The following is a 1,005,000-nucleotide window of genomic DNA, read 5'->3' on the forward strand; positions in this document are numbered from 1 at the left end:
GACCAGGAGGGGGGATGGAGATGGAGGACAGAGGGGATGGAGATGGAGGACAGAGGGATGGAGATGGAGGACAGAGGGGATGGAGATGGAGGACAGAGGGATGGAGATGGAGGACAGAGGGGATGGAGATGGAGGACAGAGGGGATGGAGATGGAGGACAGGGGATGGAGATGGAGGACAGAGGGGATGGAGATGGAGGACAGAGGGATGGAGATGGAGGACAGAGGGGATGGAGATGGAGGACAGAGGGGATGGAGATGGAGGACAGAGGGGATGGAGATGGAGGACAGAGGGGATGGAGATGGAGGACAGAGGGATGGAGATGGAGGACAGAGGGGAATGGAGATGGAGACGAGGAGGCCAGAGGGATGGAGATGGAGGACAGAGGGGATGGAGATGGAGGACAGAGGGGATGGAGATGGAGGACAGAGGGATGGAGATGGAGGACAGAGATGGAGATGAGACAGGGGATGGAGATGGAGGACAGAGGGATGGAGATGGAGGACAGAGGGATGAAGATGGAGGACAGAGGGATGGAGATGGAGGACAGAGGGGATGGAGATGGAGGACAGAGGGGATGGAGATGGAGGACAGAGGATGGAGATGGAGGACAGAGGGGATGGAGATGGAGGACAGAGGGGATGGAGATGGAGGACAGAGGGATGGAGATGGAGGACAGAGGGGATGGAGATGGAGGACAGAGGGGATGGAGATGGAGGACAGAGGGATGGAGATGGAGGACAGAGGGGATGGAGATGGAGGACAGAGGGGATGGAGATGGAGGACAGAGGGGATGGAGATGGAGGACAGAGGGGATGGAGATGGAGGACAGAGGGGATGGAGATGGAGGACAGAGGGGATGGAGATGGAGGACAGGGGGGATGGAGAGGGAGGACAGAGGGGATGGAGATGGAGGACAGAGGGGGATGGAGATGGAGGACAGGGGGATGGAGATGGAGGACAGAGGGGGATGGAGATGGAGGACAGAGGGGATGGAGATGGAGGACAGAGGGGATGGAGATGGAGGACAGGGGGATGGAGATGGAGGACAGAGGGGATGGAGATGGAGGACAGAGGGGATGGAGATGGAGGACAGAGGGGATGGAGATGGAGGACAGAGGGGATGGAGATGGAGGACAGAGAGGATGGAGATGGAGGACAGAGGGATGGAGATGGAGGACAGGGGGATGGAGATGGAGGACAGAGGGATGGAGATGGAGGACAGAGGGGATGGAGATGGAGGACAGAGGGGATGGAGATGGAGGACAGAGGGATGGGAGATGGAGGACAGAGGGGATGGAGATGGAGGACAGAGGGATGGAGATGGAGGACAGAGGATGGAGATGGAAGACAGAAGGGATGGAGATGGAGGACAGAGAAGATGGAGATGGAGGACAGAGGGGATGGAGATGGAGGACAGAGGGGATGGAGATGGAGGACAGAGGGGATGGAGATGGAGGACAGGGGGGATGGAGATGGAGGACAGATGGGATGAAGATGGAGGGCAGAGGGGATGGAGATGGAGGACAGAGGGGATGGAGATGGAGGACAGAGGGGATGGAGACGGAAGGCAGAGGGGATGGAGATGGAGGACAGAGGATGGAGATGGAGGACAGAGGGGATGGAGATGGAGGACAGAGGGGATGGAGATGGAGGACAGAGGGGATGGAGACGGAAGACAGAGGGGATGGAGATGGAGGACAGAGGATGGAGATGGAGGACAGAGGGGATGGAGATGGAGGACAGAGGGGATGAAGATGGAGGACAGAGGATGGAGATGGAGGACAGAGGATGGAGATGGAGGACGGAGGGGATGGAGATGGAGGACAGAGGGGATGGAGATGGAGGACAGATGGGATGGAGATGGAGGACAGAGGGGATGGAGATGGAGGACAGAGGATGGAGATGGAGGACAGAGGGGATGGAGATGGAGGACAGAGGATGGAGATGGAGGACAGAGGGGATGGAGATGGAGGACAGAGGGGATGGAGATGGAGGACAGAGGATGGAGATGGAGGACAGAGGGGATGGAGATGGAGGACAGAGGGGATGGAGATGGAGGACAGAGAGGATGGAGATGGAGGACAGAGGGGATGGAGATGGAGGACAGGGGGATGGAGATGGAGGACAGAGTGGATGGAGATGGAGGACAGAGGATGGAGATGGAGGACAGAGGGGATGGAGATGGAGGACAGAGGATGGAGATGGAGGACAGAGGGGATGGAGATGGAGGACAGAGGGGATGGAGATGGAGGACAGAGGGGATGGAGATGGAGGACAGAGGGGATGGAGATGGAGGACAGAGGGGATGGAGATGGAGGACAGGGGGATGGAGATGGAGGACAGAGGGGATGGAGATGGAGGACAGAGGGGATGGAGATGGAGGACAGAGGGGATGCAGATGGAGGACAGAGGGGATGGAGATGGAGGACAGAGGGGATGGAGATGGAGGACAGAGGGGATGGAGATGGAGGACAGAGGATGGAGATGGAGGACAGAGGGGATGGAGATGGAGGACAGAGGGGATGGAGATGGAGGACAGAGGGGATGGAGATGGAGGACAGAGGGGATGGAGATGGAGGACAGAGGGGGATGGAGATGGAGGACAGAGGATGAAGATGGAGGGACAGAGGGGATGGAGATGGAGGACAGGGGGGATGGAGGGAGGAGGGAAGAGGGGTGGAGATGGAGGGACAGAGGGGATGTAGATGGAGGACAGAGGGGATGTAGATGGAGGACAGAGGGGATGGAGATGGAGGACAGAGGGGATGGAGATGGAGGACAGAGGATGGAGATGGAGGACAGAGGGGATGGAGATGGAGGACAGAGGGGATGGAGATGGAGGACAGAGGGGATGTAGATGGAGGACAGAGGGATGGAGATGGAGGACAGAGGGGATGAAGATGGAGGACAGAGGGGATGGAGATGGAGGACAGAGGGGTGGAGATGGAGGACAGAGGGGATGGAGATGGAGGACAGAGGGGATGGAGATGGAGGACAGAGGGGATGGAGATGGAGGACAGAGGATGGAGATGGAGGACAGAGGGGATGGAGATGGAGGACAGGGGGGATGGAAATGGAGGACATAGGGGATGGAGATGGAGGACAGGGGGGATGGAGATGGAGGACAGGGGGGATGGAGATGGAGGACAGGGGGGATGGAGATGGAGGACAGGGGGAGATGGAGATGGAGGACAGAGGGGATGGAGATGGAGGACAGAGGGGATGGAGATGGAGGACAGGGGGGATGGAATGGAGGACAGAGGGGATGGAGATGGAGGACAGAGGATGGAGATGGAGGACAGAGGGGATGGAGATGGAGGACAGAGGGATGGAGATGGAGGACAGAGAGGATGGAGATGGAGGACAGAGGGATGGAGATGGAGGACAGGGGGATGGGAGATGGAGGACAGAGGATGGAGATGGAGGACAGAGGGGATGGAGATGGAGGACAGAGGGAGATGGAGATGGAGGACAGAGGGGATGGAGATGGAGGACAGAGGGGATGGAGATGGAGGACAGAGGGGATGGAGATGGAGGACAGAGGGGATGGAGATGGAGGACAGGGGGGATGGAGATGGAGGACAGAGGGGATGGAGAGGGAGGACAGAGGATGGAGATGGAGGACAGAGGGGATGGAGATTGAGGACAGAGGGGATGGAGATGGAGGACAGAGAGGATGGAGATGGAGGACAGGAGGGATGGAGATGGAGGACAGGGGGATGGAGATGGAGGACAGAGGGGATGGAGATGGAGGACAGAGGATGGAGATGGAGGACAGAGGGGATGGAGATGGAGGACAGAGGATGGAGATGGAGGACAGAGGGGATGGAGATGGAGGACAGAGGGGATGGAGATGGAGGACAGAGGGGATGGAGATGGAGGACAGAGGGGATTGAGATGGAGGACAGAGGGGATGGAGATGGAGGACAGGGGGATGGAGATGGAGGACAGAGGGGATGGAGATGGAGGAAAGAGGGATGGAGATGGAGGACAGAGGGGATGGAGATGGAGGACAGAGGGGATGGAGATGGAGGGCAGAGGATGGAGATGGAGGACAGAGGGGATGGAGATGGAGGACAGGGGGGATGGAGATGGAGGACAGAGGGGATGGAGATGGAGGACAGAGGATGGAGATGGAGGACAGAGGGGATGGAGATGGAGGACAGAGGATGGAGATGGAGGACAGAGGGGATGGAGATGGAGGACAGGGGGATGGAGATGGAGGACAGAGGGGATGGAGATGGAGGACAGAGGATGGAGATGGAGGACAGAGGATGGAGATGGAGGACAGAGGGGATGGAGATGGAGGACAGAGGGGATGGAAATGGAGGACGAGGATGGAGATGGAGGACAGAGGATGGAGATGGGAGGACAGAGGGGATGGAGATGGAGGACAGAGGGGATGGAGATGGAGGACAGTGGGATGGAGATGGAGGACAGAGGGGATGGAGATGGAGGACAGAGGGGATGGAGATGGAGGACAGGGGGATAAAGATGGAGGGACAGAGGGGGATGGAGATGGAGGACAGAGGATGGAGATGGAGGACAGAGGGGATGGAGATGGAGGACAGAGGATGGAGATGGAGGACAGAGGGGATGGAGATGGAGGACAGAGGGGATGGAGATGGAGGGACAGAGGGATGGAGATGGAGGACAGAGGGATGGAGATGGAGGACAGGGGGAATGGAGATGGAGGACAGAGGGGATGAGATGGAGGGCAGAGGTGATGGAGATGGAGGACAGAGGGGATGGAGATGGAGGACAGAGGGGGATGGAGATGGAGGACAGAGGGGATGGAGATGGAGGACAGAGGGGATGGAGATGGAGGACAGAGGGGAAGGAGATGGAGGACAGAGGGGGATGGAGATGGAGGACAGAGGGGAAGGAGATGGAGGACAGAGGGGATGGAGATGGAGGACAGAGGGGATGGAGATGGAGGACAGAGGGGATGGAGATGGAGGGCAGAGGACGGAGATGGAGGACAGAGGGGATGGAGATGGAGGGCAGAGGATGGAGATGGAGGACAGAGGATGGAGATGGAGGACAGAGCGGATGGAGATGGAGGACAGAGGGGATGGAGATGGAGGACAGAGGGGATGGAGATGGAGGACAGAGGGGATGGAGATGGAGGACAGAGGATGGAGATGGAGGACAGAGGGGATGGAGATGGAGGACAGAGGGGATGGAGATGGAGGACAGAGGGGATGGAGATGGAGGACAGAGGGGATAGAGATGGAGGACAGAGGGGATGGAGATGGAGGACAGAGGGGATGGAGATGGAGGGCAGAGGGGATTGAGATGGAGGACAGAGGGGATGGAGATGGAGGACAGAGGGATGGAGATGGAGGACAGAGGGGATGGAGATGGAGGACAGAGGGGATGGAGATGGAGGACAGAGGATGGAGATGGAGGACAGAGGGGATGGAGATGGAGGACAGAGGGGATGGAGATGGAGGACAGAGGGGATGGAGATGGAGGACAGGGGGGATGGAGATGGAGGACAGAGGGGATGGAGATGGAGGACAGAGGATGGAGATGGAGGACAGAGGGGGATGGAGATGGAGGACAGAGGGGATGGAGATGGAGGACAGGGGGATGGAGATGGAGGACAGAGGGGATGGAGATGGAGGGCAGAGGGGAGGAGATGGAGGACAGAGGGGATGGAGATGGAGGACAGGGGGATGGAGATGAAGGACAGAGGGGATGGAGATGGAGGACAGAGGATGGAGATGGAGGACAGAGGGGATGGAGATGGAGGACAGAGGGGATGGAGATGGAGGACAGAGGGGATGGAGATGGAAGACAGAGGGGATGGAGATGGAGGACAGAGGATGGAGATGGAAGACAGAGGGGATGGAGATGGAGGACAGAGAAGATGGAGATGGAGGACAGAGGGGATGGAGATGGAGGACAGAGGGGATGGAGATGGAGGACAGGGGGGATGGAGATGGAGGACAGAGGGGATGGAGATGGAGGGCAGAGGGGATGGAGATGGAGGACAGAGGGGATGGAGATGGAGGACAGAGGGGATGGAGATGGAGGACAGAGGGGATGAAGATGGAGGACAGAGGATGGAGATGGAGGACAGAGGGATGGAGATGGAGGACAGAGGGGATGGGAGATGGAGGACAGAGGGGATGGAGATGGAGGACAGAGGGGATGGAGATGGAGGACAGAGGGGATGGAGATGGAGGACAGAGGATGGAGATGGAGGACAGAGGGGATGGAGATGGAGGACAGAGGATGGAGATGGAGGACAGAGGGGATGGAGATGGAGGACAGAGGGGATGGAGATGGAGGACAGAGGATGGAGATGGAGGACAGAGGGGATGGAGATGGAGGACAGAGGGGATGGAGATGGAGGACAGAGAGGATGGAGATGGAGGACAGAGGGGATGGAGATGGAGGACAGGGGGATGGAGATGGAGGACAGAGGGATGGAGATGGAGGACAGAGATGGAGATGGAGGACAGAGGGATGGAGATGGAGGACAGAGGATGGAGATGGAGGACAGAGGGGATGGAGATGGAGGACAGAGGGGATGGAGATGGAGGACAGAGGGGATGGAGATGGAGGACAGAGGGGATGGAGATGGAGGACAGAGGGGATGGAGATGGAGGACAGGGGATGGAGATGGAGGACAGAGGGGATGGAGATGGAGGACAGAGGGGATGGAGATGGAGGACAGAGGGGATGGAGATGGAGGACAGAGGGGATGGAGATGGAGGACAGAGGGGATGGAGATGGAGGACAGAGGGGATGGAGATGGAGGACAGAGGATGGAGATGGAGGACAGAGGGATGGAGATGGAGGACAGAGGATGGAGATGGAGGACAGAGGGGATGGAGATGGAGGACAGAGGGATGGAGATGGAGGACAGAGGGGATGGCGATGGAGGACAGGGATGGAGATGGAGGACAGAGGGGATGGAGATGGAGGACAGGGGGATAGAGATGGAGGACAGAGGGGATGGAGATGGAGGACAGAGGGGATGGAGATGGAGGACAGAGGGATGAGATGGAGGACAGAGGGGATGGAGATGGAGGACAGAGGGGATGGAGATGGAGGACAGAGGATGGAGATGGAGGACAGAGGGGATGGAGATGGAGGGACAGCGGGGATGGAGATGGGAGGACAGAGGGGATGGAGATGGAGGACAGAGGGGATGGAGATGGAGGACAGAGGGGATGAAGATGGAGGACAGAGGGGATGGAGATGGAGGACAGAGGGGATGGAGATGGAGGACAGAGGGGATGGAGATGGAGGACAGAGGGGATGGAGATGGAGGACAGAGGGGATGGAGATGGAGGACAGAGGATGGAGATGGAGGACAGAGGGTATGGAGATTGAGGACAGGGGGGATGGAGATGGAGGACATAGGGGATGGAGATGGAGGACAGGGGGGATGGAGATGGAGGACAGGGGGGATGGAGATGGAGGACGGGGGGGATGGAGATGGAGGACAGGGGGGATGGAGATGGAGGACAGAGGGGATGGAGATGGAGGACAGAGGATGGAGATGGAGGACAGAGGGGATGGAGATGGAGGACAGGGGGGATGGAGATGGAGGACAGAGGGGATGGAGATGGAGGACAGAGGATGGAGATGGAGGACAGAGGGGATGGAGATGGAGGACAGAGGATGGATATGGAGGACAGAGGGGATGGAGATGGAGGACAGAGGGGATGGAGATGGAGGACAGAGGATGGAGATGGAGGACAGAGGATGGAGATGGAGGGACAGAGGGGATGGAGATGGAGGACAGAGGGGATGGAGATGGAGGACAGAGGATGGAGATGGAGGACAGAGGATGGAGATGGAGGACAGAGGGGATGGAGATGGAGGACAGAGGGGATGGAGATGGAGGACAGGGGGATGGAGATGGAGGACAGAGGGGATGGAGATGGAGGACAGAGGGGATGGAGATGGAGGACAGGGAGATAAAGATGGAGGACAGAGGGGATGGAGATGGAGGACAGAGGATGGAGATGGAGGACAGAGGGGATGGAGATGGAGGACAGAGATGGAGATGGAGGACAGAGGGGATGGAGATGGAGGACAGAGGGGATGGAGATGGAGGACAGAGGGGATGGAGATGGAGGACAGAGGGGATGGAGATGGAGGACAGGGGGGATGGAGATGGAGGACAGAGGGGATGGAGATGGAGGGCAGGGGGGATGGAGATGGATGACAGAGGGGATGGAGATGGAGGACAGAGGGGATGGAGATGGAGGACAGAGGGGATGGAGATGGAGGACAGAGGGGATGGAGATGGAGGGCAGAGGGGAAAAAATGGAGGACAGAGGGGATGGAGATGGAGGACAGAGGGGAAGGAGATGGAGTACAGAGGGGATGGAGATGGAGGACAGAGGGGATGGAGATGGAGGACAGAGGGGATGGAGATGGAGGGCAGAGGACGGAGATGGAGGACAGAGGGGATGGAGATGGAGGGCAGAGGATGGAGATGGAGGACAGAGGATGGAGATGGAGGACAGAGGGATGGAGATGGAGGACAGAGGGGATGGAGATGGAGGACAGAGGGGATGGAGATGGAGGACAGAGGGGATGGAGATGGAGGACAGAGGATGGAGATGGAGGACAGAGGGGATGGAGATGGAGGACAGAGGGGATGGAGATGAGGACAGAGGGGATGGAGATGGAGGACAGAGGGGATAGAGATGGAGGACAGAGGGGATGGAGATGGAGGACAGAGGGGATGGAGATGGAGGGCAGAGGGGATTGAGATGGAGGACAGAGGGGATGGAGATGGAGGACAGAGGGGATGGAGATAAAGGACAGAGGGGATGGAGATGGAGGACAGAGGGGATGGAGATGGAGGACAGAGGATGGAGATGGAGACAGAGGGGATGGAGATGGAGGACAGAGGGGATGGAGATGGAGGACAGAGGGGATGGAGATGGAGGACAGGGGGGATGGAGATGGAGGACAGAGGGGATGGAGATGGAGGACAGAGGGGATGGAGATGGAGGACAGAGGGGATGGAGATGGAGGGCAGAGGGGATGGAGATGGAGGACAGAGGATGGAGATGGAAGACAGAAGGGATGGAGATGGAGGACAGAGAAGATGGAGATGGAGGACAGAGGGGATGGAGATGGAGGACAGAGGGGATGGAGATGGAGGACAGGGGGGATGGAGATGGAGGACGGATGGGATGGAGATGGAGGGCAGAGGGGATGGAGATGGAGGACAGAGGGGATGGAGATGGAGGACAGAGGGGATGGAGACGGAAGACAGAGGGGATGGAGATGGAGGACAGAGGATGGAGATGGAGGACAGAGGGGATGGAGATGGAGGACAGAGGGGATGGAGATGGAGGACAGAGGGGATGGAGACGGAAGACAGAGGGGATGGAGATGGAGGACAGAGGATGGAGATGGAGGACAGAGGGGATGGAGATGGAGGACAGAGGGGATGAAGATGGAGGACAGAGTATGGAGATGGAGGACAGAGGGATGGAGATGGAGGACGGAGGGGATGGAGATGGAGGACAGAGGGGATGGAGATGGAGGACAGATGGGATGGAGATGGAGGACAGAGGGGATGGAGATGGAGGACAGAGGATGGAGATGGAGGACAGAGGGGATGGAGATGGAGGACAGAGGATGGAGATGGAGGACAGAGGGGATGGAGATGGAGGACAGAGGGGATGGAGATGGAGGACAGAGGATGGAGATGGAGGACAGAGGGGATGGAGATGGAGGACAGAGGGGATGGAGATGGAGGACAGAGAGGATGGAGATGGAGGACAGAGGGGATGGAGATGGAGGACAGGGGGATGGAGATGGAGGACAGAGGGGATGGAGATGGAGGACAGAGGATGGAGATGGAGGACAGAGGGGATGGAGATGGAGGACAGAGGATGGAGATGGAGGACAGAGGGGATGGAGATGGAGGACAGAGGGGATGGAGATGGAGGACAGAGGGGATGGAGATGGAGGACAGAGGGGATGGAGATGGAGGACAGAGGGGATGGAGATGGAGGACAGGGGGATGGAGATGGAGGACAGAGGGGATGGAGATGGAGGACAGAGGGGATGGAGATGGAGGACAGAGGGGATGGAGATGGAGGACAGAGGGGATGGAGATGGAGGACAGAGGGGATGGAGATGGAGGACAGAGGGGATGGAGATGGAGGACAGAGGATGGAGATGGAGGACAGAGGGGATGGAGATGGAGGACAGAGGGGATGGAGATGGAGGACAGAGGGGATGGAGATGGAGGACAGAGGGGATGGAGATGGAGGACAGAGGGGATGGAGATGGAGGACAGAGGATGAAGATGGAGGACAGAGGGGATGGAGATGGAGGACAGGGGGATGGAGATGGAGGACAGAGGGGATGGAGATGGAGGACAGAGGGGATGGAGATGGAGGACAGAGGGGATGTAGATGGAGGACAGAGGGGATGGAGATGGAGGACAGAGGGGATGGAGATGGAGGACAGAGGATGGAGATGGAGGACAGAGGGGATGGAGATGGAGGACAGAGGGGATGGAGATGGAGGACAGAGGGGATGTAGATGGAGGACAGAGGGGATGGAGATGGAGGACAGAGGGGATGAAGATGGAGGACAGAGGGGATGGAGATGGAGGACAGAGGGGATGGAGATGGAGGACAGAGGGGATGGAGATGGAGGACAGAGGGGATGGAGATGGAGGACAGAGGGGATGGAGATGGAGGACAGAGGATGGAGATGGAGGACAGAGGGGATGGAGATGGAGGACAGGGGGGATGGAAATGGAGGACATAGGGGATGGAGATGGAGGACAGGGGGGATGGAGATGGAGGACAGGGGGGATGGAGATGGAGGACAGGGGGGATGGAGATGGAGGACAGGGGGGATGGAGATGGAGGACAGAGGGGATGGAGATGGAGGACAGAGGGGATGGAGATGGAGGACAGGGGGGATGGAGATGGAGGACAGAGGGGATGGAGATGGAGGACAGAGGATGGAGATGGAGGACAGAGGGGATGGAGATGGAGGACAGAGGGGATGGAGATGGAGGACAGAGAGGATGGAGATGGAGGACAGAGGGGATGGAGATGGAGGACAGAGGGGATGGAGATGGAGGACAGAGGATGGAGATGGAGGACAGAGGGGATGGAGATGGAGGACAGAGGGGATGGAGATGGAGGACAGAGGGGATGGAGATGGAGGACAGAGGGGATGGAGATGGAGGACAGAGGGGATGGAGATGGAGGACAGAGGGGATGGAGATGGAGGACAGGGGGGATGGAGATGGAGGACAGAGGGGATGGAGATGGAGGACAGAGGATGGAGATGGAGGACAGAGGGGATGGAGATTGAGGACAGAGGGGATGGAGATGGAGGACAGAGAGGATGGAGATGGAGGACAGAGGGGATGGAGATGGAGGACAGGGGGATGGAGATGGAGGACAGAGGGGATGGAGATGGAGGACAGAGGATGGAGATGGAGGACAGAGGGGATGGAGATGGAGGACAGAGGATGGAGATGGAGGACAGAGGGGATGGACATGGAGGACAGAGGGGATGGAGATGGAGGACAGAGGGGATGGAGATGGAGGACAGAGGGGATGGAGATGGAGGACAGAGGGGATGGAGATGGAGGACAGGGGGATGGAGATGGAGGACAGAGGGGATGGAGATGGAGGAAAGAGGGGATGGAGATGGAGGACAGAGGGGATGGAGATGGAGGACAGAGGGGATGGAGATGGAGGACAGAGGGGATGGAGATGGAGGACAGAGGATGGAGATGGAGGACAGAGGGGATGGAGATGGAGGACAGAGGGGATGGAGATGGAGGACAGAGGGGATGGAGATGGAGGACAGAGGGGATGGAGATGGAGGACAGAGGGGATGGAGATGGAGGACAGAGGATGGAGATGGAGGACAGAGGGGATGGAGATGGAGGACAGAGGGGATGGAGATGGAGGACAGAGGATGGAGATGGAGGACAGAGGGGATGGAGATGGAGGACAGGGGGATGGAGATGGAGGACAGACGGGATGGAGATGGAGGACAGAGGGGATGGAGATGGAGGACAGAGGGGATGTAGATGGAGGACAGAGGGGATGGAGATGGAGGACAGAGGGGATGGAGATGGAGGACAGAGGATGGAGATGGAGGACAGAGGGGATGGAGATGGAGGACAGAGGGGATGGAGATGGAGGACAGAGGGGATGTAGATGGAGGACAGAGGGGATGGAGATGGATGACAGAGGGGATGAAGATGGAGGACAGAGGGGATGGAGATGGAGGACAGAGGGGATGGAGATGGAGGACAGAGGGGATGGAGATGGAGGACAGAGGGGATGGAGATGGAGGACAGAGGGGATGGAGATGGAGGACAGAGGGGATGGAGATGGAGGACAGAGGATGGAGATGGAGGACAGAGGGGATGGAGATGGAGGACAGAGGGGATGGAGATGGAGGACAGAGGGGATGGAGATGGAGGACAGAGGGGATGGAGATGGAGGACAGAGGATGGAGATGGAGGACAGAGGGGATGGAGATGGAGGACAGGGGGATGGAGATGGAGGACAGAGGGGATGGAGATGGAGGACAGAGGGGATGGAGATGGAGGACAGAGGGGATGGAGATGGAGGACAGAGGGGATGTAGATGGAGGACAGAGGGGATGGAGATGGAGGACAGAGGGGATGGAGATGGAGGACAGAGGATGGAGATGGAGGACAGAGGGGATGGAGATGGAGGACAGAGGGGATGGAGATGGAGGACAGAGGGGATGGAGATGGAGGACAGAGGGGATGGAGATGGAGGACAGAGGGGATGGAGATGGAGGACAGAGGATGGAGATGGAGGACAGAGGGGATGGAGATGGAGGACAGGGGGGATGGAAATGGAGGACATAGGGGATGGAGATGGAGGACAGGGGAGATGGAGATGGAGGACAGGGGGGATGGAGATGGAGGACAGGGGGGATGGAGATGGAGGACAGAGGGGATGGAGATGGAGGACAGAGGATGGAGATGGAGGACAGAGGGGATGGAGATGGAGGACAGGGGGGATGGAGATGGAGGACAGAGGGGATGGAGATGGAGGACAGAGGATGGAGATGGAGGACAGAGGGGATGGAGATGGAGGACAGAGGATGGAGATGGAGGACAGAGGGGATGGAGATGGAGGACAGAGGGGATGGAGATGGAGGACAGGTGGATGGAGATGGAGGACAGAGGGGATGGAGATGGAGGACAGAGGATGGAGATGGAGGACAGAGGATGGAGATGGAGGACAGAGGGGATGGAGATGGAGGACAGAGGGGATGGAGATGGAGGACAGAGGATGGAGATGGAGGACAGAGGATGGAGATGGAGGACAGAGGGGATGGAGATGGAGGACAGAGGGGATGGAGATGGAGGACAGGGGGATGGAGATGGAGGACAGAGGGGATGGAGATGGAGGACAGAGGGGATGGAGATGGAGGACAGGGGGATAAAGATGGAGGACAGAGGGGATGGAGATGGAGGACAGAGGATGGAGATGGAGGACAGAGGGGATGGAGATGGAGGACAGAGGATGGAGATGGAGGACAGAGGGGATGGAGATGGAGGACAGAGGATGGAGATGGAGGACAGAGGATGGAGATGGAGGACAGAGGGGATGGAGAAGGAGGACAGAGGCATGGAGATGGAGGACAGAGGGGATGGAGATGGAGGACAGAGGGGATAAAGATGGAGGGCAGAGGGGATGGAGATGGAGGACAGAGGATGGAGATGGAGGACAGAGGGGATGGAGATGGAGGACAGAGGGGATGGAGATGGAGGACAGAGGGGATGGAGATGGCGGACAGAGGGGATGGAGATGGAGGACAGAGGGGATGGAGATGGAGGACAGAGGGGATGGAGATGGAGGACAGAGGGGATGGAGATGGAGGACAGAGGGGATGGAGATGGAGGGCAGAGGGGATGGAGATGGAGGACAGAGGGGATGGAGATGGAGGACAGAGGGGATGGAGATGGAGGACAGAGGATGGAGATGGAGGACAGAGGATGGAGATGGAGGACAGAGGGGATGGAGATGGAGGACAGAGGGGATGGAGATGGAGGACAGAGGGGATGGAGATGGAGGACAGGGGGATGGAGATGGAGGACAGAGGGTATGGAGATGGAGGACAGAGGATGGAGATGGACGACAGAGGGGATGGAGATGGAGGACAGAGGGAATGGAGATGGAGGACAGAGGATGAAGATGGAGGACAGAGGGGATGGAGATGGAGGACAGAGGGGATGGAGATGGAGGACAGAGGATGGAGATGGAGGACAGGGGGGATGGAGATGGAGGAGAGAGGATGGAGATGGAGGACAGAGGGGATGGAGATGGAGGACAGGGGGGATGGAGATGGAGGAGAGAGGATGGAGATGGAGGACAGAGGGGATGGAGATGGAGGACAGGGGCGATGGAGATGGAGGAGAGAGGGGATGGAGATGGAGGACAGAGGGGATGGAGATGGAGGACAGAGGGGATGGAGATGGAGGACAGAGGGGATGGAGATGGAGGACAGGGATGGAGATGGAGGACAGAGGATGGAGATGGAGGACAGGGGGGATGGAGATGGAGGACAGGGGGATGGAGATGGAGGACAGGGGGGATGGAGATGGAGGACAGAGGGGATGGAGATGGAGGACAGAGGGGATGGAGATGGAGGACAGAGGGGATGGAGATGGAGGACAGGGGGATAGAGATGGAGGACAGGGGTGATGGAGATGGAGGACAGAGGGGATGGAGATGGAGGACAGAGGGGATGGAGATGGAGGACAGAGGATGGAGATGGAGGACAGAGGATGGAGATGGAGGACAGAGGGGATGGAGATGGAGGACAGAGGATGGAGATGGAGGACAGGGGGGATGGAGATGGAGGACAGGGATGGAGATGGAGGACAGAGGGGATGGAGATGGAGGACAGGGGGGATGGAGATGGAGGACAGAGGGGATGGAGATGGAGGACAGGGGGATGGAGATGGAGGACAGGGGGGATGGAGATGGAGGACAGGGGGATGGAGATGGAGGACAGGGGGGATGGAGATGGAGGACAGAGGGGATGGAGATGGAGGACAGGGGGGATGGAGATGGAGGACAGGGATGGTGATGGAGGACAGAGGGGATGGAGATGGAGGACAGAGGGGATGGAGATGGAGGACAGACGGGATGGAGATGGAGGACAGGGGGATGGAGATGGAGGACAGAGGGGATGGAGTTGGAGGAGAGGGATGGAGATGGAGGACAGAGGGGATGGAGATGGAGGACAGAGTGGATGGAGATGGAGGACAGAGGGGATGGAGATGGAGGACAGAGGGGATGGAGATGGAGGACAGAGGGGATGGAGATGGAGGACAGAGGATGGAGATGGGGGACAGGGATGGAGATGGAGGACAGAGGGGATGGAGATGGAGGACAGGGGGATGGAGATGGAGGACAGGGATGGAGATGGAGGACAGAGGGGATGGAGATGGAGGACAGAGGGGATGGAGATGGAGGACAGAGGATGGAGATGGAGGACAGAGGATGGAGATGGAGGACAGAGGGGATGGAGATGGAGGACAGGGGGATGGAGATGGAGGACATGGGGGATGGAGATGGAGGACAGAGGGGATGGAGATGGAGGACAGAGGGGATGGAGATGGAGGACAGAGGATGGAGATGGAGGACAGAGGGGATGGAGATGGAGGACAGAGGATGGAGATGGAAGACAGAGGGGATGGAGATGGAGGACAGAGGGGATGGAGATGGAGGAGAGAGGATGGAGATGGAGGACAGAGGGGATGGAGATGGAGGACAGAGAGGATGGAGATGTAGGGCAGAGGGGATGGAGATGGAGGACAGAGAAGATGAAAATAGAAGAAGAGAGGCTATGGAGTTGAGAATAGGGAAGCTAGGGACAGAGCTGGAGATGAGGATTGAGGAGACCTGAATGGAGGTAGGAAGGAGGATACAGGGCATAGAAAGTTGGGGAGAGGAGTAAGCACAAGAAGGGAGATGGATAGAACTCTGTGACATCAAGAACAGGGAGATGGTTGTCCATGTCTGTGTCCAAGGGAGGCAGTGCTCGCTGACCAGCTCTCTGGCCTGTGACATACTTGTCACTGCACGCAGTCTCTCCAGTTTAGGTTCCAAGGAAGTGGGATGAAATGTGGCACTGTGGTGGCTATATTGTTTTGGTTTGTTTTTCATTATTATGACAAAAGACCTAATAAAAGCAACATTATGAAAAAGTTTTGTTTCAGCTCACAGTTTAGGCATGGTGGCAGGACCCTGAGGCAGCTGCTCATGTCACATGTCACATCCACAGTCAAGAAGCTGAGAGAGATGAATGCTGGCTCTCAGCTCACTTTCTCTCTCTCTCTCTCTCTCTCTCTCTCTCTCTCTCTTTTTTTTTTTTTTTTTTTTTTTTTTTTTTTTTTTTTTTTTACTTAGTCTGGGTTGTTGCCACCCACCTCTAGGGTGGATCTGCTCGCCTCAGTTTATCCGATCCGGATAATCTTTAGGAGGCAGGTGCAGAGTCTGTGTCTGCCAGGTGACACAAGAGCCTGTCAGGTTGACATTGTTAATCATCACAGTGGCCCACGTGGATTATCTGTTGCCTGATGCAGAGAGGGAGCCAGAGGGATTCTTTTTTTTTTTTTTTTTTTTTTTTTTAACTAGTCCTTGGGAGGCAGGGAAGGGCACAGACTGAAACACACCCATGTAATGAAGGAAAACTGTCCTCATTTTGTGTGTGTGTGTGTGTCCCTCTGATGTTGCTGTCTCCAGGATGGGCCCCAATGGACCACTTCCTGCCCACAGCACTGTTGGCCCTGCTGGTGTTTAAGGAAGAATGTAATTAAAGAGGGCTACTGGGTAGCTTAAGCTTTAATTGCTATATTTATGCCTCCCTGGGCATTAAAGGTCCAGGCCTCCTCCCTGAGGCCTGGCTGTGCCCAACGCTGGCTCCACCTCTGGGGGAATACAAACATCTTCCCGGAGTGGTGCACATCACACATGGCCTGATTCAGTACCATTAGGGTCTTCGCATTAGAAGCATCTGGTAACTACAGAATTCAAACCAAAGGAAGTTGTGTGATGGTGAGAGTTCTGTGGGATGAAATAAACACCCAGCCTTCTGTGAGGACATGTGACCTGCAACCTGGAAGCCCGTGCTATAGGGAGAAGCTCAGGGACTTCAGATGTAACTGTGGTCGTGAGGCTTTAGCTCCTGTGAGCTTAAAGATCTTTGTCATAAGGAAGGTGATGGAAGGGGCGGGGCTTACCAGCCACATTGGTCCTGAGCATGGGGGAGGGGCAGCAGATGGAGGATGGGGGTGACCTCTGCATGCTCGCCCCAAGTTCCAGAAGGAAGCCCCCCCCAATTGGCTCTAGCTCATCTTGAGCCGCTCTGGTCCTCAGACATCCAGAATCTTAAGACGATAAACTTGTGTAGGTTTAAGTTACCCAGTTGGTGGCAGTTTGTCACAGGTAGTCACAGAAAAGTCACGTTCCCTTTTCCAGTTTGAATCCGTGTCCACAGCTGGCCCTAGAGTCTAGTGGGCTCTCCTCCCTAAGTCGTTTCTTTCTCCTTGGTCCCAGTGTGGCGTTCAGGCAGCTGTTGAGCAGGATTTTGCTGTGTCAGGTATACTCAGAGGTCTATGAAATAAGTCCGATGCGCAAAGGATCTCTTCCGTGTTCTCCCTGTGGGTCTGGGAAACGGGACAGTGACCCACTTGGCTTCTCCCAGAGCCCTAGGGAAAGGAATAGGATGCTGCCCCCCGCACCCCCATGCCCCCACCCCACCCTCTCCCACCCCGCCCCCTATCCCACCCTCCCCTATCCCCTCCCCCCACCCCCACCCTTCCCCACCCCACCCCTCCCCCGCCCCCCACCCCCGCAAGCCATTACCAGACAGGAACACACGGGACAGATCTACACCTCCTCCTAGAAAGCGTGGCCCAGGCAAGGCCACGTGCTTAGAACCTACCCTGTGTACTGTTTTCAACCTGGTTCCTTTCAGTTGGCATAAAGGATTCAGCCATGATAAACCATCTCCCGAAATTAAAAAAACAAAAACAAACAAACAAAAAAACCCACAAACAACACCGTGCATGGTGGCATCTGGTCTACAAAGTGAGTCCAGGACAGCCAGGACTACACAGTGAAACCCTGTCTCTCGGGAAAACAAAAACAAACAAAACATCTCCAGCTCACAGAAGTCCACAGAACCCACTTCTTACAGAGGAAATGAAGGATTTCCAATGTCACTAAATCTGCTTTCTTGAGGACACTCCACAGTTTACAGTGCTTTCTTTCCCCCGGTTGAATCTACTTAGTTTTCCAGTAAGTTCAAGAGACTTCCATCCTTCCTTTCCTCTTCCCTCCCTCCCTCCCTCCCTCCCTTCCATCTCTCTGTCTTGGAGATGGAACTTGGGACCTTGAATGGCTGGGTCAAGCACTCACTGCTGACCAACATCTCCAGCATGGCGGGGCGGGGCGGGGGTGCGGGGGTGGGGGGGTGGGGGGGTGGGGGGGTGGGGGGGTGGGGGGGAGTGTACTTTTTCTTGCACTACATTGAAGATAAGGTGACTGAAATCCAAAGTCAATCAGTCCCCTTGAGCTAGATTCTTCCTATTTTCCACCCAGGATTCTGTTTTTCAAGTTTAAAAACATCCGCAGGCGCACAGGGTGCAAGGGCGTTGATCTTTGTAATCTGCCCGCTGAACAATCTCATTTTACCCAAACAGGTGGTGGGATGGCCCTAAAGAGCCCAGAGCCAAGTTTAAATCCCGCCTTCACTTGCTCCCAGCATGGCCTCCAAGGGAGGAACTTCATACACCCTTAGAGTTCGGGAGAAATAGTGGAGACCATTCTCAGGTGTTCCCAGGAGAGCCCTGGGAACGCACCCCACTGACCAGATGGTGGGTGGGCCCAGCGCAGAACTGGGTGACCCGGTATTTTCTCGCCAAGAAAACCAAGGGGTTAACAAGGACAGGCGGAAGTTGGGGCAGCTGGGGATCATTAGCTCCTAATGAAAGGGCTGGCCCAGGAAGGAGGAAGCCTCCCAGCTGTGAGGGGGAGCCCTGCCCAGGGCGTCTCCCTCCCAGGGAGGAAACTTGGGCTGCAAACCTAGTTTTCCTTTTTTCCGATGGATGGTGGCTTTACCATCCAGCGCGGAAGTTGCTAGTCTGTGAGTTCCCTTGGTTCCCACAGCCGATGGCTTGCCATCTGTGGGACAATATCACTATTGATGTTGGCCCAGGGTGGTTAGGAAACAGGATCTTCCAAGTGGGGACCCAGGCTTTGGTTTAGCCACACTGAACTGTATCCCCCACAAGCACAGTCAGTCCTAGGACAGTTACCCACAGGGTGGGGCTTCAGGGTACAGAGGTTTCCCCAGCCCCCACCCCTTCATCTGTAGGCACCACTTTTTCCACTTACATTTTAATTTTATTTTTAATGTTTTCATGCAATCCACTTTTTTCTTTTTCCTTTCTTTATGTTTATTTATTTTTTTTAAATTTTTGGTTCTTCACTTTACATCCCGATTGTAGGCCCCTCCCTCATAGCCTCCCAATCTCGCTCTCCCTCCCTTAGCCCCCCCCTCCCCTAGTCTCCAGAAAGGGGAGCCCTCCTCCCCTAACATGTGACCTCAGCCCATCAAGTCTTATCTGGACTGTCTGTATCCTCTTCCTCTGTGGTCAGGCGAGGCTGCCCCACCACAGGGAAGTGATCAATGAGTGGGCGCCACAGTCCATGTCAGAGGCAGCCCCTACTCCCCATATCATGGGACCCACAAGGACACTGTGCTGCCTGTCAACTACACCTGAGCAGAGAGTGGAGGTCCTCACCGTGCATGGTCCTTGGTTGACTACAATGTTCGGGCCCCCACCCCCACCCCGGAAGTCCTCCCACATCCTACCCACCCGATGTCTTGTTTTTTCTCTGGTTTTCAAAACAAACAAACAAAAACCAAAACCAAGAAAACAAAACTAAAGCTAAAAAAAATAACCATTATCAAACCCTAACAACAGCAACCCCTCCCTCCCAACATTCACACACACACACAAACATACACACTTATATACACATACACACACATACACACATATACACATAAACACACATATACATACATATACACACACATACACACACACAAACGTACACACTTTATATACACATACACACACATATATACACACATATACACATAAACACACATATACATACATATACACACACAAACGTACACACTTATATACACATACACACACATACACACACATATACACACACATATACACACTTATATACACATACACACACATATACATACATATACACACACATACACACACACAAACATACACACTTTATATACACATACACACACATATACATACATATACACACACATACACACACATACACACTTTATATACACATACACACATACATACACACATACACATAAACACACATATACATACATATACACACACACACACACACACACACACACACACACACACAAAACCCATGGTGTCTGTTTCCTGTTGGCCAACTTCTCCTGAACATGGATGGGGCCTGGCCCAGAGTGTGGTTGATATACCTGTGTCACTCCATTGGCGGAAACTGATTTTCTGTCTCCTAGCAGGCACCAGTTGCACATGGCTTCTTGATCAGGGGTTGGCCATTGTGGGCACTTCCTCTTCTCCAGTGCCAGGCTTTTGTCTGGTCTGAAGTCGTGTGGGTCTGTGTGTGCTGTCACAGGCTCCACTGTGCCCTGCTGTGGCTTATATTCTGGCAGCAGCAGTACCTACCACTCCTAACTCCAGCCTCTCAGGAGGCTGCAGCTGAAGGGTCACAAGTTCAAGGCCAGTCCAGGAAAGACTCGCTGGAGGGCAGTTAAAATCAACTCAAAGACTCCAGGGTACAGAGAAATAAGGAGGCCAGGCACCAGAGGCACCTTAGGGAGTACATAGTATTCCCACAGCCTCTGTCCCCAACAGCTCCAGAGCAGCAAGAAAGAAGGAGAGAGAGTGAGCCCTGAGCCTGAAAGGCTGTCTTTGAAGCACCATTATCCTAAACAGCTGTGGGTCTTCTGTCAGCCCGTTTCCCCTCAGTCCTAGCTCCTAACCCCCTCAGCAGGGCTTTGATTAGCTGACTGACAGGCTGGGACCTCCCTGTCCTTACTTCAGGCAGCTGTAGTGGGAACTCAGGCCCTAGCTGCAGTGTAACTCACTAAGCCTGAAGCAAGGCACGAAACCTGAGGTGTCTCCTGGAAGGAGACTTTGGGACAGGGATGTGCCCACTAGGTGACCCAGCCAACAAAGCCATAGCAGGAAGAGCCCAGAACCCCCACCCGTGCCCTTGAGTTTCTCCTCATTAGAATGGTTTCCCAGGGGCAGTAGGTGTTGCAGGTAGAACACTACGGTTATGGCTATAGGGGACATTTGTCCTCAAAGTCACCAGGAATTCACAAGGCCTCGTCCTGGGTCCAACACCAATTCTGCACAGACTCCTGAGTGCACGCGCAAACCTGGGCTAGTATCTTCACTAAGCTCAGTAGGCTCGCCCTGCATCACAGCTTTGTGCCCTCCCCACGACGCTGCAAGTAGGTCACAGTAACCATCAGCCAGGCACCATATGTTGGGTACTGGAGGAGTGGAAGAGCCAGTGAAGCTCTGAGTGAGCGAGGGAGTGTTGTTACGGGCATGGCTATGTCCCCTACCTTTGCTCCTGCCTGCCTCCATGTTTGGCTGTATATAATAACTATGCTGAACTTCCGGGATGCCGCGTCTTCTCCACCAGAGAGCCCCAGCCTATCGGATCCCAGTTTTTCTGTGTGTCCTGTTAGTCTTTTCTTCATTTACTTGCTGCCTCTGTTAACTCAATCCCAGGAGTTGTGCAAACACACAGCAAAGGAGCTGTATTATAGAGTCTCTATCCTGTAGGACCGGCACCCATTGTCCAATGAGGGAGGGAGGTGGACAGTCATGCCTGTGTGGAAGAGCTAGGAGCGGGCAAGTCGCCAGTCATTACATTAATTACATTCCCTTTCCACTTCAACCATAGCCTTGATTTGTCCGTTGAGCCGTTTCCATGCCAGGCTCTCCCCAGAGGTTAACTTCTCTCCATGAACAGAAGACGGGGACCAGAAGGTGCTAGCAAGGCTAATATATATCTGAGTGGGTCAGGGCCAGGCGAACATTCAGTTGACTTGCAGGAGCTGTTGCTGGCACACATCTGTCTGATAGTGGGACCTGTCCTTGTTCTCAGTGTTCAGGGGGATGTGCTGTGTGCAAAGTTGTTAGTTTCTCAGAGACTTGCTTCAGCTTTGACCACAGCTTAACAGTCACAGCTATATCAGGCCTGTAGGAACTCCTGGGTGTCAGTCAGCCCCTCCCAGGATCAGGGTGACAATACCAAGCAGGCACCTAGGCGTTGGCTTCCCCTCCCCAAGGGCTCGGGGCTGTCTGTCTGTCTGTCTGTCTGTCTGTCTGTCTGTCTGTCTGTCTGTCTCTCTCTCTCTCTCTCTCTCTCTCTCTCTCTCTCTCTCTCTCTCTCTCTCTCTCCTTGCTTCAGAGCTCAGGCCAGCAGCAGGAATCCTGGGCCCTTGCTATTTTCAGAGCTTAAAATTGAAGCCCGTGGTTTGTTTTCTCAGTACTTAATTAGACTTCAGTCTTCACAGAGCTGCCTTCTTCCCACCCACCAGGAAAGACCTGGCCAGTGGTTTGGAAGCTGATGCCATGTTCCAAGCAGGAGAACTGGGCCTGGATTTTTTTTTTTTTTTAACATAAAGGATGCTGTGGAGAACAAAATGACATGGATTGGAGCCAGTTTGGGAGCAAGTCCGTTGGAAAAGGAAGAAGACTGGGGGAAGTTTCTAGACCCGCCTTGTTGGTCTGAGCAGCAGCATAAATCACAGGAGGGGCTGGAGGGGGAAGGGACTGAAGAACCAGCACCCTCACAGCCTGGCTCACGCGAGCCTGCCCTCAGAGGGCCAGAGGTGTGTGCCGTGGGTGTGCAAAGCTGGCTGAGGCAGGAATGAGCCAGCTCACTCCATCTGCCTGTGGTGAGTTCTAGGCTATCTCCGAGTCTTCTAACTAAAACCGTTTTCATTCATATTGTCTTTTAGGTCTGTGTTGATCCTGTCATGAGAGCTTTAAGGACAGAGCAAAGCAATAGGATCAGCCAGAGCCACACGGCCAGGGAAAGAGTTGCATTGAAACCTTTGGACACTGCTTGTTTGGTTTCTTCTTGGCTTTCCCGCAGGCACAAGACTTAAGTGTGCTTGGGTGACATAATACATTAGTTCACTTCACAGTATAAGCTAAATCATTGGTGTCTGTCTGTCTGTCTGTCTGTCTGTCTGTCTGTTTGTTTTTACTGGGCAGAGGCTTTCATGCTGCTGCTGCTGGTGGTGGTGGTGATGTCTGTGCTCTGAGGAAGAGCACTTCTGACTTTAAGGGTGGACGGACCCCTCGTTTATAACCAACCTTAGCCTATCTAGCCCCAGTGTTTCTGGGAGGAGTTGCTGGGGAAGCTGACTTCTGATGACCTTGAGAGAACCAGCTCCTCCCAGGGAGGGGTAAAATCAGGACACCTGCTAATGACCTCCCACATCCAAGTGTTCCGCAATATTTCTTCCCATCTTGGATGCCAGCCACAGAGTTCCACTTCTGTTGGACTGGACCCATCTCTCTTCATTTATCCATATATCCAACGACCCACTCACGACACCCAATCTGTGAGGACTAGGTAAGACCTACCTCCATCCCCAGGACCCCAAATTAACTTAAATAACAGCTATCGTCAACATTCATGAGGTAGATGTATGCCTCGCCCACTTTATTCTGCTCCCATTGGGAGGAAACACAACTCCTTGGGGGGTGGGTACAAAGCGAGGTGTGATAGAGCTTCATTCAATAGCAGGGATAAAGGACACGCTGTCCATGACCTGGGCTGGAAGAGGCTTCAGAACGGGCAGTGTCAGGTCGCACTGAGCATCTGGCTGGATGCTGAAGATGAAGAAGGATTATTGCATCCTGGGCGCCGTACCTGGCTTTGGTACGTTCTCTGCAATGGCCTACATTTCCTTTTGTCCAAGGCAGGGTTTTAGGCCATTGATTCACAGCATCTGCATTCCCTCCCCCTCCTTTTTTTTTAAATTAAAAAAATTCATTTCTGTGTGTGTGTGTGTGTGTGTGTGTGTGTGTGTGTGTGTGCCAGCCATGTCAGTGTGCAGAAGACAGTGTCAGATAACCCGGAACTGAGTGACAGGCCCTCAGGAGCCGTCCCATGTGGGTGCTGTGAACTGAAGAACTTGTGTCTTCTAGAAGAGTCTTCATTTGGTCTCCTGCCTGTCACTCAACTTGTTTCTGAGACCTAAAGTGCAATGATCTGATGTCTGCTCAATGCAAATAAAGCTTCAAGATACCCAAAGGAGGGTTGACTCCAGCTCTTGAGCGGTCCGTCCTCTTCACTTCCTCTTCAGCCTACTAATTCTCCTTCCTGCTTTAGACATTTCAGCACCTCCACCAGGAAGAACACAGCAGGAGGGAGTCATGCTCATTGTTAGTATTTCCTGTCCACCAACTTCTGCTAGTGTACCTCCCACTGGAAAAAACACTAGTGGACTTACACTTAGGGCTTAGAGATGACTTCTTTTGGTTCCACATTCCATCTAATCTAAGACCTTCCATAATAGGATCACCTACATTCTTTTCTTCTGCATACTGCATTGGCTTTGCGTGCTAAACCACAGATCATCTTTTATCTATGGCCCATCCTTTGACAAATTCTGTAACTGATGACTATGAACAGCAAAGTCCACTGGTTGTATTCCATTCTATGAATTAACACATGTAAATGCAGGATGCTACTTGGTCCCGAGTAAACATTCACCAAGTAGTTATTTTTGGTTTGTTTGTTTTTTTGAGATAGGATTTCTCTGTGTAGCAGCCTTAGCATCCTGAAACTTACTATGTAGACCAGGCTGGCCTCAAACTCGTAGAGATCCACCTGCCTCTCTGCCTCCTTGAATGCTGGGATGAAAGGTGTATGCCACCATGCCTGGCCTTAAGTACTCATTAATATTGTGAATTGATCCTTAATAGAATAAGCTGGATGTGTTATTTTTATGTCTTAGCCAGTATTCTATTGCTGTGAAGAGACACCATGACCACAGTAACTCTAATAAAAGAAAGCATTTCACTGGGGCCTGCTTGCAGCTTCAGAGGTTTAGCCCATTGTGGTCATGGTGGGAAGCATGGCAGCAGGCAGACATGGTGGTGAAGTAGTTGAGGGGTCTAGACCCACAGGCAGCAGGAAGAGAAGGACTCTGGACTCGGAATGGTCTTTTTTGAAGCCTCAAAGCCCTGCCCCAGTGACACACTACCTCCAACGAGGTCACACCTCCTGGTCCTTTCAAGTAGTGCCACTCCCTGGTGACCAAGAATTCATATCTATGAGCCTGTGGGGGACATTCTTATTCAGACCTCCACAGTTTATTAACAATAAGTCTTTAAAAATATTGTGTTTTCTATCATATGTGGAAGAGAGAGAGAGAGAGAGAGAGAGAGAGAGAGAGAGAGAGAGTGTCTGTGCGTAAGTGAATGATGAAAGCATAAATGGAGCTATTTGGGAGGAGGAAGGGGGTTGTGGGAAGGATAACAAGGAAGGCTGAATATGAACAAGCACGACTATGTACATCTATTAAAATGTCATAATCAAGCCATTATTTTGTACTCTAATTTTTAAAAAGATGTATTTATTACTACGTATACAGTGTTCTGCCTGCATGTACAACTGCAGGCCAGAAGAGGGCACCAGATCTCATTATAGATGGTTGTGAGCCACCACGTGGTTGCTGGGAATTGAGCGCAGGACCTTTAGAAGAGCAGACAGTGCTCTTAACCCCTGATCCATCTCTCCAGCCCCTTGTACTCTAATTTTTAAACTAAATTGAAAAGATGCTTTCAGATCCAGGCATGGTGACCCCTACCTTTAGCCTTATAGCACTCAGGAGAACTGCTGTGAGTTGGAGGCCATTCTGGGCTACATACTGAGTTCTAGGACAGCCTGTATTCAGAGGGAGACCCTGTCTCAAACAAAAACAAAGTGGACTTACACTTTTGTCTTAAGGCAAAAACAAAAACAGCAACAAAAAAAGCAATCCTTTTTTTTTTTAATAAGGCTATAATAAGGCTCAGTTATTTTTGTTACTTTGAGATTTTTCATTATAGCCACTGGAGCTGAGGTTTAAAATAAAGTTACTGAAGGGCAGAAAGTGAAAGCCTGAAACAGAGCGGCACACTAATTATTATTATTATTTTTTTTTAGAGGAAGGCCTCTGCTTCTAGCTATTGTGGACTAATTGTAATCAGACCTCCCTTCAAGAACAGCTAGAAAGCTGGGCGTGGTGACACACACCTTTAATCCCAGCACTCGGGAGGCTGAGGCAGACGGATCGCTGTGAGTTCGAGGCCAGCCTGGTCTACAAAGTGAGTCCAGGACAGTCAAGGCTACACAGAGACACCCTGTCTCGGAGTGGTGGTGGGGGAGGGAGAAACAGCTAGAAAATGCAATAGTAAAAAGCAAAGAACATCTGTTAGGAAGCCCTAATGAGCTAATAAGACATATCTAAGGCACTAAAAGGAAAAGACACAATGAGGTGAGCAGATGGACAGGTAGGCAGGCAGACAGGTGAGCAAGTGAGCAGGTGGGCAGGTGGACAGGTGAGCAGATGGGCAGGTGGACAGGTAAGCAGGAGGGCAGGTGGACAAGTGACCAGGTGGACAGGTAGGCAGGTGAACAGGTGAGCAGACAGACAGGTGGACAGGTAGACAGATGGACAGGTGAGCAGGTGGGCAAGTGCAGCTTCCCCATGAAGCATTTGCTGATTTCAAATCAGTATAGAGATGGGGGCACCAAGAGCAGCAGCTCATGGATGTATTACAGGGCTAAGAAGACAAAAAATTAGCATTCGGTTCTTGTGGAAGGGCCAAGCACCTAGTGAATGTCCCAGTGTATAAGCTGAGAATTCACTCTCAGGTTAAATTAAAAATAGAGCGTCTGCTGGGGACTGTCTGTCATAAACAAAAGTCAATCCTCTCTAGAGGAAGACAGTAGAGACAGCTTCAAGTCACCTCTGCATTTCTTCATACAGGCTCTGGGTTGCTTTGTCTCCAATTACAATGCACACTAAGAGTTCAGATGAAATGACTGAAAACAAAGAGAAAAAAAGTTATGATTTAAAGTTGTGTGTTGTGTGAGGATGGGAGCACTTTTAAAGAAATAGCCATTGGGTTATTAGAGGATTTCACCCACAAGGTATGTTATGCCCCTAGGCTAACGATACGGTCTTCTGTTCCCACTCTGCAAACCTCATGGGGCTATATTGAATACGGTAGGCAATTATAACGTGATTGTTAGGCATTTATTCATCTAGACAAGTCTAAACAGAAAATATGTAGTAAAAACACTAAGTGATAGAGAAATTTTTATCTTCATTATGATTTGAGGCCACATCATATTTATATTGTTTTATACCACATGCTATCTATGTAGTCTTTTAAAAGTACTTTTTTGTTTCTATTTTATATGTATATTTGTTTGCCTGCATGTCTGTAAGTGCACGGAGGCCAGAATTAGAGTTACAGACTGACCCCTAGAATTAGAGTTACAGACTGCTGGCTCTGATTCCTTAATGATTCTACTTTATTAGGGATTTATTAAAGGCATGTGCCTCCCTTACAACCTGACTACCCTAAATAGGGGGGAAAGGGGATTAAAGAGAACAAGAAGGAAACCTTCTGGGTATCAGTTCCTTGGGGCAAATCCTCTGGCGTAATTCTCAGGAGTCTAGCGGACCCTCTATCCGACGGAAGAAACCACACTGTCCTTGCCCTCACTGCCTGCTGCCAAATCTCCCAACATGCCTTTGGGCAGGAACCCCTGATCTCTCTCACTCCGATTCCCCAATGTCCTTCTCCTCCTCCTAATCCATGGTCCCCCTGTCTCTGTTTCCTAGCTAGTTGTTACTGGGGTTATCGAGGCACGCCACAGTGCCCTGCTTTTAATGTGGGCTCTAGGGATCTGAGCTCAGGTCCTTTGGCCTGTGAGCTGAGCGCTCTACAAACTGAGCCGTCTCTCCAGCCCCCAGCCTGGCATTTCTAGTTCGCATCTCCCCACTGAGCTTCCGGCCTGTACACCAGTTGCTTCTAATGGGGTGTCCCAGAAGCCGGTCTGCAAACGGTCTGAAATCCAAGTCAGCGCCTTCCAGACAGCACCCCGTCTTCTCTGAGGTGCCCTAACCTGATGAATAGGCCCAAGTAAGCATCTCAGACTCCATGCATCTCAGCCCTTAGTTCCTCTTTCCTTCCCTGTAAGCACTCATATCCCGGTCAGTCTGCTTACCTCCTGCCCAATCTATACGCTAAACACGTCGCAAACCCAGCCACATCCCCCTCAAGTCCCATGCCCACCCCTGGCCCAGGCTACCACAAGCTCTCATGAGAATTTGCTCACCAGCCTCTCCTGTCCCCTCTGTTCATCTTCCATGAAGAAGTAGGACAAGTTTAAACCTAATGATGTCCCCTTGCTCTGTCTGGTCTCTGCACCCCAGTCTCCACGGTTTTCACTGTTCTGCTGGTCCCGCCACAGGAGCGTTGCTCATGCCCAATGCCTACAATAGTCTCATCCAGCCTCCAGCCAACCTTTTGCCTACTTAACGTTTAACTTCCTCGGGGAAGTTGACTCCTGGACCCCCCCCCCCCCAGCACAGACCCCCTCCCCCCAGCCTTGTCCTTCACTCTTTCTTTCAGCTCACAATGGCTCAGCTGCTCTTGTGATACTTAAATGGAGATTTCTTCTTCTCGGCTAGAGTGTAACTCACCAGCTAGGACCCGGCCTGCTGGATTCAATATCTGAAGCTGGGTTTCCCTCTGGAGCCCATACTGGCCTGGAACTTACTGTGTGTTCTCCTCTGTTGGCCTCAAACTTGTGACTCCTGCCTCCAGAATTCTCAGAGTGAGCCCCCACACCCCACAAAAGTCCCTACCTCAACATACATATACTCTCTGGCACCACTGGACTCCTTCACTCTCAAAAAATAAGAATTTAAACTGTTGTGCTAACCTCCTCTTCTTGTTTTTTTTTGACATAGGATTTCCCTGTGTAGCCTTGGCTGTTCTAGACTCGCTTTGTAGACCAGGCTGGCCTTGAACTCACAGAAATCCACCTGCTTCTGCCTCCAAAGTGCTGGGATTACAGGCATGTGCCACTGCACCAGGGTGGATTAAATATTATTATTATTATTATTATTTTGTTGTTGTTGTTTGTTTTGTTTTGTTTTTCAAGACAGGGTTTCTCTGTGTTAGGCTTGGCCATCCTAGACTCGCTTCGTAGACCAGACTGGCCTCGAACTCAGTGATCCGCTTGCCTCTGCCTCCCGAGTGCTGGGATTAAAAGCATGCACCACCACGCCCGCCTTGGATTAAATCTTTTATAGACTCAAAAGAGCCTCATCTGGGCTGGAGAGATGGCTCCATGGTTAAGAGCACTGGCTGCTCTTCCAGAGGACTGGGATTCAGTTTCCAGCACTCACATCATGGCTCACACCTGTAATTCCAGTCCCAGAGGCTCAGACTTCCTTTTCTGGCCTCTGAGGGCACCAGGCATTTGTGTGGTTCACCTACATATAGGTTGGCAAAGCGCCCACTTGCAATAAACAAACAGTCTCTTCCTTCTCCTAGTTCTTTGTCCAAACACTGCCTTTCTTGGAGGTGGGGTGGGGGGGTGTCTACATGGCTGGCCTCATTTGTGGCCCCCAGAACTGTACCGTGACCCAGGACTTTGCTGCCTCATCGTTTATCAGAACTATTGATTATTTCTGTCTGTTTTAAGGGTCTGATACGGGCCAGTTTGCAGGCTGGCCAGAGCTGCCGTTTTCTCCATCGTTGTGTACACACAGAACCTGTCCCTTGGGGGAACTGGAGCCAGCTCCGTGGTTTGTTTACTTGACATGGTTAAGTTTGAGTCTCTGGTCAGCCTTCATCTTTCCCAATCCCAGGCCTGCACACAGGCTATCCTCTCTGCCCAGGAAGGCCACTCACACCACCCCCTTCCCTCTCTGACGCCCTACTTAGCTTTTAAGCCATCACTCCCTTCTTTATATTTCTTTAGAGAGAAATCAGCGCTCCTTCAGTCTTCCCTGCTGGCCTCACTCAACAGCATTCCAGTTTTTTCTTCAAGAATCATCACGATTCACGTCTTCCTGTTTCTGTATGATTGTATTGATTTGATGACTATCTCTAATAGACTATAAATGGCACAGGAGCAGGGCGTCTGGCTTCCCCCAGGCCTGTCCACACACAAGGCTTGTTTTCTCATTGTGCTGAGGGTGGAACATAGGCCTTGTACATACTAGGCAAGCCCGTACATGGTACCTGCATCCCAGCCCACCAGGCCTGTTTGCACAGCAGGGTTCCAGGCACGCTAACTGGAAGGAAGAAGCTGTGAATGAACCAACTAATAAATGGGGTTGCTCTCAAGGCAGCTTTGAGGAAACTAGCCGGTTTAAAAACAACCCAACTCAAGGAAGTGTAATTTGAAGAAATACTTTGTGTCTTGAACTTGTGAATGCCAGTTCTCTGTTTGGTTTGCTCCCCACCCCCGCCCCCTCTCTCTGTCCTCTGTTTCTCTGTCTCCATCTCTCTCTGTCTCTCTGTCTCTGTTTCTCTGTCTGTCTCTGTCTGTCTGTGTCTCTGTCTCTCTCTGTCTCTGTCTCTGTCTCTGCCTCTCTGTCTCTGTCTCTCTCTCTCTCTCTCTCTCTGTCTCTCTGTCTCTCTCTCTCTCTCTCTCTGTGTGTGTGTGTGTGTGTGTGTGTGTGTGTGTGTGTGTGTGTGTGTGTTTCATATTGGGCCACTAGTAACCTCAGAAGAAGAATCACTTTCTTCTGCCTGGGGGTGTCTGGGCTGTGGTTCCAAAATGGCCACTGATAGTGTCTTCTCTTGAAGTCCAGAGGGAAGGTCTGGGGAGAAGGACAGTCTCCCCATCCTCCTCTGCAGGTGAGGCCCCTTCCTGGCCAGCTCAGGTCCAAGTCTGCCCATCTTCCCTCGCCAGCCTTGCAATTAAGCTAGTTACAGATGTCCACACCCTGTCTGGGCGTCCCCCACCCTTTGTCCACTTTACATGCACTTCAGATTTGGGGATACTTTTGCTACTAAAGCCAACAAGGTGGTTCCTTTTGGTGCTTGGGTTTTGGGAGTTCCAGAGTTGCCTGGCCTGGCTGGACAGAGCCAGAAGCTTGGCCTGTGCCTTGGAGGTGCTCTGCCTGTGTCACTGCCACCTGAGTTGTTAGGGTCAGAGCCTGGGCCCTGGCAGCCTTCATCAGTCATGCTTGGCCACTAGTCCTCAACAGTCTTTTGTTGTTGTTGTCATTGGGTTTTTGTTTTGTTTTGTTTAGGACAGGGTTTCTCTGTCCCAGAACTCACTCTGTAGACCAGGTTTTCCTTGAACTCAGAGAGATCCACCTGCCTCTACCTGGGATTAAAGGTCTATGCCACTGCCACCTTGCTTCCATAGGCCAATTAAACAGACAAATAAAGGAGATTTATTTGGGGTGACCACATAAGGAAACAGTGCAGATAGAGAGGCCCAGTGCCCCATCCCCCAACCCCCAAGTCCATTTTCAGGGTCCTCACATGAAACTTGCCCTGTCCTGCTGGACCTTCCTCTCAGCCCAGCCACATGGATCTTCATGCGTAGAGTGAAGACAGTTGTGATAAGGCCAGGTGCTGGTGGCGCACGCCTTTAATCCCAGCACTCGAGAGGCAGAGGCAGGCGGATCTCTGTGAGTTCGAGGCCAGCCTGGTCTACAAAGCGAGTCCAGGACAGCCAAGGTTAACACAGGGAAACCCTGTCTCAAAACAACAACAACAACAAAAGACGGTTGGCATGAGGGGTGAGCTGGGAAGCAGAGTACACCGAAACCAGGCACAAACACAGGAAGCAAAGGGACCTAAGAGGGTATTTCTCCCTCACACTCTGCACTCAAGCCCACTCTCCTACCATTGAGGTCTCTGCCATAGGCACTGGCCACGGTTGGTGGAGAACAGAAGGCAAGAGGATGGTTAGCTAGCTAAGCAATCCAGTGTTCACCTGCGGTGCCTCACCTGGAGGCAAAACTGGCGTTCCTTTCCACTGTCTCACCTGGCTGGTATTTCTGCTGGTTGCTCCTTCCTGAGGTGACCCAGGCCTGATCAGGGCTCTACCGTCCCTGGGCTGCTCAGGGCTAGTTATGGAGGAAGTCTGTCTTGAGCTGATTGATGGAAGAGCGCCGCTCCCCACCCCAACCTGGTTAGCACAGGCCGAGGTTCAGTGGAGCTTGGTGTCTAATGGATGTGCCTCCGCCTGGTCATGAGAATTTCCAGATCCACTGATTGCTTTCTGGTACCTTTGCTTCCTGCTCTGTTCCCCACAACAGGGATGGCTCATATGTGGACACTCAGGTGAGTCCAGAGTGCCCTCTGAGGCCTGCTGACTGGAGCCCTTGGCTTCTTCCTCTTTGTTCTGCCTCGGCTCTGGAAGCTTGACCTCAGTTAAGTCACTCACCCCAATGTCTGCTTTCTGGGAGGCCAGTCAGTAAGAGTATGCGCACTCCCATTTCTGAGCTATTAAAATGACTGAGGTCAAGCTGGAAAAAAGGAAAGGGCAAACCTTAGGTAGACCTTGAACTTGAAAGTCGGCTACTGTTTCACATCCCCACAAACTTCCAGAATGGGCCTTAGTGTTACCTCATGTCTGGCAACAGAGAAGACAGCGCTGGCGAAGGTATCTTTGGAAAGCTGGTGTCTGTTAAGCACTTGGAGCTGGGCCAGCAACACTGTGTTTTCCCACTGGGCTTTTACCGACAAACTGTGGCATTTGGGGCTGGCCCCATTCTATTTCCTTCTTCTTAGACAATACTGAAGGAAGCCAAGTTTTGTTGTGTCCGCATTACTTGGAGCCTGTATCCTCGTTCCTCACTCAAGTGTCTAGAGGTACATTTGGCAAACTTCAGCATCCTGCTGTTTACACAGAAAAGCCCTGCAAATCCTAAAAGCTTCCCTGGGAAGCAACGGGGAAAAGCTACACTTTTCTTCTGAAGCAAAGCTGAGCATTTTTCTCTACCTACTCAAACTTCCATCGACGATGCGGCTTCTCAAACTTTAACAACTCCCTCCCTAGTGACCCAGTCACAAAGCAAAGTCCAGAGTCAGTCTCAAGATATTAAAAAAAAAAAAGTAAGGCTGGGGGTGGTGGTGCATGCCTTTAATTCCAGCACTTGGGAGGCAGAGGAAGGTGGATCACTGTGAGTTCGAGGCCAGCCTGGTCTACAAAGTGAGTCCAGGACAGCCAGGGCTGCACAGAGAAACCTTGTCTCGAAAAACCAATAAATAAATAAATAAAAGACAAATATTACATTATTTCATTTGCAAAATGAAAACGTTCTGGAAGTTCAATTTCCAAAACTACAAGTAAACTTTACACGGCTGGGACAGGAGAGATGGCTCAGTAGTCAAAAGCACTGGCCGCTCTTTCAGAGGACCTGGGTTCAGTCATTAGCACCCATATAAGCAGCTCACAATCAGCTGTGACTTCAGTTCCAGGGCATCTGACACCTTCTTCTGGCCTCCATGGGGACCAGGCATGCACATGGTATATAGACATACAACATACATGCAGGCAAAACACCCAGACATATAAATAAACTAATACAATTTAAACAAATAAACTTTACACTAACAAACTCTACTCTTAAAAATGTCTAAGGTGGTGCACGCCTGTAATCCCAGCACTCGGGAGGCAGAGGCAGGTGGATCTCTGTGAGTTCCAGGCCATCCTGGTCTACAAAGTGAGTCTAGGACAGCCAAGGCCACACAGAAAAAACCACATCTTGCAACAACAACATATAAATGGCTAAGAGAGCTTGCTCATGTTTCTTAACCACAATAAAATGGCAGATGTGAGGATCCAGGGTTTGAGGTCTGTGGCTACAGCCTGGGCACAGGAGGTGGGAGGTGCGTGTGTGATCCTGTGGGCATGGATGCCCATACAAACACGTGTGCAGGAGAAGGTTCCTGGGTTCTGTTCTGCCTCTACCACGCTCTAGAGATCCTAGAAGCCCAAATTAATCTGGTCAGTGTAAAGTCTAGGGTTATTTTTATTTGGAGATACCAGAGGAAGAGACCTGGGGCCCAGAGGATGCCCATCTGTGTGGTTAAGTCTCCAGTTTTCTAAGATATGAAAAAAACCAGCAGACGTGTAGAGTGAGCCTCCAAACTGTCAAGTTTTCTCTCTGCTACTTGCTTAGCTGTGGGGCTTTGGCAAGATACTAGATATTTAACTTGCCATTTCTTCATCTGTAAATTGGGGGCAAGCAGGGAATGGCTACTCCAGGCTGACAGTGAGGACCAAATGTCTTATCCGGTATGGACCTGGGGCAAGCAATGTGCCCAGCATCCTACATCAGCATCAGTGAAGTTCAAATTCTTGCTGGGGTTGTGTGTGTTTTCTGTACCAGGAAGACTTGACTGCAGTGAAAGAACAGGATGTTTAGGTGGCAATGGCTCGGTGGTCTGGTGGTGTCTTCTGGTGATCTGAACCTTCCTGAATCACCAGAGCCAAATGCTTAGCTGTGGAAGGGGCAGCCAGAGGGGCAGGTGGCATGACAGCAGGGCAGAGGCATGGCCACCTGCCCTTCCTTCTCCTTGTCTCCTCTGGGCATGCTGTGTTTTCCTTCTGCTTATCCGTGGCTGGGTGGGAGGATGCGGTGCAGGTGCGTGGGAGGTGACAGGCCGCACGTGCAGGAAGCTGCTCGGGACACATGCCATTTCTAGGGCCTGGCCCGGTGCCTCCTGTCCATGCTGCAAGCACCTCTGAAGAGTCACCCAGACCAATTCCTGAAGGTGCCTTTTAAGCCATGTTCTTCCGGCTATTAACCCTATAGTTCCTGACACACCGCACTTAGGTGGTAATAATTAGGGTGGGACTATGACCAGGACTCTGAAAGTTCAGGGCCAGTTTCCCCTGTGGGTCACTCAAGGGTTGGCATTGTGTAGGCCAATGGAGAGTGCAGCTTAAAGCTGCCCACCCACGGCTGCCTGGCCCCACTCTGCTGACCTTGGAAGCCTAGGAATCCTTCAAAGTGACTGCTGTCATGGACACCCTGAAAGCTGGCCGCCTACTGAGCACCAACCTCTGTGGTTCTGGGCCCTTCGCTATCTCCATCCTGGGAGGTGATGTGTTACTTTTCTTGTCTGTGTAACAGAGACAGCACAGGGAAAGAGGGATATTTGGGCTTCCAGTTTCAGAGTATTTCAGTCTATCTCCCTGTCATGGCTGGGAGGGCATGGTGGGGCTGTGGCAGCCTGGAGCTGTGAGGTCCCTTCACATCATGGTGCTCAGGAGGCAAAGCGGAAACAGGACTAACCTCAGAGGCCTACCCTAGTTGCCCATGTTCACTAGTGAGGCTCCATGTCAAAGGTCCCGTGGTCCCCAAACAGCGCCCCGAACTGGGGACCAAGTGTTCAAACACATGAGTACAATCCCAACTTCCCTTTTATGGATGAGGAAACAGGCTCCAAGATGGGGAGGTGATTATTTGGGTCACTAGTCTTCAAGATATAGAGCTGTTGTTTAAACCCACACTGGCCAGATCTACGTGTGGTATCTTCCTGGGACTTCTTTCCCATGGTAAAGACAAAATGGCCAACCTTGATGAGTGCCCTGCACAGCTACTCACCCCTATATGTGACTTCAAGTGTTAGATATATTTATAACAGCCGTGTATTAATGTCCTGAAAATAGTCAAAACCTTACAACTGTCCTCTAAACAAAGGGGCACGGCAGTCCTTTGTTCAAAGACCAAGCTCTTCGTGTGCAACACAAACACCAGAAGAAAGGGTAAGAGCGCCAAGCTCTGGCTCCCCTTTGCTCTTTCTGGAATGTTCTTCAGCCTAGAAAGGGCAGAGTGCCATTGAGTCCAAGACTGGCATGAAGTCGCTAGAGCAGCTAGGCAGTCCGAGGAAGGCAGGGCAGGAGGGAGGGCAGCTTGTTCAGTCACCTTTGTCCATTTCTCACACACCACAGCAAGCGTGAGGCAGCCCCCAAGGAATGGAGTGGGCAGAAGTCCCAGTTTGTAAGAGCGAAGCATTTTGGATCTTGTGTGCCTGGTGAGGTACAAACACGGGTGTTGGGCCTGCTTTCCAGCAAACTGTGGTCTCCGTAGAAGAGCTCTGAGGGGCACAGCAGTCATTTCCTCTTTAAATAGGGTCACCAAGCCGGCAGACACTGGGTGGTTCGACACTTGGGCAATTCAGCAAGATGGTAGTCAGGGCCTGTGACTTCTTTGGAGACCAGGCTGGATAGGTGTGAGTTAGAAGTGTTTCAACTTACAACTAGAGCAATAGAATCCATCAGCCTGGGGCTGATTGGCCCGATCAGAACTCAGTGGAAGTTTTTGATGGCTTCCAGTGACGCTCTCCCCGAGCCTTGCTGTTCCAGATACTGGTGACCAATAGCTTGAAGGGCAGATGCTACAAGCAAGCATTAGGAGGGACGATCAACAGTTTGTGACAAATGGTGTCTAGACCAACGGACATAACAGACAAGGTGAAATGTAAGCGGGATAAATAGAAAAGTCTACATTTTCACTTAACAAACCCTTGGCAGAGGGAGGATTAGAAGATTGTATCTGAAAAACGCAAAATGAGTTCACAGAGGTCAAGCCACAACACAGGGTTCATCAAAGCCCCTCTCTTTCTGGATGTTGGATTCTTCTCAGCACCATGTACAAGACTCCACCCCCTCCCTCCCTACCATGCGATCTGGCCAGCGGCCACTTGATAGGTTCTAGAAGGCCCCATGGCCTTCCGCCCCTCCACCCACCTGCACTTGGTTCTAGGTCTTTTCCTCGACTAACCTGCTGAACTCCAGTTACTCCGGATCATCCGGTTCAGCAGCCCCACCTGGGCGGAGCCACTCATTCCGTGGGCCACGCCCTCTGGGTCTCAACGCCAGGAGTCCTTCCTCTAGAGCAAGGCCGTCGTCGTCTCCTGCACGGAGGCTGTGTCCATCACTGTCTGGAGAAAGGGTCTGGCTGCAGGCTAATTCTTTGCTTGGCTATTCTGGGTTACGAACGGTGGGCAAATTCATTTCCTAACCCTGATCACACAGGGAAGGGCAGGGCAGGCAAGTCCACTGTAGGCTTCAGTTCTTGGTCTCTCACTGCAAGAGACAAGGTGGCAGGGCAGTGTGAGCCTGCAGAAGGACGGGAAAGAGAGCATTTAGCACTATCATAAGTGAAGAAGATGGGCGGGGCGTTGGGACTCACACCTGTAATCCCAGCACTCTGGAGGCTGAGGCAGGAGGATGACATGAGTTTGAGGACAGACTGAGCTACTGTGAGTTCTAGGCGATAGAAAGGAAGAAAGGAAGGGGAAAAAAAAGGAGGTGGGAATAGTGAAACGGGAAAAGGATGCTCTGGTGAGGTTGTGAGCCTAAATAGCCAGGCTATTTAGGATGACGTCATTGATACCTTCCTATACTGACGTTCATGGCCTAGAAAGCAGAGCCGTGTACCCACAAATGACCTGACCATAGGTACTTCATCTTTACCTCAGCTGTGCCACCTTCTAGGTCGCCATCTTTGTCTGCCTCCTTGCCTGTGAAATGGAGAGACAATATTCCTGCCTCATTGAGAGGACAAGCCAAGGTGCAGAATGTGTTTAGAAACAAGTCGGCCATCCTCAGGACATGTTGATTTAAAACACCCGAGTGAGTGCTGTCCCCAAAGCTTCGAGGAGTGCCCTTCGGATCTGAGCGCTGTCTCTGCACTCACTTCCTGGTGTGGGCCCTGCCCCAGGTTCTGGGGGTTGCTTCTACACATCCCGGACCAAGCACCATCTTCTCAGAGGCCCCAGAGTTGTGTGTTTACATGTGAGGGATAATAATAATGGATTCATATTGTGCAATATGATGCTTTGACATCTGTAGTATACACCGTAGAGTGTGTGCTATTAGATCAGGCTAACCCCCATTTGCTCCACCACCTTATTATGACTGTGTGCAGTGGAAACATTTGTGATTTATTTTATCTTTCTTTGTTTTTTGTTTTTGTTTTTGTTTTTTCCCCCTGAGACAGGGTTTCTCTGTATAACAGCGTTGGCTGGCCTAGAACTTGCTATGTAGAACAGGCTGGCCTCGAACTCACAGAGATCCGCCTACCTCTGCCTCCCTACTACAGGGATTAGAGTCCTCTGCCGTCACTGCCCCGCTCTTTTACAATTTTGAAAGATACATTATCTGTCCTCTGTTTGATTTATGTTTGCTTGTTTTTTGGTGGGGGGTTGTTTGTTTTTGTTTTTGAGACATGATCTTACTATGTAGCCCAGCCTGGCCCTAAACTCACCATATTACCTAGGCAGCCCTTCAACTCTGATCCTTTTGCCTGAGCCTCCCGTGTGTACACAGCCCACCCCTCCTTTCCCAAGAACCAGCCTATGGTGGGGGGAGGCTATCTGTGGGGCCGGGGGCAGGGCTTCATCAGTTCTCCACATGTGGCAGTTACAGACCTAACAACTGCTAAATCTGTTTCATCCTTACAGTTTGCCACCTCTGCAGCACTGGAGAGAGTTAGCTTCCTTGACACAGATGTCAGGAGTGGGCAGTGCAAAGCGGGGGGTAGGGGGGGTGGGGGGGTGGGGAGGGTTGGCCGGGCCTCACCAGGTGTGCAGATCCACTGCTTATAATAAAGGACTTCCCAGGCAGGTGTGCAACAGCCGCCCCTTTGGAGTGTGCGCTACCAACCCCCTCCTCACTCCCTTGCACGTAGTTGCCTCAGGTCTAAGTATAGACATGCCATAAGAGTGGCCCACACTCACAAGAACGGAGCAGGGAGGAGGCCAGCCAGAGCCTGAGGTCTGTTTGCACAGGGGCCTGGACACACAGAGCAAAGTGTGTATGTGTGCAGGGGAAGGCTCCCTTGGTTCTTGGAGTTTTGGCTGTTATAGGTGGGACTTGCAGCAGGGGCTCACAGCTGTCCTAGTTCTGTGCACTTTGGGGTGTTCCTATGCCTCAATGCTAGATGCTGTTGAGCCTGCCCACTCACAAGAGGGCTCTGAGTGGAGCCCTGTACTGGCAGTCTAGCCTGCAGCATACTTGAGAGAATGCAGGTTTAGCTACCCTAGTTTACAGAGAGACAAGGCTGGGGCCACTATGTCAGCAAGGGTGGGGGGGGGTTGGGCAGGAGAGGGAGAGGAGAGGGGAGAGGGACAGTAAGGGGGAGGGAGAGGGAGAGTCCAAGGTCTGAAGTGGGGAACAGGCTTCCCTAAGCCTGGGAGGGTGCTGGAGGGACTCACGCAGCTGCCAGTCTTTGGCTTAGCTGGCCTCAGGCCTGTTCTTGGTCTCCCCAGCTCTGTTTTTCCCTGGATGACTAGCCAGGGGTATTGGTACAGCTAAGGGGACATTTTGACGTGGGATTGTGGGGGAGGACAGGAGGCAGTTTCCCTCCGCCCTGTTCTGCATGCATGCTTCTTTGGCAGCATTTGCATTCCTCTCGCGTTGCCCTCCCCTTCCCCCACACACACCCAGGCCCTCTGTAGCTGTAGTTTGCTTCTGGTGGCCATGGGAGCCTGGATTTGGTAAGCTCCTCTCCAGCTTTATCTCTTCAGCCTGGGGTGATGGCTTCCTGCTCTTAAGGACCTCAGTTTGCCAGCTGTCCCCTGGTTGAGACCTTGACTCCTTTCTCTCTCTCTCTCTCTCTCTCTCTCTCTCTCTCTCTCTCTCTCTCTCTCTCTCTCAATCACCCGTGTAATCATTTGCTCCCATCTCACCTACAGGATTTCATATGCCACCAATTTCAGTATTCAAATCAAATTTAACACATGACAGGTGTGGTGGTGCACACACCTTTAATACCAGTATTCTGGGGGCAGAGGCAGGTGGATCTCTCTGAGTTTGAGGCCAGCCTGGTCTACATAGCAAGTTCCAGGGCAACCAGGGTTATACTGTACAGTGAGACTTTGCCTCAAAACAAACAAACAAACAAACAAACTAACCAAACAAACATTAACATGTATCACAGTTGTTGACATGGAGACACAGCTGGGTTTCAGAGAAGCAGGGTTATTTTCTACCTTTTACCAGAGAATAAGGGATGGCGCATGTGTCCCCTCTGTGGCTTACAACCTTTTGGAAATACTCCTTGGTCACAGTTTATAGGGCCATTTGAGACAGCTGACAAAGTGGAAGGAATGTGCGTGGCTCCTGCTTCCTCAAACCCCACCAATAGCTACCTCCTCTCAGGGATCCAGGAAGAAGTGTGTACTTTTTAAAATTCTCCCTTCAGATTCTTTGAGAAACTCTCAATAGTAAGGTTTCTCTGCATCCACCCTGGACTTGTCATTAAGGCTGCTGGAAATAAACTGAAACTGTGAGGCTTACTGGAAATCAGGGTGAGACACTGGGTTTCAGAGATACAATAAACCAGGCTTGGGAAAAAAAAACCTGCTACTATCAGTGAATACTGTTAAGATTTGATGTAGTTTCCTCTTGCTTGTCACCTCTCTGCCTTCTTCCTCATTCTTTTTTGAACCTTTGACTGTGCCCCCCCAACCCCCCACCCCCACCCCACCCCCACCCCACCCCCGGAGTGGTTTACCATCCTGAGCTAAGCTGGACCGGTTTATTCCCAAGGCTAAGAAAGTGATCCTGTGCCTTCTCTGGGAAGGGAACTTTGGGAGGTAGGATGAAAGGGGAGGAATTGAGCTCCTGGTATTAGTCTCCACAATTTAATTTTTTTTCCCAGCCATGCGCTGGTGGTGGTGCACGCCTTTAATCTCAGCACTTGGGAGGCAGAGGCAGGCGGACTGCTGTGAGTTTAAGGCCAGCTTGGTCTACAGAGCGAGTTCCAGGACAGCCAGAGCTGTTACACAGAGAAACTCTGTCTTGAAAAACCAAAACAAGAAGGAGGAGGAGGAGGAGGAGGAGGAAGAGGAGAAAACCCTACTCAGGCAACCACTCCACACATATGTACACTCTGATCTAGACTTCCAGAATGAGTCTGATTTATTGTACATTTAAAAAGCAGCCACACTGTTCTGAAAACAAGCTTAGGTAGCATTGCCATCAAAAGCGCACCGCGAGGCGTGCCAGTGTGCCATATGGTCCCTTCCCGTGGCTTCCAGACTTGCCCAGCTGGACCCTCCCCTGACCCTCTGCACACACCATTACCCACCAGAGCATGAGGCCCCAGCCTTCAGATCACTCTGCTGTCCCACCTCACGGCCGCTACGGAAATGGGCATGGAAATCACTCAACTAATGATAGAACTGCCCCATGACCCAGCCATGCTCAGCATGAAGAGCCTTGCACATCCGTGTTTACTGCAGCACCACTCACAATGGCCAAGGAATGAGACCAGTATAGATGCTCATCAACAGATGACTAGATTTAAAAAAAGGAGGGACAAAGGAACTTTATAGGGCCCTAAAGAAGGACAATGGTTGGAACCGGAGGTCATCTTGTCGAAGGGAGGCCACTTGGGAAGAGGAAGGCACCTGGCTTTGGGGGAGTCAAAGAGAGAAATGAACAGTGGTACCAAATGACTAAACCATATTATTAACATTCATATTATGTACATTGTCCCAGAGAGGCAATCTACAGGAGTTGGGATGCGCCACACAGATATGGTAGTGCACGTGCTAGGGTGCCTAAGGCATGCCTAAGACCATGTCTACCCTGTCACTGGTCACTATCTTCTGCCTGTCCCATCGTTTCTTGAGCTAAGCCAAGGATGGAGAACACCTCCAGGTGGAGAAATAAAGCTCACTTTTGCGTGTCACCTTCCAAGCCTGGGAGAGTGGACTGCTGGGTCTGCTGTCTTCCCTGCCCTCTCTCTCTCTGCTCTCTTGTCAAACAGAACAGAAGAAAAGCCAGCCTGCGTCATGGTGTGCCTCACCCAGGGCAAAAGCACTCTTCCAGCAGCCAGCATTTGGTGTACTGCCGCCCGTCTCACCAAACGTAACCATGGCGGTCCATGGCAGTCCATACATCACCCCGCCACCGCCCTACAGCCAGGGAGGGGCTCATGAGATGCACTCCATGCCACAGCTGAGTGTCTTTTATCAGCTCTAGTAACGCATTGGTGTTGGCAGGCTGCTGGGCAGTTTTTCAGAGCCTGTGATATTTAATAATAGACTTGGTTGGAGGGCAAAGTGGAAGGATTTCTTGGCACCGTCCCAGAGTTAGCTCGGAAAGTTAGCCCATTATTGCCAAACTAAATGGGACAGTCCTAATGTTCCTTGCCAGTTCAAATTTGGTTTCTGCCAAGATCAGGGCATCTTATTCTAGGGTCCCACTGTCCAGAAAGTCCATGGTCAGGTCCCAGAGGGCAGCCATTGCTTTTAAGTATTACACAATGTTTAGTTCTTTCGTGTCAGTTTTCCTGAGATTCTCAAATGATAAAACCTAGTCTGCATATTTGATGTTTTTACCAGTGCCCTTATAGTGTAGGTAATCTCTCTTTTTTTGTTTGTTTGTTTGTTGTCTATTGGTTTTTCAAGATGGGGTTTCTGTGTGTTCCTGGCTGTTCTGGCACTCCCTCTGTAGACCAGGCTGGCCTCGAACTCACAGCAATCTGCCTGCCTCTGCCTCCCGAGTGCTGGGATTAAAGGCGTGCGCCACCACCACCCGGCTGGTAATTTCTTATTCCATTTTTTAACCTCCTTATTTTAGGTGGTATTTGCTTTGTCTTGATTTTTTACATTTTAGTAATTAATTAATTAGTTAATTAATCAATTGCTTTGTTTTTGATTCAGGGTCTTCCTGTGTAGCCCAGGCTGGTCTTGAATTTAGGACTCTCCTGCCATGCCTCTGGAATGCTTGATGGTATGCTTGCGGCACCATGACTAGTTCAGCTAATCGTTGTTGTAATAGCACTCATCCCAAGGAAGTTGCTGGGTAGTCTGGCCGACTGCAGCCAAGAAACAGAGGGCACCACCTGAGAAGGCGGCACCTCCTCCTCCAGCCTTTCCCGCCCACCCTGCTCAGGCTCAACAGTCTAGCCTAAGCCTTGAGATCATGTGGTAAAGTTCAGCAACCTCAAACGAAGGGCAAACTGGCGCTCTCTTCTCCACTCACAAAGTACTTTTAAAGCCAAATTTCCAAATGTCTGAAGACAGTGTCTCACATTTCAGGAAGATGATTGAATTAAGTTTACTTCCTCTAGTGAGGCCTTGCCACACCCTGCCAATTAATATGACCCAGTGGGATTGTAGACTTTTAATTTTGAGTGTCAAGGTAAAAATTTTCCCCCTTGTGCACCTCCACCCACGAGTTCATGGGATTTCATGGCTCACTTTGCTGTCACTCTGTGACAGTGCAGCAGGTGTGTGTGGCCGTACGATGGACGACTTCTGACAGTCAGGAATAAACCACCTGGTCAAGAGGAGCCAGTACAGGGCCTTGCAGCACCATGAGCTGCCGTGTAGGGTCACAGTTCTGAGCCAATAATCAGCTCCTGAAGAGATCTGGTGACTCAGAACACAAAGCCCTATTGTTCAGGAAGCTGCGTGCTCCTTAACCCCCACCTGCTCAGTCTGAGCCCCACCCCTGGAGATGGTAGGTGGGGCGAGCCACCTGCACAGCACACCTGTGTCCCAGTGACCGGCTCACCTCAGGTGGACGGAGGCACCCAAGACAGACTTCTACCCTAGTGCCTGAAGCCCAGACACAGCCTTTCTTCTTACTCCGTCATCTGTGGGACCCTGGATAAGTCACTTCCTGTCACTGCTGTCAGATGGCAACAGCGATGCTAAGTTACAGGATGTTGACTTTAGTTGGAACACACAGTGTTTAGGATTGTATGCTGGTCTCCTTCCTTGCCTGTAAAATGGAAATAATCCCCAACACCAATATAATAATCTTACCCTGTATTGTCTGGGTCTGTGGGAGGCTGGATGAAGGAAACCTGAATTATTCTAGCAATGTCTTGTTTGGGTATGGTGGCATATGCCTGTCATCCCAACACATGGGAGGCAGAATCAGGGGGAAACCACTGTAAATCTGAGCAAGAGCTACATTATAAATTCAAGGCCAGCCTGGGATACAAAATGAAATGTGGTCTTGAGACAAAATAATAATTAAAACTAACTGAGTCTGAGCAGGGCATGCCTGTAACCTCAGCACTCAGGGAAGCGGAGGCAGGTGAATCTCTGTGAGTTTGAGGCCCAACCTGGTCTACAAAGTAACTCCAGGACAGCCAAAGCTACAGAGAGAAACCCTGTCTCGAAAGAAAGAAAAAGAAAAGGAAAGAAAAAGAAAGAAAGTCTGATTTGGCCGGGTATGGTGGCACACACCGTTAAAGCCAGCACTTGGGAGGCAGAGGTGGGTGGATCTCCATAAGTTTGAGGTCAATCTGGTCTACATAGTGAGTTCCAGGCCAGCCAGGGGTACACGATAAGAGCCTGCACATGCACACATGCACACACCCTTATCGGGTTTGAAGATACAGATCTTCACATTTAATAACTTAAAGCCCAGCAACTTCAAAAGGATGTTTACCCACCATTAACCAAGTGTTGACACAGTTATCTGATCCTGGGCCCTTTTCTCCTTGTCAAACTATTCACACACTTGGAGAAATGCTCTATCCCCAGTGTGGCCTGACCTAGGATCAGGTGATCCAAACTGCTGCAATAATTTAAATGATAGTTTCAAAACTGAGTTGGAAATCTAAACTAAATCCCGTGCCTGTGCATTCAGCCAATACAAAAATCCTTCCTAACCTGTGCTGGGACAGTCTTTAGACTGATAGCTTTCTTGCAAAAGATGGTTTTTTATGTCTTCTGAGCACTTTCTAAAAATAACAAACAAAAAGTCACGTTGCCTGTGTATTGCTTCCTATCCAGTGCGTCTGGCACATGGGACCCTCGGCACACAGACGCAAAGCAGAGAGGATGAGCTACGTATGTCCTTCTGTGTCTTCACCTGCTTGCTGGAGGTGGATGGAGATGCTTGTCTGTCAGCACAGTTGTGCAGGTGACTGGATGAAATGTTTCATTGCTAAGGACCAGTGGCCCGAAGAGCTCCCATCTGGCATCAGATGCAGTGACGTCTGTTGTTTATATGCACCACACAGCGTGTGTGTTTTTTCTAATGTAATGTTTAATGTAATCTTTTCCAGGGCCTTTTAAATTAGCTGTTAGATTCTGCATCCCGTAGATGAGGAAAAGACCAAGGCTCAAAGTGGTTACCTCATTCACACTGAAGTGCAGAACTGGTCCACCGCCTGCAAAGCTTGTGTTCAGATTCTTACCTCATCATAGGATCTCTGGCTCTATCATACCTTTCACCTTCAAAGGACCACGTCTGCCTCAGGAAACGACAAGAGCCTCGTGCGCCCATCTCAATTGAGGCAGCAACAAAGGCGTTGGACAGGTTCGGCACCCAGTCACAGTCAAACGCTCGTCAGCGAGCAATGTCCTAAGACTTACCAGCACCTATAAAAACTAATGCCAGACACCGTATTTAATGATGGAAGATCGGAAGCATGCTCCCTGAAATCAAGAATAAAGCCATGATGCCTGCCTTTCTTCTCAGCAGCGTTCGGGAGGTCCCGGCCATTGAAATCAGGCAAGAAAGGGAAACAAAAAGTGGCTTGACCAAGCAGCAACAAATAAAACAGTCCATGTTTATGGATGCTAAGGCTATTTAGGTGAAAGCCCAGGCTAAGGGGACCACAGACACAAAGGACTCCTCAAAATAAACAACACACCAAGGTGACATAGTAAGGTCTAGAATATATGGCTACTATAAGAAAATCATTGTATTCTTATACAAATTACCATACTAGACCATTAACAGATGAAATTTCAAAAAGTAAACCCCATTTATAATAGTAGCAGAACCATCAAACAAGTAGAAAGCAACCAGACATGGTGGCACACGCCTTTAATCCCAGCACTCAGGGAACTGAAGCAGGCAGATCTCTGCAAGATCAAGGCCAGCCTGGTCTACCTAGGGAGCTCCAGAATAGCCAGAGCTACATAATAGAGAAGCCCTGTCTCGCTAAGTAGAAATAGGATGGGTGACGATAGCCCATGTTTTTAATCCCAGCACTTGGGAGGCAGAGGCAGGCGGATCTCTATGAGTTCGAGGCCTTCCTGGTCTACAGGGTAAGTTCCAGGACTGACAAAGAAACCATGTCTTGAAAAACCAAAGGGAAAAAAAAGTAGAAATAAATCTTATAAAAGATGGCCACGTCTTCTACACAGAGACTATAGGTTATTGTTGAGAAAACCCAAATACTACACAAATAGAAAACCACACTGTGCTTACTGATGGAAGACATAGTATTGTTAATATGATCATTTCCCCAGAATTTCTCAAGGCCAGTCTGGTCTACAAAGTCCAGAATGGCTGAGGCTACACAGAGAAACCCTGTCTCCAAAAATAAAAAAACAAAAACCCAACAGACAGGCATTTGGGCCGCTTTCCCCAGCTGCCTGCCAGTGTCAGGTCTGAGCTCAGCAGGTCACTCGGTTTGTGTTTAATGAGCGAGGGGCTGATCTGGAGGGCTTGATTTAAACATGGAGGGGAGGTAAGTTGATATAGCCAGAAGAGTGTATCTCCTGAGTGCTGGGATTGCAGGCATGCACCACCACACTTACTTTTGTTTGTTTGTTCGTTTGTTTTGTTTTCAAGACACTAGGTAGCTCTGGCTGTCTTGGAATTATGTCGACCAGGGCAGCCTCAAACGGTGTTTTACACGTCTACCAGTTGCTGGGATTAAAGGCATGTGCCACCACTCCCAGAGTCACATCCATTGTTGTTGTTGTTGTTGTTGTTGTTGTTTTGTGGTGCCAGGGATTGAAGCCATAGCCTCCTGCATGGTAGCCAAGCATTCCACGGGATCCCCAGACTTTAATAAACAAACTAAACACTGTTGTGTAATCGACGTAGCTCTCTCTAGAAACAGACCAGATGCAGGCCCCTGCACCCGCTGTCCCATACCTCCTTTTCACACTGACCCTGACTTCACACTGACCACATCCCTGGACACTCGTGAATGGTGCCAAGGAGAAAACCTAGGGCTTTGTCCATTCCAGGCAGGGGCTTTGTCACTGAACTATGTCCCTGGTCCCTTGGCTTGCTTGGTGGGAAGTAAGAGGCCAGGCTGAGTGGAGGTCACTGGAGTGAAGGTCAGAGCAGGAACGTCAGCAATTCCTTTCCCTGACAGCTTCTTTCCGTCTCCTGGTTTCTGGTGAAATACCATGGGGACCCCGCCAGCTCTCTGCTCCTCCTGCCTACAGTAGCATCTACTTCCAGATGTTTGAGCACGTGGGGTGTGGAGGTGCTGTAGGCTTTGGAGACAGCCCAGGAGGTGAATGGGCCTCCCAGACCATCCAGGTCAACCTGCCCTGGGCCTCACTGCTATGGGCTGGCTAGGCCAGGTGTCCGTCTCCCTCTGAGGGGAAGGTGTGGCTCTCTGCTCGTTAAGGAATTTCCACTCTGGAGGGCTGACAAAGGCAGGCTTCAGGAGTGTTCTTATGAAATCAAAGGGATCCTCTCATTAGTGGGAGTGGAGCCGAGGGCCATCGTCAGTCAGCAGGCCCTGAGTAAGGCAGGGAAAAAAAAGCCAAGCCTGCATGACCCATCCTGGAGGCTTGAACCCAGATAGGCAGGTGGCCCGAGCTGCCTCACAGATGAAATCTGGACAGGCCGGATCCACGAGTCTTAACAATAGCTTTAGTTGGACTGCAGTGTGTCCCACCCACACTTCAGGCCTAAGGAGGGTGTATGTAGGCACTGCCCTGAAGGACACCTCCCTGACAGGCTCACGCCATCCTCTGGGCTGTGTAGAGGAGGCTCTTACTTCGGCCCAGCCCTCCATCCGGTCCCAGTCACTGCCCCTGAAGGAGGCCCCGTGCCACCTCTGGCCTCCAGTTGCTCTTTTGTTTGGAGCCATTCTTGGGCCTGTTCCCTGAAGGACTGTGAGTCCAAGGATGGACCCAGAAGAGGAACCTACTTCTCTGGTTGGCTGCCGTCTTTCAGGCATCCAAATGTGGAACATACCACAGCCACCTCTGGGGTCCGGAGCAGAGCTCAACCGGCTTCGGGAGGCATCTGTCTCATTCTGGGAATTCTCCTCCTTCTCTGAACTGAATCTCATGTTCTTTCGTTCTTCTTTTTAATTTTTAAATTTTTATTTATTTTTATTTTTTTGAGACAGGGTCTCCCTATATAGCCCACCGTGTCCTGGAACTCACTATGTAGACCAGGCTGCCCTCAAACTCACAGAGATCCTCCAGTCTCTGACTTCTGGGATCCAGGATCAAAGGCGTGCTCCACCACTCCCAGCTATTATTTCCTTTTTTTTTTTTTTTTTTTTTTTGCACAAGGAATTGGTGAGCAGTGACGTTAGCCGTCTCATGATTAGCTTTCTCCATCCACATCTTGTATCCCGGGCTGTCACTTCTAGATAGGCCTGAGGTTTCTGCAACAGCAATCCGAGAATAAAGTTAAAGGGACATCCTGTGGACCATTCCTGTGGCCAGCAAGAGCCAAGTGCTGCCTACTGCCTAGAGCAAGCTACATCAAGCCGTTACCACAATGAGATGAGCTGTCGGACACCTGCCCCCCCCACCCCCCAGAGCCCAACATGCACACTGTGTCACAAACGAGAACTGCTCCCCACCCCATACCCAACAAATAAACAAATTAATCTAATCTTAAAAAGTGATTTCACATTGACACTAATTTGAGGCTACCCTGGGCTACATAGTGAGACCCAGCCTTTAAAAAAATTGGAGTGTGCCGGGCGGTGGTGGTGCACGCCTTTAATCCCAGTACTCATGAGGCAGAGGCAGGCGGATCGCTGTGAGTTCGAGGCCAGCCTGGTCTACAAATCAAGTCCAGGACAGCCAGGGCTACACGAAGAAACCCTGTATTGAAAAAAACCAAACAACAAAAACAACAACAAACAACCCCCCCCCCAAAAAAAAGAAAAGAAAGAAAGAAAGAAAAAAGTGGAGTGGGGGGAGGATTATTGCTCTAATTATATTGTCCTCTTTAAAGGCCTGAGCCTGGAACCCCAAAGATGGGAACTAGAGCACCCCTTATGGAGTAGCTAACACCTCTTCCCCCAGCTCCTAACTATCATGATGTTTCTTTCCAAGGCGAAACTGGGTGGTAAGAATGAGATGTGAAAGGAAACAAGAGAGAGAGGGAGGGAGGGTGGAAAGAGGAAGGAGGAGATGGAGAAGAAAAGGATGGTTGTTGGTTTCCACCTGGCACTGAAGGGTATCATGGCCAGGGGAAGGCAACTGGTCCCCTCTGAGATGGCCCCTGTCCAGGGATTCCTGTCCTGGGCTCGCAGAGGGCCTGAGGGGTCCTGGAACAGAAGGAAGGGCCTTAATGGGCTGTGGGAAAGCTTTCTGCCCTTCTCTAGCCTTGCATGGGTTCAATTAGCTTCTTTCTGTCCTGGTTAGTTTTTGTCAACTTGACACGAGCTAGAGTCAAGGGAAGAGGGAACCTCAGTTGAGACAATGCCTCCATCAGATTGTGCTGTAGGCAACTCTGTGTGGGGCACTTTCTTGGTGGATGATTTCTTTGGGAGGCTCCAGTCCATCGTGTGTCATGCCACACTTGGGCAAGTGGTCCTGGGTTGTATGAGAAACTGGGGTGAGCAAGCCATTGAGAAGCCAAACAGTAAGCAGTGTTCCTTCATGGCCTTTGCTTTGGTTCCTGCCTCCAGGTTCCTGCCTTCAGGTTCCTGCCTCCGGGTTCCTGCCTCTGGGTTCCTGCCTCCGGGTTCCTGCCTTGACTTCCTGCTCTTACTTTCCTCTCGGATGAGCTCGAAAAGGTAAGCTGAAATAAACCCTTTCCTTGCCTGCTTACTTTGGTCATGGTGTTTATCACAACAACAGAGAGCAAACTAAGACGGCATCATGCTTTAGAAGTGGCGATTGTCCTGCAAATGAGGTACCAAAAGCAAGTCCATTTGCACAGTGAAGAGCTGGCCCAACACTCCTCACAGTTTCCTCTGGCTGCTACCCTGCTAGCTTCACCTTCTCTCTCTGCTGCCCCTCCCATCCAGTTCACAGCCCAGCAGCAGCCACTGGGTCCCCAAGGCCCAGGGAGTCAGCTTGTGGTGGCCATATTACAGGACTCCCCAGGGAGCAGAGATTCCATCTTGCCAGAGCTGGACAGGGCATAGGATGGGTTCTGTTTCAGCCCTTCTGAGAGAGATAAGGCAAGGAAACCAGAGAGTGGCCATGCCCTTCTTCAGGCCACTGAGTCAGTGGCAGGTCCAAAGAGTACTACCTGGAATCCTCTCTCTTTTTTTCTTCCCTTTGCCTATCTGTTTTGCTTTAGAGAGAGGGTCTTACTGTGTAGCCCCAGCTGGTCTGGAACTTGCTAGATGATCAGGCTAGCCTCAAACTCACAGAGACCCACCTGCCTCTGCCTCCTGATTGCTGGGATTCTAGGTGTTTAATCCAAGGCTGGCTCTGCATTCTCTCTGATGAATTCTCTTTCCCCCATCTTTCCTCTCTTATACAAAGGGGATATGTGTCGGACTGTGTGGAAGTTTTGGGTCCATTTTGGTAGAGAGTGAGGCACGTGGGAAATGCCTGGGACTCAGCTTGGGAAGATGGAAAGAACAAATCAAGAGTCATGTGACTGTCACGTGACAGAGGTCACAGTGACAGGAAAAAAAAAAAGACATGGGTGCCATGGACTAGCCCAAGGCCTTCTTGGAGGCTTCCAGATGAAGGCTGAGGCTTGGTTTCTTTTTTAACTTTTTAATTTTTTTTTTTGGGGGGGGGAGATTTTTCACTATGTCCCTTATGCTGGCCTTGAACACACGTGCCTGCACATAAGATCAGACGTGTTTGCCATCATGCTTGGTTTCCAAAGCATTCTAGTTTAAGGACATGCCAAGAAGATTCCTTTCAACAGAGAATTCACTCCCCACCCCCCCCCCCATCTATTTTGCCTCCATCAAAATGGTAATTCCAAAAGATCACTGGTGGGGAGGGGAGGGTGTCTGTTCAGATCAGGAGAAGTAGGGCAGGTGAGTCACAGCAGAAACCCTCAAAGGTAGGGGTGGGGCTATGAGACAGGCTGGGTCTCCATTAGTCATAGGGTGTGTCAATCATACTGCTCCGTCAGGTAGCGTGAACCTAGAAGTCCCTTTCCTACTGATAGCAGGAACCCAGGCCTTAGGACATACTGAGTTTAAAGAAAAAATTATTTGGCCTGAAATTAAAAGCACTGTGTTAAAAGGAAGAACACTGCCAGGTGCAGTGGCTCATGCCTTTAATCCAGGCACTTGGAGGCAGAGGCAGGTGGATCTCTGTGAGGTTAAGGCCAGCCTGGTCTACAAAGTAAGTTCCAGGATAACCAGGACTGTTATACAGAGAAACCCTGTCTCAAAACACCAGGAAAAAAAAAAAAGGAGGAACATTATCACGCATGTTAAGAGGAGCCTGGCTCAGGCATTGTTAATCTCACTGAGTGAGAATAAAACCATGATTTTTGAGCCAAATTTGAAGCAAGCTTTATTAAATACTGGCTAGGGTGATGGCTGAGAATTACATTACATTAGTCAAGTGCTTAAAAAGGCAAAACTCAGAAGGCTACATACTACCCACCTTCCAGTCAGGGGCAAGTGACTCCATGACAGGGTTCAGTTTCTAGTTAGCTTAGAGCAGGCCTGAGCCTCCATCCCTCAGAAATGAGCTCAGTAGTTACTGGGAAGACCACAGAAAATGGACAGCCAATCAGATACGGTCTAGCCACCTGGCCACGAGAAAAAAAGAGCCTTCAAGCTCACCTCAAGGCCACCATGTTGCTTAATTGGTGATCCCTGCATGCTGGACTTCTGCAGGAATAAAGACTCCTTGCTTTTGCATACAGCTTTGGACTCCTGGTGGTCTTTGAGGATCTAGTGATCTGAGCATAATACAAGCATACACCCTGACGTTCTTCCTGCCTACGTACTTCCTGCTTATGTACTTCCCGCCTACTTGTGATCAAGCACATCCTGTGCAGTTGGGGCACCCAACCTTGTTTGTAGAAGCAAAAATATAAGGCTTGTTATCTCACATGAACAACAGGCCCCAGTATTCCAAAAAGTTATTTGTCCTCGGGTGAGTGGGGCTTACAGGTAAGAGGCACTACAGATGTCTTAAACACAGTAATTAAACCTTAAACATAACTTTAGCCCTCACAGTGTTACCTTCTGGGAGGAGGGTTCATTTTTTCCCCCTGAAGTGTGAGCTACCCCACCAGAAACACACATGGAGTGCAAGCTGCCTTATGAACAATCTTATTGGAAAATGGCTTCAGCTAACTGAAACACATGGATTTGCATCAACAATGCAGGGGTAGGTCAAAGAGCTGCTCTCCGACTATAAAGTGCATGAGAGACCTGGAATTAGTCTTTAATCGGTGCAGTTACGTTAGGAGACCGTGGGCATTTAGAAATGTGAACTGTTTTCAGTAATTATGGGATGCATTAAGATCAAGAACACTTCAATTTTGGATGAGTTTCCATGGCTAGCGTTGACTTTTAATTTTAGTGACATAAACAAAGCAGAATCTGGTTTATCAAAGACAGTTTGGTACTGCGTTCGCTTTGTGCTACTATAACAAACAAACAGCTGAGATGATGCTGATTCATATAAAGCCAAAAAGGTTTGGTTTGGCTCCCAGTTTTAGAGGTCCCAGTTTTGATTCTGTGGACCTGTGTTGAGGCAGCTCATGGCAAAGGAGATGGAGAGACAGAATTCTGCTGCACCTTTTAAGGTGTAGCCCCAGTGGTCTGCCCTTGGTCCTAATGGTTGCGCCAATCTCCTACTAGTGCTGCCCAGGGACCAAACCTTTAACAACCACGTGCCTTTTGGGGAAAAAATGTCAGATCCAAACCACAACAGATAGCAATACTGAAATGCATCTTCAAGGAAGTGCCACATCATCTAGGTGATCAGACCAGGTCGACACAGTCATGGGACAGAGGCTAGAAAAGTCGGTCACACCCTTAGGCACTGGCTCCAGAGACATCTGGGGAAACTGATGCGTGATTCATATGCCTTCCTCTAGGGCTCTCATCTTAAAGTATGATTTCATTTCCACTGAACAGCTCAGCAGTGTTTCAGATCTGTGACTTTGTGGCATCCAGGGACAGTTCAGGATTGGGAGCGAAAGGCACTCTCTGTTTCCTCTTGACACCCTAACTCTAGCCACTTTCTCTATCACTTGGTTTCTATCCAGGCCTCATGGCTCTGAAAAGAATACTATGGTATCCTATGGAAGTTCGCCCTAGCCCTTTTAAAGTCTTCTGTCTACATTGGCTTAGCCTTCCCTTCCATGTTTAAATAAAGCTCTCCAAATCAGCTCCTTGCTAATTAATGCACAAATTGAGCTGGGTGTGATGGCGCATGCCTGAGGCAGAGGCAGGGGGATCTCTGTGAGTTCGAGGCCAGCCTAGTCTACAAAGTGAGTCCAGGACAGTCAGGGCTACACAGAGAAACCCTGTCTCAAAAAACCAAAACCAACCAACCAAACAAACAAATTGAATGAGCTGCTGGGCTTAGACCTGACACTGGCAGGCAGCTGGGAAAATGGCCCAAATGCCTGTCTGTTGGGTGAGACTTTTAGCTGGTTGCTGTGTGCATCTCCTGCAAACCAGCAAGATAAATGACCTAGTAACACAGTAAATCAATCCATGTCATAACAGAGCATCCGGAAGCTGAGGACAGCATTGGGGAAACAGCTCTGTGATCTGCTAGCTGAGTCTGCTGCAGGCGCAGGACGGGGCGGGGGTGGGGGGTGGGGGTGGGTGGGTGATGGGAGCAGGGATTGTCAACTGCGAGCCCCAGAGACCACCCCAGAGGATAGTGAGAATTCTGAGACCAATTCCATCTACTTCAGACCAAGTCATATGTACAGTCACCAAAGGGTGTCCTTTATCCAAGGCTGGCTGACAGAAGCCACTTGAGGTCACAGGAGGAGGAAGAAGCCAGGCTCTGAGCAGGACACATGCCTTTGGAGCTGGGGGAGTGTTCAGGAACTTTTATACCTTCCTTGTTCTTGGGACTTTGGCCAACTACCGTCACTTCTCCAGAGGGGCTGGCAGTAAATCTTTTAAATGGAAAGAGAACAGGTTGTTTATCTGTTTGTTGTGAGGCAGGTAAGAGCGAGTTCCTTCTTGGAGAGACCATGCCTTGCCCAGGGACAGTCACGAGGAAAGAAAAGTACAGGCTTGGGTCCTGCGTGGTGTTTTTTCTTTTTAAAACATCAAGCATGTTTCCTGCCTTTTAAATTTACACAGTGATGCTTACAGGCAAATACTGATATTGACTGTATATGTACAATCTGGACAAAGAGGACCGCAGCCATAGAGGTCTGAAGAATGTCGACTTCACAGATGAAGATATGGCAAGTCTTTTTTTTTCCAGATCTACAGCTGCTGTGTGGAGGAGATGGCTCAGTGGGTAGGAGCACTTGTTTTGAAAGCAAGAGGACCTGAGTTCAAATACCTACTGTCCACATAAAGGCTAGCCATGGCCACATGTGTCACCCTAGGATGGCCAGCCAGTCCCTCTCCCCAAACTATTATATTAATATTCATAAAATACATGTTAATAAACTTTAAAACCCAGAGTTCCTGGCTCTATAGTGTATGTAACTATGGGACTGAATTATGCCCTATTGAAAACCTTCCTTTCCAAACTGGAAGAAATTGGTATGGACAGAAAGGCTTTTGTCTGTCTGTCTGTCTTTTTTGCTTTGTTTTGTTGGGTTTTGTTTTGTTTTGTTTTCCAAGACAGGGTTTCTCTGTGTAGCCTTGGCTGTCCTGGAACTTGTTTGTAGCTCAGGCTGGCCTCAAATTCACAGAGATCCACCTGCCTCTGCCTCCCGAGTTCTGGGATTAAAGGTGTGCGCTGCCACTCCTGGTTTCTTTTTCTTATTTTTAACTTGTGACTATAAAAGCTAAGCTGACAGCCAAGTCTTAGAAAGGATTTACTTATTTTAAGTGTCTGTGCTTTGTCTGAAATGTACACCTGTGTTCCATGGACACGCAGTGCTGGGAATTGAACCCAGGTCCTCTGGAAGAGCAGTCAGTGCTTTTAACCACTGATCCATCTCTCTAGCAACCACCACACACTTTTTTTTTTAAACACAGGGCCTCACTATGTAACACTGGCTATGTAGACTTAAACTTCCTGTGATTTTCCAGTTTCTGCCTTCCAAGTACTGGATTACATAACAGGCTTGTACCACCATTCCTGCCTCTGATGTCCAACCTAAGCCATAAAGTATTTATATTAACCTGGACATGGTGGCATATACTTTTAATCCCAGCACTTTGGAGGCAGAAAAATAGAAGGATCTCTGTTAGCTCAAGGCCAGCCTGGTTACAAAGTGAGTCTAGGACAGCCAAGGCTACACAGAGAAATCCTGTCTTGGGCTGGAGGGGGGGTGGGGAAGAGTTTATATTAAAAATAAAAGGTTTTATTTAATTTATGTTAAACCTGCCACCACCTCCCCCCTTTCTCTAGTTTCTCATAAGGTAACTGTCCCCTTTAAGTCCTTTAAGGAAATTGAGTATAAATTCTTTCCATGGCCTGAATTATTCTTTGAAGAAAGAAGAAAAACAAAATACGCCCATTTTTCCCCCATTGGAAAATTAGGGAGACTGTTTTATGAATTGAAACTCTTAAAATTAAATCATTTTGTTTGAAAGAAGCCAGAATACACATTCGTCCCCATATTTCCGGCCCCTTGGTGGGATGGCGAACACTTCCAGGGAACCTGTCATGCCCAAGTTCTAAGCGTCTGGCCTGTAAACCTGTTTTCCAAGTCGGCCCTCGGTTGTTTATGGAGAAATAGGCCTTTCGTGGCAAGTGGCAACAGATCCTGGGTCAACCTCCATGTCTTTGCTCTATAATTAGAATGTATTGAGTGGGTGCTGGGGTCAGGCAGCCGAGCACGGGACTGTCTGCGCTTCCTCAAAACCCAATTAGATACGGCCTTCCTATGTAATGTGGTTTGTTGTACTTTCTCATGAAACTGGGGGCTTTTGTAAGGAAGGCAAGGAAAGATGTGCCGGGGGTCGGAGGCGCGTGTTCTTTCTCTTTGGCATCTTGTATTTAAACAGGAAACCTTCTACCCCATGCCATAATATACTGGGTCTCTGTTTTCTTATTTTTATTTCCAGTGGTAACAGAGGTGTGGATGGATGAACGAATTACTAGACGGGTGTGTGCAAGGGAGGATGGATGAGTGGGTGGGTGCATGAGTGGGTGGGTGCATGAGTGGGTGGGTGCATGAGTGGGTGGGTGCATGAGTGGGTGGGCCGGTGAGAATAGATGAATAAGTTAGTGTGTATTTAACTTTGGGCAAGTTCTGAAGAATTAAATTCTACATTTGACCTTTATTTTTTATTTTATTTTTTAAGGAAATGGACCTCTTGCTACCTTTTATTTCCCAGAATACCCGTCCCTAGGACACTGGAGTGTCCAGACTGCTCTGTGTTTCTGAGGAAAACTGTTGGGGTGAGAGCGAGTTGCGGTCACCACAGAGGTGGAGGTAGGACAAGAAAAGGCTGCTAGCCGGGGTGTGGTGGCGCACGCCTTTAATACCAGCACTCGGGAGGCAGAGGCAGGCAGATCGTCGTGAGTTCAAGGCCAGCCTGGTCTACAAAGTGAGTCCAGGACAGCCAGGGCTACACAGAGAAACCCTGTCTCAAAAAAAAAAAAAAAAAAAAAAAAAAAGAAAGAAAGAAAGAAAGAAAGAAAGAAAGAAAGAAAAGGCTGCTTATCCAGGCACGCTGTGTTTCTGCCGGGAACTCAGGTGCCAGCTCTCTCTCTGCCCTTTGGAGGAAGTAAGTAGCATAAATCAGTGCCTGTCCTCTGTCCCCGGTGAGGGAAGCAGTTTTATCCTGCCCGGGAAAGCGAAGTTTATGCCGGGCTCAATTCTAGCCCTTCATCTGTTTACTTCCTCCTTTGTTTAGGTCTTAGGTCATATTGTGTCCACGCTGAGTCTGTAACCTTCTGCAGTGCAAGGGCCGGGCTTTATTGATCCTAATCCCCTCTTCAAGGTGTGAGACAGACGAGCGTAGTTAATCAGAGTTTACAAACATGAACGAATGAATTCTCTGTCAGACAGCCACTGGTGACATGTCCTTTCCCATTGATGCAAGTGTGTGTTTATGTGTGGTGTGTAGGTAGGTGGACGTCTGTCACCCTCTCACCCCTGCAGCTTTCCCGGTCTTACAGTAAGGTGAGAGAGAGAGAGAGAGAGAGAGAGAGAGAGAGACACGCCTGTGTCTACTGTGGTATCAAGTGTCAATGACACCCAGAGAGTGCAGGAAGCCACAGACAAAGAACACCACACCTCTGCTAAGTTAATCAGCTCAGTGCCCTGCACATAGCATGTGGAACTAGTTAAGTTTATACAAATACAAAAAATACTCATTGGTGGGTATGTTGCAGGTTTTGTTTTTTGGGTGGGTTTTTTTTTTTTTTTGCTTGTTTGTTTTGTTTTGTTGTTTTTTTTGTTTTTGGTTTGGTTTTTCAAGACAGGGTTTCTCTGTATTATATCCCAGGCTGTCCTAGAACTCTCTTTGTAGACCAGCTGGCCTTGAACTCATAGAGATTCTCCTGCCTCTGTCTCCCGAGTGCTGGGATTAAAGATGTGCGCCACCACTCCAGCTAGGTTTGTTGTTTTGAAACTAGCCACATGGCACCAGAATCCTTACCTGGGGAGGTTGTTCTCGCCCTAATTTCTGAAAGGAATTGGGACAAGATCCAACAGGTGTCCAGGCCCCTGACGATAATATTCCAGGCAGCGGGCGCCATGTTGGTTAACGGTAGCAGGAGAAGAGCTCCGGTGAGTAAGGTTTACTTGAGCAGCCTCGTTGCTTTGGTGGGGCTTGAGAACAAAGGGCTCAGGAGAGATTTGCAGCCTGAACAGTGGGAGAGTGGAAAAGTGGACCGAAGAAGGCCACATCGGCTGTGGCTGAACTAAGGACTGGAAAAGCCCCGTAGAGTTGTGCCAAGGTGGAGGTGAGGGAAAGAGACAAAGCGGTGAACTTTAGAAAGCCCAACTGGGGGTGAGGGGGCTGGGGAGATGGCGCGGTGGTTAAGAGCACCGCCTGCGCTTCCAGAGGTCCTGAGTTCAATTCCCAGCAACCACATGGTGGCTCATAACCATCTGTAATGTGATATGGCGCCCTCTCTGGCTTGCAGGAGTAATAATAAATAAATCTTGAAAGAAAGAAAGAAAGAAAGAAAGAAAGAAAGAAACCACAACTGGAAAATGATTCCGTTTCGTGTTAAGGAGCTGGGACCGCACTGCCCAAAAGTAAGGTTCGACACCGGACTTACGTTCACTGGAAGCACGTTGAAGAGGTCATTCTACAGTTCTCTCTTTAGTGATCTGACATTGGAACATGGCATAAACAACCCCCTTAGGACTTTGGGAAACCCCGTAGCAGCATCTGGTTCCAGAGCAGCAGAATGGGGAGCCTCTGGCCTCCAGCCTTTCAGGGCTCTGAGTTTAGTCTAGGAGAGGGAGCTTTCCATGAGGCCTGTGTCTGGGATGTAGATGGCCATGAGGCGGGGGTAGAGGGTGGTCACGGCTGTTTTCTCCAGCTTAGAGCATCTGGGCAGGAGCTGTGGACAGTTCCTCATGTCATTGTCCCCCAACACAGCATGCAAGAACACAGAAGTAGGGACAGTTTCAGAGGCTTGGGGTCTCTCATGCCCTCCTTCCTAGTTATTTGCTCCCAACGGTTCTCCCATCCCCTATCCTGAAACTTCTGTAGGAAACTTCATCCCGCCTTCCATCCGGAAACAACTCTAGATCTTGAGTCACCCATCGCATCACCCTGACTCTATCCTCAGCTTTTCTCCCGTTGCACATTTGAGGTTTGGACCTTGTAGAGTCAGGAAAAGGGGTTCAGTTGGTCACCTATGCCTGGAAGGCCCTACTCAGCAAAGCCCAAGACACCAGCACCTGAAAGGCACAAAGTAAATTCAGACGATTCAATATGGCGTGAAGTTGATTTAAAATTAGGATAGTCAACCAACCAACCAACCAACCAAAACAATAAAGACAGTTATAATATGCATTCTCTATGTGGGGTTGAGTGTGGTTTTTCTGGCACAAACTGCCATTATACATAATTTATGGGAAGTGTCAGCCCCTTGCTGCGGTCTGATTTGTCCAGTCTCCCTTTTTTTTTTCTTCCTCAAACCAAAGGGTTCTTTGCTCTTTACCAAACAATTTAGGCCTTGTTCTCATTTTTTACTTGGGATGTTGAAAAAATGCTCTCAGAAACAGTCCCACCATTCAAAAATTCCAAATATATCCGCGAGCTTTTATTATTCTTCAAGATTACAGGAATTTTCCTTGGAAACTATTAGGGTCTGGGAAGACTTGCTGCCTTTCATGTCTCCTCTTGCTTTTGAAATGCATTTTGGTAAATTGAAGGCTCTGAACTTACATTTATTTATTTAGCCAAATTTAGCCCATCTAAATATGCTTTGTCATTTAAAAAAAAAAGAAGAAGAAGAAGAAGAAAGAAAGAAGCCCGAAGAAAAAGTCATTTTGTGCCATCCTACTGACTCTCAGTGTGGAAATTAACCAGGCCAGATATTTCAGCGGCTGTGTTACCTTCAGCATTAGCTGGTGCTGACGTTAAAAGATGGAGACAGACAGACATAAAAAGACATCTTTTTGCATCTCATCCAGCAATCTGAAGAAAAGCTGGAAAGCCAGTCCATCCTCTGCTTCTAACTTTGTCAATTAGGCCCCACAATAGGCTAACTCTTTGGAGGAGTTCCTTTGTCTCTGTACTGAGATCATCCTGCACAGGCATGAGGCTGCAGGAACAAAAGCTTGGAGGATGGAGACATGGGGTGGGGTGGGGGTGGGGGGCTTGTGAGGAGCTCAGGAGGGGGGGGGCAAGTTCTGTTGACATGTTGGAAAGGAAAATGGTAGCATTGGCAGAGTGGCTTCTCCCAGATGGCAAGTGACTTTACCCCACAGCCACTTCCATATCCAGCAAGCCGTCCTGCCCAGGCACAGCGTGAGCTCTGGAAGGCAAATTTGGCACCGGCCTCAGCACACAGGTTCCTGGGACATAACCGGGGGGACCCAGAATGGGGAGCACTTGGTCATGGCTTCTCCTGGGACTCAAAGTAAGGCTCTGCCTACCAGGGTGAGCCCATATGGAGCAGTGTTGAAGAGACCTGTGAAAGACGTGTGAAAATGGAAAACCATCTGCCCTCCTGACCCTGTGCCGTTGCCCAGGGGGACATCTGCCTGGATCCCCAAGATGCTCCCATGTGCTCTTGTTCGGTGAGGCATGACGTCATCTTGACTGAGGCTCACAGGTTTTGCTGCATGGTCTGAGGTCATGGTGCCTTCCTGCTTTAATCTCTGTGCATCCCCCCCTCACCCCCCGCCTGTCCTTCCCCTCGCTGTGCTGTGCCTGGACAATGAGGATGATCACATCTGCTGTGCTTCCTTATGGTTGCTATAAAGGGAGAGCGCATTGATGACTCTGAAACCCTTTGCTAACCTGCAAAATGGTCTGAGTCAGAGGAGGTGGCATTAGGCCTGCCTGGGGGCTCTATGCTGAGATCTGTGCTTGCTCCCTGAAGGTGCCCTATGCTCCAGAAAAGCATCTTCTGCTGCCTATTATACAAGTCACGTGACTTTACAGTGATGGATGCCCATCAGCTTCCTCCATACATCGTGTCTCACCCTGGGATGCAGCCTGAGGAAGCTCACTTCTCTCTGCCTCGGTTATTCCCTCTGGAAAATGGTCCCCATATCAGGTTAGTTCAATACCTATTAGTATCACAGAATACCCGGGTAATTAACTTCTAAGGAGAAAAGATTGCCTCATGGTACTGGGCTGTAATACCAGTCAGTGGCTCAGAAGGTAGAGGAAGTTGTACGAATCACTGCACGTTCAAAGCCAGGGTGGGCTACATAGCAAGACCCTGTCTTCGATTTAAAATAAATAAATAAATAGATAAATAAATAAATAAATAAATAAATAAGAAGAGGAGAGAGAAGGGATATTGGGGAGCCCATGGAGATAGGTTGAACAGGAATGTTTGCTCTTCTCACAGGACGAAAGGCCAGCTTGTTCCTCCATGTTGCACAGAACTATGCAGGGTGAGGGGCGCCTTCCATGCCTTCAGTGTGTCCCAGCTCATTGCAGGCTGAGTGCTGAGCAGGCCAGGGTGAAGCTGTCTGTCTGTCTGCCTGGCCCAGACACACAGCTCACCTGTAGGCCCTGCTAACGTGACTCTCCAAGTTGTTCCTTCCTCAAGACAAATTAACAGCCAGTGGTGTGATAAGGAGCTGGTGACAAGGTCAACCAGCCCCATACCTAAGCAAAGTCACAAGTGGCCCGAGGCCAACCTTCCCTGACTCATGAGCTCGGTGGCTTCCCAGCCATACCTCCAAAGCTGATGCAGGAGCCTGATGCTGTCCTTTGTACAAAGCTATCGGGAAGTCAACATCTGGACTCGTGTCATGCCGGCTGTACAGGGGACACTGAGTCAAAATTATATTTAAAAAATTTATTCATTCTTCTGTTCATTTACTGAGTAGAATGAAATGCCCCAGGGTGTTTGTAAGGCATTTAGTAGGCCTCGATCTCCTGGCCTGGATCTCCTGGCCTCGATCCCTTGGCCTCGATCCCCTGGCCTCCATCCCCTGGCCTCCATCCCCTGGCCTCGATCCTGCGCCCTGCAGTGCCTAGACCTGGAAGAATGCTTTCTCTGGCCAACTCAAAATTCCCCTTCAACTCCACTGCTAGTGAGATTCGCAGAGTGGCCATCAAATGCCAGGCTCACTTGACTGTGGTAGCCAGGACCCATCAAGATGACCCATGCTCAAGTAGAGGGCCCATGTGGCTTTTGGCCGTCATATCAGGTCTGTCCCAGCAAGCTCAGAAATACAAACTTTGTCCAAAATTATTTGCTTCCAAGAGTTAAAAATCTCTAAGACCCTACCACTCTGCAAACACCCACCAAGGAGGGGCAAGACTCTAGATTTGCTCTTGGCTGATTTTCCTACTCTCTGAGTAGGAAAAACCATCCTCTTGGCACATCAGAGGGGGACTGTTGCGTGCCTGTTCCTGGGGAGTTATGAACTAATATCTACTGACCTAGGTTGGCACTGATGTCATCCCAACGTCCAGCTCCAGGAAACAGTTTACTGGAGTTAATTGCAGGGAAGTGGGGCAGAGGGCTCTTGCTGAAGCAAGGATGACTCAAAGGCATCAGCCAAAGCCCTTCCCCAGCATGAGGACGATTCTAGAAAGTTCCATCCCTGAACACCCCTGCACGGATATGCGGGCAGCACAGCCTGATTGGTTCCCCTCCCATCAACCCTTAGCCGCTTATACAACCATGGGAGTGGCCTGTCAGTCTTGTAGCTTCCTGAGCTTCCTTAGTAGTGTGAGTTTCCTAGCTTTTCTGAGCCTCTCAAGCCTCCTGAGCCCCCTCCCCTTTGGTGGGATAGTTCAGGTCAGAGGAAATAGCTACAGAACACAGGTGTGGTTTATTCCCTGACTCAGTGAGACAGCAGGGGAAAGAAATGCACAGCAGTGTTTACTGGCAAGCTCTTACAGTCGGCCCCAAGCTCCAGCTCCATCTATATCTCTAGGTCTGTCTGCCACCATGGCCAACTCTTGCCAGATCCCACCTGGATGGTGAATCGCATCTCTCTGCAGGATGGGGGCCAGCCACTAGGTACCCATCTCTGCTTTGAGCATCATTAGAAATTCTGAGGCAACATTAAAAACTCCAACCACTAGGTACCCATCTCTGCTTTGAGCATCGTTAGAAATTGTCAGGCAACATAAAAATCCAAACATTATGTCGTTTTCTCTGTTATCTATTTAAAAATTGATTTATTCACAATATCATTCAGTACTGATCCTCTGCCCAAACTACACAGGTTGCACCTTAAGGAAGAGACCCTGGCAAAGACTTTTTAACTCCATACTCACCTCTTCTCTGAATGTGCCGGGGGCACCACTAATAGCTGGTCACTTGAAATCTGTCAAGAGATTTTTTTCTTTAAAATTTATTCATTTATTATAATTTATTCATCTTACATCCTGACTGTTATCCCCTATCAAGCCCTTTTAACTTGGGCCCTCAGTGTTAACACATGCCCATAAACGCTAGCACTTTGAAGGCTGAGGGAGGAAGATCCAGAGTTCAAGGCCAGCCTAAGGTCTATAGCAGGACTCTGTCTGCAAAACCAAAACAGAAGCAAAGCTCTTAACACCCTGCTGACAGACCGGAGCTTGGCTGTTCTGCCCTGGTGCATGGCTATGAGAACAGAGAGTTGTGACTTCACATATGGGTTGGTGGCCCCAAGGGTTCAAGCTGGCAAAGAGCCTCTGAGTCATTGCTGACAAGCTAACTGTCTGAACTTAGTGTCAAGTATACTTGGCTGATATCTGACTCTTTAGCAAGTACAGACTTAATTATGCTTCGATTTTAATACCAGGCAGACGCTCTTTAACCGGGAGGCTTCCTCTGTAATCAGAACATTTTCTAGATTGTATCCCATCGTTTGACATGGCTGGAGTCAGAACCTTTTTGTGTTTGTTTCTAGGATGGTTCATTGTGTGTGTGTGTGTGTGTGTGTGTGTGTGTGTGTGTGTGTGTGTGTGTCTTCTTCCTTTTGTAAAATTTTATTAGATTGAACTTTCTCGCTATTTTTCCTATCTTGCTTATGGGTATTTTGTTTTGTTTGTTCCTAGGACAGGTGCTTACTATGTAGCCCAGGCTGGCCTCAAAAGAAAAACAAAAAACAAAACACAAAAACAAATCAAATTCATAATAATCCTGCTGCCTCAGTGTCTCAGATGCTGCGATCACAGGCACATGCTGTCCCGCTGGGCAGGGTTTTCCCCCTTATGCCTGGCCTAAAAGTGCCCACTTTCTTGGCTTTAATGGGCAACTCATTGAGCTATGTAGATCAGCTTGAGTTTTTGGTGTGCAAATCACAAACACCCAGCTTTTCCCGTGTCTGCCTCACTGAAAGTCAGGATGTCTTGATTTTGTGGAGATTTTTTTTTCAATATAACTAAACCTTGATGAAAGTTTTTACCTTAGCCAGGAATAGCAGCACACATGTGTAATCCCAGCATTTGAGTCGCCGAGGCAAGAGAATTGCCTTGAGTTTAATATCAACTTGGGCTATAGAGTTAAGTTTCCACCCAGCCTTGGCTACAAAGTGGGTTTCTCTTAAACAAACAAACAAACAACCACCAACCCAAACAACATCAGAGAATCTGTTGCCTGATATCACATTTACAAGTCTTGGGTTCTAGCCCCAGCTCCCTAATGTAATATATAAATCTTGTTAACCTTATGAATATGATTCTTTTCAAGAGCAAAGACATCTCCGTTCTTCACTTATTAAGTCTAATGTGCATACCCGTACGTAGTCCAAGTGTTGGCAGGTGATATTTTAAAGGGAATAAAAGTACTAGAATAACTGCCGGGTGCAGATGTGTGTTAAATCAACCCCATTAGTCGCCTTCTTTTTGAAAGGCAGAAAAAAAAATAGACACCTAGTGATAGGATGTTGTCACTCAGGATTAGGAAAAAGTCATATACAAACAGGAGAATTTGCCCTTTCTTTTGGAGGGAGGCCAGCCTTGTACATTATCCTCTGGGATACCTCATGAGGTGTCTTGCCTGTTGACCATCCACATTCATGGCCAATGGCAGTAAGGACAGCTCCAAAGGATGGCTTGGGTGGCATTGCAGATAGCACTTCCCAGGAACCTTCCAGAAAAGCTCCTGCCTGTGCAGTGCAGACACCTAAGGCTCCGCCTACAAACAGCGCTCTCACTTCCGGAAGGCTGCTTACCTTTCTTCCTTTTCTATGAGGATTCCCAGAAAGTTCTCCTGTACCCCTGGACCGCAGAAGTAAGACTGTGACACTACTTACTCAGGAGTCACCTCCCCAACCGGTCATGAAGGAGAACACCAAAATACAGTGCTCATGTTAGCACTTAAGCAGATTGAATTTCCAGAAGGTGCTTTTCATACCAGTTAGGACAAGCACGGACCGAGGTGAAAAGAGGGAAGCAAACATTCAAAGTCTAGCATCCGGTTAGAAGAGCTTTTTGGAGGACCCTACCATGTGTCTAACTGGCCTTCACTGATGACTGGAAAATACAGGGCCTCACACTGAAGATCCACAGCCTGGCTCTCGAAGGCAGGGAGCTTAGCACTCTGGGAACAGCCTCCAAGCTGGGACTTATGTCATAGGAACTTGGCAGCAGACAGGCACACAGAGCAAGTCAACCTCAAGTCGGGGCCTTTGGTGGTTAAGCAGAGGAAGTCAAGCATTACATACAGTTTGCATGTAAAGGAAAGGCAGGGCTGGAGGAGAGATGGGCTTTTTCTTCTCCTGCAGGGAGGAAGGACGAGAAAGAGAAGAGCAGCCACTGCCCCGAGAAGTACGCTGTGAGTGTGATCACAGCCACTGAGCTTAGTTTCACATCACCATATTTATATACAAAGCTCTGTGTAACAATGAAAAATTACATTTAATATGTCAAAAATAATGAACTGAGCATTTTAGATGGATGAATTGTGCGTTGTATGAGCCCGGAGTCTCATGCATGTTGAAGAAGCATATTCTGCTTCTAGTGTGAAATCTGAGCCAATGCCTCATTGATTAAAAATGGTGTCCATGGCTTTTGTGGAGGCGCATACCTTTAATCTCGGCGCTTGGGAGGCAGAGGCCGGTAAATCTCTGAGTTTGAGGCCTGCTTGGTCTATGGAGTAAGTTCCAGGACAGCCAGGGCCACACAGGAAAACCCTGTCTTGAAACTCCTCCTCCCAAAAAAGGTATCCGTGCACAAGTGTATGTATGATGTGGAGAGAGAGAGAGAGAGAGAGAGAGAGAGAGAGAGAGAGAGAGAGAGAGAAAGTGTATTAGAGTTCATACACATCAGAGGGGGAAAAAAAAGAGGTTGCAGTTTCCAAGTTAATTCACTTGTGAGGAAATCATCAGAGGGAGGCAGCCGTTGTGGTGCACTCCAGTAATCCCAGCACTCAGGGAGGCAGAAGCAGGCAGGTCTCTGAGTTCGAGGCCAGCCTGGTCTACAAAGTCCAGGACAGCCAGGGCTATACAGAGAAACCCTGTCTTGGAAAAAAAAAACAGAGAGAGAGAGAGAGAGAGAGAGAGAGAGAGATATGATCAGAGGGATGACTAGGCAAGATGGAGGGTAAGTGTCACACCTCTCAGCCATTATCACTCGTGCCCAGGACAGAGAGAGAGAGAGAAAAAAAATACAGCATGATAAATACTAAATAGTACAGCAATAGTACAGCTTCCTATATCTCTGTAAGGAAGCAATTCTCCAGTAGGAAGTCACAGTGCACCTTTTAAAAAAATTTATTTATTATGTATATAGCGTTCTACCTGCATGTACACCTGCAGGCCAGAAGAGGGCACCAGATCTCATTATGGATGGCCCACCATGTGGTTGCTGGGAATTGAACTCAGGACCTCTGGAAGAGCAGACTGTGCTCTTAACCTCTGAGCCATTTCTCCAGCCACAGTGCACTTTCTTTACAAAGTCAGGGTACTGGGGGTTGTGGCATGGACAATAAGGGGACGCTCCTGAGGCCCCTGACAATCCACAGCCACGCCTGGGGATGTGTGAATCTCAGGGTTGTTCTTTGGTGCCGGAGCCTCTTTCCCTGTAAGTGAGGCAAGAGACAGCTCTCTGGAGGTAGCGGGCGGAAGGGGCCCGTGGTGAAAACTGCACGTTGCTCACATATGCTGCAGTGAGGAGAGACTGGAGTTTAAAGGAAAGTGAAGGGTTAAAACAGCAGAATGTGAGATACTGAGGAAGAGGAAGGTGACTAAGAGGCCTTGAGCTGAATATGAGATAACCAAACTAGGCAGGCAAGAGCGAAGACGGGGCTCTGGGACCCCTGAAAGCTCGCGAGAAGCAGATCTAAGGTGCCGTGCCCCTTCACGTAGCCTTGCTTCCAGTGAGGCTCACTGTGACAGACTTACCCGTGAGGGGAAGCTTCGGAGACCAGGCAGGTCACCCCTCCACCGAGACTCCTACAGACAAGGAGCTAAGTACCAGGTCACCAAGAGAAACTGCAGCTTTGGTGGCTGTGATGGAACTGTCTGCTGTGGTAAAGCTGATCGCGTAAATCCAAGGACAGAGGCAGCTGCTGGTAATTGACTGCTCACGAGACAGTTACCGGTCCGAGGGTAGTAAAGCTGGCCAGTGACTTAACAGGTAGCTACCAAAGTCAAAGCTGAGTTTAGAGATGCCCGAGGGGCTTTAACTACCCTGAGCTGGGTGGACAGGCTACGAGAAACGCACTATCTTCTCCCTGGCAGGGAATGCATAGCACATGCGGGCTCTTTGGCTTGGCGCATGATAAACAGAAAATTAAGCAGTCGCAAAAGAGGACACACCAGCTTTTGTTCAGTTTCCCTGTAAAACTCACAGATAAAGGAAAAGGAAAGGCCTGTCCTCCCTGGGGAACTCCTCCAACCTTCAGCGGGTTCTTTGATCACTCCTTAATTCCTCTCTTTCCCCCAATTTCTCATTTGCTCCTATTTACCTATTTTTATTTGTTTTATTTATTTATTTATTTTGGTTTTTCAAGACATTGTTTCTCTATGTAGCCCTGGCTGTCCTGGACGCACTTTGTAGACCAGGCTGGCCTTGAACTCACAGAGATCCACCTGCCTCTGCATCCCTGAGTGCTTTAATCCCTGAGGGATTAAAGGCGTGCGCCACTGATACCCCTCCTCCCCAGTCATTCTTAATAAAGCTGGCTTTCACTTTGCATGCCTGCGAGAGCCCATGTCCCCACTTTTCTCTGGCAACGAACTTGACCTCTCAGTTTGCTCTTTGGCGACAGTTAAACATCCAGAATCTTCGGTAACTTGGGTCATGGCTGGGTTATGAAAGGCCTCAGTGCAATTAAAAGCAAAGCCAAGCAAAACAAAACAAACAGCCCCAGCTACCTCAGAAACACTCCTTTGCAGTTAAGGGGTGTGGTGGGGGAGAGGCCATTCTGGGTCCTGGTCAGTGACCTGCCCTTCTGCCTGGAGACCTTGAGAGGGTTATGACCTGGGCCTCCTCTGCCATATCACACGCAGAGGATGCTCTGTCTTTGGAATAGCGTGAGAAGAAAAATGCAAACAAGATAAGGAAGGGGGTGTGTCCAGGAAACTGTGACTCACGGCCTTAGTAGGAGCTTTTCTGGAAGCAGAATAAACTGGAGTGTGGGGGAGGGCACCAAGGTGGGGGGGGCATGAAGGTGGGGGGGCACAGGGGGGAGAAGGCTTGGGTTGCCCTAGAAACCAAAAAAGCACATGAGGGTAGGTCTAAAAGTTAATCAACTCCCCTCGCACACTTCCGTCCTGGTGTTGCCTTGCAAGGTCCAGCATGGCTGTGGCAAAGCTCCTGAGGTTCCCTGTCCTCTCTTGAGGCCAGGAGCCCAGACTTTCCTATCATGGCCTCACCCAATTGGTTCTGGGTGGACACTCTCAGTCCAGTGAGTCATGAGTATGGCCAAGGGGTCACAGAGAATGAACTTGGCCACCTGTTGGCTAGCCCAGTGCCTGTGATCGGGAGCAGGTACTAGGTGAGACACCTCCTATAGTTCCTATGGCAACCTTAGGGGTGTGACCGCCACTGAGCCTCCTCCCTAGTGTCCTGTGTGGTAGTCAGTCTTCCTTGGGTTCTGTGTGTGAGCTCTGTAGATGGCCATGGCTGGGCAAGGTGCCATACAAAGTGACCGAGGAGGCAAGAGAGCTATGGACGGGGTCATCTGGGGGCCATCAGGCTAGGAAGCCACTCTGTGGCCCCTGGGGAAATGGTGAGCAAAGACTAGGCTACATTTCTCACTAACAAGGGTGGGGACGAGTCCCAGAAATCGACAAGCAGGCGTACACACAAAAGCAGTGGTTTCTGTCGCTTTTCTAGATCATTCTAAGCTTCAAGCCTGCTTCTCTGGGACTCCCCCACTGTCTCCTGCTCCAGGCAGACATGCCTGGCTCCTGAAGCTTCTGGTGTCCCTGGGGAGGGGTAGGGGAGGTATGAACCATTGGTTTTCAACTTCCCTTCCTGTGCTTGAGTTTGCAGTTAACCCGTGTGTCCCTCTGTCTTTCTGGAAGTCCGTAGCTCCTCTGAGGCAGACTGGACAGACTACCCATGGGGGCTGGGCAAGCCTGTTTGAGGTCCTGGGGTGGGGTGGGGTGGGGTGGGGTAGGTCAGGCCTACTAGTTTCTTCCACATGCAAAACAAAACAAAACAAAACAAAACAAAAAACTGATTGTTGTTATGGGTTGTGGCAGAAAGGAAACAACTCCGCCAGCCTAGTGCAGAAGGCAGCAACAGACTCCAAGCGGACCCCTTCAACCACCCTGTCCACACCCTGTCTTCACCTGTCTTCTCTCGACACCTGTCAAGCACAGGTGCGTTAAGGATGCACCGGGGCCCGTTCCCTATCTTGTATGAGATGCTCCCTGTAGGAAGGACACAAGAATTTTTTAAAAAGGGGAGCTGGATAGTGGTGGCACACACCTTTAATCCCAGCACTCAGGAGGCAGTGGCAGGCGGGTCTTAGTGAGTTTGAGGCCAGCCTGGTCTACAGGGCAAGTTTTAGGACAGCCAGGGCTCCATAGACAGAGACCCTGCTTATACATACATACATACATACATACATACATACATACATACATACATACATACACACACACATACACACACATACACACATACAAAGAAAAACCCCCAAAATCTTAAAGTCTTTGCTTCATAGTCTCAGTATACCTGTGACAGCTCCACATTGACAACACCGGAAAGCAACGAGGACAGAAGGGATGACAGCAGTTGCCTAGACGTCCTAGCCAGTAATCTCCACTCTCATCTTCTCTTCTTACAAGAGAGGTGGAGAAATAGTCACTTGCCTGAAAACATACCAGCTAGGATCCCACTGGGGCTGCGTTTCCAAGACAGAAAGCGATAGCGGACATCAGCTAGGAAACCCGCTCACTCTGCAGGGAGCTTTCAGGAGATCTGCTTGGGCAAGCTGAGGCTGCCTGGACTGGTCCCTCTGTGAGAACTTCTGGTGTGAGAAGGCAGGCACTTGGGAGAGCAGGGGGAGCACAAGGGGGAAGGGGGGGTGGACCCATGAATCTGACCTTCTAGGTCCCTAGCATTCCTGGTGCCCAAATGACTTGGACAGGAGGAAGAGGCCTTGGAAAGAGGAAGCCAGTGGCCTTATCCCCTGATAGAAGACGTAGTGTCTGCTAGTAGACATAATAAAAACCAAATGCATATGATATAGAGACATAGCTTGTCCCCTGCTGAGCTAGGCAGGAGACACTTGACAATGACAATGACAGTGACGTAGAGCTGAACATCAGAAGCTTACAGTTTGATCAAGAGAGAGCAAGGATGGAAGGGGAGGCTGAGACACCAACCACAGCCTGGAGAGACAGGAGTGCCATGGCCATACAGTCCTAAAGAAACAGGGATAGGCCAGGCGCGGTGGCGCACACCTTTAATCCTAGCACTCGGGAGGCAGAGGCAGGCAGATCGATGTGAGTTCAAGGCCTGCCTGGTCTACAAAGTGAGTCTAGGACAGTCAAGACAGTCAGTCTACACAGAGAAACCATGTCTGGAGAAAAAAAGAAAAGAAAGAAACAGGGATGGGGGCTTTTTGGATGGATCACCACAGGCAGGAGGGGGCACGGCTCAGCCACACAGAGGACACAGCTACTGGAAAGAGAAGCTGACACTAGCTAGAGTCATCAGGGAAGAGAAACGGCCTCCATCAGATTGGCTTGTGGCACCTCTGTGGAACATTTTATGATTGATAGAGCAGAGCCCAGTGCACTATGGGAAGTGTCATCCCTGGGCGGGTGGTCCTGGGTTGTAGAAGGAAGGGGGCCGAGTGAGCCAGTGAGCAGCTCGTGCTTCAGTTCCTGCCTCCAGATTCCTGCCTCGGGTCCCTTCCCTGGCTGCCCTTCATGATGGGCCATACGCTGTGAGCGGAAATAAAAACCCTTTCCTCCCAAGTTGCTTTTGGTCATGGTGCTTATCACAGCCATAGATAGTGGAGAAGGAGGAGGAGGAGGAGGAAGAGGAGGAGGAGGAGGAGGAGGAGGAGGAGGATGCTTCTGTTAAAATCCCAAGTATCATCACAGAGCCCCAACTGCCTTCCCAATGTTTCCAGCACTTCGTCAGCCACGTAAAACAAAGATCGGAACTTAACCAGGCTCTACAAGAGTCACAGAAGGGCACAGTGCTTTAAAATCCATGGTCGACAACCAAGACCTTCATGTCCTGCAAGAGAGGGAAACTCTTGCCCTAGTGGATGGGGGGGGCAGGATGTACAAAGGGGGCATGTTGGTTGTCTTGGACTTTCTTCAGACTTGGGAGCACAAAGGGCCAGCATTTTGCCAAGAAGCAAGATGGGGGGGTGGTATAAGAGTGCCTGCCACCCCCCCCATCTACATGTCTCCAACTGCTATCCCATGCTTCCCGCTGCTACCATATGTTCACAGATTTAAAGCCACAATAAAATGCCAAGGGGAGCAGCTGCAGGATGGCTCACACCTTTGTGCATTTTCAGCAGCCCCCCCCTCCCTCCGATCGCGCCATTTAAACCACATCCCGCTTTCTCCACTCTCTCACCCTCTGCATTAGGGGCAGCCAGAGAGAAGAACCAATTAGCTTCCTTCTGTCCTTCCCTCCCTGTCCCTCCGTGTGTGTGTGTGTGTGTGTGTGTGTGTGTGTGTGTGTGTGTGTGTGTGTGTGTCCACATTTCACAACCTCAGACATTAGTCCCAGCTTTTAACCTTGTTTAAGATAGGGTCTCGGGTTGTTTTTCCACTGTGTACACCAGGCCTCTGACTCTCCAGGATTTTTTTTTCCCCTCCCATCTCCCCCATAGCACACTGGGCTTACACACAACTTACCCTGGCTTTGTCATGGGTGCTGGGGATTTGCTTATTCAGCAAATGCTTTTTGTTTGGTTTGGTTTTGGGTCTTTCGAGACAAGGTTTTTCTGTGCATCTTTGGCTGCCCTGGACTTGCTTTGTCGGCCAGGCTGGTCTTGAACTCATAGAGATCTGCCTGCCTCTGCCTCCCTGAGTGCTGAGATTTCAAGTGTGAGCCATTGGCCCAGCTTCTTTGTGGATTCTTATGGTTGATCCTGAAGAGTTGAGCCTTGCAGAGAGGGACCCACCAGTCTACCCAGCTAAGGAAAAGACCTGGGTCTCATGAATGCCCCCGTTTTGTTTATTTTATTTTATTTTTATTTTTATTTTTTATTTTTTGAGACAGGGTTTCTCTTGTAGTCCTGGCAGTCCTACACTCACTTTGTAGACCAGGCTGGCCTCGAACTCACAGCAATCCACCTGCCTCTGCCTCCCGAGTGCTGGGATTAAAGACGTGCGCCACCACCGCCTGGCTTGTTTTGTTTTTAAGACAGGATCTGTGTAGCCCTGGCTGTCCTAGAATTCACTCGGTAGACCAGGCTGGCCTCGAACTCAGAGACCTGCCTGCCTCTGCCTCCAAAGTGCTGGGATTAAAGGTGGGTGCCACCACCACCTAGCAAGAATCAAACCAGTGTCAGTGACGACCTATGCCAGCCTTTCTCAGGACACACATGTGGAGGTCAGAGGACAACTTGATCCTTGGGACGGAACTCAGCTTGCCAGGCTTGGTGGGCAAGCAATTTTACCTCCTGAGCCATCTCACTGGCTCCAGTTATGTGTCCGTTTTCTGCTCCAGTGACCCAAAACTATTCCTTACTGAAAGGCCACCTTAGGAAGAGGGTGGCTGAGTCACAACTCACCGGCCTTAGTAAATGATGGGATGGAACACTCAGAAATCTGTGTCCTCAGAAGCTTTTTCCCAACGACACACCCTCAAGCCAGTCTCCTTGGAGTTAAACAAGACTCTCTTTAGTGCCCCCAAACTTAAATTCCCCAAGGGAGGTGATGTCCCAAGCCAATTGATTTCTTCCTTAAAAGCTGTTTAGGGAAGCAAGTCCTCTCCGTTTGCGAAGTGGTGACCTGCCAAAGCGTGGCTTCTGTCCCTCGTCTCCCAGTTCTCCAGCAGCTGGCAACTGAGTTGCAACTTCATTGCTCAAGCACAACTAAGACCAAACATTCAGGAAGAGAGCTCCAGACGGACAAAGTGACCAAAGTAACGACTGCACCAAGGTCCACTCTGGTGAGCCAAAGAGTTTTGCTTTTATTTTTTTTCCCAATATCATTTTAATTTTACTAACATTTATTTAACACCATAAGCAAAGTTGTTTGTTAAGTATTTACTGTCAAACACAGAGGAGCATAGAGCAAGAAGGGAAAAATAGCATAGGGCACAAACGTCTTGGAAACATGGAAGGCATATATCTCTCAGTAGCTGGTATCTTTGTGGCCACCTGAGATGTTAGTCATCCTAACTGTTTGATCCACATATGCTGGGTAGTAAGGGCTTGCTTAGATGTGCATCCAAAGTAGAATAACTGGCCTTCCCACCCTTCCCACCTCACCCCCAGGGTTTCTTTGTGTAGTCCTGGCTGTCCTAAAATTCACTCTGCAGACCAGGCTGGCCTCAAACTTAGAACTTCACCTGCCTCTGCCTCCTGAGTGCTGGGGTTAAAGGTGTGCGCCACCACTACCTGGCTGAGATTTCTTGAATTTGGAAAAAAATTTTTTTTAAGATTTATTTATTATTTATACAGTATTCTGCCTGCATGTATGCCTGCATGCCAGAAGAGGGTACCGGATCTTATTACAGATGGTTGTGAGCCACCGTGTGGTTGCTGGGACTTGAACTCAGGAACTTTGGAAGAGCAGGCAGTGTTCTTAACCTCTGAGCCATCTCTCCAGCTCGAATTTAGAACTTTTTATCTTTTCTTTTTCTCATTCAATTTTGTGTTGTTTCTTTTTCTTTGTTTCCCTCTTATATTGGAGTCTTTTCTCATACAATATAATCTGAACAAAATTCCCTTCCCTCCGCTCCTCTCAGTTTCCCCCACCTCCTCTCCCATCCCCTCCCTTTCTGTCTCTCATTAGGGAAGAACAGGCTTCTAAGAGATAACAACACACAACAAAGGAAAATACAAAAAGTTACAACAAAGCCGGGTATGGTGGCCCACGCCTGTAATCCCAAGCACTCAGGGAGGCAGAGGCAGGTGGATCATTGTGAGTTTAGGGCCAGACTGGTCTACAGAGCAAGTCCAGGACAGCCAAGGCTACACAGAGGAAAAAAAAAAAACAAAGACAAACAAAAAACCCAACAAAACAAAACAAAAGTTACAACAAAACCCATCACATTGAAATTGGACAAGCCAACAGAGAGATAAGAGAGCCCAAGAGCAGGCACAAGAATCAGAGAGCCACTCGTTCCCTTGTTCAGGGGTCCCATAAGAGTGCCAAGCTAAAGCCATAGTGTGTATGTGTGTGCAGCAGACCTGGTGCAGAGCCCTGTAGGCCCAGCGCTTGCTGCGTCTGTCTCTGCGAGTCCATAAGAGCTTTGCTCAGCTGTTTCAGATGTCTTGTTCTCCTGGTGTCTTTCCTCTGTCTCCCCTGCTTCTTCTGCTTCCTCTTTCATGGGTTCCCTGAGCTCTGAGGGGAGGAGTTTGATGGAGACATCCCATTCAGAGATGTGTGTTCCAAGGTCTCTGCCTCTGTGTCTCTGTCTCTGTCTGTCTGTCTGTCTGTTTCTCTCCCTCCCTCCCCCCCCCCCTCTCTCTCTCTGTAATGTCTGACCTCTGGGTCTCAGCATGTTTTCCCATCTGCTGCAGGAGGAAGCCTCTTTGATGATGGCTGAATAAGGCATTGGTCTCTGAGTACAGCAGAATGCCATTAGGAGTCATTTTACCGCTACATTTCACTACTGTGCTAGGTTTCCACACCGCCCCTCAGATGCCCCTCACTTGTAGCTGTCTCTCCCTCATTCCCACCCTCAATCCAATGCCCCTCCCTCCCCCTCCCACTGGGTCCTCCTGGTCTTCCAATCCACCTGATTGTCCCCGCCACCATTCCACCCGTAAGATCTATTCTTTTTCTCCCTCCCAAGGAGACCCATGTATCCCCCACACCCAGTCCCTTCCTCTCAGCCTATCCTCTCTGGATCTACAGATTAAAGCTTGATTATCATTTATATGATGGCTAATATCCAGACATAAGCAAAAACATATTTATCTTTCTGGGTCTCACTCAAGATGATTTTTCCCCCTAGTTCCATTCATTTGCCTACAAATTTCATGATGTCATTTTTTTTTTTTTTACAAAATATACCACATTTTCTTTATTTATTCTGCTACTGAGGGACATCTAGGTTGTTTCCAATGTCTGACTATTACGAATAGAGCAGCCATGCACATGGTTGAGCAAGTGTCCCTGTGGTAGGATGAAGCATCCGTTGGGCATATGCCCGAGAGTGCTACATCTGTGTCTTGAGGTAGATTGATTCCCATCTTTCTGAGGAGGCCCCATACTGACTTCCATGGTGGAGGTACAAGTTTGCTCTCCCGTCAGCAATGGAAAAACGAAGGCTCCCCTCATGCCACATCTTTGCCAGCAGGAGCTGTCACTTGGTAGTGTTGTTTCTTGTCATTCTGACAAGTGTAAGGTAGAGTCTCAGCAGAGTTTTGATGTGTATTTCCCTGATGAGCCCATGAGTTTTTATCGAGGTCACTAACAGGAGTTAGTGAGGGGCTACTTACAAGGAGCAAGGATCACCTGAAAGCACTGGTGTCACTAGAAAGCCCACCCTATGTAATGATGCTAGGACACAGCGCCCCTGAGCCCATGCAGTTGGCAGGCAGCTCAGCGGTGAATTTTTTTTCCCCCTTTCTCTCCCTGGTTTGGCTGGTCAGAGCCTGCAGTCCCAGAAACTATTTTGCCGCTTTTATACTGTTGATAGGGCCCTCAAGAATCTTCCAACGTCCCATTCTTCCAAGATACACGGCCTTTTGTTTACCTCCTGTTAAGTCCCCGAGGCTCCGGAGCCCCCCTCTCCTTACTGGCTCAAATGTTTCAGTTTGGAGGACTGGGCATGCCCTAGAAAGCCACCAGGTGGGCAGTGACTCAGGCCGCTCTCTTGGGCCTGCGCTGCAGGTGTTTCCAACCTGAAGTCTCTTCATACCCAACGGTGGTGAGTCACTGTGCAGGGACCCGGGCAGAAGCAACTGCTTGGGGGTGTATGTGTACAGGGTAAAGGTCCACGTGGTACCTCTAAGGCTGAGTGAGGGACAGATCTCATTAGAAGGTCTTTTACAGGAGCTTGCTCCTCTCTGTAGCCAGCCCTTGCCTTCAGGAAGCCAGTTTGTTCATTTGTACTGCAGATGCTAGCATCAGTCAGGGGTGCTAGGGGAGGGCTCTAACCACTGAGCTACACCCTGCTCAGCCAGTCAGTTGTGGGCAATCATTCTATTCTGAAAATGGCCTCCTCCCTGCAGCATGCACTCATCCTCCTAACCAGTGTGCTCGGTCACAGAACATCAGCACCAGAAAAGGCCGCAGAGCTCGCCATAGCCGTGTCAGGGACGCGCGTGCAGGTGAACTGAAGTCTGTGACAGATTGAGGACCTGCCTTGGGTCACCATGCTGGTCTGCAGCCTCCCTTTGGGTCCTGACCCTAGAAGATCACACGTGGCACAGGAAGATTAAAGTTTTTTCTTCTCCCACAGCACTTACAGTTTACAAACCCCGCGCTGAGCCCGCCCACGCATGCGTGAAGAACATAACACCGAGATGTTATCACCCGCCGTCCCGTGGTGAGTAGCAGAGGCGGATTCTGAGCCCTGTGACCGGGCTGTGTCCTGGACTGATGCTTTCGTTCTCATCAACTCTGCGCACGCGCAATCTCCAAGAAACTCCTCAGCCGGAGGAATCCCGGCTTCAGCGGTATGACTAACTTCTGGGTGAGCAGATGCCAGACAGGGTTGCAACAGGTGTTGGACCAATCAGAGCAAAACAAAAATAAACTCTACGCTCCAACAAATTTGCAATGGTGTGTCTCACTAAGTTAAACTAGTTTCCCCCACCTCACCCCCCTACAGAACACAGGCCTTTGAAATGCTAAAAGACACTGAATTGTCTACAAGTCCACAAGCATTTCACAAGGTTTGAGGTCACAGAAGCCTTTCTGATGTAGTCAGTGCTGTCACACATCACGTGGTCATTAAAATACTCACTGAGGTGGTAAAGCAGAAAAACCTGTTGTGGCTTCAAGGACCACCTAAAAGGGCCTCACGTGCTCCTGAGAAGGGCTGCTCTAAACAAACAGTGTTTAGGAGGTAGGAATAAAGGCCTAGCCTCGTCAAACTAACTCATCTCACCCTCCACACGTAACAACGGAGAGGAGGAAGTGAAGGGCATGTGTGTGCTAAGAGCAAGTCCCTGTTGCACTATTTCCTTCTTTTCTTTTTTCCCTCCTCTTTATTTTAAAATGCTTCGTTGCTCATAAAAGACTCCACAGTAGTTCAGTCTTCCAGGAAGTCCACACTCGTGTTAAAGAGACGTATTTAAATATAAGTAAATATTATTTTAGGCGGACTGCTTGCTGACTCTCCAAATAGGTCACCCCTCTCTGAATACCTATAGGTATACTTAGTGGTCTCTAGGGGGAGGGAGAGAGATTTTCCTGTAAATAACCCTGCCCCCTACACCCTAACAAAATTCACTGGGCAATAAATAAATAAATAAATAAATAAATAAATAAATAAATAAATAAATTTAAAAAGAGAAAGAAAGAAAAGAAATAAAAGAGAAAGAAAGAAAAGTGAAATCAGAAGAGAGACCAGGTGGAAAAGGTTCTGGGGGCTAGGTTCAACGGAAGTAGGGAGGAAATAGGAGGGAGTCGGGGGGCGACTATGATGAAATACATTTTGTGTATGCATGAAAAAGCCATCACAAAACCCATGCCGCGTGCAGTCAGCATACACATGTGAGGTACGTTACATGGGGGACATTGTCATGTGGCTTGAGCTGGCTGAGAGGCTGGCTCTGGCAGCAGATTGTTCCACTGGACAGCCCCAGGTGTGTTTGCTTCTGGGCCCTCCAAGGTTTTGTGTCTGGGCATGGGCCGTAACTCTAGGACAGTACGGAGAAAGAGCCAAACAGTTCCAAAGTGAGAACACCGTGCCCCTGAGAACAGCCAGGAGGCCGACCACTTCCCAGCCGAGGTTTCTATTGTTTGTCCCACATATAAAAATGTCCCTGCCGTGAGAAAGAGGAGCCGAGGAAGCTCAGCAAGGACAGAAGTCTCAGCTGGGAACTCCCGCTGATGGCCTTGACTTCAGTTTCTGCTGGGTGTTGTGGGTACCTGATCCAACACTGAGCTCCCCGTCTGTCCCTGGTCCCTGTCCTTTTATTGGGAAGCCACACCTGAGGTGGCTCTGCTCAGGACTTGTGCCCAGAGGGAGCTCTAGCTAAGTTCCCCAATGGGGCTCCCCAGTTGATTTCTGTGGGATGTTTTAGGCACCTGGTTTGATGAAGTTTTGCCATGTATCTATCTATCAATCTATCTATCTATCTCTTGCTATTTTTCTTTTATTTTGGCTTGCTGTATCCTTAATAAATTCATGTATTCAAAGCCAAATGTATGGCCATCCTAGATCATTCTCTGAACCTTACAGATCATCATCATCATCATCATCATCATCACAACAACAACAACAACAACAACAACAACAACAATGAATTCTCCTCTATCTCTATGCTAGAGGCCAACTAATGTTTCTTTCATCTGCATGTTGCCTATTTGGATAGGGTGGTGTCTTTCCAGAAAGGCCTGGATGAAGACAGGGCTTGAGTCGGGGAAAATGAGGACGCCCTTAGTTACTCCCACACCGGATGTTGAATGAAGCCCTCGGGCAGAGTACCCACCCAGCGGTGTTCGGCAGAAACAGATACTCAGGATAGAGTTACCTCACAGAGCTCTAGAAGGCCAGGTGCCCTGGTCAAAAGCTTCCCCTTGGAGGGAGGTGTCCAAAGATACATTCTATTTATGTTACAGTCCTGTGTGTGGCCTGTCCTAGATCCATGGCCCTAGACCTGAAACCTCAGGTCACAGTAAATGAGACATTTGTAGCTCTGCCCTGGCACTTAACACCCCATCTTTAGGCAGGCACTGGGGGAGCTGGCTGGGACCATAGCTCCCTACCTTTAAGTAGGCAGGTAATAAAGACACAAGGACTCCTTTAGCCAACACAATCTAGGTCAGGGACAGGTCTCTCTCTCTCTCTCTCCCTCCCTCCTTGCCCCTCCATCCTGTCTTTAATTCTCTTGTGGTTTGGGGGCTCTGGCCACCCATAAATGGGATACAAGGCTCCTACAATCAGGCAGTGCTGATGCAGAGGTGCCCTGCTTTCTCATACTTACCTCTGCTAAGCTCTCCAGGCTCCCACTATGTACAGGGAGTCACAGTTACTGCCCTCAATGGTCCTCTGAGGATGTTATGCCCCCCCTTTTTATAAACAGCAAAGTGACTAATGAGGTTTTTAATATATACATATTATCTTAATATCTATACATACATATAAATATGTATGTATGTATATGTCAAAGCAGGGTTTCCCTGTGTAACCTTGGCTGCCCTGGACTCGCTTTGTTGACCAGACTAGCCTCAAACTCACAGAGATCCATCTGCCTCTGTTTCCCTGAGTGCTGGGATTACAAGCATCCTCCACCTCACCTGGCTATACACACATATTTTTAGTATATGCACGTTAATATCCCATCCTAATTCCAGAAACTTTAGAAAGTTAAGGTAAGAAAATGGGATGGAGTGGGGGAGGGGAGAATCATGCACAGCCCCATCCTCAGGGTTAGCCGTGGTCCACTTTGCGTCTTACTTTTCCTTGCTCTCTCCTGCTCTGTTATCATGTGCTCAGACGGGACTTCGTTCTGAGCGGTCCAAGTACTGCCCACCCACCCCACTCCCCAGCAGGAGTGCCAACAACGGCTGAGTTTGAGAAGAGCCAGTTTGGGGGCCTTGCATTCTTGAAGTTGGCTCTGCCCTGCTTCAAGGATGCAGCTCACCTGACAGGCAGGAACTTGCTCTACAGTTCTGGGGAGAATTCTGGGTGGCTCCCACACAGCTAAGGCTTCAGTCAGTGCTGCTGTGCTTTGGGGATGGCCTCTAGCTGTCATGTACTGCACTTGCTCCATCCTGACTGGATAAAACTGCTGTCACGGAGAGGGCTATACATCTACCACCACGGCCCGACCCCTGCAGGCACCAGGGATGCTGATGCTGAGGGCACTGGGTTTACATTTCAGAACTTGCCCCGCCCCCCTTCCTCAAAGTACTGGGTTCTACCAGGAGGATTGGAAAGCCTCGGGCCCCCAGTGCTCAACAGTACTCTTGATTATAATACTTGGTCATTACGTTATCCACAAACACCACAAACACCATCTTGCTGGTCCTCAGTCTCCCACTTCCCCTGTTTACTTCTCTCGCGCCATTTTATCTTTGTACTGCCGCTGTAGCCATGAGTTCCCTCCACACTCTCAATTTCAAGAGTCTGACCCTCCTATCAGGGTTGCCTCCTTCCGGCCCTCATAGTCTCCTGCCTTATGGGGACCCACATCTGGTGGATCTCCCACCGTTTGTTTTCCCTTACTATAGCCACAGCTCCACACTGCCCTCTGCGCGTCTGGTCCTTCGCCATCACCCCACAGGTCAGTCGCCTCCCTTTGACCCTTGCCTCCTTTCCTTGCACCTGACCTGGATCTGGCTGACACCACCCTGCTCACTGTCCCCTCTCCTGTCCCCAACGTAGCTGCTGACCGGAAGACCAGCTTCACCACCTGCAGGTGGGCCTCTGCTTCTGGGGCTTATCTGGCTCTCGTGTCTCCGTCTCTGTGCCACCGCTCCCCCCACTACTCTCCAAGACAATGACTTCACCTTCAAACCCTCAAACCCTCAGCACTTCCTCCTCCCCTGTGGTCGCTCTGGGCTGGTGACCTAGCTCCTCACAGCACTGAGATCCTGAAAGAAACAGCGGGCCCTCGACTTCCTGTGTCTCCACCATGTCCTCCACCTGTGTCTACGTGACCCCCAAAGCTCAGATTTCCTCAGCAAGCGGGGACCAAAATGCCCCTGAATCCTGACGATTGGCTCCAGTTTCACCTGGGAGACAGAGGTCAAGTTCTTCAGCTCATTCTAGATCCACTGAGTCAGAACCTCTGGAGGTGGGGCCTGGGGACTATTCTCCAAGAGACTCTGAATAGACAGAGTGACACAACTTCCTATGTGGGGCATGACCCTTCGCAGCAGTGGTTCTCAACCTGTGGGCCACGACTCTTTTGGGGAGGGGTATCGAAGATCCTTTCACGGGGTCACCTATCAGATATGCTGCATATCAGATATTTACTGTTACAATTCGTAACAGTAGCAACATTACAGTTCTGAAGTAGAGACGAAAATAGCTTTATGATTGAGGGTCACCACAACGTGAGGAACTGTGTTAAAGGGCAGCAGCATTAGGGAGGTTGCGAACCACTGCTCAATGCGGTTTTGTAAATGTATGCAGGCGTCAGAACATATGTGCGGCAGTAAAAGATTTCTGAGCATGCACCAACCATTAACTCACAATCAAATAGGTGACAAACTCCAGGTGTTTCTGGCAGCAGTCACCTATCTTGGGACATATGAGGTCATGCAGACTTGGCTCTGAACACAAAGCTTGAACACTTTGTCCCTTGCATGCCCTCACATCACGCGTGGCCAACAAATGCTGCCCGGACACACCTTGGCTCAGATATGAGACTATTGTCTGTTAGGATTGCAATGCTTACATTGTGTGGGCAGTTCTGCTCCTACATGAAGGTAATAGCTTAGTTACAGTAAACAAAGACTTTAAATAAATTGCTACCATCTTCCTCAGCATCTAAGTATCAAACCAGTGTATCTTTGGATTATATTGTATCAGACTTTGGGTTATGTTGTATTAAAAGTTGCTATTTGAGTTGCTGACTTAAGCTTGATAAAAAAAAATTTTTGTTAAACACACTTTGACTTGGGATTGGGGCAGAATTTCTAGTAATTTCTGAGATGGCCCTGAATATAGCTCTGCCATTTTGTATGGCATTTATCTCTCTTTTTTTTTCTTTCTTCTTTCTCTCTTTCTTTCTTTCTTTCTTTCTTTTTTTTTTTTTTTAGACAGCGTTTCCTTGTATAGCCCTGGCTACGCTGGCGCTTGCTCCCTAGACCAGGCAGGCTGGCCTGGAACTTAGAGATCTGCCTGCCTTTGCCTTGCAAGTGCTGGGATTGAAGGTGTGTGCGACCACCACCTGGCTAAACCGAATGTTTAAGTGAAATGATAGTCACAGCATTGTTCATTATAAAATCAAAATGCATTCCAACTCTGAAAACAATGTAAGATGCTTTTTATCCTGAAGTATAATTCTCAGCCAAATTTAATTCTTTACCAATTTTAAAATAAAATAAACAAGCACATCCAACTTATTAGAACACATATTTTCCTTAATCTGTAATAAGTGAATAAGTGGTAAAATTATAGCCAGACGTGGTGGCGCATGCCTTTAATCCCATCACTCAGGAGACAGAGGCGGGAGGATCGATGTTAGCTCAAGGCCAGCCTGGTTTACAAAGCAAGTCCAGGACAGCCAAGGCTACACAGAGAAACCCTGTCTTGAAAAAAATCATATATATATATATATATATATATATATATATATATATATATACACACACACACACACACATACACACACATACATTATATAAAACATATAATTTAAAACCATTTTTATGGTTAATTATCCATAAATATTTGCACTATAAACATAATTTATAGGCCTACAAGTCTCTAGAGTCACATAAAAAGTTTCTCGGATGGAAGGGGACACAAATGGAAAAGGTTTAATGAGACGCTCTTCGGGAAGCATGAGAAACACTGAGCCCATTCGTCACTTGAATCTCCCATGAAAGTACCAACCAGGCCCAATCCTGCTTAGCCTCCAAGACCAGACATGGCCATCGGGTAACGGCTACCGATTGCCACCTCAGCCTCTCACTGACATGCTGTCCCCTCTATCTGTGCATTGTGGCACTTTTCCCTCTCCACCGAGTCATTTCCACTACCACACAGAAAGAAACACTGTAGAGTGAGGTTTCCTTCCCTGGTCCCTACTTTTGCTACCTTCTCATTTCTTTCTCTAGTTCCTAAAAGCACCTGGGCTAAAGTCCTTGGGAAAAGACCGACTTCATGGCCAGCGACCCCTTTTCCTTTCCTGGGCACAGGACTAAAGCCATGTCCTAGTGAGTCATCTAAAGGGGGCTGTATGGGCACTTTGATTCTAGTGGGATTCCAGGGCCAGGAATATCAAAATTCAATGGTTAATTCTTAATTCTTTTCAAGTCTGACTGGCGGCAGTGTTTGGCAGCACGGACCAGCAGTTCCTTCTTAGAAGTGTTCTCCACGTGTTCTGTCTTCCGCGTTAGTTCTTTACTCTGCATCCTTTGCTGCCCAGGGCTCGGGCCTTGCGTCTTTTCCCCAGTGCTACTTGTTTCTTGCTAATACCAACCTTGCTGGTGGCTTCACTCATCCACCCTACAGTCATATATTCCTGGGTTTATCTTTAGCCTGAACCCAAGACTCTTTTCATCCCACTGCCTCCTAGACACGTCCATTAGGAGTCTTGGACACCTCCAACATTGCGTATCCGGATCCCTGTAGGCCTGCCTCACGCACGGTCTTCTCACAGTAACTCTAACTTCTAGCTTGTTAGGCCAAAGAACCATTGGCTCTTAAGTTCCAGCATTCTCTTTTCTTTCTTTCTTTCTTTCTTTCTTTCTTTCTTTCTTTTTGCTTTTGGTTTGTTTGTTTTTTGTTTTTGCTTCTCAAGACAGAGTTTCTCCATGTAACAGTTCTGGTTGTCCTGAAACTCACTCCGTAGACCAGGCTGGCCTTGAACTCACAAAAAATCCATCCATCTCTGCCTTCCAAGTGCTGGGATTGAAGGCATGCGCCACCTGGCTACTTTCCCCACATTGGTCCATGAACAAATTCTACAGATTTTACTGTCAGAATGTCCAGATCCCCAGCCGCCACCATCTCTTGTTTAGAGTGTGTGTGCCTTGCTCTGAGGCCTCTCTGCTCACACGCTTTCCTGCCATGCGCTGTTCTCAGTGGAAGATCCAGGACGGACGTCACACTACATCATCCACCTGATCCACAGTTTTCCAAAGCCCTTCGGAATTAAATACAAACTCCTCGTCTCTCTGATATCTCGCATCTCTTCTGGCCTCTGTCCATCCCTGTGACGCTATCTGCTTTGTTGCTGTGTGTTCCAGTCTGGAATACCGCACCCAATGGTCCCAGTGAAGCACCCTCCAGTATAAACTGCCCACATGTGCCTACACCCATGCCTCTCAGCACCTAGCACTACGTAAGTATTTCTTTATCTACTTGCCTGTTTGTTTTTCTAGAATAAAAGCAGGCCAGGAACTTTGGCTATTTATCCTATGTCTCCAGAACACAGACTGCTCAACTCAACCTTGCAAGCTGGGGCTGTAGAAAGAAAGAAAGAAAGAAAGAAAGAAAGAAAGAAAGAAAGAAAGAAAGAAAGAAAGAAAAGCTAAGTTGGCTGGCTGCAGCCTCCTTGGCCTAGATGAGGGAACTGGCTTTACCAGTTGGATTTTGCATGTGTGGAGTATTTCTGGGAGTCCATTGTCCCTTTTCACTCCCCCTCCCCCCAGTGAATTTCATCTCAAGGACCTTGCCATCACAGCCCGCGCATGCTCTACTCGGGACTGGCTTAGCGACCTGTCCACTTCAAAAACTGGCATTGCCGGAGTTTGATGATGCCCTACTTGAGGCTGCAAGTAAGTACAGAGTCTTGCTCCTGTGTCCCCAAGCCTCGCTCTTGTCATGCAGGGAGAGCAAATGCCCCTGCTCAGATCCTACCAGAGCTTAAAGGAATGAAATGCATCTATCGGCTTCCACTCTTGCAGAAATGCAGCCATGACAAGTGATGCCTGAGGCCTTACAAGCCTGTCCAGTCCCAGAATCCTCTGGGAGGGATGAGCAAGACCAGCAGGTTGCCCAAGAGACACTGCTTTGTTGGTGCCCCTGCTTTCTGACCCCCCAGCAGTGGGGAAGGTTGTTGGAACCAGAAACCACGCAGGCTTGGTTGATGAAAAGCCTGTTTATTCCTAGTACACTGGACACTTTGTTCAGGAAGTGTTCATCCATTTGGAAATGTTGCCCTTGTCAGGGTGCCAAGGTCAGTGCCTGCTGAGGCTAGCAGCAGTGTGCGTGCCAGCTCTGGCAGGGCATTTTATTAGGTGTGTGTCTTCCCTGGGAAGTGACTGAAGAACACGGGATAGTTAATTTGTGTTTAATGCTCTCCCCACACACATTCGTGATGTTCCACTTTTATTGGGACTTTTAGAGGGAAAAAAACATATAAGGAAATGGATAACTAGGTTAGAATACAATGAACTGCTTTAAAGGGGAGTTTTGAGTGACACCGACTCGCTTCATAATTCTCCACAGACACTCAATTATTGTATATACTCATCTTTGCAGAGCATTGGACAGCTTTCAAAAATCTCTACATATATTCTCTCCACTGAGGCTCAGCTCATCCTTGTAAGGCAAGGTGGTCCGGTCCCCTCTGAAACTGAACTGGCTTGTATCCAACGACAGTCCCCAAAGTAAACACGGTGGAACGCACTCCAATACCCAATCTCTCCCGGGCCAGGTTTGATGTGCCTGGCCACCGTCATGGTGAGCCAGACAGGTAGAGAGGTTGGTGTGTGGAGGAGAAGGTTGTCACAGCAGTGAATGTGAGCCAAGGCTCACTCTATTAGCTGTGCCTTCCAAGTTGGCAGACCCAGATGATAAACAGCCTCTCCCTCCCTCCCTCCCTCTCTCCCTCTCTTTCTCCACCCCCCTACCCCCTCCCCTCTCCCAACCTCATGGAGGGGCCCACCTGCTGAGTGGACAGTGATAAGCCACCTTAGTGTGGTGGCACCCAGGGAGGCCAGCCAGCATCCCTTGCAACAGGACGCTCCACCCTAGGCTACTGGAGAGCATAGCATTCCAGTGCCAGCTCTACTGTAGGGGCCTGTTGTAGAGATGAAGCAAGCAAAGTCTGTGTTCTGTAGGAATGGTCAGGCCCTATCTGTTCCCTGCCCTGGTGTGTTACCCGTGACCATGTTTTATCCCTCATGTGACAATGCAGCCTGATCAAGTTTGGGAGTGCCAGGAAGCTGAAGAATGTAACTGATAGTAATGAATGACAGACAGTTTTCTGGAAGACCGAGACACTATTTAGATTTTTAAATGAAAGTTGTAAGGTGAATGGACGGACCGCTATGTGGGTTTAACAATAACTGTACCAGAAGCAGCGTTTGTTCTTGATTCTTATTTATTCTTTTCTTTAAATGGGCATTTTATGGCTTATTTGTTTAACGTATATAAAGGTTCTGTCTGCATGAACACTTGCAGGCTAGAAGAGGGCATCAGATCCCATTATACATGGTTGTGAGTTGCCATGCAGTTGCTGGGAATTGAACTCAGGACCTTTGGAAGAGCACCCAGTGCACTTAACTGCTAAATCATCTTACCAGCGCCCCCCTATTTATTCTTAGGATCTGAGAAAACTAAACCCACATGTTTCCACTGGAGAACGCTTAGGAGTTTTCATATACTCGAAGCTCAATATGACACGAGTGATCGAAGAAAGTGTCATATCTGTGTGTTCTCTTGACAGCAGGTGTCATGTGCTTGGCTGTGTGGGGACTGTGCTCTGTGCAAAGGCACTAGAATCAAACTGCTGGACAGCTGAGTGTGTAGGAACAAGGGCCACAGCAGGAGTCCTGCAGCCTGCAAAGGGGAGTGGTCAGTGGACAGCCTATGGCACTTTCTAAAGAACAGGGTGGTCAACAGATAAAGAAGCCAGCTGCAGGAACAAAGCTAGACTGGTGAGTGGGAGTCAGAGGGAGGAAGGTTCAGCTGTAAACAAACAAACAAACAAACAGGACCAAGAGGCCATGCAGGGTGGAGAGTTTTTTTCTCACCAGATGTCCTGAGACAGTGCGACCGGCTGCAGGGGCCATCCGTGCAGATGAAAAGTGATACAAAAACTGTTTTGTCAGTTTAGCATCTCATAATAAAAGTCTATCCGGGTGTCTATACACTCGCTGTACACCATACAGTGCTAGGACATGGCTCCATGTGTAAAAATGCGTGCAGTCCAGGCCTGGTGACCTGGGTTTAATTCTCTAGCACACACAGGGCAGAAGGAGAGGAACAATTTTCACAACTTGTCCCCTGACTTCCACATGGTTCTGTACTTACACACACACACACACACACACACACACACAGAGAGAGAGAGAGAGACAGAGAGACAGAGAGACAGAGAGAGAGACAGAGACACACACAGAGGGACAGACAGACAGACACACACACATACACAGAGCAAGAGAGAGACAGACATGGACACTCACACACAGACACACATACACACAGACACACACACACACACAGACACACACACACACACACACACACACACACACACGGGGGAGGTGGCAAGTACACACGTGCAAAAATAAATGAACAGATAAATATTTTTAAAGTTGAAGAAAGAAAGAAACCACACCATACTGTAAATCCTGCCAGGATTTCCTAAGTGGGCCAAACTAAGGTTATATATTGAATACTTTTGTTTGTTTGTTTGTTTGTTTGCTGCCTCCAAGGGCCTTGTGCAAGCTAGCTGCTCCAACACAAAGCTGCATTTCCCATCCCATGTGGCATCTTTAGTCATCCTACCCAAACCACCTGTTTCTAATCTGCCGAGTCCTGTTTAAAGTGCCTGTGAGAAAGCGTGGCTGTCACCTTTCTGGAGCCAATAGGAATGACCATGGCTTGGGATAGAGTCTCTGGTTCTTTGTTTGCTTTTTTTTTTTTTTTTAAACAAATACCATGTTCTGATATAGTAACTGTTCTAAGAAGCTTTATAGTAATAGAAAAAAGGGAAGAGTAAATCAAGACACTTTTCACATGCATCGGTAGACACATCCCAGGAAAGCAAGGACATGACAGTGGTGGGCCTCGGTCACCAGCTAGTGTCACTCTCGGCCTTTTGATTAGTAGAAGATGCGTGTGTCCGTTCCAAAGACTTACCTAAGGGTCATAGCGCTGTTAGGACGCACATATAGAAGAGCATATAGATGGCCACTAAAAAGACTGAAGATTGGCCCAAAAATTGGCTCAGAACCTGGAACAGTGCAGTCTTTCCACAACACTGAAGTCCCAAGCAGCCTATGGTCAAGCATTGCATCTTCTTTGCAGGAATTTTCACCCACAAAAACCAATTTGGGTTTTTTTTTTCCTTCTTTTAAAAAAATCTTCATCCTTCTTACCCAGCCAGCTGCATATTTTTATCTGCTAATTCCCGTAAAACTATCTGCTCCTTTGTACTCCAACCTGCACTCCAACTGAGCATCATTAAGTCAGGCACAGTGCTGGCTCTGCACCTGTGATGTCATTAAGGCATCTGGTTCTCCATTTTGCACCCTGGGCCAGGAGAAGTGGCTGCTATTTCTGACTATATGGGCCCCCAACTCTCTCTCTCCTTCTCCATATATACTCTTTGCTTAAACATTGCCATCTTCCTGTCTTTTTTTTTTTTTTTTTTTTTTTTGGTTTTTTGTTTGTTTTTTGTTTTTCAAGACAGGGTTTCTCTGTGTAGCCTTGGCTGTCATGGACTCACTTTGTAGACCAGGCTGGCCTTGAACTCACAGAGATCCACCTGCCTTTGCCTCCCAAGTGCTGGGATTAAAAGCATGCACCACCACACCTGCCTCTTGTCAAATGTCTTAACTCTTTCTAGCATTGTGGAAGGACAGAAGGTTCTCGAAAGGTGCCTCCATGTTTAGCCACTTCCTGCTACTGTGACCCTACATGTAATTCCTGAACTCCAGTATTAAGCTGGCACTGGAGCATTAAAAAGAAAAAGAAAAAAAAACCCACCACACTTGAGTAGGTTTGTTGAGGAGGAACTGTACCGTGAGAAGTGTCCTTGACTTTCCGGATTAATCCTCAGAGGCCTCAATGACTCTTGGGAGGATTAATCTGAAGGGTTTCAGGGAAACTTCTGGGCTTTTGTTCCACTCAGTGGAAACCCTTGAGAAGTTTCACACAGGAGGGGCCGGAGCTAGGACCGCTCTGTCTGGACTTGGAGGCAGTTGTCTATAGAGCACAGACTGACAAAGACCTTCAAAGCACTCCCTTTATTCATCCTGAGCCCTAAGAGTGCTCAACCCAAACAAATACTAAAACAAAGCAAAACAAACAAAACCCTACTCTTGTAAGATTTCTCCAGAGCTGCCCCAGCCTTAAGGAGGAGACACAGTCTTCAGGCCTGTCACCCACTTCCTGTCGCTTGAAAGAGGTTAAGTGGACATCGCTAACCCTATCTCCAGCTGAGAAAACTGTGACTCAGAGTGGCTGGGTGACTTTTGCAGGATCACAGTGGCACACACGGAGGAGTCAGGAAGTGGTGACACCTGGGGAACAATGGCTCTTACCTCCTGCTCCCCTAAACCCGGACTGTTGCCAAGACAGCAGAGTGGCAGAAGTGAGAGCATGTGAGGACAGGGCCGTGCTGGAATCTCAGGAGCTGTGCTCGTGTGTCCAGGAGACCGAGGTGTAGGACGCGGGGCAGAGTGAAGTCTCTGAGAGAGTCTCCGTCCTGGAAACAGCATCATGGAAGGCCAACAGAAAAAGATGGTGGTCTTCCAAGTATCTAAGATGTGTGTAATTAGACACTGGATTTGGTCAGAGGAGTGGGCATTCTCCCTTTAAGTTGTCCAGCGTTCATTAACTGACAGCTACACCGTACCTTCCTGCCTGGGAGTCACCACCAACTCCACTCTCAAGATGCAGATCACACCCGGAGCTGAATTCACCGATGGCTCAGGAATTGGCAATTGGATCTAGAACAAGTGAAGCTCAGCAAAGCAATTAGCTTGGGAACAGGCTGGGCAGGGAGGCACCAGAGCCAGTAGACACCCCCCCCCATCCCCTCCCAGTTACCCTAGAACAAAGATGCTCACTCTGCTGGCTGTGGACTTGGAATGGGGTAACCTGTTTTGGTAACAGCTTTGGTAGAACAGAGAGCCATAAGCTGGACCCTGAGAAAGTTCATTTGAAATCTTATGTACAGGCTGGAGAGATGGGTCAGCCTCTAAGGCACCTTCCCTGCAAGCATGAGGAATTAATTGAGTTCCAATCCCTAGAACCCGGGAGAAAAGCCCGGCACAGTGAGGGATCCTTGCCCGCAGCCCCAGCCAGGGGAAAGGGTAGCAGAGATGGTAGAGTTCCTGAAGCTCGTTAGTCAGCCAGCCCTGCCCAGTCACTGAGTTACAGGGTCAGCGAGAGACCCTGTCTCAAAAGACAACAGTGGAGAGCCATAGAGAAGACACAGCTAACACTGGACTGCACATGCATGTGCACATATGCGCATCAGTATCCTCATGCATGCATGGACATGCCTACACTAGCAAGTGTATATAGCACAAACCAGAGAGAGAGAGAGAGAGAGAGAGAGAGAGAGAGAGAGAGAGAGAGAGAAAAGAAGAAGAAGAAGAAGAAGAAGAAGAAGAAGAAGAAGAAGAAGAAAGTAAATCTTATATACAGTGATCTTCCTCACAAATAATGTACGAAACAATCTTTCTTTTATTTATTTCTTTTTTTTTTTTTATTTTTCTGGTTTTTTGAAACAGGGTCTCTCTGTGTTAGCCTTGGCTATCCTGGACTTGCTTTGTAGACCAGGTTGGCCTCGAACTCACAGCGATCCGCCTGCAGCAACGTGGAAGCAGGCATGGCTGCAGGAGCAGGAGGCAAGAGAGCACAGCTGTTACTACAGGCACAATGCAGAGAGAGTAAACTAGACACAGGGTGAGGCTGTAAACTCTCAAAGTTTGCGTCTAGGGGTGTACTTCCTCCAGCAGGGGTGTACTTCCTCCAGCAGGGCCATACTTCCTAACCCTCTCCAAAAGCACCCCGAGCTGTGGGCCAGGTGTTCAAACGCCTGAGCCGATGGGGGACATTTCTCATTCCCTTCCCTAGGCCCCACTTTTCAGGACCATAGTGTAGAATGGTCATTCATACTTAATGTTGACTTATGGGATTATAATACAGCAGTTAATATTCCTTAACCCGCTATTATATAACTAACAGCCACAGAAACCTGTTAAATTTTTTAAGAACCTTAAAACATTGGGGCTGGGCAGATCTTAACCCCCTAACCTAGCTTGTCTATTCCCCAGCCCAGATCCTCATAAATACTTGAGCATGTTCCATTTTGGGCTGCTTCTCCCCATCATGCCAACCCTCAGAGCAAGCTCCTCCCAGCCACATGCTTTCTGGTCACACTAACCCATGGCGGCATGCTCCTTTCTCCCGCCTTCTTCCTCCTCTCCTGCACCCCTCCCTCTCCCATGATCCTTTTTGCAAACCTCAAAGCCTGTGAACCTTCACTCTGCCAACCTCTTGTCTGCCCAGCCCAGGTGTAGGCATTTTGATTGGCCAATCAGGGATAATTTGGGAGTGAGGCTACACAGCATCACTTGGTGTATGTGAGCATATGCTCGTTCGACAGTAAAGCTCTCAGGGGACAAGCAATGGACACTTGAATACAGACTAGCTCCAGATTAAGCACAACACCATAGCATAATGCAAAATAGATTTAGTAAAAAAAAAAACTTCAAAGGTTTCCATAGTCTTTAACAATCTCAACCCTATTTAAAAGTCCAAACTCTCTTCCAAGACTCAAGGAAATCTCTTAATTGTAACCCCCTATAAAATAAAAAAGCAAATTACGCCCCTCTAACATATAATGGTACAGAATATATATAATTACTCCAAAACGAGTAAATGAGAGCATAACAAAAACAATGTCCTCTCAAAGTAAAACTAAAACCCAGCAGGCCAAGCATCACATCCTGTAGCTCTATATATGGTATCAAAGAGCTTAAAGGGCTCTACGTCCCCAGCTCTGCTGCCCTCAACAGACATATTTTCCTTGGGCTGGTTCCACTCCAATGTAAGCACCTCTTTTGGGCAGCCATATGATGGCTCCGTCTTCTCCAACGTCTTGGGGTTCCCACTGCAACCCAGGCTCCCCTTTCACAGCTTCACACAGAGGCCACTTACAGCCTCTTCCTCCCTTTTAGGGCGGTCACTTGGGGACTCCCCTGCCACTCCATACCTGGTTTCAGTGACTCTCAGAAACCACAGGAACCCAAGGCCCCTTTATGCTTACATCTTTCATGACTCTAGGTCTGACAACACAGGGGAACGACACTGTCGAGTCCCCTTGCTAGCTTGGGGACGACTCCTCCCTCTGTGGAATGACAGTGGCAGCAGCTTCTGTTTGCAGTTGCCTTCTAGGAGCAGAGAACACCTTAAGCCTCTTCCGTCACAGTCAGGAAGCTTACCTGGGTGGAGCTCCGAGGTAGTGTAGAGCAGGCCTCTCCCTAATGGCTCTAATCTCATTAACAAGTACAGCCTCTCTTCCAGCACAAGCTGTAAGCTTCCTAGTGGCCCTTTCAAATCCAACCTTTTCTATTTCCTTCTGTCTCCGTTTTTTACGGTAAGCATTATAAGTAACAACCATCAGCATTTGATGTCTTTAAATTTTTCTCCACTCCACTAAAGAAATCCACCCGTGGCTTCTAATTCAGTCTCAACAAGTTCTTAGGGCAAGTTAAAAAGACAGCCAGACCATTCGCCAAAATAGCACATGAACGGCCTCTAGCCCACTTGTTAAAGTCCTCTTGAGTCTCTGCTCTCAACACCACTGTCATCCGAGGTCCTCCTAGCCCTTTAAGCTCTGCTTGCAGCATTCAACCACTTTCTAGGCCAAAGTTCCAGAGTTTTACACATTCCTCTCAAAGCACCGTGGTCAGGTTCCACTGCTAACCCCACTCCTGGAACTAATTATCAGCCTTCCCCTCCCCCCCTCTCTCTCACACACATACACCACACACACACAGCATACCACACACACACACCACACACACACCACAGCACACACACCACACATGCACACACACCACACACACCACACACACCACACACACCCCACACACACACCCTACACACCAGAGCACACACACCACACACACCACATACACACACACACACACACACACCTCACAGCAACAGAAACAGTATCTTGTTACGCATTCCTGGCTGACCTTGAGCTCTCAGCGATGCTTCAGCTTCTGCATCCTAACTGCTGGGGCTGCAGGTGTGTGTCTCCATATCTGCTGCCTCCTGACTGCTGGGGCTGCAGGTGTGTGCCTCCATATTTGCTGCCTCCTGACTGCTGGGGCTGCAGGTGTGTGCCTCCATATTTGCTGCCTCCTGATTGCTGGGGCTGCAGATGTGTGCCTCCATATCTGCTGCCTCCTGACTGCTGGGGCTGTAGGTGTGTGCCTCCATATCTGCTGCCTCCTGACTGCTGGGGCTGCAGGTGTGTACCTCCATATCTGCTGCCTCCTGACTGCTGGGGCTGCAGGTGTGTGCCTCCATATCTGCTGCCTCCTGACTGCTGGGGCTGTAGGTGTGTGCCTCCATATCTGCTGCCTCCTGACTGCTGGGGCTGCAGGTGTGTGCCTCCATATCTGCTGCCTCCTGACTGCTGGGGCTGCAGGTGTGTGCCTCCATATCTGCTGCCTCCTGACTGCTGGGGCTGCAGGTGTGTGCCTCCATATCTGCTGCCTCCTGACTGCTGGGGCTGCAGGTGTGTGCCTCCATATCTGCTGCCTCCTGACTGCTGGGGCTGCAGGTGTGTACCTCCATATCTGCTGCCTCCTGACTGCTGGGGCTGCAGGTGTGTGCCTCCATATCTGCTGCCTCCTGACTGCTGGGGCTGCAGGTGTGTGCCTCCATATCTGCTGCCTCCTGACTGCTGGGGCTGCAGGTGTGTGCCTCCATATCTGCTGCCTCCTGACTGCTGGGGCTGCAGGTGTGTGCCTCCATATCTGCTGCCTCCTGACTGCTGGGGCTGCAGGTGTGTGCCTCCATATCTGCTGCCTCCTGACTGCTGGGGCTGCAGGTTTGTGCCTCCATATCTGCTGCCTCCTGACTGCTGGGGCTGCAGGTGTGTACCTCCATATCTGCTGCTTGCAAGTTTAAGAGTTTCTAATGCCACACACATCATCACTTAAGAAGCAGAGGAAGGAGACAGCTAAAAGTCTGGAGCTTGGGTGGGGTACAAAGCAAGGCCCCATTTAATACATATATGTGTGTGTGAATATATATTAGACATAAAATATTATATATAATTAGGTAACTATATATTTAAATGTTGTACATGATCTTCAGAGTGATGTCAGTCTTGTGAAGGATAATGATGTGAAAGCTTGCAAAGGGCTTTTGTCTCTGACATGTGGGCAGCCAGGTTCAGACGCCCCCTCTTAAGAACACCTACAAAGGGGCTTGGCTGTATGTCAGCTGTAAGCTCTTCCCCAGCACACATGAGAATAAAGCAATGAAAGAGCAGCTGTCACAGCACAGGAGTGCACAGGAGCACTGCTGTTTGGCAGCACAGGAACACATCCAGGCAGCCAGGAGTGAAGGAAACACAGCTAAGGCACACAGTCCCAAAGGAGAGCCTGGAGTTCGTGGGAAGGTAATTTTAAAATTTAAACATTTATATGAAAAGGCAAAAGCCCAAGACATAAAAACTTCATCTATCTATCTATCTATCATATATATATATATATATGTATATATATATATTTTTTTATTTTATTTTTTTCTTTTTGAAACAAGGTTTCTCATGTAGCCCTGGCTGTCCTGGAACTAGCTCTGCAGTCCAGGCTGGCCTCAAACTCAGCAATCTGCCTGCCTCTGTCTCCTGGCTTAAAAACTGTTTCTTAACATTGTCAAATATGAAGGCTTATTCTGGTCTTATCTTGAGCATAGACAAATAGCCCCACAGAATAAAGCAAAGAACCCCCACACAAAGTACAGACATTTGGTTTTCAACAACGGTGCCAGGACAATGTAATACAAAACGATGTTCTTTTCAATAAATACTGTGGAGTCAATGGTACATAAAGCTGTGAAAAAGATAGCCTGTGGTCCCAACTCACACAATGCATAAAAATCAGTTTCAGGTAGATCTTAGGCATAACGGTGAAGAGTGGAGATAAGCCTTCCAGGACAAGAGTACCTTCAACGCCTGAGGAGACAGCTCAGGGGTTAAGAGCACTGGTTGCTCTTGCAGAGGACATGAGTTCAATTCCCAGAACCCACATGGCAGCCCACAGCCATCTGTAACTCCAGTCCCTGGTGACCTAAGGCCTCTTATGACCTCTTCATGTTTCAAGCATGCGCAGCATGTGATATGCATGTGTAAGTGCAGACAAAACCATCACAGATATAAAATTAAACTATATATATATATAAAACCTGAGTCAGTTGAACCAGACTTCTTTAAAAGCAAAATGTTAATTCATTACAAGAAACTACCAAATAAACATAAACACAAGCCATGGGTGGAGAGAAGACGCACTTGACTGGGAAGACTCTCCATTGGTCTGCCAGAGGGTTGCAGGTATCTCGTTGCTAAAAGAAAATCCAGCACAGAAGAGGGCCTCTAAATGTCAAAGACACTGATGGACAACCAGGCATGAGGGATGACACGGAGGACGGAAGAGGCTTGAGCATTCTCTCCTTCACTGAGGTAGGATGTGAATGAGGAAGTGGCTCAGAAGCCTGGGGACCAAGTCAAATGCTTCCGGGTCAACAACCAACCACATTCCTGGGTACAGAGCCAACAGGAATATTTTCCTTGTAATTTCTCTTTGTATCAGTTTTTGGTTTGGGTTCCTGAATTTGTTGCCACATAGTGTACTCTGTATCTGTTTGTAACTGCTAGATTGTCATCTGTTTTATACCTTTAGCCTTCTAGAATACTGTTGAGCTTGCTGCCTCTCGCGTTAGCACGAAACCTGGCTTGACCCAGGGAATGCTGACCCCTCCTCCTTTTCTGGTTACTCTGTATTTTTGGACAATCCAGCTCCCCTCTAGCCAGCTGCAGCCTGCCTACCTTGTGTTGACACCCCACCATTCCCTCCTCCCCTCCCCCCACCTCCGGCCATCAGGGGCTGAGGCCCCAGCCTGTCACTAAGGCTCATGTCTCACTGTAAATAGTAGGGGGCTCCTTGTATTTATGTCTGGCTGTGGGGCAGAATTCAGCAAAGTGACCTGGACTCTTAGTGGGCCGAACTGCTGTTTCCTAGCTTTTTCCATTTTGTTGTAGACAAGTTATCACAAGGATCCAAGCCTTGTGAGAGTCAGAACTGAATTCTCTCTCTCCCTCCCTCCCCTCCCTTCCCTCTCCCTCCCTCCCTCCCTTCCCTTCCCTACCATCTCTCTTCCTTCCCCTCCCCTCCCTTCCCTCTCCCTCTCTCTCTCCCTACCACTCCTTCCCCTCCTTTCTCCCTTCCTCCTTCCCTCCCTCCCTCCCTCTGTTCCTTCCTTCCTTCCTTTCTTCTTTCCTCCCTCCCTCCTTCCCTTCTTTCTTTTGAAACAATGTGCTACTGCTTTGCCCAAGCTGGTCTTGAATTCACTACATAGTCTAGACTGGTCTTGAACCAGTCATCCCCTGTGACAAGAAGCCATTTCTGCTGCTGCTCTCCCTCCAGAACCTCTTTTCAGTTGTTCTCAGCACCCTTTCCCCTGATTACCTTGGACCCAGATAATAGAAAGAAGCTAAAAATAGCTTAAGCCATAAGGAGCCTGAGTCACAGGCCGAGTCCAAAGGTGCAATGATTTCAGGGCTGGTTAACTCAGAGGTTCAACCGTGTCCTGAAGGCCTCGCACCCTTCCAGCTTTCCACTCTGCCAACCATTTTTCTAACATGGAAAAGATGGCTTCCTGCTGTACTTAAGGATCCAGCTGCTGGTGGGAGACGTGGTACAATGTGCAATGGTCGGATTAGGAAAGTTTACCTGTTCATCACCTGAAAGCATTTCATTGTGCTGGGATCATTCAAACTCCTCTCTGCTTGCTTTTATTATTGTTTGTTTGTTTGTTTGTTTGTTTTATCTTTGCTCATTTATCTATTTATTATTTATTTATTTTGGTTATATGTAACCTATGCTTGCCTGGAATTCACTGTGTAGAACAGGTCAGCCTCAAACTCTCAGAAAGCTGCCTCTCTCTGCCTCTGGAATGAGTGCACCACTAACCCAGGAAGCTGGCAATTTTTTAAAATTAAAAAAAAATTTATTTTTGTTTATTTTGTTTTTTTTCAAGAAAGGGTTTCTCTGTGTAATTGCAATGGCTGTCCTCAACTTACTTTGTAGACCAGGTTGGCTTTGAACTCACAGAGATCCACCCGCCTTTGCCTCCCAAGTACTGGGATTAAAGGCGTGGGCCACCACCGCCAGCCTCATGTATCTTAAGCTGGCTTTGAACTCACTGTGTAACTGAGCATAACTTTGAACTCCCAACCCTCCTGCTTCCATCTCCCAGTTGCTGGGACTATAGGTGTGCACCACCATGCCATGATGAGTTTGAGTACTTTTTGAAGGGAGAAGAAAGCTTTTCTGGTAGCCTCTGTTGCCCTCATCACCCATCCATGGACTGGCATCTGTCCACTGTGCGCCCCTACCCTGGGAAGAGAAGGGAAACCCCAAGCATGGCTTGAACAAAGATCAGTCTGACCCCTGGACCAGGCAGGAAGGACCTTAACAAAACACACAGACAACCCGATTCCTGGAGATCTGCAAACTGCACATCAGGAAGCACGGCTGAGGGTGAGCAGCTGGTGGGTCTGCTGCAGGCTGGTTTCATGCCCTAGGACTTTGCCGAGTGTGACATCATCCTCCCTGTAAAGCCCCTGGAAGCTGGGACCAGGCGGTGATCATCTCGGTATCTCGTTCACAGACTGGCGCATGGTCAGCATTTGATAAATGTCGACCCAGTGATCAGGGAGCAGGAGGAGGAAAGCGATGGGGAAGAATGGCCTGTTAGTGTGGGAGTTCAGAGGTTACAATCACGGAAGAGCATTGCATCATTTCATGGCAGTCTTTCGCACACTGCGGAAGGGGTAGTTATGGCTGCCTGGTCAAAAAGCTAAGGTTGGTGAAGCTGGGCCTTCAGAAGCCATCCCGGTCTGAGGAAGTGAGGTGGCAAGTGCTCTCTGCAGGAGCTTCATTTGGAATTTCCATTCTTGCATTTCCTGGAATTGGAATAACCTGGGCTGGAGATGTAGTTCAAATGGGAGAACTGGTCTACCATCCCTGGTTAGACTCCCCAGCACTCTACAGACCAGGCATGGTGGGGCACTCCTGTAATCGCAGCACTCTGGAGGTAGAGACAAAAGGCTCAGAAGTTCAAAATCATCTTTGGCTACATAGCAAGTTCAAGTTTAGCTGTCCCCGCACAGCTAATTTGGGCTACAGGAGACCCCCCACATGTGATCACACAAGTTCATGTATGTCTGTGTATGGTATGATTACATATATGACGATGTCTCAGTGTGAGAGATGATAGATAGATAATACATATATGATAAAGAGATAGATAATAGATAAATAATAGATAGATAGATAGATAGATAGATAGATAGATAGATAGATATCATTTAGACCTCTGTGGTGAGCAAGGAGACATGGTGGATTTAAAATATATTTGCAAGTTCTTTTATGTTTTTTCATTATGAGTTAGGGTATATTCCTGCTTGAATCTGGGCCTTAGTGGTTTGCTGGCCTGTCTCAGTGACTGATTGACCAGTAGAATAAAAGGGGAAATTACGCTATGCATTCTAATATAATATAAACGACAGTGCAGCTGTCACCTGCTCTCTTGGGGTCTTGGTCTTTGGAGCTCTGAGCTACCATACAAGAAGTCAAAGAGACCTAAGATCGGAGGAAGTTCAGCCTCACTGTGGTCCAGGTGTAGTGTTCTTACAAAATTGCCACCAACAGTTGCCAACAACCACCAGACACAAGTGACAATGCCTCCAGATGACTGAATTGTCCCCAGCTTCCATCTTTTCCCAGTTGAGCCTCCAGATCTGGAAGCCAAGTCAGATAATCCCCACGTAGGCTTAGCCACATTCTCACAGATGTTGGGAGTGTGAAACCAGGGTCATCTTGTACTGCCAGGTCGGACCCAGCACAATAGATCTGTTGACCAGTTGCTACCGTGGCATTCATCAGAGAAATCCATTCTTAGGGGGAAACACGTCCTCCTGGTTGTTTAAATGGCTATTTTAAACAGTGTATTTAATCACTTTTATTGACGTACATAGTCAATGATGTCAATCTTGGCGAGTTTCGAAAGGCTGGCAATAGAAAAGATCTGCCTGGCTTTTCACCTCCAGCACAAACACCATTGCATGAATGCTGCGTGCCCTGTAAGCTTTAGGATAAGGCAGTTGTACACTGAACTCAGTGTTCCAGGAAGCCTTTCAAGACACATTTGCTTTTATATGTGTGTCTTTCAGGTTGGCCAATTTATACAACCAAACAAAAATTGGCATCTTTAAAATCAAACAAATTTGAGTTTAACACAAGAGCATCAAGCAAGACAAGAGTTTGCATTTTATAATAGCAAAAGTGTCATCACAGTGAGGAATCTGAAGCTATGAATAAGTTTGGAGAATAATATATAAAATATTACTATATATTGCTATGTATAGTATATATAGCAAAAACACAATGAAAAGAGCTAGTAAAGCAGAATAAAAACACATATGATAAAAAAAAACCTCAGGAAATAAAAATGTTTAACTATTTGGTATGGCTATGAACGCAGAGAAAAAGCTGAGCATGGTGGCACATGCCTGTAATCCCAGCACTCTAGGAGGCAGAGGCAGGAGGATCTCTGTGAGGCTAGCCTAGTCTACAAAGTGAGTCCAGGACAGCCAAGGCTACACAGAGAAACCCTGTCATGAAAACCAAAATAAGACCCAAAAAAGAAAAAGAAAAAGAAAGAAAGAAAAGCAGAGAAAAATAGGAATATTGGCCATCAAAATAGCATAATAAACATAATAAATAAAATAGGTCCTGCTGAGTGTGGGTTGCACGTCTATAATCTCAGCTGCTTAAGATGTTAAAGCAGGAAGATTGTGAGTTCAAAGCCAGCTTGGGCTCCATATGAGATACGGTTTCAAAATGTAGGTGTGCACACATGTACACACACCGCCACTAGAAAACCATTTGACTAGACATATTCAGAGGTTGAAATGTTGCATCAGACAACATGTCTTCTTTACAGTATTTGTTCAATAATGAGAGAAGTGTGACTTCACTGACTCTCCAATGGTGGTGCTAGCACAGCTAAGAGGCTCGGTCAGCAGGGCTGGCAAGGTGCCCAGTAGGTAGAGGTGTAGGCAGTGATGAACTGCGTGTCTGTGATTCCAGAACTCCTACTGTGAGATGAGAGGTAGACAGGAGAATCGTTCAGAAGCTCAAAGGCCAGTGTGACTGTCCTGGTTGGGTTTTGTCAGCTTAATATAAACCTACACATATCTGGGAAGAGGGAATTCATTGAGAAAATGTCTGCGTAAGATTGACCTATAAGCAAACATGGTGTTTATTAGTGACTGATGTAGAAGAGCCCAGCCACTGTGGACAGTGCCAGGCAGGGCGGGTGGTCCTGGGGCGTATAAGAAAGCAGGCCGAGCAAGCCACTAGGGCAAGTCAGGAAGCAGCACTCCTCCCCGGCCTCTCTGCCCCAGTTCCTGCCTCCAGATTCTTGACTTACATTTCAGCCCTGACTTCCCTCAGTGATGGAGCAAGACCTGAGCGCTGTACGCTGAAATAAACCCCTTCCTTCCCAAGTTGCTTTTGGTCACAGTGTTTTATCCCAGCAATAGAAACAACGAGAAAGACCCTGCCTCAAAGACAAGGAGAAAACCAACGCTCAAAAGTTATCCCCTGAGCTGGGTGTGGTGGCGTACATTTTTAATCCCAGCACTCTAGGAGGCAGGGAGGCAGGGGGATCTCTGCGAGTTCGAGGCCAGCCTGGTTTATAAAAGGAGTCCAGGAGAGCCAAGGCTAACACAGAGAGACCCTGTCTCGAAAAACCAAAAAAATAAAATAAAAATAAAAATAAAAGTTGTCCGCTGACCTCTACTACTTGTATGCCATGGCACACAGTCACCCACATTTCAACACACACACACACATACACACACACACACACACACACACACACACACACACACACACACAAATAAAAATTGGAAAGCCTCTAACAGCATTCCATAGAACTAAGAAATTACTTTTACTATAGAAAATTTAAGTTCTCCATTATTCGTGTTCAACAAAGCAGCTAGAAAGTACAGGAGATCTGCACAGTGATGGTAATGTACGCATGTGGGGTCCTTCATATATATGCATAGCAGTGTCTGAGCCTGAAATCCCAGTTCTTTGGCCAGAGGGACAGGAAGAGTTTGAGGACTATGCTATGTAGTCTCAGAAAAGCCCAGAATCTCTGGGAATAGTCAAGTTAGTGCTCAGAAAGATATCCGAAGACCTCCATATTGAAAAATAATATCAAATGTCTACTTGTGAAAAAAAAAAGAATAAAATTGGGACAGATAGATGGGAGAGAAAGTCTGAGTAAAGACACATGCTTAACTTCTTACATTAGACCCCCAGGAAAAGAGTAAAACAAAATATAGAAGTATTAGTTAATTAATCAATAAAAACTTAAAAAGGTTTAATTACACATTTTAAGAAATGAAATTGAAAGGCTCATAGCTAGCTGTTTGCTTAATGTTTTGTATATAAATGACAATGGAGTTCCTAGAGAATAGAAATTGTCCAAAGTCAGAACAGAAAGGAAGTCTAAACAGACTAATGAACATGGAGGAATTTGGAAATGTTATTAATAAACTGTTCCCAAAGAGCCCCTAACTCCTTAGACTAATTCAGTGAGACTTTTAAAGGGCAGGTTGTTTCAATGCTATTTAAACTATTTCCAAACAAAGGATACAAAGGAACCCCAGTGTTATAATGAGATTAAGACACAAGGAGAGGGCTAGGGCTCAGGAGTGCCCATCTGTCACGTCTGTCACGAGTGAGGCCTGATATTCAACCTCAGTACTGAAGGAGGGGGGGGGAGGAGGAGGAGGATGTGGTGGAGGGGGAGGAGGAGGTAGAGGAGAGAGTGGAGGGGAGGAGGAGGAGAAGAAGGAGGAAGAGGAGGAGGAGGGGGAGGAGGAGGTAGAGGAGAGAGTGGAGGGGGAGGAGGAGGGGGAGGAGGAGGGGGAGGAGGAGGGGGAGGAGGAGGGGGAGGAGGGGGAGGGGGAGGAAGAGGCAGGAGAGTTGGGGGAGGAAAGGGAAGAGGAAGAAGGAGGAGGAGAAGGAGAACCAGTGTTAGGGTTTTTATTGCTGTGGTAAAACAGCATAGTCAAAAGCAACGGGAGGAGGAAGGGATTTGGTTCAGCTGGTCACAATCCATCACTGAGAGAAGTCAGGACTCAAGGCAGGAACTAAAGAAGCCATGGAGGAGTGCTGCTAACCTGCTAACTGGCTTGCTCCTCAGCTTGCTTGGCCTGCTTCCCCATACAACTCAGGCCCTCCTGCCTAGGGGGGACGGCACTACCTACAGAGAGGTGGGCCTTCCTACAGCAATCACCACTCAAGAAAATGCCCACAGCCTTGCCTACAGGTTATTCTTACAGAGGCATTTTCCCAATTAAGATTCCTCTTTTCATATGACTCTAGCTTGCATCAAGTTGAAAAACAAAAAAGAACAAAAAAAGCTAACTGAAAACTCCAATAAAAAGGAAACAAAAATATATGTAAAACGCAGCCCAATCTCATCTATGAATATTGTTGTAAAATTCAGAATAAAAAGCCCCACTAAAGTCAGGAAACAAATAAAAACATGTATTATTGCCTTTATTATCTACTAACATGTTAGAAATATGAAACAGCATAATTAAACTAGAGGGGAAAATTAGAGGTATAAAACTAGAAAGTAGGAGGTAGACTTGTTATTTTTGTGGGTGGTATTGTTTACCTAAAAAAAAAACAAAACAAAACAGGAGACTCAAACGAAAATCTATTATGATAGGAAAGTTTACCTAAGAAGCTGGCAACAGAGCCAGCATTAGGAAATTAATAGTCTAATTATGCAGAAATAATTACCAAATAAAATATGACAGAAGGAAAAGCACAAGAAGAAATAATGAATTATCCCTAACAGACTGGGAAGGAAGTCCTGTAAGGCTGGCTATGCAGAGGAAATGTAACCAGTGGGTGGACGTGTCACGTCCTTAGATAGGAACAAAGCACATCACCAAGAGGGCAGTTCCTGGGTTAATGAAAAGAATCAGCCTGAAAGTTGAGAATTACTTTAATGTTGCCCAGTGTGGAAACTGGAGCCCTAAAAAGAGCGGGGTGTGGCCACATGCTCCATGTTTTCATACAGCTGTCCTAGAGGCAGAGCAACAGGACAGAGCCGCGACTTGGAAGAGGGGTGCAAATCTGACTTCCGAGAAGAGTGGTGGTCAGGCAGCCAAAGGGGGAGAACAATTTCCTTTTCCTTTTTTCTTTCTTTCTTTCTTTCTTTCTTTCTTTCTTTCTTTCCTTCCTTCCTTCCTTTCTCTCTTTCTTTCCTTCCTTCTTTCTTCTCTTTCTTTCTTTTCTTCCTTTCTCTCTTTATTTCTTTTCTATCTTCTTTTCTTTCTTCCCTCCCTATCTTTGGTTTTTTGAGACAGGGTTTCTCTGCGTAGCCTTGACGGTCCTGGACTCAGTTTGTAGACCAGGTTGACATGGACCTCGAACTCACAGAGCTCTGCCTGCCTCTGCCTACGAGACTGCTGGGATTATAGGTGGGCACCACTAAGCAAATTTCCTTTTCTGAGTGTTAGGACTTACAAGTGTGCTCAACCACATCCATATATAGTCTCACTGTGTAGTTCTGACTGGCCAGGGACTTGCTAGATGGAGCAGGCTGGCCTCGAACTCATAGAGATCCTCCTTGTTCTGCTCTGGAGTGCTGGGATTAAAAACGTGTGCCACCATGTGTAGGCGCTCTTTAAAACAAACAAACAAACAAAGAAAAAAACTCTTATTTTATTTAGGGTTTCTTTCTTTCTTTTTTTTTCTCTTTTTCTTTTTCTTTCTCTTGTTCCTCTCTCTCTCTCTCTCTCTCTCTCTCTCTCTCTCTCTCTCTCTCTCTCTCTCTCTCTTTTGGTTTTGGTTTTGGTTTGTCTTTCCAGACAGAACTTCTCTGTGTAGCCGTGGCTATCCCAGACTTGCTTTGTAGACAGGACTGGCCCCCAACTCACAGAAATCTATCTGCCTGCCTCTGCATCCCCAAGTGCTGAGATTACAGGCATATACCAGCACACATTATTTGGGTTTTCTTTCTTTCTTTCTTTCTTTCTTTCTTTCTTTCGCTCTTTCTTTCATTCTTTTTTCAGGTATATAAACTATTAACAGCAAAGGCCCAAAGACTTGCTTCTTCTTGGACACACCCACAGCACAGCCCCGGCAGCCAGTGGTCTTGGTGTGCTGACCTCAGAACATGAAGGCCCCAAAAGTGACACAGACCCCTGTGGGCTCTGATCTCCTTCAGTTGCTCCAGGTCCTCACGCAGCCCTGACCGTTGGCCGGAACCTGGCTGTACTTTCCATCCTTCACGTTCTTCCGTCTGTTCAGGAACCAGTCTGGGATCTTGTACTGTCATGGATTCTGCATAACAGTGATCGCACACTCCACCTCACCCTCCGTGAGTCCTCCAGCCCTCTTGGTGAGGTCAGTGTCTGCTTTCCTCAACACCACGAGAGCGTATCTCCTCCTCGCACCCTTAATGGCAGTGATGGCAAAGGCTATTTTCCTCCGCCCATTGATGTTGGTGTTGAGTACTCACAAAATGTGCTGTCACTTCTCGGGGATCACTAGAGACGTGGCAGTGGCACAAGCAGTGGCGTGTAGGCATCCTGTGGAAGTATTGGGGGTTTCTTAATGCTTCTACTGTGAAGAGAATGTAATCTTGCCTTAGTCTGGGCCCAAGGTGAAAACAGTCTTGGGATGCCACCCCACTGAGACTTGTTCTCCTTAATCTCCTTTCCCGCCTATTTAGGGTAGTTGGGGTCTAAGGGAGGTACATGCCTTTAATAAATTCCTAATAAAGTAGAATTGTTAAGGAATTGGAGCCAACACTCTAATTCCCTTCTACCCCTGCCCCCATCCCCAGGTAGGAGAGAAAGAAGGTTAGTGGGGAGTTGGGGGCGAGATAGACCTCTTCAGACTTAGTTCCATCTGGTTAGGGTCTTCCCGTTCTTTGGGGGGCAATACCAGTCTCATCTGTCGGCATATCCAGCAGCAACCTCCTTGTCAGTCTCCCAAAGCATCCTCAAAGGGTCTGTCTCTCCCACAGTGTCCTCTCTGGAGCCTCTCTTGGCTCTTACATATTCCCTCTCCAGAGTCCTCAGAATTAAACTATCTGGAGCTGTCAACGAGCCCCTCTCAGAGCCTGCATGAAGTAAGTAGTTTGCCACTGTAGAAATCTGAATCAGCCCCGTGTATCCCACAAACAAAGACATGTTTACATAATATAACTGAGTTTTAAAAGACACCGAAACTTTCCCCCACAACCATTGCTAGCAAAGAGGAAACTTTGGATGAGACTGGTAGGCTTCCAGTCAGAAGAGTCCCACTTCTTCCAGGAACGGGTGGCGGTTTTTGTACGCCCACCATTGTTAAAGCCTGGCTGCGGGTAGCCCGCCCAGGGTGCAGCTTCAGCACGGAAGACAAATTCGTATGGATTCTGAGTGCAGAGCAGAAGATGAATTATGGGGTGCGAGCGTGGCAGCAGGGGCCTCCCTCGGGCAGCATACTCCCCCTGCGGCATAGGGTAGGTAAGCTGCTGCAGGATGCTCCGAGCACCTTCCACTGACACTGGCAAATGCCACACCTAGGTGATGCTTACTCTGATTTTGTAGTTACAGGGAATGTGATTTTTTTTCCTGCTTTCAGCAACTTTTCTTTATTCGTCTGTTCCTTCATCCAGCCAACAGAGTTTACTAAGTACTGTGCACTGAGCTACATGCTAATGAAGGAGGAGGAGGAGGAGGAGGAGAAGGTGGTGGTGGTGGTGATGGTGGTGATGGTGGTGGTGATGGTGGTGGTGGTGGTGGTGGTGATGGTGGTGATGGTGGTGGTGATGGTGGTGGTGGTGGTGATGGTGGTGGTGGTGGTGGTGGTGGTGGTGGTGGTGGTGGTGGTGGTGGTGATGGTGGTGGTGGTGGTGGTGGTGGTGGTGGTGATGGTGGTGGTGATGGTGGTGATGGTGGTGGTGGTGGTGATGGTGGTGATGGTGGTGGTGATGGTGGTGATGGTGGTGGTGGTGGTGGTGATGGTGGTGGTGGTGGTGGTGGTGGTGGTGGTGATGGTGGTGGTGATGGTGGTGATGGTGGTGGTGATGGTGGTGGTGATGGTGGTGGTGGTGGTGATGGTGATGGTGGTGGTGGTGGTGATGGTGGTGGTGATGGTGGTGGTGGTGGTGGTGGTGGTGGTGGTGGTGGTGGTGGTGATGGTGGTGGTGATGGTGATGGTGGTGGTGATGGTGGTGATGGTGGTGATGGTGGTGGTGGTGGTGGTGGTGGTGGTGAAATACTAGAAACAAATACAGAGAAAACAATGTCCATCCCAGAAAAGTGGAAATAACAGAAGAACAGGGCGTGGTGGCGCACGCCTTTAATCCCAGCACTTGGGAGGCAGAGGCAGGCGGATCTCTGTGAGTTCAAGGCCATCCTGGTCTACAAAGAGAATCCAGAACAACCAGAGTTGTTACACAGAGAAACCCTGACTGTTTAAAAAAAAAAAAGCGAGAGAACAACACACAAACAAGGTTACCCTGGGGGCTGTGGTTAAGCTTCCCTTGCAATTTCCCTGTCATTTGACAATCTGATACCCCAGTCAGGACGGAGCGAGCCACCATTGTCATTTCACATTTTAAGGCTCTCAGCTACGTTCTGAAATGGCTTTCGGAAGCTCTGTGTCCGTTCGCATCAATCCTAGTGTCACTGCAGTTGGCGAACATGACCCTGACTTTCCTCTAATTTGTTAATTTCATTTGCCAGCAACCGGCATTTCCTTGTTGTTGCACACAAGCTCAAGTCTCTGAACTCAGAAAAGCAGAACATTCTTTGTCCCTCTCTTTATTAGCAAAGGACTGGTTTGTCCTTTCTCTGAAGAGAGCAAGTGCTGCCTTACGTGCGTGCGTGCGTGGGGTTGGGCCTGGCACTCCTATTTACTTAAGTGAACATAGCTTGAATTCCAGTCTTTCCAACAACAGTTGGGCCTTTAGTGATTGGAAGCTTTGGAGGATGCTTGTGGAGAGATTAAGGATCAAGAGGGGGCTGAGGTATTGCTGGGAGGTAGAACAGATGCCTGGCGCACAGAAAGCACTGGTTCATTCCCAGCATCCCCTGCTCCTCCCACGGGGGCGGGGAGGGGGCGCGAGGAACTGGAGAAGAAAGGCTCACACCTGGGCTCACCCCTGAAACCTGGGCTGTCTTGAGCCACGGAACGCTGAGTAGCCCGAGGATCTTGCTCCAGAAGGTTTAGGCTTGTGAAGGAGGAGAGAGAAGAGAGGGGAGAGAAGGGAGGGGAGAGGGGAGAAGACCTGTTAGGACTTACTAGGACCACGGTAAACAGGCTAGTGGAGGTCACGGAGACACAGAACACATGTGGCTCTTGGTTTTGTTTTTGCTCTTTTCTAGACAGAGTCTCTCTGCCTTGGCTGTCCTGGGCTCGCTTTGTAGACCAGGCTGGCCTCCAACTCAACAGTGATCTGCCTGCCTCTGCCTCCCGAGTGTTGGGATTAAAGTCGTGCGCCACCACGCCTGGCTAACACATCTGGTTTTTAATAAGTGCTGTGAGACTCCTGGGACAATTCTGGTGGGAGATGAAGGGGGCGGATCTGCTGGACTCATGGCCATTTAATTACTCATTTAAGCAGCTTTTGTTATTGTTGTTGTGGTGGTGGTTGTTTTTAATAGTTGGGGGGGAGCGAAATCTGAATTCCTGAAGATTTGCTTCCCATGGAAAGGACCTGAAGAGCCAGTATGTTCCCTCACCTCGTATTACATCTGGGATAAAACATGGAATTGTGGTTGTAGAGAGTGGTTCCGTTGAGTCCTGCAGTTTACCTATCTTTAACTCCCTTGCCATCCACAGCAGCTCTGAGGTGTTGGTGCCTGGGGAGGAATGCCTCCGACATACCTTAGTGTGGCCACTGAAACATGGACCTTCCTGGCCTCAGAAATGACCAGTTCTCTCTCTGCCATGCACCTGGACAGGGCTGAATGTGACTGTCCTGGGGCCCCTTTGTAGCATAGTTGGCCCGCCTAATGGCCTGAGGCCACTGGGTGGGACAGATCTGGTCAGGAGGGACTCTCTCTGAGGGATACATCATTTTTGGTCTCTCAGAACCATAACTGGTGGTGACAGTGGCCAAACAGATGAGACAGGAAGTAAGAGGGTCCCCAAGAAGACTCCCTGACCCATGTGTCAGAGGACCACTTCAGGGGACAGCTGCTTCCACTGGGTTCCCACCAGAATTCCTTGGGTGGTAGTCAGGGGTGTGTGTGTGTGTGTGTGTGTGTGTGTGTGTGTGTGTGTGTGTGTGTGTGTGTGTGTGTTTGATATCAAGCTTTCTCTCTGAGTCTCTGTCCCTAACTCCGACAATGTTTATTCTTTGAATGAATGTAAGTTTGGAGCAGGCTGGTCACTGGCCACCTGTGACTCCAGAATGCTTGCTGGGACACTGAACATAATATACAGCTACCTTGTCCCAAAGCCTAGCGGGGGAGAGGGGCCAGGAGAGGCCCTATTTTCTGGCCAAAAGAACACATAGAAACAGACCGGGCCATCCTTCCTTCAGCCGGCCCGGCATTCTTTTCAGAACCTGAGTACTGATAGGATTGAGAGAGCATTCTGCTCCCTAACTCAGGCGGAAGCCCGAGGTCCCGCCCAGCACTGGTTCCTTTTCTGCTGAGGAAGCCTTCTGAGGAAGCCGAGAACACTCTTCAGACATTTTGATGCTCACTAATGATTTGATCTCCCTTTGGCTCCACTAACAGCTGCTGCCAGACGTGCAATGCTGGTGGCTTAGAAACTCCCTGGGCAGGAGGGCCTGAGTTGTGTAAGAAAGTGGGCCAAGGGGCTGGAGAGATGGCTCAGTGGATAAGAGCACTGCCCTCTTCCACAGGACCCGGGTTCAATTCCCAGCACCCACATGGCAGCTCACAACTGTCTGTAACTCCAAGATCTGACACCTTCACACCAACACACATAAATTAAAATTAAATAAAATTAAAAAAAGAAAGAAAGAAAGAAAGAAAGAAAGAAAGAAAGAAGGCCGAGCAAGCCATGAGGAGCAAGCCAGTTCTTCAGGCACCTTGTCTAGAACTCTCTGCAAGGGAGGGAGGACTTTCATTCCTGTGTAGGGATGAATGCGCATGCGTGCCCGCTCTTTACCTGTGCCTGCATCTGTCTGAATCATATTGAGTAGATGCTGTGGGGGCTGGGTGAGAGCACAGCCTTACTGAGGAGAGAATTCTATGGGGGGTGTTTTGGCAAGGAAGGGATGAAAACAAATGTGGGGGTGGGGTGGGGGGATGAAGAAGACCTTGCGCCAACATGAATGACTTTTTACAAACAAGATGATTTGCAGGAGTTTGATTTTTATTTCTAATGAGAAACACAGTCCTAGGTGATGTCTCTCCATCACTTGAACTACTCTAGTCACTGTGTGTCCCCTCTCTCCCCTCTGTAAGCAGGACACTAAGGGGAGGGGACATTTCACACTAGGACCCACTAAAGAAATGCGTGTGTCACCTTACAGTCCTGAGGGCTGCGATTCAGGGACCAGGAACGGTGAAGGGAGACTGCCACCTATGGGCCAGGTTCCAGGGAAGTCCCCACGTGGGTTCCAGGAGACACAGAAGACCTTCCAGGAATGGTTAGTTTGGCGCTCTTTTCCGCCTGTAGACATAGAGCAAAGCAAACAAACAGAAGACACACACACACACACACACACACACACACACACACACACACACCCCAAAACAAAAACAAAAACAAAAACAACAAAACAAAAAACTCTTAACCCATGATTTTGACAAACGATCATTTTCTTTCTGATTTGCAAAAGTAGCTTTCCCACAAGCAGGCTGTCTTTTCTATCATCCTTTAAGCTAAGCACTGTATGCGCCTCTGGACCCACCATCCAAATTCAACAGATGTGTGGCCTCGGGTGGCTCGGTGGGTAGGGCGCTTGCCTGGATGCTCAGAGCTGACACTTGAGTTGAATCCCCAGGACTGAAAAACAAACGAGAAGAGTGGAGCAGATGTTCGCAGCTGTTGGCTGGGAGGTGCCCCCTGTGAACCCTGATCCGGCACCTCAAGTTTTATGGCTGCTGTGGAAATGAATCAGTGTAATGAATCAGAGACAAACATCACCTTGTGGCGCCATCCCGACAGAAAAGTAGCGGCAGAAATAATGATCGGACAAATAATGGAACTCGTGACAGTGGAGCACTAGGGTGCGAGTGAGGGTGGTGGAAGCTGCGAGTGGGAAAAGGAAGTGAAGCGTCCTAAAAGTAGAGAGGCGCATCACGTACAGCAGACGCAGTGAGCTGGGAACTAGACTGTGCGACGAGACCAGCTCTGCTCCCAACGGGAAAAAGAAAAGTCACGGAGTGGGTCCAATGGGGCCCTTCCCTCGCCCTGTGTTATTTGGGATCAGTGTGTTTGTGTGTAGCACACGCCACTATCCCCACTGTCTTCCATTATGAGGTCAGATCTGGCTCCACACTATCTACATGACGTTGGAGTTGGAGTGCTTGAGCAGCCTGATTCCAGTTGGGAGAAGGGAGGGAGGGATCCAGGTATCTGGATGGGGAGTGGCTCTAGTGTTACTTTGTGTGTTCCAGTGTGGGCATGTGACATGTGGGTCACGTGTTCCAGCATGTGTATGTGCATATTATGTGTGCTGGGAAGACTCAGGGAAGATTGTGGTTCTGTTCCTCTGAGCTCAAGGATTTAGAAGCCATGGCCAGAGTCACAGCATATGAGCAAGTCTCCTGCTGTGCATCACAAACAGACTTACATGAGCCCCAGGTAATGTTTAGAGCACCAAGTACCAGGCAGAGCTTGGTTATAGAGCCGTCTACTGATGTCAGCAGGTAAATGTGGGGTATGAGGCTCATGGTTCTGGCGAGCAACAAGGGAAACCTGGAATGTGTCCATGGGAGGAAGAGTCTTATCTGGTACAATCAGGTTTGGGGTCCTGGAGAAGATGATAGGATCTTGCCAGATCCACCCATCCAGAGTCACCTCAGAGCCATCCCAGAGATACCCAGAGAAACCCAGAGCCATCCAGAGCCATCCAGTGCCACCCCAGAGTCACTTAAAGCCATCCCAGAGTCACGCAGAGCCACCCAAAGCCCTACTGGTTGAGAGTCATGACCAATTGCTTTAGAAAAACAGACTAACAGGTGATACCAGGAACATCTGAAAGTCCTTCAGAGTTCTTTCTACACACACACACACACACACACACACACACACACACACACACAACCAAAAAAACTTGCCCAGTTGTATGGCTGGTGTTACAGCTCAGAGATAAAGCATTTACCCAGCATGCCTGAGGCCCTTGGGTGAACTCCCACCTGTGATAAATAATGACCTATGTAAGCTTTTATGGTGTGTAAGTTCAAGGTCCTCCTTAGATGGTGTAGTATTAGCACAGCTGGATTAAAGGGCCCACCCCCTTTCATGGATGTACATAATAACCAGGGAGGGTGGGTATCTTTACTGTGTACTGATAGGTAACGTGTACTCCTGTTTCATGAACTTTCAGCTTTATATAGATCATCTTTTACGTTGCTTCATTGGATGGACCCGTGTGGGTGCGGTAGATCTGGTCACCCGGGTTAATGACTACACAGTGTTGGACTGCATGAGTAACCCACATGTCGCTCCCCCCTCTCACACCTGTGGGTCAGGTGACGTGCTTTGACTTCTAGCTACTACAAAGTACTGAAAGAACATTGTTTTCAGCATCCACGTTTCTGGGCACATGAAAGTAGACTGGTTGGTCAGCCATGAACTTCCAAATGTGTCCCCGTGTTTCCCTCCACTGTCACCAGCGGTTGGTCTTGTCTCGCTCTTTCATTCCCCTTCCAGTGGGGGTGAAATCCCTTCTGCTCACTTTAATCTGTGTCTCTCTGACACATTTTCATGTGACCGTAGACCACTAATTGTCCTCTTCTGCTATCTGCTTGGTCACAGCTGGCTCTGGTTTCAGTGGGAAATGTCTCCCACAGCTCATATTTGAATGCTTGCTCCCTAGTTGGTGGCAGGTTTGGGGAGGCTGTGGAGGAGCTGGGACACAGCTGATAGCCTGGCCTGCTTCCTGTGGCCCTATCTGCTTCCTGGTAGCCAGGCTTTCCCCACCAAAGTGGAAGGCACTCCACACCATGAGCCCAAATAAATCCTCTTACCCTAAGTTACTTGACAGGTATGTGGTCACAGTGACCAAAGATACACACACACACACACACACACACACACACATTACTAAAACTGAGACCATGGAGTAGCGGTTCTCAGCCTGTGGGTCTCAATGCCTTTGGGAGTTGTGTATCAGATATTTGTATCACAGCAGGGTGTGGTGGCGCACGCCTTTAATCCCAGCACTCGGGAGATAGAGGCAGGTGGATCGCTGTGAGTTCGAGGCCAGCCTGGTCTACAAATCGAGTCCAGAACGGCCAAGATAACATAGAGAAACCCTGTTTTGAAAAATAAACAAACACACAGATATTTGCATCACAATTGATAACAGGAGCAAACTTCCAGTTATGAAGTAGCAACGAAATAATTTTATAGCTGGGGTCACCGCAACATAAGGAACTGTGTTAAAAGGTCGCAGCGTTAGGAAGGTTGAGAGCCACTGCATGGAGGACACTGCCTAATGACTTGTTTTCATGGCTTGCTCAGCTTTCTTTCTTCACTTAATTGTATATGTCTATGTGTTTTATACACATCCATGCCTGTGTACCACATGTGTGAGCCACCATGTGGGTGTTGGGAATCAAATCCAGGTCCTCTACAAGAACAAGTGCTCTTAACTACTGAGCCATCTCTCCAGCTCCTTAGCCTGTCTGTTTGCTTGGTTGGTTGGCTGGTTGGTTGGTTGGTTTGGTTTCTCTGTGTAATAGCACTGGCTGTCCTGGAACTCTCTTTGTAAATCATGCCGGCCTCGAACTCACAGCCGTCCGCCTACCTCTGCCTCCTAAGAGCTGGGTTCAAAGGTGTGCGCCACTACTCCTGGCCTGGCCTGCTTTCTTATACAACCCAGGACCATCTGAGGGATGGGAAGACCAACCTGGGTTGTGCCTGCCCTTTTCAGTCATTTATCAAGAAAATTCTCTACAGATATAACCACAGGCCAATCTGATGGCCCATGAGCCAGTCCAATGGAGGCATTCCTCAGCTGAGGTGTCCTCTTCCGAGGCGACTCTAGGTAGTGTCAATTTAACAAAAACTGACCAGTACCATGACACATGAACCTTTTTTTTAAGACAGGATCTCTATATAGTCCTGGATGTCCCAGAACTCACTATGTAGACCAGGCTGGCCCCAAACTTACAGAGATCTGACTGTCTCTGCCTCCTGAGTGCTGGGATTAAAGGCGTACACCACCATGCTCAGTGTACTCTCACTCCTAAAATGGTAATTTCACTGTGTACTGAGTATTGGGGTTTGAGAATAGTCCATATTGACCACTCGGACACGAGACTCAGAATGATGAAGGCTTATTGAAGGCTGAACAAAGACTGATGCTGAGTAAAGACTGACCAGTCAGGGACACAGAGTGGGCTGGGGAGCCAAACTGTGATGCTGAGCTGTTTCCAGAGGGAGGCTTTTTAGTTTTGGTTGGTTGGTTGGTTGGTTTTGGTTTTCCGAGACAAGGGCTCTCTGTCCTTGGCTGTCCTGGACTCGCTTTGTAGACCAGGCTAGCCTCGAACTCACAGTGATCCGCCTGCCTCCTCCTCCTGAGTGCTGGGATTAAAGGTGTGCGCCACTGCGCCCGACTTCCAGAGGGAGTTTTTAAAGGGGGTGGGGGGAACACAACCAAACAGGAAGAATCAATTCTATTCCAGGTATATCATGTCTTCCCAAGCAAAGAAGATTCAATTGTGTTCGGAGCACATTGTATCTAGGTAGCTAGCCAGAACATTTTAAGCTGATTGGCTAGGATGTAGGGTAGGGGAGCTTGGACACTCTGCAGTTCCCCACAGTTCTGGGAGAAAGGAGCATAGCAAGGTATTATGGTTTTATTTAAGTAGAACACGTATCTTTAAGTCAAGAAGAACATTCAACAAGCATTGAACTGTAAGTAAAACACTATTCAGAGTCTCAGGCCAGCAAAGCCTAAGGTCAAAATGGAGACTTAAAAACAAAATGACTGCGGTTATGCTAGGCAGTAAGGCCCTGATATGTCTGGCTACGTCTCAGTGTTGGTGTGCCTCAACAAGGGCTCAATGATAGTAGTCATGTTTTTGTAAGACTATTCACTTTGAAAGAACTAGAAGTTGAGGGAAGTTTTCCTGACCCGACCCTAAGACAGTTTTAATGTGAGATGCTAAGAATATCTCACTTAAAGTCAAAAGTAAGACAAGGACAAAATCTGAATGCAGTTTTATTCTAATTCTTAATATCAAACAGAAAAGGCAATAAAAACATAGCATATAGCTCTGTTTACTTTTAATTAAATTGGTCTTTTCATTGATTTAAATTTAGGTCTCGGGCTTTAATTTAGTCCTTTTACATTATTGTGATTCTGTACTGTGATGGGTTTATTTTTAATCTTATTTTGTGTTTTTTTTTGTTGTTGTTGTTGTTGTTAAATCTTTCTCCTGTTCTGCCTTCTGTGAATCTGATCAATACTTGTATTTGTGGTTTTGTACTTACTTTTTAAATCTGCTAAGCATACTGTTCAACAATCTTGTAGTTAAATAATATCTCTATTTTCCTTGCAGACAAAGCAAGGCGTTTAGAATGTCTCGTCTCTACACGCCCTTTTCCCTGCACATCACTGTTCTGCTGTTTCTATTCCCTGTGTCATGGCCTCTGTTAATGCTGATGTTACCACGGTTTCATGTAGCCAGGGCCTATTTTGATTTGTCTGTGTTTCTATATTTTAATTTTCCATTGCTTAAAAATAATAAATCCCTATTGGAGCTGGAGAGATGGAGTTAAGAGTGCTTGCTGATTTTGCAGGAGGTAGAAGTTTGAGTCCCAGAGCCTACTCCTGGCCCCTCACAATCACCTGTAACTCCTGATCCAGTTCCAGCCTCCGTGAGCACTCACGTGTGAACACATGCACACACAGAAGTAAACAGTAAGATAAATCTTTTGTTAAACAGTTGAAACATCTTCATTGAGATGTAATTTACACACAGTGTACCCATCTACACATGCCGTTCGGTGGTGTTTAGTATGCTCAGAGTTGTGGAATAGAATCACACCAGCAGGGTATGGTGGCCCACACCTTTGATCCCAGCACTTGAGAGGCAAGCAGATCTCTGAGTTTGAGGCCATTCTGCTCTGCATAGTGAGTTCTAGGCCAGCCAGAGCAGCTACTAGTGAGCCTCTGTCTCAAACGAACAAACAAAACAACACCCCTAAAACAAACAACAACAACAACAAAATTCTCATTAAAAAAGCCAAAACTCACCCCACCCAAGAAAAAAAAGAAGAAAAAGAAATAGACACATACAAAATAGGGATTTTTTAAAAATTGGCTTACTTCATTTGGCACATTTCCAACGTTCATCTATACTGCAGCATGTCTTAATTATTTTCTCATTGCTGTGATAAAATACACTGAGTAAAGCAACATAATGAAGAAACGGTTTTTTATTTTATTTTTAGTTAATTAATTTACCATTTTATATCCCGATCGTAGTCTCTCCCTCCTCTCATCCCTGTCCCGCCCTCCTGCCCTCCCTCCCTCTTCCCCCCTTCCCCCTCTCCCCCATCCCCTCCTCCCCGCACCAACCCACACCAGCACCTCAGTTTATTTTTTTGTTTACAGTTCCATTGCGCAGGAGCAGGATCCTGGCTGGTCACATGACACCCACTCTGGAAGCAGAGCTGAAGCCAAATGTGGGGGCGGGGCTGCCCTCGCCCAGTGACCGACTTCCGCCAGTGAGGCTCCGCCTCCTAAAGGTTCCTTGACTTTTCTAAACAGAGAACCAAGTATGCGAACAAGAGAGTGTATGGGCACTTTTCAAGTTCAAACCACAGCCTAGCATGCATCCCACGTCATTCCATCTCATGGCGGCATGGTATTTATTATATGGTCGTCCTGTGTTTCATATCCATGTATCAGCTCATAACATTTGAGGCGTCTCTGCTTTTTCACTGTTATGGGTAATCCTCCCATGACAGTTAGCTGGGTGGGTTTTGTGGACATGTGTAATTTACTTCTTTGGGAAATAGGAGTGGAATTGTTCTTTCAAATGGCATCACTACGCCCAGGCTTCTGAGGAACTGCCAGATTGGTTTTTGACAAAACACGTTCTTTTTTTCCATTGGATTCTTTCTAAGTGTGCATGAAATGATATCACGTTGTGGTTTTGGTTTCCACTTCCCTAACGACTAAAAAAAAAAAAAAATAGAGCATATTTGCAGGGGTCCAGTGACCATTTGGATATTTTATTTAGAGATAAAGTGCTCTCTCCCGCCCCTTCCCTCTCCCTCTCCCTCTCCCCCTCCCCCCTCTCTCTCCTCACTTTCTCCTCTCCATCCACTCATCTCTCCTCTCCTTTTCTCTCCTTTTCTCTTTCCTCCTCCTCCCTTTCCCTCTGTTAAAGACAGGCTCTCAGTGTGCAGCCCTGTCTGTCCGGGAACTGACTCTATGGCCCAGGCTGGCCTGGAACTCAGTAGGTAGCTGGCTGCCTCTGCCTTCTGAGTGTTGGAACTCGAATGAGGGCCCCTTTTTGTTTTTTAACCTGGACTCCTTGTCTTCTTCATATTGTATTGAGAGTCTTCTATTATTGTCGTTGCTTGTCAGTTGGGCATGGTTTCCAGGTGTGGAAGAGGGGGAACTCAGTGCCTTGCAGAAAAGCATACTGCCACTGAGCTGTGCCCAGCCCAAGGGCTCCTTACTTACTGATAAACTCACATCCCTTATCACATTCTATAAGTTGTCTTGTTACTTTTTGCTTGTTTGCTTTTTGTTTTTTCGAGACAGGGTTTCTCTGTGTAGCCTAGACTCGCTCTGTAGACCAGGCTGGCCTCGAACTCACAGCGATCCTCCTGCCTCTGCCTCCCGAATGCTGGGATTAAAGGCGTGCGCCAACACGCCTGGCTATCTTTTTTACTTTCTTGTTGGTGCTTTACAAAGCATAGAAGATTTTAGTTTGGGCTATAACTGAGTTTATATATTTTTTCTTTAGTTTATGCATTGATATCTTTATATGTTAGGTCTAAGAAGACTGTCTTCCCTGAAGCAATGAAAATGTATCCCTGTTTCTGTTAAGAGCTACTTGGCTGTTAAGTGTTACACTTAGTTTATGATCTCATTTAATTAACTTTTGTATAGAAAGTGAAGATTTACACATCTGTCCTTCTGCATGTGGCTAGCCCGCTATCACAGTATCTTTGTATTTCCTGTTTAGTCCTCATAGATTCTTGGAGTCAGTGCAGACTATGTCTTGTCGTGGCAAGGTATTGGAAAAAAATTTAATTAGCAGTTCACATTTTTAATAAACCTCATTGACTCCAAAACTGCCACCATGCAAGGCCACCTACACAATTTTTTTGAAAAAGATTTTTCTTTCCCTGCTAAATGTCTTGTGTACTTGTCAAAAATCAATTGATAGAAAATTTATAGTCAACAAAATATAGCTTATATAAAGCAGCTTTCCGTTGAGTTATTTTTTATTAAAATAAATAAAAATAAAAAACACTGACCCTCTTGACAATGGGCAAAGAGAGACCTTGTTGGTGGTGTTGATCTTTTATCAGTCAGGGGCAGAGCAGATGGTAGTCCTTTGTTCATCCCAGCTTGATGCCTGGCTTGGTGGCCAAAAGTCTGATGCCTAGGACTCATAAAGACCAACTCAAACCAAACCAAATCCAGGCAGCACAACATGGAAGAAGGAAGACGGACAAGAGTCCTGTGGACGGCTATGCCACCCACAGACCTGCCCTCCAGTGCATGGCACCAGCAGCATGGATTGAGGATGTTACCCAGGGGCCTGCCAGCTTTGTGGTCAGCCTGCAGCTGGAGCCACAGTGTGTGAGTATGTGGTGGTCGGATGGGAGAGAAAGAGAAGTGGAGCATTATAAGATGGAACTGAAGACCTGAGGGGGCAGAGGAGTAGCCTGTTGTGAGTGGCCTGCCCTGCCACCTGGGGCCATGTCTGAGCTGCTGCTGAGGGTCATGGCTGAGCTCATGACTACAAAGTGGCGGGGGTTGTTGGTTTTGATGTTCATGGCTCATATCACCACTAGAAAACACGGAGATGTCCCTCGTTGGGGAAGCACTGGGGACCACCTGGATGTGCAGGGGATGGGCAGAACTGGCCCCGCCCCTCATTGGATGCAGGCACTCTGAAAAGCTGAGCGCCTCTCACCACTATCTCTTACCACTGGCAGCACTCTGGGAGAGCAGACCCTGCGCCTTGCCCAGGCAGCACAGGAGAGCTGGCTCTGATGGGGGGTGTAGGTGAGCCGGTCCCAAGGGCATGAGTGTGGAAGAGCTGACCCTGCCACATGTCTACCATGAGGTGACATGGGTGCAGAGGTGATGCCCGCCACCCCAGCCCCTTGACACCTCCAGCTGTCAGGAAAGCTGCTCAGAGGGTCACGAGCTTGAGAGAGCTGTCCCTGCCCCTCACCAGCTGCCGTACTCAGGAGAGTGGGCCCTGCACTTCACCTGGGCACCACAGTAGAGCTGTGGTAGAGGGGCCACAGGTGAGCCATCCCTGAGCGTGAGAGCTCAGGAGATATGGCCCAGCCACATTTGCTGTGAGGTGGCATGGGTTGGGGATGATGCCCTCTTACCCCCTTGCCACCTTCCATGGTTGGAAGAGCTAGCCCTGGGGACCTGAGAGCAGGAGAGCTATCCCTGCCCCTCACTGGCTATAGCTCTTGGGAAAGCGGCCCTGCACCTGGCCTGGGGGACACAGTGAAGTTGGCCCTGATGGTGAAGGCACAGGTGAGGCAACCCTGAGGGTGTAAGAGCAGGAAAGCTGACCCTATCCCCTGCTGATGGTGCACTGGGTGGCCTAGCTGGAGCAGTGCTGGAAAGCTCACTCTGGTAGTACAGATAAGGAAGAGCTGGTGGGCTGACCAGCCTTTATACCACCCAGGCCCAGATGGCCTGCCTCAAAATCAATATCATCTGAGAATGGTTGGAATATGCAAAAGGACCAGTGCTGTTCTTTCAAAGCTGCAGGATTAGCTGGGCGTGGTGGCGCACGCTTTTAATCCCAGCACTCAGGAGGCAGAGACAGGAGGATCTCTGTGAGTTCGAGGCCAGCCTGGTCTACAAAAGCGAGTCCAGGACAGCCAGGACTGTTCATACACACACACACACACACACACACACACACACACACACACACACACACAAATCAAAGCTGCAGGATCTCCATGGATAATAACTGGGGAAAGTCCCTGTGAGGATCCACTATTGATGGTGTCACAGAAGCCAGAGATCTTGAACCAGACCAATGCCTCATTGCAGTGAACATTTGCCAAGTGAAGATGTGTCGATAGAGGGATATCCTGTGGGACACACTGTGACAATACTACAGCTTCCACAATGAGATGCTTTCTATGCTTTGTTATTTTGTTGTTGTTTGTTTGTTCGTGTGTTTTTTTATTTTGGGGGGAGGTTGCAAGGGCGAAGGGTGGATTTGAGGAGAGAGGGAGACGAGCAGGACTGGGGTGCATGATGTGAACTCACAGCAAATTGCCAAAAAGTTTTAAAAAATTGACTAAAATCAATTTAATAAAAATAAAACTTTTTTGAGCTTTTGAAATGAAAATATTATTTTAAAAATGTACTTGTGGACTCTAAGTCCATTTCATTGATCTATATGAGAATTTGTGTGTGTGTGTGTGTGTGTGTGTGTGTGTGTGTGTGCACATGCGCACACACACACACACACAGATTTGTTTGTTCGTTTTTCAAGACAGGGTTTCTCTGTGTAGCTTTTGCTGTCCTGAATTTGCTCTGTAGGCCAGGCAGTGGTGGTGTGCGCCTTTGTTCCCAGCACTCAGTAGGCAGAAACAGGCAGATCTCTTAGTTTGAGGCCAGCCAGCATGGTCTAGTTTGTAGCTAAGGCTACACAGAGAAACCCCATCTCAAACAAAAGAACAGCAAATAGTAACCAGAACTTATCCTTGCTCGGGTGCCACCATGTGGGTCTCCTCAGGTAGTGTTTGCTGTCCTCTCTCTAGTGACATTCCGTCATAACCCTTCACTGTGGTTTGACCCCCTAGAACCCACCGGTTAATAATTAATTCCATTTATGGTCGGGAATGACTGCTGTGGAAACGCCTGCGGTAAGTGATATTTCATGCCTTTTCTAATACATCATTCTCCTTGGACAGCTATTGATGGCCCTAAATAGAACATTCTGGGGTCCATTTTGGCACTTCCTTGTAACATGAAAGTTGATCTGGCAGGCACACACTGTAGACAAGTGTTTCTCAACCTTCAGAATGCTGCAACCTCATGTCGTGGTTTACCCCCTCCCAACCGTAAAATTATTTCGTTGCTACTTTATGTGTAATTTTGCAATAGCTATGAATTGTAATGCAAATATCTGATATGCAGGTGGTCTTAGGAGATCCATGTGAAAAGGTCATTCGACCACCCCCGCCCCCTCAGAGGGGTCGCGACCCACACGTTGAGAACCACTCTTAAAAGAGCAATGCTCAGGAGAATTGATTGGATCAAAATGGAACTGTTATAAACATAGGCTTCCTGCAATTTCTCAAACCAATATATTTAATTCTGTCTGACAGAATCCTCTAAATTGAATTTATATTAGATGGATGAGCACCTTGGAAGGGCCATGACACACTGGTACAGGAACCGCTCTGCCTGGAGTGAGGGCAGTCAGGGTCTCTAAGAGGCCTACCTCCTGCTGTGGGTGCTGTGGCAAGCTGTGCCCTCACGAGGCTCTCCTTGTGGGTTCTTCCTCTTTTATTCGTGCTGGGAACTGGGAATTTTCTCTAAGTGCATGTAGTGGCTAATGTCCATGCGTGTTTAGTGCACTCAGATCTTTTCCTTGGAGGGCCATGAATAAATCCCACCTTTATTGAGCGGTGCTGTTTAGCCTGTTCCCTGCAACATGACAATAAACATGCCATCACTAATAAGAGCACAGAGAACGCTTGATCCTCGTACAGAATGGTGACCTCATTGTTCGCACGTATGACAACAGTCACAGTACGCGTTTGTCATACAGCATCTGTGTCCCGCTGGCATGACCAGACTATATTAATATGTGCTTATACGTTTCTGTACGTGTTAAACTCAGTCTTTAAAATAAATTCCATTGGTTTTCTAAGCAAGGACAGTGGAGCGCAGCCGTCGAGCACCTTGCTGAGAGGTGTGCAGCTGGGGGGCAGGGCAGTTTGAGAAGCCAGACAACTGTGCTTTTCTTTCTTTCTTTCTTTCTTTCTTTCTTTCTTTTTTTGTTGTTTGATTGTTTTTTTGAGACAGGGTTTCTCTCTGTAGCCTTGCCTAGACTCGCTTTGTAGATCAGGCTGGCCTCGAACTCACAGCGATCCGCCTGCCTCTGCCTCCCGAGTGCTGGGATTAAAGGCGTGCGCCACCACGCCCGGCTTGACTATACTTGTCTAATAACTCCATTGACAACGTTTTTGTCCATCAGTCCTTCTACCTTCCTCTTCCCGCACATTTCCCGAGTACTTTGGAGATAGGAGGAGAAAGAGAGGGGAGAGGCGTGTGTTAACCCTTCTGTTGCTGTAAGAGAGTAGTGCGGATAGGCAGCTTATAAAGAGATACGGTTTATTTGGGCTCACAGCTTGGAAGCCTCAGCTAGCAATGGAAAGGGAGAGAGAGAGAGGGAGAGAGAGACAGAGAGACAGAGAGAAACAGAGAGAGAGAGAGAGACAGAGACAGAGAGAGAGAGAGAAACAGAGAGAGAGAGAGAGAGAGAGAGAGAGAGACAGAGACAGAGACAGAGACAGAGACAGAGACAGAGACAGAGAGACAGAGAGACAGAGACAGAGAGAGAGAGAGAGAGAGAGAGAGAGAGCTCTCCATGGTCCCATCTACTAGGCCCCATTATCTCAGGACAAGTGCCACACCTTTGATACCTGGGGTTTGGGGGGACAAATTGTATCGAGGGGAGATTACTGTCTTTGTGTGAAAAGCTTGCATTTGTGGTCAGGAAACAGGTTCCATTGATGACAGTGGCCACAGCAGACCACATCTCAGGAATTTCCAAACCTGCAGGACCATTTTAATGCCTCCAGCCTCTCGCTCACACACCCGGCCTCCAGCCTCTCGCTCACACACCCGGCCTCCAGCCTCTCTCTCACACACCCGGCCTCCAGCCTCTCTCTCACACTCCCGGCCTCCAGCCTCTCTCTCACACACCCGGCCTCCAGCCTCTCTCTCACACTCCCGGCCTCCAGCCTCTCTCTCACACACCCGGCCTCCAGCCTCTCTCTCACACACCCGGCCTCCAGCCTCTCTCTCACACACCCGGCCTCCAGCCTCTCTCTCACACACCCGGCCTCCAGCCTCTCTCTCACACACCCGGCCTCCAGCCTCTCTCTCACACACCCGGCCTCCAGCCTCTCGCTCACACACCTGGCTGAGTCTCCCAAGGAGCAGCAGAGCTTATTGTAACCACCTTGAGGTAGATTGGAATCCCATTTCCTAAGATGACGGAGGTACAGCCAGCCCATTAGGCCACGTTTATTTAAATATTAAATAAATAAGCCATACGGATCTTGAAGGATCATCCAGAAACACCGAACTTTAAACAAACATTCTAGAAAGCCCATCCCCCACCCCACCAGGCTTGGTGTGCACTCAGGAAGCTGAGGCAAGAGGACCAGAGGAAGTGTAAGGCCACCTTGGGCTACATAGCTACATACTGTCTCCCAGGAAGAACAAGGAAACCTTCTTTGCTTTTCATATGATGAAAAAAAAAATCAGCTGGGCGTGGTGGCGCACGCCTTTAATCCCAGCACTCAAGGCAGAGGCAGGCGGATCACTGTGAGTTTGGGGTCAGTCTGGTCTGCAAATCTAGCCCAGGACAGCCAGGGCTCTGTTATGTAGAGAAACCCTGTTATTTCAAACTGGACGAATGCAGATGGCTGATTCGCTATGAATGTAACATGTATAGAACACATTATTCTCATGACTGTCACATGGTTCTCCCTGCTGTGTGTAGTTTGTTTTATACATGTGTAATAAAATAAATGTATATAACAAATTAAATTAAATTAAATTTAAAACAAAATAAAACAAGCAAACACTAGTCTGATAGCCTACGTCGGATAGAGATATTTTAGGTTTATAAAGCTAGCACAGCCCCTCACTTTTGTTTCTTCTCTCTTCTCCCACAAACACATGGCCTTTCCGAGGTGGCTCAGGACCATAAAACGGCATTTATCTTTAAGGTTAGATGGACATGTGTTAACTAGATAACAAGGTCCAGGCCAGCTAAGGCCATATAGTGAGACCCCAATTCAAAAAGGAAAAATTAGAACAGCTGATCTTCCCAAAGTGACATCCTCCTCCTGTTGCTATTCAAAAACCAAAGAAGGGGCTGGAGAGAGAGATGGCTCCGTGGCTGCGAGTGACTGCTGCTCTTCCAGAGGACCTGAGTTCAAGACCCAGAATCCCACATGGCAGGCCACAGCTGTAATTCCAGTTCCAGGGGACTTGATGCCCTCTTCTGGTCCCCATGGGCACCAGGCATGCATACAGTACATAGACATACACTCAGAAAGAAACAACCATCACACACACACACACACACACACACACACACACACACACATACACACACACACGTTATTTTATGTAAATTTATTCTATAGAATCTTCAAAGACTCCAACTCAATAACAAATTGCAATATATACACATAATCAGAAGATAAAAGAACATAGCACACATCTGTCAGAGCTCATCAAATAATCTACTGCTTAAATGGAAAAGGAAAACTGGTTATGATATTACAAACAAGGCCCTCTCGCATCCGTGTCTCCTTGCTACCCTGGCCCTCCCTCAGGATCACCTCAGCTATAGCTCCTGTGAGGGTGGAGAGTGGGATGGGGTGAATCCTTCTAGAACTATCCCTGGACCCATGGCACTCATAATCTTTCTTGAAATACACGTGGTAACATGTAGGACACTGTTTGCTTATTTCATTTTCTAGCTACTGTTCTAGTGCTGTGAAGAGACAGCATGACCATGGCAACTCTCAGAAAGGGAAGCATTTCAGCGGCTGGTTTGCAATTTCAAAGGGTGTGTGTCATTATCATGGCGGGGAGCATGGCGGGGAGACAGCAAGCTCTGGAGCAGTAGCTGACAGCTTTCTGTTGATCTTTGGGCAGCAGAGAGACAGACTGGGCCCGAGGGTGGACTGTTGAAACCTCAAAGCCTACTCCCAGGACACACCTCCAACAACAAGGACACAGCTCCTCCTACAAGGACATACCTCTTAATGCTTCTCAAACAACCCGCCAAACAAGGACCAAACACCCAAACATATGGGGGAGGGTCATTCTCATTCAAACCACTACAGAAGGAACGCGTGCATGCATGTGGGAGTGTGTATGTGTGAGTGTGCATGAATGCGTGTATGTGTGTGCGCGCACGCATGAGTGCTCGTGAGTGCATGTGAGTGTGTGTGTGAGTGCATGTGTGTGCATGTGTGTGTGTGTGAGTGCATGTGTGTGCATGTGTGTGTGTGTGTGAGTGTGTGTGAGAGTGCATGTGTGTGCATGTGTGTGAGTATGTGTGTGTGTTATGTGTAGAGTTCTCATGATGAAGATCTCTTAGAGCTTCTGTGAGGTGCCTTCCCTCTTCATGAGATAGCTCATGCTTTCTCTAAAGGTTCTTTCTCTGAGGTCCCTTCTGAGGGATCTCAATGGTGTCTTTCTGGCATTGAAGCCAGGGGTTTTCACCATGTCCCGCTCGCTGGCATTGTGCACACACTCAAGTTGCATACCTGGCTAAGGTTCTCGTACTTTCCTTTGAACCATGACTGAGGTATTTAACACAGCCTTGTGCCCCTTTGTCTGTTCCGTGTGTAGGTGGCTCTCCAACGGCTTTTACACTCACTTTTTAAAAATCCTCCTGTGACGTGATTCCAGCGGGTTACTTTAGCTCTCTTACGTTCCATGATCAATTTTCTCTCACAGCCCCTTTCCTGGCTCGAGTTCCTAATAAAAACACTGGCATCTTAGTAGACAGCTTAACTAATAATTTAAAGTGTTAAAATAAATGTTTGCCGCTCAGCGCCGTGGAATTGAGCTCGGCTTGACACGCCGCGTTTCACAGACCCAAAGATGTAGCTGACATTCCCACAAAATGAACAGGGATGGCTGCGAGTTGTCAGGCGTTTGCTATTCATTTTTCATTTCTGTTTTTTTCCCCCTTTGAGCTAGAATTATTCTATCAGCCACTGAGTTTAACTGTATTGAGGTAGCAATGAACATGCAATTTCCCCCCTATATGCCTAAACCGTAGGACAATTAATACCACACAGTTCATTGCCTAGGCGTGAGTTGCTGCCACTCACGCCCACATCTCTTACGTGTCTACATTTTCTCTCTCTTGGTGACAGGAAGTGCACTGGACTGCTGAACACTGGCAGCCATTGGCTCTCAAGCCCCGGCCACCCACCTTTCAGAAAACACAGGCTGGCCAGCAAGGGGGCTAACCTGGCGGTTTGTATCCAGGAGAACGTGGCTCCCTTGTCTATTTAAATCCAAGTCGGCGGTGTCAGCAGGCAGGGCTGAAAAAGGAAAGGGAAATCTTGTCAGGCTGCATTATTTACGGCAGAGCGGATCACCCTGCCACCTGTGCAGGACACAGGTCCGTGCACCCCACCCCATCCCCCACCTCTCCCACCCCTGCCTCCTCAGCACGGAGAAGAAGGAATGGCCACAGAAAAAATATCTGAAGCAAGGCTGTGTGAGAATAGGCACAATAATACATATTTATTCACTTATATATTATGTAGGCAGATATATTTAGTGCTTATGTTATGTATGTGGGGCGGGGACCTGGGGGGACCATGTGTGCATGCCATGGTGGGCACATGGGGGTGAGAACACGTCTCAGGAGTAGGTTCTTGCCTTTCATCTTTTGATGTAATCCAGCTTTTTACGTGGGCTCTGGGGACCCAAGTATGGTCATTAGGCTCAACAGTAAGTAATTTTACACAGCAAGGAATCTCCTTGACCCATATTTTTATTTGATTAGGTTTTCTCTTGTTGCTAGCTCTCTACTTAGTCATCTCTACTTAGACAAGTGCTGGAGACCTGGTCCAGTTTGCACTGACTGGGGCCTCATAGGAAAGTCCCGCTATCTCTGAGTCCCTGAGAAAAGAACCGCTCTCGCTCCCTTCTCTGGAAGTGTGAGGTCCCAATAAGCCCAAAGGAAAATCTGCAGGCGGCCGCTCCACAGCATGAGCAAGTGTTGCGGCTCAGAGAAGGATGCTGAGAAGGCGCTTGAAAACTGCAAGATGGTCTTGACACAGCACTGGCACAGGATATGTGACGGGAAGTGGCCTGGTGAACAGCGATAACGGTCCCTGTGGCCAGACCAAGCGCAGGCTTCACACCCCAGCCTGGGTCCCCCCAGCAGGAGCAAGCTCTGCACTGCGGCCAGAGCCTTGTCACACAGCACAGTGGGGTAAAGGCGGAAATCTGGCTGTGCTACTGAGGGGCCAGGAGAGGGGGAGCCCCGATGGGCTACCAGTACATACACACTGCACTTGCAAAAGTCGTTTTGCCTGCTTGCTTTTTGACTTCACTGACATCCCTTCACTGGGCATAGAGATGGCTTTGGGACAAAAGAGGGTGCAACATTTGGCCTTAGTATCTCCCTGGGGAAAGCTGTGAATACCACAGGAGCTCATCCAAGTTTCCTGGTGGTTGCATTTAATGACTGGGTGCTAATGAGGCCAGAGCACCTGTTTCCAGGTGGATCTGCCCATGGTGACAGAACCCAGGGCAGTCTGCTTGGGAGGTGGCTTTTCTCCCAGAGGGCCGTAGCCCTTACCACAGGGATGGGCTTTCCTGCAATCTTGCACTTGTGGTGGCACTCTTCAAAACAAAAGCCCCAGGGCTGGAGAGATGGCTTAGCACGTAGTAGCACTGGCTGATCTGGTAGAGGACTTGGGCTCAGTTCTCAGCACCCGCACCAGGACTCAGAACCATCTGGAACTCCAGTTCCAGGGATCTGATGTCTTCTTCTGCCTCTGCAGGCAGCAGGCATGCATGTGCACCACACATACACATGCAGGCAAACACTCATACACACAAAATAAGTATAAATAAAAATCTAAAATGAATGAACCCCGAGCACCTGAAAAAGAACTTTTCAACCAGGGAGTGTCCCTTGTGTCAGGTGGCTCATGGAAACCTTTTCTTCAGTAACAAGCACTGTAGCACTATTTCAGGCTCCAGCCTCTGCCATTATTTCAACAGCTCCGTTCTGAAGGAGCCTAGCTACCCATTTTTTCAGGAACTTTTGCCACAGTGGAGAAAGGACACATGATAGCGATGTGGACTTAGATGGGCTGTTCTGTTTGGTTTGTGAATTCTACAATAATCAATCTTTCTTTAAGGAATGGGAGGCCAGCAATTCGTATTTACCTATTATTTGTTTGTACTGTTGTTGCTCCTGCAGTTTTAGAGAGACCATGTGCTGGGACTAACGGTGTGCTGCCACCACACCCTGCTTCACAGCAGGCAGATTCGTTATAACACTCCTTTAGCCAACAAGCTCTCTGTGAACTTGGAAGAGGTCATCAGATATAAAAGTTACAGAAGGCCCAGTCTTGGCAGTGAAGTGACAAAGTAGATAACTGCAAACTGCAAGGCCAATAGACCATGTCTTATCTACACCAGCACACCAGGGGCCTGGCAGAGAAACATCGTTATCTGTACATAGATAGGATTTGTGCTTCAAGATGCTCAACAGTGAGTGAGTGAAGGAAACAGGCGTGTGTATAAGTAACACCAATGGTGGTGGGGTGTACGTGCTAAACGTCACACATAACTCAATCCCAGAGTGTGGAAGAGCGTGATGAGGGCGGATCTCAACAGGGGAAGTGGCCCATTATACAGAATCTATATGAACCTCTGGAGTCTTGAAGTAACACCAAATGAGCAGTGTAGCAAAAGATACAACAGAGATAGAATGAAAAAAGAGGTTACTCAGCACCATGCGAATTCCTGTTGATAGGGATGTGTGTGTGTGTGTGTGTGTGTGTGTGTGTGTGTGTGTGTGTGTGTGTGTTAAGCTTTTAAGATCCAAAGACAGATGGGGTTAAAAATTCCAGGTCAGAGCTGGGTGATGGTAGTGGCGCACACCTTTAATCCCAGCACTTGGGAGGCAGAGGCAGGTGGATCTCTGTGAGTTCAAGGCCAGCCTGGTTGACAGAGTGAGTTTCAGGACAGCCAGAGTGGTTACACAGAGAAACCCTGTCTTTAAAAGCCAAAAAAACAAAACAAAACAAAACAAAAAAAGTTCCAGGTCAGAGCTGTCAGTGGAGTGTGTTATTGTTAAATATTTACCGTCTCTCCCTAGGGAATCGTTGCTCTTTGCTGTTCATTAAGACCATGATCTACTTTGGCCAATAACATGAGAGAAGCGATACTTGTCTCTTCCAAGTAGAAGTTTTGGTTTTGTTTTGTTTGTTTTTTGTTTTTATTTATTTTTTGTTTGTTTTTTGTTATTGGAGACAGGGTTTCTCTGTGTACCATGGTCATCCACGAACTCGATCTGTAGACCGGGCTAGCCTCAAACTCACAGAGCTAGGCCTGCCACTGCCTCCCCAGCACTGAGAAGAAGGGCCATGTGCCACAGTAGAAGCTTTTGAGATCCACCTTTGCTTTCACCCATGTTCTCTGATAATGGGTGAGCTGTCAGAGCCAGGGGCTCCTGGAGCCTCAGTTTGGGCCCTGGCAAAAGGGCAGCGTGGCACAGAGCCAGGGTGGTTCGTGGTAGAAGTGGCATTGGCGTAAGCAGGAACAGAGGTTGCCCTGGGTGGATGCGTGCGGCTGACATGGGTGCGGCTGCTCCAAGGATACCATAACCTCAGACCCACACAAAAATGGCTGAGCCCCTGGAGTGTGTGGCTGGAGGGGGGGGGGTTGGGGGCATGGCAAAGACTTCCTTGAGTGCAAATATTGGCAGTGTGTGCAGAAAATGTCCACCATAGAGTCCTCTAGATATTTCTGTCCTGAAACCAGATCCTACAGAGCCTGCTCTTAGCGGGATTAGCTAAGCCTGCCTCCTTGATTCAGCTGTACAGCAGAACGCCTGCTTCTTTGGTGATCTGAGTACACTAACCTTACCTCCTTGTTCAACTCATGTAATAAACGCAACGAGCTTCCGGGCGGGGGTGGTGCCGCAGCTGCGGTTTCTCCAGCGAAGAGCGTAGCCCACCCACTTCCCAGCATTTCTGTCCTCATGTCTGTTTTTACTTCATCCCTTCAGCCCTAATCCCACCAAGTGCCGGGGATCAGCCTCAGAGCTCAGCCTAGGCTAACCGACAAACCACAGCTCTGGGCTCTGATTGGACCATGTCAAACTTCAGTCCCCTTGCCTATGGCAGGGAGCTAACACTTGTACTTGCTTCAGAGGACCACTGTGAGTGAAAATGACTTAGTGACAGCTCTAGCATGGGCACACCGCATAACATTTGTGGCCACACTAAGAATTCCTTAAGTACAGGCTGTCTTTAAACCTGCACAGGAAAATGTCGGGGGGGGGGGGCGGGGAGCATGTGGCCCCCTCACTGCGGCAGTTCCCTCTCAGATGTAGAGTTACAGGCAACTGTTATCTTCTATTCTGTTTCCTGAATCAAACTGTTTATAGGAGCGTACAGCATTTTGACCATCTAAGGGGTAGGTGTTTCTACTTTTAAAAAGTGAACACTAGAAACCTACAAGAACATCTTGACGGGTGGATCGGGGCCCAGGGAGGTCTGCTCAAACTATTGCACCAACCAAGGACAATACAAGGAGTAAACATTGAACTCCTGCTCTGATCTAGTCAATGGATAGGACATTCTCCACAGTTGTGTGGAGAGCAGGGACTGACTCTGACATGAACTCTGGTGCCCCATATTTGACCACCTCCTCTAAGTGAGGAACCCTGGTGGCACTCAAAGAAAGAATAAGCAGGCTACCAAGATGAGACTTGATAGCCTATGACCATATAGTGGGGGAGGAGGTCCCCCTCGGTCATAGACCTAGGGGAGGGGAATAGGGTGAAAGCAGGAGGGAGGGAAGAATGGGAGGATACTAGAGATGGGATAACAATTGAGTTGTAATCTGAAAAAATTAATAAAATTAAAATTAAAAAAAGTAAACACTAGCATCCCATCCATCCATCTCAATGCCTGTTACATCAAACTTGGATCCTGGGAAAGGGGGGGGGGGTGGCGTGCATTATCCTGAGAGACCAGCGTCTGGCCTCCTGGGTGGCATAATATTCCACACACATTTATACAAGTGAGGTAAATCATAGTTTCTCATCAGGATGGCTAGGGAATAAATGCCCTAGGTTTCTATGCTAATTATAAAAAGAGGTACCATGAGGTATCAACTTGCATAGATAGCTTAATTGTACAGCTTGGAACATGAATGTGGAGATCGGAGATACAGGGCTCCCCTGAAGGAGGGTAACTGGTCAAGCCTGTGGGCATCAAACAGGAACCTGGCTGCCATGTTTGCTCTAGTCCCTATTGCAGTAACCGTCCTCTCAAGACCAAGTCCAGGCATGGCTGAACACCAACATGATATGAACCTTGTTTCCTTGACCACTTACCCGGTGCCAGGCACCAGTGGCTCAGAAGCAAACGACTAGTCAAACCAAATGTCTCTGCCCTCAGGCAGGTCGAGTTTCCTGGTCGCAGGCTGATAACCATTAACAAGGAAATAAGTCACCCTCTAAGCTGGTTTGGTGATAAAGAGAAAGATAAAAGGAGAGCAAAGAGAAGACAGGGTGGCCATTCTCCACAGGGCAGGGGAGGGTCAGCCTGGCAGAAGGGCCTGGAGACGGTGTAGGCTGTGTGTGAGGCCCGGGAGAAGGGTGGGAGCATAGGACCCCTGCATCTCCAGGAAGAGCAAGGAGGTAGTGTAGCTGGAAAAGAGTGAACAAGGCGGTCAGTGGAAGAGTTCAGAACTAAGGATGGGGGCGGTGGGCAAAGCGTTCACAGGGTACCGTGGGCACTGGCGTGTAGTGCAAGTGGCACGGATAGGAAGCTTCTAAAGTTTGATTAGGGGACTAATATAATTTTATCCTTTAAACTGAGCAGTCTGGTGTCTGTGTTGGGAGCAGACCAAAGGGGCAGGGTAGAAGCTAGGAGAATAGAAGGAAAGTTATTGGAGTAAAAGCCTGACAGGTGGCCCTGGGCTGGCATGGTGGCAGCGCTTGAAGAGACAAGGAGAGGAGAGGTAGGGCCCTCAATTTGTATTCCAAGTGGAAAGCCACCGTAAGGAGTCCATGGGCTTGTTGTGTAAGGCAAGGGATCCAGGACAAGTTTATGATAGTGACATCAACCACTGGGAGGACGGAGTTGTGAGGGGCAAGGACCTCAAGAGAAGCAGCATTGGGTTTTAGCCACGATGACTTTGGAATGCCCTTGGACTGCCAAGCACAGATGTGGGGGAGGCCACTGGAGTGTGAGCACACACCTGGGAGTGTGTGGGAGCACACACTTACCACTGACCTTCTGGGCACGTGGGGCTGTCTCATCTACAGTAGGTACGGGGTGGACGTGGGTGGAGAAGCCGTCCTGAGGAGGAGCCAGCCTCAGGGCTTCCAGCAGGAAAGCAGGGGAGAGAACCAGCAACCGGAGGAAGGAGAATGAGGCGTCGTGGGGGGGGGGGGGCGGGGCAGGAGGGGGAGAACCTGATGTCAGCAGCATCCAGCCCACAGATTAAGGAAGTAAGTAAGTCTTCTAGGGAGGGACTGCCATTGCTGAGTCAGGGCAGAGAGAGACTGGGAAGTGACTGCTGGATGTAGCCACAATGGAGGTCACTGCTGCCCTGACATGAGCACAGCGGTCACTGCTGCCCTGACACAAGCAGTAGGTGGGTGCTGGGGAATCCCGACTAAAGAGGATTCCAGAGAATTTCAAGGGAAACTGGAGAAAACGGAGGAATTCCGCCACAGAGGACACTAGGAACATGGAATGGCACTAAGCAAGAGAGAAAGATGAAGCCAACAGAATACTTTATTGTATTTTTTAAGGCTCCTGGTCTGTATGGACATGGATCTGTGAAAGGCAATAGAGTCTGATGCGCAGGTAGAGAGTGGTCTTCAACAAGGTTCCAACCCTTAGCTAAGAGATGTGCGTGTACGCGTGTGCGTGTGTTGAACAGGATGCAGGCGCAGATTGGTTCACAGGTGCAGGCGGGTATAAGGTCATCAGTGTCTGCTGACTGTCCCCCACCCCCACCCCCGACCTCCCACTCCTCAGGGCAGAGAAACAAAAGTTCACCAGCTGAAAGACAGGATGGGGGAAGGGCGGAGAAGGAAGAAACGATGTGAACTAGTAGCTCCAGAGAGGACAAAGGTGGGTGGTCTAAGGAGGACCATCACAAAGGATCACAGCGCAGTGGCCACAGGGAGCCTCAAGATGCTCTCTCTGCTCTCCGTCCCAGGGAAGCAGTCCCAGCATGGCCTGCCAGGTAGATCTACATAGCCCATATGTGAAGAAGTAACCCAAAAGGAAAGCCGTGCAGTCAGGAGCAGCTGTGGATTGGCTCAGACGCTAGAAAGGAGTTGGAGAGAGATTTGCTCTTTTGAGAAAAGAAGGAAAGAGGGACCCGTTACTTATTTCCTGCCGCGTAACAAAAACTTCACAGACTCAGCAACTGGACATGGCGGCACACATTTACTACTCACTGTCCCCGTGGGTTGGGAATCTGGGCACAAAACAGAGCAGGACCTCTGCTGTGTATCGCATAGCCACAGTTAGGGGGGTCTCTGGCCAAGGCTCATCTGTATGGACCAATCAGGGAAAGATCCACTGCTAAGCTCACACAGTTCTCAGCGGGGGTCCGATCCCTCTGAGTGATTAGACTAAGAGGCTTAGTCCCTTTGCTGTTGGCTGCTCTCCTCTTAATTTCTTGTCATCTGGTCCTCTATGTGCATGTTTCATCAAAGCCAGCGAAGGACAGAATTGATGAGTCAGCTAGCAGGAGGAAAGCCCGAGCTTCTGTAATGAAATCCCAGGAGTAACGTTGTCTTAGCCTCCGATCACTGAAACCAGTCACCGAGAAATATTAACTTAGAAGAAGAAAAAGGCTGCATTGCTTGGGCTCATGGTTTTGTAGGTTTCAGCCCAAGGCTGGTTGCCTCTGCTGGCTCAGGGCTGGTGGTGAGTGTGTGTGGAGGAAAAAGCCACCCCAGTCACGACCAGAAGAATGCAAAGAGAGTGGAGACCAGAGTCTGCCATGATTCCAATGGCCTAACCCTGCCACCTCTTAAAAACCCCACCACCTCCTGATAGTACAGGTTGAGGACAGAGCCTAGTTAGCTTTCATTGTCAACTTGACCCTCCTTTGAGGGAACTGCCCAGATCAAATTAGCCTAAGGGTATATATGTAGGAGGGGTGGGGGAGTAGGGGATGGATGGTCTTGGTTATTAATTTATGCAAGAGGGTCCTGCCCACTGTAGGTGGCGCCATTCCCTAGTCAGGCGGTCCTGGATGAATAAGAAAGTTTGCTAAGCGAATGAGCGTGCAAGTGAGCCAGCAAGAAGTGTTCCTCCATGGTTTCCTCTTTGAGCTCCAACTCCCACTCCCCACCCCCCACCCTGTGATGGACTGTGACCCGGAAGTGTAAATCAGATAACCTTTTTTCTCCCTAAGATGCTTGTGCTCCCAGTGTTTTATCATAGCAACAGAAAGAAACTGAAGTGGACACTTAAGACCCAGACTAGAGCAGACATTGCCTTTGGCCATTTTCTGTTAAAGACACAATGTTGGACAAGACTCCCCATGCCACCCCTCCCCCACCACACACACACACACACACACACACACACACACACACACACACACACTAAGCAGAAGAGTTTCCACAAAGGTGCAAATAAAACACAGGAGGCAGCCAGGCGTGGTGGTGCACGCCTTTAATCCCAGCACTCGAGAGGCAGAGACAAGTGGATTTCTGTGAGTTCGAGGCCAGCCTGGTCTACAAAGCGAGTCTAGGACAGCCAAGGCTACACAGAGAAACCCTGTCTCGAAAAAAACAAAAACAAAAACAAACAAACAAAAACCCATGGGAGGCAGAATAGGTGGGAGCTGTTTTAGAGTCTGTCTGTCACGTAGAAAAATGGATGAAATAACAGTAAGTAAGTAAGCAAAAAGAAGAGAAACGGAGGGAGCGAGACACCAGGTATGGACCTCTCCTAAAGAGAAGAGAGGCAAGGTCACTTGAAAAGCAAGAGCATCAGAGGACACAAAGAAGAAACATGGTCATTAAAAAAAAAAAAAGAAAAAGAAAAAAAAAAAGAAGAAACATGGTCATGTCGAAGATTGACTGTGAGGCAGAAGGTGTCCACCCAGCACCAAAGGGCTGATGGGTTGTGGGCTGACTGACCAGGAGGTGATTTGCTCGACCAATAGTTAATGCTGATTTCAGCCAAAAGACAAGTAAATGATGGAAGACTGGCCGCCGGGGAAAGCAGGATGCTGAGAGGCCAAGAGTCCCTGTGACATTGGGTTTTGTTTGTTGTTGTTGCTGTTGTTTTTTTTAAATGGGTCAGGGTCAGCCTGCCTCTGTGCTATGGTGATGCATTCATTGGAGCCCCAGGCAGCTCAGCAGGGCTACAGCAAGACAAATGCTCATTTTGTGTGCCCAAGACGCTCTCACCTTGAACACCCGGGGTCTCCTGCACTCTTCCAGCCACCCTCTGGTATCCTCGGCCCTCTCCCCCAATACTGAGACTTTTGATGCCTGCCCCCACAGCCTTGCTGTAGCCTCTACCTCCACTACAACGTCTGTCAAGCATTTCTGTTTAACCTATTTGTAGACACAACTTAAAGACTGGGCTCTTGACATACTAAGTATGCTGGCCCTGAGTTCACAACTAATGGAGGAGGTTAAAATGCTAAAATGAATAGAAGCTGCTAGGATTCCTTTGCTAAGAAATATAGGCTTTTGTTTTGGGGAGTTTTGGGGAAGGATTAGTTTGGTTTGGTTTGGTATTTTGGTTTTTTGAGACAGGATTTCTCTATGTAGCCTTGACTGTCCTCGACTCACTTTGTAGACCAGGCTGGCCTGGAACTTACAGGGATCCACCTGCCTCTGCCTCCCGAGTGCTGGGATTAAAGGCATGCACCACCATCGCCCGAAAGAAATGTAATTATAACATTTCAGGACTGTTACCTTTTTCTTGAACCATGTGGCCTCTTCAGTCTTTTTATTTTATTCCCTCAAATTCTACTTACTTTTATTTTATGTGTTTGGTTGTTTTGCCTGCCCGTGTGTCTGTGTACCAGATGTGTGCAGTGGGCCAGAAAAGGGCGTTGGATCTCCTTGAACTGGAGAAAAGGGTGCTGAACCACCGTGTGGATGCTAGGAATCAAACCTGGGTCCTCTGCAAGGGCAGCCAGCGTTCTTAACCATTGAACCATCTCTCCAGCCCCTCTTTTCAGTCTTTTACTGGTTTAAGGCTACTCCACTCAGAGAGTGCCGTCACAATTGCCGTTCAAGGTGACCTCTTCCAGCAAAGATGGTACTTAAAATAATAATCCCGTGGGAAGAGCTCAGGAGGCTGGGAGCCCATGCCTGTGGCTGATGAGTGAGAAGTGCTTTATTTAAAGCTCAGCATCAATGTGAAAATGTTTCTTGTTTCATAAAAGTCTCAGAGAAAGGATCGTTGTCCCCGCACTAGCAGAGCTCCGTTGTGTCTTCATTTTGATAGCCCTGCACACCCAGCCCACGGGGAGCCTATCGTCCATGCTCAGTAAGCAAGTGTTGGGCTGAAATGAGCTGACCTAAGGTAAGACCTTAGCAAATGTGAGTCACCCCCAGAAAGATTTCAAACAAGCGAGAATTAGAAGGAACCGGGCAGCTTTAACAAGAGGCCAACACTGGGAGGCTCACTCCTGTGGGGACTCCTTTAAAGACATCCCAGGTGACACACTGGTTTTTGAAAACACAAGGATTAGTAACTATTTTTAAGAGAAGCCATTGGGTTGAAATATTTTACACACCTAGAAATAGAGGGGAAACCAGCACTTACCCACAAGTCCTCCATGAAGAATTAAGTTCGACTGACTTTGTCAGACTGCGGTTAGGGAGATGGCTCGGTGGGTAAAGTACGTGTTGTCCAGCACTGAGGATTGGAGTTGGGACCCCTATGCCCCAAACAAGCCAGAGGCGTGCATCTGTAATCCTGGCTCTCAGAGGCCTCACCGGCCGGGCAGCCTAACTACATCAGTGAGCTCCAGGCTGAGTGAGAGCAGGTTGCAAGCTATAAAGTAGAGAATCATAGAAGACACTCATTGTCGACATCCTCTACACACACATACACATGTGCAGGCATAGCAGCATGCGTGCGCTCACACACACACACACACACACACACACACACACACACACACACGTGCACACACCAGCACACAAACTTGGCATATACACTTCCAACTTCTTCATTCAGTATTCTATCTTTAAACCCTCCAATATGTAATTATGTACTAAAATATAAGCAGTATCCCAGGGTGTGTGTGTGTGTACATGTAGGTACAGTGCAAACGTACATATATGCTCACCTTTGTGGTGTAGAACCTGCTTGCTCCCCCTGAGTTTCGGCAGTAGAAGTCCCTGCGTTGTTATCACTGGCGAAACAATGGACTGAGAAAGCCACTGTTTCGCATGTCCATGCACAGATGCGGGACTCAAGCGATGTGCTTCCTGAGCATCAAAACAGAGATGAGCTGACAGTCCCAGGAGCGACTCCCACCTGACCCTCTGCCTTCCAGTCTTTCCGTATTCTCTCCAGAGACAGCCAGTGTTGCCAGGTTCCCAACAGAGTTCCAGAAACATTATCTGCATATGTAAATACACCCTCTCTATTTCCCTGTGCAGACGACAGCATAGGATGTGTACTGTTTTGTCCTTAAGCCTGGGGTTTCAGCACCGTTGGAAATGCTTTCAAACAGTAAATTTCCTGAACATGCAATTAGCAATCAAGACCATTTTTCCTCCGTCGGCTCAGATAACGAACCTAGGGCCATCACACAATGTTCTCCCTAGCTGGATGGGCCCCCTGCTTCTTGTTCACCTCAGTTGAAGTCACTTGGTTAAAAAGCCGAAAGAGAGCTCTTGATATTTTTGGTAGTTAAAGCCAAATCCTGCCCAACACAACAAAATCAAGGCAGAGGGAAATGTGGGGCTCAGCTTAAAATACAGCCGGGCAAGCCCACACTAAGTTGCTGGAACACCAGCCAGCTGGGAGGGCTAAATTTAGCCAGGAGCTTTAAATATGGCCAGTACTGATGTCCACAGCCTCCAGGCAGAGAATTCTGCCCTAGCTCCCAAGTTGGAAGACAAGAGGGAACGGTTCGCTGAAAGTGCTGAATTCACAGAAACACCCCAGTCAATCATCTGAGGTGATGATTGTAGGGTTGTACAGGTTGTGAGAGGGTTGACTTACAGCAGATCAATAGGCAGACAGTATGATTTGTCGTGGGGGGCTGAAATACAGAGCCCAAGAATCAGAACAAAGCCAGACGGTGGGAGAGGTCATGCAACATTGTAACGTCGATTTTTAATTTTCATCTTTAGAAGATGTTAGAAGGACCTGGAACGGGTCTCATGAGGACAGCCTGAAGGAAAATGGCAAGTGGGCAGGCTGCAATCTGGACATGGGCCAGGGAGTGTCCTACTTAGGTGCTGCCCCCACCCCGGGGGAGGGGTACAGGGCACCAACTCCCAACTGGGCTCCAGTTTTGATTTTTATCATTTGATTAGCCCCAGGGAGAAACATCAAGATCCCGTCAGAATGTGGCACCTCCCCTGATCCTAAAGATAGCTCCTAGGAAGGCCAGACCACCCACTCAGCACCACCCTGGGACCCTTACACAGCTCCCTCAGGAAAAGCACGTGATAGAGTTTATGGGAAATAAACTGGATGATAGGCTACTTTCAGCCCAGCCGAGCAGTGGGCTGATCGGGAAGAATAGGACTTTTGACTTCCTACACATGCGTGTGCCAAGAACATGGTCCCCTGGTCCCTGGGGAATCACAGAGAAAAGTCAGACTGTGGCCAATCAGCAGAAGACACTGTCAAATGGCGTAAATGCCGCCTTTAAGGCTGATTTGGTCTCGTAGGTGAAGTTGCTCGCCCCTAGGTGTTTAGCGTGGCGGGGTGAGGACATTACAGGCGTGTGTGGTGGTGAGGTAGAGTTTGGGAAAGGACCCTTGCTTGCTTCCTGCTGGTGGCTCCTCAGGCTGTGGCGGGGTTGTTTTGCTGTTCTGGTCTCAGCCATCTGTGGAAGCCTGGGGTAGTGGTCTTTCTGAGCCTGTCTGGGAGGAACCCAACGGCCTTCCCTAAGGATCTGGACCCTTTAACCTCTCTGTGTTATCATGGAAACATCTGGTTTCTGCCTCAGTGCCCTTCTGGCTCCCTAGCCAGGCTCCCTGCCACAACGTTGGCTGCCACGGCGTTTTGCTCCTAACATGTTAGGGCCTTGGTAAATCCCCTGGCTTATGGGGACAGAAGGATCCCCAAGAGAACAGTTCAGACTCTCTCTCTCCCATCCAGCCTTGCGTGGCTGCTTCCCCTCACTTCCTCAGCAGCTCCCACCACAGCCTCGGCCCTCGGCAGCTCTTAGAGTGTTGGTGAGAACTGAGTGCTGGCAGGGTCTTCTGCCTGCCCCTTTCCTCAGGGTTAGACAGATGTGATTTTTTTTGTTTGTTCATTTTAGTCCGCATTTCCTGCCTACCAGTAATTTGCATTATGTGGAAGTTCATAACGAATTCATTAAGAAGTTCATGACTGAATAATTTACCGCACATTTGGCTTGCTTTTGTTCTGTTGGTGGTGTTTGGCTTTGGCGTCCTGGAAATTGGACCTAGGGCTTCATGGATGCTAGGCAAACACTGTACTCTGAGCTACATCTCCATTGCTGTGCCCCGCTTTCTGAGACAGAGGTATCTCAGGTGGCCTAAGATGCCCATGGACTTCAGTCTTCCTGCCTCAGTTTCCCCAGGATCTGGAATTACAGGTTTGAGCCACCACCCATGTTTTGTTTGTTTTTGGTTTTTAGCCTCTCTGGCTTGTTATCAACATTTTGTTTCAAGCCTTACTTTGGACACCAGTAAGCTAGATGTTAGCTTTCATTTTGTTTGGATTCTTTGAATCCATATATATAATCTTTCTCTTACTCCAGTAAGACTACAGAGGTCTTTAAATTTTTTTTCAAAATATTATCCTACTTTAAACTTTATGTGCTTATTTAACCAGTGTCTACCAAGGGACTACTTGTGGGGGCTGCAAAGATGGCTCAGTGGTTAAGAGCACTAGTTGCCCTTTCAGAGGTCCTGGTTCAGTTCCCAGCACCCACATGGTGGCTCACAACCATCTATAAGTGTAGTCTCATGGGATCAGATGACCTCTTCTGGTGGACAGGTAGATGTGCATGCAGATAAAACATCCACATGCATAAAATAAGTAAATATTTAAAAATTTTTTTTCAAAAAAAAGTTACACTTGGATTCTATTCAGACAGTTGGGGAGGCATCTTTAGCACACAGACTAAGCAGGAAAACTGACAGCTCTTGACTTGACCCCTGGAGTGTTCTCAAAGGTCCACATGTTGAAGGCTTGGTCCTCAGCTAATAGTGTCAGAAAATGGTGGGACCTTTGGGCTATAGGGCCTAGTAAAAGAAAGTTGAGTTGCTAGGCTCACGTCACTAGAGTCTATTTCTGGAATCTCGATGAGAGACAGAGTCCAGAGTCGATGCAAAAGCAAAGGGATTTTTATTAAACTGATGCATTGCAGCCAACCAAGCTCCGAAGAGATGGAAGACCCATTCTGCAAGAGTCGGGGATGAATATACCATATACAGAAGCAGAACTTAGCAACAATGGTTAGTTAACAAGTGATAGGCTAACACTAGGTAACCTTTTAGGTGAATGGGGGTCTGAGGTAATGGATTCCAAGTAGAGTGAGATGGGGGCAGTAAACTCCAGGGGCAGGGTTGAGATGGGGGCAGTAAATTCAGGGGGCAGGGTTGAGATAGAGACTAGTGGAGAATTTGTAACTTGTTCTTCTCAGTTTGCTGTTGCCTTGTCTGCCCTTGTTATCAGCCTACAATTCTTAACTTGCTTTGCTCAGCTAACAACGCTATTGTTATGATGGCTAAGCCCAAGCCATCTGGAATCTTACATTGCTTAGCTAACAATGTTACTGTTATGATGGCTGAGCTCAGGCCACCTAGAATCTTACAGGGTCACTAGGGTAATATTCCTGCCCCGTCTACCCCCATCCCGAGACAGGGTTTCTCTCTGTAATAGCTCTAACTGTCCTGGAACTCTCTCTGTAAACCTGGAACTCGAGGCTGGCCTCGAACTCACAGAGATCCTCCTGTCTCTGCCTCCCAAGTGCCAGGATTAAAGGCGTGCACCACCACTGCTGGGTGGGAACATTCTTAAAAGGAATATTGGGACCCTGGAGCCACTTTCTTCCTTGTTTTAGACGGATGGCCATGAGGTGACAGGCCTCCTCCGACATGTGCTCCCTCTGTGATGTTTATCTTTGGTATTTTGTCACACTGTGGGAGGCTGACAAAGCCTGGAAAGTGTTTCCTGTGTCTTACAGAGTGAAGGACCCATCAGACCGAAGGGTTAAGCCAGGCTGTACACCAGGATGACTTTTCTCCTCACAGCCCTTCCAAGTACCATCAGAAAAGTAGACGGCCCTTCCTCATCCTGAACCGTCTTCAGCCTGAAGAGCCTCTCTCAGGAATACTGTCTAACAGCTGCTGTGGCAATACACACCTGCATGCCTATCTCTGGGGAGGCTGAGGCAGGAGGACTCCTGCAAGTCTGAGACTGGCCCGGGTTATGTAATGAATTCCAGAAATGCCATGTGACAGGGCCAGTCAGTGCAGAGGTTCCTCCATCTTGTATTCTTGCTGAATACAATTTAGGTTTAACTAGAATTTGATCTCCTTGATGGAGAATTGTTGCAGGATATTGGATCACACTGTGGCCCCTGAGATTGCTGTTTCCTGGAAAAACCTGTTTCTAGCTGTGGTGTGGCTCAGCCCTAGCATACATCTTTAATCTAAGAGTTTTCTGCTTGAATATTGTAAACAAAAGTAAATGAGGCAAAGCATAGGTGAAGAGGCAGAGCAAGCAATGAGTTGACAGGGAGTGAACGTAGAAAAAAAAAAGAGGAAGAGGAAATCAGGAGGATGGATAGACGGAAACACAGGAAGTAGAAAGGAGGGACATTCAATTTGAGGGTTTTTGATATATCCGGAAAGGAAAGGGTTTTTTGGGGGGTGGGGGAGGGTGGCTGAGGAGGAAGGTCAGCTGGGTACTTTCTCTGCCTCTCTGAGATAGCAGGCCTTCACCCCATCACCTGGCTCCTGAGCCCTCATTGGCAAAACCGAATGATTGATATTTCATTAGGAACAACAGAGAATCCCATGGAAAATCACTCAACTGTACCTCAGGAACCCGAGGTGGGTGATGCCCTAGCTAACTCAGCTTCTGTCAAACTGCCTGCTTGTACAGAACCTCCTCCAGCTAACTGCTTATCTCAGCTTTTGTCAAATTGCTTGCTTACAGGAAGATACCCACACCCACCCACACCCCCTCAGCTGCCGAACAGGATGTTAGGACCTCATTTCTGCCTTCAAAAACCCCTGTGCTAGGTGGGTATGGTGGCACACACCCTTAATCCCAGGACTTGGGAGGCCGAGGCAAGTGGATCACTGCAAATTCAAGGCCAGCCTGATCTACAAAGCTAGTCTAGGACAGCCAAGGCTACACAGAGAAACCCCGTCTCAAAAACAAAAACGAACAAACAACCCTGTGCTCTGGACACAGGGGTCCCAAATACCTGAGTATTGTCCCAGCCACTTGGGTTTTGTTTTGTTTTTTGAGTCAGGGTTTCTCTGTGTAGCCTTGGCTCTCCTCACTCACTTCGTAGACCAGGCTGGCCTTGAACTCACAGCGATCCACCTGCTTCTGCCTCCCAAGTGCTGGGATTAAAGGTGTGCGCCACCACGCCTGGCAAGAAAGTGATTTTTAAAAAGGAATTCTGAAGTTATTTCTATGTCCATGGGAAAAGTACATGTTTGGGGTTTATGGTCAGACAGTTAACATACGATGAAACAGTTATTGGCCAGTCCATTCTCAGAACAATGAAAATAATTTATGATATGTAATTCATAAGACTATTGAGAAAGAACAAATCAAGAAAAAAAAAGTTGACCCCTAGCTGAGGACATGATCAAAGTCTAACATTGTTTAACTAAAAGAAAACGGAGGCAGTTCTTGCTTGGCATTAGTAATTAAGACTTAAAACAGAGCTTTGGCTCTCACTGTGCCTCTGCTGGGACAATGGTCGTGAAAGTTAGTTGAGAAATTTCACCCAAAAAGGGTTTGATAGGAGGAAGTAGACCTCCGGACCATTGTAAGTAAAGTCTGGCTAGTCGTTATAACTACTTATCTGTCAGTATAGACAGTTTGGGGCTAGCTTGATGCTTTCAAGCTTGAGCCAAGTATGAAAACTTAAAGGCATACTCAATTTTTTACAATTTTATTGAAAATATTTGAAATCTGTTTTTACTTTTTTTTTTTTTTTTTTTTTTTTTTTTTTTTTTGGTAATCTGTGCCATAAGATTTGAAAACCACCAAAAAGTATAAGAACTTTTCTATCTAATTCCTTTTCTGGGGTAATGTTAGGTTGTATACATTATTAATGCATGTTTGCTGAATATAACTCTTGTTTTGTGATGTAATGGCTTAGATTTTATTGGTGCCATATTAGATTAGTATTTGTATTAAATGACTAAATTCTCAAAAAAAAAAAAAGTTAGTTGAAACCAGGCTGCAGCCAAATATACTTGCTCCTTCTGGGATCACACCAAAATGAAGAGCTGAGCCACAGGGACCCAGCACTGTGTCTCCAGCCATTAGCTGATGTTGGGGACAGGCCATATGGCCAACGTTAAGCCATCTTGTCAGATAAGCTGATGTCCAGTTGGAACCTGGACGTACACCAGCAACGTCTACCATCGACAGAAGGGCCCGGCGGTGGCACGGGTAAACACTGCTGGCCTATATGAAGTGCATTCATTTCTATGACACCAAAGAGGATAGACGGGAGGGCCACAACAGTACGGCCTTCCCTGAGCCCAGGTGCCCCAATGCACACCTTTTTCCGGGCCACACAGGGAAACTGGGCAGTCCCTGACTCCCGGATTCCATCAGCTTCCCCTGCAGTATCTCACCTTCTCACTTGTTTTTATGCTGATGCCCACCCAGTGCAGCCTCCAGAAGAGAACGCGCTTCCCGACTCCCTTCCCGGTGCCTCCCTCCCTCCCTCCCATGCGCGAGTCTTCGCCATTAACTCCAACAAAACGCCTTTTCTTTCCTTACAGCAGTTTGAGGCCTTTGAAGGGAGGGTTGAACGTGCGTGCGTGAGTGAGTCCAATGGGGGGGGGGGGCAGTGGTCCTGAGTTTGCTCCTAGTCTTGTCCCAGACCCATGTGGCTGGGGAGAGAGAAGCCTGATGGTGTCCCATGGTGTCCTTCAGTGACAGCGCTGCAGCGGGAAAGGGCCTGGCTGGGAAAGGACTAGAGCAAGAAGCACTCCTACATCAGTTAGCCTCGTTCACGGCCCCTTGCCTACTCAGAGCCATCTCCTTCCTCTCTTCCTGTGTGGGGCCTCACCTTGCCTGTCTTAATCCAGCAGGTCTAAGGACATATGTTGTCATACAACTGATGGCATTTTAGAACGTAACGATTTCTTGGCACCGAACTTGCTGGCCTGACTTCAAGTCTCTTCCTTTCCCTCAGTGTGTGTGTGTGTGCGTGTGTGTGTATGTGTGTATTTTTTTTTACCTCTACTAATATAGTATCTGTCAAGGAAACTATTCTTTAAAAATAATTCTTTTGCAAATTGAGGTATTATTTTATAGGAAAAAATCATCCTTTTGCAAATCAAGCTATTATTTTATAGGAAGACCACAGCTTGCATTTTGGGGACATAAAGTGCAGCCTAAATAGGCGAGCAAATAGATCAACTTCTAAACAAGAATTCCCAAGAGAACCAGAAACACTGTTTCCTTGGCTGTAGACCCTGGAGAAGTGAGGGAAGCAGTGTCAAGGCTATTCCTGACCCTGACTTGTGTGGTATAAGAAACGCTAGGAGCCAGCGGGGAATTTTGGTAAAATGAAAGGAAGCTTGTTGTGTAATGACACCACTGAAATGTCAGAGCTCTTGGAGGTAGATCTGAGCGATCCAAAGGAAAGCCACGAGGTTAAAATGTCACCACGCTGTTTGACTGCTGCCTGCTTGTCTCCATGACTCCCGCTATTTAAATGCCTTCAGAGTCAAGTCAAGGCCACAAGGGCTCCAGACTGGACTGGCTCCATCTTGATTTGCAGGAGTATAAGTTGCCAGTTAACCCTTTCAACACACACACACACTCGTGGGCATGTGCACAAGGAACACTTCTTATGGTTTTATCTTAAACCACATCAGATCCTAATCTGGTTCTGTGTTATCTAGGGGGGGAAGGGGTGTTTGTTTGTTGGCTATTCAGACAGGATGTCACATATCCCAAACTTGCTCCAGACTCATGTGTTAGCCGAGGTTAACCCTAAGCTGTTTTGTTCCTCTAGATTTTACTTCCTAGGATCATAAGCACAGAGCACCGTGCCTGGTTAATGCATGTCTGGGGTAAAAGCTAGGGAGGATTTCACACATCCTAGGCAAGCACTGTATCAATGGAGCCACATCCCAGCCGTGTGGTGTAAGATTAAATAAGAACCTTCCCCATGGCTCCTCGGAAGCCCCTGCAGGAGCATCCAAGCCAGGCCGTCTCCCCTTTTCGTTAGTGCTTACCTGTCTTCATGGCATCCTTTTCATTGCATTCTGAAGCGGATGTTTACCTTTCTAGTCACCTCCATGTAGACCACTTCCCTATTGCCACATCGCAGGCTGGCGGAGGCAAGAGCTAGAATTAACCTTTGAGAATAATCTCTTGGACACGGTTAAAAACACGTGACATTGTTGGGCAGTGGGTCACATACACACTCAAGCTGTCAACGGATGGGCAAAAGGCCTTATTTATTTTCCCTACCTCATTCCCCAAAGGATTGAGTTGGCTTTATTCAACTGCACACAATGTCAAACTAAAAACAGAGAAAACAGCAGGACAAACAGAAAACAGGGTAAAAACACGGGAGGGGGGAGGGGCGGGGAGGGGGGAGTTAGTAAAGCAGAAATGCATGCTAGAAACTTATGAGCATCTGAGTTTGGATCTGAATTTCTTGAGATCAAGGCAAAGATGGCCGTGTAATTGGCTACATACTCCACCCTGGGTCTGACACGAGAAGCTAGTTCTTCAAGCTTGTGCCCTCCAGCCATGCCGTGTCTCCCGTGGTTCCCTTTGTGGAGGGTTGGTTAACCTGTGTGTTAGGGAACTCCTCGGCTGAGCCATGCCCACGTAAGCCCAATGCCTCCTCTTTTCTCCAGTCAACCCAACATGCCTTGCTGTGTTGGTCAGGAGGAGAAGACCCCTTCCCTGTGGCAGCATCCATGCAAGGTGTTAGCTGTGGACATGACACTGTGAGTTGTCACTACAAAGACCCTAAAGAGTCTAAAGAGGCAAGCCCCCTTCAGTTCTGCGGACATGCGTGCCAAAGGCTCCATTGGCCTCCCTAGAGTCATTTTCCCAGTACAGGCTCCCAACCCCCAAAGATAATGCATTTGCTTTTCTTTTAAGGTGGCTGTCAATGGAAAGCCAGGCACTAAACTATTACCATCACGGTGCACATGGCTGATATACAAGCCTCCCAGGGACAGGCTCTATTCCTTACGAGTGACTTTTCAACCCACTTAAAACTCTAATTAACTGACTAGAGGATTGGCTGATTGATTAATAGATTGTGTGTAGAGCAGAGTCAGAGATGCTTAAGCAGTGGCAGTGCCTCTGTGTCCCTTGAATGCCTTTTAGTAACCACTTTGCCATCCATCAGAGCCAAAGATTTAGTGACTTGACCCCCAGCTTCTCAAAGAGCACAGCCGTTGCCCCTTTGCTGTACAGAACTAACTCACTGGAGTCACTCAGAGTTTGCTCTTCGAGCCTTGATTTTAGCTTACAACGAGGAACAGGATGTGAAAGTAATTGGCAGAAAGTGGTATTTTCTCTGGCCTCCTTTCCATTCACCCTTGCTCTCTCAACCCCCTTGTCCAATATAACTATTCGTTTCATGCTTAAAATCATATGTTGCATGAAACTATGCTTCTGCCCACCCTGCCTGTAGTACGGCTGTGTCTCCGGGAATCCCAGAGCAATGGTTAGAATGTCAATCTGCTGTCTGCCTTCTGCATAGATCTTGCTTTCTCATAATTAAAGCCGTCAGCCTGTGGATAAGGAGCTTGCGCCAAGGAGATGTGGGCTCTTCACCACTCACCACCCTGATGACATGGCACGGGCTCTGTCCTGTATTATTTAGCATCAGTCAAGGGAAAGCGCATTCTGAGCTCAGAGTCTACAAACATCCTTGTGCCAATGCCAAGACTGCCTTTTCTTGCTTGGCATGGGGTTTGCGTGGTTCACCTAGACTCTCGAATCATTCTTCCCTGTTATTGCTGAGTAGCACTCCACTGTGAGAGTGTATAATCAGAGCTGGCGCGTGGCGCACTCCTTTAATCTTAGCACCTGGGAGGTAGAGGCAAGAAGATCTCTGTGAATTTGAGGCCAGCCTGGTTGTAAAAGCAACTTTTATTTGCCTGCTGTAGTTGTAGTCTCTGAGGCATACTGTCTAACTTAGGCCTAGTCTTGGAAGTTTCTAGCCTCCTTACAATCTAAGCAAGGCCTAGAATGCTTTCAGCCTTTGAAAGGCTTCCTGCTGAATAAGCTCGCCCTTATTTGTCCTTTCTGAACTCTGGCTGGCTGGTTCAACCTAACTGTTCTGTCTCAAACTCTTCTCCAAGCTGACAGACTCAAATTGGCTTCTCTCAGCTTCTGACATTTTGCTCTGTTTGGCCTCAAACCAACTCTAGGATCTGATCTAATCTTCTGGCTCCTTCTCATTCTCTGGCTTGTTCAGTTTTCACCTGTCTCTAGTTCATTCTCTCTCTGCGTGTATAACCTGCCTCTGTACAACTGTCCCAGGAAAACTGCCTCCGAATTCCATGAACTGAACGGCCACAAACTCAACTCCACTGCAGTGCCTCTCAACTCACTGACTCAACCAAACTGCTTGAATAGAATTTAGAGATAAGCATGCCTCTGTTTCCTGAGTGCTGGGATTAAAGGTGAGTACTATCATACCTGGACGTAACCTTTCTGTACTTGCTCTAAACCAGGCTGGCCTCTGTCTCCTGGATTAAAGGAATGTCTGTATTCCAGCCATGTTGCTAGATTAAAGTTCCTCTACAACTGGTCTATATAGCAGGCTCCAGGCTAGTCAGGGCTACAGAGAGAGAGAGACCTTTCTTCTCTCTCTCTCTCTCTCTCTCTCTCTCTCTCTCTCTCTCTCTCTCACACACACACACACACACACACACACACACACACACACGGGCACACACATGGGCACACAGGAATAAGAAGAATACAGTCATCCCGTAGTTTCTTGTGGGGTTGGTTCCAGTATATAACATCCACCCACACACCCATTGATACCAAAACCTAGAGATGTTCAAGTCCCTTATATTAGATGGCATACGCTTTGCATCTAACCCGTGAACACTCACCCATATACCTAAAGTCATCTCTATGGTACTTATAATTCATAAAATGTTGTAAATACTATGCAGTTGCTATATTATATTGTTAGAACATAATGACAAGAAAAACGTATGAATGTATTCAGTGCAGATGCATTTTTCCTAATTTAAAAATGTATTTTCAGTTATGAGTATGTGTGGGTGTGTCCATGTGAATGCAGGAGCCCCCAGAGGCCAATAGAGGGAATTAGATTGCCCTGCAGCTGGAGTTATAGGGGGTTGTGAGCCCCCAGATGTGGGTACTGGGAACCAAACTCAGGTCCTCTGCAAGAGCAGCAAGTGCTCTTAACCATATCTACAGCCCCTTCTAAATGTTTTTGGTCCTTGCTCTGTTGAACCCATGAACTACCCATTCTCTGACTGATGGATAAAGAGTTGCTTCCAGCCTTTGACTTCTGTGGGAAAAGGTTGCTATGTGCAGTGTGTGTGTGTGTGTGTGTGTGTGTGTGTGTGTGCGCGCGCGCGCGCGCACAAGCACACATGTCATTCTGAATACAAGTTTTCCTTTTTCCTTCATAAATCCTGAGGAATAGATTTACTAAGTTGGGGTGTAGCTTGTTTAATAATATTAGATAATGTCTGTAATGGTTTTATCTTTACTGTCAATGTGACTTGGTTTAGAGATGCTTATGAGATGGAGGCACACCTCTGCATGTGTCTGTGAGTGCATTTCCAGAGAGTTAACTGATGGAAGAGGACCTATCCTGTATGTGGGTGGCACCATCCCTTCTGCTGGAGGCCTGGAGGGAATAAAAGGGGGAAAGCCAGCGGGGCACCACAGTCTTCTCCACATGGAGCTCCATGCTGTGGGTAACTCTGTCCTGCCTTTCTTCCTATGATGGACTGAACTCTTTGAAACTGTAGATGAAATAAAACGTACTTCCTTTCAAAAAAACATTTATTCTTTGTCAGGTATTTGTGGAGCACTGCTGTTAAGGCTGAAGTTTGGCATTTCCTGAAAGCCCCTGAGCTCGGTGCTAAATGACAGGCTCCCTTGCTCAGCTGGGTTCCCTCCTCTCCTCCAGATCCCCTAAGGAGAGTCACATAGCCCTCAGGGAGGTTACAGGCCCAACCATTCCCCCTGCCTCATAAGAAAACCATTCAGTGTGCACCTGGAGATTCCTGGAAATATCCTCCCCCATACTAATGACATGTCTTGGTGTCTTTAACCGTACCTGGCATTCTTCCCCCACCCCCTGCTGCCCATAGGATAATTAAGTACTTTGGCCCCCTTCTTATGCTAGGACTGTGCTATTGCATGTAAATGAAGTATCGATGGCATTCCTAGGCCCAGCCAATCATTCGCCTTCATCCTTAAAACCCTTCCTACTGCTCAAGATTATGTCCCTGATTCACAAAATAAACTCTCTCTCTCCATTTCTCCACCAAGATCATCTGAGACTCAAGGGCTCCCTTACCCCCTGAAGGATTCAATGCTCGACCCCCTAGCCCCAAACCCCTCTCACCCTGGGCTTGACTTCTGGCCAGACTGTCATGGTTGCCTTTGACACTGAAGGCCCGCCGCAATCTGCAGAGGCAAGCCACTGACAGCCAGCTAAGCAGCTGCAGGACCGATGTTCCAGCTATGCGCAGACATTCCCTGCATCCTCTGTTGTAGGGATGTAACACTCCAGCATCACCACTGACTCCGGAACTCCTGAGTTTCTGCTGCTGTCTGTCTGCTACCACCAATCTCATTAAAAAGAGCTCATTGTAACACGGTGGAAAACTCTTTTCCACAAACCTGGTGAGATCGGAAACCTTGCGCAAGGACCTCACTCTGTGCTCTCTAGTCCTTCCTGAGGCAAGTGGAACTTGGGACTCTGAGGTTCCTCTGTTCCCACCCTGAAGCCCACAGCACTAGGACTGGCTCACATACCTATGATACAGCGCTCAGCAGCAGCCTGGCTTCAGGAGACACAGAACAATAGGTATTCGTGTTTCCTTGACAAAAAGTAATCAATATGCTCTGAAACCATTAACAATCCAACATTTACCTTCAATATTACACATCATCATACCGTAATTCAAGGTACTCCACATCCTTACAGAATGACGCTTTGTCTTTTGAACTTTAGCTATTCTGGTGGTGTATATACATAGGATACCTCCCACTGCATTTTAAATCTGAAGACTCAAAAGAAAAGTCCATATATAATCCATTTAGGTAAAGTTCTAAAAGTGAAAGATAACCAAAATGAAAAATAAAAAATAAAAACAAGCTGGGCGGTGGTGGCGCACACTTTTAATCCCAGCACTCAGGAGGCAGAGGCAGGTGGATCGATGTGAGTTTGGGGCCAGCCTGGTCTACAAAGTGAATCTAGGGCAGCCAAGGCTACACAGAGAGTCCTTGTCTTGGAAAAGCAAACTAAAAATAAAATTTCAATAAAAACAAGACAAAACAAAGGTAGAGGCTGCCTCTGCAAGAACACCATGCAGGAACACCATGCAGGAACACCATGCAGGAACACCATGCAGGAACACCATGCAGGAAGGACCATGGATGGGCTCCCTGGGGAAATAGAGATGCTCTGTGTTAAAGAGAGGCATTAAGATCCATGCATATTCTAGAGCCTAAGTTTTAGCCAAGAGGACAGGAAAATCTGTAGTAACTGTGTGTGGAGTGTGTAGATATCGATCAGACAAGAACAGAGAATATTGGCAATTGTTAAAGGTGGTCAGACTGTCAAACTGCGGTGGTTCATTCACTTTGTATGCACTGAGAATTTTCTATAGTAAAAAGCTTTTTACGCTATAATTGCCAATCCATAATTCCTTTTGACTACAACACGACTCATGGAACATTATCTAATATCTTTTTATTGGCTAGAGGTTAAAAAATGAGAAATTAAGTGGCTCATGCCATGAATCTGTCTCTCCTTAGTTCTTGGATAATTTTCATTTGAAAGTGTTCAGAAAGAAAGAAGTCAGCACTGCAGTGCAGGCTCAGCCTTGAGCCTTGTAACTCGTGTTCCTTCAGAAAATAAATCAAATGATTTTTTTTTAACTTGAAAATTCATGAGCACTCAGTGCTAGCAAATTCAGGATAATAATTTGCTATCCAAAATATTAAATCGCCTAATTCAAAAGCAAACTTACTGCACACATAGAGGTGGGTAATATGTCATATTTTTGGTATGTTTTACAACAATTTAAAATATAAGGAGGTGCTGGAGAGATGGCTCCCTGGTTAAGAATGTGTCTTGCAGAAGATCAGAGTTCAGTTCCCAGCCCCTGTGCTGGGTGTCTCCCGGCTCCAGCTCCAGAAGATTCCGATGCTTCGGTTTCTACAACACCTGCACTCATGTGTTCACACCCTCACCCCACCCACCCACGAATGAAAAAATAAATCTTAGAAAAAAGTTTAGGAATATGTGAGTGAAGTAGACTACCAGCTGAAGAGACGGCACATGCTCTCCTGTGTCCTCCACAGACCCCTTACCATTGCATGCCATATGACACTCACTATCTCAGTCCCTGGAAGTAAAGACTTTGAAAACATTTCAAATGATTGTTTCCTCAGGCTCCTAGTGAGCAGCAGCCTAACACCAGCCTTCCCTGATGTCTACACAGGTAAAGTTTGTGAACAAGTAGCTCATCTCTGAATGTCTTGGAGCTTCCTACAAACAGCTTTTTTATATCAGCCTGTTTGTTCCATAATTCAAAAACCCCAATTTCAATGGAAGGGCTAGCAAGAAGAAATAGCCAAGCCAGGCGGTGGTGGTGCACGCTTTTAATCCCAGCACTTGGGAGGCAGAGGCAAGCAGATCGCTGTGAGTTCGAGGCCAGCCTGGTCTACAAAGCGAGTCCAGGACAGTCAAGGCTACACAGAGAAACCCTGTCTCAAAAAACCAAAAAAGAAGAAGAAGAAGAAGAAGAAGAAGAAGAAGAAGAAGAAGAAGAAGAAGAAGAAGAAGAAGAAGAAAAGAAGAATCAGAATCAAAATCAGCCAGGCATGGTGGCCCAGGCCTGTGATCCCAGGACTCTGGGAGGCAAAGGCAGGCAGATCTCTCTGTGAGTTGAAGGTCAGCCTGTGAGTCTAGGACAGCCAGGGCTACACAAAGAGAAACCCTGTCTTGGAAAAAAAAATCACTTCAGTATAAATGTTCCAAAATAACTCTGAGAGAAGAGGTAGAGTCTAGACCTTGAATTTTCATGAGGTTCTAGTTTAGGCTTTCTGGCTATTATGAACAAGGCCGCTGTGAACATGGTTGAGCATATGTCCCTGTTGTGTGGTGGAGCATCTTCTGGGTATATTCCAAGAAGTGGAATAGCTGGCTCTTGAGGAAGTCTTATTCCCAGTTTTCTGAGAAAGCGCCAGATAGATTTCCAAAGTGGTTGTACCATTTTGCATTCCCACCAGCAATGAAGGAGTGTTCCTCTTTCTCCACATCCTCGCCAGCATGTGGTGTCACTCGAATTTTTGATTTTAGCCATTCTGATGGGTGTATGATGGAATCTCAGTGTCATTTTGATTTGCATTTCTCTGATGACTAATGACACTGAGCATTTCAGGGCTGTAGGGTTCTGTCCTGGGCTGTCACCAGCTAGACGCCTGCAGCTGTGTTTTGAAATATGTGGTTCCTAAGAACATAGGTGCTTTAGAACAAGAACAAGACCCCCTTATCCCCCCCACAGAGCAGCACCTAGCACTAGACATCTGAACCAACTAGGTGGCCAGTTAGGTACTCTGCCACACTGAAATGTCCTGCAATGCGTAGGTGCCACTGTTTTCTTCAGTGAGAATACAGGAGTGCTACGATTTGAACCCAAGGCTGCATGCCTGCTAAACAAGTGTCTACCAGGGAGCTACACTCCAGGACTGTCACCCCTCTTTTCTATCCTTGAGGCCCAGGATTGGAAATGTAAGGTCTTAAGAGGCTAAATGAAGTTGGATCTTTTTAAAAAGCATATTTATTTATTGTACACAGAGAAAGAGAGAGAGAGAGAGAGAGACAGACAGACAGACAGACAGACAGACAGACAGACTCATCATGGCATTTTAGGTGGAGGTCAGAGGACAACTTGTGAGAGTTCTCACCTTCCACTGTGTAAGTTCTGGAATGTTGTCAGGTTGTCAGGCTTGGAAGCACGCCCCTTTATCTGGCGAGCCATGTCGCTGGCCCTGGCCTGTCTGCTCCAGGATGGTGAGAACCATCTGCTCTCAGTCCTCAGCCCTCAGCCCTCAGCCCTCAGCCTTGTCATGGAAAGGGCGTGTTGTTTCCAACCATGGAGCTCGGTGGAGGGAAGGGAATTTCCCAGAGGGAATTAGCTAGAACAGAGGGAGAACCGTTCCAGTGGGGCTTCTGAAGGGGGCAGGAGACAGCTGTTCAGAGGGGTTTCTTGCATGTGGCCCCATTCTCCTCCATTTTATTTTCACTTATAATGAGGTTGTGTCTTCTCTGGCCCAAGGAGATGGCCTACTTCCTGTTCCTATCACAGTTTTCTTTGCAGTACTGGATCCAGAGTGAGCAGGAAGTAACAGGAAACTCAGAAATGCATGAATCCACTCAAGTAGCACCTAAGTACGATGGGCACAGGGTGGCTGATTGAGAGGCCATATGATGCCATCCGGTATCCAGATCTGCCAGGAGTGGTGGAGCATACCTTTCCTTAACGCTGGGGAAGCAGAGGCAGGTGGATCTCTGTGAGTTTGAGGCCAGTCTGGTCTACATAGTAGCTTCCAGGACAGTCAGGGCTATGTAGAGAGACTGTGTGTCAAGAACAGTTAAATTCCAGATCAGTTTCAACTTCCTGTTCTGCCTCTGTACCCTAGTCAGTCACTAGCTGCCCCAGCTCCAGGCTTCAAGTCCCCCCCTCCCGCCCCCGCACCACCATCCAGAGGCGCAACAAAGGCGTTATTGTATGGTTAGGTCTCTTTTTAATAACTAAGAAACTTTTCCAGGAAATCCCTCAGTGATGTCGCATGACTCATTGGTCACAACTGAGCTTCATGCTTCTTTCATGACTTAGCATCATCAAGGAAAAGGGGATTTCCATAGTTGATTTAATCAAGACAGCTAGGAATAGAGCCAGCCTCCCTAAAAGCTCATGGCCACAAATAGTAAACTGGACAGACCTGGGTGAGACTCTTACAAATACTTGACATTTGTCACAGCTGTGGTTCTCTATTTTTGAGGATTTTTGCCATGTTGCGGGGGTCTTGCTTACCAGAGATAGAAATTCAAGTCTTAGGACCCTTCCAAGTCCATGGCAGGCATGCTTGGTGTACAGGTACGGCCGCTGGATGTCACCAGCCAGACACAAAACCCAGCTGAAATGGGGCCTTTGGTGCCAGGCAGAAGACCCTCTGTGGTGATCGTGGAAGAGTGTGGAAAGAGAGAGAATCAGTGAGAGTGAGTGCTCACCTGAGCACAGCATCTGCCTTTTAAGCAGCGTTGAGCTCCTCTGGGGCAGCTTGGGTACGGTACAGTTCCGGTTCCTCTGGTGCAGCGTCGGTACAGTTCCGGTTCCTCTGGTGCCGCGTGGGTACAGTCCTGGTTCCTCTCGGGCAGCGTGGGTACAGTTCCGGTTCCTCTGGGGGCAGCGTGGGTACAGTTCCGGTTCCTCTGGGGGCAGCATGGGCACAGTTCCGGTTTGTGCACCCATCGAGCACATTTTCCAGATTCAAAGCTTTCTGTCCCTGAACAAATCTCCTTTCGGTTTTAACTGACCTGGTGGCTTCTTTTCTTCATCACCAGTTCTACAAGGCGAAGTGAAGCCGGGTAGGCCAAATGCTGTGCCTCTGACAGGAGAGGACCAGAAATGTGACATAACAAAATGCGAAGGGTGCGAGTTCTCCAGGGTACACCCCCAGTGTACCACTGGCGGAGAGGAGAATGTGACAGTTCCCGGAAGTTGTTCCCTGGGGCCAAACTCAAGCTTCCTTTTCTGTGACGGCCCAAGCATCTTTTCTCTGGAAGCCTGCCCCCAAGCCTCTCCAAGCATTTCCACCGAATCCTTGGCACCCAGAGGGCCTAGACACCATGACAGACGTGATTTAATATCATTTTGTTATTAGATATACAACCAGGCATGGAGCTGGGGATTTAATATTGCATGGGGGAGGGGGAAATCCCAGACCAATGTAGTTAAACTTAAATTTTAAAAGTTTTCAAAATGGAACATTGAATGTGCTAGAGTTTGTCTCCTCTTACTGGTAACTCAAAGGGAATGCCCCCTCCTGCAATTTATCCAACATTCTATGAAACAGAAAACATGGCAACGTTGATAGTGTTTTTAAAGAATGGAAGGAGAAACCTCATTTCTGGTTCTACTCCTGTCCTGCCTCAACAAAGCTATGGGTACCCTTGAGCATCATTCGTATTGTACTTAACAGGCCCAACGCATCCTTTCTTTAGATCATGGGTCGTTGACATCTACAACTATATCTCAGGCTGAGCTCACTCTGTGGATGCGGCCAGCTTAGCCCTCCCATTGCCAGCAGTGGAGCAGGTTTGAAATACTGTCTTTCAGGCGAGTGTGGTAGTGCGAGTCTTTAATCCCAGTACTCGGGAGGCAGGGGCAGGCAGATCGCTGTGAGTTCGAGGCCAGCCTGGTCTACAAAGTGAATCCAGGACAGCCAAGGCTACTCAGAGATACCCTGTCTCAAAAAAAACAAAACAAAACAAAACAAAACAAAACAAAAACAAAACCCCGAAAAACAGCAGCAAAAAATATTGTCTTTCATAGAAGGACTGAGCCTTACTGTCGTTTCATTTTGTAGATTTTAGATATTGAAGCTTTCCTGCGGTTCTGGCTGTGAACTCTCTCTCTCTCTTATGATTTTGTCAAATATTGACCCAGTGTTTCTCTCCTATTCAGAGTTGGCACCAGGCCCATGGGGGTGAGAGTATAATACAGATGTGCACGTTATCAGGAAATTTCCGAAAGCACCATGTGGTTTTTCTCTGCCTTCTCCTCCCCCCCCCCCCTCCCGCCAGTCCCCCAGCAGCAGAATTAACCCTTTCAGGGGTTATTGTACTGGGTTATGTGACAGGAAGGCCTGAGGGTGGAGATTTCGTCCTTTGTCTGAAAGCTGCCCAACTCCTAATTTCCAACCTTACGCTTCCTGCATAGTGGAAGAAGTCCAGCAAGTTTGGGAGAGTACGTGTGAACTGTCGTCCTGCCATTTGAAGCTTGTGAAAGAGATGAGTGCTGCAGAAGCGCGTTAGTGTCTTGTGACTTCCTCTCCCCCAGATAAAATTGCTGGGTTTTAAGTCAATGATTCCTCATTTTTTCCCTATATTTTCTCTGCCGCAAATATAATCAGTAACTTAAAAAAACAGTCATTCAGAGACTGTTTATGTTTGGCAAACACAGTGTAATTTGCAATGCTCACAAAAAGCTAGGGACCTGGACACAGAATATACTTTTTTTTTTTAGCTGCATTTTGCAAAGGAAAATTAATCATAACTCTGGCTCTCCCAGGCTGTGCCTTGAGGGAGAGGAGAAGCAAAGAGTCACAGAAATAACTTGAGGCTCCGAGCAGGCACCATGAAGATGCTGGCTAGCCTCCATGCAGCCTCTCTGCCGGCTATGAGAACCCAAGAGGGCATTTAGTGTATTCCCAGCGGGTGTCACCTCTGCTGTGCCCTCTGGTGGCCTCGGCCCACCACTGCTGCTGCCTCAACAAAACTTGACCTTGCTTTTATCAAGAACCATCTTTCCTCCAGTCAGGGTACCTGTGCTCATGGGTGCTCCATGAGTGGCAGGGAGCGAGTTTGTATCCTCAGCCGGCCACAGTAGCCTCCATGAGGCCACTCTCGTGGCTTACACACTGAGAGAGGACCTGACGGCCTCTTTTCCTCAAGAACATGCTGGTTCCCAGGCCCTACACCATTTAGGTGACTACAGTGTAACATTGCCTCAAAAAATATTTCTCCTCTCTTCAACAGTAGAGACTATATAGACTCAAACTGAAGGAGGACGCCATCTCCATAAGCGTTGTGGGCAAATGGATCAACGGCTTATGGGGAAGAGTTAAACCAATAAAATTTTTAGAAGGAAACAGCAGAAAAGCCTCAAGGTATTAATGCAATGGAGTCTTGGATCTGAGGTCAAAAACAGAAGCCGTGCACATGGTCCTGGATAAAGTAGACCCCAACAAAGTTAAAAACTTGTAACGTCAAAGGACACTATCAAGAAAGTGAAAATGAAACTAGAGAATAAGCCAGGTAGTGGTGGCACACCCTTTGAGTCCCATCCCAGCACTCAGGAGGCAGAGGCAGGTGGATCTCTGAGAGTTCGAGGCCAGCCTGGTCTACGGAGCGAGTTCCAAGACAGCCAGAGCTACACAGAGAAACTTGACAGGTTATTTCCACAGACAAAACGAGCCAATTCAAGCCAAATTAAAGTATATAAATGCAGGTTTGTTGGGAGCAGCTTCTGGGTGGGTTCACTGACCTCACAGGAGGGGGTCATTGAAGTCACCGTGCAGAGGGAGACAGAGAGGCAGAGGCAGAGAGAGCAAAGGCTTGTGTGCAGAAAGAGGAGAGAGGAGAGAGGAAATGCAGAGAGAGAGAGATGGGGGGGCGGAGCAAAATATCTGGGTTATATAGTGAATAGCCTTAAGGGGGGAGGAAGCCATACCCTGCTGAGGGATGCTGGGAAAACCTGGAGGCCTGGTCTACTTTGGTTAAATGGGCACTTCAGCCACTTGTCCCAGGTCTGAATTCCCAACAAAACCCCATGTCAAGAAACAAATAAGCAATCCTCCACACCCCCCAAAATAAGCTATGGAATGGAAGGCTCTGCAAATTACTCACATGATGTGTGACTTTTCCTGAGGAGGTGTGAACAAATGTCTGTTCACTCCAGATGGGGCACCCAGGACAACTAAAGAAGCCACTCCTCTCAAGTCTTACTTGGTGAACAGGTGAGTTTATCATGGTTACTTACAGAAGCATGGGTGACCCAAAGGCAGTTACATTACCCAGAGTCCCCTGGACCAGCCAGCTGCTGAGGTAAGCTGCATCCTGGAGCCCACAGCCCAACTTACAGACAGCAGCATCAAAGAGCCTCCTCTCCAGAGCCGTTGCTCAATTGCTCCTTGTTTACACAGCTGTGGGAATGTGAATGGCGCTCTGCACTTCCTGTAAGTTCCTTCAGCTTCCTCTCTCTTCCTCTCTCCAGGAGAGAACATTTCAGTTTGGAGGCAATAGCTATCCAATACGTAGAAAGACTTTAATCTCTACAATACATAAAGAACGTTCATGTCTCAATAACAAACAACCAGATTCTAAAACAGCAAAGCACTTGGATTAACGTTTCTCCAAAGAAGACAAAAACACTGACGTGCACATGGACGGACGCTCAGTCTCACCAAGCTCAATGGACGTACAGACCGAATCCACCTTGCGCTATTGCGTCACGCTCACCAGGATGATTATAAGCAAAACCAGGAGATGGGAAGAACTGTGCAAGCCATGGAAGAGTTGGAACATCCAGACCTTGCTGATCAGGATGTGAAACGTGAGCTTCTGTGGAGAACAGTTGCTGGTTCCTGAAAATGCTGAGGATGGAGCTGGCAAGACGGTATGGTCGATGGTGGTACTTGCTGCCCATCTGGGAGCCATGAATCTGATCCCCTGGAACCCAAGTGATGGCGTTGGAGAACTGACTCCTGCAAGCTGTCCTCTGGCCTCCACACACCCACTGTGGCCCTGGGGTGTCCCCTCCATGTATACACATCCTCCAGAACACATAGATGCACCAATAATTGTGACTGAAAATGTAATACTGAGTAGGGTCAGGAGCAGTGGCACAAACAGGTAACCAGCACTGGGAGGTGGAGGCAGGAAAGCAGCATGTCAGAGGGGAGACTGAGCTGCACAGAGAGACCCGATCTCAAAGCTAAGGAACAACAAACAGGAAGTTCTCTGACGTAGCTTCTCTGTTTACTGGTGGTACAATCTCTACAGCAAGAGAGGCTTACTTATTTTCTCAGTGAAGAAGTGCTACCCAGAAGGCTGAGAGGAGCCTGCACAGGCAGGCCCTGAGGGTTACCACCCTCTAAGGCCTCGCTGCACGCCCGCCCCCTTTGGTTCAATCACTTTCCACAGTCACCCACGTCTCAAAGCTCGATTCTGTTTCAGGGCAAAGAACGCGGTAGAGATGACTTGGTCAAATTACTTTCTGACAGTAACACAAGTGAGAGACCCTTTCTCAAGGGAAAAACATGGAGACTGATAGATGAGGCTACCAGAAGAGTCCTCCTCTGGCTTCCGTGGATGCCCGAGTGCATGTGTGCACACCTGTGCCGTGAGGGGCTGGGGCTTCTGGTTTGACAATGGCTGTGTAAGGCTCCGTGCAGAAGCAGCAAGGTAGACACAGGTTCAGGAGAACACCCCCTCCCACTGAGGGACAGACAGTAGTGATGTCCTAGGAAAACGCACCCGAAGGTGGGAAAGGGAAAGGGTTTGAGGGGAGCTTTGGTGGTGATAACAGTAGACGGTGGGAAACAACTTGTTTCTGACTGAGCACATGCGCTCTGTGGAAGCCATGTTTATCGATGGGCCGGGATAACTGCAGAGACGGGGCAGCCAAGGGGATGTGGTGCTGCCTGTGGAACGGTTTCCACAGGTGGAAGTCTTGTTTGTTTGCTTGTTTTCTTGGTGTAGTCTTAGGTTTTATAAGGAGAATGGCCTCCTGTCTGTGCTTCCCAAAAGCTGGGACCTCAGGTGTGCACCACCACACCCAGTTCGGTGAGAGTCCGGAGAACAAGGTCCAAGCCTCTGGGAAGGCCCTCCGCAGAGCACTGTCCTGTTCAGCACCTTTCTCGTTGCTGACCGTGACCTCAGACAGGGTGGGCCCGTGGCAGCTGTCGTCTGGAGCTGCGGGCCAGAGGAGACCAGCTGCTCTAACGATGCAATCAGGCCTCCCAAGAGCGTAAGCCACTTAAGCTGGAAGTCTGGCAAGCTTTCCCATCACATGCTGGCTGCAGGGAGAGGCGTCTTGTGACTGTGATGTCCAGGGCTTCAGCAGGAACCTGGCCCTTCCACTGAATTAGAGGCCAGAGAAAGGAGGCTCCAAGGTGGGGGTGCTGCAGCCCATGAACACGGGGGATGGGGAGGGAGGGGGCGGGACCCTGAAGGAGGTCCTCCACCAACTATGCAATTATACCAAGATCCTCCCCCCGCGCCCCTCCCCCCCCCCCCGCCCCGGTTTGACTTTGAGCTCTCAAAATCAAACCAGAAGCAGAGACAAGTTTCTGTTTCTTTTCTATGCCCTAATAAAAACAGTGGTGGAACCACTGTTCATTTTAGCAACCTCCAAGTGTGAGAAAAAAAAAAAGGTGCCTAGAAAGCATCATTTCCCTGAATGACTCTCTTTCCTGTTGCAGTTCAGGCCAGACTCTTGGCTTTCAAGTCTCAGAGAGACATTGTTTTCTTCACACCACCTTGTGAATAGGCATCGTTTCTTTCTGTCATGATTCTGTTGTGTTTACAGCCCAACCTCACACTCAGGAGCCTCGCAGAGATGACACGGGGAGCGAGATGGGCTTATTTTAAACTTTGTATTTTGAGATCACTGTAGACTCCCGTGCGGTTGTTAAAAAAAAAAAAAATCGACAGAGGTCCCAAGAGGCCCCATCTGCCGTTTGTCTAGGTCCCTGATGGTAAAAGCTTACAGAGCTGGGATGCACTGTGACAGCCAGCATATTGATTCATCTCCAGATCTGGGGCTTCTCCCGTTTCGTGCGCTGTAAGTGTGTTTAGTCCTGTGGGGCATGGGCTGTTTTGTGCTCTGCTGAAGAAAAAGTCCTCCTTGACTCACAGGGCTGACCAGGAGCATTTACTGTTTAGTGGATGTACTCTGTCTTCTTGTAGCTGATATGATGCCCTATTTAGCTAATACCTTTTAATCAAATAATATAAAATGCCGCGTGGCTCTCGTGCCAGTGAACGCGTGCTCAATAGCTTTACACCTCGGGGATCTTGTGGGCAGGAGCTGAGCTCCATCCAACCTGATCTGGGATATGCTAAGATTGTCTAAATCTCCAGCTGGACTACAGTGGCTCATGATTACAGTTAATAATAAAACCTTCCTTCTCTGCCAGGCGTGGTGGCTCATGCCTGTAATCCCAGCACTCGGGAGGCAGAAGCAGGCTGATCTCTGTGAGTTCGAGGCCAGCCTGATCTACAAAGTGAGTCCAGGACAGGCTAGGCTACACAGAGAAACTCTGTCTCGAAAATAAATAAATAAATAAATAAATAAATAAATAAATCTTCCTTTTCGTGACTTAAATGCTACCTCTTGCCATGGTGCTGAGACATCCCTGGGTGTTCCGGTTTTCTTTCCTCTTGTGATAAACACTCTGACCAAAAAACGACTTGAGGAGGAGATAGTTTATCTGGCTCACACGTCTTATAACTGTCCGTCACCAAGGGAAGTCAGGGCAGGGACCGAAGCAGAAACCTCGGGGGAGGGGGGGAGACACTGCTTCCTGCCTTGCTTTCTCCTGCACATGCTCAGCCAGCTCTCTTATGCAGCCCAGGGCCATCTAATCAGGATGGGCACAGCCCCCCGCAGACTGCGCTCTCCCACATCCGTCAGCAACCAAGAAAAAGCCCCACAGACCTAGCTCCAAGCTAATCTGACCAAGGGCGTTCCTCAGCCGAGGTTCCCTCTTAGCTCTTGCTTGCGTCAGTTTGACAGTTGAAGCATACTAGGATACGGACATTGGGCTAGTAATTCAACGATATATAGGAATTTTTCTTTTCAAGGAAAAAAAACCTGAATATGGGCATGCCAAGGAGAGGCAAAGTGGCCTGGGTGACCTCCTCTAAATCGTGGGTCCCAGGCTGCTTAGGGAGTTTGTCCTTCTAGGGCCAATGAATGGCTATTTCAACCAAGAGGACTGGCAGTACCACACATCTCTACAGCCTCAAGCTCAGGGGCCTCAGGTGCAGGGAGGTAATTCCCATAGGTTACTTTACACACCAGTGCCAGTTACACAGTGCCAGTTACACAGTCCCGGGGCTTCTGGTGTAGCCCGACTATCAAGCTTTCCACACACACCCCCTTCCTCCCCCCACTCCCTCAGCCCCCCACCTCACCCCCCACAGTCCCCTCTGGCCACATTACTACATCTTCCAGGAAAGAATGCAGCCAGGCTACACTTGTGACCTTATGATCTGGCTCCCACATTGGAGCCACCTCCAAATCTTGCAGCCTTCAACGTCTTCTCTAGCTCACAACTTCTTCCTGTTTAGTTCAGCTTCCAGAACTCACAAAAGCAACAGATGTTATGAGCTCTCAGGCCGAAACTTGGAGCAGCATTTGAATCCAGGTCTCCTGCCTCCCAGCCTGGGGTCTCTTTCCACTGACCACACCCGGTACTTCCCTTTGTCACCCCAGCCCTTGTCTCCTTGTACAGCCTCCTCCTGCCCCCAGGCCAGCACTTATCCCTTCTCCTTCCAATTTGCCCAGTGGCCGATCTTTTTGGACTGTTTTCTGGTCATTGTCAGCACCAACCCCCCCACCCCCACCCCCCACCCTGTCACCCTCTATAGTTTCTGTTCTCTCCTGGAGCATGGGACATCACAGAAAGCAGATGCTGGCTGGGTCAACCATGAGCTTGCAAAGTGGGAACAGGCCGGGATGGGGTATACATAACATATTGTCCTTTCCTGCAGACTACCTGCAGGCAGGCTCCTTCTTGCATCTCTACCAACTGACCAATGATACGCCAGCACCCTGAGTTACCTGGATTTGGGACCATCCAGAACAATGGCACAAAGTTGGGGAGATACAGGGAGGGAGGGAGGGGTCAGGGAATGGCAGTGGCCTCTCTCGAGTGAACTTTGTGACCCTAGGAACATAGCCCTACGTATCCAGGCTTTAAGCCTGTGTTTGCTACTTTTACCACCCATGTGGCCAGCAAACGAAGAAACTAAATCTGTTTCCTGGCACATGAAATGACAGGGTTGGAAAAATTACTGATTAAAAATAAGCAAAAGTCATTTACCATATGGCCTATTGCATACAAGTCCCCAAGAAACGTTTGTCACTATAATAAGATATGAAAATGCAGGCTGCTCGCACTGACTGTAGGGACAGGAATCTGAGATTTAATGGGGTGTGGTGTTGTCAAAAGCCAACACTGAGAACTCTTGAGAAAGGTGTGTGTTAGCTTTCATACCTGGGACAAAAGGCTGAGGTGCCTGTTTAACATCTCAAAGCAGACCTAGCTGCCAAGAGCTCCCTGCATCCCCCAGGCCCTACCAGTTACAGACATCCTTTGCCATCCCACCGCGATGTGCTCCCACTGTGATATGCTCCCACCGTGATGTGCTCCCACTGTGATATGCTCCCACCGTGATGTGCTCCCACTGTGATGTGCTCCCACTGTGATATGCTCCCACCGTGATGTGTTCCCACTATGATGTGCTCCCACCGTGAGGTACTCCCACCGTGATGTGCTCCCACCGTGATATGCTCCCACCGTGATGTGCTCTCACTGTGAGGTACTCCCACCGTGATGTGCTCCCACCGTGATGTGCTCCCACCGTGATGTGCTCCCACCGTGTGATATACTATACAAACCCAACGCAACAGGGTCAGGTGATCATGGCCTGAAATCACTGAACTTTTAAGTCAATATAAACCTTTCCCTCCTTCTAAGTTGACTGTCTCAGTTATTTGTCACAGTGCTGGAAAGAAAGGGCATGATCATAGTCAGTCACATAAACTGAAACCTTATTCATGTGTGCCAGAGGCAGGTGTGTGGGCATGTGATACGGCTCTGGCCAACGGGAGCAAGAAGAAAACTGATGAGGAGGAACTTCTAGGGAGGTGTGTGTGTATGTGTGTGTGTGTGTGTGTGTGTGTGTGTGTGTGTGTGTTCACTCATGCATGCGTGTATGTATATGTGGTGTATGTGTATGTGTATGCATGTATATGTGCATGTGTGTGTGGTGTGTGTATGTGTATGTATGTGTGTGTGTGTGGTGTGTGTGTGTGTGTTGCTGAAGACTGAACTCAGGGCCTTGTGCCTAATATGGAAATGCCCCTTCACTCTGTAGATGGACACTGTAGATTGAGAGTGCACAGCTCAGTGACGTCATAGCCACCTATGACCATGCTGAGAGCTATGACAGACACATGTAGACCTCTGAGCTACAGGACCCACAACTGACACAATCTGCTTCCAGATTATTGCTAAACCAAGCAGCACAGCATGGGCTTGGTGTCCAAGCTCCTCTGGGTAGAATTGTGTGTCATTTACAGGTGACCACTTTCAAAAGGTACAGGCGTGGGCAGCACTGTTTCCCAGGTGACTTGGAGAGACAGCTGCTTTCTGCTTCTCTTCAAAGACTTGCCCTGGGCAAGGCACTGCAGCAGGTGTCGAGGATGAAGCCTTGAGGAGAGTCCTACATCCTCTGGACCACGAGGACCCTCTTTCCCTCTGACGGAACACTAAGTACTTACACCTCTTTGTACTCGCGGCAACAGAACAGACCCTTCCTCGTTACTATCCCTGTCAACTATGTGATCGCCACGGGACCTGGTCAGGGCCGGCAGAGGCAATGTGTGTAAAAGAGGCGCAATCTCTAGGTGCACAGGCAACTGTTGAGCCCCATTAAACAGAGGCTTGTGGTTTAGCCTTTTGAGCTGGCGCTGCCAGTCAGTCTGCATAGCTTTCTGTCTATCAAGATCCATGAACTTGCTTAGTGTTCGTCACCACGCAAGGTCCTATTGAACTACACTGAACCACATGTGGGCTTTTGAATTTGTATGCAAGGATCGCACAAGCTATCAATTTGATGAATTCTTTACAGGGATTGTGTGATAAATGTAATTAAACGACTAATCATCTTGAAGTGAGTATTAGAATTTTAAGTTGGCAGTCTTTATTCCTTGCCAGAGGCGTTTATTTCCTAAAAGTTACATCTCTGTTACAGCCATAAAATTATGGCAAGGAAGGAATTTGGACAATGAACTATTTATTTAATCTGCATCTTTTCAAGGGTATACCTAATAGATAAGTCAAAATAGGAAATAGATATTAAGTATAAGGTATGCCTGGTATAAGCTGTAAAATCTATTAGAATCTGCAAATAGAAGCCACCTACAGATTATAGTCTTTTGCATTATGTGTGTGTCTGAGTGTGCACGCACGTGTGCATGTCTGTGCGTGAGTGCTCCCCAGAGCTGGAGCTCCAGGTGTTTGTGAGTCACTCTAAGGGGATGCTGGGGAACCAAACTCTGGTCCTCTGCAAGAACAGCAAGTACTCTTAACTGCTGAGCCATCTCTCCAGCCCCTCTTCCTTTTTACATCCCAGAGTTCCAATATTATAGTGTCGGTTTACCACTTAGATAATCCTCCTGTTAACTCAAACGGCAGAAGCTCAGTGGGCATTCTCAGGCGAAGGCTCTGAAGTTCCTCTTGATGCCTAGAGCTCGTCACAGCCTAGGGAGACCTCTCATTGCTGTGGAGGAGGCGCCTTGGCCTGAAAGGTTACATTGTGCTTGTATAGTGGTAGGACAGCCCACTGGACTTTGGTACCAAGAACATCAGCTCACGTGCCCCTTTACCAGCTGCACGCCGTGAATAAGTTACCTACACTTCCGAACCCCCGATTTCAAATTCAAATAACGATCCTCAGATTAGCCTCGCCAGTTTATTCTAAACTCCAAATAAGATAATAGAACAAACTGTGGCAAATGAGATCAATTTGGAAACTATAAATTATTCTATAAATGTCATATACCCGTAACTAATCATTTCTCCGTAAGGTCTATGAAACATAACTTTGAGTTTTAAAGTCAGCCTCTTTACAAGGCCTACCTGTGTCGACTTCTTTTAAAACACCCACCGGATACCTGGTCAGCCGAGTCAGCCACACAGGCCTCTGCTGTGGTAGCCTAAATATTTTCCCAAACGTTGTTTTACAGTAAGGTAAAGTGTGTGGCATTATTTCTTCAAATAATTGCTCCCAATAGCTCTTTGTCATTCTTTTCAGTTATTTTAACCTTTTTGGCTGACATTTGGCCTTCTGGGTTGATGTAGGTTATATTTCAATGGTATGCTTACAAGGTCTAGTTTAGACTAGCATTCTAGACACAAGACCAAAGCTAACAATGGCTGCTCAAGTTTGCTCTTGTTTGCCTTTTGAGCAGCCCAGGCTAGTTTTGAACTTGTAATCCTCCTGCCTAAGTGTCCCACATGCAAGGATTATAGGCCCGAGGCCCGTCTGTTTTACAGGTTTTTAAGATGATGTTTTAGCAGAGATGGTAAATTTTAATAGCTGTCATTTTAATAGCTGAAAAGTTAGAAAACTCTAACTCTCCACTTGGGGTTAGATAAACAGCCCTGTACTTTAAAAGGCCACCAGAAGATCCCAGCGTAGTTGTATTTTATCATATCTCACCAATTGTGAAATGGAAATACTAGTTATGGCTTTCTATGCAGCAGGCAATGTCTTTTTGCACAACTGAATCTGGTGACTAGTAACCGGGACTTCATACCATCCTGTTCCCAGGGAACACAATATTTATTTTGGGGCCCTAAACTTAATCAATGATTGGAGTTTTTATTGTCCATGATGTGGGAAATTTTGTTAAGCACCTTTGTCTTTCTTCAGTTCCAGGTGTCATTTCCCATCAAATGTAATATGCTTGCGAAATAGATGCAATTGAGTTATTCTTACAAGACATTTGGCACCATGGAACATGGCATTTTTCCAGCGTTGAAAACACTGGCTCTGATAATACCTATATTTATAAACCGTACTGTAAACCGAGAGCTTATGTCTTGCTTGTATTTCACAATATTACCTAATGATCCAGTACAGGAGCAAACAGAATTTGAAGTAGACAACATATACGCAGGACTCTCCCCCCCACCTCGCGCTCCGTTGTGCCGTAGTGACATAGTAAGGACACAGCCATAGCCATATGCGACTAGCCATAGCAACCCCAACCCTAGACTTCGTTCTGGCACTCACCTGATCAGACCTCCGGTCCCTTAGTTGCTCTGTTGTGAGCTTGCTCTTTACACTGCTGAGTGCTGCACAAACGCAACGGGTTAATACTACCCAGCAGCTTAGCATTCATTGCTACGTTCACTCACGGCGCTTTATAGTTAATTTGTCATAGTTCAAGATTCAGCTAGACACACACAGGATAGCACCCTCCCTCCCTTATGTATACGAGAGGAGCGGTAAAGGAACGGTTTCCAGGTGGATGTTGACATCTGTAATCAGAAACCGATTCTTTCCCAAAACATTAAACTGTCCCTTCTGCCCGTCGTTTAATAGAGGCTCGCTGATCTCACGGGGAGAAACAAACATGGTTGAATACACTGCTAACGTAAAAGAAGAGTGTCCCCCCCCCTTCACCTACTCTTGCCTTTCCCCCATGGGCATCCTCCCGCCTGTACCCCCCACCTGCCTTCGCCACGCCTCGACACTGCTACGCAAGCAAGCGTGGCGGGATTGGCGCAGGCTCAGTGGCAGAGTGGAGAAGGGCCGCCCCGCCCCGCCTCCCCCTGTCCTGCCTGCCAGTCGCTGCCGCCCGGCAAAAGCTGGAGGACGCGCTGATTTCTGCCAGAGTCTGGATTTCTAGCGCTCGTCCCAGGCGCTTTGATTCGAGCCGCGAAGTCCCCTTCCCAGCACCTTCTCAAGCTCGTCGCTCCGAGGCGGCCTGGGTCTGCAGGCTCACCGACCGGCAGGCAGCCGAAGGTGGTTTGTGTACGGTTACCATGGAGACGCTAGCCAGCTAGGCAAAGCCAGGGCTCCGGAGGGCGGGAGGGCGAGGTGAGGATGCTCCAGCGCTCGGCCCTATCGTGGACCGGTGGAGGAGCAGCAGGCTTTGCCGGGAGTGGGCGAGCGGCCCTGTTCGCGGGAGGTGAGGATTTCCCCCTCGGATTCACCAAGGACCCCTCCTGCAGTCGTCCTCTTTTCTGTCTCGTCTAGGGTGGCATGGGGTGGCCGCATACTCGCAGTCCGCACAGGTGTCCTCTCTGAAACACTGACGGTTTAGATAGTTGCCTGGTATTTGATAACAGGAGCTCCTCGGTAACACTGGTTGAATTGAGAGGATGGTAGACTAAGCGACTTTGTGTAGGCAGACGACCTAGCCAAGGTCACACAGAACAAACTTAGACTTTCTAGGTGACAGATGCGTCCTCAATAAAGTGTATGTGGAACAATATTAATTACACCGTACGTGTACAGAATGTCTCTGACCACAACCCCGCGACTGTTAACAGCACGTGCTTCCATTCATGCCGACTTCAATTCTTTTCACTTGGTAGAAAAGCAAGGCACGCTATTTGTATCTCATTTTGTGAATCTCTGAGGCTCTGAGTAGCCGTTTGGTGTTGATTTGAGATAACTGACATTCAGTAAAGCAGTTAATAAAAATTATCTGTTTTTATTAAGGATGGAACTCTGTACTTGGAAATTTATGATATGGATGAAAACATTGAATAAGTGGCATCCTCTTTTGTGATTTCTCTTGTTAGTGCATCTTTTCATTCATAAGAAGTTTTTTGTTTTTGTTTTTCCGTGTTTTCCTTTATCACACAGCACTTGGGCAGTAATTCTTTTGTTTGGGTTTTGTTGTTGTTTTGTTTGTTTGTTTGTTTGTTTGTTTTCTGAGACAGAGTTTCTTTGTGTAACAGTTCTGGCTCTCCTAGGACTCTCTTTGTAGAGCAGGCTGACCTTGAACTCACAGAGAGCTGCCTGCCTCTGTCTTCCAAGTGCTGGGATTAAAGGAGTGTGGCACACATGGCCGGGCTGGACAGTAGTAGTTCTTAATATTTCTAAGGGCCAGGCTAAAGCTTAGGGATGATTTCATGCAAGGCTGAAAACTGCCCTAAGAGGTCATTGCAATCCCTGGTTTTTACAGAAGAGAACACCAGTGTGTATGCGTGTGCACCATGTGCATGCAGTGCCCTCTGAGGCCAGAAGAGGGCATTAGATCCTCTGGAACTTGATTACTGCTAGTCACGTTTTTTTATAATTAGGTATAAAACTATGTAAATAATGACTGACTTTCTTTCAAATCAGTAAGAAATATTTTGTTTAAAAAAAAAAAACAACAACACATGGGCCTGGAGAGATGGTTCAGCGATCAAGAGAACTGGTTGCTCTTCCAGAGGGCAGAGTGTGGTTGCCAGCACCCACATGCTAGCTCACAACCAACTGTACCTCCAGTTCCAGGGCATCCAGTGTTCTGGCCTCTGCAGGCACTGCATGCTGTGGTACAGTGGCATAGTCACAGGAAAACACTCACACACACTAAAACAACAACAACAACAACAACAAAAACCAGTTACTCAGTTTCAGATTTCCTCCTGCAGATGATGTCGGTACTCTAGGGGTCCCATTGGATACCTCAGACTTGAAGACTGTGGGGTGCAAGACAGAAATTAGCCTCTCTCTTCTCTCCAGAGTTTTCTGATAGGGTGCCTGGCCTCTCCCTGACCCCTGGAGGTCTGCCTCCCCCCTGTTGCCTCTGGCCTCTTGCTGTCTTCCCGTGTGCCTGTTCCTTCGGCTCATTCCTGTTCTCACCTCTTCTCTGACTTTGATGTCACTATCACCCCTGAATCTCAGGGCTACCATCCACGCCTCATTGGTCACAGCGTTTGTCCAGTTCCACACTTTGGGCCCCTGGAAAGGGAGAGAGAGATACATTTGGACTCATGTTGCTAAAGAGCCTCACAAATCCAGTGCCATCAGAAATGACATCCAATATGCCTTTATAATCTAGCACAGTGCAGATCTCCAACGAGCGAAGCCATGAAGCCTTCGCCTGGGAATTTCTCAGCTTAGTTGTGTCTGGCTTTCATTGTGCCCCTACGCAGGGTTGAAGTTCAGAGTCTGAGGGTGGGAAACACCACCACCAGATGTGTGCGCAGTTAGTTCTAGCACTGTGGAGAGGTGTAAGGCAGAGACCAGTTGGGGGAGCTCACAGCATCTGTCCAGAGGCCACCAAACCCAGGAAGGGGGTTGGTTCCTGGGGGAAATGGCTCTCAGGTAGAGTGAGAGGAGTTATACAAGAACTGCCCACTTCTGTCACTTTTCCTCTTTTTTTCCTTCCTGCTCACCCTTGGCAAATCACATCAATCTTCAAGATCTTCAATCCGTGCATCAGCGTGTATTTGGTTTCTTCCTGCCATGTGCCTCTCCCTCCGGTCCCCGCCCAGACCCCAGTACTTGGGATGCTGCTGAACTACACAGCATTGTGATCCTGGTTATTTTTCTTGGCTTACTCATTGTTTTCTTCTGAGGTCACTGTCACGTCCTCAACATCAGTCCGTTCTCCAGAACCTAGCTCAAGCGCTGTCACCTCCATAAGCCTGCCAGGTGCTTTCTCTCAGTCTGAAATCGTCTCCTGTTTCGGCACCCATGTGGCCAGCTATGTCCATTTTCATTGGCCCCCTCAACTTTTTGCTTATATTGAAATTGTTTGGATGCAAGCTGGGCTGATGATACTCCACTGGTGCACACTGAGAAGGCTGCCCTTGCTGGAGTGTGTTTATACCCATAGGGAAGCAGTGGGGACCCACGGCCTCCAAACGTGGCCCTCCCCTCCCTATCTAAGTCTGCAGTAGCTCGGCCACCGGTCCCAGATACGCGCCTCTCACAGTTGCGTTGAGTCTGTCTACCTTGTAGAATTGTCGCAAGATTTGTTGAGATGATGTATTCAAGAAGATTGAGCGCATCGTCATAGGGCAGTAACTGTGTCGCTGACGTTAGCGGTCCAGCTTGCTTAGAGCGAAGACTATTCCTCTCTGTGTTCCCAGAGATGTAGATGGAGGCCTTTGCCTGTGAGAAACATTCCACCCTTGCGTCAGCTGATCAGCCTTATTAGAATGAACTTGCTCCAGTTGTGAGGAAGGCATTACAAAACTAAGCTTTCTGTAGCATGATTGTGTTAAGGTTCTGGGATGCCATTGTTGTAAGTAGATGTTTGCATTCTTAGTCATTGTTTTTCAAGTTGACAAAAATCCACTGATAGTGTCTAACTTAACTTGTAACTTAACCACTGTCAAGAAAAACACTCTCTTTATCAAAAGAACCACCCTTATAACCAGTTTGTTATTTATACTATTAAACATTTACATGTTTGATTTAGCTAATAATGTTAGCGTAAATATAATAGCCAAAGTTGTACCTATTCTTACTAAATAACAAAGTGGGACTTGGGAGGAGACAGAAAACGTTGTGAACATTTATACACGTTTTAAAAAAGATTTATTATGTATACAGTATATATCAGATCACATTATAGATGGTGTGAGCCACCATGTGGTTGCTGGGAATTGAACTCAGGACCTCCGGAAGAGCAGTCAGTGCTCTTAACCACTGAGCCATCTCTCCAGCCCACATTTATACACTTTTTAAAATTATTATTTTCATGTGTATGGATGTCTTGCCTTTGTGTATGTCTGTCCACCATGTGCATGTAGTTTGCCAGAGAGGCCAGAAGGGGGCACTGAATAACATGGGACTAGAGTTGGAGACAATTGCAATCCACCATGTTGGTGCTGAGAACCAAACCCAGGACTTCTGGAAGAGCAGTCAGTACGCTTAATTGCTGAACCACCACTCCACCTCACATACTATTTTTTTTAAAACCCCTTTACTTACATTTTCCCCCACAGATTTTGGTCATTCTAATTACCTAGAGGCCCAGATATTTTACAGAACCCTTAGAACATGACCCGAGTTCTTGCTCCCTTGTTCCGTGTACTTTTCAATAGAAACTGAAAGCAAGCCAGAGAGCACTGTGGGCCAGGAACAAGGAGCCTTTCTCAAGCCCCGAAGCACTCTGTTGAATCTCAGTAGCTTTGTCCGTTTCCCTTCGGGCACTGCTGGACTCATTAGTGCTGTGCGAGGCCAAAGGAGTTGACAACCTGATTTGGTCTCTGGAAAGGACCGTCTTTACTGTATAGAAACTTCTCACTAAGTTACTTGATTTCAAGTTACCTTGGCTTTTGTTTCCTTTTTTTGGTATTAGGGCCTTTCACATCCTAAATGCACACTCCCCCATTGCACTGCACCCCAAGCCTTGGGAAGAGTCTTTCAAAATCCAGCCAACATACCTACCATGACCACTTAAGTTGTATATTATGAGGCTGAATTTATATTATATATCAAAAACTAATATACATACAATATAAATAAATGCCAGTAGGTGTATGTATTTCTAAAGCATTTTATATATTTCAAAACAAATCCCATTGAAAATAGTTGATAATCTAATCTTGTCCGAAGTGCTAGGAGTGAAATGTCTTAGGCCTGCCATAGTTTTATATGCAGATAGATAGATAGATAGTGTGTGTGTGTGTGTGTGTGTGTGTGTGTGTGTGTGTGTGTGTGTTCCTAGGGTCCTTGTTTAAACTCAAAATCTGAATTAAAAGGCTTCCTGAAACACCAGTACCGTGGCTGTCCTAAGGACCCTGGTATATTTGTATGGGTTGTGTTTTCAGAAACTGGAGGGTGGGAGGGTGGGGGAATTGAGTAGACCTAACTAACATTGAATGTTCCTTGTCTGTTGTGCAAAGGCCTAGTGTAAAGTGTCATAATGTAACATGTCTAAGGAATCCCTTGCTTATGGAAGTGGAATCTTTCCTCTCTTGTTTCATTCCCCTCTGCCCCCCATCCCCCAACCCCCCACCCCACCTCACCCTGTCTTTTTAGTCCAAACATTCTAAAGTTAGCTGAAATGCCTGAGTGATGTCAAGCTGCAGTCTCTCTGGAGGTTGTGCAGAGTTGGTTTTTGGTTTTTTTGTTTTTGTTTTTGTTTTTTTTCATTTTATTTTTTTAGAAGTTGAGGTTTTATTTAAAATTAAAAAAATGAGATTCCTTGATGCCAAAATAAGTTTTTAAGAATCTGGACCACTGTCACGTTGGGCTGGTCTCTGTGGGCCACATGGGCACTTGAGAAGGATCAGTGCTGTGTCACGGCCCTGCTGCGCGGCTTTAAGTGTTTGAAGAGCAGGACGGGCTGGGAAAGGAATGCTGGCTGTTAATGCTTACCCACCAAGGACAATATCGTAAAGATGATTTGAATTGACTCATTCCAAAATAAAATAGACTATATGAGATTAGCCGTTCTTGGGGGTTTGTTAGAAAAGTCAGCGCAGTTTGGAAGGGCGCCAGTCTAACCCTCTCTAAGCCCTTTGTATCAGCCTTGGTGGGGAAGGGAAAAAAAAAACTTAGTTAAGACTTTCAACAGAACTTCCAGAACTTTCAGGTAGGTTTATGGAGATGGATGAGGGCTGGATGAGGGCTGGATCTGGGTCTGGGTCTAGGCATCAGTAGAGGAACATTTGCCTGGCAGCAGTGGGCCCTGGCTTTTGTGAGTGTGTATATGTGTGTGTGTATGTGTGCGTGTGTGAGTGTGTGCGTGTGTGTTTGTGTGTAGATTATGATGTTCTTGTCCTTTTCCTCCCTGGACATCTTTTCCTCAATTGTATAGTGAGTGGCACAGCTGTGCAACTTATCATTTTGATAGATGGGAATATATATATTTGCCCTCTAACTGCTTGAATTTTTAACTATAAATTATTTATGGTCATGTGTGTGTGTGTGTGTGTGTGTGTGTGTGTGTGTGTGTGTTACATGCATGTATGCATGTGTATGTGCAGGTGCTCCTGTCTGTCCAGGTGCATATGGGAGTGAGTTGACATCTTCCTGAGTTATTTATGCATCTTATTTTTTTGAGACAGGGCCCCCCACTTTACCTAGAGATTGCCATCTGGGCAAGTCGGCCAGGCTCAGGGTCCCTGGGATTGGCTTGCCTCAGCGTCCTAGCACCAGGGCTACATGCACACGCTGCATTCCCAGCTTGGTCTAATGGGTGCTGGAGGGGTCTGAACTTGGTTCCCCGTGCTTACATAGCCAGCACTTAACTCACCGACAGCTCCCCCCACCCGAAGCCTCTGCCTGCGTTTCTTCTCAGGCGTACATATGGAGGGATAGCTCAGGATATGGATGGGTGCATTTAAAGTACCGGATTAAAAAAAAATAGCTTGTGCCTATTGTATCTCATATTTGCAGGGTGTGTCTCTGAAGACCATTTTAATTTCAAAGGAATCATGCTGTCCTCAAATGATCACAAGCTAGAAAAGCTGCCTGCCTTTCATCCGCCTTCAATGCCCAAACCGAAGACCAGTGCAGAAATCATAAGCGAAGCCCGCAATGACTTGAGATCCGTCAGAACCCAGAGGCCATTCACACCCCGGGAAGACCAAAGGAAGCTCTTTGGGCCTGCCTCATCAAGAACCCCAGAAAACAGGCCGCCTTCATCTTTCAGGTACTGATGCTTGGCTTTGGGGTACACAGGGAAATTTAGGCCAGCAGACTACGTGCTCCCCACCTCTCCTCCCCTCCCCCAACCCCTGGCAGTCCTTGATTGTCTTACTGTCTCCATAGTCCTGAGTGTCCCAGGATGTCAAAGCGCAGGCAGGCGTCATGCCTACGGAGCCTTTTCTACTTGGCTTCTTTCAGTTAGGAATTTAAACTTAGGCTTCCTTGGTTTTTCATGGCTTGGTAGCTCATGTCTTTTTAGCACCTGATAAAGTTGCACCGGCTGATTGGGCCCTAGTCGAATGCTTGAGTTACTTCCAGTAGAAATTCCACATCCACATTCCATGCCCATCAGCGCTCTAACCCTCCACGTGCATGCTTTAGGTAAGGACACGTTTTCAGATGCTTTGAGAAGCTGCCAAGGGCTCCATGGCTGGGTCAGATGGTGAGATTATGTTTGGTCTTAAAAGAAAGCACCCAACCGTCTTCCACAGTGGATCTCCGCTGTGCATTTCCGAGAACACTAAGTGAGCCCTGCCCCCGGCCCCCCCCCCTCCCCCCCCCCCGCACGCTCTGGACTTTGTCGATTTGCATCTTTCCTTTGTGAGGTGATGCAGAGCATCTTTTCATATGCTTGTTCGCCATCTGTGTGTCTTCTTTGGTCAGGCATCTGTTCAAGTCTGTGGCCCAGTTTCTAAATTGGGTTGTTTGTGTTCTTGTTGAGATTAAAGAGTTCTCTGAGTAGCTTGGATGGCCATCTTTCATCTTATCCATCTTTTGCGAGGTTTTTTTTTTTTTTCTTCCTACCAGACTTGGACTTCTTATTCTCTTGACTGTCTTCTGCAGAGCAGATGTTTTTAATTTTAGTATAGTTTAGCTGATCAGCTTTCTGTCCTGGAGCATGACGTCACTGCTGTATATAAAAGTCATTACCATATCCAAGTTCATCTTGACTTTCTTCTACACTATCTTGTGCAAGTTTTCAGACATTTGGATCTGAAACTGAATTTGAGTACATTTCTGTGGCAGGTGTGAAGTCTCCCCCACGATTCTGTGTGTGTGTGTGTGTGTGTGTGTGTGTGTGTGTGTGTGTGTGTGTATGGGGGTGTGGGTATGTGGGTGCAGGGGTGTGTGTGTGCAGGTGTATGGGTGTGTGTGTGTGTGTGTGCAGGTGTGTGGGTATACAGGTGTGTGGGTATGTGGGTATGCGGGTGTGTGGGTGTGCAGGTGAGTGGGTGTGCATGTATGTGGGTGTGCAGGTGAGTGGGTGTGTGGGTGTTGGGAAGATTATCTTTCTGCACTGCAAGAGTCACTGGCTTACAATGGTTCAATGTATAAAGTTGGATTTTCTGATGCTGTGGAAGTGCTGTGTACTCAGGAGAAACTAGACTTCAAATTTGGACACTCCCCTGGGCTAGCCACACGCAGTGGGATGCACTGGTAGGATGCTGACCGTCAGTAGCAAGCTGCAGCTTCCGGTAGGACATAGGGTCACGAGAATAAAGAACTCAATCTGTAGTGTGCTGCCTTGACAAGTTCTAACATAAGTAGGTTAGGTGCGCAAGTACCTTTGACTTAACATGTTCATCTTAGTTAGTTCCTTGGGCTATAACTGATGCAAGCCAAGGAGCACCTCCACTGCCTTGCTCATCACTCAACTGTGTCTGCAGGTCTGTTTCTGTGGAAGATTCTTTCACCACTATAGCAGTCTTGCTGCTGGCATCGTGGGATGTTTTGAAGTCAGGCGGTGTCGCTCTTCTAACTTTGCTCTCCTTTAGTAGTATGTTGCTTACTCTGGGTCTTTTGCCTCTCCGTACACACTTCAGAATCACTTTTTTGATACAAAATTACTTGCTGAGACTTTCCGATTGCATTGACTCTATAAATTGGAAACTCCATCTCTAAAAAGCTTCATTATAAATAATGTTGTAATTTTAAAAATCAGCAATGTAACACTTATTTTGTCTTCTATCCACCAAAATGGTTTCTCTCTCCAGATTGTTAGTTCTCCTTTGACTACTTTAACTGTTACCATTTTCTTCCCAGATCGTGTATGTTTTGGTGAGCTACAAACCAAGCCCTTCAGTTGTTATATTGTATTTTCATCTCAGTTTCCACTTCTCTATTCCCGTAGGGAAATTGACTTGCATTAATCTTGTATCCTGCTATAACCGATCATTTATTCCAGCAGGGCTTGGATGTTGCCACTTCTGTGTTCTTTTCTGCAGAGATGGTAACGCTTTTTGCAAGCCAAGTTACTTTGTTTCTTCATTCCCAGGCTGCCCTTTGCCTCCTCTCCCTGTCTTGCTGAGTTCTGGTGGCTTCTAGTGTGTTGTTGAAAAGCAGCTGTGAATGGGGGAGTCCTGGCCTTGCCCTGATCTTAGTGGGACGGCTTCCGGTCCTCTCACAAAGCGTGATGTGAGCTGTGGAATGTGTGGAGACCCTCTTTATCAAGTGGAGACGCTACCCTTCTCTCCTTGGTTGAAAATCGTGTTTATTGATAGAATCATAGGATTTTTTTAAAAACCTTGTTAGTGTGGTAGATTTTATTAATTAATTTTTCAAGACAATTTTTTTAAAAGTTTGCATTTGACCAAATTCCTAAAGATAATTGTAGACACTGGGTAAAAACAAAACAAAACAAAACAAAACAAAAAAAACCTTACTTTGAAATGAAATAATTAATAGTGACAGCCATACCAAGTTTATAAAGTTACAACAAGAAAGCTTTTAATATGTATACACACATATATTCCTCCTTTTAATTATTCTTATTGTTATTACTTAGACAGGGTTTCAGGTAGCCCTACTGGCCTGCAGCTTGCTGTGTAGTCAAGAATGACTTTCAGCTATTGATCCTCCTGCCTCAGCCTTCTGAATGCTGGGACTACAAGTGGCTGCCGTACCACTTAGTCTCATGCAGCGCTGGAGCCTGACCCCAAGGCCCTGGATACGGTAGACAAGTAGACAAGACTCTGCAAACTGAGCTCCATCACCGTCCATCTTCTTTTTATCATATACAAATTTCACCTAAGACCGTGTCTTGTCATATAACTCAGCTTAGTCTTGACCCTGCTTCCGTGTTCCAAGGACTGGGATTACAGTCACGTGCCCCCGTGAGTTCATTACCCAGTGTTTTTAGTCTTCCTAAAAGTAATAGGAAAATCCTTAACAGTTCTGAGTGCTATGGCCGTGTTAACTTGCCTTTTCTCAATGCTCATGCGGTGAATGTCTTTGCCTGCCTTTCAGCTAGTATTTGCTAGCATGTACTAGAAAGAGATGTCCTTCACAAACTAACCCTCTCCACCATCTCTTCTGCTAGCCTTCATGCGTCCAGCTTTGACTTAGCCGATTCCAGACTTATCTCTGGCACCCGTCTCAGGCCCCTCGAGCTGGTGAGTACTTCCTGTCACCACCAGTGCTATGACATGGATTTGACCCCCAAGCACTGTGAGTCAGCACTTGTACTGCTAAGGGTATTATCATGTAGGCCCAAGTGTACCAAGTAATTTAATATGAGAGCCGATGCTTGACATTTTTCAAAGTATAATGCTTAATAGCTGATGAAATGCTTCTGTAGCTTATTTGTAATTTTATAGTAAAGAATTAAAGTAATTTACTAAACAATATTTTATAATGTTTATTGTTTTAAAAGTTCTATATTATTTTTGTTTTAGCAATTATTTGTAAGAGAATTATATACTTACATTTTAATGTATATATGTGCTATATATACATACACACATATATGTACTTAAAAGGTAAAATATATATATATATATATATATATATATATATATATATGGAGGGAGAGAGAGAGAGAGAGAGAGAGAGAGAGAGAGAGAGAGTATTTATTGCCAAATTTATTACCAAAAAAAAACCCAAACAAAAATCATTAAAAAAAAAAAAAAGAATGGCTTTTTATTTCCTTATCTTTTATTATTCTTATTCCAGTGCGTTTCTTCTGGCACTTTCTTTTTTTTCTTGACTCTAGACTCTAGACACCCCCTTGTTTGTTGCTCTCCCACATGACTTCCAGGAAGACTCATCTTCTGGGAGATGGGAGGTGCTTTCGGCCACCATCCCTCAGGCACACCCCCTTCTTCCTGCCCCCCCCCCCCCATGGCTGCACTGTAACTTAGCTTCGACCAGCTTTCTCGAATGATGATTACATCAACCCTGTTCCCAGCTGACCCTTGACTTAATAAGGACTGACGCTGCTTGCCTCATCTAGCCTGGGTCAACTTTTGATTCCTTTTTGATGGGAGCTGTCTTATGTTTTTAGTTTTGCAGTGGTTCTGTTTCAGCTTCACACTGTCCTCATCCATCCAAATCATCTTTGTTTGGAGACAAGGGCATCTTGTCCAGTCAGCTTGCTGGGAGAGCCCTCTAGATGGCCTACCCACTCACTGCTCTCCTCGCCAGCCTTTCACCATCATCCTGGGAAGCACCGCCTCCCTTTACGAGGGCTATTTCCTGTTTCCTCCGTTCCATGCCCTTCTCTGTCTCGCCTGACCCTGATTCGGATAGAGCGGTTTCCTCAGAGCATTTGTGGAGAGTAGAGGATTTGAGACTTGGCTCCTGCTTTTCTTTTCTGGATGTTGGTAGGATTTCTCTTCGTGTTCCCAGTTGTTCTGTGGGCACCATAAAACACTGTTTAGGGAAGAAAGGGTTTATTTAACTTACAAGTTATATCTTCCAAGGAAGCCAAGGGGAGGATCCTGGAGGAAGGAACTGGAGCCAAGACCCTGCAAGGCTGCTGCTGCTGGGAGTACGGCCTACTCAACTTGCTTTCTCATATGGCCCACACCCACCTGTCCAAGGGTGGCACTGCCCAGAGTGGGCTGGGCTCGTCCATAAAATTACTCCATAGACATGCCCACAGGCCAATCTGATAAAGGCAGTTTCCCGTCTGAAATTCTCTCTTCCCTGGTGACTCTACTTTATGCCAGGTTGAGGAGAACTAGCCCACCCCAAGTCCTGAAATTTCATGATGATGAGCCTTTCCTCCTCCTGATTCATCTTGAGTCTGAGTACTTCAGAGACTTTTCATTGTGAGACCTCCCGCCCTTCAGCTCTGGGAAGTGTCCTCTCATCATTTCAAGCGTGACCCCGCCCCCACCCCCAACCAGCTCTTATTGACACATGCTAACGGAGCTCAGTTTTATGTTCCATATGTATATACAATGCGTGCTGATCAAACCTGCTGGGTTTCGTTTTCCTTTCTTTTTCTTTTTGAGTTTGTTATTCAGATGTGGGATCTGTTGGGCCAGCTCTTCAAACTTGTTTCTTTTTTTCCTGTTTCAGTTTTTTTTCTTCTCCTTTCTCCTTTCTCTTATGCACTTCCTTTTTCTAACCCACTTATTGTATCCTTTTCATTTCTGTTTTCCTTTCCTATTCCTTCAACCTTCCTTTCTTTTTGTTTGTTTGTTTTGCTTTGTTTATTCTGAGATATGGTTTCTCTGTATAGCCCTTGGCTGTCCTGGACTCACTCTGTAGACCAGGCTGGCCTCAAACTCTCAGCGATCCGCCTGCCTCTGCCTCCCGAGTGCTGGGATTAAAGGCATGCGCCACCACTGCCCGGCTCAACCTTTCATTTGTACTTTTAGGTAGTATTCTGTCCTTGTTTCATGGGTGCATAACTTTAGATATAACGTTGTAATTTTCAACTCCGTTTTTGCTCTCCCTATATAGCCCCTGTTGCAGATTTAGGTTCGGTTTGCTCTCTGGCTTTTATGTCAGAGACTCTTCTGGTGCCTTATGCTGTTTTTTTTTTTTTTTTTTTTTGACATACAGATGGAGTTTGGTCCTTAGGCAGTGTTAGCCAACCCCATCCCTAAGGCAATCCCGACTGGGCTGTGTTGTTGCTGACAGCCCTGAAAGCGTATCGTTAGGGCCCACCTCACAAGACCATGTTTTTAGGGCCCAGTTATCTGCAGGCTCTGTCCTAGAGGGTGAAATCTGGTGTTGACGCTCAGAGACCACATAAGAGAGAAGCGACACTTAGCATTTAGTACCCGAGGACTCAGCTAATCGCCGTGCTGGTGGGATGTGGCAGTCCAGTCCCAGAATCCCAGGGTTTGGGAGGTAAAAGCAGGAAGCTTCCGACTTCACACCAGCCTGGGCTACATAGCACACTGGAGGCTAGCCTGTTCAACATGACAGACAGAGCTTCAAAACTCCAAGGCTAAGAAAGAAACCCACCCACACTTGTCAGTAGGGGCTTATTTTAAAGGGACCCTTATTTATCCACCCAGGCAGAGAGGCTGCATTTCACCCTGTCTAAACAGTAAGCACACCTTCTCCTGGCTGCCTGTCAGCATTTGGGGGTGTTACGAAGAATCTGAACCAATCCTGTCTTATGGCTACCTTCCCCCAAAGACCTCTGCCAGCTTCTTAGACTCTCATGGAGACGGGACCTTAGTCAAGCTGCTTCTTAATTTTCATTACTCTGTGCGTTCCTGTGCATTCCCGTGCACACGTTGGTGCGTGTGTGCGTGTGTGAGTGTTTGTTTTGATGAACTATTGGAAACTAAGGATCAAACATGCATCTTATGAGAACCATAGGCACTGTCCTCTAGGACTACAGAACTGCTGCCACAGCTCAGAAAACCCTGCGTCCCTCAACCCATCTCCAAATGACCCCATCTGTCTCAAAATGTACTTGAATTTTAAAAATACTAATTGGAATATTTCTGAGGAAGAGATACTGCATAAGTAATTTGCCAGATGCTGTTGACACATGCCTCTGACCCCTGTAGTCTTTTTTGGCAGCTAGAGCATTGCTCTTGGCTTGAAGATGTCACTTAGTTTGGGCATACTTGCTCCTAAACGCCTCTTTTTTTTTTTTTTTCCTGGAGTGAGCATGGTCCTTGCTGACTGACACCATTGGAGGAAATCAGGATTAGGGGTTAGACTAGACATTTGTATCTGCCTCTGTTTGGGTCTGAAATTTTGTTTCTCAGAATGCTTGGGTGTTGTGTTCAAAGGAAAAAATAGTCCCAAGAAATTTCCATGTTAAGTTAAAATTTCTGGAATGTATACGTTACGTAAAGGTCATCTTTGAGCTTAAACAGTAATGAAAGTTTGAAGTTGCCCGTCAAGAGGTCTTCAAAAGGCCTTGTGTGCTCTGCATCCCACCATTCATCTCTTTTCCATTTATTTATTTATTTATTATTTATTGTTTTTTTTTTTCAAGGCAGGGCTTCTCTGTGTAGCCTTTGCTGTCTAGACTCCCTTCGTAGACCAGGCTGGCCTCGAACTCACATAGATTTGCCTGCCTCTGCTGCCCCCAGAGCTGGGATTATAGGCGTGCACCACTGAGATGGCAGGGGTTGGGGGTGAGGGTGGTGATGGAAGGATGACATAACCACTGGAGAGAGAGAGGAAGAAGGAGGAGGAGGGAGGAGGAGGGAAGAGGAGGGAGGAGGGGAAGGAGGGAGGAGGAGGGAGGAGGAGGGAGGGGAATATCTCATAGCTAAGGAACATACATCTCTTTTTGAGTTTAGGAGACTTTAGCAGACAATCTGCCTTTTAATACTCCCTTAAGTAGCTAGCGAGGTAAAACCCCAGAGAGGCCTGCTGCTTGAACTCCTGCATTGACCACATTATCAAACCTCTTGAACTTTCTATTTCTCCGCTCTCATCTGGCCTACACCACCCCCACCCCAGGCTCTCCAGGAAGCCAGGGGCTGCTCAGAATCCAAACAGCCCATGCCTTGGGCAGGATCTAAGCTGGGATTCTGGGGCCTGGCTGCTCAGGCCTCGCTACTAGTCTGACAGGCTCAGGAGGGTACCTGTCAACACCTGTAATCTTCCAAGACAGGGAGAGCCCTGCAGTTTGTGTGCAGCCTTTCATTAATGGCCACACCTACCTACTGTGTAGAGACCCAGGTCCATCTTTTTCTTCTTTTCTCAGCAGTAGCCCTGAGACCTGGGGCAGCTGAGGAGACTGTCTTGCTACGTTCATCCTGCTGCTCTATTAGCCGGCCTTCTAGAAGGCCACAGAGAAGCAGCTGCTCTCTTACAGAGGCGTGACCATGTGAACAAACAGGGACCTGTGCCCCTAGCATCGTCACCACCACAGCCATCTCCTTCCACTTCCTAGCTGTACAAAGCCCAGTTATTTAAGCCCCAAGTATTTTTAATCAGCTTTGTATTGACACAGAGAAAAGACAGACATCAAAGAAGTGCAGCCAATGCACTTTATACTAATTAACAGTTAGCAGGCAGACTCTCAAAAGATGAAGTAGACACTGACTGACAGCACCATCTAAGAAGGTCAGCCACCCCAACCATCCCCCTCCCCCAACCCCTCGCACAACCGATTACTTTGAGTTGTCTTCAGTATTTGACAAGAACCAAACTCCATGGATTGGGCAAGTGAAACAAAATTTAATATATTTTTAAAAGGCAGGGGCTCATACATGCCTTAGGCTAGAGACAATCCAGAATGAGGAAAAGTACAGTGGGTATGTCAAACAGTTTTTTTTCTCTCTCTCTCTGTTTCTGAAATGCATAGTAACATTATAGTTGAGTCACACAGTACTTTGAGTGGCAGGAAAGTCCCAGTCACCTGTGGAGAAAATTACAGGGGCAAAAATGCACACTCAGCTATCACACCTCAATGGTTGGGGGCCTAGGAGAAAGACTTGCTTTCTAATCTTTTTTTGTAGTGTGTATGTGCATGCATGTGTGTGTGCGTGCACACGTGCGCACATGTGTGTGTAAGTGTGCTCGGACATGGGTGCGTGAGTGTGCATGTGTGTGCGCCTCTGTGTATGTATGTGTGTGCACATGTGTGTGAGTGTGTGTATGTGCGGGTTTGAGTATGTGTGCGTGTGTGAGTGTGCCTGTGTGTGTGTGTGTGATGTCGTCACTGAGCCCTTTACAGTCTTCATGAAAGGTGGAGAAGAGCCTGCCTTCATTCTGTGATCTGGGGAGTCAGGCCAGGAACCAGGAAGCAAGGATGAGTAGTGGCAGCAGGAGCCCTTCGATGCTCTGGTAATTGTGTGTTCTCTGGCTGGGTTGTTCACTGGAAATAGCCTGTTAGTGTGCATTCAGTGGAGTGTTGTCCTTCTAACACATGACCTTCTTAGTGTCCTTGATTGTAGCCACTGGTTAGCATTGGGCAGCAAAGCCTGCTGGATGTCAAGCTCTCAAGGAGAGTTTAAACTATTTGTAATAGCCCCTGGCTTCTAAAATCATTGAATTCATAAGAAAATATTCTAATGATTTTCTTCATGAAGCCATTTTGACATGCAAACCACAGGACATTCTGTCTGTGTGTGTGTGTGTGTGTGTGTGAGAGAGAGAGAGAGAGAGAGAGAGAGAGAGGCGGGGGGGGGGGGGGAGACTGGGAGATGGCCCATTTAGTAAAGTGACTGACTGCCATGCAAGCGTGGGGACCCGAGTTCAGTCCCCACCACCCATGTAGTAACCCAGGCGTGGTAGCATGGACCTCTAACCCCTGGGCTGGGGAAGTAGACAGCATAGTCTCTGGGGCTCCCTGGCTGGCCAGTGTAGCTGAATCATCAGACTGTAAGTTCAGTGAGAGAAAATACGGTGCGGAGGAGCTGGGGAGATGGCTGGCTCAGTGTTAAGTACACTGGCTGCTCCTGCAGAGGACCCACTTTCCAGTCCCAGCACCCATGTCTTGGCTCACAATAGTTTGTAACTCCAGTTCCCGGGATCTGACATCCTCTTCAGGCCCCAGCAGGCACCAGGCACACAAGTGGAACATAGACACACATGCAGCCAAAATATCTATGCACATAGATTTTTTTAAAGGGTAGAATAAGGTGATAGGCGACTGAGGAAAAATTCTGATTTTGACATCTGGCTTCCATATACACTACACATGCATATACATGAAAGGGGAGGAAGGAGTATGGAAGGGAGGAAGGGAATTATAAAATCATTTCATGTGTGTGTGCATGTGTGTATGTGTGTGTATGTATGTGTATGTGTGTGTATGTGCATGCATGTGTGCGTGTGTGTGTGTGTGTGTGTGTGTGTGTGTGTGTGTGTTTTCAAGACAGTGTTTCTTTGTGTAGCTCTGGCTGTCCTGGACTCACTTTGTAGACCAGGCTGGCCTCAAACTCAGAGATCCGCCTGCCTTTACCTCCTGAGTACTGGGATTAAAGGCATGGGGAAAAATAATGTGTCAAGGTCAATAGTAAGGTCAATTAGGTTTCCACTATATAAACAATGACTAATTTTACACTAGGAAATAATACTTTTGTTGAGGAGCAGTTGAGACCCCTTATGTCACCTGCCAGGGACAATCAGGTTATCTGTGTGGAGGAAGTTTAGTGTTCCAGGCTGCATGTTCCCTCTTTTTTTTTTTAAATGTTTTTATTTAATTTATGTGCATTGGTGTGAGGGTGTCAGATCTTGGAGTTACAGACAGTTGTGAGCTGCCATGTGGGTGCTGGGAATTGAACTCTGGACCTTTGGAAGAGCAGACAGTGCTCTTAACCACTGAGCCATCTCTCCAGCCCCCTGCATGTTCCCTCTTAATGAGCTTTTTTTTTTTTTTTTTGGTTCCCCCAAGCATGTGGAGTGCGCCAGGCACCTGTGTAGAACATTGTTTTCTATGCGTTGTTTGGCAGACTTCTGAAACCTGGTTTGAGCTTCAAGGGTTCCTCAGTTTATCAGTTGCCATTGCAAAATCTGCAAGCCACACAGCTAAAGAGAAAAGAGGTGTTTTTGTTTTTGTTTTTGTTTTAACTCAGTTTCTGAGCACTAAGTGGGGGGGGGGGCCCTCAGAGTCATCAGTTCTGTTGCATCTGGGGCCAGGCTGAGACGGCATCCTAGCGGCAGGAAGTCCACAGATGAGGAAAACAATTCCCTGCATGGGCCACCGGAGGCGGAGGAGACCTCCTGTGCTAGCTGAGTTTTTTTCTTACCCTCTGTTTTACTCCATCTGAGCCTAAGCTTGTGGTGCCACCCACATTCCAGCACAGGTCTTCCCGTCTTAGTTAGCGCCTTTGGAGCTGCCTCACAGACATGCCCAGAGGAATGCCTCCTTAATCGAGGAGCTTTGCCACACCTTCTCAGTACAGATGTTTTGAGACAAAAAGACTTTATACTGGCCTTCAGCAATGAGTGCTACTTACTCATTTGGTCTTTCATTATAAACTGTTCCTTTTCCTGTATTAATCTCTTTACTCTTCTGATACTGTCAGCTTCCTGCGTCAGTCAGGGTCTTAGTATTATTTTTGCAAGAAGCTGGGGACGGTGCCCTAAACAAACACGGCACTCTGCGTGCAGACAAATGGATGTGACTTCCTCAGAATAGGCCCCTGAAAACCTGGGTCTTTACTGAGGCTCCGTCAGTGGCCTTGACTTTGGGGAGGAGTTAAAACCACCTGGGAGGCAAGTGCAGTAGTAGGCGTGAGCGGCTCGGCTCTCGGGGACAGAGAAGGGAGCTAGTATTAATGTGTTCCTATTTGGGAGTTAAGAACGTGTGCGTAGGAACGGTCTGCTCTGTTCGGATCACAGCTCAGCGAGCTCAGAAGTCCTGACTTGCCAGTTCAGAAAGCCAGGAAGGACTCCACTGTCCCTTGACCAGCTCGATCCGCCATGCTGACTGTCTTACTTCCCCTTCTCCCGTGCCTTTAAAATATTTTCTTTTTCTAAAGTCACTAGACGCATTGGCTCTGGTTTAAAAACTGATTCTGGATGCGAAGGGCAAGAGGAAATAGGAAATATTTTGAGGAATTCCGTCATTTCGACGTACGTTCTTAGCTGAACTCTAACATAGACGCCTATGCTCTCTATCTGTGCATGTATTTGAGAGGGTGTGTGTAGGAGGTAGCCTCAGCCATTTTCCCCCAAATTATCTGATGAGGATTTCCCACTGGATTTTTGGAGATTTGCTATTAACTTGCTGTATAGAGTGAGTCATTCTTTCGTGTGTTGCAGAAGTGACTCTCAGACTTACGTGTGCTTGGCAGCCACTTCAGAAGCATTTGCTGCTGCTCGGCTGCTGCATTCCTAGCCAGACAGTGTTGGAAGTAGGAGCAAAAGTGTGACCAAGTCACACTGTCACCAGGAGCTTCTGGCCTTGGTTGGAAGCCACAGACATAGGGTGTTTAGGCCACAGGCTATCAGGGAGCTTGGTAAAAAGCTTTTTAAAATAATTATTATTATATTTAGTTAGTTAGTTTTTTCTAGACAAGGTTTCTCTTGTAGTCCTGGCTGTCCTGGACTTGCTTTGTAGACGAGGCTGGCCTCGAACTCACAGAGATCCACCTGCCTCTGCCTCCCAAGTGCTGGTATTTAAAGGTGTGTTCCACCATGCCTGGCTTTATTTTTATCTTATGTGCATTGGTGCTTTGCCTGCATATATGTCTATGTGAGAGTGTCAGGTCCCCTGGAACTGGAGTTAAAGACAGGTGTGAGCTGCCATGTGGGTGCTGAGAATTGAACCCCGGTCCTCTGGAAGAACAGCCAGTGCTCTTAACCACTGAGCCATCTCTCCAGCCCTACATATGGCATATCTTAAAGATCTTTAAAAAGAAGTAGACAGTGTGGCTGATGCCGGTAGTCCCAGCCTTTGGCCCATGGAGGGAGAAGGATAGTTTGTGAAATGATGTCTCAAAAAATATAATATAATATAAAACATAATATAATATATAACATAAAAGGGGCTGAGGAGGTTGGTTCAGTAGGTAAAATGTTGTTGCCCAAGCATAAAGGCCTCAGTTTTGCTCTCTCTAGCACCCAAGTGAAAGCCTGGCCTGGCAACCCCTGCTTGTAGGCCTAGCATTGTGGGGCAGAGGCAGGTGGATCTCCAAGGCTCGCTGTCCAGCTAGCCCATCAAAAATATAATGTGGAGACCTCACTGAGGAAGACATCTTGAGATCAACCTCTAGTCTCCACACATGCCCACATGGGCAAATGTTGTCATGTATACATACATGCACCCCCTACATACACGCACACACACACACACACACACACACACACACACACACACATACACACACATACCACAACATACAAGCAAAAACTCCTTAAAGGTATTTTGCCAGTAGTGTTGTTTCTGAAGGATATTTACAACAGAATTTTTTTTTTTTTACATTTTATTTAATTTTAATTTATGTGCATTGGTGTGAGAGTCTCAGATCTTGGAGTTACAGACAGTCTTGAGTTGTCATGTGGGTTCTGGGAATTGAACCCGGGTCCTTTGGAAGAGCAGGCAGCGCTCTTAACCACTGAGCCATATCTCCAGCCCCCAGACTTCTTGAGATATAAAATTAACATTTTTAAGCTGGGTGGTGGTGACGCATGCCTTTAATCCCAGCACTTAGAAGGCAGAGGCAGGTAGATCTCTGTGAGTTTAAGGCCAGCCTGGTCTACAAAACAAATCCAGGATAGACAAGGCTACACATAGAAACCCTGTCTCAAAAAAAATTTTTTTATATATTAAGTATGATATAACTTCTTGGGTTTATGCTTTGTCATTCTTTAATCTGAATGAGTCTAAAATTTAGATAGCCTTGCAAAATGTGTTTGTAGAGATTAAGGTGTGTACAGGTGCTTACAGTGCACACCAGTGTCTGTCTGTCGGTCTGTCTCTCTGTCTGTCTGTCTGTCTGTCTGTCTTTCTCTCTCTCCTTCCCTTCTTCCCCCTTCCCCCTCTCTCTGTCTCTCTTTCTCTTTCTCTTTTGAGACAGGGTTTCTCTGTGTAGCCCTGGCTGTTCTGGATTCACTTTGTAGACCAGGCTGGCCTCGAACTCACAGCAATCCACCTGCCTCTGCCTCCCGAGTGCTGGGATTAAAGGCGTGCGCCACCACGCCCAGCTTTTTGCTTTTTTTTTTTTTTTTTTTTTTTTAATGAGACAGAGTCTTTCTCTTTAGCCCAAGCTGGGCCCAAACTTGAAATTCTCCTGCCCCAGCATCCCAAGTGCTAGGTAACAGACCTGAGACCAACTAATGGTTTCTGCACTCACCTAAACACAGCACATTGCAAAGCATGCGGATACTCTATATTTGCCAAGACAGATCTGACACAGGTAACTGTTTGTCTGTACAAGTAACTTGGATTTCATAGATCAAATATGCTAAGCTGTGTTGCAGCAGAACAGCTCATAGGATACACTGACAAAACCAAAACATACATAGGTATGTGTGTGTGTGTATGCATTCATGTGTCTGTGTGTGTCTTGTGTTTGTATGTATGTATATTCATGTCTTGTATGTGTATGTATATGTGTGTTTGGGTTTATGTATCTGTATGCTTGTGTATGTGTTTATATGTATGCATGTGTGTGCATATCTGCATATGTGTGTGCATGTTCAGCATGTCTACATGTGTGTGCCTGTGTATGTTCATGCATATGTTTGTATATATGTGTGTATATATGTATGTGCACATATGTATATGCTTGTGTATATGTGTGCATCTGTGCGTGCATGTATGTATGCATGTGTACATGTGTGTGCGCACATGTGTATTATGCACATGTATATGCATGTATGTGTATGCCTGCATGTGTGTATGGGTGTGCACATGTGTGTATTATGCACATGTGTGTGCGTGAGTGCATGTGTGTGCACATGTGTATGTGCATGTGTGTATATGTGTGTGTGTAAATATGTTGAGTGAGATGGCCCATAAGACGGTACAGTGAAGTCAAGCAGAAACCATAGCAGGGTGGGTCAGGTCCAGGGCGGATGTGGTAAGCCTTATTTGAGACAAAGACTCATACCAATCATTCAAATCTCTTTGCAGAAGCCCAAAGCTCCAGCATCTCCCACCAGGGAGGAGGATGCCCGCCTCTCCTTCCCGAAACCTCCGCTGGACCCCGCAAAGATAAGAAGAATAAGTGGCGCACGTGCACGCTTCTACAGGGCTGCGTCCCAGGGGACTCTCCTGCCTGACAGATCCTTTCCTGCTGCTGCCCATTGTAAGGCTTTGTGTGTGTGTGTGTGTGTGTGTGTGTGTGTGTGTGTGTGTGTGTGTGAGAGAGAGACATCCTGAAGACCCAGACAAACTCGGGGATGTCCACATAGCCTGGGGTATGGTCAGCAGGTCACACGAACCCCCGGCTAACTTCAGGTAGTTCCCCATTGGGGAAGAGGCACCATCTACGAGGAAGGGTGGGGGTGTGCATCACACCATAATGCTACACCCAAATGCATCAGGTATCAGGCAATTCAGTGTCCCCCTTTGTCTCTGATCTAGTACAGTCACTCAGTCTGTTGTTTGTTGAGCTCCTTACTTAGTGCAGAGGCAACAGGGCCCGGTCCTCAGAGAACCTTCAGTTAGGGGTGGTAGAGAAATGGTGTCGGGACAACAACTGAGCCTAAAGGGTTCTCACAGGCTGGGAAGAAGGTAAAGTAGGTACCGTGATGGTAATTTCCTTTAGCTCAGGGGCCTCGTCAAGGTGCCTCAAAGAGGTGACACATGAGTTGATGTGTGCCTTAATGAAACTGAGGCAGCCATGGGCAACCCTCAGTTAAAAGGACAGGCAGGTGAAAGGCTCGGGAGCAGAAGATGGCTAGCCATTGAAAAGGGGGCGGGGGAGCTGAGGCTGGAGGGCTGTGCACGTCCTGGGAACCTGGACAAGTGGCCGTGCCTTGGTTCTGCCCGCCAGGCACGGTCGGGACAACAGTCACCGCAGTGACAGCATGGCTTCTGGCTTTAGTTGAAGAGCAGAACTCAGTTACAGCTACACGAGAGCGTCGCCTGGGGGACTTAAGTCTAAAGTATAGAAGTGGTCCCCCAAAACGCAGTCTTCCTGGAGGAATCTTTCCATCAATTCACTTCTTGGATCTGATGTCAGGTCAGAAGCGAGTTGAAACTGCAAAAGGAAGTTACTTGCCCAGATGAAAAGGGCTTCGGAGTTCAAGGCCGCTTACAAATTAACTTGCAAGACACCTGGGCTCATTGAGACTGCACTGCTTGCCCACTTGTTCCTGTGGCTGTGAAGGTGACCAGGGAGAGGAGCCTTCCCCACTGTCCTTGTCCTCAGTGTCTGCCCCTCCTTGCTGCACATCCTGGCCCCGGCTCAGAGGCCACAGCAGCTCCAGTCCCTGGCTGGAGACCAGTGCCTCCTACTGCACTGGGGTGGGCCTTCGCTCTTTACCCGCTCTGTTTGGCAGGGACCCATATCTCTGACTTCTGTGTCTGCTCTCGGGAAATAATGACAGTAGGAAGCCAGTGCCATTTTAAAAGCACACAGCAATTTAAGGAAAACACTGGAGCTGCCCCACCCTGGAATCCTTGCCATGTATTCGGGTGCTGTACTCTCTATTGTATTATAGAAAAGGTGCTTTGCTGGCTCACGGAGGCTCCAAAGCCATGCTAGCCTGGAGACCTAGGGTGTGGCGCTCCCTGGGTGTGAAGTCATTTGTAGCTGACACCCATGGGTGGGCGGGGCTCGGGTGGGGTGGCAGACTTTGAGTTCTTGGGTGAGTATAAGAAAGGGGCAGAAGCTGTGTGGTCATCCGCCCAGGCTCGGCCAGTTCCCATGTGTTGAAGGCAGGTTTGAACTTAAACTGATACCTCCCCAGTTGTACAAACCAGAGGCCTCCGGGCAGTCGCCGCTGTATTCCAGGCCCTGTCATACTTTCCATCACGAAGCCCTCTGACGCTTCCTAAAGATGGATGAGTCTGTGTTCTCCTTTCCTGCCTGCCACTCCCAAAGCCCTTTACGTCTTGCCCCATCCCTGCCTTGCTCGCTTTAGATTTGTCCTCAAGCCCTTCAGGGGCTTGCAAAGGTTTTCCCCATAAGAGAACTGTCCAGTGAGTCTAGCGACGCCAGACTCCCAGCCACTGGTGCTGTGAGCAGACACCCTACCCCATCCCTTTAAATAAGAGGACCCTAAGAAACATCCCTATTCCAGGTCCCATAAAGCTGTAAGAGGTCCATGGCGAGGGGGGGGCAGGGGGCAGGGGGATATCCATCAGATAGCATCACCCCCTTGTTCAAAAAACCTTTCAAGGACCTCTGTGCCTCTGAGAATGATGACCAGAAAAGTCCAGAGGATGATGCTGGCAAAAATGTTCTGTACCATGGATGTTGGTCCAGAGTTCAGACAAGTCAGGGAGGCCCTGCTCATTCCTGGCCCTCGGAGGCCTGTCCTCGGGATCATACCACAGGGGCAAGAATGCCATTCTGGACAGAGAGAGCTGCTCAGCAGCATTCACTCAGCTCACCTCGCTCTAATTGGCCTGGCTGTAGAATCCCTCAGGAACCCAGCTGGGCAAATACTAGTCTGTCTTAAAAGGCAAAAACCGTCCCACCCCCCACCCCCCTTTTTGTAAGATCTGGACAGTAAGTATTTCAGGCCCTGAGGTCCACTCCATCTCTGTCTGATATGTTCAACTCTGCTGTTATGGTGTGGAAGTAGGCCATGCCTGATTGATGGCTGCTGAAATTCGAACTTCATGTGCTTTCGTTTGTCCTACTGTACCGTTGGTCACTTGATTCGCTCCACACCCCAAAGGCCGTCTTTGTTTCGCCGGTTATGATAAAACACGAAGCACAACAGATTTCCTGGCTTCTGCCCAAGGGGATGGAGTTCCCAATTTCTTTGCAAGCACAGCTGTCATGACCTAGCCCCGGGCCTGATAATATTCCAGGACTCTGTCTCACCTCCCCCTCCTCCTGAGTCCCAGCGGCAACTTTTCCTTGACAAAATACCCCACAGCTGAGACCAGAGGGTAGGAAGTTTTTACTCTGGCTCCTGGGTTTGAAAGGACATAAGACTCAGGGAAGGTGTGGTGGCTGGAGCATGAGGTTCCTTGTACACCTCAGCAGAAAGGAGTCAGGAAGAAAGTCCTGGAAGCCTGTCTGTCCGAGAGGCCCCGCCCACCGCGAGGCCCCGCCCACTGAAATTTCCGCACCCTCCCGAGACAGTTAGTACCACCAGCTGAGAAGCAAGTGTTCAGACTCAGGAACCTGGGCTTTACATTTCCCGTTCAGACCCCAACAGTGCACCCCCCAGGAAGCCTCAAGCAGGATGTACCGTATTTGATGGCTTCAAATATTGGAGAACTTTGTTTAAAAACTAACAATTTCAGGGCGACAACAGCAGAATGTTACAGGGGGCAGGGCGTCCACCTGCCCTTTAGGACACGATTTCCTCCCCCCCCCCCCCCCCCCCCCCCGTTGCTTGTGGTCTGTAGCTGCGCAAAAGATGCTTGAGACAGAGCTGTTTCATCTGTACTGCTCCTCTGTCTATGCCGTTGGTGTGTCCCCTTCCGGAAGCCCAGAGACTGACTTGTGTGTAGAACAGCATCTGGATGTACAGTGTTTCTCATTAGCATGCACGGAACCAGTGAATAAAGGAGATGCTAAAACCAGAGTGAGAGACCAAGATGACCTGTAACCTAAAACAGCATGTGCTTCATAATTGAGATGTGCAAGCATAGGCCATGGTAAGGTTTCTTGGGTTCCAGTAACAAAGACAGTGACCCCAAGTTCTGAGAGCTCCAGCACCAATTAATCCAGTGTGCCCAAGATGTGGAGAAAGTGGGAGCCTGGAGTATGATATATACACAAAATCAGAGCTGATACCCGGGTGGGTGCCCTTCAACTCAAGTCAGATGGGATTTAACATGCCCTTACCCAAACACACAAAACACACGGAACCAAAAGCCCCGGCCAGGCTACTGTGGGGACTGATCTGGAGGCTCCGTTCCTGCTTTGATGCCCTTCAGTCCCTTAACGTCACCTTTCCGTTCTAAAATTTCTCATTTCCACCAGTCTTTCCTGTTGGTTTTTTTTTGGGGGGGGGGGGAGACTGGCAGGGCACGGTTCTTGTTTTGAGACAGAGTTTCTCTGTGTAGCCCTGGCTGTCCTGGAACTCCCTCTGGAGACCAGGCTGGCCTCCAACGAGAGCCTCCTGCCTCTGCCTCCAAGTACTGAGTCTCCTTCCAACAGCAAAGAGTGGTTTTTTGGAAGCAGGGGGTTGGGACCAGCAGGTAGGAAGAGACTTTGTTGGCAATAGCTTTTGTTTCTAAGAAGAAGCTCATTTCAGCTCAACCTCTGCCTCTGCTGGGGAGGTTTGTCCTGTCTTCCCTTTTGAGGCACGCTAGGCTAGCAGCAGATGGATAGTGAGCTACCCTGGTGGTGTATTTTCTGGATGACTAAACTCGGCCTGCGCTCCATCTCGGAAGTGGGCTGGGAGGGATCCTAGAGCCAGGCCTTTTTCATGGGCCACATTGTTACTGCCCTGAGACCTGGGGGCCAGCAGCCTTCCTCCTCCAGAATGTCTCCCTAGCTTTCCTCCCACACCCTAGGCACACTCCTGCCTCAGAGCCCCTGCACCAACTGGTCACCCTGCTCCAAACACTTTGGTCTTCTCATGGCTGCAGTGTCCACCTTCCTTCCCTAGCACCATCCACTCCTATTAAAACCGCCTTCTGTGTCTCTCGCAATCCTCTTCATTCTTTTCCACTTTTCTTCTACAGATTTTTGTTTGCACTTATTAAATTACGCTGTGTACTTTAATTGTTACTGTATGCAACTTATAAATAAACCACCTATGTAGCCAGGTGTGATGGTGCACACCTGTAATCCGGACAGTCAGGGAGGCAGAGGCAGGTGGATCTCTGTGAGTTCAAGGCCAGCCTGGTCTGCAAAGTGAGTCCAGGACAGCCAAGGCTACACAGAGAAACCCTATCTCAGAAAACAACAACAACAACAAAATTGTTAAGAGGCCTGTGAATAAAGAAATCTTTTTTGTCACTGATGTACCACTTGTGCTTGACACTCTATAAATTATATTATTATTTTTTACATTACATCTCTTGTATACCAGACTGGCCTAGAACATTCTGTGTGGTAAAGACTAACCCTGAACTCATTAACCTTCTTCATCTAATTCCCAATTGGCTGGAATTACAGGTGTTTGCCATCATATTTAGTCATAAGTCATTTTTAAATGGAAAAATACTAACATCATGTTTAGGAAGAATTATTATTACAGGGCCCAGGAGTACTTAATCAGAATAGGTAGTTTATAAACTTAAGTCCTGTGTTTTCCTTCAGGTAGACTCCAAGCCAATAGTTAATATCCTATTCATTTTTTTATTCACAGAAGTGATGGAGCCAAGCCTGAAATTGTAGTAGAGTTCTATTTATTAGCTTTGGCCATAAAAACTCCAGTCTTGATTACAGGCAACTGGCAACTTTCATATAAAGCTATAGACCGCGAGCAAAACGTTGCAAGTAAGAGGGTGCTGAGAAAACATTTCCTTGCTGTTTCAGCAAAGACCATGGAGGAGTCCGAAGAAACTGTTACTGTGGGGAATTCTACAGCAGGAGTAAATGAGAGTTATTTAACAGCATCAAATGCCAGGGGGCGTTTAAAGAGTCACACTCTCCAGCTTACCTATGACCAAGGCTTCCGAGAAACCAAAGATCAAGAAGTGTTCAAAGCAACGTCCCCGCCATCTCATCTCCGAAGCGGAGGGTCAGTATTCTCTGTTGTGGGTTTTGGGGTCACGGTAATGATTGTCACTCATCGACCGGTTCTCTGTCTTATGTAGAAGACTGATTTGCTCTCTCCCTCTTAAATAAGCATGTTTTTAAAATATATATTTTTTAAATTTAATTTTAATTTATGTGCATTGGTGTGAGGGTGTCAGATCTTGGAATTACAGAGAGTTGTGAGCTGCTATGTGGGTGCTGGGAATTGAACCCCGGTCCTTTGGAAGAGTAGTCAGTGCCCTTAACCACTGAGCCATCTCTCCAGCCCCAAATAACCATGTTTTTAAGTTAATGCATAGTAAGAGAGCTTTTTTTTTTCTCCCTCCTGGTTAAGTAAGGTTGGCTTTCTATTATTCCCTGTTTCATCCCTGTTAACCCCGCCATGTATGACAGCCAAAGTGATGCACCACAGGGCTGCCAGCTAAAGGTGAGGCTGGGTGGTTTCAGCTAGGCCTTGACTGATGAGTGAGCCTTCCCCTTGTGTGTTATTTGGAACTCTTGTTGGGCCTGGAGTCTCCCATGACCTCTTCCTGCTTTAGTCCCCTGCTGTATACCCTGCAAGAGTGGACTCTTGTGTTATTCTCCAGTGGAAACTTGGTCTAAATATTTATTGTGCTAACTAGTAGCTAAAACGGGACAATCCCATGGGGTTGGCTTGCCCCCATACATGAATGGTTGGGGATTATTTTATTTTACACATCATTTTTCTTATATAGGCTTCCCAGAAGCACTTTTTCACAACCACACTGAGCTTTTATGGGGGAAACAGCGTGTTATGTGTGGGCCATGTTCACTCTTACCCTGGTGCTTGGCATCAGCTAAAGTAGAGAGAATAGGCTGCATTCTCCAGTCCTGATGCTAAGACAGGCAGGTCACTCAGTTAAAAATCTCTCTTTCTAGAACTTTCCATTGGGTCATCATGGACAGCTGCCCAGTTCAAATTTGTTTAACCGGATTAAATTCCACAGGCCATGTTAGGACCCAAGTCTTTGTTGCTCTCCCTTCAGATTTTGGCTCTGACGTTGGCTCTTCCACAGGGAACCCCTGAACCCCAACTCTGCCGCACCCCCACCCCTGGAGTACCCACTGGCAGCTTGTTGGATTAGCTGAACTGACCTCGTCTGCTGACACAGTCTAAAGAGTGTCACACGGGGAATTTATATTAGGCAACCTAGGAGTCCTTGTGGTGTTGCTTTGCGTTCAGAACATTTTTCAAATTTAGGGAAAGATGACATAGCTCCTTAAGGGGAAGAGAACAACGTCAAATTAGGACTCTGGGAGTTGGAACACAAGACATCAAACAGGCCCTTGCTGGCAGCTCTTTTCCTGTTGGTGAGTGAGATTCAGCCAGGGAGCTAGTCACCACAGCAGGAAAGGCAGCGAGGGGGGCGGGGGTGGGGGTGGGGGCTTGTGCCCCACATGAAAGGAGAGCATTTATCCCGGTGCACCCATCCTTACAGTAATGCAAATTGACTAGATACAAACAGACAAGAGTGAATTCATTTGTTTGTTTATTTCCGTGAAACTTCAGATGTTGTGAAACAATTGGACACCCCAGGCTTCATTATGCCCCCTCTCTTTCTGGGACAGCTTGGGTGGGGGGCGGCGGGAGGGAGAGCATTTCAGTGACATACTTAATCCCACAAACAGCAAAGGACAAACCCATTAGGGGCTGGACGGGCGCTCCCTCCTGTCTCCTTTGGCAGCGTCTTTAGTTCTTTTCCCTTTGTCTCCTGGGATGGTCGGAGTTTGCTCGCAATAATATCGCTGTGCTCTGAATGGGGCTCTGCCTCCTTGCAGCACTGGGGTGGAATTTTCTGAAGATGTGCCAACAGAAAAGTTTATGCGGTGGGATTAAGACAAAGGAGAAAATGGAAACTCTTAGCAATTCTCTCATTAGTTTCATTTGTGAAATCAGTCGGGGACACTCAATAACTGTTTCTTGTAAATATTTAAGTGACTGTAATTCCAAGAAACGGACGTCTCTGAGCAGCAGAGTATTCCCACGTTCGCTGGGAGCACCCTCCCAGCAATTAGCAAGGTTTGGTTTGGTTTGGTTTTTATTCTAATCCCGACTCCGTAAAGTACAAGAGTGACGGTTCTTGTCAGTGAGGTGGGCTGGCAGGAGATGGTATACCAGGGGTGGAGGAGGGTGTGGGCTGGGGAGGAGGCGGGGAGCTGATGGATGGGACAGACCAAAGGAAGACTCTCCTTTGCTCCCCGGGTGGGGTCCCCTAGTTTTCTCTGACTCAGGAGAGGAAAGAATTGTCTGTTTTCAGTAAACTGCATTGATTCATGTACCTTTAATCTAAAATATGGGTAATCCGGACATTCGAAGATGTCCTAGATTTTAAGTCTATGCTTATTAGGGAAAAATACTTGCTAAGAAAGATGAGCAAGTGAGACGGTGGAAACCCTGAAAGAGAAGCAGCTCCCACGTGCTCAGGGAGCCGCCATCTTCACGGCGCGATAGCTACTCCATTCTCCACGTGCCCATTAGGAATTCCCTGGAGGTTGAGGAGGCCTGCCCCTTACCCACACGCCATCACCTCTTACCCTATTACCACACGGACTGAGAACAGTAGAGCTGGCATCCTGTAAAAGTATGTGAGCCTGTCTCCACCCACCCACCTATCTGTTCATCCAAACCCCTTTATGTAAATGTGGAAGGCCTGGTGAGTGCTGCTCAGGTTGTCATGGTTTGGAAATGAGGCCTGGAGAGGGCGGTTGTCATCATCGGTGTCATCTTCCTGGGCCGCGGTTCACTGTGAACGGTGCAGACTGTCCACTGGGAGGCAGGCTCTCTGGACTCAGACTGCAGAGTCTGTCTGCTACTTGGTTTAGTTGTGTGTCCTTGGCAGGCCACAGGACATTCCCACGGGCTCTGTTTCATAGGTTATAAGACAGAAATGGCTGCCCCTCTTTTCCCTTCTCCTTTGAGCCTCCGCCGTAGGTCCTGGAGTGGCCGCTAAGGCCTGAAAGCCATGCCTGCAAGATGACAACGGCCTTTAGTGTGGTTGGGATTAAAACTGAGAGCCTTGGTGGGAACATAAACTGACTTTATGGCAATGGAAGCGGGTGGGGGGGGGTTGGGGGGGGGCAGGGGCAGGATCAAGGCCAGTCTCTCTCGTATGTCAAATTGGAGGTCATCCACTGCTATATAAAACTCTACCTCAAAAAATAGAGAAAGTGGAAAGCAAAGAAGGAAGGGAAGAAGGGAAGAAAGAAGGAAGGAAGGGAGGGAGGGAGGGAGGGAGGAAGGGACTCCTGGTTAAAAAATGGAAAAGCACACAACAACAAAAGCAAAAGCAGCAAAGATTTAAAATAAATGTCAATGACACAGGAAGAGAACAGTGGCTCCAACGCTGAACCTCGGGCCTTAGCTTCCCTACAGGGAACCAGCCTGCTTACTTAGTGTGTAGTAAATGTTCAGGCTTTGTTCGGGTGGATGCTGGCCATTCCTCTCAGGCCTGCCTTCCCAGGGCCGGCCAGCTGAGCTCTCCGATGTCCAGCTATGGTGGTTGATGAAATAAGCGTACAGTCTCCTACGTGAGCCGGCTGTGGGGACTCTGGGCTGCACCAAGGCTTTTGGGGAAGGTGGCCTTTCTCCAGGCTCTCAAGCTGGGAGAGGGATGCACTGTCACAGCTTAAGGTGACCCTGTGGAGAGGGGCGTCCTACATCAGCAAACAGAGCCAAGGATGGAGGTAGCAACTAAATTCAATGTTGGTTGTGACAAGTCTAGACCCAGCTCTTGCTGGTGGCTGTCCTCCCAGCCAGCGCGTTCTTTCCCTTTCTTTTCTTGGCTCTGGGGTGGGGGAAGTTTATTATATACCTCAGGTTCAGATTTTACACAGAACATTCCAGTCTGAAAGTCTACTTAACTTTCCAGACTCTCTGAAATCTAAATGAAAACAAAAGACTGAGGGTTGGTGCACACCTCAGACTTTTGAGACAGGTTCATTAGAAGTGGGGCTCTTTCTTCACCAAGCTGCTTGTGGTAGGAGCGAGAAGATCTAAGGATGTGGCCAGGCCTCGGAGAGAAGTGAGAAGTGAAAAGGCACCCATGGGAGACTCCATTCAAGACAGAGATCAGGAAGTGACTGGAGGCTGGTGCGGATCTGAGGGTGACATGTTCTCTTTATTGCCTGTGAGCAGTGTGGGGAGCGGGGAGGGAACAGGAGGCAGAGGGGGGAGAGAGAGGTTCACTAAATTAGAGTTGAAGGACGCAGCCTTGTCATTTAAGATGCGCTGTGTGTGTGTGTGTGTGTGTGTGTGTGTGCGCGCGCGCGCGTGCGTCAGTGGTTGCTCTACACACACCAGGGCCACACACCTCCCTAGGTCGACAAAGTAATGGGCCGACTGTTAAGTGCTTCCTATCTTGCCGCCTTTGGGTCCCTCCTCGGCGTCAGCAAGTAAAGACAAATGATATAAAGATAAGAAGTCTCCTGGGACTCAAGCTTAGCTACGGGAAGATCCTAGCAAAGACAGAGGAAGACAGGTTGCATGAAAGAAAGGCACGAAGAGCCTCAAGCGTTCTGCACTGTCTCACGGGAAGTCCAGCCAGCTCCATCATTTTCTCTTTAGGAAAGGGGGTGGGGGTCAGGGGTAGAGCTCTTTGGCTTGCAGAAATTCCAACTGGAAATTAGAAACCCACAAAATAAACCAGAATACTAAAAAGGAAAAAAACTATAGTGCTAAGAAAGAAATGAAAGAAATATATGTATAGAAAGAGGAAAGCCACATAAAGACTTAAAAATCAGGATAAAAGAAGCTGCAAGTGTGAGCTGTGGTGGCCAGGCCAGAAGACATCACACAAGAAAGAAACAGGAAAGAATAAAGCTGGGAGGGTGTGGGGGGGGCTAGGAGTGAGGTAGAAAGGGACCCCCCCCTCTCCTGTAGGTCCTTTCCTACCTAGGTCTTTCTTGGAACCAAGTACCAGGCACTTGTGATTTCTCAACGTTTGCAACAACCCATGGAAAATCAGAGCAAATAAGCAAAAGAAGAGAAAAATTAAGACATACTAAATGACAATTCTCTGGAGTCAAAAGTTCAAATGGACACTTGGTGTCCCAACAAAATCTGGTATGGAAAAATTCACAAGAAGGCATTGCCAGCCCTGCCCACACTGCGTGCACTCTGTGACTCTTGATTGGGTGAAAAAAGTTTCCTGTGGCCTCTCAGGCCTAGCAAGCAAGCCACACGGAAGGAGAGAAAGGCTAATTGGTGGTCTGCTGTAGCCAATGCCAGAAGAGAGGGGAGCTAGGTCTATTCCTCAGCATCAGGAAGAGACCAAGAACCGTATCCAAGGCCACTTCTTCACTGAAAAGGCCGCAGACAGACTCTTTCAGATAGTAATGAACGTAGGAAAGTATTACTCATTTACTTTCTAGAAAATTCTTAGACAACAGAACGATGAATCAGCACTCAAAACTTTAAGTTGAAAAGGCTTTGGTAAAGTGTCCGTGGTGAGTATTGACTTTATTTTCATTATCACGGCTACACAGACCTGAACATGATGGTTATAGAGCAGAAATCTTGACAGTGCGGTCAAGGCAGTGGAGGTACCAACCTTTAACATCAGAAGAGGCAGGTAGCTTCCCGAGAGTGAGGCCAGCCTGGTCTACAGCTCCAGTTCTAGTGCAGCCTGGGCTACACAGAAAAAGCCTGTCTTGAAAAACAAACAGACAGACAAAAACAACAACAGCAGCAAACCTGAGCCCCACGTGTGGGAGGAGGTGTGAACTCGAATCTGAAATCATTTCGCCGTGATGCTTTCAGCACCCTAATGTTTTTCGTTATCTTTTTTTTTCTTAACTTTAGAGAGATCTTTTAGAAATTAATTATCTCTTGGGAAGACTCATCTGGAGCTCTGCGGTTCCTACGGTTCTGCCTCAATTTCTGTTTTCTCTCTTAAATTCAAGCAAGCTTGAGACTCAGACTTTTTCATTACAGCAACGTATGTGATATGATTGTACCCGCTCACCGCTGGAACAATATTTACAATGTAGTCATGATGTTTATTTCTGGCTTTGGGAGGCTTTTTTTTTTTTAATTACCTTCATTGTATTTTTAATTATTACCTGGCCTTTTCAAAAATAATAAATGTTGCAAAAAATATGAAGTCATTATTCTTTTAAGAAAGGAGGGTCACGCGGATGAAAGTATTTCCTGTAGGAAAGGCAGGCATGGGGCAGCGTGACTGTGTAGCAGCAGCGCTCTGACACTTTCCGCTTGCTAAGAGGTCCTGGTGTGGAAAGTGGCTCAGGTGTTTCTGGGCTTGCTGCTCTAGTGTGGCCCTGGGTACACATGAAAGCACAGAACCCACCCCTGGCCCAGATCCACCCCCCACCCCCCTATCACCCCCCCCCCCACTGAGTTTGAGTCAGAAAAGGAAGGGACCAGGACCCCCATGACGGTGACACTCCAAAGTTACCGTCAAAGTGTCAAGACTGCAAAGTGTCAAAGACTGCAGGGCAAAGACCAAGGGCGAAATCAAAGTCCATTTCTTGCTTTTGAGGCTGAGGTTCGCTGGAGCCCAGCTACACTCATGCTTTTGTGTATTGTCTGTGGCTGGGTCACTCTACAGCAGCTGAGGTGACTATTTGTGACTGAGAGTATGCAGCGACAAAGTGAAGACTGACTTCAGTCTATACAAGGGCCATTTTTTAAAAAATGCTTTTTTTCTTAAGACAAAGAAATCATCTGTTTAAATTTTGCACATTTGTCTTTTGTTATAATCATTCTTTAAAAGTTCCTCGTCACCTTCTATAGATGTAACTTTTCCTTAAATGGATTTTTCTCAATTACAAGTCTAATTAGTTATTATTACCAATATTATTTATTGTCTTAAAGAAATAAATCAACAAGTTATAGTCAAGGAGCCAAATCTGTTTGTCTGTATGCTCTAAGTTATTTTTTATAGTCCCCAAGCTAAAAATGGTTTAAGTATTTTAAAACCATTGTATTTTAAATAGTTATGGAGACATCTATGTAATAGCCTTGACTTTGTCACTTGGCCGCTAACTATAAAATATTAAACACTAGCTGGCCCTTTAAGAAAACATTTGCTGATACTTAATTGAAGAACTGTCATCACGATAACTAGAACCATCTTGAATTATAGCAAAATCCATATTTTTAAGATATTTTAAAGAGCTATGATTTTATTTTCTTCGGGGTATTTATGGTCCAGGAGTCGGTGTGGCCAGCATGATTGATTGCACCTTCCACGGATGGGCCGCGGGGGGTACCATCAGCCCTTGCATAGCATTGCCTGCTACGGTTGGTTCTAGTCTTTCATGTGATATGTTAAGATTCTTGGCAATCACAGGGGACAGAAGGCTGCCATGTCTGAGACATGGGAGTTGCACAGCAGAGGCCCTGAGAAAACCAAAAATTTCATTTCACTAGCATTTCGGCCTACAGCCAGGGCAGAGCTAAGAGCACTGCAGAGACGGACAGCCAAAGCCCTCATCACACCGTACCGGAAGCCCACACTACGGGGCTCTATGGACCAGTAAATGCCACTGTTTTCCAGGCCCTTGAGAATTAGACTTCCATCTGTAGATTGGTGTTCTAACCAATGAAATGATGGTTTTCTGCCTTTAAAAAGAACTTCACAGAAGAGCCCAATGGCTAATTTCCAGATTTAAAAAAAAAAAATTGACACATAAAAAAATCATTGTGAAAAATGTAATAAAAAAAAGAAAAGAAAAATTTAATAATGCAGTTTAATAAATGGAGCAGGAGTCTGGGAAGAACAGTTTTTCTGGATGACTAGATTGGGACCTAAATGCATCTGATAGTCAGGAAATCGCTGCCAGTTTGATGCTGGGATTAATAACGCACAAAGGTCTGAAGTGCACGGGGACCTCTGCCTTCGCTGCACACGTAAGAAAAAGCACTTGGCTGATCGTGGTTTGTGACCCTGGAAACTGCTGCTGGAGCATCAGGCTGCATCGTTGACAACATCTCCTCTTCCTCTGGCCACAGTGTGAGCTCAGAGCTGGGGACCTTTTAAAGGGACATAAACAGACTGACTGTAAACAACTGGGCCAGCCGAGGTGTGAAAATACACCCTGCGGGGAGCAAGCATTTGAAGGCCTTTGGACTGAATAGAGAACATGCCAGCGAGTGCATACTGATCCGCTCCATGTTCCAGATCATTCTGTCCTTCCAGCAGCCTCAAGGTGGGAGCACCTCGCTGGGAACACCACCCTTCTGTACAGACGAGGAAGGCTACTTGTTAAAAACTTACCTACAACCACACAGCTGTGAGGTGGGGTGTCAGCCACAGGAGATAGTGTAAAGAGACAAGGGCAACATCGTCCCATATTTAGAAGGTTTCTAGAAGGGGGGGGGGGATAAAAATGGCTTTCCTGTGGATTCACTCAGCAGTGCAAGTTCGGGGAAGCACCCAGGGCCATCTGCTAATCCTCTTCAGTGAAGGAGGGATTTTCCCTTCCACCCCCCTTCCTCTCTGTGAGGCAGTGAATGAACCTCACCTTGAGCTCACAAACCTTTCTGTCTCCACCTCCTGAGCGATCCCGCGAGTGCAGCTGGGATCTCGGTGCCCATCCTTGCTGCTCACCCTGCAGGACTTTAGCCAGCAGCACTTGCCTTGGCCAGACAGTGCCTCTTTCCTTCATCTGTGTCTTCTTTCCCTGCACATGCCAACGGCGCAAAGGTACATTTCTTTCCTGCAGCTTGATGCCTCTGATTCTGCACACAAACTCCCTGGATGCCTGGTGTCTCCAGCTCTGAGCCACTCTTCTGGGACTCTGGTCCTGTGGGGCTGTTTGAACCTTTTCTGATTTCTGTGTCTTTGTCAATGCCGCGCCCCCCACTTAGCATCAGGAACTCAACAAGTCAAAACCAGACTTGCTCAGCCCTATAAGCTGCCCCCCTCCCCCCCCCTCAACCTCGCAGCTTCATCTGTAGGGACCTGCTGTGCCCGTTCTCCAGGTCCACTCTCTGTCCTTCAGATGCCTCAAATCAGCCCCAGGTCCTGGTCACTTTTCATTTATGGGATAGCACATCTTTTCTGGTCCCATAGTGATCCCGGAAACATTCCCTTATTCCTTCTCCTAATGCTCTGTCATTGCGGTGCCCCCAGCTCCACACCTCATAGCACACCATCCTGTAAGAAGCTCTTAAGTTTTTCCTTTTCTTTCTTTTTCTTTTATTTTTCTTTCTCCCCCCCCCCCCACAACACACCCTCGACACAGGGTTTCTCTATGTAGCCCTGGCTGGCCTTGAACTCACAGCGATTCACCTGCCTCTGCCTCCCAAGTGCTGGGATTAAAGGCATGCACCACCACGCCCGGCTTTTTTTTTTTTTTTTTTTTTTTTTTTTGGGTTTTCAAGACAGGGTTTTTCTGTGTAGCCTTGGCTGTCCTGTCCTGGACTTACTCTGTAGACCAGGCTGGCCTCGAACTCACAGAGCTCAGCCTGCCTCTGCCTCCTGAGTGCTGGGATTAAAGGCGTGTGTCACCACCACCAGCCTCCCCCCTCCAGCTGCTGAAGTTTCTTATTGGCTATTACTTAGGGTCCATAGCAAGTCCCAAAGCTGTTCCCAGCCTTCCCAGCAGAACCCTCTCTCTCTGTACCTGCCTTGCTAGTTCTGAGCCGGAGGAAGCTAGCCTCGCCTCAAGCATCAGGCTCTTGTGCCCCCATTTCTCTTCACCTGTGCTGCTCGCTTTCTGTGACTAGACTTGTCACTTGCTAGTTCAGTTTCTAGTTCTTTAAGGTTCACTTGTGGGGTACTCCTCCCGCTCAGGCATTCCCCTCAGCTCCCCTTCAGGTCTTTTGGACTTTTCCCGGTAAGGTAGATTTTTGCCTTCATCGGAGAAGACATCATCTGTATCCATCTCTGATCGTTCCTCTAGATGCTTATGAACCCAAAGGAAAGCAACTTGCTAAGTCCCTCAGTGTACCGGCTGATATCCTAAGCAGGCAGTGCTTTTGACCACTGAGCAATCTCTCCAGCCCCGTTGACCTGGGATTTGAACTCCGGCTGGGGGAAGCATCCCCACACCCAGGGCCCACCCCACCGTGATGACCATGTATGGTGGCAGTGAGTCCCAAGCCTGTCTCTTCTTGGGGGCAGGGGGAATGACACTGGCAAGCCCGCATACAGACTGAGCATCTTTCCCGCTCTTGTCTTTTCTGGAGGTGAGACTGCACAAATGAGCTGTCCTAGAGCCAGCCTCACCCCTGGCCAGGACTCGGGGAGAGCGGTGGAGGGCCCGGGAGCCGAAAACTGTCTCGATAGATTTCAGTGTTTGTTCAGGGGGCACACACACACATGCTCCAGTGTACCCATGTACACATACACACATCATATATGTTAAACTCTTGATCGTAAAATTTCAAGTTATATCTAGAAATGAAAAATATAGGAACTTCCCTGGCTTTCCATCCAATGAAGTTTTTTTTTTTTTAAACAACTTTTTTTTCTTGGTTTTTCGAGACAGGGTTTCACTGTATAGCCTTGGCTGTCCTGCACTGGCTTTGTAGACCAGGCTGGCCTCAAACTCACTGAGATCCACCTGCCTCTGCCTCCCGAGTGCTGAGATTAAAGGCGTGTGCCACCACGCCTGGCATTTTTTTATTTTATTTTAAGATTTTATGTATCAAGATGGGTGTGGACATGTGCCATAGTACCCATGTGGAGGCCAGAGGACAACTTTGTGGAGTTGGTTTCTCTCCTTCCACCTTTGCATGGATGCTGGGACTCAATTGTAGGTCACCAGGCTTGCAAGGCAAGTACCTTTGCTCTTTGAGCCGTCTCACCAGCCCTGTTTTTATTTGCATATATTAATTACAGATAGTAATGGGTTCCATGACAATTGACATACCTGTGTCTGGTGTACTTTTGTCATTTCACCTCCGTTGCCTTCTCTTGTCCTCCTCCCTCTCCTCTTGATCCTTTCCCTCTTAAACTCTACCCCCCTCAACTCTCATGGTGTGTGTGTGTGTGTGTGTGTGTGTGTGTGTGTGTGTGTGTGTCTTTGTGTGTCTCTGTGTGTGTTTCTGTGTGTGTGTGTGTGTCTTTGTGTGTCTCTGTGTGTCTTGTGTGTGTTTCTGTGTGTGTGTCTGTGTGTGTGTGTCTTTGTGTGTCTCTGTGTGTCTTGTGTGTGTTTCTGTGTGTGTGTGTGTGTGTGTGTGTGTCTTTGTGTGTCTCTGTGTGTCTCTGTGTGTCTGTGTGTGTCTCTGTGTGTGTCTGTGTGTGTGTCTCTGTGTGTCTGTGTGTCTATGTGTCTGTGTGTGTGTCTCTGTCTCTGTGTGTCTGTGTGTGTGTGTGTCTCTGTGTGTCTGTGTGTATGTCTCTGTGTCTGTGTGTGTGTCTGTGTATATGTGTGTGTGTTTCTGTGTGTCTGTGTGTGTGTGTGTGTGTGTGTGTGTGTCCCTATGAGTTCCCTTAGAGTTGGCTAGAAGTGTGGATCAGGGTTTGTGAGTCTTTTGGGGAGGGGGTGGGTCAGGAGGGTGTAGGATTAGTTTTGTAACATAGGATCTCATGTTACATTGAGTTTTTTGTTTTTTGATTTGTTTTTTTTTTTTCAAGACAAGGTTTCTCTGTGTAAGAGCCCTGGCCGTCCTGAACTCCCTCTGTAGAAGAGCCTGGCCTCGAACTCATAGAGATCTGCCTGCCTCTGACTCCCGAGTGTTGTGCCATCATGCCTGACTTTTATGTAACTCTTGAAGTCTTATTTCAAAAATCTTTCCATGGGATTGAGTCCTTTATTTCCGTCTTTGAGGAGACCCATCCCCATAATCCTTGTTTTAGTGGCTAGGAGTATCTTGCTACAAAAACTCTGTTGTTTCAGAGAACTAGAGTGCTCCCCCCTTTGGATCACACGTGTAATCCCAGCACTTGGGAGGCAGAGACAGGTGCTCACAGGTGGCCATGGCCACAGATGGATACAGTAAAGCAAACTAATTAGCCGAGTGATGGCACATGCTTTTAATCTCAACACTCAGGAAGCAGCGGCAAACAGATTTCTGTGAGTTCGAGGCCAGCCTGGTCTACAGAGTGAGTTCCAGGACATCCCTGTCTCAAAGCAACAACAAGATAATAATAATTGGTTGTTATTTATATTATTGTTGTTATTGGCGCAAGTAAATGGGATCACCAAAAAGAAATTGTGTCAAGCTTGCCTTTATAGCCTACCTTTGACCTTGGGATTTTATACAGCCCATTTAAAAGACAATACCTTGAAGTCAGCTGTAGTTGAGAAAAGTAGCAGGCAGCTGCGCCACAGAGCACCTCCAGGGCTAGCCAGGCCCGCTGTTAAGCTTATCTGGGGACTGACTGAATATACTGTCTGCTTTAAAGTTTTTTAAAAAATATTTCTAGGAATATTTTTGGAGAGTATTAATTGAATTAAATTTTAAAGTAGAAATGGCACATACCATGATGTAGTGGGAAGACCCGTGGGTTGAGAAGCTGCATTCTAGAACCTACCCTGCCAGTGACCTTGGGCACTTTAGGCTGGCTGCCAGCGCTGTTCCGCCTGTTTCTTGTTGTAACAGCGCCCTCTTGTGGTCCATATCAATAATTATCTCCCCCCCACCTCCCAGTCAACTTCAGATTTATTTCTTGGTTCTTCCTAGTGCTGTATTTCATACCGTTAAGCCAGTGGACTTGTGTTCTCACAGGTAAATCTTAGTTAGAAGGCAAAGGCACGGTAAAGCAGACGATTGAATGCCAAGCCCATCTCTTAAACCTTTCCCTGTGGCTTCTTTTACAAAGCCTGACATGAACAGATTGCAGCTTATAAAGGTGAAAATACCTTGTGTTTCATTCGTTCCACTTCCTCCTAGGGAGCAGGGGAAGCGTTGGCGTGCGAGGGCCTCCTCCTGTCCCAGCAGCTCAGACCTGAGCGGGCGGGAAACCAGAACAGGTAAGTGCGCGCTCTGGCCCTCAGCATCTCTTAGCCTCAGCATCTCATGCTGTTAAGCCAGGGTGACTTGTTTTTCAAAGACAGAAGAACTCGGAGGGTGAGTCAAGGAGTGTCGAGTGCCCTGATCAACAGTTCTCTGTTCAACAGCGTGAGGAGCTGCATCCAGCTTGCTCAGAAACCAACATTTATTCTCTCTGCTGTTGTTATTTCTCTGTAGTCTTAACCAGTGCCCACGTCTGATGCCTTCAGTGTGGACAGACAATCACAGAAGTTGTAGAGTGAAAGTTTCCGGAGGATAGCCAGACTTGCTATCAGTGGACTTCTTGGCTTAAGTGTAAAAGCATTGCCTATTTAAATGAAACTATGGCATTGTATTATGAAAGCCCTTTAGGAACTGTATGCTGCCTGAGGAAATATACAATAGTACAGACCAAATATACAATAGTACAGACCAAATATACAGTAGTACTGACCAAAGGCTAGAAATGGTACAAATTATGACAGTGGGAAAACTAACCAAGGAGCATTGGTCACATTGGCTGCAGCCAGTACAAGCAGCAGTTGGAACCTTAAGTTGCAGAAACAACAGTTAGGCATCTCTGTGTTACTCCTGGAAAGACAAGCATGCTGTCACCCCCATTTTGAAGGTCGGTGACCCCTGAGGTGGAAGGTTATAGACAGGATAGGCATGAAGAAGGCCTAAACCTGGCAAACTTTTATGTCTTTAAAATAAAGAGATATAAATGTGGCACCGTGTCCATGTTGGGCCAAACTAGTCAGGGTTGCACAGGTGTTTGTTGCAGTCTTCACTTTTTTTTGTTGTTGTTCATTCGCAAAGTCTATGTCAGGCTTGATGAATATGCATCTATAACCTGAACACGTCAGAGGCAGAGACAGGAGGATTGTGAGTTGCGGGCTGGCTTGAGCTACACGGTAAAGCCCTTGTCGTGACAAAAATGAGGATGATGATAAATGACGCCAAACTGGCGCTGGGTGAAAAATAATATCTTGAGCTTCTGAAAGGGGACCGCAGGGAATGTGTCTGGGACTCAGAAGAACCTAAGCTCGTCTCATTCCCAAGACAGTGTTGTTGCTAAGGGGTTTACACGTGATTGCTAAAAACATCGGCCAATCCTAGCACCGTGTCAGGCCGTGGGTTCCCAGACTCCTAGCTGTGGTTTATAGCTAGCACCACTGAGACAGCGGGATCTTCAAAAACAGGCAGTGCCTCTTGCCTGACTTACCCAATTTCCTGTTGGACCATAATTTTTATATTTAGCAAACTCTGAACCTAGAAGAAAGTGGGTTGTTTTTTTTTTAACTTCTCCAAGACTGAGGCAAAATGTGTATGTGTGTGTGTGTGTGTGTGTGTGTGTGTGTGTGTGTGTATGTGTGTGTGTGTGTGTGTGTGTATGTGTGTGTGTGTATGTGTGTGTGTATGTGTGTATGTATGTGTGTCTGTGTATGTATGTGTGTGTGTGTATGTATGTGTGTATGTGTGTGTGTGTGTGTATAGACATGCTTCAGTTTCTAGAATTGACCTGGAATCGTTTCTAGAATGGAGGTGCTAGGGACAAAGAGGACAACACGGGGATAAAGAAGTGACAAGGCCATAGCCAGACAGGACTACATGAATGGGGGTCCTGGGAGAAGATGAGAAGAAATCCTTACTCAGCAGTGTTTAGCTAACTTCTTAAAAACGAGTCTGAGGAGTCCCAGAAGGGTCTTGAGTTGGTGACTAAACTTTTGTGATTCCTAGCTCACCTTGACAGTTGTCTCTTCCTCAGGGGGACGATGTTGACTGATGTCATTCTTCCTGAGTTCTACTGAAGGGCACTTTGCATAGGGCTTTCTGTTTTGTTTTTGTTTTTGTTTTGAAGACCGTGTAGATTTAGATCCCAAATTTCTAGTAATTTTTGTTTTTATATGTGTGGGAACAGGCTCTCACTCCCACAGATGGCCTTCTGTCACTCTTCCCCCTTACTTTTTGATGCATGTTTTCTCACCGGACCTGGAGCTCAGCACGGTGGCTACACTGAACTGACCAGTAAGCTTCCAGGATCTGCCTTTTCTGCTTCCCTGCTCTGTGGCTACAGGTGTACAGCACCATGCCTGGGGATCCGAACCTACATCCCCAGGCTTGCAGGAGCCCATACCTTACCCACCAAGCCATCTCCCACCCCTATTTCTGGTAGATTTGTGTTTCATAAGTATATCAAGGAAATTGACTTATCAACTTCTGGCTTTTTATTTGCCTTCATAAATGCTGATTTTTGGTCTTTAGGTTAATTACCTAGGAATACAAGCAGTTGTATTTCTATACTGCTTGAATATTTGTATTTACTTCAGAATCATATGCTTATTTTAATCCAGTTCAGGCACACTAAAATTTCTAAAGGCTGAGATGACGGCCTGCAGTCTTTTGGCTGCTGTTCTGAAAACCTCAACATTCCAAAAGTTAAAATATCTCACAGAAACAGTTAGTGGCGATGGCAGATCTGACTGGAGCTGTAGTGTTGGTCCTGTTAGTGTGAATGTTTGTCTACTGTGCTGCTCAAAGAGGCCCCTGTCATAAACGTCACTTCCTTTAGGAAGCATGGGCGTTTCTCAATTCTGCCCCAACACCTGGCCCCAAAGGTCTGGGAAAGGAACTCTGAGGCCACACTCAAGTCAAGTGGACCAATTCTGTGTTAAGGACACTTCAGTTTTGTTTTATGTCTTGCTATTGGTTGCATAGATTAGCCAAAGTCTTGCTGTTACAGACCACATTGTATCTTTACCATTTACCATAGTTTAGTTATCAAGAATTCCCTGGTTGCTTTTGGTGCTCCGGAGCGTCCCCACACTCAGCCTGCCCAGCCTCCCTTGGCACGAAGGTAGTTTGATTAAAGGCAAGCTTGGACTTGCAGCAGGGACTAGCCATCCCCAAAGTGCAGTGGTGGGTCCTGAGCGTTGGGAGGCAGGTGTGAATTGCACAGCTTCCCACTTCTCTTAGGAGACCTCGGCACTGTGTGGGGAAAAGCTTCTTGTCTGGTGGCTTGGAGATTAATGTCAGACATCGCTGAACTCAAATTAGTTTTTAAACATATGCCGCTGTGGGTTCCACACAGAGCTCTCTTCACTTTATACAGCTAGTTGAGTTCACCGGATTTTTTTTATTTTTTTCAAAGACGTACCTTTTAACTTTGGGTATCTGCGTGTGGGTATGTGTACATGCAAGTGCCTCAGTTGAGAAGGAGACACAACAAATAATATCATGAATTGTAAAACAATAAAGAAAGGGCGACGGTTGTGTATATAGAACCTTCTCATTGTTCCTGCAATTTCCAGCATTTCATGTACATTCTTTGGGGTGCCAGGCAAGGGGCTCAGGAGGCAGATGCTAGACAAGGGAGGGAGGTTGAGGAAGGGCTGCACGCTGCAGTCCCCCACCCCCACCCCTGCCCCAGCTCCAGTTGGTGATTTGAGATGCAGCCTGTACAAGGTGGAACCGGGATTCTCCGTTTTCCCCATGGATTCTATTTCGTACACGGTTGCCCTCTACATTGGTTTGCAGTGGAGCTGAGTGGAAAGGATGGAGGCTGGTTTAATAGCTCCCAATTCTACCTGGAGTCCACTTCCTCTATCTTCAGAAGCAACAGAAAAGGAGCCTCAGCTGGGCGTGTCAGCTCACACCTGGGACCCTGGGGGCGGAGGCAGAAGAAGCGCTGTGGGTTCAGGGCTAGCTTAGGCTACACAGTGACTTCTAGAACAGACCGGGGCATTGTCTCAGGGATGGGGAGAAGAGGGGAGAGAGAAGGGAAGGGCTAGCTTGGGCTACACAGTGACTTCTAGGACAGACGGGGCATTGTCTCAGGGACGGGGAGAAGAGGGGCGAGAGAAGGGAAGGAAAAAAGAAAGGAAGGAAGTGCCTCCTCACACCAGTCTGTCTTCTGCATCCCGGGGACAGCCAATGGCAGCATTGCCACCTAGGGTTAGCGCAGCATCTGCTCTTGGTGGCACAGTGGCAACACGCATCAGTCGTTACCTATTTGTTTGTCAGGGAAAAGAGGTTCACAAGTCCTCGATGCTGCTAGATGTGACCCTCAGGCAGAGCTCTGCCTCTACCGTGGTATTTAGCTTCCACGATCCTACAAGCAAATAGTCTCTCTTTTTGCTGACGAGGAAACCAGGGCTTGGAAAGGTTCTAAGCTAAGTAGACAAAGGTCATGCTACATATCAACAACAGAGTTGGGGTGGAGAGGCCAAGGCATCTCCCTCCACCCCACAGGAAGGCAGTGGTGTTGCTGCTGCTTGCCCTGTACAGTGTCTGTTCTAAAGGGGCTAAGATTTTAATTAAGGGATTTTAGCTTTGTGTGTGTGTGTGTGTGTGTGTGTGTATAAAGTATATGTGTATAATGTGTGTATGTATAAAGTGTATGTCTGTATATAAAGCGTGTGTGTATAAAGTGTATGTGTGTAATGTGTATGTGTATAAAGTGTGTGTGTGTAGCTGTCTATTGTATATTACAGAGGGAAAAGCTAAGTAAAAGAAAATAACTCGAACCAGTTTGCTTTCCTATAGCCAGCACCATTTCACAGCATTCTGCTCTCTGAAGTACTCGAATCCCATTTTTAAGATCTGTTTCTTTGAAATGACGCATCTGAGTCTTACTTGGGAGTAGTCTCATTAGAGGTGGGACCCGGAGCCGAGCAAAGTGAGGTTTGATTCTGTGGTTATTAATTTTAGCATAGGATGCATAGGAAAGGCGTTTGGGTGTGCCCCATTGTATGTCGCTTCTCATGGTGCTTTTCCCTTCTCTGGGTTTCCTTGCAGCCTCAAGAGCCAGCTTACAGGACCAGGAGACAGAAATAGACGTGGATGAAGTCTTTTGGAAAACACGGATTGTTCCGATTTTACATGAATTAGAAAAGGGTAAAGCAACAACTCTTGTTTTAAATAAACACTTTGGTTTATGTGTGTGTCCCCCACTGCCCTGATATTGTCAGTGTAACTTTGACCATGATTTCTGGGGATGGAAACCAAATAACGTCATGTTTTTAGCCACCCTGTAAATGTGTATAATAAATACGATGTAGACCAAATTATTAATGAGTAAAATTATACTTGGAATGTACCAAGAGAGCCAACTTTAAAACGCCCCACTAGCACACCTCCTCTACGTGAGTAAATGCTGGTCCAGCCTCCTCAGGGAGACTGTTCACATTCTAGAAGGTCAAGGAAAACAGATCTCTCGAACTGAGTTGAGTCACATGGCCTAGTCAGCCAGAGGTATGGCCATGGTTTTGTTGGTTCTTGCCATTCCTGAGGTTGCTTGCCTCTGCCGGGGAGGCCACTCGCACTCAAGAAGTGGCCTGGCATGTGCCCTGTATATCACTCTGAAGGGCCTAAGTGAGGCATTCCTGTGAGGGTATGAGGGGGGTCTGCTGAGAGAACACTATCCAGTTTTTTTCAGTTCACCATTTGGAAAGGTGAACTAGACTCTTGTGGACTCTTGGTCAGAGCCACAGAGCAAGCCCTGTGCTCAGTACCATGTGCACAGTGAGCCCTCGGTAGGACTAATTGAGTGACCACTCTTGGACACTTGAGCATCTTGGCAGACACCGGAAGATGCTCCGCTAGATGCAGGGGAGACGCATCCTTACGGCCTGCAAGCAGGGAGCTGGTGCGGAACACCTGCTTCCTGAGCAGCAGTGCTCGCCCTTCTGTCTGTTGTTTGTTTGTTTGTTTGTAGTTGTTGCTACATGATGTGGCTAGGCTGTGCTCTCCATGGGTGGATCCTCTGCACAGGCTTTCTGGCTTTAGTGCTAACAACACGTGTCTAGGGCTATATGTAAACGCTATGGTCAAAGATGGATGAAACCATGTTACCTCCAAAGCCCTTATATTCAAGGTTGAAGGTAATGGCATTTCCCATAGGAGTTACTGTTTCCACCCTCCTATTAGCTTGTCCAATCAACTTTGGGCCATTCTGTCAGGAAATAAGCGCAAGGTGAGCCTGGCCAAGGGTTAGAAACCCCATCAGAAGCCTTCAGGTGGGAGGCTGGTCTGGAGGGCAGATCCCCTACAAGCAGGGTCTTCTGCGCCCCAGACACCAATAGGGCAAACTTAGGCCCACACTGAGGAGACTGGGGTATGAGGTGTCAATGAATCTCCCTTCTCAGGTGGATCATTAACCAGGGGGATGGCACCAGGCCTGTAACCCTCACACTTGGGAAGTTGTGAGTTCAAGACCAGCCTAGGTTCCATAGCGAGAGCCTTGTGTCAAAAACAGAGGCAGCAAGCAAAGCCCAGAAATATCACAGCTTTGTCCCTAGACAAATGCAAAACAGGAAGTAGCATGAAGTCAGTTCTCACTCACGTTCCCTTTGGTCTGTTAAGTAGCTACTAGGTTAGTTAAGATAGTTAATAGAAAAGTTTTTTTAAAACCCTACTTGCTCTCCTCCTAGGCTCCCCCATTACTCTGTTCTGCTACCCTGCATCGCTACTTTCCTCTCTGTGTGTTCCTCTCTCTCTGCCCTCTCCCATGTTGCGCATGCGTGCGTGCGCGCGCGCGCGCACACACACACACACACACACACACACACACACACATTTTCTTTCTAGAACTTTCTAAAAACGCATTGATAACATTTTTCAGGGCCAGCCTTCACAACGTAATGAGACTCTGTCTCAAAAATGAAACAAAGTAAAACCAGAAAACCCCAAATCTGTACTTTTAACTGCTGCGGCCCGTGATTTTCAGTTTATTCGTTTTAGAAGCAACAGCGTTCTCTTCCATATCTAGAACTTACCACACGGCAGCACACAAATCTTGCCACACTTTGCTTACTGTCCTTTCTAGAAAAAGCAAGCCTCTGGGCCACAAGTTGTAGTCGTCTGCAACAGCCCTTTCACGGCCCTGACACAAGTGAGGAAGCCAGGCCATGTGTTGTACAGAACATCCATGCATCAGGATTTCCTTGCGTCTTCTCATACTGAGACCGGATCGGGCCTCTGAGGCAGGACTGTCTGCACACTTACACTGCATCTTTCTCGTGCCTCAGGACGGGAGGCCCATTTGCCGACCCATCCCGTACTGGAAGTGTGCATGTTGATCATTTGGGTCAGGTGGTGTCCGCCAAGCTCTTGCTCTGTGGAGTGGCTGGTTTCCCTTTGTGGCTAAGGAGCAGCTCCTGGGGAAAGTTTCTTGGTGACTACAATACTCTAGAAATTATTAACTGGTCTCAGCTCTATAATACCTTTGAGGCCGTGTGCCTTTCTGTTTGGTTTTGCTTTGGCTTCCTGGGTTTCCATATGTAACCCAGGCTGACCTTGAACTTGCCATCCTCCTGCCTCAACCTTCAGAGTTCACTATTACATGTGGCATCTGTCACTGTCACAGCCAACTAACTGACACAGAGGGCTTATTTGAGCAGTAGTTGAAACTTAGATCCTCGAGCCTTCCTTTCTGATGCCTTTGTAAACTACAACAGTCTTGAGTGGAACCGGAGCAGCTGCCAACAGCACAGAGTGTGCATTTGCACAATCAGAGAAGAATAAAACAGGTGTCCTGCCCCATAGCACACAGGTGTCCCGCCCCATAGCACACAGGTGTCCTGCCCCATAGCACACAGGTGTCCTGCCCCATAGCACACAGGTGTCCTGCCCCATAGCACACAGGTGTCCTGCCCCATAGCGCACAGGTGTCCCACCTCCCACCCCATAGCACACAGGTGTCCCGCCCTATAGCACACAGGTGTCCCACCCCATAGCACACAGGTGTCCCGCCCTATAGCACACAGGTGTCCCACCCCATAGCACATAGGTGTCCCACCTCCCACCCCATAGCACACAGGTGTCCCACCCCATAGCACACAGGTGTCCCGCCCCATAGCACACAGGTGTCCCGCCTCATAGCACACAGGTGTCCCGCCCCATAGCGCACAGGTGTCCCACCTCCCACCCCATAGTACACAGGTGTCCCGCCCCATAGCACACAGGTGTCCCGCCCTATAGCACACAGGTGTCCCGCCCTATATCACACAGGTGTCCCGCCCCATAGCGCACAGGTGTCCCGCCCCATAGCACACAGGTGTCCCGCCCCATAGCGCACAGGTGTCCCACCTCCCACCCCATAGTACACAGGTGTCCCGCCCCATAGCACACAGGTGTCCCACCCCATAGCACACAGGTGTCCCGCCCTATAGCACACAGGTGTCCCGCCCTATAGCGCACAGGTGTCCCGCCTCATAGCACACAGGTGTCCCGCCCCATAGCACACAGGTGTCCCACCTCCCACCCCATAGTACACAGGTGTCCCGCCCCATAGCACACAGGTGTCCCTCCCCATAGCACACAGGCTGTCCTCTTTATTTCGGCTTGGTCTAGGTCGTTTCCCACCAGTTCATTTATTTAAGTGCATATCTGAGAAGCTTTGGGTTGTGTATTTAGCTATTGAGGTTTAAACTTTTTTTCCCTTAGATGTTATTGTTGAAAAGAGCTAAAAATGGCCAGTGTCACTTCCCTTTGCTGGTGCACACTTCCTCTATGTTGGCATCTGAGCTCACATTATGGTATTTAGAGACTGGCTTTCCACCTTTATATTGTGATGGGGTCCCTTGGGGCAATGCTTCCAATCAGAACGCGTGATACTGTGAATTCTTTTATTTCCCCTCGTGCTCTTAGAGTGTGGATTTCCTTCCTTCCTGTGTACTAACTGTTAAGCCGCCTCAAAAAATCACTTTCCTTAGGATCAGAACTATAAAGGAAATGTTCCCATCTCCTCCTTCCCTAACTAACGTCTCGTGGAAAGTCTTCTCTTCAATAATAATGGTGGGTCTTACTGTGTCTCTGTCCCCAGATGGCAGTCATTTTGAAGGGAACATAGCCAGTAGTTGTGGCACACGCCTGTAATCCCAGCACTTGGGAGGCAGAGGCAGGTGGGTCTCTGTGAGTTCCAGGACACCCTGGTCTACAAAGCAAGTTCTAGGACAGCCAGGACTACACAGAGAAACCCAGCCTCAAAAATAAATAAATAAATAAAAAAGGAAAGGAGAGAAAGAAAGAAACATGCTATTATTGTTTTTAATCCACAGATAGTGTAGAAGGTGAGTTTGCTTGAAGTTCAGTTGTAAGTGTGTTGGTCAGGCTCCCTACCCGCTCAAAACATCTGTGTGTACATAGCACACCATACCTGGTCATATGTGAAAAATAAATAGCACCACAAAGTAACATTCATTCCTTTTGGAGTCATGCACCTTTTTTTTTTTTCTTTTTTAAAGAAATGGAGGCAGAAATGCAAATGGCATGCCCAAGTAAGGCTGAGTAGAGCCCAGGCAGGGTGGCGGGAGGGAGGCCTTGAAAGGCTGTGTCCTGGGCACACGAAGTGGCTGCTTAGTAAATGAGTTAATCTAGGAGATGGGTCCAGTTGATGAAAACATTCAAGTAGATGGAAGTGATATGAGAAAGGAAAATGGCGTCTGGGAATTTGGGGGTGTCGGGGGGATATCTGGGAAGCTTTCTCCTACACTGCTTGTGTTTCTCATATCTGAAAACTCAGCCTTATGAGTAAGTGGTGGATGTTCTATTTGCTCCGACAGAAGACATCGAAGCAATGTGCGCGGCTTGCACCCAGCTCCATCGCACGCTGGAGAAAGGGCGCATGCTCGGGAAAAAGTTCAAGAGAAGAAGTGTTCTGCTGAAGGCTCTGTATAAGCTCGTGGATGTCGGCTCAGACCTGCTCAGCCTTAAACTTGCAAAACTTATCCTAGCGGTAAGTTCATCTTTCCTCCATCCTGCTCTCTGTCTTGCCAAATGATTTGTTCGTACATACCACAAAAAAGATGGGAAAAAAATGCAGTGTGTTAGGGTAGTAAACTCATATCGCAGTGGTGGACTAGAAGGTATTTCCCGAGAAATAAGGCTGAGCACATAGGGAATACGCCAACAAGCTTGCCTCTGGACCGACCATAGAGGTTATTTTAAAAGCAAAAGAGGCACACACCTTTAATCCCAGCGCTTGGGAGGCAGAAGCAGGCAGGTCTCTGTGAGTTTGAAGCCAGCCTTGTCTACAAAGGGCATCTAGGACTGCCAAGGCTGTTACACAGAGGAACCCCTGTTACAAGCAAACAAATAAACAGATAGCAGCAAACATACAAATATATCCAACCCAGTTGTTCAAACAACCCAACTGAGCGTAGTTTGGGACAGTGCCAGCTGTCATCTTTGCCCTGTCCTTTCTGCTGGGAGCCTAACTCTGTCTTACAGTTTAAGAAATAAAGGCAGCGGCCAGGTGCTTTGTGGAAAAGAGGAACCAGCTGCACGCGGTCCCAGGAAGGTCTGCTGGTGGCCATAGAAAGTTCTGCAGAGTGTTAGAAGGAAAGGCCGATCCCACATGAAAGCCAGAGGCAGCTCTGTCTACAACACCACCACCCGATGGCAGCTTTGTTGTCGTAGCCATCAACAGTCGGGACACAAAGATAGGCTGCAGCCATTCTGGAATGTTCTAAGAGAGCTACAACTACTAATGGGCGAAGCCTTGTTTACCTGGTCCCATAAAAGTAAGAGCCTCCATTCACCCAAGGAAGATGGGAGAGCTGACTGAGCAGAAGGGCAGACCCCTTCCCCCATCCTACTTGTGTAGTAAACGTGTCCATCCTACCTTATTTTGATAATGAAGTCTTTCATAAGCAGAATATGCCAGCTACATTTTTGTGTAATTTTAGACAGAGACTACACCCTTAGTTAGCTGTCATCGTAAACCATTCATTCTCTTTTTAGAAAATGGGGTGTGTTACTCAGTGCAGTGTGCCTCTGAAAGAGCCATTCCATTCTGGGACTCTGCTGGGGGACTTGTCCCAGGGAGGACCCAGGCTGCCAGCACCCAGGGACTGACTTTTCATCTGGGTTTCTCGATGTTTTTGTCTCATGATGAAGCCAAAAAGGAAGATGAGAAAGAATGAACTATTGATCTATTTATGCTCTGCAGCGAAAATATTGATGGTGTTGAGCAATTTGCAGTGTGTGTGTGTGTGTGTGTGTGTGTGTGTGTGTGTGCGCGCGCGTGAGCGTGTGCGTCTGTGACAGTTAACTGAATTCAGCCTTCTGAACTGGATGTGAAGTCGGTAAAACCCCACTCGGCAGTGCTGCCTGTCCCAAAGAATCTAGGTGAGGGTAAGTTTCAATGCAGGGTTAGGTGGCTTTGGTGCCTTTAATAAAATTATTTTATGTATATATGTTTCATGTGTGTGTGTGTGCACATACCATAAATGTTCCTTGTGCTCATGGAGGCCAGAAGATGGCATCAGATTCCATGGAACTGGGGTTACAGTGGGTCTGAGCCATCATGTGGGTGTTGGGAACTGAATCTGGGTACCTGGGTCCTCTGCAAAAGTAGCCAGAGCTCTTAACCACTGAACCATCCCACTGGTGCCTTCTTATTCTCTGTAGAGCTGCCAAGTCAGAAGGGACCTTAAAGCAACGACATCTAACATCCGATTGGCTTCTTGGATCTCCTGTAACATCCCAGGGGTGATCCTGTTCAAGTGAGGCTTTCAGAGGTGGTTCTATATAAATGCTCAAGACACCATGTCATAAGATCTGTGGAAGAGGGGGCTGGAGAGATGGCTCAGTGGTTAAGAGCACTGAGTGTTCTCCCAAGGGCCCCAGTTCAATTCCCAGCACCCACGTAACAGCTCACACGTGTCTGTAATTCCAGTTTTAGGGGATCTGACACGTTCACACAGGCATATGTGCAGGCAGAACACCAACGTACCTAAAATAAAAAGTCATTAATTATTAAAAAAAAGAACTGTGGAAGAAATATGAGCAAAGAGTAAAGATATAGAGAGCCCAAAGCTCTATGCCGAATCTTTTCTTCTTGCCATTGTTGTTGTTTTTTTTTTTCTTTTCTGTCCACCAGTTTGATTTTACAGTTCAACCATTTAACAGTATTTATTTTAAAACATGCAGTAAGTGTATGAGTTGTTCCAGCTCCTTGACTCTTTGGCTCAGTAGAGATCTGCCAAAGAGCCATTTTAATTCTACTTTTTGTTTTTTAAAAACCTTGTGTAAATGCATCAGTCCATATTAAGACTGTTTAAAAGCGTGCAAACACACTCTGTAGGCGTGCAGCTTTATTCTGGGAGGGTAAGATCCCAGCACCCTGTGCAGAGGGGGCGTAACCAGAAGGAAAGTCCTGTACGCCATTCGTGGTTAGATATGGTGGGAGAAGAGAAATGATCTCAGGCGGCTTTGGTTCAGAAAACAAGCAAACCCAAAGCATGTTTTGTTTTGTTTTGTGTTTTGTGTGTGTGTGTTTTGGGTTTTTTGTTTTTTGTTTTTTTTGTTTTTGGTTATTTTGTTGTTGTTGTTGTTGTTGTTGTTGTTTTTTGAGACAGGATTTCTCTCTGTAGCCCTGCCTGTCTTGGAACTCACTCTGTAGACCAGGCTGGCCTTGAATTTCCTCACAGTGATCTGCCTGCCTCGCCATCCTGAATGCTGGGATTAAAGGTGTTCGCCACCATGCCTGGCCAGAAGCAACATTTAATTTTATTTATTTTTTTATTTATTTTGGTTTTTCAAGACAAGAGTCTTTCTGTGTTAGCCTTGGCTGTCCTGGACTCGATTTGTAGATCAAGCTGGCCTTGAACTCACAGGGATCTGCCTGCCTGTGCCTCCCAAGTGCTGGGATTAAAGGCGTGCACCACCACACCTGACCAAAAGCAACATTTTTACTGTAAGAAGAAAAGTACCCCACCAGGAGAACATGCCTCTCCAAGAATTCCTCCTAACCCTAGCAACACCTTAAACAAGGTGAGCAGACCCCCAGGACCCGTCCCTGACCTCTAGGGAGGAGACAGAGGCACAGCCAGCCAGCAGGCTGGCTTTCCCAGGGCTGGGTGCAGTACCGTTCCCTGTTGAGGTTGCTTTGATGAAACTCAGACATTTGTTGTTGTTTGATATTGTTGTTTTGGGCTGCTTTTCACTACAAGAAGAAGGTGGGAAACGTGGTGAGCTGCACATGGTTCATTTACTGGGGTGCTTTGTCAGGTACAGAGCACAGGGGGTGCACCAGGGTAGTAAGATGAACTGCTCAAAGATTTCAGCCTCAAGCCTCCCACTGGAGTCTGCCCGAACATCCCGCCCTTGCCCAGCTGTGGACAGGGTTTTCTGTTTGCCTCAGTCAGCTTGTTTGCTGGAGTTTAAAGCCATCCTGTCATAATCACTGCCTTAATCTTAACTTCCATTTCCTTTTCCTCCAGAGAGCAGGAAGGAATCCCTATTCTGTCCTGTAACTGCCCCGGCAAGTTGGTAAATGCAGGCTCTGACAGGAGTGCACATGGGCTGGGGACTTGGCATTCCCAGAACACGAGGTGGGGACAGCTCTGTGGGCGGGTCTGAGGCTTCGCTTCTCTCTGCAGAGCAGGGAGGATGCCCAATGGGTTCTCTGATGCTGCACAGGCCCAGAGCAGATGCAGTGGGAGTGGTGCTCAGCTGTGTGCTCCATCTTCCCCTTACCCTTCCCCTCCTCCTCCTCAACCTGCCCATCTTTCTACCTCACTCAGGGAACAGCTCATCCCATGAACAGTTAAATGCTCAGTGGTATTTGTGCATCTAACAGATAACTCGGATATATTCTATTATCTTTTAAAAAATTAACTGTTGTGCATCTAACAGATAACTTGAGTATGTTCTATTATCCTTTTAAAAATTAACTGGAAAAAAGAAAAAGAAAAAAAATTAACTGAAAACTCAACAAAAGACGCGAAAGATGACTTTTGAAATAATGACCCTTGTGCCATCATTTTCACACAGAAGTCTTTATTTGTTCCTACGGACAGTTCTAACACTGTTGCAGAGGGCACACAACACTCCCAGCTGACCGAGAAATTAAAGATGCTTTTCTTTTTAAGCCTAGTAACCTGAGTTTGAGCCACATGACAGAAAGAGGGAACCAACTCCTGCAAGTTGGTGGCTTCTACACACACATACACACACACACACACACACACACACACACACACACACACACACACGTAAAACAATAAAATAAAATTTAAACAAGTATGGGCCTATTGGCTTCAATTCCAGCACGCAGGAAGCAATGCAAGATCATCCTGATCTACATAGTGAGACCCTGTGTTTTCCGGGGCGCTTACTTAATTTGCATAGTTTTGCTGCCCCAAGGTTTATTGGGCTATTCTCCATCACTGACCTTTGTCTTTTTCTTCTTTTACTGTTTTAGATAAACGTACAGCTCGTGCAGACCCTGGGTTCAGCTGGTCATTCTGCTGGTTCTAGAAAAGAAGTCGTACTTATTGCCTTGTGCTTAATTGCCTTAGATACCGACATGAGGCTTAGAAAGTAATTTCCGCTTCAAACAAAGAGTATCTCAGAGCATTCCAGAAGTAGCCCCAAGGATAAGCACAGCACAGTCTAAAGAACTGGTTTTAAGCTCTTTCTTTATACAAGTGGTGAACGGGACATGTTCCCTTTTTGTTTTCTTTCCTTCGCTCCTCAATGGAATCTTTTCTAGATTTGTTTATTCTGAAGTTTGACATCCTTCATCCTTTACCCGTGTGCTCTAAATCAATCACTCAATTTAATGACACACTCTTTTAAAAATACCTAATACTTTTATATGTTGACACAAAACATTTCCTAGGGAGGAACAAATGCTTCTTAGGAAGTGTTCTCCGCAGCACCGTTTTCAGTACAAGTGAGCTAGACGTTATAGCTGGCAAAATGTAGCCCAAACCTTTGTAAGTTATTTCCTTAGAACATTTATGTTTAAAACCTTCTTCCTGGGGCTGGAGAGATGGCTCAGAGGTTAAGAGCACTGGCTGCTCCTCCAAACTGTCCTGAGTTCAATTCCCAGCAACTACATGATGGCTCCCGACCATCTATAATGAGCTCTGGTGCCCTCTTCTGGTGCACAGGTGTATGTGCAGGCAGAACACTATATATGATAAATAAGTACATTTTAAAGCAACAGCAACAAACAAGCAAACAAACCTCCTTTCTACACCCCGAGGGAGGAGGTCTTAGAGGTATCAAGCCTTTATTTCCTTCTGCCTAGAAACGCAAGCGTGTTCTTTCTCTGCAGCTGAAAGTGAGCAGGAAAAATCTGCTGAACGTCTGCAAGCTGGTGTTTAAAATCAGCAGGAGCGAGGAAAACGACGCCCTGATGCGGAGTGAGGACATCCTAGGTGAGTCTCCTCCAGCCCTGCTGAGGCGCGCGCGTGCGGATCCCGCACCGCACTGATGCCAAGTCGGTCCAGGAAGATGAGAGCAGAGGCTGGCGAGACATTTTTGTTTCTAGGAAACTGCAGCCATGACAGCCGTTTTTCTCTGTTTCCCATATTCGCTCCAAAGCAGCACTTAGAGTCTAGAGTGACAAGCTGGGTCTTGGTTTTGCTCTTTTGACTTGATGAACTCACTGCAAAAATTCATTTCCTAGGCTTGGAGTTACTGTTAGAATAAACACACCTAAAGGTTTTTAACATAAGCAAAATGTGTAGTCTCTTGATATAATAAACAAGTGAAAAAAATCTAAGAGACGGTTGGGACTATTACAGAATGCTGATGTGGACACAGCTCCATATGGAGCTACAGACATTTTATTCCCATTCTAAGCTAACAAAGCCAGATTCCTAACATGTCCCCAAATAATTAAGAAGATAGTTACCTGGTGGGAAACCTTTAAGAGCTGGGCTGATCCTGCACAAGAGGCAGCGATGAAAGCACTATGGTCCTTTTATGGTAACAGGGGACGATGATCTCAGCAAACAGGGACAAAACCAAAGGCGAAAGAAAGTCCCACATCAGGTCGCTTAACTGAGAATCACAGATCAAAAGCAAAGTAACGGTCCCTTGGGCATTCTTATACCTGGAGGTGGTGTCTCCATCTAACCTTGGTCACATGATCCGGAATTCTCCAAAACCCTGTTCTATGGCATCTGGGTCAGTCAGTGGGTTTCCGTTGTTGTTGGATTTGTTTGTTTGTTTGTTTGCTTGTTTGTTTGTTTGTTTGGGGTAGTCCTGGGAGTTGAACTTGGGCTGTGATGCCTGTGAGTGTCCTACCACTGAGTTTCAGCCTGTTTGTTTGTTTGTTTGTTTGTTGTTTGTTTTTATAGACAGGGTCTCACTCAGAACACAGCAGGCTTGGTCCTTCTGTAGTCCTTCTGCCTTGGACTCCTCAACGCAGAGATTATACGCGTTAGCCACCCTGCTCAGGGAGGGAGATGTTTGTTCTTAAACAGTCTTGGGAAGGGGCGGATGCTATATTCAAGAGATCTTTTTCAGTCACTGAGATTGTCTTTTAAGTTCCCCGTGTGAGCCACGTCCCATCGGGAGAGCAGCAATGCACTTGTGAAGGTTTTTTGAAAACGGAACTCTTAGATTGCCTTTATCACTAGCGTTTGACAATCACTTGAAATTTTTGTAACTAAATATCAAAGGCTGGTAAGAGCGAGGCGGGCCGGGCGTGGTGGCGCACGCCTTTAATCCCAGCACTCGGGAGGCAGAGGCAGGCGGATCGCTGTGAGTTCGAGGCCAGCCTGGTCTACAAAAGTGAGTCCAGGACAGCCTAGGATACATAGAGAAACCCTGTCTCGAAAAACCAAAAAAAAAAAAAAGAGCGAGGCGGTCTTTGTTCCTTGCATGTGAGCAGCCTCTCCTTGTATTCCCATCACTATTATGGAGATGTGTTGTGGCTGAGACTTCAGGAGCATTTGCATGCAGCTTTGGATGAACATATTTTACAAATTGTGTGCCAACACCAAGTTTGCTGTTGTACTCACGACATTTATAGAAACTTGCCTTTTTGGCAGAACCGTTACTGGAGGTGCTGAGAGTCGAAGACCTGCAAAGCAACACGGAAGCTTTTCTCTACTGCATGGGGGCTCTGAAGTTCCTTTCTGGAAGTCCAGGATTTCTTACTGACATGATCAGCAAAGGCGCAGTGGAGATCGTGATGCAGCTGATAATGCAAATAAGCGAGGACACAGAGAAACGGGGCGCATGTCTGCCCAATTCAGGCCACTTGTTAGTCCAGGTAAGCGTTCGACTTGAAAAGGTTAGAGGTGTAAAATCCGTTTTCGTACATCCTCTGAAGGGGTGGCAGATAAGGAGCCTCTGCCTAAGGAGATAGTGGTCCAGGGTCTTGGCGATCAAGGGGAGTGGCCCCTGGCCCGTCAGGGTGTGCCCTGTTGAGGCTATCCCATGGCTTTTTAGCAGAACCTTGCACACTGCTTGGGAATAACCACTCCCACTGTCCTGCAAAGAAAGCGGGGCTGAAAGCTAGGCTTAGCAGTGTACACCTGGGATCCCAGAATGCGAGAGGAGTAGAGGATTGGTAGTTGAGGGTCATTCTCAGCTACATAATGAGTTTGAGGTCAGGCTGGGATTCTTGAGACCAAGGAAGGAAGTGAGGGAAGGAGAGAAAAGAGGAAGGGAAGGAGAGAGAGAGAGAGGGAGAGAGGGAGGGAGGGAGAGGGAGGAGGGAGAGAGGGGAGAGTAGGGGAGAGGGAGAGAGAGGGAGAGAGAGACGGAGTGGGGGGAGAGTGTGAGCTGAGCCTGATGGCACATGCTTGTGAGTCCCAGCCAATCAGGAAGCTGAGGCAGGAGGACTGAAACTAATGAAGGCTCAGTCTCAAAATATACAGTCAGGAGAAGGCTGAGGAGGGCCATGGTGGAGTGCCTAGTTTCTATCAGCACAAGGAAAAAAATGTAACAAAGATGGAGGCAAGGCGGGATGAGAAGTGTGTGCTCTCTGCACATCCGTTCTGTGCGATGCTGAATATTTTCGAGGGCAGCCTGTGAGGTTGTTTGTAAGTGGGAACTAAGGCCACATATGCAATGACAAGGGCGTTAATGACACTGGGTGGCATTCTCAACAGGCCCCTCAGATGCAGTCTGGGACCACGGGGATGCAGGTAATCAAACGACCAGTTATAATTCATCTGGCCAGAGCAGGAAGAAAGATTTTCCTCTGTGTTAGAGTTTTATTACTGCTCTTGTGAGAGATTACATTTCACAGTTAAATTATTTCCATCAAAACCTCTCTAGCTCTCATATTCCTTTGTAGATGAGATTTTTTTTTTACCCTTAATAGCATTTATATATCAAATAGTAGCATCTTTGGTATAATAACTCATGGGATGTGAACCGTGCTTGTCAATTAACAAGGATAGACCGAACCTTTAGAGGCTCCGAGCCACTGGGAGAGTGTGTTAAAAATTAGATTTACACCCTGACTTCAAGATGCTTAAAATATTTACAATGATTATTAATTTTAGAATTTGGTCCTCCCTCTTGAGAAGATTGTAAAAATCTCTTTTGGTCAAAGATAAGGCAAAATCCCTCTGGCATGCTTTGTTGAGGGCATGAGGCTTGTAAAACATTTTCTCATGCTGACAGTGTTTTAGATAATTTGTGGGCTTTTTTACCTTTTTGAAAATAGGTATTTCCGATTATAGTGATGATCGTTTCTGTTAAGATGAAGGAACTATAAGGAAAATGTACAAAAATCATCTGAACTAGGTATGGTGGCACATACCTGTGATCCTAACACTTGGAAGACTGAGGCAGGGGGATCACAAATTCAAGGCCAGCTTGGACCTATGCTAAAACAAAACAAAACAAAAAATAATGAGATATTTTTATCCTGAGATATATGGACATACCTTCAACATTATAGTCTCTGAAATACAGATATATACACACATATAAATATATATATTTCCAAGATGCATATATTTCTGAGACAGGATCTCTCTATAGCCCTGGCTGTCCTGGAACTCACTATGTAAACCAGGCTGGCCTCAAACTCAAAGAGATATGTCTGCTTCTACCTCCTGAATGCTGAGATTAAAGGCATATATTAAAGCCATGGCTGGCTCTAATCTGAATTTTTAATAGTCAATTTGTTTTGTGTCACCTCTTCTCTTTTGGTTTCTTCATTTCCGTTTAGTTGCTTATATTGTCCACACACTATATTTAGTATTCTTCAATATTCTCTTAGGTGAGCCGGGCATGGTGGTACACACCTGTAGTCCCAGCACTCGAGAGGCAGAGGCAGGCAGATCTCTGTGAGTTCAAGGCCAGCCTGGTCTACAAAGTGAGTCCAGGACAGCCAAGGCTACACAGAGAAACCCTGTGTCTAAACCAAATCATCGTCATCATCATCATCATCGTCGTCATAGTCATCATCTCATAGGTTTTAAAAATGGGACAGTAAAAATCCCTTCCATTATCTCTATAAACGTATTTGACACTTTTTCATCGTTTGATAAGGATATGCCCCTGTTGTGGTTTGAATGAGAGTGGCCCTTATAGGCTCATATGTTTAATCTCTTGGCTCCCAGTTGGTGGAACTGTTTGGGAAGGATTAGAAGGTGTCGCCTTGTTGGAGGAGGCATGTCACTTAGGGTAGGCTTTGAGGTCTGAAAAGTTCATGCCAGGCCCAGTCTCAGCCAGCCTGCCTCCTTCCCTCCCTCCCTCCCTCCTCCCTCCCTCCCCTCCCCCACCTCCCCACCCCCGCCTGCTGCCTGCCGACCAGGATGTAAAGCTCTCAGCTATTGCTCCAGCACCATGCCTGTCTGCTTCCCAGCATGGTGGCCATGGACTGACCCTCTAAGCTGTAAGCCAGCACCGTGGTTTCTCTTCTGAGCAAGAGAACAGTAACTTACACAACTTCAAATTCTCAACCATGCTTATCTTGAGCTATTTATAACATTTTAACCTGGATGGAATAGTTTTTTGTTTTGTTGTTCTGTTTTTTTTTTTTAATTGTTGTTTTTGTTGTTTGGTTGGTTGGTTTGGGGTTTTTTTTGGGGGGGGGGTTTGAGAGAGGGTTTCCCTGTGTATCCCTGGCTGTCCTAGAACTTACTCTGTAGATCAGGCTGGCCTCAAACTCAGAGATCTGCCTGCCTCTGCCTCCTGATACAAGGTCAGCTCAGGCCTTACTGAAAATTGTGATTTTTCTTTCTCTAGCTACCCGGGTGCTGGGATTATAGGCATGTACCTCAGTACCTGGCCACCCTTTAATTTTTGATGTCACAGCTTGGGTATTCTGGTCTAGTTGAGGAAACTTTTTCCAACCTGTTGTATGTATGTGGTGTCATTTTATATAAGAATAAAATCCATTGATATAAAAGAACATTTAATGATTTTGTGAGCAAACATATGTCAGATCAACAAATGCCGTCACTAGGTAGGTGTGCTTGTCAGGACTATTGCTGCTCTGTTCCTCCTGGGTTTTGTTTTTTGTTTTTTAATAGATTTATTTGCTGGGCATGGTGGCATACGCCTTTAATCCCAGCACTCGGGGAGGCAGAGGCTGGTGGATTCCTGTGAGTTTGAGGCCAGCCTGGTCTACAAAGTGAGTCCAGGATAGCCAAGGCTACACAGAGAAACCCTGTCTCGAAAAAACAAAAGAAAAAAGAAAAAAAAAGATGTATTTATTATGTATACATTATTCTGCCTCCATGTATACCTACATGCCAGTAGAGGGCAACAGATCTCATTATAGATGGTCATGAGCCACCAGGTGGTTGCTGGGAATTGAACTCAGGACCTTTAGAAGAGCAGCTGGTTCTCTTAACCTCTGAGCCATCATTAGCCTTGGATTCACTCATTTTCCTGTAGGGGCCACTGGAGAGCTTCACACTTTCTACCACCTCCACATCGCAGCTGGTTTAGTTCTTCCTTTGAACCTGCCTGTGATCCAGCACAGACGGAGACTCAATGGGGACCACGGTCTGCACCCCGTATTCCTGTGCAGCTGGAGAAAGTAAAGCCCGCTGTGGCCACTTTTGAGCATGTCCCTGCCGTGCACACCAGTGGTCCATGTGTGAGGGTTTACAGGTCTGGGTAGGAAGATAATTCGCTTCATATCTTGTCATTTGCAGAATTCTCAAAAACTGTGTGGTCTTTCATATGAAATGAAAACAAAGAGGCTGGGCTTGATGGCCCAAGATGGTACGGCCACCATTGAGAAACTAAAACAGGAGACTTGTGAGTTCAAGGCCAGCCTGAGCTATGTAACAAGACTTATCTCAAAACATACTTTTATAGCTGGGTAACTGTGGCACATGCCTTTGATCCCAGCCCTCAGGAAGCAGAGAAAGGTTGATCTCTGTGAGTTCAAGGCCAGCCTGGTCTAGAGAGTGAATTCCAGGGCAGCCAGGGCTACACAGAGAAACCCTGTCTTGAAAAAAGAAAATTTTGGGCTGGAGAGATGGCTCAGAGGTTAAGAACAATGACTGCTCTTTCAGAGGTCCTGAGTTCAATTCCCAGCAACTACATGGTGGCTCAAAACCATCTATAATAGGATCGGATGCCCTCTTCTGGCCTTCAGGTGTACATGTAGGCAGAGCACTGTATACAAAATAATAAATAAATCTTTAAAAAAGAAAAAAAAATTTTAATTACAAAAATAAAACAGATAAGAAGCTATTTGTTTTATACCATATGAATAATAAAATGTAAGTAACATGACTTTACCCCAAAAACAATGCACATGCAAACACACATGTACAGACCATCCCACGTAAGAAACATGCCAACATACATGCACAAGCCACCCCACATAAGAAACATCACGAAGACTTTCTCAGAGCAGCCCCCATCCATTTGCTGGAGAGATCTCCTTCACCCAGGCCTTCATCTCCATTGCTGTCACTTCGGCATCTTACCTGTGCCACTGCCTCTTAGCTGGGGCTACAGGTGTTAAATGACCTTCCTGTGGTGGACACGTTCTCCCTCCACTCCTTTTTGGTATTGAAGACTCATATCCTGAAATACAGTCAACCTTTCTGACACTCTCATTCCTAGGCTCTGACGGCCACGGCTCCTCCTGCCCCGAGGTCACTCCCCACAGCCCAACTTGGGAGACATGCCACACCCCATGACCCTTTTCTCCCAGGACTTCCCCCACAGAATCCCTCTATGCTGGACAGTGCCTCATCTTCAGCACCAGCCCCGCCCCCCCATACCTCCCCCAACACTAGCACTTACTTCCAATTTGAATCTTTAGCATCCTTTTCTCTTGACTCCATCTCCCCAAACCCTCCACAGACTTCAGGTTCCAGCAGCAGATGATTTCTTCTCATTCACTGGACTCCACTGAGGCAGCTTTGGGCCTGTGCCAGAGCCCGCAGTGTGCAAGTCTGAGAGCAAGGCTGCAGAAAGGGCATCAAAGCTCCCATGGCCTTCTGGGTTGCTGGGGGCACAGATATCACATCCAGTGGTACCCGCTGGTGCCCTCCCCCTTTTGTGCTTTCTGCCTTGAAAAATATCATCTTGTTACTATGAAAACCCCAAGTAATGTGGTTTTTTTTTTTAAATCAGTTGAACAAAGCTGCTTTTCAAAATGCCATGTACCGTAGTTACCAGTTCAGAATGCTGGTGTGAGCAGTATCCTGCTCCTCGGCTGAAAGCAAGGGACAGTCATCTCCCATGCTTGGACGGTGAGATGACTGTGCTCAACAGGATAGCTGCCAGCGGGGACAACTTTCAGTGACCTCTGTGACGAGAAAACAGTAGTGTCACAGCCCGTGTTTCATACATTCTGTACACCAGACACATGTCATAGAATCTTGGCATTCTGACAATTGAGATGCTCAGAGGAATGGGGGCGGGGCCACCGGTGCTCGGAAGCCAGAAGGCAGCGAAATCTCAAGTAAAGCTGCAAACTGTTACACGTTTGTTAAACTCCAGACTACACAGAGAAAGAGGAATGCAAGCCAGCTGAAAGGGCAGGTCCCTTAAGCCCTGTAATAAACTGCCTTCCCCCAGGGAGCTGCAAAAAGAAACAGATTAGCCAGTGTTGGTCCACAGTGGGTAACCATGAGGTGTCAGACTTCATCTTTAACTGGAAAAGACCATCTTTGGGAACGCAGAACCTTCAAACTGAGGGAAGTCGTCCCCCCAACCCCCACATCTGTCACGTCTGTCAGAAACATTGACCTGTAGCCAGATGTGGTAAGGCTGATGTGCCTGTACTCGCAACCTGTAGAGGCTGAGTAAGGCAGGAGAATGTGAGTTTGAAAAGGTGAAAAAAAAAATTTTAGATGTAACTAAATATCAATTCACAAGATGTTGCAAAAATTGTGCAGTGAGATCCCAAGCACCCACCATCCAGCCTCTCCAAGGGTGACACATTATATAAGGAAAGGATGTTATCAAAACCAGAAGTTATTAGGGCACAGCCCGTTTGATTACAGCACTATGTCTGCATGTTTTGCTTAATGTAATATTCCTAAGGTTAGATGACACGTTTTGGGGTGTGGGCCATAATCCAGGATATTGGTTAGTAGGCTTGCTAAGTTTTTAGTACTATACAAATTGTAATGACATACTTGTTCATTGAAATGGGGCAGCTGTTTTCCACTTACAAACTTTCCATCCTGTAAAGGAATAATACTTTATCGGCCAGGGCGACTGGCCATTTACTCACTTGACACCTGAGTCCAGGCTCTTTCTCCCTCTCCTCTGCCCTCTCTTGGGAAGCAAATGCCCAAGGGCAGCAGGTCTGAAGACCCAGGGAGACTCAGCACACATGCTCATGTAATGCCTTGGGTTCTGAACTGTTGAAGGGTAGAGCCCATCGCCTTGTGGGAGGATTTATTTTTTACCTCAGTCCTCAAGTGCTGTTTACCTACCCCAATCCCAGGCAATTAGGGAGGAGGTGTGGGACACAGCAGTCAGGCCAGGAAGACCCAGGGAGATAAGGATCCACGCTCACTGTTTGCAAAGAGCCATTTGCTTACCTAACACTAAGTCTGCTCAGCCCTGAGCTTCCCTGTACTGTGAATGTAGTCATGAAGAAATGTCACCAGATTTTAACATGTAATTGTGAAAGCCAGTGCTATCATGTCATCACTTAGTAGTTTTAGCTTTAGAGACAGTCTCTGGATGACCTGGCACTCCCGAGGATGCTCCTGTCTCTGTTCCCCAACTGCTAGAGTTACAACTGTACGCCATGTCCATTTTTTCTCCAGAGCATGTATTATTTGCATATTTTGACATGTCAACATTCTTTGCAGTCTATACCATAGCCGTATTCTCTCCTGTCTTCGTTTGTTTTGTTTTATTTGTTTGTTTGTTTTGTTTTTCTAGACAGGGTCTCTCTGTGTAGCCTTGGTTGTCCTGGACTCACTTTGTAGACCAGGCTGGCCTCGAACTCACAGAGATCCGCCTGCCTCTGCCTCCCAAGTGCTGAGATTAAAGGGCAATATTCTCACCCGTCGTAATGATACGTGACTATTACAATTAGAAGGATCACTGGACAATGGTAACACACGCCTTTAATCCCAGCACTTGGCAGAGGCAGGCGGATCTCTGTGAGTTCGAGGCCAGCCTGGTCTACAAAGCAAGTCCAGAACAGCCAGGGCTACACGGAAAAACCCAAATAAAAACAAAAATTTAGAAGGATCAGTCATATATTTATTTTTCCTGAGGTAAAGTGACCTCTAGGGAGTTAACAAACACAGGCACGTGTTAGAGTCTCAACGTAGGACATTGTGGGTGAGGGACGATGGGACCACTTCCAGCAGGAGACCCTCGGTAGGAAATGTGGTAGGGAAGCCTCAGCAGGCTTGTAAATTAACGACAATTTTCCTACGTGTATGCCTTCGTGGACTCCCATGAGATTCTTGGAAAAAGTTTGTCTCTAACATTTTCATGTGTGCAGTGTGACGCACTGTGTTGTCGGTGTCTTGTATTTCTGCCAGACTGTATTCACCATGTGAAACCTCTTGGGTTCCCACAGAGGCTTGGATTCAGGCACAGATGTGGTCTCAGTTGGGCAAAAGTCCAAAGAGTGAGTGTGCTCTTTATTACTAGAGGGAGATGGGTGAGCTGAGGTTAGTAATAGTGCAGTTTCGGTTTTTCAGTCATGAGGAGTTTGTGGTCTCTGGTGACTGAGTTTACCTTTCACAGCGGCAGTGGGAAGTGAACCGTTTTGCAATTGGCAATTGAGGTAAAACTTGAGGGATCTGAGGTATGGATCTCCCACAACCGAGAAATAAGATAAATGTGTTTAAGAGACAAATGCCAAACAGAATGGGGGCGGCGATGGGCAAGGAGTCCCGAATCCAGGACGTGAGGCTACTGGAGGGTTGTAGATGTTCCTGCACCCCAGTTCCCTCATCAAAACAGGGAACATGATACCCTCCTTGCCTGCTCCAAGGGTTGTTTCAAGCAAGTAGGACAATGGCTGCAGCGTAGCTCTGTCACCCATGGACTAGCTTGCAGATCATCTGCTTAACACCTTTTGCTATATCAGAGAATAAGATGTTCTCCTGATGTGGGCTGTGGTTGAAGAAACACAGCCATCTCCAGACTCCTTAATTGTGGTGTGCCCAGAGGTTTCTTTGAGAGATAGATGCTTTATACAGTTGGGAAAGTGAGTCTCTTATGGCAGTGTCCCTGACTGATGGTAAAGTTCCTGGGGTGCTCCTTAGCTTTTTTAGCCTCGGGAGCTAAGAGGGAGTTCTGAGATGGGCTGGTCATATTGCATATAAAAGGCCCTTTGAGCCTTAATAAATTATCTATCTATCTATCTATCTATCTATCTATCTATCTATCCTTCCTTCTTTTTCTTCTTCTCCTCCTCCTCTTGCTCCTTTCAATTTTTTGAGACAGAGTTTCTCTGGGGAGCTATCCTGGAACTCAGAGAGATCTGCCTGCCTGTGCCTCCTGAGTGCTGGGATTAAAGGTGTGGGCCACCACCGCCAGGCCCAATACTTCTTAATGTAGTTTCCTCTATTAAAGTGGGTTTCCAAGGGTTGAGGGTTTAGTTTCATGGTAAAGTGCTTGCCAGCAAGTACAGGGACCTCAGTTCAGTTCCCAGCACCAGAATGCAAAATAAAGTAGGGATGGGTCCCCCGATGTTGGTTGCATAGTAAGACCTCAAGACTCAACTAGTTCAATGCAAAACAGGCAGCTTTACCTGGCTGAGGATGGTGCATCAGAGATGTGAGCAGAAAGTTCCAGAGCAGAACTCAGCCACAGTTCAGTAGATAGATAGCCATGGCCAAGAGGGAATGTTTCTCCCTTGATAAGTGAAAAGAAAAGAAAAAAAAATCCCCCTTGCTCCATTCACAATGTGACGAAAGCAGGAACGCTGAACTCTAATTCAGTCTTCTTGTGGACTGTCAGCTTAGCTTTCCTCCTCCTCTTCCTCCTCCTCCTCCTCCTCCTCCTCCTCCTCTTCTTCTTCTTCCTGTTGGTTGCTTCCTGACTCTGTCCAACCGGTTGTAGATAAGAGAGTTGTGGCTCATGCTTTTTACTTTGTGTCTTGGTGAAATGGCAGTTGAGAGTTTGAGCTCATGGCTCAGGCAAGCCCTTTAGAAGCTACATAGGCACCATGTGACCTCTGCTTAAGAAAGGATTCAGGATGGCTCCAGAGATGTTGCACATGACTTAACACTAACTAAGGAGAGCTGGGAACTGGAGGAGGAAGGAAGGAAGGAACTGGCACATCCCAGAGTGAAGTTTGAACGCCTACAGCTCCAGCCTGTAAGACAAGCCCACGGTGGGCTGCCCTGGGAACAAAAGGTCATCACCCACAGAGCACAAGCTGGGTGCCATGCTGGCTCAGCTCCATGCCCTGCTCCACAGCGATGAGTTTTTATTGGGCTTGCGTGAAATGAACTCAGGAGCTGGGGTGAAGTTCAGAATTAGGTTTGGAACTTGCCCTTCTGATTATTGCCCTGTCTAGATCCATGCCTCTCTAGTTTTCTCAAGAAAAACCACAGATCTGAGGACTCAGCACCCCACCCCACTGGGAGTGAAGACACACACACACACACACACACACACACACACACACACACATATGCATACACACACGTACTGGAAGTGAGGACTCAGTAAACACATACATACACACTGGGAGTGAGGACTCAGCACACACATACATACACACACACTGCAAGTGAGGACTCAGCACACACACACACACACACACACACACACACACTGTGATTGAGGACTCAGCACACATATACACACACACTGCAAGTGAGGACTCAGCACACACACACACTGAGAGTGAGGACTTAGCACACACACACACATACACACACACACTGAGAGTGAGGACTCAGCACACATATACAAACATACACTGCAAGTGAGGACTCAGTACACACACACACACTGTGAGTGAGGACTCAGCACATATATACACACACACACACACTGTGAGTGAGGACTCAGCACATATATATACACACACACATCTGGGAGTGAGGACTTAGCGCACACACACACACACACACACACACACACACACACATATACTGGGAGTAAGAGTGGTGGCTGCAGAGGTTATTTATAGTAAAAATTATTTTCCAGGGGATTCACTATGCCCCTCTTTTTGCTTCTAAATAACTCTTTGGGTTTTCCACACCACGTCCGACTGGTTAGTTCCCAAACAGCAGACACAGACCTTTTAGACTTATAATAAGCTTTAAAGCACAATAACAGGGCAGGAACCAGCCCTCTATGCTGCTTTGCTATTTCCCAGCTACACACCCCAAGTCACGTGCCATAGCTGTTCCTGCCTGGGCTGCTTCTGCTCCATCAGGCCAGCCCTCATGGCCACATGCCCAATGTCCACGCTGCCCTTCGTCCTCGAGTGATCTCCCTTTACACCCCAAGCCCCGGGATCCTCCACTCCACACGCTTCTCTTCTGCCCAGTTATTTGCTGTCCAGTCTTTTTTATTAACCAATCAACTTTATTATTGTTTGTTTGTTTGTTTTTTGAGATAGGGTTTTTCTGTGTAGCCTTGGCTGTCCTGGGCTCACTTTGTAGCCAAGCTGGCCTCAAACTCACAGAGATCCGCTTGCCTCTGCCTCCCTGACTAAAAGTGTTAAAGGGATTAGAGGTGTGAGCCACCACACATGGCTAAAACACAGACATTTACATCACGGTTCCTAACACTAGCAAAATTACAGTTATGAAGTAGCAACAAAAATATCTACAGTTGGGAGTCACCTCAGCGAAAGGAACTGGATTAAAAGGCCAAAGTGTTAGGAAGGCCGAGACCCACTGCTCTAGACTTAAGATGAACCAGCAGGGCTCAGATGCCAGGTTATTTCTGGGGCAATGGGAGGCCTGGCTCAGGTGATGGTCACCTTACCGTGGCCATGGGCTGGAGTTCCCAGAACAGCCTGTCAGTCTCACAAAGGCCTGTCCTTTAGCTTAGTAGGTACCGATGGAGGTCCGTGGTCCCCAGGAAGATGCAGAGAGTTCATTTCCCCACCGACATCTGTGATATTGCAGCTTTCAAGGAAGAACTTAAGAGCTTTGTATACATTTTTTAAAGCATTTGCAAATATTCTGTTTTCAGTATGATCACTTGTATTTTAATCAGTTATATCTGACTTCGTTGATACACAAAGGAAAAAACTCATCAGGAGTACCTCTCAGCTCATTAATTCTGTTGTTTATTTGGTTATTTGGTTTGGCTTGGTGGCGGTGGTGGTGTGTTCTTGGCTTTGTTCTGACACAGGGTCTCCCAGTCCAGGGGAACAAATGTTTTCTGCAGTCCGGGCTGGCCTTGAGCTCCTGATCCTCCCGTCTCCACCTCCACACCCTGAGATAACAGGTGTATGTGGTTCTTGTTGGTTTTTTACCCGTGTACTATGCCCACAACAATGCTTTAGTCTTGCATGGAGCTTTACAGTATACAGGAACTGTTCCTATATCCTTTATAATCCGTACATACCACCACCCAGAAAGTGCCTGGGGAAAGCCCGCTCTGCTTCCCACAGATGAGGGTATAAAGCAGGGAGGGACGCGTGAGTGGCTGCGCCATCCCTCAGCGGGCAGAGTCAGAGTCGACCGCAGCCTCAGGCTCCCTCCTCAGGAGAAGCTCTCAGTAAGGGGTCAAGCCCACCCTTGTGCGGAGGGCACTAGCAATGCCATCCACGTATCTCACTGTCTCCTCCCCTTCCCTCCCACTCTGTCCCATCCCACCCCACCCTACCCCACCTCACCTCACCTCCTCTCAGTAAGATGGTACCACCCCGCCAGCCCGTACTGTAGGAGGGTGAGGAACCAAGCCAGACTCAAGTTGGGTGACTGAGTGACGCTTTACCAGCATCTTGCCATGAATCCTATGGGGAAAGATCACACTGAAAATTAAAGTTACTAGGCAACAAAACCACTGTTTAAGATTTGCTGAATTGCTCTCATCTTGACCCTTCAGACAAAAGTCAAAGTAGAACACTTTCTTGAAAAAGCCTTTAACAACATGTAACAAATTTGTAAGAATCCAGTATTTGCCTCTTTCAATAAAGTGAGACTAAAAGTCTTACATAACCATTGGCTTCATCATTATTTAGTGCTATTTAAAAGAGTTTAGGCCGGGCGTGGTGGCGCACGCCTTTAATCCGAACACTCGGGAGGCAGAGGCAGGTGGATCACTGTGAGTTCCAGGCCAGCCTAGTCTACAAAGTGAGTCCAAGACAGCCAAGGCTACTCAGAGAAACCCTCTATTGAAAACAAAAAACAAAAAACAAACAAAACAATTTTAGAGTGGGAAGCTAGGCACAGGCACACATCCCTGTACTCTCAGCTTCGGGGAGGTAGAGGCAGGACCAGAAGTGAAGGTCAGCAGCCATAACTACTAACAAGTGTGGGGGCCAGCCTGGGTTGCACAGGACCCTATCTCTAAATAACAGCCGCCGCAACAAAGAATTTAGGGGCCAGTGAGATGGCTCAGCGAGTAAAAGCATTTGCCACCAAGCCTGATGACCTAAGTCTGGTCCCACGGTAGAAAGAGGGAACTGACTCCCACAAGTGGTTCTGTGAGTTCCACACGACTGCTGTAGCATATGGGTACCCCCCCTTAATAAAAGCAGTAATTTAAAAAAAAAAGATTTATTTATTAATTATGTATGCAGTATTCTGACTGCCATGTGAGCCTGCCCACCAGAAGAGAGCACCAGATCTCATTATAGATGGTTGTGAGCCACCATGTGGTTGCTGAAAATTGAACTCATGACCTTTGGAAGAACAGATAGTGCTCTTAACCTCTGAGCCATCTCTACAGCCCATAACAATTTTTTTTAAAAAGGAATTTGGAGTGGAAAGATTCTACTATACGGCAGAATTCTTGTGTCTATGACAGGGCCATTCATTTGGTGGACACTCTGAGGGTTTAGTAAATGTATTTACTTAAAAATATTAATATCCCATCTACATATTTTTATATTGGTTTGTTTGGGACAAGGTCCCTTTATAGCCCAGGCTGGCCTTGAACTTGTAACTGTTGCGTCTCAACTCCCTTATGCTGGCATTACAGGTAGCTGCCGCCACACCCAGCAGCCTTCCATTCTTTACACTGGAACTGATTTAGGCTCCTGTGTTCTTATCCCATGCTGCTGTGCACAGGCCCCTCCCCCTTCTGTGGGGGGAGGGGTGAGACTTGTGGGAGGCGTGGCCTGCCTAGCGGTGTTGCCCTATTTTAAGCTCTAAGAAAATGACACGAGATCACATTCTCCTAGACAACTGCTACATTGAGAAACCTGGTCGACTCCCCCCTGACAAGAAGCAAGCTCCTAAACGCCGGGGCCTTTCCCCAGCTCTGCACAGTGATGGACCAACACATGGACGACGAGGACATCTGTACAAACATTGCCAGAATATTTAGGTAGGTAGACGAAGAAGACACCTCATAAAAAATAAAAAAAATAAAAAAAAAGTATACTCGTTAGTTTTTGTAACCTCAGTGCAAAGCAGAGTTGCCTGGGAAGAGGAAATCTCTGTTGAGGAATTGTCTCCATCAGTCCCACCTGTGGGCGTGTCTGAGGGGACATGCCATCCTGGGCAGGTGGGCCTGAGCGAGCTATGGGAAGCAAGCACTAAACTGCGTTTCTCTGTGGTCTGCGTCTGTTCCTGCCTCCAGGTTCCTGCCTGAGCGACTGCCCTGACCTCCCCTCCTTCCCTCAGTGGTGAACTGTGAAGGGGAAACATAAGCCAAGTAAACCCTTTCTTATTCCTAACCCCAAGTTGATTTTAGTCAATGCAAACTAGAGCAACTGTGATATATATATATTCTGAGTTCTCTCTAGTATTTGTGGGTATGACAGGGAAGGACTACTTTTTCTTTCTTTCTTTCTTTTTTATTTAAGTAAGTTTTTCAGATTACATCTCCTTTGTTATCCCCTCACTTGTATCTTCCCCCTCCTTCCCTCTTTCATCCTATTCCCCTCCCCTAGGACTGTGACAGAAGGGGACCTCGTCCCCCACTATAAGATCACAGCCTATCAGATGTCTTCCTGGTAACCTATTTACTCTTCCTCTGAGTGCCACCAGGTCTCCCCACTGAGAGGAAGTGGTCAAATAGGGGGCACCAGAGTTCATGTCAGAGTCAGTCCCCGCTCTCCACACAACTGTGGAGAATGCACTGTCCATTGGCTAGATCTGGATAGGGGTTCTAGGTTTACTGCATGCATTGTCCTTGGTTGGTACAGTAGTTTGAGCTGACCTCCCTGGGTCCAGATCTGCCAGCCTTAATGGTCTTCTTGTAGGTTTCTAGGACCTTCTGGATCTTTCTATTTCCCCATTCTCCCTTACCTCTCTCACCTGGAGTCCCAATAGGAGGTCCCAGTGTCTATCCCAATCTCCTGGTAAGTGAAGACTTTCAGGGGACATCTCTTTGGGCTAGTGTCCAATTTTAAGTAAGTATATACCATGAGTATCTTTCTGGATCTGGGTGAGCTCACTCAGGATGATCATTACTAGTTCCATCCATTTGCCTGCAAATTTTAGGATTTCTTCAATTTTAACATTACATTCTTAGAGTTCTGGGCCAGTTGTTTGAACTTGAACTCACACATGCACTAGTCACCTTTGCACTTTGTTTGTTCCACAGAGTAGCCAAATGTCTATAAATTTCAGAAATGCCTTTAAATTCTGCATTCAGATTTTTCTTTCTATGTGCTTGGCCAACAGTTTTACAGGATGCTTCCCCAGCCCCTCCCCAGCCCCAGCCCCCAACCCCCCTCCCCAGCCCCCCCCACCCCAAGTCCCCAGCCCCCCTCCCCAGCCCCCCCCCCGTCCCCTCCCCATCTATCTCTGCTCTTTCCGTCTCTCTCTAGAGAATGGGTCTTACTTTGTAGTCCAAAGCCCAGGCCTGTTGTCTCGTTCTCCTAAGAGCTAAGATTATAGGTATGTGCCACTTACCTTAAAAAATAAGGCTTAAAAAATAAATACCCTTAGTACAGTTTTACAAATATCTCCATAAGGATTTCACATCCTTTCAAGACGTATTCCTAGGTCCTATGGAAAAGAGTTACCACTTCCTCATAGGCTATACTGATGACTGTAAATAGAATCAATATTTACCTGTTAATTTTATATTTGGGAATCTGCTGAGCATTATGCCTAAGAGTTTGCCTATAGGTTCTTAAGAGCCTTATATGGCCCATGCAAATTATATTGTCTATACAAATTGTCTGCAAAGGAAAATGATTATTTTGTTTTTATCAAAATATTGCAAACACTCCCCCTCCCTTTTTTTAAGTTTTTAATTTAACTAGTTAATGTATATGTTGATGTAGCCCCACTTGATAGTCCAGGCTGGCCTTGAACCCCTGGCAGTCCTGCCCCAGCCTCCCAAGTGCAGTCAGAGCCACTATGACTAGCTCTTTTCTTTATTACATTGCTTAGGACTCTGGTACAAAACTGGGGAGAATTGGGTGGTTTCTTCCCAGCTTTACAGGGTTTTTCTGTGGTCTCACCAGCTGGAAACAATTGCTGTAGGCTCCCCTCACCGCCCTTTGGAAACAAGATCTCAATGCAGAGATCACGCTGACCTCAAACTCAGAGATCTCTCTCCCTCTGCCTCTGGAGTGCTAGGCTTTCTTATGGTGAGCTATTATGCATGATTGGATGTAGTTAACTAATACACTGTTTCAGGTTATTCTGAATGGTCACTGACTTACATTGACCTTAACTTTTCTTTTGTTGTATTATTTTTGTGTTTTCAGTTTCAAGTTTATAGCACCTTCATAAAATGAGTGGGAAAGCGCACTCAAAGTGTGTGTGGTTAGCGACTACTGATTCAGGTCATTCGCAACTCCTCCTTTCTTCCCTCCCTCTCCTCTCTCTTTCTCCCGCCCCCCACCCCCCCCCCACCCCTGCATTCCCCACCACCACTACTCCGTCCCCGCAGCTAGATTCTGCCTCCTAAGTAGACAAGACTACAGGTACTGGCAGCTAACACACTTGTTTAATGGCTGTATTTGCTGTCATGTTTTCCACTTGGTCCAGCTTCAGGCCGTTTTATTTTTATGGGGATTTCCGTTTTGCCCTAACGCATTCCCACAACAGTAAATGGTCAGCTTGTGGGGGGGGGGGCAGAAAGAGTGGTCGTTTGAGGCCAGCTCATAATACATAGTAAGATCTTGTTTTTAAAAACCAACATAAACAAACAAACAAAGAAAAAACCTCAACATAGTGCAGCCGTCTCCCTGGTAGAGTGCTTCGCTGTGGTGTGAAAGGCCCTGGGTTCACTTTCTAGCATCTCTATCAATCAATGTTTGTTTTTAATCAGTTTTGTCTCTAATAGCACAATTTTATTTATTTTTACTTATTTGCAAATACTTGTACTGTGCTCACTGTGTGCCGAGCAATCTTCTAAGCACTTCCCAGGCACTCACCAAATAGGTATCATTATTGTCACCTTCAATAAACTGAGGCCCAGAAAACTGCAGTCATTTCCCTAACGTCACACAATCAGTAGGCCACAGAGCTCCAGGTCAAGCCAGGCATTTTGACTCTGGAATTGGTACGTTTTACTCCCATGTTATGTAGCCTCTTTGTTATTAAAATTGTTCCTCAGGTGTAGTTTGATTTTTAATAATGTAAATTTTTTCCTTGATCAAAGGTTTGGCAGCCAGCCAGGTGTGGTGGCGCATGCCTTTAATCTCAGCACTCGGGAGGCAGAGGCAGGTGGATCACTGTGAGTTCGAGGCCAGCCTGGTCTACAAAGCGAGTCCAGGACAGCCAAGGCTACACAGAGGACCCCTGTCTGGAAAAACCAAAAACCAAAAAACAAAAAACCAAAGGTTTGGTAGTCATTAGGTTTTTTTTTTTTGTCTTTTAAAGAATATTTATTCTGTTTTATGAATACTGCCAGTGCTTGTGTGTACGTATGCACACCATGCACATGCCTGGCGCCCTCAGAGTTATAAAGAGGCTGTTTCACCTGCTGGGCTTGGAGTTCCAGGTGAAGCCACCATGCAGGTGCTGGCAGCTGAAGCCACCATGCAGGTGCTGGCAGCTGAGCCTGGGGCCTCTGCTAGTGCAATGGGTGCTCTTAACTACTGAGCCTCCTCTCCAGGCCCCAAACATTAGGTTTTGGCAAAGAATAATTAGATGTATTGATCCATTTCGTTGTATTTTTTCTATCTTACTCTTCCTGTACTCACCCACTTCCTTACTCCCTGTGAAGATGCTGTGTTTTCCCCCTGTCTGATTTAGAAATCTATCACTTTTCTTTTTGGTCTTGTTAAGGCTATAAATTTTCCTCTAAATATTGCTTTAACTGTATCCTACAAATTTTATTTTGGATTATTTTTGTTTTTATTCATATGTATTTTTAGATGTTCTAATCTATTTCAAATGTAAGCAGCATATTTTTAAAAGTTTTATAATATGCAGAAAATATATTAGTGTGTGTGTATATATATATATATATTTTTTTTTTTTTGAGACAGAGTTTCTCTGTGTAGCCTTGGCTGTCCTAGACTCACTTTGTAGACCAGGCTGGCCTGGAACTCACAGCGATCCGCCTGCCTTTGTCTCCCAAGTGCTGGGATTAAGGACTTGCGCCACCACCGCCTTATATTAGTATATTTAAGCTGGGAGTGTGGCATATCCCAGAACTTTTGGAGGTGGAAGTAGGAAAATCAGGAATTCAGGGTCATCCTCAGCTACATAGTGAATTTGAGACCAGCTGGTGAGATGACTTAGTAGGTAAAGCCACTTGTCACCAAGCCTTACAGCCAGAGCTCAGTTCTGAGGATCCAAGTATAGAGGAGAGGGCTGCATGCACGCACGCACGCACGCACACACGCACGCACGCACGAATGCATGCATACCCCCTGACCTGGTCTTCCTGTGTCATCCAGGCGAGGCTCAACATTCCCAGGCTCAGTAGACCTATACTTCTTAGATCTCTAGTGCTGCACTTGTAGTTGGGCATCAAGCATGCCCTGCTGCACTCCGATTAGAGAAGGTTGGGGGGGGGGGCGCTGGGGGGAGGGGAACACCGTGAAGACGTGCTGAGACTCACAGCCCCGGTGCACGATCTATTCCGAAACACAGTGATGTCGTACCTATTGACCTGTAACTTACGATCTGTCTCCTGTTTGTCATGGGCTTTTCCATATTTAGGGTTTGCTTGCTGCTTCTGAAACTCTTTCTGCACTGCTTGTCCTAAGGGTCACTTTTGCTGCTATCTGTTACACCTGCTGCTGGGGGTCCCTGCAGATTGACAGTCACCCAGGCAGATGTTGCCCCTATCTCTGAGCATCTGTTTGGAACCTGCCATCTAGATGTGTGTGGTGGTTTAGGGTTTTTTGGAGTCAGGCATCTGGAAAGAGGGATCCTTACTTGAGGCACCGCTTCCGTATGATTGCCCATAGGCAAGTCTGTGGGACATTTTCTGGTTGACGTGAAAGCCCAGCCCACTGGAGGTGGGGTTGCATAAGAAGGCAAGCAGACAAGCCACAGGGAAGCAAGCTAGTGAGCAGCATTCCTCCGTGGTCTCTGCTGTACTTCCTGCCTTGGTTTCCCTTTGTGACGGACTCTAAGGTGACATCCTCTTAGAGTCTAGAACAGAGAGCGAGCCTCTTTGTATTTTCTCTGCACTAGTGTACTGGGGTCTTTCTGACCTTTTTTTTCACGAATCGGCGTGGTCTGTATTTACAGTGATACTATGTGCACTTTAAAAAAAAATAGCATTTATTCTGATTTTCCTACTTGGATCCCACAGCAAACTAACCACTTACCGTGACTGCTGCGCAGCCCTGGCCAGCTATTCCAGATGTTACGCCTTGTTTCTAAGTCTCCTGAACAAATACCAGAAGAAACAGGTCAGTCCTGCATGTCTGCCTTCAGTGTCCTCCGTGTCTGTGCATAGCTGCACTTGTGGGAGGCCGCGCTGAGCGAGTCCATGTTCTTAACACGTCAATCAGTTCCCACTAGAAGCCTCCGTGAGTGGTGCAATGGCCCCGGGAGTCAATGACTACCAGCAAGGGCTGAACAGAGAGTAATCTAAGGCAGAGCCTGCCTCCGTGGGATATGGTCCTTATGGGTGGTTCCTGGTTTAGGGGTAGACTGCAGGAGTTCCATTCCTCTTGGGGACTTACAGGCTGCCAGGGGAGCTGTCCTGGGGTGCCTATTTCAGGTGAAGCCTCGCTGAACTTGACCCCAGGCGTGCAGACTCAGATGCCTATTAGTAAGAACCCTGGGGACTTAGCATGCATGGGGTTCCTCTGCCTGGGATGTGCCCTGAAGATTCTCTTTGCTTTTAAATGTACTAATTGTTAGATCATGCTGTGTTTGAGAGTACAGGATTTCAAGATAAAGTATGTGTCGATCTATTTCTCTATCATCCATCTATCATCCATCCATCCATCTATCATCTTTCTATCTATCATCTATCTATCTATCTATCTATCTATCTACATGTATAACTTATGCGTGTCTGAGTGTCTGTCTGTACCACATGCATGCAGGGACCTTAGGAAGCCAGAAGAGGACATTGGATCCCCTGGAACTGGAGTTAGAGGTAGTTGTGAGTGAGCCTGATGTGGGTCCTGGGATCTGAACCTGGGTCCTCTGCAAGAGCAGCAAGTGCTCTTAATTGCTGAGCCAGCCCCCGCCCCCACCCCAGGATAAAGTATGTATGAAATAGCATTGATTTAATAGATTAGGAGAAATGTGTAATGTGTTGAAATTGCATATATTTATTTATTACACCCATGCGCGCGCATGCATGTATGTGCGTGCACACACACACACACACACACACACACACACACATACACTGGCATAGGTGTGGAGGTGAAAGGACAACTGTATCTGTTGCTTCTTTTTTTACCACATGGAACCCAGGGGTTGAGGTCAGAGCAAGTTCGGCAGCAGGTTTCTTAACCCAGTGAGTCCTGTAGCCGGCCTTATAGTCGTTTTCAGTGGCTAAGCTTAGCCAGATGTGGTTGCTAACATCTGCAATCCCAGTACTCGAGAGGTGAGAGAAAACTATGAATAAGAGGCCAACCCAGGGTACATGAGACTGTCTTAACAAAACACACCTCACACATGACTCCTTTTAAATACAGTTTTCCTACTTGGTATAATTACTCACAGTTGACTATCCATTAAAAACATCCTTCTTTTTTTCACCTTTGTAAATCACTAGAGTGAGACGTTTCAAACATGGCTCAGCGTGTATTTATTTTCAATATGGCAAGTTCTTCAAATCACTTACGTTGCAGTGGTTGAACCAATGGTTGAAAGTACACGTATACCAGGATTCATCCAACATTTTGTTTCTGTGACAGGCACAGGCTCCCTAAAACATAAACCCTATTTGCCAACTAATGGAACTGAATTTAATATTTTCAAGCCAAGTGTTTCTGCTGAAAATGACTAAATGCGTCAGCTGACATTATTTTAGTCATTTATTATTGTTCTTATAGTGATGGAGAAATTTCTGTCATTACCTCCATTTAAAGGTAAGACCTTGCTAGAAGTCCTGGTAACATACGTTAAATATTTACTTTGTGTACATATATGAGAGAGAAGGGGTGAAATTCAGGGGGTAGGAAGCAGAGGGCAGAGGGCAGAGGGCAGAGGCTGTGAAGCCCAGGCTGGCCTAGAATCCACTGTGTAGTCCAGGCTGACCTGTCCGTGAGGTCCTCCTGCCTGGGCTCCCCAAGTGCTGGAATTACAGGTGTGCATCATCTTCATCCTGTACAGCAATGACTTGAGTTTGCCTCTGAGTATCTGGGCTTCACTTGAGTGCTTTGCACTTTCTATAAACTATATCCTTTAAAATTATAAAAGGTATGAGATGTTCTTGTGTCAGTCAATAAATGAACTTGCTTAATCTGCTTGAAAGCATTCACAACCTGTCCACCAGGCATTTCTTAATTCAGATTTTGTAAACTAAACTTTATTGTTGCTATCTTTGGACATAGTTGAGTTAATCCAACTATAAACCTTGCTCTTTCAGATTTTTTTTTCTTTTTCTTTTGGGGGAGGGGGAGGGGACTATTTTAGGGGCGTGAGAAGTGTGTGTGCCCATGGAGGCCAAAGGTCAACCTTGCTCTCCCGTCTTAAGTTTTGAGGCAGGGCTTGTCACAGAACCTGGAGCTTGCTGATTGATTGGTTAGGCTGGTTGCCATGGAGACAGCATCCCCACCTGTCCATTCCTCAGCCATGTTTTCTTCCACTCTGGCCTTACTGGTGAGCTTTGAGTACTTTTCCTTTTCCTGAGGTAAGAGCAGGTCACATGTGGCACAGCACACACGCCCTGCGCACCATGGATTTTTCACTTGAACTCTTTGGGGTGTCATTTCTTTGGCTGAAGGGGGTTGGTTATGAAAAGAAGGCCATACAGTGCTCAGAGGGTGAAACGGAAGGCAACAGGTCTGCAGCTTTAATGTAGTGTTCATAGGGGAGGGCTCTGTCAGTGGGAACACGGGCAGCACCATTCCTCGGCGCCCACTCCAGGCCCAAAGGATCCAATGCCCCTTCGGACCATATGGTGACATATGTGTGAGCCAAACACTAACACATATACAATAAAGTAACTACAAAAATGAAATTTAAGTTTTTCAAATATCCTCCTTTGTGTCGTTCACTTAACTGTTGCAATGTTACAGTGTTGAGCTATCTATTTTTTTTTTTTCTGGTAAGAAAAAAATACCTAATCGACATTTTCCTCAAAGCCAAGCTATTTTAGAAGAGCCAGGGAGTGGGTGGGCCAGGGTACAAGGAAGTGGTTTTGTGTCTCAAACACTTCCTCAAGTCATTAGCCAAAGCTCCTATAAGTCTTGTACGAGTCTTTTGCTGGTGGTCCCAGTGCTATCAACTATGCAGCTCTCTCCTGCTCTGCACCGCTGTGAGCTCCCTGCGGACACAGGATGTTACATGGGGGGGGGGGGGGGTGACGCTCCCACGGAAGGCTTTTGATGTGGAAACAGTGAGTTTGGAGTTGGCAAAATGCTTTGGAATCTGTAAAGTGTTATAAAATCCTCTTTCCTTAACAGTCAAGTATCTTCCTTAAATATTTACTGTTCTCTTCCTGGTTTGAAGGAGGACATACTAAGAACTCTTCCCATCTTTTCATACCGGTGGGTTGCCATAGCAACAGCAAAACAGAAGGGATAGAATTAACGTTACCTTCCTATGAGCGCAGGCTCGGGGGAACAGCCCCACCCCACCCCCAGTATATAAAGCCAGTTTCTAGAGCTTCCGCGACCTACCCTAATGTGCGTGCGTTGTTGGCGGTGGCGTAGGTGTTTGAACAGCTGGCATTTACCTGGACTCAGAACTGGTCTTCAGCCCCACAGCAGCTTAAGGAAAACGACTACTCCATACTCCATTAGTATGCCCAACTGTTTCTGCTAGGTTTAACTGGGGTTATAGAAATCTATTGGAAAGCTTTGCAGTCCCTTCATGTACAGTCCTGGCAGCACGTGCTTAGCCAGCAGAAATGGTCTGGAGCCCCTGTGATCCTGGAGATTTTGTTTATTTCTAAGTCAGTCCCATCCCCATCCGCCCAGCCCCGACCCCAGGAGGAGGGCGGCGTTTCTAAGGAATTCAGCCAATCAACCTTCAGAGGCTTCTAAAAAACCCACACTTCATACTTCAGCCATGCCTGTACCATGCCGACATGCCTGGTTTTGTCTGTCTCAGAGGCTTAGCAGAGTCCACCTGGGTAGGATTTGAATAGGAGCCCCAGGCAATTCTAGGTGTAGGGGAGCAGTTTAGACCTGCCCTGTGAAGAAACACCTATATAACAAAAGTCACATAACTGAGTGGGAGATTTCTTTCTCAGTAGATACCCAAGTGCAGTATGGTTCAGAAGAAGAAATCATATAAATATATATATATTTGTTCTCACTACGTATCTGAATCAGAAGACGCAGACAGTAGGCAGTAGTGATGGGACAAGACCAAGCACAGATGAACTCAGTCCCTAAACCCCACGTCTCAGTGAGCATCACCAACCCCAGCCTGCGAAGCTGGGTCTGATGACTCTGGCCTGGACTTACAGGATGTTGTGCTCAGCTAGAGGAGGCCGAGGCAGGAGGATTGCAAGTTTAAGGGCTGCCTGGACCACAGAGTGCATTCAACTTAGTGTGGGACCCTGGCTTGCAAGGGTGGGGAGGGCCAATGGGTGGCACTCCTGCCTGGTGTGGGAAAGGCCCAAGGTTCAGTCCCCAGCACCGCAAATTAAATGCAGTAAAACCTGTGGGGAATCCTGTGTTGCACATGGAAGTTTTATTTATTTTTATAGTTTTGTGATGATAACATGCATTTGTAAACATCTTTTTTTCTTTTCTTTTTCTTTTTTCTTTTTGGTTGAGTCAGTTAAATGGTAAAACTTAAAAGCTTCCTGAGCTCATGGCCAGTAAGTTTGAGAAAATCATGACTTTACAGGCCCCGTGTCTTAGTCAGGGTTACTATAGCTGTGATAAAACACCATGCCCAAAAACAGCTTGGGAAGGAAAGGGTTTATTTCACTCACAGTTCCCCACCAAAAGCTATGAGTGCAGGAGCTGATGCTGAGGCCATGGAGGGTGCTGCTTACTGGCTTGCTCCTCATGGCTTGCTCTCCTGTCTATAGAACCCAGGACCACCAGCCCAGGATGGCTCCTCCCACAATGGACTGGGCCCTCCCCCAGCAATCACTAGTTAAGAAAATGCCCTACAGCTGGATCTTATGGAGGAATTCTCTCAGTTGAAGTTCCGTTCCCTCCTTTCAGTTAACTCTAGCTTCTGTCAAATTGACATAAAACTAGTCATCACACCCCACTTTGACATTTATTGTCACTTTTGCTAAAAATCATCCTTTAAGAAAAGCAGTTTTGGGGGCTGGAGATATGGCTCAGCGGTTAAGAGCACCGTCTGCTCTTCCAGAGGTCCTGAGTTCAATTCCCAGCAACCACATGGTGGCTCACAACCATCTATATTGGGGTCTGATACCCTCTTCTGGCCTGCAGATGTACATGCAGATAGAGCAATCATATATATAAAATAAACATCAATAAATAAAATAGTAAAAAAAAAAAAAAGAAAAGAAAAGAAAAGCAGTTTGGCCAGGCTGTGGTGGCACACACCTTTAATTCTAGTACTTGGGAGGCAGAGGCAGCAGGATCTTTGTGAGTTCAAGGCCAGCCTGGTCTATAATTGGGTCCATGACAGCCAGGACTACCCAGAGAAACCCTGTCTCAAACTACCACCCCCCCCCCCCCCGCCAAAAAAAAAAAAGGAAGAAGAAGAAGAGGGGGAGAAAGAGGAGGAGGAACCGTTGGTCCTGTTCTCTGCATAGTTGAGGAGGCCAACGGATGTGTATGCATTTGTAGTAATTATGCAGATGTATGGTCAATTAGCATGCCAAAAATTTTACCTCTGTGTGATACGGTTAACAGTACAGATACTACTTTTACATGGTGTAGCCTTTTTCAAATTAGTTATTAGACCAGCAACATTTAAGATTTCATCTGAGGCAGGCATGGTGGCACTCTAATCTCAAGGAGACACAGGCCTGTGGATCTCTAAAATTTGATGCTAGCCTGGTCTGCAGAGAGTTCCAGGACAGCCAGGGCTACACAGAGAAACCCTGTCTTGAAAAACAAAACAAAACAGAAAAAAAAAAAAAGTTAATCTGGCCTAATGCAAACTTGTGAAAACAAACGAAAGAGGGTTTATCTGAAATTCTGAAAGGGTTTATCTGAAAGTCATTATCTACAAGACGGATCTTTGTGTGCTATCTGGAAAGCATGCATTTATATAACTTACAATTTAACATTTATTGACCCAACACAATTTGAAATTATCTTACATATAAAAAGCAATGCTGAGGGGTTGGAGAGGTGGCTCAGTGGTTCAGAGCACTGACTGCTCTTGCAGAGGACCGGGGTTTGACTCCAGTGGTCACATGGCGGCTCATAAACATCTGAAACTCCAGTTCTGGGGGATTTGATGCCCCCTTCCAGCCCCTGCCTGCACCAGGCACGTGAGTAGTGCACAGGCATACATGCAGTCAAAACACCCATACCCATAAAATAAAAATAATTTAAAAATTAATGTTGAATAAAATGAAGGAAGGGGCCACCAATCCGGGGCTGGGCAGTAAGTCTGGAGAATGAATGTCCTGGGCATGAAAGTATCTGGGATAAAAGGCAACAGTGAGGACCAGAGAAACAGCAAAGCTGTACAAATCCTTTTTGTCCTTGTCTGTTTTATGTGCCATTCCTTGTCTACATCTCCGAATCTGACTGGAGCCTGGAATGTATTCTCTGTCTCTGTGTCTCTGTCTCTGTGTCTGTCTCTCTCTGTCTCTCTGTCTCTGTCTCTGTCTCTGTCTTTCTCTGTTTCTGTCTCTGTGTCTGTCTGTCTGTCTGTCTGTCTGTCTGTCTCTCTCTCTCTCTCTCTCTCACACACACACACACACACACAGAATATGCTAGTCCTTGGTAGCTGCTCTGAGAGCTGAATGCCCTGGGTGCCCACTGTGCTCCCTAAATGACACGCAGAAACTGTACCCTTCGCTTCTGCATACAGCTTGGCTCGTTGACAAGAGTTGACGTGAAATCAAACCAACATTTATAGTCGCGTGTGGTTTTAAATCATAGAACCCAGCAGGCTGGCACTGAGCAGGTGCTCCTCCTGATGCGACTCCTCGCGTGTGCCCGTTGTGATTTCTCATACAACCTGAAATCTAAACCGCACACCTCTAGTCCCAACACTAGGGAAACTGAGGCAGGAGGATCACAAGTTAGACACCAAGCCAGGCTACATAGTGAGTCCCCAAACTAATAAACAAAAAAGTGCTTCATACCAACGAATGTCACCTATGCACACAGTGACTGCCCCCCTCCCAAAGCGATCTCAGCAGGAGGCAGGGTGCTGTACAGGAAACTGTGGCTTGTTACTTCCATGACACATAGAGGGGGGAAATCCTGTATGGGCTCACTGCTGTTGGGAGATGTGAAATACTTCTTCCCCACCTGCTGTTGTTTTTGTTGAAGGGCGGTGGCGGGGGAGGGGGAGAGGCTGCGGGGGGGGGGGGGGAGGCCATGGGGGGGGGGAAGAGAATGAGATTATATGAAAAAGTACCAAAGCAGGTGTCGGCCCTGCTGCTTTTGCGGCTGTTGAGGTTGACTGCAGCATTTAAACAGGCACTACTGAGTGATCTGAGAGTTACAGGAGGGGTAGGCGGCCTTCACTTTTAAGTTCTACACATCCATGCTGTGAGAGTGATTTAATAGAAATGTGAATTCATATGTGTTCGTAAAGCAATACTATAAAAATAGACCGTAGGGATTAAAGCTGGGCGATGTGCAGTGGTTTCTCAATTCAATCCTGGCCTCCACACTTGCTTTATCCTTAGAAGGAATCTCCTGGGAGTGGTTCTGATGGAGGAGGTCTGGGATGGGACCCGAGAGCTGAGACTTCTTCGGAGGGCGGGCAGCACAAACTGTGGGAGTGGCTCCCTGAGACACATCCTACCTTGTGGATGCAGCGACTTTAGATAAACGTCCAGCGACCTGCAAATGCTTACGCAGGCCGCCCTGGCATAGGGTGTGTGTGTCAAAGTAGAAAGCAAGTGGCAAGGGCAGCCGAGTGAGCCTCTCTCAAAAATGGTGGGCCTGTTTCATTCACCTTTGCAATGGGCGGCTGACAATTTCTGATCTGGTTGTGCCACCCCCACCCCACCCCGTGTGTGTGTGTGTGTGTGTGTGTGTGTGTGTGTGTGTGTGTGTGTATGTGTGAGAGTGTGTGTGTGTGTGTGAGTGTGTGTGTGTGTATGTGTGAGAGAGAGAGAGAGTGTGTGTGTGTGTGTGTGTGTGAGAGTGTGTGTGTGTGAGTGTGTGTGTGTATGTGTGAGAGAGAGAGAGAGTGTGTGTGTGTGTGTGCGTGTGTGTGTGGGGGGGGCGCGTTAAACAAGAGGTCTACCACCGAGGGAAGCAAGCTTCAGAGACAGTTCTTAGGCAAAACAAGACATTATACTATGTTACGTTAGACTGTTCTCCTAATTTTCTCTGCCAGACTTTTGTCAAAACAAGTTGTCCCAGGACCAGCTGCCATCCTTGGCAGACACCAGTCAGAGTGGCCCACTCAGGAGGGATGAATTGGGGCCCTTGGAACCCTCAGGGGCCCACGAGTACTGCTTTGTCATCAAGACAATCCCGTATTCCTGTAGAGCCCCCCCACCCCCGCTTTGAAAGAGCACAGTACATACCCACATCTGAACCTTGTACATTCACAGCAGACATGTTTGAGCGTGGCACCTTATTTCTGTTGACAACACATCTCACACGCAGCCCTGGGTGATGTGGGCTCAGTCTGCATGATGGTTGGGTGTACAGCTGGGAGGTTCAGGTTCAACCATCCCTACAAAAGCTCCCCTTCCTTGGACTCCCACAGTGACAACAGCATGGCTTCAACTATATCTGTGTAATGAATTTGTCCAAGTGCTAAGCTGGTCTGCAGCTCCGGTCTCAAGGGACACAAAACTGAGACAGAAACAGAGTTGCCACCAGCTTGGTTCAGAGCCACTCTGATTTTCAGTTAGGTAAGAATTCCTATCAAGAGCCAATTAAATGACAAATCTCGTTTCAGAAATAGGCACATATTGTCTTGCTTTATGGTGTAAATTGCATTTGGTACAAACCAAATGTGCAGACAGATGGACTTGATAAGGGGGAAGGAGCAAGCCGTGTTGCTGAGGCAGGGCTGGCTTCCGAGGCTCCTCTGACGTCACCACTGCTACTTTTAGAAGCTCAGCAAAATACGTGTGGGTTTGTTTTTTTGGAAGAACACGTTGGGATTTTCCCCGTTTCTCCTGTAAATATCTACTGGGCAAGAGAGCTGGTAAAATGCCTGAAATAAGACTTATGTAAGGAGCAGCCTTTTTACAGAGGTCACACAAAAGTCACAAAGAACAATCGTTATCTATATCAGCGTTCAGTCACCATTAACCCATTGCCTCCTCAGCTCTTTCCACTCAGAGTGAACCTCTCCCTTTCTCTCTCTCTCTTTCTCTCTCTCTCTCTCTCTCTCTCTCTCTCTCTCTCTCTCCCCTTTTTAAATAGAACTACTAGAGGCAGAGCTTTGCAAACACCGTCTGGAGTCACCAGCCTGGTCCTTGCTGGTGTCGTATTTTTTTTTCATTTGTCTTTTTTTATTATTACTGATTTATTCAGATTACAACCCAGTTGTTATTCCATCACTTGTATCCTCCCGTTCCTCCCTCCCTCCCGCTTTCATGCTTTTCCCTCCCTCACTTGTGCCGTATTTAAAAGCAGCCTCTTGTTCCACGTAGTTCGATGTAGACCTGCCTGTGTAGGGTAAACGGTCCTCAATGCAGGCATGCGGCATGGGCACTGATTTGGACAGCCTGGGCATCGTGTTATGCAAAGAGAGACCTGGGATGGCTCCCCATTTTTCTAGTTCTGGTGCTACCCAGACACTCAGTACCCCAGAGAACAAACCCCCACCCCCCCATGTTCCTCTCTGCCTCCTCTAAGTAGCTGTGGTAGATTGGTTAGGAGGACTCTCCGCCACCCCTTGCCTGGGTGTCTTTGTGTGGTAACTTGCTTCCACTGGCTCTCCGCCTCCTCCCTGGCAGGAGCATGTCCTTTGGCTGCCTTCCCGGCCTCTCTGCCGGCACATTTCCCAGTGGTGCTGGGAGAGCATTTGGCTGAGCTCGCTCCCTGTTCAGCCTCTCCCTGGGTTCTGCACCCCTGACGGGGCAGGCACAGTGGGTCTGAGCTTGCTCATTCTTTCCAGCACCCGCTGCTTTGTCCTTGTGGAACTGGCTCTTCCCCCACTCAGCACAGAACCCAAATGCCTTCATGTCTGTGGCTGAAAAAGGAACCCAGCATGGTCAGATTCTGCTCTTGCCCTGGTATTTTTGAGTGGGAGCCACGTTCATAGTTATGGAGTGTGAGCGCTCAGTAAATGACTGTTGATAGCGTGCGTGGTCAGCTCTGCCTTTACAACGATCTGCTTCCATCTTGGTTTTGAGTCTATGGCCTCTCGGATTGGTCTGCTATATACATTTAAATGTTCAGGCCAACTGGCAATCCATCTGCAGTGCTGGTGGGTTAGCCAGCATTTTCCCGGTAGTCTGCAGCTCATCTTTAGTAATGTGTATTTATTCCTCAGCCACCTGTAAGCGCACATAATGTTTAGGTTTTTATTTAAAGAGAAAGAAAGCGAACTGGAGATCCTGAATCAACACTTAAGATGCAGGCAACTTTAGCCAGAGTTTAAAACAGGACTTTTTGATTGATTTTCTGGTTAAGGGCATGGGGGAGTGCCAAATTTTTTCAATTAGTTTGCCCTTCCCCCCACTCCCAATTCTTAAAGATCTTTCTCAGATGTTTTTCTAAGCTGGGTAGGAGCTGTCTCCTAGGTACGAGGAGTCTGTGGAACATAGTTTATTTCTTCTGTGACAGCTTGACATCAGTCCTCCTCCTATGGTCAGCGTTATGTACAGGGGCTATTTTAGGGCCCCGTGGGGAGGGCGTGAGAGCCATGTGCTCACTGCGGCTGCCTGTGGGTGGGGAGCGCTGTGAGGTAAAGCACTGTAGGTCACAGAGGGCAGAGGGCTCATGTGATGCTACTTCAGAGTGTGCTGTGTGCTGCCTCCATGAGGAAGAAGGGATTCCAAGTCTCCTCCTGCAGTCCAAAAACAGGCCACCAGGGCCACCTTTCACAAGAGAAGACACACAACCAGTTTAAGAGATTGGTGAAGGACCACAGATGCCTGGCACATGCCTTTTCATCCCAGTACTCAGAAGGCAGAAGCAAGTAGATCTCTGTGAGTTTGAGGCCCGCTAGTCTATGTAGTGAGTTCCAGGTCAGCCAGGGCTATATGAGAGAGACCCTGTCTCAAACCCCCTCCCGCTTAAAAAAAAAAACCAAAACCACAGGCCTGGGGGGTTGGGAATGAGGCATTGACATGCATCAGTGTGTTCAGAAGTCATTGTTCAGGCTCTACTTTGTCCCATCACAGTGGAGTCTCCAGAACCCTCAGTTTCCATACCCCGGAGTAAGGGTGGCAATCTCTTCCCGGCTTTAGGCCGGTCGCTCTCAGATGGAAGGTAGCTCCCACAGTAGCTAGTGCTGCTGCCGCCGCTACTGGAGGTGGCCACAGACCATTCTGTTTAGCAGTGACCTGCCCCAGTTAAAGTCATTTATTTATAACTTGTGAGACCCATAAAGTGCGTGCCTATTGAGACATCCCGTGGTGACCTGAGGAAGGCAGGCCTGCCAGGCTCAAGAAAGCTCAGGCCTCTTATGGTAGCGTGCTGCCTGTCTGGGCTCTGGTTGGCTGTAGTTGCCAATAATTAGTTCTATTTCCAGAAAAATTAGAAAGTCAGAATGAACTGGTTATTCCAGATCGCCTTCTCAGGGATATTAAAAGCCTCTCCGGATTCATCTTCATTTTGCTATTTCAAAACCATGTAATTGCAGTGTGAGCGTGCACCGATGTGTTGGCTTAATAAAAATCCTGTAGAAGTAGAGTGCTGCTCTCAGAGACTGAGAAAGACTGAGGGATGGAGAGCTGGGTTTTGAAGGAACTTTTTTTCCCTGTTGTGAAATTGTGGGACTGTGAACTAGTGATTTTACCATTTGTGTACTTTGTTGGTTGCCTTGTTTTTGTCTTTTTGAGACAGGGTAACTCTGGCTGTCCTAGAACTCACTCTGTAGGCCAGGCTCACCTTGGACTCACAGAGATCCACCTGCCTCTGCCTCCCAAGCGCTGGGATTAAAGGCGAGCAGCACTACGTCTGACTTTCTTGGTGTTTAGGGATTGTTTTTAATTTTAATTTTTTGCTAAGAGGTACTTTGTCTATTTCAGGTGGGTTGGCCTGGGCAGCAGTAGATAACCTCTGTGTAGGGGTGGGGTTTGCGAGTGAGGATACCTCTCAGGGCAGGGATAAGAGCCCAGGTCACTTACAATGAAGCCATGGCCCCCAGAGTCCCTTGCTTAGCTTCTGGTCTCTGGATCGTAGATGAGCCATCCAAGCACAGGCGCAGGAACAGCCTTCCATGAGACTGCTTCTGTTTGGCCTATTTTGTGCTCCTGGCTCCTTGGGAAACATATTTGAGAAAGGTGGGAAGAAAAGACGCCACAGTCGCAGGACAGAAGCAGTGAGGGGAGCAGTTGGTGGAGGCTGAAGGCTGCACACGGCACAATCTGTCATCCCCGTTTGTTGATCTCGCATGCCATCCTGCAGTTGGCACGGCTGCTGCCAGGAACCACCCCCTCCCTTTTTCCATCTGACTGCAGGGAGACAGGCACTGCTGCGACTGTGTTAACTCTTCCCACCCCACGGCCACTTCAAAGGGAACCCGTCCATATCATGTGGGGACCCACACAGATGTTAGAACCAAAGCTGTTTAGATGTGGCAAGGAGCCAGGGGGAGTTTTAGAAAGAGTAGCTCTTGGTCTATGCAGATGAATTCATAGGATCCTGGCAGCTGAGGTTCCCTGGGACAGACAACCCAGGGAGAGGGGAAAGGAAGGAAAAAGAAAAAGAAACAAACACCGAGTGAGCATTCTTCACAATGCAGTGGTGAACATTTGGGAAGTAAATGGATCGGTCCTGACAGTGATTTAGCAAGATCAGTAAGCTGTTTGTTAAGTTCCTCAGACGACATTTTAAATCACTTATAATGTCTTTGCTGTCTCTTTTCATGTCGCCTTGTGGGGATGGGAGAACTCCGCCAGGGAACGCTCAGGTGGCTGGTGTGAAGTGGGGAGGAGCTAGCTGTCTAGGATGAGATGCTACGAACAACTTTGCCCAGATGGCAAAGACAGAAGTTACAGTGTCTAGAGACTCGGCCCGTGTGTGTGTGTGTGTGTGTGTGTGTGTGTGTGTGTGTGTGTGTGTGTGTGCGTGCACATGTGTGTCTATTGAGCTTTGTGTACAGGTTCATTTTGTTGTTGTTTTATCAACTTGACACAAGCTAGGGTCATCTGGCAAGAGAGAGCCTCAACTGAGAAAATGCCTCCATCAAATTGGGCTATAGGCAAACCTGTGGGGCCATTTTCTTAGGTGACAACTGATGGGGGAAGTCCAGCCTACTGTGGGTGGTGCCACTCTTGAGCCCGAGAGCAAGCCAGGAAGCAGCATCCTGCTTAGCCTTTCCTTCAGGTCCTGCCTCCGGGTTCCTGCCCTGACTTCCCTCACTGATAGACTGAGGTGTGGAAGTGCAAGCCACATAAACCCTTTCTTTCCCAAGTGGCTGTTGGCCGTGGTGTCTATCAGAGCAGGGAGGGAGCAGCCTAGAACACTTTGGACCCCTGCCAGCACATCTGAAGGTCCGCGTGTTGACTCCTTGCGCTGCTGCTACAATCAGTATTAACCGCTATGGACGCAGAGCTTGTACCGTGTCAGTCCGAGGCATATCAACATTTGCAAAACTTCTGCTCCCAGGCACTGCTTGGGAAATAGGAGGCAGAAGTTACTGCCAAGGACCTGAGTTCTTGGAACTGCACCCCCCCCCACACCCCCATCATGCTTTTCTGTTGCACCTGTCCTGGGTATTGGAGATGAGTCTCCTCAGTTCCTTACTTTGAGAGCCCAGCGCCTTCGGCGTCAGGAATTGCTTAAAGGAACTATGCAGTGGGATTTGAGTGTCATGGTGAAATCCCATGCTTTACTGTCGATTTAAGGCCGCAGGCTTCAGCTTCTTTATAGAATGTGCATGGCCAGGCATCTCAGGCGCCATGAGATAGATTGTCTTACAGAGACCCAGCCCTGTCCACACAGCAGATGCGCACAGCCAGTGCTCCATGGCATGTCAGGGGTCATCTCAAGCTCGTTTGTGATAGTTCTGCTGCTCGTTGGCATCTCGCTTCCTCATTCCTTCTTACTCCCCTTTCTCCCCAAAATGTTTAGTGTGTGTGTGTGTGTGTGTGTGTGTGTGTGTGTGTGTGTGTGTGTGTACAGGCATATGCATGCCATGGCACACATGTGGAAGCTAGAAGCTAACTCGTTTCTCTCCACCCTTGGTAGCAAGCACCTTTACTTCCTGAGCCGTTTCTCTCTCTCTCTCTCTCTCTCTCTCTCTCTCTCTCTCTCTCTCTCTCTCTCCCTCCCTCCCTTCCTCCCTCCCTTTCTTCCTTCCTTCCTGTGTTTCAAAGTCTGACTTTGGCTTTGAACTCACAGTCTTTGTGAGTGCTGGGACTCAGGTATGCAACCCTAACTCCCAGCTTTGAGTATCCTTTTTTTCTATACTCCTCTGAATCCGTTGGGTCAGCCCAGCAGTTAGCTAAGATGTTGGTGCACTGTAATTACACTGTGCCTGTGTCTCACTCTTTCAGTCTCATGATCATCACTAGGGGTCCAGGGACCCTGAGCCTCCCGTGTCTCTAGCTAGAATTCATCTCCTTTGCTGTTTTGCTCTTTGCAAAGATGTTTCCCCTCATAGATTAGCCTGCGCTTGTCAGGTAGACTAAGCGGTTCAGAGCACGGTCATGTTGGTCTCTGTGTGCACACTCCCAGTCCTGCCCATCTAAGCCTTAGCTGGGAATGAACGTCTTCTTTCCAGAGGTGGAGCAGAAGCAGGCTCTCCTAACTGGATGACTGCTGAGTGCTTTGACTTGAACTGTCTCTGAAAATGGACACCACCACCACCACCACCACCACCATCAACCACCCCAGTACCAACCAACAACAACAACTAACAACATCAACAACCACCACCACCACCACCACCACCACCCCGTGCCCCAGGCTCCAGTCCTTGCCACAGTGTTGGGCTCTGCCCCTTCTGCATGATGGCAAGTAGCTCACAGCTGTGCCAGCAGCCCCACTGCTGCTCTGCCAGAGCCAGGGACATTTCTTCAAGAACAAGCAGGGACAAGTTGACACCGGCAGATTTGTTGCCTGAAAATCAGAAGGTGTCCTTTGCCCTCAATCTGCCTCTGACTCTTTGCCACGGCCAAGGCCCTGCATTGAACCTCAGGATCCTGTATGTTCCTTCGCACCTTGCAGAAAAGGTGCCCAGCCTTTGGCCCTGCCCCCTTCCTTAAGGCCAAAGTAACTACTAACCTGATCAGGAAGCCAGAGTGGTGGAAACGCCCCTGGGTAGTGGCGGAAGTCCCTAACTGTCCAGAAGCGGCCAGGGCAGAGGAGAGAAGCCAATGGCTGCTGCGTGTGAGAACCCCAGTATCCAGGAAGCTCTGGGTTCAAGTCCAGTTCCGCTTGCACTAGCCTTGGGACCTGCAGGGCCCGGCACCCTGAGCATCACACCCGACCCAGCGACGGCCCTTAGCAAGATCTCTGTTATCATTACCTTCCCTGATGCCTCTTCTACGCATTCGCCATCCTGTGTACCATGGTCAAATTAAGTAAACTGCGTGCCGTGCAGCTCACATGGCCTCAAACGTGCTGGGTGGTGGAAGGTGGTGACCCTTCTGCCTTCCTCTTTGGTGCTGGGAATTACCGGCAGGCAGTACCATGCCCAGGGAAGCCATGCTTATTCTGTTTCTTGAATTTACAGTTCTCATTTTAGGTTTTTATTTTATTATTTTTTCTTCTCTTTTACTTTTTCCCTTCATGTTTCTTCTTCTTCTTCTTCTTCTTCTTCTTCTTCTTCTTCTTCTTCTTCTTCTTCTTCTTCTTCTTCTTCCTTCTTCTTCTTCTTCTTCTTCTTCTTCTTCTTCTTCTTCTTCTTCTTCTTCTTCTTCTTCTTCTTCTTCTTCTTCTTCTTCTTTCTTCTTTCTTCTTCTTCCCTCTCTAGCCCAGACTACCTGAAATTCACTATGTAGCCCATTCTGGCCTTGAACTCAAGGTAATTCCCCTGCCTCAGCCTCAGATGTCCTGATCTTACCTTTTTTTTTTTTTTTTTTAAGAACAAGTTTAGAGCCTTGGGGGCAGGGTTTCAGTTGATAGGTACTTGCCCTAGCGTGCACAAAGCTCTGGGTCCAATTTCCAGAACAAAATAAAATAAAGTGGATTTGGCACCACACACCTGCAGTTGTCCCAGCACTCAAGAGGTGGGGGCAAAGGACCTGGAGTTCAAGGTCATCTTTGGCTACATAGTGAGTTCAAGTCCACCCTGGGATACATAAGACCATATTTCAGGAAAAGCCAATAAATAAGAACATCTATCTATTATATGGCACATAGACAGAAAAGTGAATTTATACATATGATGTATAAGCCAGCAAACAATTTTATTTTAATTTTTTAAAAACCCATTCTGTTACTTTGTATCTTTTTATTAGGAATTTTTTGTTGGGGAATGGTCTGATGTATTTTTATGCTAATTACTGCTTGCTCTCTCTGTGACCCATATTTTGCTTAATAAAAAGCCATCTTGCCTGGGCAGGCAGGAGATAGGTGGGACTAGGAGAGAGAGGAATTCTAGGTAGAAGAAAGACCTCCACGAAGAGGAAGGAGAGAGACCTGAAGGGAAGAGAGGAAGGCCGCCATGGGTTAGATGGAGGAGACGCACATGGCTGGCGTGGATAGAGAATCCAGCTCAGATAAAAAAAAGCATTAGCAAGTATTTGATATTATGGATGGGAAGTAGCCTGATAGAATTTATTAGAAACAGATGATATGGGACTGGGGCAGGTGTCACATACCTACACCACTATGGGAAATAGGGTAGAGGATTAATGTCTGCCCTGCCCCAGGTTAACTAAGGCCATTTTAAAATATAACAAGTGTGTGTGTCTTAATTAATTGATTACTAGCCGGGCATACTGATCATACTGGTAAATTAAAAACAATAATTTTTTATTAAATATTTTTTTACATATACATTTATATTATTACACATATATACAGTAAACTTCCTACAGCAAGAAGAACCACAAAACAATCAGGAATTATATATATGTTGCATCCATAGTGTTTTGGCTATTTGTAGAAAACATCTTTCCTAGCTTGGTGAATCTAAAATTCTGAATGTAAATCAATATCATTTCTCCAGCAAACAATGTTAAGTGTCAGTCACGTAGCTACCACTTACTCCCAGAAGTAACAGTCACTTTTTTTACTATGGGTCCCTCAGTAGCACAGTGGTTCTAGATGTGGGCTACATGAGGAGACCGTGTCTCAGACAGACAGACAGACAGACAGACAGACAGAGTGACCTTGCTGCAAGCATCAACAGTGCTAAAACCAAGAAGGCCTGCTGTGACCAGTTCCACTATAAGGAAATGCTCAACTTTTGAGTGACCTTCTGTGGAGAGTTTGGGCTATTGAGGCGTGAGAGGAATTTTATTTTGTGTGTGTGTGTTAAAGAATTTGGATGCTCAAGAAATCTATTAGCTTCACAATGTGAACTCACATGACATATTTAGCTCACTCAACTAATTGTTTCCAGGTTTTAAAAAAGACCACCCACATTTTGAGATGAAGGCTCTCAGGCCTGGAGGAGTCCGTCAGTCCTTCTGCGTTCATTCAGGGCCACCAGGCGCTTCTAATCTCTTCTGTCACTTTGCACCCATCTTAGGACGCAAATGCTGCAAGAGACTTTGTACAAGCCAGATGTGATCCATTTTCCTATTAGTTAAGTTGTGCATAAATTAAACCACACTGTATTCTTTCCACTGACTGCTCCAGCTCCTTTATGCTTGTAATGCTCTGTCTTTTGTTTATTGCAGGATTTAGTAATTCGAGTTGTTTTTATCCTTGGCAACCTGACAGCGAAAAGTAACCAGGCCCGGGAATTATTCTCCAATGAGAGTGGGAGCGTTGAAACCCTGCTCGAGCTGTTTCAGAACTTCTCCCAGCCTGAGGAGCACTCAACAAGTTCGGGGCTCTCAGGAGCCAGGCCAGAGGCAGAGGCCGAGGATGTGCTGATCAAGCTGACCCGGGTCCTGGCCAACTTAGCCATTCACCCGCGCATTGGCCCTGTGCTGGCAGCCAACGTGCAGGTGGTGAGCCTGCTGCTGAGCATTCTCGGTGAGAGCTGTAGGCCCAGGACAGATCTGCGGGAGGGCTTAACAGCTCACTTCTTTTTTTTTTTTTTTAAGATTTATTTATTTATTTATTTATTTATTTATTTATTTATTTATTATACAGTGTTCTGCCTCTATGTACACCTGCACACCAGAAGAGGGCATCAGATCACATTATAGATGGTTCTGAGCCACCATGTGGTTGCTGGGAATTGAAGTCAGGACCTTTGGAAGAGCAGGCAGAGCTCCTAACCTCTGAGCCATCTCTCCAGCCCTCGGCTCACTTCTTAAGGAACCTCCTTAGCTTTTCTGTGAAAAGGAAAAACACTTTTGGGCGTTGGGTCACTTTGTAGAATGCTTGCCTGACATACACACGGGCCTGGGGTTTAAGTCTCCAGCTAAACTTATCCCACATTGAGGTGGCCATGTCTGCAATCCCAGCACTCAGGCAGCAGAGCGAGGTTGAAAGCCTGCCTGGGCTATATGAGACCTGTCTCAAAACCAAACCAAACCCACCGCCACAAAACTGGGAAATTCTAAAATTTCCCAGGATCAGTCCGTATGAACAGAGTTCATCTCCTTTTCCAGATCTCACGTTACCTGTAGTCGTGTCCCCCCATCTTTCATGTCCCACCTTTCTAGTTTACTCTGTCACAACAGAAATTGCTTCTGATCTGTGTGCTCATGTGCCTGTGAGTATGCCATGTACACAAGTGCTTATAGAGGCCGGGGGTGAGGGATGTCAGAGACCCCAGCTCTGGAGTTACGTGTGGTTGTGAGCTGCCAGACGTGGGTGCTGGGAGCGGAACTCCGGTGCTTTGGAAGAACAGCAAGCACTCTGAGCTTTCAGCCGTCTCTCCAGGCTCCCACATCAGAGATGCATTTCTTACCTATCTGGAGGCTGAAATTCACAGTCCGCCTGGAGAGATGGAGGCAGGTAGATCTCTGTCTCAAAAAAAATAAAAATAAAAATAAAAATGAGTCTGGAGGTAGAGTGAGAGATAGGGACAGAAATTACTGAAGGTCATATGTATTAAGCAAAAAATGTGTTCATTTATCATCATAGTCATTTAGCAGAGATTGTTTGTTTTTTCTTGTTTTCGTTCTTTCTTTTTATGTAGCCCAGACTGTTCTTAAACTCACTGTATAGCCAAGGGTGACCTGGAACTCCTGATTTACCTGCCTCTATCTCATGAGTAATGGTTTTACATGTGTCCACCATGTCACCTGCTTCATGCAGTGCTCGTAATCAAAGCAGGGCTCCGCATGCCGGCCAAGCCCTCTACCAACTGAGCTGCTGTCTCCAGTCCCTGTACGTTTATTTGGAGCCCCAGGAAATGCCTAAAGTCCAAGCCCTGGGTTCAAAAAACTGGGCATGGTGGATGCACTTGTAATCCTGGCACCCAGGAGGTGAAGGCAGGAAGATGAGTCAGAGGTGGGGCGAGGCTGGGATGGCAGATGCCATGGAAGCCATCTGTTGTGTTTGAAAGACAGAGCTAATGGTGAGGGATGGACAATGACCTGAGGACCACTCTGTTGGGAGGTAGGATTTGAGAACTAGAGTCAGCCCTGAAGCCAGGGCGGGTGGGTGGGCGGGGCCAGGGACAGCTCAGGTCCCTGTGGTCTTGTCCCCTTCAATGCAGATGCAGGGCCCCACCAGACTGTTCTAGACCAGGCTGTGGGAACCGAGTTAGCATGTCCCACATTGCTGCATCTCTCTGCAGGCAGCCATGACATGGGTGGTAAAGCTTTCCCAAGCAGTATCTCTGGAGCCCCTACACCCAGCGTGTTCCCCAGCCTCAGCTTCTGTTGCCGTGAATGTGTGGCATCACTGGATCTGCAGGGCCAAGCGTTTCTGACTCCCTGGTCACTTGGTTTCAGAATCCAAGTCACTGGGCGACTGTGAGGAGCTGGTGATCAATACCACAGCAGCCATCAACAATCTGTCCTTCTACCAAGTGAAGAGCTCCGTCCTGCGACACAGAAAGCTGTATGTTGCTGAACGTAAGGCTCAGGGTCGGCCGTGGCTTCATAGGTGCCCATTCCTAAACACTGGGCGTGGCTTCACGGACACTCATTCATAGACACTGGGCGTGGCTTCATAGGCGCCCATTCATAAACGCTGGGCGTGGCTTCACGGACACTCATTCATAAGCACCCCTGGAGGAGTTACTGCGGCAGCTCTCCCGCGCCGTGCGTAAGAACCTTGAACATGGGAGTGATTTGGTTCTTAGCTCTTGTTGAAATGTCCCACGGTTTATATATATTAAGAAAATGTTCAGTTCTCAGTTATTTGGTAGGAAATTAGTTTTCATTCACTTTTAAACACAGTTATAGGAAGAAATATAGAATAATGTTACCAGTGTAAACTTAAAAATGTGCAAGGCTTCCAGCACTCCAGAAGCAGAGGCTGGTAGACTTCTGGGAGTTTAGGGCCAGCCTCGTCTACATTGCAAGTTCCAGGCTAGCCTTGGCTGTGTCAAACAAATAGTAAAAACAACAACAACAACAAACCCCACATAGACAAAAATCACACACACAGTAGTACCACCTCTGGTGTTGTGAATGCACATGCATGTATGAAGTCATGGTAGAGAGTATAAGCGATGTTTGGACATTATTGTAAATGTACTCACTTTCTCTCTCTACCAAACCCAGTGCTCTTAAAGCTCCTCGTGAGTAACAACATGGATGGGATCCTGGAGGCTGTGCGTGTCTTCGGAAATCTCTCCCAGGACCATGACGTCTGCAATTTCCTCATGCAGAAAAATGGTGGGTTAGTGACAGTTAAGATGCAAGGTTCTTGCCAGCAGTCAGCTAAGTGACTTGGAACCTTCAGCGATTAGAGGGATGTTTCTGTTCTGAGATGAGCCATACTTTACATTTGTCCCATATGGGGGACCACACAGGGTGCTGGTATAGACCAAGTGTGTGTTCACAAACCCAGAGAGTGCCCTCTTGATCAATAAGGTGTGTGTGTGTGTGTGTGTGTGTGTGTGTGTAAGCATGTGTACATGTGTAGGAGCATGCTCAAGGGGGTTTGTGCACGTGTGCATGTGAAGGAGTGTGCTTTTGTGTGTGTGTGTGTGTGTATATGTGCTGGTGCATGTGTGCATGTACAAGAGTATGTCGTGTGCATGTGTGTATGTGCTGGGCATGTGTGCATGTGCAAGAGCATGCTCATGTGTGTGCACACGTGTGTGTGCCTGTGTGCATGCATGCATGCATGTGTGCATGCTCCTGAATACCTGCATGTATGAGAGCATGTTTGTGTTGTGTGTTTAATGGAATCTGCACTCATTTCTAGTCCAGGCGATAGGCTAGCGATTGTTTTCATTTACACACTAGACTATGTCACACTTTGCTTGTAACTACTAAGTGTCCAACAACCAAAAAGACAGCTCCAGGGAGCATAATGCATTACGTTTTGTAAATATGCATGCTCATACAACGTAATGTTCCACAGTGACTCATTTATAGGTAGGCATGAATTAGACATAGGTCAGCACAATTAACCAGAAACACATAATGTAGAAGTGAAAAAGCTAGTTATATACAATAAAAAATAGAAAATAATATGCTTTCCCTTAACCCTCAGGGAGCAGAGGCAGGTGGATCTCTGTGGATTCATGACCATCCTGATCTGTATAGTAAATTCCAAGTCAGCTAGGCCTCAGGAAACAAGCAAAAAAAACCAACCCCCCCCCAACCCTCACAAATACTGCCTAAAGTATTATGTATCTACATTGACGTAGTAATGATAGAGAACATAAACGGTGTTTGGAAATTATTGACTCCACATTTAAGATACGATTTGCCACTTAGAGGGAAAGAGGCATCAAAAGATAGAATACTAGACTTGCTTTATTCTTTTTTTTTTAACTTGCCCCAATTGATGAATGAGACTTGCATATGCAGATGAAATATAACCTGTTTTGGACGCAGTGCTCTGATTGTTAAGCTAGCTGGGTGGCAGGTATCCAGATGTTGATTTGAACCATACAGAACAATAATTTTTTTTTAACTGTCTAGGGCTGGGGATCTCTCAATGAGTGTTTGCTTAGCAATGCTCAAGGCCCTGCATTCTGTCCTTAGACTGCATAAACCTGGTCTGCTAGTGCCAACAGAGACAGGAGAATCAAAACTTCACCCCCGCCCCCAGCTACATAGCAAGTTCAAAGCCAGCCTGGGGATCCTAGTAAGAGTTACCAGTGCTGTGATGAAACACCGTGATCAAAAGCAACTTGAGGAAGAAGGGGTTTCTTTGATTTAAATATCCTGAATCACACTGCAGGTGCTGATGCAGAGGCCACGGAGGGGTCCTGCTTACTGCCTTGCTCCTCTTGCTTGCCCAGCCTGCTTTCTTACAGCACCAGGGCCACATCACCAACTAAGAATGGCCCCAGGCTTGCTAGATCTTACAGAAGCAGTTTCTCAGGTGATGTTCCCTCCCCTCAGGTGACTATGGTTTGTGTTGAGTTGAAGCTGGACCATCCAGTACACCAGGGTACTAGAGACCCTTTCTCAAGTGAAACACGCCAGCCCTGCAAACAAAAGATGTCTAACCGCGCTGATGGTGGCAAATCTAGATCAGGCAAATACAGCTGCAGCACCAGCAAGATGCAGTCCCTCATGCTCGTGCCCTGAGAGGACTAGCACTTGGCGGTGCATCCTCTGGGGTCTTCAGGATGTTATATGCATGGGATGTAGCTGTGGTCAAGCTCACTGTCAAGTGGTCCACAGGTCCGCATGTATAACAGGGTAGCCACTGGTAAATGGGATCTGGTAGTTTCCTCACCTCATCCACTCCCTGATCCCTTCGCTGGACCCCTACTTGAGGGTGAGAAAACAGGACTTACAATGTGTTGTCCCATCTCCTAGGAAATGATTGGCCCACAGCTTGCACTGTCCCTGCACCAGCAGCCTTGTGCTGCGCTGGCCAGTTCCTAGTGGCCTATGAATCTCTTGTGTTCTGGAGGCTCAGAAAGATCTCATCAGGACGGAACTCCGCTGCCTCAGGCTGTCCATTAACTGGAGGTCTAAAAAGGCCTTTGAGAACAAGCATGGGGAAATGTCACCCATGTCCCACCAGCAGGGACTCATCTCCCTGGAGAGGGAGCTGCTGTTGGCTCAGTGATGGCAGGGCCAGAGGCTGTGGGAAGCGGGAGTGGGTTCATCACACTAACCACCGTCCAGCGTTGCAAGCCACGCCTTCCCACTTTCTATCCCTCCTCCACGCCCCCTCCACAACCCCCACCCCATTGGTAAGAGTAGCTGCAGCTGGGATGCAGGCCTTCCTTCTCTGGTCTGCCGGCGCTCACGGGTCTGCGTGTGTTCTCTGCCCTCCCAGTCCACAAGTTCATGATCGCATTGCTGGAAGCCAAACACCAGGACATTTGCTTTTCGGCCTGTGGGGTCCTCCTGAACCTCACTGTGGATAAGGACAAGCGTGCCATCCTGAAAGAAGGCGGTGGCATTAAAAAGTAAGTTCCAAGGCGTGAACTCCCGAGTCCCAGGATGGCGGCGACATGTTTTTTTCTGGGAGGTTGGGCCCGTCATTCATCCCACTAGAGGAGTGGGGCTAGAGACACGGGGGTCAGAATCTCCTGGACGCTTGCCACAACTTAGAGGTGCATGGGGGGGCTTTGTAGTCAGTCAGATTTGTAGGCATGAACTTAAATGATAGGTCTGTGGAATTCAGAAGGCTAGCCGCCATGCCAACAGTGTAAAGCTTGCAGACAGATTCTAGCCCCTTAACGCTTCCCTTTGACGTTCCTTACTCAGGCTGGTGGACTGTCTAAGAGACTTGGGTCCCGGTGATTGGCAGCTGGCCTGCCTGGTGTGCAAGGCCTTGTGGAACTTGAGTGAGAACATCACAAACACATCCGCCTGCTTTGGAGACGAAGTCACCAACACACTTCTAGTCCTCTTGTCGTCATTTTTAGGTAAGGGGCCCTTACCCCAGATCTGTGACCTTTACCAACCGGAGGCGAGAAAACTGTGTCCTCTGGCGTGCTGTGGGAAAGACTGGCGCCCAGCCGCAGAATCTGAAAGGTGATGGTAACATGGAACTCTCCTAAAGAGGTTCTGAAAGACACCGAGTGCCGCGGCCCTAACAGAAGGATTTCTAACTGCCTGCAACTGGGGCCGGCATGATTTTTTTCTTTGCCCACCCCCTCCATTTTCTTTGATTGCATAAATGTCATCAGCCTTGTGCCTCTGCTCTTTGAAAGCATGTAGACTCTGTCATAATTAGGAAAATATGTTTTGAATTAAGCCACGCTTTCAACTGAATATAATTAGTGATGCTAATTATCACATGGGGAGGGTCTATAAGACTGTTTGCCACTACAGTGGGCTCCCCGCACTCGGGAAGTCAGAAAGCATATAAACTGAAGATTGTTTCCTTTAACTTTTTTCTGTTTTTAGAATTTTTTTTTTCCCCAGCATGCTTTAGGTCTAAAAACAATAATTTCGGTCAGTTGATGACTGAATGATTTTACAAATTCTATTCCCTGCATGGAGGCGAGGCTCCTTGGTTTCCAGTTAGAGGGCCCAGCGTAGCTGTATGGAAAGGCTCAGCGTAGGTAAGAAGCCGTGGGCTTGAATTTGTAGTGTCATTTGAACATTGCATCTCTCTTTTATTGTATACCTTTCTATCTCTAAAATGGGAGTGTGGTAGGCCCCGTTCAGCCTCAGAAAGTTAACTGCGAGGCTTAAACAAGCATCACAACAGAATTGAAATAAAAGACCCAAAGTCTCTCAGTCAAACAGCTCCAAACTTTAGATTCTAGCTTTATCCTTTGTAAGTTTTTAGACCTTGGCCTTAGCATCTTGGCTCAGTGACTGTTTTGTTGCTGTGAAGAGACTCCTAAAACAGGAAGCAGTTAATTGGGGCTTTCTTACAGTTTCAGAGGCTTAATTCATTGTCATGGCAGGGAGCATGGCAGCACACAGGCAGCCATGGTGTTGGAGAAGGAGCTAAGAGCTCCAGGCAGTAGGAGGAGAGAGAGAGACTGGGCCTGGCTTGGGCTTTTGAAACTGCAAATCCCACCCCCCAGTGACACACTTCCTCCAACAAGGCCACACCCACCCCAGGAAGGCCACACCCCCTAAGCCCTAGCAAGTAGCAGTTCCCCCTAATGATGGAGCATTCAGATCTATGAGCCTATGGGGGCCGTTCCTATTAAACCATCACACCTCTTTAAGTTTATTTTTTTTATCCCCTTTAAATTCAGTTAGCTGATGCCTTCCCTTCAGGGTGCTGGAATAAATGTGCACTTACACCAAGAGTTTAAGACTGTGCCTGATACCAGCCAAGACCTCCAGCAGGGCTAATATGCTCTGAAGTTAAGTGAAAGAATCAGATCTGCGTGGCCATTGTGGAGTTTGTTGTGAAGATGTATGCAGTTTTGTGCATTAAAATTTAGAGTAAAAAGAGTGGGCCTAGCTGTAAATGACTGACATTCTCAGTGCCCTTGTGAGCATGGGGGATTCCCAGGTGGCAGGAGGCAGGGATGCCCTCACAGGCTGTCTGAGTTCAGTCCCCATGGGGCCTGAGCTCGGAAGTCAGCTGTGGAGTCGATTGGTGCAGCCCTGGCAGTTCTGATTTCAGGGACTCTCGGCGCAGCCTGGAATCCATGATTTAAATGGTTCCTTGACGGAGTCTGAAGCGCAGCGCCAGGCATTGGGGACCTCTGCTCTAGTTCCTGAAGACAGCTCAGGGAAGGGTATGCAAGGAGGAGGAAGCCAGGAAACCGGATATTGCATAGTCTGCCGGGGCGTAGTCAACCTGCTCAGGAGCAGGTGTCCCAGCCCTGCTCTGGGTCTAGTGTTCTGGAGACCCAGCTCCGCCTAAGCTAAGCGCCCCTGTTCCCCCTCACTGCCTCTAATCTAATACCTGCTCATGTGTTTTGCTACCTCAAACTCTCACTTTCCACACCCAGTGTTGGTTTCTTCTGCGTCTCCTTTGCTGTTGACACTCTTTCCCCATGTCAGGCAGAAGACGTGGCTGGCTTAGAGAGCCACTTATTGGTGGCCTGAGGCTTCTGTGTGCTTCCCTGAAACTCTGTCCTCTGGGGCCTGATGGGGACTATCAGTTCTGAGTGTGTGAGGAGCCGCCCAGCCTGTAAGGAACAACCAGAAAAAGGTGTGGGCAGGGCTGGCTTCTGAGCAGGGCAGAATTCCCAGGAGGCATTGGGCTGTAGTTGGCCTGCTGCCTACCACCCCACTCCCATGGCTGTCACATATGCAGCATACCCCCTTGCAGGGTCTCACAGCCTTTGAAGTCGGTGGCGATGGTTGAATCACAGGATCCCTGGGCTGCTAACACAGCAGTTGGTCATGAAGCATGAGCTATGCGTTTTTCTCCTTTACGATGGTTTTGTAAGCTTTGTTTCTTCGCTTTTCATGGAGCCACTGGAGGGAAATCACATCATTTCATCCAAAGTGGATGCTTCACACTGGGATGTTGTAGCGATCGGCTGTTGAGTTGTCCAGGGTAGCCGCAAATCTGCCACTCTCTGGACTCACTTCCACCTAAGGGACCACACTTAGCTAATGGCCTCAAAAACCATACTGGGAGCATCAAATGAACCTAGGGAAAAAAAAAAAGCATAAGTACAGACATGCTTACACAGTAGACTAAGGCCAGAGGGTGGCAGCCCCTGGAGTCATCTCTTACAAACTCAATATTGAAGTTCTCATCTTGGGACCCACCGTGAGCCCCTTTAATGAAGCTGCCAATCAGAGACAAAGAGAGGTGCATTGTTTATTGTTGTGAATTTAAAGAATACCACTAGGATGGGCTTTGGTTGTGCTGGAGGTAGTGGTGGTGGTGTATGTACATGTATGTGTGTGCTGTGTGCACTTGAGCATGCCATGGTACATGTATGGAGATCAAAAGACAACTTGGGGATTCTGGGCATCAATCTCAGGTTGCCAGGCTTGGCAACAGGTCCCTTAACCTACCGCACCATCTTGCTGGCCCTGTCTCGGTTGCTGAGTGCTCATTCCCCGGTCCTCAGATCCTGGCGTCAGGTCTTACGACAAGGAGGGAGTGGGACCTGGCATTCCAGTTGGCGGATCACAACATGAGGACAGTATCAAAGTGCTATCAGGTGTGCCTGGAACAGCTGAGACTGTCCCCTCAAAGAGAGTGGCCAAAGACACAGGAGACCTCTCCACCAGTGACCTGTGCTGCACAGGAAGCTAGGAATTAGTGCATCGAGTGGGGCAAGCTTCACTGGGCACTGTGATACTGGGTGCTGTGGCTCTGGGCGCTGAGGCACTGAGTGCTGAGGCACTGGGCGCTGAGGCACTGGGCCCTGCGGCACTGGGCACTGAGGCATTAGGCAGTGGACGCTGAAGCACTGGGCGCTGAGGCACTGGGCGCCGTGGCTCTGGGCGCCGTGGCACTGGGCACTGTGGCTCTGGGCGCTGAGGCATTAGGGCTGAGGCATTAGGTGCTGGGCGCTGAGGCGCTGGGTGCTGAGGCACTGAGCCCTGTGGCCCTGGGCACTACAGCACTGCAGCACCACGGCAGTGGTGGTTTTTAAGTCTTAATCCTTTGAAGTACTTCACCCTAAGTCTTAATGTCCAAATGTGCAGTGCGTAGAGAAAGCCTGGGAACAATTGGTTATCAAAGTCAGTCCTGCTCCTACTGTGGGTGATAGTGTCAGTTGTGTCCATTATAACCAACATCTTTAACAAACTAAAGTAGCTGGGGCAGGAGATGTGGTTCCAAGGTTAAGAGAACTGACTGCTCTTTCAGAGTCCCCAAGTTCAATTCCCAGCAACCACACGGAGCCTCACAACCATCTGTAATGTGATTTGATGCCCTCTTCTGGGAGGCAGGTGTACACACAGACAGAGCACAATATACATACTAAACAAACAAACAAATAAATAAATCTTTTTTAAAAATTAGGCAGATATCCCTCACAGGTGTGCCTTAAAAAAAAAAATAACCAAAGTGGCAAAGAAGATGTTAGCTGTGTCATCACACCATGTAGAAAAGGTACCTACATCAATAAGTATGTAGAGGGTCATGGAACAAAAGAATACTTTTCCTGAGGGTCACAGCAAGTTTGATGGATCTGAGTTTTAATTGGATCAGCTCCTGCTACTCCTTGCCATGCAAGTTCAAAACCTAATACTCAGTGTAGCATGCCACCTTAATGCACTTTTTGTTTCTGCATTTTTCTTTTCTTTCTTTCTTTTTTTTGGGGGGGGGGATTCAAGATTTCTTTTTTTAATTAATAAATTTATTTTTTTGTTTTTTCCTTTTTATTACTTAAACATTTTTTAGTTTACATATACATTTATATTATTGCATGTATATACAATAAACTACCTGTAGCAAGAAGAACCATGACACAATCAGGAATTATATAAATGTTACATTCTTAGGGTTTTTTTTTTTTTTTTTTTTTTGGCTATTTGTAGTTGACAGCCTTGAAGAAGACATCTTTCCTACCTTGGTGTGTCTAAAATTCTGAATGTAAATCAGTCTCCATCACATCTTATCACATTATCAACTTAAAACATCTATCTAGACCTAAAAACATCTTAACCCCTAAGCAACTAAGCTTCATTGTAAAACTAAGCTACCTGGTCTTCAACTCCATCAGAGACTTGAGAAGGAATAAACTTAATTACCTGAGTATGCCGGGAGTGCAGGTTAGTAGCTTTCCAAATGAGAAGATGACAGAGACAGAGGCAGAGCTTTCTGCCTGAAAAGTCACCTAAAACTCTCTATAACATTGGAGCATCATCTTCAGCCTTCTGGCCCAGTATATCTGACAGACATACTTGTGAGGCAGGAACTATTGAGGACTTGCTTACCCTGTCTTGGCAGAGTTTGGCCGTCAACTCCTACATTTTTTTAATTGGTAGCTAATGAGCTATTTCTTATGTAATCTATCCTGACTTAGCGTTAACATGGTCTGACTATGGATGAAGTAATTTCTATAAAGGCTGGGCCTCAAGGGCCCCAGAGTGCTAGTGTTAGAGTAAAACAAAAACTACAGCACCAGATCCATCCCCAGCCCTAACAGAGGAGGGAACTATAAAGCCTCCTGATTAGACCTAAACACCTTGGGAAAGGAGCTTAAAACAGACTTTGCCAGCCAATGTTTACTGCTCAGAAAGATCTAGAAAAGATGAAACAGGAAGAGATGGTCTAGAAATCTGGAGTCACTCAGTCTAGCAGGCTCTTCGTGTCCTGAAGAGGACAAACAGGAAGGCCTTCAAAGGCATGGAACACTGGCAGTGCCCTCCCGGCTCTGGAGGCCTGGGTTATCTCACCGGTGGAGAGGGCCAGGTTTGCTTACAAGGTCGCCATGGAGGCCTGGCTGGAGTGCTTGTGTCTTCACAGGAACTTATCTCAAAGCCGCATAGCTCTGCACTTGATCCCCAGGAGGGGAGGGGACAGTCCAAACAGGGTTCCTGCACTCCCTTATCTAATGTTGGTGACACTGACACCCTTGGTGCCAAGTACACACTGAACCAGACACAGATGTCGGCTACAGACACTGTAGACACAGTAGCAAACACTCACTAGCGGCCTCTCACAGGCCTGTCACGTGTTTGCACATCATGTAAGGACCAGGGTTTGCCGTCTTGGGACTTAATGGTCGCCGAGCAAATTATCTAGCTCAGCCACAGAACTGGTAATGGCAGAGCAGGTGCACGTTTCTGAGCTATGTCACCCACGGTGTGAGGTAAGGCCCAATAGGAACAGGGAAAGAGGTGGTGGCTAGTGAGTTCTGGGGCTGCTTCTTTCCACTCGGTTGGAGGCACTTGAGTGCGCTCCCAGAATTCAGTGTGGTCTTGTGTTAAGAAGCAAATTAAACTTTCATTTTTTATTTTTGCAAGTGCCTTTTTTGCATTTCTTCATGCTCTCTTTGGGGACTCAGAGTCTTTAGGACTCTGTGCCCCTAGGTGTTTTGTTTTGTTTATGTGTGGGGTGGGGAGTAGCTTTTGTGTCAAATTGGCCCATTTCTCCAAAAGATGCCCCAGTCTTTCTGTCTCTCTCAGTCATTGAAGTAATTTCTAAAGCATATGAGGAAGCCATTGTCTTCATTTATTTTCAGAAATTGTGATTGGTGTTTGGATGAGAAATAATAGATAAGCGAAACTTAGCAAGTTATTAAAAGAAAAATTTACCTCAATCTAAAAAGGTATTTATAAAATTATTTCCCCTTTAAATGAAGACACTAAGCTATGCAGGGTGCAGTGGCACACGCTTGTAATCCCAGCACTCAGGGAGGCAGAGGCAGACAATCACTGTGAGTTCGAGGCCAGCCTGGTCTACAAAGAGAGTCCAGGTCAGCCAAGGCTACACAGAGAAACCCTGTCTTGGAAAACAAAAACAAAAAAGACACGGAAACGCACTGTTTTGCAGGAGCATGCTGGCAGCTCCAGCCATTTGCCCTGACTCTCAGCACGTACACAGAGGCTCACAACCGTCTCTAACTTGAGTTCTAGGGGATCCGGTCCCCTCTTCTGGCCTGCGCAGACACCACATGAGTACTCGAGGGAAAACACCCAGAAGCATTAATAATGATAACACAATAAAAATAAAGAGCCAATGGGCAAGGTGTGGGAGCACACGGCTTTAATCCCAGCACTCGGGCCACAGAGGCAGAAGGATCTCTGTGAATTCAAGGCCAGCCTGGTCTGTTATACAGAGAAACCCCCTCAAACATCAAAATATAAAACTAAAAGACCCCCCCAAAAGACCTAAAGTAAACACACACACACACACACACACACACACACACACACACATGTTCTTAAATATTTGAGTTCATAAGTACTCCCAATAAAATAGCCTTTCCCCGCCCCCCTGTCAGGGTGCAGTGGTGTGAGCCTGTCCTCTCCTCTCCTGGGAAATCTGAGGCAGGAGAATAGCAGGAGTCCAGAAATTGCAGAGTAGTGTAAGCCTAGGCAACATAGAAGACGTTATCTCAATAGCAATCACACCAAACAAACAAACAAACAAACAAACGCCTTTTCATCTGAGGCACATCCTGTATCATAGAGTCATGCACAGCCATGGTGGCATTACAGATGACCAGAGTGAGAGGTCCCCCCAGGAAATGAAATGTATCCGGTGCATTCCCACTCCGCAGAATGGCTCTAATTATGACTTTTTCTTTCTTTCTTTTCTTTTCTTTTCTTTTCTTTTCTTTCTCCTGACACAGATGAAGAACTAGCCCTGGATGGCAGCTTTGACCAAGACCTGAAAAGTTACCACAGGCTGCACTGGGAAACAGAATTCAGACCTGTGGCCCAGCAGCTTCTGGAACGAATCCAGAGCCACCACACGTTCCTGGAGCCCCTGCCCGTCCCTTCCTAACACGACACAGGCTACCGGCAGGGCTGGGCAGTCAGGTGTCCCTCATTCATGAGAAATGGTAAAAGCATGACGCGTTGTCCGTGTTCACACATGCTGCGTGTTGTTAAAGTACTGGTTTTAGTGAATAGCCTAAATATTTTGAAGGAAATAAGCATTTCTTTTTCTAGGTATTATGGAAAATGAATATATTTTTTTTTCTGCTATGAGAGATATATGCATTTTTAAGACTTCTTTTTCTATTCGCCTTTAAACTGCTTAGAAAAGGTCCTTAAAAACCTCGATTTGGCAACTTTGGAATGATTGTGCTTTGTCGGTTCACCAGTTAGGGGGCTGCACGCTGGGGACACAGGAAGCGTGGAAGAGTGGGTCCACAGGAGCGGTGCACGAACCGACATCTGTTTCAACTCCTACTCCATCCAAAAATAAGCTGCTTGCCTGGTACTAGTATTTTCCTGCCCTCAAGGAACAAGCAGAAAAACAGAGGAAACTGCTTAGAGGGCTGGAGATGGGGCCCGGGGCGGAAGGCCGGGGATGGGGCCCAGTGGTAACACCTGACTGCCAGGCTCAAGGTCCAGGCTTGATCCCCAGCAGGGGAGTAGGAGGAAAAACTGTGTTTGGTCATCTATCCTTCTAGATTCTAGTTGTTTTCTTTTGTTTGTATGGATGTTCGGCGTGCATGGATGTCTGTGCGCCCTGTGCGTGCAGTGCCTGGGGAGGCCAGAAGAGGGCGTCAGATCCCGAGACTGGAGCTAGAGATGGTTGTGAGCCTCCATGTGGGGGCTGGGAATCAAACGTAGATCCTCGAGCAGCCAGTGCTCCTAATCACTGAACCATCTCTCCAGCCCCTACTTATAAGTTTTTCTTAAAATTTTTATTTGTGTGTGTGTTTGTGTGTGTCCGTCTGTCTGTCTGTCTGTCTGTCTGTCAATATCTGTGTAAACCTATGCCTAATGTGTGTGGATTCCCTTGACCTCAGAAGAGGGTGTCAGAGCCCCTGGAACTGGAGTTGCAGATGGCTTTGAGCTCCTGGACACAGATACTGAAAACCAAACTCAGGTCGTCTGCAAGAGCAGCAAGTGCTGTTAACCACCGAGCCATCTTTCTAGCCCCAGACTCCTACTTCTTGAATTAAATAAGCGAAACAGATTTTTTAAAAAAAGTACTTTGTCTTTCTTTTCATTTGAAATATAGTGACTGGTCCCCCCGCCCCTCATTAGACCGTATCTGAGATGATATAACGGATGAGGAAGTACATGTTTAGCAGTATGGCGCTCCTGTTTCGCTCCTAGCTCTCTTCTGCTAGCTGTGGGGGCTTTAGGCAATTATCTAAATTTCTTGAGCTTATACTAGAAAATGAGAATAATGCCTCTATTTTAGAGTATTTTAGTGTATTTTAGAGTCAGGGCTCTTAGAGGAATAGGATAGGTGTGTGTGTGTGTGTGTGTGTGTGTGTGTGTGTGTGTGTGTGTGTATAACGAAGGGGATTTATTAGGTTGGCTTACTGGCTGGCTGAACTTTGGAGAATGTGAGAAGCGAGGATCTGACTAGTCCGGGGCAACCTTAGTCTGGCGCTGAAGGCATGGAGGATGCCTGAGAGCATGTGGTCTTCAGTTTGTGTCAGAGACTGTACAAGTTGGGTTCCAAAGTCAATGAGGGACGGCAGCAATAGTGGCAAAAACAGAATGGATGCGCTTGCCAGCCAGTGTGAAGGTCAGAAGCGCTCGGGAGGCAGAGGCAGGCAGATCACTGTGAGTTCGAGGCCAGCCTGGTCTACAAAGTAAGTCCAGGCCAGCCAAGGCTACACAGAGAAACCCTGTCTCAACTCCCTCCCCCACCCCCCAAATCAAATTATTCCCTATTCAAGACATATCCCTCCCTCAGTATTTATAACCACTAGCTCATGGTGGAGTCCCAGTCTCTCCTCCGTACCAAACACAACCCCCTGAGACACAGATAGGAGAGGCCCTTAGAACCACCTATTTGCAAGTGTGTTGTGGGAGGGGCCAATGACTAAAAACCATAAAATCTTCATTCATTTCTTTTCATTTTTTAAAAAAATTTTATGTGTGGAGGTGTTTCACCTGCAGGTACATCTGTGCACACTAGCACGCCTAGTGCCTGTGAAGGCCAGAAGAGGCCACTGGATCCCCTGGAGCTAGAGTTACAGATGGTTGCGAGCCACCAAGTGGGTGCCGGGCATCAAACCCAGGTCCTCTGGAGGGGCGCTCTTAACTGGCTCTTAAGACACGGAGAGCCGTCTCTCCAGCCCCTTCTTTTTTCCTTTTGGAAGTTTGCGTACGTGTATGTTGTATGTTGAACACATTTCCCCCTAATGTCCCCTCCCCTCCTTTTCTCGCCCCTCCCCTCTTCCATGGATCTCCCTTGTCTGCCTAGATGGTTTTCTTCCTGCTTTCCCGTCGTGCGCGCACACACACACACACACGCCCCTTTCTCCTCACCGGCAGCATGGCACCATGTTACGTCTGTACTTAGTAATGTGAGGTGAACCCACTTTGTTCTGCAGCAGGCCTCCAGAAACGTATCCTGTAAGCTACAACTCTTTACCCAACATAGCTCCTCCTCCCATTTCCTTTCCCATTCTAAACTCTGGTGGCTTTGGGTAACCTCGTATAAATGGTGGCAGAGAGCGTTTGTCTTTTGTGGATCGCTTGTTTCACTTAGCAGAGTGTCTACGCGGTTCATCTGTTACAGCAAACAACAGAATTCCCTTCCTCCTTTGCATATATGCTCGTGCATGCACACACAATCTGAACACCCATACGCGCATCTCAGTTTGTCCATCCACCCACCGGTGGACATCTGCACTGCTTCTAAGCCATGACCGGTAGCTGTTTCAGATGATGGCTCTGGGATATGGGTGTGCAAATGTTGCTCTGATGTTTTGGTTTTAATTATTTTTATATGCACTCAGAAATAGTATTGCAAATGTTCCTTTTATTTCTTCAGATGAGGGGATGAGATGAAAGCCGTATCCACACTCTACAAGTACTTGGCTTGGGCTGAGCCCAGAGTGTTTCTATATAACTATCCCTATCCCTGGGTCTAAGCCTGGACGCTTCTAGGCTCTGTAACAATCTAATCTTCTGCAAGCCTCCAACGTCCATCTGCTGTCCTAGGCCTAGAATGTTCCAGCCTCTGAGATTTACTGCTAAATAAGCTCATTCTTTCTACTTCTTTCTGAACTCCGGCTGGCTGGTTCAGCTCAGCTCTTCTGGCTCAAAACTCCTCTCCCAGCTGACTGAATTCAAACTGGCTTCCCACTGAATTACTCTGCTTGGAAAAATTATCTCTGACCACGAATTGAACTGCACTGCATGCACAAACTGACCAGAACTACACTGCACTCAGCTGAACTGCACTGAACTGTACTCCTGGGGCACTCTATTGTACTGTCTCCACAAACTCTCTGTTCTCTCTCTCTCTCTGGTTTGGTTTGGTTTTCTTTTGCTGCCTGTGGTTTGAGTGTCATTGTGCAAGAAAAGCCCTGACCAAATCCAATGCCTTGAAGTGTCCCCAGTGTTTTCTTCTAGGAGTTTTAAAGATGAAAGAAACCTTACATTTGTCTTTGAGGTTTGGTGTTTGTTTTTTTTTTTAACATTTATTTCTATGCATGGGGGTGGGGGTAGTGCACACACACCACAATGTGTGGGGAGGTCAGAAGACAAGTTTTGGGAGTCAGGTCTCATCTTCCATCACATGGGTCCCAGGGATTGAACTTAAGTTGTCAGGCTGGGTGGGCAAGCATTCTTACCTACTGCACTGTCTCGCCGGCCTGGAGTGTGTAATGAAAGCTGAAGGCCCAACTTCATTTCCTCCATGTGGCCATCTACTTTTCCCAAAACCACTTGTCGAAGGGGCCAGCCTTCCCTCATGGGGTGGTCCTGGCATGTTTGTCCTGGCTCATTTGTCCATTTGTATGTTTGCATGCATTTCTGGTTCTCCATAGATTTATTTTCCTACTCCATTGGCCTCTTGTTTGCCTGTATGCTATGACATGGGCACATTACCACTGACTTTCTCCTATTTTCTCATTTTGTTTTGTTGATTCAAGACCCTTTGAGATTCAAGGTGAATTTTAGATCCAGGCACAGTTAGACAGGCCTACTGAAGAGGCTGGGGCAGGAGGAGCTGGAAGCTAGCCTGGGTTACACAGTGAATTCAAGACTGGCCTCAGCAACTAAAGGAAGCCATCTCAGAATAAAGAGTAAACAGAGGGCTGTGGATACAGAGCATTTGCCTAGCATGTGTGAAGCCCTGGGTTCCATCTCTGGTACTGAAAAAAAATTTAAAAAGATGTCAATTTTAGAATACAGTTTTCTCTCCTGAAAAGAAATGTCCCCGAGATGTGATGGTAGCTGTGATGAATGAGCAGATGGCCAGCTGTGCCACAGGCTTCGGAGCGATAGTAAGCCTCCTAACCCAGGAACACACCTTGCATTTACTTACGTTTCTAATTTCTGACACTGGTATGTAATTTTCAGGATACAACTTTTTCATGTTGTCTACATCTGCTCAGTCTGTGATAGCAAAATGCTTTGTACTAGGTAAAACACAGACAATGTACATTTATTATTCACAGTTCTGGAGGCTGCAGAGTCTAATATCAGGACTTTGGTCCTCATATAGGCCTTGTGTGTAATAGATATTACATACCACATACACACACATGCATGCGCGCACACACACATGCACATTTGAGCACACACATGCACACACACAGGCATCCATACTGATGTCACAGTAATGCTTGTGGAGGTAAGAAGACAGCTTTGAGGCGTCACTTCTCTCTCTTCTCTGTCATCGAGGTGCTAGGGCTGGGCCTCAGGTCTTACGTACAGATGGCGCCTTTACCGCTGAGCCATCTCACAGCCCTCTAAGTTTAACTGTTTGAGTTTGCTTGTTTTAGTTAACATGGCTAAAGGTTGCTATTTTCAAAAAACAATCTTTAACGATTTTTAATGCTTTCGTTGATCATTTTCCTAGTCTCTCCATAATTTGTTCTCTCATTTCTTGTGATGAGATCAATTCTTCTCCTGTTCCTTCCTCCTCTTTCCTCTCCTCCCCTTCTCCTTCCGCCCTTTCCAACCGTGCTCCCTTCCTTTTCAGTGCAGCTTAAGCCTCCATTCTTAGGGTTGCTCCTCCAGCACCCAGTAAGTTTAGGCGCAGCATGTTTTCGTTTCTTTTGGAAAGAGACGTTTGCAGACTTCCTTTGATTTCTTTTTCGGTCTGTTGTTTAACAACACTGCGCTGTTTAATATTTACATATTCATGGATTTTCCTACTGCTGGTGATTTCTAGCTTTATTCAGCCCGCCCCCTGTAATCGGAATACACGGTATAGGATGTGTCTCCCCTGCAGGCTGTGGCCTGACTTACTCAGTCCTGGGAACGGTCCGTGTGTGGAAGAAGGTGGGCTCTGCTGTAACTCAGTGTTCTGTGTGTGCGTCTGTAACTCGGTGTCCTGTGTGTGCGTCAGGAGTCCTGCGCCGGGCAAGCCCTTCCCTTCCTCTCTGACCTGTGGCCTGCTGTTGCACTCATTATTGAAAGTAGTCACTGATGTCATGCACTGTTACTGCCTTGTTTCAGTCTTGTCAGTGTTTTCTATAGTTTCGAGCTCTGACAGCTGGCTGTGTGTATGTCTGTAGTCACTCAGGCTTTCTGTTAAACTGACCTGTTGGGTTATGTAATGATCGAACGAGTCGCATTTTCTCCCTCGTGACAGTTTCTGACTGCCATCTACTTTGCCTGGTGGTAGTATATCTTACCTCTGTACTCTCTGGCTAACATTTTCATGGAACATTAATATGCACACCCTTACATGTAAGCGTAGTCCCTTGTATGCAGCAATAGATGCTTTAACAAATCCGTTTGGCCAGCCTGCGCCTAGGGATCCACGTACAGTCGACAAATGACGGATGGGAAAGGACTTGTTCCTGTTAGCAGCTTCTACATCCTGGTAGCCCTTCGGCTCTCATTTTCTCTGCTTTCCTTCGTGTTTCACGTTTTATGTTTGTTTTGCTGACACGCTCTTACAATCTGTTCATTTCCTTCCGTATATATTCTAGCTATGTTTTCTTTGTGGCTACCATGGGAAACGCACAAAGCATTGTAATAGTCTGACAATCTATTTTTAACCAGTAATAACTTTAATGTACACAATTTATTCCTTTATAGCCCCGCTTGTACCTCTGCTTACATGCTACATATTTATATATCGAACCCATTTATGTGGATTATTTATTTCATGCCTTTGTCATTTTTAAATTCTTATATCAGGCTTAATAGTGAGTTGAAGCACCAGAATTTACACGGTACAAATTACTTTTCCATCAACTTGTTCATGTTTGCTTTTTACTAGTGAACTTAGATTTCAAGTGGCCTCGGAGTGAAGATTCTATGGCCTGTGATATTTATTGGTCTTCTTCAGGTGCAGGATTCCTTTGCAGCGCTATGAACAATGGTCCTAAATCCCAGCAACCTCGACTTAGCCGGGAAGGTCATCATCCCCTTTCCCCTCTGGAAGCCCCTGACGGTTGTATTCTTGGTTCACAAGCATTTTCTTTTGGCACTTTCAATGTATCATCTCAGTATGTTGTCCTGAATGGTTTCCGCTGGAAATCTCCAGGTCGTATACCCTCATGGGCGGTGAGTTAAATTCTCTCTCGCTGCTCCTAGGCTTCTGTTTTGACATTTCTTTCCATATTTTGACTATGCAGTGGTGTGCAAGTCCTCCGTTTCCTCACTGGGTCTATGGCTTTATGCTGCGTGTAGTTCACTGGACTTGTTGAATTACTATTGCTATGATCTAATGACTGAAGCCACCAAGTCACACCATGTAATAGATCCCACGGTGGAGGTTTATTAGGGTGTGTGTGTATGCAGAAGTTCATCTGAGAGAGGTGGAGGAAAAAGATGCGGGGGGGGGGGGGGGCACTGGCTTTTAAGAGCATGCGCACAGGGAGGCTATGCCACTGTAGTGGACTGTGGAAATGTACCTCACCTTGGCAGTCAGAGATGATGACATCTCCTGCTTTCACTAGGTCCCTGGGGGCAGGCCGGTGGAGATGCCTAGTTGCTAACAACATATCTATTTCCTTCAGTAAACTTAGAATGAAAAGAGTAAGGGAGGAGTGGGGAACGCTGCTCAGTGGGAGAGTGATTGTATTATGATTGAGGCCCTTGGTACTAATAGGTTTTTCTCTGCTGACAAAATGAGCCAGTTCAAGTCAGATTAAAGCACCAAGGCAGGTTTATTGGATGCAGCTCTAGGTGGGTTCACTGGTCCCAAGGAATGAGGCAAGGGATGTTACCATGGGAGGGAGGGAGAAAGGAAGGGGAAGAGAAAGAGAGAAAGAGTGTGTGTACTGAGAGAGAGAGGGAGAGAGAGAGAGAGAGAGAGAGAGAGAGAGAGAGAGAGAGAGAGAGAGAGAGAGAGAGAGAATGAGAGAGAATATCAAAATGTCTGGATTATCTAGGGAATCCCTGCCCCTAGGCTGGAAAGTTCAGGGTAGAGGACAAGATGTGCCAGACACACCCAGCAATGGGTAGGGACTGAGGGATGCTGGGAGAACCTGGAGGCCAGGTCGGCTTTGGTATGGTAAATATGTACCTCAGCCACTCGTCTGAAACCCATCACAGCAAACCAATGAACAAGCATTTTGGTCCCTTTGTTTCATTTTGTGTATGCTGCCTGCATGATGCCCAGGTCGCTTTTAAGCCCTTCATTTCTCCTTATTCTCTTCAGACCTGGTAACTATCAATTGACCGGTTCTCCATATTCAGCAGCTTTCACCTGTCTGAGGAAGTCTGCTGTTGACTGAATCCCTCTTGTGACTTTTCCACTTTCTTTCAGGTATTGTTTCGCTGTGTGCCCCAAGTTGGCCTCAAACTTACTTAGAGTACTTCTGCATCAACCCCCAAGTAGTGGAATCACAGGAAATAACTGCTAAGCTTTTTCATCAATTTTGCTATTTTTCAGTTCAAGAATTTTGTGCAGTTTTTCTCTGTAGACATTTAGTCACTTTCCTGACTTTACACAGTTGTCTAGACCTGCTTTAGCTCATTAAGCAGCTTGTAGAGACATCTTTAGTTCCTGACAGAGAACTCTTTCTTTTCTTAGACAGGGAGGGACTCACTCCATAGCTTTGGTTGACCTGGAACTCACTGTGTAGACCAGGCAGGCCTTGAACCCTCAGAGATCTATCTGCCTTCCTCTGCCTCCCAGGTGGTGGGAGAAAAGGCGTGCCTGAGCATGCCCAGCCCAAGAACTGTTTCTTTAGTGTCAAGATGTTTTTCATTGGCACATGGTTCTCTATTCCTTTGTATGCCTTGTGGGATTTTGTTGAGATTGAGGACTTTGATAAAAAAAGGCCACATTTTTCACTGTTTATATAGACTGGCTTTGCGTGGCTCCCCCTAAGTTCCTGGGGTCAGTGGCCACCGGTCTTCAGGAACACGGGAGCAGAAGAGATGAACTGGGGGCTTCAGTGGCCTGTGAGCAGGAATGGAAATAACCTTCCGGGACCAGCTGCGAGGAGGCAGATCAGTTTTATTCAGGGTGAAGGAGGATGGATTACCTACAACTTCCGGAAGGATGGGGATACCCAGGATGGCTGAATGTCATCCTTGGCTGCCGGGCTAAGGGACTGAGATGCCTCGTTACCATGGAGAGGCATTCCAGGAATCTGAGCTTCCTTACTGAACAGGAGAAAGAGAATTGGACCTGTAGTTTCCCTAAGGACTACATGACACTCTTTAGGTAGAGAGTGGTATCTGGGATCCTCTAGGCAGAGAAGAGGAAACCTCACTGACAAAGGGAGTCCACCGGTTTGCACCAAGCTCAGGCTTGGTGATAATGTTGACTTTAGCAGCAGGGTTTTCCTAACAGCTTAGTACAGAAAACCTCCCCTCAGTTAGCCTCCTTGGGAGGCTCTGGAATCTGTCAATCCCTAGGAGAATGGATGTGTGTTGCTTTCATCCCAGTATATGTTTGCATTCCCCCTGAAGCTCCCTCTGCTGAGGAGCCTTGACGTTCGCTGTTCCTCCTCTGCACTCTTGCTGCCCTAGTGTCTGGCCGCAGAACCCCACGTGTTGTGCCATTTTAGGGCACTGGCTTTGCGCAGCCTCAGTATCATCTAAACAATGCCAACACACCCCACCAGTGCTGAGTCAGGTGAGACAAAAGTCAGTGTCAGCAGTCACACGTGCCGGACACAGGATCGGAGGTTATCCTTTGTTCTGTGCCGTACTGTGCTGTGGAAAGGCTGTTGGGCCCTACATGCCCCATTAGGGCTCTCACGAAATGCTCTTCTCTATGCATTGTTGTCGGTGTAGTCTCTTGCCAGTCTCTTAGTGCATGCCAGCCATCACAGTGTTCAAGGGGCAGAGGCAGGTGGTCACCTGGGCGAGAGGGAGATCTTCTTTAAGGTTGGAGCCTGAAGATCTGTGCTCCGTGGCAGACCATCCTGTTGACTGCTGATGCAAATAGACTATGAAATAGTACTTTGATGAGAAATGTGCCTTCCTGATGTTGTATTTATTGATACAGGGACTGTATCAAAAGTAATTATGAATAGCTAAATTATTAGGTTGTCCTGTTTTATAGTGTCACTACTTTATATATGAAGTTAAACCTAAACAGGGTAAACACAGGAGGTTTGGGTCCACCCATATTCACAGTTTGAGATACTTAACAAACTTGGCCTAATAAAAGGTTCCTCTTGGGTGCTGGCCTACCATGTCTGAGGCTTGGGTTTAATACTCAAGTATGGGAAAACAAATCCTCTAGAATTTTACCAAAAAGTCAGATTTAAAAATTGACCTGTAGAACGTCACCCAAGCAACTTTAAATGCACTTCCTCTGGGGAAGGAGAGACTGTTGGCCTCCCCTGGAGTGTGCTTCTTTCCCCAGTTATTTTGGAAACTTTAAAAAATTACCCAGAAGCCAGGTGGTATGGCACAAGTCTTTAAGCCCAACACTTGGGAGCACTCGAAAAACAATAATTACCCAGAAACATTAGAAATCCCATATGTTTAGAGAAACCGCTAGGGCCTTCAGAAGCACTGACACATCAGCTTTTAACTAGTTTTTATCTTCATGACTTTGGCTGTAAACATACTTTGACTTATTAAATAATTAATTTCTGTCTGATTTCCACATGAGAAACTTCAGTGCACTGAGTTTGTGCATTTGTGTTTTGTGTTCACTTTCTTAGTGTGAGCACTCTCCTAGTGTGAGCACACTTCTAGTGTGAATACTCTGTCAGACTTAGGGTGAGCACTGTCCTAGTGTGAGCACACTCCTATCAGAGCCAGTGTGAGCATTCTCCTAGTGTGAACACTCTATCAGAGCTAGTGTGAATACTCTCCTATTGTGAGCACTCTCCTAGTGTAAGCACTCTCCTACTGAGTGCACTCTCCTATTGTAGCTGCTACTAGAAGCTTTTTGTTTTCAAGACAAAGTGCAAGTGAAGCCAGCAGTCAGCAGGAGTGGAAGCATTACCTGTCCAGTGCAGTCAACTTATTAGGCTCACTGGTGCTGCTGTGGGAAAACAGCAGCTGGCAGAGGCGCATGCAAATCTATGGGAAGAGCACATGGACACTGGCTAACCAGAAGGATTTTCATTCTTTTTTCCTTTCCAGACAGTAGCCCAAGTTGTCCTCCAACTTCCTAGCTAGCTGAGGATGACCCTGAACTCTTGATTTGCCTGGCTCTGCCTCCCAAGTGCTGGGATCATGCTACACCGCACAGTCGCTCAAACGTAAGACCATTTGAAGATGACTTGGAAGGTTCTCCCAGGGAGATATACCCACTGTAGTTTGAGGTACATAGAGCTCGGTTGTGGGACCCAGGGGGACTGTCTGGTTCACGGCAATGGCACTCGATCAGTGGTGGTGACTTTTCACACAGGAATGGGTTCATGACCATGAGAGCTTGGCTCTGACCAGACATGGCTGTTGGGATCACTGGCTATTCCTTCCAAAGACCCAGGTTCAGTTCCCTGCACCCACGTGACAGCTCACCACTGTCTGTAACTCAAGCTCCAGGAGTTCCCACACCTTCACACAGATACACATACAGGCAAACACCAATGTACATAAAATACAACTGGTTTTTAAAAAGTATCCAGTTCCATGTACTGAGCTATCGTGATGCAAAATGAACTAACATTGTTGATGACTGCCTCACAACCCCTCCCGCCGTGCTGTTTAAAGCAGGCTTCAGAACGGCTTTGCCACTCATCTGACTGCAGTGTACAGGTGACTCTCCTTCATTTAGAATTCAAACTCAGCTTCTGCTGCTAACTGGGAAGCTAAAGTATGACTTGGAAAATTAAGGAAGCAAACTGAGGAAAATTATTCTTTATTGAAAAATACCAATAATACTGACAGACTTCAGAAGCAATTCATGGTTCCAGAATACAAAGTACTTAATACATTTTTTTTTCCAAACCTGTTTGTATCTTAAAGATAGCATTTTTGTAAATCAAGATACAAATTTGATAACCTCACTAAAATATTTTCCAGCTTTATTCTTAAAGGAGCTGCACAACCTTCAAGGTCAGGGTCACGAGGTCAACAGGAGCATGGGAGGAACGCAGCAGCAACATTTTCTACATTGTTGGTGTTGGAAACAACAACCCTGCACAAGGCAGCTGCCTCCCTGGGTCAGAGACTCTTGGGAGATAGCATATTAAAAGATAGTCTGTTTTTCTTGTAACACTCACTCTTTCATTTTAAGATTGCTCTTTGGAGAAAATCTTTTAAGAATGCCACTGTAATATCATCCAATAACTGAAAATTTAAAAACTAGAATGAAAGAAACAAACTGTTACCAGCAACACGGTCTTTGCTGAGCTGTGAGTAATAATTCTATGCTTTTTTAGATGCAAGAAAAAAAAACGTGTACAAGTTCAACTGAAACCACACAGAGTACGCACATTGGCTCAGGTAGTGGCAGTGCTCACGTTAGTTGCTAGCAGCTCAGCTGGACAGCCTCGTCCGCAGCCCCAGCACAGCAGCACCGGGCTCCGCTGGATTCCTTAGTACCCAAGTCCCAGTCTTTACCCAGCCTGCTTGTTACCGTGTCACAGCAGAGCAACAAGAGCTGGAAAATCACTAGTGGCTGTATTGAAACACGTGTACAGCATTTCGTCCTGTCAAGCAAATCCTGTGACCAGCAGCAGCTTCTCTTCACAGCTCTAACACTGAGGCTGCCAGGTGCTCACTGCGACACAGGCAGTGGCCTCCCACAGTAAGAGAGCAGACACTAAAGGGATCATGGCACAGCGGATTCTGGATTCTCTTATCTACCATTGGTCCTGGGCGTGGCCCCACCCCGTCGTAGACTACACTTGCTGCTCATTGCAGGGCACCGTGAACGGGGGACAGGCATCAGGTCATGTAGCGGGTGATGGCTCTCAGCGCATAGAGGAGCTCTGCTTGCATCCTCGCTTCTATAAGAAGCAGATTGACATGGACCTGAGCATAAAATACAACATGGAGGGGCAGGTTATAGACATCACAGTTTCCCAGTGCAGCCAATAAGAAAGTAAATAAGTACAATTATCTGTCCTTGATAGTAACTGGTCTCAGGATTCTCCTTGGATAACCACATCCCTGGATGTTCTAGTCTCTTGCACTAACTAGCGTACTATACACATGGCGAGCACACAGCCTCCCATTACTTAGAATACAATATAAATGCCATGAAACAGTGGCTTAGTTGGCACAGATAGAATCGTGAATATCTGTGATCCTCAGCTAGCTCAATGTATGGATGCAGAAACATGACTTTGAAGGGCCAAGTGCATATTCTATGTGCTACCACAGAACTTAAGCCTGTGTGTGTTAGCACACTGCCAGACTTCTTATGGGATAAATGTCTTATTCTATTTCCATTTGACCACATGCCTTCCTGGATGTTTGTTATAGTTCAGAAAATCTAGGCACTGTTTTGTTAGCCTTCTAGAATTCTCTGCCAAACCATCAATTTCTAGAAAGATGCTTCTGGCCATTTGAGCCTAAGCCCAGCTATGATGGCATTTCTGAGGACAGAGCGCCCAGCCGTCTACTCTTGCTCTGGTCTCTCAGGCGCCGTCCTGAGGCAGCCGCCCTAGGATGAGGGTGGAGGGAGAGCGACCGCAGAGCGCAGGGTGAAGCGGCCGCCAGGGGCGCGTACCTTCTCGGAGTGCTTGAACTGCCTCCAGAAGCTGTCGTACATTCTCTTGGTGACCTTCTCAGGGGCGCACACGACGGTTTTGATATACACTTTAAAGCTGCGGTCCAACAGCTGGTTAATTTCCCCATAGTCATAGTCATCGTACCTGGGAAAGACAGGAGCGGGCCGCCTTCAGTGTGCAACACACACACATGTGAGCACACACTCCCCCCTCATTGTATGGGCAGTTAGAAATGATACAGCTTCATGATGTTTAAATGGGGTGGGATGAGAAAGCATAAAGGACAGAACTCAGGAAGGACAAAGTTTTCCTATGCCCAAGCAGGGTGGTCACCACAGCAGTACAAACACCGCTGCACTACCAAGCAACCCACACTCACAACCACAACCACACTGAAACCAACTCTGAAAAGGATGAGTGTTGAAATTAAGACTGTCTATTGATTACTGGTACGATCACACACCGTAAGGCGGTCATTTGCGTGTGTCAGAGCAGTTTCAGATGAGGGAGAACGTCATGCATGAAGCAGGAGGGCTGCCTAGTGGCTGAGGGGCTCACACTGTCCCTTTTAGGAGAGGCTGAGGGCCTGCTTACAGCAGTGTCTGGGTTGCAGGTCACACAGGCACGGATGGGACCTACTGTGTTGTCAGTGGAAAAGGGAGACAGTTCTTGGCAAAGCTGGTCCTGTAACCATCCGGGGGCCTAAGTGTGGGCACTCATTAGTAGAAATTAGTTTAAAACTGGTTGGATGTACTTTAGAGGCCTAAGTAGCATAAATTAAAGAGATCTTGCAGGTCTCAAACAATAGGTGAGAAAGCAGATTTTTCAGCTAAAACAACCAGAAAGCAAAAGCAAAAGTGTAGGATTTGTACGTGAGACTGTGCATGTTTCTAAAGAACACAGCATGGTGGAAACCTAACAGGCTTCCAGAGAGTTCCACTGCAGTGAGGTAGCACAGGGTGAATTCCGAGAAGACAACTATGAGGTCCAGCAGACACAAAGACGCGCAACCATCAAGCCCGTCTCCCCTGTGTGCTGGGACAGTGTGCTTGCTCTGTCCTCTCAAGTCACTTGCCACCTGTCACGTCCTGACCTCTGAGAGGGAAAAACCCCAAGCTGTGATGATGTGGGCCTGCGAAGCTCAAGAGTGGGGGAGGGAGAGAGCAAGCCGACTAACCGGATCCCAAACACGCAGTGGATGTAGTTCCAGATGGCGCGTCTGAGCATCGAGGTGTCCACATCTTTGTGCATGGCCATGGTGTTGTAAGTAAGATTGTAAGCGATGTGGAACTTCTCATCGATTAGCTGGCCCACATCTGGATACAGACGATTCACTAGAGAGTAACCGTGGTCCTCCCAGCAGTAGTCCTAAACACAGGGAGACAGGAACTATGAACATTTACCATGTGGCAAAAAGCTACATGGCCCCAGCGCTGCAGGAATGAGGTCCCGGCGGCTGGGACTGCCCGCTGACTTTGAACGTCAGGTTCCCTAACACTGCAGTCCACGCTCAGTTTCCATACTGCAACATGAGAAAGTTAGGAACTGCGATTTGGCCAAGCTAAGAACCCAGAGAGCGTGGGCTTCCATTTCTCCTCAGCTTTTTGCCTGGTCCTTCTCCCATGTCCCATCACTGCACACAATTCAAATGTTCCACACAGTTTATGAATTTCCAAAGTCAGCTATGGTAGCTGATGCCTATTATCAGAGCCCAAAGTTAGAGACCATCCTGGACTATATACCAAGAACATGTCACAAAACAAAAATGAAAAAAAAAATTCAGCTCAATAAATACACGCCCCATCTTTCTCTCTCCCCCCCTCCACCCTGCATCTGGTTTTCAGCCCTTTTAACCAAGTCTTTTAATTCTAATATAGAGTCTCCTTGCTGCCTCTGTGCTTCAAACAACTCATAAACTCCTACAGGGAGGCAGCAGCTTTCTCTTGTAATCTGCTAGCCTCACCCATTCAGCCTGCGGTACACTGTGCTGGCATCCGAGGCACCCTCCCTCTTTAAAACTGCGTCCCGCTAATGGAAGCAGCCACCTTGTCTGCAACTCTCTGTGTTCAGGCTCCTCACAACCTTCACTGGACCTAAACTGAGACTAAATTACGTCTAGCTCTCTCTTTTCCCTCTGATGGAGCACCACCCTGTGCTACCTGAGGCAAACCCACGGCGTGCACACCCTAGGAAAGTGACTCAGTGCTGAGCTACATTCTCACTGTGTATGTTAGCCCAAATCTTTCACATTCATCTCTCTCCATAAAACTTTTAATTCACAATAATCCTGTTAATTTATTTTATTTCATGACAGCTCATCTCTTCCTGTGGCTACATTCTGTTCTTTTAAAAGCTCAACTTTTCCTTGTGGCTACGTTTTGTCCTTTTAAACAGTATTTTAGTTTGGGTGGGGACAAAGAAACAAAAAGTCTTAGAAGTTCAACTAGTTTTATAACTCTAATAAAGTTATTAATAGCACTGGCCTGTAACCAAAAACTGGGCAAGTTGAGTAATTCACCTGTTTGTTTGTTACTTACTTAAATACTAAACAATAAATTTAACACATACATTAAGCTATAGCATAATTCTGCTGATGAACTGAAAACCTTACAAAATTAAGAGTGCAGAATAGATAATCTGTAAATGTTGCTAGTTACTAATTCTCCACTTTCATTCAGGCCGCCGCTCTATGGAAGCAGTTTGCTAAGCACTGAGCACAGGTCTCAAGTCCAGGTGGGCCCTTCATATCCGGCACAGAGAGCTTTTTAAGCAATTATGTTATGCAGATTACGTTACCTGGACACGAAATGTTGGGACATGCATCCCGTGCCTGGAGAAGTCCTTATAGCCATAACTGGTGTCCTCAAAGTGCCGGGACACATCCCTTGCTGGTGGAGCTTCGTCATCATCTGAAGTGATTAAAAAAGTCTTTTAAAAGTTTTTTGAAAACAAGATGTAATTCATCTTACCCATAATAAGTACATGTAAAATAAACCACTGTTGACACTAAATAACAAATATGAGCCAAAACACTCCCTTCTCATCTCATGGAGCCCAGGCTGGCTTCAACCTCGCCATGTAGCTCAAGATTATCTTCCTGCCTCCTTCTCCTGGGAGCTGAGATCACAGGCATGGGCCACCGTGACTGGTGTGTGTGACACTGGGGACAGAATCCAGGGCTTTGTGTATGCTGAGCAGTCTGCCCATTACACCCCCACCCCACAATAAAGTCTTAAACACATCTCGCTTACCACAAAGTAGAATGGAGGAAAAACAAGATTCTTTGAGGTAAGCGACACATTCACAGAATTCTGCATGCCTTTCATTCCCTCGTGGATTGACACTTCTCCCTTTGTCTTTCTACACTAACAGAACCTCCAAAGTCTGGATTCTAAGTTAAGAGAACTAAATCATGCATGCGTTAAGGCACGTGCCACCAAGCCCAACAAGGTTCCACGTGGTAGAAGGAAAGAGCCTCCTGCAGGTGTCCTCTGACCTCCACATGCATGCCATGGCATGATGTCCTCTGACCTCCACATACATGCCGTGGCATGATGTCCTCTGACCTCCACATACATGCCGTGGCATGCACACACCCTGCCAGCCCCTTTGTAATAATACTATTTAAAACAAAGAAAAATGGGGAGAGTGTTAGTATATTAAATGCCGTGTGCTCCACCCTTACTCTCGGTAGCCTTCCTTAAACGTTATTACCGGGAAGTAGAGAGAGCCGCAGCGGCCTCCCTGGAAGGGCACACTGTGCGTCGGCTCTTACGAATGTACTGAGACCCTCTAAGAAGCTGGGCTTGTGAGAGAAGCCGCTCAGCGCATTCAGGTTGCTCTCACCCGAAGAGAAGACAAGCATGCTCTCCCTCTTCTCTATTTCGAAGCGTGACGCCATCTCCTCCTGGCTGGCCTCCTCCTCGGCTCGGCACTCCTGGAGCTGCTTCATCTTTTCCATGAGGGCTTCGACTTCAAAGAAGGAGTCACTTACCTTAAGAGAGAACAGTGATTGTACACATGGCAGGCACACAGTGAACGGCAGGAATTTCATTAAGTCTGTCTCAGAAAAACCTTTATCTGAATGTAATAAAAATAGATTTTCTTATGATATTAATAAATATAACTTAGCCTACTGAGTATCGATATTTAAAATTTAAGATTAAAAAAATTTTCAGAAAATTATACTGCAGTCTAACCTTAAAAAATAACATAGTAACTATTCACACTGTTTTAATGATTAAAACAACACTGTCAATTTAAAGCAGAATTGAAAATTGGGTATTTAAATTTTAGTTTCTACTTGCTCAGGTAAATAAGTACACAGAGTACACACTGTTAACATGTCTGTCATTTTTAAAATAGCAATTGTTCTATTTATACAGTTTACCAATTACACTGTCCTCACATGGCTGGAGTTGACCAGCTGAGCTCTGTGAATGGGGCTAGCAGCTGTCACTTGCTGGGACAACCACCACAGTGTCTTATCTATAATGTCAGGTGCTGCCTCGGCAACAGCCCAGCAGAGGGATGACTTACACTCCCGTAACTCGACTACATCCTTACTCTAAATCCTGAGTCACATCTATGGAAGACACATTTTATGAACCGAGTCTTAACATTCCAAATCTGAATGTTCAAATATAAAGTAATGCTTTCCCCTTGGCACCTCACATGTTGGACCTACCTCTGGAGGGCTGCACTACACTTGTGCAGCTGTGCACGCTAGGCAAGCGGCCTGCCACTGAGCAACGCCCCTAACACCCATGTGTGTCTAAGACCTCCCATCTTCTGTGGCTTCCTGACTTCCACTCCCCGGTCCTTTCACTTACATATGCTGAGCGTCACACCTCACACCTCTTTACCCCGTTCCTGTCACTCCCACATGGCACTCTGCTCTTCCCTTTGGTGCATCAAATACAACGTGTGATATCTACATACTGGCTCAGAGCCTGCCTCCCCCAGAATAAAGACATCTCTAAGGGTGAGGGCCTGCTTAATTTCCTAAACAAATACATCTGCTGTATAGCGACTGTCAAGATAACTGGATATTAGGAAGTTTACATCATCTGTGCTTTGTGTTTTATATTTTACATATGGTGGAAGTTATGGTAGGCTAAATCATCCCACACTGAGCCCGCTCTCTAGTAGTCTGTGGTGGGAAGCACCTGCAGGATGACACGGGAAGCGCTTCTGACACACGCTTTTCTACAGGCTCCAAGATACAGGCAGTAACCAGACCCAAAACAAGAAGCCAAAACGATGCACCTCAACACGTACTGTTTTTACTTAATTTTTCACTGTGATAAAGTCTCATGTAGGTCAAGCCGGCCTCAAAAAAAAAAAAAAAAATATATATATATATATATATCTGCTCCCTTGGATTTCTGATTTCTCTTGCATTTACCTCCTGGTGTTGGGATGACAGGTGTGCGCCAGACTACTTTTGATCATATTCATTGATTTACACTGCCCGCTAATTCACTAAGATAAATTACCCACATTTTTATTGTTTTTTTTTTTTTTTAGAAAAGATAAGTATTGGTAAAGTGAAAAAAATTTAAAGGGAAAGGAAAAACAAAGTATGTTTCTTTTGCTAGTTAACTAATCTGCAATAGTTGAGGCGGTTTTTAAAAAGTACAGATCACTGTCGTCGCTGTCTGAGAAAGTCTCAGTATACAGCTAAAGCCTTGAATTTATGTGCAGCACAGGCTGGCCCCACATTTGCAATCTTCCAAGCTGGGTATGGTGATGCACGCCTTTAGTCCCAGAACTAAGGAGGCAGAGGCAGTTGAATTTCTGTGAGTTCGAGGCCAGCCTGTTCTACAGAACAGAACAGAAAGCACTACATAAAGAGACTGTGTTTCAAACAAAGAAACCAATTTACAGCCTTTCAGCCTTACTCTCAAATGCAAGGCTTACAGGTATGCCTACCATGTCTGGCAGCAATTCAATATTAATACCGTGCATGGAACTCAACTCAGTGTTATTACTATATATATGGAACTTCTCTCTTACTTGCTATGTAAAGCACTTTCATTAAGAGTGAGGCTGTGTGTATGATACGCACCTGAAGAGCAGGAGCTATCAGCTCGCTGTCCAGTGCCATCAGTATAAACTATACACCATCTAAAGAGCCAAGTTCAAATCCATGCATAGGGAACTGATGAGTGAGAAAAATAAAAACTCCTACCTTTTTACTTTTCTCTGTTATCTCTTAATAGAAAACAACCAAGAAAATCCCAAAACTTGACATTAGCCTGGTACTAAGGAAAGGTAAGAATTCAAGTCTCAGTTTCCCAGAAACTGATGCGGTCTCTCAGCCACACTTAGAACCTCTGTGCTTTGGTAATAACTGGTAACCACATGCAGCCTATTGTTTAGTGATATGGTCAATCCTGGAAAAGTGGTATTTCTTCATATGGTTATATCACCGTATCTAAATGATAAACTCCAAACACTGAATGAAGTAGGCATTTTAATTCTTTGGGGACATTTAAGATCTTAGCACAAGAACTTTATGATTTATAGGAAGCATGAAAGAACTGGGCTCAGAAAGGCTTGGTGACATGCCCAGCATCAAGAGGATGAACCAAAGTCTGTCGACCTGTGCATTATCTGCCTGTGCATGTGCACATCTGCCCGTGACCTGTGCATATCTGCCCATGCCCTGTGCTAAGAGTGCACAGGTGACCACTGATATTTCTGTGACTTTTCAAGTATAATATAAAGCTTTCTCATTGTAATGTGGGAATTTTTTAACCACTGTATACAAGAATTAAAGTTATAGAAAAATTCAGCTTCTGGGCCACTGAAATGGTTCAATGGGTAAAGGTGCTTAAACTGAAAGCCTAGTGATCGAAGTTTGACCCCTGGAACCAATGTAAAGAGGAAGAAGAGAGCCAAGTCCACAAAGCTGCCCTTTAAGACACACACACACACACACACACACACACACACACACACACACACACACACACTTTAATGAGAAATATCAAATTGTTCGACTCACTTTGAAGGAATAACAAAACAGAAGCTAGACAGTAGAAGAGAAAATGTCTTAGTTACTATTCTATTGCTGCGAAGAGACACCACAACCGAGGCAGCTTAGAGAAGAATGCATGCAACTGGGAACTTGTGCACAGCTTCAGCGGTCAGTCCGTGATCACCACGGTGGGCTATGGCAGCAGGCAGGCAGACTTAGACCTCATCCAGACTCACAGGCACAGGCAGAGAGAGCTGCTGAGATTGGTGTGGGGACCTCCAAGTCCACCCCCCGCAGTGGCACAGCTCCTCCAGCAAGGCCACACCTCCTCATCCTTCCCACACAGTGCCAGCAGCCAGGAGCCAAGCATTCAAATACACGAGCCTCTGAGGGCCGTTCTCATTCACACCACCCTAGCATTTTAACAAATATACACTCAGCTGGTATCGTTAGATTCTGGAGAAAATAAAATATAAGTAAAGGAAAAATTTGGAGAGCAAAGGTGACAATTTTCTAAAAGCCAAACAATTAAAAAGTCAGCCTTCTGCTGAAGAAAAAAGGAAGAGGGGAAGAGGGAGGGGAGGAAGCAACAACAACAGTAGCAGCAGCAGCACTGCCGCCATCAGGAAATCTCCGCTATCAGGGTCACACTATTTTATGCCTTCCCTTATCACAGTTGTAGACACTAGTATTAGCCGGTCCTGGCTGGCCCCAGCTGAAATGACTTGAGTGTGACCTCCCAGAAGGGCTCCTAGCTTTGTCTATCACTTAGCATCTAGACTAGTGATGGGCACTGGAGGTAGAAACAAATTCATCCTTAAACAACAGATCTAACTTGTCTATGGACTTAACAGGACAGGCTTTCTCGCAAGCCAGATGAAAAAACTAACCACAGTCACAGTAACTAGTCTCACTGCAATCTGACAGCAAATCACAGATACTTACTGAAATGTTTCCCGCTGAGCTGACTTGCATCTCCTCCACACTGTGATTGCCATTTGTAATGTCACACATGCAGTAGCTACTGACAGAAGGAGGTCTGAAGGTGTGGCCACCATCACAGTGGATTTCTGGACTAATTCCACAGCCAAACGTGAATGAGGCGAGAGAGTGATAGTGTGTGAGCAGGACCACAGCGTGCACCAACTCTGCGAGAGACCAGCTGTGCTCCTCAGCCTTCAGAAGCCCCTGCGGGGAGAGAACAGATTTTTACTCTAAGATGTGTTGGTAAAAACATACCTCATTTGAATATTTAAAAATTGACTGAAAACAGGACTAGACACCATACAAAGCCAGGTTATGATTACAATTTAAAATACATAAAACCTGTACTTTGTTAAATTTTATTAAAAATGTATCTAGAAATAAAAACGTAACATCTGTTGATGCACTGTCACTTTAAATCTCTGAAATAATTGACTTAAAAAGTGTTTTAAAACTGTTTACCATGTTCTATAGCATGGATGGACAAGGCTGAAAACATACGTTGTAAGCGTTTCTATCATGTGGTGCACATTTTCAGAGAAAGCTATTTTTTAAATCTCTACAGTCAGAAGGAACTAGTGTAAGATGTCATCTACAAGTCGAGACAAGTGGGATGTGACTCCACACCTGTAAGAGCAGCTGAACTCTAGGAGACTGCAGCTGCAAAGACGCAGGACAGCATGACCGAGCCATCGGGCAGCACTTTGGGAGATAGTTTCTGCCTTAGAAAGCACACCGACATACTGGGCAATGCAGCAGCCACACCCCTAGTTATTTTCCCATGTAAGCTGAGAACCTTTGTCTACCCACACGTTTACATATGAATGTAACAGTTTTATTCGTAACAGGTCAAAAGTGATACTTATCAGGAGGCCCGTCAAGTAGAGGAACAGGAGTACCATTCAGCAATGAAAGTAAATGATCTATGAAGTCATTAAAAAAGATAAGAACCTAATGAGGGAGCTCACAGCTATAATTCCAGCACACAAGAGGGTGAGGCCGGAGCAGCAAAGGTTCAAGGCCAGCTTATGCTATACAGCAAGTTCCAAGCCAGCCTAGACCACATAGCAAGACCCTCTCTGAAAACAAACAAACAAATATAAATAGCAGGCCATTCCCTGAAAACAAACAAAATATGTAAGTAAAAATAACCTCATATACATATTGCTAAGTGAAAGTCTATAAAGTTCTGCTCTACATAGTTCCAATTATAGAACATTCTGGAAATGGTACACTGTAGATATAATTAGAAGTCAGCAGTTGTGAGGACTCAAGAGAAAGTACAACACTCTGAATACTTACTATTTTTGTATTTATTGTACAGTAGTAGTAACGTCATGTACTTACAAAGAGCAAGTCCCAGTGGGAACTATGGACTTTCCTTAATAGCAGTGCTATCAACATCGGATCATTTCTTTCAGGAAATGTACCGCTCAAAGTCCAGATGACAGATAATACAAAAATGTATGTCTGTGGATTTTCTGCCTTCCCTTTCCTTTCCTCCCTCTCCTCTTTTCTCTTTCTTTGTTATTCTGAGACTTGGTCGTAAATACCCAAGGCCAGCTTCAAACTTGCTACGCAGCTGACAGTGACTCTGAACCTTGAGCCTGCTCCCTTGTCCCACCTCCCCAGTGCTGGGATTACAGGCTCGGACCAGCAGGCCCAGTTCTGCAGTGCCAGGACAGGAAGCTGGACATGCATTGCGCTGCCTGAGTGACAGCCCAACCTTCTAGCCAGCTTTCTACAAACCCAGCAGTATCATTTAAACACTGTGACCCTGAGACGCATTATTTCTCCCATACGTACCTCGATGTGCTCTTTGGTTATAAGCCAAGGCCTGTGGGCTAATACTTTGTTAAGCTCTCCTAAATTTTGTAGTTTCTGAGGCGCATTCTCTAAACCATTGAGCCACTTGGGGTCCCCACCAACATGAAGGAAGTCATTCACATGTAGATTCACTAGGTAGGAACACTGATGCCTTGCTGCCGCCTGCACAGAGACAAAGAGACATTGAATTATGTCAAAAGTTTAAACTAGTAAGCATCTGTTCTCTTTATAATATACAAAATAGATTTTTTGATTATTTGGTTTAAGTTTTCCAGACTATAGAAACACAGGGTTTATTTAGAAATTAAAAGAGACTTATATATCATAGAAAAGATGTCAGAAATATTTCAGAAAGAAAATATTGCTTAAAAAATGACATATTTAAAATGACAGATTATTACACACAAACTGAGCAGACTTAACACCGGGCATGCCATGCGAACTATTCCCCACAGAGCTGGGGTCCTAGCACTTGGGAAGTGGAGGCAGGAGGGCCAGGAACTGAGGGTCACCCTCAGATATACAGCAAGTTTGAGGCCAGTCTAGGTGACACACAACTTTTGCACAGAAAGCAGGGGGCGGGGGACAGTGGAAGAGACGGGGAAGAGGGAGGGAGGGAGGGAGGCAGCATCTCTCACATCTCATGTTCTACTTTAACTTGTAAGAAAGAGTGGTTCTGGCCCAGCATGATGGCTGAGAGAGTAAAGGCACCTGCCAGTGAGCCTGACGACCTGAGCTTAGCCGATGGTAGAGAGAGAGAACTGACTCCTTCACATTGTCTCTGGCGTGCGCACACAATACATACACATGCACACATACACACACACACACACACACGCACACATACACACACATGCACACACATGCACACATACACACATAAAAATTTTAAGGGCACAGTTGTTATTATTGTATAAAACTACATGTAGTACTATTTTTTGTTATATTTGAAAGTATACTTATGTAAAACCAGGAAAAATAGAAGCAATCTGGTAAGAATATGATTACAAGTAAAAATATAGATAATATAAGTATTTATCGTTGTGTCAAAAGCATTAATCATCTTAAAGAAATTAATAAAGGGCTGGAGATATGGTTCAGAGGTTAAGGGCACTGACTGCTCCTCCAGAGGTCCTAAGTTCAAATCCCAGCAACTACATGGTGGCTCACAACCATCTGTAATGTGATCTGATGCCTTCTTCTGGCCTGCAGGTGTACATGCAGGCAGAGCACTATATACATAATAATAAATTTTATAAAAAAGGTAATCACTTAAAAAAAAGAAATTAATAAAAACAGGCAGAGAGAAAATGTCACTGGATGTTTACAAACCATTATTCCAATGTAGTGCCGGTAGTGGAGGGGTAAGGGGCCGTCCATCTGCAGCAGGTAGTGTTGAGTCTTTAGGAAACTTTCTAAATACTGTGGATGGAAAACCATCACTAATGTGATGTTATCCAAGCGACCCAGAGCAGCAAAGGAATCTGCAAATAGAGCGTGCATCTGTGCGTCTTCACTGCCCACCTGCAGAATCTATGTAAAGGAGAGGAAAACTACAGTTACATAAACTATAAACTGGCGTTACAGAAAATGTGAGTGGGCTGCATTGTTCCATTTACAAGTAGATTAAATTTTACTGAGAGGGGTTATGACTTTAAACTTGTAGCAAAACAGAAGAATCGCTCCATTATGTGGCAGAGGATAAACAACTAAGGCTGGACTGAGCCTCAGTTAAAGGGAATCTAGAGAGGCCGCCTGCAGACTCGACAAGAATCTGGACCAAGCAGCAGATCAGATTGTTAACCGCCCAGAGCTTGCAAGCAGACACTAAAACCTTCCCTTACAACACTATTCTCATTAAATGAAAACAACCACAACTAATAGCAAACAGTTCTTATGACAATAAAGCATAGCTGCGCCTACATCTGTAGAATTAAAGGTCCAGTGTGGCGTTCTTACCAACCTGCGGACACGGACAAGGCTGAGCACCTCTGTTCCCAAGCAAACCTAAGCAAGGTCTAAATATAAGCAGGTGCGGGACCAGTCAAAAACAAGTCTCAGGTTTACTTGATTAAACACAGGTGCCTAAAATGCATCATGAAATCCTAGAAATCAATGTGACTATGACAGCTTTCTAATCCCTTAAACTCACTGCCAAAACATGACTAACTCTGAAGAGCTGTGTAAAACATGTTGTTGACCAGCAATCGTTCAGATGCCAAGATGTGGGTCATGAAAATGTTCCCTTAGCAGCAGGCGGTTCACGATGTACTTGCAAAACAGCATACCTCCTTCTCGGGGATGAACCTGCTGGGTCCGTGTCCTAGTGGCCGAGGAATTCTGATTCCAAGTTCCTAGAAAAGAAAAAGTACACCATCTCAGGCCTCTAGCAGTAAACAGCACAAGCCGTGGCTGAAAGAGCAAGAGGAAAAGCAGCCAGCTCAAAACAGACAGGCTTGCCACAGTCATTTGTTCTCACGGCTAAATATACACATCAGCGCCTCTATTTGCATCATGCAGCTAACACCTTCTAATATGACTCTGACTAAAAACAATAAAACCTGTTTCACTAAAGCCAGAGTTTTGCATAAAGCACTTGGCAGAGAGTCTAGAACAGAAAGTTCAGCACACAGCAGCCAACCCCGTGGGTTGTCAGTGGTACAAAACAAGACCAGTGTGTTTTTGCACATCTAAAATGCAACAAAAGCATCGCTCCCGTGCACTTTGTCAGGAAATAAAACAAAAACCAATACCTTTATATAAACATCTTAAACAGGATGAGACCTAATCATTACTGTATTGATAATAACACCTCCAAATAAACAGAGACCTGTGACAAGTAAAAACTAGTTAGCTAAATCCACAGAAGAGAAAGCACCGACAGTAGGGTATGCTTTCTCTGTCACTGAGTGAAAACATTTCAGGGAAAGTCATTTTGTGTCTGTCTGTTTATCTTTTTAATTTCGGCCTTTGGCACAATCTAGAACTCTTTGTCCTATACTGACAGAGCAGCACAGTAGCAGGAACAGACAGCCTACTGTTAACTTCCTCCTCTGTACGAACAAACCTCTGAGATGTAGTAGCAAAAATAATCTTAATAATAAAACCTTTTGAGGGCAACCAATCCAGGATCACTTTAAATAGTTAAAGTAAATACAACTGAGGATTAACTCTTATTTATAAAAGTATGTTACACACAGATACTATTTTTTGTTGTTGTTTTTGAGACAGGGTTTCTCTGTGTAGCCCTGGCTGTCCTGGAACTGGCACTGTAGACCAGGCTGGCCTCAAAGTCACAGAGATCCGCCTGCCTCTGTCTCCCAAGTGCTGGGATTACAGGCGTCAGCAACAAATATGATTTTGTTTGTTTGTTTAAAAAGAAGAGGACTATTGGGGTGGAGACAGAGCCTGTGACCAAGCATCAAATGTGAGCTCCAGCGTGGTGGATGGAGAGAGCCTATTTCTACAGGTTGTCCTCAGACAGACAGACAGACAGACAGAGACACACACACACACACACACACACACACACACACACACACACACAGAGCATGGAACAAATTAAAACCATTACTACTGTCATTACTGCTTGTAAAAGTTCATTATATAAACCAAATACTCCTCATTGCCATTCTGTGTGTGCACTATGTATATGTGTGTGTATGCCTGTGCGTGTGCACTATGTATATGTGTGTGTATGCCTGTGTGTGTGCACTATGTACATGTGTGTGTATGCCTGTGCACTATGTATATATGTGTGTATGCCTGTGCATGTGCACTATGTATATGTGTGTGTATGCCTGTGTGTGTGAACACAAGCAAGTGTGTACTGTGTAGCCCATATGGAAATTGGAGATAACAGGGTCTTGTTTTTCTACTGCATGTTCTGGGCTAGCTGGCCCTCGCCTTCCAGGGGGTTTTCTGTTCCCCCTGTCTTCCTGTAGGCTTGCTGGGATTATGCACGTTCACACCATGCGACCAGTTTTTACATGAGTTTCCAGGATTTAATCTTAGGTCTTCACACTTGTGGGATATGTGCTTTTACCCACAGAGCCAGCGATTTCCCCAGCCCAGCTGCTTTGCTTTTAAGAAAAACTGGGCAGGAACAGAAGAAATTCAAGAAATCTGGTCTGAGCGAATGAAAAAAACTTTTGAACATAACGGGTTTTTAAAAATCAGACAGGACACTGGGCGTGGTGGCACAGGCCTTTAATCCCAGCACTCGGGAGGCAGAGGCAGGCGGATCGCTGTGAGTTCGAGGCCAGCCTGGTCTACAAAGTGAGTCTAGGATATCCAAGGCTACACAGAGAAACCCTGTCTAGAAAAACAAAAACAAAACAAAAAGCCCAAAACAAAACAGAAAATCAGACAGGGCTGGGAATGTAGCTTAGTTGGTAGAGTGCTTGTCAAGTGTACACGTGTAATGCCAGCATACAGGAGGATCATAAGTTCAAAGTCATCCTCAGCCGCATAGCGAGTTCTGGCCTCCACCCCTACTCTGGAAACAGCAGGCAGAAGAATCCAAAGCAGACGGCTTGCCAGCTGACTCCATGGTATACACCAAGTGTATTGTTTATATTCAGTCCGTCTCACTGGACACTGGCAGCTTCTTGCGGTGGTTATCCACCTCACACTGAAGAGCACGGGCACCATTACACTCACTACAAGTGGCGCCTCACTCATCCTGCCATGGTGTGCCTCTGTTTTAACAGTGTAAATGTCAGAAGAGACTATGGTCCTCTTGAAACAAATGTAGCTGTTTACATAAAACAACAACCCCATTAGTGCAACCAACTCTAACCAAACCGTGTGTATGTTAAAATTCACTGAGGAAAAGCACAAAGCTGACCTGGATCCTTTTCCTTCATCTTAGAGAGTATCTAAGCAAGGTATTTAGGGTTTCAAGTATTATTCATTTGCTAACTCAGACACACTACACAATACTCAGGACTTCGACACAGCAAAGCATATCATTTCCAAATAGGTTATCTGACAAGTGATCTTGGGACAACTGGTAGTCACCCAGAAAGAAAATGAACTTGACTCATATTTTAATCCATAATAATCAGAGTTAAACATAAAAAAACTCAACAAACAAACAAACAAACAAAAGTACCAGCAAATGCTTGTAGAGCAAAATATAACCAATAATGCTACAAAATCTAGACGTCAAAACTGAAGACTGCTAAATCTGATAATAAAACATATTTCCAAGAGGGTAAAGTACAAAGTCAAAGGTGAAAAGAAAACTTGAAACATACTTGCAAAGGGTCAGACAGTTCCCAGGAAAGGACATTAGAACCACTGAAACCAAGCTCCAGTCTCCCAAAAGCAACAACTACCACCACACCCCACTGCTTGGTAGCGTATGCCAGCGCTGGGGAGGCAGAGGCAGGCGGTTCTCTGTGAGTTCGAGGCCAGCCTGGTCTACAGAGGGAGCCCAGGACAGCCAAGGCTACACAGAGAAACCCTATCTAAAAAAAAAAACCAAACAAAACTAAACCACAATACCCCACCACATTAACTACAGAGATACTATATTTTTTTTCCTTCAAGAAAGAATTCTTAAGATGGAAAAATCTGAGGCCGAGTTTTGTGGCATAGGCCTTTACTCCCAGCACTGGGAAGGCACAGGTGGGGTGGATTTTGTGAGCTCTAGGCCAGCATAGTCTATTTAGTGACAGATGAGGACAGCAGCAAGGTCTGTAAAGACAGAGATCCCGTCTTAAAAAAAAATTAAAAGTGTGATAGCAGGCTGTGTTTGAGAAGGGGTAGAGAAAACATACTTGCTGCCTTTTTTTTTTTTTTTTTTTTTTTTTTTAGTGTAAGGGAAAGTAGAAGGAAGAGTAAAGGAATACAAATTGCTGCAACTTCTACAGGAGAGCGGTCTGCAATGTAGATGCAAACTAAAAAGCCACATGCTTTCTGAATCAGTAATTCACATGTAAAGGGAAACACTGCAATACTGTTTCTAATGAACACTCTCAGTGCTAATCAATAGAGGACTGTTGCAAGTTCAACATGAGCAATAGAGCTGAGGCCCTGCAGAAGAGTATGGTAGAGTGTGTGTGCACATGCGCTACTGGGTGAAACATCTGGACAGTATTTCTTCTCTTCTCTTTCTTTCTTTTCTTTTTTTGTTTCTTTTCTTTTTTTTTGAGACAGGTTTTCTCTGTGTAGCCCAGGCTGTCCTCGAACTCACAGAGATCTGCCTGCCTCTGCCTCCCAAAGTGATAGGATTAAAGGTGTGTGTCACCAAGCCCAGCTTGGGTAGTATTTCTTTAAATGACACCAAGTTGACATCCGTATGACTTTCTAAATAAACAGTTGAATTATATTATTCTGGTCTTGTTTCCATACTAAATACATTATATAAAATAATTTTATAATTCCTGTAAGATATCCACAAATGTTTCATTAAAATAGAATTTGCAGGGCATGGTGACAAATGCCTTTAATCCTTTCACTCTGTGAGTTCAAGGCTGGTCTGGTCTACATACTGAGTTCCACATCAGCCAGACCAAAGTTACATAAGAAGACTATGTTTTTAAAGAAAAAAAGAAAACAAAATTAGGGACTAGAGAGGTGGCTCAAGGGTTAAGAGTACTAGGTGCTCCTATGAGGACCCAGGTTCAATTCCCAGCACCCACATGGCAGCTCAGAGCTGTCTGTAGCTCCAATTCAGGGACTCTATCACACCAGGCAAGCCCATGGTGCACATATCTGTGCATGTAGGCAGAATGCCCACACACATAAAATAAATCAATGTTCAAAAAGGAAACCAAGAAAAAAGTGTATGTGTGTGTATATATATATTTAAATAGCAAGCATCTTTTCCAAAATTTTAAGTAATTCTTGGGTTGATAAAATAAAATCCACTCTTGTAGACACATTTAGTGGCAGTGCTGGTATCATTTTTTCTTTCCCCCAAATCTTCAATGGCCAAGGAAATGTCCCTGATTTCTTTAAAAATATTTTCTGCAAGGGTGAAAAACTATTTTAAAATATGTTAAGAAAAGGCAAGACAAACAAGAAATAATCACAGAAGCAGGAGGACCGGCATTCCTTGGGATGGGCGAGATGCTCACTGCACAGAACTTGGTTACTTCTATTCTAGAATCAGAGAATTTTACTCTCCTTATTTGGAGGCTAGGCTTAAAAGATGATGGACTAGGTACATGACAGAGATATAAAGACGTGCTATGAACTTTTCTACCTAATTTTATTGTAATCAGAAAACAATGGGCTAGTCATCTGAGGTGTTCTTGATAAGCGCAGAGACTGCACCCCAATCTACCTTAGTTACAGACAGGATGGGGAGCGGCTCCATCCAGCCTCCCAGTACACACAAACTAACCGCTGAGAAGTCAACAGGTGGCAGTTTCTTTACAGGACCTGTTCTCACTCAAACTTGTATAAAGACTCATCTTGGAAAATCCCCGAAACACAGCACACAGTGGAATGACGGCTAGCTCAGCGGCAGAGTGCTCGCTCAGCAGTAGAGTGCTCACTCAGCGGCAGAGTGCTCGCTCAGCGGCAGAGTGCTCACCCAGCGCGAGCGAGGCCCTGTGTTTGATCACCAGCATAACCCAGTATCTCTAAGCATCATCTCCTGGGAAAAAAGTTAAGGAGGTCTGGGCGAAAATAAGGACTTATGTTACTGAGTTTGCAATTCCCATGAAAGCATTTAAACCCTGAAGCTGACAGGTCTAATGTGCAGACTAAGGATGAGGAAGATAAAGGAACAACAGCACCACGTCAGCCTCGTGCTGCGTTAACAGGATAGTTTACAAAGCTCTTGAGGGTGTGCGTGTGCACATGAGACACATGAGAAATGTCTGAGAATCAAACTGCCTTTTAGTTTTCTGCTTATTCCTTACCTGATACAAACAGGCAGAAAACAACCTAGAACTGACAATGGTAATAAAAAATGGAGAGCACCACTAGCAGCCAGTGTAACATGCTAGGAATCAAGTACTGTTTTAAATACTATGTCTACAAACAAGGAACACATAATGTATGATATTAAAATCTAGAAAAACGTATAGTCCTCATGAAAAGGAAGTCAATCTCTTTATTGCTTTCTCAGTGTGAGATGCTAAGTTGATGAATGCATTTTTCTAACTTCCTAAGTAGGTTACTTCAATTATTTTTCCTTCTGTAGTTGTGAGAACTTGTTAGGCTCTGAGCAAATCTTACAATCTGGATTCTAGGAGGCAGAGCCCCAAGAACAAATGGCCTTGTTAAGAAGCTGATGCCAGCGTTTATCAGCATCACCCTCGCAGCATCTCTGTCAAGGCGGGGCTAGAAAAGCTAACCTGAGAACCAAGAGTCATCACCCCTCAACAATGCTAATAAGTGTCTTGGCAAGAAATGGGCACAGTCAAACCAGGACCATGCAGGGAGAGGACCTAGGCCTACCACTCATATGTGGTTGATAGGCAGCTCGGTCTTCATATAGGTCCCCTATAAAGGAGAACATAGACTGTCCCTGCTATGGACTATGTTGCCTGCCACTGGACCACTAACCCCTGGCTAGATGCCCTATCATGCAACAGAGGAAGAGAATGCAGGCGGTCCTGATGAGACCTGTAGGGGAGAAGTGCTCCTTACCTCTGAGGACTAGGGAAGGGGAACGAGGGGAAGAAGAAGGGAGAGCGGAACCTACCAGGAGGTGATGAAGGAGGGGGCTGTCATTGGGATGTAAAGTGAATAAAAATTTTTAAATAAATTTAAATTTAAAAAAAATGGGCACAGCCTCCACCATCACAGTGCCTTGGAAACAGAATGCCCTGTGTCACCATGTCAACACTGCTGTGTACCCAGAACACATTTGAAATCACACGAATGGGCAGATCTACATCAGCCTCCCTAAGGACAAATGATCGGCTAAAAACACCTGACCACTTAGGCAGTACCAATCTACCTTGTTGAAAAATTAGGTGAAAATAAGTAAATTATTTGAAGCATTTTTTCTTTGTCCACTTGATGCATTAAAAAAATACCATCTAGAGATTTTTAGCATGACTTATAATCATAACACTGACGTCAACCTTGTTTTGCTTTGTTTTTTAACTTACACAAGGAGAAATGGTATTTCAACAAGGCAAAGAAAGCAAAATGTTTTATAAGAAATGAAAGTCTTAACCTCACTCTACCTTTTCTGGGAGAATCCTTGTCTACTTAGCATTATGTAGGCTTTTTAATATTCAAAGTATTTCACTAGACTCGAGGAGAGCTGGAAGTGTTCACATCTAGATTTCTTTAACTACAGCAAAAATGTACTGAGTTTCTTTGAATTATCATTAACAGTACTATGGCATTTAAGAACACGGGAAGTTAGGTACCTCTTCCCACCCCCGTGTGTGTGTGTGTGTGTGTGTGTGTGTGTGTGTGTGTGTGTTCTCCATGGTTTAGAAAAAGAAAAACTTCCTGACTTCAAAGTAATTCAATTGGGTTGGGGATGTGGCTCTGTGGTACACTGCCTAGCATGTGCAGGGTCCTGAATTAGATAGTAAGAAAGACGGAGGAGAAAGGGGTAGAGATGACAGCAGCAGCAGCAGGAGGGGGAGGAGGAAGGGGAAGAGGAGGGGGGAGGAGGGGGAGGAGGAGGAAGATTTTTGGAAGCTTGCAACTTGAGAGAACTGTGCCAATGTTTCTTTTGTAAAGTGACTGGTTTTCCCATAAAGCACAACTTCTGGTTTATCTTACATGCTCAGTGTATTAAAGTGAAATACAGCGACACAAGGCTTCCTAGTTTGTTGAACACAATCTCAATGGCACTGTTATAATCAACATACAAGCTACTGTAAGTCCAAGTCTGAGGATATTGCACACAAACGCTGTCAGAAATACCTGAGCTGTTCAGGCATGACCACTGGGGTTTGTTTCTACTCAGGACGAGAGCAGACAGATCCCTGATGGCCTGCATACACAAACTGTAAATGCTAACTCAACACTTTCACACTGTGGCCTCTTTTTAGTAACGCTTCCAGAGCAATGTTCTAAATTTTATTTATGTATTGACGTGGAGTATAAAACCTAGAGCCTTTCAAATGCTAAGTAGCAGTCCATTACTGGCCTTTAGAAATTATTTTTAAAGGTTATTTTGGTACCTGTAAACAAGCATGCAATGTATCCATGAATGTTAGCGTCTAGAAAACGCTTGTTCTACATCCTTCATAGGGTCATTTAAGTTTTCATGACTATACGTAGTGTACCGAGCAACAGACTATTAAAAAATTAGATCTGCATTATCATAATGGGCAAAGCAACAAGGAGATTATTCACATTGAGATTTCTTGAACTAAGACAACCCAACATTCTGATTTCAATTCCAATGTCAGTATTGGCTCTTATCCCTTTAGATTCAAAACCTTTGAATGTTCAACTTTCAGTGAAGGTTATATTAGCAATTTTTAAACATCATCCTATTTGCACCACTCAATTAAATGGTTGGGCAGGCTGATTCAGGCACAGCAGGGATGGTTTAATAAACAAGGGCAAACGCGGCGCTGCGAGGAGCAGCACAGGCCTTGGCAGCGTTTTTTATTCTAGGCAATATCATTTAACCGACTCAAATGTGTCTTGTTTCTAAACCCACTTCGGTGAGGGAAGGGTGACTGAACAATCTGTTTTGACCGAGGGCCCAGAGGGGAAAATCCACAGGCTGTTTGATCTGAGACTTCGGCTCTGCTGCTCTGACTAGTGCGCACCAGCACAGCTGACGTTATTCTGCTCCGAGGCCTCCACTTAAATGACTCTCCCCTGGCTCAGGCCGCGCAGCCCTGGGGGGCGTTCGCGATGCTACGGGTGTCAGCGATGCTCGGGCCCCACCGCCCCCAGCCCTGGCCCGCCCGGTACCTCGTCCTGGCCGCGGCCCCCGCTGCACTGATGGCAGCCCAGCAGCTCCGAGACGGCCAGCGAGGTGGCGTACGCGTCGTTCGCCGCGGCGGCCAGGCGCATGTCGGCTGGACGGCTGCGGGCGCGGATGGTCGCTGCAGCGCCCTAGTCCTCGCACGCCGGGGGCGGGGCAGGCGGCGCTGACAAACAAGCGGGAGGCTCCGCCCCGCGGCCGTCACTCCACTGCGGGCAGCGAGCCCGCCAATGCCGGCCCGCGGGGACATGTAGCCCCGCCCCTAAGCGCCGGGGGTGGGGCGCGTGCGGACCAGGCCAGCAAAAACAAGCTTGAAGGCCAAGCGCCCAGCGAGTCGCTAATACTTGATTTGGGAACCGGCTCAGTGGGTGGAACCCAGGCTGGAAGATGCAACACGCGCCCTGGGACTCAGGGAAAGGCGATCTACCCTTCCTTTCTCGGACTTGGGCCGGCCATTTACCTACAGGCAATCAGCAACGTTCTCTAGACCGGCCCTGGCAATACCAGGAAGAATCCGGTTTTCCTTACATTGTACAAACTACTGAAATTCACCTTCTTCCTTTCTGATGTCCAAACGACGCAGAACGGGTTTCCGATGCAAAAACTGGAGACCATGGCCTATATGCAATGTAAAACTTATCTTAGGCAAACGATGTAGAAACTATAAATATCATTTTGCTTGGCGGCAGGTTTCCCAATTGTCTTTCCTCGACTATATTCAATGGCATTACAATTTCTAACATTCCCTCACAAATACCCTAAGTTACAAAGAAAAGCCTGTGTGAAATCTAATGAGGAAACTGGAAAAAGCGGTTTAGGACATAAATCACTGACACCTTTAGATCCAGAACCCAAATCTTCTTGTCCTGTGCCAATACTATTTCCTTCCTTTGGCAGCATTATTAATTTCTTAAGAGAAAAAAACAACAACAACAACCAAAACTATGCTAAATTAGATCTCTTTCCCTACGCTTGTGTTTTCAAAAGTTTATATGTGCAGGTTAAGAAAAGAAAAACTTGGAACACATTCATGGAAATAAATGGAGCTTAAATCACCAACACTGACAGACACAACTAGGGCTCCAAAATGTAAATAAGTTTCAGTCTTGGGAGTTGAAGTTACAGTGTGACCACCGAAAGGACGAAGTTGCGCTTTCAGCTCTTGAACCTTCATATTTTCAAAGTGGCAGGTGCAAATATGGTTACTCTTTTAATTCTCTCCTGCAGGTAGGATCAATGTTGCATTTACTTATCACAGACATCCACCCACCCCACCCCGGTCGGTCAGTCCCTCCCTCCCTCCCCCTCGCTCTCTGTGTTTCTGTGTCTCTGTCTCTGTTTCTGTCTCTCTCTCCTTCCCTCCCTCCCTCCCTCGGTTTTTCACCACAAGGTTTCTCTGTGTAGCCCTGCCTGCCCTGGAACTCACTCTAAATCATAGAGCTCCTTTCTCCTCTGCCTCCCAAGTGCTTGGATTAAAGGTGTGCCCCACCGCTGCTTGGCTTTTCTTTCTGTTTTAACTAAGAGAAGCAAGCCACTCTGGGTTGATGTTAATACAAGGGAAGCAGCAGAGAGGTCTCTGCTTTCTTCCACTGATGAGCCACAAAAATAAATGGTACAATCAAATCTCCACTCAGCCATAAACAAACAATACAATCCATTAAGCTACCCTCTCAACCGAACTGGCAGTAAATGAGTAATTTAGAGAAATAAATGTAATTGATATGTGGGGCTGAAATCTATAAAAGCTAGTTTAAAAATGAGCAAAGTACATGAGAATTGATGAGTCTGGAATTGTTGAGCTGTGATTTTATTTTCTGAAGTTATAGTTTTAGTTTATCTAGTGGAGTACCCCATGTTTATTATATTAAAATTGTTCTCCATTGCAAATACAGTGAGCACTTACCTTTCTATTTACACAACACAAAGGAAAAGCATGAGTTCATTGAATTCCAGAGTGGTTTAAAATGATTAAGTGTCGAATTAAAGCTGAATATTGCATATATAATAACTAGTATTTAGAGCTTGATAAGCATTTATAGAAAACACATTTCAGCTAAAATGGCCATCTCCTGAAACTAGGCAAGACTTCCAATGGAGGGCCTGGGACACAAACCCAGCCACAAAACCGTCCACCCACAATCTGTCCTGCCTACAACAGTGCAAGTATAAAGATGAGCAGAATTTGATGGAAAGGCCAAGCAATGACTGGTCCACACCATGATCGAGCCCCCATCCCTGACACTATTAATGATACTTGCAGACGGGAGCCTAGCATAATTGCCATCTGAGAGGCTTCACCCAGCAATCGAAGGAAACAGATGCCGAGACTCATAGCCAACATTAGGTGGAACTTGGGGAATTTGGTGGAAGAGTGGGAGTCAAGATTGAAGGAGCCAGAGAGGTCATGGGCAGCACAAGAAAACCTACAGAATCAATGAACCTGGGCCCATGGGGGCTCACAGAGACCAAACCACCAAATAAGCCACTGAATGCATGGGAGAGATGTGCAGCCTGGCCTTCAGTGGACTCCTAACCGCCGGAGCAGGGCCCGTCTGACTGTTGCCTGCCTTTGGCTCCCTTTCCCCTAATTGGGCTGCCTTGTCTATTCACAATAGAAGAGCACCTAGTTTTACTGCAACTTGATATGCCAAGGCATACGCCAAGGCGGGCTGGTATCTGTGGGAGTCCTCCCCGTCTCTGAGGAGAAAGGGAGGAAGGGTGGATGTTGGGGAGGGGAGGGGAGGGGAAGGGGCTGGGAGGAGAGGAGAGGAAGCTGCGACTGTGATGTAAATAAATGAATGAATTAATTAATAAAAAAAGAAAAACAGTTCAGATATACTGAGCTAAATTAGAAGCGCCAAACAGAAAATTTCCAGAACTTTTCAATTATTTAATGCTGTCTTGCATGAAAAATAAATAAATAAATTTAACTTACATTCTAATTCAGTACTTTACTGAGAACCTTCAAGCTATTAAATGTCCAAGATTCCTTTATGGTCTCTATAAAGACTGACCTAAGTACTTCCAGGAGTACTAACTTCTGCTCTCTTGCATAGACAGTACTATACTATGAGTTAGTGACTATACTGTCCACTAAAAAACATTAGAAAGCACTGCCCTAAATAAATCTGCAACGACCATGAATTCCAACAAATGTATTAATTGTCCTGGAAATACCATGTGGCTCCCACCTCTGGGGATGATTTTCCTCCAAATCATTTAATCGCCATTTTGTGTTTTCCTAAGAATTTCATTTCCTGAGTAGGGCTGAAGGTGTCCAGCGATGGGCACACTGGGCACGTCATAAACACAGAATGAACAGAGGAGCGTGGACTGAACATGGGGCAGCCTGGACGGACTGTAATGTCCACCTTGACTGAGAGTTATCAGCACAGGTCAGGGGCTACTTTATAAAGTCTGTTATTTGAACATTTCAGTCCTTTTAGGAAGAATCCTGGCATTTGATCAAAGAAGTAATAGAAATTTCCTTTCCTCTAAAAATGTTTTGGCCAAATCATGAGCTGTGGCAAAGTGAGATTCATTTTCTGTGCATGTCTGTGGCCTTAGCAGAATGCCTACAACCTTCATCTCTTCAGAAACGAGCTGATACACTTATACAAAGCAGAGTGACAGCAAAGGACTTGACCCTGGCTTTGAACTATGAACTAGTCAGAGTCCAGGCATGGAGTGATTGGTCAGATAAGGTTTCCAGAGGAAGAAACCCCTTGGATAGAGCTGGGCGGATCACCAGAGGCCTTGGTAAGAAACTTCAGGGGAGGTTCTGTGGTCCTTAGCAAAGAACCCAGCACATGAGAAACACCAGACACAGCAGTCTTTTAAGGGAAGCAGAATGAAGGAAATCACAGGGTGTGGAGCCCAGAAGAGGGCAGGACCCAGGGGGAAGCACATGTAGGCGAGTTTCAGGTACTGCATTCAACTTTTGTTAAGAATGAGTTTCATTCTTAAGGGTACCATGGGGCCATTGAAAGGTTTAAACAAAAGAGCAACACCCTTCTGCATTTAGCTGCGGTTTAGAGAAATATTCTGGATGAGGCCAAATGAGGAGCAGAGAGATGTCTGGGAAGGCAGGAGGGCGCTGAGGAGCAAGGAGACTGCGGGCCAGGGTTGGAGGGGCAGGCAGGCGCATGTCCTTGAGGGAGGCAGGGCCCTCATGGAACGCTCTCTACCTCTCCAAATCTAGGAGACAACTCCCAAATTATCCAATCTCCTGGCCAAGTATCCTTACTGACCTGTTAGGTCCTTAAAAATTATAACCAGCAACTACAAGGTTTCTGAAGACAATGGCTTTTTTACCGAAGCAACCATAAATAAATTCCAAATGGAACTTAGCACCACCCTGAAGGAACTCTAACTTTACACTGTTGAGGAAGTTTCCAAGATGGCTTCAGAGTCGACTAACTTCACACAGCACATTAAAAAAAAAAAGACACATTTATTCAGCGTCATGACAAGACTATTACATTTAGTAATCAACAGCACGGGTGAAAAAAAGGTCTACAGTAAAACCCTTTGTTGGAATGCTTTCCACTTTCCACGGAACAGAAACTGAAATAACCAGTTAGACAGTTAGTCACAAACACAGTCCGTGAGTTCTTTTTGCCCATACACATGAGTGTTGTCTAAAAACATGTCTTCTTTTAACAGCAAGAGGTCATCCAAGCAACGTTACAATTTACTTATAAAATAGTGTTGGCACACCCTATGAAATATCAAAATTGAATCATGGTGTCCGATAAAATAACAGATGGGAATGAAGCTTGTGTATCATCCATTATCATGTGTAATCAATAAACAATTTAATTCTCTTGAAAAAAAATTATAACCAGCCAGGCAATGGTGGCACATGCCTTTAATCCTAGCACTTGGGAGACAGAGGCAGGCGGACTGCTGTGAGTTTGAGGCCAGCCTGGTCTACAGTTTCAGGACAGCCAGGGCTACACAGAGAAAACCTGTCTCGAGAAACCAAAAAAGAATAAGTGCTGGTTTATAAGATTACTTCTGCTTACTAATTTTGTCAAAAATATTCTCCTCCAACTTGTATCTTCCTGTTTTTAAATATAGAGCTGTCCCACTATGCACTTTTTCTTTTTTAACTTCATGTTTTGGGTACATTGACATCTTTTCAGCACTAAAATCAATTTTAATTATTCTTACTTGTTCTGTGCTTTTTTACTTCTTCAGCTGAATTTCATAGTTATATTATTTTAAAGCAGTAAGACTGGTGACTAATCTTTGTTTTTACCTCTTCTTTAAGGTTTCTTCTTCTTTTGGTTTTTGTTTTTTATTTTTTGTTTCTTCTTTTAGAGACATCGATGTTTCAAATCCCTGCACAAAGGAGTTAAAAATATGGGCTATTCCCCATACTTGTAAATAAAAAGTATTCTAAAAAGCCTTAGTGGTTTTAATTTAAGAAATCGTTTTTACCCCTAAAAATTTGGTGTGTTGAAATATATGTTTACATTTCCCAGGCTGATGATAAAAAGACCAGTAACCTATCAACTCTGTGTCAGACAATGCATGTGCATGCTACAGCAGCTTCCACCACCCCACTGTTCAAATTTGTGAAACAGAAACTCAGTGAACCGTGAGTGATTTGTTCAAGGTCATAAAACCAGTAAAATGCAATCTGGAATTAGAACCCATGTCTTTCTGACTTAAAAACAGCAAACAAACATCCCCAAACAGCAGTCACTAGATGAAGCTGTTTCTTTTATTGAATATAAAGTTAACACTTTCTGAAGCAGCAGCGCTTGCTTCTAGGGCAAGAAAGGAAACACAGGCAAAGCAAGCGAACTCCTTTGCCTTTACTCAGGTTGAGACTGGGAAAGTGGGGGAGGCTTTGGGTGACCCTGGTCTCTGTCTTAGAGCCTCTCTCCCAGCTCTGTCCCTGTCACTCCTCCTAGAGTTTCTTCTCAGACCGCTATGACCTCATGCTCTCCTAATCACAGCTTATTGTGCCCACCAGACGCTCCACCTTAGGACCTGGGCTAACTCACAGTATTTATTGTGAGTGCCAGACACATTACGCAGGTTGTCGCAACAGACTGCACACCTGCTAAGCTAAGCATCTCCAGTGTGTCAGTGTGCGGCCTCAGCATGCAGCTTCTGACGTGGTGTGTCCATTAAAACCATAGCTCAGTCTAGAGCTTGACATTCAGTTCAGTGTTGCTTTGTTGAGGATGTGGAGACGTGGAGGCTGCCATATGGCCTCAGAGGCAGGCAAGCTCACCCTGCTGCAAGGTTAGCTGTTTTCGGGCTCCCCTCTTCTCCTTGGGAAGCCACAGATGCTCCCAGCGTGCTTTGGTTTTGGGGCCTGTTTTCCTTCGTGTGCTGGCAAGACAAGGCTCCCCAGCAGCACGTATGGCTCACTTGTTAAGACAGGCAGGTACATGCAAGTCAGACGCTGGCTGTGTACAGACCGTTGTCTGATTTCTGTAACCGAGCTTGGCTCCGCATATCCTCAAGGCCATCTAGGGTGAAGTGATAGGAGGCAGCTCTGTGAAGAGGTGAAGTTAAATAGCATTCATTCAGAAATACAGCACTCAGCCACTTCTTAGCATCATTGCGTTATAAAGGAATGGATTTGATTTGAAATACAAGGTTCAGGAAAGAGGTGGGTGTGCGGGGACTGACAGCTGCTCTTTACAAACCTAGGAACTACCCAAGGCTTCAAGAGACGTGCTGACACAAGTCAGAGGAAACTAGACACTAAATATATGACATAAGCAAGTAGAAAGTATTTCTTAGACTATGAATAGATAAATATTGTGAAATTTTAAAAATAGTTGTTGGGGCTAGGCTTCATGTACGCCTAAATGTAAGAACCCACTTCACAGATGGTTTACCTGGGTTGGGACACTCTGCCCTGAGCCACAGCCCAGCCTTCGGGTCTAACTCCCTTGAGCCTATTCCGAGCCCACAGACCTGAAGGAACCCAGCTCTCCAGTTCCATTTTCCTTATAGAATACAGTCTAGGCATGGTTAAAGTGCTTGGGCTAAAGGCATATTAACCATGAATCCTAAATATTTATTCACGCTACAAATAAATTTAATTCTAAAAACCAAAATAGGAAGGCTAACATTTTAAAATCCAGTTATCTTTTGTCTCTACCCACTACCCAATGCTTCTCCTACCCGGTGCCTGCTGGTAAGTGGGGGATGGTACTTTCTCTCTGCCCTTTGTACAGCTCGGGGAATTCCCTCTCAATGCTGTGATGATCTTTATCTCAGGCCTTTAATCTTTAAGACCACTTTTCTTTATTTACCTCCCTTTGAGCTCTGCTGTTTTCCAAGAAAGTACTGAGCTGCAGATTTTCAGCAGGGGCTCAAGGTACAGGGCTACATGTGGTGACCACTTGAATGTCCTTAAGTCTGATAAACAAATTGCCATTCATTCATTGAACTTTGCTACGTGGCCTGTTCTCCAAATCCTACTCAGCAGTCTGTGGACCATTTTCCTCTTTACCCCAAGAATGTGGGTAAATTCAGGGCATGGGAGTTCAACAAATGAATGCATTTAGTTTTGCTTGTTACAACCCACTTTCTAGCTACTTAAAATGTCCTCTTAGAAGAAAGAGAGAATACTGTTGTTTGTAAAGTTATGCTTTTCACACAAAGTCAAATTTTAACACAATTCAAGATCACTTCATTTGCAGTGATAAATAATAATTTTTGTGTCCTTATTATTTAGCAAATTAAAGAGTACTAAATAAAATTTTATTTAGATGATTACTTTATTATAACTTTAACTTTAATATTAAAGATGTATTTTGTTATAGGATGTTATACAGATGCCAATGCTGTTAACTTTAGCAATTTACAGAAATCTTGGTATTATATAACCATATGTAATGTCAATCAGTCATGCATTATTTACAAATATTTACTGAATGCCAACTATACATTTACTCTTTTAAATATCCAAGGTTAGGATGTAGAACTCTTGCACAGAAAGCAGGTGGCTTGGATCTCTACAGGCAGCATTAGGTCGGATAGTCATTTAGGAGGAGGGAAAAGAAGAAGGGAGAAAAGAAGAAAAGGATGGAAGGGGCAGGGCAGGCAGGCAGGGCAGGCAGGCAGGGCAGGCCTGGGAGCCCTCTATTAGCTAGCTGCTGCCCTCCCCAGCTCAGAAGGAAGAACAAATGGACTTTCCAATTTAGACATTTTACCTTAACTTTGAAATACTACTCTTTTCACATAATTCTTGATATTATCGAGGATTCTGTGTTTCTGAACGAACATGATGGTGCACATGTGTAATTCCAGAACTTGGGAAACTGAAGCAGGAGGATTCCGAGTTGGAGGTTAGCCTCTTTGGCCTCTGAGACTCTTTCTAAAACACCAAGATCAACTAAATAGAAAAAGGCCTATGCTTTAGGCTAGTTTATTTGGGGGAGTGGGCTAAGGTCTATCCTGGGGGCATGCTAGGCACATTATCTACTATAAGCAACACCTTCAACCCTCAAATTATTATTTTTTTTTTGAAATTGATTTATCACAAAGTATACTACAAATGTTTACCAAAGCTGAGTTAACTGGAGAGTGCCGTATCTGATGCCATTAAGACTCAGTAGCTGGTCAAGATAAAGCTTCTCCCACTGACTCTGTGAGCACCTGTGTAAACATTCTTGCTAATGCATCCACACCACGTGACAGACTGTTAGTAGGATAGTCTTTTGGAGCTGTTGTTTTTTGGGGTTGGGAGTCAGGGTCCATTTAGCCCAGGCTATCTTCAAACCTGCTATGTAGCCTAGGATGCTCATGAATTTTTGATCCTCCTGTCGTGAACTCCCAAGAGCTATTCTGGGCTTAAAAAAGAATTATGCCTGTCCACATCACCTTGAGAAAAACCACAGTAGTAGATGGGTATTTTTCTTTAAAAATATGTTTGCTTAGTCCGTGTGCCTCAAAGCACAGTACCGTCAGCTTCTGGATGCCAGAGAAATGAACTGCATACTCCATTATGATTATACAGTGTACACTCCAGCTTTTGGTGCCTCGTGGTTTAATTTTATAAGAATGATAAAAGCATGTGAGCAGTTTTTTGAAATCAGTAGTCTTCTATTTTGTAAAAGCCCATGCATCAGTTGAACTGCAATGTCCTGGGAACCCAAGGGAAGCTAGCAGAGAAGCTGTAAGGGCCCGCCTGTCACTCAGTGGTCAGCACTGGCTTAGCATGCAAGGTTCAACCCCCAGCACCACAAAAGACCACAGCAAATAGCCTCTCCCTGTACTCAGGTAAGAAACCATAACGAAACTCACAGGGCCACACACAGGAAGACATGGAAGCAGGACGGGACTCGCTGAGAAGGACTCCAGTGGGGGAAGGAAGGGGCGAGGGAGGGGAGACTGAGGGAGGAGCGGGCATGTGTGTGTCAAAGGACTAAAACTCATTATAGAAATGCATAAAACTCACACTACAAAAATTTTAAAAATAGCCGGGTGTGGTGGCACACACCTTTAATCCCAGCACTCGGGAGGCAGAGGCAGGATCACTGTGAGTTCCAGGGCAGCCTGGTCTACAAAGCAAGTCCAGGACAGCCAAGGCTACACAGAGAAACCCTGTCTCGAAAAACAAAACAAAACAAAAAAAGTGTTTCCTCTCTATGAGTTAGAGCTTATTTTATGTCAGCAAACCCAAATACATTAAACAATTTAAATAATAATAACCTGTGCCCCACAAACACACAATTAGAACTTTAAAATGTTAAGATACCATAGGCTAACTTTACGAATTGATGGGTTAAAAAACAATTCTAAAGTTCAAAAGATGGGGCGGGCAGAGGTCAGGGGAAAGAGCAAGGCAGGCAAAGCCACAGAGTGCAGTTCAAATGGGTCACCCTCAACTTTTTAACTTTCTCTAAGAACAAAACACAAGCCTAGCAACACTCCAGCCAATCAAAAAGCAGACAAACAAGTAGGGCTCAACTGCTCCAGATGCCAATGAGGTCCAACCTTCAGGTTTTTTTCTTTTAAATTATATAGTGTCAGATGTCAGAGCAGAACATAACAACTTATAAAATAGGATACATTGTCCCAGGTTAAAAGTAACTGATAAAAATCTCTTCATCAACTCTTGACAAAATACATTAATATCACACTGATAATTTACTTCATCTTTGTATAGCATATATAATATACATTAAAACTGCTACTACTGCATTTTATATAAAAATGTAAAATTTATGTGACATTTTCTTAGTATAGAATGAAAAAAAGAGTACAAATCTCTATAAGAAAATATTCTTTTCTTCTTAAATTCCCTAACAATTTCCAAAATTCATAGGGGGACTTGAATAAGAAAAGGTAATAGTCTTTATCCAAAAATAAAAGACAACCAGATACAAACATGAGCTTGAACGGGAATGAAGAGAACTGAAGGGCAGCTTGGTTCTGGCACTTTCCTTGCTATTTCATCAGCACACGTCGTTCTTGGAGACACTGTCTGAGGATTCTGAGGTGGTTTTCAAAGTGCTCAAAGCTTTCAACGTCACTGTCATGTATAGGTCAGACCTCAGCACTGTACACAGGCTAATTTACAATACAGACAGAAACACAAACAGAAGTTAACCGTTTCTCTCAAAGCGTTGCTTTGTCTTGCCAAATTTAGAAAGGAATCTAAAGCAATTTCCAGTGACAATCTTCAAGAGCTATGCTTCGTTTTCTCTTTATTTTTGTATATGCACTCCATATGCATGATGTGTGTTGTGGGCGCATGTGACATGGTGTGGGTGTGCAGGTCAGAGGCTAATTTTGTAGATTCAGTTCTTGTCCTGCTACCTGGACACAGGTGTTGGGGTGTTGGGGTCCTGGTGGGGGTGGTGATGGCCACCCAGCTTGCAATACGAATGCTCTCATCCCCTTAGTCACTTCACTGGTCCTCAGTGTCTCTTGAAGTGCCATAAGTCCTTTGCTGGGGGTCATGGCTGGTCGGAGAGCACATGCCGGCACGTATGACACCCTACGCACGGCTCCCCACCCCAGCCCTGCCAATTGCTAGTTTTAGTTCCCTAAACTGCACTATTTTCGGTAGACTGGCTTGACTTGGTGTGCTCATCCATTATTTCCTAAATTTGTCAGACATGTTAAAACACAGGTTTGCTAATAATAGTGCAGGCTGCAGTTTTTAAAATTGCATGTGTTATTTTCCTTTGATACAGTATGCTACACAGCCCCCAAAGGGTGGAAGGAAACATAAACATTTAGGATCAGTAACTTTAGCTTTAATTTACAAGCTGACATACTTTATGTCACCCTTCTCTGTGGCTGTCACTGAGAACTAGGCCATGTTAAATTAATAAAGAAAAAAAAAGATAGCATTACTATATCGTTTGGGAAAAAGAGGATCTATGTGAAACTCAGTTTTCTTTGGGCTACTAAACCTTACTAATTTATTTCATTTAAACATTGCTAAAAGTTTAGGCAATGCTGCTCCAATTTATGACATATTCAACAACTGTTAGGGAAATATATTATAAATTTGGTTGCTTCTTCCAGTTTCTATTCTTTGAGAATGAGATAAATAGCTTTTTCTTTTCTTGTCTTCTTCAGGTAGGGTCTCACTGGGTCTTTTGCTGGCCTCAAACTCGCCTGCCTTTCTCCTCAGCCTCAGTTTCTCAAGCATTGGGGGTCACAGGTGTGGGCCACCTGAGATGCCATCAGGCTCTCATCCTCTTTTGATTTCCTACAGTGACCTGCCCATGGGAGATGTTTTGCTCCTCCAGGGCTCCCTGGGCTGAAGCTTTTAGTTACAAAGGCAGAGGGACGCAGAAGCACGGCTGAGAGCACAGGTCCATGCTATGCTGGAAAGATGGCGGCTGCTGCGGTGCTTGGATTAAGTACCAGCTTACACTGGACAATGACTAGAGTGTGTTCTAACACTGGACGTCAGAGGTAAACAGGAACTATATTTCATCATTTCAGACTTGGTAATATTCAGAGGACCGCTAAAATATCTGCAGTTACTAGGGACCAGGCACTGTTTCCCTGCAATCTCTGACAGATGGTGTCTCGGTTGTTTAACTATATTTTCATGGCCTCATATGTATGTATGAACACGCACACAGGCACATGCAGAGGTCAGAAGACAACCGGCAGGAGTCAGTTTTCTCCTGCCGGCACATGGGTCCTGAGGATGTAACTCAGGTTGTCAGGGTCGGTGACAAGTGCCTTTGCCCACTAAGCCATCTCACCAGCCCTATGCACAGTTTTAAGGCATGGGCACAAAGAGTTGATACATCTCTTTTGTCTACACTGAGAGTACACTGTATTTCAGATAAAAGCATTTGAGAGTTTATGTTTGTGAACATACTTTATCTTGCTTTGAACTAGTTGTCACATATACGTAGGAATCTAAAATGCATTTCTCAATGTGTTACAGGTGCTGCATATAAAACCCTTGGGAGAAATCAATGGGGTTGAGTCTTATAAGAATAATCAAATGAGTGCAATTACTTTTAGTGTAAATAAATGCAACATTGTATATAAAAAGAAAACAGAGGTGAAGATTTAAATTAGCAAATAATTATCAATGTCATTTCACAGATTTAAAATGAGACAACACTATAGCCTCTAAGCATGGCATTGCCTATTTAAAACAGTAAGAGAATTCAGAGTGAGTGTTTGGTAGAATGAAATCTAGTGAGCACAAAAGTAGACACAAACGCATACTCACTCACATATTTGCACCACTTGATGTGATTCCTTGCACTTTTAAAGAGAGTTATGTGAAAAAATTACATGTTGACTACAGATATAGAATTTTACTGTACCCTAATTCATTTTAAAAGATAATCTCAGATAGAATCTAGTAAATAAGTTAAAATGACATAAATGTCAGAGAATCTACATACCAAAGTAAGTATATTATACTCAGACAAAAACCTTTGGTCTGCCTCCCTGGGAGACAATTCCCTTGCACTTGAAAATTCTAACCAGAGGCTGGGAAAATGGCTCCATGGGTAAAGTCCATGCTACACAAACGGCAGGACCAGAATCTGGATTCTTAGCACCCACATAAATGCCAAGGAGACGTGACGGCCTGTCTGTAATTCCTGCACTTAGGAGGCAGAGACATGGGATCCCTGTGATGAGCTGGCCCGGCAGACTAGCCCAGCTGGCGAGCACTGGCTTCGTGAGGGAGCCTGCCTAAATATATAAGATGGAGAGCAATGGGGAAGACACCTCTTGTCAGCCTCTGGCCTCTGTGTACACCTATATGTACATGTGCGCCCACACACAAGTGGATATGCGCACGTGCACACACACCCCAAAAGAGAGAAAAGAAGGGAAAAGGAAAAAAAAACACTACAAGAAGCTTGTTGATCCAGTTTCTAAGCAGTAATTTAGAAGGGAACATATAGTCTCCTCTGATAGCAGAAGAAAAAAGGATAGGCAACTAATTAATGACCAGGGAAGAGTCAAGAAAAAAAGACTCTTAAGCATCCCCAACAGTACCACTATCACAGATGAGGTTAAAAACAGGTTCTGGTGGTTTGAATAGGTATGCCCCCCACCCTCCCAAAATGCTTGGCCTATAGGGCACAGCATTATTAGTGGGTGTGGCCTTGTTGGAAGAAGTGCACCTCTGTGGAGGTGGGCTTTGAAGTCTTAGATGGTCAAGTTAGGCTTAGTGTGGCAGTCTCTTGCTGCCTGCTGATCAAGATGTAGAACTCTCAGCTCCTCCAGCACCATGGCTGCCTGCACGCTGCCATGCTTCCTGCCGTGATGAAAATGGACTAAACCTCTGAAACTGTAAGCCAGTGCCAATTAAATATTCTCCTTTATAAGAGTTGCTGTGATCATGGCATCTCTTCACAGCAATGAAACCCTCACTAAGACACAGGTCTAATTAGTGTTTTTGATTCATGTCATAAAACATCTAAAAATATTCTATAAAAATATGATTTTAGAAGACCAAACTAGAAAATAACAAAAGTTCAGTTATAAGCAACAACAATAAAAAAAATGAAACCAAACCAAAACACGCTACAGAGATGGCTCAGAGGTTAAGAACACTTGTGGCTCTTAAAGAGGACACAGGTTCAGTTCCTAGCAGTCACATGGTGGTTTATAACTGTAATCCCAGCTCCAGGGGAATCTGATGCCCTTTTCTGGCTTTCATGGGTACTGTATGCACATACATGGTTCATAGACACATATGCAGGCAAACCACCTAAGTATGTAAATATTTATATCTTAAAGCAAAAACAGAAGTTGTTGGAAGCCAAAATTATCAACAGGAGGAATCCAGGGAGATAATGAATACTAAATATGGCAGCTATGGGCTGCTGGTGACCTGCAGCAGCAGCATGGGAAATAAATGGCAGAAGTCTAGCACTAAAGCTGTAGTCCAGAGACCCACCAAACAGTCAATCCACACGAGACCACACTGACTGAATCATGGCCCAGGAAAAATGCCTAATCTACAAAAGAAGACAGGGGAAACATGCCTGTATTAACTTCTATTCTTGTTGGAACATAATCTCCCTGAACATTAATATATATAGATATATAGATATTATATATGAAGAGTTGGATCCTTAATTTCCCTACATGTTTACATGATTTTAAAACAAACAAAACAAACCCACCACCACCACCGCCACCGCCGCCGGCCGCCGCCGCCGCCATCACCACCACCACCACCACCACCAAAGCCTGAGGCAACAGGGGCTGGAGAGATGGCTCAGTGGTTAAAGGCACTGGCTGCTCTGGAGATGATATGGGTTCAATTTCAAGCCCCCACATTGGCTCACAACTGCCTTTGACTCTGGTTCCAGGGGATCAAGTGCTCTCTTTCGTCTTCCACAGGCACCAGACAATCAAGTGGTGCACAGACACAAGGGGAAGCAAAAACATTCATATGTATAACATTTAAAAGACTAAACAAACAACAAAACCAAAGCAATGATTTAGTTCATATATAGTCTGGCTCTAACCTCCACACTTTAGTCAGAAAAGAATTCAAAACTCTCTGGCTTTGTTTTCTTAAGACAAGGTCTCATGCAGCCCTGGCTGGCCTGGAACTCACTGTGTAGACCAGGCTGGGGGATGAGATTAAAGGTTCCCAGAAAGAAAAGGCATGGCACCCAGAAAGGAAAACCAAAGCCAGAAAGTAATGCACTTGTATAGTCAAAGCCTAGAAAGATAACGGGGATATTTTTAGTTTGGAGAATAAGAGACTACCTTTCAAGAAAGTAAAAGAGAGACACATTTTATGGGATTAAGAAGTCTACCACCAGCAAATCCTCAAGCAAATAGTCTCAATTCAAGGAGAAGCAAAGTGATCCCAGAAGAAAACGTGAAAAGCCTAAGGAGCAGTAAGCAGAGATGAGAGTCTTTAGACCCAAGGCTTCCTCTCCACGGGTATGACGCACCTGTCTGGAAATCTTACGTTCCTTAGCGACTCTGGCCAGCTCTCTGTACACGTGTCTTTTCCTCATTCTTGGCTTTGAGACTGGCTAGATCATACAAGACATTTCACATGCTCCGACACAGGGGTTTCCCAGTACTTGGGCTCCTTTACAGTCTTCAATGCTTTTGCTTGCCTTTTGAGACCGGCTCTCACTACGTAGCCTTGGCTGGCCTGCAGTTCACTGTGTCCTGAGAGCCCCTGCCTTGGCCTTCCGCTGCCCTCCTACGGTGAGGGGCGGGGCCTCTGCCGCCTGGGCACGCCTTCTAGCGCTTATCTACGTGCCAAGCCTCTTCATGACAGGTTTTTGTTGTTTATTTTTATTTTTGCATGTTATTTTACATTTGGTTGGTTATCTGTTCCTTGTAATTGAGTCTTTCATTTTAAAGACCGGGTCTTGCTATGTAGGCCAGGGTAGTTCCATACTTGCTATGTATCTCAGGCTGGCCTTGAACGATGATCCTCATATCTCAGCCTCCAAATGTGGGATTACATGCATTTGCCATATCTGTCCATACGTGTTCTTTATATCTTCCAAATGCCAAGAACTTTGCTTGATCTATATATTGCAAATAGTTAAATATTTTCTTTCAATCTATGGCTTATCCTTTCATTTTGAAGATTATAACTTTTAATTTTGATGTGGTCCAGCTGATTCATTTTTCTTTAATGTTTCATGCTTGCTTTATTGACAAGATCTCACTTGATAGCCCTGGCTGCCTTGGAACTCTGAATAGACCAGGCTGGCCTCAGAGCTTCTCCTGAGTGCTTAAAGGCAGGTGCCAGCGTGCCCAGTTACTGTAATAAATCTTTCTTTCAGGGCTGGGGATATAGCTCACTGGGAGAGCACTTGCCTAGCATGTTCAAGACCCCAAGTTCAATCCTCAGAACCACCACAAAACAACAACAACAGGAAAGAGAAGGTTTGCTTCGAGGTAGTTTTTTCCCCTGTTGTTTTATAGAATTTTTAGTTTTTGCTCTTCATAGATTAAATAAACTTTATTCTGCTTGAAATAGAATTGCTAAAGTGTTTCCAAAGAATGGGATTGTGGGTAGAGGGCAAATAGAGCATTCAGAACAAGCACTACACTACAGCCCCAATCTTTGGCTCTTAAGCATGTCTATTATACTTGGTTGTTAGTGGGGAAATGTCAATATTCAACTTTTCATCATTATGATGAAACACCTGATAGGTTACATATGAAGAAAAGGGTGACCTAGCTCAGAGAGCTGGGTGGAGCCAGGCTTGCTCTTCTTACAACAAATTTGTGGGAGAGTAACCCTATCTAGTTCCCATGCACACCCCGAAAGGTCTCTCCCACAGAGCCTCACCTCTGCAGGGTTTCACAGCTCATTCTAATGCTGTTGTCATTGTCCTTAGGACCTGACAGACACACAAAGCGAATCCACAGCATGGGGAAGAGGGGAGGAAGGCACGCAGCTCTAACTGTCCCGTCTGAGGACCAAAGGTGAACCTAGAGACTTAAGACATATTTGCACGTAAATTTCACACTCTGGCTCTCCGCTACATGCATGCAGCAAAAGCCTTTCTTCCAGGGACTAGACCACACAGATATGGGGGCTGGGGATAAGAAAATGCTAACACTGTTCTATATTGACTAGTGTTGGGTCATTTAAAAAGTGTCACTTTGAAGCAAGATTAGTTGACAGCAGTTTTTGGTGCCTGTGTAACACAGGCAAAGGGAACATAAACATGTTTTCCTTCTTGATGCAAAGATGAGTCTGAACAGGAACCTTGCAAATGGGAGGAGGCAGTTAGCACCAGGGCACTGGATAATACTGTGCTTCTTGAGGAAGTAACTTAGGAAGAACGCTTAAAGCACTTCATGTATCAAGCTGACATTTTAGACCAGCTGCCACATAGCGGCTCACGGCCATCTGTAACTCCTGTTCCAGCAAATCCCACTTTTTTGGCTTGTACAGGCACTGTACACATGTGGTCCTCATACAAACGTGCAAGCAAAACACTCACACACACAAAATAGAAACAAACAGAATCATTAAGGACAGCCATAATTTGCTCAAGGACTCAACCCCAGAAGCCTAGGTCTCTCTCAAGCCGGCAAGATAATACTTTCCACAAACCATACCACACAGCACGGCCTTCCCAAGCAGCGCCAAGAATCTGAATTAATTCCAGCCTTTCCTCTATAAAGGAAAACAACTCGACCTCTTCCTATCTTGTGAGCAGCCAACAGGAATCCAGTTTTCTGCTCATGCTCCCATAGAGTTTTTTTAAGGGGTGGGGGAGAAGCAGGCAACAGATCCAACCCAGGGCCTCACACCTACTGAGCCACACGGCCAGCCCAACTAGATATAGCCGTATTGAGCAGTTACTAAGTACAAGTCTGTGCAGTGCCCTTCCCTAGTATACAGAAACGGTAACTCCTAGTTAGGTGGTTTAGGAATGGGGCCTTTGGGAGATCATCAGGTCTGAGGATGGTGTTCTCAGAAGAAGGAGGACCCAGCTCTTTCTTCTGGCCACACAAGCAGTATGCAGCTAGCGGCTAGCAGAACTGAAGCTGAGAAGGCTTGGCTGGACCCCAGTTGCACTGTCACCCTGACTGGACTTTCAGTCTCCAGAGCTCTGAAAGAACTTCTGTTTTTTTCTTTTTGCAATAACTAGTCTACATTTATACAATGGAATACTACTCAGCTATTAAAAACAAAGAAATCATAAAATTTGTGGGAAAATAAATGGAACTAGAAAAGATCATCCTGCCAAGAGGTGATGGAGCACACCTTTAATCTCAGCACTTGGGAGGCAGAGGCAGGTGGATTGCTGTGAGTTTGAGGCCAGCCTAGTTTGCAAAGCAAGCCCAGGACAGTCAAGGCTACACAAAGAGACCCTGTCTAAAAAAACCAAAAAAAAAAAAAAAAAAAAAAACCAAAAAAAACAAAAAACAAAAAACAAAAAAAGAAAAAAAAGAAAGAAAGAAAGAAAAGATCATCTTGAGTGAGGTAACCCAGACCCAGAAAGACACACATGGTATATACTCACTTATAAGTGGATATTAGCCATATACTACAGGGTAAACATATTATAATGCACAGCCCCAAAGGAGATAAGCATCAAGGAGGCTCCAAGGGAGGAAGCTCAAATCTCACTCAGAAGAAGAAATAGACAGAGGTAGTGGTTGAAGAGAGGGAACAAAGTAGAGGGAGCGCAGAGAGAAATGAGGGTGGAGACCAGACCTGGGGAGAGTGGGGGCAGGAGGACAGGAGGCCTGCAGAGGAAAGAAACTGTGGGCGGGGCATCTCTGTGACAAGCTGGGGACTTAAGGCAGGATAGGCTCCTGGGAGGCTACAAGGGGGACTCTGGCAGAGACTCCTAGTAGCAGGGGCCATGGAGACCGAAGAGGACAGCCTCTGACTAGACAAGACTCCTAGAAGAAGGAGGGCAACACCAACCTACCCACAAAAGCTTCAACCCAAAATGTACCCTGCCTACAAGATGTGCAGGGATAAAGATAGAGCAGAGATTGAGGGAATGTCCAAACAATGTCTGGCCCAACCCAAGACCCACCCCATGGGAGTGAGCCAAGCCCTGAAACTATTAACGATGCTCTGCTATGCTTCCAGACAGGAGCCTAGCAGAGTTGTCCTTTGAGAGGCTCCATCCAGTAATGCCTTGAAACAAATGCTGAGACTCAAAGCCAAGCACTGGGCAATACATAGGGAGTCTTGTGGAAAAGTGAAGAGGAAAAAAGGACCTGGAGGTGACAAAAGCTTCACAAGAAGACCAACAGAGCCAACTAGCCAGGACCCAGAGGGGCCTGTGAGACTGAAGCACCAACAAAGACTTTGCATGGACTGGACCTAGGCCCCCTACAAAGATGTAGCCAATGGGCAGCTCAGGCTTCATGTGGAGAGCTGTCTCTGACATGGACACTGTAACCTGCTTTTCCCTCTGGTGCGGGACTGCCTTGCCAGGCCACAGCGTAAGAGGACACGATGAGCTGGGGTGGGTGGGAAGGGACCCCCCCCCCTTTTCTGAGGAATAGGGGAGGGGGAGGGGGAGAAGGAGGGAGGGTGGGACCAGGAGGTGAGGAGGGATGGGGCTATAACCGGGACGTAAGATGAATGAATAAATAAATAAATAAATAAATTTAAAAAATAAAGTCTACACTCCTTCATTGCTGGTGGGAATGCAAACTAGTACAACCACTTTGGAAATCTATTCGGTGCTATCTCAGATAACTGGGAGTAGGGCTTCCTCAAGACCCAACTACTCCACTCCTTGGAATATACCCAGAAGATGCTCCAGCACACAACAGGGATATATGCTCTACCATGTTCATAACAGCCTTATTCATAATAGCCAGAACATAGAAACAGCCTAAGTGTTCCTCAGTAGAAGAATGGATAAAGAAACTGTGGTACATTTACACTATGGAATACTACTCAACTATTAAAAACAAGGAATTCCCGAAATCTGTGGACAAATGGGTTGAACTAGAAATGATCTAGTTAGTGAGCTAACCCAGAAGCAGAAAGAGTCAAATGGTATATACTCACTTATATCTGGACACTAGCTCAAGGGGCATGTCCCATGAAAGCCTTCACTTATCAGGAAAGTGGGACAGAGGGGAGGACATCTTGTTGGGACTTTAGGCGAGAGAAGTATGAGAGAATAGGGAAATAGAAGGATCCAGAGGGTCCTAGAAACCTACAAGAAGAACATTATGACGGGCTGATCTGGGCCCAGGGGTCCTGCTCAAACTATGGCACCAGCCAAGGACAATACGTGCAGTAAACATCAAACCCCTATCCAGATCTAGCCAATGGTCAGGACATTCTCCACAGTTGAGCGGAGAGTGGGGACTGATTTTCACACGAACTCTGGTGCCCCATATTTGACCACGTCCCCTTGATGGGGAGGCCTGGCAGCACTCAGAGGAAGGATAACAGGCTACCGAGAAGAGACTTGATACCCTATGAGCATATACAGGGGGAGGAGGTCCCCCTCAGTCACAGTCACAGGGAAAGGAAGTAAGGGGGAAATGGGAGGAGGGAGGAATGGGAGGATACATGCATGGGATGGGATAACAACTGAGATGTAATATGAATGAATTAATAAAAAATTTTTAAAAAAGAATTCAACTGGAAAAAAAATAAGTCTAAGCACTTAGTTATAGCAACCTGAGCAAAGACAAACAGGCTGCCTTATACTTCCTTCAAAAGCTTATCATACATGATGCACACACACACTTTTTCTAACTTCCAGGGTAGATGAAGTTATAGACTTGGCAAAAAAGACAGACTGGGCCACAGAGATAATGGAAATACCATGTAAGGATAAAGAACCTTTAACATTCTATTTATTTATTTTTCTTTTTTGAGTGTGTATGTGCACGTATGTTATATATGCATGTGTGGGTACATGTCTGTGTTCAATAGGCTAAAGTTCATACTGGTCTTTACCATGCTCCACTGTATTTGTTGAGATCGGGTCTCTTTCTGAACTTGGAGCTTGCCAGTTTGCCTAGTGCAGCTGGCCGGCTTGCCCACATTCCATCCCTGCCTTTCCAGATGCTGGAATTACAAGTACAGCCAAACCTAAGAAAACAAAACCAAATGAAAAGTACTGCAGTCACACAATGATTGATATACGTGTGTGAGTGTGTGTGTGTGTGTGTGTGTGTATACATGTGTACCTTAAAAGTGTACATCCGGCCTGGTGTGGTGTGGCAGTGATCCTAGTACGTGGGAGGCAGAGGCAGGCAAATCTCTGTGAACTCAAAGCCATCTTTATTTACATAGTGAATTTTAGACAAGCCAGAGCTACAAACTGAGACCCTGTCTCAAAAACAAACAAAAGAAAAGTATACACTGGGAGTCTGTTTAAAGTAAACTAAATGTAATCACTTTAAATATAGCTTTAGAGTCTAAATCACTCACTTGATAACAGTCTAAAAATCTCTGTCAACACCACGATTGTTTTTGTAGCCAGCCTTCTTGCCAGCCTTCTTAGCTCCTTGAAAGAGGGCGGGAAGCTCCCTGTCTCTCCAACACTGGCTCCCTCAGCACACCATGGGTGTGTGATGAGAACGCAGGGTTAGGGGCTAACTTTCCCCACGGTTATATGGACAGGTGGGAAGACACATGACATGTATGCAAACAAGTTAAAACAGAAAAGGTAAGCAGACTGCAGGATTGTCTCAATCTCTACAAAAGGCCTGCACATGTGCGGTTCATATAAAAATAATAATTAATAAAAAATAAATATTTTAAAATTAATTACCAATCAGAAGAAAATTTGTTTCTCCAAAATGTTTTGCTTCTTTATACACTAAAGCTAAATCAAATACAAACAAAGGTGGCATCTCTCCAGGCAGCTTTGACATAGATGTTCATAAGAAAGGTTATTTTCATTGTAACTAATCACTTGCAGAAAAATCCAGCTGTGTGGCCATGACAGGAAGTTATCTTCAGAGCTTAGGGCAGCACAATGAAGCAAGGGTATCAGAACTTTACATGAAATCTGGTTCTGGCTTCAGGACCCTGTTTTACCTCATTGTACTTAGATGTTTGTCATCTGTAAAACTGAGGTGCTGGTCTCCACGGAGTGGTCCTAAGAACACAGCATTATAATCTGCTGAAGACAAGCAAGTTACCATCTGACAGAGCCAGTATCTTGGCATCTTCACACTGTCAGGTTGCTATCTACATGAGAAAAAATAACTTATGATAGATTCAGAACAAGCATTCATTTAATATTGCCTCTCATATCCAGCTGTGTGTCCATATAGCAATAAAATGAGGGGCACAGATGGACTCTGCCGTTAATCATTTACAAATGCGACTGGCTCAGCATATTCGTATTAGAACTTAACAGCCCAGGTTCCAAGGATAAATACAATCTCCCCTATTTTAAATGTCTTTACCCACACAATGGGAAATGACAATACAATGGGAACCACAGGATATATAAACAATACAGTGACTCACTGGTGGTCAGGAACTGTTACCTGTGGGAGTGCAGGCCTGTAACCTCAGTGTGGAAGGCTGGAGACAGGAGGATTCAGGCAGTCTGGCAAACTGGGAAGCTCCAGGCTCAGTTAAGAGATCCTGTCTCAGAACAGAGGGTAAACAGTGGTAGAGAAGCGACAGCTGGTGTCTAACTCTGACTTTCAGAAGGGCACAGAAGGATAAGTGCAACTGCATGCACATATGCATACACATATCACAAACACACACACACATACACACACAGAGCGAGAGACAGAAAAACTCCCAAATTGGGGTTCTGACTGGCAGTCTAATAACCTAGATAATACATATAAAACTTCAAATTCACTATGTTTTGGGGAGCAGGAATGCTGGGGATCAACTCTTGAATCTTCAATGTAAGTAACCTAGGCAACATTCCCTTTTGGAGAAGGTATGTCACTGAAGTGGGCTTTGAGGATGGAAAAGCCCCTGCCAGCCTCAGGCTGTCCCTGTCTCTCTCTGCCTGAGGATGAAAAGCTTCCGCTTACTGCTCCAGCACCATGCCTGCCTGCCTGCAGCTACGCTCCCCACTAACCCTCTGAAACGGTAAGCAAGCCCCCCCAATGAAATGTTTCTAAACACTGCCTTGGCCATGGTGTCTCTTCACAACACTAAGACACTAGTTTATTTGTTTCTGTTTTGTCTCTTTCTTCTCACTCCTACTGCAGACTTGCACGCTCCTGCTTGGCTCCATCCTCCAGTGTGGCTCATTGCCAGCATTAGGGAAAGAAAGGGGGCAAGCCAGCCCCCTCGGCGAGGTATCACTGTTACAGCACTCCTAACCCAGCTTTTCCACTCACCCGCCCCAGACCCACTTTGCTCTTTTTCTCATTTGGTTCGTCTCTGTGTAGTCCAGGCTGCACTCTGACTTGCAGCTCCCCACAGCTCACAGCTCTATTTCCCAATTGCTGGGTTTCCAGGCATGTGCTCCGCTGCCGGCCTCCGCTGTGCACACTATGCTTGTGACAGCCATGCTTCATCACCACCCTGACTATATCTGGAGTGAACTACAATCCAGAATTTGTGGGCACACCTGAGAGAGGCTTTCTGCTTGCTCTGAAGTGGATGAGTCCACTTCTGGTCCAGACCTTTAATCTGGCCATACTTTCAGCTGGAAGCCTATATATGGACATGGAATAAGGAAGGTTTTGCTCTTTGCCTGCTTGCTCTCAGCTTGCTAGCATACCCATTCTTTCACCCAATTGGAGCTAACTTCTTTGGGATTCCAGCACATGCTAAAGACCAGCTGAGATACCCAGTCTTATGGGACCGAGCAGCTATGAGAGTCTCAGATTGGCAGCCATTGTTGGATTAGTTGAACTGTAGCCTTTAAGTCATCCCAATACATTCCATATCTATGGAATATATATGTATTCATTCACACATAAAAAAATATATATTCATTTCTTAAGTTCTGTGACTCTAGGGAACCCTGATTAATACAGTCTTAGATGTTCAACTCTAAACATGAACTACCTCAAAACCAGAATTTTTTCTTCACTATTCATTCAACATGTTTCTGTTAAGTGTTCAAGTATTAGGAATAATTAAATGATGAAGGTATAAGAAATCCTTTATAAGGCAGATCTGGGCCCAGGGGTTCTGCTCAAACTATGGCACCAACCAAGGATAATATGTGTAGTAAACATTGAACCCCTACCCAGATCTAGCCAATGGACAGGACATTCTCCACAGTTGAGTGAAGAGTGGGGTCTGACTTTCACATGAACTCTGGTGCCCCATATTTGACCATGTCCCCTGGGTAGGGAGCCCTGGGGGCACTCAGGGGAAGGATAGCAGGCTACCAAGAAGAGATTTGATACCCTATGAGCATATACAGGGGGAGAAGGTCTCTCTTAGTCACAGTCATAGGGGAGGGGAGTAAGGAGGAACTGGGAGGGAGGGAGGAATGGGAGGATACAAGGGATGGGATAACAATTGAGATATAATATAAATAAATTAATAATTAAAAAGGAAAAAACAAAAACAAACAAAAAAGAAATCCTTTATATTGTTGGTGAAGGGACTCCAAGAGACTCCCAAAAGAGTATAGACTTTTGCTGTGTTGCCTTTAGTTGCCTCTAAGAGGTTGGAGGTAAGTCCCTATTGCAAATGATACTATGTACTTTTTCACAGAACTTGGAGAAACAGAGCTGGATCTGACCCAAAAGCTTCCTCCCTGGAGACTAGTTTTCATAGTACCAGAAGACAACACACAAGCTGCCAAGGGAGGGAAGTAACCAGTATCCCTGCATTTGTGACGGCTGTGGGCCACAACAATGCGCAGCATAGCAAGAGACCCCTGGAGGTGCAATAGTGGTTCTTATGTCATCGTGGTAAGCAACAACTATCTAATGGGATGTTAGGCCTTCTCAACAGGATGGCAATAACACCTGGTGCTGTAAACTTAGTCCAAAATATATAGCTTGTGAGGTCGTGGATCTTGGAGGAGAAGACACTATTGCTACTTTGCCAAACCAGTAACATTGCTAACCACATTCTAAATACTTATCCTTACACCCACAGTTAAGTGTAGCACTCACCCCTTCTTTTTACAGCAGATGGAGATCAGGACAGAAAGCCACAACAGGTCACAATGCAGAGAACAGCTAACCAGGAGGTGCCCAGCCCCAGTGGATACGTTTACATACAATACAGCCCCCACCCCTAAGGCTCAGGGAGCACTGAGGAAGAAGAGGGAGAAAGATTGGAAGAGCCAGAGCAGCAAGACCGCGTCTGCTAGATATTACAGAAAGCTATACCCAACCAACCTTAACAGCATGGCTACTTAAACAAGACCTGGACGACGCTGTGGTATGCATGTTTTGTGGGCTATTTGTCACTGGATAACCACGTAGGGGTCTCATCCTTGGGCAAGACTAACTACCCCTGTCCCTGCAGCCCTGAATTGCCTGTAGCTCTTCATCTGGGGGTGGGACCACACTGGATGAAGCGCATCCACTTTGGCTTGTCAACTAGCCATGGCTGGTTAGCTGTTCTCTGCATTGTGACCAGTTGTGGCTTTCTGGCAGTACTCAGTAAGTAAGGTATGGGGGGGACCCCTGGGGACAAAGGCATGTGACTCTAGAACAAAGGACAGAGCCAGAAAAAAAAAAAGAAAAGAAAAACAAACCCAGAACCTCGAGGCCAGTGGCTCTCACCTTTCCTAACACTGCAACCCTTTAATGCAGCTCCTCACATTGTGGGGCTCCAAACCATAAAGTTATTTTCATTGTTACTTCATAACTGTAATTTTGCTACTGTTATGACTCATATGTGAGACATGATTCCTATGAAAGGGTTGTCTGACCCCTAAAGAGGTCACAGCACACAGGCTGAGAGCCCTGCTCTAGAGCACATCAGTCGCCATTCTCGATGTCAGAGCCTCCTTGGCACTGCTACAGTCAAGACCTTCAAAAGCTCCCGAAGACTGCCCGCCATTCCTCCCCACTTCAGGCCTCACACAAGATGTCTGCCCCCCCCCCCAATGGAGGGTTCTGCAGAACGGGAGGGAAAAGAGCCGTATTGGGATTACAGGAGGGAGTGAAGGGGAGAGCTAAGGGGTAAGATAGGATCAAAATATCTGCACACACGAGCTACTTTTTTTTCATAGAAGCTGCTAGACTGCTGAGACTGCCGGATGCACAAGCCTGAGGGCCTGAGTTCAAGTCCTCAGTACCCACAGAGAAAACTCCAGGGGTAGACTCCTACCCAGTGCTGGGGGGTGGGGAGACAGGAGGATTGCTGGGGCTTGCTGGCCTAGCTCCAGGACAATTTGTGATCCCATCCTAAGGGACAGATGGAAGTGACGGAGCAGGACCCTGATGTCCTCCTCTGGCCCCTGTGTGTGTGTGCCCCTGAGCAGACACCACACCCTCCCACCTGCACCTACACTAACAGGAAGGAAAGAAACTGCTAAAACAGAATCTAAACATCAGGGCTTTGCTACCAGCAACTTCAGGCAGCTAAAATCATTTTCTGTTGCTTTGGGGTGGTTTTACATTTTGCCAGTGAGAGAATTAGTTCAGAGGGAGAAGTGGCATGCGTGCACTGTAACTTCAGGCTGTGGGCTTCGTGAGATGTGAAAAGCCTGAGTGTTTTTCCTTGTCTGGGATGAACACAATACTGTCGCAGACATGTGGCTCCACAGGATGCTGCCGGCACAGGGGTTTGATTTTGTTACCTTCTGTTTGCGGGAAAGTGAAAGCAGTAAATTCCACAGAACTAGTGTGGCCGCGACAAGCGTTCTTAGCACCGTGTCAGCTGCATTTTCCTCTGGAGTTGCAGTTTTGGCTCTTCCCAAGCAGCCCCTGTGAATTTTCCGGCAGCTCTGCTGAACACTGGGGGAGGCACTGGCACAGCTCAACTGAGCGGCGGCGGCTGCTGCTCCAGATGAGTATTTCACTCAGCTTTTCTCTGTCACTATTGTTTGCTCACTTATAGTTCTCTAACTTAATAAAATGCTCTTAAGATAATTATGATGAAGCAAGACAACCATAAATCCAGAAAAAAGACACACTTCCCGTCCTTGTTGACCTGTGGATACAGAGGCTTCCTTTGACCATGGTTCAGCACCTGAGTCAACAAACTGACGGACTCTTTGCCTCTTGCCACAGGCCCCCTGCCCATAACATTCTACATGATTCCAACTGCTCATACGATACAAGACGGGCAGATGGGCAGATAACATTCTGTCTTAGCCAGGGTTCTGCTGCTGTGAAGAGACACCATGACCAAGGCAACTCTTGCAAAAGAAGGCATTTAATTGAGGGCTTGCTCACAGTAACTGGGGCTCAGTCATTCTGGTCACGGTGGGCGCATGGCAGTGTGCAGGCAGGCATGGTACTGGAAAAGGAGCTGAGAGCTCTGCACCCTGACCCACAGCTGAGAGAGACTCTGGCCTTGGCTTGGGCATTTGAAACTCTAAGGCTCACACCCAGTGACACATCTCTCCAACAAGGCCACCCCTCCTAGTCCTTTCAAACAGTGCCACTCCCTAGTGACCCAGCATTCAACTCCATGAGCCATGGGGGCTAGCCACTCTCACAGTCTAAGCTCTAAGCACTGATCACAATCTTTCTCTCCCTATGGGCCATAAGTCCAGAAAAACAGTTTACTTCATTTGTGAGCCATGCAACTCAGGACTGTGACACTTGCTTTATGTTTTCCCATTTAAAAAGTTCCTTCTTAGCCAAAATTTTAGTTCAGATGTTGTCTAGCCAGGCTCTAAAAAATAAAACAAAATAAATAATAATAAAATAAAAAAATCCCCACTCCCAGCCTTTCAAATGGGATTTATGGTACACACAACAAAGTATGCCTAGAAAAATCACTAGGTCCTAGAAGCGGAAAATCTCCAGCAATTAGCATCTGTGCAGAGCCAAGGTTAGGGCAACCTTCACTCACATCTTTGAAGGACTCCATGAGGTTAAAAATCCCTTTGGATGAAACAATGCAATCACATTCCAGTTCATATCTGATGCAAATAATCAGGGTTTCAGAGCTTAAATATTTATTAAATAAACCGACTAAAACTAGGAGTTTGAAGTATCTAAGTACAGACTCATTCTTTAAATGAAAAATTGAGAAACAGGTTAAATGCATAAATGTAATATCAATATATTTATTGTGGTTTTTTATTTTACAGATTTGGACAACTATGCACAAAATCAGGGCTGATGTCAGAATTGGCTAGCTAAATAACAGCTTTTAAAAAATATGACTTCTAAATTGCTATTTTAAAAAGTAAGACATACTGGGGTAGAGGTGGTGCAGAAATTGTAGGCGTGGTTAACGAATGTCTGGTCCAGCTTGAGACCAATGCCATCAAAGGGAGCCCACCCCTGACACGACTGAGAGGGCTAGAATAGCCCAGAGACCCACGATAGAACCAAACATGAATGGCAAAAAAATAAAAAAATAAAAAAGTCAATGGAATAATTCCTAATGACATTCTGCTATACTCATAGACTGGCATCTACCCAATTGTCATCAGAGAGGCTTCACCCGGCAACTGAGGGAAACAGATGCAGAGACCTACAGCCAAATGTCAGGTGGAGCTTGGGGAATCCCAAAAAAGAGGGGAAGGAAGGGCTGCGGGAACCAGAGGGGTCAAGGACACCAAAAGCAAACCGTAGTCAACCAACCTGAGCTCACAGGGGCTCACAGAGGCTGAATCGCCAAGTGGAGGCCTGCATGGTGCTGACCTAGACACTCCACACATGGGACAGCTGTGTAGCTTGGTCTTCTTACGGGACTCCTAATCGTGGGAGCAGGGGCTGTCTCTGACTCTGTTGCTTCCTTTTAGGGCCCTTCCCCCCTTCAGGGCTGCCTTGTCTAGCCTTAATGGAAGAGGAAGTGCTAGGCTTACTGAAACTTGATGTGCCATGGCTGGTTGACGTGCACTAAGGCTGGCCCTCTTCTGAAAAGAAAGGGAGGAGAGCGTGGGAGGGGGAGGAAGGAGGGGAAACCGCAGTCAGGATGTAAAAGAAATAAAATAAAAAAACATGAAAATCTGTGTGTGTGTGTGTGTGTGTGTGTGTGTGTGTGTGTCGCGCGCCTCTCTCTCTCCCTCCCTCCCTCCCTCCCTCCCTCCCCCCCCCTCTCTCTCTGCAAATCCCCCCTCACTCAGGAGTCAAGGATAAAATAGTATGTGGTTCTCTTTCCTTTACATACTTAGGTGAGGTTCAAGAAAGCCTATAGTTTATATGCACATTAATTTTGTATCTCTGTTACAAAACCAAATGCCTTGTAAAGAGAAACACAGTGTTATGGTCTGGGTGTGGCTTAGCTTCCAAAGGTCGACTGCTGGGAGACTGTGCCCTGTGTGAACAAGGGCGGCGGTATTAAAGAGAGACTGCCCCATGCCTCGGCAGCGTCTGCATCGCTGGTCTCCATCCACTTCTCAGCCGGGACTCTGGCTCCATTCTGTTTAGATTCTAGTCACCAGAACAGCAGCTAAATAAATGTATTTGTTTCGTGATGTTGGGGGAAGTATCCGAGATACACACCTGACCTTTAATAACCCTCTTCCTAGTAGTAATCCAGTCTCAGGTAGTTTGTTACAGCAACGTGAAATGGATTAAGACAACCATTGAGCCACACAATGAGTTGGAAGGAGAGGTAAACATGTAAGGCCAACACGTATACACAGTTAACCTGAAAAACTGGGTACTCCACGGGAGATGGACATACTGCTTCTTAGTCAGGTCTCACCAGGACAGACGACTTTGTTTCAGCACTTAGCTACAGTCATTGACTTTGTTTAGAAACCTGTATTAAGAAGTACAATGAGGAGCCGGGTGTGGTGGCACACACCTGCAATCCCAGCAATAAGGAGGCAGAGGCAGGCGGATCGCTGTGAGTTCGAGGCCAGCCTGGTCTACAGAGCGAGTTCCTGGATGGTCAGGGCTGCATGAGACCCCGTCTCAATAAACACCAAAACCAAAACCAAAACCAAAACCAAACCAAAAACAGCATAATGAGCCATTTACTCTGTGGGAAGAGGAGGAACTCAGACCAAAAGGAATGAAGCAGAGTCGTTTCTCATTCCACATTCACTCAGGGGCAGCTTCTTCCTTGAGTGGGATACAGGACAGAATTACATCAAAATATTAGAAGGTCTCTGCCAAGCAAGAACAAATGTTGGCCTATGTGTAATGTCTGAGTGATGTGTCTACTGTAGGAGTCAGCTCCTCTCTAAGAGCAGGAAAACAGGCTCAGGAAGTACCACAGAGCAATGAGGGATCCCACAGAACACAGGCACAGGTAAAAGTGCCTGCTTTACAAGTGTGAGTAGGTTGCCCAGGCTGCAGAAGATCATCAAGTCACAATAGCTCTTGACTAGCTCCATGTTCAAAAATGTCGGTGTGACAATTCTTCAGTTTCACAGAAAGTCATAGTGATGTTCAAGTGCCATCACTGTGTTTATTATGTTCAGTTCGAAATGGAGCTTAACTTAAAGCAACTGAGAAGAATATGAAACTGGAGAACCGCAGAGCCGCCTTGCGTGTGAGGCCAGAAGTGCTGGGCTTCTGCATAGAGCCAAAGAGTGTCAAGCAGGCACAGTCCTATAAGTAGTGTTGAAAATACTACCTCATCAGCCGGGCGTGGTGGAGCACGCCTGTAATCCCAGCACTCGGGAGGCAGAGGCAGGTGGATCGCTGTGAGTTCGAGGCCAGCCTGGTCTACAAATCGAGTCCAGGACAGCCAAGGCTACACAGAGAAGCCCTGTCTCAAAAACCAAAACAAAGAAAAAAAAAACTACCACTACTACCACCCACACAAGAATTTAGCTTGTTACTTCTCTGTCTCTCTCTCTGTCTCTCTGTCTCTCTGTCTCTCTCTCTCAAATTGGATAGAGAAATGATGGAAAGCCTGTGTGTAACGTTTGGACTTTTGATTTCTCTGTTAACTTAGTTATTAAATATGAGGAAATGGTAATGAATTTATCATTTTAGTTTACCACTGTTGCTTTTTAGGTAAACATTCAAGGGTTCTTCAGCAACTCCAGCCAGTGGCAGTAGGACTCTGCTACAGCGACTACATTAAAGCAGGAGTCACTGGTACCACGTCCTCCATTTTATTTTAACATCTTGAAAACAAATGCATCCTTAGCCATCGGGTGTGAGCTGATATAAACTGCTACAGGCATAGGCTCGGTTTATAGGGCACACACCACTGTCAACTGGAGGCACACAGCTCCTGACTATTTCTCTTCTCCAACAGGTCAGTACCCGCCACCCCCACTTGTACGAAGACTTGTGCTATGAACAGTAATTATTAAACCCAAGGAAGGATTCTGAAGTGATAAAGGGCAAAAGTTTCCAGAACAATGTTGAAATTGCTGAGGTTGTGGGAATAATAAGGTCCATCATCAATATGTGAATGATTCCAAATGCTGTGCTAGTGTACAGAATCTACAGATTAGTGCAAAATTGATTACTCTAATCAAAATCCTAGGATTAAATATATCATAGTTTCTTAAATATTAAGCTTCCTTAAAACTATCCTAAGATAGCACTAAGAAATGCAGCTATAATTAATGAATGCAGGAATTTTCCAAGCATATAACGTCCTTATATACTTATGCAAACCTCTTGGAACACAGTTAACTGTATGAATTTAGAATACAGATGGATATTTAACTATGTCTAGTTTTGTGCTAAGTGCCACTGAAAAACGATACTTCTACCCCCTACTAAGTAGTAAGCAGAGCGCCCAACCCTGCCAGGTGCTAGGACTTCATCCTCACTGCCACCATCGGCAGTGGGGAAGGCCGAACAGGAAGCCTGACCTGCATCCTCACTGCCACCATCAGCAGTGGGGAAGGCCACATAGGAAGCCTGACCTCCCATGAGCACCCAGAAGCAATGGCACCCCATCCACTCCCTGCCTGAGTGCTGGTGACAAAAAGGCCCAGGCAGAGTCAAAACTTCAGACGCTGCCAGAAGTGATGAGGCCACTTCAACCCTGTGATGTCTTGGGAACAGTAAGAAGGACTCCTGTATCTTCTAGACAGGGAGGTGTCATGGGGGACCCAGAAGAGAGCTGACACTTGCACCTTTGCCCAGAAGTAACAAAGAATTCCCCTGATATGCAGAATTTCTGTGTTTTCTGGCAAAAACAAGGAAACAGCCCCTTCTCCTGCTGGGGAGGGGTCAGAACACAGCCAACCACAGCAAAACATTTAAATACGATCCAGAGTTCCCTACATTAATATTCAACAGGTGCAGCATCAACTGAAATTTGCTATGTGAATTTTGAATACAGATGAATCTGTAAGTATTTCTGGCTTTTTTGCTAAGTGCCACTGGAAATTTGGCTCCTGGCACACAGGTATATTTCATTTGCCAGCATGGACACAGCAGAGATGCTGGAAGTGTTTTAAAACACCCACCAGGAAAGCACAGCAGGAAGTATGTCCAAGGACTTGGAAGAAATGGAAAAAGATAAAGACCCAGTGGAGACACAGAAGATGTAAATGGACATTCTGAACCATTTGGAGTGGTCAGCACACCAGAAGAGGAAACAGCAGAACCTCTGAGCAACAAGACGAAAACGAGCAAAAGCTGCAGCAGCAGCAGCAGCAACAACAACAAAACAGAAATGGATGAGCAACACCTCAGGCACCCATGGCACTACCACAAAATCTAACATTTGTGTCATCAAAATTCCAGAAGGAGAAATATGCTGGTGTTAAAAACAACTGAAATAATGGCTGAACCCTTTTCAACTGTAGTAAAGACAGTCTCAAATTTATTCTAAACTTCCAGAATAAATCCAACACAAAGACATATATATCAGTTACTTTTGAGAAACAGAAAAAAAAAATACTAAAAAAAATTTTAAAAAGAAAAAAATACTAAAGCAGTGAAAAAAGGGGTTGTTGTTGTTGTTATTATTATTATTATTGTCATCATCATCATCATCATCATCATCATCATCATCATGATTAAGGGGAGATATTATCATCATCATCATCATCATCATCATCATCATCATCATCACCATCAGATTAAGGGAAGACCTGCATACTCTCTCCCCAGCAGACCTACCTGAACAGAACAACGCAATGACACCCATAAACAAAGGGAAGAGTGGAAAAGCGAGCTGTGGGCACCAGGGACGACAAAGGAGCACAGTCAGCAAAGCGCTTCCTTTCGTGTTTCCTAAGTCGTATTTGATAACTTGGTGCCGCTGTCTGATGTGGCCCTAAAAGAATAAAGAGGAAATACTTCAAAGGACCTTGAGAGAGGGCAAAGGGCATGATGGAGATGAAGTGCCCAGCCGTGAACTACCAAGGCAGCAAACTCATGAAATTATGTCCTATCAGAACAAAACCAAAGCCCAAACAAATAAGAGACAACAGGAAAGTGAACTCGAATCCATCTGGCTACTAGAATTGTACTTACAAATATCGTGGGTAAGGTAGGAAGTATTGAGAGAAATTGTAAAAACATAATGAACTGAACAAAAATGAGAATACAGTTACGTCTATGTGGCATAGCGGCAGCAGAAGGAAACTTAGAGCCATATACATATGCCAGATAAAAGAAAATGTAAGGGGAATATGCACATTTCTACTCCGTAAACCTCAGGGAAAAGCAATGTGAACCAAGAAGCGAGATGAAGGAAACCATGACAAGGGACAATCAGAACTGGAAAACTCGGTAGAACCAAGTCCTGGATCTTTCAAAGAAAATGGGATTTACAGTGTGTAGCAAGACTGTCACAGAACACAGGAAACCTGGGGTCTAACTACGAGCAACAAAACAGAACTGGACTGCAGGACCCACAGCCTGAAGACAGTGTGTGTGCGCATGTGTGCGTGGCGGTGCCACAAAGTCTGAAAATAAGACAAGTTGGGTCAGTTCCCACCCAGACCCAGGTAACAGCAGCCCCTGGGGACCATGCCTTTAAACATAGGCATTTTATTTGGAAATGTCTAAAATGCTGTTAAGAGTGGCAGTTTGTGGTTTCATTTCATGTTATAGAAGCCATCTGCCATGAGCAGGCAGTAGGCGGGGCCAGCTCCTCCAACAGGGCTCATCCCAAACCTCCCCTAGTAGAAGGAGGGGCGTGGGGGGCAGACTGGGGCCTGGCTCTGTGGGGGAAGACTGTACTCGAATCCACTAGGTCTCTCTGGAGGATTTTAGAGGGCCCTTGAGGCTGGGGTCAGAAATGGGGTATACAGAACTCCCAGCTGGGTCCCTGAGTCCTTGCTGCCCCAGACCAAAAAGAACTGGGAAGCAACATAAGCTGGCGCCTGAGAGCTGAGGTGCCCGGTGAAGTGCTGCTCCTGTGAGGCCCCGGTGAGGTAAGTCTGCAGCAGGCAGAGGCTGTGGCTCCCTCACATGGGGCCTCAGGATCAGCATCTTCAGAAACAGATAACCGGAAGTGGTTAGTCTGTGTCTCTGTTGCTATGATAAAGCACTCTGGCTAAAACCAACCTGGGGAAGATTGAAAGAATGCATGGCTAACAGTTCCCCACCACAGTTCACCACTGAGGGAGGACAGGGCAGGAACCTGGAGGCAGGGAGCCGTGTAGAGGCTATGGAAGAGTGTGGCTGACTGGCTAGCTCTCAGGCTCATATACATTTCGTACACCTCCCAGGACCACCAACAGTGGGCTGTGCCTGCCCACATCAACCATTAATTAAAAAAAAAAAAAGGTCCCAAGAGAGCCGATTTTTTCATAGAAACCCTTCAAATCCAGATGGGTTCGCTGTAATTTTTATTAAAGAAGAATGACTCTCTGACAGGAAAAGCATGGTGTTCCCTAAAAGGCTGTGGAAGGGCAGGAAGGGGCTGATGACTCTGAGTCTGAGTTGAGGCTGGCCTCTGAACAGCTACAGGATTTTGGAAGCTGAGTCAATGGTGTCAAATGAGTTAGAATCCAAAGCAGAGCTCTCGGCTCAGCTTGTTCTGAATCCCTAAACAAGGGCTGTGGAGTCGGAAACTGAACACATTGCTTGCTTATCCCTCCTTCCAGTGATGAGGCGTCGGAATGCAGTTGGTGGCTAACCCTCCAAGGAGGTGCCTTCTTCAGCTGCTGTGAGGAGCCTTCAGACTGAGCAGAGGCAAAGGCTCAGACTGCTCAGAAGGCCCCGGAGCCTCTGTCCGCCCCAGAGCTGCCCACCTTGTTGCAAGGTCTACAGGCAAGTGATAGCACGTCTTTACCCTTAACCCCATCAGGAGCAGGCCTGGGTCCAGATGAGCACCTAGTGTTTACCCAGGATGAATCAGAGGATTCAGAAAGCTACTTCCTCTCTGGTGGGAGCAAAGAGGGCAGTATCCCATGGTTCCTCTGGGCTCAGGAACTGGCCCGTGCCAGTTTGACTGCTGCTACTCATGCACAGCTGGCAAGGAACGCAAACCCCAGCAGACGTAGGGAAAATGTCCACCTTGGTTCTGGTGGATAGCCCAAAGATCCTGGGCCCTTCCTCAAGTGGAAAAGAAGCTCAAGTGACAGCTGAAGGCTGTGACCACACATCTTTGTGGCCAGATCACTTCAAGTAGCACCTTGAAACATAAAACCACAGAATCTCATGAGGAAGTTGGGTTTTTAAGATGCCTTGTTGCTTTGAAGAAAGGTATGATGGCATTTATGTTGTGGCCTTCGTTCTCCCTTTATCAACCTGAGCAAAAGACTCAGGCCCTGGGCTATAAAGATCAGTTACCTGACCCTCCCCTTGGCCGGGGCTGATTGGGCCTTATTCTGCACAGCTCTACTTGGTCATTTTTTACATTTGTATATAGGACTTAAAAAAAAAGCTATGAGAGGGTTTTGTTTATTTGTTTTTTTAATAAATTAAAATCACATGATCTGAGTTTCAGTTTTCTTTAAAACAAACAAAACAAACCAGTCCAAAAAAAGAGAAAATATGGGTGTAAAGATCCTTATAAGAATATTAGCAAGCAGAACTCAGGAAGAGAACAAATATTATATCTATTTACTTATTAGTGACTTATATAAGCTTGGTTCAATGCCTAAAATTCGTTAATGCAATCTACCACACTAACAAAATAAAGAAGAAAAATCACATACTAATAATTACATCATTTGAACTGATACAGAAAAGGTATATGAGCAAACTTAGCATGGACTAGTTATTTTTTAAAACTTTTGGAAAAACATGAATGTAAGGGATAAAAGAAAAGTCTACACAAACCTACATCTGGTTTTCTACCTACTAGTGAAGGAAAATCATATCATAATAATTAAATGCCAAGCATAAGAAGAAAATAAGACTACTTGGTCTGAAAAATGGGTCAGTGTTAAAACACTTGCCTAGCATGTATGAGGCTGTGGTTCAACTCCTAGGTCTGACAAAAAGACAAAACCCAACATAACACGTTATGTCTGTCTGATGTTGGTTTGAAATGGTGGAGAATTGTAAACTGCGCTCGGATATGCTCACCTGTAATCCCAGCAGAGACAGAGGCAGGGAGGGTCAGGAACTCAAGGTCATCCTTGGTGACAGGGTAGGTTTAAGCTGTCTGTCCTAAGCAATGTGAGATTCACAACTCAAAAATAATTTAATTTTAAAAATTGAAAGGAAATTAAGAACTATAAAAGGGATCATTATAAAATGCAGCAATTGCAGGCAAATTGGATAGTTGAAACTCAGTGTATGAAGTAAATACATTCACCCATCTAGTGCAGAGCCCTGTAGCTATGAATTATCCACTTTTACTACTTTCCTACTTTTGCACAGATTCTGTGGTATGGCGCAGCCTTGTCCTAGTCACAATGGGAGGGAGGAACTAAACAGAGAGAGACAGAGCAGCTACTAGCCCAGCTGGAAGCCTCTCCAACACTAACCAATCACACTACTGAACAAGGTGTATCTGTCTGCGGGGCACCATTCAACAGCAGTAAATGCAATTTGGGGCCTAGACTAAGTGAAATATCCCCAACCTTCACAGGATGATGATGATGATGGGTGTGCGTGCATGTGTGTGTGTGTGCGCGCGCGCCCGTGCGTGTGTGCGTGTGTATATATGGTTACAAAAAGAAATTTCAATTTATGTGACTCAGATTTGCCAGGTTGCTAAAGGCAAGGATAATATGGTATGTCTTAAATATTAAAAATAGGTTTTACATTAAAATGTAATGTAATGGGTGTAGTGATGTGCCTATAGTCTTAGCGCTCCAGCTGCTGAGGCAGGAAGATCCCTAGCTGCTGAAAGGCTGGATGCCATGGCCTGCAGGCGATGACGGAGCTTTCTAAGAGGCAGCTAAACCCCACAGCGGTCCCTGCTCTGAAGTCACTTACCTACACGCACTGACAAGCATGGAAGTCCCTTCCCATCCTGTTCACAGACTCCGCAGTGTGAAGCCAGGGCAGCCCCACTCAGGCCGAATCCTGTTTTCCACTCTGACCACAGCCTTTAACTAGTAAGCATGACACTGTGACACGGTGGTGCCGTCAAATATGAGGTCACTCACCACTGCCTCCTGTCTCTTCCAGTCTTCAGCTGCAGTCTAGCACAGAGGCAAGAGGGGCTAGGACAGTGTTTATAGTCATCAAAGTGTAGTGTCCAAAGGAACAAGTAGGAGATTGTTATGGCAAAAACTGCCCAATTAGCAAGACTTGTTCAAATGAGACGAACTGAAGACCCTTTAGTGAAACTTCTCTCAAGTATTTTTTTTTAATTTACTTATTTATCATATATACACAGTGTTTTGCCTGCATATACACCAGAAGAGGGCACCAGATCTCATTATAGATAGTTGTGAGCCACAATGTGGTTGCTGAGAATTCAACTCAGGATCTTTGGAAGAGCAGCCAGTACTTTTAACCTCTGAGCCATCTCTCCAGCCCCCTTCTCTCAAGTATTAACGCAACATTTACACAAACAGAATGAGTGTTTAACAAATGATCTGTAAACTAATTTCTGGGGCAAAAGAAAATCTTTTATGAAAACATAACTAATTTTTGAGATCAGTTTCACAATGGCTTAAATTTTGGGGAGGCTGGGATACGATTAGTGGTAGCAGATCTGCCTTGCACATGTGAGACCTGAGGCTGACTATAATGATGCTTCTTTAGTGAAAATGCAGTAAGTCATTTGACTATTTTTGAACAAAACTGCCTTGCTGGCTATGTTGGCACACACCTTCAATTCCAGCAATCAAAAGCACAGGGGGAATCTCTCTAAGTTTGAGGCCAGCCTGGTCCACAAATCAAGTTCCAGGACAGCCAGGGTTAAATTGTGAAACCTGGTCCCCAGAAGAGTGAGTAAGTAAGTAAGTAAGTAAGTAAGTAAGTAAGTGAGTGAGTGAATGCCTTCATGAATGAGACCCATATCACCAATCCTAGAAGGGCGAATGAGTTGAACAAGCTACAGCACTATAACATTCTATATTAATGATAATGCTGCATAGTAGCTCGGCTCCTTCAAACAGGAAATGAATTGTTTAAGGGGTTTTAAAAATAGGTCTCTTTTACATGCCCCTTCAGGTGTAAGATAAGGTATGAAGAACATCAAGGCGGCCGTATTCAGTCTTCCTCCAGCCCCTCCAGCCTTCCCTCCTTCCTTGGTCTTGAGTAGGAGTGAGTTGGAGGTAATGGACATGCGCTGTGAAACAGTTCTGTCTCTCACAGATTTGCGGGTTTGGGTGGTGGATACGTGCATAAAATATATTCAATACAATATAAAATTTAAGGTGATGTTCATCCCCAGCTTCCATCCTGAGTACTCTAGCTGTGTAGACAGTTGCTGAAACGTGAATTTGTGTCTGGTAGTTTTAGTGTGCAATGTTTTTATCTGAAAGAATTTTTTAAAATAATAAAGTTTATAAAACAAAAAGGATTTAGAATTACATGAGTCACAGTTACTGGTTCTTTCTTTCTGTAACTAAACACAAGATAAAATGATAAATGCCCTGTCTCCAAGACTATCATTTATGGGGAAAACAGAAAACTCTTTCTCACAGTAGAAGACTGGGGCATAAAAGATCAAGGTTGTGGCATTTTTAGGATAAGAGGCACATGTCCTCCCACAGCAGCAGGGCAAGCGGAGCCAGCTCCCTGTTCAAGGCCGCTCCTCCACAGGGGCAGCCTTCATGGCCTCACTAGCTCTTGAAGAATCCATCCCTTTGTACTAGCACTTTGGCGACTTCTGGATTTTGGAAGGGATGGCTTTTTATTTATTTTTTGTTGTGTAGGTATGTATATGTGTGTAGCGTATGTATGTGCATATAGGAAAGTGTGCACGTGTGCACGCCTGTGTATGGAGGCAAAGGTTGGCATCGGGTCTCCTCCACTGTGGCTTTCTGTGCTCCATCTCATCTTTTGAAACAGGTCTCTCACTGGACCAGCACCTAACACCCATGAGACTGGTGACTAGTGAGCCACAGGGACATGGCTCTCTCCTCCCTCTAGCACTGGGATTGCCAATCTGAACTCAGGTCTCCATTGCTACCATGACTTATCATATTAGGTCAACAATAAATATTTGTTGTCATCTCTTCAGTCCCAGGGGCTTTGCTTTTTACATGGGCGGTGAAGAACCCAAACTCCAGTCCTCGTGTGTGTGCTGCAGGAACTGCATGGTCTAAGCCACTCCCCAGTCCCTGAGTGTTTTTAATGAATATTTTATAAAGTTGCTATTAAATATCACTTTGAGTGGCCCACTGAGCTTTCATTTTTAAATAAAATTTTTGTTTGCTCCTTTCAATGTTACTAAAAATGAAGGTATTCTTTAATATGCTTACTGCTCGAGGTGTTTGAGACAGGGTCTCATGAAGCCCTGGCTGGCCTTTAGTTCCCTGGGAAGCCAAGGATGACCTTGACTTTCCGACCCTTCTGTTTGTACCTCTGGAGCAGAAGTGATGAGATTATAGATGTGTGCTACCAGGCCTGGTTTTGTGAAGTGATGAGAACTCTAGCCAAGGCTTTGTGAATGCCAGGTATAAGCACTCTACCAGCTGAGCTACATCCCAGTCACTCTTTAATACTTTATGATGCTATCTTCAAGTATTTAAAGAGCCCCAAAGATACTTTAGTGACATAACTTTATATAAAGTTTTGATGCCACATCATTCTCTAGTCATCAGTGTTGAACTTGGACTTTAAAGGCAAACTGTCCTATTGGAAACATCATTACCATCAGTACAGTTTGGAGAGCGAGAACGCACCTCTACTTTATTTACGTATTGGTCCACTCAACAAATATTTATTGTTGACCTAATATGGTAAGCCATATGGTATACCTCCTCCTCCAAAGTCCTGGGGTAATAGAAGTGGGCCACCACATCTGGCTCTAATTTTAACAGCCTTATTGGCCAATTATCATTTTTTTTTATTTTGGGGGGCTAGATTTGAACAAGCCTGTTTATATATCATTCTGGGATTGTTACCTGCATTTTCTGCTGATTGTTTAGACCAATGATAAACAAAAATGTACTTAAACCTAGGAGTCCAGTAACTACTGAAAGGTGTACTTAGTGGGGAAGCTCTCTCCTTCCACCTTCCTGTGGGTTCTGCAAGTCAGACTGAGGCTGCCAGGCACACACTGCAAGCTCTTTTTTACATGCTAAGCCATTCTGCTGGCTAGAGTTTTAAATTCACTAAAGATATTAACTTGTTTCATAAACAATATATTTTTCCACCTATAGTTTGTATTTCATTTTTGTGAAGTTAATTTTAATGTAATCCATATTAAGTTTCCTGTTAAATGTTTCTTCCCTGTCATTATGCTTTAAAAGGTCCTGCTTAGCTGGTCGAGGTGGTGAGCGCCTGTAATCCCATCACTATGGGAGGCAGACGCAGGTGGACCTCTGGGAGTTCAAGGCCAGCCTGGTCTACAAAGTGAGTCCAGGACAGCTAAGGCTACACAGAGAAACCCTTTTTCAAACAAACAAAAAAAACAAACAAACAAAGGTCCTCCTTAGTTTCAGGTCAAATGACCAGCCAGGGGGTGCTGTACACCTTTAATCTCTACTTGGGAGGCAGAGGCAGGTGGGTCTGTAAGTTTGAGGCCAGCCTGGTCTACAGAGTAAGTTCCAGGACAGCCAGGGCTACACAGAGAAACCCTGTCTCAAAAACAAACAAACAAGCAGCTAAATTTGAAAGTGTGTTCTATGTTCAAACTGTATCCTTCGCTCCAAGAGCAGACTGCTGTGCTGGCGTACTGTGTGTGGTGCAAGGCCTGGGTCCTGATGGTTCATTCTTTTCAACCATGACTCTACTCGCTGCTCCCCAGCTTAGACTCTGGAGAAAGAATCCGCTCCTTCCTTGTCTTTGGACACAGAGAAGAAAGTCAGGGGAGCCCTGGTCTTTGCCTGCTGCCTTTCAGTTTTATTTATAGCATCTAATCTCCTCCCTCTTTTGCTCCAGTATTCCTGGACCTCCTATTTAAATGTAGATTCTTTCTACTTCTATGGTTCAAGTTTTATGGTATTTGTCAGAAATATAACTTGGAAACTACTAAAAAAAAGAAAAATATACAATTTTAAAATAAATAATATGATCTTTTAAAAAATTTAATCATTACTAAGGAAATGACCACCACAAAATAAAATAGTGACTGGCAGAGGTTAAGTTTTTCTATTTAAAAAAATGTCAGTTGGTTGATTGAGACAGAGCCCCATGCAGTGCCCTGGCCAGGAACTCAACGTGTAGACCAGGCTGGCCTCAAACCCACAAAGATCCACAGCCTCTGCCTGTAGTGCTGGTATTTAAAGGTGTGTGCCACCACATCTGGCCAAGGTTTTCTTTAAAGTTCCACAGAATTTGCACACAGTATATGGTAGGCACACGTTCCCAGCTTCAGCTTAGTTACCGGGACAAAATACCCAGAGGAAAGCCACTTAGGAAGGGAGGTTTATGTGGATCACAGCTCCATGTAGTGGCCATCTGTGAGGAAGTCAGAGCAGAAACTAGAGACAACTAGTCACATTACAACACTCTCACCCCCACTGTCGGCGGGCTTCCTCAACCCTTAAGGCAGCTTGCTGTGCAGCCCAAGGTACGCTGCTGCTCACAGTAGAAGGAGCTCCGGTCCTCAACGACCCCGTTAGCGCGTGCCCACAGGCTGGGCTGCCCTAGACGCCCTCTGAGCGTCTCCTTCCATGTGATTCCAGGTGCCACTGGACACTGAAGCTACCAGTCATCCACTTCGTACATTTTTGTTGTTGTTGTTGATGCTGAAAAGTGTGAATTTACTGCCAAAAATTTTATGCTAACAAATATAGGAAAAAAGAGAAGAAAAACACCAAAACCTTCCTCACAACAAGCTATTTTATATTTCACAACTTAGTAAACTTCAGGTAGTCCCAGTACTTAGCACCAATGAGAACTTTACTTCCATAATGGTACAGGAATCGAGTACATTTTTAAAAACTAACCTCAGCTGGGCCTGGTGGCACATGCCTGTAATTGCAGCATTTTAAAAATGAGGCAAGGATCTTGGGTTTAAGGATAGCTTAAACGATTTAGCAAAACCTTGTCTACAAAAGAAAAGAAAAAAACCCTGTTAGGGTTCCTTTAACCCACACTTTACAGGTTAACCCTCCATCCAGCTAAATGTTAAAACTGAGAAGTGGGGGAAATAAAAAGTAACCTCATCGTAGCGCGGGAACATAGAATAATCAGAATGTTTGCTCAGTATGTGCAATAATACCCCGAGTTCCGTCCCCGACACTGCAGGGAAGCAACAGTGCTCACCGCCATCAAATGCCTGCTGGTGGCGGACAATGGACAGCATGCTATCCCAAACCCCACTTCCAACTCTCTTCGCACGCCTACCCCAGATGCTATACACGTTCAGTACCTGGCTCCTGGCAGCTTCTAAGAGGACATGCCACACTGCTCTGGCTGCTGAGCTGCTCGCACAGCCTCCTTCTCCTCCTTTCTACCCGGGGCACATCCTGAGATGTCTCCCAATGATTCTTGCTTCCTAATACTAAAACCTCCTGTAGTTCCCTTCCAAACTCTATCAGGATCGTATGAACAATCGGATGTGACAAAAATGACATAGAAGACACTGCAGCTTCCTTCTTGTCCTCGTCTCTGCCCTGCACACCTTAGAGGTATCTTTTAGGCAAGTGTTTTGGGGGAGGCCTGCTTGAGCCCTTTGGAGATAATCCATCAGTGCACGTGACTATTTCGGAAGCACATTTCTAGCCTGGCTGCCCTTCAGAGACTTTAGCCCCCATGGCGATCTTGACTTCAACCTCAAGAAGGACCCTGAGCCCAAACCTCTTAGCTCTGCCACCTGGAAACGCTCCCCACTCAGAACTCTGTACAGGATGAAGGCCTACTGCCTCAGGCTGATGCTCTGGCTGTAACTTGATACTCACAAACAGATAGAAACACAGTGGATTCTGACAATCTAACAGCCACTGTGAGGCCTAAGGTTAGCAAAACATCATTATGGCCAACAGCACGCACCTAAATTAAGATTTCCTGCAAAGGAAGACTCCTATCCACTTACTGCACAGGCTATGGCCCCTTGCTCTGATATCCGGATTCAAACACACTCCTGACTCAAATATGCAACCATACGCAAGCCCCAGTTATAGTTTCCAAAGAACTTCCTTTATTCAAGACTCTTGCTTCTCCTCAGATGTTCCAACTTCTCTTATCTTCTGGAGCACAGATGTTTATATTTTGGCCCAGGATGCACTGCAGGCACTCCTTGTATCTAAACAGTAGCTAGGATTAGAAGTCCCTTCACTCAGAAATTGATTTCAGTTATTTTAACAGAATGCCTACTTCTTAACAGAAGATTCTGTTTGATCATACTTTTGTTTTGTTTGTTTCTTTCTTTTCTTTTTTTTTAGTTTTTAGAGATAGGGTTTCTCTGTGTAGCCTTGGCTGCCCTGGACTCACTTTGTAGACCAGGCTGTGCTTGAACAGAGGCAGCGTGCACCACCACGCCCGGCCTTGTTTTGTTTTTTTCAAAGCAGTGTTTCTCTGTGCTGGCTGTCCTGGAACTCACTCCGTAGAGCAGACTGGCCTCAGTCTCACAGGGATCTGCCTGTCTCTGCCTTCTGAGTGCTAGCAGTAAAAGCATGTGCCACCACTGCCTAGCTTGACTTGTACTTTTAAAAAATTCACTTGTATGTATATCCCTGAACCTCACTCCACTCTGCCCAACACAAGTAACCCAGGAACAAACTCTAGGCTCCAGGACAATCTGCTTTGTCACATGGATCCTAGGAAAGTGCTTCAGCCAAGATGAGGCTAAGCCTGGCTGTGATGAGAACAGAAGTGAGTTTAGCTGAGACGAAGTTCTCCTGAGAGCCCAGAATTCCCTCTCCACACTGAGCCGCTCCAGATGTCAGGACACCAAGAACCGCTCACACATAGCAGAGGGCAAGTTTCACTTGGCACAGAAGTAAAGGTAACTCAGATGCAGCGCTTGCTTTGTGTTTTCTTTTCAAGCGTACAATAGCTCAGAGATAGAGGCTACCGCGTCCCAGAAGAGGAAGAAAAATTACAGGAAATCCTGATCCACATTTGTCCAAAATCATCAAACAATCTAGGCAACTGGTAGGCACTCACACGGTAGCTTTTTAAGTTGTCAGCAACTTTTAGCAAACACAAGAACAGAAAATAACTTCAGCAAACATCTGTGTTAAAGGCTGAACATTCTCACAGGTTTCTCGCCCTTAAAAGGCCTCGGGCGGGCACCTAGGAAAGGGAATTTTGCAGGAGTGCAGCCTTCTGCTCCATGAGATAACACATACCAAGATATCAAGTGTGCTGTCTTTGAGGAAAGAGCAAATTTCAGTTTCCCAGAATTCATGTAACTCCATATGTACCACTACATACACATATAATTTAAGGAAAATAATTTAATATTTTAACCAACCCAAGGAGCCATTTCTTATAAATTAACTTTAAGAAAATGTAAATTTAACTTTGAGGCATAAAAAACGATGTAGAATCTTTGAAGCCAGCTGGTTGCTTAATCACAGTCAAACAGGCAGAAAAAAGGTTGTTTCATAGAAACATGACAGCTGCCAGTCCAATAATCACTAGTTTTGCTTTTAATATTTATCTAACGACATCTGTTCAGAACTAATGCAATATGGGTTGCTAATCTGAACAGATCTTTGATACTTAAATAGAGTCCAGGGCTGGAGAGATGGCTCAGTGGTTTAGGAACTGACTGCTCTTCCAGAGAACCCCAGTTCAAATCCCAGCACCCACATAGCATCTCATACCTGTCTATAACTCCAAGATCTGACACTCTCACACTGATATACCTGTAGGCAAAACACCAATGCACATAAAAGTAAAAATAAATAAACAAAAATAAAGTACAGTCCTCTCTACAATGGCTACACTAGACGTATTGAAAGAAAGTAGGAAGGAAGGAAGGAAGGAAGGAAGGAAGGAAGGAAAGAAAGAAAGAAAGAAAGAAAGAAAGAAAGAAAGAAAGGCCCCAGAAAAGCAGATGAAATCTCAACGCTGGTCCCCATCACAGAAAAACCCACATGCCCTTCCTTTTACCTTACAGTGCTGTTATGTTCATGCATATTTTTGCATGTGGAATGAACATTAATTCAGTGCTAATTTTTCACGCATATGTGGGGTGTATATGCATGAGTGTGTGTTGGACAACCACAGGTTTATCCTCAGGAACTTCATCCAGCCAGTGACCAGCTGGTGACCGGGCCTTCACATGAGCCTTACGGTGACCAGCTGGTGACCGGGCCTTCACATGAGTCTTATGGTGGGACAGCAGACCACGTCTACTCTGGAATGAACTAAGACCCAAGCAGCTGGGCACACCTGTGAGGGGTATTTCTTAGTTAAATCATCTGAAGTGGGAAGGGCCCCTTTTAGTCTGGATTTTTTGAGGTGGGAAGATCTGCCTTTAACCTACGCCAAAGCATCCGCTGTTCCCTAAATGACACAGAAGGGCCGCTTGCTCTGTCTGCTTTCTCCCACTCTAACTGGCGAGTCCATTCTTCCACTAGTATTCAAAGAGCCCAGCTCTTTCGTATTCCAGCACACCCTGACGAGCAGCTGAGCCATCCAGACGTGTGGACTGAGCAACTACTGGATTCTTGGACTTTCTACTGGTGGAAGCCCACTGTTGGACTAGCTGGACTCACAGCCTATAAGCCATTCTAATAACACACACACACACACACACACACACACACACACACACACACACACACACGCCCCGTCACTATCAGTCCTGGTTCTGCAGAGAACTTGCTGCTTAGGCTAGCTGGCTGGACAGTCAGCTCTAGGGTCCTCCTCCTCTGTCCATGCCACCAGGCCCAGCTTCTTACCAGGGTCCAACTCAGGTTCTTATGCTTGCGAGGCTAGTATGGTACAGAGTAAACTATCTCCACAGCCTGGGCTCTAGTCTCCCTCTGCTGCCCCTACTGGCCCTTCCAATCACTGACAATAGCATACTATACTAAAAATGTATAATCTTCCTAAGACTTTTCTGCCATTTGAGTATTCCTTCCACTCACAGACAGCAGGCCTGAACCCTAACAATAAGCTGAACTCCACCCTCAGAGGCAGGACAACACAGGAAACTCAGGGACGTCCCCTTGGCTACTCCATTGTAGTCTCTGACCTACTTTGTTCTGCCAATCACTCCTTTGGTTCTCAGCCTGAAAGTACCAAAGCAAGGCCCCAGTTAGTGATGACCTGTGTGTTTCCTGACTAGACTGCAGCAGGCAATGTTCTCCTTAGTTTTTAAGCAACCTGCCACGAGTGCATTGGTAATCTGCAGAGGCCTTCCTTTAGGCATCTTTAGGGCCATGTTACCAGTTCTAACTGGAGAAGAAGGAGAAACAGGCCTACCTGATTTGACCAAGGAGTTTTATAAAGGTCCTAGAAAATGTCTCACAGAACTATACAGCAGTGACAATGACTAATTTGTCTGTTTTAGAGGGGAAAACAAATCACTAAAAGGTAGAGGCATTGCTGTCCTTCATTGCCTCTGTGGGTGAGAAAAAGGAGGCCACTGAGGCCTACAATTAGCCCAGCATCTGTAGGCCACTCCAGTCTCCTCTAACTACTTAGACTAATCGCACTTATACTACAGTAGGGACCATCAGCTCTGTCTCCTTCAGCTACTAGTGAGCCTCAGAAGGTGTGTTACTAGAGGCCGCAAACCTGCCCCCTAGGGGAGAGGGTCAGCAGAGGCGGTCATGGGTTGGGAAGACTTGGGATGTTCCTTGAGAGGAGGGCAGCTAATAGAAAGCAGAGTCCAGCCTCACTGGAAAGCCACTGTTAGGTTACCTGGCGAGCCTTGCTGACCTCAGCTGCTCGCAGTCTCCTAGCTGGGGCCAATGCTGCTGCCGCTGCCAAACACAAGGGCAGATGCAGAAGCCTTCAGTAATACATTGCATGATTGAGTCTTACCTTGCCATCCTTTGACTCTTCCCACTGGATCTAGAAACTCCTGCCAGGAAATGTTGCCATTTGCATACAAAGACATTGCAGTTAAAATATTTACTCTGTGTGTGTGTGTGTGTGTGTGTGTGTGTGTGTGTGTCAAACTTTTGGGAAGAGGTTCTATGCTGACCCCATGGGTTCTGGGACTGACCTCAGGCTGCTGGGCACACACAGCAAGTACTTTTACCGGCTGGCCCATCCTTTGAAGCCAGAGCATGCCTTACACAGTTCGCTTGCACTTGAGAACTCTTGAAAACTAGTTGGCCTGGCAGATAGGTGGGAGGGTGGGTACAAACTGCCAAGTAGTAATAATAATAACACTTATCCCTTCAGTGAACCAATATTTATTGGACATCTGGTTGTATGTACTAGTGTCGGCCAAGATGCTCCAGCAATGAATAAAAAGATCTTAGTGTTCATGGGGAAATCTAAGAAGGGAAAGCAGTGTGGGGACGAGAAGAGAAGAACAGCACGAGGAGGAAGGCGGGCAGAGCGGCAGCCACGGCAGCGTGCAGGCAGACTGCGTCCTTGCTTGTTTTTGTTGCAGTCGGGCCATGCGTGTAGCTCAGGGCTGCCTTGAATTTGCCATCCTCCCACTTCTGACTCTAGAGAACTGAGTACTATTCCTGGCTTCACAGTTTGAGCCTGTTGCTTATTTTCCTCTGTAAAAACCATGCTAAAGAGTAAAAGCAGGCACAGGGCTAAATGCCTTAAAGAGGTCACTATGCTCCTATCTTTATTTTACTGATTATAAAACCAAAGCTTGGGGTTGGGAGAAGAGGAAAGGAGGTGCAAAAATGACAGAGCCACCGTAAAGCGATGCCGTCTGAGGAGGTGCAGTACTTAAGCTGATTTAAAGACAACACAATGCATCTGTGAAATACCATGTAACGTTCACGTGCGTGAGTGTGTACATAATGTTTTCTTGGTGTTCAAAAACATGACAGTTGGGTTTCTGTGCAGTAGTGGGACGTGTCTTTAATCCCAGCACTCAGGAGGGAGAGGCAGGTGGATCTCTGTGAGTTCGAGACCAGCCTGGTCTACATAGCGAGTTCCAGGACAGCTAGTATTACACAGAGAGACACTGTCTGGAAAAAACAAACAAACAAAACAAAACATTAAATTTTCTAATTAACAAAAAAACAAAGTGTCAACTAACTGCAACTTACAATATTAAGTAGCTTGCCTCCCCCACCCCACTCGGCCCCCTGCCCTCCACCCCAGCAGAGTCGGCAAGAACCAGCATGTGTGCACAGTAGCCCTCTGAAGCACGGCATGTTTGTCTGTCTCATGTTACATGAGGCTGCAGCTTTGCTGCGCTCATCTGGGCTATGCTTATGCTAGAATGAAGTCTGGAACTTTCTGCCTGTAACCCACATGCCCGAGAGCACCTGCTGCTCAGTACAAGAAAGCTTAGTGCAGCTCCAGCCGCAGGCAGGGAGCACCACAGCCGAGAGCAGTGAGCCAACGTTTAATCACAACATTTTACTTTTGCTGGTTTAAAACTCTCAGGGATCAAGTTTTAAAGGTTTTCTCTGTAAGTTTGAGAGAGACTAAGTGTGACACAATATGGTCACTCAACTTGTAACAGGGCTTTGTTGTTACTCTGAGGCAAGATCTCAGGTAGCCCACCTGGGCCTTGAACTCCCTTGTAGCCAAGGACGATCTTGAACTCCTGACCTGGCACCACCTCCCAAGTGCTGGGTGTCAGACATGCACCACCACACCCAACTTAACGGTAGTTCTCAATTTTTTTTCTTTTCTTTCTTTCTTTTTTTTTTTTGGAGGGTAATCTTTGAATATGATAAACTTGGGCTTTTCTCCAAAAGTCCATGCAAGCACACACTGCTTTCCATGTAACTGATGGGACACACAAACTCCTAAAAAGCCAAAATCTCTCATTTGAATCAGTAAGCTGTAGTCTCTCCCAGAACAAGCCTCTGCTCTGCTCCCTGGGGAACAAGAGCAGCTCTCTTTTGCTAATCAGCTTTTATTCAGTGAATCCTAATTATTAGTGTATGAAAACCTTAGTGGGCTGGCGAGAGGGCGTGGCAGGTAAGACTGCAGAGAATGTGAGTTCCCGTCCCAGCTCCCATGTCAAGAAACTCACAGCCAGCTGTTTTCAGTTCCAGGGGTTCCAAGCACATAAGATAGACAGACAGACAGATACTTTAAAACAAACAAACAAAACACATAGTTTCAAAAGCTAGAGAAGCAGCTCAGCACAGCAATTAAGAGCACTTTCTCCCCTTCCAGAAGATCCAGATTTAGTTCCAAGAACCCATTGTGGGCTTAACTTCAGCTCCACGGGGACGCAACACCCTCTTTAGGCCTCCTTGGGCACCCACATGCATATGGCATCTGCACGCACGTGTACACACACATGTATACACACACATACACACACACATAAAGTGTGAAATTTTATTCAATTCCTTGGTTTTAAAAATACAGTATTGAAACTAACAGACAAATCTCCAAAGACCAAATCCGTAGATAGGTCTGAGCCTAACTCGGCAGCCACACCAGCTGGATGACGGGGACAAGTCAGACCCCACCTCTTTTCCTTGTCTTAAGTGACAGGAGCAAGCACTGAGTGCACGTCCAGAGCTGAGAAGAGCATGGAGGCATGGCGGGGGCGGGGGAGGGGAGTTAAGAACTACAATAGCAGCTCTATGAGATCAGTGGTCCTGGCTCTACTCCTCACAGATAAGGTACCTGCGCAAGCCTGCTAGGTGCTCAACTTGTGCAATGAGAGATAGTTATCTCCAGTGAATGACAGATGAGAAAATAAAAACAGTTAAGCTTGGGTATTTAAACTTGAAACTGTGCCCTTTTTTCCCTCAGACTCCCTCTAAATATCAAACAAAAACATAAATGTTCTTAATTGTGCACACAAGTCTTCTCTTAAGGCCTACAGCACCAAAAATACGATAAACTACACTTCAGTTGAGTAAGAGCGCCACCTAGTGCTCATAAACACAAACTGGTGAGAAGTCAGTAAATATCCTGGGCGAAGAAGGCACGGCACAAACAAATGCAAAATCAGGAAAAAGCTGTCTTAACTAATGGCCAGACACTTTGAGATAAAGGCAACCATGAAGAAAGTCAAACACGTGCAGCTTTGCACACTCACACACACACTATACTAGAGGAAGCGTACTTCAGAGCACGCCGAAGTTCTGCTTCCTGCAGAAGGCCAGTCTGTGAGTTCAAACTCACATTACTCCCTTGTATCCATACACCCTGCCAGGGATGCGACTCCCACCCTTTCCCGAGGGCCCATCCATCTACACTCAGTATTGGCTTAGTAGCCACCTCAGTTATCAGGTTGACACTGGCTGTAGGGCTTAAGTAGTGTGCACACAATAGCCCAGGGTCTGTCACGGCACCTAAGGCGTTCAGCTCACTCATCTCCTCCTGTAGGCACTGGTAACATTACCTGACGGCTCAAACAGGGAGAGTGCATGACGCCACCAGAGGAAAACCACATCCATGTAGCTTTTATTACGGCAGTGAACTTCCCTGGAGGGCTGTGCAGGACAGTGGCTTTGATACCATCTGAGGATTCAGGCACTCCATGGGGGACCTTAGACTACATCCTAAGGGTAGGGGAGGTCACTGTCTTTTTAATGGCATAGGCTTAATCTTGGATGCACCCATTATACGACTTCTGGAAAATGTAGAAAAGCATAAACTACTGCCAACAAAAGCCAGCCCAGTTACTAGCGTTTCTTTGGGAATGTGTGTATATTCACTGACCTGCTGATTTACAGTCTCTTCTCAGATTTACAGTAAATGAGCTAGACATGGTAAGGGAACCTACATAATCCTAGCTTCAAATCCTACTAATGATACTGGGGCAGCAAGAAAGATCACAGGTTCAAGGCCAGCCTGGGCAACTTTGCAAGACTTTGCTTCAGATTAAAAGGTAAAGACTGGGAGCTGGGCATGACGGTACATGATTGTAACCCCAGCACCTGGGAAGTGGTAACAGCCATGGACTGACTTTGCATAATGGATTCTTCATAATGAGTTCTAGGCTTGTCTTAAAAATACCAATTACAATTATAAACAACAAAGAAATCTGAAAATGATTTAATTTTTGAAACACTGGGCTGATTACACTAAAATTGACATGAGAAAATGATGTTTCTTACTGAAATTAGGAGTATTCACTGTGACTGAAGGAAGGCCCTTACTTCAACATGGAGTACATGAGACCTTGTCAAACCAACCAACCAGACAGACAGGCAGACAGGCAGGAATTGGGTTGGTGGTGTAGGTCCTGCTCAGAGTTTATTAAGAGCCTGGGGCTCAGTCTCTAGCATTGCACTAAGCCAGGTTTGATGGCTCATTATTTGTAATTCCAGCACTTGGGAGGCTGAGGCAGGAAGACTCTCACAAGTTCAAGTTTAAGGCCAGCCTGGGCTACATAATGAATCCTAGGCCAGCCTGTGCTCTAGGCTTGTCTCAAAAACACCAGTTCATATTTGTAAACAACAAACATTGGGCTGATCATACTAAAAATAACATAGAAAATGATGTTTCTTGCTAAAATTAAGAGTATTCTCTATGCCTGAAGGAAGGCCCTTACCTCACCGTATATTTAGTGGGATAAAACCTTCAAAATGTCTATCAATTACATAATCATTTCAGGTGGTTCTGAAACAGTTAAAATCCATAAGGATTAGGGCTTACAGCATAAAGAAATTATCTTACCTCCACCCTTGCGGGTGCCACTAAGTTGACAGTAATATACCCCAGCTTCAATCTGAGAAGTCCAAACAGAGATCTGGGTTAATAAAATACTTAGTCCCATGCATTTTCACTTGAGGATGCGAATACAAGTCTGAGGGTTTGTTAACTCCTCCTCACCGCAGGTGAGATGGGATGGAAATCTCCTCAGAAAGCAAGCTGACTGCCACTTGCTGCCCTCTGGACTCATGCAGAGCCTCCTGGGACTGCACAGGCATGAGGGGAGAGGGAAGGGGAAGACAAAGGTGATGCCAGAGGCAGGTAGGCTCCTCCTGCTGAGGCTTGGTGGCCCCCGACTAAGGAGGAGACAGGGCCTGGAGAGGGCACCCACTGGTAAAGACATCAGAACCGTCTTTATCTGGAGACCACTTGCACGTGTGGGGAGGAACCAGGTCAAACTCATACGGTCCCTTTGTAGTTGCTCATGTTTTTCCTTAGATTCCTCACATGCACTCACAACTGTAGCTGTTTTCACAGTGAACAAGGTCCCTTCTTCCCAAGCCCGAGCTCCAGGAGAGGCTGTTACAGAAGGCTGCTTTCAAAAAGACTCCCATCTCCCAGGATTCACTCCCTGTGTAATTCTTCCCTTCAGTAATCTGCTGACCTTGAGAATGGGCTGGACCGCAGCAATTGCTTTGAGTGCAAAGATTATGGCTGAAGTGACTGTTTGTCCCCTTCCAGATCATGTTGTGAAAAACTGTCACCTGTGTTTTGCTGACAGTCTCTGGCTCTTCTCTATTCCCTGATGAAACAAACGGAGAGGACCACACGAGCCTCCATAACCTTTCTCTGTCAGCTCACAAGGAACAGAATCGGACCAGCAATCTGTGCGCATGGAAGCAGACCCCGCTCACCTGAGCCTGCAGGTGACAGCACAGCTTTTGCTAGGCTGAGATCTTGGAGAGGTCCAGCCAAGCTGTGCCAAAGAAACCTTAAGATGTGTAGTTTCAAACCACCAAAAGCATCCTGAAGCAACAGGTTGAGTTCAGTTGTTAAAGCTCTTCAAACTCCCTAGAGGGACTGTAGCTGGACGGCGAGGGCGCTGCCCTTGGCTGCGGCCACCTCTCCATTACCACCTAAGCTTGGACTCTACTTCTGCACTTGGTACAAGTGACACTTCTTTTGCAAGTGTACAGATTAGGTCCTTTCCACGTCACCACCATGGTCACTGCCTCCTACCCAGGCGCTGTGGTACCTTAACACCTTCAGTAGCGGGGCGTCGGAGCAAATCTCCTCCGTCCGTCTTTAGCAACACAGCCAGCATACAACCCAGGTCAAAGTGTGATTTCCAACCTGCTGACTGGGTATTAACTTTATTGCTTTGGCACCATTTCTATTTATTATAATTTGCCAGCTGGCATGGAACACATCAGTAATTTATCAAGTACTGCTGTGCCAACGCACACTGGACAGACATCAGTCCTTGCTGAAGCTGTAAGATTAATTCTAATTTAGGCAGGATTCAAGGTCTTACTTAGTTCAGCTACCTTTCAAGGAGCTCAAAAGCATAAATGTATGACTTTAAATGTGAAATAAAATGACATTTTAGGAACTATATGCTTCTTTTCCAAGTTTGTTTAACCACCCCATCTTTAATTCATGGCGGGAAAGCGCTGCAGTGGGAAGCGTGGGGACAGTCACCTGACAGGTTAGCATTTGGGAAGCAGACAGTGGGATGGACATGGATTTGAGGGCAGCTGTCTCAAGATGGCACCAGCAGCACAGGACAGGAACACCAGCACTGGAGAGGCAGGTGGAGCCATGAAAGGCGAGAAGTTTACAACTGCCCTCAGCACACATAATATCCAATACCAGACTGCACTACACGAGGCCCTGCCTTAAAAATCAAAACAACAGAAAGGCTTTCCGGGGAGTCCTAGCTACAGGTTCACGAGTGCTTGACAGATGGAGCAAGGGTGATAAGAGGGGGCCTCAAAAAGGAAACAAAGATCAGGGCAAAACGGTAGGTAACATCAGCAGAGCCTGAGCTGCGGCCAGCCAGTCAGTGGAGGTTAGTGGACACGCTGGGATAGACACAGCGCATGCGTGTATAAACAGATAAGCTGAGAAGAAAGGTTAATTATTACATTAAGATTTATTTGCTCTATTAAGCTATCTTTATTATCTCAACCAGCCCTCATCATTCCTTGCTCTGAATTACTATAATATTCTATATGTTGTGTAATTTTCCCACATTGATTTTAAATTGTTTTTTAAATACTAAAGTAGTATGTGCTTGATATGAGAAAGTAGGAACTAAAAATGTTTCCTCAGGATTAACAGGCTGGAGGAGAGAGGGGAAGCCTGCCTTCCTTCCTTTCCCTGCACCCTCTGCTTGGTGCTTTCCGGCTTTCCTTGGCTCGCTAGCCACCTCCACTCCACTCAGCAGAGCGCGCGCATTCTCTGCCCACACCTGACTTAGAGCATGCCCTGTCTCCACCTCCTCCGCTCTGCGGAGTGCGTGCTCAGCCCACGCCTGACAGATTGAATTCTCACCCAACCTGTGCTGCTTCTCCTCTTAAACTCTAATAAAACTGTCCTTGAGCTTCCTTGAGTCCATTTCTGAATTCTCTTATTAATGGCTGTAAGAACTCCCATAGGGAGCCTCATTTCCTCTATAAAAAGAAGGGAGAAGGAAGGGGAGGGAGCAAGAAGGAAAGTCAAGCGGTAGTCATAAAGACTCGGAATCAAGCCTCCTCACTGCGCAGTCCTGTGTTGTCTTTCTGGCCTGATTTTTTTTTTTTTTTTGCTTGATCGGCTTTGGTTTTGTTGTTTTGAGACGGGGTTTCTCTGGGTAGCCCTGGCTGTCCTGGAACTTGCTCTGTAGTCCAGGCTGGCCTTGAGATCCACCTGCCTCTGCCACCTGAGTGCTGGGATGAAAGATGTGCACCACCACCTGTCCTCAGCCTGGTTCCTTATCTATAAACATGTAAAGCTCACACACAGCATCGTAACTATAAAATTATAGAAGTTACAAGGAAATGTTTTTCAAAGAACATGCAAAGATAGTTGTGAAAATTATTCCAGAACATAGATGCAACCTCCAAACACTCAGGGCACACACAAATCAATCTTAAAAATCCACCACCACCACCTATGTCTATGCACTTTACTGGCAGTTACACTGCTTATTAACACACTATCATACAGCTTTTAACTCTAAGTCTCCATCTTGATTTATTCTTTCACTTAACTCATTGACAAGTCTTAAGAGCATTTTCTACTTAAAAACAAAAACGAAACAAAATCATTTTTAGTGACAGAATGTCAGATACAAAAACAGATTTTTAAGAACTTATTTTAAAAAGCATACGCACAAGACCAAACAAACAAACCCCCCCAAAACCAAAAAAACTCAGCCAGGTATGGTGGCGCACGCCTTTAATCCTAGCACTCAGGAGGCAGAGGCAGGCGGATCGCTGTGAGTTCGAGGCCAGCCTGGTCTACAAAGTGAGTCCAGGACAACCAAGGCTACACAGAGAAACCCTGTCTTGAAAAACAAAAAAAAAAACAAACAAACAAAAAAAAAAAGCACACTCATTTAATGATTTGATGAAGGAAGGGGTGTAGGATTCAGGGGGAAAAACCCAATAATCCTATTAATAAGTACTTTATTAAAAGAAAAGAACCACAATTTAGTTTCATTACAACCAGTAAATATCAATATTTGAAAATGGAAGAGGCGGGTTGGCAGTATGGTTCAAGAGGCAGGCACGCCTGCAGCCCAGCCTGCCCAGCTGAGTCTGACCTCTAGGACCCACGAGATGTAGAGAACCGGTTCATGCAAGTTGTCCTCTACCTTCCACACACGTGCAAAGGCATGAGAGCAGAGCACACACACACACACACACACATGAAATAAATAGGTATAATTTTTAAAACTTTTTGAAGAAATGGAAGATTATTACTCAAAATTTGAATCTTTGGATATTATTATTCAATAATTTCTAAAACTTAAAGAAGCCATCAAAAACTATCGCAGAGTGGAATTAGCAACTGTTTGTCTCTTCTTACTTTGTTTTTACTTTAGACAGAGTCTTGCTATGCAGCCCGGGCTGGCCTGGAACTCCTTATGTAAATCAGGCTGGCCTTCAGTTCACAGTCACCCGCCTGCCTGAGCCTCTCCAGCTCTGGGACTCCAGGCACGGACAGCCACACCTAGCTTAGGTACCTCTTTATCTGAATCATTACTACTAAGGGAATAATAAAAACATACTTAATAACTCATTTCTTGGTACAAGGCCAAACAAAATTCTAGTTTGGGGTCAAGTTTTTGCCTAGAAAATTAGTTTTCTGTGTTAAACTGGTAAAGAAACAAAATGGCTAGCCTGACACTGATGCTACAAGACTTGATAGAGCTGTGTTGGATATGGTTAACTTTTCAATGTCCCTCCATGTACTCTGTATCATCTCTAGATTGCTCATACAATGTAAGTGGTAGCTGTCCCACATTGTTAGGAAGTGACGAGAGTGTACATGTTCAAGACAGATACGAATGCCCCTCACCAAAATTTTGTTTTTTGTTTTTGAAACAGGATCTCGTGCAGTTCAAGTTGGCTTCAAGCCACCATTAGCTGAGGATGGCCCTTAACTTCTGTTCTCCTTCCTTCCCCTTCCACGGCCGGGTGTACAGGCATGTACCACCATGATGCCAGCATGTCAGGAAACACTACCAACCGAGCCACGGCCCCTGCTGCATGCTGATACGGAACCAATGGGCATGGAGGGAAAAGTATACTTAGAAACAAACGTAATCCGCTGTGGGTAGTTGCCATGACTGAAGTATAGCACAGTGCTTAGAGATGCCATTTGTCTTCGACACAGTCATTTGTCCTATCGTGCTGTAATGGATTTGTAGTGCAGATGCCATGGATACCAAAACTCTCACCTAATAAGCGGCATGTGAAACTTAGTCAAATGGCAATTATGAATTTGTAACTATTTTATGCTTATTGGTACAAATATACTAGGCTTCATAATTTTAAAATAGGTAGAATGTTTTAAATCTGTTTTGTATATTTGCAAAAAAAGTTTTAAATATCAGGCTGGGGGTGGTGGTAGACAGGTAGTATCAGCACGTGGGGATTGAGGAAGGAGGATCAAATATTTAAGGCCATCCTCGGTAGCGCAAGGAATCTGGGGTAGAAATGGAGACATTGTATGAGGCTGTCTCAGAAAAACACACTCTACCCAATCAGGTAAGTTCTTAAAGTCACTGTATAATTTGGTGCATTTACAATGTAAGAAATGAGTACAGTGAAATGTAATAGTTTAAGCAGGTAAATACTGAATATGGAAATCATAAACAAGATACTATTCTGCTTAAACCCCATCCTTTATGGTTCTAATGACAACTTTTTCATAATATCTAAAAAAAGGGAATCTAAAGACTTCAGAGTATGAACGAGAGACAAGCAAAGGGGGGGGGGGGAATCACTCTATATGAGCTCAGTGGAGTTATACAACCTGGGCTTGATTCCTCACGACAATTGAGGGCCTTTTTCTCGTGTGGTAAACAACCTGATGTCTGACTTGTAATGCAATACCATATTTTGGTCGATTTCAAACATTCATAATCCACAGGAAAAATACTCAACACTCCTACGCTATTTTTTTAAATGCACAATAGGACAGCCTTTTAGCCACAAAGCTCAAAGCCAGCTATAAAACCAGTACTTTTCCACTAGAGGTTCTTGTGGGGCGGGAAGGGGACTTGCAGCACTTAGGAACATTAGGGTCTAAAATAAGATCAGTGCAAGGAGTGACTACAACACTCACAGTGCCAGCACTGTCATGGCAACAGCGAACTACCTGAGCTCTTCTAACACTCAAAGCTAATCTTCGGCCGATTACTCATGGAAATATACCAACTTTTCTTTCAGGCAGTGCATTAAAGGGGCCGCCTGACGTAGCATCTTTGGACACAAGGATAAAGCCTGGCAGCAGTGACTCCAGGCACTCTGTGGAAATGCATAATGACGATGTAATGAAAGTTAGATACCACAGTAATGCATGAAAATTCACCAGGGCTCAAATGCAATTTCAAGATGGCTCAGGGTTCAAGTAAAATTTTGATTTTACTTTTAAGGCAAACTAATTCAATAATATACTCCGACTGCTGATACTTCATTAACTCTTTATTCAGATCATGTTATATACTGGCCTGCTCTGAAGCAGAGCTCCTCCTTAGCTAGCTATGACGTCTTGACCAAGCTGTTTAATCTATCTGGGTGTTTCTAATGTATCCAATGATGATGCCTGTAGCCATGCGATGCCAAAGGCTAACCCATGCCCATAAGTAAGTGAGCAGGACTGAAAGGCAGGTTTGGCACACAGGGTGCCCATCTTCTCTAGTCAAAAAACATACACCCTGTAGAAAACAGCTTGAGGCATCTTGGCTCCTACTCTACACACATTTGAAGTGGACAGGTTTGCTGAGTTGATGACTTCCATGGCTGTGGCACAGCCAGATGATGGTATCTCCCAACCACGCTCCTTGTCTTCCAACTCTTCCATTCTTTCTTCACCTTTCCCAGTGTTCTCTGGGCCTTCCCGGGGTGGGGGTGGGGCTGGGGCTGGGGTGGTGTGACTGCCTTAGGCTGAGCACTCAGCTGTCACGTGCTCAGCACCCCAGACTCCGGAATCTCCAGAGTCCTTGCACTCACCTCATTTACTCTGCCCTAAACCTGCTTCTGCAGCTACCACAGGGGGATGCAGGACTCCATGTGCCTCGGTGCCTTTGTCTTTAATTTTTCTCATGACATCACAAGATAAATAATAAAATGTCAATGCTTAGATGAGGAAACTGAGGCTGTGGTGGCTAACTAGTAAGCACGTGGCTGATGAAAACCTTCACTGTGATCTATGAGCCATACTGAAATAATAATTTAGCCTTCACGACTCAAAGTGACACTATGGATACTTACAAAGATACCTAGAAATTTAAAAGCCCAGGAATAAAGAAAATATAAGGTTGTGGTTTTGTTTTGTTTGTGTGAAGTAGAGGCCCAATTTTTAAAAGGCAAAAACCTATGCCTTTTCTTTCCTACATCGACAAAAGAACGATGACGCCTGTACCTTTACACCCAGCGCTCTCGCTCTTGAGGCCACGGTATGAGGACCTCGGTGAGCCTGAGGCAAGCCTGGTCTATACAGCCAGTTCCAGGCCAGGAAAAGCTACAGAGCTACACTGTGAAACCCTGACTCAATAAAACAAAACAAAAACCCAAACCTGTAAACACAGTGCTTGTTATGTATTAGGCACACAATAGATTCTGAATGAACAAAATAAAATGTTTCAACAAGAGCTGGGTGTTGGTGGTGTACGCCTTTAATCTCATCACTCGGGAGGCAGAGGCAGGCAGATCTCCGTGAGTTCGAGGCCAGCTTGGTCTACAGAGTGAGTTCCAGGACAGCCAAGGCTACACAGAGAAACCCTGACTCAGGAAAAAAAAATGTCAACAGGTTCAATAGTAAAATACACTGTCTCAATAAAATTTCAATTATTTTTTCATACTCAGAACCTCTGTCATTAACCAAATAAAAGATAAATGCTAAATTTTATAATCCATCTGCCAACGAATCTTTCCTGTCTTGTTAAGATTTAAAACAACAGATACATCTTAACTTGATGTGTAATCACTATCAAACCCTGAGAATCAGTGACTTTGAGAGAAGTTATGCGGTGACAGCGGCCTCCCTACCTTGAAGGCCCTCCTGAGTTTTGAAAGGCTCCTTTTAAACATGCCCTTCAGCATCACTGAAGATAGCACTCTACTACTATTTTGGAAGGCTTGGTCTTTATCACATGATCGGAAGAATTTTTCACTGTGTTTAGGCTATGAATAGCATTTGAAAAATTACTCAGCTATAATTATAGACAGTGAACACCTGCCAATGTGCTGGAAATCATGCAAAATTAAGAGACAAGTGCACAATGTTTGTCAGATGCCAAACTATCAGCATAGTAAATGTGTACTTTTTGTAAACTAAGACTACTAATTATTACACATAGAATTAGCAAAGTATCCTAGCCACATGGTTAATTATTTTTGAAGGATAAATATTTATCTTCTTGTCAGTTTAAACAGTTTGTAATGTGAAAATACTAATGAAAACTGTTTACTAAATGAATTTATACTTATTAAATGACTACATATGTTTAAAGTTGAGTTTGGTACTATATGTCATAAAGTTTCCATTATAAACTTTTGTTTCTTAATCCTAATGAAACTCACACAGATACAGACATACACATAACCAGGGACATGAAAGAAAAGGGGGGCAGTTGGAAACAGGAGGGGGAGGAGGACAGAGATGGTAAGGGGGGAAAATGATTGAGATATATTATGTATATGCATAGAAATGGCCAAAACCCCACTACTATGTATAATTAATATATGATAATAAACAAATACAGTCAGGCCAGCTGGATGGCTCCATAGGTAAAGGCGTTTTGGCACACAACCTGACACGCTCAGCTTCAACTCCAGAGCCCACCCACAAGGAGAGATCCAACCCATACAAGGTGCCCTGTGACCACACAGGCAGCACGGCACCTCCTCACAATAAAGAATTCCAGTAAAAAGCTGAACATTATAAGTAAATAAACTTGGTCTCCCTTTAGCATGGTTCCAAGGATGATGAAGGGATGTGAGTCAGCGGGGGAGTACTTGTGAAACATCCTCAAGGCCTCGAGTATACTCTAGGAGAAAGGCGCTTAAGAATGCATCTTTAAAATTTGTTAATATTTTTTAGGGTTTTTTTTTTTTTAAGACAGCATTTCTCTGTGTAGCCTTGACTATGCTGGACTTGCTTTGTAGATCAGGCTGGCCTAGAACTCAGTGATCCGTCTGTCTCTGCCTCTTGAGTGCTGGGATTAAAGGCGTGCGCCACCACTGCCCAGCTGTTAATAGTTAATAATTTATAATTCTATAAAGACCTTTTTTAGCTTAACTTTAAAATAAGATAAGATGTATGGGGCTGGAGAGAAGTCTCAGTAGTTAAGAGCTCCTGCAGAGGACCATGTTCTGTCCCCAGAGCCTACATGGTGGTTGACCACCATCTCTAACTTCAGTTCCCAGGGATGTGACATCCTCTTCTGTCCTCCATGGGCACCAATCACACATGTAGTACATACATATATGCACATACATGCAGGCATATATGTATATGAGTGCATATAAAACACTCATACATATAAAATAATAAAAACAAATATAATAAATGAATAAAATATGCTCTAAGGTAAAATTTAATATAATACAAAACTAAAGCATCTAATCTTTCCAAGATATTTTCACATTTCTTAGTAATCTATCAGAGTTTTAAAGTGTACAGTCCTGAAAAAATACAGTATAAGAGAATGGACAAATTCTTGTGTTTTTAAACTTCACATGACTTTTTCTTTTCATAAACTCAAATTTGTCTTAATATACGTACTTGAAAACTATACCACAAACTAAGTGATACAGAGACATTTAACAATAAACTGTCAGCTGGAAAAGCCCAATAAATGACCCTGTAGTCCTTCTATACAAAACTCCAAACCATCTCCAGCGAAGAGACTTTAAAACAAGCATGTAAGCCAGGGCCCTCTCCAAAGCCCGTCTTTCCATGCGTTACCCTGCAGGCAGTGTGCGTGGGCCGCGATGGTGAGGCTGCATACAGTAACAACAGTAAGAACGACGGGCATGAATTATGTATTTATATTTCTATTCTCCTGCTGACCTTAAAATATAATCACCAAATATTCTGAGAACTCCTCCTAATCTGAGGCCCCGAGGGCACTATGCCAGTGTAACTGTAGAACGCAGTAGGCCCTTCAAGGTCACTTACAGCCTTTTTCACTTTGTGTAGTAAGAGCTAGAAAGCCTGGGTCACAGTAAGTCCCACTTTCCATTGACTGCTATAAAATAAGCCCATTTACTACAGTGGGGAAAAGCAAGCCTGAGAGAAGCTGCGGAGGAGGACTACAGCGCCTGTGGTAAAGGCTGCTGCTGCAGATGTGCTCCTCAGCACCTTCCCTCTGCATGCTTCTAGACCTCTCCACCGTCTACTCCAACCCTCCACAGAGTCTGAGACCTGTCCAATCTATGCTAATTTCTACAACATAAATACTGCCTACTGCTTGTTTTTAAATATGAAAACTGTTTAATTATACATACCATTTAAATAGTGCCCATCTTGTTAACATTTTAGGCAATTAACTTTTTTTGTTGTTGTTTTGCTTTTGTTTTTAGAGACAGGGTTTCTCTGTGTAGCCCTGGCTGTCCTGAAACTCACTCTGTAGACGAGGCTGGCCTCAAACTCATGGAGATCCGCCTGCCTCTCCCTCCCCAGTGCTAGGATTAAAGATGTGTGTCACCACTGCACTGCTAACATTTCTTTATTGTCTCAAGATTCTACCAGAGAAAAGGTTTCAAGAAATCTTTAATTAGCCACATGAATTATTATGTATAACCTATGCAAATTTCTTATGGCTATCAAAAGGAAAATAAATATGTGGTAAAATAAAGAGTATGCTACACCTATTACATAATTCTTTGCATCACGAACCATCTGCACACACCAGTGTATCAGGGCAAAAGTACTGGTGATGAGAAAAAAATTTTTAATTCAGCTATTGCTTCAAAGAATCTTCCATGATATCATAAATAATCCAATGCCTTAGACTGAAATTTAACACTCAACTGTTTAACAGCCTATCTTTGTACAAAACAGCACATTCCACTTATGCACAAAACAAACATGCTACAGTAACATGTTTAGGCAGTGTTTTCATGGTAGAGGCCATCTGCAGCACTGTGACAAGAGCACAATATATGAAATTCGAGAACTTTTTAAAATGTATGCTTTTCATTTCACCTTTCTGAAGATACACAGCAAAGGAAGAGCGCAGACACAGTGAGCTTATATTTTGCAAAGAGGACATGAGGGCAGATAAATAGATTTGGTTCATCCTGTCAGCAGGAGGGAAAAAGGGAGATTGGGAGCTGAGTGTAGCTCACTGGTACAGGTGCAAGGCCCTGGGTTCTATCAGAGGGAGGGAGGGAGGGAAGAAAGGAGGGAGGGGGGAGGGAGGGAGGGGGCAGGGAGGGAAGGAGTTAGTTAGTTTTATCTAGTTGGGCATGGTGGCACACACCTCTCATTCCAGCATTCCAGCAATCAGGAGCCTGATCTCCAAAAGTTCAAGGCCACCCTGGGATTCATGGCAAGACCAAGTTGTTTTGTTTTAAGTTCTCTATTGGTCTCAAACCATTGAGGGAGAGGAGGACTCATGAGGTTCTATCCAAAGAGGACTCAGAAGCTTGAGAGTTAATAGGTTTTCCTCAAAAGGATAGAAAGCAGCTAAGGATAGGAATGAAAGAAAGCAATGAACAGAGAAGACAACCACAGAGCCTTCTGTGGGGAGACTGAGGGCTTAGTGTATAAGATAGGGGAAGCCAGAATATACTGTGGACGCGCAAGAGAGAAGGTTCTCAAAAATACGGAAAGAGGACCAAGAATGAGGGATGCCTGTTTGACATGTACTAGCTTAAACTTCTGGTTTTGAGTATGTGGCAATAACAAAGAAATCATAGCAAAACTTATTTGAAAAGAGTAAATCTGCTGGGTGTGGTGGTGCACAGCGTTAATCCCAGCACTTGGGAAGCAGAGGCAGGCCGACCTCTGAGAAACCCTGTTTCAAAGACAAACAAACAAAAAACCAAAACAAACAAACAAGACCAAATCTGCTTCTAGAACGTTCCTACTCTGCTGCTATTATATTTTATAGCCCCCATAATAAATAAATTAAATATATTTCTAAACTAATAAAATCCAAATTATAAATAGACCAAATGATATATTATCCAGTCATGCGCAAGTGCGGCAAGTTAAAGGGCACCTCTAGCCAGGCACTGCCACCTCCCATCTCCTTTCTCTTTCACCATCATACATGCTGCTCAGTGCTGGGAAGCTGTCCCTGGTCCTTAGGGCCTGAACGCCTATTTACCCAAACCAAGGCAGAAAAGCCCAATGTCCCTGCCATCCACAGGCATAGAAAGAAACACCTGGCCTCTTTCGTCAACAGAAACTGAGGGAAGGTTTCTGTGGGGGGAAAGTCTTCTTGGGGCAAGACACAGAGGCAGGTCATGACTGCAGACAGAACGGCAATGTGGCTACGCCAACAAATCAATTAGTCAAAATTAACTGCATAACAGGCAACTGTTATGGAATTGTTCTTATGAGAAATTATATACAAATAAAGAACACAGTTTGTGTATGTATAATAGACATCCATATGCTGTATGTTACTCGGATACCAATGAGAGACGTTCTCACAAGCATGCAATGCTTCAAACTTCCCTTCTCCCTGGGAGATAACACTCACGCTCAAATGAAACCCTCCCCACCTCACTCAACAAAGCATTTAATTATTTGATCTAAATCTACTACCTTGAGCCAAATCATTTGCTGATTACTAACAAGTTTATGTATTTTTTCTTTTTATAATCTTTGATCAGATACACACTTAACATTTTTTACCTTAATTTTATTTACAGACATCAAGCCTACAGCTCAGTAGTGACTTGTACTAGTAAGCAAGCTGGAGTTGATTCCTCTGTGCCTTTATTTACGAGTATTCAAGAGGTGTAATGGGATTTCTTTGAAATTCAGGAAAAATGAGAAAGGGGACCTGCTGAGAAGCAAGGGGAAACTTTTCCTTGTCCCTCCAATTCCAAGTACACTGCTTGGTACACAATAATTCTTGAAAATATGTTCAACCAGTTTTAATATGTTGTTGATATGCAATCAACAAATTGAGAGCAGATGATAAAGATGTTGTCTACTAATATGGTAATATTAATAGGTCTAGTGGCTATTTGGCATTGAGCCCATCCTTCTCCCTTGCTGTCCTCAGAGCTAATCAAAGTAGTTACAGGTCTTGAAGAGCGGCTTCAGGAATCTTATATGTGGCTCAGCTTTTGCTGCTGGTAACAACGAGTAACAGAAAGCACCAGGGAGCATTAATTGGAATTACTACTCCAGATCCATGTGAGACTGACGCAGTGTGAAGACTGAGGTGGGCAGTGAGGCTGGAGAGGGAAGTGGAAGGTAGCCATGTTAAGGCTATATTCTATCCTAATGGGTTTTAGACAGGAGAGTAATGCAGTCAGACTTGTGGGGCACATAGATGGCTCTGCAGCTGTGAGGGCGGACAGAAAGGTGAAGAGCGGGTTGAGGCTGGAGAAGAGAAAGGGAGCTACAACAGTGGGGGCAGAGACACAAGTCCATCCATCGAGGGCCAGCATCCTTTGGGTACCTCAGAGAAAGGGTAACCTCACTCAGTCTCTATAAAGAAGAACTATTTTTTCCCTAAATGGACCTGACAGTCATCTTCTTCAGAAATCATCACATTATTTTCTAGTTCAAGTCACAAAATTTGCTTTTATTTCCTTCATGTTTTAAATTTATTTAAATACCATATCCTGTGGATTCTAACTCTTTGTTATCACTCAAATTCATTTGCATCTTTCCCTTCTACCACATCCTGACCTACTATTGTTTTTGCCACAGAACAACCTTGTACCTGATACAACATTCACTCCTGACCCTGGAAACATTCTTCCTTGCTTCCAGAATGACCCTGCGCCATTATCAATCACGTTATCATCCTGCTCAAAGCTTCGGTGGCTTCCCATTGTCCTGGGATAATGTCTACATTCCTTAAAATTGCCTACAGTTCCTCTGCGGCTTGGAGCCTGCCTGGTCCAATGAAAATGTCTACCACTACAATGCCCGTCTAGGCATCGTGGAATGCTTCGCAGGTTTTATTTCATTTCATTCCCACAGCAGCTCTGTGAGGCAAGAACATTAGCATCACCTCATTTTGCAGATAAGAAAACTGAGTCAGAAAACAATAGGGAACTTATTCATAATTGTACAGATAATGTCTAACCTCAGAGCACATGCCCTTAAATATCACACTCCCCCAGACTGTGACTGTCACCCATCCTTAGAGCTCAGCTACTCACTCTTGCCATGAGGCCTTGTCTAGGTCTGGATCCCTATAACAATCTCACTGTATGGATAATAATTATTCATAAGAAAGGAGTGCTGATGTATGTCCATAATACTAGCGCCTGGCAGGCTGAGTCTGGAGACCCCATCTCTGAATGAATGAATTAAATATTAAATTTTTCTTTAAAGGTGTTTGCCTCAAGGAACTCTCCCCTTACTATATAAAAGCAAATGTTTGTTTACTTCTTTATGACCTGTCTACCTTTGGCAGAATTCGTAAGTAGTTACCACTGGTCCCAGTTTGCTATGGCGTTTACTATTTGTTGTTTAAATGAATGCATGAATGAATGCTGTGGGGGAGAAACTCCATAAACCGGAAAGTTCTTTTATGCAAACTGATGTGAAACAGCACGAAGGCAAATACATTTGTTTATCCATAGGATATTTATTTAGTAGCTTCCAGGTCCCAGCCAGCACCCGAGAACTTAGAACCCTTGGGGGAAGAGACACACATCAGCATGAGATTACAGACCAATACGTATCAAGTAGCTCTTACAATGATAGAGCGGACCTGAGAGAGAAACATAAGTCTATAGGAAGCCACTACAGTGCAGAACAGCAAATCCTTCTGCAGAACAAATTACGCTTGAAACACATTTTACACAGTCTAAATACTGCACTTGAAAGAGGAGAGGTGCAGTCACTAAATATGACGGCATTTTGCATGCCATTGCATTTCCACAAAAGTTGCATTCCTATCCCACTTTTAATAGATGTAAAAATCAAATACAAGGAAAGTCAAGCAACTTACCCAAGGTTGTTGTTGCAGTTCATTACTAAGGAAGCAACTGAACTAGGTCTGACTCTAGTGCATTCACTTACCACTGATGCTGCAATTCTTTGACACAGGACTCCCCAGAGCCTGAACCTTTTTATTTTCAATATATCTCCTAACAAAATTCATCATCTAATTTCCCACTCAAAAAATAAGCAGCCAGATGAAAGGCCAAGAAGAGACCAAACTGAAGTAGAGTAACAACATGGGGAAGGGCAGCCCTTCCCCCAAACACTACATGAAAAACTTAACACTTAGGAGGCATGTAGTTCCATACAATCTACAACAATATTTGATGTGCACAAAGATGACTCCATTATTTAAAAAAAAAAAAAACTATAGTGGCTATACAGAGCTCCAGAAGAAATAGTTTCTTATGTCTAAGGGACAGAATATACATATATTTGAAAACTAATTCCTTCTTGTAAATAGGTTATAATGATTGATTCTAGAATGTTTCCAGAGCTTAGCTTTTTAAGATCATCATTTTACTGAGCTGAAGATCTAGATGGCCCAATGGTTCGGGACACTGATTGCTCCACCAGAAGCCCTGACTTCAAATCCTAGCACCCACATGACAGCTCACAACTGTCTGTAGCTCCAAGATCTGACACTCCACATAGACACGCACAGGCGAAACACCAGTGCACATAAAATAAAGGCAAGTAAGTTTTAAATTTTCCTCATTTTACAGATATGATTCTTTTTTTAAAGCCACTACAGAAAACTGTCATATTTGAATACACAGTCACTGAACAGTTTTCATATCTATAAACATTTCCCCAGCGCCTCCAAATTCTAGCACACCTTCTAACAGAACAGGATAAAGTGACCATTGGAAAACTGCCAGGAGAGTACAGTCTTTCAAACCTTACTGCAGTCACAATTTAATTAGTTTGCATGTGAAGAGAGAACAGAAACAATTTAGGGAACACAGAAAACAATTTAACAGCAAAGCATTTCTACCAAATGGCTTACCAGGATGCACTTTTCTTTCTTTTCTTTTCTTTTCTTTTTTTTTTTTTTTTCTTCAGGCAGGGTCTTACCATGTAGCCATGTACTGACCTGGTACTCATTATGAAGCCAGGCTGGTCTCGAACTCCTGGCAGTATTATTCCTGCTTGAACCTCCTGGGGTTACTGAGAGTAAGACTACTAAACACCCAACTTTTGGTCCAACTTTTCAGCCTGAACATGTTACCTGCTCTATGACTTAAGCTGATTTTTATTATTATTTTCTAGTTCTGTTTTAGGATGCATTTAGAAACCCAAATCCTGCCTTTGTTGTTAAGAGCCAGAGAAAAATTATTTCAACAGTTACCTTGAACAAATATGAAACATTTAATATAAATTCTCATTTTGGTGGTCTCTAATGTGACACTTTCCACACAGAACATTGTAGCAATGTGAAAAGTATACTGGCTACACTTGGCAACAAACAAAAAGAAACACAAAGACTTGACTTGTAATTAACTATACCTTTCATATTTATTATTTTCCACCATCAATGCCGTTTCTGCCTAAAATGCCATAAAAACAATTCTTATTCATCTATTTTTGAAAACCCGTGTTTAGTTTATACTGTTCAATTTGGGCCTAACAGTCAATGTTTTACCAGCCCTCTACATGCCTAGTCAAGTCATATTAAGAGCTCACACAATGGCACAGTGGCACACGCTTGTAATCCCAGCACTCAGGGAGACAGAGGCAGGGGAATCTTTGTAAGTTCGAGCCCAGCCTGGTCTACAAAGCCAGCCCAGGACAACCAAGGCTACACTACACAAAGAAACCACATGGGGAGGGGGGGGAGAGGGCCGGTGAGGGGCCCCAAGGGAAAGAAAAAAAGAAAAGAGCTCACACAATAACTCCTTACCCTTTGGAAGCAAAAACAACATCAACAACCGCAAGTCAAATTTCACCATCTAGTTAGTTGTTTTAATAATGCTCCTACAATAATAGTAATAATAATAATAATAATAATAATAATAATAATAATAATAATAATAATAATGCTCTTACCTCGACGCTCTTCAGAATGAACCCACTTCTCTCTCTCACGTCTTTAAAGGGACACCTCTTAGAGAGCATAAGCAGGTGAGCAAGAAGTTTATTCATCCCATCCAAAGAAACGGCATTTGAAAGCCCGTCTGAAGGTCGATAAAGCGCCTCTTTCATTGAACGAAGGTATTCGGTTTTTCTCAAAACGACCTGCCGAATGTTTTCCAGCGCTGTCTCTCTAGTAGTCGAATCTCTACTGCACAGCCCATCCCACCTCAGTTCGTTCTGTCCTTCAGCCATGACACTCCGGGACTTTTCTTTCGCAGCTTTCAGTTACCTTTCAGCATTCCCCCTAAAGCAGTTTGTCTTTTTTTTTTTTTAAGCGAGAAACATTCAGAATAAAGTCAGAGAAATCAAGCCGTCATGAGAGCAAGCGTCTGGGTAGCATGGGGAACCAACCACACGTGCCTCTTAAGTTGATGCTTTCAAATCGATACACAAGGCGGATCACCCTCGCACCCTCTCTCCTATACGAAAGGGCAGTTCTTCTTGGACAGAGGTTGAAAAAAAAAAAAAAACAAAGTTGCAAAGTTGCAAGCTTACAGAGCTGCTTAGCTGGAGTCTCGGGGAAGTGTTCTCTGTGTCGCAGGGTCAGCGGATATCCTCACGTTGTGGAGCTGTCAAATCCGTGCTGGGTCCCAAAAGGCTGGTAACTGTAGAAGGCTATGCAACCATTCGGGATTTTTTTTTTTTTGTCTGTGCAGCGGCCGGTTCTCTAGAGCGTTCCCACCCCGCCCCTCCTCCGACTCTAGTCTCCGCCCCCCTCAGCTCCTCCCAGCGCCTCGGCAGCGGGCCGGTGCTGGCGGGGTAGGCGGCTGACCCTCGCCCCTAGCTGCTGGGGCCCGAGGCTCTGGCTCTTCAGCGGGTACCGCAGTGTCCACCGGTCTCTGTACCAGCGGCGACGGAGGGCAGCGTCCCCGATCCTCCCGGCTCCCGTGCCCCGGGCTACGCCGCTGCTTCTCCTACCCCTCTGTCCTCGCCCACCGCCGCCGAGCCGCAGGGCACCCCGCGGACCCAGCAGCAGTCCCTCGAGCACCGGGCCGCGCTGCTGAAGCCCAGGGCCCGAGGCACAGAGCCCGCCCCTTCGCCCAGCCCCGTCGGTGGGGCTCGGCCCAGAGGGCGGGAGCAGGGAGGGGAGACGGGGTCCTCACCCCCAGCCCCACCCCTGTCCCCGCCCGGGACCGCCGGGAGCCGCCCCTGCCCCATGCCTGCCTCTCCGCCCAGGCACACGCGACCCGCAAAGGCAGCCATTGGAAACAGCCCCGCCCTCGGGCAGAGTCCCTCCAGACCCCGAGTCCACCGCGCGCGCCGCCGAGCAGTGCCGGCTGCTGCGCATGCGCGATGCCGGCCAGCGCGCATGCGCTTTCGGCGGCGGCAGCGGCGGCGTCCGTTTCCCGACGTTTGGTGGTGCTGCCCTGAAGGGGGAAGAACAAGTAAGGAGTATAGATGGCGGGAGATGTTTACCGCACAAGAAAGACACAAAAAATAAAGGGCCCGGTGGTAGCCCTAGTAGAAATGGGATATAGTTGAAGATTAGTCTAAAATTTTGTGACAGCCAATCCCCCCCGCCCCACCAGATTAAGTAGGCAGGGCGTCTTTGCGTTGGCTTTTGGGGAATGTAGTTGTAATGCTACCGACGCGATCAGTTTGCGACAGAAACTACAACCCCCAGATGCCACCGCGACACTTCTTGTCGCTGCCCGCGAACCAACGGTTCTGGAGGCCAGGGCTAACTGGGAGCGTCTGTCGGGTAAGCTTGGTAGGCTTGGCTGCGACCTGTTCATTGGAAATGTTTTTTCCTTCCTCCATTTCCTCTGATATTTTGGTGCCGAAGCCATCTGGGATTGCTGCCTGTTAGTCGCAAGGCCTTTTCCAGGGGCTTGCTGGGAGAGAATTAGTACAGGTACCCAACACCTTTTGGTGGATTTGGGGATGGATCACCATCTGAAAGGTCGAAGAGCCGCTGGAAAAGGCTCCACGCTGCTGCTTTCTGCTGTCCTACCACGTGAACCAGTAGTGCATGGATTAGGAATCCCTGTGCATTGCAATTGCACCTTTGCCCTTTCTAGATGTGTTTTGTGTTTTATTTTCTCGGGCATATAGAATTCCGAAGGGGAGCTTTTAAAGGAAGTGCGTTTTCCGTGAGACTGGAAAGAACTCCCAGTGTGCTTACGATTGAAGCCTTACAAGCTTTAAAAAGCTTCTGTATGAAAAGAAGCCTAGAAAAGCCTCCCAAATTGATTATCTTTGATTGATTCAGTTATTTCTCCAAAGGTGTTTTGAAGTCTTATACTTGAGAAAACTCAGGTTTGTAAGTTTGTTTGTTTTTTAATAGACGGATAGTCTGATTGGATTTTAATTCTTTGCTTTGTAGAGTAAATGTAGTCATAAAATATAAACCAGGGACTAGAGAGATGGTGGATGGTGTAGCAGTTAAGAACACTAGTTCTTAACAGACTGATAGTGTTCGATTCTCAGCCTCAACTTAACAGCTCACAACCAACCGTAGTCCCAGTTCCGGAGGTCTCAGTGTGCTCTTCTGTCCTCAGCAGACTCCAGGCATACACGTGGGGCACAGGCACACATCGAAACAATGCACGCATACATAAAATAAACCTCTGAACATATTAAAATGTGCCTTTGAATGCATACAAAAGTGGAAAAGACAGACCCTTCATCTTGTCAGAAAAAAAATATACAGTAAATATACAGTTGTAATACTGCTTAATATTGTTGGCTAGAGGAACATTTAGCCTAGTCTTAGAATGTCAGATAAGTCTATCTATCGCTATCTCTATGTCTCTATTTACTTTTATTTTATGTGCATTGGTGTTTTGCCTGCATGTATGTCTATGTGAGAGCGTCCGATCTCGGAGTTACAGTTGCGAGCTGCCATGTGGTTGCTGGGATTTGAACCCCGGTCCTCTGGAAGAGCATTCCATTCCCTTAACCACTGAGCCATTTCTCCAGCACCCCCCCCCCCCCCCAGGGAAGTCTTCATCCCAAGGAAAATGAAGACCAAAAGAATCACATCAAGGCTTCAGCCAGCAAGTGCCTGCTGACTGAATGCCTTCTGTGCACTAGGACATGGCTGAGGCAGTAAATAAGTAGTGTATGTAGACTACATAGAAGTGCGACAGTGACAGCCAGTTGGGAAGGAGTGGAGAGTGCTAGGCTGTGGGAAAAAAGGTTCCCTCTTCAGTCTGAGGAGGATTGTTGCTGGAGCGGATGGACGCACTGGTTGCCTGCCACCACAGCCGTTTAGAAGATGAGCCTGCAGGGCGGAAGGTTTGCTATTAGGGAGTTGGGACGGGGTTGGGGGAGTGGCACACAGACGGTGAGAAGATGGGGGAGGCTGAGTTTTCTAGGCCTGGTTCTGAATGGGCCTAGAGTTCTCTAGAACATCACAGCTGACCTCTGGGGCTGTGGGTTTGGTTTGTTTGGGAGTTTGGTTTATTTGGTTTTGGCTTCGGTAGGCTTTTCCAGTTACTTTTCTTCAAGTTACTATATGTGCTTTGCACTGGTCGAGGCAACGACATGTCCTATTTGTAGTAGAGCTAAAGAAAGGAGGGACTTACTGATGTCATCAGCTAGCGTGGGTTCTGAAGATCCCCCAACAGCTAGCACCTTAGTCATCCAAGTGGGGCGTCTCTTCAGTCTGAGGAGTAAGGGGGAACAGAAGGAGGTGGCCGAGGAGCTGTGGACAGACTGGCTCGGAGGAACCTGTGCTACAGAGCGAATTGAAAATGAGCCCTTTGAGACGGGCCTAGGCAGTGCACGCCTGTCACCCTTCAACTAGGGAGGTGAAGGCAGGCGTTGGGAGACAGCCTGGGGGACATAGTGAGCCCTTGTTTCACGGGCAGCGAAACAGTAAAGCCAAAGGAAGGAGCTGCCACTTGCCGTCATGGCAGAGTGTGCACATTGGCGTGTGGGAGAGGGCGGGGTCAGCAGGTTGCCCACTTGCCTTGGGAGATGGAGGAGAAATGAGGAAGGCTCGGCTGTAGATACAGTTTGAGGTTTCACTGTAGTGTTTTGGTTATGGTTGTTGATTTCACCAAAAGAGGCACACTCCGTAAAGTTCAGCGGATGTGAAGTTGTCTTTAAGTGTGATTCTGGAAGGGAAAGCCCCCAGTGTGTTGCCCTAGTAATGCTTATGTCAGTGAAGCAAGGACAAATGGACCACCACATTTATCACTGGAGGCCATCGCATTACCCTTGACCTCTTGTACTGCCCCACCCCTACCTGAGATCAGATACCACCACTCCCAATAAAAATGGCTACCCATGCTAATGATCCACATATCCAATCTGAAACTAAGTTGTTACCTCACCTGAGAAATCAGGGCAGTGAGAGGGAGGGAGTTTCCCAAGAGCCATTCGGCACGGCAAGCCTGCTCCCTCTGCTTTGATGCCTGCGTTCTTCAGTCCTCCCGCGTGGTAACATGAGGTCATCAGATGTTAACCAGTTACTCTTTCTTGTGTTCTGCCTCCCTACCTCTCTTTTCGGCGGAAAGTAACTTTGAAGGGACCAGGCTGCCTTCGTGGTTTCTGGTCTGTTTTAGCCTCCCTACCCAAGCAGCTAACCTCTCTGTGCCACCTATTGAAACACTTATTTGCCCGAATGACGTGTGGCTCCGTTCCAGAGGGGAAAATATAGATAATTTAAGGTTTTTAAATTGCAACTTTGCTGTTTGAAAGGTCACTGGCCTTCTTGATAAGATCAGTTTGGGTGAAGCAAGTGGGTTTGTTGTTGTTGCTGTTATTGTTTTTTTTGTTGTTGTTTTTGTCTTTTGTTGTTGTTTTAAATCAAAGACCGTAGCTAGAGACACAGAATCTGTCTGTCTTCTTTGTATCTGATCATTCTTTGACTCATCTTCCTTTGAAGATCTTAGCTCATATATTTCTTACTCAGAGACGTGTCCTCTTACTGCAGCATGTGTTTTTACTGGCTGATGTGTTGCAAATACAGTTTTCGATTACATTTACCGTAATGTGAAAAACACCTGGCCAGAAAGGGCTTCGCACCTCAGAGCACCCAGGGCCTGGCTCTGCTCAGCCTGGTTTCAAGCTCAGTGCATCACCTGGGGCCCAGTCCAGCCCCAACACAGTCTTGGTGCTTGGTGTGTGCCCGGACCCTCGCTCGTTATCCCAGCACTCTGGAAGCTGGTACAGGAGCATCATCAGTTCAAGACCAGCCTGAGCTCCTGAGCAAGCCCTTGTCTGGGGAGCAGGGAGGGTGGACAAGCATGGAAACATTGATGGTGCTTTCAAAAGCACTGCTGCTGTTTACCAAAGAAAGCTAGGTGGCTGCTGGATGGAAGCAAGTATAGTGAAAGCATTTTATGAGATGTTATGAGACATCTGCAGAGCAGACGATTCTTAAAGCGTGACTCAGGTGGGACCAGCGTCATAAACATCCCCCAGAACAGGCACGCCCACAGAGCCCCGCTGCAAGATCACTTGTGCGTCTGTTCTTCTGTCTTTCCTTCCTAACAGCCTCTTTCTGATGTGGCTCGTAGTAGAATCTGTCCTTGTGAATTTAGTCACGTATGCCTTCCTGCACAGCTTCATGCATGGATATTGTGTCATCTCTCAGTAACCATAGTCTGCTGAATTTTGCACTATTCTAATGCCATTTGTAAACACCACCTAGCCACTAGCCTGATGCTGCAGCAGCGGCAGGCCTACCCAGTGTTTAGCGCCAGAAAACAGTTGCTTTGTTTTCCTTTTGAGGGTGATTTTAATTAAGATAATGAGCCTCAACGTCTCTGGACAATGTTTTTAAAAACAGTAACAACTAGCACCAATGTTAGTTGAACATGTTACTGATGGCGGTGCTTCCTTCAGTAAGAGCACAGGCCTGGTGATGGCTGCTCTTGGTTGTCAACTTGACTACATCTAGAATTAACTAAAAAACCAAGCGACTGGTCACACCTGTGTAGAGGAATTTTAATTCAGAACATGGCTGCTCTGGCAAGAGATGGCATCCAAGGACCTCCTAGGTCTGTGTGATCCAGCTGAAATACAGACACGCCTTTAATTCCAGGAGACAGAGGCAAGCGGTGTCTGCGTTCAAGGCCAGCCTGGTATAGAGCAAGTTTGCCTTCAGTCCCCGTGCTCAGGGGACAGGCATGCAGATCTCTGAGTTCTAGTCAGTGGCATTTGGTTGAGTCAGAGCGGAGGGCAGCGCGGTGGAGTTGAGTTCGTGGCTGTTCAGCTCATAGAATTTAGTTTACAGATTGAAGAGAGGAGAAGCTAGACACAAGGTGGAAACAGAGGGAGAAGAGCCAGGAGATGAGATCCGATAGCCAGAGTTACCATGAGGCCCAGCAGAGCAAACCGTCAGGAGCTGAGAGAGAAGCCGGGTGGAATCAGTCAGCTAGGAGAGGCGTTTGAGCCAGAATAGCTGAGTTGAACCAGCCAGAGCTCAGAACGAATTGAAAGGGTGAGCTTAGACACTTGACCTTTGAACTCGCCCACCCCTTCCTTTTCCTCTTCCGGGGACGGTGCTTAGAGGCACTCAAAATGGTGCAACGTTTGACATACCGTCGTAGGCTCTCCTACAACACAGCCTCTAACAAAACTAGGCTGTCCCGAGCAGGATTGTTTACCTCTACACCAAAAAGATTGGGAAAGCACCTAAATCGGCATGCCGTGTGTGCCCAGGCCGACTGCGCGGGGTTCATGCTGGGAGGCCTAAAGTCCTGATGTCCAAGACAAAGAAGCACGTCAGCAGGGCCTACGGTGGCTCCATGTGTGCCAAGTGTGTCCGAGACAAGATCAAGCGGGCTTTCCTTATTGAGGAGCAGAAAATCGTTGTGAAAGTGTTGAAAGCACAAGCACAGAGTCAGAAAGCAAAATAAATATGTGGCTTTTTTAAGTAATAAAGGTCAAGACTTGGTCCAAAAAACAAAAAAACCCCACAAAAACGAAAGAAAGAAAGGGTGAGCTTCTTCAGCAGTAAGTCTCAGAGACTGAAAACATTCTAGGCCCCGGTTAGATTGTACAGAGCCTAGAAGCCTCCAGGACTTGGCCTAGGTTAGCAGAAGGAGGCAGTGAGCCTCCCAGACAACAGTTACCTCGGGAGTAAACGTTACTGTTCACACATCTGATTTTTAGTCAGTTGGGTCTTTTGAGGCTGAAGACGCCCTAAATCTGGACCACAGCTTCTCCTGGCAGCAGACAAAGGATGAGGAAGGAGGACACTTTGGCCTTTTGCCTGCTTGCCCTTGTTCTCACTGCGAGTTCACCCACCCTGCTGCCGAGGCGTTTCTTCGCTAGCAGTGGAGCATGCTTTTTAAGCATCTAGTGACATGAACTGAAGACCGCCTGAGACAGCTGGCACCGTGGACTGAACAGCTATTGGAGTCTTGGACTTTCCGCTAAGAAACAGCATTTGTTGGACTAGCTAGAAAACAGCCTGTAAGCCACTCTAATAAATCATGTACATGCATACACGTATATGCACACATGCATGCACACACATACATAGACACACATGCATATAATATACAGACACATATGTGTATATATACATATATGTGTGTGTGTGTGTGTGTCTCTCTCTCTCTCTCTCTAAAAGTTTCCATGTGATTTTACACTGCTCCCCCGACCCCTTTTTAGAAGTTCTTACTGAAAAGAAGACACTGAGGCAAAACTTGGTAATTTATTAACATATTTTGAAATTCCTGCCAAGTAGCAAACTACTTGGAAAACCAGTATGCTAGTTTTTTTTTGTTTGTTAGTTTGTTTGTTATTTTCCTTTCTGCAGGAAAACCAGTATGCTAGTTTTTTTTTGTTTGTTAGTTTGTTTGTTATTTTCCTTTCTGTAGGAAATTTACACAAGAAAGCATCACGTGGCCTCAGCACTTAGAATCAACAGCAGAAGTGAGGTATATGATGCGTCACTGTGTCACTTGAGATTGTTAGCTCTGAGAAGCCTCCATGGCAGAGCTGTTCCCGCTTCCCCTGGTCTCCTGAGCTGCTTCCTCTCAGCTCCATTCCTCTGTAAGGAGTGCCTTTTGTTGAGACACGTTCATATTGCAGTCTTGTTTCCGGTCCTCTGTCTGTGAGCAGCTTTTACACACACACACACACACACACACACACACACACACACACACACACACACACACAGGCTCATGTAGCTGCCTCTTGAATGACTGACAAGTCTTTTCTGTGTGTTTGCTTGACACAGGGCTTGACTAGGCCTAGGCCTTCTTTGAGATCCTTCAGCCTCGACCTCCCGAATGCACCATAAAGTCTGCCAGAGCAACATACTTAGGGAAGTGAGTGAGTTTTCTGTGTTTGTATGTGTGTGCCTATGTGATATGTATGTGTGTGTTAAGTATCTATTCTATTTGTTTATAAACATATGTGTGTTTGTGTATATGTTTGGTGTGTGTGTTTATGTACATTTGTGTGTGGTGTGTATTTGTGTTTATGTACATGTGTGTCTGGTGTGTGTGTATGTATGTTATGTGTTTGGTGTGTATGCTTGTGTTTATGTACGTGTGTGTGTGTGTGTGTGTGTGTGTGTGTGTGTGTGTTAGCAGGCTTTGAACCATTGCCTTGTGCATGCGGCTGAGCAGCTCTAGCCCAGTGCCCATGGTTTGTGGTTTGGTTTTGTTTTTTTCTTTTGCTGTGTGGTTCTGGGGATTGAACCTAGGGTCTCACCATTCTATGTGAGCTCTCTAGTACCGGGTAAGATCCCTAGCCCTCTTTCCTTTTTCATTTTGAGACAGCGGTTTAGTTATTCAAGCTGGCCTTGCTCTTACCTAGGTGGAGGCCAGCCTGGGCTAGGGGGGAAAATGTGAAGCTTATCAGACTAACTGTAGGACTGTGACGCAATCGGAGTTTCATAGCAAGCCCTGCTGCTGTGCTGAGCGGCTGCTCTGAGTGTCCGCTTGACTGCTGTGACACCACACCCATCCAGCACACGTGCAGTCCCAGCTACGTGGGAGGCAAATACTTTCTGTCACTAATGATTTGCATACGAGCAGCAGTCAGTCTCTAGTAAGTCCTATTGCACAGTAAAAAGTGACCTACTGATATGTCACCAGGCACAAAGGTAGGAGAGGGAGGGAAATCCTGTGCCTACAACACGCTGCGTGCATGTATGGGCTTGTTCAAAATGTAAGAAGTGATCTCGTGGGTGTAGCCTACTTTCCACTTTTTAAAACACGCACAGCCAGCAAAGTGCTACAGGAGGAACTGTGTATGCCACTGAGTCAAACGATGCTGATAGTATGTTGGGGGTGGGACAAAGTCACATGACACGGGTTTGGTATTCCTTAAAATTGTGTAAGGATTAAATATATAGTGATCTATGCCCCCCCCATGTCTTTTGACTTACTGACAACTGTCTTGTTCATGTCAACCAGGTTGTGTATTGTGTATGTACATGTGTGTGTGTGTGTTCTACAGGTGAATCATAAAGCTTTACTCTTAAGAGTTTGAAATTTTAGATTTTAAGGTTTTAGCAAACCTATTTGAATTCCTTAGCAGTATCTATTTCATCAGTGTTTCAAAAAGGCTCCTTTCAGGGTGGCGCCACAGGCTCTGGTCTCAGTGCCGCCCTCTCTCTTTATGTTATTTGCTTCCATCCCGGGATAAATTAATACGCCACATTCAGAATCAGACTGTTTTCTCCATATTGTGTGTGTCTCTTTGGTGTTTCCAAATTAATCTAGTTTCCTTTGAATGCATGACTAAAAATCCCATTTCTGGCATATATTAATGAATAGAATTTTTGAAAACAATACTTGCTAAATCTGTCTTCACTGTGCCTTTCTGGAAAGATGTATTTACCAACTATAGCATATCCACCCATGTTATAACAGATTTTATAAATTTGTCTTACTGCTGGCTCTATTCTTTTTTTAAAATTGTTTTTCTTACCCACATGTGTACCCCTATATAGAAAGGTTAAGATTCAATTTTATGTAATTAAAAATGGAAAATAGTGGGCATAGTGTTACATGCCTGTAATCCCAGCACTCAGGGTGCTGAGGCAGGAGGATCTGGATTTGAGCCAAGCCTGGATTATATACCAAGAACTAGTCTCATAAATGCATACATAAATAAATGTAAAAATACCAGTAAAAATATAAACTCTACTCTCTGCACATTCTAACAGTGTTAGTATGTTGGCTTCCTGGTTTTTGTGTTATTTTCCTAACAAAAAGGCACATTCCTACAGTGTCTGAGCGTCCCCAGCGTTGCACATGTTGTTTTCAAACAGTCTGACACAAGGCTATCTTAGAGCGCCCATCATTTTCTAACTGGCAGAGTTTGTCTATGGTGCTGTTGTGAGTGTGTTAGCTTTTAATTTTAGCTGTTGTATAATGCTTCACTGTATGGGCAGAAAACCATCAGAACTTTATCAGTCTGTAGCTATGTATTTATTGATTTCCATTGCAAGCAGAGCTACTGGCCATCATTATACAGATCTCTCAGGAGGATGTACCTTTATTCTAGAGTTCATGCATAAATACTGACAGCTGGGATTGCAGAACCGGGTGGCATGACGTCGCATCCCTCTCGCAGTCTTCAGTTTGTTCTCCAGAATCTCCCACTACTATAAACCCGCATTGCCGCCAGCGTAATCCAGCGGTTCATAGGGCTGTGCGGCTCCCTGCGCCTTCCAGAGCTCAGCCGTGGCACTCTGCTGAGACGCCCTGCCACCTAATTAGTGAGAAATGCTCTCCCAGCTGTTACTTAATGTCAGTAGTAGGTAGGTTGACCTGAATTCTTCCGAAACTCCATCACCTCTCCTGCCTCAGCCTTCTAAGTGGGAACTGCTGTTGTAGTTTTAATTTGCATTTCCCTGAGGAGTTGAGCTGTTTCCTGTCTTTTTTCCGTCCTCATGTTTTCCTTTAATCCCTGTTCAGTACTGTTTATCTGCCAATGGTGGTTCTGTTATATGAAAGGTTTCCTTGTTTTAATATGTGTTTGTCAGTGTACTTGAACTCATGAACTTCCTGCCTCAGTGGCTGAGTACTGGACTTATGGCCATGCACTGCCAGGCTTGCTCATTGAACTTTATTTTGATTGTCATATTAAAGCCATATCTTCTTAAAGTCTGAAACACGGTCTTTGTTTTCTTCTACAACAGCCATCCATTCCTTGTCCACACGTCTGGTTGTAATGTGTGTTTGTGTTTGGCGTGGAGAAGATATATCTAGTTTTATAGTATGGATGGCGTGCTATCTTGGGATAGGTTGTAAGCAGCCAGCTCTTTCTCCATAAAAATGCCTTCTCTTTTGTGAACACATTGCCATATTTAGGAGCCTATATCTAGACTATTCTGTTGTCTGAGCGTCAGGACAATACTGCTAGTCTAATTAGTTTTAATTGACATTATCCCTACAGCTCCTATAGTTTTTGATCCTGTTACATGTAAATTTACTTTTTTTTTTTTGAGACAGGGTTTTGTAGTGTAGTCCAGGTTGGCTTTTCCACTGGCAAGACTCTCGTGCCTCAGTCTGAGATTACGGGTATATGACATCATGTCCAGCTAAACAAAACCCTTAAAATTACATTTCTTAGATTTTTCTATTAGTCTTATTTCTTGCAGTTAAAAATTATACTGATTTCTTTTACACTTGTGTATATGGTTTTTATTTTATTTCTTTGCCAGAAGTCCCCAGCTCAGCATTAAATACTACTATTACTAGTGTGATGGACTCACCTGTAAGTTCTCTGTTTGGAAGGCAGCTGTCCTCACCACTGCCCGCTAACGCCACATCTAAATTTTAAGTGTTTGAATTCATCTGTCTCTTTTACCTTGTTTAAATTAGAACTCAATTGACTTCATCATAACTTTTAAAAGTATTTAGTGTGATCTGTGTGTTTGCGTATGGGTGTACGAATCCCAAGCATGGTTGAAGTCAAGAGGACAGCTTGGGTGAGGGTTTCTCAGGTTGCCTGGCTTGGGCAGCTAGCACTTTTACCCTCTACACTATCTCACCTACTGAAGTTACAATTTGTTTTAACTGTGTTTTTTCCTGAACCTATGAATTTGACTTAAAGGTTACTAGGTATATTTTTTTTGTCTGTTTTTGGTTTTTGCTTTGCTTTGTTTTGTTTTTCACTAATGGTGTTTTGTATGGAAAAATATAAGAATTTTCATATTCTCTTTGATTAATGTTTGACTGTCTCTAAAGGATTAAACCCTAAAGTATATACTGGCACTTAGATATTTAAAGTCCTCATCCCCTCTGCCCTCCCTCCTGCATCCCCCTCCCTCCTGCCCTCCTGCATCCCCTCCCTCCTGCCCTCCTGCATCCCCTCCCTCCTGCCCTCCCTCCTGCATCCCCTCCCTCCTGCCCTCCCTCCTGCATCCCCTCCCTCCTGCCCTCCCTCCTGCATCCCCCTCCCTCCTGCCCTCCTGCATCCCCTCCCTCCTGCCCTCCCTCCTGCCCTCCCTCCTGCATCCCCTCCCTCCTGCAACCCCTCCCTCCTGCCCTCCTGCATCCCCTCCCTCCTGCCCTCCCTCCTGCATCCCCTCCCTCCTGCCCTCCCTCCTGCATCCCCTCCCTCCTGCCCTCCTGCATCCCCTCCCTCCTGCCCTCCCTCCTGCCCTCCCTCCTGCATCCCCTCCCTCCTGCATCCCCTCCCTCCTGCAACCCCTCCCTCCTGCCCTCCTGCATCCCCTCCCTCCTGCCCTCCCTCCTGCATCCCCTCCCTCCTGCCCTCCCTCCTGCATCCCCTCCCTCCTGCCCTCCCTCCTGCATCCCCTCCCTCCTGCCCTCCCTCCTGCATCCCCTCCCTCCTGCCCTCCCTCCTGCATCCCCTCCCTCCTGCCCTCCCTCCTGCATCCCCTCCCTCCTGCAACCCCTCCCTCCTGCCCTCCTGCATCCCCTCCCTCCTGCCCTCCCTCCTGCATCCCCTCCCTCCTGCAACCCCTCCCTCCTCCCCTCCTGCATCTCCTCCCTCATTCCCTCTCATGTTTCCTCTTGTCCAGACAGGGTCTTGTTATGTAGCCTAGGCATCCGGGAACCCAAGTCCTGCTGTCTCAGCCCCTGTGCCAGGCTTTTTGGTGGTGGGTTTCGTTTGGTTTAGGTTAGAGTTTTATGAGGTTGGATCTTGCTGTGTAGCACAGGCTGGCCTTGAACTCACAGTGATCTTCCTGCCTTTGGACCTCTCAAGGGCTGGGATTACTGGTAAATAGTGTTTGATAGTCTCAATCTTTAGTGGGCTGTAGGTCTGTGCTCTTTAAATATTATAACTACAAGTATATTTAATGTATTTCATGTGTCAAACCCACGGCCTTGTGCGTGCTAGACAGTTGCTGCACCACGGAACCGCAACCTTGTCCGAGTTGTCACTCCCTCAGGCCAGCTTGTGTTTCTCACTGCCTCTTTTTAGAAACATTTTTAAAAATTTCTACACTGTTATATTTTATAGTGTAAAATTATAATATTTCATCACTTGCAAATACATAAAAACAGCACACACCAAAAATAACCAGACCCCAGGCCCGTACAGCTCAGTGAACTTGCATGCAGGTAAAATAGGTATTTGGAATGGGAGCTGTAGAGCCTCAGGTAAAGCTGTAGACTTTCAGTGTCCAGTGTGTTTTCATGCGCTTATCCATCACCAAAAACGCAGAATTACAACTAGAAAACCAATTAGCCCCATCCTCTCTAAACTCATGTCCATTACCTGCGTTCAGTCCTTCCTTATGCACTGACCTTGACCGTGTTGTATTTTCTTCATGTTATACTGTAGCCATCTGTATGCCGCCCCCAACACCTCCCCACACACACACACATGCTGGCTAAATTGCGAATAGGAAAGAGAACATGTGGTTTTTCTTTCTGAGACTGTGTGACCCTGTTTAATATACATTTTTAATGATATGGAGAAGGAGCGAAGGAGAGATAAGAAAGCAAGAGCTTAATATACATTTTAAAGTTCGTTTTTCCGACATTTTGTGTGTTGTTTTTGCTGTTTTGTTTTGATTTTTGAGACTGGGTCTTACTGTTGTAGCTCTGGCTGGGGCATGAAGCTCACTATGTAGACCAGGCTGGTCTCAAAACTCACAGAGCTCCGTCTGTCTCTGCCTCCCAAGTGCTGGGATTAAAGGCATGTGCCGCCATTCCTGACTTCTTACAAATTGTTTAACTTAATTTTTCCCTAAAGCTGAGTAATATTCACACACACACTGACAGATGCAAAGCGAGCTTTTGTTATCCAAGTATATGCTGAGGAACACCCAGGTCGACCTTTTATTACGCAAGTATATGCTGAGGAACACCCAGGTCTACTCCTGTTCTTTGCTTTAGTCGTGAATAAAGCAGCAGTGAGCAGAGGGTGCAGGCATCTCCATGGTGGGCTGTGGAGTTAATAGCTGGGCCTTCTGGTAGGCAGCTCCCTTTTGAAATCTTTTAGAAACCTCCAAGCTGATTTCCACACTGCCTGTGTTAATTTGCACCCTCACTAGCAGTAGATAAGGATTCCTTTCTCTCCACATCCTCTTCGACCTTTGTTGTTAGATTTGATTCTAGCCAATCTAATTGGATGAGGTATCTCAGAGTCATTTCAATTTGTATTTCCTCAATGGCTGAAAATATTGAACTCTTTTTTTTAAATAGTTATTGTCCATTTGCATCTTTACAAAATTATCTACTTAGTTCATTTATTCATTTGTTGATTGGCAGTTTCATTTCTTTGCAAATTCTGGATATCAGCCCCCTGTCTGAAGTGTGGCTGGTGCAGACTTTCTCCCATCACCTGGGCTGTCTGTTAACTCTGCTGGTGGTTCCCTTGGCTGTACAAAATCTTATTTCCATGTAGCCCCACCTGCTGCTACTTGGCAGTCGTTCTGCTGCTGGTGGTGATCTGTTTAAACAGCTCTTACCTACCCCAGTAGCTTGCAGGGCATCCCTTTTGTTTTCTTCAGTTTCAGTATTTCAGGTTTTAAATTAAGGTGTAGCCTTGGCTGTCCTGGACTCAGTTGTAGACCAGGCTGGCCTCGAACTCACAGAGATCCTCCTGCCTCTGCCTCCTGAGTGCTGGGATTAAAGGCGTGCGCCACCACGCCCGGCTCGAATTGGTTCTTGAATGAGGTAGAAGGTAGAAGGCAGCTTTGCCAGCACCATTTAGTCAACACGCTATCCCCACCCCCGGCTCCATGTATGTTTTTGTTTTTGTCAAAAACTAAATGGGTGTAGCCTTGCTGCTTTACTTCCTACATTCTATCCCACTGAGCTTCCTGTCTGTTTATAGCAGGACAAGCTGTCCTTGTCACTATGGCTCTGTAGTATAATTTGAGGTCAGGTATCGTAATCCCTCCAGCATTGTTCCTACTCCTTCGGATTTCCTCGGCCATTTTCAGTCCTTTGTGGTTTTATATGAGTTCTTGTGTTATTTTTTCTCAATCTCTGAAATATGACATGAAAAAAATTTTATAGGTTCTACACTAATTCTGTACATTTAATTTTGGTAGTATAGACATTTTCTTAATATTAATTTTGCCCATCTAGGAACCTGGAATATTTTCCATTGTCTAATGTGTTCTGTGACTTCTTTTTTCGGTGTTTTGACATTTTCATTGGAGAGGTCTTTCACTTCTGTGCTTAGATATATTCCTGAATACTTGGTGTGGGGGGAATTCTTCTGAATGGATTTTTTTCCCTGATAATTTTTCAGAGAGTAGACTGCTAGTATAAATGAAGTCTGCTTTTTTTAATATATTGATAGTAATATAATTTTCTTTGCAGTTGTGCTGGTTAGTTTTTGTCAGCTTGACACAAACTAGAATAGCCTGGGAAGAAAGAGCCTCAGTTGAGAAAATGCCCCAACCAAGCCAGCCTGTTGGCGTGCTCCGCCATGCTCTTCATTAGTGTTGGTGTGGGAGAACCCAGCCCTCTGTGCCTGGTGATCCCCTAGGTAGGTGGCCTTGGGGTCTATAAGGAAACAAACCGAGCAAGCCAATAAGCAGCATCCCTCCACAGTCTGGGCTTAGTCTCTGCATCCAAGTTCCTGCCCTGAGTCCTCTCCGTGATGGACTGTTACGTGGACATACAAAATGAAATAAGCCAAATCTTCTCCAAATTGGTTTCAGTCAGTCAGCAGCAGAAACCTGAGACAGTGGTTAGCTTACACTCTCTTAGCCCACATGTCCCAGGTGTTTATTAAGTCTGTCGTGCATTTAATAATAAAGTTCATCTTAGTTAATCTCCTGAGAACTCATACTAAAACTATAATAATAAGATCTTTTCATCCTTTACACATTGATTTGATGAGCAAGAGCGTCACTTGCATGTGTAACCCATAACGCCTTACGTAGTTATAGTCACCACTTCGGACATTTGCCCATTTATCAAACAGCATGAGAAAAAAATGTTGTTTAAAGTTTGTTACATTTTTACTTATTTTCCATGTGCATGTTTGTGAGGGGTGCATGTGTGCCAAAGAGAGCCTGTGGCGGTCAGAAGACGGCTGGCAGGCGTCCGCCATGCGGGTCTGTCTCAGGGACTGGCCTGTGCTTGATGGCCGGTGTCTTTACTTACCGAGCAATCTCACTGGCCCAGAAAAATGTTCTCTTTAAATTTCTAGATGTGTGAGTGTTTGCCAGCACATGTGTATGTGTACTATGTGGGTACTGTGTCCTCTGCAAGAGCAGCAAGTACTCCTAACTGCTGGGTATCTCTCCAGCCCCCGGAAGTGTTCCTGGTTTATGTCTTTGTGAAGAATTTATTCATTAAGTGTAAGAAGTCAGAGATTGTAAATCACAGATTTATTTTATTGTCCACAAAATAAGGGAGAGGCTGCCAAATGTGACTTCAAGGTAAATCTAAATCTCAGAGATGTTGCATAGGAGGTACAGTGGAGTAGTCGACGTTTCAAAGTATTAGTCGTGGGCATATGTTGTCTTACATGTTTTTACTACATTAATTGAATTAAAACTAACAAATGCACCAAGCATAGTAACAAACATCTTTAATTCCTGTACTCAGGGGGCAGAGGTAGATAGATCTCTATACAAGTCTAGCCTGGGCTACAAAGTGAGTTCTAGGCCAGTCAGGCTATATAGTGAGACCCTGTCTCAAAACAAGCAAGCAAGCAAATGCTTATTGAACAATTACTGAAAAGTCCAGTTGATAGGTGATTAATGAGTAAAGAGCTATAGAGGAGAGTAAATGTGTGCAGCTAAAATAATGCTGTGTTTAAGACACTGCATTAAGATAAACTATAATATATGCAACAAAATACTGTTAAATTAATGACAATTGGCTTTGTAAAAGTTACAATGAGTAACTTCAATAACCATCTGTTGTTAATTTTATTCATTGTTACAGGAAATAGAGGGGGCATTATTGGATGGGGAGAGGGAAGGAAATATGAATATATATTATATGTGTGCGCTTTTTTTTTAGTAGAGAGAATAGAATTTCCTCCAGAGTGTTTGACATTTTAAAAATGTTTCATGTTTTTCCCAGTTGTGATCTCTGCAGTAGGTCTATTTGTGGGGAAATAATTCTAGTAGTTCCGATGTTTGTTTTCTCTGGGAAATTTACAATTTAATTTGCCTTACCATAAACGTTCCTCTGTTTGTGTATGTATAGAACGGAGCAGTGTTAAGCTTCAGTTGGCATGTGTGTGCCTGGAGCAGCTGTGATAGTTGACCCACTTACTCAGGGAATGCAAACTTACCAAATTGTATTAAATAAAATATTTTAAGAAAATAAATTAATATAAAATACAACATTTTGAGGAAAAACATTGGTTTTTTTTTCCCCCTTAAGATTTACTTGTTTAGCTGGGTGGTGGTGGCGCACGCCTTTAATACCAGCATTCGAGAGGCAGAGGCAGGGGGATCGCTATGAGTTGGAGGCCAGCCTGGCCTATAAAGTTAGTCCAGGACAGCCAAGGCTACACAGAGAAACCCTGTCTCGGGGGGAAAAAAAAATTTACTTGTTTATTTTAGGTATATGAACGTTTTGCCTGAATGTATGTATGTATACCACATATGTTCCTGGTGTCCTCAGAGGTCAGAAGAGAGCTTTGGATCCCCTAAAACAAGTTACCATGTGGGTGCTGGGAATCCAGCCCAAGTCCTCTCCAAAGCAACAAGTTCTCTACATGGAGCCATCTCTTTAGCCCCTGTAGTTATTTTTTTTTCTTTTTTTTTTAAAAATTAATTTATTCTTGTTACATCTCAATGATTATCCCATCCCTTGTATCCTCCCATTCTTCCCTCCCTCCCATTTTCCCTTTATTCCCCTCCCCTATGACTGTGCCTAAGGGGGATTACCTTCCCCTGTTTTTTTTTTTTTTTTTTTAATCTAAAGTAAGAAATGGAGGATATTGGGTTCTCTCTGATTTCACCTGTTTTGGTCACTGTTCTATTGCTGTGAAGAGACTCCCTGACCAAGGCCATGCCTTAGGATAGGAAACATCTACCTGGGGTCTTGCTCACAGTTTCAGAGGTTTAGTTAGTTCATTATTCTCATGGCAGGAAGCATGTTGGCACACGTGGTACTGAGAGTTACATCCTGGTCAACAACCTGAGAGAGACCTTAAAAGCCCACCTCCAGTGACACACTTCCACCAACAAGGCCACATGTCTTAATCCTTTAAAAATCCTAGTGATTTAAGCATGCAAATATATGCAGGTGAGGGCTATTCTCATTCAAACTACCAGAGCAGTAACTGTCAGAAAGAATACTACATGTGATGCCTGAAGACCTTTAACCAAATCAGCTAGTCATATCATGTTTCCTTATGTGTGAAAATGTTACTTGATGATAGTAACTACATTTTTAAGATTGTAAGCCAAATGTGATGTATAGATACCTTGTAAATAATAATACTTTTTAAGTGCTAGTTGATAATTTTTACATTTTGTGTTTTAGTATACAAAATAGAAACTTCTTAATGTTTCACATACTTTTTATTAGTTCACTGAGAGTTTTATAAAGTATGCTTTGATTGTATTCATCGCCCCCTAACTCTTTCCATATCCACTTCCCCTCCCCTACTCACTCAACTTTATTTATTTATTTATTTATTTATTTATTTATTTTTGAGGCTGGTCTCTCTATATAGCCCTGGCTATCCTGGAATTCAGTATGTAGACCAAGCCTTCCCTTAACTCACAGAGGTCCACCAGCCTCTGCCTTCCAAGTACTGAGATTAAAGCTGTGTACCACCAGGCCTGGCTCTCCTTCTTATTTTTTAAAGCCATCAAAACCAGTGTGTATTGCCCATATATTCTTGGGATATGGGATTCTGGAGCATGGTCAACTTACCAGGGGCTACACTCTTAGAGCAAACTGTTTGTCCTTCTCCCAGAAGTTAGCAGTTGCCCATAGCTCTGTGGTTAGGAGTGGGCTTTTTGCCCAACTCCTGTCTCCATGCTGACCTTGGTATTTCTGGGGCTTGCAGAAGCCTAGTACATGCTGTTGCAGCTACTGTGAGTCATATGTGTGGCCGCCCTGCTGTGTCCAGCAGACACTACTTCCTCATAGACATCCACTGCCTCTGCTTCTTACACTCTTGCTGTCACCTCTTCCACTTGAAGCCTGAGCCTCGGAGTGGGGGTGGAGCGGGTACAGTGTTCCGTTTAGGGTTGAACAGTCCGCAGCCTCTTAATCTCAGCACCTTGGCCAGTTGTAGGTCTCTGTGTTGAACACTGTCTGTTGTAAATAGAAGCTTCTCCACTAAGGATTGGGAGATGCAGTATGGGTACGACAGTAAGTCTTAGGAGTTGTTTTAATACTGTATTTATTTAGCAAAATAACAACAGTAGGTTCTCTCTTAGGGCCTATGACCTGTCTGGCCATAGGTCCTAGGATCATAGATTTCATTGTATAGAGCTTAAATCCAAGCATTGCTCTCCTAATGTTCATAACTCTATTGCACCAGGGGGCGTATCTTACCAGGCCAGTGCTCACAGGGTTTACAGCTGGGTGTGATTGGTGACTACTTTTCTCTTCTAGTAGCATGCCACCTTCTGGCACTATGAAAGCCAGCTGGTAGCCATAATAGAACATGGAAAAAATCAGCCTAGTATTGACCTAGAAGCTTCATTCCTACTTTTTTTAACTTATTTTTTTCCTTTATTTTTATTTTATGTGTATGGGTGTTTATCTTTATTGTACGTCATTGTACCATGTGCATGCAGTGCTCACAGAAACCCTAAGAGGGTACTGGATCCTCTGGACCTGGAGTTACAGATGTTGTCAGCCCCCACACAGCTGCTGGGAATTGAACCCTGGTCCTCTGGAAGAGCAGCCAGTGCTCTTAACGGTTGAGCTCTCTTTTCAGCCCCTCATTCCTTTTTTTTTTTTTAATGATTTTTTAAATAGATTCCATTTTCTCAGTTGTAGTTTTCAAAAGCATTTGAGAAGATAGAACTTAGAGAAAATTTTGTAGATTCAAGCATTTTTGGTGAGAGAACTAGCTAGCCATGGTAACAACTGAAGCCTCTAAGTCCTGAAAGGCTTTTGTAATGCTTTACTGGAAACTGTTTTTGGCATTGACAATTTGACAGGATTAAAAGCATTAAAATTGTCACACACCTAACATTATAATTGGCTAATTATATCTTAATGAGAAGAAAACTTACATAAAATTTACATGCTTATTTAAATATCATACTTTAATCAAATAGCGTACATATAAACATCTATTATGTTGCATTCAGTAAAAAGAGCAACTGGCAAGAACATGTATCCAACCTCAACTTTGGTTTAAATGATAAGACTGAGTTAACATGAAAATGTTAATTTTGTTTGTCTGTTTGTTTTTGTTTTTCGAGACAGGGTCTCTCTACATAGTTCTGGCAGTTGTGGAATTCACTAGATAGACCAGGATAATATCAAATTGGTCAATTTTACAATGATTTTTATTTTCTAGTGTAATCTCCAAGTTCTAAAGAATGAACATTTATTCTTTTTAAAATCTGGATTGTGTATATATTCGTCAAATCTCTTTCTGGACACACTCACTTTAGTGTCTGAGCTAGCACAGTAAAGTATCACCAGCTAATGTATGATTTAAGTATGAGGAATTGTAGCAGTATTCATATACAAAACTATCGTCTATGATTGAACTTAACATAGTGGATGCTTCTTTTAGCTTTGCTGTTTTACAGCCTTTCTTTTTGTTTTATTAACTGTAATTTGTAACTGAATAGCAAGTTTCCATCAGAGATGGCAGGGCTGGGTGTTGCTCTGTTCTGCTCTGTTTTAAAATGGGCCAAGTAGCTGCAGGTTGGCCTTGAACTCACTGTCTCTCCCCACTTGGCCTCATCTTCTTGCCTCAGCTCTTTAAGTACTGAGATGGAAGCCACATAACAGGAACTGAGGGAGAATGAAAACTCAGTTACACTGATTTCTAACATTTTCACTGAAGTCTTTTTTTTTTTTTCCTAGCTGGTCTGACACTCAGGGATCCACCTGCCTCTGCCTCCCAAGTGTAAAGGCGTGGACCACCATCACTGGTGAAAGTCCCTGTGTGGAAAGAGAGCTTCCTGGGAGAAGTAATAACCTGTAATGTTTAGCTACCTCTAAACTAGGTCTCATGAGGTGGCTTTTTCTTCCTTTGATTCTTGGTTGGCCTGAAAATCATTATGCAGACCAGGGTGCCTTTGAACCTGTAGAGATCTGCCTGTCTCGGCCTCCCAAGTTCCGAAGTGTGTGCCATTATAGCCAACTCAGGGTGGGTTCTCTTGAGATAGTGCCTTCACTCTATTGTTAAGGCTGGGCTTGAACCCTGAACTCAAAGTGGCCTGTTTTTACTCAGCTGCTCAAGTAATAGGGCATACAGGCACTTGCATGAGAGACAGAGTTTCTCTGTGTAGCCCAAGCTGTCTTTAAAAAAGGTCTGTAGACCAGGCTGACCTCGAACTCACAGAGATCCCCCTGCCTCTGCCTCCTGAATGCTGGGATTAAGGGTGTGCACCCCCACCGCCTGGCTGGGCACCCAGCTCTTAGAAGATAGGTTTTGTTTTGTTTGTTGGTTGGTTGATTTTAGAAATGGGTTCTCCTTATATCTCTTGCTAGCCTAGAACTCACCTATGTAGTGATACCAGCAAATGTGATTTCTGTCTTCAGTCTCCCAAGCACTGGATTACAGTCATGTGCCACCACACCCAGCTCACAGGGTCTTTCCTGCTTGCCTTTTCCATTTTGGCTGCTCGGTAAACATTAGCAGGCCCTCAGCCTTTCAGCATTGGCCTGGTCAGCTAAGTAAAGGAGGCACAGCGGAAACTAATGCAGAACAGGAGTAGTATGCTCTTGGATTTACATTTTAAATAAATGTATTTATTTAATGCACCTACTCAGTGATGGAGGGAGTTGACTTGAGAAAGGTAAGGTGGTGATGCAGTTCAGTGAGATTAAAACTATGCGGGGGGAGGGGGGCAGGGCTAGACACTTCACTCAGCGGTTGAGAGCACTGGAGTTCAATTCCCAGCAACCACATGGTAGCTCACAATTGTCATAACTCCAGTGCTAGGGGATCCAGAGCCTTCTTCTGACTTCATGGGTGTCAGGCGTTCATGTGCTGCACAAACATACATGCAGGCAAAACACACATACATATTTTTAAGAAGTTGGAAAAATTAAAATAGTTCTTGTTTGTTTTTGTTTTTAAGTGATATCTGAGTGTTGGCATAGTGTTCTTGTGGACTGTGTACAGTTCACCCTTGTTCATTCAAATGCTGATTTATCTACCCCACTATCTGGCTTCAATCTGGACATTGCATTGTGATGTTTATTCTGAGTATCTCCTGTCTCAAGTTTGTGTAAACATGTCACCATTTGTTCTCTCTATTGCCAATAAAAGCCAACTAGCCAATGCTAAGCAATACAGAGAGTAGGGTGGGACATCCTGGTCTAGTGAGGGGAGGGGAAAGAGAAGCAAGGACAGGAAAGATGCAGTGGAGAGGACCAGAAATCACCAGGAACAATGAGACAGACCTAGGATATGAGTAAAAAGCAAGTGTAAAGTGGGAAATCTGAATGGGAGGAGACTGTACTAGCATGGCGGTTTAGGATGGAGTAATTACTGCACAGCAGTGTGCCCTATGCTAGTTAGATAGATCCTAGACTCTGTGTGGTTATTTTTGGTATAAAGCTTGGTAAGGTGTAGGCCAGTGGTTGATGCCAGGCGTTTTCCCCAATACTCCCCATCTCACTAGCTCAGTGACTGTCTAGACTGGCTGGCCATTGTGCTCTGAGAACCTCAGTCTGTACTCCCCACTGCACTAGGGCTATGGGCGCACACACACACACACACACACACACACACACACACACAGTCATAATGTGGGGTCAACATAAAGGTAACGTTAGACTACGTGTAGCTACAGCTGTGGAGAACACACTGCTTGCTTTGGGGCAGGGCCGGGCTGCATTGCCCAGTCTGCCCTTCAGCTCCGGCTCTTCTCGCTCTGGCACCTGCGACTCCAGGCCTGGGCCTACAGAGGAGTTGCCTGCTCTCTAGATGGTATGAAACTTGACAGCTGTTGAGAAGAGTTAGGAAGACTGGGCAAATCCAGGAGGCTGAATCATTGCAAGGACAGAAGGCGGCCATGTTGGAGGTGGTATTTGTAAGAACTCAGTCCTAGGGAAACTGAACCACCAAGAAAAGAGTGGTAACTTTCATGTCGTGACTGCCCCTTCCACCTACACATACTTGATATGCTCAGAGAAGAGAACGGAAGTGGCTTAGCTGAGATGATACAGCACATAACTATCAAACAGGAAAGAGCCCTGTCCATTCAGCTTAGTCCTTAATGAAGCTGCGGAGTCAGCCCCACTTGGCCCCATAGAGATGCCTAAGGAAAGAGTTATAACTAAATCCCACAGTAGCCGCCATTCAGCGCTGCCTGTGGCCTTCGAGATGGGTCAGTGGACAAGAGTGCTTGCTGCCCGAGCACCGTGTGAAGTTGGCTGGGCTGCGTGTATACCTTTAACCCGTGTTACTGTGGTCAGAGATAGGGTGGCTCGCGCTGGCTGGCTCTTAGCCCAGTTCCAGATTCCACGAGTGTCCCTGTCTCAAAGGACTAAGATGGAATGATGGAGTGGAACATCGGACATCTTTCCCTGGCCTCTGGCCTCCACATGTGTGTACACTTGTATGCACACACACACACCTGCATATATGACACATGTATACCAACACACATACACACACCTCTGTAATGGCAAGAATTTAATCAGTGCACTAACAAAAAGACTTACCTACTTCTAGATTCTGAAGAACATATTCCTGCACTACCTACTGATTGACAGGAAAATCACAAAAAGAAAAATGCATTGATGTAGTTCACAATCAGCAATCCAGAAATACCTTTTAATGTGTGCCCTTTGTGTGAGATTTTTTATTACCTATAGATATTTTTCTTTTTTAACAAATTTCTAGGAGTTTCTGTACAGTGTTACTATGGGCCATTTTAACACATTAAAGTATTTTATTAGTTCTTTGAGAATTTCATAATTTCCTCATATCCCTCCAGCCCTCCCAGGTCTACTCCCACCTCCTTAGCCCAAACCCACATTTTTTTCCCTTAATAATCCATCAGTTCCACTTTGTTCATACACTCCTGGGTGTGGGGCCAACCACTGGAGTGCAGCTGGCATACCAGGAGCCACACCTTTACACAGAACTGTTCCCCAGTCAACAAAAGCCATCGCCCATCCATAGCTCCCCAGTTAAGGCTCGTGAACCCTTCTCACTCCAGGCTGTAATACTGACTGCCTGATCCTGTGCTGATCTTACGCAGGCAACTGCAGCTGCTGAGGCTTCCTGCACTGGTCCCAAAGCAGTAGGGTAGGCCTGTGATATTGATGTCCTTTTAAAAACATTCCATGGTTACTTTTTCTCTGCACTTTGTGAGTTTCTTTGTTAACCGTTATCCACTACACAAAAAAACTTCCCTGATGGGGTCTGAGAGTTGCACTAATCTAGAGGTAGACTTAGAATTTAGAAGGCTATTTGGTACTATATCCATTTAGCAAAGTAATAATACGTTTGCTTCTGGGTCCTGTGAGCTCCTCTACCCGATTTTCAGTACCAAGTGCTCAGTCCCTCCTGTGAAGTGGGCTTTAAATCCAAGCAACCCAGAGCACAGACAAGAGGCTGAATTGTTTTGAAGATCTCTGGGACCCCTCTGACTAACCGTGTGAGGGGAGGTACCCCACACCTGGCACTGGGCTTTTTATTTGTCAACCTGTGGCATCTGGGATGACATGATCCTGTGTGGGTGAAGTCAACAAACTATTTTATATGTTTCCTTCTCCCTCCCTTCTCCCCCCCCCCCTCTTGGGTTTGTGTGTGTCTGTCTGTCTGTCTGTCTTTAGGAAGCTTATAAAAGTAAGTTTCCATGTGGCTCTTTCAAGTATCCTTAGTGGTAATTAGCCCTCAAAACCCCTCCTCTGATTATGAGCATTTTAAAAAATACTTTTAATTCAGTATTATATATGTTATACTACAAGATTTTATCCTAACACACTCAGTCGGATGACACAGACATTAAAAATGGGCGCTGGGGCTGCAGAGATAGCACAGCGATTAGGAACACTGGCTGTTCTTCCGGAAGACCTAGGATTGGCTCCCAGACCCACCCACACAAAACCAGATGTAATTCCAACTCCAGAGACCTAATGCCCTCTTCTGGCCGCCGTGGGCCGCCGTGGGCACCAGGTGTACTTGTAATGCACAGACATATATGTAGGAAAAACCCCATACACATAAAATAAAAGTAAGGCTCAATTTAAGAAAATAGATTTTCCTTGGATCCACATCGAAACAGTACTGTAACATGGCTACAAAAGCAACGGCACGTAGGGCCCTGTCCCTGTGTGTCTGTGGGGATGGAAACTTTAGCTACAGATAAGGCTGTGGGAGGTGTCACTTCCTTTCTGTGTCTTCCGTGTTTACATCCATGGACGTGTCCACACTTTCTTCTAGGTAGGACACAGCTTTCCTGGGGGAGGGAAGTTCTTTGGGAAGGATAGAAGTCAGTTCAAATGATAGGAACTGTGAGATGTCTGAGGGCTCCCACCTGCTGCCAGCTGGGAAGAGCCTGCTTGGTTGTCTACCTGGAAAGTCGCACTTCTGACCTCACAGGCTCCCTGCAGTGACCAGTTACCAGCCACTGCTCATGTCACTGATGGACTTCTAATCATCTAATATAACTGTCTGTTCAAAGTGCATGGCATATATTGCAATTTGAGGTTTTACAAGCTTCCCGAACAAATGTGGTATGTAATTTGTTCAGTGTTTATACACTCTTTGGGAAAAAATGCTAAATCTGTTTGAACCAAAACTGTACTTAAAAAAAAAATGGTGTCAAGGAAGAATACAGCTTGTCACACTGGGACTGTAAATCATGACCCTTAGCAAGAATAAAGCTTATTCCTAATCCTGTTATATCTAGACCATTGAGGACATGTGCAGCACAGTTCCCAGGCCTACACGGGACCATTCAGCACTGTGCAGCACAGTTCCCAGGCCTACACGGGACCATTCAGCACTGTGCAGCACAGTTCCCAGGCCTACACGGGACCATTCAGCACTGTGCAGGACTCTGAGTCTGTCAAGTCCCAGAGAGTGTAATCAGTTTTGTGGACTCAGGGTGCTGGTGTGCACCATGTAATCTTGCTCTGGTTTTTGTTTGTTGTTTGTTTTAATGTGAGGCTGCAGTGATGGCTTGGCAGCCAAGAGCACCTGATGCTCTTGCAGGCATATGGGTTCTGTTCCCAGCACCCAGATACTTAAGGCCTTCTTTAACTTCTATGACTCTGGCTTCAGGGGACCCAGCCCCTCTTCTGGCCCCTTTAGCACTGGCACGCGCGCGCGCGCGCGCACACACACACACACACACACACACACACACACACACTGGAGGATGGTCTGATGTATTTTGATGCTAATTACTGCTTGAAGTCTCTGACCCACCTTTTGATTAATAAAAAGCCACACACCAGGGCAGGGCAACTGAGATAGGCATGGCTAAGGTTCCCGGGCATAGAGAGACAGAGAGACCCAAGGAGGAGGAGGAGAAGGAAGGAGGTATTGCCATCATGGGTTAATTGGAAAAGAAACATATGGCCAGCATGGATGGAGGATTTGGCCCAGATGAGGACATTAGCAAGCATATGGGATTATGGATGGGAGGTAGCTTGATAGGAATTATTAGAAACCAGTATCATGGGATTGGGGCACGGATCCCATACCTGCCTCACTATGGGAAGTAGTTTAGAGGATTAGTGTCTGCCCTGCCCCAGGTTAACTAAGGCTATTTTAAAAATATAACACGTGTCTGTGTCTTGAATGATTGCTAGTGGGTTATACTGATGTAATAATAATAATAATTATAGGCCTGATAATAATTAATAGGCCCTATTGATATATTAACAACAACAACAGCAGCAGGAGAGAGACGCATACATACAAACAAAAAAAATACTTTAAAAATGGCTAAATATGATGAGAAGAAGAAAGAAGAATTTTTGTATGTTTTAATAGTTTGTCATTGTTTTATACTTATAAAAACAAATGAGAACCTAAAAATATGGCCCACACTTGAGAAGAAAAGATTCTGAGCATTCAGACTGTAGTTTGGTGTTTTAGCACTTCTAAAAATTTCTAAAGTAGGGAGACAGTTTATAATTGGCTCAGATTAAAGACGGGTGACTTTAGAAAGGGTCTGTTTGCGTCTCCTAGTCTTAACGCCACCAACCTGATACCTTCCTTGGGGGAGAGGAGGTACAAGGTGGTAAACCAAGGACCTTCCACATGCTAAGATGCACACCCTTACCCATCGGCGCTTTTTTAAGTTAAATTCCTGCCTGAAAAGTCTTTAATTTACTTTGTGGTTGTTCTTGGCCTTGCTGACAGCACGAACTCAGGCTGCAAAGTTGTGGTAACTCTTTCCTTTTTAACCTTTATATGTGTGTTTATGTGTGCATGTGTGTGTGCATTTGTATATACATGTTTGGAGGGGGCCGTGCCATGGCTTGTATGTGGAAGTCAGAGGACTGCCTCGGCTGTCGGCCTTTACCTTGAGACCGGTCTCTGTGGCTCCGGCTCCATACGCTGGACTAGCTGGCCTGCAAGCCTGCAGGGACCACGCTGATTCTGCCTCCCGGCCTGCTGCAGAAGCACGGCATCACAGACACTAGGCACCCAGCCTCATGTGGTTCTGCCTCCCCAAGCTCGGGTTACCACGCTTGCCTGTCAAGCCATTTACCCTCTGTGCCATCTCACCAGCCCCAGAGTTACCGGTTTTTATATAAAAATCTGTCATCTGGTGACGAGATAGAAATTCTCAAGCTTCCTTTGTATTGTTTATTTTTATTTGGGAAAAAAAGTTTAAAATGTTTATGACTGGTGTGTGTGTGACAGGGGTTGCTGTGCCATGGCATGAATGGGGTGGGGACGCGGGTCAGAGGGTGGCTTTATGGAGTTGGCTCTGCTTCCACTTCTCTGTGGGTTCCAGGGCGTGAACCCCGGCCTTTGGCAGGAACTTCTGCCCACTGAGCCATCTCTCCTCAGACTTAGCTGCCTGCGTTCACAGCCCTGCTCTTCTGTCTAGAACCTGCATGACCTTAGGCAAGTTATTTCTCAGTTGCTTATGCTTGTTAGAAACGAGCTCACCATCCCAGCCGGGGTGTCTGGGCCAGGCAGCCTTCACTTCTGACCAAGAAGGTGTGCTCTAGAGAGCCAGCGTGCACAGTGCAGGGAGCGCATTTGGTTTCTTGTCTAACTCATGTGACGGCTGCCCTTTTCCCACTGCCTGCGATCCGACTGCACGCTCTTGTTCAGCTGGCTAGTCTGAAAAGACGGGTGCACAGAAAGGGAAGGAAGGGAAAAGGGGTCACTGCTCTAGCCTGTCAAATTCCTAGAATGGAGCAGTGGCGGGGGGGGGGGGGGGGGGGCCAGGGCAGAGAGTAAAACATCTGTATAAAAGTCTTACAAGGTACGGGAGATAAAGATTAATTAGTTAGTTTAATAATTTTTGTATTTGTTGTTCTTTTTAATGTATTGATTTTTTATTGAAAATAGGTTTTTTCTCATATAATATATCCTGATTACAGTTTCCCCTGCCTCTGCTCCTCTCATTTCCCCCACCTCCCTTCCCATCCAGATCCACTCCCTTCTGTCTCTCATTAGAAGATAAACAGGCATCTAACGGATAATAATATAATAAATATAATTCATATTATAACATAAAATAAAAACGAACACATAAGAATTGGACAAAACAGAAGGAAAGAGAAATAGAGACCCACTCATTTACACACTCAGGAATCCCGTAAAAACACTAAAGTGGACACCATAGTATATACAGCGAGGAGCTGGTGCAGACCGGCACAGGCCCTGCGCTCGCCATCTCTGTCCCTGGGCTCATCTGTGCGTCAGTCCTGTTGTTCTATAGTGCTTGGCTTCTTGGTGTCCTCCACCTGCTCTGTGTTATACTCTTCCCAGCTCCTCAGTATACTTAGCATTGCTAATTTAGGGGATTGACCCACGTTATGTTCTTTGGCTGGGGCCTGGTATATAACAAGCTCCACGTGCTGTCTGTTTTTATGTTGTTATTCAATAAAGACCTCAAACGTGTTAAATATTAATCTTTTTATTACCTCCATCTCCTCCCAAATCTGTTGCTTGCCTTGGCTACAGCTCTCTTTCATTTCCCCTTTGCATTAATTCTGCTTGCTTAGAGCCTGTGTCCTGGTAATTGTTTGTATTCCGTACCCTCCTTTCCATCTTTTCATGTTCGTTTTGTTTTAGACAGGATCTCACTCACTATGTAGTCCCAGCTGGCTTCACCATACCAAGTACCGCTGCCACACCTAACTAGATTTTAAAGTAACAGTGAAAATCGTCTACAAGAGACATTTGCTGTGCACATAACCGGAGGCCACAGTTGCAGCCTCTTTCTGCCTGTGCAGAACTTCTGTTGGGAGGAGACTGTGTTAGTAGATGCTTGTTTCATATTGCAGATATTTTTTACCATTTTACAAGCAGGTTATAATAAAACAGTTGCATTATTCCTCTGTAGTCACTTTACATTAACTCAAGAGGATTTTCTTGTGAACCGGGTAGTCATAGTAGACCTTAGTACAGATGATGGGGAGTCCTGGGCTGCGGCAGTGGCCGAGCAGACACTGAGCAGACACCGAGCACTTACTGCTCATGCAGAGAACCTGGCTTCCATCCCAGCACCCATAAGGAGGCTCACAACCTACAGTTCCTACAGTTCCAGGGAATCCAGTACTCTACTGTGGCCTCTGTGGGCACCAGGCATGCACACAGTATACACATATGCATTGCAGGCAAACACTTACATACATAAGATGAAAATAAATCCTTTTTAAAAAGATAACAGGGAATTTAATCTTTTACATGATTTTTAAGTTCCAAACTTACTGGACCCATTAAGGAAAAAGGTAATTATTAGATAAAACATTCTTGAGCCTAGTGTTTTTTTAATTGAATATTTGATAACTTTGCTTGGAAATTGGGTAGCTCTTGGGCCAACAGTATAACTCAGCAGGCTCAGGCACTTCCTGCCAAACCTAACAGCCTGAGTTCAAGCCCCAGGTCCCACTTGGTGGAAGGAAAGACCCATTCTCACAAGTCGTTCTGTGACTGCCACATGGTTGCCATGACACATGTATATATACACACGTGCACACACATGAAAAATAAATACACGTCAGAAAATTTTAAAGAAACTAGAGAGCTCATACAGCTTGGATTAAGCTAACCATACTGTATAACATAAACAATTTGATACTATATGATAAAACTCTGAGAGACTAACATTACTTTGTACTCTTTTTTTTTTTTTAGTGGTAATGAGCCCAGTGGTAGAGGAGTTACTGTGTAATGTGGGCAAGGCCCAGAGTTCAGTTCCCAGGAGAACCAGAGAAACCAAACCAACATAAAACATGTCTTACGCTTAAGGACATGAGTTTGGGGAACTCTGAGTAAAAGCCTAGTATTAGTTAGGAGGTAAGCAGGCCGTTTTGACTGGGTGCCTGTTGACTCATCTGTGTGCTCCTGACTCTTGCTGTGACCGTCAGTTTTATTCCTTGATGCCTTAGCAGCTCTCATGCCCTGTGAACAGAGAATGTTCCACACAGATAGGACGTCACTGCTTGCTCTCACTTTGATTCCTTTTGTTAGTGTTTCCCCCGCCCCACCCACACATTTGATGAATGGGTTTTGAACTCCTTAAATGGGGTTCTTCCTTCATTTGTTTCTTTGTGTTAGTGATCTTTTAGTGTTCTGAGCCCAAGCCTTTTTGTCTCCTAAATCTACAGATTCTTATCTGCAAAAAATTGGCCGTATGAATTTGAGTGCAGCCAGCACTGTTCTCCAGCAGGCAGTGGGCAGCCTCCTCTGCCTGCCTGGTGTGGACTCCCGCTCAGATGCTGACAGTCTGCTCTTTACTCTGTCCTGGGGACCTAGGTGCCCAGCAGATAAAAGGCTCCGGCTCCAGCCTCGGCTGCTCTGTCAACCCATGGGCCCACTTCCATCCGCTTCTGCACAGCTGCTTCAACCTGGTGCCCTGGTGTCTCCCAATCTAAAGATACCCTGATTTCCTTTTTAAAGGAAGAGGGCAGCCCGTTGTGGGGGGAGCACATAAAAAAGAAACTAAAATTTCCCTCTTCCCGCATGAGGGTATGCCCCAGAGGACGGCTGCTGAAGGATGGAGGCAGGCAGGGGTGGAGAGTTGGGCCTGTGAGAACTCTGCGTTTCACCCAGTCCTGGAGTCTTCGCTCTTACCTACTGCCTGAAGAGGCTGTTTCCATACACCCGGGCCTCTGAGAGGTAAATTTAAGTCACTCTGCTCTTTTGAGCTGGGGCTCTGCATTAACTGAGCCTGCTTCTTTTATTGGTGTTTACACATCTGCTTGCTGTTTTCCAGAGTGTGGTAGTTGCTCTCCTGATCTCTTTGCATGTTTGTTTTTCTTTGTTTTTAGTGGGTCACGAGAAAGTCAGTGACTCTGCTGACTCTGCCGTGTTGGCCTGCGTGGCCCTTTTCTGACCCCTCTGACTTTGACAGGGAAGGCTAAGGGATGTGCCCTCTGTGCTCCCATCATGCATCTCTGTCCACTTTTGCTCTGGACCCCATAGAATCTTATCTCAATTTTTCTGTGTTTCTTCCCCCAGCACACATTGCCGTGCATCCAATCTCCAGAAAAAAAGGAAACTAGGACTCTCTTGTTTCCGGGGCCGCCATCCTGCCTTGTGTTTCTGATGATGTTAGATCCTCATATCTATGGAATGATAAGACGTTGTCCTTTTGTGTTTTGTTGTTTGGGGTCATTAATGTAGCTCATGTCAGAACTTGCTTCCTTTTCAAGGCTAGCTAATATTCTACTTTGTGTGCGCCTTCATGCTACATTCTGTTCACCTGCCAGTGGAGATTTTTAGGTTGGTAAATGTTTCTAGCTGTGTTTTTCTTTCTGTTTGTTAGTTTTCGACAGGGTTTTCCTTTGTTGCCCAGGCAGGGCATCAAATTCATACTCGTCACGGCCTTGCCCTAGAAAGAGTAGCGCTAGGATGGGGCGTGTTCCTGGGCCTAGGCGCCTCGCGAGAGGCCGCTCCCAGCAATTTGAGATACATGTCTGGACATACGGTTGTCTTTTGACACCAACACTTTGGAAGAAAGCAACCACCACCCACCTCCTCGCTTCCCAAAGGTGAATGACTGCCGTTTGGGCCTGGGTGGTGTTTGCGCATTTGTGGGTGCAGTCCTGGTCAGCTCAGGTGCTGCCGTGTGCTTCTCAGGACTGCCGAGAGGCATGCGGTGACACATCTCACAGATGATGTTCATTTTAATCATTTGATCAGTCTTATTTAATTTTTCTATATAATTATTTTTTGTACACGTTATTAACAACCAATGTGGATTTTCTATGGGACCATACAAAAGAATTTATCAAAAGTCGGCCCTGGGTTTATCACCTACTGATGTTTCTTGACAGGATCCTATTGTGATGGCTCAAAGTGGGGACTTTTTTCCTTTCATATATAAAAGCTACTTTTAAAGTAAATTACAGACAACAGATTACTTTCAGTGTCACAAGATCAGTATACTAAATTTAAGATAAGCTGATCCTATTAACCCCTTTATTTAAAAGTCATTGAAGGGTTAAATTGCTTCCAAGTTTCTGGAATTTAATAGGCATTGTGGGTAGTTCTATAAAATCACCACATATCTTTTAAGCTTGAAGTTATAGCATGCTTATGTTTATAATTATGCTCTGATACTTCTTATTCAGCCTGCGGTTGTTTGCAGTACACTCTTTTCCTGCAAATCCGCTGTTTAATGAATGATCAATCACATTTACTTAAATGAGATAGAAAGAGAATACTTTTTTTTTTTTTTTTTTTTTTTTTTGGTTTTTGGTTTTTGGAGACAGGGTTTCTCTATGTAGCCTTGGCTGTCCTGGACTCGCTTTGTAGGCCAGGCTGGCCTCGAACTCACAGAGATCAGCCTACTTCTGCCTTCCGAGTGCTGGGATTAAAGGTGTGCACCACCATGCCTGGCTCCAAAGCTTTCGTTTTTAAAGCATAAATATTCTGTGTGTATAACCAAAGCTGACTTGTCTGCAACAATTGGTATCTCTACAGGATTTCTAAAGCAATATTCCCAAGAAATATACAGATTAGATAGAAATTTCTCTGGTAGAAATGTGGGAAAATGCTGTACAGAAAGTTTTTAGAATATCTGTTTGTTTGTTTTCTTAATAGCATGACTGGATTGTCACCAAAGTAAGAGAACAATATGACCGTGCAGATAACGAGACAGTCTGTGAACATATGGGGTAAGTGAGCCACGTCTCCTGTTGAGGGGCCTTCTCATCTTTCTTGTCTCAGAACGTGGCCTTTAAGGAGGAAGCTGCTCTCATGTGAGAGAGAACCCATAGTCTAGGCACTGTCAGTCAGAAGTTCAGGCATTGCAGTTCACAACATACAGCATGTAATATGCCATATACAACATACAGCATGTAATATGCAGTACACAGCATACAGCATGTAATATGCAGTACACAGCATACAGCATGTAATATGCAGTACACAGCATATAGCGTACAGTATACAATATATAGTAAGGATGCCTAAAACGTCAAGCTTTGTATGGGGTGGTTTGAGATCAGCTTCAGACCCAGCCTCCTGCTCTCACCCTCGGCTCTGACTGGAGTGGAGCTGTCCTGAGAACGTTCATCACAGTCCTTGCTCATGTGAACTTCAAGTTTGAATTTATACCTCAGCCCCGCCCACCCAAAAAAAGAAGTCTCCATCTAAAAGTTTGGTTTTCCTAGGCTTTGGATGTTTCAGAAACCTAACAGGAATGAACAAAAATCATGTAGGAGGTCACATGCTAGGCAAACACTCTACCATTGAGCCACATTTCTAGAAAAAAAAATGCTTTGAGCATCAGCTTCCAAGAAGTCCTCGCTCCTATGACACATGAGTTTAAAGCGAGGCAGTGCTACAGTGAGGACCACTGGTAGAGCGCCTGTGAGCAATGCGCAGAGGCCTGGCTCTAATGCAAAAGAGCCAAAAACAAAACCATAAAATGGAAATCCCAAGATGTATTATGAGCATACCTGTAATCCCTGCTCTGAGGCGGGGCAGGAGGAGGGCACTCATGAGCTCATGACCAGTGAGGTCCATGAGCAAGACCCACTCATGAGAAAGAAACCATTGACCATAGTGAAACCAGTCACTGCAAACAGGTAGCAGAAGCCACTAACTGCAGTGGTTGATTCCTAAAATTATCAAAGAAGAACACTTTCCTGTTACTGGACTACAGCACGCTGACAGAATAGTACTTGTAGAACAAAGGGTTTATTTTGGCTTAGGGTTCCAGAGGGCAGAGTCCGTCAAGTGGGAAAGCCGTGGCAGCCAGAGCCTGAGACCCGCCTGGCGGTCAAGAAGCCCAGGTCAAGAAGTTCATGCACAGAACAGGACGTGTGGCTAGGAGCCTGCCTTTCCCCACCCCCACTCTCCCACTTGAATAGCTGGTGGGTGAGTGATCACAATTCAAAAACGGGGGCCCCTGGGAAAGTGGAAGTCACATGTCCAGTTAAACCAGAGAACAGAAAAGTACAGAACAATACTGTAAAAGATAACCACTGGGAAATTGCTAGCATTGATTTAGGAGGATTTTAAAAGACAAAAGTCTCAGACGGGGTTAATAAGAGAGACACAGCGAAACACATGACAGTGCACTACAACAGTGCAACAATGTGCAGACAGACAGCTGATCTTGCAGTCAGAAAAAAGGCAGTAGAGAAAGATGGTAAACTGAAAGCAGACGGCCAGCAATGCTGGGAAGGTGGAGTGTCATAGTAAGATTTAAATGATTTTTTATTTATATGTATGTATTTACATACGTAAGTGTGGGTGGAGGCCATAAGAACATATCTGATCCCATGGATTTAGGGTTCCAGGGGGTTGTGAGCCACTGTGTGGGTGCTGTAACCAGAGCCCAGGTCCTTTGCAAGAACAGCAGGTGCCATCTTACCAACTCTTGCAAAATTAACTTTTAAGGGAACATAAAAGACACATTATGATACAAAAACTAATAAAATTTACCCTAGATACTGACTAATCTAGACTTTCACATCTAGGCTTTATGAGGAAAGACCAGCAAGGAAGCGTGAGAAGAACAATCACGGTTGGCTTCCGGGAAGCCGACTCCAGATGGACGAGCATGGATTTCTCAGTGTTCTGATCAGCTGCCGTGGGAGGGGAGGAAGGAAGCAGCGACCAGGAAGTGTGAAGGGAAAAGTGTAGGGAAGACTCCAGGCTGATTTCACGGATCCCATGGGGTTCTTGGGCGGGGCTATTCTTCAAGTCCTTGTGTTAAGTTGGAGTGAGAGGGACAGATTTATACCCTCGGGAGGCCTGATACATAGTATGTAGAGCAGGCACGGCCACCACAAGCGAGCTGAGCAAAAACATTCTCCAATCTGTGCTACACGCAACAGTAGAAACAAATGTCACAAGTGCCAAATACAAATACTTTAAATGAAAAATAAATCCATTTATGTAAAGTTTAAAATCCATACATTAGGGGTATGCCAATGTAATTCCTTTAGCTACATGTATTGTGGTAAATATTTTAATTTTAGTGTGTATAAGTATGTTACCTGCATGTATGTCCATGCACCGTGTGTGTGCCTGGTACCCTCAGAGGCCAGAAAAGGGAGCCAGAGCCCTGGAGCTAGGCTTACAGGTGAGCCATCATGTGGTTCCAGAAGCTGAGCACCAGTCCTCCAGAAGAGCGGGCCGGACTCTTAACTGTTGAACCATCTCTCCAGCCCCAGAGACACAGACTGGTTTTTCTAAAATCAGATTTTAAGACACTAAGAAGAAATCATCAGACTGTTCTTCTTTGTCTGTTTTCTTTTTTAAATAGGTCTTAGTGCGTAGTCCACACTGACTTAAGTCACAGCCCTCTTGCAGAAGACCCACATCAGGTAGCTCACAGCCATCTGTGTGTCGCAACAGATGCCACGCCTTCTTCTGGTCTCTGAAGGCACCCGCAGATACGTGCACCTATGAATAAAATAAAAGGAATGTTTTAAAATACTGCTTTGACTCTTTTAGGCCTTTGGATTGTGCCTTAATAGTTCTGATTTTCTTATGGCTTTACTGTCTAGTTTATGTACCTAAAGAATGTAAACGGGGCTGAAGAGAAGGCAGTGGTTTAAGAGTGCTCTCACAGAGCACCTAGGTTCAGTTCCTAGCACCCCCAATTTGTAAGTCCAGTTCGAGGGACCCAGCACCTTCTTCTGCCTCTGGCAGTGCTGAACGCTCTCATATATGTAACATAAAAATAACTTTTAAAAGATTGTAAATAGAAGTAGCACCATATGTATTAGACAATGTATAATGTTAGAAATTTTTTCTAAAATTCATGTATGTATGTATGTATGTATGTATGTATGTATGTATGTATGTATGTATAGAGATAAATACACCAGAGGGAGGTGGGGAGGGGAAGGCTAGAAGGGAGGACGGGAGAATGAGTGTGTGTACACTCGGGCTTACCTCCAGCCTTAACTTGCTGGCTGAGAGTGGCCTTGAACTCCTGACCTCTCTACCTCTACCTCCCAAGTGCAGGCTTACAGGTGTGAGCCACCATGCCAAGCAAACTATATTAACTTTATAGAATCCAGAGGTAGTGAATGACTGTCCCCGATGGCTCCAGACATAACCATAGTTTCCCTGGCCTTGATTCAAATCAGCCCCACATTGCCCTCACTTGCGTCTATCCCAAAAAACTTCACTAGATTTCCTTGGGGCCTTTCTGGTCTGGAGTCTATTTTGTGTCGTTGTTTGCTTGCTTAATATTCATTTTTTTTAAAATGACGTATATGGGCATATATGCAGATGAGTGCAGGTGTGTAAGAGGCCACGGGTATTGCATCCGTCTGGAGCTGGAGTTACAGGCAGTTAGTTACAAGCTGCCCCTTGTGGGTGCTGGAGACTGAACTCCCATCCTCTGCAAAGCAGTAACTGCTGAGCCATCTCCCCAGCTCTGATTAACTCTAGAGGCCTTCTAGTGACTGGTAGCTTGGCCATTTGCCAAATAAGCAAGACAGGAGATGGAGCCTAGGTGTCTTTCTGTTGTTTTCAGAGTCCCTCATGTATATGCTTGTGAATATGCCCATTACAGATGTGCCTCACCTTGCCACTCTCCCTCCCACGTCTTACTTTTCTTCACCTTCCTCCCTCCACGGTTCCCTTTCTTCCCTCACTCTTTCTCTTTTCTCAGGGTCTGTGGAGTAGGGAGAGAGGATTACAATGACCTGACTATATGCAGTTCAGAGCCTCCTTAACCAGGTTAAGGCTTTGGTCCTTAGACCAGACTCTTCGTAATTGTTTATCTTCCATCAGAGTGAGTTTTCCTCCTAGGATTTTGCAGCTCTTTCTGTAAATAAGCAGCGGATAGTGTGTGCCCTAGATTCTAACCCAGGGCCAGGGGTTAAGGGGTAAGCTACAGCACTCTACAGTGGGGACTTCTGAACTGTAGCCTATTGTGCTCCTCCACAGAGCAGCTGAGATAATTAGTTATAAGCAAAGGTGGCCAGGCGGGATGGTGCTTGCCTGGAGTCAACCTGCTCTGCACAACATCTTCAGGCCAGCGTGCTGCACAGTGAAAATCTCTCTCTCTCTCTCTCTCTCTCTCTCTCTCTCTCTCTCTCTCTCTCTCTCTCTCTCTCTCTCTCTCTCTCTGTCTCTCACACACACACACACAAGATGGAGGTGGCTTCACTGTGGTTGGTTAGCTGTCCCCTTTGGGCCTTTGGGGAGACAGCATTTCACAGCAGCCAGGTTGCCGAGAAGACCTGCTAGTGACAGCTAAGAAGCAGAAAGAGGAAAGAGCGAGGGTCTCATCACCTGGGAAGGTATTCCCTCGCTTTCCTGCCCTCCTTTTACTAGGGTCTTCCTTCTAAAGGTTCCATCACGGGCTGGCCAGAAAGCCTTTACTTGTGGGCCTTTGGGGAAATTAGGATCGAAACCACAGTGCCCGTCTTCTCTCATTTCCTTGTTATTTCCTCTTTTGTAAAAGGTATTTGTTGACGTGTGGGCTATGGGTGCGGTGTATGTGTAGGGGCTAGAGGGTGCCCTTATAGACCTGGCCCTCTCTGATGCCTTCACTTGGTTCCAGGGATCAAACTCAGGATTGCACAGCAAGTGCCCTTCATCCCACTGGTGCTTGCTCCTTTCCATTCTGAGTTTATTGCTGTGTGTATCTACTTGTCATGTACTTATACAAACACGTGTATTTACTGACAGTCTTCTGAGTAGTCATGATTTTATCAACATTAAACTCGAGCCAAGGTGTTTTGTTGTTTGTTGTTATTTGAGCCAAGGTCTCATGTAGCCCAGGTTGGCCCTGACTCTCTAGGTAGCAGAGTGATCCTGAGCGCCTGCTTCTCCCTGGTGCTGGGATTGCCGAGGTACACCACCGCCCTGACTTCTGTGTAGCTAGAGATCAAGCCAGGCTTTGTGCATGTCAGGCAAGCATTCTTCCAGCTGAGCTGCATGCCCCGCCCCCAGCTAGCCCCGGAAACAGGCTTTCTCTGTGCAGCTCTGGCCGTCCTGGAATTTGTCCTGTAGACTAGGCTGGCCTCAAACTCACAGAGATCTGCCTGCCTCTGCCTTCCGAGTGCTCAGATGAAAGGAGTGTCTTTTAATGTGTGCCAAAATCTGATTTGTGAAAGATATTGTACTTGGGTCAGAGGAATCTTAATTTCTCAAATTGTATAAGACCTGGGGGGTAGTTTTTTTAAAATCAATTCTATTATTGGAGGGATACACCAGGACCTGGGAAGGGAGCCGTATACCATAACTACAGTGTTTTGAGGAGTTTCAGCTCTCTCTCTCTCGTCCTGTTAGAAGACACATACCCATCTCCAGAACTTGTATACTCTGGGGCAGTGGTAGACTCCACTTCGTAGTGAGCCAGTGGTGACTAACTTAGTATCTTGTTTTTTTGCAGAAATAGCCCTTATGGGAGAGAGAGTGTCTGAACAGCCGTACCTGAGGGGGTGGAGACAGGGTCAGTAAGTTGCAATCAGAGCAGAGCCTGGTTGTCTCCCAAGAGCAAAGAGCCCGCCAGTGTTTCCACAAACCTTCTTAAAGTAGTATATAACCTGCAGTTTCAACAAGTGAGATTGTCATGGTAATAGCACTACATCTTCCCTTTGCCCTTCTCAGAAATAGAGTCATGAGGAAGTGCCAGATTTTGTCTCTTGAACCAAGAAAGCCCAAAGTCAGAGAAAATATGTAATACAGAAATAAAAATTACTATCTTTATGATGGCACTCTTAGAGTTACGTTTATAAAAAACTTCTCTGGCATAGAATTGTGCCCAGTGATGGATTCTTGGTCAATAAGTATTACCTTGTTTTATCCAGTGTGGCTGTGGATCGATAACACCAACTAGCATTAAGTAGACTAGGTCTCTAAAATATTTAAATTATGAAAATGAAATGATTTTGAAAGTGTGATAAAGAATTAACCCACCAAAATAGTTAAAAAGAACTCACCTACAAAAAGAAGGAAAAAAAGGAAGCCCAAACAGAGTCACACAATAACTCCATCTGATCCCTTAGGTCTGGAGTCATGCAAGCTAGACGCTTGGTCTGGAGGCGTGTGAAGTAGAAATGTGCTTCACCCCAGGACGCAGTTCAGGGATTTCATATATGCAGAGTTCCTTGGAAACCTATCTGTTAGTAGCCAATAGTAATATTTTATTATATATAGTATATAATAAATGTATCCCATTAAATATATAATGCATGTATCCCAGCCACAAAATATGACTCTAGGGTATCAAGTGCTTAGACTCAGAAACAATATATATTATATATGTATGTATGTATGTACATATATTATATATGTATGTTATTACAGTATATGCCATGTTATATATGTTACATAACATATAACATATACATTATATATTTATAATATGTTATGTATTTAATATAATATTTGTTATTATAGTGTATGTCATATTATATAGGTTATATATTATAACATGTAATGTGTACTGTAATGTATACATAATATATATTGTAACATATATAGCATACATATATATAATATAACATAATAGTGTTCTGCCGGTGGCTGCTGTTGAAAATCTGTATTGTCTCTGAGTATAAGTACTTGAAACTCTAGAGTCACATCTTGTGGCTGGGGTACATGTAACGTAGGGACAACTGAGAAAATGGCGGCTTACATCTCTTGCACATACTTGCTTACTTAGTTACACAACAAATAACTTTCCTTTTTGTTACTGCTGAGTTTAATCTAGTTGAAGTTGAGATAATTAAGTTTGCAAAGCTACAAGTATGTCATGCGTAACTGTTTTGCATCATTTTTATGTGCTGCGTCTGTCCTTCAGATGGAAACAGTGACACTCTCCTGTGTCTCTTTCCTTTTCCACAGGCAATGGATTCTGAATTGTCACACAGTGTACTTGGGAGCTATCTTAACCCTCCAGAAAGAAGGTTTGCACCACTGTTCCCAGAGAAGGAAGCATCTCAGAACTGCCACCCTGTGAACTCTGCTAAAACGTTTAATAGTCCAAACAACCAAGGTAATGCAGATATGCAGCTTTACAGGAAATTAGGAGCAGCGCATGGCCTGGACGTGAGCTCACTGCTATCATGTAGAAAATACTGTGATTGCGTATTGGATGCCCACAGGACCAACAGCCACGAGACTACGCTGTTCCCCGGGAGCTTACACAGGCCACTTAGCATTTTTAAAACATTGGCTTCTTCAGCTAAAAGCTACAGATTATAGTTTTTACAAGATACACCATAGGAAATGAATCCCTTTGTAGTATCAACTTTTATTTTATTATTTTATTCATATTACATATAAATATCATTTGTATTTGTTTATATTTATTTTATCATATACATTAACTTGTGTGTACTTTCTAGTTACTAGCAAACATAACTTCATTTTTTTATTGCTACTCAGGTTATTATGATTGGTAAGTCTTCAAAACATTTCTCTTAAAACAGCAAATTTCTTTCCAATAGCACTTGTTTCAGCATTAAAGACTCTCCAGGAGAAGATTCATCGTCTAGACCTGGAAAGGACACAGGCTGAAGACAACCTGAACGCTCTGTCCAGAGAAGCAGCAGAGTATAAAAGGGCCCTGGAGAACGAAACAAGTGAGCGAAACCTGGCGCACCAGGAGCTGAGGAAACAGAAGAAAGGTCAGCGATGATCGGGGGTCCTCAGGCATGGGGGTCGCAGGGGTTACAGTTTGAAAACAAAAGCCCAGCTGAAGCGGCTTATTCAAATATCTCTGCTCCTATGATCCGAGCAACCTTGAGGCCTTGGTCTTGGGCATTTGGATGTTTGTGCGCAATTAATGTAAGTGTGAACTCACCTTCATTATATCTATCATCCTAGCTCACAGTTACATTTTGGGGGGCAAGGGTCGCACATGTATCCCAAGCTGGTCTTGACCTTGCTGTCACCAAGGATGTTCCTCTTGCTTCTACCCCAAGTGCTGGGATTAGAGATGTGCACCGCCACACTTGGCCTGTGCAGTGCCGGGATGACAGGTGTGCACCGCCACGCTTGGCCTGTGCAGTGCCAGGATGACAGGTGTGCACCACCACGCTTGGCCTGTGCAGTGCCGGGACTAAAGCATTCTTTCAGTTGAGCTGCAGCCCTGTCCCCAGGTCAGAAATATTTACTATTTAAATACATAATTAAAGAAAATACCTAGGAAAGTTGTGTTTAGAAATTAGAATATTTTTAGAATGAATAATAAAATCCAGCAAAGCCCGTGATATCATTAAAATGCTTATTTTCATTAACATTAATTAAAATTTTTTAAATATAAAGCAATGGTAGTAACTAGACAATATAAAAATAATAAAAATAAATGGAAAATAATTTTACTCAAATTGAGGAATACAGAATTAGAGGAGCTAGGTAGATAGGTAGACTTCTGTGGAAACTAAGAAAAGGATATTAGATAAGAATTTTAAGAAATTTAGAGTGTGAGTTCTTTGTATAATTTTTCTTCAAAATGTTTTTGTTTTCCTTCTAAAACATTGATCCATATAAAGCTTCTGTTTGTGTTTACCTTACAAACAGAATGAAGAATGAGAAGAAAAAAAAATGAGATAACTGATGAAAGTAAGAGGGTTAAAATTGGTTACTTGCCCTTATAGAACTGAGTGCTCAGCAGTTAGGAAAGGAGAGAGCCGGGCATGGTGGCGCACACCTTCAACCTAGGCAGTCCAGGCTCTGTGAGTTTGGAGCTAGCCTGGTCTACATAGCAAGTTCAAGGCTAGTCAGGGCTACAAAGTGAGAGACTGTTTCACAGACGCACTTTTTTTTTTTTTAATAAAAAGAAAAATAGTAAAGGAGTAGAGGAGAGAGCCAGTGCGGTGGCTGCTCGCTGCCAAACTTGATGGCCTGAGTTCAATTGCCAGGACCTAAATGGTAGAAAGAGAAAACTGACTCCCACAGGTTGTCCTCAGACTCCCACATAGTCTGTCTCTCCCTCCCTCACTCCCTCTCCCCCCCCTTCTCCCTCTCCCTCTCCCTCTCCCTCTCTCTCTCTCTCTCTCTCTCTCTCTTTCTCTCTCTCCTGTTTAAAGTATTCCTTCTGTCTTTTTAGGGGAAGATATTGTCAAACCACTCATATGTAATTAACATTATGTATTACATAACATAGAATACATACATGTAATAAATAATATTGCTTATAATAATAAACAAACGTATGTTTGAAGTTACTGAGTAAGAGCACCTGTTGTAAGAGAGTGAGGCCCTGAGTTAGAATCTCCAGCACTGCAGCCCCCATCTAAGAAAGCCGAGCACGGCTGCGAGTGCCTCACTCCAGCTGTGGGGGTCGGCGGGAAGGACAGTCTGTGAGACTGACTCAGGGAAATAAGGCCGAGAGTAATAGAAGACGACACTGGACGTCCTCCCCTAGCTTGTGTATGTGCTCACACATGCATGCACACACGTTTGCATCACACATATAACACCACACACACACACACACACACACACACACACACACACACGAGTTTACATAATAAGTAAGCCTCTGGCCTATGTGATCAGCAGCTAATGGGCGCGGTTTTGTCTTTGCGTAGATATAAGCATTCAGTTAAGCTCGGCGCAGTCTCGCTGTTCCCTTCTGGAAAAGCAGCTGGAGTACACAAAGAGAATGGTTCTCAACGTAGAGCGGGAAAAGACGATGATCCTAGAGCAGCAGGTAGGTGTGGCTCCCTCTGAGGCATGCCAGCATAGGTTCATATGGCTGTGAAGAGTGTAACACGGGAAACGTTTCATACTGTAATCACAGCAGGGACGAAGCTATGTCTAGGAAATGTTCACCTACAGTGACGGTAGACTCTGCCATGTAGGCCAACATTTTTGCAATGAAAACAAGAAAAACTTAACAGAGGCAGCACAGGAAAGCAAGGAGGAGGAGGAGAGGGAAGGGAAGAAGAAGAAAGAAGATGGCTTAAGGAAGTGGCGAGCAGTCACCAAGTCAGATTCTGTACGGATTTAAATCCCAAAAGTTCTGCCCAATGTTGAGGCACATTTCTGCTGAAGGCGTTTGTGACTTCAGAGGGGAAGTTGAGACAGTGCTTCTGACAACTGCCCTTCTGGGTCAGGAAATCAGTGGAAGTCTGCATGGAGCAAAAGGCATAGGAAACCTCAGGCTGAGTGCTTTGTGAGGTTGAGTAAGGAAGCCAGCAGCCTAGATCACAGCCCTGTTCCAGGTCGGAGCAGTCTAGGAAACCTTAGACACTGAAATCAGATTCTAGCCGTTCTGGACTACCACTGTGCTATGTGACCTCAGGCATGTGCAAGCCCCTGTCCCACATATGAGAGACTTTCAACCCAAACTAACCAGGCAGACAATGGAAGTCATGACAGGGAATCAGCATCCACAGAGACCACATGGACACGCCCATGAGTTAGTGCTGAGTAAGTGGAGGCCCTGCCAGACCGCAGCTTTAAGCTGGCACGCTTGCACTAGTCAGGAAGAGGGTGCTGCAGCGAGAGTGGTAGGACCCCTTGGGTTGAAAAGCTGGAACCCACTCTGGATAACAACCCGACTCTATCTCAAAAAGAAACAGGTAAAGGAGGAAAAAGAAAATTTCTGTTGAGTATTAGAAATCATCATGTGATCAAGCCAATTTGAGAAAGAATAAAACACTGAAAATGAAATTTAGAATTAATAGATCTGCTACATAGTTACCAGACAGAGTTCGAGAAATGGACACACACCACCCAGACCAAGAAAGGGACAAAATTATAGCAGATTCAGAAAATAAGAAAAGACACCATGTCAGAGTAAGAAAGATCTAACTGAATATATAGCTGGAGGCTAAATGGAGAGAAAAAAGGACGTAGAAGTAATACTTGGCTGGGCGCTGGTGGTGCACACTTTTGGTCCCAGCAGTCAGGAGACAGAGGCAGGCAGATCTCTGTGAGTTCGAGGCCAGCCTGGTCTACAAAGTGAATTCCAGAATGAACAAGGCTACACAGAGAAACCCTGTCTCTAAAAACAAAACAAAGGAAAATTAAAATCATACCACACAGTGTCAGCTTATCTGAAAAGGTGCCGGGTGCAGTGGCACAGCCTTTAGTCCCAGTACCCCGGAGTGAAAGGCAGGCCCATCTTCCTGAGTTCAAGGCTAGCTTGGTACAAGGCGAATTCCAAAACTACATAGACAGACTGCGTCTCAAAACAAAGCAGAAACAAAAACAAAATAAGTAGATAAAGTGTTTAGTGTTTATTTCTGCTTACACGTTTCCATCGTGGTTGTTGTGGCTGCTTTGGGCCTGTGGCGTCATAGCAAGGACACACAGGAAAATAAAACCACTCACTGTGCTGGAGCCGTGAAGTGTGGAGGCCGCAGCCCCAATCCCAGTGACAGCCCACACCTCTCAGCCTATGCAAAACCAACACAGAGAAAAGCTGGGGTTTGTATTGATTTTGTGGCATGTGTGTCAGGTCTCTGTCTTTCACAGTGTCGTCTTAGTGGCCATAAGTTACTTGAGTTTGTGCTTTTCAAACATATTTCTTCACTACTTTTAGAAGAGAACTTTTCTGGATGTGATTCCTTCCTGCCAGGCTTGGAGATGCATCGTTCTCTGCTTTCCTGGCTGTTAGGACTCCACAGGGAGGTTTGATATTTCGCTGGTGGGCTTGCCTTTGTTGATGTTTTTCTCTTGGTGCTTGTAGTATCATTTCTTCTGAGGTTCTGGTCTTTTAACTGGGATGTATCGTGAAGAGGCTCTTCTTTGGGCATGCCAATTGGAGTCCTAAGTGTCCCTTTTATTTGGAAGTTGGGGGAAAAAAATAATCTCAGTGCTGCACAAAGGAACACATGACCATAGAAACACGAAATTGTGCATGATTTCTTTTTTTAAAAAGGGGGTCTTCTACAATCCAAACTAGGCTAACAAGTAGCACATCAGCCAACAGGTCTGTCTTTTATCGCTATTGCAGGTGGTGATTGCATCTCACCCCATTAGTGAAAGCTTGAGTTCACAGTCTAATGTGATTGGCTAACTGGCAGAAATGAGAAAGGAAGCTTCAGGAAATACGGACCTTGTCTGACTAACTACCTTTGTAGGGGGAAATTGTTTCTCACACTGGCTGTCCATTTCCTTCCCTAGATTTGGGGACCGTTTTGCCATAACTCATTGACTATGTAACTTTTCCTACTTATGTGACGGTATAACTGACCAAAGCAACTGAAGCAAAGGAGGGCTGTGTTTGGGCTCATAGTTTCCCTGTGTATAATCCGTCACGATAGGACAGGCAGCAGCTGGGTACATCGCGTCTTCTTCAGTCAGGAGGCAGAGAGAGGCAGGTGCTAGCGTTCTGCATCTCCTCTTTTTATTCACCTCAGGACCCCAGCCACCTGTGCTCAGGGTAGGCCTTCCTCCTTACTTAAATCCTTCTGGAAACACCTTCATAGACATGCCTATAGGTGTGCCCACAGTGATGCTAAGTCCAGTCAAGTTGGCAGTGAAGATTGACCACCACAGTTCCGCCCCTTGTCAACTCAACAGCCATGCAGCTATGCTTTAACTCATCGCTTTCCACACCATGCATCCTAAAGTCTCATTTTCACCTCATAACAAACTACTCCAGCCCATCTCTAAGAGTTTCTGTAATCTGCTAACAGTCCAAAACTGGTCCTAAGTCCAAAGCCTCTTCTGAGACTCAAGACTAACCCTTCACTCTGAACTCCTGTAAAACCCAAAAGAAGTTATGTAAAAAAAATAAAATAAAAAAGAAGAAGAAGTTATGTATCTCCAGTACACAGTAGTACAGGGTAAACTCTACCACTATAAAATAGAGGAGTGGGGCCGACAGTACGCCCTGTGCTGCCAATGTGGCAGCTAAGGACTGTGGTAGAACCATCCGAGCTCCAGCAGCCTGGGGCCTGCCCTGCAGGTCAGCCTTCACCTTGACTGCTTCATGCAGTAGCCTCTCAGGGACTTGGAACCTGTCACATGTTGCCTACCTTCAGTGGCCTTCAGACATCTTGGTACAAACCTTGATGACCTCTCAACCATTTGGATGGCACTACCAAGTTCTTCTGCCAGCCCAAGATGTAGTCTGACCACTTGGGCCAGAGTTGCAGTGGTCTCTGTGTGCCTACACGTTGTTTTCAATGAACTTGTATTTTTACAAGTTGGAACCTTCCATGGTCCAGGCCCTACCCTCATAGCAGCTGACCTATTGTTCAAGGAAAAGGACCAGGTTTCTCTTTACTTGTGCTAATATCTGTCCATCCCACCTTGGCTGCAATGTTTAATTTGCTCAGTGCTCTTTTGACTACACTGCACATATTTATATTTTCCTGGTCTGTTTTTTTGCCCTCTCTCAAAGTACAATCTGAATACAGTCTTCTCTTGAAATTTCTTCTACCAAACAAACTTTTTAAAGATTTTTAAAGATCGCTTTTTAAAGATATATTGTGTGTGTGTGAGTGTGTGCGTTGAGTGTGTATGTGTGCATGTACACATGTATACACACATGTATGGGTGCCCAAGTAGGCCAGAAGAGGGCCTTGGATGTCCTGGAACGGAGGTTACAGAGAGCTGTGAGCCACCAGATGTGGGTACTGGTGCAAGTCCTCTACAAGAGCAGCAAGTGTGCTTAAGTGCTGAGCCATCTTCAGCCCTGTCCTTCATTTTTGAAGTCAGCCTCAGCGGAGTCCTCAGGACATGGGCAGAAGGAGTCGCGACTCATCACCAGACTGGAGTGTGAGGAGCCTGCAGCTCCGTCCCTCTGATCGTGTCCTGCTCCTTTTTGGGATTGCATGAACTTGGGTGCATGTTTTTTCCTCCTTGCCTCAAGCTCCCAGAACAATGACTCCTAAGACTCAACATATCTTTACAAATACCTAGGCCCCTACTCTGACCAGCTCATAACTTAAAAGAACCCATTTATACTAATCTACATTCTGCCGCGTGGCTGGTTACTTCTGCTCAGGTGCCATGCATCTGTCCTCCTCATCTCCCCAGGTGACTTTCATGCTCTTGGTTCTATCCCAGAATCCTTTCTGCCTACTAGATGGTCCACCTTCTATTCTCCCCTTTCCTATTGGCCATAGGTTCTTAATTGACAGGCTTTACATCTGTTTGATACACAAGATGTTCTCTCTACAGACACCACTTTGTATTTATCTGTTTTCTCATTTTCTAACCCTTCTCAGGATGGCCACTACGCTCTGCTTATAGGATTCTAGGACTCCTCTAAGTCACAGCTCCAGACTTTCTCACATTTTTTCTATAAAGAGTCAGGCTTGTCACTGCAAGAGCCCACTCCCTGGTGTCAACTTCCTTTGTTACTTTTCTTGTGACAAAAGGACTCAAAGAAGAGTTTACTTTGACCCACACTTTGAGTGTACACGTCATGGTAGGATAAGAAACACTGACTATGAGGTTTCCCATCAAATATAATGAAATGTGTTTAAGACAAGAAAGTCAAATGTTGTTATCTTTTCCACCTTATAAAAATTTTTAGCAATGTTTTTACTACCCCCCCACACACACACCCAGTAAAATTTCTGTTTACACGAGCCCTGCTACATTCTCTGTTGAAGTCACTGACCCCCTACCCCTTTCATTTCCTGTACACTGTTTTATTTTTTGTTTCAGACTAGCCAATTGCAAAAGACTGAGGTTGGACCCCAGCCAATGGGAAAAAGACAGTCACCTCCTGAATTAGCATAAAAACCAAGTGCACTTCCCGTCCCAGTGCTTGTTCCTCTGTTTGGGGAGCAGCATGCTTTGCCAGACACTTCAGTTCCCAGGGGTGGTCTCTTTCTTTTCCACCCCACACTTACTTCTGACAGTAGCAGAAATGGTCCCTGCTGGTCACGTTGCATCCACAGGCAGGAAGCTCTGCTTCTGCTCTCCTTTTTATTCTGTTTGGGACCCGCATCCTGTGCTCAGACCCTGAACCTCCCTGTAAACACCCACACAGGCACACCCAAGGGTGCATGTCCACGGTAATCCTGCATCCATCGGGTCAGCAATGAGGATTAACTATTAGCTTTTATCTCATGTCCTTCTGCCTGAGGGAGTCTTAGATGCGATGTGTGCTCCTGTCCCAGAGTTCCTGGAGGTTCGTCCCTGCGTGCACAGTTTCTTCTTGAAGTCCGAGTGTGATACGCTCTCTGCCTTTTCTTCCACTGCTGATACTCTCATTCTGCCAGACCTAGTGTGTCTGTGATGCTCCCCTGTGTTTTCTGTTTGGCTAATTGGGTTTTTCGTTTCCAACATTTCTGCTTGTTTGGTTATTTTTTCCCCTCCCCCAATGTCAGTTTCTTTCCTGAGTTTCTTATCGGTTTCTTATTTTATCAACCACATCCCAAACTGATTTCCTTTCTTTGTTTATTTGCTTGCTTTTGTGTTCTTTGAAGTCACTGTGTGTTTTGTTAACAAGTGCTCTTGGCGTCCTCTCCCCAGCATCTCATTTTTTTTAGATGTGCTAATTGAGGGGTTTTGGTCTTTGGGGGTTTGTAATCCTGTTTTTATGCTGTTCGTGGTTTCTGTGTCTGTTGGTACAGACTGTCTTCTGGTTTTGTTTGGGGATCTTAGTGGGCAGCCTTCTCGTGAGGACTTAATGCTCAGTCACACTCAGAGAGGAGAAAAGAGCAACACCACCAGAACAAACAGGAAATAAAAACACAAGAGCCATCTCCTGTTGCACTAATGACACAAGATAGAAAATGGTAAGAAAATGATGTCAAGTAAGCTATGAAGTTAGCATTTGCTTAGGTTAAAGTTAGACAGCAGGTGAGTAGAGGAAGCAAGCAGAGCACTAAATCACGGCCGTGCCTGGAGGTCTCCTTGATTTCTAACCCTGCTCCACATGGACTGTCCTGCAGGAGACACACAGCTGTGTCATGTACTCCGCTGGGGAGTCAGAGCTCCCTGTTGCTGGCCCTGAACTACATGGTACATCGGTACTCATGAACTACCTGAGTACCAAGGCGGTTGAGTCTGACGGTGGGCTGGGAGCCAGGCACCTGATTCCTAACACAGGTTCCTAATATAGGTGACTTTAGAGGTCTGGTCCCCATAGACCTTGGACTCAAGCCTTCTGATGTACACAGTTATCCTTAGGCAGTGGAGCGTGCTCCCGTCCTTAGGAGAAGGCAGAGCTCCATCCACCCCATCCTCCTCTGCCAGGACTCAGCTTTCTGCAGCCTGAACCTCTTAAGTCCCAAGTCCCCTCTTTCACCGTGCTCCCTCCCTCACCTGCTGCCTCCTCCTAGGGGCTATAGCATGTACCGCCAGGCTGCTGCCTGCCTTGTGGTTATTACTGTTTTTTTCAGGTCCCTGGAATAGCCCAGTCTTAAAACAATAGGCTGGCTCCCTTGCAGAGAACCTGCCACGGTCCTCTGAAATGGGCACTAACAGAGGACGTCCTTGAATGTTGACCTGTCACACAGGAGGAGTCACCATCTGAAAGATTCCCCAAATGGCTTGGTAGCTTTCAAGAGCTCCCTCACCATGCAGCCTGCCTGGCTGACCTTTTGGGCTAGGGTCTCCCTCTTTCTGCCTCAGAGCCACAGCTGAAGTCATGTGTTGCCCACTTCCCTTTTTTTTTCTTAAAGATTTATTTATTATTATGTATACATTGCTCTGCCCACAGGCCAGAAGAGGGCATCATATCACATTACAGATGGTCGTGAGCCACCATGTGGTTGCTGGGAATTGAACTCAGGACCTCTGGAAGAGCAGTCAGTGCACTTACCCTCTGAGCCATCTCTCCAGCTCCCCCCCCCCCCCCACTTCCCTTCTTTGCACTTCTCACCTGTCTTGTCCTTTGGGACTTGCGACGCACTTCTAATCTTTCTCTTTGAAATAGTCTGTTCTCTGACTCAGAAGCAGCTTCTGACCTGCCTGTCCCCCCAGGGGCTTCCGTGCAGTCTTCAAACTACTATATTTTTGTAGCTAAAGCTATGAAATCCCTACTATTCCCTTTTTCCTGTATCTGACAGCCTTTGGTCACTTTTATTTTCATTCCATTCACATGAAAATATTTTCAAGTCTTACTAGTGGTTTCTTTGTGAGCATGCATGCTTGTGTGAGCGGTGCAAAGAAGTAAATCCTGGCATTGTTCGTGCCGGGCACATGCATCACTGTTAACTACTCTTTGCTCATTCCTTCATTTACAGACGTGGTCTCCATCTAGTGCTAGGGTGGGTTTGAACTCACAGTCCTCCCCCCTCGGCTGCCCAAGTGACTGGTGTTTCTGGCATGAACCACTACACCCAGCTCTGGTGATATCTCTTAAAATAATATTGTTTCTTTTTCCTGCAGAAATATGTATTCTAATTTCCCACAGTCGGCCATGAATTACTATTAAGATACTTAACATGAAAGACCCTTTCTACTGCATGCCTCTATTTGTACCACAGCCTCATTGCGCTTTTACATGTGCTATAAAACCAACCCATAGTTCACTGTTAGTTCTTTTAAACGTCTATTATCCTTTAAAGAAAATTACAAGGAAATTATATATTTATTTACATTTTAATCATTTCCAGTGCTATTCTCCTCTTTATATAGATTGAGTTTCTTCCAGACTGAAGGGAAAAAAAATGCCCAAAATCCCCATAGCATTTATATTACTGGAGAAGCCTTCATTTCATACATGCATGAAAAACAATCCAACATCCTCATTTTTTAATTATAGGAAAAGGGAGGTATGTTGGCATATAAGCAGCCTGCCCCCTGGGTTGTTTAGCAACCTCTGACATCACAGCCCACCATCAGGATATAAAAGGACAAACCCACTTCCTGTGTGTGTGTGTCTGTCTGTCTGTCTGCCTGCCTGCCTGCCTGCCTGTCTGTGTGTCTCTCTCTCCCTGGGGTGCTCCTCCCTTCCCCACTTCCTTCTTTGCTTCCACTTTCCTCTCCTCAGCTGGGGCAGCAGCAGAGGCCAGGGCAGGACTTTCCTGTTGGCCCTCCAGCTGCTGGAGCTGGCCCACCAGCCCCTACACTGCAGATGAGGCTCCCAATGTTGACTTGGCCAGGACCTTTGCAAACAAGCCAGGTCAGAAAGGTTCAACATTGACACCAGCTGCTTTAATGAGGGTGTTGATCTTAGCCTCCATGACTGTCAGTCACCTCATCCATTCTGAAGGATGAGGGCAGAGTAGATGATGTAGGCAAAGCTCTCAGATGGAGACCAGAAATCGGGAAGGGAGAGGCTCCCCAGGGGGAGAGACAGAGAGAGGAGACTTTTATATCCGGGCCCCCTGAGGCACACCTGGTGGAGGGCTGTGATAATATCAGAGGTTCCTAAGCAACCTAAGGGTCAGGCCACTTATATGCCAACACAGAGTCATTAGTAAACACAACAGCAGCTGGATCCATCAGATCTACAAGTTGAAGCACAGGAGGATGAGGGCACTCAGAGGCTCAGCACGGATGCACAGGTGAATGCAGACAGCATCCCCAGAGGAGGTTCTCAGGGGGCACAGGTTCTGTGGGTTTCGTAATATCTTCTCTTTTGGTGCATAGAGTCTTAACTTGGCCCCAGGTGGGCAGACTCGACTAATGATGATATGGCCGACATCGTCTTTTGCCCTTTGGCGGGAGGTTTCCTCTCTTCCTGGTGACCTCAGCTCGTCTCCTTGCCCTGCACCATCATCCATGGTGGCCTGGAGGAGCCGGAAAGGAATCTGTAGTGTTTCGGTGGCTCCATCTGCAGTGACAGGCGCGCACCCCTTCTTAACCCTCCTCTGGAGAAGGAAAAATAGGGCAGGTTAATGCTTCAGCTGCTTATTTCCTTCAGCCATAAAACTAGGGTGGGTGGAGTGTGTGTGCGCACGTCTGTTGCGAATGCTCTTCACTGTAAGCAGAATCTGAGGCTATGTGAGAGGGCTAATGAGTTAACTGTAATAGATGACTCAAAACAGCCCGTTCTACCTAGTGGGCCGAGGAAAAATCATGAATTATCACAATTTCAGCTTGTATGAGAAGATACCCAAGCTTACCAGCTGAACAATGATTTCCTATCCTTTCACAGTAATCTGCAGACGATTGTAGAGTTCTGTAATGCTCTTAAAAACTGATTGTTAGTTAAGGATAATCTACTACAGCGAGGATGTTGTTATGGATAATCTACTACAGCAAGGGTGTTGTTAGTTATGGATAATCTACTGCAGCGAGGGTGTTGTTGGCATCGAGTCCTTCATGATTAACTAATTGAGCAAGAAGAGTGGAGTAAGCAGTTAGCATCTTACAATCCTGATGGTGTGAATAAACGCATTCCAAGGGTTTACCCTCGTTAGTGTAAGTTTTGCCGTGCTGCCCTCCCTATGCACTGTTGGATAAGGTTGTGTGAAGGAATTTATTCTGCCAGTGCTAAGTCAGCAACGTGTTCATTGCAGAGTGCATTCACTCCTTATAGGGATTTGGTTTCCTAGTTTTCTGCTCATAAATGCCTAATGTATATACATGTATGAACATGTTCCTAGCATCTGATTTATGTTATATTTTGATTTGCTATCCTGACCCGTAGTCATCACTGGCCAAGTGTAACTTTTGTTTTTCCTGTTTTCCAGGCCCAGCTCCAGTGGGAGAAAGAGCAGGATCAGATGAAGCTGCACGCCAAGCTTGAGAAGCTCGACGTCTTAGAAAAGGAGTGTTTTCGCCTGACAACAACTCAGCAGACGGCAGAGGTAAGGCCCTGCTTGTCTCGGAAGCAGTGGCGCCAGGAGCGAAGCAAGGCTGGCATTGTATGCGAGTGCACAGGGATGAGAGCAGTTCAGGTACAACTGTCATCACCCGGGCAATTCCTGCCGTGGAGAAGGTGTGTTCTGTCACGGCATGAGCGAGCTTGCCTTCTGATGCTAAAGTATCATTCAGGCTGCTAAGATGGCAGAACATTTCTGTTCCACTGGCATCTGACCTAAAGGGTATTGGAAGACAGTGTTTACTGCTTATGCTTGTGCCTGTCCTACGTCCCTCCCTCCTCCCCCCGGGTCTGTCTCATTTCACAGAATTATTCTAGAACCTCTTTTCCTTTTCGTAGCCCCTCTTATGTGCTTCAATACTCAGAAGTCTCTCCCTTTGACACTTCTGCCATGGTTCCTGTTAGAGGTAACACACAAACATATAAAATGTGTCCTTTTCAGATAGCTCTCATCGCTTTGCAGTTTCACGTTTCCTGTTTGTTACTCCTTTAAACTTGTTGGGAATGATGGGGGTAGGGCGCATGTATGCTATGGCATGCGTGTGGAGGTGAGAGGGCAGCTTTGTGGCTTGCTTCTCTCCTCCCATTTCTGCGTGGTTCCAGGCATGGAACTCAGTTGATCATAGTTGCATGACAGGCTCTTTGCCCAGTGGGCATCTTGCTAGCTGTTGTGGTTATTGTAATCCTTGTTTGACAGACTAAGATCTTAAGTAACCAGGGCCATGCCTACCATTTCTGAGGTGTCTTTCTGCCCTGCCCTATCACATGCATGTGGCCAAAGTTGTCCTCTTGCCATGTGTACATGGCCAAAATTGTCCCCTATCACATGCATGCAGCCAACATTGTTCCCCCACCACCATGCATGTGGCTAACGTTGTTCCGCCATCACATGCCTGTGGCCAACACTGTGGTTGTTTGGTTTTGAATGGATGTTGAGGCCCAAGATCATAATAGCTTGAGCTCTAAAAGCTGTAACATTCTTGGAAGCTTCACTGTGCTTCTGTTGGTGGGTGGGAACAAAGCTGTGGGTTAATTCTCTGTGGATCAGTGGTGGCCATGGATAAAGCTGTGGGTTATTCTCTGTGGATCAGTGGTGGCCATGGTATAGCTGTGGGTTAGTTCTCTGTGGATCGTGGTGGCCACGGATAAAGCTGTGGGTCAGTTCTCTGTGGATCGTGGTGGCCATAGATAAAGCTGTGGCCCAATTCTCTGTGGATCAGTGGTGGCCATGGATAAAGCAATGGGTTAATTCTCTGTGGATCAGTGGTGGCCATGGATAAAGCTGTGAGTTTGTTTGCTTTTGCTTTGCTCTCCTCATGTCAATAGCAAGGAAGGAAGCATAAGTAGAAAGCCAAGCCAATTCTGATGTCTTTTGCTGTTGCCTTTTCTTACTTTCTGCCCTAACTTGCTAGCTCTTAAAGATCTAGACCCCATATGATGCTCTTGGACAGGAACGGGCACACTTGGCTCTGTGTTCTCACATCTTCATCCTCTGCAGGATAAGATCAAGTATCTGGAGGAGAAACTGAAGGAGGAGGAGCACCAGCGCAAGTTGTTTCAAGACAAAGCGTGCGAGGTCAGCAGCGCCCTGTGGTCCGTCACACAGACTGCGTGGCTTTGCGTACTGCATCCCCGTGGGCCAGTCTACACTCAATTTGGGTACCGCTGCCTCTGATTTGCTGTAGTAGCAAAAGTATCGCTTAGCCAGTGTATCCATACACTTGACTGCATTGCCAAAAGGCCTTGCGCGTACACGTGTTCTCAGTTAGGGTAACTGGCTCCTCGCCTACATTAGTTTCAGCTTGAGATACACACCCAAGCCAGTATATTATTCCTCAAAGATTTTTGGGTTTGGAGCTTTTCTTTTCTTTCCTTTTTTTTTTTTTAACATGGAGTGTCGCTATGCCTCCCAGGCTGGCTGTGACCTCCTAGGCTCATCAATCCTGCTTTTGCCCCAACCATGTAACTGCATAATTGCAACTAAGCAATGCTTGGCTCTCAGAAAGTACTTCATCCTTAAAAGCTGAGGTCTTATCTTTTATCACGTATGAAGAAGCTTGTTACAGATCAGTCTTGTGAATTGTCTCCTTAATTTTATAGCTTCAAACTGGACTTGAAATCAGAAAAATCTTAATGTCCACGGTTTCAAATTCAAAGTACTGTAAAGAAAAGAAGCCACCAAAGGTACATATCCCTGCCTTTCCCAGATAATACTTCCTAACTTTCTGGTACATGTTGATTGACCGTTTAAGCTTTTCTTTCCAGAGAGGTTTAAGAGATCTCTGTGATAAAGGACATTGTCTTAGTTGCTATTACATCACTGTGAAGGGACACCATAAGCAAGGTCGTACTTAAAAAAGAAAGTACCTCCCTGGGGGTTTGCTCGCCTGTTTCGGAGGTTTAGTTCATTGTCATGGCGGTGGGAAGCAGACAGGCTAGAACAGCAGCTGGGAGCGCTGCATCCTGGCCTGCAGGCAGAGAGAAAGAGACCCTGGGCCTGATGTGGGCTTTTGGAACCCTCAGTGACACACCTCCTCCAACAAGGCCTTAACAGCCCTCTAATAAGGCCCCACCCACTCCCAACGAGGCTTTCTCCCAGGCCTCAGTTTCACTCCCTGGTAACTGTGCTTTCAAAAATGAGCATGCCGAGGCCACTCTCATTCAAACATCAGAGACATGCAACGGAAATGCCAAGTGATGGTGATTTTCATAAGGACACAAAATTCCCTAAGAGCTAGACTAAAGAAAAGCAGCACCAGCAGTGTACAAAGCTTAGCTCTCCGTTTGCTGGTCAGCTGAGAAGAGCCTGAGGTGGGCAGCAGCAAGGAGCTCAGTCCTTTTTCTGGTTTTAAACTCTTAGAAAAATGTATTGGTAACACTGTTTAAAGGGGGACTAAGTGGTGTATAGTGGCACACACCTTTAATTCCAGCCCTAGAGCAGCACAGACAAGCAGAACTCCATGAGTTTAAAACCAGCCTGGTCCACATAGAGAGAACCAAGCCAGCCAGGGTTACATAGTGAGGCTCTGCATTTAAAAAAAAAAAAATCTAAATGCAGCTTTATATAAATACATATACAGTAAAAACAAAGATTTTAATTTTATTTATTAGTATTTGAGACAAGGTTGTACATTGGTAGCCCAGGTTGGCTTCAGACTTGCCATGTAGCTTGGACTGACCTTGAATTCAGTCCTCCTGCCTGGGCCTCCTGAGTAGCTGGGATGTGGGATTATAGCCACGTCCTACTTATTACATCTGGCTATCTGGCTATATTTGTTTCTACATTGTATAGTGTGTGTGTGTGTGTGTGTCTGTCTGTCTGTCTGTCTGTGCGCACATATGTGTTTACATGTGTGCATGCACATACATGCACATGCCGTGGCATGCATATGGACATCAGAGGACACCTTGCAGGGGCTGTTCTACCTTGTGGGCTCTTGGGGATTTTTACAAGGAGCCGTTCACACTGAGCCATCTCACTGGATCCTTAATAATTTTTTAAAGAATTCTATAAATGTGTTTGGAGTTGAGGAGACGGCTCAATGATGGTTACTGTGTTTGCTGAGCAAGCATGAGGAACTCAATACAGATGCCACTTACGTGCCTGCTGGGCATGGTGGCCTCCATGTAATTCGAGCTTTGAAGTAGAAACAAGGAGTCCCGCCATCAAGCTGACTAGAGAAATTAGCCGTATCAGTGAACTCTGGGTTTGACTGAAGGGCCTTGCCTTCAAACAATAATGTAGAAAGGCAATCTAGGGTGATCAACAACAAGCTTTGGCTTCCACATGTATGCACATACATGTACACATGTACTCCTCACACATGTGCCTACAAACATAAATATATTCTACAACTCAAAAAAAGAAAGATAAAAAATAATTTTATAATTATAATGAGAAACACTTATATTTCCTTAATCTATTTATAATTTTCTGTTCGAATAATTAGATTTGCACTGGAAATGTAAATAGAAAAACATAGATAATTTGCAAATGGAACAGTGACTTTTATTAAATATTTCTTTAGCATTATCTTTTATCTGATAAGAGAGAATTTTATCTTCATGTTTATTATAGAAACTATGAGATGATAAAAGGAATATCAGAAAGAAAATATAACTTCTGAAAGAGACAAGAGTAACAGCAAATCATTTTGTAAAAGGAACTCTGACGTCACTGGAGATAGGGTCAGAGGTCAGGAGTTGCCATTTGTCTCCAATGCTGTCTCGCCATGTCCTCAGCTGACTATTCAGCTCATGCCGTGTTGTACTTAGACCAGTGTCTTTAAGCGCTAGAGGCAGGGAAGCCCAGCATGATGGCACTGGGGCTGAGGCAGCAAGTTTGGGAGTTCAAAGACAAAAAGGGATGTGTTGGGTCTTATGGCATTATGCAGACAGAAGAACACATGAAGAGAGCCACAGAGCCCCTACACTGCAGCCAGTCTGTGAATCCTCAAGGCTGACACATGGGAGAGAGGAAAAGTGTACCACAGTCCCAGCTGGGGGCAGAGGTGCCCACCTGTGATCTCAGTATTTGGGCAGGTGTAGTGATACACATCTGCAATTCCTATACTCAGAAGGCTAAGACAGGAAGTGCCTGTGTTTAAGACCAACCTGAACTACATAGTTAAGTTCCTGGCCATCCTGGAAAACAGTGGGACTCCTGCCTACACGGGGCCAGCGGGGGGCTGAGGGGTTAATTTAAACTTTTACTCTGTAAATAGTTTGCACCCATGGAAGGATTTCAGGAACAGGAGAGACATAGAGGTGTAATTCTAATGGTAACTGAGAGGCACAGGAGAGCTACATAGATTGATTACGTGTGTAGCATGTTCCTTCCTAGGCACACAGCCTCCTCAGGCCCAGCAGCTGTCGCTCTGCTCATCATCTCTGTAGTCTCTGTGTTTCAGGAATGTTCTATAGTCAGGCACCGTGGCCCATGCCTGCAACCTGAGTGCTGAGGAGTTTAAGGCAATGGGGCACCATGATTTGAGACCAGCCTGCACCACGTACATAGTGTGAGAAAGACCCAAAGAGAAAAAAGCCAAACGAAGTTTTACAGTTTGAACCCTTGGGGTCACCTTTCCCCCTGAGTCCCATCTGAGTTGTATGTTTACTTTTCTTTTTACACATTAGTCCATGTTAAGGGTCTGCTGCAGTTTAACCAGTCACCTGTTGAAGGATATAGGGGTTGTTGTCACTTTTTAGTTATTACAATAAAGCTGTTGTGTGCACATGTTGATGGTTTTGTGGGTGGTAGGGTGGGTGTGTGTATACATCAGTTTTAATTTTCCAGGATAATTCTTCAAGAGTGCAACTGTTAGGTCATATGAATAATATATGTTTCAGCTTTTTGGAAACTGCCTAATTGTTATCCAAAGTGGCTTTATCAATATGCAAGTGATGTAGTTTCTCTTCATTCTTGCCAATATTTAATGTCATCCCTTTTCATTTTGCCCATTATAATAGGCATGTGGTGGTGTTTCCTTTTTATTATTATTAACTTTTTATATTTTATATAAGCTTGAGTTTTCCTAATAACAAGATTGTTGACAAGACTGTCTTCATGTGTTTGCCACTTGTCTTTTATAGTCAAATGCTTATTTCTTCATTTCTGCTGCCTACATCTCTGGTTGCACTTATACTTACTGTTGGTTTCTGAGAGTTTTCCTTATCATAAATACACTTTGATATAGCACTTTGCTTCCTTTTTCCCTTGCTACTTTTTAGAAAACTAAGTGTTTGAAATCAGAGCCACCTCTGCAAATGGACCACAAGTTCAGAGCGCCAACTTTTGCGAGGGAGGTGAGGACACAAATGAAGATGGTTGTTGAAAAGCTTGGTTTGTGAGCACTGCTTATACTCTATCCTAGTTAGTTTAGCTTCTGTCGCTGTGATGACCACTGTGACCACAAGGGGAGGCAGGGTCGATTTCAGTCTGCAGTCCTCCATGAAGGGAAGTGGGGACAGGAACCTGGAGGCAGAGACCATGGCAGAACAGTTCCAACTGGCTTGCTTCCCATGGCTTGCTCAGTTTACCACCCGTCCAAGCATAGCTCTGCCTCCAGTGAACGGGGCTCTTCTACATCAATTGTTAATCAAGCAAATGCTCCCCAGACTTGCCTATGGGCAACATTCTCACAGTTGGGGTTCCCCCTTCCCAGATGACAAAACCTAACCAGCACAGATACTATGAAGCACCAGTTAATCCATAGCTATTTTTCTCCCTTCAAGTCGCCCTGTGCAGACTGTTGTGTTCACTCGCGCTTGTGAACCTTCTGCAGATGGTGTATCCCTGTGGGCTGTATAAGCTTCAGAAGCCTCTCCTAGTCGCTGAGGCACGGTGTCCCTCCAAGCCTCTCGGAACAACTCCCCAGGCTGACGCTGAGCCTCATAACTCAGGAGAGCCCGTTTCCATTTGTGACAATTTGTCTGAACTCTTGTTGGCAATGCAAGATGAGTTGACCCAAATGAGTGTGTAAGTGTTTATTCTATATTAAAAAATAACTGTACCCATTTAGATACCTTTTTTCTTGACACTCTTTAGAACACTGTCCCCTATAAATTCATGTCATTAAGACTTATTTTTAGCAGTTTAAAAACTCTGTGTGTGAGAGTGGCTCTGTGCCATGGTGCAGGTGCTCACAGGGTACGACAGAGGAGCTAGGCTCTATGTAGCTGGGAACAGAGGGTTATGGCTGACCCCAGGCCTCTGTAAGAGCAGGACATGGTCTCAACCCTTTAGCAGTGTCTCTAGCTCTCACCCATAAATCCTGAAGTCCCATTTGGCTATTTCGACTTACTTTGTTTTGAGCCACAAACTTATTGTTGTTATTTTTTCTACTGTATTATTTTCTACTGCATTATACTGCTATTATTGCTACTGTAGTATTTAACTTTCTTAACTATGTCTTATTACTACCAGTCTAGAGATCTAGTCTGACAGATAAATATTGCATATCAAATGGAGGATTAGAACGCACATCAGAGCTTTTATTTAAAAGCTTTTAGTTATGTGAGTGATTTAATTTTTTTTTTTTTAGATTCAGCTTGGTCTGCATTACAAATTTGAAAGCATTACATTTGCATTAAAAATTGCTCATTAAGGAAGATCTGCACGGGAGCCAATGTGTTGTAGCCCATGCTTAACCATATTTCAGCAACTCTGTCAGAACTATGTGCTCATTGGCAGGCTCACTGCACTTGTAAACACTGCTGCACACATCATCGTTCTCTTGGAAGTATTAACAATCCCACACTTGGAACTGCAGAGAGCCGTGTGCTGCCTCTAACCAAGCACTGTAGAACTGTTCACTACTGAGCTGAGAACACCAAGAATTTAGATTATTTTTAGGATATTGTGCAGCTAGATACTGAGATACCTCTACATGTATCTAATCTCAAATGATAAAAGCCTAACTATATTTATCATGATTTACCCGTGTTTCCTAATGATAGAGACTATTTTTAAAGATTAATATTTTATTCCTTACTAAAACTCACAGTTGAACAAAATAATTAGTTGTGACAAATAGATAATCTATAATCATATATGATGTTTGCTCTGTTTTTAATCGTGAAAAGTATTGTCTATGTATCATGCCAGACATTGCTGCTCTGCAGTCTTTATTTATTGTCTTCTTATTTATTAGTATTATCAAGTATTGAGCACAGGGTGTGCCATGCAGACAGGCCCTCTGACTGCGGTGCACCCCAGCCCTGACGTTTGCTTTCCTCTGTAGAGAGCACAGAGAACTGCTGAAGCGAATGAGGCAAACTGGAAGCCAGTCCGTCTCCGAAGACATAGAGCATGAGCTGGATCAGCTAGTCAGGAAGATGGAGCGCAAAGGGGACCAGATCGCCAAACTCAGGAAGCATCAAGACATTGTAAGAAGACTCCTTTAAAAACAAGCACACACTACTCCTCTGAAAGCTGCTGGTCTTCAAAAATCAAAAACAATTGCCATATTCAAAAAACTGAAAAAAATTATTTATATATATATATATATATATATATATATATATATATCCATATATATTGACATATTATAGTGTGTGTGTGTGTGTGTGTGTGTGTGTGTGTGTGTGTGTGTGTGTGTATCCAGTGTCACATCTCTGTGTGGCCTTCCAGGTGGAATTCTGGGGATATGATGCACTAAAATTTACACAGGCGTCCCCTGGGCCTCTTACGGAGAGCCACCCCTGCATGTAATAGGCTTGCTATAGAGTTCTTCAAGATAAGAAAGAGCCAGGTGGAGTCAGGTCTTGGGGAGACCGTAGGGTAGGCTATCATGTTAGCATCCTTCCAGTTACCCTCCCAGCATTCTTTTCTCTCGCCCCTCCCCTCCTTTAGTGACGTCTTTTGTGCCCACAGAGGCAGTACCCCACAGAAACCTGATACCACAGTCCTGAAACTACTCTCTCCCTCCTCCTGAAACAAGCTGGGCATAGCCACCTCTAGTCAGTGGAATTCAAGGACGGAGGACTCCATGCTTGTGCTCTAGTAACTAAGGGTAACATGCCCTTTAACATTTTAGCCCGAGAGTTATGAGTGTGCTATCTCACTCCAACGCAATGACCCCATCCATGGTTGAGCATAGAGCACTATGACGTCACTGAAGCGGAGGAGTCTTTGCAGGAACCGCCACATCACATGCGCTCTCTGCAGCTCTGCCTGGGGATGCTCAGCATTCTGATAAGCCGCCAGCTTTCAACCCCTACACACGCGCACACATGCGCACACACGCGCACACGCGCACACATGCGCACACACGCGCGCACACACACACTTCTATAAGACAGTGATTTGTAAGAACTCTGAATATTACTGTATTTATTATGCTATGGCCAAGATAGAAAAATATTTTTTTCATTTTACTGGCTTTTAAGGCTGTAGCAAACTTTAAAAAAATATATATGATTGTGTTGGAGTAAAGATTATACAACTTAGCCAGGTGCAGTAGTGTACACCCTTAATCCTAGCACTCAGGGAGTCAGAGGCAGGTGTATCTCTTGAGTTTGAGGCCAGCCTGGTCTACCAAGAGAGTTTCAGGACAGACAGGGCTGTTATACAGAGAAACCCTGTTTTGGGGAAAAAATAAAAATAAAAAAGCCTCCTAGGCAAATAAATGCTAGTGCCTAAGCCCAACTGTTTACTTTGCTATTAAGATCACCTAAAAAGTGCCCACTCTCTTGGATTCCCACCTGTCACCTCAGCCTCCAGCTCACACCCATCTTCCCACTTTGACCTTCTCACATGCGCACAGTAAGAGTCGCCCCAGCTTAAGTGCTCTCTGTATACTGCTCGCTCTCTGCAGTGGGAGGGGAGAGCTGTGGAAGGCAAGCTGCCTGGCTAGTGTCAGCCGAGGAGCCGCTGAGCTTGAGTGACTAGCCGCACTGAACCTTGGATGTAATGCAATCTTTAAGCCACCAATCTAGTCACCTGCTTTACGCATTCTTATATTAATTGTTACCTAAACTATTAAATTTCCTTTTCTCTACAGGTCTGTAAACTGCAGCAAAAAGTTCAGAACTCGAGGATAAACAACTCTTCAGGTATCCATCAAGAAGATAGCAACCCTAAAGGATCAAAGAAGATGAAGAACAGCCCTAGGAAATGTGTGAACGAAACGAACCCTTTCCAGAAAAACAGCAGCTCTCACCCAGTTCAAGTTCACAATGTCCAGCTGAAGCTGAGGAAAGATGACATCACCTGGGAGCAGTGACTGACGGACGCGGTAGCAAACTGACACCTTAAATGAACCTCGCCAGTGAGATCTCACGCTGTCTACGTGGTTTTTATTTCATATACTTTTGGGAACCCTTGAATTATGTTTCTGGCTTCTATCTAATGTGAAGTTGTATATTTTCGTAATACTGGCTGATGCCCCACCAAGAATCCCCAACTATAAATGATTTGCTTTTTGTTGTTATTAACCAAAGGCCCCTGGGCTCATCACGTTTGACATGCATTCATTTTGCACCTCCCTGAAGGTAAATCTAAGATGCTGTACTGAGTGGACATTCAACTAAAATCAAGTTAAGTCAGACTCTGGGTGACACTCCACAGTCTCGTTTATGCAGGCTGTCACCTGCAGATAACACAAAATGAACAGCATCCCAAAAGTGGTTTGTTTTTTAACTTCCCTGGAACCACCACCTTACCATGTTTCAAATCAGCAGTGGTTTTGTTTGTTTTGTTTGGAAAGGGAAAAACAGACATTCTGCACTTTTGTGGAAATGCCTTTAAGTCAGCTTTGACATGACAGCTACAAAAAGCAACGCACAATTGATTACTTTTTTGAAGACAGCAATTCAGCTTTCTTTCTTCCTCCCCCTACCCCCCCACCCCCATTTTTCGAGCAGGGTTTCTCTGTGTAGCCTTGGCTGTCCTGGACTTGCTTTGTAGACCAGGCTGGCCTCGAACTCACAATGATCTGCCTGCCTCTGCCTCCCGAGTGCTGGGATTAGAGGCGTGCGCCACCACCGCCTGGCCCCCTCCTCTGCTATTCTCACTCTCTCTTACTACCCTGCTTACCTTTTAGACACCAACCATTGATTTTATCGTACTCTTTTATAACAGACTTTTCCTGGGTTTGTGTTGTATGTAATTTGCATCCATATATAACAATGTGGATGTCTAGGATCCAAGATTTTATAAGAAGCTAGGCACTTAACCTGTCTCTACAGGAAAAAATGAATTAGTAAATATGGTATCTCTTTTTCTACTTTAAAATCAGTGACATCACAGTGGATTTTCTTTGTTGTATACATGTTATATAATAAATGTATACTTTGGCCTTTCTAGAAGCTTATGGAAATTAGTACATCTCTTTGGAACACTTTTCTTTTTATCTCCGGAACAACTAGAAAACTGACATCATCAACTGAGAAAGAAGTAGAAACTAGACAAAAAGCTGTAATAAAGGAAAAAGCTTGGAATTAGGATAGAGGTGTAAGAAACGGGCCAATTCCAAAGCGTCAGGTGGAGTTGTGTGTGCCTGAGCCCACAGTGGGCAGGAAGTATGCAGGCTGAGTTCATAAGCACTGGAGATCAGGAGCCCAGAGAGCTGCTTCCACAACAGAACAAAGACACTGTTTTCCTTTGTTTGAGACAGTTGGCCCTGAACTCACTGTGTACTCATGGATCTGAACTGGTTTTTCTGTCTACACCTCCCACATGCTGTAGTCATGGCATGTGCAGCCATGCCTGGCCATAAAAGGCAGTTTATGTATTTTACATCCACATTTGAGACAGGGTCTCTATACATAGCCATGGCTGGCCTGGAACACCCAGAGATCTGCGTGCCTCTGCCTTCTGAGAGCTAGGATTAAAGGTGTGTGTCACAGGGGCCTAGAGAGATGGCTCAGAAGTTAAGAGCACTGGCTGCTCTTCCAAAGGTCCTGAGTTCAATTCTCAGCAACTACATGCTGGCTCACAACCATCTATAATGAGATCTGGTGCTCTCTTCTGGTGTGCAGGAGTACATGCAGGCAAAAACAGTATGTACATACATACATATGTACATACGTACGTACATACATACATACATACATACATACATACGTGTGTCACCATGCTCTGCCTAAAAAAATGTAATTGTTAAGGACAATCTATTTTCTTAGAAAGTATCAAAAGGTGTGTGTAACAGAAATAGAGCAACTGTGGGCATAAGGGAAGCAGAAAACTGTGACTTTTCTTCGTGGCAAGAAGTGCCAGGTTAGAAGGACCATCCCACTGGCAGTTTGCTACAGGGGCTGTGGTTGGAACAGCTCGTAGCAGAGCAGCCCGCCCCTCTGATTGGAGCAGTGTCTCTCCTGTAGTTAGTCAGCTTCTCGGCCTGGAAATGCCCGTAGTGTATTCTACCCAAACTCCATCCTGTTTTCTCACCAGTTTCACTTTTCCTCCTCAAGACTGTGGGCTCTGTCATTTAAATTTAGAAAGAAGCTTTTTAAAAAAGAAAATCCAGCCAGGGCCATAACACAGCCCTTTAATTTTAGTGCCTTTATTTCCTGAGCACTTAGGAAAATAACTCAACTATTTTATTTACTAACAAAATCACTTTGTGCAAACATAGGGCTGGATTTTATTTAGCTCAGTGGGATAAAGGGTTTGACCTAGGATCAACTCCTCAGCACAGAATTTTAAAAAGAAAAGAAAAATATGTTGGTAAAACAAAAAATGTAGCTATTTAGAAATACCTGAATATTTCAATTGAGAATTGAGAACTGTCTCATAAAAGTAGAAGATAGTTAAACAGACACTTAAGATTTCAAAGTGAAAAGACTTGGTTCAAAATCAGTCTTCACTGTTGAAGAATGCCATAGAGCCCTGGTTTTTCCTATAACATGGGGCAAGGGTTCTCCTAACCCTGCCTCACTAGCTTGCTGTGAGAAGTACAGCATCTGCAGAGGGTCAGCATTTCAGGGAAACTAAGTCAGTGGTTCTCAGCTTTCCCAATGCTGTGACCCTTTAATACACTTCCTCATGTGCGGTGACCCTCCAACCATAAAATTATTTTCATTGCTGCTTCATAACTGTAATTTTGCCACTGATATGAATGGTGACATAAATATCTGATATGTGGCCCCTGTGAAAGGGTCACTTGACACCCCCTACACACACACACACACACACACACACACACACACATGCACGCACACACAGGCTGTGACCCACAAATTGAGAGCCACTGCATTTTAAATGTGTGGGGTTTTTTTTTTTTTTAATCTGAGCAGGGTTGGAAGGGGGAGTAAAACACAAGTTTCCATGGGTTAAAGTCTAAAAGCAAAATTGAGGATATATTCTGGAGTGTTGTAACTTGCTTGCTTATCTGTGTCCTCTGTGGTGGAGGCATTGGCTTGTTTCCTGCCCTAGAGTCCCAAAGAGAGAGAGTAAAGAGCATGGTGGGGCACCATGGTGCAGAAGTAACAGTCACACAAGCCACTGTGGAGTTTGTTTTGGTTGCTGAGGTGACATTTAGTTACTAAGAGACGAGGAAGAATGGTTTTGTCACTCCACCATAGCTACTGAACAAAACAAATCTTTCTTTGCGTCTACCTGCTCGACAAGGCCAAGACTCTGGGTGGGTGGAGCCAAAGCTTTCTCTCCTGGATGGGGCATTCTCCTGGCAGCCTTGGCGTTGCTAGGGCGACTTCTGCAGTGAAACAGGAATGATTTCATTAATGCTCTCACTTCACCGAAAAGGATTGTTTGGGTTCTATTTAATTAGAAATTGGGGGTGGGGGAACACGACGGAGAATTGGAACTTTCTAGCCAAGGCAAGTCTCAACTTCCAAGAAAGTGTGAAGCCAGAAGCCAGAACATTGCTGTTTGGAGCAGCGGTAGTGTGAGTCTTCTAACCCTGGAGGGAGGAGGGCTCTAGAATTCACTGTCCTGGGGCGGGCCACTGGCGATGTGACCATTTCTTCCCTGTTATAGCTGAAGCTGATCTTGATCCTCCTGCCTCACCATCCTGAGTCCGATGCCATGTGGCCAGTTTATAAAGTAGTATTTTTAAGCCATAACAAACTATCAAAAGATTAAAGACAAGTTTGGTTTTTGAAAAAGATAGATTCTTTTTAATTAGGTATATGTGAATGTTGTGTGTGGCTGAGTGCACATGAGTTTAAGTGCCCACGGAGGCCAGAGTGCCGGGTCTCCTGGAGCTGGGGCAGCTGACAGTGGTGTCCGGAAGAAGAAGACAAGCCCTTTACTCACTAAGCCACCTCTCCAGCCCTGTATGTTTGACCGTAAATGCTGTGAGCAGTCTGTCGGGGTGGGGCTGGTTAGTTCTGAAGGAGAGGCAGTATGTCACAACCAAGGCTGGCAGACGCACTGCTGGTGTTCCTGCTGTGGTGTGAACAACTCCTGAAGTGACTTCCTGATGTCAACGCTACTCAGCACTACCTAGAGCTGAGCCACTGAGAGCAATCCACCCATCGTATGTGATGGTGGGTTAACGCCTGTGGACCCCAGACCTCCGTGAGCAAAAGGGCATCTCTGAGATGGGAGCTCTTGGGACCTTTGCATCTTTCCACTAGAAAGAGCTCCGGGTGAATAACTATCCATCACTCACCTGAAAAGGACTTACTCATGGTGATCAACTAGACCTGGGCAGGGACTCAGACTGGTGCTTGAATCCTGACTGCTTGTTCCCAGAGAGCATCCCTCTTCCAGGCTCAGCATCCCTCTAACGGCCTCCTACCGGACTTTATTATGTGAGGAGAACCTGACATAAGGTATCATTTCTAAGCAGTGGGTATGATGCCTCTGATCTCCAGCCGCCAGGCACTGTGCCCTTTCAACTTATGAACCAGACTGTTGACCTGGTCATTGACAAGTCTTACGTTGTCCCAAAAGCTGCCTCAGAGCATAAAATAACAGAGCAATTTTCTTCTCTACTATTTTCTGCTAAAACTGTTAAATAGGTATTTACAGAACTGTCTGCGCGAGACTAACAATGAGTGTGATGTTGGCATGCTAACTGATTGTCTCAAAGGGGAATGCGGTGAGGCTGTGTGAATAAGGAGACCACACCTAATACACTTGTGAAGGAAATGAAATCTAACTGTGGAAAGAAACTTTAGACTCTGTGTGTGTGTGTGTGTGTGTGTGTGTGTGTGTGTGTGTGTGTGTGTACACGCATGCATATATACTTTGTTTTGTTTTGTTTCAAACTTGGAGACCTCCTGCCTCCATTTTTGTAGTGCTGGGACTATACACACACACCACTACGGTCGATTGAAATGAAATCCTTGACACATTCTGCCTAAACTTCTTTGGAGTTTGCTTCTCTAACTTTTTGTTCATTCTTGAGGTCTCAGGATCTGAGAATCCCTCCTTATTGCCTCATCCCACTGCCCCCCCAAATCTAGACTGTCTCCTCTAGGTGTTCCCTCCACCTTGTGCCCAGCACACTTTTGTGTTTTATTGTGTTTGTTTGTTGAGACAAGGTCTCATGGCACGCAGGCTAGCCTTGAACTCACTGATTCTTTTTGTCTTTCCCATAGGCTGAGAGCTCCTGGAGGCAGGGTTCTTTTTCCTCACCCTGTAGCATCCAGCACAGGGCTTGGCCCAAAAGTGGCCTCTGGCCAAGTGTTTGTTTGGTGACTGCATTCTGTGGCATAAAGATTACAAAGACACTGCTTTGAGCTGAGCTCCTGCACAGCCTCCCAACACACCAGGCCAAAAGTCAGTGGGAGTTACTCACGCTGACTGACACACACTCGTGCTGCCAAGACTAAGTTACTTGGCCTTTCAGAAACAAAAGGGACAATAATTGATAACCTCCCCCCCCCCCTCCACACACACACATCCAAATAGGCCAATTTTGTTTGTTTTGTTTTTTGAGACAGAGTCTCTCTGTGTAGCCTTGGCTGTCCTGGATTCGCTTTGTAGACCAGGCTGACCTCGAACTCACAGCAGTCCGTCTGCCTCTGCCTCCCAAGTGCTGGGATTAAAGGCATGCGCCACCACGCCTGGCTAAAATAGGCCAATTTTAACAGGCACAATAATGAAATTCCACCTGCTTTAATATTTACAAAAGCAAATTACCTAAAATAACCTAATGTATTTTGTGTCCTTACCTGTCTCACATAGAAAGTAGGTTGGGGGGGGGGGGGGATATTGCTTGTTTATTTAATTATGTGTGTTTAAGTGTTTTGCCTGCATGTATGTCTGTGCAGTCTGTAAGTACAGTGCCTGCAAGGTCCCAAAGAGGACATTGGATTTGCTGAAACATGAGTCAAACAGTTGTGGTGGGTGCTGAGAATTGAACTGGGATCATCCAGAAAAGCAGCCAATGCTCTTAACCACTGAGTCATCTCTCCAGCCTCCAGGGGTTTTGTTTTGCTTTTATGAATCTGGGAAAGGAACTCAGGGCCTCACACATACCAGGCAAGCATTGTACTATAGAAATGCACTCCCACCCACCTCAAGGAAATTAGCTTTAAAATAGCAGATCCACTTTTTGCTCTTTGTACTTTCCCGGCCCTTTAATGGCTATGAAACTAACCCCACTGTGCAGCACATTGGAGCACCTATTTTAAGTAGTGTTTCCTGAATCAAGACTCACAAAGCCAATTAAGATCTCAAAACTAAAGGGTTACAGTTCATAAACATATTAAACTTATTTAGTGTCTAGGCACTGGGCTGGGTACTGGGAGCTCAGGTCCAGGTCTGCTGTTCTGCTAAGTTCTTCCAAGAACTTGAGACCTATTTATATAACCACTGGGAAAGAAGAGCCCAACGTTGTTTGCATGGGGCAGGACTGGCATGGCTTTCACAGCCAGTGGCCCCTCATAAGGATGCTTCCTTTGAAATAAAGATGCCATGCTGAAGAAGAGACTTACTTGAGTGCCAAGGAGTTTTGATTGGATATTGCTATATTTGCCTTGTTCATTTAATAAGTAGTATTCTTTAATAAACACCTACTCATGTTAAGGTATTAGAGGCTATGGCAGATTGTAATTCTGATAGATAAGGGACAATGCAAATATAATTAAGAAAAGGGGACAGTGGATGACATGAGGGCAATGGGCATTCAGATACTCAACAAGTATACGCCTGTGCCGGGCTTCTTCTTTTTCCTAGTCATAGATGCTTAGGGTTTTGCCTGTTTGTGATTTTTTTTTTCATTCCCCCAACTTGGTTTATGTAGTTTCCCCCTGCTCTTTTCCTGGTAGCAGCATTGGTCTTCCTCTTACTGGGCTTGTTAATTTTTTGTTTGGTTTAGTATTTCAAACATGTCCACAGCTAGTCCTGTAGCAGTGTCACATTCAAAGGTATGACTAGAAAATCAAGGTGTGAAACATTAAGGAAAATGTGTTGGGGGAAAATGTAAACATTAATGACTTAGATAAAAACTGAAAACATGGGGTGGGTATTGTGGTGTGCACTTTTAAGCCCAGCACTCAGGAGGCAGAGACAGGTGGATCTTTGTGAGTTCAAGGCCAGCCTGGTCTACAAAAAAAGTTCCAGGACAGCTAGAGCTACGAACACACACTGTGCGTGTGTGTGTGTGTGTGTGTGTGTGTGTGTGTGTGTGTGTGTGTGTGTCCCAGAGGCCACTTATTGGCTTGCACAGAATTATGCAAATGGTTGGCAACTTCTTTTATGCATTTAAGCCACAGTCAGTTTCCTCACCTTTTAACCTCATTGCCTGGGTCAAGTCTGTTTTCAAAACCTCAAATCATATCCTGGAGGTGGGTTATCAGTGTGCCGAGTTACAAGCAGCTCTGTTAAATAATGCAGACATCAATGGTGCCGTGGTGCTTCACACATGGTAAAGGTGCATAATGCTTTTGAAACTTTGTAAATAATGAAGTCTACTTACATACTTTTAATTTTCTCACGGTGCTGAAGACCAAATTTTGGGCCTTGGACATGCTAAACACAGGCTGTGTCCCTAAGTTATATAAATGTGATCCAAAATATTAGGGAAGTAGAAATTGGCTCCTCATAAGCATTCAGTGAGAATGCATTTGAAATCCGCTGTGGACAACGTGGGCTGGCCACTACAGAGTAGAAATGCTTCCAGAATCCTCCTCTGGTTAGCCCACATGTGCAAACTTGAATCTGTTTGGGGTGTTTTTACAGATAGAAGCCCATTTTAAACAATACTCTTGGATTTCCTGGTTTACATAATGTGATTTTCAAACACTGACCAACTGACCTCAGAGAAAGACTGGTTTTCTAATGTAGACCAATAAATAAATTCAACCCAGACTATTAAACAAATGGCTGAACGCCTCTGAGTGAGAGTCAGTGTTAGCATATTTGCTTACCTTACTTTATTTGGGTTTATATAGCTCCCACCCTTTTCTATCCTTATCCCTTTCAGCACCCCAACACCGGGTAGGAGAGACAGAAGGTTAGTGGGAAGAGGGGGCACTGAGATCTTTGTAAACTACTCCTGCCGATTAGGGGAATTGAGGTCCTTGGGGAAAGCCCAATCTTCATCTAGCCAGACAGTCTTCTTGTCTCTTTTCTTTTAACCACTTAACAACTGGCAACAGCAGGAGAAACAGCCGCACCTTTTGTCTTGCTGCTCTGGTCTTTTTAGACCCTCTCTAGGATCCCCAGAAGCAACCTATCTTCAGCTGGCAGAATCTCACCCCTATCAGAGCACATAGGACGCACACAGTCAGCTGCTGTGGACAATCTGAAGCAGCCCCATATCCCACACTGGGATTAAAACAAAAACATGTTTATGAAAAATTGTAAAATTATAAAATGTAAGACGCTTGCTTGTCCTGCCTATCCAGAGGCTTCTCCCAGTTCTCGTTACTGCTAGCCTCAGAGTTCCACCCTAGTTCCCAGAATAGCTACATGCGAGCTCCCTGTATCAGAAGTCCCATATGGTTTCTAGTAACCACCCTAGGGACCCACACCCAATCCCCACAAGAAGTCTCCCACCGCCAATGTCCATATGGTTTAAGCTTGATAAGCAACTCCACCTGCTTTGCAGTTTTAGCCTTTAAAAATAGTCTGTAACAGTCACTGAGCGTCCTTCACCTCCCGAGGGCTGAGGGACCCTGGCGTGTCAGCAATAAACCTTTGCTTTTGCATCAATGCGTTGTGCCTCGGGTGGTCTCTCACGGCGACCCGCTTCCCGAGTTGGGCGTGAGGGTCCAACAGTTTACAGGACATACCTGGGGTTTTTAAGAAACCAAAACTCGCTCTTCTCCTTTCCTCCGCCATCACGCGCTGCACGTCAAACTCGGCCTGTCGTCATCATGTCTTCTCACAAGACTTTCAGAATCAAGCGATTCCTGGCCAAAAAACAAAAGCAAAACTGGCCTATTCCTCAATGGATTCCGATGAAAACTGGTGACAAGATCAGGTACAACTCCAAGAGAAGACACTGGGGGAGAGCAAAGCTGGGACTGTAAAGATTCAAAATGGTGAGACTGAGCCTTTATACTGAGTCAATCAAGCCTACCAGATGGAGTTCAGCATTTTTAACCCTGGGGGGACTTAGTCCTGTCTAAATTGGGGGTGGGGCTTGTCCAGTAATAAAATGTAGACTGTTTCAAGCCAAAAACAAACCAACAAACAAACAAAAACAAAACTCTCATTACAGCGAGGGTTCTGTGGGTGCTGTGGTTTGTTTTATAATCCCTGAAGAGATGAAACTTAATCTGTGCCTGTCTGCAGTCTGAAATGGGCAAAGTTTGTCTTTGACAAACCCTATTTGTCTTGGGAGCAACAATCAGCAACATCGGAAAAGCCTGCAACGGCGCCCCTGTAGCAGTCCTGATGAGCGTGACATTTTGCTGAGCAGTCTGCCCGCTTGGACTGCTATCATGGGTAGGTGGAAAAGACAAGTAGCTTGGTTGAGGACCTCCTAAGAGGGGACCTGTGTTTCTGTGGCTTTTAGTTCTACCTTCTAATTCTGTGGCCATTTCATGCTGCGCATTTCCTTGTGGTCACATCCACTTTGCTCTGAGCTGTGATCAGGCAGGAAGAACTGCTGTAGAGAAATGAGCACGAGAGAGATGCTCTTAGCCCTGCCCACTTAGAAGCAGTTCGTCATGCTAAGGTTGCTTAAACAGTAAAAGAGAGGGATCTGGGATGGTGACGCGACTCGGTAGGTAAAGGTGCTTGCCACTAAACCTGACAACAAGAGTTTATCCCCTGCGGTCTGCATGGTACAGTGAGAGAGCCAAGTCCGGCAGGTTGTCCTCTGACCTCCACGCTCATAGCATGGTGCATGTGTACACACACACACACACACACAGAGACACACGATGTCAAAAGGTGTGTCTCTAAGAGATCTTAGTGTTTATGAGAAGAGGGTTTAAAGCAAGACAGGCCTTCCAATCATTGCTAAAAAAAAAACAAAAAAACCCAACAACAACAACAAAAAAAAACCAGACTCTTGACCAGACTGCTGCTTGTGAGTCCGTGAACTCAGGCTGAAGTGGACGTGTTCCGCGTGTTTGTTTCTTATTGGCTTGCCTTAAAGTTGAATGTACAGCGAATTGTAGGGCACTTCTTGGAAAAACCTATTACTGAGCAAGTACAGAACGTGAATCATTCCTCGCCTGAAATACAGGACTGATGTTTACAGGGCAGTTGTCCAAAATATCCTGGCTGGCTTAACAGCACTTCACTTTTCATCACTGTTTGTGTTACTTAAAATACAAGCCGTCTTGGAAACCCACTGAAGATTACATTTTAAAAATTCTCCTGAGAATCCCATAGAATGCTTATGGTTTTATGGAAGATTATCAAAAGTATCTTTTACAGCCTTAAGACATTCTCAGAGATGTGATATACGCAGGAGCCCATCAGTGTCCTGCGTATTAACATGCCGGAGCATGTGAAAAACATCATGGCCTTCAGCTTCCCCAGAACTGAGCCAAGCTGCTAATGGAAAAGCTGAGAGATCCAGTGCTGAGTAGAAAGACGTTCTTCCTGGAAAGGGATGAATCTGCCGCTGCTTGAACCCCACAGCACTGGTCTTCTCAAAAGTACCCCACTATTATGAGCAGAGCTTGTGTCTGACGAACTTGGCAGCGTTCATAGGAGCAGGACAGGCCTCCATCCACTCTAGTCATGCGTTTTTTGTTTGTTTGTTTGTTTGTTTTTGGCTTTGTTTAGTTTTGCTTTTTATTCAGACAGGGCCTTGTTTTTCTCTCCTTTACAAATTAAGCTCGGTGATAGTTTGCCTTTGACGGAATTCCTGAGAAAGTCAGTTCGAACACTGGCTCCATTTCAAAGGTCTCTCAGCCTATGCTCACTTGCCCCAAGCACGGTGGCTCTGGGGTGAGGCAGAATGTCCCGGGCTGGGGGCTGTGGTGGAAGAGCAAGGCGCTCAGCTGTGACCTCTGGGGAGTACAGAGAAGAGCTCACGTTTATAACAAAGCTTTTCCCTGCTCCAATATCCACAAACGGATTTCTCTGCTGACGGCACCTCCCAAAGCCCCCGTGTCTTGAGCACTGCCTTCCACTGCTGCAAAAAAGTCCACTGAAGAAAAACTTTCAGGAGTAAGGATTTATCGTGCCTCACAGAACCAGAGGAACGGAGTCCATGAAGGCGTGGTACCAGGAACTGGAAGATGGCTGATGGTCCGAGCCAACACGGACCTCACAGCCCGCCCCTAGCGGTTACTTTCTCCCATAAGACTGAACGGTGCCTTGCACAATATTCCCAGGCAGCGCTGCCAACCAGGCACTAAGTGTTTAAGCACATGAGCCTATGGGGGACGTTTCGTAATCAAACCACAGCAAGGACCACGCTCAGCACAGGAGTTTTAGGGACCACTGCAGTTCTAAACTGTAACAAGCTCCCAGGCAGAAGGCTACAACTTTAATGCGTGGGTAGACTTATTTTATGATCGTTTTGTCCTCAGTCGCCAACTTTGTAGATACGGAATGATGTCCTAGTGTCAAAACGTTAGACACCAGATCTACTAAAATACTGCTGGTTCAAATGACCATATTCTGGAAAAAAAAGAAAAAAAAATATATATATATAGTTTCTGGGCAGAGATAATGTAAAGGAGTCCAAAGACAGAGTTATCAAATTAAAAATAAGAAAAATACCGACAGAATTACCAAAGCCACTAAATTGATTTTTTTTCTTCACAGAAAAAAAAAAAAGAAAGAAAGAAAAGAAAAGAAAGAAAGAAAGAAAAGTGCTAAAATGATTACCATATCTAAACTAGTCATGTATCTTCAGATATAAATATTGCCCAGATTGGGATACAGTGTAAAGAGAGATAAGGTTCATTCGCCTCAAGAATGAACTGGCCATGGTGACTTTTTAGAGCTATTTTGCATCATATTTTGCCTCACATGATGCGCTAAGATCATCTTCCAGCTGGTGGTTTACTAGCAAGACTCCCGGAACCCAGGATGCGTCACGCTCACAGATACAGAGTATTAGAGGCAAAGGCAAAGGATAGGGTAAAATCACCAACTGATGGTGGTTGCACACATGTGTAAACCCGGCACTCTGCAGGCTGAGGCAGGAAGAGTTCAAGGCCAGCCAAGGCTACTCAGGAAACCTGTGTCTCAACCTCCCTCGCGCCCAAAGCCACATAAGCCAGAGATAACGTCAGTCAGACTCAAGCTTGTAGCCTTCCATTCGCCAGCAGTGTGTGTTTGTGATAGCGTTCTCTGAGTTTTGCCAAGAGGAAGCACCTCTACGGCTTGGTACATCAGCCACATGGCCAAGGCTCACAGCCTGTGTAGCTGACCTTCAGGTATCCAGCCCCACCTGCATTCAAGCCGACACCACCCACGTCCCCACCATAAATCACACTGTTAGCTTAGGCTCTCTTCCCTAGCCAAAGGCCCCGGGAAAACAGAAACACTCCAATCAGGCAGAGAATTCTAAGAACTTGAAAGTCACCTTCAGGAGCTGGAAGCTGGCCTTATTTTAGAGCTGCGCTGATCTTCTCTGCTGGGCTCTTTTCTCTTCTGACCCTGGAGTTGAAGGTTCACTGCTGCTCTCGTGGCTTCTGCCTCACGTGTCCATTTTACCTCCAGATTTCCTGCTGCGCAGATCCCTTGAGCTGTTTCCTTGACTCAGGGCTGTGTTAGGACTTCTGTTGCTGTGAGAACTCACCACGACCAAAAGCAACTTAGGCAGGAAAGGGTTTGTTTCACCTTGTGCTTTGCTCCATGCGGGGAAGTCAGGGCGGGAACCCGGAGGCTGGAGCTGATGCTAAGGAGGGATGCTAACTACTGCTTTGCTCCTCATAGCTTCCTCAACCTGCTTTCTTAGGCACCCAGGACCCCCTGCCTAGGGTGAGCATAATGCTCCCAAAGAAGACCAACTTGTGACTCTAGCTTCAGGGGATCCAGCATCATCTTCTGGCTTCCAAGGGCATGCACACACATGCACACACATGCACATATACATGCACATATACATGCACACATACACATATACATGCACACATACACATATACATGCACACATACACATATACATGCACACACATGTACATGCATACATATACACATGCACACATACATGCACATACACATACACACATGCACATACATACACATGCACATACACACACGTGCACATACACACACATGCACATACACATGCATACACACTTTTAAAAATAAGCCTGGTGGTGGTGCTGCACACCTTGAATCCCAGCACTTTGGGAGGCAGAGTCAGGTGGATCTCTGTGAGTTCAAGGCCAGCCAGGGCTACACAGAGGAAACTCTGTCTCAAGAAACCATACATTAATTAATTTGGGAGCTATTGCCACAACCTCCTGTAACTCCAGGGAATTGGATGTCCTTTTCTAGCCTCCATTGCACCTGCACACACATGCATACACACACACACACACACACACACACACACACACAGTACAAAACAAAATAAAACAGAATCTCCAAGTTCTTTTAATGCGTGGATTATCACCTGGGTACAAAATATTCCCCTTAAATAGAATTTATTTTTTAAAAAAACTTAGTTACAAAATAATAGGCTTATGACTTTCTTTTTCTTTTTTTTTAAGATTTATTTATTTATTATTATGAATACAGTGTTCTGACTGCATGTACACCTGCAGGCCAGAAGAGGGCATCAGATTACATTATAGATGGTTGTGAGCCACCATGTGGTCGCTGGGAACTGAACTCAGGACCTCTGGAAGAGCAGGCAGTGCTCTTAACCACTGAGCCATCTCTCCAGCCCCATGGCTTTCCTATATGTATGTCACTATATGTTTCATATGCCCTGTTCTCTGATCCCCTCCTTCCCACTACTTCCCTTCCTTCCCCAGTCTTCTATGGTTGTTAACCCTGACTGTCACCTTGATTGGATGTGGAATCAACCAAAAGGCAAGTCCCTGAAAGGCCTGTGAGAGCATCTCTTGGGAGGATTACCTGAGGGGAGACCCTCACCAGATTGGTGGCATCTTCTGGTCAGCAGCCCAAATATAATATGGTGGGGAAGGGACTGTCTCCCTTTGCCTGCTAGCCTTCACCTCTTGCTGGCGAGTGCATCTACTCTATCAATGTAACTACAGCTTCCATCCTTTACTGACATCAGAACCAGCACCTCTGGCCTTCCAGTATGTGTGTGTGGGAGGGTGTGAGTGTGTGTATGTGTGTGTGTGTGTGGTGTGTGATGTGTGTGTGTAGTATGTGTGTGTTGTGATGTCTGTGTGTAGTATGTGTGTATGGTATGTGTGGTATGTGTTCACATATACATCTAATTAAATCTAGATTTTACATTTGAAAGGAAGACATACTGTTAGTTTAGTCTACCTCATTTCACTTAACATGATCATCTCTAGTTCTATGTGTTTTCCTGAAAATGACATCATTTCATGCCTTATGACTCTATTCTGAATGAAATCCTCTTGTGTATGTGTGCCACACTTTCTTCACCCCTCTGTTTAAAGCATATCGAGGCTGGTTCCTTTACTTGGCTGTGGAAGAGTGCTGCAGTGATGGGGTGAGCAAATGCCTCTGGCACGTGTGCTATGCCAACTTCAAGGATATACCCAGGGTGGTAAAGCCGGGCTCTATGGTCGTTTTTATTATTTTGGGGTGAGCCGCCACATGGCTGCTCCAGTTTGTACTCCCACTAGCAGAAGGTAAGTGTTCCCTCTTACCCTGTCCTCCATGGTTACTTTCTTGATGATATGCATTTTGGCCCGGATGAGGCATGCCCAAGTTTCCTTTCTGTTACTATGATAAAAACTACTCCGGCTGAATGCAACGAAGAGGAGAAAGGGCTGTTTGGCTTCACTTCCGGGTTAAAGTTCATCACTGAGGGAAGTCAGGGCTGAGTTCAAGCAGGAGCAAGTCAGAGGGATACTGCTTGCTGGCTCCCTCAAGACTCATGTTTAGTTAGCTTCCTTATAGATTCAGGACCACTTGACCAAAGAATAGCACCACCCACAGTGGGCTGGGCATTCCTGCATCAGTCAGCAATCAAGACCGTCCCCCAGAGACACGCCCACAGGCTACTCTGATCTGGACAGCCACCTGAAGTTTCTCAGGTGACTCTAGGCTGGGTAATGTGACAATTAAAGCTATGTAAGACAAAGTGGACAAAACTACCAAAAACAAAAAACAAAAACAAAAAAAACCCGTAGCTGTGATTTGCATTTTCCTGATGCCTAAGGATGTTTAATATTTTTAAATATGTAGGCCATGTGTATTTCTTGTTTCGAGAAGTATTTGTTCAATTCACTTGCCCACTTAGGAACTGAACGGTGTATGTGGTTTTTGTTTTATTTATTTATTTATGCATTCTGGATATTAGTCTTTGCATTCAGATGCATAACTGGCAAAGCTTTTCTCCCATTGGCCAGGCCCTCTTCGGTCTCCTAGTGGTTTCCCACGATGCAGAGGAGGAACCTTTGTAACCTCATGAGATCCTACCTATTTCCTTGCTCTTACTCCCTGAGCTCCTCGACGCCAATCCTGTGCCTCTGATTTGAAGTGCTTCTTCTAGCAATAGGAATTACTTTTATTAATCCCAGCACTCGGGAGGCAGAGGCAGGTGGATCTCTGTGAGTTCGAGGCCAGCCTGGTCTACAAAGTGAGTCCCGGACAGCCAGGGGTACACAGAGAACTCTTGTCTCAAAATCACACCCCCCCCACCCCACCCCACCCCCGTCTCAAAATCACACCCCCCCTCAAAAAAGAATTACTTTTAACAGTTAGTGTGTGTGTGTGTGTGTGTGTGTGTGTGTGTGTGTGTGTGTGTGTGTGAAGGCCAAGAATGGTGCCCAGTGTCCCACTGTATCACTTTCCACAGTGTTCCTTTGAGACAGGGTACTCACTGAATTTGGAGCCAGGCTATGGGTCCTCCTGTCTTTGCCCTTAAGCCTACAGCGCTGGGGTTATAGACGCGCATGACCATGCCAGAGGCTTTATGTGTGTCCTGGATTTGATCCCAGATCCTCCTGCTCGCTCAGCAATCCTCTCACTGACTGAGCTCTCTCCAGCCCCGCATATGTACTTAGGCAGGAAAGAACTTTCTGCTATTTAGGCACTGAACACTTTTCACTGCGTTTGCCCTGAGTAAATATATTATATACTCAGCAATGAGTTCTTAGTTTAGCCAAAGGGAAAGCCAACCTAGTTTTATTTCCCCTTTCCTCATGTGTGCGTCTGTCTGTCTGTCTGTCTGTGTGTGCTGACCTTGGTTTCTGTGTAGCTAGGTTGGCCTGGAAACTCACCAGGTTCCAGCTTTGGCTGCCCGAGTTCCAGGATCACAGGCGTATAGTCCTGTGCTTTGCTTAACTCTTTTGAAATACTCTCTATATTTCGTAGAATAGGATTCATAATTCTTTATCTTGTGAAAATAAACTGATTTTTTGTTTAGTCAACTTTATGAGGTCTGTCTTATCCTGCTTTCTGCTTCCTTTACTTGAAGACATCAAACGCAGACAACAAATTCATTTACCCCTTAAATCGTCTGCGTATACCATACTCCTGTCTTTAATGCTTTTTCTCTCATAGTCTTACACAATTGGACAAAATTAAGTTTTTACTTTTAGGTAAAATTTAGACTAAATGTTCCCTGTTAACTTGTGGTCACATACATTATCTAAAAACAAAAGGGTATATCAAACCTACAGTTAATGATCCAGTTTTTTGTGGTTTTGTTTTTGTTTTTGTTTTGGTCTCTAAAAATTACTCAGGCATTGAAATTTTGCTCAATGGTTGCCAAATGATTAACTTGCTGTTAGTTTAAAAATTAGGAAAAAATTTATGTTTAATTAGGTTTTTTTAAGAAAATGAGCCCACATTTTATATTCATTAAATGGGTGTTAGCATTCTAACTCATTCTTTAAAAATATTAGGGTGGCATAAGGCTGGACTTTTAAAAATATATTTCCTTTACTTACTTATTCAAAAAATCTTTTTTGAATATCCCCACAAAAATCTCAGATATTCAAACAATGCCACATTTTATGGAACATAAACACAGAGGCAAAGGTTGGGGGTCAGAGAGCAGGCAGGCACACTTGGAATCTCTCAAAAACGATTTTATAAGTGAATTGTCCCAAAGATTAGTAAGACCTTCCCACCCCCAGCCCCACCCCACCTCCTGGTATTAGTCATCAAGATCCACCCCACCCCCTCTCCCACTCCCACACCCACCAACCCCTCTAAACCCCCACCCCTGCCAAATGACTTTGGGAATCCCAATAGAGAAGGGCTCAGTGGGGTTTTGCTTGTGTTTGAGCACGGGTCTCACGGCATAGCCCTTGCTGTCCTGGAGCTCACTGTATAGTCCAGGCTAGCCTCAAATTTCCAGAGCTCTGCCTGCCTCTGCCTCCCAAGATGTGGGATTAATGGTTTCTACCAGCGTACTCAGCCCAGCCCCGGCCCCAGCGCGGATTGTCCGTGTGGAGGCAGCACGCTGGATCTGGACATGAAGAAACCTACGAACCACTGCTTGGGTAGGGCTCAGGTTCTAAGCAGCAAATACTGACGGCGACCTCGTTTTCACTGAGCGTGCGTAACTAAGACAGCCTCTTCGGTGCAGAGGAGATGGTTCAGTGGGTAGAGCGCTCGTCGTAAAAGCAAGAGAACTTGAGTTTAGATTCCCAGCACCTACACAAAAGCAGACTATAACATGTGTGTTTTAGAGCAGGGGCGGGGTTTCAGAGACAGGACCCCGCCCCCTTGCTGGCCAGCCAGCCTAGCCAAAATGATAAGCATCGGGTTCAATGGAAGGCGTTCATCTCAAAAATTAAGATGGGAGATCGATAGAGGAAGACACCTCATGTCGCCCTCTGCCCTCAGACAGGGTGTCACCATGTAGCCCTCCCTGGCTGCTGCGGAACTCCCTATGTAGATCACACTGGCCTCTACCGGCTAGGTCTTGAGATCATCCCATGCAGACTTGATTTTGGAAACGGGTCAAGTCTCCAGATGTTAGCAAATGTTACCAGAGCAGGAAGAAGTCAAACTCTCTCTTGGGTAAGAACCAGAGAGACACAGAGTAGCTCCAAAGAAGCACACTTTTCACCTAACAGATGAATCCCAACCATCTTCCGCTCCGGGGGCCTTTGGAGCTTCCTTCCTCCTCTCCCCTCCCCCTTCCCTTTTCCTTCCTTCCTTTCCTCACGCTTTCTCTTCCTCCTCTTTTCTTCCTTCTGTCTCTGCCATCCCTCCCTCCCTCTCCTTCCTTTTCCTCTTCCTTGCTTCTCCTTTAGTGCTACAAAACCTTGTCTTTTGAGAGAAGGTCTTACTGTGTAACAGAAGCCAGCCTGGACCTCAGCATCCTCCTGCCTCAGCCTCCTGGATGCCAAGACCTTGGCAGTATACCTGTGATTGCCTAATCGGATGTGGGTTAAGCTGGGATTGCATAGGTTTATTAACACCTTACAATCGTTTTTATTTATTTATTTTTGTTTGCACAGAGATCTTTCTCTCCCCCCCCCCCCTTCACATCTTGACCTGGCTCATTTGTAAATAGAGTTTCGTTTTCTTTTGAGAGGAGGAACAGAAGTTGTCTGAGAGCTTGTCAGATTTCTCCCAGGGGCAGCCCATGCAATTCTAGGTATGTCAGCAGCAACAGTTCACACAGTATAGCAGCTGGGCATGGTGGCGCACGCCTTTAATCTCAGCGCTCAGGAAGCAGAGGCAGGTGGATTGCTGTGAGTTCAAGGACAGCCAAGACTACACAGAGAAACCCTGTCTCAACCCACCCACCCTTGGGGGATGAAGTCACTGGGAATTATGTGGCCTGTTTTCCTGTTTTCCTCTTAAGACACTGGCCAGATTTTTTTTTTTTTGAAGCTGTGTGGTGCAAGATGCTAAAGAGCCAAACTAAAATCTCTAAAGGACAGAACTAAGTGTGTGAGCAAATGTGTGCTTGTGTGTGTGTATATATATGCAGGCGGGCACACACACACACACACACACACACACACACACACACACACACACGTTCACATGTAGGGGGCATATGGGTGTTGTCAGACTGCAGTTTGGACCCAAGGCTGACATTGCTTTTGAGTATTCCTCCATTTGTTCTCCATCGTATTCATTGAAGAAGGTTATCTCAACTTTACCCGGAACTTGCTGATATGGCTAGTCTGGCTAGCTAGCTTGCTCTGGGATGGAGTCATAGGCAGGCTGCTGTGCCTTCCCAGCATTTACGTGGGTGCTGAGGACCCGAACTCAGGTCCTCGTGCTTGCACAGCAGGCCTTTTAGTCAAAGCTTATGCGATTCAACTAAAATAGGGTTTGGAAGGAAACATACAGAGCTCAGTGTGTTACCTCACGCATTAAGGGCTGGCAATGAGGCTCACGGGTGAAGCACTTGCCTAGTTTGGGGGAAGGCCTGGGTTAGACCCCCAGTGCTGGGGAGGAAAGAGAGGTACTGTAAAGCAGATGATAATAAGCCCAAGAGCTGGAAATTGAAAAGCAAATTAAATCTGAGATCTAAAAGCAACAGCAAATGGTGAATTGGAGTCAACCAAAGACTTAAGCAACCTTAAATATATATATATGTGTGTATATATACATAGAAAACCTTAAATATATAAATTAATGTTTTTAAAAGACATATATGTGTGTGTGTGTATATATATATATATATATATATATATATATATATATATATATATATATATATTGTGTGTGTGTGTGTGTCTTTTAAAAACATTAATGGAATTGATACATTCCCCCAAACAGACTGAGATAATCCTCAGAAATCATGAATATTAATGTAAAAGTATATCGCCTTATGTATTCTATGCATATTACAATATTGAGAGACTTTAAAATGTCAAGAAAATACAAAATGTCCCATGGGATTAAGAAAATATTTGTTGTTGTTGTTGTTGTTTTGTTTTGTTTTATTTTGGGGTTTTGGTTTGGTTTGGGTTTGGTATGTGTGTGTGTTTGTGTGTGTGTGTGTGTTTTATTTTGTTTTGTTTTTCAAGATAGGGTTTCTCTGTGTAGCTTTGGCTGTCCTGGACTCCCTTTGTAAACCAGACTGGCCTGGAACTCACAGTGATCCACCTGCCTCTGCCTCCCAAGTCCTGGGATTAACAGCATGTGCCACCACCACCTGGCAGCTCGTGGGATTTTTAAAAAGGAATACTTACAAGAAGAAGAAGAAAAGGAGGAAAGGAGAGGGGGAGGAGAGGAGTCATCAGAACTCATGAAAAAGATGGTTGACATCAACGTCCACCAGGAAATGCAAATGCAAACCCTATCACTTCACACCGGAGTGTGGTAGCTTAAGGAAAAAGTAACAAGGTTTGGCAAGGCCTCAGGGAAGCTGGACCCTCACACCTTACAGAAGGCATACATAAACTCACACAGGTACTCTGGGAAACATCTGGAAGTTGCCCACAAAGTTGAAGCAGAGTTAACATTTGACCCAGCAAGTCCATTTCTGCATGTGCGCTTCCCGGGAACGAAGACCTCTGCACACAAATACCTGCATCTTCAGAACACCATCATAATAGCTCCAAGTGGGAACAGCTCAGGAGCCCGTCAGCCCACGAGCAGGTGGAACGCCATGCAGCCACACAGTGGAACACTGCTCAGGCCCTGAGAAGGAATGAAGAAATGGGCGGGCGTGCTGGCACATGACTGTCATCTCAGCTCTGGGAGGCCGAGGGCGGAGAATGGAGAGGTCAAGTGCGACCTGGACTAGATAGCAAAACCTTTACTCAAAAACAAACAAAAGAGGAGTCATGTCAGCGCATGCTGTAACAGGAATGGGTCTTTAAAACGTTAGGCTAACTCAAAGAAGGCTTCGTATGGTATGATTCCCTTTATACGGAATGCCTAGAATGGGAAGATGTACGTTGGTGACAGAAGAGGAATCGATGGATGCCTTCTGCTGAGAGGGGGTGGCCTGGAGGGCAGAGACTGCTGAGAGGGAGTGGCTTGGAGGGCGGAGATTGCTGAGAGGGAGTGGCTTGGAGGGCGGAGACTGCTGAGAGGGAGTGGCCTGGAGGGCGGAGACTGCTGAGAGGGAGTGGCCTGGAGGGCGGAGACTGCTGAGAGGGAGTGGCCTGGAGGGCGGAGACTGCTGAGAGGGAGTGGCCTGGAGGGCGGAGACTGCTGAGAGGGCGTGGCCTGGAGAGCGGAGACTGCTGAGAGGGAGTGGCTTGGAGGGCGGAGACTGCTGAGAGGGAGTGGCTTGGAGGGCGGAGACTGCTGAGAGGGAGTGGCCTGGAGGGCGGAGACTGCTGAGAGGGAGTGGCCTGGAGGGCGGAGACTGCTGAGAGGGAATGGCCTGGAGGGCGGAGACTGCTGAGAGGGCGTGGCCTGGAGGGCGGAGACTGCTGAGAGGGAGTGGCCTGGAGGGCGGAGACTGCTGAGAGGGCATGGCCTGGAGGGCGGAGACTGCTGAGAGGGCGTGGCCTGGAGAGCGGAGACTGCTGAGAGGGAGTGGCTTGGAGGGCGGAGACTGCTGAGAGGGAGTGGCTTGGAGGGCGGAGACTGCTGAGAGGGAGTGGCATGGAGGGCGGAGACTGCTGAGAGGGCGTGGCATGGAGGGCGGAGACTGCTGAGAGGGAGTGGCATGGAGGGCGGAGACTGCTGAGGGGAAGTGGCCTGGAGAGAGGAGACTGCTGGGAGGGCGTGGCCTGGAGGGCAGAGACTGATGAGAGGGCGTGGCCTGGAGGGCGGAGACTGCTGAGGGGGAGTGGCCTGGAGAGCATAGACTGCTAACTGTTATCTTTAATTCTGGGGTAGGAGAGTTGAGAAACGATGGGTATACAACGCTGTGAAGACACTGACTGCCGACTGACTACATTTTACATGGATTAATTGTGTAAGTCGGAAATTATATCTCCACTAAGCTGTTAAAAAGATAGTTATCGCCAGGCAGTGGTAGCGCAGTCCTTTAATCCCATCACTTGGGAGGCAGAGGCAGAGGCAGAGGCAGGCAGATCGCTGTGAGTTCAAGGCCAGCCTGGTCTACAAAGTCCAGGATAGTCAAGGTTACACAGAGAAACTCTGTCTCGAAAAACAACAACAACAACTACTACTAAAGATCGTTATCCTTCAAATTTTGTTTACTTGTGTGTTTCAGGCACAAAATGAAATAGGCAATATGAGTTGTCACATGGAGAATATTTTAAAGTTTTTATATTATTGTGTGTGGGGGGGAGAGGGGGTGGCGGGGAGAGAGATAGGATACTTTCAGGAGTAGGTTCCCTCTGACTACCATCGTATCTGGGGATTGAATTCAGGCCATCAGACTTGCATAGTGCTCTTGCCTGCTGAACCAGATCGCCAGCCCTCATATGTAGCTTTTAAGAAACTAAATCTGGATGGGCTGAGAGATAGCTCAGTGGTCAAGACTACTGAGTGCTCTTCCAGAGGACCAGAGTTCGATTCCCAGTACTCACATGATAGCTCACAACTATCTGACTCTAGTTCCAGGGACTTGGGGGAACTTTTCTGGCCCCTGTGGGCACCGCAAGTATATGGTGCACAGACATATGCAGGCAAAACACCTATATGTATAAAGTAAGAATAAATAATAAATAAATAAGTCCCACAAAAATAAGCCAAACCTGTAACTGAAACCCCTCCTGAAAATTAACATGTTTTTGAGTGAATTATCCCAAAAATTTAAAGAAGAAATAATGCAGGTATGCCTTCTGTTTTTTGTTTGGTTGGTTGGTTTTTGACTTTTCAAGACAGGGTTTCTCTGTGTAGCCTTGGCTGACCTGGACTCAATTTGTAGACCAGGCTGGCCTCGAACTCACAGAGATCCACTTGCCTCTGCCTCCTGAGTGCATATCTTCTGTTTTTATAATAAAGAGAAGAGATTCTTAATGACTTGGTTCATAGAGCCGGAATGATTTGGACCTCAGAGTCTAATAAAAACCTTTATGACAAACACAGTAGGAATGCTACTGAAGTAACTCAAGGGACTCACTTTCACAAAACCCAAAGAGGTCCTACTGCTTCCTGGCACACAGTAGGTGCTTCATACCTGTTAGCCATTCTCTCCTTCCTCCTACAAACAAACAGCTGTTTTTCTAAGTCTGTTTAAAGCTAGGCACAGGTGCTCAGCAGCCATGGCTTCCTCTGAGCCGCATCCATGTCACGGGCGATTGCCAGACAGTCCTCCTCTTAGGTCACTTTTCTGAACACTGCACTCAACCACGAAGAAAGTAAACAGCACAGGATTAAATGTTCTCCATCCAGAGCTGGGAAGTGTTGAAACTGCCCAGGAAGTGCAGGCTGAGTGCCTGTCCTCTGGGAGCAGGGTCAGCCTTCTCCTAGGCTGTGGCTGGGATGCAGCTGTTACAGCAGCTGTTCACTTGTTTGCCCAACTGGAAAGGATGCTGCCAAGTGGCAAATCTTTTCCAAAAGAGCATTTGACTTTGCGGAGGACAATAACAGTGCATTTTATTAAGCTCCAGCGGTGGGCCAAACAGGGCAAGTGTGTGTGACTCAGCAGGTCTACAATCTAGTCTGAAACGATACTCATTCCATTTTTTAATATTCGTAAAAAGAGTAAGTAGGCTCTCCAAGAAAGGCCCTGCATAAAACATCCCCATAGCTTAATTGTTTGTTGAGATAATAACAGGTTAGGTTGAGAAACTATAAGCGAAAGGAATTCAGAAATATACACCAGCCTGGTACCATCCGAACTCCTGTGTTTCCAGCCCTGTGGAGGCCGGAGCAGGAGGCTGGGGAGTTCGAAGCCAGCCTAGGCTACATAGTAAGATCCTGTCTATGCCCGGCGTGGTGTCGCACGCCTTTAATCCCAGCACTCAGGAGGCAGAGGCAGGCAGATCGCTGTGCGTTCCAGGCCAGCTTGGTCTACAAAGTGAGTCCAAGACAGGCAGGGCTACAACACACAGGGAAGATTCCTGTCTAAGAGAGATTGGGGGAGGGAGGGAGGGAGGAAAAAAATGAAAGAATGGAGGAAACAGGAACTTAGAAACGTTAAAAGGGGGAAAAGTTTAAATGTAATATGATGTCACTCCCGTGTCCAGGACACGTTGTAAGCAGCAGAAACTGTAACGGAACCCTTGCAATTCATGGCTCCCAGGACTCGTGGACCAGGCTGCCAACTTGCATTTTTAAGTCTTAACAGTAAAGACTTTACAAACAAGTATGCTGAACTTGGCAAGTAAGGCTAAGTTGGGAAATCATCAGCGATCTTTACTCAATGGTAAAATCGGAGTGTTGACTGGAGAGGGAGGTAAAAGTGGGAACACATGCTTGACGCAGTGAGCGTAATTTTCTAAGCCCAAATGTGCAAGGGTCACGATCAGGCTAAGACTCTCCATTCCTGGCATATTTCCGAGCCACAGACTCATGTCTTCAAACCCACTCATGGAGAGATGCCTCGTAGCTGGAAGAGAACGACTGCGTGGGCTGGCGTGGGGTTAGAGGTCGTTCAGATCTCCGTGGCGACCACGGAAGTGGGGCAGGGAGCCCTCCTCTCACGTCAATCAACTCTTAAGGTCTAAGGCGGAGCAGACATTCTTGACGATTAGCCCAGTTGAACAAAGATGCGCGGCCACTGGGGACTCTAACCTACTTTCCCCTACTGTTCGCTAGACAGCAATTGCAGCAGAAATTACATCCTACCGTGCCAATCCTTCCATTGCAAATAGTGGGGGTGGGGGTGGGGCTGTTGAGATGGGTCAGTGGGTAAAGGAGCTTGCCACCTAGCTTGACCACTGGACGACTGACGGCTTTCCTTGGAACGCATGTAAAGGGTACTTGGAAAGAAAAACCGACTGTGCAAAGCCATCCTCTGACTTTTTACGCATACACGCGCGCTCTTGTGCCCACACGTCGTTTATGCACGCATACGTGCGATTCAAACAGTCGCAGCACCTTCCAAAAAGCCTAGCCTGACTATAGGGAGAGGGTTCGAGCCTCCCAGATTGCTTGCTGAGAGAGTGCTGCAGAAGCTTCACGCTCTTCTTTTTCAGGCATTCAGAAAAACACCAAATAGAAGCCATGAACTTGGACGGTGCGTGTAAACTGCCCTCCTCGGAAAGGGTACGCTTGCTGGAGGAGGAGCTGGCAGAAAAGCTGAGCGAGCTGAAGGCTGAGCTGGAAGCACGGGAGCTCCTTCCAGGATCAGCCAGCTGTGTCTTCAGGTAAACTCAGTGTCGGGGGTGTGTGTGGAGGGGGGCTAGGGGGAAGGGGATGAGGGGGGCGGCTACCGTTCTCATCCTACATGCTCAGTCTGCCCGCTCTTTTTCTTCAAGGACGGTTGACACCATGTCAAGCTCAGATCGACGGCACAATGGTTTCCAATGCCTTCCCCTCCATAACAAGTACTAACAGGGCCCATCCTTGCTTAGCTGCCGACATCAGATGAGGAGATCTGGGTGCTGAGAGCGCTGCGGCCACCGAGCACTTGTGCTTTCCCAGCGTGCCTTTAGTGTTTCTAGAACAGTCAAGGCAAACTGAAGCTCAGGATTGATCTTATCTAACGAAATGGGGAAATACTGTGCTATTTTCCTAGGTTCCAGAAGCTGCTATATAAATGAAAATTTTCATTTTACCTACTAAACCCTTGGCAAAACACTTGAAAGCTGACATAATGCTAGACAGAAGGAGTGGATTCTGGGAAATTTTCTGTCAGGGGCGCTTTTGTAGGTGGTTCCTGCTCATCGTAGCCATCAAGTTGCTTCAGAGGAGCAGAAGGGACAGACCACTGAGTGTTTCCCACTCGGGACCTTCATGGGCATTTCTGTTAACATGAGAAGTTTGAGGGTGTGTCAGTGGGGTGGGGAGGAGAGCAGGGGCAGACACAGTAATTTCATGCGTTTTTACTTTATTCCGAAGATGGTTCTTTTTGCCAAGACAGGGTTTATCTTGTAATCCTGGCTGTCCTGGACTCACTTTGTAGACCAGGCTCTGCCTCTGAGTGCTGGGATTAAAGGCGTGCGCCACCACGCCCGACTTTCAAAGCTAGTTCTTTGTTTGTTTGTTTGTTTGTTTTTGTTTTTCGAGACAGGGTCTCTCTGTGTAGCCTTGGCTGTCCTAGACTCACTTTGTAGATCAGGCTGGCCTCAAACTCACAGCGATCTGCCTGACTCTTTCTCCTAAGTGCTGGATTAAAGGCGTGCAACACTACGCCCGGCTTTCAAAGCTAGTTCTTAAGGACAGGTACTCCACATGTTTTCCTCGGTGTCTGGGGCAGATCAAGGATCGAGCAGTGAGGCGGAGGGAGTCACGGGACCAGGCAGTTCACCATCGCTCTTAGTCCTTTATTTGCAAATAAGGCCAAAGTGCCTCTCCTATCACATAAAATTATGAGGATCACGTGACAATGCACAAAATTTTGAAAACTATGAAATTCCAGAGATAAGTGTTGATATTTTGCACCAGACAAGTGACTCCTCATTGTGACCCGTGACAGGAAGGTTTCTAAAGGGACGTTGATAGCACAGTGAAGGAAAATCCAGGATACCTGTATTTCTTTCTCTGTCACCCTAAGGCACCTTACACTGTAGCCATCTGGAAGAATCTAAATTCTAAAAGGTGCATGTTAGCTGTTTTCTAAGTGTAGTTTTAGTTCCAAGGATAAATGGAAATAAATACCCACTCTTGGTGAAGCACTTTAGCATTCTTTTTTATGTTTCTTTTCCTCATTCTTTCTTTGTAATCCCCATGCATTGCGTGTGAGCGCAGGCCGGACGTCAGAAGAAGGCTGCACTCACGTGTCAATCCTTACCTTCTACCTTTTTGAGACAGGTCTTCTAAATCTGTGTATGCCTGGCTAGCCCTGCCCTCTCCCATCGCCACCTGCCAGGATACAGACATGCGCACTGAGCGCCAGGATGCAGACATGCGCACTGAGCGCCAGGATGCAGACATGCGCGCTGAGTCTGTCCTGGGATTTGTCAGGTCCTCACACTTGCATGCCAGGCACTTGATCTACTCTGCCATCTCCTCAACCCATCTTTTCTTTCTTTCTTTCTTTCTTTCTTTCTTTCTTTCTTTCCTTCTTTCTTTTCTTTTCTTTCTTTTTAACAAAATTATCTTCTTTTTTTCTTTTAATTACATTCTTTTCCCACCCTAAGCCCTGGGCCTTGCACTGCTGAATAAGTGGACAAATACATGTCACAAGGACATTTGCTGAACCAATGAGCTTTTCTTGTGGATTGGTCCCTTAGGCTCAGTGGCCTCTTTTAGGCCAATTCACAGAAACGCTGAGGTTAACTGAGAGGAATGGCAAAACTTGAGTGGAGTTGGGCGTGCCAAGGATAGGAGACACAAACAGAAGGGAAGCCTCCTTCCGTAACTGCGAGCCAATAGCCGAGCCCTTTCTTGACGGTCTTTGCTTCCCCAGCTCCGTGAAGCTTCAGAAAATAACGTACCTATGATAGATGGCTGATTTTACTTCCAAGACCTCCTCTTCCTCCTCCTCCTTCCTCCTCTTTTTCCTCTCTGTCTCTCTCTCTGACTCTCTCTGTCTCTGTCTCTCTGTCTCTTTATGTGTGTCTCTATCTCTCTCTGTCTCTTTGTCTCTGTCTCTGTATGTGTGTGTCTCTCTTTGTCAGTCTCTGTGTGTGTGTGTGTGTGTGTGTGTGTGTGTGTGTGTGTGTGTATGTCTCTCCCCTCCCCCCCCCACACTCCCTGCCCCATCACAGTCTAGGAAAAGAGGTAAGTGATGGATTAACCTGTAGCTTCAGAAACTGTGTCCAGGTGGGTGCTTAGGCTTCTGTGGCCTAAGGTCTTGTCGGCTTGGGCCACCCTCGCCCAGTGATCATGCTAATCTTTTCTGTGTCACTTCAGTTCTATGATTTGTGCTGTCAAGGTGAGAACGCTGGTTTCCTTCCCTTCCCTTAGTGCTGGAGACTGAACCTGGGGCCTTACCCATGCAAGACGAGTGCTCTGGCCACTGGGCTACACTCCCAATCTCCTAGTATTCAACAGGACTACTCTCTGACAAGGGAACACATGAACAGTGTATTTTACAGCATCAGTGTATTTTACAGCATTAGCGGAGGACTCTTGGGACCAAGTGAACAGTTATCAACCCGGATGATATTGCAGATGGCTGCCAAAATCCCATCTTGCGAGTGTGGGATCTGCTTTGGGATGCTGTCCTCCTGCATCCCAGTGCTGCCAAGCCTCGCATCGCCTGCTGAGCTCCATTGGGAGAGTGCTGGTCTTCTGACCCCAATCTGTTGTCAGGCTGAACAAAGGACCCCCTTGCCTAGATTAGAGCAGCTTCTCTTCTGTGGCTGCTACATGTTTCTCAGGGTCCAGCCATGCTCCTGAGACAGAAAGTTTGGTTAAAAAAATTTCCTTAGTATTTCCCATTTGATGTTTGTAAGTTCTTTCTACCCTCTGATAACCCAGTAAGAACATAAAAAATAAAAAGATTTTGTTTCAGCGACAAGGTACACGTTTTCTGTGTCAACTAAGAAGAAACAGCAAGGCTTAATAAGCACACTGACTGTCAGAAAGGAGTACAAGTGCGGAGGAAATAACTCCCCATGCGTCCCTCCATGCACCCTGCTGTAGGGACCTGGGATAAACTAGAGGACAGACTCTGAGAGGAGAAAGAAACTGGCCAGGGGAAGGGTTAGCAGAGATCAGCTATCTGACCAAGATACACCCCCAAAGGGACAGAGTGATGCACCCATCCTGAAAGGAACGGTTGGGTAGAGTCACAGAGCGATCAGGCCGGCCACCAGCTTTCCGTAACCACAGCTTCTGTTGGTCAAACCTTTCTGCAGCTCCGTTCAAATACCAAAGGACGTCGCTCACTTTAGGCGCGAACGGGAAGTGGCTCTGAAAAGAACTCTCCGGGTAAGTAGGACCATGGGCGGCTTTAGGATGGGCACATTCGATTTTGCTAATTAGGGAAATATTGGCAAGAAAATCTTACCATTTTGCAAACAGCTGATGTTATCAAAACAGTCTCCCCTTCCGGTCACCGTTAGGCAAGTGCAAATCGCTGTCTCCCTAGAGAGATCGGATATTTTGACATTTGAAATTTAGTAGATAAAGGATGTTTGAAACTCAGTGTTTGGGTTTAGGTGGCGGAGTCCAAGCCCCTTGTTATTCAGGCAGATGTCCTGCAGAGGGAGCTAGAGAGCTGCCTACGGAGAGAGTACACGCCGGACAATCTTCCTCTGCTTCTGCTGCAGGTAGGGGGTGCATCTTGCAATCTGAAAACACACACGAAGCGTATTGGAAATGTGTCAGCAAGCTGGCTTTTAGGTAGCTCAGGTGGTCAGGTGCTCTGGACATGGGTACTTTGCAGACTTGGTGTAAACGCTTTCTTTAGCAGAGACGGTTTTGTTTTCTAGGCTAAATTCAGCTTAAAGTTGCTAGGCTGAGAGACTGACGAGGTCTGACTAGGAAGACATTCCTGAAAACCTCTCTTGAGAAAATAACTCAAAGTGGGAAAATAGTTTTCCCATCAAAATTGCTGCAACATTCTAAAAAGAGAGAGTAAGAGGGGAGAGAGGAAGGGGGCGGGAGTGGGGGGGGGGGAGAACGCCAGCTTTACTACTGACAAGAGAAAAGCAAAACAATGTAAATTGCCGCTTGGTAGACTCTTGTTCTACCATTAAATGTTTATGTTTTTGCAAAAGGCGTACATCTTGTAATATTAATTAAAAATTATGTGTGTGCATTTGATATTGCACCAAATAAAGTTCAGAAGAGTGACTAACGCCAGGTGGCAGGGCAATGAAAATCCCCTGAACTTTCATGTAGCTTCTCAGTTTCCTATGGTCATGTACCATTTCAAACGGTTCGAATGGTCTGTCCTTCCGTGAACTCCTTTAAGGTAGCCCGTGTTGTGAGTCCTTTCCCTCACGCACAAACGTTAGCTCTTTACTAAGTAGTTAGCCTTCATCACGAAGGACAGTGAGATTCTGTTTGCAAGTTAAAATGTTGTTCATTGAGAATTTTCTCCCTACAACTGTCTTCCTCTCTGCCTCCTTCCCTCCCTCCCTGCTTCCCTCCCTCCCTCCCTTCTCCCTCGCTGCTTCCCTCCTTCCCTCCCTCCTCCCTATCTGCTTCCCTCCTCCCTCCCTCCCCCCTCCCTACTTCCCCCCCTTTTCCTTCCCTGCTTCCGTTCCTCCCTCCTTCCCTCCTCCCTCCCCCCTCCTTACTTCCCCCTCTTTTCCCTCCCTGCTTCCCTCCCTCCCTCCTCCCTCCCTCCCCTCTCCCTCCTCCCTCCCTGCTTCCCTCCCTCCTCCCTGCTTCCCTTCCTGCTTCCTTCTCTGCCTTCCTGCCTCTTCCCTTCCCTGTTTGTTTGTTTGTTCGTTCCCCCTGGAACTCTCTGTTCATTCTCATATGTCAGTGGTCCTCAGTGGAGGGAGAGGAAGAGGAGGCACAATAGATATTTGTCTCCTAGAGGTCACAGGGCAGTGTCTGGAAATGTTCTTGGTTTTTAGAATTTGGGGGGCAGGCAGTGGACATGGACAACTGGTGCCCTCTCATGCTTTCTTGCCAGTGGCTACAGGTGATGCTGAACACTCTAGCGCACACAACAGCCTCCTGCAACTAAGGATTATGCTGCCCCAATTGACGACAGTGATAAGGTTGAAATTTTTCTAGAACAGTGTGAATGTCCAGATATATTCTTTACCGTCTGTCTGGAGAGCTTTCTTTATATCACTTGTGCCTCACATCGGCCAGGGACACATTCTTACAAGTGTTCGTTACTTTATAAAAATTATTTTTCTCTGATTTTATAAAGCTATTTTTGCTTGGTGTAGAATTCTAGACTGACCATTTTTTAAAAAGATATTATTTATTATATAGTGTTCTGCTTGCATGTACACCTGCCCACCAGAAGAGGGCACCAGATCTCATTACAAATGGTTGTGAGCCACCATGTGGTTGCTGGGAATTGAACTCAGGACCTTTGGAAGAGCAGCCAGTGCTCTTAACCTCTGAGCCATCTCTCCAGCCCAAGGGACTGACCATTTTTATCATTCATTATTTTAAAGATGCTGCTCTCTCTCATGGCTTGAATGGATTCTATTCCTGAATACAATGTATTTCCTGTTGTCTGGCTGTTTTACACTCTTATTATTTTTAAGCTGTTTTATTATGATATACATCATGAGGTTTTCTTTGCTTTTCTCGTGCTTGGAGTTAGACCTGACTTTTCGGACTGTGCATTTATTAATTTATTTCTCCAAATGAGGAAAGATGTCTCTTGGCTGGCTAAGGGCAGCTTCATCTGAGGGTGACTTGTACAAAACTCACAACACTCACTTCAAAGAGACTAAGAGGTGATTTGTTCTGGGGCCAGATATGTGTGACCATGGCCCGGGAAAAGCATGGATTCAGGCTATGTCCTATTCCAGGTTCCAACATGGTAACCACACCATAAAGTCCTCACGGTAACTTAACAAAGAGAAGTCACGAATCAAGACACTTCAGATAGACCAGTGGAAGCCTCAGGCAGGCAGAGTACAACAAATCAGGAATCCCAGCTATGGGCCCGGAGGCTGTCTGGTGGCGTTCTCAGCCTTTTGGTTGGGGGAAGCTAATTATCTATGTGCACATTTCAAAGGACTTACCTAACAGCCACAGTGACGTTAGGTCAGACACAGAGGTGGGAAAGGAACGGCTATTATAGAAGCTAAAGATAACTCAAGGTAAATTGTAATTAGGCTTTTGAGCTGCAAAATTCCAATTCTCCATAGTCATTGACGTTCTGATCTCATGGGCAACCGGTGTTCAATGTAAGGTACAATTTTCTTTTCCTTTTCCAGTGACTTTTGTTCCCACCTGGCTTTGGTACAGTAGGCAGAATGCCATGGTGGGAAGATGGGCAAGAAGCGAGCTGTTCACCTCTTGGTTGCCAGGAAACAGAGAGGTCACTTTTTACAACAAAGGCCCTCCTGGACAAGCCACTCATTTGTGAATCCATAAGTGGATTAATCCATTGATGAGGTCTGAGCCACCTTGATCCATTCACTTGCCAAAGGCCCATCTCTGAACACTGCTGTTCTGGAGACCAAGCTTCCAACACACAGTATTTGGGGGGGGGATTCTTTTTTTTTTTTTAAAGATTTATTTATTTATTATGTATACAGTGCACATTAGATCTCATTACAGATGGTTGGGAACCACCACGTGGTTGCTGGGAATTGAACTCATGATCTCTGGAAGAGCAGTCAGTGCTCTTAACCTCTGAGCCATCTCTCCAGCCCTTGGGGGCGGGGAGGGGATTCTTAAGGTCCGAATCACAGCAGTTGTGCTGGCGATAAATGCAGATGCTGGATTAGCGCCCAGGCCTTCAAATATGGACACCAGCGTTAACTGTCATGGTGCGTTTCTGTTCAGAGCAGACAACAGTGACTGCGCAGTGAAGCAGTCACGTCTGGCAGCTGCCTGCCCAACCATTTAGCTCACGAATCACCTTTTCACTTCATTCTAAGTTGTTTAAGTCCCAGTAAAATATGCTCAGAGCTGGGCGATTTACTGTCCTTGGAGGCCAATCCCCGATGACTAAGTTAGCATCTGTATGGTTTGGTTTCTGATCCGTAAGGAAGGCCATTTCGGTACCTTCTTTCAAGGACTTAAAGAGTAAACATTTTAGGGGCTGGAGAGGTGGCTCAGTGGTTCAGAGCGTTTACTACTCTTGCAGAGGACCTGGCTTCCGTTTCCCACATGGCAGCTCACAAGTGTTTAGAACTCCAGTTCCTGGGGATCGGATGCCATCTTCTGGCCTCCGGGCACAGGATGCGCACGGTGCACAGACACACATTCAGGCAAAACACCCGTAAGCATAAACAATGTAAAATAAAAATCTGTTAAGACTTTAAACATTTTTGGGCCAAAAGGGTATATAGCTCAGCTATTAAAGGCCTTAGCAAAACCAAACTCAAAACATCAAAATAGGCTTCAAACATTTTAAAGTCTGACTCTCAAATGAGCAATCAGTTCTGAAAACACCTGCTTCTCTCAGTATTCTGGCACTCTGTGTCTCCTTTTAGGGGTTATAGCAGATTCCAGAAAGGTGGTAGTTTCCCTAAGCTAATTATCTCACAGAGAGAAACCTGACTCCCCAAGCTCTCTTTATTTGCCCTGGTCCAGGTCCAGACTTCTCATTTCTACTGTGTCCACAGGGACCAGTCCGGGATCAAACTCTGGTCTTCAGCCTTGGCGGCACGCATCTTCACTGGCTGAGCATCGCTCTCCAGGAGTACTGCTTAAGTGTAGCAATGAAAGAACTGCTTTCTTAGTGAAAGCCCCGCCCTGTCAACCCTGGGAGGAAACGGAAATCAGTTCTTAGCCTGGGAAATGCAGTGTTCTTCTCTTTCCTTGCTCCAGATTGTGTTTCCCAAAACCACATCTCGTGCACTCTCTCTGTCTCTCTCTCTCTGTTTCTCTCTCTGTCTCTCTCTCTCCTTTTGCTGCTTACTAAACTCCTTTTGCTGTTTGTCTTTTCCCTTTTTTGTTTAGTAAAAATTCTTTTTTTTTTTTTTCCTTCTGGCTGCCTGGACCCCCTGTGTGTTGCATGACCCTGGGCAACCAGCATGAGTATTATCATTTAAAAAAAACTTTTAAATACTGTTTCTTTAAATATAGCTTTTTAAAAATGGGGTTCTAGGAGTGTAGCTCAGTGATAGACTGCAGCGCAGCATGCACACATCCTTGGGTTCAATCCCCAGCACCGAAACCTTCTATTCTGCCGGCTTCTTCTTTAAGCCACTATAATTGCACATCCGTGAAAGCGTTTCTTACTGCCTTATACAGACAAGATCCTTTTGGATTTGTCCTTGTTTGCTGTTGGTACTTCATTGTGTGAAATTCCTACTGTTATGTCTTCAAGCTTACTGAACTTCTTCGTTTGGTTGTTTGTGTTTTGAAACAGGGCTTCTCTGTGTAGCCCTGGCTGACCTTGAACTCAAGAATCCGCCTGCCTCTGCCTCCTCGGCTGGGATTAAAGGCGTGCGCAACCACGGCCCCAGCTCAAGCTTACCAACTTTTATCATGCCGGAGTCTGATCTACTTCTAATCCAGTCCATTCAAGGTTTTGTTTCAAATATGTATTTATTTTTAGCCTTCCAGACTTTCTCCCAGATATGTTCACATTTTGTTTTTTGGTCTGTTTTTGTTTTTGTTTTTCGAGACAGGGTTTCTCTGTGTAGCCTTGGCTGTCTTGGACTCACTTTGTAGACCAGGCTGGCCTCGAACTCACAGCGATCTGCCTGCCTCTGCCTCCGGAGTGCTGGGATTAAAGGCGTGCGCCACCACGCCGCCCAGCTGACCTTTACAGATTTTTGTTTGCTAATTTTGTTACCTCTGTCAGTTCTCATTTCCTCATCAGTAACTTTTCTTCTGTCCATAGATAATTTTCTTGTTCTTTTGCACGTCTAATCAAATCTTCACTATTGGACACTGTATACTTTATATGTCCTGTCAAGTGTTGGACTTTGTATAGACAAGCTTTTAAGTTACAGATCAACTTCCTCCTTTCAAGGCGTTGCTTTGAGTGTCTTTAGGACACATCTTGGCTCTAGGTGTGGTTTGTCACTGTTACCAAAGCCCTGGTGTGAGCCAGGATGTCTCAGGTACGCAGGGAAGATCCTTCCCACTGGTGACTGGACTGGGAACATCCTGCAGCCCTGTGAAAGCCCCAGAGCTGATGGGTTTAGGTCCCAGGCAGCTTTACATCTGCTGCACGCCTGGCGAGGTACTCCACGGCAGTCCTGTGAGCATCCATGCGGTTTCCGGAGCCTCTCTCTGCCTGGCTTCCTCCTCGCTGGTGCGGCGGCCTACAAATCCCTCTGGCTCTGTTTCTCACATTTCTAGTTCTTGGTCCTTAACTCAGAGAGGTTCCTTCTCAGCTCAGGGTTTCCTTTTCCTCCCGTGCCTCTGAAGCATGAATGGGGTTCTTGACTCCCGGGAACCATGGTAACATGGTTGTCCTCATGCAGGGCCAGGAAACAGTTGCCTCATGTAGTGTGTCAAATTTCTACTTGTGATGAAAGGATATGACAGGACTCGTTTCTTCACAGACAGTGTTATTTTTATCACCAAAGAGAAAATAAAGAGATTAACTTTAAAAAAGAAAGACATTTGCATGACTGGCATTAAACCCTTAATCCCCCTGCCTCAGCTTCTTGAGTGCTAGAATTATAGAAACATGCCACTGCATGTAACTATTTTTAATTATAAACAAAGGTTTTCAGTCTGATTTTATAAGCCATAATCTTACTGTTTTCTTTTTTATCAGTACTCTGTGTGCATGATGTGCGTGTGTAGGAACGTGCCATGGCGCCTATGTGGAGGTCAGTGGACAACAGTGTGGAGTTACTTCCTGTCTTCCACCTGTATATGGTGGGATGGCACTGGGATGGCACTGGGGTGACACTGGGGTGACACTGGGATGACACTGGGGTGGTCTCATTTGCATAACAAGTTCCCCTACCCAGAAAGCCACCTCACTGGCCTGATAATCTTACCTGTAATGTACTTTTGACTCGTAGCATTAGGTATGTGCGTGTGTGCGGGGCCCGTGGACACGTGTGTCTGCTTGTGTGTTTCCCAGCGGGAACTCTCAAGGGTCACTCCTCAGGTGTCATTTACCATATTCTTTTGAGACAGGATTTCTCACTTGAAATTTGCCAACCAGGGAAGGCTGAGTGGCCAGTGAGTCCCAGAGACCTACCCACCTCTGCCTCTCTCGAGTGCCGCCACAGCTGGCTCTTCCTTTTCCTTTTCTTTCTTTCTTTTCTTTTTCCTTTTTCTTTTTAGTTTTTTTTCTTTTTTCTTTTTTAAAATGGTTTCTGGAGCTGGAACTTGGGTCTCTGTGCTTTCCTGTAAAGCATTTAAAAGATTGAGCCATTTCTCTCACCATAGTTTCAGTTTTTTAATCCAAAATCTCAGCTTGACTTTACACCCTGGTACACTGGCCACAGCTCACACAGCTGATGGCTGAGCAACTGGCCAGCTCCTTCAGCAGCAGGTGCCAGAGACCGACACGCAGCTACTTGTTCTTCTTGCTTTACGCTCAAATTATCTTGAGCCAGACCTCATTCGATGGTGTTCCTATAGGGACAAAAAAACCCAACCAACCAAACCAAACAAAACAAAACAAAAGCGTGTATCAAAGCAGCCAGAGACTGATTTACATATTAGTGTTCTTAAGACTCAGTCCAGCCTCGTCCTGTAAGTATAATCCGGTAAAAGCTTGTTTTTGTTGTTGGTAAAGTATTACACAGAGAGAATTACCCAGCTGGCCCAGAGTAAATATGAGCATATGTTGAGGTGGAAGCGGCTTTGCCAGACCAGTAAGACCATGGAAGAACTCTACCCTCTTTACAAGGTAGGAAGCCGGGAGCAGAACCTGTGGCAAAAATATGTGTGTGTATGTCTTTGTTTTTGTTTTTGGTTTTTTTGTTTTGGTTGGTTTTGGTTTTGGTTTTTTGAGACAGGGTTTCTCTGTGTAGCCTTGGCTGTCCTGGGCTCACCTTGAAGACCAGGCTGGCCTTGAACTCACAGCGATCCACCTGCCTCTGCCTCCCGAGTGCTGGGATTAAAGGTCCGGTTTAAAATGCAATTCTTAAACCGACTTCATTTTTATTTTAAATTGTGGGTGAGAGTGCGGGTCAGTCCACATGACTGCAGTGTTCACGGAGGCCAGAAGAGGGCATCAGATCCCACCTAAAACTGGAGTTACAGGTGGCTGTGAGCTGCCTGGTTTGGGTGCTGGGAACCCAACTCCGGTCCCCTGGAAGGGCAATTAGTAAGACTAGACACTGCACCCTCTCCAGCTGCCTTAGATATGTATTTTCTAAATGAAACAACATGATCAGCACATTTGCCATTGTTTTAAAGGGCAATGTGGCTGCCACGTCTTTCACCTCCCTGGTCCTTAGGGTGGTCCTGACGTCCTTCTCCTGTCAGTTCCCCGAGTGTCCCCTGAACCTACTTGCTGGGTTGAAGATGACCTTAGAGGAGGCTAGTTTTGGTCCAGGGTGTACAAGTAATTGTACTCCTTTGTTAGAACCCTCAAACAAGTTTTCGAGGTCTATTTGTAGGAAAACTCGGTAGTCAAGCTCCCAAGACTGAAGACACACCCAAACTGTCACCACATGTGACTGCCTGCCTTTCCTTTTTAGAGAAATGCATGACTAAAGGCAGGGAAGAGGAACCAATGGGGATGCCTCCTCAAGTGTCCTGCCGCAAAGGAGGAGAAGACAAGAGTCCCTACTTTTGTTATTGTTGTTGTACAGGGACTCTTTACATAGCCCAGGCTGTCCTGCGATTAACTGTGTAGCCCAAGCTGGCCCAAACTCACATACCAAACAGCCTCCTGCACTGACTATCAAATTGCTGTCCCTCGGAGTTGGGAGGGTATGACCGTTGTGTCTCTCAAACTTATCCAAACTGTAGAAGAACTTGGAGATTCCAAAAATTTCCTTATTTGACACTCCCACCCCACCCTCAGATAGCATTACAGAGAACAAAGCTTGCCAACAGCCTGTGTTCAGTTTGTGTCTCTTTTAAACAGAAACAGGTTGGCTACATCATGCAGGAGTTCAACGATGCAGTTCAGAGAGCAGAAAGATTGTCAGTTGCTAGAGAAAACTTCCTTATGGGAAAAAACAACCCTGCCAACCTCGTGACTCCGGATGACCTGGCGATTTACACCAGGTGGTTTGTGTGCCACCTGCACTCTCTGAGGACCATCCACCACTTCCTGCAGGTAGTAGGAACCATAGTGTGCTGGTACAGGCCCTCAGGGGAAGGGGAAAAGGAGGCACAGTGACCCCACACCACCTGGTTTGGGATGTTCACTGGCCCACACTGTACCGACAAGAAAATGATGGGTTGCTGGAGTCTGGGAAAACATTCTCTAGCAAACACTGTCAACTTGGTTCTTTCAAAAATACTTCTCATGGCCTAGAGAGATGGCTCAGTGGTTAAGAGCACTGTCTGCTCTTTCAGAGGTCCTGAGTTCAATTCCCAGCAGCCACATACATGGTGGTGGCTCACAACCATGTATTTCGAGATCTGGTGCCCTCTTCTGGCATGCAGGTGTACATGCAGCTAGATCGCTCATACATAAGACAAATAAGTCTTTTTTTTTTTTTTTTTAAGTACTCCTCACACTCTGGTTTATAACCACTCAGTTCTTGCTTCTGTTGGTTTCCTAGAAGTCATGGTCTTCCATTTACATATGCTTTTTTATTTGGCAGCCTTTAACGGGGAAATCATATGTCAGGATACTTGTCCCAGGCCACACAGCAAAGCTTTAGCCTTTTCTGGACACTAGCAGGGTCCTGGACTGGCCGGAAGAGGGATGAGTAAATTTCTATTACAATACGATGGGTGGGGTAAGGAGGAGGAGCTGGGCTAGACGTGGTGTTGTTATCTAATCCCAGCGGCCTTGTCAGGAGAATCTTGAGTCTGAGGCCAAACTGGGCTCCACAGTGTGTTGCAAGTTAGTGAGAGCAATGTTAATTCAGAACATGGCTGTCCTGGCAAGTGATCACATCCAAAGACCTTCCAGGTCTGTGTGATCTGACTGGAATACAAACTCGCCTTAAATCCAGGAGACAGAGGCAAACAGATCTGAGTTCAAGGCCAGCCTGGTATAGAGCAAGAATCAGGTAAAGAAAACCTTGGGTCCAGGTGTGGTGGTGCATGCCTTTAATGCCAAACGAAGGTAAAGTTAGTGCATAGAAGGAAGCACCCATGTTTGAAAGTGATGTCTAATTGAGTGGCAGAAAAGGTGAGGGATCAGAGAAGATGTGACAGAATAGGATACACCCAACTCTCACAAGGAGAGAGAGCAAAGGGAAGCTACTTAAGAGGCAGTGTTTTTCAGAGGGAGGAGGGAGCTTTGCCAGGACAGTAATAGAGAGATGGGTTGCAGAGAGAGAGAACTCAGGTGAAGACAGAATGAAACAGAAAATGAGAAGAAGCCAGAAGATTAGAGCAGATTGCTGAGTTAGTTTGAGGCCAAGCAGAGCAATCCTGGGCCGAGAGAGAAGCCAGATTAAATAAATCTGCTGGGAGAAGAGTTTGAGCCAGAACAGCTGAGTTGAACCAGCCAGCCCAGAGCTCAGGAAGAACAAGTAAGGGTGAGCTCATTAAGCAGTAAGTCTCAGAGGCTGAAAACCTTTTAAGCCTGGGTTAGATTGTACGGAGGTTAGAAGCTTCCAGGACTAGGCCTAGGATAGCTTAAGGAGGCAGTGAGCCTTCCAGACAACAACTGAGCCAGGAGAATAAAAGTTACCTTTACAGGTTACCTTGTACACGGTGAGAACTTGCTCTCAGAAAATAATACGGACTAATAATACAGGAACTTGGAAGGCAGCTTTAGCAGCTCAGTGGTGGAATATGTACAATAGCTTTAGCAGTCCGGGGCACTGCCAGTGATGGGGTCAGGGGGAGAGTAACGGGGATGACAAGAGTTATGTGGGAGAGGCCCTCAGTCAGGCTACAGGATCCCCAAAGAAGCCTGGTGCTCCGAGACGCCATTCCATCTTCAAAGCCAGCCAGCCACTGTGGGCTATCCTTCTTTCTCCCCTCAGTCGCATGAAAACGCAAGCATGCCCTCCTAAATCTGGGACTTCCACATAAGACTTAACTCTTTCACTGGCCGGTGGTGGCGCACGCCTTTAATCCCAGCACTCGGGAGGCAGAGGCAGGCGGATCGCTGTGAGTTCGAGGCCAGCATGGTCTACAAAGGGAGTACAGGACAGCCAAGGCTACACAGAGAAACCCTGTCTCAAACAACAACAAAAGACTTATCTCTTTCTCTTCGTGCCCTGAGCACCCTGGAGTGGTATGTAGTGCCTTTTCCACTCATGTGCATGACCACCTGTCCTGTCCTGCAGGACGCATCAAACAGATTCGCTGAAAGAGGGGGTGCAGATGAAAGAGAGGGGACAGAGACACAAAGATTGTGGAGCCAAGACAAATGAACCCTGATCAAGGCTCAACTCTATCCGACACAAGGCAATGTTTATATAGCAAAAATTCTCCTACAGACTCCAGCCCCCCAGGCAGGCTGAAAAGGATGCATTCCCCGGAATAGCTCTGAAGTCAGAACTTCCTTGTTTCTTTAACAACACAAAGATTAGCAACTCAAGGAATACAATATGCTGCGCAGAGGATCCTTCCAGCACGGGCGGACAGCTCAGAGGTCGCAGCAGGGCAGAAGTGAGGCACAGTAACACAGCCCCTGAGGACCCCCCACTGTAGGACTGGCTGGTAGCAGTTGGGTCTCCAGGCCCCACCCTCTCTCAGTGGGCAGGTTTCTAAACACGCCTGCTTCCACCCCACCCGCCTGTTTCCCTCCTTCCCTATCACAAGGAAAAGCAGCAGCTCATGGAAACTGGGCTGCCCTCTGCCCTCTGCCCTCTGCCCTCTGGGTTTTCTCTCTCTAGGCTCTCCAGTGTTTGCCCATTTCCAAGATGCAGCATCTAGCTGATAAGCGAGTCTCTGAACTCAGCAAGGAAAAAGAAAGCACCTGTGTCACCGATCTTAACTCTGCATCTCCTGGTCCTGAGGATGCCAGTGTTTCCGGTGAGAAACTGGCCTTTACTGGGGTAGAATGGAGAAGAGGCTTGTGATTGTGTGTGCGGACTGTGTCTTGGTTAGGGTTTCTATTGCTGCAGCGAAACGCCATGACCAAAACAAACAAACAATCAAACAAGCTGAGGAAGGAAGGGTTTATTAGGCTTATGCTCCCACATTGCCGTTCAACAGGGGAAGGAAGTCAGGACAGGAACTCAAGCAGGGCAGGATCCTGGAAGTGGGTACTGATGCTGGGCCATGGAGGGGTGCTGCTGCCTGGCTGGTTCCCCATGGCTTGCTCAGCCTACTTTCTTAGAGAAGCCAGGACCACCAGCCCAGAGATGGCTCCACCCACAATGGGCTGGGTCCTCCCCGCTCAACCACTAAGCCAGAAAATGCTCTACAGCTGGATCTCATGGAGGCGTTTTCTTGGCTGAGGTTCCCTCCTCTCAGATAGCTCTAGCTTGTGTCCAGCTGCCATAAGACCTGTTTTGTCCCATTATCTTGCTAGATACCAAAAAGTTACATCTTTGGAATAAGTTGCAATTTAATATTAAATTTCTTCATGGAAGACAATAGCTATGTACCTGAGCCTTATTTATTTATTTATTTATTTTGGTCTCATCTTTATAACTAGCTGTTATAGAGACAGGTGGACGGGCTTCTAGGTCTGTTTCTGTCATGGCCTAACATGGTCCTGCACGTTCCCCCATTGGGCCTCAGTTTACTCATTGCCTTTTGGATGAGACGACCTCTAAGACTCCGTTCAGGTTTGGTGTTACCCAATCACCAGAGAATTTAGTCCCACGGCGGATCAATTTCGCGGTCCCTCTGCACTTACTTTTGTGTTAAAGCAGCTGAGACGCCTGATCAAGTTTCTGCTGAGTGCTCTTGAATAACAAACATCCCCATTATATACAGAATGGCCCAGGAGCACCACCTGGACAGGCAGCCAACCCCAGGCGTGGGGAGGAAGGTAGCTCGATTTCTTCAAGAAGTTGAGTGTGAGAAGTTAGCCAGGAGAGCAAATGGGTGCGCTGGTTAATTTGTCCCCGGCATAGTAAACTTGCCACAAGGACCACAAGTGGGGCGGGGGGTGGGGGGCGCGCCGGGATAGTCCCCGAGAGGTCTAGTGGGCTTCTCCTGCCGGCTGTGAGATTGTGGGGACTGCTTGCACCCCAAAGAAAGCTCGTTGGGATTTGGGACTGGATGGCAAGAAAAGCCCAGCCAGGTACGATGTAGATTTCCGTGGGAGACAGGAGCGGCTCTCCGCCAGCAGAGGGCCTGCTTGCTTTCAGCTCTCTCCAAGGCCGGCTGCTGTTTCTTCTCACTCACTGGTTTTCTTGCTCTTGATTTTGGTTACTTTTCAGGGCCAGAAAGAACAGGTGCTGCGTTTGTCCTGCCTCAGCATGTGACAGACAAGGAAGAGCTAAAACCTCAGCTGAGCCACCTCCTCTCGCATTTCAGTCTCCCGTATAACTTGCAAAAGCTGAAGGACTCGGCCAGAGAGATGGAACTTTTTTCCTTGGTACATATGCGCTCTTGCTGTAAATATGGAGTCGTTAGTATTTACTACAAAGTGCCTTGTTTGTTTGGGGCAGCATCTCATGTAGCACAGCTGTACTCCCGCCCCCGCCTCCACAGTATCCGGATTATAGGTGTGTGCTGCCCTTGTCTGACAAAGTTGTTTATTTCTTCCGCCAATGCTTGTTTCTAGAGTAATAAGATACAATGTAACAAGCCATCTTCCTGTTTGGAAGAGATTTCTTCCCATGAGAATAACGAGACCTCCTGAGGGTAATGAAGCCCGAGGGATTTTACCTTTTGGGTTTTTTTTTTTTCCTAGTAGATTTTAAAGAAAAGGTAGGAGGATATGGCCTAAAGAAGCTATAAATTTACCCGAGGTTAGGCAGCCATGCCTGGCAGTGTTGTCAAGCATCTATAGCCCTCTGAGTCTAAGAAGGGACCACAGTGTTCTTTTGTTTTGTTTTGTTTTTTGTTTTTTGTTTTTCAAGACAGGGTTTCTCTGTGTAGCCTTGGCTATCCTGGACTTGCTTTGTAGGCTAGGCTGTGCTCGAACTCACAGCGATCCGCATGCCTCTGCCTCCCAAGGCATGCGCCACCACACCCAGTTTTTAAATTTATTTTACGTTTTTGATTGCAGTATTTTTGACATACTGAATAAGGCTCTACCCAAGTGAGCTCACATGTGTTCTGTACCTCACACTGTACCTCAGAGCTCCCCTTAAACCTAAAACCTCATAGTATCAAAAGCCATGTTAAAACTTCTTTCAGAGGCACAGATGGGGCCGTGGATGCAGAACTTAAGATTTGGAAATCAAACAAACAGTGGTTTCGACAATAAGATAACGTGCTACCTCTAGTTGTGTATTATTTGCAAGGTAAAATGTCATCAACTGGCTGTCCTGAACAGGCACAAATCTAACCTGGGTGGTTTTGAATGACCTCAGTGGGATGTGAAGTCGTCATCTTCTCTTCTGACACCATCCAGCCACCCTGCCCCCCACTTGCCTGTGCTGGGGGAGGAGCTCACATGGAAGAGCGCTGACCTTGATGGCCCGTTTGCATTTGTTTTCCTGCCAGCTTCACATACCAGGGCTCTACATTTTGTCTGGAACACACACTCTTGTTTGGTTTTTGTTTTTGTTTTTGTTTTGTTTTGTTTTGAGACAAGGTTTCTCTGTGTAGCCTTGGCTGTCCTGGACTCTCTCTTTAAGCACCCTGGGCCCAACGATGATCTCGTTTCTCTAGTTTCTTGGAAGGTGATACTGTATAGCTTTTGCCTCCTCTCTTCCTGCTGTTTTTCCTCTTTCCTCTGCCTCTTTCCCCCCCCTTCCTCCTCTTCCTCCCAGCCTCCTCTTTTTGTTTTGTTTTTGTTTTTCCAAGACAGGGTTTCTCTTGTAGTCCTGGACTTGCTTTGTAGACCAGGCTGGCCTCGAATTTACAGATCTGCCTGCTTCTGCCTCCATCTGCTCGGGATTAAAGGCGCGTGCCGCCACCGCCTGGCCCCTCCTCGTTGGTCTGTCCCATCCTCCCCCTCCTTCCCCACCCCTTCTTCGGACAGTATTTTATGTAGCCCAGGGTCCTAGTTAAAATAGTCCTTACTATTGCTATGTTGAAACACCATGGCCAGGCTTGAAGAGGAAAGCGTTTATTTGGCTTAACACTCCCATATCACACTCTTGTTGAGGGAAGCCAAGGCAGGAACTCAAACAGGGAGGGAACCTGGAGGCGGAGATGCAGAGGCCACGGAGGACTGCGCCTTCCTGACTTGCCTCTCATGGCTTGCTCAGCCAGCTTTCTTTTAGAACCCAGGACCACCAGCCCAGGGATGGCCCCACCCACAATGGGCGGAGCTCTCCTCCACCAATCACTGTAAGCAAGGATGCAGTGAAACCACTGGACCAGCCCACTCCATGGGTAGACAGGTTTATTGGGGATTAAGCCTGGGAGTACAGAGGAAACCGCAAACTTGTGGGAAGGCCTTGCCAAGTTTTAAAGGAGACAGATAGCAGCATGGGGTGGGCGTGGGGAGCAGTGGGAGCCAGAACAGCCCAGGAACCGACACAGGAACTTTTGATGGGAACCTTGACCTTGTTTGAGTTAATCAGGAAGCAGATGCCTCGTTGCCAGAGGTAGGAGGCAGATACGGGACAAACAGAAATGGGCTTTGCAAGTCTCTTGGAGAATGCTGAGTTTAGGTAGCAGTCCTCCTGGCTGCCCAGTCAGAGTCCCTTCCTGAGCTGAGCCCTGACTGCCATTTAGGACATTGTCAGCATCACTGCCATTTGGGGGGTCCACTTTGGACCTAATAGTCACTACCTAGTGAACTGCCCAACAGACTTGCCTATAGCCAGATCTTATGGCGGCTGCATTTTCTCAGCTCCCTCCTCTCTGATGACCCAAGCTAGTATCAAGTTAATATAAAACTGTCCAGTACAGGCTAGTTACAAAACTCATAGCCCCTTGCCTCAGCCTCCCAAGTACTGGGATTACAAATGTGTGCCACCATGCCCAGCACTTTTGTTATCTTTATATAAACCAGAACACCCCAACAAAGCACCTTGTTCCCTAAGAATAACTTATATCCTTTTCATGGCGATAGTTAGCTTTGATTTTCTTCTTAAAGCAATATTGTAAGGAATATTAGCTCTGCTTCCAGGATGGTCAGACACATTCCCCTCCCCCGTGTGTGTGTGTGTGTGTGTGTGTGTGTGTGTGTGTGTGTGTGTCCTCCCCCCCCTCCGTGTGTGTGTGCATGTGCCCATGTTTGGGTCTTTTTCCCCTTGGCACTTTAATGCCATAGGACAGAGTCAGTCAACTGCAGCCTGCAGCCCACCGAATGTTTTTGTTTTGTTTTTTCCAAAATAAAGCGCTACTGGGATCTAGCTGTCTTCCCACTACTAAAACGACATATCACTAACTAAGTGGCTTACACCAACGGTTCCTTACTGTTCTGATGGTTGAGACATTCACGGGCAGGGGAGATTTGGTGCCTGGGCTTTCTGGTTTGTAGATGCTACCTGTGTTGTGTCTGCAGATAAAAGAAAAACTAAACGATAAAAATGTTAGAGAAAATGAGTGAATGAATGAACTAGGTCTTTCCAGGCCTAGTTCTATTCATAAGAAATAATAACCTTCCCAAGTGCCAGCTCCTGGTCCCTTCACCTGGGGGGGGGGGTGTTAGGATTTCAACACAGTAATTCTATGAAAACACAGAAATTCGGATGCCAGCAACCCCACACGTCTTTATTGATGTCTGTGGCTACTTTCACCCCACAGTGGCAGACTTCAATAGCTGTGATCTCCAAACGCTGAACTATTACTTATCTGACCCTTTAAGAAAGATTCCACTGCCCAGGCCTAGAACAGTGTCTCTCTCTCTAACACCCTGCCACGCTAGATGTGTCCGTGGCTGTGCTGTGCAGCTTACTGCTCACACATAGCTGTTGAGCCCTTGAAGTGTAATTAATGCAAGTGGGAAACTAAAAGTTCACGTTGATTTAGCTTTAACTCACAATGATTGGATAATCAACTGCTCCTGTTAAGTGGCATTTAGAAGTTCCGCTTTGTTGTACAACTATCTCAGTCCCAGTGCACTGTGGCTGAGCACCAGTGGAGGAAAAAGATGCTGGCAGGAGGAAGTTAGCCACGTAGCCTCTGCCTACAGGTAGGAGGTGACAATAGTAGCTTCTGAATCCTTTCCACTAGTTGTCTCTAAGGCAGGCTGCCGAGAGCAGGATTTATTTAACACTTAGATGTTCTAATTTACCAAATGGTCAGAAAAACTAAATACTTTTCCAGAGGCGGGTGTTTACTTCCTGCTTATATTTAGAGTCCAACCCCAGATGTATGCCAAGTATCTTTATTTATGCTAATTTATGCTAATGTGCTCCAGCTCTTTAGTGCAGGAGTTCATCATAGGTGAGACGTGCTGGCCATCATCGTAAACTGAGAGGTGTACCACACAAAGGTGTTTACATTAAGTACTGTCATGACAAAGACCTCTTCCCGAGTCAGTTTCCCTCCAGGGCTATTTCAAAGGCAGGGGCTGGAGAGATGGCTCAGCAGTTAAGAGCCCTGGCTACTCTTCCAGAGGACCTAAATTCCATCTCTAGCAGCCAAAGCCATGGGGTTTCACAACCATTTGTAACCAGTTCCAGGGGATCTGACACCTTCCGGCCTCCTAGGGCACTGAACACACACGTCATAGACATCCATACAGGCAAAATATCCATGCACATAAAATAAAAACTAAACAATAAAAATGTTAGAGAGAGTGGGCTGGAGAGATGGCTCAGTGGTTAAGAGCGCTGCCTGCTCTTCCAAAGGTCCTGAGTTCAATTCCCAGCAACCACATGGTGGCTCATAACCATCTGTAATGTGATATGGCGCCCTCTTCTGGCTTGCAGGAGTACATGCAAGCAGAGCACTGCATACATAATAATAAATAAATAAACCTTTAAAAAAATGTTAGAGAGAGAGAATGAATGAATGAATGAATGAATGAACGAACAAATGAGTAGCTGTTTTTGAGATCCAAGACATTTTTCGTTGGGCCCCACTCCTTTCTTCCCCTTCTTCTTTCTCCTCTTTTTTTTTCTTTTGTATGAGTGCACGTGTACATATGTGTGCGGTGAGCATGCATTTGTGTGCAGTACAGGCCTATGCACATATGTGTGAAGACCCGAGGAGGAGTTGGTACCCTGATCCACCACTCCCTACCTTACTTCCTGAGACAGGGTCTCTCACTGAACTTGGAGCTGGGCTGACGGCCAGCAAGACCCAGTGACCCGCCTATCTCCGGCGAGGCGGTTACACACACATGTAGTCATGACTGGTTTTTTGTTTGTTTTGTTTTACATGGGTGTTAGAATCCAAACTCAGGTCCTTATGCTTGGGCAGCAAATCTTCCCTCCTCTCCCTCCTTTCCCCCTTACCCCTCCTCCTCACGCTTTCCCCCTCCTCCTCTGTCTCCTCTCTCTTCTCTCCCTCCTCCCTCCCATCCTTCCCTTCTCTCTCCTTCTTTTAATTTGTATTAGCCCTTAAGAGAAACACCCCAGAGCAGACAAGCTGCCAGAGAAGGAAGATAAAGAATAATACAAAATGTCGAGATAGGCACTGAGGTCAGCTATGTGGCCGACAAGCACCCACATGGCCAGGAGGAGAGAGAGAGAGAGAGAGAGAGAGAGAGAGAGAGAGAGAGAGAGAGAGAGAGAGAGAGAAGAAGAAGAAGAAGAAGAAGAAGGAGGAGGAGGAGGAGGAGGAGGAGGAGGAGGAGAAGGAGGAGGAGGAAGAAAGAAGAAGAAGAAGAAGAAGAAGAAGAAGAAGAAGAAGAAGAAGAAGAAGAAAAGAAAAGAAAAGAGAAGAGGGGAGGGAGAGAGTGGGAGCCCAAAGTGTTAAGGCAACACGTGCTGAAAGTAAACCATGAAAGAAGAAAACGAAAGGCATGCTTTTCCGAGCAACTGGAAAGGCACCCTCTGCAGCCCCGTGACTGTAGCTCTCCCCATCTCTTCTCAATCCTCTCTAGGTTTCTCAGAATTTCCAAAGCATCTTTACCAAGCAACAAAGGATGTGGACGTTCCTAGACTACGAGGCCGAGAGAGCTAAAGTGCAGACCATGGCTTTGTCAGGACCTGCTACCACCCTGAAGAAGAGAGCCACCTGGATGCCCTTCGTGAAGGTAAGGAGGCTGCAGCGACGGTCACCTGCAGGTGATGTCAGCAATGCCAAAGGCCTTTCCTCCAGCGGAGCAGGCACCCTGGCAACACCAGGTCTTCCTGGTCCCTGCTCTTCCCTTTCGTTAGTAGCCTGAGCAAATTGTCCTCAAGGACCATGGGACATGTTCTTGTAGGTCCTCAATGGAGATCACTGAGAAAACGTCACCCTGGGCACCAGCTCCTCTCTGCTTTCTTCCTGCCTTAGACTTTTGTTGAAAGATTTCTTCAACAACACCTGAGCTGGAAATTAACCCAACACCTGAACCCAATTCTGTAGCTCTGATTTTTCTTCTTTAATTTACTTTCTTTCTTTTTCTTTTTACATATTTGTTATAAAGGGCAGAATTTTCACATAGACTTGTTCTCTAGTCTATGTGGCAAGGATCGCCTTAGACTCTGGCCTTCCTGTCTCAACTCCCTTAGTGCTGGGGTTACTGGTGTGTGCCAGTATGCTTAGCTAAAGCTCTACCCAACACACACACACCATTTTTGAGGGAAAGTTTTACTCCTTAGCCCAAGCTGGTCTTAAGCTCATAGCAGTCTATCCGCCTTGGCCTCTCATGTGCTAGGAGGTACAGTGATGTGTCACTATGCCAGGCTCCCTTTTCACTTTTAATGATTTCATATGTGTGACAAGAACACAGTCAGAAATATAATTAACTGGTATAAAGCCCACACTTTTATTTAAAACTCTTACTGGATATTTACCATGTCAGGCCCTCGGTGCTGAAGATGCAGGATTTATAAACAATGCCTGCGTGCCAGGATTAAAGCCAAGGGCAGTAGCTGGTGTCAACTACAGCCAAGTCTCATTAGTCAAGCAGTCTGTGCCTGGAAAAAACCAGAAACACTGGTTTAGCAGATCCAGAAAGCCAAGGTTAGGTTCCTGAGAGCCGGTGGTTAAAGTGTCAGCTAACGCAAAGCTTTGCCAGCTGTGGTGGCTCATGCAATCCCAGGCCTCAGGAGGCTGAAGTAGGAACCGCTGCACCAGTTCAAGAACGGCATGGGCTACACAGTGAGTTCCAGCCCAGCTTGGAACACAGTACTTGCAGCTACAGAGTGAGACTGCATTTCATGAAAAGAGAAATGAAACCGTGCCAAAACCCAGAGCCTTGTTTTGTTGTGGTTCTGTTTAAAGATGCCCTGTTTGATACATACCATTGATTCCTAAACATTGAAGTTCATGATCAGAAGCTCTAGAACGCCATGTGAATGATGGTCATCTTCTCCAGAGACTGTGTCACAGCCTTTAGTGAGGGACCTGAGACATAGCCAGCACTTTAGGAGTCTGTTTCAGGACTATTTTCACCGATGGTGGGGAAAAAAAAAAAAGGACAATGTGCGTGACTAAACAAAACACAATAGGGACACTTGTTTCTAGTGCCATAAGGCAGAATGTTGGCTTGTTCCACGCTGGCTGGGGATGTGTCCACTGTCCCCAACCCTGTGTCTATCTATGACACTGGGGTCACAAATACATTTTCATGAGTAGGCAAGATTGAACATATAAAATCCTTGTTTGATAAGGATTGATTGTAATGTTAAGGAAAGGAGTCCGCTTTTTAGAGGTTAAATATATACAATGTAATGTGTGTATGTGTGTGACTATGCATGCGTGTGTGCCCATATATGACCGCAGGCTGGCAATGACTGCCGCAGGCCAGAAGAGGGCATCAGATCCCCCTGGAACTGGAGCTATAGGCAGATGTAAATTGCCCAATGTGCGTGCTGGGAACCAAACTCTGAAAGGAAAGTCTGATATGATTTGTTGCCTTTGCTGTTAATTCAGGGCTGCGTTGACAAAGCACACTGAACTGCGTAGATAGTAAGCAAAGTAACTTTGCTTTTTACATTTCTGGAAGCTGAGCAGGTCTGCCTGCCAGCACGGTTGGGGTCTGACAAAAGAACACTCTTCCAGGCTACCGACCACTGACCTTTTGCCATTATTCCCTTACATGGCGGGAGGGACACACAGGCACCTCAGACCTGTTATGAGCAGTTGATTCACGAGGGTTCTACTGTCACGAACTATCCCCTCCAAAGTCTCACTTGGTTATAGCATCGCATTGAAGAGTGGGTTAAACATGAATTTTGGAGACACAGTCCCTCCTGAAAAGTGGGTTGAAAGAAAGAAAGGAACTAAAGATTTTTCTCTTTCCAGGGCTTGAACTCAGGCAGTCATTGTAGGTGGGACAGACCCTCTGTGTTAGAATTAACCTCCAAACATAGATATTAAGGAGGAACTTGGGCAGAACAGGCAGGAGTGTCCAGCCCTTTGACACTAAAATATGGCATTGTCATCTACCCAGTTAGTGCATGGGAACTGTCCAATTGAGTTACAAAAACAACTGGTTTTAAGTCAGTTTATCTCTTTGTGTATGGCTGCATTTGTAGCTATTTGTGGCTACACGGAGTAGAAAGCTGAGTGTAGGTTTTTGGGCTGAAAGATGAATTTGAGAATTATCAGCATGTTGATGACGTCACTTATAGCCATAGAGCTAAGTTTAGAGATGATGCGGTTTCTTAATAGGAAAGGTGAAACTTTAACTGTGTTGTCCTCAGCACTCTGTTCCCCTTGCTCTGTCAAGACGATGTGCCCAGGGCTGGTGGTACTAGGCTCCCTCCTGCTTGTGGGCTGCACGGTCTAGTCCAGATGGGAACTCCTGTGTAGCGTAGGCCAAGTGCCAACAGGAACTGCTGGCTCCTTCCACAGGTCTGGGACCAGTGTGGACCCTTCCCAAGGCCTCACACGCCCCAGCAAACCTTCCAGCAGGGCAGGTCCTCAGATCTTTTTCTGGGTGGCTTTTGTTGAGACGCATGAACATATTCATCCCTTAGGTCAAGCCGAAATGTGATCCTTGGCAGAAGAAGATGTTGACCAGACTCAGGGAACGGAAGAGAATAGATGAGCTAATGCGACTCCAGTCAGAGTTTTTGAAGGTGAGAAAACAGCCATGTTCTGTTACAGGTCAGAGGCTGGCTGAACGTCATCCTCAAAAAAATAATAAATAAATAAATAAATAAATAGGTTTTCTTTCTTTAAAAAACAAACAAACAACCCATTGACATGATTCACTATGAAAACTTTATTTTTCATTACATTTTAAGAAATTTAGTTTTGTTTTACTTGCATGGTATATATGCACCATTGGCATATCTGATGCCATGGAGGCCAGGAGAGGCTGTTGGGTCCCCTAAGACTCTGATCTCTTATTTAGAACTTTCTAATCTAACCAGCAAACTTTAAAAATACATCTAGCTTTCAGGAGAGAATTAAAAATTCCCCAAGGGCTGGGCGTAGTGGCGCACGCCTTTAATCCCAGCACTCGGGAGGCAGAGGCAGGTGGATCGCTGTGAGTTCGAGGCCAGCCTGGTCTACAAAGTGAGTCCAGGACAATCAAGGCTACACAGAGAAACCTTGTCTCGAAAAACTAAAAAAAAAAAAAAAAAAAACCCAAAAAAAACCAAAAACAAAAACAAAAGTCCCCAAGTTTGGTAGTACATGCACATTTTAAATCCTAGAACTCAGGAAGCAAAGGCAGATGGCAGATCTCTGTGAGTTCGAGGCCAGCCTGGTCTACATAGAGACTTCAGGCCAGCCAGGGTGATGTAGTAAAATCCTGTCTTAAAAAAGGAAGAAGAAGAGAAAAAAAAGCTGTGAGAAAGTGCTGGGTGTTCACCTCAGGCCTGCACCCTGTGTGGTAGCCTCCTTAAACTGAACTTCCTCGTATTTGAAACAGGAAAGCTGGCTGCAGATCACTTCTGAGGAAAGTTACTGTCTTAGCCAGTTAAGTACAGAGTTCAACGGCGCTAAACATCCTCACATTGTTGGGCAAAGAGTCTCCAGAACGCTCTTATCTTGCAGCGCACCGACACTCTGCTCACATCCAACAGTTCCTCCCCGTTCCCCGGGCAACCACCCCACTTCCTCTTCCGACGAAACCTCAGATGGGGGTCTAGTCATGCATTCTTTTTTTAAAATTGAATTTAATTTAAAAAAAAAACATAATTTATTCAGATTACACCCTGATTGTTATCCCCTCACCTGTAACTTCCGGTTCCACCCCTCCCTCCCTCTTTCACCCTATTCCTTTCCCTTAGACCTGTGACAGACGGGGACCCCTCCCCCACCATATGACCACAGCCTATCAGGTCTCATCGGGATAGCCTGCTTCCCCTTCCTCTGTGTACCTGCTGGGCCGCCCCACCAAGGGGAAGTGCTCAGAGAGGGAGCACCAGAGCTCATGTCAGAGGCATTCCCCGCTCTCCCCACAACCATGGAGAATGAGCTGTCCATTGGCTACATCTGAACAGGGGGTCTAGGTTTACTGCATGCATCATCCTTGGTTGGCGCCTTGATAGTCTTCTTGTGGGGTTCCTGGACTCTCTGGGTCCTTCTATCTCCCCATTCTTCCATACCACTCTCACCTGTGGTACATTTACACTATGGAATACTACTCAGCTATTAAAAAGAGGGAAATCCTGACATTTGCAGGCAAATGGATGGAACTAGAAATGATCATCCTGAGTGAGGTAACCCAGACCCAGAAAGACACGCATGGTAAGTACTCACTTAGAAGTGGATATTAGTCCAGCATGGATGTTCTCTGAGAGACTTCTGTTACAGTATTTTATATCTGTTCGGCCTACAAAGCAAATAACTGACACAGGGAGACTGAAACATACTTTAAAGCTGCCAGCACTTCGCAGGGCAGAGTCTGAACTGATTCTAATCTACTTGTAAACTAAAGAAACTACTCAAAACCTTATAACACACATATATTCAAAGCACTGGCCACTATGACCCCTGGGCTGGTCTGCGTCAAGTTCCCACCGTCCTCCTCCAACCGTCAAAAAAACAAACAAAAAAAAAAAAAAAACCCCTCCCTCTCTAACCATCCAACTTTTCTCCTCCCGTCCAGGAAGTCCCACCTTCCACTTCCTGTCCTGCCCAGCTGATTGGCTAAACAGCACTTTATTGGCAGTTGATACATTCACTCAGCATTCCTCCACAGTTTTCACTCAGCGGGGCATGGGGACAGATGGGGGTGGGAGGGGGGGACTCACTGTTAGTCATGCATTCTTTAACCTTTTCATGACTGGCTTACTTCAGTTAGCACAGTGTCTTCTAGGAGCATCCATGTTGGAAAATGTGTCAGAAATTTCTTCTCTTTCAAGGCCAAATAGTAATCCCTTGTAAGACTATACTAAGGTCTCTTCATGCACCCGTTGATGGAGCTCCTGGGCACTGTGGGTACTGCCGTGAGCACAGGTGTGCAGCTGCCCAAGGTCTTGTCTCCGACTCTTCTGGTTGTATACCCAGAAGTAAAACAGCTGAATCATATGTTGATTCTATTTGTACCTTCAGTCTTTGGTGTTTATTGTAGCAGGTACCCTTTAGTACAAACAATAGCAGACAGGGGTTTCAATTTTGCAACACCCTCATCAACTATGGCTACTCTCTGCTTTCCTCAGTAGTGGCTTCCTAGTGGGTGTGACGGAGTGTGCAGCACTCTGGCGATGCGCAGAGCATTTCCATAAGCTTCTTGGACGTTTGCATTGTCATATTGAAGATGTGCCTGTTAGTGTCCTTTGCACTGATGTTAGATTTGTTTAGTAATTACGTTATGTTGTTAGATTCTAAGAGCTCTTTATATGTGCTATTTTGCTTATATATTCTATTTTCTTTATCGATAAATGACTGGGAAGTATTTTTCTCTGGTTATAGACTACTTCCTCATTTCATTTATATATCCTTTGAGTCACAAAAGTTTTTTAGTTTGATGGAGAGCCATTTTCAGTTTTTACCCCCACCTCTGACATTGAGCATAAAAAAAAAAAAAACCCAAAACCAACCAACCAACCAAATAATCAATCAACAAACAAAATCCCAACAGTAAAAACAAGACAAAACAAAACAAACAAACAAACAAACAAACCGAACCCTGGCTCTGGAGAGGTGACGCAGCAGTTGAAGCGTGGATTGCTTTTGCAATGGACCAGGGTTTGTTTCCGGGTCCCTCCATGGTGGCTCACAGCCATCGGGAACTCCAGTTCTAGGGGGTCTGACGACTTCTTCTGACCTCCAGGGCCACCAGACACACATGTGTTACACAGACATACGCGCAGGTAAAACACTCAAATACTTAATAAAATAAATCTTTTAAAAATGTAACTCATGAAAAACGTTGCCAAATCCATGATTATGAAGCTCTTCTATTTTAAAACTTCTGGGAGTTTTGTACTTTCAAGGCTTAACTTTTTTTCTGCAACTCATTTGAAGTAAGCTTCTGCATACAAGAGGAAACTTCACCATTCTGCATGTGGCTGTGTGGGTTTTCCCACACCATTAAGGCAGTCAGTATCTTTTCCCATGTAGTGGTCTTGGTGTTTAGCTCTGGGCTCCATCAACCTGTAGTCTGCCCATATGCCAAGGCCACACTATTTTGACGGCTATTTATTTGTAATACTTTCTTAACTCAGGGAGTAAGAGTCCTCTAGCCTTGTTCTTTTTCAAAATCATTTGTCTCTTGGGGGTTCCTTGATAGTCCATGTGAACTTTATGATGATTTTTTTTTTAACTTGCAAGACATGTCTCTGGGATTTTGACAGGATTGGAATAAATTATCTTTGGAATTCTCTGTGATATTAAAATGACACAGTAGTATGCAGTTCATTGAAACGGTGGGTAGGTTCTGGGACCATTATTCAATTCTTTATGTCCTGAAGAGAAGGGCTGTTTATTTAACTGTTGCACGCTGAGCATCTTATAACAATCCAGGAAAAGATGTCATTGGTGTTGCTGTCAAGTTGACATGGGTTGTTCAGGTGGAAAAGACAGGGAAATGGGTTCAGGTCTGTGTCTTTCAGGAGCATGGGCTGGCCTCCTCCTTCAGGAGCATGGGCTGGCCTCCTCCTTCAGGAGCATGGGCTGGCCTCACCCTTCAAGAGCATGGGCTGGCCTCTTTCGGGAGCATGGGCTGGCCTCGCCCTTCAGGAGCATGGGCTGGCCTCGTCCTTCAGAAGCATGGGCTGGCCTCCCTCAGGAGCATGGGCTAGTCTCCTTCAGGAGCATGGGCTGGCCTCCTTGTTCAGGAGCATGGGCTGGCCTCCTCGTTCAGGAGCATGGGCTGGCCTCCTCCTTCAGGAGCATGGGCTGGCCTCCTCCTTCAGGAGCATGGGCTGGCCTCATGCCATCCTGCTGCCACCTTCACCATCTCCTGCTTCCTAACAGAGGACGGAGTTGCACCCAGAGCTGATGGGAGTTTCTCTTTTCACTGGTGCAACACTTGAGAGGGTGCCATCTGATGTTGTCTCAGAGGCTTCCTTTGAACTTAAAGTAAGCTGGCCTGTGTATCTGAAATTATATGCGGTCAAATGGATGAACGGATTGGGTGAGCGTAATGTCTTAGCTTAATTTAATTATTTTTTCCTTTTTTTTTTTTTCTGAGATAGGGTCTCTCTATGTAGCCTTGGCTGTCTTGGACTCACTTTGTAGACCAGGCTGGCCTCGAACTCACAGCGATCCGCCTGCCTCTGCCTCCTGAGTGCTGGGAGTAAAGGCGTGCACCACCACTGCCCGGCTAATTTAATTGATTTTTAACATGGGGTCTTGTGTATCCAGTCTGGCCTCAAACTCACTTATGTAGAGGAGAAGGGTGACCTTAACCTTCTGGTCCTCTGGTGTCTGCCTCTGAGGCGCTGGGATTGCAGGCTTGCACCACCATGGCAGGGTCACGTGGTGCTGGAGGGACCCTATAAATACATGCATGGTAGACAAGCACTCTATGATGCTGTTTCCTCAGCCCTAATGTGTTTGACGGAACGAAGTTCCACTTAAGGCTCCTTTCAGATTCTTGCTGAAGAGAAGGGGCCCACGGGCCAGTGAGATGTAGTAGGTAGAGGCACTTGCCTCTAAGCCTGACAGCCTGAGTTTGATGCCCTGGATTCACACAATGGAAGGAGTTGTCCTCTGACCTGCGCATAAATGCTGTGATGTGCACACACACACACACACACACACACACACACATACACACACACACCACTTTTTTTGTGCGCTCTCATGCACACACACACTAAACTAATTAATTACAAATACAATTGTTATGGAAAAAGAAACAGGCCTTTTCGTATCTACTAACCATCTCTTCTCTCTACATAAGATGTCCGACCCTGTGCAAGTCATGCAAGTGCTCCAAGATCATGCTGCAAAGACAGTGACTATGGCTCTGCATCAGCCATCTTTCACAACTTCTCTGGCTCTGCATCCGTGCAACAGCGACCAAGTCTGGCACAATATTTATAGCAACCCCAGGCTCTACCAGGTAGGACAGGAACAGTCCGTTTGCCTTTGCCTTCTTGTGCCTTTGACGCCAGGTGTGTCGCCTTTAGTAACTCACCCTCTGTGTCAAAGCTCTGTTATCTATGCAGGTTAATTAGCATAATAAGAAAGAAATGGGTGCTAATCAAAGAGAGGCTTGCACAGATGTGCACTGTAGCACCCTATGAGCCGGTGATATTCACAGACCCACACCAGTAAGGCTGCAAGTCCTGTGCTGACTAGAGCCAGGTGGCCAGCCAGTGGAACCCTGTGTGCTGTTGGTGGGGCTGTATGACAGCATGGGCTGCTATGGGAAACACAAGAAATAAGAAGAGAATTAACATAAATGGTGGGAAGAGGCCAGCAAGAGGGTGGTGCAGAGGAGAAGACGCCTGTGAAAGTACAGTGAAGACAAGCTGCCCTTTTGACGCAGAAGGAAAGACTGGTTAAGAACATGCATAAAAGCCAGGCGGTGGTGGCGCACGCCTTTAATCCCAGCGCTCGGGAGGCAGAGGCAGGCAGATCGCTGGGAGTTTGAGGCCAACGTGGTCTACAAAGCGAGCCTAGGACAGCCAGGGCTACATAGAGAAACCCTGTTTCGAAAAACTAAAATAAATAAATAAATAAATAAAAATAAATAAATAAAATAAAATAAAATAAAAAGAACACGCATAAACTCTAAATAGGATTATGTCTGGTCAGGGGGCAGTACATTCAGAAAACTCTAAATAGGATTATGTCTGGTCAGGAGGCAGTACATTCAGAAAACTCTAAAGAGGATTGTGTCTGGTCAGGGGGCAGTACATTCAGAAAACTCTAAAGAGGATTGTGTCTGGTCAGGGGGCAGTACATTCAGAAGGGAGTTTTGGGATTCACGTGGCAGCCGTGTGTGAATTAGACTGAAGAAGGAAGAGCTCTAACTCAGGGAAGCCAGTCAGGTGGCTGTAGTCTGAGAAAGGCATGAAGCTGAGCCATAAGAGGAAGTGTCTACACAGCATTGGCGGCCATTGGTCTCAACCTTGGCACCATAGGCTTTTGAAACTAGAATGTGCTGCTATTTGCTTAGGATGGGAAGATCTGACTGTGTTCACAGTCTGAAAGGGAAGGGCGCTAGAAAATGGAGATGGAAGAAAGGAAACGGGAGATGGAGCATGACGTCACTTCCTCTGCTGTAGGAGGAGTTTTTGCAGGTGTGAAAGGTTAGGATGCAGGCACTTGTGACTGGTCCCTGCTGGGGGACAGAGGCAGGTGTTGCCTGCATTCTCAAGGGGAAGGTGAGAGGGCCTAGGCGGAGCGCTGTGGTGAGACTGCAAGGCCACCAGAGAGCCTCAGAGCTAAGAGGCCGCAGAGCTCCTTCCGTATGACTCTGTTGCTTTAATAGTTCTGAAGAAAACTGTAGAGTAATAAAAAGTTATAGAAAGTCAAAGGTATGTGGAAGATGAGAATGCTGGTGAAAGGCCTGGGCAGTCATCCCAGGCTGGAGAGGGTGGGGGCTGAGGGTTCTAGCAAGTTCTAGAGTGTTTGGAATCAAACACAGATACAACACTTGCGCGCGCACACACACACACACACACACACACACACACTTACACACTTACTTCTTATGTCTTCTTTAATGTGTTGAATGCGGACCTAGGGAATGCAATGAGAAACGAGTTAGCCACCTAGGTCAGCAGTAGAAATGGCAGATCAGTGCAGGCCTCCCGGATCCCAGACTCCTCCACAGAGCAGTGAACTATCAATAGGCTCTCTCCTCAGCTGGCATCTCGCCGCAATGAGGGCTGCCGTTGCCATTTTGCATTGTGGTATATGTCACTGTCAAGAGGAAATATAGCCACAAGGGGACATTAAAAGTATCTGAGACTTCTGCTCCTTCAGCCAGACTGACAGGACAGTGGGGATGGGGGGTAGGGTGGGGTGGGGCAGAAGAGACAGGGCGCTCAGCACGGGGTATCTTTGAGCTTCTTGGGTGCTGGGTAGTTTACCTTAGAGGCTAACTCATCACACTTTACCTGAGATTTCCGATGTTAACGTCTGAGGATGTGGGGAGCCACTCCTGCAATCCTAGCACTTGTGAGGCAGAGGCAGGAGAAGCGAAGTTTTAAGGTCCTCTGCTACACAGCGAGTTCGAAGCTGACCTGGCTACATGAGATAATATCTCAAAATAAGAAGAAAGGAAGGGAAAAAAAGAAAAAAGAGGGGCTGAAGAGATGACTCAGAGGTTAAGAGCACTGTCTGTTCTTCCAAAGGTCCTGAGTTCAATTCCCAGCAACCACATGGTGGCAAACCATGTATAATGTGATCTGATGTATACTGTATACATAATAAATAAACAAATCTTTAAAAAAGAAAAAAGAAAAAAGACAGAAAATCTTTTTTTTTTTTTGGTTTTTTGAGACAGGGTTTCTCTGTGTAGCCTTGGCTGTCCTGGACTCCCTTTGTAGACCAGGCTGGCTTCGAACTCACAGCGATCCACCTACCTCTGCCTCCCAAGTGCTGGGATTAAAGGCATGCGCCACCACGCCCGGCAAAGACAGAAAATCTTAAGCCTATAATCAAAATTTTGTTTTCTCAGTGGCTAAGAAAGCAGAAAGAAGCCGGGCGGTGAGGTGGCACACGCCTTTAATCCTAGCACTCGGGAGGCAGAGGCTGGTGAATCTCTGTGAGTTCGAGGCCAGCCTGGTCTACAAAGTGAGAGTCCTGACAGAAAAGGCTACACAGAGAATAAAAAGAAAAAAAAGAAAGCAGAAAGAGTTAAAGGCCAGTTGGTTTAAAGGAGGAAATAAGAGAAAAGGATAGGTAGAGAGAGGGGATGGAATTAGATGTTTGAAAATATATTGTTGCATGATATTTTCAAACATCTCAGCCCAGCTCCATCTAGGGGAGATTGTATTGTGTTTGAGCTAAGGCGTGAGGGATGAGGATGGGCCAGCCACACAAACTGCCTTGAAAAAAAGCTTTCTGAGAAGGCAGGAAGACAACACTGTTAAAGAAATTCTGAGTCAGCCACTACCATTTTTTTTTTTTTGGCTGAATTTTCCCATGAGTCACAGTTGGTGACTTCTCCAAGTATTTGTCACTTTATACTAAATCAAGGCCCCCACAGACTTGGTACCATTCTGGATGTTGAGAGGCAGTCGGGTGCAATCAGGATTGAGTCAACAGTGACCCCTGGGCAGAGTGCTGGGCTGTGGGCACGGATGGGTTTTGCAAGCATGTGGAATTTAAGCTCCTTTTAGCATCTGTACGTGCACGCAGGTCAGCACTCTAACTCTGAAGCTGGCAAGAGGCAGCTAGCAACCTGAGCAAATAATTTCTCCCAAGGGCGTTCTACACAGAGGAAGGCAGAACTCAGGGCAACTTGACAGCCATGAGAAAACACAAGGAAATTATAGTGAAACCTCAGAGAAAAACTGCTCATCAATAAAGCTTTCATCAGGGCTTCCATTTTTTTTGTTGGGGGGGGGCTTCCACTTTTTAATAAAATGATTATTTAGAAACAGTTCATGGCTTACAGAAAAGTTACAGCAGGTTCTCCTGCCGCCTGTGTCTTACGTTGTTAGGGTGCATCCATGAAGTGAGGAACCAACCTCAGACATGTAATAGGTGCCGGCAAGTTCCACCCGCTCTCCCTATGAATATCCCTCTCAGCTCCAGCCTTCTCACCAGGGCCCCGATTTGAGTTTAAAGCGTACCTGCCAGGTCTGCTCTGGTGTAGCTTCCCAGTCTTTCCCTGCTTATCATGACTCGGGCAGCCTTTAGCAGGCCAATTGCACAGATTTTCTATGGGTACTGAGGACTGAGCCGATATTTTCATGTTTGCACGGCAAGCGTTTGCTGACTGAGCCATCTCCCCAACCTCTCTGCTGTTTTTAATAGTATGCATTTCTACCATGTTACTAATCTAGTATGCTACAGGCTACACGGCCACCCGTGAATAGCTCCGGTCAAAATCTTCTTGTATTTAAAACAAGGAAGAGAGTTCAGCTGGTGAAGTGCTTGCCAAGGAAGCTTGAAGTCCAAGCTGGGCATGGTGGTGCTTACCTGAAATCCCAGCAGGAGGGTGGCGGGAGCAGACAGATTTCTAAGACTTGCTGGCCAGTCAGTGTAGCACAATCAGTGAGCCCTACGTACATGTGAGGGAGGTCTTGTCTCCAAAATCAAGATGGACTGCTCCTGAAGAAAAGAGTTCAAGGTTGATCTCTGGCCTGTCACACACACATAAACCAGTACCGTGATTCATACACGTGTGCATGTATGCACATGTACACACACACACACACACTCATGCATAAATCAGATATGATAGTACATGCCTGTAATCTCAGCATAAGGGAGGTAGAGACCAGAGAATCAAGGATTGGAGCCAGCATGGGCTATATAATAAGCTCCAGGCTAGCCTGGGCTGCATGGTGAGATCTTGTCTCAAAAACAAAGCAAAACAAAACAATCCCTCTAAATAAACAAAACAAAAACCCAGACTATGTGTGTGGCTCAGTGGGACTTGATGGACATTCTCAACACCTGGGCTGAATTCCCAGCAGGCTATGGGGGAAGGAACATGCCTGCTTTGCTTAAGTGTGTGTTACATTATAATAAATCAAGAAACCAAGTTCCTGGCACAAAAGATGCCAAGATACCCGCACTTCCTCCACCAGCCACCAATGGGCATTCTGGCTCCCCTGTGCACCCTGATGTGGATTTGTTTGCCTGGGTATTGGCTAATGTTTACAATGACGCTCCTGTAGTTTGAGTTTGGTGTCTATTTGCCGTTAATACCAAAGGCTGGCCTGTCTTTGCTAACACAATTCTAATTCTGTGTTGACTCCAAGATCTGGGTTTGGGAAATGAAGAAAACCATCAAGTTTGCTCACCTTCGGTACTTGATGATGATGAGGTACAGTTGCGATAACCCTGGATCTGATGGGCCGTAAGTTTTAGCAGTCGTTGTGAAGGGTGAAACATATTTAGCTGTAGTCCCGGTCAGGACAAGGGAAGGCCCAGCCAGGCTTAACAGTTCCCCCTGAGCCCGTGATCTGTTTGTCAGCCCAGTGTCCTTGCCACCTCGGTGAGAAAGCCCACACTGAGATGGCTCCGTAGAGATTTTCTTTCGAGGGCAACGTGTAAAGACACAGCATGAGCTGGAACACTGCGGTGTGGTTCCTGGCCGGAAGCACCAGGCTGCATTGCCAGTGGTGGAGACTTTGCCAGTTCTCGGCGGCTACGTACCAGAGACCCCCCCACCCCCCCTGCCTCACACTTCTCCAGACTGACTCCCGCGATGTGGGATGTGCGAGGCAGCTAGCAGGAAGTGCGTTTGGGAGTATAGTACACGGCGGCTCCCGTGAGCCAGATCAGCAAAACAAAGAACGTTTTTTTGTGGTGCTCCTCATCAAACTCAATAGAATATTTATTTATTAACTTATTTTATTTATTTATTTATTTATTTATTTTGATTTTTGAGACAGAGTTTCTCTGTGTAGCCTTGGCTGTCCTGGACTTGCTTTGTAGACCAGGCTGGCCTAGAACTCACAGCTATCTGCCTGCCTCTGCCTCCCAAGTGCTCAGATTAAAGGCGTGTGTCACCAACGCCAAGCAGAATATTTATTTTTAAAAATAAATATTTGGGGGGGGGCGCTGGAGACATAACTCAGTGATTGAGAAGACGCTGGCTGCTCTTCCATTGATCCTGGTTCCTCCCAGGACAAGGGAGGCCTACAACCTCCCATAACTCCACTTCCAATGGATCCAATGGCCTTTTCTAGCCTCTGAGAACACTAAGCCCACACAAGGGTTACAGACTTCATGCAGGCAAACACTTATACACATAAAAAATAAAATAAAATAAATCTAATTATAAATAAATATATAAATTCTTTCAGGCTAGCAAGAGTGGATAAAACTGCTTGCCACAGAAACCTGTTGGCCTGAGCTCAGTCACTGGAATCCACAGTGAAAAGAGAGAGCTGACTCTCAAAAGTTGTCCTATGACCTCCATATACATAATAAGACATGTGCATGCCATGTCATAGACTTACACATCATGCATGTGCACACATACATATCTAAAATATAAATATTGTCTAATGATAGTAGGAGTGTATATTTATCATGGAAGAATTGGGCAATGCAGAAAAGTGTAAGGAAGAAACTAAAAACCACTTTTGTCTGTATAATCTGAAGCGACACTAGTTTTAAATGTCCCGATTACATCCTGACTTCAAACACTAGTAAATTCTTGATTCTGTTTTCCAACCCACTGTTTCTGCCAACTTTTAAGAAGGAAGTGAGAGTTGTAGTCAGTAGAAATCCAAGGCTTGAAATCCATGAGTTCAGCCATATTGGAAAACAACCCATTTGTAGGCAGGGTCAAGGGTCAAGGGCAGGGTCAAGGGCAAAGATCTGACACTCTTATCTGCCCAGCCCTGTTCATCCCTTCTCCTATTCTGAGAGGAACGCCTTTTTGGACTTGGAGAATTTCCCGTGAGGGGCTGTGATTGGGCCCCTTTTCCCAGAGGATGCTGGGCCATCTCTTCCCGCTTGCTTCCTCCCTGGCAATCCGCTGGCCCAGCAGTACTTTGGTGCTTTTTTTGATCATTCTTTCAAGTGTCTGTCACTGTAAAATGTCACTTTTTGCTCTGGTAATGTTTGGAGCAACTGAAAAAGTCACAATCCCATCAGAGAAAGGATGTGGCTGAGAGCTTCCCTTCTGGGGCCATGCGGAGCTGCTGCCGGGAACAGTACAGGCTCAGCAGGCAAAGGACCCCTCGCATACAGTCTTAGGAACTGCATCCATTAAGCCTAAGTTGTCTGCTGGTCACAGTAAAGCAGAATGACAAGGGATCAAATGATTTGGAAACTAGACCTTCTCCTCCTGGACTCAACAGCTGGATGTAGCTAGAAAGCACTGCACTGCCTAGCAACTCTGCTCCATGGACCCCTTGGGCATCTCTGTCTGTTCTGGAGTACCAACAGGTGTGGCCACTATACCTGAGATCACGCGGCCTGAAATGGAGCTCCAGATGTTCCTGTTCTAAGGAGGAGGGCGGAGGATTGGGATGGGGAGCCTACTTCGTTGGGAAATTCCTCAAAGCTGTCATGTGGCTGGCACTTTGGCTGTCTCTCCACCCTTCCCCTATTCCATTAGAATCCCAGAGCTACACTGGCGTAGGGGAGCCTTGGAAATGTCACGTCCATTTGAGTGGCCAAGGGCCAGGATGAATAGTCACTTGCTGTAGTAAAAGAGGAAAATGGCTATTTGGAAGCCTCAGGAGATTATGCAGGAAGTTCTTAACTGCAACCCCATGAACCAGACAGACAGAAAGTACACAACCCAGAGGAGTTTCCACCTCCACCCCTGCCGCTGGGCCACCATGGAAGGGTGCACTTTGGGAGAATGAGTTGCGTGCCTAGGGGTCAAAGGGAGGGCAACTCAGAGGGCGGAGGGCAGACCACAGACAACACTGCCTCCGTGGTTGTCCCTGGGGTCCCAGGGAGATGACCGAACCCTTGGGAGCACCAGGAAAGGTGAGTATGTAAGATACTCAGCCAACAGGGGCTCTGACTAAACTTGGAACTCAACCAGTCAAGCCAGTCGGTGAGTCCAACATTCAATAAGAGACATTGTCTTTAAAAATAAAAATAAAAAAGGAGTGGTGGAAGAGAAGTGAATGGAGACACCTGACACCCAACTGCAACTTGAGTGTGTATGTGTATGTCAGAGAGAGAAGGACAGACAGACAGAGACTCAAGTATCTAAGCATATGTGTTCTTGAAAAAAAAATGTTTTATCAGTTGTTTTCCTGCAAAGTGAATCATGCACGAGACAAGAAACATAGTGGCTGTTATATAAAAGCTGTCAATAAAACAAAGATTTGTCTGGTAAAAACCAGTTACTCCCTCATTTATTATAGAAATCTAGATTTTCCTATGTTGGTTAGGATTAAAGCACTCTTACTAACACATCTGATATGGTTTGGACCGTGACATTTACTTTCATGATGACCTGTGATTTTGTTAATATTGTAAATGTTTATGTAATTGAGCTGATACTATTGATTCGTTTGCTAGAATGAAAACGCGAAGGACAACAGGCTTTCCGTGGACCCGAGCGACGACGACCTCGCAAGACCACATCTCAGCCGAAGCTCTCACGGGTCCCTCCCGCAGAAATCAGAGACAGGGTAATTAGGTTTTGGTGTTGGTGATTCCTGGAAATGGATTTAAAAGTGTGAGAAAATTGAGTGACGGATGAGGGTGTGGCTCACATATCATCTCAAAAAACACTGAAGTCACTATTAAACCTGGGTCAGACATCTGAATTCGTGTTTCTCCTCCGGACTGCCCCTTTCAAATGGATAACTGCTTAGTGACTTGGCTCTTTATATTTATGCGAATGGGGCGATTATTTTTCTTCCAGCATGTTTCTGAAAATGCCCTTCACTTCGGTCTCACACCCCTTGGGACGTGCGGGTTTCCTGAACTGCGCTGAGACGAGAAGTTCTTACTCTGTTTCTTCTCTGTGTTAAAGATACAACTATGCCGTGGCCCTACAGCTGCTGGGTTTGTGCGATGGGACGGAGCCTGACTGCAACCCTGTCCTCATGAAAGGGGCCTACTTATCCTTCCTGTGCCTGCGCCACCTGCACATCCGGGAGCTACAGGTCAGGAGATGGTGGCGCAAGGGCTTCCCGCCCTGGAGATGTCATGTCTGATTGTCGACAATGGGGCCGTTCCTACCTTTAGGAGCTGCAATGCTGTTTTCATGTTTGGAGCGTGCGTGCGTGCGTGCGTGCGTGCGTGCGTGCGTGCGTGCGTGCGTACGTGCGTGTGAAATCAGTCCCTTCCAAGGATGAAGCGGTCCTTTCTCCGTAGCCGGGCCACCCCCTGGGGTCCCTATCATCAAGTTCCGCTCTGTAGAGCGAGGGACAAGGCACAAGGCGAAGGGCAGGGCCCTGATCCTGTTTTTTCTGTTCCAGCGCACCTGCTTGGGAGTTCTAAACTTCTTCAGATCGGTGGAGCGAACTTTGACAATCAACACTTCAGGCCTGACCTTGGTTTCAGGGAACCTGGTCCCCACCCTGGGAGATAATACTTGGGTAAATATGGCAAAAGGAGGCTTGGGCACCCTGCAAGGCTTAGGAAGTCACCACTATGTCCACAGGACACCTGCTGAGCACAAGGTGAGCTGTTCGGCTGAGGTTTTATTCCCAGATTAATGTGTCCTCCAAAAACATTTTTTTCTTAGCACCCACAATATCTGTTAACACAGTGAAGTGACAGGTGGGGACATAATCATGTTAGGCAAAAAGAAACTTGATTCGGAATAAACCATTCACAAGTGGGGGCTGGGGAGCAACGGACCAGAGGGGCCAGTGAGGTGTGTGTAAAATGCCCGAAGCCTATTCCGTCCGAATACCAAGATCACAGTCAAAACCATTGTCTTGGACAATGTATGTTAATAAAAAAATGTAACAAAAGAGGAAATGACTTTGGAACTACAGCAAAACGTAGGGATCAGAGCTGAGTGCGGCTGACTTTAGTGTGAATTGAGCAGGAGGAGCCTGAGTTTGAGACCCTGTCTCAAAGCTAAGCAAATAAAGAAGCAAGGCCTGGCAGCATCCATGTGAGAGCAGGAGGTAGCCGGAGAGCAGAGGGCTCAGGAGCCACAGGAGGAAGGGAAGAGTTGAACCACAGTAAACAGGATGGCCCAAGTCTCACGGATTCTCACAAAATTCTTTTTCTTTTTTTAAAGATTGATTTATTATGTATACAGTGTTCTGCCTACATGCACACCTGCCCCCCAGAAGAGGGATGGTTATGAGCCACCATATGGTTGCTGGGAATTGAACTCAGAACCTTTGGAAGAGCAGCCAGTGCTCTTAACCTCTGAGCCATCTCTCCAGCCCATAAAATTCTTACAAAAGGACTCTCTTGACCATGTGCCAAGTACATTTTTATCCTCTTTTTTATTTCAAGCCCCCTTAAAAGATACTAATTAAGCCAGACGTGGTGGTGCATGCTATAATGCCAGAATTCTGAGGTCAGGGGTCAAGATCACCAGCAGCTACATAGCTGGGGACCAGCCCTGGCTACATGACACTGTCTCACCCCTACTTCCCAAAAGGTACTAGACTAAGCCTGGCATAGCGTTCCACACACACCTGCAGTACACGTGCTCCAGAGGTGAGGCCCAGGGATCACGAGTCTGAGCCCATCCTGGGTCATATAGTGGGACCATCTCAAAATGATGAATTTAAAGGCCAGCAAGATGGCTCAGTGGGTAAAGGTGCCTGCAAGACAGATGGCCTGAGTACACTCCCTAGGACAACATAGGGGAAGGAAAGGACTGACTCCTGTAAGTTGACGTCTGACCTCCATACTTGTGATGTATATCCGTGCATTCACACACTCTCTGTGCCATGCACCCATGTACCCGTGGGCACACACACACACACACACACACACACACACACACACACACACACTGCACAAAATACATGTCTTAAAAATGAATTAAAAATCTTAAGGAATGTGGCATTAGATTGGCAAATGTAAAAAAAAAAAGTTATTTAGCTTCAAACAAGTCATATTCTGAACTGTGGCCCCTGACAGCTGTATCTATAAGACAGGAAATTTTACTGTTATGTGCTGCTCATGTGCACAGAGTCTAGACAACTCTTTGTGGGCAGTAGAAGCACAATGAGACCTGTGTATAATTAAATTTTTCCTAATAGCTACATTTAAAACATGCAAAGAAATGTATAAAGTTAATTTTTATACAACCCATGTGACCCCATGTGCAAGGTACATCATTATCACATGTAATCAATGTTTACAAAAATCAGTGGTGAGATAGTGCTTGTACGTTTGTCTGAATTCCTCGGAATCTGGTGTATATAATCTACAGAAAGCTTGTTGGCTCAAAGCCACGCTATTGGACAATGTAGGTCTGGATATTGGAGAGGATTTTATTTTGCGCACCCAGTCTCTTAGGGTGTTCGGTCACTACTCAGGACAGCATTCCCCTTCCCCTTCCTTCCTTCTCCAGCTCTCTTACCTCCCACCCCATCACCCCACTCCTCCGCTTCCTTACGCCCTTGAGCTCTGTCACAGACCCAGTTGGCTTACTCCTTCATGGGCCTTTGGAGGAGACGCAGCACTCTCTTCAAACAAACACCCGTGTAACCCAAATGCAGCTTTCCCTTTCCTGTGTTGCTCCTACCACAGCTGTGGTGATGGACACTAGGCTGATAGAGATTTTAAAAGCTGTCCTTACCAAAGGGCTCTCTCCCGTTCCGTGTGTTCTGGGTTGGGGTGAAGAATGGAAATAAAGGGGAGAAGGGGAGGCAAATTCCATTTACTGGCTATGTGTGACGCCCCTAAGATGGAGGCTTCATCCCCAGCCCGTTCCTTTTGGCCCCTGTTTTGATCCTGTAAGGTAAGTCTTGGGCTAATATTAATGACTGTTTACTCAACAGCAGCACTAGCAAAACGAGTCATCTATGGCTTACCGCAGCCACCTTGTTATTTTATGGGCCTACTTAACATGGCAGGGTAGAGGGAGGTGTCAGGCAGTAGGCGTCTCCTGGCACTGGGCCTTGTGTGTAGCTCCTCAGTCATGGCAGCCTGACAGCCTGTGGTGTGTTCAGAGGGTGTTGGGATTTGGTGTTTTGGCAGCAGAAGGCTGTTAAGAGGAAGTGGTGGGAGATGAGGCTTCTAGAAAGATGGAGCCAGAGCATGAGGGGCTAGGCTCTCCTTACATGTGGGACCAGTCCCTAAGGTAGCGGGGAAATGGAGTATTTTAAAGAGGAGACTGTCTCCCTCGTTGATTTGTACGTTTCTCAGGGTCTTAGCCAAATGTAATCATGCTTGCTAATTTGCTGGAAGTCCTCCATGGACCTCCTATTCCTCACAATATGAAGCCCAGGCTTCTCAGTGACATGTGGCAGGATGAGAATGTTCTGGCCCCTCCCTGCCAAGTTCCCGGGGCCTCACTTCCCTCTACCGTCCTCACAGTCTCCGTGAGGTAGGGCCTGACTCCCCTCTGACTAGACAGAGCCATCCTCTGGGCTCCTCTGCCCATCTCTCCTTGGCAGATGTATATTCTGACTCAAGAAGCCATCCCAAAACTCTTTCTGGAAACCCCTTCTTCCTATCTCTGTGCAGGGCGAGAGCTTCACTGACTGACCCGTCAGCTTGTCTTGGGAGCCAGCACAGGGCTTTGCTCATTATCTTTTCCCATAGGCTGTGAGCCAGGTCCGCCTTCCTCCCACAAGTGTGCTGGGCTCTGTTCTAGGCACAGGAGCCCAGCAATACACAAGACCAGCACAAATTCCCGCCACAATGGGACTTACCTCCCAGAGACCTAAAATAAGCATATAACATGTATCAAATACAGGGTGGTTTTGGCACCAAAATTTCCCCTGGATTTCTAGCTCCTGCAGTTGGGTGGGGCTATGATTAGCTTTGAGCTGTGAGCAGAAATGCCATGAGACAGTGTCAGGCCTGAGCAATTAGGAACTGGTCCACACCCTCTGGCTGTCTCCTCCTGCTTGAGCCAGTAGAAGGCGACAGTCCCATGACAAGACGGCAACTCCCTCACCCTTGGTTGCAGCTACAGGGCAACAGCCTAAAGAGCCACTAGTCCAACAGTGACTCTACATGAGTGAGGAGTTCGCTGTCAGGCCGCTCTGCTTTACAGCTGTTGACCACAGGGTAGCCTGGCCTTGTAGTCTACTGAAGGTTGTGATGATGGCAAAGAAGAAGTAACGAAAGGAAGGCTGAGTGCTGGAGTGGGCCTGCGGGCGTGCCTGGTGAGGCCATGAAAGGGAAGATCTCACAAGGGAGGACCCATGGGTGAAAAGACTTGACACAATTCAGGAAGCAAATCTGACTGACTGGAAACGTGCCAAGCAGAGAGAAGTCAGTGCAGAGGCCCCAAGCAGGGCTGTCTCCAGCCCATTGCAGGGACAGCAGGTGTGACGAGGCTGGACAAAGGGGACAGCAGCAGAGTGAGGGCTAAGAGGTGGAGAAGGTTCTATTCAGCCTTGTGAGCCGTGGTGAGGACTTTCACTCTGGGCTGGCAGGGAGCCCTTACAGAGTTAGAATAGAAGTGCGAAGCTGTTTGAGTTCCGTGTCACCACTCAGGCTGTTGTTTTGGAAACAGACGAAGGGCACTGCAGGTCTTTGCAGAGAGCCTCCGCAGGAGACTTTTGGTTATTTCTGACTGCTCGGAAGCTTGGAATTGTTGTTATCAACTGAGATTTGGTTGGGAAGGTTAGGATCTCATGTTGGACTTAAAGTTTGATTAATCAATGGTTATATTAACCAACTCCAAGACAAAGTGTCTGAGGCAACAACCAGTGACCCATGACAGAATCTGCTGCTGAGGAGACGGCTCAGTGGCTAAGAGGTCTTGTTGCTTTTGCAGAGGACCTGTGTCCAGTCCCCAGCACCCACATAATGGTTTCTACCACCTGTTAGGTCAGTCCCAGGGGATCTGACACCTTCTTCTGGTTTCCACTAGCACCGGACACACTGAGCACACATACATACATATAGGCAATATGAAATAAACATATGAAATAAAATAATATTGAACCTTGAATGTAAAAAAAAGGTAGATTCTGAATATACATGGTCATGTGCCATATATTTGACTCAATGGTAGATCACACACAGTGGCTTCATAAGACTGTTTTTCTCATAAGCTGAAAAGTGGCTGTTGCCTGGGGACACTGTAGCCATGTTTGTGGTATGGTGCTGACAAGCAAGCTCGTTTAGATGTTCTGATATCCAAATACTTATGATTCTATTATGACTGCCTACTACACTCAGTATAGAAACGTGCAATCTAGGTTTATGGCTTGTGTCTTAGTTAGGGTTTCTGTTGCTGTGGAGAGACATCATGGCCATAGCAACTCTTATAAAGGAAAACATTTCCTTGGGGCTGGCTTACAGTTCAGAGGTTTAGTCCATTTTCATCACGGTGGGAGCCTGGCAGTGTGCAGGGAGAAATGGAGCTGAGAGTTCTACATCTTGATCAGCAGGCAGCAGCAGGAGACTGAGCTATACTAGCCATAGCTTGAGCATAGGAGACGTCAAAGATCACCCCCACAATGACACACTTCCTCCAACAAGGCCACACCCACTCCAAGGAGGCCACACCCACTCCAAGGAGACCACACCCACTCCAACGAGGCCACACCCACTCCAACGAGGCCATACCACCTCATAGCGCCACACCCTAGGGCCAAGTGGTTAAACACATGAGCCTATGGGGGCCATTCCTGTTCAAACCACCACAGCCTACAATCAATAAAGGATGCCATGTATGTAAAAGGCTATCCAACCTAGATTTGCACAAACACATTCTATAGTGGCCAAAGAACAATGAAGTGACCTAACAACACAGCAGAGCAAAGTGAGTATTAACTAACACTGGATCTTCTTAAAGATCCAGCCAGAGTGACTTCCAGATGAAGAAGTCGAGAGGGATTTCAGAGTTTTGACCTGAGCACTACAAGTTTGGAGTTGCTGTCATCAGCTGAGATTTGGTTGGGAAGGTTAGAAAAGTTTGGGGTGCTTACTTGCATAATGAAAGGAAGCTGGGACCTGGATTTTTTTTTCTTTCCTATAGTGCATATTTATTTAATGATCAGCTGCGAAAACAAAGGCTCTGCTCACAACAGAATGTTTGGATCAAGCCGGGTAGTGGTGGCGCACGCTTTTAATACCAGCACTCGGGAGGCAGAGGCAGGCAGATTGCTGTCAGTTCAAGGCCAGCCTGGTCTACAAAGCTAGTCCAGGATAGCCAAAGCCACACAGGAGAAAGCAGGAACAAAAGATCCCTTTGGCTTTCTTTCTTTCTTTCTTTCTTTCTTTCTTTCTTTTTTTTTCAAGACAGGGTTTCTCTGTGTGACAGCCCTGGCTGTCCTGGAAATTGCCCTTTAGACCAGGCTGGCCTTGAACTTATGGTGATCCACCTGCCTGTGCCTCCCAAGTGCTGGGATTAAAGGCATGTGCCACCACTGCCCCAGCTTGGTCTTTCTTTAAAAAAAAAAAACACAACAAAAAAAACCTACTCACACTTGAGAGGCAGAGGCAGGTGGATCACTGTGAGTTTGAGGCCAGCCTGGTCTACAAAGGGAGTACAAAACAGCCAGGGCTACACAGAGAAACACTGTCCCAAAAAACAACAAAACAAAACAAAAAACCCCACTCATCCCAGTGTGGTGGCTATGTGGGTAAAGGTGCCGGCCACCAAGCCTGTCAACCTGGGTTTGCTCCCAGGAACTCATATGCTGGAAAGAGAGAAGTGAATCCTGCAAGCTGTCCTCTGACCCCGCTTCCCCTACACACAAACATACATGAGAGAAAGAGGGAGGGAGAGAGGGAGAGAGAGGAGAGAGGGAGAGAGAGGAGAGAGAGAGGAGAGAGAGAGGAGAGAGAGGAGAGAGAGAGAGAAGAGGAGAGGAGAGAGCGAGGAGAGAGAGGGAGAGAGAGAGAGAGAGAGAGAGAGAGAGAGGAGAGAGAGAGAGGAGAGAGAGAGAGAGAGGAGAGAGAGAGAGAGAGAGAGAGAGAGAGAGAGAGAGAGAGAGAGAAGAGAGAGAGAGGAGAGAGAGAGAGAGGAGAGAGAGAGAGAGGAGAGGGAGAGAGAGAGAGAGAGAGAGAGGAGAGGAGAGGAGAGAGAGAGAGAAGAGAGAGAGGAGAGAGAGAGAGGAGAGAGAGAGAGGAGAGGAGAGGAGAGAGAGAGAGAAGAGAGAGAGAGAGGAGAGAGAGAGGAGAGAGAGGAGAGAGAGGAGAGAGAGAGAGAGAGAGAGAGGAGAGAGAGAGAGAGAGAGAAGAGAGAGAGAGAGAGGAGAGAGAGAGGGGGGAGAGAGAGAGGAGAGAGAGAGAAGAGGAGAGGAGAGAGCGAGGAGAGAGGGGAGAGAGAGAGAGAGAGAGAGAGAGAGAGAGAGAGAGTTTTTAATGTTCTAAAAATTGAGCTAATGTGTCTGTCATTTGCCCAACTGTTTTAACTTGAGTCTTAGGTTAAATGACCATTAATATTATCTTGTTTTTTGGTTTATTTTTTTTCTTTTTTCCCCCCAATACAGGGTTTCTCTGTGTAGCCTTGGCTGTCCTGGACTTGTTTTATAGACCAGGCTGGCCTTAAACTCACATCAATCTCCCTGCCTCTGCCTCCTGAGTGCTGGGGTTAAAAGCATGTGTAACCACTCCTGGCCCATTAATATGATCTTAATGCACAATAGTTTAAGGAAATATAGCCCGGTCAGATAAGTACCATCTATTTTGCAAAAAGGCCTAACACTCACATTAGTAAGGTGGGGGGGGGGGGGGCAGAGCTACTCCGGCATAAAGAGGGCCACCGCTTTTTCAGTAGTCACTTTACCCGTCAGACAGTCACCTCAGTCTCGGTTAATATCCAGACTTTAGACACACATGATTCATATTATTTCTCACTCAGATGCTAATTACTGCCCTCCTTTTCCTGCCACTCCTCCAAGAACAATATTGCAGGAGCGACTTCCTAGGCCACAGAGAGAGCCTTCAGAAAGAGGGGTTTCCTGTGACCGTGAGAACTTAAAGGGGAGGGGAGGAAGCAGGGTAGTCAGGGAGCCGCAGCATCACAGGCAGCGACCGCCACGGGCTAGACATCTGTGCGCAGCTGTGGCCAAACTGCCCGAGAGAATCAACTCAGAGACTCTCAGGAACCCTGCGTCAGCAGTGATCCAGTTGACATGTTTCTTAATTGTGACAGTCTCTAGGGCCGCCACACCAAAGTGCTTCAGAGTGAATGAATGGTTTGCGGCAGAAATAGACTGCCACCTGTCCAAAGCTGAGGACTCGCAGGCGCCCACGCTTTTCCCAAAGACGCCGAAGGATAGCATTCCTCGCCTCTTCCAGCTTCTGGTAGTTTCGGCCAATTCTTGCCATTCCTCTACCCTCCTCCTCCCCTCCCCTTCCTCCGTCCTTCTCCTTCTCTATCCCTCCTCCTGCTCCTCCTCCCTCATCTTCTTCACCCCCACCCACCTCATTTTCTTTTTTCTTCTTTAAAAACGATTTATTTATTTTATGTATATAGGTGCTCTAGCTGCATGTACACCTGCATGCCAGAAGAGGGCGCAAGATCTCAGTATAGATGGTTGTGAGCCACCCTGTGGTTGCCAGGAATTGAACTCAGGACCTCTTGGAAGAACAGACAGTGCTCTTAACTGCTGAGCCACCTCTCCAGTCCCCCTCCTCCCTAGGAATTAAGGCCAGGACTTCACTGCAGCTATGCATATACTGTCCCACTGACCTACACCCCCAGCTCTCTCCTCCAGCTTTTCATTTTTTTATTTCAAGGTTAGGTCTCAGTGAATTGTTCACATTGCCCGCGATCTTCCCACCACGGCCTCTAGCATAGAGCACAGCTGGGTTCACAGGTGTGTGCCACTGTGAGTGGGTCACCTTGACATTTCTTGACTTACAAACAGATCACGTGAAGTTCTACCTACGGCTTCCTGTGGCATTCTCCTTACACTGTCAATATCCAAATTTCTTCTTTTAATAAGGACTGGAAAGAACCACTGTAACCCAGGAGAGTGAGCTGAGGGTACCGGCTTTCCGGGGACCCGCCCTGCTGTGTGGGAGCTCTGCTGCCTCTGCTCTCCCCGTAATAAACTTCTCACAAAACTTCTGCGATCCATGAATCTCATTGTTTGAATTCCTAAGACAGGAACCCGAAAGCTCAGGGTGGCTTTGTTGGTGGTAGAATTTGCAGGACGCTAAGACTTCTCCACTCTCAGCTAAACCCACCAGAAGCTGAGAGAGGCCCCATCGTGGTTGTCCTCAGACATGTTAATATCCCCGCATCGTGGTGTCCTGCCCCTCCTATTTTGCTAATGACCTAAGAGCAGTGGAGAGAGAGAGGTTCAGCCAGGGTAAGATGCTGATGGCTTCAAAGACCACTTAAGCCCAGGTTGTACTGAGTGCCCTTTCCAGTTGCTCTGGAATAATCTGGAAAAACAAACTAATTTCCACCACCCAGGAACAGCCAACCCTTTCCACCAACATTCTTTATCCACAAATGTGTGTGTGCTTGTGTGCGTGTGTGTGTGTGTGTGTGTGTGTGTGTCTGTGCTTGTGTGTGTGTGTATGCATGTGTGTGTGTGCATGTGTGTGTGCGCGCGCGTGCGTGTGTGCATGCGTGCGTGTGTTAAAAACAAGTTCAGGAGGCCCCCTGGCATGGTGGTGCATGCCTGTGATCCCAGCACTCAGGAAGGCAGAGGCAGGCAGATTGATGTGAGTTTGTGGGCAGCCTGATCTACAAAGAGAGTCCAGGACAGCCAGGACTACACAGAGAAACCCTGTCTAGAAAAAGCAACAAAACAAAACAAAACAAAACAAACAAACAAACAAAAACAAAAAACCAAACCAAGTCCAGGGTCCCAAGGAGACCACTACCTCAATTAAAGTGTCTTGACAAGGCAGAACTTTACTTTTGTTCAGAAGGTGTGCTATCCATAAAAACTGAAAAGCAAGCACGTAGAGACAGCAGATTCACTTAGCTTTTTACTCTCAGGCAGGCGACCTTGGCTTTCCCCCCTAGCTGGGGACCAGCCAACCTCACAGTCTTTCATGACTGGCTGGTTTTAACAGAATCAGCATAAGAAAAATGGAGGTGGAGAAAGGGGAAGTCGCATAAGTTTCCAAAGTAGAAGAATGCAGCAGGCTTTGGTGTGGACAAAAGTTTTACCATGTGGGGGGGATTAGAACATTTGCACAAAGCTCTTATAAGGTGGAGGAGATAAAAAAATTTTTTTCAATACTTTGTGGTAAATAAAAGTTTTACAGCGTTTGACACAGAATGTATGTGTGCGCGCACGCGCGTGCACACACACATATATTTCAGCTCTTCACAATTCAGCATGCTTGTGGCTCTGCACCACCAGCCCACTGTGTGGAAGGCGAAACCCATGACCTCGGGCATTTGGACTGGCAAAATATAACTCTCCCTTTTCCGGTAACTTTGGGGGTTTGGCTCTCTTTCCCCAGGTCCACAGTGTCCAATTCTTGGAGTTCTCGGAAGTTGAGAACCAGGATGATTTCTACAGCACAGACGCTGGCTGTGTCCACACTCAGGACCAGTTCGGTGTGTGTGTCATGTACGATGCCGCCCTGAAGGATTTGAAGCAGCTGGAGTCAGAGCTGCTGCTCCTTGCCAGCCATTACATTGAGAAGGAGAAAAGTAAGAAGGCAGATTTAAATGCATATGCCAACTGGCCAGAGCTGGGGGGGGGGAGTTCAGTGGCAGAGTGCTTGGTTGGTGGGCACAAGGCTCTTGTGGATCTCCAGTACTGAAAAACAAAACAAAAAACAAAGCAAAATAAAAAACAAAAACAACAACAAAACAGAACAAAACACACAGACCAGTGACCAAACAATACTATTTAAAACTTGAGTAAGCATACACAATTGCTTACCCAAGTGAACTGAGTCCTGTAAGCTGCCAACTGACACCCTCATCACGCACGCTCACATGCATGCACGCATGCACACAAGCAAGCACTCATGCGCATGCAAGGACGCCACAACTCTCCTTTGTGATGGAGCTATCATCTTTAAGGGATCAATTATAATTCTTGTTCGTTATATTGCTTGTTTCCCAGGGAAAGTTCCACATCAACCTTCTAGGTAGAAGGGATGTGGTACAGGATCCTGGGGGGTGGGGGTGGGGAGTGGGGTGACAGGGGTGGGGGGGGAGGGGGGCCGGGCAAAAGTGTAGAACGAATGATGTTTTTCCTGAGCCAACTGACCTTGAAGAAACCACATTTAGAAGCAGAGAGGTCACTGGGCATGCAAGGGGATCTGGCTAAAGATAATGCCAGACAAGCCCCAGAGGGGGGGACTCAGGCTAATCAAGCAACCCGTAATTACCACTTTCGCTTCTTTTTGGCACCATCACCTAAGTTTCCAATTTTAAATGTAGGTAAGGATCTCTTGGGATCCATACAGTAGCATTTTCTGCTGCGTTTGGAAACAGCTCAGACTGTTTAGGTACACCACAGCACAGAAAGGGGAGTTAGGAAGGTGTTTGTGTGTAGTATAGTGCCTGTAGACTGTGACAGAAGACAGTTCATCTTTATCACGCTATAAAATCCTTTTCAAAGAGTGTTTGACAACTAGCTTTCAGATCCCGGGCAGAGTTAATTTCCTATGACAGTGCACGTATTAGAATACATATTAGAATATGCAGTCAATGCTACAATTGTATCTGAATTGGGCACTGACCCTTCTGGACCATTTCATTGCAGCTTTTAGTATTTTGTTTTCACTGGTTATACTACACACACCTTTCCTCCATATTAATTGATAATCCCATGTGGCTATTTCTGTCTGCTAAGAACATAATTTGGTTAAAACACATTTAACCACAAGGCCACCTTTCACTGGAGCTAGCTGGTAGGGCCGTTGTCACCCGTTGTGAAATGGTTTCACGTTTCACTACTGCCTGAGAGGACCCCGATCAAAGCCCATCTCTTGCTAAATACCCTTCACAGAGTCTATAATTATTCAGTTCACATGTCAGGACCTGGGCGTTTCTTGCCTTCTAGTATTTCCTCCTGAGGCAGGCCACTTACGAATAAACTGGAAGCAGTAATTATATTGGCAGTGGCGCTAGCACTGATCCAGTAGGGAATATTGCTGCCAAATGGTGATGATGATTGACCTTACTGTTTTAAGGTGGCAAGTGACAGGATTAAAGGAGGTCCAGAAAGTTCTCTGGGAGATGTTGGCATTTACGAAAACAATAGGGCTGGCGAGATGGCTCAGTCAATACGAGTGCTTGCTTGCCTTGCGCTCATGAGGACCTAGGTTCCATTCCCCACCACCAAAAAAGCTAGTTGTCAGCTCTGTAATGCCTGTTCTGGGAGGCAGAGGCAGGAGGATCCCAAGGGCTTGGTGACCAGCCAGCTTATCCTACTGGTGAACCCCAGGTCCCAGTGAGAGAACCTTCAAAAACAGCTCCCAAAGGTGGCCCTGCCCCCCCTCTATCTCTCTGTCTCTCTGTCTCTGTCTCTCTCTCTCACACACACACACCCTTCTCTCTCTCTCTCTCTCTCTCTCTCTCTCTCTCTCTCTCTCTCTCTCTCTTTCTCTCTCACACACACACATACACACACACACACACACACACACACACACACACACACACACACAATATACATTAATCTGAGTTGTTAAACGACCAAAGACCAGTTTTTGAAACAGGAGAAATATATGTTCTGCCATCAATGTTATCTATAATTCAGGGATATTTTAGCATAGATTTCATGTCAACTGATTTTATTCTTAAATAGTGTTTAAAGGGCTGGGGATGTGGTTCTGTTGGTAAAGTGCCTGCCAAGGACACAGGAAGCCCTGGATTTGATGCCCAGCACTGCCTAAACTGGGCACGGTGGACATGCTTGTGATACCAGGACTCAGCTTGTGTGGAAGAGATAGGAGGATCAGAAGTCCAAGCTCAGGGCTAGCCTGAGCTACATGAGACTCTGCTTCACAAGAGCAAAAAAATGTATGAGCAAGGTGTGATGGGGCTTATAATCCCAGCCCTCAGGAGGCAGAGGCAGGCAGATCTCTGTGAGTTTCATTTGAGTCAGAACTGCACAGTCAGGCTCTGTATAAAAAAAAAAAAAAGAAAGAAAGGAAGAAAAAGAAAAAAAGAAAGAAAAAAAGAAAGAAAAAAAGAGAAATACCTAAAATTAGTTTTTAAATTTAGAAAGTAAAAACACAACTTCCTGCTGACTTGCAAGTCAGTAAGTGTGGTGTTCAGGCCTGGTCTTCACAAGTACTTTTAAGTTAACTTTGGTGAGTCCTAGTCACAGGCTCCAATCTATTCCTGAGGTGGAGCCAATAGTCTCCTTGGTCCCCAGAGAAGGAACATTTTGAGAAGGTGTGTCTCTAACCATTGTCACTGGCTTCTTCCCAGGCCACAGGGAGGATAGCCAATCAGAGAGCAGCCAGCGCCGGGGCTGGGCCCATGCCAGCGTGGACAGATTCGCAGTGCTGTATGACCTATGGGCCTGCGAGGCAGATCTTCTGGAGAGCAAACGCCAGGTATGACTTCTAGAAGGCAAATTGTCTGCTGGTTCTGGTGGTACACACCTGTAATCATCGCACCCACGAGGCTGAGGCAGCAAGTTTGAAGCCAGCCTGGACTACACATGTGTTCCAGGCCAGCTGGCTGCATAACAGGACTGTGTCAAACAAACAAACAAAATAAACAAAATGAAATAGCAAAGTCTGTTTGCGCCAAGACAGCTTTTATTGTTGTTGTTGTTGTTAAACCCAGTGAGACATTTAGGGATGCTCTCAAGAAAGCAAATAAGCTGTAATTACTTAATTTTCACTTATAGCCCACATATATTGAACACTGTGTATACGTGTGTGCGTGCACACACAAGTGTGACTCACTGAATACTAAACCCAAGGCCTTGTTGATCCTAGGCAACTGAGCTATATCCTAAGCTCTATTTTTCTTTTCATTTCTTTAATTTCAGAGGCTTTTAGACTTATTTTATCGTGTGTGTATATTTTGCCTGCATGTATGTACATATGCGACACGTATCCCTGGTGCTCTTGGAGGCCAGACAGAAGAGGGCATCAGATCCTGTGGAACTGGAGTCATGTTTGTGAGCCACCGTGTGGGAGCTGGGAGTCAAACTCTGGTCCTCTGCCATCTCTACACACCCCTCTGTTTACTTTTTATTATGAGACATCTCTCATTAAGAGCCCAGGCTAGCCTTCAGCAAGTGCCCAGGCTAGCCTTCAGCAAGTGCCCAGGCTAGGCTTCAGCAAGAGCCCAGGCTAGCCTTCAGCCAGCTTCGCAGCCCCAGAAAGCTTTCAGACATGTAGGCCTCCGGCACCAGCTTCCCAAGCAGCTGGAATTTCAGGCCTGTGCTAGTTAAATTTTATTCTACACACACACAAAGGAAGGAAGGAAGGAAGGAAGAAAGAAAGAAAGAAAGAAAGAAAGGAAGGAAGAAAGAAAGAAAGAAACTGCTTTCTCTTACAGGCATAATTCGTGTGAATTAGGCTTTTCTTAGCATGTGTAAGTTGTTAGAAAGAATGGGTGGTGACAGCTCACACTCATAATCCAGTCATGAAGACAAGCTTAAACAGAGGCAAGTTGACTGACTAATCACCGCTGGACTGTGCTACTGGGCGAAAGCTGTGAAACAGGAGTGCTGAGCACAGCACCCAGGAAAGCAGGGAGTGCTGAGCACAGTACCCAGGAAAGCAGGGAGTGCCTAGCACAGTACCCAGGAAAGCAGGGAGTGCTGAGCACAGCACCCAGGAAAGCAGGGAGTGCTGAGCACAATACCCAGGAAAGCAGGGAGTGCTGAGCACAGTACCCAAGAAAGCAGGGAGTGCTGAGCACAGCACCCAGGAAAGCAGGGAGTGCCTAGCACAGCACCCAGGAAAGCAGGGAGTGCCTAGCACAGCACCCAGGAAAGCAGGGAGTGCCTAGCACAGCACCCAGGAAAGCAGGGAGTACCTAGCACAGCACCCAGGAAAGCAGGGAGTGCCGAGCACAGCACCCAGGAAAGCAGGGAGTGCCGAGCACAGCACTCAGGAAAGCAGGGAGTGCTGAGCACAGCACCCAGGAAAGCAGGGAGTGCCTAGCACAGCACCCAGGAAAGCAGGGAGTGCGGAGCACAGCACCCAGGAAAGCAGGGAGTGCCGAGCACAGCACCCAGGAAAGCAGGGAGTGCTGAGCACAGCACCCAGGAAAGCAGGGAGTGCCGAGCACAGCACCCAGGAAAGCAGGGAGTGCCTAGCACAGCACCCAGGAAAGCAGGGAGTGCCTAGCACAGCACCCAGGAAAGCAGGGAGTGCCGAGCACAGCACCCAGGAAAGCAGGGAGTGCCGAGCACAGCACTCAGGAAAGCAGGGAGTGCTGAGCACAGCACCCAGGAAAGCAGGGAGTGCCTAGCACAGCACCCAGGAAAGCAGGGAGTGCGGAGCACAGCACCCAGGAAAGCAGGGAGTGCTGAGCACAGCACCCAGGAAAGCAGGGAGTGCCAAGCACAGCACCCAAGAAAGCAGGGAGTGCCAAGCACAGCACCCAGGAAAGCGGGGAGTGCCTAGCACAGCACCCAGGAAAGCAGGGAGTGCTGAGCAACATAGTCAGGAGTCTGAATACAAAGCATCATCAGCAGTTCACATCTTAGTAAGAAATGGAACTTGCAGGTGAGCCCTTCCAACCCGCAGATTGTTAGGAGAGGGTTTTAAAAGGCTTCCTTTTATTTTTAACTTTGCGTGTAAGAAGGTATGTACACATGATGTACATGTGAGTGTAGGTGTATGTGGAGGCCTGTGGAGGTTAAGTGTCTTGGAACTATAATTAATTGCAGTTGAGAGCCACCTGGTGTGGACTGTGAACTGAACTCATCATTGCAAGAGCAGCGAGCACATACACACACATACATATGTATATATGTGTATATGTATATATATATAAATGTGTATATATATATATAATTATTTTTTATTTCATGTGCACCATTGTGAGGGTGTCAGATCTCCTGGAACTGGAGTTACAGACAGTTGTGAGCTGCCATGTGGGTGCTGGGAATTGAACCCGGGTCCTCTGGAAGAGCAGCCGGTGCTCTTAACCACTGAGCCATCTCTCCAGCCCCGCAACAAGCACTTTTAACTACTTCCAGGCTAAGAGTTGTCATTGTTTTTTAATCAAAATTAAAATTTTACCTTGCTAGGTGCAGTTTTGAAGATCTATAGCTACATGAAAGAAAGTATTCATATCTTTTTAAAAAATTTGATTCAGCCGGGCACACCTGTAATCCCAGCACTTGGGAAGCAGAGGCAGGAGGATCTCTGTAGGTTCAAGGCCAGCCAGACTTACTAATCAAGTCCTGACAGGCAAGAGTACACAGAGAAACCCTGTCTTGAAAAACCAAAGAGAGAGAGGGGGGGGACAGAGAGAGAGGAAGAGAGGGGAGAGGTTGATTTAGATTCTAACAGAGGCACCAAGAGTCTTTACCTGAACAACTGTACAAGGTTTATACAAAGCCTTCATCCTGAAGGTCCACGGGCTCCTCTGATGGCAGTGGACATACGCCTTACTGTTTAAAAGGCATCTGCATGGAAGCTCTGGGGTATTTGATTACATTTAAGATTGCTGCTGTAGAAATTAAAATACACTTCTACAAATCATAGGAAAAGAGAAATGTGTGGTCTATGTTTACTCAGTCTCAATGCACAGCGTCCTCATAGCTGTGGCACATCTGAGAGCTGGTGGCTTCAGTGGGAAGAGATATTTGTCTTGTTTGGCAACTATCAGAGAATTGTCCCTAAAGTCATCCCAGAGGGAAGGATACTTAATCTCACCACTAAGATATTAATAAGATGTCTGGCAGAGAAAGATTCTCAAGCATAGGAAATGACAGGGCGTGCCACCTGGGGAAGGGCCAGGTGGAATCCTTCCTTGGTAGACTGCTAATGGGTCGGGTTTACATGTAAACCTGATGGGGTAGAGACAGGAAAGGGCTCGTGAACCATTGATTTTGAAGTTCATTGGATAACATGGGTTTCTTTTTTTATTATTATTATTATTATTATTATTATTATTATTATTATTATTATTATGTATACAGTATTCTGCCTGTATGTGTGTCTGCATGCCAGAAGAGGACACCAGATCTCATTGTAGATAGTTGTGAGCCACCATGTGGTTGCTGGGAATTGAACTTAGGACCCTTGGAAGAACAGACAGTGCTCTTAACCTCTGAGCCATCTCTCCAGCCCCACATGTAACCCGTTTTGCTTGTCTAACACAATCCAGTTCAAAGATACACTAATGTGATGTTTAACATGCTGAAGAATGACAGCAGGAAAACTAAAACACTATAAGAGCACAGTGCTTATAGGTGTGATAAAACACTGACATTTATACCATGCAGTGATCTCAGGCGGGTGTTTCAGGAGGAATTCATTGGCCCTGTATGGCGAGGTGACATTAACAGTATGAAGTGTGTATGTTGTGTGTTCAGAACTCGGCCTGCATGGAAGTTGTATGATGCAATGTGGACCAACACTGCTCGTGTGCATTTGATTTTGAGCTAATTTTTGGTTATTGTGTATTCAGAAACCTTTTAACATTGCCGTGTGTGTGTGTGTGTGTGTGTGTGTGTGTGTGTGTGTGTGTGCACGCGCGCGCATGTGCACACGTGCGTGCATGTGATACCTCTATATTCAGTCACATGATGGTTGTGACTCATCACTTGAGAAGCTTTGGTGAAGTGAAGAAGTGTCGTAGGTGAGAAATCTTTCCGGTAGCTGTCTTAATGTCCGCATGGAGGACGGATTGAGTAGGGAACCCCTAGTGAAGGGGTTACCTCTAATGGTGATCCGGAGAGTTAGGAGGGACCTGATAGGGTGAGGACAGGAAAGGAGGGCAGATGGCATCACTCCGAAGGGCGCGTGATGGGAGTCAAGATATGAATTTTGGAGGGAGAGAGTAAAGGTCTTCCAAGGGGTCAGGAAGGAAGCAACTAGCTAAAGCAGAGTGCATGAGCAGTGAGGGCATCATTTAAGAAGATAAAAGTGCATCCAAAGACACAAGTCATTTTGGGGGGAGGTGGTGCTGAGGCAGCTGTGAATGTTTTGTGGGGAGCTCTAGTTCTGAAGCCAAGCAGTAGGCACGGGCTGAGATATGGTTCAGCCATGGAGGTTGAGCCATAGGCACGAGGGGGGAGGATGCAGCCTCTGACCGGCCCAGTGATACCTACTTTTATGGGGCAGGCTGTGGAGCAGAAGGACTAGCCACAACTGAAGGCAAACAGGGAAGAAATTGTGTGTAGGAGCCAACAGGAAAGAGCGGGAAGATGCCCACTGGTGCCTGCTTGGAGCACAGGACAAGATTGAGGAAGATGGCTCAAGGTACAGGAGTAGGGTCAGGGGTCTATGGGTGGCCAGTGCAGCTGTGTGGGGCCCTGAGAGGTGATGCCAACCGACCACAGCTGTGGTGTGCTCTGAAAACCGGGAAGTGAAGGTGGTTTCTTTTTCTTTTCTTTTCTTTTCTTTCTTTCTTTTTTTTCTTTCTTTCTTTTTTTTTTTTTAAACAGGGTTTCTCTGTGTAGCCTTGGCTGTTCTGGATTCACTTTGTAGACCAGGCTGGCCTCTAACTCACAGAGAGCTGCCTGCCTCTGCCTCCCGAGTGCTGGGATTAAAGGTGTGCTCCACCTCCGCCCGGCAAAGTGGTTTCTTTTAACTGTCTTGTAGCAGAATAGATGGTTAACGGTTTTATGGGCCCTCTGGTCAGATGCTCAAGGAGGTCATTGATCATTTGGAAGCAACTGTCTGAGCTGAAAAGGTACAAAGCTCAGACTTTGGAAGACAGTTCATTTCACAGTTAACCTTGACCCACCAGTGAGAACCTTAGACTGACCAACTAAGTAAATGGGAGATTTGGACTCATCCTGCAGTAATTAGCTGAATTAAATATAAATGATGCAGAATCATTACTCTAGGCACCAGTTTTAAGTGCCTTTCTCTCTCTCTCTCTCTCTCTCTCTCTCTCTCTCTCTCTCTGTGCACATGCACCAATCTTCTCTTTCCTTTGTGTGTGTGCACTCATGTGTATGTGCATACATGCGTGTCTGTGTGTGTGTGCACACACATGTGCACATGCACTAGTCTTCTCTTTCCTTTCCATGGAAGCCCCAGGCAGGACTCTGTGACAATAGAAGAGTCACAGGGCAGAAAGGACAGAAGACCAGGCGTTCAGTCCAGACTGTAGTTCATTCCATGCTAACCTGTCAAAGCTGCCCGCTAGCTCCTTCCGGGGTACATGAAACAATCTCCCCCCTGCATCTTACCCCGAGAGTAAGTTCCCTCTAGAAACTGAGCTCTCTGGGCCAAAACTGTAAAGTGTGGTCTTCCAAGCCAGAAATTCTAGCCAAAGAGCTCATCCTGAATGGGCAAGCCAAATTTTCATCTGCCGTACAATTGATCCCAGACCCCCTCACTGACTGCGCTGCCAAGTTTCCTCGGCTGTTTTCCATTGTTAAATGTATCGGTCTCACTGCGTAAGAATTGGGACATATCAGGTTCCTCAAGTCCTTAAAATAACCACTGCATGTATGAAGACGCATAAAATTAGAGCTGATGTCAGCTTACGTGGCTTGGGGGACTAGAGAAGACAGAGAGTTGGTGTGACATAGGTCATGCTGTCCTACCCCCTACCTCTCCCCACAGTCGCCAGACACCTTCTGTGTGACACTTTGGATTCAGGTGTACATCAGTACACTGATTTTCATGCATTATCCCTGTGACAAGGGGGGGGGGGCTCTGTGACAAGTCTACCGTTGGTCTTCTGTTTGACACTTTGGTGCGACCTACAGCACTATCTTTGAGTTATTATAGAACTTAGATCTTACAAATCAGACAAACTTAACATGATAATTTCACAAATGCGGTGAACCCAAGGGGCTTTGGTGTTGTCAATTTTGTCTGCCTTCCTATTTTCTCCAGCATGTCCCTGGGACCCACCCTGCGCAAGGCATATTTCTTTGCTGAGAGCTGGCCCTTGACACACAGAGGTGACATTTGACAAGTTAGGAAGATTTCTCAGGCAAATACCAGCCTGGGGTTTAAATGGAAACTGGCCAGTTAGCAAACAGATAACAAAACAGAACCCGTGAGGCAGAAAGATCATGCCCCACCTTTGCTAGGAAGGAATTTTGTAATAAAATAAGGCAGCTTATATCTGAGGCCTTCCCTAAGCTGAACTGAAAGACTGAAAAGATGCTATTAGCTTAGATTTTTCTTCTCTTTTTGAGACACAGTTTCTCTGTCCTGGATTCACTTTGTAGACCAGGCTGGCCTCGAACTCACAGAGATCTGCCTGCCTCTGCCTCTGCCTCTGGCTCCCAAGTGCTGGGATTACAGGTTTGTGCTACCATGCCTAGCTACATTTTCCTTCTCAACAGATAAAATGTTGCAATATTTGGGACACGCTTACCTTAAAAGACTATTTGTTACTTATTCAAAGTAACAATTTGAAGTTGGTTAGATGCCCTATATTCCTACTTAATTTGGGGAAGTGCAGCAGCCTCGGGGGAGGCTCAGTAGGCGTGCAAGCCACAGCTCACAGTAGCCAAGTCAGAAGACAACTTTGGGCAGTGTGTGCTCGCCTTCTGTCACATGAGTTCCAGGGATTGAGCTCGGGTCCTCAGACTTGGTGGCAGATGCCTAACACGCCGTCACATCTTAACCTGCCTGGACATCCTATGTTCTTCTTTGCTGGCCCTGGCATCCTTATCAGTAGTGGTCATTCAATTTAGCAAGGTCCTCTGCAACTTGGCCTCACCAGATTGGGATGGCCAGAAAGGATTCTCCTCCAAGCCAATTTCCCTTGTGAAATAAACCAACAGTTGAGCTCTTTGTCCGAAAACAGGTCAAGAGGTTTAAATACCATAAACCAGCTCCCAGGATTGCCCAAAAGGGTTCACGTTGGGTCAGAATGAATCAAGGAAGCAAATTTTTCATCCCTAACCTCTCCCTGGGACCGCTGAGTGGCCCTCTCAGCCTGTGAAGTCACCCTTCCCTCATGTCTTCTTTTCTGTCACTTAACAATTGGCTATTATTCTACAGTGGCTCTTAGGTGAGGAAATCAGGTCACTTAGACCAGCCCTGCTCTTCAATTTCTGTGGGATGAACTTAGAGACAAAGGGGATCCCCATTTTGTTGTTGTTGTTGTTGTTGTTTGTTTGTTTGTTTTGTTCTTTGAGACAGGGTCTCTCTGTGTAGCCTTGGCTGTCTTGGTCTCACTTTGTAGACCAGGCTGGCCTCGAACTCACAGCGATTGCCTGCCTCTGCCTCCCAAGTGCTGGGATTAAAGGCGTGCGCCACCACTGCCTTATTCACTTTTGGCTCTATGCTGGGAAGTGTGAAATCCTAACCCCTGGTGCACCTTCCATGGTAGCCTGAGCTTTTGGTTCCTCTTGGTGTTTTCGTGTTCGTACTGAAGTTGGATTTGGTGCCTTTCCAAAAAGGCATCCACAAAGTGCGCAAGCCATGTTAATCACTTTTCTCAGCGCTGTGACAAGAAGCCTCTCCGGAGAGGACTTATTTTGTCTCATACATTTGAGCATGTGCAATTGATCTTGATTTGGAAGGCGTGGCAGCAAGCAGCTCCATGGCAACAGTACGAAGAGGGCGGGTGGGTGGGGGAGTCCTTACTTCCTCAGGTCTCAGCACAACAGGAAGTAGAGGTGGGACAGGAAGTCATACACTGGGCTGTGAACTTCAAGGCCCTCACCACCAGATCCACTTCTTCCACCTTTCAAAGGTTCCATGACCTCTCAAAACTGTGCCACTAGCTGGAGACCACATGAAACATATGAGCCTGTGTGTGTGTGGGGGGGGTGTTAACTCGCAAAGCAGCGCGGGTACTAACAAGTTTCCCGGGGTGACCCTCCACAAGCCTTGACGTCATTAGGCAGGCAGATATAAACATGTCTTTATAGATGCCATCCAGTTCCTAGTGTCTGTTCGGTCTTGAGTGATTAACCTCCTTGGGTAAAAGAGGAAAATCTTTTCTCCTGTACACCTGTTAATTCAATGGCTGGGCCTTGGTAATTAATGACGAAAGATGTGTGTACATGTGGATGTCTCTGAGAGGTCTAGTGAAAAGCTAGTCTTCCAGTCACTAAACAGGCAGATGAACTGGCAGAGACTTTTCAAAAAGAAGAAACACAGTAGCCATTAAATATTTTATTTATTTATTTTTTTATTACAGTCCTCTTGACTTTGCCTATGTGTGCCATGGTGCACATGTAGAAGTCAAAGGACAGGGGCCTGGAGAGATGGCTCAGAGGTTAAGGGCACTGACTGCTCCTCCAGAGGTCCTGAGTTCAATTCCCAGCAACCACATGGTGGCTCACAACTATAATGTGATCCGATGCCCTCTTCTGGCCTGCAGGTGTACATGCAGCCAGAGCACTGTATGCATAATAAATAAATAAATGAATAAATAAATAAATCTTAATAATAATTAATAAGAAGAAGAAGAAGGAGGAGGAGGAGGAGGAGGAGGAGAAGTCAGAGGACAAATTGTAAGAGTTGGTTCTCTGTTTCACCACGTCAGCAGACCCAAGCATTGAAGCCAAGTTTCTAGGCTTAGTTACAGGTGTTCTTAACCACTGAGCCATCTCCCTGGCCCGAATGACATTTTAAATAGTGTTCAGCGTTCTTGCTGATCAGGGAAAGGCAAATCAAAACTTGTTGGAGATTCCACCTCGCCCCAGTCAGAACATCTAACTCCAGAAAACAAGGGGCAGTGAACACGCCTGGGGCCATGGCGAGAGGGGAGTCCTCACAGTCTGTTGGTGGGAATATTAACTGATACGGGAACTATGGAAATCGATGTGGAGATTTCTCAAAAAATAAAACTACCGTATGACTCAGCTGTGGTAATCCTGGGACTCACAGACCCAAAGGACTGTAAATTCTGTCACAGAGACACTTGTACATCCGTGTTTATCGCTGCTGTAGTCACAACAGAAAAAAAAAAAAAAAGGAATCATTTTGGTATCCATCAATAGATGAACATATAATTTAAAAAATGTGCCAAATGTGCCACGTATACACAATGAAATCTTATTCAGCCATTAAGAAAAATGAAGTCGTGAGGTTTGCAGAAAAATAGATAAAAATGAGAATTACGTTAAACAAAACTCTCTTAGACACAGAAAGGTACATGTACGTTTTCTCTCATCTGCGAATTCCTAGACTTTAATGTTTGTATGTGGGTATGGGTGTTTAGGGGGGGAAAGTGGCAGGCACTGAGGGGAAGAGGGCCAGCAAAGGGGAGTCAGTGGGATGAGGAAGGGGGGTGGAGGAGGGCATGAACCCCAACTCCTGTCCTCTGCGCTCTGAGGGTTTGCTAACTGCAGCAGCTCTCATACTGCGTTTGTCCATCCCAGACCACTAGCTACCCAGAGGTTCCGGCATCTCTCTTCCACTAAGGCCCCAAGGGCTTGTCAAAGCCCAGGGTGAGGTTTCCATTTTGTTTGCCGGCACCAGGGCTGCTTCTGCCATTTCCTGACCATAAACTCTATTTTCAGCTTCTCGATCTTTACTTTGAAGCCTACCAGCACACGCTGGACCCCGAGGAGCGGTTCAGTTTAGCACAAGCCATGACTGACATCATGCACCGACGCCCCAAGTTTGATCTCAGCCACTCATATTTCACGAAGGCCTACCAAGATGACTGCACCTGCCTGAAGCTTCACCTGCAGCTAGCGAGGGCCATCCGCAGCTGCCACGTGAGTAAGGCTTAGATGGCTCCGTCTGGGAGGGGCATGGAAGACCTACGCCAGGAGTAAAAGTGACATTCTTTCATTACAGATCCAGAGTCTGGGTTGTCTGGGCAGAGTGTTTATTTGTAAGCTCATTTGCACTTCTGAATTCCAAGCATAACTTAAACCTTAGAGGGAGGTTTCTAACCTCAGCTACAGTTAGCCATCCACACATAATCGAAAACTTCATCTCCTATGAGCTCATAGAGTTATCATCAAAAAAAGGACTCATGGTGTACCTTTCTAAGACATCTCCATATAAAATTTTGTTGTCCCCCCCCCCCCCCCGCCCACCATGCAGAGAGGACTTTTGTTTGGATGGTTTTGGTTTTTTGCTTCATTTTGTTTTTGAGACAAAGCTTCACATAGAGCTTAGGCTTGCCTTGAACTCCTGACAGTCTTGCCTCAGGGCTGGGGCTATAGATAATGCACCACACCTGGCTTTTGCTTATTTTATTTTATTGAGTCAAGGTCCTATATTTTTGAGACAATCACCTACAGTGTAGTCCTGGCTGCCTGGTACACACTGTACAGCTCTGGGTGGTCTGAAACCCTCAGTATATAGACCAGGCTGGCCTTGAACTCACAGAAATCCATCTGTGCCTGCCTCCCGGGTGCTGGGATTGAAGGCATGTTCCACCATGCCCAGTTTTGTTTTTTGTTTTGTTTTGTTTTGCTTTTCCAAGTGGGTCAGCTTTTCCTTTCCTTGGCTGACCTTTGACAGACCAGAATGTTCCATTGTAAACAAGTCTTCAAACCCACACCTGGGTGAAAGCTAGTGAAGGAATGGAGACAGGAGGGAGTTTAGGCTTCTCCTGTCCAGGTTCACAGTGGGGCCCTGGGGGTGTTTATTCTCTTTAGCTAGAGAAACAGCGGGAATATGTCCAGAGGCTCTGGAGAGGGGACCATGCTGAGGCTCAAAAGACATTTGGACTTCCCCTGAACATAATTTGCAAGCAAATTGTTTCCATCAACAGCGGCTGGTAAGTTGATGTTGTCTTTAGCATTTTACATTTAATCTTGTAGAGCGAAAAAGGATGCAGTATTAGATCAAAGTACCAAGCTTTTAGGCCCCATTCAAGGGTTTGTGGATGTGAGAGACCTTGAACCCAGCTCATGTACCTGAAGCCTGTGTGTGCTTTTAAGTTTCTCTGGAAGGGATTTTTTTCTTCTTCTTCTCACAGTGTCACTAAAGAGTATAAAAGTAACTTTTATGCTCCTGGTTCAATTGTTATCTAGTAGGCTTACTGTCTCCTTAAGCTAACCTAGGCCTAGTCCTGGAAGCTTCTAACCTCCATATAATCTAACTAAGCCTGAAGGGTTTTCAGCCTCTGAGACTTACTACTTAATAAGCTCACCCTTGCTCTTTCTGAGCTCTGGGCTGGCTGGTTCAACTCAGCTGTTCTGGCTCAAACTCTTCTCCCAGCTGACTTATTTAACTGGCTTCTCTCTCGGCCCAGAATTGCTCTGCTTGGCCTCAAACTAACTCAGCAATCTGCTCTAATTTTCCGGCTTCTTCTTATTATCTGACTCATTCCATTTTCACCTGAGTTCTCTCTCTGCAACCCATCTCTCTATTACCGGTCTGGTAAAAACTTCCTCCTCCTTCTGAAAAACTGCCTCTTAAGTAACTTCCCTTTGTAAGACTGAGACCTTTAGAGAAATATCTAATCTGTTTTCTGAGTCTTTACTGAGAGATGGAGTCCGTTGTTGATGTAAACGCACAGGAATTTATTGAGCCTACGTGATGGGGTCTGTCAAGCTTTTTCCGAGTTGGAGACTCTGAGAAGCAGAGGCATGGACCTTTATTTAATAGGTTTTAGACAAAGAAATGAGTTTTGCAGCATGTGATTGGTTGAAGCAGTCACAGGGGCGTTAGGAACTTTTTTTAGTTGGGAGGAGTGAATACATTTCTGGGAAAGTGGAAATTTTAAACACAAGCTGTAATACAAACTGATTGTCGTTGAGTCAGGCTGGACCCTTCAAGGTACACACAGTGATCTGACGTGGCTGTATGTCCTTGTATCAAGCTGGACCCTCCAGACATTTACATGTTTTGACCTTAATGGGGGTCCTTAAGGGAGGGCTGGGTAGGCCTTATTGGGGGTCTTTAGGGATGGGGGCCTGGTTCCTTCACCTTTTCTCTCTTCTTGTGAGAGTTGGGCGTATCCTATTCTGTCACATCTTCTCTGATACATCATTTCCTGCCACTCAATTAGACATCTCTTTCAAACATGGGTGCTTCCTTCTACAAACTAACTTTACCTTCGTTTGGGATTTAAAGGCATGCACCACCACACTTGGACCCAAGGTTTTCTTTACCTGATACGTGCGCTATACCAGGCTGGCCTTGAACTTAGATCTGCTTGCCTCTGTTTCCAGCCAGATCATATAGACCTAGATCTTTGGGTATAATCTCTTGCCGGAACAGCCATTTTCTGGTTTGACACTCCTGTACAAAAGAGGCTTCTAAGAATCATCCCAGATGAGCCTCTGGGCATTACGTCTTCAAAGAGCAGCGTTTGGTTTCCTGAGGCTACTCAGGGTGGCTACACATTTTGCCACTCCCTCAAATGACTACTCCGCTCCCCCATTCCCTTCCAGCCTTTGAGTTGGAGGTAATTGTGAGGTGACAGACCCCAAGTTGAGCCAAGTAGCCTGAGATCAACATCTCCCCATTGCCTCCACTTGGGGTGTGTGCGTGTAATTGTCTCGCTTCTCTCAACACCAGACACATATTGCTGAGGACGCAGATATGAACATAGGTGTGACCCTGAGCTTCCATAGGTGCACACTAAAGACAGTCTTTGTGTAAGAAGTCGTCGTGGTAGTTTGCATCTTGGGACAGGCAGGGCCTATGAGAGACAATAGCTAAGATCCAGCCTTCTTAGTTAAGAACTGCACCTCCCCCATAGACCCCTTGGAACACTGTTGCCGTCCCTATGACAAGCTGGGCACCGGAAAGAATCTGCTGTTCAGGAAGTGGCTTTTGGCAGATCAGTCTAAGGCTCGAATGGATACTAAAAGCTGTCAGACTAGTTTCCAAACCCAGTGCCGTTTGCTCTGTTGAAGCTCGTTTCCGGGCTTTGAGCTGTGTGCTTTCAGATCTAGGACTGAGCAGAAACCCATTCACACAGATTCTAGTGGAAATATTTGTGCCCTTCAGCTTTAAGGTTGGAAGACCCTTGTCTTATTCTGTAACCTTTATTTTTAAAATTATGTTAATCTGAAGACAAGTGTTTTATTGATTTTTGGCCTCATCTGTTATAAAATATGAAGAAGCCCTACAGTGCATAGAGAACTTAAAAAATCGTCTTTGTTTATTAACATTCGGGTGGAGGAAAGGAAAAAATTCAAGTGAAAAATAAACGCTGAAAATTGGGGCTGCAGAGATGGCTCAGTGGATAAGAGCACTGTCTGCTCTTCCGGGGGTCCTGAGTTCCATCCCCAGCAACCACATGGTGGCTCATAACCATCTATAATGTGATCTAATGTGCACTGTATACATAATAAATACATCTTTAAAGAAAAAAAAGGAAATGCTTTTGTTAAAAAAAAAAATCCAGGCATGGTGGCACACACATTTAATCCCAGCACTCGGGATGCAGAGACAGGCGGATTGCTGTGAGTTCGAGGTCAGGCTGGTCTACAAAGTGAGTCTAGGCTACACAGAGAAACCCTGTCTTGAAAAACCAAAAAAAAAAAAAAAAAGTGGAAATTATCCCGGTTGCCATGTTGCACACCTTTAATCCCAGCACTCAGGAGGCAGATGCACATGGATCTCTGTGAATTTGAAGCCAGTCTGATCTACAAAGTGAGACCTTGACAGACAACGCTACACAGAGAAACCCTGTCTAAAAAAAAAAAAAGTGGAAACTATTATTATTATTATTATTTTTAGGTAATCATTTTCATTGTTAAGCTATTCTGCTTTCAGGCAGTCATTGAAGTGTTACTGTCATTTCCTTACTAGACAGTGGGGAATACAACAGTTTCTTTCCAACTTACAGGACCTGTGTTAAAGCAAGGAGCATATTGTGAAGAATAAAATTATCATGTCTTCTTTTCAAGCCCAGCATCAGAAAACATCCATCTGTTGGAGTTCCACCCTTCCCTTGGCCTGGTTGGCCTCATCCCCAAAACTCTGGAGCACCTGCTGCGTGAGACTCGCCACGCCCACAAGCCTGTGTCACCCAGCGGGCTTGCCCAGCTGGAGATACGCGTCCTGCAGCTTGCCCTGGACCTGTGGCTCACCCCAGCCAAGCCTGAGGCCTGGTACAGCGCACAACTCCAAAGAGATGTGGGTGTTTTCTGCCAGGACAGTTGGGTCCTTGGCAAAGAGACCACTTCCTTCCAGATGTTTCTGTTTAGCTCTGTTTGCCTGTTTGGCACTGTTCCCCTCTATTTGGCCAGAGAAAGAGCACATGCGCAAGCCCTGCCAATATTTCTGTGTGATATTTTGTTGTGGACAAAGCGTATGGCTAGTATATAAGGATGTCACTGTAATTAAAGTTTAGTGGAGGATTGCATAGGTATGTGGAAAATATTTTCTCAGTTCTCACTGGCGCTTTAGTGATACACAGTGTGTTTGTGTGTTGGGGGGAAGCTGGAGGCACGCTGGAGAGCCGCAATGGTCAGTGGTTCAGGCTGAGCCTGACTGGCTTCTTAGGTGGTGTCAGAACTTTTCGGTTTCTCTTAAGGCTTAGAATGCTGACCTAGGGCTTCCAAATTGACCTTGTTCGTCAGCCACTTGTGGTATAATTGAGGTGATTTCAAGGGTGTCGGCTACCACATCATTTGTTCGTTGGGTCATCACGATAGTCTCTCTTCTCCCTCCCAAATGAACACCATCTTTAAAAAAGAAAAGATTTGTTTTATAATTTCATTAGTGTGTGTGTATATGTCTGTGTGTGTGTGCACATGCGTGTGTACATGTGTGTGCATGTGCGTGTGTGTGCACTTGCATGCATGTATGTGTATGTGTGTGTGCACATGTGCGTGTGTGCGCGGTGTGTGTGTGTGTGTGTGTGTGTGTGTGTGTGTGTGTGTGTGTGTAAATGTAGGCCATGTGTTTGTGGGCGCCCATGAAGGACAGAAGAGAATGCTGGCTCCCCTAAAGCAGCAATAGCCGTGGTTGTGAGATGGCCAGAGTGGGAGCTGGGAACAGAATTTGAGGCCTCTAGAGGAGCAGGAAGTGCTCTTAATCCCTGAGCTCTTCATCTCCAGGCCTAAAATCATTTTTAAAGAGACAATTAATTTAAACTTTCTTAAAATAATATAAAATTACAGAGGACCGTAGCAGAAGAGGAGCGAGCACCCTTTAGTTTGAAGCTATTCAAAGGCTGGCCCTACTCGCACAGGCTCCTTGGGATGCAGGGGCAGGAGGGTCAGCAGTTCAAGACCTGCCTGGGCTATGCGTGAGCTCCGAGTCAGCTTGAACTACATAGCACGATACTCGCTGAAAAGCATATAAGGGAAATGCAATTTTTAAAAGGTAAAAAAGAGGCCTGGGTACGCAGCTCGGTGGTAGAGCGCTTGCCTAGCGTGCATGGGGCCCCAGGTCCAATCCCAGGACTGCAAAATTAATGAGCCAATAAGCCCACTCTCTTTACTATTCCTCTAATTCCAAGCCGTTGTCATCTGCATGGGGTGTCGTCACACCCTCCAGATGGTACTGTCTTCCTGTTCTACTGATCTTGTTTTCTTTTGTTTTTTTGAGACAGGGTCTCACTATGTATACCCAGCTGCCCTGGAACTCACTCTGTAGACCAGGCTGGCCTTGAACTCATAGACACGTGCCTGCCTCTGCCTCCCAAGTGCTGGGGTTAAAGGTGTGTGCCATCATGCTGGGCTCTGCTAGTCTTAATATCCACTTTCATGATCACATAATTCCCTTACGTGATAAAATCACAATCTCTCTAACCTTTTCTCAGTGGCTGAGCTTTCAAGTGGTTTCTGGGTTTTCTATAATATTAAAACCACAGAAGACACATTTCTGTGCTTTGAGCTATACCTATATTTTGTTTGTTTTTGCCTTTTTCCCTCCAGAGCTGAGGACTGAACCCCGGGCCTTGTGCTTGCTAGCAAGCGCTCTACCACTGAGCTAAATCCTCAGCTCCTTGTAGATATAGATACAGATGTATTTTGAATTGATTCTTTTTTATGAATTCTTACAGCCATAATTGATGAAGTGAAATTTGAATCCTAGATGCAAGTTGGCAGATTGCTTTCCAAACCAGTCATGCTGATGTCAATAATAACCAACTAATGCATTAGAGATGCACATTGGCTCTAATGTGCAGTGCAGCATTAGAAATGCAGTGTATGAACTAATGCAGATATATGCATGAGAGGTGGCATTATGGTCTGCTTTTACCCTTCCTTGCTATTGAGGCCACTCATACATACATACATACATACATACATACATACATACATACATGTGTGTATATATATTTAATTTGTGTGTGTGTGTTTCTTTTTGGTTCCCTTATCTGAGAAAATAATTTCACTGTTATCCACTTATCTGAGCTTTATTTAAATAGAACTTTAATCTTTTTGTCCATAATATTTTCTGCAAATATTTTTCATTTGTATTTTTTTGAAACAAAAGAAAATCTGTCGGCCATTTCCTATGTGAGTCTATCTGTCCTCCTAAATGCAGAAAGACAATCACCCTTCAGATATTTCATTTGTCTCATCTTATCCCAGTTTCAAGGGTTTGATTTAATTTTTCAACATCCAGCTCCTTTACTGTTCGCTGAAATTAATGTACATGAGGTAATGGGGCAGGCAGGAATTGCAATGTTCCTGGAGCTATGAGCCATTCATCTTACTTGCATTTACTATTCTCAGTGTCTTGCAGTACCACACTTAATATTTCATAAACGTCTTATAAATTACAGCGGCTGTCTGGGTGCTTGTCTAGTCTCCTGTCGATGTCTCAATTTTAATTATTATTTTTTGAGGTATGTTCACAATTGAACCTAGAAATACTGAATATTTAGACTAACCTTCTGTGTTAGAAAATGGATGCATTGGAGCTGGAGAGATGGCTCAGTGGTTAAGAGCACTCGCTGCTCTTCCAGAGGTCCTGAGTTCAATTCCCAGCACCCACATGGTGGCTCACAACTGTCTGTTGCTAGCTTCTGGTGTGCAGATATATATGCAGACAAAGTATCCATATACATTTAGTAAATAAATAGATAGATAAATCTTTATTTAGAAGTTATAGCAATAACCATATTTTTTAAAGGGGGCAGGAGAGATGGTTCAGTGAGAGCACTGGCTGCTCTTCCAGAGGACCCAGGTTCAATTCCCAGTATCCACATGGCAGCTCACAACTGTCTGTATCTGCAGTTCTAGGAAATGCAACACTCTCACACCAATATACATAAAAGCAAGATACCAATGCATATAAAGTAAATAATTTTTTAAGTGTATGTTGCATTGCCCCTTGAAGATGTGCAGGAATTTTAACAGCTCTCTTGGCTCTCATGGCTGAAGACTTTAGGAGCCTGGAAATCACATCTCCAGTAGACAGGTCCTTTGGTAGGTACGTAGTTAACAAACATGGCATATCCTGTGATGCAAACCACACAAAGGAGATAAAGGGTCCTCAAACTAGGTCCTTGCTGAAAGGAGCATTTTAGAGGACAGAGGAGATGTGAGAGCCTGGCTGTTCAATAAGGCAGAAGGGTACTAAAGGCCACTTTGGTATTTCACAGATCACATGAGTCCTGGGAGTGAGGGGGCTGGAAGGCAGGTGGATCCTGTGAAGCTACAGAGCTTAGAAATGTGGAGCTGAAGTTACTCTTGGTACTACTGAATGACCTTGTAAAGTCTGAAGGTCACAAGCCAGGCTTGGTGCAGGCTCACAGTCTCAGATACCCCCGAGGCTGAAACAGGAGGATTACAAATTCAAGGCCAGCCTGGGCAACTCAGTGAGAGCGTGTTTGAAAGTGAAAATAAAAAGTAACTCCATAGTAGAGGGCTGGCCTAGCATGAGGCCCTGGCTTTAATTTCCAGTCATTTTAGATTCCTCATAGCTGAATAAGAATAAGGTCTTTGATGCTTCCTTGGGAATCTGGTAAAAATTAAAATGAGTTTATATGTGTGAAAATTCTTTGATATTTTGAAACTATAATTAGAAAGGCTTATAAATATTGTTATTGGCTACCAAAACTTTTTTGTTGTTGTTGTTGTTGTTTTGTTTTGTTTTGGTTTTGGTTTTTGGCTTTTCAAGACAAGTTTTCCCTGTGTAGCCTTGGCTATCCTGCACTCACTCTGTAAACCAGGCTGGCCTTGAACTCACAGAGATTCACCTGCCTCTGCCTCTCAGAGTAGTGGGATTACAAGCGTGTGACACCTTGCCTGGCTCTAAAACATTTTTAAGTGTTTTATTATTTTATGTGTATGAGTCTTTTGCCAGCATATATGTCTGTGTACCACATGCATGCTGGTGCCTATGGAAACCAAAGGACGCATTGGACCCATTGTACTGTAATTACAAGTCTCTCTGAGCCACCGTGTGGTTCTGGGAATCAAACTCAGGTCCTCCGGAAGAGTGGTTTCAAGCACCAAATTATATTTACAATGTTTTAATATATTTTTTTTAAATCAGGGGCTTTTATTTGTATTTTGTTACTCTTCTCACTAGTTTTGTGTTTAGATTCGAACATTTATAATAACAACATTTATCATTATAGTAAAAAAGAATACTTTTGCATATGTAAGCTCCTATAATCCTCTGGGCAGCCCTACTAAGTAGTCAGTATCTATCAGTGTCGGTAGGGGGCCCAGTAAATAATGCCTTCAGAGTCCGTACCACTGACAGTATTTTTTCTTTTTAGTACACATGAAGTTTCTGGTTTTGAGTTTTCAAGCTTCTCGGTTTGTTTTCAGTTCTTTTCAGAGAAAGTGATGGGTGATCCCTTTCTCGTGGAGGAGGTGGGCCTGCTTGCCCTCAGGTCTGCGGTGGACAAAGGACAGGAGCAAGGCCAAGATTTCCACGCACTGCTTCTGGAGACATTTTCCAAACTCCTGGAACTCCTGACCCTCCGTCACCGGCTGCTGGAAGCGAATGTGGCAAGTGCATACTTGGCTAGGTCAGTGGGGGACCAGGAGCTCCACGGAGGGACTTGGGGAATAAAGATGAGTGACAGACAGGGCGCGCTGCCTCGGGCCTTGTCCTTTACCCCTAGAGAAGTTACACTGGAATGTTCACCTATCCCCTCCTTGCTTTCCTCCAAGCCGCCCTGGGAGCCTCTCTGACCATTCAACCGGGCAAGAGTCTCCCAGTGGCACCCACATTTCTTTCCACTCAGCACATGTCCTTTTGGGTTGGTGCTAATTATTGGTTTGCCAGCTTTCCCACATGAAATCCCTGCCAGGCTGTTTACCATGACATCCCGTGACCAAGTACCTTAATTGGTTTGTGTGGTTAGAGCAGGCTACCAGAGGCGATGCCATTTATAAAGAATAGAGATGTATTTCTAACAGTTCTGGACGCTGACAAGTCCAAGACCATGGGGCCGACGCCCCACAACCAATCATCTCTTAAAAGTCTCTGTCAACTACTCTCGTATTGGGATTAAATTCCTAACATGTGAACTTTGGGGGACATTCAAACCATAGCCCCTGGTATGGGGCCTGAGCCGCACCAGGCACTCCAAGGACTTCGGCTGGCTTTTCTCTTGCATACAGCGAGGCTGACTAGCGGAGGGCGCAGAGACATGAGAATATGTCTCGTGACGTCACGAGACAACATATGGGTCTTGAGAAGCGGGGTGCTAATGAGGCCTATTGCAGTTTTTACTAGGAGACCATGGAAAATGGAGCTAGAGGGTCTGTTTCAGTACATACACTGCTGTTCTGATTCCTGTGAGAGGCCCTGCTGGCATAGATGGTCCAGCCGTCCCCAGCCACCATGCAGGACCTGCCTGATCGCAGTCTTCATGGGACTTTATGCGTATCATTTCCTTACATTCTTAGGCTATCCTTATGAGGCAGGTACAAACACTTCATTAGCAAGCAGGTAGCACATCAGAAATCAGGCCAAAATCTCCAAGATAGAAAGTAGAAACTGAAAGGGAGCTGCTATCGGCCAAGCTGGTACCTCCCAGACGCTGCCTCTCTGTGATGGACGAGCCTCCCAGGAGTTAATAGTGTAAAAATTACCCTTGATCTATCATAATAATGATACTCTTCTCATTTGAAAAACTACTTTGGGGGCGCAGCCAAGGGAATATGTCATTCTTTCTGAGTGGATCAGGAAAAGTATCATGGGAAATGATGCTATGAATAGAGCTGGGAAGCATCATGGGAAATGATGCTATGAATAGAGCTTGGATCCCTATAAAAAGTATGGGACCACGAACTAGCCTGTCAAGACGGGAGAGCCTGCTCAGCAGACAGTCAAGTGAGGCGGAAGGTGTGGCATCGGATCTGAATCCAATAGACAGTTGAACTCATTAAAGGAGCCTTGACAAAGACTACACCGGGGAAGGTGGGGAGGAGACACCAGCTCCAGACTAGGGAGAAAGGAATGGGACAGCTCCTTCTGTCACAGCCCAAGGAGGGAGCCAACTTGCCCACATCTTGATCTCAGAGCTGAACCAATGGGTTTCTGTTGTTTGGCACACTGAGCACTTGAGGCGTTTCTGTGGTACTTAGTGACAGCCCTGGCACACTGATCTGGGTACCAATTCAACTCTCAGTAAGAACTGGCTTGGACTGGAGAGGTTAGGAGACAGGGAGAGAACTGCGGATGCTTAAGGCCGAGCAGCCACAGGGACATCTGAACGAAGCTCTGGGGTGAATCAGGGCAAGGCTGAGGGTCACGGATTCTTACAAAAGGAAATGGTTTTAGGGACTGCATGTAGTAAGGGAGAGGAGGACCAGGGCTAGAAGCCTAGGCCACATCTGAACTTAAAGAAAAGCCAGTGAAGGCTGGGAAAGGGTGGCCAGGGGACAGGGGCATGGGCAGTGTGGGTCCAGGAAATAGAGGTGCTCTCCAGGAAGAGGCTGAGGAGTCTGGAGTGAAGAGCTCCAAGAGAAGACAGTGAACATTGCTCAGAAGGCAATATCAATGCCCTCATGGGGGCTCCTAGCACAGCATCTACTCTGCAGGGAGTCAGGGTTGAGGTGGTACCCAAGCGCATCGCATCCCCGGCATTAACTCCTGTATCACCCGCCTGACCTAGTGCGAAAGTGGTCGTTCTAGATCATTCACTTTGCATGAGACAAGGCTTGCTCTGTTTCCATTTTGCATTTGTACACATAATTTCCATTTTGTGTTTGAACACATAATCTTGTGTGTTCACTTCCTCTTGGCTTAATTCTCTTTCAGGAAAAAATATCACTAACAAATGTGCCTTTGCTCCTCCCCTCCCGTCCCCGCCTTAAGGCTGTATAAGGAATTGGCCCAGGAGGTGGGTTTTGAAGAATCCCATCTGTATCTGAGGCCTGTTCACTTTGAGTTTGCATCGCACAAGGACAAGGTGGAGCCACCCCCTCCTGTCTTCATAACTTCCCTGCTGGAGGACAACAGTCGAGTAGACAGGTGAGCCCTCAGAAGCTGAAAATGCTGGCGTGGTGCAACGAGTCGCCAGGGAGAACTCTTCCATCACTACTGAGCAATGCAAATGCAAGTGGAGCTGCGCCTTTAAATTCTCTTCCTTGGATGTAATCCGCCATCGTGGCAAGATCTTCTTTACTATTTTCTTTTTTAATAAGGAGGAAAACCTGTGTTGCAAACAAGGGTATAACTAGATTTAAACACACAAAATCCTATTTGGGGGGGGGTGCCTCTATGATTGAAGAGCTGGTTGTGAGATCTTGAGGACCAGGGTTTGGATCCCATAACCCACATCAATGCCTCCTGACTGTGGTCGAGACCTGTAATTCTAGCCTCAGTAGGTGTAGACAGGGGACCCCCAGAGCAAGCTGGCTAGCCAGAATTGCTATATCTGTGAGCGCTGGACTTGACTAAGAGACCTCGCCTCGCTCAATAAGGCAGTAAAGTGATGATGATAATTCCCAACATCAACCTTGGGCCTCTACACTCATGAGCATTCCCCCTCCCACACGTGCACACCTATATATATGCAAACATGTCTACACATATGCATGACTGCTACCACCACCACACGTGCACGGAAATGCAAAAAGAAAATAATAACGATAAGCAACAACATCACGGAGCCCTGGGAGAAGCAGGCCGGAGAATGCAAAGGAAAGCACGGGCCCCCTGGCTTCACTGGTGATGAGGGATGTGAGGGCTGGCCTCCTCTCTCACCTTCCCAGACCAGAAAGAAGTCGGCTTCTCGGGCATCTGTCACAAAGAACACAGAGCTCACATGTACACAACATCTTAGTTAGCTTACTTCATGAGAGATCCCTCTCATGGCCCAGGGGCAGGCAGCCCATGTCAATCTACCTAGTGGCCTACCCCATCTACTTGGCTACAGCAAGGCACCTCTCCTTTCCTAAAGCCAGTCTGTAGTGTGTGGGGAGGGCCGGCTTCTCCTGCCCTCACTCCTTTCTTTCTGAGCCAGTCTGTCCTTTCTCCCAGGCTTCCAGCTGCCCCTAGAGCTTCCTGGTACAGGCTCTACCCCTGGGAAGGCAATGGTGACGTCACAGAGGAAAAGTCTTGGTACAGCTAGTGTAGATCAAAGTCGTGATCAGCCTGATGGACTCTCCAGAGCATGGGCTGGGGTGAAAGACGTTAGCATAGCAGGATGCCATGGTGATTTCTTGGCATCCTGAAAATCAGGGCTGCATTTATCTTTAATGGGTGGAGCAAGGTCACTGTCCCCCATGTGCCTTGGGTTATTTTGCAGTGTTCTTGACTTCTACTGGACAGATGCCAGTAGCAGCCTCTGTCCTCCTCCTCTTCTTCCTCCTCTTCTTCTTCCTCTTCCTCCTTTTCCTCCTCTCCCTTCTCCTCAACCTACCTACCCCTTGTTTGTTTCTGACAATTGAAGATGTCTCTAGACATCTCCTAAATAATTCCTTGGTGGCACATTTTTTCTTGCTCTATTTCACCTCACTAGGTAAAACACTGAAAGTCAGGAAGTATGATGCGGCCTCAAGTGAGGCCAGCTCTCCAACTGCCACTGTGGAGCCAAGGCAGGGACATGGCACAGAGAAGGGTTAGCTCCTGGAACCACAGACAACAAGCAGACACATTTAGGGGTGTCCCAAAAAAGCTTTTTCTGGAGCTGGTATTTTACTCTTCTAGAAAAAGCAGGGATGGCACCCACCTAGTGGCACAAACTGTCCCCGTGCTCTATAGTCTGGTCAAGTGGTGTCCAGTTGTGCTTCAAGACAAGGAACCTTCTGGAAGAGTGATCCGTGTATTTAGAGAGCATGCATCATGACTTAATTTTATGTACGTCAAGTTCCTGAAGTTGTCCCTTTGGAGTGACAACGTGAGAGCAGCAGGCCATATAATATGATGACGCACACTTTAGAAACCACACTCACACATGCGCATTTCACAGTGGCCCTAATCCTACCAGAGCTAAAGAAACAAAGACGGTAACACTAAGTTACCTGACAGAAAGTCACATTTTACAAAGGGCTACGCACCAAGGCAGGACCGTGGTACAGGGAACGTTAGCTGCTGGAGCCACAGAGAGCGAGTAGACACCATTTAAGGGTGTTCAAAAGAAGGGGTTGGTGGAGATCCTGAACTGGTGTGGGCAAGAAAGTGAGAAGAAAAAGGTGTGATGCAAAGGACTTGCCATGGTGTGGAGTTGGGAGTGGTGACCACACCAGTCCAGTGGGGATGGGACAGACCCCAGGATCTTCCCGCTTGGGGTTGAATGGTCCTTTGTAAGCTTGCTATTACCACTGGCATCCCAGATCGGGTCAGCTGCCGTCCTGTGCCACCAGCTGGGCATCCCCTGACAGGCGGGCGTGTCAGGACCGCTCCACTCTCCTCCTCACAGGTTCTCCCCCACCTCCCTCACCTTAGCCATCTCTGAGCTGGATAACCAAATCGGCAAATTCAGTTTTTATACAAAGGACTCCATCCAAAAGGTAAGAGATTCTGTGTTGTTGGGTGTTTTTTGTTTGTTTTGTTTTGTTCTGTTTTTTGGGGTTTTTTTTGTTTTGTTTTTTTTTTTAAGAAAAGAGGCTAAAATTTGAAAAAGAAACTAAAGTTTAAAAAAGCAATTTATCCTTGTGTCCTTAAATAAAAACCGTTTAATTCATATAAATTGGGCTCCATCCGTAAGAAAAGCTTTCTCCGCAGTCTCACCTAGCATGATGGCACATGCCTGTAATCCCAGCACTGAGGAAATGGAGGCAGAGGGATTAGGAGTTCAAGGCCAGCCTCAGCTACATAGTGAATTTTAATTTGAGGCTAGCCTGGGCTATATGAGAGACTGTCTCAAACAGAAGAAACACTTTCCTTTATTATTAATAATGCTGGCCTTGGGTGGGAGAAATAGCTCAGTGGTTAAGGACATTGCCTATCTTCCCGAAGATCCGGGTTCAAATCCCAGCACCCACATGGCAGCTCACAGATGTCTGTAACACTGTAACACCGAGATCTGACGCTCTCACATAGACATACAGATGCAGGCAAAACACCAACACACATAAAATAAAGGGAAATACATTTTTTAAAAAATGCTGCTCTTAGACGGGCCTGACTTGAGCCATAAGGACTGCAGCCCATACATAATAACTTTTGTTGGAGTTAAAAAGAGGAAAGCATATGCAGCAAGCTTAGCTATTAAAATGTATGCTTGTTATTGGAGATGTCATCTTATCTTTTAAACCCTGGTGTCGTTTTTTCTCCTTTCCCCTTGAGTTTCTTTATTATGTGTAGATATTTTTTCTTAATGACTTCAATCTAAACCTGGCTTTCAAGAGCCAGCTTCTGAGTCCTTGTAGCTAATCAGAGCCCTCCCCTGACCACAGGGGAGCTGCGTGGTGTCCAGCTACACAGCAGGTGAGACTCGGAGGCTCCCTGCCCGGGGTGAGCTGCTCCCTGGGGAAGGGCAGGTTCAATCTGACAGTGTATTGTGCAGTTCAAGTCCTGCGGCTTCGACAGTTTAACCTTTCAATGAGCTCCAATGCCAGCTTCTTCTCTATCTGGAGGCAACGTCTAGCAATTCCAATTCTCTTCCCACAGCTCTTGTTGCGTTCCGGAGTGGAAAATATGCAAGTGACCCTCGCCTGCCAAACTGCTCATAAAAATGCTTTGATGGTGGCTGTTCAGCAGGCATCTTTCTATCACACCCCTGGAGTGGACAGCCCTGTTGATAAGAAGGTCAGCCAACCTGATGGAGAAGCCAGAGGCATGCTGCCCCGCCAGGAGCTCATGCCGAGCTGCCCCATTCTTCCTCCCATTTTTATTCCTTTTTTCTCCCCTTCTCCCTTTCTCCTTTCCCCTCCCTTCCTCTCCGCCCTCTATCACCTTTTCTTTTTTTCCTTCTTATCTGTGTAGGGAAAGCAGATGCGGTTTCTCATATTGTATACTCAGAGCACAGACTACCTCTGTGGCTCCAAACGCTGTGGAGATTTCTCCCCACTAGCAAGGAAGCAAGACAGTGCCTGGGACTACCTGTGTTCAGTTGTGACACTATGTGTGCCCTTGCAGGTAGCCACAGACCTCATATGTTAAAGGCCTTCAACACCAACACTGCTCCCATTTCAGCCGCAGTCAGAAGTCTAGGCCTCTGGGACTTCTGATTGGCTGGCTACAAAGTGGAGCTCCCATGATTCCCTCCTCGGGTTAATAGAGTTCTCATAGACTGGAGGGAAATACATTTTACTGTTTATTATAAAGGATGATTCAAAGGGCATCTATACGTAAGCAGATGAAGAGACACGTAAGGCAGCCTGAAGGGTCCTGAGTTCGAGAGAGCTATGGTCCCTGTAGTGTTGGAGTGCACCGTCCTCATAGCAGGTGGATGGGGTCTCAGTCCCTTGTAAGTCTCTGCATGACCCCCTCTTCTGAGGCTCTCCCAACTCTGCCCTGTGGATAGACTCTATTGCATGGGCCGGGTTGGATCATGTGAGCTACACAAAGGCTTGGACAAGAATGTGGAAAAGCCACTAGATAGAAAGGCTGTGCGTCTCTTCTAAGAGCTTAGGTAAGAGCCTGGCTAGGGGAAGGCTTCTCAGATCTCCTCCCCTCAAAGGACAGATTTCAGCCAAGGGACACTGAGAGTTTAAGCAGACCTTTGTTGAACAAAACAGAGATTAGATTGGCTTCACCTGGAAAGTGGGGTGGGGGTGGGGGATAGAAGGGGGCTTAGCAGCCTATTGGGGTCTGTTTTGACTTTTTTTTTCCCAAGACAGGGTTTCTCTGTGTTAGCCTTGGCTATCCTGGGCTTGCTTTGTGGTTCAGGCTGGCCTCGAACTCACAGCGATCCACTTGCCCTCTGCCTCTCGAGTGCTGGGATTAAAGGTGTGCCACCACGCTTGGCCTGTTTTGACTTCTAAGAAGTTTTAATGAATATTTATGGCGAGGCCCAGGATATTTATGAGGTAAAGTGATACCCTTCAAAATCGTGGCAGACCCCACCTCTCTTTTAGGGTATCTCTTCCTATGATCATCTTAAAAAGTCCTTGAGAAATGGGGACACCAATAGTCACAATACCAGTAATTGTCTAATGAAGCCGGGGCAGCAACAAGAAAGAAAGAAAAGAAAGACAGAAGCCGGGCATGGTGGCGCACACCTTTAATCCTAGCACTTGGGAAGCAGAGGCAGGCGGATCGCTGTGAGTTCGAGGCCAGCCTGGTCTACAAAGTCTAGGACAGCTAAGGCTTTACGTAGAGAAAACCTGTCTCAAACAAAACAAAACAAAACAAAAAAACAACCAAAAAAGAAAGAAAGGGAGGGAGGGAGGGAGGGAGGGAGGGAGGGAGGGAGGAAGGGAGGGAGGGAGGATAAATGAATGTCCTGGAGTCTGGGTTTCTGATATAACCGGTAGAACTTAGATGTAGCTTCAAGGCTATTTTACCACACAGGGTGGTTCTGACCCTCAGGAGACACAGCCGTGAGGCAGCTGTTTCCTAGATCCTGAGCGTGTAACCCTCTGTCCAACCCAGAGACATGGTGACCAAGGCATCCCTGCTGGGCTTCGGTTACCCCGCATCTAATGCCTTGCCTACCAGGTCTCCAGAACACTCCGCAAGGCCTGTCTGCCACACGCTTCACCCCTCCCTTAGGGCCGGGGGTGGGGGGGTGGGGGTGAAAACCACACTTCTGCAAAGGAATCTCATCTACTGTTGAAAGGAAAATCTGTGTATTTAAGATTAAGGTTTCTTGGACCTCTGCAGAAATTCCAGTTCCCATGGCCCACCTCTGGGAGAAAGGAGCAGGTGAAAGGCCAGTGGAAGGTTAGGGTGAAGGGGTGAGGAGCCCAGCGTCTCCTGCTCCAGACACGTAAGCTCCTCAGGGTTATTCTAGCCACTTACGCCTTGGGAGCTTTGAGTCAAGAACCACTGGCAGTATAAAATATATATATCATATATCATATATCATATATATCATATATATCATATATATATATATATATATATATATATCATATCCCACTTCCTGTCTTCCTTCCTTCTTGACCCCACCTCTTTTACTGTCTTGCTCTTTGTTGAGTGGTGATGTGCTTCGTGTATTACTCTAAAATAGAACTGGCCAGGCTCGCCCAGGACAAAACGGATCAGTTCTCAACTCTTCCCATTTGTAGATAAAGGATTCAATTGTTTTCTTGTTTATCCTTCCTGCAATTCTTTTTGAGAATGTGGGAAGACACATTTGATCCTTATTTATTTATTTAAACATTGTGGTTGGTGGTGGAGGGGCCCAGTGACCATGCCATGGCTCACGCTTAGAGCATGGGCTCTGGACAGAGCGCAGCTGGTCAGGGTTGATGGCCAGTGCCCTTACCCACTGCGCCATCTTGCTGGCCCTTGATTACTTTTTTCACAAAACTACCATACTGTACGTACTCTTTTCCCTCGTATGTTTTCTTTTATCTTTCTGTTGTAGAGATATAATTCTCAGAACCTAAGATTATTCCTTTAAGGTATCTAAAGAGTACTTGCTGCTCCTCCACAGGACATAGGTCTGTTCCCAGCACTGCGCATCCCTGCTCACAACTGCCTGGAACTCCAGGTTTGAGGGCTCTGAGTCCTTCTTAAGCCTCCTCAGGCGCTCCTACACACATGGCCTCCTCAGGCACTCCTACACACATGGTCTCCTCAGGCGCTCCTACACACATGGTCTCCTCAGGCGCTCCTACACACATGGCCTCCTCAGGCGCTCCTACACACATGGTCTCCTCAGGCGCTCCTACACACATGGTCTCCTCAGGCGCTCCTACACACATGGTCTCCTCAGGCGCTCCTACACACATGGCCTCCTCACGCGCTCCTACACACATGGCCTCCTCAGGCACTCCTACACACGTGGTCTCCTCAGATACTCACACACATGGCCTCTTCAGGCACTCCTACACACATGGTCTCCTCAGATACTCACACACATGGTCTCCTCAGGCACTCCTACACACATGGTTTCCTCAGGCGCTCCTACACACATGGCTTCCTCAGATACTCACACACATGGTCTCCTCAGGTGCTCCTACACACATGGCCTCCTCAGGCACTCCTACACGCATGGTCTCCTCAGGTGCTCCTACAAACATGGTCTCCTCAGATACTCACACATATGGCCTCCTCAGGCATTCCTACACACATGGCCTCCTCAGATACTCACATACATGGCCTCCTCAGGGCTCCTACACACATGGTCTCCTCAGATACTCACACACATGGCCACACCCACAGACACATGACCTCCTTGGATACCCATACATACCTGGCCTCTTCAGATACCCCAACACACATGGCCTCCTCAGATACATAAACACATATTTTTATTAGTCTACTCACAGGGCCATGCGACAAATATTTTAGAAATATTTGTACCACTTTTAAAAGAAACCCCGAACCTAAGTGGTTACTCTCATTTCCTTGGCCCTCAGTCCCTGGTCATTACATATTTCTACTGTTTGCATAAATGTAATTACACATGTGGCCTTTTGTGTTTGGCTTTTTTCACTTAGCATGATGTTTTTAAAGTCCATCTGTGTTATAACATCTATTGTAATTCATTGCTTTTTATTACTTGGTAATATTCTGTCATGTGGCTATACTACATTTTGTTTATCTATTTGTCACTGAATTATCTTTATTTATTTATTTATTTATTTATTTATTTATTTTGCTATTAGGAATAATACTGCTGTGGGCATCCACACACAACGATTAAAAAAACCATCCAGTGGCTTTTTGTAGCCCAAAACACAACATCCTTAGCTAGAAATACAAGATCTTCCCTCTCTGACCCAAGCCCTCTCTCCTCTGCCATGTCCTCTTGACCTCTATTTCATGTCCTCTTGACCTCTATTTTAAGAGTCAGTGGTGGTGCCATATGGTGGTGGCACATGCCTTTAATCCCAGCACTCAGGAGGCAGAGGCAGGCGGATTGCTGTGAGTTCGAGGCCAGCCTGGTCTACAAAGTGAGTCCAGGCCAGCCAAGGCTACACAGAGAAACCCTGTCTCCAAAAACCAAAAGAAAAAAAAAAAGAGTCTTAGACGTTTTGTATGCTCTATGCGTCTCATCTCTGGTCTCTGTGCCTCTTTTCATGTTATTCCAGAACATTTTGTCCCTATGCGGCCACACCCCAATCCTTCTCTTACAGTTTTTATTTTTTGGTGTAAAATATGCTACTTATTCTCCATGATGCAACTCAACTATTGTTATGGGGAGCCCACCAGAAATGACCAATTGAAAGTCTTTATTCCAGCTGGCTAGGACTACACTCAGGTATCAGGGTACCCAAGTGCAGTGCCAAGTGTTTACACCAGTGGTTCTCAGCCTGTGGGCCATGACCCCTTTCAGGGAGCCAAGTGGTTCATTCTCAGGGCATGCATAACAGATGTTTATATTATGATTCATAACAGTAGCAAAATTATCATTAAATATTAGCAACAAAATAATTTTATGGTTGGGAGAGTCACCACAGCATGAGGAACTGTATTAAAAGGTTGCAGCATTAGGAAGGTTGAGAATCACTGATTTAGACTTATATCAATGGGCTTTTAAAGGCAACTCCCTCCTTTTTTTAAAGAAAAAAAAATCTGGTTATCTCTCTCAGCAGCTGCAGGGGGAAGTTTACACAAGCAAGCACTTTAACAGAAGCTAAGATAAGCTGGCTGAGGCATCTTGACTAGGCCTCATAGAATAGAGTTGGGTAATTTCCCATAAGATTCTCTATCAAGGAGATCAAAATTTAGTTGCACCTGAAATGGCCTCAGCAAGAATACAAGATGGAGGAACCTCTGCACTGTCTCCCCTGTCACATTACATCTTCTAGAAAACAAGCTGGGCAGTGGTGGATCGCTGTGAGTTCGAGGCCAGCCTGGACTACAAAGTGAGTCCAAGATAGCCAGGGCTACAGAGAAGCCCTGTCTTGAAAACTAAACCAAACCAAACCAAAAAACAAACAAACAAAAATCTTCCAGAAAACATCTCGTCCTCTTTGAACTCTACAAAAGTAAATTTCATGACTTTTTCATAAAATGTATGCATGATGTGTAAGTTTTTAACAAATGTGAAATGGTCTTATAGCATAATCAAGAAATGGAGCAAGGGAGGAAGAAAATAAAGAAAGAGGTGAGAAGGTGGTGGTGCACACCTGTAATCCCAGCACTCAGGGAGGCGCAGGCAGGTGGATCTCTGTGAGTTCAAGGCCAGCCTGGTCTACAGAGTGAGTTCCAGGTCAGCCAGGGCTACACAGAGTAACCCTGTCTCCAAAAGAGAGAGAAAGAGAGAGAGAGAGAGAGAGAGAGAGAGAGAGAGAGAGAGAGAGAGAGGGAGGGAGGGAGGGAGAGAGAGAGAGTGTGTGTGCTACCACTGATGCTAAGGGGGAAAAAAAATTTCACAAATCAGTGAACCACCAAAAGGACAGCCTGGCAAATAAGTGGTGAAAAGATGTGCAACACCAGTAGCCATTAGAGCCATTAGAGAAAAGTAACTTAAGACCCCACTGAGAAATAGTCCACAGCCATCAGAATGGTTAAAAGGTAGCAGACGGCCACCTCTAGTCCTGGCAAGCACATGGAAGATCTAAAACCTCTGAACACTGCTGACTAGTGGTGCCGCCACCTGGAAAATAATTAAGCAATTCCTTAAAGGGTTAAACATGTACCCACCTTATGAACTGGGCTTTCAACATCTAGGTATGCATTTAATAAAGAGACATGAAAGCACATGAACTTACAACAATTCATGCGTGAATGTCCATAGAAGCTGTGTTTGTGATCATCAAGATCTGGGGGGGGGGGGGGGGAGGAGTCCAAGCATCCTCTAATAGGTGAACATATCCTTATGATGGAATACTACACAGTAGCACAAAGAAATAAATTATTGACACCCACAACAATATAGATGAAGCCAAATATAAGGACCAAATTCCGTATAAATCTATGTAAAATTACAGGAAGTCCATTCTCCCTGTAATTGCCACTAACAGAAGAGAGACTGAGGAAGGAAAGCCGGATGGGTGTGGAGTTGTGAGTAAGAACTTACCTATGCAGATACTTTCAAAATATTTTTATAAAATTTTAACTACTCCTCAATAGAGAAAGTTGCTACTTTTTCAAAAGATTTATTTATTAATACATTTTATGTATGAGTGCTCTGTCTTTATGCACACCAGAAGAAGCAATCAGATCCCCTTGCAGATGGTTGTGAGCCACCAAGTGATAGCTGGGAATTGAACCTTTGGAAGAGCAGTCAAAGTGCTCTTAACCACTGAGCCATCTCTCCAGCCCCCAAAATTGCTACTTTTAAAAGGAGAGCCAGGGGTTGGGGATTTAGTTCAGTGGTAGAACGCTTGCCTAGCAAGCGTTTGGCCCTGGGTTCGGTCCTCAGCTCTGGAAAAACAAAAACAAAAACAAAAACAAACAAAAAGGAGAGCCAAATTTAATAGATCTGAATGAAGAGGGGCAAAGCAGATGGGCATAAATTAAAAGGAAGATGTTTGACGTTTACGGTTTCCCTGCTGACACAGGCCTTCTACGCACTGGATTCGAGTTAAAACTACAGAACCAGATCTTAGAAGGCATGGGCTACATGAGACTCTGCCTCAAAAAAACAAAAACAAATAAACAAAACAACAACAACAAAACTAGATTAGAACTGAGCAAACAATTTGAAAGTGTCATAGGATTAAGGGTTAAAAAGAAATGTGGAAGCCGGGCGTGGTGCTGTATACCTGTAATCCCAGCACTCAGAGCAGATCTCTGTGAGTTCAAGGCCAGCCTGGTCTACAAAGTGAGTCCAGGACAGCCAAGGCTACCCAGAGAAACCCTGTCTCAAAAAAGAGGGGAGAATGGAGGGAGGGAGAGACAGAGAGGTAGACACACTTGCAAGAAGGGCAAAAAATGTGAAATAGTTGGGTGTAGAGTGAAAGGTGGGCGTGGCTAAAGCTGTGGTTCCAGATGAGGGGTGGCCTGTGTGAATGCTGGACTCAGCAGCCTCTGTGGTCCCAGCTGGCAGGAAGCCATTTAATGGAAACACACAGGCCAGAAGAGTCTTCTCCCACCCTCATGAGCTGGCCTTTGTTCTGGGTAAGGAAACAGGTTCTAGAAGATAAGGGGAAATAGACGAGGCCTGTGGGTGGACATCATCCCCCCCATCCCCACCCCCACCCCCGACTGAACTCAGAACCTTTGTTCTCTTCCCTCCCACCATCTTACGGCCTGGTAAGATGACCCCTCTTCCGACCTGGTAGAGATTTCCATTTCCTGCACACTAGGACGCCCCAGGGGTCTTGATGGGTGGGGGGAGTGAGATCGAAAACTTAGATTTTTTTTCTCATCTCTTGGATCGTCTTCCTTTTGGCCTCACCCTCCTGACATAATTTCAATATGGTAACTCCTTGGTTATGTCACTGAAAAATATGACCTTCCCATTTGAGGACATAACCTTTTTCTTTCAGTTAGTGGTTGGTAAAACATAAAAGACATCTACCCACCATCTCCATAACAGCACGTAGAAGGCATTGACTTTTTTTTTTCTTCCCCAGCCCTCCCTCAGTACGTCCTCTCTCCTGCCCTCCCTCACTCCACTTTCCCTTCCTTGTCTTTCCATTGCCAAAGAAGGCATATGTAATGCAGATATGCTTGGGTATACTTGGGGGGAATTTTCCAGATCTTTGCAGCAATCCATTAGCAGATCTATGCAATCCGTCTTCCAGATCTGTGCAGTCCATTAGCAGCATCTTTAGGAGCTGGTCCACACACAGAATTTTACTCAACTACTTTGTAGGATGGAGACTTTTTCTGAGAGCTCTTTACATAACTGCACTCATATTCCGGGAATAGTCCTATTTTGTGCCTTACCCTTTCAGTGTGCAAAGTCCTGCCTCTCTTCCCCCCCCCACTGCCCCTCACCCCCACCCCCCACTGCCCCTCACCCCCACCCCCCACTGCCCCTCACCCCCACCCCCCACTGCCCCTCACCCCCACCCCCCACTGCCCCTCACCCCCACCCCCCACTGCCCCTCACCCCTGCCCCCCACTGCCCCTCACCCCCGCCCCCCACTGCCCCTCACCCCTGCCCCCCACTGCCCCTCACCCCCACCCCCCACTGCCCCTCACCCCCACCCCCCACTGCCCCTCACCCCCACCACTGCCCCTCACCCCTGCCCCCCACTGCCCCTCACCCCCCCCCACTGCCCCTCACCCCTGCCCCCACCCCTGCTTTCCTTCTTCTCTCCAGTCTCCGCCTCCCATCTCATATGTGTGGGGGGGCTGCTGTAACCCAGCAGACCTACAGGGCCTATATATCAAACAAACTGAATTCATGTTGGTTTCAAATGGTTTAGGAAGCAATCTCAGACCTGAGACGTCATGGTGCAATGAGTCCGACCAGAAGAAGAGATTCCAGAACCGTGGATGGCACAGAGCGTTTGCCGTCAGCCCCAACTCCAAAAGTCACAGACACCCATATTCATCCTTCGGAAGGATTTAAGACCCCTAAAAGGTACTGCCTGCGTCCAGTGGGGGGGATACTTGAGTCATCAAAAGCAGAGTGGCTTGTGTGTGCTTTATTCTTTTGAGGTGTAAATGAGGAGACTATAGGAGCAGTCCTTTCAGATTCAGTGCAGGCTGTGATGGAGAGGCAGCGTCTCCTAACTTTGGTTCTTTCCTTCTCTCTTCCCTTTTCCTCTCCTCTCTTCAACTTCTCTTTCTTGCCTTCACTCCCTTCTGCTTCTTCCTCAGTAGATTTTTTTTTCATATTCCTCTTTACTAGCAGGGTCATAAATAGGCCACTCCAGATTTTCTGTAACCAGAAAAGAGAAGTGCAGAACTGCGGTCGCTGCTCTAACAAAGATTTCACTGTTGGTCAGAATAACGAGAGGGTGAGTTCTCTGAGAATCGTGGTGTCCACAGAGGTACATCTACCACCACGGATGCCCACCATGCTTTGATCTTTTTCCACTGTGGTGGAGAAAGACATAGACATAGTTTTTAATAATAATTATGACCACTCTGAATATTTTTGTTGGGTGCCAAGGCTACTCTAGTTTACTTTGGCAAACATGGAATGAAAAATGATGACAGGCAAAATAGCCTCTATTCGGGATGATGCTAATGGGACATATGGCCAGAGGGCAAGCATCTTCAGTTCAGGTATCTGCGTGAGTGAGGCAGAGGGAGGGACTGTTGACGCACGCCTTCCACACAATGGGGTCTTTACAAGAGCACAGTGTCGGGTGAGTCATCAGTGCACTTAAGGATGTGGTCGCTGTGGGGACAGAGCAGCCTGACCTCCCTCTGCAGCACCCAGCGTGAGTTATTGATTGCTGCACATCTGCCTGCCAGTGCCCTCAGCTCGGCTCTCTCTCTCTCTCTTCCTGTGTCAGAGCTCCGGAGGCCTTCGTGTCTATTCAACTAGAAAAGGCGGGTTTGCGGGACATGATGCTGAACAGCTTCCTGCACAGGAAGCAGACGACGGCCGACAGGACGAAGAGCCCTGTGAGAGAGAAGGGAGAAGGGCTTCCTGGGGCTCTCGCTCCTTCTTATGTTGGAGCAAATAACCATTCTGAATTTGGGTAGAGTGATTGTAAACACACTGCACAGAACTGAAAATGAAAAGTGTAACCAACTCAGCATAGAGTCTACCAACTTGTAGTTTTTACAGAAACTACAGTCATGTTTATGAAATAAACACTTTTCCGAGGCCATGTTTTTTTTCTTGTCACTTTCTAAACAGACTACTCTGAGAACCCTGACCAGGATACTAGCTGCTTCTGAGTAGGTGGCAAAGAAGGCAGGCGATCTGCTGTTCTGTGTTTATCAGAAGCCACTGACATGTTCCTATTTAAGTTGTTTTTTTTTTTTCAAATATTAGTCAGATCACTTAGGAAATACTACAGAACTCAAACCCTTAGTTCTCAATTATGTTGGTAGTTTTTCATTATTTGTTAAGTTTTTGGTAAAGCACAGTTATCAGGAAGAAAATGGCAACATTTATTCTCTCTGGGCTTTGTCCCTCCCCAGACAGAGAAGACTGAAGTAGGCATGCAAGCGGAATAACAGCAGTCAGACATTATTTATTGATGAGTAATAATGAAAGCAATCAGCACCAATTCTCCCCAAAATAAACAATTCTTAAAAAAAAAATAGTGGCTATGTGGAATGTATAGATGCCCTAACAGATCTCCAGGATCATCAACACCTACTAGATCACAGAGAACTCAAGGCAATATTAGATCAAGTTTGTGGGCTCTAGGATTTTAGCCTCCTGGCAAGTTAGCATGGATGCCAAAGGTATGGGACTGAGGTCAGAGCCAACGAGCTTATTCCACGCAGCAGGGCAGACAGCACAAGGGTCATTTTGTGTCAGTTCCCCACCGAGACAGTGTAGAAGAGCCACCAAGCACCCAGTGTCTGTCACTGTCAGAACCCTCAGAGCAGGGTGGGGCGCCTCTTTTATAGCAAAACTGCCCTTTTTCCTAGAGAGAGATTCTACCTCAGTCCTGAGGGTTGCTCTCAGCAAACACATGCCTGAAAATAGCTCAGACGGAAAGTGGTCAGGGCCTGGCATGGTTGGCACTCTCAGCAAGACGTGTAGGAACAGAAGAGACCTATGCAAGAGTCTCCTGAAGAACATCTCAGCTTTGCGGCTATTTCCTGTTTGAATTGGACCATACGTTCATTCGAATGGCTTACTTACTATAGCTATATTTCTTTTCCTTTTATCAACAGGATGACATCGAAAAAATCAAGAGGGAACTAATAGTTGAATATTGCCAAAAGTAAGTAGAGTCTATGCACACTAGTTTCTCTGAGTGGGTACACTTGCCAGCAGCCATGTTACCTTGAAACCCAGGCCTTACCCGGGTGGTAGCAATGTCTTCTTAGCAGAGACGCTCTGTTCTCCTTGGAAAGTCCCCCAGGGAAGCAGAGTCTTGGCTCTCTCTGATTCTCCTCCGGGATACCATCTCTTCTCCTGACCTCCAGGTTGAATTGCCGCATGTCTCACTATGCCCTTCGGGGTCAGATCATGGCGTACTGCAGTAGCCTGAGAGCTCTGCTGGACGACTTTCCTACCATCAGGGATACCTTCTTCATGGTGGGACAACCAAATGAGAAGAGGGCCTTGAAGGACTCCAGCGGGGAATTCAAGGCTGACCCCAGGTAGGCAAGGGTCTTGTTATTTTACCACTTGGGCCTGCCCTCTCCTAGAGAGGTATGTTAAGTCCAGAAACTCTCAGTGCTATAGTGTCCCCCCAAGATCTGGCGGGGAAAGAGCTGCTAGGCAGGACGCACACTATTAGGAAGTTGTAGAGCCTCTTAGGGGTGGGATCTAGTGGGAGGTTTTTGGGTATTGAAGGTATGTCACTGAAAGGGACTTGGGGGTGCTGGTTTCCTCTTCATCACCGTCCAGTCCTCCTCCCCCTCCCCCTCCTTTACTTTTCAGCCACAAGCTGAGCAGTACGGTCATGCTGAGTGCTGTATCCACGTCACGCAGCCTCGCCTAAAACATCGAGGCTGAAGCACAGTTGGCATTCTCTCTTTAGGTCGTTGTAGGCATTTGTTACAGCAGCAGGAAGCCGACCTTCTGGCTCTCTTGCCCTTCGCTTGGACCTTCCGGCTTGGAAGGTCACGAGAAAACACCAGCGCTCCAAGAATAAGAGCATCTCTGTATGTGAAGGAGTCCTTTGTTTACGGGCTGTGTGACTGTGTTTCCAATCAATGAGGTTTTGTTTCCTCCTGGGAAGGCCAGAGATTCTCCCCAGCCACAGCCCTTTATACAAGCTAATGTCTAAAATAAGTAAGCAAACAAGGGAGTTTGATTTCCAGCTGTGCTAGCTTCCAATATCCCACCCGGTGGAGAAGAAATAGTCAAAAGAGAGTAAATACTAATTAGCCAGCGCTGTGAGTAAATCAGTGGCCTGTTTTTCTCTGGTGGGATGTCCAGAGATAGACTGAAAAGGCAAGAGCTGTTTCCATGCCTCCTCATCAGGCTGTATAGATTTCCAAGTGTTTTTATTTATTTAATGTATATGAGTGCTTTATACCTGCATGCCAGAAGAGGGCACCAGATCACATTATAGGTGGTTGTGAGCCACCATGCGGTTGCTTGGAATTGAACTCAGGACCTCTGGAAGAGAAGGTAGTGCTCTTAACCTCTGAGCCACCTCTCCAGCCCTTCCAAGTGTTTGTAACCCAGCCCCCCTAGGATCACCTGCCTGGATGGAGGAGTTAGCATACCTGTGCAGTCACTAACCGCATGCCTTGACAGTGGAAAATAGGGAGGGTGTTCTAGGTTATGCAGTCTCCAGGAAGCTTGCCTCACTCCTTACTCACATCCTGTATAGTATGGAGTTTGAGTAGCAGTAATATTTAAAATATGGCCACTGATAAGACAAATGAAAGGCGTTGAAAGCTAGCTTGCTTCAGACCATGTATCCATCCTTTCGTGTGTGTATGGGCATCAGCCATCATTTGTTCAGGGATTTCTTAGTCCCAGGCATTTTGTACCTGGTGTTACGGACAAAGGTGAACAATTCATTGGCTCCATAGGAATGCTCAGTAATCAATTAACTGCAGAGGTAACATGTTGAGATGTTTCTCAAAGTCTGTAAAGATACAATGGAGGGGCGTGTGACTCTACCTCAGGGCCTCAGAGAGAAACTCGAACAAAGTAACAGGAAAGTCAGGTTTACCAAGAAAATGGAATAATCAGTGACTGTCGGGGCCCATCTTGTCTTGGCACTGGCAAGGCGCTCTGGTAGTGGGTACCGGTGTTCTTAGTTCTAAGGTCAGCCTAGAGCTTTCCTTGAGTAGACTTCAGGACTTGTCTCATGTAAAGATGCCTTTGAGAGGAGTGGGGTGAAGACACCCCTGTGGGCTCTCTTGTGGAAGGCTTTGCTGGAACCTGCAGCTCAGGGAGGTTACAGTGCATTTCTTTTTCATGAGAAGCATCCCAGGCCAATCCTTTAAGACCTCTTTGTTTCATCAGTTCACTATCCTCTAGGCAAGTTAACCAATCTTCCTTTAGCATCAAATGTGAGCCGGGCTGTGCTCACTTGGGAGGCAGCACTCGGGAGGCAGAGGCAAGCAGATCTCTGTGAGTTCGAGGCCAGCCTGGTCTACAAAGAGAGTCGAGGACAGTCAAGGCTACACAGAGAAACCCTGTCTTAAAAACAACAACAACAACAACAACAACAAAGTTCTATCTGGGCCAGGTATAGTGGTTCATGCCTGTAATCCCAGCACTCTGGGAGGCAGAGGCAGGCAGATCTCTCTAAGTTTGAGGACTGCCTGCTCTATAAAGCAAGTTCCAGGACAGCCAAGGCCACAGAGAGAACCCCAGTCTCAGAAAAACAAAATCAAACCAAAAAATTCTAGCCAGATGCCTAATCCTGAATTCACTACATTTTTTTGTTTAGGATGAACTCTGTCCTTGGGCCGGTTTTTGTTTCTGATGTGTTTAATTTGCAGTAACCAATGAGGAGGCAAGGGGATGAAGAAGGCATCTCTGTGGCTTGTGGCTCTTGCTCTGTTCTTTATGGTGTTGTCTTACATAGGTTGACATCAAAACTAGCGTTTAATGAGCGTTCCTCAAGAAATACATGCTCAATATTGGAACTCCAGAGATGCATCAGCAGCCGCTCCTCCGAGGACCCCACACCCACACGGCAGCTCACAGCCATCTGTGTAACTCCAGTTCCAGGGGATCTGACATCCTCTTCTGGCCTCCAAGGGCCAGGCATGCGTGTGGTATACACACATACATGCAGGCAAAAACACCCAGACACGTAAAATAAAATTAAACAAATTTTAAAAGGAAAAGAAAGAAATGTTCAGTGTCACTGTGAATTGAACAGTGTCATCCCTGTTGGTAGCAATGTTTTAGGGGTTTAGGTGGGGCAGCTCTGCTGGTGGGAATGGTCACCAGCGATGGGCTTTGAGACCATATTGTGTCACCCTACCCACTTGAGTTTGCTCGCTTTCTCTCTCTCTGCTTCATGAATTGGATTGAGGGTGTGCGCTCTCAGCCACACACACACACACCTCCAGTGGCCACGCCTGCTGTTTTGCTGCTCCGCCTCCTTACTCCGACCCTGACAGACTCTTAATTTACAGAAACAGGAGGCCAGATTGAGTTGCCTTGGCTTTGGTGTTTTATCTCAGCGACAGCACAGTAACTAAAGCAGTTTCCAAAGATTGGCAAGAGAATGGCGGGGAGCAAGGAAGGCCGTTCTTAGTCTGGGCAGAGCAAGAGAATTCAGTTGAAGCTGGGAGATCTGAGTTTTCAATGTCAGGAAGATATACTGCGCAGACTGGCTGACGTCTACCTGTATCCAGGGAGTAAGAAAACACAGCAGCAATACAGAGGGGTGGGCAAGGCCCTGGCAGCTCCTGTTTGTTGTTCCGTGTTCAGCAGGAGCCTGGGTTCCGCGTCCAGTGAGACCAGGTGCTGTTTGCTTCCAGACAAGAGTGGGAGACTTCGAGATCAAAAGTCCCCGTTCTGTTTCAGGAGAAGCTAGGCAAGGCTCTGGATCTTATGGGGGTGGGGGGTGGAAATGAGTTTAACACGGGTGTTACAGTTACCTCTTTTAAAGTGAGATTGCGGGTATCAGGAGGCAATAGAAACTCGGGAGTTCTAAAAGGCCACGATGATACCAAAAGCGTCACAGCCCTCTGTTAAGCTTCTAGGCTAAGCGTGGCAGAGGATGCAGGCAGCCGGCCAAAACCAGCTAGAAGGCAGGTCTGGTGAGACAGGTCCAGCAGGTGCTTCATTGGTGATCAGCATGGATCTCACAGGAGCAGGCCTCAGCAGCTGACCTGCAGTCAAGCCCTAGGTGTCCAGGGGTGATTTTTCCGCAGAAGAAATGAGTCTCAGTTGGTCGTGGTGTTGAAGTGGAGGGATCAAGCCTCTATTTTCATGAAGGGGGCGGGGCGGGCAGGATGACGACACACAGTGGGAGGGGCTTGAGGGTGAATGTGTCTGATTCGCTGGGGCTGGAGGTACCAGGGATACTTAATCTCCACCTACAAGTAACAAAGCAGCCCTATCATAAGACGGAAAAGCAGGACTTAATTATCCTATGGGTGGGGGAGAATCCAGGCACAGTTAAAAGGTCGTTGGTTCAAAGCCGAGACACCAAGACATCTTATTAGCACAGGGTGGGGTGTCTCCAGGGATCCCCACGTGCTTGCTCAGCGGGTTCCTTATCAGGAAAGGGTCAGGCCTGCAATCTTACCCCCGAGGGCTATGTGACTCTCCTTAGAGCATCTAGGGCTCCCCAGATCAGGAGAAGAGGGAGTCCTGCTGAGAAGGGAGTCTGTGGAGCCCAGGAGGCTACCCAGCAGCACCAGACTTCCGTCCTCAGTAGCAGGGTTCCACACCCAGCTGTCTTCCAGGCCACAGAGAAGGCTCAACACGGCTGTGAGTGACAGCACCTCGGAGGCTCCCTCAGCCTGTTTAGGAGGTGAAATCAGTGAGGTAGGGGCCTGAGGTAATGTGCAACCAAGGAAGAAAGGGGGGTCTAGGATGCCACCCCTGGCTCAGCTGAGTAAACGGTGGCAGTGCCTTTCTCTCTCTCTTTCTAACTTATTGTTACTTCTAAACGCAGGCAAGTGCGTGCTGAGGTTCACGTGTGCAAGTCAGAGGAAAACTTGGTGGATTAGCTTCTTTCCTTCAGCCACGATGAGGCAGATCTCTCTTGTTTCTGCCGATCTGTGTACTCCGGGCCTAGACAGTCGCCCTGCTCTGTCTCTTATCTCCTTGGGAGGTGGGGGCGGGGGATTACAAGTACAGGCAGTGGGTCTGGCGTTATTTTTCCCGTGGGCTCTAGGGAGGGAACCCAGGTCATGAGACGTGAGTGGTAAGTGCTTCTGCCTGCTAAGCAGGTATTGATCTGAGACTTGTTACTCTCGCAGAGGACATGGGTTCGGGTCCCAACACCTGCACGGTGGTTCACTGCCATCCATATCTCCAGTTCTGGGTGGCATGCAGGTGGTACACACGTTTAATGGAAACATGGCGGGCAGGGAAGGAAAGCAGAGCTGATGTCTGAGAGGATTCTAGAGCTAGGCAGATGCCCATTCAAGTGCTAACTTTGCCTCAGGAGCTGGCAGGGCAGGATCTACATCAACTCCTCAAACCTCAATTTCCTCAGCTGTGAAACAAGGACCAAAATAGATTGTCAAGACATTCAGTGACATAAAATATGTAGCACCCAGTGCGAGGCCGGCCATCTAAGTTTTTTCCCTCCTCACCACAGCTTCCCTCCTTCCGTACCCACGCCTTCCTCCCTCCCACACAGCTCAGACTACAGTGTACCCTTCTGATCTTTTTCATGATGAGTTATTTATAAGTTATTCTGGCCGCCTGGGAGTGAGCAGGAGGCTGCTCCTGGGGCTTGGGTGCTGGGCCTGCGGTGGTGGCCCTTCCTGTAGGGCCTGCTTCCGGCTTGATGGGATCTTGGCTGTGCTATGCTTTCTTTTTTCTTTCTTTCTTTCTTTTGAGTTTTTTTATTTTTACTTTTTTTTTTATTAATTCATTCATATTACATCTCAGTAGTTATCCCATCCCTTGTATCCTCCCATTCTTCCCTCCCTCCCGCTTTCCCCCTACTCCCCTCCTCCATGACTGTGACTGAGGGGGACCTCCTCCCCCTGTATATGCTCATAGGGTATCAAGTCTCTTCTTGGTAGCCTGCTATCCTTCCTCTGAGTGCCCCCAGGCCTCTGTCAAGAGTACTTGGTCAAATATATATATATATATATATATATATATATATATATATATATATATTTGTGTGTGTATATATATTTTTTTAATTTTTATTTATTTATTTTTTTGTCACACTGCAGGAGTTTTCAGCCTCGGCCTCGAAGTTTGCTATCAGCTGATGGAAGACTCTTCATCAACTTATGGTTTATCCCCCATCCTTCTGAAGTGCTGTATATGTTCAAAACTCTGCCAGAGGAGGTTTGTGGGGTTTTGTTTTGTTTTTTGTTTTTCTGTGAGTTTTGTTTTTTGTTTTGTTTTGTGTTTTTGGTGTGTGTGTCAGAGTAGAAACTGGCTACTTTTTAGGTCCCAGGGTTCATCACATCATATCGCCAGATTTATTTTTCTGTGATATATTATCTAATCACAGAGACCTTTTCACAGTTCCTGATGCTTTTGCCTGTTACAATTTCTCCTGCTCTTGAGACTCACTATCTCATGAGTTTTATTGTTTCCAGGCCATCGATGAACAGGAATTTGGGCTTTCAATATTCCTTATCCATTCTCAGCTTCCTCCAAGCCCTTCGACAAAACCCCACATTTGTTAGGCCTGAAGCTAACAAAGATGGTAGCCGCGGGGCTGTGCTTTGTTTGCTTTTGAGGCAGTCCCTTGATGTAGCCCAGGCTGACCTTGAACGTGAGAGTCTCCGCTTTCAGCTTCCCAGGAGTGGTAGCGCGTGACACTGTGTCCAGCTGCCTACTGGGTTTTTTGTTTTGTTTTGATCGTTCTTTGAGGGTTACACTACTTGGCGCCAACAGGCCTGGAATTCACTGTTGAGGCAGGTTGGCCTTAAACCTGTATCGGCTGTGCTGCCTGTGCCGTCCAAGTGTTGGATTAGCAGGTGCTTGCCACCACATCGGACAGGCTGCAGGACTTGTTGTTGTGTTGCTTTCGTTTTTCAAGACAAGGTTTCTCTGTGTAGCCCTGGCTCTTCTGGACTCACTTTGTAGACCAGGCTGGCCTGGAACTCACAGAGATCCACCCACCTCTCCCTCCCAAGTGCTGGGATTAAAGGCGTGCACCACTCCTGCCTGACTCAGGCTGCAGTTTTTACCAGTTTTCTCTCAAACTTAATATTTGAGAATAACTTTGAGAACCATTAGAAAATTGGCATGGAAATTAAAACCTTTGCCGAAGTGTAATGCTCAATACGGCAATCAGGGAATATTCTGAATATTCTTTAAGACTATAAACACCCATGCCTCGGTTATAGATGCTCATTGCAATGCTGCCCACATGAGAGTCTCTGCTTGTGACTCACTGATAGTCAAATGAGCACACTGTGATGTGTTCACGGCTGCGATGACTTTAAACAAACAGAAATGTGGTGCTTTAGCCTTCACAGCAGTGCCTTTGTCAGAAGCAGGCCTATGGTCATGAATAGGTTTGTTGTTTTCTTTTCTTTTCCTCAGTTTTGCCCCAGGGACATTATGAAAATGTTTACTTTAGTGGGACCAGTGCTCTGCCCCACGGTGTCTGTATCCATCCACCACAGACCAAAAGTTGGGAAAAACTGCATTTGTACTACACATATATAGATACTATAGCTAACTTAAGGTGGTTAAAAGTTGACAGGAGGCTCTATGCAAAGCAAGCACGTTGTGTGTGTCACATAAGGCATCTGCACATAAGGCATCTCACGGCATACTGAGGTCAAGCCCCATGGATACTGAGGGACCACTGCGCCATAAACACGTTTCCCCTAGTCACACTCAAATGCAGCCTAGGCCTTGTAGGAAGTTCCTGAAACTTTCCTGAAAGTGTCCTTGTGTTGCTTTTGCCCACAGGAAGCTTCTAGAGCCCTAAAGCTCACTCTCCAACTCCTAGCTCCTCTCCACGACATTGTGGCCTACCTTTTCAGTTTTGCCAAGCTTGGCAATTGCCCAGCACGCTTCGACTTTCCTCTAAGTCCCAACCCTTTGAGGAGTGACTGGGGAGGAGCCGAGGGCATTGGTAAGTAACCAACAGTCGTTATTAGAATCACCAGACCAGTTCAGTGACTCTAAGAAGCGGTTAGCAGTGAAAACCCAAGAGGTGTGTCCCCTTGTGACAGCCACAGGAAGGACTCAGAAAACCCCTGTTATAAAGTATCTCCACCTGAACATTCTGCTGGTTGGCTCCACACCCGTAGGCTCACCAGAGCGTAAACTGAGTCAGGAATTTAGAGACCCAGCTTAGACCCTGCCTCTGCCATTAGATGCAAGCCACTTTGCTCCCTGCATCTCTCTTTGCCCATCTGGAAGATGGGTGATATCTCCTAGAGGTAGTCTCTGGATTGAAATCTATGTGGGGATGCTCCAACGATCACCTTGTTCCTCCTTCCTTGTGACTGTCTTGATGAGGTCCTATGCAAACACTATGAAGAGGCTGAGAGTCCTGATGGCTGAGAACCACCTGACTGTGATAAGGATGAAGCAGGGGTCTAGTATTGATAAGAGACTATGCAATAAAGGTCAGAGGGATAGTTTTGTCGATAAAGATAAAGTGCTGGCGGAGCCTTGAGACCATATCTTTTAAAAGCCTGTGATCCGACTTCTGGGGAGGCACAGCCAGGTGGATCTCTGGGGCTCCTCAGCTATCCTATCTCAGCCTAACTGCAGAACCTTAGGGCAGTGAGAAAGCCTGTTTGACAAATAAGGCAGATGGCATCTGAGGAACAACAGGCAAGGTTGCTCTCTGGCCCACACACCTCATGTGCACACACATTTACAAACCAATACACTAACGGCCACACCGACACTGTGTGTGTGTGTGTGTGTGTGTGTGTGTGTGTGTGTGTGTGTGTGTGTCTGTGTGTGTCTGTGTGTGTGTGTATTGGAAGCAGGGGTATATGCCACATGTGTGTGTGTGTGTGCTCATGGGGGACAGAAGAGGGTGTCAGGTCCTCTGGAGCTGGAATTCCAGGAAGTTGTGAGTTAGCCAGCGTGGGTGCTGGGAACTAAACTCAGGTCCTGCAGAAAAGCAGCCAGCAGCCTTAAGCGCTGAGCCATCTGTCCAGCCTCAACAATAGACCCTTATATAAAGTAAACAGGATGTATTGGAAGCAGAGGCTGATTTTATTTTAGTAATTTCCCTCATACAAATTAAGTCACTAGCTGTGTTGATAGTGGCCGACTGAAGTTAAGTACTGTAGCATGGTAGTCAGGAATTTAAAAAAATAAGATGATCCTGAGGAATGAGGTGTAGTAGTCCTGTTTAGACTTACTGGTTTTAAAAAAAAAACAAAAAAACAAATATGGTGCTGGAGAGACGGCTCAGAGTTTAAGGGCACTGACTGCTCTTCTAGAGGTCCTGAGCTCAATTCCCAGCAACCACATGGTGCCTCATAACCATCCATAATGTGACCTGATGCTCTCTTCTGGCCTGTGAATGTATATGCAGGCTGAGCACTGCATACATAATAAAATCTTTTTTTAAATGATATTTTTTTAATCCAAAAATCAAATATAAGATGATCTGAGTCTGTCCCCTTCTAGATGTGATTAAAAGGAAATGTTTGAAAGGGACCCTGGAGCCGGTGTACTGCATTATGCCAGTACACACAGAAGAAATCTGGATGTGCTAGTGTGGGGGGTGCTGGATGTCTGGCTGAGGTGAAGAAACAGGAAAAGGGCTGATGGTGGCACCCCCTCAGTAGGAAGCTTGGAGCTGTCTCGGGCTAAGGATCTGTAGCGGACACAAGCAAGTCCTGAAGACACGACACATGTCACAAGATTAGAGCTGCGCCAACCTGCTCTTACTAACACAGGCCATGCTGTGGTGCATGCTCTTGTTAGAGAGGCTGCTGGGAAACTGTGGATACTAGGTTTGGGGAGTCAGGGGAAAGGAGAGTGGACCATGAAAAAAAAATGTTCATCCTGTTTTAGAGTCTATGACAGCCAGAGCCGCATTTTCAGTTGAGCGATGCCCAGGAAGTCTCGCCCCAGGAGCTGGGGGCAAGTGTGCCACTTACCCTAGCTCTAATCAGTGGAGGAAACGGGCAGGGTCCTCCTAGCGAGACAAAGAGAAGACTCCGTCCAAGGACACCAGCCTGTCATTGTGAAGATCTAGATAGAGGTCAGAATGAAGGAGGAGGCGTCCTTGTGGAGCTTGCTCACAGAGCTATGCCGAGCTCAGGTTTTCTGAGGTGAGGTGTCAGTTAGAGACTGCACACTTCGCTTGTTGCAAGTGAAAAAAAAAAAGGTGCTCAGGGGAATATGTGCAAAGTTTTGCATGCTCTGATTTGCTGAAAATAGATGAAGAGCAAAGTAAGTGTAAAAGGGAAAAAAAAAATTCCACTAAGATAACTGGCTCCCTAAGAAGACTGCAAGGCTGCATAGCTCCTGGCCTGGCTCCCAGAGGAGGCAGAGGCAAGGTGGAAGATGGAGCCGAGTCTAGCTTTTATCTGCCGATAAAATGACCTTTGTGGACTTGCACACTTTAAAATATTTTGTAAAGCTCTGGCTATGAGCTCATGGGCCCTCCCCGAGAACCAAAAGACGCCACCCCGACAAACTGTGAGTTTCTGTGGACCCTGCCGATCTCTCCGCTTTCCTGACAGCCAGCCACTCCCTTGGGAGTCAGTGTGAAGCATGGGAGCATTACACTGCATTTTCTTTGCCAAAGAGCCGAAGGGCAGTTAGAGACCAAACGCAATAAGCATACTCTCCCTCTCTGTTCTTGGCCCGTTGTGAGTGCGCATGCGTACTGGCGGAGGGGCTCCCCACACAGAACCCGCCTCCTGAGAAAAGACAGACTTCTTTTCCTTTTCTGATGTTCCCTGGGTCCTCTTGTCGCCCTCCACTCCCTGCCCACACCTGCCACCACTTCCTCTCCCCAAGCATCCTGTCCCTGCTGAAAAAGGAAACAGAATGAAGATTGTAAAGTCAGTAGGAGGCAAAAGAGCGAGTTCCCACCAGGGCAGTGACATTGTAATAAGCCGCATGTCACCATGTACTGTACTCACACAGACACCCCCCCTCCCCCGCCTCTGCCTCCCAAGGGCTGGGATTGAGGATGTGGTGGCACACGTTTCCTACCACACCTGGCACTATTTGTGTTTTAGTTTGTGACACTTTAATTGTGTCCTAAAAAGCAATGGGTTTTATTATCCACAGCAGTTCCCTGTTCCCTTTCTACTTTGGTGTCACATGTAGCCCATTGCCTCCTGTCCTCAAGGCCCCTTTGTCCTTTCTCATGACTGCCTTTCCATTTCTGACCTGTATCTATGCTCACATATGTGCACATATACTCCTCTCTCTCTCTCTCTCTCTCTCTCTCTCTCTCTCTCTCTCTCTCTCGTTCTCTCGCTCTCCCCCCCCTCTCTCTCGCAAATTTCATGTTTCTCCACAGCTGAATAAAATTGCGCATATGGACCACATTTTCATCATCTGCTCACCTGTTATGAGCAAGGCATGAATAGGCACGGTTTTCAAGGCTCTGTAGTAGGATGCAGAATTCTTTGGGTACAGCCTCAGGAGCTGCACAGCCGGCTCATAGGGGAGTCATTCTATGCTTCCCATGATGTGCACAGCGGCTGTTCTTCCTTACGGCCCCATCGGCAGTGAACAGGGGCTCTTCTTCCCCGTGTCATCACCAGCGTTTGTTGTTATCTGTTTTCTTCAGCAACGCTGACTAGGGTGAGATGGATTCTTGATGTACTTTTAACTTGCTTTTCCCTGGTGGTTAAGGATGTCGAACACTGTCTTTCAGAAGCATTTATTGACCATTTGTGTTTCTCCTGTTGAGAACTGTGTTCGGTCCAGTCCCTGGCCCACCTGTTAACTGGCAGTGCGTTTTCTCAGTGTTGTATTGGTGCAGTTTATGTCTTCAAGGCATTATCCCCACCTGTGTCTGAGTGCAGCTGGGAAAGATCCTCTGCCCTCTGCAGGCTGTGTGATGGCTCCCTTTGCTGGGCAGGTTCCTAATGCTATACAATCCTCATTTGTCAACTCCAGCAGCTATTAATTTCCGTGCTATCAGCGTCCTGTTCAAGCCCTTGTCTCTGCTTATTGTCCAGCATCCTCTGAGCATTCCTCTGCCAGCTTCAGTGCTGCAGGTTTCTTAATTCAGGCCTTTGTCCATTTTTAGTTTGTTGTTGTTGTTGTTTTTGTTTTTTGTTTTGTTTTGTCAACACACAAGTGCTTTCATCACAGGCAGAGATGAACGAACAGCCCAATGGGCATGCTGAAATGAGGAAAATCACCATGGCCCAAACATTCCGAGTCTCCTGTTTTTATTTACCTTCACTCCCTTGTAGCCTGTGCCCAAATACTTTGTATGTGTTAATCATAGGGCACATGGAGGGTTTTTTTTTCCTTTTTTTTTTTTTTAACGTGCTACCACATATGACTATAAACATTTTTGTTTGGTTGCCACTCTCCTGAAGATGTATTACTTGTAGACCAAAAACCACAAGCCATGAACAAATGGTGCTCAGTGGCCACCTCTCCTCTGGCCATGCACCCCAAAAGCCCTGCAGTTTGTATTACTGACACTTCCTTTTCATCGGGAACCTCTCTGTAGCCCAGTGGAACCTTTACACTTAGAGGACTCATTTAAAAAAGAAAATGTGTTGACTGGACCCAATAATTTGGGACTGGGGAAAACCCCAGCCATCTATCTGTCACGTGTAAAACAACCAATGGACACAGAATCTGGACTGTTCATCATTCCTAAAGTCACATGACAGTGTTGCAAGAACCAGCAGCAATTCTCAAGCCTGGAACCCCCCTGATCAAACTCTCACAGACAGCTTCTTGTTTACTCCCATAGTCCTTTGCTTCCTAGTGCTCAAACGGCGGAGGAGGAGGCCTTGCACTTAGCCAGATAGGCAGAAGGCTACTTGAGTCTGGAGTAGCCACCGGGACGAAATAGCTTCTTCAGTGCCCTTGAGTAATGCCTGTCTTGGGCTGCCTATGGGGGACCAGTGACCATGTCACAGCCTCTCCTATGTCAGGGTGGAAAGCTGTCAGTCGGACAAACATTTTTTGGACAGGCTGATATTCAGATGACTCTGAACACACAGGCCTGGCGCGCTCCCTACATGTTTGTTTGTTTGTTTGCTTGTTTGTTGTTGGTTTTTCCTGAGCTCTCCTGTTTCATCTGACTTGTTCTCACCTTGAGCCAAGGACAGGAGTCCAGGCGCAGGCCAGCTCTTCATCCCAGCCCGAGTGTTCCAGAAGTTTCTATTTCACTTCTGGATCCTTCTCATGTAAAAGTGCCAAGAAACCAGCCAAATTCCTGAAATGACTAGAACCTCCCAGAAGTTTATACATGGATATGTATACACAGATGCATATGTACATGTATGTATTTCGGCCCTATTTCGGCCCTATCTTTTCAGTGGACTCATGACTCTTGCGCCTTTCAGTCCATATGCCAGTGACAAGGGAAGGTTGGTTCACAGGGCGAAACAATGGAAGCGAATGTGGTCTCCGGCAGATGGTAACTGCAAGTCCCTAGAGGGTATCGTGAGGACTTGTTCATCCCGCGTCATTTCTTTTCATTCTATTTTGAGGCCGTGGCCTTGCAGATTTAAAGCCTTTAACAGTGTGTTCTTACTAAAAGCACAGGGGGTTCTATATTCCAGGGGGAGGAAGGCAGGGGAGCTAAATCAGACCTTGGTTTCTAGAGCTGCTGGTCTTGCAAAACATATAATTAGCACATCCCCAGAAAAAGGAAGTCCGTTTGTCAGTAAGTTCTGGAGGTGGAAGGCAAGCCTGATGGGTTGGCTAAGGCAGCCTGTAGTTCACACTGTCTGACTCCAATGTCGCCCACTTTCCAGGAGCTGAGCTTCAAGAGCTGCAGAAAATGATTGACAGGCTCCAGAGGCCCCAGGACCCGAGCCAGGTGGCCCAGGCCCTCCTCCTCCGCAGGGAGGTGACGTTGCTGCAGTTCGATGCGGCAGTGAGACATCTCCTCCGGTAAGGAGAGCGGAGAGTGGCTGTCCCTGCCAGAGAGATTCGCTTCAGCTGAGCAGGTGCTTGCTGTGGCCCCATCCAGGGAGGCCATCCAGCGAGATTAGATAACCAGCCTAAAATAGGGCGGCAGACAGATCCAGCACGCTGGCTAGTCAACGTTCCTTGCAAAGCCTGCCTGTGTGGAGTCTGTCCCTGGTTTCCCTGAGGTTTTTAAAGACAATTTCCAAACAGCCTGTGTAGCAATTGCTGCTTTTCATATCCAGTTTGAGTCATCATGGGGAGTAAAACTTTTATGTTTATGAAGATCATTATTCTGAGGACGTTATTTCCCCCTTTCAACTCTACCTTTCAAAGGGGCAGCTTTTACTGTTCACCTGCAGCTCATAGGACTGGCTACGGGAGCTGATTTTTAAATAAATCTACCTTGATCTTGTAGGAACCATCTTCTCAAGCACTCTGCACACAAAAGGTTGATTTGGCTGGTTAATCATGATTCTGATGGGTTTGGATTAATATTCATGTTTCCAGAAAATATTTTATATGAGAAAGAAAAGGAATAAGGCCTGAGCACCCCTAGGGGTGTGTGTGTGTGTGTGTGTATGTGTTTGTGTGTCTGTGTGTGTCTGTGTGTATGTATGTGTGTGTCTGTGTTGCTTGTTGTCTTTAATTAGAGTAAAAGGCAGCAGCGACAAAACCCTTGTGTTTGCTTTGTAGCTCAGGAAATCCTGAAACTCACTAAGCTGCCAAAGCAAGCCTTGAACTTGTGATCTTCCTGTCTTAGCCTTCTGAGTAGTCAGCCTATTGCACCAACCTCACTCTGATTTTGTTTTGTTTTGTCTTAATCTGTGGCCCTTGTTGGTCTGTAAACACGCCAGCCTTGAATTTGGATAGCCCGCCAGTGCTGGGATTACAGACAAAAGCCGGCCCCTGCCCGCACCCAGCTCCAAATAGTCTTCAACTTCCAAAGCTTACCAGCGTCTTCCAGTGCGACTGTTCAGCCAAAGAGGGCCCCAAGGGCTGGACCCGGGAATGACGAGTGTTTCCCGCGGTTAGCACGGAGCACCAGCAGAAAATGGAGATGCGGGATCATATTAAATGAACATACTTTTCGACTTTGCATTTGCTTTTTTCTGCCAACAATTCTTGGGTTTAGAATATAAATTTAGCAGTGCAAAGCTTCCTGTTGACAAGCAGCTCCGAGCCTGTAGCCTTAGTTTAGTTTGTGGGCTATAATGTGACTGTCAAGATGACCACTGAGCTGACCACTGAGTTGACTTCTGTATTACGAAAGCCTAAGGAGTTTGTTTTATTTTGTTTTGTTTTCCATTTTGGTTTGGCTTTGGCTTTTGTTTTTGTTTTTGAGACAGGGTCTTTACTGTAGCCTCGGCTATTCTGGAATTTCCACAAATTACAGCCTTCCCAGTACTGAGATGACAGCTGTGAGTCACTACTGTCACCCGGCAGGGCTCCTCTTCAGGGTCCAGCCATACAGGGTTGTTTGGCTGTCTGGTTCTGGTTTAGGGAAACCACTCTGCTTCTCCACCATTGTGCAGTCTTCACAGTGTGGCCAGGAAAGGGGGGGGGGGGGACATAGGGCCCTATGCCTGCATTCTATGTCCTCAGGTGAAACCACCCAGGTGGCACACCTGCTGTTCTTTATTTGCTCTATCTTCCTGGTCTTCCCCCACCCCAACACAACCCTGACCCAGAATGCCTCCTGATGAGTGTGTATGGAATTACACATTAGGATCAGAGCCTCAGTTTGATCCGGTGAACTGTGGTAGTTTCTGGGGAGCTGCACGGCAGAGAAGGGGACTCAGAAGAGAAGGCCTGAGGGTCGTGACAGGCTGAAGAAGGTGAGAGGCTATGGATTTGAGGCCAGCCTGGGCTATGTAGTGAATCCCAGGATAGCCAGAGCTACATAGGGAGACCATGTCCCCCCAAAACAAAAGTCGCCAGGTGAGGTAGCATGTATCTGTAAACCCAGAACTTGGGGTGTAGAACGATCAGGCATTCTACACACAGTGAGTTCAAAGCCAGCCTGAGCTGTGTCAGATCCTATTTCAAAGCAAAACAACAACAAAAATAATAAATAAAATAGGAAAAGAATAGTCTTAGAGTTTCTATTGCTGTCATAAAATATCATGTCAAGAAGCAACTAGGGAGCAAAGGGTTATTTTAGCTTACGCCTTGTTCCCAGCACCCACGTCAGGCAGCTCACATCCACCTCTTACTCCCTCTCCCTGAGATCTGACACCCTCTTCTGGCCTCTGTAGGCACCTGCACTCACACGTACACACCCACACCCTCATAATATACACATAATATTGTTAAAAAAAAAACCTTCAATAGATAGCGAGAAAGAGATCGTATCAAAGACTGAACAAGTAAGATTGAACAAAGTTCACCCATGAAGAAGAGAGAAGAGGAGGGGAGAGGAGGGGAGTGGAGGGGGGAGGAGGGGGGAGGAGGGGAGAGGAGGGGGGAGGAGGGGGGAGGAGGGGAGTGGAGGGGAGAGGAGGGGGGAGGAGGGGGGAGGAGGGGGGAGGAGGGGAGTGGAGGGGGGAGGAGGGGAGTGGAGGGGGGAGGAGGGGGGAGGAGGGGGGAGGAGGGGGGAGGAGGGGAGTGGAGGGGGGAGGAGGGGAGTGGAGGGGAAAGAGGGACCTGAGAACTGGTGGTAGAGACTGGAGTGACTGCCGTGACAGGAGCCATGCAACGGAAGAAGTTATTCCCAGTCACTCTGCTTCTGTGTTCGTGACTTGTACTGAAATCTGTTTCTGTCAGAACAGCCTGCTTTCTACACTGTCACTTTAAGTAAGCACATACATGGTGTATGTATATGTTGCATATACCCTGTAGGTGCCATAGAGAAATCTTGGAAGATTTAGGGGAAGGTGGGAAGCCCTTCTGCCTTGCTAGGCTCTCTGATGAGGGCAAGTGACAGCCTGCGTGAGGCTTGTCTTTGTACCTCAGGCAGATCCCAGCTCAGTACTGTGAACACTGTAGCCACTTTCTGTATCACTGCTGCACTTGCTCTGTTGAGCTTGCTCTGGCGGGGCGCCCTGAGAAGTCACGTGGGAGATAATAGAAATGGAGAAATAAGATTCTATGGCCTTTAAGCAACTCCATCTGCCGTCCTAAGCCAAGTGCAGAGCTGGGGTTTAGCTCAGTGGTAGAGTGCAGAGTGCATGCTTAGCATGTTCAGGGTCAACACACACGCACACACCACACATCACACACACACACACACACACACACACACACACACACACACACACCACACCACACACACACACACACACACACCACCACCACCACCACCACCACCACCACCACCACCAATCAGTAGTTTTATTCACTCTCTGAGTGCTCCATTTTTCAGTTTGTAGGTTTCTACTTCTGCTGTGGCAAAAATATTTTGCTTTCCAAGGCCACAATGAGTTACACATGTGTTTAACAGTGGTACCCTGGAATTTCAAGCCAGTTACCATAAATGCTTTTTTTGTTGTTGTTTTTATTTATTTTTAGTTGCCTCCTAGTCACCCTATTGGTGAGGAAACAGGCTCTACTCTGAGTTATGTGATGGCTGAACGAATGTCACTAAATATTGGGACAGATGAGATCAATTGTAATTTGTTAGTGCTGTGTTGTCACAGGCAGGAGGGGACGCCCTGCAGGCCGTGGATGAACAAAATGAACGCACAGGGACAGGGGGAGGCAGACTCCGCAGGATAAGAGGGTGTGGCATTCCTGGTTACCAGGGATGACATGATCAGCTTGTTTGCCTAGCTCCACGGTCTGGCAGGAAAACAGAGCTGTTGCCCAAGGACAGTGACAAGAGCAGCAACCCCCTTTGATAAGGGGTGTGGGTGGACATGGGAACCGTATCCTGAAAGGAAGGGAGAAGCTGCAGTTAGACTGTTCAAGGCCCTCCCAGGCGTCAAGGCAACTGCTAATTCTGGACCAACCCTCTCTCTCCTTGCTCATTCCTCTCAGAGCAGCCTGAGCTCTAGGGGGTGCTCGTGCGTGAAGGCGGAAGTTGGAGATGAGTGGCCACTTCACGCACCTCTGTCGTGAGTTATCAGGTCTACCCTTCTTGGCGGGCTTTACCCTTGGGGCACACCATGAATACCTTGTAAGAGACATATCTGAAGCCAGATCCAAGGCTGCACTGCCTTCAGTAGCATGCATTAGATCGCTAACACTCAGTTCCCGTTTTCCTGTGGGTTTGTCACTTCCTGATTGGCCAAAGGAATTCGGCTGGCATTGCTCTTCCCCATAGATTTATAGGAATGTCAGCCACATAGGGTTTCAGCCTCCCTATCTGCCCATCTGGTCCCACACACTCAAGCCACTGTACACTTTGTTTTATTTGAGATAACTTACCAATTCCTACAATTTCTGTATAAACCTTCTTAAGTGGCCAAGTTTGGTTCCAAGACTTCTGGCAAATGATGGAGACGTCAGCTCCACTGTCTACCAAGCCTTCTATTTTAATACCATTCAATTGTATAATTAACTTAGGTCTCTGATCATTAATTACTGTTTGCCAGAACACACGTGCCCAAGCTCTCAAGGCTGCCTTACGACATTGTTCAATCACTCTATCGTCAGCTTGAATTTGCTCTCTCATGTTAGTATATGGTCCATCACCAAGCAATTGATCTCTATTAATATTTATTCCCTGTGCGATATTTTCTTGTTCTATTTTTATAGCCTCTGTTCGCCACCATGATAACCACTGTAACATGCTACTGAAGGCAGTGCAGCCTTGGATCTGGCTTCATACCCTGACTTCTCAAGGCTGGTAGCCTTTTCCACCTCCCTCATGGACATTCACTGATGGGTTTCAGTCACCCCCTCCCCAAATCTCCCTGACATGTGGAGAGTATGCTAGCCTCCTGAGCTCCATCGACTGGCAACTCTCTCAGTCTGCCAAGTCTCCTTTCTCTTTGGTGTCTGAGTTTGTTGCTGTCCACAGAAGACATTGGTTCTCCGAGATACCCCTCCTCCAATTTATCCTGCGTCAGCAATTTTTCTTAGATATCCTTTCGCTGCTAGAGGAGTTTATCTAAGACCTAGAAAGTCTTTACTTCCTTGTTAATCTTCTTATTTCCTCTGGGGCAGGAAAATCACCCTGAATTATCCCGCATGCCTCTTATTCTTACTCACATTATAAATTTCATGCTCTTGTCTTTAGGATTTATGGTTCAAAGCCAGGTTTTGTTTCAACAAAGCAAAAGTATGTGTTGTTGTTGTTTTCTTTTAACCCTGGTCTTCTTACTTAACCTAAAGTTTGGTTTTATGGGCTGGAGAGATGGCTCAGAGGTTAAGTGCACTGGCTGCTCTTCCAGAGGTCCTGAGTTCAATTCCCAGCAACCACAGGGAGGCTCACAACCATCTATAATGTGATCTGACGCCCTCTTCTGACAGGCAGGTGAACATGCAGACAGAGCAATGAATACCTAATAATAAATAAACGTTTAAAAAAAAAGTTTGGTTTTATACATTTGAACTGTTACTTTGACTGTTAACTTTTTAAGACATTCAACAAACAGCGGACATCTTGGTTCTAGAGCTCTAGGCGTAGTGCACAGTTTGGTAGCCATGTGGCTGATTAATTCAAGTTAGTATTAACTAAAATGAAGTGAGTAAAAACTTAAAGCTCAATCCTTCATTCATAAGAGCTGCATTTTAGGTGTTCAACAACACAGAGCCAGTGCCTTCTGAATTTTCCAGGCTTCCAGAAGGTTCTATCAATATACTCTCCTGATAGAAAGTATCGGTTTCTTCCATTGATAGTATCAACTCCCCCACAAAGCTGTAGACCCTGAGAGGAAAGGCCAGCATGGGTGGTGTGGCTCAAGAGGACACCTGCTACTCTCTCTAAACAGTCTCTTGCTTGAGCTTGAAGAAAGTTCTGGGCTTTCGAGTCATAAGTAACCATCTTAAACAAACACGCACACCATATTTTGACAGAACATTTTTGGCAGCTGGAAATGCTACCGCCTACCAGTCTGTGGCAGACGGTGTGTGCCATGGTTTACCACCACTGAGTGACTCTCTCAGGAAGAGCATCTTCTCTTCACAGCTCAGCCTGCCCCAGCCGCTGGATCCCCGGAGCCTCCAGGTGAGTTTTGGAAGTGTTTTGTACCTATTAAAACATGTGTGGACTACAGGGCTGTTGCCACTTCATTGTCATTTGGCTTCCGTTTTGCTGGGTGTTCATACTTTAATGTGTCTCAGTCTTCATTGGCCTTCCTTCACTCACGCAGGGAGCCATGGGGACTCCTGTGACCAGGAGGTATTTCCAGTCAGGGCCTTTTCTGCAAATGTTCAATGGGATGATTGGAAGCACACCGCTGTAAGGGGGGGGAAAAACCCAAAGGCTTGATTTTCTCTATTAAGTAAATAAACGATGCAATCACAATTGTGATAGGTCAGTCACGACTCTTTGAATTGCCCTGGCTGCAACACGCATTATCAAGTGTAATCCTAGCAACAATGATTACTCCCAGGCAGGTACTCTATCCGGCTCTTACAGAAGTCAAAGTTCAGGAAAGCCAGAGGTGGGACCACCAAGAGTCAGGGCAGCATCAGGTCCCAAAGCTCATGTTACTTCTCTGTTGCCACGAAGGCAAGTCCCACCCCAGCTTAGCAGGTTAGCATGTAAGATTTCATTATCACTCCCAGACCCTGAAAGGCAGGAAGCTGGGAGCAGTTGAGGTGCCAAATGCTGGCTGGGATTTCTCTGGAGAGCTGCAATCAAGATGTTATCTTCAGCCAGCTGTCAAGAGCTGTCAGGAAACTCACATCCAAGGTTGTTTCTATAGTCTTCACTACAGAACCTTCTCATAACATGGAAAATGGCGTCCCCAGAGCAGGCAGCCTAAGAGAAACAACCCAGGGGAGAAGCCATGTTCTTTGCATGACTTCAGAGCTGACTCCATCGCTTCTGCCATCTTCCATTCACTCTCAGTGAGTCATTAAGTGCAGCCATGTTCAAAGGGTTGAAAAGTAACCCCCCTCCCTCCTTCTGCACCCCCCTGACACTTCTCTCCCCCTGCCCCCTCTCCTGAGAGTAGTCCAGGCTGACCTATTATATAGCCAGATAAGACCCTGAATTCCTGTTTCTCCTGTGTCCGCCTCCCAAGTGCTAAGATTCTCGGCGCGCGTCTAACTCTAAGCCCTAAACACTATCTCCTACTAGAAAGAGTTTATGTACATAGCTTTAAAATCATCCTGCAAGCCTCCTACTTGAACATCATAAATGATTCAGCATCAACCTCGAACAAGTGCCATATATCCAAGCCACGTGACAGAGGCTCTTGGACTAATCCTTAACCCCTCTATTAGACCCATAAGACAGAACTGGTCATGGCGCTAGGCCAACTGTTGATGCCTTTGGATGTTGCCTTGGATTAGGTGAGTGTGGGTGTCTTGGATCACTGGTGCAAAACTGTCACAGTCTCTAGGAGGTGTCTAAGAGTCAGGATTGGAAATATAGAAGGGGCTCAACAGTCAGTCCTCTGAGTTCAGGGTTTACATGGTGCTATAAGAAACAGAAGATGCCTGGGTTGGTGTTCTGTAATGCAGAGAAGACAGACGTCGTCACCTGTACCACTTGGAGCGATGGTTTTGAGGTCATGGCTAAAGACAGTGATGAGGAAGGACACTGGAAGGTTCCTAATACCAACAGCCTTTAACTGAGCATACTGCCATTGTTTGTAAGCATGCTCCCTTGGGACTGTATTATTCCAGAACCACCCTTGTTTTGTTTCTTTTGAGACCAGTCTCACTGTCTGGCTCAGTGGTTCTCAACCTTCCTAATGCTGCGCCCCTTTAATACAGTTCCTCATGCTGCAGTGACCCCAACCATAACATTATTTTCGTTTCTACTTCATAACTGTAATTTTGCTACTGTTATGAGTCGTGATATAAATATCTGATATGTGACCCCTGTGAAAGGGTTGTTTGACCTCCCACAAGGGTCATGACCCACAAGTTGAGAACTGCCGGTTGAGCTGAAGCTGGTCTCAAGCTTGCAATCCTCCTGCATCAGTCTCTCAAGTGCTGGGCTTACGGGTGTGTGCCACCACAACCCTCTTGTTCTAGAACTTTGGACATTGAAAAGCTTCTTGTTTATCATGAAACCATCTCAGAAAAACCAAGAAAAAGAAGTAATCCCTGCCACTCTTTCCCCATGCTACTGGGCATGCGCCAAGGAGAAGTGTTTTTGCATAATAAATGAGTCATCTGAGGCGGCTTTGAAGCATGGATGCACAAAGCTTAATCGTGCGTAAATGTCTTTGTCTGAGGGCTGCACGAGCCCATTAACCATGTCTGTTGTTCGTTTCTTTTAGTCGTTTGTGCTGTTCCCATGGAGGGCGTTTCTGGAAGATGGTGGACCATTTCCAGTGATGGGCAGCATCCCGAACACCTTAGAGTCTGATATGCAGGTAGCTCTATCTTCCCACTTGGTGGAGGGAGAACTGGACACAGACTCTGGAGCAGGGTACCACCAGGGTCCTGCTCCAGCCAGTGGTCATTTCTAAGATAAATGCGCGTTTAATAGTGAGGCTGTGACCAGCGAGGCTGCAAGTTGAGTCATCTTTTCTTACTGTGGAAGAAGCCATGCTCTCAGCAGCTATTGGCCTTTGCTGTGAACTCAGCTGCAGTTCCCAGGGCAGTAATGACCTAGAGGGATGGCCACTCATCTGAAGTCACCGTCTACGCCTCTTAGAGAAACTGCCAGCTGATACTTGAGATGTGAGACATCTGACCCGGGATGGGCACTGCTTAGGCAGGACTGAGGGGAGTCCCTTTAACTGCTCTGTTTATCATGATGCATCTTTAAATTCCTTTAAATCGTTTGGAGAAAATATTTTCTCATATTAGGCAAACATCAACATATTTAAATATGTGTGTGTGTGTGTGTGTGTTAAAACCAACACAAACACTTAACTATAATAGATGGATATGGTTGTAATCATTTTTGTTAACATTTGTGTATGTTTCAAAGTCCTCCGTAAGTAAAAAGATTTTTTTTTTTAAACAGTAAAGGAAGCAAGAGGGATTAAAACAAAACAAAACAAAATAAAGAGACAATGACAGTTCACAGTTTGGGCTTTTCTCCAACTTTCCCTGGGGCATGCCTGTGTGTTTATCTGTACTTTTAAAGAGAATTAAGACTGTATTCATTGTATCTGATGGAAGGGTGGGAGACTGGCTACTCCTACACAAAAACCCACATGAGGAGGATGTTAATCTAGAAATGCTGCTCTGACTTTTATATTAGTTTAGAGGGTGAGGGCTATAAGCATAGTTTCACTAAATACTTTTCTTCAAAACCATGTAGAAAGAATAAGTTGACTTCTTCAAAATGGGATGGTAATTTTGGTTATTTTGTGTTTGTTTGTTTGTTTGTTTAAGATGTGCCTCTGCGGGCTGAGTGACCGGGACCGCAGAGTGGCCCACGGAGAGCTGGTCGGTGTGCAGATGCTCCTGGGAGATGTCCTTCAGAGCAGCTGTCACGGGATCAGGAAGGGCTGTCCTGACGGGCAAGCCACACTGGACGATGCGCAGGTATCCTTAGGCAACAGGCTACAGAACTGGCTGGTGCTGAAGGGCCTTCCTACTGTGAGAGACAGACCAGAGGGCTGGGCTGTGTCTCCCATGGCTGCCCCAGCCGTCGATCCCAGGACTGATGGCACAAAGCGGGGAGGATTGTCTTTCACAGACTCACGAGTAATTCAATTTTAACTTACTTTATTTACTTTAAAGGGTTTGGGGGGTGGGGGTGGGGGTCACAGAAAGATGGCTCAGCAGTTCCAAGCACTTGTTCTTCTTGCGGAGGACAAGAGTTCTGTTCCCAGGACCCTTATTAAGTGGCTTACAACCACCGTAACTCCAGTTCTAGGGACCTTACTCCCTTTTCTGGCCTCCTCAGGCCCCTGCACTGATGTGCACACATCTACACACAGATACACACAATTACAATAGTTTTGTTTGTTTTTGAGTCTCTCCATGTAAAGCTTGGCTGGCCTAGAACTTGGTATATAGACCAGGCATAAGTCAGCCTCCTTCTGCCTCCCAAGATTGGGGTCAAAAGCATGAGTCAGTACTCCTAGCCATCTAAACACTTACTTGCATGTGTGTATGTGTGTGTGTGTGTGTGTGTGTGTGTGTGTGTGTGTGTGTGTTAAAGAGTTTTTGAGGCAGGGTCTTGTGACATAGCCCAGGTGGCCTTGGACTCATTATCTTCTTGCCTCAGCTTCCATTTTTTTTTTTTCAAATAGAGCAAAGGCTGTAGAGAGTCCCGGAAGCCTCCTGAGGCAGATGCTCAGCTGGTGTTTCTGGGTGAATCACTCATTTCAGGCCAGAGGTCCTCCTTTTGATGTCCGGGCTGGCCTGGGGGGTCCTAGACTGTCAGTCTGTCCCCACCTGGTTCCATGGATCTGGAAACCAGGCAGCAGCATGTTGGAGTCAGTGAGCTCGCGGGGCCCCTAGCTACAGGCCTCCCAGTCAGACCTCAACTTTCCAGAAGCTGACTGTTGTCTCCTTCCTCATTTCTTGGACACTAACTAACCCACATTGCTGCTGTCTTTCTTTTTCTTGGCTCTTGGGACCCCTACCACAGTGCAGGCTTCCCGAGTTCCTGAGATTTAATTGGAGGGTGATTTTCTGCTAAAAGGCATCTTTCCCCTCCCATGGAGCCTCTCTGTGTCCTGGCATTTGCCCTCCACTTAGATACGCATATGTAAAAGGGAGAAGGAAAGACCTGCATAGGAGCAAGAGCATCAGTGCTCATCATCCTGAGCCTGGGTTACCTTGCTTAACGTCTTTCACAGTTCCACACATTTTCCTGAAAACTGAATATTTCAGCTTTTCTGTATAGGTACCACATTTCCTTATCTTACCTGCTCACTGGTGGATATCTAGTCCGATTGTATGTCTTTGCTATATCACTCACTAAAGCAGGAATAAACGCAGATCATATCTCTGTAGTAGAATACAGGGTCCTTTGAGTAAATGGCAGGACTGATACAGCTGGAGCACATGGAGAGACTGCGTTTAGCTTTGTGAGGTGTCTCCACATTGATTTCCATCGTGGCTATACCAGTTTGCGCTCCCTCTAACAGTGGGTAGGTGTTCCTCTTCCCCAGAAGCCTCTTTAACATTTGCTATTATTTCTTTTCTTCTTTAAAATGCATTTATTTATTTAGAGTATATGTGTGTGTGCACGCTGTGTGCACAAGCATCCCGCTACCACACATATGTGGAAGTTAGAAAAACCCATTTTCAAGCCGGGTGTGGTGGCGCACGCCTTTAATCCCAGCACTCGGGAGGCAGAGGCAGGCAGATTGCTATGAGTTCGAGGCCAGCCTGGTGTACAACGCGAGTCCAGGACAGCCAAGGCTACACAGAGAAACCTGTCTCGAAAAACCAAAAAAGAAAAAAAAAGAAAAGAAAAAAGAAAGAAAAGAAAAAAGAAAAAGAAAAATCCATTTTCTCCTTCCCCTCTGTGGGCCCCAGGATAACCTGAGTCCTCAGGCTGGCCATTTACTTGGTAATCGCTCTATGGGTTACTTTTTCTGTTGCTGTGGTGAAAACACCACGATAAAGGCAGCTTTTAAAAGGAAGAGTTTATTTCAGCTTATGGCTGCAGAGAGATCAGAGTCCATCCAGGAGGCAAGTCTGGACAGCAAGAGGCAGGCTTGGTAGCAGGAGCCGGAAGCTGAGAAAGAGGGACACGGAAATAGTGAGGCTTTCTACTCTCAACCGCGTCCTCATGGACATCCTTCCTCCAACGAGGCCAGACCTCCTAAACGTGCCCCAACAATGCCACCCACTATGGACAAGTGTTTCAAATGCCTGCACTATGGGAGACATTTCTCATTCAAACTGTGGTGAGGGCCCCAAGAACCAAGGAAAAGAAAGCTAGGCAAAGCCACCTGGGCTGCCTAGTGTCTTCGATGGTACGTGGCACTCCCTGGCATTTCTGCAGCAGCAGCCTTACTTCTCCCTCCCCTAGAAGTCTAACCACGGATAATGCTGCTGCCTGCCTAGTAGTTTACATGCCCAGTTAAAATGCATGTGGACATATATGAAGACAAAGGAGCCAAAATTGTATTTTATTTTATTTGGGTTTTTTTTTGAGACAGGGTTTCTCTGTGTAGCCCTGGCTGTCCTGGACTCACTTTGTAGACCAGGCTGGCCTTGAACTCACAGTGATCTACCTGCCCCTGCCTCCCAAGTGCTGGGATTAAAGGCCTGTGCCACCATGCCAGGCTCAAAAAATTTATTAAAGCCTCCACCTATTAGGTTCTGGTCTTTGGCTATGAATCTGACAGAAGCCCCGGCACGGGCACAGTAATCTGTTTCCCAGAAGAAAAGCCTCAGTGTCCGGCCCCTCTGAGTGCCCCACAATAAAACCACAGTAGCCATTTGATAGGGCTGAGAGTAGAATAGTTATAATTAGCATTTCCCTGGTAGCCAAGGATATTGAACACTTTAAAAAATATGTATTGGTCATTCGTTTTTCTTCTCGGAGAGCTTTTTGGTCAGCTTATCACCTCCTCTCTGACTGGATACTTAGCTTTTTTTGTTTGTTTGTTTTTTCTTTCATCTCTCTTTCTTTTAAACTTTATTTTCTTTCTTTGTGTGTATGTGATTGCATGTATGTGTGTGTGTGTGTGTGTGTCTGTCTGTCTGTCTGTCTGTCTCTCTGTTGCATCTGTGCAGGTGCCCACAGAAGTTGGAAGAGAGTGTCCAGTCCATTATAGATAGAATTGCAGGCCATTGTGTGTCCTCTTGTCTGGGTGCTGGGCACCAAACTCTGGTCCTCTGCAGGAGGAGCAGTATCTCCACAGTGAGCCGTCACTCCATCTCCAGGCTACTGTGAGCTGGATTATGTCACATCCTTCCGTATAGCCGCATAGACTTTGCCAGTCGCGGTAGTGCTGCCTGTAATCCCAGCACTCTGGGAGATAGAGGCAGGCGGATCGCTGTGAGTTCAAGGCCAGCCTGGTCTACAAAGTGAGTCCAGGACAGCCAAGGCTACACAGAGAGCCACTGTCTCAAAAAACAAAAGCAAACAAACATAGACTTTGGGTTTGGCTAATTTTGGAATGTGATTTTGTTATTGTTGTCATTGTTATTGTTGAATTATTTCCAAATTAAAAAAAATAAAGTTCATAAAAATAATAAATTATTTAGAGGTGGCTATATTTAATACAAACATATTAAGAAGTAAAACTGATTTCATGCTTTTTACTTTAATTGAGTTTTTTTTTTGTTGTTGTTTTTTGTTTTCTTTTTGTGGTGTGTGCTGCTTCTGAGTTCAAGCCCAGGGCTTCGAACATGGTAGACACAGCAAGCGACATTCCTAGTCCTTGGGATCTAGTTTCATTTCAAAATATTTAGCTATTTCTAGGGATCAGGAAATGCTAGAACCTCAGCTGCCCTGTAAGCCAGGCTACGGCAGCTGTGCCATACGTGCTGTGATCTCTCAGAGCCACGGCCTCCTCAACTCTGAGGGGAGTTTAAGACTCACTTAGAGTCTTGAAAACTGTGGCCCAGCGAGCCCAAGTTTCCTCTAAGGTAGTGATTTTTGAGTAGTGGGGACCAATCATGCAATCTGCAGGCTGCCTGCTCCACATCACTGTCCTTGGCCTTGATGAGTCAGATTGCATGTGGTGAAAGTTTCTGAGGATTAAAAAAAAAAAAAAAAAGACATCCGGAAGGAAGTCCACGGGCTGATTGCCAAGAAGGTTGCACAGCTGAGGGGTTGTAGCTGCCTGTGGACACATTGCTCCCCTAGACCTGGACGCAGCTCTTCCCGACTCTTTCTGGTAGCCACACCTTGCTTTATTTAGCTCAGTGAATAACACTGAAGTAGGGTCCAATTACACCAGGTCGCTCTTCCGGTTTTTCAGTCAGGAAAGCTGAGTGTCTAAGGTTCTGCAACCTGAGTGTTCCCGGCCTCAGGATTTGCCATCTGCCTTGCAGAACAAAAGTCCCCACTTTTGCCTGAGACACAGCCAGGGAGCAGCTGAACTTGCCCTGCATCACCCCCATCCCACCCCGCTCCCCAATTCCTGCCTGTTTCCCCCTCCCCCCACTACCCTTCCCCCCTTCCCTCCTCCCCCACCTCTGGGTGACCCTGAACTTCTAGCACTCGCTGGCCAGCCTGAAACTTGTCTCCTCCACACCCACTAGGACAAATATGTATTTAAGAAAAGCATCAACGAACAAATGAGCAAATCCTAATTTTACTTTATTTTTAGCAAATCTACGGGCATTTTATAAAGTACTAATGAACTTACAGTAGAGCTGAGGCAGGGGATCGTAGGTTCAAGGCCAGCTTCATACTGAAGTCCTACCTCATGAATAATAAAACTGGGGAGGGACACAAATAACACCAGCTCACTTTCCAGCAGAGTTCTTCCAATAGACCACGTCTGCAAATTCTAATTTTAAAGCAAAACTGCAGACAGAGGCAGGAGGATCGTCACACATTTGCAACCTAGTCTCAGTTACAAAGGAGTGCCAGACCATCCAGGGCTACCAAGACCCCGTCTTAATGAAGTAATTAAAGTAAATTTGAGTATTGAATAGTGAATTGAACCAAAAAGTTCTCCGTTTTACTTTTAAAGGATAGAAGGTATCATATTCCTGGAGCTGGAGTTAATAGGAAGTTGTCAGCCAGGCAGGGTAAAGCTAAGTTCTGCTTCCTGACTCATAAAATGGGTAAAATCCCCAAAGAAAAGGTACTTTATAGCTCCACTACAGAGGGGAGGGAAGACTTCAATCTCAAGTATGTTAGGAATTTTCTTTCTTTCCTCCTCTTCCTCCTCCTCCTTCTTTTTCTTCTTTTCTCTCTCTCTAACATTTTAAAAATTTGTTTTTTATTTTATGGGTTTGTATGTGTATATATATATATATATATATATATATATATATATATATATATATATATATATATATATATATCTGGTGCCCAGCAAGGTCACAAGAAAACTTCATATCCCTGGATGTCTGTGAGCCACTTTGTGGGTGCTGGGAGCCAAAGCTAGGTCTCTACAGGAGCTCTTGACCAATGAACTATCTGTCCCCGCTTTATTTATTCACGATTTATTTTTATTTGTATGTGTGCCGGGGGTGGAGAGGGAGGGGGGGGTGCCACCTTGCATTCAGTGCCTTATGGTGGTCAGAAAAGATTCCTGACCTCATTTAAAACCCCATTTAAAAGATTTATTTTATTTTATGTGATCGAGTGTTTGCCTGTGGGTCCAGGACTCTGGAGTCACTCAGTTCCACTGGATCAGGTGACAGCTGGGGACATTCTCCCCAGCAGTGCTGTAGGGAAAAGCTAGTCTGTATTAGCTGCGGGGAAGATCTGGGGTCCTGTGTCATCACTTACTCCCTAGGGTCTTGGAACTCTTAAATCTTACACCTGGGGATTCCCTGAGCTGGAGTCGTCAGCCATCTGTTGTGAGTGCTGGGAACTGAACCCAGGTCCTCTGGAGGAGCAGCCATTGGTCCTTCCCACCGAGCCCTCCATCCAATCCCTGTTACACACTTTTTTCTTTTCCTTCTTCCTTCCCTCGCTATCCTTTTTTTTTTCTTCCTTCCTTAGAAAGATTCTGGTTTTTAAGGGAGAGGTTCACAGCTAACGGTGGTGGTCATCATACCTGTAATCCTAGGCCTTGGGAGATGAAATCAGGATCAAGATTTCTAGGTTGTTTTTGGCTACCTAATGAGTTCGAGGCGAGCTACGTGAGACCCTGGCTTTATAAGCTAAACATCAAATATAAAAACCACAGGTTCAAATTGCGAACTGGAAGCTGAGACAGTGCTGTTCCTACCCTGCCTGCTCAGCAAGGATGTTTAGCCGTCTGAGGTTTTTTCCAGGCCTGCAAACTCTTTCTCCTCAACGCCATTTTCCATGGGTCACATACAAAAAGTCATCCCATCTCGAGCCACGGTTGCTAAAGGACTTCTGCCGTATTTTTCAGCCAGATTGGTCCAAACCGCCAGAGCCCCGCCCAACCCCGAAGGCCTCCGAGGTGCTGGAAGGCCCATGTTATGCAGTGACATCGTCCCTTGCTCTGTTGAAGTCCTTCCTCATCCTCTGGAAGCAGCTGGAAGTGCTAAAGGAACACTGGGGCCGACTCAAGCTTGGAGGCCAGGACCTCAACTCTACCCAACTCCACAAACAGTTCTCAGAGCTCTACGAGTGCGTACTGCCGAGAGAGAAGTCCTTGTCCATGGGCAGAGCCTGGGGCTCGAGGGTTCTTCCTCCTTCATGGAAAGGTTTGATCCAGCACTCTGGGGACACCCAGCTCCACTGGGTCAGGTGACAGCTAGTGCCACAGAGAAAAGCTATTCGGTATTAGCTGTGGGGAGGAGCTAGGCTCCACCAAATTGTCCTGTGTTATCACTTACTCCCTAGAGTGTTGTAAATATATATATATACCTAATATGTTTATTATAAAATTAGCCTATAAGTATTATGGTGGCGATATCTAACCTACTATCATAATCAATAAAGACACAGATACCTGATCTAACCTACTATCATAATCAATAAAGGCACAGGCACCTGTTGTACTTTAGAATAGCCTCGTTTTATCTGGGGCTGGGCAGATGTTAACCCTCTAAACTAACCTTATCACTTCCCAGCCCCCACCCTAGGCCATCTGCTTTAGTCATTCCTCTCTGGGCTACTTCCCAGCTGTAATCCTCAAATGCTTGCTAATGTTCTCCATCTGGGCTGCTTTCCTCCATCCACGCCGATCTGGCCATGCGCTTCCCTCCTCACTAACCCATCACAACCTCTTCTTTCTTCCTCCTCCTGTACCTGCCGCTCCTCTCCTTCCTACCTCATGGATCCCTGACGACCCCAGGCCTGCAAACCTCAAACTCGGTGTCTCTTTCTCTCTCTGCGTCTCTGTCTCTCTCTTCTGCCAAATCCCAGGCTTCACTGTTTGTTTGTTTTTGTTTTGTTTTTTTATTAACCAATCAACTTTAAATGGGTAGAGCAAGGTTTACACAAGGACAGGTGTACAGAAAGTCTTAGGGGGCAGCAACTATGTCTGGGGAGGCAGTAATTAACGTCAGAATACGTAGCACCAGGCCAACCCCCAATACTAGATACTCTTGGAACTTACCCTTGTCAAGGTACCCCACAATACTGACTGAGAGCTTCTTAGACCACAGGGTAGACTGCTGCGAGCCCCCCAAACCGCCCCCCCGCCCACCCCCGTGCTGGGCCTGAGTGCTCGAAGCATTACAGCCAGAGGGTGACATGACGCGTGTGGCATAAGGCCTTAGGTCCACAAGCTGGCACAGACCTTGGCCACAGGCCTCATCGAGGATGCCTTAGCTGGCATGCTGCTCCTGCCATGTGTCTGTCCCTACGTAGGCACTTACTAAGCCCAGGCCCACTCCCCTAGACCTTACTGACCCTTCACTTTGGCATATTCAGAATGGCCTATCCTGGAAATTACTGAGGTCAGATTCCCTGTTAACTAGGACATGAGGAGATCTGTCAACATTGTGACGCATGAAGACAGACGTTATATGCACTCAACAGACAAAGGCCTCGGGATTTGATATTGACCAAAGGCGTGGCAGATTTAGTCCTTTGATGTGTCTATAAAGGGTTAGGTGACCGGAAATTGAAAATGAATCTGAATAAGAAGGAACTATGTCTATTTTGATGATTTCTGTCTCTTTTCTTTGCTAGAGCTGACATTTTGTACCCCAGCATGAAAGCTTTAGCCAGGCAGATGGGCAAAGAAGAGGAATTTGAAGGACTTATAATAAGAAGCCAAGCTATCCTTCCCCCAAAGGGAGCCTCGGAAATTGAGATAAAAACCCAACAGGTACACGGAGCTCTCTTCAGTCTGCCTTGTGACACTGGCATGTAAAACTACAGTAAACACAAATGGTGCCTTCCTCCAGGTGGGATGAGGAGGGGGGACACTTAAAGGTATGGGGGGGTTGAGTAGGACTGTACCTCTAGGTTCTTATTAATTTCATTTTCCTCAAATTGATTTATGCTGCGTTATAAGGAATATAACAGAACCAGTACTATCTGTTGCTGCTAATTTAATGGTATGGCCAGATAAATGTTTGTTATTAGGCTTACAATTATTGCAATGGTATTATTTAAGCCCCTTTCACAATCAATAATGACGCAGACACCTGGTGTATTTTAGAATAGCCTTACCACCCAGGGCAGGGCAGATGTTAACTCCTAAGCTGCCTTCCATCATCTCCCAGCCTCCATCCCATGCCATCTGCGTCTAATAATTTCTATTTGGGCTTCCTCCCGGATACTTACTAAGGTTGTTCATCCGCGCCATGTATTTCCTGTGGAAGTTTAGAGTCCCTCCTCTGGGCGCAGGTGGCTCCTTTCAATCCTATGGCCAGCCTCTTCCCTGCTCCCCCTCCAGCAGCTGTCTGTTTTTCCTTCCAAAATCCTCCCCCAAAGCTGGAGACCTTTGGCCACACCTACCCGGTTCTGCCCTGCCCAGGTTTAGGCGTTAGTGACGATCTCTCTTACTGTTTAGTAAGAATCTTGTGGGGGGGGGGTGTTAGGGGGAGGGGGCAAGCAATTAACAGACACAAAGCACCAGGCTATTCTCCAAGAACTAGCTTAAATATAAAATCCAGCCAGTGCCCATCCACCTGGAAGCAAAATAGTAAACAAAGCGTTTTGAAGCGGGTTTTCCTCACAGAAAGATAGTACAGTTTTTACACTGGGTTGGGTAGTGTGTGGAATAGTCCTCACTAGGCACACTGCTCACCTTGATCAGGGCACCCAGGGCCACCGGCTGTTCAAACAGAGAAGCAGTAAGGAATGTCAGTGATAGCTCGGCTCACATTTGCCTTGAGGGGCCAAGAACACTGCTTAGGCTCCTGAACCTGCTCCTCTGGGGCCCCTCCGTCCCTCCCACAGAGTGGAGTAGGCACCACAAGCATCATGGGTAGATGGAGGCTCATGGCTGTTAGAGCAGTCACCCCTTGTTATGTGTCAGCTCTGAGTCTTCTCATGAACTTCTCCATGGTGTGTAAATTGGCTTTCAGACTCTTACTAAAGTCGCAGCTTATGGGATCCTGGTGTCACTTAGAGATCACCCAAAGGCATGAGGTCACTTCGGACAGGAGGTGCTTTGCAATTTAGTAGAATATGGTAAGAAGGGTTAGAATTTATCGATCAGGATGAGAGCCAGGAAGAAAAAAAAAAACAAAAAACAAAAGATGTTGCTCTGCAAAGAGGTGTATTGATCCCGGGGAAGAACTTGAGGTCCCCAAAAGGGCACTGTCCCCAGAGCTGAGGCAGAATCCAAACCCAAAGCCGTGTGTAGCTATTGCTCTTGGGAGCCAGCGTACAACTGAATTGGAGAGTGACTCTCAATCTATGTATATTCCAGCTTCAGAAACTTCTGGAAAGTTTAGAAATTCATATGATCCAAGAAGTATTGAAAAAAGTTAACCAAGAGATGACACTGCTTCTATCCGAAAAGTCCAAGGAGGAGTCGACCCTCCCAACAGGTAAACCCGTGCTTGTTTTACTGCCTGAAAAATCAACATTTTTTTTTTCTGATTACAAAGTGTCAGTGACGGTGGGGGCAGGCATCGTCTCCGGTTACCCCCACCCCACCCCCCCAAGCCTGAAGAGTCGCCTTATCTTTTAGGGGCTTCCTGTAAATTGGGCAGCGTCACGGCTGATAGGGTAAACTCTAGGCTCAAGGCTCGCTGGGGGAAGAGTTAAGATGTCTTTACTTACCCCAGAAAGGAGTCAGGCCACTGTGGAGGGCACAGAGGCTTGGTTCTTCTGCATGCGTGTTCGGCTTTAGCGTTCTCCTCCATAGAAAAGGAAGACTGAGAGGCAGGTGGATCGCTGTGAGTTCGAGGCCAGCCTGGTCTACAAAGTGAGCCCAGGACAGCCAGGGCTACACAGAGAAACCCTGTCTAGAAAAAACAAACAAAAGAACAACAACAACAACCAAAAAAATAAATAAATAAAATAAAGAAAAGAAAAGGAAGACTGGCTCTGTGTTGGTAGCCCCCACAGTCAATTTTGCTGATTGTGCTGTGGTTCTTTTTACTGTACACTGGGATTCTGGGAACTGAACTTGAGTCCTCTACAAAACAGCGGTAAAGCGCTTTCAACTGTTGAGTCATCCCTCCCCAACTCCTGGAATGTTTAATTCTCAGCTGACGAGAGGCTTCAACCAGACTCTAGAGTAAGGGGTGCCTTCCCCTTCCTGGTTGTCCTTTTATCCTGACTCACACGTTATCCGTGTAGCCATACTCAGTGCCTTGCAGGTGTCATCCCCGCTTGGCCAGGCAGGTGGGGGTGGGGAGAAGCTAAGGGAAAGGGTTGCCATGAGTTTTAGGACAGTCTGAGCTTTATAATGAATTCCAGGCTAGCCTGGGCTACATAGTGAGACACATCTGAGGAAAAAAAATCTCAAGCACACACTGAAATAAAATAAAATTTTTGTAGGCTAGGGATTTAATTCTGTGGGACAGTGCATACAGAGCATACATAGAGTAAATACAGGGTCCAGGTTTTCATCCCCAGCACTACAAAAATGAGCAAATCATAGGGGTGGGAGGCACAGATCCTTTTACATTCTTGACCCATCAAGAAATACTACTAATACTTGGTATATATATTTTTTTCACTTTAAAAGGCTAGGCATGGTGGTGCATGCCTTTAATCCCAGTACCTGGGAGGCAGAGGCAGGCAGATCACTGTGAGTTCAAGGTTCGAGGCCAGCCTGGTCTACAATGCAAGTCTAGGACAGTCAAGGCTACAAAGAGAAATCTTGAAAAACCAAAAAAAAGGCTTTGTGTATGCTTGGGAAAGTCTCACTATGTAGCCAAGGCTGGCCTCAAACCATTGTCCTCCTGCTTCGGCCTCCTGAGTTCTGGGAGACACTTGGCTCAAGTTTCACCTCCTGGCCATGATGTGGTGCCAGGTCTGCTATCTGCTGGGTCTCCCTCATACTTGCACAGACCATAGGTGGAGCCATGGGTGGAGCCATGGGTGGAGCTGTGGGTGGAGCCATGGGTGGGGCTGTGGGTGGAGCCATGGGTGGAGCTGTGGGTGGGGCTGTGGGTACAGTTGAGGGTTTCCTGGGGCCCACACCCAAGGGAGAATAAGATTGCAGCCAGAAGACACAAGGCGGGGGAAGAGAGGGGAAAGCTTTCAATTAAGCTCTTGCAAAGATACTTTCTTCAGCTTTTTTGAACAAGTGGCTATGCGTTTTTATCGCACCAGGTTCTGTGGATTATGGAGACCATCACATATGTATTCCTGTCCCCTAACAATCCTAAGGAAAGATACAGAACCTTTGAGCTAGAGAGGAACTGGAGCAAAACAAACAAGGTTTTCTTTTAGAGGAAGCTATCCATGGCCACCACAGCGTTGATTATCACCTCGTCCTCACCTGAGACGTTCCTTTTTTTTTTTCTTTTCTCACAACCAGTGTCATTTTATATGGACACTGCTCCATAAACAGGGTTTTGAGGAGAGACTGTGCAATGGGTGAGCTGACCACTCCCCCAAGGGTGTCTCCAAACGTCACCAGAGAGTGGCGTGTGACAGACAGAGCTCCAATTACTGAACACATCACAAGATATCAAGCTTCCTTGTTTGTGCTGTGTGCTGCATCCAGGTGGCTCCCTCCCAAAATCCTAGCGGAAAAGCCACAGCCCTGAGCAGGTGCAACAACCTCTGAGGTTCAGACAGCCTTCTGATGACGTCCCAGGGTGGGGGTGGGGCGCAGGAGAGCTTACTTGCTTTGTGGCTGTGCTGCCCTGGGCAGGGAGGCGGGGAGCTCATCAGCTGGCCTTGCAGAGAGCCTGGTGAGGGGCCAATGGGAGGGAAGCGGAGGAGCAGTTCTTCTCACTACGCTCAGGTTAACCTTCGCAAATCACCCTGGCTGGAGTGTACTGACCCGGTTCCAGTTAGATCCCTGTGTGGATTCGATCACTACAAAAAGTTAAAACTAAGTGCCTCTGGGAATATAGGCGTAGTTGTTTGCATAGCAAGTGCCAGACCCTGGATTCAGATCCTCAGTAACACACACACACACACACACACACACACACACACACACACGCACACCAAAACAAACAAAAAAACAGACTACAACACGATACAATACAATGCAATGCAATGCAATGCAACACAACACAATACAACACACTATAACACAACACAATATAACGCAACAGGACACAACATAACACAATATAATGCAATACAACACAACTTGATACAATACAACACAGCACAACACAACACAATCCAGTACTGATGGGTGCAGCAATTGCTGCTGTTTGGTTTTATTTGCGTTTTGGCCTTTGGTCTGTGGAGGACTATCTCAGTATGGAGTCAGCTGAGTTCCCTAATGCAAGCAAACAGGTCCCCACTGTGTGCCATGGATGCGGGGAGTGTGTTTCTTCAGTTTAGTCTGTGGAGTGGGTACCTTTCTCATTTCCAGGCGTTGGAACCTTGGAATGTCACCCACCCACAGTTTGTTGCAGCTGAAATAAGCACAGCTTCCAAACGGAGTGCTAGCTTTGACACCCGTTAGCCTGGAGCTGGTGGCTTCTCAGAGGAAGTTAGCGTTGGAGAACATTTAGAAGTGCAGTGGCCCTGCAGGGTGAGCAGAGGCTCTGAGCTTTTCTCTCAGGCTCTTGGCTTTCCCTGCTGGCCAGACCAGGGTTTGCCTTTGTTCCTGCCAGAGGGGAATGCGGGGGCAGCAGGGATGGCGTAGTCAGTACAGTGCTGCCACAGAAGATGAGGACGTGACGTCGGAGCTCCAACACCCATGGAAGAAGCCAGGCATGACTGCAATCCAGTGCTAGGATGGTAGAGACCCAAGTGTCCCTGGAACTCACTGTCCAGGCTCACTGAACTCAGGGTCAGTGGGAGACCCTGTCTCAAAATATAAAGTGGACATTGAATGTCAACCTCGGGCCTCAGTATATGAGCAATCTCTCTCTCTCTCTCTCTCTCTCTCTCTCTCTCTCTCTCTCTCACACACACACACACACACACACACACACACACACACACATCTTTGACATTTAATTCTTTTATTCATGGTCTCCAGTTTGTCAGGGAGGCTGTAAAGATGGGGCATCCACATCACACCTGGTCCTGTACTAGCTCTTTTTTTTTTTAAAGATTTATTTGTTTATTTTATGTATATGAGTGTTCTATCCATGTATACCTGCAGGCCTGAAGAGGGCATCAGATTCCAGCATAGATGGTTGTGAGCGACCATGTAGTTGCTGGGAATTGAACTCAGGACCTCTGGAAGAGCAGGCAGTGCTCTTAACCGCTGAGCCATCTCTCCAGCTCTCTGTGCTCGCTCTTGATAGCTGAACTACGTGTCATACCCCATGCCCCCTGCCGGCCCAGCTGTGGCTGCAGACATTCTGGTTCAATCTAGAACTTTCTGTGTCAGATACAGGCTCCCTGAATACAGAGAGGCCCCTGCCACCTCTACCTTGAACACTTTGGCATTAAACTGAATTTTTCTTAATTTTCTCTTAACAATTACAAGGCCTACAGTCTCCAAAGTGGAATACATAGATGCATACATACATGTATATTTGTGTGTGTGTGTGTGTGTGTGCGCGCGCGCGCGTGCGTGTGTATCATCTTTTGGGGAAGCAAACCAGCAAAGTATGTGTTAGGTGTCAAACCTGGTACAAACTAAGGTGTCCATTGAAATATCAAAGCTGATGCTGGCCACCCAGGTTCTCCCAGTACCCCTCAGTTCTTACCTGACACCCCTAAACTTCTCCAGCCCAGGCCCAGGGGCTGCCTTTCCCTGTGTAATCCAGCCATTTTGCTATATCGGTCCTTTTCCCTTTTGTCTACCCCGTACCTCTTGGCCCAGGCTGCCCCTCTTGGTTGAGGATTCCTCTCTCCTTTCCCTTCTCCCCTCCCCTCACATGGCCCAGCTCAGTGTGGTCATGTCCACTCTGGACTCTCCCAGATGTCCCTGCCTCTGGCTGTGCCCTCCCTTATATCCTCAATAAGCCTTCTCCTCCGCCCTAGCTAGGAGCAGGCATGTCCTTTGCTTTTTTGTTTTTGTTTTTTCTTCATTCAGTATGAATTCATCACAGTCTTTGACCTGATTTTGTCCCTTTTGATTATCTTCTGCTCCAAACCTGCCTGTGCAGATTTTAGTTGTCATTGAATTTGAGTGGTTTCATTTAAAATTATACAAGCCAATGAAGTAAGAGGATGCACAGACAGAGATCTGGTATTTCTGTGAAAACTAAGTTGACGTGCTTAAACTGCGGTACATCTAGCTAATAGAATATTATTAAACACTGAAAACAGACAAGCTGGCTGTGGTGATGCACATCTTCAGAGCTCCCAGGAAGCAGAAGCAGGCGAACCAGCCTGGTCTACATAGAGAGCCAGGGCTACATAGAGAAACCTTGTTTCCAAGCAAACAAAGAGGAAAAAAAATTCAACAACAACAAATCCCACCCATAATTTTTGGGCTAGAGTGATATCACAGTGGCTAAGAGGGAGTGCTGCTAATCCAAAAGACCTGAGTTCAGTTTCCGACAACCACATTGGCAGCACCTGTAACTCCAGTTCTGGGAGATCTGACATCTCTGGTTTCCATGGGCACCCATATTTATGTATATATACACACATGCACATAATTTTTAAAATTAAATAAATATTAGAAAGAAAGAAACTGGCTGTAGCCTTTAATCCCAGAACTCAAGAGGCAGAGGCAAATAGAACCTCTGTGAGTTCGAGGCCAGCCTCGAAGATCTACATACCTTCTATGTACCAAGGCTGTGAAGGGAGCCTGTTGGAGGAGGAGGAGGAGGAGGAGAAAAGAAGGTGTAGTTTGTTAGTTTGTTAGAGCACTTGCCTAGCTTGCAAGTTCAATCCTACCAAAAAGAAAAGAAAGGAAGGAAAAAGAAGAAAAAAAAAGAAAAAAGAAAAAAACAGACATGGAGGAAGATCACATACATGTTACCTAAGGTTCAGGGAACATTGCAGAGGAAGGAGCAGAAATAACATAAGAGCCAGAGGATCAGGGACTGTGCTGTGAGTTTGTGTCTCTGAGAAATATCAGAAGCTACACACCAAGGCTCACCAACATGTATCCTCACGAGTGAGCTGAACAAGGCAGACACCAATGCATGTGTCAAAATGGATGGGGAGATGTCCCTGAGGCCTCAGCCTTATACAAGAAGCTAGTGGCACCTGAGGAAAGCTGGGCGTGGGGAAGTGGCCCTCCCCAGGGAAGAGCACACCAACTGGTTGTCCAGTGCCAAAAGGTCAGCCAACAGTCATACAGATAACACCATGCGGACTGAATGGGTTATATTTTCACACACACACACACACACACACACACATACACATACACACACACACACATATATATGCATACAATAACAACTAGTGAAAACTGAGGCCATGAATTAGAAGCAGATTGGAGAGGGGTATATGGTTTAGAGGCAGGAAAGAGAAGGAGGAAAGGTTGTAATTACAATTTTTTAAAAAAAATGACATAGAAGTAGATTCAATGCTTGCCACTAAGTGAAAGATGCTATTTTGAAAAGTGCGACCTTGTATGATTCCAACGATGTGACATGCCTGAAAAGCTGAAATCCCTGAGACACTGAAACAGCCAGGGGTTGCCACGGGAGCCGTGGTGGGAAGTGGGGACCAGCAGGGAAATGGCCCTGTGCAGGACTGAGTGATGCGTGCCAGTCTGACACATGCAGAGTGGCGAGTAGAGATCATGCGCTCTGGAGGACAAGCAGTTTGTGGGCCCTCTGCACTTTGTGGGGGTGAACTTGAAAACTGCTTTTCCAAGAGAGTTAGTTCAGTTTAGATTCTGGGCTTAGTGGCTCACACTGTAATTCTAGCACTCCAAAGACAGAGGCAGGAGGATTGCAAGTTTGAGGCTATCATGGACCAGACTACATAGAAAGAGCCAGACCAACCTGTTAAACAAACAAAAAAACTCCATGAAAATATAGTTGTTTGGGGCAGATGACAGTTTGGACAAAATTGTGAAAATTTACAAAATAATATATTTAGATTTTCAGAATCTTTAACTACTCTTTTCCAAAACAAACATACCTAGAAATTGTTACCCATAGACTTTACAGTGTGCATTTGTTGAAGCCTACAGACCATGGAACCAAGAGTGAGCCACAGTGCATGCTGGGAGCCACACAGTATTTACAGAGGACAGATGACCCAGCACTCCAACCATGCTGGAGTGGGCATGTGCGAAGGCCTGTGCTCTGTGTGAGGTTACTAGCAAATATTTGTAGTCTTGTGTATTTTAGCTAAAATAAAATACAGATAGCACATGTCCTTTAGAAGTCTCTGCTTTAATTGGGTCTTTTTGATTGGCTACCCAGCTGTTCATCTTTTTCCTCTCAATACAGGAATTGAAGCTCAGGCCTCACGCATGTCAGGCAAGTGGCCTACCACTGAACTACACCCCCAGCCCCCCAACACCAATGCCTTGGGTTCTGCTTTTGTTTTTTATTCTTGAACAGGATCTCAACATGTAGCCCATGCTGTCCTTGAACCTGCCCTCCCTAAGCCTCTGGGTGATAAAGCTACAATACTGGATACCATGCCCAGCTTGTGTCAAAGTGTCTTAATTGCTTTTCTCTTTCTTTTGTGACAAAGGGCCTGACAACTCAAGGTTTCTTTGGGCTTGCAGTTGGAGGCTGCAATCCATCAACAGGACATGAGGCAGCTGGTCACATTGTCCTCACAGTCAGGGGGAGCCAGAGGCAGAGAGAGAGAGAGAGAGACAGAGACAGAGACACACAGAGACACACAGAAAGAGACACACACACCGAGAGAGAGAGAGAGAGAGAGAGAGAGAGAGAGAGAGAGAGAGAGAGAGAGAGAGAGAGACAGAGACAGAGACAGAGACAGAGACAGACAGAGACAGAGACAGAGACAGAGACAGAGACAGAGACAGAGAGACAGAGAGAGAGAGAGAGACAGACAGACAGACAGACAGACAGAGACAGAGAGACAGACAAGGGGAGGAGGGAGGAACAATGATGTGGTGTTTCTCTCTCTTTTTTGTTCAGCCAAGGCATGCTGCGCCCCACTGTTGCCCCACATTTAGAGCATCTTTTCTCACCTCAATGAAGCTAGTCTAGAAACTTCCTTATGGCCATGTTGGGAGGTGTGTCTCCTAGGAGATTCTAGATTCTGCCAAGTTGACAGTCAGCAGTAACCATGACAGTTAAGTTTGGAACACTCAGGGGAAAATCTGGTGTAAAATTTCCCCATAATCTAGACCCTAGAGCCATTACTGTGTTGCTGTTGCTATCCTGCCCAGGAAATACAGCAGCGCTTGGGGAAGTCATTGTTGGGGGGTGGCAGTTGAAAAATCACAGGAAGAAAAGACATGGTCCCAGCTCAATGTGCCTTCCACGCTCCCCACTGGCTGGGCCCCCGGTCTGTGGGGGAGGGGAGGGAGAGAGCACTCCTGGCTGACACCTGTGCCCCTTCAGTTTTCACTTCTGTCTTGGTTTGTCCGGGGACCACAGGCTTACAGAGAACCAGTGGTTGTGTGGGGGAAGTACAGTGCTTCAGGCTAAGTGCTTCTGGGGGTGTGGGGGGAGGAAGAAAGGGGAAGCAATTCGGCCAGCTAGAAAGCAAACTCTCCTTTAGTCAGAGGGCAAGGGATAGAGAAAAAGATCACAGTGTAACCTGAAGGCGCTTCCTTCTACTTCTGAGCTCTGTAAAACTGTGGCTTCAGGCTGGGGTGACAGCTTAGTGGCTAAAGTCCTTGCCACACGAATGTCAGTCTCCAGAACCACCTAAGGGTGGATGCTCTAGCATGCCAGTAGCCCTAGCATGTCCCACAGAACGATGTGGTGGCTCCAAAGACAGAAGCTAGCCTGGAACATGGGGAAATGGGGAAAATCAAGCAAAGACCCTGATCCAAACAAAATGCAAGGCAGGGGCCAACACCTGACCTTATCTCCTGACCTCTCTTCTGACCTGCGTTCACCCTCACTGTACCACCCCACCCACACGCATGTACACAAGCATACACAGAGAGACAGACAGACAGACAGACACATACACACTGCACATACACACATGTGCACACATGCTTTCACACTCACCATACCCCTCTGCCCACACACATGCACACAAGCATACAGAGAGAGAGAGACAGACAGACAGACAGACAGACACATACACACATGTGCACACATGCGTTCACACTCACCATACCACCCCACCCACATGCATGCACACAAGCATACACAGGGAGAGAAACAGACAGACACATACACATACACACTGCACATACACACATGTGCACACAGTGAGGGGAGGGTGAGAACATGTTCTCCTCCTGGGGCTTCAATCTGAAGGAGCTGCGGCCACACACATGCACTGAGAACAGATGTTGAGACTGGCTCCTCTTTGCCAGGAATTCCTTGGATGACTTCCTCTCTCCCTGGCTCCAGTCTGTAAGTCCAGCTGTGTGCCTTAATTTGAACTCATGTGCAAGGAGAGAGAGCTGGGAAGTCTTCCAGCTCCTGGGAAAAGGCTTTCGTTAGCTGGAGACAGAGATACCCATCCCCCAAACTGGTCCCAAGCTAGAAGTATGTGACAGATGCAACACCTCAATGGGCCTCTGTCCCGAGGCACCCTGGGAAAGGCACCCAAGAATCTGCTGAAAAGTTTTCCATGACAATCATGAGCTTCCTAAAGCCCTAAGCAGGTTGTGAACTTTGATTTATAGATTTGTTATGCAAAGTCAGCACCTGTAGAAGAAACGTGGGGTCCTGTTTTCCAAATCAAGACTTCTGTCTCTAAATCCTAGAGGTGTGGCCGCTTCTGAGAGAGAGAGGGTAGCAGGCACTTGCTCTTGCGCACTGATCATCCCATCCATATTGGAGTGTGTGGTGGGCACTGTCATCTGAGAGGAGCAAGAAGCCATGGCAGACAGGGAGCTGGCTGGTGGGTGCAGCCGAAGAGGGAGCCATGGGCTTGGAATCTCCAACAGAACCGTAGCTGCCCCATAAGATTCCTCAGGCCCCAGTGACAGGGCCTGGCTTAGGTTAAAATGTGTGTACGTTTTAAAAATTGTTTATTGTAAATGAGTGTTTTATCTGCAGAAGAGGGCATTAGATCATATTATAGATGGTTGTGAGCCACCATGTGATTGCTGGGAATTGAACACAGGACCTCTGGAAGAGCAGGCGGCACTCTTAACCACTGAGCCATCTCTCGTTTATATGCATGTGCATGTGGGTACATGGGCATGCAGAGGCCAGGGGACATCCTCAAATGCCATTCTTCAGAAACTGTCTACCTGTTTGTTGAAACAGGGCCCCTTACTATTCTGAAACTCACCAACTAGCTAAGCTCCCTGGCCGGCCTGCCCTGGGGGTCTGCTTGTCTCCATCTCCCCAGCAATAAGCTTACAAATCAGCTACCAAACCCCACTGACTTTTATTTATTTATTTTTAAAGATTTATTTATTTATTTAATGTATATGAGTATTCTGTTTTCATGCACATCAGAAGAGGGCATCAGATTCCATTACAGATGGTTGTGAACCACCGTGTAGGTGCTGGGAATTGAACTCAGGACCTCTGGAAGAGCAGGCAGTGCTCTTAACCGCTGAGCCATCTCTCCAGCCCCATCCACCGACTTTTAGAGGTGTGCTCTGAGGGCTGAATTCAGGTCCTCTGCTTGCAAGGCAAGCCTAGTGCTGTCCCCCCAGCCCCTGCCTTGAAACTGGAAGCAAAGAAAACCACAAGTGGTCAGATATCTTCTGAGGGGGAGGCAATAGACCAGATGTAATGTGGAGGGTGAGGAAAAGAGCAATCCCTCGTGACCCCGAGGGCTTTGCGTAATGGGAAAGATGAAAGCTCTGTCTGGACACACGGGGCAAGCTGTAGATGGAGCCATTTAGGGAGGGGGACCCTGACAACTTGATTATGCATAGTTTAAGTTTTAAGTGATCTTTAAAACAAAAAAGATGTTCATCTAAATTTGAGATGATGATGATGATGATGATGATGATGATGATGGCTATAAATCATCAGTGAGATGATGAGGTGAGACAGCAGGTGAATAGATAAAAGACACAGAAATGGGCAAGTGGGCGGAGCCTGAGTCCCAGGGCCCAGGGGCTGAGAGTGGAAAGGCCAGCCATGAAGAAAACTAGGACACAATGAGCTAAGAGGACAGCAGAGCTGAACAGTGTATTTGTGCCCTGAGAAGGAAGGGTTCCTCAACAGGGGAAGTTATGAACTTGATATAATGCTAGGGCAGGTGAGTCAGGCCGTGCTGGCTTTGGAGGAATTTGTGGGTATTTATAACAGAATCAGTTTCCCCAGCCTTGTAGAAGTGAAAACCAGGCAAGTGGGTTTGAGGGACAATGTTGCTTTCTGGGAATTTTGCCATAAAAGGGTGGAAAGAAATGAGGTGATGGGTGATGAGAGGAAAATTGGGAGGAGGATTTCTTGAAAAATAGAGGAAAGGCTGTGTGCTGCTGTAAACAGTCCAGGAAGGAGGGGGAAAAGATGGCAGCGAGGAAAGGTAGGAAACCTGGAGCCACGACTCTTCGCAGGCTCCTTTTTTCATATGCACTGTTCTATACCTTGCCATTTTCACTCAATAACCTAACATGGTTGATGTTTGATCACCACCATCTAACTCTTCCATTGACTGGAAGAGTTTCTTCCTGTGATAGTTGCGTTCTACTTCACTGGGAGGAAGTGCCATAATTGAAAATGATCCCAAATGACTGAGAGCTGTGTTTCCCACGGCTTCTTCCTCCATAAGTAACGCTGCTCTGAATAAGCGTGCGCATGCCTCATCTCCGATGTATCCGCCATATTGTTCTTTGTTTTCTTCTGTGAGCTGTGTTTGACTGTGTTGGCGTAGTGTTCTTGTGGGCTGTGCACAGTTCACCCTTGTTCATTCAAATGCTGATTTATCCACCCCACTATCTGGCTTCAATCTGGACATTGCATTGCGATGTTTATTCTGAGTATCTCCTGTCTCAAGTTTGTGTAAACATGTCACCATTTGTTCTCTGTATTGCCAATAAAAGCCAACTAGCCAATGCTGAGTGATACAGAGAATGGGGTGGGACATCCTGGGCCAATGAGGGGAGGAGAAAGAGAGGAAGGACAGGGGGATGCATGTGGAGAGGACCAGGAAACACTAGGAGGAATGAGCCAGAGCTAGGATATAAGTAAAAAGCAAGTATAACATGGGAAATATGAATGGGAGGAAACTATATTAGCTTGGAGGTTTAGGATGAAATAATTATCAGGCAGCATTGTGCTCTGAGCTAATTAAATAGATCCTAGTCTCTGTGTGGTTATTTGGGTATAAAGCTGGTCAAGGAGTAACTGATGATTATACTAAAATTATTAGTCAATATTACATATTAGTAATCTTCAACAGACTGATACCGGATATTAATGAAGATGGACATCAGTAGAGGTCAAGAACGGTGTAGCACTTCCTCCAGGCCTTTGTCAACAGTAACAGCATTGTTCACTGGCTTTCAGGAGGGCTGCCTCAAATATTTTGGTTAAGAGCCTTGCTGGAAAGCTGGGCGTGGTGGCGCAAGCCTTTAGTCCCAGCACTCGGGAGGCAGAAGCAGGTGGATTGCTGTGAGTTTGAGGCCAGCCTGGTCTACAAAGTGAGTCCTGGACAGCCAAGGCTACACAGAGAAACCTGTCTCAGGAAAAAAAAAAAAAAGAAAAAAGAAAAAAGAACATTGCTAGAGCTCTCCCTTACTCCATGATCTGAAGATTCATGACCTGGACTGTTCCTTCCTCACTGTTGTTTCAAAGTGGCCGGTTGAGCTGGTGGTGCTTGAGGGCCGTGGAGTTGCACACTTGATGCCAGTCTGTTTTGTGATCCTCCAGCTGTTCTGTTTTGTTTTTGTTTTTGTTTTTCTAGATCTTTGGAAACACCAAGTCATGAAAGAAAACTTTTCAGTTGTGAGACCCCAGATAGTTGAGAGATTTGTACAGAGACTAATGGAGAAGTCCCACGATGATGGAGCTGAGGTACGTATTCAAAACGAACCACTGTGCTGCCTTTTAAACAGCAGCCCGGTGAGGAAGACTACTATAACACATTCCTGCTGCCCCCCTACTCTCCCTAAGGATACAGCTACTGAGGCTGAACCCCAAAAGACCACTACTCACTGTCACTTTAGTACAGAAAAGCCCAATGTCTGCCCATTTTGGAGTAATCAGAAAATGAACATTGGCTAGTCAAAAAAAAAAAAAAAAAAAAAAAAAAGGCACCTTGGAACTTTAGAATGAGTTGGGTTTTTAAGCAATATTTCCTGTTGTTGATTTGCTAATATAAAAAAATTAAAGACAGAAAAAAACAAAAAAGGCCTATGTTACCTCTAACTAGGAAACATTACACAGTTTACAGTTTGAGAAAGAGAGCCAAGAAAAGGCCAACAGCACCCGAAGGTAGCATTTCCTCCACAACGCAAGTGGCACCAATAAATCTATGTTTGTGCCCTTTCAGAGAGTATATGTGCACTAACGTAGCACCCCAAACTGTAACATTTAGCAGTATTTACCCTTGGCTGGAAGTGTTTGCTAAAATCAAAAGAATCCATTTTGATCAATTCTTATGTTCAAAAAGGCAACGTAAGAGAAGAAACACAGGTATATGGACACCAGTTTCAGGATCATTAATAAGATCTTGACATACAAATTATGTCCATTCAACCATTAAAAAAATATGGAAGGCTGGAGAGATGGCTCAGAGGTTAAGAGCACTGTCTACTTTTCGAAAGGTCATAAGTTCAATTCCCAGCAACCACAGGGTGGCTCACAGCCATCTATAAATGAGATCTGGTAACCTCTTCTGACCTGCAGGCATACAAGTAGGCAGAATACTGTATAAATAATACATAAATAAATAAATCTTTAAAAAAAAATCTGTCCTGCTAGGTGTGGTGGTACACACCTGTAATACTAACCCCTTAGGAGGCTGAGGCATGTAGTCTAAAAGTTCCAACCAGGGCCCAGGAAGATGGATCAGCCAAGCCTGGAGGACCTAAGTTCCATCTGTGAGAACCACACAGTGGGGGTGGAGCACCAACTCATGAAAGTTGCCACATCTGACCCACACAGGAACACCACAACATGCTCATGTATATATGCACTCACAGAGAGAGACACAGACACACTCTTAGATACACAACCTAACACACACACACACACACACACACACACACACACACACACACACACACACACACACAATGGAAACAGGGAAAAAGAATTCCACATTCCACTCCAGGGGCCAGTGAGAAGCTAAGTAAAAGTGATTGCTGCCAAGCCCAATGGCCTCAGTTTGAGCCCCAGAACCTACACAGTGGAAGGAAACAACAGACTCCAGTAGCTTGCCCTCTGAGCTCCACACAAACACACATACTAGTTACTCAGTCAGCTAAAGGAAAGGAAACAAGAATTTCAGATCAGCAGGGGCTATACCACAATCCTCTGCTTCAAAAAATTAGTAAATAAATAAATAAAATGTAGAACTTCAGAAATCGGTATTGGCAAAATGTGCTCATTTTTTTAAGATATTGTTTTCTTCAAGTTTACATTTTTTTTAAGCTTTTGGAAATGTTTCCATAGTTTTTATAGTAAACACTTTGGTCCCTAATTATGAGATAGCAAATTCCCAAGCATGGTTGGAGACCCTCAGTCATGTGCACATACTCATCTCAGGCGCACTGAAGCCACATCCTGTGTGTTGACGACAGGGCAGAGGCGGTTAAGTCAAAACACACTGTGGCTCACTTTAAAATGGGAAGGTGTCGGGCAGGAGTGACGGCTCAGGAATTAAGAATGCTGGCTGCTCTTCCAGGGGGACCCAGGTTCAGTTCCCAGCACCCACCCTGGGCAGCTTACAAATGCATTTACCCGTATGTGGTATACATCGCCTTGTGCAGGCCCACCCGTATGCATAAATAAGGATGCTACATAAATCCTTTTAAAAAAAAAAAAAAGGAAGGGCGTTCTGACATGATAAACCATGAGGACACCTGCGGAGTAAAATGAGTTAGGCCTCAAATGATTCTTAATTCCACATTCGTCAGGTGCCCCAAAGTGTCAGACTCCCAGAAAAAAAAGGTAAGGTAAAAGTCCACAGCGGTCAGGGACAGAAGGGACAAATCAGCATTGACTGGGTACTGTTTTCATTTTGTGAGATGAAAAGAATTTTATGAATATGGTAGTGATGACATATGTACACACACACACACACACACACACACACACACACACACACACACACACACTTCTACTCATATAGATCTCTCTGTGCATGCCTGTTGCTCACCCATGACTGACCACAGGACCTTTGGCTTTTGGTAGGGGACTGAATGTTGTTTTCATTCTGAGACAGGATCTCAATATGTTGCCCTGGCCACCTTCCAGCTCGCCATCCTCCTGCCTCCACGGCCCAGATGGTGGGTCACAGGCAAGTGTCACCACACCCAGCTAAGGGTAACTTCTTTGTGGGAAGGAAATGTAGGATTCAAATGTGGGGCAAATCTCTGCCAGGCATATCTGCAACCCAGGAAATGCTTGGCAGTGTTGGTGACACGTTGAGCTCCTCTCAAATCCACGCCTGCTACACCGCTAACCCCCTGCTCACCCGCAGGAAGCAAGAGCTCACTCACAACCAAACTGTCCCCACGCCAGGCAGTTTGTGTTTGGCCAGCTGTTACTCCGTTCTATTTGGCCTTCCCGCTGTACACCTTCATCATAGGTCCTCGGGCCCCTGGAGGCCCACAGATCACGGCTCTCTCCCTGAGAGTGAGCCTTCGGCTATCCCAGACCCCTTAGAGCCACTGCTGTGGTAGGTGGAGGCTCTTCATGGTTCAGCAGGGGGCTTGCTCAGAAAGACAAGTCCAAGTGGGTGCCCTATGGGGTGGCAGGCTGCACATCTGTTGGGTCCCTTTTCCTCAGGAGGTGTGGCTCCACAGCGGAACACACAGACTGGGAGGCGGAGCTTTCCTGTGGCCCTTTACGGGTTTATTCTGTGCAGAGTGGACTGCACAGTGGCCTGGGGTCGTCAGCATAGCGACCCTCCCCTACATAGGCCACCACTGTCCTTGCCACTGTTCAATAGGCGCATGCTTGCCAACCTGGCCGGTCTCCTTTAAATTCTAGCTTGGCTGCTCAGCTCACAATGACCTTGGCCTCGATGTTTCTCTTGGATTACTGCCTGGAAGCGTGTGGCGTTGGGTTGCCACATTGCGCTGGTGCAGTGACCTGTCCCCTGAAGCTCGCCTGTTGTTCTCAGACACCGTACTGCCCCACCATCTGTCTTGTTCATGGTCAGTTTGGTCCATTCTTTGGCCCTTTTGAGCTCCTTAAAGATCTGCATTTTCAGCATCTGGTTACTCTTCTGGTCTGCTCTAAGCATCCTCGCTTAAGTCACTAGAGCCATGAAGACAGGACAGGTCCCAAGTCCCCCAAACTGCCCATGCCACACCTCCCAGGATCTTCCACGGGCCAGGGGCGTGCATAGTTACTCTGCCATACAGCCATTTTCTTCTAGTCTCCTTCTCAGGCATCCTGCTGAAAGCCAGGGATACTGTCTGCTGTGTTTCCTGAAAAAACAAACAAACAAATCAGGTGAATCTGGCGAATTCAAACAAACAACAAACTTGTGTTGGTGTCTAGTCTCTTTCCAGTTTCTAGAAAATCAACTTTCATCCATCACCAGTTCTTATATTTCCCTACTTTGAGTTTATTTAAAAAGAAAAAGAAAAAAGAAAGTATTTTAATTTTTAAATAAGTTTGTTTGTTTGTTTGTTTGTCTATGGGGACAGATCACATGGAAGTGGACAGATCACATGGAAGTGGGGTTTCTTAATAGAGGTGTTAAGGCCAAGTCTTGATGAGCAAGGAGGAGCTGGCAACATGAAGACAGGCCAGGGAAGCCTAGGAGGGTGGGGGAGGGGCGCACGCTGGAGCAGGCCACGGGGATGGATGCTGCGTGGGCCCTGTGTGCAGCGCTCAGGAGTCAGCCTCAGAGTCAGCAGGAACACATCAGCACAATCATTGTTTTAGAAACCTCCAAAATACATTCGTGCCTGATACCAAACAAATTGTTTATGTTGGGTGTGGTGGCACACACGCCTATAAAACCACAGGACACATAATAAGCTCTGGCACCCGCCAGGCCTCACCCAGGGCTGGCTCTCTTCAATCAGTGCACAGGGCAATCTACTGTTTCCCGGCAGCCAGCACCATCGCCATAGTCAGGAGCCAGTCCAGAGGAGGGTGGGGTGCTTCCTGGGAAAACCGGAGCCAAGCTGGGGACGTGGGGAGTGAGACCTGGTCGAGCTGTACCTTTACACCAGCAGGAGGGGCATCTGTGGTGACCTTGGAAGTTAGAGGTACAGCTAAGAGCTGGTGGCAGTGCCAGCAGGAGCTCCGGGGTCCAGCATCTGCTGTGCAAGGGGCTTCATTTGCTCCTCCAGGAAGGCTGAAGGCAGTGTGCAAAGTGTACCTGAAGTCTTTCTTCCTCATGTGCCAGCCTCAGCACCCACCATGGGGGCTCATCTTAGGCATGCTCCATGCTCCCCTCACCCCCCCCCACTCCCCACCTCCCTACCCCTCAGCCCTCCCCCCAACACCCCCTCCCCTTCAGACCACTCACAGAGCTCGTGCTTGAGCTGAGCCCCAGGGGTAGACCCTTCTGCACACCAGCTGCAGGAGGAGTCTCTGGCTAGCCTTGGGAGTTGCTTAAGGGTAGAGCTCTGACAACGCCCATCTCCTCCATGGTGTCGTCAAAGCTCACCAGGGCCTCCTTACACCTGCTGTGGAAAGCCTCTCCTGGTGAGGGAGATCACAGCAGAAGGCCACAGCAGTTACGCTCCGCCAGCCCACATCTTCAGAGGCTGTGGTGGCAGGAAGTTGATCTGGGAAGGTGACTGTTGCACGGCTGGTAGAGGCATCCTAGGAAGGATTCCCAGGCCAGCAGGGGGTGAGTCACAAGGGCGGGCTTTCAGCTTGGCCTGAGGTGAGGTCACTGGCCACACCCTTACTGACCTCTGGGACTTCTCAGACTTCAGGCTTTCATCTGTGTAAACCAGAAAGTTCCTGTTGCCATTACTAAGCTCTTCACACACACACACACACACACACACACACACACACACACACACACACACACTCATTCTCTCTCTCTCTCATACATACACACACACATACATACACACACATACACACATGCACACATACACACACACACACACACACACACACACACACACACACACACACACACAGGCTTCCACATCCTTGGCATTGTGTCCACAGCTCTCTGGTGCTCATTGTCCAAAAGCGCAGAGGGTGGCAGGGGCCGGGTGAACTTTGCGTACAGTTTCCTCGTGTACGTCTCACCTCTCCACTGTGACACAATCCCCACCATCACTTGAGGGGGGAGTCATTTGCTTTAATTCATGATTTCAGGGGGTCACATCAGCTTGGCTTGGTTGCTCTCGGGCCTTTGGCACAACAGAAATCTGGAGGAGGAGCATAGCACAGGAAAGATGCTTGCCTCAAGGCAGCCGGGAAGCGGAGAAGCAGGGCACAGTCCCAGAGACCTACCTCCTCGGCCTAAGCATCACATCCCAGTTTCCATCCCTTCTAAATGATGTCATTAAGTTCTGACTCCATGGATGAACAAATAGTCTGATGAAGAAGCCTCAGCCCTCATAAATCCAGTCAGTCCTCCACCAAAGCCAGAGACGAAGCCTTTAATGTGTGAGCATTCAGGACTGTCGTAGATCCAACCCATAATAGTCCCTAAAGATAAATTCACAGAAGTGTGCCTGGGTCAGAAGGCTTAGAACTGTCAAGATCTCTCTCTTCTCTGAAATACCGAATCTGCCTCTGGAGCAGGTGGTAGGTACATGGTTGTCCAGCCCTTCCCTCAGTGCTAGGTCCCGTCCCTGGCGGCCATCTTTCTTAGTTCCCACACAGTTCATGAAGTCCACTGTGGGTTTTCTCTGAAGGTCAATTTAGCAATGAAGTTGTATTGACAGGGCAAGGCAGCATCTTGAGCCTCAGGGACAAGCGGATCAGAGCCAGGAAACCACCGCAGGCTCCAAGAACAGCCTGGTTTCTGCAGCAGGCAGGCCATAAGCTGGGCTTATTCTGAGATTGTCACAGAGAAAGCTCATGTAAGGTTGCAGGTTGCAGCTTGGGCTTGGTTCCCCCAAAACCTCTGACACACATACAGGCACTGACTCAGACACAGAGAGGCACACACCTATAACTCGCTTAAACACAAGGCTGGCTGGTTTTTACTGTCAACTTGACGAGAGAGACCCTCAACTGAGGAACTGCTGCCATTACACTGGCCTGTGGCACGCCCATGGGGAACTGTCTTGATGGCTAACTGATGCAGGATGCTACTGTGGGCAGCACCATCCCTAGGCATGCGACCCTGGGCTGCATGAGAATGATAAAATAGCTAAGCAAGAGGCCTCAGGAGAGGAGAGCGAGCCAGCAAGCTTGGCTCCTCTGTGTGTTCTGCTTTGAGTTCCGGCTCAACACCCTGCCTTGGCTCCCTTTAACGATGGGCTGTCACCTAGATGTGTGAGCCAAGGAAATCCTTTTCTCTGAAAGTTACTTTTGATCGGGGGTGGGAGTGGGGGGGTGGGGGTGGGGGGTTGGGGGGCTGAGGAGTGGAGGAGGTGGGGGGCAGTGGGGGGAGTTTCTCACAGCATTAGGTGTAACTGGGGCAGACTCACGGGTCCAGCCTTTCCCAGATTGGCTCCCAGCTCTCTCCAGAGCCTGAGTCTACGCTCCTGTGAGGAGACGCTTTCTGCTGTCCCTTCAGGGCTACCTCTCGAAAGAGCGTGCCCAGTCTCCTATAGGAAGAATGCGGAAAAAAGAGAAGCATACGCTTTTGAACAGAACAAGATGTCTCACACGTCAGAAAGCACCTGCATTTGGCCCTCCCACGGCCTGCCCTTTCCCCTGGGACACAGGGGCATGTCCGCTTGGGAACCCCAGTCTTCCATCTAGACCAGTGGTCCTCAACCTTCCTGATGCTGCGACCCTGTAATACAGCTCCACGTGTTGTGGTGCCCCCTCCAATCATAAAATTCTTTTCATTGCTACTTCATAACTGTCATTTCACTCCTGTTACGAATCATAAGGTAAATATCTGTGTTTTCCGATGGTCTTAGGCGACCCCTGTGAGAGGGTCATTTGACCCCGCCCCCCAAAGGGTTGCGACCCCGTAGGTTGAGAACAGCTGACCTAGATCTCCATGTGTCTCCTCCCTCGACTGTGTTCCTCAGAGTGAGACTAGACCTCCCCAGTGATGTGAATCCCCCTGGGGTGGCGGAGACCAAGAGGCGGCACCTGTGTAGGGAGAGGGATGGGCGCTTGGATGGACGAGGTGAAGAGGATACTGTTCAGGCATGTTGGTCCTGAGGTGAGGGGATCATACTGTGAATTCTTGCCTGGGGAGATGCTCTTCCTGCGTCTCCATACCTCACCACAGAACTCAGGGTAGTCGTCTCTGGACATAAGTTCAAACACAACTATCTTGTCTGTCTTCTTTGAAAAGAGAACTAAATCTTGCACAATCAGCCTCCATTTCTTCTCCTGTCCCTGGCTCTGTAAATGTTCAGAGCAGCACTGAGAGGTGGCCCGCAGGACCTGAGCCAACTGAAAACGTGTCTATGAGCCAGAGCAACACGCACCCTGAGCCCTGGCTTGCCCCTGCTGCCAGAAGCCCCCGGCGGAGCTTCTGAGAGAGACACCGTTGCCTGTCCAGATCACTTTCAGGAGGGAGCACCTTGAGGCCTGCCTCCTCTCCTTGGGCTGCGATGTGATGGGAAGAGAACGCAGCAACTTCGAGACCTACTCCATGTGTTACGAGCACGTACTGCAACATGCCAGGCAGAAGCTGGCCCAGGGGGAGCAGGTAAGGTACCCAGGGACCTGTGAAGGAAAAAGCGTGTGGGTGCGGATGGCACGCACGTAGGTTGGACCGAGCCCTGCCTTCTCTTCCTAGGAAGCCGACTTGCTTCGAGGAGGTCAAGTTCCTCCTGAGGACTGTGCTGGCCAGGTAGGTCAGTTCCTATATTCTTTGTCTTACGGGAGCTCATGCTGCCTGCAGAAATCTCATCCACAAAGGCCCGTGCATACACGTTCCATTATATACTTTCATTTAAATGGTCTTCCTAGTGGACCCATTTTTTTTCCAAAGTTTTAAAAGTCGTCTTTGTTATATATTGTTTGTGTGTGTGTGTATTGGGGGGGGGGGTGGTTGGTTTTGTTATTTTGGCAGAATTTTGTGAGCACCGTTCCTTTCTTTCTTTTTTCTTTTTTTAAAATGCCAGTTAGAGTGCATTTCAAAAATGCAATGGCGTTTGGTTGAGGCGGCAAGGGGTCAAGGGAAGGCCAGTACGGGGATGCACACCAAGACAGTTGAAGGGTTCAGCACAAGTGCCGTGCTTAAGTACCAGCTCTTTGGGGCTCATTCATTCATCATATAAGAATGTTTTATACAGGGCGAGCACCTTTTCCCCCTGCCCCCCATCCCCCACCCTTCCACCTCCCTACCCACTATCCCCCCTACCCCTCTACCCCCCCTACCCCTCCTACCCTCCATCCCCTCATCCCCCACAACTCCCCATCCCCCCACCCCGGCACTCGGGAGGTACAGACACATGAATGTGGCTGTGTCAGACACTGTTTAGGACTGTTGAGCCATCCACCACTACACAGCCATGCGACAGGAAATGGAGACTGTGATAGTCCGCACGGACCTAGTCTGCCACTTGGAACCCTCCACTGCTGCCCACACGTCACGTTGCATATTCTGCATTATTTCTGACGCTAGATTGCGGAGCTCAGCCACGACATGATCTTGGAAATCACTGCTCTGAGAGCCCAGCTCACAGACCTGGAAGAGGAGAACCTGAGTCTGAAACACCAGATTAGGAAAGAGGTCCAGGAAGAATACGGGGCTTTAGTGCAGGCGTTGTTTATGACCTGCTTACACATAAAGGTAAGTGTCCCTCACCTGGGACCTGGAAAGCCCCATCCTGCGTGCCAAGGGACCCATGCTGGAATGGACTTTGAGGTACCAAGAGACCCCCAAAAAGTCAAGCTGGAAGGTTATGTTTGGTTGGGGTTTTTGTTCTTTTGAGACGTGGTCTTGTTTTGTAGTCCCAGCTGGCCTGAAATTTGCTGTGTAGCCCGTGCCAACCTCAAAGCCAAAACAATCCTCCTGCCTCAGCCTCCCTTTGCCTGGGATTATAGACATGCACCATTATGGACTATACAGATTATAGACTATGCACCACTGCAGCTGCCCAGCCAGAAGATCTTGCTGCAGAGAGAACTAGCAATGGGTTGTCATCATTTTATTTTGTTCTGTTTACATTTGTGTGTGTGTGTGTGTTTGTCGTGAGTTAGTATGCACCTGCCACAGCGCACACATGTGGAAGTCAGGGCAACCTGTGGAAGTCAGTTCTTTCCTTTCCGCACATGGTCCATCAAGCATGGTGGCAAGCCCCTTTATGCTGAGTCATCACTATCCTCTCAGGATAGACACTGGGGTTTTGGATAGCTGAGTTGTTTATTCGACATCTAGCTGCTGTTGGAAGGAAGAGCTGTTCAGCTTCAACTCCCCCCGCCCCCCCCCCCCAGTGTCTACCGCTGTCATTTCCGCTGAGTGAGATACCCAAGGGGGTGAGCAAAGAGCCTCAGTGCAGCCAGGCTGGAGCGGAGGGAGGGAACAGCTGCCTGAGAGCTTCTAGGCAGCTCTAGTATCTGAACTAGTCTTCTCAGAGCTGGTTAACCCTTACCATGCCCTTCTGCCTTTCTGCCATATTTAGAATTAGGGAGCTACCAATGAAGCCCCCCCCCCAAAAGAGGAATAATGGGACTTCCTTGTTATCATTGTGGAAACTAGACACTGTATAAAGCTGTCTGAGCAGGGGCTGGAGAGATGGCTCAGCCGTTAACAGCACTGCTCTTCCAGAGGTCCTGAGTTCAATTCCCGGCAACCGCATGGTGGCTCACAACCATCTATAATGTTATCTGGTACTCTTTCTGGCCTACAAACATACATGCAGGTGGAACACTGTATACACAATACATAAAGAAATCTTTTTTTTTTTAAACCATATAAAGCTGTCTGAGCATCAGGGAGACAGACAGAGGTCCTATGCCAACAATGCGGGAGCTTGGTCACTCTGCCCTGTGCATTTCAGGACACATCTCCATGCCCCGAGTCTATACTTTCCTTCCCTCTTCTGCATTACTTGATGTTTTCTAGAGCCCTCCCATTCAGTCCCTGACCCCCACTCCCCTACTCCCCCATTCCCCTCCAGAGCCAGCCCCACTTAACCCCTTACCTCCCACCCCTCTAGAGACTACCCCACTGAATCCTTTACCCCCCCCCTTCCCTAGAAGCTCCAGAATACACCCTAGGGTTGCTTTATTAACAGTAGATTGCCCCCCCCCCTGCTCTGTCTGTGCCTTCCAGGGGGATATTAGAGATTTTTCCTTACTTGCAAAATACAAATGCTTACACACACTGAAAGGATGGCTTCACACTGGCCTGGGCCTAGAGCCGCTGGAGGAGCGGAGGAAGGCCAGCTTCTCCTGGGTGATCATGAAGGCATACAAGGAGAAAAGGTGGACTCTCAGCTTCTCCCAGACTGAAGGGGTTCTACCAAACCCCCAGAGGTAGGGAGTCCCTGTCCTAGTCCTTGGTCCCAAGGGAACAGAGATGAGATGGGTGCTCACATGCCCATTTCTCAGGCTTGGGACTCCTGAGCATCCTAATGTGCTCAGGCTGCTACGACAGAATGCCACAGACTGGGCAGCTAAAGCACAGAAGTTTGTTTTCTCACAGTTCTGGATACCAGGAGTCAGAGACCAGGGTAAAAGCCTTCTCCCTGCAGAGGGAAGGAAAGAAAAAGGTGATCTTCTCTGCTCTTGCAGAGCACAGTCTCCTGAGGAAAGGGACCCACCTCTACGACCTTATTTTAACCTTCTATCTCCAGGCATTTGAGGTTGACTATGTGTATTCGGGAGGAGTCATGACTCAGTTTGCTGCCCTGAGTCTACAACCGCGCTTACATAAGCGGTCTGCATCCTCACTAGCTGTTAGCCACAGCCATTCAGAACAGAACATCCCATAGCCAGGTTTCCACTGGAGCCTTAGGAGGCAGCCAGCCTGTTGTCTTTCTTCACTTATCAATAGTTAATGCGATTCCTCAGTAGTGGGCTCACATACAGTGAGAGACTCATTAAAGTCTGCTCTGATGTAACCTGGGAGCCAAAAAAAAAAAAAAAAAAAAAAAAAAAAATCCACCTTTCCCAGCTAACCTGATTAGCCAGTAGATACCTCCCATGGTTCTATCCACCACTCTTGGTCTGCCGCCTGGGTCCTGCTTCTTTGTACAGGTACAGGACCCGGAGGAATGGAGCTTAGCTCGGCTGGTGGGTTCGTCCATTGGTGGATGCTCGCTCGGAGTGACAAAGCCTTCTCCAACACAGCTCTTCCATGAGCTCTCTTTACTGGGGGTGGGGGAGGGCAGGGCAGGGGTGGGGAATAAAGCCTATATAATTAACCTTGGGGAAAGTGGGTAGGGGTTTTGGGGTGAGTGAATATCATTGGCTGGGGCCGAGGTGCTGCGAGAGGAATTCCAGGTGCTAGGCTACATGACCGCCTTGAGAACTGTGAAGGTGAGGGTCGCAAGACTACATTGTGCTCGGGCATGCAGGCACAGAACAGGGAGGGTTTGGACATGTCTCAGCCTTGCTCTAGCTCCAAGCCAGTCTCCCCTGCCCCCACCTCCCGCCCCCCCCCCCCCCCCGGTCGCAAAGTCCATGTGCCGCCCCCCCCAATCCACTGCCCTTCTGGCTCAACTTGCCTTGGCGATGGCAAGCAAGGCACGTTCTAGGGCGTGTAGGTGCAAAGAAGATGGAACCCTGCTGATTATAAAGACCACACTTAAGGGCCCCTCATGTGTCTGCCTGTAATGCACGTGAAGAAAACAGGTCAGGGCAATTTTCATCCTGCCCTGCAAGCCACACAAACCCCCACTGGGCTTCCTTGACCTGGGTCTGCCATTTCCAGGAGAAGCTGCATGAGAACCAGTTTCGTCTGGTCCAGAAAGTGTGTGACCTGATCGGTGAGGTACGAGCCGAAGGGACTGCCATGGTGAAGCAGCTGAAGAAAACCTGGGGTTCTGCCAGACCCAATGAAGGAGCGAAGGAGAACACAGCCAAGGTGTGTGATCTCGTGCTGCGCTTCCTCCTGACACCCAGCCCACCCGGCATTCCAAAGGGATCCCCCCCCCAAAGCACTTGTAGTTGTTTTGAAGGGACCTTGGGATGGGGCTACACATGGTCATGCATCTTTCTGGAAGGAGTGTTTCTGGTGGTGGGAGCCATGCCCTTCTGGGACAAGGGACTGACAGTGGCCTTGTCTAAAACTAGGCCTTCTTGGCAGGAGCAGCTGGGCACCCCGGAGCAGCTGGGCACCCTGGAGCAGCTGGGCACCCCGGAGCAGCTGGGCACCCTGGAGCAGGACCACAGCAGCACCCTGGCCGCTCTAGTGTGCAAAGCGCAGAGCTTGGGCCGCTGGCGGCTGGCGGTGCAGCAGGCACACTTCAGACGTCAGCTGAGCAGAGCAGAGAAGGTGAGTGTTGAAGAGAGAGGCCCTTCCCCCCCCAACACACACCCCTCCCTAATACTTCTGCAGCTGCTACACTGGTGGCAGGTGGCAGGTCCAGCCATGCTAAAGAATGTGGCAGTTGGCAATCCATCCCCCCATTCCCCAGGGAACAGGCAACCTTAGAGCCCTGGGAGAAATAGGAAACAGACAGGCACAAGCCACCATGGAGATGAAAGAATGGTACTTAAGAAAGATGGAGAGACAGGAGGGAAATGTTTATTAGCTTTGGATTTTGTCTGTGGTAGTCTGAGGGAAGCGAAGCAACAAAGTAGTAAGAGGGGAAATCTGCTTTAAACACACTGAAGGCAAAAGACATAGCAGTGGTTGGGGAAGGTACGCTCTTTCAGAATCTGGATTTACCCTGATCTGTCGGATTGTCCGTTTACTAAACTCACACAAGCAGTCACCAGCAAGAGCTCCATTCTATGGGGATGTTAAAGGCAGGCCGTGGTGATGTGGTGACGTCTTAGCTAAGGCCTGAGACTAAAACTACAGAACAGAAGCTCACCTCCTATCTTGTGTTTGCGATGTTTGCAGGAATCCATTCACAGTCAAAAGGAATGCTTGAGGGTCAAGCTAATGGCGGAACAAGAGGTGGAGTTACTCCATCAACAGCTGCTGGCTGCGAGGCAGGCCCTGGCCAAAGCTCAGGCGGAGAACAGGAGGCTGTGGTGGCAGCAGGACACCCAGGTACCTAGGGCCCCCGGAGCTAGCCAGCCTGAGTGTGGCCACGACAAGGGACACTGTGGCTACCAGGAACAGTCACCAGAGCCTCCTAGCATTTAGGATACCATGGATCTGAGAAGCATGATGTTAGGTGCCCGGGACTCAGGACTAATGCCTAAAGGAGGTGCCTATTAGCATACCATACCGAGGCAGGCTCTCCCAGCATCTCAAGTAACGTTTATAGAGTCCTGGTTCCTCGCAACACTTCTCACCCCCCAAAAAACCCCCTCACTCCCACCAAGCCCCAGTGCCCGCCCGAGCCTCTCCAGCCCCTGAACTTTTCTTTTCTTTCTTCTTCCTCCTCCTCTCTTCTTCTTCTTCTTCTTCTTCTTCTTCTTCTTCTTCTTCTTCTTCTTCTTCTTCTTCCTCCTCTCTCTCCTCCTCCTCTTTTTCTATTTAACACACAGCCATTTTAGCCATGTGTTTTCTTGGTTCCTTCTCTTTACTTCCTTTCTTCTCTCCCTCTCCTACTCTCCTCTCCTGGCCTGGTTCAGTCCACCGGCCATGTCTACTACTTTCTCTCCCTGCTCTAGATTCTTCCAGATGCCTCCAGCTGTTCTCTCCCTTGTCTACAATAAACACCTCCCCCTCAACCATACCTAGGAGCGGCCACGCCCTCGTTTTCACTCAGCTGGAACACAAACAAATTCCAAATTTCTTCTTCTTCCTCTTCCTTCTCCCTCAGTTTTGCTTTTTTATTTCTTTTGTTGAAACAGCTCAGGCTGGCTCACATCTTGCTCAGCTCAATTTTCCTTTCTTTAACTATTGATAATCTGGTTTCTCCAGAGATATTTTGAGGGTGAAAGCAGAGCCTGAGTTGTAAACCCCCCCCACCACCTTTCACACTAATGCCTCTATTGGCGAGTCCTTGCCTCGTCGGAGTTGAACCCATTTACTGCTGCTCCTCATGAGAAATACTTTATGGCAAAGCAAGCGGTAGCTTGTGGTCACTATGAGTATTTGGTGGGTAGTTAATTAGCATGGGTTTCATCATCCAGTGTTTGGTACTGAAGAACTCAAGTTCTTCCCGGATAGTATTCTGTGGGTGCACTAACATGCCCTGGCTCTCCTTCTAGTCTGCTGTGGGTTCTCTTCCCTCTGACTGATGCCTTGGGTTCACAGTAGAGGTGCCAGCCCAGGAAGTGCCAGGCAAAGCAAGATCCTAGGGGGTCTCGGTGTTTAGCAGCCCAGGACCAAATAGTCAGGCTATTGTCCCCAGAGCCGAGAACAGCATCAGTGGCCATGCTGACGTGGCAATTATGTCACCTAGCCTCAGCTGCCTAGGCTGTCTCTGCCAATTGCTTTCTTTTCCTTTTTTCTTTTATTGTCTCCGCTCTCCCATGCCACAGACTCAACGGCTGAGGCAGTTGGAACACAGAGTGACTCAAGACTCTGTCACTCGGCAGCAGCTGGATACCATAAAAACATCTGGCATGGAGAAGCTCCTAGAAGACGTGGAGCAAAAAGAGCAACAACTGCAGCTCCTAACAGAAGAGGCTGAGCGAGCTTCAAAGCTAGGCCAGCTGCAGCAGCAGCAGCTCAACAGAGACCTGAAGTGGGTGAGCCTGCTGAGCCCACGTGGGCCTGAGGAGTCGCCGCCATATAGTGTCTGTCCTCCAGGCCTCTCTGCTGTCCCAGGCTCAGAGTCCCAGTACCCCTGCACGACATGTTCCTACGCCGCTCTAACCTCTGAACTGTGCTCTTTTAGGAAACTATGAGCCATATTCTGAAAAGCAGCAAGTATATGAAAGCTATAATAAGATTTTTTCCCCCTACTGTGTCTAGAAATATGGAATCAAACATGAACAGCCAAAGTGGATTTTAAGCATAATTTTTATAAGTACACTCCTCAGGGAAATTTTAAAAAGGGGGCGTATTGTAATGTAGGTATGGGTTATTCAAGCCTCAATAAGCAGACTACAGAAGGGAATTCAATAAAAAAACCTGACACAGAGGTGCTTTACACGTATCTGTGAATGAATAAAGCCCTTAATTCTTTCACTAGAGATAATAAGATACAGAAAAGCAATTTGAAAATTAAATCGAACTATTATTGGTCAAGGGTTTCAAGGGCTCTAGGAGAAGTTTGCTGAGGAGAATTAAATTGAACTAAGGGAACACTGACTAAAATACTTTCAAGGGAATGAAAAAGAGCAGATGAGCTGCTGCAGAATAAAAAGGAAATTAGAATTTCACATTTATAATCTGGGCGTGGTGACCCGTGTCTGTAATCGGCACTAGGGTCACCGGGGCATGAGGACTACCCTGAGTTTGATGTTAATCAAAGCTACGTAGAGAAAACACCTACAAAACCCTGACCTTTCCAGCCTTGTTCTGTTCAAGCGATGGACGACTCTGTTGGGACTGACTCTCACCGAGTCTTACCAGGGAGCTCGGCGGTACAGAGCTTATTGGAGTGTTTTGTTTTCATCAGAAGGCCTCATGCTCTATAATAATCCCAGGAAGCACAGGATTCTGCAGAGCCTGCTTCAGACAGGCTTTCAGTAATAACCTTTTAGGTGACTCGGGAGGTTGCTAAAGCCCAGGAACCAACTTTTTCCTCCCAAAGCTAGGAAAAGTGACCCAGGTACTAACCTCATGATGACCATTCATTAAAATCCTGCTGCCCTTTGCTTGCTCCACCAGCCGCTGACTGTGAGAGAGAGGTCTAGTGCCTGTGTCCTTCAAGCCGGCCCATATACGGCTACTTACCCATATTATGTTTCCCTGTTGCTGTGGTACAACACCTGACAAAAGCAACTTAAGGGAGGAAGGGTTTCTTTGGGCTCACAGTGTGAGGGGACACAGTCCATCACGGCAGAGAAGGCAAAGGTAGCTGCTACACAGAAGCCCTGTCTCCAACAAAACACACAACAACAGCAACAATAAGGGGGGGGGGGGGGAGAGAGAAGCACAAATAAACAAAAAATAAAAAGGGAGCCACGTGAGGTGGCACACGCCTGTAATCTCAGCACTCTGAAAGGCAGAGGCCGGCAGATCTCTCTGAGCTCAAGACCAGCCTAGTCTACAAATCAGATCCAAGCAGCCAAGGCTGCACAGAGAAACCCTGTCTCAAAAACAAACAATCAAAAGGAAGAGAGAGACAGAAACAGAAGACAGAGATAGAAACAAAGAGACAGACAGACATGCAGGCACACACACATACACACACACAAAGGAGAGAGACTATAAACGTGATGGTTAACAATAAACATTTATCACATTTAAGTTTGAAAATGAGGTATTGGCCAGATTCATTCATTTCTTTCTTTCTTTTCTTTTTCTTTTTCTTTTTCTTTTTTTTTGAGACAGTGTTTCTCTGTGTAATAGCTATGATACCGCCTACTTTTGGGTGGTGATTGGTTATTCTTGACCTTCTTCCCTTTGAAGGTCTAGTTCTTCAATTTCTGCCTGTCTGTGAAGTGGCTCTTCCCCAGGTGTTCTTTTCTTTATCTGTACCCTTGTCAGTTCTTCAAAGACTAAAGGCAATGGTCTTTGGATTTCACCCTAGATCCAGTGTGACCTCATCTTCTTAATTATACCTCAGAAGACCCTATGTCAAATAAAGTCACATTCTGAGTTTCTACTTTTTGTTTTGTTTTTTGAGACAGGGTTTCTCTGTGTAGCCCTGGCTGTCCTGGACTCTCTTTGTAGACCAGGCTGGCCTCGAACTCACAGTGATCCGCCTGCCTCTGCCTCCCCAGTGCTGGGATTAAAGGCGTGCGCCACCACGCCCAGCTCTTAAATTTGAGTTTTTTGGAGACAGTATTCTACACGCCATTGTATTTCTTCTTCATCATTGTTGTCATAGTTAAATACAACTACAGATGGGATGGCTTTTAAAGGAAAAATACCTGTGATTTATGCAAATGAGGGACACTTTGGATCCCTCCCTTGCCTGGCTAGGGCACACTACTAGGTCATTATGCGATGCAGAGCTAGTCTCGGGGAGCAATTTTTTTCTTAGACATGGTGGGGAATGTGCTCCTGGCCTTCGCATCAGTGGCCGAGCTGTAATGGTGATCTGGAAGAGGATCCCTCTTTCCACTGCTTAAACTGTCCAGGATGCTCCTGTGGGTCCCTTGTGTAGACGCTGAGAACTGGGGTCCAACTTCCTTTTATCCACCCAGTAGAAAAGTTGTGTTTTTTTTTTTAAAGTGGGTAAAGGTGCTTGCCTCCAAATTTGATGACACACATTTGGTTCATTGGCGACACATGGGTAGAAGGAATGAGCCAGCTCCCACAATTGTCCTCTACCAGGTGCCCAGAGACTGACATAGGGACACAGTAGATAGATAGGTAGGTAGATAGATGTTTTAACAGACACAAATAGATTAAAAAATAACCTAGTGATTCTAAAGCAAGGATCCACAGGTAGATCTTGGCCCTCTTTAATTCAGTTTACATTAGCTGTTCATTCTGGCTTGAGTCCAGCCTATCCAGGACTCTGAAGACTAACTGCTCCTCATGGGGTAGCCTTGGGCCCACACTGTCCCTCAAAAGTCACCTGGAACCAGGGGAGCTAAAGCAAGCACCCCAGCCCATGCCCTCTTCCGCCCCTCTTTCCTCAGATGAGGAGCCGGCTTGCTCAGGAGCGCAGTGTGAAGCAGGAAGCCTTTCTGCGCATGCGGGAGCTGCAGAGTCAGCTTCAGGCCGCGGAGCAGCCATCTATCCGGAAAGGCTCCCCAGTCGGTGAGCACACTCCCCTCTGTCTCCAGTGTTGGAGGGGGGCATGCGTGGAAAGGGGGGGGTCTCCATGACTCCAAGACTGGGGAACAGCCGAAGGCTAGGCAGTGGGCTCTGCGTGAGTGTGGAAGGAATGACTAACGTACGGATTAAAAAACAGTTCTCTGGTTTGCACTAAATTGTCTACCTTAGTTCGATCAGTCACAACTGGCGAGAGGCGTGTATCAACTACCACCTGAAGAACGTTAGAACATTAAATGTTGCATTGCTTGTCAGAGGAGCGTCTTAATGATTTTTGAGGCACCATGGACCACAGTTCTAAGATGTTATTAAGGAACACTAGAATTGCTGGGTGCTGGGAGCTCAGGGGCCTCTGTGAAGATGCGCCCCGGGGTTAGTCCTCTGGACAGCGTGGACAGTGGCAGTGTGGACCCCAGACCCTGGAACTGCTCTACGCTGGCTTCCTGCCCTGTTAGAGGGGTGCTGAATCACTTCCAGATTGGTCAGAAATATCATCAAATGTTGGTTATCTGCGCTTGCCCATCATCACGAGCAGGCGAGTTCTATCTGGTTGAGTGTGCAGGCTTTTGAGGAAAACCACCAGGCCCCTGACACTGCTAGCTGTGCGACTTCAAGTAGATTAAATGACTCCCCACAGAAAATGTGGGTACCTACCTCCAAGGCTTGCTCCTCCTATTAAATGGAACAGCACACACATGATACTTAGCGTAATCTTTTGTCAGTGATTGTACAAGACGGGCACTACTACGGTTTCATACATGTGTTTAGTTCCTTATCTGTGTTTCCTTTGGCTGCTTACCAACATGAGTGAGCTGAGGGGAAAAAAAAACCCTTCAGAAGCAAACTAAATGAAGTGATTTGAGGCACCCGAAGAACACAGCTGGTCTTGTCCGTGAGGCCCGTGGGCCCTTCTCCCTGTGTCTGGGCTGGCCTCGCCCTGGAAGGGCACTTTGGTGTCCCTGCCCAGCCTTACTAAGTGCTGTGCCAGCCCTCAGACAGACTGTCCTGCTGTGCCCACCGCTGCCGAGCCTCTACATGCCTTTTGCTATGCAGCGTTTCTTTTCCCCTTCTCCTCTGATGGTTTCTCTCCCATCAGACATCTCAGCAATCCCTTTTGAGTAATGTCTCCTCGAGAGCTGCCATCCTGGATCACAGATATCTGTACATTTATGGCGAACAGCCAGAATAGGGCACTCAGGAAGGTCCCTCCTTCCCAAGTTTGAGGAAGGAAGGACTTCTGGAGTAGAGAGAAGTTACCTCAGGCTTTAGGCCTAGCACAGTGTGTGTGTGTGTGTGTGTGTGTGTGTGTGTGTGTGTGTGTTGGGGGGAGGGGCGTTTGGAGCTAGGTCTGAGCCACCCAATGCACAGGCAAAAAAAAGCCAACAATTGAGTCTTTAGATTGTGCTTTGTTCATGGAGCCAGCAATCTGAGAAGACATGAATTAACGTGGTGAAGATTTGTCTTCTGTGTCATTACAGTCAGCAGATTACATGGGGGGGCCCTGGGGGGAACAAAGGCAGTCAGTAATTGCAAAGTTTCCTCTTGCTCCTCTGGTCAGGTGGTCAGTCTTGTCTTTGAGGTTTGTGGTGTTGCCACTCTGCTCCCCGTCTCCTCTCAGTCTGCAGGGGGCAGCTTCACGGACACGCAGGCCGCCACGTCTGACTACCTAGATTAACGGTTAACTCAGAACAAACAAACCATCGACAGTATGCACCTGCAGATTCCTTCCTGCAGAATGGAAAACAAAACTGCCTCCCTAACGATTCACCCAACAGCCTGGCTGCTTTACCTGCCTGTACTATGTACACAACCCTCTTCAAACAATTCCCCTAGCAACCTCACATCTTCTCCTGCCCGGGACTACACATACGGCAATGGTTCTCCGCCCCTAGCTATAGTCAAATGCTAACAATTTCCGTCTGAGCATATTCTCAGCCTAGTCTGATATGAGACAGAAAGGCTGGTTCGGCCTGAGTTTGGATGCATGCACAGGAAGGCGAATTGTGTCCTCAAAGTGAGCTTTTAGGGACATTACCCTACTCATCAAGTTGTGCATATGCAACTGGGTGTGCGTGTGATGGTGAGATGCATGATGGGAAGGGGCTATTCATAGTAGGGAAAAAAATAATTATATAACCTAATCTGAGGGTCAAAACGGACAACTGCCCAATCTGTGCCCCTCATGAACCAGCCTCCTCCTTCTCTTGAGCCCCAAGAAAGGAAACCCTAAACAGTGACCCTGGTCACTCTTGTGGCTGGCAGTCACTCTTGACAGCATGCCCCCCTCTCATCCATGCCTTGCCTTGCTTTGAACAGCGCTGCCATGCAACTTTTGCAAGTCTGTGCTGTTCCCTGTTTCAATGCTTGAAAAAAAGAGCTCAGGAACCTGGAAAAGCCTGGCCCGGGACTCCCACCGCAGGTGGTTTGGCCGAGAGCAAGGAGGGTAACGTAGTGCAAAGCCTAGAGGCATGGGATACCTTCAGGGGAGGAGCTTAGAGCGGGAGGGCGCGGGAGGGCGCGGGGGGGGGGGGGGGCGGGAGGGCCTTTGGTTGCTGTGGAGCTGCTGGCACAAAGGATTCGGGTTGTTCTTGCAGGGTCCCCTTGTCACCGGAGAACTGCGGTTCCCTATTGTGGCCTCCTAGTCTTTTTGGTGAAAGAAGTTAAAAACAGACTCAGGAAGGTAAAGGAAGATTTTGCTAGAACTTGAGAGGCTAAGTGGCCTCCACCTCAGCAGCCGCAGTGAGGAAGGCGATGGGAGGAGGAGAGCCGCCTTTCCAGTTAGGGTTGTTTTCAGCCAACAGCGGTCAGGAGCAGCTGCCGGGGCAGCCTGTGGCAGCTGGTATTCAGAGAAAGTATAAGATTGTTGGGAGTAACAGGAGATGTGCTAGGATTTTGGCTAATAGACAATAAAAGGATTAAAAAGAAGGAAAAGTTGTGGGTTTTTAGTTTGAAAAGCATGCAGGCTTAGTGTAAAGGTCTGCGAGCCCTGCACGGGGAAGAGTTGGTGTGCCTAAGTAGGAGCTGTCTTCTGAGTGAGGTAAATATTCCTGTAGTCTACTTAGCATGTCTTCAGCATCCCTGAAGGATGGGCTTTCTGGCCAGTTGACTGAGAGACCCATTAAGATTAATTCTTTTTGTTGTTGTTGTTGCTTGTGTTTTAAACTTTTTAAAAAATTGATTGATTTATTTTTATTTTATGTGTAAGGATGCTGTGCCTGAATGCGTGTGTGTGCAGCAGGTGCAGAACCCGGGTCCTCTGGAACTGGAGGTACAGGCAGTTGTGGGCTGCCGTGTAGCTCTGAACCCGGGTCCTCTGGAAGAGCAACCCACTGAGTCATCTCTCCAACCCCAAGATTAATTATTTTTCTTTTTCTTTTTTCCAAGCTGTCCTGGGCTCACTTTGTAGACCAGGTTGGCCTTAAACTCACAGCAATCCACCTGCCTCTGCCTCCTGAGTGCTGGGAATAAAGGCGTATGCCACCACTGCCCAGCCCCAAGATGAATTTTTTTTTTTTGAGACAGGGTCTCTCTGTGTAGCCTTGGCTGTCCTGGATTCACTTTGTACACCAGGCTGGCCTCGAACTTAAAACAATCCGCCTGCCTCTGCCTCCTGAGTGCTGGGATTAAAGGCATGTGCCACCACACCAAGATTAATTCTTAAGGGAACAGACATTAGCATATAATTCAAGGGTGGTTTAGAATGTCTTTTCTCCAACCAGGCATAGAGGAAGAACTCAGGTTCTATTATTTAGGCCAGGAGGAAGTGTTTTCCCCTAATAGGGCCGCAGCAAAGCCCTGCTACCCTTACATTAAGGATGGGCAACAGCCAGGCTTGGTGGTGCCCGCCTTTAATACCAGTACTTGGGAGGCAGAGGCAGGCGGATCACTGTGAGTTCGAGGCCAGCATGGTCTACAAAGTGAGTCCAGGACAGCCAAGGCTACATAGAGAAACCCTATCTCGGGAAAAAAAAATTTTTTTTAAAGGATGGGCAAAACCAATTACAAGATTTGGATCCATATTCAGTGGCCTCCAAGCCTCCTAAACGTCTTATAGCCACCTAACAACCTGAACCCTCAAGAGAGTTGCTCGCTCGCCTCTAGTAGTCAGTTCCTCACAGCCATGAAAGCTAGACCAATCAGCGTCCCCTTTCCTTCCTGGGCTATCCCAGTGGGCAGGCTCCCTTCCATTACCTTCTCAGGAGTCTGGAGAAATCCTTTACCTGTTTCCTTTCCCAACACTTGTATTTCCTGTCGGTTGAGGGTCCTGGATGACAGTGCTCTAGAGGGCATGACCCAGAGGAAGCCTGCAACTAGCAATTATGTATTGATCATGGAGGTGTCAAGACCATAAAATCTACTAACTAGGAGCCTTCCGTGAGTGTGGGCTTGACGGCTCATGCCTGTAACCCTGGCATCTAGCCTCGATGCTCAGTCTGTGCCAGCACTGAAGGCAGGAAGGAATGAGTTTGATGCCAGGCCATATACATATATAAAAACAATGAAAATCAAACAAACTTGAAAGAAACCCACCTCCCTGGACCATACATTTCTTCTCCTGTTAAGTCAAACTTCTTTCACGTTGTAATCACTCTCTTAACTCGCCTTACTTACTCTGCAGCCCACATTCATTAGGGAGAAGGAGACAGAGACACACAGAGAGAAACACGGAGACTTCACATTAACTGCGGCTATTAATTTGAGCAGTCAGAGGTAGATTTCAATTAACTATTGGGAGTCTTTCCACGATACGGATTGCAGACAAGTCAAGAGTTGCTATTCTCAGTGTGTGACTTCTATCTACTTTATGGGCCAAAGTGGCTGCTTAACCTTTCCGACCAACAGGAAGCGAGAAAACAGGAATGGTTCACTGCTCTCTTAAAGGGCACTTCCTGGAAGTTACCTAGGGCCTTTGGAGTAGATCTCATGGGCTGAGACTTAGCCCAGAAGACTGGGGCACCAAACGTCTGACAAAAATACTGGGGACTACTCCTAAGGAAGAAGAAGAATGGCACTGAGGGACAAGGACAGGTCTCTGTCATACCACCTTTTGCTTTTCACTGCCACTGATCTTGGCAGGATCAGAGTTCCCCAGCTCCAAGGACGTGGGCACTACTGCGTTCCCACTGCCTCCCTCAGCCACGCTTAATCAGATAGCTGAACACCTCTCAGCTGCTCTTCCTGCTCCTTTCTGTGCTGTCGACCCTTGAGGCGGTCGGTCAGTCCTCTGCTTTCAACCTTTGTTTCTAGGCCCTTCCTCCCACAGCCAAGCTCTAAAGAGCAGAGCCATTTGGAGCGATGTCTGCCTCTTGTCCCATTGTTTCTGGGTGGTGAGAGCCTTGGATCTTATGGCTTTAATCACTGTCAAGTCTATACCTGCAGCTCAGAACTTTCCTCTCTGCTCTAGACCTGTACATCCAGTGACTACTGGATGCCCCTACTTTGGAGTCTCTAGGTCACAAGTTCAACAGGTAAATCAGGACCCATCTTCGACTGTCTCCGGTCTGACTCCTTTTGGGAGGGAGGTGCTTGCTGTCTCAGCAATTAGTGTTGCCAAATACCCAGCTGACTTGAGCCAGAATTTGAGAGCCCATCTTCCTTACTCATGATTCTAGCTCACTAGCCACATCCTATCAATGAGAGTAGCCAGCAGTCTCCCCACACTGACCTCTCAGAGACCAAATCTCCTGCGAGTTCCTCTTCCCTTGGTCTTGTCATCCCCAGGCAAAAACCCTTGTCCTCACTTTGACATCCTTCCTTGAAGTCAATGCTTAGTTTAAGTTCTAAATGTTCCTAAGTTCAATCTGGCTCTGTGCATTGTAATAAGAGATCTGCTGTCTTTTCTTTTACCTTGCAGGGCTTATATCCCAGACCCGCTGCTCCCTAAACTCTGCTTCAACATTATCCAGATACTCTCAGCAACATTTTTCAATGACTAATGTTATGGGCAGCAAAATGACAAGAATTCAAAGACCAAAGACTGTGAGTGATGAAAAGCTTGATTTTATGTAAGAAACACACAAAAATTGGACTGAGTGTTGTGAGTCTAGGGTCACTTGAAACTTACAGGAGAACAATTCTACATCGGAATATTACCTAGGTAGTTTTGGTCTGTTTTACATAGTTCTAATGTTGAAATAAACCCAAGGGCACTTTCTGGATTACAACTTACTCAATGGCCCTGGAAATCAGTATGAGAGCTTTGCTGTAGTCTCTTTGAGTCTCTTCTTTAATCATCTACAATAATTAATTACCAGTAAGTATCATTGGGTCTCTCATCAGAATTCTTCCTGCCTCCATCTTTTATTTGATTGATTTGGTAAACATATGTCACATGCATATCTGCGCATGTTCCAGTGGGGTGTGTGTGTGTGTGTGTGTGTGTGTGTGTGTGTGTGTGTGTGTGTGTGTGTGTAGTCTACCACATTGGTCCTCGGGATTAAACTCAGGCCATCAAGCTTGGCAGCAAGCACCTTTACCTACTGCACCTTTCCTTGTGTTGTATTAGTTGAAAGTGTAATTTCGCAACTAGTTTTAAAGGACGTCTGCTGCAGCATTTAAAATATAGTTAAGGGGCTGGAGAGATGGCTCAGTGGTTAAGAGTGCTGCCTGCTCTTCCAAAGGTCGTGAGTTCAATTCCCTGCAACCACATAGTGGCTCACAACCATCTGTAATATGATCTGATGCCCTTTGTGGCCTGCAGGTATACATGCAGGCAGAGCACTGTATACCTAATAATAAATAAATCTTAAAAAAAAAAAAAGAGCTGGGCGTGGTGGCACATGCCTTTAATCCCAGCACTCGGGAGGCAGAGGCAGGTGGATCGCTGTGAGTTCAAGGCCAGCCTGGTCTACAAAGTGAGTCCAGGATGGCCTAGGCTACACAGAGACACCCTGTATTGAAAAACCAAAAATAAAATAAAATAAAATATAGTTAAGAAAGGCTGGAAAGAAGGTGGAGCCAATGAGGCCTTATCAGATCAGGGCCACTCACTGTGGTCACCACCCACTCCACTCCTTGGCCTCTATACAATTATCTTTCCCTAAAATGTAAAAATCTAGTGGAGTTGTTCTTCAATATCCACAAGGAGTTGGTTCCGGGACCCCTGTGGCTACCAAAATCCACAGCTGCTTAGGTCTGTTACATAAAATGTGTAGCATTTACATACTGAATGAAAAAGAAAAGGGAGAAGGAAAAGGAGCATGACTACCCCTAGGTATGGAGGAGAAAGTTTATTATAGATATGTGAGAGAGCATAGCCAGAGGCAGGGACATCTGGGAGAGTCCAGAGTGGACATGACCCTGAGCTGCGTGAGGAGAGGGGGAGGAGGGGCAACAGCCAAGAGGCCCAAAGAGTGGACAAAAGGGACACGTAACCAAAATGGTTGGGTTAAATAGGGAAGAGTGGCTGGCTGAAGGGCAGCCCGGCCCCTGGGCTGGAGAGGTTTAGGGTAGGGGCTGGGGTATGCTAGCCATAAGGACCCTATAATAGGTAGGAACTGAGGAATGCCAGGAGAACCTGGCAGCCAGGTCTGCTTTGATATGGTAAATAGGCACTTCAGCCATTTGTCTCGGGTTTGAAACTTAACACATACGATCTAGATACAACCTCCCATATACTTTAAATCACCTCTTGATTACTTGTAATATTAAAACCATATAAATGGTATATCTTTTAGGGAAGGTTGACAGAAAAAAATATCTGTGCATACAGTACAAATTTGATCTTGAAATATTTTTTTAAATCTGTGGTTGGTTGAATCCATGAATATAACTTGGAGAAAAATCTGTACTTTTTTTTGTGTGTGTAGCGGGAAACAAGATATCTCATGATTCCGCCCATCTTCCTGTCACTTCTGAAATCTCTTAAGCACTTTAGGGTGTTGGTGATCATAACCCTTGTGGTTGAAGAGGCTAAGTAACTCTGTGGCGCAAGGGAGCCCTATCCTATGTGAGAAGCTTTACAGGGTAATGGAGTAGGGCTAATTACTTGTTGGCTATTTTACCAAACCAAACCAAACAAAACAAAAAACAAAAACAAAAACAAAAAAACCCTCTAAGATAAAAAACAAAACAAACAAACAAACAAAAAACCCACTAAATAAACTAAAACCAATCCCACAATGAACTATCCTGAGCATAGGTACAATAGGGGAGGTCCCCCCCCCCCCACACAATATGAAGGCCAGGCAACACACAGCATGAGTTGAGCCACTTCAAGCCTATCTATCTGTGGTGACTCCTAAGCAACTGGGAGATAAGACAGGAAAAACATTGACTGCCTGGAATGTAGACATGACTGTGAAATATATGCAAATGACTTTCTTTATTTAAAAAAAAAAATTGTGCGTGCTGACACAAACGATAGAATACTGAAGAATGTTTAGGTTATTCCTGGCTGGCAAGTCTTCCTACCTGGAACTGCCTTTCCACTGATGGATTTGTCCTTGACTCCCTTAATGGCAAGGCCCACCAAAGGTCACTTCCAGACAGAGCCAGTGGTGTTAGTCTCAATGGCAGCAGACCCTTTGCTATGTTACGAGACTCCTTTGCCACCTTTAAGAAAATAAGCAATCTCAACTTGCTATTACAGGTGCCGGCTAAGTACAACCAAAGGACCAATGATGCTTCTCTACCTAGTGTGGCAGAAAATGCTCAACTTACGACATTTCAAACCCAAACAGCTCCATCCAGAATTTCATTCAGACCTGAAAGGTAATCTTGGGGGTGTCTATTTTATGCCTGTGTCCATTTAGATGGACAAAGATGACTCCAGCTCCATTAAACCTTTCGTCTAGCTCTCCTCAGTACGTGGCAGACAGTACAGAAGAGCTGAGGTGAATTCATCTTGAGTGTTCCAGTTGAAGCCAGATTTGGTCCCAGACTTGAAAACATTCAAGCACTGATTTGCTTTCTACAAGCTAACTCTGGCTATTGGCTGGCGGCAGTCTTCAGTTTGCGTTTTGAGTAACAAGGTGGGTAGGGTGGGCCACGATGCAGGGCCCTGATGCTGAGCAGCTGTCTTGATTAAGTGAAGACCCAGGACTGAAAGCTAGCTCCCCTTAGGATCCTGTTCAGTTCCAGCGTCCACGTGACAGTTCACAGTGCTCTGTAATGCTACTTCTAGGGACCTCAGGTTTTCTCCTGGCCTTTGTGGGTAGTGGGCATGCATGTGGTGCATACGTGCAGGAAAGCATACATACAAAATAAGGTTAAACGTAAGATTTTTTTTAAGAGACAGAATCTTACAGTCCAGGCTACTCAGATCACTGTGGAGTGGCTGGACTGAGCTTCTGACCCACTACCCTTACCTCCCATGTGGCTCTATCTTTTTTGCTTTTCATCAAAACGAAGTGAGACTACATTTATTCAGAGACAACTAAGTAGACAAAACATGTTATTCTGTGAAGAGAACCCCTGGAGAGTTGTGTCTGCAGAGACTGTACCGTGGAGACTGGAATGCTGCAGGTCCGGCGGCTGATTCCCTATCCTGGGCTAGTTCTGATGCCCAGTAAGAGCCAATCGTTGCCCACCTCCGTGTTGAACATTCTATGACTAGTAAAAACCTTTTGGTGTCTAAAAGCTAGGAAATGCCATCAAATAACATCTTAGGCCTACAGGAAAGCTCCCCCATCTCCCTGTAACCTTCAATGTATCCACCATCATATTTTAAACTTGATTGTGAATTTATTCTGTAAAGAATAAACTTCTCAAACTGCTTCCATGTTGGACCATGGAATTTGGAGTAACCTGAATCTGTGTTTCCAGGCCATGGCCACTCAAATTGGCTCCAGAATAAACTCTGACACGTTATAATTGATGGCTGTGGTGTGTGGATCAACATTTAATACACTGAGTAATAGGCAAAGCAAGATGCAGCCTCCTTCTTGTCCTTAATTGTTGGGGGGCCCGGCAGAAATCAGAAGTTGCACAGTTCATAGGCAGAGAAGAAAACCAAGAAGGAAGCTGCCAAAGGTCCCATGGAAGCAGACCAAAGAGCCGAAGTGACACCAACATGCTTCACAAAAGCAACTACAAAAACATCCCAAACCTTCCAACTTATATCTGGCATCCAATAAACACCTACCTAGCATGCATCAAAACCAGAACTGCAACTTATAGTGTAGGTAGAAAATTCAATGGAAACTGACCTAAATGTTGGCATTAGCAATGGTATGTAGACATTAAAAACTATTATCCCCCCCAAAAATTTAAACACACACAAATAAAACCTATATAGAGAAACACACAAACAGGTTACATTAACTACAAACATACCAGAAAATGCTACTGAATTTAAAGGGGCAATTTTAATTAATCTAGTATGCAACACAATGGGTTGTGGATCAATTTCTAGCCACCTCTCTAAAACTATATGATCTCCATCAAGGCAGAGGGCATGGGTCTACTACCAAAGGTTGGAAATCTTCCAAATATGAAAACTGTTAAGGGTTGCTCTGGTAATCTGTATATTCAAATGCTGAATTCTGGGCCCCAAGATCTGGTTGCAGACTGAAAAGGGCACTGTCAGGTGCACTGATCAAACTTTACTCCAGAATTATCTGACTGGTTAATTAAAAAGCTGGGCAGCCTATAACTGGGTGAGAGAGGAGGTGGCGGTTCCATTCCCAGGCTTAGGGTCTCAGGTAGGGACCACAAGGCGAGAGAGAGAGGAGGATGTGGCCTGAAGGAACAGAAACAGCCCAGAGAGGACTATATGGCAAGTAAATTGGGACACATGGAGCTAGGAAATAGCAAGACTAACATAGAGGATTAGTATAAATGCATTATCTGCCCAGTTATTGAGCCTAAGGCTTATTAATAAATCTAATAAATCTAAACCGGGTAATTAGAAAAGCCCCCCTTCCTCAAAATAGAAATTATCCTTATAAAACCATATCCAACAGCTCAACAGACGATCTCCAAACACGAGAAAGGGAAACAACAACACAGCCCACAGTAATCACCTTGCCTGACATCAGTAGCAGAGGAAAGCGTGTGCAGAACAAAGTGCTGACAGACTCATCACAGGACAGCTCAGGTGAGAAGACAATGGGCCAAACATTCACAAACATGTACGGCAATAACTAGGAACACTGGATTCCATATTCAAAATTATCTTTAAAAGTAACTGATTTACTACCAATCATACATGAGCACAATGGCTTTTGCACTGACTACAAATCAGGTAGCAAGACACACAAAAGCTGGACTGATCAACAGCTCCACTAACAAAAACCCAAACATTTACTGAAAGAGTAGTAAGATACACCCTGAAAAGCATCAGCACCCAAGGGCTATCTACAATAAGCACAGATTTGGGGGGAAACATACAACCTACTTCACTATTATTTAATCTCAGTAATTTGTACCAATGTTTTAGGAAGCTTACTAAAGTCTTATTAATTACCCATGATAAGGCTAACATGGAAGCAGAAGCCTAATTTTTAAGGCAGATCACTGAAGTCACCCTTACATCCTGACTTGCAGGGAGCAGTGAATAACCTTAAGGTAACCCAAATGCTCACAGAGATGTCTGTGCACACAGCCCAAAAGAACCGGTCTTCACGTAGTACTCCATAGCTCTGTCTGTACTCTAGACAGAAGCCCAGTCTTATTCCACATGTACTCTGAATTAAAGTGCAGGATGTGGCTAGCAAGATGGCTCAGGCACCCTGAGATCAATCCCTTGAACCCACAAAGTTGAAAGAGGCACCCACTCCACAGAAGTCCTGTGACACACACACTCTCTGGGTTAATGCCAGCTTGAGGAGTGTCCCTTCCGTCCTCTGCTCAGCTTCACTGACTAATTCACAGCCTGCAGTTACCATCTACTACAGGAGTAACAGAGCAGCCTCAAACAACAGGTAAAACAAATGTTAAATTTCATAATCAAAATGTGACACTTTTAATCAATAAAGAGACTAATTCAATAAACGTATTTATTTTAAATCAGTTTGGTACACATACAGATTAGTTTTATAGTTTTTAATGAATGCAAATAGAAACAGATTCTAAGTACAGCAGTGTCTGCTTGTGCAGCAAGTATAGGAAAGGTAAAATAAGGTATTTGATAGAACTAGATCTTAGGACAAATCAGATGAAAACTCTGAAAAGGTTTCTATATACCTTCTGGATTAAAAAACCCAAAAATCATTAATGGCTCAAAATTCTACCTTGCTAAAGCAAAGATGGGAAACAGTCAGGACAGCTGTGATTTCTGTGGCAAGAGCTTATGTAGACTTGCAAAATGTCACTAACTTCCTACAATAATAGAGCAGTGCTCAGCATTACAGGAGCTTCAAATTAAGTTACATTCTCACAAAACTTGCTACATGTGCTGACACAGATGGGACAAGGAATCACTTCGAGGTAAATGACAAACCAATTTTGCCACCTTCTAAGGAATGAAAATTCTGTGGATTTTCAAAAGAACTTTATCACTTACTTAAAACTACCAGCCACGGCACTGCAATAAATTTTGTGAGGTACCTGGAGTATTATAATGGAAACAAAACTGTGAGGTAAACCTATCTTTCCCCCAAAACCTTTGAAGCCAGAGATTTTAAACAAGTAAGGCACTTGAAAACATTAGGTGTGTGTACAAATGCGCAAGTAAAACAAACTTCAGCTGTACCAGCAAGTGACAAAGAAACAGAAGCTTCATTTTAAGAGTACAAGGAGTTTCACTTTATGAAACAACCCAAATCAACCTGTTGTTTTCTACTATAAAACCCTGGAAACCAAGCACTAAACTGTGCTACTATAAGGAAATTAAACAAAAACTTCAGTGATGTAGGAAACCAAAAACCCATTTCCAATAACTGCCTCTGAACTAGTCCAGTGTGTCAGAGGCAAGGGAGAAGTAACTAAAACTAACCACTTAGCGCTACAGAAATAAGAGTATGCATGATTATAGCACATGGGAACTGAAACCAAGGAGGAAAAAAAGGAGAAAAGGCCAGACAAACAACAGCCTATTCAGCCAGGGCATCATTAGAAATCTAGAGCAATCTATTTCAAAACCTCAGGTCACATCTGTTAGAAAACAAAGTGATTGTCTCATTTAAAGAACTAGAAAATGATTCTAAAACTACTTCCTTCTTGCCTCATGTAAAAGCTACTTTTCACGAAACCCTGGTAGGAATCTTAAGGTATAGCAATATTTGGAGACTGTGTATAGAGGGAAAGATATATCAATTTTATGTCTATTCAACAGCCCTAAGAAAAATGTTAGATGGTTTGCTTAAGAAAGCCGTTTAGCTTAGAAATATTCTTTAGCTTCTATTTCTCAGCTCTGGGAAAAAGTGTTTTTAATTAAACATTAACAGTATGTTACCTAAATGCAGGTTTACTGCTGCTCACACCAACAGTTACATTCTCAGACCAAGCTCTACCTCCCACAGTGTGAACATTTTCTCTTCTGCCGACATCTCAGTCTGTCTTAAGGCACTGTTCTGTTTTCATAATACGGTGCTTTAGGAGTATGAATAAGACCTGTTACACTTCAATGCTCTCTGTATCCCTTCCTTTCTCTAAATCTGGAATGTGATTCCCTGTGTGGCATCTTATTTCTAACGTATGTAAGTTTAGTGCTAAATAAATGTAATCTACTTTGAAGTGACAGCCCTCAGTCTACCTGACTGGTGCTCATTTGGCACTCTTCTCAATTCTGGCCACTAAGTTACATCTGGAGCTAGGATGAAAATAACAGATTTGGGTTTTTTAATGACTACATTTAAGCTGCCAGAGTCAAGGTTGCCTGCACAGGGTACCACCTTCCACAACTTACAGAAAGTTACATTTGGCATGTCAAAAGAAAACAATCCCACAGCAGCAGCAGCAGTAGCAGCCATTTTAAACAAAAGACGACAGCCACACGGATTCATGCAGAATATTTTAAATATTCCTGTAGAGCAAAACGGTTTAACTGACTTTTCTTCAAGGACGATGCTCCAAAATATCCTGTGTGCATCCTTTGGAAATATAAAGATCCTGGAACAGCGTCTTCCACATGGGACTTCTCAAAAGATGGTATTTTGGTTTCAGTGAGCTACTCAAGTTAACTGCCAGTCCGTATTAGTCTAATGGGTCTGTTTACAGAGTGTGGTAATTTCGTTCTTTAGACTTGCAGAATTTATAGAGAAAGAAAATTACAGCCTGCACACCCAAGACAAGGACAATTCCTCCAATGAAGCTGGCTGCGTCAAAGGTAGACTTCCGCTCCGGCTGTGAGGTGGGAGTCAGAGTGGTATTTGTTGTACTGGCTATGGGGATAAAACAAAGAATGCTCAGTAAGTGCCATGGCATTTGTCATTTCCAGACCCACCCTGGGAATCAAGTCTGCCCTGAGTTAAATCCTATACAGTCTTCCTGAGTCAAGCCTTTATAACTAGAATTTATCCCCACTTAAGGGAAAATCCCACTCTTTACTCTGTCCAGGATATTATGTGGGCAATATTGCTAGAAGGTTTCAAATATAAAAACAGGTAAGAGCTTTTATGGCATATAAACTGCACCCTTGCAATTTATCAAGTACTTTAAAAACATGCAACAATTTTGTTTATCTATTTTGGTTAATTGCTAAAGTAAATATTTGTTAAAACTTTTTGGCTTTACTAGCTAGAAAAGGTATATAAAAATTCAGTTGTGGTTTTTCAAGTTAACAAAAATACTTAACCTATAAATGCAACAAACAAAATAACACATAGTTGTAAATATATTAAATAATATTCTACAAGTTAATTTTACATTATGAGAAAACATTACAAAGTCATAGGAAAACAAATTTGAAAACTAGAATTTCTACAAACAAAATAACTCATAAGGATTTTAAAAGTACTGTCAGTTAATTCTGAAACTATGACAAAACATTAGCAGGTCAGAAGAAAAAAGACCCTGAGAACTGCAATTGTTAAGGGAGGAGAATGTTTCAAGAGGAAACAAAAAGGCTATGAGTATGTAGCATCATGAAAGTAAAGTGTAGGCCACTGTTAAACTCGATCTAGTGCATGCTGGAGCAGAGCACTGACTGCAGGCTCTGGAGGCTTCCATAAGCTGACCACTTTAACACTATCCAGGAGCTGACTTTAGCCAGCACCGAAGAACGCCCTAGGCTCTAAAAACTCCACACAAAAACAAAATTCACTCTAAGTTGTTTTGCATCCTTGGTTTTTTTTTTTTTTTGGAGGGTGAAAACAGAGTGGCTTCACTGGAACTGTAGAGCAGCACAAGCAGAGGGCACAGCAGTCCCAGGGTAGCAAACAGTCCTTGGATCCCAGCAAGTCTAAGAAATGAGCAACACTTAAGAAAAACAGGGAAGCACAAATGTTGGCTTTTCAGATATGTCTAATTAAAAACAACAGTCTTATCTTCACCAAAACCATTACACCTTATAATACTACACCTTATAAGTAACTGGGAGCCATAAATTAGATTTAGCATCAAAGTACAGAAGGGCTTTATAGAAGAGATTTTTTACTAAGTCTAAAGGGCCAGGCCCAAAGTGACCAGACATGAAAAACAGAAAAGGCTCCCGGTGGAGCCTCAGCAGCCAGCACTGCCTTGGTTCTCTATCAGGAGCTGACTCAGTCCATAGGTGTCCATGCCTAAAACTGGACCCTGGTGCCAGAGCGAGAACACACTGTCATTAGTAGTTTCTAAAGCCCCAGTTACCTGATGTGACAGCTGAGGGGGTAGATGTAGGAGAGGAAGGCTGAGTTGTGGGTTTAGCTGGAATGAAAACAAAATGTATTTAAAACCTTGTATTTCTAACTTCCTAATTATCCTACATGTAGATTTAAAAACAACACTTTAAATTTTTAGAGAACAGAAGCCAAATTTAGTTAATGATCCAATGTAACCATTTACATATATTCTTACACATTCAGCCAGCATGAATTTGTTTTTATGATAAAGATCTATATATACATGTAATACACACATATCTAGACAAAGTTTGCAAGATAAAGAAGGACAAGCGTATTTAGAAAAGTTACAGATTTCATTCTTTTATGAACAATCTTGCTTCTAAGACAAATTATATTTGTATATACAACTGAAATACACAATTGAGTATATTATAGGTACCAGGCTTTGCTTACCTTTAAAGGGACAAAGTAGGATATTACACTTTGTAACGCAAAGGCAGTCCAAGACAAGGCAATGAATGAGCAGGCACGGTTGGGTGCCCATGAAGCCTTACTCCTCAGTGTCAGCGCCCAGCGCTAGCCCTGCCTTGGCTGACCCACTCTACCACTCTATACGGCACTGAAGCACCATCTAAACATAAAATAACCTCCGAAAATGAAGCACTTGGTTACAGGAACGATGAACAGCATCTCCTACTAAGTACAGTCTGAAAAATTCTTGTGCCAGTACTAGAAAAAAAAATTAGTATCTGCCAGGCGTGGTGGTGTGTACCTTTAATCACAGCACACAAGTTCCAGGCCAGCCAGAGCTAAACAGTGACATTCTGTCTCAAAAACAAACAGGACTTTCAACTGTAGTTTACTGTGTGTGTAAATGCAGGGTGCTCAGATGACACGGCACGAGTGTGGCAGTCAACCCGCAGGAGCTTTTCTCATTCCACCATGTGGGTCTCAGAGACTAAACTCAGGCCATCAGGCTTGGTGTCCAGTGCCTTTTTCTCCTGAGCCATCTTGCCAGCCCCCAAATCCTCGTATAAAAGGAAGTTCTGAGCTTCAATAGTAATTATACCTCAACACTGGGTTTTAAGACAAATTTCACTAGTGTAAAGGCACAGAGATCAGGACTCTCCAAAGGGCACTGCTGGTACCCCAAAGTAACCAGGGTCCTAGGGGGCTAAGGTATTCTCAATCTCATAGGACTATGGTAAACTCCAGCCTTTAAAAGCACTGCTGTCCAGAGCTCAATTCCCAGAACCCAGGTAAAGGAAGAAGGAGAAAATGGCTCCAAAGTTGTCCTATGGCCCACCTCATCTCTCATTTCCACAGGACTGAGCCCCCTAATTACCCCTCTAACTGGTTATCAATACTAACTGGCCAGTCTTGAAATCATACACATACAAGAAACACGAAATGAATTTAGCAAGCTGTGTTATGTGTACACACACACTCTTGAGGGAGCAAGAAAGGGGCACAGGAGGGCTGCAGGAACAAAGGAGAAGGGAGACATGGTATAAAGTAAAACTGGGGGAAGAACTCAGACACGCACATCCTCAACCCCAAGGACAGCTTGCCTCTTCAAAGGAAGTAACAGGCACAACTGCTACACTAGAAGGTATAATTTCCCAACGTTATTTCCTTTTGTAGTTTATGCTTCCTGTGTAACCAAACAACAATCAAGATATGACAAAATAACTACAAATTAATATGTACCAACTTCTTTTCAATCTTAAAGAGATTAGTTTTGTTTGATGTTATGGGGAAAAAGTTCTGCTTGCTATTTGGTTCTCACTATCCACTCTTAAAGAATGGTAAAAGTTAATTCTTTTTGTTAATAGGTAAACTATTGTAACAATTTTAAATCTGAAAAAAAAAATATGTTGACAGTATTTTCAAAGTAAGACACTACTTTAGTGATTATACTTTCTGTCCTCTTCATTAAACAAACCCTTAAATTACAAAAATTATTCGTAATCAACAGGAAAGACATCACCACACAGAACAGCATCACTTCTAGTGACAAAACCTAAAACTATCACACATTTTGTCCTCCACTTAATAGTCACTCTATTATTAGTGATACTGTTTGTACAGAGGAAAGGCTACTCAGTTAACCACACTGGATAGGAATGTACAAGCCATGGCTCAAGAGTCAGGTTTCAGTGACCTGATGAATTTCATGAAGGTAAGCCTAGCAGCCTTCCACTTTACAGACCCACAAATGCATAAAGGAGACTCAGTTCATGAACACGAAACAAAGTGAGCTAGCAGAAAACACATTCAGTATGGTGAAGGCGATGAAGTCAAGCCCACAAGGGTTTGGGAGGATCTTCTCCCTGTCTGTCCATAGTTTCCACCCCACAAACTGCTTTCACCAACTTTACTATTTTCTCTGTCAAGTATAGAAGCTGAGCAAACAGTACTTTCTTGAAATACAAGTCTGGTCAATGACAACCTATAAGTTTAGATACCATCTAAGTCCGTTAAGCAAGGCATACAGAGGAGCTTCTCAGGTTTGTTTTCAATCTGTCAAGTGTAACAAACGTACTGTCACCTACTACAAGATACTTAACATCTACCTCACTGTGCCCTCACACCTCCTCCACATGTACGAGCAACCCCTGCTTCTTCTGGTATGTTCTCCCCGTAGTTCCCAGGGTCATGTCAGTCAGTATCTGCCACAGGCTGTCATCTCTGTCCCACTCAATACATTCCTACCTACAAATTCCTAACAAACAGTGTTCACTGACTTTATTCATCTTTCTGATAACAACAAAGCACTGACTAATTCCTGTCCACACAGCCTCTCATCCTCTGGCCTGGTACTTGTCTTGGAATAGATGGTTTAAATACTACTCCTGTAAGACTTTCACTGTCAGTGAGATTAACTAATTGCCCAATCATGAGTGTAAGGGGTAAAGTATATCACCATCTCATAGTAAAAGGGAAAAGAACAACACAGGCGCACCTAACTATTATCCATTTTCATAAAAAGTACACTTACTCAGCTGTACACACTTCTGAAAACATTTTGGCATACTGCATAATAATGGGATTTTTTCTTCTGTGTTTTCCGAGACTTATAAAGCATCCACAGAAGGTAGGTAGTTCAAGGACTCAACATACTAAACTAAACAAAACTGTTGTAAGTCACTAAAAACAAAATACTCAGAATTATACACACTATCACAAAGGATCCACATTTACACCACTATTGTGGTCCATAACTAAATAAATCTTTGCTAATCTTTAAAACTACACCAACATCTCTTAGTTTGTAAGTTATCAACAGGGCTTAAAAATCCACAAATAACGAGAAGAAAAAAAAAATCATCTTGCATTACCTGTAGGTCTGGTTGGCGCTGGAGCGGTGGGAGGCAGTACTGAAAAAACAAGAGGTACGTTAAGTTGTGTGAAATAAGCCTGCAACAACAGCTTCACAATCTGGAAATACTATTTTAGCTTGGTTTTATAACAACATCAACCTTGGATGAGACAGTTACCCACACCCAATTAGTTTCTCCTTCCTTAGAAATGAAACCATCAAATTTTGCGGCATCTCACTTCCCCCTAAGACATTTCTTTGCCTTTCTCAGAGCTAATTAGCCACACTTAGCTTCTAACAAACATCTACAAGGCAGATAGCAGGCCTTACATTTTCCCTTTCCCTTCTTGTGGGCAGGGGAAGAAAATTAACATGACTGAAACACAAACACATAGGTTTAAACTATTTTTGAGAAATGACAAAGACAGTGGCAGAGCGAGGCCCTTGCGTGTGTGTGGCTTACCCAGCACTACCCATCCCACACAGTGAGATGAACCGGACACGAGTCAGACCCACCAAGCTCACAGGGGACGAGGAAAGCCCTATCAAAACTAGTCAAGTGCGACTCCCCGTCAACTTACAGTGACATCAGAACAAACAGCTGCTAGCCAGCTGGGTGTGCTTACTCCTGCAATCCCAGGACTCGGTTAAGTAGAGCCACCAGGAAATAAATGGTTCAAGGCCAGAATGAGGGGGGAGGGGAAGAGAGGGGGGAGGGGGAGGGAAGGAGAAAGGACCAGTTGTTTCAACTAGGATTTTTCTTCAGGGTAAAGAGTAAAAGCCAGAGTTCCTCAAATATAAAAGATAAATACAGAAGTTTACTTAGCTGTAACACTTAAAGGGAAGAACTGAACATCAGTCAATTCAACAAAATAGCAGGAAATGAAAAGACTTACAGCAAGACTTCAACCACCATCCCTTTTATCAACAGGAACAGGCTACTGGTGTCTGCATGGTAACATGGTCAGAGTGCAGTGATGACCCACCCCGACCTCATGTGGTCACAGCCCCCAGCAATAAAGTGAAAACTTACCAGAGCAGTGATCAGTGCTGTTCACCTTGCTACAGTTTTTTACAAATTCACTTGAACAATAGGTCTTATTTCCTATGAAAAGAGAGAGACAAAGAGCAATTACTCGGTTACATTACACCTTTGGCTTTGCTACTAAGCACCAGAACGTTATGAAAACAAAACAAAAACACTTCCTAAGTTCTAAGCCAAATATGGTTAGTAAACATCTGTCTGCAAGGGATGTGCCAGAATTTTAAAAACCAGCTTTAGCTCATAGTGGGACCCCTTCTGTTTTTGTTCTTTTAAAGGTCTGAAGAGCTATTCCTTTCCCATTGTCTTAAACAAATTTAAAAACCACTTGAGTATACTGAACAGATAACCAGCCAGAATCTACAAGAGGTGAAAGATGTGGTCAAGTCCTTTCAGCAGATGGAGTAGGCAGAGGGCCTGCAGAAGCAGTAGCTGCTCTAGTCCACAATTCCTAAACAGTTCTCCTCAACTGGCGACTGGGAAGTGAAAGCTGGAGAGCCTCAACAACAAATCTTAAAGCAGAGCTTTAACCTCCATTCCTACACACTGCACATGGAGGTAGAGAACACACCCTGAAGCTCCACTTCATAGCTTAACACACTCATACCACAAAGCGTTGGCTCCAACCAATAGCGTCATGAGTGTTCTGAGCTTTATGTGCTACTTCTAATACCCACCGAGTAAAGGAACTTAACACAGGACTATGTTTTTATTGAAAAGCAAAACAAAACAGATCCTAACATATCTTTAATAGATAGTTGTGCTGCTAAGGAAAGCTGCAAGCACCATACCTTATGGAAACAGAATAATCTACATTATTATATTATTATATCTTTCATTTCCACAGACTTAACTTAGCTCACAGCCTTCAAATGTTTGCTAAATTAATGAACTTAACATCACAAAAACACAAGGGCCAACTCTCTCTCTTGTTGCTCCTTCCCAGCTAAGCATTCAACAATGCTCCACACCATCTCTTTACAGTTCATCTCCCAAGACAAATGACTCCACTTCCAAAGAAAAAGTACACAACCTTTCAGTTAATTCTAGCACACCTTAATCTTTCTGCAGATCTAAAATGTCTCTTCCTTTAAAAGCTACTGAATCTCAACAGTCAAGTGTAAGAAATCCAAATGGGGACGAGGGAGATTCCAAGGAAAATGTTAAGCAGGCATACAAGTGTCAGATTTGGAAAATAAATACTGCACACTATCTTAAATATTCTACAGAATTTCCAAATATTCAAGACTATAAAGTAGAGCTTGTGATCCCAAAGTTTCTTACCTTCTTGGCATTCTAACCACAAGCAGGTAATATTAGCAATGGTGGTATTAACACAGGAAATACAGCTGTTATGGCTCTCACAGGTTTCTGGAGGGAAATTATGACATCAATAAATTGATATTTCATTTAGTTTTTTTCTGCATCTTTTTCAACAGTAAGCATTAAATATAGTTTTAATAATTAATAGTGATAAAACTTTATAAATTGGTTTATTAAGAAATTTCACGCATGGGCCAGCAAGGTGGCACAGCACGTAAAGGTTGATGACCTGTGTCCAATCCCCTGGACCATGTCTTCTGACCTCCACTTGTGTGCTGTGGCAAGTGTGTGTTCACATATATAGAAATATAGAAAACATTCTTAAAACCTGGCATAGTGTTGCACACCTTTAATCCCAGCACTTCCCAGGGAGAGGCAGGGGAATCTGAGCTCTAGGCCAGCCTGGTCTACACAGTAAGTCCCACGACAGGTCTGTAGTAGGACCCTGCCTCAAAAAGCAGATCAATTTAAAAATTCCAATCATCAACTATGAAACTATAGGGAAACTTAAGGAAAACAGGCTAGTGGGCATACTCAGTACTAGATTATCAGACAATCCTTCACAAGACTGAAAGACACCCAGGCATACAGAAATTCTCAAGACAAAACACTAGGGGAAACACTGTTATAACAACAACATAGAAAAATCAGCAACTTCCAAACATCAGAGACAGAAACAAGTCGTAAGTTACAGAGTGAAGGTCGGAAAAACTCAACTCTGATGGTGCCATTCTAGAAACCCGCTAATTTCCCAGAGATCTGGTTTTCAGCAGTGATTTGCTTTCCATGGGGTCCTCTTGACAGGGCCCTTTTCACAGGTGTATGCATGTATATGGACGTATATTTTAACAACTCAGCAATGGAAACCAGTAGGCCTCAACCTGTGTCCCCACCCCTGGGGGGGCGTGTGTGGGTGGACTGTGCCCCCACCCCTGGGGGGGAGGTGGAACGACTTTCACAGGGATCTGCACATCAGGTATTTGCATTACAATTTAGAACAGTAGCAAGATTACAGTTATGAAGTAGGAACAAAAGTAACTGTAGGTACCGCAACATGAACTGCATTAAAGGGTCCCAGCATCAGGAAGGTTGAGGGCCACTGACATAAACCGAACTGTCCAGAAACAAGAACTCGGCCAGCCAATTACAACTCTACTTCTGGACAAAGAAACGGACTTAGAGAATGGGGCTACCTTCCTTTCTTTTTTAGAAACAGGATACCTACAACCTTCTCCTTTGTGTTGTGTTCGTCTTGACGGAACAAATAGTTCTGCAGGAGCCCTGTATCCCGAGAGTTAGGCTACTGGAGGCCGGCCAGGCCTGGTGGAAGAGGGCATTCGCAAAGTGCACGGTCTTAAGACATGCTATTTGCAATGTGTACGCCTGATGAAGGGTGTAGCATGTGGAAAGCTTTCCACACTGAAACTTATCCCATAATTTCCAGAAAACACAAGTTATCCTCTCCCAGGGTATTTCAATTATACAAAGGCAATTAGCTTGGTACTTCAAGGCTTCTCCTAGTATGCAGAACCCACACATTACAATTCTGGTGGAAAATTGTCAAATAAGCAGGAGACATGCTTTATCATCTTAACCACGTCAGAAATTTACTGTGTTCATTTAAAACTTTTTGAACTTTACCCTTGCATCTTTCTGAGTTTAACAAGAAATCGGTTATTCTATGCAGTTTTATTCACATAAAATGCTGAAACTAGAGATGGCACCGGAACAATATTAACTCGAAAAATACGCCAAAGTGAAGTCCTTACACTTCCGCTGAGAAGTGTAGTTACTTCTTACCTAGGTTAAGTACAATAACCAATTTAAACATCTCCGTGTTTCCACTTCATTACTTCAAGTTTATCCTGTCTGTCTCATTTGCGCGGTCACAGCCTATGCCAATTTGTACAAACCTTAACAAACCCTAGAGCTGAACAAAAAGGCGTCGTGTTCCTTGATCGGATTTCAACAAAATCGACTGGACTGGATTTCGACCTAACTCCCAAAAACCATCAAAAAAAAAAAAAAGGCAGGGCCGCGGGTGAGCAGTTTATCTCGCTCTTTTAGATTCCCCCCCCCCACCCCAGGATTTCACCTCCCCCCCCCATGCGCTCTCAAAGCACCCGGCACAAACGTAGGTACGTCCCTTACACACTCAAACCTCACACACGGCCAACCCCGCTCTGCTAATAAGTCAATGCTAAGTTACAGGAGGCTCAATTTCTTAAGAGCCAAGCTGGGGGGCGGGGGGGAGACGGACAGCGACGAGTCATTCATCTTTAAGTCGCCCCCCGCCAAACTTCCGGAAAAGCCTCGAGGGGGAGGACAAGAGCCCGTCCCAGGAGCCCAAAGCGTGCGCCCGGCGCGTCGCCTCGCCCAATTCCTCCCAACCGCCACCGTGGAAGCAAGCCACGTCGCCGTCCCGAGCTGCGGCGTGGAGGTTACCAGGCGCTTGGGGATGGCGCCTCCGCGGCCAAGGCTCGAGGAGCGCGGGAGCAGCGCCCGCGGCCTAGCTCGCCCCGCCGCCTTCGCTCCCCACCCGTCGGGCCGGGCGGCCATGTTGCGCGGGTCCCACCGGGCCGTCGGGCGCCCACCTGGCGGCGTGGTGGGCGTGAGCACCGTCGGGACCGGCTTGGGGGTTACGGTCGGGGTCCCGGTCGTGTTGGGAGGAGAGCTGCTGCTGTTCTGCTGCGCCGCCGACACGCAGAGCACGGCGAGGCAGGTGGCGGCCCAGAGCAGTCCGCGGGAAACGCCCGACATCGTGTCCTCCTCCCTCAGTCCAGGCGGCCAGGAGAAAGCTGCGGCTCCGTCCAACCCGGCGTCCCCTGCGGCGCCGCCCCCGACAGTCCCGCCCCGCGGGAGCGCGCGGGGGTCACGTGGGTGTGGGTGGGCGGGGCGAGGGGCGGGGCGGGCGAGGCCACCAGGAAGCCCCGCAGAAGGGGGAGCATCTGCCGGTAGCGCCTGCCTCCATACTGCTCTTGTGCGACGGCGGTCCGTGCGCCGCGAGCGGGCCTTCTCTTCCCGGGAGGACCACGCGCGACGCAGTGGGCCCTTCCATACGTCTGCAACAGGAAGGCCTCCCCCCCCATCCCTGGGGAGGATAGAATAGCCCACGTGACGTAGCGAGGGGCGGCCACGTGACCTCCCCCGGTAGCGCGCTGCGGGGCTCGGTTTAGTCGGGAAGTTCTGAGACACGGAGGACAGCGGAGCTCGCGTTGTGCCGCCGCGCTCGCTTAGGGCTCCGTGTGAGGTGGCGGCACCTTCTCTTCATTGAAGTCTGATATATTTTTAAGTGTGATATTGTTTGGGGACTCCGGGTGATGACGGAATCATGTGATGAAGGAGTTTCTGCCCTGCGGTCTGTTCCGTGCAAGCGGCTTTGGGTGGGACCGAAAGTGATCGCCTGTCCCCTGAGGCTCCCGAGTCACTACCGCCACTGGTGTGCCCTTGCCCAACCTGCTCAGTTACTGAGAGAGCCGCAGTAGCGGCCGATCTGTCCAGCCCCATTACTGTAGTCAGAAAGACGGTCAGGGCTGAAAAGCCTTCGTGTCCTTTCCCATCCCCACCTCCCCCCACCCACCCACATCACAGATGAGGAAATCTGAGACTTGGGGAGATGACCTGACCCTGAGACCGGGATTGCCTGGTGTCAACTGGCATTTTCAGTGCCTGTTGGCGCGACTCGGGTTCTCCGTAGTCCTGAGCGCCATCTGATGCTGGGTCTCATAAAAACGCTCAACGCTTGATATGCTTAAGTGCTTAGGAAATTAGACTTGAAATAGATTTTTATTATGTGTGTGAGTATTCACTTGCATCTGTACATGAATGTGACCACGTGTGCCTGCTGTCCAAGGCGGCCAGAAGAGGATGGCAGATCCCCCCCGCCCCGGAACTGGAGTTACAGAGGGTCATGTGGGTGCTGATACCACCAAAATTGATGGTTTCATTTCTAAGGAAAGGGAAACTAATACTGGGTGTGAGTAACTGTCTGATAGAAACCACTCAGCTTGCTCTTGCTTTTGGAGAGTGGTCTGTGAATGTAAAATCTCAAGACTTACCTCACACTCTGATCAGAACTTCATCTTTCACAAGAAGCTATGAACAGATACAGACTAAGACTTTGATGCACACAACTAACTCATCTGTCCTGAATTGCCAGTTTGAATAGTAACCCACCTACAAAAAAAAAAAATATATATATATATATATATATATATATATATATACATACATATATACATATATGTATATATATAAAGACGTTGTGATTTTACAAAAAAAAAAAAAGACTGTGATACAAGCAACACAAAACTGTGGAGCCCAACCAGGTTCTCCTTAGCCAGTACCTGTGGGGTATGTCTTTTCTCTTTTCTTTTTCCTATGTAGCTCAGGCTGGTCTTGAACTTACATTTCCCAGGCTGGCCTGAAATTTATCCTCCTGCCCCATCCTCCTAAGTGCTGCCATTTCAGGTATGGACCACGCATCCAGCTTTGAGAGTTGTATTTCTGTTCTGCTTACCTCTGAGTTTGCTAGAGCTCCTTGCATCTTCTCTAAGAAATGGGAACTGTTTTCTTGACTTGTTCCTTAGGGATAGTCTCTGCGTTAAGATAACACTCTGGGATGCTCTCTGATGGTCCGCATTAGCTGATAGCCTTGTATACAGAGGCATCCACGGGGCTGCTTCTGGTCCTGTCCTGGAGAGCTATTTCCAGCTAGAACACGGCCAGACAGCATTCTGTTCCATGCATGCTAAAGAGAAGCTGTGACTTAGCATGGTCACAGAACCCTCATGCCCAGCTTTGTAGTTTAGTTGGGTTTGTTATATTTGTATGATTTATGAAGCCTGACAGGGACTTAGGATTTGCCTGTGGAAAAGGTGACTCCATTTGGGGAAGGTAAGGAACAGCAGTATGGTCCTTAAGGGAGAGAGTACCAACCATCACGGGAGAAATCGACTTTAATGTTATGGAGATACTTCTAAATTAGTTCAATGGTTGACTGAGAATCAGTGAAAACAGCCTGACAAGGGCTTTGGTCTTTGTTTGTTTTTTGAGACAGGGTTTCTCTGTGTAGTCTTGGCTGTCCTGGACTCACCTCATAGACCAGGCTGGCCTGGAACTCACAGAGATCCCCCTGCTTCCGCCTCCCCTAGTGCTGGGATTACATCCAGCTGTGTGAGGAGGTCTTAATGCCTCTTGAGTGCACTGTCACAGAACTGGTTTTGTGGGGAGACATTACTGAGTTTTTATTGGGTACCTGCTATGCCAGGCATCATCAGAAATGTCTTCACTTGCTTCTCACAACTCAAAACCCTTAGATGGATGTGGTCCTGAGATGGATCTCCCCAGGGTGATGCTGCTGGTTTTGTAGGTTTACGCAGAGAATCATGGAAGTCTTAAAGCCAACTATAGCCTTTTTATTTCTATTACCGGTACAAATGAGGTCAGCAAAGGTCAGATAATTTGACCATTATTATTGTAGGAAAAGTGATTCTAAAACAAGCATGTATAACTCCAAATACTTATAAGAAGTAAAAAGTCAAGAATCTGGGATCTTGATGCTGCTGGCCATTTGTTCATTACCAAGTGATAAGTAACTGCTTATAGCTGAGGCAAATGCCATTTTTGCATTTATTATTTGATTGATTTTTAAATTTATTTTATTTTAAGACAAGGTCTCAGGTAGTCTAGGGTAGTCTCAAACCACTATGTATAAAGGATGACTTTGGACTGCTGATCCTCTTGCCTCTACCTCCAGAGTGGAAGCATCAATGTGGTGGTCCTAAGAACCGCTGCACATACAGATTTAAAAGTTTCCTTAGCCCAGAAGTAGAGCAGAAAGTGGTAATGACTTGCCAGCTCTGAAGATCTGTAGAATTCTACCTTTATATTGTTGCTAAAGGAAATAGAAAAAAAAATTGTCAGCTTCTCATGGATCCCAGGCTAGTCTGAGCTTGCTAAGTAACCTAGGCTAGACTGGAAAGCTATATACCCCATGCTGGCTAGTCTTCTGCCTCCACTTTCCTAGTGCTGGAATTCCAGGTGTGACCCACTGGGCACTTACAGCATACCAAGCCTCTCTTTGGGTTCTTTCTACAAATTATTAATGAACTTGGACGACAACCCTGAGGACAACACCACCTGCTTTTCACATGAGGAACCAAAGGTCCAGAGAAGTTCATGCCTAAGTTGGTGTAGGTAGGAAACCTAGGCAGTCTGGCTGTAGAGTACATGCTCACGGTTTGGAATGTACAATGAGCTTGGTACTGGTGTGTAAATCATACAGCAATAAAGAGGATGTGTGAGAGCAAGGAGTAGGCTGAGGTGGTATTTGGAGTGGTGGATCCTCATTACATGTGACGCAAAGCTTCACATGATAAAATGGCATCACGCACGTACAGCAGTGCTAGCTGCCTGTTTTGATACTGTACCCTAGTGATGTAGGACGGAAGCACTGGGGAAACTGGGTGAAGGGTGCACAGCCTTCTCTGTACTGTTGTTGCAACTTCCTGTGATTTTGTAACCTCAAAATAAGTATCTGCCTCATTTTGGCAAGCCCCCAAGTCAAGGAATGGCCTGTCTCTTCCAGAATTGGTTGAAGGGGAGATCATCCTTGGAAGGCAAGCCACCTTTGAAGCAGGGTTAGAAAAGTCAGGAAGGTGGGAGAGAGGCTCAAGGGTAGAGGCAGGAGCAGGAATTGAGCAGTGACCATTAAGGGTCAAGTGCTGTGGTGACCGCACTGGGGTGCTGAAACCAGACACTTCTGTCATCTTGTGGTTTTGAGATGACTAGTGCTCAGCTGTCCAAGTAAGGAAGACCCAAACAAACACAAATCCCTGCCTCCATCCCGAGAGTCTCTCTCCTAGAGACTGGACCTCTGGTGGTCAGGGGCAGAGCCTGCTAGTCTGTATTTAAAAAGCCTTCCCTACAGGTAATGAAGCCCAGGGACCTTGATAGAGCAGCTGATTAAACAAGCTGGGGCAGTGTCACTGGGACCAGCCACCACAAGGATCTTGATCTTCAAATGGCTCAGAGACATGGATTATATTCACAACATCCAAACACATGTCCTTCCCGCATGCTACACAGAAGCAGTGCAACTTGACGATGAATTGTTCTTCTATTGTATGATTTGCCAAGTTCATCATGATAGGAATGTCGTTACCAACAGCATAATTCATTTACAAATGCTTTAAGGCTCAAAAAACCACTAGGTAACTATATCTAGGTTAACAATGTTCTGGGCCACGAGGAACTAAACCGAGAGGTCGGCTTGCCTCATACAGTAAAAAGTCCAGAGGCAGGAGGTGGGAGGCCTGGGCTGACAGCCTGTGTGCATTCCAGCCATGATGCAGGGGTGGGAGGCGGTCAGTGGCATTCCACTCACCCACCAGCCGTGGTGCTCTCAACTGGCCTTTCCAGTGCTAAAGGAGCCTGGGATATTGAGTATTTTGTGTTTGTCGTCTCTATGGTGGAGTCAGAGGAGGAAAGGGGGAACTGAATACTTGTTAGATAAACTAACCTAATGCGTCTGCCACAGCCTTCAAATCAAATGTTATCAAGCACCATTTAATTATAAATATAGAAACAGCAATACATCATCACAGACACTCTGATTGCTATCAAAATCAGGAATAAAGAATTCCACTGTCTGCAATACTGCAAAGAAGCACCGGCCTTTCATTCTCTGTTGGGACTAACTCTAGTTGCTTGAGAACGTCAGTTCCTTCGATCAGTTGCCTGCAGGAGAGAATGAAAATGCGGTCAGTCACCAATTTCCACATTTAACTGACATGCACACTTGGGAGTTCTACCCAGCCACAGCTAAGGCTATTACAAATTATAGTAACTGCCATGGTAAAGATCTGAAATGGCTCTAGATGTGCCCACTTTGCTGCCTGTACGCCGGCAGTGGTCCCACCTGCCTCGAAGCTGCCTGCTGCAGCAGCGTTTAGCCCACTTCCCAGCATTTGCTCTGGCACCTACCAATCCTCCTGGCAGCCTTCCTCCTCACTGCAGTCAGGAGGGACCTGTCAGAAATACAAATCTGACGTCACCTCCCTGTTCTAAACAGTAATTCCTTACTACCTTATGAAGACCGGGGCTCCTCCTGTGCCCCCCACCCTCAAAGCCTTTTTGTTCTGCCTCCCATGGCACCCCAGGGGTGTCTTGCTCTGCTCCACACAGACTGGCTTCCAGTACTTTAAGAAGCTGGTACCTTCCTGCCATAGCTGTCCCCTTTTCTTTTCCATCTCCCGGCCCTACCGTCAGCTCTCAGCTCAGTCTTCAGTATTTTGGAATAGGTTTGCAGGGCTTTATACTTACATTAAGTACCCCCCACCCTCCACACACCATTAGATGTGTTTACAGGGGTGAAATAGTTTTTTAAGTTTAATACTATTCTCTTTGTCTCTGTCTTATGTCTGTGTGTCTGTGTGTCTGTGTGTCTGTGTGTGTGCAGGTGTACATGGATGCAGGTAAGAAGACATCTTTCAGGAGCAGGCTCTTTCCTCCCTCCGTGAGTTCCAGGAATCAGGTCAGCAGGTAAGTGCTTTACCCACCAAGCCACCTCACTGGCCCTGAAATCTTTTATCATTTCTTTTTGTTAACTTCTGTTTCTCCTTTGAGAGCAGAGGCACATATGAGGTGCCCAGGCACCCCCCACTGGGTATATGAGTAAGGACTCAAGCCTGCACTAGTGGGGTTCTGCAGACCCACCCTGGCCTTGAGCTGGACCCCCAGAGGAGTGATGCGAGGCCTTTACTGTTTTCAGCTAGAAGGCAGCAGCATGAAAGCTCACGCGGTGAACCCCAGAGTTGGGCCGGTGCTGGGAGAGACGGGCTGACTGACCCCTGTGGTTCGGTGGCCAGCCAGCCTAAGCCATACTGGTGAGTCCGGTGTCTCAAAAGGGTGCATATATCAAGTATACCGAAGTCTTTCATGTTTATGCTGAAGTGCTGGAGATGGACCCTTGGGCCTCACATACAAGGCAAGCCCTCTGCCAACTAGGCTATCTCCCCACTCCTGATAAGGATTTAAAAAAAAAATTTATTCCTATGCCGCTGGTGTAGCTTGTCTTTTTTACTTTCTTGAAGATGCTCTTTGATGTACAAGTTTTTAGTTTTGTTGAAGTCCCAATTTACCTTTTTTTTTTATTGCATTGCTCATGTCTTTGGTGTCAAATCTCAGAATCATTGCCAAATCCAAGTTGTTCAACTTTTTTTTTTAAAAATTAATGTTAGATACCTATGTGGAAATGTGCAAATGTGTGTGTGCAGGTGCCCTTGGGAGCCAGAGGCATCAGATGTCCCCGGAGCTAGAGTTAGACTATGCAGAACTTGGGTCCTGCACAACAGCAGCACAGCTCTTAGCCACTGTCTCTCCAGTCCCTGACTAACATTACCTTTCCAACTACTGATATCACCGCACTTAAAGGTAACATCTCATAGAAAGCACGTGGTTAGTTTTGCAACTCATCACCTATTGACTGGATGTTTAGATCAATTTAACTAAAAATTAAAAAAAAAATACGGCAGAGAGGCAGAAAGACTGACCTCTGAGGACTTATGCATGTTCACACACATGTACAAGCATCAACCTGCACATATGTACACATCTATATAAACATACACTTGTAACACACACACATACAAAACAAAGCCATCAGTATGAGGTAGAGACACAGGCCTAGACACAGACTATGCCTTCTGCCAATGCTTGGGTTAGGTCAGTGGCTGAGAAGAGGGGGCAAGCTCTATGGCATGAACCCTGACAGGTGTGACCAGTGCTAATGCTGACCACACGTGTGTTCTCTTCATCTGCCTCTGGCGTTACCATGCCATCCCAATCAGAAGCTCTGACACAGGTCGCTGTTTAAATGCTCCCCCAAAGCTCCTGCTGACCCACCACTGTGGTGGTAATAAGAGAGGGGGTTTCAGAGGTAAGTGGCCACTGGGGATCTGCCATCATGACTGGTCCATGGTTTGCACAGGTTTGAGTTAGTTATCTTCATGGTATGACACAGTCTGCAGGCCTTCAGCAGATGCCCAGCACCATGTTCTAAGACTGCTCAGCCTCTGAACACCCATAAATTACCCAGTCTGTGGTGTTGGGACAAGAGGAGGTGGATGAGGACAAAGGGCAATTTCCCTCTGCCTAATGAGGGCATAAAGCCTTTTTCCAAATAGGTTTCACACATACTGAATGGGCAATTACTATGTGCCGCTCTACTGTAATACTAGGGTATGAGTTAGGCAAGACCCAGTCCCTGCTCTAAGTTATTCACAATGTGACAGAGGGGACCAAGAGGGAATCTGTCATAATCTAGGACCTAATCCTTGAACAGGATTTCATCAGACTGAAAGGAGACAGAAAGGAACAAGATAAGTAAAACCCAGGGACTGTGACATCTAGAGTGGTGACATTTGCATCTGGCTTCAGCTCAGCTACCAATCAGACTGCCCTGACCTGTCTGAATCTCTCTCCCCTACTTTCCCCAGGACTGTCCCATAGGTATCAATCTTAAATGCAACTTAGCTAGCATCATCTAGCTTCCAAAATTAGAAGGTAGTAAGAGAGCTGCTTGCCTCTGATAGACAGGAAACTTTTGCGTCTCCGGGTCGGGTCTGGCTAACCACACACGGGCTTCGGGGAGATCCCACGGAAGCAGCACCTGAGCACGAAGGTGTATTTCATCTACTCCAGCTAGATTGGTTGTCTATTTTGTTATGACCTTTCTCCAGCCCCCTCTCTCTGTTCCACAGGGTCCTGTTTAGATATTCCAACCAGGCAGAAACTGCCATTTGGAGAGTATTCAGGGGTGAATTCGGCCCAGCAGAAACAATAGAAGGGATGCACTGCCCCCCTGAGGCAAGAGTGGTGATGACAGCAAAAATGAGATTTCCACAAACAAGACCACTGCACTGGAACTGTATGCTGTGTGTGCCTGCAGCAGGCAAAAGTAATGGACACACTGCAGTTTTACAGACTCATGTTTGAGACGAGAGAAAGGTGATGAGGTAGAAGGGGTAAAGGATGTCAGCAAGGTGACAGGATATTTAAATTATCTGAGAAGAGGTAAAGTTATTTGCATCTAAGATTAATTCAAGAATGCAATTTCAGCACACTCCTTTAATCCACGTACTGGGGAGGCAGAGGCAGGAGGATCTCTGTGTTTGAGGCTTGCCTGGTCTGCAGAATGAATTCCTTCCAGGACAGCCAAAGCTACATAGTGAGGCCCTGAGAAGGAGGAGAAGGAGAAGAAGAAAAGAAACACACACAAAAGAATGCATTCTTACAAACAAAAACATTTCAAAAATCAGAATACTTTTTATTGGTGTGAAGGAAACTGAAAGTAACTCATTCTTTTAAATTCTGGACCTACAGGGGCTGGAGAGATGGCTCAGGGGTTAAAAGCACTGTCTGTTCCTCCAAAGATTCTGAGTTCAGTTCCCAGCAACGTGTCATGGTGGCTCACAACCATCCATAATGAGCTCTAGTGCTCTCTTCTGGCATGCAGGCAGAATACTGTATAAATAATAAGTAAATCTTTAAAAAAAAATTCTGGACCTACAAATGAAAAGTCATCTATTAAGCTATCTTTTAAAGGAAAATTAATTCCCTACTCTTTTCAACCTGGAAATATCACAGAAAGCGTTAAACTAAAGAAGTTGAAGTTATAGTTGAAATGGACAGTGATAGGAAAGTCCTTTGTGAATTGCAGAGGCCATAAATGACCCTCTGGAGGGTCTGAAGCCATCTAGTAAATATTCAGAAAGGCAGGCTGCTTGCTTCTGCATGGGCTCGGCAGGAGCCCAGCAGGGAACAGAAGACACGCGTGATGAGAAGCACACCCTTTCCCCACTGCACCCCAGGCCACTTAGCTCCTCACGGCTGTTCTGACAACCATTGCTGATGCCACAGACGGTGACCTGGCATCAGCTTCTCACTTCCACAGGCCAACTTATCTAATTAGGCATCACAGTGTGATTAGTATGAATTGACGACAATCTAGAGGCTGAAGACGATAGGTGATGGGGTAGGTAGCACACAGACAGATACGTGAGTAGACAGAACATTACCATAGCTGCGTTTATTTCTGTATTTAAAAAAATTATTTGTGTGTGTGGTGTGCATACCATGGCATATGTGTTGAAACCACAGGACAATTTTTATGGAGTTGGGTCACCTTCCACCTTCCCGTCAGTTTCAGGAATCGAACTCACATCATCAAGATTGGTGCGGCATGCACCTTTACCCAATGAGTCATCTCACTAGCCGTAATTTCTGTATCTTATGGGTAACAAGTTTGTCATAACTCTTTATTGCCCAAATGTGTTTGTATTATTTTTGCTTTCAGCTCTATCTTTGGATAAGCATAGACTGTGTACAATAATCATGCAAATATTTTTGAGCAACATTTATTATGTATGAATATTATGCAGAAAACCCTGTAACATACATACCCGAATGCCACATATTTTTTATCCAAATAGGGAGCTGCTTGTAGGGTGATATAGAACTGTGAGCCATTGGTATGGTGACCTTTATTGACCATTCCGAGAACTCCCCTTTTATTATGAAGAATTGAAAAGTTTTCATCTAGGAAAGAATATTCAGTAGGTCACTGATTGCTGTATTGCTTTCAATAATTACAGCATGTAGGGAACAAAGGGACTTTGCTAATAAGCTTTAAACACTTATCAGTATACTCCAAGCTGTCAACATTCTCTTAGTTTTAATTACTTTCAAATATTTAAGTAAACATTTTAAAGCTGTAAAATCTTATTAGATCTACTTGAGCAATGAAGTCATTTGTCTTTGCCGTGACTAAAAACCAGTGTCCTCAGTGTATGCTTTGCTGACAGTAAAGGGCAACAGACTTCCTTGTGCTGCACGCAGGGGAGCTTTGTTCAGACAACCAATGTGAGCATTATGAGCACCTTTCTCAAATCCTTCACGGGCCTGGCCCTCCTCGGTAGCATCTTGCATAGAGCTCTGGCACAGTCCTCATGTACTGCGGAGTCACCTGTCTCTACAGTTTACATGGTGCTTCCTGTCCTGTGTGCGAGCGGGACCCTTGTCCTGTGGCTACCGTCCCAGGGCTCCTGCCACATGAACTAGTTCAGATATGCTCCTAAATGTTGACGGGGAGGAAAGTACATGTTAATACTTATTTCCGCTCATTCAAATACAATTTAATCTCCAGCCTCCTATGGTTGACTTTTGAGGGAAATGATAGTTTGGGGGTCTATAGCTGCAAACGTATAAAGTTACACGTGAGCAGAACACAGAATTGACAATATCTTCAGAAGTATCATCCCCAGATGTGTTTCTGTGATAAGTAATCATAGTCACCAACTTGACAGGAGTTTGAACACCTTGGAAATACAGCTCGGGGAGTGTCATGAGAGGTTTCCAGATGTAACTAACCGGGGAATAGTCACTCGGAGTGTGGCAGCACCACCCATCGGCTGGAGGCCCAGACTGAATGAAAAGGGAAAAGTGAGCTGAGGGTCAGCATGCATCTCTCTCTGCTTTCTGACTGAGATGTGACCTGTTGCTTCAGACTCCTGCTGCCATGCGTTCCCCGCCAGGATGGACTGTAGCTTCAGACTCTGGCCCCCCCCCACACCCCTCCTTCCCTGAATTGCTTTGTTGGTTACTTTGTCACTAAACAACATAGCCTCCAAGTTCAAGTGTCCTAACACTAGTGGTGGGGGACAAGTCTTGAAGAGCATTCGCTGACGATAAAGTTCTGGCCTGGGGATTTAGCTCAGAGGTCAAATACTTACCTAGCATGCTTAAGGCACTGAGTTCAGTGCTAGCATAATTAGCCAACGCATAGTTACCTAGACAATTAGGCCTGATGCTAAGGAAGGATTACAGTCTCAAGGCCTGCTTGACCTACAGAACTCTTCATGCACCCACCTCTACAAGCAGTATTTTTCAAGGTGAAAGCCTATATTTATTATAGCAGTTATGTAGTTATATACAACTGTATGCAGAGGTTGAGGGCAAATGTCTTCTTTATCAATTGCATCCCCACTTTATTTACTGAGGTAGGGTAACTCCTAGTGAACCCAGAACTCACTGATTTGGTAAATCTAGCTGTCCAGCTCACCCTGACAATCCCTTGTCTTTGCCCCCTAAGTGCTGAAACTAAAGAAGAGCTGCCAAGATAGCCCAGCTTTCCTGTGGGCTGCTAGGCATCTGTAATCCAGTCCTTTAAGCAAGTCCTTTATCCACTGAGCCATCTCCCAAGTCTGTCCCTTTTATGTTTCATCCGCCACTGATGAACTTTAAAAACAATCATTTTTTTGTCATAAACTATGTGATTTTTATTGTATGGTTGCATGATGCAGAGGCTTGCTTTGCATTTTTAAAGGCCAATTTATTTTTTCATGTGTATGCATGTGCATGCCTGATGTCCACAAAGGCCAGAAGAGGGCATTAGATCTCCTGGACTGGAGTTCCTGAGTGCTCAGATACAAACCCACTCTCAGGCACCAAACCATTTCTCCACCCCTGAAAATTTTTGTAAAATGATTTAAAATATTTGTGTGTGTGTGTGTGTGTGTGTGTGTGTGTGTGTGTGTGTGTGTAAGAGGGAGAGAGAGCGTGCACACATATCTGCCATACATGCACAAATGTGAAAGCTGGAAGACAACATTTTGGAGTTGGTTTTCTCCTCGTGTGGGGACCGAACACAGGGAGTCAGGCCTGCACACTGAGCGCTGTTACTGCCAAGCCATCTCACCAGCCTCAACAAGGAGATTTCTTTGGAATATGTCCCATTGTAATGGAACTGATGGTAGCTGGATGTAGAGGCATGCCCCACCCCTTGGTAGAGCATCCTTTCAGCAGAGGCACAGACTTTCTGCTTTGTCTCCATAGTGTTCAGAGGGGCTGATGCAACAAAGGCCTGCACCCATGTTTCACTGTGGCTAGGGGAGTAGCTGCTATTTTCCACCATACCATATCCTTCTCATTTAGAGTGTGTGTGTGTGTGTGTGTGTGTGTGTGTGTGTGTGTGTGTGTGTGTAAATGTGGTGCATACATACATGTGCAGGTGGCACATGTAGGTGCCCAAACAAAGTCCAAACAAAAGACTGTGGAGGTTTGAATGAGAATTTCCCCCATAGGCTCATATAGTTAGATCCTTTGTCATCGGTTTGTAGGCTGGAAAGATTAGGTGACACGGCCTTGTAGGAGTCAATATGCTGCTGCGCATGGGGTTTGAGGTTTCCGAGGCCCATGCCAGGCCCGGTGTTCCTCTCTTCCTGCTGCCTGCAGATGAGGATGTGGCTCTCAGCTACTGCTCCAGCACCATGTCTGCCTGCCACCATGCTCCCTGCTATGATAATGACTACCCCTCTGAAACTGCAAGAAAATTTCCAATTAAATGTTTTCTTCTATAAGAGTTGCTTTGGTCATGGTATGTCTTCACAGCAATAGAACAGTAACTAAGATAAGGAAGAGGAAAAAATCGTGTGTCTTCTTTTTTTTTTTTTTTTGAGATGGAGTCTCTTATTGAACCTGGAGCTAGGCTGGTGGCCATAGCCCCAGCACTGCCCACTTCAGACACACACGTGGTACAGGCACATATAACCATGCCCATGTTTTTCCATGGATGCTAGAATCCAAATTCAGCAGCAGGTACCCCTGGAATACCTTTATAAGGAAATGTTTCTCCTATCTATCTATCTATCTATCTATCTATCTATCTATCTATGAATAATATTATTTTTCAGACAGGATCTCTGACTATCCTGGAACTCACTCCATAGACCAGGCTGACCTCCAACTCACAGAGATCTGCCTGCTTCTGCCTCCTGAGTTCAATGACCAAAGGTGTGTGCTACCCTGCCCAGCGTAGATATTTCTTTTTATCTATAGATTGATGTATCTCATACAAAGAAGGCCAGATAGATATTTAATGACCTCAGTTTTCAAGTTAACAGTTAAGTAGAAGATGTATTTTTATTTATGTGAGTATGTGTGTGTGTGTGCTTGTGTGTGTAAGTGCCCCTGCAGTCCAGAAGAGGGTATTGGATCCCTTGAGCTGGAGTTGTGAGCTGGATGCTAGGAACCAAATTTGCTAAAAGCAGTAGGCACTCCAACACTGAGCCATCTCTCCAGCCCCAAGAGAATGAATTCTTTTTTTCTATCATTCCTCCAAACAGAATCAGTTAGACTGTTTTACAATACAGTGTCATTATGAACTCATGGGTTTAAAATATATGTTGGCTTCCAACCAATTGCAATTACTTTTAAATAATTATTTTATTTTATGTGCATAGGTATGAGGGTATCAGGTCCCCTGAAACTGTAGTCACAGACAGTTGTGAGCTGCCATGTGGGTGCCAGGAATGGAACCTGGGTCCTCTAGAAGAGCAACTAGTGCTCTTAACCACTGGGCCATCTCTCCAGCCCTGCAATTACTATTTTTTTATGGAGGTCAAATAACCCCATCATCAGCCTCTTTCAATTGGCTCTGTTGGCTTTTTGCCATGACTCCAGTGATCTTTAATAGCAATCTGGCTATCTGGTAGAATAAGAAGGAACCAACTATCACATTGGGATTTAGCCTAAAGAAACAGGCAAATGAAGTGTGTACAAAGCTTCTGTGGATTGGACCAAGAGGTTGGCTGGTTGAGACGGTCTCATGCAGCCCAAATTGGCTTCAGACTACTTATCTGAGGATGACCTTGCACACTGGTCATCCTGTCTCTACCTCCTCAGTGCTGGGGTGACAAGCATGAGCCACCATATGCAGTCGATGTGGTCTAGCAGATCAAAGCCAGGGTTTCATGCATGCTCGGCAAGCAAGCGCACTACCAACTGAACTGTATCTGCAGTTTCAGTTTTTGCTTCGTTTTAGAATGTCACTCCACTTTAATAATACCTACAGTCTGAAAAGTAACACCATTTTAAACTCTTGTGTTTTTTTACTAAATATTATCACCAATTGTCATTAGTTCAGTCATTTTAAACTTGAACAATCAGCTACTAAATGGCTGATGAACGTCAAGGATACGTACCTTCAAATGTTGGCCCATAAATAGACTCTCCGTCGTCTCCTTTTCCTTCTACTATATCTGAGAAATGAAACAATTGGATTAGAACACGGCAATAACAAGGGGGAGACAATGGCTTAGGTTTTGACTCTGCTGACATCTTAGATTAAGTCTGGATCAAGCTGCCCAATTGAAAATACTACTATGATCACTTCACTTCGCTTGCAATAGTTGTTGTTTTGTTTTTGTTTTTTTGTGTTTAGTTTTGTTTTGTTTTTTGGTATTTTGAGACAGGGTTACTCTGTGTAGTCTTAGCTGTCCTGGACTCGCTTTGTAGACCAGGCTGGCCTCGAACTCACAGCGATCCGCCTGCCTCTGCCTCCTGAGTGCTGGGATTAAAGGCGCACGCCACCTACGCCCGGCTTTAGTTTTTATATTTATAATTCATTTTGTTGCCATAACTCTCTGAGGTAACTTAAGTTAGAAAGTAAAAGCTTTGACGAATATTAAATTATCATTACAGCCACCATTTAAAGAAGATGTTCACACAAATCCAGTTACTTCATAGGTTATTCCATATTTCACTGAGCAAACAAAATGGGGAAAGTTCTTTTGAGACAGGCTTTTTCTGTATAGCCTTGGCTGTCCTGGAACTCACTTTGTAGACCAGGCTGGCCTTGAACTCACAGTGCCTGCCTCTGCCTCCTGAGTGCTGGGATTAACCACGCCCATTTTATAGGTGTGAGTATTTTGTTCACAAGTATGCCTGTGTAGTATGTGCATTCTAGAACTGGAGTTATGGCCAGTTGTGAGCTCCTGTCCGGGTGCCTGGAATCGAACGCTGGTCCTCTGGAAGAACAACAAGTGTTCTAAACCACCGAGCCAACCCTGGGGAAGTTCTTCAATGAGCACAGATGCTCTAGGAGCTGGGAAGATAGCTCACATGTGTTTTCTGTGCGACCATGAAGATGTGATTTGATCCTCAGCATCCACATAAAAAGGAGACAGGTTGGCGTACACTGGTCATCCTATGGCTCCCTGCAGCTCACTGTCCAGTCACACTAGCTTAAGTGGCAAGCTCCAATCCCATTGAGATGCCCTATCTCAGCAAACAAGGTGAACATCTCTTGAGGAATTGGTACCCAAGATTGACTTCTGACCTCTGCACATGTACACACAAACCTGCAGGTAGCCCACCCACCTCCATACATATACACACACAAGTAGATACTTCTTTTAAAAAGTCACATTCAGATTTTCATTCCTTTAGTTGTCTTGGCTGACAGTGTAGCTCAGTGGGAGAGCACTTGCCCAGCACATACATGACCCTAAATCTGACACCCGGCACTGTAAAACATGTAGTTATCCATAATGACAGGTTACTTATTTAAACAGCATTCTGGAAGCAAAGCTCCTTTTGATATAATGAGAGGGTTTATGTTTGTTTCTGGTGTTTATAGGAGCTGCATACTTTGGCTTAAGCAATGTTCCCATTATAAAGACTTGGGCACATGTTTTCCACCCACATCTGAGAGGTAAGCAGGTCTGACTTCTGTATCCCAGCCTCCCTCCTACTTCCTTTAGCTCTCTGATGCACCCCTCCTCGGTACAGTGTTCAGTAAACACTGGCTGCAGGACTGGGATGTTGTATCCACGTGTAAGCAAGCTAGCTATTGTAACACGTACTTTCTGTTTTAAAAAATAGAATCTGATACAACAGTAAGCACACTGAGAAAATTTATTTGGAAAAGAGTATGGAGCATCTAAATGATTCGTTGTTGGTGCAAGAGACAAAACCAAGCACATCTATATAACCATATGCCCCACCCCAACACCCAAAGAGTATCCAAAGGCCAGGTGTGGTAGGACACATCTCCAACCCCACCATTCAGGAGGTAGAGGCAGATTGGAGGCCAGCCCTAACTCTTTATGAGTTTTACAAAGGTAAATAACTAAATAAAAATGTGAGTACTCTACTTTGATTTCGTATTTAGTTTTCAGCTCACCTCCTCCTTGTATCCAGCCATTCTGGACTACTCGATGGAAAATGGAATCTTTGTAATGAAGCTTTACGCCCCTCTCAGAGACCCCGGCCGTTCCTCTGCACAAGACCTGAAAATTTTTACATGTTTTGGGACATGCATCACAAAATAGCTACAAAATAAAGATGAAAGGTTTCAAAGATTACTCACTATTTTATCAATTACAATCGACTCCTCAAAATTTACTTGAAAAAGACAGCGAAAGTCTCTTACCTCAAAAATCAGTCTTCCAATTGGAGAAAAATCAATAGAAATGTCCAAGAATACAAAATCATGCTGTTAAAATTAGGGAGAAAAAATAATGCAGGTCAATGTTTTGTAAGAAAGTCTTAGAAATGTTTAAGAAAGTAAAGCATTCTTCTCAGTGATAAGATTTTCACCACAGTATAAACAAATGACAGCAAATACAAGCGAATCTATGATACCAGTAAAATTAATGACTTAAAAGAATCTTAAAATTAATTTTACCAAGTCTTTATAACCTATATTTTATAATAGTTTTTCAAAACCTCTCAGCAGTGAAGAGCATGACCTAGAAACTCACAGACTCCAGAGCTCAGTGGGGATAGGAACAGGGGATTCTTCTCGACTCTTCGGAGTAGGTTTGGGAAATGATCATTGGGCTGAGTGTCGTGGAGTGGAGTTGGCTACTGGCCTTTCAGAGACAGTGGAGACCAGCCAGAGCCAGGCCACACCCCTGCTGACCCGGGAAGTCTGCCCACTGTTCCCACTGGTTTTGGCAGCAAGGGCAGGGAAGAGAAGGCGGGTGCTTTCCGCTGACCTTCTCTCCTCTCCTCTGTTCACTAGTCCTCACATGTCACTTAATGTGCCTCTCGCCTCTTGGTGAGACACACACAATGCGTTCTCAGACCTTGCCCAGCCCTATAAAAGGGCATCAAATATTGGACAAGGCGGTTCCTGTCTGTAATCTCAACATTTGTGGTGCCGAGACAGGAGGACTGCTATGAGTTCAAGGCCAGCCTCAGCTATACTGTGAGCTAGCCTGAGCTAGCTATTAAAAAACAAAACAAAAGTCATCCAAAACAAATACACTAGTCTTTATCCCCCTTATTTCTTAGAGTCCACCATACATCTAGCGGGGAATGTCTCAGATCTTGGATGCCACTGTCATTTATCAGAAAGCCAACTTAATTAATGCACTACACAACTTGTCCTGCCTCCTTCCTGAGAACCTGGGAAATACAGGCTAGCTCTCTAACTACATTGTACTGTTTTATGTCACTTTAACCTTTAAGCTTTTTTTTAGTTAAAACACTGAAATAATACTTGTGCTGACTAGCATCAGGCAAGGAAGTGTTACAAGCATAGTAAGTGTAGCTAGAATTTTCCGTTATTTCTTCAGACAGTGCCTTACTGTCCAACCCAAGTTGGTGTGGAACTCAATGCATAGCCATAGCCCAGGCTGACCTTAAACTCATGGAAATCCTCCTGTGTCAGCCTCCTGAGAGCTGGGATTACAGGCAATAATACAGGATTACACTGTGCCTAGCTAATTATAATTAATCTGTTGCAGCCTCATTAACTTCCGCACTACACATTCTAAGATGTAAGAGAGTGCTGTAGAAGAAGAGGCCCATTGTAACCACCCCCACAGACTTAGAGGGGACAGAGGCTACGTTGGGAATTACTGTTGGCCAGGGAAATGAATCAGAGTCTATTTAGGTATAATTAATTTCCCCGTGCATCAATCGACTGTCTGTGTAGGGCTGTCAGAAGCAGATAATGCTGGATGCAGTGGAACACAGCTCTAATCTCAGCTGTAAAAGGCAGGGAGATCTCGAGTTTGCAGCTAGTCTGGGCCACGTATAGTCCCTACTTTCAAAATAGCAACTGAAAGGAACAAAACAAAGATACTTCTGAAAATGCTCTGGAAGGCAAGTGAGTGTAACAAAAGTGACACCCCAGTCGCCAGGTGCACACACAAGCATGCTTGTCTAGCAGGATGCTCCAACCCGGAGAGAGGCAAGATCCCTGGTTTGGTTCAACAAGAGAAATCCACCCCCTATAAAAATCATCTTTTTTTTTTTCAGGAACCTAGGTCCTCCATTCTCAGTGCCATCCATTAGTTCACGCTTTCATTATCCCTAGCATATGTCACCACAGTGCTTTCCAAACACCTACCCTGCTACCAGCTTGCTTTGGCATAGCATTACCCATTAGGCCCCAAAGCAAAGAGGATTATGTTATAGTATATAAAAAACTTGGTTGGACTGTTTTCCTTCTGGATAAAAATGTCTGTGGTTCAGAACAGACAGTAAATCATCATCTGCCCTCAGTTTTCTTTAGGACCTGCCAACTTTTCCCATCGATTTAACATCTGGCCATCTCTCCTATCATATCCCAGTGGGTTTCTCCAGCATTGTTAGATCATTCTGGTGCCAGGCAGGTGGTGGACGTGTGGCCTAGACTTGCTGGACTCTGGAGTCCTGGGGTTCCAGAACTATTGTAAACACACACACACACACACACACACACACACACACACACACACTGGGACTGGAGCGATGGCTCAGTGGTTAAGAGCACTGGCTGTTCTTCCTGAGGACCCATATTCAATCCAAGCACTCACATGGCAGCTCCCAACTGTCTATAACTCCAGTTCCAGAGGCTCTGATACCTTCACACAGATATACACGCAGGCAAAACACTAATGCACAGGAAATGAAACATTAAAAAGGAAAAAAAAAAGATACAAAACCTGTTGGGAATTCACTGTCCATGATGACGGTGGCAGCGGGAACCCAGGGCTAGTGGCTGATGAGCCTGGGATGGGATCCTGGGCACACATTCTCTAGCGTGGCTCTGGCCATTTCCCCAGCTCCCTTGTGAACTGTGAGGATCAGCACCATTGCAATACACATCTTGTTTCTTAAGTTAGTCACAGTAGCTTTGCATCGCTGACACTGACACTCGAGGCTGGCAGTCTCATTCTCTCATCCTTATCGACTACTATTTCTGCCCTCCTCTTTGCCACTGACGCTCCTGGGGAATGCCATGTGCCTCCGGATTCCTGTCCCTTTGGGAATTAATGACGAACAACAAATTCTCCTCCATACCTTTTCAGAATTTTAAAAATGCATTGTTTATTCAGCCAAACATGCACTGGGTACCCACTCTGCTTAGTTCCTGTTCAAGGCAGTGGTTATACACGAGGCAAAGTCTTTGCCTCTGCACAACTCAGGTCCTAGCACTGAGTCACTCTGTGGACACAGGCCACCATGAGAAGTGGCTATTGCATGAAAGTCTTCCAACAAAATTTCAAAGTGCTTAAAACAAAACAAAACAAAACAAAAAACCCACATCTATCTGGGAAGGGGTCTCAGTGGGACATTTTCTTAATTGCCAATTGATGAAAGAGGTGCAGCTCACTGTGGGCAATGCCACCTTAGTCAGGTGGGCCTGGACTGTATGAGAAAGCTGTCTGAGCAAGCCAGGGGAAGCAAGCCAGGAAGCAGCATTCCTCCGTGACCTCTGCGTCAGTTCCTGCCACCAGTTTCCTGTCTTGAGCTCTTGGCCGCCTTCATGTGAAGATGGACTTTCAGCCAAGTTGCTTCTAGGTCACAGTGTTACTACACAAGGCTAACTACAACACCTCCTGCCCTGCAAACCCAACAACTTACTCAGGGGCGGTTGTTAATCTGACTTAATTCTTTTCAGACTTATCACCGCAGCACAGTAGCTCTCACTTAGGTGTTTGAAAAAATCGGTGAAGATAGTTCTGAAAAAATCACCTCCAGTGTAGGCGGAGGAGGTGGCTCAGAAGTTAAACACACTTGCTGCTCTTCCAGAGGACACAAGTTCAGTTCTCAGCACCCATATCAAGGGGCTCATACATGCCTTCAACATCCGCTCCAGGGGAATCTAACCCCGCCTTCTAGTCTCTGAGGGCACCTGCACACATACATGTGGCATACAGGGCCAGTGAGACGGCTCAGCAGGTAAAACCCTTTACTGCTCTAAGTTCAAGCCCCAGGCCCCATGTAACAGTGAAGAAGACAAACAACTCCACAAGCATGCTGTGGTACACGTGCCCTCCCATTAGTAATAACATGCTGTGGTACACGGGCCCTCCTGTTAGTAATAACATGCTGTGGTACACGTGCCCTCCCGTTAGTAATAACAAGGACTCATTAAAAATATTCCATAGCACAGAATGAGCAACAGGCTTTACCCATTCCTGCTTTGCTTTGAGATAGCGTCTTCCTACATTGTCCGGATTGGCCTTAGAATTCAGGGTTACAATCAATCTTTCTGCCTCCGTCTCCCGAGAAGCTAAGGCTCCAGGTGCATACCAAAGGGTGTTTATATTCTAGCAGCAGCAATTTGTGTAGGGTAACCTTGGAAAGGGAGGAGAAAAATAGCCTGAGGAGAAACACACTGCCCAGCCAAGCCCTGAACCTACGATCCTTTGCAATTACCTTAATTAAGGCCACTGGTGGTCACATCTTAATGCCCTGTCCTGTGTCTCTCCTTTGTGAATATATCAAGGATGAACGCCGCCAAGTCAGTATCGATGGCGGAAAGCTGTATTAGGAATCTGTGTGACTTGCCTTGGTGTCTTTTAAGAACTTGGTGGCATAATCCAGAGTAAGTGCCTCGTACAGGGCGGAGGGCCGGACATCAACCACATCCCACACCTTCTGCGCCCACGTCTTCAGATCGAAGGCGTTCCCCAGGAGTTGGTCATTGATAAAACACATCACATAGGAGGAATAGACCCAGGTCTCGCCCTTCAGTTCCTACAGGGAAAAGGGAGGGAGAATAGTGACAGAAACAGACAAGCAACTGCTGAACCCCCAAACAGAGCTTGAGATGAATTCTACAGCCCGATTTACCAAGCCCAGGATTAAAATCTTTTAAAATGCTTTTTTAAAACCATTTTTCAGAGTTCTGCTGTTTTGAGTTAACAAATGAAGAACAGAGAACAACTTAAAGAGCAATCTTTAAGCTTACTATAATCAAAGAAATGAAATCTCGTAATAATATGTATATAGTGCATTTGTGAATTCAAAGCAGTCTCTGACTCCATTTGTGAGGTACCCTTTACTGTGTGCATTCTTGGACATGGTGTTCAGTGCAAAGAACTGAGGGCACGTGTGTGTGCACACGTGTGTGCACGTGTGTGTGTGTGCACGTGTGTGCGCAATAAAGACATGAAGCCCAGGCATGAGAGTGATTTTTCTGGATAGAGGAGAATACCTTTAGAAAATGCCTCCCGGGGTCCAACAGGAGTTTCTATACATGATCAGGGACAAGGAAGAAAACTCGCTTTCCCCAACACTTTTAAACCTTTCCCACTTAAAAGGAAGTATATAATAAGAGTTTTCATCCATTCAGCGCTGCCCTCAACTTCCTAAATCCCCAGTGTGGCCAGAGAAGCATCAACCACTGAGAAGATATGGCCTGCTAGTCCCCAGTGCTGGCCCTGGCGAGCCATGGCGGCTTGGTGTGTCCATTTACAGATTTTAGTAGAAGCCGATGTGTGAGCCCACATGATTGCCCGGCTGGGGGGATGGGCCTGGCAGAGAATCTGCATTTCTAGTGAAATCCAGGGAAATGCTGGTTCTGTATCCAGAATGTTGAACTGCATGCTGCCTGTCACCACAAGCAGCAATGAGCAGGAGCAAGGACTGAACCTGTAAGCTGTGTATTGTCCAGCTAACTGGCCATCTGGAAGGCAGGATCAGCACCCCCACATACTTTAGTTAGCGTGTCGTACAAGGGGTGGAAACAAAGGCAGGCATTCCAAGTTCAGTCTCGCCCCGCTGGCCAACCTTGACCCTGAGATGCATGGCATTGGGGCCTCTCTCCTTACCCACCCCACACTTTCCCCTCATTGTTTATTATCACTCTGTTTGGCAGACTTGGACACTCTCTAGGTGCCACCTAAGATACGTCAACAGACAAGCAGGTGGCAGTGTGTACGTACCGAGCTGTGTAAGAGTCCTCTCTACAATATGACATAGCCATGTGAGCCACGCACCCTCTCAATATAGGACACAAAAGTGCCCTGCCTGCCTCTCCTGCTCCCATCAGTCTGCTGGTCTCAGGACTGAGCTGGAGAAGTGCCAGGTTGGGCAACCATTTGCCTTCAACTTGCCAGCGAGCGATACTGTCAGCCCCTCTGTGGCGCTTCACTACCCTCCGATATGCTTTCTGTGCCTTTCTCGAAACCTGCTTTGTTGCAGTTGGATTATCAGTATTGCCTAATAATTGCCCCATGTCGAGAGCCACTTGTTGTTGTTATATTACCAGTAGGGTAATAATAATTATTATTATAGCAGTATTTTCTAACCCTCTAGCAATCAATCAAGTCACAGACACTTGTTATATTTCAAAATAGCCTTATTTACCTGGCTATTATTATTATTATTATTATTATTATAGGCCTATTAACAAATATTATTAGGCCCTACTGATAATGTAACAACAACCCTGCTTCCTGGTTTTCACCTCGGAGTGCAAACGTGTCCATGCTTGATGGTGAATCCCTGATAAGGTCTAAGCAATCCCTGGTGTGTTTAGAGTTATTGTTGTATTTTGCAAGACTCAAACCTGTAACAAGAGAAGGAAGTGTAACTGTGGACGCTTTGTTCAGTGGGGCAGGTGTTGGGAGCCATCTGCAAAGGCTCTCTGTCTACAGGTGTTGCACCCGTGCTGTCTGCCCTGATTCGAGGGTTAATGCGAACCTCTGAGGAGGAGGACAGTAAGATGGTCTGCCAAGTACGCATTCAAGGTTGACTGACTGGGAGGATGTAGGTCCTTGAGATAACACGTGCAGGTGTCAGCACTGTGTGCTGAGAATGGGTTTTTACCTCGTCCCCATGCCTGTAAAGTGTTTCTGTGCTTTTGCCAATAAAGTCGGGGCTGCAGTACTGACTGCCAGTCTTCCAGAATTCTGCCTCTGTTTTCTTCTCTCTCCTCCTCTCAGGAATCTATTTCTTGCCTCTGCCCTATTTTTTCCTAATCCTCATTCTTCAACTCAGGCACTGTTTGATTCTGCCAGAAGGCACCGGCAGACAGGGGAGCTCCAGAGAAGGCATAGATGTACACACTTTACCTCTATCTCTGAGGCTCATCAGAAGAGTTCTTGGTCCTGAGTGTTCCTAGTGCTTTCTGCTATTAACTTCTAATAGTGTGGTGTGGTGTGTGTGTGTGTGTGTGTGTGTGTGTGTGTGTGTGTGTGTGTGTGTATAAAAACAGGCCTTCCCAGGGTCCCCTAAACTGTGCCCATAGGGAGGCACTATATTTTGCAGAAGCGTAAGGCCAGCTAAGCTAAGGAACTGATTCGTTAGGACGAAATGTGCTAAGCTCTGCCCCTAACACAAATGTGGTTTACACTAAAAAAAGTTCCTTAGCTTTTAACAAGTATGAATATGAGGGCAGGAGAGAGAAGAAAGGGGCTCCACATAAAGCAGCAATGATGAACTATAGAACCTCATTAAGCACAAGAGGAGAAGCAAGCAGAAGGGAGCACCGAAGTCCCCTGGTGGGAAGGGAGGGCTGTGGGATGTGAGAGGAGGGTGGAGACGTGCATGGCAACCTTATACATGGATACACGGATACACAGACCGTAGCAGGCAGAGAGTGTGAGACTAGCTGGTAATGTCATTAGCATGATTACAGAACTTTGAGAACTTATTTTATTTAGGGGCTGGACAGATGGCTCCGTGGTTAAGAGCACTGGCTGCTCTTTGAGAGGACCTGGGTTCGAGTCCCAGCACCCACATGGTGGCTCACAACTGACTCTAAATCCAGGCCAAGATCCGATGCCCTCTTTTGGCCTCCATAGGCACTAGGCATGCATGTGGTGCACAGACAGACATGCAGACAGAACATTCATGCACATAGATTAAAAAAAATAATAATGATAAAATATATTGTCTTATGCTAGGATTGGTTAACTGCCCCCACTTTCCTTAAAGTTGCTTTCATTTTAACACTGAACCTCCCAAATCCCAGGCAAACCAGGACCACTGGTTACTCCTAGCTGTACAAGATCTGAGTGTCTCCTTCCTTCCTACCCACCTATTCTAGACTGGTGTTCTCCATATCTTCAGCACCATATATACGTGTTTGCGATGGCTTCCCCATACGGCACGTGGCAGCATCCTGCTCCCACTAGGCTCCAGGTACCACTACCGAGAGGTCAGATGGCATCTCAGAGGAAAGCAGCCTGTCATCCCATACGAGCTCGGCTGGTCCCCAGGCAGGCCTGAATTCTCTGTTAGAGAACTGTGGGGATCAAAGCGGCAGCGGGGACACGCCGCCTCAGGGGAGGGTGGCTACGGTCAGTAGAGCGCCTCAGCCCCCGCAACCCCATTATCTCTGTGGTATACAGACTACACTGTCCAGATTAAGGGCCAGGCCACTGTAGGATGAGCCAGGGTGTCACAGGAAGTGTAAGCCACAGACAAAGAAAGACAAGTAGCTAGCATGGCTAACTATCATCTCTGACAGTGTAAAACTCATCTCTCTCAAATGCTACCTAAAAGAATATTCTGAAAATATTTTACTGTTTAGGAAAGATGTCTGGGAAGATGATTAAAATAACTTATGGAAAGTACATAATCAAGAGAAAGAATTTTGGCTGGATTCGTCATTTTCCCCAAACTGCACAAATAATTCACAGAGGCGTGTACTGGCCAGTGCCCACCCTCAACCCCTTGCTGACATCTCGCTTACCCTCTTTTTCTCCTGTAGATACTGATCCCAAGCAAATTCTTGAAGAGGAACTATCACCGGATCTTCGAATCTGGATGGGTAATTACATTTCAGAGTCTAGGTTTCAACAGAAAATAGTTTACGTTCTCATTTCTGCATTTACTCGTTTATTGGGTGGGGGGGAGGCGGGGTACGCCAGCTGTGCATGCAGGTGTGGAGACCAGAGGCCTTTTCCACTGCTCCCCTTCAACTTGTTTGCTGACCTGGGATCTCTCAGTAAACTTGGAGCTGGTTCAGCTAGACTGGCTGGTCAGAGAGCTCGGAGACCTGCCTGTCTCCCCTACCACACTCAGGCTTACAGTGTACTGTACTGGCTTGGCTTTCACATGGGTTACCAGGTATCTGAACCCAGCACTCTACTCCCTGTGTGATCACGTCAGCCCCCTACGTCCTCTTCTTAAAGTCAAAATAATTTCCCTGAATTTTTATGGGCTCTTCAGGAGGTTTCACACAGCGCACACATGCACACACGCCGCACTGCCTGACTGAGATGCCCTTGGATATTCTCAGACGCCCCACCGAGTCACTCCAACCAGTCAGGACTGGTTTGCCTCTCGTTTTTAGGGGACAAGATCTAGATGGCTAGGGTATATAGTATATACTTCATCTGGTATATAGTGGACTATCCACACATAACTAAATAAATGAGTTTATACCAATGATTTGGGGGTCTGTTATGTTCTTTTAAGACTCCCCCCCAAAAAATTAAATTGCTAAATCTCAGAAGATCTACAGATGCTTGATTTGTAGCCATATGTATAATATATAATATATCTATATCTATCTCTCATTGCTTTGATTGGTTGCTCTAAGGAGAATGCGTCAAAGGACCCTGCTGTGGTTGTGCCATTCAGAAAAGGAGAAGCAAATACTAAGTAAGTTTAGGCTTCTAGATGAGTTTTAGTATCGAGCGTGCTTTGACCAAACATTTCTCAAGTGCGTGAATCGGAGAAAATTACTTAAAAAAAAAAAGACTTTTTAATATAAAAATTATGTGTATGAGTGCATCGGGCCGGGTAGGGAGGTGTCTAATGTTCACTTCAGTGTGAATGCTCATAGAGAAGAGGCCGCTGGATTTCCCAGAACTAGAGCTGTAAGAGGTTGTAAGCTGGCAGACACGGTGCCAGGAACCAAGCTTCTATTGCTCAGGATGATGCTCTGAGGCCCCGGTGTGGTCTAAAAGGCACAGGCCTGGCATGCTGTATCGGGCGTGGCCATTCCAAGAGGGAGAAAGGCTGGAAAAGCGTGTCTCCTACTCTGGGATAGGCGCAGGATGACAACAGCAACCTGGCCATGTGCCTTCCTAGACTACGTACGGTTCCCAAACAATAGAACGTTTCCTCAATTGCACAGTCTTTGCTCAGTTTCAGACAATCCTACAGGGTGACCACTGTTTCTAAGTGAAGAACTATCTATAATATGTAGTAAGATCAGTCATTTTCAATTTAAGGCCCGTTACGCTTGTTCATAAAACATTTGTTGTACAATGGACTACAACCAAATTAAGAAATATGCTAATATTTACCCTTACCTTTTACAGATCCAAATCTGTCTGTGAATCAGGCATCAGGATTATTCACAAATATACTGGTACTATAATTAAATTTCCTTGATTACATTAGAACTAACTGAATTTACATGGATACATTTTCATATTTGAATATAGTCACAAGGCAGAAACTTGAGGGAAAATTACATTAGTAAAATATTTGAAACATTGCTTTATTCACAGCAGGTGTTAACTCCTGTACAGCTTTTGAAAGAACTGATAGCCTAGCATAATTTTCACACCTTCTAATGGTTGAAAGTAATAAGAAGATGAATCATATTTCATGTTACATCAAAACTCCATATGTCTAATTCAGCATCTACAATAAAGTTTTATTGGAACACTACTATTCACATATATCTTGTGGCTGCTGGCTGCTTTGCTCTGTTGTAGAGACAAGGAATTCTGACTATGGAGCCCAAGCTGGCCATCAACTCTGCATCTTCCTGGCGCGACCTCATGGGTGCCAGGACTACAGGCCTGGGTTACCATAGCTGGGCACACTGTGGTTACAACAGAACCGTGAAACTGCATCCCGGAACACCTAACATATTTACTATTTGGACTTCCCAGGAAGAAAAAAAAAAAGGTTGCAAATACTCTCCCTGCAATGTGGGACAGTCACAGGAAATATTAATGTCACAAGACAATCAACTAAGAGAGAGAGAGAGAAAGGAAGGAAGGAAGGAAGGAAGGAAGGAAGGAAGGAAGGTAACCTTTAACCCCTGAAATACCACTTTAGCTATAACACTGGTTCAAAACAACAGTAAAGAAACAAACAGAACCAAGAAACCTTTATCCTCTCACACGCACACACAAAACAACACTTTTACTCTGTGGATGCAGGAGCAGGCAAGAGGCAGGGGGTACTGAAGGTGAATTCCACTTGGCTGTCTTGCTATCCAGCTGGGAAAACACGCACAAAGAGCAGGGGTGGGGCTGAGGCACGAGTCTCTTTCCCCAGCACACTCCCACTCCTGCTTTCACATTGCGGGCGTGCCGCAGCATGACTGAACCGGCTAGATCAGCTCATCTGTTTCCTCGGGTGTTTTATATCATTCTACACATTTTCAAAGGCATATTTGGATTCCTCAAATCTTCTGGACCATGTCTTAAGAATCCAAGAAGTAGCCGTGCGGTGGTGGTGGCGGCGGCGGCGCACGCCTTGAATCCCAGCACTCCTGAGGCAGAGGCAGGCAGATCTCTGTGAGTTTGAGACCAGCCTGGTCTACAGAGAGTGTCCAGGAAAGCCAAGGCTACACAGAGAAACCCTGTCTCGAAAAAACAAACAAACAAACAAACAAACCCCCAAACCAAAACCAAAGCAAACAAACAAAATCAAAAACCAAAAGAATCCAAGAAGTATCTGATGCTGTTAAAATGCAGAAACACCTACAGAGATTATAAAGGAAGACCCTTCCATAATTAAAATTACAAAAAACAAAACAACAAAAACCCACAAGGAGCTGTTCTTGTTCTTTTTTTAATCAGCTAGTTACGCGGTAATACTTTTCCATAACCTTGAATTGTGTAAATTTAATCAAAGCATCTAGATCCCTGGATACTCGGAAATTGTCACTTTCCCCAACGGGTTCTGTGACCTGCATTTGTCCTCTACACCCCTACACTCAGCCCTAGGTAGAACTGGACCCCAACCAGCGCTGGCGGGATCCAGGCCAGGAGACTGCGGTGGTTCGTAGTCTCTGTGGGAGAGGTTACCTCAGCGATGGTCTTCGACACCTGAAAGCTGGAGCTCTTGAAGAGCCCCACCACCTTCACCCGCAGCGGCGGCTCGGGCGGCAACCTCGCTCTACAATCTGGGGCCCGGGGCCGGCACGGCTGCTGCGGGGTGGCCATGGCAGCGAAAGCCCACAGCCAGGATCCCAAACACTGCAGGTCGCCACGGCAACCGCGTGGCTCCACCCACAACGCCGGCTAGGGGCGGGACCTAAACCGGTGTCGTGGGCGGGGCCTCTTTTCAACTTTGAGCCTGTTGCTGGAGGAGCCGGGCCAGGGCCAACCGAGGAACAGGTAGGCCGCGGTGTCAAGAACCCCCCGAGGGACCGAACATCCTGGAGTGGTCCACCCGGGATTCCTCCCGGGACTGCGGACGGCCTCGTGCAGCCCGCCCGGGATTTGCAGCCGACCTCCTTTCCGGGTTGGCGGACGGCCTGTGATCCCAGTGACGCGGGAGTCGCTCCCCCCCCTCCCGCCCCCACCGCAAGCTCGGGTTCCTGGGACCGTGCAGCGCGGGACACAGCCGGCCACCTGTGCGCGCCATCAGCCTCGCCGCTAGTGCCCCGAAGCACCCCTGGCATGAAGCCCAACTTTTCTCTGCGGCTGAGGGTTTTCAACCTCAACTGTTGGTAAGTGCGTGGGCTGCGGCCTCGGGGCCACCTTAATGTCCCCCACCCGGACATGCCTAAGAAAGAAGCAGGCCTTCTTCAACTGAGCCACGACTCTGCCCTTCCTGAATGGCCAAAGTTCACATCACCCAGAACCGAGGTGGTAGCAGCAATCACTTCCCCAAGCATGGCCCTTCTCTCTCTTAAAAAAAAAAAAAAAAAAAAAAAAATATATATATATATATATATATATATATATATATATTTTATACATATATATATATATATATATATATATATATATATATATATATATGTGCATTGGTGTTTTTGCCTACATGTCTGCTTGTGTGAAGGTGCCAGATACAGACAGTTGTGAGCTGTCTTGTTGGTGCTGGGAATTGAACTGCCGAGCCGTCAACCCAGCCCCCTGTCTCTTCCTCGCCCCCCCCCCTTTTTTTTTAGGGACATCCCCTACCTGAGCAAGCATAGGGTGGACCGCATGAAGCGCTTGGGAGACTTTCTGAACTTGGAAAGCTTCGACCTGGCTCTACTGCAGGAGGTGAGGTTGTACGGCAGGCTAGGCTGGGAGGAGGGCAGCAGGGGGCGCCCTGGGATGAAGTCCAAGCAAGTGTCCTTACCTTCTCCTCAGGTGTGGAGTGAGCAGGACTTCCAGTACTTAAGGCAGAAACTAGCGCCCGCCTACCCGGATGCACACTACTTCAGAAGGTGATTAAGTCTTGTATCCTTAGACCAGGAAGCTCATCACTGTCCGGTATTCCTGCCGGCACTCACGACCCTCTCTCTTCCTCTGGGTGGGAGAACAGCAGGGCGTCCTCTCATCCTCTTGCAAGGGCTGCTATCTTAAGCTTTGTTCTGGGCCTGGTCTTAGCATTAGAGAGAAAAGTTGCTGCTCAGAGCTGGGAGGCAAGGAAGGGGAGGAGGCCTGGGTCTTCCCACCTTGCTTTTCTAGTTCTTAAGCAAGACTTGATTTTCAGCGGAATCTTTGGCAGTGGCCTCTGTGTGTTCTCCAGACATCCAATCCAGGAAATTCTCCAGCACGTCTACACTCTCAATGGCTACCCCTACAAGGTGAGGGGCTCGCCCCTACCCCTGCTAAGGCAAGCTGTGTGCAGCGCTCCTGGGCGCCCCACCCCCACCTCCCCACCCCCGCAGGAGGGTGGCAGTGAGTGCCCTGAGTTCCTGCCTTCTCTTGCCTGCAGTTCTATCATGGAGACTGGTTCTGTGGGAAGGCTGTGGGACTGCTGGTGCTCCATCTGAGTGGGCTGGTGCTGAATGCCTACGTGACCCACGTGAGTGATGTTAGCCAGGCTTAGGCGCTGGGCCAGGCAGTCCAGTGCCGTGGTAGAGAAGAGACTCCACTAGCTTTGGTGCCTGGGGTGAGGCATGGGATCAGAAGGGTGGCAGTGAGCAAGGTTCACTCGTCCTGTGCCGAACTCGGTGCCAAGTGACTGCAAAAGTAATTTCATTCTCCTGGCTCAGTTGTTATCTGGGAGGCTTACTGCCTCCTTTCTGCTAACCTAGGCCTAGTCCAAGAAGCTTCTAGCCTTTGTATAACCTAGGCCTAGAATGTTTTAGCCTGTGACACTTACTGCTTAATAAGGTCCCACTTAACTTGTTTTTCTTATTCTGAGTTCTGAGCTGGCTGGTTCAACTCAGCTGTTCTGGATCAAACTCTTCTCCCAGCTGACTTTATTTAATCTGGCTTCTCTCTTGGCCCAGAATTGTTCTGCTGGGTCTCAAACTAACTCGTCAATCTACTGTAACTTTCTGGCTTCTTCTCATTTTCTGGCTCATTCCATCTTCACCTGAGTTCTCTCTCTCTGCAATCCATCTCTCTGTTACTACTGTCTTGGGAGAGACACAGGAGGAGGAAGGAGGCTCCCGTCATGGGTTAGTCAGGAAGAAGCACATGGCCAGTGTGAATGGAGAGTTTAGCCCAGATGAAGAGCATTAGCAAGTACTTGGGATCGTGGATGGGAGGTAGCGTGACAGAAATTATTAGAAGCAGATGGCATGGGATCAGGGCAGGGGATGGGATGCCTGCCCCAGTATGAGATGTAGTTGGGGGATTAATGTCTGCCCTGCCCCAGATTAACTAAGGATATTTTAAAATATAACAGGTGCCTGTGTTTCATGGATTGCTAGTGGGTTAGAAAATACCACCGTAATAATAATTATAGGGCTAATAAACACTTACTAGGCCCTACCTTCTAAATTAAGCACAACATATTGGCCCCTTCACTGTGACACGTGACGGATGCAAGTCTGATTTAAACAAACTTTGGGGCCCTTAATCTCATCTAAAAATCCCTTCCACTTTAGCTTCATGCTGAGTACAGTCGACAGAAGGACATCTACCTAGCACACCGCGTGGCCCAAGCTTGGGAACTGGCCCAGTTCATCCAGTGTGTGAGCCTGGGCTTGACAGGGGAATGTGGGGTGGGGACTCGGGTTGAGGGGTGGTAGCTTTCATTGAGAGGGCAAATAGTAAGGGAAACCTTTCTTCCTTGCCACTCTGCCCCGCCCCAGCCACACATCAAAGAATGCAGATGTGGTTCTGTTGTGTGGGGACCTCAACATGCACCCCAAAGACCTGGGCTGCTGCCTGCTGAAGGAGTGGACGGGCCTCCGTGATGCCTATGTTGAGACCCAGGACTTTAAGGTGAGAGACGCTGCCTGATTGGTTCCCTACCTATACCCCACACTCCTTTCAACCTTCCTGCCTCTCAGCATCCTAGCTACCTGCTTCCCTAGGGTTCTGAAGATGGCTGTACCATGGTACCCAAGAACTGCTATGTCAGCCAACAGGACCTGGGCCCGTTTCCGTGTGGCATCCGGATTGACTACGTGCTTTACAAGGTCAGGCTCTTATCCCCAGCATGCTTTCCTCCGTCTCCTTCCACTGTCATTGGCTCATGCTGATCTTTGGTTCAGCTGGTGTAGTCTTGGGCCACCAATAGCTGGAGAGTGGGAGACCTGTTTGGGGGGGGGGTTCCTTGGGAAAACATAAGCTTCTCTGTGCTTTCGCTCTTCCTAGGCAGTTTCTGGGTTCCACGTCTACTGTAAGACTCTGACAACCACTACAGGCTGTGACCCCCACAATGGCACCCCCTTCTCTGATCACGAGGCCCTCATGGCGACTTTGTATGTGAAGCACAGTCCCCCGCAGGAAGACTCATGCCCTGCCGATGGTGCGTCAGCTTTCCCCAAACCCCTTTCTACTTGAAGGCAGCCCCGGCCTCCATGTTGACCCTCCCCCTGCTCTACTGTTCTCCCTTGCTCTAGGACCACCGGGACGGTCAGCGTTGGTCAGCGTGCTCAGGGAGGCGTGCACAGAGCTGGGGCTAGGCGTGGCTCAAGCTCGCTGGTGGGCTGCATTCGCTGGCCACCTCGTTTGGGGGTTGACCCTCCTCGTGTTGCTGTGTGTCCTGGTTGCAGGATTAGAGGCCAGGGAAGTGGCCGTACTGCTCTGGACACCCAGCGTGGGTCTGGTGCTGGGGGCTGGCGCAGTCTCCCTCTTCCACAGGCAGGAGGCCAAAGGTTTATGTCGGGCCCAGGCTGAACTCCAGCACGCTCTGAGAAGGGAAAATGAGAGCCAGGACCTAGGCTCAGAGCCTCAGCTAGCCCCACTGCTGGCAGCAGGAGAGAGACAGAGCTGAGAAACAATAAAACCAAATTGACACACTCTGGCGGCTGTTCCCTTTTCCTTGCAGAGACAGTGATGGGAAGGGCACGTCAGTGGGCTTGCCACCGTGTGCACCGTGGGACCTTGGCTTATCCCCTGTCCTCTTTTCCCACCTCCCAGCTGCACACAGCATAGACCCTGTTCACAGCCATAAGACTTTTATTGTAAACAACGAAGCCCCTGATTTGGCAGTCCGGGTAGCCTGAGGTGTAGCCCTTGGATGATGTCTTGCTTACAGGGCAAGGAGCCAGCTAACCATCCTCTAAGTTCCGGCCCCCTTCTCTGAAGCCATCTCACTGAGCCTCCGTTCCTCTTGGAAACGGATGAGGGCGTCCCGCTGGTTCACCACATCCAACAACTTCCTCAGGACCTGGTCCTCAGCCTGACGATCGGCCTCCGTCTTCAGGGTTTCTGAAGGGAGAAGACGAAGCTTAAGAGAGCAGGGCCCTAGCCAGGGAGCCTGAGGAGCTAACTTAGCCTGTATGGTTTCTACAACCAGGCTTTTGTTGCTGAGACTTCGAGCAGGTTTGCCACCGGGGTGGTTTCCCAGTTTTCATTAGCACCGGCACTCATGTTGGAGGCAATACTACTGCACAGAAGCCCAGGTGGGCAGGCCTGATTGGAGGGCGAACGGAAGCTTGGGAGTCACATCCTTTGCCTGTCTCCTGAATTGTCTCAGAAAGACTGGGATGCTTGGTCAGTATCCACGGCCATGAGATAGCCCACAGACCTTCACAGTTCATGTAGCCCCGCAATTCCTGGTCCAGCTGCCACTGCTTCTCTTCCAGGTCCAGCTCCTGCACCCTGTGGAGACCAGAGATGGCAGAAGCACAGCTAGGCAGGGTGCTGCCAGGGCTCGGACCTGGCTCACGTACCACGCCACCGCCCCTGGCCTTACGTGATCATGAGCTCAGCTTCCTCGGTCACTAGGCTGTTTTTCTTCTGAATGAGCTGTAGCAGCTGCTCTAGCCAGAGTTTCTTTTGCTGTTCTGGGGAGCCTGATAAGAGAAAAGAATGGAAGCGGAAAAGGATCCAGCGGAAATAGGCTGTGATGGGTGTGGGCTATGTGGCGTAACCACTGGGCCCGGGGATTGCTGGGGGCTGAACATGGTGCCGAGAACCGTGTATGCACTAGCATCTCACTCCCCCGTCTGTACTTACTGTTCTCTCTCCTCAAGGCCAGCTCCAGCTCCTTGCCTTCAGTCTCCAGCTCCCTCACAGCTGCCTCAATCTCATTCAGTCTCCGCTGGATGGCCTGTGGGTTGTATGACAGGATTCCCTGGATTGCTCAAGACTGGAGCGCTGGAGGCATTCTGAGCTCAGACAACTTCTGACCCTGTCAGAGCTCTGGTGCCTGGCGCTCGCCTGGGGCTCACCTGGGCCCTGCAAAACCTCTTCATCTCCTCCTCTCGGGCACGACGCATGAGGGTCCGATACCACGTCGGGTACTTAGTCATGTTGCCCGCGTTCTTGGTGAAGGTCAGCAGAGTCTGTGGGAGGGAGGGTTGGGCCGGTCAGCAGTAAGGTCTGGCCCCCCCTGGTTAGGAATGGAGGAAACTAGAGGAGTGAAAAACTGGGATGGAAATAGGTAAATTCCGGTAAAGAAGATAAAGACTTAGAGGCAAGTTAGTGAGACTGGGTGAAAAGGCATTCCAAGAGGGTGCAGGCTAGCGGAGCTTCTACGATGTGGGGTAGGAAATGCCTGTCAGATGCCGCCTGGCTCAAACAGTAGGCAGCTGGCTTCCTGCCACTTACCTGCTCCAAATGTGGTTCCAGGGTTACTTCTTCCTCTTCCTCTTCTTCCTCTTCCTCTTCTTCCTCTTCCTCCTCACCGGGAAAGGGACTCTGTTCCACCTTCCCTGTGGCCACAGGAACTGAGCAGAGGGGAGACAGGTATGGCTTGGGAATCCAGTGACCTCCGCTTCTATTTCCCAGAAGCCCCGTGGCAGAAGTTCTAGTACCCCCCTCCTCCCCGCAGCCTCCCAGATGGGCACATCGTAGGAAGAGCACCTCCTTGTGGCGCTTGGACTGGCACACCCCAGCCCACAAAGCTGCTCTCCAGAGCCTGTTGAGCCAACACTGCACAGCTCCTTGGAGGCTTGGGTGGAGGCTCCTTTCCTGAGTCAGGGATGATGTTCAGGGATGACAGCTTCAGACGTTCGAAGCTGGAGAGGCGGATCAGCCGACGGGCGGGCGGGATGGGGCTTGGGACAGGGCTGACCGTCTTCGCAGGCGGTGCAGGAGGCAAGGGGCTTGGCTGCATGCTATTGTCATCTGGTGTAGGAAGCTCCTGGAAAAGCCACCACATGGTCAGGTCATGGACCCCATCTAGTGGTTAACTGTCAGTAGGGGGCAGCACCTCATTTCCTGCCAGCAAAGCGCAGTGATCTGGGGAGACCTGCCTCTTCCCATATCCTAACATATAACAACAGAGGTTCGTTTGTTTTGTTTTAACCTGGATCTCTGTACTTCCTTCGTTGTCAGCTTCTTCTTGGTCCTCCTGGGGTAGGTGCTGGAGACAGTAGAAGTGACCTGGGAAGGGTAGAGGAGGTTAGACATCGCCCACTGCCCAGACACTCAGGGAAGGCGGAGGCTGCAAGACTGGCTTACAGTGGATCTCTTAGGACCACACACACACACACACACACACACACACACACACACACACACACACACACACACACACACACACACAGCCTTGGAGGAGGGTGAGAGCCTGTTTCCACTTATTGTCCAGCTTCCTCTCCCTCGCCACCCACAAGCTCCGTGTCCCCCAAGAAACCACCAAGCCTCAAGTCCCTGTACCATCTCCCAGGCCCACTTACCGTCTCCTAGATGCTGCCCATAGCCACCTGGCCACAATGTGGCCTCGCAGGAATGGCAGCGGAAGCAGTCCCGGTGGAAGAAACGGCCGTCCACACTGAGGCGTTCCAGGATATAGAGGTGTTTCCCACAGAGTTCACACAGATCCTCTGCCCCAGCCTGCACAGACCCCAAGGATTATAGGATCAGCTGAGCCCAAAGACAACTGCCAAGGTCTTCCGTTTCCCCTGGAGCCCCTTTCTATCTTTTTAGGCCTTTGCAGACAGGGTCCTGGATCCTACCTCCTGGTGTTCGGATGGCAGTGATGGGGGTACACTGGGCTCAGAGAGAGGTGGCTCCTCAGTACTTGGGGTCTCATCCTCTACCTAAGGAGGTAATTCTCAGGTGGCATGAGCAGGGGAGCGGATGTATACAGAAAGGAAGGGAGTAAGGCTAGACAGGACAGGACCAGTGGCTGTAGAACGGGCAATGGAGGGCAAGATACAGGAAATAGGACAGGAAGGAGAACCAGAACTGGCCTAGCCTCCCCTGGGTCTGCATTTACCTGCAAGGAAGGCTTCCTGTCACCAGTGTCCTCCCCATGGCCCTGCAACAAGTCCTATAGCTGTGAACATGACCTGAGCCCAGCTCTTCCCTTCTCCTCATTTAGAATGTATTCTCCATCATCCCTGGCATCACACTGGGCACCCGTTTTTTCCAGTCTCAACCCTGCCTAGACTCCTCACCTTGGCCCGGCTCCGTTGTAGCGTCCTCTGGAGTTTGCCAAGGAAAAGTATAGCACTGGGGGTCCCAGAAGGCTGGCTGACAAGGCCTGCAGGCAGTTTCCAGTTGTCAGTTTTGTAACCTTTAGAGCCACCCTCCACCTGGGGTGGGTCCTGAGATAGCACCGCCTTCCCTCCTGCCCCCCCCTTCCTCCACCCCCCCCCCCAGCCAACTCACTTGAGCTGTGGGGCGTGTTCTTGAAGGCACTGTGGAAGTGGCTGAGGTAGGCAATGAGGCCCAGTGGGTCATTGCCCGCCACCACTGCCTGTGCAGACAACACCGGTGTGATGCCCAGCTGGTGTTCTGCCACCTTCAGTGCCCAGGAAGTGGCTTCTAGAGCCTCCATGCCCTGCAGCTCTGAGGGTTCCCTGTGGAGCATCAGATGAGATGCCAATGAGAGACACAAACCTTGCTCCATTGAAGGAGACAAGAAACAGCAGTGGGTGTATGCGGTGGGGGGGGGGGGGAGCGGGGCAGGGGGGGAATGAAGGTTGGTTTGTTGGTGGTTATCTACCACCGTGTCACTTCTATCCCCATCAGTCACTGCTCCTTGGCCATATGTCATACGTACATTCCTAAGGCAGCCCCTCTGTCTTAAGGAAGCTAGCCACTCAGCCCTTTTTAGCTTACAGGAACAGGCCCTCCAGTGGTAGGACTGACACACACACACACACACCGCCCTGCCCCGGAACAGCAGGGATGGCCTGGCTGGGGATTTGGGAAGGTCTGGACTGATACCATGTAGCTAAGGCTGGCCTCAAATTTACAGTGATGCTCCTGGTTTTGTTTCCAACCTGCTTTGATTGAAGTTGTGTGCCACCATACCCAGCGGTAGTGCGTCTGCTTGTGCTTGTGCGTGCGTGTACGTGGGCACATGCCCATGTTGGACGGAACAGGGATTTCACTCATGCTAAGCAAGTGTGCTCTACTGTGGCCCTCCAGCCTGTCTACCGCAGCTTCTGACTTCTCTACCTGGAGGCCCTTGATTCTGTAAAGCCCTACCAGGCTGCTGAGCAGAGTCAGACTAGACTGCCACCTCTAGGGAGGTGAAGTGACAGGTGGAGCTGGGACTCCCTGGGCGGCCAGCTCCTGCAGTGTCTTACCATGCAGCAGAGGGAAGGGTTGGGCAGGGGTCAGAGGTAGGACTCACAGCACGCCAGGCTGTAGGCGGTGCACCAGGGCACACAGGGCCAGCCCATCAGCCCACGAGGAAGAAAAGTTGGTGACGTGAACTCCAGGAAACCCTGCTGTCTGCTCCTGGCACCAGTGTAAGAGTTCCTCAGTGCCTGCTGGCCCTAGGAGAGCAGAGCCATGCTGTACCCAAGGCCCACACCCGCGGCTGGGTGTGTAAGAGCCAGGCTGCCAGATGAATGCTCAAGGCCAGCAGTGAGTGCTGCCTCCTTCCCAGTTCTAGTTCATTCCCCTTCTCGACATACATTTGTTCGGCAACAAATAAATGGCGCCCACTATGGCCACATAAAAGCCAGGGTGTAAACGGGTAGGGAAGCTCCGAGGCTCAAAGAACAGGTGGTTTGGGTTGACACCCACGGACAACTGCAGGAAAGAGTTGGCGGAACAGCTGGAACAGCATAACACAGCTGTCACTGCTCAGCACCGCCATTGCCACAGCGGAGGTGGATACCACTGAAGTTGCTTCCAGACTGCCACACAGCTGCCGCCCGATCTGTGGCCCCTCCCCATCCACACACCCCCCCCCCACTGAACCCCAAAGTATCCACAAAACAATCTTTCCAGCACAGGGCTCTGTCCCTGATGTTGCCTCGCTGGCTGGGGAAAGGCCTGCTCACCTGTGGTTGTCTTTCCTGAATCTGTCTTGTCACTCTTCTGGGCATGCTCCTTGTCCACCACGTCATATAGGTCTTGTACCTAAGGTAGCTTCCTCTCAGTTTTAAGGCAGCTGGCCACCGCCCCATCCCGTCAGCCCTTGGGGAGGAGCCTGCCTATGGTGGGACTGACCCCCCCACTGGGTCAACAAGTGAGGAGGGAAGACCTGGCATGGGAAAAGGAGTTGATTTGGGAAGATGGCGGGTGGGAGGGCAGGGTAGAGAGTCTGACCTGATTGGGGGTTACAGCTCGGAGGTTCAGGTTGGGGTATCGGGTGGCGGGGTCCAACTCATACTGGGCAACATTTCGATGCATGTTCTCTGGGGATGTTTGTGACAGAAGCTGGTACAAGCTCTCACTATGGGTGGTGGTGGAAGGTAGTGGCACAAACACGAGGGGAAGGGGTCACCACCCACCCCTCAAGGGCTGCCAGGTCTTTTTTGTAGTCCCAAGGCCTCCATCCATTCCGTTAGTATCTCCTGCCCACTCTTCCTGACCCTTGTCCCAAGTCATGGTTGCCCTGCCTGGGCTAACTGACTCTGAACCCAGGCCTCACCGTTCAGCCAACACATCTAAGGGTCCAGCACCTTCTGCCCACCGCTTCACCATCCAGGCTGCGTCAAAGGCTGCCAAGAAGCCCCGGGCCACTCCAGTCCCCAGAGGCCAGAAGGGCTGTGGGGTAAGAGGAGCCAGAAACCACTCAATGACAATCCCATGGGTATGTCCCAAGCCCAGGTATCTCCAACGGGGGAAGACCCTTTTCCACCCCGTACAGCTTTCACCTCTATCAAGTGCGCGCGCTTGTGTGTGCAAGCTCCTCCCACAACAAACAGAACTTTATGCCCCACCCCCAACCAGAGAGCTTCCTCCTGAAATGCTCACCTCTACCAGGCAGTCCCCCACCAGTCCCAGCAGAAGTCGGGCACCGTGTTTTTCTTGCACACGAGCAGAACTCTCCGCCCGCATCATGCTCGTGAAGTCAAAGGCCGCCACGTCGGGCCGCCCACGCGCATCGTGAGCAAACTCGAGTTTCCCAAGCTTGCCGTGTGTGGCGAAGTCAGCAGCCGCCCTGGCAAACCGCTGCAGAGCCTCAGGTACCACATTGGCACTGCCCAGCAGCTGATCAGTCTCCGGCAAGTCCTACATGGCCGAGAGAGCAGAAGCTGAGAACCGTCACATGCCCCCTCCCTAGGCGGGGAGAGGCTGCCTAGATTACATAGCAATTGAACACTGGGCTGGGCAGCAGGCAGTGGTGGCACATGCCTTATGCCTTTAATCCCAGAACTTGGGAGGTAGAGGCAGGCAGATCTCTCTGAGTTCGAGGCCAGCCTGGTCTACAAAGCCAGTCCAGGACAGCCAAGGCTAGACAGAGAAACCTTATCTTGGGAAAGAAAAAAAAAAAAATCAGCTGGGTGGTGATGGCGTACACCTTTAATCCCAGCACTTGGGAAGCAGAGGCAGGTGGATCTCCCTGAGTTCGAGGCCAGCCTGGTCTACAGAGCGAATTCGAGGACAGCCAAGGCTAACACTGAGAAACCTTGTCTCAGGAAAATAAAAAGAAAGAAATCAAGCAAGCAAGCTGGGCTGGGCATAGAATCCCAGTAGGTCCCCACCCCCACCCCCCTGCCCCCATCTCAACCCTGTCCCTACTCTGCCGGGAAGCCCAGCATCATTGCTGTCATGGGCTTTGTCCTGACACACAGCTTACACGGTACTTGTGCAAACTCTCCACATAATACATAGAACACAGAAGGAAGGCATCCAGCTACTCCATCCATTCACGGGGCCATAGTGTGTGCTTAACCACGCATTAGGCACCACTCTAAGCCCTGGGAACTGACAGCCAGCAAGAGGAAGAGACAAAACCTCTCCCTGTCGCGGAATTCACACGAGCAGTGCTGTAACAGTCAGTTTAGCCCTACTAGGATTCCTACTGCCACACACATGCAGGGCACAAGAGCTTGCCAACGTGGACAGACACAGGATAGGCCGGGGTCTGACCACAGCCAGGCCTAGACTGTGTCCCGCCCAGCCTCCTGCCCGCTGGAGGTCAGGTCCTACCTGGCGCAGCACCCCCAGCTGCAGCAGACACTGCTTCTTGGCTGTCATCACAAAGTAGTGCGTATCATCCTTGTAGTACACGATGTTCTCCAGATCAATACCTGGGGTGGGGGGAGGCAGGATGGGGGGGGGACGACAAAGTGGAGGACAGGAGGCAAGTGATTCCGCGTCTATTACCTCTCAGAACACCCACACCATGGCTGACCTCTGCGAGCCAAAGCCACAGCTTAGGCAACAGTGAGTGTGTTCCACACACAGATAAGGGCCATCCGTCCTGGCCCAGGAAGTTAGCAGTTTGGAGCAAAGAGGTAAACCCAGGTGGAGTGACAGCTGGGAGGCCTGTATCACTTGGTCACATGACGGCAGTATAAAGCCAAAGTAAGCAGGGCATGCTCTTGAATGCCTCTTCCGTTCCCAGCGTACATCAGTCTTATACTCCAGCATGAGCAGAATAGCCATGCATGTGCCAGAGAGTTCTGGGATCTTTCATGCCAAGTTTGGTAGCTGGAAGACAGTTCTTTCTCTTTTGCTAATGAGACCACAAGGATGGACAAGAGTAGGGTTCCTTGGACCAAGGGCAGGAATGAGAGGCAAGTGGGAAACATCCCATCGTAAGGCAAGAGGAGGGAAGGCCTTTGAGGCTGGGCCCTGACCTGTGGCTTTCAGCAGGTTCTGGAAGAATTTTTGGTTGTAGATCCGGGCTACACCACTGATCTCTGGCACCTGTGTCTCCTCCACCGTACGCCCGTTCACAAAGTTTGCTGTGATGCCGATGGCCAGTTTGCCACGCATCTCTCGGATGGTAAAGCCTAGTGGTAGGGGGAAGTAGGGATAACACTTCTAGGAAGGCTTAGGGGAGCCTAGGATGCTGGGTTTTGTCTGTCTGTCTGTCTGTCTGTCTATGAGGGAAAGGATCACTCACCTTCAGGGACAAATTTACCCCCTGCAGCTGAGATGAGGACATCAAATTCATAGTTGGCCAGTTGAACTGGTGGACTGGGCTGGAGCTGGGCGCGCCAGCCACTCCCTGGGGTAGAGAGCATGAGAGCCACAAAGGTGTAGAGGTCAGAGGGGCCCTACATTCCCAGGTCAGGCTAGAGAAACAAAACAGATGCACTGTCTGGAAAGCAGTGAGGGGCTGCTTGTCAGCTCACACCTTCTCAGCAGCCGAGGAAGGCAGGTTGAGGGAGGCCATGAGATTTCCATCTCGCTATTCCCATTTGCACGCTATCTAAGTCTCGGGTTCCCCCACTCCCACCTCCTTACCCCATTCAGAAAAGCGTTAGTTGACTCCGGCCCCAGACCTGCCTTATGAGCATATACACAGATCTCTCTTTGGTGGGTAGTGGTTCCCAGGAGCACAGAAGTACTCACCTTTCCTGGGAGGAGGCTGGAGGCCAGTGAACGTGATGCCCCAGTGAATTTCCACCCCCAACAGTAGCGCCACCTTCAGCAGAAGCAGCTGAAGCTGTCGGATGCCTAGAAGAGAGATAAGGGTGGAAACAGACAGATTCCTTCCTGCCTTCCCCCCTTCTGGTGAGTGCTTGTTAAGATCTGGAGGAGAGGCAAGAGGCTGCCTCTGCCACACAACCCACCCCCCCTACCCTCCCCACCCCCCACCCTCTCCACCGCCCATCCCCCCTCCTCCCCCACCCCCACCCCCGTAAACACACCCGATAACATCTGCAGCAGTCACTACTTGAATAAGAAAAATCACTGTCCGTTTTTACAGATGCCAGGCCCAGGTCTTAAAGGTCACCTGGTTAGAGTGGCTAGTGCTCCCTCCGCCTCCTCTCTGGCCCTGCAGTCTCCCATTGGCCCACCTCTAGATTCAGACCCATCCATCCACCCAAGGGCCACCGTGAAGCTCTTACTGATGTGGTCCAGGGTACCAGTGCAGAAGCGCCCATAGAACTTCTTGGCCCCAAGTGCCCGAAGGTCATGGATAGTGAAGGGCCAGAGGTGGAGCACATTGTGCCGAGAGAACTTGGTACGCTTTTCCACAAGGACCACTCGGGCACCCAACAGTGCCAGCTCCACAGCAGCCCGAAGTCCACAAGGCCCAGCACCTACTACTAGGCACTGCAAAACACGTAGGGGAAGGCAGGTGTAGCATCCTGTCTCCTGACTCCCCAGACTGCCCACAGCCTTCCCAGACTCTGTGTATCTACCTTGGTGTTGGTACAGGCCTTGCCTTGCTGGTACACAGCCTGGCCTGCTCTCTTGTCCAACTTGGCCCACAGTGACTTGGCGCTCCAGTAGTTGAGCTGAGCCTTGATCTTGTGGTAAAGGGGCAGTCCCCCACCAGACTCCACTCCCAAGGCTTCACAGAGCCCCTGAAAGCTGCTCAGCACATCTTGGCAAAGCTGTGCCTGCACAAAGCTCTCGAAGTGGGTATGTGCTGGGTTGGTGGAGGCTGGTGAAGCCATAGAGGACCCCTGTGGACAAGAGGAGCAGCCGGCCAGGCAAAGCCCAGTGCCTGTGGAAAGAAGGGAAGGTAGCTGCAGGAAGGGAAAAGAAAGAGGGAGGAGCCAGCAGGGCTGGCTGGTGTCACAAGGGAGCGCAGGGTCCGCCTCTGATTGGCTATGCTCCCAGCCCACTCCCATGCCTAGATCCGCTCCCCCACCCACCCACTCCCGCCCCCAACAGCAGCTATGTCCTATCAAGTGAAATTCGCCAAATTTGGGGGTAAAAAGGCAGTTGTTCTGGGTACATAGGGTACAAGGACGCTAAGGGAGCCTCCCGTCCAGCGGTCTGGCAGCCATCATATGGGCTCTCTAAGGCCCAGGGGACAGGGGTTGTAGTAGGCATTCAGTTCCCTGGGTCCTGAAAGTAGGACCTGGGGGGGGGGGGGATTCTCAGCTGGCTGCCTGGGGTGGGAAGTGGGGGTGGAGGTTTCCCTTCTTGTGGACAGCAGGCACTAACACCGCAAGGCAACTAACTGCAGCTGTGTGACAGGGACACGCCCATTTCATCTGAAGTGGCAGTCTCGGGTGCTAGCGTCCTTAGGCTGACTTGTGGGGTGCCACGCTGCTGGTGGGGTGGGATGTGCCTCTGACTAAAGGCAAAGCGCTTTTCCACGTGCTTGCCTCCTGACAAGGGGCAACAGTCTGCCTGCGTAGCTTCCACTTCCCACCAGCCAAATTACCCTCACAAATAGCCTGAGAATGTTGTGACTGTCCTGACTGTGTGAGAGGCTCCTGACTCACTGTGGTCAAAACACTTCCCTTGTGATCTTGTCACTACTCTAACGTGCCGTGGGAAGGAGCGGAGGCAGCAGCCGCTAGGCTCGCCCCTACCGAGGACCCTCACTCTAATATTAGACCCCCTAGCTTGACTCCCACGGACGCTCCTATGTGCTCTCCCAGGAATCTCTAGAGACAAGGCCTCTCTTTGTACCCCTCTCCTTCCGTCCAGCCCACACGAGGCTTGAGGGTTCTGGGAGGGCTTTTTCACACGCTGCGACCGGAACAGACGAACAGACTAAGAGTATGAGGGGAGGGGGAGGGGTTGCTCTCGGTGGGGGAGGGGGAGAGGCAGGGTGGGAGTCACGGTGGGGGCAGGTCCTAGCTCTCGTCCCCCCCAGCAGCCTCTCCTTTGCCCGCGCGGCAGGAGGCAAAGGTTGCCACCCGCGGGTCACTAGGACAAGAAAGGATAGGTCTTCAGAAACGGCATCCGTTTCTCTTGGAAGTCTGGAGGTTGGAGAGTCCTCCGGTAAATGAAATAAAAGAGGTACCCAGCTTGGAAATACCAGCACAAAGGATGTGCCATGGGTGGACAGTCTAAAGGGATGGAGAGCTGGACCTTGGGCCGCCGGGGCGAGGAGGAGCTCTCAACACTCCAGACAGCAAAATCTGCACAAAGGGGCTGATCTGGGCAGGGCCGGCAGGGGGACCCGCCAAACCAGCCAGGCGTAGCTCCCTAGCCTGCACCAACCCTATTTCCCCGGAAGCGCCGCCCCACCTCATCCTCACCTTCACTCTCACCCCTAGCCGAAGAGAGCCCAGTTGGCACCGCTGGACTACTTACCCGGTGGTTCTGGGGCTGGAAGAGCTGTTTCCTGTCGGAAGGGTATCCCAAGGCTAGGGCGGAGGAAAGGGTGGCGCGCCGGGAAAGCAGGAGATGCCTGGCGGCAGAAACCGGGGAGTCCGGAGGAGTTTGGACCGCAGCGCCAGCGCACAACTCAGCGGAAGGCTTATCCGCATCTCATTACCCCAGCAGTCCTGCTCTTGGGACAGCCCTGAGCCCCGCCCCCGCCTGCAGGGTGGTGCTGTAGGGCGTGGCTCTGCTTACCCGAGGGCTGCCGGGGGCCTCCAAACGGTCTGGCCGGGCAGGGACAGGGAGAGCAGGGCCACTCAGTCCACCCCGCTAGTATCAAGCTGTAGGCCACTTCTGAGAGCTGACGGAGCCGGTGCCGGCCTCCTGCAAGAAGTTTGTTGAAGCTGCAGGGTCCAAGAGTGGCGTCAGATGTCTGAGCTCTTTCCCTCTCCCACCAAGAAATCCACACCCCTGGCGCCACTAAGGATCCAGTTGCGGGGCGGGGGGTGGTGGTGAGGGGGGTCCATCTCTCCTGGGGCAGGTCGGCTGGCTCCCAGGCTCAGGCTAAGGACAAAACTTAAAAGTCTTGGTCCGTCTGCAACTTTCAACCAGGTACACAAAGTAAGGGAACAAGGGAGGAGTGTGTGTGTGTGTGTGTGTGTGTGTGTGTGTGTGTGTGTGTGTGTGTGTGTGTGTGTTCAGCTAAAAAAGGCAGACTGGGAGGGGTATGTGGGAGAGACTAGATCTCAGCAAGTGAAGACCCAGGAAACTGACAACGCTGAGAAACGTTGGAATCAAAATCTTAATTATTTCCCAATAACAACCAGTAGCCAAAGGGAAAGGAATTTGTCTAAAATGAAGCAGTGCTAGTCAAAGTGAATAAAACAACAGTTCTCAACTATTGAAAGAGTATTGACAACCCCTATTTTATTGAAAAGATAGAAAGAAAGGAAAAAAAAAAGTCAATTGAAGGTCAGAGGCTTCTGGACTGAGCGCATGGGCTCAGCAGCCAGCTGTTACCAGACTCAGGCCTCTCTGGATTCCAGCCTATCACAGTTAATCATGTGACAGAAATAAAGTCTGGCATCATGAGGAAGTAAAATTGCCTCATTAGAAGTGCTTAATCCAGGAAGAGGTGGCTACATCTCTCTCCCTTGAGGTCCAGGGACCCAAAAGAACTGAGGTCCAGTAGGCTGGCTTTTTGTGTTTGAATTTGTGTAAGTAATTTTACATTTTACCCAGAGACACCGGGATACCCCTGAACACTCTCAGTTGCAGCTGATAAGAAGGCAAGGAAAAACACAAGAGGAAATGTCAGCTCTCCGTCAGGGGAGGCCAACAACTCAGCCAGGTCTTCTTCCACTCAGGAAGCAGGGGCCAGCCTTTGAGCTACACCCGCTGGAGAGAGCTCTTGAGTGTGACCTCGTTTGCTTAGGAACGAAGGTGCAGAATGTCAGACACACCCGCACTTAAACACACAGTATAAAAAACGCTCTACAAAGCCCACTGTAAATGGGCTGGCCGGCTTAGTGCCGTCCCTTCCCTTTCATTAGCAGATGAGCGCCAGAGACTTAAGGCCTGGCTTCCTTCAGCCACTCAGCCACTTTCAGTTGCTGCCGAACAGGGCTAAAGTGCTCTGTGAGCAACACATTGTAAAGACTGTCCTTTAAAAAGATCAGAGAACCAGTTCCTCGCCTCTGAAAAAGCTGCTGACTTACAGTTTTCCTTGATGCTAAAGAGCCGCAGAGCTGTGGGGAGGTCAGTGGTCCGGAATCCAGAAGGTCTGGTCGGATTCCTGCACCAGGTGTGTGTGTGTGTGTGTGTGTGTGTGTGTGTGTGTGTGTGTGAGAGAGAGAGAGAGAGAGAGAGAGAGAGAGAGAGAGAGAGAGAGAGAGAGAGAGACGAGAAATCACTGCTCAGCCTCAGCCAACTCATCTCTAAATGGAGGCATTTTAATGACTCAGCTTCCTTAGCCCATTTCAGGCCAGGGTTGCTGATCCTTGGAAATACACAGAGTAGAACAAGGGTTGTTGTTGTTGCTGTTCTTGTTGTTGCTGTTCTTGTTGTTGCTGTTGTTGTTATTGTTGTTAGAATCTTGAGTTATGAGCCACAATTGGGTTTTTGTATGAGCTAAAAGTAGTTCGCACAATAGTTGGCAGAGCCATACTGACTAGTTTATATTGGACCAAATAAAATAAATGATCTACACATGGAAATTTAATTTTAAAAGAATCCCATTCTAATAGCTTTGGAAAAAATTGTGCCAGCAGCTGCTTAGGTTAAAGTCCCAAGCCACAGGATCCTCTTTTTTTTTTTTTTTAATGTGCCCCAGGCTTACTTCCTTATCTTACCTCTCAACCAACCTCTGATCTCCTGGGCTTGGAGCCAGAAAACAAGCCTCTAACACCCCACGAGACATCTGCCTATAATATGGCCTCGCACCTGAAGCTCAGAATCTTCAACTCTCATGGGCCCAGCCCGGAGAGCCACAGTTCCTGAGGAGACACAAAGGTGGACCATGTCATGAAGATTACGAGACTTTGGCTTGATAAGGACTAGAGAGTCTCGGGGAGCCTAAGGAATCACCTGCCTCTAAACCCTCGGGGGGGGGGGGGCTGGGGGGGGGGAAGGAAAGAGCTGGGAGTGTATAACCAAAAGCTAGGTAACAGTATGGCCGGAAGTGAGAATGCAGAAGGGCCCAAGAGGAAGCTGGGTTGGGGATTTTATTCTAAGTGCCGAGGGAAACTGCAGGAGTTTAAGCCCTAACCAGAAGAATACAATATATCCGCTTAGCAAGGCGTTCTGTTTGTTGCTAAGGGGACAGTAGTGAAATATGGATTACAACCTTCTACCGGAGAAAGGGGCTGTGTAGGGGAGTTGGAAGCCATTGGTCAGAATCCATGGCAGAGTGGAGACATAGGGACACAGCATACAGTGAGGACAGGGACAGGATAGATGGAGGGCAAAACTGTTAGAACTTGGTAATAGATGCCTTGTGTGGCAGAGGGTTTACGCGCGCGCGTGTGTGTATGTGTTTGTGTTTGTGTGTGTTTGTGTTTGTTGTGTGTGTGTGTGTGTGTGTGTAGGGCCTCATTAAGAACCACTTTTGGGCTTGGTGTGGTGGCACACACCTTTAATCCCAGCACTTGGGAGGCAGAGGCAGGCAGATCGCTGTGAGTTCGAGGCCAGCCTGGTCTACAAAGTGAGTCCAGGACAGGCAAGGCTACACAGAGAGACCCTGTCTCGAAAAATCAAAAAACAAAAACCAATAAATAAATAAATTAATTAATTAATTAAAATAAAACAAAAAACCAAAACAAAACAAAAAATGAAGAACCACTCCTGGGCAGAGGATGTAGATCAGTTGGTAGAGTGCTTTGCCTAGCACACAAGAAGCCCTGGTTTAATACCCAACGGCATGTACAAACTGGATGGAGTGGTTTCTACCTGTAACACCAGCAGGGGGATTAGAGGTCAAGGTCATCCTCCACTACATAACAAGTTCAAGGCCAGCCTGAGCTACATGATACCCCATCAGAAAATAACCCAACAGCTGGGGAATCCCCATAAAAACTAAACAGTGGCTCCTCTCTTTAGGAATGAGTGAATCTGAAATAAACCTGCCTGTCTTCTCTCCACTGACATCCCTCTGTGTGCTGCTTTTTCATGTAGCCATTTCTCCGGAGGCGGAGGCAGAGGATGATTTCCCAGACCCCTACATAACAATGGGCCTGATTTCTTCCCACAGTTCCTCCTGCTCTTCAAACACGATTATCAGGAATATTTCTCTAGATCAGAAGTCAGGTAATGTAAATTGTGTTAGTTTGTTTTGTTTTTTGAGACAGAGACAGGGTTTCTCTGTGTAGCCCTGACTGTCTTGTACTCTAGATCAGGCTGGCCTCGAACTCAGAGATCTGCCTGCCTCTGCCTCCCTAGAGCTGGGATTACAGGCACAGGCCATCGTGCCCGGCATCTACTTTTTTAAAATGTGTCTTTTCTCTAATTTAGTCCTATGGAGCTTCAGTTAACTTTTCATTTAACAGGGGAAGAGTAATACGGAGTTGGTCAGGCATGATGGTGCACACTGGTGATCCCAGTACTCAGGGAGGCAGAGGCAGGTGGATGGCTGTGAGTTCGAGGCCAGCCTGGTCTACAAAGTGAGTCCAGAACAGCCAAGGCTACACAGAGAAACTGTGTCTCAAAAAAGAAAAAAAAATCAAAATAATAAATCCATGCTCCAAGACACAGAGTTTCTCTGTTGCATGTGTGCACATCTCTTTTCTTCTCCCCATACTTCATGTTACAAAAAAACAAAAACAAAACAACAACAACAACAAAACACTTTTCAAGCTCAGAGGGGGATAAAACCTCCCAAGGTTCCACAGTGCTACCGAACTGTGGTCAGATTCCAACATTTAGCCAAAAGTCTGCTTGAATGAGCTTTAGTTTAAAAACTAATGTGAGGCACTTCATGTGAGAATTACCTGCTAACTAAAGTCCTGGTTGCTAAGGCCCATGTATGACTGAAAATAAGGCAATTACAGTGACAGCAGGCTCCCTTCAGAGGCCACCTCTTCCTCCTGCACAAGGCAGGCAGGGGAGATTTTGGTTTTAGTGATTATTCCTAGTTCCAAAAGCAAGGACAAAGGGTTTTCTTAAAATTCATGAGGCTTTAGGCTGAAATTTAGAAACGGACAGAAACTTAGCTTAATACTTTAAATAAATCTGTCCTAAACTCAAAACATCTTTACTTTTGAAAAAAAAAAGAAAGTTGACGTACAGAGGTTGTGGTAATTAAGGCATGTCCACCTTCAGAGCAATATTCATCTACCTGTTAAATTTTGATTAAAGGCAAAAAATTAATACTGGTATTATTTGAAGTCATGGCTGACCCCTTTCTGTAATTCTGAATTCATGTAAGTTTGACTGTGTGCAAACCTTTCAGACACAAACCCTCAACTTTTAGTCTGAACCCATTTTTATCAATGCAGGATGAGCCAGGCTTGGGCCCCAGTTGTGGCTCTGAATAACACAGCATCTCTTTAGTCCTCAATTTTCTCATCTGTAAAATGGGCCTAATGATAATAATGATACTTACCTCATAGGAATGTCTTGAAGATTAAGCAGGACTTGCTTCCTATAGGTTACGGGTGTGTGGTGGTTCACAGTCCCTCCTCAGCCCAGAAGCCAATTAGTGCTGAATTGTGCCACGCCCCCTCCCACCTCCCAAATCTATGCTGACTCCCTAACCCCACTGTCTCCAATTAGGGCTGCTCTTGGAAACAGGACCTTTTGAGTGTTACTGACGTTACAGACTGGGTTCTTAGTGTGGGCCAACGCAGCGTGGCTGAAGTCTCGATGGAAGGTGGGAGACAACACAGATAGGAGACAGAGAAAGAAAGCAGTAAGCCAGGGAGAGGCCTCGGAGAAAAATCAGCTCTCGGCCAACTCTGATTCTACCCAGGATCATAGTAAAATAAGTGGGTGCTGTTGGAGAAGCAGTGCTTTAGCAAGGGAGCACAAGCCATGGCCAGAGGGGACTACAGTCCCCAAAACACATGCTGCCTTGGGAATCCTGATATTTAAATTTTATTTATTTATTTATTTTTGAGACAGGATTTCTCTGTGTGGCCCCCGACTATCCTGGAACTTGCTCTGTAGACCAGGCTCGCCTCAAACTCAGAGATTCTCCCTGTTCTGCCTCTGCCTCCTGAGTGCTGGGATTAAAGATGTGGTGGCACCTTTCTGTTTTTGTTTTTAAAGATTTGATTTCATGTAGCCCAGGCTAGCCTCAAGCTCACCGTGTAGCCAAAGCTGCTCTTCCTGTCCTACCTCCTGAGTGCTGGGACGATAGACCTGCCCCGGTGTGGCAGCCTGACTTCTACTGTTGTGCACTGCATCGCCAAGCCTTGAGAAACAGTACATCAGGACGAAGACCTGACACACTCAGCTTCTCTCTGGCCTACAGTAGGCTCCGTACTTGGCACGTGATACTTCCGTTTAGGTAAACAGGAATGTTGTAGGCTCACCTTTTCCAAACCTACTTTATCTGGGATTCTTTAATGTATATAGCTCCCTCTCAACCCACCTACCCTAGATGGGAGAGAAAGGAGGTTCATGGGAACAGGAGAAGTAGACCTTATTGAATTCAGTTCCTGGGAGCAATTCCCCTGCCGTAGTCAGTAGGATTTCAGCAGTCCAGCAATTCCACCAAAGTTGCTGCTGCAACCTGGAACAGCAGCCAGAGCCTGGAGCCCGGAAGTGTTCTCTGGAGAGGTCCTCTCTACGAGCTTCTCAAAGTGGAGTGATGAACAGCCAAACAATACCAAGATCCCAAAAGCCCCAGCCTACTGTTTTGGGCTCATATGTGATGTATCTCCTCTCAGAGTCTGTACTAGGATGTGTTTCAGCCGGCAAAAACAAAGCCCCCCACAAAGTGGTTTGACTTCTTTTGTTGTTGTTGTTAGTTTTTTTTTGTTTTTTTGAGACAGGGTTTCTCTGTGTAGCCTTGGCTGTCCTGGACTCACTTTATAGACCAGGCTGGCCTCGAACTCACAGCCATCCACCTGCCTCTGCCTTCCGAGTGCTGGGATTAAAGGCGTGCGCCACCACGCCCAGTTTGTGGTTCGACTTTTAAGTGGGTAAACATCACCTGTTCTCTTACAAGTCTGTTCCCCATCCCATATTTGGGATCAAAACAAAAACATGTTTATATCCACCATAGAATGTAAGCAAGCCATCTATAAGGAGAACGTAGCTTGGCCATTTCACCTGTCGCTCAAAGCATCTACAACCAAAGACCCATATGTAGAAAACAAAAAGTAGAGGCAGAAAATTTCAAGAAACACTGGGAAGGAACATGAACGATGCTTGCACGGTAAGCTCCTTTTGGGTACAGAAGTCAGAGTCCGGACTGGAGCGATGGCTCAAGAGTAGGAGTGCTTGCCTAACAGGGAACCCAAGTTCAGTTCCCAGCTCCCACGTGGTGGCTTACAACCATCCGTAACTCCAGTCCAGGGACATGACACTCTCTCCTGACCTCTGAAGACCAGGCACACACGTGCTATACAGACATACAGGCTGGCAAAACATTCACAAACATAAATACGAAACCTTTAAAAAAAGAGTTTGTTTTTAGAAAGCCACTGAGTCAGAAGAGTTTCACCCCAAGGGGCAGAATGTGTATTGCAGACACAAAAGGAGGTAGGGCAAGTAAACCATCACTTTCAGATCCTCCTGTGACAGCTGGTCAGATGACACAGTCAAGGCTGGGGCTGGATCCCATGCTAGAAATAGCCTGGGAGGGCGTACAATGTAGCCAGATAACCCAAGGAAGTGCACTTGACCTCTACAAGTTAAACCTAAGTATTTCTTTCCATAATTAAAACCAGTTTTCTGAACTACTTCATAGACGAATTTAGGCTTTTAACCTATATCCTGTACGAGACCTAAAGGCAAGTCACAAACTACCAGTCAACACTGTTGCCAAAGTTGAGCTATGCAGGGAGTAAGACATATACAGCTGATTTATTTAGAGGACTTCGTATCAAGGGGAGGATGTAAAATCTCATTAGCACATTTTAATATTAATTACACGGTGAGCTATTCAGCCACTAATGTTCTAGTCACATCCTACTACTGTGTCCAATGCTATGATCAAAGCACGCTGAGGCAAGAAAGAGTTTATTTGGCTTTTACTTTCAAGTCGTGATCAATCGCTGAGGGAAGTCACGCTAGGAACCATGGGGGAACTCGGCTTGCTCACTCGCTCACTGGCTCACTCTTACTAGCTTTTTAATGCAGCCTAGGGACCAGTGGCTTGAAGAGTGGTGCCTCCCGCAGTGCGCAGTGGGCTGGGCCCTCGGACACCAATCAGCAATCAAGAAAATTATAGTCACAAAAATGTAAATAAAACATTCAGTAAGTCATTTTCTAAATAGAAGGCAATGTGAAAGTAAGTTCGCATGGAATACAAATCAAATATTGCAACACATTAAAAAAAGAAAAAAGAAAATTCCCCAGACGTATGTCCACAGACCAACTTGATCTACAGTAGTGGCTCTCAACCTGTGGGTTGTAACCTCTTTCAGGGGTGGAACAGCCCTTTCACAGGGGTTGCCTAAGACCATCTGCATAATCAGACATATACATTACAGTTTGTAACAGTGGCGAAATTACAGTTACGAACTAGCAGCAAACATAATTTTATTGTTGGGTCGGCACAGCACGAGGAAGGTGGAGAGCTACTACTTCGGTAATCCCTCAATTGTTTCTCTCACGACCCAGTATAGGCTGTGCTGACAATTAAGGCTGACAGCAACAGTGGATGAAATAATTTTGTTAAGATTACTCTCATCTATTGTTACGTGTGGCTTTTGAAAATTTAAATCTTCGTATCTGATACTTCTCCCCTGCCCCCAGTGCTGAGGATGGAGCTCAGGCTTGTGCACGCCAGGAAAACATTCTCCCTTTGAGCTTCGTCCCCAGGCCTTGTTTTCTCTTACAGGGTCTAAGTAGCTCAGGCTAGCCTTAACACTCAGGGTACTCTTGCCTTCACCCTTGCCTCCTGGGATCACAGGCCTGCACTGCCAGGCCTTAATGACTGTCCATTTATTTCTTAGTGCAGAAGTAGACTGTTATAAAGTAAATTTAACTCGTGATCAGTCATGTAGATGTGCAGACTCCATCTGCAGTTACAGTCACTTGAAAGGAGATGTTCAATTCTGCCTAGACATCACAGTGAAACACTGATTTAGAAATAATACAATCTTGGCTTTGGCTGAGCAAGTGTGGTGCCCTGGGTTTGGATCCCAGAACCCAAGCTAAAAATCCAGAAGACAGCCATGTGTGCTTAGAACCCTGGTTCTGTGAAGTGGAGACAGGATGGCTGAGGGCTCGCTGGACACCAGTTTTTAGTCTCAAGGAAAACCGGCAGAGTGATACACCAAATACCCAATGTCCTCCCGTGGCCTTGACATGTGCACATCCACGCAGTGAACACATGATTTAAGTGAAATACTGAAGTAAGACAGTGTTTGTAAGCTGCTTATTCTCCTCAGGCCCAGTTTCATATTCTCTAGTTGACACATATCTACCACTGTGGTAATCCAATTTATATGCTATGTATAAAAACATAATTTGATGCCGGGCGGTGGTGGCGCACGCCTTTAATCCCAGCACTCGGGAGGCAGAGGCAGGCGGAACTCTGTGAGCCTGGTCTACAAAGTGAGTCTAAGACAGCCAGGACTATAACAGAGAAACCCTGTCTTGCCAAACTAAACCAACCAACCAACCAACCAAACAAACCCACCCCAAAACCCCAAAAAAGTAACTTGGCAAAGGTAAAATAATACTTTCATTTTCTTCCTAACCTGAAGAACTGTCTATTTCTTTAACTTACAAAAACACATTGGATTTGGGTGGAAATCCAGGTCATGTAAGAAAACAACTGGTGTGAAGAAGACGGTGATTTGAAACCTACGTCTACTCCCACTATGTTACTAGCACCATCTTTTCTTTTCTCTAGTATCGCTGCCAGCTTCCTAAGAAATAAGCAAGAACTCAAGCAAATGCAGTGATCTTGAAAATCTCACCCAGACATAACTTGATCTTTTGGTGATGACGGGAAAGTCACACGATCATGGACACAGGCTGGCTACTTCTGCTCTGAGGCTCAAACTGAAGTGGCATGCTGTGAGACTTAACCTAGACAGTAATAAAATAGAGGAGTGTCCACTGCCACCTCTAGAAGAGATGGCAAATATACATCAGTAGTTTGAGATCAAGTAGAATTCAGTAGTGTATTTGGGACCTAAACTATACTTAACAAACTTTTAAGTTGCAGGTAATTTAGAATCCTTTATCATAAAAACGAAGTATCATTAGCTGACAAAATTTGGTTTACTGGAATGAGTACCTTGATCCAGTTTCACACTTTGGAGACTTTTTAATTAAAAATTTAACAGCCTGCTTCTTCTTTAAAAATGTATAAACCCATGTTTTGCAGAAAAAAATTGAACTCCAAAGTTGTTAAAGTTGGCTTTTGCGTCATGAGTCTGGTGTGTGTTTGAATCTACCTTCAGTGTAACGTGACCAGCCCACTGTACCACACGAAGGTAAAATTCAAGAGCTACCAGAAGGGCAAGCTCCTGACAGACGCTGCGACCAGTTAGTCAGTTCGACTTGTTTTGGACTGGCAGTTATACTGCCTATGAGAAATAACAGAATGCAATCAACCACCGTATCCGATGCCCCAACCTACACATGACTTTCTGTTCTAAACAAGATCATACACTAAGCTGTGGACAATGGTCCATCTTAAAGAGATACAGTAGATGAAAGTGAAACCTTCATCAATATTTAAATTATTATTATTATTTTGCTTTTAAAGACATGGTTTTTAAACTAAAGCTCATTCAAGCAGACTTTTGACTAAATGTTGGAATCTGACCACAGTTTGGTAGCACTGTGGAACCTTGGGAGGTTTTCTCCCCCTCTGAGCTTGAAAAGTGTTAACTTTTTTTGTAACATGAAGTATGGGAAGAAGAAAAGATATGTGCACACATGGGACAGAGAAACTCTGTGTCTTGGAGCATGGATTTATTATTTTGAAATCTTTTTTTTTTGAGACGTGGTTTCTCTGTGTAGCATTAGCTGCCCTGGACTCACTCTGTAGACCAGGCTGGCCTTGAACTCAGAGATCTACCTGCCTCTGCCTCCCAAGTGCTGGAATTATAGGTATGCACCACCTCGCCCGGCTTTATTTAAATATTTAAATATGAGTTGGTCTTATACATAGACAGATTGTGCCCATGTCAATACATACTCTGTTCTAATGCAGCCCAGTATAAATAATACATTGACTAGATGTCACATCTTTAAGGATCTGTAAGATGGTGGCCCAAAGAGCCATCCTGTCACTGCTGCTTGCCCAGTGGAAGAGTCAGATGCCCTCGGGTCAGCTCTGCTCCCGGCCTAGTGGGGTGGGGAGGGGTGGGTCCGGCTCCTGGGTCAGCTGCAGGTGCTGAGCTGGATCTGAAGCCCTGGCTGCTAACTGCAGAGCCTCTGTTTGCTCTTGCTGGGCATGGAGATGCTCCAGTGTTTCCTTGGAAAGTGTGATGACGTGCACTGGCTCTGTCTGTGAGGACTCCATCTGGCTGCCAATCATACCGAGGCTCTGAATGTGCTCTGTTTGCTCCTGCTGAGCGGAAAGAATCAGGCTCTGCAGTTGCTCTGGCTGCTGTGTGAGCAGGGTGAGGTTAGCAGCTGCGTCTGTGGCCATGTTCTGAGAGCTCTCCGCTGTGGCGACGATGCTGACGCCCTGGCTGGGACCTGGCATGAAGTTAATGTTGTGCACAGAGTCAGTTACAAGCAGCTGAATCTCCTGTTCCCCTGAGGTGGAGAGCTGGTACGGCTGCAGCTGAAGAATGTTCCGGACCTCATCAGCATTACTGCCAGGAACACTGCTAGGATCTGATGTGTGTTTCTCTTTGCTGTGGATTTTCAAGTGAGCCTTCAAATTGTCCAAGCGAGCAAACTGTAAGCTACACTCAGGGCAGGAGAAAGGCTTTTTGCCCGTATGTAGGATGCAGTGTCTTCTCTTGGCACTGGAGTCAGAGAAGCATTTGCCACAGATGCTGCAGGAATATGGTTTTTCTCCTCTGAAAGAAAACATACAGAAAGACTGGCTTTCTATTTCCAGGACTTTGTTGTTGTTGTTTTGTTTTTTGAGACAGGGTTTCTCTGTGTAGCCTTGCCTGTCCTCTTTGTAGACCAGGCTGGCCTTAACTCACAGAGATCTGCCTAATTCTGCCTCCCGAGTGCTGGAATTAAAGGTGTGCGCCACCACGCCCAGCTTCTTCCAGGATTTTTAGGCAGAAGCAATCCAGGCTAATGGACCGCCTAACTCTGCACCTGGACCGTGAGGGTTTACTTTCCCTTAAACCCATGTCAAAGCCTTTAACATAAGCTCTAACCCTGCTTCACACTAAAAACAAGCAAGCAGACAAACAAAAAACAAACCTAAAAAAGCACAGGAATACGACAGACTGATTCCTGTCACAGGCTCCTCCAACTTACGGACTTGGAGCGAGCCACTTCCATGTGCTTTGGCTTCAAGTCTCAAAAATGAAAAAGGGCTAAAAAAAAGGGGTAAGGTGGGGTGGCAGATGGGACAGGGCTACATGGCCTGAAATTTATAATCCTGTTGTGATATGTTTCAGAGAACAAAGTAAATGTTATATTGGTTTTAATTCTTACAGCTTCTTTTTGAAGTCTAATGGCCAAATAGGTATGTATATACTATGATTAGTATTAGTATTAAAAATTCAAGTGCTTCCTAATTATTTTTGAAGCTTTTAGAAATATACCTAAGTCCAATCTTGAAGTGATTTTTCTGAAAAAACAAAACAAAACAAAATAAAACGCTTGTTTAGAACTATTTTTTCTTTTAGATGGAATTTTCCTATGTGGCCTAGTTTGGTGCCATTCCGGCTTGACTGGCAGTCAGACAATCCCTGGGACCCACATACCTTCACCCTCTTACATACATGCAGCACCACCTTTGGGCTTCACCCTGGAGCTGGAGATCTGAACACATCCTTATTCTTATGCAACTAACAGTCATTCACTAAGCCACCACCCGAGCCCTCTACCCTGGCCGCCCCCCCCCCCCCCCCCGCAGGGTCTCTCTGTGTAGCCTTGGCTGTCTTGGACTCACTTTGTAGACCAGGGTGGTCTCAAACTCAGAGATCTGCCTGCCTCTGCCTCTCGAGTGCTGGGATTAAAGGTGTGCTCCTCCCCAGGCCCTAATGAAGATTTAAGCTTTAGACCACCTTCCCCCAATAAAAATTAAATAATGAAACCAACAACACAAGTTTTATTGGCTAGAACCAATATTGCTGATTTTGCCTAAGTTAGAAATTTAATTATTGACAAAATAAAATAATAAACCACACAGAAAATTCTACCATAGCAACAACTGGAGAAGAGGCTTGTATAGGTCACCCACAGAACACCAGAGTTCAAGGGGACCACCACGTGACAAAAATACCTGTGAACAGTTACTAAGAAGCCAGGTGTGGGGCTTATAGCTACACTGACATGTCAGTGCTCAGGTAAAGAAGCAAGAGGCCCTGTTTGAGGCCAGCACGGCCTAGTGAGCTCTGTCCTGTCTTTCCCAAACCCAGACCAGCTTACCGGTGGATTCTGATGTGGGTCTGAAGGGAACTCTTTGCTGTGAAAGATTTCCCACAGATTTCACAAGTAAATGGCTTCTCACCTTAAAAAAAGGAAAAAAGAGGCAAGCACTTATAAATATATAACCGGCATTAAAAAAACAACATCCAAACCATGTTACTCTCACAATGGGAAGCGGACGGAGGCAAACTCTGTGAGAGGGCATGAAGGATGGCAAGTGCTTCTCCACTTGCGCTCCATGCGGTGCTGAGAGGGTGTGGGGAATGAAAGCACTGATTTGCTCCTCTTGTCCCTGTGGAAGTTGTGGGCTAGGTGACCCGCTAGACAAAGGGACCCCTGAGCACTAGGGTTTAGTACTCACAAGTATACCTACCTTCCAAATATGTGCAGAATCTATTTCCCTCTTGGATCACAGCCCCCGCCAAAAGGGCCTATCGTTTCCTGGCTAGTCACTACCAACAAGGCAAACAGTGGGTGTGGGCCTCTCTACACTGACAGACCATTTCATGGTGGCAGCAAATGCTCTATTGGCCCCATCTGGGGATAGCAGCAGCTTTATAATAGTCACAGCTCTTCACGCACGCACGCACGCACGCACGCACGCACGCCCTCAAATATGTACAAAGTCTGCTATTCTAGTAACTCTGCTAAATGAATGAGCAGGAGTGGTGTAAGGCTCACATGGAATGTGCAAGTGCTCAGACCCACCACTTCACTAACAGCAACAAGGGGTTTCAGTGCTAGCTTGTACATTCCACATGCAGCAATGGACTCTCACGCCCACCACAGGCAAAGTGGAGGGATCCTAAGGTAGATGAGAAGAGTCTAGAAAAAGCTGGCAGCAACACTCGGCCTCACTAGAGAACAGCAGGGTTGAGGGTAACCTGAGATGCTCTTTCAGACTAGATCTCCGAGCTCCACCAAGCAGGGGACCAATGCATGAGGAAGCTGCATGAATCAGCACGCTCACACCGTTAACTTTTATCACTCCAAAGGCTAAGACCAGGAGGCTTTCTAACCAGAGCCGGGCCTACTCAGACCTTGGTCAGTTTCCACCTCTCACATGGACGTGCTCTACTCGTGTTTCAAATACACAAAGTTGGCAACACACACACACACACACACACACACACACACACACACACTTACACAGGGTCTTATTATGTAGCTCCTGACAGTTCAGGAGGGTGGGATGTTCAAAGTTCAGGGACCTACACTGGCGAGAGCCTTCTTACAGCTCTCATGGCAGAAGGCGGGAAAGAAAGAGGCCAGGGAGGGAGAAGGGAAAAGGATTAAACTCATTCTTCTTAGTGGTCCACTGACCCATGAACAGAGTGCTCCATTCACGAGGGTCTGACTCTTAACATTTTTATCAGCTATTGGGTTTCCAGCACTTGACGTTGGTAGGACACACTCAAACCGTAACATTGCTGAAATCTTTGACACCCTGGCTTCTGTTCTATTCTGTGTAAACTCTACCTCCTTCCTTCAACTCAGGAGGTAGAGTGAACCAATCTCCAATGGCCCCATCTAGAGATTTTTATTTATTCAGTTCTGAAACACTGACGGCCCAGCAGCAAAGAGTGCAGCTAGGAAGGAAAGTCGCACTTCAGAAAGGGTGTGCAGTGTGTTTGAGAGGGTAGGAAACTTGGAAGTGTTTGACTAACTGCTGACTGAAATGTTGCTATCAACAACACTAAGCACAGACAGGATGCTGGGAGAGTGTGGAGGATCCAGGATCAGGTCAGACTAGGAGCACCTGACAGGACACTGGGATAAGTGTGACCAATATGCAGGAGGGACAAGGGCTCACTCTGAGGAGTGTGGGCTCGGAGAAGAGCCACGGATTCCACACAGAGGTTTAAGTAGAAAGATGACATGCGCGGAGTGTGCCAGTAATGTGGGCTGTGCTGTCAGACTGTGCATGGCAGGTGCTGAGGCCTGGGTCAGGAGGTGCAGGAGACGGATGGAGAGAGGTTGAAGGGCTTGGATAGCAGAGACCAGCAGGAAGTGTGTTACTGAGGGCTTAGACAGGAACCATGGTAAAGCCACAGACATGATGATGACTCAGGAGGACATGGGCAGAGCCGACTTAGCTCCAGAGGGGCCATCCATGACCCTGCCTGTTTTCCTACTTTTTAAAGTGTGGAGTATTGACAGTTTGTCACACAAGCAATGACTGCTTTGTCCCAGGCCAATGAGCTCCTGAGCATAACGTAGCCCTTCATCCACTCTCCTGACCTGAAGACCCTCCTCTCTCTCCAGTCTGTTAAGCACCCATCCCTTGGCCCTTCCTTCTCTGCCCATCTGCCCAAGGCTGCTCACATCCTTTTCAAGACACAAAGAAAGACTTCCCTCCCAGCTCAGTGGCTGCCTGCTTTCGGTGATCTGCCCCACTCGTTGATTCACTGCAAACGGAGAGGGTTCACATCCTCACTCCCTCAGGTCTGACTGGACCACAGCTCAGATGTCCTGAGTCACCCACCACTCACTGCCTTCCTGAGTTGGGTCTCCACTCTGGGGCACAAGAGCCATCCTCCTTTCTGTGGCTCCATCACACTGTGCGAAGATTCTTTTCTTTTTGGTTTCTCGAGACAAGGCTTCTCTGTGTAACAGCCCTGGCTGTCATGGACTCACTTTGTAGACCAGGCTGGCTTTGAACTCAGAGATCTGCTTGCCTCTGTCTCTTGAGTGCTGGGATTAAAGGTGTGCGCCACCACACCCAGCTTGGCCAAATTCTTAATGGATACATACAGACTCTGCAAGGGTATGGTGTCCTGAGGGCCCAGAACACAGGAAAACTGGAACAAGCCAGATGGGGTCATCTGAATACATAGGCATAGATTCTTGGGTAGCTTCGATCCTAACCCACAGACTGAGGTTATGAATGAAACCATGACATCAACTTTGTCATCTGACTAGACAAGGTAGCCACATTAGCACGGGAGCCTAACACCATGTAAGGGACAGAGATGGTGGAGGGCTAGACCTGCTCTGCACATCAGAAGTCACTCATAAGGGTGGCTGCTGTGCAGCGAGACACAGCTGGTTCCCATGTTGACCACAGCACAGTATGCCATGCTCCAGTCTCTAATGTGGCTTCTGGGAACACTGCTGTCGAGAAAGAGGTAAGGCTGATGGAAAAGCATGGTTGGTGGTGGTAGTGCACACCTGTGACCCCAGCGCCCGCGATGCTGAGACAGGAGGACCCTTTCACAAGAACAAAACCACAAACAAACAAGCAGCCCCCCTCCCCCACAGTCATGAGTCTGCCTGGCTTCAGTTCATCCCAAGCCCGACCTGCTCCAGGTCAGGGGAGAGATCCGATTATGAGCCCATGACTCAGTTTCCTCACACCCAGCCCCAGCAGCAGCAGCTGCCTTGCTCTCTCAGGTCACCCTCCTGGGGGCAGAGAGCTAGTGTGCCTTCGGTTTCTCCAGGGCTTGGTGCACAGCAGCGCACCTGGACAGAGTGGGCACTTGAAGAGCCAGGACACAAACGCCAGTCTAGGTTTTCAAGCCAAGTGTGGCTGTGCTGGCAAAACCCCAGCTTTACATCTTGGTTCAGGGTAGGAAATGGGCTCCCGGTGCCTCTCAACACCACTGGACTGACAGCTGGAGAGAGCAGGTCCTACAGAGACCCTCAGGTCATACAAAGACCCTGTCCAAGACCCTCCCCTTTGTACCCCGATACAAGGACTACTTGCTCATAAAAACCGGAAGTCTTGTCAAGTGCAAGCCTACACCTGTGCTCTTAATACTCAGGAGGCTGAGGCAGGGGACTCCCAGTGAGTTTTTGCTGGAAGCAGCTCCTCTCTTGCACTGCTCGATAACCGGCCACTTCTGACCATGTAGTTTCCAGGGATTGGAGCTCATCCAAGCCTTGGACACTATTAAAGCCATGTGTCAGCGTGCACGTTCACAGCTGGCGTGCATCTGTCCCTGACCTCCAGGCTTCATATGCACCTGACCTACCTCAGAGCCAGCACCGGAAGCTATCTACTGGTTTGTTTCTCTCAGTTGCTTCCTCCCCCCCCACCCCCTTCACTTCTATCCACATCTAGTCATGAGCAAGGCATGCTCCTCCTCAGAACACATCCACATCCGGCTCATCTGCTGTGGCTGCCGCCGCCACGGCACTGTACCACATCCCCTTGACTGAACATCCTGAGGCTCCCATGCTTGATACAGGAAGTGATTCTACTGAAACACAGCCACACCATATCCCTCTTCTGGGCAAGGCCATCTAAGTCTTCACTGTGGCCTGATTTAAGGTAGCAAGCTCAAGGGAGTCACGGGAGTGGGGACCTGGGTGGGGTAGGGGACTGCTGAGGCTCTGTCCCAGCCAGTTCAGTCACAAGCTCAGGGTTGAAATCACAAGTTTATCTTTTGTTTTTTAAAAAGCTTCTAAAATGTTCAACACGTGCAGCTATAAGCAGAGCAACTGGACTACACGGCTTCCCGTTGTCCCTGTGGTCTGCTCGCCATGCTTCCTTCTTGCATCCTGGGGTTGGAGTAACCTTTCCCCCAGTGTGTGAAGGAGTGGGGACATCTAATAAGCTTGTTTTTAACACACACCCCTTCCACAGGTACAAGAGGGCCAGTTTGACTTCTATGACTTTAAAACCAATGCTGCCTTCTCCTCATTCCTGCCTCATTGGGAAGTGCATGGGGTGTACGTGTCGGTTCCAGAGGAGAGAGGACTTCTAGAGCTTTGGGTTGTCTGCTATGCTTTCTTTTCTAAACAATTTATTGTTATCACCTTCAGTGCTGAAGGTCCTGAGAGTGAAACACAGAACCAGACCGACACTGACACTGTGCTGCGAGATTACATGAATTTCCACACACGAACAGTGTTCATCACGTGATCTCCATTCTGTGCTGACGTACAATGGGATGCAATGTTCCCGCCCACAGCGATGGCGGCATTTTGCCTCTACTTTGGGCTTACTACACTTGTAACACATTTGTAATTAGCAGAGCAAACACGGGCTGGGGATACCAAGCGCAGCCAGGAGGGTCAGTGAGGTGGTGTGTTACCTGTGTGCGTCCGCAGATGCTTCTTTAGTTGAGACACGTCCATAAATTTTCTATGGCAGTGGTTGCACTCTGGCAGGGAGTGGCCTTGCCGCAACGATAAAAAAAGCGTCAGTGCATGAATGCTCTCCCTGCATTTCTTCAGTGATTTGTGTTAAAGCACTGCCCTGAAAGATAATCACCTTAAATCACCTTAACAACAATCAACTTCATTACCTGCTGTATCTCGGCTCTCGCCGCTAAGAGTGGGGGCCCTCCTAACCCCTAAATTCTCAAGCCCCACTCTGATGCTAAGCTGACCACAAGTGACATCCCTCCCACAACCTCCCTTGTCACTCGGCAGGAAGGAGAACAGGACTTTCAGCGGATCGGAGGCCATGGGTGAGACATCTCCTTTCAAGTGCCAGTAACAACAGCCAATCACTGAAGCCTCTTGGGCTAGTGGCACTGCTGGACACAGCAGTTCCGTGATTCTATATGTGGTTCCAAAACTACGGAGCACACGTTGAATTGAATCTTAGGCATCCCTGCAGGCCTTGAACACATTATAAGGATGATTTTGAACTTCTGATCCTCTTCCTCCGTCTTGCAGGTGCTGGGCTAACATACCCGTGCACCCATGTGTAGTTTCACCCAGGGCTTCGTTCACTCTGGGCAGGCTCCCTACTACATGAGCTGCACCGTAGCCCAGCTGTTTACCAGTCCTGTCACTCACTCTGCAAAATGAACCTTCCAGTTCACAAATCTCGTGTGCCTGCATCTCCCCCAGCACGGAGCCTTTCCTCTCACCTTGCTGGTGTCGTACCTGTATGGACCCGATAATGGCTCTTTAGCTGTCTTTTCTGGCTGAAGTATTTTCCACACTGATCACAGGTAAAAGACTTCTGCCCTGCCAAATAAAACACAAAACATTTAAATCCTGCCCCAAACTGCAAAGAATCAGGATGCTCACTGTAAGTAAACAACACAGTGCCCAGGTTCCCATTGTCTCCCAGTGATGCGAGTATCTTGTCTACACATCCAGAAGAAGCCTTTCCAGAGTGCGCAAAACTATGCAAGGCAATAGGGGGCAGTGGAGACGGGGATAGAACCGGAGGTTTCAAGGGTCCCCAAAAGGCATACAAAGAAAATTCTAAACTCTAGTGTTTTAGCCAAAGCATTCAATGCACACTGCATTGCAGCAGCCGGTTAGTAAGCTCTAGCTGAAGGCTGCTGCTGTTCAAAACAGCACATCAGCAGATGCACACTCTTGTCTCTCGGTGACACTGTGTGGTAAAGGATACCAGGCTGAGAGGACATCATTTGGATGGCAGGAAATGGGGACCTGGTGGGCTGGGACCCTCTAGTGTAAGCCCTGTTACCTGAGTGCAGGCTCATGTGCTCCAGCAGTGAGTGCTTGGTGGTCAGCGCCTTGCTGCACACGGTGCACGTGTACGGCCGCTCCCCTGTATGCATCCTGGTGTGGACCTGCAAGGAGTGTTTCTGGGCAAAGCCCTTTCCGCACTCATTACATTTGAAGGGGCGTTCCCCTGCGATCAAAGCCAAGAAGCACGGGGTAAGCAAAACCTGGGCAATTGTCTTCTTCCCAAATTAATATATACACTATTGAGTCATTTATAATGTTAAATAAGTATTTAGGGCAAACATTCCAAGTCCAGTAGCTAGGTGAGCTATCAGCAATGAAAGTCTGGAAAGGAAAATGGATGACGTCAAACCAACAGTAGAAGCTGTGAGATGTAACCTAACTTGTAAGACTCAGCCTCCAAAACGTTTAAGAAATGGCCCCACCCATGTAGTGAGTGACAGACAAGGGACTTAAAGGCAAGGTTCACACCTACGCTCATTTTCCATTCCACACACCAAGAAGACAAATGTCCCCCCACCCGTCACCAAATGATACAGTTCTCTGAAGAGAGTGAAAGGCTCTCTGGACTGGGGGCTCCCTGGGCAGCAGAATGGTAGCAGCCCGGGAAGGAAAAGAAAAGCCAGTCTCTTAGGGGATAAGGAAAGCCCCCTTCCTGGGACATGGCAGGCAAGCCTAGCGTCTTTACATAAAAGAACAGAAGCATGTTTCCTGGAAGGTGCCCACGGAAGGCATCAGTAATGAGGAAGTGGGGTCCAGTCACACCCCACCAATGAGGTCACTGCTTTTCTTCATACCCACAGAAACGCCAATTGCTTCCAGTGCCCTGATCGTGCATATGGTATAAGCAAGTGGTATTAAAAAAAAAATCCCTGCGTTTGGAGCTGGGGAGACGGCTCTGCTCTTACAGAAGACCCTAGTTGGGTTCCTAGCGCCAAGAAGGGGTGACACCCAGTCATCTATAACTCTAGTTCCAGGGATCTGATTGACACTCTCTTCTGGCCTCCCTGGGGACCAGGCAAAGAGATGGTGCACATACACACACACACACACACATACATACATGCAGGCAAACACAATTACACATACTCCAGTTTCAGGGGATCTGATTGATGCTCTCTTTTGGCTTCCCTGGGTACTAGGCATACAGATGGTGTACATACATACATACATACATACATACATACAGGCAAACACTCAAACATAAAATAAAAATACAGAAATCTTTACACTGCAGTCAAGGGAAGCCTCTAATAGTGAAGACGGATACCATGATAGGCAAGGCAAACCAGCAATGTGTAGAAAACATCAAGGACACAGGGCACAGTGGCACCTGCCGGTGATTCCAGCATTTGATGGCTGAGGCAGGAGCATCATGATTTCAGGATCAGGCTGCCTACATAAAGAGATCATGTCTCAAAACAAAACAAAATTTAGATCGAGGTTGGGGATTTTGTTCAGATGTAGAGCACTTGTCCAAGGGAGTGCAAGGCCTTGGGTTGGGGCTCCAGAACTGAAAAGAGAATAATTAAGTTAAAAAAAAAAAAAGAGTAGAAATAGCAAACCAGAGGCTGAAACGTGCAGTGGTATCTTCCAGAAGATAAAGCAAAGATGGGAAATACTGGTGAAAATTAAGGAAGTTACAAGTTGGATCCAGGAAATTCAAATAGCAGGTGTTCTGGACAAGAAGAAAAGAAACACAGAGGGTAAAATAATGTGTGAAGTATGGTTTTTTGTTTTGTTTTGTTTTGTTTTTTTTTTGGTTTTTTTGAGACAGGGTTTCTCTGTGTAGCCTTGGCTGCCCTAACTCACTTTGTAGACCAAGCTGGCCTCTGACTCAAAGACATCTGCCTGCCTCTGCCTCCCTGAGTGCTGGGCAATGTGTCAAGTAATTTAAGAAAGCTTTCTGGACTGACAGTTTTCTCACTTGTATTATATCTACCAAACGAAGCAAGCATGTATAGTAGGGCTGACTGCAGAATTTCAGAAACCAGGAGGGGTAAAGGAAAGATTTTGCAAGTGGTTTTCCTTAAGTAAGTTTAAATTACGCATAACTTGGATAAAAATTCCTAAAATGTGATCTAGTATTAGAATCCATTAGTTGCAGAGCCCATCAGAAAATAAAATAGAACCCATGACAGTTCAACACACACTGGAGATTTTGTTTTGTTCGAAGCACCACAACTTAAGTTTTCAACATACATAATCTCTGGGGAGCTTTCCACGACAGCATCAGATGTATCCCATGCTTGCCTTGTAGCCGAGGATGACCCTGAACATGGGATGTTCCTGTCTCCACTTGCCCCATCTCTGTGGTGTTGGGGAGTGAAGCCAGAGCTCTGCACATACTAGGCAAGCACTCTGTCAACTGAGCTACATCTCTGGGAAACTTCAAACATGGATAACCCAGACAAGTACATCAGCAGCCTGGGGTGTGGGCCACAGGTTGCTATAGAAGCTCTCGTAGAGGAGCTGGGTGTGGTGATGCACACCTTTAATCCCAGCACTGGGGAGGCAGAGGCAGAGGCAGAGGGAGGCGGATCCCTGTGAGTTTGAAGCCAGCCTGGTCTATAAAGTGAGTCTAGGACAGCCAAGACAGAGAAACCCTGTCTCAGAAAACAAAAGAAAAATAAAACAAAACAAATAACAACAACAAAAGAGAAACCCCCCTAGTAGTTGTAAATGGAGGCTCAGAAAAACAGCAACATGTGCTGCTATGTCACATGACAGCAGGAGGATGGATGAGAGAAAACTTAAACACTAGCCCCTATGCTTAAGTTTACAAGAGACAATTACAATCCGACTGGAAACGGGGACCCGAACAGCTCAACAAACGGCTCAAGGACTGCCACTAGAGATAACGTTGTCCAATGTGGCAGCCGCCAGACACACATGGTTATTCAAATGTATGTTAACTGAAACAAAAAGTCAGCTTCTCAGTCTGGCTAGCTACAATTCAGGTGATAAAATTTCTGTCAGGGGACGCAGCTCAGTTGTAATATGCTTGGTTGGCATTCGCCTAGACCCTGGGTTAGAAGAGGGAAAAAGGACGGTACGTTGCCATTTTGGCCATTATGGAGAGGACAAAAGGCACTTCAGTCACAAGGGGGTAAGCAGCCAATGCTGAGTCAGAGACACCCAAAAGTAGAAAATGTTTACAAGATGGCTGAACTATAAAGATGTCTATGGAACAGACAGGAGAATGCTTCTGCAAAGGTGAGAAATGGTCACGGATCAAAAAGCAGGTGCTTGATAACTTGGTAAGAAAAAACAAAACAAAACCCACAATCCAGGGTTCTGAATAGCGCTTGCTGGACCATCATGACACGAGTGAGCCTGCGCAAGCCCGTCTGCTCATCTGTACACTGGGGGGTATTACCTACTGTGGGATTACTATGAGACCTAAATACAGCAACACGTAAGGCTTTATTGCACTGCCTGCCACGTAGAAACCGAAAAATAAGCAAACACTGTCACGACCAGACTTCCAAATCTCCCCCTCCCCAACCCATCGCACTAAGTTTGGAAAGCCTAGTTACCAGTGTGGCGTCTCTGGTGGGTTGCTAGAAAGTGGCTGTACTTAAAGACTCTGCCGCAGTCTTTGCACCGGGCCTCAGGCCCGCCTATGCGCTTTTTTCTTCCGCGTATCCTCTTAGCTGCACCCTGGTCCTCTTCATCCCCGATAAGTTTGTAATCTTTAAGCTTGACAGACCTCCGAATCCTCCGCCTGCTGTACCTACTGTGGGTGTCCTCTCCACCCCGAGCCTTGGGGTCACAGTTCTCATCTTTTTCAGCGGGCACCTCCTCCACTCCACCCGGCTCACCGGCGGGCTCCGAGTTCTTTTCCGTCTGTTCACTCACTTCGACACCGCCTTTTTCCTTAACCACAGAATTCCGTCTGTTCTGAACAGAGTTGTTCACTCTTAGCTGAATCTCCCCCTCTGCGGCTAGTCCTGATTCTCTCTCCTGCCAACTGCTGGCTTTTCTTGGCCTTCCCCGCTTCCGTTTCACAGGCTCAGTCTTCCTATTAGATATAACGACCGCCGGCGTACCAGCGCCGGTCAACGCCGGTGGCTTCGGGGAGCTATGGTTATTCTGGAAGTCCGTGTAAGCCTTTACCAGATCGTAGACTTTTAAGAACTGCGCCGTAGCCAGGATCTGTTCGGTAGTTTTCTCACAAGCATGTAGATAACCCGTATAGATAAATTCCAGCAGGACGCCGAACGTGTCTGCCACCATGCCTTCCAGCATATAAATGGACTGGCCAATCTCTCCCTCCTCGGCAAACATCATTGAGAAATACTCGCTACTGGCAGCAAGTAAGGCTTTGTGGGCTCGGAAGTGCACATTCTCCACGATTAACGTGATATCACAAAGAAAGCCTTTCTTCCTCTGATCTTCAAGACTAGCCAGGACAGTGTCACCGTGAGTGTCTGAGTGTACAACAAGCTGCCCGCAAGGCTCTGGTGTTGTCTCTGCCATTTTCTCCAGAAGACTCTGAAGAGGGTTAAATCTGAAATAAGAAAACAAGGTTTATTTGGAAAGAAGGATTGTCTAACAAGACTGTTGGTGTAACCAGCTGTCAGGGACCAATTTTGTCACTACCACCTTTTGAAGTCTCCTTAGAAACCCAGGCCTTGGGGGTCTCACCGTGTTGCAGCTGCCCTGCTGGATGTCCCTCCAGTACCCACATATAAACTCTTACGGCCTGTAATGCAGAATGGCATCAAAAATCTGTCTGGCCCACTCTTGCATTAACTTAGTAATTAAACTTTCCAAGTGTGGTGACACAGTGGTGGAGCTGGGGCTTTGTTGCCTCGATGCCACATACGAATAGTTGTCTGTGGGAACGGATATGAAAAATATGAAAATGAACCCACGCACGGGAGATCTGCGGTGAAAATCACGCACGCGTCAAGAGGCCCCCGCGCCGAGCCGCTGCTCTCGGAGCTCCCCCGGGGCCCGGGGCCTGGGGCGAGCGCTCCTCCACACAAGGCCCCGGGCCGAGCCCACGGGCGGCGGACCTACCTACTGGGGCCGCCCAGCGGGGCTCTGTCCAGTCCACCCGGCTGCCCGGAGGGCACCTAGCAAGGCGGTCACCGCTCCCCGCCCCCGCCGCCACAGCGCGCAGGCTCTCCGCTCGCCGCCGCCGCCAACCCGGAAGCGCGTGCAGGCGGCCGCCGGACCACGTGACCACAGAGCCCCGCCCCCTCGGGGCGGGCTTTACTGTGGAATCCGGAAAGGGACGTCCTGGTGCGGAAACCTGCCAACCGGTAGATATCTCCTTCACTTAGACTCCAAAGCCTTTGATTAGATGGTGAGGGTAAAGACTGAGCTGCCTTATCAGCAGACATTTATTTACCTCCTGAATGTTTCCTCTGCCTCCCTTTCGTTCCCACCTGGTGGGGTTAGAATGGGCTTAGTAAATGCTTGATTGAAATGACCGCTGTTTTTATTCAGATTTCCGGCCCTTCAAAAGACTGTTGAGGGTTTCGTTGTCATCGGTGAAGCAGCGTTGTTCCTTCTAAGACCCAGGGGTATGGGAGAGTTGTCTAAGTAAAAACCAGGTGCAGTCACTCCCCTTGAGAGCGTCTGCAGGAGCTCTCCTGTGCCCCAGACCGATGTTCACACTCAGGTTCGTTCGGGGTCTACTTCCAACTGTGCCAGCAGTTTCTGCTCAGCGTTTCTGCTTCTCTTGTACCTAATTAATTCCACAAGCCCAGTTCCAGATTCCAAATTCGCCATCTATATTGCCCACGATTTGAAAACCTTCCAAGTTTTTTATTAAAAGTAGCTCAAGCCACACAGGTTCCCACTCGAGTTTTCCCCTTTATCCTGAACTGCCTCTAAAATCCTACAGGTTTGTGGGATGTGGGGGAGCGCTCTGGTTGACTTCTGCACTCCAGAAGGGACAAGGGGTCAGTCTTCTGACTTAGCATCCACATAGATTTTGTTTGTTTCTACCAAAAGAATTAAAGTAAAAACTCCACAGGGCCATAAACTAGATCAAATATACCGAACAATCTGCTATTTAAATGAGAAGCTAGAGCCAGGTGGTGGTGGCGCATGCCTTTAATCCCAGCACTTGGGAGGCAGAGGCAAATGGATCCCTGTGAGTTCGAGGCCAGCCAGAACAGTTGTGTTGAACCAGCCAGCTTTGAGCTCAGAAAGAACAAGACAGGGGGCTGCGTACTAAGCAGTAAGTCTCAGAGGCTGAAAACATTCTAGGATTAGGTTAGATTGTACGGAGGGTAGAAGCTTCCAGGACTAGGCCTAGGTTAGGAGATGGAGGCAGTAAGCCTCTGAGACCACAAATATATCAGGCGAATAAAAGATCCTTTCACATAACTGGTCACCAGCAGCCAGTCTAAGCAACACTGCTGAATGGGCTGCTTGGATAACAAGTCTGAGGTGGCCATACTAAACGTGAGATGTGGCTAGATGACCGTGTAAAGATACAGATTAATAAAATAGAAACTAATAAAAATTAAAATGCAAAAAATACTTATTACTTTGAATATTAAAGAATTTAAAATGTCAGCTCACAGTGAGCTATTGGTAGTAATATTATCACAGCATAGGTTGTACACTTTTATCAGGAAGATCACTTACAGAGGGAAAATGGAGATAAGTGGGTTATCCAGAAATTTTTCTCTTTCCTGATCTCTGTAATTTTATCCAGTTTCCACCCTTCCAAACCCAACTCCCCAACCCCACTGCCTTGGAGGCTGCAAAAATAAATAAATAAACAAACAAACAAACAAACAAACAAACACTTCCTCAACACAGCTCTCTGCCTGTTGGCTTCTGGATGGATTGGGTCCATGGAGGACTCGACAGGAGAGCAAAGGAAAACGCAGGTCGTCATTAGCTGGCAGCTGTAGGCTGGTAGGAGCCTTTTGTGGGAACGAAGAGGGTCAGAACCTCTCCGATGCCTGACAACTGCCGGGAAAGCTGTAGCCCACAGCCCACTGTGACTGCTAGGATGCGAGAGGAATAAAAGGGCAGCCCCACTGTTCAGTGGCACTAGCACATCTTGATAGGCCCCCACTTACTCATCCTCCCGTCTCTCTTCTTTGTCCTCCTCCGCCTCTTCGCTAATTCAATAGTGCTCCTGTTTCCCGACCCCCGCCACCCCTGCTGCCATCTCTTGCACTACACCCAAATGGCATATATTGACTTAAAAAAAAAAAATCTAATGCACACCGAGAGAGCGCCTAAGAATAAGTGCAATGTACACTTGCTTTTATACTAAGGAGCTCTCAGCATTCCTGAACACAGCTTTGATGTGCTTGGGATGCCTTCTATCCCTGTTTTGTTTTGTTTTAATCCCCATTTTGAGTTTTTTTTTCTCTAATTTTATCTGTCTTGATTCTGATAGTCATTTGACTTGGATGTTATGGCCTGTAAAGAATTCCTTTCAGATTAAGTATTTGGAGATGGATCTTTCTCTGCCCAGGTTTTCATTTATAAAAGCAGAAACCAGAACAAAAAGACAGAAAAACCATCCCCAGCTATATTTCTGACGTTTTGTGAGTTTCCTCCCCTTCACCACCAAGTACATGGAATTTTTATACATTTACGGAACTCAGTCTATTCTCAAGTGAATTGAGAATGAAATAACAAGTATATAACAAAATTTAAAGTGTTCAAAATTGTAGAATTTATTCCTTTGAATTTCAAAGTTTCTAAATCCACATGGTGGTTGAATCGTCCATAACTCTGGTTTCAGGGGATTCAGTGTTCTTTTCTGTCCTCTGAAGGTACCAGGCATGTGTGAGGTACAAACATATACATGCAGCCAAAATGCTCATACACACAATATAAGTAAATCTAAAAATATTTTTAATGCAATGTGTAGGAATTTGATCCGATGCTGTATATTAATTTAGTGGTAGACTGCCTGACACACTGTAAACAGCCAGTGCATATGACCTTTCTCCATCTCTCCTATATGAGGCTCTGAGGCTCTCTGCATGTACATGGCTGCGTGTGTGTGTGTGTGTGTGTGTGTGTGTGTGTGTGTGTGTGTGTGTGTGTCAGGGACCTGCACCACCATGGGGACTCCCCATTGCTTGAGTCCCCTGCACTCTGTTGAGAGATTTCTTTACTCAGAGGATCTGATCCTGAGGAGAGGGATGAAAAAGGGGAACTATAAGGGGTCCAGGCTCAGCTCAGTGACATCTTCCTAAGAGAAGGGACCTTTGTCTCACATCTGGAATGGTTTGGTGTCTCCAAACAGTGGCAGCCGAGGTGCTAAAATTCACGGGACAGCAGCTTTGAGGCCATGGAAATCTCAGAGAGAAGCCACAGAACAACCCCCCGCTCCCCGTCTGTCTGTCTGTCTGTCTGTCCGTCCGTCGCCCAAAAGAGGAAACAGAGTGCCTTAACAAACAGCTTCGGTTGGTCTTGCTGCTGCTTTCCTGGCCGACCTGAACTCCAGCCGAAACACTGTAAATTCTTTAGTGGTTGCTCTCCAGCCAGAAGGAAACTAGCCCAACCCTAAGACAAATCCCACCTGTCCCCCAGTTCATATAATTTATTGTAGTTTTCAGCTTTGAAAATTCAACATGCCAATAGTACAAAATTAAACAGCACTTTAAGTTATTCCCCAGTCAGAAAAATGAAGCGTGATTGTCAAAGCTTGTTGTCAGACTAAGATTTAGAACAAAGGAAGAGTGTGAGACCAAGAAAATGAAAAGCACTCACAGTCACCCAAGCTGAATTTTTCTTTCTTTCTTTTTTGGCTTTTGGAGACAGGTTTCTCTGTGTAGCCTTGGCTGTCCTGGACTCGCTGTGTAGATGAGGCTGGCCTTGAACTCACAGCGATCAGCCTGCCCCTGCCTCCCAAGTGCTCGGATTAAAGGTGTGCGCCACAATGCCTGGCCAAGCCCAATTTCTTAAGCCTTCATATACTCCATACCCAACCCCTTTCATTGGGTACCACTTCCACAGAGCATCCCTTGTGCCACCAGGGCCTCATCTGTGCTTAAGCTCTTCTGTGGACGCCAGTGTATAGACTGCCATCCTGGCATTTACTACTTCTTCCTTTGGAATCCAAACGGAGTCCATTTGGGATGCCTTGGGGCACTACCCATGAGTTCCTGCTGCCTCTTTTGGGGCAACCCCAGCCATAGGTTCAGTGGGACCACTAGTAGAAGTCCAATTAGAGACCATGGTCCCAGTCAAGTGATGTCCAGAGGAAGTGGACCTGCCTTGGGGCAGGTGAGATACTCCCTGGAGATCCGAAGAAAGAAAGAAAACTTGATGGGGATAAGAATGGACTTTCATTCAGAAATTTAAACCCAACAAGGTAGGAAAGATGTTTACTTCAAGCTTGACAAATACAAACGGCCAAATCACTATGAATGTAACAATCATATACCTCATGATTGTCTCATGGGTCTTCCTGCTGTATGTAGTTTATCTTATTCATGTGTAATAATATAAATGTATATGTTAAAAAAAGAAACAATAATTTAAAAAGAATGGATGAGGCCATGAGGCTTAAATCCCAGAAAAAACTTTGTAGTCAACTTCCAGTCTTCTGGCGGGCTTTAGAGAAATTCCTTTTTTTCTTTTCTTCTCCGTCCACCTGCTCCTTTTCCTTTTTTGGTGTTGTTGTTGCTTGTTTGTTTGTTTGTCTGAAACAATGCTCCCTGCACCCCAGGCTGACTTTGAACCTGGACTATTGCTGTGCGGCCAAGGGTCACCTTGACCTCCTCCTCCTGCTTCTGCTTTCCAAGAGCTGGGATCACAGGTGTGTGCCACCCTGCCTGGTTGTTATCTGAGGGAGTGAGGCTGGAACCTAGGCTTCTCTGCATATGAGCCCAGCATCTCCCACTGAGGGACACCCAAGGGACACCCTGAGTCCTCCATTCTAGCTCTCCTTTAAGAATTGTTATATTACATTCTGAATTTTAGATGCACCAAGATAGGAAAGATGTTTTCTTCAGGGCTGCCAAAATACTAAAAATGTAACATTTATATAATTCCTGATTGTTTCATCGTTCTTCTTGCCATAAGTAGTTTATTATATGTGTAATAATATATACGTATATGTAAAAAAGAAAAAATAATAAAATGAAAAAAGAATTGTATAAAGTATAAAAAAAGTATATTTTTAAATACATCATCTTCTTACTCTCTTGCTTTCTCCCTCTCATACACACGTTTTTAAAAGATTTGTTATATTATTTTAAATTATGGCTTTGTGTGTATCTGTGCATGTGAATACAGTACCCTCGGAGGCCCAGAAGGGGGAATTAGCCCCCTGACACTTAAGTTCTAGACACTTAGCAAGCTGTGCAGATAATACAGGTGCTCTTACCCCTGAGCCCTCTCCAGCCCTACATTTTTTACTATTTAGCATTCTAGCTTTTTATACAGCTGCTAAAAATTTATCTTTATTTAAAAAACGCATTCAGATCCAATGTAGTTGTTTTCCTCCTCCTTATACTTTTTGATATATTTCATAAAAATCTGGATTTCCTCTTTCTCAGAGCCCCAGGTGATTTCTAACTATAGAACCATATATTAAGTTATTATCAGTGAACAGCTAAGAAAAGGGGCAAAAGGGGCAGCTGGTTAGTAGGGACAGCTACAGATTCCATTTATTTTGTTGGGAAAATGGCAGTGTCTTGTGTTTAGAAAATTTACAAACAATTTATTATGTAAAAAGTGTGGCTAAGATTTCCACTAGTTTTGCCTCTTGAAGCTTTCTAGTGTTTTCTCTGTTTTGTTTTGTTTTTGTTTTTTCTTTTTCTTTTTTTAAAATTTTATTTAATGAACATTGGTGTGAGGGTGTCAGATACCTTGGAACTTGAATTACAGACAGTTGTGAGCTGTCATGTGGGTGCTGGGAATTGAACCCGGGTCCTTTGGAAGAACAGACAGTGCTCTTAACCACTGAGCCATCTCTCCAGCCCTGTTTTTGTTTTTTCAAGACAGCTTCTCTGTGTAGCCTTGGCTGTCCTGGAAATCACTCTATAGACCGCTGGCCTCTGCCCCCACTCTCATCCCCTCCCCCCTCCCCCCCTCAGTGCCACCACACCCAGCTGCTTTCTAATGTTTAATGAGTAATTTTCTTTAACAGAGACTGGCATTCTACTAAAATAGTATTAAAAAAGAAAGAAAGAAGGAAGGAAGAAAAGAAAGAAAGAAAAGAAAAAAGGAAAGAAAAATCAAAGGCTGGTATGGTGGTATACCCCTTACACCTTTAATCTCAGCCTTCATGAGGGACAGACCAGCAGATCTCTGTGAGTTTAAGGCCACCTTGGTCTACATAGCAAGTTCCAGGATATCCTGGGCCATGTAGAGAGATCCTGTCTCAATACCCCCATCCCCCCCGCCACCCCCCTACTCCCCGCACCCCACCCCACCCCCGCCACCCAGAAAAAAAAAAGAAATAAAAGGAAACAGATTTAGTAAGTATTTTAATATCTCAACCAGAATGCCTATTTTGTGGGAGCATCAAAATTCAAGGGGAAAAAAAGCAATGAAGTTGAAAACTGTATAAACACTTAGGCGCTCAGAGTGCGACCCTGCCTGGCTAGGCCTTCGGGTCTGCTCAGGTTTAGTAACTGTGCAGTATCAGGCAGGAGGGAAACACACTTCAGAAAATGAAGATTTTAATTCTGCTTCCTCAACTCTGACTATCCCTTGGAGACGGTTGGGATTTGGGTCTCCGTAACCTAAGCAAGCTACTCGGTAACTGGGTCTATGTTTCTCAGAGACAAAAAGGCCTGTAGCTTATGGTCAAAGTCAACGGCTCGAAACTGAGGCTCCTTGTACTTCCGGGTCATCTTGGCACTGAGGTACGTTATGAGTTCGCATCGTTCCACAAACTGCTCCATCTTCTTCTTGTACTTTTTTCTTGAGTATTCGGAACCTTTGGGATTAAATGCTGCAGGAAATGTCAGACATGTGAATCTTTTCTGGTAGGTGGTTAGTAACTAGGCCACATCCAGCTGAGGGGGAGATGACGCTATCCCAGAGAAGGTTAGAGTGCTGTGTTCACCTTTCTCTATGGCATGAATGATGATGATGATGATGATGATGATGATTACTACACTGTTTTTATTATTACACTGGTTTTATTTACTAATTTTATAGTGCTAGGGATTGAGCCTAGGGCCTCACATATGCTAGGCAAGCTCTGTACCACTGAACAGCATCCCTAGACCTCTGCATTCTTTTGAGATAAGGTCTCACTATGTTGTCCTGGCTAGCCTGGAACTTGCTATGTAGACCAGGCTGCCCTTGAACTCACAGAGATGTGCCTGTCCCTACCTCACAAGTATTAGAATTAAAGGTGTCTACCACCATGCCTTGTTTAAAGTTTTGTTTTCGAGCCAGGGTCTTACTAAGTTGCCTAGGCTGTATTTGAACTCACTCCATAGTCCCGGCAGGCTCGGATTGTGTAATTCTGCCCCCCCCCCCCCCCCCCCCCGCCCCGGCTCCTGCACGGATGGGCATAGCTGTAAAAACAGGCCTGTGTGTGCCGCCAGGGCCACTTCATAGTCCTTGAATTAAAAACTGGCCGTTTCACTTTCGGTATTTTCATATAGATATTTACCCTGTATTTCACCTGCCCCTTCCCATCTGAGCAAACAACCCCTCCCCCCCAGTGTAACAGCCCTGTCTACCACATGTGTTACGACAAGGGCTCAGCTTTCCTGAGCGGCGCGTCATTGCAAAGGGCATGCATACCTTTGAGATGAAAGGCTACATAGAGGAGAACAGACCTCCTCACACTCAGGAAGGGCAGCTTGGGTTTCAGGTGTCCCACTGCATTCATGGCTTTGATCAGGGAGTTTGCTGTGCCCTGCAGGTAGGAGACAACTTAAATCAGTGTATGTCTGAGTTCAGCCTTCAGCTGGGTGATGGCTGTGTGACAGCTGTGTGACGGCTGTGTGACGGCTGTGTGATGGCCTTGATTTCATGTTTGATGTTGCCCGTGGCATTAAGTTAGCAGGGAAAGAAGGGGACGCAGGGCTTTGTGCTGTTGGCACTAGCGGCTTGCCACCCACTCTGTGCATCCTTGGTCACATGACAAGGAGTCCCAGAGACCACAGTGTCACTGTAGCCAAGTGCCTAGAGCTGTAAAGATAAAAGAAGCCTCTGATAAGACAAGGTCTCATGACAGTACCTGTCCCTGGGTGAGCTTCCCTGGCATGTTGGCAGTGAGCCAGATGGAAGGCTAGCTTTGCTTCCATCTCGCCCTGTGTGTTTCTTTCAAGTTTGTTTTTTGTTTGTTTTGTTTTGCTTGTTTGTTTGTTTTGTTGTTCTTTTTTTTTGAGGCAGTATTGCTATGTAGCTCAGGTATGTGCCATTGAAGGCTAATGTCCTAGGAAATTGAAAAACAAAAACACCAAAGTGTCTAAGTTTTGACAAAGCTGTAAAATTGTGTATTTGACATTTATTTTGGAGAATTAAAAAAAAATAATAAATAATAATAACAACAATAACTTTAGGAAGCTAGTGAGATAGACAGGTGGGTAAAGGTGCTTGCTGGTAAGCCTGGTGACCGGAGTTTGATCCTAGAAATAATATGCGCGCGCGCGCGCGCGCGCACACACACACACACACACACACACACAAGCACGCACACAGGCACACACAAATAACAATTTAAAAATTAAATAACTTTAAAATAGTAATTGATTAGTGAAATTTTACTACCTTTAAGAATAATTATATCAGCCAGGCGTGATGGCGTGTGCTTTTAATTCCAGCATTTGTGAGGCAGAGGCAGAGGCAGGGGGATCTCTGTGAGTTTGAGGCCAGCCTGGTCTACAGAGCGAGTCCAGGAAAGCTAGGGCTATTTCACAGAGAAACCCTGTCTCAAAAAACAAAACAAAACAATAATTACATCTGGATGAATAAAATGTTATTTGAACAGACAGTTTAACATGGACTTAGGATCAAATATAGGTTGTGTGTTCTACCTGTCCTGGTATTATGACATAACTCTTTTAGAGAGCAATTTAACCTTTGGGAGGCCAACACAATATTTCAAATCAGTTCCAAAAAAACCCAACAACAATACTAAAAATTTAAAAAAACCCACAAATTGAACTACACATCCAATTTACATGTAAACAGTCGTAAGACAACCCACTCCCCTTCGATGTGGTGCAGCTTCAGGCATTCGTTGCAGGGGTCCCCACCTTTTATCTTAACCACCACCCATCAACCAAGGAGGGGAAGAGTGGTTTACAGTTGGAGTCAGGAGACTTGGCCTGGCACCTCACAGTTACGGAAGTGGAAGTTACTGTTAGGAGAGGCCCCTGTCTTCTTGTACTGTGTATCTTAGAAAGTCATACAGCACAACCTGTTCCAGATACCCAGGCAGAGGGAGGCTGGTGAGGTGGATGGGTTCCTTCAGCGGGGGAAGTTTCTGTGGCAGCTTCTGGTCCCAGTATTGCATCGGCACCCTAGGGGTACAAAGGTCATCAGACAGGCACGCACAGACGCAAGCATGACAGAAAGCTCACTCCTTGCTTCATCTACTGGAGAGAAGTATACGAGGGGGAAGACTAGGGATTCTAGAAGTTTCTTTTCTAGTTTTTGACTTCATACAAGATCTCATGTAGCTTACTTTGCAGCTAAGAACAACTTTGAACCACTGACTTTTCTGCTTTTACCACCTAAGATCTGGGAATGAACTGCCATACCCAGCTCTGGAACTTCAGCTGTAGCCATCTATCGTCTGTTTTGAATTGTCTAAGTGGCACCTTCATCCCAATGACAGATAAATCCACTCCCCTCGCCCCCCCCCCCCCGGCCCCCATGCCCAGGGTAGAGAGAGGACACATGCATGGAGCTGATCATAAGCAGAGCCAGAGACAGGATCCTCTTCCCAAGGCTGGTAGCTCCTGCCCATACGCATCTCCACTCACGTTCTGAGTCTCCACTGTACCCTCTGTCTGGGTTTCTTACTGTAGCTGTTTCTCCCTCCCTCCCTCTCTCCTCTTCTCTCTCTCTCTCTCTCTCCTTCCAATACCCCCAAATCAAAACCCAACCCAACAAACCAACAGGACAACACAACAAAGAAAACCAACATTGATAGTAATTACTTTCTCTCCTTTAGTTTGGCAACTAATATCTCTCATCTTCTAGCATTTAAGTTTCCTCCACTCTGAGCCTCACTAGACATGGCAAGGTCAGGCGCAGGCTCTATTTGCACAGTGCTTTCTTTCTCTTTTGGAACCACTCATGCATGTTTCAAATCAGAAAGTTTAAAGGGATTTGGTTTCTGGCTTCTTGTGAGAACCAGGGACACCTGATGGCAACAGGGCAGCTTCTGCTCGCTGGACAGCAGTTGGCAGCAGTGCCCACCACTTCTATGTTTCTGGTTCAGCTCCCTTTCCTTAGCAACTAACCCCTGGCCGCTGCAGCTGACTGTCACCTCTGGGCTACCAGCAGCTTTTGGATCCTCATGCAGTCCCTCAGGCTCCCTCCATTTCACCCCACCACACTTGCCAAGACCCCCAGCCTCATATGAGTGTCAGTCCTAATTTGCCTTCCCTTCCCAGGGCTCCCCAAAAGTCTCCCCCAAGTCCCAGGCTTCCATCCCTCCTCCCCTTTACCTCTGACATGCCTGTGGTAGTGGCAAGAGGGGTGACTGGTGGCAGAGAGGAGGTTCTTGGGATGTGAGCTCCAACATGCCTCATATTTCATCCAAAATTATTCTATTAACCTCTGCCCATCAGCTCTGACGCTTTTTTTTTAAATGTTGCCTTCTGCGCTCTACCTGACTCGCCTCCTCCAGCCCTGCTGACTTTCTTACAAGCCCTGGCTTCCCAGCAACAGGCTGGTTGCAGGCCTGTCAGCTTGGAATCTGGCCCTCTAGCCAGTATTCTAGTCCACCCCCAGCGCTCACTCAGGCAATCCAACCATGCTAGGCCCTTCATCACTCTTAGGGCCCCATAATAGCCTGCTATTATTAGGTACTGAAAATCTATCATAAACCCTAAAGCCCCAAGCTCCCCACCTCACCTCTACCTCCCTTCCCACATCCCTCCCCTTCCTTTTCCTTCCGCAGTTCCAAGCACGGTACATGAAACATGGAAGATAATAAATGCGTATAATTTGGTGAATAATCTCACCTCATGAATTTCTCGAGTTTCTCTTCACTCTCACAAATAAATATACGATTGCGATACTCTACAGCATACTGAATGTTACCAGGCACGAGGGCTTCATATCTGAAAGATCAGCAAGACAAAAAAAATCACTGGGTAATTACTGTGTGCGGTTTGGTAGTTAATATTGTAAAATTAATATGCAGTACTGCATGACTACAATGTCTACTGGTGCGGCTCCAGGAAGAAAGGAACAGCTCCCTGGCAATCAGTAGGATGAGACTGGGAAGATGGCTCAGAGGTTAAGAGCCCTGGCTGCTCTTGCAGAGGGCAGGAGTGCACATTCCCAACACCCATGCTGAGTGGGTCACAAATGCCCTCTAACTCCAGTTCCCGGGCATCAGATGCCCTCTTCTGGCCTCAGTGGGCACCTGCACGCACATGGCACATCAGTTCTGCACCTGAGTGATGTAAATGAAAAAAGTTCTCAAAGGGAAGTGCTTAGTTGTAGAATAAAATAATAACAGAGGAGGCTAGAGAGATGGCTCAGTGGTTAAGAGTACTGGCTACTCTTCCAGAGGACCCGGGTTCAGTTCCCAGCACCCACATGGCAGCTCACAACTGTCTGTCACTCCAGTTCCAGGGGATCTGACACACAGACATACATGCAGGCAGAACACCAATGTGCATAAAATAAAAATAAACAAATCATTTACAAATAATAATTGAAAAACAACATTTAAAATCAGAATTATATATTTTTAGGAAGTTACTTTCCTAAAGCAAATAGCTTACATTAAGAAGAATTGTTTTCCATTATGAATTGGGAAATTTAAAAGGTGCCATTCAAGATGGAGATAAGAGGATCCCTGGGGCTTGCTGGCTGAGCAGTGAAAACCAGATTACACACACACACACACACACACACACACACACACACACACACACACACACACACACAAGAATAAAAAAAATAACAACAACAACAACAACAACAATAACTGTCCCAAGTGGTTCTGAGCAAACATGTGGTCCTGTCCTTCTCTGAATACAAGGACTTGCCTTTGCTTTCCATCTTGGTAAGTGACTGGGCAGTAGCCCTGCAGCTCAGCACACTTAGGAAACCGGCTCTTCAGCTCTGACAGGGTCAGCCTTTTGGGGAGCAAGGCAGGAGGTGGGAGTGCATGAGGTGCCAAGGGAGGCACATACAGTTCTGGGTTCTTCAGAAATTTCTATTAAGAAAAGAGATAGAGCAGCAGGCACATTAAAAATTGCAAAAACAAACAAACAAACAAAAAATCAGCAATCGAACCACCATGGAGGCTGTCCTGGCCCCTTTCCCATTCCAGTGGCCTTTCAAGTCATCTGAGAGACGTTCATGTCACTTCTCCCATAAGAAGCCCCTCAGGACATAACGTACAAGGCATTGACATTGTATTAGACATTGTAAGTCACGTGGAAGTGGTGTGATGGATGTGGGAGGCTATGAACTGCTTAGGTCATGTGCAAGTGCTACCCCACTCAATACTTTAGCATCCATAGAATTTGCCCCCCTGGGAGGGGATGTTTTGGAACCATTCCCCACAGATGCTGGCGATAACTGGGAATTCTAGTTTGTTTTTGTTTTTGTTTGTTTGTTTGTTTGTTTGGCATGGATGGCATCAGTCAAGCTCTTGCTTCATCCCTTCTGACTTTGGATCTGCTTCCTCAGCCCGTGCCCTTCTGCAGGTTGAGCCCCTGTGCTCCCTACCTCCTTCATTGGTGACATTCAACTGTTGCTTTTCCTTGCCTGATAGGCTACGGGAGACCCATCACTGACCCAAGCCTTCTAAACATGTCTGGGGGCGAGGTAGTGTCAGGGTGAGTCTTTGAGTTTCTCACTGTTCCCAGAGTCACAGGCTCCAGAGACAGGGGTGGGTGTGGGGGTGGGTGGGGGATGTGGGGGGATGGGATGGTGGGATGGTGGGGGGCTGGGGGGCTGGGGGGGTGAGGGGGTTCTTGGTCCCAGTTTTCTGAGTGTTCCCAAGGTACTTATTGTTCCCCATTTAATGATGTTTAAGACAAAGCATTCTCTTTCCTTAATTAATATTTACACAAGAAACAGACTTACATTTAGCTTTTCCAGAGAACTCATTTTATAATAGTGTCCCCTGAACTCTGCAGCAAATTCCAAGCTGCTAGTTACTGAACAGTCAATTAGTTCGCAAGTTTCTGCTAGGCTGACAGGGCAGAACTGTCCAAACTCTCCAAGGCGAGAAATCAGCTCTTCAGGAGTGATACACAATTTGTCAATGCAAGCTGCTTTCCCTGTCGTTAACATATGAACCATTATTATATATATTTTCACAGGGAAATACAATGATTACAATTAAAATAATTTGTTAGGCACCACTATATTAATACAACACATTTTAAAATTCTAGAGTAAAAAGTACAGTTACTATAAACATGCACGGTAGTGGATGGCTACAGTCCCACATTCTGGAGGCGGAGGCAGATGGATTGCCACAAGTTCTAAGCCAGCCTGGGTTACACAGGGAGAACCTGTTTCAAAACAAACTAGCAAGCAAACAAAAATTACTCTTTATTTCTGCACCTCTACCTACTTCCCATCTTGAGCGGTACTCACTGTTGGGTTTATACCCTTTTTAGTCTTTTTTAAATAAACATTTGCACGTATACATGTCTTTTGCATATAGTATATTTATGCCATTACATGCAAACATTATTTTGCATCTTATCAGTTAATTGTTGTCTTTGATATCTATGTTGGCCCAATTCTTTAGATTTATTTAATTTTGGTTTGTGTTTGTGTTCAAGGAGCCACGTTCTGATTCTGACTCCCAGGGATCCTTGATCTTGTGGTCGCCTTGCTTCAGTTTTCTGAATGTTGGGATTATAGGTGTGCATTCCACCAGGCCTAGCTACCCAATTCCTCTGAATTTATGCATAGCATTCTATTACAAAAATATACAAACTATCAATATATGATTATTAACGTATGCGTGTAACTATATGTGGTTTCTTAAATAATTTATATTTGTTGAGTATTTTTGTTCTAGTTTTTAGGTTTCACCAACTATATACATGTCACAAGTAATAGTTATATATGCATCTATTTTATATGCCTACAATAGTTGCATACACATACGTTTGTGTGAATGGGCACACACACATTTATGTTCTAATAAGTGTTGTCTATACAGTGCTGATACTGACTCCCGGTTCAGCAATCATAGCCCCTCTTTCAGTGAGGTAGGCATTGAGAAACATTATTTTATTGCCTGTCATGCTCCACTGACCTCCTAAAGGTAAGCAACGATTGGTGAGGCCTCAGCAGCATGCCCAGAAACATCCTTAGGCTGCACACTGCTAGAACACAAGATTTTCCAAGTGGGAAAATCTGTGACACAACTGAATCATCAAAGGTGAATTAGACACCTTGACTCAGCCTCTGAGCATCACAAAAATGGTTAGCAGCCATGAAGTCTGACCGCTTCATTAGGTCCTGGTCTACTCTGAAGAGCTCAGGGTGGCAACTGGCTAGTTTCCTAACATCTTTGTATCTTTTACAGTTCAAAGGCTTCTGGAGTAATGTTACTTGCCTTCAGACAAAGTGACATTGATACCCTCTCTATTACACTCTTGCTGCCTAATTTCCCTAATTACCCTGTCAATTTGAACTCGAGTCTGATCGTATCAGTCTTGATTGTCAGTGATTGAACCTAAGTCTGATAGGTTCACTGCATCACTGTATCGTGGGCACCATGGCAGGACACAGACTGAGCTGTGCCATCTTGTCTCTCGCACTGTTGTGGATCCATGCCCTGTGCTGTTCATACCTTATGAGTCATTTCCTCTCTCTCTGTGTGTGTATTTGTTTCTAATGAAAAAGATATGCCAAAAGCTTGTGCCTTTTCTCCTAGAACACTGGAGGCAGAGGCAGGTGGCTTTTCTGTGTGTTTGAGACCAGCCAGGGCTACACTGAGATCCTGTCTTGAAAAACAATCAGTCGTGATGGCTACCACAAGATAATTTAGTTTTCCAGGATCAATCGTGTCTTCTTAAAAGAGACGTTGAAGTATTTATCCGGGGCACCTTTGAATGTAACCTTGAGAACAGTACAGATGAACAAAGACACAGAGGAGCGTGACATGTGACAGAAAGACAAAAAGAATGCCATGCAATGACAGACACAGGGTTGCTATGATGACCTCATCAGTCAATGATTGCTGGCCGTGCTGAAAACAGAGAGAACAGCATGGAGCAGGTCTTTCACGAAGTACTTCTATAAAGTCCTCAAAGACAGCACGGCGCTGTCGACACCTTGATTTTAAACTAATAGCCTCCTGAATTGTGACACAATACATTTTTTTTTTTTGTCATTTAATCCACTCAGCTTGGGCACTTTTTCTTAGTAGCCTTAGGAAACTAACACAATTCCCAGAGACCAGGACATCTGCTTTGCTGGCACTGTCACTCCCCCTTGCCTTTTGAAAGGCTTGTTCCCTCAGAAGAAGAGGCTACCTGCTGGATGGGGTGGTGCAAGCCAGTAACACTGGCGCTCAGGAAGCCAGGGTTTGAGGTTAGCCTGTGATGCACAGCAAATCTGTCTCAAAAACCCAGTAAATAAGCAAATGGTTATCCTGGTGATGCTGCCATTTCAGGTATGACTAATGAGAGTTATAGAGTCATAGATGCTTCCACCAAGGTTTGTAAAAGAGGGCTGTGTGTGATAAGGTCAAGATCTCTGCAGGTAGCTCCTGAAATGGTGCTGCCTGATGGTGACACAATGGAGATGCAAGGATGTTAGGAATGACAAGAGTGTAGAAGGGCTGCTGAGGAAAGCTGAAAGGCGTGAATGGAGCCAGCCTAAGGGAGAGGCCTCGTGGACCACACATGGCTAGCCTTGGGGTGGGGCTAGCCTTGGGGGTGGGCGGGGCTGCTCAACCCTCATTTTCATTAGATGAAAACACTACAAACCATGTTGGACGTGGAGCTGTGGGTGTATCATTTGGTCTATAATGTCTTGGTAGGCTCCTATCCCTCCCTCCTACTTAGAATGGGATTTTATCTAGTACCATCATATTTCTCCACATGAAAGTTTCTTTTTGATTTTATGAGAAAGGTTTGCTTTGCAGCTCAGAGGACTTAGAATTTGGACTTTTGAACAACGGAGGCTCTGGGAGATATACTCAATGCATTTTGCATTCTGAAACAGCCAAGAGCTTTGGGGACCAAGGATGGAATGCTGTGATTTGAGTTACAGATGTGAGCTGCCAGTGTGGGTGCTGGGACTTGAACCCAGGTCCTCTGGAAGAGCAGCCAGTGCTCCTAACCACGGAGCCATCTCTCCGGCCCCCAAATGCTGTGATTTGAATACAAAATGTCCCTCATGTGTAATAAAGACTTGGTCTCCAGCTGTTGGCTGTAGAGGAATTTCAACCCAGCAACATCGATGCTCTGGCAAGGGATCACATCCAAGGACTTTCTAGGTCTATGTGATATGGCTGGGGTACAGACACACCTTTAGTACACACCTTTAATCCCAAACAAGTAAGGTAAAGTTAGTTTGTAGAAGGAAGCAGCCATGTTTGAAAATGAGGACTAATTGAGGGGCAGAAAAAGTGAAGAATCAGAGAAAGATTTGACAGAAAGAGCCAGAGATAGGATAGATAGTAAATAGAGGTGACTTAAGGGAGCAGGAGAGGGAGAAAGGGTGTGTGCATGTATATGGCGAGTTTTACTGGGAGAGTTTTGCAGAGACAGGTTTCAGAGAGAACAAGCTAGACACAGGTGAGGACAGAATGAGGATGAGAGTCACAAAGAGCCAGAAGATGAGAGCAGATGATTGCTAGAGTTAGTTGGAGGCCAAACAGAGGAATTAAGTGAGAAATTGAAAGAAGCCAGATTGAACCAGTCAGCTCAAAGAGAAATTTTGAGCCAGAACTGCTGAGTTGAACCAGCTGGCCAGAGTTCAGAAAGAACTAGAAAGGGTGAGCTTATTCAGCAGAAAGTCTCTAAGACAACAATTAGCACATCTTCTCCATAGTGATGCTGTGCTTCACCACAGCCAAGAAGCAACCACGATAGACAAGATGGACTCAGACCTCTGAAATGTGTCCAAATAAGATTTCCCCCTTAAACTGTTCTTGTTTTCAGGCATTTGCCAAAGCAACAAGAACTGAAGAACATAGCTGAGAATATAGCTCCATGCTGAATATATTAGCTTGACATGTGAAAAAGCTCTGTGTTCAATCCCTAGCCCTACAAAACAACAACAGAACTAAAATACTGAAAAAACTTCAAATGCGTTCAAGACCTCAAACTACAGGAAGTCAATGCCTAGGATCCCAGCCTTGGTAGGTTGAAGGACGGGTCTCTGTGGGTTGTAGAGCCTCTGCCATAGAGCAGGACCCTGACACAAGAAGCACTGGGGAGGGAGGAGAGGAAAGGAATTAATGATAATGAGAGAAAGTGGGAAGGAGAAGGGGAGAGGGAGAGAGAAAAGGAGAGAGGGAGAAGAATGTATGTATGTATGTATGTATGTATGTATGTATGTATGTATGTTTGTTTGTAGGAAGGGAGGGAGAGAAAGACAGGAACCACATGGAAAAACATTTCAACATGTCAGTGTAGGCAACAGTTTTTTATTTTTATTATTTATTTATTTATTTTTAGTCAGATCTCAAAATTGCAGGCAAGAAAAGCAAAAGTTGATAAAGGCATTCATCATCAAAATGAAGATGCTTCTGTGCATGCGCGCATGTGCGCGCGCGCGCGTGCGCACACACACACACACGCACACACACACACACACACACACACACAAATGTTTCTTACCTTCCTTTATTCTTTCCATGTATGTCTGTATGTACCTATTCATCTGCTGGATATCTTTGGTGATTTTATTCCACACCCACCACTTACTGTGAAACCCATCAATCACGTGCCAATTTTGATGCTGCTCTTGATAAAATTTCCTGATCTCACCGATGTTTTTACGGTACTTCGAATTCTTATAAGCTATGATCTGTGTGCTGTTGTGCATCGGATAAGGAATACTAAAGAGGGAAGAGGGAAGTGATGGGAAAACTGTTAAAGGCAAGAAACATCCCCAGTGCAGATGGCCGAGGTCACCCCGCCCCCACAGCTCGCCCCGCCCCACAGCTCACGCCGCCCCCACAGCTCGCCCCACCCCCACAGCTCCCCGACAAATGTTACTTCTGCTCGCTCTTCTTTTCCAGCAGGTGTCTTTTGAAAATCTCCTTGGACGGCACATCCAACTCAAAGATGACCATGGGAATGATCGACCTCGCTTCCAAGAGATTCATCTGCTGCGTGGTTACGGGGTAGCCATCGATGATCACACTGACAGACAAACAGACAAACAAAAATTTCTCATTGCCCTTCTGTGGGCTGTGCTTCAGGGTAATGGGGGCTGTGGGCTAACTGGCCATGAATTCAAGCCTCGATTCTTGACAGAAAAAGAGAACTTTTCCATGAAAGTGCTCAGTCTAAGAGTCTGCTCCTCCCTTTTAGGGCACTCCACACCTGCCTGCAGGACCTTTTAAGATAACTTCCAGCCCCTTTGCCCTGACTTCCAGCCCCACCCACTCACCCTGTGGTATTGCACACACTTTCCATCAGGGAAATATCTAGAGCTTGAACAGCCAGTTCATCAGGCACTGTCATTCCTTTGTGAAGGTGCCAGTTTAACATGAGTGACAGCTCCGTCTCTGGGTGATTGTTTAACATGCCACGCAGTGCATCTCCTACTGACAAGCGTTTTAAGCCGTATTCATTTGCAAGCTTTCTGGCAACTGGAAGACATAAACCAGGAAGACTATTTCACTGCGCATGCTCATCAGTTAACCTTACTTTCAGATTCTGGCTTATGACACTGATTACAGGGTCTCTTCATATTCATCAAAGAACTGTAAAGGTTGTTAGTAGTACTTGGATACTTTAGGATTTGGTTAATGAACCAACCAGGTTTCTTCTTTCTTTCTTTCTTTCTTTCTTTCTTTCTTTCTTTCTTTCTTTCTTTCTTTCTTTCTCCCTTTTTTGTTTTTCAAGACACAGTTACTCTGGGTAGCCCTGACTGTCCTGGACTTGTTCTGGAGACCAGGCTGGCCTTGAACTCACAGAGATCTGCCTGCCTCTGCCTCCCAGAGTGCTGAGATTGTAGGCATGTACCGCCACACCCTGCTTCTTTTTACTTTTTAAAGTAAGCAAACCAACACTTAAGCAACTTATTCCTTCTGTGTGAGGTAGCAGATTTTGGGGAAGCTCTGCCCCAATTCTGTGAGCAGGTGGTTATTTGGTGTGCTGTCAAAGGTAACAATGTAACAGCCCTACTTGACTGCATTACCCCACTTCCCAATCCATCTGTAGATTCCATGCTACAGTGAGGATAGCAAAGTCTAGCCTGATCATGGCTCTCAGCCAACCTTCTGGGATATATCTATATCTGTATCTGCATCTACATCTATATCTATTTAAATATTATAATGACATAATTTATAATTTGCTTTTATTTTTAGTTTATATGTATGGGTGCTTTGCCTGTCTGTGCACCACATGTGTGCAGTTACCTGTAGAGGCCAGAAAAGGACTTCAGATCCCCTGGTATTGGAGTTACAGACTAGTGTAAGTTGCTGTGTGGGTGCTAGGACTCAAACCCAGTTCCTCCAGAAGAGCAATCAGTGTTCTCTACTGCTGTGCCACCTCTCTAGGCCCCTACTTTACATTTTCTTTTCTTTCTTTTTTTTTTTTTTAATGTTTTTTCGAGACAGGGTTTCTCTGTGTTAGCCTTGGCTGTCCTGGACTCACTTTGTAGACCAGGCTGGCTCGAACTCACAGCAATCCGCCTGCCTCCCGAGTGCTGGGATTAAAGGCATGCGCCACCACGCCTAGCCCTACTTTATATTTTAATAGTGGTTTGCAGCTTAGGAGGCAGAAGGGTTTTTTCTGTGAATTTATTTGCATGACATGAAAATAGATTCCAACTTTTCACCTGAGGGGACGAAGGCCTGCTGTGACACTAGATCAGCAGAGGTCACTGACTGAGAAGGGGCTCTCTTGCCTGCTCCCAAGGGTCAGGGAAAATCTTAGAGCCTGAACCTCAGTTTTCCTACAGACTCTGGAAACAGATCTGCTAAACTCTTAAAACTAAATGAGCTTTCAAAGTTAAGAATATTGCTGAAAATCACTTTTATTTCATCAGAGAGGTGAGAAGGATGTTTTCATGTCCCAAAATGGGATTTTATTCAGACGAGAACATTTAGTTGTGCTTGAGAAATATTGTTATCTTGTGAACATTTAGAATATGACTCTTTTGTCATGTTAAGAAATTTAAGGGGATTGGAGAGATGGTTTAGAGGTTAAGGGCACTGACTGCTCTTCCAGAGGTCCTGAGTTCAGTTCCCAGCAACCACATGGTGGCTCACAACCAAATGTGATCTAATGCCCACTTCTGGCCTGCAGGCAGAGCACTGTATGCACAATAAATAAATAAATCTTAAAAAAAAAAGAAACTTAAAAATTAGAAAATTAAATTTTAAAGTGTGTGTGTGTGTGTGTGTGTGTCTGTCTGTCTGTCTGTCTGTCTGTGTGGTGTATATGTCTGTGTGTGTCTGTGTGTACAGGTATATATGTGCAAGTGTATGTAAGTAAAGGCCAGAGGACAACCTCATATACGTCATCCTTCAAATTCTTTCTCTCTGTGTGTCTTTAAAGACAGGATATCTCACTGACTTAAACTTTTCCAAGCAGGCTAGGCTGGTCGGCCAGTGAGCCTTGGGGAACTGTCTCTGCCTCTCTAGATCTGGAATTACAAAATGTGCATCATCCTATCTGATATTTTTATATAGGTTCTAGAGCTTGACCTCAAGTCCTAAGCTTGCAAGGCAGACACTTTACCCACTGAGATAAATCCCCAGATCCCTGGACAAGGAATGTAAAAAAAAAAAAATTTAAAAAATTAATTTAAGAAAGATACAAATAAATAGCTGGATTAAGGAAGACAATAAAGGATATGAAAGAGAAAATCAATAGAGAGAGAGAAGAGAGGCACAGGGAAAGCACCCAGTGGCACCACTACGATGAGCAAATATGTGATGGAGAGACGGAAGAGAAAGAGAAGCAGATAGTTTGTGCACTACAAAGAGACACAGAACTGGAGCTGTGAGGGTGGTAAGGAGCAGCCTGATGTGAGTAGTCTGCATTGCCACCTGAGGGCATGGTGATGTCCCGGGCCATGCTGCCACCAAGAGCCATGTCTGTGGCTCCACAGCAGTAAAAGTCTGTGTCAATGTCTGTGGCCCATGTTAGCACCAAAGGCCATGAGGCCATCGCTGCTCTATGCTGATGCCTGGGGCTGTATTGATGTTTGAGGGCTGCTCAGAACTGGCCTTGACCCTTGCCTGGGCAATATGGAGGAGCTGGGTGTGAAGGTGTGAGTGCAGGAGAGCTGGCCCTGGCCCTCCCTGGGAAGTGTGCGAGAGCTGAGTGTGAAGGTGTGAGTGCAGGAGAGCTGGCCCTCCCTGGGAAGTGTGAGAGAGCTGGGTGTGAAGGTGTGAGTGCAGGAGAGCTGGCCCTGGCCCTCAGTGGGAAGTGTACGAGAGCTGGCTTTGAGGGTGTGAAAGCAAGTGAGCTGGACCTGCCCTTCACATGCTGTAGCACTCAGGAGAGTACGTGGTGCTAGAGAGCTGGTCCTGATGGTGGAAGCATGGAAGAGCCTAGACTAATCCTGGCAGGTTGGTGGCTCTGCCCCTCACCTGGGCAAAGTGGGAAAGCTGGCCCTAGTGATGTGTGTGCAGGAGAGCTGGTGGGCTGAACAATTCAGCTTCTGCCAGGCGCAGATCCAGGGCTGGGAGCTGGCCCACCTCAACATCTACCTCATCTATGAGCTGCTGTGGTGCCCTGCAGATCCAAAGCTGTGAGATCTCTATAGCACAGGGCAACAACAGGATATCCAAGAGGAGGCCTGGTGAGAATCCAGTATTTCTAGTGTACTAAAAGCCAGAGGCCTCAAACCAGACCAATGACTCATTGCAATGAATACTTGCAAGTAAAGCTGTTTGGGTAAAAGACTATCCTGTGTGACAAAGAGTGACACACTACAACTTCCACACTGAGATGTTGTGTTTGTTTGTTTGTTTGTTTTTCTTTCTTGAGGGAGTAGGTTGCAAGGACAAAGGGCAGCTATGGAGGGATGGGGAGGTGAATGGGACTGGGGTACATGATGTGAAACTCACAAAGAATCAGCAAGGAGGGGGGGAGGGGGAGGGAGAGAGAGAGAGAGAGAGAGAGAGAGAGAGAGAGAGAGAGAGAGAGAGAGAGAGAGTGTGCACAAGAGAGATGCTAGAAAAGAACCAGTAAGAAATCTTGAAAATGGAAATCTCAATAAATCAAATTTAAAAGCATCACTAACACCTTAGGTTAAGTGGAAGAACACCAGGGCTTGAAGACAAAATTTGATTATTATATTCAGACAGCAATAAAGAAAAATGAGTAAGGAGAAATGAGACACCCGAGAACTACTGGACACTACTGTAATCAGTAATCAGTAATCAGTTCAGATGAGAGGAAACACAGGGCTCAGGCACAGAACAGATAGCCAACAACAGGAGACATTTGGAATCCCAGTTTGACATAACTAGAACAGAAACTATAACTAAATGCCAGAAGTACAGAACAGAGAATATAAAAATCTGTACGAGAGAAGTGTTGGCACACACACAAATGTTTCTCAGAAGAAACTCCAAAGGCCAGGAGGGCTTCCGTGAAAACATTCAAGCTGTGAAAGAAAACAGATTATTATATTGAATCAAGTTATCCTTCACAACAAAATGAGAAATAAAGACCTTCTAAGATGAGCATAAACTGAGGGGATTTATGATACTGGATAGGAATACATTAGGTGAGGTGAACATAATTGTTAGAAACAGGAAAGAATAGATTTCACCCAAAGAGCAGATAATCCAATGAGAATTAGGGATAAGTCAAGCACCATCAGTTCAGCAAAGCTTCTCGACTCTAGCACTAATAAGGCACAAGTGGACACAGATTATTCAAAACAACTAAAACGGAAACAAAAGTATGGTAGCATGTGCCTGTCAACAGAGAAATGGTGCACATAAATGGTCTTAGTTCTCCAGTTAAAGGCACAAGTTGGCTAATTGGATTAAAACAAGTCCTAACAGTTTGTTGCCTGCAAGAAACTCACTCTTACGAGCAAAGGTATATATAGACTAAAAGTGAAAGGATGGAAAATAATTGTCCAAGTAAAGGGATCTGAAAGCATGCAAAAGTAACTATACTTAGGTCTGTCCACATAGACCTCAAGCCAAATTAGTTAGAAGAAACAATGGTCATGCCATATTATAAAAGGAATGTTATGCACTGTAACAGGCTCCCAGATCTTAGCACAACTGACACCATGATGGAAGTACCATGCAGGCCATAAAACTCAGCACACAGACATCCCCATCAGCCAAAATGAAAACAAAGACTTGGTAATAAAGACTTGGCATTGGCTTAAACCCATGTCTGAGTAGTCGTCTCTGGTGGATGCCCCCAAACAGCACTAAGTTGTGTGGGTAGGAAATGAGGGTAAGAGGTGGGGTGGGGTGGATCTGAGTGTGTCTAACACACACAGCATTAAATTCTCAAATATTTTTTTAAATAAAAAAAATGATGAGATTTAAATGTGAAATGTTACTAATAGACTCATGTGTTGAGCATTTGGTCACCAGCTGCTGGCTTGGGAGTTTTTGGAAGTTATTATATGTTTGTATGTGAGGTATAGCCCGTTAAGATGGGACACTGAAGAGAGAACTAGTTTGCTTTTAGCCTGAATTCTGTGCTTCCTGATGTGCTGAGATGTGAAGACGTGGCAGCTACAAGCTCCCACTGTCTTAAACTGAGCCACCATACCTTCCTCACCATCATGGACTGTGCTCCCTAAACTGTGAGCCAAGACAAACTTTTTCTTCCTTAAGTTGCTCCTGTAAGTATTTGTCACAGTGATAAGAAAGTAACAAAACAAAACAAAATAAACAAACAAAAAACCCAAACAAACAAACAAACAAACAAAAAAGAAGGTAACAATAAGAAATAGGGAACTATCCATCAAGAAGATACAATTGTATATGATGTCAGAGCAGCCACTTCCATTTAACTCTACTGAACATAAACAGAAGCACTGGCCCCAGTGTAAAAATATTGCATCACTTCAGAAGCTTATTGTCACTAACAGATAGATCACCTAGAAAACAATCAACAAAACAACACCAGGGCTAAGTTGTATGACAGGTCAGATGAACCTAACAATTACCTAACTAAGGCAGAGCATATGTTCTTTTTCAGTTCATGAAAGCTTTTCCAAAATAGATCATGCATGAGGCTGTAAAGCAAGTCTTAGCAAATGCAAAAGCTGAAACTACGCCCCCCACTTCCACCCCGGGTCTCAGGTCAGGGAAAGCATTAGAAAGCAGAGGTAGGAACAGCTACATAAATCATACAAACACACAGAGACTAAGCCATGCTTTGAATGAATGGCGTGTCACTGAAGAAATCAAAGAGGAAATAAGACAAAGTTGCAGAGTCACATGAAAACGAAAATACTGCTACCAGAATCTATGGGAAATGACCCCCCCCCCATCAGTACTAGGAAGGAAATTTGTAGCTATGAGTATATATACTTTAAAGCCAGAGACATTAATTTTAAAAGCTTACATGTATCCCAGTCTTAAAAAAATACAATAAACTTAAGCCATAACAAGTTGATGAAAAGATGACAAAAACCACAGCAGAAATAAGTGAAACCAAATCTAAACAACACAAAGGACCAGCAACGCAAAGGGTTGGTCCTTTGAAGAGAAATAAGAAGGACAAACCGTTAGATAAAATAAGCAGAAGCTGGAGGAGCCCAAATAAATAAATAAATACATGAGACTGCATATCACAGCCGGTGTCTCTGTAGTCCTTAGGATGCTTAGGCAGTATTTTGAAAATCTATACATTTGAATGGAGGTCTTTGTGTTCATAGATAAGCAAGCACTGAGAAAACCTGAATGTGAAACAAGCGGGGTTGTTCCTTCAAGGGAAGGGACCAGAAGGCCGGGAAGGGAGGGACATGGTCAGTAGCCTGGTGACTTCTGCACTGTCTGTGTGGTGGCTGCTGGGGACCACGCTGCATCCTCCTCCCCCAGACCCTTATCATAAGCTTATTTTGTTGTTTGTTTTCCAAGTCAATCTAAAGAACCCATCTTTATGGACTTTAGAATGAGTTTCAGTGTAGTCAAGTCTGACCTGTATTTAGCTCAGAGACTTATGTACGGTTTGTTGTAAATGCAGGAGTGACTTAATTATCACCAGTAAGTTTTCAGCAAGTTGTGCTGGGTTAAATATGCCTAAAGTAGACTACTCGGGGGTCAAACTCCAGAACACCAGCTACTGAGTCACGCTGAATCCCATGGATCATCCTTCTGCTCGCCGTGGAGGTCGCAGAGACCTTTGCATACATCAATGAATCAGAAAATCTAGAGGAAATGCATGCAGTTCTGGATACATATATCCCACTGGATTTTACTCAAGAGGCTATGGGAAACCAAAGCAAGCCAACAACAAACAGTGCAATTGAAGGAGTAATACAAAGTCTCCAATGAAGAAAAGCCCAGCACTGGGTGGTCTATTGCTAAAGTTTTTAAACTTTAAAAACGAGTGTCTACAAGTCAAACTATTCCATCAACTAAAAAGAGAAAGGACCCTTACAAATTCATGACAAGAAACTAATATTGCCCTGTGCCAAGCCTGACAAAAACAAGAAAAAAAATAACAAAATAAAAATTATGGGCCAACGTCCTTGCTGACATAAACATAAGAATCCCCCATAAAATACTTGAAAATAGTAATTTTAACATCAAGATCTTACTCAATCCAGCCATAATAATTGTTATCTTTAAAAAGACAAATTCTTTGGGGTGGTGGAGACACACACCTTTAAGCCCAGCATACAGGGAGGAAGAGGCATGTTGATTTCTATGAGCTCAAGGCCAACCTGGCCTATAAAACGAGTTCCAAGAAAACCAGGGCTACACACAGAAACCCATCTCAAAAAACCAAACCAATCAACCAAACAAACAAAGTCTGGCAAAGATACAGAAAAAAAAAATTGAATCATTTTATACATTGTTGGAGGCATAAATTAGCACAGTCCCCGTGGCAAGCATCTGATTTCATGGCTAGTTCCTGGAGAGTTGGTACTGGGTGCTGGGTTTCAGAGCTCCCTTGACGTGGGTGGAACAAAGACAGACAAGCTCACCTGTGGTTTTCCCTGACTTGGGAGGCCCCACGATCATAATCCTCACAGGCATGGTAGCTTTGGGTTTGGGTTGCCGGATATATTTGATTGGGTTCATCATGAATTTTTCTTTAGTTTGTTTACTAGATAAAAAATAAATATACTGACGGTGGATTACAGGGTTAAGTGGGTTCTCTGCGGTTTCAACGGGCTTGATTGTGTCTCCTTCGCTCAGCTGTAATACAATTGAACGCACAAGTTAGATTACATTCGTCAAGCATTTCCTTCAATATATCTGAAAAAATTGTAAAATTTAGAAACAGTCTTTTTTTTTTTTTTTTAAAGATTATTTATTTAGTGTATATGAGTACTCTGTACATCTGAAAGCCAGAAGAGGGCATCAGATCACATTATAGATGGTTGTGAGCCACCATGTGGTTGCAGGGAATTGAACTCAGGACCTGTGGAAGAGCAGCGAGTGCTCTTAACTGCTGAGCCATCTCTCCAGCTCCAATATAGTCTTTCTTACAACAGGAGGAAGAGACACGAGTGGGTGTACACAGAGGAAGTGCCACATGTGAACACTATGAGAAAGAAGGTGGCTGGACAGGGCGAGAGGCCTTGACCACGCCTTGATCTAGACTTCTTACCTTTGGAGCTGTTATGGCAGTACCACACTGAATGTGCCTGGTCTTGGACTTGAGTGGGAGGCCTTTTGACCTACCAGAAGATAAACTGTGCTAGTGACCCTTCCCTGACTGCAGTTTGCTATAGTATCTGAAACAGGTAATACAGGCAGTTCTTCTGGGCCATCTTTTAGGGCAGACAAATTTCTTTCACATTTTTGTACAGATGAAATTCAGCCACATCATTAGCAGCAGCCATGAAATGTAAAACGCCCATGAGAGACAGTCTAAGGTATGCATATGGAATGGGGTGGAGTGGATAATTAATTGATGCTGGGGCTGACGATCTTTTTTTTAATATGGCATGCGCCATCTTGCCTGGCTGCAGCACAGTGGGTATGAAACCGGCTGACACACTGCTTCCCTCCGAGAGTCACAGCAGAATGGTGACTTGGGTCAGTAGCATCATCAGCACTGTCACTCATTCTTAGACTGGAATGGAATTCTTTGCTGGAAATAAATGCTAGGGACACAAAGATATGTAGGTGGGTAGTGTCGGTTCCACGTTACATATTTTCTAGCAGAAGCAAAGATGAAAGTTAGATGCCTCTATTTCAGTCCCCTGAATATTAATATATAGCATTATACAATATTTGTGACTCGTCCAAATGATCATGTCTGCCTAAGCCACCTAAAGCTGTGAAGAGTGGCTGGTAGGTTCCAGCTGGGCTTTCTGACGTTACCTTCACAGGGTCCCAGTAGCCAAATGAGCTCATGTACTTGTAGGTAAAGGCGATCATTTTATGAGCGAGGTGTGATGTCACTGGGTAACACTTTTCAAAAATGCTTGCACGATTTTCCACCAGTGGCTTCAACTTCAAATTCAACACATATTGTACAATATGCATTTTCCTAGCTCCGTTAACCGTAATTATTGGTACCAAAACCTTCTCGAATTCCTCCTGATGAGAGAAATTACAGAGTTTGCTGTGTTTAGTGTTTCTCAGGGACAGCATGGAGACACAGCTGCTGACTATGTAAGCACAAAGAAAAGCATCTTTTAGCTTTGAAAGGGGGCTTCCCGTGGGCACGCTGACCTTGGAGGCACCCATATTCTTGATCTGTAGATTTCATACCTGTGCAGTGAAGGTGACAAAGTGTCTGCTGCTCTAAAATAGTCCTTTGAAATATCACACAAAAATAAGACACTGAACCTAATTACCCCCCTTATACCCCCAGACTGTTCATCTTTCAGTGGTGATAAAGGGAAGGTCATGACCTGTATTACTTGCAGATTATTAGTGTCAGCTTCAAATTTCTCCCCCAGTTCGCTCCTCAGGCGCTCAGTTGCTTCTCCCTCCTGTTCCTCGTCTTCTTCGCTCATCTCTTCCTCATCTTTTGGAAACTCTTCTTCAAGGATGTTTTCGATATCCTCCTCATCGTCAGGCTCATCATCGCTAAATTCTTCATCATCTCTATAAGCACTCTAAGGAGGAAAATGGCTCCTTTACTCTCTAGATAAACTCTGTGCCACATGACACTGTCAACAAATCACTTGGAGATGCAGTAAGAAAGTGATGGCTGACACCCAAAAATGTAATGTCTTTACGACTCTGAGCAAAGGCGCAGTGGCACATGCCTGTAATCCCAGAACTCAGGGAGGTAGAGGGAGGTGGATCTCTGTGAGTTCGAGGCCAGCCTGGTCTACAAAAGGAGTTCAGGACAGCCAAGGCTACACAGAGAAACCCTCTCTTGAAAAAAACCAAAACAACAAAAAAGACCCTGATACTGTGATGGTCCCACAAGCAAAGGGACAAGATACTAAAAGCTATTTATGCCCACAGTTGCCATATTGTATGTTTTTGATAGTCTTTAGAAATAATATTTAATTCAACTCAGAGATGAAAAAATACTACCAGCTGCATTCCTAACTGGAACAAGCTCAGTTTCCTCATCTTTAAAGTAATATTGCACTGGGTGAGTTAATACCTGGAAAGTCATTAGCCTACATAGTGCAAAGAGAGGAATGCCTCCTACATGAACGTGCCTACACACACACACACACACACACACACACACACACACACACAATTGATAGGTGGGAACCTGACTTGCAAAAATGCCTCCATAGGAGCCTGTGGGAGGCAAGCCTGTCATACAGTATTGATCACTGTGGGAGGACCCAGGCCACTATGGGTGGCCCCAGGTATATAAGAAAACAAACTGAGCAACCCAGGATGAGCAAGCCAGTCAGCAGCAGGTCCCCCCAAAGCACGACCCCCCCCAGCTTTGGCACCAGCTCTTGCCTCAGGCTCCTGCCTTGACTTCTTGCTCTGTCTTCCCTGGATGATGAGCTACAAGCTCTAAGGTGAAATTTACATGTATGTGTGAGCGCGTGCGCATGTGCACATGCGTGCCTAAGCATGTATAGTTTCTCTCCCTGTTGATGCTAGAGATTGACCTTAAGGCCTGAGGCTTGCTAGGTAAATTTCGTTGTTGTTGCCGTTCTGGGAATTGAATCGAGGGCCTTGTCCATGTCAACCAAATGCTCCAAGACTGATAGATTTAATGAGTTACTCTTCAGCCACAGTTGTATTTTATTTTGAATATAAATAGGATATTCTCTTTATTCTATGGAATTGCCTTGAAAGCTGGAAATGTGCTTCGATTTCTTTTCATATCAGAGCATACATCTCATTGCTAACAGTATTTTTTTTCATTTTCATTAACTGATTTATTAAAAGACAAGTCATTTTAACACTTTATAAAAATAAAATTAAGAAGCATGAAAACTATTGATATATATTGATGAGCAATATTATATCATCTTAATATTTTATTTTAATTCTAGTTTTAAACAATATGACATGGTCCTTCTTTACCACTCTTGAAAATAAGTAGAAATAAGTTTCTACTTGCTAGTTTGAAGAATTTGTGAGAATTGAGATTAGAACACTTATACATGATCATATGCTTCACTACTGTCAATGTTAAAACCTCAATTCAAAATTGAGCTTATTTCTAGTCTAGTTAAATTGTCTTTACAGATCCTACTTTATGATAAAAGCAACATTTGCCAAAGCTTGTAATACTTGCCATTATTGAACAATCACTAAGACTAAATAATTCAATGATTCATAGTTCATCGATGATCTTACATTTAAAGTACTCAATTAAGCCGGGTGGTGGTGGTGCACATCTTTAATCCCAGCACTCGGGAGGCAGAGGCAGGCGGATCTCTGTGAGTTCAAGGCCAGCCTGGTCTACAAAGTTAGTCCAGGACAGCCAAGGCTACACAGAGAAACCTTGTCTCGAAAAGACAAAAACAAAACAAAAAGTATTCAATCATATGTTACAAATAGCATGTATATTCGTCATTCTAGATATTTACTCTAACATTACTTAAGCATGAGGATAAAGATATAATGAAAATACAAAGATTTATAATTGGACAAAAAGCAGAGAATTGCCAATTGTTAAGTATTCGAACTTAACTGGAATATCTCTTTATACTCCTTTCTATAAGTGCTCCAGAAACATCACGGAAGAAGAGGAGAACATGCCGCACTGGTAATGCATCATAACTAGAGTTGCCTGCACACACATCAGTCCGCATCCCAGCATGTACAGAGGAGGTGTTCCCAAAGCCACAACCCTATCTGAAGAACTTCAGCATGCAGTGGCTGCTGAGGGAGGGAGCGTCAGTTTTCTTCAGCGATGTGTGTGCTGGTAGAGAGTGCCTATGATGCAGCGGATGCCGCTACACCTATGTAAATATGACACCGCTAACTAGACACAGTAGGCCATAGGAGGAGGAAGGGAAGTTGGGAGGACAATGTGTGCGGAGCAATTGTTAAAAAGGAGTTAAGAGACAGTTGGGGTAGAGATCATGCTTGTTAACAGTATTTTAACAACTACATAGTATCTCACACTGTATTATGATCTATTTGGCTCTTTCTCTACTTTTTTTTTTTTAAAGACAGGGTTTCTCTGTGTAGCCTTGGCTGTCCTGGACTCACTTTGTAGACCAGGCTGGCCTCGAACTCACAGCCATCCGCCTGCCTCTACCTCCCGAGTGCTGGGATTAAAGGTGTGCACCACGACGCCCATTGCCTTTCTATATTTTAAAGTGTGGCTTGAAAATCAGTTTAGAAAGCAGCAGGGTGATGCCTGTGATGTTTTGGCTTGCCTCTTCTGCTGATAACTGGGAATGTAGCTAACGTTCCTCCTCTTCGTCTAGTCTTTAGTTTTAGTCTTGTTTCTAGCCTTCATTTTGCAATGGAGTACTTACAATCTTAACTACTACTCCCACATTTGTGTGCTGACTCAGCACTTAGCCACGTGTCCTGATTCTCTGCGATTCAGGAGGCTCTCCAAATCGTTACATGTACGTGTCTTCCCTCTAGCTGTAGCTCACTATTTAGTTTTTCATGTAGAAGCTGACACAGTGCAAAGCAAACACTTTTGAATTGCTTCTGAAAATGAAATCCAATGGACAGGACCTGAGGTTAGTTACTGAGCCTCCATCCATCACAGAGACCCAGTGAACGTAGCTAAATGCAGAGCACAACCCAGTCTCCAGCACTGTTTCTGTCAGGTCAATGCTATTTCTCACCTTGGTCAAAACCCAAGCCCAGTGTTAACCCTCTCTACCTCAACCCGCGTGTTTCTCCCCTCAGTGCCGGCTTCCCAGGTGTTTTTGTGTTGTTTCCTCATTACTGTTGTTTCCTTGTGAGCAGAAGAAACATCACTCACTGAGCCAACTGTCTACTTCCTTAGGAAGAATATAAAAGGCTAGTTTTCAAAGATCTAAAGTGTCGGAAAAGATTTCCATTGTAGCCCTACACTTTATAAACAGATTAAATAAAAATGTGCAGACTTCCAAGTTGAAAATGGTTTGATTTAGGATTTTAGAGACATTGCTTTGTTATCTGTCATCTGAAGGGCCCAGAGTGTCTCCATCCTGCAGGCACGCCCTTTACCCTAGACTCTCCTTGGTTACAGGAGAAGCCGCTAAACCTGCCCATGAAGTGGGGATAAAACAGCTGCCATTGATGGAATAGCCTTGAGCTTCTGCTTCCTTCCTGCTACCGCAAGGGGCCACATCCGGAACAGGCCCTTCACTCCGGGACAGACACATCAACTTACAGAATGACTAAACTTCCTAATTGTCCCCTAACATCTGTTCGTGGTTTGTTTTGCATTAAAAGAAGCCTGCTCTTCCCCTCCAGGGTTGTAGCTTCAGCTCCGGTGTCTGACTGCATCCCTAGCTGGCTGGAAGAGCTTCCCACGGTGAATTCAGTTCCTTACTGATTACTTTTGACTTCCGTGGTCATGTCCTCATTATTTGTGCGACCCCAGACCCAGCACATCAGTATGGTTAGTGAAGTGTTTGAAAAAAAAATTCTGTCCTCATTCCTTCAGAGGAACCTTTTAATTCTTCTTCTTCTTCTTCTTCTTCTTCTTCTTCTTCTTCTTCTTCTTCTTCTTCTTCTTCTTTGTCTTCTTCTTCTTTGTCTTCTTCTTCTTTGTCTTCCTCCTCCTCCCCACCCTCCTCCTCCTCCTCCTCCTCCTTCTTCTTCTTCTTCTTCTTCTTCTTCATCATCATCAGTTTGAGCTCTGGCTAGCGTGTAACTCACTATATTAATCAGGGCCTCAAGTTCACAGAGATCCTCCTGCCTCTACCTCCTAAGTGATGGGATAATGGCACGTCCCACTACACACTTCAAAAGACAAACAGAAACATTAGAAATGGTTGTGGTCATATTTCTTTGCTTGCTATTCTCAGATTGAATACAGATTTGTCTCGTGCACATGTATTTTTGGGTGTTCTGCTTGATATCATATAAGCTCTTCCAGGACAAGCTGCTGCCTTCAAATTCCCTCCGGCATTTCTTAGACATCCCACTCCCATCCCCCCCCCCCCCCCCCCGAGAATGGCCCCATAGATACTTAGCTCTTTCCCAGTTCTTGCAGTTTTGTTCTCTATTAGGGAAACTTGACTCCTGAGTGCTACAGCACATGAGAGGCAAGTCTAGCTGGGAATTGAACCCAGGTCCTTTGGAAGAGGAGCCAGTGCTCTTAACCTCTGAGCCATCTCTCCAACCCCTGCATCCTGCTTTTTAAAATTACAGTTAACTGACTGGTCCTGTGTCTGTGTGTTGTGGGGCACATGTGTGGAGGTTAGAGGACAACTTAGAGGAATTTGTTTTCTTTTTCTGCCAAGCGTATCCTGCCAGGCTCAGCGGCAGTTGCCTTTACCTGCTGGACCATCTCACTAGTCCTAGTGCTTGGTTTTATGGTACAAAGTTCTTCCTGTAATTTTCTGAAATTTTCTGATGAAAATTAGAACCCTTTAGTGTTTAATGACGTTCCCTGGATTGCAGCTTAATTTTTTGACCAGCTATTCTGTTCATTCACAGATTTTTCATTTTTTCTTATCATTTTTCTCAAGAATATAGTGAATATAGTAATTTTTTTTCCAGACAGGGTTTCTCTGTGTAGCCTTCGCTGTCCTGGACTTGCTTTGTAGACCAGGCTGGTCTTGAACTCACAGCAATCCACCTGCCTCTGTCTCCCGAGTACTGGGATTAAAGGTGTGTGCCACCATGCCCGGCTAATATAGTAATCTTACCTTGCTGTTTGTTTATTTAGTTTTGTAAATGGAAGGCTAAATTGATCGATTTAGAGCAACCAGGGCTCTCTGAATGTAAGTGATGTTGTATCGTGTTTGAACTTAAGATGTAAGGATAAGAAAAAGCAGAAAGACTGGGTCTTGCTCAACAGATGGAAGGCACCAATCAACATCCCTGTGGCACTGGCATCTCTAGTCAGTTTGCTTGGTTTTTTTTAAAAAAAGAAATTATCTACATTCTTTCCTTCTAGGGCAGGGAAATGCCATTGGTACACAGGGGCTGGCAGAAATAACCCTAATCAATTTTACTGCAACCTACCCTCTTAGACTTTCTACAGTGCTTCGAATGATAATGGCTCCCACAGACCTCCATGTCAGAAGCCTGGTCCCCAGTTGGTGGAAGAACTATTTAGAAGGCGTGGCCTTGTAGGAGTAGGTCCAGAAGCATATACCACGCCAAAAGTAAAAGAAATAAAACTATGTGTCATTTCACTAGTCCCTGTAAACTCTATGTTAGCTTTTGTAGACTTTTAAAACAAATCCTTTTATTTATTTTTCTCCTGTTGAAATCATGGTGTTCTGCTTTAAAAAGAAAAAAAAAATCATCTTCTTAGATGTCCTCTGAGAGACTCCTCCCAGCGGGGGGTGGGGGTGGGGGTTAGGACAGATGCTGAGACTGGTAGTGACCTCAGGCCTCCTGTTCAGATCTAGCCAATGGACATCTTATTCTCCACGTTTGTGAGGGGAGTGGGGACTGCCTCTGACATGAACTCTGGTGCCCCTGATTTGATCACTTCCCCTTGGCAGGGCAGCCTAGCGGGCACACAGAGAAAGGGGATGCAGGCTATCCTGATGAGACCTGATAGGCTCTGGTCAAAAGGTGGGGGAGGAGCCCCCACACCCCACCCAGTCAGAGGACTAGTGGAGAGGAATAGGATGGAAGAGGGAGAGAGGGTCGGAACCAGGAGATACAAGCAAGGGGGTAACAACTGGGATATGATGTGATGTGAATAGATTATATATATTGTATATGTATATATGTATATATTCATCTACTTACGTCAATTTTCTTTTTTTTCTCTCTCTCTGAAATAAGTTCGGCTCTCCTTTTAGCGATCATATCCTCCTGTTGAAGAAACATTCACAAGTTTACAATAGAAAAATAGAAAAAAATCACTTGCTTTGTATTAATGTACCTTTTCAAGCTGGTGCGCACATGTGATAGAAGGATAGGGCCCTCACTAGGATAACAAGGGACAGTGACTGACCCAGAATGTCCTCCCCTTGCTGGTCTACTCCCCCCCAAGTGATACACAGCCCAATGGGCTTGGTCATTCTATGTATCTTAGAGCTTGTTTGAGGTGGACATTAGATTTCATGCACAGAGATATACTGGGAGGCAATGTGTTGAAAATGTTTGGAAATCTATTTTTCTTACTGGGACATGTCTCTGAAAGCACAGTCGCATCTCTGAAGAAAGCACATGCATGCTGCAGAGGGTGAATGATCGTGCTGTACTCTTTTTGGGGTCCTTCAAACCTAGCACAGGAGATCTGTTCACACATCCTCAGGGGTTTGGTGCTGCTTGGCTCAGCACTCGGAAGGTTGGCTAATTACAGTGTGCCTGCCAGAGGTGGGCACTGCTTTGGGCATTATGATAGCTCTTCTTTCACTTTCTTCTCAAAATACAAATACCAAGTCATGCAATGCCATCTGTTCTAAGGATGAGTTATTAGGGATCCAGAAAGAACTGTACGATATCAGATGTCACCCAGCGTAGGAGACTCCCTGATAAGGAAACACAGAGGCACCTGGTGTGGCTGCTGCATCAAAGGGCTTACACTTACGGCAGCTGAATGATACCGTTAGGAAATGGGTTTGGAACAAGCCTGGGAGTTCAGAGCCTGATGGCGCAGTGTGCTTCAGACAGACATTTAGAAGACTGGTCTGTGAGCAGCTGGAAGGGTGACCTGGAGGCTAATGCAGGAAAGATCACTGGTGGGTCATCGTGAGGGCACCGCTGTGGTGGCGGGTGGGAGCTTTTGCACTATCAGGAGCCTCTGCTTTCTGCCTCTGGCTCTCTTAGCAATGCTGCCTTTTGTAGTGAGAATTGTTTGGTTTCTTTAGCAACACGGAGATGGTGTGGGAAGATGTTTCTTGCTTCAGTCCCTGGTGTGGGATATGGGGCTGCTTCGGATTGACCACAGCAGCTGACGATGATTTGCCTCCTGCTCTAGCAGGGCGTGATTTTTGCCAGCTGCTGATAGGGGACTCGTGGTAAGTGCTAGAGCTCCCCCTGCTGTTGCTGTTGCCTGCTTGCTGGATTACTGGCTGCCAGCTGGAGATGTCCTGATAACAAAGATCAAATTTACCCGAAGGAACTCAATGCCCCCAATCGGCAGGAAAAAGCCTAAGAGTATCAATGCCCCGTTCCCCTCTAACCTTCCTTCTCTCCTACCTAGTGTTGCGGGGGTTGGGAGGGATGGAGTGGTGTAGGGAGGTAGGTAAAAGAACTGGATAATAAAAAGCCAAAAGTCGGGTCTCAGCCTCTGCTGTGCCCTCCGACCTGCTCCTGTGCCTGCTAGAGATAGGCCTGGACATCACTAATCTGGAGAGAGAAGCATTAAAGATGCCGGTGATCAAAAGGCTTCAAATAACCTGGACACTTGGGAGGTGCAGACAGGTGGATCTCTGTGCTCAAGGGCAGCCTGGCCTACACAGGGGGTCTCCAGGCAGCCAGATGCACATGGAGACCCTATCTCAAAAAGATAAAACCAAAAAGCTTCAAATACTTCTTAATCCTTATTAAAGGATAAAATATTTGACGAAATATGCTCTCAACCTCACTGTGGCACTAAAATATGAAAACCCCATTCTCGTGAAGACTGCTTAAAACCCTGAGTAGGTGACAAAGGACCACACCCCAACACATCTGTACTGGATCTATACCCTGATTTTTGTCTTCATGTCTTTGATGAGTTTTTTCCTTTCTGATTTCTTTTGCTGTTTCATCTTCCACTTCTGAAGTTGTGCCGGGAGGAGGCGGTCGAAGATATCTTGATCATCGACTTGAATTATGACAGCAGCATCCGGGAAAAATCCACGCTCCCCTAGAAACTGGGCCTCCTCAGGGAACCTCGGGAAGCCGTCCAGGATAAAGCCTGTGGAGCTGGGTGGAAATGTTCACAATCCACTTAAAGCATCACTGATATTTTAGATAAGCCACACCCAAAAGACAAGCCCCACGTGTTTCTCTCAGGTTACGGATCGTCTATCTATCATCTGCCTGTCTACCTGACTACCGATTTGTATATGGCATCTATGACATGAGGGAAGGAAGCAGTGGGCGTGTGTGTGTGTGGGCTAACAGGGAAGGTGATGTGGTGCTAAAAGGAGCAAGGGACAGTTAATTATATACGTGTATGGAAATGCCATATGACCACGTTATTTTCTATGATAACTTAAAAAACCAAATAAGAAAAATGTTGTATTACAGATATATTCATACTATATGTTGATATAGAGGACACGAAGTGCTTATGCACACAGATAGGCACTGGGGAAGTCAGCAAAGGCATCCTTCAGAGAGAGAGAGAGAGAGAGAGAGAGAGAGAGAGAGAGAGAGAGAGAGAGAGAGAGAGAGAGAGAACACACACAGAGAGGGGGATGAACCTGCCTTCCTCCTGGAAAGCCAGGAATGGATGGAGTTTGCAACCTGGTGATCTTTCTGCTGTCTGATGATCCAGGCTCTGCCTGCATCTTCCAGAATTTATGTTTTACTTATCCCAGACCCTTCACTATACTTAAATATGGCAAAGATAAGTGAGCTGATGTCAGACTCTTGAAGTCTTGGCCCAGCACCAGTACCTAAGAATCGGGCTGAACCGAGTTTCATTCTTGTCTCTTCATGGATAATGTTCCCTGCCTGCTGTAAAGCCTCCAGAGACCCTCCACAAAGTAACACAGTATCTCTGCGTATATACACGTAAATACATATATAAAAAGGTGTGTGTGTGTGTGTGTGTGTGTGTGTGTGTGTGTGTGTGTGTGTATGTGTGTATGAATGAGCTGGTTAAATCTTTTTCACTTACCAGCCCCTTATTATCTGAGAAGCTTGTTTTGTTTTTCTTGTTGTTGTTTTGAGACCAGGTCTCACTATGTAATCCTGGCTGGCCTGGAACTTGCTATGTAGACCAGGGTGGCCTCTGCCTCCGCTTCCTAGTGCAGGGGTTAAAGGCGTGCACTAACTACTGTGTCAGGCCTGGATATACATGTATGTAAAATAGCAACACAAATCAAACTTTGGCAATGTGTAATTTTACCACTTGTTAAAGGTTTATGTGCTTGCTTGTTTTCATGTAAAAAGGCAAGTGGATCTCTGTGACTTCGAGGCTAGCCTGGTCTATACAGCAAGTTTTAGGTCAGTTAGAGCTGCACAGTGAGGTGCCATCTCAACAAACAAACAAGAAAGCAACAAGAAAGCACAAAGAATTAAATCTTGGCTGAGTATTTGATACCGCAGGCTATATTTCATCTTCAATGTTCCTCAGAAATATAGCTGTCAGTGCCGAAAATGCCACTGCGTATAAATATGTAATGCAACATGACAGCACTATGCTTAGGGCCATTTCAATAACTATTGGCAAACTCTGTCCCCATCCTAAGTCGAAACTCATCTAATGATATTTTATAAACGTCAACTCGAACAGCAAATTTTAAAATGAACTATTCCCACGGTGCAATCAAATGTACACTGATCTGATGCCGTCACGCTGAAGAATGAGTGTAGGGGGCTATGAAGCCTTCGCTCTCTGTTAAACGGCTATGCTTGCGAAGAGCAGAAGACTTTGTATGTGGCAAACCCGCTGTGGCTCACGGCATGCAGTAGTCTGACTGTGAGCTGAGGCAGTTCAGGGAATGGCGTCCATGGTCTGAAGGCATGTGCACTGCAAAGTGTGCGTGCTGTCTTCTCAGAACCAAGTCTGCGGGGAAGTCCTGAGTGAAGCTTTCACGCTGTGGAAAGGCTGTCTTTGTATACGCAAATGCTGACTTCTGTACTAGCAGAGATGCAGACAGGACTTTGGTACTCTTAAACGTCACTTGTCTCAATGTTTTGTAAACATTGTTCTCTATCGCCTTCTAATTGGTTGAATAAAGAGCTGAACGGCCTATAGCAAAGGCAGGAGAGAATGGGCAGGACTTCCGGAGAGAGGAACTCTGGGAAAGAAAGAGGTACAAAAGGATTCGCCTAAGAGACGTGGAGGAGGAAGTCAGACGTGTAAGAATGAAGAAGAGGTATTGAGCCACCTGGCAGAGAGTAGATTCATATAAATGGGTTATAAGAGCTAGTTGGGAACTAGGCTAAGGCCTAAAGCTATTATAAGTAAATATAAGTTTCTGTGTCATTGTTCAGAGCTTGGGTGGACATCGAATGATAGAAAGTCTGTACAGCTTAAATCGACCGAAATGCCACATTCAGTGTGTTTTATTTCTGAATTAAGTTTTGATTTTTGTGTATTACATTTTTTAAACTTTTGCCTTTAATTTTTTTTTTTTTTGTGATTCCTACTCTGGAATTTTTATATCCTATCCCATTTGGAGTCATAACTCAAGAGTTCAGGAAGTGGGAGCATACATGATTTCATTTTCTTTCAAAATGTATAAAATTGGATTAAAATAATATTTGTGCTGGTAATATAAAATTTTAGTTAGCTGGCTGATACTTATTAATTGGAAGTTTACTCAAAGACAAGGTTTTCTGCTTGGGAGAAGTACCACTTGCTAAGGAATAAGTGTTTAAAAGAACCCACTCAACTCGGTCCCCACAATGCTTCCGAGGAGGCTTTTCACACCCTCCTCCAGCGTCTCCTTGGAGTTATTATTATAAATACTATTTCAGATGGTTGTGATCTGCTGTGCTGCTGATGGGAATCGATTCTGCGTCCTGGTGCTCTTAGTTGTTGGGCCACTGCTCCAGACATGTCTACTTTTTAATTTAAAAATGTCATCTCTTGTCTTTGATTCCTTTCCTTTTTTTAAGTGTAGCTATCTTGATTGGTGTGATGTGAGGAGCTAAGTTAATGAAAAGCAGCTCACAGCTACAAAGTGGGTCACTTGTCTAAGCCCTGCACAGCTATTGATCTAATTTAGGGAGTAAGAACATTTTAAAAAGCTTGATGACTCAATCCCAGTTCTTTATGTCAGACAAGCTATAGATCCAGGTGTGCCCAGAGGCTATAGGTCCAGGTGTGCCCAGAGGCTATAGGTCCAGGTGTACCCAAAGGCTATAGGTCCAGGTGTGCCTAGAGGCTATAGGTCCAGGTGTGCCCAGAGGCTATAGGTCCAGGTGTGCCCAGAGGCTATAGGTCCAGGTGTGCCCAGAGGCTATAGGTTCAGGTGTGCCCAGAGGCTATAGGTCCAGGTGTGCCCAGAGGCTATAGGTCCAGGTGTGCCCAGAGGCTGAGAGGAGCATGGAAATATTTAAGTTTTCTGTATTTCAGTTTTCTTTTTTTTCAAACTGAGATAATGCACATTTCTATCCCATTCTATACCTCTCTATTTAATATGATTAAATAGTAAAAATATCCAATACAGCTAAAAGAAGTTACCGTGATAAGATGATCAATTTTACACTATGGATTAAGTAAGTTGACTTAATAAACGACAGTTGACAGTACTTCCTTGCTGCAGCAACTAGCTAATGGGTTTGTGCTGCAGTCAATAATATAAGTATTGTTGCATACTTTTTTGGGTAGACATTAAGGCAGAAGGCCCCACTTAGGAAAATGAGGAAAGTTTTCAGCTCCAGTGACTCCAAGATGTGTCCTGTGTTAGCACCGTTGCAGGCATTTGCTAATGGGCTAAGTGTGGACAGCTACACAGCAGTCCTAACTGTGCTCATTACAAGGATTCAGGGGAAAGAGTCCAGCGTACCAGGAGGGTATGTGGGCTTAGGACACTGTTCTCAACCATAGCCAATCACTACAGTCTCCTGGAGACCCTAAATGGCACTGGTGCCTGGATTCTGGTCTCAAACCTCAGGAGGTTCTGATTTAACTGCCTGGGGGTGGGTCTCTGGCACTGGTATTTTTCAGAAACATGGCTGTTTTAATGTGCAGCTTACATGGATGATAAGAGTACATTCTCAAGTACATATTGGACTATAGTTTTTACCATCAAGGAGAAAGGAAATAGGATGAATGAGAAACATAAACCCTTGTGTATGGAGGCACCGTATTGGTTCTTTAAGCCACCACTCAGAGAGCATGGGGTCCAGAATTTCCGTAGGCAGGGCCTCGTTCTCCATGAGACTCAGCTTGATTGCTTCTTCCTCTTCTGTGAATGTCACCTTTGGAAGCTACAGGCAAAAGTTAGAAAATAAGAGGCGTCTTAAGCTCCACATTGGTGAGCAGTGCTGTTTTACAACACTGACTCGACTGAGGCCTAGGCTTTTCTCTGAGGTAGCTTTTGATAGCAACCATTGTAAAATTCCAGTTCTGTGCTCTGATATATAATATATTAATCATATATAATGTGATTAAATACAAATAGCATCTAAGAGGAGTCATCATGATAACATGCTTGATTTTACATGTGCCATTAGGGTTGTTTTTTACATAATTTTCTTTCTTTCTTTTTTTTCCCCCCAAAAACCTGCTTGACTCACTCACACATCGGTAAAGCTTAACTGATTTTTGCCATCTATCCTATACAGTAAGATCGCCTTAAGCCAGATCGTATTTAGATGCTGGTCAACCAGACCCTCATCTGAAGCACATTCCAGAAGGAGCTTATAACATCACAGCAACAAAGAGAAAATATTGCAATGGTGAACTCAAGTCGCCCCTCTCTGAAGATGACCCTCAAACAGATAATAAAAAACATGCCAGTTATTTTTGGAATGGAGCTATTTTTTTTTCTGAGACAGGGTTTCTTTGTGTAGCCTTGGCTGTCCTGGACTCACTTTGTAGACCAGACTGGCCTCAAACTCACAGAGATCCACCTGCCTCTGCCTCCCAAGTGCTGGGATTAAAGGCGTGTACCTGCCTGGAATGGAGCTATTTTTTTAAAAAAAAGATTTATTTATTTATTTATGAATGTTTTGCCTGCACACGTAGGGTCTTGTACAATGTGTGTGTGCCTGGCACCCACTGAGGCTGGAAGATGGCATTGGATTGCCTAAGACTGGAGTTACAGATGGTTGTGAGCCACCATGGAGATGCTGAGATTTGGACCTGGGTCCTCTGCAGAAGCAACAAATGCTCCGAACTGCTGAGCCATTCTCTAGGTTCTGGAAAAGAATCATTTTTGTTGAGCACATCCACCATCAGTAACTCTGAAAACACCTGCCACAGTGGCACACACCCAGCACTTGGGAGGCAGAGGGAGGCAAATCTCTGTGAGTTCGAGGCCAGTCTGGTCTATCAAAGCAAATTCCGGGACAGCCAGGACTACACAGTGAAAAAACAATGATTCTGAAAATGAGTATAGTTCTGATAGACTTCTGCCTGCCAGGAAACAGGGTGGGCGTCTCATCTAAAGGAAACCCCTTCATCACCTCCTGAGACATCAGGCGACTTAGGAAACAGAAAAGCAACAGCAACATCAGCAGCAGCTGACCATCCACAGAAAAGCAGAAAGTATTTTGCTACATTAAAAAGAAATCCAGGCCCCTATTTGGAAACCTGGGTCAGTTTTCCTTACGATTGTTGAGTACCATTTTTCCCCTGACTACACAGCACAAAGTGCACTCATTTAAACTGTGTCTGAGGGTGTGTCGTTACCTATGGGGATGCTCTGTGTCACTGGGTGTGTCGTTACCTATGGGGATGCTCTGTGTCACTGGGTGTGTCGTTACCTATGGGGATGCTCTGTATCACTGTCCAGGCTCCTCAGAGTTTCTGTTATGTATAACTGTGTCTGGGTCTATTTGTAGGCCTCATTTGAGAGGAAAATAGCCTCATTTGATCAGAAATGATTAAAAAAAACACAATCCAGAACTTTGTTTTCAAAACCCTAGATAAAAAACATTTAATATATATATATATATATATATATGGTTTTCTTTAGGTCTCATTAGGCTTCACCAGAGAGCAAAACTTTTAAATCTTCATTGGCAACAGGGTACTTAAAAATAATATTTAGCCAGGTGTGGTGGTGCAGGCTTTTAATCCCAGCACTCCGGAGGCAGAGGCAGGCAGATTACTGTGAGTTCAAGGCTAGCCTGGTCTACAAAGTGAGTCCAGGACAGCTAAGACTACACAGAAAAACCTTGTCTCAAAAAACCAAAAGGAACCACCACCACCACCACCACCACCACCAACAACAACAAAATCCCCCAAAAAACTATTTGACAGTAAAAAAGAAAGCATGATAGTTGGAAATCTCAGGGTCACCAGCCAAAACGCCCCAAAGAAATGCTACACACCTGTTCAGTGAGGGGACATTTTCTGACTTTTGTCAGAATTGCACAAGACTCCATATTTCATATGCTCAGTGAGAAGTGAATTTATATTTCACATAGGAGAGGGAGGCTTTTATGGTGACTTTCCCTCCTCAGGACTCTGGTCTGATCTCTCTTTGATTGTATACCACGCACACAGATGCTGCTTTCCAGAAAGTGTGTCGGCTTCTCGCTTGACCTCACAGGCTAATGACAAGGAGGGCTGAGCCTGGAATCCTTGCTGTCACTTTGTGCCACTCACCTTACACGTGACATGCTCCTCATGAAGGATTTACCTACAGATGTGATACTTAACCCACTCCATTCCCATGAAATCACACAAAAATATGGGAGGCATCTTAGTCTCAGCTTTTCACAATTTCTCGTATAGTCTAGAACGTCTGAATGTCATGGCCTAAATCTGCGATGGTCACCTTGGATTCGGGGCACAGACTGCCACCAGCTGATAGGGCCTATTCACATCGCGCATGCACCCGGGCCAGTGTAGCCGTCTCTAGCTTGTCCTATCAAACAATAAAGATTCTTGGGACTGTCTTGCTGAAACAAAGCTGAGAATGGTCACCCAGACTACACTTTGACCAGGACTGCTTAAACACAGTGTGCCAATACCCCAGAGATGAACTTGGGGGAGGCAGAGGGGTCACTGGATGCCCCTTTCTGTTCACACCCACTGAATCTCTTTTATCTGTTTTCAGGTAAAACGCTAGCTGGCGTCCTGGGACGGTGACTGCTTCTAACCTGCCGTGGCTGCTGCAGCTTGGGCTCTGGCTTGAAACCAACTTCTGCAGCAAACACAGCGGTCCTCAGAGGCATCACCACGGTTACCATTAAACCTGAAAATGGTGAGGGGAAAGACCAACTGGACGCTTGTCCATTTAAAGTGAACGTCATTTAACACTGGCCACAAAGGTAGACACTGGGCAGGTCCATACCCAGGATTCCTAGAGAACGGCAGTGAATTGGTACTTCCTGCCTTTGTCCAATGGGGGCACGCATACATTCTGACTTCATACTTCCTGCCTGCATTCCTCCCGCCTCTCTGTGATCAAGCATTTTCTGTGCCCTTGAGGTGAAAACACGTGACTTGTTATCTGACGGAAAGAACAGCCTCCAGCATTCCAGGAAGTTATCTGTCCTCAGGCAAGTGGGGCTTCCGGGTTAACGTTAGCTTTTACGTTACCTGCTTCTTTGTACTTTCTTCTTCAATCTTCACGTTCGCCTGAGCTGCAAGCTCTTCAAGTTCTTGCTTTGATGCTTGCTCCTCCTCGGAATCGTCCTCAAACTCGGGGCCAAATTTCCTTTCAGCCTTGAGCTGTAATTTTTCTTGGAGAAATTCATCAAATTGAATGTGGAAAATGCCAAAGTTTTCTGCCAGCTTTCTTGCACATGAAGTTTTGCCGGAGCCATGAGCACCCAGAAGACATATCCTTAAGGGAGGAGCCTGTCCCAGAGGGTAAAAAGAAGCCCTGTGTAATTAGCCTGGTGGTACTCAAACTTGTAATGGCAGAGCTGCACTTGGAGACCTTGTCTCAAACAAAACAAAACAACCTCTTCTCCCCACCAAAAACCCAAAACATAAACAAAAAACAAAAACAAAGAAAGGAAGGAAGAAAGAAAGGAGAAAAAGAGTGATTTTTAAATTTTATTTTATGTGTGTGACTGCTTTACCTGCATGTATACATGTGCACCACATGAGTGCCTGGTGCCCAAGGAGGTTAGAAGAGGAGGGTAATGTATGCCCTGGATTTGGGGTTATAGACAGCTGTGAGTTACCATGTGCGTGCTGAGACTTGAACCCAGATTCTCTGAGAGAGCAGCAAGTATTATTAACTGGATGAACCATCTCTCTAGCCCCAGGAATATGTATGTATGTATGTATTTTTATATTTAAATATATATATAAATAAATATATATATATATATATATATATATATATATATATATATATATATATATATAAAGAGTCTATTTTTAGGCGTGTGAGTGTGTGGAAGTGTGGGTCCCCGAAGAGCTCAGTAGGGGGGGCTGGATCCCCTGCAGCTGGAGTTACGGGTGCTTGTGAGACAGTCAACAGGCGGGCCACACTCAGGTTCTCTGCCAGAGCAGTATTGTTATTAGCTGCTTGAGCCACCTGTCCGGCCTGCCACACATGGGACTTTTTCCTTTACAAATTCAATTATATTCAGGCATCAGACTATCAAGGAACACAGTTCATTGCCCCCAAATGGCTTTTGGGGGGAAAATGATGTGCTCACTAGCAATCTAGCTGTACAGACTGCCAAGTACGTTGGAGCCGTCGGATAGGAGGGACAGGGCCATGAAACAAGGTCATGTGATCTAAATAAGTGTTGATTCTGCCACGGCACACTTCTTAATGCTTCGGGGTTAGCACCTGGAGTGCCAGCTCTGGACCTCTGATTGACTTACGTCAACTGATGTGTCATTGGAGAGAAACAACGGGAAAGCAGAATGCTGGATGGTGACAGAACAACGAAGATGTGCCGACTTCACTTCCTGGAAGTAGGGCCCCCCTGGCACCGAGACGGGGTTCAGACGGCTGGTCAGCCATGTTCCTTGCGTACCCAAGGCATTTTATGTTTCACAGGAGAGCTGAGAAATTACCTTTAGAGTTTCTGGGTCCTGTCTGGGTGGATTTGTGGAAAACAACGTGATAGGGCTAACTGTGGCACATGTCTTTAATTTCATCACTTGGGAGGCAGAGGCAGGGGGATGTGTGTGGGATGCGGCCAGCTTGATCTGTGTGGTGAACTCCAGGGCAGCCAGAGCAGGCAAAGAAGAGGTGATAATGACTTTAGGGATAGGGACCTTGGTGGATCCCACATGGCAGCAGGAGGGAGATAACTCCCGGGAGTTGTCTTCTGAACTCCACATGTGTGCTGTGGCATGTGCATGTTTGCACACACACACACACACACACACACACACACACAAAATCAGCAAATAAATAGAAAAGTTAAAAAAACCTAATTGTACAAATATATAACTATATCACACCTTGGTCCAATTATCTCATCACAAAGAATTATAGTAATGAAAGAATTAAAAAGAAGTAAGAATTATATGTTCATAAATTACTTATTATCACCTCATATTTACAATAGAAAATAATTTTATGACTAGTGTCTTATCAGTGAACTAGATGTCAAAGTCGTTGAGCATTAGGAGACTTACGTAGGGATACATACGTTTTCTCTAAGTGAAAAAGCATATTTTAAGATATTATATGTACACATATTACATGTTGACCGTAAGTGGTTACAGATGGTTTTGAGTTGCTGTGTGGTTTCTGGGAACTGAACTAGGGTCCTCTGAGAGAATGCTTTTAACTCCAGAGCCATTTTACTTGTCCCCATTTGCGACTTTAAATATCAGGCAGAAAAGACACAGATTAAGTGCTGGTTTGACATCGGCAATATTATAGAAGTTAAAACAGATGATTTTCTATATCACACTGCTAAAAGCTGTTTATTCTTAAGCCCAGATACCACTGTTATGTTTTTTGTTTGTTTGCTGTTGGCTTTTAATGGGATTGGGGATTTCACTGCGAAGCACACATATGGGGAACCCTCGAAACAGTCACTGGCACAGGAACACTGTTTTCAGGTGGGGAACCCTGGAAACAGTCACTGGCACAGGAACACTGTTTTCAGGTGGGGAACCCTGGAAACAGTCACTGGCACAGGAACACTGTTTTCAGGTGGGGAACCCTGGAAACAGTCGCTGGCACAGGAACACTGTTTTCACCTTTAATGGTTCATCTCGTGCCAGGTAGTCCTCAGGGTGCTCCAGAAACTTCTCCTTAGCCTCAGCATTTGAGAAGTAGTATATCTTCTCTCGGTATTTCACAACCTCATCCGTGTTGCCCGGTTGGAGAATAAAGTTTTCTTTGAGAACCACGGGGCAAAAGTGTTTTGTATCTCCCAAGTGCCTCCTTTTTTCTTTGATTTTTTCTTCGCCCTAGAAATAGCGTTCGACAGTGAAAATCCTATGCGCACCCACCCCCTTCAGACTCTTTTTTCCTAAAAAGCTCTGCATATACAAAAGACAGGCATACATTTAAGCACAGACACAGAAGTTTTGAAACCAGAAACCTTGCAAATTGGTCCACATCATGCTTATGGACCATGCTTAAGGAGGAGCCGCAACACTTTTCTGTACAGCTGCAAAACTTGACACTAATCAGCCTGGGTGTTGTTGTCTGTTCCCTGCTTAGTACCTTATGAAAACGAGCAGCTGTTGCTTCCTGTAGTTTTAGATCGCATTTTAAATTGCGGGAGCAACACCTCGCTCCTTCGCAGCCAACCGCTGCCGAACACGTGGTGGGTGTTCAGGTAGGCGGCTGGGAAAGAGCAGTGTTCCTGACAAACTCTGCGGTTTCAAGAACCTGTGACGTCACCTCTGGGTTTCAGGGTCATAACCATGTGGCTTTAAGCCAAACAAGGTGACAGCTCAAAGAGTGGATCAGATCAAGAGGAAATGCAGAGGTGAGGGTAGGGGTGGGGGTGAGGGGGGTATTCAGCTTTTTAAAGTTGTGCTAGCTACTGCTCATGGTTTTTTTTTATCAAGCTGAGAAAGTTCCTTTTGGTTTATTTGATATAATATTTTAAATGTATTTTTTTTGAGAACTTCAGATATGCATATGATGATGTATTTCAGTAATTTTGCCCCTGAGTTCCTCCCCTCAAACTGTACTAATCTCTCTTCCAACTTGCTTTTTTTTTTAAATGACCCACTGATTCCAATTAACACTATGCATGCACACGTGAGTGTCGGACCACCCACAGGAGCATGGTCAACCTACTGGGGAACCCCACCCTTAAAAACCCGGCTCTCCCTCTCAAGTGGCCACCAGCTGTCAGTAACTCCTCGGTTAAGGGGTCATATGCCCTTCTGTACGAATTAATTATTTAAGGCTATTTGTAAGTATACACCCTTTAGTTTTCTAGAATCAGTAATAGACAATGGATTTTTGCCAAATGTTGCTTCTCTATCAATTGAGACAGTCCCTTGGACTTTACTTTCCGCCTGTCAGTCAGGAGGATGAGTTACACTGAGTGTTGTCCCAAGGCTAAATCAAGACTTTCTGGGACAAAGTCTGCATGGCTGTGGTGTATTATCATTTCGTTACATTTTTGATATTCAGTTAAACTTTTCTTAAGTGTTTCTATATCAGTGTTCATGAGAGGTTATCTGTTATTCTTCGCTTTGGTGTATTTGGATTTGGGTAACAGAGAGACACCGATCTCACGGGTGTTGGAAAATTTCCCCTCCTCTTAGTTTCCTGGAATAGTTCAAGTAGAGTCAGTTTTATTTCTTCCTTAAACGTTTCACAACATTTACCAGGGATGCTATCTGTATTTCGTTTCTTTCAGCTTCTGCGTGTCTGAAAAACTCTTTAATTTGCCTTCAGTGTTAAAGATAAAGTGTTACTAGGTGTGCTGTTCTAAGTCTTCAGCATTTGCAAGCTGTTGCCCCACCCCCTTTCGGCTTGCACTGATTCCCAAGGGAAACAGGTCATCACCCCAATCACTGTTCTTATGAATGTGGCACACCTTGCTTTTCTGCCTCCCCTAAGAAGTTATTTGTAGCTTGAATATGGCATACTTGGTGCTGCTTCTGTCATGTGTTTTGAATGTGGGATTCACTGACCTTGAATCTGAAGGTGTGTAGGTTTGCATATGTATGGCCCCCATAGACCGGTGTCTTGAATGCTTGGCCCATAGGGAGTACCACTGTTAGGAGGTGTGGCCTTGTTGGAGAAAGTGTGTCACTGTCGGGGCGGGCTTTGAGATCTCCAATGTTCCTGACATCAGTGTGGCACCCGGTCTCCTTCTGCTGCCTGTGGGTCAATGCTCGGCGTCTCCAGCACCATATCTGCCTGGATGCTGCTATAATTCCCACCCTGATCAAAGTGGACTAAACCTCTGAAAGTGTAAGCCAGCTCCAACTAAATGTTTTCCTTTATAAGAGTTGCTGTGGTCATGGTGTCTTTTCATAGTAATGGAACCCTAACTAAGACCTCTAAGGGTTTGTAAACTGAAAAAATAATACAGCTATTGTTTCTTCAAATTATCTCTCAACACATATTCTGAGGGTTCCGGTTATATGTATACAGTATATGCTCTTTGAAGCCTCCCACAGGTCCTCAAGCGTCCTTCTCATCCTTTTTCTTGGTTCTTTGTTTCGTGTTAGATACTTTCCATTTCTTCAAGTTCCCTCCCCTGCGGAGCCTAGAGTATCACTGTTTCAGTCAGTGCATATCTCACGCCATGTTTTCTGTTTGCTAGAACATCCTGCTCAGTTAGTGTGTCCATCGCAGCCTCTTTAGTTCTGCCTACTGTTTCGAATTTACAAGGCAGTGAGTGATAACAGCCACTTTAGTGTCCTTATCAGGCAGTGCTAATGTGTTTGTCAGTTTTAGAAAAGTTTGAGTTGGTGATTTTTTTTCTTTTCATTGCGAAATATATATATATATATATATATATATATATATATATATATATATATATATATATATTTTTTTTTTTTTTAGCAGATACGGCAATCCTTGAGTGGATGGCAAAGTTTATGTGGTTAAACCATCATTACTTTTGCGTTTGCTCTTGGACACAGTTGAGTTGCCTGGCAGCAGTTTAATGCTTTCGCCTCTGGCTGTTATGGTAGTTGGTGTAAAGCACATTTATTTCAGACCTAGGGTAGTTATGCCCCATCTCTGAAGCTAGGCTGTTGCTAGTATTTTACCCAGTGTTTTGTGATTGTGAGATTTTTATGCTGGAGTGTTAAAGAAGACCAGATAGAAAAACACATGTTTCCAATATGATGGAAAGCGTAAGAATTGCCTGCAGATACGTGGAAGGATGCCTCCACTGCAGACCAGAGGGCACACAGAAGAGTAACACAAAACACTGCAGCAAAACTTAGATGAGCAGGCCAAATCCCACACCCTTTGGCCATGTTCACATCAGTTACTAATGATAAAGTACTGACAGAATCTACTGTTTATTTTATTTTATTTTATTTTTGGCTACATACCTATTCCTATATCTTTGCATTTAAACTGGGCAATAGTAAGTTATTTACACGTCCATATTTTTTTTAACTTAGTAAATTATATTTTTATTTGTAAGAGCTCATATTTAAAGAACAACTTTCTGTTTTACTGTTGACATATGCCACTCTGGGTATTGTCAGACTATGATTCTGGTGCCAGTGATGTAGACTGGTGCCTGACTATGGGTTGATCTTCTTGAGCATCGCATGTTATTACCATGTGAACAGCCTTCCAGACACTCCAAGGTACCTATTTACAGTCTGTACCTACTTACAGTAACCGTATAAAATATTCATAATCTTAATAGTCACATTTTTTTCTGTAGAAAAAGAAAGTTAAAAAGACCTCCCTTCTGCGTTTCCCCCCCCCCCCCACCTCCACCCCCACATTAAAGAGCCCTGGCATTGTAAAGGGTCAAGGGGAGCTGGGGCAAAGGAGGAATTTTTCTTGCATAAAGTTGAGGGTGGGGTGGGGATCCAGCTTAGCGGCTGAGCACTTGCCCAGCATGCATAAGGCTCAATCCCCAGTATGACAAGAAGTAATATCTACAGGGAGAAAAAAGCTGAACACAGCCTATTTGTTCATTTGGTGGGGGCATCCCAAAGTGAGGATGGCTACTATGGACACACAAGTCTCAGTACGCACTGCCCAGGAGGGGTTCACACAGCCATACCTCTTCTTCTTCCTCTTCCTCTTCCTCCTGCTCCTCATCAACTTCCGTTTCAGCCTGATAGTCTTCAGCTTCTTCCTCATAATCTTCCGCAATTAATTCCCATGCTGCATACTGAAAAGGTTCTGTTTGTTTTTTAAAGGGAAATATTTTAAAAACAAAAGTTATTAGTATAATAGTCAAAGGTTAGGGAAATTAATTATTATTATTGATCTCTCAGTTTTGATATGGGCACAGGCGGCCTATACAAGTTCTTTCTGTGACATCCACAGGCCAGCGGTGGCGTGCCCATGGCTGCTTTGATTGGACAGACTATGCATTATTTACAATAGTTTAAGTTTTTGTCTTTTTCATTTTTTGTTTTTTTGAGACAGGGTTTCTCTGTGTAGCTTTGGCTGTCCTGGACTCGCTTTGTAGACCAGGCTGGCCTCGAACTCACAGGGATCCACCTGCCAAGTGCTGGGATTAAAGGCATGCGTCACCACACCCGGCTAAGTTTTTGTCTGTTATGTTCAGATGACCCGACTTTTCACTTAAGAAGCCATCAGAGCGGGCTTAAGAGTGCTCATATGTTTTCACTGCTCGTGCCCGCTCTCTACTGTGAACCTTAGGATCTCAGCCTTACTCTCCATGGTTTCAACTACTTTTTGAAGCAGATCCTTTGGTGTTTTTTGGTAAATATCCAGTGTTAATATCTGAATCAAACTGTCCACGATCGTCTGCTCCAAAATTTTCCACGCGGCAGTGTAATTATTTAGCTCTTCTTTCAGTGGTTCCATCTCGGGAACGTTGGGGTAAGCGTCTTTTGGAAAATCCGGTATCACAACTTTCAAACAGAAGTTAAGAGGGAGAAAAAAAGAAGCTTTGAAAAGCACATCTCTAGTCAGACCATCAAAAGAATCTACGTTTTATCATGACTTTTTAACCATTCAAGGAGAAAACAGTATTCTGAACACTAATATACATTTATAAAATCATATTTAATTTATATTTTATATGCTATTAGATAAATAATTACCCATTGGTAGAATTAAAATTATGTGGCTGATGAGTGAGTTTCATATGGAAACTTTAACTGTTGATGCAAAGTGTAAAATAAAATTAGATGAAACAAGTGTTATAAACAGAATATTTATGCTTTTAATGGATTGACGTACATAAATACAGTTAATATTGCCCGGCATGTGGCATAAGAAGAAATAAGCAGGGGCTGTGACCCAAATTAAGGTTTTGATCCATGAGAAAAATCTGTACATAATGAAAAGATTCGGTTTGTTTTTTTAAAAGGGAAATATTTTTAGAACAAAAAGTTATCAGCATAATAGTGCATATGCACAGGAACTTTATTTTCTAGTCTGACCTGTATCGTATACTGCTTGAGATGGAAGGACCACTTCGGATTCTTTTCGAGATTCTGCTTTGGCGGCAATGTCCTCAGGAGGCTCAGGGACTTGAGAAAGGAATCCAAGTTAGTGCTTGAATTCTAAAAAGATATTCCCTATGAAAGTTTTGACACATGCACAAAAATAAAAACATACTTTAAGTTACTGGTGATATGTCAAACTGAAGACATAGATACTTTTCAAAGGATGGCATAAAGTAGAGTACAAGGCAGAAAGTGAAGATTTTAACATCTACAAGAAGCCATTAAAGGGCTGGGAGGATGGTCTCAGAGGGAAAGAATGTCTGCACCGTAAGCATAAGGACCTGGGTTTGAATCCCCAGCACCCACGTACAAACCTGGCCATGACTGTGTGTGCTCATAACTCTAACGTTGAGGGCCTAAGATGCAGAGTTGTGGCTCCAAGAGCTCAAGGCACAGCCAGTCTAGCCAAAATGGTGAGCATCTGGTGCAGCGGCAGATGCTGGCTCAAGGCAGTAGAAAGAGAGTGACTGAGCAAGACACCTGAAATCCTCCTTGCTTTTCACATGTGTGCACACAGGTACAGGTGCACCCACACACACCATGTGCACATACCACACACACACACACACACACACACACACACACACACACACACACACACACCCTCCCCACCAGTACATCAGTTAGAATAACAGTTGACACATGGCACATACCATCCTGGTTGGTAACTGTTAAATATTTTTAAAATCCCATTTTTGTGGCATCAGCTCTGCAATGCCTGAGAGTCCTTCTAATTTATCACTAAGATACCCCGAGGACACAGCACGAGCACAAAGTGGTGAGGAAGTCATGCAGGAGGGGCAAGGGTGGGTGTGGAGAAGCGAAAGAGAGCCCAACTATTTCACTGTCAAAGGGACAAGTTGTGAAGCATGCTTCTTACATGACACAAGACACGCTCCACACACAGAGCCAGCCCAGGCAGCTTTAGTTAGGTACCATCCCACAGTCTCCAAGTCGGCTTTAGATTCCAAGATCTACATTTTGTGTAGATCATACATACATATGAACACACATACATAGGTACACAATCTTATCATAATACCATCTTCTGAGTAAACCTTTGGGTTCTCTTTCTTTTTTTAAAAAAATATTTATTTATTTTATTTATTGCATATGAGTGCTTTATCTGCAGAAGAGGGTGTTAGATCACATTATAGATGGTTGTGAGCCATCATGTGGTTGCTGGGATTGAACTCAGGACCTCTGGGAGAGCAGGTGGCACTCTTAACCACTGAGCCATCTCTCCAGCCCTGGGTTCTCTTTCAACAGGATGTATAGTACTTAAACTTTATTAGAGCAGAAAGTAGAAAAGGGACAAACCTAGCAGTTTTGTGGGTGACATGTGTCTAATTATAAATTGCTCAATTAATAAAAGCATTCATTATAAATCATGACCAAATGCAGATCACTGAGAATACACAGATGACTCTAAACTATAATCACTGGGGATTTGGTCTTGCTCTAAGAGGAGCCATATGAAGTGAATACTTACAAGTATTACAACTTGACCTGGGTGCTGCACATAAACATGTATAACACATAGAGCATGTATATATACATACATATATCAGGTCTATAACTAAGAATGTAAGATATAAGGAAATGGAGTTTAAGTAACGTGTATTAGGGTGGCTCTCAGGAAAACTCTACTCTGCCTGTTATTAGTTGGCAGGGTCTTCATAAAAAAACCCCCAAAGAGATGTTACAATGAAGGCAAAGAGAGAATTAACTCAAAGACTCAGAGAAAGACTTAACTGTTCTAAATGATTTCTTGTGTGAGCACTTTGTAAACTTTATAAGATGCATGATTACAGGAAGGCACTCGCAGAAAGATGAGATAGGAGGTGCAAGGCACAGAGCTAGGCCGGTCTAAACGAAAGGCTAGTGTAAGCACAAGAAAACTAGCTTTAAGTATGAAAACAGGGCAAGGAAGGGCTGTGGATGAAGCTCGTTTGGTAGAGTGCATGGCGTCCTGGGTTCAGCCCCCGGCACCAGAGCACACACAGCAGAACACAGTGCAGGAAAATGAAAACTGGACACCAGAATGGGGAAGCTTTCAGGAGGAGAGAGAACACGTAGTGGTGATACACGGGACAACACGTTTTAGAGGCTAAAGAGGAAAAGAGAAAATCTGTCAGGGGGAAAAGCTTAATGTGGTTGGGGAGCTCATTCTCTAAGAAAACAAAACAAAACAGAAACCATGGTCCTGAAAAGGGGAAATCTGAGATGATAATTGAAGACCCTTCTGAGCTGGACAAAGACCGAGGACCTGTATTTGGGGAGCAAGCCCAGAGGAATCCCCAGCCGTTCCCCTCAGCTACCTTCTCAGCTGCAGGAACTCAGTCCTGTCTAGTGGTCTACAAAGGATGGCAGGCAAATTCGGCCATGCTGAGAAGCTGACTTCCTTTCTAAGTGAGATCTAGAGGAAGTTATTGACAAGTGCGTTTCCTATGAACAGCACGAAGGGCTTAAGTGCCCACAGATTCAGCTCTCTCCGAATGAAGTGTAAGCTGCTAAGTTAGGTACAACAAGACAGTAAAAACACCATGGTTAGAAAAAAAAATGAAAGGAAATCTATCAGAATGTGAATAAAATATTTCTGACCTTTTGTAGGCAGAAGTAAAGTTATTTTTTTTCATCTTTTTTGTATGTGAATTCTGTTTCCACATTAGCATATATTTAGTCAAAATTGGCTGAATGTCAGAATTCTTTTGTAACACAGTTCAGAATTGATAATATTGGTTATGGCCATAGTCTCTGTTTCTGTGTCTCTTTGTTTCTGTCTCTCTCTGTGTCTGTCTGTCTGTCTGTCTGTCTGTCTGTCTGTCTGTCTGTGTGTGGTTGTGTCATGCAGCATACATATAGAAGTCAGAAGACAACCGTGGTGTCAGTCTTCACCTTCTCTCTTGTCTAGGATAGTGTGTCCCCTTCACTGCTGCATGTGCCAGGCTGGATGTCCCGCAAGCTTGCAGCAATTCTCTTGTTTCCACCTCCCACCTTCCCAAAAAGCCCAGGGCACAGACAACAAGCTTCTGACTTCATGTGGGTCTTGAGATTAAAACTCAGGTACTCACACACGGTGGGTGCTTTAACCCACAGAGCCCGCTCTAAAGCCCTGGCCATGGTCTTCAATAGACATTTTCTAAACCTGAGGCAGTCCATAGTCCCTTCAGAGCATTAACTCATGGGGAACTGCAGAAATAGAGTAGAGCTAAGTTATCCTATTTTCACATTTCAGGATCAGACTCAATAATGTTCTATTTCTGTACTATAAGGGGATCGTTTATTTTTAAAAACTTCAAAGTCATTCCTCTTGTACCTACCACTCTTGTAGGCATAAGGTTATTGTGTAATTTAAAGGCTGATTTCTGCACCCCTCCCCCATATCTGGTTGTAATACTTGTTCTAAGAATCTCCTGTCTCAATGTTATGTAAACACTGCTCCCTAATTGTTCCCTGGTCTGACAATAAAGCAGCTTATAGCCAGTTGCTGAGCAGGGGAGAGAATAAGGCTGGATTTCCTGCCAGCCAGGGGAGGAGGAATTAGAAGAGGAACGGGGGATTGAAACAGGGGATTCAGCCATGGGAGAGGTTCAGGAAACATCAGAAGAGGAGCTGGAGCAGGAAAGCTACAAAGTGCAAGTATCGCTGGGATGCACACTGGGAGGAAGCCAAATTAGCTTAGAGGGTAAGATTAAAGAAACAACTGCTCAGTTCTTGTGCTGTGAAGTTTATTATTAAACAAATATGAAAGTCTCAATTATTTGTGTGATAACCATGTTAAAAGAGAAACGGAAAAGCCCCCACAGTTTAATACAAATCACTGTAACACATTCTTAATTGCTAGCATTTACAAGACTCACCGGGGAGTGTTCATTAACATGCATTGGTGGTTTTGGTGGTTTGAATAGGTACGTCCCCGTAGACTCATGTGTTTGAATACTTGCCCATAGGGAGTGGCACTATTAGGAGGTGTGGCCTTGCTGGAGTAGGTGTGGCTTTGTTAGAGGAAGTGTGTCACTGGGGAGGTGGGCTCTGAGATTTCCTATGCTCAAGCTCTGCTCAGTGTGGCACCCAGTCTCCCTCTGCTGCCTTGGGATCAAGATGTAAATTCTTAGCTCCCTCTCCAGCCCCATATCTGCTTGCCTGCTGCCATGCTTCCCGCCATGATGATGATGGACTGATCCTCTGAACTGTAAGCCAGCCCCAGTGAAATGTTTCCTTTTGTAAGAATTGTGTGGTCATGGTTGTCTCTTTACAGCAATAGAACCCTAGTTAAGACACATGCATGCTCCTAGCCTTTATCTTCGATTTAGTTACATCAAAAGCCTGCAGATAGTTCAGAAGCCTTTAAAATAAGAACTTTGGATAACAAACAGAGATACACACTGACAAGAAGGCAATGGAAGGGCGGAGGTGGAGATTGGTGTGATGCAGCTGAGAGTTAGGGATTGCAGGAGGCACCACAGCTAGGCAAAAGCAAGGGCGTGCTCTCTAGACACTCCAGAGGGAACACTGGCACACGGCACACTTATTGCAATAAGACTTGAGATTCACATGTGGTGTGAGGGCTGGGGAAAATGTATCTTTTCTTTCACCAAATCACTGCACAGAACAACAAGGGTGAAAGAGAAAGAACCAGGAAACAACAGATCAGTGGACAGAGCTGAGCGTCAGCACCCAGGAGGTGTTGTCATGATGACAGTGGGCTTTTTGGGTTGTAAATCTACCAATAGTGCCTTCAATTTAAACATTTATTTTTCATTTTAAAGATTTATTTAAAGTCGGGCATGATGGCGTATGCATCTAAACCCAGCACTCAGGGAGGCAGAGGCAGGCATATCTCTGTGAGTTTGAGGCCAGCCTAGTCTACAGAGTGAGTTCCAGAACAGCCAAGGCTACACAGAGAAACCCTGTCTCAAAACACCAAAAACTTTTTGTTTGAAACATAGTGACTTTATTCATAATAGCCAGAAAACAGAACTAATCTAGATGTCCCTCAACCGAGGAAGAATGTCTAAAGAAAATATGGTACATTCACACAATGAAGTATTACTAAGCAGTTAAAAAATATGAAATCTGAGTGCAAATGGATGAAATTAGAAAAAAAATAATCTCAAGTGAGGTAGCTCAGACGCAGAAATACAAACATGGTATGCACACACTTATAAGTGACTATTAGCTACTAAGTAAATGATGATCATGCTACAATCCACAGACCCAGGGAGGCTAAGTAACGGGGGGCAGGAGTTAGGGGGACATATATATCTCCCTTGGAAGGGGAAGCAGAATAGATTTTGTGAGTGAATTGAGAAAGATGGGAATGAGACTAAGGACCAGGTTGCGGGAAGGAACAGTGGGGAGAGAGTACGGGGAGAGACACTGGAATTGGAGTTGTGGACAGTTGTGAGCCGCTGTGTGGGTGCTGGGAGCCACATCCAGGTCCTCTGTCAGAGCAGTGAGTGCTCTTAACTGCTGAGTCATCTCTCTGGACCCAGTAGCTTCAATTTAAACTTTATTAAAGTCTTGAGAACCCACTAGGAAAACCAAAGGATGAAGACACAATTAAGTCAAGTTGTGAAGAAGGCTTCAGAGCTCACCACCAGCCCAGGGACAGATGCTTGTCGTGTCCACCATGGCAGTGACCGGGCAAAGGGCTTCAGGGGGAGTGGGAGGGGCTGGAGAACACAACAGGTTCTCACTCTTCCCTCCCTCCCCAGTGTGGGGAGGGCTTTGGGTTGAATACGAAGACATCTCTCACACTAGAGAGTAACTTAGTCCTTAAGAATGTCTCAAGTCTGCTATGATTCTGCAGCACAGTGGCAAAAATGTCTCAATATACAACAGATAAAAATAGCATCCAAAAAATAAGGCAAAATTTCTTGAAAACCTTATTTCCACCCATTCCTTTTCTAAAGCAAACCCATTGCGTTTGCTGTTAATTTTTTTTTAGCTGAAACTGAATCTTCACTCCAAAATAAAAATAGCAATTTGAGGGTTATGGTCCATACTTGAAGTTTGAATATACATTGATAAGTATTGCCTTGGCCACAGTGTCTCCTCAGAACCGTAGAACAATGGCTCAGCTGTTACACTGGTGTGAATGCAGGCAGGAAGATGGCACACATGCCCAAAGCGGCCAGATGCATAACAACTGGGTGGAAGGAATACATGCAAATGTGTATATTATACTAGCTATATCTATATTTATATATAGATATAGAATGAATAACGGGAAATAGAGGTGTCTGAAGCAAAGCTGAGTGACAGGACACATTCAGCTGGGGAGATGTCTATACAAAGAGCGGAGTGGGCATCAGAGAATTCCTGGAAAAAGCAGAACCTTCTGCAGAACTAATTAATGATGAGAAATCAATGACTGTCGAAAAACTTGAATGGTCAGAGCCAAATCCTCTGGGCTGATGTTTAGCCAGCAGAAGGTTTGGTTCTTCCCAGGACTTCTGTTCACAGATCAGACTTCACAAGCCGGAGCGTGCACAAGTGTGTGTATACACAGACACATAATAAATAAAAACAGCTATGGATATTCAAAGAAACATAATAAATCACCAAGGAACTTCAACATAATCTTCTTGACTCCTGCCACTTTCATGTTAGCTAACTAGTCATGCTAAAGATGACAATTATTATTTTTCTTTTTTGTAGTCTCCTCTCCTGCTATACTTTATTAGGAAAATAATGGTTTATGTACAGAACAGGGCTGGGGATAACAATTATTTTAAAGATTAAAGATTTGATAATTGTATACATGCACTAAATTATCATAGTGTACCCCCAAATATGTGTGCTTATTCTGTGCCAATTAAACATTTTTTCGTTTTTCTTTCTTTCTTCCTTCCCTCCATATTTCTCTCTCTCTCCCCCCCCCTCTCTCTCTTAAAGGAAAGATTGCTCTATGTAGTCCTAGCTGTCCTGAAACTCAGTGTGTAGACCAGGCTGGTCTGGAACCTACAGAGATCCGCCTGCCTCTGCCTCTCCAGCTCTGGGATTACAGGTGTGCGCCACCACGCCCAGCTAAGGGATTTTTATAAAGAAGTGAAATAAAAATCTGAGCATGTATGAGTACAAAGTAAGAACGGCCTAGTTACGGTTATTGCATAGGTGTGAGATACTTTGCCTATAAAATGGGATTGCATGACATAAAGATACAGTCTTGCTTTTTGGATAAAATGTCCTGTGGACCACATGCTGGTTCCAGAACTGAGGACTCTCTAGAGCATCGCCTTTGTGTCCTTAGCCAGCTCCCATCACACACACACACACACACAAACACACACACACACACACACACACATACACACACACATACATACACACACACATATATACATACACACACACACACACACACACACACACACACACACACACACACACTGCCATTAGTCAAGTCTAACCTGCTTCAGGTTCGTGCTCTACTTCCGGGACCTCGGATGCTTCGGACTCCTCAGGTAACAGCGATCCTCTGATGTACTCTTGTATTTCAGAAGCCTCAGACTCTTCACGGCCATCAAACTCCTCACCTTCAACCTCCTCCTCAGCTTCGTTATCTTGCTCTTCAACTTCTACGATGAATCACAAGGAATAGACTTATTCGGTTAAAGCCAGCAAGTGAGTCCTGGGTAGTGTTAAGCATAGAGAATAAAATAAAGAACAAGACTGATAGTCCCCCAGTATGTGGCTTAATGGGGGAAGTAGACAAACTGCCATTGTAGTACGTCTACTGCCATAGAGTGGTGAAGAAGTCTATCAGAATGTTGGAGAACCAGAGGGTGGGATCATTCAAAAGAAGTAATGTTTATAGCAGTTCCAAATCACAGCAAGAGACCACAAATAGCCCAATGCCTGCTCAATAAGGACATGGTTAGATCCATACCATCACTGTGGCAGCCACTAGCTGTGGCTACAAGCCCATGCAGTAGTCTAAAGTGAGATGCGTGACAGTACAAAACAGATAATGAATTTCAAAGGGTGAGTATGAGAACCTTAACCTAAGATATGTAGAAAATTAAGAGCTGCTCGTGTGGTTTGCACTGAGTTTCTGTTGGGCAGCACCAGAGCAGACTCCCCACGTGGATACACATCTGGCACAGATGTAGTAATAGATCTATTGTAGCTCACTATAGGAGTAGTGTAGCATGTTAACCTGTGAGTTAGTGGTACATTTAGAAAGTATAATTGCAAGCTTTAAAAGATTTATTTATTTATTTTATGTGTATGAGTGCTCTGTTTTCATGGACACCAGAAGAGGGAATCAAATTTTACCACAGATGTTGTGAGCCGCCATGTGGTTGCTGGGAATTGAACTCAGGACCTCTAGAAGAACAGACAGTGCTCTTAACCACTGAGCCATCTCTCCAGTCCCTAATTGCAAATTTTATGTGGCTGTTGATGGCCATGTCAGAGGGAGATGGCAGGGGTCTCAGAGAACTCATTTCTCAATCTTTCATATGTTTATAAAGATGACTCAATTGTTTCTCTAAGTTCTCACGGGCATTGCTTTTCCCACTGCTTTTGTCCCAGAGTGACCATCTTAGGGTGATTCTCTGGCACCTGGATTTGATCTGGAACCAGGCTTTGAGACAGGACAGCAGCATGCAAGGCTTCCAAGACACAACTTGGAATATGGTGGGTACCTTTGTGTTAGGCTGAAGAGTTTATGGGACTAGCCACAAGCATTAGCGGGTTTTACAGACTCCTACTACAGCTGTGAGGAAGTGATGCAATCTATGAAGGAATTTGAGTTTTCTTTCGATAATACATCACTTATTAAAAATGACCATAAGCACATAATTTAAGTACACTCATTTATGTTATATTTATATTAAGTACATTATAACATAATTATGATGTTATAAAACTATAAAAAGTTCACAGCCTTCCTTCTTTTTACTCATTAATTTATTTATTCACTTTACATGCTCTCTGTTCTCCTCCAGGTCCCACCTTCTCCCCCTTTCCTCCCCTCCCCTCCTCCTCAGGAAAGGAAAGCCCCCCATTACCAACCCACCCCAGCAGATCAAGTCTCAGCAGGACTAAGTGCCATCCTCTTCCACTGAGGCCAGACAAGGCAGCCCAGCTAGGGGATGGTGATACAAATGCAGGCAACAGAGTTCATGTCAGAGACAGCCCTCACTCCAATTGCTAGGGGACCCTCATGAAGACCAGGCTGCCCATCAGCTGCATATGTCACACTTTTTTTTCCTAACACCCCAGTGGGACATCTGTGCCCCACAGAGGTCAGGAGTGAGTTAAAAGACATTTTTTTTTTTAGGAGCCTTGAGCTATTTGTAATTTGACTATTGATCATGAGTTATGTTAGTTACCTATAGGTTAATAATAAATCACTCCACACAATCACTTGCTGCCCTTGTGCTTTCTGTGAATGAGCCATTTAGCAATTGCTCAGCTGAGTGGGTCTCCTGATGTGGTAAAGATGTTGACTGGGGCCGCAGTATCTGAACACTTATTTCCAGGGTGGAAAACGGAAAGCAATTATATTGAGAAACAGTTGTTAAAACTTAGAACTATGGGACTATAGGAAATGTGCTCAAGAAAGACTAGCATCCAGCTTCACAGTTACTACACCTGAAATGGCACAAACACAGATATGTAATACAAAAATATCTGCCTTCACACTGATAGCAAACCAGGGGGTGGCTAACACCACTGCAGTTTGTTGTCGGTGTTCATAGTCAAAGGAGACACCAGGGCTCAGTTAAAGGGCAGTGAAAAGGGAGTTCAAGTTCACAGACTAGGAATTTAATTTGAGAACCTCAGTCTTAAAAGAGAAAGTTCTTTTATGAAAGCTACGGAAGTCTTAAGTATGAAGACGGTGGGTACTACAAGAGTTTGGCTGAGTCCTTAGGTCTTGCAGGATCCTTCCAGTGGAAGCAATCCTAGCAGTTATGTGTAATGCATGGCAAAGGCACAGTCTGTCATGCATCCTTCTTAGAGGATGCACAGTGGCTCTTTATAGAGGAATTTTAATGCAGCAACGTAGCTGCTCTGATCACATCCAAAGAGCTTCTGGGTCTGTGTGATCTGGATGGAATGCAGACACGCCCTTAGTACACACCTTTAATCCCAAACAAGGAAGGTAAAGACAGTTTGTAGGAGGAAGCACCCATGTTTGAAAGTGACGTTTAATTGAGAGGCAGACAAAGTGACAAATCAGAGAAAGATTTGACAATAGGATATTCCCAACTCTTACGAGGAGAGAGAGGTGACTTAAGAGAGCAGCTGAGAAAGAGAGAGAGAGAGAGAGAGAGAGAGAGAGAGAGAGAGAGAGAGAGAGAGGAGAGAGATTTACCAGGACAGTTGCATGGAGATAGGCTGCAGAGAGTGAGAGAACAAGGAAGACACAGAAAGAGCCAGAAGATTAAAAGAGAACCGCTAGAATTAGTTTGAGCCAGAACAGCTAAGTTGAAGCAGCCAGCCCAGAGTTCAGAAAGAGCTAGAAAAGGTGAGTTTATTCAGCAATAAGTCTCAGAGGCTGAAAATATTCTGGGCCTGGATTATATTGTATGGAGGACTAGGCCTAGGTTAGCAGACAGAGGCTGTTAGCCTCAGAGAGGACAGTTACTTCAGGAGAATAAAAGTTCCTTTTACAGACCTTGCAATAGGAGTGTTAGGCGGGTCCCTTTTCTGATTAGGAATCTTTATCCTATGGATCTATTATCCCCAGGAGAGCCTAATTTGTTGTGGGAATTGGAAGCTTTGGGGAAGAAAAGGCACAGGCATACACTTGTGCCCTGGGCAGATGCCTTTATAACCCACAGGAAAGCAGCAGTAAGAAAGCAAGACTAAGCGGCTTGCTGTTAGTGTTGCTGATCGGTGCTTGCCTTTTCTTTTCTTGTCCTCGGTGGCCACCAGCCTCTGCTTTTCTTCTTCTAGTCTCAGTTCCTCTTCTTTGGCTTTTCTGAAATTAAAAGGTTCAAAATTCAGTTCTGGAAAAAAAAAAAAGCAAACAAACAAAACAGACACCTTTTCTAACTATACGACAAGCATCAGAGACTCCGCTGTCAATCCTCTCTTAGGCTTTTCATTTCACAGTGTGCAGCTTCATCCCGCTCGGGCTTGAAGCCAATACTGTGGAACTTTTTGTGAGAAGCCAGTGAGTGTTGTATCTGAGACTATGGCCGTCAGTTAGGAAACCTGCTTAAAAGAGGGAAAGAGTTCCTGGGGCGAAGTTGACAGGACGAGGCCAACCTGTAACATTTCCTTTAGGCTCAATGTGTAATGTTAAGTGAAAAGAGTAGTATATAAAACTATATCTACAATATAATTTTAACTTTGTACAGTATATATGAGAACCAGAAGGCTAGAAAATTAATCAAATTACAGACAGTAATCATTTTGGGATGGTAGCATTGTGAGAGTTTGATTTATAACATTTACACTAGGATTTTTGTTCTCCTTTGAATAGGAAACATGTTTCTTTTTAGTAAAAAAAAGAAAAGAAAAGAAAAGAAAAGAAATTGGGGCCTAGAGAGATGTCTCAGGAATTAAGACAACTTGCTGTTTTTACACAGTTCTGGGTGATATCCTAAGTAGCAAACACAGCCTACAACCACCTGTAACTCCAGCTCCAAGGCACTTAAAGCCCTCTTCTAGACTCCAAGGCTATCTGCCCTCACAGGCACACCTAGCACCCTCCACATACATACATAATTTAAAATTTAAAATTTGGCCCTGCAGCTGTGGTGTTGTGCTGTGTGGAAGAGATGGATTTGTAAACCTCAGAGTGAGGTTCTGCTTGCCGGAGGCTGCTGTGGTGCGGAGACACCTCCCCCCCCCCCCCCCCCGACTCCAGTCCATGACAGACTGAAATCCCCTTACTTTCTCTATTACCAAAAGGATGACCAATAATAATAATCTATTTAAAAGGCTGCTTTTTTTTTTTTACTATTTCCTTGTAAGAACAAGATACAGAAAAATTTGCTTTTATTGTACGCACTTATAACAATGCTTAGCCTGTGGAAAGATACCAGTGAAAAAGGTCTTCCTCAAGGAATGTTAAATAGTCCAACTCTAAGTCAATATTTTGTACAACAGCTGCTAGAAATAACTCATAAACAATGTCCTCAATCCATAATTTACCATTATTCAGATGCTATCTTTTTGGTTGATTGTGATGAAAATACATTAGAGAGAATGTTTAATGAAGCAAACAAGATTTTACCTATTTGTGGTTTACAGATTGCTCCTGAAAACATACAAAGAGTTGATTCCATCAACTATCAATGATTTAAATTAACAAAAGAGTCAACCACAAATGGTATAGTTCAGAAGAGATCAATTATAAACTCTTAATGACTTTCAAAAGCCACTGGGAGATATTAACTGGTTATGGCCTATTATTGGCCTCAACTCAACTCAAGAGTTGAGTTGTTGGGTCCCCTAAAATGGGGAGCAGGGGCTTTCTCTGACATGGGCTCTGTTGTCTGCTCATTGACCCTTCCCCTTGGTGAGAAAGCTTTACAGGCCACAGAAGAAGAGGATGCAGGTAGTCCTGATGAGATTTGATAGACTGGGGTCAGATGGCAGGGGGGAACGGCTCCCTTTTCTGAGGACTAGGGAGAGAGTAAGGAGGAAGAGGAGGAAGGGTGGGACTGGGAGGATATGAGGGAGGGGGCTACAATCATGATGTAAAGGGGGAAAAAAGAGTTGAGTTGTTTCAGACTCTACAAGTTGATTGAAACTTAAACAGTCCTATAGAATTAGCAGCTGAAGCAGAGAAAGAGTTGACTCAGGTAGAGCAAAAATTGCAGGGCAAGCATGGACTACCCAGATCCCAAACCTGACTGTATTCTAGTCGTTTTGCCTTCTCCTCATCCCTTCCTGGACTTATGATGCAGAGAGAAGACAGTATTTTAGAATTAATTTCTAAACCAAGTAAAAAAATAAAAAATACTTATGTTGAAAAGTTTTCTGATCTAATTGTAAAAGGAAGAATAAGACTTTGTCAGTTATCAGGAAAAGACCCAGGAGAAATCATAGTACCTTATTCTAATGCTGAAATTACCTCATTATGGGTAATTAATGAAAACTGTAAAGAAAAAAATCTTATAGCAATTATTTGGGAGAAATTAGCAACAAATATCCCCAAAGCAAGTGACTCCAGTTCATAGAAAGAACTAATTAGATTCTCCCTTGTATAGTAAAAGGGGCACCAACTTCTGAAGCTCCTACATTTTATACCAATGTAAATAAATCAGAAATGGCAGGTTGTAGGTCAGGAAATATAAGTAAAGTTATTTTTTAAAAGCCCATATCCCTCAGTGCAAAATTCAGGGTATATGCAATTCTTATGGGTTTATTAGATTTTTCTGAAACTATCAATATGATTACTGAGTCACAATATGCAGAGAGGGTTGTGTTACATATGGAAACTGCTGAACATATTCCTGATAATTCAGAATTAACATCATTATTTATATAATTGCAACAGACAATTAAAACAGAAATCATTCATTATATATCACCCATATTCAATCTGATATGGGATTTTCTGGTCCATTGGCATAAAGAAATAAAGAGATTGCCTAATTATTAATAGGAAATGTGCCAGAAATCTCAAAATTCCATAAAAGTACATCATGTTAACAGCAAATATTTAAAGAGAAAATTTCTATTACTTGGCAACAAGCCAAATAAATTGTAAAAGAAATATTTCAGTTTTTGGTATAATCTAGTTCAATTACCTGCTGGAAGTAACTCTAAGGGTACCAAGAGAAATGAATTTTGGCAGGTGGATGTGTTTCACTTTGCAGAATTTGGGAAACTAAAATTTGTGCATCATACCATTGATACATATTCAGGACTTCAATGGGCTTTGCTTTGAGTTCTGAAAAGGCTGATTCTGTAAGTGCACATTTGTTGGAGGTGATGGCTATCATGGGGATGCCCTTACAGATTAAGACTGGTACTGCCTTTTCATATGTTTTCATTAAAAGGAAATGGTTTTTTTTGCATGTTATGACATAAAATGTATTGCAGATATACCATACAACCCAACAGGTCAAAGAGTTATAGAAATATTTAATATTTCTTCTTCTTTCTTTCTTTCTTTCTAAGACAGGGTCTCTCTATTATCTAGATCTGGCTGTCCTCAAACTCGATAAGTAGACAAGGCTAGCCTGGAGTTCCCAGAGATCCATGGGCCTCTGCCTCACAAGTTCTAGGATTAAAGGCGTGTACCGCCACTGCCCAGCCCAAATCCAGGTTTTTGAAGAGCATACTTCAGCAAGAAAGAACAGTGAGTCATTAGGTCCCTGTTTCCCTTTTGTTTCTCAGCCTGAAGAACTTCACAGTCTGTTAAAGGTCGGCTGTGGTGGCTTGTTCGTAATTTTAAAAGCACTTCATCACACCCAGAACCAAGAACAAAGCTTCCACGCTGAACTTGTAAGATGTAAATAACCAGTTCTTCCCTTCCATGGAGGCAAGGCAGATTTTTCTTTATTTTGTGTTGTGTTATTCCCAAAGAGAGAGAGAGAGAGAGAGAGAGAGAGAGAGAGAGAGAGAGAGAGAGAGATCTATCTAGCTATTAAAATTAAACCACAGATAGATATGCTGTGTGTGCATGCTTGTGTGCAGGCACCTGTGTGTGTGTGTGTGTGTGTGTGTGTGTGTGTGACGTCTATGCTTGTTTTTCTCAGTTGGCTAATGAAGACTACGTGATATGAGCTGTGGAGCTATTTGCAGCTGAGTAGAGATTTATGCACTTGCTGTTTCTTTTGGAACTCAGTGAGATCCTGCCCAGTTAACAGACCATCTTCCTGACATTAGAGAAGGTTTATAAGCACAGCCTGTGAGACGGTATGAAAAGCTCAGGTCCACACCAGGGACTGCAGAGATGCTCAGTGGTTGAGAGTGCTTGCTGCTCCTGCAAAGGACCTGAGTTTGGTCCCCAGCACCCATGTTGGCTGGCTCCTACCTGTAACTTCAGTTCCAAGGGATCCAGTGCCCCTTTCTGTCTCTCAGTGAGCATCCATACACAAGTGATACACACATATATGTAAATAAAAATGAAGTCTCTGAAAAAATAAGGATGGTCAATGCTCAACCCGTTTTGTGGCTCTCACACAGCTTACTGTATTGCTTCCTCTTCCTTCTTTTTGATTTGAAATTCATCCATCAATCTTAGTAAAATCTTATCATCAATTTCAGCCTTACATTTTAAATACATTCTATTTAATAGACATTTCCCTGAAATACAGACAAAGAGAAAAAAATTATTTTGAAGTTGCATAGAGTGTGACCTGTTTTGGAAATTAACTATAAAACAACCACTGACTATGCAGACACACACATTTCTCTTTAAATGTTTAGCCAAACAGCTCAGAATTTTTAAAATTTTAGTAGAACGTCTTAAAGCTTTTTCAAAAGACATATTAATATGTAACAAATAATAAAAGCATAAGAAGACATATTTATCATATTTTTTTCCTCTGAAACTTCTCATTTCAAATATTTTTAAAGTTCTTTTTACATTTATTCCCCCCCCCTCTCTCCATAACACTCACGTGCATGTGTGGCAGTTAGAGGACAACTTAAAATAGTTGGTTCTTTCCTGCTCTATGTGTCACAAACACTGAACTCAAGCTTTCAGGTTTGCCCACAGCTTCACTTTACTACCTCTCAAACCTATTTTCTTAAGAGGCAAAGTGACAGAACATCAGTGACCAGCATCATCAGGACTGCATGCCCAGTTCATCTACAAGTTACAGCTGCTGACTGAGAAGGAATGCTAGATTCTCAGGCCCAAAGAACAAGTCTTGAGGCCAGAAGGCTCAGTGGCACAGCACAGGAACCAGGTCCTTCTCAGTCAACAGAAGCCTGGCTTGGTGCGTCTTTAGGTCCTAGAGGCATGGTGGGCGTGGCGCTAAGAGCGGTAACTGCATCTCAGGGGGTTCTTCATTCCTTGGTTTAGCAAAGCTAAATGTTGGCAATAGACATTTCAGTGAAAATTACGTAATAAATATTTACCAACCATTGCTTTCTGCATCTGTTAAGGAGACAACCAAGTCGGGCACAATGCCCTTCTCAATGAAAGCCAGCCACAGTTCTCGATTCATAGGGCAGTTCTTCAGAATCCAGCCTCCATATTTTGGGGCACCAATAAACCTATCCTTGTTATCTTTGGTTGCCTGCAAAAACACACATTGGCAGCACCATGGTGAGTTGACAAGTCACGGGCTGAGGGTGCTGGCTTGTAAAACTCCAACAGACACCTTCTGGGTCTTGACTTGGAGTTGAAAGTAAGGGTGACTTAATTTTAAGAGAAGCTTTTAACTATGAAGTAATAAAAATCAAGTTTTACTAGTTTAAAAGCAGGGAACAAAAGCCTTTATTAAGCATAACAGTGCACTTAAAAATATTTATTAAGTACACAGTGCTCTGCCTGCATGGGAGCCAGCAGGCCAGAAGAGGGCACCAGATCTCATTATAGATGGTTGTGAGCCACCATGTGGTTCCTGGGAATCGAACTCAGGACCTTTGGAAGAGCAGTCAGTGCTCTTAACCTCTGACCCATCTCTCCAGCCTATAACAGTGCACTTTTGCTATCAGCCTGTAGCACTGAGTGCTCTGGACTCAGAAGTACTGCCGTGGGCTCAAACCTGCATCTCTAACCTGCCTCTGTGGGCAGCGGTCCTCGGACTCGTTTGAGTAGCAAGCTCCTCTGCCAGCTACGCGTGCAGGTGCCGGTCTCCTTCACTCTCCCCTTTGCTTTCACTCTTCAGTGTGAAAAGGGGGAAATTACTCAAAGGAGCAGAGACGAATAAGCAACGCTGCGCTTAAGGGAGCTGCATTTGGCTCCCCTCCTCTGATAGTTTCAGCACAGATATGGGAGTGAGTAACATGGGCTCAGAACTGTAGCAACCCTGAAGGCTTTAAACAAGCCGTTGTGCTCTCGGGCAGCTGCAGAATGTTAGAAATCAAAGAGGGCCAATAAAATCCTTGGGCTGGTGTAGAATTTGTTGTGTTGTTGTTGTTGTGTTGTTTTGTTTTGTTTCATTTATTTATTTATTTATTTAGAGACAGGGTTTCTCTGTGTAGCCTAGAGTGTCCTGGACTTGCTTTGTAGACCAGGCTGGCCTCGAATTCACAGTGATCCGCCTGCCTCTGCCTCCCGAGTGCTGGGATTAAAGACATGTGCCACCATGCCCAGCTGGATTGGTGTAGAATTTAAGATTGAGTACTTAAAACAATTTGTTTTTATCTGAAAAAAAAACTTTTAGGAAAATGAAAAAATAATTAAAACTTAGAAAGATGTCACACAGGAGGAAACTTGTGAAGAAGAAATAGAGATGATTAATCAAAGTACTAGTGCCCAGGTTTAAAAGATATAACAGTGAAAATAATATTACGATGTGATCTAGAATGCCTGTTTTTCAACTTTAAATGTTTTTTTAAAAGATTTATTTATTTATGTACATGAGTGCTCTATCTGGATGTACACCTGCAGGCCAGAAGAGGGCGCCAGATCTCATTATAGATGGTTGTGAGCCACCATGTGGTTGCTGGGAATTGAACTCAGGACCTTTGGAAGAACAGCCAGTGCTCTTAACCTCGGAGCCATTTCTCTAGCCCAACTTTAAATGCTTTTAACTTTCATTTTTAAAAATAATCGAGTCAGGTATGGTGGCGCACGCCTTTAATCCCAGCACTCAGGAAGCAGAAGCAGGGGGATCATGTGAGTTCGAGGCCAGCCTGGTCTACAAAGTGAGTCTAAGACAGCTGAGGCTACACAGAGGAACCCTATCTCGAAAAACAAACAAACAAACAAACAAACAAGCAAACAAAAATCATTATTTAATTATGTTAATAATTAATTACTATTATTGTCTGTGAGTGTGTGTGTGTGTGTGTGTGCGCACACACACACACCATGACATGTGTCTTGAAGTCAGAGGACAACTTTCAGAGCTGGTTCTCTCCCTCCACATGGAGGGAGGCCTGCATGGTAAGTGCTTTTACTGTCTCATCAGTCCTGCTTTCAACTTTTTAAAATCTAGTGGCTTCATAGTATTTTATCATGTGAATAAGTTGTGCCTTGCTGAAATCCTTCCCTCACTAGTTAGTATCTATGTGACGTATAATTTCAGTGTAACACTGATGTGATTCCTTATGCATTAGATTATTTGAATAACATTGTGATGAACATCCTTATAGAAAGTTATCCAGGGATTATATATTTCCTTAGATTCTATTTCCAGAAGATGCCAAATTGCTTCCAAAAACATCTGTTCCAGTTTACTCCCTTTCTGGCTGTCTTAGTTAGGGTTTCTATTGCAGCAACGAAACACCATGACCAAAAAGGAAGTAGGGGAGGAAACGGTTTATTTGGCTGGTTACTGGCTTGCTCCCCATGGCTTGCTCAGCCTTTCTTTTCTTTTCTTTCTTTCTTTCTTTCTTTTTTTGAGACAGGGTTTCTCTGTGTAGCCTTGACTATCCTAGACTTGCTTTGTAGATCACAGCTTGCTTTCTTATAGAACCCAGGACCACCAGCCCAGGATGACGCTACCCACAATGGGTGGGGCGGAGCCCGTCTCCATCAATCACTAAGAAGATGCTTTGCAACTGGATCCTATGAAGGCATTTCCTCAGCTGAGGTTCTCTCCCTTCAGATAACTCTAGGTTTTTTGTGTGTCAAGCTGACACCAGCCAACAAGTAGGCTCCACCAGAAAAATGGCGCTATTACCACAGATTCCAGAGTGGTGATTGCTTAAATAAAAACTTGGCCAGTCTTACAGATGAGAATATATATTTTGTTGTTGTTCTTTATTAAAATTTCAACTTACATTTTATGGAGCCAGGGGAGCCGTGGGACTTGGGGGTAGGGAGCTGGCCCAGATCAAGAGTGGGGCTCAAGGCTCATCCAAATGTCATCCTGAGGTCAGCAGGAGTGCGTGCGATCACACCCCCACACCCACCCCAGGCCTGCATGTCCTGGTGCACACAGCCCTGCATGCCCACTCTTACCCCATCCCCAGGAAAGCATGTAGCCTGGTAGCCAGGTTAAACGTCCTCTCCCCTTATAAGGTCATGTCCAGCAGCACCTGGAATTCCTCTTTATGCAAATGAGGCATCCCCAGCAACCTGGCTCCAGTCAAAGATGCATGCTTCCCCTGAAAGCCCCTACCACACCCCAAAGGTGGAAGTAGCCTTTGTTCCACGCCTTAAATGCGCTGTCTACCAAGAGTCTATTCTCACTGCCCTCACTGCTGCTTGAGGCCCCTCCCACTCCCAGCAGGGAAGTGGAGCCTGAATGGCAACATTTCTTAAAGATTTTCTGGGTTTAGCTATGTTTATCTATGCGTGTGTTTCTGTGCGGGTGTGTGCATGTGAGTGCAAATGTTCATAGAGGCCAGAAGATGGAGTCATGTCTTAGGACTGGAGTTGGGTAGTTATGAGCTGCCCGACATGGATGTTTCTGTAAGAGTGACAGTCTTCTTGTCCACTGAACCATCTCTCTACCTCCCTAAACTTACATAATTTTAATTAGCCATCTCTTCTTTGATGAAATATATATCCATTAAAAAAAAAAAAAAGGATAACGGTTTCACTTTTTAGCCAAGACTGGCCTGGAACTCACTATGTAGACTTGCTTGGCTTGGAATGGAAAGCTATTCTCCTGCCTCAGCTTTTTAAGTGGTGGAATTACTTATAGGAAGGTATTGGTTATTAAACAGCCGCTCTCTCTATTGAGATTTACTCTTAAGAGTGTCTTGCTGGAGTTGTCCTGGAGTCCTTGTTGTGGCGTAGAGGCTGGATCCAGAATGTTTCCAAAATGTCTCTGGGTTAGTGGTTTGGCCCACAGCTTGGCATTATTCGGAGGTGGTACAAATTTAACCTTTGGGGCCCAAGGGAAGGCCGCTAGGAGCTGGCTTTGGAAGGGGACTGAGCCACCCATTCGCTTCCTTAGATCCTGTTTGCTTCCTGGTCATGAGATGAGGGTGTTTGGTCACCATGATGCACTTCCTCTTCTCAGGCTGTTCAAGATAGAAGGCCTGATCTATCTATCTACCTATCTATCTACCTACCTACCTATCTATCTATCTATCTATCAATCTATCTATCTATCCACCTATCTATTCATTCTGTGCTGAGGACCAAACCCAGGACCTTAATCATGCTAGGTAAGTATTCTGCCATTAACCTCTACCCTTAGATTGTTTAAAAAAAAACATTTCTAGAGATAACTGTGAAACATTGGAAGGACTCTCCCTCAGAAGCCATAAAGAAATATACATTAACATTTATTATTATGTTATTATTTGTTTGTGAGCCAGCATGTGGGTGCTGGGAATCAAACTCAGGTTGTTTGTAAGAGCAGTCAGTGCTCCAATCCCTAAGTAATATAAATCTAAAAGATAACCTAATTTTAAAAATGAGCAAATGGCATCCCTAAAGGATATACCTTTGCTGAGCACAATGGTGCATGCCTGTAATCTTGGCACTCAGGAGGCAGAAGCAGGAGGATCTCTGTGAGTTTGAAGCTAGCCTTGGCCACATAATAAGTTCCAGAGCAGCCAGGGCTATGTAGAGAGACCCTGTCTCAAAAAACAAAACAAACAAACAACAAAAGAGCACACTCTTTACAATATCACAGATCGCTAGCTGCTTGTGAAAATGGTTTTCTTGCCAGATCCCCTGATCTCTTGAGGAATGAAAGTGTGGTGGGAGTGGCCATAATCTGGACAGCCCCCGGGGCCACAGCTGCAGCTTACTGTTGCCATGGCAAAGCCCTAACACCGCACATGGATTTCTGTCTATGGATGTTGTATTCATATTTCTGGGAGATTTGTATTTTCCACAACAAAGTAAGGCTAGCATTTTCACCACAGGCAAGAAGGGCTAGGTGTATAGACCCTTGTCCTAGCTTGACATTTGCTTCTCTGGGTGTCTGGTCTCACTGACAAGGCAAAGATGACAGCTCTGAGTCGTAGGGATCTATTTGCCATATGATGACTCAGTGAGTGACTTACAGGCCACTTCAGTTAGAAGGTCCTTAAAGGCAGGGGCCATTTTTACTCTATTTTCCTAACCCTAGTATACAATACAGCACAGAGAACAGCAGGTGCAGACATCTTCTGCTAATAGCAGGCCCCTCTGAAGGAAAAACGATTGCTAGAATAACCAAAGAGATTGGTTTAAAAGTGTGTATGAGCTCAGAAAGAGGCCCAAAGGAGGCTGCTACAGCCAGGGCTTAAGGGAGCCACCCAGGGACTTCCAGAGTGGTTCTGTTTTCTTGTGTGATAACCTTTTTACTCTTACATATTATTTTTTTGTGAGACAGAGTCTTATGCTTATCCTGGGCTGACCTGCCTATATCAATCAGGCTGGCCTTGAACTTGTGCCTAATACTTACTCCTGCCTCAGCCTTCTGAATGCTGGGATTACAGGGATAAACCCCCATGCCCAGAGTGTCTCATATAACTTAAGATCAAACCACACAGAGAGCAATAGAAAATCTCCCTGAGAGTCCAAAAGTGCCGCATTTATCTTGCGGGTTTGCTGTGAACGCTTGTCTGGGATCATTGCATGGAACCCACTTCTAGAGTACCTTAGTCTTTACAAACAAGAGAAAGATAATGGTTTGCTGTTGGTACAGGCATGTCATGCTCAGGTGTTTAGATAGCCATGCAGCAAAATTGATCTTAGCATCTGACTACTTAGCTCATGAACGAAATACCTAGCTCTGGCACTGGCTTCATAGACTACACTGTTGTATTAACTCGTCTGAATCAAAGACGATAAACCTTAGTGAATTCATTTCAGAACTTTAAAATCACATCATATAATTTTTTTAATAATTGCAGATCTTCCAATAAATAACTGCAATTGTATACTGGAGTATTTCACATATGGTGACATTGGACCTGTTGGTAGTGGATAGTTCCAGAAGGAGGAGGAGGGCCATTCTTTATTGAGGATGGCTCCTGGCAGGTATCCCATGCTCCAGTGGGTGGCCCACACCATGCACATGTGGGCAGCAGTAACTAGTCACTTAAAAAAAAAAGCCATGACGTTGGGAGAGGGTGCATTTGTTGGGATATGGGGGAAACAGGGAGCTGGGGGACAGTTACAATCATATTTCATTCATGTATACGATTCTCAAAAATAAAGAAATATAAGAAATGAAGCCACTGGAAATGGTGGTGTACACCTGAAATCCCAGCACTTGGGGAGGCAGAGGCAGGCAGATCTCTGTGAGTTCCAGGCCAGCCTAGTTTACAAAGCGAGTCCAGGACAGCGAAGGCTACACAGAGAAACCCTCTCTTGAAAAACCAAAACCAAAACAAACAAACAAATGAACAAAAACAAACAAACAAACAAAACAAAACCCAAGACAACAAAAAAGGTACATAAATTTGAAGAGTACAGTAAAATCAGATGGTAAGACAATCAGACACACAGCAGATTAACATTCTTCTAGTTTCTAAGTGAATGCTGAACTTTGAAAGGTTGAAAATTGTACCTCCCGGATGACTTCATCTAGTATTTCAGCTTGTTTATCATATGGATGCTCAAAGTTCACATCCTTGGCGTGTCTCAGAGTGTCCTCTATCATGAACTGCACCTCTGGGTGGTTTTCGGTCACGTCTTCTAACAATTCATCTGTGGAGACTAAGGTCAGAGGAGTTAATCTAAATTTCCCTCCTGGACTGGGGGGGAGAATGCTATCTGTGGTAAGGCGTGCTGTGAACGTGCAGCCGAGGAGAGCCTTAACTTTGTGTTGCCATGGCACCTGCTAGAAGAAGGGAGAGTCACCATGAGCCGTACACTCACAAACCGGAAGGGCGGCGACGTGAAGTCGATCTATCAGTATGCGAGTCATGTTAAGGAAGGATCCTGTCAAGGAAGAGAGAGTGAGGGACCAGAGCATCCGGGAGCGAAGGTGGACATAAGCATTCAGGGAAGGAACCATAAACAGGGTGGACACTTCCAGTCATAAACAAGAGTCAGCGTGAGGGGGTGGGGGTGGGGCAGGAGGCAGGCAAGCTGGAGCTTGTTGGGGGGAAATGTTGGCACAGACTTGATTTTAGCTCTTATTCCTAGCAGGGCTGAGGGGGCTCCAGGTGTCTCTGCCATTTAACTGTGTGTCTAGCCCTCTGGTGAGGCAGGGGTTGGCAGTTCCTCTGACTCCGCCACTTCTGAATTTCCAGGTTTGCTTTGGAGCTGCTCTGCTGTAGGACTCCGTGTTAGAAGCGCGTGTTCAGAGCCGGCAGCTGCCTCCTGCCCTCCTCTTTGCCTTGGAATGTCCTCAGAGAAGAAAGAGACCCAGTTCCCTGAGATGCAGAGTGGAAGAGTCGAGAACCATGGGGAAAGAGGGGCAAAACAGAGTCAGGTAAGGATGCCACAAGGGCCAAGCTGCTCTGTTCATGCACATCCATTCTCCTCTTTCTTTCTTTCTTTCTTTTTTTTTTTTTTAAAGATTTATTTATTATTACGTATACAATGCTCTGTCTGCATATACACCTAGAGGCCAGAAGAAGGAATCAGATCACATTATAAATGGTTGTGAGCCACCATGTGGTTGCTGGGAATTGAACTCAGGACCTCTGGAAGAGCACTCAGTGCCCTTAACCTCTGAGCCTTCTCTCCAGGCCCCATTCTCCTCTTTCTTAACAGCAACAGCATTCTTTGCCTGGAGGCCACACATGTGCCCAGATGGAAACATGTATTTCCCAACATTCCTTTCAGCTTGGATAGTCAATAACACTCAAATAGGTTTGGTGATTTAGTTGTTGTTTTTTGTAAGCTTCCTGAGAACTCTTGTGTATTATTTATTTTTTCCACTTTAACGTGTGTGCATATGATGTGCATACTTGTGTACAGGCACACTCATGAGTGGGTGTGTATGAATGGGTATGTACGTGGGTGTGGGGGGCCAGAAGTTCATGTTGAGAATTGTCTTTTTATTATTTTTTATTCGTTGAGGCTGGGTCCCTTAGTGAAACCCAGAGTTCCCTGGTGTGGCTAGTGTCCCATCTTGCTTGCTCTGGGGACCCTCTGACTCTGTCTTCAGAGGGTGGGATTCTAGGTGGCGCTGCCACGCCCATGAGACATTTGCATGGGTGCTGAAGATGTGAACCCTGGTCCTGTACGTCAGATGCTCTAACCACTGAGCGACCTCCCCAGCTCTTCCTGCCAGTTCCTTAACACAGCTAAGTGACAGTCAGCTCTTATCTCTTGCTTTTGACCCATTTTCTGCTCTGACACGACAGCCAGAGCTCAGAATTCATTCTGTGGATTAGCATAATAGCCACATACCAAGGATGGTGGAGCAGAGAGACTACCTGTTTTCAAAATGCTCGTCTCACCAAAACGATATGTTGTGTTATTGTTTTCTGTGCTCATGAATGTCCAGCTGTTCTGTACTGTAAGGATACGATAGTACCCTTTAAAGACAATGGTGAGGTGAGAATGCTCAGTGGGGATGTTTACCTAGAATAAGCAAGGCCATGGGTTTGATTCCCAATGGCTCACTTGCATGCATGTTGTATGCAATAGTGGTTTTAAGATATTATTATTATTTTATAATTTAATTTTTAAAATTTAAAAAATTTTAAATATATTTTATTAATTTATTCATATTACATCTCAATTGTTAGCCCATCCCTTGTATCCTCCCATCCCTCCCTCCCATTTTCCCCTTATTCCCCTCCCCTATGACTGTGACTGAGGGGGATTACCTCCCCCTGTATATGCTCATAGGGTATCAAGTCTCTTCTTGGTAACCTGCTATCCTTCTTCTGGGGGCCACCAGGACCCCCATCCAGGGGACCTTATCAAATATGGGGCACAGGAGTTCATGTGAAAGTCAGTCCCCACTCTCCACTCAATTGTGGAGAATGTCCTGTCAATTGGCTAGATCTGGATAGGGGTTCAATATTTACTGCACACATTGTCCTTTGAGCAGGACCCCTGGGCCCAGATCCGCCCATCATAACGTTCTATTTGTAGGTTTCCAGGACCCTCTGGGTCCTTCTATTTCTCCATTCTCCCATGCTTCTCTTACCTAGAGTCCCAATAGGATGTCCTCCCCTCTGTCTCACTTTCATGGTAAGTGAATATTTTCATGGGACATGCTCCTTGGGTTAGTGTCCAGATATAAGTGAGTATATACCATTTGAGTCTTTCTAATCTGGGTTAACTCACTCATTATAATCATTTGTAGTTCAATCCATTTGTCCACAAATTTTGGGAATTCCTTGTTTTTAATAGCTGAGTAGTATTCCATAATGTAAATGTACCACAGTTTCTTTATCCATTCTTCAACAGAGGGACACTTAGGCTGTTTCCAGGTTCTGGCTATTATGAATAAGGCTGCTATGAACATGGTTAAGCAAAGTTTCTTGTTGTGTGCTGGAGCATCTTCTGGGTATATTCCAAGGAGTGGAATAGCTCGGTCTTGCAGAAGCCCTATTCCCAGTTTTCTGAGATAGCGCCAGATAGATTTCCAAAGTGGCTGTACTAGTTTGCATTCCCACCAGCAATGAAGGAGTGTTCCTCTCTCTCCACATCCTCACCAGCTGTGGTGTCGCTTGAATTTTTGATCTTAGCCATTCCAATGGGTGTAAGATGGAATCTCAGAGTTGTTTTGATTTGCATTTCCCTGATGACTAAGGATGTTGAACATTTCTTTAAGTGTTTCTCATTATTATTATTATTATTATTATTATTATTATTATTATTATTATTAATTTGGTTTTTAGAGACAGGGTTTCTATGTGTAGCCCTGGCTTTCCTGGAAGTTGCTCTGTAGACCAGGCTGGCCTCGAACTCACAGAGATCTGCCTGTTTCTGCCTCCCAAGTGTGGGATTAAAGGTGTGTGCCATCAGGGACCAGCTAGTTTTATTTTTTAAACCACATGTTTTTTTTCTTCTAAATTCCAAAAGAGACACTAATTCCTCATGGACATTTAAGAGCAGCAAATTTCTAGCTACTAATTGACCCTTGTCTGAACTCTACTCTTCTTCTAGATGAAGGTCTCAGGACCTCTCTTTCATTGTAGACATGCCACTGAGTTCTTTCTCATCTGTGAACAAAACAGCGCTGAAGAATATGTCGTGGGTTCTGAAGGAAAGTTTGGTATGGGTTCAGGGACCCAGAACTCTGGTTGCAATTTATAATTCTGGAAAGTGAACATATCTGGTAACAGCTGTAACAAAGCCAGGATTTTAGTTAGATATATTGCCAATGAATCTAAAGCAAGCAAGCGAGCAAGCGAACAAGCAGGAGTGCCTTTTCTGAGTCAGCAGTCTCCAGTTCCTGAGGCCATGGCCTCTAAGTTGGCCTCAGGGAGACAGGCTGTCACTGCTGGCATCTCTGCTGTTGGTAGGCCATGGGTACCTGCTTCTAAATTGGACAATGTGGGAGACGGGCTGTAGATTGCTGAGGGAACTCACCAGTGTCCAGATATAGGGTTCCCAGCAGCCACTTGCTGGTTATGTCTGCATGGGTGGCCTGTTGTGAATGCGTGTGTGTGTGTGTGTGTGTGTGTGTGTGTGTGTGTGTATGCTTGTGTGCTGGTGTGTGAGTGAGTGTGTGTGTATAAGAGGGTGACACACATGAATTTCTAACTGTGCCTAGTCAGTTCTTACCAATTTGAAATAATAACGAGGAAAGCATGTATGTTTGAATCAGTAGGAGGAAACAAACAAACAAAATTAACTACTTATAGTACATCAAATTATTAATATGCTATAAAACCGAATACTAAAAAGCTGAACAACAGCAGCAACAAAATAACAACAACAATCTAACAAAATCTTATAAGAACCAGAACACAAAAGCAAAATTTTAAATCCTAAAAATAAATACACAAATCAATAATAGAAAAGCAATTGCTTGATTATGGAAAATGCCTCCATTAATTCCAAAATAGCAAGATAACTTAGTAGGGAAACTACTTAGCTTTGAAAAAATATACCTGAGAAATAAGGGACTAACATAAGTTGTTTTTGAAGAAATGAAATAATGTAATTGACACAATAAATTAGAAAAATTGATGAAAAATAAAAATCATCACCCATGTAAAAGGAAATAAATGGTGAAAAATATTAATAAACCTTAGATGTAAAAATTAATATAAGCCTGAGGAAAAATAATAAGCAAAAATTATATATATCTGTCTATTATTAGAGAAAATATAATTTGGACTAACTTACATGCAAAACAATTTTCTGTAGCTTTATATTTATTTATCTAGTAGTTCTATTAATGTCAATATCCAGATAAAATTTATATTAAAAGTACATTGAAACATTACTTATTATAGCAACCCCCCCACACACAAATTTATAATATAAAGAACTGTCTTGGGGCTAGAGAAAAGGGTCGGTGGCTGACAACTGCCTTAAATCCAGGTTCAGTGTATCCAACGACCTCTTCTGGCCCCTGTGAGTTCTTGTATGCCTGTGGTTGGTAAAGCAAAGACACACAGACACAGACACAAAGACACACACACACACACACACACACACACACACACACACACAAATACACATTGATAAAATAAAATACACTAATATCTAATGGCTAAGCCATGATCTATACAAAAAATAGTGCAATTCTTCTTTTTCTTTCTTCTTCTTCTTCTTCTTTTTTCTTTTTTGTTTTTTTGTGACAGGGTCTCTCTGTGTAGCCTTGGCCATCTTGGACTCGCTTTGTAGACCAGGCTGGCCTCGAACTCACAGCGATCCACCTGCCTCTGCCTCCCTGAGTGCTGGGATTATAGGCGTGTACCAGGTGCCCTGGTACAATAGTGTAATTCTTTAAAACAAGGGTTAAAGTATTTTCTGATAAATTAACATAACTGCTTATTCAAACAATTGTTTAATAACATAACTGTTAGTCAAAAGTGGCAGAATACTAGACTTTATGGCTATTGTGATGACATTGTAGACATAATGTTGTATCACGTGTTGCTGTCAGGAATTTAGCAGGTGAACAGAACAATGTTATAGGGTTAAGTATCACAACCAATAATGACATTTCACGACTATAATTATGTTTTTTTTGACACTTTGATTCCAGCATACCAGAGTTGGTACAGTGCTTTCAAAAAGGAATTTATAATCATATGATAATGGTTATACAACACCGATCTTTCTTGGGGTTCTGCGTGCATATCACCCTTCATTTTCTGTGTCTCTTCTTCATTTTGATAAAGCTATTCTATTCTATAGCTGTTTGACTGAAATCTGCAAAAGTAAAGCCTGCTTTTCTTAGTTAGTTGGTTTGTTTGTTTTCGACACAGGGTCTCTCTGTGTAGCCTTGGCTGTCCTGGACAAGCTTTGTAGACCAGGCTGGCCTCGAACTCACAGCGATCCCTCTGCCTCTGCCTCCCAAGTGCTGGGATTAAAGGCGTGCGCCACTACTGCCCAGCTTAAAGCCTGCTTTTTTTTTTCCTTCTGAAATTTTCAACTATTTGTGTATTAATTTTGCTCTCCCATATGATGGTCAAGATGGAGTAAGGTCCATTAACACTTTTATTGGCAGTTCGTTTCCTTACCGTCTTTGTTGGTGTCCACAGCGAGGGCGTTCTCGGACTTTGGTTGGTCTACATTGGCAATATCTAAGGAGCTAAGTTTCTGGGAACCTTGAGTGCCTGCTGCGGCAAAAGAAGAGACTTTACTGACTCACCTACATACACCAGAGGAACCCCATCTCTGACAACTCAGGGGGTCTGTTTTTACCTTCGTCATCCACTGAGGACAGTACGTCTTCAGAACCTTTAAACATTCTATAGTCCATGTAGTCCTCATACTCCTTTTTTGTATGCTGCAGTTCCCTTAGGGTCTTCTCCTCTGGAAGACAAACGGCGATGTTTAACCCCTGGAGACGGGGAGACAGGTAGAGAGGCTAACAAGTGCTGCTCAAGGTAGACAGCCTTGGACTCCGCCTCACTCTTCTGTAAGAGCTGTGGGCATCTCAGCCACTTGACCTACTTGGCTCGTGTCTTCCTAAGGCAAATGTAGAGCATTACATTCGAAGCATTGTGAGCATTAGCTGGTGTGGACAGGGGACTCCAGCTCCCTGTTGGTGGCTAACCTGTTACATGATATATATTATGTGATTTATAATGCTTACTAGTCTCCCTTGATGAAATTTTGTTAACTATATGTGGGGCTAGAGTTCTGAAGCTGGAAGAGTTAAGAAGGTTAGCTTTATTGTCAGACTTAAAATAATCAGTGAATTTTTAAAGGGTTTTTGGGTTCACAGCATATAGGAAATTATTTACTTGTATATTCCAGTTGGGAAGACATTTTATGAAAAGCTTCAACACTTATGTTTATTTCTCACAATGACAGTAACAAGAATTATTACAGATTGTAGCAAACAGGAAAGATGGGTTTAAGTTTCAATCTAGCATCTTCACCTTAACAAGACCAACTCACATTCTAGCCTCCCTCACTGTCTGCTCCATCAGCACCCTGCTCCCTCACTGTCTGCTCCATCAGCACCCTGCTCCTGTCACTACTGTCTGCTCCATCAGCATCCTGCTCCTGTCACTACTGTCTGCTCCATCAGCATCCTGCTCCTGTCACTACTGTCTGCTCCATCAGCACCCTGCTCCTGTCACTACTGTCTGCTCCATCAGCACCCTGCTCCTGTCACTACTGTCTGCTCCATCAGCATCCTGCTCCCTCACTGTCTGCTCCATCAGCACCCTGCTCCTGTCACTACTGTCTGCTCCATCAGCACCCTGCTCCTGTCACTACTGTCTGCTCCATCAGCATCCTGCTCCCTCACTGTCTGCTCCATCAGCACCCTGCTCCTGTCACTACTGTCTGCTCCATCAGCACCCTGCTCCCGTCACTACTGTCTGCTCCATCAGCATCCTGCTCCCCTCACTACTGTCTGCTCCATCAGCACCCTGCTCCCCTCACTACTGTCTGCTCCATCAGCATCCTGCTCCTGTCACTACTGTCTGCTCCATCAGCACCCTGCTCCTGTCACTACTGTCTGCTCCATCAGCACCCTGCTCCTGTCACTACTGTCTGCTCCATCAGCACCCTGCTCCTGTCACTACTGTCTGCTCCATCAGCACCCTGCTCCTGTCACTACTGTCTGCTCCATCAGCATCCTGCTCCCTCACTGTCTGCTCCATCAGCACCCTGCTCCTGTCACTACTGTCTGCTCCATCAGCACCCTGCTCCTGTCACTACTGTCTGCTCCATCAGCACCCTGCTCCTGTCACTACTGTCTGCTCCATCAGCACCCTGCTCCCGTCACTACTGTCTGCTCCATCAGCATCCTGCTCCCCTCACTACTGTCTGCTCCATCAGCATCCTGCTCCCTCACTGTCTGCTCCATCAGCACCCTGCTCCTGTCACTACTGTCTGCTCCATCAGCATCCTGCTCCCCTCACTACTGTCTGCTCCATCAGCACCCTGCTCCCCTCACTACTGTCTGCTCCATCAGCACCCTGCTCCTGTCACTACTGTCTGCTCCATCAGCACCCTGCTCCTGTCACTACTGTCTGCTCCATCAGCACCCTGCTCCTGTCACTACTGTCTGCTCCATCAGCACCCTGCTCCTGTCACTACTGTCTGCTCCATCAGCACTATGCTCCTGTCACTACTGTCTGCTCCATCAGCATCCTGCTCCTGTCACTACTGTCTGCTCCATTAGCACCCTGCTCCCTCACTACTGTCTGCTCCATCAGCACCCTGCTCCCTCACTACTGTCTGCTTCATCAGCATCCTGCTCCTGTCACTACTGTCTGCTCCATCAGCATCCTGCTCCTGTCACTACTGTCTGCTCCATCAGCATCCTGCTCCTGTCACTACTGTCTGCTCCATTAGCACCCTGCTCCTGTCACTACTGTCTGCTCCATCAGCACCCTGCTCCTGTCACTACTGTCTGCTCCATCAGCATCCTGCTCCTGTCACTACTGTCTGCTCCATCAGCACCCTGCTCCTGTCACTACTGTCTGCTCCATCAGCATCCTGCTCCCCTCACTACTGTCTGCTCCATCAGCACCCTGCTCCCGTCACTACTGTCTGCTCCATCAGCATCCTGCTCCCCTCACTACTGTCTGCTCCATCAGCACCCTGCTCCCCTCACTACTGTCTGCTCCATCAGCACCCTGCTCCCCTCACTACTGTCTGCTCCATCAGCATCCTGCTCCCTCACTACTGTCTGCTCCATCAGCACCCTGCTCCCTCACTACTGTCTGCTCCATCAGCACCCTGCTCCTGTCACTACTGTCTGCTCCATCAGCATCCTGCTCCTGTCACTACTGTCTGCTCCATCAGCACCCTGCTCCTGTCACTACTGTCTGCTCCATCAGCATCCTGCTCCTGTCACTACTGTCTGCTCCATCAGCATCCTGCTCCTGTCACTACTGTCTGCTCCATCAGCACCCTGCTCCCTCACTACTGTCTGCTCCATCAGCACCCTGCTCCTGTCACTACTGTCTGCTCCATCAGCATCCTGCTCCTGTCACTACTGTCTGCTCCATCAGCACCCTGCTCCTGTCACTACTGTCTGCTCCATCAGCACCCTGCTCCCTCACTACTGTCTGCTCCATCAGCACCCTGCTCCCTCACTACTGTCTGCTCCATCAGCACCCTGCTCCTGTCACTACTGTCTGCTCCATCAGCACCCTGCTCCTGTCACTACTGTCTGCTCCATCAGCACCCTGCTCCCTCACTACTGTCTGCTCCATCAGCACCCTGCTCCTGTCACTACTGTCTGCTCCATCAGCATCCTGCTCCTGTCACTACTGTCTGCTCCATCAGCACCCTGCTCCCTCACTACTGTCTGCTCCATCAGCACCCTGCTCCCTCACTACTGTCTGCTCCATCAGCACCCTGCTCCTGTCACTACTGTCTGCTCCATCAGCACCCTGCTCCTGTCACTACTGTCTGCTCCATCAGCACCCTGCTCCTGTCACTACTGTCTGCTCCATCAGCACCCTGCTCCTGTCACTACTGTCTGCTCCATCAGCACCCTGCTCCTGTCACTACTGTCTGCTCCATCAGCACCCTGCTCCCTCACTACTGTCTGCTCCATCAGCACCCTGCTCCTGTCACTACTGTCTGCTCCATCAGCACCCTGCTCCTGTCACTACTGTCTGCTCCATCAGCACCCTGCTCCTGTCACTACTGTCTGCTCCATCAGCACCCTGCTCCTGTCACTACTGTCTGCTCCATCAGCACCCTGCTCCCTCACTACTGTCTGCTCCATCAGCACCCTGCTCCTGTCACTACTGTCTGCTCCATCAGCACCCTGCTCCTGTCACTACTGTCTGCTCCATCAGCACCCTGCTCCTGTCACTACTGTCTGCTCCATCAGCACCCTGCTCCTGTCACTACTGTCTGCTCCAACAGCACTCTGCTCCCTCACTACTGTCTGCTTCATCAGCATCCTGCTCCTGTCACTACTGTCTGCTCCATCAGCACCCTGCTCCCTCACTACTGTCTGCTCCATCAGCATCCTGCTCCTGTCACTACTGTCTGCTCCATCAGCACCCTGCTCCTGTCACTACTGTCTGCTCCAACAGCACTCTGCTCCCTCACTACTGTCTGCTTCATCAGCACCCTGCTCCTGTCACTACTGTCTGCTTCATCAGCATCCTGCTCCTGTCACTACTGTCTGCTCCATCAGCATCCTGCTCCTGTCACTACTGTTTGCTGCATCAGCACCCTGCTCCTGTCACTACTGTCTGCTTCATCAGCATCCTGCTCCTGTCACTACTGTCTGCTCCATCAGCACCCTGCTCCCTCACTACTGTCTGCTCCATCAGCACCCTGCTCCTGTCACTACTGTCTGCTCCATCAGCATCCTGCTCCTGTCACTACTGTCTGCTCCATCAGCACCCTGCTCCTGTCACTACTGTCTGCTCCATCAGCACCCTGCTCCCTCACTACTGTCTGCTCCATCAGCACCCTGCTCCCTCACTACTGTCTGCTCCATCAGCACCCTGCTCCTGTCACTACTGTCTGCTCCATCAGCACCCTGCTCCTGTCACTACTGTCTGCTCCATCAGCACCCTGCTCCCTCACTACTGTCTGCTCCATCAGCACCCTGCTCCTGTCACTACTGTCTGCTCCATCAGCATCCTGCTCCTGTCACTACTGTCTGCTCCATCAGCACCCTGCTCCCTCACTACTGTCTGCTCCATCAGCACCCTGCTCCCTCACTACTGTCTGCTCCATCAGCACCCTGCTCCTGTCACTACTGTCTGCTCCATCAGCACCCTGCTCCTGTCACTACTGTCTGCTCCATCAGCACCCTGCTCCTGTCACTACTGTCTGCTCCATCAGCACCCTGCTCCTGTCACTACTGTCTGCTCCATCAGCACCCTGCTCCTGTCACTACTGTCTGCTCCATCAGCACCCTGCTCCCTCACTACTGTCTGCTCCATCAGCACCCTGCTCCTGTCACTACTGTCTGCTCCATCAGCACCCTGCTCCTGTCACTACTGTCTGCTCCATCAGCACCCTGCTCCTGTCACTACTGTCTGCTCCATCAGCACCCTGCTCCTGTCACTACTGTCTGCTCCATCAGCACCCTGCTCCCTCACTACTGTCTGCTCCATCAGCACCCTGCTCCTGTCACTACTGTCTGCTCCATCAGCACCCTGCTCCTGTCACTACTGTCTGCTCCATCAGCACCCTGCTCCTGTCACTACTGTCTGCTCCATCAGCACCCTGCTCCTGTCACTACTGTCTGCTCCAACAGCACTCTGCTCCCTCACTACTGTCTGCTTCATCAGCATCCTGCTCCTGTCACTACTGTCTGCTCCATCAGCACCCTGCTCCCTCACTACTGTCTGCTCCATCAGCATCCTGCTCCTGTCACTACTGTCTGCTCCATCAGCACCCTGCTCCTGTCACTACTGTCTGCTCCAACAGCACTCTGCTCCCTCACTACTGTCTGCTTCATCAGCACCCTGCTCCTGTCACTACTGTCTGCTTCATCAGCATCCTGCTCCTGTCACTACTGTCTGCTCCATCAGCATCCTGCTCCTGTCACTACTGTTTGCTGCATCAGCACCCTGCTCCTGTCACTACTGTCTGCTCCATCAGCATCCTGCGCCTGTCACTACTGTGTGCTCCATCAGCATCCTGCTCCTGTCACTACTGTTTGCTGCATCAGCACCCTGCTCCTGTCACTACTGTCTGCTTCATCAGCATCCTGCTCCTGTCACTACTGTCTGCTCCATCAGCATCCTGCTCCTGTCACTACTGTTTGCTGCATCAGCACCCTGCTCCTGTCACTACTGTCTGCTCCATCAGCACCCTGCGCCTGTCACTACTGTCTGCTCCATCAGCACCCTGCTCCTGTCACTACTGTCTGCTCCATCAGCATCCTGCTCCTGTCACTACTGTCTGCTCCATCAGCATCCTGCTCCTGTCACTACTGTCTGCTCCATCAGCACCCTGCTCCTGTCACTACTGTCTGCTCCATCAGCACCCTGCTCCTGTCACTACTGTCTGCTCCATCAGCACCCTGCTCCCTCACTACTGTCTGCTCCATCAGCATCCTGCTCCTGTCACTACTGTCTGCTCCATCAGCATCCTGCTCCTGTCACTACTGTCTGCTCCATCAGCATCCTGCTCCTGTCACTACTGTCTGCTCCATTAGCACCCTGCTCCCTCACTACTGTCTGCTCCATCAGCACCCTGCTCCCTCACTACTGTCTGCTCCATCAGCACCCTGCTCCTGTCACTACTGTCTGCTCCATTAGCACCCTGCTCCCTCACTACTGTCTGCTCCATCAGCACCCTGCTCCTGTCACTACTGTCTGCTCCATCAGCACCCTGCTCCTGTCACTACTGTCTGCTCCATCAGCACCCTGCTCCCTCACTACTGTCTGCTCCATCAGCATCCTGCTCCTGTCACTACTGTCTGCTCCATCAGCACCCTGCGCCTGTCACTACTGTCTGCTCCATCAGCACCCTGCTCCTGTCACTACTGTCTGCTCCATCAGCATCCTGCTCCTGTCACTACTGTCTGCTCCATCAGCACCCTGCTCCTGTCACTACTGTCTGCTCCATCAGCACCCTGCGCCTGTCACTACTGTCTGCTCCATCAGCACCCTGCTCCTGTCACTACTGTCTGCTCCATCAGCACCCTGCTCCCTCACTACTGTCTGCTCCATCAGCATCCTGCTCCTGTCACTACTGTCTGCTCCATCAGCATCCTGCTCCTGTCACTACTGTCTGCTCCATCAGCATCCTGCTCCTGTCACTACTGTCTGCTCCATTAGCACCCTGCTCCCTCACTACTGTCTGCTCCATCAGCACCCTGCTCCCTCACTACTGTCTGCTCCATCAGCACCCTGCTCCTGTCACTACTGTCTGCTCCATTAGCACCCTGCTCCCTCACTACTGTCTGCTTCATCAGCACCCTGCTCCTGTCACTACTGTCTGCTCCATCAGCACCCTGCTCCTGTCACTACTGTCTGCTCCATCAGCACCCTGCTCCCTCACTACTGTCTGCTCCATCAGCATCCTGCTCCTGTCACTACTGTCTGCTCCATCAGCATCCTGCTCCTGTCACTACTGTCTGCTCCATCAGCATCCTGCTCCTGTCACTACTGTCTGCTCCATCAGCACCCTGCTCCTGTCACTACTGTCTGCTCCATCAGCACCCTGCTCCCTCACTACTGTCTGCTCCATCAGCATCCTGCTCCTGTCACTACTGTCTGCTTCATCAGCACCCTGCTCCCTCACTACTGTCTGCTCCATCAGCACCCTGCTCCTGTCACTACTGTCTGCTCCATCAGCACCCTGCTCCTGTCACTACTGTCTGCTCCATCAGCACCCTGCTCCTGTCACTACTGTCTGCTCCATCAGCACCCTGCTCCTGTCACTACTGTCTGCTCCATCAGCACCCTGCTCCTGTCACTACTGTCTGCTCCATCAGCACCCTGCTCCCTCACTACTGTCTGCTCCATCAGCACCCTGCTCCTGTCACTACTGTCTGCTCCATCAGCACCCTGCTCCTGTCACTACTGTCTGCTCCATCAGCACCCTGCTCCTGTCACTACTGTCTGCTCCATCAGCACCCTGCTCCTGTCACTACTGTCTGCTCCATCAGCACCCTGCTCCCTCACTACTGTCTGCTCCATCAGCACCCTGCTCCTGTCACTACTGTCTGCTCCATCAGCACCCTGCTCCTGTCACTACTGTCTGCTCCATCAGCACCCTGCTCCTGTCACTACTGTCTGCTCCATCAGCACCCTGCTCCTGTCACTACTGTCTGCTCCAACAGCACTCTGCTCCCTCACTACTGTCTGCTTCATCAGCATCCTGCTCCTGTCACTACTGTCTGCTCCATCAGCACCCTGCTCCCTCACTACTGTCTGCTCCATCAGCATCCTGCTCCTGTCACTACTGTCTGCTCCATCAGCACCCTGCTCCTGTCACTACTGTCTGCTCCAACAGCACTCTGCTCCCTCACTACTGTCTGCTTCATCAGCACCCTGCTCCTGTCACTACTGTCTGCTTCATCAGCATCCTGCTCCTGTCACTACTGTCTGCTCCATCAGCATCCTGCTCCTGTCACTACTGTTTGCTGCATCAGCACCCTGCTCCTGTCACTACTGTCTGCTCCATCAGCATCCTGCGCCTGTCACTACTGTGTGCTCCATCAGCATCCTGCTCCTGTCACTACTGTTTGCTGCATCAGCACCCTGCTCCTGTCACTACTGTCTGCTTCATCAGCATCCTGCTCCTGTCACTACTGTCTGCTCCATCAGCATCCTGCTCCTGTCACTACTGTTTGCTGCATCAGCACCCTGCTCCTGTCACTACTGTCTGCTCCATCAGCACCCTGCGCCTGTCACTACTGTCTGCTCCATCAGCACCCTGCTCCTGTCACTACTGTCTGCTCCATCAGCATCCTGCTCCTGTCACTACTGTCTGCTCCATCAGCATCCTGCTCCTGTCACTACTGTCTGCTCCATCAGCACCCTGCGCCTGTCACTACTGTCTGCTCCATCAGCACCCTGCTCCTGTCACTACTGTCTGCTCCATCAGCACCCTGCTCCCTCACTACTGTCTGCTCCATCAGCATCCTGCTCCTGTCACTACTGTCTGCTCCATCAGCATCCTGCTCCTGTCACTACTGTCTGCTCCATCAGCATCCTGCTCCTGTCACTACTGTCTGCTCCATTAGCACCCTGCTCCCTCACTACTGTCTGCTCCATCAGCACCCTGCTCCCTCACTACTGTCTGCTCCATCAGCACCCTGCTCCTGTCACTACTGTCTGCTCCATTAGCACCCTGCTCCCTCACTACTGTCTGCTCCATCAGCACCCTGCTCCTGTCACTACTGTCTGCTCCATCAGCACCCTGCTCCTGTCACTACTGTCTGCTCCATCAGCACCCTGCTCCCTCACTACTGTCTGCTCCATCAGCATCCTGCTCCTGTCACTACTGTCTGCTCCATCAGCATCCTGCTCCTGTCACTACTGTCTGCTCCATCAGCATCCTGCTCCTGTCACTACTGTTTGCTGCATCAGCACCCTGCTCCTGTCACTACTGTCTGCTTCATCAGCATCCTGCTCCTGTCACTACTGTCTGCTCCATCAGCATCCTGCTCCTGTCACTACTGTTTGCTGCATCAGCACCCTGCTCCTGTCACTACTGTCTGCTCCATCAGCACCCTGCGCCTGTCACTACTGTCTGCTCCATCAGCACCCTGCTCCTGTCACTACTGTCTGCTCCATCAGCATCCTGCTCCTGTCACTACTGTCTGCTCCATCAGCACCCTGCTCCTGTCACTACTGTCTGCTCCATCAGCACCCTGCGCCTGTCACTACTGTCTGCTCCATCAGCACCCTGCTCCTGTCACTACTGTCTGCTCCATCAGCACCCTGCTCCCTCACTACTGTCTGCTCCATCAGCATCCTGCTCCTGTCACTACTGTCTGCTCCATCAGCATCCTGCTCCTGTCACTACTGTCTGCTCCATCAGCATCCTGCTCCTGTCACTACTGTCTGCTCCATTAGCACCCTGCTCCCTCACTACTGTCTGCTCCATCAGCACCCTGCTCCCTCACTACTGTCTGCTCCATCAGCACCCTGCTCCTGTCACTACTGTCTGCTCCATTAGCACCCTGCTCCCTCACTACTGTCTGCTTCATCAGCACCCTGCTCCTGTCACTACTGTCTGCTCCATCAGCACCCTGCTCCTGTCACTACTGTCTGCTCCATCAGCACCCTGCTCCCTCACTACTGTCTGCTCCATCAGCATCCTGCTCCTGTCACTACTGTCTGCTCCATCAGCATCCTGCTCCTGTCACTACTGTCTGCTCCATCAGCATCCTGCTCCTGTCACTACTGTCTGCTCCATCAGCACCCTGCTCCTGTCACTACTGTCTGCTCCATCAGCACCCTGCTCCCTCACTACTGTCTGCTCCATCAGCATCCTGCTCCTGTCACTACTGTCTGCTTCATCAGCACCCTGCTCCCTCACTACTGTCTGCTCCATCAGCACCCTGCTCCTGTCACTACTGTCTGCTCCATCAGCACCCTGCTCCTGTCACTACTGTCTGCTCCATCAGCATCCTGCTCCTGTCACTACTGTCCGCTGCATCAGCACCCTGCTCCTGTCACTACTGTCTGCTCCATCAGCATCCTGCTCCTGTCACCGTCTGTTCCATCATTTGTTACATGTTTTCTACTCCCTCTCTCACCACTTCCTTCCTTCTCTCTTTCCTTCCGTCTTTCCTTTCCCCTTTCTTTCCTCCCTTCCTCCTTCCCTCCATTCCTTTTTTTCTTTTCTTTTTCTCTCCACCGTCTACAAAAATGTAAACACCGAGAGTATGAGAATTTCTTGCAGTTTGTCTAATTAATGAATTCTGAGTTAATAGTTCTCTTCCTTTTGGTCTTTAAGTGGCCATGAATGTTATTTACATTTGGATTCCAAATGTTGAAATTATGTTCTAAACCTATTTTCTAGATCATCTGGATGGACATTGGGGTGCCATGCAACCTCAGTTCTGAGGTAGGATGATGGATTCTTTTACTGGCTGCTAGGCTAATCAGGAAGAAGAAAGGCAAAATAAGTAGTCATGTATGTTCTTGTTTAGGGAAAATATAACACTGCCATGAAAAGAGTTAATTTCTTATTGAATGGCTTCAAAATAGAAAATGGTAGAAAACTGGCCAGTTTGTGTAGAATGTCAAACCAACAAATAAACCATCAAAATGAAACAAGCAAAAATACTTCTTATAACAAAACTTTACAGAGCACCAAAAAAGATTACCATAAACTAATGACACTGCAAATGTTGAGAAAAGTTTCTCAATAACAGAATTTTAATTAGCTTTAATATACTGTGACTACGTATTTTAGAAATCTAAAACTAACTTGATGTTGGAGTATAGCATAGTAGGTCGAAGAATGAAAAAATATAAGGTTCTCTGGGAGAGCCTTTAAAATTATACTTAGTCAGGCGGATGTTTCCCTTAGTGGCTAAGAACACTCAGGCCCTGCTATTGGGATGGGGTTCATTTTCTAGCACCGACATGTGACCCCAGTACTCAATAGGAAAGAAGAGGACTGAAGGCTCAAGCTTAGCCTGGCCTACACAGTTCCAGGCCACATCTATACATGTGTATATGTGTGTACATGCATGTGTGTGTACATGTATATGCATGCCTATAAGTGTATAAGAAAAACAGACAACAGAGATACAAGTTCTACCAAACCCCTCTATGAATTAAAAAAATAGCCACAGACTTAGAACTCTCATTTTCCCAGAGGAAAACCAAAGCTCACTTTTGTGTTTATTCTAAAATACCCTGACTATGAACATGTGACCGGTTAGGAGCTGGCGAGGGTCCAAGTGTCCTCTGCATTCACTGAATTAGTGTTTAGAGTCGTTTAACTGCCATCTGTAGACATAGAGGGCTGAGGATGCTCGTCACCCAAATGTCCACAGTGCTCAGATAGAAAGCTTCACACATGCTAAGGTGAGTGACTTCTGGGGTATGAGTTAGTTTCTCTTCCTTCCTTCAGCCATTCACTGAGAGACTCTAGGTGTGCAAACGGCAAGGATACTAAAATGAGCACACTAAAGTTCCGGTCCTCAACTAGCCCGGTTTAAGCATTCACCGAGGCACCCAGAGTAAATCACATCAACGGCTCCTTCACCTTGCCTTCTGTTTTGCAAGTCGATCAAAAGTTTCTCTTTCACAGCTTTGATCGCTCTGTTGGTGGCCTCAGTTATGGTATCTTTTATTAGTTTCTCACGGGCTTCATCAAAACGAGGCTGGACAAGTTTGGCATAGTCAATTACCTGCATACCCAATTAGAAATAGTCAAGAAAATTAGTGATATCACAAGATACTATGAATATATAACATATTTCCTATCTATCTATCTATCTATCTATCTATCTATCTATCTTCCAAAAATAAATACTGCTTGAGGCACTTTTGGAATTATATACAAAATTCACTGATTTAAAAAATGCTATTTTATATTAAATTACAAAGTATTTTAAAAATAATTTTTAGTTATGTGTATGTATGTGGGGGGTGGGTGTGTGGGTATGTGCACATGAGTGGAGGTGTCTGCCAAGGTCAGAGGTGTCAGATTCCCCCAATGAGGGAGCGACAAACTTGTTTTTGTTATGATCCCAAGTGTGGGATTGGAATGGTCTTGTGAGAACAGGTGAGATTAATCCACTAGAAGACCAACCACCTCGTGTGGGAGCTTGATTGTTGCCAGCTGAAAAGATCCTGTTAACAGACCCTTGGAGGAGATATATAAATGAGCCCAGAACTGGAGGAGGGGCCCCAGGAGACTTGGGATAGCTTTGGCTGTTCATTGCTCCACTTTCGAGATCCTCCTAGGGAGAACTGCTCGAGGGAAGGCTTCGGGGCTCCTGGCTCCTGCTGAGGTTCCGGGTTCTGGTTACTCCAGGTTCCAGCAGGTGAAATCCTGCCGGCAACACCAGGTGAATCATTCCTCAGAACTGATATCCTTATGGTTTTGTTATTCTTTAATCCTCTTTTCCTATTGTTTCAGTTAGTCGGGTTATAAGGGATGTATGATTGGTTAATAAGTCCGTAATACAATATATTGGTTAAGAAAACTGAACCTACACCCCAGAGCAGGAGTCACTGGTAGTTGTGAACCACCTGATGTGGATGCCAGGAACTGAACTGGATCCTCTGGAAGAGCAAGTGTTGTTCTTCACCCCTGAGCCATCTCTCTAGCCACCTATTCTTAGTTAAAAATAGGTTTATTCATTTTATGTGTATGAGCATTTTGATTGCATGTATATATATGTACCTTGTATGTGCTTGGTGCCCTTAGATGTAAAAAGAAGGCATTAGATCCCCTGAAACTGGAATTACGAACATGCATTACTGCGTAGACACTGGAAACCAAGCCTGGGTCCTCTGCAAAACCAGTAAGTGCTCTGACCACTGAGCCATTGCTCCAGCCACCTTATTTTCTATTTTTACATGTATATGCATTTTGTCTTCATGTATGTTTGTGCACTACACATATAAAATGGAGCTCCTGTTGGCTATGAGCTGTTGTGCAAGTTCTGGTAATTGGGTTCTCTGGGAGAGAAGCCGGTGTTCTAACTACAGAGCTATGAAACCAGCCCCAAGTTTATCAATTTTTAAGTCCATTCATTCTTGTAGGATCAGCCATATATTTTATATGAAAATACATAAAATATATATATATTCAGGTTGCTTAACTTGGCTTCATAAAAATTAAGACATACATACCAAATCAACTTCGCATGTATAATTTATAATACAGTAAAAGCATCCACTTTAATAACTTCAAGAATTTTTGCAGTTATATACATACAACAACCCAAATCAATATTCTAATTTCTACATGAGCTCCAGACTGTTCCCTTTTTCTCTTTTATAGTTGATTCCTCCCTTCTCCTTCCTTTGCCCCAGCTCTCATTCCTGCCCTTGGCGTATTTTATGCACAGCCACTTTACATCAGTTTTATCTTTTCCAGAATTTCATATAAATTATATGGCATGTAATATTTTCAGGCTTTCCTGTTTACCTGTCTGCCTGCCTGCCTGCCTGTCTGTCTGTCTGTCTGTCTGTCTGTCTATCTATCTATCTATCTATCTATCTATCTATCTATCTATTTGGCCATCCATCCATCTACAGACCTAGTAACATTTTTTTATTTTTTGTGAATTTCACATCATGCACCCGACTCCCACCCATGTCTCTGTCCCTTCGTACCCGCCTTCTGCTCTTGCAAACTCCCCTTCCATAGGGAAACAAAACAAAACAAAACAAAACCAAACATGGAAGAGGTATTTTGTCTGCAGCCTTGCCAACACTTACTTGACTTTATGAACCTTTTCAACTCTAGCCATTCTAATGGATGTGGAGACATTTCTCACTGCAGTTTAAATTTAGATTTTCCTAATCACTAAACATTTCAACCTCTTTGTTGTTGAGGGTTGGACTGACCCAAGGCTTCCGCAGAAGGCCTGATGTGTGAAGGAAGACAGCTCCTTGTCTAAAACCACAAGTGGCACTATTTGAAGGGACTGGGAGGTTGTTAGAGGAAGTGTGTCATTGAGGGAGGGTTTTGAGGTTTCAAAAGCCCGAGCCAGGCCCAGTAGCTCACCCTCTCTTCTTGTTGCCTGTGGGTCTGCACGCAGAACTCTCAGCCCCTCCAGCACCATGGCTGCCTCCATGCCCCATGCTTCCCTTCATGATGACAATGGACTAAACCTCTGGACTGTGAGCCAGCCCTAATTAAATGCTTGCTTTTATAAAAGAGTTGTTGCGGTCATGCTGTCTCTCACAGCAGTAGAACACTAAGACAGTATGTGCCTGACCTCAGAAAATTGTACCTCATTTTCTTCGTTCACGTAAGGTAGAATTTGATTTATATGAATTGGGTGGGACTTGCTGGTAAAATGGTAGATTAGAAGCGGACCATGTGTGACATGGGGAAAGAGAGTCAGGAGAGGAATAGGTTCCATCGTAAAGGGAAAGAGAGGAAGACTGCTGGAGAGTCTCAGAGGGAGGCGGAGGTACAACCGCTGTACCGTGCAAAGAATCTGAAGAGCAGCAGGGCAAAAAGAAGTGGCAGAAACCTCTGAGGGGGCAGCCAGGTGGCCCTGGAGAGAAGACACTGGTGGTCTTGTCTTCAGGACACGCCCACAGGCCTTCCAAGCCCCCAACCCAGTTCTGGCAAGACAGTGATTCCAACGAGGGGGTGGGGCCAATCAGCCAGTCAGCAACTGAGAGAAATTCCCTTCCAGGCACCATCTGGAGACTGAACCTACTATTAAAAGCGAGCTCCCTTGGGTGTCGGGGAGTCCCAAAACAGGGACCAGTGACAAGTCAAAGACCCTGAAACCAACTGGCTCTAGCCCCAAGGTGAGAGGAGGCTGTGAGCCCAAGTCCTAGACTTGAGGAGAGCCAGACGCTGACCAGCAGAAGAGAACCATCTCTTCAACTAGGAATAACTTTGAACTTTAATATTCCCTGAGTCTGAGGTCCATTGACCCTCTGGAGCTCGAATAACCATATTTATCTATCTATCTATCTGTAGTGAGAGCTCTGGGGCTCCAGAGAACTACTGTACACCTACAGCTATGTCCCTCCAGCATGGCGACTTAATGTCAATGGGTTTTGAAAGTATGAAGACAGCTTTGTTTCTTCAGATTTTAGTGCTGTGGCTGCTTCCTCGACTCCCAGGGGTCTTGAAAGGCACTTCTCAGCTAAAACAGGAGCCATCTAGGGCATACACTTTCAGTGGCGTTTTGACCTTTGTCTTGGTTTTAGAAAGTTATTTGTTTTTATTTTACTGACCTTCCCCATTAAATCTGTTTACACTTCTTAGTTTATCATTGGGAAGTCATTTTATTTTAATCTTTCCCTATTTTCTCCCCTCTTCATAATGCTCATAATGGTCTTACTCCTATTTTTTATTTAATCTTGCTTCTCCTTTTTTTTTTCTCTTCCCATGTATGAGTCCTTTACCTCAGCCACTCACTATTTCTATATTTACCCAGATAATTCTTGACATTATTTGTTTCTATTTTCATTTCTAAGTTAGTTCTGTGTTGCATTAGTAGGTTTTAATTTATTTTAAGTGCATGTCTTGTCTGGTTTGGTTTGTTGTTGTTTTAGGAGTTTGTTTTCTCCCCCATGAGTGCTACAGGGGATTGACCCCCAAGAGATAAAATGGGAAAACACATCCAAACCAACAGATGCCCAACACCGGAACAAAGGAAACATGCAGGAACAAGGTAACATGACTCCTTTAAAAGATCCAGCTGCTTAGCCGGGCCGTGGTGGCGCACACCTTTAATCCCAGTACTTGGGAGGCAGAGGCAGGTGGATCTCTGTGAGTTCGAGGCCAGCCTGGTCTACAAAGCGAGTCCAGGACAGTCAAGGTTACACAGAGAAACCCCGTCTCGAAAAACAAACAAACAAAAAACCCAAAACAAACAAACAAACAAAAATCCAACTGCTGAGTTCAAAAGTACCAAGATGAAATAAAATGCAAGTTTATTTATAGAAATGACCTGTGACCTAAGGGAATATATGGAAAATTAGGAAGATTTGGGATATAACTAAGGGCAGGGCCAAAAGATTTAGTAAAAAGCTGTGTCCTTCATCCTAAGTATCCTTTTAGCTGCCTTCTCTGTTGTAAATATATTCTGAGCTACATGCAGTTTCCATGCACTGTAGGGTGGAGAACAAGGTCACTGGGAGAGGAGAAGCCAGGATGCAGTGCTGATGCACCCACTGAAATCACCAACCGTGAGCACGGTTGTGACTCCGTGGGGACAGAGAGGGGGCTCCAGGAGGCGTAGGACCCAGGAGAGAGGTGGGGAAAGATGGAGAGACTGCAGGACAGAAGGGCCTGTGACAACAGGGGCGCCTTCGCCATGCCGAACCCAGGGCCAGGGGGAAAGTTAGGACAATCAAGTTCAAGTGACGCTCTGCACACTGAAGCAAGGTCCCCACAGATAGTTACCTTTGCTTTGAAGTGCTCTGCAAGTAGGTTGCCCAGTGTTGTTCTCCCTGAGTACTCGGGTCCAAATATAAAGATTTTACATGGTGGGATGGGCATAGGCGGTAGAAGGTAGAGACGGGGGTTCAGGGAAAACGATTTTAATGTTTCTTCAGAAGAAAGGCAGTACATTTTACCTAGAAAACTTAAAAGACACCATAAGAGTAAAACAACAGAAAGGATCGGGGGCAGGTTTAAACCTTAGGCTCTAGAAAGCTTACTTACCTCACAGAAAAATCCGCTGCTCCTGAATAAATGTTCCCATCCACTAGGGACACGGGGCAAGAACGCCCCCACTTGCTTCGGTGCCATCTGTACCTTGGTGCAATGAGCTTGTAAGATGAGAGCGTACGAAACAGCTCTTCCTGTGAACCGCAAACACTGCCTTTAGCAACGTGGACCTAAGCTTTGCTGGAATTAGCGATACCAAATATTCCACTTTTATTTGGCTGCACTTTACTATTTAAGGAACAATTTAGAATGCAGTTTGGCATTTGGGGCCCTTATAGTGTTTGGTACTCATCCAAGATTTACTAAGATTAAAATCTCTCTCTCCCTCTCTCTCTCTCTCTCTCTCTCTCTCTCTCTCTCTCCCTCCCTCCCTCCCTCCCTCCTTCCATCCTTTCCTCCCCCTCTCCCCTGTGTGTGTATGTGTGGGGCAGGGGGGGCAGCATCAGTTTTCTCTTTCCACCATGTGGGTTTTAGAGTTTGAACTGAGACTGTCAGGTTTGGTGACAAGTACCTGTACCACTCTAGCCATCTCTCTTGACCAGTTTCATTTAAGAAAATCTTATTAAATATTACAGATGATTTTCTCTCATGTGGTAATAAATGTTAACAAAGGATTTTCTATTGTCTACTTCAAAAACGAGAATCTGAAAATATCTTATTGATAAACTTTTAAAATATACCAGACTTTTGGTCAATGAATGTAAGTCTAATCTGTTTTTTGTTGTTGTTGTTTTTGTATTTTAATAAGATGGCTTTTACTATGTAGCCATGACTAAACTTGCTATTGAGACCTGGCTGACCTTGAACTTAGAGATCTGCTTGCCTCTGCCTCCCAAATGCTGGGACTACAGACATGCACCATCGCACTTGGCTCTAAACTTTCTACTTTTTAGGGCCAAGTAGTATTCCACCACCATGTGTGACTGCACTATATTTTGTTCAGCCATTCCCTCACTGATGGCACTGGGAGGCTCCCACGTGTTGGCTGCCGAGAATACAACTTTTATGATTGTTTGCGCATAGCATCTCCTTGTGTTTCTGCTTTCAGTCTGTGGGAGGAAATGCCCAAAAGTCAATTGTTGGGTCTCGCAATAATTTCATTGCTTAACTTTTTGAGGAACCACTTAGTTATTTTTAAAAGTACCATTTTACATCTGTGACATTATATGCTATTCCGTTCAAATCCAGCTCCTGCTCAGACCACAGCACCTACCACAGCCTTCCTCATTCACAGGCCCCGGCTGACATGTTGTCTGTGGGTCCCTAACAGAATCTCTCCCCTGGGGAAGGCGAGCTTACATCAGAGGGGTGTTGGTCACACACCTGCTCTCCACCCCACTTCTCTGCCTCCTCCCGAGGAGTCAAGGGTCTGTTTATAGGCTTGTGCTGTGAACCCCTGCCACCCCCCCCCCCCAAGAAGGGTCTAAGTAAAGACTCGCACTTTTGCTAGTGGCCTTGATTGATGTACTGCTCTCTTTAGATCTTCCTACCGTGCTGTTTGTCTCTGGCAGGAGCCTGAACTTACCTCAGAGCCCCTGCTTTATTCTCTGTCTGTCTGTCTGTCTGTCTGTCTGTCTGTCCATGGCACTAATAACTCTTATGATAAACTCCTTACTTCTTGACAATCTGTCTCAAAGTCCTCCTTGATCCCCAATCTGAGACCATTCAATATCCCACACAAGCATGCCAGCGTTGCATTTTCTCCTGTGCTTGCTAACACATGTCTTCCTGATTTGGGGTAATTGGGATATCACCACCCTTGGGATCACCATCTCCCCATGATCAGTCACACTGAACATATCTTCATGTTCTTTGAAAAGTATTAACTTTATTATTTTGAATCGTGTGTAGACGTATGTGAGAGCATATGGTATGCACATGTGAGCGCAGCTGCCTGAGGATGCCCGGGGCATCTGGTGCCCCAAGGCTGGTGTTACTAAAGGCTTTGAACTGTCTTGCGGGTCCTCTGAAAAAGCAGCTAGTGCTCTTAACCCCTGAAATATTCCTCTAGCCCCCTTTCATGGTCTCATTGGCTATTTATATGTTTGCTCTGCAGAAATGTCTACTTAATTCCCTTGCCCACCTATGAATCGGTTTCTCCATTGCTGTATCCTGGAGCATCCTTCATCCTTCCAGACACCAGCCCCTTGCTGCATGGACGACTGCAGATGTTACCCTCCATCCTGCAGGCTGCTTTCTCATTCTGCCTTCGGTGTACACAAGTTCTGGGTATTTTTGTTATGTGTGCCTTTGATGCCACCTCCTGCTTTGTTCTGCTTTAATCAGAATTAGATCCTACCCCAGAAATTCTGTTTAGAGTGGTTTGGGCATTTGTATATGTCAAAAGCTTTCCATGTTACCCCACTGGACAGTCAGGGCTGAGACCCAGTTTAGATATATTCTGTGGTGCTTCTGTAAGCACGACCTGCCTTTAGTTGAAAAGCATCTAACTAGAGTCCTTCAAAACACACTGAAGCTTGTAGAGCAATCGGCTTAAGCCAAATTCGTACACTGTATTTATCTAACGTTGAAGTAAAGTTTCTTAGATTTTTTTGAGGATTGATTTGTATTTTATGTGTAGGAGCATTTGCCTGAATGTCTATATGCACACCTGGTGTCACAGAGGTCAGAAAAGGGAGTCAGAACGCTTGGGACTGGAGTTACAGATAGTTTCAAACCACCCTGTGGGTGCTGGGAACCAAATTGGGTCTTCAGCAAGTGCAGTGTGCACTTGGAACCACTGAGCTCTTTCTCCAGCCCCACAAAGCTCTCAAAATTACTTGGACATAGAATTTCATCTTAAATCATGGAGACAATCCATTCTCATGAACACATTTACAACTCCTGGCCTAACACAAATGCACGCAGCTCTCCCCGCTGTTTCCCGGGTCTCCCTTCTGCGGTACCAGATTCCAGCTGAGCTGGTTGGCCAAGACCTCCAGCTTGACCTGGCGCCACAGAATAAAACAACTTCTGCAATTATGAGCCTTTTTGAATTTTGGTTTCTACTTACAATACCACTATTTAAAATTTCTATGCATATAGGATAAGCTAAACTTCCCAGAATAGACCAAACCCTCCAACTAAAAATGCTTTCAGGCCTCAGCACCCGGCAGCGGCCATTTGACCATCTTCACGTCCATCATCTTGCCCCGCCTATCGGAGCCATCGCTGAGACTTCACTGACGAAAGCTTGTGGAGCTGAGATTCTTTTAGATTTTACTCTCTTCGACGCTGTAAGAAATTTAAAGTAGACTTCCCCTTTCCCCTATCCCCTCACCCTCAAGGTGTAAATTAGCTCTGATCTTACCCCTGGTGCTTTTTTTATTTGGAAATTTCTGTTTTGTTGTAGGCAGTGTCACAAATAATGTTGTGCTCAGTCATAGCGTCTTCCCGGAAGACGCTATGCTTACGAGATACAGCCGAGTTCACGGCTAATGTGGAACAGGCATGCTTTCAACTAGGTCAGCTGAACTTACAGTGTCCAATATGTCATTCATTTCTTCCTCTGTGCTCTGAAGCTTGGTTATAACGGCTGCTCTTCTCAGATTCAAGTATTTCAGCCGTTCTATAACAGTCTAAATTTAAAGAACAACAAAAAAAAAATTGAATATATTGGTACTTGACTAGGACGAACACTATTTTTTTAAAAAAAGTCACGGGCTCATGATTCAGGCTTATGCTTCTTCTGAGACTCTCGTTAGAATCCGCACCCAGTCTTTCCTGACTTCTGTGCAGTGCTGGTGATCTTTGATGTTGTATGCACGCATGTGAATACGCGTGCGCGTGCGTTCATACACACACACACACACACACACACACACACACACACACACACACACACACACACACACACACACACACACACACACACCCCTCATGTATGTCAGGCTGTCCTTAAACTTGATATGTAGTTGAGGATGCTTTTGAAATTTGGAACTGCCCATCTCTCCGGGAGCAGTGGATGCCGCTCCGACCAGTCTATGCGGGGTAGAAGATGGAGCCTGAGATTGCACGCATGTTGGGCAAGGCATGATCTAGCTGGGCCCCACCCCACGTCAGTGCTGTCTCTTGGCTTGTATATGCATGGCTGCACTCTCTACCCCGGTTGTCGCACTGCTGCCTTCTGCCTCTCTGACTAGGACTGTTCTCCTCATAGGCCCAAGACACTCCAATTAAATATGACCTTATCTCACTGGAATGAACATTCAAAGACACTGTGTTTAAATAAGGTCACAGACTAAAGGTAGATCTTTGAAATATTTTTTTTGTTTTTTGTTTTTTTCAAGACAGGGTTTCTCTGTGTAGGCATGGCTGTCCTGGAACTCACTCTGTAGAGCAGGCTGGCCTTGAACTTATAGAGATCCATCTGTCTCTGCTGGGATTAAAGGCATGCGCCCTCACACCCGCCAGATCTTTGAAATATTTTTAGGGGACAAATTTCAACTCAGGGCACTCTGGCCTCTGGCTCTGGACTATCTTAGGTAGATGAAAAAGAGCCCAGTGATGGCAGAGGCAGATAGTGGAGCTTAGGCTGTTACAGCCCATAAAATACTAAGGACAACAGAGCCGGGAGAGGCGAGAACGGTGCTTGTGAGGACAATCTGGATGGAGAACAGCACTGTCAGCACCGCGCCTCTGAACCCCCAGAACTGTCAGAGAATAAATCCTGTCTTCTTCAGTTGCCTCATTTGTTGAACTCTTACATGGCCCTGGCCTTTGGCAAAGAAGAGAGCTCTGCAATCTTACAGGGACATGTCCCAAGGGCTGCAGTCTTACAGGGACATGTCCCAAGTGAGGGCTCCTCCCTGATCCAGCTCCACCATGGGTGTCCGTGTCATCATGCCACCCATGAGATAAGTCACTGTCCTCAGCTCCCCTCAATCCCCGTGCTAAGTTGCTGACCAGGTCCCACCATGTAGACTTCCAAAGCATTGTGGCCGTAGTGAAATTTTAAATTCAAATATAGTTTTGCCTTAAACATGAACAGACGGATAAGTGCAACATGGGATTTTAAAGTGCCAAGGTGAACACTAATGGCAATAAACTAGAAATAGAATGCCCCTCATAAAGCCAGCCCAACTGAGACCCATTCCAGAAGTCCTCAACTGTACGACGGCTGCGCTGCCCACTGCACTCACCAGGAACAGCTCCTCTGCTGACTTATTCCCGTCCACCTCGATGAGATACTGGGGGTTGTGTTCAGCCATTACCTCCTGGAGGAAAATCAAAAAGAAACTCGATACCCCGGGATCATGGGGATGGTAAATTACACCATGAGAATCTTAACCTGCTGAGAGGAGACCTTTAGAGCTAACTGGCTTCCTTGAGCAGGTTACAGCGTATGTCAGTCTCAGCATTCAGCAGCTCGTTCTCACAGAGGCAGAGCTAGCCTGCCCACTGTGGACATGTGCTCGAGGCACTGAGGACTTATGCAGCTTGTGCAAGCTTGACCACTGAGCTGCGGCCCAATTCATGCTATGGTCCTTACTATTTTTCCCCATTTTTTTTCTTCCACTTTAAAGTTTAAAAGTCTTTCCCAATACAAAGGGTTTTGGGGACATTTTGCAGCACTTAACTGTGTCTTCACCACTTTGTTTTGAAAGCACAGAAGAAGCTGATTGAAATTTACATCATGTGCTTTCTTCATATAGATAATAGCATTGGTCAAGCAGCACACTTTACCCATTATTACTTTATACATATATATAAAATTTACAGAGCACAAGAATACAAAGAAGAACATCTTTGTCCAGTCACTGAAAGGGGGCTCTTACTATTGCTATGGTTTCCCACCTGTTTCTTATTCTGTGATTTTTTTTTTGCATATTTGAGATCATAATATATATGAACCTGTGGAGCCTACTTTCCCGCTAAACATCATAATTAGTTATTTCCCTGGATCTTTACAAGATCGTATTGACGTCTCATCTTCACAGTTGTCCAGGATTACATCCTGTGGCTACAGCACTTAGTTAACACTCCTTTGCCATTCTACATTTAAATAGATTATAATAGCTTGTTAATTGTTTTAAAGCATTTCTACTTATTTTTAAAATTAAAAAGATAGTTTTTCCGCCAATAATTACCGAAGTAACTGGACTGACAGCAGCCACCGAGGAGACACAAACACACTCTTCATCTTCTTTTCATGCCCTGTGCTCATCAGTGACAGAAACAGTTCACACATCCTAGTGGTTAACCCCACCTACTAAGCATCGTTCACTGTCTCCTTAGACACGGAATAACAGGCTAGGCTTCCAAAAGTGGGCCTGGATGTTAGTAGTTATGGCCCACTGGCTTTCCCACAAAGTTGTGTAGTTCAAATGTCTCACAGGCAGTGCTGATGTTCATCCTTTTCTGCCATCATTGGCTACTTTAGCTTTTAAAGTCTGACAAACTGAGTTGAAAAATTGGATCGAGTTTAACTGTTCATCTTGCTGGCGAGGTCCACATTCATACCCTCATCTCTGTAAACAGCCTGGTGACTTTTGAAAAACACATTTACCTTACTCTGAGCAGCACAGAGGTGCTTTGTAGGAGTGAAATACATGATTGTAAGAAAAAGACTTGGGGTCTGGAGAGATGGCTCAGGGGTTAAGAGCACTAGGGCTCTAAGAGAAGACCCAAGTTCAGCTCCTAGCACTCACACAGTGGCTCACAAGTGCCTGCATCTCTAATCCAGGGATCTTACACTCTCTCCTGCCCTTCACAGGATCCTGAGTACATGTGGTGTGCATGGATGCGCGCGCGCGCACACACACACACACACACACACACACACACACACACACACACGAAAGAGAGAAAGCGACTTGGAGGTGTAAGCTTCTCCTGAGGACTTTGACCACACACAGACACTTGAGAACCATTTAACCGCGAAGGGCAAGTATGGACATCCAGGGCAAGTATGGACACTCCCACTTCAGCGATGCTGTCTTCTCACCTCTAATGCACGGAGAAATATTTCCTTATAGTGCTTCAAGGTGGTCTCAATGTTCTCCAAATAATCCTCTGGCCTCTGAACGAGGTGTTGGAGAAGTTCAGCCACCACCTGCATCTCAGCCATGAATGCCTAAAGAGGGAGACACAGAAGGGAAAGACAGAATTAACTCCAGGGAAATGGTTACTTACTGAGGGGCATCCCAGAGCGCCATCTTGTGGTGAAGAGAAAGGATGGGAGGAAGGCCGGCTGGGGACTGCGGACTTCGAGATGGAGCCTGCCTGGGAGTAGTCATCAGAAACTGAACTTTAGTAGACCTGAGTGTTTGCTGATGTTGTGTTGTTGTTCTCAGCATGCAGAACAGTGGAAGGGGGACATTTCTTCTGAGGCAAAGAAGAAAACTGGAGTTCCCGAGTGCCCGAGGCTGTGGGCGGGGCCGTCACTCACTGTAAGCAGTTACTGAGTACCAACTACCTCAGAAGCGCGTTCTGGGAGCTTCATAGACACCACTGAGATGCGGGCTCCGGAGCGCGTGTTGCAGTGGGGAACACTGCATAAACAGGATACACATATGGAACACGGTGCGAGTCGGAGGAAGGAAAGTGCTTTGTGTCTGAGAAGAATAGTAGCAGCTTTTGGAAAGGGCAGCGCATCCCAAGCTACTCAGAAAATGAGGAATACTAGCAATATACAGAGGATGCTGCCGGCTCCTTCACTGAACTCCATCCTCTGGTCCCTACCACGTGACTGACTAGAGTGATGCTAAGTACCAAGAAGAAATAAACACACAGGGGAGTCAAGGCTGAACGTGCCTCTTCATATCAGACGGTCACCAAAGAGTCTTCTGAGGGAATGCCACTTGAGGGAGAGCCTTACAGGCTTCTAGAGAGAGAATAGTTTTAAGGCAGAGGTAACAGGCATACAGGCCTAAGGCCTGGCACATATTATTCTAGGTGATTTTTTAAGATTTATTCTTATTACTTTAAATGTGTGCTTGTGTGTGTGTGTGTGTGTGTGTGTGTGTGTGTGTGTGTGTGTATGCATGCCAAGCTCACACTGCTGAGCCATTTATCTAGGCTCATTTTATCTTTGAGTTTAGCTTTGTAACTTAGGCTGGTCTTGAACTCACTATATCCCCAGGCTGGCGTCCTTGCAATCCTCCTGCCTTAGTCTCCTGAGCACTGGGATGGAAGGCATGTCACCTACACCTGTTTAGAATCCTAGTTGTTTTTCCTAGTTTTAAAAATCAATGCATGCACATAAATAATTCACACAATTTGTCATCTATACAAACCATTTTATAGACTTTCTTAAATAATTTATTGGTAAAGCAATATATACATTTTCATGTAAATATGACGATTTAACCATTACTCTGTGGCTGGATAATAAGGATGCTTCTGACTTTTTGTAATTATAAAAATATTGCAATGAGTGATTTTGCATATATATTCATATTGCTAAAATTCCCATGGAATTGTTTCTAAAATTGGAATAACTTGGCCAATGGTTGCACATTTCCTAGTGTTCAGTACACATTGTCTTTTCTAAATGATGCTGCCATCTCTGTAGCAGAGAGTGCTGCTAGCACACTTGCTGAATTAAAGCTTGCATTCATTACCCAGCTTTGTACTACTCGCTCTCTGTCAAGCACTGTCATAGGGACCTGGGGCTAGAGTCATACTTCATAGTAATAGTACATTCAGCAGGGTACACAGATTTTTAAGGAAGCAAAATTTTGCTATGGTTTTGGAAAATGACAAGAGCTGTGAGGAAAACTAAGGACAAGCCGTAGATTTGTGTCTAATGTGGCATCTATTGGCCACATAGACCTACTGAGCTCTTGAAACTTGGCAAGGACATTGGTGTGTGATCGAAGTATAAAATACATGCTGGGGTGTGACTTGGTATGAAACACAAACATACTGTACTTAGAATCTTTGTTGTTTCTACATGCTCAAGTAAAAATCCAGACAGGAAAGCTCTCAAGGCCTCGCTCTACGCAAAGAACTCTGGGCAACTAAGAAATGCCAGGAGTGGGAGGGCTCGTCTTTCATGGGGAAGAGCACTGCAATTGGTTATCCAATACCAGAAGGTCAGCCCAGCAAACATACATGCAAGTAACATTATATGAACAGAGTAGGTTGTATTTATATAGATAGGAATTCACACACACACACAACAACAACAACAACAACAACAACAATTAGTGAAAAAGAGACCATTTGGAAGGGAGTGAAGGAGTATGTGTGGGAGGGAAGGAAGTAGAACTATATTATAATCTCAAAAAATAAACAAAATGAATACAGAAAGCCTCCCAACTCCAAAGTGTGCCAATCTCAGAGTCTCCACCTTTATTACACGTTTAGGTAAAATTCCAACTATAGTGGCTTAAATAAAATCTCTTAAGATGTAAAAGCCATAGGATCCACTCAACAGGACAAAAGTCATGCATGGAAAACCAGCCAACTACCCAGGGCCAGTGAAGTCGTGGGTGGTAGACTTTACTATACCATATGATCCCTAACTACATTCTAAATACGTATTAGGTGTAGCTCTGACCCATCATCAAAGAAACTTCTCTTTGCACCAGACCGAGACTATTACAGGAAAAAAAAAAAACAAGACTGGTAAAAGTGCAGAGAATAGCTGATCATGTGGGCCCAGCCCTAGGAGATTCATCTACAATGAACCTAAGGCCCAGGGGACATCACGGAAGAGGAGGAGGGGAAGAGTGAGATCCAGAGGACCAGGACATCTGCGGTGTCTCCTACAAATGACAAGGAAGCTTCACCCATGGTGCTTCAACAGTATGGTCACCTAAACAAGACCCTACCCCCAGACAAAAAACCTACAGGCAACTGAGGGATGCTAAGAGAGGGAGAACTAGTGTTCCCACAGGGATGAAAAAGCTCAGTTGGTTATCCAATCCCAAAGTGGTCAGCCCTGAAGTTATGTACACCAAGTAATACTAGATGGACTCAGCAACTTGTACGTATGTGTTTACACAAACCATAGCAATGCAAGAAAAGAGGCTTGGAGTTTGAGAGGGAGTGGAGAGCAGGGGAGGAGGTGGCGGAGGGAAACAGAATGGGAGGAAATAATGTAATTGTATTTAAATTTAAAAAGATGTAAGAAGGAGCTGGGCGTGGTGGCGCACACCTTTAGTCCCAGCACTCGGGAGGTAGAGACAGGTGGATCTCGGTGAGTTCAAAGCAGCCTGGTCTACAAGGCGAGTCCAGGACAGTCAAGGCTCCCCAGAGAAACCCTGTCTTGGAAAACAAGACAAAACCAAAACCAAAAAAAGATGCAAGAGCCAGGAGTTGTTGAGGAATGAGGTGAAACTGTTTTCTGGATGAACTCTCGGCAGCTGCGGGTGCCTGCACACGACCCCTACAAGACCAAGCCAGTCAGCATTCCAGCAAGGGGGGGGGGCTCTCATGATTCACCCACCATAGCTGATGAGCTATTGACAGTGGGTGGAGGGAGAGCCAGCTTTGATTAGAGGCGTGGTCCCCGGCAGGTTGACTGTGCTCTGGTGGGTGCCCCCCCCACACCCATGAGGATATGAGCAGCATCAATTGGACTTGGTAGGTTACGGGAGAAAGCAAAGGGCATGGGCTGACTGGAAGAGCAGAGCGTGGATCCTGGAGGAGTTAAGGAGAGAAATAAGACAAACAGCCTCAAAATATACTGCATGCATGTATTAAATTCTCAGATGACTGCTAAAAATATTATGATTTAAGAGATTACTTGCTTATTTTTACTTTTTGAAAGCATAGGTAGTAGCTGATTTAAAATTATGCGTGCTTCACACTGCATTTCTGTTGTATGGTACAGGAGCCCCTTGTTGGATGGCCTGTAAGGATTGTGCTATTTGGGGGACCACTGGGTCTTCTGTAATGAAAAGAATGGCCCTGGGGAGGAGCCGGGAAGCCATGAGTAGCATCAGATGGACTGTAACAGCACAGGCTGGCTGTGCCCCTGGGAAGTGTTGCAAAGGCCCCTGCCCCCAAGCCTAGTCCAAAGGCTCACACACCACCTCACCTGGCAGTGGCCAGCACTGTACTTTAAGCACTTTGGACTTGTTGCCAGTTATTTTTATTTTAAAGGTCCTGATTTAGAAGTCTCTGGCAAAGCCAGCCTATTATGTAAGAATCGGATGTATCAACGCCTGCTTGGAGCTGATTGGCAGCTTTGCTCTCAAGAGAGGAATGGCTCTCTTGCTGTCCAGGGAAACTTTCTGAAGTCATGGGAATGTTCTAGAACCCTCACATCCAGGTAGGAAAACACAACCATATTTGACCACTGAGCACGTGACATGTAGCTAGTGTTATTGAAGAAGGAAACAAAGTTTTACACAATATTTACCAACTTAAGGTTGAGTAGGCATGGCCACTGTACTGCTGTGCTGGACGGTCAGTGCAGCCGTAGCCTACCTCAGTCCTCAGCTTCCATCATTATATCCCTGGCTGACATCACTAACTGATGCAGCACAGCTGCATGCTGGAACTAAATGATGCTTGAACTCCATCTCTCATCATATAAGCGCCATGCTGGCTTGGATACAGGAGGTGTAATGTATTTATGCCAGAATGAGGTCTTTTTAGTTTTATCTGCTGAGGCTTCCTTTTATAAAAGATGGAATGGTTGATGGTTATTATCTACTGACTCACTTACAAGTGAGGCTGTTTTATCTGTGTGTTGTGTGTGTTATGCGTGTGTACCATAGGTGTGCTGCATGTAACGTGTGTGTTGTATATGTGTGAGTTATGTATGTATGTATGTATATCTGTTCATGTACAAAGGTCAACAAAGGCCAGAGGTCAACATCAGGTACCTACCTTCCTCAATACCTTTCTCCTTTTTCTTTTTTCTTTTTTTTTTTTGAGACAGGGCCCCTCAGTGAACCTGGAGCTCACTGATTGACTAGTCTGGCTGGCACTCTGCTTGCCTCTGTCTCCCCAGTGCTGGGATTACAGGGTTCTTCTACATGGGAGCTGGGGATCTGAACCCGGGTCCTCATGCTTGCACCGCAAACACTTTACCTCTGAGTCAGTCATCTTGATCTTTTTAATGGGAGTTACTATGTTAACAGGTATAAAGAAACAAATGGAAGATTTGGGAAAACAAAGCAGAGGCACCTACGGTCACTGGAGCAAGGCTGCAGAGTGTCACGCAGCGCCTCTTTATACAGTAAAGCTAACCTTCGGAGACTGCCCTGTACATGGGACAACTTGCCACGCATTCCTCCATAAGCTAACCCCGACAGACTCCACAGAATCCAGTCCCCAGCTGAAAGCTGTCAATCAGCGGCACGCCTTACCACGGCAGGGATTGGCCCGTCTCATCCGGGCACCAAAAGCCAGCCCAGCAGAGACGCGCAGATAACCTACTATCACGCTTTCCTTCCGACACCCTTTCTTTGCCCCGACACGTTCTGTTTACTAGACTTGCCTCAGGATATCCCAATCGCACGTTTGTGAAAGCGGACTCTGGATTTCCCTCTGGGTTCTCACTATCAGAAATTGCCCTCACTAAGTGAATTACGACTGGCTACTTCACTGCCCATATTACGTTGTTTCTTTTTTTTTTTTTATCTGAAATTATCTTTATTTTTTTTCTTTTTTTTCTTTTATACATTTTTTATTAATTTATTCATATTACATCTCAGTTGTTAGCCCATCCCATGTATCCTCCCATTCCTCCCTTCCTCCCACTTCCCCCCTACTCCCCTCCCCTCCCCTATGTCTGTGTCTGAGGGGGACCTCCTCCCCCTGAATATGCTCATAGGGTATCAAGTCTCTCCTTGGTGACCTATTATCTTTCCTCTCAGTGCCGCCAGGCATCTCCATCCAAGGGACATGTTCAAATATGGGGCACCAGAGTTTGTGTGAAAGTTAGATCTCCTTCTCCACTCAACAGTGGAGAATGTCCTGTCCATCAGCTAGTCCGGGTAGGGGTTCAAGGTTTATTGCCTATTTTTTCCTTGGCTGTTGCCACAGTTTGCGGAGGACCCCAGGGCCCAGACTCGCCTGTAGTTTTCCAGGACCCGCTGGACTCTTCTATTTCCTCTTTCTCCCAGGCTTCTCACACCTAAAGTTTCAATAGGATGTCCTCCCCTCTTACCCACTATCCTGGTAGGTACAGTTTTTCATGGGGACGTACACCTTGGACTAGTGTCTCGATATAAGTGAGTATATACCATTTAGCTCTTTTTGCTTCTGTGTGAACTCACTCATTATGACAATTTCTAGTTCAATCCATTTGTCCACAAATTTTGGAAATTCCTTGTTTTTAATAGTTCTGGAGAGATCGGGAATACAAGGCACTTTTCTAAACACAATAAAGGCTATATACAGCAAACCAATAGCCAACATTAAATTAAATGGAGAGATACTCAAGGAAATCCCTCTAAAATCGGGGACCAGACAAGGCTGCCCACTTTCCCCATATCTCTTTAATATAGTTCTTGAAGTTCTAGCCAGAGCAATAAGACATCAAAAGGAGATCAAGGGGATCCAAATGGGAAAGGAAGAAGTAAAATTATCCCTATTTGCAGATGATATGACAGTGTATATAAGTGACCCCCAAAATTCCACCAGAGAACTCCTACAGCTGATAAACACCTTCAGCAAACTGGCAGGATACAAAATAAACTCAAAAAAGTCAGTAGCTTTCCTATATACAAATGACAAACAGGCAGAGGAAGAAATTAGAAAAATTACTCCCTTCACGATAGCCACAAGCAATATAAAATATCTAGGAATAACCCTAACCAAGCAAGTGAAGGATTTATTTGAAAAAAACTTTAAACCTCTGAAGAAAGAGATTGAAAATGACATCAGAAGATGGCGGGATCTACCTTGTTCGTGGATTGGAAGAATCAACATAGTAAAAATGGCCATCTTACCAAAAGCAATTTACAGATTCAATGCAATCCCTATCAGAATACCTACGTTGTTTCTTTAACTGCTCTACTTCTTGATTCTACAACTTATAGCGCCTGACACTTAGTAGGTGTCAAATAACTGTTGCTCTGAATAAAGCAGGTGGCTTTCAGAATGTGAAGGAGCTTTCCTGACAGGAAGTTTAACTTTCACCTTGGCACTAGCGTTAGCTCTGATAGCTCTGGTCCATTCTGCAGATGGCATCTTCACTATGGTAATTGTGGCTTTCCCTAGATAGAAAGTCTTATTTTTTGGTTAGTTTTTTGTTTGTTTGTTTGTTTTGTTTGTTTGGTTTTTTTTTCAGGCTGAGTTTCTCTGTGTATCCTTGACTGTCTTGGACTCACTTTGTAGACCAGGCTGGCCTCGAACTCATAGCGATCTGACTGCCTCTGCCTCCTGAGTGCTGGGATTAAAGGCGTGCGCCACTACTGCCCGGCTAGAAAGTCTTATTTTGATTCAGTTCCTATAGTCTATTCTTGCCAGTGCATCTGGACTAACAGAGTTCCACTCAGAGCTGCTGACTCTGCCCAGCTCCTCACATGTTCCCTGCATGTTTTTTTTCCAGTGCAACAGTTGTCAGCCTGTCGGCCATGACCCCTTTGGGGGTCCCAGGACCCTTTCACAAGGGTCACATATCACATATCCCGCATCTCACATGCTTACATAAGGATTCTTAACTGTACTATGGTTATGAAGTGGCAAATGAAATAATTTTATGGTTGGGATCACCACAGCATGAGAGACTGTATTAAAAGGACACAGCAGTAAGAAAGTTGGCAATCACTGCTTTAGTAGTTTCAAAGTTTTGGGCCTTATGTTAAGGTCTCTGGTTCATTTTGAGTTGGTTTTGGTGCTGTGTGAAAGGTGAGGATCTAGTGTTATCCCTATAGCTGTGCACTTCTCATTTCCCTAGCACGAGTCACCGAAGATGATGTCTCTTCAGCCTGTCTACAGCAGCTGTATAGAGCTTCAGCTGTGTGTAGCTCTGTGAGCTGATGTCTTGGGCCCCTACCCTGTGCTGTTGATCTACTTGTATGATCTGTGCTGCAGCTATAATGATGGCTCTGTAGAATCACGTTAAAACAGGTGCCTGGTACCCCAGGCTCAGGACTGCAGTGCCTTCCACCAGCCTTGGGATTTCCTCCCCGTGTGTGTTGGAAGTGTGGCCATGGGAACTTTGGTGAGGATGGAAAGAACCACTGCTTCTGCTGGCAGACGCTTCACACACTGACAGTGGGAATCTTCAGTACCTAACTCGCACCAATAATGGGCGATCTAGACAAGAACTAAACAGAAATGCTAGTGCTAACAGACATTACAAACCAAATGGACCTAGCAGACATTGTATGTATGTATGTATGTATGTATGTATACACATATTCTTCTCTGGACCTCATGGAACTTTCTCCAAAACTGACCATATGCTCAGACACAAGGCAAGTCTCACCACATACAAGAAAATTCAAATACCCCCCTGCAGCCTATCAGATCGCCAGGGATAAAAGCTGGATGGCAACAACAGAAACAACAGAAAGTCCACAAACTCATGGAAACTGAGCAACTTTCCACTGAATGAAAAGTGGGTCAAGACAGAAATAAAAAAAGGGAAAAACTTTTTATAATTGAGTGAAAATGAAAACATATCATATCCAAGACTGTGGAACACAATGAAAGCAGTTCTAAGAGGCAAGTTTATAACACTAAGTACATACATAAAAAAACTGGAGAGACCTCTACTAGCAACTTAACAGCATACCTGAAAGATCTACAACAAAAAGAAATAATCATACCCCAAGAGAAGTAGACAGCAAGAAATAGAGGGCTAAAAAAATCAATAAAATAGAAACAAAAAGACCAATACAAAGAATTAATGAGACAAAGAGATGGTTCTTTGATAACATCAACAATCTAGAGAAACTCTTATCCCAACTAACTAAAAGGTGGAGAGATAATATCCAAATTAACAAAATGAAAAACAAAAAATGGGGATATAACAGTAACCACTAGAGAAATCCAGAGAACCAATAAGGACATACTTTACAACCCTGTTTTCTACCAAATTGGATAATAAAAAAGAAATGGATAATTTTCTTAATAGATACCACTTACCAAAGTTAAATCAAGATCAGAGAAATAATTTAAACATCCATAATCCCTAGTGAAACAAAAGCAGTCATTAAAAGTTTTCCAACCAAACCAAACCAAACAAACAAAAAAAGCAAAAAAAGAAAAGCCCAGGGCCAGATAATTTTAGCACAGAATTCTACCAGACTATCAAAGAAGAGTTAATGCCAATAGTCCTTTCTTAATTACCACAAATAATGTAGAATATCTTCAGGTAACTTTAAGAAAGTGAAAGACTTGTATGATAAAAGTTCTAAGCCTTTCAGGAAAGAAATTATAGAATATTTCAGAAGATGGAAAGATCTCCTATGCTCATGGATTGGTAGGATTAACACAGCAAAGATGGCCATCCTACCAAAAGCAATCTACAAATTCAACGTAATCTCCATCAAAATTCCAACACAATTCTTCACAGGTCTTGAAAGGACAATTCTCAACTTCATATGGAAACACACACACAAATAAAAAAATAAAACAAAACAATAAATCCCTCCCCCAAGAAAAACCAAAACAAAACAGGATGGCTAAAACAATTCTAAACAGTAAAAGAACTGCAGGAGGTCTTAGCATTCTTGATCTCAAGTTCTACTACAAAGCTCTAGTAATAAAAACAGACACATTCATCAATGGAATTGAAGACCAGATATAACCCACATGCCTATGAACACTTGATTTTTGGGAAAGAAGCCAGAAATACACACTGGAAAAAAGATAGCATCTTCAACAAATGGTGCCGGTTAAACTGGATGTGTGCATGTAGAAGAATGTAAATAGGTCCATGCTGAGCACCCTGCACAAAACTCAAGTCCAAGTTGATCAAAGATGTTGACATAAAACCAGAGACACCAAACCTGATAGAAGAGAAAGTGGGAAATAACCGCTAACGCATTGTCACAGGAGACAACTTCCCGAGCAGAATCCCGATAGAACAGGCACCAAGAAAACAATAAGTGGGACCTCGTGGAACTGCAAAGCTTCTGCAAGGCAAAGGACACCATCAATTGAACAACGTGGCAGTCTACAGAATGGGAAAAATTTTTTTTACCAACTCCACATTTGATGGAGGACTAATATCCAAGATATATAAAGAATTCAAAAAAATTAGATATCAAAACCAAAAAAAAAAAAAAAATTAAGAATGGGGTACGGAGCTAAATAGAGAATTCTCAACAGGGAAATCTCAAATGGCTGAGACATACTTAAATAAACATTCAAGATCCTTAGCCATAAAGGAAATGCTAATCAAATCTGCTTTGAGATTCCATCTTATACCTGTCACAGTGGCTAAGATTAAAAAAAAAAACACCACCACCACCACCACCACCACCACAACAACAACAACAAAAGCAGCTCATTTTGTCAATGATAAGGAGCAGGGGGAACTCTTCTCCATTGCTGGTGGGAGTGCAAACTTGTACATCCACTATGGAAATCAGTATGGGGTTCCCCAGAAAGATGGGAATGGATCTACCTCAACCTAGCTATAAAACTCTTGGGTATATGCCCAAAGGACACTCCTTCCCATCAAAGAGACACTTGGTCAACTATGTTCATTGCTGCTCTATTCATAGTAGCTAGGAACTGGAAATAGCCTAGATGTCCCTCAACAGAAGAACGGATAAAGAAAATGTGGTACATTTACACAATAGAGCATTACTCAGCTCTTTAAAAAATTCATGAAAATTGCAGGCAAATGGACGAAACTAGAAAATTAAGGAAGGTAGCCCAGACCCAGAAAGATAAATATGATATGTATTTGCTTGTATGTGTATGTTAAATAAATTAAATAAATAAATGATAACCAACCTACAATCCTAGACCAAGAGAGGTTAGGCATAGAGGAGGGGACTAGGAGGGATGCATGGATCTTCCTGGGAGGGGGAATAGATTTTATGGGTGAATTGGAGCAGGGGTTGGGAGAGTGATGGAAGAACAAGTGGGCAGGGGAGGAGAGATGGGAATGAGGGGAGAAACAGCTAGAACTGAAGAGCATTTGGGGAGCAGAATGGAAACAGGGCAGTGGAAACTTCCTGGACACATGAAGGTGATCCTAAGGAAGTCTTCAAAAAACGAGGGAGATGGAGCCCCTCCTGGCCATCTCTTGTCACCAAACAATGCTTCCAGTACCAGGACTGGGTTTCATCCATTTGAGTTGTTGACCACCCAGACTATTGCCAAAACAACAGGTTGCTTTCCACAGACTGACAGCCAGACCCCATTGTTGAAGACAATACCCACACAGCTCATGGAACATGGAGAGGTCAAGCCATTTCCTATACAGAGCCTTCACTGCCATGCTTTAGTGTCTGTGACATGAAAAACTACCCAAAGAGACAAGTAGACGTCAGCCCAACAGGAAAACCTTTCCTCTAGAATCTGCTCTACCTCTGAAATATGCTAAGGCAATTGGAGCACAAACCGTGTGAGAGCAACCAACAGATTCTGATTTGCTCAATGCACATTTTATGAGACGGAACCCATGTAACCGATACGGCTTGGGTGACCAAGAACCAGCGTCTAGATAGCCCAGGGACCTAGCATAAAACCAAATACTACTGGTCTAAAAAAGATGACAATAAAATGACCCCTTATGATATTCTGCCACGCTCATAGATCAGTGCTTTATTCAGCCATCATCAGAGAGGCTTCCTCCTGCAGCAGATGAGAACAAAGACAGAGACCCACAGGCAGGGGGCGTGATGGAGAGAGAAGGGGGCAGGGGGGAGACACACAGCTCTAAATGGGATGTCACCGTCAAAGCCTTCCCTTGGAGCTCAGGAAACCCCGCAGAAGAAGAGACAGAGCAGGGGAGACAGAGGGGATGGAGGACCCCAGGAGAACAAGGCCCTTAAGACAACTGCTCAAAGCTCGTATGAATTCACAGAGACTGAACCTGCAATCACAGGGCCTACACGGGTCTGCACCGGGTCCTCTGCATACACACCACAGTTTCCACCTTAGTGCTTTTGTGGGATTCTCAGACATGTGAACAAGTGGATCTCTGGGTCTTGTGCCTTCTCAGAGCTTTTTTACTTTACTGTTATCTTGTCTTGCCCAACTTGGATGTGATGATGTTTTTTGTTTTATCTTATTATAATTTATTTTGTTATGTTTTCTTGTTATCTTCTAAAAACCTGTTCTTTTTAATGAGAGACAGAAAGGGGGTGAGTGGATCCAGATGGTGTGGGGCTGGGATGGGTGGGTGGGGAGGAACTGGGAGGAGTGAAGGGAGGGGAAACTGTATTTGGCTTATATTGTGTGAGAAAAGAACCTATGTTTAATTAAAGGGGGAAATACATGAGAGATGTGTATCTTTATTGACCATGAGAATGGAAATTAAAATTACACTGAGATTCCATCTCAAACAGCTTGGATGGGCTCTCACTGAGACAACAAACAACCAACATGGCTGGTACAGATGCAGAGGGAAAGGAACTTTTATATATTTGCTGGTGGAAAGGTAAATCAGTCTAGCCACTATGGAAAACCATGTGGAAGTTCCTCAGGAAACTAAAATGTAATTTAATGCATGATCCAGCCAAGCCACTTGTGGGTGTGCAGCCAAAGGCGTCAACGCCAGTGTGCAGGAGCATCCTGTAATCATGTTTAATGCAGCTCTGTTCACAATAGCCAAGTTATGGGGTTAGCCCACATGGTCATCTATTGATAAACAGAAAATTCTGTGTGTATGTGTGTGGGTGTATATGTGTGTGTGTGTGTTATACACATATGTATAGCAGTATTTTCCTGCCATAATATCATTTGCAAGAAAAACTTAGATCATCATCACGCTAAGTGAAATAAGCTACACTCAGAAAAAAAAAGTGGCATATTTTTTCTTATAGGTGGAATCTGGATTTAAAAAAAAAATCAGAACTGAACTACAAAGGTGACTATTTGGAGGAAAATGGGACCAGTGGGAGAGGTGAAGGCAATAGGTGGGTGAGTATGGTCAAAGAGCATTGTGTGCACATGGGAAAATGTCAAGACAAAACCCATTGCTCTGTGTAATATATACCAATTTTAACGAACATATTTTAAAACTCAAACAGTTCTAAAAACATGAGGTACTTTTAGATATATCCCCCAGATCACAAAAACATAAAGAAAGTAATTTTCTCTGGCGCCTGTGCTTTCCCTTGCTATTGCTTAGTCCGTAGCTTAAAGGTGCCCAGTGTGGTCATGGACCACACTGGAGCGTTAGTTACCTCCTCCTCTTCTTGTTCTTCTTCCTCTTCTTCCTCTTCAGACTTTCCATCTTTGGGGGCGTCCCTCTTCCTTCTCCTCCGACTCCCAATGATCTCAGGGTCCCACTGGTCTCTGGTGTAGATGTAGCCGGTGGCACTGTGCTGCCTTTGTCCAGAAACTCTTTGGCATAAATCGTAGTCGCCGCACTAAGAAACATTATTGAGTCATTGGAAGGCAGACTCACATTAAACCACGCTAGAGAGACGGGTGAAATAGTAATGAGACACTGGACTCTTGCTTCTCAGAATTCCCACCCCATAGTGTAGTCGCTTACAGAACCTTCTCACACATGGAACTTTGTAAGTCTGCCCATTGATCTGAATTGCTCAGAAAGTGCAACTTTCTTTTTTCTTCTACCTTTATTTTTTAAAGAATTTATTATTTTTTTATGTGTGTGGGGGTTTTGCCTACATGTATGTCTGTGTACCATGTATGTGCCTGGTGCACATGAAGACCAGAAGAGAGCATCGGATCCCTGGTACCTGGAGATACAGAGGTTGTGCGCCACCATATGTGTCCTAGGGATTGAACCTGGGTCCTCAGGAAGAGCAGCTGGTGTTCCTAACTGCTGAGCCATCTCTCCAACCCCTCTATCTCTTTTCTAAGCATGATTTCTCTAGTTCTTTGGGGTTCGTTCCTTTTTGAATAAACTTCAGCTTTGCCTGACTTTAAAGTTTTTGAGTAAGTTTTTATTTTCTGTTTCCCATTATCCATTAGATGAATTTAAATTTTTCTTTATAATTTGAGCAAATGCAATACTATGATGGTATTGCATCAAATCCAGTCACATGGCAAATTTCAGCACATGATTTGCCTGCCAGGTGAGCAGTTTTACTTGTCTGAAATGAATACATTTGGTATTATCAGGCATTTTAAACAGAAGAAAGAGGGCTAGCAGAATAGTAGAAGGAATAAAAAGTAGAACAGAAAATCAGTTTAATCTGCAAAGTTTCACAGGAAGACTTTCTTATTTTAGCTTACCTTAAAGAGGCTAAAGAGGGAAAGAAAATGACAGAGAAATTCATCTATCTCCTACCAAAAAATTGTTATATATTTGCTGTATTTATCGTCACTTTATGGACGATTATGTTATCTAGCCTTTAAATCCTGCCAGTGGAGAATACATATTCCACATGGCAACCAAAGCAGAAAACAAAGTGTACAAGTAACTTCCATCTTTCAAAATGCTTTCAATGTACGTCTATTTACTAGGCTCTCAAGCTACCTAAAGGGAAGTAATCTGATACCACGAGAAAAGCCATCACCACCCCAGATGCCTGTGTCACAGGGTGGACCCGTCATCCACTCTTCATCTCTCTGTGTGCATTAGCGATAGTGATGGGGTGAGACCGAGAATCCTGCTCTGAATGTTTTGTAGGATTAAAAAAAAATTAGATTGGGGTGGGGAATCGTTCAGTGGGTTAAAGTGCTTGCGGAGCAAACCTGATGACCTGGGCTCAGTCGCTGGAAGCCATGAAAATTGGGTACAGGAGTGTGTGATCTGAGGACAGGTCCCTCGCCCTCCACCACGGCATGTGTGCCAACACTCGTGCATGGATAAATGAAACATTTTAGGGGTCTAAAAGTATCTAGTCGATGTTTTATGATATAAATGCTCAAAGAGCAGAGACATGCCCATCTGGAGAGTTTGTGACAGATTCCTGTGCCCCTTAGAGTTTGCTAAGGTCAGAGTGGCTTAGGTACTTCAAAAAACATGGCCAGTAGCCAGGTGTGGGGAGGAAACACCAGCAGCAGTCCCAGCACAGAGCAGCAGAGCAGGCAGAGGCAGGAGGATTGAGTTGAAGTAATCTTGGGCAACATAGGTTTTTTGTGTGTTTTGTCTTGTTTTTAGCATTTGTGACTCTCTCTGGTGACAACCACATCGAGAGAAACAAAGGAAGCAAGAAACTGTGGATGGCATCCTCGCTCACTTTCATCCTCTATCTCTATGTGGAGATGGGTGTGTGCGCTTGTGTATTTAGTGAGGCAGATTTGGATGTGGGATCTCTATGTTTGCTACAAAGAGATTTTAACTAATTCAGGTAATTTTTAAAAGCCCTATATATTTGTAGGAAGCAACCATTAAGTTAGCAAGTGCCCCCTGCCCAATGTGCCCCCAGATGGGGGTTCTCAGTTTATAAACATGAGAAGCACCTGGAAGACAGAGCAGCCTAACAGCTGGGTGTTACTCCCATCCTTTCTGATTATTTTTTTAAAAAAGATTTATTTATTATTATGTATATAGTGTTTTGCCTGCATGTACACTTGCAGGGCAGAAGAGGGCAGCAGATCTCATTATAGATGGTTGTGAGCCACCATGTGGTTGCTGGGAATTGAACTCAGGACGTTTGGAAGAGCAGCCAGTGCTCTTAACCTCTGAGCCATCTCTCCAGCCCCCTTTCTGTTTCTTGGCTCAGGAATTTGCATATGAACAAGCCCCTGTCAGGGCACTCTGCCATTTGCTCTGATAGCCTGCCCTAGTTGCCTGCTGGGGGCACAAACTCCTTCAGGGCACCATGAAAGCCATGCACTTTGCCTCAGAAAAATGTGCATACATGCAATTTTTTTTACATATAATCTAAAGAGACTTATGTATGGTTTGAGACTCATGGGGCCCAAGCTGGAAACTTGTAGGCTTTTATCCCATTCACCCCAAACTACTGAGAAGCATGCGTTACACTGGGTTATATTACAGGTGGGCCCTCTACGCTTTCCTCAGTGGAAGCCAAAGGAGACACTGTCCAGTTTACAAATGGACTAAGTTAAAACCTTTGCTCACTATATGGAGCCTTCTTACATTATGATTTCCACACAAGACTTTTCATTTTTACTGGGAGATGCATCCTTCCCGAGGAGTGGCTCGCCTCTTGGCCAATGACTAATCCCACTTCCCCTGCATCTGCCCCCAGTTATTAGGCACGTGTGGCTAATTTTAGTTGTCAAATTGGCACCAGCTAGAATCTCCTGGGAAGATTCTGACTGTCTGGATCAGAGTGGCCTGTGGGCATGTTTGTGGAGGACAGTCTTGACTGCTTTCGTTGATATGGGCTTGGGACCCTGTGCCTATTTGTTTTCTGTGGCTGTGATAAGCACCGTGAGCAAAAATAACTCAGGGGAGAAACGGTTTGGCTTACATTGCCAAGCACCAGCCCATCACTGAAGGAAGTCAGGCAGGAACCTGGAGCAGGAACCACAGAGAAAGCTGCATACTGGCCTGCTTTCTGACTCAGCTGCTTCTTCTTCTTCTTCTTCTTCTTCTTCTTCTTCTTCTTCTTCTTCTTCTTCTTCTTCTTCTTCTTCTCCTTCTTCTCCTCCTTTTCCTCCTTCTCCTTCTTCTTCTTTTCTTCTCAAGACATGGTTTCTCTGTGTAACCTTGACAGTCCTGGACTCACTTTGTAGACCAGGCTGGCCTCGAACTCACAGCGATCCGCCTGCCTCTGCCTCCCAAGTGCTGCCACCACGCCCGGCTCCTGACTCAGCTTCTTAACAGAGGCCAGGATCACTGGCTAAGGGAAGGAGCTGCCCATTGTGGGCATCCTGCATCAGTTATGATAGTGCCCAGCAGACATGCTCACAGGCTAATTTGAGACAGGCAAATTCTTCAACTGAGGGCCCTGCTTCCACTTCCCAGGTGACTCTACTTTGTGCCAAGAAGAAAATAAAAACAAACCAGAAGAGACTGTAACTAGGATTGTAAAATAAACATTTTCTTCCTAGTCTGTGCCTTTTGCCATTTTACCACAACAGAAATGAAACCAGGATTTTTCAATAAAAATGTGTTATTAAAAAAAAGAAAAGAAAAGAAAAAAGAAATGAAACCAGGGAAATTAGAGCCAAATTCAGAACTCTAACGTTTGGGGCCTTTTGGCCTGTGTACTCTCTTTTCACCAAGCTTTAATTTCCTATGCAATCTGTATTTTACTTCCTTGGACATCATATTTGGTTTTCGCTAACTTATCTTCTTCCTCTGTTAATATATGTTCTCATGTGTAACATTCTCAAGTTTGGTCAGATTATTTTTTAACAAATTGTGTGTCTTTATTTTATGTGCATTGCTGCTCTGCTTGCAGGTATGTCTGCGTGAGGGTGGCGGATCCTCTAGAATGGGAGGTGCAGACAGTCACAGCCATGTGGGTGCTGGAAATTGAACCCTGGTCCTCTGCAAGAGCGACAATGCTCTTAACCTCTGAGCCATCTCTCCAGCCCCAGGAGCCTTATGTTTGTTTGTTTTAATTTGGTCTAACTACACAGACCAGGCCTAACCTCAAACATTTGCTTCTTCTGCCTAAGCCACTTGTGTGCTAAGATGCCTACCCCTGCATCACCCACCTGGCCTGTTCGGGATTTTGATTCCTTCCTGGCCTACAGCACAGTCAGAACTAGGGGGCTTCTTTTCTCACAGGTGACCCTGACACACCCCTGAGTCTCAACATCAGAGCCGAGAAACAAATCTATTTTAGCCATTCTAAACCCTTTGGGGAGCCAGGCAGTGTCTGAACACCCAAGCTGGTCATACATTTTCACACAAACAAGTAGATCATTTTCACACAAACAAGTAGATCATATCAAATTACGATCACAGCCCCACGAGGCAGCTGTTGGCATCTTTGAGAAGAGGAAATTGAGGCATATAAACATGGTCCGTCAAACTAGTGGATAATAAAGGGCCGAACTGAAAATAAGACCCAGCCCTGACCCAATCAATGTCATATAGTGTGCCTTAATGTGTATACATTGGAGTTGTTTGCCTACACTTTTATTTAATTGCTAAAGGGATCAGGTACCTTACAGTGTACAAGGCTGTGCTTAGATGAGCAAGCCATTGATTTATACTCTCGTGTAGGAGTTTTGAGGGAAAATGAACAAATGTACTATAGAGACATGAGTAATATGAGAGAAGATACAGGAAAGGCTCTAGAGAAGCAATGAACAACCGGCAAGGTTGTTGGAGGGGGGGTGAGTGGGGAGGGAGGGGCTGCCAGGGCATGTTCTGATGAGCCGATGGCCACACTGCCTGACTAAGGTAGCTGTGATTAAGTCTGGCAAGGAGCTGTTTCAGGTGGGCGGAGCTTCAGGAGCCAAAGCGCAGACATGTGATGCAGAAATTACTGTTTCCATAACTACCCCAAAGCATAGAAACATGGGCTGGAAAGATAGGTGGCTTGGTGCTGAAGGGCAGGCACTGCTTTTGCAGGGGATCCTAAGTTCAAGTCCCAGCCCCCACATGAGGTGGCTCACAACTGCCTGTAACTCCAGCCTAGGGGCCTCCTGAAGCATCTGCAGGCATCTGCACAGGCCCCCCCACAGAAACACTATTAAAAGTAAAATAATTCCATTTTTTTTAAAGTGTGAAAACATTCCTTGAATTGAAGTTCTCTGAGAAACAAAGATTTGCTGTCCCAGGGAGCAACTAATATCCTCACCTTAATATTGATTATGATATCAGGCTGCAGTTCTAAATTTTTAACCAAATCTATTTGCTTCAAAGTGGTCATGGTGTCTGATGAGAGCGACGGTATTTCAGTGATGATGTACCCTGAAAAAGGTAAGTTAACAAGCCGTTTGTCATATTACCACTACGTGAGAGCACGGCTTTACTGTAATCACTTTATAAAGTGCTACATAGCTACTAACCAAGTAAGCACAGTTCATAAAGCTATCTGCCACAAAATTTAAGTTAATAGTCAATACCACATGCAATGTAGCTATGAGTAATGCTTTTCTGAATTAAAAAAAAAATCATCAAGCTAGGAGGAAAGATCTTTAGAAATTTCAACTCGGGGGCAGGCAAGATGGCTGGTGGGGGTGGGGGGGAGGGAGGTACTTGTCACAAGCCCAATGACTGAGTTCAATCCCCAAATTCATAATAGAAGGAGAGAAGCACCTCCCTCAAGCTGCCCTCTGACCTCCACGTCCATACCATAGCACGTGTGTGCTCCCTCCCCCCAGTAACAATAAGGAAACAAATGTTTTAAATTCTTTAAACATCTAAGTCAGTTTATTTCAGATGAGATGCTTATGGAAAGAAATTCCATGCTAATACTTCTTTTAACTCGGGTTAGACATGGTCTATTTTATGTGATCTAATACTTTCATCCTTAAATTAGTACCTAATAGCATAGAGAAACCAAGCACATCATATTGATGTATGCTACAGGGAGTGATGAAACACCCATGCACCCTCTGTATAGTGTAAGGAGCAGAACCCAATATGATGTGAGCTTAGAGCATCTTACTTACTTGCATTTCCACACAGAAGCCTAAATCATCTCATTGAACTGTGTCTTGGGTACCACTGTCATATTGATTTCCTTAATATATTTTTAAAGATTATGTCACTTGCTTGCCCAAGAAACTTTCCTCTTGTTAATAAAATAAGTCTCAGTTTCTCAGCTAGAAATTAGGGCTTTTGTCTTAGTTAGGGTTTTATTGCTGTGAAGAGACACCATGATCATGGCAACTCTTATAAGGGAAAACATTTTATTGGGTGGCTCATATTTTCAGAGGCTTGGGCCAATATCATCATGGCAGGGAACATAGTGACACACAGGCAGCCATGGTGCTGGAGAAGGAGCTGAGAGTTCTACATCTTCATCTGCAGGCAGCTGAAGGAGTCTGTGTGCCACACTGGCCATAGCTTGAGCATAGGAGACCTCAAAGCCTACCCCCACAGCGACACACACGTCCTCCAACAAACCCACATCTTCCAATAGGGCCACTCCCTATGGGCCAAGCATTCAAACCTATGTCTATGGGGGCCAGACCTGTTCAAACCACTACAGCCTTCAATACATTTTTCTGCTAATTTTACTTCCCCCCCACTTTGAGGAACAGTTGCAAACTATGGCTTAGCCTTGAGAATTTAGCAAAAATGTTATAAAAAGTAAAAGTGAGATGGATACTTCAAGGACAAATGATACTGTTGCTTTATTCATAATTTGCCTTGATGCCGTTTTTATTGTACTGTATTTTATTTTTAATCCCTATATTCTTATGTTGCTTTTTAGATTTCAGGCCTGAAAACTGAACCCAAGGCTCCGAATATGCTAGGAAAGTGCCCTTCCACTTGGCTACATTCTAGCCCTAACTCAGGAGTCTTAATAGTTAAGTTCCCCCTTAACTCTCTTCTGGAATTTTCCTTCTTTCATTTAATAAATCTATTCCAGGAGACGTCTTTCTCCCCATTGCATGTTTATGCCTCTTTCCTTCTTTTGCAAATATCTCAGTGTTTTGCTTTTTCTTTCTAGTTGCCCTGGCTTCAGTGGCCTTGTCGGAAGAAGTAGAGAAAGCAAAGCCCTTGCTCAGAATCCTTCTGTGCCGGAAGAGAGTTTTTGCATGTGTGACCACGTCACAGGAGTAGGCCTGGCGGATGTGGAGTCTCAGGTTTCATACACAGCCTGCCCACCGCCCAGTGATAGCAGGGGGGACAAGAATAGAAGTTAGAGGTGTGCAAGAACGGCCATGGTAATTTTCAACGCTGTTGATTCATCAAATAGCACAGCGCTAAAAAAACAAAACAAAACACTGAGGGCTTTTCAAAAAAGCAAATTAGGACACACTAGAGGATTAAAAACGAAAGAAGCACTTGAATCTATCTGAGATGCTCAGCTCAACTGGGGCTGTGGGATTCCAGAGTCAAAGGCATAGAGAGAGGATGTCAAGAAAATGCAGGCGAGGCCCTGGAGACGCGCATGCGCACATACCAAAGTGAGCGACTTCCGGAGACTTGAGCTTCTCTAGGATCAACTTGATGACAAGCTCCTCTGGGATGCTGTGACCGCTCACCAGCAGCGACTGCAGCTAGCACAAGCACAGATGTGGCACGTTACTGTCACTCTTTATCTTGGATTCACAATTTGGGGTAATCATAGTAACTTTGAAATGCAGATTTGCTTACCATAGTCCCCGTCTCAGTCTCGGCTGCAATGTGTTCCTCCAAAACCGATAAAGCTAAAACACAAGTTCAAAATATGAGTGCAAGTGGATAAAACAAGAAGCGTCTTCTAAATGGGTAGTAACTGACAGTAAACATTAATGTGGGGCATCGCCTGAGAATTTACAAGGCATATTTATGCACATTACAACACTTAGGTTGGCTAAAGTAGAGAGGCGAAGGGCGTCTCTTGGCCACTCGGCCAGCTTAACAGTCTTAGTGAAGTAACTCCCTAAGCATCATCGTGCCTAGGATGAGCGCACTGTGGGAGGCAGGAGACAATAAGAGGATGAAGTGACGTGGTGTGCAACAGTGACTTATAAATTGTCCTACATCATGTAAAAGTACACAGCAGTTTATCACTGTAGGTCTGTCTGTGTCCCGCTCTCATAGTATAAAAGGCAAGAATGCACCGGGAAATGTGAAAATGGATAAACACCGATTCAAAAAAAGAAAAAGAAAGGAACTCTGAGAAGTCCAGGAAAATGCCATTCTCTGATGGAAATTCCTGGTGGGAATGGTGGAAGCATGACCTAAGAGAAGACTTGGATGATGGCACAGATGTTAAAAACGTATGGAAGCCTTGATCTTCTTTAAAACTTCCTAAACATAAACTTTTTGATGATGATGGTGTTGGTGATGATGATGATGATGATGATAATGATGATGATGATGATGATGATGATAATAATAATAATAATAATAATAATAATAATAATAATAATAATAAATGGGGTGGAGAGGTGGCTCAGTAGCTCTTGTAGAGGAGCCACAGGGTGGCACAGAGCCTTCTATAACTCCAGTTCCAGAGGCTCTTAGGCCTCCTCTGGCCCCCACAGGCACCGGCACACATGTTGTACACACCCATATATGAAGGCAAAATATCCATATACATAAAACTAAAGTATATCTTTTTTTTCAAAGAGTAACACCTCAGAGTTCTATATACGTGTGCTCTGTGTTACCAGATTGTTCTCCACGCACATAATAAAAATTGTGGCATCTCAGCTTTACCAACAGCACACGGTGTGCCTATTTCATAACATCCTTGCCAACAATGATGACGGTCATTTCAGTGAGCTTAACTATTCACCACCAACTTGTTAGGCAAATAAGAATCAGTGTTAATTTTTTAAGTAATATGGGATTAAGCTTTTCTTGAGTGTATTAGATTTAGTCCTACCTTTATGAGTGTGGTGTGTGTGTGTGTACACGTGTTGTGTGTATGCATGTGTGTACATGTGTGCACTGTGTGCATGTGTGTATGTACACGTGTGCATATGTGAGCACATGCATGCAGAGCTAGAGGCCAGTCACAGGTCTCACTCACTCCTCAGGAGCTATCCACCTTGTGGGATCTGGGACTCAACAGCCAATGAGGCTAGGCTGGCCAGCCAGGGAGCTCTGGGGTCCTCCTGTCTCTGCCTCCCCAGCACAGGGCTGCACGCATGTGCCACCACACCTGGGTTGTTGTTTGCATGGATGCTGGGATGGAACTCAGGTCCCCACGCTTGTGTGGCAAGCCCTCTCCCCAGCCCCTTCTCTTATGAATTCCTTATTCATCCTTTTCTTACTTTTCTATTAGGAAATAAATAGCTTTATGGATTAGAAGTGTGTGTGTGTGTGTGTGTGTGTGTGTGTGTGTGTGTGTGTGTACCAGCTGTTGTCTTACATTTGCAGAAAATAAGGAAATGTATGGGTAAAAATGTACTTTTCTCTCCAATAAAGGTAATAAAGTTCTGGGAAATGCTTTGAAGAAGATTCAGCTCTTTCTCTTTCCTCTTTATCTCTAAGGAGAAGAAGATGCTCACACACACATCCGGTGGAAACGGGTTCCGGGTTCCGGGGAAAGGCAGAGCCAAAGACATTGAGAAAACATGACTGCATTGACGCTGTTAGGAAGCTGGTGTTCATCGTGTGGACAGATGTGTGATGAGGAAACATGAAAAAATATTAATGATGGAATCTTAGGTAAGTCTTCATTCTGGAATCTTATTTTATACATTTTTGAAATTATTCTTACTTAAATACTGAGAGACATTAAATTTACCTTCGACTCGAATGCATTTCCATGCCTGTGCTATGTTACGGGCTAATGTTGTCTTCCCAGACCCCTTTAAAAGAGAAATGGTATTTAAAATACAACAAAGTGTTCATTCATGGTTAAGCGGAAACACCAAGTTAAAGGACTGTATTGATGGTTATTATTTCATAAATGGTTACCCTATGAAATGAAGAGAGCCCAGCAAACCTAGACCTTCTGTTTCTCCCCTAATTCTTGTAAATTCCACATATCCTGAACTTATTTAAGTTCATTATCATGTAAGGCAATTGGCAAGTTATACCAGAAATCAGGAAGCTACACCATCAGAACATTGCAAAAATAGGTAATTCTAATTATAATTCATATTGAGATTTGCCATCTTATTTTCTTTCTAAAAGAAAATGGAAATTTCGGTGACTTCACTTTCATAATTTCTCTCCTCTTCCTTTTGCAGTACTGGGGGTCAACATAATGTGAGAACATTCTATTGAGCTATATCATTGGCTCTGAATTTACTCCTTAGTCTGAGACTGAGCTTCTGTAAGCTGCCCCGGCTGGCGTTGAACTCACTCTGCAGCCAGAGCAAGCTTTAAGGTGGAGGCCCTCCTGCCTCAGCCTCCTAAGCTGCTGTGATAGCAGCCTCAGCTCATACAACAAGGTTTAAGGGCAGGTAATTCTTATAACTGATGTCTTTGGAGATCATTGTATTTCAAAGCTAAAAGGTCGGTCTCATGAAGTGATATTTACATCTGGATGTTGTCAGTAATGACCTTTAAAACCATGTTTTTAGAAACATAGTGAGGTGGGTGGTGGTGGCGCACCCCTTTAATCTCAGCACTCGGGAGGCAGAGGCAGGTAGGTCTCTGTGAGTTCGAGACCATCCTGGTCTACATAGTGAGTTCCAGGACAGCCAGGGCTACACAGAAACCCTGTCTAGAAAAACAAAACAAAACAAAACAAACTCCCCAGGACTTGAAAGTAGAAGAGGAGTACTAGAACCATAATGAAAACTGTTGGAAATATTTCTTGGTACAAGTCCTATGGTTATCATCAGAAATTAAGCTAAAGATGGGGTCTCCCTTAGCTGCCGCTGCTGTCCTGGAAAGTTCCCTAACTGAACAGCCTAGTCCCGTATCAACCAGCTCTGTGGCTGGAGGCAGAACTCACACGGAGGTCCTTCCTACAGCTGCCTGGAAGCCTTACAACAGCCCCTTCTGGATCCTTCCCACTGTGCAGAAGATGACAATCACTCTCCACCACACTACTTGCCCATGGGCCCTCCACCCTGCCAGTGTTAAGACATCCCTGCTCTTCTATAATATCCAGAGATCCTCACAATGAGTTTCTAAGTAGATCTTATATTCAGATCATATCTGAAATAGCCTTAGATCTCAAACCAGCAACATTCACCATGGGATAGAGTTTTGATAAGCTTTCCTAATAATATTAAAACAAACATCAATACAGTCTAGGCTCCTTTTCTAATGCACAGCGTAAGAAGAGAGATAGTTATGAACTCAAAACGTGTATTATATCAGAGTTGAAGTGACATTATAAAAATCTACCAGACACTAAAAAGAGTGAACACACTCTGTGCTTTCCAGTCTTGTATGGTAATATAAGATTGCAATTTTAAAATAAAAAATAAAGTTATACCAAGCATTAGAGGAGATAACTTACTGGTTTTCCAAATATAACAAAGCAAGTAGGTTTGGACAACAAAAAGTTTCTCTCGGTTTCATCTTCATTAAAGATGTCTGCGAAAGGATGGTCCTCTATCTTCTCTTCAGAAGCCATAATATAAAGCACTGCAATAGAAAAGGCAAAACTGAAAGACTTACAGGGTTGGAACAGGAAGGTTGGGAGGAGAATGCCATGAATTTCTTAGCCCAGGAACCATTTTGTATCATCAAACATTTGAGAGAAACAGCATATAACCAAAGCCATTTAAAAGAAAGACCAACATGTCCAAAAGATATATATATATATATATATATATATATATATATATATATATATATATATATATATAAAATTTCTACAAGGCAGATCTTTAAATTAATTTTGGAAAGCCTTTTCTAGTTTGAGCAGTTAATTTCTCGGCACAGTCTTCCACTTTAAACATTATGTCTATAATTGCAGATTTTAATTTATGTTGCTTTTGTTAGAATGAATGAGTAATAAATTGGGCCAGTGAGTTTTTGCATTTGTTTGTTTTTGTACAAAGACCATTTCTTGTTTTCAAGCATGTGTAAATTGATTACATATTTGAGCCAATAAAATATTTAACCATATAATGAATCTATTATGTAAGTAATAAAAATAACACAAATAATTTTCTTGACTACAATGAAATAATTATGAATGTATTTAAAGTCCCGATTCTTGAAGACCAAAAAACCCACAACAACATACTTTCATACATCAATGTACACATAAAAAATTTAAATGGAAATTATAGAATATGTTAAATTCATGCTAATGTTATTAGCACCATCAGAGTACATTTTAAAATGATAAGAGAACATTTAAAGATGTAACCAACAAAAACAAAATAAAATGTTGAAAGAAAATTCTAACAGATCAGTTTGAAAAGGCAAACCTTGGCAGGCTGAATTTTTAAGTGAAGCTCTTTTTGTAGGCATTTCTTCCCATAATAAGCAAGTCCTGGGCTCTCTTCCTGGACCAGTGTTTTCCCCAGGGGATGGCGATGCCTTATCTTGGCTATTGCTTTAGAAATGATGCGCAGGTCGTGTGGAGGGCAAACGCTTGGATTTAGACCAGGTAAGAGTTCACAGCTACTTCAGCTCTTTCCCATGGCTCATGGCTTTTCATCCGGGCAATAGCACCCACAGACTGAACTCGCTGCTGGCAAAGTCCCTGAAAGCTTGGAAGCAATGGAAACCCACAGTGACTGAGGTGGACATGCCGGGCATGCTTTGGCAAACGCTTAGAGAAAGGTACTAAAGGTTCACAGAACTGGTCAGTTCGAGGACAGTTCTTCTGAGGCCAGAGCGTTCGTCAGCGTGCTGTGCGCTCCGCAGTGGCAAGGGCGACATCTTACCAAGTCCACAAGAATCGAACACAGATGGAGGACCCACATCGGGAAGGGGTTCCACGTGGCGGCTGGCCTTTGTAGTCCAGGGCAGAGGGTAGCGGTGATGCTGTTCTGGTTCTAGGTTCCCGTGTGTCTTGGGAGATGGCTGGCTTTGGCAGAGCGGAGGCCATTTATAAACTAAAATTCAAACTGGGCAGCTGACCCTAGTCAGGGTTCTATTGCTATGAAGAGACACCATGATCGTGGCAACTGTTTTTCTAACATTTTGTTATTTGTGAATTTCACATCATATACCCCAACCATACTCATCTCGAGGGCCCTTCATATCCGCCCTCCGCCCTTGCAACCTCCCTGCCTCATCAAAACAAAACAAAAACACTCTACCTCACTGTGGACGCTGTGGTACGCCACAGCGTGTCACACAGTGTGCCCTTTTGCCCAAATGGCTTTACTTGCAAATGTTCATTACAACGAATCATTGGTCTGATTCAAGACCTCTGGCTTTAGCTACACTGTCAACACTGCTGGGTCCTTACCAAGGCTCCTCTCAGATACCCTACTGTTGCCCTGTGTCATGGAGATCCTCAGCTTTGCGTCTGTAGGACTGGGCCCTTCACCTGCTCCAGTAGTTCACAGATGAGGTAGGTGCTGACGTGGGCTAACTCAAGTCCCAGATCTGGGCCTGGGTTGCTCAGGCCACTGTCCCTTCTGTACTCACACCACTAGGGTCAGCTCTCCTGCTTTGCTCAGGTGAGGGGTAGGGCCAACTTTCCTGCTCACAGCAACTAGCAAGGCCTGTTCTGCTGCCCTTGGGGCTGGCTCTCCCACATCTGCACCACCAGGGGGCAGCTCTACCTCATGCAGGACTCATAGTGATCTGCGGCAATGTCAAGAAATATGGTGGCATTCCTAAGGCTGAGACGCAGGAGCAGGTGGTGAGGGTGTCGGCTGACAGACATCTAAAACAGATAAGTCTCAACTGAGCCACATGCTGGTATGTCAGCAGTCCCGGGTACACAGGGGCCTGCTTCCAGCCAAGGAGCTAATTCACTGAAGAGGGGGCAAGAAGTAACACTCCACAAGCATTCACACCGGTGAGGCCATAGCTCTTCCCCAAGAGAAGCTTGTAACCATCAGCAGGCGAAATGTGGGAACTGACATATGTCTCTCAAGGACTGTTGAGTGGAGAGTGTTAACACTGAGCAAGAGCTGTGGCAGCCCCTTGAGTGATTAAAATCCTGAAGGGCAAAACTAAGGCTCATAAATATGCAGCCCAGGCTTCCCCACTCTGAGGCCTGTGATCTGTCTCTCAGGTCTCTCTTTTAGGTCAAAACTCAGGTTGAATTCCCTGGCAACAGCTGACAGAGAAAGAAAAACGAAAATCACAAGAGACTCGTGGTATATCGACGCAAGCTGTGAACAGAGCATTTCTAGACTTTAGCTCCCCTTGCAGGTAGCTGTGAGAAACAGTGATTGAGGGAAATCTTCCTGCAGGCGGAGCTGATACTTCCTCAAACTGGTGGGCGATTCTGAATGGCTTCATCGAGGGTGTTCAGGAGCAAGGTCAGAAAAGAAAAGGAACACTGGAGAAGGCTATGGTTGGATGCACACATGGGTTGGCAGATGCATTCAAAGTGAGCTCTCAGCAGCCGCGTTCTTGTGTTAACTCCTACGCTTGAATGCAAGCAGGACCTGTGACTTGTTTTTCATGATCAGCTTCTCTTAGCAGCCAGAGAGAGACTTCCTGCCGTGCAGTAAGGACCAGTGTCTGGCCTCCAGGAGTGGATAGCCCCACGTAGCTAAAAAGCAGAGGAACCTCAGCCCTCTTACCAGAGACGCAGTTTCTCAATAATGGAATGGATTCTTTCCCAGTGGCTTATCCAATTGAAAGAACATTTCAGTCAACGCCTGATTACAGAAGAGCCAGCAGATCTACGCCAGGAGCCCTGGTTACCGAAACTGTCACATAACAAATGTTTTAAGATGTTCAATTTGTGGCAATTTGTTGTGCAGCACGAGAAGAGAATTCTATTCGCAAACCACACACCCGTGAAGGGGGTACCGCACACAGGTCAGCAAGATGATTTCCCAATAGAGGCTAGTCAGTCTTCCCTTGCTCTTCTTAGTCCTAGGAGGTTCCTAAATGGACATGCTATGGTGACAGGGATGAAGTGACGGGGCCTATGCCGTGACGTAATAAGGCTCCTTCACACTGTTCACTACAGGTGTTGCTCTACATCTCCAAAGCAGAGCCGAGGCTAAGACTTCAATATGAGACAATCTCTTGGGGGAGGCAGGACTCCCATCACTGACAGACCTCTTACCACTGTGAGGGGCAACTGACGTGTCTTCCCTATCTGTAGCCTGTTGGCCAGCACAGCTGACAAAGGGCTGACTTTGTGTCATTTAACATCACGAATCATATAATGTTGCCTCGGATCAAAGGATCCTTTTTACTGTAAATGCTGTAAGAGGCATGCAGGTGTGGGATCTACTGGGTTCTCCGCATCCCAGCTAACCTAGAAGTTGCTGTTGTATTAGACAGGTTATGCACTGCGTGGGAGAGAGAAGGCCACTGTACTTCAAGAGGAGGAATATGCTTGGAGCCAGGTAACGGAAGGGGAAGCGGTCCTTATGCCCATCACCTGTGATTGACTTGGGTGATTTCTCACAACTTTAGGCTCTGGTGGTGGGTGCTAGCGGACTGGGTTTGATTGACAGAAGAGACTGTTTTATCAGAGATCCCAGTTAAGGTTTCACAAAATGGAACCGATTGCTTCCAACGAGGTGGGTTTTTTTTGTTGTTGTTGTTTGTTTGTTTCTTTTGTTTGTTTGTTTGTTTCTCCACAAGCCTACGAGGAGTCACTGTACTGGAGGGGGAGGTAGGCTGGGCACTATATAGTTGGGGCTGGAAAGGTAATCTTGAGCTCCTCCTGATGCTCTGCGATACCTCTTCATGCTCCGACGCAAGAATGAAGCTGGTTCCCCGCAGGACAAGCCACTTAGACTCATCCCATCCCTGGCCAGGAATAAGGGAAACCTAGAGTGAATGGTGTGGAGAGGGACATGGTGAGTGACCAGGTTATGCGGACCCAGGGGTAATTACTGCAGTGGCGGATTATGCAGCTGACGCCACTGATTTCCTTCCTGCAAGTCCTTTCCTCTTAGAAATGGGTACTAGTTATCAGCTTCAAGAGCTGGTGATGGGAGCACACCTGGGCTGTTGGGAACACGGGTGGAGGGCGGCAGATGCTCTCCTCATGCAAGGGACATGCAACTTGTCTAGGTAACTATCCAGCGGTTAGATACCAGCATGTGGGACTCTGCCTGTGAACGTCCTCTGGCTGCCATGCCCTCTCTATTGGGGCACAGACACAGTGGATGTTCCAAGGTATCAGTGCCATAGCAGACTTCAGCCAGCAATGGATGGGGGCTCATGAATAAACCCAGCGCTCTTTGCCCCCCAAAAGGGAGTAGTTCCAAGATACGTACTTCTTATCCTCTAGTGAATCTAGCTGACCGACAAGTTTACTCGATAATATTCCTTTTCTCCAAATTCTTTTCCTTGGTAGCTACTGTTTCCTGGGATTACCCCTTATATAAACAAGTTGGCACTTTTATGTATTTATATATTTTTGTATGAGTTCTGCTTTTAGATAATGTAAACTAAGAAAGTCCTCAAAGGGAAGTGCTTGATTGTACTGTAACAATATTTGAAAACCAGAATTATGTATTTTTAAAAAGTAACTTTCCCAAACCAAAACATTCTGAAAATGTTTAGCTTATATTAAAAAAATAACTGATTTTCATTAGGAAATGGAAAAGTAGCCGGGCGTGGTGGGACATGCCTTTAATTCCAGCACTCGGGAGGCAGAGACAGGTGGATCACTGTGAGTTTGAGGCCAGCCTGGTCTAGAAAGCGAGTCCAGGACAGCCAAGGCTACACAGAGAGACCCTGTCTCAGGGGAAAACAAAAACAAAACAACAACAACTAAAAAAAAAAAAAAGAAAAAGAAGAAATGAAATGGAAAAGTTACAAGGTGCAATTCAAGATGGAGGTAAGGGGATCCCTGGAGCTTGCTGGCTGACCTCTGGCTTACACACGTGCACACATACACACACACACACACACACACCCCAGCATAAAATGCCAGAACTGACACTTCTGTCATGTTTCTAGTTTCCCAATTAAAAAAATGTATCAAACTATGAAACAAAACTAATATAAATACCCAAGTACTTTACAAATCTTGTAATGTCCCAACTTTGAAGCTACAGCAAATTTCATTATCACAGTGAGGTATGTGTTTGCATTTAAAAAGTTTTATTAGACCTTGCTAGCGGTGAATTCTGGAATATGGAGGGGTCCCTGGGAAACTTAGCACTTCCTGCCTAGGCTAGTTTGGCCACCACTTTTGTGAGATCAATACCTTAGCTGAAAGGAGAACCTTTTTTGTTTGTTTGTTTGTTTGTTTGTTTTTTGTTTGTGTGTGTGTGTGGTTCCCCCCCCCCCTCCCCAGACAGGTTTCTCTGTGTAGCCTTGGCTGTCCTGGACTCGCTTTGTAGACCAGGCTGGCCTCGAACTCACAGCAATCCTTCTGTCTCTGCCTCCGGAGTGCTGGAATTAAAGGCGTGCGCTACCACCGCCAGGGAGGTTTTAAAAAGTTGACTTATGAAGAGATCACGGTTTAGTTTTGCAAGAACAATAGCTGGTAAGGGGGCCCGCAGGAAGTGGACTTCGCCGCAACTGATAACAAAAAGCATGCAGTGGGCGGACAATGGCCTTCCTGTCTCAGCTTACCTGGCCGGAGAGGACCCAGGACCCAGACAGCAGCAACCTCCCGCGGCTCCGGGTTATCCGTTGGGCGGTTGCCCTGGAAACCTGTGGGCGGAGTGAAGGGCTCTTGGAGGGCGGGGCCTCAGGACGTAGCGCCTTGATTCTGGGTGAATTCGTAAATTCTTAAATAATTATAAAACAGCTTTCCCACAATGTGGAGGTGATGAGCAGAGCGAGGGCATCTATTGTCTACTTACGCCCAGAGAACAAGCCGGAAAGCCTTACCTTATCTAGAACCGACTCTAACAGCGGCGCGCTCCCCTACACAGCACCGTCCGCTTTTAGGACTCACGGACCGTTAGGCTCAAGCATAAAATGTGCAAATACCAAAGGCATCACATTTAAGTAATAAGTAAGACTTATGGACCACACAGCCACAATATGAATTTTATTGTCTCCCACGGGGATAAAATAGGCGACAAAAGAAGGGAAAATTACAGGTATTCAGGAAAGGACCACCAGAAGACAGGTTTCAGGAAAATAAAAAGAGGACAGGAAGAAACAGATCAATGAAAACACGGAGAAGCCGCTTCAAAAGGAGAACCCAATCACCTGACCTCCTTAAGGAAAAGATAAACCAGATTTCCCCACCACCTCCGCCCCCGTCTGCCCTTAACAAAGATGTCGCCCTTAACGTCCGCCCTCAGCAACGCCGTATTCCTGTAGCCCCGCCCTTCGCTTCTGGGCGGGGCTTGTTGGGAGGCGGGGCTGGGGGAATCCGGAAGCACCGGGCGACCGCGGTCTGCTAAAGGATTAGCACCCCGGCATTGTTTTTCTCTTTCGGGTCTGGTGTGCTGCGTGTGCGGAGTCTTCTCCTCTCTCGGTCTCCAGAGGCGATCGCGAAGCTGTCCCGACCTGGGCGGCGGCCTGGTGCCCTGTAGGGGCGTCCGCCATCGGCTGGAGCCATGCCCACAGCCGCTGCCCCTATCATCAGCTCGGTTCAGAAGCTGGTGCTGTACGAGACCAGAGCTGTGAGTATCCGCAGCGGCGGGGCGGGGCAGAGGGCAGCGCTGCGGGGGATCAGGGGACGCTGTAGGGTCGTTGGGCAGAGGCGGCACCCCGCATTTGCCCCCTTCCCTCCTAGCTCCACAGCACCGTGGAACACAGCCTCAGAGGAAGCTGGCCTGCTTAGGAGCCTTGGCTGGAAGATGTACGTGCAAACAGGTGCTTGTAGTATACAGAAACCGTGCACAGCTTCTGACCGAGTTACTCTATTCTTTTCTGCTTTCTCATAATCTGTTAAAAGTTCTTGAGACCACTCCTTGTAGTAAAGTCAGGGGTGAGAAAAAAATTGAACTTTACCTAGACAGCTTCTGTTTTGCGATTCCATGGTATATTACCTCTGTGACTGGTTGAAAGCACATGCACTGTTTTTGCTGAGATTCAGGATTCTGTGACATGGACACTTAACTTCTCCGGCTTGCAGAGCGGTGCTGAGAGTTGTCATTTCTGTGGTTGGAAAACTAAATGTGGCTTCCTCGAATCTAGACTTCACCATGATGTTAGGGACTGTGTTTAAGCTAATTCACTTCATGGTCACAAACTGATGAATGTCTCGTGGGGCATATTCAATGAAACGTGGCTAGGCTTCTATGGGAGTGTACAAGAAATTATTTACCTTCCTGGATTCTCGGTCATTACACAATCCAAGTAGGGCCTGTCTTGTTTCACATGTGTACAACTGCTGTTTCTAAGTGAAGGTGGCAAAAAGTCCATTTGGCTAGGCCAAGACCAGAAGATGGAATCTAATATTTGCAAGTATCTTCACTTCTCTTCAGAGAGTCAGGCAAAAATATCATTTCGACATTGAAACAAAACTTTCTACTTTTTGCAAGATGTGCAGGTTAATGTCCCTAGTGAGAAAATTGTCACGTAGGAATTTTAGCCCACCAATAAGCTGAGGATTCTGAGGGCCTGGCTAGGATGTTGTGTAGCACAGAATTTCTTTTCCGGAACTCTTTAGTGGCCCCTGTGCTGAGTAGGATAAACTCTGTCCCTAGTGTAAAACAGTCAACATATATATTTGAGCCTTAACTATCCAGTAAAATTGCATCAGCCCGAGTTCTCCGTGTTCGCCCTGGGTTTTCCTGCATCTTTCTGTTTTTGTAATGTCTCACCCCATCTTTTCTTGTTAAAACCTTTATGGTCCTCACAGCACAGATATGTACGTGCCATGTCAGCACCACGTAGTCAGCGGCTGCCAGGTCAGTTGGCAGATGAAAGGCAGGAGCGTCGGAAGGGTGCTTGGGGACCACTGTGTGGGTTCACTGGAGGCCCCCCACTTCTCCGGCCTCTGCAAAAGCTGGGGCAAGAGGGCAAGCGAGAGAACTTCCCGAGGATGCTACCCTGAAACAGTACAGGCCCTGAGATGCAGATTGGGATAGATGGTAGGCTCAGCTGTGATTGGATAGCTGCCCCCAGGGGCAAATCATGACAGTAATCACTTCATCCGTATGACCGTGCCTTCCTGTGATGGGTGATGTGGACACTGCATTAGCTCTCTGAAGCTGGTCCTTAGAATTCAGCACATCTTTGCTTGTTTATTATTTATTCTTGAGTTAAAAGCGAAAGATGTGTTTGGAGTCATCTGCTCAGAGATGAAGGGACGCCAGTCAGATAAGGTATACAACTACTAGCAACTGAGCAAACAGTAGGGATAGAAACAACAGTGTTAAGTAGGCTGTAGAAACGAGAACGGCCGGCTGATGTTTGCAGAGTGTGTGTCTGTGCTGTGCTGCTCTAAGGTCTCTGTTTATTTAGTGTTGATGAGGACGGGGTGTTACACTGTTACTTATCATTGCTACTGTTATTTATTTGGGGAGGAGGGGAAGGAGGCGAAGCGAGTTTCGGATGGTCCTGCTTCAGATGTGGTCTGGAACCTGCTGCTGGGTAGAGTCTTTATAACCAGTCCATGGCCATTGTGGTGGGGAGCATGGCAATAGGTTAATAGGTTGGCAGGCATGGTGCTGGAGCAGTAGCTGAGAGCTTATGTCTTGAGATATAACCATGTGAAAGAGAGAGACCGGGGGGGGGGGGTGGGGGGGAGGAGGGAGGGAGGGAAGGAGGGAGGGAGGGAGGGAGGGAGGGAGGGACAGACAGAGAGAGAGACAGAGAGAGGGGGACTGACTGGGAATGACATGGATTTTTTTTTAAAACAGAAAACTGCCTCACGTGACATACATACTCCAACAGTACCATGGCCACACCCCCTAATCCTTCCCAAACAGTTCCACCAACTAGGCACCGAGATTCAAATGTGTGGTTCACATCCAAGCCACACCGTGGCTTTACCTAGTCAACCATCTATTCCCTTTCTGGCAAATTATGTTCTATTAAAACATGTTTTTATTAAAAGGAAGGTTTATTTTAAATTTTATTTTATGGGTATCTGTGTGTATCCCTCTGTGTGTATGCCACATGATGAGCTGGAGGTCTGAGCTGCCTGGGGTGGGTGCTGGCAGCTGAGTTTGGGTCCGCGGGAAGAGCATCAACCACCCTCAACCACTCCGCAATCTCTCCAGTCCCAGTGTTCAATTCTTTTTAAGTGTTAGATGACATTTGCTTGTTCAAAGCTTTCACGTAATGGGCAGGTGCACATGATACAGGAGGTGCCTGTAATTCCAGCACTGAGAAGACCAGAGTCAAGAGCATCTCAAGTTCTAGGCCAGCCTGGGCAGCACAGGAAGACCCTCCTTGGAATAAACAGAGCAGTTCAGATGATGGCGTAGCTCTATCCATCCTTTTAGGTCCAGTGTATTTTGTTCAGCATGAAGTCCTTGCAGTTTATTCGTGTGTTTGCTGTATCAGCAGTCTGTACCCTTTATCAAGGACTGTCTTCACAATTTGCCTGTCAGTTTTTCTTGTTAATTTGGACTATGAATAATCCATCTGTGAACCTCCTAGAAAAAGTGTGTTTGTGTGCATATATTATCATCTCTCTGTGGGTAAATGTGAGTGATGTTACTAACTGAAGGGGTCACATGTCCTAGCTCTTTGGAGAATTCCCAGGCTTTGTGAAGTAGTTGTGCCTGTGTCACTTCCACCATGAACATATGTGGACTGCCATTGTTCTGTGTCCTGGCCAGCATTTGTGCCGTCGGTGCTCTTAGTTTGCAGCTCTCTCATTGTGGATGCATCGCTGTTCCCTGACGACTAATGGTGTTGGGCATATTCTCGTGCTCTTCCTTTATGAAGCATCTGTTGATTTTGCCCATTTATCGAATTATGCTGCTATTGCATTAGTGATTTGTAGGCATTTTTTAATGTGTTCTACAATCAAGTCTGTTGTCATATACATTTTGTAAAGCATTGTTTTTCTGGACCATCACTTTAAGTGATCATTTGATGAACAGCAATTTTAATATGTGTGTGTGTGTGTGTGTGTGTGTGTGAGAGAGAGAGAGAGAGAGAGAGAGAGAGAGAGAGAGAGAGAGAGACATTTGTTATGTAGCATAGGATAGTATCAAAATCATGATCCTCCTGCCTCAACCTCCTCAGTGCTGGCATTATAAACATGGGCCACAATTTCTGACCCTTATTCAGTTTGTGTGTGTGTGTATATGTGTGTATATGTTGTGTGTGTGTATGTTGTGTGTGTATGTTGTGTGTGTGTACGTGTGTGCATGTATGTGTGTTTGTGCATGTGTATGTTGTGTGTGTGCATGTATGTGTATGTTGTATGTGTGCCTGTGTGTGCTTGTGTGTGCATGTGCATATGTGTTGTGTGTGTGGGTGCTTTTTGCTTTTCATATGCAATCTGTGCTTATTCTCAGGCCATGATATTTTTCTCTGTCTAATTGAAAGATTCACGGTTTTAGCTTTTATGTTATGATCTACTTTATATTAAATCATTTATATATGACATATATCTTAGCGTTACTACTGCTATGATGAAACAATATGATTAAAACCACCTGGACAGGAAAGGGTTTCTTCAGCTTACACTTCCACATCATTGTCCGTCAGGGAAGGAAGTCAGAACAGGAGCTCAAGCAGGGCAGGAACTCAGAGGCAGGAGCTGATGCAGGGGCCATGGAGGGTGCTCCTTACTGGCTTGCTCCTCATGGCTTGCTTAGCCTGCTTTCTTATAGAACCCAGGACCACCATTGTGGGTAGAATGGCACCACCCACCATGGCTGCGTCCTCCCCCATCGGTCACTAAGTGTCCACCCACCATGGCTGCGTCCTCCCATCGGTCACTAAGTGTTCCCCCACCATGGCTGCGTCCTCCCGCATCGGTCACTAAGTGTCCACCCACCATGGCTGCGTCCTCCCCCATCGGTCACTAAGTGTCCACCCACCATGGCTGCGTCCTCCCATCGGTCACTAAGTGTTCCCCCACCATGGCTGCGTCCTCCCCCATCGGTCACTAAGTGTCCACCCACCATGGCTGCGTCCTCCCCCATCGGTCACTAAGTGTCCACCCCACCATGGCTGTGTCCTCCCCCATCGGTCACTAAGTGTCCACCCACCATGGCTGCGTCCTCCCCCATCGGTCACTAAGTGTTCCCCCACCGTGGCTGCGTCCTCCCATCGGTCACTAAGTGTCCACCCCACCATGGCTGCGTCCTCCCATCGGTCACTAAGTGTTCCCCCACCATGGCTGCGTCCTCCCCCATCGGTCACTAAGTGTCCACCCACCATGGCTGCGTCCTCCCATCGGTCACTAAGTGTCCACCCACCGTGGCTGCGTCCTCCCGCATCGGTCACTAAGTGTCCACCCACCATGGCTGCGTCCTCCCCCATCGGTCACTAAGTGTCCACCCACCATGGCTGCGTCCTCCCATCGGTCACTAAGTGTTCCCCCACCATGGCTGCGTCCTCCCCCATCGGTCACTAAGTGTCCACCCACCATGGCTGCGTCCTCCCCCATCGGTCACTAAGTGTCCACCCCACCATGGCTGCGTCCTCCCCCATCGGTCACTAAGTGTCCACCCACCATGGCTGCGTCCTCCCCCATCGGTCACTAAGTGTTCCCCCACCGTGGCTGCGTCCTCCCATCGGTCACTAAGTGTCCACCCCACCATGGCTGCGTCCTCCCATCGGTCACTAAGTGTTCCCCCACCATGGCTGCGTCCTCCCCCATCGGTCACTAAGTGTCCACCCCACCATGGCTGCGTCCTCCCCCATCGGTCACTAAGTGTTCCCCCACCATGGCTGCGTCCTCCCATCGGTCACTAAGTGTCCACCCACCGTGGCTGCATCCTCCCCCATCGGTCACTAAGTGTCCACCCACCATGGCTGCGTCCTCCCCCATCAGTCACTAAGTGTTCCCCCACCATGGCTGCGTCCTCCCCCACCGGTCACTAAGTGTCCACCCACCATGGCTGCGTCCTCCCCCATCGGTCACTAAGTGTTCCCCCACCATGGCTGCGTCCTCCCCCACCGGTCACTAAGTGTTCCCCCACCATGGCTGCGTCCTCCCCCATCGGTCACTAAGTGTCCACCCACCATGGCTGCGTCCTCCCCCACCGGTCACTAAGTGTCCACCCACCATGGCTGCGTCCTCCCCCACCGGTCACTAAGTGTCCACCCACCATGGCTGCGTCCTCCCACCGGTCACTAAGTGTCCACCCACCATGGCTGCGTCCTCCCCCATCGGTCACTAAGTGTCCACCCACCATGGCTGCGTCCTCCCCCACCGGTCACTAAGTGTCCACCCACCATGGCTGCGTCCTCCCATCGGTCACTAAGTGTCCACCCACCATGGCTGCGTCCTCCCCCATCGGTCACTAAGTGTCCACCCACCATGGCTGCGTCCTCCCCCATCGGTCACTAAGTGTCCACCCCACCATGGCTGCGTCCTCCCCCATCGGTCACTAAGTGTCCACCCACCATGGCTGCGTCCTCCCCCATCGGTCACTAAGTGTCCACCCACCATGGCTGCGTCCTCCCCCATCGGTCACTAAGTGTTCCCCCACCGTGGCTGCGTCCTCCCATCGGTCACTAAGTGTCCACCCCACCATGGCTGCGTCCTCCCATCGGTCACTAAGTGTTCCCCCACCATGGCTGCGTCCTCCCCCATCGGTCACTAAGTGTTCCCCCACCATGGCTGCGTCCTCCCATCGGTCACTAAGTGTCCACCCACCGTGGCTGCGTCCTCCCCCACCGGTCACTAAGTGTTCCCCCACCATGGCTGCGTCCTCCCCCACCAGTCACTAAGTGTTCCCCCACCATGGCTGCGTCCTCCCCCATCGGTCACTAAGTGTCCACCCACCATGGCTGCGTCCTCCCCCACCGGTCACTAAGTGTCCACCCACCATGGCTGCGTCCTCCCCCACCGGTCACTAAGTGTCCACCCACCATGGCTGCGTCCTCCCACCGGTCACTAAGTGTCCACCCACCATGGCTGCGTCCTCCCCCATCGGTCACTAAGTGTCCACCCACCATGGCTGCGTCCTCCCCCACCGGTCACTAAGTGTCCACCCACCATGGCTGCGTCCTCCCATCGGTCACTAAGTGTCCACCCACCATGGCTGCGTCCTCCCCCATCGGTCACTAAGTGTCCACCCACCATGGCTGCGTCCTCCCCCATCGGTCACTAAGTGTCCACCCCACCATGGCTGCGTCCTCCCCCATCGGTCACTAAGTGTCCACCCACCATGGCTGCGTCCTCCCCCATCGGTCACTAAGTGTCCACCCACCATGGCTGCGTCCTCCCCCATCGGTCACTAAGTGTCCACCCACCATGGCTGTGTCCTCCCCCATCGGTCACTAAGTGTCCACCCACCATGGCTGCGTCCTCCCCCATCGGTCACTAAGTGTTCCCCCACCGTGGCTGCGTCCTCCCATCGGTCACTAAGTGTCCACCCCACCATGGCTGCGTCCTCCCATCGGTCACTAAGTGTTCCCCCACCATGGCTGCGTCCTCCCCCATCGGTCACTAAGTGTTCCCCCACCATGGCTGCGTCCTCCCATCGGTCACTAAGTGTCCACCCACCGTGGCTGCGTCCTCCCCCATCGGTCACTAAGTGTCCACCCACCATGGCTGCGTCCTCCCCCATCAGTCACTAAGTGTTCCCCCACCATGGCTGCGTCCTCCCCCACCGGTCACTAAGTGTCCACCCACCATGGCTGCGTCCTCCCCCATCGGTCACTAAGTGTCCACCCACCATGGCTGCGTCCTCCCCCATCGGTCACTAAGTGTCCACCCCACCATGGCTGCGTCCTCCCCCATCAGTCATTAAGTGTCCACCCACCATGGCTGCGTCCTCCCCCATCGGTCACTAAGTGTCCACCCACCATGGCTGCGTCCTCCCCCATCAGTCACTAAGTGTCCACCCACCATGGCTGCGTTCTCCCCCATCGGTTACTAAGTGTCCACCCACCATGGCTGCGTCCTCCCCCATCGGTCACTAAGTGTCCACCCCACCATGGCTGCGTCCTCCCCCATCAGTCACTAAGTGTCCACCCACCATGGCTGCGTCCTCCCCCATCGGTCACTAAGTGTCCACCCACTATGGCTGCGTCCTCCCATCGGTCACTAAGTGTCCACCCCACCATGGCTGCGTCCTCCCCCATCGGTCACTAAGTGTCCACCCACCATGGCTGCGTCCTCCCCCATCAGTCACTAAGTGTCCACCCACCATGGCTGCGTCCTCCCCCATCGGTCACTAAGTGTCCACCCACCATGGCTGCGTCCTCCCATCGGTCACTAAGTGTCCACCCACCATGGCTGCATCCTCCCCCACCAGTCACTAACTGTCCACCCCACCATGGCTGCGTCCTCCCCCATCGGTCACTAAGTGTCCACCCACCATGGCTGCGTCCTCCCTCATCAGTCACTAAGTGTCCACCCACCATGGCTGCGTCCTCCCCCATCGGTCACTAAGTGTCCACCCACCATGGCTGCGTCCTCCCATCGGTCACTAAGTGTCCACCCACCATGGCTGCGTCCTCCCCCACCAGTCACTAAGTGTCCACCCACCATGGCTGCGTCCTCCCCCATCGGTCACTAAGTGTCCACCCACCATGGCTGCGTCCTCCCCATCGGTCACTAAGTGTCCACCCACCATGGCTGCGTCCTCCCCCATCGGTCACTAAGTGTTCCCCCACCATGGCTGCGTCCTCCCCCATCGGTCACTAAGTGTCCACCCACCATGGCTGCGTCCTCCCCCATCGGTCACTAAGTGTTCCCCCACCATGGCTGCGTCCTCCCCCACCGGTCACTAAGTGTCCACCCACCATGGCTGCGTCCTCCCCCATCGGTCACTAAGTGTCCACCCACCATGGCTGCGTCCTCCCCCACCAGTCACTAAGTGTCCACCCACCATGGCTGCGTCCTCCCCCATCAGTCACTAAGTGTCCACCCACCATGGCTGCGTCCTCCCCCACCAGTCACTAAGTGTCCACCCACCATGGCTGCGTCCTCCCCCATCGGTCACTAAGTGTTCCCCCACCATGGCTGCGTCCTCCCCCACCAGTCACTAAGTGTCCACCCACCATGGCTGCGTCCTCCCCCATCGGTCACTAAGTGTCCACCCACCATGGCTGCGTCCTCCCCCACCAGTCACTAAGTGTCCACCCACCATGGCTGCGTCCTCCCCCATCGGTCACTAAGTGTCCACCCACCATGGCTGCGTCCTCCCCCATCGGTCACTAAGTGTCCTCCCACCATGGCTGCGTCCTCCCCCACCAGTCACTAAGTGTCCACCCACCATGGCTGCGTCCTCCCCCATCAGTCACTAAGTGTCCACCCACCATGGCTGCGTCCTCCCATCGGTCACTAAGTGTCCACCCACCATGGCTGCGTCCTCCCCCATCAGTCACTAAGTGTCCACCCACCATGGCTGCGTCCTCCCATCGGTCACTAAGTGTCCACCCACCATGGCTGCGTCCTCCCCCACCAGTCACTAAGTGTCCACCCACCATGGCTGCGTCCTCCCCCATCGGTCACTAAGTGTACCCCCACCATGGCTGCGTCCTCCCCCATCGGTCACTAAGTGTCCACCCACCATGGCTGCGTCCTCCCCCACCGGTCACTAAGTGTCCACCCACCATGGCTGCGTCCTCCCCCACCAGTCACTAAGTGTCCACCCACCATGGCTGCGTCCTCCCACCGGTCACTAAGTGTCCACCCACCATGGCTGCGTCCTCCCCCATCGGTCACTAAGTGTCCACCCACCATGGCTGCGTCCTCCCCCACCGGTCACTAAGTGTCCACCCACCATGGCTGCGTCCTCCCACCGGTCACTAAGTGTCCACCCACCATGGCTGCGTCCTCCCCCATCGGTCACTAAGTGTCCACCCACCATGGCTGCGTCCTCCCCCACCGGTCACTAAGTGTCCACCCACCATGGCTGCGTCCTCCCATCGGTCACTAAGTGTCCACCCACCATGGCTGCGTCCTCCCCCATCGGTCACTAAGTGTCCACCCACCATGGCTGCATCCTCCCCCATCGGTCACTAAGTGTCCACCCCACCATGGCTGCGTCCTCCCCCATCGGTCATTAAGTGTCCACCCACCATGGCTGCGTCCTCCCCCATCGGTCACTAAGTGTCCACCCACCATGGCTGCGTCCTCCCCCATCGGTCACTAAGTGTCCACCCACCATGGCTGCGTCCTCCCCCATCGGTCACTAAGTGTCCACCCACCATGGCTGCGTCCTCCCCCATCGGTCACTAAGTGTTCCCCCACCGTGGCTGCGTCCTCCCATCGGTCACTAAGTGTCCACCCCACCATGGCTGCGTCCTCCCATCGGTCACTAAGTGTTCCCCCACCATGGCTGCGTCCTCCCCCATCGGTCACTAAGTGTTCCCCCACCATGGCTGCGTCCTCCCATCGGTCACTAAGTGTCCACCCACCATGGCTGCGTCCTCCCCCATCGGTCACTAAGTGTCCACCCACCATGGCTGCGTCCTCCCCCATCAGTCACTAAGTGTTCCCCCACCATGGCTGCGTCCTCCCCCACCGGTCACTAAGTGTCCACCCACCATGGCTGCGTCCTCCCCCATCGGTCACTAAGTGTCCACCCACCATGGCTGCGTCCTCCCCCATCGGTCACTAAGTGTCCACCCCACCATGGCTGCGTCCTCCCCCATCAGTCACTAAGTGTCCACCCACCATGGCTGCGTCCTCCCCCATCGGCCACTAAGTGTCCACCCACCATGGCTGCGTCCTCCCCCATCAGTCACTAAGTGTCCACCCACCATGGCTGCGTCCTCCCCCATCGGTCACTAAGTGTCCACCCACCATGGCTGCGTCCTCCCCCATCGGTCACTAAGTGTCCACCCCACCATGGCTGCGTCCTCCCCCATCAGTCACTAAGTGTCCACCCACCATGGCTGCGTCCTCCCCCATCGGTCACTAAGTGTCCACCCACTATGGCTGCGTCCTCCCATCGGTCACTAAGTGTCCACCCACCATGGCTGCATCCTCCCCCACCAGTCACTAAGTGTCCACCCCACCATGGCTGCGTCCTCCCCCATCGGTCACTAAGTGTCCACCCACCATGGCTGCGTCCTCCCCCATCAGTCACTAAGTGTCCACCCACCATGGCTGCGTCCTCCCCCATCGGTCACTAAGTGTCCACCCACCATGGCTGCGTCCTCCCATCGGTCACTAAGTGTCCACCCACCATGGCTGCATCCTCCCCCACCAGTCACTAAGTGTCCACCCCACCATGGCTGCGTCCTCCCCCATCGGTCACTAAGTGTCCACCCACCATGGCTGCGTCCTCCCCCATCAGTCACTAAGTGTCCACCCACCATGGCTGCGTCCTCCCCCATCGGTCACTAAGTGTCCACCCACCATGGCTGCGTCCTCCCATCGGTCACTAAGTGTCCACCCACCATGGCTGCGTCCTCCCCCACCAGTCACTAAGTGTCCACCCACCATGGCTGCGTCCTCCCCCATCGGTCACTAAGTGTCCACCCACCATGGCTGCGTCCTCCCCCATCGGTCACTAAGTGTCCACCCACCATGGCTGCGTCCTCCCCCATCGGTCACTAAGTGTCCACCCACCATGGCTGCGTCCTCCCATCGGTCACTAAGTGTTCCCCCACCATGGCTGCGTCCTCCCCCATCAGTCACTAAGTGTCCACCCACCATGGCTGCGTCCTCCCCCATCGGTCACTAAGTGTTCCCCCACCATGGCTGCGTCCTCCCCCACCAGTCACTAAGTGTCCACCCACCATGGCTGCGTCCTCCCCCATCGGTCACTAAGTGTCCACCCACCATGGCTGCGTCCTCCCCCACCAGTCACTAAGTGTCCACCCACCATGGCTGCGTCCTCCCCCACCAGTCACTAAGTGTCCACCCACCATGGCTGCGTCCTCCCCCATCGGTCACTAAGTGTCCACCCACCATGGCTGCGTCCTCCCCCACCAGTCACTAAGTGTCCACCCACCATGGCTGCGTCCTCCCCCATCGGTCACTAAGTGTCCACCCACCATGGCTGCGTCCTCCCCCATCAGTCACTAAGTGTCCACCCACCATGGCTGCGTCCTCCCCCATCGGTCACTAAGTGTCCACCCACCATGGCTGCGTCCTCCCCCACCAGTCACTAAGTGTCCACCCACCATGGCTGCGTCCTCCCCCATCAGTCACTAAGTGTCCACCCACCATGGCTGCGTCCTCCCATCGGTCACTAAGTGTCCACCCCACCATGGCTGCGTCCTCCCCCATCAGTCACTAAGTGTCCACCCACCATGGCTGCGTCCTCCCCCATCGGTCACTAAGTGTCCACCCACTATGGCTGCGTCCTCCCATCGGTCACTAAGTGTCCACCCACCATGGCTGCATCCTCCCCCACCAGTCACTAAGTGTCCACCCCACCATGGCTGCGTCCTCCCCCATCGGTCACTAAGTGTCCACCCACCATGGCTGCGTCCTCCCCCATCAGTCACTAAGTGTCCACCCACCATGGCTGCGTCCTCCCCCATCGGTCACTAAGTGTCCACCCACCATGGCTGCGTCCTCCCATCGGTCACTAAGTGTCCACCCACCATGGCTGCATCCTCCCCCACCAGTCACTAAGTGTCCACCCCACCATGGCTGCGTCCTCCCCCATCGGTCACTAAGTGTCCACCCACCATGGCTGCGTCCTCCCCCATCAGTCACTAAGTGTCCACCCACCATGGCTGCGTCCTCCCCCATCGGTCACTAAGTGTCCACCCACCATGGCTGCGTCCTCCCATCGGTCACTAAGTGTCCACCCACCATGGCTGCGTCCTCCCCCACCAGTCACTAAGTGTCCACCCACCATGGCTGCGTCCTCCCCCATCGGTCACTAAGTGTCCACCCACCATGGCTGCGTCCTCCCCCATCGGTCACTAAGTGTCCACCCACCATGGCTGCGTCCTCCCCCATCGGTCACTAAGTGTCCACCCACCATGGCTGCGTCCTCCCATCGGTCACTAAGTGTTCCCCCACCATGGCTGCGTCCTCCCCCATCAGTCACTAAGTGTCCACCCACCATGGCTGCGTCCTCCCCCATCGGTCACTAAGTGTTCCCCCACCATGGCTGCGTCCTCCCCCACCAGTCACTAAGTGTCCACCCACCATGGCTGCGTCCTCCCCCATCGGTCACTAAGTGTCCACCCACCATGGCTGCGTCCTCCCCCACCAGTCACTAAGTGTCCACCCACCATGGCTGCGTCCTCCCCCACCAGTCACTAAGTGTCCACCCACCATGGCTGCGTCCTCCCCCATCGGTCACTAAGTGTCCACCCACCATGGCTGCGTCCTCCCCCACCAGTCACTAAGTGTCCACCCACCATGGCTGCGTCCTCCCCCATCGGTCACTAAGTGTCCACCCACCATGGCTGCGTCCTCCCCCATCAGTCACTAAGTGTCCACCCACCATGGCTGCGTCCTCCCCCATCGGTCACTAAGTGTCCACCCACCATGGCTGCGTCCTCCCCCACCAGTCACTAAGTGTCCACCCACCATGGCTGCGTCCTCCCCCATCAGTCACTAAGTGTCCACCCACCATGGCTGCGTCCTCCCCATCGGTCACTAAGTGTCCACCCACCATGGCTGCGTCCTCCCCCATCAGTCACTAAGTGTCCACCCACCATGGCTGCGTCCTCCCCCATCGGTCACTAAGTGTCCACCCACCATGGCTGCGTCCTCCCCATCGGTCACTAAGTGTCCACCCACCATGGCTGCGTCCTCCCCCACCAGTCACTAAGTGTCCACCCACCATGGCTGCGTCCTCCCCCATCGGTCACTAAGTGTCCACCCACCATGGCTGCGTCCTCCCCCATCGGTCACTAAGTGTCCACCCACCATGGCTGCGTCCTCCCCCATCGGTCACTAAGTGTTCCCCCACCATGGCTGCGTCCTCCCCCATCGGTCACTAAGTGTCCACCCACCATGGCTGCGTCCTCCCCCATCGGTCACTAAGTGTTCCCCCACCATGGCTGCGTCCTCCCCCACCAGTCACTAAGTGTCCACCCACCATGGCTGCGTCCTCCCCCATCGGTCACTAAGTGTCCACCCACCATGGCTGCGTCCTCCCCCACCAGTCACTAAGTGTCCACCCACCATGGCTGCGTCCTCCCCCATCAGTCACTAAGTGTCCACCCACCATGGCTGCGTCCTCCCCCACCAGTCACTAAGTGTCCACCCACCATGGCTGCGTCCTCCCCCATCGGTCACTAAGTGTTCCCCCACCATGGCTGCGTCCTCCCCCACCAGTCACTAAGTGTCCACCCACCATGGCTGCGTCCTCCCCCATCAGTCACTAAGTGTCCACCCACCATGGCTGCGTCCTCCCCCACCAGTCACTAAGTGTCCACCCACCATGGCTGCGTCCTCCCCCATCGGTCACTAAGTGTTCCCCCACCATGGCTGCGTCCTCCCCCACCAGTCACTAAGTGTCCACCCACCATGGCTGCGTCCTCCCCCATCGGTCACTAAGTGTCCACCCACCATGGCTGCGTCCTCCCCCACCAGTCACTAAGTGTCCACCCACCATGGCTGCGTCCTCCCCCATCGGTCACTAAGTGTCCACCCACCATGGCTGCGTCCTCCCCCATCGGTCACTAAGTGTCCTCCCACCATGGCTGCGTCCTCCCCCACCAGTCACTAAGTGTCCACCCACCATGGCTGCGTCCTCCCCCACCGGTCACTAAGTGTCCACCCACCATGGCTGCGTCCTCCCATCGGTCACTAAGTGTCCACCCACCATGGCTGCGTCCTCCCCCATCAGTCACTAAGTGTCCACCCACCATGGCTGCGTCCTCCCATCGGTCACTAAGTGTCCACCCACCATGGCTGCGTCCTCCCACCGGTCACTAAGTGTCCACCCACCATGGCTGCGTCCTCCCCCATCGGTCACTAAGTGTCCACCCACCATGGCTGCGTCCTCCCCCACCGGTCACTAAGTGTCCACCCACCATGGCTGCGTCCTCCCATCGGTCACTAAGTGTCCACCCACCATGGCTGCGTCCTCCCCCATCGGTCACTAAGTGTCCACCCCACCATGGCTGCGTCCTCCCCCATCGGTCACTAAGTGTCCACCCACCATGGCTGCGTCCTCCCCCATCGGTCACTAAGTGTCCACCTACCATGGCTGCGTCCTCCCCCATCGGTCACTAAGTGTCCACCCACCATGGCTGCGTCCTCCCGCATCGGTCACTAAGTGTCCACCCCACCATGGCTGCGTCCTCCCCCATCAGTCACTAAGTGTCCACCCACCATGGCTGCGTCCTCCCCCATCGGTCACTAAGTGTCCACCCACCATGGCTGCGTCCTCCCCCATCAGTCACTAAGTGTCCACCCACCATGGCTGCGTCCTCCCCCATCAGTCACTAAGTGTCCACCCACCATGGCTGCGTCCTCCCCCATCGGTCACTAAGTGTCCACCCACCATGGCTGCGTCCTCCCCCATCGGTCACTAAGTGTCCACCCCACCATGGCTGCGTCCTCCCCCATCAGTCACTAAGTGTCCACCCACCATGGCTGCGTCCTCCCCCATCGGTCACTAAGTGTCCACCCACTATGGCTGCGTCCTCCCATCGGTCACTAAGTGTCCACCCACCATGGCTGCATCCTCCCCCACCAGTCACTAAGTGTCCACCCCACCATGGCTGCGTCCTCCCCCATCGGTCACTAAGTGTCCACCCACCATGGCTGCGTCCTCCCCCATCAGTCACTAAGTGTCCACCCACCATGGCTGCGTCCTCCCCCATCGGTCACTAAGTGTCCACCCACCATGGCTGCGTCCTCCCATCGGTCACTAAGTGTCCACCCACCATGGCTGCATCCTCCCCCACCAGTCACTAAGTGTCCACCCCACCATGGCTGCGTCCTCCCCCATCGGTCACTAAGTGTCCACCCACCATGGCTGCGTCCTCCCCCATCAGTCACTAAGTGTCCACCCACCATGGCTGCGTCCTCCCCCATCGGTCACTAAGTGTCCACCCACCATGGCTGCGTCCTCCCATCGGTCACTAAGTGTCCACCCACCATGGCTGCGTCCTCCCCCACCAGTCACTAAGTGTCCACCCACCATGGCTGCGTCCTCCCCCATCGGTCACTAAGTGTCCACCCACCATGGCTGCGTCCTCCCCCATCGGTCACTAAGTGTCCACCCACCATGGCTGCGTCCTCCCCCATCGGTCACTAAGTGTCCACCCACCATGGCTGCGTCCTCCCATCGGTCACTAAGTGTTCCCCCACCATGGCTGCGTCCTCCCCCATCAGTCACTAAGTGTCCACCCACCATGGCTGCGTCCTCCCCCACCAGTCACTAAGTGTCCACCCACCATGGCTGCGTCCTCCCCCATCGGTCACTAAGTGTCCACCCACCATGGCTGCGTCCTCCCCCACCAGTCACTAAGTGTCCACCCACCATGGCTGCGTCCTCCCCCATCGGTCACTAAGTGTCCACCCACCATGGCTGCGTCCTCCCCCATCAGTCACTAAGTGTCCACCCACCATGGCTGCGTCCTCCCCCATCGGTCACTAAGTGTCCACCCACCATGGCTGCGTCCTCCCCCACCAGTCACTAAGTGTCCACCCACCATGGCTGCGTCCTCCCCCATCAGTCACTAAGTGTCCACCCACCATGGCTGCGTCCTCCCATCGGTCACTAAGTGTCCACCCCACCATGGCTGCGTCCTCCCCCATCAGTCACTAAGTGTCCACCCACCATGGCTGCGTCCTCCCCCATCGGTCACTAAGTGTCCACCCACTATGGCTGCGTCCTCCCATCGGTCACTAAGTGTCCACCCACCATGGCTGCATCCTCCCCCACCAGTCACTAAGTGTCCACCCCACCATGGCTGCGTCCTCCCCCATCGGTCACTAAGTGTCCACCCACCATGGCTGCGTCCTCCCCCATCAGTCACTAAGTGTCCACCCACCATGGCTGCGTCCTCCCCCATCGGTCACTAAGTGTCCACCCACCATGGCTGCGTCCTCCCATCGGTCACTAAGTGTCCACCCACCATGGCTGCATCCTCCCCCACCAGTCACTAAGTGTCCACCCCACCATGGCTGCGTCCTCCCCCATCGGTCACTAAGTGTCCACCCACCATGGCTGCGTCCTCCCCCATCAGTCACTAAGTGTCCACCCACCATGGCTGCGTCCTCCCCCATCGGTCACTAAGTGTCCACCCACCATGGCTGCGTCCTCCCATCGGTCACTAAGTGTCCACCCACCATGGCTGCGTCCTCCCCCACCGGTCACTAAGTGTCCACCCACCATGGCTGCGTCCTCCCCCATCGGTCACTAAGTGTCCACCCACCATGGCTGCGTCCTCCCCCATCGGTCACTAAGTGTCCACCCACCATGGCTGCGTCCTCCCCCATCGGTCACTAAGTGTCCACCCACCATGGCTGCGTCCTCCCATCGGTCACTAAGTGTTCCCCCACCATGGCTGCGTCCTCCCCCATCAGTCACTAAGTGTCCACCCACCATGGCTGCGTCCTCCCCCATCGGTCACTAAGTGTTCCCCCACCATGGCTGCGTCCTCCCCCACCAGTCACTAAGTGTCCACCCACCATGGCTGCGTCCTCCCCCATCGGTCACTAAGTGTCCACCCACCATGGCTGCGTCCTCCCCCACCAGTCACTAAGTGTCCACCCACCATGGCTGCGTCCTCCCCCACCAGTCACTAAGTGTCCACCCACCATGGCTGCATCCTCCCCCATCGGTCACTAAGTGTTCCCCCACCATGGCTGCGTCCTCCCCCATCGGTCACTAAGTGTCCACCCACCATGGCTGCGTCCTCGCCCACCAGTCACTAAGTGTCCACCCACCATGGCTGCGTCCTCCCCCACCAGTCACTAAGTGTCCACCCACCATGGCTGCATCCTCCCCCATCGGTCACTAAGTGTCCACCCACCATGGCTGCGTCCTCCCCCATCGGTCACTAAGTGTCCACCCACCATGGCTGCGTCCTCCCCCATCGGTCACTAAGTGTCCACCCACCATGGCTGCATCCTCCCCCATCGGTCACTAAGTGTCCACCCACCATGGCTGCGTCCTCCCCCATCAGTCACTAAGTGTCCACCCACCATGGCTGCATCCTCCCCCATCGGTCACTAAGTGTTCCCCCACCATGGCTGCGTCCTCCCCCATCAGTCACTAAGTGTCCACCCACCATGGCTGCGTCCTCCCCCATCGGTCACTAAGTGTCCACCCACCATGGCTGCGTCCTCCCCCATCAGTCACTAAGTGTCCACCCACCATGGCTGCGTCCTCCCATCGGTCACTAAGTGTCCACCCACCATGGCTGCGTCCTCCCATCGGTCACTAAGTGTCCACCCACCATGGCTGCGTCCTCCCCCATCGGTCACTAAGTGTCCACCCACCATGGCTGCGTCCTCCCATCGGTCACTAAGTGTCCACCCACCATGGCTGCGTCCTCCCCCATCGGTCACTAAGTGTCCACCCACCATGGCTGCGTCCTCCCCCATCAGTCACTAAGTGTCCACCCACCATGGCTGCGTCCTCCCATCGGTCACTAAGTGTCCACCCACCATGGCTGCGTCCTCCCCCATCAGTCACTAAGTGTCCCCCCACCATGGCTGCGTCCTCCCATCGGTCACTAAGTGTCCACCCACCATGGCTGCGTCCTCCCCCATCAGTCACTAAGTGTCCACCCACCATGGCTGCGTCCTCCCATCGGTCACTAAGTGTCCACCCACCATGGCTGCGTCCTCCCCCATCGGTCACTAAGTGTCCACCCACCATGGCTGCGTCCTCCCATCGGTCACTAAGTGTCCACCCACCATGGCTGCGTCCTCCCCCATCGGTCACTAAGTGTCCACCCACCATGGCTGCGTCCTCCCCCATCAGTCACTAAGTGTCCACCCACCATGGCTGCGTCCTCCCATCGGTCACTAAGTGTCCACCCACCATGGCTGCGTCCTCCCCCACCAGTCACTAAGTGTCCACCCACCATGGCTGCGTCCTCCCCCATCGGTCACTAAGTGTCCACCCACCATGGCTGCGTCCTCCCCCATCAGTCACTAAGTGTCCACCCACCATGGCTGCGTCCTCCCCCATCGGTCACTAAGTGTCCACCCACCATGGCTGCGTCCTCCCCCATCGGTCACTAAGTGTCCACCCACCATGGCTGCGTCCTCCCCCACCAGTCACTAAGTGTCCACCCACCATGGCTGCGTCCTCCCCCATCGGTCACTAAGTGTCCACCCACCATGGCTGCGTCCTCCCCCATCGGTCACTAAGTGTCCACCCACCATGGCTGCGTCCTCCCCCACCAGTCACTAAGTGTCCACCCACCATGGCTGCGTCCTCCCCCATCGGTCACTAAGTGTCCACCCACCATGGCTGCGTCCTCCCCCACCAGTCACTAAGTGTCCACCCACCATGGCTGCGTCCTCCCCCATCGGTCACTAAGTGTCCACCCACCATGGCTGCGTCCTCCCCCACCAGTCACTAAGTGTCCACCCACCATGGCTGCGTCCTCCCCCACCAGTCACTAAGTGTCCACCCACCATGGCTGCGTCCTCCCCCATCAGTCACTAAGTGTCCACCCACCATGGCTGCGTCCTCCCCCATCGGTCACTAAGTGTTCCCCCACCATGGCTGCGTCCTCCCCCATCGGTCACTAAGTGTCCACCCACCATGGCTGTGTCCTCCCCCATCGGTCACTAAGTGTCCACCCACCATGGCTGCGTCCTCCCCCATCGGTCACTAAGTGTCCACCCACCATGGCTGCGTCCTCCCCCATCGGTCACTAAGTGTTCCCCCACCATGGCTGCGTCCTCCCCCATCAGTCACTAAGTGTCCACCCACCATGGCTGCGTCCTCCCCCATCAGTCACTAAGTGTCCACCCACCATGGCTGCGTCCTCCCATCGGTCACTAAGTGTCCACCCACCATGGCTGCGTCCTCCCCCACCAGTCACTAAGTGTCCACCCACCATGGCTGCGTCCTCCCCCATCGGTCACTAAGTGTCCACCCACCATGGCTGCGTCCTCCCATCGGTCACTAAGTGTCCACCCACCATGGCTGCGTCCTCCCCCATCGGTCACTAAGTGTCCACCCACCATGGCTGCGTCCTCCCCCATCGGTCACTAAGTGTCCACCCACCATGGCTGCGTCCTCCCCCATCGGTCACTAAGTGTCCACCCACCATGGCTGCGTCCTCCCATCGGTCACTAAGTGTCCACCCACCATGGCTGCGTCCTCCCCCATCGGTCACTAAGTGTCCACCCACCATGGCTGCGTCCTCCCCCATCGGTCACTAAGTGTCCACCCACCATGGCTGCGTCCTCCCATCGGTCACTAAGTGTCCACCCACCATGGCTGCGTCCTCCCCCATCGGTCACTAAGTGTCCACCCACCATGGCTGCGTCCTCCCCCATCGGTCACTAAGTGTCCACCCACCATGGCTGCGTCCTCCCATCGGTCACTAAGTGTTCCCCCACCATGGCTGCGTCCTCCCATCGGTCACTAAGTGTTCTACCTCTGGATTTTGAGGGGTCTTTTCTCAATTGGGGTTCCCTCTAGCTTGTGTCAAGTTGAGAAAAAACTAGCCAGGACAGTATAATACAGGACTCATGTGACTTTCCTGTTGTAACAAGTTACCCTTCAAGTTAGTGGGTCTATACAGTACAAGGACTGAGCTTCCTTCTCCCCTTGGATCAGCTGTCCGGTATCATATGTTGGACAGACTCTTTTCTCAGTTGAATTGCTTTGGCATGTTTGTGAAAAATACTTGCCTGGACAAATTGAGGCTAAATGATTTTGTTCTATTTCTCAGTTTGTGTTCTTTCTTTCTTTTTTGTTTCTTTCTCAAGACAGGGTTTCTCTGTGTAGCCGTGGCTGTTCTAAACTCGATTTGTAGACCAGGCTGGCCTTGAACTCACAGTGATCTGCTTTTCTCTGCCTCCCAAGTGCTGGGATTAAATGCGTGCACTACCATGCCTGACTCAGTTTGTTTTCTTAATGTCCTTAACACCTTTTCCTGAAGATTAGGGTTTATATCTTAGAGTCAGACATATTTTTCCAACTTATTTGGCCTTTCTAGAGCATTTGTGTTTTCTTATGATATAGTTTTTTAGTATGCTTGCCAGTTTTCATAGTGCCCCCATGAAGTGTCCCGGAAGATGACTTGGTCAGTAGAGAGCTTGTGTGCCAGTATGAACAGCAGCCTGGAGTTACGTGGGGACAGTGATGGGTTGCCTAGCTCAGGTTGGTCTGTGGGGGATTGCCCTGCTACGTTAGCTGAGGTGGGAAGACCCACTCTCTGCGGGTGGCACCCACGAGTGGGTGTGGCCCTGTGCTGTAGGGGGGAGGGCAGTGAGCAGAGCTGAGCAGAGGCGTGTGGGCATCAGTTTGGTCCTCTCTGTTTCTAGCTGCTGACAGAGCCGTGGGCCAGCCTTACGCTCCCACTGCCATGGTGTCGAACTGCAATCCCTGGCGAGCTAAAACCAACCCTTCCTCTCATAAACTGCTCTTGTTTCTAATCACAGCAATGGGAAATGAAGCTAAGATAGCCTTTTGTTTTGTTTTGTTTTGCTTTTTTCTTTTCCGAGACAAGGTTTCTCTTTGTTAGCCTTGGCCGTCCTGGACTCGCTTTGTAGACCAGGCTGGCTTTGAACTCACAGCAATCCACCTGCCTCTGCCTCCCGAGTGCTGGGATTAAAGTCGTGCATCTTTAGTGACTGGCTGCCAGTGAGGCATTTATTTCTATGTATATGCTTTGCATACAAAAAAATTCTATCTGTGGATTTTCATTCTGCTTTTCATGGCTTGTGGCGCCGGCTCTGGCTTTAAGTACAATGGATCCAAACTGATAGGATAGAGTGGGTGTGGATTTTTTTCCCAGTTGGGCAGGCAGGTTCAGTGTTTGGAGAGGGACAAGAGTGAACCTTCAGCGTTGAAGAGGTGGAGACACTCCCCCCCACCCCACCCCCGCAGCCATTTGTTATAGGGGTGTCAATCCTGTCCAGACCCAGTCACACCTCTTAGAACTGTTGCATTGGGGGTTAATCTCAACACACTTAGGCCACAGCATTAATTCCTCTTTCTTTAGGTTCAGAAGATGGATTGTGACTTTATTTTGTTCTCTCCTGGTCTCTCTGGGAACCCCCACATACATGTGCCTAAGTCTCCCCCTCCCACATAAATGAAAATAAATTTTATAAATAAATAAATAAATAAATAAATAAATAATAAAAACCCTGTTGAGTCCAGTTCCTGATGCCTGTATCCTACATGGGTGTGGGACCAGCCACTGAGGTGTGTTTGATTCACCAGGCGCCAAGCCCTTAAAAAACCTGACTCTCTTTTCCCCAGAGCCATCATTTGTGCATAGCTCTCAGTGAGGGATGGCAGTGAGGATGGGGGTCATGATCCCCTCCTCCTCCATGCTTGGGGCTGTACTCGCCTCATAAGGCAGCCACAGCAGTCCTGTCATGTCCCCAAGACACTGTTTTGTTCTGGAATTCTCACACACACACACACACACACACACACACACACACACACACACACGCTCTCTCTCTCTCTCTCTCTCTCTCTCTCTCTCTCTCTCTCTCTCTGTGTCTCTCTCTGTGTTTCTCTCTGTGTCTGTCTCTCTCTCTCTGTGTCTCTCTCTTTGTCTCTGTCTGTCTCTGTCTCTCTGTCTCTCTATCTCTTTCCCATGTTCTTACATAAATACTAGGCTCGTTTCTCTAGTTTGCAAAGTTATCCTTGGTATCAAAAGTCACTCCCTGTTATGCTGGGGCCCAAATCTCTTTTATGCCTGGTGGTACTTGTTTGTATAAAATTAGGTGCTGTTCCAACACCTGCCTTATAAATTTACATCTCATTCTGATTTTCTTCAAGTAGCACTGCTTTTGCCTTCTTCTCCTTCTCCTTCTTCTTTTTCTTGTAAATCTGATGGTTTAACGTGTTAGTAGTGTTTCTTTCTTATTCCTCATTGTTGTACCTTTTTTTCTCGTGGAATTTATTCACCTTCTCTATGTTGGTGTTTACTAGATTCTTTTCTGGGCATAGAAATTCCCTTAGGTGTCTTTTGTAATTCTGGTCTAGTGGCCCTCGGTTATCCTTGTCACAGAAGGTCTCCTGCAACTGTGAAGGAGAGCCATGCCGGGTGCCACAGTCTGCAACTGTGAAGGAGAGCCATGCCGGGTGCCACAGTCTTGCCTGGTAGTTGTTTTCTTTAAGGACTCCAAACATATCATTCTACGCCCTCCCAGAATTTAGCATTCCTCCTGAGGAATCTACTGTGAGTCTAATGTCTTTGCTTTAAATGTTACCTGCCATTTCCCACACGCACAGTGTATTGTCCTCTCTTTGTCCTGCACTTTAAACGATCTAACCTTAGTATGCCTGGCTTTGTACAGCTATGGTCATGTGTGTTTGAAGGTCTAAATGTTTCTTGTACTTGGATATCATGTCTTCCTCCGGTTTTGGGAAGTTAAGCCTGCTTTCTTATACAACCCAGGGCCACCAGCCTGTGGTGCAGGCCTGCCTGTAGGTCAGTGTGGTGGAGGCCTGCCTGTGGGTCAGTGTGGTGCAGGCTTGCCTGTAGGTCAGTGTGGTGGAGGCCTGCCTGTAGGTCAGTGTGGTGGAGGCCTGCCTGTAGGTCAGTGTGGTGCAGGCCTGCCTGTAGGTCAGTGTGGTGCAGGCCTGCCTGTAGGTCAGTGTGGTGGAGGCCTGCCTGTAGGTCAGTGTGGTGGAGGCCTGCCTGTAGGTCAGTGTGGTGCAGGCCTGCCTGTGGGTCAGTGTGGTGCAGGCCTGCCTGTGGGTCAGTGTGGTGGAGGCCTGCCTGTGGGTCAGTGTGGTGGAGGCCTGCCTGTGGGTCAGTGTGGTGCAGGCCTGCCTGTGGGTCAGTGTGGTGCAGGCCTGCCTGTAGGTCAGTGTGGTGGAGGCCTGCCTGTGGGTCAGTGTGGTGCAGGCCTGCCTGTGGGTCAGTGTGGTGCAGGCCTGCCTGTAGGTCAGTGTGGTGCAGGCCTGCCTGTGGGTCAGTGTGGTGCAGGCCTGCCTGTGGGTCAGTGTGGTGCAGGCCTGCCTGTGGGTCAGTGTGGTGCAGGCCTGCCTGTAGGTCAGTGTGGTGGAGGCCTGCCTGTAGGTCAGTGTGGTGGAGGCCTGCCTGTAGGTCAGTGTGGTGGAGGCCTGCCTGTGGGTCAGTGTGGTGCAGGCCTGCCTGTGGGTCAGTGTGATGGAGGCCTGCCTGTAGGTCAGTGTGGTGCAGGCCTGCCTGTGGGTCAGTGTGGTGCAGGCCTGCCTGTAGGTCAGTGTGGTGGAGGCCTGCCTATAGGTCAGTGTGGTGCAGGCCTGCCTGTGGGTCAGTGTGGTGCAGGCCTGCCTGTAGGTCAGTGTGGTGGAGGCCTGCCTGTAGGTCAGTGTGGTGCAGGCCTGCCTGTGGGTCAGTGTGGTGCAGGCCTGCCTGTAGGTCAGTGTGGTGCAGGCCTGCCTGTGGGTCAGTGTTCTGGAGGCCTGCCTGTAGGTCAGTGTGGTGCAGGCCTGCCTGTAGGTCAGTGTGGTGGAGGCCTGCCTGTAGGTCAGTGTGGTGGAGGCCTGCCTGTAGGTCAGTGTGGTGCAGGCCTGCCTGTGGGTCAGTGTGGTGCAGGCCTGCCTGTAGGTCAGTGTGGTGGAGGCCTGCCTGTGGGTCAGTGTGGTGCAGGCCTGCCTGTGGGTCAGTGTGGTGCAGGCCTGCCTGTAGGTCAGTGTGGTGGAGGCCTGCCTGTGGGTCAGTGTGGTGCAGGCCTGCCTGTGGGTCAGTGTGGTGCAGGCCTGCCTGTAAGTCAGTGTGGTGCAGGCCTGCCTGTAGGTCAGTGTGGTGGAGGCCTGCCTGTAGGTCAGTGTGGTGCAGGCCTGCCTGTGGGTCAGTGTGGTGGAGGCCTGCCTGTGGGTCAGTGTGGTGGAGGCCTGCCTGTAGGTCAGTGTGGTGGAGGCCTGCCTGTGGGTCAGTGTGGTGCAGGCCTGCCTGTGGGTCAATGTGGTGCAGGCTTGCCTGTAGGTCAGTGTGGTGCAGGCCTGCCTGTGGGTCAGTGTTCTGGCGGTCTGCCTGTAGGTCAGTGTGGTGCAGGCCTGCCTGTAGGTCAGTGTGGTGGAGGCCTGCCTGTAGGTCAGTGTGGTGGAGGCCTGCCTGTGGGTCAGTGTGGTAGAGGCCTGCCTGTGGGTCAGTGTTCTGGAGGCCTGCCTGTTGGTCAGTGTGGTGCAGGCCTGCCTGTAGGTCAGTGTGGTGGAGGCCTGCCTGTAGGTCAGTGTGGTGGAGGCCTGCCTGTGGGTCAGTGTGGTGGAGGCCTGCCTGTAGGTCAGTGTGGTGCAGGCCTGCCTGTGTGTCAGTGTTCTGGAGGCCTGCCTGTAGGTCAGTGTGGTGCAGGCCTGCCTGTAGGTCAGTGTGGTGGAGGCCTGCCTGTGGGTCAGTGTGGTGCAGGCCTGCCTGTAGGTCAGTGTGGTGCAGGCCTGCCTGTGGGTCAGTGTGGTGCAGGCCTGCCTGTGGATCAGTGTGGTGCAGGCCTGCCTGTGGGTCAGTGTGGTGGAGGCCTGCCTGTAGGTCAGTGTGGTGGAGGCCTGCCTGTAGGTCAGTGTGGTGGAGGCCTGCCTGTAGGTCAGTGTGGTGCAGGCCTGCCTGTGGGTCAGTGTGGTGGAGGCCTGCCTGTAGGTCAGTGTGGTGCAGGCCTGCCTGTGGGTCAGTGTGGTGCAGGCCTGCCTGTAGGTCAGTGTGGTGCAGGCCTGCCTGTGGGTCAGTGTGGTGGAGGCCTGCCTGTAGGTCAGTGTGGTGCAGGCCTGCCTGTAGGTCAGTGTGGTGCAGGCCTGCCTGTAGATCAGTGTGGTGCAGGCCTGCCTGTGGGTCAGTGTGGTGGAGGCGTTTTCTTGCCAAATGACTCCGCTTTTGTTACCTGGACAATGCAGAAACAAATAAAAGAACAAACAAAAACAAACAACAACAATACCCTAACCAGGATATGCAAAGCAGTACTTAACAGCTGGCAAGTCCAGGTGAGGGCTCAGGGTGTTAGTACCTTGCTATTTTACTGTCGATTTGAAAAAAGAAAGAAGATTGGGGAAAAGCAATGAGAAAGGATTTAATCTCCCAAATGAGGAGATCCATCTTGAATAATGCTATAGAGTATGACACAGTGTGGGTTTCCATGGTCATACAACTGCTGTATTCCACAGGGAGAAAATAAGATTGAGTGGAAACAGGCCTTTCTGAAAAACAAAACAAAACCAAACCTTTCATTAAAAGACCAAAGTTGTGCTGAAGTGGATGCCAGCCAGCCACTAGAGGGCAGTGCAGATGGTGATTCTGCGTCCTTCCGAGGCCAGTCAAAACCTCCGCGCTGTCTCCACACGAGGGCGCTATCCTCCGCACAAATTCCTTTAAGAGACCATTTCAGAGTGCCGAGCCTAGGAATAGTTGCATTTCTCACTCTGTGGACTGTTCCTTTAACTTGTGGCTGTTCTGACTCCAGCAGTGTCAGTTTATGAGAGGCTCTGATGTGCCCCCCAAAGTCTGCTAATACAGTTGCCGATGCCCACTAACAACTACAACCACAGTGCCACAGATTCGCTGATTTCCTTACCAGTGAATGCCACCAAGGGCCCACTCTCTGTGAGGGAACTGTGCGGTGCTGTGTGAGCATCTTCTGTCTTCATCTTGTTCTTGGTACCAACACAGCAAGGTCTTTGAGGCAAATCATTCTTCCTACTGTATTCGCTTGGCGCTTTTATCAGGTTGCTCACCCACTCTTCTCGGCAGTGGGTTGGGCTTCAAGGACCTAGGTGTGGCTGAGATTCTGTTCCCCCCTTCAGTCTGTGGCCGGCTGCTCCCCTAGTGCCTTGAGTCCTGTAGCTGTATGCCCAGCCTCCTTTTCTAGTTGTTGTCATAATCCCCTTACTGCCCCCTCGTTACAACTGGCAGTTTCAAGGAGACCCTACCTCTTCCAGGAGCCGAGGGGCTAAGCATTTCAGCTAATCGTCCTCTGTCTCCCTCAGCATATAGGTTTGTTTTCCATAACCTGTGGTTACGTGATTAGACCTCTACAAGCAGTCGTTGTTGCTTAGCAGCAACAGGGGCGCATTCTGAGAAATGTGTCCTCAGATGAGTTTCAGACATAATAGAAGACACTTACCCAAAACTGAGGCAAACTTATGTTGCTGCTAGACAGTGCAATCTTACGTCCCCGTCAAACGTGAGGAACATCTTTGACAAGACGTTAGCACGGGACACCTGATGGCATGCTCAGTAAAAGCTGCAGCGAGTTTTATTCATTTTACAGAGTGAGCTCGAAAACCCTGTAGCAGAATTCTGACATACTGTAAATTCTTAAACTCTTACCCATTCCTGAGGTCTCAGTTCTAGACTCTTCTGCAATCTTATACTGATCCAGCAGCCTCGTTAGTCCTCTCGGCTTTGATTTTCTATGGTAGATACGCTCCAGCTTGGTATTTGATGTAGACAGTTGTATTTATTTTTTAATTGCTTTTTCATCTATACATCACATAACCAGTGAGATGGTAAAATACCAGCTGATTGTGGCAGCTGGTATTTTGGTTTGAAAAGTGTTTTTTTTTAAAGGACATGTTTGAAGCAAAATATCTTTACATTATTTATTTTGCTAATGAAATTTTACTTATCTTCTTTAAAGTAATTTAAGAATAATTGAGCTGGGGAGACAGCTTGGTAGACTGTGTGCTTACCATGTGTTTGATTCTTAGCACAAAATTTTAAAAAATCCACTTAGTTTTGCTTATGAATTTTATATCTAGATATAGGATCAATATTTGACATTGTTATCATCTATATTGTTCCCAATGATATGGCAACTAAAGCTGTTGTGTTCAGGAGTTTGGTGGATATTGTTTCCAGTATCTTCTTGGGAAAGGTGTTGGGGACTGTGCAGCCTTGCAATCCCTCAGACTGGGGCGAGCCTTCACAGTTGCTCCCTCACAATCATTTTTACACGTGACAGGAAACCTTCAGACTTATTTGCCAAACTATAATATTTCAATAGCTATAATTGTCTAACCTTCCTAATTACATGTTGAGCTTTCTAACACTTGTCAGCTCTGCTGCTTCCAGACTTGTCAGCTCTGCTGCTTCCAGGCAAAGCTGAAGCATCACATCGGCCAATCGCTGATGCTGTGGTAGAATTAAATTCATCTGACCTGGTTCCTGGGCGTATGTGAGACATCAGAACGGTGCTCATCATGCAGCTCTAAGGATGTTTCAGTTTAAAAATTGACCTTTTGGGATCCGTCCCTTTAGCCCTCTAGTTGTGCTTAACAGGCATACACTGTAGGAAGCAGACTGACTATTAATGCTTTTTCAAAGTGTAATGTGTGTTATAAAACGTCTGCAGGGCAAAACACTTTCACAACTGACATTCTCTTTCTTTATAGAGATACTTTCTCGTCGGGAGCAATCATGCAGAAACGAAATACCGCGTCCTGAAAATTGATAGGACGGAACCAAAAGATTTGGTCGTGATTGATGACAGGGTAAGCGTCGGACCTCACCGCAAGCAGGGACTTCAGTGTGAGCTGTTCAGAGAACTGGGGGGGGGGTGTCACAGCTTTTAGTGGTTAGGGTACCCATTTTTATACACACATCTAAAGTCTCTAATCCGGCTTTGAGAACTTGCTGGTGTTGAGAAATTAGGCCGACTTATACTTTGCCCTTCAATTTGATTTGCTTCTGAGAGCACACATTCTCCCAGTGAAACAATGAATAATATACTTTTCTTAATCAAGTGACCTTCTAAGGGTTCAGTATAACTTAATATTGCGTCTACCAAAGAGAGCTAGTGTCACTGTACTTCAGCAGGAAGCTAGCCGGAGTCAGGGGACACGTCGATGTTTTACTGTGCTGATGGCTTGCTGTACAGCAAGGAATGGTGAGCAGTCACTGTGCAGCTCCTGTGTTGTCTAGATTCAGGTGTGCCAAGGCTCAGTGCAAGCCACCCAACAACACGAGGCTGGTAGTCAAAGGTGCCATATAATGTCGTGCTGTTGACGTGTCAATTTGAGCTTTTCCAAGCGAGGCAACTTGCTCTTGGTGTTGAAGTTCCTGCTTAAATATTTCTGAATCCACATAGGTCCCTCTTTTGTGAAGTATACTAGCAGTTATAATGTGGAATCATTTTTATGAAACTCTTTGCAGAGTATGCCCTGTGTTCTAACTGCTGTGGATAAATTCATTATTACGGTTTTTGATCCCCTGACCTAGTTCCCAGAGACTGTTACCTTGCACCTGCCCGGGAGCTTTTATTAATATAGTGAGGTGTTCTTGCTTTTACTTGGGAGTGGGCATGCACAATGAGGGAGACCTTTGAGGAGCTAACTGTTACGGGCCACGTCATACCAATGCGCATTTAGCCGAGGGCCTGCATGTCATTTTAAGGGGCTCACCAACTTACTGAAACAGGTGGATCTTTGAACATGGCAACGTGAGCCCAGGTGCCAGAACTTTCTCCCTTTCTCTCTCTAATGGTTACTTAGTCATATGTTATGCAGTTCATGAAATCTTACTCAGGAGTCGTACAGGCAACTTGCAGTTTTCAGGGGCAGTGCATAACCTGAGGGGTTAGCACGGTCTTACAGGTGGCCTGTGTTTTTTTTTTCACAGCACGTGTACACCCAGCAAGAAGTGCGGGAGCTTCTCGGCCGCTTGGATCTAGGAAACAGAACAAAGATGGGTCAGAAAGGATCCTCCGGGCTATTCCGAGCCGTCTCTGCTTTTGGTGTCGTAGGTAAGAGATGTGCCTGCCTCCCTTGTCTGTCCGTTTACTGTGATACGGATTACTTAAAGAGAGCTTATATGGCTCTGTAGGTGTATATTAACATGTCATCCGTGGCTCTGGCTGCTTTAAACATCATCATCAATCCATCAGACAACATTTGAACGAACACTCATGTGCTCAGCACCGTGCAGGTTTATATAGACACTAACAAATAGAGAAATCTGCTGCCTGGCTTGCTGTGGATTGAAAAGTAAAAATTCGTTTGAGCTACAAACATCTGCCCTACTATCAGTCAGCTGGAATTAAAGATACAGAAAAACTTGCATTAAATTAAACAGGAATTTCTCCTAAGGGCAGGCTACAGTGTAGGCTGTCACAGACCCCCTTCTTTGGATGATGGCTTGTTTCTATTGCTGAGATGATCCGATGACCACAGCAGGTTGGGGAAGTGGTTTATTTGGCTTGTGTTTATCGTCCCCCATCCAGAGCAGTCAGGGCAGGAACTCGAGGCAGGGATGCTGCTGAGGCCATGGAGGGATGATGCTTTCTCCGTGGCTTGAGCAGCCTGCCCATCCAGGACCACCAGCCTGAGGGTAATGCTCACAGTGAGCTGGACCCTCCATATCAACTCCCAGTCAAGGAAATGCCTTACAGACTTGCCTCTAGACTGGCCCTAGAGAAACAGTTTCTTGGTTAAGATTCCTTCTTGCCAGATGACCCTAGCTTGTGTCAAGTTGACGTAAAACCTAGCCAGCACAGACAGTGATCGCTTTCTTACTCAGTGAGAAAGTTTCTTCAAAATTACGGAGGGAAAGAAAGCATGCTATTCTTACTGTATAGTGTAAGTCACTGTGACTCAGAGGTCTGCTCTCCATTTATAGCAAGTTCCGTAGAACTTCAGGATAAGGGATTCCAAGCCTCTCTCTCTCTCTCTGTCCCTCCCTCCCTGTCTCTCTCTTTCTCTGTCTCTCCCTCCCTCCCTGTCGCTCTGTCTCTCTGTCTCTGTCTGTTTATCTGTCTGTCTGTCTGTCTGTCTGTCTCTTTCTCCTCTCCTTCCCCCTTCTCTTTCTCTGAGACAGGGTCTCACTATGTAGCTCTGGCTGGCCTGGAGTTTGCTCTATAGACCAGGCTGCCCTAGAACTCACAGAGATCCTCCTGCCTTTGCCTCCCTAGTACTGGGATTAAAGGTGTACATCTCCACATGTGGCCTGATGTTGATCTCTTTAGTACAGTCTGTTTTAGTCTGAGCCTGCCCCGCTTTCCTGTAGTTCGATGCTCTGTAATCTTCTCATGACAGATCATTAAGCCTGTCTTTACTGTATGATGACACTTTAGTTACTTTTTCTCATGGTTGTGACAAAAGTAACCAAAGAAAGGTTTGTGAGTGAAGGGTACAGTCCTTCGTGGCAGGGAAGGCACAGCAGCAGTGGCACAGTGGCATGGGGCAGCTGGTCACATCACATCCAGACTCAGGAAGCAGAGAGCATGGAGCTCAGTGAGCACGGAGCTGAGCATGGAGCCAAGCACAGAACTCAGTGAGCACGGACCTCAGTGAGCACAGACCTCAGTGAGCATGGACCTCAGTGAGCACGGACCTCAGTGAGCACGCACCTCAGTGAGCACGCACCTCAGTGAGCACGGACCTCAGTGAGCACGGACCTCAGTGAGCACGGACCTCAGTGAGCACGGACCTCAGTGAGCACGGACCTCAGTGAGCACGCACCTCAGTGAGCACGCACCTCAGTGAGCACGGGCCTCAGTGAGCACGGACCTCAGTGAGCACGGACCTCAGTGAGCACGCACCTCAGTGAGCACGCACCTCAGTGAGCACGGACCTCAGTGAGCACGGACCTCAGTGAGCACGCACCTCAGTGAGCACGCACCTCAGTGAGCACGCACCTCAGTGAGCACGGACCTCAGTGAGCACGCACCTCAGTGAGCACGGACCTCAGTGAGCACGGACCTCAGTGAGCACGGACCTCAGTGAGCACGGACCTCAGTGAGCACGGACCTCAGTGAGCACGCACCTCAGTGAGCACGGACCTCAGTGAGCACGCACCTCAGTGAGCACGGACCTCAGTGAGCACGCACCTCAGTGAGCACGGGCCTCAGTGAGCACGGACCTCAGTGAGCACGGACCTCAGTGAGCACGGAACTCAGTGAGCACGGACCTCAGTGAGCACGGACCTCAGTGAGCACGGACCTCAGTGAGCACGGACCTCAGTGAGCACGGACCTCAGTGAGCACGGACCTCAGTGAGCACGGACCTCAGTGAGCACGCACCTCAGTGAGCACGGGCCTCAGTGAGCACGGACCTCAGTGAGCACGCGCCTCAGTGAGCACGGACCTCAGTGAGCACGCACCTCAGTGAGCACGCACCTCAGTGAGCATGGACCTCAGTGAGCACGGACCTCAGTGAGCACGGACCTCAGTGAGCACGGACCTCAGTGAGCACGCGCCTCAGTGAGCACGGGCCTCAGTGAGCACGGACCTCAGTGAGCACGGACCTCAGTGAGCACGGACCTCAGTGAGCACGGACCTCAGTGAGCACGGACCTCAGTGAGCACGGACCTCAGTGAGCACGGACCTCAGTGAGCACGCGCCTCAGTGAGCACGGGCCTCAGTGAGCACGGACCTCAGTGAGCACGGACCTCAGTGAGCACGGACCTCAGTGAGCACGGACCTCAGTGAGCACGGACCTCAGTGAGCACGGACCTCAGTGAGCACGGACCTCAGTGAGCACGGACCTCAGTGAGCACGGACCTCAGTGAGCACGGACCTCAGTGAGCACGGACCTCAGTGAGCACGCACCTCAGTGAGCACGGACCTCAGTGAGCACGGACCTCAGTGAGCACGGACCTCAGTGAGCACGGGCCTCAGTGAGCACGGACCTCAGTGAGCACGGACCTCAGTGAGCACGGACCTCAGTGAGCACGCGCCTCAGTGAGCACGGGCCTCAGTGAGCACGGACCTCAGTGAGCACGGACCTCAGTGAGCACGCACCTCAGTGAGCACGGACCTCAGTGAGCACGGGCCTCAGTGAGCACGGACCTCAGTGAGCACGGACCTCAGTGAGCACGCACCTCAGTGAGCACGCACCTCAGTGAGCACGGGCCTCAGTGAGCACGCACCTCAGTGAGCACGGACCTCAGTGAGCACGGACCTCAGTGAGCACGGACCTCAGTGAGCACGGACCTCAGTGAGCACGGACCTCAGTGAGCACGGGCCTCAGTGAGCACGCACCTCAGTGAGCACGGACCTCAGTGAGCACGCACCTCAGTGAGCACGGACCTCAGTGAGCACGCACCTCAGTGAGCACGGACCTCAGTGAGCACGGGCCTCAGTGAGCACGGACCTCAGTGAGCACGGGCCTCAGTGAGCACGGACCTCAGTGAGCACGCACCTCAGTGAGCACGGACCTCAGTGAGCACGCACCTCAGTGAGCACGGACCTCAGTGAGCACGGGCCTCAGTGAGCACGGACCTCAGTGAGCACGCGCCTCAGTGAGCACGCGCCTCAGTGAGCACGGGCCTCAGTGAGCACGCACCTCAGTGAGCACGGACCTCAGTGAGCACGGACCTCAGTGAGCACGGGCCTCAGTGAGCACGGACCTCAGTGAGCACGGACCTCAGTGAGCACGGACCTCAGTGAGCACGGACCTCAGTGAGCACGGACCTCAGTGAGCACGGACCTCAGTGAGCACGGGCCTCAGTGAGCACGGACCTCAGTGAGCACAGAGCTGAGCATGGAGCTCAGTGAGTGTGGAGCCGAGCACTGAGTTCAGCTCCCTTGTTCCCATCTTTTCCACTTCATCCAGTCCCAGCCGCAGCCCATGTGTGGTAAGGCACACATTCAGAGTGAGTCTTCTGCTTCATTCAATCCGCCCTGGAAATGGCCTCACAGACTCAGTCAGAGGTTTGTCCCCTAGGTGACGTTAGCCATCACAGATAGCTCTGTGCCTGATTGTGCCAGGACAGAGGAGAGAAGCCGGTGCAGACAAGGCAACTGTAGGCTATAATTGCACAGCCAAGACACAAGGGAAGTTACATCCTGTCGTAGTTGTATTACTGGGGGGGGGGGGGAGCAGGAGAGATTTCCACTGCAGCCTGAGGATGGAATGTGGTCTGGGTGGAAATAGGGAAGAGAGGCAAGGACTCCGTAGGGCTGACAGCACAGGCTGATGGCACGAAGGTGCCCGCAGGAGCCGGGATGTTGGGAAGTAGTCATCACGGCAAAGGCAGACTGCTCAGGGCTTGGGGAGCTTGGAATTGAAAGCAGAGACCGTTTGCCTCACGGCTTCCTGACTGCTGGAACGTTGAGTGTTTCATAAACTTGCTAGACTTGGTACAGTATGTACCAGGTCAGTCATTGCTACTGATATTAACAGTTAATATGGACTTTATGCCATTTCAAGTTTCCAGTTAGCACTCGCTATTTAAACTCAGCTTATTGAAACCTTTACTGTACCCTGACATGTTGGTTTTCTCCCAACATGGTGTCTCAGCTGCTCCATCCTCTTTTAGGCCCATTGGGGTCCTGGTGGCTGCCCATGAAGACAGTGGTAAGGCACGTGTGACGGGTAATCTCCATTGTCAACTTGATGGGATTTAGAATCACCATGGGGACACTGTCTGGGTGTGTCTGTGAGTGTATTTCCAGAAAGGCTTATACCTGAGGCAGGGAGGCTCACCCTGGATGTGGGCAGCACCATCCTGTAGGCTGGAGTCTCAGACTGAAGAATTAAGTGGCAGCATTTGTGTCTGTCTGCTTTTGTTTTTAAAGCTGTGGGTGCAATGCGACCAGCCCCCATCTTCCCAGTGTCCCCGTGCCATTTCTTCTGCACCCTGTGAGCTGTATCCCCTCAAACAGCAAGCCAAAGTAAATCCTTCTCTTACGTCTTAAGTACACTATTTTTTAACTTAATAGTTACCTAGTAGTCCAGTTTTATTCTTTTAATCTGATATTTTACTATAACTTAAAATATTTATTTTTATTAATATTTTGTTATTTTTATCTATACGAGTGTTTTGTCTAACTGTATGTCTGTGCACCTGTGTGCATGCCTGGTGCCTGTGGAGGCCAGAAGAGGATGTTATTTCTCTTGGAGTTGGAGTTAAAGATGGTTCCAAGCCACTGGGAATCAAACCCAGGCCTTGGGAAGAGCAGTCAGTGCTCTGAACTGCCGAACCATCTCTCTAGTGACTAGATAGATGGCTAGACGGCCTAGAGCAGTTGTTCTCAACCTGTACACCATGACGCCCCCAGGAGTCGCATGTCAGATGTTTATATTTTTTCATAACAGTAGCAGAATTGCAGATATGGAGTAGCAACAAAACAATGTATGGTTGGGGTCACCACAACATGAGGAACTGTTTCAAAGAGCTGCAACTTTGAAAACCACTGGGCTAGAGTCTAGTCCAAAGGATTTATTTTTAAGTGTGTGTGTGCGCATACATGAAAATGCCCACAGAAGCCAGAAGAGGGAGTCTGATCCCCTGCAGTTGGAGCTGCAGGAAGTTGTAAACCATGTTTTGTGGTCTCTGATAATCAAACTTGGGTCCTCAGCAAGAACAATTAATTCTTAATTGGTGAGCCATCTTTCCAGCCCATAGGCCAACTTTTTGATGGTTATTTCCCAAGGTGTATGTGGTATATATTGCCTTAGTGACTAGTACTATTCAAAATAGAAATTCCCTTGATGACTAACTATAATAAAGTGAAGGGAAATTGCATTAAAATAGCTGTCCTTGGGTATTATGACATTGTTGGGCTGGTTGTCTTTATAGTAAATGGTGTCTATACTCCTGCAATATTGTTTTTTGTGGCACCTTGGTAATTTTTGGTTGCTCTTGACATCCTTACTTTTAGCAGTTCTCTTTGCTTAATTTTCTATTCCTCACCAAGATTTTAATACCAGAAAGCTCATTTGAATCAACTGATAGCTAGGTACTAATTTTATGCACACTGGGCAGAGGTAAAGTGTTTCCGTGTCTCTCTTATAGGTGGCATTCTTAGATCCCTGTAGTTTGAGGCCTCTTTGGCCTGAGGCTGCCCCTAGGTAGTGAAGACATCAAAAGACTCCATCACAAGTAAAATGATATGATATGTACCAAATGCAGTTATTATTCTCCTGGAGATATATTTCATATGTGCGATTTACCCATGCGAGGGAAGTTTCAGGTCAGTGAAGACTAAATAGTGAGTCAATGAAAGTCTCTGATTTTTCTAGTCTTGTCTCAGAAATACCAAAAGACACTGAAATTATAGAAAATAGCTTTGAAGAAAGACATCATGTCACTGTCAAAAGAGTGCATATGGGAAAGGTTGGCTACCTTTTATTCTAAAATATCTTCTCTGGTAACTTCCAGCATGCCAAATTTGTGGATGTTTATAAGTTTATACGAATCCAGAGCAGTATGCCTCAGCAGCATTAGCTGCTGCTTCTGCTGCTGCCGCCTCTTCCTCCTCCTCCTCCTTCTACTTCTTCTTCTCCTTCCTCCTCCTCCTCCTCTTCCTCCTCCTCCTCTTCCTCCTCCTCCTCCTCCTCCTCCTCCTCCTCCTCCTCCTCCTCCTCTTCTTCTTCTTCTTCTTCTTCTTCTTCGTTTTTCTGTGTAGCCTTGGCTATCCTGGACTCTCTTTGTACACCAGGCTGGCCTTGAACTCATGGCGGTCTGCCTGCCTCCCGAGTGCTGGGATTAAAGGCACACACCCAGTTTTCTCAGCTTCTTGTACCTAAGCACCAGCCTTCCCACAGTACTTCTTAGAGTCCCACATAATGCTGCGATGCATAACTTGTGTGTGGAGTGTGCCATGTGCGGTTTGCAGACCCCTATGCCTTGTTCAGAGTAAATTTCACAGAGCATGCATACAGATGGATTTTGTGGCAACCTCAAAGGCTCAAGTGCTTCTAAGCCCTCATTCTCAGTTATGGACTTGTGCCAGTATCAGAGCTGCTCCATTGTTCTGTGGTGACCAGCAGGAATTGTGGGGACCATGGTGAGATGATGAACACCATCACAAAATTGTTTCATCTGTCCCTGGAGCGTATGGACGGAGCAGGTGACTGGTAGCTTGCAGTCTGAGGTACAGTTCTCAGTTCTGTGTCCTTTCCTTTCCTTTGCCACCTCTTAGAGGACACTCTTTTGGTGTGTTGAAGGGGAGAGTGGCAAAAATAAACAATCAAGTAGAGTACTACTAAATCACCATTAAAGATGGGGGATGCATGGGGGCAGAAAATCCAGGGCCACAATGGAAATTACAACCAAGAGATGTGATGTGGCTGCTTTGTTTCCCAGGAGCTGTGCTCTGAGGGCCCTGGCTTCCTTGTGGGGCTCTTCATACCTCTCTGTGGGAAGGCTGCTCTCACCGAAGGCTTTCAGGGAGGAGCTGGCTGGCATAGGAACTCACTGGCTGGATGTTGTACAACTCAGTATATTTATTAGCAGACTTCTAGAAGATTCCTTTATATAGAATTGAAAGGTATTCTGTGTCTGGTAGTATACTTTCCATACATGTGACTGGGTCATGTAACTCAGGCTGGCCCCAAATTCACTGTGTAGCTGAAGGTGACGTGGAACACCTGAGCTTCCTGCTTCCATTCCAAGGGATGACATGTTAAGTGCATGCCAGGCAAGCACTCTACCAACTGAGCCACATCTCTGGCCCCACCCCCACAATATTTTTAGGTTATATAACAGCCAAAAATTTATATGGCTGTGGAGCTATAAAAACATTAAAGTAGGAAATATGCAAGGACTTTGGTAGTGATGTGTCTAAAATCATTTGCATTACTAGGTTTATGTGACATTATATTTGGTTTCTTTATTGCACAGGTTTTGTCAGATTCTTAGAAGGCTATTACATTGTGCTAATAACCAAGCGGAGGAAGATGGCAGATATTGGAGGCCATGCGATATATAAGATTGAAGATACAAATATGATTTATATACCCAATGACTCCGTCCGGATCACTCACCCCGATGAAGCTAGGTATGCCCAGGTGCTGACAAATAATAATAATAATAATAATAATAATAATAATAATAATAATAATAATAATAATAATAATAATAACAACAACAACAACAACAACAATAACAATAATAATAACAACAGCAACAATAATAATAATAATAATAATTATAATTGTAATAATTATTATTATTGTTATTTTGCTTTTTGTTGTTTGTTTTTGTTTGTTTTGTTTCTTTGTTTTTGAGACAGGGTCTCTCTGTGTAGCCTTGGCTGTCCTGGACTCATTTTGTAGACCAGGCTGGCCTCAAACTCACAGCGATCCACCTGCCTCTGCTTCCTGAGTGCTGGCATTAAAGGCATGTGCCACGACACCCGGCTTAACTTATTATTTATTTTTGACAACAACAAAACCAAAGAAATACAAATGTTTTCGAGAACTATCAAATGCTGGGTCAAAATTCCAGTTTCTGCTCGGGCCTGTAAAGGTCTTTTTGACAGTCTTGACAAGGATTGGCAGTCACTGCTAAAGCTGCCAGTTGTGGGACACAAGTATCACATAGTGTCAACATGCAAAAATGTAGGACTTTTGAAGGTGTTTACAGAGATGAACAATGATTTCTTACCTTAAATCTGGGAGGCATATTTAACCAAACAATGACACTTAGCGTCACCTATTTATTTATTTGTTGTGTGTGTTGTATGTGTGTATGTGCATATGTGTGTGGTATGCATGCATGCAGAGGCCTGACGTGGGGTGTCCTGTTGTATCATTTCTCTGCCTTTTCCCCTTAAGTCATGGCCTCTCACCAAACCCAGAGCTTGCTGTTTTTCGAGCTAGCATGGCGGCCAGCGGGCCCCCGTGATGCTGAAGTCTCCTTGGCTGTCCACCAGCTCTTGGGTCGAAGGCGCCTGCAGCCTCCCCTGGAGTTTTATGTTGGCGCACTGTCATGCTTGTTAAGCACCTCACCCACTGGGCTTTCTCTCAAGCCCTAACGTTACCTTTTAGTGTGAAGCATTGGGAAGAACACAGACTACCCTAGTAATCTTACTGAAAATGCTCCGAGCATGCAGAAGTAATCAGACGAATCCACATGCTGAGACCTTTTGCAAGACACGGTCTCGCATGCCCTTTAAAAATGTGCAAGTCATCTAGGGAAAAAAAGAGAGGTTTTTGTAGATTTTAGAATCAAAGTGACAGCCTGTGAATTTCACTTAGATTCTTGGTGAAGACTTGTGCGCATATGCACACACATACACAGAGCTATGAGGGACTTTATTGGGACAGTTTTAGGAAGCATATGGGACTATAAACTAAGGGTGCTAAATTAATAAATTAAACTTAGACTCCTTGATACAAATTAAGAATCACTTGTGAGAAGTGTTTGGGGCCAGAAGTGTTTCATCCTTTGTCACTTTTGGAATATACATGAAAACACAACAAAGTATCTCAGGAACGGGACTCAAGTCTGAACACAGAATTCAGTCATGTGGTTCATGCACCTTGTCAGATCCATGGCCTGAAGATGGTGCTGTGCAGTAGCCAGTGCACCCATGCTTTGACTGTGATGTGTCATTAGAGACAGGCTCTGGATTTCCCATGGTGGCATCACATCAGTGCCCAAGACACCCGCAGATCTCAGATTTGCATATTAGGGTTTTTTCAGTTAAGCGACTTAGAAAAACAGAGTTTGCATGTGTCTAAGCAGAGGAGTCAGTGGTGAATTTAGAAGAAGGTCATGTTAGTTTTCAATGTACTCTCCTTATTCCCTGATTTTCTGTAGATCTGAAATCTTTTAGAGGTTTGGTGAAATTATTGGAGATCTGAGAATGTGAGGAAAGCTACTATCAATTGATAGATTTAAAGTTAGAAGGGTTCATTTGATGTCATGCTATGAAAATTAAAACGACACCAAGGTGCATATATTTTTATGGCTGGTAATAGTTTAGGATTTAGCTATACTATGTTATATTGTTTAATATAGTGGTTTAATAATCTTAAAAATGAAATTATCTTATGATTAATACTGTGTGGCGTGTAGGCATTATCTACAAGACAATACAATTATATCAGTAGCTTGTTATGAAGGAGGAATGAAATAGTATTTCCTAATATAATTACAGAGATATGTGATCCAATAATACAATAAGTAAGAATATTTGCAAAACTTTCAGGAAATAAAATGCAATACTATTAAATATTTCACATTTTTGGTAGGTAGTTGCTATCGCTGCACTGCATACTTATATGGACAGTAGGACAGTTACCTGGACAGTTTACTACTCTAAGGCGATGTTGAGGACACGTATGAGTGTCTTCATAGAACCAGTGATGTATGTGGCAAATTCCCAGGTCTTTGGGATTAAATCTTAGCAATGATGCTTACAGCAGCATTGAAAGGTGTTTATTAAAAGCCTATAATCAAATTTTCTTACAAGTGGAACTTTAAAAGCCTTGCCTTTAATTAAGGTAAGGAGCTATCAAGGAATATGCTGTCATAACTAACAGTCGGCATTGCATTTAGAACCCTAGCTGATGCATTGCCAATAGACTAGATCAGAAAAATAAGGAACTAAGCCCCAGAGGAGGCTGACACTACTAAGAATGCAAGTGCGAGCATGCAGCAAGGCGACCGAAGGAAAATGATCAGTGGGGAAGAACCAGAAATGTTTCTACCCATGGGCAGCATGTTAGTTGGCATTCTTGGGAGAAGCAGGACTTGCAGGGTGAATCTCTACATAGAGGAAAGGGAGGTTATTAGAGTGACTTCTTACAGATGTGGTCCAATCCAGCAAAGCTGCCTGTGAGTGGAAAGCCTAAGCATCCAGTAGATGCTCGGTCCGTGAGGCTGGATGTCTCAGCTGGTCCTCAGTGTCCGCTGGAATCCTGAGGAAGTGGACTCCAACACCAGGGAAGCCTACAAGGGGTGGACCCTGTAGGGAGGCGATAGCCAGCAGGCAAAGAGCAAGAGCTTCCTCCTTCCATGTCCTTATTTAGGCTTCCAGCAGAAGGTGTGGCCCTCAAGACCTAGATGAAAGGCCTCTCTTCCTACCTCAAAGATCCAGATTAGCAAACCTCCCCCACCCCCCAACACACACACACAGGTGTGCCCTCCATTGTCTGGGCTTAGCTAATGGCAGATGTAGCTGTGCTGAGAACTAAGGACAGCCATCACAGGCAGTAACCAAAAGAAAAATGAACGATGCCGTTCACAACAGCATAGCACGGTACCTGGGAGAAGTACATAAAACACAATGCTGAAAATATAGAACAGTCCTAGAAGATTTTTTTTAAAGCCCTAAATAATTGGAAGGTTATGCACTTGTTCACGGGTGGGCTGGCTTTTGACCGTAAGGTTAGTTTTCTTTAGAAATGAGAGATGTAATGCAACTGAACTCCAAATCGTAAGTTGATTTCAGAAGAAAGTGAAATGTAACAAACTTACTTGCAGCTGGAGAGAGGGGTCCACAGCGAGGCACACTTTGCTCGCTGCCTTTGGAGAGGGCCCAGGTTCAGTTCCCAGTCCCTGCATCAGCAGCTCACAGCTGCCGGGCAATCAAGTGCCCACTCTGGTGCTCACGTGCACACAACCACAACATGTGCTTCAATACAATTTAAAAGTAAAACAAGGCTTTCAAATTCACATAGAAAATCAAAAGTTGGTCTTAGTTTGGACAAATATAAAACAAAACAAAACAAAACAAAACAAAAAGGGCGAAGAGGAGGCTGGAGAGATCTGTTAATCTAAATTCAGGGAATTGCATACCATCTTCTGGGCCCCCTGCACCAGGCATGTATTTATGCACATGCAGGCAAAACACCCATATCCATAAAATAAAAATAAATGTTAAAAAAGAAGGGGGAAGTCTAAGCAGATGTAGCACTCAAAGTAATTGAGAGGAAGAGACAGCGATCTGTGGTGAGACTGCTGGTTATTGATGAGGGCACTGGCATTGATCGGGACAAACGAGAAAGCCCGGGAAACGACCCACTTTCCATAGGAAACAGGGACCCCACAGACATAGCGCCGTGAACCCGCCTGCTGTGGAGAAGACAGACCCAAGTTTTGTTGGTTTTCCACTTGACAGAATGGAATTAGATTCTAATCTCTGGTAAGACCGGGGACGCAATTTCAGAAATACAGAGATAGTTTTAGGAAAACAGCTTTATGATCCCGTCGTGGAGGAAGATTTCATAAATAAAACACCGCACAAGGCAGAAGGAGAGCGGTGATGGATGTAAATACTTTCAAAATCAAAAGTGTCTTTACAGTCTAGGCTGCTCAGGAGGCAGCGGTCACATAGACAGAGTACCTAACTACCTAACGCCTAACACCTTCCGAAGGGTTTCTCTGACCAGCCCTGAGAAGTGCTGCGGACGGAGCAGCAGGCAGCAGGCAGGGGAGAAGCCTTGCTAGTGATCAGATCTAACAGGGACTCTTTCCTTCTCATGAGTGTCGGGTGGGGAGTGGTTAAAGGCATCTGCTGTCATCAAGTGCTAGCAGCAATGTGGGGAACGCGGTTATATCTTACGCCATGAGTGTCAGTGAGTCTATACACCAGGAGCTGGAGTTACACTCTTTTAACCCTTAGCAAACACAGGCTTTTCATGTTACAGTAAAACTGAAAATGTACGTTGTCTACCCCAGTGGCTCAGACTCTGTGCAAGGGCCTCAGGTGGACAAGAAGACGCAGCATCCCTGGCTGCACTGTACTTTTATCTGTTTAGGTTCCTCCTGTGACCCCCTCCCCCCACAGTGTCTCCCTCTGGAGCCTAGGCTGGCCTTACACTCAGGGTGAGCTTCCTGCCTCGGCTTCCCAAATGCTAGGACCACAGGTGTAACCTCCCACACCCAGCTGCCTGGTCTAGTTGAGAGACGCAGAAATACAACACAGCCTATAGGATGTGAAGGCTGAGCAAACCGTTCAACAAGTTAAATCCTTAGCTTTGGTGCAGCTGCGTTCAGACAGGGAGCAGAGAGCTGCAGAAGAGCATGCGGGGTTCGAGGCGTCCCCCTGGAGATGCCTGCAGAAGAGCATGCGGGGTTCGAGGCGTCCCCCTGGAGATGCCTGCAGAAGAGCATGCAGGGTTCGAGGCGTCCCCGTGGAGATGCCTGCAGAAGAGCATGCAGGGTTCGAGGCGTCCCCCTGGAGATGCCTGCAGAAGAGCATGCGGGGTTCGAGGCGTCCCCCTGGAGATGCCTGCAGAAGAGCATGCGGGGTTCGAGGCGTCCCCGTGGAGATGCCTGCAGAAGAGCATGCGGGGTTCGAGGCGTCCCCCTGGAGATGCCTGTAGTGTCCCAGTGGAGGCACCGCGCAGGATGCGAGCAGTACCAAGAAAGTTTCGTCTGGAGAGGGAACAGGGCTTGTGAAGCTAAAGAGAATTTTAACTTTGGAAAGTATGTTTTTGTTACTTATCTACGTTTGAATGTGAAACAAATATGAGAAACTGTGAACGGATGTTCTTCCTGAGTGGACTGGTATTTTATTCTATCCTCCTCTGTTTCCATGTTAAAAATCTTTCCAACTTAAAGTTAGGGTAACCCACAGCATCTTGTTTGCTTTTGTAAGTACGCTTTCTCCATCCTCTGAGGACCTGTAAATCTAACAGCAACAACTGCTGTCTTTACTCCCCACCCCCACACCCCGCCCATTTGGGAGCGCAGTCACTACATACTGAGGTGCAGTTCCAGGTAGGTAGGTGTCTGAGGGACAGCTGGCAGATGCACACCCGTGCCGCAGGTGGCTGGAACTGCTCAGCTCAGCGAGCACACTGACTAATGTAAGGTTAGCCTGACTGTGTGTTAAAGCCATGAGAAGCAATAGTTCATGCTTGTAACATGCTTTAATGTTTTTTTAGGTACCTAAGGATATTTCAAAATGTGGATCTCTCTAGCAATTTTTATTTTAGGTAAGTTTGAGCCAAATTTTACTTCTGTCACCTTAATTTTATTAGATTATAGAAAGAAAATCGGGAATTAATCAATAGCTAGATTATTTCATCTAAATTCATTAAGCTCTAGGACTTTCTTCTCTTTAATAACCCGATTCTTGAAAATTTGAATGGATAAGTTCAAAAGCACTTACTGTCACTATAAAAATCACCTTCCTTTCAGGAAGAAATTAGTACAATTTAAAGAAATAATCTCATTTTGTAATTTCGAATGATCAAAATGAGATTGCATTAGTCCTAGGGCAGACTTGTAGCGGTGCCACCGTCCAGTGCCAGTTAATGGGCTGGCAAAATTAAGTGAAAATTAAGTAGAAATAGGAAACGTATTTTGGTCCCGGTGTGTTGCTGGTGGCATTGTGAACTAATAGTTTGGTGGGATGAATGTAGCATTAAGCAGATGTGAAAATGCATCCTGAGAATACATTTGGGAGATAAAATAGAAATCTCTTTTGGTACAGAGACATTTGTGGAGACCTATATGACATAGTCAGGAAAGAGACAAACTAAGCACATGGTAGACCATTATGATACAGTGTTAAGATGGTGGTGTGACCCATTTGTGGGCCGGGTAGAAACAGGTGTTGTGATAGATGGAGGGTTCCGTCTGCTGTAGTGTCCAGACTGAAAAATAGGACACAACATAGCATTCAACAATAAAGACCTGAGTTGGGCCTGAGAGAGGGCGCCACATTGGTGTTGTGTATGGACCAGGTGGTTTGCATTTTTTAAAGATTTCTCTTTACTTGTTAATTTATTTATAAGAGAAACACAAGCATATAATGTAAAGGCAAAATTATTAAATCATAGAACAAGGGGTTCTCAGTGAAGCACTTTTTATCCACGTGTGTTTGGGGCCCTATATGTCCATGAGTTTGTCTTTATCGTCTACTTTTCATGGGCTTGTGTCATTTTATGCTTGTGGCATCTGTGAGGTGATGCTGAAGCGTGGGGGACACTGTTGCATTGGGGTCCTATGCATTCTTTCTGTCCATTGTTTGATTTATTTATTTATCCATTCATCCATCCATTCATTTATTCACTTTACATCACAACCATAGCTCCCTCTCCGCTCCTAGTCTTCCTTCCCTCCCCTCCCCCTCCCATAGTCCCCAGAAAAGGGGAGTCCCCCAAGCACCCACCTCTGCTCATCAAGTCACATGAGGACTGAGTTTGTCCTCTACCCCTGTGGCCTGGCCCAACCCAAGTCCCACCCCATGGGAGAGAGCCAACCCCTGACACTGTTACTGATGCTCTGCTGGGCTTGCAGACAGGAGCCTAGCAGAGCTGTCCTCTGAGAGGCTCCACCCAGCAGTAGTTCAAAACACGTGTTGAGACTCACAACCAAACACTTGGCAAAACGGAGGGAGTCTAAGGGGAGAGAAGGACCTGGAGGTAACAAGGGCTCCACAAGAAGACCAGAGCCAACTAACCAGGGACCAGAAGGTTCTGTGCATCTGAAGCACCAACCAAGGACCATGCCTGGACTGGACCTAGATCCTCTACATAGACGTAGCTGAAGGGCAGCTCAGGCTTCATGTGGGTTCACTAGTAAGGGGAGCAGGGCAATCTCTGACATGGACTCTGTGGCTTGCTTTTTGATCTCGTGTCATTCTTGGCTATACTGAAGTCTGATTAAGTCATTCTTCAAGTTAAAATACATATGCTGAGGTTGCAGGCCTGTACTGCCATGCCCTAGCCTGCACACGCTGAGGTCGCAGGCCTGTACCGCCATCCCCCAGCCTGCACACACTGAGGTTGCAGGCCTGCACCACCTGCATGCATGCATATGACCCACACCACAATTGTTATTTCTAATGCAAATGTGTACGTTGGGTGGTGAGGTTTTCTTTTAATTTCCAATCATGTTTGTACTTGGTTGTGCTTTGCAATGTTCATTTAACAGCGTCGCTTCGAGTGAAATAACAGGTGCAAAGTAATTTAGCTGACAGATTGTAATTCCCTGTGGGAGCCAACACCGTGAGATGTCTCTGCTTCTGTATCTCTTACGTCTGGTTCTCTTCTCAGCTATAGCTATGATTTGTCCCACTCGCTTCAGTACAATCTTACCGTGCTGCGAATGCCCCTGGAGATGCTGAAGTCAGAGACATCCAGGACGCGCCAGGAGAGCTTTGACATCTTTGAGGATGAAGGATTGATTACACAGGGTGGCAGCGGTATGTGATTCCTACACCCTTCGTGTGTGCTAACGTGGCACCTCATTAAATTCCCTCACATGCCTCTTCCCGTTGTCCCTGGGTGGCCTTTATCTTTTCGGGTTGTTCTACTTGACCAATGTATTTTTAAATCCATCATTGATCACCATGTGATTTTATTTATAGGCCAGTCAGAAATTATATGTTGTCAGTTTCTAGGGATTGTTCATAGGCATTTTGACGGAGCACACTGAGATCTAGACTTTGGGTGACAGTTTATGGAGAATTTCTTTTGAATACTGTAGAGTGTATACCATTGTATTTTCATTCATTGAGATTGGTCAATTATGAGTCAAGTTTAGGACAAAAGTTACCACAGGTTGCCTACTATGTGCTGGACACTTACATATGATATTCTGAGTCACATAAAATCTCTTCTGGGGAAGTACAAGTAAGCTGTACAGAAATAAAGACCAAGTAGGAAACCGAGGCCCAGAGGTGCTGATCCAAGGGTCAGTACTCAGGAGTGTCAGTGCAGCAAGTCAGAGGCCATTGATACTGTGACTGGTCTCAGCCTGACGTGTCAGTTGGCCACAGGCGGATCTTCTTGCCTGGCACCATCGGGCTGTTGCCAGACCACAGTACGATCAGCCTAAGAGGGACTAAGCCAGACCCCCCAGTGTGCTCTTGCCCCTTTGTCAGTACCTTTATTGCCAGATTTAGGGGTTTGGAAAGTCTCTTGGTGCCGAAGCTCTGCGGCACAGCACTTTAAAGACAAGACCTACACATGTATCCATGTCGGAAGGAGTTGGAGCATTGGCCCTTTTGCAGAGCTTAGCACTATTTTCCAGACACTATAAGACAACTGTTTTTTATTTACACTTTCTCTTAATTATTTTAGTTTAATGTTTTGTCCTGCACAAGCAAAATTTATTCCAGTTCATATGTCTGGACTATGGTCAGGCCCTGCCCAGCTCCAAAGCATTGCGAATGTGGATATGACTGGGGGTTGTGGCAGTGGAAAGCTAAGGAGCATCTAGAAAGACACCAAATGATGTCAGGACAAGGTGGAATCACCTTATCCATTTCAATACCAAGTCACTTGGAGAATGTGATGACCCCCGCGCCCCGCTCCCCCTGCACAGAGTGCGCCTTGATCTCTCTGGTCCCTTGCAAGGTCTCACCAGGATGACCTTGAACTTCACCTCCTATCTTCTCCTCCCCCAAACAGAAATTAGAGGCATGGACCAGACCATGTCTAGTGTAGGTTGTTCTGGGGACTGAACCCAGTGCCTCCTGTGTGCCAGGCAGGCATGCTACCAGTGAGATACACCGAGTGCATCCATGTTCTCTCGAGTGATGCACTGAAAGGCCAGAAGACACTTAAGTTTTGTTTGTTTTATGTTTATGTGTGAGCTTGGTGCCCATGGAGGCTTGAAGAGGACATTAGATCTCCTGAAACTGGAGTTACAGATTATCGCCAGCTCTTGTGTGGTACTGAGAATCAAACCTGGGTCCTTCACAGGAGTAACAAGAGCTCTTAGCTACTGAGTCTCCTCAGCCTCTAGTTTCTATAAATTAAACTGCAATGTTTTCAACCTAAATAAATACCAAGATCATGGTTTTTTTTACATATTTATTATTTATTTATGTTATGTGTCTGGGTGTTTTGTTTATATGTATGTAGGCACATCAGAAAAGGGACTCAGATCTAGTGGGACTACAGTTTTAGGTGGTTGTGAGCCACCATATGGTTGCTGGGAATTGAACCCAGGACCTCTAGAAGAGCAGCCAGTGCTCTTAACCACTGAGCCATCTCTCCAGGCCCCGACTCCATCACATTTTGAAGGGAAAAGAATGGAATTACCTGACTGCTGGCATCCAGAGCTTTTAAGTCACCAGTATATAAATATGCTCATTTCACATGGTTCACTTTATGTAAGTCTTGTGACACGCATTGCCATTTAGTAATAAATTCATCTTCATGTGTCAATATGTTTGCTGATTTCTCCACATGAAAAAGCCTTGACAGAATGGCTAATGCCACATGGGGCGAGGAGCAGTGCACGCCTTGTCCTAACCCCTCCCCTGCTTTGCCTAAGTATCTCATCCATCCGCACAGCAGCTGCCTGCTGCATGCACAGGTGGGCAGAGGCGCCAGGTAGTAAGGAGCGCTCTGGACCCTCCCTGTCATGCTGTGAGGAGGTGGCACTGGAAGCGCTGTGACCTCAAACTGTGGTCCATGCAGCCCACTCTGCCACATTTGTCTTCATTCATGCGCCTGCCATCATAGCCTTCATTTGACTCCCATTTTCTTTTGATTTAAAAACTCTGCTCAGTCAGAGAACTCATTTCTTCCTTGCCTTTGAAGGACACAGCGCGGTGCCCTGCGTGCTGGTGCTCATGGTAGATCGTCACTGAAAGTGGTAATGCTGGCCAGGGTCGTGTCCTGACATTAAAAACAAAAGTGGAGGAACTAGGAAATGTGCAGGTGTCAGTCAGTGTCCTTATCTTTCTGTTACCAACTTCTGTTTTTCAGGTGTATTTGGGATCTCTAGTGAGCCCTATATGAAGTACGTATGGAATGGTGAACTTCTGGATATAATTAAAAACACAGTGCATCGTGACTGGTTGCTGTATATTATTCACGGCTTCTGTGGGCAGTCAAGTATCCTTCCTATAAACACTTAAGATGCACATGTTGTGCTGTGCCAACATGTAGACAGGTCATACATTGTAAGATTATAATCATTGCTGTCTCCCTGTCCTAGTTAGGGCTACTATTGCGATGATGAAACACCGTGACCAAACCCACGCGGGGAGCAAAGCGCTTATCTGGCTCACACTTCCACAGCACTGTTCATCGCTGAAGGAAGTCAGGACAGGAACTCAGGCAGGGCAGGAACCTGGAGGCAGGAGCTGATGCAGAGGCCATGGAGGGTGCTGCTTACTGGCTTGCTTTTTATGGCCTCCTCAGCTGGTGGAAGGTAGTGCCCGGGGGGGCCCCACCCACCATGGGCTGTGCCCTTCCCGACTCAATCACTAATCAAGAAATATCTTACAGGCATTTTTTTCAATCAAGGTTCCCATCTCTCAAATCCCGCTAGCCTGTGTCATGTTGACGTAAAACTAGCCAGCACAGTACCCCAACAGGAAAATTTACCATATAAGTAGAAATGCAGTGAGGAGTGCAGACTTTGGAGAGACCTGTGTTAGGAGCACTGAGAGATTATAAACACCAAGTCTGAAAGTCCCACGCGCATAGTACGCTTACGATAGCCGGTGAGGATCGTACATGTGGGAGAAGGAATGGCGTGCCTGTCGAGTGGCGAGAGCATGGCAGGCTCACGAGAACAGAGCTCGGCCACTAACATGAACAAGGCCCTAACAGTGAGTATAGAGGGAGGTCCCAGGCTGGACAAGCACCACAGGGAGAGACTGGGAAGACACAGGCACTTTCTTGTGGTTTGTATGACTCCAGGGAGACGGGATGACTCGGGAAAGAGAGGAATGCCGAGGAGACCGGATGACACGGGAAAGAGAGGAATGCCGAGGAGACCGGATGACACGGGAAAGAGAGGAATGCCGAGGAGACGGGATGACACGGGAAAGAGAGGAATGCCGAGGAGACGGGATGACTCGGGAAAGAGAGGAATGCCGAGGAGACGGGATGACTCGGGAAAGAGAGGAATGCCGAGGAGACGGGATGACTCGGGAAAGAGAGGAATGCCGAGGAGACGGGATGACTCGGGAAAGAGAGGAATGCCGAGGAGACGGGATGACTCGGGAAAGAGAGGAATGCCGAGGAGACGGGATGATACGGGAAAGAGAGGAATGCCGAGGAGACGGGATGACACGGGAAAGAGAGGAATGCCAAGGAGACGGGATGACTCGGGAAAGAGAGGAATGCCAAGGAGACGGGATGACACGGGAAAGAGAGGAATGCCGAGGAGGCGGGAAAGGAGAGTGGGAGTCGATTGCCTCAGTAGTCAGGTTGCCACTCACCACATCGCCTTACTCAGGCTAAGGTCGTGGCATTTGGTTCCAGAACTCTTGAGAACTTAGCTCAGGAAGGTGACAGGTACACCGTAGTCCAGGAGGCTTGAGTTGGCAGCCATTTTCCAGCTACATGAAGTACACATGGGACGAGGGTTAGGAATCACATGGGAAAAGGGTGCGGTAGTAGTTGAGGCTCGGTGAAGCGGGGACCTGGGTCGGAAGGGAATGTAATGGAACTCTGTGTGCTGGCCCTTGAGGTAGGCCGATGAGCTCAGAAGACGACCTGGCTCTGCCCCTGTGGGCGAAACCTTTCACCATCGTGCTGTGAGGAGGAGGAGGAGGAGGAGGAGGACAGGCATGGTATCTATCTAGCACCAGTTCATTTTTCTTGTCACTCTTTGAGACAGCAGAGGGCATTGGTGAATCTGTTCTTTCTTTTCTTTTCTTTCTTTTTTCTTTTTTTTTTTTTTTTGAATAATATGGAGATTTTTCTTTTCTTTCTTTCTTTTTTTTTATTAATTTATTCTTGTTACATCTCAATGGTTATCCCATCCCTTGTATCCTCCCATTCTTCCCTCCTTCCCATTTTCCCCTTATTCCCCTCCCCTATGACTGTTCCTGAGGGGGATTTCCTCCCCCTGTATATGCTCATAGGGTATCAAGTCTCTTCTTTCTTAATACTTTCCCCGTTACATTTTAGGCTTTTGAAAGCTTACAGCAAAATCTTTTTTTAAAGTTTAAAAATTAATGAATGCACTTTGCATCCCAATGGTAGCCCAATGTAGCCCTTCCCCATGCCCCCCCTCCCGGTATTGCTTAGAAAAGAGGAGCCCCCACCCACCTACCCAACCCAGCTCATCAAGTGTCATCAGGACCTAGCATGTCCTCTTCCGCTGTGGCCTGGCGAGGCAGCCCCACCAAAGCGGAGTGATCAAAGAGCAGGTGACGGACTCCATGTCAGGGACAGCAAAATCTTTAAAGGACCTTTTTTGGGGGGGGTATTAAGTGGGTGATTCAGTCATCATGCCTTCTAAAACTCTCCCGAGCATTTGGGAGGGGACAACTGAGGAAGAGCTTCAGTACTGCTTTCTCTGTGCAGAGCATGGGGAGGGGAGGTTGGGTGTGGCAGGCATAGGCACTGTGAAGCAGAAGTGGGTGGTGGGGACACCTGGCTCTCTACTTTATACTCACTTCACCCACCTGACTGAGTCTTGAGTCACTTAGGTCTCTTTCCCAAAACACAATCTTCCTGGGTAGAGTGCAGGTTTTTGCCACCAAAGATACAGAAGAGAATGTGTTACAGCATCTAATGACCATTTCTAAAGTGTGGTTCTAGCTTGGTTTGCATTTCCGGGAGCGAGCTCAGGTCCTGGCATATAGTAATTCTAATAAATGTTTGTTTTTAAAATAGTAAACAGCATCGTAGATTATCATTTTAAAGCTCATTAGTTGAAATAACGAGTCTGGGCTCTCGGGGATCAGGCATTTAATGAATCCTGAAAGCCTGTGTGGTGACAGGAATAATTGCTGTTTATTAAGCACTTACTACAGTCTAGGCAGCAGAACTTTTACACCAATTACGTCAGCTCACCCTCCCAGCAACCCAGAAGGTTAATGATTGTTTCATCCAGAAAGCTTACCGAGTTTGGATTTATTAGAGTTTTAGAATATTTGCCTAAACCTCAGATAACTTGAAGGTGGGATTCGAGTTTGTTCATGTTTCATATACACCTTAAGCATTGGGGGACTGAAGGCATTTATACGATGAGATAGTTTTAAGTACCTATGTTTTGGTTGACCCATAAGACGAGGTCAGGTGTAGACTTTTACTGTTTGGGGTCAGAAATTTCAGACTTCAAGGCATTTTTTTTTTTAATTTTTAGACCACGATTGTTCAACCTATAGCTGCTTTTGATTTATTTTTCAGTAGGTGAGATTATAATTCAGAAAACAAAGTAAAATGACATAAGTAAGCAGTATATTGACTGAGCAGTTCACGATGCCACATTCAGGGTTTGGTCTCTGGATTGCTTTTACAGTCTTGTACCCACTCCTTCCCTCAGTATTAACAACTTTTTCCTAACTTACATTTAACGTTAAAGGACGTATGGCTCCAGTGAGTAAGGCAGCTCGGCTGCTCTTCTTACTTGTTACAAGGAGAGGCGTGATGGAGTAGCCTGTATATTTCCTCGGAGAGTCATAGAAACCACCGCTTGAGCATGTTAGGTGTTGCCATCAAACCTGGGCAGTCTAGGGAACCATCAGGCCCATGTGACTACGTTCTCAGCCGAGCATTTAATGTGCTAAGGCTATAGGACAAGAAGTATTAAGTGCATGAAGGGTAATGGTTCTTGTAGCTTTCTGTGCCAATCACGATGCTGAGATGCTGAAAGACTTTAACTCGGCTCCCAAGAGCTTCTGATCTATGGACGGCCAGTGTACGTGACTCTGATAGCCAGAAGATCCAGTAAGTTTGCTGGGACTCGCTTTCTCAAGAGAGGTGCAAACTGTGAGGTAAGATGGCAGACCACATTTCCGCCCTGTTTCAGCCTCTCACCTCAGCTTTGCTGCCAGTGATGAAGCGGTGGGCTTCTAAGTAACTTCTTAACATCCTGATGTATTTTGTTTGTATGTGTGCATACATGCATGTGTGAATGCAGGTGCACACATGTACACGTGTTAAGGAGGTCAGAGGACAACTTGTAGCAGTCAGTTCTGCCCTTCCATCATATGAGTTCCAGGGATGGGACTCAGGTTGCCAGGCTTGGCAGCAGGTGCCTTTATTCATTGAGCCATCCACAAGCCCTCATCTGTGGTATTTTATTTATTTATTAAGTAGACAGTATTTTGCCTGCATGTATATGTGTACGCCAGAAGAGGGCACCAGATCTCATCATAGATGGTTGTGAGCCACCATGTGGTTGTTGGGAATTGAACTCAGGATCTTTGGAAGAGCAGGTAGTGCTTTTAACCTCTGAGCCACTGCTCCAGCCTGTCTGTGGTATTTTAAAAGTGGAGATTTTTCCTTCCTTCCTTCCTTCCTTTCTTCCTTCCTTCCTTCCTTTCTTTTTTTAGTTTGTGATATTATCAGAGAATAAATAATTCTCCAGAGTATGAAACTCCTAAGGAAAAATGACCAGTCTTCAAACATTTTGAGCTGTAAAGTATCTTAGAAAGAGGTGTGCAATTTTGAAATGTCCACCATTTTGGAGGGCAAGCCGTATCGAAATACTTGGAAAATGTTGAGACGAAATAGCCAGGCACCCACTAGGAGTGAGGAGAGGGCACTGTAGGAAGTGCATCCACTGCAGGAGGGCAAACACAGCATGTGCTCTGTCTGCTCTGCCGTGGACGCCCGAGTCTTGCCTGGGATCCCATAGACAGACTGAGGCATTGGGCCCTGATCCTGCATCTAAATAGTCACACTGTTCTTAAACTCACATCAGCACTTCAAGTCATTTTATTTGGTACCTTAAGAACTAGAAGTTTGTGACTACGTTGTCTGCTTTTGGATATTGAAAGGATAACCAGTGCCTCCCAAAATATCCTTTATCATGACCTTATGTAAGTCACGTTACCTCCAGAGCTTCCCATGTCTCCCCTTAAATCCTGCAGACCACCAGTATTATTCATACCTTCTTTTTGGTCTTCAGAATTGAAATTTTTCCATTTTCGTGTTCTTTTACTTCTGTATAATGTCACACAATTGTTTTTCTTTCCTCTGCCATCCTGCCATTTATATTGGTCAAGCTGCTGTTTGCTATTTGTGTTGAATAATTCATTTTTTTCCTAGTCTGTTCTATGCTATTAATTGCTTCTCCTTATCATGTTTTTATGGTTCTGTTTTTCCAGTGTGCGCTCTGAATATTGATGCTAGGAGTTATACTTTCATCATGTATTTGAATCTTTTCATTTAAAAGTTCTAAGAGCATAAACCATCTTCATCTGCTCCTTCCTTTCCAGGGCGATGTTGCGAATGAGGTGGAGACTGAGCAGATCCTCTGTGATGCTTCTGTGATGTCCTTTACCGCAGGCAGTTACTCTTCCTATGTACAAGTTAGAGGATCGGTTCCCTTATACTGGTCCCAGGACATCTCAACTATGCTGCCGAAACCGCCGATTACACGTGCGTGAGCCGGCCTGCCAGGAGGTTTTTTGTTTGTTTGTTTTTGTTTTTGCCTGCTGTCACTCAAGATGATGATTGTTGACACAGAACTCTAATAAGGGGTTGGGCGTGGAGAGATTTTGGTCTTTTGAGCAAGATTATATGGGAGAGTAACTTCTCTTAGCTTTCTGTGGTGAATCTATCCTTAATTTTAACTAATAGTAAACTGTGTGCTATTGTGCTTTAGAAATAGCAGTTATGGGGCTGAAGAGATGGCTCAGTGGTTAAGAGTACCACCTGCTCTTCCAAAGGTCCTGGGTTCAATTCCCAGCAACCACACGGTGGATCATAATTATCTGTAATGTGATATGGCACCCTCTTCTGGTTTGCAGGAGTACATGCAAGCAGAGGACTGTATACATAGTAATAAATAAATAAATCTTAAAAAAAAAAAAAAGAAATAGCAGTTATTCAGATGTAATACTGAGTGAGTGTCCAGTGAACTCCTTGAGAGTGCTACATTAGTTGAATTGTATTTCTTTTCAATGTGTTACAAGCCCTACACGTCTTCTGCTTCTGCCTTACAGCCCCATTCACCTTTTGTCTTCTCAGTGGACCAGGCAGATCCCTTCGCACATGTGGCTGCTCTTCACTTTGATCAGATGCTCCAGAGGTTTGGCTCCCCCATCATCATCTTGAATTTAGTGAAGGTATGACATGCTCGTCAAATACTCTGGGCCACCTTTCCTCACACAAAAGGCATTGGCCAGCTCTCTGTTGCCTTGATAAGAGAGAGGGGATTGGGGAGGGAGGAGGGGGGAAGGAGCGAGGGAGAGAGAGAGAGACAGACAGACAGAGATAGAGACAGAGGAAAGGAGGGAGGGAGAGAAAGGTGTCTGCTGTGCTAGCATGCTACCTCTGAGCTACCGTTCTTCAGACTCTGATCCCATGTGGCTTCTTCTTGGCTTGCCTTGGGGAACCAATAGTACATCTCTCTCTGAAAGAGGAGAGTGGTTTGGCCCACCATGCTCCTGATTCCCTTGTTTGCGCTTGGTCTGCATTAAATTCCTTAGTCCTGCAACAACGTAAGGAGAATGCAGATCAAACTGTTACCCTTCACCTAGACATAGCCCACTCCCTTGACAGTCTGTGAGAACCTCAAGCCAATGTGTGGCCATAGGACCAGGAGGCTTCACTCAGAAATGTGGCTCAGGAACCAGGTGGAGCTCGGGCGAGAAGCTCGGGCAAGGCACTGTACCTGTCTCTCAGCCTCTCCATCAGAGTACACTGTCTAGTCCTTACAGCATATGCATGTAAATAGATGTGCAGGTCAGAGGCCTAGGGTAGAGGGCAAGATCACCCCAACAATTTATGTAATCTATTGTATCCAAGAGAATTGAAGGAACCCCAGCCAGTGGCTAAGAAGACCTCCAGAACATCAATAGAAAGGTTTTTCTGTGTTATGTCTGCGGCAGCGTACATGAGGTTGGTTAACAAATGTCAGTTCAGTGAATAAACCAAGGAATCCGTGTCCATTTAGCTACCTAGCTAGTGCTTTTGACAGTTTTAAATGTATCAAGGTAATCGGACAAGCAAGTCCTGCCCGTGCGAAGCCACCAGCGCAAGGGAGGCAATGTTGAAGTAAAGGAAGCTGCCAATCAAAAAGAAAGGAGAAGTATTCAATCTGAAGTAAAGGGCAACGCGCACACACACACACACACACGCACACGCACACGCACACGCACATGTACACACAAGCACATGCACAGGCATATACACTGATGTATATGGAGGTACATGTGCTTGCTCCTTTCTGACAGCTTTAATTTCTCTTTAAGGGTCTCGTGGTAACAGAGAAAGTTCAACAGTCTGGTGTGAGTTGACAGGAAACATCCAGACAGTATAAGAGTCAATTTCAAGCTGATAAAAGTGGTTTCTTAAATGGAACCATTCTGCAACTGCCTGCCTTTCCCCAGCAGGGCTGTGTACGAGCATAGACAAAGGGATAGATAGTTGGGTCCATTCAGTTTTGCCAGGAAGATACTTAAAAAGATGGGAGCTAAAACATTTTGGCTATTGGCAATAGTAGGATTGCTGTGGACAGTGAAAGCTGAGAGGGCTGGGGAGAGAGGCGGGGAGGAGAGGGTTTCTGCAGAGAGGAGTTGTGGTACTTGAGGTTGAACACTTAAAGTAAAGGCAGAGCGGCTCCCTGAGATCACAGGATCTGAGGTGGGAGGGTGCGATGGGGACTTAGCCAGACTACAACAGGATCGGGAGGTACCAAAGTTACTGAGCACAGAGAAAGGCCAGGCACAGGGAGGAGGGTAGGTGCTCACCCAAGAGGGGCCTGTGCAGGACAACTAAACACGTGGCTCAAGGGGACAGCATGTGCCATGTGTGTGCTTGTCAAGAGTGTGGAGGAATACATGCCCCCAAGGTGGCAGGGGCGGAGGCTGGGGTGTGAGGGAGAGAACAAGGCAGCCATGGATTGACTTCACGATCATTAGACGTTAACCCTGCATATTTATTCACATTAATGCAGAAGTCGTATATCCATGTCTAGTGCCCTGTCTTCCTTGAGTGATGTAAGTTGCAGCTGGACAATCTATAACTTGGACTTAGTATTGGAAAGTTGAAAAGTAAAGAGGAAAACGTTAGTGAAAACATTTCTTGATTTGCTGCTAGGCCTGGTGGCACAGGCTTTTGATCCCAGCTACTCAAAAAGCAGAGGCAGGGGAATCACACGTTTAGGGCCCACCTAGGCTGCAGAGTGAATTTTAGTTCAGCCTGAGCAATTTAGTGAGGCCCCACCCCAAAGTGAAAAGAGGTAGGGGTGGAGTGGCTCAGTGGTAGAGCGCCTGTCTGTGTGTAAGGTCCTAGGTTCCATCCCTGGGACTGTTAAAAAAAAAATGGTGATAATTATTGGTGCTTTTTCTGGTAAGGTCTTACCATCCTTTGTCTCGTTTAAACCCCACATTGATGCTGTGGGGGAGATCCTGCTGTTAGCCTGAGGAAAGCTGACGGCGCTGCCGATGGGTAGGGTGCAACAGTACAGACTACACAGTAGCGTAGCCTTCAGTGAGAGGCACCATGGCAACTGAGGGGATGCGGCAGGGGTGAGGTAGGGGTGAGGCTTGGGCCCAAGCGTGCCTTCCAACCTCGGGTCATTCTGCCACAGTATCAAGCAGTAAAGTGTCTGTCCCACTACCTCACTGTTTTACATGTCACATTTGAAAGTGTGTCCTGTGGTCCTCTGTGTAGGGACTGGCCAGGCCATGCTGGTTGCTCTCTGTGCCCTGCAACTGTCTGGTTGCAGTTGTGAGTTCTTTTCTGGTTCTGGATAAACCAGTCTTGCTTCTAGAGTAGGCAGTGGGTGTGTGGCTTGTATGGACCACACGGGCTGCTGGGAGATCAGCAGAGAAAACTCAGCCTCGTGGCTCTTCAGGTGCTGATGTGCACTCAGTAAAGATCTCTTAATTTGCATTTATTTTGTTTTCATTTTAGTAAGTAGACTTCATGTCAGTGTTTGGGATTTGGGCTTTTGTCCTACTAAGGTGGCCCAAGCTACAAAGGTAGCTGAAAAGAGAAATGTAAAGTCTGTCTTAAGGTAATTGTAACCTCAGATATTTGCAGTTGTTTGTTTTTTTGTTTTTCGAGACAGGGTTTCTTTGTGTAGTCATGGCTATCCTGGAACAGGCTCTGTAGACCAGGCTGGCCTCATGCTCATAGCTCCACCTGCCTCTGCCTCCCAAGTGCTGGAATTAAAGGTGTGTGACATCTCCTCCCCTTTTTCCCAGACATTTACCACTCTAAAAAAAATCAATTTATGATTTTATTTTATGTGTGTTTTACCTACATGCATGTCTGTGTACTGTGTGCATATGTAGTGCCTGCAGAGGTCAGAAGAGGGCATAGGATTCCCCTGAACCTGGAGTTACGGCTGCTTGGCAACCATCACGTGGGTGCTGGGAATTGAACCTGTGTCCTCAACAAAAGCAACACATGCTCTTACGTGCCGAGCCGCTGAGCCCGTTCTCCAGCCCCACAGTTAGTATCTTAACGTAAAATGTATTTCAAATGTCTCTGATAAAAGGAGCGAGAGAAGAGAAAGCATGAAAGGATCCTGAGTGAGGAGCTGGTGGCTGCGGTCACCTACCTTAACCAGTTCCTGCCCCCGGAGCACAGCATTGTCTACATCCCCTGGGACATGGCCAAGTACACCAAGAGGTGAGTGGGCCTGCTGCGCCCTCCCGAGCCTCCTCAGTCACTCAGCTCCTTCAGTTCCCTTTGTGAGACTTAGAACAGACGTTTTGAGTGTTTCCACTATGTGACAGGCTCTCCCTCTGCGCCTTCTGTCACCTCCTCCCTACTGTTCCATATGGGCCACTTTTTCCTATTTCATTCTACCGTGTTCTTCGGGGAAGACATCTTACTTCCAGGCCACCTCTCTCCTAGATGACCACGCAGTGACTGTTGATACTGTCCTAGGTCCTCACGGTGCGGATCAAGCCCCACCAGCTGGCTGGTTCCAGCATGTTATGCCTCAGGCCGTTCCCTCTGAGAAAACCTGATCTTTATGCCTAGAGCTGGTCCCACCTCAGGGTCTTCTGTTGCTTGTCATCCACCTCCACCTCCTGTCTCGTGTTTCCTTGCTTATCTCCCAAGATTTGGCTCAAAAGTAATCTTCTCCAAGGAACCATTTCCCACTGAACTGTGCATCGTCCTCTTCTGAGTTGACCGTGCAGCCTACAAGCTCCGGCTTTATTTGCTGTTACTGTAAACCCCACGCCATCCCCCGCCCCCAATCGTTTTTATGGAGTTAGTGCAGCAGGCTCACACACGTGCACCCACTTGTGCTAGTTAAGTGGTTGAGACGGTCATGTGAACCTATTTGCCAGTTTTTCTTTCCCTGGCACTGCACTACGTGTGGCCATTGCCTGGTTATGCAGGGGTTTGCCTGGCCGCCGCCCAGGAGGGAGAGGCTTTGTTGAAAACCTCTCCTAGGAACGCTCCGTGCCGGTATTTGATGTTAAGTTCCTGGCTTGCTGGTTACCGAGCACACGCTATATTTCTACCTCAGTTATTTCAGTGTTTCTGTTATATAAACGATGCGAACAACCAAATCCCTGAACGTCGTTACTGTTGGTGTCCACGCTAGACAGAAGAGGAAATACGTACAGAGCTCTCACTTTGCTGCTTTTCCCTCCCAGCAAGCTGTGTAATGTTCTCGATCGGCTGAACGTGATTGCAGAGAGTGTGGTCAAGAAAACGGGCTTCTTTGTAAACCGCCCTGACTCTTACTGCAGCATCTTACGGCCAGATGAAAAGTATGGATGGTATTTAAATCTTAATGTAACAGGCGGGAGATGAATTGTTTGCTATACAAGCCTGAGGACCTGAGTTCAAGCCCTAAACTCACACAAGAAAGCCAGTGTGCGGCCGTGTGCTTGTAATCCAGTACCAAGGAGGCAGACTGGCAAATCACACACACACACACACACACACACACAAACACCCACACCATATACCACATACACACCACACACACACACATACACACACCCCACACCACACCACACCACACCACACCACACTACACACACATACCCCACAGGCACACACACACCACAAACACACATACACACATGCACACAGCACACACATAGCACACACAGCACACAGACACACACCATACTATAACGCACACACATACACACACACACACACACACACACACACACACACACACCACGTACGCCACACATCATCTTCTATAGGAAGTCTATGCTAGCTAGAGAGTGGATAGATGGATTAACAGTCTTTAAGGGAGGCAGGCTGCTCAGGGGACTGTGCCCTGAACGTCACTGTGTACTTGGGAATTCCTGTGGTGGTTCTCTACTTAAGATGGAAGCCACCGGAGCCTTATCATTTGCTTTGTGGGATAAACATTACATAAAATATGTGTGTAAAGTAACATTTTCTGTAGTGAATTCATTGCTTACTATTTAGTAGGACAGGAAAATCATTTGATTGGTGATGGATACTTTATGAACAAGTCTGGTAACATTCTGTGGTGATTTTCTTGTAACTCTTGCTGCTGCTCTTTGGTGGCTGCTTCAGATAAGGATCTATTCCTTGTTTATCTTTAAAGGAACCAATATCATGTGTTTCCAACATTTGACTCCCAGTTAACATAGTTAACAATCATAGGCAAATGGGAAACCCCAAATCAACCATTGGTGTTTTTGTTTGGATGAACCCTTCTGTGATAGTTTGCAGGGCTGAATTTCAGGGCACCTTAACGTGAGAGGGAGGACAAAGGTGTGGAGACTTTTGTTAGGAAGATGCCTGCAATTGTGCATGGCTACAGGGAAAGGTATGGGCCTAAAGGAAAGGCAGGGGACTCTAGTGGAATGCAGAGAGGATGCCCAGGAGAGGCATGGGCACCTTATGAAGCCTCCATCCTGACCTGTCCTTAAGTAGAGCATCAGTTATTGGTACCTAAGAGAGAGAGAGAGTGCAGAGCTATCTGATGTCCAGACACCTTCCCTTCTATTGGTGTGACTACTAAACTCTATGAATATATATTATATCATTCCTCCCTTTAAATAGAAAATGGGTTTGGGGGTGTGGCTTAGGGTTTAGTTCCCAGCACTGGAAGAAAAGAAAATGTAAAACCTGTGTTCTTACACACAGGTGGAATGAACTAGGAGGTCATGTGATCCCCACTGGTCGGCTGCAGGTATGGATAATATATTCATAGTGAATACAATCTATGTCCATAGTGTGTCATGTTTTGGGGGTTTGGGATTTGTGTTTTGTTCTGTTTGAGGCAGGGTCTCAATATACAGCCCAGGCTGGCCTCAAACTCACAGAGACCTACCTACACACACACACACAAATAATAAGCCTAAGATAATACACTTTAACCACTGACTATTTGGGTTGTATGATAAAGGAGCTATATCAGATAAAATTCCATAGTTTATTAATTAGAAAAAATTGAAAATATTAGCTGTTTGCTTTATCTTGTTAAGCTTTCAAACTAAATTCAAATATAGACTGGGTCTACTGATGCCATCAGAGCAACACTAAATGAACAGTCAATAAAGCCTTAATTGATTTGAAAGATGGTTATTATTTTAACCAGAAATTAATACTTGTTTGGGATTAGCACCTACAGCTCTTCTTCTGTCACTTTAAGAGAAGAATGTCCCTGTGGCTTGAAGCAGTCTAGGTGTCGAACAGTGACCTGGAAACCCTTTGTGTTCTTCGTAGACTGGCATTCTTCGAACCAACTGTGTGGACTGTTTAGATCGCACCAACACAGCACAGTTCATGGTGGGCAAGTGCGCTCTGGCATACCAGCTGTACTCCTTGGGGCTGATTGACAAGCCTAACCTACAGTTCGACACGGATGCGGTGAGGTAATCCTTACTTGCTGCTGTTTGAGCGTCAGCAGTGACAAAAGGCAGACTTGACTCACAAGGATTTTTATTTATTTATTTATTTATTTTATTTTATTAATTTATTCATATTACATCTCAATTGTTAGCCCATCCCTTGTATCCTCCCATTCTTCCCTCCCTCCCATTTTCCCCTTACTCCCCTCCCCTATGTCTATGACTAAGGGGAACCTCCTCCCCCTGTATATGCTCATAGGGTATCAAATCTCTTCTTGGTAGCCTGCTATCCTTCCTCTGAGTGCCACCAGGCCTCCCCATCAAGGGGACGTGGTCAGAAATGGGGCACCAGAGTTTGTATGAAAGTCAGACCTCACTCTCCACTCAACGGTAGAGAATGTCCTGTCCATCGGCTTGGTCTGGGTAGGGGTTCGAAGTTTACTGCCTATATTTTCCTTGGCTGGTGCCATAGTTTGAGCAGGACCCCAGGACCCAGATCTGCCCGTCATAATGTTCTTCTTGTAGGTTTCCAGGACCCTCTGGATCCTTCTATTTCCCCATTCTCCCATGCTTCTCTCACCTAAAGTCCCAATAGGATGTCCTCCCCTCTGACTTTCCTGGTAAGTAAAGTCTTTCATGGGACATACCCCTTGGACTAGTGTCTCGATATAAGTGAGTATATACCATTTGTCTCTTTTTGCTTCTGGGTGAACTCACTCATTATGATAATTTCTAGTTCAATCCATTTTTCCACAAATTTTGGGAACTCCTTGGTTTTAATAGCTGAGTAGTATTCCATAGTGTAAATGTACCACAGTTTCTTTCTTATACTGAGGGACACTTAGGCTGTTTCCATGTTCTGGCTATTATGTATAAAGTAGCTATGAACATGGTTGAGCATATGTCCCTGTTATGTGGTAGAGCATTTTCTGGGTATATTCCAAGGAGTGGGATAGCTGGGTCTTGAGGAAGCCCTATTCCCATTTTTCTGAGAAAGCGCCAGATAGATTTCCAAAGTGGTTGTACTAGTCTGCATTCCCACCAGCAACGAAAGAGTGTTCCTCTCTCTCCACATCACAAGGATTTTTTAAAATTTATTTTTGCATTTAGCGCCTCAAAGATTTGTTGCTGGATGACAACAGTCAAATTAGTTCCATATTTATTCCAAGTGTTTGTATATGGCTGCCATTGGGTCTTGATTTGCTTGTTTGCATTATCATTAAACATTATGTTTTTTAGATAAATCCAAAGTACTTAGACAAACTAGTGGATTAAATTAAAACTCAAATGGCACTGAAAGAGATGATCACTTCTGCGCAATCTGAACTAAAGAGGAAAAGTGTGTAAGACAGAGTCTTCATTAAGGATGACTGCTCCTTCAGGAAAACAGGAAGTGCATGGCTCGCATATCTGCTGTGGTCTGAGTGTTCGTGTCATCCATAGGTCCATGTGTGGGAATCCTTATCCCCAAAGTGGTGGTATTAGGGGATGGGGTCTTTGGGACTTGCTCTATCTAATATGCCACTGGGATTAGTGGGATTAGTGGCATATTAAATGTGATCAAGGAATACGTGTTGGTCTCTTCCTCAAAGGTCTTTGAGGTCAAAACAAGTAGGCCCCACTTATGAACTAAGTGGTCCTCTGCTGATGTGTTTATCCTAGAACCAGAAGAAATAAATATTTGTTGTTTATAAGTCGCCTTGTCCATGGCACGCTCTCACAGTAGCCCTAATAGAGCAAGGCGCTGTCTGTAACAAGACCATGTGTTTTGTTTAACAACTCGGAGGGACCCAAATGGTTTCATGGGAAGTGAATTAATGTGGCAGATCATGGTGTGATAGGAGTCTTTCTAATGTGATTAGGAACAGCTTGGTCCACTTTAGTAAGTTCTATTTTTGGTGCTTCGTTTTCTCATTCAAGTTTTCTGTGACCTTGGTATTGCCTCATTATAAAACTTAAAACATTTTACATTTATACTTATTTCAATACATTGAAGAGTCCATGTGAAAGATTCAGAAGAATTCATAAAGACTTTTTTTTAGTCTGTCGCCCTGAGTGGCTTGTACAATCATTTTGGTCAATTTTCTCCCCATAATGGGGACTGTCCCCAAGGCATTGCATCTGTCTGGCAAATGTTCTACCACTGAGCTCTACTCAACCCCTCTCTTTACTTTTCATGCTGGAACAGGGTGTTAGTTACTTTGTCAAGCTGCCTTTGAATTCACTCTTGAGTCCAGGCAGGCCTCGAACTTGTGATCCTCCTGGCTCAGCCTCTTTGGTAGCTGAGATTATGCCCCTGAGTCACCAGACCTGGTGGCAAAATTGTATGATGTGAGTTTTCCTTCTGTGCAGGTTATTTGAGGAGCTCTATGAGGATCATGGAGATACCCTTTCCTTGCAATATGGCGGCTCTCAGCTTGTGCATCGGGTGAAAACCTACAGAAAGATAGCACCATGGACCCAGCACTCCAAAGACATCATGCAAACGCTGTCTCGCTACTACAGCAATGCCTTCTCAGGTAATTCATTTTAGCTGTGTTTTCCTTCTTACACATACTCTTTTCTTTTTTGGCTATTTATTTAAATAATTTTTAAATTAGTTATAAATGTAAATAAAATAGACTCTGTGACTTAGAAGGTACTCAGTAATTATTTGTTCAATATATGAATAAATACATCTAAAATAATTTTTTGAGACTGCATTGCATGTATCTCAGGTTGGATTCAATCTTGCTGACTGGTGGAGGATGAACCTGAACTTTCCATCTTCCTGAATGCTAGGATTACAGGAGTACCCCAGAATACCATGCTGGACATATAGGGTTTGGGGGATTAAACACAGAAGCTTATGCATTTGACACAAGCATTCTGCCAACCGAGTTACTATGCCAATATTTTGCATTTTAAAATAGGACACTGTTGTATTCTGCCACCCATCATTGCAATTTTTACATGATACAACATGGTTGGATTTTTTTATTAACTTCTTCCTTCTTGTATCTCTCCTTTAGTATTTCTGAATGTAGAAACTTGAAAGGAATATTTTTTTTTCAAACAGGTTGATATTTTGTTAGTTATTTATAAATGTGTCACTCAAATTAAAAATGTTAGCTAGAAGTGAAATTATTCACTAAGCCATTTTTTATGACCTATAAGTACTAAATCGAATAGATGTTCAATAGTTCTTTTCCTGCCTCCATTCTGGTGCCATTGTCAATGTACAGAATGCATATCACACCCAGAGCGCTTGTGAGACAGATCCCCCGACACAGAATTCATCCAGGGAGAACCCAGGGGTCGATCCTTTGAGTCTTCCTCCTTTGAACAGAAGATGGATAAAACTTGCAGAGACCATAGGGAGGAGCAGTATAGTTGTCCTAAATGAACTACTGTTGCCCGCTTCCTGCCCCTCACTCCCACTTTTTCACCTCAAGTGAAGGGAGAGAATGACCAGAGAATGTCATGATGCCCTGGCTTTGGTGGGATCCTGTGTGTTCACTGTAGATGGCCATACCTCAGATCTATAGCCGAGGGATGGCCAAGGATGGAGCTGTGTGGTGAGAGTTGTCTGCATACTTAGAGTAAACCTTACAGAACTTGAGCATTCTATGGTAGCCAGATGTAGCCTTTTAGAAAGAGGCTGTCTGCATCGGGTTAGCCTGGGCCCACACTAGTGAGTCCATGAATAACCAACAGGCCCTAACAACCAAGGGTCATGAGGTAGAACCAGAAGCTTCTGCCATATAGGAAGATTTATAGCATGGGAGCCTCAGAAACAGCCATGAGAGTCAACATTTACTTTTAACTCTTATGAGGCCCATAAATGGAAGTGAGTCACCTATGGCTCTGTTTGTATATAACAAAGATACATAGCAACTTTAAGCAGTGCATGATCAGTTGGACAGTTTTGTGAATCAATAGTCTAGGCACATTTTTTGGGGGGAGCAGGTGTTCTCCTTCTGAGGGGCACAGTTAGGATATTTATTACTCATTTAAGGTCCTAGGTAGGAAAGGAGACACCTCCAAGCTCATGTGTCCGTTGATAGAATTCAGTTCTGTGCAGTAGGACACAGGACACTTGCTGCTTCACAAATGGCAAAAGAAAGAGAGCCCATGAGGAGGCTGCTAGCAGGACAGTCTCTCTTAGGTTATACAACCCTGAGGATGACATCCTGCCACATGCCAAAGCCCACTGATCAGAAGGAAACCATGGGTCCTGTGCGCACACCTGAGCTGATAGCATCAAACAACAGATACCATCTTCCGCTGTAGACACTGGGAGTTTAGCAGTGTCGGCAGGGCAGTTCCTACTGACGTCATAGATGAGACTCCTCCCTGGCTTCTTCTGGTGGCTGGCAAGCCATGATGCCTTTTGACTAGCCACGGTCCTACTCTAGTCTCGGCCTCGTATCCTTTACTTGTGTTGAGGTCAGTCTTCAAGGCGTCCCCTTCGATGCCTCCCCCTCCTTTTCTCATGAGGACGCTAGCCTAACTGCATCAAGAGCCAGCTGTTCTGCAGATGTGCGCGTGCATCTTAATTCGATCACACCTACAAAGATCCTGTATCAGAGTCTGCTCACATTCCCTGGCGTTGGGGCTTCAGGCTCCCAGATTGCTTGTGGAGACACAATACATAAACACTGTACATAAGACGGAAGGGTGCGATTGCCCGGACTTCTCTGCATGTCTGTCACCTGATAAAGGATTAGACCCGCTGTGGGAGAAGTGGTGTCCATCTGCTCTCCTGCTCCTCTTGTGTCACCATTGCCCCTGTAATGGGGATCGTGATGGACACTTAAGGACCAAGGCTGCTTACTAGGAGTAGAAGACAGAAATGAATGTAGTTATGTAGATGATTTAAAAAGAAAAGCATAGTTTAGAAGGTGATGCTGGTGCCGGAGATCGGTATGTACAGACAGAAAGGTACAGCAGAATTATGCAAACTGAAAGGGGAGATGTTATGAAAGGCATTATGAATAACGCGGCTGTAACAGATGTCGTTATTTTAAGAAGCGTGGTGTCATTGGGGTGTACACCTTATTTTGTATTATGTAACGATCACTATAGAATTATTTTCTCTCAAGTATTAAAGACCACTCTGCCACACTTAATCAATCTTGTATGATACCTCTGGGCTGAACAGGGAGATATTTAGAATTAAGAAACTAAAGTAATGAGACTAAGTGGTTGGGAGTTTTGCCCTTAGTCTGTATAGACAGATGGTCACTGTATGAGCCTCTCTTAAGTCCCCTTGTTAGGTTCATTTTTAAAAATATTCTTAAAGCTAGACACTGTTGGTCAGGCCTGTATTCCCAGTTGGAAGCTGAGGCAGGAGGACAGCTCGAGCCTATGAGTTTGAAGGAAACCTGGGCAACATAGCTTGATCTATGTCAAAATACATACAAACACAGGCGTGTACACACATGCCAGCACACATGCATGCACACATGCATGCAACAGCTCTTGAGGCTTCACATGTCAGTATGCTCAGGGCTTTTTCTCTAGGGAGCACCTGCTGGTTTCCAGCCCACTAAGTTACCCAGGCATGTGGAGGACGCCGTACTGGAAAAGCACAGTTACCTAAGTGCTTAGGCGCTAAGAAGAACTTTTAATTCCCTCATGAAGCTGTTCTTTTTTTTTAATATTTAAATTTTGCTAAGCCTGCATTTTCTTGCTTAATCATCTTCATTTAAAAATCCTATTATAAGGGGAAAAAAGAAAAACGAGACTACCTGCTGTAGTAGAACACACACACACACACACACACACACACACACACACACACACACACATCATGCATATGCATAATTTAAATGTAGTGAGTGCATAGAAGTGGACCATGTCCTCATCAAGCAGCTTTCAAAAAATAAAATGCATGCTTGCAAACTGAAGACTGCCATGCTCAGACACAGGCGAGAGGCGATTAATGAAGACGTAAACTGAGCGGATTTCCCCAGCACTGGAGACACTCTGTGGGTACCACATCATTTTCCCTTTCTGGCTCACCACTTAAAGAGAACATGCAAGACAATGTGTGGAGAATACTTTAATTTATCACAAATAGTAAGATGACCTTCTGAGGTCAAACTCATGACAATAGACCTTAGTGAGTGAACCCTATTCGGCTATAGCAGAAAAAAAAAACAATTTCAACAAGGTCCTCCTAACATCTGGACTGTCACTGACAACTCTAGCATCTGGACTGCCATTGATAAATCTAACATCTTGCATGCCACTGACAACTCTAGCATCTGGACCGCCATTGACAATTCTAGATTCTGGACTAACACTGGCATCTGGACTGCCATTGACAGCATTAGTGTCTGGACTGCCATTGATAACTCTAGCATCTGGACTGCCGTTGCCAACTCTAGCATCTGGACTGCCATTGACAACTCCAGTAAAGCAAGTCTCTTCACCTCTCCTACGGCCAAAGCAAGCATGACAGGTGGGAAGATGTCAGTTGTCACTCTCACTTTAGGCTGCACAGAGCACACTCCAGACATCTTGGCAGTCTATGGTCTATGGCATTCCTCAGTGTGTTGTCAGCTCCCTAGAACGGCTGCTCCATGCCTTGCCACCTCTGCGACCCTCAACCTTGGCTGCTGACGTTGGCTCACACTTCACTGAGAAAATCAAAGTTGTGGAAGGAAATTTCCTTTCAGGGCCAAATGCAGAAGCCGAGCATATCTGCGTGGAGTCTGCCTTACATTGTGTTTCAGTTCTTGGGGTGTCCTGCCCAAACTCAAGCCAGGCTCTCAGCTGTGTTCTGAGTTGCAGCCTGCTCTTGCTTTCCTATATACCCTTATTGTTGGGGGAAGTTTCTCTCTCTCTTCTCCATCACTTCCACTAACAAAAGCACGTGAGTATTGTCCAGCCAACCTTCCATCTCTCTCCAATCCTGCATCTTCCTCCTGAAACGACCCCGTCTCTCTGCTCCCCTGAGTAGACCCTCTTCTCCTGTTCTATTGGGCATCTGCCCAGGTTTGATGCCCAAGCTATCTCAGGATTGCCAGCAGTCTCCACGTTGCCATAGCCACTGGTTACTTCTCTGTCTCCCTCTTAACCACTTGATCTTTGGTCTGGGCTGGCACCCCCTCTTACCCAAAATTCCTCTACTCTCTCTCCCAGACTCTGTTGATGGCTGCTCTGTTTCTAAGCCTTCCTCCTCTCTGTTCTTTCTGCACTTTTACCCTAGGGGTACCCTCATCCACTTGGCAACCAGATGCATCCGAATGCCTGCTGCAGCCCTCTTGCTGAACTCTGCTTTCCTTTCCCACAGTAACTCGCCATGGCAACATTCAACCTGCGTTCTCTGTTGAAAAACCAGAAATAAAATAAAGTCCGCATGTCATTTACCTGGGCTGTTGTCTAGAGGCTTTCTGCCTCTTTCTGCTTGGTGGCAGACTCCCATGCAGTTGTGGGACTGGGGTCTGATGGTCTCATGGACAGCTGGCTCTGATTCTAGACTATTCAATGATGTGTGATTTGTTCTGTCTTTATAGTCCTCATTTCGTGCTTTAAATCTCTACATTGCCCCCTCTGCCTTCCTCTTCTGCTTTTAAAGGATTTGTATAGCTACAAATTATCCACAATAATTTCCTTATTATCCTGAAGTTGCTATTAGTAACTCAGTTATGTTTGCAAAATAATTTTTACAAGGCAATGTAAAGTATTCATAAGTATGCCACTGGGGGGCAAAGGTCCGGATTATTTAGTTCCTCCATACATCTTTCCTTAGTCTCAAGGTAACTGTGCTTAGTGGGATGTGCTGTAGTCACAGCACGTGGGACACTAAGGAAGAATGGCCTGGGGTTCAAGGCCCGTCTGGGCTACACAGCAAGTTCAAAGCCAGCTTAAGCTACACAGTGAGACGCTGGATCACAAGAACAAGAGCTAGAGGTTTGGTTTAGTGATACTTGAGTAGCATGTGTAAGAGGCCTGGATTTGACTCCCAACCCCCCCCCCCCACACACACACACAAACATGACCCTCAAACTTACCATTTCTGAGGCAACAACTCTTGATTATCTTTAACCTGTTTCTCTACTTATTTTTTTTCCACCTCACACCTAAAACTCACTCTTGAATCCTTTGGCTCCCGTATCAGCCATCCTTGCCCACAGTCTCCTGTGAAGCAAATCTTGTTGACTCTACTTCCAAAATAGAGATCAAATCCTTCTGTTACCTCCTTCCCCTCCCCTCCCTTCCCCTCCCCTCCTTTCACAGTGCTGGGGTTCGAACCCAGGGCTCTTACATGCCATCCCGTGCTGCACCCCAGCCCTCTCCACAGCAGACAGTCCGCGTGACCGTACCTCTCAGCAGCCGCTGCAGCTCTGACCCATCTCCAAGTGTGCTCTCTCAGCCCAGCAGCTTGGCAGCCAGTACGACGCACAGTTTTTAAAGTTAAAGCAAATCTCACCACTCCCCTCTTCAAAACAAACAAACCAAACAGACTGAAACGCATCTCTTTCAGGGATTTCTATTACATTAAAGTCACATTTCTCCCCATGGCCTATAGGGCCACAAGGGCCTGTCTGTCTGTCTGTCTGTCTGTCTGTCTGTCTGTCTGTAGTCCTTGGCTCCTTGCATTGCCACCACCCTGCACCTTCCTTGGGCTCTACCTCATTCTGGTTTCACTCAGCTCCTTTCCCCTTCAGGCCTTTGCAGCCCTTAGTGTTGCCCTGGAGGGCCTTACCCTCCAAGGCCTGTAGACTACGTCCTCATGTCGGTAAGTTTGCATGTTAGCCGCCTTTCTTTCCCTAACCACCCCAGTCCCTGTCCCTGTCTCCTCCCATCACTGTCATTCTTCACTGAATTTACATCCTCTGAAAGTACCTTCCTTTGCACCTTCCCCCCACAGACACACACACGTACTTCTCTACTTTACACATACACATATACACACACATTCACACACACATTCCACACACACATGCTCACACATTTCACACATCCACATAACACACCTCTCACACACTACACAAACACACAGTTTCTTACTAAGTTATACAACCCTGACAGCTGTGTTCTTGTTGGCCTTGTATTGCTAGTTAAGGACATGGAAGATTCTAGAATAAATGATTTCTTTTTAATTATTAAAGTAATATGTGTTACTTTTAGATAAACCACAACCTCCACTTCCAGAAGTTGTCCCTTGTTCATGTTGCAGCAAACACGATTGTTTCCCTTTTTTTAAATGCATGTGATTTATAACCTGCTCTTGCCCTGTGAGATGATGTGAGGGACCTTTGGGGGTAACTGTTCTTCCACAGCACGCTTGTTCAGTAACCCGGTACTTCAGAAGTGTTATCATTTACATCTGGGATGCTCTGGAGCAAACATCTTTGAGCACGGCCTTTTGCTTGCTCTCATCTTTCCTTATGTGAAACTTAGAAGCATATTTACTAAGTCAGCAGGTAGAAGCATCTTTCAGGGCCTTGATGCATTAGTCTCATCACTGTGACAAGAGGCCTGACATAAACCTAGGTGAGGAAAGGTTGGCTCTATCCCATGTCTTTGGAGGGTCTGTCCATGGCTGTTTGTCCCTGTGTGCTTGTTGCACAAGGTAGCACTGTGGTAGGACGTGGACTGTGGACGGAGCTGTCCCATCAAAGCAGAGGAGGGTGAAGGATGGGACCAGGTGGGACAGTCCCCACTGACCTAGCTCTGCCAGACAGGCCCACCTCCTGCTTCTCACTACCACAAACGAGGTCCCTGGAAGACCTCACAGCCACACTTGAGCATGCTCACTCATCTAGAGCTCTAAGTCCAGTCAAGCTGTCAATCAAGACTGCCCGCAGGCCAAGGCACGGATTCCCTTAGGAAAACATCCGTCAGCTCATGTTCCTTTCAGCAAAGTCTGAAGGTCTTTACCAACTTAGTGGAAATGGTTTAGTTAGCGCCTGTTTGATAAGTAGCAGAACTGGACTTTTGTTTGTTCATTGCTCCTGTCTCCTCCTTTTCAGTGTTAGGGCACTTGCTTCCTCTGGGTAATGATCCGTGCCATTCTTAGACTTCGGTGGTGTTTGTTTGGTTAAATGGTACAAGCTGGGGAATCTAATTTCATCCTTTCCTCTCCCTAACAGTCTGAAAGTACTATTTATTAAACAGAATTTCCTTCTGTTGAGAAAAGAGGCTACTTTATCACAAACTTAATATTAGAGCAACAAATAATTTAGTTTCAAAATGTTTTGTGGGCAATTAATTTAAACATTATTATATTTAGACTTGTACCATTTAGTTAGTACTTAAATGGCATCTGAACGGCTCATAGGTTTTTCTGCTTTCAAAGCATAATTAAATACAGAAACAAACACTCATTTCATTTGTCCTCATGCTAGCCATACCACAGAGGACCAGCCTCTGTTGAGTCCCTGGCCATACCTAGTGTGCTACCACTGTGCAAGAAAAGCCTTAAAGTGTCCATCTAGGCTGGTGCATGCCTTTGGTCCTAGCACTTGGGAGGCAGAGACAAGCAGATCTCTATGAGTTTGAGGGCAGCCTGGTCTACATAGCGAGTTCCAGGACAGCCAGGGTGACATAGTGAGACCCTGTCTCAGAAAGCCAGGGTGGGTGGAGCTCTTGGGCTGGAGAGATGGCTCAGAGCACTGGCTATTCTTCAGATACCCTGAGTTCAATTCCCAGCACCAACCTGGTGCTGTACAACTGTCTGTAACTGTAGTCCAATGGGATCTGATGCCCTCTCTTGGTGTGCATATGTACGTGCAGATAAAACATCTCTAAACATAAACCATTTTTTAAAAGTGTCGCCCAATGCTTAGGCTTTTTAGGGTGGCGTTGTAGCCCCAGCTTAGGTGACATGCCACCATAGGGAGACTTTCTGTTGTGACAACAGCAATAGCCTTAGGAACTTCTGATGAGCTATGAAGGATTCTCCATCGAGCATGAGGAATGCATGTCACCTCCTCGTGTTTACCATACTTGTTAAAATTTAAAGGAAGATGCTGTTAGATTTAAAGGGTGAGACTCCTTGAAAGCATGGCTGAGAAGTGGAAAACTGCTTTAGATAGAATTAAGATATTCTGGGGCACTTTATGAGATGGCTTGTCAAGTGCCGTAGATCTATTCTATTCAAGAAGCAGAGAGAATAAAATTACTCTGAGGACAGCTAAGTAAAGAGGTGAAAATTGGGCTGGTGATGTCGGTATCAGGAGCACTCATTTTCTCTCATCAAGGACGAACAAAAAAGGCCCCAAAGATACCCAGCGTAGAAACACATCCCTTTTATATATTGCTTTTAGCCTGAAAGGTAATTGCCTTTTTAATGGAATGCTTCCTGTCAAAATATTAATATTAGGTGTACATATTTGATATTTCATTTGCTTTTGCTACAATGATAAGATAAGCCACCACTAACTGCAGGTGTATGTGTTCACTGTTAGCTGTTGGGCGGAAATAGATTTTATTCTGTTGGTCCCTCAGGAGGCACTTCTGCTGTGTGCTTCCTTCTTAGCTCGCCATTGTTTTCACAAAGAGGTCACTGTGGATGTCTGCAGAAACCTTGAGCATTGAGGCCTGTAGGCCAGGGATGGTAAGAAGGAAATGAGGGGGGAAGGTAAAGGGAGCCAGGGAGGAGAGAGTGGCGAGGGGGAAGCGTGCACACCAACAGTACTCCAGTGCGACCATTTATCACAAAACAGAACAAGGAAAAGGACCCAGGGTGCGTGCCAGGCAGGTTTGTCAGCTGACAGCAGTCAGGTGGAGGACAGTGCCAAGGGGCTTGAAGAGTTAGGAAGAGGGTGCCATTCCTGTGCCATTGCTGTCTTCGTTGTCACAGAAGAGGCCAGCCGCGGTCAGAGTGGGAGCTATGCAGCTAGCATGGTCCAGGTCACGCAGCAGGATTCCATGTTGGATTTGGGTGATTTTTGTCTCCCATAGCTCTGCTTGCCTTTAGAACAAAGTGTGTTTACATGAGATAAGTTACTAAGCGCCGAGGGTAGGTTTTTAGTTTAAAAATAAAACCACTCTAAACATTGTGTGACTTTTAAGCTGACATTCAAGGAGCAGTCTGTATCCCCTGTCCCCTGTATTCTGAGAGCCACCAGGTGAGAGTGAAGGATCATACAGAGGCTACCTCTTCACTCTCCTCAGAACATGGATGGCCAAGTTTGTGTATGTGTGTGTGTGGAGGTTGAATTATCACTGCGCCTTCTTTAGAGACCTGTTCTATGAAAAGCCTCAGCTGGACCCATGTCCTCCGAGAAGATGTCCTCCCGGGGTGTCGCCGTCAGTAATGGGTTTTCTGAAATATATATTCTTGCTTTTTAGATGCTGATAGACAAGATTCCATCAACCTCTTCCTGGGCGTGTTCCACCCCACAGAAGGGAAACCTCACCTCTGGGAGCTCCCCACAGACTTTTATCTGCATCACAAAAACACCATGAGCCTTTTGCCGCCTAGAAGGAGGTACCTGCCCCCCCTTACCTCCCTGTCCCCCACCTCCAGTCTGTCCTGTAAACTCAAGAGTTGAAGCTGTATTGAATGACTGTCGTTTGAGATGTGCACATACGGTAAAGCAGTGAGTCTCAGCGTGTGTGCCGTGGCTTTTAGCTTGCTGACTTCCTGGCAAATCATGGTTGGCACCTGGTTGGTTCTGCATGATCCCCAACATCCAGATAATTCTTCAAGATTCTGTCGTGGGTGTCCTTCTCCTAAAGCCAGCCTGCAACTCTGTTCTTGAGTGTTTCCTACAAATGAGAAAGAAATCCAAGACTCAAGGAGTCGGTCTTGGAGTTTTCAGGTGTGGAAGCTGAGCTGTGTTTACTTTGTTATATCTGAGTCACAAAACCTTCTCAAATGTCCCTTCTTCCAACAGAAATGGCTCTGGGTCAACAGTCCAAACAGGAACCCCGAGCAGTGTTTTTTAGTGCCAATAACCACTTGTGCCCTATGGCCTTCCAGAGTCATTCACCAGTACAGGCTGTTTACTTACATCTAGTTAAATTAGTGATAAAATTCTCCCAAGAGCTAGGCATGGAGGTGTATGCCTTTAATCTTTGCACTGTGGTGGGATTGCTGCAAATTGGAGGGCAGCCTGGCCTCCAGAGTGGACACATGTCAACCTTTAGCCCATAAGATTTTTCTGAAAAGAAACAGTTCTCTCAAGGCGATTTAATATGGTGTGAGGTAATGCAAGCTCACAAGTTGGGTGAGTTTGACTTGGAATATCTGTAGATATATGACCTTAGACTATTTCTTTAACCTCACTACGTGCACCCCACAGAGTCCTCATGGGAACTTTGCTACCAAGCTCTTTAGTGTTTCACGGGAAGGAGCCTTGTGTTGATATGGTCAGTCCCTGCCACTTGAGCAGTATTTGGGAAGTTGGAATGTGGCGCAGGTCGTGACGTCACACTCTCCCATGGTGCTCTCTTTTCACAGCCTCAGCCAGATACAGCAAAGTTCCTCTATCGGTGTTCTGAGTTGTCACCTGCCTGGGCTTACTGTGTTCACAGGCCATGGACAATCAAAGCCGCTGCTGTAGTTGTTGGAAATGTCTGAAATGTTAGCACAGTCTCCGGGTTGTTGTACCTTCATTCTTATCAGCCCCTATTGGAAGAAATACCTCAGCTCATGATTTTTTTCTCTATAAATGAAGCTTTATGAGTTTTAAAATTATAGTTACTGTTAATAAATGATTGTTATCAATCTTACTGAATTAATTATGTTTTATGAAGTGTATACAAACATTGCATTTAGCTTTGCTGATAATTGGCTGGAGGTAAATGTAGTTGTTTTTCTAAAAACGTTGCATTACCCAATACTGACACTGTTAGGGTACAATATGGAAACAACCAACACTCCACTTTCTACTGAAAAAAAAAGTCTATACATAGTTGCAAGTACAAAGCTCCTTGCTTACCTTGGGTTACGTAATTAAAGCAGGTGGTTTTGGGGGGCCTACATGTGGGAACAAAGGAAGCTGATGTTACAGCCCCACAGCCTAAAATAGGAAAACGAGGGCAGAGGGAATGTGCCAGCGCTGAGATTATTCTGCCACTTAGATGATTCAGCAAGAGTAGTCACAAACACAGTTTTATCGAGGTCGATATGGAACGCGCTCACTCTACTGTACTTGTTTTTCCTCTACAATATCAGAGCCTGATGCATATAAATCACCAATTGGTGCTGCTCAAAAACAGAGCTTGTCACTCTAGGAGGCATTTCTGTGTTTGGTTTGGGAGAGTCTAGCGTCATCCCACTATGCAGATTACTTTGTTGACTGTTAGATCGGGATAATACCCAGTGTAAATGGACTAACAGGTAAACCAGAGGCAATAACAGATGCGAGCGGAGGACTCAGGCTAGCTCTTGTGGTGCAGAGTTCGAATCTCCGTGACCCGTTACTTACCCCTGAGACCTTGTTTTCTCTTCAGTGGAAAGAACATGGCACTAGCTCTCACAAGGCCATTATAAGGCTTAGTGAGAAAGCATAGTCTGGAAGCAACTGGGCCCTAGTACACCTCCTGAGAGTTGACACCCAAGTGACCTTTCGTAAAGTCAGTCAGCTGGTCTAATTCAGTTCCTTATCAGGAACATTGTGCTCCCCCGGGGATCAGATGAGCTCATTGAAAACCTCAGCACATAGTGAGTCCTGCGGATGTTTATATTGCTGGTGTTCTCTAAGAAAATACCTCATACTTTTTAGCATTTACTAAAGATCAAACGGGATGCCCATAAAACCTAGAAGCTTGGGTACCACTTTATTATTTGTATAATATAATAGCATTATGTTTTCATCTGTGCTTTCAAACCTGGTGGCTATGCTGTGTTTACCAATGATGTAATGTTCTTACTGATAGGGAGGAACATAGAACCAACTCTACCAAGTAGTAACTGCTTCTGTTACCCTGAATCTTAGTTGTGTTGAAGTGCTCAAACGCTTTACTGTACCTTTGCTCAAAGCCTGGGTAATATGTCATTTATTACCTCAGATGCCACTGAACTGTTTATAATGTCCCCAGCATGGTTTTAGGTACTATACATTAATTATTTAATTGATTTTTTTTTTAAGAGTTGGGAGATTTTTCTGGCCCCTGCTCACAGTCTGCTATATGAACTTCCTGCCTACCCAGAGAGTCTTCATCTTTCCTATGTTTAGCAAGCCTAGGTTTTGCCTGGGATGTGCCCCTGGCAGGAGCTGATTATTGGCACGGTCACTTACATGGCTGTTTCTTGCCTTACAGCGAGATTGGCTTCTCTGAAATCTTATGTGCTCACACCCTCAGCCCACCAAGCACTTTAGAAGATGGTTTTCTCACCCACTGTGATACCACGTTGAAGGATAAATTTGCACATTCCAAATCTCTTTGTGAGCCCCCTGGTGTTCCAGCTGTTTCTCAGGCTCCCATGTTTGCAGTGCTGGCCCCGTGTGTGTCCCAGCTGATATAAGAGTCTGTCCTCTTGCGGCCACATCTGCTGCACTGGTCAGAAGTTGGCCTGACTCTCGCCAGTGATTGTGAGACCAGCGGGACCACCGTTCGGTGCCTGCACTCTCTGGCGTTGTGTTAGGCTACTTACTGTAGCTTTTTTCAGCATTTTGCTGTGACAGAGTTTGCTGAGCTCTCTGTGTCACACCGCCATAAGGTCACCATTCCTGTCCCGCGCATATACACTTTGCCTGGTTCCACAAAAAAGAAAAAGCCGTTATGTGCAGCCTCTTTATTAGTTAAATAGTCCTATAGCATAAGAAGTACGTAAATACTTCTTCAGAGCTAATCAGCTGGCCATCTTGATCTCAGTAGATGTCTTGGATGGAAGACACTGAGTAGAGCCTGTGCTGTGCCATCTTCTAACTCCATCCATCTTACGCTTTGGAACTTTTTGATTGGGACCGTTTAAGTAATTGACAGCCTTCAGGATGCTGTAGCCCTGTCTGTCTTTCTCTGTCTTGTTCACGTACACTGACTGCTTCACTCATGGGCACATACCTTGTTTCAAAGAACTCTCAATGTAGCGAGGCGAGTTAAGAGACAATCCACCTTTAAATTCTCGGTGAGCTAGGTAACCCAGTGGAATTCAGCACTCTCAGTCCTAGGGACCCAAAAGAACGATTTATGGGGCATTGTGCACAAAGGAAGAAGTTCTCCAACCTCCAGTCTCCTGTCACGTGATCCCCAGTGCCAAAGCAGGTTTCTGCCCCATGCGGGTGTTCTCCCCGTGAGCAAATGCACCCGGTACAGAGGGGATAATTGTCCTTGTCCTCAGTTACTCCTCCCATGCTCTCTTTAGCTGAGTTCTTCCTCTCCGGGCATGCTTTTCCCGTGGGCTTCTGTCTTTCTGAGACCCACTGAGGACTTACGCTTTTCGAGAAAAAAAAAATCTTAAATCACTTATGTTACTTAGGGTAATGTAGTCTAATAATATAGTTTTAAAATGTGTGGCCTGGTCTCAAATCACTGAGACAAAGGTACCTCTTAATCCTAGTTGTCCACCTGTCTCGGTTAATTTTTCTGTCGCTGTGAAGAGACGTCATGACCAAGGCAACTTAGAAAAGGAAGCATTTCACTGGAGGCCAGCACAGTGTCAGAGGGTGAGACCATGGCTGCTGTGGAAGGGAGCATGGTGGCAGGAAGAGCAGTTGAGAGAGCAGCAGCTGAGGGCTCTCAGCTGATCCACAGCAGGAGGCAGACCCAGGGAGACTGGGCGGGGGCAGGAGGGGGCATAGGGGGAGGGAGGGGAAACCTCAAAGCCGGCTTCCAGTGGCACACCTCCTCCAACAAGGCCACCCCATAATCAATCTTAAAACAGGTTCACCAACTGGGAGCCAAGCATTCAAATACATGAGCCTGCAGGGGGCTATTCTCACTCAAAGTACCGCATCTGTATAGTTTGTTCTAGATTAAAACTCATTCTTTAAACAATGTTTCCTTCCCCCCCCCCCCCCCCCGCCCCCTAAGCAAGCAAATTGGAAGCAAGACAATTTTAGTGAGTTCCTTTTACGCTGTCTGCTGTCGTCTCTGTGTGTCTTCCTTGCCCTGGATGAGTTCACCAGGGAGGAAAAGATGCACATACTCAGTCTTACATGCATGTGTGCCCCATCATACTTAGCCCTTGTAGCAGCTGGTCTGTGTCTTTCTCTGACCTAATTCTCTGTGCACAAAAGAAAATGAACTTAGTATGAACATGGCTTATTTAAATATGTGACTTTATTCTTTTGGGTCGCTCACAACCTATCCCTGTGGAAAACTTGATTCTGTAGCTTCTCTGGGATGGACGTCTCTTTTGCTGGCATGTAGTTGTTGGGATCTGTCTTCCTCCCACTTTGTGACATCAAGAATGCGTTGAGCCACTTCTGGTCTTGCCTGCCCTGGGATGCTTGACTAGAGTCGATCTGACACTTGCGTCTGTCTTGGGCTGTACACACTCTCTCCTGCCTTGTGTGTGGCTGTTCTTTTCAGCGTGGCTCTTGGAGACACATTTAGAGCAGTGTCTCTTACAGTATAGGTGACTGATAAGCACAAGCGATTGGATTAAGCACCTGCACGTGCCATGGTTTTCTCTTCTATTCTTTTCACGATCCCTGGCTGGATGCTGAGAAAGCAGCTTGGGAACGGTCCTTCAGCATCACCCGGTGGCATGTGAAAACTCAAGAACCCTGGCCTGGTCTTCTGACTCAGAATCTGATGTGTAGGAAGGGCAAGAGATACTTGTGCACAGTGGATTTGGACTAAAGTCCTGGTCAGACCTCAGGAACCCTTCTCTGCTGTCAGCACCGCTCACACCCCAGTTCCCCGGGCTTCCTGCTCCTTTCTTGTCCTTTCCAGTTCAGCTCGCATCTCTAGGTGACATCTGCCAGTAGCATTTGGATGCTCTTCCATTTTCCCCCATAATTAGGAATACTCATGATCATCATTTCAACATTTTTATCTTTTAAGCCCATTATATTAATTTTTCTTTGCAGTGTTTTGGGCTGTAGGCTTTGTTTGTAAACTATTGGAAATCTGGCTTTCTTTTAAATTCATATGTATCATTTTACTTCCTAGCTCTCACAAATTTTGACATGACTTTTTCTCCTAGAACCTCTATTCCATTAGAATTTTATTTATAATTAAATTCCGGGTTTCAGGATTTGTTCCAGGTCTCTCTATATGAATCAGAGATGGTCTCTAGCAGAAGGCCAGACAGCCAAGGTTCCATACCTGGCCCTGGCCTCTGCATTTAAGTGGTCCATGTTCTCAGCCAGAATGTAGAGGCTCGTGCTGTGCCCTGCAGCGTCTTCTTCAATAGGGTGTCTAATTTCCTCCTGGATGGTCTCACTGAGCTACTTTGTTACTGTACCCACACGTCCCTTGGCAGAGTAGAAAAGCAACCTTAGCTCTCAGAATACTAGACATGGGCCAAGGTCTCATTGTTCACCAGGTGACATTGTCCCCAGCGGGGTAGGCCCAAGTTTGCCTAGTTTATGCAAATCTGTCTTTTAGCTAAAACTAAACAACCGCAGAGTATCTTGGCATTTTGCAAGTTCCGATGGAGATGAAGCAGGGACTGGCACGAGAAGCAGTTTAGCATGAGAAGACCTTTGACATAAGAGTGAAAGGGACCCCTGAAGTAGGAGGCCTCATGGGAATTGTGGAAAGCCAGCATTTACATTCCGTCCCTCTTGTCCCCTTTGCTTTTGTAGTTACACTCACTGGTGGACACCAGAGGTGGTAAAGCACTTGCCGCTGCCTTACGACGAAGGTGAGTACCTGCCTCTGTTTTACATTTTCTACCACGTGTTTTTGGAACTCTGCCTAGAGAGGCTGAAAGCACCATCATTTGATGCCCCATCTGATAAAAAGGAGTGGATCCATCATTACCTGGCTGTTTTGTTAGGGGGCCATGCCATCTCTTAGCATCTTACAGGAAGAGACAAATGTGCTTCCTCTTACCTGAGTACACCCCTGCCTCTTTGTGCTGTAGCTTGTAGCTACTAGAGAAGCCATGCAAATGTGTGGTTGATGTGATAATTCACTTTAAATTAGCACGGGTTATATTTCAAAATAAATTTTTCTTTTTTATCTTGGAGAGATGGAGAGGCAGTAAGGACTCATTCACAAGCAGGAATTAAACATTTTTCTATTGCTAAACAGTGGAAATGTACAGATATATGTGTAAACGTACATTGTAATCATATTTAAACTAAATTTTATTAATGTGTGAGGAAGGCAGGGGAGATTATGCAAAGGACCACACTAAAGTGTACTGTACATTAGAGTGATGTTTCCAAATTGAAGTAACTCCCCCACTTTAGATCCAATGTGGTCCTGACTCTGTGGCTGTATTAGTAATTCATTATTTTGACCTTGGGCAACCAGTTTTCCGTTTGTAAGACTATAGCAGGTGAGGGGTCGTTAAGCCGTGGTTCTGCATCTGAACTTTGCGTGGGGAAGTTCAGAACAGGGTGCCACAGATTTTTAAGTTGTTCCTAAAGTATTAATTCATTTCCTGAGAATGTGCAACTTGAAACTTTGGACAAAATCATTAATAAAATTGCTAACATGGGTTGGCTGTTTGGGGAGAGTGGAAAGCACTTTATTATTTATTTTATTTTATTTTTGTGTGAGTGTGTGTGTACGGGTGTGTGTGTCAAGGAAGGTGTTGGAGATCACCAGATCCATTTCTCTCCTTCTACCATGTGGGTCTCTGCTTACATTACACTTGGCTGCAAGCACCTAAACCTACTGAGCCGGCAACCAGGCCTTGAAAGGGCTTTTATGATGATTGCTAATAGGGTGTGAATAGCAACAGAGATTTAGTGAAGAGCTGGCGTGTTTAAAAGTAAAAAGGAATTCAAGGAAATGAGTAATTACTTTCTTAAGTAACTTTTGGGGCCTCCAGGGCCTCTCCTTTGAGCTGCTGTGGACAGACATACACTGTCTTTTGTACAGGAGTTTCTTCCCTGAGTAAGTACTAGGTACTGAGCTGAATAAGCTGGGTCCATATTGTCTCCAGCCATGTGCTCGAGCCTTCTGTGAGTGCAGATGCTACAACACAGATGTGTGGATGCTACAACACAGATGTGTGATGGAGGTGCTCCCGTGGTGTGGATGCTGTAACACAGATGTGTGATGGAGGTGCTCCAGTGGTGCAAATGCTACAACACAGATGTGTGATGGAGGTGCTCCAGTGGTGCAGATGCTATAACACAGATGTGTGATGGAGGTGCTCCCGTGGTGTGGATGCTGTAACACAGATGTGTGATGGAGGTGCTCCAGTGGTGCAGATGCTACAACACAGATGTGTGATGGAGGTGCTCCAGTGGTGTGGATGCTGTAACACAGATGTGTGATGGAGGTGCTCCAGTGGTGCAGATGCTGTAACACAGATGTGTGATGGAGGTGCTCCAGTGGTGTGGATGCTGTAACACAGATGTGTGATGGAGGTGCTCCAGTGGTGCAGATGCTATAACACAGAGGTGTGATGGAGGTGCTCCAGTGGTTCAGATGCTACTGCACAGATATGTGATGGAGGTGCTCCAGTGGTGTGGATGCTATAACACAGATGTGTGATGGAGGTGCTCCAGTGGTGCGGATGCTGTAACACAGATGTGTGATGGAGGTGCTCCAGTGGTGCGGATGCTGTAACACAGATGTGTGATGGAGGTGCTCCAGTGGTGCGGATGCTGTAACACAGATGTGTGATGGAGGTGCTCCAGTGGTGCAGATGCTGTAACACAGATGTGTGAAGGAGGTGCTCCAGTGGTGTTTTGAGTAACAGGAAGGTTTTTTTTTTCCCTCAGTTATCTGTGCTGCAAACTTAAGGAAGTTGGTAGTGAAGAAATTTCACAGACGGGAAGAAGAGATTGATATTCACAATGAATTCTTCCGGCCCTATGAACTGAGTAGTTTTGATGACACCTTTTGCCTGGCCATGACGAGTTCAGCACGGTATGTCGTGGGGACTGTGGTCCTGTAAGCATCGAGAAGCTGTCATTTCTCTGGTTTGTAGATGTTTGTCTGTCTTTACCAGAAGTCTGCCCTGCAAGCTGCTCAGAGTGGGGCCTTAGGACAGGGCCTCCTGTGATGGGGAGTCTGTCACTTTAGCTCCCTCATTAGCCTAGTGGGTTAATTGCCCTGACTTGATAAGTTGGCATCTGTTCTCTACTAGCTCTAGTTTGCCAGTTGGAATCGACTCAGTATTTTTCACTGAATGTAGAAATTGAGGGCTAACATGAATTCGTGGCTCTAGAAAAGCTGGAATGGCCATCTTAGGTCAGCATTGTCTATGTAAAGTTATGCAGGTTTTCTGATCCCCATGGCCTCCCTCCCCTCCCCCTTCTCCTCTCCTCTCCCCTGCCCTCCCCTCCAGTGCTGTCCTCTCTCCTCTTCCTCCCTCCCTCCCAGCATTGTGCTAATAGCTAGATCAGCATAACTCAAGCACAAGGCTCATCTCAGGCTTCTTATTGTTAGAAGCACTAAACAGCCGCAGCCTTGTACTCAGGGACTATTTTAAACAGCAAGATTAGCAACAGAAAATACACCCAAATGTGAAAAGTGGCCCTGAATAGATGGCTTAAAGGACACTCATTTACAGTGTGAGAGCAAAAATAACAACAGAGCCCCCTTCTGACTTTCCAAACCTCTGCTGGATCATGAGAACTGGGTGACTCCCGCGCTCACTGCTCCTTACAAACATGTGCCTGCGAGTGGCTCTACCCGCAGTGGGAGTGTGGGTGTGGCTACACATACATTTTAGTTAGCAAGCAAGTTCACATACCTCGAATCTGCAGGTGCTCCCCCTTCCTCCTTCTCCTCTTCCTCCTTCTCCTCCCTATTCCTCCCCCTCTTCTTCCCTCTTTCCTTCTCACTCCTATATGTTTATAAAGAGAGAAAACAATCCAATTGCATTGCCAAGACATTTTCAGACTATTAAGTAGACGTTTGGCCAGTGTGGTGATACAAACTGTCATCTCAGCATTTGAGGCAAGAGGATTGCTGTGCATTCATGGCCAACCTTGGATATAGAGTGAGCTCAAGGCGAACCTTGCCTATGCAGTAAGACCTTGTCTCAAGAAACCAAAACAGAAAAATAATAAGATAAACTTAGATAAACATTTTGAGCCAGACCCAAGATTACTTTATTTGCTTGGGGGGTGGGGGGGAAGCATTCAGGCACAATGTAGGAGCAATACCCTCACCAGACACAGGGTTCTTAGCAGAACTCTTAGAACTGCTGTGCGGTTGGCACTGGCACTGTTTGGTGTGCCTGGCACAGAATTTGATGTGGAAAAGGGATGTGGGCTTAGCTCAGTGAGCGAAACAATAAGTCAGCTTCTATATGAAGCGTTCCCACAGCCGTGTTGTCAACCAGCCCTGGCTTAATAGGGTGGGCGTTGCTCTTTTAGTTCATCTGACCCTGTGCTTTGATCACTGTGTCCACCTCTTTCAGTGGTCTGTCTTAAAACTATGGTGCCTAAACCTGAACAGCTTAGTGTTTGGCCAGTGTTTCGTTTTGTTTTTTTATAACCTGAGGACTAACTGTCATATTTAACTTGAGGGTTTACATCCTAGCGATGCCTTAGCTGCTATCACTTTCCAGCCAACACAACTTTACATTAAAAATTCTTGGGCCATGAAGCATTGTTAGTGCTTCTAACAATAAGAAGCCTGAGATGAGCCTTGTGGATAAAATACGCGTTTGATAAGCTTAAGTCACCATGGTCACATGGACATCACCCAGCGCTGTTAGTTCATAGGCTTTTTGCAGCCCATCAACTGAAGCTTCTCCGAGCACTTGTGTTAGAATGTGTATAGAACCAGAGGCAAGGTAAGCAGAAAACAGCGAGTATGACCTGAAATGAATCCAGCGTCTTTTGCACGGATTGTGGCTTATATAGCATTTTACCTTTTTTCATCTTTTCCTAGTGATTTCATGCCTAAAACTGTTGGCATTGATCCAAGTCCATTTACCGTAAGAAAACCAGACGAAACCGGAAAATCTGTACTGGGGTAAGATTTGCATATAGAATGAAAATTTAAAGACTTATGTAAAACAGTAACGCTTGCAGTAATATTCCACCCAGAGCTAACGATGTCAAGCCGCAGACTTTAAAGTCTGTTGGTTGCATCTGTATCAGTAGCTCATTGATAGCACTGGGGTCACGTGAATGTTCACTACTGTTGAAAGTAGAATTTATGTTAATCTCAGCAACATGATTTTTTTGTTTGTTTGTTTTTTAAAGATTTATTTATTTGTTATTATGTATACAGTGCTGTTTGCATGTACACCTGCAGGCCAGAAGAGGGCACCAGATCACATTATAGATGGTTGGGAGCCACCATGTGGTTGCTGGGAATTGAACTCAGGACCTTTGGAAGAACAGCTAGTGCTCTTAACCTCTGAGCCATCTCTCCAGCCCGATATATTTTATTAATTTAAATTGTGAACATAGCATATGGTACAAAGACAGGAGCAGATGTTCTATGAATAATCCATCTTTCTTTGTTTCTCAACATAAAACAATTAAAATTAAGTTATTTTACTTAGTGTATTAACTTTTGTTGGCTCCTGAATGGAAAAGCAAGTAATACTGTAAGTGAGACCTTGAGAGGCTTGCAGTACACGGCGGTAACATTGTTTGCAGAAAGAACATTTGTATATCTTATAACATGAAGGGAACCCTCCATGTTAGCATCTTCCCACTGAGAGACCTGAGAGAATTACATAGTGTTCTGGCCAAAGACTCTCCTTCGCCCCAGGTGACCTGCCTGTCACAATGGTAACATCGGTCTTCTACTTGGACCGGAAGTCATGGCAAGACTGTAGCTGCGGTATCCCAGTTGTGTTTAGGAGTGTTTATGGGATTGGATTTTAGCTATGTATAATCTACACAAGGGCCATATACAAATATTTTCCAGACGCACCATTTCTGTGCCTTAAATTCCTGACCTTTCAGGAGAGTCACGTTAAGCACTGAGCAGATGCTAAGAGTATAAAAAAGGAAAGCATTGAGGAGGTAGAACCCAAGGTGATTCTGGGAAGTGTAGCATAGAAATACTATCAGTTTTACTTGGGGAAGATCAGAATGGATTTTTTTTTTTAGCAATATCTAACTCTGGCGAGATATATTATAAATTTTCTTTCCTGAAATGTTTCCAAGTATTATGTGTTTTTAGCAGCATACAGTGAAGTGTTTGAACAGTCAGGGGGCGGGGCACAGGGAGATGGCTCAGTCAGTAAAATACTTGCCCTGCAAGCAGGAAGCTCCAAGTTCCAGCCCCAGTTTCCACACCACAACCTCTAAGATCTCAAGCATGACAGAAATGTAGAAAGGCCCAATTTCAGTTAGCAGGAGAGGCTGCGGGAGGCAAGTGGTGAGAGGGCGGCTGCCCTCCAAGAGTGCATTGGCTCATTTTTAAATTACAACATTTCCATTACGTGTAGATAAGTACTAGGCTTCCCACCCAGCACATCTTGAATCTAGCCGCTAGCTTCTCACATCTCCCTGTGCACCCGGAAGATGCACATTCCTGCACATCTTCTTCTTCTTCTTTTTTTTAAATTTTATTTTATTTATTTATTTATTTTATTTTTTTATTCATGTTATTTTTTTCCCTTTATTAATTTATTCTTGTTATATCTCAATGGTTATCCCATCCCTTGTATCCTCCCATTCTTTCCTCCCTCCCATTTTCCCCTTATTCCCCTCCTCTATGACTGTTCCTGAGGGGGATTACCTCCCCCACAAGTAGAACATTATGATAGGCAGATTTGGGCCCAGGGGTCCCGCTTAAACTAAGGCACCAGCCAAGGACAATACAGGCGGTAAACCTTAAACCCCTACCCAGATCTAGACAATGGACAGAACATTCTCCACAGTAGAGTGGAGAGTGGGATATTACTTTCTCACATACTCTGGTGCCTCACCTTTGACCATGTTCCCTGGAGGGGGAGACCTGGTGGCACTCAGAGGAAGGACAACAGGTTACCAAGAAGAGACTTGATACCCTGCACATCTTCTTAAAGGAACAAAAGCAACAGAGAGGAAGCTGTCCTACAGCGGAAAACAGCCGCAAGTGCCCCACCGCCCCCCAGCGAGGAGGCCGTATCCAGCAGCTCCGAGGATGACTCTGGCTCTGACCGGGAAGATGAAGGCTCGGTGTCTCAGCGGTCCACTCCCATCAAGATGACTGACACCGGGGACAGTGCCAAAGTGACTGAGGTGCGGGGGCAGGAAGCATGTGTGATCCAGCCCGAGGTTCTGGAAAATGATCTTTAAAATTCTGCTTTCGCTTCAAAGGCCGAGAGCAGGAAAATGTCACTTACCCCACTCACACTGTTTCCGTGCACTGCCCCAGGCACGGCATAGGATGGCTGCGTTCTGCTTAGACCTTGGAAATGCTCTGAGCTTTGCTCCTCTCTGTAGTGCTCACCACTACAGCAGCTGTCAGAGGGTCCTGTCCAGCCTATTGCATGTCTGTCTATTTATTCCCCCATTGGACACTTGGCATGCAGGGTCGGGATCTGTATCCCCAAGTCTTGGCACAGCCCTGGTGGAAACGAGTCCTCTCCAATTCTATTTACTAACACAGTAAGGGAAGCAAGTGGACAGAAACAGTTGCTCTCTAGAAAGAGCTAAAAATCAGAATGCAGGAAAAACCTCATCCTGCTAGACAAGGAGTTGGTGAAGTTGGCCGGATCAAGCCCACTTCCTGTTTGTGAAAATGAAGTTATGTTGGAAGCCAGCCGGGCCTACTCACTTACATTGCACATGGTGGCTCACACTGTGTGCCAAAGCTGAGTAGCAACAGAGGCCATGCAGCCCAACAAGCGTAGACTATTTACTGTCTGGCCTTTGACAGAAAAATAAATAAATAAGTAAACCGCCAACTCCTACATTATATATAGCAGCCATGTTTGTTTAGCACATTAAAAAACAACTTAAGAAACAGAAATCATAGTTTTCTTGGAGGTTGTGTTTGTTATTTGGGAGGCTTTGTTGTTGTTTTGAGGCAGGGTCTCACGCTATGCTATGCTATAAGACTCACTATGTAGCCCAGGTTAGCCTCAGATTCACTACAATCCTCCTATGTCAGCCTCCCAAGTGCCAGGATTATAGGCATGAGCCACCACTCCCAACAAATAGATTTTTTTTTGAAAGTCATTAATTGAAGGTTAATGAGCAATATGGGAAAAGAAAAAAAAGAAAAAACAAACAAACAAACAAACAAACAAAACCCCAAAACGTATTATTCCTTTTTGTGGAAAAATTCTTAGACTCATTTTCTTCCTCTCTGGGAATATTAACATGGATAATATCTGATGATTCTAACTGGTTCTTGTTCTTGAAACTCTAGAATGTGGTGCAGCCCATGAAGGAAGTGTATGGAATTAGCCTCTCTGATTGCCTGTCAGAGGAAGATCTCTCCATTTATGCCAGGTAAGGGACTTCTGCAGAGGAAGGAAAGAAAAACAGTGAACCATGACTATTGTGACATACACTGTAACTTTTTTGTGATAAATATTGAACAGAACCAAGTTGAGGAGGGGATGGCTTACGTAGCTCACAGAGCACAGTCCATCCTTGAACCGAAACAGGAACCTGGAGGCAGGAACCGAGGCGGGAAGGAAGCACGGAGGAACTTGTCTTAGCGGCCAGCTCAGCTGCAGTTATTACACAGTCCAGGCCCAAATACCCAGAATGGCAGCATGCGCAGAAAGCTGGGCCCTCTGCTTCCCCCAGCAATCAGGAGAATGCCCACAGGCCACACTGACAGAGACAGCCTCCCACCGGAACTTCCCTTTCCCCATGACTATGGTTTGTGTCAAGTTGAGAAAACTAACCATCACAAAAGTAAACACAGTGACATAGAAGGCAGTAGATTCTACTTACAATGCAGGAGCACTTAAATGCCTGAGTATGAAACCCTGATTCGTCCTGGGGGTAGAGGACCCAGCGCTTCAGATGGTGCATCAGGAGAGAGATCATGAGACATTTACACATCCGTACTGTCCATGTCTGGCTAAAGCCGGACACAGATGCATGGCTACGTTCCCCAGCTCTCAAGATCGAGGTATCTTCTCTGAAACTGAATCCTGGACATCGATGGTTCAAAACCTTGCATTTCTTTACATCTAAGGTGGTTAATGCGGAGAAGTGGCCAAGGAAGGGTGCCATAAGCCAGATTTCACTGAAAGGAGGGAAATCCACCAGATGGAATCCATTTCCTGTAATGGTACCAAATTAGGCATGTGGGGTGTGGGTGGTCAGGGTTCTTAGATCCTCTAAGGGATCCTCCTCCCTTGAAACGTCAAGAGCCTGGCAGGACCACCATGAGCACCACCAGAGCCCAGGTCAACCTTTGGATAACTGTATGTCCCATGGAGACAGCCCCGCTTAATTCACTTATGGTCAACTTATATAAATTCTATAATATAAGTGTCGATACTCAGCTCCTCTTAAGGAGGACATTTCCTTTTAATACGCATTAACCTGGATGATGCCAGTTTTTATTTCAAACCACTAACATCTATTCTATGATGCATGAAACATAAAATATATGGCATATCTTGACTACAAAATTGCCTTCGTAGCTTGACACTTTTATAAAGCTGCATCACTGTCTGGCCAAGAGCCGAGTCAGTCACTTGGCATGGAGCCACTCTTGCTCACCCCCACCCCCACCCCGGCACATGAGCCCAGTTACTTACTAGCTCCGTAACTGTGTTGCAGTGTACCCGTGAGCAGGGTGGTCTGGAAGGACTGCTGGTGGGGGCTGGTAACTGAGTGCTGTTGCTTCTTGTCCTGCTTGGCAAGGACGGAAGTGTTGCTTCAGTTGAAACAAGAAGAAAAGTGGTTTGTTTTTGTTTTGCCTCAGCCATGACCTCTCCTGGAGCCTTCCTGGCTCACACTCTGAGATCTATCTCACATGTCCCCTTTGAGATGCAGGCTGTATCACCCTCAGCATCCCTGGGAAACAACCAGCCTGTGGAGGCTGAAAGCCAGGCTGCACAGAAGGGATGATGGCTGCAGAGCGGGGAGGCGTCCACCCTGAATAAGTCTCATTCATCTGACACCTTCCTGTTCTGTTCATTTAAGGCTTCGCAGTGGTTAGTCTGTTCTGTAAACACTTCCATAGTTGATTTTAAAAGAGATTATCATTCCAAAAGTGCAGGGCTGTTCAGTGACATGACCAGGAGATGTATCCCATGCTTCCTGGGAATCTTGTGGTTTAGACAGCATATACTTTCTCGTGATCCCCTCAGCTATTGGTGCTTACAACGAAAGGGGAAAGGATGGGGTCACTGGCCATCCCTTCCCTCTGTGCAAGTGGCCCCTTCTTGTTAGCACTCTGTCCCTTCAGGCCTTGTAGGATATTACTCTTCATCATCCATAGTCATTGGTGGAGGCCAAAGAAGCTTCCTTCTGGCAGCTTTTGTGCTAGTCAGCTGTCTGCTGCTTTAACAAAAATACTTGAGATAATCAACTTATAAAGAAGAAAGGTTTGCTGTGACTTACAAATTTGGAGATTTCAGTCCATGGTCAGCTGACCTTTGGGTTTTTGAAAAGGCAGAACATCACAGTAGGGTGGATGTATGCTAGCAAAAGTGTTTAATCGTATGACTGGGACACAAAAAAGGCAAAGAAAACTGGGGTCCCTGCCTCCATTTGAGGTCATATCACAGTGACCTAAAACCTTTGACTAGGCCCCGTATATACAGTTTCTACCACCAACCTTCCAGTGGCCCTGTTCTGGGAATAAGCTTCATGCATGGGCCTTTGGCGGGGGAGAGTCCACCCAAACTACAGAAGTTTCTATGGGGTAGCTAGGCCATGGGTGACCCAGACATGCTCAGGGACTGCATGGCTCCACTCTTGTCCTAGCTGGCTACTAGAGCTCTCTTGCTGCCTCCTTGGATCCAGAGAGCCAGCAGCAAGCCCATGTACGTCTACCCTAAACTAGCAGGTAGCCTTCCTACCACCAGGTCTGCATCCAGTAAACTGGTGTCCACTGGAGTTTGTGCACATGGCGATGGTGTCCTGGACTGGCTTGAATTGCCACAGCTGACTTGGGGACACAGTGTGCTGGAAAGTGGGGGCACAGCTGACTCAGGCTACAGGGCACTGGGAAGGGGCACAGCTGACTTGACACTGCAGAGCACTGTGGTGGTGGGGGACACAGATTACTTGGGACTGCAGAGCACTGTATTGGGACTCACAGCTGACTCAAGGTGGGGTAGGGGACACTTACTGTTGACCCTGTCCCCCTGCCTCCCTTTCTCCTGCCTGTTTTCCTTGCACTGAGCTGCAACCATCGGCTTGCTCAGTTTTGTGCTTTTGTTCTGCCCGCAGAGCCCTGCTCTCTGCCTTCCTTCCCTGCCTTTCCTGCGGCTTTAGTTTGCTCTCTTGACCAGACCTGGAAGCTTTCAATTCCATGAAGCTTCATACACAGGCCACAGTGTTCTTTCTTTATTAATTAAATTTTACTTTTATGTGTATGGGCATTTTGTCTGCTTGTATGTCTGTGCACCACATGCTTGCCTGGTACCCACAGGAGACCAGGGAGTCCCCTGGGACTGAAGTTTGCGGTGGTTGCAAGCTGCCATGGGGGTGCTGGGAATGGATCATGGATCCTCTGGAAAAGCAGCCAGTGCTCTTAACCATGGAGTCTCCTCTCTAGCCCCTCCTCCCCCCTTCACAATGTTCTTGTGTGTGTGTGTGTGTGTGTGTGTGTGTGTGTGTGTGTATGCGTGTACGTGCGCACTAGAGATTGTACCCTTTATCTGAGAAATTTTAAATGTGTGTAGCTATTGTTACACAATATTCTCCGTCCCAAAACCAGACGTAATTTGTCACTTGCCGCAGATGAGAACCAGCCCCAGGGAGTTTGTCAGCAGCACTAAGAATTGCACAACCATAGCACTTGACTTTCAAAAAAGCTTATGAAAAATAAATGATAAGATTATCCATAGTCGTCAAAGGAAAATATTTTAAATGGTAGGAAAACAGGAAGGAAATCAGCTCCTTGATCCTGCCCTGTCACCAGCCATGGGAACAGGACGACAAACTGCCCTGTGTCTCTGAGGAGAAGATGGCTGTGTGTGGCACCTCTATTTGATAGACAGCAGTTTTCCCTGGAGTAGCTGGAGTGTGCTTGGGAGCAAGGCTCTGGAGGAAACTGAGTCAAAGCTCTGGTATCTTAGCAGGTTTCCTGTCCGGGTCTCGATCACCCTGACTCCATGGGTCCTGCATTCCATGTTGTGTAAGTGTCACACTGAAAATGGAGATGCAGAAGCGGTTCCGCCCTGTCTCCATGGCTGTGAATGTCCACTCTGGTTGACAGGAGCTGACACTCATCCTTTGTCATCGGCAGGTTTGTTCAGCTGGGGCAGAGTCACCATAAACAGGACAGAAGCAGTCAGCAGCTGTGTTGTTCCAGGTGCTCAGATGGTGTTGTAAAACTGTAAGTACTAGATACCACTTTGAAAACTTTTTAAAACTTCATTTGTTTGTTTTGTGTGTGTGTGTGTGTGTGTGTGTGTGTGTGTGTGTGTGTATGCACCACAACACATATGTGGAGGTCAGAGGGCAGTTTCCTTCCACCATATGTGTTCCAGGGATTGAACTCAGGTCATCAGCCTTGGTAGCAAGCACCTTTACCCATGAACCATCTCGCTGGCCTTCTATTAAATCTTTTAAAAAAGATCTCTGTGTCCATGCCACTTGTGGAACGTATCTGATGACTTGGCAGGGAAAATGTCAGTTTGTTACTGACGTAGTATAATTTGACACACAAAGGCATTCTTCCTGCTACTTTCTTTATTGAAGACTATGTCTGGGGGGGCGGGGCAGTGGGGGGCGGGGAAGAAGTGGCAGTCTTAGACTGCACCCCATGGCTTCCCTCCATTCATTTGCCCTGAGCTGGGTAGAGAGGGGGTGTTGAAACAGTTTGATACCAGAGAGACCTTAGGTCTACCACAAGACCCCCCAAAGCCATGGTTCTCAGCCTTCCCAATGCTGTGGCCTCGTAATACAGTTCCTCATGCGGCGGTGACCCTCAACAATAAAATCTTTTCGTTGCTACTTCATAACTGTAATTTTGCTACTGATATGAACACTAATGTAAACATCTGATATGCAGGCTATGTGACCCCTGTGGAAAAGTCGTTTGACCCCCCCCCCAGGGGTCGTGACCCCCAGGTTGAGAACCACTTCTCCAAAGCATGCACGGGTTAGTCTCTTCTTGCTGCTGCAGGAACCCATCAGTGCTAATAACTTGGTGGAAGCTAAACAGGAGTTAGGAAATTCTGAGTTCAACAGAATAGTGTTCAAATCATGCTGCTTTCTGGGTTGTTACCTGTAACATGAAAGTAATAAGGCAACAATTTTCCTTTAGCCCAGCTAGTTCCCAAATAATAGGCACAGAGAGACTATGATTTATTTAATTGGCTTAAATGTACTGTTTTATCCGTCTAAGATAATCTAGGTACCTCCCGGCCACAATCTCCATAACACTGATTTATGGCCTTCTACGCGTCAGCCGCCTCTTACGGAGTTCTTTCCTCTTTGTCCTGTTTTCTCCGCCCCTCTCTGGAATCGGAAGTCCCACCCTCTTCTCTCTATTGCTCAGTTCCTGGCTATCCACTTTTTATTGACAAGACAGAGAATAAATGGTCAACAGTGTTTACACAAACTTGAGACAGGAGATTCTTAACATAAGCCTTGTAATGCCACTCGAGGATTGAAACCAGATAGTGCAGTAGAGAAATCAGCATGGGAATAACCCAAGTGCAGGCTTTACACGATGCACAGTAACATTATGACAACAGTTACCTTGAACCGACAACAACTTAGTTCCCATAGCACCTGCCACAGGGGAGGGGCTCCGCAGTGTCTGGAACACATGCTTAGTAAGTTGCCATTGTGGTCATCATGTTTATCTGCCTTTAGATGTCATCTCTGTTTATCAGGACAAAGCACAGGGTTGTGACAAGAGGAGGCTCCCGGACAAGACATACTCTGTTGAGTTTCCTCTGTGAAGTGGGTCATTGTGGAGATTCAGTAGGGCTGTATGGGAGGTGACTAGGCCAGTGTCTGGCAGTGTTGACATTTGCTGGATGTCCACTCCCCTCTCTTAGCCCAGCTTGGTCAGTTCTGAGTGTATTGCTTCTTTGATGGGGACTTAGTGCGTGATTTCTGTCTGGGTTGAGGGTGGTTAATGAGACCGGAAGAACAGAAGCTAGTGCTCTGTCTCTTGTACCCTCCAAACACACACACACACACACACACACACACACACACACACACACACACACACACACACACACACACACACGAGGCACTGTTTCTCCCTTCTTCCACGGCAGTATCTTTCCTTTCCCTACTTATTATTTTGGAAGCAAGGGAAATATATAAATTCATTAACTTAGAAACCATTTTGCTTCATCATAGCTACTTAGCATATGGAAGTATGAGTTGAAATCAACAAGACAAAGGACAAAAGTACGTTAGGAAATAAGAGACTTGGGTAGCTAAACCGAGTGCTTCAAATCCACCATTCCGTTAAAATAGTAAGATGTAGCTCATTAGGAGATGACAGTGATGAAGGGAAAAGAATACAAATATTTCCCTTTTTTTCAGTCCCAGATATGCTATTTGTCTTACTTATTACTCACTTAGTAATTACTTATTCATATTTCAACATTTGCTCTCCTGAGTCCAGGCACAGGCGAAACCCATGTGGATCTAGAAATGTATTTTAACCTTTTCCACTTAATTAGTAAAGCGTCTGTGATGAGTATGCTTCTGTGCCTCATCCTCACCAGGGTAACAAAGAGCTTGGTAGGTGCTGCCTTACGCTGTCATGGCAACTGCCAAGTGAGTTTTAGAGAGGGCTGTGTGTGTGTGTGTGTGTGTGTGTGTGTGTGTGTGTGTGTGTGCCCTTTAAACTGGAACTATAACCAGGCTCTTAAAATGCCAACTATTCATTTTTAGTCCCCCAGAGCTATGCTCAAAGCAGCAGAAACTAGACTTGGGTGAAGCCCCTGAAGCCTCCCTTGCTGCAGCCCAGGTTCCAGGACATCTAAAACGATGATAGACATGCCGTAAGCTCAGATGCTCCGGGCCTGCCTGTCTCTACGTGCTTCGTTATCTGGCAGCTGTTCCTGAAATTCTGAGCCTTACCAGCTTTCCTTTTCTATGCTGGAGAGAATTATAAGAGCAAATGTTAAATGTGTTTTCACTAATAAAAATTGCCAAGAAGCCCATAGATACAGGCTTCCCCTGATTTGTGGGTGCAGTGGGTCGGGGAGCTAGGCACGGCCACTTGAGCCCTTGTAGAATGCTGCCTAGAGGTTCATGCTAAGCCCATGCTGGTCAGTTGTCTGTGTTGCCAACACAAATACCCAAAGCTGCATTTGACCCAAGTGTGACAGCTTTCTGACCCACGCTAGGAGGAATAGCATCACCCATCGCTTACTGTACGTTCAGTGTGTGATGGCCTCTGTCCTATGCACTTTAACCTCTATTTCCTGTAATGCCCCACTTCCCACAGACACCTGAACAAGGAGCTTGTGTTATGTCCACAGAGGTGGAAAACGAAAGTGCGCAGTGATGTAATTTGCCCAAGTTTAGGCAGACAGCAAATGGAGAAACTGGGATTCAAAACCAGACTGGTTGCTTCTGGTGCCCATGATGTCTACAACTGTACTGCAAATGGGTTGGCAGCTGCCTTTTTAAACCACCGGAATGGAGGTTAAACTGTAGGAATTGAGGCTTATTGGTGTTAGCAGCCGGTACTTTGGTCTTGTAGCATGACCTGGGTCTGTAGACACTTTTCTATGTCTCCACTATACTGCTCTTGTGTTTTGTTAATATTTAAAGAAATCATTCCTTTGTTTTTTCCTAGTGACGCGTGCGTGCGTGCACACACACACACACACACACACACACACACACTCATTCGCACATGCATTAAATTGTGCTAGTTTCACAGCCACAGCATTGGAAGCTTTGGAATGCATACTCCTGTCATACCCCAGGAATTGACCCAGGGGCAGGGGAGGGGAGAGTGATGAGCAGGAAGCAATAAAATAAAGTCAAATTGAAAATCCCAAGAAGTAAGAAGGCGGAGGGCCAGGGGAGAAGGTGAGTGTGTGTCTCCATTACGGTGCAGTAGCACCTGCTGCTGCTTAGCAGGCCAGATTTACTGTAACAAGATGGACTCGTTGGGGCTTCCGAGGAAGGCTCTGCTGAAGGGTCCCTAGCATAGTGAGTTGTAGGCTTCATTGTAGCTACTCCTGTTACTGACTTTTAAGGTATGTAAAATGCCTGATACTTTAAGATTTTAGTGTGTTGGCCTTTGAGGGATAAGGCATGCCACATGCAGGCACTTTCACAGATTCATTTGAGATCCCAAGTTTTCTTCACATGGCTGTGTGACCTTGAACTCTGACCTATACACTGTTTCTAGAGACCTGCCTTCGTCCTCTTGTATTAGTGTAACACAATAGCCTGGCAGCACACTTTAAAGAAAAATGGATTATTTGACTCACAGTTCTGCGCATGGGCATCCTAAGTGGTCAGTTCTGAGGAAGGGCTCCTGGCAGACACCACAGGGAGAGGAAGTGGGAGAATTTCCATGGTGACACAGGAACCAAGAGACAAGGGCAAGACCAAGCTCATTCTTTTTATTAAAACTCACTAAAAAAAAAAAAAAACATTCTTCCTGTCTAAAGATCTTATCAGCCCTACACTGGGCCCCACCCCTAAAAAGGAGTGGACCACATTGGGAATCCAAGATACCACCACACCAGGGAAATCAGGGTACAGCATATGAGCCCTGGAGGAGGAGGGGGTCAGGCCACATCCGAACCATGTTTAAGGAGGTGGTGAGGGGCCAGGCATGCACATGTGGGAACACCATTAGAAGAGACTGAGTGAGGCAGCATGACCTTTAGTTTCAAAGCTTTATTGTAATCAAGAGAGTGGTGTGCTTATATTTGCATTTTAGAAAGGTCAGTTTGGAGATGGTGTGGAGAATGGATTTGAAACAAGGCTAAATAATGTATCTCCTGCATCCATCAGGACCAGAACAGCAGTGCCGTGCGATCCCAGCACTGGGCTTAGAGAAGGAGACCTGGGCCTGGTAGTGCAGGCCAGTAGTCCTGGTTGCTAGGGAGGCTGAGGCAAGAGAATTGCAAGCTTACAGACAACTTGAGCTACGGTGAGATCAGAGCCAGCTTGTGTAACGTAGTGAGACTCCATCTGAAAACACAAAAAGAGGTCTGAAAAGAGGTCTGGTGCTGTTGGTCCAGGTGGGGCACTTTCCCATCCTGCACCAGGCCCCAAGTTTCATCCACAGTACCGAGGGGGGTCAGTTAAATGGACCAAGAAGATGTAAAAGGACAGGCGTCACAATCTCATGGCCCAAGATAACCACCAACTTATGATCTTCCTGTGTCACACTCCCAGATGCTGGGATTACAGGTGACTGCCATCCCGTCCAGCTCCGGGGAGCGGGAGTTTCATAGTGTGGTTGACTAGATAGAGCCATGTGTTGCTGGGACCCGATCGGTGCAAATCTGGGGGCAAGTTGGTGACAGGACAGCCAAAGGACGTGCTTACACCCCAAAAAGCTCTAGATTAAAGAAACTCAGGAATTCGAGAGATTTTTCTATACTTGGTTTTAAAAATTGTTTCTCCTTTTTTTTTCTAGGAATCTGTGAACACATTAAAGTGAAAAAAATGTGTTACTGATAAAGAGTTTATAGTTTTAGGATGTATTTAGACCTATAAAACACTGTCTTTTTACCTCTGCACTGAGGGAGCAGAGTATCTCCAATAAGGCCACAAAAGGGATATTCTTTGTATATAAGAACCAAATAGCTTAGCTTTTTGTTATTTTGTTAGCTGGACAGATAACCATCAGTTTTGTATGTAGTGGGTGGGTAGAGTGATTTGGGGCAGATGGAGTGATTGAGGCTTAATGCTGTGTCGCTATGCCTTCCCAACACCCATTCCCTTTGGTCAAATGGATAAGTGTCCAGTATGAAATGGCATAAAGGGGAAGAATTTCCAATTAAGAGAAAATGTGGCCTGAAGACAAGAATTTGCGATCACTGTCCGTATACATACGGCTCTTCAGTGCTAGATGTGACTCAGCTTTCCTGGGTCTTTCTGCATGACTTTAAAAAAAAGACAAACGCCATTTATAGTTAAAATTGGCCAGCAAGTCTTTTCTCATTCCGCAATCTCCCATGTTTATGAATGTTATTATTCCTCTTCCGTATGCTCTCATAAGCAAGTTTGCGGAGCAACACCAGAAACCAGTAAAACCAGTTACACATTTTCATAGGTAAAACCATGCCAACTACCCTCTCATCTTTATAAGGGCAGCAAGTCCTTAGTAAATGGATGCTACCATGTAGCAGGTTGATTTTAAACGAGTCAGAAAGACTAAGCTATTTGAAAGCAAGTTCATCTGGTTTAGAACTCCTGTCCCTAGCGTGACACCTGATGCATAGTAAGTGCTGCTTACAATCTGGATAATGTTTGACAGTCAGTAGGTTCACCTCTTTTAGGGATCTTATACTGCTGGGAGCAGTCACATGCTGGGTTGGCAGAAGCAAGCAAGGGAGCTTCCTGGTGGCAGCCTCCTCCTTTAGTTTGCATGCCTGACGGATGGGTGTGTCCCTGGCTTAGGCAAAGCCTCAGGGATTTTGCCTTAATACTGTCTATTATTGCTATACTGCCTCTGCCAGCTTGTCTCATATAGCTGGCATGGCGGCTATGCACCTATAGCATAATAATATCTCTCTATAGGTGCTACTCTCTCTGTTAGATAGATTTCCTACAGATGACTTTATAATTTCTGAAAATGGTTCCTGAATTGATTCAGGTAATTATAAAGCCCTCCTACAATATAGCAAAGCCTGTTAGGAGCTCTATTAACTTCCATGTGAATTACACCAAGAAGGAAAACAATATTGAAACAAATTAATAATCAAGGAGATACATTCATTCTAGGTTTAGTCCAAGGATAAGGCCCCAGTGTGCACTACGATAAGAAACATCGTATGAATATAGAGACAAAGAATAAATAGTTAGCTGTACAAGACAAGAGAGGCACCTGTTTCTTTAAAAAAACCTTGACATAAAAAACTCATAATGAACATATAGATAAAACCACTGCTTTAAACTTATAACAAACAAAAGTATCTAGATAGATATAGTTTTAATGAAAGAACATAGAATCAGTAGCTCTACTGTAACTCCTTTTTTATGTAACGATTGTATCTATTTTTGAATGAGATGATTTTTTTTGTAGATATTATAAAAACCCAGGTGAGAAATAACGCTCTTGTTGGTTGCTTGGAGTTTTCCTCCATTCACCATCCACCATTTCTGTGTCTGTCTGTCTGATTGTCAGTGTCTTTATGTATGCTTATGAATGATCTGTGGGAGCTGCCTGTGTTTGTGTGAATGCATGGTTTTCTCTTTCTTTCTTTCATTTCACCACAACCAGCAGCCTCAGATAGCAAGGCCACCAGCCTGAGAGTTTATGAGTTAAAGTACAGCTGCTAGAGCCATCAGCCTGGCAGTTAAGAGTTAAGAAAGTTCACAGTTTCTCACCAGTGACCAGTAGCCCCAAATAATCGGAAAGTTTAAGAGTAAAAAGTACAGAGAGAAACGCTAGAAACAACTAAGCTCCCGATAGGCCTAGAGCAAGAGCCTCATGCTCGCTGTCCCACCTCAGCCACCCCTGCACCCCAGGGAGGAAAAACAAAAGCCTTGCTTCTTTACATTATACATTAATCAAATGTGAGGGAGAAATGCTGAGATAAACAAATCGAAATGTATGGTAAGACAGTGAACGGTTTTCAGCTTTTACTGCCCTGCGTTCATTTCCCGTTTTAGACTAAGCAGCTCGGAGCTCTTAGCCGGCGTCTCCTGACTGTTCTCAGTGGATAAGATGTTGCTGTTCTTAACTTACAGTGCATTAGTGGGATGGCGTAAAATGGGCCACACATTATCTGGTATTTTTTTGTGTTGTTGTTGTTTTTATTTTTTTATTTTTTATTTTTCCTACCACTACCAATTGTCGAGGCTCTTAGTGAGAGAATTCCTTTACAATAGTAGCCAGTTCTCACAATCGCTTGAGCAGCCTGCACAGAGCAGAGTCATACTTTCCAGTGTGCATTTGCCTTTGCTTCCACATCCATGGGGCACGTTTACCTTATGGGTGAAAAGTGCGTGCTGTGGTTGGCTCTCAGCTGGACAGAGCGGAGATGCCGAGGTCCAATCTTCCCTCCCACAGCTGCTTCCGACTCTCTTGTGACATCTGAGCCAGTTTGTAGCCACAGTTTCTATTGTGTACTCCTGATGTAACCAAAATGCCAAGTAAGCCCCAAAATGTCTGAATAAATTGCATCCTGTCTTTTTTATCCATAGAGAAAAGGGAATTGAGGCTATATTGACTTTCTTTTTTAAAAATACCATTTTAAGTTATAATTTCATTATACTGGTTGCCCCTTCCTTCTCTTCTCTCCAGCTCCTTCCATTGTTATCCCCCAGCAAACTCACAGGTTCTCTTTTTCTTCAAAATGTCTAGTAGAAAGAGGGGGACAGTGTGTGTAAGGTGTCTTGGGAGCAGCTATACACAAACTTACACCTGAAGCTCCGCAGGCCAGTGGCTTGCCTCTTCTGTCCATTGCATTTCCCACGGGCCCCACATCCGTGCTCCTGTCCTGTGAGCAGCCTTGGTAAGATGCATTCTTCTGAGGCCATGGTTGGTGGAGGCATTGTTTATTAAGTTCTTGTTTCCTTTTAGCTTTTAGTCTGATTTTCACCTCATATCGGGAACCTTTGATATTCTCCAGCAGCCTCTTGGGAATTGGGAAGTCTCTGAGCATCACCTGAGCACCTCACGTACTGATTTCTGTCCAAAGCCTGTTGAGGAGGATAACTCCTGAACTTCACAATGTGACCAGGCTTGGGGAGAACGCCAAAATGGCAATGGCATTTTCGCAATGTTCTTGCATATGTTCTCTCTCTCTCTCTCTCTCTCTCTCTCTCTCTCTCTCTCTCTCTCTCTCTCTCTGTGTGTGTGTGTGTGTGTGTGTATGTGTGTGTGTTTATGTGTGTATGACCATAAAATCTGAAAGCCAGAAGGTACCTGAAGATTAATGGATTCAGGTCGGGCATGGTGGCACACACCTTTAATCCCAGTACTCAGGAGGCAGAGGCAGGTGGATCTGTGAGTTCAAGGCCAGCCTAGTCTACAAAGTGAGTCCAGGACAGCCAAGGCTACACAGAGAAACCCTGTCTCAAAAAACCATAATAATAATAATAATAATAATAATAATAATAATAATAATAATAATAATAATAAATTCAATCCCCTGATTTTTCTAGGAAAAATGGACTTAGAGAGGGTCCGTAGCTCACTCAAGAGTTACAGAAGTTTTGAGTGACAAAACTGAGCCTCAAAAACATTTCTCTGAGAATGAAGCCAAGTCTATTGAATACAGCCTGTGTGCTGTATTAAAAGCTTCTGAAAGGAGAAGGTGCCTACAGGACACATAGACAGTGGCATGTGTCTGTGGAAATGGCCCAGTTTGTCACCAAAGGAAAATAGGGGGAAATACAAAGAATCAGTTCTCAAAGAGTGGCCGGCAGATCCTAGGGATTCCTGTGCCTTTTCAGTGAGCATGTGAGGTCAAGGCAGTGGCACCAAGCCCTGGAGGTGGTTGACCCTTCCTCTGTTCTCAGACACTCACAGGGCGGCTTGGAGACAGGAGGAGAAGGTGAGTGAAAACATTAGGGAGAAATGCCATCTACGCTTATGTAAGTTGATAAATTGGTGAAAGCTGTTAAGTAGCCTGTGTGTGAGTCTTTTGGGGCCCGTGACCCCTGGGAAACACATGTACATAAAGCGTCTTGGTGTCTGGAAGGAAGGGCTCGTGCAATTGTGTAAGTTGTGAGAACTGCCCCCCGTGTCTTTCCCAGAACCAGTCAGTCAAAATGACTGACAGACAAACTGTAGTTCTGCAGGCTTGGGTACCTACCTGGCAGACACTTTCACAAAAGTGAACCAGCGAGCCTGTCATTTTAAGGAAAACAGTTGACAGTATTTGTTACCAGTAGCAGGGTTATAATTTTCAAGTGAAAAGCAGCCTTTTGAAAGCATGCATGTGGCACCACACGAAATGTATACAGATTTTCCTGATAAGATTAGAAATGATTTTTTTAATGTGATTTTAAAAAATACTGCTAAAATACAACCTGTTTGTTACCTGCCATTTGAAAGATCATCAAAGCCCCGTAGACTTTAATGCAGGCTGTTAAAACAAAAAACAAAACAAAACAAAAAAACAAAAACACTTTGTGTTGGTGAAAAAATACATTTCAGGTTCAAGATAGACCAGTGGATTTTACATAAGAGTGTGAACAGTTTGTCAATCCAGATAGTTTCAGTCCCAATTACAAACCTTTAAAACAATTGTCCAATTTTATTATAACACCTCTAAATATCCAGAGTTATCTGAAAGGCCATTAAGATGTCTCCTTCCAGCAAAAATCACATCCTAGCTGACTGTAGAAGTGTTCATTTATTTTCTATGCTTTAAAAAAAATTATCTTGTTTAAGGAGCAAAGGATACAAATGCTCTGTTTATAAAGTATCTCTCACAGTTGGCCTGGACTTTTTAGAGTGCTTTTAACTCCAGTTACCAGAACACCTAACGCCTCTGGTTCAAACAGTAAAGTCACATGCATAGGTAGAGGCCACATCTAGGCATTTCTATGGTGTAGACTGAATTAGCAGTGCACTAGGTGGACTTTTTATACGCTTGTAGTTGGGAAGGTGCACTAATATATAATTTATCTTAATTTTTCTAACTTTTTATGGATAAAACCTTTCTATTAATACCACATAAAATGCATTAAAACACCAACAAAAACCAAAAAAGTCATCTGTTATCTTCCCTGAAAGGCATAGCCAAGGCCTCCAGCGGAGAGGGTGCATGAGCTTTGTGTGTTCCTGGCGTTCCATCACAGCCGCGGAAGCCTCAGAGGGAATGGGCTTCCTTCTCTGCTCTGGAACAAGGAATCCCAGAGCCCTAGGCAGCACACTTTCTCTGCTGTGTCCCAGTGGGCAGGACTGGGTCACATGCCAACCCCTGTCACGGCCTGATTTGTTGTGATTAGCTTAAAGTTGTTATTTGGAGGATGTGGATATAATAAGGCCATCATGGTGAACTAGTTATTAAACACAAATTCAAACAACCAAACAAAACTGTCCATGCTTGGCCAGTTAACTACAAATTCATTTGCCCAAGTATCCCACGATGATGGCGATCGGGGCTTTGGGATGTGGCTCCACCCCTGCCATTGCTGAACTGAGTCCCTGCCGGTCTGAACCATGGCTCCCTTTGTGAAGTGAGAGCTCAGGCCGGGAACCCTGGCTCTGTGATCCTTGGCTCCTAATTCGTTTATTTACTCACTCATTTAGTGATATTTACTGAGGGCTCACTCTCTTATCTGAGACAGTGGAGGGTACTGACGGTCGCTAAAATATTGTCTGTGTGACCACAGAAGCTGGTCACTCTCCTGCACCGCGAACACAGGGAAAGCCCCAAAGAGAGGACAATAAAAAACGGCTTTTCACTCATAAGACGTTTGTGAAATAAATTGTTCAATGCCCTCAGCAAAGAACCCCTGCCACAAAGCTCGTTAGTGAACCGTTACAGCGCATCAGTCTTCTCTCTCCTTATTAAAATGTAAAATGTGTTCAGCAGAGAAAACACAGAGCCGCAAATGTGTTTGGTAAATGATAAGTCTCCAGGAGGATGCTTAGGAGCCTGGCTGGCTGTGAATATTCCAGCTCGCTCCGTATCAGCGAGAGCATGAGGCAGAGAAGCCAGCTGTTCCAGAGAGCAGAAAGACAGCCCTGAGAAATGAGACAGTTGTCTGACAGCCCAAGGACACGCGTCCTGTAGCTCTCAGATAAGATGCATAGGAAGGTTTTATTTTTTATTTTTCAATCCAGGCTACTAGAGTTTGCAGCCCTTTCTCATGCTCAGTGCTGGCTAATTTTCCATATTGAGATAGCCCAGGGTGCTTATCTCAGAGAAGCGGATTAGAAGTCACGTGATCATCTTCTTCAGTAGTGCTGGGAGCACTGTGAGGTAAAGCAGGCTTTTTTAGTTGACCTGGGGAACCAGTAAGTGGAAAGTGTCCCGATGAAGACTTAAGATTCCTGAAAAGAGAATCTTTGGACTAGTTAGTGCTACCCCTGATGATATGAGTGAGAGTCTCCGTCACCGAGTGTCACGTCCTTCCATTACCCAGAGTACCCGAGCAAAAGCTGCATTGCTGGGCAATGTGACATCTCTTCATTTGGTCTGAGGCTGGGCAAAGTGATCTAAAATAAGAGTAATGCCTAAAAATGTGTAATTGACATGACCACGGCCTCAAGTCTAGCTGGGGTGATTTACAGCTGGAGGCAGGAAGTGGGCAGTACATTTACTTGCTAGATGTGTGTTAAGCACTTACAGTCTATCAGGTGCTCCTCTGCCACTGGGCAGAGAGTAACAATCAAGAGTGTCTGAGTCCTTCAGAGTCCTTCTGTCCTGGAGTATGCAGATAGGATGAGCCAGTGACGTCATCCATAAGACAATTTCATGTTGAAGCAAATGCCTTGAAGATACAAACCAAGGAAATGGGAGAGAGTGGTTGAGGCAAGTAAGGCACTGGCACTATTTTAGATTAGCTTTTTTGTTTGTTTTGTTTGGGGTTTTGTATTTTTGTTTGCTTGAAACAAGATCTCACTGTGTAGCCTTGGTGACAATGAACTCACAGAGCTCTGCCTGCCTCCACCTCTAGAGTGCTGGGATTAGTTGCGTGTGCACAAGGCATATCTCTCGGAGGGGCTAACCTGAGGTCTGAGTTAGAAGGACTCTGCTGTCAAATGACTGGGAATATGTTCAGTGCAGAGAGAACACACACTAAGGACTGGGCAGGAACTAGCTTGACACATCCAAGAACCAGGCAGAAGATGGTGAAAGCTACAGCCGAAGGGCTTTGTGGGTAGCGTAAGGTTGGGTTGGGGCAAGATCACAATAGATGGCTCACAGGAATTCAGGAAACTTGGGGAAGAGGAAACCATTCCTTCAGAAATTGCTGCTGTAAAGAGGTGCAGAGAAGTGGGACTTTGTCTAAAGAGAAATATGAACTCAGGGATCATTGTTTTAGAAACTTCACAACCACAGATCTTCTGTCCTGATGGAATTGTAGGAGCGGCCATGCCACAGACACTGGACAACAGAGCAACTGCAGGAGAGAGAGATCAGAAGGGCCCTACGTGCTCTTTTACATTTTTATTGAAAACCAGAATTTCATTATCTTTGGTGTTATTTTCTTGGAATTTTCTAGCATGTGAAATTACCAAAGTCTACATATTTCTGACCTATAAAAACCAGGAGTTTCTTGGCATTCTAATAGTTTCACTTAGACAACTTTAAATGTCTCTTGTGTTTAGAATGATACACCCCTTTAACTTGAAAATAATCTCGGTCTTCCTAAGAGTTGCAGTAAAAGAGCAGACATACACCTCTTCCCAGTCTTTTGGGATTAAGTTGCAGAGCTGATGCCGTCTCTCCCTTCCCCAACAGCCATACCCTGATCACCCCGTAGTGGGCATTTCCTATGAGCGAGACTGTCCTCAAGGTCACAGCACATCAGGAAATTAGCACCAACACATTACTGCTCTTTCATCCTCAGAGACCATTTAACTCCCACTAGTCATCCCAGTAGCATCCTTGAGTAGGGGAGGGTCCAGTCTAGAACCTCACACTGCATTTAGTCGCTAAAGTCTCCTTCATTCTGAAACACGACCCCACCCTTGATTTTCATGACCTTGACACTTTGAAGGACATAGCCCATTGTTTTGTAGACTGGACATTGACTTAGTTTGTTCTGATGATTCCAAGTGCAATGACTAGCCTTCAACCCTACCCTACTTCTATTATTAAAACTCCAGTATCCTCCCCTCCCACTCTGTACCAGGGTCCTTTCTTTGGCTAGGAGTGTTTTAGTCAAACTTTCTATCACTATAGTAAAATACCTGAGACAATTAACTTGTTAAGAGAAAACTTTTCTTTTGGCTCACAGTCTGAGAGGCTCCAGTTCATGGTCCAATGCCCTTTGGCGAAGCAGAGCATGACAACGGGAGAGTGTGGCAGAGCAGATCTGCTTCAAGAGGAAGGGGCTGAGGTCTTATCGACCCTGCCGTGTATCCAACTTACCCAAGACCCATCTCTTTTCAAGGTTCTGTTAGCTCCTATTAGGGCTCCAAGCTGGCAACCCAAGCCTCTAAGACATAAGCTTTTGGGGGTGATTTAAAATCCAGACTATTAGCCAAGCATATACATCAGAATTGATTAGGTTTTAAAGTGATCTCTGGGGGCCACCTGTTTGGGGAAAGCAAGCTTTCATGTTGTGGGCAGTCCTATGCACAGACACAGAAAACACTACAGCATCTGTTGGTCTTGTCAACCAAGTGAAATGAGCTTGGAGTATCAGATTCCCAACGTTGGGTTACTTTTGAGTTGATGGTGGCTGTAGCCAGTGGGTTGGCAGCAGCCCTGTGAGAGACCTTGAACTAGAGCCAAGCTAGGCCCTTCCTAAGTTCCTGACTAGCTCAATAAGAGTAGCCATACAAAGACGGAGTAAATGTCTGTTGGCTTAAGACACATCATGAATCCAGACAGAAACACTACACAAGTCATGTGACTTCTTGTTGTACCCCATCTGGTGACATACAGTTCAAATTGTGCCTATATTCATAATCTTTATTTCAATTTTTTTACTAAAGTAGTACATTCTGAACTTACTGTTTTAATTAATGAATATTTTAGCAAGGTGCTTTAAAACTCTAGAAATAGCCTCTATTCACCAAACCTTTCACTTTGTCATATGTTTACTTTCCTCACTATGGGATCTTGACTTATTATATTCAATGGGATGTAACCCATCATTGATATTACTCATTTTGATACTTAAATTGTCCCCAATTTTACCAGAGTCCCTTTAGCCTGCCCCCATGTCCTCCGGCCATGTCCTCATCTTTCTTAGAGTGCTCTCCCGATTTCTGGCACAAGATGCTTCGGGTTCATTGTGTTCCTTGCTTGTCCTAGCCTTGAAATCAGTTACTCCTCCAAGGGTCCCTGATTCTTCTTAGTGGAAAATTATATTAAAGCCGAGATCTGGGCACTAGGTGTACCTGTTGCCACTGCAGGGTCACTGCTCCCAGGCCCACTCAAACAGCACACTGTGCTGACATGCCCAGATATGTACAACTGTATATAGAAGTACACAGCTATCTATAAGATCCAGTTTTTGTAAGTATAGGCAAAATACATTTACATCTGTAGTTTTGTAGTGATGCTTCTGACTACAAAGTGTCCAGAGTTTATCCCAGACCTTCTCCAACAGTGATATATTTGGCTCCCTTTACCCTTGTTATGCCTATTTGATTAGTCCTCATATGTAATTAGTCTCCCATCAGCCCTCATTCAGGATTGTCCCCAGTATGGATGCCCTCTATTGGCTCTGACTCCCTTTATGGACACACCAACCTCAGGGATGCCTTCCTCATCTTAGGTGAGCCCGGTACCCCTGTGCAGTGGTGTGCCCTTATGCCATGGCATCCCCAGGCTGCTAAAGACTGCTTCACTGTACAGATGTCTGTCTGAGGCATGGATTTAGAGCTGGTTCTGTGGGAGGGAAGACGGAGGGCAGGAGCATTGCTCTATAACTTTGTAATGCATCTCAGTACCGATGGAGCATCCTTCCTGTTTACCACAATTAAGTTTCTTCCAGTTTTTGGGTTCCAGAGATATGGAGAGGCTTGGTCGATTACTGTCATGGTGGGAGAATGACAACACTCAAGTAGGCATGATGCTGGACACATAGCTGAGAGTTTTACACCCTGGTCCACAGGCAGAGAGGAGGAGGGAGGGAGGAGAGAGGGAGACAGAGAGATGGAGAGAAGCACTGGGACTGATGAGCCTTTTGAAACCTCAAAGCCCATGTCCAGCAATACAATTCTCCTAGTAAGGCCACACCCACCCCGGCAAGGCCACGCCTCTTAATCCTTCTAATCTTTTCAAACAGCTCTACTCCCTGATGACTAAGCAAAACTCAGTTTCCTTTTGGGATTATGGTCTACTCTTTGAATTTCTTCATTTTAATGTTCTTTATTTATGTCAATGATGCAACTTGTGGACTATGTTTCTTTATAATTTTTTAAATGAAAAAAGAATACCCCTTTAAAAAAAAAAAAGGATACAAAATAGATGTCAAGGCTATCTTGCCAAAGGCACTGAGCCTTTGTGTACCTGGTAAGTCCTAGCAATCTGTGCACTGTGGAATTGGTCGGCCTGGATGGGAACTGGGGCCTCATTGGAGCCTTCAGAGGATTTTCCTCAGTTGTCTGAGTGTGCAAGAAGCAGAACAGCCGGAACTCCATCGTAGACAGCGGCTCAGTGGTGGGAGCCACAGAAATAAAGATAGCTGGGTGGGCTGCCTTGCAGGCTACAGCTCTACAGCTACCTTGCTTCAGTTGCTTGTCCATGTTGTCACTGGACTTTAGGAAACCTTTAAAAAAAAAAAGATGTAGGTGAAGTGTGCTTCAGGGATGTCAGGTCCAATCCCTGCTGTGAGAACCCTGAGGTGTCCTGATGGCCAGATGTAATGTGTCCTGGACATTGTTCCCAGGAAAGGGGGACATTAGGCAAGCATAAAGTATGGGATCTAGCTGATGATAATTTAACCAATATTATTAATAGAAAAAAAAGTATGTGAAAATGTTAATGCTGCAGGAAATAGCCTGGGGCATGTAGAAACTCCATACACTGGGCAATACTTTAAATGTAAGATGGCATTAACTAATAAACAGTTTATTGGAACTGGTGTCAGGGAAACAAGCAGGTTGCTGTCACCTGCACGTGAGAGGCAAGACACATGGCCGTTCCTGCGACTCACTGGTTTATATTTCTAGGAGTGACAGGCCACAGCTGCTGCTGTTCCCAGAAATGCAAGGACACAGGGAACAGAGCTCCTGAAGATCTGTGCCTCAGAGGTGACCCCTTGGCCTGAGGCAGAATCCAGCCCCCATTGGAGTAGTCACATATTTTTCCCTTCAAAAACATCTACCATACGCTTGATGCCTCCTACCCTTTGCTGTCAAAAGTGCCCCCTTTGGACACACCATCACTGTGCAGTGACCAAGCCCTGTTGCCTGCAGGCCTCAAAGCCAAGCACCTCTTCCATTAAGTAGTGGTTAAATGTTCTAGTTTGAGCCCACCAAACAACACAGCCAAATACTGCTGCTTCTTCCCCTGCATTTATAATACACACGGCCAAAGCAGAGAGGTTTGCTCATATTTATACAAGGTAGATATTAAGTCCAGATAATGGGAGGGAAGCCATATAGTTCATAAATTGCATCCTAAATTGGAAGCATTTAACCTGATTTGGGTCAGAAAAAAAAAATCATCGTGTCTCATTCCTCTAACACTGAAAAGCTCTGTAAAAGAATACAAATGACATTTTTATTTTAGAATCCTCAAGGAGAATATAAAAAGAGTATCAAAAATACCATCGGCTGTGGCTTGGATATAAGACGTACTGTCACTGCCATTTCTATGTGTACCAAGAGTAGACTGTCCCTTCTGCCTCCTTGGGGGACCAAACACATGTGCCTGCCTACAAATGGGAGTCACCCACATCCTGGTACCTGAGATACGGGGCCCGGGGCCAGGTGTGCCTTACCCTCCTCCTGGCTCTGATGGGCAGGAGTCAGTTGTGGAAAGCAGGATTCTCTAGGTGGAGTGAACAGAAAGTGACATAGTCTGGGGCTTGGGGTTTTTGGGGTCACAGGAGGGCAGTGGAAGCAGGCTGCAGACTAGGCTTCCAGCACTCATGCCTGGGCCATATAGAAGCTGTCAGAGGGTCCGCGGCTTTGCCTTAGTCACGGCAGCTGCTAGCTCCAAAACCAGCCAGCTCAGCCCTATTCAGAAAGATGCTGTTGCTCTGGCCAAGTCAAAAACACAATTGTCTTAGCCTCAGTCTACAAAATAGATACTTCTGTCTAGGTGACCCAGTTACAAATCAAAGTATCATGTGAACACCAGGGTAAATAGAACCATGGTCGCAGTTTAAAGTCAAATTCCAAGGGAGTCTGGGATGGTTGGTGTGGGGTATTTGTTTGTTTGTTTTCAGTTTTCCTTTTTCTTTTCAGTGAGCTCAATATACTGGAAGGAAAGTTCAAGTCAATACTGAAGAATCTAACCTGTCTAACTCTGTCTCTCAGTCTGTCCCAACTGCCTATTCTCTGTTACCGTAGAACTTGAAAGCCTAGGATCTTCTCTGGGCATGCGTAGCCCTCCTCCTCAGCCTCCTTGTGACCTCACAACCTCCTAACAAAGACCGTGTGTCTGCTCCTACACACCATGGTGGCAAAGAGAAAGAAACACTGTCAGGAAGGGAGGTAGGGACGGCCCCATCGAGGCTCCTGTGGTGTGCCCACCATCTCCAAGGAGAGCAGGGGCCTCCACAGGAGAAGTGGATGACCTTCTGAGAGAGCATCCCCAGATGAGGGACGAGGACCTGGCAGTGCCAGCCAGCAGCAAGGCAGACAGAGCCAACAACAGATCTTTCATTTAGTTGTCCATTTGGGAGATGTGTGAAAAAGTATACTTTTAAGATAAATATGTCTGGTAAGTTCTGGAAAGAATACAAGAAGTTTTTGTTTTCTGTTTATTTGATTGTGTGTGTGTGTGTGTGTGTGTGTACGTGTACACATGCATACCATTATTGCATATGTGATGGTCAGAGGACAAGCTGTGAGAGTCAGCCCTGTGCCACCATGTGTATTCCAGACATCAAATTCAGGCCATCAGGCTTTGCAGCCCACACGTTTACCCACTAAGCCATCTTGCCAGCCCAGTGCCAGTAACTCTAAAACCCTTATCTCTCTTATCTCTGAATCTTCACACAAAAGTAGAAATAGTTGGGTTGCAAAACTGAATGGCCATGACGTTTGTCACTTTTTCATTTCCATAACAAATACCTTTTAGAAACCATTTAAAAAGAGGATAGATTCATTTGGGGTGGGTAACAATATCAGAACTCTTAGTCTGTGCTTGGCTGGTTCTTTTACTTCTGGGTCGTGGAAAAGCAGAGCATTGTGGTGGGGGAAGGGTTGATCCCCTCATACCAGGCAGGAAGCGGAAGTGGCAGGGGACGAACCCAGGAAAAGATCTTCCCTCAGAAGCTCCCCGCAATCAGGCTTCTCCTCCTTTGTTCCACTCCTTTCAGTAATGCCACAAATTATGACGAGTCCATCAGCAGATCTATAATGATTGTGTCAGAGCCCTCCCCTACCAAAGCCCAGCAGGCGGCAGCTCAGCCTTGGACACGTGACCCATTGCAGAGTCAAATGGCATCGCCCACAGCTAGCCCTCGCCTCAGAACTGCACTGCAGGTGTTCTACGAATCTCAGAACAGAGGGAGATGGTGGGGATGAGGCCAGGGTGTGTGCGCAGTGAAGAAACGAAGGAGCAGTGGGGTATCTGCAGAGACTCAGAACACAAGGACCCAATAACAGGTGTCCACAGCAAGTCGCAGCAGGTAATGCGGGTGTGCTGGTCTGGTTGAAAATGGCCCACATAGGCCCATAGGGAAGGGGCACTATTAGGCCGTGTGGCCTGGTCAAAGGAAATGTGTCACTGGGTGTGGTCTTTGAGGTGTCAGATGCCCAAGCCAGGCCCAGTGTCTCGTTCTCTCTTCCTGCTGCCTGCCAATCTGGATGTAGAACTCTCAGCTACCTCTTTAGTGCCAAGGCTGCCTGTGTACTGCCATGCTTCCTGCCATGGTGGTAATGGACTAAACCTCAGTAAGCCAGCCCCAAGGAAATATTTCCTTATAAGAGTTGCCATGGTCATGGCGTCTGTTCGCAGCCACAGAAACCTTTACTAAGGCAGTGAGTATGGCTGCTAATCCTGAGAGAGGTTTCAACCAGTTCAGTTCCAGATGTGTCCAGCTATCCTTGGTGAGTTATTCTGAAAGGAAGTAAAGATGATTGGTCATTTATACTCTTGAAACCAAAGAATCAAAGCTCCTTTACTAGATACGTGACCGATCTGAGGAGAAATTGCTGATGTGTCAAAATTGAGCCTGGCATTGGCAGTAAAGATGAGGGAGCCAGGCAGAGGCACATGCCTGCAATCCTGACACTTGAGATGAAGGCAGAAGAATTGAGCATTCAAGGCTGCATAACTAGTTCAAGGCTAATCTCAGCCTCATGGCAAGTTCAAGGCTACCCTGGGCTACATGAGACCCTTCCTCAAAAAAAAAAAACAAAAAAAAAATTATGATGATTATGATGCAAGACTGTAAGACTGTGAACACAAAGCAAGCCTTAGCCTTCTGTACATATTGATGAGGCAACAAAAGGGGGACTCTGTGATGTTAGAAAAGTTTCCCTCCTTCTGTGGGCTCAGGGGAGCTCCCAGACTGTGCAACAGGAGAGTACCAGAGGCCAGCCCTACAGAAACTTATGAGAGCAACAAAAACACGGGGCCTATACACTTCCCAAAGACAACAGACACGTGCCAGAGAGAAGAGTCCCTAAGAGGCTGCATGTGCAACGCGTCAGTTCAAAATGAGCTAAAATACAAATCTTAAATTCAGAACAAAAGAAGACACTAAGAGTATTTAAAGTGCCAAGCGCTAACAATAGGCAAAGATTTAACTCAGATAAATGGGCACCTTAAAAAAAGAAAAAGAAAAACTTAAAAAAAAAGAATAGTGATGCAGAAAGAAAAACCTTTTCAGGAATGTGAAGCAAGTCAGTGTTATAAGAGAAAATATCTGCCTGTGTCAGCAACACCAGGGTGTATGCAAATTAACCTTAAAGGAAATGATGACCTTTAGGCTTTCATACATAAAGATTTCTTATGAAAAGAATATGATCATCGTGCAGTGTAGTGGATGAGTACTTCAGACCAGGAAAAAAAAAAGAGTAGTGTTTCAAACTATCAAGAAAAGAAAGTGTGAACTAAGGATAGTATCGTCAAAGCTTCTAGGTAAGAGTCTAGGGAGTATTGTTCCCATGGGCATAGCAGAAATAAGCTTTAGACAGCATGACTAGAGACATTTCTGTGGCAAAGATAAGTGACCCCAGAAGTCCATGTGCTAAGGTCCTCTGCTGGTGGCTCTGTCCAATGCCAGTGGTGTCCACAGGGAAGGGCCTAGTGCAAGGCCATTTTAAGGTGATTTGTCCACAGGAAAGGGTCTAGTGCATGGCCATTTTAAGGTGATTATCTCAAGTACTCTGTCACAGTGACAGAAAGCTGATTAGCACAGACACTGGCCTAGAGTACAATGTCAATAAGAAACCATAGGGCTGGAGAGACGGTGCAGAGGTTAAAAGCCTTTCAATTCCCAGCAACCACATGGTGGCTCACAACCATCTATAATGTGATCTGATGCCCTCTTCTGGCCTGCAGGTGTACATACAGACAGATCACTGTATACATAATAAATAAAATAAATCTTAAAAAAAAAAAAAAGTAAACCATGGCACCTACAAATCCAAAATAAACATTTAGAAGGAGAAGCTAAGCTGTCATAGCTCTGTGGTCAAACTGCATCACTGTATGTAATGCATCCCTGGGCAAGCTAAGACAGGAAGAGCAGACACGCATAAAAGATCTGTTCTCAGGCACCACACTGATGCTGGTAGTGTTAGCATTGCTGCTCTGAGGCTATTATATGTCCACTATGAGATAAACCAAATAAATCATGAGTATTTCTAAATTCTGTCATCCTTAACATCCACACAACACATCCAAACATATACAAATATACACTATATACACACACATACATACGCACACATATATACACACCCATCACAAATATACACATGTACAGAGAGAAGAGAGAGAGAGACACTTGATCATGAGAATGCCTCATTCTATACTGTAGACCTAGAATGTCAATTTCCCACTAAAAGGAACCAGGGCTCCTAGAAGAAGTTGCTGGTTCTGGGCCAGCATTGGGAGATGTGTAAACTAAAACTGATACTTCTTGTCGTCCACATGACTAGAAAGCTCTTGGAGGGAAGTAGGGCCCTGACTCGAAGACTTACAAACTTGAAGATGCCCCCCTGGACAAGGACCCTGTAAGAGTAACAGCTGCAGGAGAATGAAGGGCAGACAGGTGTGTGTTTGTAAGGTTTTAATCAGGTCCCTTTGAATGATAATAGGGAGTCATCCGGCAAATGACAAGGAGAATAAAACATACAGTTCTTAGAAGGGTGTGAACCATAGCACTAAGCAAGCAGATGAGAGCTGGATGCCTTAAACACTGGCAGTAACTGCTGGCCGGAGGGTTATATTAGGAAAATGGGCTTAGAAAGATAAAAGTACCAAGAGTTCCTAGGGGGAAAAAACACCATAAACACGTGCTAGACTAGCACACCACACAGAACATTCTACAGTAACTGTGAAGCCCATGTCCTCACTGCCTAGCACAGTGGCCATTGGCCTCATGTGCCACCATGCACTTGTCCTGTGGTACGTAATAGTGAAAATGATTTTAAGTATATTTAACGCAAATGAATTTATGACGGAGAGATAAACATGTTTTTTTGTTTAGATCACAATTGTGGGATGAGAAAAAGATTTGTGAGCAAACAGGTGATATTTATCCCCTTAGAAGTCGAACCACCATGTGGGGGAGATTGGTTGTTAACTAGCTGAAAAACAACCTTGAACAAATTCTGAGAGGAGGTATAAATGTGAGCCAAAAACAAGAGGTGAGGCCATTGGAGAATTAGGATAGTTTTGGCTGTTTATCGCTCCACTTCGAGATGCTCCTAGAGAGAACCACTCGAGGGAAGCCTCAGCCTCCTGCTGAGGTTCTGGGTTCTGGTGGCTCCAGGCTCCAGCAAAAGAAATCCTGCTGACAATACCAGGAGAATCGTTCCTCGGAACTGATATCCTTACAGTTTCATTATTGTATTCTTTAACCTTCTTTTCCTATTGTTTAGGTTAGTTGGTTATAAGTGAGGTACTGTTAGTTAATAAGTTCATAATAAAATGTATTTGTTAAGAAAATTGAGCCCACAAATTTAGGTGTGAATTTACATGGCCACATATGGCCAATTGTGACCGTATTGTACCAGTGCACCTTGAGAGCTGCTTTCTAGACGTAGGTGTCTAGCCCTCAGGATGTGAGCTTAGATGTAGAAGTACATTGATTTTCTTAAGAACTGAACACATTTTCACTGTAGCACCTTGGTAGAGTCAAGCCTAGGCTTCAATGTGTGAGTGCCTTATTGGAAAGCTACAAGCATTTTGATGAAAGAACCAGAGAGATGCCATGCACGCTCAAGGGATAACGCCAGGACAGCATCCACAAACCAAAGGCTGACGTCACTGAGACCACGGAGGATGGAAGAACTCTCAGTTCCTGATCGACACTGTGAAACAAAGACGGAGGTCACAACAAAGACAGATCACTGAGGTCTTGCTCCCTTACAGCCTATCTGTCTTAGACCCAAATTATAGTTTTGATCTGATGAGGGTTTTCTCCCAGACGGAATGACACAAATGGCCTAAAACCATGATCTGATCATCAGCATTATATTCTCTCGATCCTCTGGCTAAGATGTGATTATAAACAACAACAGCAGCAGCAGCCACCTTGTGCAAGACACAGAAAGTTCTGGTACCAATAGGCAGAACACTGGGAAGACAAATGGATCCTATGAGTCAAATTCATAATAGATTTTTTGGAAATGCTAAGTGGGGTTGGATGTATACCAAAACGCAGGTTACAGAAAGGGCACAAGATTTTACCGTACCGAAAAAAATCACATACAGTTGTTACAATTACCTAAGTGTCTAATAGTTTAACCACCAACCATGAATCCTCATGATTAGACCCAGTTTTGAAAACACTTCAGCCCCAAGCCAGTGTTCATTTGCTGGTTACTTAGTATGTGCAAGCCAGAAAAGTCACCTCAACGGGGATTAAACTATAAAGGGCTCAGACGTTAGTTCTGCATTCAAGTATAAGATGGAGGTTTTTTTTTCCATCAGAAATGGCCATATTAAAAGCAGCCCCACTGAACAAAGAGCATTAAAGGGCACCGGTAAGGATTTTCCTTAAAAAATATCTGGTGTGTCTAATGAATTTCTGCCTGGGGTGTTTCTTCTGTGGGTAGGAGCAGCAGTCAAGGCGGAGTGTCACCAGTGCTCAGTGTTTAAGGCGTCAAACGATGTGTGTGTACATGAATTGGTAAATATATTACCATAAATAAGACTGCACCATTCCTTGAGGGGAAATACAGAACACCTTGTCAGAATTTGCAATGTAATTATAATATTTTATGTCCAAAAATACAACTGGCATTTGAATGAGGGGGACAATAGGTCATCTCCCTTCGAGCCTGTGAGAAGCTTAAAAAAGTATTCCCTCTGTCCATGGCCAGGAGATAAATGTGGATTTTTTTTTCTTGTCATCAAAGTACACTAACAAGCTAGGTCTCTCTACTGGAATCCATCAAAGAAAATAGTCTCATAGTTTCTATAGTGTATAGTATTTAAATGCTAGGGGTTTTGTTTTGTTTTGTTTTTGTTTTAATCTGGAAACAGATACCAGTTTAATAAGAGACTGTATATGCAATGCTGGGGTCTGATTTCACCCCTATCCCTTTCCAGAGGCTTCTGTGTGGGTCTTGGATGTTTTCTTTCCTACCTCAGAAATGTATTAAGTAGATGGGGAAGTTTAAAAAAAGAAAAAGTCTTCTCATTAGAAAACAAGAAATGAATCTAATATTGCTGCTCACATCTTTATAGTTAAACATTAAACTGTGCCCTCCAATGTAAGGTTAGTTGTATTTTGTCATTTAAAACAAAGTTCGTGTTTAAAAATGTTCAATGCTCCCAGTGCTTGGGACACAGAGGCAGGAGAATCAGAGTTCAAAGACAGCTCAAACTACATGATAAAATCTTTTCTCAAGAAAAAAACTGGAGCCAGATATGCCCCTGTGATTCTATCATTCAGATATCTGAGGGTTGTGAGTTTGAAGGTAGCTTGGGCTAGTAAGACCCTGTCTTTAAGAAAACCAAAAAACCAAAACACTTGTCCAGCCCACTGCCACGAGGCATGGGCAGGTAGAGGACGCAGAGGCTCACTGCCAAGCCACACCATGTGGGCAAGCCGAAGACCCCCAGAGCTCTGCCAGCCCCGTGGCCTGTCCTCAGCAGGAGTCACTACAATGTGCAAGTATGCGCTGCCACTGCCGCTGGCCGGCCCAGCCACCCTTTGAGAACTACAGCTTAGGCCTACGAGGAGTTCCCTGTGACTGGTTCATAAAACACAGGTTCTTTGTGGATCCACTTCTTCCTGCTCCCCTTTTGTTATTCCAGTAGTGCTGGGGCTGTCTTGAGCTTGCTTCTGACCCAGATGCAGCAGTAAATATTTTAACATTGCAGTTCTGTTGTTCAGCATAGAATTCATATCAAGGATGGTGTTAGAGGATTGTAAAACAATACTGAGATTGTGTTGGAATCCTAAACACACCTGCCGCTCTGGGAGGCTGAGTCAGCCAGAGCTTGGCATCTCCTATTTGCAGAGTTTGTTTCCATTTTCTGTGACTCTGCTTTCAGTGACTGAGAAACAGAGTGAGGGCTCCCTATTTATTTCTTGATTAAAAAAAAAAAAATCAAAGGCGTTGGATGGGTGGAAGTGGCTGGTCCCATTTGTGGTTGCCCAGGCCCAACTCCACTGGGATGGGAGGGTCTCTGCCTCTGTCAGTCATAAGGTTTTAGTTTCTAGAAGGTGCCTTTGAGCGGCCTTGGATGTCTGCTATGATTCTCGCCAGGAATCCCATGCACATGGGGCTCCGTGCAAAGGCAGATTCAAAGAGAGGACGAGGACCATCAGTTCAGTCCTACAGATAGCTCGCCTAAGTGATAGAGCATGTAAAACCTGTGCTTCCTTCCTCCAAGGTAGATGTGAAAACTAAGTAAGATGATGTAGTGTAAGAGCTCTGAGAAGGAGCAGGTGCTGGCCCAGTGCAGGTCATGTGTTGATAGTAGAGTCGGGAGATGCTGCGGTTGATGATTTGATGGAACTCTCTGAAAAACCAATGGAGCCACTTTGTCAAAGGGCCCTGAATATTGCCAGCCATTAAAGCATCCTAATTCTCATCCTGAATTAAATTAACTGTAGAGTTCCTGTATTTTTCTGAGGCAAAATTATGAATAGAGTTATATATGATCTCGTCTTTCAAGCTAGTTGAGCGCTATGTCAACCACCCACCATAACACTGTGCTAACCACAGACACTCAGTGACCCTGTGTCTGCACTGTGGAGCCAAGTCCTGTCAGCCATCTCAGGATTCTTTTCTTTCTCCCCCAAACCCTCACTGTCATCCCCCCCCTTATTCCCTCATTCTCTTTCTGGTGTGTGTGTGTGTGTGTGTGTGTGTGTGTGTGTAAGAGCAAGAGAGATGTTTGTACATGTTTGTGTGTGCACATGTGTGTGGAGGCTGGAGTTGGCCTCTGATGTCGTCTTCAACTCTTTCCATCTTACTGTTTGAGGCAGGGTCACTCACTGACTGGGGATCACCCATTGACTGGCTGGTAAGATCCAAGGATGCCAGTCACCTCCCCAACCCTCCTCTGTCCCAACCCCTACTGTGTTCCAGGGCTGCGGTCACAAGTGCACACTGCCACATCTAGCTGGGGTTCCAAGCTCAGGTCATTGTGTTTGTGTGGCAGCCATGTCACTGACTGAATCACCTCATCCCACTTTTTATTGTTTTAGCCTTAAATGAATCCCTCCACCATTGGGTTTTATTTGCGTAAGTAAGGATTCAGTCTAAGATTGTGTGAAATTATTAGAATGGCTTTTAAAATGAGAATACTAATGTTTCATAACTATTCCAAACTTGAGTTGAAATATATTATTCTGAGATGAAACTTTTAAGAAAAGAACTTATCTTATAGCATGACTAGTGCCTTCCAGTTTTATTTTCTTTCAGTGAGATGTCCTACACTCTCCAGCCATCAGGGGATGGTGTGTGTCATACAGCTGCAGAGGTTGTTCTTGGTCTGGTGAGCGGTTCCCACAGCTCCTTCTAGCCCTTTCTCTGTTTCCATTAATGCAGCCCTTTCTCTCATTTCCTACAGAACTCCCATCTCAGCTTTCTCTCAAGACAACATCTATGAAGTTCAGCCCCCGAGAGTAGACAGGAAGTCTACAGAGATCTTCCAGGCCCATATCCAGGCTAGCCAAGGTATCACGCAGCCCCTTGGTAAAGAGGACACGGCCATATACCGCGAGTATATCCGAAACCGCTACTTATAAAGAAAGCCTTGAGGACGGCGAAGTTACACTGGCTTAGACTGTGATCTGTGAAAAGGAACTCCCGCCCCGGGTCTGGAGAAACAGCTCAGTGGTTAAGGGCATGCACTGCTCTTCCAGAGGATCAGAACTTGGTCCCCAGGACCTGTATTGAGTGGCTCACACGGTTCAGTGGCTCTAGGCATCTAGTGCCACCTTCTGAATCCTATAGGCACCTGTACGCAAGTGGGTGCCTGCGTGTGCGCACACACACAAAATTAAAAGTACTACAAGTAACATTGTAAAAAATCAACCCCCCCAAATCCTTTGTATCTGAAGCCTTTCACCCTTTGTACCATGCAAATTACAAATTACAGGAAATAAAGAAATGACTGCCTCTGTTGCTGGCTGTGCTTTTGGTCTATTTTAGAAAAACTTCACATTATGAAATGTCATATGAAGTCTTACTTTCTGAAGCTGGTAGGTTCTGGTGAGTTCCACCTTGTGACGGGAACTGTGGTGAGGTCTGGGAGTATCCCAGTAACAAAACAGTCCTAAGTATTTTCTCTTAGGAAGAGTGAGGCAATGTACTTTTCTTTATAGTTGTCATTTTTAATTTATTCTGGTGGTTTGTATGTTAATTTTGTATTTTGACTGGAAAAAAATTTCTTTACCCAGAAAGCCATGTTCTTAGGAGATATAATCTGAAGTGTTTATGGATAGAGGGGTCAGATGTCAACAATGTGCCATCCAAAGCAGAGTTCAGGACAGACAACGTGTGACAAAGCATATTGGGGAAAACATCATTAACTGGCAACTCTGAGGAGAGGTTGAATTATTTCCACTATTCTAAGAACTTTGTAATTGAAAATTACATAAGAAAGAGAACATTAAACATAGCTGTTTGAGGGTCTGGAGAGATGGGCCAGAGTTTAAGAGAACATATGGCTCTTACAGAGAACCTCGGTTTGGTTCCCAGCCCCCATGCAGCGCCTCACAGCCAGATCTAACTCTAGCTCCAATGGATCCAGTGCCCTCTTCTGGACTCCATCAGCACCTGCACTCACACGCACACCCCATCCCCACACATGTAATTTTAAAAAACAATTTTTTTAGTGGTTGTTCTAAGCAACTTTATGGTGCACAGGTCTGTAACATATTTGACACTTAATATCTGGACAGGTGATGGGCATATCTGGTTAGTACTTTACTAGTCTGACACAACAAGGCAACTGTGTCTTTTTTATTATTTTTCTTTTTTCTTAAGATTTATTTATTATTATGTATACAGTTATTATGCCTGCACGTACACATGCAGACCAGAAGAGGGCACCATATCACACCATGGATAGTTGTGAGCCACCATGTGGTTGCTGGGAATTGAACTCAGGACCTCTGGAAGAGCAGCCAGTGCTCTTAACCTCTGAGCCATCTCTCCAGCCCAGCAACTGTGTTTTCTAACAGTTTGCCACAATGTGTTTGCTGCCTGCATTGTATGTCTCAGTTCGCTGCTCAATCTCACTTTATACATCTCAGCTCCCACACAGCCCTTGTTCTCATAAGCAACAAAGAGAGGAGCGCTAAGCCGGCCAAGCCAAGGAGGAGCCTAGCAGCAACTCCTCTGGGATGCCAGGATTCTCCTGGAGGTGTCGCATTGTGGGTAAGTTTGCAGCTCCAGTTAGCAGACAAGTTTGACTGACACCATCATGGAGTCAAGATTAGAGGATGACAGAATAACAGGGAAGAGGGATTTTGTGTTGGCGTCTCCTGCACAGTTAAATCCCCAGCGCTACCCCAAACAAACAAAATTAAAAGTCAGGGAAGGGTAACACTGTATTGTCTGGCTGTGAAACTGGCCATGGTTCAGGCTGGCAAACGATGCTTCATCGGCCATAGCTGTGGTTGGTACAGGTGCATGGGTGTAGGTGGTGGTGGAGACAGCCATGGTGTTTTCACTGCCAACACCCTAATGTTCTTTCTCTAAAGCAGCTGCCTGGTCCCTCTTGTAGTCAGACTGATTTTGCTGGGACAAGATGGTGTCCAGATAATCATTTTGACTGTTAATTCTGATTGCCTTGGCTAATTAGTGATGCTTTGCAAATGAGAGCAAAGCAGGAATAGCATTTAACCCCTACATAGGGGTTAAAGAGTGTAAGGAGCATGTAAACAAAGCAAACGTGTATCTGAAAGCACTGGAGACGGCATAGACAGTCCAGAGGCTGCTCGCTCTCTGCGTAGACCCTAAGGGAAGAAACAGGTAATTCTGGAGAACAGGGGCTTTGGCTCCCCGCGCTTTCTGTTAGTCACTGGACTCGGAGCGATTGCTTTAGCATCTCTAGGCTGCCTTCTCGTCTAGTGTGGGTAGTGGTAGAGAAAGAAAGATTGGAAATTTCAATAAAGCACAGAGTTTAGTATTTATCAGAGTGTAAACAGTCACGCAAGTACTCACTCAAAAGGTCACTGAGGGTGTGTGGCCATTACAGCTTGCTAACCTGGGACCGTCGCAGAGAAACCAATGCACACCACATTTTCTGCTTGTTTCTAAAGATTTGAATTCTTTAAGCCAAGCAGTTTAAATGAGCCTTGTAACAGCTCGCCAATCAAAATCTCATCAAATAATGGGCATAGCCCATGTAATAAAAGCTATATGTTGACCATAATACCATATACAGCAGCAGAGCATTTATGGTATAGTTTGAGGACATGCCCTTAGGAGCATCTGTGTGTGTGATGGAGAGGAGCCAGTGGGCGAATCCTTCTCGACATCCTCCTTTCGTTTTCTTTTCCTCCCATCTTTCTACATGGTCTCATAGTGTCACTTCTAGCTACCACTGTGGAATAAAAATCACATCTCATTTTCATAAACCAAGAGATCCCTTGGTCTTGGTTGGAGTTTTTTAGCATATCCCCTGCCTGGCACTGCCTTCAGCAAGACTAGACACATCTATTGCAAGTGATTCTAGCATGAAAAGTCATTCTTTGCCACGAGCAAAAATCTTACAAATGCGATTTGTCCTAAAAACAAAAGCAAAGTTAACTTTAAGCCTGGATTGTGTAGATGCCAATTGAAATGACCGTGTGGAGTCCATGTCTCTGTAGAAAAGTGACTCCTGTCAGAAGTCAATACTCAGTCCTTCCCTAATGTGGGAACATAGTAACTGTCTCTTGAACGGGAAAGTCTAACTTCACTCAAAAACCTCCCCTCTATCTTCTGTTTTGAAGGAAAGCTTTTCTCACTCAACTCTGCAATTTCTCTTGGGGCTTTACCAGGTGCTGAGTGGGACGTGGTCTGTCCCTTTGCAGGGTGAGAAACTTCCCTCCAGCATGCCAGCCGCACTGTGCTTGGAGGCGGCTGGTGAGAAAGGGCTTGCTTAGAGTGCCCGGGAGGAAGAGGTTGCTCTTGTGTCCCTGTGGGGGTTTCCTTGAAGTCACATTTTGTTCTTTTCCAATCGGGCTAGAGTTACGTTCTCATTTCTTGGTTTTACCCCCCTGGCGTTTTTTCAATTGTTCTCTTAAAGTAAGAACCACTTCTTGGGCCTAGCAGATTAACCGACTCTTCCAGCTAGATGAATCCTCTGTCCAGGGTAGCATGATCTCTTTTCTTTACTTACTGAAGCCGATTGCCCTCCCTTTGGGAGAAGTGGTCGGCCGTTGGGGAACTGCACGTGTTCTGGTCTGCTGCTAGCAGAGGTCAGGCGTCTCTGGCCACACATGGGCAGCCTCCCTCAGTTGCCTCTTGAGCCCCCTTTCCATTTTAAAGGCTGAAGGGCCAATTACTAATAAATAACATTTAGCAGTCATTTAACTCTGCCACCCACACACAGAATGTCTCTGTGTGCTCCCTTCTGTGCCACGTTTGAGTGGACTCCAATGGAACTGCCAACTAGTTCATAAAAAGGGGTGACCTAGATTGATGCCTAGAGGTTGAAAGGTTTTTTGTTTGTTTGTTTGTTTGCTTTTCCATAAGGAAAATGACTTGCATTAGTATATTGAGAGAGGGAAGAGCTTGGAAGTTTCTAAATGAGGCAGTGGCCAAGATGCTTGTCAGAACCAGAGCAACACACATGGATGATGGTGGAGAAGATGGCAAGGGATTAGCTGTAGAGACAGGCCAGTGCCTCTGCCAGCCTGTTCTTTGCTACTAAGAGCCAAATAGCTCCAGCGTTTCTCTAGTGTAGCCCCATTTAAAGTGGGAATCATAACAAAACTAAGTTGTCTCATCTTGTACCCCACTCCCATCTCCTCGGCATTGTACCTTACAGATGATTAGGTTGGCATTGCAGGTCACCACCTGGCCCCAAGATTACAGAATATTTTAAACTATGCAGCTGCCAAGGTCCTGCCTTCAGGGAGCAATGACATCGTGCTATCACCTTTAATTTATAAGTGGATAGGTCTCTAGGTAGTCTCTCGGCAGGTACTTATGATTAAATTTGTAGTGGAATTTTTTGACTTATTTTAGTTTAAAGGAGACATGCCTGCAACTGTGGCGGGGGTGGGGGGGGCAGGTAGTGGGTAACTAAGGGTTAGAGTGGATGGCCACTAGCTTGTCCACAATATCTTTTCTCTGCCTTGTCTATCTTGCTAATTTCTGACTCTATTAGGTTGGCAAGAGAAGGAAATGGAATTTATTTCTTCATTGCCTTTTCTGGTTTTGAACCCCGGGCATCAGCAGTGTCTGAGGAGCAAGGCCAACTGGATATTTTAGGGTGATATAAACGATTTCTTTCCTTGAGGAGTCTGTGACGTAGAAGGAAAACCCAATAAGCAATCTAGGACCCCCCTAGCTCAGCAGGGTGGCCAGGTATCATTTTTGCTAAATCGGGTTTTTACAAAGTAACTTAAAAGCGTATTTAGGTAGCGAAGATATTCAAGAAAATGGTAGGAATATGGGTACAACCTAAGTTGGGAACAGGGTGTCCTGAAAGCTGCCAGGAACTACTGGGGATGAAGATGGGGGGTGGGGGGAAGGAAAGGGAGATGGTGAGGAAGTCAGGAATAACGCTGGGAACATCAGACACATAGATTAGCAAGAGTCTACATAGAGGCTCTCTGTGCCCCCCTACAATCATGAAAATTATTAAAGACCTTCAGAAATGTTTTGTTCACATAGGTCCTTACCTACTGATATTTAATCCATTTAGGAACGTAACTTATAGTGAACTTACCACATGTCAACAAAAGCAGCATGTGCTTTATTTTACTATATCAAAACTCAAGTGGTGGCCTCACTAAGGCCAGTTGCCTTGTGAAATCTGGAACTTTGTCAGTGGGCTGTGACATTAAAGTCCGTCAGTTGTGTGCTTTTTTTTCTGACACCATGCATCGATCATCCAGAAAACATTGGCTTAGCAAACTGGACAGATCTTCCAAATGCTGACAGATTTGTTTATAGCCAACCAGCCTTCGAAGAAGGTGTTTAAACTTTGGAAGGTCTCCAGGTTCATAGTGCTGAATATAAGAAATCATTGCTGGAAAGCTCATATTTTATCATTGGCAACAAATATTTTCACTTTTCCTTGTAATGAACAGGCTGACTTTGTTCATTTTCTAGAGAAGTCTGCCAAATACCCAAGTCTGAAAAGCTATAGTTTGGGAATTATTCTTGCAAGTAAAAATAGTCTTTCACAAAAAAAGCAGTTGGTTTCTGCATAATTCACTTTATGCAGTGCTGCATTTGGTAAGCACTGAAGCTTGCAGGAATACTGTCAAGACTATGTTTAAAGGCAGAGATTTAATCAAGCTAGTTTGTGTTGACTTTGGTGCTGTCTGTTATTTTGTGTCCTGCCTCAGCTCATCTCATGTTACGACTCCTGAAGTGTTAGCACTCCCTGCGCCACTATCAGGGTAAATGTCAACATGGTAGGAAAAAGTTAAATGATAGCTTCAAATCATTATGAAACAATTTCTACCTCACAGACCCCTAAAGACCCCAGAAGCTCCCCTATATGTAAGAGCTGCATAGGAGAATTGCTGGGTGGAGAGCACAGGTTTAGTGTGCTCAAGTGTAGAGTTCAGCCCATCGCCTGAAGGAGGGCCATGATTGGACACTCTCTCCTTTGGATGTTCGCATCAATCACATGCTGGAGCAGTGTGTTACCTGTTGCCTCCCAAGAGGCTGGAGCACCTGAGAACTGACCAGCTTGCACTCATCTCTCCCACCGGAGCCTACCCAGATGCCCATCAGTAGGTTCACGGAGGACCCGCGGAGCAGCAATGACTCTGGAGTGTCAGGACCAGCAGGGCTGGGAATCATCCTCTCCGTTTTGAGCTGACTCCTTTAGAAAGTTACTAGCTTATTCATGTTTTGAAAGGCCTACCAGGAAGATTTGCATCTTCCTTTAACCCCACCCCAAGCCTGCTGTACCCAACCACCCGAGGGTGTACCAGATACCTGTCATTCTTGAGAAAGATATTTATATAGACAACACAGTTTACCTTATTGCATCAAAAGAATCAGCTAGTGTAGAATGTTACTTTTGTTGGATTTGGTCATTGAAACAGGGAAATTGTATAGATAATATTAATATTTTATTTATTATCACTGTGTAGCCCAGGCTAGCTTCTAACTCACAGATTTCCTGCCTTGGCCTCCCAGAGTGCTGGGATCATAGGCATGCTCAGATAAGAACACTTGATGTATTTTTTTATTTTTTAATTTATATTTGAGGATGTCTTAACAGGGAAACTCAAATACAGATCATGTTAACACACATTATTTAGTTGTTTATTTTCCTTGGTTTTTCCCAAGAGATAGAGTTAACAATTTGGTTAATTTTTGTTCTCCTTTAGAGCTCAGTACCTTGGAAAATAAGTTGGAGAAGAGATTCTACATGCTTAAAAAATAAATACTTTCTGAAATTCTATTCCCTGATTATGAAGTCATCTTTAATGCAATCCAATAAAACATTTAATTTTGTCTGTATCTTCAGAGAAATTCACAGGTCAGGTTGTTCACAGGAAATATTTAGAAAAGGGAAGTATATGACCTTTCTAATGATCATTTGAGGTCAGACTGTAAAAAATCCATTTGTCCTTTCCCCATGAGGAATAGAATTAAATGTCTCTATAAATTTCTGAGAGTCTTTCACGTTAAAAAAAATCATAACAGTCTAATCAAAAAGCTCAAATTGTTGCCCATATTGAAGACAATTTTACATACTAGGCTAAGCGGGGGTGGGGGGTGAGGGGTGTTTTGTTTTTGTTTTGTTTGTCTGTTTGTTTGTTTTTGTCACCCAATTAAAGATGCCAGCATGGTAAGGGTTTAGAGCCAGCTGTGAGTAGGAACACCCTGTGCCCACACTTATATTGGAGACTTTGCACAGTGACCTGGACTCCACATGTTACCTGGCCTGAGGGCTCTTACTCTCACAGGAGCCACAGTGACACCAGCTCTCCTGGTGTCAGTGTCAACCAACCCACATCTCTATGCACTAATTGGCTAAGGGGCTTGACTTACAGGAACTGCATTCAAGTCCCTGCTTCAACACCTGGTGAGCAAGAAATTCTGAGCAATATGTAACCCCTCTGCCTCATTTTTTATTTCATTAAATGGCTTGTAATAACAGACTTTCTGAATAGCATCTGTTGCATTTGTGTCATTTTGAAGATGAAATGAGTGACTTTGTGGGAGGAAACTGTGTAGAATTCCTGGCCTATCATAACACAGGCTTCGATATGATGGCATTATTACCACGAAACTACGGCCCGGGTGAGATCCCCAGTCGGGGAACACTTCACCAAAATCTGCTGCAAGGTCTACACAACTCAGCCCCTGGACCCCACTTCCCATCTCTCTGGTTGGGAGTAAACGGCATAGAAGTAGCTAATTGGGAGATTGGGGAAGGCAGAAGAGAAAGGTTCTGATTGCTCACAGAAGAGGGCTCTTGCCTGAGACGCATGGCCCTGGGGTGTCGGTGAACTCCTGGTGATTGACAGTGCTTTTGTACACCAGTGTTCCTCGTACATCTGGGACAGATGTGGAAAGAAAGAAGGGCCTGCCATGACTGTTTCGTGCCCCTCTGAAGACTGAAATACTGGGTAAGAGACGGGCACAGTACTGCTAAGGCCAAGATCTAGAAAGTCTTCTAGGCTGAGGAAAGCAGCTTAGAGCAAAAGAGGATACGCAGTGATGAGGAAAAATGAGATTGGGTGATGTGTCAAGAAGTCTTACTCCCCATAAGCCTCCTGTGGTGGGATGACCTGGCATTGGGGATATGAAGTGTGGCTGATGAGGCTTGGTGCGGGAAAACAATAAAGCACTGTGGTGGAGGACTCTCCCCTGGGGGAGGCGGTCACGAGAGAAGGGGTGTCCGAGAGGGTGGGGCAAACCAACTGAGTCTGAACTGGGATGAGGCGAGCTCTGAAGTGCGTGTGTGTTTATAGTCATAAGGGGGACGCTAGAACGGACACAGTTGGGGGGCGGGGCGGAGTTGCATGCCTGTCCCCAGAGGCTGTCTCTTGAGGGGGCTGATCAGAGAGAAAGGAGTTCACCTGGAGCCGGACATAAGCTAGAAGGTGCCACCAAGCCGTGGTTGGAAGCCTGGTGGACAGATGGACAGACTGTTGCCGTTCTCACGGCTCAGCTCTCCTCTCCTTGGCCAGACTGTAGAGTTGGCACCGCCCATACCAGCCATGGCTTTGGTGTCTGTGAAGACTGTTCTCTCTGACCAGAGACCCAGGTCCCTGGGACCCCAGGATTCTGAGGCAGGGGATTTCAGAAACACAGAAAATCGACTGCTTGGTGGCTGTACTGAACTGAGTTCAGAGTGGGCCTAGGATTTGTCCTCAGCTGGAAACATACAGTGTGCTGGGAAGGATGCATTGTGGGCCTGACGGTGCCCGGCCCCTTCCTCCACAACTTAGGAAAAAGAGAAACGGGATGCCTGACAACAGGAGGATCCTGGCTCCTGAGGGTGCTGTGTGCATGCAGATGAAAAGGACTCTCTCTCTCTCTCTCTCTCTCTCTCTCTCTCTCTCTCTCTCTCTCTCTCTCTCTCTCTCTCTCTCTCGGATTCCCATAGGTGGGGAGGGAGCCAGTGGGACCGTTGGCATTCCTGAGGGGTTCAAGCTCAGCTTAGAGCCATATCCAGCAGAAATGCCACCAGAGGATGTGCTTTGCCTGACACCGAAGGAAGCATTCATTTTTAGTTCAAAACTTCTTTCAGGTGAGCATGCCAGGGAGTTGATTCGGTGCCCAGAAAAGAAAACTCAGGCGTAAAAATCCTCATGTCTTTTCAAAGGGAGACATTTGAAGCTCGGAACTGGAAGTCTACCTCCAGCTCCTCCGCCAATTTGTTGTTGAACTCTTCCGCACTCCCAGGCATGGCATACTGCGCTGCGAGTCTCAAGGAGCAGGGGCAGCGGTGGTTAACACGGCCTGCTCACTATGAGAGAGGCCGGTGGGAAGCCCACTGCCGCAAATATTCCTAAGGGGCCTCCAGAGAGAGTGGGGTGAGGACTTTTGATCGCTCCAGGTTTGTGAGTCTCACTTAGAACTCGTGTCAATGCACGTGTTTTCAAAATAAAATAAAAATAAAATGCCTACAGAATGGAGAAAATAGAATATGCATCCTAAGCATGGAGAAGATTTCTGTTGGAACTGCTCAAGCCAACACCATCTGGTTTTTCTTCTCTTTCTTTTTCCTTTCTGTTTGTTGTTGTTGCTGGCAGGGTCTCACAGTGTAGCGCTGCTGAGCGGCCAGGAACTCACTATGTAGACCAGGCTGACCTCAACCTCAGAGAGATCCACCTGCCTCTACTTCCTGAATCCTGGAATTAAATGTGTTTAGCCCCAGCCATTTCTTTATTTGGAAACAAAACTGTGAAAATGAGCAAATATTTCTTGCGGTGGCGGACTAGGCAATGGAACATCCCCCCCTCGGCGGGAAGCCCATTTTCCCAGAATGCAGAGCGGGTACTGCTGAGCTTCATCTGAGAAAAAGACAACGAAGCAAAGAAAATGGCACAAATGTGCAGACCTAGAGCACACATCTGCCTGGTGAAAGCATCACTGGTGAGCACCCCACCCTAAGAATTAGGTGAAGCCAGAGCCCCCTGAATAAGCTGCACTCTGAGAAGTCCCCTCAAACCACCACGTCCCAGAGACAACACTCCTGGGGGCTTGCTGAGATCAGGCTTTCCACTTGACTCCATACTTGGATCTGAATTGTGCCCCACAGGTTCATAGGCTGAGCATTTGGCGCCCAGCTGGTGACGCGGATGCCTTTGGTGTCATAGGTAGCCCACCAGAGATGACCACTCAGACACAGCGTATAGCCAATAGAAAGTCAAGTCTTTATTCCAGCCTGTTGTAACCATAACCAAGTGTTTGAAAACCTAGGTGTGGTCCTGGGGGTCCAGAGTGCGGGGGTTTTTTAAGGGCAGAGACCTCGACCAGGCTTCTAGCTCGGCAGCTGCTGGGGGCGGGGCTTCGCAAGTAAGTGGTTTAAAGCAAGCAGCATTAGCAGACACTGAGTTAGGGTTAGCTGGAGGGGTACAAACGGGCATTTTAAACAAAGGCTCAGGTACATTAGCTAGGACATCCTGACCTTTTGCTTCCTAGGAAAATTTGCCATGGGATTCTCCATCGGGGAGATCAAATTCTAGTTAAACCTGAAATGGCCTCAGCAAGACTACAAGATGGAGGAAGCTATGCTCTCTCGTCCTGTCCTGTCACGTTGGAAGTGGGGCCTGGCAGCTGGAAGTGGTTCAGTAGTGGAAAGGACCCACCTCTGGTTACAGCCTGATTGCCCGGATTCCTGGTTCCTGCCACATCACACATGTCTTCCCACCACGATGGACTAAATGTCTCGAAAACCATGAGCCAAAGTAAACCTTTTCTCCTATGGAAGTTACTAATGATTGCCAACGTGACGGAATCTAGCATTACCTAGGAGACACGGGCCTGGCCAGGTCTCTGGGAGATCTTCTCCATCAGTGTGAGGAAGACCCACCTTAAATGTGGCTGGCGCTGTTCTGTGGGCTGAGATCTCAAATGCATACAAGGAGAAAGACAGGTGAAAACTGTTAAGTTTCAACCCCTTGACAAGTAGCTGAGGTGCCTATTTAACATATCAAATCAGACCTGGCCTCCGGGTTCTCCCAGCATCCCTCAGCACCTACCTGTTATTGGATGTGGCTGGCAGACTCTGCCCTGCCCTCTATCCTAAACTTTCCAGCCCAGGGGCTAGGCTGCTCTCCCTGCCCCCCCCCCAATCTCTCCCCTATATAATCCAGACATTGTCTGCACTTTCTTATACCTTTGGCCACTTGGCTGCTGCACCTGGTCTCCCCCCCAACCCCCTCCCACATGGTTCAAGGTCATGAGCACTCTGGACTCTCCCAGATGTGTCTGCCTCTGGCTCTGCTCTCCTACATATCGATAATAAGCTTTCTCCCCCTCCACCATACCTAGTAGCCGTCGTGTCCTTTCCTTTCCTTTTTTTTCCCCCCTAATTCAAAAACCAGCATCCATCTCTCTCTGCTTCCTGACTGTGGATGTGACTTGACCAGGCATCTGAAGCTGCTGCTGCGGTGCCCTCCTCGCCAAGACAGACTATACTCCTCAACTGTGCGCCCAAAGCAACCGTTCCTGCCTGATGTTGTTTTGTTGGGTGTGTTACGTTGCACCAACAAGAGAGGTGCTAAGACCCCTCCCTCGACCTGTTTCAGTCAGGATTTTTTTTTTCCACAGTGATTAAAAAAAAAAAGTGACTAATACAATCCCATAAATCGATGCTCTGGTCTTTGACCCACACCACTCTTCCTGTGTGAGTCCCTCAACAAGGCCCCCAGTGACTGGTGGCTGTGGGCCTGTTATGATTATATCCATCTACCTTTTGCCTTCAGAACACTTTCAGCTAATTCATCTCAGCAAGCTGTCTGTGCGCATGCGTGTGTTCTCTCTGCACCAGCTGTAAGCTTTACAGAAGTTAGAGAGCTAACCAAGAAGGGGTCTCCTCGGTGTCCGTCACCACCAAAAGGAAAAAGGAAACCTTGGGGTGTCCTGGGTGTCCGTCACCACCAAAAGGAAAAGAGGAAACCTTGGCGCGTGCAAAGCAAGGCCATTAGGAGATCAGAATCAACATCCGAGACACACCGGCTCTTTGCTGGAGACTGAGAACCAACTGGCTGGCAAAGAGAAGCTGCTGGCTCCCCAGGGAGTTTATGAGTAATTGGGGAATACAAGCAAGAAAAGCGCACTTCAGAGCCACCGTGGGACATAATGTCCTTGTGTTATTCTGGACTTACTATAGACACAGAATCCATAAGAAAAATATATGCATATTCCTCGCTATTTACAACAGAGTGAGTGAGCCTCAAGACCTGCAGGGCAAGTCAACAAGAGAGACCCAGGGAGGCAGTGTTTTATTCCTGCCCAAAGGCTGGCAGATGTGAGATGCAGGACGGGCTAACGTAAAGCTGATACCTCTCCAAAACTGGACCATCCGAGGCTGACCTCCTTGTCCATGCACTCTCGTCACAGCCCCTCTGCTCCTCACTAAATCTAACAAATAAACTATGGATCCTCTCTCGCAATCCACGCCCATCAATACCTCTCTCAACTCCTAAATCTCTTCTACATCTCAGACTTTATCCCTCCAACCTTCTTATCGAAAACCCACCATTTGCATCCCTTACCTGCCCTTCTGCAGTCCCTCCACACTTACCTCTTTGCCTCAATGTTTCCTAGCTCCTCTACACTCTTGTCCAAAAAGTCTCAGAGACCTCCTCCCCATCCCTCTCATTCACAAGAGGGCCCTCTAGAAACTTCTGTCTACACTTTTTATGCAGGTGGCTGCTCCTTCCTGCCAGTCAGCCATATCAGACTGAGCCCCTCCCCCCACTATTATCCTCTCTCTCTGGTCCTGTTCGCTCATGATCACCTATTTCTCCCCCCCCCAATCTCATCTCTCTTCTCACACCCCAACTACTCTGCCCAAATGATTGCCAAACGCCCACCCCCAAATGGCTCCCCTAGATCCATTAACTGTCCAGACATCCTCAGATGTCAGACACTAAACAAATCCCACCTTCTCAATTACAAGACATAAATAAACCTCTAGCCGTCTCCTCTCCAACACACACTCTCACGGCCAAACCCTCACCTGGGTCAAGTTCATCCAACAAACTCTCTCCTCATCTCCTCTGATCCCTCCTCCAACTCTCCCACTGCTTTCTGGGTGGCCTCTCTTCCCAGCCCACAGCTAGGCACAGTCCTTCTCACCTCTGATACCCTACCCCCAAGGCCCTACCCCCACTACTGACCACTTGTCCCCTTGACTGACCATCCAAGTTCCCCTTTGAAAACCAAAGCCAAGTCCTCTCAACATTTCTACACTAACCCCCCCCCAAAAAAAACCTGATACAGGGTGTCCCACTCACCATTTGCTAGGAGGCCCCCTAATCATCCATGTTCCTAAAATATTTCAACTTCAGGACCCATCTGAACACCCAAGGAAAGGCTATTCTGATGTGGCAAACGCCTCTCAAGTTGTATTCTCCTCACCACAAGCAGACCCTGTTTGCAGAAAACAGTTGCTCACCAATAATTACCTTATGTAGCCAATCTCCATCTCCCCGGCTCTAAGAACTCTCAAACCGACTCCAGATAACAGCCAACCAACAGCCTACGTTTTCCTGCCTCTTGCCTACTCCTAAGCGTGGGCTCTCTCCTCCTTTCCCTGGTCCTCTCCCTCCTTTCTCTGGCCTTGGGATTTCTCTTCCATGAACCTAAAAGTTTCAAATGTACACCCAAGATAAAAAACAAAAACTTTTTCCTAACCTCCCTAACTTTACCTTTGTCCCTAGCGTCTCTGTCCCGACAGATTTCCAGTAAACTCCAGGCCGCTCTGGCAACTCCAGCGCCAGCCCCAGCTGCTTCCCTGGACTCCACACCCTGATCCAGCCTCCCAGACTGTGCTTCTTTGGCCTCAGATGGTCCCGCAGAACCTGGTCATTGACTGATGCAGCCTGCTCTTCCTGCCCCTGACCAGCAACCCGGCTTCCTTGGGTCCCCTAAGAACGATGCTCCAATGTCAGCAGGAAGCAGCCAGAAAGAATGACCTCCCACCCAACACCCAGCAACCCAATAATAAAGCAAAAAGGTGGGAATGGAGGGACTCTAGCCAGATGACGCGTGGCAAACATGGCTCTAGCAAGCCTTATGCTCCCCCATTCTGTCTTGCTAAAAACCATTAGATTCCATTCCTAAAGCTAGCCACCAAGCTCTATTGCCTTATTCGTTCACTTCCTCCTCCTGAGGCTGACCACCAAGGTCCAGCTATCATAGTCCAGCCATCAAAAGCCCCCTTTGGCTCACCCGATTAGGCTGCATCCTCTCCTCTCTGTCCAGAAGTAGTCCTCTGTCCCACTGCGGGACCAACAGCCCTTCCCCCTCTCCCTTTCTCCTTTCGCCTTCTACCTCATCCTCTATCTTCTTTGTCTCTCATTCCCTACCCTCTGTCTCTCTGGGGCAAATAAATCTCCTTTGTTCTGAGAACTTGCTCTTGGGGGTCCCGAGTTGATACCAGTCACTTCACTATATCTCGCCCCCCACCCCCAGAGGTCTGGATAGTGCCCGTGGTGGCAGTATGTGGTGTTTGTCTGTGTGGGAGATTGAACCCAGGACTTTAAGCATGCTGGACAAACACTCAATAATTGAGCTACAGCCCCAGCCAATGGCAGCACCTCTTTAAAACTCCTGAAGAGCTCTGCTTTTATAACTGAGACATTTTCTGGAGCATCTTTGCTGTGTGGATGCCCAGATGCTCTAGACAAGAGCCTAGCTGCGGTCCCCACTCTCAGCTGCCATCAGCAGTCATATGCATTGTGGTCTGAATCTAAAGTGTCTCTCATAGGCTCCTGTGTCTGAATACCTGGTACCCAGCTGATGACACTATTTTAGAAGGCTGTGAGGCCTGGCTGGGAGAGGGGTTGCAGTTTTGTCTTAGTTCCAGTATTGTCTCTGCACTTTCCTAGTTGACAGAAAATGAACACGCCTCCACCACAGGCTCCTTGTGCCATCACAGCCACTCGACCATGCCTGTATTGCCCTGATGTATGTCCTCAGGAAGTGGGAGCCAAAAGGAGCTTCCTCCTTTCATAAGACTGTGGGACTTTTTAAGTTTGCAAAATGTTTTGTTTTGTGATGTTGATATTAATGTGTGATCTTGGGGATGAGAAAGAAAGGAAAGGCTGTGGCTTAGCAGTAATGTCTGTGTGCCGGGTTGGCATGGAGTCAATTGTGCTGGTTAGTTTTATGTCAACTTGACACAAGCAGAAGTCATTTGAGAGGATGAAGCCTCATTTAAGAAATGTCTCCATAATATCAGGCTGTACATAACGCAGGACATTTTCTTAATTAGTAATTGATGTGGGAGGTCTACCCCATTGTGGGTGGGGCATGCCTGGGATGGTGGTCCTGAGTTCTAGGCTGAGCAAACCATGATGAGCAAGCCAGTAAGCAGCACTCCTCCGTGGCCTCTGCATCAGCTCCTGCCTCCAGGTTCCTGCCCTGTCTGAGTCCCTGTCTTGACTTCTTCCTTCAGTGATGGACTATGATGTAAACATGTAAACCAAATAAACTTTTTCCTCCGTAACTTGCTTTTGGTCACTGTGTTTTGTCACAGCAAAAGTAACCCTGCCTAAGACACCCCCTTAAATTGTTTCTGTAAGGAGTTGTCTTAGCTAGGGTTTCTGTTGCTGTGCGGAGACACCGTGGCATGAAGATTCATATGAAGGAAAGCATTTGGTCGGCTTGCAGCTCAGAGGTGTAGTGTTGGCTCTGTTTATTAACAATTAAACTTTATTATACAACCCAACTAGCTTACACAAAAGGGAAAAAAGGTTAAAGGGACAGAAGAGTGAACCTTCCGGATCCGTTCCACGGGACGGGTCCTTAGGTGTCTCTCTGTCCAGCGAGCTGGTCCGGTCCAGTTGCTCTCTCCGTGCTCTCTCCTCGCCTCCACTTGTTTTTTTCTTCCCCCCACCTTCCCAGTCACATGCAAAGGGCGGTCTCCTTCTCCCTTCAAGGGTCAATTAGGAAAACAATAGCCACGGTGGGGTTCCCAGGTCTGCTTCCTGAATTCCAAGCCCAGGAAGGCTCCACTCAGTCTCTCACAAGGTATTCATGGTGTGCCCCAAGGGTAAAGCCCGCCAAGATTGCTTCCACCTGTGACAAAGCTTAATCTTTCCCACAGTGTAGCCCATTATCCGCATTATCATCATGTCGGACAGACATGTTGCTGGGGAGGGGGCTGAGAGTTCTCCATCTGCAGGCAGCAAGAAAAGACCTGAGCCATTAGGCCTTGCTTAAGCATCTGAGACCGCACCAGTGTGCCTGCCCTCACAGTGACACACATCCTGCGACAAGGTCATGCCTCCTAACAGTGCTACTCCCCATTTTTATTCAAACTACCACAGGTGCTTTATCATAGCAATAAGAGAAGTAATACAAATCCCAAAGAAGGGACCTCCAGCTCATTCCAGCTCTGAGCTATCAATTCAAAGTCATTTGAGGTCCCAGACGTGAAAACAGAGAAATCCAAAGTCTCCTTACACGGTTTCTGCCAATCTTTTTTGTTACTATAATAAAATTCCAGAAGCTGGGTAACTATAAAGAAAACAATCCCTCTTAGGTCACAGGTTTTGGAGGGTAAAATGTTTAATTAATACTAGACAACCACCACATTAGCTCAGCTTCTGCTGAGGGCCTATGGTTGGTGGTGTCACGTGACAGGAAGTGCTCACACTGCCAGGCAGGAAGCCAGAGGGTGATTGCATTAGTTGCTTTTCGGCTACAGTGATTCAACACCAGACCAAGGCAATTTACAAAAGGCAGGGTTTATTTGGGCTTATGGTTCCAAGGGTTCAGAGTCCATCATGGAAAAGATCATCCTGAGTGAGGTAACCCAGACCCAGAAAGACACACATGGTATGTACTCACTTTTAAGTGGATTTTACAGGATAAGCACACTACAATTCACAGATCCAAAGAAGATAAGCATCAAGGAGGCTCCAAGGGAGGAAGCTCAAATCTCACTCAGAAGAAGAAATAGACAGAGGTAGTGGTTGAAGAGAGGGAACAAAGTAGAGGGAGTGCAGAGAGAGATGAGGGTGGAGACCAGACCTGGGGAGAGTGGGGGCAGGAGGACAGGAGGCCTGCAGAGGAAAGAGAAACTGTGGGCGGGGCATCTCTGTGACAAGCTGGAGACTTAAGGCAGGATGGGCTCCTGGGAGGCTACAAGGGGGACTCTGGCAGAGACTCCTAGTAGCAGGGGCCATAGAGACTGAAGAGGACAGCCTCTGGCTAGATAAGACTCCTAGTAGAGGGAGAGGAGCACCAACCTACCCGCAAAACTTTGACCCCAAATTTACCCTGTATACAAGATGTGCGGGGATAAAAATAGAGCAAATAGAGCAAAGATTGAGAGAATGTCCAGCCAATGCCTGGCCCAACCCAAGACACTGACCCCCAACACTATTAACCCCATGGGAGACAGCCAACCCCTGACACTATTAAGGATACTCTGCTATGCTTGCAGACAGGAGCCTATCAGAGTTGTCCTCTGAAATGCCCCACCCAGCAGCACTTCGAAACAGATGCTGAGACTCACAGCCAAACATTGGACAATGCATAGGGAGTCTTGTGGGAAAGTGGGAGGGAAGGGAAAAGGACCCAGAAGTGACAGGAGCTCCGCAAGAAGACCAATAGAGCCAACTAGCCAGGGCCCAGGGGGACATGCTTAGACTGAAGCACCAACCAAGGACCATGCATGGACTGGACCTAGGCCCCCTACATACACAGATGTAGCCAATGGGCAGCTCAGGCTTCATGTGGGTCCTCTAGTAAGGGGAGCAGGGGCTGTCTCTGATATGGACACGGATGCCAGATTTTTGATCACATCTCCCAGGTGGGACTGCCTTGCCAGGCCACAGAAGAAGAGGACACACTTGGTCCGGATGTGATTCAATGAGCTGGGGTGGATGGGAAGGGGGGCTCCCCTTTTCTCAGGAATAGGGGAGGAGAGGAAGGGAGGGTGGGACTGGGAGGAGAGGAGAGATGGGACTATGACCAGGAGGTAAAGTGAATAAAAGAAGAAAGACAGAGAGAGAGAGAGAGAGAGAGAGAGAGAGAGAGAGAGAGAGGAGAGAGGAGAGAGACAGAGACAGAGAAGAGAGAGGAGAGAGGGGAGAGAGAGAGAGAGAGAGAGAGAGAGAGAGAGAGAGAGAGAGAGAAGAGAAGAGAGGAGAGAGGAGAGAGAGAGAGAGAGAGAGAGAGAGAGAGAGAGAGGAGAGAGGAGAGAGACAGAGACAGAGAAGAGAGAGGAGAGAGGGGAGAGAGAGAGAGAGAGAGAGAGAGAGAGAGAGAAGAGAAGAGAGAGGAGAGAGAGAGAGAGAGAGAGAGAGAGAGAGAGAGAGGAGAGAGGAGAGAGACAGAGAAGAGAGAGGAGAGAGGGGAGAGAGAGAGAGAGAGAGAGAGAGAGAGAAGAGAGGAGAGAGGAGAGAGAGAGAGAGAGAGAGAGAGAGAGAGAGAGAGAGAGAGAGAGAGAGAGAGAAAGCCGGGATGGTGGCACACACCTTTAATCCAAGCACTTGGGAGGCAGAGGCAGGCTTATTGCTGTGAGTTCAAGGCCAGCCTGGTCTACAAAGTGAGTCCAGGATAGCCAGGGTGACACAGAGAAACCCTGTCTCAAAACACAAACAAACAGACAAACGAAGTCCATGCGTGCCAATGAGCAGCAGATATGAAAGACAGAACAAGAAAATGAGGGCTCATACCCTCAACCAGAAGAAGGGCGAGAGCAAGTTGGAAGCAGGGTGAGCTATGTACCGCGAAAGCCTGCCCCAATGGAAGGAAGGCCACACCTTCTAAACCTCCTCCAAGAGCACCGCCTGCTGTGGACAGAGTGTTCAAATGCCTGTGCCTACGGGACATTGCTTATCCAAAGCGCCACAGTGATATAAGTGTGAACCTCACCCTGTAACACTTCACTTTTCTGAGAGTCACAAGATTGCTTTAATCTCTTCTGAGGACATGTCTCAGTGACCGAGGAACCCACGAGGCCCCCCACGTCTTACTATTACAACACTGGGAATCAAGCTTCCAACATATAAACCCTTGGTTGATAAATCACCATGGTATGAACACATAACCAGGTATCGTTTTTTAAAAAATATTTTATTGGGCATAATTTTTTCATAAGATATATTCGGATGCTTTCTCCTCCCGCAACTCCTTCAAGATCCTCTGCAACTCCCAACCCACCCAGCCACATGCCATTTCTCTCTCTCTCTCAAAAATAAGCAGGCAAAAAAACCAACCGACCAAATGAACCAGAATAGGATAAATAAACAAAAGGGTGGCTTTGTAGGCTGTCACAATATGGAATTACACTCCCTCCAGTTCATACGTTTAATCATCTACGTCAATGTAATAATATTAGGATGTAGGGCTTTCAGGAAATGATTTAGGCTTCAGGGTGGAGCCCCCATGAAAGGCACTTGTTATCTTATGAAAAGAGTGGTAGGAAACTCAATAGGCTTTCTTGCATTGTCCCTTCTGTCTCTTGAGGTCATAGCACATCTTGGAAGCAGAGCACCAACCCTTAGCCACTGGACCTTCTAGTGCCTCCATCCTTGACATCCCCACTACCCCACATGAGAAATACTACCATTTATAAATTGGGCTGGTGAGATGGCTTGGTAAGTCAGGGCTCTTGCCACTGTGATCACAACGTTGGGACCCACATAATGGAAGAGAGAACTGACTCCCACAAACTGCCCTTCGACGTCCACAGAGGTGCTGTGGCACGTATGTTCATGCATGCCTTCCCGCAGTGCACGCGCACACAAGAAATATGTTTAAGCTTTCAAAATAAATGAATTAGTCTGTGTATGGTGGTTTGTTATAGCAGCATGAATCCAAGTTCAAGGCCTTGTACTGCAGGGGGAGTGCAAGACCAGCCTGAGCAACACACCGAGGCCTTGTCTCCAGGGAAAAGGAAAAGTGGGTGGGGTGCGGACAGAGCTCAGATGGAGAGTGCATGGCTACCGTGCAGAACACACTGGGTTTAGTCTCTGGCACAATAAACCAACAACCAAGATGCAGAATGAGCCACAACAGGCTGCTCCAAATGGCCCTCTTGGTCTGGGTTTAAGTCAAAGGGGACTTTGCATGGCCATTGATCTTAGCTGGAGTTAGGGTTGAACTAATCTCTCCTCCCTGCCATCCATAAAACGCTGGGCAGTGGCCCCAGGACCGACAAACATCCCCCGATGAACACAGTCTTACTTTCCACCTTTGAGAAGCATCAAGAATATGTGTTTCTTTGACAAAGCAAAGGAAGTCAACACTCTTCCCGGCTGTTACAGGTAAATGTCACTACTGCTTTTCCTGAGTCTTGTAATTAAAGTCTTCAGCCTCATCCTGGGAGTAGGTGATGAGTTTTAATGTTTGTTTTTTTTTTTTTTAATGAATGATGCAGCGTGTGAACCAGGCAATATGGAGGGTGATGATGTCAATACTCAGGATCATTGTCTGCTTTTTTTTTTGAGGGCGTGGCCGCCAGCCACTGATTCTCACAGAACCCAGACACAGGTCAGCACTTCTAGGGTTGTTGATGCAGCCGTAGGCCTAAGACAAAAAGAGGAGTCTTAAGGAGCCCCTTGTGGCCACTCAGATGTGTTGCTTTGCTTTGGCTACACTGAAGAGGCACGGGCTGCTTTGGGTACTCAACCTTCCAAGCTTCAAGTACTGAAATGTAAGATCCACTGTGAGTTATAAAGAGGTAGGAACTTAAACCAGCTAAGATGTTTACAGGCGGGTGGCTTGGGGGAAGGGCTTAAGACTGGATGAAATTGTTAAGGTGGGGTTCGCATGCCTGAGCACAATGACTTTACAACAGATGACACATGCATGACCCCCATCTCTTGTCCTGAGATGCCCTTTATCACCTTGAGGCTCTACCAGCAAGGAGCCTCTACCAACTCAGGCCTTTCAACTTTGCTCTTTCAGAATCATGAGCCCAGTCAAATTTCTGTATGCGTTTCCTATGTTGGCAGCAGAAAATGAATTGCAAGAAGGCAGGAGCAGGAAATACAGGGGTGATAAACATGCCATGCGTGTGAGCAGAGCGTAAGTTCAACTGACCTAATTCTAGGTCGATGAAACTTCTGTTTCATGGTGTATATTGTGACCGGCGGGGTCGGGGTGGAAAGTGGGCAACTGACTGTCCAGGGAGCTCGAAGTCCCCCACAGTGGAGGCTGTCGCTTTCTAAGGTCTCTCTGACGGCTCTAGACCTTTCCTCCCCTCCCCTTAGACCCTTCCTCCTCACCGCCCTCACTCCTGAGGAGAGAACAGGCCTCTTCCGCTTTGGAAGTGGGCTATGTAAGAATGGGAGCCATCCACAGTGCAGCCGTGCACGGCTGAGCTCCATGGCTTTCTGCTGGAGCCGGCTGAGGGCAGTCCCTACCTGTGGAAGGGGGGATGGGTGGCATTGTGGTCTGCCCGTGGTCCACCCCTTTGCTCTCCCGGAAGCAGTGGAGCCCCTAGAGCCTCTGGTATGTGGTTGTTTTCCCAGCTAGCAGCTGACTCCATCCAGCCTTCTGGCCTCTTGTTTGTTTTACTCACTCATTCATTAATTTATTCATTTACCAAAGGAGTACCTAGCCCATGACAGGCAGGTGCTAGGAGCTGGGATGCAAACACAAATACTGCCTCTGCCTAGCTCTTTGGCTATTAGCCATCTTGAAATGTGCAAATACACATATGTATTGAGCATTTACACATGCTGTTGCAAACATTTCTTGTGTGATAAACCAATGAATTGTCAGGGCAACCCTTTCAACAAATAATATTATCATCTCTATTTGACGCAAGAGAGGAGAAGTAGCTTGTCCCACGTCACACAGCTTCTAGAGAAACCAGGAATCAGACTAGACAGTTTGGCTCTTGACTGTGAGTTCTTCCTCACTTTGATTAAGTGTGTCTAGGGGTTCTAGGACAAGGTAGGCACATGAGTAACAGAGCATAGAAAAACTCGGGAAAAAATGTCCTCCCAGAGTGCTGTGAAATAGCAGAGGGTAGTGATATGCAATGGATTGACAGCACTAGGCAGAGGCAGCTTCAGACCCTGTAGAGACTATAGCAGACATTTCAAGGATCACACAGACAGACAGACAGACAGACAGACACGCATGCGCACGCACATGCCCACACTTGCTTCAAAGTCATAGTCCAGAGACTCTGGCAATTGTATGCAAGGCAGAGGTTTTGGGAGCTGAAGCCGAGGGTTGTGGAGGGAGGGCTGTGATGCCTTCTGCGAGTGGCTGGTTAGGCACAGGAGCCCAGGGACAGTGAGCATTTGTAATAGCCGCTTAGAGATGGGAGGGGTGCCCTAGGACACCCTCAAGTAAAGAGGTGTGTAAGAGCATGTACAAAAAGAGCATCGTTCACTTTGCCCTAAGCCTCACTTGACTTGTGGAAATGAGGGTTTACATCCAGAATTGCTGATCCTCGTCCTCCCCCCTGCCCCAATGAGAGGGCTATGCTTTCTTCAATGGCCCAGGGTGGTACAGTGAACTTTCACGTGAAATGCCGTTAAGTGTATAAATGGGGAAGCAGCCTCAGAGATGCCTGGCGGCTTTCAGGTCACCTTGTTAGGGCAATCTTAGCTAACATAAAATCCCTCATCTCTGGCCTGTGCTCCCTTGTTGGATGGCTCTATCAGTGGACCACAAGCTCCAGTACAGCACGAGTGCCAGCACAGGATGCCCAGGCACTGGCTGCCCCTTGTCGTTTTGTACCGTCCTCAGCACCAACAGTGAACCTGTGTGGAGCAAGTGTGTTGGAGTCTATTCTGCAAGCACAGCTGAAAAGCGTACATCTGTAACCATGGCTGCCTGCCACAGCCTGAACTCCCGCCCGGTGCATGCAGCTGTGTGGTCGACTGGCCCAGGGCTCAAGGGCTTTGGCCAGCTGGTCCTCTTACCTCCTAGAAAATTCTACTTTGGCATCCACCCTTCACTTCCAGGAAAATGTTTCATTAAGAGAAAATAGCTTCAGCTTATGCTATTCAGCATTTTCTTCAGACCCCTCCTGCGAATGAGTATCAATTAAATCGGTCTCTGCTCTGCTACCACTCACGGTTCCATAAAGAAACGCTGACTCAACTTTAGGTCTTGGCTGTGCTCCTGCCGTGGGAGCCAGATATATGTGAGTAAACAAGTGTTCCGGTTGACTGCTTTGCTTCCCTCCCTGTTTATCTGTCTCCCACCGCCATGAGGTACAGTTTTGTGATTTGAGTTGCTTTTAGGTTTTGCGTTTGGGGTATGTTTATCGTGTGTGTGTGTGTGTGTGTGTGTGTGTGTGTGTGTGTGTGTGTGTGCGCCCATTTGATAATAAGTGTGTGTGCATATGACAGAGTGTGTGTTGGCCAGCGGTCCATACTGCGTGTCTTCCACCATCACTCTCCATCTAATCTTTTGAGATGGAATTGCTCATTGAATCTGGCACTCACCTATTGGCTAGTCTGGCTGTCCGTTACGCTCTAGTATAGCATAGGCCTCTCCCCCTCCCCCGTGGGAGGCACGCCCCTCCCCCAACATGACACTCCACTATACTGCTACGGTCTGGACCTGTCTAGTTTGATCTTGTCTCATCTGGTCCAGTCTAGTCTGCTTAGCAGGTCCTAGCAATGGCCAAGGAGATTGGCGCCATAGATTGCTTGAAGTGTTCTAGAAGCTCACAAAGCAAGGCCTCAAACAGATAGTGTGTGGCAAAGCAAAAGCAGGAACGGTGGTTCTCTGTCTACTTCCTGTCAGGAAGAGGAAGGAAGGTGCCGTTGTAAAATGTCCCAGCCCCTCCTCCTTGTTCCTGGAGCCTTCACATTTGACACCAAGTTTTAGTTACAGATTAGTTTTCCTTGAAACCCACAAACAATTGGTCATTTTAAGGTTTTGTCTTAAATGTAAGAATTCCAACTTACAGCTTATTAAATTCAGCCCTACATGGAGGGGGGTACGGACAGCCCTGGCTGGAAGAGCAGAGATGAGCAACAGGAGCCTCCTGACCTCTCACAGCACTGAAGAGGGCACTTCCTCCCAACCTGGGCTGTCCCTTGCTTTGTGTGTGATGCTGCTTTGAGCCCGGAAAATTCACTGGAGGATAAAACATGGTACCAACAAGCTCTCACGCAACTGCTTAAAAAGAAAAAAGAGAATCCAGAGTGCAGGATTGCTGTAGAGAACAGACCTGAAGCAAAATGGCTCTGACCAGCAGTGATACCTCACCATGGAGAGTAGACAGACGCCTAGGGGCCCTAGGCTCAGCACTTCCTTTTCCTACTGGAAGTGTGGCTTTCCAGGAAATCACTTCACTTCCTTGTCTAATATGTCACGTATGGTGTGCAATGCCCCAGTCCTGAGTTTAGAGGACCTAGCTTGACACACATGCATGCTCACGCGCGCGCGCACACACACACACACACACACACACACACACACACACACACACTGTCTTAAACAAGAACCCCCATGAGCTATATTATGGTATATGACTTTCTCCTAGACTCCTGTCATAGCCTGCAAATGGCAGAGGTGCCCCTGGGAAGGCTCAGGGCACAGTGCTCTGGGGCACCCAATACTATGTGTTTAAATGGCACCATCTAGTTTATCTTCGCGTGCCAGCAGGCTCTCTGCATGCTTGCCGCGTCTCAGGGAAGAGCAAGCCGGTGAAGAGTGTTGCCTTTTGCTGGTTATTTCTCTCAGCTCTGGGCATGGCCAGGGAAGGCACGTGTGTGCCTCAAAGGTCACGTGGCCCCGCTGGCTGCAAGCTGAGTTTTGGAGCAGTTACTCCGCGGCAATCCTGAGCACAGGGGGATGTGAACAAGGAAACACTTTCCTCGTTACTGGGGGGAAATGTTTAAAACTCATCCTTCCTCCGGCAGTTAGTCTCTCACCCCCAGGGGCTTATTTCGCGGAATTTTCAGAAACATGTTTATTTCCGGGTCCCCTTTTCAGCAGCCTCACACCCTCCTCTTCCTCTTCCCAGCCTCACACTCCGCATATAAACGTTGACCATTCTGCAGTGCAACAAACTTCTGCAGTAGATTTAATCTTTGCCCCTGGCTGCTGGGCCAGAGCTGCTGAAGTCCTTGGGCTTTGTTGTGCCTTAGCGGTCGCTGGCAGAGCCGGTGGCTATTTTGAAAAACTAACCTCAGGATTAGACCGATAGGATTTTCAGCCATCTCCCGTGGAGGGGAGAGAGCTGGAGCTAGAGGTTAAGCCTCAGCGGCCAGAGAGTCAAATAATCCTGCCTAGCAAATGAAGTCTCAGCCCAACCTGGGAAACAGTGGGGCCAGGAGCCTCTGGACTGAAAAAAAACACATACCCTATGCCATGTAGCAGGGGTAGGACTGGGGAGCTACAGCTTCTGAGTGTCAGGAGTCTAAAGGGGGGGGGCTCACCTTGCAGAACGGCACCCTTAGCTTGTGGCATCACGCTGATTATATTTACAAGGACTCAGTGTTAGAGCTGAGTACACTGTTGATGTGAGAGAACTGAAGAACTGGAGATGTTGAGCACTGAGTGTGCTGTTGGAAATATATAGATATAGGTAGACATAGATACAGATATAGATGATATAAAGATACATATAGATGAGTGTGTGTAGGTATGTATCACATCTTCTGTGCATGTGTACGTTAATTGATCATTTAATGAGGATTTAGCACAATGCATGGGTTTGCTTTAACTGGGATATTATAATTCTGGTAATCATTGAGAATTCCATCTACTTTAACACGACTTCTGTTCAAAGCTAGGGTCCTTTCACAGGACAGAGGTCTGTAGCTGCTGTAATAATACACGACTCACTTCCAAAACTGGGACATAAAATGTCACCCACTTGGATTTTCTGTTGGATTTTTACCCCCCCCCCCCGAACCCAGAGCTGTACTGTGGGATATCCTAGCTCCAAGGTAGAGCCAACCAGTGATGTTCAAGTGCCAATGTCTCAGATGAGCCTAACAAACATATCATCTTTGCCAGATGCCACATGCCTGAATAAAGGCATTTCTAGACGTTTCCATTCCCAGATGTTTGAGGTATGCCAACCTTTTGGCTTCTTAGCTTAGGGCCCCCAGAATTCTGGAACAGAGACATGCCATCCTGTTGTTCCCTGTGTTAAATTTGATACACAAACATCTTGAACACAATCCCATGGCTGTAACAACAGAGTTGTACTTGGGGCAGTGTTTCTTCTTGCTTTCTCGCCAGCAATAGCAAGTAGAACACTGTATTTTCACTGAATAATGGCCAGCCACTTAAAATTCCTTTTTAAAAATATCTTGAGTGAATCTATATATTATCAAGACTGTTACTTTGCAACTGTATATAAAATTATATCGTCATGGTGCTGGGGAGATAGCTCAGTGGTTAAAAGCATTTGCTGCTTTTGCAGAGGAGCAGAGTCCAGTTCCTCGCACTCATGTCTGACGGTTCACAGCCACCTGTAACTCCAGCTCTGGGGGGATCTGATGCCTCCTTAAAGCCTCCGTGGGAACCCACATGCACAGAGACACACAGGCACGCATTTGGAATTGGGTTGTCATATTTCTGTGAACTGTTAGGCACTGGAAGAGCATTGTTTTTTTTTTTTAGCATAAAGCTTATGGTTCTTTAGAACACCGGGGGGAAAAAAGGTGCATGGCAATTGTCTTTCTGCCAAACACAGCTCTGTTGATTCTCAGGATAACCAGGCCAGGTTGTCACCTCTTGCCTCTGACTCAACGCTCTTCACTTTCTGATTCCAGATCTCCTGGGCAAAGGGGCTAGGGGAGGGCAAGACAAAGGACTAAATCTCTAACAGGTGGTTCCCAAACTTGTCCGTGTCCTCTGAGTATTAGACATGGCAAGCTCAGGTCCTCAGAGCTGTAGAGGTTGTGTAAGAGGTTTCCCCTGGCATAGTTACCTCAAAGAGAAGGGGGGCCCTATGGTCAGCCTACCACACCATCTTCCCATGTTACAGAAGCCCATAGGCTTGCCATTGGTTTCATCTTTGTACAGATATTTTTCTTGTGGGTAGGGGCCAGAACAAGCTTTGCTTCTGTGCTGGCTGGTTTTGTGTGTCAATTTGACACAAGCTAGATTCATCAGCGAAAAGGAGGCCCAGTTAGGAAAATGCCTCCATGTGATACAGCTGTCAGGCGTTTTCTCAATTAGTAACTGATGTGGGAGGGTCCATCCCTGGGCTAGTGGTCCTGGCTTCCATAAGAAAGCAGGCTGAAGAAGTTACAGAGAGCAAGCCAGGGAAGCAGCACCCCTCCATGGCCTCTGCACCAGCTCCTGCCTCTAAGTTCTAGCCCTGCTTGAGTTCCTGTCTTGAATTCCTTTGGTGATGAATAGCAGTGTGGAAGCGTAAGCCAAATAAACTGTTTCCTCCCCAACTTTCTTTTTGGTCACTGTGTTTCATTGTAGTGGTAGAAACCCTAAGACGGCTCCTCTTGGTGGTGATGGTGGTGGTGGTGGTGGTGGTGGTGGTGGTGCTGGTGATGATCGTGGTGTGGCATCCACTTGGCTGCAGGGAATTTATGCACGCCTAACGTAATAAAGAGGTGGGGGTGGGGCAGCAGCAGATGTCTCCTTTCTTTGTCCTGTTATCTTTAAGCAGTCCCTTTACCTGATCAGTGGGTACAGAATGCACTCTGGCAATTTGAAAGTAAGTGGTCAGAAAAAAGATGCGTCTCTCCCTGCACATCACTGAGTCTACATTATCACAAGCCCCACGATTTGCATGCATCAGGCCCTGGGGAGTCCCATAGGTCAGGCCCATAGGTCAGGAAGTCCTAGTCCAAAGCCTCCTCCAGTTACTGCGTCTTGGGCATTGAGTGGATCAACTGGTATGGAGATAAGTAAGTGTGCCGGAATCAGGCTGCAGGAGCAGAACGCTGTCGGGGTATTTGAGGAGCTGGCCATAGGGTTGGGAGACAGATATCAGAGCCACTGTCCTTTAGTCCCAATAACTGGACAGTAAAAAAGTTCTTACATTCTAATGATTGGCTAGACAATTACAGAATGTTCTCTGCAAAGGAATTAAATGCAGTTATTCAAAATCCAAAGATCACTTAGCAGGAAATATTTACTGATATTCATTATGTATGTATTGATATGGACTTTATGATATGTTGCTAAAAAGATGCTGAAACCACATCACAGCATAACATTTGTAAGGCACGTGTGTATTAAAAAAGCATGGTAAAAAATCATTAGGAGAACATTCACTGTCTCATTGTTTCCACAGAGACGTAAAGTCCTGCGTCGTCTCTCCTCTTCCTGGTGCTTTTTGTGGTTTTTAAATTCCTATGACAAGCATATTGCTTCAATGTAATAAATACAAAAGCTTGCTTCTAAAATTTGAAATTGTCTGTGGGTGTATCACCTACACATTCACCCCCTCATTCAAATATTCTTTTTCTGTACTAACTTTGAATTTTTGGCACCAGTAGAGTTAGTCTCCTTCAAAGCAAATGAAGGAGAAGATGGAAATGCTGGTGCCAAACTTTCTGCAGCCAGGAAGAGCTGGCAATGCGGAGGTCAGCATCAGCAAGGCCAAGAAGCTCACGTCAGAGAGCCTCATCGGCAAGAGTCCCTGACACGGTGACCCGCACTGAGGTTACACACTGGAACCACATGACGTGAGTAAAACTCCACTGATGCCCGGGAAAGCAAGATTTTAGAATCCAAAAGTGATTCTGATGTGCACATGTGTTAGGAGCACCTGCTTAGGAGGAGAGCCTCATGAACAAGTCCGACTTCCCTGTCTTCCAGAATCCTCTCTGGGACTTTTCTGAGTCCTCACCTATGTCAGCAATATGAAAATATTCTACTACAAATGTCTCTAATGCGTTAGCCAGAACTGGGTTGGAGGGAGGCAGAGAGATTGGGGTTCCAGGCAATGCTCTTATTAAATAAGATCCCCAAAAGTTTCCTGTTCCTCTAGAGCCTTAGAACGCATCCCTATTTAGATCTAAGGTCTTTACATGTGGAGTGGAGCTAAGATTAAGTCCTGCAGGATTAGGAGAGTCCTTAAAGGCAGTGATGGGTGACAAGGAAGAAGAGCCTGTGACCGTGGACGCAGACGCTGGAGTGATTCATTGTCAAGCCGAAAGAAGCAGCATTAGTCACTTTCCTGTCACCGTGACCAAATACTTGCTAGAAAATACTAAAGAGGGATGGATTGATTTTAGTTCGTGAGTTCAAAGGACTCTGTCCATCATGGCAGGAAAGGCGTGGTGAGACCCTTCACACCACAACATGGCAGGCCAGCCAAGAGAGGAAAGGGGTGCCAGCACTCAACCACCTTTCTTCTTTGTCCCCTTCGATTCTTCCCAAGCCCCCAGCCATGGGATAGTTCTGTTTAAATTCAGGGAAGGTGTTTTGCCCCCAGTTAATTCCCCTTTGGTTAAGCTCTGAACCATTCTCTAAGATACGCCCAGAGGTGTATGCCAGTGTCAGCCTCCTGGGTGATTCTAAACTCTTGCCAAGTTGACAAGGAAGGTTAACTATGACCAAGGCCAAAATTCTCTCCCCCAGTTGGAGGTTGGGTTGATGCTATGTATTTCGACACCAATTACTGGCTCCCGAGATCTAGTTACCGCCCCAAACCTTGCCTTCCTGATTGGCTGAATCAAAGGCCTACACCTGGGCAAGGCAGGAAGAAGGGGCGGGGCGAAGGTTCGTAGGCTTTAGGACAAGGAGGATCCTAAGAGAGAGAAGCAGATGAGACGGAGAAGGAAGAAGAGTCGCCATGGGATAGGAAAGAGCCCTGTGGGCCCAGAGGAGGAACTCTGAAGTCCCACATAAAAGAAGTGGCCCCACATGAACAACCTTAGCAAGTATTTTGGGATTATGGATAGCAAGTAGACCAGATAGACATTGTTAGAACAGATGGTATGGGATAAATGAGGCAGATATTGGAAGGTAGTTTAGGGGGCTAATATCTGCCCAGTCCCAGGTAAAATAAGGCTTATTCTGAAATACAACTTGTTATCTGTGCCCTTTTTTATTATGACGATGATAGCGGGTAAATATTATCTCTGTAATAATTATAAGCTCAATAATAAGCATTTATGAGGCCACACGTCTAAACTAACAGGAACAGCCCCAAATACTGACAATTGCCAGAAACTGCATCTCCCTTCCTTTGCCTCTGCCTGACAGCAGGATGGAGGTTTATTAAAGGAAAGGAACCCCACCACCTGCCACCACCCTGCACTGCTAGAGCCGGAGCTGGAAACCTTCAGCAGCCTGCAGATAACAGGAGGATCTGGGAGGGGCCTGAGGCACCTCTATCCTTCCTCCATCATGCTAACACAGTTTATGACAGGCTGGCTTGAGAGAGGGACATGTTCCAAAGACAGTTGCTTCTCTCCCAAGTGACAGACATGGCATGTCTTATTAAAATTGTTTGGGGTTTATTTGTTGTTGTTGTTGGTTTTTTTTTCATGTTCATGTGTTTTTTTTTTTAACAGGACTCGGTCCCAGATACGAACCTGTGAGGACTAGGAAAATAAATTTTATTTTATTTTTAGAGACAAGAAAGAAAGAAAGAAAGAAAGAAAGAAAGAAAGAAAGAAAGGATGGAAGGAAGAAAGAAGCCAGATTGCCTGCCACCACCAGAATGGCGTGGAGAGGTTTCTTGTTCAGAGTGTCCAGAAGATTCAACTCTGCTGGCACCTGGATTTGACTCTGGAGCCTGCTGAGCCGTGAGACCATAAGCTGGTTGTCTGAAGCAACCCAGACAGCCATAGGAAACGGGCAGAGGCCTTTTGGGGAACGTCGCTGCAGAAGGAGCTGACCCTTGTCCTGCCGCATGTCCATCCTGGGGGAGAGTACCCTTCCACACGGCTCCTCCCTGGACCTCAAAGGACTCCGCTCGAGAACACAGCACTGCTTGTACCCACCAGAAAAAGAAACAGAAAAAAACCAAAATGCATCTTAAATAATGTGTCAATTTTTTCAATTATGCATGCACAGGGCATGGGGGGGCACTATACATTTTGTTCTGTTGCTTTTCCTGGCTCAGGCGGGAGACCTTTCTTATTATCTTTACTCTCCTGGTAACTAATGAGACTTGCCAGCCTTTGAAAAGCAATTACTTCTAAGCAAAACAAGCAATCCTCAAAAAAGGGTCCCCAAGAAGCTGTGCGTGCTGTAAACAAGGCACAGTATGAGTAGGAGTTTTGCTATTTCTGCCTCAGTCTCAAAACCCCGGGCAGGGCTGTGTTTAGGAGCAGGTGGGAGAACTGGTCATCCGCTCTTCCCCTGGCTTTCTGCTGAGGAGCGCTGGCTGCTGGAATTAGGTTCTGTCTAATTGAATTGATAATTCTTCTATGACCCGGATCTACGGGAGGTGCTAAGGGTGGCCTCAGGAACCCCACAGGCGAGATGAACAAGTAACCACAGACCAAGCAGGGCAGAAGCCAAATGAGAAAGCGAGCACGAGGCCAGGAGGACACCAGTCAGTGATGTAAGCATGGACCTTCATCTTTTATCCCCGCTGACCTGCGCTGAAATGAGAGTAGAGATGTTAAAACAAATAGGGGCTAACCCCAAAGAAACTGGGGGTGGGGGAGACCCCAGTGAAAGAGACATGTCTCTGAATTTGGTAGAATGGGATCCGGAAGCGGCCGCCATGGTGGTGGTGGCACGCTGGCAACCTCAGCAGGTGCCAGAGCTGAGGGAATCGGGTATCGGAGACCAGTGTGGGGGTGCGTGAGCAAGACCTTGTTTCTAAACCAGAAAGGAAAGGAGGGTGAGAAAGAAGCCGGATGGAAACTGCTTGAGAAGGTAGATCCGAGGTCGCTTGTCCATGTCAAGGAGCCAAGGCGTCACCCAGAGCTTGCACTCAGAGAAACTGCAGCACAGTGCAGGGGAGCTAAGTGCTGCTCTGAGAGTGAAGGCTGGGGTGCTGAGCTGTGCCCCAGACCTCTCTGTTTCCCACTCCTGGGGTCCTGGTAGCAGGATGGGCCCTCAGGCAGGAGGCTGCTGGGCTCTCTCTGGAAGAGAGGGAATAATACCAGAAAAAAGTATCTATGTAATGATAGGCAGGGGTTCTGAAGGAAAAAGAAAAGAAGGAAGAGAAAAAGGAAGGAAGGGAGGGAGGGAGGGAGGGAGGGAGAGGTGGGGAGGACAAAGGAAGACAGGGAGGGAGGACTTCCGGATCATCCTACAGATCCCTACTCTAAGCCCACATACTAAAACCATCCTAAACCCGCTCCCCACGATCACAGTGCACATTAAATTTTGATTTAATGAACAGCCCAAGTGGCTGCTGCTTAGCACAAGAAACACACATCCAAAGAAACAGCAAAAAGCCAACTCGGAAGAATAAGAAAATAAAGAACAAGATAAAGTGAACACAAATCCTATGGTTCATAGCATTTGAGAGAGAAAGCATCCTCAAAAAGTTTACTGACAGAAAAGAATGCCTGGGCAACAGGTGCTTCTGTTGTTGCTGGCCTGCTGGTGTACTCAGCAAACTGGTTTTCTGAAGGAGAAAGAAGACGAAGAGGAGGCCTGGAGAGATGGCTCAGCGGTTAAGAGCACTCGCTGCTCTTCCAGAGGTCCTGAGTTCAATTCCCAGCAACCACAGGGTGGCTCACAACCATCTACAATGTGATCTGATGCCCTCTTCTGGCCGGCAGGTGAACATGCAGGCAGAGCACTGTATACATAATAAATAAATAAATTAAGTGTTTTAAAAAGGAGAAAGAGGAGGAGAAAGAAGAGGATGAAGGGGAAAGAATGTTAGGAGGGCCTCATAAGACAGGGTATGAAAATATATTAAAAATGGAAGGCTGGGTGTGCTGGCAGCTTTCAGGGTGCAGAGGCAGGAGGATTTCTGTGAGTTCAAGGCCAGCCTGGAAAAGAAAACTTGAACTTATTAACTATATTTGAACTTTGTGGAAAATAACAATCATAGGACTTTCTGTTTCTCTAACGTGAGCCTGGGCACACTCTCAAGTGACCTGTATCTCAGCTCTGTCTTTTCTCTTTATTTTCAACGTCGCTCCAACCTAAGCAAAGAAGTGTGGCATTACGGAACCTTTTCAGAAACCCCAATTATGCGCCAAAGCAAAGTCCATGTAGAGAACAGAGTGGAAAAGATGCGTCAGAAAGCACCAGGAGCTGGGAGATGCCACCTCCCTGGGGGCGGGGGGTGGGGAGCTAGAACCGGAGCAATAGCCCTACTAAGTGCTTTGTTTCACTGTGCCATTAGAAGAACAGGATTGAGAACTGCTCCCAAAGGCAGGAGACAGACGAGGATATGATGACCAGGGCCTTGGCAATGGACAAGATGGGGAACGGACGGAGACGGAGTTAGGGCTAAGAGAGGAACTGTAGCTTTGGAGGAGGAGCTGAAGGAGCTGGGAGCTGAGGGTGGCTCCTCCATTTCTGGCTCGGCGATGGCATGAAAAAAAAATGTCACAGCGTCTCTGGATGACTCATTGTGTGTGACACAGTCGAGGGACAAGGTCACCAGGACGCTGACGGGGAGTCAGCGGTTCTAACACCCCCACTGACTGCCTCCAAGTGACCCGTAGCCCAGTCCCTATCTGGGCATTTCAGACCTCCAGTCCTGGTTAAATAGCCAGGCCTCTAGGAACCAGTTCTCCAGCGAAGAGATTAGCAAATCACAACTTTTTTTTTTTTAAAGCATCTCCATCTAGAAAAGTATTTCAATTTCCCAGGAAGTCTGAAAAAGTTACAGAGTTCCTCATTCACAGTCATTCCGCTTAGACCTGCAGGCACTGTGTGTGTGTGTGTGTGTGTGTGTGTGTGTGTGATTGTCTACCACTATCCATTGACCGACCTACCTCTATCTGTAAGTGATTATTTTAACTAGTGCTGAGCCAGACAAAAGTAGGCTGCAGCCATTGGGTCCTTTATCCTTAAGTGGTCAGCATGTGTCTGTAATAATGTCCTTTTCGGAGCCACAGTGCAGTTTGTGATTTGGGGAATCATACTGCCTTCTATAATAAAATATAATCTATTATAATGGCCCTTCCCAGTTGTCCCAACCTTGTTCCTTACTGTTTCCCCCCCAAAGATAGGATCAAATTCAAGATTATTTGTTCTACTTTATTGTCGTATTTTGATCATCTTATTTAATCTGGGAAATTTCCAGAATTATCTTCTGCTTCGTGAAATTGGCAATCTTGACAAACATTACAAGGTGTTTTCTGAAAGGTCTTCAACTTGGATTTGGTGGTATCTCCAGGTGGTTTGATTTGGGCCATCCATTTTTTAGCAGAATTTCAACATGACCACTATGGCCTCAGTGTTACATTAGGAAACTCAAAACCATTGGCCATTTCTTCATGGAAGGTTGGTCCTCATCAGCGTTTCCTTGGTGACAGTGTTGTCAGCCAGCCCTCCCACTACATCACCCGCATCTTCATTTATTTACCTGGCACAGCATAGGTTGATAAAAAACCATTTCTTCTGTTGTAATCTGTCATAATTGGGGGCACTTTATTTCAAGAAGGAGATAGCTTTGCCCCTGCCCATCCATTGACTGAGCTACTTCTCCAAGTCCTAGTTGGTTCTGGTGAGAAAGGGAAGAAAGAAAGAAAGATCAGTGCTCTTGGCTCCTGCAGTGTGATTGCTATGTCAGTGGATGGACCAAGAGTGGCCACCAGTCTCAGGGTTTATTTTTCTTTCTTAATTCATATTTATGCCTCTTTATCAGAGAATCCTGGGTCTCTCCTCTAAAATATAATAGCATCTTTTGTGCTAAGTCCCACATAACAATGTACAGCATAATTCCAGAATCACTATACGTGTATCTCAATGCCATTAATGCGTGTACATTAACACAGTCTCAGTTCCCTGAGCAAAATGCCTGAGGCTGAGTGTTTTAGAAGAGAAGTTTATTTAGCTCACAGTTATGGAGATTTGAAAGCACACTCTTCTTGGCTCTGATGAGGGTTGATGGCTGCATCATGGCATGGTGGATGTGACTCTGATGAGAGCGCATTTGGGAGAAAGAGACCCATCGAGACACAGGAATACAAAGAGAGTCAGGAGCCAGGCTTGCTCTTTTTATGTAATTCACTCTCACAGGGACATGCTCTTCAAGAAAAGCAACAATCCTCTCTGAGGGTGATTTCCTCCATGACTTAGTTACAGCGCACGATGCCTGACTCTCATCTCCTGAACACCACCACATGTGGACTAAATTTTCAACATGAACCTTTGGAAGACACACTCAGGTCAGACTCAAACCACATGCTCTATCAAGTTAGACTTCTGTGTGTGTGTGGTGTGTGTGTGTGGTGTGTGTGTGTGTGTGTGTACACAGAATGGTGTCTCTCTGTAACTCTAGTGCTCAGAAGGCTGAGGCAGGAGGATGACAAGCTCAATGCTAACTTGAGCTACATAGTCAGACTCTGTCTCAAAGGAAACAAGGCATGGGGATACAGCTCAGTGGTAGAGCACATCCCCAGCATGTGCACAGCCCTGGGTTCTAACTGCCATCAACTCAAAAATGGGGAGGAAAGGATTTGTTTATACACTTTTTTTACGCGTTTTAAAATTATATAACATTTATTTTACTGAGTACTCATTGTGCTGAGACCTCAAGGAATTTTTATAAAATTAGAGACTAGATAATAAACCATTTATTATTGTTGTTGTTGTTGTCATTGTTAAGTTTACAACAGGTAAAAAAAACATAAGTTTTCAAAGATAGTGATTAATTTTTTCAGTATAAGAGTGGCATAACAAAACATTAAGATTTTGACAAATGTTGGCTATTGGCTTGCTGTATATAGCCTTTATTATATTTAGGTATGTGCCTTGTATTCCCGATCTCTCCAAAACTTTAAACATGAATGGGTGTTGGATTTTGTCAAATGCTTTTTCTGCATCTAAGGAGATTATCACGTGCTTTTTTTCTTTCAGTTTGTTTATATGGTGGATTACATTGATGGGTTTTCATATATTAAACCATCCCTGCATGCCTGGAATGAAGCCTACCTGGTCATGGTGAATGACATCTTTGATGTGTTCTTGTATTTGTTTTGCAAGTATTTTATTGAGTATTTTTGCGTCAATGTTCATAAGAGAAATTGGTCTGAAATTCCCTTTTTTGGTTGGTTCTTTGTGAGAGAGGCTTGGTGGCACTCAACGAA

The 1,005,000-nt window shown here is 46.6% G+C and overlaps 13 protein-coding genes, 3 long non-coding RNA genes and 2 pseudogenes across 41 annotated transcripts; 9 read left to right on the top strand and 9 right to left on the bottom strand.

Annotated features, from left to right (window-relative positions):
- Nucleotides 1–104,363: 104,363 nt before the first annotated feature.
- LOC311593286 (small ribosomal subunit protein uS13-like) lies at nt 104,364–106,014 on the bottom strand (annotated as a pseudogene). Its single transcript has 2 exons — nt 105,858–106,014; nt 104,364–105,100 (listed from the first exon to the last, which is right to left on the bottom strand). The product of its transcript is annotated as a small ribosomal subunit protein uS13-like (transcript).
- A 1,647-nt stretch (nt 106,015–107,661) lies between these two features.
- Nucleotides 107,662–110,534, bottom strand: LOC311594637. Its single transcript, XR_014778161.1, has 3 exons — nt 110,395–110,534; nt 110,007–110,153; nt 107,662–107,733 (listed from the first exon to the last, which is right to left on the bottom strand). It is a non-coding gene; the product is annotated as an uncharacterized lncRNA (long non-coding RNA).
- Nucleotides 110,535–167,928: 57,394 nt separating this feature from the next.
- Nucleotides 167,929–276,768, top strand: ARMC2 (armadillo repeat containing 2). 6 transcript variants are annotated; one of them, XM_084777708.1, is made up of 20 exons: nt 168,145–168,295; nt 174,463–174,718; nt 178,034–178,106; nt 189,455–189,629; nt 194,943–195,147; nt 207,991–208,070; nt 212,887–212,985; nt 217,653–217,825; nt 223,160–223,262; nt 224,886–225,109; nt 238,580–238,725; nt 244,078–244,177; nt 261,964–262,264; nt 264,142–264,264; nt 264,919–265,032; nt 266,555–266,698; nt 267,611–267,743; nt 268,045–268,205; nt 268,786–268,847; nt 275,469–275,602. In XM_084777708.1, exons 1-19 carry the CDS (start codon nt 168,211–168,213, stop codon nt 268,845–268,847), a joined length of 2,757 nt encoding a protein of 918 aa, XP_084633834.1. In that variant the 5' UTR covers nt 168,145–168,210; the 3' UTR covers nt 275,469–275,602. The 6 variants fall into 6 exon arrangements, with proteins under 6 accessions (XP_084633838.1, XP_084633836.1, XP_084633834.1 ...); XM_084777709.1 differs by lacking the exon at nt 268,786–268,847 and adding an exon at nt 274,356–274,442; XM_084777712.1 differs by lacking the exons at nt 168,145–168,295; nt 268,786–268,847 and adding an exon at nt 167,929–168,138 and having other exon boundaries at nt 275,469–276,768.
- A 6,618-nt stretch (nt 276,769–283,386) lies between these two features.
- On the top strand, nt 283,387–287,805 carry LOC311593267. The gene is made up of 2 exons (XR_014777645.1): nt 283,387–283,495; nt 286,285–287,805. It is a non-coding gene; the product is annotated as an uncharacterized lncRNA (long non-coding RNA).
- Nucleotides 286,990–379,174, bottom strand: SESN1 (sestrin 1). 4 transcript variants are annotated; one of them, XM_084774466.1, is made up of 10 exons: nt 378,449–379,174; nt 300,909–300,974; nt 299,953–300,153; nt 298,600–298,782; nt 296,755–296,997; nt 292,671–292,818; nt 291,621–291,733; nt 290,002–290,192; nt 288,824–288,968; nt 286,990–288,098 (listed from the first exon to the last, which is right to left on the bottom strand). In XM_084774466.1, exons 1-10 carry the CDS (start codon nt 378,725–378,727, stop codon nt 288,063–288,065), a joined length of 1,605 nt encoding a protein of 534 aa, XP_084630592.1. In that variant the 5' UTR covers nt 378,728–379,174; the 3' UTR covers nt 286,990–288,062. The 4 variants fall into 4 exon arrangements, with proteins under 4 accessions (XP_084630592.1, XP_084630591.1, XP_084630594.1 ...); XM_084774465.1 differs by having other exon boundaries at nt 286,990–288,123; nt 378,449–379,171; XM_084774468.1 differs by lacking the exon at nt 378,449–379,174 and adding an exon at nt 346,724–346,746 and having other exon boundaries at nt 286,990–288,123.
- Nucleotides 379,175–379,798: 624 nt separating this feature from the next.
- CEP57L1 (centrosomal protein 57 like 1) lies at nt 379,799–442,163 on the top strand (the record flags this gene model as incomplete). 4 transcript variants are annotated; one of them, XM_084774469.1, is made up of 12 exons in its annotated part: nt 379,799–379,920; nt 412,226–412,299; nt 419,453–419,603; nt 420,058–420,237; nt 422,146–422,267; nt 432,118–432,234; nt 433,747–433,824; nt 434,349–434,432; nt 437,979–438,053; nt 438,533–438,726; nt 439,991–440,135; nt 441,752–442,163. In XM_084774469.1, 10 exons carry the CDS (start codon nt 419,456–419,458, stop codon nt 441,971–441,973), a joined length of 1,365 nt encoding a protein of 454 aa, XP_084630595.1. In that variant the 3' UTR covers nt 441,974–442,163. The 4 variants fall into 4 exon arrangements, with proteins under 4 accessions (XP_084630595.1, XP_084630597.1, XP_084630598.1 ...); XM_084774470.1 differs by lacking the exon at nt 379,799–379,920 and adding an exon at nt 380,181–380,237; XM_084774471.1 differs by lacking the exon at nt 438,533–438,726 and having other exon boundaries at nt 437,979–438,094.
- On the top strand, nt 384,949–385,377 carry LOC311593265 (large ribosomal subunit protein eL34-like; annotated as a pseudogene). Its single transcript has one exon. The product of its transcript is annotated as a large ribosomal subunit protein eL34-like (transcript).
- Nucleotides 442,164–442,301: 138 nt separating the features above from the next.
- LOC311593257 (uncharacterized protein) lies at nt 442,302–633,925 on the top strand. Of its 3 annotated transcripts, XM_084774458.1 has the most exons (48): nt 442,302–445,597; nt 467,142–467,312; nt 470,913–470,985; nt 471,216–471,326; nt 478,370–478,483; nt 479,672–479,866; nt 482,559–482,697; nt 484,059–484,216; nt 489,740–489,892; nt 492,768–492,869; nt 498,095–498,256; nt 506,323–506,435; nt 506,783–506,915; nt 507,231–507,434; nt 517,297–517,489; nt 520,232–520,359; nt 530,394–530,594; nt 531,489–531,610; nt 534,699–534,927; nt 539,532–539,734; nt 542,035–542,190; nt 544,583–544,673; nt 545,776–545,913; nt 554,550–554,707; nt 555,591–555,702; nt 556,936–556,985; nt 557,191–557,367; nt 563,059–563,176; nt 564,764–564,929; nt 570,742–570,880; nt 576,857–577,007; nt 579,241–579,336; nt 580,310–580,462; nt 586,897–587,117; nt 588,630–588,768; nt 590,323–590,443; nt 602,895–603,004; nt 610,785–610,934; nt 611,025–611,078; nt 611,856–612,023; nt 615,111–615,263; nt 615,486–615,674; nt 616,248–616,400; nt 617,786–617,995; nt 621,008–621,128; nt 626,998–627,122; nt 629,734–629,855; nt 629,939–633,925. In XM_084774458.1, exons 1-48 carry the CDS (start codon nt 445,422–445,424, stop codon nt 629,979–629,981), a joined length of 6,864 nt encoding a protein of 2,287 aa, XP_084630584.1. In that variant the 5' UTR covers nt 442,302–445,421; the 3' UTR covers nt 629,982–633,925. The 3 variants fall into 3 exon arrangements, 2 of the variants coding, with proteins under 2 accessions (XP_084630584.1, XP_084630585.1); XR_014777638.1 differs by lacking the exons at nt 626,998–627,122; nt 629,734–629,855; nt 629,939–633,925 and having other exon boundaries at nt 615,473–615,674; XM_084774459.1 differs by lacking the exons at nt 621,008–621,128; nt 626,998–627,122; nt 629,734–629,855; nt 629,939–633,925 and having other exon boundaries at nt 615,473–615,674; nt 617,786–618,068.
- LOC311594295 (large ribosomal subunit protein eL39-like) lies at nt 450,920–451,448 on the top strand. The gene has a single exon (XM_084775872.1). The coding sequence runs from the start codon at nt 450,987–450,989 to the stop codon at nt 451,140–451,142; it is 156 nt and encodes a 51-aa protein (XP_084631998.1). The 5' UTR covers nt 450,920–450,986; the 3' UTR covers nt 451,143–451,448.
- CD164 (CD164 molecule) lies at nt 633,114–645,297 on the bottom strand. The gene is made up of 6 exons (XM_084774477.1): nt 645,072–645,297; nt 642,439–642,525; nt 641,146–641,217; nt 640,132–640,170; nt 636,816–636,872; nt 633,114–635,407 (listed from the first exon to the last, which is right to left on the bottom strand). The coding sequence occupies exons 1-6, from the start codon at nt 645,235–645,237 to the stop codon at nt 635,238–635,240; spliced, it is 591 nt and encodes a 196-aa protein (XP_084630603.1). The 5' UTR covers nt 645,238–645,297; the 3' UTR covers nt 633,114–635,237.
- A 106-nt stretch (nt 645,298–645,403) lies between these two features.
- LOC311593266 lies at nt 645,404–657,982 on the top strand. Of its 3 annotated transcripts, XR_014777643.1 has the most exons (4): nt 645,404–645,727; nt 650,939–651,021; nt 651,251–651,365; nt 655,845–657,982. It is a non-coding gene; the product is annotated as an uncharacterized lncRNA (long non-coding RNA). The 3 variants fall into 3 exon arrangements; XR_014777642.1 differs by having other exon boundaries at nt 650,939–651,365; XR_014777644.1 differs by lacking the exon at nt 645,404–645,727 and having other exon boundaries at nt 650,515–651,021.
- On the bottom strand, nt 650,031–673,688 carry PPIL6 (peptidylprolyl isomerase like 6; the record flags this gene model as incomplete). 3 transcript variants are annotated; one of them, XM_084774476.1, is made up of 9 exons in its annotated part: nt 650,031–650,217; nt 650,464–650,507; nt 654,942–655,077; nt 659,520–659,576; nt 661,502–661,607; nt 661,688–661,813; nt 666,109–666,297; nt 670,244–670,339; nt 673,551–673,688. In XM_084774476.1, 9 exons carry the CDS (start codon nt 673,686–673,688, stop codon nt 650,210–650,212), a joined length of 900 nt encoding a protein of 299 aa, XP_084630602.1. In that variant the 3' UTR covers nt 650,031–650,209. The 3 variants fall into 3 exon arrangements, with proteins under 3 accessions (XP_084630602.1, XP_084630601.1, XP_084630600.1); XM_084774475.1 differs by lacking the exon at nt 650,464–650,507 and having other exon boundaries at nt 661,502–661,649; nt 661,751–661,813; XM_084774474.1 differs by lacking the exon at nt 650,464–650,507.
- Nucleotides 673,689–674,063: 375 nt separating this feature from the next.
- On the top strand, nt 674,064–677,887 carry SMPD2 (sphingomyelin phosphodiesterase 2). Its single transcript, XM_084774473.1, has 10 exons — nt 674,064–674,197; nt 674,642–674,738; nt 674,829–674,905; nt 675,175–675,268; nt 675,400–675,489; nt 676,523–676,605; nt 676,730–676,862; nt 676,955–677,059; nt 677,238–677,391; nt 677,486–677,887. Exons 1-10 carry the CDS (start codon nt 674,148–674,150, stop codon nt 677,857–677,859), a joined length of 1,257 nt encoding a protein of 418 aa, XP_084630599.1. The 5' UTR covers nt 674,064–674,147; the 3' UTR covers nt 677,860–677,887.
- Nucleotides 677,888–678,026: 139 nt separating this feature from the next.
- Nucleotides 678,027–691,316, bottom strand: MICAL1 (microtubule associated monooxygenase, calponin and LIM domain containing 1). Of its 5 annotated transcripts, XM_084774461.1 has the most exons (27): nt 691,133–691,316; nt 689,670–689,798; nt 689,406–689,502; nt 687,548–687,855; nt 687,251–687,458; nt 686,751–686,855; nt 686,299–686,403; nt 686,030–686,185; nt 685,377–685,477; nt 684,198–684,455; nt 683,872–683,987; nt 683,547–683,673; nt 683,279–683,357; nt 682,621–682,765; nt 681,648–681,838; nt 681,434–681,519; nt 681,253–681,294; nt 680,990–681,073; nt 680,711–680,867; nt 680,341–680,417; nt 679,896–680,175; nt 679,641–679,759; nt 679,262–679,375; nt 679,047–679,140; nt 678,784–678,883; nt 678,616–678,689; nt 678,027–678,296 (listed from the first exon to the last, which is right to left on the bottom strand). In XM_084774461.1, the coding sequence occupies exons 4-27, from the start codon at nt 687,803–687,805 to the stop codon at nt 678,148–678,150; spliced, it is 3,225 nt and encodes a 1,074-aa protein (XP_084630587.1). In that variant the 5' UTR covers nt 687,806–687,855; nt 689,406–689,502; nt 689,670–689,798; nt 691,133–691,316; the 3' UTR covers nt 678,027–678,147. The 5 variants fall into 5 exon arrangements, with proteins under 5 accessions (XP_084630587.1, XP_084630588.1, XP_084630586.1 ...); XM_084774462.1 differs by lacking the exon at nt 691,133–691,316 and having other exon boundaries at nt 689,670–689,817; XM_084774460.1 differs by lacking the exons at nt 689,670–689,798; nt 691,133–691,316 and having other exon boundaries at nt 689,406–689,614.
- A 5,209-nt stretch (nt 691,317–696,525) lies between these two features.
- Nucleotides 696,526–707,786, bottom strand: LOC311593688 (zinc finger and BTB domain-containing protein 24-like). The gene is made up of 3 exons (XM_084775121.1): nt 707,651–707,786; nt 702,612–702,693; nt 696,526–701,074 (listed from the first exon to the last, which is right to left on the bottom strand). Exons 1-3 carry the CDS (start codon nt 707,691–707,693, stop codon nt 700,372–700,374), a joined length of 828 nt encoding a protein of 275 aa, XP_084631247.1. The 5' UTR covers nt 707,694–707,786; the 3' UTR covers nt 696,526–700,371.
- Nucleotides 707,787–712,541: 4,755 nt separating this feature from the next.
- LOC311593686 (zinc finger and BTB domain-containing protein 24-like) lies at nt 712,542–714,168 on the bottom strand (the record flags this gene model as incomplete). The annotated part of the gene is made up of 2 exons (XM_084775117.1): nt 714,039–714,168; nt 712,542–713,523 (listed from the first exon to the last, which is right to left on the bottom strand). The coding sequence occupies exon 2, from the start codon at nt 713,490–713,492 to the stop codon at nt 712,542–712,544; it is 951 nt and encodes a 316-aa protein (XP_084631243.1). The 5' UTR covers nt 713,493–713,523; nt 714,039–714,168.
- Nucleotides 714,169–720,449: 6,281 nt separating this feature from the next.
- On the bottom strand, nt 720,450–846,005 carry AK9 (adenylate kinase 9). Of its 3 annotated transcripts, XM_084775101.1 has the most exons (40): nt 844,419–845,995; nt 843,497–843,624; nt 841,823–841,886; nt 839,737–839,789; nt 839,543–839,639; nt 837,263–837,375; nt 831,800–831,985; nt 818,521–818,649; nt 816,716–816,790; nt 815,054–815,152; nt 811,569–811,708; nt 811,308–811,488; nt 806,460–806,604; nt 795,036–795,146; nt 794,852–794,950; nt 788,809–788,957; nt 782,316–782,472; nt 781,417–781,531; nt 777,166–777,242; nt 773,719–773,886; nt 766,235–766,324; nt 765,500–765,700; nt 764,878–764,999; nt 760,898–761,110; nt 758,312–758,572; nt 754,901–755,025; nt 750,618–750,837; nt 748,729–748,794; nt 742,314–742,520; nt 741,778–741,996; nt 740,430–740,643; nt 732,720–732,921; nt 732,323–732,469; nt 731,942–732,162; nt 727,209–727,405; nt 726,161–726,330; nt 725,123–725,221; nt 723,346–723,448; nt 721,722–721,836; nt 720,450–720,915 (listed from the first exon to the last, which is right to left on the bottom strand). In XM_084775101.1, the coding sequence occupies exons 1-40, from the start codon at nt 844,459–844,461 to the stop codon at nt 720,713–720,715; spliced, it is 5,724 nt and encodes a 1,907-aa protein (XP_084631227.1). In that variant the 5' UTR covers nt 844,462–845,995; the 3' UTR covers nt 720,450–720,712. The 3 variants fall into 3 exon arrangements, 2 of the variants coding, with proteins under 2 accessions (XP_084631227.1, XP_084631226.1); XM_084775100.1 differs by lacking the exons at nt 720,450–720,915; nt 721,722–721,836; nt 723,346–723,448; ... (10 more) ...; nt 750,618–750,837; nt 754,901–755,025 and adding an exon at nt 758,099–758,194 and having other exon boundaries at nt 844,419–846,003; XR_014777801.1 differs by lacking the exons at nt 720,450–720,915; nt 721,722–721,836; nt 723,346–723,448; ... (15 more) ...; nt 765,500–765,700; nt 766,235–766,324 and having other exon boundaries at nt 773,872–773,886; nt 781,408–781,531; nt 844,419–846,005.
- Nucleotides 846,006–850,405: 4,400 nt separating this feature from the next.
- Nucleotides 850,406–969,198, top strand: FIG4 (FIG4 phosphoinositide 5-phosphatase). Its single transcript, XM_084775102.1, has 23 exons — nt 850,406–850,682; nt 878,499–878,597; nt 879,724–879,847; nt 887,671–887,827; nt 893,670–893,720; nt 895,788–895,936; nt 898,455–898,583; nt 902,328–902,428; nt 903,878–904,040; nt 904,632–904,729; nt 908,113–908,246; nt 909,230–909,346; nt 910,716–910,761; nt 911,298–911,446; nt 913,775–913,941; nt 923,714–923,852; nt 930,070–930,128; nt 932,170–932,317; nt 934,295–934,378; nt 936,396–936,591; nt 937,727–937,809; nt 941,744–941,833; nt 968,646–969,198. The coding sequence occupies exons 1-23, from the start codon at nt 850,617–850,619 to the stop codon at nt 968,821–968,823; spliced, it is 2,727 nt and encodes a 908-aa protein (XP_084631228.1). The 5' UTR covers nt 850,406–850,616; the 3' UTR covers nt 968,824–969,198.
- The last annotated feature ends 35,802 nt before the right edge of the window (nt 969,199–1,005,000 follow it).

This window comes from Acomys minous (genome assembly GCF_964271855.1).
Source record: "Acomys minous genome assembly, chromosome: 3".
Classification (NCBI taxonomy): domain Eukaryota; kingdom Metazoa; phylum Chordata; class Mammalia; order Rodentia; family Muridae; genus Acomys; species Acomys minous.

What these genes read in the sequence shown, in the direction of transcription:
- ARMC2 (XM_084777707.1), top strand. Translation starts at nt 168,211, where the DNA reads ATGCTCCAGCGCTCGGCCCTATCGTGGACCGGTGGAGGAGCAGCAGGC. An exon ending in TCTCATCTCCGAAGCGGAGG is followed by an intron (nt 195,148 to 207,990) that starts GTCAGTATTCTC and finishes ACTTCCTCCTAG; the next exon opens with GGAGCAGGGGAAGCGTTGGC. An exon ending in AACATTGCCAGAATATTTAG is followed by an intron (nt 238,726 to 244,077) that starts GTAGGTAGACGA and finishes TGGATCCCACAG; the next exon opens with CAAACTAACCACTTACCGTG.
- SESN1 (XM_084774465.1), bottom strand. Translation starts at nt 378,727, where the DNA reads ATGGCTGAAGGACAGAACGAACTGAGGTGGGATGGGCTGTGCAGTAGA. An exon ending in GGTTCATCCCCGAGAAGGAG is followed by an intron (nt 300,154 to 300,908) that starts GTATGCTGTTTT and finishes TCCTTTACATAG; the next exon opens with ATTCTGCAGGTGGGCAGTGA. An exon ending in AGTTCAAGCACTCCGAGAAG is followed by an intron (nt 288,124 to 288,823) that starts GTACGCGCCCCT and finishes TTTTATGCTCAG; the next exon opens with GTCCATGTCAATCTGCTTCT.
- LOC311593257 (XM_084774458.1), top strand. Translation starts at nt 445,422, where the DNA reads ATGATTTCATTAATGCTCTCACTTCACCGAAAAGGATTGTTTGGGTTC. An exon ending in GACAACAGTCGAGTAGACAG is followed by an intron (nt 542,191 to 544,582) that starts GTGAGCCCTCAG and finishes TCCTCCTCACAG; the next exon opens with GTTCTCCCCCACCTCCCTCA. An exon ending in CCGGAAAGGCTCCCCAGTCG is followed by an intron (nt 621,129 to 626,997) that starts GTGAGCACACTC and finishes TTTACCTTGCAG; the next exon opens with GGCTTATATCCCAGACCCGC.
- LOC311594295 (XM_084775872.1), top strand. Translation starts at nt 450,987, where the DNA reads ATGTCTTCTCACAAGACTTTCAGAATCAAGCGATTCCTGGCCAAAAAA.
- CD164 (XM_084774477.1), bottom strand. Translation starts at nt 645,237, where the DNA reads ATGTCGGGCGTTTCCCGCGGACTGCTCTGGGCCGCCACCTGCCTCGCC. An exon ending in CACGCCCACCACGCCGCCAG is followed by an intron (nt 642,526 to 645,071) that starts GTGGGCGCCCGA and finishes ATTTCCCTCCAG; the next exon opens with AAACCTGTGAGAGCCATAAC. An exon ending in AGCGCCAACCAGACCTACAG is followed by an intron (nt 636,873 to 640,131) that starts GTAATGCAAGAT and finishes TTTTCATTCCAG; the next exon opens with CTAAACCCACAACTCAGCCT.
- SMPD2 (XM_084774473.1), top strand. Translation starts at nt 674,148, where the DNA reads ATGAAGCCCAACTTTTCTCTGCGGCTGAGGGTTTTCAACCTCAACTGT. An exon ending in TTGAGACCCAGGACTTTAAG is followed by an intron (nt 676,863 to 676,954) that starts GTGAGAGACGCT and finishes CTGCTTCCCTAG; the next exon opens with GGTTCTGAAGATGGCTGTAC. An exon ending in AGACTCATGCCCTGCCGATG is followed by an intron (nt 677,392 to 677,485) that starts GTGCGTCAGCTT and finishes CCCTTGCTCTAG; the next exon opens with GACCACCGGGACGGTCAGCG.
- MICAL1 (XM_084774461.1), bottom strand. Translation starts at nt 687,805, where the DNA reads ATGGCTTCACCAGCCTCCACCAACCCAGCACATACCCACTTCGAGAGC. An exon ending in AGTCCAAGCGCCACAAGGAG is followed by an intron (nt 679,760 to 679,895) that starts GTGCTCTTCCTA and finishes CCCTCTGCTCAG; the next exon opens with TTCCTGTGGCCACAGGGAAG. An exon ending in GGGCTACATGAACTGTGAAG is followed by an intron (nt 678,297 to 678,615) that starts GTCTGTGGGCTA and finishes TTCTCCCTTCAG; the next exon opens with AAACCCTGAAGACGGAGGCC.
- LOC311593688 (XM_084775121.1), bottom strand. Translation starts at nt 707,693, where the DNA reads ATGGACGTGTCTCAACTAAAGAAGCATCTGCGGACGCACACAG. An exon ending in GCATCTGCGGACGCACACAG is followed by an intron (nt 702,694 to 707,650) that starts GTAACACACCAC and finishes CCTTTTTTTAAG; the next exon opens with GTGAGAAGCCATTTACTTGT. An exon ending in ACCCACATCAGAATCCACCG is followed by an intron (nt 701,075 to 702,611) that starts GTAAGCTGGTCT and finishes GTTTTCTTTCAG; the next exon opens with AGGAGAAAAACCATATTCCT.
- AK9 (XM_084775101.1), bottom strand. Translation starts at nt 844,461, where the DNA reads ATGCCTACAAAAAGAGCTTCACTTAAAAATTCAGCCTGCCAAG. An exon ending in AGAGCACGAACCTGAAGCAG is followed by an intron (nt 766,325 to 773,718) that starts GTTAGACTTGAC and finishes TCCTTTCTCAAG; the next exon opens with TCCCTGAGCCTCCTGAGGAC. An exon ending in AAACTCGAGAAATTCATGAG is followed by an intron (nt 723,449 to 725,122) that starts GTGAGATTATTC and finishes TTGTACCCCTAG; the next exon opens with GGTGCCGATGCAATACTGGG.
- FIG4 (XM_084775102.1), top strand. Translation starts at nt 850,617, where the DNA reads ATGCCCACAGCCGCTGCCCCTATCATCAGCTCGGTTCAGAAGCTGGTG. An exon ending in TGGTCGTGATTGATGACAGG is followed by an intron (nt 878,598 to 879,723) that starts GTAAGCGTCGGA and finishes TTTTTTTCACAG; the next exon opens with CACGTGTACACCCAGCAAGA. An exon ending in ATCTTACGGCCAGATGAAAA is followed by an intron (nt 909,347 to 910,715) that starts GTATGGATGGTA and finishes TCTTACACACAG; the next exon opens with GTGGAATGAACTAGGAGGTC.